General features: G+C 42.4%; 3 protein-coding genes and 3 long non-coding RNA genes across 10 annotated transcripts; 3 read left to right on the forward strand and 3 right to left on the reverse strand.

Annotated features, from left to right (window-relative positions):
- Nucleotides 1–2,691: 2,691 nt before the first annotated feature.
- LOC122459585 lies at nt 2,692–15,447 on the forward strand. The gene is made up of 3 exons (XR_006280376.1): nt 2,692–2,835; nt 7,413–7,419; nt 15,437–15,447. It is a non-coding gene; the product is annotated as an uncharacterized LOC122459585 (long non-coding RNA).
- Nucleotides 15,448–59,798: 44,351 nt separating this feature from the next.
- Nucleotides 59,799–717,230, reverse strand: PLCB1 (phospholipase C beta 1). Of its 4 annotated transcripts, XM_043512118.1 has the most exons (34): nt 716,878–717,230; nt 699,704–699,781; nt 543,024–543,092; nt 296,616–296,757; nt 282,123–282,202; nt 277,345–277,398; nt 276,277–276,352; nt 263,307–263,407; nt 261,325–261,491; nt 240,463–240,609; nt 234,192–234,349; nt 229,107–229,189; nt 215,980–216,064; nt 215,302–215,479; nt 211,374–211,444; nt 210,248–210,344; nt 193,620–193,704; nt 192,319–192,443; nt 190,078–190,232; nt 187,529–187,693; nt 184,449–184,548; nt 182,689–182,793; nt 181,776–181,885; nt 176,570–176,702; nt 172,599–172,652; nt 170,177–170,396; nt 162,973–163,150; nt 159,225–159,301; nt 159,028–159,117; nt 155,211–155,268; nt 148,146–148,232; nt 99,243–99,290; nt 95,958–96,022; nt 61,017–61,111 (listed from the first exon to the last, which is right to left on the reverse strand). In XM_043512118.1, the coding sequence occupies exons 3-33, from the start codon at nt 543,056–543,058 to the stop codon at nt 95,984–95,986; spliced, it is 3,303 nt and encodes a 1,100-aa protein (XP_043368053.1). In that variant the 5' UTR covers nt 543,059–543,092; nt 699,704–699,781; nt 716,878–717,230; the 3' UTR covers nt 61,017–61,111; nt 95,958–95,983. The 4 variants fall into 4 exon arrangements, with proteins under 4 accessions (XP_038252686.1, XP_038252687.1, XP_043368053.1 ...); XM_038396761.2 differs by lacking the exon at nt 99,243–99,290 and having other exon boundaries at nt 716,878–717,229; XM_038396758.2 differs by lacking the exons at nt 95,958–96,022; nt 99,243–99,290 and having other exon boundaries at nt 59,799–61,111.
- Nucleotides 306,074–320,945, reverse strand: LOC122459586. Its single transcript, XR_006280377.1, has 3 exons — nt 320,771–320,945; nt 317,500–317,501; nt 306,074–306,085 (listed from the first exon to the last, which is right to left on the reverse strand). It is a non-coding gene; the product is annotated as an uncharacterized LOC122459586 (long non-coding RNA).
- Nucleotides 717,231–803,712: 86,482 nt separating the features above from the next.
- On the forward strand, nt 803,713–865,379 carry TMX4 (thioredoxin related transmembrane protein 4). 2 transcript variants are annotated; one of them, XM_038396277.2, is made up of 8 exons: nt 803,713–803,885; nt 824,761–824,876; nt 839,980–840,025; nt 841,689–841,817; nt 843,601–843,646; nt 848,631–848,732; nt 859,472–859,535; nt 862,548–865,379. In XM_038396277.2, exons 1-8 carry the CDS (start codon nt 803,731–803,733, stop codon nt 862,847–862,849), a joined length of 960 nt encoding a protein of 319 aa, XP_038252205.1. In that variant the 5' UTR covers nt 803,713–803,730; the 3' UTR covers nt 862,850–865,379. The 2 variants fall into 2 exon arrangements, with proteins under 2 accessions (XP_038252205.1, XP_038252204.1); XM_038396276.2 differs by having other exon boundaries at nt 803,716–803,885; nt 862,545–865,379.
- LOC122459587 lies at nt 848,472–848,713 on the reverse strand. The gene is made up of 2 exons (XR_006280378.1): nt 848,580–848,713; nt 848,472–848,534 (listed from the first exon to the last, which is right to left on the reverse strand). It is a non-coding gene; the product is annotated as an uncharacterized LOC122459587 (long non-coding RNA).
- Nucleotides 865,380–880,274: 14,895 nt separating the features above from the next.
- HAO1 (hydroxyacid oxidase 1) lies at nt 880,275–939,177 on the forward strand. Its single transcript, XM_038397948.2, has 8 exons — nt 880,275–880,440; nt 895,189–895,340; nt 915,370–915,625; nt 920,429–920,604; nt 927,007–927,098; nt 932,172–932,330; nt 932,549–932,618; nt 936,731–939,177. Exons 1-8 carry the CDS (start codon nt 880,304–880,306, stop codon nt 936,799–936,801), a joined length of 1,113 nt encoding a protein of 370 aa, XP_038253876.1. The 5' UTR covers nt 880,275–880,303; the 3' UTR covers nt 936,802–939,177.
- The last annotated feature ends 214,256 nt before the right edge of the window (nt 939,178–1,153,433 follow it).

The following is a 1,153,433-nucleotide window of genomic DNA, read 5'->3' on the forward strand; positions in this document are numbered from 1 at the left end:
ACCTGGATCACATTGTTGACTCATGTTCGATTTGTGATCCACAATAACCCCCAGATCTTTTTTGGCAGGACTATACTACCATCTAGCATTTGATTTTTCCTTCCTAACTGAAGTAATTTGCACTGGTCTTTACTGAATTTCATCTTGTTGATTTAAAACCAGTTCTCCAATTTGTCACTGTGGTTTTGAATTCTAATCCTGTCCTCCAAAGTGCTTATATCCCCTCCCAACTTGATGTCATCTGCAAATATATAAGCATACTCTTCACTACATTATCCAAGTCAGTAATGAAAATATAAAACAACACCAGACCCAGGACTGACCCATGTGAGACCCCACTACATACGCCCTCCCATTTTGACAGCAAACCATTGATAACTATGCTTTGAGTATTTTTTTCAACCTGTTGTGCACCCACCTTATAATCATTTCATCTAGCCCACATTTCTCTAGTTTGTTTATGAGAATGTCATGCGGGATTATGTCAAAAGCCTTACTAAAAATCAGTATATATAAAATTTACTCCTTCCCCCAATCCACTGGGCCAGTAACCTGTCAAACAAGAAATCTGGAAATATAGAACTAAAACCCTTCAAAAAAATCCTGAACCATACTGACAGCAAATGAAAGCTATCAATGGTGGAATGAAATTCTGTTTCTGGTAACATTTAGTTGAGATAGGAGTTGACATATTCCAAATACCTAATAAAAATTATCCCTATCATGAAGGTCATAAAAGAGGAAGCTCCAATCATCCATATTTGAAGTAACCAAAGAATAGATACTTTTTTTTGGTGTGGATTCTGTAGTTAAATATTGGCAGACATAGGAAATAATTCTCAGTGAAAAGGGCAACAAACAACTTAAAAAAACCCTAATTCTCAATTTGGAGTGGATTAAGTGTTACTATAGTCAATTGATTTTCCATCTATGGATGCCAAGTACTGGCTAGCAATTTTTTTAAAAAAGTATCCACCAGGTTGCATCTGGTTTTCAGATATCCACATGAAGGTAATTTTGACTCCTCAGTTATTATAAACTTTGCCCAACATTTTCAAAAGTTACTAGTGATTTTAGGTGCCTCAATTTTTTACTGCACTTGAGACACCTTAAAGGAACCTAATTTTCAGAGAACAAGTACTCTACGTTTCTGAAAATAGGTCCCCTTTAAGGTGTTTCAGGTTGGGCACCAGCAACTGAGACTCCTGAAGTAACTACAGTAGTCACTTTTGAAAGTGATGGCCTATGCTTTGATTGCATTTGTATGCATTTACTCAGGTGCAGTGATGCATAAAAACTGGAAGGTTGTAAACCTCCTGCCCTAAATTTTACAAAGTATAAACTTTGTTGCTTGCAGGTTGTTTTGTTTTTTAAACTTTGGTGCATGGAGTTATCCTGATACGTTTTAAAATCATTCCAAACTCTTTGGCCTTCAACATAGAAAAGTTTGACTGAAATCAGTTTTTAAATTGATTAAATTAAACTGATGCAAATTGCTGTTTGGATGTAACGTTGGTTTAGAATTGGCATATATCAATTTAGCTTACTTCAGTTTACAACTGATTTATGTTGATTTAGTTTAATTTGTTAAATGAGAGCAACACAGCATTAGAAGAGTCATTCTCAAGAAATAAGAAAAGGAGTACTTGTGACACCTTAGAGACTAACAAATTTATTTGAGCATAAGCTTTCGTGTAGCTCACGAAAGCTTATGCTCAAATAAATTTGTTGGTCTCTAAAGTGCCACAAGTACTCGTTTTCTTTTGGCGAATAGAGACTAACATGGCTGCTACTCTGAAACCTGTTCTCAAGAAATATTACTCATGGCATAATTAATGTTCACCTCAGCTTCAGTTGGTTACATATATCCTTGGAAATTTTGGCATGCAATGCCACAGGAAGACTTTTTCAGTCTGGTACTGAATTTTTGCTTGGATTTGGAATGCTCATTGAGAAAGATCCTTGCTATTGACTTGCTATTCTCCAGCCCCCCCCCATTGCCATTCCTTTGTATTTATTCACCTTTGTGCTTCCTTCAGGATCCCATGAAAAAGAAAAATGCTGGAGAACAATTGATGTTGTATGAAAACCATTTGACAACAGTTCTTTATTGTACTGGCAAGGGACTGGTGACCCCTATTTCTCAGGAGGCAGTTGCTGTAACATGTATTTGCCCTAACAAACATTTTCTTAAAAGAAATACTGTTTTTCACAATGCACAATTATCCCGTGGGACTCATTGCCACCAAGTAACACCAAGCCCTTGAATTTAGAAGGATTATAAAATGGGATTAGACATTTATATATTTAATACGACTATCTGGAGTTTAGGGAAGGGATATAAATCTTCATGCTTCAGGCCTTAAGTTTCTGACTGATAGGGATGAGAAGGAAACTTGCCCTGGGGGCAGGTTATCTCATAGCCACCTATTGCAGTGTTCATTGACATTAAAAAAATTGTGTTTGTTTCGTCTGGAAAAGAGAAGACTGGGGGCGGGGAGCATGATAACAGTCTTCAAGTACATAAAAGGAATTGGCATATATTCCTATGGAGGAGGAGGAGGGAGAAGACTTATTCTTCTTAACCTCTGAAGATAGGACATGAGGTAATGGGCATAAATTGCAGCAAGGGCAGTTTAGGTTGGACATTAGGAAAAGCTTCCTAACTGTCAGGGTGGTTAAGCACTGGAATAAATTGCCTAGGGAAGTTGTGGAATTTCCATCGTTGGAGATTTTTAAGAGCAAGTTAGACAAACACCTGTAAGGGATGGTCTAGATAATACTTAGTCCTGCCATGAGTGCAGGGGACTGTACTTGAAGACCTCTCTAGGTCCCGTCTAATCCTACACTTCTATGATTCTATGATTCCTGTAACTTCCTCACAAATAACTGGTATTGGCAACTGTTGGATACTAGAACTGGAGTAGATGGACCAGGAGTCTGATACAGAACAGCAATTCAATGTTCCTGTGTTCCAGATCAAAACTTTTTTAGTCTTTAAGGTGTGATTTTAAGACATCTGGCACCAAGGGACACGTGCATGCAATTCTACACCTAGTTTATACATGCAATTATTGTGACTAAACTGAGTATTGGCCATCAATGTGCTATTTGAATGTAGAAATACAGTTATGATTGCTGCACACAGAAGTCTTGTATGTATAAATTAGACACACAATTACACACCCAACACAGTATCTGAGGTTCCTGACCTTTCGAAAATTGGGCCCTACTTTTACTTTTTCACATTTTATTTTGCCAAAGTAGTTTTTAAATCTTAATATAAGTGAAAAGCAACAATTTCTTTACGTTATGTTTAGTGAAGCTCAATAGTCTTCAAACACACTAATCAAACTATTCTATGCCATATCATTCTTTTTTCTAACCTAAATATACCTGTCTCTGCTCACAAACCTGTTCCCATTGATTCTGCATTTAACATCCCCCATTTTTCCTATGATGATCATTCATGTAGGAATCTAGGCAGGAAAGACACAGGTGGGAGACCAATTTCTAATCCTTTCCAGGTATTTCCTCTCTTTGTCTTATCATTAACCCTACCTGTAATCTTTAATATTGCACCAAGAGTTTTCACTTAACAGGGAACAAATCTACATCATTAAGGAAAGCAAAAAAACGTTTATCTTAATGTAATGTTAAGGTAACAAAATCAAGCGCATGAAGAATTCCAAAAAAATGTCCCCCTGTGCATTAATTTCTCAGCGTCACATATCTGATGCATTTTGTGGTATACATGGTTGAGCTCTCAAAAGTCAGGAAATGACAAATTAAAGGTTGCATGTGCCACCTTTAATTACATGATCACATACTATTTCTCAAGTAAATTATTTTAATACCATACACTATTTTTTCAAATCTTAGATGCACGAGTAGATTTGTATCTTATTTTTTCATTTTATATACTTATTTCCATTGTCAAAATAGTTCAGTAAGTGTAAGCCCGAGACTTTTTATACAAGTTCCCTTATCTCAGTGTTATATATCTTCAGTACAACTTTCATTATAATACAGAAAATTTTCACTTTTACTATTAAATCTATAGTATACATTGCATAAGTTCATTTTATTGTGTACTTTTCCTACATATGCGTGCTCATCTGCTATACACAGTATAGTACATAATACACACATATATAAAAAGTTATAGAAGAAACTGCATTATACTTAAGGTTGCTTGAAGAGCCTTAACTTTTAAATTTCCTGACTTGACTGCTACACTGTGTGACCTTAACATAGATTTTTGTATGGCATTGCCTAAGTTTCTTGGAAGAAAACTAGTGGGGGAAAAAAGATTTATGAAAGAGAGACTGTCATTCGCCAGGACTTTGAAGCTCTGCACGTTTGCAAATATATGGCAATGGCATATATAGATTCCATAGTGTGGAACTATATAGGTAGAAGTTTGCAGAATGCCATGCTTTACACTTTTGAGGTGATTTTTCTCTTGTGCACCTGAGCCAAAAGACCCAGTCCTGCCCAGAAAGACCCCTGCCCCCATATGTACCCTCTTGCAGGATCAGAGCCTAAGTCAGCTTTGATTTCTATGAGACTACTAATCAAGTAAGGTATTAACCATGAGAAAAGGTGGTAGACACAGGCCCCGATACAGGTGGATCTACATGAACTATTTTGATTATGTCACACTACACACTCATGTTCAGCCATGTATCTAAGGCTGGGTTCAAGCCTGTTCTGATTTTGGAGCACAGGAAATTAGCAAAGAGAAAAAAAAAGAGGGGGGGGGGAAATCTATAGGTTGGGAGTTTATATTGGATTACGTAACTAAGTATCAGATCTGGCTTATTACATACAGTATGCACAATGAATTACTTAGGCTAGCCTACTTTGGAGTGATTTCCCTTTAGAACTAAAATCCCAGTGATGCTGGTGAAAATATATTACATTTTTTTAATAATGTCAGCGCCTATAAAGAATGTGAGTGAAGCAAATATATTCATACATCTATAGTGCTCTATTTCTATGGTGCGCTGCTTTGATGTCTATTGTAATCAAAACCCAGTTGAACCTGTTTTTATAATACAGCAGGAGCTCACTCTACATGCATTGTCTTTTGCATACTCTACACAATTGCAGCAGATACCTTTTAAAAACACGGACAGGTAAGATAATTGCAGTTATACAAGGACTTTAATTTCATGGTTTGTTCTGCTATACGGTATATTGCTTTGTATACGGCAGAGAGGCTGAGAAAATTATATTTGAAGGAACAGGTTTCACCAATATTGGCAATAGCTGGGGGAAGATCTAGATGATCTAATAGGTGTTCTCCATTTCTAATTTCTATAAGTGAACCAACCATAAAAAGATTCAGTAAATTAAAGCATTTTTCCCTCCCCCCCCAAAAAAACCCACCCTATACTGTAAATGTGTTTTGTTAGGCACTGGTTTTGTTTTAAAATGTGTTGCTGTTTAATATGTATTTACTGGTGATGCCGTTAATATATACATTTAAAATATAAAACCATTCCTGAGAAGAGAGAGTTATCAAGATCTGACTGCTTCCTCTTTTTGTGAGCATAAATAAGAAACAGAAAACATCATTCACCTTTGTACCCCGTGTTAATAATTTTAGATAGACGTTTGGCTTCGTCTTCCTTCTGTTAGATGGGAAAGCCTAATTTTCTGCTAGGAGTGAAATAGAATAATTAGTTTTTGGCACTGATGATATTCTCTTCACATATATATTATATACTGATATTACACACCAAAAGTCCTGCGTTAAATCATCATTAAAGTTTCAAAGTCAAGCATGCAAAATTAAGGAAGCAGTGCAGCCTTAATTCAACCCTCTTGTGCATAGGCATAGTGAGAGAGTTTTATAATGGGCAGTATTGGGCAAACCTAACTACAGGCAGCACTAACAGTTTCACTTATAATGGCCCCAATTCTGCCACATTCACTCAGATTGACAGCTAAAGCAGGGTTATCTCTATTCAGCATACGGCTTAAATCCCACTGACTTCACGATGTCTTCAGTGGGATCGCAGTGCAGGGTTTAAGTTAAGAATTATATAATAACTTTCCTGAAGAGGGATGGACTTAAGCATGTACTTAAATGTTTTGCTGAACTGAGTTCTGCATGTGATACCTTACACTGCAACTCGTCTCAGTGGTTTCCATGGGCCTACTCTTGGAGTAAGGTGCTAGTCAGCATGAGTAAGGATGGCAGAATCTGTTTTTGGTGTATTAAGTATTTATGCAAATTTTGATTGAAATGTATACTGGTAAATAGTGTACCGGCTGTCCATGCCACCCTCACTGCTTCCCTGGTTTTATTTTGAGGGCCAGACCCCCAGTTTGTATAAGTTGTCATAGCTCAGTTGAAGTCAATGCTAGGACAATTTGCACACGCAGAGGATCAGATATATGAAGCGATTACTTTCACATTGTTGCTTATTTCATTTGGTATTTTGTCTGGAGAAATTATATTTGCATTAAAACGACTTTGAAATAAAGGAGGAGAGATTGTCTACAAAATGAAAAAAAAATTCTAAACATTTTAAAAATTCTATTCCACTTTCTCTTGGGGAATACTCTTGTGAAACTGCTGCTGTCCCCCATCTTCCCCCTCCCATCTTCCCTCCCCCAGTTCTCAGCAATATTTCACTTCTGCACAGTACATCACAAGCGCTGCCCCGCTTGCCAGCATTCTATTCAATTCAGTAACTGATTTAAATTTAGCCATTTTCTGAATGCAAATAATACCATTATTCATGTGACCTTGTGCTAACTCCCAAGCTCCTGCCCGGTTCTCTTGATAATTTTACGTGCACGAGGTAGATGATCTCGGAGGTCAATGTGAAAGAAAAGTGTTACGCAACTCTAAGGGATGAATCTCCCAGGAATAGGATCTCAGAAAGACACAAAAAATTAAGTCCTCATATGGCTACAATTAAGAAAATGTTGATCTGATGGGTATTAGCATACTTCGTATGTATATAGTATGCTCCCTAATTGTAAGAATGTGTGAGGAATTGCCCAGAGACAAGGGAAGGCCCAATCTCTGCCCTGAAAAGCTCACAAACTCCAAGGGCTCCTCTACAACTATCCCTAGTGTGGCTGCAGTTCTACTACTATAGAAAGTGCTTATACTGATATAGGCTATTCCTGTGTGGGAAAAGGAATAAGCTGTACCAGTAGAAGTCCACATTAGGGAGTTGTATTGGTATAAATATTTGGGTAAAAGAACAAAAAAAAATACAAAAAAACAAATCACACCCAAAATAGTTGTAATATTACAAAAATCTGAGTTTAGACTAGGCCTAAGGATACAAGCAGCAAACGAAAGGTGGGGAAAAGAAGGATAAAACTAAAGCTGGCTGAGAAAAATTTAAAAAAAAAATATTTGCATTTTGCAGGGATGGAAACAGTTCCAATGTTTTTATGTTTTAAATACGTTTTTGCAGTGTAACTTTTTTTAATGAAAATGTTTATTGAACCCCTTATAGAAAAATTTTTTTGTAAATGAAGGTTTCATAACCGTTTTGATAATTTTTATGATGTTTGATTTTTAAAAAATTCCGAAAGTTTTTGTACAAAACTTTTAAACTTCTTTGTGAATTTTTCTCATGTGGTAAAAAAAGGCCATTGTTGGTTTTAGAAAAACCCAGTTTTAAATTTAAAAAATGGCATATACTCCTCTCTCCCTTCCTATTTCCCCCCTCCTTTCTTTCTATAAATATCAACTATCTTCCCCTTGTCTTGCTCCCAGACATAATTAGTTGGCTAATTTCTTATAGGCATTATAATAGGAGTTGCTCGTGAGCAGGAACTTGAAGAAGAGAGTGGCTCTTTGAATCAGTTCATTGACAGCATGGAAAGGTGTGTGAAGTTGCTTGTAGGACAAGTAGACAGACATGGGTTTGTGGCTGGCATTATTGGTGAAGCAGAGCATGGGGAGCAGTGGAAAAAGACAGGAGCAGAAAGGTAGATTGGGAGAAGGAGCTATGAATCTTCATATGCTGTGTTTATGCAGTATGGTCACTGTAATATCTCTCTTCAAATAAAGGAAATAAGGCCCACATTCTCTGCTGATGTCAACTGGTGTGGCTCCACTGATGTTAATGGGGCTGTGCCTAATGTATGCCATCTAAAAATTTAGCCCATATATATTTTTAAATGATGCAGTCCCCTTTACTTTCATTTTAAAGCTAATTCCCTGTGATAGTACACAAGACTTTATACAAGGTTCAATAGCAGCACACATGTTATAAGGCCTTTGGCATGTGTGATATATATACACACTTTAAGAAGCACATTGTGAGGGAATAAGTTTTGTTTAGTTTTGTAATTTGGGTAGATTTCTGCTCCCCGAGCACAAACAGATATGTTTGAGGCGATAATGTAGAAATTCAGAATGGAAAAAAAAACTTTCCAGGCCAGCAACAGACATGTGAATTGATAGCACACACTTAAATCTGTCTCCAGCTATGGAGTTAGCCGTTAGCTGACTACACTAGCTATGCATTTGGGAAGTGTGGACCCAGATAACCCTTCCACAAAGTCATACAGGGAGATTCACCTTGCAAGGAGATTAAGATTTGGCTTGACAACTGTTGTCCCTGTGCAGAGATGGGCAGACAGTGGGAGGATGTATTAATATGGATCTCCCTCACCCCCTTCTCTGTAACGTCCCTTAGAATTTGTGAGTTTGTTTGACATGTCTCAAGTAATACTTCAATACAGAGGCATTACCCAGTGAATAGGGCATGAAAAGGGACTCGGAGTTATTCCTGCCTCTTCCACAGACCTTCTGAGTGACCTTGTGAGAGTCACGTCACCACTCTGGGCCTCAGTTTCCCATTGCATCCTCTGTGAGATCTTTGGGCCGGAAGCGTCTCTCACTAGGCATATGTACAACACTTAGCACAATGGGGCCCTCTTCCTGACTGGGGCCTCAAGGAGCGACTGTAATACACCCACAAAAATGGGCTTTGGATTCGGGTGAAAATGATTTGGGCTCAATCCCATAACCACAAAGAAACATTTACTAGAACCCCAACTTCACGAGTCAGAATTTTGTGCATCCATCATGTAGGCTAATGCAGTGGGAGAGAGAAGCCATTTGTGGAGCAGAAGTAAATTTAGGTTTAAAATAGGGGACACTGTTCCTAACGAGAGACAGTCTAGATGTAATTGCCTGGTTTAACAAGGATGGCAGTAGCAAATTATGCTAATATCACATCATCCGGTTAGTTACTTATCACCTTCCAAGATCACAGCCACCACTTCTCTTCTCTTCCCTGCTATGATCTACTTGCTCCTCAGCTTTCCCCCAATCCCCTGCTCTTATTTCCATTCTTTCCTCTTCTCCTTTTCATTGCCCCACCTCTGTCCTTCTCTCTGCTCTTCCCTCTACCCTGGTTGTTTAGAGAGAAACCGCTTGGGGGAAGCCCGTCTTCAGTCTGAATCAGGGGCCACCAGGGAACACCCCCCAGTGCAGGAGTGGCATAGGACCAACATACATGCCAATGCAGTTCCCAGCAGAGGGGCGCGCTGCAGGCACGGCTAGCTAGCAGGCATGCTGGAGGCAAGTAGAGCTCTGGAATTCTGACCTGTGGAACAACTCATAGTCAGGCATCAGCATCATGCTTCAGAGGAGGAAGCGGGCATGCTGAACGCTTAAAGTCAGACACTTATGACCCAGCCTCCCCTTCTGACGTTTGAGCACCCCGGCTGCACATGTTGCAAGATCAGTCATGCATGCCCGGTGGTGGACCCACAGATGCTTCATCACCCTCCTATTGTTTTAAAGATAGGACTGAGGCCACAGACTAGTCAGAGCTTTTGTGCATGTTAGTTGACTGCTCTGGACAGACGGCAGTCGTAGCAAACTTCATTTTTTATTAATTATTAATAAACTTGTGTGTGTGTTTAACACACCATAATGTGACATGGAGCGTTATGAAAACCAGGCGTTTCAGAGCCAGGAGAAAAGCACAGTGACATTAAACATGTAGAATCTTCAGTGACTATAACACTGTACACAAATATCAATCCTGCGTTCTGCTTTCTTCCTTCATGAGGAGCACTATTTCTTAGAAATGTTCTGGATCCCAGCAAGTTCCTACTCAGCTTTTACCCAAATACATGTCCTAAAACCTTTCCACAGATAGAACAGGTTTAAAAATCAAACTAGCCCAAGACACTGACCTGCCCTGCTGTTTCCACTATATCTTGGTCTTCATTTGTAAGTATGGGACCATACAAATCCAGCCTGCTGCTCTATTAGGGAGTCCTTCCCCTGTCCCCATCCCCCGCCTAATGTCTCAGGACCCTGCCGCACATGAAGGCTGTGGATTCAGAGGATTCGAATCTATTTCCCCGTGTTAAGTACCCTCAAACCTTCTTGCCAACTGTCTAAATGGGCCATCTTGATTATCACTACAAAAGTTTTTTTCTCCTGCTGATAATAGCTCATCTTAATTAATTAGCCTCTTACAGTTTGTATGGCAACTTCCACCTTCTCTGTATGTATATATCTATATCTGTCTTCTTACTATATGTTCCATTCTATGCATCCAATGAAGTGGGCTGTAGCCCACGAAAGCTTATGGCTCTACTAAATTTGTTAGTCTCTAAGGTGCCACAAGTCCTCCCGCTCTTTTTGCGGATACAGACTAACATGGCTGCTACTCTGAAACCATTCAGATCCTTCTATCTGACACCTCCTGAGGCAGACCACATAGATGGGGTAACCACCTCAGTTGAGCAGCTCTGTAGCCAGGAAAATGGATTCCTTGCCTATTTCCTTCTCTGGTAGCTGATGTCTGGCCTGGCTACTTGGGTCTGCCATGCGGCTTTGAATTTTGTCTGATGTGGAGTGAGACAATTTGGTCTTCCGTCATATCAAACATCCTGCTCTTACATGCATGTTAATCTGTTCGCTAAAATGAACATGGGAGCAAAAGGAAGAGATTGTGACTATTTCTCAGGGGAATCCAACAAGGATGAATTTAAGAGTGTTGTTGTTTCATAACTGGGTTTACCAAAACAATAAGCAAAATCTAAGATATTTCCTAGCTGCAGCTCTGAGGTAGTTTTCCACAGAGTTGCTGTGTCTGTTAGATACAAGGCCTGTGCCGGTAGCTTTTGTCAATGCAAATGTAATAGTGACTAGGAAGGATCTTGATGTCACTTAGGGTACATGTACACTGCAGCTGGAAGTGTGCTTTGCATCTCCGGCGGACAGACACGTGCTAACTCTGCTCGAGCCAGCGCACTAAAAATAGCAGCGGTCCATGTGGGTTTGTACTTGGACTGCTAGCCTGAATCGCTACCTGTGCTACCCCCAGCTATGCTGCTCTTGTCACCTTGCTAATCCCAGCAGAGCTAGTACGCATGTGGCCACCTAAGATGGGACATAAGCTCCCCTCCAGAGTGTAGACATAGTCTAAACAGAGACGTAGGCTGATCTTGTGGTTAAGGCCTTGTATTTGGCCTCACAAGAGCTGAGTTCAACTCTGCCACAGATTTCATGTGTGATCTTGGGCAAGTCATTTAATCTCATGGTGCCTCAGTTCCCTATCTATAATATGCGGATAATAAGCCCTTTCTCCACTCCTTATCTGTCTAGTTAGATGGTAAACTTTTGGGGGCATGGATTGTTTCCACATTATGCATGTATACTGCTCCCAGCACAATGGGATGTTTGTCTCAGTGGGGTGCAACTGCAATACGAGTGAACAATAATAATGGTGCTGAACAGTTATGTTTGTTTCAGAGAAATTAATCGCTGGTGAGAATTTAAGGCTATTCTATTTATGTGATTATGCTAATCTAAAATCACTAGGCTTTGAGAGCTTTATCCTCTTCTTTGCTAAAAAGTTTGCATAATTTACATGTAAGTGAATCAGAACATTTTCTATGCTGTTTGAGGATAAGAGAGAAACAGTGAAAACTTAGCCCAAAGTTTGATCCTCTCATTTGTGCTCAGAGGTTAGAATGCTTCCATACATTGGGATTCAGCAAGGATTCTAACCACAAAGGGTATGGCCTCACTGCAGAATTGGCCCCAGCTCTTCCCCGGTGATGCCCCGTAACCCTGCCCTGTCCACACACAAAAGTCTCTCACATGAGTGCTTTAAACCTGAGCTAGCTGGCAGAGCTGGGGGTGTGGGTCAGAGCCTCGGTTCTGCTTTCACTCAGACTGCTAACCTGCCCACTCTGCAGTGAGAGCACAAGCTAAGCTACTCAAGTGCCGATAGTCCTCCAGTGCCTTCCCATAATTCCCCTGTGTGCCCAGAAGGAAAGTCAAGTTCTCTTACAAATCACTGGCTCAGCTTCCTGCATCACAAAGAACTCCAAATTAGTCCCAGCAAAGACCAGCAGGGGGAACCAGCAGCACCAGCGAGGACACACAAACTTGGGTAAGGTTTTGCAGTGTGGCTGCTCACACCTGGGCTAGGCTAACCCAGTTGGGGATCACCTAGGGTAATTCTGCAGTGAAGACATCTCATTATAGTCTCAGCCTGTTTGGGTAGATGAGGAAGCCATGAACGAACAGAGAGCTGGAATGACAGAATGTGTGCAGTGTTTTGATTTGGCTTCAGAACGAATTAAGAGCTCACCCTTTTCTCCATTCTACACTGGCCAAGATTTTAAGGCAGCTAGGACAATTAAATGCCTGGCTCCCAGTGGAAATAAATCAATAAGAATTGGGCATCTAATTCATCTAGGCCCCACTGAAAATCCAGAGCCCAGTAACTACAACTGATTATTCTTTTCAAACAATTTCACAATTATCCAAACTAAAGTTTGGATCTTTGCTTTCAGTGAATGACAAAAGAAGTCTGCACCCTATCAAAAGTTTGGTATTAAACAGAACTAGAAAGAGGTTACACAAAAATTAGTCATTATTTACACATCCTGTGCATGTAGAAGAATAGACTCCATTATGTTAACTGTGCCTTTGCATTTCTGATTGTAGCAAATGTAATTCTCCTCTGGAGATATAAGGAATTGGACTCATGCCTAAATAAAGCCTTCTCTGCAATGATATTAAAGAGGCTGGTTTTACCTGAAAAACTGTTTTTTCAATTGATTAGATTACCAGCTCAGAAGTATTGGAGTTTAAAGTAATCTATTGGCGACAAAGCCTACACTAAAAACACACAATAGAATATCTGCAATTTGAATAGCTGACATTCAGAGCCCAAGTCAGTAGAAAAAAGTGCTGTCCCTAGCAACAAACTACTACTGCAAACCCAGTACCTGTATATTTCTGCTAAAATTATCAGCAGTGAAATCGTTAATGACATGTGAAATGTCATTAGGTTTCACAGTCCATATCCTAATTAGATGAATGGGGTAGATCATCTCTCCTTTAAAACCAAATTTTGATCTTAAGAGACATTGCAAACCATCCTTGAAAAGGGTATGATTGATGGTCCACACTCCTGTTTATTTCAGAGTTAGTTAAAAAAGCAGAAGCATATCAAATTAAACCATGGTTAGAGCTTTAAACATCTCACTTGAAACTTAAAATCATATTGTTCCATTAGACATTGTGGCTAAAAGTTTTTGACTAATCTGGAGAGATTTTATTTTTATTTATTTGTTTATTCATTTTTTAGATATCTGTGAAAAACCAAAGTTTTTTCCAGACACATTTTCAGATGAGTTGCTCCTTTGAGTTCAAATCAAATGGATGGAGACATGTTATATTCTGGTTCCCTGAATGGCTGAGTTATGGCACACGCTCAGGTAATAAAATAAGCCATGGGATAATTTGAATTAAAAAGAGTTAGACCTAGCAAGAGACATAAAATGTAATAAGAAGATGTTCTTTAAATATATTAGGAGCAATAGAAAGACAAAGGGAAGTGTATGTCCTCTACTTAGTGGGAAAGGAGAGATAATAACAGATGACATCAAGAAGGCTGAGGTGTTTAATGCCAATTTTGCTCCAGTTGTCACAAAAAAAGGTTAGTGGGGACCAAATACTCACCACAATTAACATTAACAACAAGGGAGAAGGAATGCAAGCCAAAATAGGGAAAGAACAGGTTAAAGAATATTTAAATAAGTTTGATGTATTCAAGTTGGCAGGGCCTGATGAAATTTATCCTTAAGTACTTAAGGAACTAGCTGAAGCAGTCTCGGGACCATGAGCAATTATCATTGAGAACTCATGGAGGACGGGTGAGGTCCCAGAGGATTGGAGAAGGGCAAACATAGAACCTATCTTTAAAAAGGGAAACAAAGAGGTCCCTGGGAATTATAGACCAGTCAGACTAACTTCGATACCTAAAAATATATGGGAACAAATGATTAAACAATTTGTAAGCACTTCTAAATAATAGGGTTATAAGGAATAGAAGTGTGGATTTGTCAAGAATAAATCATGCCAAAGCAACCCATTTTCTTTCTTTGATAGGATTACTGACCTAATGGATAGGATGGAAGCAGTAGATGTGCCATATCTTGATTTTAGAAAGGGTTTGACAGTCCATACAACATTCTCATAAGCAAATTAGAGAAATGTAGTCTAGATGAAATTACTATAAGGTGAGTGCACAACTGGCTGAAAAAACATACTTAAGGAGTAATTATCAGTCGTTCACTGTCAAATTGGGAGGGTGCAGCTAGCGGAGTTCCTTGGGGGTCAGTCCTGGGTCTGGTACTATTCAATATTTTTATTCATTACTTGAATAATGGAGAGTATTCTGATACGATGTGCAGATGACACCAAACAGAGAGGGATTGCAAGCACTTTGGAGGACAGGATTAGAATTCAAAATGACCTTGACAAATTGGAGAATTGGTCAGAATTCAACAAAATGAAATTCAGTGAAGACAAGTGCAAAGTACTTCACTTAGGAAGGAAAAATCAAATGCACAACAAAATGGTGAATACTGGCTAGATATCTGTGAAAAACCAAAGGTGTACTGCTGAAGAGGTTCTGGGGGTTATAATGGATCACAAATTGAATCCGAAAAAACAATGTGATGCAGATGGATAAAGGCTAATATTCAGGGGTGTATTAACAGCAGTTTTGTATGCAAGACACAGGAGATAATTGTCCCACTCTAGTCAGCACTCGTGAAGCCTCAGCTGGAGTACTGTGTCCAGTCCTGGGCATTACACTATAGGAAAGATGTGGACAGATTGGAGAGAGTCCAGAGGAGAGCAACAAAAATGATAAAAGATTTAGAAAACCTGACCAATGAGGAAAGGTGAAAAAAAATGGGCATTTTTAGTTCTGAGAAAAGACGACTGAGGGGGACACTGATAACAGGGTTAAACTATGTTAAGGGTTGATATAAAGAGGATGGTGATCAATTGTTCTCCGTGTCCACTGAATGTAAGACAAGAAATAATGAACTTAATATGCAGCAAGGGAGATTCAGGTTAGATATTAGGAAAATCTTTCCTACTCTCAGGGCAGTTAAGTCTGGAATTTGCTTCCAAGGGAGGTTGTAGAATGCCCGCCATTGGAGGTTTTTCAGTCCAGGCTGGCTTAATACCTGTCAGGGATGGCCTAGGTTTACTGGTTCTGCCTCAGCAGAGGAAGCTGGACTTGATGACTTCTCATGGTCCCATCCAGCTCTCCATTTTTAGGATCCTAAGTAACTTAGGAGCCTAAATCCCATTTTCACAAGTAGCTCTGCTACTTAGACTCCTAAATCCCACTGACTTTCACTGAGATTTAAGCTCCTAAGTCACTTTAGAAAATGGCAATTATGAGCTTTTGAAAATGTTACTCCTCGTCAGTTTCTCAAGGGAGCCTGCATTTAGTGTGGTGTTTGATGAAACAAATATCAGGGAAAATACCACATTGATTGATGTTCATGAGTGCTGAAAACCCATCGCTGTCAAAGAAGTCAAGGCCTTCTCCCGGTTGCCCTGATCACCTGTGAAAAAAATCAAGCCAGAAACCTTTCTAGTATCTCAAAGCGTTAAATGTTTTATAACTAAACGGGGGCATTGTGCAATGCTGACAAACGCAGCTGGCTGGTTTTGCTGAACTATAATTACTTTGCTAGATATAACTGTGAGACAGGCTGGGCAACTGGGTAAATAAATCCTGCAACTCAGCAGGAAAATAAAACATTAAAACAATAAAACAAAAGTGAAAGATAAAGAAAAGAAATGTAGCAATGCACCTTAGAAGACAATGAGGATACACTTTCACCTTGTCTCAGTGTTTCTATGCTGAAAGCACAGGCTTTGGATACCTCTTGATATCTGCAACCTTCACCTATGTGAAGTTCTTTTCTTGAGAAGCATTTTTACACTAGACTTAGGTAGCTCAAACTGTGGCTTCCTTAAAGAAACAGTACCATGATCACAGCAGCACACTGAACATAAATCTTCTCCAGAGGCCTTCTGTAGGAACTGAAAGGCCTTTCTAACTTGTCTAACTGTTTAACTTGCCCAATTAACCATAGACTTAGCCCAAGCTAAAATTTGAAGGGCATCACCTTGCCTTTTTACTACAGAAGGCTACAGACAAGGTAGTTCATTCATCTATCCCCTACTTTTTCAGTCAGTTCACCAGGGTCCTCTTATATCCCAAAAGTCCCTCTTTTCAGGGATCCCTTAAGAAATAGAAAAAGCCCTTGTGTTGCCTTTATGTATTATAGGGCAATCCCACCATGATCTCAAGAGCTATCCTTTACCGTGTTGTAGACTAGCAAGGAAAAAGAACAAAGGGGATTAAAAAGAGGTGGCTGGCAAGCCAGGAAACATACATGCAGTCGCGATTCACATCTAGCACATTCTTGTTAAATCCTGTGATCAGATACCATTGGAAAATTGGAGGAATAGCATGGTTTTCTGAACCAGCCACTCCCTTTGTAATCCTGCCCCATCATCAGGGGAGGCAGAAGAGGAGAACAAGAGAACTCCACCCACTCAGCTGTAAGAGCGAAGCCGTTATGATGCACAGAAAAGAAAATGGTTTCCACTCCCACTGACCTGTGTGAGCTACTCCACAGAAGAGAAAATGGCTTCCACACCTGCAATAAGCCACAGTCCTTAGCCCACAAGGTAATTATTAAGGGCAAATTCTACCACCCTTTTTTATGCTGAGTAATTCCTATTTGCACAGTGGCCATTGGCAGAATCTTGTCCTACAGAACCATGCGTAATCCCTACACATTACCCACACCAAAGTGCCAGGAGTTCCATTGGTGTCAGTGGGACCATCCACATGCACAGGGCTTATTGGTGCAAGGAAGGGCTGCAGATTAGGCCATATAACTTTCTCGGCGAGATCCACTGCTTCATTATAGCGGGCCAGTCGCGCTCCCATTGAAGTCAGTGGGAGCAGGATTGGGCCCAAACAGAACGGATTGTACAGAGAAGGAAAAAGAAAAGAGAATTCTCCTGGCAGAAGTTAGGGTTTCTTGCATTTGTCTGTAAAGTACTCTGAATATCTATGGTAATATGGAAATAATAAACAGTAATAAAACCAAGTGTGTCCTCCTGAGTGTGTATATATTAGATGGTATTGTTCTCTTGTCCAATTGCTGATTACCTGGCGTTACCCCTTCTCTGCCCCAGCCAACCTTTTTACAATTCTCCTTCACTGCAATATACATCATTTTCGCTACGGTTTCCTGAAGGAGCCTTGTCCCAGCATCAAACAGCAACGTGGGAAAGGGCTTGATATTCTAATCCTGAAATAAATCAGAAACAGAACCACAAAAGGTGGAAAAGCAAACAGAACTTCCCATGTCTCCAAGAATTTTACTGCAATGACATGTCTGCTTCTTAGCCCATGATTCCTATGAGATACTGCAGTGATAAATGCCACAGAGATGCCCACAAATGAATCAACAAATAATGCATCATGACTGCAATTGTTCAGAGGGAATATGGGATTACAATATCCATGTTACAGACCAGAACAGCAAAGAACAACTCTCCCCTCCCCACACACAATTCACAAGTAACTTTTATAAGCTAGCTAACAAAACAAATTGAGTTGTATAGGTGCATAATATGGCAGACAATACTCTGTGTTTCATGGAGCAGGAGATGGCAAATGTGGCATATTCAATACTTGGCATTGAAAACATATTGCTGAGCTGCTCCACAAAAACTAACCTTCTGTAAATGATGGCACATGGAATAAAATAGCAGCCTGGCTTGATGCTTGCTTAGCGCTCACCTGTTGAGGATATCCTGCTTGGAGACATTTAAATCCAACCCTTAATTCTACAGGACATTTCTGACTGAGATAAAAATTCCTGGGCACAGGGTTAATTCTGTGTTCCATACTGCAGAGTGCTAGAGGGACATGGCTCAGTCCGGAAGGGACAAAAACTACTGTGAGAGGTATCTTAGTATTCCGTACTGCATTTGCAAATCAATGCTAACACCACGACGGTTAGAAACCTGCTTCTTTGCTTTCCACTGGGCGGCTGTGATGTAGCCTTTATTTCAAAACACCTTTGGCATCGAAGTGTCATGGGCACTCCGGAGTATGAGTAATGGACCATTGTAAGACAAATACTTTGCTAACACCTGAATGCACAAAACCTAAGTCCCATTTTTGGCTCCAGTAAAGCACAAAACGCCTGCTGAAACCCCGTAGGCACCTAAAATCACTCGGCACCTAAAGTTTTGCAGTAAAAGTTCCCTAGGGGCCTATGTTTCTGCCTGTGAGCAGGCACACTGCAGTCTTCCTCTAGATATCCAAATGCCTAACTCCCTCCTAAGCCCCACAGCGATTCACAAACTGGGGAAAAATAGACATTCAGCTGCCTAACCCAGAGGCCTGATCTGCTAGGCATGCTTCAAGACTGCCTACTGGATTGGGCCCATCAGGCGGGTACACAAAAGATAGCCAGGGAGGACTTCCCTCATATCTTTCAGCATGGTGGCTAGGGTACTTACCTGGGATGTGGCAGACCCCTGCTTCAAGTTCTCCTTCCACCTGAGGAAGAAGAAAAGAGTGCTGTAAGCATTGGGCAATGCGGTATTATGTTGTGAGATTCCCTCGGTTTCTCCCATTGCACTCTAGATAAGTAATTAAAGAGCCATGGAAGCTAGGGGACTCAATCTCCCACTTCCTGGGGGTGTGCTCCAACCACCAGGCTATAGAGTCACTCTCAGGCTCCTGCCCTCCCTCTCTCCAAATGACTCACAGAGAAAGCAGGAGAATGACAATAGCTAGGTGGTTAGAGCACTCACACGAGAGGGGGCAGATTCTGTTCCTTCCCACCTCAGGGAGAGGAGAGATTCGAACCAGGGATTTTCCACCTCCAACATGTGTAGTACCCTAACCACCAGGCTAAAAGTTATGAGGGAAGTCGTCATCCTTCTCCTCCTCCCACCCCGGGCTTCTTGCTGAAACAGCATAAGGCTCCTAAGTCCAAAGGAGATTCCCAGCTGTGACTTGCAGGCAGAAATAGGCATCTCTCTGCAGCTCTGGCTCAGGCACCTCTCTCAGTGAGAGGAATGGGGCTTAGCACACATCTGTCTGGTTGACATCGCCCATTGGCTAGCGTAGGCAAGCTGGCTTTTACAAATCATAGGCTAGTGTGCCTGTCTCTCCAGCTTCGGCACGGAACTCAGGCTTTGTAAAGCTCAACAATTTTCCCAGGTGCCAGACTCCTTTTGTGTATTCAGGCCTAACTCCTTTCAGAAGCCCTTTATACCACATTATTCCTATTGCTATATTTGGCTGATGGCACCCTATACTATCTGCTCTCTGCAAAGAAACGCTTAGAGACTAGCACTTCCTTAGTTCAAGATTTCACTCCCCATGTCATGCATATAATACTGCCTAACTGATGCTGCAACATGTCCTTTCCTTAGATTTCTCTAAACCTCATGGAGGTCTCCTATTAATTTCTGTTTTTTTCCCTAAAAATACACGACCTAATTTCTGTGAGCTTTTTTCCTTTAATAACCCTGATCTCTGCATTCTTGTCCCACTCTGGTTTCTCTCCAGTACACCTTGATTTCTACACTAATCTTATTATATAAGAGAACCAGACCTGCACATTTGATTTATCCAACACTGTTTGGCCTCACTACCTCCCTTGAGGGCATTAAAATAATGTTCCTAATTTGTGCCTGATACCATATGTCTATTGTGGCACCCTAATCAATCTTTAATATGCCAATGGTTTTGGAGTTGTATCCACCGTAATTCCAAGATATTTTCCTCCTCACTTGCAAAAGAGTAAATGCCTTTGTTCTGTTTCAACCAGAAAGTTACTTTAATAAGTTTCTTATAAATTATACCTCTCTATTATAGACACAAATCTATTGGGAAGTACAGTAGTAAGTCAAGTTAGAAATTTAGGTCCATATGATACCCTCCTGGGTTAAACCCACATGCTGGAGCAGGATAGAGAGCACAGGAAAATCTGTGTGTTTCAGCTTGTGGAATTCCTGACAAATGCTGTCCTAATTGGGGAAGTCTGGGGAAGCTGCTGTCTGGGATATCAATGCTTCCTTTGGAGTGGCGCTACCACTGGCCGACCCCAGCACAGCCACATCCCCTCCAGGGGGAGGGGAGGGAACAGCACAGGACAGGCCCTAACACTGCTTGCAGCAGCTTTCACTCCAATCTTCTCCCCCCTCAGTGGTATTTTCTCCAATGCCAGAAAAAGCTGGATATAACATGGTTGCTCCTGGACCATGAACGCACCTCCCCAACCCTTCCAGAATCCTGAGTGTGTGAATTTGCTGTTGAGTTTTCTACATAGATACATATGAAGGGAGAGCTTATTGCAAGTCCTTTTGGGACTTTATTTTTATCCTATTTGCTCCCCACCATCTTCCCAACACAGGTTCCAAGGGTGCTATTCTCCCTGCTCATTATAATACAGATGGACCAAGCTTGATGCGGGATCTGAGGTATTGGTTGGAGCTTTATTCTTTCTGAACCTGATTCAACCCCCACAGAAGTCAAGGGAGCTTTGTATTGGCTTTGGTGGATTAAGATCAGGCTCTGTTTTTCCATACAGCTGCTCACCTGACTATGAAACACAAAAGTGGGAATTTCAGAAGAAATCGGAGTCTGCCTAACTCTGCTTCCATTGAAGCCGATGGTAAATCTCCCAACAATATCAATGGAAGCAGAGTGTTTTTGAAACCCCCAATAATGTCATTTTAATCAATGCCCTATTTTGAAGGGATGTGTAGTTAACCTATGTGTCACTTATTGCTCTTTGGCTTTCTTTTGAAAAAACAAAACATTAAAGTTAGAGTTGTATGAAATTTTACGTACATGTAGATTTTGGTGTGACTGAATCAAATTCCATTTGAATGGTTTAGTGCTTATGTTTAAACTGTACAATAGATTGTTTTTGATTAATTCTTCATGTATTTCTGTTGTATTCAGAGAATAGCAGGGAGTACGCACATAGCTAATTTAAACACCTGTAAATTCCCTTAGGTCTTGGCATCAAGTGTCTGTCTTAAATTGCAAAGGCAGTGAATTCAAATTGTATGTGACTAATGTTTCATACGCAGTTTGACATTTACATGATGAATACTTTTTAATGCAGTTGTATTAAGAGATCATGTGTATATAGCTGAGCTTGTTTTTCAAGATTCCCCTCCCCCCCAATGTGTTGGTATATAATACAGAATTTGCTTCTCTTCAGTCCACTCATAAGTTAACATCTCTGCTGCCATGATCAAAACTTGAAACAATAACAAAAAAAAACCCACAATGCATTAGCAGGTCCAGCTACAATGAAGTCTGCAGTAAGTTGGTGGTGGAGCTACACTTACAACCAAAAAACACTAGGTGCTGCAATGAGATGAACCACAATACTGCTCCAGCAGCAATGAAATTTGGAAGGGTGTGTGGGTTTTTTTCATGTTTATGGTTCCTAATGAGTCACCAGCACATTTCTAGACTTTGCCCCTTGGAGACTGTTCCTGTATTGTATCATTTGTCTGTTTATTTTGAGGGGTCCCTTTTACAACAAACTGGAGCTGCAGCAGAGCACAATGCTGAGGTGAGGAGGTGTTGCTGATGATTAAGACCATGTCCCTACTTTGAAATATCCATATGCATTTAGGCCCCATGCCATCAAAGCACTGAAGCACCTTCTTAACTTTAGATACAGGTATAGCTCTATTGACTTGAGTGAAACTATGCATTGTGTGCAGTTAGGCATAAGTTTAAATGCTTTGCAGATGGTGCCCTTAAAGCAGTGGGTTTCAGCTCACGTGATCTTGGAAGGAGATGGGCATGCAGTCATTGTGCAGCCTGGGGTATGTTAAGCTGATGATTTACAGTACTACTAAAAAGAATGTTCTCAGCATAAAAACATGTCCGCCATGGAAACAAAGCACAGAATTAACAGGACTTGATTTCTTATTGAGAATGGGTTTTATTGAGAAGTATGTATCCACCTCTTTTACTAGGTACTTCATTTACAAAATGTATAAGCACCTCCGCACCACATTCCCCTTTTTAAACAGCAACACGCAGGAGTTGCTTCCAGATACCACAGTGATGCATACCCTATAAATACTCATAATAAAGTTAATTGAAAAACACAGTGCAGATATTGGAGGCAGCATCCCAGTGACAGATACTCTTCAGAATATAATCACTGCTTCCATCCACCTTCTCCTTTCCATTGCCTAAGAAACAATGCACTCTGGTTCATGGCAAGACGATTCCATCTGGTTTAAATTCAGCAGCAAAATATTTAATATAGGTAGGGACTGTTTCAGAACCCATGAGGGGGAAGAGAGAGAACTGGCTTAAGATGGGATTCCCCAAAGCATTTAATGTTGGCCTGACTCTTCTGCCATTGAGATCCATGGTCAAAGTCCCATGGATTTTATTAGGAGTAGAATCACCTCGATGCTGAGCATTTTTGGAAATCTGACCCAGAAATTAGACTTACGTAGGCCACTGAAGTGGGAAGGGTCTAAAAAGAGTGCCAGGAAAGTGGGAGTGCAAAATGGTGTGGTTTAGAAGTAAATTTGAACCAGGGTATGCATGCTTATTCCTGGGAGAATTCTGTGCCACTGCACATGCACATAATTAATGAGCTGTGCGTATTTTAATTTTTTGCACAGAAAAAGCTTCTGCCGGAAAGTTGCTGCAGTTCTGCCTATTGCCCACCAGAGGGCACTGTGGCAATAGAAAAGAGCATTAGCTCCCACCAGCTAGGGAAGAGAAAGAGCCTGCCTTCTTCATAGCACCTGTTGGGCCATGGCAGGAGATAGGGGCTATGGGGAGGCAGACAGTTTAGGGCTGCTGGGGGTCCAGACAGGGGCTCATAAGGGGGGAGGGGCTGAATGGGAGTAGAGGCACAGGGTCACAGTGGGGAGGGAGTTTTAGGGCCACATGGGGACGAGGAAAGGGGTTCAGGGCCACATAGAGATGGGGGGAGTGGGTGTCTGAGTGGGTGTAGAGGGACATGTGAACAGGGGGTGCAAGAACACATGGGGATAGAGGCAGATGTGCCTGATTGTGAGGGAGCTTCCCCCATGCAGACCCTGGCTGACCCCTAGCATCTCCCATTCAATCTCCCCTTCCCCCAAACCCCCCCAACTGTTCCACACTTTTCCTACCCACACCCAACAACTCTCCAAGTTCACACCCAGGCTCCTTTACAGCAATTACTTCTCTCTCCCTCAGCTCCTCCGTAACCTCTGACTCCACCAAGCCTTTGCACTGCTTCTGAGGGGTGTGGGAAATACAGTTCTATATTGTAGTTTAAATGAATTACAACTCTTCTGTATTAATATGCCCAGTAAGGAATCTCTTTCTCAAAAAACATTTCTTGAATCTTTTTTGTTGTCCGTATTGTTATAGGTTTCAGAGTAGCAGCCGTGTTAGTCTGTATTCGCAAAAAGAAAAGGAGTACTTGTGGCACCTTAGAGACTAACAAATTTGTTAGTCTCTAAGGTGCCACAAGTACTCCTTTTCTTTTTGCGTATTGTTATAGACATATTTGCTGACAGGTATTGTGAAACAAATGACCAAAAATAATCAAACGTGGTGTAATTATATTGTGTTTTTTGACAAATAAAATATGCAGAATTTGAAAATATTGTGTGCAGAATTTTTCATTAGTTGTTGCAGAATTTTTTTTACTTTTTCCGCACAGAATTCCCCCAGGAATACTTATTGGAGTGCAGAGTGAATGTAGTTAATATGTGTCCTGACCCATGGGTTCTGTTGCCAGCTCTTTCACTGATTCACTTATCCTCCCTGGACAGGACATGTCTCCAAAAATTGTAACTGGCTCAGTAAAAGCTAGGACTCCTTGAAAATTTTCTGTCAAAACTGTTTTGACAGAAAACTGAGTTTTCAGCTACGTGAATTTGTGTGAAAAAATGTCTGTCAAAAAATATGAAATGCCTCCAACCTGAAAAGTGTTGGGGTTTTGGCCAAAACCTGAATTATTCTAAGTCAAATCATGTGACAGTACCTCATGGGAATTGTAGTTCAGGTCATTATACTCTTATTTGCCTATATAGGCCACACTTGCTGGCTGGACTATACCTCCCATAATGCAGTACAGCCAGGTACGCCTAAGATGCTGCTCTTCCCTTCACCAGGTGGAGAGAACATAGCCACCTTTTAAAATCTCCATTGTATCTGCAAGAGCTACTCCACAAAACAACAGAACCAAATTAGAAAGCCTCATTATATAAGCTCTCACATCCAGATAACTATTTTTGTGAAGGAAAGTCACTTGGCCTGCCATTATACAGGATGAACACAGGCTTGCAGACTTGTAATTTCAGATGCTGTTCTGATGGAAGGGGGAAATTGCACTCACCTTCCCAGAGTTCACCACTGAGCAATTTCTTAAGAAAAAAAATCATGATGTTTGATTGCCTCTGTCATAAATATAAAAGGGAAGGGTAAACACCTTTAAATCCCTCCTGGCCAGAGGAAAATCGCTTTCACCTGTAAAGGGTTAAGTAGCTAAGACAACCTCACTGGCACCTGACAAAAATGACCAATGAGGAAACAAGATACTTTCAAAGCTGGAGGGGGGGGGGAAACAAAGGGTTCTCTCAGTCTGTGTGTTGCTTTTGCCAGGACCAGAGCAGGAATGCAGGTCAGAACTTCTGTAAAGAGTTAATAAGCAATCTAGTTAGATATGCGTTAGATTCAGTTTTGTTTAAATGGCCGATAAAATAAGTTGTGCTGAATGGAACGTATATTCCTGTTTTTGTGTCTTTTTGTAACTTAAGGTTTTGCCTAGAGAGATTCTCTATGTTTTGAATCTGGTTACCCTGTAAGATATTTACCATCCTGATTTTACAGAAGTGATTCTTTTACTTTTTCTTTAATTAAAATTCTTCTTTTAAGAACCTGATTGCTTTTTCATTGTTCTTAAGATCCAAGGGTATGGATCTGTGTTCACCTATGCAAACTGGTGAGGATTTTTTATCAAACCTTCCCCAGGAAAGGGGGTATAGGGCTTGGGGGGATTTTGGCGGGAAAGACGTTTTCAAGTGGTCTCTTTCCCTGTTATATTTGTTAGACGCTTGGTGGTGTCAGCAATAAAGTCCAGGGACAAAAGGTAAAATAGTTTGTACCTTGGGGAAGTTTTAACCTAATCTGGTAAAAATAAGCTTAGGGGGTTTTTCATGCAGGTCCCCACATCTGTACCCTAGAGTTCAGAGTGGGGAAGGAACCTTGACAGCCTCTGTCTTTGAATTCAAATAAAGATAATCCCAGTCTTTTTTACTTTTTCCTTCTCTTCAGACACTAAATGGCTTTTAATGACATCGTTGAAAAATTACCTTGGCCATTTGCTAGGGGAAAAATAGCTTAAGGACCTTTCTCAATGCTTCTTGGTTTTCTTATTTCTCAGTTGTGGCATGTAATTGTAATCAATAGGTGTAAATTTGCAATGGAAAGCTGCTCAGTATCGTCACCACATCGCTTTTGTTTTGTAACGCTTGGTTTTCATGTAACCTTTGAAACCAGCAAGTTCAATTACTTTGTTGCATTGACTGAAGATCTTATGGGTGAAAACCCCAGAAGTTATGCTGTATTCTATAGATTGACATGCCAATGCTAATCAGCAAATTATATGACAACACTCATCATTCCTGCATAGATATTTTCCAGTTGATTGGTCCAATATATACTGAACTTGTGCAGTATACAGCTATAGTCATCTTAATGAAATACTAACCTGCATGGGGATTATGGGTTTGTAATCAGCAGTGAACATCTCCTTGAACTTCTGCAAAAATTACACTCCCTGCAGGGCACTAAGGTATTTAGGTGACTGTGACGCTGTCCCTGTGTGGGCAGTAGGACATTGTTACTAAGTGATGTCTCCTGTAGTTCAAGCTGACAGAGTTAGTTCCAGATTCACTCGTGCTGACAAAGGAAGCCATAGAAAACTGACACTTCGCTGTGGCACTGAGGCCCCTTACACCTTCTGATGTTAACAATCCTACTGGGGACGAGGGAGGAGTCACAGGAGAGGGCAATTAAATGAGCTACCTACTGATTAACTGAGTTGCCCACCCAGGGCCTACACTTTCAAAGTGCTCAGCACCCACAAATTGGGCATGGATAGTTCAAAAGAGCTCATCTCCCACTGAAACATGTCAATGAAGTGGCCTAATTTTTCAGAGATGTCCAGCACACATGTCATTTAGGTCCTTATCTGACAATCTAGTTATTCAGGTGCCTAGCTGGGAGTTGCTAGATGCTGAGCTCTTCAGAAGATCTGACCCTGCTCCTTCATTCCTTATGCACACACAAATTCTGTTGTCTTTGGTGGGAATTTTGGATCTGTAAGGAATACAGAAGAGATGCCTTGATGCTGCATTCCCACTGGGATAACTGCAGTTCCACACTGAATATGCTATAGTCCAGTTGCTGTAGCAGAGGGGGAAGAGTGGATTTACCCCACTTTTGTAAGAGTCCTTTAGACCCTTACGTAAACAATACTATATAAGTGCAAAAAGCTTTTCTTGGGGGCATTAACAAGAGAAGGGAGGATGAGAGGGAAAAGGGGAGGGAAAATTAAAAAGCGCTTAGAAGAATGCACAGATAATATCCCATTATACCTTATAGTCTAGTGTCTATTAGGATAATGAATAAATTGTATAATTCAGTATAGGTTCATGTAAAGTGTTATTTCAATAGCTGAATTAATGACCATACAGAAAGGATTCTCCAGGAAGTGCAAGTCAGTATACATTACCACAATACAATCATCCATTCTGTAATATAGCAGCTTTCAATAAGAAAAAAGCAAAACAAGACAAAAACAAATAAAACCCAATCCATAACCTGAGCAGACAGACAAGCTGAAGGATAAATCAGCACTTCTGACTGTGGATAGTTACTGCAAGTGAAAATTAGTCCTCCCTGGTTAGCTTGTAGTTCTCTACGAGCGAACTGCTCTTGCTCCTCATTCCAGGGGGCATACAGACCCTATGAATCTCAGGGTGGTTTCTTTCCAATTTACAATCCTCACAATTTAACATTCCTTCTCTTTTGTGGGGGTGAGGGAGAAAGATGGTTCTCTTTTGAACTATAACATTTGAACAAGACAAGTGAGGGATGAGGTGAGTAACTTTTACTGGAGTGATGCCTGGACAAGGCCTGCCTGTTATAGAATTGGTTAGCTGGGCCTGGAGTTTAAAATTAAATGGTGTATCTGATCACATTCATAGTAATTAAAATATACCAAGTTCATTGCCTCAGTTCTGTATTTTTCTGTTGTAATGGTCACTGACGCAAGGTACTTGTGTGTATGTGCACAATCCTAGCTGTGATGAGAAGAGTTGGTGATATTCTTGTCTGGTTTGTGTAATTGCCTCTGGGCCGGGGCTCTGCCAACAGTACACACAAGCTTAAAATTCGCTTTGAGAGCAACTGGGAGTAAAACTCCATAGCTTTGGTTGGACATATTCCTGGAGGTTTCATCACATGACCTAATCTTTAATTTAAATATTAATTTTTAATTCCCAGAGTCTCCAGGACAATCCTGAGGGTTGGCGCCCCTATGCTGTGATACACAACAAGAACAATTGTATTGAACCTAACAACACACGGACAATGCCACATATTTGTGTGCACCAGGAGATGGCACTCTTTATATTAGGTATCTATACAGACATGTATGTACCATCCTCTCTTTTAGATAGCACTCCTATAAAGTGCAGAAAGAACACAAAGGAGGAATGATCCCTGATGACACAATTTCATTCTTATGAAATTAAAGCTTTTGGTGGCATTTGCTCAGCCATGATAATTTGTAAAATAAACGTTTTGAAAAGCAATGTCTGTTACGGAGCAGTGTGGCTGAGATGCCTGTCAAGCACATTAATGAGTCATAAACCCAGGGTGACATTCAATATTTGCTTGACTAACATCAGTCATTCTAAAAGTGTCATTTTTGTACCTTATTAGTGCAAATTATTCTTACAACTAAAGTGCCTTTTCTTCTAGACTACAGATTGAAAATTGGGTGTTGGAGAAATCTGTCTGCATTCTTCTGTGACAGACACAGGAGAACACAATGAATACATGACTTCATTATGTCAAGGGAAAGTGCTTCTTAAGGACTTCCTTGTGCTCCAGACACTTTACTGTGTTCTTATGGTAGCACTCGAAGCAAAGGAGGACAAATTTTATCTAGTAGGCATCTTTATTGGTAGGTTTATAGCAGTTTTAAGAACCATGAAAATTGGCATATCTAATCCCCGTCTTCCATTTACAAGCCAATAATTTTGTTAAAGGGGACCACGGGAGATTAGGACATAAAGATTGAGCTGCAATAGTGCACGTGAAGAAGATCTCGCAGCCCATATTGCTGACAACCAAGTGTGTGTTCTATGCTTAGTCAGGGACCTTATGTTTGTTTATGTTGCTATTTTATTCCTATCTGCTACAGCACTGAGGATATGGAAGAGTTTATTTAAGGCTAAGTTTTTGTCATGGCTGCTGCCCATTAGTTGAGTTAGGTGCTTCTTGCCTGATTCAGGAATTACACGTTCTAGAACTGGTTTCAGAGTAGCCGCCGTGTTAGTCTGTATTCGCCCAAAAAAGAAAAGGAGTACTTGTGGCACCTTAGAGACTAACAAATTTATTTGAGCATAAGCTTTCGTGAGCTACAGCTCAACTGTGCCAAATAGGCCGCTTTAGGTCTGAGAGGGATTTGCCAACCCAAATCAGCAGGTTTCATTTTGATGGGTTCAAATCACGTCAGGTAAACAGAGTTTATGGTTTGCACATGTAACGCCAACAGACCCGGGTCGGCGGCAGCTGGGGTCAAACCTGAGACCTCTGGAGCTTAATGCATGAGTTTCTACTGCCTGAACTAAAAGACACGGCTATTAGCCAAGGCTGTAGCAGGCTCACCAATCTCTAGCCACCACTAGAGTGGGACAGAGTGCCCCACCAAGCAGGTGTGGGTTACATCCATACCCAAGATTCCAGCAGTAGACCAAGCAAAAGCCATTAGACAGAGCCTGGATGTGCTCATCAGTATTAGGAGAGAGAAAAACCCTTTATTGTCATTATTGCTCATGGATACAAACAGCAGGTTGCCACCGCCAGGAGACTGCAGGTGCTATATCTTCTCTGGGATAGAAGCGGCACTCCTTGAACGGAGTGGAAGGAGACATTTTGCATGTGTCTTCAGAAGCACTGAGGGACTGTACTCAGTACTGTTGGCACAGGCTTTTCTGGCACCCTTACTGGGTGTGCTGGGGGGAAAGCATGCCCCACCACTACCATGCCCAGACATACCCCCTCTCCCAATTTGTGCTCAGAGAGCAACTGCGTCATCTTTAGACTTTCTTCAGGAGAAGCCAAGAGTATAGCAGATACGCAAAGCCTTGAACTAGCCTGTGTAACAATCAGAAAGAACCCATATGCAAAACCATCCTGTCACTTGCTAAGTCTATACATATGCTATACGGGGGAACTCTGTTACAATTTCAGTTACTGGAATAAGTGTTTCGCACACTGGAGGGCAGGCATGGCAGGAAATGGGACTCTGTGTCCCCTTTCTCCATTCAATCCTACACAACCATGCTGGGGAAACCACACTGTAAGCATTTATTGTGCATGCACAGTGCATTTGCTGTGGCAATATTGTTTCAGTAACAATATTTTGAAATGGAAGTGGCATTGCAAACTGGAAGCAAACTAAATGCTAAATTTTCTCCAGGCTAAACTGGAGAAAAGTCATGAGCCTTGTTGCACATTTTTAATTCTTTTTATGTTGCAGATTTTTATTCTTTTCTAGGTTGGCTAAATTCCAGCTTAAAAAAACAACTGGGGGTGGGGGACAATCTTCCCTCTTGCAAATGAAATATCAGCCTTGATACAAATAGAGCTCCCATCTGAACTCAATGGAAGCCCCATTTGGGTGAGGACTGCAACACTAGCCTCATAGTTGAGGGTCTTTTGGCATTTTGAAGATAAGAGCTCTGCAATGCTGGTGATATCGGAGCTTGAAAAACAGCTGTTGGGTACAGCAAGTGCAGTGAACCCACATAGGGGTGGCTCTGCTCTGAAAAAGGACTTTAAAAAGGAGAACATTATAATGTCTTTTGTTTGTTTCTAGAAGTGTGCCTTTCCCTGTTTCTGAGGGCACATGTGCATAAGTGAAACAATATCAAAATTAACTGATTAGCACAATCAAAATACCCCCATATTTACGCTTCAGGAAAAAACCTGGGTTAGCCATAAGGCAAGGTAAGAGAGACTGAGTGACGCACCAAGCTCACAGAGAGTTTCTATTGCAGACCCACAAATTGAACCCACCAATCTTTGGCATCCCAGGGCAGTGCTTTGACCACACGACCATCCAAACCATGACTATGAATGTTCTCTAAGGGTGAGAAATCCATTACCTGAAAGTTCTTGATTCATGTCTAAATCCATCCCATTTCAGTGCTAGGTTCATGCTCATCCAGCCATTGGTGGCTCTGTTGAGTCTGTCCATAAGGATGCCAATCCATTCCAATCCAGAAGGGAGGGATGGTAATGTGAACCTAGAAGTACATTTTAACATAGCCTTTATCTTTTAATTGAATATATTTCTGTCAACAAAGTTTAAAAAAATATTCCCCTCCTTACTTGCAGATAGGCAGCTCTGTTGCTGGCTGTGTATTTGATGCAGAGCATCCAAGAAGATAAGAATTCTTAAACTAGTCATATGAAAAGCTGAAGGCATGAAAGCAGTGACACATCTGAGGGATGAGTTAGGCAAGGCAATGCTCCTCTGCTCCTATTGATTTGGCCCACTCATCTGCTGGTGAAAACATTCCACAAACTGACCGACTGAATTTGGGGGGGAAAGTGCTGACCAAGCAAGTCTGTTATTTAAGACTGTTATATAATTTTTGTTATTAAGCACAGAAGTTTCTCTTGATTTGCCACCAACATCCTTACGCAGTAGTTAGGTAATTTTTAAAATTTCGGTTGAGCATCAATTACCTAGATCTTCAGCCCAACTTTATGAGCAGCGCTTTTGTAACAACCACCGCTGAAATCAGTGGAACTGTGCTTTGCCATGAGACTGAGGCATTATTAACCTTTTGTATCCTGGAACCATGTCAGGTTGCTAGGGAAGAGAAATACAGAACAGAGCAGTCCCATTTCTGTATTTCATGTTTAATGCATAGTGTCAGCTGCCAATACTGAGTTTACTTCTCTAGTGATTTTATTATGAGCTTCATTTTTTAAAAGCCCCCAGCTCCTGGAGTCATGTTGTTAGGGGGCTTATTCCTTCACCCACTTACTTCCCTGGTCCTTCTCGCATGAACAGAGAGCAACAATACCCGAAGTCCAAAGGTGCAAATAATTCAATGTTTATTGGGGTGAACTTCCAGCAACCTTATTTCAGTGTGACTAGTTTGGAATGTGAGGAGGTGACTGGTCACTTCCCAGCTTATAGCTGCCTCTGTTGCTTAGCCAAAGATCTTAGCCTAAGCACAGGGCCTCAGACTGTCACAGTTAGAGAAGTACCTTACACTGGCAGATAGTGATTTTGATTCTTTCTTTTATACCTCTAACTAGCCAAGTGATAAGAATACACCTAACTTCTTAGAGTCTAGGCCTTTATAGACAGGCCTGAATATCTATATCCTAACACATGTGAGGATGTAAGAACGTGAGCTTCCATCAAAAGCTGTTTGATATATCATATCAAGCCCCCATAATAAAGGGCTAACAGCAAATTCAGTAGAAATAGCAAATAACTTAATTTTAAAAGTTGCGTTGCTTTAACAATATGGGTATCATGAAGCAGTGTACCCCCCTCCTAATGTGGATGCAGTTATATTGGAATGAAAATGCTTTATGCCAGTACAGCTATTCCCATAGGGGAAGAGGAATAAATTAGACTGGTGTAAATAATTTGTATGCAGGTATAACCATGTCCACATTAGGGATTTCACCAGCATAAAACTTTCAGATGGGGAAAAAAGAAAAAGGAAAACAAACCACTTTCCCAATCAACACTGTAACACCACTACAACTTTCATGTTCAAGAATTGCCACACCTCACCATGCTTTACTCGCATTGTCAGTTCAGAGACTGATTACAGAGAGAGAGAGAGAGGACAACCACCTTAGGTCTAACATTTAACAGGCTTCTTGAACTAAACCCTGTCGTAGCTACTAAAGAACTATGCCAGGAAACCAGAACAGAAAAACTACAGCAAGAATGCCAGAGTCACCTGCATAGCCAGTAGGAGAGAATGTCAGATTTCAAGCAATTTGCCAAGGCAAAAAGCCATACCATCCTACCACGGTCAAGTTCAAAAAGCAATTAATTCAGGGATGTTCCATGTCCTGTCTTTGACTGCAGGTCACACTAAATAATCACCGTGATCCGTCCAGGCCTTAGAATCTATGAAGGTCATATATCAATCACCATTTTGGGTCAGTCCAGCAGGAAGAACAGAAGACATCTAAACCAAAAGCCTGTGTCATGCTACTGCAAGTGCTCACAGCTAACAGACATCCCTCCTCGCTTCTCCCAGCCACCAACAATGCAAAGCACGAGGAGCAGCAAATTCAGACTGCAGACAGCAGATCCATCTCAGTGAGTGGACAGGCCACTGGAAAAATTTGGCCACATGACCAGAATGGCAACATGACCAGAAGGCCAGTGAGATTCAGAGATTGCATTAGTTAATGGCTATTGAGTAGGTGGCAATTTTTTCTGTCAAGGGAAACCCACGTTGTCTATCCTGAGCTTCATCCTAGATGAAGAGTTCAGAAACAGTTAGTGCCTTCAAAGAAGTTTCAGACTGGCATGTGTGTGTACACTATCTTGCTCTCCAGAATCTCATCTTTCATTAAAGAGAGAGTGTGGGAGGGTAAGCAAGTATCTGACTGTTATGATTGTGGAGAAAAACCTTGAAATTGCAATTCGAAAATAGCCATGGCAGAGATGAGTCTTCAGAAAGGCGGGAACAATAGCTGAGAGTCATGAACTGGTTTATTCATCTGAGGTGCTCACTCAGAGGCCGGTCATAGTAATTGAAATGTTAACATGGGCAAGGATTTGGTTCTTGACGCGTAAAGGAGAGGGAAGGTCACAAGCCTGTGCAATTTACTGCAACAGGTCAGTGCCACATCTTGGTAGGTGGCGTGCGGACGATACCACCATCCCCCCTACCCCCATTCTCATGGGAGAGCCAAGGCAGAGCCCATGGGTATATTCTAGTCACACTGAGAAGGAGCCGTACTTGGGACCCCAGCAGAGCCAAGCATCACACACTCATACTTGGAATATCAACAGGTTATGTTGTGTACTCCCCACTATTGCACCCCTGTGTGTCAGGGTGTGATGTTGCCGGGGTTTTCACCTCCTCTAGGGCTCTTGCCTTTGCACGTGAGGTCACGCAGCCCTCTGGCAGAGAAGGGAATAGTTTAAACCCCTTCTGAGGTAACAAGTGCCCAGGTAAAGTCCAAAGGAATCACCCTATCTGCTGGGCCTGGTCTTCAACCCTTTCCTGGGGTTCCACTGCCTTTCCTCACCTCACAATCCTGCCCAACCACAAACTTCCTGAGGCTTCTGGTTCTTCAGCCCTTTACAGGAGTCCGACTTCCTGTCTGTGCCCTATGGCTTCTCTCTTCAGACTGGGCTCTCCCCTTTTATATGGGGCACAAGCATCCATTAAGTTAATCCAATCCTTCCTTACTCCCTTTGGTTAATGAGGTATGCTATGCCAGTATTGAACAACAATTAACCCCTTTCCAGGCTTTGATGGGTTTCACCCCATCCCACTACGCAATCTCCTGGGAGCCGTGTTGTTCTTTGGCAATGTGTGGGTGGAGGTTACGCTGTGAGTAGAGCTTGGGGAGTACCACGCCCCTCCACCAATCTGGCTCCTGGTGAGATGTGTCTATTTGTACGTTAATAACTGACTGTATTCATTTGTGGATGTTTTTTGGGGGGGCTTATATACTCCTGACAGTTGATTTTCAGTGAAAAGAGAAAGATGCACCAGTAGCCAGAGGAGCCAGGGTATGCTAATCACCGCAGCAGGGGCATTGACATATTTCCACTGGGACCCACATTGGGTGATTGGGGCGAGAAAATGAAGATCCACATACTTCTAGCAGTTTAGCGTGTCTCAACAGTATACGGCTTCTGAAAGACTGGAGTGCTAAAACCAAAAGCTTTTTAGTCATAATTATGTAGGACTATAATATCATCATCTAGCATCCATCGGTGTAACTCTCAAAGTAAGTGGACCTATGGTGATTCAGACCAGCTGAGGATCTGGCCCATGTTTTTTAATGTATCACAACTGCTTTGATTGGGAGACAGCAGGGCCTAACTCAGTAGTGCTCTAACTTTTTCAGTTGCCCTCACCCCCACCTTTAATAGAATCTGTCCACCCCCATCACTACATAGTCAAGGCTTCCTCATCAGCAGAATTTGTGCTGAAGGCAGGGCTGGGGATGTGGGAGGAACTGGGATTAGAGCCAAAGCTGGTCTGGGGATGGAGAGAGAATGAGGGCAGAGCTGGGCCTGGAGGTGGAGCAGGACTGGGGGCTGAAGGGGGAGCAAGGTGGGGGCAGAGCTGGTCTGGAGGCATGGTGCTCCCTCTCTGCTATCCAGGGGGGCTAGTCCTGGCCCTGCTGTGTCCCCCCTACCATTCCTCTGCACCTCCTGGGGGGGGACCCCACAGTTTGGGGACTACTGGTCTAGCAGGTAGTGTGAACTAGGTATCGGAGGACCTGGAATCTATTCCTAAATTTGCCACAGACTTGCTCTGTGAGCAAGTCAATTAACCTGTTTTCTCTCCCACCTTTTGTCTTTATCTATTTAAATTATAAACGTCTTTAGGGCAAGATGTATGTACAGCACCTAGCACAATTGAGAGTCTCTATGGGGATATTATAATTAGGGCTGTAAAGTGATTTAAAAAATTAAACACGCTTAATTGCATGGTTAATAATAGAATACCATGTATTTAAATATTTTTGGATGTTTTCTAGATTTTCAAATATATTGATTTCAATTATAACAGAATACAAAGTGTGAAGTGTTCACTTATATTTATTATAAGTACTTGCACTGTAAAAAAGAAATCGTATTTCAATTAATCTAATATAAGTACTGTAGTGAATCTCTATCATGAATGTTGAATTTACAAATGTAGAATTATGTACAAAAAAAAAAGAAACTGCACTCAAAAACAATGCAAAACTTTAGAGCCTACAAGTCCACTCAATCCTATTTCTTGTTCAGCCAGTCACTCAGAAAAACAAGTCTGTTTACATTTGCAGGAGATAATGCTGCCTGTTTCTTGTTTACAGTGTCACCTGAAAGCAAAAACAGGCATTCACATGTCACTGTTGTAGCCAGCATTGCAAGATATTTACATGCCAGATGCACTAAAGATTCATAGGTCCCTTCATGCTTCAACCACAATTCCAGAAAATGTGTGTCCATGGTGATGATGGGTTCTGCTCAATAATGATCCAAAGCAGTATGGACCGACGCATGTTCATTTTTGTCATCTGAGTCAGATGCCACCAGCAGAAGGTTGGTTTTCTTTTTTGGTGGTTTGGGTTCTGTAGTTTCCGCATTGGAGTGTTGCTCTTTTAAGACTTCTGAAAGCATGCTCTACACCTCGTCCCTCTCAGATTTTGGAAGGCACTTCAGATTCTTAAACCTTGGGTCGAGTGCTATAGCTATCTTTAGAAATCTCACATTGGTACCTTCTTTGTGTTGTCAAATCTGTAGTGAAAGTTTTCTTAAAATGGATATGTGCGGAGTCATCATCTGAAACTGCTATAATATGAAATAATGGCAGAATGCAGGTAAAATGGAGCTGGAGACATATAATTCTTCCCCAGGGAGTTCAGTGACAAATTTAATGCATTATTATTATTCTTTAAACGTGCGTCAATCAGCATGGAAGCATGTCCTTTGGAATGGTGGCCGAAGCATGAAGGGCATACAAATGTTCAGCATATCTGGCATGTAAATACCTTGCCATGCCGGCGACAAAAATCCCATGTGAACGCCTGTTCTCACTTTCAGGTTATAGTGTAAATAAGAAGCAGGCAGCATTATCTCCTGTAAATGTAAACAAATATGTTTCTTAGTGATTGGCTGAATGAGAAGTAGGATTGAGTGGACTTGTAGGCTCTAAAGTTTTGCATTGTTTTGTTTTTGAGTGCAGTTATGTAACCAATAAAATAAATAAAAATTCTACCTTTGTAAGTTGCATTTTCACAATAAAGAGATTGCACGACAGTACTTGTATGAAGTGAATTGATAAATAAAAGAAACAGTATTTTTCATTTTTACAGTGCAAATTTTTGTAAGCAAATATGATAATATAAAGTGAACACTGAATACTTTGTATTGTGTTGTAATTGAAATCAATATATTTGAAAATGTAGAAAAACATCCAAAATATTTAATAAATTTCAATTGGTATTCTGTTTAACAATGCAATTAAAACGGATTAATTGTGATTAATTTTTGAATTAATCATGTGAGTTAACTGCAATTAATCCACAGCCCTAATTATAATACAAATATCAACATTAGAATTCAGAAGAGCAGGCTTAACTACAATAATTCCCCCCAAAGGATTTATATTACTATTTTAAGTGTTTATAGAACAGTACTTGCATCTGTAAACCATTAAAGAAAAATCAAAATATGACAGATTTTACCTGCAGGGTACCAGGGAGAGCATTTATCTTGATCCTAAGTCATTTTAAAACACTTTAGATGAAAGAAGCTGACTTCAATCTGGACCTCAGCTATGCAAAATGCTTATTTTCAGAGTTGACAAAACATTTGGTGTTTTTATTCTTAATTTAGAAGAGTTCTGAAATGTTCCAAGTCTGTGCAGATAAATCCATGTACTCTTTGCCTCCTCACAGTATGTGTTCCACAGTACTTAAAAATAAACACACATTAAAGTCACTGGGTTGACTGCCTGAGAATTCTAATAGAAGGCATCATGATTTACTGAATGCTCATAGAACAGTGAGGCACATTTTAGAAGGGACAGTTTTCAACTACTTCTTCTCTGACACTGCCCAGTTACATGCACATTCAAATCACTTGTCAAAACCTGTCAATTGCTCTACAGAAATGCCCTTGGTCATTTACTGCAATCCAGTCCATTGGTTTACATGTCCCTGGAGGAAAATGAGAGAGTTAAGTTTGCTAAGCTGTGATATCCCCTTAATTTTTTTCCCCTCAAGGGAAATGTTCTGTCACAGGACTGTCATCACAGATGTGCAGTTTGAAATTTTCCAGAGGATTTAATATTAATGCTCTTTCAAAAGAGTTGTGAAATTTGTCACTTTAAAAAAAATGGAAAATGGAACTATATTACCATTACTTGCTGGAGATGGGATTTCTCTGTACTGAGAACTAATGCAGAATACACTCAATGCAAACACACTAATCATATCCTCAGAATAACAGCTGCAACAGATTTCAGTTCAATCATTTTGCCACGATATATAGCCACATGTCCATTGTAATGATCTTGGGGTTCATTAAATAATGTGACAAGTGTCCTACCTTGGCTCAGTGGGTCCCGCGCTTCCAAGTGGATTACACGAGCCTCAGAGGCTCACTGTGATCCTCCACATAGCCCTTCTCTCTCTCTAGAGGCAAGGGTCACAGCCTACTGAGCCATTTTCATCAAGCCAGGAAGGGAAGTGGGAAGAAGCTACCATCCATCGCACATCTGTTTTCTCAGTCTCTATGATTAATTGGGAAAAAGGTGAGGAGCCTGGGCCCACCGTCTACTCCAGGCTCCAGCCCAGGGACCCTAATAGTGGCAGCTATTGGGAGCTGTCTTTTGGAAACAGGACAAGTGCAATTCCCTGGGCCACTTCCCCCACTTCCTCAATATCTACTTCACCCTTACCTCAGGACCTCGTTCCTTGTGCCTGATAGGGTTTGCACTGCCCAGTTTCTCCAGCAGCATGGCTTCCTCCTACAGCTCCTGACACATGTCCCCCAAATGACTAACTGGGAGGCTTAACTAGCTATAGTCAGCCCTTGATTGGCTTCAGGTGTCCCAGTCAACCTAGCTGTCTCCACTGTTTTCTAGAAGGATCTTAATTGACCGGAGCAACTTCCATTTGGTTACCATGGTAACAGGTATTTGTTTAGCCTGGGGCTAACATACCTGTTTATCACTACTTTCCTAGAGCCATTGGCCTTGCCCCATCACAACAACCAACCAGTGAATAAGAAAGGAATAAACTTTAACAAAACAAATCGGAGAGCTTCTGTAGTGAGCTGCTGCACACAGCCACAGGGTGTTCCCAACTCTGCCTCTAGCAGGGCACATCTCCAAATTCCCAAACTCACAGCACTGTCCCTTATGAGGCAGCATCTCCAAATCACAGACTTTCATAAACATCTCTGCATCCATCAGCCCATTGACAGCTGACCCAAGAGCCATCTCAATCATATCACTTAACAAGATTGTGAAGGTCGGTTGTTTACTTAGCTATAACACTTTCAATAGATGGAAGTTATTTCATTGTCACTGATAAACTGCTTTGATATTTGCACAGTAAAACTCAACCACCATTGGGAATTCAGGAGGGAAAAGAGAAAATGGATTTTTTTGGCCTGAAATATTAGATATAATCAATTGCTCTTCTGCTCACAACTAGCATAAGGGTTTGATCTTCCAAACACTTACTCACATGAGTAGCCATACTGGAGTCAAAGGATACATCTACACAGTTGAGGAGTGAGCCTCCTAACCTGGGTCAAAGACTCAAGCTAGGTGAGGGTCATACCAGAACTGTAACAATAGTTGTTTAGACAGCACTTTGAAGCTGTGGTTTGGCCTGGAGTGCTGGCTCTGAAGCCTAGAGGCCAGCCACATGAGCCTGCATCTAGAACTTTTCTGCAGTGTTGGTAGAACTAGAATATGGAGGAGCTGGATTGCCAATCACCTACCCACTACTTACACCACCGCACCGGTATATAAAGTGAGGGGATACGCCAGTGTTTTCTCATTACTACTATTTATTAGAGTTGTCTGGAGGATGACAGTTCCATTTTGTGACAACTTGAGGTTTCACAGTTTGTTTTCATTCAACTATGAAATGAAAACAAAACTTTTGGAATGTTTTTCTGAAACAGATGTGTGTCAAAATGGTGATTTTCAGATTGAAAAATTGACCTTTTCAATTTGGTTTGGTCTCTCTCCTCCTTTGGTCAGAAGAGACCAGAAAAACCTGGGCCTCAAAACCATTCCCAACTAAAACTTTGTCAAAACTAATAGTTCTCCCCCCCTTTTTTTTCCAACTGCCAGCAGTAAGAGGTAGAAGTATGGGATAACCACCAATCCTCTCTAGGTTGCATATATTTACTTGCTATTTGTGCAGAAATGCAACCATCAATGCCAAACAGTAATGGACACTATGCAATCTGAGCAGTAATTTAAATTGTTTTTACTTGCTATAGAATAAAGCACATTCATTATTTCACTTGTTAAATGATAAAAATGCTCCTTTAACCATTTCTACTATTTTTTGGTGCAAATGAATATGCAATGAATTGATAGCAGGTCTCTTGGCAGAAATGTGTTTAAAGTTACGTCAAAAGCAGGTGCATAGCCTAAATCTATGTCTACACTGCTACAGTATGTTGACCTGTGCTATGCAACTTCATCTATGTGAATAACATAGCTGGAGTCGACGTACCTTAGGGTCTGCATGGGAGAAAATCTCCTGTCGACTTACCTTACTCTTCTCGTCGAAGGTAGAGTACAGGGATCGACTGGAGAGTGATCTGCAGTGAATTTGGTGGGTCTTTACTAGACCTGCTAAATCAACTGCTGGTGGATCCATCTCAGAGTGTCAATCCCTGCTGTAGTGTAGACCTCCTGGCAGCAGAATTACCAAATAACCAAACAAACATAATGCAAAGGGCTTCAGTCTGCAAGCATATCCACATTGGAGGCTAAATGGAGAGGACACACACTGGTAAACTGACATAATTTAATGTGAGTAGGCTTGGTCCTGCTTCCACTGAAATCAAGTCAATGGGAATTCTGCAATGGACTTCTGGAGGAGCAGGTTTGGTCCCTGGAAGTGCAAGAGGGATGGAGCCGGGGCAGGATGGGTAGGTGAGGAGGAGAGGGTAATAGTTGGAAAAGTATCCAGCAGGAGCATGTAGGATAAAACAGAGAGGTTTCCTTCATTTTACACCCTCTAGTTGATAGAGATTGTAGCAGGAAAACCAGTCTAGGTACCTAAATTGTCATGAGTTATGATTCTTGGTAATTCTCACAGAGCCCCAGCTTCTGAAGGCATGTAATTATATGAGAATCTCAGCTTCCATTTAAAATAAATAAATAAATAAAAATCTAAGATTCATGTTTGCAGAAAAAGCTTGAGAACGTGACCTATAATAGCTACAACAGAGAAGAAAAAGAATGCCAAGATCTAAACCCCCCCAAAAAAAACAAAATAAAAAACACCCTCATGATTTTAAAGCCAAGAACATGGGATTTTAATGCTTGATTTGGGAACACTTGGGGTGTATGTGGCACTTCTAACTACCAAAGTGTCTCCTGCAGGACCTGAGCGTTAAAACCCTTAATCCCTTCCACTGTATAAGTTACACCCACTTGCACTATAGATTCATACAGTTTAAGACCAGCTACCCTGTATTGAGCCCAGTAACTTGTGTTTGAGGTCATGCCAACAATCATTTATCTAGCCCCCTAAAACTGGCCCTAACTCTCTGAAGACTATGCTAAGTGATTCATTTGATCCACCAATATTCTGACCTCCTATAAGATTTGGAGATCTCCAGGCATTCATATTATCTATACTTATGATGCTGAATTTCTCAAAGATGGTGGTTTGGCCTAATTTGGCCTAGCACATATATATTCTTGTCCAACCATCTGAAAATAGGCAGATCTGATGGCAATTTAATAAGCATGCATTACAATTGGCAGGAATAAATTATGCTCTTGAGCTTCTGTCAGATCTTTCAGCTAAATTAGACATCTAAAGGCAAAAATCTAATTCTCAGGAATGTCAAGTAGATTAGTAATGCACCCAAGAGGATTTGGGGTCTAGAAACAAAGGGATTATCCTAATCTATCATCGTAGTTTTGTCATTAGTGACAGATACTATAATATTCTTCACTTCACAGATTGTTTCATAACAGTCATGTGGAATGGAGCTTGGCAATGGCTCAGACTTCTGCAGCATGGGAGAAATGCTATAGAGCAGTGGTTCTCAACCTTTTTTGGCTCAGGACCCATTTGTAAATGTTTATGGCCTGTTATGTCCCAGTAAATAGCCTGGGGATGAAGAACCTGGGGTGGTTTCAGTCGGATCCTGCCTGGCACTCACCGAACAGTGGCGGCTCCTCTGCTGTGGGGCTGGCTGGGCTGGGATCTCTGCTCCAGGCATTGCCACCTCTGGGGTTGTAGCATCATTCAGGTTTGATCTGCTGCCCTGACTGGACCAAAATTTGAGAGAGTGGAGTTGTGACATGGCTCATGAGGTTGCAGTGCCACACACTCATATTTGGCCTACCTGGGCTCCTGTCATCATGACAGCTGAGTGAAACGTGAGTGGTGCTGGGACCCCAGAGGTAGCAGTGCCTGTAACAGGGAGTGGAGCCCAGACAGCCCTGTGGGACAGGAGCTGCCATGTGACCCTTGGACACATTCTGGTGACCCAATTTTGGGTCCTAACCCACAGGTTGAGAAAGTCTGCTAGAGTATTTCATGGCATGTGGCCTGTCCTTTAGAAATATTAATTGCATACCTTATGCTATGTGACGGGTGGGATCCCCCCTGTCTGGGATGCTACCTGATGTACTGGGGTTTAACTGAGCCTCTCCTGCTCCACCAGCCTGAATTCCCTCTCCCTGTTTTGCTGAATTAGGCTCTCCGGCCTCTTGCAACACACACACACGCACACACACACACACACACACACACGTAGAGCCACACCCAGCTGCAGACACAGACTGAAATCAGGTAATTCCACTCACAGACTGGAACCCTCCCAACTTGGGTTCAACCCTCTCCCCTCAGTTCAGTTCTTACTTCTAGGTGTTTTTCTGGGTCTCTTTTGGTGGTGAGGCAGAGGAGAACCACGATGATGTCACTCCCCGATCTTATATAGCTTTCGGGTATGGCAGGAACCCTTTGTCTTCCTGGGGAAGAAACACTGTCATTCCAAGGGTTGGGGGTCCAGTGCCAGGTGACCCAGACCCATGTCTCTACAGGGTTGTGGCAGCCATTACTCCTAGGCTGTCTGGAGTGTCCACAAGAAGACTAAGCCCTTTCGCAGTCCATTATATTTGCAAAGGGCCATCAGCCCGGTTTGGCTTTTCATTGTTGTACGTGAAGCACTAATTGTAGGTGACATCCAAAGTAGTACATTTGAAATATAGACACATGGCCAATATTTCTAACTTTAGATACAGAAATAATACAGGCATACAAACTGGATAATCACATTCAGTAAATCATATCTTACATGAGCCATCCTGCATGAAGTATCTCAGTTATGTCATATCCATATCATAAGCCTATTTTCATAAGGAATATGGAGTGTAACTTTCACTTTTAGCCTGTTGCCATGAAATCTATAGGCCACCATGCCATAAGCAGAAAGGGGCTGTCATAGTTTTCTCCCTCAGACAATGAGACTGAAAACAGACAATGGGTTCCAAAATTCCACGACAGCAATGCAGGTCCCTCCCCAGCTTCGGTGCTTAATTTGTAATGAAAGAGGTGCTGGAGCTCAAGCAATATTTTTACTTTCATAACTGACATGGCAAGCTCAGAGGTGCTGGGGCTGCCAAGCTCTGGCACAAATTAAGCCCTGCCCAGTTTGCGATGCACATAAAGCTGAGGTCTGAGTTGCTGGGACTGCAAATCAAACATTTGTATTGCAGCAGTCCTTAGCGGCCCTAGCCAAGGATCAGGGCAACCCAACAGGTTAAGCAAGAAGATGGTCCCTTCCCAAAAGAGCTTAAAATCTCCTATCTAGTGAGAAAGACACTTGCAGGCACTTTACCAAAGCGTGTCCACTACAAGAGCTGCCCTAAGTGACCTCTTAGAGTGGTCAGAGGATCATAAATTGTATAGCTCTTCAGCTGGTGTAACTCAGTGTAGCTCCATTGATATCAATAAAGCTCTGCCAATGTACACCAGCGGACACTCTGTCCCATAGCATATATTGTATGTACAAAGCCATAGAATATGTGGTGGATGCATTTTACACAGCATGAATCACTGAAGACTAGTTAAGAGGTTTTTTTACAGTACAACAGAAAAAGCTTAGTTACGGGGCTAAACAGAGAGATGACACAGTGCATCCCATTCTCTCTGGGATTCTCAGCATCTGGAAGAGGAGGTCCAGTATGCACCACAACACATAGTTGTGTTGGTAACATTTGTCAGCACAGTAGACTCTAAAACACACTTTGTATACACACAACATGGTTAATATTCTGTTGTCCTTGCTAGCAGCCTAATTTGGCATGTAGTCGTCTTTCAGAATCCAGGCTGTTATTTTGTGTGAGGAGAGAACTCCCTAAACAAATCTGTGTAACTGGACTGACTGGTACTTTTCCCCAGCTCTGTTGTTGGGCATCCTGCAATGCATTGCCTCATACGTTACTATCCTCTGGGCATCTATGCTCTGCTCAAGCACTGGCCTGATTCTCCCAGAATACAAAGCTGTAGACACAACGAGGCAGTGAGGAGGCACAAACTGTCTGTGGTTTGGAAATAGCAGCTAAATGAATCCAACTTTATTCTGTTTACTGTAACAGGATGGGACCATCACAACCTGGTTACAAAAATGATTGTTTACAGTGTAAACAAGCCCAAAGACAGGAAGATTAAGGAAATATTTTCACAAGGCCTGCTTCACCTCCTCACACCCTGTTTCCTTCTCTGAAGATGGGTTCTCAACCTGAGGGTCACAGACAGGATTCACAAAAAAGAAGAGGAGTACTTGTGGCACTTTAGAGACTATCATTTATTTGAGCATAAGCTTTTGTGAGCTACAGCTCACTTCATCGGATGCAAGTGAGCTGTAGCTCACGAAAGCTTATTCTCAAATAAATGTGTTAGTCTCTAAGGTGCCACAAGTACTCCTTTTCTTTTTTGCGAATACAGACTAACATGGCTGCTACTCTGAGACAGGATTCAGAGGGTTGTGACTTCCCTCCCTTTTTATTATTAGTATTACCATAGCACCTAGTATCCCACTGGGCTAGGCAGTACATAATCAAACAAGACAGTCCCTGCCCCAAGGAACTTACAATCTAAATATCAGACAAGAGAGATAGATACAGACAGATGGGAGAGCACAAGCAACAAACGAGACAATGTTTGTCAGCATGATTGGTCTCAGCACACCAGTAGTCTAACCCAGTGGTTCTCAACCTTTCCAGGCTACTGTACCCCTTTCAGGAGTCTGATTTGTCTTGGGTACACCAAACTTTCACCTCACTTAAAAATTTATTATTTAAAAAAATAAATCAGACAAAAATACAAAAGTGTGTCAACACATTACTGGAAAAATTGCTTACTTTCTCATTTTGTCTGTATGAAATTTGAGTTTGGACTGACTTCGCTACTGCTTTTTGTATAGCCTGTTGTAAAACTAGGTGAATATCTAGATGAGTTGATGTACCCCCTGGAAGACCTCTGCGTACCCAGAGGGGTAGGTGTTCCCCTGGTTGAGAACCACTGGCCTTACCATTGTCAGGTTTTTTGTAGGCAACATGCCAAAGGAGAGTTTTGAAGGGTGTCCCAATTTGTTTTTTTGGTCTGCAACATTGTGGGGGGGGGGAGAATCAAAGAATCCACTGCTCTAATATGTGAGTGGAAATGTTTACACTATAGCTGGTTTTAAGTTACCTCACCTCCATATATGCTTTCCTTGCTGCTGTTTTCAGAGAAAATGATGGCACTTGATAGGACTCCAGCAGGAACCAATAATCAAGAACGTCTTTAATCCTAGGAGTGTGCAACCTTTTATTCCAAACTGCTCCACACTAGATTCAGGACCAAAATAATGAGTGACTTGTTCTCACCTCCTGAATTTCAGGCAGCTTGCTGAGCCTTTACCCCTTCATTGCAGTTTTAAACACAGGCTTTTGAGATCTGAGAAAATGATATAGAATGAATGACTGGAAAAGTTTCCTAGCACAGCAGCCTTCACTTCACTCAAAGAGATGACCAGATGCCACCAGGACTACAGTGTGTTTCAATACAAGCTGTATAAGTCAGAGACTATATTGCTGTGCTTAGATGTGATTGCAAAAGCCACAAGAAGAATGAGATTTGGAGGCAATTATATTGTATTCTGAAGCCTTTTCTATGCTGGGAATTTCTCCTGAATCCAGCAATCTGGAACCAATGGCTGGCCTCCAATCTAGCAGCGCTGGTGCAAAGAGAGCCCTGATTTTCTTCAGCAGCTTTTATTTGCTTGTGGAATTGTGCAGAACACCTGGTGCTTGAGGCAAGCCAGCTACAGCTGCTTTACCCTTTGCAGTGCAACTACTCATACAGCACTACTCACTCATGAGGATTTGCTGGCCTCTGTAGGGCTCCTACTAGAGGGGATGTGTGCGCAGGAGTGTCTGGATATACCACATGTCCTCTTGGTGGGACTGCCATTCCTGGACCTTACCCCCCAGCTCATCCTGGGAAAAGCCAGCATAACAACGCCTGAATCTAGCCTTGAAAGCATTATGGGCCCTGTATAGCCAGCTCAACATGAACAAATCAAGGGTCAGGATTTACTACAGATCCATTACCCTGATTATGTAGCTTGAGCCACCAAAACCTTCACTTAGAGGTGTAAGACAGAAGCTGCCCCTAAGAAGCAAATAGACTGTAAAGACTTTTAGGGGCATTGACGAATAACCTGGGGAAAAACTTCCACTTTTACAAAACATGCCTAAACAATACAGCATTCCCTGAAGGACTGTAATGCCTCCAAAGAATTATTTGCAGCATCTGAGGAGAATATTGGTTTTGAGATTAGTATGGCTAGTTATTCCCCCCACTTCCCAGACATGAGTAACAGAAGGAATCTGCCCTGAAATGTATTGTGAAAGTGTACAAAAGAGGCTATGCAAAAATAAATGGTAGCAGATTTTTTTTTTTACTATACGTTCTACCTACACCCAAAAATCAATATTTATATTGGGCTGGTAAACTTGGACCCTTAAATAAGTTTAAGGAAAAAATTAGTAACCTCTATGTAACAGAGGTTCACTCACCACTGGGGCACCCACTTGTGGCTGTGTCTGGGGATTAGCGCTGCCCAGTCTAATACCCCTTTCTCTCAGTTGCTCACGCTGTGGCCTGTCTTGCTCGCTAAGAGTCACAGTGCTTCCTCTTAGGGGCTTGGCCCTCCAGACACGTCACTATATAGTTTTCCCCTTCCAGGATAAAGCATACCCAGACCAGCTGTGCAAGTGCCATTCCACTTACCCTGAGGGAATGAATTTTCCCTACAGGGTGGTGGGGAAGACAGCCTACCAGGGCAGAGCAGGAAGAAACCCAAGGAACAAGCAACCAGGATTGAGGAAACCTTAGCTGCTGATTGTAGGGTTTCCAGACTGAAACCCAGAGTAGTGGGTGGCCCTGGGTTTTCCTGCCAGCCACTTGGTAAGGCTCCCAGGGCTTCTGCTCCCCACCCCCAGGTTTCCTTCTTTTCTCCTCACTATGCCCAAAAAGTGACTGCAGACCCCCACACAACAGCCCCATTCTACTCTCACTTCCTGGCTTTATACAAGCCCTGCCTCCTCTTGCTCAGATGGATTCCATAGTCAATGGCTATATTGACCATCAGGGCTCTCTCCCTCCGCCCCCATGCAGTCAACCAGGTTAATTAGCCCCTTCTGAGCCACCTTTACTCCTTCCAGGGTGGTGTGGGGGTGAACATCCCATCTGATACAAGCTGTATCCGAGCTAATGTGAGGAACCCTGGGTAATTACTCACAGGGCTAGCCCGCGCTGCTCCAGTGTCACCGTGCCGGACCCACGCTAGCTAGAATAAAGCTAGCTCAGGAATGTCTACTCAAGCTTCACTCACACCCAGTGACTGCAGTCTAGACCTGGCTTCATGCTGAACAGAAGAGAGGGTCCTGTAGTTAAAGCACTGGACTGAAGAGCTTTGGGTTCAGTACCCAGCTCTGCCATCCATTTCCTGTTTGACTTTGGGCAAGCCATTTAGTTTCTCTGTACCTCAGTCCCCTAGCTGTAAAATGGGGATAAAAACCTCTTTGCCTGTTTAGACTGTAATCTTTGGACTGTCTCTTACTATGTCTTTGTACAGTGCCTAGCGCAATTGGCCCTTGATCTTGGGTGGGGCCTCCAGGGCAGGGATATCAAACTCAAATCACCATGAGGCCCACATGAGGACTAGTACATTGGCCCGAGGGCCGCATCATTGAAACCTTCCATGACGCCCTGCCCTGCCTCTTTCCACCCCTTCCCTGCCCCCATTCCAACCCCTTCCCCACAGTCCCTGCCCCAACTCTTCACCCTCCCTGCCCTTATTCCAACCCCTTTCCCAAATCCCTGCCCCAGCCCTGCCTCTTCCCCTGAGCGCACCACGTCTCCACTCCTCCCCACTCTCTCCTGGAAAATCTTAAGCGCTGCCAAACAGCTGTTTGGCAGTGGGAAAGCACTGGAAGGTAGGCAGAGGAGTGGGGACGTGGCGTGAAGGGGGAGGGGAGCTTGGCAGGCCGCAGGAAATAATTCCATGGGCCGTATGCGGGCTGCATGTTTGAGACTCCTGCTCTAGGGGCTAGTCTAGTGTCAGTGACGATGCTGAATTTGAAACAAGTGTTCTCTGTACAAAAGAAATACACGTTGTAGAAATGTTATCAATGTTGTAAAGAAGTGACAGGAGACAGAGGCATTCTGCTCAGTTGCCTAGACCAGCCTATGTTACGTTTTAGAGCTCTGCTTTTCAGAAAATACAAGCCTCCAAACCAGCAGCTCTGAGAAACGTTCACCTGAGACAACAGCAATATGTATTTTGCTAAACCAGCTGGGTATTTCAATGTAGCTCCAAGGTAGTCAGAGAAAACTGTGGCACCTTAGAGACTAATTTATTTGAGCATAAGCTTCCGTGAGGTACAGCTCACTTCATCGGATGCATTGGGTCTGTGGTCACCTGTAGCTCACGAAAGCTTATGCTCAAATAAATTTGTTAGTCTCTAAGGTGCCACAAGAACTCCTTTTCTTTTTTGCAAATACAGACTAACACGGCTGCTACTCTGAAACCTGTTATTATGCAAGAGAAACCTGGTAAATCTCAAGTCATTGTAGGTGGAGAACAAGCTACTTCTAAAGTAATTTCATGTATAAACTGAACTAAACTTCTAGTGGAGTTTTTCCCACATGCTTTAGGATGAAGGATGCACACTTACAAATCAGTTTAAATAGCAATAGAGAATAAAGTAGTCTGATTATCCAAAGAACGAGTATGCTGCAGCCAATGGTCTCTGCACCTCGTCCTGCCAGTAGACATTTTTTGAGGGAATCACCTTTGCTAGCAAGAGTAATTTAATCTCCATGCCTATTGGATTGGCTTCTGATGAACCTGCCAGCAACACTGGCAGCTAGTGCCAACGAAATGAAGAGCTTTTAAAAATGAAAGTGTCCCAGGAGACTGTTTGAAACTTGCCCTTGGTAAACAACATTTAGCAGAGTCTCCTAATGGCATCTAAAATAGGTCCTAGTTATTTACATGTGTGTTGGATGTAAATACAAGTATATTTTAACAGTGAGTTTTTCAGACTCAAAAGAGCACACATTTGCTGTAATACCTAGTGTCAGTAAATAATGGACAGAATAAGCAGAAAATATGTAAGTGTACTAATACCTTAGGGCTAGATTCTGATACAATTACTTGTTGAATGCACTTTAGTCCAACTAATCCCATTGACATCAATGGGACCAACTGGAGCGTAAGATTTGACCCCATATGAGGGAGGGTCTCAGAATAAAGGCTCTTAACCCTGGCCCTGCAGTGGGATCAGTGTGAGCCCACGCAGAGCCCTGTTGATGTCTGTGGTGCTCCATAAGTGTGCACAGCTGTCCAACAGCATGCTTCATTTAAACACAGGATTGGGGCCTGAGTAATGTTTTCATAGTAAGTCAGCAAAAAAAAAAAAAAAGAAAGAAAGAAAGAAATTCAGTTATTTTGATACCCAAAAGTTATTAAATGCCCTGACTTGCCAACAGAATGATGGACTGGGAATTTCTGAGACTTCAGTTCTGATTTTTTAAACTAAGAAAATAGACCGAACATTGCTGTTCATAAAATGACTCTAGTACAGAGTGTGACACAGCTCTAAATTGGATTTCCCTGTGGGGAAGGAGGGAGAAGCAATTTTATTGTTATCAAGGGGATACCTGGATGTTTTCTTCCAAGTTCTGGGACTCTGTGTAATAATAAAAAAAGGGAACATCAGCAAGAGGCATGAATCAGAGTTAAATATAACACCAATTAGTGAGTGGCGGTCCAAGCCACTGGGTTACTGTCCATGCTGGCAGAAAGAGGTACAACTCCATTGACATTAGTGGCATTGTACCCACTTACACCAGTGGTGCATTTAGCCCAAAGTGAATACCTGGAATAAATAGTCACACAAGTCTAGAAAACAGTCATGGCTCTCATTTATTAAATACTGTCAAAGAAAACTAATGAAGAAAATAAAAGAGGACAGTTACTTGCCCAGGTGTAAATGACATCTGAAAGTCAATGCTAACCTATGGAGATACTTGACACATACACAAAATTAAAGCGATCACCATATTTGGAATTAGAAAAGGCATTTCTCTCCTGTTCCTATTGACGGTCCCACCTTCCTCTGGAGTTCTGAGTGGCAGATCTACAAGGAGGCTAACTTTCTGATAGTTCACAGGTCTGGTGGTGGTACCGGATTCTTCCTCATCTTCAGAAATGACCTTGCAAAGGTGAGGCTATTACAAAATATTAGCAGATCGCAGTGATTTGAGATGTTAAAGCTTGTCTGATTCACTACAGAGAAGCCAAGGCACAAAATGTCCAGGGACAGGTTAGGAATTGATCTCTACTCCCTCCCACAGATAGTTTTCTACAGTATCATCCAAATGACGCATGAAGGTATGAAAAGAAATTCTCTTGACACCCAGTTCATATAAAAGAGTTAAGTTTCCCCAGTTTATCACCAGCCAAAGAGCGTAAGAAAGGTGACATTGAACACAGCAAGGTTACAAACACAAGAAATATACTTCACCTTGTGGTAGAAAGAAATCACCAGCCATGCAACACCAGCTCTTTAACTACTTGTGCACATCATACTCAGCTACAGAGAACCAAGTTCACTTCACTGATAGAGGTAAAGGCTTCTCACAACACTACATACCCAAAATAGGTTCATCAACATGGCTAAGATGCCAAAGACTGGGCCTCTTATCCCACACAGAATTCCACATTGGCCTTCTGTCATTATTTCTCTTGGTTTATAAACTGGTCACAAGATACCTTTCATGCAATTATTTCCTTGAGTCTCCCTGCAACCCAATCTGTTTTTCTCTGTACAATTTAAGGCACAAAGTAATTCAGAGGAGAATTATTTGGCTGCCACATTTGGGCTCAGCAGCCTGCTTTGTGAGAAAGGCATGGGACCCAACAGCCCCCTTTGTAAAACCTGGGGGAAATGAAACTATTCCTGAACCTGTATGGCAGGGGGGTCCCACTTGGAGCTCAGCCACCTGCACTCCTTTCAGCCTCTCCAGGGCATTGGCAACATAGCCCAGATGTGCCATGACACATCTGCCCTTCGCAAGCCATATTGGTTGTTGCAGAGCATGGAAGAGGAGGTCACACTGCTTTAAGCAGCATTGACGAGTATTCCCTTATTTCATACAAATTTGGCTGGTGTAGGGAGAATGACCGTGCCAATTAGAGTGATTCTTCTGTGGCTCCATCACTTTGTTTCTTTGAGATGTCCATCCTCCTGCCCCATTTCCATAGAGAGGTTCTGGGAAGGTGGTGGGGGGGCGGAGAAGGGAGAAGAGCTGTCTATGCAAAGGGGAGGGGGGTTGTAGGAAAAAACCCATTCATTGTATTGAAGGATCCAGGGGTCTTGAACTCAGGTCTATCAGTCTGCAGGCAACCTTTGCCTCCCAGCCACCATCCAGTAGCATACTAGTAGCTACTGGGTGAAGTGGTTAATGGAACTCTAGGCCCCCCGTAGGCCCTGGCCATAGTTCTCCTGCTTCGGGGAGCATCCAGCCCCACCGACTGGGCTGGCTGGGATATTTAGGGAGGCATCTGTGTAATTGGGTGAGTTTCTGGCTGGCTTTTCCATCAGATCCTGCCTTCTCAACTAATTCCTGCTTCCATTACTTGCACCTGGTTCCTGCTTTCCTGTCTGGTTTTTGATCCCTGCCCCTTGCCTCCGACTCCAACCCCTGGCTCAGCTCCTGACTCTGACCACTAGGTCTGACCACCCAGTCCCAATAGTATCTGTTCTATTCCACATGTCCCTCACAGCCAGTTTCCACAGATTTCTGTACATTTCCTCCCCGCCATGCCACACAGAAGAATGACTGTAGGGAGCTCTAATAGCACTGCTATTGGTAGGGGAATCTATCTAACAACCAAGGGGAGGAAGAATTTCAAGGACAAATGCCCCCCTTAAAGACAGAGGGGGCATTTTTGGCCACGGTTCAGAGTATTAGAAGAAAAGCAGGACTTTGTATTTTTTCCCCAAACAGTAAATGCAGCTTTTCCTATCTGTAAATGTCTCTTCCTAGAAAGAGCAGGTCTGGCCATTCCCCACAGGACAGGGAAGCAGGCTTGAGCAGTCAACAGCACTGGGTTCAAAAGAAGCATCCCATTGATGTCACGTGCTCTTATACAAATCATTGATAGCCTCTGAGACCATTCAGTAGTTTATAGCCAAGCCTCCTAGGCATCCTGGAAGATGAGAGCCTTCTTAGCCTCTGTCTGTAGCTCTGATCTATGGCAATGGACCTAACAGGCTATGGCTTGATGACAGAGATACTTCTCACCACAACTTGATGGCCATCTTGACTCCCTGAGCCAAAGAAAGCAGTTGCAGGGATGGGAGAGGAAATAGGATTCCTCTCTGCTCCCCTCAAGTGGTCATGATCCACTAATTCCAGTCCAGACAAGCCTAGTGGTTTTATGTCTCAAACATCTGTCTTGTCCCAGGGAGAACATTGAGACTCCTCCACAGCCCCGTAAAAGGTTACCAATACAAAGTGAATATGTACAGAGGTATACAGATAGTTCATAATAATATTACAGAGACTTCCCACATTCACCAAACCTTCCTTGCCCACTCTTGAAAATCTCAAAAAAGTAAAACCACATTTGATAAAGGATAGGAATATTGAAAATATGGGTTAAGTTTTTATTAATTCATTGAATTCCATATCAGCACTTCAATTATTTTGCTCAGGATTCATGTCAGACTAGCTGGTCTATAGTTACCCTGATCAACCCACATGCCCTTTTTGAAGATTGACACAAGATTAGCACTCTTCCTGCATTCTGTAATTTCCATGACATTCCAAGATTAAAATCTATCAATGGGCTAGAGATCTTCTCATCCAGCTCTTTCAGGACTCTTGGGGGCAAGTTGTCACCCTGCTTCTTTTCAAATACAGAATGGAAATATTGAACATTTCTCCCTTTTCTGCATCATCAGTACAATTTTATCATCCCCAGCTAGTAAAGGGTTTATACTATTGCTAGGATTTCTTTTGTTCCTAACTGTAACAAGGTCAGCACGCACCGCTCACGAGTACCCCTCCTGGCCTTTGGTTTCTTCAAGGGTCTTCAGTGACTCAGCCCTCTGGCCAAGTCACATACACTGTAGCTGGAACAGAACAAAAACTCCTTCCAGGGTATATAGTCTTTACCTTCCACCAAGGTTTCCTCCCAGGAGACACTGTCCTCTATCCAACAGGGCCCATCATAGTGCCCTTACTTGGCCTGGCTAGGTTCTGAGGTCAGTCCTTGCTAGATTCCCACATCCAGGCAGGAGTTCCTTCTTAGTTCCCCCAGTCTTCAGCAGCCCTCCCTAGGCTCAGTCCTGCCTACACTGAGTGGTCATCCTGCTGCTTATTTTTATATGGCCTTTCCGGCCCCTGACTGGCCACACCATCAGCTCTGGTTGGCTGCTTCCCCTGCAGCCACTCTAGGCTGTTTAGAGGACTTCTCATCTGCTCCTCTGGGGCAGGGTGAGACAGGGCCATGAGGCCTCCAGGAGGGGACCTCTGGAACTAGTCCACCCCATCACATTAATATACTTAGACTCCTTATTGTCACTGGCCTGCACAGCTATGGATTTTTTTACTCTGATGTCTTTAGAGTCCCTTATCAATTTTCTACACTTTATAACTTCTAGTTTTATAGTGATTGCTATTTCCCTTGTTTCTATTTGTTAGATACTGCTTTTTTATTTTACTTGATGCTTTCACTTCAACACTGAACTAGCAGGTGCTTTAGCTAAGGCTAATTTTTTTTTGATTGGGGACTTATTTATTTTGTTTTGATTGGGGAGTGATTTATTTTGGCCATCTTAACAAACATGTCATAGAGCACTCTCACTATTTAATCATATATTGCTGTCTAAATTTCTCCTCTCAATTTTGCTCATAATTTCTCACTTTTAGGAAATCAGGTCATGATCAGAGCTGCAGCCACAGCCACTAACTCCTAGTCCAGTGATTAATACAGCTTTATCTGTCTACAATAATAACCCAAAACAGAGTTACCTCATGTTGAGTGCAAGCCTTTTTGTTAGAAAAATCATCTATAATGCTAGTGATGTTTTGACACTGGCAGCATGTGACTTCCAATGTATAGTTCCCAAATTGAAGCCTCCAACACTAAAATTTTTCTATCCACATTTTAAAGATAAGTGCTTAATGAGTAATTCATCCTCTTCTCTGATTTGATTGTCTCCAACAGATCCATACCTGTACTACTTCTGGAGCTGTGGATCCATATGCATTCAGGTTCCTGTGAGTCTCAAGTTCTCAATAACTCTAAAAAAGGCAATGATGTCTTTGATACAGAATGCTGCCCACTACCTCTCTTACCGACTCTGTCCTTCCTTGACAGGTTATACCTGAACATTCCAACCTTGTGAATTACCCACAAGGTTTCAGTAATAACACGTGTATCAAATTACTTCTCATCAATCAGCTTCCAGTTCTTCTTGTGTGTGTTACCCAGCCTCCTAACATTGGAATACAAGCAATTAAAATGTCTTCTTTTCACATTCTGTGCCACATTGGTTCCATTGGTTGACAACATGCAGAGTTTATGCCACACTTGCCTTCTTAACACCCTCCAACCTGCTCCAGCTAGTCTCCAATAGAAAAGAGTACCCCCACCCTCACCCACCGTGAGATGCAGGCAATCCTGTTTGTTCAATGTCCTCTCCCGCTGAAACATGGCCCAGTATTCCACAAAACCTTCAGTGTCACAGTCACACAGCCAATTTTTCAACTCTAGTATTTTCTGATTTTTCCTTTCTCTTGTGGGACTGGTAGGATCTCCAAGAAGATCACGTGGACTTTATTTTTCTTCAGCTCTCTTCCAAGATCCCTGAAATCTTTTATGATCTGTGAATTGGTTCCAGAAGATGAAAGAGATGCCCAGCTAGAATAACTACCAAACATGGAGAATATGGTATAGTGACAACAGAAACAGACATTTCCCAGGTGCACTGCTTTGATAACTACCTGTCTCTTACTAACGTATCCTACTGTAGGCTGGTCTTGTTATAGGAACTTCCCCCCCCCAAAAAAATGACTTTCTGAGGGCTGGCCCTTTAAATTTGGCAGAGACAAGCAGCTGCAGCCCTAAAGTGGCCATTTTACAAGTGGCTGCTGCTGGCTACATCTCCTTCTTTTCCAGCAGGTAAATATTCATCTCCCGAATGTAAACAGAGTAAATTGCTCCCAAAGGGGGAAAAATAAAGTCTTAGGGTGCACTCCAAGGAGCAATCAGGTGCCTCTTGCTTAGAATCCCACGAATCCTTCTGTGGTAAGCAGGAGAGGATCTCAGCCCAGTGGGTAAAGGTCTGAGAGAGAGGCTCACAGTTCTACTCTCAACCTCTATTATAATAGTTTTCTTTTCAGGTGAGCCCTTCAGTCCATCACAGGAAAGCAGGCCCATTCAGCATTCAGTTGTCCTCTGTTATGATTAAGTCACTGCTGGAAGCCCTAAGTATAGCTGATAAAAACTAGAATGCTCCAGCTCCAGCTGTTACTCTTGGTTTCAGAACCAAAATATTCTGGCTTCCACTTGATGGGTAGGTTCTTTAGGGGCAGGCCAATAATTAACAGCTTGAGTCTTCCCATCAGGAAGGACCCACTCACTTGGCTGGATTCCTGGCCACGGTCTTGACTTCAAAAGAGTAGCATGGTATGGTATTAGCACCCTTACATCTGCGCTGCTGCTGGCGGTGGCGCTGCCTTCAGAGCTGGACAGCTGGAGAGCGGCTGTTGCTGGCCGGGAGCTTAGCTCTGAAGGAAGAGCTGCCACCAGCAGCAGAGCTGAAGTGAGGATGGCACAGTATGGTATTACCATCCTTACTTCTGCGCTGCTGAATGCAGAGCTGGGCTCTCAGTCAGCAGCCGCCACTCTCTAGCCACCCAGCTTTGAAGGCAGCAGAGAAGTAAGGTTGGCAATACCGCAACCCCCCTACAATAACCTTGTGACCCCTCCCTGCAACTCCCTTTTGGGTCAGGACCCCCACTTTGAGAAACCTGAAATATGTATAGTATAGGGTAAAAGCACACAAAAGACCAGATTTCACGGTCTGTGACACGTTTTTCAGCTGTGAATTTGGGACGGCCCTACCCATGAGAATTCTACATCACTGGACCCCATGGGAACAGAATGTTAGTTTCTCCACTCTCCCCTGGCTTCTTTGACTTTTTCCACAGTAATTAATGAGCTTTTCTTCTGGCCATTACTTGTGCCTTCCTCTTTGTTTACTACTTCTCCTCCTTCCTCTTCTACTCAACATCATCACCCTTTTCCAGACCTATACTCCTTTGACTTTTATTCCCAGGCTGAGATAACACCTCCCACCTAATTCTTTACTATTTCTCTAAACCCATGTCCCATCTATCATCCATCCTGTCCGCCTGAAATTCTCTCTTATAGTTTCATGCCTACCCATCTGGCTTCTCACTAACCTTTATTCCCACCTGCCACACTCCCACTTGCTGCCTCCCTTCCTCTAGAAACTTTGCTCCATCTTCAGGAAATGCTTTAGCACCTCCTTGTGCCTACACAACCAGCATCACACTACCGTTAGTGATCTCTCCTCTCCCTCTAGACACTGCCTTTGTCAAACATAGCTTACTTTGTGATCTCTCCCTCCCTGAATTCCTCCATTCTGGACCCCATTTGCTCTCCTGCCACATCACTCGCTCGTCCCCCACTCCCATCCCATTACTTACTCCTTTCATGAACTTCTATTTATTTCTCTCCCTTCTTTGCAGCTCTTGGTCCTCTCCTTCCCCTGGCCTTGTTCTGATTCCCTGCTGTCAATTCCATAATCTCTACTTTCCCCATCTCTTTGCTCCTCTCACATAATTCTACATTATGACTATTTTAGGAGGCTAAACGGTCAATGATAAAATGAATTAATAAATGCATTTTATCGTATTTCCCAGAGATTATTTTTGTACAGTAAATTCAAAGGTAAATAAATACAAAGAGGAAGGATCGAATGCCATCTTAATGGATTCCCTTCTCAAATGTCAGTGCAAGGCTTTGCAAATGAACATTTATAAGTATACATTTTTAATGTAATTTGAAAAACAGCTATGGGTAGAAGAAAGGGAGTCTAGTCTCATTTAACTTGTGTATGCAGTTTTTTGAATTAGCTTAAGTAAAACACACACACACACACATCCTGAGCTGAAGAATAAATCACTGAATCATGTAATAACTGTTCTATAAAAGCTTGCCATGTAACATAATAACTTTCTTTCTAGAGCAGCAATTACGAAGCCCAGTTTCTTTTATGTGCTTTGAACTTTGGCAAATAAATAATGTTTCTGGTGTGTGCAATTTTCTTTTCTCCTCTCTGTAAAGAAAGCACTGAGAACATGCAGAGAAGATTCATTATCTACTCTTCATGCCATTACCTGTCTAGTCACCAAAGGACTTGGTAGTTGGACGTAAATTCTTTGAGCCAATAATAAACAAACATAGCAACAGTTTTGTGTTAAGAAAATTTTTATTTGTCCTTTGGATCTGTGATGAAAGCACATAAAATTACAAATGGAAGAAACATCATGCCACAAAATTGCATAGAATTCTTACAAAAATGTGAATTATGCGTCTGAAACAATCAGATTGAGAAAAGGAAATATGTACATGTTAATCGAAATATTTCTCTGATTTTTTTTCAAAGCAAATCACCAAAATCCAATCAATCACAGACACTATTAATACAATGTACAAGAGCAACATTGATTTGAAAGAAAGGCAAGCAATGTCCCTTTAGTTATCTTTTAATGAATACATAATAATAATTAATACATGAGCATTAATTAACATAATTATGAACATGTTAAATCCAAAATGTCCGGCATTTCATTAGAACTTTTAAAATTCTGCTTATACTGCCCAAATCAATCTATTCTCAGTAGTGTTAAGATATTTGAAGTGCACAATCTAGTTTAATATAGAGAGTTCTATTCTATACAACAGAAAGGTCCACAGTACAGCATTTCCACACATTCAACACTTAACAAGGCAAATACATAAAAGGCACAAGACTTGCACATCATAAAGACCCTTTTTTCGTTATCTTATTTAGTTCAAGTAATATTAATATTAAATGATATCTGTATCACTGTAATAAACTGAACAATGCAAGGTGTACAGGATTACACACTACCTTACAACTGCAAAAAGTAGCACTGTACAGATATAAAAAATGTGAGTACAGTAAATGGTCAAATACAAACATACTGTAAAATGACTACAACTGATAGTATATTTATCCAACCATAAACTTTTAAAAATATAAATAAAAGGCTAATTTGTATTTGCCCAAGTCTATTTGAAGACTAATGGTGAAGCCCTGGCTACCCTGAAGTCCCTGGATGTTTTACCATAAACTTCAGTGGAGTCATGATTTTTACCCTAAGGCAATGATTACTATAATGCAATAGTCTTCAATATTGTTGTGAACACTGCTATTAGTATATCCTTTCTATAATTTCAACAACTTATGTCATTTTTAGTTTATAAAATGCAGCATTAAATTTACCATTCTAGGTTTTTATCGAATGATTAATGCCAATCTTCAAAGTGCAAAAGTAGACTGATTTTTCTAAAATCAGGCCGAAAGTCAAACTTTTGAGTTTTATGGTCACTCAGTTAATGTAATCATCATCAACCAGAATAGTTTAATCCAAAATATGATCTCCAAAGAATGTGCAATTTTTCTTTTTGCCTGCCCTAAGTTTAAAAAAACATCAAAATACTGTTTGTTTTCTAAGATTTGAACTTATAATATATATACACATACAGGATTTAACTCAAAACTTAAGCTTGATCGGTATTTATTGCTTAAATTTAAATAAAATAAGTTACTTAAAATATTAAAATCCTGAGGGAAAGCAAGTAAAGTAACTTAATTGCTATTATTTATTAAAATGCTTTGCTATGCTACTATTAGACCATTTAAATTTATTTATTTTAAAATACAAATTAAGGCCCAAATCCTGCAAACATGTATGCGAGCATTATTATCCACAGAGTAGTTTCACTGAATCCAATAGGATTATTCATGTGTATAAAGTTACTCATGTGAGTGCTTGCAGGACGTCGGCCTAAATATGAAAATCTACACATTCTGAGCTTGTTTCTCATTTACACTAAGGGCCCCGCTGCTCTGGTACTATAAAGGGGCCTTAAAGTACAAATAAATTATATTTATGCTCACTTTAAAACTCCTTTACATGACGAGAGCAGTATAAAGTGGCCTTAGTGTAAATGAGAATCAGGCCATATATATTATCATAACCTATATCCTCTTTAACAGGGGATGCCAGAGAATAATATTTTTCTTTCCCTTCTCAAATATCCTGATTTTCAGAAAGTCTTACTAATTATTTTATATAGATTTCTGAAAATATGCAGTTTATTTCTCTCATGCATATCATACTGTACATAAACTTGGATTTTTCTTATGTTAAAGTATGGATATATGGATTAACAGATATTTGAAATAACTGGAGTGGGGTTTTTAAATTTGCTTTTACACTGCAGACGTTAGTAAAACTGAACTGCAGAATTAAAAATGATGGAAAATGTTCCTAAATGTTCAAATCTGTAGTTTTAAACATTTTTATAACCCTATCAAATTCAGTAAGCTTGAAATATGATACTTAAAATCAATACTTTCAAGTCTGCAAAATATGTATCAAATTTATTTGCTAAATGTACTTCAATTTACAACACCAACAACACGAAAAGAATCTTATGATTTAACGTTTGTTTAATATCACTGTAACCCAGAGGTTACAATCTATAAAGGTTTTCTATTCATGTATCCCTGAAACTTTTCATTTTGTCATGAGAGCAGACTGACTGCAAATACATACATGCTGTGTGTGTATATGTATGTGTGTGTGTGTGTGTATGTATATGCTCAAACATATATGCACTCACACAAGTGTACAACATACACACACACTCTTTCTCTATGCAGACTAAGTCCAACTCTTGGTTTTAAACTTACTCTAATCACCACAGTTCCAACAAAGGATTTTTTTCAGCAGCAAATATATTTCTCTCCACATGATAAACATAATATCAAGACAGCAAGCCACCAGTGCTTGCAAAGCTAAAAAGGATCAAATGTTTCAGTGCAAATGGAACATAATGACACACCTGTCAAGGTGCAGTTAGAAAGTAGGAAACAAAAATGATTAAATATTGTCATACAATTCTGTAAGATCAGTATTAGTTTGGGATGCTTTGCACTGGCACTTTAAAAGGAAATCTGTGCACATTTGTCTGTGTACAATACTCTGGTCTTCATTAAACTATCTTAAAAGTGCATAAGGCCTGAAAATTACCCATTGTAAATTGGGGGAGCGGGGAGTATTAACACATTCATTCCCTACGCTCACTGCACTAAAAAAAAATGAAGCATGAGAGTGAAGACCTTTGCACAATCTCTTTATAAAATGTTTCTTTTTAAAATGTGAACTTCAATACAGATGCCTTCTGCATTCAGAAGCTTTTCAATGGCAGCTCATAACAGGAAACCAGAGAATGGGCAGCATGGGTGAGGCACGCCCTGGCACAATAACTGTTGCTTGTGGGCTGCCTTGGATAGTTAAAAAGGGGTATCGAACACTTTATCTGGATTATTTTCTTCCGTTTCCTCTTCATTTTGCAGAGGGTTATGGTTCAGTTTTCCACTGTCAGATGTCAGGGATGAAGTGGCAGAACTGTGGTCTCCATCTTCACTGATTTTCCCTTTCATGGCATCCTGTACAAACTCCAGAATTTCCAGAGGGAGCCTTTTGAATTTGTCTTGATATTCCTGATCAAGTTCACCTTGTAACTGGAACAAAAACAAAACAAAAACGGTCTTAAATCATTTCTGATGGGAACAATAACCTACAGTATGGAGACACTAAAACAGGAGGGGAAAAACTTACAAACTCACCTCCATTTGTTATTTTTACATGATTTGGGGCTTATTTTCAGTTTGTAGCTTTAGGGCTATACCTAGGGATACACCTAATAATTATCATACACCTATTAATTATCATGCATCCATTGCAAAGCTGAAGGCAAATACAACCATTTTTACATTTTGTTTTGTTATGACACTCATAGGCACCAAAATCCTGCAAACATGCATGTGCTTAATTTTACTTCTGTTAGTAATTAATAATAATAATACCTAGCTCTTATATAGCACTGTTCATCAACAGATCTCAAAGCGCTTTACGCAGGAGGTCAGTATCATTACCCCATTTTACAGATGGGGAAACTGAAGCACAAAGAAATTAAAGCTCAGATCCAGAAAAGGCACCTTGGAAAATCACCGGAATCCACAAACCCTGGTTTAGGTGCCTGGGCTCCATATACAATGCCTGGGGAGAGAGACAGGTGCCGGAAAATGGAATCCACAAATGCTAGCATAGTAGGTAAGGAGCTGCCTAAACTAACCAATTGTGAGATGCTGGTGAGAAGGGTGTATCCTTAACCCTGCCCCTCTCAGACAGGTCAGTGCCTAGCTCCCTTTGTGACCCATGGCTGGGAAACCTTTTCTGGAATCAGGAGCCTCAGCCATTTCTTGCAAGAATACAGCTGAGGGGAGGAGAAGGCCTCCCTTATAACCTTTAGCCCAGTGGTTAAGGCACTCACCTGGGGTATGGGAGACCCCTGTTCCTCTGCTCCTTCTGTTTGATGAGGAGAAGGGAGATGAACAAGAAATGCCCCAACTAACGAACTACAGAGGCATTCTCAATCTCTCTCGGGGTCAGTGCATATTTCCTTATTTATCCAAAATGGAACGACTTTAACAGCCACACCAGAATGTCCCACTGTGCAGTGGTTCAGCCATTCCCTATTCAAATCCCTTCCTCTCATCAGGCAGAGGGGGAAGTGAACCAGGGTCTTCCACATCGTAGGTGAGTAAGCTAACCACTAGGCTAAAGGTAGGCTGAAAACTGGTCTTTAAGTGCCTAAGTCTCTTTAGACTGGTCTTTAGGTGCCTAAGTGGCATGCTCAAGGTCACCAGCAGTAGAGGCGGCAATAGAAGCCTGAGCCCCAGCACAATGCTCTGTCCACTAGTTCACCTCTTCTTCGGGTGACCTCATCTGCTTACTTGGCTGCAGTTACCAGCGCTATGGCAACCTCTCACAAATCTACCTCTCTGACCTCCATCATATCCCACGTCTCGGTCTGTCTCTCTGACTCTTCCTCTTGGATGTCTCGCCATCAACGTAAGCTTCCCATGACCCAGACTGACCTCCTTATTTCACTCCTACACCCCGGCCACTTCCCCACTTCTTCTTTGCTATTGACAACACCATCATCCTCCCTGTTACTCAAATCTGCCACTTCCCAGCTTGAATCCATCTCTAACTCCTTTCTCTCCCTACATATAAGCAGTGTCCAAATCTTGTAGCTTCTTCCTCCTTAGTATCTAAGATCAGTCCTCTTCTTTCTATCTCTGCTGCTCGAACGCTTGCTCTGGCCCTCATCTCCCATTTTGATTATGGTAACCATCTGCTCTGGCCTCACGACAGCCATCTTGCCCACCCCCAATCCATATTACTGATGGCTACTAGGGTGACCAGACAGCAAGTGTGAAAAATCGGGATGGAGGTGGAGGTAATAAGGTCCTATAGAACACAAAGCCCCTAATATCGGGACAGTCCCAATAAAATAAGGACAGCTGGTCACCCTAACTGCTGCTGACAAGTCTGAGGAGTAAATTATGTATCCCAGATTTCAAATATGTATTTGCATCAGTCTTATTTTGCCATGACATGGCCAGTTACCACTTTGATCACTCTTCTCTTATGCAATGCCTCCTCTTCTTTTTCTTGTTCCCCTTCTCCCTACCCTCTCTCTGTCTTTAAGAGACTTTCCTCTGAGATCACTTAGAAGAGTGTGGGCAATACCTGAGATAAATTAATAAAAAATATAATAGCAGTAAGTTACAAACTAACACATTGAAACCCCCCTGGAAATTTACTGACAGCCAGTGAAGATTACAGAGCACTATTATGGTATGCTCTCTGCCTGATACACTACTGAACAACTGAGATGCTGCATTCTGCGCTAGTTTTCATTTCAGAATGGTCTCAATGCGCAGCATGGTGCAGAGTGCATTACAATATTCTACTCTGGAGGAGACCAAAGGCTGGGATATTTGCATCAAGGACCACATCCTAGAGAAAAAGGACAGTCATGTTTTGCCATGTGTCAAAAGTGCTCTTAGCCACAGCTAGTTATCCAGGAGCAGACCAACATTGCATGAAACTGCTAAATTACAAAATCTGTGCCGCATGTGGCAGATTCTCTCACTCTACCTGGTTTATCAATTTATTGGTTGCTTCCTCCAGCCTATCAACATTCCCTTTATCTTCTCTATATCTAGCCCTCATTCAGTTCACAGTCTCAGACAACCTCTGGACCATTTGTTCAATTCTACCTACCAAGATCAAAGCAACAAAGCTGTAGACATGGGTGTGTTATCACAGTCCACATCTCCTCATTAAGCCTCATACTTCTACACAGTGGATATGATGAAATAAACCCCGGTGGTAACCCGCATAAGGGAGCCCTACAGCAGAAGAGCAGCTGGCCAACGCTACCCATTGGGCTCTCTCACGCTCAAAAAAACCCTCCATCCAGTCCTTCTAGGAAGGGTCTCAAGTATGTCAACTAAACCATGTGGTCAGTACTATGAAAGGCAACCCAGCAGATACAAAAGCAGCAGCACGGACACTTTATCCCTCCATCATAGATACTACTTGATAATATTCAGTCCTGCCATGAACACAAGGGACTGGACTAGATAAGCTCCCGAGATTTCTTCCAGTCCTACTATTCTATGATCATGAGGAAGAGATCACTGACTAATGCAACAAGTGCCTGGTCCATCTCTAAGTCTAAAATCTGACTGATTGGTGTCAAGGCAATTCAGAAACCAACGGAGTTTTCCTGCCACAAACTTCTCAAGGATTTTTCCAATAACAAGTAGAGACTCCCCAGAATTAAGTCAATAGCTGGCAAGACTGTCAGTGTCAAGCTGTATCAAGCAGTCATTTCTTAAGATCCTTATTTTATAGGAATCTTCAGAGGTGTAGGTGTTAATATTTGTTACAGTTACGCTTAACTCTTAGTGATGGACTCCACATATGGAGATTTTTAGCATGCATGAAAATCCTTTCCTAACGCAATGCTCATTGAACTGGGACACATCACAATATTAGTAACCTTAATTAAGAAACAGGAATCAACACATTTCTATAAACAGCAAAGCGATGTACAGAATGCAAGGTTTTCAACATAATCTGGCCACAAATAATAAAATATTTCATGTTGTAGGACCACATCAATATCTACAGTGATACACCTTACTGCGGATAATGGAATGAGTGTATTGGGGAGACACCCAAGAATGACATATGAAATAGAAATCATTGTACATCCCTGAGAGGTTTATCATTCTGAGCCGCTATTTGTATTGCTCCTAGATTTCCAGATTTCAAGGCCAGAAGGGTCCAATGTGATCATCTAGTCTGACCTCTTATCTTACACAGGCCATAGAATTTCACCAAAATAATTCCTAGAACTAAACAGCATCAATTTGACTTATGAGTGAGGCAATGGTGTTCAGATCTCCATTACATTTGGTCTAGGTTCAAACCCAAATTAAGACTAAGGTTGAGTTTTGGACTTAAGGGTACTAAAATCTTGTGAGATTTCTGTGATTTTAGCTCAAAACATGGTGAAATTGACTTGTAGGATTTTGGCTATAACCAACCTGGGAAATAGGCCTTTTTCAATTTAGAATCTGATCTGGAATGGAGGCAGAGTTGGATTTGAGGAATTTGCATCTACACTCCTGTGAAATACAAAGGAGTGTAGGAAAGGTTTCCAATTTTGACCCATCTCTAATCATATTTTATGATATTTGTGGAAGTCTTGCTCTTGCAGATATAAATCAAAAGGACACCTAGCATAATTACTTGATCTCCTTGAAACTGTCTCTTTAATATATTTTGCTCACAGAGCCAGGTATCTGAAAAATCATACAAACTATAATTTTTGCAGGACAGGTTTATAGTTTCTGTGTGTGGTTTCTATGACTTTTATCCATCTAGGTCAATTATGGAGATCCTGAATTCTCATGTTGACATACATCTCTGTATGATTCAAGGTGTAACATGGATTATCAATAGTATTCTCAGATCTGCTCCCTGGGTTCTGGCTTCATGAGCCTTTAAAAAAAGACTTTTGTTAATTCATCCTTCCTCTAGGAGATCTAGTATCTAATATGTGTGAATAAAATAGATTCACCTGTACTTTATTCATTTTTGGTAATAAAAGGTTGCTTATTAATGGCTTTTATTTATCAAGAATTTCTAAACTTCATTGGGATTGGCCCAGAAAACTTCATTTGCTTGTCTAGATCCACAGCTTCATCTGCTCTCAAGCCATGGAGGGATCCCAAACTAACTACATGACACAGGACATGCGGTGATCTGGATTCTGTTGTGAGATTTCTTGCAACACTTAGCATACATAGCCCTTCAGTAACGCAACTCAGATTCTTCAGCTGACTCTTCTTCAGCTGTTTATTCTTGTGCTATGTGAATAATGTAGCTGGAGTCGACGTAGCTTAGGTCGACTTACCCTAGTGTCTTCCCTGTGCTGCATTGACGGGAGACACTCTCCGGTCGACCTCCCTTACTCTTCTGGGGAGCTGGAGTACCGGAGTCAACCGGAGAGTGCTTTGCTGTCGATTTAGTGGGTCTTCACTAGACTCGCTAAATCAACACCTGCTGCATCGATTGCAGCAGCGTTGATCTCCCACGCCCACACACCAAGTTCGAGCCAGCACAGGAATTGTGAGCACATGATTTCTAGCCTAGAGCTCAATCCCTTGGACCCAACTGCCTCTCAGCTGGAAAATAAAAGTCTTCAGGGTTCTTGGTTAAAACCACTGTTTGAAAAGGGTCATGGAGCAGGGAGAGGTCTGAGCAGTACTACCTGGGAACACGGGAGTGAAAGCTAACGTGAGTCGTTCAGCTTAAAGTAAGGAAAAAGCATTAAGGAAAGAAAATAAATGCTGTGATTTATACAGTTTATAATTTTTATGTTACATATGCCCCAAATTAATTTTAAACTTACTAAATTGTAGCACATGCTAAGAGGTCAATACTAAAAAAAACCAACTCGGGTCAGACAGAATTACCAAGCATAGAAGCAGAAACTGTGGTTTCAAACTTATTCTGACCAACCTCTCTAGACCTCTGCATACTTCCAGCATGATCTAATGAACTTCTGCTTCCATCAAGAACAAAAATAACATGATCACATGAAAAATCCCAGCACAAGTTACCAGGAGGATTGTAGTTCACATGAAGTGTATTGGTTAAAAAAAAAGATGAATCCCCACAATGCTGAATAAGTCCAGATTCATAGCGCTCAGAATTATCTTGTTAGTGAGTTTAAGAGTAGAATACTGATTTCCTGTCAGTTCTCAGTCCTTGAAATCCAATTTATCCTCATGCTCTTGCTGGTGAAACTGTTTTTCATTTCAGGTAGCATGAAAGAAATGGCTGGGGGAATTTGTTATAGGAACCAGATCATCACATAATAAAATACTTTAGTTCTCAGAAGCACAACATAGTTAAGAAAATCTCAGCCTTAGTCTAAGCACATGGTAACAAATCGGCAGCTGCATACATAGACACATATGGTCATTGTTAGGTCCCTACCAAATTCATGGCCATGAAAAACACTGTCACAGACCGTGAAATCTGCTCTTTTGTGTGCTTTTACCGTATACTATACAGTGAATACAGATTTCACGGGGGTGACCAGGGTTTCTCAAATTGGTTGACCTGATAGAAAAGGGAGTTGCGGGGGTGGAGGGTGTCACAAAGTTATTTTAGGGGGTCATGGTATTGCCACCCTTACTTTGGCACTGCCTTCAGAGCTGGGGGGCTGCCTGACAGCAGCAGCACAGACGTAAGGGTGGCAATACCATATCATGCCAACCGTACTTATATTTTTTAATGGGATTTCCCCCCCCCCCAGCTTCTTTGAACTCAAAATAACTGAAGGGGTGTGTGGTGGTCACCCCACCCCCTGAGAAAAGGGCTGGAACAGGCCTTTTGAGGCTGCACAGATCGGCAGCCAATCAATAAAGGCCTGTGGAGGGCAAATTAGGGGAAGGAAAAGGCAGCCAATCAGGGCCGGGCGAGGCCCTATATAAAGGCCGCCTAGCAGAGAAGAAGGCGGTCTCTCCCTGACTAGCAAGGGAGGGGGACAGGCTCCTGAGCTAGGGAGCCAGTACCTTGGATAGAGCAGTGCTTGGCAGGCTCAGGGGAGCAGGAGAGAGCTCCAGCCCCCTTACCTGCCAGGCTACAGACCCTGCTATAAAGGGCCTAGAAGGTGCACAGGGCAAAGGGGAAGTGGCCCAGGGAAGACTAGGCGGACAAGAGGGGAACAAAGGAGGGCAGAAAGAGGCTGCCGCTAGAGGGTCCCTGGGTTGGGACCCAGAGTAGCAGGAGAGCCTGGGTCCTCCCCCTTATACTGCACCTGGCCATGGAAGACGGGGACCAGTACAGACTGCAACTTGCCCCAAGCTAAGGGGCTAGACTTTGGGTTGTGGTTGGCCACTGAGGCAGGTGCGAGTCCCAAAGACTGCTGTTAATCATCTCCCCCGCCCCTTCCCCCCCAGAAGGGGGTGAGTCTGGAGTAGTGGACACTGCCAGAAGGCAGTGTCCTGAAACAGATGCCACCGAGTGGGGAGCAACACGGGTCCCAGGGCAGCAGAACAGACAATGGGCAAGACAGCACACGCTGAAGATGCCACGCAGCGGACAGAGCTAATTCCCAGAACAAGTAGCGGGAGTCTTGACCCCCTCACAGGGTGTTGTTTAAAGAGCATAGAAAAAAATTCCCTTCCTGGCAGAAGCCAAGCATGGAGAATGCAAGCCTTAAAGGCAAATGTTTTGAAGACTTGTGTCTAAAACTGTTTTGTATCCATAACAATTGTAGGCTCTAGCAAGCATCCCGCATAATATTTAAGTCTATCTGAATGTTCCCATCTGCCTTTTGGACGACTGATGAATGAAGCAATTAAATTAATTTCTTCCATGCATTGTGTGGGATAAACTGCATTCATTTTGAATGCAGGTGATATAACAGTGACTATACTGATTATTAATAAAAGTGGGATTGCACCAGCAGTTCGGTATAATAAACAAGTGTTTTAAATTCATGTTTCCATTTTCACAAGCCACTAGGAACGACTGTTTGTTTCCCCAACACCAGGGAGCTGTTAAAGCTGTGGATCAGGAAAAGCATATGTCTGTAACAGAACTATTGTGCCTGAAACCACTTTTTATTTGCCCCCATGCCATGCACAATAGTTCTGTTACAGACATATGCTTTTCCTGATCCACAGCTTTAACAGCTCCCTGGTGTTGGGGAAACAAACAGTCATTCCTATTGGCTTGTGAAAATGGAAACATGAATTTAAAACACTTGTTTATTATACCGAACTGCTGGTGCAATCCCACTTTTATTAATAAACTAATTAAGTAAGCTCCTAAAATGAAAAGTAGCAGCACGTTTGCTCTCTGTCCCCTTAATCTGGGAGTCCTGCATGCACTGTTTTGGGAGCTAATGCATAGCCAAGTTGTCTCTGTACCGTCATTGTTAGAACCTTTACGTCTTCCCTAATTACTCCACATACCAGGTTCTTTGGAGAACCTCTCTAGTGGCCTGAATGGTTTCTTTTCATCCTTATCTATATTGACCGTGGGCATCTGCTGAGCTTTGGATATTCTTGTCAGATGGCAGCAGTCATCAGTGGGAGAATTGTGCTGTTTCCTAGTCAGTTAAAAGAAGTGCCTGCACCATCAGTCACTTACATAGTCTAATGCATAGCCAAGTTGTCTCTGTACCGTCATTGTTAGAACCTTTACATCTTCCCTAATTACTCCACATACCAGGTTCTTTGGAGAACCTCTCTAGTGGCCTGAATGGTTTCTTTTTATCCTTATCTATATTGACCGTGTGTAGTTTGTGAAGTCCAGATGTTAACACATGGGCCCCATTTGCTCTTGTGCTAGTTTGCACTTACTAAAAAAAGATACTCTTTATTTCACCAAGTCAGGTGAGCTCCACAGGTGGTTCTCAGCAGGGTCAAGAAGGAGACCAGAGAGGAGAACAATGCCATGGAGATGACACTTCCATGCCATGCCATATCCTTCTCAAACAGCTCTCTAATTAAGTAAGCTCCTAAAATGAAAAGTAGCAGCACGTTTGCTCCCTGTCCCCTTAATCTGGGAGTCCTGCATGCACTGTTTTGGGAGCTAAATTGAGGTTGTGGACATAGTGCGTATTTGTTGTTTGATGGTTCTGCTATTCCTAACCACCAAGCAGAACCCTATTGGCATGGCATGGAAGTGTCATCTCCACGGCATTGTTCTCCTCTCTGGTCTCCTTCTTGACCCTGCTGAGAACCACCTGTGGAGCTCACCTGACTTGGTGAAATAAAGAGTATCTTTTTTTAGTAAGTGCAAACTAGCACAAGAGCAAATGGGGCCCATGTGTTAACATCTGGACTTCACAAACTACACACGGTCAATGTAGATAAGGATGAAAAGAAACCATTCAGGCCACTAGAGAGGTTCTCCAAAGAACCTGGTATGTGGAGTAATTAGGGAAGATGTAAAGGTTCTAACAATGACGGTACAGAGACAACTTGGCTATGCATTAGACTATGTAAGTGACTGATGGTGCAGGCACTTCTTTTAACTGACTAGGAAACAGCACAATTCTCCCACTGATGACTGCTGCCATCTGACAAGAATATCCAAAGCTCAGCAGATGCCCACTGCTGCCCTTCCAAATCACACTCAATGTCCTAGGAAATTGTTCATTTCCCAGGACATTGACTGTGATTTGGAAGGGGGGTAGCATGCCTGTCCCACCACTGAGAGCATCGGCTTCAGGGCTCTTCCAGGGGCAACACTTTATAGGTGCCAACGTCTGGGGAAGAGGTTCACTCAGCTGCAGCAAGGAAGAGAGCAGAGCCAAGAGAGCAGGGCCTGCTAAACCACCAGACCAGCCTTCTGGGACTTAAGATCCCAGTTTGCCCCATGGGGGATGAGAGTAGCAGCAGGTCCAGCCCATAAAGGCACTCCCCCCAGAGGAATATCACTCAGCAGCAACGGGGTCCCACCGTCACAGCCTCCAGCGCCTTGACAACACTTTCAGTCATTCCTCAGCCACTCTCTCTGCCTTTGAAAGATCTCTAAGAACTTTTGTTTATAAACTGCAAACCTATAGAGTTACACAATCCACAATAAAGCACCCAGTGCCCTTTACAAACCTAGGCAGCCCCAAAACCTTCTGTTCCCCCATCTGACCTTTCTTTTAAGTCCTCTTATGCCCTTCTTTTGTCTTCTCATGTTTCTCACTCATGTTGTCTTAACTTAATCCCTGTTCCTGTTAAAGCCAAAAGTTTTTGCCAGTGACTTCAGTGGATGCAGGATTATGCCCTTAAATTCTGATCCTGTAAACATTTACACGCTTGCTTCAAGTTAAGCACAAGTTATCCTGATGACTTGAATGGTTCTGCTCATGTGAATAAAGTCAAGCATGTGCATAACTGTTTGCAGGATCAAGGATTTAGATTGTGTGACTGGTGAAATGAATTAGCCTGTCAATAGGTACCTAGACCCAAGGCGATAGATACATTGAATATATGTATTTAATGGGATCCTTGGTGAAAGCATGTGTATTATGGCACTATAGGTATTGTGTGGAGATACAGTAACCCCAAGTGTTGTGCTAGTGTCTTCATCATGGCAAATCCCGAAAGGATATACCCTGCTTGCAGATTTAGTGCCACATGGATTAATCTCTAGTCAGGTAATTAATGTGTTCATGCCATGGAAGGTTTTGATGAGCACCAGATTGCTGGCGGTGTGGCTGCATTCCTTATTCAACATGCTTTGTAATTCGTTGGTCTTCCAACCTGCCTGTACCAAGAAAGATGCCAAAAACAAACCAGTGCTGATGGAGGTGGTTGTGGGTTCAGCTTTGAATATTCTCATTTCTGATCTTGTCCTGCCATTTAATATGGAGCTGTTGATGAAGGCGACCAGAATAAAAATCTCAAGCCACCGCTCTTCAACCTTCCTCGGTGCCCATCTTTCACTGCCGTACAACAGAATTGGTATGAGGTTCTATAGCTCCACCGCTTCGGAGCAAGCTTGATGTCAGGACAGGTCCCAGAGAGGTCACTGAGGGTACGATTGCATTGGAGCTGGGAGCAAGCGGGGTGGACCGACTCAGGCTAGTTCCACTTGAGCTAGCGTGCTAAAAATAGCAGTGTGGACATTGCAGCTCCGGTGGATACTCGGGTTAGCCATCCAATCTCAGATGCAGGGTGTTGGGTGGGCTTGAGAGAAGAGGCTGCCCCCTAAGCCACAACCTCTACTCTGCTATTTTTAGCACGCTAGCTCGAGCCAAGCTAGCACAAGTCTCTCTTCCTTTTAGGTAGTTTTCGTAGCCTATGTTATACAGGAGATCAAACTATATATAATCTAGCAGTTCCTTCTGGCCTTAAATGCTATGACTATAAACTGGGATGGAGACGTGCTCCCAGCTGCTGTGTACACATACCCTGATGGGGCCAAAACATGGCAGCAGGGGCTGCTGTATGAGTATCCACATCTTTGGAGCATCCTCCAGCACGGTCTATCCGCCTCTCAAGTATATGCTAGTTGCCACCTGCTCAATCTCCCATCCAGACAGATTAACACTGAACTCCTTGTAATCTGAAGCTGGAGACGGCTTGATGGAAATGGCCAGAGATTTAGTTTTATCCAGGTTACTAACAGACCAATGCACGCTGCTTCTTCCCTGACCAGATTGCTTCATGCGATTGTAACCCCAATTAACTTAATGGATTTGTGAAGTTAATCGGGCCCTTAAATAAGGCTCTTAGATGGCAGTTCTTTGGTGAAGGGACTTTACCTGTTGTTTGTTCAGCGAACTGCCACCTACTTCAAAGGCTAATTAATAAATAAGTGTGACTGGTGAAATGCATGAGCAAGCCTTTGTCAAATAAAATTGTTACCAACTAAAAAAAACCCAAAAACCAAAAAAATAGACACCTAGATCCAAGAGGATAGATACATTAGCAATACATATCTCTTTATGGGATCCATAGTAAAATCATGTTATTATAGCAGCCTGGGTATTGTATGGAGATTCAGGAACCTCAGCTCACTACTGGCTGTATTTGCACATTTCAAATCTCTTGTATTTCCTTCAAATGGATGGATTACTTTGAAATGTCTGGGGATTTTTCCTGGTCCTTTTGTTTTCTACTTCTCTAACATTTCCTCAGTAATAATTCTCATGCAAAATCCTGCTCTGGGCCTTTTAAGCTGTATATCTGGAACTACTCTTGTTTCTGATTAATATTTTGTCTACTTGCAGTTTAACTGTTTGCTTTTGTAGCTAGAAGGCTTTCTTAAGCTGTCGGTGATTTTTTTTATGACTATAAATATGTGACATATGCATCTCATGATACAAATAAATGGAGAGAATTTGAACTGGAATGAAAGGGAAAAAAAATCCCTCTTCCCTGACTATGCACGATGACGTTGGGCCAGATTTTGCTTTTTACACCATCATGAAACTGAAGTAAGTTCACTGCAAGCTACTTATGGCCGGAGTCTTCTCTATTTCACTGGAAGAAATCCAGAGAAACTCCATTGACATCTGCCTCTCTATTGCCACATTCTGCACTCTGTTTCCCCAGTGAGGATCCTGGGTAAGTAGGATCTGACATCGCTCAACAGAAGCTGCAATATAAGCTCTGATTTAGTTCTTTCATAAAGTGTTATGCACTTTATGGCACTGCATTAAAGAATAACACAGTGATTTCTCAATTGCCTTCTAATGATGGCTATTTATTCCCTTCCATGGAGCTTCCAGTATACCCTCCGAATAGACAGTTGACTATCAGACAGCAGAACCCTTCTAAAGGGTATCATTATTTTAACTATCTGCTCAAAAGTGCTTAACAGTCCCTTGGAAACCCTTTCTCCCAATTAAATCTTGAGATTATGACAAAGCCGATGTATTCCAGAAATGTTTCAAGTCCCTTGCCTGCTACAGTTCTCTGCAATCTGAACAGCCTTACTTGCAGCTAAGGTGAATGTCTCTTGAGTGCAGTGGGATCTACAGGGTCATTTATACAGTCTCTGTTGCCTAAAAGCACTGCTGTCCTGCAGGGGGAGAGGTTGGATTCTTTTTGGAGGAGAAGAGATGTAGGAAGACAGTAAAGCTTGGAATACTTTTCTCTGGAGGCCAGAAATGACAAAACGTAATAGGCGATATAAAGCAGCAGTAGTAATAATAATACCTTGCTCTTATATAACACCTTTTCAACTTTAAATCTCAAAGCACTTTACAAAGGAATCAGTGTCATTATCCTATGACACTATAAAATGCTCTGATGGCAACTGGCCCCTCTTGTGGATCCCTTGCAATTCTAAACAGGTATCTGAACACAATTATACAGTGTTTTTCAGTTTTTGAACTTTAACTTCATAATGCATCATTCTAGCATGGCCTGTCCGAAACGCAGTGTGGCATCATAATGCATCATTTTAGCATGGCTGACTTCTGGTAGTGTCTGGCTACTTCCATCCGCTGTGTCATTTTGATCTACACTTTACTCTCCCCAGCAACCAAAACCCTCAGGCACTCTCTACAGCCACAAGAGCTCTCACTGCATAATAAACCCCAAACCGCAGCAGTAAGCTTCAGAGCCGGGTCTAGAGACTTGGGCTCATAATGGTGCTAAAAATAGCAGTGTAAATGTTCTGTTCAGACTGGAGCCTGGGCTCTGAGATCCAACCCCCTCACCAGGTTTCAGAGCCCGAATTCCAGCCCAAGCGGGAACGTCTACACTGCTATTTTTAGCAGCGTAGCACAAGTCTGTAGACCTGGGCTCTGAGACTGCCACAGGTTGTTTGTTTTTGCAGTACAGACTTAGCTGAAGATTTTGCACCTGAGAGTACTGTCCCATTGGCTGGGGGGACACACCAATCACAGTACATGTTTAGTATAATTTTTATACCTATTATTGTTGGAGAATTGCATGGGATTTTAGTTGACTTTAATGGTAATCACACTGATAAAACCCTATACCGCTCTTTGACATTTTCCCTGCTTAGTGACAAGATGAGCCCTGATATGTCACTACACTTATACGCATCACGAAGGGGACTCTGCAGCACAGAGTTTGTTTGAAAAGTCTGTTCTGCAAATTATCGAGCAGACGTTCTGTTAATATCTTGTTAAAAATGAGTGTTTTTAGACTAGAAACCAGCCTCTCTATGATTAAAGATCAAAGCCATGGAAGTGTCATTGAAACCCCTTTCAAGTAGTTACAGTTCTGTAATTCTTTGCAATGAAGGAGGGTGTTCTGAAAGGTTTCTTAACTAGCTCACTAACAACGCTAGCCTGGATTTGCACTCCACGTAACCAGAAATTCTATACTGAATCTCACTGGAGGTTTCCATTTATCTGTGGCACTTTAATGGGCAATCCACAGTTTTCTTGCACAGCAGAGTCTGACCTTGTACTGATCAGCGTAGCCTCTGAGACCCCGATATTAACCATCCAAATGTGCATGTGAGGATTACAGGTATAGCCAAATGCTCAAATCAGCTAGAAAGAACAGGATAATGCACTTCTTTTATGTGGCAATACCAATCATGTTTACAGATGAAATGGCTACAGAGCATTACTCAGTGCTCAGAGTGGTAGCCGTGTTAGTCTGTATCAGCAAAAAGAACGAGGAGTACTTGTGGCATAAATTTGTTAGTCTCTAAGGTGCCACAAGGACTCCTTGTTGCTTATTACTCAGTGCTGTGTTTTCTAGCAGTGCTCCTTGATTTATCTCTCAGCTTAATGGCACACGGTAGAATTGCTACATTGATTAACAACTCCTTGAGTCCTTTCGAACCACTGCTCTCTTCTGCCTCTCAGTGTTATCATCTCTCATAAATTCTGTAGAGTCAAAAGATTATTTTAAACGGTATAAACGAGGGAAACTTTTTGATAAAGTAACCTTCCTTTTCCCCACCTCACCACCTATCTATGAGCATTGCACTTAGCAGACAAGTCCACACAGGAGCTTGGGGTGCTTTGTTTAAAAAGATTCTTTGTCACATAGCTGTTTACTAATGAAGGTTTCTCTTAAAGTAAATATTAATTTGTACTGAACTGGTGCATATGTTAATTGGAGATATAATTAAATGTCAGACCAGCTCTCTCCAGGAAGGTTTCCACAAGTCTGGAATACTTTGATTTTTTTTCAAATAAGCTTTTTATTAACTTTTCTCTATCAAATGGCATAAAAAGAATAATTTTGCCCACTATGAAAACAAAACGACCTCTGGGACAAGACTCGACAACTGTTCAGCAGTGCCTGGCAACACTACACAAAAAATATGAGCAGGAACATTATAGATTGTTGGGTAAAATTTTAAAGTGTGCCTAAGCGATTTAGGAGCCTAAACTCCATTTTTCAAAAGAGATGTAGGCACCTAGGAACCTACGTCCCATTGACTTTCAATGAGAATTAGGCTCAGAAGCCGAGATTTTTAAAGGTATTTAGGCATTGCTGTGCTTAGCATTGCAACAATGAATTGATTTAGGTGCGTCAATCTCATTTTCAAAGTGATTTAAGAACTTCAGTACCTAATTCCCATTGACTGTCAATAAGAATTTGGCTCCTAAGTGTCTCAATCATTTTTGAAAATGAGATATAAGCCCTTAAATCAGTTAGACATTGCAACACTGAAAGCAGCAACGTCTATATCGCTTTAAAAATCTGGGCCCTGAGCCACACAGATCCACAGCACCTCTCAGTGATGCAGCGTTTGTGATGCTCTGAGTTTGAGTTTAGCAAACAGATAAGGGCCTGGCTACACTTGCAGATGTAGAGCGCTTTGAGTTAAACCAGCCATCGGAGAGCGCAGTAGGGAAAGCACTGCAGTCTGTCCACACTGACTGTTTCAAGCGCACTGGCATGGCCACATTTGCGGCACTTGCAGTGGCATTGGGAGCTGTGCATTATGGGCAGCTATCCCAGCATGCAAGTGGCTGCAACGTGCTTTTCAAATGGGGGGCGGGTGGGGTGGAGTGTGACAGGGAGTGTGTTGTGTGTATGTGGGGGGAGAGAGTGTGGGTTTTTTGGGGGGGCTGAGAGCATGTCAGCATGCTGTCTTGTGAGTTCAGAGAGCAGCAGACCCCCCTCGTTCCCCCGCCCCTCTCTCTCACGCACAGCATTCCGCACTAATGGTTGCTTTGTCTCGGAGCAGATAAGCAGCCGGCTGTCAGAAACGGAGCTTTCAAAGGGCATTTCCACAATCCTACAGCCGATTCCAAACACTGACAAGAGTGGCCTCTTGACTTAATTTCAGAGTAGCAGCCGTGTTAGTCTGTATTCGCAAAAAGAAAAGGAGTACTTGTGGCACCTTAGAGACTAACAAATGTATTAGAGCATAAGCTTTCGTGAGCTACAGCTCACTTCATCGGATGCATTTGGTGGAAAAAACAGAGGAGAGATTTATATACACACACACACAGAGAACATGAAACAATGGGTTTATCATACACACTGTAAGGAGAGTGATCACTTAAGATAAGCCATCACCAGCAGCGGGGGGGGGGGAAGGAGGAAAACCTTTCATGGTGACAAGCAAGGTAGGCTAATTCCAGCAGTTAACAAGAATATCAGAGGAACAGTGGGGGGCGGGGCGGGCGGGAGAAATACCATGGGGAAATAGTTTTACTTTGTGTAATGACTCATCCATTCCCAGTCTCTATTCAAGCCTAAGTTAATTGTATCCAGTTTGCAAATTAATTCCAATTCAGCAGTCTCTCGTTGGAGTCTGTTTTTGAAGCTTTTTTGTTGAAGGATAGCCACTCTTAGGTCTCATCATCTCAGGCATTGGCACCCTGACAGCAGGATTGTCTGGCTATGTAGACTCCCTCCTCAGACCCTTCGTTACCAGCACTCCCAGCTATCTTCGAGACACCACTGACTTCCTGGGGAAACTACAGTCCATTGGTGATCTTCCTAAAAACACCATCCTAGCCACTATGGATATAGAAGCCCTCTACACCAACATTCCACACAAAGATGGACTACAAGCCGTCAGGAACAGTATCCCTGATACTGTCACGGCTAATCTGGTGGCAGAACTTTGTGACTTTGTCCTCACCCATAACTATTTCACATTTGGTGACACTGTATACCTTCAAATCAGCGGCACTGCGATGGGTACCCGCATGGCCCCACAGTATGCCAACATTTTTATGGCTGACTTAGAACAACGCTTCCTCAGCTGTCGTCCCCTAATGCCCCTACTCTACTTGCGCTACATTAATGACATCTTCATCATCTGGACCCATGGAAAAGAAGCTCTTGAGGAATTCCACCATGATTTCAACAATTTCCATCCCACCATCAACCTCAGCCTGGACCAGTCCACACAAGAGGTCCACTTCCTGGACACTACGGTGCTAATAAGCGATAGTCACATAAACACCACCCTAGATCGGAAACCTACTGACCGCTATTCCTACCTACATGCCTCTAGCTTTCATCCAGATCATACCACTCGATCCATTGTCTACAGCCAAGCGCTACGATATAACCGCATTTGCTCCAACCCCTCAGACAGAGACAAACACCTACAAGATCTCTATCATGCATTCCTACAACTACAATACCCACCTGCTGAAGTCAAGAAACAGATTGACAGAGCCAGAAGAGTACCCAGAAGTCACCTACTACAGGACAGGCCCAACAAAGAAAATAACAGAACGCCACTAGCCATCACCTTCAGCCCCCAACTAAAACCTCTCCAACGCATCATCAAGGATCTACAACCTATCCTGAAGGATGACCCATCACTCTCACAGATCTTGGGAGACAGGCCAGTCCTTGCTTACAGACAGCCCCCCAATCTGAAGCAAATACTCACCAGCAACCACACACCACACAACAGAACCACTAACCCAGGAACCTATCCTTGCAACAAAGCCCGTTGCCAACTCTGTCCACATATCTATTCAGGGGATACCATCATAGGGCCTAATCACATCAGCCACACTATCAGAGGCTCGTTCACCTGCGCATCTACCAATGTGATATATGCCATCATGTGCCAGCAATGCCCCTCTGCCATGTACATTGGCCAAACTGGACAGTCTCTACGTAAAAGAATGAATGGACACAAATCAGACGTCAAGAATTATAACATTCAAAAACCAGTTGGAGAACACTTCAATCTCTCTGGTCACTTGATCACAGACCTAAGAGTGGCTATCCTTCAACAAAAAAGCTTCAAAAACAGACTCCAACGAGAGACTGCTGAATTGGAATTAATTTGCAAACTGGATACAATTAACTTAGGCTTGAATAGAGACTGGGAATGGATGAGTCATTACACAAAGTAAAACTATTTCCCCATGGTATTTCTCCCCCCCCACCCCACCCTCCACTGTTCCTCTGATATTCTTGTTAACTGCTGGAATTAGCCTACCTTGCTTGTCACCATGAAAGGTTTTCCTCCTTTCCCCCCCCTCCTGCTAGTGATGGCTTATCTTAAGTGATCACTCTCCTTACAGTGTGTATGATAAACCCATTGTTTCATGTTCTCTTGTGTGTGTATATAAATCTCTCCTCTGCTTTTTCCACCAAATGCATCCGATGAAGTGAGCTGTAGCTCACGAAAGCTTATGCTCTAATAAATTTGTTAGTCTCTAAGGTGCCACAAATACTCCTTTTCTCTTGACTTAAGGGGATTATGGGATGTTTCCGGAGGCTGATCAGAGTGCAGTAAAGCAACACCTCATGCTGCGGGGCTCCAGCGAGGGCACAGCTGATGTTATTCCACTTGCCGAGGTGGAGTACCAGCAGCGCTGTAGCCATGGAGTCAGAGTGCTCTACGTGCCTTGCCAGTGTGGACGGGTAGTGAGCTAGTGTCCCCGGGGCTCCTTTATTGCGTTATACCTCACAAGTGTAGCCAAGCCCTAAGGCTCAGACTCCATTCACAACCTCATGTAATGGAACCTCCCTTCCCCCTACTGCACCATTCAGGTTCTTGGAACCTTCAATGCTCCCATCCTCCCATCTCTACATCCGAGAGAGGCGTGAAACCAAGCAGAAGTTAGTATAGCTAGAGGCTGAGGTACAGTATCAGCTGGGTGTTTAAAATACAAGCCTGTCCTCCCTCAGGCAGGTCTGTTTACAAACCAAGTCCTATGGCGAAAGAGGCCTTCCCACAGTGGATGGAGAATGCTCCCATCCCAGTCACAGTGGTTGTGCCCCTATTACTTCCACGGCTGTTAGAGCACTGCAGGAATGCTGTCCCCTCATTGTGTGTATTTGTTTTCTTCCTTCTTTACTGATTTTTTTTTTAAATCTCGAGCTGGGGACATCACTTGGGCACCACAGTCCCTTTAAACTATTCAGTGTCATTCCTAATTACGCAGTCTGGTTGGGCAGACAGACCATGGCCGTGGGGAAAAGGAAGATCTGGAATAACCCATCAAGCATTCTGCAGATGGGAAATTCCCCTACTTCGAACCAGGAACAGCCATCACAGCTGCCTGTGGTACTTCTGAAGGTCAGCAGTACAGAGGGATTTTATCCTCATCTAGTCACCTGCACTTGGGTATTGCTGAGGAGCAGATGAGCAATCCCATAGGGGCCTGATCCAGCACCCACTGAAGTGGATAGAAATCTTGCCATTGACCTTAAGTATGTATTTGGTATGATGTTTTCCCATTCAGACTCCTAGTTCCATTTTGAGAGGATTTTAGTCTAGATCTAATATATTTATGTCCCTCCATCATATACATCCACAGTTGACATTACACAGCATATTCTATGCAAGTGATGGGCTACATACAAGTAAAAAATGGATGTTAAAAAAAAATCTTGCCTGAGAGCCGTAAGACTTTTCTTCTCTACTTAGAGTCCAGCTCTGACGTCAAGTACATGTGCTTTACACTGATGTCATGGTACCAAGCTGAATGGGTCTCTCCTGATTTACATCACCATAAAGGAGATAGAATCAGGCCTCTAGACTTTGCATTCTTTCTGGAAAAATGTAAGTCTCTGAATATTTTAGTTAGGTGCAGTACATGGATAAAAGGGATAATGCATAATGTCATTCTACTTTCTGCTTTTGTCAGGTGAGCTATACAATTCTAGACTGATGTAAAGAACAAATACAAATTATACCGAGCATTTTAAATGGTTTTAAAAAATAGCATGACAATCCGTTTCCTTCTAAAAGATTTCATAAAGCCGATTTGGGACTAAAAAAATAAAAAGCATTATTTAGCATGAAAGGACTGTGGTAATTTCATTACATTAACCTAAATTCTTCAGGTTCAGTGTTGTTAGCTTTTGAAAGGGAATTATTCTTTTTGAAACAAATCCCACGAGAGTTCTTCTTCTGATGGATTTGGAAGATAAGAAGAGTGAGCTAAACTACAGTGTGCTCAATGCCTCGGAAGGAAGAGGAATACCTTACCATACATGGATATCACCTATGAATTGTAGCACATATTATTATCAGTTGTATTATTTATGTGACCATACTGCTTACAAATCCCTGCTAAGGGGGAAGGGCTGCTCCTCTGGAAAATGGTCCCGGGCAAAAATGTTCAAATACTGGCAATGATGCACTTTTGGCCCAGAGACTTCCTTGAAGTTGGATCTGCTTCCTCCAGACTGCACTAGGTTGAAATCTGGACCACTTAGGCTATGTCTACACTTGGACCTGGAGGTGTGATTCCCAGCTCAGGTAGATGTTGTTGTGCTAGCTCTCCTCAAGCTAGCATGCTAAATATAGCAGTGTTGCTGCAGTAGAACAGGCAGCAGCAAGCCATGGTACGAGTTAGCCACGCTGAGTGAGAATCTGCCCGAACCCCCTTGGTATGTATTGGGGTGGCTAGCCCATGCTGTTGCTCGCCACCGCCTGTGCTACCCCAGAGACATTGCTACTTTTGTATGCTAGCTCAATGAGCATGTAGCAGGGACTCAAACTCTCAGCTCATAGTGCAGACATACCCTTGCATAAACCCGCAGAACAGTCATTAAATAATCAAGCCAGCAATAAGCATGGACATTCCACGGACTTGAGGTGAGTTGCCAAGTGCTTACATTAGATCTGGATTTGGCACCCCTGTCTCTGAAGGTGACTGAATCCACTCACCCGTGCGGCCACTGCTGCTGCAGAACCAGTATTTGTGTGGTGCTACACTCTGCAGTAGCAGCCCACCCATAGGCTCTGACTTTTATTTTCCCCTGGGGGTGCTCCACCCCCACTGTGGCCCAAGGCCCCGCCCCTTCCCCCAAGACCCCACCCACACCCCATCTCTTCCTGACCCTGCTCCGCCCCCTCCCTCAAAGCTCCTGCCCACCCGCTGCTCTCCGCCCTCCCTCAAGTGCCTCCCTCAGCTGCCAAACAGCTGATCAGCCACACCTCCAAACAGCTGATTTCAAACAGCTGTTCGTGGCACCATCGAACAGCTGTGGCTGATTGGTGCTGACCACCCACTACTTTTTTCCCGTGGATGTTTGAGCCCTGGTGCACAGATGGAGTCTGCACCTATGGGCCCACCAGTCACTTACAGGAAGAGGTGCCCCGGCAAGCACCAGTTTAGCACAACTTAGTGATGCCACAATGGTGAGTGAATTAAAAATCAACAGGAATATATAATAACATGGAAAACATGCAAGTTATGCACATGGCATGTTTACACAATGTGTTCCCTTGTCTTCCTCTCCTTTCAGCTCTTCCAAATGTCATGTCACCCACCTGTTTTGCCTGGTCTTTGTTTGTCAGTTCTTTGACGTAAGGACTCTTTTACTTTATGTTTATACAGTGTCCAATATAATGGGGTCTTGTTCTGATTGGGTGCTATTACCATACTAAACTATTAATGACTAATTAATACATATTTGATACTAATCATTAATAACAATTCCTAGCTTAAAGGTAGAGAATGCTGGAATGATGGAGGGAGAACTGACAGGGAGGAATATAAACAGGATCAAAGAGAGTCCCCTCGTGCAGAAAAGGAAAGGGAGAATCTTTAACCCAGCTGTACTTTGATTGACAGCAGCTTGCTAATTGCTCAGTGATTCAGACGGGCGAGGGAGTCTATCTAGATTTTCTCTTGGCATGCAAGTCAGATCCCTAAATAATTCACATTCATTTGCAAGTTATTCTCGCAGAAGGTGTTGAATTGTAACTGTTTAAGGGCAAGTGACAGCTTGTATTTTATTTTCTGAACAGACCAAAATTAGAACAGACAAGATAGACGTAAATATATCAGGATAACCGCAACAGGAACAGGCTAAATATTAGCCGTTCAGGATATTATCTGAAGCAGATGTATGTCTGGAGTTGAAGTGCCGTGCATATTTTGCTTAAAATTTTTGTTAGGGCTTGATGCCCATATTATCGAGGAAAGTTCAAAAGCTGAAAAATATGCTTTTCCCCGAGCAGATTGTATAGCTTCTAGTAGAGATTAAAGTGGCAAATTCAGATCGAGCTACCAGGAGAGAGGACAATCACACCCCACACATCCAGTATTTTGGAGATATAGATATAAGGGATTGCTAATTCCCCGGTGCTATTATGCATGATGATGGGCAAAGAAGCATAAAATGAGGTAGAAAGCCCCAAAAGGAGCAGAAAGGGGAGAAACAGCAGTAAGGCATGACTCCCACACCCATCCCTAGGGCCTGTGGAGGCCCTCTATGCTAGATCCGTATCTGGTCAGTGCTCCACAGCTCATGAGGGTGGAGGAATGAGAAGGTGTGTCAGGGGAAGGGGTAGAGAGGGGGAGCAGCTGCTCTGTATGGCGTACTCCCCTCTCTGACTGGCAGAATTTCTGTTAGAATACAGAGGGGAAGCTACTGCTGTTCCAAGTGGTTTTATTGCCTTTTGTTCCATGCTGTGTCCACTCACCCATGGAAGGGGAGAAGAATTTAGGCACAGCAGGCTGGCCAAGGGCAACGTGGATGCCAAGGGGGAGAGAATGGCTGCCAGACATTAGTACAGAGGAAACCCTCCGGTCATTGGGACTTTCTTTCTGTACAGATCCCACAGATCCATGAGGTTTAGAAGCCACCACCCTTGCTTCCTCCATGGCCATCCAGGCACGAGGCGGAATCTGTAAGACAGATCCTCAGCTGAGACCTGATACAAAGCCTATTGAAGTCAGTGAAAGTCTTTCCAATGGTTTAAATAGATTTTGGATTCAGTCCCTGGTGTAAATCTGGCATATTCCCATTGAAGTAGGCCAGGTCTACTCCAGCTGAGTATGTGGCCTGATGTGAGGTGAACCCTATGGAGTTTCTCCAAGTCTTCTGTCCCCTTTGTCCAAGATATAGCACAGGAGGGTACAATGTGGTCCCTAGGAATGTCCTTTGCTTTCTATCTGAATCTAATTTCTATTCTTGACTATTTGTAACTTTAAGCTCCTTAAGTTTTATTATAACCAACCCCTCTCCTGCTTCTGTGCCCCCATTTTTTTTCAGATGCCAAGAATGTCTGTTTGAAGAGAGATTTATTTTGTTAGATCCCTGCTACTGTTATCACACTTGACATCTCCCAAGTGCATTAAAAAGCTCTTTCAGTTCATGCATGTTTAGAATGTATTCTGTGATGGCAATTCTGATCACAATCTAGCTGGAGACAAGTTGAATGGATACTAGAAAAAACACAACCTGCCATGATCATGTTTATTTTGGGAATTTTATAAACGTTGGTTGATTGATTAATGGCTTCTATTTAAAATACATCCATATTGCATAGTTTTATTTAGGATACCAGACAGTTATCTTTTCTTGGGAAGAGCTCAAGTAGAGATAGGGAAGTATCAGCTATGAGATGAGTGGGGTTGTAATTGAAAAACCTCTTTTTTAAAACTATGACTTGTAAAACTTCATCTTGGCTGACCCATCCATGAACATGGACTTCACAATGTAGAAAAAAGGCATGCAATATTAGCACTAATAAGTATGACTGAATAATTAAATTATTTTACTACTTTTACAACAGCGATAGGATTATTCTGAATCAGTTACATAAATGGTTCCTAAAATTTCCTATCACTCTTATGTTATTTAAAATTTCTTACACATCAATTAGTTTGAAATAATAAGACTTTAGGCTATCATTAATTGCTGCACTGTAGACATGACCTGTATTTAAACTTTCTGCAATGAAAATTAAGCTGAAGCAACAAAGAATCTTCGCTAACAGAAAAGGTTTCTTCAGCCTTCAATAACAAAGAAAATTAAGGGAGCAATGATACACAAGAGACTCTTTGTCGTTTATCCATTTTCTGCTGTACATGCTAAGACAGATTGCTGCAGCTATAAGCTTTATCTATAAGTGTTTAAACACATAGTTTGTATTTTCCATGTATTCTTTCCAGATTATGCAATATAACTACTTCTGCCAAAAGTCCAATGCTGAAAGAACATATTATTCATGTAAAGGGAGGCCAGCTTCATAAATAATCCAAGGACTTATTTGTTAGAGAAACATCACTTAGAAATACTGCAATGGATTACTCCTGGGAGAATTCTGTGCCACTGCGTGTGCACAGAATTCATGCCCTGTGCAGATTTCTTTGCTTCCCTGCAGAAAAATGACTTTCTGACAGGGAAGCAAAGGGAAGCTTCAAGAGCAGTCACACATCACTCCTAGTAGTGCAGATACATGTTTTAGCACCCGGAGCAGCCTTTGGAGAGGAAAATCACTGTGGGGCTGGGTGACACCCCAGCCATTGCTTCTACCTGAGACGGATCAGCTGCTGTCCTGGCTGGGCTGGAGCAGGAGAGGACGTGATTCCTTTTCCCCTGCAAGGAGTGGCTGGGGCGGTGTAAGACCCACCCCCAGAAACCTCCCCTAGCTGTACGAAGCTCAGCATCCTCCCCTGCTTCTTGCCCCCATTGCCTCTCAGCTGTGGGGGGGGCACACTCAATGGGGAGTGGCTTCCCCCCCACATCCACCCAACCCTCGTGAATCCACACCTCCCATACCCAGACACCCCTGCCAAGCGTCACCCAGTACATCCAGAATACCCCTAGCCCTCCATACCCAAACCCCACCCCACTGCACCTCAACCCCTGCCCTCAAATCCCTTGCCTCCGGATCCTCACTCTTGCACCCAGACCACCCTCTACTGAGCTCCTGGCACTCAAACCCCCACTCCGACAAGCCCCACACCCCTGCACCACCCTGAGCCCTCACATCCAGACCCCCATGCCACTGACCCCCCAATTAGCTGCACCCAGACTCCTACCCCACTAAGCCTCACTTCCCTAGCACCCAGACACCCCTGCTGAGACCCCCACACCCATACCCCTCTCCTGAGCCCCAATCACCTTCACCTGGAAGCCCCTGCAGAGTCTCACTGCCTCTGCACCTGGAACCCCAGCCCCCAACGAGCCTCTGTGCATCCAGATCCCCCCACACCTAGACCCTCCACTGAGCTGCTTGCACCCAGATTGTCCCACACAGAATCCTCTCACCCCACACCTGGATCCCCCCACACTGAGCCCCTCCACACTTGGATCCTGCCTGGTTGAGCATGTCTGCCCTATACCTGGTGCAGAGGGGCAGGGCCCCAGGGTGTTTTTGGACCTTCTGCTGTGCCAGGGTCGGGTACAGCCTCACTGCTGAGTCTGGGTCCCGGGGGTGGGGTTGGGGCTGCAGGGTGATCTCCCACCTTTGTGCAGCCAGTGGCTTGTGCTCCCCACTGTCATGCTGGATCCTCTGCATTTATTTATTGACAAATGAAACTCACAGAATTTTTAAATATTGGGTGCAGAATTTTTAATTTTTTGGTGCAGAATGCCCTCAGAAATAATAGATATGTAAGGTAAATGTGGATGGGGGAGCTTTAAATAGTTCAGTCAGTGCTCTTGCTTTTCAGTTAGCTAACAGAGATGGGTTTATTGGAGAGACACGTTGTCTACACACATGGGGAATTCACAGTTCTTAATTTTTATCTGCCTGCTGTTGTGGCTCACTGAGAAGCTTTTAATCTGCCTTGATCTCTTTGTAAAAGAGGCCTTAAGACAGCTGAAGTTCTCCTTCAGAGCCAGCCTTCTGCTCTGTTCATGTACTGATGCCACATTCTAGCATCTGTGACACCAGAGCTGGTTTCAGGCTAGCAACTTGTAATGTCACACCCCCATGGATTGCAGCATTCATCATCAGGATCTGACTGCTTACACAGAAGGGGAATTAGAAACATTAAATATTATAAAAAGATAAACTAGCCCAAGATGAATAATTAGGAAGGCTGGAAGGAGACACAGGAGAAAACTGCTCTCCTTTCAATTATTTTAAAAGCAGAATACCTTATAATCAGGACCTCCTGTTATCTGGCCATGGAGAATTCATCTTGTGCCACAGAACTGTGCTCGAGAATCTCAGCTTTCATTTTTAAAAACTGTTTCTAGCACATGCTATTGCAGATGTACACTTAGGTGATGTTTTAAGTTAAAACCTATGTAGTGATGCCTGTCTGAATCTGCAGAGAGCCTGAAACAATAGCTCTAAGAGATGTGAATTGCCCCAATTCCCATGGACTCTGCTACTACAATTGGCATTCTCCCAAGATACTGCAAAATTTGCAGTTTTGTGTGTGTCTCCCTGCCCCAGCTCTACCAAGATCTGCCTTGTCTTCTCCAACTTTGTTCTCAAGGTAAATTATTTAATTACAGTGCATGCTTCCTGCACTGTTTGTTGGGGCCAGGCTTTGGGGAGCTAGGATGGGAGTCCAGCTTGTAGGCAGGGAGTGTGGAAGCCAGATGTAACTAGTGAGCTGGGTCTGGTAAGCCAGGGAGATAAGCTGCTGAAGTTGGCTACCAGGATCCCTTCTCTGGCATACATGAAAGCAAAGAGGTAGTCAGCTAGGCCATCTGGAGAACACCACAGCAGCCAAGGCCTAGAGTGGAGCTGGGTCAGAGAACACAGCAAACAAACCCATCTTTAAAATAAAATCACGGTCAAAAATAACCGTGGATGATTTTTTCACCAATGAGTATTTTCAGCATGTGCACACGTTGGTTCAGTGGGGGTGGGGGTAGGAATATAGTATTCTAGGGCGATAGGGTAAGTTAACAATGAAGCAGAATTTAGCGGTTGTTGCCAGAGAATTTGGTCCCATTGTGCTGCTAGAACGTTGTGTACTGAAAAAGTGACTGCACGGTGAGTTATAATTCTCAGATCTTCTATAACCCTCAGCTCCATTCGACATCTATACTGATACCTCTAATGTGTTTTTAACGGCCTTTTGCAGCAGATTCCACTATATGCAATAAAGGCACATTACTAAAAGAATGGTGGAGGGTTTAATTCCCTCAAATGTCATTAGTTCTAACAGGAGTACTGACTCTAAGTCCTAACCCTGTACCGAAAATTTTGCCTTTGTAGCATTTCACAAAACGAGTTTTTAAAATCAGGTACCTTAGATTGTGATTTCTCTAGAGTACCGACTCATACCTTGTAAGGGTTTGTACAACTTGTAGAATGGAACGCTCATTCTGATCGGTGCCTCTGATTCTATGTAATTACCTATTGAATAGTAACTACTGTAGATTTAATCTTTACTATCACTTCTGAAACACGAAGTTCAGTATCAACTATTTGCGAAATAATCTTCCTACATATTTCATGGTATGTATTTTATTTATGTGTTTTTAACACCTACTGAGTGAAAATAGATGTCAGAATGTGATCTGCCAAGTGACAATATTTTCCCATAAGCCTGCTGTCACTAGATATAGAAGCTGACACTACGCCAGGCAGAATTCCAGCTCCACACAACAGCATTGCAAATTTTAGCCTGCGGCGCTGATTCAGGAAAGCATCCTGATGCAGAACAGCGCTCAACTCGTGGTCAAAACCCACTGAAGGAGTTTAAATGTGCTTAATGTTAAATATGGGCTTCAATGCTGCCCTGAACAGGGATTGATTTACACATGTATGTAAAACTCTTTCCGAATCAAGCTTCTGGTACGAGTAAATTATGGCAGTACTCACTAGCTGCTAGTAGCCAGGCTCTTTCGGTAGGGGCTCGCTTCAGCCTCTCTTATGAGGCCCCGTGTACAGTACAGACTTGTGACTGTATCTCCTCCTATTCTTTCTTAAAATCATCAAATTAGCCCTCTTACTGCTGGCATCTGTCAATCACAATGTCATTAACAGTAGGAAAGAAAATTCCCCCTACACTTATGTGTAGCAGAATACAGTAGGTAGTTAAGTCAGTGAATCGCTGCATGAAGTTATGCAACTAGATCCAATGAATTCAGCTAGATTGCTGCATGCCTAACTACCATCCATACTAATGAGAGTTATGTGCATCTGTTACGAGTGGGCATACACTTTGGCCATGAATTCTGTTAAAGCAAAATGTGATGCTATCTCATGTGGGAGTAAGGGCCATGTGATGCCCTGAAGGGATTCGCACTCCCCTCCCTACGTCTGTATAGCTTGCCCTCTTTCCATCTTGCAGAGCATCTATTGGGGAGAGGTTGAGCTTGGGGGCTCAAAATGACCCTTACCCTTTGGTTGCAGAGGAATTGGTGGGCATTGGAGGGGCTATGCTGTCATTCTTCCACCACTTTCCCCAAACACTTGTCCTATTGGCTCTGGAGAAGGGGAGATCCTTGGGCCGATGGGGCCATTCACTCTGTTTTGGAGTGGCCTATTGGATGTGCACTACTTGGTGCACTCTGTCTCCCAACTTTTACTCAGTTGGGTAGATCTCATCCCATGGTCCTTTCAGGCATAGTTTCCCTCAACCTCATTCCTTGGTGCCCTCACTGCCATGTAATGGGGTGAGCGAGGCAAGAGGGAGTCACAGACTTCACCTCCAGGGGAAGGGATAGGTTTATCTGAGCAACTCTATGATGACACAGGGGTTTCCCCCTTGGGATTTGATTTGCTCTCCACAACTGGGGTAACTATTTGGACCGAATAGCCTTCACCCTTCCCACCCCTGTAACATGGCCCAAATTAGGAGATACAGATCAGGATTTGGCTCGTGTTCAGGACAGCACTGAAAACACAGAGAGAGACAGTCTAAAGGGGCAGCGGAAAGCACAGGGGCTGTCCGTGGAAGAAACCTGGGGAGAGATTTCTGGGTCAGGGTGCAGGCTGAAAAGAATGCTCTTGGTGCTGAGAGCAAAAAAAAGCTGTTTCCTGAAATTTGATTACTTTTGTGTTCAGAAACAGTTCAGTTAAATGCTGGTACTGTAACAAAATTGGCCACAAAAAGAAGGATTCTTATACATTTATGGCTGTCACAAGGGTCTCCTGAAAGCTTCTCTCCCACTTTGGGAAAGGGAGGAACACCAATCTGAAGGGGCAAAACTTGGAAGTACAAGGATCAGTCCTAGAATTTTTGTTTAGATGTGGGCCATTAAACAACAGTAAAGTAAGTTGGACTATTGAGTCTGTAATAGGATCTGTGATGTATATAGGGTTAATTGACACAGGCTCAAACATAACAGTTATTAGACCAGACATTAAAGAGGCTAGGAATCCCAAACTGAACCACCTAATTGGTCTCCAACGGAGACAGAGACTGAGGTCAGGGAACCAGTTCAAAAACTGAGAAAACTGGGTTTGAAGATTGGACCTCTGAAATTGGAACAAGAAATCTGGGTGGCAGAAACAGTGGATGAGCTAATGATTAGTTTGGATTTCATTGTGGCTAATAACTGTGCAATCAATGCCAGGCAAGGTATCTTACAAATTCAGTCTGTGGAAATTCCCTATATAGATATGGCCCACATGAGACAAATGGTTTATAGGCAACTGGTTTGCAGTGAACTAATTGTCCTGCTCTAATGGGATAGGAACCATTATAACAGCTATACGCCGTGGTAGCTTTTCAGCAAGGGCAAGATGCGGAGTTTTGAAATCTGTTTTGAGACCCAGAGTCTTGGGGGAATCTTAGCTGGTAAAACTCTTGTGGATCTGAAACAAGAACTGAGCCCCGCTTGTTTGTGGCAAGGTTCTGACAAACAGGAAATTGTAAACAAAGGGATGCAGTTGTGATACATGAGAGATCTGGTAAACGCTAGAGAAGACAATTACAAAGGAATAAAGGTGAACTTCAAGAGTTTCTATTGGATTTGTTCCAGCTCAGTACAGCACACCTAAATGGGGACTAGCAGAACAGTCTACAGTACTTTCCAGTAAGGAATCAGGAGTTGTTCTCCTGATCTAACAAAGATATATGTTGAATTGCACTGGTCCGGCCCAAGGATGATATTGGGGGGAACTGACCCATTAAAAAGTCACCTCACCTACCTGTAGCAAAAAGGGAAGGTACACCACAGGGCATCAAGGAAATGTATCAGGAAGGCATAATCAAGCCTGCTTGGGCCTAATCCATAGTTCTGGTTATGAAAAAGGATGGCAGCAGTTAATGAGAGTAAAAAGCGTACCCTAGCATTCCTCATGTTTGGACGTGAGCTAAGAACCCCAGGAAACCTCTTGTATGGAGTTCCTGGAGAGGAACAAAGGGATTTGAACCATGGGGACTACCCTACATTCCAAAACTGAAAACAATCACACCTTTTGCTAGGGAATACCTGAGGATCGCCTCTGTCAAAATGAAAAAGCTGTGTAATGTTCATCTGGGGAAACCTTTAAAAGGAGGAACCTGGTCTGGTTCCACAATCCTAGAAGATAGAAGGGTAGGAGGCCTAAAGTGGATAAACTTTTGGAGGGAACCCTATAGAGTACTGACCCAAATCAATGAAATGGTATACACTATATTGTTGGGTCACAAGACTAAACCCAACATTATCCATAAGAACCCTCTGAGAAGATACCGAAGGACAGAATTTCAGTTTTGTTGCCCTCTGAATCTGAGAATGTAGCTGTGGAAGTTGAGACTGGAAAAGTTGTTACAGAGTGAATTCTCCTCAAGGGTGGGGTCTGCCTCAGTCAGCAAATTCCACATAAACAATAGACAGTCTGTAGGGTCTATAGTAGGCAGTCTGTAGGGTTTGACATGAAACTCAGGGAGAGAAAAGAGATTTGGGAGGAAATAAAATTCCTTTGGGTTGGTGATGTGAAAACATCTTGACAGAAAGACACTGTACATATGCAAATAGTTAACCTTGTATCATTCTGAATGTTTAAAAAAAAATTTCTGTTTGGGATGGGGCTGGTGAGTGTCACCGTTTTAAGCCTCACCGGGACAACAGGTGAAGCTGAGGTATGTGTGTGTGGGGGTGTTGTTATGATCTGGGTGAAACATTTTTATGGACCGAGATTGATGGGTGTGAGCCCACCCTTCAAATAACAAGACTGTAAGCATAAGGCCCACCTAAGACAAAAGAAGTCTGTGGCCCTGCCCAGGAGCTTTTGCTGAACATTGTTTTGGGCAGGTGTTTGTGTGTGGGAAGCCAGAACAAAAAGTAACTGCCTACAGACAAAAAGGACTGAGAGAGAGAGAGAGAGAGACCATGGTAAGGAGCTGCTACTTTAAAGAATGGTGGCTGACCATGGAAAAACCCTGGGAAGAGGTTTTTGGGTCGGGGTGCAGGCTGAAAAGATACCTTTTGTGCTGTAAGCAAAAGTAGTTGTTTTATGCTACTTGGTTCCTTCTGCACTCAGAAAACACAGGGTTTTGCACATTCCTTGTAAAAAAAACCGACTGCATCAAAGAAAATACCAGACTTCATCAATTTCTCCTTCCAACTGGAACATCGCACAGGGCCTGAACATTGCCTAGCTGCTCAGGTCAAAAGGGGGCAGCAATCGTTAACACTATTATTTCTGACTTTCTAAATGTTAGTTGAGTTATTTCAAAAGAAACTGAGCTCTAGCCTAGCCCTTCAGCTTTTTCAGGAAAGAAGAGAGTACATCTCCTAGAAGCAGAAATCAATATCCTCATGACATTTGCATAAAAACAAAGAACAATCAGCTCCCTGGCAAACTGTTGCCAATGTAATGCTACCGTCTCCCGTCAGTCACCCGGGCTGTCCCTTCTGCACATCATCAGGATACCGAGGTATTTATTATGCTCTCACAGTTCTACTTGCTTTTGTTGCAACAAGTTTGCTCATGAAAATACTTGTCCAATGCTTTCCTGTGTATCGATAGTTGAACCGAGAGCTCATGACAAGCAAGGACCAGCCCTAGTTTTGTGGCCTAATTCTGCCAAGCTGAGAGAAGACAACTAAGCACAATTTAGAATGAAATATCTGCTTTAAACACATTGTATTTTACAAGTTCATTATTCTCTTTGCAAGAGATCTTACAACAACTAAAAACATTAATACAAGAGATTATAATCATGCATTAGTATGTTTAGACACTAGGGTTGCAAATTTTCTAATCGCACAAAACCGAACACCCCCACCCCGCCCCTTCTCCGAGGCACCGCCCCGGCTCACTCTATACCTCTGCACCCCAACGCTCACTCTTCCCTACCCTCACTGGGCTGGGGCAGGGGGAGTACGGGTTCTGGGCTGGGGCTGGGGATGAGGGGTTTGGGGTTCAGAAGGGGATGCCGGGCTGGGCCAGGTGGTTGGGGTGAGGGCTTCGGCTGAGGGTGGGGCTGGGGATAAGGGATTATGGGTACAGGAGGGGGCTCCAGGCTGGGCCAGGAGGTTGGGGTGCAGGGAGGTGCGGGGTCCTGGCAGTGCTTACCGCAGCTCCGAGGAAGCGGCCGCCAGGTCCCTGCGGCCTCTAGGCACATGGGCGGCCAGGCGGCTGTGCATAGTGCATGCTGCCTTCGTGCCCGCAGGCACCACCCCCAGCAGGTCCCATTGGTAGTGGTTCCCTGGTGGCCGCTTCCAGGAGCAGCGTGGAGCCAGGGAAGATAGGGAGTCTGCCCTAGCCCTTGGCCCCCACTGCACTGCTGCCCAGACTTTTAACGGCCCGGTTGGCAGTGCCGACCGGAGTCGGCAGGGTCCCTTTTCGACTGGGTGTTCTGGTAAAAAATCAGATGCCTGACAACCCTAATAGATAGGTGAAGACTATGGTAGAGTCCACGTGGTCAGAAGAGAGATCATGCACATCAGAAAACCAATGTGACTCAAATTAAGGTGACAGTTTAAGCATCAATAAACATATATATTATTTATTATTTCTATTACAGTAGAGCCTAGAGGCCAGGGCCCCAAACTGCTGTCATCATGGTAAATCCCAAAGGGATGTAGCCACCTTGAAGACTGACTGTTGCCTGGATCAATCTCTAACTAGGTCCTGACGATGGTCCCAATATGGTAGGCTCTATACGAACATATAATATACTCTATTTTAAACAGGAGTTAATTCAGGGAAGTCCTATGGCCTGTGTTATACACAGATGACTCAACTGTTCCCTTCTAGCTTTATAATCTATGAAGCTGTGAAGAGACAGTCCCTCCCTCAAAACCTTTACAATCTAATTGTAAGACTATAGAAAACAGGTGGCTAAAACAACACATGGGGGAGCATAAGGAAGCAATGAAATGATCATGGCCAGCATGGAAAAGAGATATCAAAGCAACCAAGAGGCCTAACCACTATTGACTTTGTTGTAGCCATCACAGTAGAAAAAAGTGTAACTCCAGATCCAAAGAAGATGTGATCTTGAGCTACTGATGAGGATTATGAATTATAGAAAGATAGAGATATTTACTTTCAAGGTGCATAGGAACCTTGTGTTAAAAAATTCAGAGGAGAGCTATAAAGATTGCAGTAAATTAAGTCTTCTCTCTGTACACTACTGTCAGACCACTTCCCCACCACAGATCTCTGTCTTGGCTGTACCACCTTGTGTGGTTAAAGATTAGATGTCTGGGGTCTCCCTCCAAATATCTGTACCCCTCAATTGCAACACCCTGCATTTTTAAAGATTATGCACTAATTTGGGGCTTTGCCAAAGCCCATAGGAAGGGGAAACAACATCCCCAGAAGCACACTGGTAACTAGATTGTGACTCAGAGTCAAAATCGGCCTCTTGGAGGGCTGTGGTGAGTACCTGCAGCGGACTGACAGCTGGCACAAATTGCTTCACTTGTGTGTGTTCCACTCACTCCTCAGCCCTTGTCTTCCTCCCTTTCTACCTGGACAGAAGGAGGAGAAGTAGCAGCTCTGTGAAGGCTGTTGCCCCTTACTCCCTGCCACCATATGGCCCTAAAAATATGAAAAACACTGAAAAATATCTATTGTATGCAATCAAAGGTAAGTGCCTTCCTAGCGATTATCTGAAATCCTTTATTATGGGAACTCTCCAATGGGAAGTTATGTTCTGTTACAATACCTAGTTCTCCCAAGTCCCTTGCTAGTCCCCCCAAAGCGACAGTGCTTCAGATGAACTTGTTCTTATTCCATCAGCAAGACACAACACATATTAAAACATTCTGAAAGGTACAATCAGGTAAATGGTAAAAGATCAGAACAAAGTAAACAAAAATGATTGATTAATAACCAAAGCAGTTTATTTCCATTCCCTAGACAGAAGAAAACCTGAGATCCCATGCACATCCGCATCTTCAAGCAGCTGTCCCAAGCCTCCTTCCTCCTAGTCATATCCCCACTGCTCTGTGACACACAATCAAACTCTTATCCCTTCTGCTAGGGCATTTTGGGCATCAACCCTTCTATAAAACAATAAAGAAAGAAATTATTTTCTTATACTCTACTTTCATCTTTCCTGGTGGGTGTGTGTGTCTTTTCCTAAGTCTTTTTCATTTCCACCAGAATAATTCCCCCCTTTTGTCTCTTAATCTCTCCTGGTGGCTCCACTAATTGCCCCTTTCACTGCTTGCCACAATTTCCCCTACCTCTCCCGTCCCCTGGTTACTTCTCTTCTCCTCCCCATCCCTAAGACCTGCTGCCTTGGCACTCTCTTCTCAGCCCTATTAGCTTCTGCTCCTCCTTCTTTCCTATCAACAACGCTTGAATCTCTCCCCTTCCCTCACGCCTCTAATATTTTCCATGCCCCACTCTGCCCCACTTTTTGCCTACAGTCCCTTCCCCTCTCTGATGCTGCCAGTCCTTGATGCCCTTCTCTGGAGACTTTAAGTTCCCTCTTTTCCTTCCCCATAATCTCTCTTTGCTTTTTCAGGGGACTTTCCAGTAGTCTATGGGAAACAGAGCATTGGCCTTCTTTGGGTGGTCTCGGGGGAATAGGATTTTGGCTCTGACTTGGCTGAGAGATGGAACAGAAGATGCTCAGATGATCAAAAGGGCAGTGGAGATGGCTGCCTGAAAAGCTTTTATACTCATGCTGCTACATGCATCTCTTGATTGCTGCCTTAGAAGTAAGACAAAAGCATTACAAACAAAATAGTGAGGTGGCATGTGATGCAAAGAAGCCACAAACTGCTTTCCCAGTCTAAAAAGAATATAACCACCAGTGGCAACATACATTATGAAGCCAGAAGATAATAAAAGGATTCAAAACCTTCAGAGATTTCAGTTATCAGGTAAACTAATGGGCAGTAAACTGTGGACCCTACCGACTCATGTTTTGACATGAAAAATGAAAACAACATGCGCATTACTAGATAAGAAGGGGAACATTTCACTCACTTTCACTATAGTCTCATATTCCATTTCTACTTCTGTTTTTCCTCTACTTCTTGTTCTTCTATGCTCTTTAAAACAAAACCAAGGATCATTTCAATATTTGGTGATTAGCAATTACTCTAAACTAAAATGACATAATTTTGTGCAGTACAAAATAGTAACCTCTCTTTTATCTAGGCACATAATGAACAACAGAAAGATCACTCTGCCCTTCTGAGTGTTGGCTCATTAATATTTGACCGGTTGCTAGGATCACATTAGGCAGTGAATTTGACCAGTTGGTAGGAACACACTAGGCAGTCAAACCAATCTATGAAACATAACCTGTCACTCTTTATTAAAAACGGACAATGTTTCAACATGCTTCTGTGTGAGAGATCTGAGCTTGGGTGCAGCTGGAGCTCAGGCACATTTTGGAAAAAAAAATTCCTCAAGAAAGAGACATATTCTTTTGATAGGGGAAGAAGAGTATATTTCCATAAGGACAATGTCAATCAGCCATGCCACCTCGGTTCCTATTGGAAGGAGTATCTAAGGCCACTATAGATATATCACCTCTGCCTCTGATCATGCCAGATTTCTTAAACTAAGCGGGATTGGCCTTAATCAGTTCTTAGATAGGAGATCTTCAAGAAAAACACAGAATGCTTCAGAAAGTGGTGCTAGAGAATCAACGGATGGAACACTTCCTTTTGAGTCAGTATTAAACCAATCCCTGAGCAGAGGGAGCTACTGAGCATGATGCTGTAGGAGGTGACATTTTCACGGTAAAGTATAAGACCAATATTCTGATCCACCAAAGAGCCCTTAAAAAAAAAAACAAAATGAAACAAAAACACCTAAATTTGCATTTGATTCCCAGTGTCAAAATTCATATTTGGGTAATTTAAAAGAGTGGCAGGATTTTAATATTAGCCCACCCTGCTAGCAGGCATTGGAACCCTCCAGAGAGCTGCAGGCTAATTATTGCTGAGTCTCTGGGACAGGTGTAGCTTATTATACACCACCTCAAATATAAAGGGGGTAAAAGTAGCCTTCTGTAAGAGAGTACAGGCCTGAGTCAGAGAGGCCTTGAAGGAAAGAACTCCAGCCTAGAAGCATCCAAAAAACTCCAAGGGGTCCACATAGGGCAATTACCTTGAAGGTTATCTTTTTGTTAATAAAACTATACTTCAGGAAGGGTAGCTTTTTGGAGCTGACTAAGGTGTAGCTTTTATTTGGAGCTGGATTAGAACACCATCAGTTTACATATAAATACATTTTCCCTACTAAAATTACTTTTCCACTTGCAATTGGCTGTGCATTCTTCGTCTGTTTTCCTATACTGTTGTGTAGCATTGCTGTGTGGTAAAAGCTGATATTTCACCCCAGCAGAGATTGCAGTGGGGAGTGATGTGATTGCTACATGTTGATGGTAGCTGCATGAACAAGGATTGCACTTCTAGTTCTGTTTGTAGGAGTTAAAACTTCATGGCTATTTTTGCAGTACAGTAGGTGCTATTAAAAGCTTGGGGTCTACCACACCATGGCATACATGGTGCTCCATATATTTTGAATGGGAAAGATTACAGACACCACGGTATGTTTTAAATACATGGTGACACTGGGCCAATGTCAGCCCTGGTAAGATAGCTGGGCACACATTAATTAAAGTCAATGATGCTTGGTCCTAGCTGGTCGTCTGTTAAATTTGTTAAGAAAGCATTGAAAGTAAACTTTTAAACTGACATAGAAACAAATGAGTAGCACAAAGGTCAGAGTTTTCATTTTCTATTCTAATGAAACCAATATTAAAGTTTATGTAACTTAATAGCTGAAGTAATACTTAAATTGATCACAAAATGTTTCCCCTTAAAGCATTTTTTTAAACTGATCATAATTACCAAGTCACATCCTTGGTAATGATGAAGGGGGAGAAGAATGCATTTTATGCATTGTGTGCTCATCTTACATTCATTTAGATTTATAAATGTCTTGTAATTGAGCCACAATGGAGAAAAAAATCATCATCAACTAACTTAATATGGCTGGATTTCAATGAAATTAATATGTAACAGAACTTACAAAGCCCTCCTATATTGCATCACAATGAATGAATTAAACCACTTTATCTGTTTTCCCCTTGAACTCTCTTTCACCTTGGGCTATAAAACTACTACATTAGCAATGACATAAATGGTGTAAGTTACATGTTGGGTATAAGTTGTCCAGAAAATAGGCGCTCATGAGAGTGGAGTTTGTAAAATAAATCCATAATATATGCGGAAGGAGCAGAATGTGGGGATTACAGCAGAAAAAATGTAGCAGTGAGAAGGTGAAAAGTAAAGTGGGATGAGATGGCTGCTTTATTGTGCATATTCCTTTGTTACTTTTCCTGGGGCACTTTAATTTCTGGCCCTTTTGGCCTGGAACTTACACTTGTTTTGCACACCTGGTGATAGATAAATCAGTTGAAGTTGCATTATTTTAGCACTTACACCAGTTTTATGCCACAGTTATATGTGAGGTTTAAGTTACATTACCATTTTGTCATTGCAGAATTTGGCCTAGTTACTTCCAGGAGAGTTGCATCCATTACATAAGGTCTGAATTTGGCCCCTAGAATTTTCCTTAAAACAGACCTTGGAGCACACAACTTCCATCCCAGGGCTAATTTATTTACTTTGTTTAATACTCCTCCTGTTCCTTACTTCAAGGATCTTATTTTTAGCCTACTTCCTTGATAAGTGCACATTTGCGTTTGTGAAAAGGTGTTTGCTTTGCTGCAAGCGATCCCAATTTTACATACTCACAGGGCTAGATAGGTATTCCTGTAGCCTTTTTTGTTCACAGGTGGGGATGTGGGTGTGCACACGGTGAGGGGCGTGTGCAAAGTACGTGCACATTTGCGAACATGCAAATACCACCTAGCTGGAAGCTGAAAATCAGGTTCAAAATGGCTAATCACTTCAAAAAAGCAACATCCAAAAGTGACAATAAATCAAGTCTCCTCTACCATACTTGGGATTTTCACCTTCATTATTAGTAAGTATCCAAAACGCAGTCAATCAAATGTAACAGAGATATCTGTATAGCAGCTGTAGCTAACTGACAGCCTGAATTTCTCTGTGATATACAGTTACAAAATATGACACCCTAGTTTGAATTAAGGTGCACATAATTCAAATTCTACAATATTTTCAGAGCTTATATAGATAATGTATGTGCTCTGCAACTATTGCTATTTTTGATCCAATTAGCACAAGTGTATCAGACATTATAAATCATGTGTTGCACACACATATTTACCACAGAGTGCTCGCTTGCTATGGAGTTCCAGTCAGCGAACAGGATTGTCTTGCAGCATAAGAAAGACAGTCAGGAAGAAACACAAGAATTAAAATGAACTCCGAATTTGAAGCTCTTTTGATTTTATTTCTTATGACTACATTTATCGTATTGTAAGTTACATGGAAATTGTCTTTAAAAACCAGCAACTCCTTTGTTCTAGCAAGGAATTGATTTTAGTTGCCTTTGTGCATGCACGGTAGTCATGTTAAATGGCTTTTGGTGAAACATTTTAAATCTGCAGATAATTAATGCAACACAGACAGAATGTACTGCTTCCCAAATCATGAAAATGCTGAATAGCTATTAGTCACAATAATGTTCAGGGAACATCACAGAGAGAAGACACTAAGCTTCTGAACAACGGACTAGATCTTAGGAGATCAGAGTCAAATGAGTATATTTTTTTCTGTTATCCATAATTAATTTGCAATGCTGTATTTTCCCAGCATTTATGTGGAGAAGCCCTACTATAGAAAGTGCAAAAATCATTCAATGCAAGATACGCATTTAAAATGTGAAGGTTATAAACATATTTCATTTTATCTGATAATAGTCAATGTGTGGATGTTCTGTACTGTCCCCAAGTCCATCAAAAAGAGTGTTTTACATTTCTGGTCTCAGAGCTGTCATGAGGGGTTAGATGCTCTTCTGAGTTATGCTGCTGTAAATCCAGTGGACAGCCACGGGAGTAAATGATGTTACTCCAGATTTACATCATCATCACAAATAAGAGCCGAATCTCACGAGTACTGTGTACTTGGAATCCACAACAACAAACTGTGCTTGAGCCTGAAGCTTAAAATCAGTTATGTCAATTTGGATTTTTTTTCCTGATTATCCTTTATGGGCATCTTGAAAACATTACAAAGAAAAATGAATCACATTATGGAAAATACAAAGGGAATACTATCTACCAAAAACATTGTCTCATAACACCTTATTTGATTCTGTTTGCACTGTTCCTGACAAATCCGACTTTCTTCCCCAGTCACTCAGCTGGCAACTCCTTTGTACAGACACCACCCTAGCCTTTGGCCTAAAACAAGGGTTTCATGGCTGCTCTGGTCTGCAATAAGACCTCTTTGTTTGAGAAAGAGAAAGATTTTCAAAAAGGCCCAGCAAGTTAGGACCCAGGTCAATGGGAATCCTAAACGTTGAAACTCTCTCCCAGAATTGTTTTTAATTCACGATTCCTTCAAGATGTGCTGGAATAATTTTTATAGTGGGAATGCCGAAAGCCATTGTACCAAACTGTAAACCCTGTAAATGCTGGAAACCACTTCAAGCCAGGGAGTGTGGCAGCAAACCCAGTTCCAGCACCTATGGATTCCTTTGAAGTTTTCCCTCGGATGTGCAATAGAGTTTACCTTCAAAAGAGAGGTGTCAATGATATTTTAAATAATAACTTTCATTATACAAATATCTGCAAGCAGAAGGTTAAATCACACAACAAAAAAAGAAAGGATGAGATCCGGGGCCAAATTTTCCCCTCAACTTTAACGCTTTGCAATTCCAATGAACTCAATTGGGCTTTAGAGGGAGAAGCTCAGAGCAGAATCTGGATCATAACAACATGCCTATCTTACTAGTTCTGGTCTTGCCATTTTGCCTTCAAAAGACCCAGAAACTGTGTTTCTTTGTGACTCTAGACCATAGTGTCTGTTTGAATCAAAACTGATCGCCCACTTTGCAGAAGCTACTTTCATTAAAAATTCATGGAATTTTTCTTTGATCAAGAAAAGTACAGAGAAGAAATGTACGAGCAGCAGAATGGGTCTGATTCTGATCTTGCTTATGTGCGTGTAAATCAGGACTAATATAAAACCAGTGTAAGAGAAAGCAATATTAGAATTAAAGGCCCAATTCTGTCTTCATTTCACCAGTGCAACCACAATCACTTCAGTTAAACTGCGCAATCTAATCAAAGGTGGAACTTAGCCTCTAAAATTTCCTCCTATTTTCATTTTTGGGCAAGAAAGGTAGGTTTTCAGGCTGGGTTCTTCTATGATTATTTTATTCATGCTAATTTTTTAAAATCAACTTGTAGTTACTATTATTGTAAAATAATTCCAGATAAGTTAAAAGGCAAGGTCTGTACATAAATTTCTCAACTTCAAAAGGCCTTCCTAAATCCTTTCAATATAACTTAATCTGTTTAAAGTAGAATTTAATTTTTATAGGTAGAAACTGTTTTGTATATATACATCTACAAAGCACTTTTTATAACTATATCTATATCTATCTGTCTGCCTGTCTATCTATCTACATTTTTAGATAGACAGACAGCAAGAGAATGTAATTTATTTTTCAGAAATAAAACTTCTGTGAATTCAATGAGACACACAAGGTAGATAAGGTAATATCTCTTATTGGGCCAACGACTGTTTGTCAAAAGGACAAGCTCTTGAGCCTGACAGAGTTCTTCTTCGGGTCTGGAAAGGTAATCACAGGGCTCTCTGAAGCTTAAAAGCTTGTCTCTTCCACCAGATGAAGTTGGTCCAATAAAATATATAACCTCACTCCATGTCTTAATTTGTGATAAATAGTCTGTGGGCAAGACCCCTGATCAATCGATTATCTACACACCGAAGGTTGTGTCCATACTATAGTGCATAGCTACTCATGTCTATGAAAGGCTCTGACACAAGGGAGGCAGTAGGGAAAGGCTCGGCCGCAGAGAGCTGCCAGAGCTTTCCCTGCTGACACCCTCCTGCCAGAACCTTTCCCCACCTCTGGAGTTTTTCACTGTGGTGGGGAACTCCTCCAAGGCAGCAGGATATACACTGCTAAAAATACCAGTATAGATACTATAAAGCCCCTCAGGTCTAGAGAGATTTATTGGGTCACTCTTGGGAGTTTATTACCCAGAAAAATAATATTTAATAATTTACCAATATATCCACAAAAGACTAATACTTGATTCCCAATAACAACAAATTAACAAAAGCCCTAACTCATTTCCCAGGGTCAGTTCCCCATATTAGTTATCACTTGTGTGAATTCTTTGAATTCCTTAAAATTGCCTAAACAGTAAGTTTGAGAGCCATTGTGGCCAGGTGGCTAGGATACTGGTGTGGGACTTACAAAACCTTGGTGCAATTCCCAGCTCTGCCACTAGCATGCTGGGTGAAGTTGGGCAAGTCGCTTCCCCACCAGATGCTTCTGTTTTCCGCACCCAATAAATCTCCTATGGTGGTACAAAGGTAACTTTAGAACTGCCCTTGGACAAGAGACAATGCACCCCAAAGGTCTTCATGGGCAAGAACAGAGGTTTTCAAACTTCATTGCACCGCGACCCTCTTCTGACAACAAAAATTACTGCACGACCCCAAGAGGGGGGATTGAAGCCCTGAGCCTGCCTGAGCCCCACCACCTTGGGTTGGCCAAAGCCGGAATCCCACCATGTCAGGCAGGGAGGGCAAAGCCAATGCCCAAGGGCTTCAGCCCCAGGCAGGAGGCCTGTAACCTGAGCTGCGCTGCCCAGGGCTGAAGCCCTCAGGCTTCAGCTTTGGCCCCGGGTGGTGGGGCTCAGGCTTCGGCTCTGGACCCAGCAAGTCTCAACCAGCCCTGGTGACCCCATTAAAATGGGGTTGTGACCCATGTTGGGGGCCTGACCCACAGTTTGAGAACTGCTGGTCTAGAGTGTAAGTCAAGGGCAGTGCATAGCTGCGCTGCCCCAAGAGCAAGACAGGAACCCGAACGTGACTCTGGGGATCACAATCAGCTCCCGGATTACTCCTTTGCTCCATGGGGGAAATAATTAGTTCAGGCTCTTTGGCTGATACAACTTACTTGCCCCTCTGGGCTGGCTACCAGTAAAGGGAGGAATGTGACTCTCCCCACCTATGAATGTGGAAGGTGGAGTAACAGCCCAGTGGCAACTGTTGTCTCTCCCTGCTTCTCAGTGTGATGTGGGTAATCTACTTGGGGATGCAAGGCGATCCATATGTCCCATTACTTCCCTGCTTGAGCGTGCAACTCACAGCTGAGGCCTGTATGCTTTGATCTCCAAATCAAATCTCCAATTTCCCCTGCTATCTCTATGATGAAACAACACATTTTGATTTGGAACATTGGGGGTTCAGAAATGTTGCTCTTTCTACCCCAGATCCTGTTCTACGTCATACCTGTGTAAATCTGGAGTGACTCCACTGCTATCACTGACATGACACCAGGTTTACACTGGTGCAATTGAGATCAGAACCAGACTGGGCTGAGGATGCAACTTGTCTAGGAGTTTCCATGGTCTAGTGGATTTGGCGTAAATTTAGCAGTCTGACATTCTAATAATCCTGCCTGTGCTACTATGTGACTTTCAGCAGATCTGCTGAACTCTATCAGCCACAATTTCCCCATCTGTAAAATGGGCTGAACTATATTTACCTGTCTCAAACTTAATATGGTTTGTAAAAAGTTGAAAGTAAAAAGCATTGATAAGGCCACTATGCTGCAGAAGTGAGGGCTAAAACTCAGGCCTTTCTAGATCCTTCTCTTGTGCTCAAAATGCACCAGACCATATGGTGCTGCTTTTGGGGGGGAGAGGGGTAGTGGGGCTTCTTCTGTGAGAAGATTTAGTCCAATGCCACCTCCTCAATGAGGTTGTACCAGGAAGAGCCTTTTTGCAGTTCTCAAACAATGCCTTATCAAGAAAAATGTTGAGTCTCCTCAAACTTCATTAAAAATCGAAATTTGACTTTTTCAAAATCACAAACTGAATGAACAAAGGAAGAAAAAACTTGTATGCAAAAGAGTTTTCAGCAAATCATCATTATTTACTTTTATTTTGCCAGATTTAGTATACAGGCCAAATGACGGTTTTCAAGGTGCCAGATGGGAAAATCCCTTCTCCAGTCTATATATTACACAAGAAGCGATTTTCTTTGTTTTTAACAACACATTTTCAGCCGCATTCTCATCTGAAGCCAAAGTTTGCCTCATTCAGATAATACATTGAATGGACGCTGGTAAACTCATGCTGACTTAATATCAATTTGCTGAGTAGAAAATCCTGCTAATATTGAACTAATTGAGTACACCTGCGCCTACTTCAGATCAATTCACAATAAACAATTTCCTGTCAATTTAAAATCACAGATTTCCTGCTCCAAGCAGCATTTAATCCTAAAGAACTACAGCACTCCACACAAATGGTTTTCAATTAACCCAGCCAGTGGCATATAATTCTATGTTTACAGTCTAGTTCCACAGTTTGTACGAACAACAGATCTATACAACAAGGAAATGGGCGGACTGAATACCTCCACACAACCAATTTCACTTTTGAGCATTAGAGAATCAAAGAATAACACACTTACAATTTTATGTACCATCCAAGGGAGATCTGATTTCTTATTGGGACGGAACCCTGTGGCACACGGGTGTGCGTGTACCTCCCCCTGCCTGGATGCCCCAATTCCAGCTTCTCCCAGGCTTGCAGCAGAATGAGAAACTGTTCTGATGCCAACAAGAGGACTTCAGATTCACAGGTAGCATCTCAGTTTGACACTCATTGGCCCATGCTTTTGGTCTCAGGTTTCAACAAAAATACTTTCAACTGACTGTGTATTTTAAGAGAACACCCATACCTTTCTTTTCAGTGTTGTGTTAAGCAAACAGACTCAAGAGAAAGTGAAACAGCAATTAGAAACTTTAAGAGAACTTAAACTTTAAGAGAACTGAACTTTAAGAGAGATCCTTGTCCAGTGCTTTGAGCGTATTGTCTCTGCACACTCACTCTTATAAAATATGCATCTGCAGCTTCATGCCAGGACTTTGGGAACCTCCAGGACAGAAAGCCCATTGGGACCACAGAAAGGTTCTCACCAAACTTCCATAGCAGCATGTATAGAAGGGCCATGCTATCCTAACCATATTAGCTCCTTCCTCTAAACCTCAGAGTTCTAGCAAAGAGCTCTGAGGAAGAAGGGAATATAGGCAGGTAGTATGGACATGTAGGAGTAATACCTGAAATAACTAGCTGCTGCTGAATAAACTTTCTTCCTTCTCTAATTATTGCCTCTGCACAGTTCCCACTGTAGAGGATGTGAGGGAGATTCCCACACTTGAGCCATTATTTTTAGGTGACTAGTTTGAGGAAATGTCCCATGTTGAGGTGTCAATAGAGGAGATTTGGAACAAGTTGAGAAATTACTATTTGGTCCTGGTGACTTATTAGTATTTATTCACCCATGAGTTCTGAAGAAACTCAAATATGAAATTACAGTACTAAGTATGGTATGTAACTTATCGCTTAAATCAGCTTCTGTACCAGATGACTGGAGAACAGGTAATGTGACGCCAATTTTTTAAAAAGATTCTAGACGCGATCCTGGCAATTACAGGCTGGTAAGCCTAACTTCTATACTAGGTAAATTGGTTGAAACTATAATAAAGAACAGAATTATCAGACTCATAGATGAACATGATTTGTTGAGGAGGATCACCACTGCTTCTGTAAAGGTCCCTCACCAAAGGTTCTTAAACAAAGTAAGCTGTCATGGGTAAGCGGGATGGTCCTCTCATGGATCAGTAACTGGGTAAAAGACAGGAAACAAAGGGTAGGGAGAAATGGTGTGTTTTCCAAATGGAGAAAGGTAAATATTGGTGTCTCTGAGGGATCTGTACTGGAACCAATACTGTTCAACATATTCATAAATGATCTCCAAAAAGGGTTAAACACTGAAGTGGCAAAGTTTACAGATAATATAAAATTAATCAAGATAGTTAAGTTACAATAGGATCTAACAAAAATGGGTAACTGGGCAACAAAATGGCAGATGAAATTCAGAGTTGGTAAATGCAAATTAATGCACATTGTTGGAAAACATAATTCCACCAATACATATGTAAATTAGCCATTACCACTCAAGAAAGAGATCTTGAGGTTGTTGTGGATAGCTCTCTGTAAACATCTGCTCAATGTGCAGAAGCAGTCAACTGATCAAACAGAATGTTAGGATCGATTAGGAAAGGGATAGATAATATGTCAGAAAATATCATAATGCCATTATATAAATCATGGTATGCCTACACCTTAAACACTGTGTGCAGTTCTGGTCATCCCATCTCAAAAATATACGAGAAATGGAAAAGATACAGAGAAGGGCAACAACAATGATTAAGGGTATGGAAAAGCTTCATATGAGGAGACATTACAAAGATTGGGACTGGCCAGTTTAGAAAAGGGACTGCAAGGGGGGACATGACCGAGGTCTATAAAGCATGAATGGTAATGAATGGTATGGAGAAAATAAATAGGGAAGTGTTATTTACTCCTTCACATAACACAAGAACCCAGGGTCACCCAATGAAATTAATAGGCAGCAGGCTTAAAACAAACAAAAGGAAGTACTACTTCACACAATCCACAATCAACCTGTGGAACGTGTTGCCAAGGGATGTTGTGAAGGCCAAAACTATAACTGGATTAAAAAAGAATGAGGTAAGTTCATGGACTGGGCTAGATGGACCATTGGTCTGATCCAGTATGGCCATTCTTATGTTTTTGTCTAGGAGCAGTAATTGCCCAGGAAGATGGTCTTAGAAGTTCTTATCAATCAGAGTGCAGAACGGCCCTCCTGAAGCAAATATGAGTTCTAGATGTCAAGGTGAGAGAGTAGTGGTGTATAAATGTATTAACAGAGCTCCAGCAGAAGCCCAACAGATTTATAAAATACAAAGGCATGTCTTCAAAGCTTCTTCAGCTCTATCAGTGTCCACAAACCATCTTTGGGAGGAAGGCCTTGATTTGTACAGAGCCCCGTTAGCCCATATAAAAGAGAACCTCTAGTTAGATATCAAGGTAGATCTGCCCCAGTTATCTGCAGTCCTGGGGATAGAAACAGTGGATGTCTCTTCAGGAACTCTTCCAAGAGCTTTCCTTTTGAGCCAAGCCAGCCAATATCTAGTACAGGTACATATGGATTCACGAACACCTCCAGGTATGGAAAGAAGGTAGCTCTACCACCGACAGCCACTCATGTAAAGGAAAAAATCTGAGGTAGTTGGAACCACACAGCCCTTTTATAGCTTAGGCACCAGATGATTAATGTCATGAAAGGGTGTTTGCGCAGCTCTAATAAGCACTACTCTCTAGAAGGTTCCTGATGCTCAACTGCTCCAGGGTGCTCAACCCATAAGTGGCAATCTGCAGAGACAATTTTCAGAGAACATGCACCAAAATTTTGCAAACTGGGTTCCTAGGTAGGTTTCTAAACTCCTGAATGAAATCAATAGGAACTGCAAGTGTTGCTTGCTTCCGAAAATCTGGCAACTTTTAGTTGGGAGCCTAAATGGATTTTGGTGCTTAATTTATAGGTACCTAGGTTTAAAATCCTGGCCTTGACTTTTACCAGAGAATGTGACAAATGTAAAGTCTCAGTGTTCTACAAAATTAGGCCTGAAATTCACAATAGGTCAAGTAGTCAGATTTTAGAAAGTGTCTGACAAGTTGTAACTAGTTCTTTACCTGGATATATTGCAAAATATTTTAATCATGTTACCTTCATAGAAAGGGCCAGGAGTGGTGGCACAACAAATTGTTAGGACTGTCCCATCCATTTGCTGTATTAACTGTTTGACTGATCACTACACTCTTTCTTGTAGCTTTGAATGATGGCAAACATTTTCTTGTTATGCCATTATGTCTCTGTGCATGAGGTTAGACTACACCATGGCAATAATATTGCTCTGTGTCAGCAACAGCAGTGGTAGCTATGCTCTGTTGTGTTGCCCTGAGGCAAAGTTTTTCACCTTTCTTGGATGTAATGTTCATTATGTCACTAATATGTCTCTTTTATTTGTCTGAGTTTTAAATTCAAGGACAGAGCTCATTCTCCACCCCCGCTTAAAGCTGTGTGAAGCTCTTCACATTGTTCTTCCCAGAATCAGAACTGATGGCTTATTCATTCATAGAATCATAGAACCACAGGGTTACAAGTGACCTCAAGGGTCATCTCGTCTGCTTTTCTTGGGATAAAAATTTACTCTAAAAGCTGCCGTAGTCTCTCTCATTAATTTCTTAGGGCTTCACAATGGTTGTTTGTTACCAACTGGTCTTAGAGGTTTTAATGAAATGACACGGCGTGTGCAACCATAAGTAAATAATAAATAATGCAAACCATCATGCCAAACGTATGAATGCAATGGCTATTTATCAGTTCTACACTCCAATAAGCAAGAAGTAGTTCAAGTTTTCTTGCATAATACAAGTAGTAAATTCCACTAGTAATTATACAATACACATAAAATTAAAGGTGTAAAGAGAATCTATTCATCTGGTTCACCACTGTGGTCAGGAAGCAACATGGGAAGAGTTTTTGTACTGTGTTTGTCCAACGCTTTGCTGGTCCGTGGCTGTGGATCCTGGAGCTACTGCCATACAAATAAACAATAATAATGCATATTCATGAACAATTTTTTTATACAAATTACAAATTATTTACAAATTGATTCCTACTATTATATACTATATATATATCTTTATATCATTTATTTACCTTCTTTCTCTAAATATATATATATATATATTATATATATATATATATATAAGGAAGGTAAATATTCTCATTATCTATCAAGCTGTGTGGCCTTAGGAGCTTTCTGATTTTTTCAGGGATGACTTTGCACAATTGTCCGAAAACTAGAACATGCACTGGATTCCTTGTAGGTTGTGAACTCTGAAAAGACAGTAAGATTTTGGGCAGATCCTCAGCTCTGTTCAGGCCTGTGGTGGGTTTTGTTCCTCGTCAACCCCTTTGATTCCAGGGGGAGGGGGCGAGGTTAACCCTGCCTCCCACCTTCTACGCCGGTTCTACAACCTCCCCGGTAGTCAGGGTTCTATGGGCCAGTGGCCAGAGTCCCTCTAAATCTTCTTCCCCGGTGGGATAGCGCAGGCTAGCGGCCAGAGTCCCTACAGTGCGCTCCTAAAGCAGCGTGGCCCAATGGCCAGAGTCTCATGAAACTCTCTTCCTCTGGTGGGATAGCATGGCCTAGTGTCCAGAGTCTCTATAGTGTGCTCCTAAAGCAGTGTGGCCTGAGGGCCAGAGTCCCTCTAAGTCCTCTTCCCCTTGTAGGATAGTACGGCCCAGTGACCGGAGTTCATCTGTCTCCTTTGAGGTAAGAGAGGGGTCAGTGAACTATGTCATCACAAAAAAGGGGGGTGTTAGAGACCCCTGGTAGGGGAGCCCAGGCTCACCCGCCTTCACTGGGCTCCAGCCCAGGGCCCTGTCATTGACGACGTGATTTGCCCTGGGTCAGCGGGGAATCCTACCGCAACACGCTGCTCTCAGAGCGGTGGGAGATACCACTCCCTTCTCTTTCCTTAGTCACTTCCTACCAGTTCACCAAACGTAGCAGTTTCTGTGGCATCAGGGTCTTCGGGTTCCTCAGCCCCTGGAGCTCCCTGGGACTCCCACAGCTGCCAGTCTCTGGTCCCACTTCCTGGCCCCTTGGCTCCCTCCTGTATGAGTCGCCACTGCTCCTGGGTTGAAGCCTCCACTGTGTGTCCTCCTTCCTCAGCCGCCAGCACTGACTGAACAGCTCTGCAGGCTTTTATACTTGACTCTCTATTGGAGCATGCCCAGCAGAGTGTCAGGGGCGTGGCTTCCTCTGCCAGCAGGGAAGGGTTGACCCTCTCATTCCCAGTGCAGGGCCAGTCTGCCCCGTCACAAGGCCCCTTTGCACTTGCTAGTGAAACCAGCCGGAAAGAGGTTGCTCTTGTGTCAGGACACTTTCCAATGGAATAGAACCAGCTACACTAACATAGGGACCACATTGGAGCAAGGCTGGGAAAGGTGGCAGGTGATCTCTAGTCTAGAGATCCCTATAACTGCTCCACTGGGGCTGGAACCAGATGGCACAAGTTAGTGCAGTTTTAGGCTGCTCTGCCATGTGCTGGAGCCAAATGATCCAGCAGGGTTTGGAGAAGCACAAAGGTGATAAAGTGATGAGTTATATGTGGTACTAATGCAGACAAATTTTAGGAATAGTGTTTATTTCATTTGACTTAATCCATTAATAAATGCAATTAAATTAAGAAGAATAAAAATAAATTAAATTAAATAAATATAACAGGGTTTTTAAAAATGTCAGACTGAGTGGATCACCTTTCAGGCTCTCAGATATTTATTTAAAAGTGAACATTAATCCGGATGGAATTGTAAATTGGACTACTGAAAACCCACCAATGTTCTCGCTTCAGGGAAAAGATCTAGACTAGAGCTGCAGAAGTACTACTAACCCCCACACCCAACACTAAAAGTATATAGGCATGTTTGCTTGAATGCTGAATGATTATTCAGTTTGGCAAACTGTAGTCCATTTTGTTGTCTATTTGTGAACTTTGCTTTGTGTGCAAAAATACTTTCCCAAATGTTTGAGAATGGCTGCTCTTTATGCCCTCTTAAGGGCAGCATGTGCTTAAATTTAAAGTGCAACCCTGAATATGAATGCTTTCTCGAACTGAAGTCTATATGAATGGCACTCTTTGTATGTCATTTTGTGCTTTTAGCACTAGATTTTGTTGGTCAATACTTGCTATTCTACTGTTTAAAAAGTTGCAGTAGTGAGCCTTCAGGGTGAAATCCTGCCTTTCCTGAAGTCAACTGCATAATTCCTATTGACTTCAATAGGCCCATGATTCCCCCTCCCCGCCCCCCCCAGAGTCCAATCCACCTCTCACTGTAGTCAGCAGAAATTTTTTTTTAATTGACTTCAATGGGCACTCAAGGAGGCCCATAATGCCATATGACTGGGGGAAAACAGTCACAGCTCAGAAATAACAGTAAATAATCTAAGTGAGCCATTCACAAATAAATAAGGTAAAATTTGTTGAAAATGGTTAGCTGAACAATTAAAAATAATGAATAAATTACTAAAAAGGTTTGTTTCCAAATTAATTCCAAGCACAAAAATGGTAAAGTTCACTGAACATTTTATTTCATATGAATAATTGGAATGCTAGTTCTAGAGGAAAAAGTAAATCTGAAAGCCTTAAATAAAACAAAACCAGAAACCTTAAAATTTAAGTCTACAGCAACCGAAATGAAATGTTGAGTATCACTGTCATTACACATTTTATATTTCCGTATCAAAAATATTCCATGAGGCATTGTAGACTTCCTCTGAGCCACATCCATCAGTGATTTAAAGTGAATATATTTCTCAGTGGTTTTAATAATGAAACAGATGTTTACTTTTCCTAGAAAAAACTATTATCCCTTATATTGGAATAAGTGACCTCCAGTGGACAATAATGCTCTTGTATATTATAGTACAGTGTTTGCTACTCTTTCCTTACTTAATTCCAGACTGCTTTCAGAAATCCAAATTCTATTTAGTATCCTCATTTGAGTAGTGCCATTGAAATTAATGACAGGTTTCAGAGTAGCAGCCGTGTTAGTCTGAATTCGCAAAAAGAAAAGGAGACTTGTGGCACCTTAAAGACTAACAAATTTATTTGAGCATAAGCTTTCATGAGCTACAGCTCACTTCATCAGAAGCTTATGCTCAAATAAATTTGTTAGTCTCTAAGGTGCCACAAGTACTCCTTTTCTTTTTCTTGAAATTAATGTGTGAATATGGTAGGAGCTGTTGGCCTGATATTCAATATATGACAGTGTTTGTTGGCAGTGAATACATTGCTAAGGCTGAGTTCCAATTTCCACTTCAACTTTCTTGTAACCTTCTCAAACAAATTCTTTTCCGCAGATTTTTTTCTGCGCTTGGGATCAGCATAAAGGAGATTTTATTTATTTATTTTTAATTGAGTACAATTGGGTCAAACATTTTTTAAATGGGAGAAAAATGTTTTCCCTTTATGTTCCCGTTGAAATATTGTGCTTTCATCACCCTACCAGAGCTGAAGCTAGAAACCCTGAAATGGCTATATTTCATAGTCCTCACTGGCAAAGGAAACACAATCCAAGTTTGAAGACAATTAGCTTATTATAGTTGAACACACATTTTTAAGCCAAATAAGTCACACAAGCATCTGATATTTTGTATTCTGTTTTTGTAAGGGCTTCCTTAATTAAGTGGATTAGAATGTTGGGAAGGCAGAATTCAGGAATCCATATGGTCTCTTCAGTTACGGGTGTAGGTTTGCCAAATGGTAAACCCATGATATAGATGGCATGGAATCTTGGAAACTTATAAATCTGCCCTCTCTGCTTTATATTTTCTCCCTGAAAGTTCTTTATTTCTTTTTAAAGAAGCACTTTATCAATGCATTCACATTGTGAAAGGCTCAGCAATCTCCATGAGAAGTTATGTGATCTAGTATTTAGTGGACAGGCCTGGGAGTCATCAGAACTGGGTTCTAATCTTGCCACAGAAACTATGTCCTCTGTCACTTATGGCAAAAATTTCAAACTTGGGCACCGAAAATTAGATATTTAAATACAGATATAAGGCTCCATTCCAGCACAACTCTTAAGCACATGTTCAAAGCTGTGATGTATGGGTTGGAATCAACATAAGGGAATTCTATTTTTTAAAAACTGATTTATTTTGGCATTAAAAAAACTGAAACATTTCTACTGGTCTCTGGTTTTGCAAAGGCTTAAAAAAACAAAAAACGAGGGGCAGGATTTGATCTGACAGTGTTATGGTTAAGTTAATGGTTTTTGTTATAGGTTTTCTCTGATATCAGGGAGAGTTTAGTGGTTTATGTTTCAAGAGATGAGTTACTTCCTTCCCTCTCCTTCCACCGCCAACAGTGAGCTCTTTTTTTTAGCCCTATCTTTCAGTGTACAAAAGAACAATGGCTTTCACTCTAGAACATGTCTTGGATAATACCTGGAAATGTCTTTCTCCCCACACCCTTTTTCATTTAAACAGCAATCAAACACAAAGGATAATTTTCATCTTATTTTCCTTGTGCTTTTTTGTAACTCACTTGAATTTCAGTGAGCCCTTGGGCATTCACTGAAATCCAGATTTATTACTATGGGTTAAAGCAATTGCCAATTTGAAATTACAGATCGTTATCAATGAAAAACAGCAGACTGTTTAACTGGTATTGACAGTTGTGGCCATGTATCCTGAAGGTTTCCCAGCATTAGAAATCATGCAATGCCACTTTCGGTTTTACCCTTAAAATGTACTTGTGAATGCAGGTAACCCTCTTGTGGTCTCTGCTCAATGGACCAACACTGTTACCAAGGTCACCTTTGCATAGTTATATTTGCATCCAGCTGACGTTGATTCATGCTGCCAGATGGCTAAGGACAAAGCACAATCGTTCAACACAATGTGTGACCTACTTACATGCCTAACAATCTGCTGCTTAATACTTAGTAAAAACATGAAGTTTTTGATTAAAATTTTAATTTTGTTTCTTAGTTAGCTCACATGTGGCATGTACAGTTTACATGCCGGATGTATCTGTCCCAACAGGGCAAAGATATGAGGTCTCCAACATACTTCTAAAGCAAGAGGATCTGAGTGCCAGAAGCAGCTGAGAGGACAATGAGACTGAAATGAAAGCAGTCTCTGTGAGCAGTGAGCATGTGCATGAGGCAAATCATGGGAGGGGAGGAGGAGAAGGAGAAGCACCCGGCACTGAGCAGCAAAGCAGAGGAAAGTGTACTTGTATTCTTTCCCCCTTCCCTCTGCATAGTGTTTGCAAAGCAAATTCCAGAAATACAAAGCACTGGCTGACTATTCCATATTTTTACTTATTAAAGTTTTGTGAGTCACAAACACCACTTGAAAAGTCCTAATTTTTCTCTCCATTGACTTTAATGAAGCTGTCTCCGTAGCCTTGCAAGCATTGAGACCATCTTCCTAAGAAGCAAGTGCAGCTGCCAGACAGGTTTCATCTAAGTCACCCAGCTCTAAAAAAGCCTTTTCTCTTGTACCTTGTCATTTACTGTCAGCTGCAACTTCTGATGTATTATTTCAATGACGCCATTCAAGGAAGCTATAAAATATGTCATTCTGTGGGGAAGGGAAGGTGATCTTAATTAATTTTTTTTACCTAAGCTAGGTACGGAACACAACAATCCATCTACTTTGGATACTGCTCACTAGCTTTGAGCTGTCCAATGTACTGTCTATTTATTGTATATTTGTTTATTGATAATGATGAGTTCAGCACAATGAAAGGGAATCTACCTGAAATTAGACAAGTGGTCTAAAACCTGGAGTCTCATTCAATCCTTCCCTGGAAAAGCTCATGGAAGAAGGTTTAGGATTCTTTGCAAAGATAGCCTTGTGGAATTTCCAGGAAGTTGTCTTATTAGGGCCGAGTGGGTATGCAGTATTGCCTTTCAGACCTTAGAAAAATAATAGATTCACAAAGGCATTCATAAAGTGTCTGATCCTGCTCCCATTGACTTCAATGGGGCAGGTTCAAGTCATATAGGGTTGTTATTCTGTGCCTTGCAACTCTGGTCTTCCCTTTTCCACTACTGTATTTGCAGAGCTTCCATTGATTGAGTGACCTCTGGTTGCCCAGTATCAGCGGCACAGTGGACTTCATGGGGGTTCATGCTGTTGAAGCGAGTTACAAGAACAGCAAGAAAAAATTCCTTTCCCTAAAGTGCACAGGAGTGAGATATAGCTGATTATATTTATGCAACTCCTGGACACTCATCACATGATAAGTCATGAAAAGTCAACTTGCATTATTGCATTAAAGCAGCTTCTGTATTGCTTTAGATATTGAGTTATCTTTCATGCAAATGTAAGGTACTCCTCTAGGACAGGGTTAAAACCATAGGGAGAATGGGGAGCAAAAATGGAATGTACATTTCTTGCATGCTCTTCACAGAGACAGGTAAGTGGACAGACAGATACAAAAGGACTGATAATTCTGATGTATAAAAGTACCCTCTATCCAGTATTTAAATATTCACTCTTCTAGCTTCCTAGATGCAGAGTCTTCTAGATCTTTGAAAGGCGATGAGATGTCTCAGATGATCAGAACATTTATATGCTCCATGTAGATGATATGCAAGGCAAATGAACAATAGGTTGTCAATAAGCCTGGCGTAAAGCAATGACTTTCCAAATCTATATTGTGAGTCCGGTTTCAGTAATCTACAAAGATCAGTTAGCCTGAGGTGCTTTACATAAAATGGAATGACTCTTCCCAGATTAAATCCTACTGAGGGAAATGGATTCAGTTGCTAAGGTAAAATTCCTCTCTGCCCCCTACTTGGTAAAGGCAGAAAGCTGAGCCAGAATGTACAGTGTGTTTCAAGAGATGATTAAATCCTGTCCCACTGCAACAAGGGTACTGGGCTGCCCAGCTGCAGAATCCATGCGGTTCTGCTCGGTACGGGGGGTGAGCAGGACTGGGTGTGCACCCTGATTGACGTGCTCAGCTTTGTGGGGGAATGAGTACATGACCGTGTGGGGTTGATGGCAGGTCATGCTGGATTTTATGACCACTACTCAGATCCTCTCAACCTTCCCCCTGTTTAGTGAGGAAGGAGGTGGTGAGGCTGCAGCAATGGGAGGACTCCTCTCCTCACCCTCCCGCTAGCAACCAGCTACGGGATGGTCTTCACTGCAAAGTTAACTTGAGTTGTGACTGGCCCAAGACCAGGTACGGGTTAAAACTCGAGTGAGCGCAATTTGTCAGCTGCTAACTCACACTCTGTAGTGTGAATGCAGGCTAGCAACACTAATCCTCCAATGTCATCCCATAATTCCCCTGGTGTTCCCAGAAAAGACAGACTATTTCTCCCATGGGGGAGAGAATTCATAGACCATATAAGCTCACTACAGCGCAAAGAATGAGGAGATGTGCCCTTAGAAGACTTAGCGCCACACAAAAGTGAATGCAGTGTCAGTGTAGACACAGCAACTCAAGCGCTATACTGCATCTTAACTAAGGGCAGCTTGTGACCCCCAGTCTCATGGAGAACAATGGGAGATGATGGCCATTTTGAGTAGAGCAGCCTGTACAATGTAGTCTATGCACAAGATTTCAGTGACTTTTAACTATATGGGAAGTTTAAAGGTTCTGCATTATTTTGTTACTAAGGTCATTTTGGACAAAAAGAACATCTGATACCATGTGCTAACTTTCTTAAAGGACACATTTTAAATTAATTTTAACTAGTAAGCTTATTAACAAATTCTCAGAAAAGTTATTCTGTACTCCAAGTAAATGCTGTAATTTTGGGGAAGATACATTTTGTTGTTTCATGTATAACAGAGTATGAATCCCTGTTTTAAATACAAAACTAAACTCGCCCTCAGCTATGGAATGGCAAGTGCCTCTGTAGTTAATGAGGTTTACTGTAATTTTTTTTAATACAGCATCACATGATTTGAAACTAACATATTTGGTTAATTGTAGTGTTGTAGCTGTGTTGGTCGCAGGATATTAAAGAAACAAAGATAGTGAGGTGTCTTTTATTGGACTACTTCTGCTGGTGAAAGAAACAAGCTGAGTGTAGCAATGCCTAAATATCTTTAAAAATCTGGGCTTTAGGCAGGAAGACACTCAATTTTGAATATTTTGACCTTAAGAACATAAGAATGGCCATACTGGGTCAGACCAATGGTCCATCTAGCCCAGTATCCTGTCTTCCAACGGTGGCCAATGCCAGGTGCCCCAGAGGGAATGAACAGAACAGGTAATCAAGTGATCCATCCCCTGTCGCCCATTCCCAGCTTCTGGCAAACAGAGGCTAGCGACACCCTGTCCATCATGGGTTAATAGCCATTGACGGACCTATCCTCCATGCACTTATCAAGTTCTTTTTTTTTAACCCTGTTATAGTCTTGGCCTTCACAACATCCTCTGGCAAGGAATTCCACAGGTTGGCTGTGCGTTGTGTGAAAAAAATACCTCCTTTTGTTTATTTTAAACCTGCTGCCTATTAATTTCATTTGGTGACCCTAGTTCTTGTGTTAAGAGAAGGAGTAAATAACATTTCCTTATTTACTTTCTCCTTAATGTATTCTCTGGTTACTGTATAGCAAATATTGCCCATTTTAATTAGTAAGGGCTTTTAATGTTTTAGATTTGTAGCTTGATATAAATTTCCTCCCCAAACAGCTGAAAAACATGCTTAAAAGACTAAGGAATTGTGTTACTCAACCCAAATTAATTTGCCTTATCTCTAAATCATCTGACTCCAACTTTGATTGAATTAGAATTTATCTGATTTACAAAAATCCATCAAAAAACAACAGCAGATGTGGAGTAAGGGCAGCACAAAAAGTATAAATAGACTAAAATATACCAGGACAACAATGCCCCTTTGTACTGCCAGTTAGCAACTGGCACCAAACTATAACAAGCACTTTGCAAATCGTGCTGCACTCACATGTTACTGTCTCTACTGAGGTCTGGAAATTACAAAAGAGTGAAATATTACCTGCATGTTGATATTTAATCAGGATCTAATTATGTCATAGAAATTACCCTTGAGAAACAATGCTGAAAGAATCACTAGTACAAAAGCCAGGCAAAAAACCCCAAAGTTTCTTTACAGATACTTGTGATATATAGCAGTGTCCTAACGACAAAAAATTCCAAAGGAAGAAAGAGTTGGGAGACATGATTTCAACCACTTAAAAAAGTTCTTATGAATAGAACTAAAATGACTTGCAGTCCAAAATTCTCTGTTGGTTACATTAGAAGTATTGCAAAAAATCAAAATTGCTAATTTTCAACATTGAGCACCAATAATACTGCATATAAGTATCTAGAAATGATTATGGGCAATTTTTCTCACAAGTATATAAGACATATAGATGCTTTGCAATCCAAGATTAACCTTGAAATGTTATCCTTTTATCTATTCAGTTATTACAAACCAAAACAAAACATTACAAGAAAATATCCATTTATCGTTCAGTATATACTTAACTATAAAAATACCTGAAGAATTTATAATCTGTGCACCACAAATTTAGAATGATGTATTAAAAATTAATATCAAACTCTCAAACTAAACAAGCAAGATTATCCCAAGTCTTTTCTAAAAGTCTGACCAGTGGTTTACACGTTTTCTAAGAATTACAGAGTAAAACTCCAAATAGCAGATATGTGTTTCACACAATAATATCACATGTTAAAACACTTTTACAAAATAAGGTAAGACACTAGCTTGATAGTCTGGTAATATGCTCTATATTTAATAAAAACAAACAACAAAACAAACAAACAAAAAACCCCACCCCTATCTTTCTGTCAAAGATGAAAAAACCAGGAGAAGTGCTGTGAGGTCTCCAGTAATTTTAACATACATAATTCCTCAGTTAGGGATTGTGCAAATATCATGAGTACTGAGCCTGTTTAACTTTGGAATCAACAACAACTACAAAGCCTCAAGGGATACTAGAGCTACAGTCTCTCTGAATTGCTATTACTTGCTACTGCCAGATAGTCTCTTAGCAGCTTTTCTTCATTCACATATTTTTTTTTCCTCCCAAGAGTGATTACTGCTCTCAGCATTCCTGGAAGCTTGGTAGTTTGACATCTCAAAGGCTAAAGCAGTACACTACGCTTCTCCTGAAAGTGAAAAGCTCATATTACAGCCCTGAGCTCAAGCACATTGAGATATACCTATAACTCTATTTAGGCCAGTCGCTTTGTGCCATATTCAGCTTGATGTGGGAGCACAAACAGGCTAGCACCTGTAGTCATGAGTTTAGGGTAATTTAGACACGGAAGCTCTTCTAGAGAGCTGGGATTTCTACAGCAACCAGATTAGGGTCCAATGAGAAGATGAAAGAGCAAAATATAAATTCAAATAGGTGGTCTTGCAGTTCCACATATCATCACATGCCGCTGTAGAACTTGGAATCAGAAGCAAGGAAAAAACGGATGCAGAATACTTGAAGGTAAAGCCTTTGAGAAGGCATAGGACTGCTGATGGCAGAATCCCTGGAGTTTTGGAGTTATTGTGTATGTGCAAAAGACCTTCCCCTTTGTCATTCTGAAATTATATCCTGATAAGGACAATAATCTGCCTCGGCATCATAAATATGTTCGCTTGGTTTACAATAACTCTTATCTATGGAGTAAGCCCTGGATTTTTACCATGGCAGTCTAGGTGTACAAGTCTGCTGACAGGAGCCACATCAGTATTATAAGTCAGTACCTTTGAAAAAAACCGGACAGGCATGGTTATTATTCAGCTTTTCCGCAACAGTAAGGGGCAAAAGTCATGGACAGAATCAATAGAGGTGAGATATTCTTAGTAGTCTTGCCATGGTCCAACATTCAATGATCAAGTCTTTATCCAGCTTTGCATCAGGAGTTATCATTTAGCGTCATCATCTCAGAAATCAGGGTGACTTATATTTATGTCCTCTGGAGGGTAGAAGTACCATCTGTAATAGCCAAGGAGGCTCTGGCCAAGACTCTGGAACCAGTCTGAACTGTGCTATCTAGTGTTTTGACAAAAGTATATAAAGAACCATGGGCGATGGAGATAGATGGGGCTAAAACTAGCCAAACTATGGTAGGAGGGATTGGCAGTGGCTTAGCAATAAGACTATTTGGCTCTTGTGGGCATGGGGTGGGGAGGGAGACTTGCCAACTTGGGCCTCCACAAAAGCTTTGGAAATGAAAGAGTATAAGTCAAGGAAGAAGGGAAGGGTGGTCAGAGACTATGGGGTAAAGTGAACACGCAGTGCTTAAGCTGTTGGCAAGAGCTCCACTTTATTCAGGTTTCAGAGTAGCAGCCGTGTTAGTCTGTATTCGCAAAAAGAAAAGGAGTACTTGTGGCACCTTAGAGACTAACAAATTTATTAGAGCATAAGCTTTCGTGAGCTACAGCTCACTTCATCGGATGGCATCCGATGAAGTGAGCTGTAGCTCACGAAAGCTTATGCTCTAATAAATTTGTTAGTCTCTAAGGTGCCACAAGTACTCCTTTTCTTTTTGCCACTTTATTCAGCATCTAGTTCCCACAAGCATAAAAACAAGATCATCAGAGCACCCCGTCCAGACACTTAGCCCTTAAATGCCCAGTCCCTGATAACACACAGATAAGGTTTGGACTGGAGGCCTGAGGGCAGCTGAGAGAAGAAGCTCTTTTCCATTTTATGACCTTCCAGCTGATGGGCTGAGAATAAGGGAAGTCCTAGTCTGCAGCCAATTATGGTTTGGAACCCTTTGAGCAAGAGTTATGTAGAAAGCCTGTGCCATTGAGCTGCACTGCCTCACCACAGGCAGATCATTTACACATCTTCTCCCGTCAGTTGGACCTAAAACTTGAACCAACTGAGAAATGCCTAGCCAGGTACAGAAAATTCTAGAATAAGACCGATGGGAGAATGAACTCCTGCTCTCCTCCCTGTGTAGACAAGAGTGAGGGAGATGCCTCTGTGCCCAGCTCCATGCCAGAAAATCAGCTCGTTCGTTCCTGCTCCTGTCCAGTGAAACAGGAAACAAGCCCAATATGTGTGGACTAGCCAGCATTAGTCAGACTTACCACGCTCTGCTGACTCCTATTTTAGGTGCATAAAATTTATTTCAAGAACATTATTATTAATTTGTATTACCAGAACACCTAGGGACCCTCGATGTGGCCCAGGACCCCATTGTACTAGGTGCTGCACAAACACAGAACTAAAAGACAGTCCCTGCCCCAGTGGGCTTTCAGGCTAAGCATAAGGCAAGAGACAACAGATGGATATAGACAAATGGGGGACGGACAAGAGCTGAAGAATGACGTAGCATTGGTTATTATTACACAAGTTTTGTGTGGAGTATCATAGATGTGCGTAATACTGGACAAATAAACAGAAACTTGCATTCTAATTTCTCATAGTTGGATAAGATTAAAAGCCCAACACCTAATTAATTAAGGGGTGATGGAGAGTTATGGACAACATTGTAGTGGGCATCTTAATTTTGTATTTGACATCTAGATACAACAACGAAGGAGGGCGCAAAAGAAATTGATAGGCAGAAAAAATCAAAGAAAGTAGGGGTTTTTTTAATCATCAAAAGATTGATTGAAAGCATCGTTTTTGTTTACAAGCCACATGGGATTCTCATGGGCTACAAAATAAGACAAGGGGCTGATAGCATGCTAGTATTACCAAATGAGAGAAACGAACCTGTGAAAAATATGGCTTGTTTTTACATAATTTTATAAAATTCAGTAAAAATAAAATAAACCATATTTTCACAGTGTACTTGGAAGCAATTATACAGTATGTTTTGTAAATAATTGTATACAATTTTATAAAATATTACTGCCTAATTGCTTCCAAGTACACTCTCTTGCTTCCAGGGCCAGCAAGGGAGCATGACACAGGCAACAGGCTTAAACCCATGAGAAGGATTTCACAACAGCAGAACACTCAAGAGCAATCCCTTTTTTTCTAATGAACCGTCCAACACAGCAGCCCTTCCAAGCACTCTTACTGAAGTCAAACCCTAAGGACTATCAGTGATAGTCTGACAGGGAAAGAGTATAATAGCTGCAAATTGGTTTTAAAGAGTCAAATGTGAAATGTTGGGAGGTGGGAGGATGAAATAAGGAGAATCTCATGTCTCTGGTTGGGACAAGGAGGAAATCCCAGGAGAGAACTGGATGATTAAAAATGGGTATTTACAGCAAATATTGCACAACTATTGACACAGAACGTTTCACTCTCATCAAGAGGAGTATAGTCAGCAGCTAGATGAAGTGGAGTCTGTACATCTATTTTGCCCTGAGGACAGATTTTGATTTGGGACCTAAGAACGAGTTGTCAACATTGGTACAATATGGATAATAAATTTGTACTAATGTACACTGCGTTTTAAGGGTTTTATATTTTCACAGGTTTATGCCACAAACAGGAACTGGGTTTCCTTAGCACAGACTTGCAATGGAAAAACAGGATTTTCACCTGCAAAGCCATCACAAAGCTTAACGAAGAACATTGTTTTCAATGCAAGATGTGCAAAGCTGAATACTACTGGGAGAGAAATCAGTAAGTCCACAGAGAAAGAACCCTCATAGGTGTTCTCTGCATAATGGACAAGTCTGCAAGCAGGGCGGACAGTAGAATTAATAGAACACTAAACGGGGGTGGGGACTATTAATTCAATGTGCCATCAACACTCAGAGCAGAGGAGAAGAGTGACACTGCAAAAATGCAAGTCTTGCAAATCTTTGAGCCAACCATAGAGAGTACCAGAATTAGATGATTATCTGCACAAGATTAGGGGTAGCATTTGATAATTTAGGTATGAAAATAAGGGGAAAAGACATGGGAAGGGGCCAAAACCACTGAGGTGAACACTAATTGCCAGCAGCGCTACTAGTCAAGGTGAAAATTAGGAAAAACATGTATGTTGTTCTACAAAATGTTTAAAGGCTCCAACCTTTCAGCAAAAGCTAAAATTAAAAGTCAAATCCTCAAAAAGGACTTCAATCAGCCTGCAAGTCTACGTGCATGATTACTTGCAAGTGCAAGTATGATGTGTGAATACAAATCAAATAGTTTGGGCAGTCAGGAGTCTAACTACTGGTGTGCATGCATACACCTTGTCTGTGTGAGCAAATTTGTGTGCACATGTTATTCTGCATACGATACTGTGTGCCCAAATCAAGATGCTGTGGTAGGAAAAAATCACTCTCAGATTTAATAGAAAAATAAAGTAATCTAAAAATAGAAAATATGTCTAACTACCATTACAGTCAAAACAGAGATTGTTAAAATAACCAACTGTTGACTGTGAATCTGAACCTTTTTGACTAGAAGTTCTGAGTTAATCAAAACTTTATTAATGCTCCCACACCCAGGAATGGTACATGGTGATCATGGGTTGCTGGGTGGCAGGGGTTGGGGAGCCAGGGAAAAGGTGGTAGGGGAGAATTTGAAGTATGGGGGCTCGGGAGGGATGGGAGGATGGAGGAGAAGCAGCTCCATAGCAAGCAGGGTGTAGGGGCTGAAGAGCGGATGATGGGCTTTTGGGGAACTGATGTTCCTTCTGGTGCTGGGCAGGATGCCATGTGGTTCAGTCCAGCAAGCAGGAGCACAGCCATTTGGATTGGATTTCCTCTTTCCTGCCCTAATAACAACAGCCCCTCTTCTCCAGGAGAAGGGCTAGTGGCTGTCTTGCAGGGCCTGAGTTTCTAGTTTCAGCTAAGGATGGAGATCATACATGCTACTGTCCCAATACACAGGCCAGGACAGCAGCACCACAGAATCCTTGTTCATAATCCAGGGGTGGCCTAGCCAAACCAGACTGTTGGCAGGTATGGGGAAGCAATCCCTGGCAGCTTCTCCAATTCCTCCTCTGATTACTCCAGCTGCTCCCCATTTCTCTGCTGCAATCCTTCGTCAAAGCTCCCTGTTGTTGATCTGTTTAGCTGGAACATTGAGCAAGTGAGATGGATAAATCAGATTTTGCCTGATTAGTCTGTCCTAAGATGCTTGCAGGGTATTGTCAGACATTTACTGAGTGCTCATATTCTTTTAGAGACACATTTACCCTCCAGTAAAGATTTAATACCTGCAAACAGTGGAATACTTTATTGCATTCACCTGTTGCCAACACATTACCCTACAAATTCCTCTTCAAAACGATAGTGACAGCCTGCTGGGACCCAAATTTGACCCATTTAAAGTTACTCTAGAAGTGTGGAAAATGGTCTTTGGATTGTAAGAAGATGATTATCTCCCCAGTTATGTACATTTCAATACAAGATTGTTTCTAGGGACTTGGAAGTAGGATAAAATGGATGGATGGTTTGGAGACCATGTGACTGGGGCTGGCTTGGAAGAAGAGGGTTTGGTAGGACATGCCACTGACTGAGGGGACCCCAAACATAGAGTCATAGACTAAGGCCAGAAGGGACTATCATGATCATCTAGTCTGACCTCCTGCATATTGCAGGCCACAGAACCTCACCCACCCACTGCTGTAATAGACCCTTAACCTCTGGCTGAATTATTGAAGTCCTCAAATCATGATTTAAAGACTTCAAGTTACAGAGAATCCACCATTTACACTAGTACAAGCAAGTGACCTGTGCCCCATGCTGCAGAGGAAGGAGAACACTCCTCCAGAGTCTGCCAATCTGACCCAGGGGAAATTTCCCTCCCGACCCCAAATATGGTGATCAGTTGGACCCTGAGCATTTTGGCAAGACCCACCAGCCAGACCACCGGAAAAGAATTTTCTGTAGTAACCCAGAGTCCTCCCACTTAATGTCCCACCATAGGCCATCAGAGATATTTGCTACTAGCAGTCATAGATCGGCTACATGCCATTGTATGCAGTCTCATCATGCCATCCCCTACATAAACTTATCATGCTCAGTCTTGAAGCCAGTTAGTTTTTTTGCCCCCACTGCTCCCCTTGGGGACTTCACTCCTCTGGTGGTTAGAAACCTTTGTCTAATTTCAAACCTAACCTTGTTGATGGCCAGTTTATATCCATTTGTTCCTGTGTCCACATTGGTGCTTAACTTAAATAACTCCTCTCTCATCCTGGTATTTATCCCTCTGATTTATAGAGAGCTAGCATATCTCCTCCTCAGCCTTCTTTTGGTTAGACTAAACAAACCAACTCTTTGAATCTCCTCTCATAAGGTAGGTTTTCCATTCCTCTTAATAACCTGTTTGAGATGCTTGTTCATCCAGCTTGGTCTGCAACCCTTCCCTATGAATTTTTCCCCTTGCTTGGGATGCAGACTTCAGACAGATTCTGCAACTTTGATTTGAAGTAATCCCAAGCCTCCTCCACATTCAGATCCTTGAGTTCTTCAATCCAGTCCATTTCCCAAACTAATTCCTTTATTTTTTTAAAGTTTGCCCTTTTGAAATCAAGGACCTTGGATGCAGATCTATTTTTGTTTATCCTTCCATTCAGTTTAAACTGAATTAGCTAATGATCACTCAAACCCAGGTTGTCCCCTACAACCAGTTCTTTTGTGAAGTCCTCATTACTCACCAACATGAAATCTAAAACGGCATTACCTCTTGTGGGTTCAGTGACTATTTGGTGAAAAAATCGCAGATATCACATCTGGGTCCTACCATTACTAATAGCACTTTGCCAGGAAGTTAATGGCTCCCATAATCACACAATTCCGAGCAGTATTTATTGTATTAAACACATTAAAGAGGTCTCTAAGGATCCTGGGGGGTCTGTAGCACTATCCCAGGGGAAACTCTAGTAGCTTTCTTCCCCGAAGTGATTTTGACCCAAACAGACTATTTTATCCATTCCTTTACTTCTAATTTCTTTGATGGGCATCCTCATTAATATACAATGCTACTCCACCACCTTCACCTTTGTTTCTACCTTTGCTGAACAGCACATACCCTTCTATATCTGTACTCTAGTCTGATTACTATTCCATCATGTTTCTATTATCCCTATAATATCTGGTTTCACTTCCTGCACCAGTAATTCTATTTCCTTCATTTTGTTACCCTTTTCTGCTTCCATTAATATCCTCTTCAGCCTCAGGTCCACATCCTGTATCTTAGCTCCCGGCAGACAGCACACCCTTCTGTTCTCCAATCATCTCTGGTGATAGCCCTGTCTTTTCTTAGTAGGGAGTTCCCAGTCACATAGACCTACCTCTTCCTTGTGTTCGTGTGATATTTCTAGCCTTCATTCTGTTCTTTCTGGCTGCAAGTCCTCGGTCTTTTGTTGTTTCTTGCAATCTTCTGAGAGTCATCCTCTCTCCTCCTGGGCCTCTGAACTCTGGCTATCTCCATTGATTCTTCCCCTCTTCTTGTAGGACTAGCTGCTCTTCTCTGCTTCCTTGCCCTCCCGCCTTCTGTCACTGCCTGCTGGGCCCCTTCTTCATTTTCCAACTCAGCAAACCTGTTCCTCAGCTCTATTTCTCCTTCACTAAGTGGCCATTTCCTCTGTCTGGGTCTCATAGCCACATGCTTCCACTGGCCACTTTCCTCCCCCATCAGTCTACCCTCATATTTCTCCAGTCCAGCTTGCATCTGAAAATCTTGACTTTTCCCTCAAGCCTCCTCAGGCTTTCTCTCTGTCATCTGCTTGAATCCTCTTCAAAACTCAACCATAGTCTCCACCTGCATCTCCAAACCTCAGATCTCCTCTTCCATCAGCTGTATCAGGCATGAAGCTTTTTTTGGGTACCCACTACAGCAGGGATCGGCAACCTTTGTCATGTGGCCCATCAGGGAAATCCGCTGGCGGGCCAGGACGATTTGTTTACCTGCAGTGTCCGCAGGTTCGGCTGATCGCAGCTCCCACTGGCTGCAGTTTGCCATTCCAGGCTAATGGGGGCTGCAGGAAGTGGCACGGGCCGAGGGATGTGCTGGCCGCTGCTTCCCGCAGCCCTCATTGGCCTGGAGCAGTGAACCGCGGCCAGTGGGAGCTGCGATTGGCCGAACCTGTGAGTGCTGCAGGTAAACAAACTGTCCTGGCCCGCGAGCGGATTTCCCTGACGGGCCGCGTGCCAAAGGTTGCCGATCCCTGCACTACAGGATAATGTAAATCTCACAGCTTCCACATTCTTCTTCATTATCTCCTCCATTCCTTAGGTCACTACTGCTACTGCCTCTGTATCTGCCATAGCCGCCCTGCCTAAGCTCTTGTCAAGGAAAACAAAAAAACAAACACCCCCCCACCCACCCACCTAACAAAAACAGAATACCACACACTCCCTCCCCCAAACGCCCTTGTTTTTGAATATTCTAGCCTCTTCCTCCTCCCCTGCCTACCTTAACACTGAACTTGGGCCCAGTTGTCTCCGTGCTAAGCCTGAATGCATCACCTACTCTTCTTCTCCTTTAACGCCGTGGGCAAGGGAGAACAAGGCACAATCTGTGATGCCCTCTACCCCCTTGTGGTAACATGTCCAGAATTTGGATTAATATATTCCAAGGCCAGAAAGGATCATTAGTCTGATCTTCTGCATAATACAGGCCATAGAACTTCCCTGAAGTAATTCCTGCTTTAGCTAGAGCATAACTTTTAGAAAAACATTAATTGATGAGGAGGTATCTGCCATCAGAGAGATGGCAGGCAATACAGCAAATCCAGGCCAGAAACATCTGGACCAGAATTCCCCATTAAGGAAAAAGAGGCAGGGAGCCACAAGGGGAAGGGGAGAAAACAAATAAGGAAACCGTGGTGGAAAGGGGGAGCCAGGAGAGAAGGTGCTAAATGTGTCAATGGCTGATAGTAACGAAGCAGTTTCAATATAATTCAGCCAGAGCACTCAAAAAAATCCCCAGGAACTAGGATATCAGGTTAATCTAATAAACACAGAAGCACACAAAAGAGCCTTATTAGTTTCAATTAGCTAAATAGAAAAGGACAGAACTGGAAGGGAAAACAGATCTTTGTTCTAAAATGGCTAAAATGGCCTTTACAAAATACAGGAGGTTTTTTTTTTTTTTTAAAATTAAAAGCTACTGTTGAGCAATACATTTTATACATCTGAGAGATACACAGACATTGCATAGTGGGGTGAGATATCTATATGATAAACTGTGGAAGCATGTGAAAAATGGATTTATCATGTACTTTTGATGCCTCACCTGTCATCTCTCCCACAAAATCCTTTTCTTATGACTAAGTCTTACATTGTTGATACGCTGAGGCCCTTAGAAGTAGATGGAAATGCCTGTGCAATTCTTCATGCATTCCAAAGATCTCTCATGTGGGGTCAATAGTTACTTTAGCTTTATGCTGGGATAACAGAGAACAGAATTCAGCTGATAGCTAGTTGGCTGTGGACCCTGATCCCCTTTAGAAAAAATGGGATTCATTTTACAGATGGGGAACTGAGGCACAGAGAGACTGAGTAATTTGCCCAAGGTCACCCAGAAAGTCTGTGGAAGAGCAGAGAATTAAATGTGGGTCTCCTGAATCCCAATGGCCTAATGACTGGCCTGTCCTTCCTTCCAAAAAATAATTTTCACTTCTGCCACCATATCTTCCTCATGATTTTAATCCAGAACCTCTCACACTATAGATGAGTCATATTTCAAGAGGACTAGGCTAGCCATATTAGCTAAATTGTACATGCACCACTAACTGATGGTGTGTGACTATTAATTGTGAAACGGGTTTACAATTTAGGGATATTATACCCAAGGCTGCTATTCTGACAGCAGCTGTGTTGAACATGGTTTTCCATCTGCGCTTTGTAAAGAAGTGAGGCCTTCCATTTCAGATGTGTCCCTTTATTCATGCCGTTGTCTCTTCAAGATTAGGCTACTGGAGTGTGCTCTTCTTTGGGGTTACACACTGAGATCATTCAGAAGCTGACGACAGTGTAGAATGTGGCACACATTTATTAAGCACTACTTTACATTGGGAGCACACTACACCAGTGGCCAATGAGCTGTACTAGTTGTCTGTGGTCTTCAGAGTGGAATTCAAGGTGAGGCTATTTATCTGTAAAGCCGTATGTAGTATGGGTCTCAGTCTGGATTACCTGAGACTATCATATTATTCAGCTTGATCTAATTAATGCCTTCTGAAACTCTAGTCAAGACAAAGCAATTGATCTTTACTGTGTGCCAAACTGGACAAATTAAAGTCTAGTTTTCCCTTTAAGCTTTAACTCAACCGATTTAGCATGTGCTGCAGCTAAAGTACAATTGCGGGGACTTGTCAAAAGTTCTAGAAGGTGTTAGGTAGATTGAGCTGGATAACTTCATCTGACATCACACCTTTAAATCCTCCTCTAGGCAAAGCCTAAGAGACCACCCCTCTCCTCATGTCATTCTGCTGCCGTTGTGGTTAGTAAACATGGAGCTTCTTCAATATAAAAGAGATCCATGAGGGCCCATTGACCCTAGAATGTGCTTTCCCATGGAGTCTGCCACAGTCTGGATTTGTTATTTCCTGGACATGCTGCAAAGCTCATCTTTTTCTCCTCAGGTATTTGGGGAGGTTCAGAAGTAGACAGGTTTGTGTACTGGAAAGAGATAATTAAATTGTGGAGACAGTGATAGTGATAGATTTAATTGACAAATGTCATTTTCTGATTGGGAATTTTTAAGCCTTCTAAGGGATGCCCATGGCTGGAGATGAGCACTTCTATTATTTCTTTCAAAATTAATCTAAATAATAGCATTGATAGCATCTCCACACATATGGCATATGTATGTGTTTATATATGTGTGTGTGTACATGTATGCACACACACAGGTATACGAATGTACACAAAGTATATACAGGACATATATTTTTATACTCTTCCTTCTAGCAAGGCTTTGAGACACTAAGAAGAGGGGTTACCAAGGTTACAGATACAGAATGATTCATTAACAGTGCTTCAGCTATTAATCTTTAGCAGGTACAAGATGCAAGCAATCTGAGTTTTACTGTAGTGGATTAAAACTCACACCCACAAATCACAAATGGATAGTTCATTCAAATCATTTATGTAATAGCTACTCTGGAGCTCACTCTGCTGAAACTAAAGAATCATTCACTGGGGAATTCACAAGGATTTGTATTGCGTTTAGGCTATACACAGTCCTGGTAATGTCTCCTTGCCTCCAAACCTGTTGTGTTGTGAATGAACACCAAATGCATGCTAATGTTTTGTTCGTGTATTTTACTGCAGGACACCTTTATCAATTTTGTTCATTCATTTTCATTTGGTACTTGTATCCAAGACATGTAAATAAATGACTTTTTTAAAATGGGAGGAAAGAGAGAAAGGGTTGTAATACTGCATCATAGATATTTGCATTGCTGTTTTTACCTCACCTTAACTGAGATTGTTTTCTGTTGCTAAGAAGAGTTTACTAGGTTTCCCTTATTTATAAGTCAAGTGTATTTGTTTCACTGACGTCATAGTGTTACTGCCTGTCTGCTCTCATCTTTGCTTTAAGGAAGGAACGAGGGAGACAAAACAAAATTTATTATTAGACATAGTCTTTGTCTCTGAATTGTGAAATTATAGGGTCGTGCCTTTGAATCTAATCAGCCTTGCTCTAGCTCTTTTTCAATTAATATTCTTGCTATTGGCTCCCAGGTCCCATTCCCAATCTGTCCAGCATATGATCAGCAACAGAAAGTAGCAGAAATCCTGCAAAGTAGACTGTACAAAATGGATAAACAAAAACAAACAAATATTTTAATTCAGAAAAAGAAAACGGCAAAGTTGTCTTTCTGGCAGCAGCTGGGATTTTTGGACACTGAAGATGTAGTGCCCTAATGACTGGTAGTAGGGCCCTAGACTGCCATGAAATACAATATGAAATTACATTTAAGCTGTAATTGGCAATTTCTTTTATCAGCATGACATCCAAAGCTACTGAGCAGACCTTCCAAGCCTTCTGTTGTCACAAACACTCTGTTGCACATGCGCACTGCTCACATGTATTTGATACACATTCCATGGGTGCGTTTCCTTATATAAACCCTATCTCACATACCCTGAACAAAAGACAGCAATTATCACAAGGACTCGGCAGTTCACGGCTAAGCCACCATCAAATCTCAAAGCAAGACTCTAATTGTCCAGTTCATCTTGTTACTTTGACTATAACAGCAAAACATCACCAATCAAAATCTAAGCAGTAATAATAATGCAGAGCAGAGGATGGTCACCAAATTGCATGAACTCAAATTAAAACTGCAGTCAAGGTAAAGCCCATGTTGCTCAAGGCTCACAATCGGCAGAACAAAGAAAGCAAGACTCATAGGCGCCGACTCCGTGGGTGCTCCAGGGCTAGAGCACCCACAGAAAAAAAACAGTGGGTGCTCAGCACCCACCAGCCACAGCTCTTCAGCATCCCTGCCACTCAGCTGTTCAGCATTTGGCAGGAGGCGCTTGGGGGAGGGGGCAGAGCAGGGATGGGAAGAGGTGGAGCGAGGTGGAGTCTTAGGGGAAGGGGTGGAGTGCGGGTGGGGCCTCAGGGCAGAGCAGGCTTGGAGCACCCACCCAGAAAAATGGAAGTCAGCGCCTGCGGCAAGACTGGCTCTATGATAGGAGCAATTCCAGTGTGTTTTTTCTGTGTTGGGTAGCTGACATAAATTGAAATCTAGGGTAGTAAAAGAGCAGGGATGAACAAAGCAATAGCAGGTATGCTTCCCCCATAGGGTCACGCTTGTGTAATTTTTATCACACTCGATCCATTTCTCCTTTGTTGTCTAAAGTCTCAGCTGGTTTTCAGTTCTAACCTGTGTCGTATGTTCAAGGTTCAACTCTGTGGTTTCCCCTCTTTGGCTTAACCCGCATTTCAGTCCTGTTTTCCCTTCCAACACTTAACTGTTGCCATCATTTTAAGTATTTCTCTCCTTGTTAGAGCTGGTAATTCTGGGGGTTCAATTTCTTTGTGACTGACAAGTTTTTCATGGTAAGTCTCTAGACAGAATTGATCGATCATTTCCTTTATTTGATAAGAGAAGAGACTCAGAAACATGTTGTACTCCCATTGTCCTCTTTTCAGTTGGCAGTTCTTTAGAATCTCTTCCCTTTGGATTTGGTTGCAATCTCTTTGAAAATATTTCAATAAATTTCACTGAAGGGCTACATGTTAACGATTTAGGCAAGAACTGCCAATTTCATGTAAGTATCCATCACCTGGTGGCCTTCTCGATTCTTTAGCTCCAGATTCTACTGCTCTGAATCATGACTAAAGTTACTTACTCTGTGTGTAGTCCCACCAAAATGAGGCTGAAAGGACTGGACATTCAGCCTGCAGGAAAGTGCTATCCTGCTGGGTTTGTATAAATTGTTTACATATCTGTTCCCAAGTCACAGATAACTTGGAAGAAAATTATCTCAAATGCTTATGGATCAATGGCCTAACACAATGTTTCTCAAACTGGGGTCCGCAGACCCCTGGGGGTCCGTAAGGGTATTCTAGGGGGTCCGTGGGCCCTTCTGATCAACTCCTCCTCCTCCTTTTCAGTGCCTCCTGCATGCCATGGAACAGCTGTTCCCCAGTGTGCAGGAGGCACTGGGAGGCAGGGGGAGGAGCAGGGATGGGGCACACTATGGGGAGGGGGCAGAATCATGTCGGGGGCTGCCGGCTCTGCTGATCAACTCCTCCCAACCCCTCCCAGTGCCTCCTGCACGCCAGGGAACAGCTGTTCAGCGGCATATAGGAGGCACTCTGCGGGAGGTGGAGGAGCGGGGACAGGGTGCGCTCAGGGCAGGGGGTGGAAAGAGGTGAGGAAAAGAAGGGGCAGGGGTGGAGTGTGGGTGGGAAGAGGTGGGGCAGGGGTGGGGGCCTTGGAGGAAGGCGTGGAGTGGGGGCGGGGCCTGGGACTGACCAGGGGGCTTGGGAGTTCGCAAAAAAAAAATGGGGGTCCTCAGATTGCTAAAGTTTGAGAACCGCTGGCCTAAGAGATAAAGCACAAGATTGGGTACTAGTTGCTAGAGACCACCAAATCACACTAGGGAACAAGATGACTGTCTTCTTACATACCTATCTATAATGTACAGGGGGGGAAATGTGTGATCATGGGGGACTTCAATTTCAGTGACATGCGGGAGGCCTCATGCTGTCAATACTAAAATATCTTTGGAGTGTCTAACTATAATAGATGACAGTTTGCTAACTCAAAAAGTGTTGCAGCCAACATGGGGGAATTCTACATTAGACCTTGTCCTAACAGATAAAGAGGAACTGATCACAGAACTAAAACTTTATGGTAGCTTAGGGAAAAGTGTTCATGACTCGATTACATTTATAATTTGCAAACAGAATAAAGTAGATCAGTCATATATATAGTTGGTGCTTTACGGGGGCCATTTTTACAAAGATGAGCCAAATCAGAGGGAGGAAGAATTTAATCAGAAATTGTGAATGATAATTGGGAATCATTTAAGAACACCTTACTAGATGCTCCAAAAGCCACAATTCCACAATCAAGGAAATTGGCTATGCTGGTTAATAAAACCACTGCTTTAGAGGAGAAGTGAAGGCAGCTGAAAAAAATAAAAATGAAAATAATATATAACAAATGGAAAAAGGGCAAGTTGATAGTAATGAATATAACTCAGAAATTAGGAATTGTAGAAAATGGATAAGGGAAACCAAGGGACACGAAGGAGAAATCTATGGCCACCAGAATTAAGGACAGTGAGGAGTTTTAAAATATATTAGGAACAAAAAAAATCCTCACAATGGTATTAGTCTATTACTAAATGGAAATAGTAGACTTATAATGCTGAACAGGCACACATTTTCAATTAACATTTTGGTTCTGTATTTGGACAAAAAGCAGATGCTGCAGTCTCATGGTAATAGTGTTACCATTCCACTAGTATCTCTAGAGGATGTTAAATAGCAGCAACTAAAGACAGACATTCTAAAATCAGCAGTTCCAGATAACTTGCATCATACAATTTTAAAAGAGCTGGCTGAGGAGCACTTTGGATCATTAGTTTCAATAAGATTTATTTTCAATAAGTCTTAGAACACTGTGGAAGTTACAGAAGACTGGAAGAAAGCTAATGTTGTGCCAATTTTTAAAAAGGGTAAACAGGGATGACAGAGTTAATTATTGGCCTGTCAGCATGACATCAATCCCAGACAAGGTAATGGAATGTCTGATATGGAACTCGATTAATAAAGAACTAAAGGAGCGTAATGTAGTTAACACAAATCACCGTGGGTTTATGGAAAAAAGATCCTGTCAAACTAACTTGAATTTTTTTTAATGAGATTACAAGTTTGGTTGATAAAAGCAATAGTGTTGACATAATATACTTAGACTTCTATAAGGCATGACATTTTGATTAAAAATGAGATATAAAATTACACATTAAGTGGATTAAAAATTGCCTAATTCATAGGTTTCAAAATATAACTAAAAGGGGAATTGTCATCGAGTGCGTCTATTTCTAATAGGGTTTGGCCTTATGCTATTTAACATCTTTATCAATGACCTTGAAGGAAACACAAAATCATCACTGTAAAGTTTGTGGATGACAAAAAATCTGGGGAGTGGTAAATTATGAAGAGGACAGGTCAGTGATTCAGCGTGATCTACATCTCTTGGTAGTCTGAGCACAATCAAACAATATGCACTTTAATATGGCTAAATGTAAATATATGAAGAACAAAGAATGTAGGCCATGGTTACGGGCTGGGAGACTCTATCCTAGGAAGCAATGACTCTAAAAAAGATTTGGGGGTTGTGGTGGATAATCAGCTGAACATGAGCTCTCAGTGTGACACTGTGGCCAAAAGACCTAATGTGCTCCTGGGATGCACAAACAGGGGAGTCACAAGTAGGAGTAGAAAGATTATTTTACTCCTATATTTGGCACTGGTGTGACCCACTGCTGGAATACCATGTCCAGTGCCCACAATTCAAGGAGTATGTTGATAGATTGGAAAAGGTTCAGAGAAGAGATTAAATGAGAATGATTTAATGGTTAGAAAACATGCCTTACAGTAATTGAGCTCCTTGAGACCATCTATTTAGCTTAACAAAGAGAAGGGTATGTGTGGCTTGATTATAGTCTATACGTACCTACATGGGGTACAAACATTTGGCTCTTCATCTAGCAAAGAAAATTATAACACAATCCAATGACTGGAAGCTGAAGCTAGACAAATTCAGACTGGAAATAAAGTGTACATTTTTAACGGTGAGAGTAATTAACCACTGGAACAATTTACCAAAGGTTATGGTGGAGTCTTCATCACCGAAAACTTTTAAAGCAAGATTGAATATTCTTCTAAAGTTCTGCTCTAGAAATTATTTTTGGCCTGTGCTATCCAGGAGATCAGACTAGATGATGACAATGGTCCCTTCTGACCTTACAATCTATGAATATCTTAACTAGGCAAACAAGGACTGGAAAAAAGGAGATACAACTGAGGAATCGGAACAGAGAAGAAAAATATAATGTAAGGATAGACAACAGGAGAAAACAGAGGAGAAAAGGTGAAAGAAAGAGAAGAACAAGAGAAACAGTATAACTGATGGAGAGGCAAAAAGTTCAAACAGAGGAGAGTCAAGTAAAGATGAAGATGGTCTGCCTATCAGCATCAGCATATACCCGTCACAAACAGGAACCCTCTCTTCCATTTTTATCTGGGTCAGAAAGCTAGTGGTCACTGCTTGAGGCCTTTAGAATGGGTGGATTAAATCAGGTGGTAAAAAGGAGAGGAGCTTATGCCAACTATCCAAGAAGTTTGAGGTGAAGATCAAAACCCAGAGGCTATCCACCCACGCTTTATTTAAGCACGGAACACTTTCAGGTTGCATCTGTTTCACAGGAATCTTCCAAGAGAAGTTCTTTGGACCCCTCACTAGCTTGGAAATTTTAACTCGCAGTAAGGTAGTGCTTCATCTTTCCCATCCCTGGTGTAGAGTCCATATCTACCCATGTCTGGGTTAGACTTGCCTTTCCTAACTGACACCATCTTCTCCAGGTGAAGATCAGAAATCTCCATGTCTATAGGCAAGAAACCATCCATTGGTCCATCCCAGAAGCTTATGTGCCCAGTCAGATTCCAAAACTTCTCTGAAGTTAACTTTCCTCCCCCCTGTCCACCAGAAGACTGTGGAATCAAAAGTGTAGGGAATCACTAAGACCACATCAATCATCACTGAAATGTCCACTTTCCTCCCCATCACTCCCACAAATCCTCATCATTCTCTATCAGCCTCTGATGGAAGAAGCAGAAAGAAAGAAAACTTGAGTATAAGTGACAAAAATCATGAACCTATACCCTGGCTATGAACGAAAGTGAGAAAACTCAATTCTGTTCAACCATAGCAGCCATTAAACCCTACCTTGCCGAATGATTTTTACTCTCTCTAACAAAAAACAACAACAACAACAAGCCTCATTTCTGCAGACTGGAGTGGAAAGAGAAAAAACATATAATTAGCTGTACATTTCCTAATTTTGTAAAATGTTCATATATGACACTGGTGGGTGCTGCATAAGAACTAAAGGTTAGATACCCGGTGTGTGCATTTATATCTGTATATATCTATATACATATAAATATAGATAGATATAGATATATCTATATGTAATTGTGCATGTATAAAACATATTATCTACATATATATTAAGCACAAACAATTACATTAAAAGAACATTATTAAAGTTGCAAGGTCAAGTGCTCAATCATTGGAAATGGCAGAATGTAGCCTGTGCCACCTTAACATGGACACTTTGTGTGCATTATGATACAGTCTTTAACTACACGATCACATAATACTATTTCCATGGGACCCTGCCTCATTCAGTGCACAAAATGCACAGTATTTAGTTAATGAGCATCTTCAACTGCTTTTTCTCCTCATTGTTCAGTGTGTGACTTTTTTTACTGCACACTATTCAAACCCTGCTCTGATGACAGAATTATTTATTTCTTCATGGGGTTTTCTATGGAGCTCATCACTATAGTATCGGTATATAGTAATAGCTTCTGCGTCTATTAATTTACTTCCACAACACCTCTATGAGCTGAGGGCGAGAGATTAGGGTCAAATGTTTCCACTAATCTTGGGTGCCCAATTTCAGACAACTAAGACCTGATTTTCCGGACTACTGAGCATGATAAAGTACTTTATCTGGTCAAAGCCCAGCTCCTAAGACATCGGTGACAGGGGTGAGCGCTCAGCAAAGCCAGTTGGAAATTTTCTGATGAAAAATATTTCCGCCAATTTCTCAAAAGCGAAGTGTTGCACGGGAATGTGTTGATTCTGACATTTCTTTTGCAGGAGCCAGGCAGGTTTCCTGCCGGCTCATCTGCTTACCTCCACAGCTCCTCAGGGGCCTGCTTAGCAGGTGCCCATGATTTCTGGGGCTCCCGGATGCTAGGCATCTTGGCAGTTCACCTAGAGGCTCCTGTGGAGCTGAGGAGCTCAGGGCCTCCAGATTCCTGGCAGGCTGCTAAGCAGTCAGAAAACCCTGGGAACCCCAGCTCCACAGCAGGTCAGTTGCCAATCTACCAGGGCTTCCTGGAATTCCAGGCTCATGGCTCCTCAGCAGCTTGCTGCTAAGAAACCACGAACCTGGAAGCCCTGACTGAGCCTTGCTTCTCAAGTGCCCCAGCTCCTTGGTGAGCCAGGGCTCCCAGCTCTGGGGGGCGTGGAACATGGGGACCTTGTTTCATTTTGGAAATACTAAATTGTTCTTACTACAGGTGTTTCCATAACAAAATATTGCAGACTTCCAGCTCCATGAGCAATTCTGAGGTTTTTGATTTTTGTCTCCCTTCTATGTATAAGTTTTAATTTATTTACAGCTATGGAAATGTCACAATATTCTTGATGTCTTTAGTTAGCCTTAGTTTGTGGAGTCTTCATTTACTACGATGTTTATCTTATTGGAGTGTTTCCCTATATATATAAGTTTAAAGCTACAATATACATTGCCATGGTAGAACTTATATAGACGACCTGAGATCTTGATTTTATAGAACTGCCAGATTTACAAAATCCAGTCATTCCAATTCTTTCTGACTTTTTTGGGGGCCTGATCCTGCAGACTTAACCATGTGCTTAAAGCAACTACTTACATGCATAAATTATACATGTGCTTAAGTTTCTGCAAGACTTGCATTGATTTCTCTATTAGTTGATACTGGTGGATTATGCAGTATTATTCTATGTATTTTTCCTATTTTGGAGATAAATATCTCTATTTTGATCTTTTAGACAAGGTTACTGTAATAAATATCAATATTTATTAAAAACTATAGACATTCGTTTTGTAGTTCCTCACCAGCCATAAGAACGGCCCTACTGAGTCAAACCAAGGTCCATCTAGCCCAGTATCTTCTCTTCTGACAGTGGCCAATGCCTGGTGCCCCAGAGGGAATGAACAGAACAGGTAATCATCAAGTGATCCATCCCCTGTCGCTCATTCCCAGCTTCTGGCAAACAGAGGCTAGGGACACCATTCCTGCCCATCCTGGTTAATACCACTGATGGACCTATCCTCCATGAATTTATCTAGTTGTTTTTGAACCCTGTTATGGTCTTAGCCTTCACAACATCCTCTGGCAAGGAGTTCCACAGGTTGACTGTGTGTTGTCTGAATAAATACTTCCTTTTATTTGTTTTAAATCTGCTGCCTATTAATTTCATTTAGTGACCCCCAGTTCTTGTGTTATGAGAAGTAGTAAACAACACTTCCTTATCTACTTTCTCTACACCACTCATGATTTTATAGACCTCAATCATATCATATGAAGTATTGTGCTTCAGTCCTTGGTTTTACCTCACAGCAGCAGTTAAATAACACAAATATGGTAATTCTAATGCACAGAGATGGATATAGCGAAGAGTTCTGTATGGTTGCAGGGATCTGTCTTTGTGGAGCTCATTCCTGGAGCTGGGACATGGTTTGAGATTACAAAGCACTATACAATATATGGTACTTATTTTAGGGGTAATAAACACTATATTAATAAACACTAGGTTCCTGGTCTGAGCTCCACAATGGAGGAAGGGAAAAGTCAAGGGTTTTCAACTATTCAAACATTCCCTGTTTGAGCCCTTTCAATTATTTAGCTTTGGTATGCAAAAGTAATCCCCTTTGGTGAATCGCAGTTGTTCTTCTCTCGTGAGGCTTTCCTTCTGGGGTTTAAACATCAATGTTGTCTAATTCAGTAATTGGAAGCTTTTGTAAACATTCTGTCATGAATCTCTTCAAACTCATAATCGTGTTGTCATCGAGTTTCCATATCCTCAGGGCAGCCCTTCACCTCAGTTTCCCCAAATAAACTTCACACCGGCTTTCTGTGGACAAAAATGCGCCCTCTTTGGGGCCTGTGTTTATTCATATAAAAATAAACTCCAAATAAAATGCCAAGTCCCAAATTAAAGTCCAGCTAAAGACTACAAAAAGCAAAAGTTTCTCTTCCTACTCCAGGGCCTTTCTGCCTGGGCCTTTTCCTGCTTTGACAGGCCACTCCTAGGCTCTACCTGCCTGGAGTCTCAGCCTCAACACCCAGGACTCTCTGCTGGAGTCTGAGTACTCACACTTCATTGCAGCCTCCTGCTGCTCTTTATAGGGGGATCGCCTGATCCATACTCAGTGATCAGGGTTGGCTGGCCCCTAGGCCGCCAGCCCTTGTGGGACAAGCCACCCTGCTACACACGTCAACTCATTTTTATCATTTTCAGCTTGTCTTTCTCCAGAGGTAGATGCATTAACTTCCATGCAGTGTATTACACATGGTTCTTTCAGATTAAACCTAAGAATAGAGATCCTGGCTGCTTTGGGTAAACACTGAAAATTCCACAGAACTTTTTTGTACATCCAAGAGTATGCTTCTGAATTTCAATGCTGAAATAATTACTATATGTAAATAGCTTCTAAAAAGCTTTGAGATTCCTCAGCGTGTGAGATATCTTTATAGCATTACCCTGTTTACGTCAGTTGGGTATTAAATAGGCAATGTTTCTTGTCCTGGGATCATCTTAGCAATCTATAACCCCTAATCATATTGCCCATAGAAACAGCTTTGTGTTTGGGCAACATCACCAGCCTCTCTCTCTCTAGGATGTTATCTATTCTTGGGATGGGCTTTAGCAGGAAGAAGCTATATATCCACCTTCATGTCTCCTTCCTGGTCTGGTTTTCTCTTGCATGAAGGGCAAGGTGAGTTTCATCATCTTCTCCTTTCTGTGTCAGGTAGACCATAGTCTTGGGAACAGTTAAACATGCACTAGCGTCAAAATCAATAATTACTTTATATATCTTTTAACACATCTTTTATTAGCACATTGTTATTGCTGGCATTTGCTAGGCCCACCACTGTGAGAAAACATACCTTGAGAACTTACGCAAAGATGAATGTTGGTCATTTCAAAGGACTGTCCATTAGGAAGAATCAGCTATCATCAGAGGAGATCTCTTTGTAAGTAACTGCATAATGCTAAATAGCAGAATGCTCGCTGCTTTATCCTTTACAACCAATAGAGCGGATTCTGTCCTCCAACCCAACCCCTATATGCTACCTTAGTGGCATACAGGGGCAGTAAGGCACTACATTGTCATGAGGGCTGAATATGTAGCTCTATGCTGTCTCAGTGGGAGAGGGGAGGCGGTGCAGGCTGGATGTGTGCAGGAGGACCAGAAGGGAGAGTGTCTGTGGTGTTGTAATTCAGCACTGCTCTAGTTGAAACCACAGGCTGTGGCACCCCAGAGTCATAATTCAGGTGGTACAAAGATGGCTTAGTTACCTTTGGCCTCAACTCCTCCCATGCTGCAGCTTCTGTGCTTGGCCTCCTGTTGGACACAGCATCATATCGGTTCCAATGTTTTCAGCAGTGGACTGCTGCCCAACGCCACTGATGAACACTCACCTCTCACTCAAAAACCTCAATTTACACATTATAACAGAGACGATCTTTGGGTTTTGACTTGGAATGTTATTTTTTAAAACTTGGAAAAGGAGAAGTGAGAATGCTTAAGAAAGACTGCCACACACCGGAAGGGGCTCAGAAATATATTAGGCAGAGAGTTGAGGTGGTGGAAGGTGCTAGGAACTATCTAACTTGCCTAGACCATTATAAAACAATGATCTTCACAAATCAAACTTTTCAACTAAATGAAAAATACTCTGGACCATATGCTGATCTCAGTTTCACCAGTGCATTCAAGAGTGAGTCAGCTGAAATAAGAAGAGCTGCTCCTGATTTACACTGGTGAAAAATGAAAACAAAGCTTGGCCTTTCAATCCTCTCAATCTCAATTCCTTACAGCTCTCAAAAAAGTAGATTTCCTCTGGCATCTCTTACAAGGAACACAAATGAACACTAAATACATGTCTGGAAAAATGTCCTCTGCTGAAGAAAAAACAGTTTTCTTAACATTTCCCTGCTTTGGTTTTCATTAAAATAATTACTTATATTTTATTTCTACTGGGGTCTGTGACACCCTTATTCAAAATAAATGAAGTTGCAAGTCATTAAAATAAAAGTAGAAGCATTTCGCAAATTTCCATTGAAAATTTTATGTAGGCGTTTGGGCTATTTGATTTGAAAGCTAGAATTCCCAAGTGACACGTGTGTACAGTATCATCGCGAAAAGAGATTTAATTAACATACTGAATATCGCTTCAGATTGTTACATGTATCGTTTGTGACCTGTTATCCATCTTTAGAACTGTAATGGATATTGTGCTGGAAAAATAAAATTATTACAAGAGGGGATCTATATGAATAAAAAGCATATGAGAAAGCTCCAGTTTTCACTCTTTTCACTTGTGAAGGTCTCTCTGCTTTTTTGTGATTGAGGCTGAAGACTATGGGAAGGATTCTGATCCCACACTGGTGATGATTTGGAGTCATTCCACTGAAGTCCGTGGAGTTTTACTTGAGAAAAACTAGTATGAGATCCAGACTAGCCTATTCAATGACCACAACACATTCTAGGGAAAGCCTAAGAATTTAACCCAAATGTGACACAAAACTACACCCAAACATCAGAGCTGAGATATTCAAAGCTGCCTACAGGATTTGGATGCCCATCTCTTAGGGCTTGATCCTGTGAGCGGCTGAGAGCAACTAAGCACATGCTTTGCTTTAAACATGTGTGTAAACCCAGTGAAATCAATGGGGCTATTCATGTGCTTACAGTTAAGCATGTGCTTAAGCACGTTGCGGGATTGAGACCAAAGTGCTCAGCACCTTGCGGGATCAAGCCCTGAGGCGGCTTTGAAAATCTCAGCCCACAGAAATGACTTTTTATAAAAATATTCTTTTAAAAGATTTGCAGTTCATTGAGACTGAGTAAATGTCAGGCATGTCTCTGCTATTGCCTCCTTCAGAAGGCACAGAGACAGTTAACTTGTATGACTGATGGATTTACAAGCCTAGAAAAAAAGCTGAACAATGAAAAAAACAGTACATTATTTTAAACCCTCTGTATTCCTTCTGTGTTTTACTACTAGGCATTGCTGTAACACATGTAGCTTAAAAACTGCAGGTTCTTAAAACCTGCGAAATTTCTTTTTAAAATCTGGAGGGATTAAAACTATCTACTGCACAGAAAAGACTATTTGCCTCTGGAAGTAGGGGACAAAGGGGGAATAAGAGGGGGAACACTTTAAGAAGGCCACTTTCTCCATTCCAATATGAGTCTATAGCATTCAAGGTGTTCGCGAAGCCCTGCACACTGAAATCATCACTTTGCAAAGCTCTATCCCTAACATTTTTGAGTGATCCCATGCAGTAGAAACTCAAACGGGTCTGACAGGAGTTGGATGGAAGAGCGTCTAGCCTAGCTTGTCCTGAATGGAGGTTTGGCTTCTTACCAGGGCACTGAGTGAAGAAAATGGGGTATGGTCTTTTTGCGCAATGTGCAATGACCTGAAAACATATTGGAAGAGCCATTAAACTCCCTGGGAATTGCTTTCTTCCTCTGGATTGATTTAAAGTAGCAATTCTGGGCTCTAGGAATTGATAAAGACGTATCTAAAGTAATTTCAAAAGTTCTGTGAATCATTTGCTCTGTACATTGACTATTCTCAAAAATTAGAGAGAGAATCCTGCTGACCTTACTTTTATGAACAGCCCCATTTAATTCACTTACATTATTTGCAGGAGTAAAATGAATGATTAGAAACAAAAACCAAAAAACGGGTGTTAGACAACCAAGTTGCGGTCTACAAAAAAGATACTTTAAGATCATCTGTGACTTCAGGATCATTCTCCCTTAATTGTGCTTTGAAATAATTGAATTTAACTACTGCACCTGGCAGGGGGTAAGAAGTCATCCATTGTTTTTGCAAGGCATTGTTTCAACAGGATGAAGACACCGGAGTTACAGGAGGATTATTATTTCAGAGTTGGAGCGGCTCATTACTTTGCTCTTTGAAAATGTGTCATTTTAAGTCCCCATAAATTTTTCAGGCACGGCCCTGGTATAAATTATTGATTAGGTATAGCAATGTATACACACAGTGGGTGCAATTAATAATGCATAACAAACTGTGAGATAATAAGCTTGTGTTTTTAAATTATTTAGCAAACATCAGATTATTAACTAGCCTCTATTTATACACCATTTTAAATTAAAAGTACATTTGCTTTTATGATGTTTTTTGAGGAAAAAATTATAAATGTCAGAGGTGAAAGCCACGCAAAGCAATTTAGCAAGACATACTCGATCATCTCTCTCTCCTCTGATTCGTGCAAACTGAGCATAAGCTGTGGGACCATGAACACAGATGATTATATCTTCCATGCTGTGCTGAGTCTTCCTTCCTCCAGGCACTGAAGTTACCACTGAAGTCAATGGAAAGATTCCAGTCAGCTTCAGCAGGGGCTGGATCAGGCTTTAACAGCACAGGAGCTTCTCCTGTTCCTCTGGCACGGCAGCATGGCATATGTGACTCCTACAATGGTGGTGAGAGTGGCAGCTGGCCATGCAGCTTATCGGTCATCTTAAAAGTGCTTTGGGGCAGCTTTATCTTGCATAGAAAATGTCCGGCTCTTACAGAGGGAATCATGCCATGCAGAGTGGCTGCTCTCAGACTCCACCCCTGCATTCATGTATGAACTAAGGCATGTCATGAGAAGATACTGCTTAGCTGCATTTCTCTGCTCTATGGCTTCCCCCAGGCCTTTTCTGAATAATCTATGGCTATCCACATAGCTCCTAATTAAAAGGATCTAGAACCCACTGTTTGCATTGTTCAATTAGCTTTTCAGGTAAGTGATATGAATTAAAAAGAAAAAACAATAGGCAGAAAGGATGCTCCAGTCTGAGACTGGGAGTCTGGAGACTGGGGTTCTATCTACAGTAAGTGACTTGGTCAAGGTCATACAGAAGGTCTGTGGCAAGGCCTTGCCTTCCGTAGGACCTTGGGCAAGTCACTTACTGACACTGTGCTTCAGGTTTTTCCATTTGTAAATAACAACAACACTTACCTATGTACATGGGGCTGAATGAGTTAATGTTTGTCAAGTGCTTTGAGGTCTTTGAATGGAAGGCACTATAGAAGTGTAAAATATTAATAATAATGTGCTCTAATGGATTGAGCTAAAAGTTGCAAACTGTAATGGGCCTGATTCTGACCCTTTCAACATACATGACAAACCCTCATTTCTCCAGTGACAGGAAGTGCAGGGTCCATTTACTGTGACAATCAATTTTCATGCAAAAGAATGAATTCCTTGCCATATCTCATGCGGATGGAGTTCTGTCATTACAATGCAATGAGGGAGGAGGGAATGGAAATGCACTTAATTTAGATTTAAATGAATGAACAGATTATTCAAAGCAAAGACACTGAGATAAAATGACCACGCCATCCTCAAGTCCCTCAGTTGTACTTCGATATCACAGCGCCACACATGCACGGCAGTAAGTATCCCAGATCACTCTTTGCCCTAAATGTACTGAATTCCATACTGAGGTGTAATGAACTGTGTTCCTACAGTAGCCCTCAAGAATTTACAAGAGAGGCAGCTGAAGGGGAAGAAAAGAGGGGCAGATGAAGGCTGAATGTAAATGAATGAAATAAGGAGAGAAGACAAGGAATGGGAACGGGGAAAAAGAAGAGGGGTTGATGAATAGGAAGTGAACAATAGAAAGCAAAAAGGAGAGTAGGTGGAGGAGAAAAGGAAAAAAAGGAGCGCAAAGAAATAATTGGACTGATGGGAAATGGTGCTGTCAGGGAGAAGACAGTGGAGGCAACTATCACACAGGACAAAGGTGAACCACCCTGAATCGTTATAACTAATCTACCTGGTTAACAGGTTTCAGAGTAGCAGCCGTGTTAGTCTGTATTCGCAAAAAGAAAAGGAGTACTTGTGGCACCTTAGAGACTAACAAATTTATTAGAGCATAAGCTTTCGTGAGCTACAGCTCACTTCATCGGATGCATATCTACCTGCTTTCAGTGGTCAATATCTGATGCTCAAGAGGAAGGCATCAATTAGAAATCCTAATGGATTCCAATTGCTACCTGGCTTTCAATGTATGCATTTGTAGGAGTAACTTTCGAACAAGCTCTCTCTGATGTGCATTCTGTAACATAACACTCCAGGTAGAGGACAATCAAGGAAGGATAAGGCCTGGGTATTTACTGTTCCACACATGAGCACATAGTCATTGAATTAACAAGGCAACATTTTCCTTTGCCTGGAAGCTCTCCCACATTAGTTTGTTGGAAGTGTTTGGTATGTCCTCACACACACATATATTAGAAAAACATCCATGAGATTATTAAATTTCTAGTCTCTGCAAGACCAAAGATGAATTTGTGATCAGAGGGAGTAACGTATTATACAGATACAATGTGAAATTCTGGTTCCATTGAAGCAGAACTCCCACTGACTTCACGGGGAATATAGTATTCAGAGTGGCGGCTCCCATCCCTTTCTGCGGAGCACATCAGTTCAGGAATCAAACAAGAGTAGATGGGAAGTTCAAGTTATTTTCAACTATAAGCCAAGCAGTTGAAAAAGTACAAAGTAGCCCTGTGTCTAGGACTTGTTTAGAGGAAAAAAATCTGTACTGATTTATTATTCTACTGACTTCAGTGGGGTATTTAAAGGTGTAAATCAGTGGTGAATGTGGTTCCTTAGTCTAGAAAAATTATTTTTTAAAACCCAAAGGCCTTTATCTGTGGTCTACCTTTCTACAGGATTTCTGCATTTTTAAAAAAGATTTAAAACCTCAGCTATTTAGGGCAAAGTTCTCTCTAGTTTCCTAGAGAATTTACAATACAGGAAATTACAAACTTACACTTATCAAACTACCAAGCCCTGCTGCAAACATAATGGCTAAGACTGCAATAATCTTTTTGTCTATGACTGGGCTCTGCATGTAAAGTCATAATACAAGAAGTTTTGTGAGTCGCTGCTAAGTAACAAAGTAAAATGATGAATGGATGGAAGGGTGTCCCCAGTGACATTATTGGCAGGAGCACACAAAGCTAATGCTATCCCTAAACATATTAGACTGTTTGTTTAGGGACTGATCCTGCATTGCTTATGTATCCATAAACTCCCATTGACTTACATTAGCATTAATTTTGATGGGAGCTTTGGATACACAAATAATGCATGTCTGGGTACTTAGAGAAATACCTCTGGAAAAGTTACAGAGTACGTATTTGTGTCTGCACCTTTCAAACATCTACAACTGGGGAAACTTTTGATCTACAGCATATTAATACCCTGCTAATAAGGGAGCTTGGCTTTGAATACGAAGCAAAAAATAAACTGTTTATAAAATGAATTGTTGTTTTGCACTAAATCTTTTGGCCCAAGTAAAAGCTATGCACAGTCCTGAAATCATTTCCATTATGCGGTAAGGGGTAGATGCAGATCCCGTGGTGCACTACAGAGCACAACACTATGCAGGCTCTCAAGGCAGGAACTTGAAAGTGGAAGTTAAATGCATTGTCAATGGGTCACTGACTACAGAGAGGATCTAGCCAAAGCCCATATAAAGGCAGAGTTGTCTCATGCCCTGTCCTGAGGTTGTGGATGTGAATGTGTGTGGGAGGATTCTAATCCTGCCAAGCCTGCACATGATCCTTCTCTCTGCATGCAAGTCATACACTTGTGGTAGGGAGTGTGTCCAGAGTTCAGATCTGCTACTATTTTACTAAAAAATACAGTAGCAGCCTTGAGATTAAAAAAAGAAGGAAAGATGTTAATTAAGAGTTTGTATAAACAAGCTTATCAAACCATCTCCTTAGAATGACTGACAATGAGTTATTTTTGCATTATATTTGTGCACTTAAATTCTATTAATGTAAAAACAATAAGTTAGCGCTATTCCTAAAGAGAAGCTGATGATCAAACACAAAAAGGAAGCATTTTAAAAGTTTAAGGAAGATATATATTCTGATCCCAGATACCACGGCATTTACACTAACTGTTATTAATTATTATTGTTGTTTTTATAAAGTTTATTTTTAAAATCAAAGTAGAAAATTACATGAACAAAATATGTAATTTTTAGAAATGTACTAAGTTTAGCATTTATCACCGATTAGCTGTTAAAATAGTTACTTGATTCATTCTTTTGGATATTTCACACAAATGGGAGGCCAACACTGATTACCTACCGTCAAAATTAAAATTCCTTATTACTGCCAATTTAACTGTAATACAAGCATTGGAACATTAGTCTGTAGACAGACAAGAAATTAAAATTGAAGTCTGTAATATACTGGCACTAATATAGGAAACATGAAAGCAGAGATGACCAAAATGGTCCATGAAGAATTAAACCAGGAGGAGCACTCTGTTGAATGACACCATATTAATGTACAATAGCCTGTTGATATAATTATGACTTCCTGAAACAAATTTTACAACATTTTGGGTGCCTGAATATGCTCCACTGGAGTCAATGGATTCCCATTGGCTTCAGCAGGAACAGGATCCAGCCCACAATCTCTAAAATAAAGTGAGAGAGAGACAGAGACAGAGAGAGATTTCAGAATACTACATGATCTTAGCTGACACGAAGGAGAATACAAAAAATTCAATGCACAAAATCCAGTGTAGAAAATTCAGCAAATATGCCATGTTCAACAACAGCATTTTGACATCTCATTGTTTTTCCACAAATGGAAAAACATTTATTATCATCATCTATTTTTACCGGCTGTCATTACTATCAAGAACACTTTGAGCTAAGCATGCTAAAAAGATATCTCCTTTTTTTATGCAAACTGTGTTTTGTTTTTGTACTGCTAAAGAACATTACAGCAAAGGGCACACTCTGCTGGTCAGAAGCACTCTTTACACCAGGTGCTTTTCAGAGATACTCTACAATGACTAAAAGAAGGATTTAATTATAGGGGGTCAGGGTCTGAAGTGGTTACTCACTAGCAGGTTGGTATCTGACTTTTTTCCATAATCTCAAATATTGGGGAACTTGTCTATGACACTCTCACTATGCACGGACTCTATCACACTTCTCGAGTATCAAATTAATCGATGCATACAGTAGGTGCATTTTCTGAAAAAAAGTTTTTAAAAGCACTATGTCACTGTACAAAACTCTTTACCTTGGGCTTTTCATCCAGTATTTGCTGACGAATCTCCTTGTGTTTTTCTACGAGTTTCTCCTGTCTTTTACTCTGAGCATCTTCTAGCTATAAGAAAACAGCAAAAAGTTCTGTTTCACCCAATACACAAACCTGCTTTTTTCCAATTACAAATATTACAGTTCTCTAATGACAACTGTAAACCTTTTTAATACAGCTGTGTAATCCCCTTTTTGACATGCACCAATGATTTATGTTGTTGGCAATAGTTCTTCTATGGGTGCATATACCACACATGCAGACTTCACAGGAGAGACAAGATGGGTGAGATAATTGGACCAGCTTCTGTTGGTGAGAAAGACAAGCTTGTCTCTCTAATATCCTGGGCCCGACACAGCTACAACAACACTGCATATAAGCTTCACAGGAAGCAATGCTCCTAAAAATAATATTTGGTCCCCATCCTGCAAGGAGCCTTGTATGGCTAATTCCTGCACCCAGAAAGAACTCTTTGCAGGACTTGAAGAAGGAAACATCTACATATTTTTGTCTATAGTACAGAACTTGGGCTCTGATTCAGCAAAGCACTTAAACATGCACTTGACTTCCATGGAAATGGAACACATGCTTAAAGTTAAGCATATTCTTAAGTGGTTTCCTGTGTTGGGGCCTTTGTGAGCAAAAATGACCCAGCTGTTGAATTAAAATAGTTCTGCACTGAAGACCTAAAGAAATTCCTGGGAGTTTATTTTGCATATTTTTGATCTGAAAACATTTTGATCCATATTTCACAAAGCAAAATTTGGGGCTCAGTACAACATTAAGACAGTTAAAACCATAAAATAGCTAACATTTTCTCATGAATTTCCATGAAAAAAATTTTTATTTTGCAGAGCTCTGCTTAGAATGCTTATGCATTTCAGCAGTTCTACAAACCTAATAAAGAATAAAGCATATGCCGTAATTAAATGTTCTTTGGTTTTCAGAGTTCTTTAAGCCATCATTGCATTCTTGAGACAGCAAATCAATTTACATAAATGTTTCTCCAATACCTGAAGGCAAGAGGCCATACACGGTTTCCATGAATAAAAACTGCACAAAGATCAGAATAAATCTAGATTCAGATAAGAAAAATAATTTAATTCCCCCAGTCACGGATTGTTCAAAAAAGACATAAAATTCTAATTTCATATACAGTAATATACAAAAAGAAAAGGAGTACTTGTGGCACCTTAGAGACTAACAAATTTATTAGAGCATAAGCTTTCGTGAGCTACAGCTCACTTCATTGGATGCATCCGATGAAGTGAGCTGTAGCTCACGAAAGCTTATGCTCTAATAAATTTGTTAGTCTCTAAGGTGCCACAAGTACTCCTTTTCTTTTTGCGAATACAGACTAACACGGCTGCTACTCTGAAACCAGTAATATACAAATAATCCATATGGCAGTTGCACAAAAAGTTGAAATTTTAGAAGCTTCATTTAAAACTTCAGAAAAAATGGTTACTCACCTGTACAATAACAATTGTTCTTCAGGATGTTTTATGTACTTATGCATTTCATTGTAGAGTATCTACAACCAATGCACTCAAGTCAGAGGCTTTTGCCAGCAGTACCACTAGGCAGTACATGCCTACTAGTATCTTTATTGGAATCAGGATATAGTGGGAATAAAAGCCTTTCCTACTGTGCTGATAAAGAGCTTCCTCTATTGAGCCCAGATCCAAGAGACTGTACATCTTGAATAGATACAGCCTCATGATATGGGTCCCTGAAAAGGGATGGGGAAGGTAGGGTGGGGAAGGAAGTGACTTGGCCAAGAAGAAATTTCTATCCATTCACTGTAAAAGAAAGGTAGGCAATTTCCTAATGGGCAGCCAGAACTTTGGAGATGATTTACAGTCAGTATGCTGTCTTCGACTCTGATGCCAAAATGACTGTTTAGAAGCAGAGGTCTGGTGAGAAAGGTCTGCTGTGGACAAAGCTGATGCACAACCTCTAGAAGGCTTAGATCTCTGGCTAGAATGATCTTAAAGTTCATATTGTCCCTGTAGTCTGAAATATTTCCTCTTCATCACTGGGGTACAGATACTGAGAGAGCAAAGAGTCGCACAGGAATTTTCACATGCACACGATGAACATCAGTCTTTTGAGAAAAGAGATTAGTGCCCTCAAGTGGCAAGTTTTCTATTGCATTTTGAAGTTCTCTTGGCATGCAGGAGGCCTGTAACTAACGAGAATACCTCATTGAGATGGCTGTCACCTTTGAAAATGAAGCCGTATCAGCTGTGTCGATAGCCATTTAGAGATGCCTGGGCAGTGAGGTGACCTTCAGAGGCTATGACCAAGAACTGCTCTTTATATTCCTCAGGCAACTGATCCGTGAATTTAGAAATTGCCCACCAATTAATAAAGGAATACTTGGCCAATAAAGCCTGACAGTTTGACACTCTAATTTGAAAGTTTATGAAGATATAGGCCTCTCTCTGGTATAAATCCAATCCCCTTAAATTCCTTGTCTTTCAGGGTAGCCTTGGGGAGCAACTGTCTCAACTGTTCATTCATTGCTGTGACAACTAAAGAAACTGGGGTAGGATGAGTGAAAAAAAAATCATGTTCTTGCTGGGAAACCTGATGTCGCCTAGCCACACATTTGGCAGAAAAACAGGTGTCTGCCAAATGGTCTTAGCAAGTTCCAGCAGGATTTCGTTAATGGGAAGGCTGATAATAGCTTGTGCAGATTATCTTGCTAAAGTTCCACCTGTGCTCCTAGGGAAGCAGCCACCCTCCTTCTAAAGTCTTGACAGACCTTAAAGTGCTCAGGCAGAGATGAAGTTGACTCAAATGCGATGGACTCATCTGCAGAAGAGAAGGAATATCTTGGAGTTCTTCTATTGGGTCCTCTTGGTCTGGGTACTCCAAAGCAGGGTGACAGGATCTCGTGGTTCCACAGGAGCTTCACTAGTGGCTACAGGAGTTGGAAGAGGTGACTTCCTCCTGGATTGTGTAGCTGACAGAGTCCAGAGGGCCTGAGAGCAGTTCCAGAGGCCCAGTATGGCAAAAGGGGCTATAGCAGTGCTTGCAGTGTCTGTGGTGAAGGGCACCATACCAGGGCATCTGTATGAATAACTTGCTTCATGGGCCATGCATGCTAAAAGTGAGATCCGTACGGAGATCCGAAAGACCTCAGAGATAAAGGTTTATCATTGTCTGAATCTGACGAGGAGGAAAGATAACTCTCTCTTCACTGAATGGACAGGCAAGACCAGTGGTTCCTGGTGGAGTCCTGGGCACAGGAGATACACGGTGCTGCACCAAAGGTAGGATGAAGTATCCGACGGTGCTGGTGGAAACAGACAAGCACCAACAACAAAAGTCAATTTTCTGTTGCTGGAGCTGGTATTGGATCCACCAGTGCCAGGGTGAAAGATCTCTCAGTAAGGGAGAAAGCACTGGTCTTAACAGCCCCACTGGAGCTGGAAGCAGCGGTGCAGCCTCAGACATTGTAAAGGGAGTGTTGAGTTTTGAGTGTTGAGTGTTGAGTGTTGATTTTCCTAGATGCGATAGCTGATAGATTCCTTCATCAAGTAGTTGCTGAACCGACTAGAGGGGATGCCATTTTAGATTTAATTTTGGTGAGTAGCGAGGACCTCATAGAAGAAATGGTTGTAGGGGACAATCTTGGCTCAAGTGATCATGAGCTAATTCAGTTCAAACTAAATGGAAGGATTAACAAAAATAAATCTGCAACTAGGGTTTTTGATTTCAAAAGGGCTGACTTTCAAAAATTAAGGAAATTAGTTAGGGAAGTGGATTGGACTGAAGAACTTATGGATCTAAAGGTAGAGGAGGCCTGGGATTACTTTAAATCAAAACTGCAGAAGCTATCGGAAGCCTGTATCCCAAGAAAGGGGAAAAAATTCATAGGAAGGAGTTGTAGACCAAGCTGGATGAGCAAGCATCTTAGAGAGGTGATTATGAAGAAGCAGAAAGCATACAGGGAGTGGAAGATGGGAGGGATCAGCAAGGAAAGCTACCTAATTGAGGTCAGAAGATGTAGGGATAAAGTGAGAGAGGCTAAAAGTCGAGTAGAGTTGGACCTTGCAAAGGGAATTAAAACCAATAGTAAAAGGTTCTATAGCCATATAAATAAGAAGAAAACTAAGAAGGAAGAAGTGGGGCCGCTTAACACTGAGGATGGAGCGGAGGTTAAAGATAATCTAGGCATGGCCCAATATCTAAACAAATACTTTGCCTCAGTCTTTAATAAGGCTAAAGAGGATCTTGGGGATAATGGTAGCATGACAAATGGGAAGGAGGATATAAAGGTAGATATTACCATATCAGAGGTAGAAGCGAAACTGAAACAGCTTAATGGGACTAAATCGGGGGGCCCAGATAATCTTCATCCAAGAATATTAAAGGAATTGGCACCTGAAATTGCAAGCCCATTAGCAGTAATTTTTAATGAATCTGTAAACTCAGGAATAGTACCGAATGATTGGAGATTTGCTAATATAGTTCCTATTTTTAAGAAAGGAAAAAAAAGTGATCCGGGTAACTACAGGCCAGTTAGTTTGACATCTGTAGTATGCAAGGTCCTGGAAAAAATTTTGAAGGAGAAATTAGTTAAGGACATTGAAGTCAATGGTAAATGGGACAAAATACAACATGGTTTTACAAAAGGTAGATCGTGCCAAACCAATCTAATCTCCTTTTTTGAAAAAGTAACAGATTTTTTAGATAAAGGAAATGCAGTGGATCTAATTTACCTAGATTTCAGTAAGGCATTTGATACCGTGCCACATGGGGAATTATTAGTTAAATTGGAGAAGATGGGGATCAATATGAACATCAGAAGGTGGATAAGGAATTGGTTAAAGGGGAGACTGCAACGGGTCCTACTGAAAGGCGAACTGTCAGGTTGGAGGGAGGTTACCAGTGGAGTTCCTCAGGGATCGGTTTTGGGACCAATCTTATTTAATCTTTTTGTTACTGACCTTGGCACAAAAAGTGGGAGTGTGCTAATAAAGTTTGCAGATGATACAAAGCTGGGAGGTATTGCCAATTCGGAGAAGGATCGGGATATTCTACAGGAGGATCTGGATGACCTTGTAAACTGGAGTAATAGTAATAGGATGAAATTTAATAGTGAGAAGTGTAAGGTTATGCATTTAGGGATTAATAACAAGAATTTTAGTTATAAGCTGGGGACGCATCAATTAGAAGTAACGGAAGAGGAGAAGGACCTTGGAGTATTGGTTGATCATAGGATGACTATGAGCTGCCAATGTGATATGGCTGTGAAAAAAGCTAATGCGGTTTTGGGATGCATCAGGAGAGGCATTTCCAGTAGGGATAAGGAGGTTTTAGTACCGTTATACAAGGCACTGGTGAGACCTCACCTAGAATACTGTGTGCAGTTCTGGTCTCCCATGTTTAAAAAGGATGAATTCAAACTGGAGCAGGTACAGAGAAGGGCTACTAGGATGATCCGAGGAATGGAAAACTTGTCTTATGAAAGGAGACTTAAGGAGCTGGGCTTGTTTAGCCTAACTAAAAGAAGGTTGAGGGGAGATATGATTGCTCTCTATAAATATATCAGAGGGATAAATATAGGAGAGGGAGAGGAATTATTTAAGCTCAGCACCAATGTGGACACAAGAACAAATGGGTATAAACTGGCCACCAGGAAGTTTAGACTTGAAATCAGACGAAGGTTTTTAACCATCAGAGGAGTGAAGTTTTGGAATAACCTTCCAAGGGAAGCAGTGGGGGCAAAAGATCTATCTGGTTTTAAGATTCTACTCGATAAGTTTATGGAGGAGATGGTATGATGGGATAATGGGATTTTGGTAAGTAATTGATCTTTAAATATTCAGGGTAAATAGGCCAAATCCCCTGAGATGGGATATTAGATGGATGGGATCTGATTTACTATAGAAAACTCTTTCCTGGGTATCTGGCTGGTGAATCTTGCCCATGTGCTCAGGGTTTGGCTGATTGCCATGTTTGGGATCGGGAGGGAGTTTTCCTCCAGGGCAGATTGGAGAGGCCCTGGAGGTTTTTTTGCCTTCCTTTGTAGCATGGGACATGGTTGACTGGAGGGAGGCTTCTCTGCTCCCTCGAAGTTTTGAACCATGATTTGAGGACTTCAATAGCTCAGACATGGGTGAGGTTTTTCATAGGAGTGGGTGGGTGACATTCTGTGGCCTGCGCTGTGCAGGAGGTCGGACTAGATGATCAGAGTGGTCCCTTCTGACCTTAGTATCTATGAATCTATGAATCTATGAGTTGGCACCGGAGGACTTTTAGCACCATTTTTTGAGATCAGGAGTGCAGTCTATCTGCCCCAAAGTTCTGAACTGGCTGGGGAGGCCGCAGGAAAGGAAGGAGATCTATGATTCTCACCCGAAATTGGCTTTGGAGCCATGGCAGCTGGAGGGGCCCTCCTTGTGGAGTAAATCTTGCTCTCTCATTGTAGGGATCAGGCTCTGAAGAGGGATGCATTGCCTTTTCAAGAAGATAAACCTTATATCACAAATCCCTCTGTTTCTTTGCCCTCGTGGGGAATGAGATGCAGATACGGCATTTGTCCCCTCACATGTGCCTCGCCTAAACAAACGAACAAACTTTTGTGCCTGTCAGTGATGGGATAAGGGCCCTGCAAACGGCACATTTTTGCCTGGCAAAACCCTCTCCACAAAGCCTAAGTAACTAAACTATAACTATACTAAGTGAACTATAACTATGTACAAAGTGAGATCCCTTAAAGGAGTAATCCCTAAATTGGCGAACCAAGGCTCATGAGTGCTGGGGAGCTCTAAATATCGCTATGGGTGGTGAGAGGGAATTGAGAGGAAGGTGGTGGCTATGCCCCTTTTATGCCCTTGGCTCTGTGCATGGGGGGAATGCGCCCCCTAGTGGTACTGCTTGCAAAAGTCTCTGACTTGAGTGCGTTGGGTGCACATATACCTACAGTGGAATGTATATGCTCATAATCACTCCATGGATAACTTCCAGTCAAACTGTAATCTGTAAAAGATGAAGTTTTACAAAGAATGTAAATACAACAGACTGACGTACCCTCTTTATGTACTGCACCACTTCCTGGATATACGATCGAATCATTTCTGTCTTCTCTCTGGGGACAAGGGATTAACAAGTTATTGCAGTAGACAAAATTACATCAATATGTTTGTCAATTCAGATACATCAATACCCAATGTGATAGATTCTGCCTTGAAGACACAGTTCTGTCTGTCCGTCCATCTGCATTTCTAAAGTGTCTAATATGTTAGAATCAGGGTGTTGGAGATGTATCTTCAGAAACGTCCCAAAATGTCCAGATCTGTGACTTCCTGCAATGAAATTATTTTCGCTTGCTTGCCTTTAAGTCCTGATAATGTCAGGCAAGTCCTGCTTTCAGTTAGTCCTTCTGCTGTAGAATATCGCTCCTGCTATGGCTTCTTTTAAGTGTGGAAAATGGAATACCAAAGAGAACACACAGGGCACCACCTGGTACGTTACCCAACATGTTATATTACACAGTATTCCATGTCAGTGAGCAGATACTGCGGATGAAATCCAGCCTCACTGAAGTCAATGACAAAATTCTCAGCGACTCCTGTAGGGTCAGGATTTCACCCCATAACTTTATTATGTGAGCCATGGAGCTCTGGATTCAGTTGAAACATTTGAATTTTAAAGGTGCCTATGAATGGCATTGGATAGGGGCTAACTCTACTGTGGCAGAGAGCCTGGCAGGCCAAATGACTGCTCACTGAGCTTCTCTGTGAATGTGGTAGTTTAGCTGGTGATATGCTGCAATATTCTGGGGGGTAGAGCACGGCTGCTTGTCTTCTGCTTTTGAACTACGTTGTCTTATTCTTCTCCACAGCAATGCTGCTGTGCCATGTTGGTTCACCTCTCAGCTGCCACACTGACTGGGAACAACAAAAAGAGGTTTCTACTGACCTATGTCACTGGTTTTCTTTACAACCATTTTAAGTGGAGGCAGGAGAACTTGGGCGGGAACATCTCAGAAGCTTCATCAACAGTGACCTTTTAGACAGATTTTTTTCAGGACGGCCTGGCCAGAGTTAGCACACACTGCCATAGACATGTGCACTATAGCAGGGGCAGTGCAGATACATTAGAAGTCAGTGGGACTTAAGCTCCAAAGCCACTTATGGGCCTTTGAAAATTTTACTTGTGGCAATATAGGCCCTGATTCCGCACCATTACAGTGAATGGGAACTTTGCCATTGACTTCAATGAGCACAGTATCAAGCCCACAGTGAACATGCAGTTCATTAGAGACGATGGCAAGTAGTAATTTGAGTATATCATGTAAAAGGTTTCTTTATTGTTTATGAAGTTTGCAGAGGGGAAGATAACTGTTCCCAAATGATGGACTAGATGCAAAATTTCAATAAAATCAAGGAGCACTTAAGAGGTTAAACAGAATTTTGAATTGCTTGGTAAACCTATCTATACATAAGGGACTAAAATATGTTGCTTCCAGGCAGCTATGCAAACCCTAGAGACAGGGAAAAATGATGAACGATAGAAAAATGAAAGCCTGCAAAGTTTGGCACGATATATTAATCTGGGCGTATTTTGATTTCCCACATTTGCGAGAGAGCATCTCAAATCCCTACTTGGCACAGGAGGTCTTGATGGAAACCACTGGGTTTGCACACAGGTTCTGCTACCTCTTTCAGTGGGGAGGGGCAAACTGTGTCCACTTGTTGGAACAGCTGGGGAGAAACATAACAAGTTTCCTGCTCCTTTTGCTGCCTCCACTGGATTTTGCTGTGCAAGGAGTTTGAGGGAGCCTCCTTAGGGACTTTTACCTGTCTACTTTTGAACACCTAAATTGATATTTCAATAATCTCACTACAGGCAAATCATTTCATGTTGCAATTGATTTTACCATTAGGCCATTTTTCATAATGTCTAACTGATTTTTCCCAATTTTGTTTCCATGCCATTATGCCAATTTTAACCACCTTAAATAATTCTTCCCCTTTTACACTATTGCTTTTTATTCCTGTTTTGTCATCTTCTCCTTAGGCTGCTTATTAAATTCCTCTAATGTCTGTTCTCAGGTCATGCACTGTAGTCCCTTTATCTCTGTATCCCATCTTTCATGTCTATCAATAAAAAGATGTATTTCTTTTTCCTAGAAGAAGAAACTCAAAAGAAGAAGCACACAGTGGTAATACTATATTAAACACTGTATAATCGTGGCTTTGTGGAAAAGCCTGGGTTTTTTTTTGTTTGCTTGGGTTTTTAAAATTCTTTTGCAGTTTTTTTTCTTAAATTTGGTTTTAAATATTACAAAGCATCAGGATCCTGGGCAGAGGTAGGCAGGACTAGTGGCAGGAGCTCAGTAGGCAGAACAACCACCGGAGTTCAGAGTCAGTATCAGAGTCAACAATTAAGCCGAGGGTCCAGCTGAGAGGCAGAGCTGGGGACAGGTCGGAGATCAGGCTGAGGGTCAATGCTGGGTAGCAGGGTCCACGTAGGAGTCAAGGTCCAAATCAGAGCAGAAGCCAATACCAAGGCTCAGGAACAGGGAGGTCACAGTAGTTAGCTAATAACCCACACTGTTACCTGGACACTTCCTGAAACACCCCTTGCGTTTATATAGAGCAGTGAGCCAATCAAGTGCCATAAAGGTGCCACTTCACAAGTCCCTTGAGGCGGGACTTCCTGTGGTTGGTGTCCGCAGCGGGTCATCAGTTATAGCTGTTACTGGGTAGCAGTGCAGAGGTGTTTGCTATCTAGAAACTCTGCAGGCCTGGGTTTGAGACCCACTAGGCCTTACACAAAGATTGATAGCAAATAATAAATACAGTAGTGCAACCTAAAATGTTCTATTCTCTCTTTGAATTATTTGCCAAAAAGGAATTGAGGAAAACAAACAAATCCTATTTACTGCATACTAGAGGAGGATATAGCCCACTTACCCAGATATATTCTGTGCTTATTTGTGAACCATAAATCAAATAAATATTTTTGTACCTTTTTACAGATACTGCACCCACAGAATCCAATTCTTCTCACTTCCACTGTTGAAAAATCAGGAGTAACTCCACATTGGCTAAAGCTAGCATGAAAGAAGGATCTGAGGTGACATTACAAAACTACCACAAACCCTCCATTATAATGATGCTGTTTGTTTCATTCAGAAACGGGTTTATAATAGGTAAAGTTAAAAAGAAAGGAAATTCCTACCCAACAAACTCTGTTAAGGGGAAATGAAAGCCTCAGAAACTGTCAATAGTTTGAGTTCACGCTATCATTCAATAACATTATAATTTTTTAAACATAGGAAAACGGTAATATGCCGGTAAGGTTGCACTTCTCAAACAAGGCACCCAAACTACTTGAACCCTGCACCCATAGAGGGGCCAGCCTGCCACATTCCTTTCCTTGTATGCTCCATATCAAAAATGGCACACAGAACATTAGTTTTATAGTGTGTTTTAAGGGTGTATCTCAAATCCAGGCCTAATCCCACAAAGACTCCCGCACAGGAGTAACTTTACAACGTTGATTTGAAGCCAATGGGCTTTTTCACGCACATGTAGAAGTGTTTGTGGGATCAGTGCCTAAGTGTGCCATTCTGTCACCACACTGACCTTGGCTCTTTTCATGAGGATTCTCTCATTTGACATGGACTGCAGTGCAAAAGCACACCCGTTCAGCTGACAAAGGGCTACATGCGGAGGAGGGGTTTGGGTTCATTCAATAGGAGGTGGCATGATTCCTTTGGTAACCCCTTACTGCCTGCATAGTGATCATCTAGCTGAGGCTTTTCTTTTGATGTCACGTGGACCAAATGTCCTTGAACCTCTTCATAAAATCTAACACAGTTTTAGAATACACTTACTCGTCCACTTGATTTTTATCCTTGGACTTAGCTTCTGTGATCTTCTCCTGCCTCTTCTTGTCCATTTTCTTCTTTAACTCTTTCTTTTCTCTACAGGAAAGAGAAATAAAGATAAGCCTATACACACACATACATATTTCAACCAGAAGTTAGATGCTGGAGAAGATTTAGTTAGTTATATGAGAATAGCACCTTACTTTTCACAAGTTTCTTTCAGTTTCTTTAACTGGCTGCTCTGACATTCCTCTGCCACATCTGTCAGCTTCTGAATGAGCTGAAAAAAATAAAACAGTGAGTATTTTATATTTTGTCATCATAAATAATCCCAGATTTCTTCAAAAATATAGTGTGGTGAACACGTGCAAATGTTATATCATCACCAGTATGTATATGTGATTAAAAGCTAGCAGCAGTTCTATCAATGAAGCGTGGATTGTCATCTTGAGAACTGTGGACTTGTACATAAAAATCTCATTCGCTTCCAAGTGTTTTCCTACTTATGAACAAGAATAATTGTGGTCATTGATAAACTACAATTGAATCTCCGTGCCTTTGTCTAGTTCAGTTTCACACATTAAGTGTGGTATACAGTTTCCATTAACAGAACACTGTATTAACCAAAATACAGTTTGGTGTAGCCAGGTAGAAGTAATAGTTTCATGCATATTGGGTTAGAAGTGACTCTTTGCTCATATCTAGGAAGTATGGAGGTTAAAGCACAGGATTGGGAGTCAGAAGATCTGAGTTCTGGCTTTGCCAGAGACCTGGTTTATGACTGTTGAAAGATTTAAGGCCAAATTCTGTTCCCACTGAAGTCAGAAACAAAATCTCTATTGAATTCAGTGGGAACAAGAGTGGTCCCTATTGGCGAAAAAAACCAACCCTCTGTGCCCCAGTTTCCCCATCTGTAAAAGGGGGAATAATACTTCCCTACATCATATGAGACTAACTTCATAATATTATGAGTCATAAAAGGTTCACTGATATATTTCACTTGAAGATCACTATAGTTTAGGCATAATTCAGTAAAAATAATCAGATAGACATTTAGAACCATGAAATAGAGAACATATAGTAAAGGGTAGTTAGTAAAATCCAATTTTTATTTCCTATTTGCAGAGAACAAAAGGAGGGTATTGAGTATGAACCCCCTTCTAGAACTACAGAATAACAAAGTATACAACTAAGAAAGAATTCTCTTTTGTTTGTGAAGCAAATTTTCATCAGAGCAAATAAAGCTCAGAGGAAACTGTCAGAATGTTTCTTATTGAAAAAGTAATTATCATGATACTTCAAAACTGAACAATTCAAAAAATGTAACCAAGCTTGCGGAACAGTTATTATGTGTTTTGAAATGTAAATGTAAGCAGGGAAATGAGTTCACAGACAATAAGAAGCCCCACAAAATAATTATATACTAGTCCAAAATGGTTGTTTGCACAAAAGTAATACAAATGTTACATTCCAAATAAAAAGATAAGACACAGCACATTTTAGACATAGCTCATTACCAAAACCGAGGGTGGGTTCCTGAGGACATTGGACTAATCATGTAACTGCTCATCAGTGTGAGCAAGGGGTTTACCTTCATATCCTCCAACTACAAACATAAAGGGGCTTTGCATATTACTCTGCTATAGTTAACCTGCAGTATGTTGTGTTGGAAGGGTTAATTGTGTATTTTTCACATACATACTTTTTTTGGACTATTTGTATGGCAGGGACAGAATACTTCAAAATGATATGGATATGCAACTAATGCTACAGGAAAAATGGTATGATTCTACTTTGTGTTATCTGAGAAATAGCTTGTGATCACATGAACACAGACCAGACTATAAAGCCCAAGGGGGCAGTGATAAGGATTTGAACACCTCCTTAACTTTGGCATTTCCTCACTTTGAGTGCATAACTGTTCAATGTTCTCCTCAGATCTTCTTGTGAGTGGAATGCATCATACAACATTGGGAATTCCAAGTTCTTACCAAATCCTCATGCCGTTCAATGATGATTTATCTCTTAAGAGTGTGGGTGTGAGGAAGAAAAAAAGGCGAAGGCAAATAAGACAGAGAAATCTTGAGAGAGAAAGCGAGAGCCAGTCTTGTGTCTGGCCTGGAAAGGAATTAGAGTGCTGACTCAGCTTCAGGACCTATTCAAACCTGCCTTTAGCAAAAGTACCAGTGACAGAAAAAGAAATATTTCTTGGGCAGAGGTGAATCCAACTTTTAAGATGACCTCAAATCAGCCAGGAGAAAAATCAAGTGGAGAGCATTTGACAAAGAGCGAATACCCACAATGTCTAGTAATCGTTACCAAAAGCAGTTAAATTGCTCTTGACCTAGGGGGAATGACTATCCTCAATAGTTTTTCCTGTGTGGCAAAATCAAGGGATAAGAGAAAATTAATGACAACAAGAGAAATAAAATCAGTTGCCCAAATTCGGTTCTTGCTCACACCCAACTCAGCCCAGCCCATTGGGCTCGAGGGCAACAATTGGCCCCAGGCCAGGAAATATTTATTTATGGGTCAGTTAAACATGCTGGTATTTCCTAACATTTGAGTACTTGACTTGCATCCTTAACATTTCTTTAACACAGTTTTTTTTGTTTTGTTTTATATATACTGTTTTACATATATAGCCTATGCACAAGATTGTAACCATAGTACCTAATGGAAAGTTTGAAGAACCTCTTTTATTAAGCTAATTCAGGATGAAGAAAAGGTGGGGACATGCTCAATTTGTTAAAGGTCTCAGTTTTTAATTAACCTTAACTCAAATTAATTAAGAGATTTACTTGTAAATAGGGCTGTCGATTAATTGCAGTTAACTCAAGTGATTAACTGAAAAAAATTAATCATGATTAAAAAAATTAATCACGATTAATCGCACTGTTAAACAACAGAATACCATTTGAAATGTATTAAATATTTCTGGATGTTTTCCTACATTTTCAATATTGCTTTCAATTACAACACAGAATACAAAGTGCACAGTGCTCACTTTATATTATTATTTTTGATTATAAATATTTGCACTGTAAAAATGATAAAAGAAATAGTATTTTTCAATTCATCTCATACAAGTACTGTAGTGCAATCTCTATCATGAAAGTCTAACTTACAGACACTTCCATTTTGCAAAGAATGTGGGTGTTTTGGAATTTTTTCTGAAGCAGAATGAAACTTTTGAAGTTTTGCATAACAAAAAACAGGGAGGGGGGAAGAGAGAGACACCTACAGAATAGCCAGCAGTCTGGTGGTTATGATACTCACCTGGGATGTGGGGGACCTAGGTCATATCGCTGCTCTGAATCAAGGCAGAATTTCCAAGCCACCAACCTATTCTGGCATGGTGGGCCTCTCTCTAAATTCCATCCTAGCCCTGAGCGTGTAAGGCTAGACTATTGGTTTATAATCTGCCGCAAGCAAGAATCAGTGCATACCTGTAATAGCTGCAGGAGTAGACCAGACTATCAGTCACAATTCCCTCCTTGATTGCTCCCTTGCTCCACAGTGGAAGCAGCAGGTTTACATTCCCTTCAGTGTCACTCAGCTCTGCTGGCTGGAGTGTTTGGGTTGGGGAGGAGGGAATTTGGCTTCACCCATTTCTGGATAGGAGGGAGAGCAGTGGTCTCATGGAGCCTACTCTCTTTCCCACCTCCCTGTGATGCTGGTAGCCCAAGCAAGTGAGTAAGAGTGAATCTTACATGTGGCGTTTGACTAGTTTATTCGTGTGGTTTCACGCCCAAGTCAACACTGGCCACAGTTTTGTTTTCACTGAACACAGAATGCACCCTGTGGACCTGGATAAATTAAGGCTCAGAACTGGAGTCCAGGAAGGGAAGTACAGGACAAAATGCAATATAATTAATAACAATACATAACTTCCACTAATGACTGAGAGAGCCTCAAAGAAAAGTGTAAGCCGTGAGTCTTTACGCTTACCAGCTTAATATGTTCTCGCTTCTGATACTTTTCACTATAATACTGTTCTTGTCGGAGATTGAGCAGCTGCTGTTGTTGCTTTTCCTTCAGTTCTATTAACTTCTGGGTCATTTCTGAGTCAAGGGCAGCCAGTTCTTGTTCAATAGTTGAACTGTGATCCGGGCTGCCAGTTTCACATCTGCAAAGACACATGGAATACTGATAACTCATTCAATAGGTACAGTTAGTACAATTCCTATTTCTTTCTTTTTTTTTTTAAAGCAATTGTATAAAATAGTAGTTGTAGCCCAGCAAGAATGCACAAGTCTCTCAGAGTTGTATATTCTTACTAGTGCTATTATACAATCTACTACATACTTAAAATGATTGGCTGGTTTCATCTCTGATTTGTATTTGCTATGCAAAATGAATGTAAAACATATAATATTTTGGTGGTGGTGGTTATAGTGGTTTAAACTCAATTTGCACAAGGTGCACTGCAGTGGAGAATCAGGATCAATATAAATAAGTCATAAACATAATCACCAATATTTCCCCAAACTGGGCATAAGTTCACATTTATATACCTAAATAAGTGGCTTGATTTTCAAAATAGCCCAGCCCTCAGTGAGAATAATGGGAGCTCTTGGGTGCTGAGCCTTTTTGAAAATCAACTCACCTATTTAGATGCCTAAATGGGGATTTAGGAACCTAACCTGAGGCTTGCATTTAGAAAAAGCATGGCCAGTGTTTGTTTAGGAGCTAGGAACATCTCTATATCTGCTAACTTACAGTGAATGTGTGTGCATTTGTGTGGAAGTATTTAATGAACTGCAGAACTGTGGACTTCTGTGAAAAAGAAAACTAGCAGAGGATTGTCATAAATATAAAGGGAAGGGTAAACACCTTTAAAATCCCTCCTGGCCAGAGGAAAAATCGTTTCACCTGTAAAGGGTTAAGAAGCTAGGATAATCTCGCTGGCACCTGACCAAAATGACCAATTAGGAGACAAGATACTTTCAAAGCTGGAAGAGGGGGAGAAACAAAGGGTCTGGGTCTGTCTGTGTGATGCTTTTGTGGGGGACAGAACAGGAATGGAGTCTTAGAATTTAATAAGTAATCTAGCTAGATATGCGTTAGATTATGATTTCTTTAAATGGCTGAGGAAATAAACTGTGCTGACTAGAATGGATATTCCTGTCTTTGTGTCTTTTTGTAACTTAAGGTTTTGCCTAGAGGGATTCTCTATGTTTTGAATCTAATTACCCTGTAAGGTATTTACCATCCTGATTTTACAGAGATGATTCTTTTTACCTTTTCTTATATTAAAATTCTTCTTGTAAGAAATTGAATGCTTTTTTCATTGTTCTCAAGATCCAAGGGTTTGGGTCTGTGGTCACCTATGCAAATTGGTGAGGATTTTTATCAAGCCTTCCCCAGGCAGGAGGGTGCAAGGTTTTGGTGAGGATTTTGGGGGGAAAGACATTTCCAAACAACTCTTTCCCAGTAACCAGTTAAACGTTTGGTGGCGGCAGTGGAAGTCCAAGGGCAAAGGGTAAAATAGTTTGTACCTTGGGGAAGTTTTAACCTGAGCTGGTAAAAGTAAGCTTAGGAGGTTTTCATGCAGGTCCCCACATCTGTACCCTAGAGTTCAGAGTGGGGAAGGGACCTTGACAAAGATTAAGGAGACTAAGGGAGCACACAGAAGCAAAGGAAAACTTAAAAAAAGAATCTAAAACCCAAACTCCCTCAGAAGCAGAATGAGATTTTGGTCTTTGGAAAGAAAGGTAAACGAACAAGGGCAGGGAAAGGGATTGATGAGGGAGCAGTGAATGGTGCATGTGAGAGTGAGATAAACCAGTGAATAAAGTTAAAGGATTAAGGTAAAATAATAACAATCTAACAAAAAAAATTAAACATGTAAGAATATGCCCTGATTCATATTCCTACATGTTTACGGCTCTATTCTTGGCGTTAAATTAGTTGCGTAGGAAACATCAAGAATACAATTAGCATTGCCAGTTTATAGTGATGTGGAAAAGGGCCAGAGTTCAGCCTAGGGTAGAGTTCTTGCTTCAGATAAACAGAATTATAAAGCCCTGAAGAGAAAGAAGAATTTGTAGGAACACATGGGTCAGCCACTCAGAAATTCAAATCCAGAAAATCAATTATAATGTAGAGAGCTCTCTACCTTGCCAGTATGTCATTCTTTCTGTTTGGATGGATATACTGGGCCAGATTCTGAGCTGATGCAAACTGGAGTAGCTTTACTGAAGCTAATGGAACCAGACTGGTTTTCACCAGCTGAGGATCTGGACTTTTGTACCTCAATTTTAAGTTTTTACCAGCAATAAAACTTCCCTTTTTCTCTTTCATACTACATGTTTAATTGTTTGTCCCCCTACTGGGCAGACCTATACATTCTGCTTTTTGCAATATAGATGCTTATTATAAGCATTGATCATTAAAATACCTGGGTACACACCACCTACCTTAGACTAAAGGGGTTGGGGTGGGGGAGGAAAGATTCCGATATTCCTGTAAATTGAAAATCCCAAGACCCTGCCCACTCATCACTATGACCCTAAAAAATAAAAAAAACCCAGACTAGGAAGATCTTGCGACTATTCTAAATTAAAGTGAAAACTGAATCAGCAAAAAGTCCAGATAAAGGGGTGTGTGTGTGTGTCCTACAATGATTCCTAAATACAGCCATGTTCCAATGTATGTTCAGATGTATCTATGGTGCAAGAGAATTCAGGAGAGAAGGACCTGCTACTGAGAAAGCCCTCACTTCAGTTCCTCTGAGCCCCGTCCTTGGCACAGGTAGGCAAAGCACTCTGGATGAACATAGGTGTTCCAATGGGGGAGACTTTTGACATGGATTCGAATAAAAAAACAACCATTGAAATAGCACGAGAAAAGCTATTCTCACAGTATTCCCAGCATGGCCAGACCAAGAGAATACTGGTATTCTTATGGAAAAGTCTGTTCTTGTGAGATTAGCAGGTCAATTTCCAGACAAAATGCAGGTTTAGCATGCACACTTCATACCAAATCTCTGAATGCCCATAATCCAATTTCAGCTACAAGGATTGAGGGGCAAGATGAGCAGCACATATTCTAGAAAGAAATGACAGAAATAATGGCACAGCACTGTTTTCTTAGTTCAGGAAGTTTATACTGACAGAACAATTAATTTAGTAAGGAAAATTTAAGTAGGGTTACAACCTTCCTAACCAAGTATCAATCTAATCCTAAAATCAATTTGTGCAATGCCATTGCCTACTAAACATTAAGTCCAAAGTGTTCATGACACTTTGTGACTAATTTTCAGAGAAGCTGGAGATCAGCTGTCAGCACTTCTGAAAATCAGGCTCCAGTCGCTAGATTTTCTAAGGGTTTTAGGTACCTAAATATGCAGATAGTCTCAGTCTCATGGACTGAATGAGAGTTAGGTGCTTAACCTGCTTAGGCACTTTTGAAAATCCCACTAGGTGCCTATATGCATCTCCAGTTGCCTAAGCACTTTTGAAAATCGGGCCCAAGGTGCCTCAATCTGGGCCCTCAAAAGCTGAAATTCTTTTGAAAATGTCACTGCATATCTCTGCAATGCACTTTGCACTATATTTTGGATTTTTGAACTACAAAGTACATAAATATGTGAGCACTTTGTGCCATTACCAGAGTAAATTTAATCAATATGCACATTTTCATCACACTTTTCAAATGGCAGCACTGACATTATCACTGAGAAAGGAGAGTCCAATCTAAATATGGAGCTGCAGCCCAGAATAAGGTGGTCATACTTACTAAACTGAGCAATTTATATGATTAGTTTATATATTTTCAGGATAATACTTCACTCATGTTGTTGAAAAAATATGGCTTTCTGCTAAACCTCAGCTAAAACTACTAAGACCTTAAGATATTTAACCAACAAGATCACAAAATAAAAAATCTTCATTTATTACACCATTATGACCCCAATGCAGCAAAGCTTCTGTGTAACTTTCAGTATGTGGGTCACCCACAATGACTTCAACTTTATTGAATTAGGACCCAATTCTACACACAGCTGCAAAACACTGATTGCCCCCTGATCCGGTTATACACATTTGAGTCAGTTTCTAATACAAGGACTACTGACAAAATAGTAATTTGTATTCTGTAGTTGCAGGGAAACAGCTTCAGTAATGATCTAAAATGATATAAACTGCCTTTTTGCTGGGATGTTGTAATCTATTAGAAGTCTTTTGCTTAAGATATTATGCACTTGCAAGTTTGAAAAACCCAAATGATATATTCCTGCCTTTTTAAAATTCAGCATCAGACTTAGTGTAAGCTTCATATTTTCCAATATAATACTTCTCATCTTTGAAATTATTTTGGCAGCTCAATGTAATAAGGGGTAGTTGAATGTTTCATTGCCTGACACTGTGGAAGATCTATGACCACATCCTAATGGAACAGAAATGCCCATCACTGAAAGGTAAATAAGTTATTTATTTGGTTTTGTTATATTGTTGAAGTTTGAATGGAATAAACCATAGCAAGAAAAATCTTAATGTCGCTGTCTGTAGATTTCTGTCCTGCATGTTGGCATTGGACCATATAGCAGATTACAAATTTCTGCGTAACACAGCTGACAAACAGTGCTAAAGAATTTTATCGACTCAAACTTTGGCTGTATTCTGTTTTCAGAATGTCAAATTCTAAGTCACTTAAATATGGGGAGGCTGCTTTAGAAGTACAAAATTCCTGTTAAATTGAATGAGGGTTCTGTCACTGGACAATCATAAATGGCCAAGTTGCCTTCTGGGAACAATTTGTGGGCTAATTCCCTGCCAGTTACAATCAGAGGTGTTATTATGGAAGTCAGGGGCCAGAAATCACTCTTGGCTTTTTCTCTCTGCTTGTCTCCCAGAGATTTTTTGTTTATGTTCATGGTTTTCATATTTTAAAAGCTATGATGAATTGCAAGTAGTCAATTTTATGAAATAATAAAAAGGACTTAGACTGTAATGGTGCTTATTTGAATTAAATGAGTTGCAGAATGATGCGGTAATGTTTACTACATTTAAATAAATTATAATTAAATAAAAAGCTGTATAATTGGGATGAACAGAAATCTACCAAAAGGCATCCCTGATTAAGCAACTGTGGTATTATTAGCATCTAATCCTGCAAAAACTTAGGCATGCGAGTAATTATATTTTGTGTAACTGTTTATAGTAGTAGTTGTTTATTAATATATAGTTCATTGCTACATGCACACAATGAGAGTATTGGAAAGATTTAGTGAGTCACAGTACACTTCCCCCCATCAAATTGACAGAAATAACTACAATGTCCATACCCCTTTATTTTCTAACAAACTAAAAAAAAAAATCACTTTCACACAAGCAAAAAAATACAGTGGAATGGAGGATTGAAAAGTAGACAGGGCACAGCAAGGGACTGTATAAAGGGAAGGGGCCATAACATCTTGCCTAGATCTACTTATAATAAATCAATCGTCACCAAGTGGTCTAGAGAATTCATATTTTAAAATTTATTTGATTACTTTCAGCTGTTAGTCAGGTTTCAGAGTAGCAGCCGTGTTAGTCTGTATTCGCAAAAACAAAAGGAGTACTTGTGGCACCTTAGAGACTAACAAATTTATTTGAGCATAAGTTTTCGTGAGCTACAGCTCACTTCATCGGATGCATTTGGTGCTGTAGCTCACGAAAACTTATGCTCAAATAAATATGTTAGTCTCTAAGGTGCCACAAGTACTCCTTTTGTTTTAGCTGTTAGTCAGTAAATCTACCAGGTGTTAAATTCAAGGAATAGGTCTAATTCTTAGTATTCTTTCCAGGGTTCCAGTTTGGAGGCAGATACAAGTTACGGATGGCTCTCCTTGCCACAAATAATAAAACAGGACCAATTTTGATTTTCATGTCTAGGGCTGCACCTTTAGAATTCACACTGTGGGATCTAGAGCCAATTGTTTGCTCGTTTGGGGCCAGATCATGGGTTGTCCAATTTGTCTCTGCAGGGGAGTAAAGGGGCATAAGGTGGTCTTATCTCCCCCCCCCCCCGTGGACTACATGCATAAGTTACAGTGTAAAGGAGAGGGGACAGCAGCAGTTTCCCAGGGGATACTCCTCCTCCTGCCCTGCAGAAAAGCAGGGAAGCATGGGAAGCATGCGGCATCTTGCAAAGCACATCAGCTAGTGCAGCTGTGCCTACTAGGAGAGGCAAGGCGTCTGTGCCAGTAAAGAGCTGATGCAGATTGCTTCCTGCCTGCAGCAAGGAGGGAATCAGGGATTGAATTGTGACTCTGTGAGTTGGTCCCTGGTCTACTCTTGCACCTAGGTGCAGCCTCTTACTCAGGGCATGTGGGAACTCCACAATCAAGTCCTGTGTGTGTTATTTGCAAAAGACTTAGGGTGACCATATTTCTCAAAGGGAAAACGGGATACCACACATGGCTGGCCCAAGGGCCTCTCCTCACGCACTCTCCCCTCCCCCCCTCCCCATGGGAACTGGACTGAACCGCTCGTCTGAGCCCTGCCTCCTCCTCCCTCTCCCCTACTCCTGCGCAAGGCTATCACTGGTCGTTAGTCCCCCCCCCGCCCCCGCCCCTGGTCGCTCCAGCCCTGCCTCTCCCTCGCACCGGGCTGGCATCACCCCTTGCCCCTCCACATGTTCCTCTGCACTGCACCATACATTTGTGACAAAAGTTGACAAGAGCAAAGGGGACAAATGCCCACTTTTGCCAAAATAAAAAAAAAGGGATGGCTGGGGCAGGGCTTAAGAAAGGGGCTGTCCTGTGCAAAACAGGATGTATAGTCTCCCTAAAAAGAATGGATTATCAGAACAGCTGAATCACATGAGATCACCTTATAGATGAAAGTGGGTTTCTCAATACACAAGCAATGTGTTCCCATATTGTACGGTGAAGGTGATATATACAAGCAATCTACCATGTAAATTGGGACGGTTTTCTTGGGTTGCGAGTAGAGAAGAAATGCAGCACAAAGGGGGCTTCTGTCCACTTTTGCAGGGTCCACCTTTATTTCAAGATCCCTGCCCTCATTCAATCTATGAATGTCAGGGCCTTTGTTCTTCATCTGTACTCTAGTGCTATCTCCACATACTTGTTATGTCACCAATTATGAGTAAATGAATAAAGATCTTTTTTTAAGATTAAAGGAGAAGGAAGCTCCAGTTAACATACCTTTTCTTAGTATCCCTTTTTGTGGTTTTTTCTAAGACTGCCCTGCGTCGCAGGTAGTCGTTCTGAATTTCGTTGTATTTTGCAGTGTGCTCTTTGATCAGATCAGTGGTTTTCTTGTGGTGTTTCTTTACAAGGTCCTTCATTTCTTTGTAGTGCTTCTTCTGAAGTTTAACAAATGACTTCTGTTGTTTTAGCTCCTCAATGGTCTGTGCTTCCACTTCTGCAACAATAATCATGGAAAATGCATCATTTTTTCTCTGATTGAAATAATATATTAATTGGACATTCAAATTCTGATCAGCAGGACATGGAACCAAGGGCTTTTGTTTACTTGATAAACAACTTTTATTGGCTTGAGATAAATCAAGGGCTTTCAATGACAGCAACCAGCTTTATCTGGAAATAAACGAATATGGCTGAAAATATTGTAGTAAGTATAATCAATTAACGTCTAGGGAGTTAAGTGATAAGTTCAGAATCATTACATTTTGCAAGACAAATACAGTTTTATCTTTCCTTCAATCCCTTTCAGATGCAGAGGACTCCCACCACCAGCCCAAGATAAACCAAACCACAGTCCTCTCCTGTGTTTCCCCAACACATCAGAAACCTATCACTGTGGACAAATATCCCTCAGACAGGAGAGGACAAGACAAAACCATTCTGGGGTTAGAGGAGCTGCTTCAGAATATCGCTAGTACAAGCTGCCATTGCCCAGGCACTGACAGTCGGACACTGTAAGAACATCAGACCAGTCTGGCTGGAGTAATGGGGCAGTCCCAGTTCTAAAAACATTACGCAGATAGACTTTATTCTTGTTTCCTTTACATTTCCATTGGCTCATTTTCCCTTAAAGAGGTCCTCCCACTTAGACAGAGATTGACCAGTTTCTCACATTTATCTGCTATGGATGATTTCTTAGCAGTTTATCAGGCAAATATTTGTTGTATTTTAAAACACAAGGAAAGACGGATCTATTTTTATTCCTTAATTGTCCATCCAGTAAGGAAACAAAATCTAAAATAGTCCTAATGAAGAGAGGCTGAAAAAAAAGTCAAGTAAATCTACACACCTCTTCTGGATCCAAAAACTGGCTGAGGATGGTTATACTTGACACTGTTCGTAGTCTAAATTACAATGGGTCATGCTAACATATTCAGGTTGGAGAGTTCCATCCTATGTTGTGTTTGTCTTATGTTCAATTTGTATGTGTGTGATGGTCGCCATCTTGGCTGACACACCAGGGATTCAACCAGGGACTGCCAGAGCTAAAAAAAGGCACGAGCAGCTGCAGCTTGAAGTAAAGCTCTACACCTGTGGGCTGTAACAATTCATATTCCTCTGAGGATTGGGAGACCAGTAACATACACTCACCAACAAATTACACGTGCTCTTTGGGAAATGGAGATTAACAAGAGGAAATGGAAGATGTTACCTCACAAAAATCCTTTTGGAAAACAAGCCAAAGCTCTGGATGGGCCTCCAATTATGAAATTTTAAACAGTGCAAGCCACTGTATTTAACTGAAATCCAAAGATAATCTCAAATCCAATTCTGTCCTAAGGTACAATGCAGTCCATACAATGCAGTCCATACTGTTAACTGTTCCTTTCCCGCTCCCTTCTCTAGGCAACAGTTTGGTCTGCATAAGGACACATTTTCATACCAGTACACAAGGCTTTAGCTGTGCAACACTTTGACAAGTTGAATGTCCAGGAGGATTGCAAAACTAAAGCTTCATGGACCACATTGAAAATATATCTCTTACTATAGCAGAATCAATGCATTCTTCAAAGAAGTTGAACTAAGGGGCTTCTCAGTTTTGGAAGTGGAGAATGGACTTGATGTCCTCAAGAAGCTAAGCCAGCAATGACATTCAACTAGGTACGATGAAATACAAGTGGTGTATCTTATTGTTAGGAGTTATGCCATTGACTTCAGGACTGGGCCCTACATTGCACTGATAGCTACACTATCACTGGTGCATCTCCAACATCTCCAATAGTAAGATCTCTAGCGAATGCAAGGCGCTGGCATTAAGCCATCTAAGTTTGCTCAGAGCAAGTCTAGATGACATGGAGGTCATAATACTGGTACCTTCTTTGCATTCAGACTCTGAATACTCTCACCATTACTGGCACGGGCGGCAGTGCAACAGAGGGAGATATTAAGAAAAAGCTCCCTGTAGGGACCCAATCCTACTCTCGTTGTAGTCAATGGGGCATTTACCATTCAAAGATGCAGGATTATGTCCTATGGGAACAAGTCGTGGTATGTACATTTGCCACAAAGTTCTTTCAGAATAATCAGACAATGAAAAGTCTAAACCAGGTAGCCTATTTTACGAAATGTACGTATCCCTGGACAAAACCGTAAAATTTATTCAGAGTATGCTACTGCATCACACCTGTATATTTATTACCTGTTAGGACACTCTGAATAAGATCTTCTGTTTTTGCAGGTGCTTTCACAGAACCTGGAAGTAAAAGATATTATTGATATCAATTCTTTTTAAACACAAGACACATGTGTTGCCCTTAGAAAATGTATATATATTCTATATCATTATTGCAGTTGACATAGCATATACAATTGTGTAAACATTCTGAATAATGTGAGAAAATATATCTCTCAGATACCCTTTATACTGCCAAGATGTAGCAACATGGAGGCGTATCCCAGTTCATAGATTATGTATTAATTATATTGATTACTTCAGAATTCCAGTTATCACTTTGAGGGTTGACAGGTTCTTGTCCCAAGATCAGGCTCAGTATTAACATTACTGTAGATGTGGAAACCTCGATGTGCACAGTTGCAACACTCACACTATAGGAAAACTTCTGTATTTACAATAGGTTATTAATACATTTAGCAAAGTCACGAACACTCCAACTCAGTAAGGTAGATGGAGATAATACAAAATGTCCATCTGCACATCCATATACTCACACCATCCCTTGCAAAACAACCTAAAATGTTAGCCATTATCTTCCTCATCATCATCACCTTCCTCCTCATCACCAGTGGCCATCATCCTGGCATCTCCCAAGGGCTACACCTCCCTCTCCTATTGCCTGCAGGCTGGGATACAACTTTTAGAATATGTTATGCTGATGCCACTCTGCCTAATGCACATTCAGAAGGGGTTTCTCCCCTCTTCCTTATTTGTATTTCCTCACCATACTAATGTTGAGGTGCCCTTCTCCTGTAGGTTAGTATACTAATGATCTCAATTTATTATGATATATGTCAATTAGTTGCCAGGGCATTCTTGTGCTCAGACATCTGCAGATGTTAGCTCATGTTCATGTAGTTATGGTAAATTCTGACAAAATTTCTCCTTAAACACTTTATTCTCAGTTCCCCAGAACTTGGGGGTTACCATTGGGTCATTTATCTGTGCCAAAGTTCATAGGCCTCAAGTCTTAAACTAAGTGCTGAGGCTAATGTCTTACAGGGTACAGGCCTGTAGATTTCTTGTATTACTGCTGAATATAATAAAGGTGGAATATAATGAAAGCAAGGCAGTGAATATAATAAAGGCAAACTAGCCCTATGGTCTACAGATGCAATGCTTGTATCAACACCAAACAACACAACACAAAATAAAACACCCTAGCCTCCTCACTTTTCTTATGTGAGGGATGCTACTGAACTCAGTGGGACCAATCATGTGAGTAAGGTAAACAGGATTTGGCTCATGGTTAGTACAATACTGGTACTTTAAGTGACAGTTCAAAATTGCTTTCAAAGGGTCTGATATAACTCCTCTGAAGTCTGTGGAAGTTGGATCGGGCCTATGATGAACAATCAATAATTAAATTGGAAATAATGCAGTTTTAGAATTCATATTAAAATAGATATAATACAATATAATATAATATCATATAATAGATATAATACAAATGGACATAGGCCTTCATTTTCAAAGAATAAATTTAAAGTGTACAGTAGAAGGTAAATGCATGCACAAATAACTGGAAATATTTTTGTAAAGCAATTTAAGGGTCTACCACCCTTGGACATAACGACCTTGTCCATAATGGAACACCCAGCTGCACAATTGCAGAATACTTCGTAATTTTCAAAACTCAGAAAAGATGTCTATGCTTGCATCTGTGTCCCCATGTTCATTAAAATACATGCCCTCTCCTATTTACATCTTCCTTTGTGCGGGCAAATTGCTTCTCAAGTAGCATAGGCCAATAGCTGAACCAATAAAAGTATTGAGATGATGGGGCAATTGTTTTGGAGGACCTGAGACAGGAGTAAAAATGTACATTTACCAGGATAATGTGCATGGGGTTATGATTATTTATTTAGCATTAATAACGTGCTTGTGCTATACTAATATATGAAAATGAAGACAGCCCTAAAGACTTGGCAATTTAAGAGACAGAGGCATGTATATATTAAATACCAGAAGATTGGTCACCCTGGAACATCCAGAGATTGGGATAACAAACTCACCTCTGGAAGAAGTGAGATTTTAGAAAGCATATGAAGTGAGGGACATGTGTACTTAACTGTAAGACAAGGAGAAGTTCAAAACATACTGCTATTATTCTTATCGACATGGAGCCAGATGTCAAAAAAAATGCTCAGCACACAATATTGGGGTCTGATTTTCTAGACAGCTCAGCTCCATTTAGGCACCTTCATGAAGTGGCCAGATTCTTCAGATGTGTTTAGTATTCTACGGCTTCCATTGTTCTCAAGATCTCACTCCACTGATACAGTGGGAAGTGCTGGGCACTGCATGTTTAAGTGCTGCACTGGTACTTAAGATTCATAAGCAAATACCAAAGTAATGTTCATACTGGATTCTGCTCATTGCCTCTCCAAAGTTCAAGGAGTCCTTGTCTATGAGTGTGTTTTATTATTATTATTTTATTAGGGCTGTCGATTAATTGCAGTCACACAATTGACTCAAAAAATTAATTGTGATTAAAAAACTTAATCACGATTAATCGCACTGTTAAACAATAGAATACCAATTGAAATTTATTCAATATTTGTGGATGTTTTTCTACATTTTCAAATATATTGATTTCTATTACAACACAGAATACAAAGTGTGCAGTGCTCACTTTATATTATTTTTTATTACAAATATTTGCACTGTAAAAATGATAAACAAAAGAAACAGTATTTTTCAATTCACCTCATACAAGTACTGTAGTTCAATCTCTTTATTGTGAAGGTGTAACTTACAAATGTAGGGTTTTTGTTACATAACTGTACTCAAAAACAAAACAATGTAAAACTTTAGAGCCTACAAGTCCACTCAGTCCTACTTCTTGTTCAGCCAATCACAAAGACAAACAAACTTGTTTACATTTACGGGCAATAATGCTGCCCGCTTCTTATTTACAATGCCCCCTGAAAATGAGAATAGGTGTTCACATGGCACTTTTGTAACCGATGGTGCAAGGTATTTAAGTGCCAGATATCCTAAACATTTGATACCCCTTCATGCTTCGGCCACCAATGGTGGTTGAAGCATGAAGGGACCTATGAATCTTTAGTGCATCTGGCATGTAAATATCTTGCAACACTGGCTACAACAGTGCCATGAGAACACCTGTTCTCACTTTTAGGTGACAGTGTGACAAGAAGTGGATAGTATTATCTTCTGCAAATGTAAACAAACTTGGTTGTTTGAGTGATTGAGTGAACAAGAAATAGGGCTGAGCGGACTTGTAGGGTCTAAAGTTTCACATTGTTTTATTTTTGAATGCAGTTATTTTTTTTACATAATTCTACATTTGTAAGTTCAACTTTCATGATAAAGAGATTGCACTACAGTACCTGTATGAGGTGAATTGAAAAATACTATTTCTTTTGTTTTTTACAGTGCAAGTATTTGTAATAAAAATAAATATAAAGTGAGCACTGTACACTTTGTATTCTGTGTTGTAATTGACATCAGTATATTTGAAAATGTAGAAAACATGCAAAAATATTTAAATAAATGGTATTCTATTATTAACAGAGCAATTAATCGCATGATTAATCGCACATTAATTTTTTTATTGCACGATTAATCATGATTAATTGTTAATTGCTTGATCGCCCTATATTTTATTATTATTATTTATTATTTCTGTTTTCAACTCTTGTATAATCATGACCTGTTTCACTCCAATGATGACTGTTTTTCAGGCATAAGTGGATACAGTATGTGAAGCCTTCTGGAAGAAAGAGGCTATTACTAATGCTGTGAAATAAAATAATAATATATGTTACAACACAAGACAATTTTCCCCTACTCATTTTATATAGCTTTTTTTTAAAATGCAAAGCACACAGAGAAAGTGTTATTCAGCCACTTCTTGGTTTTTGTTTTTCAAATAATTAATGTAAGAAAAATGTGTTTAAGTCTCTTACCTGGGACTGGTTGGCTATGGACAAGCTGAGTTGCTGGCTTCGTTGTCAGAGAAGTGGAGTGACTTAGTCCATTTTCTGCTGGTGTTGGTCTGGGCTCACTTTTATCTTCTGATGGTGCATCCCCCTGATCAACCTAAAGACACAGAATATTTTACATTACTCTTCCAAATAGGTATATACATAATAAATACATGCAGGGGGAGGGGGAAGGTGTTATTTATTTCCAGTCCAACCTTCATACCTCTTTTGATTCTGAAATTTCGTACAGGTTTTAAATACACTGCTCTAAAAGAAAAATCTGGACTTAGTAGCTTCAGTTTTCCACAGTATCAGTGACAGTTCATTTTTGCAGTTCAACTTTCAGCACATATCTTTCTGAACAATTATTCTGAATGTACTTTTGTATAACCATCAGAAAAAAAATTGTTAACAGGACATAATTCAGCTGGGTGGTTTTCAGCCACAAAACAGACAGGTAATTTACTCACTCATAATATGCATTAGTTAGCAATATCAGAGGTGAAACTACATGGAATCAGCATTGTGCTGCATCATAAAACCTTTCTAGAAGTAAGCAGAAGGTAGCAGGAAAATACCATTCAGATCCTTATTATGAACAAAATATGTGTATAGAACGGCTGCTAAATTTCATAGCTAATTTTACTAGATACACATGACAGTGTAATTATTCACCACCTCTCAAGACACGCACACATACTTCTTATCCCCAGGATATAAAAGTGTCATAATTACACTCAACAGAGAGCATATAAACAGTACCTCCAGCTGCTGAACTCTACATAAACGTGTCTCTGGTATCCAACTCATCTAAGCACTTTCCACAGCCTTTTTTCCCCTCCTTGCCAGTTCCCTTATGAACACCTTACAGTTACTCTTGTGGATGTCAGGTTTATGAAGACATACAAACACTCCATGCTCAGGGAGGAAGAGGAGGGGGACTCACAGCATTGGTAAGGTATTTGGATTTTGAGACAGCCAAAAAGAGTATGAAGAAGTGGTTGCCATGGCACCAGCTGAATACAATCCTGGCTTGATCCTCAGGCTGCTTCTGTTTCACTCTTGGAGGAAAATCAAATTACAGGCAGAAGCAGGAGTCAGCTCTCAGAATATCCGTCTGCCACTCTATCAAGAGGCAACACAGGTTCTGGTATAATTATTTTTACGCTAATGACACTGCCAGTTTACTGCAATCTGGCTCAACGGTCATATAACTTAACACTTTGTGTACTGTGAAGGGATCTCTGTCTCAACAACTTAATTCTAACACAGCTATACAATGGGATACAAGGATACCACCACCATTGTGTCTATCAGGAGATTCAATCTATTCCAACCACCTCATTTATCTCATGCATAAGCAAAACATGATCTGAACAGCGATGTGTACGTCCACTTTCATTCTAGCATGATCCTGTTTTTGGCAGAAGTCTTGGCTGGTTTTCTTTTTTTCTCCTTTAAACACTGTTAAAGGAAGTGATGGTCAATAGTTTAATAAAAAGGGCTCTGCTAGTGAGAACTTGGACTGCATGAATGATTAATTAAAATAAAGCTAGACTTACAAGCTCGCATCCCAGTTTGCAAATTCACGCATGGAAAGTTAGGAGCCAATTTTGCGTGTGCAAGTGCACATTTTCTTTTTGGCCACCAGGTTTATATATGCTAATAAAATTCAGGTAACACTGCACCTTGTTTTCAAACGATTAGCATGGCTGTTTAGTTTTGGGCACCGGAGACATTTGTTTCCAGAAACTAAATCACCAATGTGAGACAAGTTCAGGAAGTGAACAAGGAGCCATTTTTTTGTGTGTAACAAGCAATTTAATCTTGTTATAAAGCATGTTCTCTTCTCATAATTCATGACCACCCACAATTCTTAAGTGATTGTGATTTTCCCTTAATGGAGAATATCACGGGCTATCTTTCTTAATACATGTATATTATTTATTATTATATTTCTTTAATACATGGAATACATTATGTATTCCACCCTCATATTTTACAGTTTTAGTAGCGAGGTATAAAAGGAACATTAGTTTACGCCCTTTGCTTTATCATGTCTTTAGTAAGACTGTGTTTACTCAGCAAAGGTTAGTGGTCAGCAGGGAAGAGCAGTCTTATATAGACACATAGGATTGGATTCTGTTCTACTATACACCAAAAAGTGGCATTGTAGCTACCTTCCACACTAACCATACCTGATGTAAGGAGGAGGGGGGATCATCTCAGAAGATCTCCCACGCCTGACCCGATTCTTTTTTGTAAAATGGACTTTATGCCAGCAGCATATGTAAGGGCAGGACCCCTTGTGCTCTGACTTATGACAAGGCTGAGTGACTCCGAATCAGTCACAATCGCCTCCCTATAGCCACCACTCTACACCCTGTCTGGATGTAGTGGAGATTTTGGGATTACAGTCTTTATTCACTCACGTCTGTGCATGTCAGTAGCAGAGGGGACTTTAGGAAGGATCTGAATGAGGAGAGAGTAGCAGCCGGGGTGCCAACTCAGAATGGGTATTCCACGAGGAGATGGCAATGGACAAAGACACAGAGATAACCGTGAGAAGTGGGCAAACAGGACATTGAGGTTGGTATCATCGGCAGAATGCCAGTTGTGGGAGTGCAGGAGGGGGCTCTGGGCTGAACCTGGGGCAGGGGGTTGGGGTGCAGGAGGGGGCTCAGGGCTGGGGCAGGGGGTTGGTGTGCCAAAGGGGGTTGGTGTGCAGGCTCCGGCTGGGTGGTGCTTACGTCGAGTGGCTCCCAGAAGCAAATGGCATGTCTGGATCCTAGGCTCAGGGGTGGCCAGGTGGCTCTGCGTGTTGCCCCGGCCAATGGGACATGCGGAGTCGGCACTCAGGGGAGGGGGTGAGCAGCGCTCAGAGACCTCCTGGCCAACCCTGCACCTAGGAGCCAGAGGGACGTGCCAGTCACTTCCGGGACCCGCGCGGAACCAGGGCAGGTAGAGAGCCTGCCTTAGCCCTGCTGCGCTGCCGACCAGCCTTTTAGCGGCCTATTAAAATCTCCTCGATTGGTTTCAGTAGCCACAGAGAGATTGATTCCAATTCCGGGAGACTCTTGGCCAATCCGGGAGAGCAGGCAACCTTACCCTCTGGCATGGCTGCAGGGAGAACAGGACAGGAGCTAGTTACATGGCTCTACACCTGACGAGGATTTCCTCATGCCCAGGAATCTCTAGCTGGGGACCTGTGAGTGACTTCTGCTCCCTTTGTGCCATATGAGCAAAGGGAATGGAATGGGGCAGATACTCTGTATTTCCATGTCCTCATTCAAGCAAACTTGTGAGACTGTACATAATAAAGAGACAAAGAGGCAAACTGTTGGCCAAGGAACTGTAATCTTTATCACTCATTTAATCTTATTTGGGGAGTGTTTTCTTGGTTACAAAAGCGAGTTCAGTTGAGCTTTTATACCTTTGAGAATGGAGGATCCAGGAAACGGGGCAGGAGGCAAATAAGGGACTGTGGAGACCCTGTTTTCCTGCCTTCCAGGAATCAGGACTTAACTGCTTGTACTGAATGAGTATTTAACTCATGTGATAGACCTAGAGCATGATACAGGAATTGTTTAAAATCTAATGCTGGTATTTTCAAAGCCATTTGGGTGCCCAATTTCTAGTAATGTTAATCGGAATTGGGAAATCAAATTCCACAGGTGCTTTTTAAACCTCAACTTAAATAAAACTATAATATGCATTTACCACTGAAAGTAAGTGCATAATTGTCAGAGGCCCCCAGCCATGCACAGAAATACACATATGTCTACATATGCTTGTACATCTGCACAAGCAAATGTGAGTTTAGTCTTATAAACCCATGGTACAACCACATCTTGAATACTACGTGCAGATGTGGTCACCCCATGTCAAAAATCATATATTGGAATTGAAAAAGGGCAACAAAAATGATTAGGGGAACAGCTTCCGTATAAGGAGAGATTAAAAAGACTTGGACTTTTCAGCTTGGAAAAGAGACGACTAAGGGAGGATATTATAGAGGTCTATAAAATTATGGCTGGTGTGGAGAAAGTAAATAAGGAAGTGTTATTTACTCCAGTTCATAACACCAGAACTAGGGGTCATCAAATGAAATTAATAGGCAGCAGGTGTAAAACAAACAAAAGGAAGTATTTTGTCACACAACGCACAGTCAACCTGTGGAACTGTTTGCCAGAGGATGTTGTGAAGGCCAAGACTATAACAGGGTTCAAAAAAGAACTAGATGAATTCATGGAGGATAGGTCCATCAGTGGCTATTAGCCAGGATGGGCAGGGATGATGTCCTTAGCCTCTGTTTGCCAGAAGCTGGGAATGGGCGACAGGGGATGGATCACTTGATGATCACCTGTTCTGTTCATTCCTTCTGGGGCACCTAGTATTCACCACTGTCGGAAGACAAGATACTGGGCTAGATGGAGCTTTGGTCTGACCCAGTATGGCCGTTCTTATATGTTCTTAGTGATAAGCGCTTATGCAAACAAAGGCACAAAGATGAACCACTGAAAATCTAGCTTCCACAAAATTCCATTTAAACTAGAGCAATCGGCCTGAATTCTCATTCACATGAAAGACTCTACAGCACTCTGGCAGTTTAATGGAGCCTTACAGTGGATGTAAAGTGGCGTTTGTGCAAATGAAAATTGAGCTTGTAATATGAAGACATCAGAATTTTTGCAGGATGTGAAGAGACGCTCTCCTTCTGTGAACAGAATACAATTTTTAGAGACAAACTGCTGTGAAATAGAAAGCCCTCGAAATTTCTGCAAAATTTGTAATATTTTCAAAGAAAGCGAATGATATAGTCCTCTCTTCGGGACTAAGAAAATCACATGATCAGAGTGCTAAACAAACATGAGGGTCTGTGGTTGGGGTTTTTTTTTTCTGCGTGTTGTGTGACATCTAACACTTTTTCACTGAAGACCAGATTCTGATACCCTTACTTCATTTGACTTTGCATTACCCCATGGACTTCAAGAGGATCCCACATAGAGTACAATGTACACAATGTAAGTGTATCAAAACCTGGCCCTTAGATAATGGGTGGGGTTTTGAAAAGTCCTTAAGTGACTGATGAGCACAAGTCCCACTGACTTTCAATGAAGTTCTAAATCATGTACATGCTTTTGAAAGTTCCACCAAATACGATGAATTTTCAGTGACTCTCCCTTACCTCTTTCTTTACCTCTTCTTCATCCTCCAGTGTGAGTGCTGCCAGCTGTTTAGCTCTTTGTTCCATCAAGTTTACGTATCTAATTGGATTGGATAATGCTTCAATCACATCTGGAAATGAAGTAAACATTTCAGGTCAAAGTTCCTTAATCTGTGGTTTTAGAGATCCTAAGGTGTTAAGAAGGTGCATAGTTTTTCTTGAAATCTATTATTCAAAGTTACCACTTGGACAACAGAAACTTCAGTGAATGTGACTATGCCGTCATACCAAAGGCATTAACTGTGAAACACCATTTATGGAAATATACATTCTGCACATGTTTAGGCCAATATGTAGGTGAGAATTTTAATCCCTATTTCACTGATGTGAGAGGTATTGAGGAAAGAAGAGGTAGGAGAAATACTGCTGCTTTGAATGAGTTTTCTTTTGTCTCTCCTATGTACTGTGTTTTTAAGTTTATGTCCAAAACACTTGGAGCCTGGGATGAGTACTCTTTGGGGGGAGATTTAGGATGGGATTTTCTAGCCTGTTCAGCATTGGCCCAACTCTGTTCCCACAGAAGACAATGGTAAAACTCCCAATGCTTAGTTAGGACAACACTGAGTGCTTTTGAACCCTTACGTTCACACTCATATTTTTTTAATTGCACATTTGCAATTTGATCTCACAGCCACTGCATATTGTTTATCTTACAAAATCCCAAGACTCCTGGCTTCTTTAGGGCTACCCAAAGTCCACTAGGAAGTAAGTACTTAGGCCCCGATCTTGGACTGTGATCCATGCAGGCAGCCTGCAGATTGTTACACCAGTTTTATACAGGGGTGTTTCAGGCTCTCTGTCACAAACAGACTGAGAAGGTTCCAAAGACTTGTGTATTTAATTTTACCTTTGTAGTTCATAGTTTAATAGTTACCTGCATAAGTATCGGGTACGTAGTCTTTAACGTCTATGTACACAAAGACTGCTGGCAGCATTAAAGGTTGGTTCCGCTCATTCCTCAGACAGATGTAGTGATAGCCTGGAATACAAGAGTAGTTGAGTCCAGAATGTAAACTCTGTCCAATGTAACTGGATTATTATTTATTATTTATATAGTGCTCAAGTGACCTAGGCTCTTTAGAGACCGTGGGAAGGCAAATCCTGACTCAGAAAAGTTTACAAGCTACATAGACAACATACAGACAAGGGAGCAGGTGAAAGGTTGAAGACAGCACAATTAAAAAAAAATCTTTCCCCCTTTATTTTTAAACCTTTGACTAATTTCTTGTTCTTCGGCTCATGCCAATTTGCAATTTTGATTAGAGTCGGGCGAATATCAGTCGAATGAAATAAATTTGGGAATTGTACATGAATTCGCCAAATAGTTTCAGCCAAAAGTAATTTGGGGATACCGAGATGCCATTCACAAAATGGCTGGAGGAGGAGGAGATGGTGATGGTGCTTTCTTTAGAACATTTAGCTAAATTCTTAGGAGACTCATTGGGGATGTGGGAGAGCCAAGTTTAATGTTCCCTCTGCCTGACATGGAGCAGGGATTTGAACATGAGTCTCCCATATGGCACAAAAGTGTCAGTGTTAGTGCTGCTGCTGGTGCTAGCCTCTTTATAACCATCATCTGCTCCTCCTCCTCCTCTGGCTGTTTGGTGAATTGAGCCCTTCAAACATGCTTGAAACAAAATGTTTTGGGTCATATAAAACTTGGTTTCTTTGACCTTAAATGAATATTTTCAATGTGCCCAACTTTTTCCGTATTTTTTCATTTCAGTTCAACTTGAACCGAAATGATGTTTCGGAAGTGCCAGTGAACAAAAGAAATCAGTTATTTCCCTAGCTCCAATTTATATAATTCTTTGATCTTTTCTTATTGTTTTCCATTTAGTTTGGATTGATTTGGCTTTGTAACCCTACTTTATTTTCATTTTAAATATTTATAAGTACTTTGGGTCAAGATACTCAGAGAGCTGAAATGTTAATTAAAAGGAATCATGATGCCGTAATATGCATACAACATGAATACCTAACAACCAAAAACCCAGAGAACAACAGAATAAATGACACAGCAACATATTTAAAAAGACCAGGAATGAATGGGAATAAATCCTTCACAGTGGCTAAAATTAAAATACACCTACAATATGAGCATTTGCAGGCAATTTTGAAAGTGTGGAAGGATAAGCCAAGTTGACTGTCCCGTGAGAGCATGTTTCACACCCTCAGTGTCTCCACCCACCACAGCTAAAGCTCACTGAGCAATTGATCTCAGAAACAATGACTGAAAAGGAGAAACGTCAATGATGACTGCCATCCCCCTTCTTTCAAAATGGTTTCATGACTACAATTGACTAGTAAATGCCATCAACTGCTTTGTATGTTTTAGTTCTGTAGGTTTTCTTGTTTCATTCTAGATTTAACTTTTGGATGATTCAGATGTTTCTCTTCTCATGGATGATATAAACATATTCAAAATTATTTACTTTTTAAAAAAAACAAAATGAAGTTATAGCTAAAGCTGAAATAATACAGTACCAAATTAGGTGAATTTCTCCATAGGCTGCATACACTGGGACAGAGCCAGAGTTAGCATAAATCAGCATAGCTGCACTGACGTCAAAAGAGTCATGCTGAAGGTCTGCCATGTTGGTTCTCTTCACTATAGCAGAGCCATAATCTTACCTGGTCGAATTGCTGAGACAGGCAATATCCGATGCCCGATAAACTTTCCTCCTTCTTCATATACTGCTATCCTCAAACATGCCAGAGAAGGCAGAACCACCTACAGGGACATATTTGGTACAGTTATCAGTTGTCTGCTATAAATAAGAAAAGATCCTTCTGCATACAAGGCAGATAGCAGAGTAGAAAGATAAGGCTCTAGTCAGCAAATAAAGGAGTTTGCCATACAACAGGTCAGAGTGCATATGACTCGTGTATGAAAATCATTCTGAAATGATCATGCTTCAGTCAAGTAACAGGTGGCAGGACAGTTTCTTTATAGGCGAATAACTCATTGACAGGGAATGGCTAGAACAGCCAAATCTGAAGCTGAGAACTTACCCCTATATTTTCAAAGCAGCACATAGATCTTTAGCATCATGCCTCTAATTAGGCCTGACTGAGGCTTTGAAAATGTAGAGTTTAGTGACAATGTATGAGGTGAAATCATGAGTGTCATTCAAAACCGATTTCAGAGTAGCAGCCGTGTTAGTCTGTATTCGCAAAAAGAAAAGGAGTACTTGTGGCACCTTAGAGACTAACAAATTTATTAGAGCATAAGCTTTCGTGAGCTACAGCTCACTTCATCGGATGCATCCGATGAAGTGAGCTGTAGCTCACGAAAGCTTATGCTCTAATAAATTTGTTAGTCTCTAAGGTGCCACAAGTACTCCTATTCAAAACCGATGTGCCCTAAGGACTCCTTAATTAATTAAGCAGGGCAGTGATAAGCACATTAGTGCTGATAAAACCATCAAATAACAAATCCGTCAATCGGTGTGTTTTAAGAGGGAAAAGTCTGAGCAGGTTGCTAGACCTTAGTTATTTAATTACATAAAGCATCCTGACAGGCTGAATGGATTGAGGCAGTTTAGCACGCTTGCATAATGCCAATAACCGTACCCATCATAAGTGCTTTCCCTTGCATGCCTACACTTAACAGAGCTCTCTATTGCTAGTGCTTCAGAACACCTATCCTGCCTTTCGTGGATCAGGCAAATGATGTTTACTGGACAGGTGAGGCCAGGAATAAAGATGCGTATGCCTGGGATGCTAACCTTAGCCTGAGTGAAAGGATGGAAAAGTCCTTCAGGGTTGTACTAAATTCCCAGGGTTGCTACAATGGATGGGCCTTGGTGGTGGAAGAAGAAATACATTAAAAGACTATCATAGCAGTAGGGCAGAAAGGAACCTGGACTAACCTCATAAACAAATAGGTGATGTGATTTCTTTCGAAAAGGAGATTGCTCTGGCCATATATTAAATAGTGTGTCTTTCTCCAAAAGGACGGGTGATTTGGTAGGAAATCAGTCTGCCTGTGCGAGAAGGATTAATCTTTTCCTTTATGAGGTAAGGGTATGTGAAAGAACTGAGCTTGGAAGGCCTGTCCCTTTCGAAAGCACTTGTTCATAGGGATCAATATTCAAGACAATGGGAAGGCTCAGGTGAGCTAGGGCCTAGATTTACAAAGCGGAATGCAATCAAACTAGAGCTTTCAGCTCCCAGTCCAACAAGCAGTAATGAGACATTTCCTATCACCCAGTTTATTTCTGGCAACAGACATATCCCCCAATCCTTATCCCTGGCACCTGGGGATAGTACGGGGTGTGTGTCATAGAGCTGTTGAACACGACATCATCAAATATTAACCCTATAGGGCTCTCCAGTGGGATGTAGTCTTTTGTCAGATTGGCCATGACCAACAGCTAGTTTTTCTGCAAGCCATCAGACAGAAGGGCTTGTTTGCTTGAGTCCTAGAAAGGCAGTCTCTGATTTCATCCTCAAAAGCTCTGTGTCACTGGACCTTTCCTGCTGACAAGAACAGGGACCCAGAAGTCAGGACTGTTCATGTCCCAAAACAAGGCCTACTCGAGACCAAAACCACGCTTGGCTTTGAATGAACATTCTTACATTGCCTTAAATTTTAGTCAAGGCCCAAATCCCACAAGTAACAGACCCTCCCTTAATTCCTACCCAACCGAATGGTACTGTAAAAAATGTGCATCATATCTCATTACTGTGTCGTAGAGAAGTCATGTGTAGATACACATACATATTGTAAGGCGTGTTATACATGCATCTTTTCCTCAGAGCACACTAGATGGAAATCAGTGTGTTATTTACTGGATGTTTATATTACACCTAAAAATATGTAGGCACTTAGTTTAACCCCCCACTAACAACAGATTATATGAGTTAATCTTCAGATCACTCAAAATAATAATTCAGGCCCATTATGAGCCTAGAGGCTCCCAAACAGTATGGTAAAACTGGTAACAGAAATGAAATATATTAGTTAAAGGCCCATGAGAACAACAACAACAACAAAATGCTAGTGCTGTTTCGAAAATCCAGCCCTGGCAGAATGCCAAAGGGAAGGAGGTCTGAGGATAGGGCCTTCAGATAAGGGAGTCCTACTACAACTCCTAGAAAGCTGAGTTTCAGGCACTGACTGTGTAAGTGCCTCCATGAACTTTAATTGCTGTCATGGGATGTCAGGAAAAGGCACTTTCTCTACTTGATCCAAGACTAATTAACTACATTAGTCAGTAAACTAAAAATAGACAATACTACAGCTCTCTTTAGGAAATTGGCTGCAATCCCATTTATAAAGCACTGGGAGATACCAATGCTGCAGGGGCATGATTCTGAAAGATGCTTAGTACCCTCAGCTCCCATTGACTTTGCGGGATTGGGTCCTCTGGGTAAAATTTTCCAAAGCACCTAAGTAACTCAAGAGCCTATGTCCCATTGTAAGTGAATGGGATTTAGGCTCTTGAATCATCTGGTCCAAGATGTACAGAGGCCCAATCATGTGTCAATGAAGCTAACAAAGTTACATCAGTTGACTGATTTCAGTAGGAGCTGGCTTGATTTTATTGGAGCAGAGGTGGGCTCTACAGCATAGCTGTTTCAGAGTCTCTTAAATGATCTCTTCAGCAAATGCAATCATTCTAACTTTCTGGAAAACACAAAATTAACCTAGTGGAAAGCAATAAAATAATCACTCTGCACTGTAGAGAAATAAACATCACACCAACCTTCTTAAATACTATGGGTTCTTCTTCCCATACAGGATTAACAGCATTGCCTTGAGATGTCTTTGTCTTTAAAGCTTTTCGTCTTGTATCCACAGGCAGGCCAAACATGTCTACTTCTACATAAGTACCAACTTTCTTATCCGAAAGAAACTGACCTGAAATTATCTAGAAAACAAGATAGGAGTGTTTGAAAATGATTAATAAAGACGGCTTCGTGGATTCTGAAATTTCTGGCTGAAATTCAGGCTGAAGAATTCTTCCTAGTGATGGTATAGTTCTCTCCTAAATAAACCCAAAACTCAAAACAAGCATTCTCTAATACTGCAAATACAGGACTGTAACATAATGTTATAGTAAATAAAAAGATACGGTAACGCCAGAGCTATGTGTAGTGATGTTGCAACAAAGGCAATGATAAAAAAGCAGATGTACCTGTTTCGTTTTTGTCTCCTTCCAGCCTTTTTTTTTTTAATTATGAGGTAAATGTAAAGGTTGTTGATGAATTCCCTGAGTAACAAGGAGCAGAGGGATATTCAGCCAATGTCAGGGTAGCTTAAAGAACCTCAGATTTGCCCAAAGTATGCCAGCTCCCATTCATTTGTGAGGCCTCAGCATGTAGCATGGCATGACATCACAACTAGCACAATCTCTACTGGACAGTCAGAAGGAACCAACTTCTGGCAATTGCCACATTACTCTTAGGGACTCATTTCTGCAAAGTGCTAAGCATCTCCCTAGAGCTACTGAATGACCTCCATTTAGATGTGGTCCCAAAGCTGCCAGCCACCTCTTTCACACACGCTCTCACACCACTGCTTTGCCACAGCTGACTTGTGCCTGCAGCCTCAAGGTGGATATCAGTTTCCACTGATACCACTGAACAAAACAGGATATTTTGTGGGTGGCTTCTGGACAGGGGAGATTGTTCAGTTGAATAAGCCTGTTAATGAAATAAATTGTTTTTGTAACTCTGGGTACAAAACCATGACTTTTATAACTTCCTGGTCTCATTGCAAAAACCTGTTATTGTATTAATTTACACTAAGCAGCATGCTCTGTTGGTCATCTTAGTGCAAGTTAGCATTTAGCATGGACTAGGGATGTTTTTAAGGTTACACTATTTGAATACAGCACTTCATAAACAAAAGCTTAAAAATCTTCAACCTCTTCTTAAATACACCAGTTTCCTGGTAAGTCTTATGTGATGGGAAAGAAAAGGGAATGGAAAGGAAATTAAAAACAAAACACAAGCAAATTTACTTAATAGGCAATATTCCTTCAAAATTTGAGCTTCTGCTTTTTTATGAATTTAGATACCGTTGAGTTTAAAAATTAAATATGCCCCACTGCAAATTAAACGTATCTCATTGTCTCAATTTACAGTATGTCTACACTGCAGCTCGAGGTGTGACTGCAGCATATGTAGACATGAGTTAGCTTGAATCTAGCTAGCGTGAGTACCAATCGCGTAGCCATGGCAACACAGACTTCAGTGGGGGCAAGCTGTCCCAGTAGTGCCCAGGGTTCTGGGTGGGCTTGTACAGGCCATGCTGAAGCCTGTGATGCTGCACCTTCACTGCGGTTGGTCCCTGTGATGGGTGTACAAACCTCACACTGGAAAGGTACAGGTTAAAGAAATGCCCTGGGCCCAGGCAGCTCTGCCCCACCACACCTGCCACACCTGCACAGGCTGGAAGAAGAGCTTACAAAGGGGAACACAGTAGCTTAGTGGCACTGGCAGGCAGGCTGTGGAGGTGAGCTGACCTCTACTCTGAGCTTGTGAGAAGGAGCACCATGGAGCTCTTGCTGCCTGAGATCTGGCTATGGTGACCTGACCGAGCCTACAGAGAAGGGACCTATGACTCTCTGAAAGCCAAAGACTTTATCTTTGTGTTTTAATTCTTTACTTTAGCTGTTGAGAACAGAGAGGCCTGGAAGGAAGTGACCCAGGGAGGCAGCCGCATAGAATCTGAGGATGCAGGATTTAACTGCCTATCACTGGGCCCTGGATCAGAGCCCAGTTGACAACGTGGGCCTGGGCTTCCCTACCAACCTCTGCAGAGGGGCAACTACAGAGGCCTATTCCTGATGTGGGGAATCTACCTGGGGGGAGAAGCCCCTGAAGATAAAAGGGTCTGGACTGTGAGATCTTGACCCAAGGGGTAGAGTCTTGAGCATCCTGCTTAATCCTGAAGGCTCCCACATTGTTGGACTCTATGTGTACCCTGAAAGGGACAGACTTGAATACATAACCTGGCTGGAGGGCAGAGTCACCAGAAAGACAGACGACTGCCGGGTGAAGCAGCAGTAAGAAAGAGGGATGTCCGGAAGACCAGCCTGACCACTAGGTGGTGCTGGTGGTGATCATCCCTGCCACAGTATCCAAGTTAGCTAGATTAAAGCTAGGTTGGGTATGCCTACACGTGCTGTAATCACACCTCCTGACTGCAGTGTATACACACCTGAAGAAGATCTGTCAGGGCTCCAGATAAAACAGAAATATGTCCAGGTTCTAACATAAACAGAATTTTCAACAACTGTGTACATACCTTCACAGACAAAGTGTTGGCTACTATTCCATCCACAATACTTTCAGTAAATGGGTCAAAATGTTTGTCTGGTCTTCTCATAAACTCTGGCTTTAGCCTGTAACCACTTTTGCCATTGTATTCATACATCCCCATGTTTATTTGCATAGACAAATCTAAGCAATAAAAATATCATGAGGAATTAACTTCTGGATAAGTATCAAATATACAAAAACAAGTATAGCTGCAGTAATATGGCTAAGGGCAATGCAAATAAACAGCTATTTCTTGAGCACTGCTGTCACTTAAACCTAGGTTTCAGGAAATCTTTCACTGAAAGACTCAAGTTTCACTCATACAATCCTCAGTGGCCACTGTCTTGGATTCTCTCTGTAAGAGGAGGGAATTCTCTAGACATGTTCCAGAAGACAGAATTATAGAATCATAGAATATTAGGATTGGAAGAGACCTCAGGAAGTCATCTAGTCCAATCCCCTCCTCAAAGCAGGACCAACACCAACTAAATCATCCCAGCCAAAGCTTTGTCAAGCCGGGCCTTAAAAACCTCTAAGGATGGAGATTCCACCACCCCCTAGGTAACCCATTCCTGTGTTGTGGGATAACATTTTCAAAAGAGCCTAAGGCCTAGATTTTAAAGGTACTTAGGTGTTGCTCTGCTTAGCTCTAAGTGGCTTAGATGGATATGTCTCATTTTCAAAAGTGAGTTAGGCTCCTAAGTCCTGTTGACTTTGGGTGACCAGATGTCTGCTTTTCAACCAGATCACTTGGTCGAAAAGGGATCCTTGCAGCTCCGGTCAGCACTGCTGACTGGGCCATTGACTATCTGGTTGGCTCCGCCACACAGTGGGGCTGGCAGGCTCCCTGTTAGCCTCCACACAGCACTGCTCCTGGGAAGCTCCTATGCATAGGGGCAGCCAGGGGCCTCCGCACACTGGGAGTTGTGGGGGCAGCGCCTGCAGATGGGGCAGTGCCTGCAGATGGGGCAGCGCACAGAGCCGCCTGGATGCCTCTCCACATAGGAACCAGAGAGGGGACATGCCGCTGCTTCTGGGAGCTGCTTGAGGAAAGCACTAACTGGAGCCAGTACCCTGACCCCCTCCCGGGCCCCAACCGCCTGCCCGAGCTCCAGCCCTGATCTCCCTTCCGCCCTCCAAACCTTTCAATCCCAGCCCGGAGCACCCTCTTGCACTCCAAACCCCTCATCCTGAGCCCCACCCCAGAGCCTGCACCCCCAGCCAGAGCCCTTACTCTTCCCCCCACACACACTCCAACCCCCTGTCCCAGGCCAGATCCCCCTCCTGCCCTGTGAACCCCTTGGTCCCAGCCTGGAGCACTCTCCTACATGCCATACCCTGCATCTCCAGCCCCACATCGGAGCCTGCATCCCCAGCCGGAGTCCTCATCCTGCCCCGCACTCCAACCCCCTGCCCCAGCCCGGAGCCCCCTCCAGTACCCTGAACCCCTCATTTATGGCCCCTCCCTGGAGCTCACACCCCAGATGGAGCCCTCACCACATCCCATACCCCAGCCCCCTGAACCAGCTGGGTGAAAATGAGCGAGTGAGAGCGGAGAGAGTGAATGATGGGGGGGCGGGAATTGAGTGAGCGTGGGGTGGGGCCTCGGAGAAGGGGTGGGGCAAGGGTGTTCAGTTTTGTGGGAGTAGAAAGTTGGATACCCTAGCTGATTTTCAATGAGACATAGGCACCTATATGTACAATTTCCCTTTTGTGCATGCACATGCAGGTGTTTGTGGGAGCAGCAAGCATGCATTTCACGGGATGCTCCCATTGGGCCCGCCTATGAAAATCTGGCCTTGTCATTACGTACAGTGCCAAGAACATTTGAATCCAGGTATTATTGCAATAAAATGATTAATAATAATTATTTCTGGAGACTGGGGGAAAGTTAGTTATATTTTCAGTTCATTACACAATATAAAGGGGCTGCTATTAACAAGCGAATATTTGCAGAACTGCATATGAGAAACTGCAATATGTAGCGGTTGGTAAATGATGGCTCTTTAAGATGACCACTATGTGCATGTTGCACTATGGTATAATATGCTAATGAATTTGAGAATAACTTGGGTTCAGTGATAGGAATGAACAAACAGCTTTGTAGAACTGGTCAATAGCCCAACATCTTTTGTTGAACAAAACAACTCTCTTGGCTCCCAATAACAGAACCTATTGAAAAAGTGGCAAGTACAGCCCACTAAACCAAGAAAAAGCTGAGACTTACCTACAGTTTGGAAGTTAAGAGCAACCAACTGACAGCCAGCATTCCAGAAGACTTGTGGCATGTAGTTTGAGGAATCTACACGTGTTCCCTTTGGATAAATCCGGCTAAGCTGCCTTTTGTTATATCTAGATGGTGAGTGGTTAAGATACAGTGCATTTGGCAAAATAATTATATATACTTTCAGTCATTAAATGTAGATGCTCTTTACAGAACAATAGCAGGTTGCTTAGTGGAGTTCTCCAAACATACTACATTCACAGATTCATGTCCTTGGGAGGGCGGCTGGTCTATACAAATACTCAGGTGTCTAAGTTGAGGTTATAAAATGATGCATTACATACTTTCCTTTTGTTCCTGTGAGGGCTAACAGACTCTAAAGAAGCAGGGGAAAAGCATGGGCAAGTGGGGATCTGAGAAGACAATATATTTGTAACTTCAGTTACACAGTAAAAAATCTAATATGGTCCTAAATTGCCTCTACAGAAACTAGCCAGCAGTAACAATCCTTCTAGAGCTGGACTGAAGAGAGCCCAGTTAAGAAGTAACTGCTCTCCTCACATGAGTTTCAGATGTAGCCTCCACATAGAGAAAGCAATGGTGAGTAAACTGATGTCGCGAGCCTGAGCGTCAAATGGCCACTCCACAAATTTTAGATATGGGAATACACTGCAGTCTAGATGTAGAAGTTGCTCTCAGTTAATGTTCCGTAAGGTCATATTATATCTGGATCCCTTTTTGTAATTGTAGGCTTCAAAGGAGACTATGACATACGCTGAGAGCCATTAAACCGAAATGCACTCCCCTTTAGTTATTTTTCTCCAAAAAATAAATCAGTGTAGCTCGCTCCTGGTAGTCAGGAAAGAATCAGCGTGATCAGGAATCAAAATCAGATCTCCCATAAGACCATGCAAAGTACTGAGTTACCCAGATGATCTCTCTCTGACGTATTTTCCTTTGTTTTAATTTACCTTCTATCATTTTATATAACAAAGTACCATTGCTTTGTTTTCCCACATGCTCACTAATGATTTGACTCACTCTTCCTCCGCAGACCTTCAATCTGTATTTTAAGATGATCCCTTTTGCCCCTAATCCACATCACAAGAATTCACTCTAAAACTCAATGAGGTCTCATCAGATGTCAGATCTCTTTGCTAATGGAAGAGGTATTCAAGTTAACAAAGTTAGGCGAGGTTCCAAATTTCCCAAACTCATGTCTCCAAAGCCCAATGAAGAACCATAATGGCTCTTACTCAGATTTACAAAAGCATATGATGCATCTTTCTGAATGCCAAGGATACTCCACAAATTCCACTGGAGACTTTGTGAGTTGCTCAAGCCCTTTGGTTTCCACAAAGGAAGACATTTCAAAACTCCTGTTGCGTTCTGTAATTCAAAGGGGGAAAACAGTGATAGATTAGATAAAACGTTGTTTGCCAGGTTGCTGTAGCCATGTTGGTCCCAGGATATTGTAAGACAAGGTGGGTGAGGTAATACATTTTATTGAATCATCTTCTCGTGGTGAAAGAGACAAACTTTCAAGCTGACATACAGTAGAGCTGCAAATTAATGGGTTCATCGCAGTGCCTATATTCCATCTGCTCTTCATAGACTTACCTGTTTCACACCACCATTCATATCATCAAATGATTTCCAACATTTCCCTTTTCCATTCTTTTAAAAAATATTTAAAATTAAAATGCTTGACAAAGCCACACGTTTGGGGAAATTAAAACCACAAACAAAAGGAAAACAAAACAAACGTTTCTGAGCCCAGGAGCCTCCAGCATTTGAAAACATTCATTAGGGTTAGACACAGCACTAACCCCACTTTAAGAGCTGCAAATCCCATGTAGAGCTGGGGGGGGGTGACTGATCTCATGAAAGGGGGAGGGGGAGTGTTGAGGTAAAACGCAAGCACACACTGGAGTGCAAACATTGTCCAGTACTCTCCTGCTTACTGCAAGGTTCTGCTAGCTTTTCCAGTATCGATTCTGGAGGCATCCAAGCCGAGGATGGAAAATGTCGAAGATGCCAGTCAGAAGTACAGTGTCCTGTCACCTGTCTTAATCCCCCATTTTCTTGCTGTTCAGGATTAATAAAAAATAAGCACAAGCTGAGCAGCAGTGGCAGTCATGCTATGATTTCCACGACATGAAAAGAAGAGCGCCGACCTTGTTTACTGAGATACAGTAAAGGTGTTTCATTCTAGGCAGAGTGCAGCGTTAGTAAATTGTGCAACAATCTTATCAAGGACTGGGAAGATTATGCAAAAAGATAATGATGCCGAAACACAGGCAGCACAAAACTCTGGGACTACATCAAAATACATTGTGACTGAAGAAAGGCTGCTAGAATTTGGGTAATAAATTAAGGCCAAACCTTTGGATTAACATCTGGAACAATATACCAAAGGTCATGGTGAGTCTGGTCATTTTAAAATCAACATTGGAATTTTTTTTTTAAAGATCTGCTCTAGGAATTATTTTGGGGGAGCTATTTAGCCTGTCAGACTCGATGATCACAGTGGTCCCTTCTGGCCTTGGGATCTATGAAAGCTTTTAAAAGCCTTGAGAGATTGATATCATCTTAGTTAACCAGGCATCTCATGAGGCAATTAGTTGGGATGGACACGTGAGCTGCTTAAAAGTTAACACATTTCTCTACTTGGCTTCTGCAATGATGCACTTTTAAACATCCCTAACTGTCAAACCAATACATTTGTTAATATATTTGGTACACTCATGACAGACTGTGGTCCAGATTTACAAAGGTATTTATGTACCAAAAATTGCAAATAGCCATCAAGAGGGATTTTCAGAAGTGCCTAAGTGAGTTAGGTGCCAAACGCCCTTGAAAGTCAATGGGGGTTCTGTGTCTATCCTGCTTAAGACCTTTTGGAAAATCTCACTTGATGCCTATCTGCAACTTTTGGAACCTAAATCTAGCTCTATGTATTTATAGCAAAAAAAGTTCAGGTTATAAGGTTCCAACGTGTTTTCCTTGGATAAAAGCGTGAGAACAATTGCTTTTGAATGGGAACATGCAATTCTTTTTCATTCTCTCAACTCAAATAAGACTGAAAAAAACCTGTGTTCACTCTTTAAAAAAGAATCACCTTGATACACAAACCAGGGGCAGTTTCACTTTGAAAAAATGAATGTTTTGTAAGGACAGGAGTGTATGAAAACAAGGTTTAAAGAAGGAAACTGTTTCCACACCTTAGCCACCACAGCATAATAGCGAGCACTAGAATAAAGAGCTGTCAGGAATAAGACTTCTTTGCACAGCACTTGCTCATCCTATGGAGTTTGCTACTGCAGCAGCCCAGGGTACAATTGTTGTCAGCTGGGTGTTAAAAGTGAGGGAAATGTCATGATGAAGGTTATGATTTTGGCATGACCATTGTTAGTAAATTTCACAGCAGAGGTGTGGGGGAAAAATGGTAAGTCATGGAAAGGTCACCAAAGAATGCAGTACACAACAGTATAGAACGAGTGGTGAAAGCTGAAGCCCAGAGCATGGGGTTTGGAGAGCAAGTCCACCCTGGATTCATTCTATTCCACAAGGCTGTATCCAGATCCCCACTGCCGGCGTTCTGACCTGGCACATGGGGTTGCAGTGCCACTCCAGTTTGGCCCATCTGCTCCTCCTTCTTCTGAGGGGTGGATGGGACAAATCCAAGTGATGTAGCCTAGCACAATGACACTAGGTTTTGGGCCCAATCAGATGTGTTCTTACAGCCATTGACAAGATTCCATGGAGTTCAACCAAATTCACCATTTGCGTGACCGCCGTGACAAATTTGTAGCCCAAGTTATGACTCATTGTATGATGAGATATGACAAATCTTATGTTGCTACGTTCCTACAGCCACAGTAAGGAAATGGCAGATAAAGAAAGTTTGCTTATGAATCAAATAGGAACATGGGAACTGCCATCCAGGATCATCCCAGTACACTCTCTAACCCAGTAACCTGTTTCCTACAGTAGGCATGCCAGATGCTCCAGAGGAAGGAGTAAATGATCCTGTAAAGGAATAACCTGTCCATATAAGAAACTTCTTCCCAACTCCAGGAAGTTAGAGGCTGGATCATGCTCTGAAGCAAGAGAGCTTATTTCCCTTCTAAACTGTTTGCCTAATATAATTGTGGATGGTCTCACTTTCCATATAAGTATCTAGTCCTTCTTCAAAAAAAAGTTCCTGGTGTCACTGGTACATTGTGGCAACGAGTTCCATACAGACCATGAGGTACCCAGTCACCAGGAAATGCTGGGCATAGTAGAAAGAACATTCTTCCTGAACATTTCAGCCATCAGCTCATGCACAGGAGAAATGCATGAGCCTGACTAAAAAGCTTGCCCCAGTAACCCAGTAAGGGTGAAATTCTATGCTATCCTCTAAGGCAGTGGTGCTCAACCTATGGCCCAATCAGCACACAACTGAGGCCCAGGTGACAACCTCAGAGCCATACAGATAATAAATATATTGTGTGAATGTGGCCCACATAACACACAGAGAGCTGCATATGTGGCCCACAATGGTAGATAGGTTGAGAACCGCTGCTCTACGGGTAAGTCGACACCACACAAAAAAAGACCTGGGGCAGCAAGTATGAGAGCCTGAGTCAGTTGATCCAGGTGAAAGGGCTAGAAAGAGCAGTGTAGATGTTTGGGTTCGGATGAAACCCGGCGAGGAGGGAGGCGTCTCAGAGTCTGGGCTCCAGCCCGAGTGGCAATGTCTCTACACTGCAATTTTTAGGCCTATAGTGTGAGTCCCAGGAGCCCGCGTCCATTGATCTGAGCTCTGAGACTCACTGCCATGGCCTTTTTTCGGCAGCATAAATATACTCTGAGAAGCAGAGCACAGAACTTGCTGCACAAGAGCAGGAGGGTTCTGGTGGCTTTAAGCCACCTTTGCATACAGTTGATTTTAGACAGTTGCAGGGACTGGAGAAGCCCCCGGTGTAACTTAGGTCAGCCTCAGAATCTCTCCAAGTTACAGTGACCTGCAATTGCTGCCTAGAATCTTGGCAGCGCTATGTGCTATGGCCCTGTCCCCATTCCCACCCCATGGGCTGATCCAGAGTTTTTAGGGATCCTTTACGCTGCTCCAGACCTCTTACCTGCCGTAAAACAGTCACAGCAGGAGGGGAGAGACAGCCTAAGCTCATGGCTTGATTGGGTTAAATGCATAGAGCTGGCTGCAATTTGCACATTCAACTTAAAAGGAATATCTTCCTTTTCTTTTGTGTCTGTTACTCCCTCTAGTGAGACTTGTGCAGAGCCTTTCTACGCAGCAGAACAGCCTCCTGAAATGGAAAGCCCAGGTCAAAACCCCTTTGTAAGTAAGTTCTTTAAATTTTCCCACCAAATTAGTCTTGCACGTGATGCACAGAAAAAAAGCCTTTAATTCCAGCAAATTCTAAGCCATGTCGCTTGCACAGAAGTGCCTACAATATTGAGAGCTGATTCCCATCCACCAAATGCCTTGGCACCTCTCTCGAAATGAAGCGATTAGTGAGTGTAAGTGTGTCACATCTGAATGAGCTCTGGTGCCTCATGAAGCTCTTAGAGGCAAGTAAAAGCCAGAGGCACAGTGGAGGGCAATTGACCTACGTTGGTCTTAGAAATAATTTTGTTGCAGTCACCCGTGGATTGAAGAGGCGCGGAGTCGGCCTGGTCTGCTTTGTGCAATCAGAACAAGAAGCCAAGTGGAAGCTGGCAAAAACTGAACAAGAGCTTTCCCTGCTCCTGCAGAGAGATAATAGAGGTAGGTGAAAACTCTCCCCATTCTGAGAGGGAGCCAGAAGGCGAACTCCACTCCCACAGGTGAAGGAGCTGTATTCGTGAGCACAGCATGGGGGAAAAAAAGCTGCTGGCAGAGGATGAGCAAAACCAGATGGTGGGAACTATTCTCAGGACAGTTTTATAGGCACAAAGGCTACAGTGCACCAGGATCACTGCAGGTTCCATCGGGTGTTAAATCTTCACTGAGTCCTCACTCGTTTTGCAGTACCGTTGCCTGCTGCCTCACCACACCCCTTGTTTTCTTTCCTCACTTTAAGCTTTGTGGGGTTTTTCCCATGCTGCCCAAGGCCACCCCTTCTCTTTGTTCAAATCCCTCCTTAGCACTCACTGCTTTGGTGAAGGCCAACAACGCTAATGCAGCTGGCTGGAAAATGCTCCTACGCACCTGCCATATACACCAAAACAAAGACTGTCTGTGCTCAGGGTAGGGACAATCCTACAAGCTGGATTGTTTCAGCTCCATGCTCCTTGCTGCTGGGATGGGTGCTTTGTGCACTGTTCAGCAGCAAGCTACTGGAACTCACTGTGGTCTTCTTCCAACACCCTCTTTCTTTAGGAACTACTAGCCAGACACCTGAAGTCCTCTCAATACCATAAGTCCCAGCCTTTAGCTTCTAATGGAGACAGAATCCCTGTCATGCTCTGTAGATGCGCCCCCCGCAACAAGAAATACCTTCTCTGAACTCATTTTCAGCAAGCTGAGTCCCATCGAAGCCCTTTGTCTGTATTAGTATTATGTTTCACATCTCCCACCCTTGCTCCAGCCCTATCGATGGAACCACTATGGGGCGTGTTGGGGGGCAGCTAGTGTAGGACTAGCTACCGGTATTGTTATCTAGGCAATAGAACAGTTTGGGAATCTGAATAAACATCCAAATATCCAAGCCCTTTGAAGTTTATTTTTTTAATAGTCCGAACATGGGTTCTGTATGAATCAAACAAGATGAGGGAACTGAAGCCTGTGAATCTTTATACATTTGACACCGGGAATGTTTCCTGAGACTTCATGCTAAAACATCATTCCTTTTTATTATATTAGAGAAGCATTCCAGCTGCTGGCACCTCTGAAAAACCATGTGTCTCCTAATATATGACACTGATTCTCTGTTTGTATAATCACATTTGTCCTCCCCCACAATGAACATTCCTTGTAATGCGTATTTTTAAATCCTGTCATGATATGACCACTGGCTTTTTAAAGCCACCCCCATGTGGCTATTCAACTTCCATATGACCTCAGTGGAAAAGGCTGAGAAAGACAGAGCCTTCAAGCTCTAATGCTCCCAGGAAGGAAAAGCAGCATCTCTTTTTTCTTCTATTTAAAACATAATGTGTTAGGGTTTGTGGCATGTGGTATCTTTTAGCCATGCCCTACCAAAGGGAAACGCCCGTAGTAATGGAGGAGCTGGCAACTGGAAATTATTATCACGGTTATGAAATGGCTCGGCATTTAATCAGCTGTACAATTAATAACAACAGTGACGATGATAATAGTAATAATAATAATAATAATGGGTGTTTTTGGTTAAGTTAGGAAGGATAGAAATTGGCCATGTAAACAGGATACATTCATGCAGAGACATTTATTTCCATAGGGATGCTTTGCACTTTAGGGCAAGGGTCTCAAATCACTTGACAAAGTTTAATTCTGCCTTACATCACCCTTGGGAGATAAGTATTATTGTCCCCACTTTTATAAATGGGGAAGCAGATATGCAGAGGGTAAAGAGAGCTGCAGTGCGAAAAGGAGTGGGTGAGAATGGATTTGTGCTGTTCTCTGCTTCTCGGCAGGGTGGAGCAATGTAAATAATCAGTTTAAATTACTGTACTTTTAAAGTCTTAGTCTGTTGAACATGAATATCCTGTTGGATTGTATGTGCTGTCATTATATGTGACGTTATGAAGTATTGCTCTACCTATTACTGACATATGTTGTGAGGTTGGGAACATCCACAACCAGCCTTTCAGTTACAACAAAGGAGTAGCCATCAATAGCCAGACAGCATTAATAGCTCATCAACATCCATCAAGAAAAGAATCCACTATCCCAGAGACTCCTATAGCAGGTAAGCAATGGAGACTGCTTGACCAATGGGGACTGCCTGATCCTTCCGTTAGAGCAAGGATCTTTCCAGCAATCTGGAAGAAAGTATAAGAGAGGGGAAGTGACATCATCACTTGGCATATTCCCCCCTGGAAGAATGTCTGGAAAACAAAGACTATGAAGGGGGGAAGGGTGGTCCAAGGCTGGAACGTATTCTGTGTATTGAGGAACTGTACCTGCTTGTACCATTTGTCAGGGTGAGGCACCGTATGATTCAACTCTTGCTTAGACTAAAAGTTTAGGATTTAGAATGCATATTTACTTTTGAGTTTCTTAAGGTAAACTATCTCTCACCTTTATGCCTACCACTTATATTCTATCCTTCTGTAGTTATTAAATCTGTTTTATATTTTACCTAAAACAGTGTGTTTTGGTTGAAGTGCTTGGGAAAACTCAGCTTAGGTTAACAAGGGCAGCTGCACACCCACTATCCTTTTGTCAGAGTGGTGAACAAGGTAATGAGCTTACATTGGCCAGGCTTCTGACTAGTGCAACTCGGTATAGTTCTGGGATACAAGGCTGGGGAACTGGCAGGAAGTCATTCATGTAACTCAGTTGCGTGTGTCTCTGCCTGCGGATGGCTGTGTAAGTGCAGTGGCTATCAGAGGTTTGTAGTTTGACATCAGCATCGCAATGTGAGAGGCGACCGACCAAGGGTTCAGCTATTCACAGTCCAGGTTGCACCCTGGAGACCCCATCACAGATACATGCTGGATTTTTCATAAATGTGACTCCTGGTGCGGTATTTTATTTGAACTTTACAAAACTGCTACTGGCAAAAAACAAAATATTGAAAATTAAGACCTTTATCCTGCATTGACAGAGTGACTTAACTTTACTCACATGAACAGTCCTACTGACTTCAAGGGATTGTTTAAGGTTAAGCATGTGCCTTGGTGTTTGCAGTATCAGGAGCTAAAATTATATTTTTATTAAAAACTTTTATCTTAGTGGCATACAATCTTTTTCACTTTAATATAAAGGTGCTTCAGTGTTAACAATGGGGAGTTAAGTAGGCTTCCACTACATTAAACAAAATTATTGTGAACATGTTTATACACACAGGCCAAAATTTTCACAAATAGGAGCCCAAAGGTCAGCTGCTAAGCCCATAGTTAGGCACCGAGGTGATTTAGGAATCCATTGACTTCAAAGAGCAAATCTTAATGGAGAAGAGTGGCCTGTTCGAAGCATTTCAGATTTTGTGACTTGTGTAAGTTTAATATATTGGAAGGCTGGCCTGGTTGCGAATACAGCATGGGTGATTTGCTTAACTGTGTTGTGATGTTGTGCTTGAGTTTGTGTTTTCTCACAGTAAAGATGGTAACGAGGCCCTGGATGTGTCTTTTTCAATTCAGATAAGCTTTTTAAGTGTGAAACTTCTTAACAGAAAAAAAATCTTTGTAAAATTTGAAATTTTACTAACAATTAGGAAAGAAACAAGTACAAAACACTTTTGCAATTTAAAACTACAAAATGGGAAGAAAGTAAAGAATGAGCAAGACAAATGAAAAGCCATTTCAAATGTTTAAAAATCAATTTAAATTAAAAAAGCTTGATTTAATTCCCCCCTTTGCATTAATCTTTAGTGGAATTCCCTGAGGTCACTGAGTGAGATGGAGGCAGAGTTAGCAACACAGCCTGGCATCCTGCCACCCAAGCCAGTTTAACCAATATAGAACACCCTAACAATAATGACTTTTTATACTTTAACACCATAAACACTCACCCCAATGTTATAATGCAAGGAGTACTCAAATGAGGATAAATTATGTTTGGAGCAAAGCTCAAAGTTAAAACCTGCTGTGTTAAATCTGCACATACTGTTCCTTACAAGAGGTAGAAATCAGTTAGGGCAAGAGCATGTGATAGATAAATCTAATGCCCAGATTTTTGACAACAGATACATTATATTGTTCTGAAAGGTTGGTAGGCTTCAAACTAAGATTTCCCTCATCCATCTAGCTTCCTTTCTAGGAGGAATATTTTTCCCCATAACATGTACGCATAACTCCTATTAGTGTCAAGGGAAGTGTTTAGAGAAACAGAGTGGCCTCCCTCTGACGCTCACAGGGACGAACCGTTCCTGGCCCCCGTGGGGGTGGGTGAAGCCAGGTCAGGCCTGCCCTTTGCTCTGGAAGCAGAGGGGCGGAAGCCCTGCTTCTGGCTCAGTTAAGGGAGAGCCAGGGACGGAGTCAGACACCTCCGCCTTGCTGCTGGCCCCTGAGCCAGGGATCATGCTTTACCCACCCCTGCCGGACCCCTGAAGGAACATCCTGAGGAGCTGCTGGAACTGCCATGTGCCAAGGACCCGTGAGAAATGAAGCCCTATGAACAGACAGGGATAGAAAGTAGTCTAGGGAAACCAGACATTAGTCCGGTTGTGGTGCTTAAACCATGGTCAGCGTGTTTTGGCAGGATCCCCACTGACCCAGTGGAGTAGGGTGGGCCTGGGTCTCCCTACCTCCTGCTGCCAACCTCACCCCTGGGGTGGCAGCCTATTCATTTTAGGCCAGACAGCCTGTGTTTAGATGCTGTGTGCCCCAGACAGAGGGCTGGCTACAGACTGCTATTGCTGTCCTGCCCAGAGGGCTTGAGACTGACTGTGGTGATTGTCTGCCCCAGCCAGAGAGTTGGGCTAAAGGCTGCCAACTGCCCTGTCCCGAGGGACCAGAGCCCGAGACTCTTTAGTGATTTACTGTGCTAATCCCCTGTCGATTGGCTCTCAGCAGCGAGGTGGCACAGCAAGGCGGAGTGGCCTCCCTCGGATGCTGACAGGAAGGAACCACTCAAAGTCACTACACTTGGTGGAGAAGGTGGGCACCAACCCGACCCCTGATGCAAGGGGCTGAGGATGCCACAAAGCCCTCCCAGCAACCGCCTCTGGCCATCTGGTCGAGAAACTGAATAAGTGGCTGGCGGAGAGCCAGCAGGAAGAGCAGGCAACCCCTCTGCAATAGCAACAACAACTCATGCAGTAGCTGGCAGGTCAGCAGCAACAGTTGCTCTGGGAGTTGAGGACCCAGCATTGGGAACAACAGCAGCAGTGCCTGCAAGAGCTGGCTGCCCTTCTGCCTGGTTGCAATGGCCCTAGCCCCTCTGGGGAAACAACCCTCGCTGTGCTTAACATTCCTGTACGGCTAGAAGATGGGACCCGAAGATGACCCCAAGGCTTTCCTCATGACATTTGAGCGGGTCGTCTTGGCCACCCGGGGGCCCCTTGAGCAGTGGGCCACATATCTAACAGGGATGGCCCAATCAGCCTACTGTGGGCTCCCCATCGATGAGGCTCGGGATTATGGGCAAGTAAAGGTCACAGTGCTTAACATGCTGGACATCACCCCAGAGATGTTCTGTGCAGTTCCAGGGCAGGGGTACCCACCACGTGCCTGACCCCAGATTTAGGGGATATGACGGGAGCTGAAGGACAGCTGCTGGTGGTGGCTCCAGACCAACCAGCATTCTGTCGCCGAGGTGGCCGAACAGGTCACGCTGGAACAATCCACCCACATCCTCCCACCCTGAGGGAGGTCCTGGATGCTCCAACACTGCCCCACTACTTTAAGTGTGGCAGTCACCCTCATGGAGGACTTCTTGGCAGCAGAGGCCCTTGTCGGGCCAGAGACCCAAGCCACGATATTGGGATCAACCCTGACAAGCCTGGAGAAAGTTCTGGCTCATGGGCCAACTCCCGGTTGACCCTGAGGAGTCATGGCAGATGAGGTGGCACTGAACCCTGACACGCAAACCCGATGCATTGAGGGGGACCTCAGAACCTGAGGCCGTCCCCACCTCTCCCCTCGCGCACACACTCGCCGAACCAGGAGACATGGCTCAGACATCCCGAGCTAGGACCCTGTTTCTCCTGTGGCAGTATTGGACACTTGCAGCAGGAATGCCCCCTGATGGGCTGTATCTTTGGCCAGATCTGCACGGGAGAGTCCTGCGCCCACAAGCAGCCTGTCGAAAAAATTACGAGCCCTGTAGTTGTTGGCGGACTACTGCGTTGCTCAACCTGATGTGTAAGACCTGGGAGTACTCACCGTCGCTGGCCCAGAGACTCGTACAATATGTATTCCAGTGCCAGGAGTGCCTGAACCATGCCGGGACTCTGGCGAAGGAAAACCTGCAAGCTGCCCAAGGGACCCAAGAGTGAAGCTATAATGAGGGGGCACAGTCTCAGACCTTTGAAGCTGGTGAATGGGTCCTGCTCCTACTACCTTCTAAGGAGTACAAGCTCGTGGGGCTTGTACAAAATAATCTGTCGGGTGGGGCCAGTAATGTATGAAATTCAGCAACTGGACTGGCAGAATTAAAAACAGCTCTACCATGTCAACCTCCTGAAGAGTTAGCAAGTGCAGGGGTCCCTTACTTTCCTGAGCCAGACCTGGGCAATCGGCCCATAGGAACCACAACTCAGGGATACCCTCACCAAGGAGCAACGGAGGCAGGCTGGAAGCCTGTTGAAGGCCTTCCCTAAGACTTTCACTGCCCTACCTGGCCAGACCACTCTTGTCCACCATGCCATCCTGACCAACCCAGGGGTGTGATGGTTGTGAGGTGACGCGGCACCTCCCAGGTGTGACCCTGCACTTTTGCATCAACTTACAACGGGTAAACAAGATCTCTAAATTCAATGCATACCCAATGAATGGACACAAATCAGACGTCAAGAATTATAACATTCAAAAACCAGTTGGAGAACACTTCAATCTCTCTGGTCACTCGATCACAGACCTAAGAATGGCTATACTTCAACAAAAAAGCTTCAAAAACAGACTCCAACGAGAGACTGCTGAATTGGAATTAATTTGCAAACTGGATACAATTAACTTAGGCTTGAATAGAGACTGGGAATGGATGAGTCATTACACAAAGTAAAACTATTTCCCCATGGTATTTCTCCCTCCCCCCCCCACTGTTCCTCTGATATTCTTGTTAACTGCTGGAATTAGCCTACCTGCTTGTCACCATGAAAGGTTTTCCTCCTTCCCCCCCCCCGCTGTTGGTGATGGCTTATCTTAAGTGATCACTCTCCTTACAGTGTGTATGATAAACCCATTGTTTCATGTTCTCTGTGTGTGTGTATATAAATCTCTCCTCTGTTTTTTCCACCAAATGCATCCGATGAAGTGAGCTGTAGCTCACGAAAGCTTATGCTCTAATAAATTTGTTAGTCTCTAAGGTGCCACAAGTACTCCTTTTCTTTTTGCGAATACAGACTAACACGGCTGCTACTCTGAAACCTGTGATTATGCAAGGCACTGAATTTAGCCGTATAGAGTGGAAATCTGTCAACTCCATGAAAAAACTCGCACAGATACAGACAGACATCATCTTCCTCTCCAAATGCAAACAGATGGACATCATACCGAAAGGACTGAAGGTAAAAAATCCATTACAATCTACATACCACACAGACTATGCTGACAGCTTGTGCCACACACTCTCAAGGAAACTGCGGAACCACCTGATCAACATCCTCTACAGCAAACAGGGAAAGATTAAGAATGAGCTCTCAAAACTGGATACTCTCATAAAGAACCAACCTTCCACACAATCTTCCACGTGGCTGGACTTTACAAAAACTAGACAAGCCATTTACAAAACACACTTTGATTCTCTACAAAAGAAAAAGGAGACTAAGCTATCTAAACTACTATATGCCACAAGGGGCCACAACAATGGTTCCCGTAACCCATCCAGCAATATTGTTAATCTATCCAACTATACTCTTAGCCCAGCGGAAGAATCTGTCCTATCTCGGGGCCTCTCCTTTTGCCCCTCCACCCCCACGAACATGATACAGTTCTGTGGTGACCTAGAATCCTATTTTCGACGTCTCAGACTCAAGGAATATTTCCAACACACCTCTGACCAACATATTAACCCACAGAGACCTTCCTGCCAACACTACAAAAAGAAGGATTCTGGGTGGACTCCTCCTGAAGGTCGAAACAGCAGCCTGGATTTCCACATAGACTGCTTCCGCCGACGTGCACGAGCTGAAATTGTGGAAAAGCAGCATCGCTTACCCCATAACCTCAGCCATGCAGAACACAGTGCCATCCACAGCCTCAGAAACAACTCTGACATCATAATCAAAAAGGCTGACAAAGGAGGTGCTGTCGTCATCATGAATAGGTCGGAGTATGAACAAGAGGCTACTAGGCAGCTCTCCAACACCACTTTCTACAAGCCATTACCCTCTGATCCCACTGAGAGTTACCAAAAGAAACTACAGCATTTGCTCAAGAAACTCCCTGAAAAAGCACAAGAACAAATCCGCACAGACACACCCCTGGAGCCCCGACCTGGGGTATTCTATCTGCTACCCAAGATCCATAAACCTGGAAATCCTGGACGCCCCATCATCTCAGGCATTGGCACCCTGACAGCAGGATTGTCTGGCTATGTAGACTCCCTCCTCAGGCCCTTCGTTACCAGCACTCCCAGCTATCTTCGAGACACCACCGATTTCCTGAGGAAACTACAGTCCATTGGTGATCTTCCTAAAAACACCATCCTAGCCACTATGGATGTAGAAGCCCTCTACACCAACATTCCACACAAAGATGGACTACAAGCCGTCAGGAACAGTATCCCCGATACTGTCACGGCTAACCTGGTGGCAGAACTTTGTGACTTTGTCCTGACCCATAACTATTTCACATTTGGTGACAATGTATACCTTCAAATCAGCGGCACTGCGATGGGTACCCGCATGGCCCCACAGTATGCCAACATTTTTATGGCTGACTTAGAACAACGCTTCCTCAGCTCTCGTCCCCTAATGCCCCTACTCTACTTGCGCTACATTGATGACATCTTCATCATCTGGACCCATGGAAAAGAAGCTCTTGAGGAATTCCACCATGATTTCAACAATTTCCATCCCACCATCAACCTCAGCCTGGACCAGTCCACACAAGAGATCCACTTCCTGGACACTACGGTGCTAATAAGCGATGGTCACATAAACACCACCCTATATCGGAAACCTACTGACCGCTATTCCTACCTACATGCCTCTAGCTTTCATCCAGATCATACCACTCGATCCATTGTCTACAGCCAAGCGCTACGATATAACCGCATTTGCTCCAACCCCTCAGACAGAGACAAACACCTACAAGATCTCTATCATGCATTCCTACAACTACAATACCCACCTGCTGAAGTGAAGAAACAGATTGACAGAGCCAGAAGAGTACCCAGAAGTCACCTACTACAGGACAGGCCCAACAAAGAAAACAACAGAACGCCACTAGCCATCACCTTCAGCCCCCAACTAAAACCTCTCCAACGCATCATCAAGGATCTACAACCTATCCTGAAGGACGAGCCATCGCTCTCTCAGATCTTGGGAGACAGACCAGTCCTTGCTTAAAGACAGCCTCCCAACCTGAAGCAAATACTCACCAGCAACCACACACCACACAACAGAACCACTAACGCAGGAACCTATCCTTGCAACAAAGCCCGTTGCCAACTCTGTCCACATATCTATTCAGGGGATACCATCATAGGGCCTAATCACATCAGCCACACTATCAGAGGCTCGTTCACCTGCGCATCTACCAATGTGATATATGCCATCATGTGCCAGCAATGCCCCTCTGCCATGTACATTGGCCAAACTGGACAGTCTCTACGTAAAAGAATGAATGGACACAAATCAGACGTCAAGAATTATAACATTCAAAAACCAGTTGGAGAACACTTCAATCTCTCTGGTCACTCGATCACAGACCTAAGAGTGGCTATACTTCAACAAAAAAGCTTCAAAAACAGACTCCAACGAGAGACTGCTGAATTGGAATTAATTTGCAAACTGGATACAATTAACTTAGGCTTGAATAGAGACAGGGAATGGATGAGTCATTACACAAAGTAAAACTATTTCCCCATGGTATTTCTCCCTCCCACCCCACCCCCCACTGTTCCTCTGATATTCTTGTTAATTGCTGGAATTAGCCTACCTGCTTGTCACCATGAAAGGTTTTCCTCCTTCCCCCCCCTGCTGTTGGTGATGGCTTATCTTAAGTGATCACTCTCCTTACAGTGTGTATGATAAACCCATTGTTTCATGTTCTCTGTGTGTGTGTATATAAATCTCTCCTCTGTTTTTTCCATCAAATGCATCCGATGAAGTGAGCTGTAGCTCACGAAAGCTTATGCTCTAATAAATTTGTTAGTCTCTAAGGTGCCACAAGTACTCCTTTTCTTTTTCCCAATACCCTGTATCGATGAATTGCTTGACCACCTGGGGGAAGTTCACTTCATCACTGCTCCTCACAAACGGCTGCTGGCAAATCTCCCTTAACCCAAGCTTGAGAGAGAAGACAGCGTTTGCTATGCCAGCTTGGATCTACCAGTTTATGTGGACGCCCTTCAGTCTCTATGGGGCCCCCACCACCTTCCAGAGGCTGATGGATCGCCTCCTCCTGTAGCCCCACGATTCCTACGCTGCAGCATATCTCAATGACGTGGTGATATACAGCCGATGCCAGGAGGACAATCTCAACCAGGTGGCGGCTGTCGTATGGGCCCTGTGGGCTTAACTGCCCACCAACCCAAGGAAGTGTCGGATCGGGTGGCAGGAAATGACATACCTTGGATACACTGGGTGAGGCATGGCCTCTCATTGGAAAGGTTCAAGCCTTGCAGGCTTGGCTACCACCCACCATGAAGGGACAAGGGCGTCAGTTCCTGAGGCTAGCCGACTATTTCCTCTGACACTGATAGAGAAGAGCCACTCAAAGCCTCTACAGGGAGTATGAATATGCATCCAACAGAGAATTTAGTATTAGAAAAAGGCAACTTGAATACAAACAGCTTACTATAAGTTGGACCAGTGCGCACACACAATATTTTAAATATTTTATAACGAAGCTGTGAAGCTGGTTCAAGATAGAAAGTGATGTAAAGATTTCTTGCAGTCCTATTATCGCTGTTGAGCTGATGGATGGGAATCAAAGATATATAAATATATACATACATTGACAATGAAGTTTTCAATATTTCAATATATTTGTTTGGGGGAGTTACTTAATTTGCTTCTGATGAAGCAGTTGACATCATGCTCATAACAACTGCAATACAAGGCTCAGTAGATGTAAAATCTTGTATAGAGGTAATGGATTTAGGCACCCATAACCCTGGTCTTCAAGGGCCTCATAAATCCAGGACTTAAAAATTAAAATGCGATAGGCTGCTTTAACAAAAAAAAAATGTCAAGAACATGTTGTATCCTGTCAAAACACCATGAAAAAGGACAGGTAGATGGTAGGGGGTTCTGCTCCTAGACGGGAAATGCTGCTGTTCTGTTTATTAACGATGCTGCAAAGTGCATTCCCAGCAAGACTTTATCAGTGAAAAATCAGCAGGCGATGAAGTTATAGCCTAGGCTGTGGCAGAAAAGATAGATTTACATGAGGGGTGGGCGTTGTGTTTATACTTTATCTGTTTTACGTGCAACATGGGCACAGCGTAAAAGCACTTGGTGTTTCTCGCTCAATGCTCACAATCTCATTGTTCAAAAGTTGACAATATGCCTTGCTTTTCTGACACTGTTTATTCATGGACATTTAATTTGACAAGCAAAGACTTTTTCAATTCCAGAAACTTTGTCAAACCTGCCGCACACACTGTGTACCAATGTTTACCATAGACAAAACTGAATGTTTAGACCAGTGCATATCTCAAAATGAATGTGGCTCTATTGTCCCTTGATACATGTGGGTAATTCCTAATACCCTTAACAGGATTTATGCAATGCACTAAGGAGAGAAAAGCAAAGAGTCATCAGTTCTCTAAGCAGATTCTTCTCCTATACCTGTGGGGACAGATCCTCCACTGGTGTCTACTTGACTTCTATGAAGATATGACAACTGCATTTACACAGGCTGAGGATCTGCCCCATGATATGTTCAAATAATTCCGATTGAGATAAGAAAGCAACGGCCTAAGTAATTCCCAGTATATTATGCTATGGCTATTTAGATTACTTACTTTTTGATATCTCAAATGACTCAAACTTCACTGGCTGTATGTAGTTCACCAGGTTAGACATTTCTTCCGTGGCCATGGCTTCACTGCCAGCAGTGCCCTAGCACAAAGTGACAAGGGAAGACTTTGTGTTTATTGCATATCAAAGGTCACTGGTGGGATTTCTATAAAGTAGACTTTATATATCTAAGACTCCAAGTCTCCGTTACCTGCCACAGCAAAGTCAATGGGAGCTTTACCATTTACTTTAGTGGGTGTGGGATCAATGTCCAATAGATCATTATTCATTTGTATATGTACATTATCTGGCCTATTTCCCTTTGATATGGGGCTTGGCTCATCCCCTTTAAGCTCCTCATCTAGAGGAAGGGAGTCGTTTTTGTTTGTTTTTGTTAACAGGGTGTTAAGCAATGAAATTCACTCTGAAAGTCGTGAAACTCTTTGAGGGAAGGAGGAAATTCAAGGGGACAAAAGGAAATACATGTGAAATAGTCTTAATTAGCCTCGTGGGAGTTTCACAGATTTATGAAGAGGAGACCTTACCCCTCTATTTAAAAGCTAAATCACATAGCTGGTATTTTAATACTTTATACATGCCTGTAAGATCCTTGGTGAACAGACTGCCTTATCTTATCTTCTGAAAAGTGCTGGGCACATTGTGAGCACCCATATAAATGAATAATAATAAATGTGTCTCCTACAGATTTCACCACAGAGCTGTCACAGCATAGTTATATATAACCTTGTGTATATATATATATATATATATATATACACAAGGTTATATATAACTATGTATATATATATATACACAGAAAAAGAGAGAGATGTACACATATATACATTCATATATATATATACACACACATATAATAAAGAAGTAGCTGTCTAAAACTGATTCATTATATCTTATTTTACTAAATTAAAATATGAATAAAGTGAGCAACAGTGTACACGTGTTGTTCAAGAGTCCTTTTAAGACTATTGGCAATTATTTCTAAAGTTTGTAAGATGTTTTAAAGGCCTGTCTTCCTTTCTCCACTAGATGGCAGTCCCACACTTAGTAATGCAAGCCAAATTAAAGTACCAGAATCACTCCACCACTATTTCAAAATATTTAAATCCTTACTTCATCTGTTGACGATTTTTTGCAATCATCATCATAGTCATCGTCATCATCACTCTCGATCTCTGCTTCTCCTGCAACATTTTAATTACAATACAATTATTGACTGAAACAATGATTATAAATACCAAGACTATTCTTGATAGACACCTTCAAGTGCTGTTGCTTTAGAGGGTTCCACATTTTAGGGGGACTGCCTCTTATATAACACACCAAATTCACCATCTTGAGTGGTTTAGCCATCCTCAACATTGCTGACTTACTTTGGGGAATTTGCCTATCAAACAAACAACTCCTTTGTGTCTTTGTAAAGGACTTCTGTGGTCAACAAAACAGTGATTTAGAACAGCAGTTTAGATGTTAAAATAATGAACTAAAAAAAAAAGAATGCTGCATTGTGATAGTCCGTGCATATACAATATCACATATTATTAACCAAGGATAGTCCAATGGTTAGGACTTGGCTGATTTGAGTTCAGGTCTCTCCTCTGCCACACACTTCCTGTGTGATGTTGGGCAAGTCACTTACCTTTTTCTTTATGCCTCAGTTCTCCACCTGTAAAATGGAGATAATAGCACTTCCCTAAAGGTGTTGTAAGGATAAATACATTAAAGATCCTGAGGTGCTCAGAAACCATGGCAATGGAGGCTATATAAGTACCATTACTTAGACTGTAATGACTTTGTTTGTACAGTGCCTAGCACAATGGGGCTGCATTCTCCTTTAGTCCTTATGCACTACTGTAATAAACTTAGTTATTCCTACTAACAACAATGTACTTATTCAATAAACAATATTTTGGGTTAAATTAAAATATTTAATATTTTTATTATCATAATATATTGAAAATTGTGAGGCAGATACTCAGCTACTGTCAACTGGTAATAGTTCCTTTGATTTCAATGGAGCTATTTCAGTGTACACCAATTGAGGTTCTGCCCTTGCATGTTTTCCTAGCGGTCAGCTCTGAGGTGGCATATCACATACTCACCAGCAGAGGGCAATGCAAACTAAACAATGTGAAGAAGCTGCTTCAATATCATTCTTTTACTCAAAAAGTACTGAATGAGTAGATGAGACTGAATCACACAGATTTTTAAGCCTTGTTCTCAGTTATTTTATACCAATTTAAACCCTATTGGCAAGATAGATTAATTGGTTACTAAATCAAAGAAACATTTTCCTCCTAAACAAAATAGTCTTATTATAGTGCTTTTCGGAAACAATCACGTTCAACAAAAATTGTAGCCTTATCTTTCTCCTTAGAAATTTCTACTGTAGGTTTTTCTTTCAGAAAGAAGCCATCAAAACTGAGCTTTAACTTATGCGCAGATCCCTAGATGGACCAGCTAGCTCAATATGTTTTAATACAGGCTGCATAAATCTTTTTATTTCACAACCTTTTGCCCACGGTTTTCACTTTTCTCAGTTAACCATGGCACAGCAATTTTCTTTTGGCATCAGAAACGGCTAACATCCTTACCTGCTGCAAAAACAAACTGCAATGTGAGAATTCATCCACAATGCCACAATTTTCCTCCTTGTGAGGAAGAGGTAATTCAGGCCTGATTCTTCATCTCAATTCATGGCCTGATTCAAAGCCCACCGAAGTCAACATAATGACCTCTGTTGACTATGTAGAGCACATATAATGAAAGCAACGTGGACTACTTTCTCAAATGAGCTATGATTCCCCAGGCTGTGTTTTCTCCCAGACACTGGTGTTGATATGCCATGCCTTTATTCATGAACAAATCATTGTTTGAACATTTCATTGAAGAAAATAACATGATTGCTCAACAGGCTCAGGGGATAGCTTGGGGAACTTTAATGTATTGCTAAGAACCTGAAGTGTTCTCGCTGGATTTGCAGTAACAGCCACTGGCTATGAATCTCTTAATTTATTCATTTAGATTAGCAAAAAGCACTTCCTAGAGTCCATTAAATGGGAAAAAGAGGCAGATTATGGCAAACTTGCCCTGCTGAGATTAATATATATTGGTGGCACCCATTGGTTCGCAGCTTATTATCACCAGATGAGTCCATGGAGGGAAATCTTCTACATATTACCTATTTATTTGAAAAGGTTTAACTGAAAAATCCCAATTAGATCAATTCTCACTTCCAAGGGTTCTCCTAGGACAGCATAAGCTGCAGCTGTGGAACACTCTGTTTGCTAGAAGCTAGGAATAGGCAACAAGAGATGGATCACTTGATGATTACCTGTTCTGTTCATTCCCTCTTACGTACATGTACGGGTCTACAAACAAATACTGCAAATTAATACAGCTTTAGAAACTATGAGTCAGATCCTCAACTTGAGTTGCCCATAGCTCCATTGACTATTGTCATTCTGGAATTTACACCAGCTAAGGATCTGGATTTATGACGTTATATGAAGCTACAACGAAAACCATGGGAGGGAAAGGCTAGTTGAACAGAGTCTGACTACAGATATTTGAGCACTATGTATGCAGTAAGATAAGAGATGGTGCTAGATACTGGGGTTTCCAAAGAAGCCTAAGATAATTAGGTGTCCAACATTGAATGAAATTCAGAACCGCCTTCGGCCCCTTTGCAAATCCCCATCTGAGTGAATAAAAATCTAAAATTCACTTGTGCAGCTCTGTTAGCAATCTAAACTGCACCAATATAGCTCAATCAACCGAAGACCTGTAGCAACACCTTGTGTGGGAAAGCACCTTTTCTTTACTCTTTGGATACCTTTCAGTGCTTTTTAGATTTAGGAGTTCATTTTATTTAGCTTGTAAATTTAAAATGGTCACTTGCTGACAGCTGGCAATGGGCCAGCTTCTCGGCTGGTGTAAATTGGCAAAGCTCCTCAGACTACAACAACACAATGCTGATTCACACCAGCTGAGGAGCTAGCTCTAAAAGCTTTAATCCATTTTTACTCAGTCATCCAGGAAGCACATACGCCTCCTTCATCTTCCTCTAGCACTCCTGCAACTCTCCGTGAGTAGTTCCTCTGCAGACCATAGTGAATTTCACCCTAAGAGGGAAGGGTTAAGAATTTGCCCCACTATTTTTAAATGTTAGCCAGGCACTTAGCAGTTATCCAATCTTTGGCTGCTTTAAGCTGTCAGTTGCTTTGGGCCTTTATATTAAATAATCCGTCGACATCAAGCCCATGAAAAACAACCTACCGCCAATGTGCGTACAGAGGTAATATGAAAAGGAAACAAAATACCACAATGCTAGGAATGAGATGTAAGATGTAAGGCCCGATTTACCCTGGCCCTGCACCTTGTGTAGTCATTTTCCCCAGTGCAATGTAAGTGGATGTAAAATGATACCATTCTGATGTGCTACCATTTTACACCCACTTTACACAGGTGCATGTGACCCTTCTAGATGTGAGGCAGCAGTGGATGGGGCTCTGGGACTTTGAGAGCCAAATCGCCCCCTGCATTCAGTCTCAAATACAGCAAAACCACTGCAGTTTCATTGTGCACGGAGCTAAGATGCAGAAAGGCCCTTCAAGGGACGTCATATCCCTTTCATGCTCCAAAGCTCTGTTCCATGGTGCTTCCCTTTGCGTTGGAAATTTGGGCACATGGCAATGGCAGGCTGGAGGAGCTGATCATATACTAAACTCCCCAAGTATGTGTGTGTGGGGGGGGGAGTGGCTAAATGCTATCGCATACAACACAATGCACCAGGTCATTAGATTAGCAGGAAATACTCCGGAGCCTCAACCCCACTTAGATCTCTTGAGCAAAGCCTGTTGACTTGGCTTTTGTAAGGGGGACAGCACTTTGCCCTAAGTAAGTAACATACCAGCCATTGGGCTAGGCCCACACTGAGGCACCTTTACACTTACAGAGTGGTGTAAACAGGACTTAGTGTCAATCACAATTGGGCTCCTTATGTTTCAGGCAGTAATATATTTGGGAGTTCAACTTTTACCTGCTCCAGGAGATGAGGGTTCAAACCCACTGGATGTATCACTGCATGTGTTGGAAGCCTGCTCAGAGAGCTTCTTTTTTGAACTTCCATCGGCAGACTTTTGTGATTTCTTTTTATTCTTCACCAGAATTTTGTACATTAAGTCCATAGGGCTTGGAAGGGGAACGCCACTTTCAAGCTTAGAGGAAAGAAGGAGAGATGTGTAATAAATAAAATGGTCCCATGCCAGCTTCTCATTCTCCCCATGATACAATGTACAGTTGTGCAGTCCAAAATGTAACCCCATTTTAAGATTAAGCGTGGTTTGCACAACAGGTAGGCTCTGTGCTAAACAAAACAGCACCAATGAAGGCGCTTTAGAAGACAAAGAAAAAATGCACTATGAAATATCTACAATAATAACCATAAGAAGTATTATTTCAAATGTGAAAGCCCAGATTATAAAAGAGTAGATGTTAGAGCCAATTTTGATTTAGAGGATTAGCTCACAATAATCTCCAGATCAGAAACAATATGCTTAAACCAATAATAGCAGAAATTACTTTTAAAAACCCCAAACTCAAAAAGCCAGCAGCTTCTATCTTGTAAGGCAGTATATGAAGAACAACAGAAAACTGAAATATGCAAATACATATTCATACATATTCTTATGATCAGGGAAATACCAAACCATCTTACTGGGTATTTTTCCAGTGGATCCATGAGCAGTGCATCTCCAAAAATTAATCTGCAATATTCTGCCATTTTGGCTTGCTGCTTAGGGCTAGAAGGGGGGAAAGGATAGAATTAAGTGAGACTTATTCATACTGCAGGCTGAAAGCAGCAGTAATGGAAAAATCTAATATCCCTTAACTAGATGAAAAGATAATTTCCTGATCCTATCATTGTAAATTGTTCACAATGATCTTGATTCATCATACAATTATTCTGACTTCTCTGACAGCTCTTATCTCAGGGCTTATACATGAAATAGTACAATAAAGGCACTGGCCATCTGAAGTCATAAATAGTGAAACTGAACTTGTCGCATAGAGACAAATATTCACATGCACTTTACAGAATACAAAAACTGAATATATCAGTTGTGGGAGTGATAGAAATAAACTGTTACACATGTTTGGCTCTTGTAGACAACCTATTTTAGTATGTTTTCCTTCATCATACTTTTAGGTCACATCAAGGATTTTCAAGGAATATCTATGCCTTTACTCCCCTCCACACCCCTTTTGCTTTTCTTTTTTGTAACTTGAGAATGTAAAGCAGAAGAAACAAAAAAGAGAAAAGGGGTTTTCCTTTTCAATGGCACTGCCAACGTCTTGCACAGAGTCACATAGAAACTTTCTCAAACATGGTCACCCTCCGGCCAGTTCTACACTAGAAATTAGCTAGTGGTTTTGTTTTTTTTACTGCCATAACTTTGTTGACAAAAGACCTATTTTCAGCGCAGTCATAATGTCATAATTCTGCTTAGGTTGATATATCTTATATGGTGTTTGGGAAACAGGCATAAGCACAGTTTATTGGTATAGGAGAGCTTTGCTGGAAAAGCTATACTGATCAGCAACATCTTCCTAATGTAGACCTGGCCTTAGCAGTAAGCTCCTGGTGCAAGAAGCTGGATAATTATTTTAGCCTGTAGTGTGGACCACTGTTGAGACTGCCCCTTATCAGATGCTTGTCTACCTATATCATATTGTACTACAGTAAATTACTTTGGTAGTTTTCATGACATCCACTAGGGATAAGTCAAACTGAGCAGACTGTGCTTAGGGCCAGTTTACCTAAAGTGCAAACCAAAAGTGAAATAATGTCTACATATCATTGTTTTGGGAGTTTTAGGACGACAGATAGGTTATAATAAATGCCACTTGCATAGCCTTAGAATGCGGCCTGCAGCTCCAGTTTTTTTATAACCACAGGGACAGGTTAAAACTGTTCAACTACAGGTTTGTTTCACTAGTGAAATCAAACAAAAAGCAATTTCTGTTCACAGATCATGGACGACATATGGACATGCCAAACAGTTATTGTTGCATCTATTGTTCATAACAGAATATATCTATATAAATGAATATAAAAGAGGTGAGGCCCTAGGTTTTTTCTGGCAAGTTACAGTCCCGTGTATCACAACGTTTGGGAACCCCGCTGTTACAATCATATCTCCTCACAGGAGGTTGAAACTCGAGCTGGGTGGGAAACCGTTTTCTAGTCTTGTGAATATTTTTGAGCACTGTGGGGTTTGTAAAACACATGTTTTTTGTATCTCAATTTGGGGAAAAAGTTGAAAATTTTGAAAATATTCATAAACCAGAAAAAAAGCCAACCCCCTTCCCCCAAATTCAGTTTTGGTCATTGAAACGTTTGGTTTTGGTCAGTTTCAAACAATACATTTTCAATGTTGACATTTTTTCTTTTGTAAAACCTTTTAAAAGGACATTTGGAACAGGAAAACAGGATTATTTATTTTGAACATTCTGAAATGAATTTTTTTCTTCTTTTTTTTAACTTGGAAAATTCATCGAACCACACCCTGTTTCATGAACAGTTTGGATTTCGATGAATCTGCATTTTTCAATGAAAAACAACTCATCCAAAAATTCCCAACCAGCTCTAGTTGAAAGGACAACTGCCCAGGTGACAGGAAGAATTTTTAATCTACTTCTCGACTAACCTTTTATAAACACATATAAACTAGTGCATCTACTTTAAACTACCCTATTTTATTAGCCCGCCTGTACTACCAGGGCAGTGTGAAAGAGCCTTAGTGTAAATGAGAATCTAGCCAGCAGATCGAGGGACGTGATCGTTCCCCTCTATTAGACATTGGTGAGGCCTCATCTGGAGTACTGTGTCCAGTTTTGGGCCCACACTACAAGAAGGATGTGGAAAAATTGGAAAGAGTCCAGTGGAGGGCAACAAAAATGATTAGGGGACTGGAACACATGACTTATGAGGAGAGGCTGAGGGAACTGGGATTATTTAGTCTGCAGAAGAGAAGAATGAGGGGGGATTTGATAGCTGCTTTCAACTACCTGAAAGGGGGTTCCAAAGAGGATGGATCTAGACTGTTCTCAGTGGTAGCAGATGACAGAACAAGGAGCAATGGTCTCAAGTTGCAGTGGGGGAGGTTTAGGTTGAATATTAGGAAAAACTTTTTTTACTAGGTGGGTGGTGAAACACTGGAATGCGTTACCTAGGGAGGTGGTGAAATCTCCTTCCTTAGAAGTTTTTAAGGTCAGGCTTGACAAAGCCCTGGCTGGGATGATTTAGTTGGGGATTGGTCTTGCTTTGAGCAGGGGGTTGGACTAGATGACCTCCTGAGGTCCCTTCCAACCCTGATATTCTATGACTCTATGATAAACTTGCAGTTCAGCAATATACACTGTTCACATTACTGAACACCCCATTCTGTTGCCCTCTTATTATGGTTACTAATTATTCATTGTGTGTCAGCAGTGTACCTGGTAATGGAAAGATAGCTGGTGACACAGTGAGTAAATCCGAGATGGGACCAAGCCTGGATGTCATTTAACTCAGAATCAGAATCTAGCACAGTTCAGCACTTCTCCCATTTGGGGGATTCCATCATTAGCAGCCATAGGTTAAAACAGTCACAAACTTCAGTTGTCCACAATACATATGGTTGTAGATTTTAAATGATTCCACAAAGCTACGCTGGGTTTTATACTGCTACGTTTTTAATCACTGCAGTATTTTGTTAATGCTGTCGTTTAAAGTTAGCCAGTTCTGCAAGAAAGTTAAGATACAGTTTCAATCTCAGGCATAATATTAGAAAGATGCGTAGGAAGACAAGAGAGCTAAGAACCCTCAAGGGAAGGGTTGGTGGAGAATGCAGTGACTTGGGGGTGAAGGTAGAGTGTTATAGTCCTTATCTAACCGGCAGCTCCTTTTCAAACAAATAAAACAGACAGGCTGCAAAAAACACCCCTAGCTCTCTGTAGAAAGTGGGTGGGTGAGTGGGGATTTGTTATAACTCCTGCCTCCATGGGGAAATTATTATAGGCAAGTTTATCTTAATTTTCTCAACTAGTATGTATTTCTAATGGATCCACACTCCTAGAGAGTATGATGTTCAAAATCTGTTCCCCTTTAAAACAAACCTCACATTTATGTAAAATTTAGGAACAGGCATAAGATTAGATTTTAAAAGGGCACATCAACAGAAAAAAAACCCCAGATGTCTGGAGGTAGTGAGAGTTTCACTCCTACACAACAGCGAAATCTTATAGCACTTCAGAGAGAATTTAGGTTTAGAACTATCCTCACTAGAAGTAGTAGTAGAATGAAATTGTACAATCCTGTCCTAACCCCACATCTAACTCTCTCTATATATCTCAGTTCTCAGTGTGTGAAGAACTAACAGTTTATAACATATTGAGCCACACAGTAATGATCCGTACTGTATGGAATTGTACCAGCAGTATGGGAAATGGAGAAACCTCCCAAAAGGTGCAGTGGCAAAGAACTTTATTTACAAGATAAAGGAGGAGCGTAATACCTTTGTACTTTCAATATGTGTTAAGCAGGAAATACACAAACTGATATTTGTCCCTTTACTCAGATTGTGAAATTCTGTGACAAGGATCATTCTTTTTGTTTTGTGTATGTACAACACCTAGCACAATGCAGTCCTACTCTGTAACTGGGTCTCCTAGGCATTACATATAATAATAGCCTATTATTTATGAACTGTTGACAATGTGCCTAATGCTGTACCAGACATGCATAAAGTCACAGTCCTTCCCCAGAAGTCTAAAGGATTGTAAAGAGGATCCTGAAAAAGAAACTTTCCTAAAAGCACTATTGTAACTCTGGCAAACCAGGTGCCAGCTCTTGCCAAGATTGCAGGCATTAGCTAAGGACTAACAGACTCACAGCTGACGACCAGAGCAGTTCACCTGTATGTTATTTTTGCTCAAAATAGGTATTAGTCTTATAAGAATGTATTTAGTGTTTTTTATTCTATGAGATGCTTGTAAATTGCTGCATGCCTTAATCTCACTTGTAATGTCGGTATTCCATGCAATCAGAAAATCTGTAGATTTTGTTTTATAACTTTGAAAATGTTTGCTCTGAACTAGTGAGCCCAGGCATGGGAATCATCCCCTACTCCACCCTCTCATCCAGAAGGACTATCAAAATCAGATGGGCCATCCAGGAACATCACTATACAAAGGATTGGTTAATGGCCACATTACATCTGGGAAATGGTACATGCAAGAAAGATCCTCCTGTGGACTTGGAAGCTGAATGAAGGAAATAAAACAAGAAGTTTCCATCTCACCCTTCACTGTTTGAACTCTTACAGGGCCAGATATTCTAAACAGAGGCAGAAATCCCCAGGGTTCTCCCTGAAAGACAATTGATAAATCACTACAGCTCCATCACTCTTAAGATTTAGATAGTAACTCATTTGTGTGTATATGTTTGCTTGCTTTAATCTGTAAATAACTCATTTCTTTTTCCTAGTTAATAAACCTTTAGATAGTTTATTACAGGACTGCTACAGATGCTGTCTTTGGTATAAGATCTAGGGTACCAGTTGATCTGAGGTAAGTGGCTGATCTCTTGGGACTGGAAGCAAGCTGAATGTGGTGTGATTTTTAGCGTAAGTGACAATTTATCACTAAGTCCAGTTTGTCTGAGTGGCAAGATAGACTGGAGAGGCTAAGGGGACTGTCTGTGACTCCATGGAAGGACTGCAATAGTGATCCTGGAGTTCACATTTGTTACTGGCTTGGTGAAATCTAATTTTAGAACACACCATCAGTTTGGGGTGTCTGCCCTGAGGTAAGCACTCAAGGCTGTGAGCCACTCCAGAGAGCATAATATCTATTAATATTTGTAATACTAATTCTAGACAGAAAACAGCAAGGTGAGTTTGCCTTTAATTAAGTTTAATCTTAAAATGGATCTTAGAGGGATACTGTCCAAGGATTACTTAACCTTTTAGCTGCTAGGTCATGAGTATGTTTCTAATTATAGAAGTGTCTGCCTTCAGATTTTTAGATACCTTGTATTAATCTCACTTCAAAACTCAAGGTCTTTCTGAAGCCTTTCCAATGCTTTCAAGGGTCTAAATGTTTCCCCGCCCCCCACTCCATTTTGTGGGTCCATTTCTTAGTGCTGTTTTTTTTCAGTATGGTGCTTTTGACCTCAATATCATTACTGAATGATGATATATCTTAACATTATAATTATTTTCAATACTGTAAAACCTACACACAATACTGGATGCCTTAATGAGTCATGAATGACATTCAGTTTTTATGATTATTATTACCACCAGTGCCAAGGACCTAGTCATGGACCAGAACACCATTACATAAGAACATAAGAATGGCAATACTGGGTCAGAGCAATGGTCCATATGCCAGGTGTTTCAGAGGGAATGAACAGAACTGGTAATTATTGAGTGATCCATCCCCCTGTTGTCCAGTCCCAGCATCTGGCAGTCAGAAGCTTAGGGACACTTAGCACATGGGGTTGTGTCCCTGACCATCTTGGCTAATAGCCACTGATGGCCTCCATGAACTTATCTAGTACTTTTTTGAATCCAGTTAATATTTTTATGCATCCCCTGTCAATGAGTTCCACAGGTTGACTGTGTATTGTGTGAAGCAATATTTCCTTTTGTTTGTTTTAAAACTGCTGCCTGTTACTTTCATTGGGTGAACCCTGGTTCTTATATTATGTGAAAGGGTAAATAACACTTTCCCATTCACTCTCTCCATACCATTCATGATTTTATAGACCTCTATCACATAGTGTCTTTCCAGAACCGAATAGTGCAAATCTTTTAAATCTCTCCTCATACGGAAGCTTTTCTATATCACTTATAATTTTTGTTGCCTTCTTGGTACCTTTTCCAATTCAAATATATATTTAGTGATGGGGCAACCAGAACTGCATGCAGTATTCAAGGTGTGGGCATATCGTGGATTTATATAGTAGCATTATGATATTTACTGTCTTATTATCTATTCCTTTCCTAATGGTTCCTAACATCCTGTTCACTTTTTTAACTGCTGTTGTCTATTGAGCAGATATTTTCAGAGAACTATCCACAATGACCCAAATATCTTTCTTGTGTGGTAACAGCTTATTTAGATTGCATCATTTTTGATGTATAGTATGTTTTTCAATGTGCATTACTTTTTGTTTGTCAACATTAAATTTCATCTGCCATTTTGTTACCTAGTCACCAAGTTTTGTGAGATCCCTTTGTAGCTCTTCATAGAATCATAGAATCATAGAATATCAGGGTTGGAAGGGACCCCAGAAGGTCATCTAGTCCAACCCCCTGCTCAAAGCAGGACCAAGTCCCAGTTAAATCATCCCAGCCAGGGCTTTGTCAAGCCTGACCTTAAAAACCTCTAAGGAAGGAGATTCTACCACCTCCCTAGGTAACGCATTCCAGTGTTTCACCACCCTCTTAGTGAAAAAGTTTTTCCTAATATCCAATCTAAACCTCCCCCATTGCAACTTGAGACCATTACTCCTCGTTCTGTCATCTGCTACCATTGAGAACAGTCTAGAGCCATCCTCTTTGAAACCCCCTTTCAGGTAGTTGAAAGCAGCTATCAAATCCCCCCTCATTCTTCTCTTCTGCAGACTAAACAATCCCAGCTCCCTCAGCCTCTCCTCATAAGTCATGTGCTCTAGACCCCTAATCATTTTCGTTGCCCTTCGTTGTACTCTTTCCAATTTATCCACATCCTTCCTGTAGTGTGGGGCCCAAAACTGGACACAGTACTCCAGATGAGGCCTCACCAGTGTCGAATAGAGGGGAACGATCACGTCCCTCGATCTGCTCGCTATGCCCCTACTTATACATCCCAAAATGCCATTGGCCTTCTTGGCAACAAGGGCACACTGCTGACTCATATCCAGCTTCTCGTCCACTGTCACCCCTAGGTCCTTTTCCGCAGAACTGCTGCCGAGCCATTCGGTCCCTAGTCTGTAGCGGTGCATTGGATTCTTCCATCCTAAGTGCAGGACCCTGCATTTATCCTTATTGAACCTCATTAGATTTCTTTTGGCCCAATCCTCCAATTTGTCTAGGTCCTTCTGTATCCTATCCCTCCCCTCCAGCGTATCTACCACTCCTCCCAGTTTAGTATCATCCGCAAATTTGCTGAGAGTGCAATCCACACCATCCTCCAGATCATTTATGAAGATATTGAACAAAACGGGCCCCAGGACCGACCCCTGGGGCACTCCACTTGACACCGGCTGCCAACTAGACATGGAGCCATTGATCACTACCCGTTGAGCCCGACAATCTAGCCAGCTTTCTACCCACCTTATAGTGCATTCATCCAGCCCATACTTCCTTAACTTGCTGACAAGAATGCTGTGGGAGACCGTGTCAAAAGCTTTGCTAAAGTCAAGAAACAATACATCCACTGCTTTCCCTTCATCCACAGAACCAGTAATCTCATCATAAAAGGCGATTAGATTAGTCAGGCATGACCTTCCCTTGGTGAATCCATGCTGACTGTTCCTGATCACTTTCCTCTCCTCTAAGTGCTTCAGGATTGATTCTTTGAGGACCTGCTCCATGATTTTTCCAGGGACTGAGGTGAGGCTGACTGGCCTGTAGTTCCCAGGATCCTCCTTCTTCCCTTTTTTAAAGATGGGCACTACATTAGCCTTTTTCCAGTCATCCGGGACTTCCCCCGTTCGCCACGAGTTTTCAAAGATAATGGCCAAGGGCTCTGCAATCACAGCCGCCAATTCCTTCAGCACTCTCGGATGCAATTCGTCCGGCCCCATGGACTTGTGCACGTCCAGCTTTTCTAAATAGTCCCTAACCACCTCTATCTCTACAGAGGGCTGGCCATCTCTTCCCCATTTTGTGTTGCCCAGCACAGCAGTCTGGGAGCTGACCTTGTTAGTGAAAACAGAGGCAAAAAAAGCATTGAGTACATTAGCTTTTTCCACATCCTCTGTCACTAGCTTGCCTCCCTCATTCAGTAAGGGGCCCACACTTTCCTTGGCTTTCTTCTTGTTGCCAACATACCTGAAGAAACCCTTCTTGTTACTCTTGACATCTCTTGCTAGCTGCAGCTCCAGGTGCGATTTGGCCCTCCTGATATCTTTCCTACATGCCCGAGCAATATTTTTATACTCTTCCCTGGTCATATGTCCAACCTTCCACTTCTTGTAAGCTTCTTTTTTATGTTTAAGATCCGCTAGGATTTCACCATTAAGCCAAGCTGGTCGCCTGCCATATTTACTATTCTTTCGACTCATCGGGATGGTTTGTCCCTGTAACCTCAACAGGGATTCCTTGAAATACAGCCAGCTCTCCTGGACTCCCTTCCCTTTCATGTTAGTCCCCCAGGGGATCCTGGCCATCTGTTCCCTGAGGGAGTCAAAGTCTGCTTTCCTGAAGTCCAGGGTCCGTATCCTGCTGCTTACCTTTCTTCCCTGCGTCAGGATCCTGAACTCAACCAACTCATGGTCACTGCCTCCCAGATTCCCATCCACTTTTGCTTCCCCCACTAATTCTACCCGGTTTGTGAGCAGCAGGTCAAGAAAAGCGCTCCCCCTAGTTGGCTCCCCTAGCACTTGCACCAGGAAATTGTCCCCTACGCTTTCCAAAAACTTCCTGGATTGTCTATGCACCGCTGTATTGCTCTCCCAGCAGATATCAGGAAAATTAAAGTCACCCATGAGAATCAGGGCACTTCATAGTCTGCTATGGACTTAGCTATCTTGTATCATCTGCAAACTTTGCCATCTCATTGTTTACCCTAGTTTCCAGATCATTTATGAATATGTCAAACAGCACTAGTCTCAGAACAAATCCCTGGGGGACCCCGCTATTTACCTCTCTCCATTCTGAAAACTGACCATTTATTTCTAACCCTTTGTTTCTTCTCTTGTAACCAGTTAGTGATCCTTGTGAGGACCTTCCTTCTTATCCCATGACTTCTTGCTTTGCTTAAGAGCCTTTGCTGAGGGACCTTATCAAAGGCTTTCTGAAAGTTTAAGTACACTGTATCACCTTTGTCCGCCTGTTTGTTGACCCCCTCAAAGAATTCTAGTATATTGGCAAGATATGATTTCCCTTTACAAAAGTCGTGTTGACTCTTCCCCAACACCATCTATGTGTCTGATAATTCTGTTCTTTACTATAGTTTCAACCTGATTCTGAAGTGAGGCTTGTCAGCCTGGAATTGCCAGGATCGCCTCTGGAGCCTTGTTTAAAAAAAACACTTATCCAGGCTTATCCATTGTGCTAGGTGCTGAACAAACACAAAAAGAAAATCCCTGACCCAAGGAGCTTACAATATAAGACAAGAAACAACAGGTTAATACAGACAGATGGGGGAGGTATGAAGATATGTGTTTGAAAGTTTAACAAATGGGCAGTGCAGATTGGCATCATCGGCCAATCAGAGGCGAGCTTTGACAGCTTGACAGTGAAAGAGAGATGGTAAGTAGGGTGGGGATTGACCGTGAAGAGCCTTGAAAGTGAATACAAGCAGCCAATGTTTGATGTGATAGAGAAGGAGGAGCTAGTGGAAGAATGCAAAACGTGGCCAAAGCATCAGACTAGGAAAATTATCTTAGTAGCAGGATTTTGAACGGTTAGGAAGAGGGCAAAATTGCCTTTGTCAAGGCCAGAGAGAAGGTTGTTGCAGTATTGAGACATGAGATGATAAGAGCCTGGGTAAGTGTTTTAGCTGTCTGGATGAGGGGGAAAAAGCTGTCTCTTAGAGATGTTGTGCACAAAGACTCCTCAAGATTTAGACATAATCTAGATGTGTGGACCAAGAGCGAGATCCAAGCTGAAAATGATACGCAGGTTATGGTGCCACATGTTGGAATACTGGTAAGGAAAATGGAGGAGCTAATTCACACGGTATCAAATTCCATGAGGTTTAAGTCCTTTTGGGAAAAATATTGAAAGGTAGTAACAAATATTTACCTCAGGTGATCTAATAGTCACTAAAAAAAATGACATGACCAAAGCATACATGGTAAAATCATGTACCAGCTGAAGTCAATGGCAAAATTCTCATTGACTTTGATGCAACTGGGATTTCACCCAAAATTTTCAGTGAAGACAAATCTAATATCTGAGAATTATAGGAAAATTCTGGTCCCATGGAAATAACTGGGAGTTGACTTCTATGAGACCAGGATTTACATAAATTCTCCAAAAGCGCAAGCTATAGAAGTACTTAGCATTAGGAACTGGTATTTAGGCCTGAATGATCATGAAAATCTAGAAGAAAAATAACGTTCCATCTAAACAGAAAGGTAGAAAAAGCATTCCATGAAATTAGATGAGGGATTCTCTGACTGGCATGACTAATTGCCGTATTCTCCAGTAACTTGTGAAGAAATGAAAGTCTAATTATAACATGCAGTCAAATAACTGGAAGTGGTATTTGGCCAAGGCAAAACTAGAAGCTTCACACATTAAATGGGATAATTTATTGCAGCAGAAAGTTAACAACAACCAATACCAATAGTTAATCAACCTTAAAGCCAAATAAAACAACACATTTGATATTGCTTTCCCAAATATCCTTTGTTAATAACTTGTTATTGTCATCACAACACATGAAAGAGCACTGCAGATAATACATCTAGAGCCTGATTTATCTCTCCGTTACTGCAGTTTTCTGATGCTGAAACATCATTGATTTCTATGGGGTAACATTGGCGTAAAACTGGAGTAACACAATGGAAACTACTCCCGATTTTTCGTCTTCCTGGAATTTTACAACATATCTAGTTGTGATTAAAATGTAATCCCATTTTTAAAAGATATTTTGGCACTTATTTTACTTCTGAAAATAATTGTTTTCTTTTTTGCAATTATTAATTTCTTTTTCTAAAAATTATTAATTTCTTTGTTTCTTTAAAATAAAGTGGAGGCTGGTGCTCTGGAAAAGACCTTATCCTTAATGCTTTCTGTTTAACCTGTAGACCTGAAGAGTTGAGATAATAAATAGGTCATTATGCTGATTCTCCTATCTGCCTTTTCTAAACAAAGTTTGTTGACTCTGAGTCAGATTCAGATGTGATGTATAAGGTGATGTAAGTTATACATTAGTAGGTACGTGTAAAGGAGTCTAATTGAGTGTCAGCTGGCTTGATTTACACAGGAGCCAGAATAAAGGTGAAAGGTGAAAGAAACTAACAGGTGTAGGATAAAATAGGTCAACTCCTCAACTTTAACTTGTACAATACATTTTTCCAGTCTCTCAGAGTGAAAGTGACAAACTGAGATATCCTTCCTCACATTTTGCTACCTTTAACCACACCTTTGAATTTGGTCCTATGGGTACATTTCAAACTTCTAATCATCCAGAGTTCCTAATTTCTTTCATCAGTGAAAGGAGGGGTTGATACAAAGGGGTGATTGGAGTGGGAATGGGAGCAAGACTGACAATCAGCATAGTTTCAGTGTTGTATGGGTCAACTGCAGATGAAATGGAATGCATGTTATTTTTCCCTAATTTTTTTTGGTGACAGTTTTGCTATGATGTAGAGACACCCCAGTTCACTATAAGACAATGGGATCTTAGATTCTTCTAAAAAGGAGGTATGAGTAGCTATTTCTCTACATTAATTTTGCTCTATGAATCAATCAGTGTTGGCAATGTGTGCATTTAGTATCCATTGGTAAGCAAATCCATCCCTTTTTCTTTTTATCTTTGTCTAATAGCACAAAAAGTGGGAATCCCAAAATCTTTCCCGACTCCATGACTAATTATATATATTTTAGAGCTCGGAGGAGGGGAAGTAGGGGTGAGGGGAGAGACAGTTTTTCTTTCACAGGAGATTTTTCAAGATTTCAACATTTTTCCCAACCACATTGGCACAGAATGTCAAAATCTTGAAAATTTGCCCAAACCAAAAATGTGGAAAAAAAATTGGTTCTGGTCAATTGAAACATTTTGTTTTGCGTTCAGCTTTTTTAATTAAAAAATTACTATTCACCTAAATTTCTAAATGAAAAGTCCTTCCAAACCAAACAAGCAGAACTTCTTGTGTTGAAAGTGTCAAAGTGAGACGTTTCAACAATTTCAAGACATTTTTCCTCAGAAGTTTTTTAAATCAGGAAATTTGTCAGAACTGAACCTTTCATGCAAAAAAGTGTTGGTTTAAACAATCTGCATTTTTTGCCAGAAAGAGGTTTTGTTGAAAAATTACTGACCCACTCCAAAACACACACACACACACGCTAAGCCCACTTCTGGGCTCTCCTCTAAGACACACATTGTGGACAACTTCCACTCTCGTTTACACTTGTGCCACCTCCAAGGAAATTGCTGTGTACATTAAAATAGATTATGGGGCATATTTTTTCCCACTCTCTCTTTCATTTTTGTTATGTTTACTGTCAATGGGAATTTCACATACTATGCTGGAGTAGAACCTTACTCCAGGAGTAAGCCTATTAAAATCACTGAGGCTACTTGGGCAGAAAGATACTATTGAACCTGAGTGCTGGTGAGAGAATTTGGCCAATAATTATTAAAACATTGCCCCTCACATTCAAGGCTCCGATTCAGCGAGGTACCTAAGCCTGTGCCTAACTTTAAGAAGGTGAGTAATCTCATTTAAATCAATCAGACTACTCACATACTTAATGTTATGCACATGTTCAAGTACCTTAAGGGCTTACATGTAGGATGACAAATTCAGTAATTACGATGATTGATGATAATGCCAGATAACAAAAATGCTAAATAATCTTGTGTCTTGACATTGTAACACTGTATAATAAACATTGTAACACCATAATTACTTACGAATCCACATGGTTTTCAAAGGAAAGGAGGATTGGAAAAGGCGATGTCTTAAATGCACACTCAGCAATAGCTTCTATTACTTCCTAAAGAAATTAGGACACAGATAGGTTATACACCCTTTATGTCTAAAGGAGATATATTTTGGTTCATGATCTAACTTATCTATCTCCAAAGCAAACACAAGAGAACTCAGTGCCTTCCAAAACCATTCCCAGACTTTTTATTCTGAACAACTTGAAAGCTCTGGATGTGCTTTTACAGTCTGATCTACAATCTGATCTCCAAATGGTTATAAGCTTAAAGTGTTATCTCACTCCAGACGTGTTTTTGTGCCTCTCTGTGACTGAACAAATAGCTTATTGTAGAACTTTTTGCAGGTCATGATTCATTCCATGCCTAAAGTTATACCTTTCATGGATTATTCTGAATAATTAAAATAATCACATTTTATTTGACAAGCCTGTTGTATCTTCTAAGTAGCACCTTTCTTTTTCTTTTCTCGTTTCTTTTTTTTTTTGTAAAATCCGTAGTACTCTGATGCACAAATTTTCAGTCCTCTCCTCTTTGTTGTGGGAAAACCCTTCAAGGCACAATATAAACAAGATTGTTTCATTGAGTTTTAGCATCCTACTGTGTAATAATCTATAAAACATATGATTCAGAAATGGAACCATTTATTTGTAAAGGCTGCTTTTCAGCCTTGACTGAAGATGGCAATAGTTTATCTACCGGAGGAATAATTTTCTGACACTAATTTTAGCTGTGTGCCCATTTTATCCTATATCAGTGCACATATTGTTAGAAATAATTCACATTTCCCTCTTGAAATACAAACCTGCTTCCAGATGAACTCGCTTTAGCACTGAAGACCGTTATAACCATACAGTGATTAAAAAAAATCATGAGACAAGCACCAAAAATCATACAATGGAATGCAAAATAATGAGGGTTTTTAAATCTAGTGAGAGTTCTTTTAATTTACTTTCTGGCTTTTGAACTTTTAGAAGTCACCTTCTCAAGCTAATCTATACAACCACAAGGGTTGGAAATTAATTTTATTTTAATGAAAGCTGAGATTCGGTGCATTCACACAACTCTAGGGCCCAGGGCTTTAAGAAAAAACACCAAATATAGCAAGAGTTGGCAACACTAAGTGTATATCCTGATGTTCCCTATAGAAACATCAGGTTATATCTATACTGTATGGAGCAGATCCTGACCTGAAGTCAATGGAGATATGACTATTTACACCAGCTGAAGAACTGACTCTACAGTGATATGACTTTATACACATGCACACACTCCCCACATAATAAGTAGCAAACTTTACACACTTAACTACCTCACCAACACTCTGATCATTAATCCAGCTCTACCAAAATTACTTCTCAGTCTCTAGCCTATGAGCTTCAAAAGCTTCAAAAGCCATTTGTTTTTTTCCTTTTTCCCAAATGTGGAATCTTCCTCCTCAGGGCCTAGCATGGGTCAATTCTATCTAGCAAGAGGTTTCTGGTTACATGTTTATTTATAGAAGTAAAACTGATAAATAAATGATATATAAGTAAGCAGTCGGATATCTCATGAACCATGAGAGTTAGCAACAGACACTGCATGCCATTGGACAGGACAAAATACCTCCTACTAGATGAAACTTGCTTCTAGCCCAGGTAGATCACAAAACACTAATGTCACCTTACATTTGTGACACTGGGTGGGATTTTTTTTATTAGTGCCTATGTGACCTAAGCACATAAGTCCCATTGAAAGCCAATGTGGCTTGTGCACCTAAGTGATAAGGATCTTTTGAAAATCCCACCAATTATGATCTACAGAAAGGTTAGTTTTGATCTTTAAGATTTATGAGCTCTATTTTTTCATTCCCTTTAGACTTCACCACTATCACACATGGACTGCAAGAACTCCTGAAAGCATAATTAAAATAATCAAGCTGCAGGCCCTCAACCCCACTGCAGAGATCTATTTCTCATTTTATAGTAGACTTGGGCTGAGTAGCATTCTATGAAATGTTCTTTCTGAGAGACCTGTGACTCATGTCCCGGGTGAAAGGGTACAGCGTGTGTTACATTTTAGACACCTGCGAGAGATAGTGAGCCAAATTCTCTTCTCAGCTCCGCACAACAGTATGGATAGCAGTGGGAGCCTTGTCTGTGTAGGGAAGAGGACAGTATGAAAGCTAAGCACCCCGTTGTGCACTTGGAAGGAGAGCTTTGCTCCAGTTATGGATTAGTTCTGTATAGTCATATGAAACTACTTCCTCGGCTGTCATTGCAACTCCTCACATGGGATGAAAATACTGAATACAGGGGGAGAAAATGAAGTGGGGGGAAAGTCAGCTTGAAAGGGTAAGAGCTTGGACACCCTATTGGGATTGGCTGAATCTGTAATGAGAGATTCAAACATTGGGTCAATGAAGTGATGGGCCCTTTTGGAGACACTGGGCTTTCTGCATCTTCAAATTTATATACAGATCCACTTCAGACAGTGCAGAAATGATGCTAGATCCATGTTTCATTGCAGCAGGAGCATGAGTCACTTGAAATGATTCTCCAAAGTAGAGACACAGAAAGTGCGTATATCTAGAAAGCATCTCCTGAATTTGACAAGAGGAATATGGTTGGTTTTGCTATAAGGTCATATACCTGCAGTGGCTCCCAATCTGCAGGAGACAGAAGCCTCACAAATTGCTCTGAGTCATAAGAGGAGACAAAAAACGAATGAATTAAGTTGTCTCAAAGGGAATTCATATTACTTTTTGTTTCTACACTTCAGAAAATCTCTTTACGTCAGTGAAAACCGATGGTCTGAGCAAACTGCAGTGCCTGTGACAGCCACGCCAAAAGCACAAACCGTTCAGTGACTTAGCACCCAACAGCCAGAGCCAATGACCGTTCAGAACTGAGTCACACACCTCTGATGCGTTCTATCACTATTGCTTTGCTCAGCTAGCATACACTTTAGAGGTGAAAAGAGAAGTGGCAATAAATAAATAAATAAATAAGTGTAAAAGGACATTTGCATTAGGGGTGACTGAAAGATTCTGATTATACTCAGACTTCCCTCCCACCTCCTTCAGATGCCAGTGAGACGTGAATTGGATCCTGAAATCTCCTGAGCCCTATTCTTGTATATGCTTTAAAAGAATCAGACAGATTTTGCTTTATACTCTTGTACATGGCTGAGGAGAGGTTGAGAACCACATTATTTAATTAAACAACTTTCAGAAACCAAACTCTACATCATCATCAACTAATTTCTCAACTGTGAATGGGGAAGGTTAGTAATAATAGTGCCAAGGGTAGTATTTTACAATTTCCTGTGACTAAATCTATCAGCATAGAGTTAGAGAGAAAGAGTGAAAAAAGCAGAGAAGCACTGCAGTGCAAGTGAAATATAGATACTTTGTTGTTGTGTTACTTATTTATTTTGTAAGTGAATGACTATCAAGACAAGTAAACACTTGTGCGTTACAGTGAAAGAGACGCACACAAAATCTGTAGCTGTTAAAGTGACCAAGCCTATCAACAGTAACAAAAGGATACTTCATAGAAGGATAGTATTTTCCCAAATGTCTTCTGCATATTAGTAAGCCTAGAACTGTATTTTCATAGAAAAGAAGTACCTAAAATTAACAGGAGGTATTTCTTTCAGAACTCTAAAATGCTGCCCTTACATAGTATTTTAGATAATGTACTATTATCGCTATCTAGCATTTGTGCTGGAGGCACAAAAACTGCAGATCAAATACATACTGTAGACTGAAAAGGAGTACTTGTGGCACCTTATAGACTAACAAATTTATCTGAGCATAAGCTTTGTGAGATACAGCTCACTTCATCAGATGCATCCGATGAAGTGAGCTGTAGCTCATGAAAGCTTATGCTCAAATACATTTGTTAGTCTCTAAGGTGCCACAAGTCCTCCTTTACTTTTTGCAAATACAGACTAACACGGCTGCTACTCTGAATACTGTAGACTGAAAGTGAGATAGCATTTTAGCCAATTTAAATGACTACAGTGCACTGACACTGTTAATGTCTCACTACCTGGATAGGCAGTCCATTGTCACTTTAGTTCCTGGAATTTGCAACTTTGTTATTTCTTTATCTACAGTTACTATCTTGCTGCCTTCTAAGCTCCAGCATTTTTGTTTCCTGCTTTCCCCATGAACCCACTGATTCCCAAGCTGTGGGAACCAGACTCTTCAGGGGAATCATGGGAATAACATCTCAAGTGTCACTGAACTTGCCAGGGTGTTGGCAGCTTTTGAATGCCTGGAGGGGAAGAGGTCCTCTGCCACTAGCTGTGTGCACTCTTGCCTCCTTTCTCCCACATGGGATGCTACACAGCCATTCTCCCTGCAGGCCTTTCTGCAACCTTAGTGCTAATAGTCAGACCTGCAGGGGGAAAGGAATGAGTAAAGCTGCAGGCCACGGAAAGGAGAGAAAACACTTGACAGCAAACTTGGCAGGGAATTAAGAGTCCCTGCCAGATAGAGAAGAGAGGGAGCTTTGGAGCTTTGCCTCCTTTTCCGTCAAAATCCTCATTCAGGCCTTCTTCTCTTGCTTGGACTCATTTTGTCATGGCTTCAGTTCCAGCTCTCCAGACTCCAGCCCATATAGGATCCCCCCGCTCATGTTCTCACCCGTACAAGAAATGTGGCCATATCCCCTCTATCCTCACACAATTCCACTGGCTCCCCATTCACTTCAAGATTCAGTTCACACTTGCCCTCCTTGTTTATAAAGCCTGCCAGGGACTCCACACATGTCTGTCTGCTCTCTCTATAATCTAGCACTGGTCTTTTTTCTTTCCGAATGTGGCATCTCTCCACTCATGATCTTCTTCTTGCAGCTCTGGACTACTGGAACATCCGCTCTCTATCTCTCAGTTTCAATGACTCTCCACCTGTTTTCAGCACTCATCTGAAAACATCTCTTTGCCCTTCCGTTTCTCTTTCCTTCTACTTTCGCTGTATGAAGGTGTTTAACTCTGCCATGTGTTGGGACACATTTTACATGCAAGGAACTACCCAAGATAAAGTGACAATGTGTTGCCTCATTATACCTTGAAGGATATTTCCGTTGTCATGGTGAATCCATGTGTAATGACGGGCTCTTCTTCTGCTGTTCGTCCCTTCCAGCAGTCCAGCTCCACACAGCGGCAGCCTGACAAGAGCACTTGGCGATACATCTCTACTGAGGAGTTACCAGCCAGCTGTCCAGCTGCAACAACATGACAAGGACACGAAACAAGGGGATTCATTCTGGGCTGCTGGGGTAATTATAACGAATCTAATAACAATGAGTGTTAATAACATCGTTCACCTTCTGGTGACAGGCAAGCTGTCAAAGACATCTTAAGAGCACCAGATTTAAATGAAAATGACTTAACACAAGACAGTGTCATAGTCCAGGTTCTGTCTTTATTTACAATGGTGTAAATCGGGACTACCTCCATTGAAGGCAATAGAGTTACCCGGATGCAAAGCCACTGGGAGACTAGCATCAAGGCCTTTACAGACAGACAGACACGCAAGGCAGTGTGCCTCATTATTATTTTCCTATCTTTTAAATGTTTGCATTTTTCAAATGGCAGATAAACATGCATCTTTGACATCCGTGAGATTTTCTGTAATAACTGCAAGACTTCATAAACAAGGTTTTAAAAAGTTCCTTGCTATCGTTGTCTTCAAAAGTAATTGCTAAGATCCCCAAGTTAGTCTGAATTCCACATTAATAAAGAGCTCTTTTTAAAGTCTCAGTTCTAAAGCACATGTTACACTTTAAACAAGCCACACAAGATACAAAGGCTACTCCACAAAACTGGGACAGTAAACCTCTTTTTGTCACAACACACAATACAGTGCAGTGCAAGAGAAAATCAACAGCTGTAGTCACTCATGGATCAACAGTAGCTCCCAAATCAATATGTATCATCACTAATTGCCACTACTCAGAGCAGGGCAGTGCATTCAGGGGTGGAGGCAAGCTGGGGCCAGGTGCAGGGTAGGGCGGGAAGCTGCTGGTGTGTACTCTGCACCCACCAAATTTTCCCCGTGGGTGCTCCAGCCCCGGAGCACCCACGGAGTCAGCACCTAAGGCACCACTTTTGATGTGATCAGTGGGTGGAGAGGCTGCTCCCCCTGCTCCCCCCCAGCTATGCTACCCCACTCCTAGGAGCCAGAGGGACCTGCTGGATGCTTCCTGGGAGCCGCCCCAGGTAAGCACCACCAGGACTCCCCACCTCGCCCCCCGGCAGGTCCCTCTGGCTCTTCAGGGGGCTATGATCCGATCGTGGGGTGAGGAGGGAACAGATTGTTAAGATTTTGGCAGCTCATCACTGCTTCTGTCCTGCCCAAAGGTGCCCATACCCCAACTTTCCCTGTTGCCATGGAAAGCAACACTCCTTGTGTGTCTCTGAATGGAGGGAGAACTAGAAGCTGCTCCTGAGAGGGTACCTGGGGCTCCTCCCCACCCTGCTCAGCTCCCACCTGCTGGCCAGATTTCTGCCCCTCCCAAGCTCTTCTACCCTCCAAGCCAACAGAGCAGGGGTGGGAAAAACCCAGACAGAGATGGCCGAGGGGAAACCTACTCTAGAGTGGCCCCTGCTACCCTATTGCCTGGTCCCAGCAGCTCAACAAGTGTTCAGTGACAGCAGGGAAGATGGTGAGTGGAGAGGAAAGTTAGCTTAGTGCTGCTACATAACACAGCAACCTCAGACTGGTCACTGTCCCATCTTGTCCTCCCCCTCCTCAACAGCACATTGTTGTCTCTTGAAATTGTGAAGATGGAGCATCATGGTGTTGGGTTTTTTGTTGTTGTTGTTTATTTTGCCCACCTTAATTTCCTTCCCACCCCTGAAACTGCCTGGTAACCCACAAGCTGGGAAGGTCTATTCTGCTTGGAAAAGCTGGCAAGATCCTGTGCAAGAAGGGAGGTGGGTGCATGGGTTGGGTGGAAAGGTTTTAGGGAAGTGTTGAAGGTTGCAAATAAGCAATGCAGGTTGTGGGCCCAGGACTTGAAGCACAAAAGCAGATGCATGCTGTAGGCAAGGAATATTGTTGCAATAAAGAAGGAGATAATGAACTTGTATCCAAGGAATACTGCTCGGCATTCTTCATGGGAGATGCTCAATGGCCTAGGAGCACAGGTAGAGGAAATGGACATTGGAGGTGAAGCAGGGTTGGGAGTTAGTTGGGTAGACTTTGCAGTCTATACACGCACACTCAACCCAAAACTGATGAGCTCTGCATCCTGCATTTGTCTTTCCTCTTAACAGGTAAAAAGGCGGATGGCAAAATATAATTTTAAAGGTTAAATAAGTGTGTGAAAATGATTGTGATAGATAATGATCATTACTGTTTGGCTTCTAGTGCTGCAAGGAATGCTGCTGCAGTGTCACTCCCCATTGTGACAATAGCAATAACTTCAGGCAACTCTGGGAAGAAATCAGTCACAAAACAGGACTGCTGATTAATGTCTGAAGGATATTTTTTAAAAAAATCAGTAGTGAGAGAAATATTTTTTACCTCGAAGAGGAGATTTCTTTAAACCAGGTTCGAATTAATAGAAATTACTTCTTTCCTGATGGATTTTACCTTTGTTCTTAACTGTTGCATTTCTTTAAGGGGGAGGGAGAAGCAATAAAGCTTCGAAATAAATAATCAGGACTTGATGTACTGCCAAGTGTTTCTACTAAAGGCTAGAAAAATGGTCACTACAATTAAAAATAAAGTCAGACTATGCATATGTTTCTCTTCATGTTGTAACAGTGTTTCTTTGGGGATGCCTTTTTCTTAGCTTAAAAACTAACAAAAGGATTAATAATTAGTAGGGCAATAACTGTAACCATAATAAAGATGGATTGCTAGACTGAACAGTTTCCCTACTTCCTTAATAATGATTACATGATTGGTTGCTATTGCCATTTGCACTGCTCAAATGAATACACAGATGTTGCTGAAGCTTTTATTCCCAACTTTCCAAGCCTTTAACCACTTCACAGACAACAAATAAGATAACAATCCAGTAGCATTTGTTAAACTGAATGAAGTGTCTGCTGAAAAAATGCAAACAGCAACACAGCTGTATCTGGTCGAGCTTGAAAATAAATCTATGGCTGTATGCTTTTGTAATTAATCTATAAAATCTAATTATTAAGTCCCATTCCAGGCCAGCTGTCTCAGATTTACGGAGCACACGAACCCACAAAGAAACGGGGCTCACATTTTGTATCTCAAAAGTTAAAACACTCTCAGCATGATTTTGTATTTTTTCTGGTTTAAATTATGACAACTTTTTTTCACTTGTTCTGTAACAGTATTTTAATTCTACCAATCCACAAAAGATATGTTAAATAGGACTGAGAGCTACATTTGAGTCAACAGTGTAACTGTTGCAAAAAAGCAAATGTCATTCTGGGATATATTAGCAGCAGGAGTGTTGTAAGCAAGACAAGAGAAGGAATACTTCCACTTTACTCCACGCTGATTAGGCCTCAACTAGAGTATTGTGTCTAGTTCTGGGTGCCACCAGATATGGACAAATTGGAGAGAGTCCAGAGAAGAGCCACAAAAATTATTAAAGATCTAGAAAACATGAGCTATGAGGAAAGATTGAAAAAAATTGGGTTGGTTTAGTCTGGAGAAGAGAAGACTGAGAGGGAATATGATAACAGTTTTCAAGTACATAACAGGTTGTTATAAGGAGGAGGGAGAAAAATTGCTCTCTTTAACCTCTAAGGATAGGACAAGAAGCAATGGGCTTAAATTGCAGCAAGGGCAGTTAAGGTTGGACATTAGAGAAAACTTCCTAACTGTCAGGATAGTTAAGCACTGGAATAAATTGCCTAGGGCAGTGGTTCCCAAACTTGTTCAACTGCTTGTGCAGGGAAAGCCCCTGGGGAGCCAGGCCGGTTTGTTTACCTGCAGCGCCCGCAGGTACGGCCAATCGCGGCTCCCGGGTGGCCGCGGTTCGTTGCTGCAGGCCAATGGGAGCTGCTGGAAGCGGTGGCCAGTATGTCCCTTGGCCCCAGCCCTCCAGGGGTTTTCCCTGCACAAGCGGCGGAACAAGTTTGGGAAGCACTGGCCTAGGAAGGTTGTATAATCTCCACTATTGGAGATTTGTAAGAGCAAGTTAGAAAAACACTTGTCAGGGATGGTCTATAATACTTAGTTTTGCTTTGAGCGCAGGAGACTTGACTCAAAGACCTCTTGCGGTCCCTTCCAGTCCTACAATTCTATTGTTTCCAAGAGTAGCTTCTGAAACTATCCCAAAATGCACATCAAGTAACCTGCTGGTGCAATTTGGTAGGAATTCTTTTCAAATTTGGTCTGACTTAAACTCATAAAAGGCAAGGCAAGTTTGAAACACAATTGGTAACTCACTCCTTCCTGCTGCGATATTAAGGTGTGTACTGTAAGATTATTTACTGTCCTGAGACATTTACGATATCTAAGACAAATAGTTTGAATTTCTGCCAAAGTTTCATCCTTGATTCTGTACTTCCTGGCTTCTGTTTGTTGTTAGCTAGTTGTTGGTTCTGTTGGTTGCTTTTAAGTTAGACCTTTAGGGCTTCATCATGTTCTGAGCTGCACCTAAGTAAATCTAGAGTTACTCCACTGAAATCAAGGGCAGGTCTGCAAATTTTCACTGCCATAGATGGGAGCAGAATTTGGCCCTGTACTGCCTCCCTACTCCTGAGTCTATCCACTAATGTGAGAGACTTGCCACATCACTATAGCTCCTTTGACAACAGCCTTACTATTGAAGTGACAGTTTCCATGGATCAGGAATTCTTTGTAATACTGCAGCATTCTAACTAAATGGATTCTTCTTTATATCAGGAGGGCCCAGTCCACATTACAGACAATGGTCCTGCAAAATATCACCATAAAAACAAAGCTGCTTTTGTATTGAGAATGCTTGAATTCTTCTAAAGATCATACATTTCTGTATATTAGAATCATAACTTTTAAGCAGCCAAGCTGATTTTTTTTTAAATCTAATTTGCAGAAACAAAGCTGCTCCTGAGCAGAGCATGACAAGTTTTAGGATAAAACACAATTTATAGGCAAGGTATAAAACTCTGAAATACGGGTGTCTAATGGAAATACTGACAGTTCATTAATTATACAACAGCGGCAATAGGTGCTGCAGAAAGTACTATAACATATATAACAGATGCAAATTAACAACCACTTGCCCTGTTTAGATTGGGCTTCTACATGGAATTGTTGTGTTTGGATCAGTGCTCCCTGGCATTTTGCAGAACTAAGGCATGTCTCTAAATCAGTAACATTAAAAAGACCATAAATCAATTATACAAGCCAGATTTTTACTATGTACTGTTATCACTTCTTCCTTGTTTACTATAACACAAGATGATGCTAACGTAAAATCAAATGTAACAAACAGAATTTCCTTAGGCAAGTGTGCTTAAAAATGCTTAATTTTTATATAATATAGAAAAAAAAATTAAAATTGTGAATTCACAATTCTTTCCTCGGAGATAAACCCTATGGCCAAGATTATAAAAAAGGAGAGTCAAAAGTTAGGCTCCTAAATCTTTATGTAGCATTATCAGGGTAATGATCTGCTCTTGCAGTCTTGAGTGTTTTAAAGCCCCATTGACTTTAGTGCATAAATAATACAGATTAGGCCCTTAATTTAATTATGTCATGGGAGCTTCTGGGAGCTCAGCATTTCTGAGAATTGGCTTGCACCATCAAAGAGCCTAGATGCTGAAGGCAGTTAGCAGCCCAGATCTCCCCTCCTCAAGAAGAAAGGGGCAGAAGGGCAGGAGACTCATGTGGCATTCTGGACCTCTCTGATCTCTCAAACCAAAACAAATCTATTTGGAAGGCTGATCTCACAAAAGCTTCAGGTTCAATTAGTTTCAATTAGAGGGGAAAAAATGAAGTAGGTGCAGGGAGGTTCTTACTATGAGGATTTTACCATATTGGTTCATCTATCACGAATCATAATGAAATATTGTCTTAGACACTAGACAATGAACCATTTCTTTTCCAAATTAAACGTCTGCTCTGGAGCCTGTTTATGTTCACGGGGATCTTTCAACTTCACTAGACTTTTTGGATCAGGCACCGACTGAAATATATAACTTCCAATGGATGTTCAATATTAATAAGAATAAGGAGGTAACGTCTCTGTGAAGCAGGATAAAAATCACTGTGTGTGTTGTCCTTACTTTTCAGAAACAATCAGAGTGTAGGATTATTTACACCCGAGTGATTAGTGCATCCATCCAGTATGACTGCAAATACGCTGTCTATTAATGTTGCAAAGTAAGAAATCAGATCCTTCCCATACTATACCTGTGAGGTAGGTGTTGTGTGAGGAATTGATCAAATAGTGAGATAATGGCTGAGACATATCTTCATTCAAATCCAGTTTCTCAGGTGGAACAACGCCATTCTCCTCTCCACCCAGGTATCGCATAAATCCATCCACTGATATCTGTCCTGCGAAAGCACAGATTCGGGGGAATCACACGTTAATTCTAAGCACAGTATCCTCGGAAAATACATATTTTCCCATTCTATGCATATCTAGAATGTGGCATATGAGAAAGGCCACATTATAATCACATTAGACTAGTTATGAATATGGCCTACATTTATACCATTTACTGAAGTATTTTTATTATTACTACCCTTAAACTCTCAGAATTGTGTGTAGGGATCTCAACACATGACATCAATTGTACAGTCTCATACAGAGAGACTGTCCTGCCACTTTTGATCTCATTCCATTCACTGCAATGAGAGCCAAGCATCAAAATTCCCCATATATGTCCCATACATAAAATGTCAAAAATAATACTACATTGCCATTTCTTTTGGTTTGTTCATTCACTTTCTAATTATTCTCATTCCCTCCAGTTCCTCTAGAGCCAAAGCCTGAGGTCCTAACTCAGTTTGCATTCAATTCTTTGCATTGACTGGGAATTTGCCTGAATAAGGACAGATTAAAAAACCCCACTGCTGGGGGAATAAATATACCAAGAATCTGAAGGGCAGAAGGCTATGGACACAAACCAATCAAAAGGATCTGGTAAATTTCTCTATTGTCAATATGATTCCAGTATGTACATCTGAACTCAGACTAACTAACCCCCTTAGGAAGTGTGAGTTAGTGTTTTGTTTTGTAATTATTTCACTAATTTTTATTTCCCAGGGTGTAAGGACTAATGCAATTTGAACACCCCTTTGAAACTACATGACCAAGTTCAGCCTGGGCACAAGTGGGATCTACACCACTGACATCAGTGAAGCTGTGCCTAATTCCACAGAGGCTGAATTTGCGCTGTAAACCACTAGGCTTTGACTTACTCTGGATCTGACACATGCTGCTCCAAGCAATAACATTTCCTTTCAACATCCCCCCCGTTTTTTTCTGATGTTATTTGTCTAGTTTTCCTCTACTGATCTGTTTGAGTAATTGTAGTAACCCTGCAGCTTCAGGCTGTTCCCTCAGTGCACTACATCAGAGGTGGGCAAACCTCTGATGTAGCTCACCCCCGGCCCCTCCCCTGCTGTTCCCACTCACCTGCAGCCTCAGCTCACTGCACCTCCAGCACAATGCTCTGGGTGGTGGGGCTGCAAGCTCTTGCTGGGCAGCGCAGCTGCAGAGCCCCAGCCTGACCCGGTGCTCTGTGCTGCGTGGTGCATGGCTGCCTCTCCTGGTGCTCTGGACGGTGCTGCTGTAGTGCCACCAGCCACTGGAGCTCCGGGCAGCACGGTAAGAGGGCAGGGAGCAAGGTGGTTGGATAGAGGGCAGGGGTTCCGGGGGGCAGTCAGGAAGGAGAGGGGGGGTTGGATGGGCTGGGGATGGCAGTCAGGGGCAGGGGTTCCGGGGTGGTCAGAGGACAGGGTGGTTGGATGGGGCGAGGGTTCTGGGGGGGCCATCAGGGGAGAGGGAATAGGGGGGTTGGATGGGATAGGAATCCCGGGGGGGGGCGTCAGGGAGCAAGAAGCATGGGGGGTTGGCTAGGGGTGGGGGCCAGGCCACGCCTGGCTGTTTGGGGAGGCACAGCCTCCCCTAACCAGCCCTCCATACAATTTTGGAAACCCGATGTGGACCTCAGGCCAAAAAGTTTGCCCGCCCCTGCACTACATACTTGTTCCTTGTAGATAAACATAAATAAATACTGACTTCGCTATCTTTGAAGAACCTAGGATACAGCTAGATAAGGATGATGTCTCCTAACAAGACCAGGTTCCAAGCTGGAAGAAGATGTGTTTTAATTGGCCTCTCCAAAGTATCCTGTACAATACCTCTAACTGCAGGAGTTAGTGGACTCGGTACTGGGCTAGGACGTGGAAGATCTGGGATCTGCTTCCTAACTCTGAGACTGTCTAACGCTATGATCATAGCAAAAATCACAAGTTCTATGCCTTGAGCAACCTGACCTGTGAAAAGGAAATGGGACCTGGCCTTTGTAAAGGCCTCTGAGATTATCAGGTGAAAATGTGCTCACTCTCTCTCCCTGCATAAAGTGGTTATTTTAAGTCTGGGCATGGACTTCAGGATTTGGCTGTGATCAGAGAGGAGGATGTGGCCAGTGAACCAAAGCATGTTAAGTGTGTAACAGATTTAAATTCTGATGTCTTGTTCTCATAACCACCAATGATCATCACACCAAATGAATCTATTTCTGTGACAAGGAGCATAGTCAGAATACAAAATAGCGCAATCATCATTCTTTCGCATGACAACGACCAGAAGAAGGGTGAAAGGGAAAACAGCAAGCCCATCCACAGCTTGAACATAGCAATCTGACTACAGCCTCCTTGGATGCCCTGACACAGAGTAATCAATCACCTACAGACTGAGGCCTAGATGCTTTCCCTTTCACAGCTGGAGCAAAAAGAGTCTGGAAACCTTCCTTGGATTTCAAGCCCAGTGATTCATTGGACAATCAGAGGACTGGACAATCTGCTCGGCACAAAGACCTGACCAGTTCAGGTACCATGGAGCTGTGTTGTTACTGGCTGTGTTGCTATGGCTGCATGTTGCTACCCAGCGAGTACAGACCTGATCCCAAACCCATCAAAGTCAACAGAAAGACTCTGAGTGACTTGGATCAGGCCCTTTGTGACATAAATGCAGAGTTAATGCTGTTCTGTGACTGTTTCCTGCAGAATTAACCACCCCCCACCCCCACCCCTGGGACAGGGTGGGGCTTTCCTGGGACCCGCTTGGGTGTTTTCAGAGTTTCTTCTCTTCCCTTCCAAAGTTTTTTTTCCTTTGGGAATCTTACTTCAGTCTTCCTGGATTTCCAGGTACAGGGATTTTCCTCTTAAGGACATTCAGTCTGAATTTTCCTTTAAGAGAATCCATGGAGGTCTGGCTTGTTTCTAGCAGGTAGGTAAGGCTAAACCTCGGGCCAGGGTTTATCTTCAACTCCTCCCTGGAGTGATCAGCTGGTATCTGGTCTGGTGAGCCCTTGTGGGTGGCGGAAGTTTACACACTGTCTTTCTCCCAGCAACCCTGTTGTAAGGGACAGCAGCTTTTCTCCTGGCTGCTGCCCTTCCTGTGACAAGTTCTCCCTTTTAAACTTGCTTCCTCCAAGTGGAGCAGCCTCTGCTCCAGAGGAGCTTGTTAGCCGTCTTGATTGGGATGGAGGCATGCTCCGTCATACCCCACCACAGCTCCCTACCTCATCCTCACCTCCGATATCTGTGGAGCCTTAAAACGGTGGTGCTAATCTGGAGAGGCCTCAGCCTTGCTAGCTATACACCTACATAGCTTAGCAGCTAGCTCATTGTGACAGTGGGCTACTTCTTCTTCTTCACAATGAGGCAGACTGCATCTCAGACATTGACGCAATATGCAAGCAGAATTATTACAGATTTTGCAGTGGTGTGAGTTTGATGGTGGAATGGAGACAGCAGATGTCAAAGATGCTTTTACTCCTGGGTTCTAATTTAGTAACTCGTTTGTGACCATGTAAATGATCTTGCCAAGGCCAACCAATGAGAGACAATTCTCCATAGATGGTAGTCTGCAATAAAATTACTTGAATGTATTGGTACGGAGAGTTCTGAGTTTTCTTAGTCATGTCACAAAGGGAAAAAAAAGCATGATCAGCTTTTTCAATAGCAACTATCGTATTTCATCTGAGTATTAGGTAAAAGAAAACTGGCCGAGCAAACAAGTACAGCAAGACAGGTCTACAGTGAAACTGCTGTTCTTTGTGCTCTTCTATAAACAGGAGGACACAAAAGGGTTCTGAAAAGGAGCAGCACAAGAAACTGAAGTATAGGGCTTGATCACAGAGACCTTACTTGGGCAATTCCTACTAGGCCTATGTTGTATCTTTATCTACTTCACTAACTTAAGCTTTTTTTTTTCTTTTTTTCTCCAACTTGGGTCTTTAGAAATGTTCCAATTTAATTTCTTTAAAATAATCAATATAATCTCTCTCCACATCCCTGATAGAAGGTGCAGTGCACTGCTGTGAAAGGAGAATTAAACTGGCTTGTTTCCTTCTCACTCACCATTACCATTAATAAGAGTTCAAGGGGTCAAATCATTCCTTGTGTGGCCCTAAAGCTTTCAAATGATGCCCTCAGCGATACCTCTGCAATTCCCTTGCCTTCTCTGTGTTGGAACGAGTGTAACTAACCACTACATAGGATCTGATCCAAAGCACACTGAAGTCAGTTAAAAGACTCCCATTAATTCCTATGGGTTTTGGATCAAGTAGACAGTAAATAATTTCATTGATAATGCAAAAGAAGGAATAGAATCCAAAACACACTTTCTTAGCTGTGTTGGCACTGGAGTAAACTGTACTCTAGTTTTAATCACACCAGCTATGTTCATAAATCTCTTGCAGTTATCAGTTGAGATCTTTTCCTTTATTGGGGTAGTGTACTGTCAGTAGGTCACCATACACAGAATGCCTTTCTTTCCCACCGAGATGGCTTCTCTCTAATACATGTAATTCTTCAGAACTTATTTACAAAATTATATTTCATGGGGTAATGCAGAAGAACTCCCCACCATGAAGTGTTCACCCAGATGATGTCCACCAAAAAAAAAAACTTCCTCCCTTCTGTGCAGACTTTAAACATCCTATACATTACTTAGACCTTTCCCATCATTCAGCAAGTACTTGTTCTCTTTAAAGATACAAGTTTCTTAAGGGAAAAATACCACATGTATCCTCTTTGTGAAGGTACCCTTGATGGCCTTTGTAACAGAACATTCTACTTCTATCATATCAAAGTTTACAGTTCTCATGCAGGAAAATATTAAGGATGTTCTAATGGATCACTAATTTTCAACCTAAGCCAAATCTATTTCTGATTAATGGTCAATTGCAATTTGTCTTAATACTTCTTTTTAAGAAAGGAAATCCATACTGTTATTTTTGTTGTCAAAATAGTGTAAAAACCAGCCTGGTACATAAATTTTTCTTCTATACATAGAGAAAACTGATGGATTATTGATATTAATTATGTATTTGACAGGACGACTGGTGACTGATGAGGTTTTGACCTCACTTACTAGTACTTGTTTTAAAATTAAAAACACACCAAGCTTATTTCATATTATGTGACAGCTGGATTTATTGGCCGAGCTTGTCATAAATATCTTGCTCCTGCACAGAATGGACTATACTTTTGTGTCTGATGACCACGGAGCCTAGAAATCTTTTTACCGTGGAAAAAAGTGGAATTTGCATTTTTTACAGAGAATCTTTAGTTTTTACATTTTGTGAAAAAAAACATACAGTAGAACCCCATTTATCCATCTCTCCATATTAACTGACCCATCAGCTGCATGGGGCTGACCACCGGAACCACCAGCCACCCAGGGCTGAAGCCGAACCACCAGCCGCTGGCAGCCCTGAGTGGTTCAGTTAAGATGCAGAGATGGATAATGGTGGCCACTGTATATCGGTAAGACACTGTGTTCAACTGATACCTATCTATATCGGGGCTAGTGAAACTAAAGTGCAGCATTTAATTTTAATTACAAAAAAACCCAGATTATTTTTGTTGGAGAATTTTGGGTTTTTTATCACAGAAAACTAGGATTCCCTGCTGATGACTATCGTTTTTCTCCCATGGACCCACTATACTGAGAGACAGAGAGAGAAGAGGAGTGTTTCAGTCGCATGATATTTGGGTCCCAAAACATGAACACACACACACACAAAAGGCTTTGGTGGGGTTTGGTGAAAGCGGCCTCGTAGGAGTGTGAATACAGAATATGGCCCCATATTTTACCACATAAAGGAACGGGAGAAGTAAAATACTGGAAAAGTATTGAGAAAAACATGTAAGGGCCTAACGGATACCCAGAATAATATGCAGTCCTACTATTCTATGTATTATTTGTAAATTAGGTAAAATTTTCAAAAGCACCCAAGTGGCTTAGGGACCTACCCAACATTTTCAAAGGAGACAGACACAGATTCTCAAAAATATTCAGGTGCCTAAGTCACTTTTGAAAATGGGAATTAAGGTTTTTAATTGTTTAATTGTTTTAGCCCTCACCATAATATCTGGGCATTTTATAAGCTTCATCGGTTATCTGAGAAGAAGAACACTCCCCTCCTCCCTTCTTTTTAAGCCACTTTCTCACAGTGATCGGCAACACAGAAAAGTTGCATGAGACAAAATTGATCCCTTTTTTGATCATATTAACAAGCTAGTGGAGGAAGGGATACACTAGAATTCATATATCTGGCTATTATTGACGAAGGAATCTTACTGGAAAAGTTAATCCAGCAGAGAACGAGAAATGAAAATGAACTGAAGGCTAACTAGATGGTCATGATGGTTCCTCCTGGCTCTGAAGCTATGAATTGGATTGTATGGGGGTCCCAGTTCTAGGGCTGGTTTCATTTCACATCTGTGTTAATAATCTGAAAGAAGAGTCAGCCACATGACAAATAAATTGACAGATAGTACCCTGGGAGGCTTTGTGAATAGGATGGGAGGGAGATACTTGGAAATCAGCAATACTGAAAAAATGGAGAGGTTACAAAGGGCAGCAATACTGGATGAGTTAGCAATGAGAAATGGTTGTAAAAGAAGCCAATGTGATTCAGGGCTGCAGAGGATACCAATATCAAATCACAGACCAAGGAAGTGACAATACATGGCCTCAATCATACCACCACGAATGCACATACATAACCTGAATCATGAGAGTAGTCCCATTAGACGCATGAGCTTAGAGGTAAGCATGTGCTAGAAGTGTTGGAAGGATCAGGGTCTATATGTCAGTGCTAAGTCTGTACTCCTCACTATCGCAAAGGTGTCTGTCAACTGGAGATAATTTAGAGAACACCAACAGAAATTATTTATAATACTTTCATAGAATCGTAGAACTGGAAGGGACCTCGAGAGGTCATCTAGTCTAGTCCCCTGTACTCAAGGCAGGACTAAGTATTATCTAGACCATCCCTGACAGGTGTTTCTTCAACCTGCTCTTAAAAATCTCTAATGATGGAGATTCCACCATCTCCCTAGGCAATTTATTCCGGTGCTTAACCACTCTGACAGTTAGGAAGTTTTTCCTAACGTCCAACCTAAACCGCCCTTGCTGCAATTTAAGAACTTTCCTTCTTGTCCTGTCCTCAGAGGTTAAGAAGAACAATATTTCTCCCTCCTCCTTGTAATAACCTTTTATGTATTTGAAAACTGTTCTCATGTCCCCTCTCAGTCTTCTCTTCTCCAGACTCAACAAACCCAAGCTTTTCAATTTTCCCTCATAGGTCATGTTTTCTAGACCTTTAATCATTTTTGTTGCTCTTTTTCCTCCAATTTGTCCACATCTTTCCTGAAACGTGGTGCCATTTTCTACCCAAGCATCGTAAAAAGCTTTAAACAAGAACATAAGCATTATTATTTCCATTTCATGACAGAAATGGAGCTATAACAAGATTATATGACCTGGAAAATGATCTTAGGTCTCCTGATTCTGTGTCTTGTGCTCTAACCACTAGATGACATTGTCTCCCTAAGGTATCTAGAGAAATAAGAAAAATGAGAGAGCTCAATACATATAACCTGTGTAAACAGTAACTAAGTAGGAATGTAATAACTGTCAGCAAGGATCTGAAGCATAAACAACAAGGATGGGGAGGAATTGTTTAAGGTGGCCAAGAGCAAAAGCAGCTAAGAGTAATGAGAACAGAATAAGCAATGGAAAATTTACGATGGAATATTTGAAAAAGTTTCACAATAGTGAAATCTATTAAACTGTGGAAGAGTAGTGCAATGGATGTGGCAGATGCCCCATTGCTTGAATCATTTAAAATTAGACCTGATATAATATTGAAGAATATACGGTCATACTGAGAGAATGGTGACCACACTTTGGATCTTTTTTTAGATAAAAATAACACACTAAATTCTACTCTGAGTTACACCTACCCAGCAACTCTCAGACTTACATAGACTGTAACACTGCTGAAAAAAAAGCAGGCTTACTATAAAATTAGAATCTTGCAGAGGAATCTTAACCAATAACACAGGAGAAGAGCAAGATTCCTTGCTGTATTGCTGCCTTGAGATATTGTAATAAAGACACAGGAATGGAGAATGGTATTTTCTGAGCAATTTCCAGAATAAATAGTTGGTGAATGACAAGTAGGTAGGGAGAGAAGACATAAGTCTGGAAGAAATAAGATGTCTGCCCTTTAATTGAGTACATAAAGAAATTGTTCAATATCAGTTAATCCATGTGGAAATACGACTCCATCCTGCAGTGAAGGACAGTCAATTCTAGGATGTTTTGCTGAGTAAGAGCTAGTTGAACAAAGAAAGAAGAATCTCTTTTGTTTGAGATAGAAATCCTTGTCATTATAATTCGAGCTGGGCAACATTTTTTGGATGAAACTTATTTTGCCAAAATAATGCAGATTCAGGGCAACTGAAATATTATGTGAATGTGTGTCAAATTTGCTGATCACAAAAAAGATTCCAAAAAAGTCAAAACATTCCCTTTTGCCATTTTTGAAATGAAACGTTTTGATTTTTCAATTCAAAACAACTTTTTGTTTCAAATTTTACAATTTTATTTAAGAAAAGTTGAAAAACTCAACAAAACATTTTGTTTCAGTTTGAACAAAACTATTTTTTATTTTTTAGTTTAGCCTGCAAAACAAAACAAAAAAACAAACAATGAAGGGAAAAAAAATCAGCAATTCACACAACTTTCATTTAAAAGGAAGGCATCACCAACTTTTTATCATTTCAGATGATCCCTATGGAACAGGGAAAACAAACATTTGATGTCTCAGGATAGTTTCTGCAATAGGAAAACAATATATCCTCCACTCTACTGCCTGTGGGAGAGGAATTTGGACCCTTAAGCAACTTACGCTGCATTTATGCAAGGAAACCTTTCCTCAACTTACTACCATTCTTAAGCTGTATATGAACCAAGCAGAAATGAACTAGCAAAGTGAATGTCTATCCGATAATCTACATGTGCCTCTAGTATCACAAACCTTGGAAAATCTCCAAGAAGAATATGGTCACGTCAAATGTAAAAGGAAGACAGGAGAACAGAAGAAGCAAAGCTTCCAAAATTTCTCCAAGATATGCCTGGTTCATGTCAATAAATACAGGTCAAGGAAGTACACAAGTAACGTAACAATGTTAAATTTATTACTATTTATTTATTTATTTACTTATGGAGACTTCCATTCTGTCTTTGGCACTTTCCAAACACTCAAGAAAGATGGGCTCTGCTCCAAGGGGCTCACAGTCTATGGAATTTGTGCCTTCTGCCGCAGTGGTGGTTGATACCAGTAGGTTAAACTTGTAGGATGGGTTTTCCAAAGCCACCTCAGAAAATCAGATGGCCAATTCTCATTAATTTCAATGGGAATTGGGTTTCTAACTCCCTAAGGTAGTTTTGAAAATCTCTGCTTTGCCTGTTAGAAAGTAGGACTAGGAATTACAACTGCTGGTGATTAATGGATACACATTGTGTGTTAAAAACATAATTTCAGAATACGGAGCTTCTGGAAAAGCTTCCCTTTTCACTTTGCTTTGCCTTTATTGAAATCAAAACTGGATGTCTCTCTAAGGGTATGTCTACACTGCAAGTTTCTTTTAGCAACATGTAGTGTGCATACGTGCATAGCCCCCCGTCATGTAGACGGTGAGGCATGGATGAACCTAGTAAAGACACAGCTGAAGGATATGGGTCTGTACCCAGAGTACATACCCTACGCGTTATCTACTGATGCAAGCCACGCCTCCTGTCTACACTGCTTTTTATTAGCAGTGTAGCATCCCATTGCCTCCAGTTGCTGGAGCCTGTCCTCCTTCCCTGCAACTGGGAAATGCTCCAGCAGCAGGAGAAGGCCCTGGCAGCTCCCCACTGCTGGAGCCCTTCTCTACCGCAGGGAAAGACTCCGGCAGCAGGAACAGTTGAATCCTTTTCCCCCTGCCTCCCCTCTGCCAGAGCCTTTCACTGACACCTACAGCTACACAACGCAGCATGGACACAGCCTGTTTTCACTACCACTTGTAGCTACACGTACACTACATGCTGCCAAAAGTGATGTGTAATGTAGAGGTAGCTTAACGGATGTGCTATTGCTCAAACAGAAGTTATGGGCTCGATGGAGGAATTACTGAGTGAGGTCCTATGACCGTGTTATGTAGAAGGTAATGGTAGATGATTGTAGTGGTCCCTTCTGGCCTTAAAAGTCTATGCATTTCCCTTTGATATAAGATAATCTAATATTTGCTTCTTTATAGTTATAATCAAAGCCACAGACCAAATTTTGATCTCAGTTATACTGTCTTTAATGGGAATTGCATAAATGTAGGCCGGGATCAGCCCCACTGGTTTTACTTTATATCACAGTTACAATTATTAAGCCAAAACAGTTTTAACAATATTTTTTTTAAAGGGTTACATTAAAAATATCAAAAACTAGGGGGCTAAATTTCATTCTGGTGTAAATGTGCATACCCTTTCCTCCAGAGTGTAGACCTAGACATGGTGACCAATGGTTTTATCAACTATAGGTTAGACTACCACAAAACATCCATCTGAGGTTAACCATAAAAGCCACATGGAACCTCAGCAACTTGCTCCATCATGCAGTCCAAAGAGAACACATCTTACTGCTAACTCTGTGCTTTTCTCTGACTCCCTATCCAATTCCCGTTTCATTTCAAAGTGATGGCCCTGATATGTACAGTCTTTAAAGCAGTAAGCCCAAAATATTTCCTTGTTCTCCTGGTAGAGGGTCCTAATCTCCAAAATTCAGGATGAATTTATGTCTGGACACTTTCAGGTCACAATGCAAGATAACACAGGCCTTTCAAGAGCAACGAAATGGCCCTGAGATGCCTTCTTGGAAGACATACAACTAAGCAGTCCTGTACAAGATATTTTCTATGACATGAGAGAGGCAGAGACATTAGCTCCTTTGCAAAGAGAACTAGTTCTGACTTTTTCTTATGTACATGGTGCCTGGATCCCTACATGGTGCCTGGATCCCATGGTAGATCTAAAGTGACAGACAAAAATACATTGATTCACAGTAGACCACTGTTTTATCTCAGCTAAATAATGTCTAGTAGGAATGCCACTATTGGCATATGTAGTTATTTTTCCAAACTGTGATCTGTGGGCCACTTAGAGTTTGTCTAAATAGAGCACTATGGGGAATGTGATTTCTAAAACACACTAACATGTTGCACATTAATTGGTCCATATAGACCCTGTTGGTAGAACTAAAAGTTCCCCCGTACTTTTAGTAGTGCTGTTTTAAAGGTTAAAATTAATTAACGTAACAGTGCTGTCGGAAATTCTGCATTAGGATTTTGTTGTGGGATCGGCTATGAAGAGACAAAACAGTTTGCGCTGTTTTGAAGCAGATATTGGTTGGAAAATTCTTAAATAACTTACCGAAGTGGAAATGGAAAGCTTTAAAAATAAAAGAAAAACTAATAATTCCAATAGCACAGGACCGGGATTGGGCCTCCTCCTCTTATTAGATAGGACAGTAGCCAATGGGAAATAGTTATTTTAGTGTCATTCAGCTACCCAAGCTCCTCCCCCTTTCCTCTTCCCAGTCTTCCTCTTGCTTCACTGGAAAGAGGAAGCAAATCCCAGCTGCTCCCATTTTGGGCAGTTTTACTGTCTTTTTTGCTGGCTGTTTTAGAATTTTTGGGCCACTGCTCTCGTTTTCTTTAGGCACCATGAGTTCCTCCACAGAAGAGAAGAGGAGGAGGGGCAGAGAGTATACTGCTTGTGCTGACATGCATCAGCATTCACTTAGCAGGTTCTTTCCACACTGCCAGAGTCAACAAGAGATTGTGACGGCAGGGGTAATTGCCTGGGTGAGCCAGGCCTTTGCTACTTCCTAGGCTGACTATGGTAGAGACTCCCTTGACTTCTGAGTGAGTAGAAGGGAGTGAAGCAGCTGGCCTGTAGGAGGATTGAAGCTTCAAGCAGGCTTGCAAAATGAGCCAACCAGGGATACCTGCACAGAGAAGGAACCTTAAGCAGCTGATTCCTTAACAAAGTAGCTGAAGCAGTTCCAGAGGAGCAAGAGAAAGAAAAGGTGGAGGGGACTGACTTTGGGAAGCCACAAGGGAGTCTGCTTAGGAAGGCCAGCTGGAAGCTAAAACAAGACAGACTGTGAAGGAACCCTTTTTGCTCACCCAAGCTCTGAGGTAAGAGCCACACCCTGGGACAGACTTTTTGGACATCTGTGAGTGACTGGTGAATTTCCCTTTTTAAGTTTATTTGGAAACCCTCCCCCTCCTAGAAAGGAGCCAGATCAGGCTATGTGTTGTGAGACAAACTTTCATTAAAGCTTTTTGGGATATGTCTCCATAACACTATCACAGGTTGATGACACAAATTCAGCAATATGATTTTGGTGGAGGCTAGACTGGGATGGGAAACATTTTATCTTCACATATGGATCAAGAAGACTGGAAATATGCTTCTGTTCTCAGTTGCACCAGCTTTATACTGGTGTAACTCCCCTGGCTTCAGTGCGGTTACTCCTGATTAATACCTGAGAGCAGAATCAGGCTGAGAACGCATGTGTGCAAGACAGCTCATATTTCTATACAAGTATATGCAACAAATGTAACAGAATAGGGAATTTCCCCTACAGCCTAAACTTTAATAATATAAATGTAGGGACAATGGGCAAAACCTAACACCATAAGTATTGCTCAACAAAGGGTTGCAGAACCCACCCTAAACCTTGCACTTTCAAAATACAGCCAGTGATTAAAAAGCAAAAAACCTTGCCATATTATCAATCCATATAAAACCATATTTTCCCATTGCTGTGTTTTTAGGTTAGCACCTACAATATCCATTAGTGCTAGTACACATCATTGCTTTGTTTCTCATTATTTATTTATTATGTTGCTCCAGTTAATAATTTAGAAAGTTTAAGTGCTTCCACTGTAACGTATTTGCGAAGTGGAGGTTACTGGATCCAGGGTGCGGAGATCTCACATTTCAGTAGGAATTTTAGCTGGGGCTTCACTTAAAATAGACTCTTGTTAGCAAAGGTGCAAGCTATTGCAAAGCAATGAATTTTACCAATCGGCAAGCAAGTCAAACACACCCATCTAAAAAGAAAAGAGAGCGCATTACAAAACTGTACTTTGCTCATTTATTTTGACAAGAGCAGTTTACGTGTAATTATTTTTGATAATACAGAACACACACTAAAATTTGCTGTAGGTCTGTTTATAAAACTAATGAAGTCTCAGTAATGAGAGAACCTAATCTGAGCACTCTATGAATATTTTGCAGAGACAGGGGGGAGAAGCCAGATTTTTTTCTGTGAATTACAAATTGTGAAGATTAGTGAACTTCAGTTTTGGTGGTCTCTGTTGTACCGTACTCATGAAACAACAAAAACTGCTGAAAGGTCTTCTGCTGTAACATGGGGGAACGGCAAGGAAAATGTCCAGAACTCAGGAGTTAATATAAACATCTCTAATGTCTAATGTCAGAATTAAGAGCAGCTTATAGGAGGCGTTTAGCACCTTGGAAGATCTGCCTCCGTGACCTCTGGAGACAGGAAGCCCCACCGCTTATATGTCAAAAGTTAGGCTTTAAATAAACTTGCATTATTAAAGCTCCTTCAAACTGCAACAGCAGAGTCCTTACCTGCTTTGTACTTGTTTGTGTCAGTAAACACAGTTGCCTAGGAAATGACCCCATCAAGTCATCAAAGGACTCTAATGCAACTATTCTTACATGCAGTGTTATTGTCGCTCTGTTGGTCCCAGGATATTAGAGACAGAAGGTTCGCGGTGAGGTAATACTTTTTATTGGACCGACTTCTGTTGGCGAGAGAAACAAGCTTTCGAGGTTACACAGAGCTCTTCTTCTTGGTCCCATAAAAGATATTACCTCACCAACCTGGTGTCTCTAACCATTCTAAAGCAGTTACTGAAAGGTGATTTAAAGCAGTGGAACCAAATTGTTTAAAAACACATTGATGCTTAACAGGGGCGAAAGTACATTTATATTCAAATGAATACTGCATGATGTCTTAACAGTGCTCTGGAAAAAAAATCTAAGTGCCAGCCACTCTATAAAATAGAAGTATGTTTCAATCTATGACAGGGAGTTCATTAATTTACCTTATTGTTTAAAAAGCAGGAGTAACAACCAGGAAACTTGCACAAGAAAATTAGAATGGATGTTGAAATTAAATAGGAGTTGGATACCTTCCGTAGAGTCCTTTGAAACCCTGCCGCCTAACTATCTATCTCCGTCTCTCCCTACTAATGACACACACACAATATTTATGAGGCGGTTGATCAAGGAGCTGACTGAGTTTGAGGGGAGAAACACTTGTTGCTGTTGGGGCAAGGTTCTTTTTTCTTTGAAGATTAAAGGGGGTTACCCTTGTGAGTTTTATAATTGGTCAGTTTTTTGGCTTATGGAGAATGTGGTAATTTCCCTAGGAAAGGGTTTGCAAAAGGCAGAATTCATATTTCAGCCTCCCCATATTTAAGACATGGAAAAGTCTAAAATCTTTATTCCCTCTCATATCTCAAAAATATGCTTTGGGGGAGCTGGTGTTCTGATTCATCCACCAGGGAAGAAGAAACTGCAAGGCACGTCAAGACTCGATCCCCAGGGCTTACACTATTCTCCTGCTTTGTTTAGGAACTCTGAATCTGTTGAAGTCACTAAGTGTAGGGCCTTCAGTTATGCTGGGTGGCTGATGGAAAAATGATTCACTTCAGCAGCAGTAAACTTGTAGGTGTTATTGTGCAAAGATTATAACTTTAATAAAGGGTCCTAGACATAAAGCTGGGTGAGGTTTTTTCAGTTTTTCCAGAGGAAAATGCAAGTTCCAATCAACTGAAACAATTTTGTGACAATTTCGCCAAATTGTTATGGTTAAAAAAACACAACCTAAACAAAGTCTGGAAAAAATCAAAATGAAATGTTTCAATTTTTCTATTCCAAATGACTTTGTTTCAAAATTTACATCCATTTTATTTAAATATTAAAAAAAAATGTAAAAGCTTAAAACTGACTGAAATGTTTTGGGCCAACAAAAAGTTTCATTCAACTCCAAATGTTTTTACTATTATTATTATTATTATTTTGGAACAGCCAGTGACCTGAGAAATCGGATATTTGCACAGCTCTGCCTGCACATTTTATAAGCTTCGTACGATAGTTGGCAGAGCTGGGCTGGGATTTCTGCACAGCTTATGAGCACTGCAGATATTCCTGCAGAGTTTACTAGTCTTGCAGGAACTCCTGCAGAACTTAATTTTCACAGAAAAAAAAATAGATACAAGGGTGAGGTTCTTGAGGAGTTTCTAAACTCCAGAGGCAAAGACAGAGACAGAGAGACAGGACTCATACACCTGGAACTCAGGATATAAGTCTCATCGCTCTCTGATCAAAACTGTAACAAGCCCTTTGACATCATGTGTTCACAGACCAAAGGTTTCTTTAAATCCCAATCAACTCAGGCAATTCCCACATCAAATGGTTAGCAATAAGGTTATGGTTATTATTTCATATACACAAATTTCCTTTAAAAGGGATTAAGGTTGGTCACGTGTGACATCTATCTTATGCAAGCCCTAAACAGCATGGAAATACCAAGTTATGAGATGTCTCTTAACCATGCCAAATGCCCGCATAGCATGTTTCTGCTGACCGTGATAGACTGCACATCATCATCACAAGGAACTTCCTTCTGCTTCCAACAGATAAGAAAATACTACACGCATTAATCTCCTTCACAGTTATCATGCAAAACATTAGTCACAACCTCACACTTCCTCCAGAAACAAATAGCACACCATATACTTGACCTATGTGCATTGTCAACTATAAGTGTCTGCTGATATTGCAAAACCTTAATTTTAACCTAGCAACAGACTACATTGCCACAAAATGTGCTAGGTGATTTACAGATATGTAGGAAGACAGCCCCTTGTACTCTAAACTTTCCAATCTAACTGATCCTGCATGTATTTTACTCACGTGAGTAGTCACCATTGACTTTAATGGGGCTCTGACTACTCATATGAATAAACTAGCCCAAGGACTGGAATGCTGCTAGCTGTAAGAAACCCCAGACAGCCATTTTCTGACAAGGCTGAAGAGCTTGGAAAAGAACTGAGATGGTACCATTCTTCACAAGCTCTGAAGTATCCAAGTGACACACACATACACACACTACATATTTAAGCCATCAGAGATCATCTGTGAAGGAAGATCAGAGGGCATGTGTTTATAGGAGTACTAATGTATACAAATGTAAATGTTACGTTGAAACCTTTCATTGTAATACGCGTAACAGCAACAAAGTGGTGGAAGTCTGTAGAAAGAGCAGCAGTAGATTTACCACCTAAAAGCTTTTGTTTTAAAAATTATTTACGAAATATCCTGAATACCGTTTACAACGTTTCTGTATATATCAAATGTCCGTTTATTAAGAATTGTGTAGAACTCGCTCTTTGAATAAGACTGGAGGCAGGGTTTTGCATATAACGGTCCCAAGGTTTAGCTCTGTAATGCCTTCTGAAGTCCTGAAAATAGAGAACTGAGCTTCAACACAGTGTATGTCTACACTGAAATCAGGAGGGGTTATTGTAGCTTTGATCAAAGCTAGCTCAGATATTTCTTCTTGTGCAGCAATCACACCTCCTGACTGCAGTGTAGACATACCCAAAGAGCTAAAATGAGGAGTAAGAAAGTGGAGAGTAATGGAGTTGTCCATAATATTACCCTCAACCATTACATTTAAACTTAAGTACATTCTGAAGTGCTTCATCTAATTGGGGTCAGAGTGCTCAACACCTTACAAAACTGAACCCTCATCTCCACTGCACAGCTGCACAGGCAAGCTTGAAGCCAAATATTTTCAACCATCTCAAAATTACAGGTACCCAGCCTAAGTCAATGTCTTGATGTGTGTTTTTACACAGAGGAAAATTTAATAAATGCCGTACTCTTTTGGTTCTCTTTGTAGGAATCAACTAGAAGTCCAGAACTTTATGGAATACTTGACCCATCAAAAGCTTTTGAATCTGATTCCAGCTTTGTAACAACTATTTTATATGGCAATTTAAATCAGGGAAATAATGTCTTTAAAAGTTAGAAATGCAAGAGAAAGACTTGGCTTGGCTTTCAAGGGTGCAACATAGCAGCGCCTACTGACCTCAGTGGGATTTGCGGGTGCTCAGAACTTCTAAAAATGAGGCCAATAGTTCACATAAATATATAATGATATTCAAACAAAGGAAGGGGACACCCTTCACCATTAATATCTATTTTTACCTTTAGTCTCTGTTTCATTTTATGCACTTTTGCAAACCATCAGTTAATCTAAAACAAGACAATGAGCACAGCTGATGGGTTTTACAAAATCAGAAATGGCAGTGACTGAAAAAAACAAACCCAGAAACAGTTGCACACGTTTAAACTCTTTTGAGAAATTTGGGGAAGGAGAAATGTAATTTTCTCTAAGGTTAGCAAATTAAGTCAACCTAATGCTAGTATGCAGTCTTTAAAGTTTTTCTAATACCACCACAATACACTGTATGTGTACATTGGTGTGATTTAAAGTGGCTGAAATCACTTGGTTGAAAAAAGGTTTTGATTTCTGACGGGGTTTTCTTTTGTTCTGGGTCTGGATTTGATTCAGTTTCAATGGTGTTGGTTCATTTCAAGTACAGTGATATTTTTTTCTTGCAAAACCATATAACACGATTGGCACATTGACAATGACTTGCTCCTGGGGGCTCCAACCCCGCAACTCCTGTCACTCCCCCGATCCTCTCTCCTGTCTCAAATATGCACTTATTTCAGTATGTTGTCCAGATACTACAGTGATGAGTTCAGTATAGTTGCCTGCTTATCTCGGCCATCTGTGCCCCTCTGATCCACGCTCATTACACCATCTCCCAGTGTCCCGTCTCCACTTATCTCTCTTGGCATGCTGCTTCCTGCCTTCCTCATACCATCACTCTGTTCCTTGTTGTACCTCATTAAACCTGGGCGATGGTCGCTCAAGTCAGGCCCTCTTTCTGCCTCATTAGAGCAGCTTTTCTTCATGGCTGCAGGGAAACATTCAAACCACCCCCCTTGGAACTGCTGCTGCCCTGGTCCCTGTGGAGGAGGAGTAAGGGGCCAAATACACCAAATGAGGCCATCATTTCTGTTCTTGCTTATCTCTTTGGCCAGTTTCAGGTATGTTCTGGGAACCGTGGAGCTTCTGCATGTTCTAGAGCTCCGGTGGCAAGTGATTGGGCCAGGGAGTTAAAGTTATTTAACTGCATGGAAGGAGAGGAAGGATCATACTGGGAAGAGCTTCCCAATCTACTCTGATCACCTGCTCATTTTAGCACCCTGAGTGGGCGGGCTTGGGAGATACCATCTCTTATTTTTTTCCCCAAATCAAAAAGGAGAGAAGCCCAAGGCTCTGTCTACACTACTATGTCTACGTAGCTGGAGTCAACATACCTTAGGTTGAGTTACCGTGGGGTCTAGACTGCAGGGGGTCGATGGGAGAAAATATCCCATCCGCTTACCTTACTCTTCTTGTCAGGGTCGACCAGAGAGCGATCTGCAGTCTATTTGGTGGGTCTTAACTAGACTCGCTAAATCGACCACTGATGGGGTCGATCTCAGAATGTCGATCCCGGCTGTAGTGTAGACCTGCCCCAAGAAACCCAACAGGCCATCTGAGCCACACCCAGAAGGAAGCCAAGCTGGAAGAGCCCAATCGTGTGTTAGGGGACTGGAGCCCAGACAGCAGACATGTCATGGTTTGAACTCCTGCATGACCTACTGAGAGCTCATTTTGTGGGCAGAGCTTGGAAAAGTACCAGTACCTTTTTCTTTCCTTTTCCAATTTAACCTCTGCACAATCCCTTCCAATCGCACAAAGAATGTGAAGCAAAAATTCAGCTGAAAGGTTAAACCATGACTCTGAACCCATGCCATTGATCGGTGTTGATTTCAGGTCTATTCGTATCTTTTAGGCTTCATAACCTCCCCAGCAAAGAGCTCCACAGGCTGATGGTGCATTGTGTGAAGAAGTACTTCCTTTTGTTTGTTTTAAACCTGCTGCCTATTAATTTCATTAATTAATGAACTTGGGTCCCCAAGTTCTTGTGTTATGTGAAGGAGTAAATAGCACTTCCTTCGTCACTTTCTCCACACCGGTCAAGATTTTATAGACCCCCCAGTCAACTCTTTTCTAAACAGTCCCAGTCTTTTTAAGCTCTCCTCATATGGAATCTGTTCCATGTCCCTAATCATTGTAAGATGCCCCTTCTCTGCACCTTTTCCAATTCCAATATATCTTTTTTTGAGATGGGGTGTCCAGATCAGCATACAGTATTCAGGATGTGGGCATAGCATGGATTTATATTTTCTGTCTTGTTATCTATCCCTTTCCTTGTTCGCTCTTTTGACTGCCCTTGCACATTGAGTAGTTGTTTGCAGAAAATTATCCACAATGATGCCAAGATCTCCTTCTTGAATGGGTAACAGCTAATTTAGACCCCATCATTTTGTATGTATAGCTGGGATTATGTTTTCCAACGTGCATTACTTTGTGTTTATTAACATTGAATTTCACCTGATATTTTGTTGCCCAGTCACCCAGTTTTGTGAGATCCCTTTGTAACTCTCTGCAGTCTGCTTTGGACTTAACACCCCCTTTGGCAGTGTAAAGAGGCATTAAAATTGGTGCCAATGTACTGGACTTAGTGTAAATGAGGATCACACTCTGAGAGCTTTGTTAAACTGAGGCTCCAAGGCTTTGTCTCTTTGATGGTTATTTTGAATCTGATCCTTTGAAGTGATAAGGGTGTGGAATTCAGGGTACTCAGCACCTCTGAGGAGATGGTTAGCAATTTGTAGGACTGTGTTCTGTATCTCTGAATCAAAATATGTTTTTTCACATCAGATCTGTTTTTCAGGATATTCCCACACCCATAAAAATTCTATGATATAAACACATTGAAAAGGAGGGTAGACAGTAGAACATCTGAATCAGAATAAAACAAGATGCATGCGTAAAATCAATGTTATTTTAAGACTCAGGGTGGTAGTAAAAGTCTATCTGCTGAGAATAGAATAGGATTTCACAGAGCTTTTGGCAAAAAGCCCAGCTGAGCCCAGAAAACGTTCAAGATTTTCAGAAGAGAATTTTCTGTGATTATGACAAAAAAGCCACATTCTGCTATAACCAAAGCCTGCGTTGTATAACCACCTTATTAGCAAATAGATGGCTGTGCTATTATTGTTATTACAATTATCAGGCAATAGAATTATTTTTCTCAGATTCAATACCACTGATTGTTTTATAACATTTTGCATTTCCCAAACATCTCATATGCAAGAAAATAGTTATTGTCATAGTGCTGCTTGTGCTGAAATTTACATATCAGAGGAACTGTTCTGAACTATCAATTATACATACTGAAAAACAAATGGAAACAAGCCCATCCTTCCTAACTTCAGTTCCAACAAAATTCATGTGAATATTAACTACATCAAGTCTCACAACCCTGTAAAGTCTAAAATCAGCCATTTGGAAATGTGATTAGACTCTGAACCAATGTCTGCTCCAGCGTGTTTCTCTAGTATAATTTGTTCATTGTTTCAAACCAGAAACAGAATACAGCAAGGCTATCAAAACCACTGACCTTTCTTTGCTAGAGCATTATTGGGTTCATATTTCTCAATCAGTTGTTGAACTTGCTCCTGTTTCATCGGCGGATAAAGGATTTCATTTAACCGTGGATCACGTTGCTTATAATTTATAAACTCCATCATCTGATCAACTGTAAGGTATGGTCTGCTCTTGGCACCGCTAGAGAAAAATGATGGTTAAAAAAAAATAAAAGAAATTAGAATATTTTCCCTTGAAGTTTTGTTCAATGGTTTGCAACTTCCCTGGAAACAGAAACAAGATTCAAACTACCAGGCAACAAAAAATTATTTTCTGTTAAGTCTCCAAACTCATTTACTTTATGACTATGTATGGCAAACTTTCTTCATTAAACACTTATCAGTGAGAGGGCTCAGCATTGTTGATGTCAGTGAAACACAATTAGACCAATGCTGAGAGCTTTTGAAAATTCTACTCCTAGATTCCTGGACAGGACATACTTTTTAAATGAGAGGAAATGAAATGCTGTATTACTGAGCCTGTTACCTAAGTTCCATTGGCATTCCAGGCCTAACTATTAGGTTTTTCTGTTGGAGGACAGAAGCCCTGATTTTATTATACTATTATTTGCTTGGTTTACAATGTCCTCAAAGTATGCTAGGTACTTTACAAAGAGGCAAAAAAAGATAGATCCCAACCCAAGGAGCTGACAATCTCAGGCTACGATCCTGCAACAGGCTTTGTGTAGAGGGACCTCTGAACACACCTAGGGCCCCAATGAGCACCATATGAATACCAGGCACTATGCATGCAGGATTGGTGCGAAAGGAGATTACTATATGTGGCATTTTCAGAAGCATTTATTGGTGGCCTGACTCTGTTTCTATTGCAATCAATGGCAGTTTTTCCATTAAGTTCAATGGGAGGAAGGTTCGGCCAAAGCTGAGCACTTCTGAAAATGTCACCCTATCTGTTGGGGCAGAAAAAGACGAACAGAGCAAGAACACACACGTTTCAAATATAAGCTCATGAATTTGCTTTGATGGTTCTTGGGATGTGTCTTAGGTGTCTTGGGAACTAACATCTGATCCACTTGGCTACCATCTTGCCCCATTTTCTTGCTCCACTGGTAATAGGAGAAGAGGCTGTGCTGGAGCTGAGAAGTACAGTGAATCTTGCAGGAAGAGCCATACACCACATGTCATTGTCTGCTTGCTTGCCAGGGGCCAAATTTAGCTCTGGAGTAAGCAGGTGAAACATTCTGTGAAATCAAGGAGTGTTGCATCTACTTAGTCTGGGGTTGCATTTATCTCCAGTAGTAGTGAGACAGCAGGTTGCTGCAGAAATAGTCAATATCTTGTGGAGGACGGAGCTGTACATAGGAATGCCAGTGAAACCAAAGGAAGCTTTTTAAGCCTGAAAGATCTGTGAGGTTCACCAAAGAAATATAAAACTGTACTGATCCAATCCCAGAAAAAGAGGATGTGAAATAGTTTGGCTAAAGTTGTATGGCTTTCAGGTGTTTAAGAAACTGAAAATATGAAATGACAAAAGCACAGCTGTTTGCAAATGTAATTTACGCTGTAATGAGGCATATGATCTCTAACTGCATCATGCATGAATCCTAAATGCTATTGCATTCTTATTCCAACTCCTTATTAGACTTCAGGTGGTTTCTATACACTGATATCTAATGCCTGTTCTCATGCTTATCACTTCCTCTCCTTTTTTCTCACTGAAGCTTAAACTATTATAATACATATTGAGAAACAAGGCCTGGCAATTCTATTCCTCTCGAAATAAATTACTGTAAAACTCTGGCCATTAAAAACAGTGGCTAAAGCTTGGAGGAAGGAACTTTTGATCTACATTCACCTCCTAGGTTAAATAACAATCCTTCTTGACATGGAAATCTGTTCTTGGCAGTCGTTGTAATGCTGTAGCCTAAATAACCTACTTTGCCATCGCTACCAGAGACAATCAGTGGAGGAGGGGAAAAAAAGTGTCATTTCTTACAACTCAGAAAAGATGTGGTCAATTTCAGGCCGAGGGCAGAGATTGTTTAAGAATACTCTGTATGCTTCTGGGGTGAAGTCCTCTTGAGGGATTGAATCATTCTGTGAAATGGGGGGAAAAACACTGAAGTAAAGAAATAGCACATTTTGTTTATAAGCAAGTCATTACAAGATTATTTCCCTTTGCAGAAAAATCAACTCTCCTAAATAACAGAGCAGTTTTAAGAATATATCTTCTGACAAAAAGTAAAATGATCTGTTTCAATAACTGGGTGATTTGTTGTATGACTATGTCCTCCCTTGGACAAGATTATCTTTTATCCTATGCACCCATGCGGAACTGTAAGAAGACACAAAAAACTTTCCCTTCTTCCTCTATGTGAGTTAAACACAGAATGGGTGAAGGAGCAGCCTCCATGTAGCTGCTAATTCCAACTCCACAAAGGTGCGCGGAGAGTGGTTAGGGGCAGGGAATGGGTGGAAGCCAGGCTGCTCCTCCCAGCCTTCCCAAGGGGAAACAAACTGATACTTTTATAGAGCTGCAACAGGTTACTTGACTCCTTGGGGCATGTGAAAAATCAGGGAATGAATTGGAACCCTGAGCAAAAATTAATACCCTGGTCTTGTCCAAGGACCACACAAATATTTCCCACTACTTACTCAGGACACACGGATAAAATACTATTCTTCTGGAAAAGTCCTATGGAATTTAGCCTTTCTAAAAATTTTTGTTCATTTGTTTGTTTTAACATCCAATATAATTAATAGAAAATACTACAGAATTCTGCAGAATGGTTCCAAAACCTATAGAAAGAAAGATTTCTTAAATTTTATAAGTCTCTAGAGTAAAGTATATAACTCTATTTTTACATGCAATTTTTATAATCTCTATTATATTCTACAGAGCTTTTCCAAAAGAATAGGATTATTGTGTTTGCTCTTATACATGGGGTATTTTATTACAGTACAGAAGATTTGAGCCTTATTGCAATTGGCCCTTTCATGGGACTCAGGTGGATGCAAGAGCTTTCTTCCTAATTGACACTTGTCTAAGAGCCCATCCAATCACAATCCTTGAGCTCAGCGAAAAGCAGGGGCTGCTCCCTCCATGCATCCACTGGGACAGGGAAAAAGGAGAGAGGAGGTCTAAATGATGATGCAAGCCCCAATGCAGGCCAGTAGCTTCACACCTTTTGACTTTTGCCTTTGCATCAGTCCAATGAGCTCTTCTGAGAAAGGAAGAGGACATGCAAAATAATCACTGTATAGAGGAAACCTCCTAAGGAGCCAGAACAAAACTGAAAATGCAAAAATGTGGAACAGACATATCGAAGACCTGATCCTGAATTCCTTTCATGTGAGCCACTCACATGGAAGGCACTGGGGGTTTGGCCTGTGGAAGGACTACAGTATCAGATGACACTTCCCCATACCTCCAAACTAAGTACATGATTCCGATCAGTGAGAAAAAAATGTTTTGGGATCGGATGCAAAGCCATTTCCCTGGAAATGCTGCTGAGCCCACTTGTGTCTGAAGCAAGCTGCCGACAGAGGAAATCATTGCTATTATTTATTCTGCTGTTTAGCACTGTTGCCAAGGGAACCGGAAGTGTCTATTCAAGCTTTTGTTAGAAGGAAGGAAACTTTTCAATATTTTTCTGCTAAAAATGTGCTATAGGTGTGATTGTCCCCACCTCCCCTGCACTAGTGGGATCCATCAAGCCCCAAAGGGAAGTCACCTGTGGGTGTTTGTATCAGAACCATCCCTTGATGTTTCTGCTGGGAGGGGGTACATCCAAAGCTCAGTGCTGCAGGTTGCTTAGGGGATTTGCTGACTTGTATATTCCCCACTGTCCTGGCCACACCTCCTCCCTACCTAAGGCACCCACTTTTAGGGTTGGCTGGCTCAGGGGTCTGTGACAAAAGAGGGCTTTCCATCACTCAGGCGCCTGAGCCCTCGGTTATAGCAATAAAAGCCCAAAGCTCAAAGCTCCTTGGCTCTGTGGCACAGTGAGGTTCAGAACGAGACACCTCTCTCGCAAACATACACTTGCCATGCCCCACCACGTGTCCGCCTGTAATCCTCCAGTCAGTTCCAAACAGTGTGGGCAGCAAAAGTGCCTCAATATAAGCCAATTATACAGACAACCACAAAAAAGTAACGTGTTTTTATATGCATATACAGTTGCTGAGGGAACTGGAAATGTATCTCTTGCGCACACGCACACACAAACACACACAGAGCTATTTTCATTATGCTTAACGGGCTATTCATTTCTTCCCATCTTTTTTCATTTTTGCTTCCTTAGGTTTCCTGAACTGTTCCTTCCTGCTCCCTGGACACCTTTTCATCAGCAGTTTGTGGCCCAACAACCACCTTCAATGCATTTTCTATTATAAACGCCTAAGTTGGGTGTATTAAACAGTTCTCAGTGTCATTTTTATAATTGTAAGGGAGCTAAATGTGGCTGCGGGGCTGAAGGGCAAGTTTGGATCTTTGAGGGACTGGGATGTTTTCTTCATCTCCTTCACAAAAGCCTCCACTTTTCAACACTCCACTCTTATAGCATCTGTGTGATGGCCCCCATTCTTGGGATTTGAACAGTTGTAGGCCTCAGATGCTCGAAAGTGCAGAGGAAGTGTGTAAGCCACCACTCAGGATGTGTGAGTCTTTGTCTGTCCCCAGTACACAGAGGATGTAAGTCTGTTACAAATACGAGTTAGCCTGAAGCTTTAGCACAAGCTGTAGAGACTCCTACTTTTAGTTCTGCAGATCTCTAGTTGAATCCCTGCTGTCAGCCAAGATGGAGGTCATTACATAGCAACAGGCCCACATTCTCTGTGGACTGGGCACAGAGGGGGACACACTGACCAGTGGGTTAAATCTCCTTCTGTTATATTTGTCACTAGTTATCTTCCCCAGTTATCCATTTCACTCTTCTCAGTGGTGAGGTTCCTTCCTACATACTACCAGGAGTTGGTGCACAGGCATGCAACAGCGTGCACAGCATTTTGATCAGAACACATGTCCAACCAGAATGTGGCTTTGGACAAACAGTGCCAGAGTCATACTTTAGTTGGAATCAGGGCAGATGGAAAGTGAAGTAGAATCGGAATATACAAAAATCTATTAAAACAATCAAACCCACTGCTGAAATGGAGGCTAATCCTCACCAAGTTCATATTCAGTGCAGCTGGGATGGAAGTGTGGGGGTGAAACATGGCTACAAGGGAACTGTCCATCTCCCCTAATCCCAGGGGTGACCAGCGGCCAAACCAGCCCCCCCAACATAAGCTGGAGCAGCCACCTGGCTGCTCAAAATTATGCTGGCTGGAACAGTCCAACAGTCCCATAGGTACCTGAGATAGCTAGAGCATGGAACACTCCAGCCTCACCCAGCCACAGGAATACCCAGCTGCCCCTTTAGAAGCTGGAGTGATAAAAAAGTGACTTGAATTGGGACAAAGATCTGTCCCCACAGCTCTGGGTGTAACCTTGTTGACATGCACAAATCCCCAATGCATTGTGGGGACACGTGCACAAGGACAATCTTTTTCGCTCCCAAATTCGGTGATCGTTTCAAGGGCATGTTAATAAGTATTCGCCTCCCCAGCATGATGGTGGTGCACTGGTGCACTACTGAGTCACAGTGAAGAGAATCTAGTGATCACCCAACACAGCTTCCCACGCCACCCAGAGTTCTGCCTCCAATCAAAGAACTGACCCAAACTAAACCTGTTTAGCTGGTGAGACTGAATGAGATCATACCCTGAAGTGGAATTGCTGGCTGTATGTGATGCCTGCTTGCAGAGTGTAAAACTTTCTCGACAGCTTTTTTGGGTTTCTTTTTTTTCTGGATTAAAAAAATCAGTTGTTTTTCACTGTTGGGTACAAAATTTGCTGTATATTTGGCATTCAATACTATTTTGCTATTAAGGTCCTCTGTTAATTTCAGGCACTGATAATTTATGATTTGTCTTCACTTGCTTTTGCAGCACCTGTATCATTCCCCTATTAATTTAACAGCACAATAGCTATTCAGATGATAGGATTCAATAGCCAGTTATTTTATTTTTGAGTGAATATGTACATTCATGGCCCGTTTTTCGTGCTAAATGGAGTGTAGAATACATTCTCCATGGCCAAGATTTTCAAAAACAAGCGCCTAAAGTAAAGCTATAAACTTTGTATTTGAAGCATGGTCGGTTTGCCGAAGGGCTGAGCACTTTTCAGCTCCCGCTGACTTCAAGAAGCCTGGTTGAGATTTTAAAAAATGCCTAGGGGAGTTGGATGCCCAACTTCCAGTTGGACACCTAATTCCCTCAAGCACTTTTGAAAAATTCACTCCCCTGACTTCAATATTCGCTGCTGGATACTCAAAAATGTGGAAAATCAGGCCACAAGCTCTTAAATTCATATTTAGGGACCTCAATAAGGACTCAGTCCTACAAGGTGCTGAGCACTCTGACCCAGCACCAACAAAGCACTTGCTTCGGTGCTTTACTTTAAGCACATGAATCATTGCATTGACTTTCATAGGACTACACATATGCTTCAAGTTAAGTACATGTTTAAAGAAAAGGAGTACTTGTGGCACCTTAGAGACTAACAAATTTATTAGAGCATAAGCTTTCGTGAGCTACAGCTCACTTCATCGGATGCATTTGGTGGAAAAAACAGAGGAGAGATTTATATACACACACACAGAGAACATGAAACAATGGGTTTATCATACACACTGTAAGGAGAGTGATCACTTAAGATAAGCCATTACCAGCAGCAGGGGGGGAAAGGAGGAAAACCTTTCATGGTGACAAGCAAGGTAGGCTAATTCCAGCAGTTAACAAGAATATCAGAGGAACAGTGGGGGGTGGGGTGGGAGGGAGAAATACTATGGGGAAATAGTAGAGTACCCAGAAGTCACCTACTACAGGACAGGCCCAACAAAGAAAACAACAGAACGCCACTAGCCATCACCTTCAGCCCCCAACTAAAACCTCTCCAACGCATCATCAAGGATCTACAACCTATCCTGAAGGACGACCCATCACTCTCACAGATCTTGGGAGACAGACCAGTCCTTGCTTACAGACAGCCTCCCAATCTGAAGCAAATACTCACCAGCAACCACACACCACACAACAGAACCACTAACCCAGGAACAAGAAAAGGAGTACTTGTGGCACCTTAGAGACTAACAAATTTATTAGAGCATAAGCTTTCGTGAGCTACAGCTCACTTCATCGGATGCATTTGGTGGAAAAAACAGAGGAGAGATTTATATACACACACACAGAGAACATGAAACAATGGGTTTATCATACACACTGTAAGGAGAAAAAAGAAAAGGAGTACTTGTGGCACCTTAGAGACTAACAAATTTATTAGAGCATAAGCTTTCGTGAGCTACAGCTCACTTCATCGGATGCATAGGATACAGACTAACACGGCTGCTACTCTGAAAACTGTAAGGAGAGTGATCACTTAAGATAAGCCATCACCAACAGCAGGGGGGGGAAGGAGGAAAACCTTTCATGGTGACAAGCAGGTAGGCTAATTCCAGCAGTTAACAAGAATATCAGAGGAACAGTGGGGGGTGGGGTGGGAGGGAGAAATACCATGGGGAAATAGTTTTACTTTGTGTAATGACTCATCCATTCCCAGTCTCTATTCAAGCCTAAGTTAATTGTATCCAGTTTGCAAATTAATTCCAATTCAGCAGTCTCTCCTTGGAGTCTGTTTTTGAAGCTTTTTTGTTGAAGTATAGCCACTCTTAGGTCTGTGATCGAGTGACCAGAGAGATTGAAGTGTTCTCCAACTGGTTTTTGAATGTTATAATTTTTGACGTCTGATTGGTGTCCATTCATTCTTTTACGTAGAGACTGTCCAGTTTGGCCAATGTACATGGCAGAGGGGCATTGCTGGCACATGATGGCATATATCACATTGGTAGATGCGCAGGTGAACGAGCCTCTGATAGTGTGGCTGATGTGATTAGGCCCTGTGATGGTGTCCCCTGAATAGATATGTGGACAGAGTTGGCAACGGGCTTTGTTGCAAGGATAGGTTCCTGGGTTAGTGGTTCTGTTGTGTGGTGTGTGGTTGCTGGTGAGTATTTGCTTCAGATTGGGGGGCTGTCTGTAAGCAAGGACTGGTCTGTCTCCCAAGATCTGAGAGAGCGATGGCTCGTCCTTCAGGATAGGTTGTAGATCCTTGATGATGCGTTGGAGGGGTTTTAGTTGGGGGCTGAAGGTGATGGCTAGTGGCGTTCTGTTGTTTTCTTTGTTGGGCCTGTCCTGTAGTAGGTGACTTCTGGGTACTCTTCTGGCTCTGTCAATCTGTTTCTTCACTTCAGCAGGTGGGTACTGTAGTTGTAGGAAGGCATGATAGAGATCTTGTAGGTGTTTGTCTCTGTCTGAGGGGTTGGAGCAAATGCGGTTATATCGTAGCGCTTGGCTGTAGACAATGGATCGAGTGGTATGATCTGGATGAAAGCTAGAGGCATGTAGGTAGGAATAGCGGTCAGTAGGTTTCCGATATAGGGTGGTGTTTATGTGACCATCGCTTATTAGCACCGTAGTGTCCAGGAAGTGGATCTCTTGTGTGGACTGGTCCAGCCTGAGGTTGATGGTGGGATGGAAATTGTTGAAATCATGGTGGAATTCCTCAAGAGCTTCTTTTCCATGGGTCCAGATGATGAAGATGTCATCAATGTAGCGCAAGTAGAGTAGGGGCACTAGGGAACGAGAGCTGAGGAAGCGTTGTTCTAAGTCAGCCATAAAAATGTTGGCATACTGTGGGGCCATGCGGGTACCCATCGCAGTGCCGCTGATTTGAAGGTATACATTGTCACCAAATGTGAAATAGTTATGGGTCAGGACAAAGTCACAAAGTTCTGCCACCAGGTTAGCCATGACAGTATCGGGGATACTGTTCCTGACGGCTTGTAGTCCAACATTCCACACAAAGATGGACAAGTACTCCTTTTCTTTTTGCGAATACAGACTAACACGGCTGCTACTCTGAAACCTGTACATGTTTAAGTGATTTGCAGACTCGGGGTGAGAGTGCTCAGCCCCTTGCAGGATCAAGTCCTTATTTCGGTGCCTATGTATGAATTGAAAAGCTTAATTTTAGGCTTTTAGGGAGAGATACCCCTTTCTATTATTCTTTCACAGCAGCATAAAGGGACTGTTAAATCTCTGTTCCAGCTGGAGGAGAATTCCCAGGAACTAAGTAAGATAGCTCCACATTGCCTTGGAAGGCCTCCTCCACAAGCCGCAGCATTAGGGGCATGTCAGGGGCAGGGGCTGGGCCTGTAGTCGACACAGCTACAGGAGTTCTGTGCAAAGATGTCACCTGTAGGCAGCTCAGCTCAGACCACAATAACTTTGGGGGGGAGGCATAGCTCAGTGGTTTGAGCACTGGCCTGCTAAACCCAGGGTTGTGAGTTCAATCCTTGAGGGGGCTTTATGGGGATCTGGGGAAAAAATTGGGGATTGGTCCTGGTTTGAGCAGGGGGCTAGACTAAGGTCCCTTCCAACCCTATGATTCTATGAACTTTTAGGCAGTCTCCTAAGGCGGAGGCTATGACTACACTACATTATGTTGGCAGTGAATAAAGCTCAGGGGTGTGAATAAAGCACCTCCCTCATCAACAAAAGCACTTGTGTGGACAGCGCTATGTTGGCAGGAGAGCTTTTCCCACTGACATAGCTGCTGCCACTCCTGGGGGCTGGAGTAGTAAAGCTGATGGAAGAGCTCTCTCCCGTTGGCAATGCTACAGGGCTTGCGTTGGTGCAGCTGCACTGCTGTAAGCTCTCCAGTGTAGCCATAGCCTAAGTTACATGCCAGAGGCCATATCAGCTCCTGAAACAACCTAGAATCAGGATGGTGCAAAAGTGGCTTAAACCAACCTAAGCCCCTTTCCCCCCAGCGCTGCAGGGTTTTTTTTGCTGTGCCTTAGGGGCTTTTACAGTTCCTTAGAAGTGCAGCACAAAATCACACTCTCACTTTGGAAAAATCTCAGCCCATGAGTCCTACGCTTCTCTAATGTATATCGTAAATATCCTTTCTATGCAGCTTGGAGAGACATCTTTCTTTGGAGGTTTAGAAAATATATACTAACACACTCATCCAATGTTCTGGGTGTCCCGTCAACCTTTGTAAAAAATATATTAAATAAACAAATTCCACTTTTCCAAGGAGGATTGCATGCTATTCACACCCCTCAGTGAGAGACGGTATCCTGTATTAGTTTCAACTTTACACTGTTCTAGTCTAAACTTTATGTCTAGAGGACACAAGATGGGTGAAAATATCACAGAAATTGGAAGCTGAGAGTCCAGAATTCTGCTTGTTTAAATAAATAGGAACACAAGTGAAAGAGCAAAAGTCAAAACAGTCGAATTTCCCTTTAACTCCGTGGGATTTTCTCTTTCCTGGAGGATTTGGTCATGGAACAGTGTTTCTTTTAAAAGATTTTATTTCCAGGATAATCAACTGAGTTTTCCTTATTGCATGTAACACATCATTTTTTGTCCTGAACAAAAAGATCTACCTTATACTATGAATAATTTTCCAACTAGTGTCCTGGCAAAAAATAAACAGCAATCTCTAGATAAAATTGACTATTGACTTAAATAAACAACAGAAAGAGCTTGTGGTTTCCTTATGTTTCTTTCAATGAGAGTTAAGAAATCATTTTTATCCTTATTACCACTCAGTAAACGGATACATTAAATCAAATGAGTTAAAAAAGCATGCCTCGGTGATTCTTGAATATCTCATCTTAAATGCTAAGTGCACTGCCAATTAAATGAAAAGCAATCCTGGAAACAAACCTCAAACATATTTCTTTTTTTAAGAAACAAATGAGAAGGTAGAAAACTAATCACACATCTGCTGTGTGTGGTAAAGTATACGGTGCATTATTTTCACAATCAGTTTAGATTTCCATAATCTTTACATACGTTTTGCAAATATTTACATAAATTGCTTGCAAAAAGCTCCCAAAGCCTCTTTCCATCTCTTTAGATCCATTTTCCCCTAGTTTTCTGAAATATCTGAGGGTCTGATTGAACCAGGGGGAGATGGGATTGGCTTGTGGAGTTTTGCCCTGTTGCTGTTCTGTGGCACCAGATTTGCCCTTCCTGCAGGAATCAGCTTTGGAACCAGGTCCCAAACACAGTCTGGGTGCTCACAAGAAGTCTGGGCCTTCTGCAGGCCAGCTCTGTGCTTCTGCAGCAGATCTGTCTCCATTGAAGTTAGGTTGCTAGAGACTACCTTGGTGGCAGCTGTTCCTGGCATCCCTCTGTTAAAGTGGGGTCTCTTCAACAGTGAAGAGACTACAGGCTTACCTTCACTGGAGAGTGAGCTGGAGTTATCCACACCTGAGTTAACTCCTCTTGAGTTATCCTAGCTCAAATGAGAACAAATCACACAGCAAACACCACTGGAGATGCACAAAGTGTTTGGATCTGCAGCACAGAATGAGTGCATTTACACCTGGGTGGGAAATCGTTTCCCCGTCCTTTGAGAGTTACTGAGATTTTTGGATTTTTTCCTCCACTCCGAAACGGGATGAAAAATTAAAATCTCAAAAATTTCCATCAACTGATCATCTAAAAAATTGAAAGGCTTTGATCATTTCAAAATGTTTCATTGAGATTTTGACTTTTTAAACAAAATAACACTTTTAGTATACATTAACTAACATTTTGAATAAATTAAAAACCTAAACTTTTCATTCTGAAAACATCAAAATGGGATGTTTCAGAGTAGCAGCCGTGTTAGTCTGTATTCGCAAAAAGAAAAGGAGTACTTGTGGCACCTTAGAGACTAACAAATTTATTAGAGCATAAGCTTTCGAGAGCTACAGCTCACTTCATCGGATGCATTTGGTGGAAAAAACAGAGGAGAGATTTATATACACACACACAGAGAACATGAAACAATGGGTTTATCATACACACTGTAAGGAGAGTGATCGCTTAAGATGAGCTCAGGTTTCAGAGTAGCAGCCGTGTTAGTCTGTATTCGCAAAAAGAAAAGGAGTACTTGTGGCACCTTAGAGACTAACAAATTTATTAGAGCATAAGCTTTCGTGAGCTGCATCCGATGAAGTGAGCTGTAGCTCACGAAAGCTTATGCTCTAATAAATTTGTTAGTCTCTAAGGTGCCACAAGTACTCCTTTTCTTTTTAAGATGAGCTATTACCAGCAGGAAGGGGATGGGGGAGGAAGAAAACCTTTTGTGGTGATAATCAAGGTGGGCCATTTCCAGCAGTTAACAAGAACGTCTGAGGAACAGTGGGGGGTGGCATGGGGGGGAGAAATAACATGGGGAAATAGTTTTACTTTGTGTAATGACCCATCCACTCCCAGTCTCTATTCAAGCCTAAGTTAATTGTATCCAGGTTGAAAATTAATTCCAATTCAGCAGTCTCTCCTTGGATTCTGTTTTTGAAGTTTTTTTGTTGAAGGATAGCCACTCTCAGGTCTGTAATCGAGTGACCGGAGAGACTGAAGTGTTCTCTAACTGGTTTTTGAATGTTATAATTCTTGACATCTGATTTGTGTCCATTTATTCTTTTATGTAGAGACTGTCCAGTTTGACCAATGTACATGGCAGAGGGCACATGATGGCATATATCACATTGGTAGATGTGCAAGTGAACGAGCCTCTGATGGTGTGGCTGATGTGATTAGGCCCTATGATGGTGTCCCCTGAATAGATATGTGGACAGAATTGGCAACTGGCTTTGTTGCAAGAATAGGCTCCTGGGTTAGTGGTTCTGTTGTGTGGTGTGTGGTTGCTGGTGAGTATTTGCTTCAGGTTGGGGGGGCTGTCTGTAAGCAAGGACTGGCCTGTCTCCCAAGATCTGTGATGGGTCGTCCTTCAGGATAGGTTGTAGATCCTTAATGATGCGTTGGAGAGGTTTTAGTTGGGGGCTGAAGGTGATGGCTAGTGGCGTTCTGTTATTTTCTTTGTTAGGCCTGTCCTGGAGTAGGTGACTTCTGGGTACTCTTCTGGCTCTGTCAATCTGTTTCTTCACTTCAGCAGGTGGGTATTGTAGTTGTAGGAATGCATGATAGAGAGCTTGTAGGTGTTTGTCTCTGTCTGAGGGGTTGGAGCAAATGCGGTTATATCGTAGAGCTTGGCTATAGACAATGGATCGTGTGGTATGATCTGGATGAAAGCTAGAGGCATGTAGGTAGGAATAGCGGTCAGTAGGTTTCCGATATAGGGTGGTGTTTATGTGACCATCGCTTATTAGCACCGTAGTGTCCAGGAAGTGGATCTCTTGTGTGGACTGGTCCAGCCTGAGGTTGATGGTGGGATGGAAATTGTTGAAATCATGGTGGAATTCCTCAAGGGCTTCTTTTCCATGGGTCCAGATGATGAAGATGTCATCAATGTAGCGCAAGTAGAGTAGGGGCACTAGGAGATGAGAGCTGAGGAAGCGTTGTTCTAAGTCGGCCATAAAAATGTTGGCATACTGTGGGGCCATGCGGGTACCCATCGCAGTGCCGCTGACTTGAAGGTATACATTGTCCCCAAATGTGAAATAGTTATGGGTGAGGACAAAGTCACAAAGTTCAGCCACCAGGTTAGCCGTGACATTATCGGGGATACTGTTCCTGATGCCCGTCTGCCATGTACATTGGTCAAACTGGACAGTCTCTACGTAAAAGAATGAATGGACACAAATCAGATGTCAAGAATTATACCATTCAAAAACCAGTTGGAGAACACTTCAATCTCTCTGGTCACTCGATTACAGACCTAAGAGTGGCTATCCTTCAACTAAAAAGCTTCAAAAACAGACTCCAAGGAGAGACTGCTGAATTGGAATTAATTTGCAAACTGGATACAATTAACTTAGGCTTGAATAGAGACTGGGAATGGATGAGTCATTACACAAAGTAAAACTATTTCCCCATGTTATTTCTCCCCCCCACCCCACCCCACCCCCCACTGTTCCTCAGATATTCTTGTTAACTGCTGGAAATAGCCTACCTTGCTTGTCACCATGAAAGGTTTTCCTCCTTCCCCCCCCGCTGCTGGTGATGGCTGATCTTAAGTGATCACTCTCCTTACAGTGTGTATGATAAACCCATTGTTTCATGTTCTCTGTGTGTGTATATCAATCTCCCCTTTGTTTTTTCCACCAAATACATCCGATGAAGTGAGCTGTAGCTCACAAAAGCTTACGCTCTAATAAATTTGTTAGTTTCTAAGGTGCCACAAGTACTCCTTTTCTTTTTTCAAAATGGGATGTTCACATTGCTTTTTCAAACTGTTTTCAAATTGGGAGATTTGTCCATATCAACCCTTTCTTGTGAACAGCTTCGGTTTTAACACATTGCTTTCTGACATAACAATGCTTTGTCAGAAAATTCCCAACTAGCTCTAGCTGTATTAGCAGTGCAGAATGATTGTATTAGCAGAGCAGAGTAGCTGTGTCCCTACTAGCTAAGTGTTTGCTGTACTCAGGATTTTACCCATGTTCCCAGACTCGCTAGCTCAAGTTTAAAGCACTACTTAACTTGACCTAGAGACTTTAGTGCGTGGGCGGGAGTCATGTTCTGTGCAATGCTCCAATTATACCTTGAGCTAACACTGCAGTGAAAATGAGTCCTGAAAGTCTGTAATAGAGTCAGTGACTGTGTTATAGTCTCATGGCATCTCCACAGTGTATGGCACACAATCCTGTACCCTTCCTTCCAGCTCACTTACATTCCTTCAGTTCCCTTCCCAACTCCTCAGCAAAGATACTCAGACTTGCAGAGAGCCATCTCTGGAATCCAGGGGTATCTTCTGTGCAGGAGAGGAAGAGCCACTGGCTGAGGGCCTGTTCGTTGGGCAGATCTCAAGGGGCATGATCAGCCTCTGAGAAAACACTGCTGGAATCAGCTCTGAATTGGCAACACTTCAGAGCAGGCCAAGAAAATATCTGAATGCTTACCCTGGCAGATGGAAGGCTACAAGCTTCTAATGCAGTCTCTACTCGCTTTCTGTCAGCGGAAAACAAGCGGTATATGCTGCAAAATGGAAATAAACAAGCAGAGATTTGTTAAAAGGCACATCATACTTTTCTGTATTATATGGATACAAGCTGTGTGCATGGCTAACGGACTGCACAGCAAAGTGACTTTCTGGGAAAACTTGTGCATTCATCCTTTGTTTCATAGCTAGATCTTGAAAACAGAAACACTTTCACAAAAAAAGAAAAAGAAATCAAATATTCCAATCAGATAAACACTTAACATTGAAGGCTGGGAGTTGATGGGGAAAGTAGTCATAGAAGAGACAGAAAGGGCACTGAAAGGGGAGATCAGTTCCTTTCACCTCTAGGTCACTGGTTCAAATCCAGCCCAGAATAGTAGTTGTCAACACTTATTACCATTTGTTGGGTGCTTAGTGGCATATATTAAATTATTTGGGTGATGTCAGCCCATTTCTCAGCATTCCCACCAAAAAAGCCATCATCACAATGGGTATCTAGCATAGTTATAATGGCTCCCCATACCTATAGCATTTGAGCACATCATAATCTTTAATATATTATCATCACAACAACATTGAGGTAGGGAAGTGCTATTATCCCCATTTTATAGATGGGGAACTGAGGTGCAGACAGTCTAGGTGACTTGCTTAAAATCACGCAGGCAATCTAAGATGAAGAAAGGACTTGAACCTAGGTCCCGAACCACTGAACCATCCTTCCCTTTTGGTATTTTAACCGGGTGGTCTTAGCATCAGATACAGAAGTGCAACATCCATAGACTTCACCCACAGCCCATGAAGACAGAGCGGGTTCCTGCCCCCCCAAAAGTGGTCTGGTTAGCTTAGGGTGGCGCACACTGATACAGCAGTGAGGAAGTAGCTTGCACTGCCAGCTGTGCTATATGCATGCTGCATGGATAAACAGATTTCAGTCAAAGGGGTGACAGTCCAGCACCATTCCAAAGATTAAAATCACACTCAAAAGTCTGAAAGATCCAATTTAAGAACAAAGGAGAGAAGAACTTACCTCTTCAGAGGAATACGTCCTTCTGGAGTGACTTGCAGCTTCAGTTTTGTGTAACTGTAGAGAAAAAAAACATGGGGAATGTTTTTTCTTTTTAAAAGCTTTTCAAAGACTCTTACATCTCAATCCTACAGTTTCTATCAGTCTGCGAGTTTTACTCGCTCATTTTGTACTGTCTGAAAATCTTGCAGGACATCATTAACAAACATCGCTGGTGAGTGAGAAACATCGCCTGTCTTAATATGGAGCAATGCAAAAATCAGCAGTACACATGAATACAAAACAAAACCCACAACACTGACATCGAAAAGCTCAGAATCAGAGGTTCTCTCTACATTGGAGCTGGAACATGTCATTCCCAGCTCGAGGAGATGTACCCATGCTAGCTCTGATCACGCTGGCGTGGTGTAGCTATGGTAGTAGACAGGGCTAGTCATCTTAAGTAGGTGTTTAGGATTTTAGATGGGATAATATTTGGGGTAGCTAGCCGCTGTGGCTACATTTAGCAAGCTAGCTCTGACCAAGCTGATATGGGTATGGTCTCCTCAATACAGCATCTAGATCCAGAGATGACATACTGTTAGATTAGGAATGGAATGGCCAAGGAGATCAGCTAAGATTCCTGCTAAGTGAGGGTTGCTCCCTACTGCTTTGTTGAGTCCATGTTTAAGTAATGGACCTTTCCATCACCTCCTTTGGAAAACTATTCTACAGCCTGATGGCTTTCTCTGCTAGGAAAATTTGCCTGATAGCCAGTCTAAATTTTCCTTTGCTTCATTGAATTTTGTTACTCCTAATTATAACCCCATTTAAGCACCCTAGAAATAATTCCTTCCTTGAGGCAAATTATGGCCCTGGTGCAGAGCTAGGAGGTACAACTTCTAGCTCACTGACACGCAGGGATACTGAGTAAGCAGCCTCATTCCTGAAGATGGTGCCGCCTGCTCCCTACGCTGTGCCAGTCCCTCTCCACGGGCTAGTAGGGGGCATGCTCTCCGCCGAGTGCAGGGATTGTAACTGTCCCTGGCCTGCGTGTGCCATTGTCCCTGGCCCACCCCACTGCAAACCTGTGGAAGAACTAGGGATAACATGGCCCTTGGTCTTCATATCACTAGTTAGATGAAAACAAGTCAAACCACAGCCAATTAAACATCCTGGGAGCAGTGAGAGTATGAAATCCCCTCTAGCCAACATAAGCCGGCTCAAAGACTCAGAAGCAATGCGCTAAAGAAGTCTGACTATCAGTCTGGCCACTTCACTCGTGTCAGCCTGAAAGCCTTGTGTGATGATCAAATGGGTTAAAGTCTCACTGGTACTGTTCTGGTGGACAAATCTATTCATTATCTACCAAAGGTGCCTACATATAGGCAACTAAGTGCACTATGTGGACTGACCTTTTAGAGTGTATTTATGTCCCAACCTTCACAGCTTTACCCATGCCATGCCCATTGGAACATCGGGATAAGAATACATTTCTTTTTTCCAAGCCATGCACATCCTCACTCACACAAACAGGGTCTAATCCAAAGCCTGAGGAAATCAATGGGAGTCATTCCATTGACTCTAGCGGGCATTAGATCAGACCTTCCTTGGGGCCTGCTCAGCTGAGTGAGGGCTACTTGCATAAGGATCTATCTACCGCATCAGCCCTTTGTCTGAAAATAGCAGAGCTTTTGGGGTAAGCTTTTTGGTTTAGGGTTTTTTGTTTGTTTTGTAACATAAAGAATATAATTAACATCCCCACCCACCCTCTTCTAGGTTTGGCATTTGCAAGATCAGAACATTAGCAGCACTGTCAAAAACAGAGCAAGTTCTAATACTCTAGCCTGTGTAATAACTGTGAGGTGTTTTCACAAATCCTTGCCTTTAGAGATATACCAAAGAGCCAGACTTCCTGTGCTACACAGTACTGCCAAACTCAAACGTTACAAGATCATGTGACTGGCTTAAAAATCACAAGCATTTTAAAAATATGCATACATTTGGGGTTCTTTTTCATTGCCTTCTGCTTTTGCAGCTTTAGGGGTCCTGAGTTCACTTTTACGAGCTTTTCTGTGAAACCAAGATAGCTAGAAACTTACATTTTAGTTAAATGAAAGCTGAGATTCTCAGCTGTGTTCTTTATGTAAAGCTTCAACTGTTGTGATGGTATCACAAGAATGAACAACCCTGGTGTTATAACAATTCTGACCAATCCTGATCGGGATTCCTTCCCCCAGGACTTCTCGGTATGTTTTATGGAACACCCAAGTACAGACCATTTTACCTTGCTCTATAGCCACAATTCTTCCCTCCTCGAAGGTCTGGATGTTATTCCTGCTCCATTACTGGCTAGAAGGGCTGCTGCTGAGAGATATTACCACCCTCAAAAGCTAAACATGCTACTTCAATAGCTTACTGCTGGCTCTGAGAATGATAGATCCAGGACTTGAAACCAATCCCAGGTCTCTATATCAGCCCTGGTTAAGCCTTTGCTATGTACTCCAGTAATAAAGGCAAAATTGTACTGCACAATTACAGTATAACAAAGACAACAGACATTTAAATCCTAGGTGCCTGTTTTGTACATCACAGTCTAACCCTATTTTTCCTCATGTGACCTGATCACAGGAAACCTGTTCAGTCATTTTATTAATACATCCTGGACATTATGAAGGTTTGGATGCCAAAGGGAGGAAAACGGAAAAAGTCTGTTGGACGTTGAGGGAATTGAGTCTATGTTCTTCTGTGGATGTGTGCGGTTTCGGGAAGAAAACAGGTAGGTGAATGGACTGGTTAATATGAAATGGGGAGACCACCTTTGGTAAAAATTTCAGGTATAAGCATAAAGAGACCTTATCCCTGTGGAATACTGTAAATGGCGGGTCTGCCAACATAGCTCCGAGTTCACCGACCTTCGTGAATGCCAAAAGAAATCTTGAATTGTTTCTTTCCAGGGCACTCAGCAGGGCAGATGCCACGGTGTCGTTATTAGACTCGCAGCTCATGAAATACTGCAAGATCAGCTGAATTGTATTCATAATGCTGATCACAAGACTGGAGAACAGTGCAGGATCCATGCTTTCAGGCAGAGATGGCAGGCACACAGTTTACAGGGGCTGTTCAAAAGTGGTACGAAATGAAGTCAGAAGCCCATGGAATGATAGGATCAAAAGAACTGCATAATGGGATAGTGGGCCTGCCCCCATGGTCAACTATGATCTATTCCCGTACCTCCCAGGGGAAGAAGGTGGTGAGTTGCCCTGTTGGACAGCTACCCATGAGGCAATGCTTTATCTGTCAATGCAAGAGCACCAATTGTGGATGTGCTCTGCTGACACAAGGAGCGTTGTGTGGCATGCACAACCAACATAATTAAAGCAATATATGACTGTCAATGTAACTTAAGTTGTCTTAACTCTGTAGTGTAGACAAGGCCTTACGGCTCAAACTTCTCAGGTAGACCTGGGAAAAGTTTGACACATATTGCACCCAGCTGCGATGTGAGATTCTCCCAGGCAGTAGAGGCAGTGTTGGTGGTTGTCGCTGACTGGGAAGGACTGCAGGAGGAGATGCAGAGTTTGAAAACCGGAGTTCTGGGCATAGTTCGGTACCTGAATGGAGCACGGGGGAAGGCCCCCCAAATTCTACTCTATTCTAAACTGGTAAACTACTAAAACTAGGAAAATAAGTAGAACTATTAAAGCTATGACTAAAACCGATAGACACATGTACAATTAAAAGTATTAGAGCTGCGCCAGAGATGAGGACCCTGGAGGTTCCAACCCAGACCATGAGGCAGTGAGAAGGAACTGAAGACGCAGTCAGTCCGTCCCGCCCTTTATCACCTCAGACGGAAGCATGAGGTGAGTCAGGGCACATGCACAGACCAACGGACACCACTTTCAAATTCTTCAACTCTGGGTGCATGATGTGCCCACAATGAAACCCACAATGGAATACAATAGGGACCATCTCTCAAAGAAGAATCAAGTGTCATGTTCTAAGCCCCACAAATAGCAACCATTTAGGTAAATGAATCAAGCGATGCTCTGGGGCAAGCTCTGGAAAACAGAGTGTCGCTTGCTTTATCCTGTTATAAAGAGAACTGCATTCAAAGTATGACGTTCTCACTTTGTCACTTAAACAAAACTATCTCCGTCTGTGCATTCATCATCCACGTGACACCTGGTAATCTTGAATTTATTTAACTATTTTTCTTTAATTTGCAAAATGCCTGCTATTTTTATGAACTTCTCATAAACACCCTCTATACTTTGTCCTACAACACTCAGAATCAATGTATTGTGTGCCAATGAATCTAGATGAACAGATTCACAGTTTCTCTGTGCTGAGTACCGAGACCCGAGGGATCAGCCGGAGGAAAATGGAAATCTTGTACTTCTCATTCTTTGACTAATAATAGATAGCACAGAAAAAAAACAGAGAAGTGGGTCAGTCTGAAATGAACCAACAATGTTCATTGTTTTTAACCCTGAGCAGCAGTGCCAAGACCTGACGTCACTCTCTGTGTGTATAGCAGGAAGAATGCAATGGCATTCAAAAGTATATTCCAGCCACATCTCCTAGGTAATAGTTTGTGAAAGGAATCATATTTCCCTGATATTTTTTTTTTTAGATATCAGTTTTTTGAACTCAGCGAGACAGGAAAATCCATGTTTACAGAACTGACAAGCCAACAAAGTATAAACAATAGATGGTAAGAAGGCTGACAAAAGAAAAAGGAAAATGACTCAGAACAAGGAGTAACACCCTTGGCAATAAATATTACTGCTACTTACGCTTTTTCCAGAAATGCATCCCTTGACATGTTGTGTGCCAGCAGGTTTGTTGCCAAACTGAAAACTTTGTCCGTCCATTCCTAGGGAGATATAAATTACAGTTGATGTAGCCCAGATGCAGCCTCTCAAAGGTGCTTGTTTAGACTTTTATTTTCATGACGGCAAATAGTTTCAACATGAGTATTATTAACAGAAAATGTTTCATAAAAGCCTGAACCATGCGTTTCCCAGCACAGCTTAAGTTCTAGACTAATGTACTGTCTTTTTCATTATGCATAAATCAAAACTTTGCTATAGATATTATCTTTAAAAAGGGTATTATTTGACACCTGTGTGTTTCAAAAGAGATTTCAAATATTGTCAGATAGGGCCTGATGCAAATCCCACTGCAGTCAATGGCAGTCTTTTCGCTGACTTCAATGGACTGTGAATCAGGCCCACAAAAAAATACCTATGACTATGTGATGGCCACCATCTTGGTGGATACATCACTACAAACTAATGATCTACAGGAAAGTAATATAGTTAGGCAACAATACTGCACTTCCCACTTAAGGTATATGGTCAAAACGTATATGTAAGTATAGATTTTGTATGGGCTACTATGCATTGACCTGAGAAATATGCAAAAGAAACCACAGCATCAGAGAAATACCGAAGTGGCTTGATTATTTGAATATCCTGGGGGAGAGGAGAGGGGAATGAATGTTCAGTTAATCAGTTTTCAGTAAGAATACTTTTACTGCAATTAACTGATGTTGACAGACAGGATTTTGTTTTGCATAGACACAGGCATGTGGATACTGTGGATTCAGTCAGATTAATAGTTCCATCGAAGTCACAATCATGTGGTTAATTAAAATTTCGCATGCTCTGGTGATGCGTGCTGCTGGTTGCATTGAATCCATCACCGCACATGGAATATTTTCTTCCTTTCTCCAACACTATTGACAGCTCTGCTAATCCCCCGTCATTCAAGTTGGCAGTTGGAGGGTTATATTTGATACCCCCTTTCCTTTTCTTCCCGCAACCAGGATCTTGCCCAATCTTGTTGTTTTTATAACATTTCCAGAATCTACCCCTTTTGTCTCTGCTTCTAAAACATTCATTCATACCATAATTTTCCCTTTCACCCAGACTACTGTTACCTCCTCTTCTCCAAGCTGCCTTCTTGAGTCTATCCAACTTTCAACAGCGAAATAATATTCCTCTCTTGCCATTCTGAATGTGTCAAGATTAATAATGGCAAAGTATTCTGATACCATACCTTTGTACATGAGTCTCTAGTCAAACAGCCCCAAAGTTGATTCTGGTTCTCAGGTCACTCCAAGTTCAGCATGAGGGAGCCTCAAGAGCTCAGATCTTGTACAGTCGCAAGGCAGAGTAGTCCTCTGCAGCTGAGCCAACAACTTTCTCCCCATGACTGAGTTTTCTGGCATACCCAACAGTGACAGCAGACACCTGGGCTAGATCTCAGAGAGAGACTTCTAGCCCTGCTGGTCACAAACTTGTTCTGGATTTACATACTCATTGCTGAGAGATTTTGGACCTCCATCTCCCAGGACAGATTGTGTTGCATTGTTTTTCTTGACCATAACCTTGTAAGGTCTAACCTTAAGACACAAGGGATGTGAGAACAACAGAAGAACAGGGCCTCTAGCATCATTACTTTCCTGTGACTATGTTTTCACCAGAAGCATATTAAAGATAGCATTTTATTTCATCCTGACGTCTCAATTTTCCAGTCTCAGAATAGCCACATTTTGTAAACTTTGCTTTGTTTAAGCATGAATAACAACAACATTTAAAAACGTTCTTTGTGACACTAACTGCTGCAAAGTTTAACAGCAGCATAAAATGTTATTTTAGCAGCTTAAGATACACTTTCTTTTAAGAAAACCTGGTGGGCTCTGTTTTGGTCAGACAGAACTATATCACTTCAAATGCATCCCAAGAACTGAGCGTGGACAGGCTGTTACTGAATTTTATTGCAAGCATTTTTATATGCAGTTATCCTTGTCAAGATATTTTCCCTCCCTAACCTCTCTATGACACTTGCAAGAGAAGCAACACTCGAGCCAAGTAATCTAACGCCTACCCTCAGATTGAGCAATAACTGACCCTGTCAAATATCTGTGTGAAGCAATGAGTGAGAAATAATACTTGATCACTTCCCCTCACTTTCAAGGGTATACATTTAAATCCCCAAACACTCCAGCCAGTAAAGCCAAGATCAGGAAAGTTGTCAAACATCACATCATCCTTCCTGTCATGAAATGATGGCACTGAGCAAAGATCCAAAGCTAACTGAAACCAATGGGGGTCTTTCTATTGACTTCTGTTTCGACTACGAAACAAGCAGTGTCCTCTTGTTTTAGCTACCGAATGGACATCCACTCTCTTTGGTTAGCAGTATTGTATACAGTCAATACTGAGATCTGGAATTATGATGCATCATATAATTAAGGCCCTTTATTTTCATGTGTTTTTAGTTTAAAAATTCCTGGAAATGTACCAGTGTTTAATACAAAAAATTAAAAACAGGTGAAAATCAGTGCAAAAAAATCCACTTTGCAATTTCTGGGTAAATATTACTCTCTTCTCTTGTGTTTTTTTTTTTAACTTAAAAAAACCAACACTTATGCTCTCAAATGTAGTTAGACACGGGTTTTCATTTTTGAACCATTTTAGCATGAAAAGTAGTTCACTAACTTTTATTTACTTTGAATGCTGCTAACTATCCAAGCTATCTGTCAAGCTGCTACTGTGTACGTGCATGGGATTGATAACATGTACACCAGTGCTCAAATCATTCCAGTACTTCTAACTTGGCTCCCTACTCCAGAAGGAGAGATGGCAGCTCATTAACCTGGCACAGGTTATCGAGCCGTCATCTCCCTTTCTGGAGCAGGGAGCCAGGTCCAGGGAGTTCTGGCACTTCCAAAATTCAGGTAGAAATTGGTTAAAAAACACCCAAATAATGCCTTTTGTAAAGCCTGGGAAATTTTCAGTAAAAAAAAAGGTAAAGACTGAAAACCAAGGTATTACATATAACACATCGTGATAGTCCACATTACTAGCAGCATAGATTCCACAAGGCAAGCCATGCTGAGACTTCATCTATGGGATGAATAGCTATTATATATAGAAAGAAAACAGCTGGTATTTTACTGTGGGAAGATTACAACAGACTCAGAATCATGGTTGCTTACCATGGGGTTGTAACTATGAACACTTACCCCATACATAATGCAAAAGGAAATGATAAATCTGGCGATTTTGAAGTAAGGTTTTGCTAGTGCCAACAAACTCCTCTCCCAAGTTGGAAGCCTCTGAGCTATGGTATTTTTTAAAAGCAGAAAAATGGAGCCTTGCAACAAATTTTAATTTCAAGCAAACTGCTTCCATCATAATAAAAGAGCCATATGTTCCTGCTCTCCTTTTGGCTTTGTTCTGTTACCATCATTCATATTTATATCATTCCTATTAACTTTACTAACAAATCAGGTAGCTGTTATGTACTCTAGTCAGTAAGGAGCAAACAATGTATAGTATATTTTGAGAGCTCTTACTCAATGAACACATTTCTTTCATCTATTACATAAATCGGAATATATAGCTAGAGGCATTTATCTCAGTATGAGAGATGAGAGCTATTTTTCATGGCAAAAGATAGTACCTAAGTGCTACACATTTTTGAAAACATTTAATTCAAATCAGAACTGAATAAGCGTGAAGACAACGTTTTTTGCATGTTTGTTTTTGGCTCAAAATTACCATCTGAAGTTGTTGAAGTCACATGTTTCAGCATCCTCTGGTATGAAACTTTTCATTTTATTTTTTTTAAAGCATGACTCTGTACTGATTATTTATTATTTATTTTACTGCTTATTTTAACAGAAAAAGAAATTTGGAAGAATAAGGAAGTATACTGAAAAACATATCACAGAACATATGGTATCTGGGCACATGCTGTAGATAAATCACTTAAGGCTTATCTACTAGGGGACATTAAGGAAGGTTAATAGAAATTAATTTTAACATGGATTAGATAAACAGCATTAAACCCCCATGTAGACACTTTTATTCTGAATTAAAGTGGCCTTAATTTGATTTCTTCATTTAATGCACTTACACACCTTTATTTAATACAGATTAACCTTCCTGAGTGTCCCCATGTAGACAAATGAGGGACTGTCCCTCATTTATGGAGGAAATGACAAACTGTTAGCTAAAGGCCTGATCCAAAGCCCAATCAAATCTAGTGGAGTTTTAACACTGACTGTACTGGACTTTGGATCAGCCCTCTATGACCTTTCCCTAAGTCATCTTAAATGGGACTGAACAATCAGTAGATGAATAGCAGTGCAGACTATGAAACACAAGGAGCTGTGTAGACCAAAGCCACATATAGAGCATTTTCAGAAATGTTATTGAATCTGCAACTCCAAGACGAACCACGGTTACCTATCAAGGGCAGGATTCTCCAAGGAACAGCCTAAGCCAGATCTACACCACACACTTACTTCTGTATAACTACATCTCTCTGGAGTGTGAAGAATCCGCATCCAAGAACCACATATGCTATATCGACCATAACCCCCATATAAACAGCGCTATGTTGGTGGGAGACCTTCTCCCACCAACACAGCTACCGCCTCTCACTGAGGTGGAGTAACTAAACCAAGAGAAGAGCTCTCCCTTCATCTTAGAGCGTCTTCGGTTATGTCTACACTACAAAGTTAAGTTGATTTAAGTTACGTTGATGATCCTCCACTGCTGTAATTAAACTGCTCGTGCACGTCCACACAACACTCCTTGTGACAGCAGAGCATGTCCAGAGTTGGGGCTCTTACATTGATAGAGCAGTGCACCGTGGGTAGCTATCCCACTGTGCAATTCACCACCATCTGCTGCTGGGTGCTCTGGGAAGTGACTGCAGGGCATCATGGGGGTGGGCTCAACGTCCCATGATGCAGTTTCCTTCGTCGCATCATTCCATAGGCTTCTTACTATTGTTTGCACTGCTTTTCAACAGCCCATGTAAACTGTGCGCCCACCATCTCTGCCTGAAAGCATAGATCCTGCACTGCTCTCCAGTCTTGTGATGAGCATTATGAACACAACTTGGCTGATCTTGCAGTATTTCATGGGCTGCGAATCTGATGACACCATGATGTCTGCTCTGCTGTGTGGCATGGAAAGAAACTATTCAAGATTTCTATTGGCATTCATGGAGCAGCTGCACATGGCGGACTATTGATACCAGGCTCAGGAAACAAGCACTGAGTGGTGGGATCGCATTGTGATGCAGGTATGGGATGATGAGCAGCGGCTGCAGAACTTTTGGATGTGCAAAGCCATCTTCCTGGAACTGTGTGTGGAGCTTGCCTCTGCCCTCTGGCACAAGGACACCAAAATGAAAGCTGCCTCACCGTGGAGAAGTAAATGGTGATTGCTGTGTGGAAGTTGGGAACTCCAGACTGTTACCGATCAGTTACGCATCAGTTTGGAGTTGGGAAGTTCACCATGGGGGTTGCAGTGAGGCAAGTGTGCAGGACCATTAATTGACTCCGTTACGAAGGACTGTGACTCTGGGCAATGTGCGAGAAATAGTGGATAGCTTTGCAGTAATGGATTCCCTATCTGCAGTGGGGCGATAGATGGCACACATACCCCATTTTGGCCCCAGACCACCTTGCTATAGAGTACATCAAGAGAAAGGGCTACTTTTTTATGGTATTGCAAGAGCTGGTGGATTACCGGGGTCATTTCACTGACATCAACGTGGGGTGGTCAGGGAAGGTACATGATGCATGCATCTTCAGGAACACTGGCCCATATAGAAAACTGCAAGCAGAGACTTTCTTTCCAGACCAGAAGATTGTGCTTGGGAATGTGGAATTGCCAACTGTGATCTCGGGAGACCCAGTCTACCCCTTGCTCCCGTGGCTCATGAAGCCTTACACCGGAAACCTTGACAGCAGCAAGGAGCACTTCAACAACATGCTCAGCAGGTGCAGAATGACTGTTGAATGTTCTTTGGAAGATTAAAGGTTATTGGCGCTGCCTTTTTAGCAGGTTAGACCTCAATCAGGAAAATATTCCCATGGTCATAGCAGCCTGCTGTTCACTGCATAACATTTATGAAAGTAAGGGAGAAAAGTTTCCTCAAGGGAAGAACCTTGAGGTGGATTGGCTGGCAGTTGCTTTTGAGCAGCCAGATAGCAGGGCTGTTAGAACAGCGGGGGTGGGGGGCAAAAGGGGCTATTTGAATCAGGGCGGGTTTGAAGGAGCATTTTGACAATAACAATATGTCTTTCTATAATGCACTGAGTCAGGCATTGCATTCTTGCACTGTAGTAGGACCCTTGTAATGATTACTATGTGTGCATGAAGTTTACTCTGTAAATGCTCTGATTGCCACTGTGTATGAATTTCAGCAGCAACCATCATGTGTAGGAGACCAATAACGATTCATTTTCTTTCCATAAGTACATTTTTATTCAACAACTATACAAACATTTCTATTACCTACAAGGGACATGACAACGAAGAGCATTTTTTACAGTGCTCTCACAGATGGGCATATGTCCAGCTGTCATTGTGAAATATATCCCTAGGGGTGCAGTGCATGGGGTACTGTGGCGGCGCAGGAACATATGAGAAATGTGTGTGGGGAGTTTGAGGAAGGGCATGGAAGGCAATTCTGAATGGGCTGCAGGAGGAGGTGAGCATGGATATGTTCCACCTGCAGTGCAATCAGTGACCTCAGCATTTCCATTTGGTTCTTGAGCAGCTGTATCATCTGCTCCTGCCCATTTCCTCTCCTGGCTATCCAGTCTTAGTTTTTCATTGATATCCTCTCTCCAAGCTCTCTGCTTACTATCAGTAGCATCAGACAATTTTAGCACCTCCCTGAACATGTTTTCCTTACTCCTCCTGGTTCGTCTCCTTATCAGACGGAGCCGCTTAGCTGGTGTGCAGGAGAAGACTTTCATGGCCATATCTGCAGAAGCTAAAGAAATGATAGACAGAGGCACTATTGTGAGTGCAATCACAGTCCCGATTCATACAAGTAACATACGCCACTTTCTCACATTCTCTTGGCAATCACACAGCACAGCAAGAACCCTAACCATGGTGCGCTGGGCATAAGGTGGAGGAGGTAAGATGGGACAAAGTATGAGCAGGTCTCAGAGGGTGATCATTACAAGCTATTCTGAATACAGGCACTGTTTTCCACAGGTGGGGGTGATACAAGCTGGTATCTCGCTCCTGAGGGTCACCGAGGATGCAAGGGTGCAACTCCTGCATGCATGTGGCTGCAGACTTGGTCCGTATGCTGCTTGCCTGTGTGCTGTTTTGGTGCTGCAGATGTAATTGCTGATAGGTGCAGCAAAGTTTCCTACCACGCGGGGAAGGGACAAGGCAGCCCTCCCAAGGAACCTTTGGCAGAGGATTGCAGAGTACCTCCACTAAAGTTTCGTAGAGGTTAGTATGGAGGATTCCCAGGACATCCCAGTGTGCATCAACAAACTTTTCTGCAGGGTCCCCTCTGTCTAGCTACATAGGGAAATGAGAGGCAGATGCATACAGTGCTACTGTAGTTATTTCTATCTGTCTTCCACCCTGGAAGAAACCCTTAGCTGTACCTCATTTCTCCCTGCAGTATCAAATCATAATGAGTACTTATTGGAGCTCCCATCTACTGTATCAGGCACACCAGAGCTGGAATGCTGGGACTGGCTAGACACCTCTGGAGCTGAAAACAGGTCCTGGCTTGCCAAGTCACCAGATGACCTGGTCGCCTGTCCCCCATCCTCCTCCAACTCCACTTCCTTGTCCATCACTTCGTCCTTGGGGTTGACTCTGCTGGCCACTGCCGCCAGCCCCCCTGGAGTATCCAAGGGGCTCTTGGTGGTGGAGGTGGGGTTGCTGCCAAGGATGGCGTGCAGCTCCTTTTAGAGGCAGCATGTCTTTGGTGACACACCACAATGATTGGCCTCCCTTGCCTTCTGGTATGCCTGCCTCAGCTTCTTGATCTTAGCACGGCACTGCTGCATGTCCCGCTCATACCCCTTCAGCTCCATGCCATGAGCAATCTGCCTGTAGATATCAAACTTCCTATGGCTGGAACGGAGCTGCGACTGCACAGACTCCTCTCCCCACAGACCCAGCGGATCTAACAACTCCAGTGTACTCCAGGATGGAGAGCGTTTGCTGCGTGGAGTCGCCATGGACAGCTAGGAAGATGCTATGTGGGCCGTCCATGCCGAGCAAACAGGAAGAGGAATTTCAAAAATTTCCCGGGCTTTAAAGGAGGAGGGGAGCATGCCTGGGTACCTGTGAACTGGCAGCCAGAACGGTCATGATGGACATTGTGAGACACCTCCTAGAGGCCAATTAAGGTGACATAAGCAATGCAGGGTCTACGCTGACACTGCGTCGCTCTAACTTCATCGCAAAAAGCTCTATGGATTCTTGTCCAGGTGGTTTTACTGGGTCAGTGTAGCAGGAGAGTTAAATTAGCAGGAGGAGCATTGCAATGTGTACACCTCCACGGGTTTGTGGACAAAAGCTGAATCTTGTTGACAAAACCGTGTAGTGTAGACATGGCCTTCATTAAAGCGCTACAGCAGGGCAGCTGCACTAGTTCAGTGTTTGTAATGTAGACCTGCCCTAAGAGAGATCAAGATCACAGAGATATCAGTGAATAATATGTTGATGGAGCTCTCTCTATAGAGTGAGGGCTGAATAATGGTTTGTTTTAAACGCATCTTGGTCTGAAACAAAAACAAGAGTGAGGCTGCTGAGACATCTGCCCTTCCTCATTTTGGTATGGTATTTACTCACATACTGGAGCAGTATTATATTATGGCCCTGATTTTCTTTACATTCAGGCCCCTTTTAAACCTCCCTGGCAATTAAAAAGGGCCTAGGGTAGAAGAGGGTAGAGTGAAGTCCTTGTCCCAGTCAGTCAATGAGAGTTGTAGCATTAACGCAGTGGAGCCAGGATTTCAACCAAAGCACCCACCAAACAAGGCAGATATGATATAAAGGATAACAGCTCAAGCACAAGAAAATGAGGAGCACCATCAGTGGAGAAATCATCTCTGGAGCTTCCAGGAGGGAAATGGATTTTAAGAAGGAATTTGATGGAGCAGAGGGAAGGCATATGAAGTAGGAGACCGTTCCAATTAGAAAAGACAGTATGGAAGAAGTTGCAAACCTAAAAGTAGGAGGAGGATATGCAGGTTCATAGTTAGGAGTGAGAAAATAGAGGGAGATGTGAGATCCATCTATCTCTATAGGTTCTTAAGTGGTGCCCATCACTATGGTATTTGAGACAAGAAAAGAGATCATGTGTGAGGTGTGGTTGGAAATAGCTCTGAAGATGAGGAACTTGTGAGCTTGATGAAAAATTGAATTCAGCAAGCGATTTGAGAAGATGAGTGATATGATCAAGGGGGCAGATAAGGAAGCTAAATGTAGCAGCAGTTTGGACAGGTTGAAGCTGGAGGAGTGGTGGAAGGTGAGTTGAAGGTAGATGAGGGTCACAGAGGAGGTTGCATTAATCAAGGAAAAAGATGAGCAAGGTTCTAGCAGTAGGGGAGGGAAGAAAAGGAGGGATTTATAAGATACTGTAGAGGTAGAATTGGCAGGATTAGGAACAGAATTTGTATCTGGGGATGATAGGGAGGTAGGAGGAGGACAGGGGAACTGGGGTAACTCCAAGCTTGTAACATGGAGACAGTTGAGAGACAGAAAAGAGAGGGAAAGAAAGGGGAATTTGATGTGATACATGAGAAGTTCAATTTTGAACATAATGAATTTGTCACTACAGTGGCACATCTGGGAGGAGACAGAGTGGGAGAGGTTTAGGTTGGAGAGGAAGATTTTGGAGTTGTTAGCAAATTAGTAAATCTACTACAAGAGATGGTAGCTCAAGTCACATGGGGAGTAACAAAACTAGCAAGGGAAACAAAACTGCACACAGATATAGAATATACAATCCTTGTGAGAGACGTGAAGGGCATAATAGAGTTGTTAAAAAGTGGGCATGCCAACAAGCAAGTCAGCAGCATAGAGTTAGGGTAACATATGCCATTTCAGATATTAAAAGGACCTATACCAACATGCCTGCTCTTTTACCATTTATGTTGATTGCTCTTTCTTACTCTGTCTCCCTAACCCTCAACCCCCTTCCCATCTAGATCCAGTTGTTCCTTGAACTGCCACATACCCAGCACGTGATCTAGCCGTGTCTCAGTTCCCTTTCTATCAGTACTGTTCATTTCCCCAATTTTTATATTGAGGACCCTACTTTCTGAGCTCCTTATCTGTATAAAATCTGTATATAAATCTTTCTCTTCAACAACATTTTCTAAGTAAATGGAAAAGAATGTAATGAGGACCATAAAATATATAGAACTAGACAAAATAAAATAGGTTCTGTCACTGGGAAATAAGATAGTTGAGAGCTTTGTCTGTCTAGGAAGTCTGATAATGTATAACAGTCAAGCGGATATAGAATAGATGAAAGACAAATGCAATGGTCAGAGTTGTCTTTAAAAAAGGTAAGGGAGTCTCTTTCAGACCAGACTGATGATACTTAAAACTCATGTATCATATCAATCACACTAGTGGATGAGACCTGCATAAGTTCCTATGTGAAGAGAAGACATTTTTGATAGCTTTGAAAACAGATTCTGGAAGAGGAGCATAAAGATGAAGTGAATGCAAGAAATGAAGACTGAAACCATCAGAAAGACAATGATGGGAAACAGCAAGTGTCTGAAGGGGCAGAGATTAGGTTACTGGAGAAAGAAAAAAATGCTTTGAAGACAGTTAATGGAGTGGAAGTCAGAAGCTCCAAGGGTTTTCAAGAGTAGTTCGAATGGAAAGGATCGGACAAAATGGGGCTGGGGAAACATTGCCCTTGATCATATAGGGAAAGGAGAAAAATAAACAAACATAGAGAGGCTCATTCTCCTCTTAGTTATACTGGTTACAGCAAAGCTACTTCTGAGTTACACCAGTATATGCCAGAATCAAGTTTCAAGCCCAGATGTTGACCCAATGTGTCTGGAATCCCTTGCAAATTCTGCTCCTTGATACACACATACAACTCCCATTTAAATAAACAGAAGAGTTGTGTTACTGCCATTCATCTTCATCCCCACCACCATTAGAATGTATCTACTAATCCATTTCTTGGATTCCCAACAAATGAGGTACAAACAGGCACTCTCTGTATTAACCAGCATGTCTTTTACCTTCAACTCACACCTAGAGAGCATTAACAATTATTTATTTTACCTAGAGAAATGTAAGCAAAGCAGTGTATTATGACTTCATTTTAATTTTCTAGTTCTTTATTTAATTTACGTAAAGCAAGATCAGTACTAAATGCTTAGCTTTAGGCTCATATCCGCATTAATTCTATCACAACTCAGAAAGCAGAGGTGAGGAACTGAATCTTTTGAACACAATGACCACTAAAAGGTTTGAAAATATATTAATTTCAAAAGTTGAATAATAATAAACTCAGATCCTACAGAAATATAAACCAACTCCTGTAAGAAAAAAATACAATTTGATTATTTAAACTGCTTTATTAAGATCTTTTTCAAATAATTTTAGGTTAAATTTTTCAGAGTGAGTGTTTTTAGCTTGAAAAATAACATACTCAAGCTTTAAAAGATTAGATTTTATTGGCAAATGTCAATCAACGTCAATTTCACTGTATGCACAAACCCACAAAAAATGTTTCCATCAATAATAACTAAAATTTACAGATAGGCGAAATAAGACAAATGCATCTTGAGATCTTATCAGAGTTTGATTGAAGGATATTTGATGTATATTTGTCAATTTGTGTTTTACTATGCTTTAACTTTTTGAATCTCATCATCTACTGTCATTAAATTATTGCTGTCTGACCCACCCTATTGCCTGATTCCACCCGTTCCACAACTAAACATTTAAATCAATAAAAATAAAAGGCTTAAAATCCATTTTGCACAACCTTAAAACTTTACATCGTTGCAAATCTAAAGTAAGTGCTTAGAAATAAACAGACTTTATCTGTAGAAAACAGTAAAAAAATAAAAATTGAATTCTGCCGAGCCCAAACAGAACACGTGAAAGGTAAATAACAAAGTGTGCATGCCAGTGACTGGGAGGATGTTTCCAAAGGCACATATGGCAATTAGGCACCTACTTCCATTGGAAAGTCAATGGGAGTTAGGTGCCTAATTGCCATCTGGGATTTTGAAAATCTCCTCCTAAATTTATAAGGCCCTGATCCTGCAATGAGGTCCACATTAGAAGCTCTAGTGAGGCTTTATGTGGGTGCAGGGATATCTCTACACTCATGGAGTTCATTGCAGGAACTGGGCCTGTGAAAATTAGAGGGTTTATTTAGTACAGTGCGGTATATACAAGCAGGGTGGGATTTTCACACTGAAATAAGTGGGAGTTTTAGCATGACTTTAATGAGAGCAGAGCTATGTCAGTGCTGAATGCTTTTAAAAATCCTACCCTCAGGACATACTGCCTGACAGATCAGTAACAAATGATCTCAGCTGGTTTACGTATATGTCAGATTACATTAAGGATAAATTAAGAGCCTGATTCAGATCTTAGTTACTAAAATCAAAGAGATTAATTCTGGATTTACTAAAAGAAAAGGAGGACTTGTGGCACCTTAGAGACTAACAAATTTATTTGAGCATAAGCTTTCGTGAGCTACAGCTCACTTCATGCATCCGATGAAGTGAGCAGTAGCTCACAAAAGCTTATGCTCAAATAAATTTGTTAGTCTCTAAGGTGCCACAAGTCCTCCTTTTCTTTTTGCGGATACAGACTAACAGGGCTGCTACTCTGAAACTCTGGATTTACTGTAGCTTAACCTCCATAGAACCTAATTTTATTTACTCTATTTTCACTTTCCATCAATAACTAGGAGATGGACACATAACTGTATTTCTGGATTTTTCTAATTTGTCCTTCAGATAGCAAACTTATCATGACTTTGACTCAGGATGGCTAGACTGGAAAACAGAAAAGAAAGGCATGCAACTCATCCCATGTTAGTTCATTTCCTCTTTCTTCCAAAGAGTGAGCAGATTTGCGCAGTTTGGCTTTATTATGCCTTTACATCTTCCTTCAAATTCTTTTTCCATTTATTCATGTTTATTTCAAGTGCTTTCTCCCATGCAGAATAAAACTGTGTTGGTTTTCTTAGCAGCCTAGCTGTACAAAGTACCGTGAGGTAACAGTTCTGCATTTTTAATATCCTCCAGGACCAACCAACCAGCCAGAGGCAGTTTGCAATCGCAGCTGCATGGGGAAGAGGTAAGCCACACCCAGACAGGGACAAATGGGTTGCTGCTCACGTCCCTCCCCACATGGGTGGATGCTCTGCTCAGGTGGTGGGTCTCTGGGGCCAGGGTTGCCCACCCTCAGAAGAGAGTTGGCTGAGAGGCCAAAGGGTACTGGTGAGTAATGAAAATATTCCCTTCCCTAGACAAAGAGCTGGAGTCTATAAAGATTACCATCTTTGGCCAATCTAGCGGACTTCATGATCAAAACATTATGATTTTAATGAAATGATTGTAGGCATTTAGGAGGTATTTGAAGACAGGGAACTAAAGCATGCATTAAAAAATCTGTTGTATTTTGCTGAATACACGTTAATTTTATGCAACTTGCCTGTACTGTAAAACTGTACAAAAAAGGGTTTACATATGGTAATCACTAAGAGTGGAGAAAAGACATGCTGAAAATTTGTGGAGTACTAATCTTTGCACACTACAAGAAAGGTTAGGTGTATAAGCCATGTGTCGTTGCTGGCATAACAGTTTATAAATAGGCAGGTGCAGATAAATAGACTTTCAAACCTCAGTTCATTACTTTGACCTAGGACAACATTAAAAAGTCAAGTTTCCACACTGTGGTATCACAGATATCCCAGAATTTCCACAGAATAGGAAATAACATGTGATGGGTGTTGATAAATATTGACTTATTATTGGAAATTCACAATGCATTCTTTGATGTGGAGGCAATTTTCTGGATATACAGTTGTTTACAAAACACTCATTCTGGCTGTGCAAAGAGAATAACCGGCAATGTTCTGAGGATAAAGACACCAATGGCTTACAATTTCCCATGAATACACTTTGCTGCTGTGATGCAGTACAGTATATTTCTCTAACAGCAAGCTGATTTCATCCATGAGTGCATCAAAGAGAATAATCAGCAATGTTCTGAGGATAAAGACACCAATGGCTTACAATTTCCCATGAATACACTTTGCTGCTGTGATGCAGTACCGTATATTTCTCTAACAGCAAGCTGATTTCATCCATGAGTGCATCTTAACAATCCCCTCCTTTTTTCTATTTTATCCGTATTTGAATATAAAACAATAATAATACTAATAATAATATTCATAAATATAAATAATGGTAACATTGAATGTACCTTTGCTATTTCCTCTTGAAATGCCACTAAGTTCAAGTACGATATGTTGACCAGATCTGGACCATAGACAACAGTTATCATTCGATTCTCCAGCCGACCTCCTAGGTTCCCAGCATCCAACAGTTCACGGCAATTTTGGATCCTGCAAGTAAATATATGTTAGACAGTAAACATCTGATTTGCCAAATAACTTGCATTTTGAGAGACATGAACATTTTAAGCATCAGCTACATTTCTGGCATGGTTCATTCCTCACTGCAAATATCCAAAGTAATCACCTCCGGGAACAGTGAAAGACTTGATCTTGATTTTCCAATGAGCCTGATCTCTGTATGGGTGCAGTGAAGAGGACAGATTGTAAGGGCGTCTTAAAGTTTCCCACCCATCTGGCCCCCTTAAAGTTAATCATGTGCTTCTCAGTGCTTTGCTTAATCACAGCCATAGAGCCTGATCCAAAATCCACTGAAGTCAGTGATTTTAATGGATTTTGGATCAGCCCCAACGTGGGAAGAAAAGGATTTCAACTGATTTCTTCCCCTACAAAGAATTCAAGCAGAATCATTGGAAACGACACCACCACATATAACAGAAGAATATACTTTTACTCCACTCCCTTCCCCCCCATGTCCCAAGAGATCTTTTAAGAAAATAATAAAAACATATTATTTTAATTGAAAGTTATAATCCAGATATATTTAATTTGCAGGATTTGCAGTCTCATGCTCTTATAGCAATATTAATCTCTAGGAGCAGTGTTGTAAAAACAAATGCACACCATTTCTAAATAGTGAAGAGATATTTAATTAACTTTGCAGTTAACTATAGTAACTGAGGTTTGGCACTGGTAACACAATCTCTAACAAGAACCCGTTTCAGGATATTTTGTTTATCTCTTGGCTTCTGATGATTTAGACTGCAGCAGTGCCAACCAATGTGCTAGATCAGTGTTTCTCAAACTGGGGTCCATGGAGCAGGGAGGGTTTGGGGATCCCCGAAAAATTTTAAATCAAAATGGGGGTCCTCGGGTTGCTAAAGTTTGAGAACCTCTGTGCTAGGCGCTTTCCAAACTCAGAACAATGCATGGCCCTTGCCCTGAAGAGTTTACAGTCTTTAGACAATGACAGCTGGTGGAAAAAATTTTTTGAAGTCAAACTGGGTGACATTCACCCCTTTGCTAGCACAATCTGAAAGCGTAGGCTTCTTTCACAGGTAAAATTTTTCAGAATATTATAAATATAAAAATTTGCCAAGCAAATCGGATCCTTACTGGGTTAAATTAAAACCAACACTTGCATTCCTTCAGAAAAGGTAAGACATGATGAAATCTCTCTAGTGAATTGAATCACTTGTGATCTGTGAAAGACTGATATAATGGCAGCTCCCATTTAGCTCTCAGATAAACTTTTCCCCCGTTAAGTAAATGCCATTATTATTCATGCTACCGTTCTTCAAAACTCAAATAACCCTTGGAATGACAAACTAAGAGCTATTTGTCCTCTATAAATGGGGTTTATTATAGCAGGATGATACATTTCAGTGGGTGAAAATGACCATTTATCTTGGAAAATAGGGAGATGTCAGGAGAGGAGGAATATCAACATGCTAGTAGACATTAATCTAACACGGACATCTTCTGATAGGTATTACATTCATTTGCATGCATGGCTTGTATGTATCTACTGAATGCTTACCCTGGTTCAAAGGAATATTCTGAAGCACCACATGTTAATTGGAAGGAAATAGAAAAGCTATCTCTCATGGGATGCTGAGCTTCTTTAAATATTGGGTACAACGGTAAATTGTGTTGGGAAAGGAGACAGAATAATAAGCCTATTCAAATATGTTGAAGATGAGGAATATTATGGCTCATGCTCTGAACCAAAGCAGACCTCAGGATAGACAAGTTAATGACACGTTTTCACACCTCAGACACAAACAGCAAAAGCATATAAAAGCAAGAGCAGTGGTCAAGGGAGTGTGACGGAAAGAAGAAAGAAACAGAGATGATGTCAACTAGCTGCTGGGTGAGGAGAAAAACAGACGGAGAAGAAATGTAGACTTTTCAGTCAGAACACAGTGTGTACAAGGTTTACTCAATCTTTACCCAAGAGTATAAATAATACAGGCAGAAGTCCAGCAACAGAGTGGGGGCTATCCAGTTTACTGCAATGAATGCAGCATGTATAATTACCTGCCTTGTGGGCAAGAGGCATGTGTGTGCATTTGATGAAAGCTACTCAGAGCCCTCAGAGTACAAGTACAGGTTCTCGAGACCAGAGGGGTTGAACTGGAGGATCTAAGAAAGATAGAGAGGTACAAACAAGACTTTTCAGGACACAGTAGAGCAGTTCTTCCCCCTCTGACAGCCTCTGGGCTGCTGTGGAGGATAAAAGTCTCAGTGAAGGAAAACATCAAGCTGGAACAGAGGGAAAGAATCCTATAGTTGGGACTCTCCTTACAACTGAAGTCATGGTATCCTCTCACACTGAGGATATCCCTGCGAGGAAGAGGACAGGGAATAGTGATGGGGGATTCAATTATTAAAAAATATTAATAGTTGGGTTTGTGATGACTGAGAGAACCGCATGGTGAATTGCCTGCAGGGTGTGACGGTTGTGAGACATCTAGATGGTTCTTGAGAAATCTAGATAGACTTATGTGCAGAAACTGGAGGTCTTATGTGAGGAACTGGAAGTCGTGGTACATGTAGGTACCAATGACATAAGGAAAGGTAGGAAAGAGGTCCTGGAGGCAAATTTAGGCTGCAAGGTAAGAGACTAAAGTCCAGAACCTCCATTATAACATTCTCTGAAATGCTTCCAGTTTTACGTGCAGAGCCAGTTAGACAGGCAGAACGGCAGAGTCTGAAGGCATGGATGAGACGATGGTATTCTGGAGCAGGGATTTTGCTTTATTAGGAAGAAGGAACTTTTTAGGAAAGGAGAGCCTACGCAGGAAGGATGGGCTCCAGCTAAACCAAAACAGAACCAGACTGCTGGCATGTAAAATTAAAAAGACTGTAAAGGAGTTTTTAAACTAAGGGTTGGAGCAAAGCTGACAGGTGCAGAGAAGCACACAGTTCACATAGAGATATCCCTAGGGGAAGATTTATTAAAGGGCATACTGTACATCCTAGTAAAGATGAGAGGACAGTAGTTGATAAAGTACAGGTAGGCACTGAAGAGACAATCAAACGAAAAAGAGTCCCATTCAATTACATTACACGAAGGCAGACAATTAAATATTGACATATTTTATAATGCTTGTATACAAATGCTAGAAGTCTAAGAACTAAGATGGATGAACTTGAGTGCCTGGTATTAAATGAGGATATTGATATAATAAGCATCACAGAAACTTGATGGAACAATGATAATCAGTGGGACCTGGTAATACCAGGGTACAGAATATCTAGGAATGACAGAGTAGGTCGTGCTGGCGGAGGAGTGGCACCATATCTGAAAGAAAGTACAAAGTTAAATATAGTAAAAATCTTAAATGACTGAAATGTCACCATAGAATCTCTATGGATAGAAATTCCATGCTTCAATAATAAGAGTATAACGGTAAAAATGTACTACAGACCATCTGACCAGGATGGTGATGGTGACTGTGAAATGCTCCGGGAGATTAGAGAGGCTACAAAAACAGAAAACCAAACAATAAAGGGGGATTTCAACTATCCCCATATTGACTGGGTACAGGTCACCTCAGGACGGGATGCAGAGATAAAATTTCTAGACACCATTAACGCCTACTTCTTGGAGCAGCTAGTCCTGGAACCCACAAGAAGAGAAGCAATTCTTGATAAAGTTCTAAATGAAGCACAGGATCTGGCGAATACAGCTGAACCTCTCAGGAATAGCCACCATAATGTAATTAAATTCAACATCCTTGTAAGGGGTAAAATACCAAAGAAATCCACCACAACAGTATGTATTTAACTTCAAAAAAGGAGACCTACACAAAAATAAAGAAGCTAGTTAATTAAAAGGAACAGTCACAAGAGCAAGCTGCATGCTGCAAGCTGCATGAAAACTTTTTAAAAACACCATAATAGAGGCTGAAACTAAATGTATACCCCAAATAAAAAAAAACAGTAAGAGGACAAAAAAATCCAACAACAACAACAACAAAAAACCCACCATGGCTATAAGAAAAGAGTAAAGAGGCAGTTAAGAGACAAAAAGGCATCTTTTAAAAACCGGAAATCATATCCATCTGAGGAAAATATAAAGGAGCATAAACTCTGGCAGGTCATGTGTAAAAGTGTAATTAGGAAGGCCAAATAAGAGTTTGATGAGCAAATAGCTAAAGACACAAAAACAAACAGAAATTTTTCTTTAAGCACATCAGAAGCAAGAAGTCTGCCAAACAATCAGTGGGGCCACTGGACGATCAAGATGCTAAAGGAGCACTAAGGAAGACAAGGTCTTTGCTGAGAAGCTAAATTAATTCTTGCATCAGTATTCACTGATGGATGCTAGGGAGATTCCCACACTTAAACCATTCTTCTTAGGGGACAAATCTGAAGAACTGTCCCAGACTGAGGGATCAGTAGAGAAGGTTTTGGAACAAACTGATAAATGAAACAGTAATAAGTCTCCAGGACCAGATGGTATTCACCCAAGAGTTCTGAAGGAACTCAAATGTGAATTGCAGAACTACTACCTGTGGTATGTAACCTATCATTTAAATCAGCTTCTGTACCAGATGACTGGAAGATAGCTAATGCAACACCGATTTTTAAAAAGGCTCCAGAGGCCATCCTGGCAATTACCCATCGGTAATGGTAACTTCAGTACCAGGCAAATTGATTGAAACTATAGTAAAGAATGTAATTATCAGACACATAGATGAAGATGGTATGTTGGGGAAAAGTTAACGTGGATTTTGTAAAAAGAAATCATGCTTCAGCAACTCACTATAATTCTTTGAGGGGATCAACAAACATGTGGGCAAGGGTGATCCAGTGGACTTAATGTACTCGGACTTTCAGAAAGCCTTTGACAAGGTCCCTCACAAAAGGCTCTAAAGCAAAGTAAGCAGTCATGGGATAAGAGGGAAGGTCTCCTCATGGACCAGTAACTGGATAATACACAAGAAATAAAGAGTAGGGATAAATGGTCAGTTTTCAGAATGTAGAGAGGTAAATGGAGGGATCCCCCAAGGGACCAGTGCTGGTCAACATATTCATAAATGATCTGGAAAAAGGGATATACAGCACAAAGTTTGCAGATGATACAAAATTACGCTAGATAGTTAAGTACAAAGCAAAGAGTTACAAAGGGATCTCACAAAACTGGGTAACTGGGCAACAAAATGGCCGATGAAATTCAATGTTAATGAATGCAAAGTAAGGCACATTATATAAAATGACACGGTCTAAATTATCTGTTATCTCTCAAGAAACAGATCTTGGTTTCATTGTGGATAGTTCTCCATTTATGAGCAGCAGCAGTCAAAAAAGCTAACAGAATGCTAGGAATCATTAGGAAAGGGATAGAGAATAAGACAGTAAATATCATAATGCTTCTATACAAATCCATGGTACAAATCCCACCCTTTGAATACTGTGTGCAGTTCTGGTCACCCCATCTCAAAAAAGATATATTAGAAATGATAAAGGTACAGAGAAGGCAACACAAATTATTAAGGATATGGAACGGCTTCCATTAGAGGACAGCTTAAAAAAGACTGGGTTTAATCAGCTTGGAAAAGAGATGACTAAGGGGGCATATTATAGAGGTCTATAAAATCAGGGATGGTGTGGAGAAAGTGAATAATGAAGTGTTATTTACCACTGCACTTAACACAAGAACCAGAGGTCACCCAATGAAAGTAACAGACAGCAGGTTTAAAACAAATAAAAGGAAGTGCTTCTTCACACAATACACAAACAGCCTGTGGAACTCATTGCCAGGGGATGTTGTGAAGGCCAAAGGTACAGCTTTGTTCAAAAAAGAGTAAGATAAATTCATGGAGGATAACATCTATGGCTACTAGCCAAGATGGTCAGCAACCCCATGCTCTAGGTGACCCTAAATCTCTGACTGCCAGATGCTGGGATTGGATGACAGGGCATGGATCACTTGATGATTGCCTGTTCTGTTCATTCTCTTTGAAGCATCTGATGTTGTCAACTGTCGGAAGACAGGATAATGGGCTAGCTGGACCATTGGCCTAACCCAATATGACCGTCCTTATATTCATTCTCCTCTTCACAATCTGAAATATGATTAACTAACTACTAAAACATTCATTTATAAACAGTTTAATGGACTGACTTCAGAAGTTCATTATGCATAGATAATGTTTTAAATAAGAATGAGGAGAGCTATGAAACCATCCAGAATTATGCTTGGATTTGAAACCACCTCAGACAGCAGTAAATGTCATTCAGGCCTTATAATGGAGATTACATATATGAGGATAAATAGATTTTATTTTTTATAAGTAAATCATTTGATCTTTCTCTATTAAAAATAGTAGCAATGTATCATGCTGCGAGACTACACTGCTTGCGGTTCAAAGGCTAAAAGATGGATACATTAAGGCCAGGGGATCAATAATATTTTACTATAATTGTCTCCTGTGTGTTCTGAATTTGTTTTTTTTAGCTTGAAAAATAGGTTTTATTTGGTACGGGGTCTGCATGCCACAGGTGCAGATTACTTAGCTTTAAAAATTGCCTATCTGGCCTGTATTGGTTAATTTTGTTTTAGTAATCTATATGAATTGTTATTAAAGATATAGGGAATAATCACAAGAAATGCTCCTGAAATAGATTGATTTTTTACATTTTTCCTTCAGAAATGTCCAAGATCTTACAGGCTCCTAGACCTGACCCTCCTATTAAAATCTGAAAATAGCTCCCCGAATCACAGGTGTAGATACCCAGCTCATTCCAGCTGTGCATTTATATTGGGGTGGCAAAGAGAACTATAGAAAACTCATTACCAACCTGCATATTTTTGGCTAAAATTATTACCCCGGGCATATAGGAAGAAATTGGGACCCAAGTGATAATTCTGATAAATGGCAAAATACTACCCTTTTAGGTCATGCCCAAAGGAGGTTTGGCCCTCCAAGGGAGGTGGTTTTAGTCCCACCTGTGACCAATTACCTGCCTCTCCAGTAATGGGTCTGAGGCCAAGAAGGAGGTGACAGTCTAAAATCATCTGCTCCTCAGGCCAAAAATCCTAAAATCCCCCTGAGGGGGATTGTTGCCAAGGCCAGTAATGACAAAATGAATGACAATGAATAGTCATTGGTCCAGGGAAAGAGGCACTAACCTAGGACATGACAGATCCAGTGACTATTTATATATAATGGTTCAGCTTGAACAGGAGAGACTGAAAGAGTCCCCCATCAGGATATCCCATAGGCTAGTGGCCCGGGCACTCTGCTGCAGTGTAGGAGACACAAGCTCAACTTGCTTCTCTTCATCAGGCAGAGCAGGGTAGTGAATCTGGGTCTCCCACATCCCAAATGAGGATCCGAACCACTGGGCTAAAATTTATAAGGGTGCTCTCATCCTCCGCTGCTCCTGCCACCCAGCAGTGAGCGTCAGAGCCCAGATCTACAGACTTGGGCTTGTGCTAAGATGCTAAAGGCTGGTTAGACATCTGAGCTTGAGCTCTGAAGCCCAAGGAAGGGGATGGGTTTTAGAGCCCAAGCCACAACGTCTAGACTGCTGTTTTTAATGCTGTAGCACGAGCTCCACATCTCGAGATTCTGAGACTCACTGCTATGGGTTTTAAAATGCAGCGCAGACATGTGACCACAGCTATATATTTTGGTGAATAAAATATTTGTGCGAAAAAATACACCCAGCTCTAATAAGCAGCATGCATTTATTGCGTCTACTAATCATACTTCGCTCTCAGGTGCTGTGTGCAGCATACTGTATGTTGCCCAGCTAAGCCTCACTTTCTCTGAACCACAAGGATTAATGATTAAATTATCCCATCTCTGCAGAACAGATTTCTGTGTTTATTAAAGCCCAAACACTGTTTTTCTCTTATACACATCAACGGGCAACAGACTAGCCAAGTCTTCAACTTAAATGTACTGCGACACCCATCTTACTAAAGCCTGTCAAGGCTTCAGCCCTTTTTTTTCCCATTAAAGCATCTGAGTCTCCTCTGAGATCTGTGTCAAGCACTTGGAGAATGTGCCACATGCTAAAGATTTTCTCAGGACTGAACAACCATGGTAAAATGAAATGAGTATCAAAAGACTCAACAGGAATACATTGCTTCTTAGAAACAGGTGCACAATTAAAATATTATAGCAAGTCTCATTCATTAAAGTAATTAATTTACCAAGTTTTTAGTAAAATAAAGAAATGACAATGGCAAGCTTCTTTCTTTTTTGTTACACGTTTTGTGCATGTGGGTGTGTATAAATTGCTTAAAAAGGAATGTTAGCTATAACAGGAAGGTATAAGTACCTTCTCAGTGAGAAAACACTAACAGGTTCTTTAATCTAGTGGAGAAAAGCATAACTCAGAATCAATGGCTGGAAGTTAAAACCAAACTGGAAATAAGGCATATTTTTTTTAATTGGGTGATTAAGCTTTTAAACAAACTACCAAAGCAAGTGATGGATTCTCCATCTCTTAAAGTCTTCCAATCAAGACTAGATGTTTTTCTGGAAAGATGTGCTTTATTGAAACACAATTTATTGGGCCGAATACAGGAGTACCTGGATGAAATTCTATTGTTTGTGTTATACAGGAGGTCAGGCATGGTCTAATAGTCCCTTCTGGCCTTAAAAATCTATGAATCTATGAATAATTTAATCTATCAACACAATAAAATTGTCCTAAAGACCTCTTTGGTGAAAAATGTAACTCCTGTTCCTGCATTGATTAAGTAACATTTACACATTCACCTACAATAAAATATATTGTCAAAATGTTTCTTATTTCTATATCTGAGATATTAGTAGAGCTGGTCAGAGAAACTTTGACAAAACCATATTTCATCAGAGTATACAGTTCTATTGAAATCAAAAGGCTTTCCAAAACTGGGTTGATTTCACCGGAATTTTCATTTCAGAAAAATGGGAGGGGAAGTTCCGACAATGTTGAAATGTCCCATTTTGACATTTTCAGAATGAAATGTTTCGATTTTTTGTTCTGAAAGGATTTTTTGTTTTGAAATTTTTAAAATATTGTATCATATTTATTATATTATGCAAAGAAAATTTAAAGAATCAAAATCAATATGAAATGATTGACCTGGAACACTTTTTTATTTTATTTTTAAAATTCCTTCCTGCAAAATTCCAAAATTTTGGGTCAAATCAGAACTAAGCCAAATTTCAAAAACTTGAAATCCTTCACAAAATGGAGCTTCCATACTCTTCCCGCCTCTAGCTACTAGGTTAATATTGTTCCAAGACTTAAAGAATAATTTCCTTAAAATGAGCAACACTTTCTTCTAGCTATAACTTTTATCTCACTATAAACTCAGTCATTTATAATATAGTAGGAATGAGAATATTTAGAGATGAAACTGACACTGATACATGTACATATTAAAATAATTCTTTCACAGTGCATGATGCAGATCCCATTGAAGTCAAGTGGAGTTTTTCCATTAAATTCACTGGACGCTGGATTGGGCCTATACTGTCAGGACCAATCTATCAAGGCCGGGATGTAGGCAGCCAGGCCAAGTGGTCAATGTTGGCGGAGGCAGGTCTCCTCGCCAGTCAGGGTTCAGAACCAGGAGGTCTGGAGTTGAGGTCAGGAACTAAGAACACCAGGAATCAGGATGAGTCAGGAAACTGGGAGGTCAGGACTCATGAGTCAGATACCAGGAATCAGGTTAAATAAGGAAACCAGAAGGTCAGGAAAAGGAGACAAACTAAAAATCAAGAATCATGAGTCAGATTCCAGGAATCAGGCTGAGTCAAGAAACAAGGAGGTCTGGATTAGAAGACAAGAACAAGCAGAGCTGGGTGAGCAGTCCAAAGCAGGGCAGAGCCCATTTGTTTCTTCTTTTTGTTTAAGTAGGGGGAGTGGGCCATTGTTCCTCCCCAGAGGGGAACCTTTGATCTGGGCTTCAGGGAGTCCCGATTCTAGCTGAGAGTGATGACCCCCAGTAACCCCATAGACCAGAGTTTGAAACTGTGGGTCATGCCACAATCTTAGGGCCAAAATCTCCTCTGTCATCTGCATGATGAAATTCTTCTCTTCTGTTCTTCTGTCTCTTTTTTGTGCTATTCTGAGGGTTTAAGGACTTACATCATGCACAAGACTGTTGCTGGCCCTTTGCACGGGGGTAATTTCACACGCAGAGCAAAATGGGCATCAAGAGATCAGCTCTGTGGCCCAGACCAGAGAGAATTTAGCCTTTAATAGCTATTTAATAGTAAATCTTCCAACCTTTAGTTCTTTATTTAACAAAAACTATCAGGGTGAATGAGAGCCACTCAAAGGGATGAGAAGAAGAAAAAAGGCATAGGTCAGATCGTGACCTCTGGGCAAAGCCCAGGTGAAAGAGCCATGTGTTGAGATCCTAAGGTAGATGGACTCCTTCTCCCAGGCTGCAGAGCAGGAGTGGAGCTATTTGAAAGCTGCCACAGGCAGAGCAGGTGACTAAGAATTGCGCCGGTCCTATTATTTTTGTTACCCTGTCTCCTCTGCACTCACCCCGCTTGTTTGTCTCACTGGCCTGTTATATCTTGTCTTTTAGAGTGTTAGTTCCTCAGGGCTTTCCGATAAGTTTGTCCGATACGTCCAGTTCAATGGGACTTGGCATGGCTGAGGCCTGTAGGCGCTATCCGCAATCTAAACACTGAATAATGACAACACTTAAAGTTGCCAACTTCATAATATTTAAAACCCGGACACCGTCATCCTCCCTCATCCTGACTCTTCCCCACAAAGCCCCACCCCGCCCCGCCTCTTCCCACCAAGATCCCACCCCTCATTTGCTCCTCTTCTCTCCCCCCCACATTGCTTGCTGCTATTCCCCTCTCTCCTCTGCCTGGGTTGGGAAGGAGTCACCTGCAGTGCTGTGGATGGGAGCTGCAGCCGCCTGACGCAGGTAGGAGGCTGGCGGGGGTGATGACCTGGGGCCTCCCTGCTTGCAGTAACCAGACTTTGCGTGTCCAGTCAGTAGATATGACCGAACACGGTCAGGTCCCCTTTTTGACTGGACTTTCCAGTCGAAAACCAAGCACCTGCTACCCTAACAACACTGTCTGCAATCCTCGTGCTCTCCATTCATGGAGGCCTTATTAAATATTATTATTATTATTATTACTATTATCTTCATCGTCATTTGTATTGTGGTAGCACATAGTAGCGGCAGTCATGGAGCAACACCCCACTGTGCTCGGCACTGCACACACACAGAACACAAAGACAGTCCCAGCCCCAAACAGTTTACAGTCTGTCGTTCAAGTTAGAGGATCACATAATCACACCCTTGTTGCCTTCTACTAGCCAAAACACATGCACAACAGTGGGAGAAAGCCTCATTTCAAGAATCTCAACCACCATCATGTCCCCAAATAGTCAGAAATCTCCCATTCTCTCACAGTATCACACAGAAGCCACCAAAATCCTTAGGAAATAATTGACATTTCTTGTAACAGCCACCTTGGGGTTTGCTAGTTTTGTAAGAATTAAAATGCGGAGGAGGAGTGGTGTGGTGATCTCTTTATACAGAATCATGGCAATGGATGTAGAAAAGACCTATTTGATCATTAAGTTAATTGTCCTGGAAGGGAAGGTTGTCATTTCTGGAGAGCAGAAGTATCCGTTGTTAAACTAAAATTGTCTGCCTTTTCTGTAAATTGTCATTTCCATGTTATGGTATTTATTTAATGGAGGGGTGAATATAAAAAATGCATGGATGATACATTAACTGCTACATTTTGCTTCTTGATGTGTCAGATTCTATAGTAAAACACCATTGGATTATGAAAAACATAAGTCAGAGCTTTACTGAAAGCTGGCTTAGCATATGCAGAGATAATTAATGAATTCTGTCCATGTCTCTTACCTGTATGGGAAATTTACAGCACTGATTCCCTAATTCTAACTTTTCAGTTTCTTAGAATAGCTCCAAAAAAGGAAACATGTCTCTCACGAGAACTAATTTTTCCTTTAGATACTATTCAAGCCTTTGAGAAATACCAGACTCACATAAAAACCATTTTCTCTCTAAAGGGAAGTCAATTTTGAATGTCATTTTGGCAGAAAAATGTATTAAAGTTCTTAGCCGCTTAAATATTATAGCAGGATGTGTTACAGTCATGATTCTACATTCCCGTATAACATGTATTATTAAAAGTGCTGGACTGTTTGAATGGCCACATTTAACTTAAAGACATTTTGACACATTATCAGCTTTCAGATTCTTTGTTATAAAATTATGAATGTGACATGAGAGCATTGTAATATATATGGAGTGAAAATCCAATTATAGTAAAAGCCTGGATCTTTATAGGCTGCTGCTGTGAAAATACCAACTTCACATTGCCACTCCATGCATATAAATCAGCTGCACCCTGACTCACGAAAACCTCTTTATTCAGGACAGCATTTAAACACATGCTGAAACCCCACTGACATCAAAGTGAGAAAATGTGAACCCCAAAGGCAAAAAAGCAGAACGCCAAGAAAAAGAACCCCAAGGAAAAAAGAATAGGGCTGCCAATTAATCACAGTTAACTCATGTGATTAACTCACAAAAATTAATTGCAATTAAACGCTCTTTTAAACAATACAATACCAATTGAAATTTATTAAATATTTTTCTACATTTTTAAATGTATCAATTTCAGTCACATCACAGAATACAATGTGTACAGTGCTCAGTTTATATTTTTATTACAAATATTTGCACTGTAAAAATGATACACAAAAGAAATAGTATTTTTCAATTCACCTCATAAAGTACTGTAGTGCAATCTCTTTATCATGCAAGTGCAACTTACAAATGTAGATTTTTTTGTTACATAACTACACTCAAAAACAAAACAATGTAAAACTTTAGCGCTTACAAGTCCACACAGTCCTACTTCTTGTTCAGACAATTGCTAAAAGAAACAAGTTTGTTTACATTTACAGGAGGTAATGCTGCCCGGTTCTTATTTACAATGTCACCTGAAAATGAGAACAGGCATTCGCATGGCACTGTTGTAGCTGGCGTCGCAAGATATTTATATGCCAGATGCACTAAAGATTTCTATGCCTCTTCATGCTTTGGCTATCATTCCAGAGGACATACTTCCATGTTGATGTTGCTCATTAAAAAAATAATGCGTTAATTAAATTTGTGACTGAACTCCTTGGGCAAGAATTGTATGTCTCCTGCTCTGTTTTACCCTCATTCTGCCATATATATTTCATGTTATAGCAGTCTTGGATGATGACCTAGCACATGTTTGTTTTAAGAACACTTTCACTGCACATTTGACAAAATGCAAAGAAGATATCAGTGTGAAATTTCTAAAGATAGCTACAGCACTCGACCCAAGATTTAAGAATCTGAAGTGCCTTCCAAAATCTGAGAGGGACGAGATGTGGAGTATGCTTTCAGAAGTCTTAAAAGAGCAACACTCCTATGCGAAAACTATAGAAGCCTAACCACCAAAAAAGAAAATCAACCTTCTACATTATCTTCTGCAAATGTAAACAAACCTGTTTGTCTGAGCGACTCTCTGGACAAGAAGTAGGACTGATTGGACTTGTAGGCGCTAAAGTTTGACATTGTAGAAAATGTAGAAAACATCCAAAATACTTAAATAAATGGTATTCTATTATTGTTTTTTTTAATTGAGTGATTAATCACGATTAATTTTTTTATCACTTGCCAGCCCTAAAAATGAATCTCATAATTTTTAAGCCAATTTCATGATTTTGGATACCTGACTTGTGATTTCTGAATGCTTGGGGTTGGCAACAGTAAAAAACCCATAACACTCCTTTTAATAAAGCATCCTGCTTAACACTTTCTCTTTCAGTTTCTATAACTCTCAAAGGCCATGATGCAAAGGCTTCTTTTAGTAAAAAAAGGACTGGCCAAGAACTTGATAAGTAAGAATGCAGAGTTCATTTGATCAAGGGCTAAACATGCAATTCTGAGAACTGCAAGGGACTCTTATGAATATGTATTGCGTATTAAAGGTAAGGTAGGTGGTGTAATATTTTCCATCGGATCCACTTTCTGGTGAAAGAAAATTATGCCATTATGCCAGTGGCAAACTGCCAAAGTGCTACATGATCAGCACTGCTAAAATAACAACACACAGATTACAAAAGGGCTGGTGGAGTGTTGCTGGGAATTTATTCAAAACAGATGCTGATATTTTAATAGTTCTTTAATTTTAAAAAAGGTTTGGAAGGGGATCAGGTGGTCCAACTGCAGCGTTTGCCAGTACCATTTGCACAATTCTTGCACACTTGCACAATTCTGGGACAAGCTTTCTCCAGGTATCCAATTCGCTTTTTATATGGGATGGGGGGGTTGTGCTAACTGAACAGTATTGAGAGTCAAGTCATGAATGCTCTTTCCAGCAGTTCTAAAGACTATCCCGAGTGACCACAGGCAAGGTAACGACTTAACTTCCCTGTCTCTCAGTTCCTCCATCTATTGTATTTACATCTCAGATAACAATATGTATCTACCTCACAGGAGTGTGTTAAAATAAATGCAGTAGGGGCCTGATCCTGTGCTTACTATAGCCCACACCACAGGTCCCACTGACTTGGAGGGGCCAAAGATCAGGTCCTAAGTCAGTAAAGCATTATAGAAAACTACAGCAGTGTTATTATGAAACTTAGGAATAGGTATAAAAAAGGGTAAATTAATAAAACTGTTTCCCTATGCAGAACAAATGTCTGAATGTAAATGGCCAGTAACAATCATTGCATATGTACATACCTGATGATACCCTGTTCATAAACAGAGGCAGCACTTGTGTGTGAACAAGACATTGTGGAGGGTCTGTTTCCTACACATATTTTAAAGCTTAGCTGCCACTAAATCAGAAACAAAAACCAATCACTGAAGAGATTAAATTGGGCTCACAGGCATGAGGTTTAAGAAGTGCAACGGCAAGGTATGCAAAGCTGACAGCATACCCTTATAAAGATTAAACAACAACAGTAATACATTCCCAGTTCTGAAAGAGAATGTGGTGCAGGGGAAGCTGAGTTTGTATGAGTCCTGCTGGGTTATAGTCCATGATTCTCATGACAACTATTTTAGAGTACTGTGAAAGGACCTCCCCCAGCTCTACAACAAAAACTGAACACTGCGGCACCAGCAAAGTTAGGGGACACCTTTGGGAGTTCCATTGTCACGTTAATTATCTCATCTGTCTCAGTCTGAGTGGGTGAGTCACAGAATTCATTATCACGCCAACTGACAAACCTGTGCTACCAGCCTTATTAGAGGTAGTGTAAAAAGATATCCGAGCAGAGCAAGAAGTTGCAGGTATTTCGAAAAGAACCACTCTAGACATATCAGACGTGTTATTGTATGTGGCCAACTCTTACACAAGTACTAGCTAGAGACAATTGCAAGATCATGGCCTACAGTTTTATCATTTTCACGGCTAGCATATTTTACGACACACGTATTTTCCAAATGTTGTAACCTGCATTTTATCATTTTAAAGTACTTTGGAATTCCTTTGAATGCGAGGTGCTTTTTAATCACAAATTGTTATTATTGTCCTTTAATGACTACTAGACTGGAGAGGTTATCAATAAAATTGGCAGTGGGATTTCATGTTAGCGCAGTGCTTAATAAAATGAAATTTTAAGCCCATAACATTTGCTGAATTTCTACATTTCTAGCTCTGAATAAATCCCAGGAGAAGTCAGCTTAGTTAAGTTGGCTAAAGTTGCAAAGAGGGTTCTCAAAGGCCCTGATGACAAAGACTACAAACCTCTGAAATCAGGGCACTTATTTCAGTGACTACATATGGAATTAATTGCCTTTCTTTTCCTGTCACTACCTGCTCTGACCTCTGGAGTGGTCAAACTCCAGGAGAGAGAAAGAGCAGGCTATATATATACCCTGTCATGTACCATCCGGTGCACCAGGCCATCCAAGGAAGCCCAATGCCTAATGAGGGTGTATGTCTCTCTGCTAATGGCCACAACACTGCTCATTAAGACTTTTTGTGCAAGTTTTCACCAGGATGAGTAAGGGTTCCACAACAAGATCTTGAAGGGACAAATATTCAATAATACCCCATAAAAGCCTGTGGCCTCTTTAGTGGAACACAGTAGCATAAAGGTATGAGATATCACAGATACCTAAGTGGAATTTATTGCTTTTAACTGAAATCTAAATTTCAAAGCTGATTCAAAAACCCTTTCTGTCACACACCATCAAGAAATAATACAGGCTGGAGGACTTCCAATCAAATAGACTGACAGCCTCATTTTTCACAGAAATCAATGTTTTTTTTCCTCAATCTTTTCTTTTCTGAGACCGAAGTCAAAACTATCAATAATTTATCTGTCACTAATCCCTTCTCACTGATTAAACATTAAACACTAAAAAATGTCCAGGCACGGGAATCAAATACAAAAAACCTAGTTGAAAGAATTTCATATGTTTTTCATTCCTGACAGATATTGTTGGCAACATCAAAGATATTCAAATCAACACTTTTTAAACTCCCCCTTTTCATTACTATAAAAATGCAAATGTATTTTGATTTTTTTAAAATGTGTCTGTTTACATCATTAATTCACTCTTACTAAATTTGCTGCGGCTAACTGCAGGCAGGGATGCTCTGCAGTACCCACTTGAGGGCCATGCATAGTCCTGGAACTGCTCCCCAGTATGGTTTGCAAAGTTTGGCCACGTGTTTGGGGCAGGGTAGCTCAGGCCATATGCTTGGCATCAGTCTCTAAACAAAAATAGTAACTCAGGATTCGGCTGTCTGAGCCTTGAAACAAAGAAGGAGGGAAAAAAACCCTTCAAAATGCAAGCGCTTAGTTGCAGTATTTAGGGCAAGGCCCTGGCCTGGGCCAACCCTGAGGAGCTCCCCTTCTCACCCAGCTCTGCCCCAAGCAAACACAGGCAAGCTGTCTTAACTAGCCTGCTTGTTCTTGGTTGGTCAGTATTTCCTCCTGGCCCTTCTAGGCCTCTGGAGAATTCTCTTGTTGGTCGCCAGGTCTGACTGGATTTTCCTTGGTTGGAGAGTTGTCACTGCTAATGTGTCTAGCAGGAGCAGCGAAGGGCTGACAGACACCCATCATGCTAACCCACAAATGAATTTGAAAGCCAAAAGCTGTGTAATGGGTTTTACAACAACCATTTTAACACCTTTTTATAAAAACATTTTAACAAAATGGCAGATGACGTTCAACACTGATAAGTGCAAATTAATTTACACTGGAAAAAAAATCCCAACTGTACATATGAGTTCTAAATTAGCTGGTATCACTAAAGAAAGAGATCTTGGAGTCACCATGGATAGTTCTCTGAAAACTTCAGCTCAGTGTGCAGCAGTAGTCAAAAGGGCTAACAGATTGTTAGGAACGATTAGGGAAGGGGTAGAAAATGAACAGAAAATATCCTACCACTATATAATTCTTCCTATATAAATCCATACTATGTCTAGTTCTGGTCACCCCATCTCAAAAAGGACATAACGGAATTGGAATAGGTTCAGAAGAGAGCAACAAAGATGATCAAGGGTTTGGATTGGTTTCCATATGAGGAGAGACTAAAAAATTAGGGCTGTTCATCTTAGAAAAGAGACGACAAAGAGGGAGATATGATAGAGGTCTATAAAATCATGAGTAGTGTGGGAATAGAAAAGTGATACCCTTCACACAATGCAAAAATATCAGGAGTCACCCAATGAAATTAATAGGCAGCAGGTTTAATACAAACAAGAGAATGTACTTTTTCACACATTGCACAATTAATGTGTGGAACTCATTTGCTATGGGATGTTGTGATGGCCAAAAAGTATAACTGGGTTCAAAAAAAGAATTAGATCAGTTCATGGAGGATAGGTCCAGCTATGGCTATGAGCTACGATGGTCAGGGTTACAATCCTATGCTAAGGAAAACCATGAACCTCTGACTTCCAGAAGCTGGGAGTGGAAGACGGGTGGGTCTCTTCAAAGTCTCCCTGCTCCGTACACTCTCCCTAAAACTCTGGTACTGGCCACCATTGAAGACAGGATACTGGGCTAGACGGACCATTTGTTTGACCCTGTGCGGCAGCCCTTATATTCTCATGCACCTTTTGCAAAAATATCAAATCAATGAGTTCCTGAGAATCATGCAGATACGTTCTAATGGAAAATACTACTGAAAATACTCATCTTTCCTATGGCATCAAACTATATTTTAAATGTGTGTGTTCAATTACTGCAGTGGTGTACATACAGAGAGTAGTTAGGTGCCCAGCTGCTTGATTTGAACATCCAGGTACTTGTTTGCAAATGTGATAGTTGCACAACCCAATTTAGAATGCACAAAATGGTCTCTAAATGCATCCGATGAAGTGAGCTGTAGCTCACGAAAGCTTATGCTCAAATAAATTTGTTAGTCTCTAAGGTGCCACAAGTACTCCTTTTCTTTTTTCTAAATGTCCAGAAATCAAAGGCTGGTTTAAAGCTGACAGTCCATAGTTAGCAAAGTCCACTATCATGGAACTACACGTGGGAGTCCACTATCATGGGGACTACACCACTACAAGACTAGACAAACAGGAGCTGGTAGCGCTTTAGAGGAGGATTTAGTCCCTGTGGAAACAGATTGCACTTTGCATTGCCCTCTAAAACTGATCTTTTTGGATACATATAGCAGGCTGAGAGACTCAGATGCAAACAGTATTTAAATTTCCCTTGGCATTATGTTATGGGGTCTTTGAGAAAGGGAGAATAATTAGAGAAATATTTTATGAATTATATGCGTGCCTATACAAAATGAAGTGGGTTTTTTCAGTATAGAGATTAAATGCTAAGAAGATTTCATATGCCTGTCTGAACAAAATTCAACTTTGAAAGGAAAATGCAGTGATTCCATTTCCAGTTCAATATAAAAATCATCACATAAGATAAAATCAGGTTACGAAAACTATAATTTATTAATAATAATTATTATTGCTATTACTGTAGGACCTGGGATCCCCAGTCTTGGACCAGAATTCCATTGTGCTAGGTGCAGTACAAACATAAAACAAAAAGATGGTCCCTGCCCGAAACTGCCTACAATTTGTATTATTTGATTCCTATATCATATATATGGTGTGGTTATGACAGGCAAGTGTAACAGTATCAAGGACATGGTATGCTTCACTTACAGATAGAATCTCAGCAGAAGACCTGCCTACTCTACTGGTTTTCCCTGTAGAATAAAGCACTTTTGGCCTATAAGGAAATATGGCCAATCTACTGTTTAGTAATAAGCCAGGCTCTGTGCCATGATGAGTTTCCTATGATTTTTCTGTGCGTTAAGAAAGAGCCCTGGCCTTGAAAATGTTTCAAAACCATTTTCCGTTTCTCTGACTTCTCTCATAATTTAAGCAATCGAAAACCAGATTCCCCATGCTTGCCCATGGCATAATTCTAAGCATATCTCTCTCTCACTTCTTTGTTTGTTTTCCCTTATAATGCCCAGATTTCTCATTTCATGCTCTTCGTGTTTGAAATTTACTATAGGCAAGATCATGTGTGGAGGTGTGAAACATGACTGCACTGTCCAGGAACACCCGGGGGGCGCAGGAAGACACAATTCCCTCCCTGTTCCTCCCAAGCTGCTAGGGAGAAAAGGAGTGAGTCATTTGCTGCTGGCCTTTCCCCTACACATGCTCAGCTATACTGGCCAGAGAGCAGGGGATGGACCCACGGCTCCTGCCATTCCCAGCTGCTCTCTGCCCCACTCTCCTCACAGCTGCTCCAGGGAGGGAATAAATGGTTGCACAGCCCAGTTGACCCCTGCATGCCTGGAATGATGGTCCCAGATAGCAACCTTGGAAGTTTTCAGGTCATTCCCAGAGATTAGACAGCAGGCATGTTTGCAGAAACAAATTAGGGATGGTTTTCTTTTTTGGATCTTTGACCTTCCAGTGCACAACCTTTCAATGCTACTACTAGTACTATCTATCCATCTTAGGTAGATAGGCCCATCAATGTAGTATCACAATCATTAACACATTTATCCTCACAACATCCTTGTGAGGTAGGGAAGTACCATTATCACCATTTTACAGATGGGGAACTGAGGCACAGAGAGACTAGGGCCAAGAACCCCAATGGTATTTAAATCACTGAAATCAATGGAAGTTAGGAACCTAAATACCTCTGTAGATCAGGGCCTAAGTGACTTGCCCAAGAAAGTCTATGCAAAACCAGGGCATTGAACCGATGTCTTCTAAGAACTCTGGTGACTTGACTTTCTGCATTTCCTTTCAACTTTTTTTAGATTAATTGATAAACTGAGGAAATTCTAAAAAGGCAGGGTGGTTTTCTACATGTCCGTACAGCTCCTAGCATATTTTGGTTGTTATTGACATAAATAATAACCATCATCATACCAGATGTTTTGTTTGACATTCCATTTACTGTACTATACAGCTATATTACACTTTCTTTTATTCTTCCACAGCTTTAGTATGGCAGCTTTTATTTCTTGAAAGCATTTCTTTCGCTAGACACTATACCATAGTAATGCCATCCAGTTCACAACTGTAAAAACACCCTAGCAAAAAAGACTCAAAAATATAAGAGCAAGAAGATGTTTACCTCTGTAAAACTGAATGAAATGTGATTTTTTTTTCAATCCATGCTATTTGGGGAGTATGCCTACAGGGAAAATAGCCCAATACTAAGAATAATTTCTATCAATTGTCACACTCAACTGTGTTAAAGCACATCTTAATCCAAAAGATATTTTACAAAGAAGTCTTAACTCACAGAAGAAAGCAACAATCCCATTTTAATGATCAATCATTCTTAAGATTTTTGAAAGCAGCAAAATTGTATCAATTTCCATCAGCTGCAGATATTTCACTGTCAAAAAAACCCAAAAAACTTGGTAACCTAAAAATTTTTCAACTCCTCTCTTTCTCAAATATTTTATTTTATTTTTCTGCAATGGAATTTCAAGGATAGAAAAAGCAGAGAAAACAAACTTGACGTTCACTTTTTTTCCCCAGCAAAACCCTTGCTAATTCATTCTCTTTGGTCCAGTGTGCAGTATTGTAATCATAGCCATCCACTGAAAAGTTTTCTACAGACGACGTGATTTCTACAGAAGGTTGCATGGCACATTACATAAGAGCAGGAACATTTGCCTTGCTGTCCTGGCTTAATTTCCACCTACTTACAAATAAAATATTCTTCTTTCAGTCCTGAACTGCGGTGCAGTTACTGTTTGAAGGCTTTATCTCAGATGTGGCCATGCATTTCAGTGACTTCTCTATATATAGGTTGCAAAGTCTGTAGACTTTCTGAGATCCTTTGGATGAAAGGCACAGTATAAATGTCATTTATGCTTTGAGAGCTCTGCAGGGCTTGGACTGTGAATTCCCACACTTACCTCTTACAAAAAAGAAAACAGATGAAGGAAGGGAAAGCCACAAACTTGTGAGTAATTATTTCTTCTTTATTATATTGAGTGTTGCTAAATACCTGCCGTCCCCACTGACTTTAAGCGTTCATTGCTACAGAGCATTTTTGAAAGGAGGAAAGAATTACAGCGATGACGTATAACGGCAGTGTTGTGGCTGTTAGCAGAGAGATGACGTGATGGCAGCCATCTTGGTTGACACAACCAGGACTGAAGTGGAGACCTGCAGAGCTAAGAAGTGTAAGCTGCTGCAACTTGAGCTAAAGCTCTGGAGCTTGGGCTGTAACAGTCTCATATACTCTGTGGATGCGGCACAGAGGGGGACAGATATCATACACTCACCAGTGAGTTACGACACATTTTCTCCTGGGCTACTTCATGCTAACCACAAGTTCTCATAAGATGTCATGGAGTGCAGTAACGTCAGAAGTTAATTCCAAAGGTACTCTGTGACTTTTGTTAACTGCAGTAATTTTACAATTACCTGATAAGTCCTTAAAACAGACTGATTAACTGATAGGTTATTTATTATGGAAAAACCCCTGGGAAACAGGGCCAGATTTACTCTCCTCTGGGCCTGGGGCTATTAGATTTTATGGGGCCCCTGTATACAAATAGTTTTCCTGGGAGGGAGTTTGGGTGCAGCAGGGGGATTCTGATTTGGGGCAGGGGTTGGGGTGGATGAGGAAGTGTGAGGTGCAGGCTCCGGATGGGAGGCGCTTACGACAGGCAGCTCTCGGCCGGTGGCACAGCAGGGCTCAGGCAGGCTGCCTGCCTGCCTGCCATAGCATGCTGCTCCCAGAAGTGGCTGGCTCCTAACATGTCTCTGCAGCCCCTGGGGGTAGGGGGACAGTGTGTCTCCATGCACTGCCTGCGCCCACAAGCGCTGCCCCTGTAGCTCCCATTGGTCAGTTTCCGGCCAGTGGGAGCTGTGAGGACAGTGCTGGGGGCAGGGGCAGCACGCGGAGCTGCCTCCTCCCCGCAAGGGGCTGCAGAGACATGCTAGCAGCCAGCCGCTTCCGGAAGTGGCGTGGGGCCATGGCATGCAGGCAGCCTGCCTGAGTGCCTTGCTGTGCCATTGGACTTTTAGTGGCCCGGAGTTGGAGATCACTGCCTATGATTTATTTTTGTGGGGCCCCCCTTGAGCTGGGACCCTGGGCTGCAGCTCCTAAAGTCCCTGCCTTAATCCAGCCCTGCTGGGAAGGTGGTGTGTTACAAGTATATTTAAACTTAATGTATGAACATATCACTGGAAATGAACAGTTCAACTTCACAAGGCAATGTGACTTTGTACTGATGCAACCTGTATATTGAAAAAGAGGAATGAAATATACCAGGAGTATGAGTAAAAACTATGAAAATGTTCTGAGACCTTGTGCGTCAGGAGAGAGTGTGAAATGAAGAATCAGTAAAGAAATTGGATTCAGGTGGTTAAATGATAAATGAATTTCAATAGCTGAGAAAGTGCATAATGCTGTCTCTCAGTAACTATTAAAAAAAGAACATTCCAATGGCAATGTTTTTGGCAAGCACTTGGAAGGAGAAGAAATTTCTCAGGGGATATCATGAAAATCATTGAAATCAGGTTGCTTTGAACTGTATAGTGCTGAGAGCTAATCAATGAAGACAACATAAAAAGCGTGGCTGGATGCATTTGAGATAGGTCTGTATGGAGAACATAACACATCAGCTTGGAAAACAGAGTCATGATGGAAATAATGAGAAGCATAGATGTGTGAGTAGCACAACAACATGGTCAGTGAGAAAACGAAAATAGGGATGATGGAAAAATCAGTGTGTGAAGGAGGTGATGGAAATGATTCCAGCAGAAAATGTAGTGTACATCATTAGGAATGTGTGTAGGAAAACCCAGATGGAATACTAACGACAACCAGAAAACAAGGGATGAGGAAAGGAAAATCAAGAAAGGTAATTGTTTGTGTTCTTGAAATAATAGACAATATCCAGTAAAGTCTCTTCTGATAAAAATGATATTGTATGCAAGATTCCCATTCTTTCCATAAATGGAAATTAGCAAATAGCAATTAATTTAATCAGGATTTTTCAAGGGATCCTAAGGGAGCTAGGTGCCTAAATTCCATTGAAATCCAAAAATAAGTGATGCTCTGAAATGTCCCTCTGTTTGTCAGATGCTGGGAATGGGTGACAGGAAATGGCTTGCTTGATGTTTACATGTTCTGTTCATTCCCTCTGTGGCACCTCGTACACTGTCGGAAGGCAGGACACTGGGCTAGATGAACCATAGGTCTGCCCAATATGTCCGTTCTTATATAAATGGACACTCTCAATTCAAAATGTATTTTGGTAACTACCTTAGGCAATTTTCAAAATTTCAGGCTCAACAAAAATACCAAATGACATTGTGACATTGCACCCCATAATGCTTTATAGAAATATGCTTATGAGTGAATATATGACATGACTGGAATATGTTTTATGCTAGATATGCCATGTAACATATCTCTGCAAAGGTTATGATCTACTAGATATATACGTCCTATTTACATGCATGTATCATTTTTGTGTTCAAATTTATGAATATTGGCTATGTACTTGTTTGATTTTAAGTAGCCTCAGTGAAGCAGTTGGTCAGCTTCTTGAGAAAAGACTATTCCCAGTAAGTGCCCAGTCTAGAAACACTTAAGCTAACAAAGAACTTTGAGAGATGCCAGTCCACATCTGACCTTTCCTGGGAATGTAGCATCAGCTGGTAAAGTTCTGAGTCATGCATGGACATGTGACTTGCCCATGTGACTCCAAAACTCCATCTTGCAGCTGTATGCTGCTTAGGAGAGGAGAAGGGGTTTCCACCCACAAGAGAGGAACTATATAAAGACCTGGGAGACCCCTCCATTTTTGTCTTCAGCTGGCTCAAAAGGTAGCCTCTCCACCCCCAAAGGATACCTGAAAGAAACTGGAACAAAGGAGAGTAACTACAGGGGTGTGAGTGATTGCTGGACCCAGACTAGAAGAAAGCTAGTCTGTAAAAGAAGCTTACTGGAACATTTCTGAGGGTGAGATTTCATCTGTAATCACTTTTTTACTGTATTAGGCTTAGACTTACGTGTTTTATTTTATTTTGCTTGCTAATTCACTTTGTTCTGTCTGTTATTACTTGGAACCACTTAAATCCTACTTTTTGTATTTAATAAAATCACTTTTTACTTACTAATTAACCCAGAGTATGTGATAATACTGGGGGGGGGGCAAACAGCTGTGCATATCTCTTTATCAGTGTTACAGAGGGCAAACAATTTATGAGTTTACCCTACATAAGCTTTATACAGGGTAAAATGGATTTATTTGGGGTTTGGACCCCATTGGGAGTTGGGTATCTGAGTGTTGGAGACAGGAACACTTCTTAAGCTGTTTTCAGTTAAGCCTTCAGATTTTGGTTGATGTGGTTCAGACCAGGGTCTGGGTTTGTAGCAGGCTGGCGTGTCTGGCTCAAACCAGGCAGGGCACTGAAGTCCCAGGCTGCCAGGGGAAATGGGCTCCGGGGTAGTCTCAGCACATCAGGTGGCAGTTCCCAAGGGGGTTTCTGCGATCCAACCCATCACAGACAGTAAAATTACCACCCCACCCTAGAACCCCTACAGGATATCACTAAACCATTGCAACCCATTTTCCAAGGGGACCACATCTTGAAAGAAACTTTCCCGAATACCCTTTTCTGGCCTCAAATCAATCTCGCCAAGTTCATTATCAGAATCAAACTCCTCCACAAACCAGGACAAACCAACTCAAAAGCGGCAGCAGACCCTGGCACCACAACAGATGCAAAACCTGTAGACATATCTCCACTTCTATGATGATCAATATCCTCAAAGAAAATCTGCACATCTTCAAAAGACAAGCCTGAGAATTGAAATTCATAACTTTGCTAGATACTAAAAATCACAGACTTAAAGACTCTGGATTTATGGTTTATTACAACAATCTGCAAGCCACTACCTCCCCTTTTTTCTCCTATGACTACCGAGGTGTTAACTGGCCACTACACCTTGAATAGTCTCTGTGATTGATGTTCATGTCACACTTTACCTGAAACGGTTAAGGTAGCTGGAAAGGAACTAATTGACCTAATAGGATACACCTGAGGGAGGCAGGATAGGTAAGCCTTAATAGAAGATGAAACTCAGCTGAGCAGGTGTGGGCTGGGCTGAAACGAAGCCAGCAAGGTGAGGAAAGAAGGGAGCTGTAGGGGAATTAGGCTGCAGTCATCCCTAGGCTTTGGGAGCTTCAACTGGACCCCATGGGAGGGCCAGAAAACAGAGAAAGAGAAGGGAAGTAGGAAGAAGCACAGGGAAATAGCAATGGGATCTGAGAGTGAGCCACTGACTAGTGGGTCCTGGTGGTGGAACCTGGAATAGTGCGTGGGTCCAAGGTTCCCCCACTGAGAAAAGTGGCATAGGCTTGAATTAGAGAGTGGCCTGGAAAGAGAGCCCGGAAGTTGATCCTGTGGGACTTTGATACCCCTGGAATAGGAAACAAGGATAATGATCTGGCCAGAGGGCTAAGTCATGAAGAGGGAGCGTGCTGAGCCTCAGAGAGAGAGGAGCTGCAGTGAGAGTAAACTAAGGAAGGGGATGGCAGGCTTGGACGGAGCTAATCCCCTGTGCAGCAAGGAGGAGGTGCCTTAGTGGCAAGTGGACTCCGTTACAGTCTCTTACAATATCTGTTAACTACTTACATTAAACTATCTGTTCCACTTGTATTTAGCTGCGACACTCTGAGTACCTTTCCCAGACCTGAAGAGCTCTGTGTAGCTCAAATGTTTGTCTCTTTCGCCAACAGAAGCTGGTGAAATGAAACATATTATCTCACCCACTTGTGTGTCTAGTAAAATTAAAGATGTTTGGGCAGATTTTGCTGTCAGTCATGACAGCATAAATCCAGAATAACTTTATTGACTTGAAAGGAGTTATTCTGGATTTACAGCAGTGTAAAACAGGCAGAATTGGGACCATTTGTTTAACAGTCATACATTTGTTAATTTTTTAATAGACTTCTTCAATGAGATCATGCCAACTTGCAAAGAACTTTAAATTTCTTATATTGGAATATAGGCCAATGTTTTTATTACTAATATCACTAAGTAGGCACACAGAAGATTTTACTTATTCAAGAATTTCTTGAACTACATCTAGTAATTTAAAACTGTTTCATTTAGATAAGAGACATACACTTTATGCAAAAATAGTATCCCAGAAATGTAGGACTGGAAGGGACCTCGATAGGTCATCTAGTCTAGTTCCCTGCACTGAATTATTAGGTAAGTATAATTATTACTAAGTATTATCTAGATCATCCTTGACAGCTGTTTGTCTAACCTGTTGTTAAAAAACTCCAGTGAGATTCCACAAATCCCTAAGTAATTTGTTCCAGTGCTTAACTATCCTGACAGGAAATTTTTCCCGGTGTCCAACTTAAATCTCCCTTGCTGCAATTTAAGACCATTACTCCCTTGTCCTGTCCTCAGGGACAACAAGAACAATTTATCACCCTCACATCTACCCTCATCATTAGGGGGCACTATGGTGCAGTATGAGAGATCTAGTCCTACAACAGAGCCTGGCCTATAGGGGAGAATGGGAGCGTACGGCACCACTGCAGGATTCCAAATCAAAATATTTAGGTTTTTGATTTTGTGCTGAAACATCAAAAGTTTTCATGGGAAAAAGGCCATTTTCTGATCAGCTCTAGTGAGCAGGTAATTCCTGCCTAGTACAGAGTCAGTTTGGGGAGCAGCCCCTAGGCCAGCCATAGCAGGAATCATAATCTAGCAGTGATGGTAGTACCACAGTCCTCTCAGAGCCATTATTATTTTAGGTTTGCTGTCAACCACCAGCATGTAAAAATTGTAAAATACTTGAAATACACAGCAACTGGACGAATTGCAAACAGTAAGTTACTGTTCCACATTACACACTGCTATAAATTGTTGTAAGAACATTTAATCTTTGGACAATGCCAGAAACATTCAATTAGTTTGCTGTATTGTGTCATTTTGCTGAGATCTTTAGCAGACATTTCATACAATTACCCACTTCTGTGACTTAAAAAAAAGCCTTTGATCCATCAGAATCTTTTGGTAATCAGTCTAGTCTGGGATAGTTCTTTTCTCTCAGCCTTTAAAAGTGCTTCAGAATCATTATGCCTTGTGCTCACCTTTGCTCACCTTTCAAATGTGAGAAACTTTGTGTGATATGACTTTTTCTGACACTGAGTCTAGCTTGTTAAGTTATGTAATCCAGAACACTGATCTATCAGAATGATCTACAGAATACCATATCCAGTATATATGTTCAATGTGCAATTTTCCACAATATTTCCATTACTCTTGATGGAACCTGCAAGTGAAGCTCTCTGTATAACTGGTGAAAAGGTCCCTTTACCCAACTGAACCATTTCACAGGATAAGGAAGGACATGTTGAAACTTTAAGGTTACAATTCATTATAGATTTGAAAAAAAATGATAAGCCTCTATTGAAAACTCCATATGAACATGAGTAATTAGAAGGTTGCCTCGTGATCACAGATGGCAAGTTTATATTTTCCAAGAGTGAAATTTGGGGGAAGAATAAAAAAATGGAATACGAAAACAATCACTTTTCCAGTATAGTAAATGTATCAATCACTACATCATACAATTATAATCTACACATGAAAGACATACACCTGCCCCTGCGTGAGTGAAGGCACAAGAAGTCTTTTCCCTCTGCCCTTGTGTTCCCTCCTGCAAAATGCCATTGCAATGTAGAAATTGACTGCAAAGTATAGTTCACCGAGGCAGTCTGTCTGGAAGGCAGCATGATCCAGTTTATTCTGCCATTGGCTAAGACACAGGAGAACTGGGTTCTATTCCACTAGCCTGGTGGTGATCTTGGGAAAGTCATTTAGCCTCTGTTTTCTCATCATACTGACCTCCTGAGCAAAGCACTTTGTGACCTACAGCTGAACAGTGCTATGTACGACATAAGTATTCTTAAATGAGTTCATTTGCAATGTTCTAGTGAATGGCTCTATTATTCCACCATTTTTGACATACATGGTGCATGGTGTCTACGAATCTCTCTATAACAGGGTTAGCCAACCCTGATCACAGAATAAGCCAGACATGGGACAGAACAGAGGGATTGTCCTATAAACAGCAACAGGGGTCTAAAATTAGGGTGACCAGATAGCAACTGTGAAAAAACAGGACGGGGGGAATAGGCGCCTATATAAGAAAAAGTCCCCAAAAATTGGACATCTGGTCACTCTACCTAAAATGAAGCTGGAAAACTCAGGAAACTGTAGCGAGACTGCAGAGAATGTGAAGTGCTCCTGCAGAAGACTCTGAGACCAAGGGAGCTGTGAAAAAAAAAAAGGAGCTCAGGAAGCTTCTGAGGGGAAACCATAACAGGGTTTGGGCCTAGACATTTGGAGGCCCACTGGCCAGAATCAGAAGACTGAGCTCCAAGTAGGGAGAGCTGGGAGAATGGGCTGTGCGAACAAGACTGGGCCAGAGAAAGAGCTCTGGCTGTGAGAGAAGACCTCAGAGCGAAGTGTAGACTTTTATGTGGTGAGGGACTTAATCTGGGGATCCTGAGGACTGTTAGAATTATTTCTGTTATTAAACTGGGCCCATGCACGGGTAGTGTTAATTCAGAAAAGGACTGTTTCTGTTATTTAACTAGCCCCAGGCAGGGGGCAGTGTTATCCATGTGTACAGTTCTTAAGGGGGCCCTGAAGAGGGAGAAGCAGAAGCGGAGTACCTGCAAAACAATCCCTGGGCACCCTGCTACACTTGCTGACCTTTCGGAGCCTCTTCTTGTATCTCTCATTGTATTTGCCTTGTAAACTCTATAGGGCAAGCAATCCATGTTAATCAGTTTTGTAAAATGCCATGAACATCTATGGTCCAATTCAGAGAATTGCAATGTTCTGAGAGCCCTCAACTCCCACAAAAACTGAGGGATGCTCATCACCCTACAAGAAGGACCAGGTCCCTATGGTGTGACATCAGTCAAGTCACTGAAAAGTGGTTCAGCAACCTGCAAATGTGTAATAAGCTTTTGTTCCAGGAAAATCATCCGACAACAGAAAAAACTTGGAGGCATCCAGTTAAACTACAGAGGGAAGTGGGAGGATTCATTTCTCTCTTATGGAATCCATATTTCATATGCAAAAGGGTGTTGAATTGTGGACTATAATTCTATTAGAAAGTGCAGACCAGCTCCAAAGACCACTGAAGTTACTGGAAAGACTCCCACTGACTTCATGAACAAGGAGAATGAAATGAAAAACCAAACAGATTTCCGCTAACTTGGAGATTTAGGAGAAAACTGAAATCTAAAACTGTGGCAATCTGTACCTCAACACAGCCCCCTGGAACTCTCATATTCACCACTGTCACGTAATTATGATACGTTTCATACAAAGTATGTCATGTAAGAGATCATAGGAAAGGTCATAATCTGCTAAAACCCACTGTTCTGTCTATACATCATTAGTGTGTATGAAATTATGAGATTTTGCTATATGGTTGTTTTTGAAATATGTGTAAGATTTGGGAGTCGTCCCTGGCTATTTCTCCAGTGACAACAAAGGATATGACCCACACCCAGGCAGGTGTTAAACAACCAATAATCATCAAGGGAGTTGTAGACAAGGGATTTGAAATTCTGTAAGAGCAGTACCACACAATGGTGATTGCTCAACCCTGTGACTCAGCAAGGCCCACCAGGAACTAGCCTGGGCTAGTTTCTTTTCAGGGACATGGACTATACTTTTTGAGTATAAAATAAGAGACAGTGGCATCATGCTTTTACTTTTCTTCTCCCTCACCTATGCTGGAAGCAACAAGAATGCTGGGAACACAAAACCCCTGAACTGAGGAGACTGGTTCCAGGCTTAAAGGGAAATCCTGTGTATTAAGGAGTATAACCTACCCGCAACATCCAGTGGGGTGAGAAAAACTACTTGATCCTAATATTGCTCAGTCTAATATATTTTTAGACTGCGTGCTTACCTTTTATTTTCTTTGGTAATTATCTCTGACCTTTTGTGCCTACCACTTATAATCATTTAAAATCTATCAGTAGATAATAAATCTGTTCTATATTTTACCTAAAACAGAGTGTTTTGGTTCAAGTGCTTTGGAAATCTCAGCTAAGATCACAAAGGCTAGTGCGTGTCCTCTCCACATCAAGGGAGGGGCAGACTGGGTAATGAACTTACACTGGTCAGGCTTCTGACCAGGGAAAGACGGTACAGTTCTGAGGTGCCAGGCTGGAGGCTTGGGAGATTTGCTGGTGCCTTTCTCTGTGTGATTTGTGAGCGGCTCAGGGAGCATTCATGCAATGTAGCTGGATGTGAGGCTCCACATGCAGTTGTGCTGAGTGATAACAGCTCCTGGAGGGATTTGCGGCTTGTCACTAGCAAAGCACTGTGAGAGACAGCCCAGGCTGGAGAGTTAAAGGGGCACAGCAGTACCCCAGTTCCAGGCTGAACCCTGGGGATCCTGTCACAAAAAAATCACCTTTTTCTCTCTCACATCTAAGCAGAGAAAAGTTGAGTCTTTAAACCTGTACTGAGATCCCTTCCAGACAATGTAGTCTGTTCAATGTTTCAAAGCAACACAATTGTCTACCAAAGAACAAGTTTGTAGCTAAAAAAAAATAAAAAAAGCCCAAAGCTACTGAACATGTTTTGTCCCCCCTTGGATCAAGTGTCAGCAGCAGTGGAGAAAATATTTGACAGTGGCATATTTTATTAGATCAGCTGTCAGATGAATTCTTCTTTGCCTTTAAATAAAACCATTAAAAAAGCAAATTTATAAGGGAATTTTCTGTGTAGAATTCTATGAAACTCACCTACAAAAGTATGCAGATACTAAATTCTATACATTTCCATATGAAGTCATTATGAATTCTACCTGAGTTTAGACTGAGTAGAAACTGAGTAGGAACATAAAAATGCAGCCCACAGAATGAGCTAATAGTGCAAAGCAAAATTAAAGTACATCAGTGTATTTTCTGTTTCATCCCACTGTCTTTAAACATTAATGGGCAATTTTATAAGAAACATTTGCGTAGTAGCATATGAAAACCTTATGAAATGAGAAGTTAATGCAAAGCTTTGTTTAAAAAAGTGATTTGCCTTGTGGCTCAAATATCAGTCTTCATAGAGCAACAAACGTGGCAGTATCTAGATCAGAGGTGGGCAAACTACGGCCCACTGGCCACATCTGGCCCGTGGGACCGTTCTGCCCGGCCCCTGAGCTCCTGGCCTGGAAGGCTCGCCCCGGCCCCATCCACGCTGTTCTCCCTCCCCTGCAGCCTCAGCTCACGGCACTACCGGCACAATGCTCTGGACAGCGGGGCTGCAAGGTCCTGGGGCAGCACAGCTGCAGAGCCTGGCCTGACTTGGTGCTCTGTGCTGCGTGGTGCATGGCTGGCTCCAACCGGGCAGTGCAGCTGCCACGCATGATGCAGCCGCACCGCCAGCCACTGGTGCTCCAGGCAGCATGGTAAGGGGCAGGGAGGGGGAGAGGGGGATTGAGAGCAGGGGAGTTCGGTGGGTGATCAGGGGTCGGAGGTGTGGATAAGGGTAGGGGCAGTCAGAGGGTGGGGAACAGGGGGGTTGAATGGGGGCAGGGGTTCCGGGGGTGGTCAGGAAGGGAGGAGGGGTTGGATGGGTCAGCAGGGGGCAGTCATGGGCGGGGGTTCTGGGGGCAGTCAGGGAGGGGGGGTGGATGAGGCAGAAGTCCCGGGGCGGGAAGTCAGGGAGGAGAGGAGGGGTTGGATGGGACGGCAGGGGGCAGGGGACAGTCAAGGGACAGCGAGCAGGGGGTGTGGATGGGGCAGGAATCCTGGGGGGGGGCTCATCAAGGGATGAGAAGTGGGAGGGGTCGGATAGGGGGTGGGGGCCAAGCCACTGGCAGTTTGGGGAGGCACAGCCTCCCCTAACTGGCCTTCCATACAATTTCTGAAACCCGATGCGGCCCTCAGGCCAAAAAGTTTACCCGCCCCTGGTCTGGATGTTGCAGATGTAAATATGTTAACATTCTAGCTAATGAACATGAAGGGTTGTGTTTATGACCTCAGCAGAGCAATAAGCAATACTATGATAATAACAAGAGCAAATAGATACATGATACACTATAGGGGTTCTGTTGGAGCAAGGAATTTGCATTAGCCAAATCATGCTGGCCTTACTCACATGAACAATCCCATGGATATTATCAGTGAAAGCCTGATGAGTAAGTCCCATAATAGTGATGAGGAACGGCAGATGCCCACAGACTGTGCATAGTGGAGAGATCTGGGGCAGGGTGTATGTGGGGGTGGGCTGCTTTAATGTAACATTCTCTTGGTCAGCTTTACAATGGTGGGATGATTGCTTCCACCCAATACAAGAGAAACTGGATAATGCTGTATCCAAGGGGAAAAGAATCAAAACATCTAACGTGTCCTAGCTGTTGCTTCAATCATACTAATTTCTCTCATTGTCTTTAATGGAAAGTTTTTTTGTCTGAGGCCTGGTCTACACTTAAAAATAGGTCGACATAGCTACATCACTCAAGGAGCTGAAAAATCCACACCCCTGACTGACATAGGTGTGCCAACCTAACCCCCAGTGTAGACGCAGCTAGGCTGATAGAAGAATGCTTCCATCAACCTACTTACCATCGCTTAGGGAGATGGTGTTCCTACACCTATTGGAAAAACCCCTTCCGTTGGTGGAGTTTGCGTCTACACTTCAGGCTTATGCTAGCATATACACAGTATGGTAGCTGTGTTGGTATAGTTACCGTAGGGTAGACATGGTATGAGAAAAGAGTGAGGGCTGGTCTACACAACAAAGTTAGGTTAGTTTAATTACCTTGATAGGGCTGTGAAAAATTTCACATCCTGTGCGACATAATTAAGCCAACCTAACCCAGTTTACACACCACTAGGTCGATGGAATAATTCTTCCATCAACCTAGCTATAGCCTTTCAGCTATTCTTCTGTCACTGCAGTAAGTGTCTATGCCGCAGCTGTGCCACTGTAGCATTTCTAGTGTAGACATACCCTGAACACCGAGTGCAGAATAAGGATCCCACTGAGGTACAGCTGTATTAAATATTTTGAGTTTCGGTTTGTCCCTTGATACATGCCCCAACTCCCACTATACATACGCATGGTTACGGACTGGATTTGGGCATTTAGGCCTGGATTCAGCAAAACATTTAAGTATGTGCTTAATGTAAAGCACATGAGTGGTCCCACTGAAATCAATGTATTGTAGATTCACAATGACAGACATTCTGAAAATTCATTTTGGGTCTAATACTTCTTTAAACTTTGGCCCCTTTAAACCAATCTGGCAGTGTGAAGGAGGAGCGTAAAATATAGTAAATTGTATTTAAACTCATTTTACTCTGTCAGAGTGGTGTGAAGGGGGCTTACTGTAAATAAGAATCAGGCTTGTTCTGTTTTGATTTTACATAGGTGTAATATATGTCATTTTAACACAAACTTGTAAAATACAATCCATTATTCAGGCAAACAGACAAATTTTTTATAGATATAAAAATAAAAGGAAACTGGAATTTTGTACTTAGGACTTGAAATTTTCTAAGCATTCTGCTGGTTAGGTAGGAAATATTGACGGAGAAATTTTATTATTTTTTGCAATGTAACAGAAATGAATAGTGGCTTTGACATTTATAAGATGAGGCAACGATTTGAAAACATCAGCTTTTCACTTTCCAAGCCTTGTTTCTTGCTCGATAAATATATGACTGTTTGAAGTCTTTCACATATGATTAAATACACACAACAAAGAATTTAATGTGAGAAACAGAAAAGTTTTTGTCTTAACCCACATGCTTCATTTGAACTAAACAATGACAACAAAAAACAGTTTGTTTCACACCAGAGACATTTTCCCCAAGAAGTTCTTTTCCAAGTATATTTTTTGGTTTTCATTTTGAGTATGCTTCATACAAACATCAGACCCAAACCTGCAGTCTCTTGGTGCATGAATGGAAGTTTTGTATGTGGAATTAATACAGATAGCCTACTTCTTGAGATCAAATTAGCAATGTACAGGCTGTTTAAGGAAGATCAGATATTAGAAAAAAAATTGTTCTTCTCTAAGATTTGACATTCTAGCTAGCATAGCCTTGTGCACAGTAAAGGTGTGCTGGAATTACAGACAACACTATCGCAGAGGAGTCTATAGGGAACACACAACAGAAGACATTTTCAGAAACAATAAAAAAAACAACCCTCCATTTGCAATCTGTGGGTCTCATCCTGCATCCCTAATTCATTCCTGTTTGTGAGACTGTGTAGCAAGATTTTAAAAAAAAAAGCTTTAATTCTCTGGATAAATGTCTGTCTAAGGATGAAAAAAGAAAAGGAGGACTTGTGGCACCTTAGAGACTAACAAATGTATTTGAGCATAAGCTTTCATGAGCTACAGCTCACTTCATCAGATGCATTCATGTCTAAGGATGCATATTCCATGGACTCTTCCATGCGGAGAGTGGACCAGATGATATGTCTGGGGGGAGAAAGCGGAAGGAGACTCCGCTGGTTGGGAGGCATGAGATGCGATGTCCTGAGGTTGGGGGTTCCATGACCACCACTCCCAAGAGGAGAAGGCGGGTGGTGGTGGTCGGGGACTCTCTCCTCCGGGGGACTGAGTCATCTATCTGCCGCCCTGACCGGGAAAACCGAGAAGTCTGCTGCTTGCCAGGGGCTAAGATTCGTGATGTGACGGAGAGACTGCCGAGACTCATCAAGCCCTCGGATCGCTACCCCTTCCTGCTTCTCCACGTGGGCACCAATGATACTGCCAAGAATGACCTTGAGCGGATCACTGCGGACTACGTGGCTCTGGGAAGAAGGATAAAGGAGTTGGAGGCGCAAGTGGTGTTCTCGTCCATCCTCCCCGTGGAAGGAAAAGGCCTGGGTAGGGACCGTCGAATCGTGGAGGTCAACGAATGGCTACGCAGGTGGTGTCGGAGAGAAGGCTTTGGATTCTTTGACCATGGGATGGTGTTCCATGAAGGAGGAGTGCTGGGCAGAGACGGGCTCCATCTTACGAAGAGAGGGAAGAACATCTTTGCCAGCAGGCTGGCTAACCTAGTGAGGAGGGCTTTAAACTAGGTTCACCGGGGGAAGGAGACCAAAGCCCTGAGGTAAGTGGGAAAGCGGGATACCGGGAGGAAGCACAGGCAGGAATGTCTGTGAGGGAAGGGCTCCTGCCTCATACTGGGAATGAGGGGCGATCAACAGGTTATCTCAAGTGCTTATATACAAATGCACAAAGCCTTGGAAACAAGCAGGGAGAACTGGAGGTCCTGGTGATGTCAAGGAATTATGACGTGATTGGAATAACAGAGACTTGGTGGGATAACTCACATGACTGGAGTACAGTCATGGATGGTTATAAACTGTTCAGGAAGGACAGGCAGGGCAGAAAAGGTGGGGGAGTAGCACTGTATGTAAGGGAGCAGTATGACTGCTCAGAGCTCCGGTACGAAACTGTGGAAAAACCTGAGTGTCTCTGGATTAAGTTTAGAAGTGTGTGCAACAAGAGTGATGTCATGGTGGGAGTCTGCTATAGACCACCGGACCAGGGGGATGAGGTGGATGAGGCTTTCTTCCGGCAACTCACGGAAGCTACTAGATCGCATGCCCTGATTCTCATGGGTGACTTTAATTTTCCTGATATCTGCTGGGAGAGCAATACAGCGGTGCATAGACAATCCAGGAAGTTTTTGGAAAGCGTAGGGGACAATTTCCTGGTGCAAGTGCTAGGGGAGCCAACTAGGGGGAGCGCTTTTCTTGACCTGCTGCTCACAAACCGGGTAGAATTAGTGGGGGAAGCAAAAGTGGATGGGAATCTGGGAGGCAGTGACCATGAGTTGGTTGAGTTCAGGATCCTGACGCAGGGAAGAAAGGTAAGCAGCAGGATACGGACCCTGGACTTCAGGAAAGCAGACTTTGACTCCCTCAGGGAACAGATGGCCAGGATCCCCTGGGGGACTAACATGAAAGGGAAGGGAGTCCAGGAGAGCTGGCTGTATCTCAAGGAATCCCTGTTGAGGTTACAGGGACAAACCATCCCGATGAGTCGAAAGAATAGTAAATATGGCAGGCGACCAGCTTGGCTTAATGGTGAAATCCTAGCGGATCTTAAACATAAAAAAGAAGCTTACAAGAAGTGGAAGGTTGGACATATGACCAGGGAAGAGTATAAAATATTGCTCGGGCATGTAGGAAAGATATCAGGAGGGCCAAATCGCACCTGGAGCTGCAGCTAGCAAGAGATGTCAAGAGTAACAAGAAGGGTTTCTTCAGGTATGTTGGCAACAAGAAGAAAGCCAAGGAAAGTGTGGGCCCCTTACTGAATGAGGGAGGCAAGCTAGTGACAGAGGATGTGGAAAAAGCTAATGTACTCAATGCTTTTTTTGCCTCTGTTTTCACTAACAAGGTCAGCTCCCAGACTGCTGTGCTGGGCAACACAAAATGGGGAAGAGATGGCCAGCCCTCTGTAGAGATAGAGGTGGTTAGGGACTATTTAGAAAAGCTGGACGTGCACAAGTCCATGGGGCCGGACGAATTGCATCCGAGAGTGCTGAGGGAATTGGCGGCTGTGATTGCAGAGCCCTTGGCCATTATCTTTGAAAACTCGTGGCGAACGGGGGAAGTCCCGGATGACTGGAAAAAGGCTAATGTAGTGCCCATCTTTAAAAAAGGGAAGAAGGAGGATCCTGGGAACTACAGGCCGGTCAGCCTCACCTCAGTCCCTGGAAAAATCATGGAGCAGGTCCTCAAAGAATCAATCCTGAAGCACTTAGAGGAGAGGAAAGTGATCAGGAACAGTCAGCATGGATTCACCAAGGGAAGGTCATGCCTGACTAATCTAATCGCCTTTTATGATGAGATTACTGGTTCTGTGGATGAAGGGAAAGCAGTGGATGTATTGTTTCTTGACTTTAGCAAAGCTTTTGACACGGTCTCCCACAGCATTCTTGTCAGCAAGTTAAGGAAGTATGGGCTGGATGAATGCACTATAAGGTGGGTAGAAAGCTGGCTAGATTGTCGGGCTCAACGGGTAGTGATCAATGGCTCCATGTCTAGTTGGCAGCCGGTGTCAAGTGGAGTGCCCCAGGGGTCGGTCCTGGGGCCCGTTTTGTTCAATATCTTCATAAATGATCTGGAGGATGGTGTGGATTGCACTCTCAGCAAATTTGCGGATGATACTAAACTGGGAGGAGTGGTAGATACGCTGGAGGGGAGGGATAGGATACAGAAGGACCTAGACAAATTGGAAGATTGGGCCAAAAGAAATCTAATGAGGTTCAATAAGGATAAGTGCAGGGTCCTGCACTTAGGATGGAAGAATCCAATGCACCGCTACAGACTAGGGACCGAATGGCTCGGCAGCAGTTCTGCGGAAAAGGACCTAGGGGTGACAGTGGACGAGAAGCTGGATATGAGTCAGCAGTGTGCCCTTGTTGCCAAGAAGGCCAATGGCATTTTGGGATGTATAAGTAGGGGCATAGCGAGCAGATCGAGGGACGTGATCGTTCCCCTCTATTCGACACTGGTGAGGCCTCATCTGGAGTACTGTGTCCAGTTTTGGGCCCCACACTACAAGAAGGATGTGGATAAATTGGAAAGAGTACAGCGAAGGGCAACAAAAATGATTAGGGGTCTAGAGCACATGACTTATGAGGAGAGGCTGAGGGAGCTGGGATTGTTTAGTCTGCAGAAGAGAAGAATGAGGGGGGATTTGATAGCTGCTTTCAACTACCTGAAAGGGGGTTTCAAAGAGGATGGCTCTAGACTGTTCTCAATGGTAGCAGATGACAGAACGAGGAGTAATGGTCTCAAGTTGCAATGGGGGAGGTTTAGATTGGATATTAGGAAAAACTTTTTCACTAAGAGGGTGGTGAAACACTGGAATGCGTTACCTAGGGAGGTGGTAGAATCTCCTTCCTTAGAGGTTTTTAAGGTCAGGCTTGACAAAGCCCTGGCTAGGATGATTTAACTGGGACTTGGTCCTGCTTTGAGCAGGGGGTTGGACTAGATGACCTTCTGGGGTCCCTTCCAACCCTGATATTCTATGATTCTATGATTCTATGACTTAAAGCATACTCTTAAAGCCTGATCCAAATTATGCTGAATTCAACAGCAATCCTTTCACTGAATTCAAAGGGCTTTGGATCTGGCCCACTGTGCATAATGGTCCTTCATTTTCATTTTTTATTTTCTTTAAAATTTCCCAGGAATTTACTGGTGTTTATTAAAAAGGATGAAAATTAGTAAAACCTGAAAACGAAGGGCCAGTACCCAGGGGTGTATAGTGGTGCTTGGTATTCACAGGAGGCCACATGTGGGGATGTGTGATGGGTTGTGAAGGCAGCCTTCAGCTCCTTGCGGGCGTATCGCTGAAGCGGTCAGGTGGTCTCAGCTGCCAGGATCCAGCCTGTTTCATTCCCCTATTACACAGGAGAAGCAGATAGGGCATGTATAAAGGCCCAGGCTCAGGGGGACTTTGTCCGGCAAGGAAAGCGGGAGGGGACTAATAGCCAGCTCCTTGCCCATCTTACACCCCCACTCAACAGGGAACTGGGTGATGGAGTGAGACAGGAAAGGACCCCTCTTGACTGCCAGGACCAGGCTCCCTGCTTGTACCACTCCCGCACAGTGCAGCACCCGCTGCCAACTTGCAGTAACCCTCCTACATAAGAACATAAGAATGGCCACACAGGTTCAGACCAAAGGTATATCCAGCCCAGTATCCTGTCTGCCAACTGTGGCCAATACCAGGTACCCCAGAGGGAGTGAACCTAACAGATAATGATCAAATGATCTCTCTCCTGCCATCCATCTCCACCCTCTGACAAACAGAGGCTAGGTACACCATTCCTTACCCATCCTGGCTAATAGCCATTAATGGACTTAACCTCCATGAATTTATTTAGTTCTCTTTTAAACCCTGTTATAGTCCTAGCCTTCACAACCTCCTCAGGCAAGGAGGTTGACTGTCCACAGGTTGACTGTGCACGGTGTGAAGAAGAACTTCCTTTTATTTGTTTTAAAACTGCTGCCCATTAATTTCATTTGGTGGCCCCAAATGTGGCCCCAGTACTTTTATTATGGGAACAAGTAAATAAGTTTTCCTTATTCACTTTCTCCACACCACTCATGATTTTATATACCTCTATCAGACCCCCCCCCCTTAGTCTCCTCTTTTCCAAGCTGAAAAGTCCTAGTCTCTTTAATTTCTCCTCATATGGGACCTGTTCCAAACCCCTAATCATTTTAGTTGCCCTTCTCTGAACCTTTTCTAATGCCAGTATATCTCTTTTGAGATGAGGAGACCACATCTGTACACAGTTTTCAAGATGTGGGAGTACCATGGATTTATATAAGTGCAATAAGATATTCTCTGTCTTATTCTCTATCCCTTTTTTAATGATTCCTAAAGTCCTGTTCGCTTTTTTGACTGCCGCTGTACACTGCGTGGACGTCGTCAGAGAACTATCCACGATGACTCCAAGATCTTTCCTGATTAGTTGTAGCTAAATTAGCCCCCATCATATTGTATGTATAGTTGTGGTTATATTTTCCAGTGTGCATTACTTTACATTATACATGTACACACTCGCACTACGCTGTCCTGCAGGCATTCTGCAGCTGGGGAGCAGCTGGGTCCAGGGAGTTTCAGCATTTGCAAAATTTGCATAAAAACAAAAAAAATCGGTAAAATTCAAATATTTGCTTTTTCAAAAGGGATTTTTCAGGGAAATTTGGTAGAAACTGAAAACAAAGGGTCTTAATAATACAGTAAAGTTTGTGAGCTGTCTGAAAGAGTCCTTTCCCCAGTAGCTCCACAACCTACCAGATCTCTTCCCTGCTCCATCTAGTCCATGATAGCTAGGGTTATCTATGATATACATATTATTTATGTATTTGTATTTGTTGTGTTTTAATTGACATATTATACATGCCCAGAGAAACCATCAAGGGAGCAGGGCAAGGACTGGATGGTTGTCAAGCTGTTTGGGAAATGAAAGCTGTCACCAGTGCAGAAAATACAAACTGACTTTCTATATGGCATAAGAAAAATGACACAAAAAGCAAAAACCTGAGTTGGTCTGGAGAAATGGCTCCTGACACAGCTTTCTGGCAGGCCAACAGTATGTATGATGCTCCATGTTAGCATACTCATTGATGTACTAAGTATTAAAGAATACTAAGTATTATCAATAGTGGAGGGGAAAAAAGAAGAAACACTCTAACACTTATAGCTGCCAACCTTACAGTCTATCGGTATCATCCAAAGACCATGGAAGTCAGTGGAGACTCCCATTGACTTCCTTGGGTTTGGATCAGGCTCTACATCACTGCTTAAGACTAGAAGACTGCACTAGGCTTCATGGAGAGATTAAATGAATTTAAATGGAAAGAAGTACAATTAAATAAATACAGTGACAAATTCAAAGAATTTCAAAGTTTTTAAAAATGATCTGAGCATAGAACCGAGTGGACATCCAACCACCTCACAAAGCCAACAAGCAATTTGATATGGAAAATCTAATATGGGAATAGCAGGTGAATGGCATAGGTCAAGAATGAGGTTCATGGCAGAACCTAATGGGAAAGCCTGAAAAACTTGAAGAACTCCTACCTTGCAGACTTCACACAAGTGCTACCCAGCAGATCAATCTCTCACATTTATGAGCACCCACATTCAGCCAGAATTGTCACACTGAATAAAATGACAAGTAGCACTCGGTTATTGATATATGTACTGAGTGCTCAGTACATAAATCAATAACCTTGTGAGCCCTGTCCTTTTAAAACACTTGGTTCATCAATCCTCTGCTGAATAATAGACTTAAATGTCCTGATACCATGATTTTACTTTAAATGCTGCATGTGCCATTTTCGAATGCTCATGAAAACAGACCACAGAGGTTACAGTTAACTTACTTGAAGCACAACCGTCATTCTCTGCACACTTACGGTACTTTTCTCACACAGCTTAAGCTTCCCTTTTATCATCTTTGACCAGCATGAATGCCTCAAGTAGGGTGTCATGCAATTGGACTGAAATTTTGGCCAGTGGCTGTAACACTCGATTAATTTTCGAGCACATCTGCATTAATCTGCAAAGTGGAACAGCACGTGATTATACATTCTACAGAGTAGCTGCCATTTAAAAGTCAATATTTGCCAACGGGTACCATATGGTTATTTTCTATTCTACATATGGGAGAAATGGTGATATTTTAGATACCATTGTGGTAAATGTTCGCAAACAATGACTTTTTAATGTGACAGCTGTTTTTTTTCTCAGTGAATTTCCATACTTTGAAAGATTCCAGTTTATCAGTAATCCTAGTGTTGTACATTTTTAAAAAGAATATTTGAGTTCATCTGAGCCTCAGTTTCCAATATTTTTCTTACAGCATTGTTTCAGCATGGTTTAGCTCACACTTATTTCCCTCTTCTGTGAACATGAACAGCTGACAACCTTGGCTTTGTTTGAATGAAGGAAACATTAAACATAAAATATTGTAACACTCTCCATTAGAATGATCCCTTATGCTGTCAGACTCTAATGCTTGTCTTCTATCTGCAGAGAACAATCTTATACTTATTCTGATTTAAAATAATTTAATACTTGTTTTGATTCCAAAGATGGAATCAGATGAAGAGACGAGCTATACTAGATAAGTGAATGCTGGCTAACTTTGAACTAGGGGATGTTCAGTAGCTCTGGGCTTCCCAGTTACTCTCAGTCTAAATGAATATATCTGTTGGAGTTCTAGTGGTAAAGAAGGAGAGTGTGAATTTTAAAAGGATGTAATTATATTATAAACTTCTTGGAATGTATTTTCATTTACTTCTTCACCTACCCATAGCCTTCTATTAATGCTAGCTATTTTAGTTCTATATTCACAGTACTGCCAATCCCACGCATTCAAAAATTGCGAGTCAGGCCCCCAAAATCATGAAATTGGTTTGAAAATCATAAGATTTTAAAAAATAATAGTAAGTGTCAGGTTCACTTATTTGGCTTTCTGGTTTCTGAGCCTGTAAGGGTTCATGTTTTCAAACTTTTCTCCACAACCACAGGTTTGAGAAACTTACTATTTTTAAAATGAAAGCTGAGATTCTCTTGTATTCGTATGGCTCCAGGAGCTGGGACTTTAAGAAAATAACCAAATATCTCATGACTAACGATAAAATTGCAGTAGTTTGCAACACACATCAGTGGGCCTAATTTGCAGACCGCAAATAAGCCTATGCTTTGCACATGCACAACTGCACCTCCAATGTTGTTGATACTGCAAGCCTGAGAACGAGTGAGAAACCTAGATTCATAGATACTAAGGTCAGAAGGGACCATTCTGATCATCTAGTCCGACCTCCTGCACAGCGCAGGCCACAGAATCTCACCCACCCACTCCTATGAAAAACCTCACCCATGTCTGAGCTATTGAAGTCCTTAAATCATGGTTCAAAGACTTCAAGGAGCAGAGAAGCCTCCCTCAAGTCAACCATGCCCCATGACTATTTAGACATATACGTTCAAACCTCTGTGGTGCATGTGAACCTCCACAACCCCAGGATTTGTTTGAGCAACGTCTCATCAGTTAGTCACAAATTACTGGTCACATTTACTCTCCGATTTCCTTTTTCTTTCATTTGCCTTCTTTGCTCCTTTGATATCTTTTTGACAAGAACAGATTGTATAAATACAAATACGAACACAAACAGAGCATACCAACATTTTGCAGCTCACTAATTAGCAGCCATGTTAAAAAAATATATAAATAGGGATGTTTGGGTTTTTTATTTATTTTATGCCTTTTTTGTTGTGGGAACTTTCCTAATATGGCACTGATAATATTCTCTGACAAAGGCTACTGAAAGGTGGCCATGGTTAAAATTAAGGATAAGCTTATGTCACGGATTCCATGACTTTCAGGGACCTCTGTGACATTTTCCTCTTCAGTCCTGGAGCAGTCAGCTGCCATGGGGGGCCCTAGAGTGCCAAGCTGCCAGGACTGCAGTGGGTCCCCGGCGCAGCAGGGCTCGGGTTCTCTTTCCCTCCCCGCCCGGCTTCAGTTGTCCCCAATCACCTCCCCTCCCCATTATTTTTAGTACAAGTCACAAACAGGTCATGGGCTTCTGTGAATTTTTGTTTATTGCCCGCAACTTGTCCGTGACTTTTACTAAACATAACTGAGAAAATCTTAACCTGAGTTATAATGTATTTATCTAAAGTGATGCAAACATACAAAAGAGCTATCCAGTACAATCAATACCATTAAAATTAGATAGTTTGATTCTTGAACTGACAAGACTTATTTCCAGCACAGGCACTAAACCTGTTGGTTTAGCAAACATATGTTCCTAAAAATATCTGGCCTTACATCACATGATAAAAGCTGCATCTCTTTTGCCCCCTTGCCAACTAATTTTACTAAATCTTTACTGCATTGTAAATTCATGTCTCTAGCTATGAATGTCTCCAGGTAGAAAATTGTTTTACTTCTAATCAGCATCTGCCAGAGACCATGCTACTACTGTACAGATACAATATTTTGTTGCACAGGTAGAAGTTGACTTTGAATTTTTTTTCTCCCAACACTTATTTGCTCTAATTAAGTCTTGCAATTCATTTATACAGCATCTGTAACACAGAAGCTCCCGTGAACCATGTGAGAATGCACATCTCCGATGAAATATGGTGTTCATGTCAACATCTTCCTATTTCTTGAGATCATACTGTAAGAATGTATTTAAACTACTGCACTGTAAAAAGGTTTTCCTCAGAGGCTCCTTTCCTCTTGGAAGTACACCTTGATTAATTGATTGATTGATTAATTTAAATACAGAAGGATTTTATCATCTCCTTGATAAACACATGTAACCCATACTTATGCAAATGGAAGGTTGCATGCACATCTGGCAAAGAATATTGTAAATAATTTAAGAAAGGCTTTAACATTCTTTTTGAACACACTATGTTGTCAGTGTAGCCAACAAGGTCAATAGCAACAACTCGGAGAGTGAATACAAGCTTTTAACATCTCATTTCTGTTACATGATTGGAAATGTGCCCACATCCACAAACTCATACAAATCTGATTGCAATTTCTGGTCTCGAATACAACTAGTGCTTCCATTTCATTTTTTCCCCTCTTCTGAGTATTCTAAATGATCAACTTTGTGCCAAAATTACAATGACTCTTATGTCCGTTGAATCAAACAAAATGTATTCTTGTCCTCTCCAACTGCCTAATCAGAAGGCTGCTGTATCACCCTCATCAGCTAAAGGGTTACAGTGTAGTGCCTTAAGGGTTCTTCTTGCTGGAGCAGACCAAGTTCATTCAAATGCAGATGCGAGGATGGTTACAACTCCTCAAGCAGTTAATCAGTATGCTGATGGCCCCCTTTTCTCATCTTCCCAGACATAGATGAGTGAGCCAGCATGTTAAGTAATGGAGAGTGGCAAAATGCTCCTGCCCCATTGGTATCTGCCTGCTCTGCGTGATTTCCCTTTGACTCACATGGAGTCAAACTTGGACTTTATAATGATATTTCTTTGCTATTTCCATACCTCACAGACAGTTGAAAATATGGTCTGATGATAAAATAAGATGCAAGTAACATTTTATATTCTATCGTTACACTCTTTGGGCGAGGAAAAAAGGCACACTATAGCACACGTGATCCTAATCTGGTACAAACAGACATAGTTCCATTGAAGTCAGAGCTACACCACCAGTACATTGGACCCTATCCCGTATTCCTTAGTCTGCAAGTGCAATTTTCTTTGGCTGCAGCTATAGTTCTGTGCAGGGAGTCTAGTGAAAGTTATCCAAACAAAACATGGCTTCTAGAACACTAGAGGATTCTTTACTGTTGTTGATGGATTTTGTTCTTCTTTTTTTGGAGTGGGGGTTAAACTACGGCCTGATCCCAAACCCATTTAACTCAATGCAAATGCTCCCACTGACTTCAAGAGGCTTTGGATCAGGCCCAAATTTCCTTCAAGAGGTAGCCATCTGTAATGTTCTTTGATATCAGTTGCGGGACTCCGCATTGTTTCATGCTTGTAAAGCTACATTGGTATGGTTCTGGTGTCACCAAAATTACAGCCATTACACTCAGAGTGGGGAATAATAAATAACATTTCCACAACCCATGCTCAACAGCAGAGACGACCCGTGCCTGCCTAACTGGGGGAGGGGGCAGAGTGAGGGCAACCAGCTTCAGCAGTGTTACTGAGCATGCTCAGCCAAGCAGCAAATCTGGTGGGGACACGTTACCCTGCATGCCCCTCTGTTGAACAGTGCTGGAGAGGGAAGAATAATGAAGCTGAGAGACAATCAGACCAAATTGGTAGGGCTCAAGAACCTTGCAACCACTATGCCCTTTTAGCCATCTGGCAAAGCTTTATCACTGTCAAGGAGTGCTTGACCAGGTCATTTGGGCTGTGCCAATGCTGTTCTCATTCCAGAAGCATCCTGGAAACTCAACGCAAATGTGTACACCACAACAAGCTTCAATACACTGGTCTCCAAGGGGGTTAATGCAGAAAAAGAAAATACAGAAAGTAAACAGAAAAAACCATAGCTAGTTCTAAGGAAATGAGAGAAAGAACAGTATCTTCCATTACGGGGTTTAAGAAAAGGTTGGTTTGTCACTCCTCCAAATTTAAGCAGAACAATCCATTTAGTTTGAGTGCCAGAGTGCACTTTATAACACAGACAAATGAATCAGGAAAAGATTAACAATATAAAATAGTGGTGGATAAGGGCTCTAAATAAAGCGTTAACAAAATAACATTGCCAAAGCAGTTTAGTTCATTACTTTTTCCCATTTTATTTAATTCTTTAAAAAATATTTGTATGCTACTGTATTTACTTGTTGGAATCTATGGCTGATCTCTTCAAGGGACATCCTTCACATGGGATTTTTTTCATTCAAACGGCAAGAGCAACCTCGCTCAACAAATTCCTGGAATTTTGTTGAAGATTCTCCAAAAACCTCTGACTAGATCAATATTTTTTCTACCTTTTCTCTGACAGTGTTCATAGCTTTTTAAGGCCAAAAGGGACCATTAAATCATCTAGTCTGACCTCATGTATAATAGGCTCAAAGAGACAGTAATTAACACAATTTAACACTATTCAAGATTCACTATTCCCCCCCAACAAAATATATTGTACAATCAATAGCATAATAAATACTGATATCTCACTCTTAAATAGGACCAGGGTGTACCAACTTGGTCAGGTGATTGTGTTTTGGGCAAAACATTGCATCTGTCTTCCCAGAGGCTTTTATGGTCCAATCTTTCTAGACTCTAACAGGCTATCTCTTAATCCAATGCCTGTTAAACAGCAAATGTATAAATGAAGCCACTTGTGTCTAAATGGCTATAGCCTGTACTGGATTCTTATTTCAGTGTATGTGTTTAGCCATAGATAAAATATTGGACCCTTGTTGGAACCTCATCTAACCAAGCACAAGGGAAAACGTAAGGTAAAAGGAAGAAGGAAATCTCACATGTCAAAAATTGCTCTGATTCCCTTTTCCCTAAATCTACCCAATGGAATTTATTGTAAATCAGTTTAATCTGGTACTGATATTGGTATTTCCCCCTGATATTAAATATATTAATTCTGCCTGTCACTCATGCGGATTTCACAGTTTGTATAAGCAAAGTTCTGTACATTTTTGCCAATAGGTTAACAGACCTTCTGCAGTTTTGTAGGTCTTCAAGAATGAATTTTACATGTCTGATTCTGAAAGATTTTGCATGTTTTATTACATGGAATCAGAAAGTCAGATAATTAGGACCTTATCCAGCCCCCACTCAAATCCAACAATTTTCTTTACTGATTCCCACCTTCAAGTTACTTGTTTTCTGGACAAACCTCCTAGAAATTGTTTTGCTGCTAGGTGTGACCATTTTGTTTTATGTTACTATACTCAATTAGCGGCTCAATTTTCCTTTCTCTCTGAGTCTGGCTCAGAAAGAGTAAGAGGAGGGACCAAAAAGAGTTTATCACAGTTCCCTGATTCAAGACACCTGATGTTCGTGGAGAATCGGACATAGCAAAGCTCCTCTCCACCACTCCTTCTTCTCTGTCCCACTCATGCCATGACTTCCCCTTACCCCGCAGGAGGGGTGAACAGCTGGCACAGGAGGTGATGAAGATACTGGTGGAACTCTTGCAGAAGTGGCAAGTTGCCCTGCACAGGAGAAATTCTCCATTGGCCATCTTAAGCTGCTTTAAAACCACTTAGCAGACCATTTATAAAATATAAATGATTAGTGTGACGTTAAACTCCATATTCTTCATGGAAATACTGTTATGATATGAATGTGGCATAACTAAGATATGTTTTATGCAAGATGGGTCATGTGAGATATCATTGGAAAGGCTATGATTTACTGAATGTGTTTATCCAATTTGTATGCATGTATCGTTTTTGTATCTAAAGTTAGGAATATTGGCTATGTAACAATTACAAGTGTGTGTGTACTTGGAAAACATACACCAGACAACAGGCCGTCAGCCTCGATGGGCCATTAGGAAGAAACAGTAAGTCTGTGAAGATACTAATCTCTCTCCTTCCTGAGAAGAATGTTCTGGGATGTTGCTTTGACACTACAAGATCAGGTGGTCATGTCACCTGGTACTAAACACCATCTTGGACTTCTAGTAATTTTCCACTAAAAGGATGGGGAGGTCAAGACTGGGAAACAAAAGGTTCCCACTTTATGTAAATTCTATTTAAGGCAGGGAATAAGTTGATCTTGGTTCACTCTTCACTGAATTGCTACCCAAGATGACAGCTAGAAAGGTCTGAGAAACAAAGACACAGGGGAGAATTGTTGAGCCCAGGTTGGAAAAGGGATCTGGTCTGTGAATATGGTGTCTGAAGATTTAAGGTGCAAGCAGGGTAGCTAACCTTCAAGAATTTCTGCATCGTGCCCAAAAGCAACATTTAGGGTGAGAAATTACTTCTTGAAACCAGTCTCTATAAGATCTTAAGCTTAGTATGAGTGTTTTGTTTTATTTTCTTACTAATCTGCTTTGTTCTGTTTGCTATCCCTTATAATCACTTAAAATCTGCCTTTTGTAATTAATAAACTTGTTTTTGTTTATCATAAAACCCAGTTTGTGCAATTTATAACTGGGGGGGAGGGGCAAGAAGTTGTGCATATCTTTCCACATTGAGGGAGAGGGCAAATTTTTATGAGCTTGTGCTGTGCAGATCTTTCTATACAGTGCAAGGCAATATTTTCGATCGACTCCTCAAAGGAGGTGTGCACATGAGTGCTGGGTGAACTGCCGGGCTGAACCCGTTCACACAGAGCTAACTTTGGATTGTGTCTGCAGCTGGGTGTGGCCTTACCTGTGTGTTGTGCTAGCGAAGGCTTGAAGGCCGGGCACAGCATAAACAGGGTGAGGAAGCCCAGGCTGATGGAACAGGTGGTCTAACCCGATACAATTAGCTCCTAATTTAATCTTGTAATGATAACTCATGGGTTGGTAGCAAGGCTTGGACCCAGGACCACTGAAACTAAAAAAAGGAGTCTCCACTACTTGATCTAAAGACTAAGAGTCATTAGCCCACAGGCTGCAGCAGACTGATAAACTGCTCTAAGCACTAAAGGGTGAAAAAGACCAATGCACTGATATCAACATAAACTGCGATCTAATGGATGGATCTGCAAATTTTAGCATTATTATAAAATGTACAGTTGTTTCTAAGATGAAAAAGACATAGGCAAGATGTTCATTATGAGACCGGTTCTTCAATTCCCAATGAAATTCACAGATTTATAGATTCCAAGGCCAGAAGGGATCATCAATCATCATCTGGCTTGACCTCTTGGAGAACACAGGCAATAAGATTCCATAAATTAATTCTTGCTTCAAGTCCAACAGCTGTGATTGAACTAGAGCATATCTTCTATAAAAACATACCCCCTTCATATAAACATATCCTGCGATGGAAACGTTACTGCCAGAACAGGGACACGAACTCTGGATTCACAGATTAAACGTCTCATGATGCATCACCTCAGCTATTGTGGCAAGTTGACCATGCCTTCATCTCTCCCTGACTTCAGTGGAAGTCAAGATTGCTCACTGCCTCAGAGGTTCAGCCTCAATGTTATTAAAACACAGGCACAAAATCTTCAAGGTCAAGAAATAAGCGTCTAGTGATTTCTAAAGGTTTGTTTTCTGTCAACAGGACAGCATCCAACAGAGAGCCATGCCCACAAATCAACAGTGTCCATTAAATAATAAGAAGGTAACAGAAAAATATATTAAAGGCATGCTGCTCTGACACAAAGCCTACAAAAGGCAATAAAACCATCCACTGGTCACAAATCAGACTCTTTGCAAGTCCTGGAAACCAGGGAGAGTATGGCAGGACTCGCTACACGCCTGCCTAATTGCAGCTAGTGCTTTTTCCACCACAGTCCTGCTGAAGCATGGGAAGGGGCATGCCCTCTTGCGCTCCCAGCTCTGTTGGCAGTGCTAGTAACACTCCTGGAGCTGCCAAGCTCCAATTATGCCTTCCCCCTGCATAGCACTGGGGGTGGAGGGAGGAGTTTAGCCATTTAAAGGTATTGGGATGGTCAGCTTTTTTTTTTCTCTTTTAATGTGAGGCTATGGTACACTGAGAAACTGTTTACAAAAAACCCAAAGGCTTCCCAGCATAGAAGCCTTTCTGAGTTGCTTAGCGGTGGAGATTAGAACCTTGCATCTTTTAGTTGAGAGTAAGCAGCCGGATTCTCACCAGGCTTTAATCATGGGGTGGTTAAAGGAAATCACATCAAAGCGAAGCAGCATTTGTTCCCATAAATACACACACTTTATTTTTCAATTCACATTTTATTCGGGACCTCAGTTGTACATCCAGTGAGCCAGATCCACTGCCTGGATTCTGCAGACCAAAAAGGTAGGGGGTCTGTGATGCAATCTCTCTCCCACCCCTTTCCCAGCAATCCACCAGGATCCCGAAGCAGCAGCATAGCCTGGCCATCTGGAAGGTGCACTACATCTGCACTTTTCCCAGAGAGATTTGGCTGGCAGGGTTCTCACTAAGTGTAAAGTTCACCTCCCTGGGCAGAGGGGAACAGTGGGCTGTCTCCTTCCCTCCCTATGAACGAAACCCAGTTCAGGTGCTGCTGCCCCCATGGGTACAAATTGCCCCTATCAACCCTCAAGGGGATGATTCAAGACTAGTAATCGCAGAGAAGAAAGGTTTGTATGGTCAAAATGGAAACAGATAAGGAAAACTTTAATGTTATTGCTTTCTGCAAGCAAAAAGAGGCCTCTCTCAGAACACTCTGCCTATGGACGATGAACTATAATAGCATCTTCTGATATTTTGTGGCATGAATGGCTGATATTAATTCACAGAGATCGAAAATCAGAGCCTGATTCTGCAAGTGCTCCTCCACATGTAGAACTGCTCCCTTCCATGGGAGTTCTTCATGCAAATCATTTGTAAGATTAGGAGCCAGCACTTAGGATCTTTTAAAAGAAAACTTTGCAAGCTTTCCTCTGAGAGACGCTATTATTGGTGCATGTTTAAAAATGTATTTGCTGTGAAAAATGGTCAGCTATTCAAACCTTCAAATTCCTCTTAAAACAGAGATGATACTTTCATTTGGGACACAAGATCTGAAACCCTAACTGATCACGGATTCCCTTTAAAGTATAAATTTACTTCAACGCTGTAACTTTAGCGTATTGCTTCCAGAAAGCTGCATTTAAATTAAACTGACAACTTTCAAGTGTGTTCAAATGAATGTTTCAAAACACTACACTATGTAAGAGATCTTGAAACAGAAGTATACAAAACAATACTATGAATTGGTGTAATTAAAACAAAAGAGGAATACTTTCTTTGTATACAGCAAGATTTAAAATAATGTTAGGGATCTGATTTATCTAAAGAACATGCTTTTCTAAAAGCCTTTCTGCTCCCTAACAGACCTTAAGCCTAAAGAGATTATATATTCAAATAGAGAAAAAGCAGCACACACATCACCAAATTTGTTATGTGTAAGATATGACTGAGAAGCTGCGCCTCCCTGTCTACACACCAATTTTAGCAGTGTAGTATCCAGCTGCCTTTTCTCACCGCAGGCAAAGGCTCCAGCAGCATGGAAAGGCTCTGGAAAGGCAATATTCCCACTGCCTCCCTGCACCAGAGCCTTTCCTCATTGCAGTGAAAGGCTCTGGCTGTGGAGAGCTTCTGAAGCCTTTTCCCCGCTGTCTCCCCTCTGACAGAGTCTCACTGACACATGTAGCTACATACTGCAGTGTGGATGCAGCTTGCTTTTCACCATAGCATGTAGCTATATGTATACTATATGCCGCCCACACTGGTGTGTAGTGTAGATGTAACCTGAGATTGCAGATACACCAGTGAAAACTTACTCTAGGTGGAAGAATAAAAATCTCAAAACTATATAAACGACAAACTATAAATAGCACCAAACAAACATGTTTGATTGTATTGCTGCTGGGCCCTTCTAAATACAGACCCTTGTACACACAGTAAAGAGCAGGGGGGAATACCAAAACCATCCACAACACCCCATAAAATATTTTAACAGATTTATTTTAAAAAAATCAAAATCTATCTAAAGGATACTTTGTCAGTCAACTGAATTATGTAAAATTAGAATCAACTTTGAAATTGACTATCTTTTTAATTAGAAAACACATCAAAACGCAGCAGAAATATAATTGTTACATTTGAAACATAAGATATTCCCAAATATACCTAAATTTCCATCATGCAGTTAGTAGCTGACAAAGATGAATAACCTGAGAACCTTTTTAGCTATACAGAAATGTACAGCACATAAATTCTCTTAAATCATCATAAAAACAGATTATCTATGAGCGCTTCAGTAATTAAGGAAAATTAACAACAAAATATTCACAGCTTTCCAAAGCTCTGTTGATTCTCTCCGCTAAGCCCCATATATCATCCAACCGAAGGAAAAAATAGCTTGCTATAGTGCAACACAGGACTTTTAGGTCAGCAACAACATCAAAAAAGTCCTAAGTCTTTGCTGTGTGGAGCCTTCAGAGGTCATACTCTGGAGAACTCCCTTTATTTCCTATTTCTTCTACATTATTTTTCTTCAACTCTCTGAAGATGCAGCAAATTCACTCTAAACTGGGATGGATGCAGGGCCACAAACTCCAGGCACTATTCTAAAATTGGCTTCTTTAGCCCTGAGCAATTTCCTCCTTTTGATCGAATGTAATGATTATTTGGATAGAAACGACAGCATGAGAACAAACCTGCAGTTTTCTGAGAAGTTTTCAGCATTGACTTTCTCACTGAAAAAAAGAGATCAGTTTAGGGCTTACACAGGCAGAGGTTTCAGCCTTACAATAACTAAGTATTAAGCAATAATCTCCTACCATGAGCTGAGACTAGGAACAGTAGTTCCAAAAAGGGGATTTCACCTTAGAAAATGTCAGTGAATTAACAAAACCAATCAGGATCCACCACTTGTTGAAGTTTTCCCTGAAATCTCAACTAACTACTTCCAAGTTAATGTCAAAACTCAAGGGAGGACAATGTATAATGATATCAATGAAACGAAGGGCTATTGGGCTTACATATTGGTCAATATACAAAGGCAGATGGGAGCCATGGCAGCAGACAGATTTGCAAGAGCCATAACTGATAGAACTGGGCAATATTTTTTGAGCAAACAGTTTACTTGCCGAAAAAATGCTTTTTCAAATCCACCGAAACTATTTGCACATTTGTGTCGAGTTTGCCAAACAGTTTTGACCCACCTGAAAAAGTCGAAACGTTTCAGTAATGTGGGAAACAAAATGTTTAGTTTCAACCCAAAACATTGCATTTTGATTTTCAGGCTTTGACAAAAGCAAAGGAAAGGAGGACTGGATTCACCATCCAGCTGGAGGAAGTAGTAGTGCTGCCCTTATAAGTGTTTGCTGTGTGATTAGAGCACTCGCCTGGTGTGTGAGAGACACAAGGTAAAGTCCCCCCGCTACCTGAGGTGGAGAAGGGATTTGAACTTGTGTATCCCACATTACAGGAAAGCAACCCAGCCCGTGGGTTATGGAATATTCTGGTATGTGGCTTTCTCAGGATCGCCTATGGAAGCTGTTTCACTTTGCATAAATAATTAAAGAATCACTAAAGCAATGATACTAACCTGGATCTCCCACAACCTAGTTTAGTTCCCTGACCACCAGGCTAGAGATTCATAGATTTTAAGGTCAAAAGGGACCATTGTGATAATCTAGTCTGACCTTCTGCACACTGCAGGTCACAGAACCTCAACCACTCCTGTAATAGTCCCCTAACCTCTGGCTGAGTTACTGAAGTCTTCAAATCATGATTTGAAGACTTCAAGTTACAGAGAATCCACCCTTTACACTAGTTTAAACCTGCAAGTTACCAGTGTCCCATGCAACAGAGGAAGGCAAAAAAAAACAACCCCAGGGTCTTTGCCAATCTGACAATTCCTTCCCGACCCCAAATATGGCGATCAGTTAGACCTTGAGCATGTGGACAAGACCCACCAGATAGATACCTGGGAAAGAATTCTCTTAGTAACTAAGAGCCCTCACTATCACTAAGAGCCCTCACCATGTCTCCGGCCATTGGGGATTTTTGCTACTGGTAGTCACCGATGGGTCACGTGCCATTGTAGGCAGTCCCATCACACCATTCCCACCATTAACTTATCAAGCTCAGTCTTGAAGCCAGTTTGGTTTTTTGCCCCCCATTGATGCCCTTGGAAGGCTGTTCAAGAACTTCACTTCTCTGATGGTTAGAAACCTAATTTCAAGCCTAAACTTGTTGATGGCATTTGTTCCTGTGCCCACATTGATGCTTAACTTAAATAACTCCTCCCCCGCCCCCGGTATTTATCCCTCTGATGTATTTATAGAGAGCAATCGTACCTCCCCTAAGCCTTCATTTGGTTATGTCCTGGTGTCCTGCACACTTACACTCCACTATGTCTTCTCCCTGCTCCCTCACTCTGTGCTGTTTTCCCCATTGAGACCTCAAGGCGCCCTGGAGGTGGTAGGGACAGGACAGAGACTGCTGTCACTGCTATTTTTGTAGCTTCTGGCCAGAGGAGATTTCATTTTTCCTGCTGACTGCTGCTGAACATTCTCTCTGCACAGGCTCTCCTCCCTCCCGGTTACTTCTGGCTTCCTGATCAGTGCAGCAGATTGAGAGATCACAAAAGGAGAAGCAAGAAAGAAAGAAGGAAAGAAAGAAAGAAAGAAAGAAAGAAGTGCCTTTGTGACAGGCTCCATGCTGGCCAACAGCAGGGAACGAGCGAGGCACCTCTAGAGCTGAAAGCAGGAATGAGTCTCTGCAGTTTGAACTAGAAAGACAGGCTCTCATGCTGAGAGCTGAAACAGAAACAGGCCCACATCCTCTGTGGATCAGGCACAGAGAGGGCTACAATAACACATGCTGACTGGTGTATTACATACTCAGCAGCCACAACCTCTATCAGTCTCCGCCCTCTCTGCATGTGTGAATGGCTACCTTTGCCTTCCACTCCAATCTTCTCCTTTAAACACTGTGCCAAGCTGTCCTTCCTTTCCTTATAGCAGAACTCCTAAAGCCGCTTGTGGTGTGTGTCCCCTGATCACAAAACCCCAGCATGCACCGACCACAAGCCCGTCAGAACACAAGAGAGCAGCAGAACAAGGCTGAGACTATGATTGTGGACTGAGTAGTTTATTAATTATTATTATTTCATAGAGTAGCCACAGGACTATTGTGACAGGCTGAGGTTATAGGAGAATCTAAAAAGGAAAGAGAATTTGATTGGTAAAAAGAAACAATGATTGGACTCCGATGCATCCGATGAAGTGAGCTGCTGTAGCTCACGAAAGCTTATGCTCAAATAAATTTGTTAGTCTCTAAGGTGCCACAAGTACTCCTTTTCTTTTTGCGAATACAGACTAACACGGCTGCTACTCTGAAACCTAATGATTGGACTGGAGAGCAGACGTCTCTTAGTCCTAGTTTACACTGGGGGGATCGATCTAAGTTACGCAACTTCAGCTATATGAATAGCAAAGCTGAAATCGATGTACTTAGATCTACTTACTGTGGTGTCTTCACTGCGGTAAGGTGACGGCTGCCGCTCCCCTTTCAACTCCGCTTGTGCCTCTCACTCCGGTGGAGTACCGGAGTCGACGGGAGAGCGCTTGGCGGTCAATTTATCGCATCTAGACCAGATGTGATAAATCAACCCCCGCTGGATTGATCATTGCCCATCGATCGAGTGCGTAATGTAGACATGCCCTTAGTGAAAGTCGTCTAATCTACAGGACTTCAATAAGGCATGCTTAGAATGAGATGAGGTGTGGGGTTGGTGATGGTGGGGAAAATGACACTGAACATGGCCATGTTTTCACATTCAGATGCAGCCTGGATAAACTGGAGGGACAGGCCAGGAGGCTGGTTTTCCAAACTAGTTTGAGCATCCCTAGTCAGCAACAAAGCTGTTCAGAATGCATCATATTTATTCACTAGAGTTTTAGAAAGTAAAAGTCATGTTACAGCAGCCAGCTGCATGTGATAAGTACAGTAGTGATATTACATCACCAAAAGCATTCAAAGGAAATTCAATAACTCCTATTTATTAAATTCAATATCCTGATTACCTAGCTCCTAAGCATGACAAAGCTGTAATATATGCTGTAGAGACTGTAGCTGTCTAAAAAATACAGAACAACATGATGTTTATTCAGTGTTATTTAAATTATGATCCCACTCTCATTCATATTCTCCCTCCTTAAAGAAACACATGTGCTTCCTTTCATATCTTCAGCCTAGTTTAACAGAACCACATCAGCATCACATCTGTACACACTTGACTGTGGTTTTGTTGGTTTAGGCTGTCCTGAATAGCAAAAACAATCGCCCCATCCTCTTTTTCCTGTCTGAACTGAAAAGGATTGTTTTCTTTTAACTTGATTTCAAGTGAATGAATCAATAATACCAAAAAAAAAAAGGAATATATTATACTCACTTGTAAACATGAAAAAGAACAAGGTAAGAGGAAGAAGCAAACTACAAAGGCAAATATAATTACCATCCTGCATCAGAACAGTGATCCACTTAGACCAGTATCTGCCTCCAGCACCAGACGCTTCAAAAAGAAAATGCAAGAAACCCTGCAGTAGGCAGTTACGGGATAACTTGCTCATGGGGAAAGTGTCCTCCTAACCCCTATTAGCCCTGGATCATGAAAGTTTCTATCCCTTCCAAAACCATTAGTTACATTTTAAATCCTTACTGCTATACCTCTAGATATCGTCATGTCTATAAATGTCCAATCCTTTCTTGAATCCTGTTAAGCTCATGGTCTCAGTGATATCTTCTGACTGTGAGTCCTAATACCACAGCTTAATATAATATTTGTGCTAGCCTACAATTGCCAGGTCATATTGTTCTTATTCATAAAGATGAATAAGATGAAAGCAGATCACATAACCAGGATATTCTAATGTGTCATGTTTTGCACTTTATATCCTTACGTACTGAAACCCAAGAGATAGCAAGTGAACTCCAATCCCTGAAATGTCAAATAATTGGCGGTGTCACCTGAGAAAGATTAGTTATTGCTTAAAAAGAAAAAGGAAGGGCTGAAATCACCATTTGTCTTGAGCAGCAGAGATCCATAGGGAAACTGATAAATCACTTAACCTGGAGGGATGTGCAGGTCTGCAGTGAGATCAGTTTTAATGATGGTCTGTGAGTTAAAGACAATATTCAGGTTGCTATCTCACCACCACTTGTTTGTAATGGCAGTACTTGACTTGCCAACCCCTGGAATGGGCCTTAAGAGTCTGGGGCAATTCATCACAGATGGAGTTTGGTTCATCCAGCATAACCTATTCACTGTGCATTGAGGCTCACCCCTCTCTATGCACAAGGTTGTATTATGTTGTACTGAATCTAAGTGGCCATATAGGAGGGGAAGCCCAGTAGCCATAGACAGAATACCTGCCCTTGCTTTTCACTTTACCAAGAGATTACCAGGCCTATACAGCCTTTTCCTCTTCCCCATCTCCATGAGCCTGGAAAAATAGAAGTGGAAAATCTGTGGCAGGAATCAAGCAGAACCTTGTATGTAGTTTTTCCCTTCCCACTAGAGCAGCAGTTCTCAAATGGTGAGTCGGTGGGTCGTGACCCTGTTTGAATGGGGTCGCCAGGGCTGGCATTAGATTTGCTGGGGCTCAGGGCTGATGCCAAAGTTGGAGCCCCACCGCCCAGGACTGAAGCCCTCAAACTTCAGCACCTTGAGCTTTGGCATCCCTTTCCCCCTGCCCAGGGTGGCAGGGCGCGGGCTTTGGTCCCCATTCCCAAGGTTGTGTAGTAATTTTTTTTGTCAGTAGGGGATTGAGGTGCAATGAAGTTTGAGAACCCTGCACTAGAGGGATTATCAGAATCAAAGAAGTATTTGAAAGCATTCTATCTAGCCTACTTTGCCATATAAATTTGTAGCATTCCCTCGCAGTCTGGCAGGTACATTCTGTTAAGAGAGTTTGGGCCACGTGGGTTTTTTCCCAGAAGTTGTGTTTATTTAGACCTTCAAATGTTTAAAATACATCTGTAGGCATCTGTCCAATGCCCTGGGTGCCTGTAATAGAGTAGCTGGCACATTAAATGAAACTGGGCTCATTTCTTCTGTTCCAGTCCAGGCGCGCCCTAGTTTAGTGCAATGAGGAGGGCGTGGCTACCCCAGGAGTGTTATAAGTGAGATCTCAGGATGTCCATAAAGTCCAGAGTCCAGAAAGCAGAGTCCAGATTCCTGAGAAAGTGCATAGAGTTTAGAACCTGGAGTCTAGAAAAGGAGAAAGTCCGGAGTCCTGAGAGTGAGAGCTCAGCTAGACTGAGAGCTAAAACAAATAAAAGGAAGTTCTTCTTCACACAGCGCACAGTCAATCTGTGGAACTCCTTGCCTGAGGAGGTTATGAAGGCTAGGACTATAACAGGGTTTAAAAGAGAACTAGATAAATTCATGGAGGTTAAGTCCATTAATGGCTATTAGCCAGGATGGGTAAGGAATGGTGTCCCTAGCCTCTGTTTGTCAGAGGGTGGAGATGGATGGCAGGAGAGAGATCACTTGATCATTATCTGTTAGGTTCACTCCCTCTGGGGCACCTGGCACTGGCCACTGTTGGTAGACAGGATACTGGGCGGGATGGACCTTTGGTCTAACCCAGTATGGCTGTTCTTATGTTCTTACGTTCTTCAGGAAGGAGATGCCCCTGCAGTAGGGAGCATTGAAAGTTCCCTGGTTGAGCAGGGGAGCCAGATCAGGCTGGTGAAAGCGGAAGGCAGGCAAGGGGTCACCTCTATACTTCCCCAGGGCAAAGAGTCCTGGCTAGAGACGACTGAAGGCTGAGAGCAGCAGAGGAAGAACCCAGAAGGCCAGAGAGGGCTCAAGGCTGGGGAATGATAGAGGGGTGACTGGGCTGATGTCTTCAGGCAAGATCTGTAACTCTCCTTAGGAAGGAAACTGGAGGGGCTGAGGTGAGTCATGGTGAGAAGCACCGCAGCTGCACCTGGCACTGGGCTAAGGCATGGTGAGAGATGCTGGAACCATATTTGGTGTTCGACTGTTGGGACGAATGGACGGGGGGGGGAGTGGAGTTCTGGTTTATGGTAGTGGGACTTTTGGTAATAAATTAACCCTTACAAAAAAGAACTCTTTTTATACTTCGAAGGCTTTACTGAGTTTACTTGAGGAAGGGAAACTGAGGCAAGCAGTCACTTGTAGTGCTGTCCTGAAGCGGGCACCCAGGAGGAGGCAAGGCATTTACAGTGCCTATTCCATAAATTAAAAAAAAATCACAAAATTAAAATGCAGATCTAGAACTGCCCATAATTGTATCCACCTTCATCCACACCTGCCACAACAGCCTTAAGAAACAGGTGGGGAAAAAAAAGTTGTTGTTTTTCAGCTGGTGTTAAACCAGGATTTTGGAATATCTACCTTGCAGGAAGTTATATTGGCTTCTGGGAAGGACTGACTACACACTTTGATTTCAACAATTTTCCCCAAACACACAGTAAAGACTGTCTTCATCATTTTAAGTCAGATACATTTCCTCACCCAATTTTGTCAAATTCAATCCAATATTTATATTGACCTAAAATAACAGCAGAAGCTAACTGGTAAAAATACAATGCGATACGCAGGGCTTAGTCACTTCCATTCTTCGATGGAGCATCTGAAATCATCTCCTATTAGTAATTAAACATCCACACATTTGAGGAATTTGAAGCTGTTAATTCTATCTGCGTTTGTTATGGTATTTGATGCATAGCAGACTTATAGTCAATGGTACTGATGGCCAAGCATGTTAAATTACAGTCATGTGCAAAGCATCAGTCCAATATTTCGGCATCTTAGAGATGTGTACTATCAAGGAACAAATCTTGCAGCCAAACTCCCACTGATGTCAATAGGATCTGACTCATATGAAATGAGAGAGCACGACCGGGGCAAAACTGCCATTAATTTCAATGCAAGCAGGATCCATACTGCAAGAGTCTCTGAGCCTGATTCTTGTCTGACACTGCAAGTTACTACACTGACATCAGCCGAATTACACCTCTCTAAAGTAAGTGTGAGATCAGAATCAGGCCCCTCGTCTTTGGTAGATGGGCTGAGAACCTTGGTCTGTATGACATAAGGGCCATAGGCTGCTTTTGCACTAGGACCAGGCCAACACAGTATCATGGAGTTCTAATGCTCTCCCTGTCAGCTCCCCAATCCCATACTGAACAGAGCTGAGACAAGGGACCTGAAAGTTTTGCCTGACTAGGAACTTTAGAATCAGGTCCATGTGAAGTAGAAAACAGCTAGTCCTCTAGAACCACAAGAAAAGACTCAGTATTGCCAACCCCAACATTAAAAAATCATGAGTCACAGCCAAAGAATCATGACATTTAAAAATAATACTAAAACTAAGATTCTTTTTATTTGCCTTCTAATTTTTGAGTCTTTAGGGTGCACTCAGGCCACAATTTCAAGCTTTTCTCCATAGCCATGAAGGCTAGATTTATTTTTTTTAAACAAAGGAAAGGTGAGATTCTCCGCTAATCACATGCCAGCACTATAAGTATAAACTGCAAATACTGTGAGACTCACAATTAACTTGCAAGAGTTGGCAACGCTAAAGGCTAGACATTCTTACTGGAGCTGGCCAGGAAATTGAATTTCTGTCCTGTGAAAAGTTCTGAGTTTTTGAAAAAAAAAAATGAGCAGGAAGCCAGGGAGCCTGGACTCTCCAAGAGCTCACCAGGTGAGCTGTCAAAATGCTAGGTCAAAATGCTAGCCAGCCGGCCTGCCTGATTTCCATCAAAAGTTTGACAGAATCAACATGGTCCCACAGAACATTACGATTTCATTGAATCAGCATCTTATGATGGAAGACTGTTCCATCGGAAATTTTTTGACCAATTCTAGTTCTTATCTCATCTACCAAGACAAATCATTTCACTATGGCATTCCCAGTGGATGTGCCACTTAACCATCACTTATAAGCAGAATCTCTGAATTGGTTCGTAAATGACAGTAACAGTTATACAATGAAAATGAGTCACACAGGTGAGCATGAAATTATCAGTAAATTTGGAGCTACCCATACATTGCTGCAGAAAATTAGTCGTCATGTCAAACTGCTACATACACAGAGAAAAATATTCCACTATTTTTTCTTTAGCTCTTCACCTTCTTATTCTTATATGCTCTAGTTATTATAACAAACCTCAGGCTATGCAAAACATGTGTAAGTGAAAGTTACTTATCAGGTTTAATGCTATATAATTAATCTAAATAGAGGCCAGCTGTTAACACTACACTATACATATCCATAAAACCACAATCCTAGGAGAGCATTTGTTTCTGTCACTCTGTGATGTATCATTTCAGTTTAATACTGCACAGTAGCCATTCATTGAGCTGCTCACTTGAATTTCTTAAAGAGTGTTAGTCAATTATATTAATTGGTTGTCTTATTGATGAATTAGCTTGTTGATAAAATACCTTTCTTCCATAAAATACACATTCTAATTGTCACGTGCTAAACCAGAAAACTGGTTTCATGCCACTAAATGAGTTGTAATGTTAATATATAAGAGACAGAAGACAGAGGAGTGAAAAAAAAAGCTGTATTTCCCCATGTTTTTGGGAAAGAGTTATTTTTCATTTCATTTACTTTCCAGTATTTATTTTGAATTCAGATGAGTTTGCAAAATGGAGATCAGAGTTCAGGAAAGTATTCTGAACTGGGTTTCCAATCTGGCTCATTAGACAGCCAGTGTAACATTTTCAAAAGCCAAAGTCTCATGTTCACAAGTGATTTAGGGCCAGATTTCCAAAGGCATTTAGGCACTTAAGGATGAAGACAGGCACCTAGAGAAGTTTTCAAAAGCACCAAGCAGGTTAGGTCTAAAGGCTTGTCTATTCGAACACTTAGTTTGAGGCAAGTTGGGGTGTAAGTCTATCATACCCTAGTCTCCCATCTGGACTCTGCTGCCATGTACTAAAAATTCCCCAGTCTGCTTTAATCTACTCCCGTATCAAAGCAGAGTAGATCAATGTGCACTAGGGAACTTTTAGTGTGTGCCAACAGGGTCCACATGGATGCTTAGTGCGCAGCAGGCTTCTGCAGGGTAGATTTGCACCTCAGTTTGCCATGAACTGTTTGCATAGACAAACCCTTAGACACCTAACATGCTTTGGCACTTCAGAAAACCCCATTAGGTGCCTATCTGAACCCTTAGACACCTAAATACCTTTGAAAATATGGCCCTAAATCACTTGTGAGCATGATGGGACTTAGGCACTTTTGAACCCACAGGCTCTAATCACACTATTCAGATCTAGGTTCAAGCCCAGATTTCACACTTACGCAATGTCTGAGGCCATTTGGGATTTTGAATTCTGGTGAAGTCTTCTCTCTTATTTGGTAATATATAACACATGCATTTTAGTCTCCAAGATCAAACAGAAAAAATAAATGAAACTTGCAAAATTAAAGAAAATTGGACTCTCGTATTTTCACGTTTCCAGCATACTATACTTTTGGGACAAAACAAAGGCATTTGACTGTATTTAGTTGCTGTGGTATGTGTATCAGTAAACACTGTATAGCAAACTTGTCTTTATAGATCAGCTATTATTCGTAGCATTTCTAGCAATGGTCTGGATGCAGTTATGACTCTGTCCATATTGCTAGACAAACACCAAACCCTGATCCTGAAACCCATATAAAGGCAAAACTAAGAGAAGCTAATGGGAGTTTTCTTGGCATAGGTGCTGAGTTTAATTGGTACAGCCTGACATCCATTTAAAGGAACATAAGGAGCGAGGGTGGTGTGGATACTAGTCTAATAGGTTATACTGGCTGTAGAATGACTGTGCCTAATAGGGTACAAAATGTGAGCAAGGCCAAACAGCAAAAATTAAAATGTTTGTACACCAATGCAAGGAGCCTAGGTAACAAAATGGAGGAACTAGAGCTACTGGTGCAGGAAGTGAAACCAGATATTATAGGGATAACAGAAACATGGTGGAATAGTAGTCATGACTGGACTACAGGTATTGAAGGGTATGTGCTGTTTAGGAAAGACAGAAACAAAGGTAAAGGTGGTGGAGTAGCATTGTATATCAATGATGAGGCAGAATGTAAAGAAATAAGAAGCGATGCAATGAATAAGACAGAGTCCGTCTGGGCAAAAATTACATTGGGGAAGAAAACTAGTAAAGCCTCTCCTACGATAGTGCTTGGGGTGTGCTATAGACCTCCGGGATCTAATCTGGATATGGTAGAGCCCTTTTTAATGTTTTTAATCAAGTAAATACTAATGGAAACTGCGTGATCATGGGAGACTTTAACTTCCCAGATATAGACTGGAGGACCAGTGCTAGTAATAATAATAGGGCTCAGATTTTCCTAGATGCGATAGCTGATGGATTCCTTCATCAAGTAGTTGCTGAACCGACTAGAGGGGATGCCATTTTAGATTTAATTTTGGTGAGTAGCGAGGACCTCATAGAAGAAATGGTTGTAAGGGACAATCTTGGCTCAAGTGATCATGAGCTAATTCAGTTCAAACTAATGGAAGGATTAACAAAAATAAATCTGCAACTAGAGTTTTTGATTTCAAAAGGGCTGACTTTCAAAAATTAAGGAAATTAGTTAGGGAAGTGGATTGGACTGAAGAACTTATGGATCTAAAGGTAGAGGAGGCCTGGGATTACTTTAAATCAAAGCTGCAGAAGCTATCGGAAGCCTATATCCCAAGAAAGGGGAAAAAATTCATAGGAAGGGGTTGTAGACCAAGCTGGATGAGCAAGCATCTTAGAGAGGTGATTAAGAAGAAGCAGAAAGCATACAGGGAGTGGAAGATGGGAGGAATCAGCAAGGAAAGCTACCTAATTGAGGTCAGAACGTGTAGGGATAAAGTGAGACAAGCTAAAAGTCGAGTAGAGTTGGACCTTGCAAAGGGAATTAAAACCAATAGTAAAAGGTTCTATAGCCATATAAATAAAAAGAAAACTAAGAAAGAAGAAGTGGGGCCGCTAAATACTGAGGATGGAGTGGAGGTTAAAGATAATCTAGGCATGGCACAATATCTAAACAAATACTTTGCCTCAGTCTTTAATAAGGCTAAGAGGATCTTGGGGATAATGGTAGCATGACAAATGGGAATGAGAATATGGAGGTAGATATTACCATATCTGAGGTAGAAGCAAAACTCAAACAGCTTAATGGGACTAAATTGGGGGGCCCAGATAAGCTTCATCCAAGAATATTAAAAGAATTGGCACCTGAAATTGCAAGCCCATTAGCAAGAATTTTTAATGAATCTGTAAACTCAGGAGTAGTACCGAATGATTGGAGAATTGCTAATACAGTTCCTATTTTTAAGAAAGGAAAAAAAAGTGATCCCGGTAACTACAGGCCAGTTAGTTTGACATCTGTAGTATGCAAGGTCCTGGAAAAAATTTTGAAGGAGAAATTAGTTAAGGACATTGAAGTCAATGGTAAATGGGACAAAATACAACATGGTTTTACAAAAGGTAGATCGTGCCAAACCAACCTAATCTCCTTTTTTGAAAAAGTAGCAGATTTTTAGATAAAGGAAATGCAGTGGATCTAATTTACCTAGATTTCAGTAAGGCATTTGATACCTTGCCACATGGGGAATTATTAGTTAAATTTGAGAAGATGAGGATCAATATGAACATCAAAAGGTGGATAAGGAATTGGTTAAAGGGGAGACTGCAACGGGTCCTACTGAAAGGCAAACTGTCAGGTTGGAGGGAGGTTACCAGTGGAGTTCCTCAGGGATCGGTTTTGGGACCAATCTTATTTAATCTTTTTATTATTGACCTTGGCACAAAAAGTGGGAGTGTGCTTATAAAGTTTGCAGATGATACAAAGCTGGGAGGTATTGCCAATTCAGAGAAGGATCGGGATATTATACAGGAGGATCTGGATGACCTTGTAAACTGGAGTAATAGTAATAGGATGAAATTTAATAGTGAGAAGTGTAAGGTTATGCATTTAGGGATTAATAACAATAATTTTAGTTATAAGTTGGGGACGCATCAATTAGAAGTAATGGAAGAGGAGAAGGACCTTGGAGTATTGGTTGATCATAGGATGACTATGAGCTGCCAATGTGATATGGCTGTGAAAAAAGCTAATGTGGTTTTGGGATGCAACAGGAGAGACATTTCCAGTAGGGATAAGGAGGTTTTAGTACCATTATACAAGGCACTGGTGAGACCTCACCTAGAATACTGTGTGCAGTTCTGGTCTCCCTTGTTTAAAAAGGATGAATTCAAACTGGAGCAGGTATGGAGAAGGGCTACTAGGATGATCCGAGGAATGCTAAACTTGTCTTATGAAAGGAGACTTAAGGAGCTGGGCTTGTTTAGCCTAACTAAAAGAAGGTTGAGGGGAGATATGATTGCTCTCTATAAATATATCAGAGGAATAAATGCAGGAGAGGGAGAGGAATTATTTCAGCTCAGCACCAATGTGGACACAAGAACAAATGGGTATAAACTGGCCACCAGGAAGTTTAGACTTGAAATCAGATGAAGGTTTTTAACCATCAGAGGAGTGAAGTTTTGGAATAGCCTTCCAAGGGAAGCAGTGGGGGCAAAAGATCTATCTGGTTTTAAGATTTTACTTGATAAGTTTATGGAGGAGATGGTATGATGGGATAATGGGATTTTGGTAAGTAATTGATCTTTAAATATTCAGGGTAAATAGGACTAATCCCCTGAGATGGGATATTAGATGGATGGGATCTGAGTTACCCAGGGAAGACTTTTCTGTAGTATCAGGCTGGTAAATCTTGCCCATATGCTCAGGGTTTAGCTGATCGCCATATTTGGGGTCAGGAAGGAATTTTCCTCCAGCCCTGGAGGTTTTTCGCCTTCCTCTGTAGCATGGGGCATGGGTGACTTGAGGGAGGCTTCTCTGCTCCTTGAAGTCTTTAAACCATGATTTAAGGACTTCAATAGCTCAGACATAGGTGAGGTTTTTCGTAGGAGTGGGTGGATGAGATTCTGTGGCCTGCGCTGTGCAGGAGGTCAGACTAGATGATCAGAATGGTCCCTTCTGACCTTAGTATCTATGAATCTATGAACAAGATAAAAGTTGCAAATTTATTTGGGAGATAAGGAAGGAGCAAGTTCATAGCTGAAATCCACTCTTCCTGTCCTTCCTCCTTTATGTAATTGTGATGTCCCAGGTTTTGAACCCAAGCCTGGGAGTCCATAGACAGCACGACTTCCGGGCTGCTAACCAATGTCTGCTGAAACCTGCAGGGTTGAGAAGCTAGTAGGACTACAGCTTTTGGCAAGGCACCATGCACAGGAGCCCTGATTGGAGGATCACCCGGCTCCACCGATTGGTCCAACCATGCTATTTAAGCCAGAAGGAGGCACAAGAATCACCAAGGTGATTTCCTGTTGTGGCTGCACTGGAACTTGCTTCTGCCTGCCTCTTGCACCAACCCTGTTCCTATTTCCTGCTCCACCCCCAGCGCCTGCCTCACCCCTGCCTTCTCTCCTGTTCCCACCATGCTCCTGCTTTGTATTTGATCCTTCCTTCTCCTCCAGTTCCTGCCCTTCCACCTCAACTCCAAGTTATCAGTCCTGGCTCTGACCCTGGCCTTCAGTCCTGGCTGTGACCCCGGCCTCTGACCCTGACTCTTGCCTGACCCTTGGCTCTGGCATTTGGTATCTGACCTCGGTTCTGACCCTCAGCTTCGATTCCTGGTTCTGACTTTGGTTAGATCCCTGGCTTTGGTGATTGGCAGTTGACTCAGGTGCTGACTCTTGGCTTTGGTCCCCAACCTGGATGCCTTCTCTGCCCACTAGACCTGACTCCTGCTCTAACTACTAGGCCATGCTGCCTACATCCTGATCCATAATGGTTTGGGGATGATCATATTTCTGAATTTTCTCATGAGACAGAAAAGATAATCTCTATAAAGTGTAAATACAAAGTATGCTTTTTTAAGGAATGGAGTCCAAGTTGTGGATAGCAGAGCTCTTTTCACATCTTCAGTTACAATTCCCCTCCCCCTTCAATACTACTTGAGCTTTTGTAGCTATTCTTTCCTCCTGGTGACCTGTGGAATATCGCATAGTAAATTAAATGATAATCATATCATTCCTGCTGTTAGCAGGAAGAGCTTGCTAACTTCTTTCCCTCTGATTCAAGTACAAGCGCCACAGCTTTGCTGGAGAGGGAAGAGGTGATCACCTTACAGATCAGTCATACATAGAAGAAAGTAGACCCTCCTCACCCACAAAGATACAAATAAATAGCTATTAGAATCATAGAAGATTAGGGTTGGAAGAGAGCTCAGGATGTCACCTAATCCAATCCCCTGCTCAAATCAGGACCAACACCAAATAAATCATCCCAGCCAAGGCTTTGTCAAGCCAGGCCTTAAAAACCTCTAAAGATGGAGATTCCACCACCTCCCTAGGTAACCCATTCCAGTGCTTCACCACCCTCCTAGTGAAATAGTGTTTCCTAATATCCAACCTAGACCTCCCCTACTGCAACTTGAGACCATTGCTTCTTGTTCTGTCATCTGCCACCACTGAGAACAGCTTAGCTCCATCTAGCTTTGGCTCTCATCAAAGAAGAATACTATCCATTTTGATGAAGAGTGGCTAATAGAAATGCTCTCTAGAGCTTGAAGAGCTCTGATTATTTAGAAAGACTTTTGTCATATGGCATTTAACAATATTAATCCTTCAATGTTTGTTGTTATGCTGCCTATACAATCCATTGTCTAATTTGCAATGAAAACTACCAGTTTCATCTGCTGCACAGAATTTGCTTTTAAAGTTAATAGGTTTGATAAATGGTGCCTCTTTCCTCTCAGCCATCCTTAACCTGACACGGTGATCACACATCTGCCTCTCTCCTCCTAGGGGAATATTCATTGTTGTTACCTCAAAGCCCAACCGACAGCAGAAGAAACAAAATAAAATGAGCCTGTCTAATGCGAGACCTGAAGATCCTGAAGATCAATGGCAATCACAGTAGTTCCTAATCATAAAATGCTATGTAGAATATTTTGCACTATGGGCCCTTATCCTGCTAACACATAGGCCAGGTCCACACTAGGAAAATTCCTCATGTTAGAATACATGATAACTTACATGATGCTTGTCATAAATATTTAACCACCTTTAAATCCCTCCTGGCCAGAGGAAAAGCCCTTTCACCTGTAAAGGATTAAGAAACTAAAGATAACCTCGCTGGCACCTGACCAAAATGACCAATGAGGAGACAAGATACTTTCAAAGCTGGAGTGGGGGGAGGGAACAAAGGGTCGTCTCTGTCTGTGTGATGCTTTTGCCGGGACCAGAGCAGGAATGCAGGTTAGAACTCCTGTAAAGGGTTAATAAGCAATCTAGTTAGATATGCGTTAGATTCTGTTTTGTTTAAATGGCTGATAAAATAAGTTGTGCTGAATGGAACGTATATTCCTGTTTTCGTATCTTTTTGTAATTTAAGGTTTTGCCTCTATGTTTTGAATCTGATTACCCTGAAAGGTATTTACCATCCTGATTTTACTGAGGTGATTCTTTTACTTTTTCTTTAATTAAAATTCTTCTTTTAAGAACCTGATTGCTTTTTCATTGTTCTTAAGATCCAAGCGTTTGGGTCTGTGTTCACCTATGCAAATTGATGAGGATTTTTATCAAGTCTTCCCCAGGAAAGGGAGTGTAGGGCTTGGGGGGGATATTTTTGGGGGGGAGACGTTTCCAGGTGGGCACGTCCCCTGTTATTATTGTTAGACACTTTGGTGGTGGTAGCTTTTAACCTAAGCTGGTAAGAATAAGCTTTGGGGGTCTTTCCTGCAGGTCCCCACATCTGTACCTGAGAGTTCAGAGTGGGGAAGGAACCTTGACAATGCTAAACATGCCTTGGGAAGAAAGGGACAAGTCATGCTTAAATGTGTTAGCTTGATTGTAACCCTGGGGCCTCATGTGGAATGCTATGCCAGCAAGTGGTTTCACTGATGCCCATTGGAATAATCATTCAGTAAAGCTACGTGTGTGTGTGCGCGTATGTGCGTGTGTGTGAGACAGAGAGAGAGAGTGTGTGTGTTTGCAGGATTGGTACTGTAACATGGTACATCAAAAGGCAAGTATCCTCACTAGGGAACACTGGGACATTTTGAAATGTTAAGCGCTAATAGCTAAAGAGTCAGCTGAACGCTTGGAGTGACCTCTCTTAGCCCACCAGTTACAAATTAAAGAAAACACAGTTATACACACGGGTCCAGATTTTCAGAAGTTCTGAGTGCCCAACAAAATCCCTCTAAAGTCTATGACCCCAATCCTGCAAGCTAATACAGACAGGCAGATCATGCATTGCCCCTTTGAGGTCAATATACAAGGCTGGCGTGGACCATTTTTCAGGCCCAGAGTTAATGAGTGCTTCAAAGGCTCAGGATCTGTGAAATTCAGGGCATTTCATTTCCCTGTCAAAGACATGGGATTGAGGATTCTTTAGGGAAAGTCAAAGGGACACTGTCAAGGGCTATAAAGCTTCTGATAAGTGGGTTAAAAATCCCACCCATATCAAGCCAGGTATTAGCTTTCATAGCTGGGATTGTCAGAAAACCCAGCCAGGGGGAATGTGGCTGGGCTCAGCTGGAGCAATTTGTTCTACTGGGGGACTCTACAAAATATCATCCCTCTCGAACTTGCCCTCAGAATGAGCTTATGTTGAGCTGGTAACTGGAGCCTTCCTGGGACAAAGGAAGCCTGACTAAGAGAAGTTCTTTTTCACATTTCATTTAGGATGAAGCTTACCCAGGTGTGGTGGAGGAGCCTGGGGCAAGGTCCTCTGAAGTAATTAAGTCCCACAAAGCTGCATCCAGGAGGGCCTGTGAACTCCAGGCATGTTGCTGAGGGGATCTCTGAGCCAACTAGGACTAGAAGAACTGGTTGAACAGTGTTAACATTCATTAAATGTTAAAGGTTAATTGTTTTGCAGGAAATTTTAAAATGTTTGTTTTGTGTTTTTAATTTTCCATGAAAAGTTTACAGCTTTTTGAAGAAAACAAAACCAAAACATATAAACCTCTCGGTTTTCAAAAACGATTTTTAGTAAAAATGTTCGGTTTTTGGTAAAAAAAACTTTAAAGGCCAAAACTTGATTTTTTTTAATTCCAAATCCCTTTTTTCGATTTTAGTTTGTTTTTTTTATTTTCGTAGAAACCGTCCAGAAAATTTCAACCAAAATTAAAATTTTGTTTTGATCGAAAAGCTGTTTGGGTTTTTTAAAGTGTTTTTGACTAAACATTTTAGCCAACTCCCCTGACTAGGCCAGAGTAGAGGGGGTTTGGGTGCATGTTGCAGGAGAAGCTGTGGGATCTGAGCTGTATAGGAAATCTAGTACAGCAATCCTCCACACATTTATCAAAGAGGGGTATATGGGTGGGCAGCAGCAGCAATTAAATCCTCTGGCTGGGACAGTAGCCAGGAAGGGGCTATGTAGAAACACAACATCCAACTTGTGGATTGAATTCTCACTTAGTTCTTGCTTCATGCTTTGTAAGGGGAGGGGTGACTTTCCTCCATGTGAATTAACACAGTGACAAGCCTTCTTTCAGCGGACCTATAGGTCCTCAGCTGATTAAACTCAGGGGTAGTTCACCTTCCCTCAGGTTACCTGACCTTAGAGACACACACTAAAGATTTTTAGATCTCCAGGAGGGAGATTTTTAAAAGTGTCCAACCATGAGAATTTCACTGTTGATTTCAGTGGAAGCAGTTAGGCCAAAGCTGAACGCTTTGGAAAACGTCACCCTAAATATTTTGATCTGTCAGAAGAGAGGTGGCGAAGAGGAATTCTACAGATATTAAATATATCGCTGTTGTCAAACAAACCCAAAAGCCTGTCTTTCCAAGACAGATACATTTTGTTAGTTTCCAAACCACGGTTTGTGCTTAAACTACTAGTTTTGCAGCAGCAGCTGTTCAGTAACAAATCCTATGTCCCAGTCTCTGGAGCTATCAGTGAATGGTGTTGGTAGACAGCTGTTTTGGCATGATAAAGAGATATAAAAAGTTAAAGTTATTATCCAATAAATGCAGCTGTGTTACAAACACCATTCAAAAACACAGGAAAAAGCAATGCTTTCCAAATGGGTGGGGAATGAAACAAATGGCCAAAGGAAAGAAATATTTTTGAGCTCTTAACAATGGCTTACAAACAACGTGGAGTTCAAATCCCCTCTAATAAGCATGAGCATAACTTTAAATCTAGCTAATTTCTCCTCTCTCGTTTGACCTAGTTAGAGTTGGCTGGGAGTTCCGCTCAGCAACAGGAGCGGGCAAAAATGTTCCCCTGAGCAGCTGTTTTGGCTGCAGTCCCACAGGGTTTAAATGGTACCAAAGACTCCAGGGTGAATTTCATCCTAAATGTTGAAAGAAAAATGCATATTTTAGCCTCTCTCTCCTTGCCCCATGGTGGTTCTGGTTCCCAAGCCACTCCAAGCTCAGCCTGAAGAAGTCTCAAGAGCTCACATAGTCGTACGGTTCCCAGACAGAGTAGTCCTCTGCAGCTGATCCAACCATATTCTTCTCATGACTGCATTTTCTGGCACACTCCACAGTGACAGCAGACACCTGGGCTAGATCTCACGGAGAAATTTCTAGCCCTACTAATCACAAAGCTGTTCTGGAATTACGGGACTGTCACTGAGAGATTCTGGACTGCAGTCTCCTGTATGCTATGTTTTCTGCACTCTTGTTGTAGCCATGTAGATCCCAGAATATTGGAGAGACAAGATAGGTGAGGTAATCTCTTTTACTGGACCAACTTCTGTTGGTGAGAGAGAGAAGCTTTGGAGCTTACACAGAGCTCTGCTTCAGGTCACTTAATGTAACTGATAATTTCTAATATCTATTGTATTTACATCTTTTGGGAAATTGTTTAGTCACAAAAAATGTTCAATACACATTACATGCTTTTTAAAAAATTACTCTAGGGTTAGGTATTGAGTGACATGAAGACAAGCGCTGTGTAAGCTCAAAAGCTTGTCTCTCTCACCATCAGAAGCTGGTCCAATAAAAGAGATTACCTCACCTACCTTGTGTATTTTATCTAATGGTAAGCAATACCTTAAACTGGTAAAATGCATTTATCACAAGTCACTCCATTTAAGGCACCTATAAATGCACTGTCAAACACATACAATATAATCTAATTGTTAAAAAAATATTAGTTAGAAGTTTAAAAACAAATCACTTTAACATTCATTCAGCACTCCTGAAAATACCCAATCTCTGGAACATGGGAAAGTTATTATAGGGCTCTTAAATGATAAATCAGAACTAAAAATTCTTACACCAGTGAGTAAATTACACAGGAGTAGTTCAACTGAATTAATAAAGCGTTTGCAGGATCAGGGTCATAGACAACATCTTTTTCAAGTAGTTTGTGCTGTCACTGTAAGGTCCCCAAATACCTAAACCTGGAGTCATTTTTAAAAAAAATATGTAATGTGTACTGAACATTTTTTCATGACTAAACAATTACCCAAAAAGATATAAATACAACAGATATTAGAAGTTATCAGTTACATAAAATGAAGATTATATAAATAATATTTTCCAAAACTAAAATAAGAAAACAATTTAATACCAATGTAAGATATTATGGGAGATGATATACTGAATATTACAAAATAGAGGTGCCCTGTTGCTTTCAGTAACACAGGAAGCTGATGAATAGGGCATGTTTGACAATTAGGCCTAAACAAGCATACACATTTATCTGAGATCATGCCCATGAGCTGTCCCACTGGTTTCAATGGGACAACTCAAATACAAAGTTAAGTATGTGCCGAAAAGTGTTTGCAGGAGTGCGGTCTTTTTGCAAAATGAAAATAAATGAATCAGTTCAGTCAGAAAACAGTGAAGAGAGGACATGGAATATAATAAGAATAAAAAGATAAATGGAAAGATAATGAATGTCTCACTGTAATCTTAGTGAATAGTATTGCTTGACAAGTTTATGCATAATATCTTTCCTCATTATAGTTCATAGTTGTTTGAAGTCATCTCAAGCTTCTAAATTGAGTATCATTCCATCCAGGAATATATTCCTCAAATGAAGCAATTTCGCTTATGTATAAAAACTAATTTGGCAAAGTTGCTGGGGAAAAAAATCTGCCAAATTCAAAGCAGATTGTGTTTAGTACACAGTACGGCCACAGCGGCTCAAGTCCTTGTGTGCATTAGAAATACTCTTTATTGAGCTAAACTCACACAGTACAGTACATTTTGGTCAGTTAGATTAATTGATATTTTAATTTTGTTACTTGCTAAGTATACAGCTCCGTTCATTTGCATATAATGTCAGCATCCCCCCAAAATAATATATTGTATCAACCAAATTTGCATATAAAGTGAAAAACACCCCTCCTGTCCAATTATTTATTATGGCAAGAATTTGCCTCTATGGGTCTGTCTACACTGCCATTAGATACCCGCAGCTAGCCTGTGCCAGCTGACTCAAGCTCATGGGGCTCAGGTGGTGGGGCTGTTCAATGCAGTGCTTACAGCCCAGTTGTGCAGGACTATGTGTAACCAGTGATGCCACCATGAAAAAATAAATACGAAAAAAAATTGAACGTGTCTTTCAAAATCTGTTTAATCTTATCTGACATCATTACAGGACAGAGTAAGGGTTGCATGGATGCCTTAACAACCTATGTCTTCCCTTTCACATACTTGGATTTATTTTAAATGAAGTCTTAACTCTGAATTTCCCTGGGTTTATAATGCATGGTTCTGGGAAAATGCAACATCCTTGTAATCTTTTTTTATTATTATTATTAAATCACTGATACATCCTTTCAGCCTTCACTTAATGGAGTTTTTTGCCTGGGAACTTCTAGGAGAAACATGTCAGTAATGGACCAGTTTGTGCTCTTTTGATCTGCAAGCAGAGAGGGTCCCCTTCCCCAGGCAGAAACACGTCTTGACTTCCTCTGTAACAGTCTCTTTCACTTCCCTGGAAACCTGAGGAAGCCTTTTTGTTGGTGCAGGCGTCTGTGCTGAGTGAGGGGGTGAGCGGCCGGCATGCAGAGGGAGGACTGAGGAGGTACTGCCCAGCAACAGTATGGACAATATTCTAATGAGATGGTTATTTCATTTGAAGTTTTAATTAACATCTAAGCCTTGTCTTTTTCAGCATACAGCATCTTCAAAAGCTTATCAGACTAGCAGAAGTGAAGCAACTGAGAAGACACAGTAAGATTAAAACCATTGCTAACAAATAATAAAAACAAAGGCCGGAAGAATTCAAAAAAAGAGTTCATTTGCTTCCATGATAGTCCTATTTAGGCGGGGAGGGAATCCTAATTGAGATTTTGTGCTGTTTTTTCAGCGGGACCCTATTAAAAATGAAACATTACTTATTCCCTAGAAATGTACAACTGCAATAAGAACTGCATGAACAAAAATATAGCAGATTATGTAATCATCATATCCTTTACTGGCTTTCCCATGGCTCTACACAGAGAAAAAAATTCCATAACTAAACCTGCATCTTTATTCTGCAGGTGCTAATTTGAGGGCATCGTCTTTTAAAAAGAAATAAAGTGGCTGTAAGACTGATGTATATTCATTATAAGGTGCCCGTGTTGTGTATTAGTGTAGCAATAATTGTTTATCAAGAATTAGCTGCCAAGCATTTGATGCCATGCTGATGATTTGGTGTGTTCAAAAATATTCGGAAGCCAGCTGAAGTACGGAAGAGGTAGAATAATTTATGGGATTTTTTTGAAGCAAGTAGATCAGTGTAAGAACACTGACCCTGCATTTATTCATGTGCTATGTCTGAGACCCTTACATTCTTCCCTGAATAAATTACATTTTGATCTACAAACTTTTCATCCACTGTTTACTGGAATGACTGAGCCAAACATAAAAAACACACCTGAAGGATACGGAATAAATATCGTGGCAGCTCCCTGACAACTTGTACTACACATATTCATTCTTTCCTCTGCTGTTACATAAACACCTCTAATAAGTCAAATAGCTAGTATGCATCCAGTTGCTTTTCCTTTATCTGCCTAAACTTTCATTGACTTGTTGACCAGTGCAATACTTTTAAAGAAATTTATGAAATATATACGACACAAAGCTTCACTGAACCACTGTAAGGAAATTCAGTGCCCCATTCCAAGTAAATACATACATATATTTCATGATTCTTGCAATACGTTTGCCAAAATTGAAAACTCAAATTCATTATCTGTTGATGGGGAAACAGTTGGTGCTAAAATTATCTGAATTATATTCTGGATTCAGACCCACATGTGTAGCCAGCTACAATTGCCTTAGTGAGAATTCCATGCACATAAGGGATTTTGATGAGAATTCTGTACCCATAACCGAAATCACAATATGGACTCAAGTCTAATTTTTTATGATTATTTTACATAACTCACAAGCATGCAAGGCATCTTGCAGAACAAATAAACAGCATGCTGTCCTTGACCCCAAAAGCTTGCAATCTAAACCCTCTATTCCTGCAATGAGCAACACTTGGAGGGGCACCTGTGCCCATACAGCGCTCACAGAAGGAACAGGACTAAATTTTACACAATGCAATGAATGGGCAATGAAAGAGAGCGTTGTGGTTCCAAGGGGAGAGACAGCAGACACAATAACAAGTTTATGTAATTGCTTGGCAAAGTCTTGTGTGGTGGATTTTTTTAAAAAAGTATAGTTAAAAAAAATAAATAGTGTAGCACAGGAAAGACAACTGTTTTGGCTGACTCGTTTCTGGTGGGTGTAACAGCAGAGGTAGGTCAGAAGGTAGGATTTAAATGCGGGAAGGGTGGTAGGTTGGCGACGGAGGACTTTGATGCATAGGAAGTAGCATTAGGAAGAAGTAAATAACAATTACTGGAAAAAGGGATTGTGTGGCCAGATTTTCCAAAAAGTTTGGGTCAATTTTTCAATGGCTCAGCACTCACAAATGGGGAAAGATTTTTCGGAAGTGCTCAGCACACAGCAGCTCTCCCCTGGTGACACTTACGGACAGATTTTCAAAAGAGCCCAGTACCCAATATGCTGAGCTTGTCTGAAAACTGGCCCACACCGCACTGTGGCTGGCTTCCATGACTGATCTGAGTGGGTGTGGGCCAATGAGATGAAAGACTAGGTCAGATACATCGGTGAGGCAGAGTTATTCAGAGACTAGAAGGCAAGGGCAAGAAGCTTGAGTATGGTGCAATGAAGCAAAGGTGACAGGTGGAAAGATTCAAAGAAGGGCTGACTGGGTCTGGCTGATGGGCAAGGAAGATGATGTTAGACTCTGTGTGTGTGTGTGTGTATGTGCGCGCGTGCATGCACACACGTGCATGTGTATTTGTGTATTTTTTTTTTGAGGGAAGATGTGCGTATTTCAGGGTGGGCAGAGCAAAGGAAACTTCAACAGTCAGGGGAGGAGACATTGAGGGCCTGGGTGACAAGTTTTCATGCCTGGACAGCGAGAAAAGGTCAGACCTTGAAAATGTTGTGAAGGAAGGAGCATCAGCATTTGGACACAGCCTAGATGTCAGGGATGGAGAAGAGGGAGGAGAGACAGATGATGCTCTAGTTATAAGTCTGCATGACAGGAAGAACTGTGGTGTTGTGGTGACATACAGGAGAATGACGAGGAATATGGAGCAATTTGTGTCCACGTTAGGACTATGATTTAATGTTTAATTTATTTAAGATACAGTCCTGGTGATGGAGTTAACTGTGCCTCTGCCCTCTTTTCAGTCTCTCAGAGTGTAGATATGTCAGGTCTTGCCCAGACTTGTCTTGGGGTGGGAAACTCTTAAATGAGCACCCAGGTGCACTATCGACTGCTTATAACCCTGCAGGACTGACTGAGTGTTAGGCATCTACATTTCTTCCCTTTGGTGATCAGTGATATTGTGACCAAAAACCTTCCTAAAATCAAATGCTTTATTTAGCAGTTGTAGCAAAGTTTTGGGGAAAAGGGGATTTTAAAACACAAACAGCCTACTGTCTTTAGTCTCACCTAACGATGCACTTTACAACAAGCTAAGTTAGATAGGATTTCTTCTTAAATGGAGTTACACTTGTAGAGGTGGAGTAGCAAAAGGCCCAGGGAGATGACAGCAAGGTTTGGGATGGTGCAGACCTTGGCCACTGATTTGAGGGTCCCTAGGATGAAACCTGGAATAATGGGCGAGTCTGGGTTCCCCTACCAGCCACTGGGAAGGATTGAATTGAATTGATAGCTTTGAATTGGATGACTGCTGGGAACAATACCCGGTCAAACAATCCAGTGAGACTTTGATGTCCCGGAATGGGAAGACGATAGTGACCTGGCTGGAGGGCTATGCCACGCAGAGGGAGCATCCTGACTCACAAAGAGGAAGCACTGTGACTCCTGGACCTTGAGAGGGGCTGCAGCATGAACGAAAGATGGAAGGGGATATCAGACTGGGCAGAGCTAATTCCCAGATGCAGCCCCAAGAAGGTGCCCCAGTGGTGAGTAGGACTCTGTTACAGTCTCTCTGCAGAGACATCATTATCCCTAGAAAGAAAAGGAGTACTTGTGGCACCTTAGAGACTAACAAATTTATTTGAGCATAAGCTTTCGTGAGCTACAGCTCACTTCATCGGATGCATCCCTAGCTTTTGTTAAGAAATCTTGCAGGAGCATATGGAAATGGCAAGCTAAATGGTACAGAATTCATATGAGAATATATTGTTCTCTCTCTTTAAAACTCTACAATTCATTTTCTGTCTGGGGTCCTCAATAGGAATTTGTTGCTCTTTAGGAAGAGAAGATTTGGTAGAGGACCTGGAGTGCTTGAGTCCACAGCTTCACTTTATCTATGAGTCATTTAGAACTATAAAGAAGAAAGGTTATAGTTTGCATCAGGAGTGACCCAGATATTACCCACTAAGTTTTTCACTGCTGGACACATAGAAATGGCATGATCAAGTTTATCCCTCTTCTGTAAACGGTAAACCCTCAAGCAGTAGTGTGGACAGAAGAAGGCATCATCCATTTTAGCAGGTTAGCCATATATCTACAAAGACTGATCAAATTTTCCATGGCCAGCCAAAGAGAATCATTGCTTGAGACAGGTTTCAGAGTAGCAGCCGTGTTAGTCTGTATTCGCAAAAAGAAAAGGAGTACTTGTGGCACCTTAGAGACTAACAAATTTATTAGAGCATAAGCTTTCGTGAGCTACAGCTCACTTCATCGGATGCTGAAGTGAGCTGTAGCTCACGAACGCTTATGCTCTAATAAATTTGTTAGTCTCTAAGGTGCCACAAGTACTCCTTTTCTTTATTCCTTGAGACAATAATTCTAAATAATTGTGATTTACAGGTCTGGGACCAATATGAACCAAAACATGCTTTTAAAAAAAAATTAAGGGAAACATTTTCTGTAGAAACCAAGCACCTTAAACTTGGCAGGAAAGGCTGCTGATTGCTTTAACAATAGATGCCTCTTTTTTTATAAGTAGCAAAACTTATTCTAAATTTAGAAGGAGTGGGAGTTTTAAACAACGCTGCGTGAGCTTGAGCTTCAATGAGGTTTTGTCTGTCAGAGAGAAGAGGTGTCACAGAAATGAAGGTAGGAGGAAGACATTAGGTAGCAGATAAAAAAGTGCCCTTACTTCTGCTCTGCACAAAAATCTTCTTCTCCCCAAGGAACCTGAATTTTGAACCTGAATTCAAAATGGTGGGTATAAATAGATCTCTCAGCAACTTGCAGAACTGATAGTTCAAGGGTCTGAACCCTTGGAGACAGATGAACAGAGACCCAATGGTCTCTTCACAGTATTATTATCTCAGTCATATTTTTAAACCAATAAATAACGTGAAATGATATGTTTTAAAACACCGAATAGAGAAGTGGGAGAAACTCCAGCTGCTTAATCTATGGAAGGCAAGAGACATTAAGGCCTGAATTTTCAAAACCGTCTTCAATATTGTGGGCAGAATTAAGTTGGCCCCAGAACTGTACCCATTTTGAAACCTAAGTATCTAACTGCACCTGGATACTACATGTAATTTTGAGATGAAATTTTCTATCTTAATATTGAAGGCGGGGTTGTGGCCCAACTAAATATCAGGACTTCAGTCCACCTTCCAATATTGTTGCAATTTTGCACCCACAGTTTAATCCAAATGGAATTAATTGTGTCCACAGTTATACCCATAGACTTTGGTCTATAAAATCTGAGGATGTGATAGAGTAGTAATCTCTTCAATGGGCTTCTCTTCGCTAGAGGTATTTTACCTCTAATTAACTCATTGAAAATTAACTCGAGGTAGCTAACACTTTTGTAAAGGCTCGTCTGGATGCTCCCCAAATATTTGCTCCAGACTAAAAACAGTTGTAATAGGGCTGTCAAAGAATTTAAAAAATTAATCAGGATTAATCTCAGATTAAAAAAATAGTCATGATTAATCACAATTTTAATCACACTGTTAAACATTAATAGAATACCATTTATTTAAATATTTTTAAATGTTTTGTACCTTTTCAAATATATTGATTTCAGTTACAACACAGAATACAAAGAATACAGTGCTCACTTTATATTATTTTTATTATAAATATCTGCACTATAAAAAAGATAAACGAAAAAGTATTTTTCAATTCACCTCATACAAGTATTGTAGAGCAATCTCTTTATCGTGAAAGTGCAACTTACAAATGTAGGTTGTTGTTTGTTACATAACTGCACTCAAAAATAAAACAATGTAAAACTTTAGAGCTTAAAAGTCCACTCAGTCCTTCCTTTACTTCAGCCAATTGCTAAAACAAACAAGTTTGTTTACATTTACGGGAGATAATGTTGTCTGCTTCTTATTTACAAAGTAACTTGAAAGTGAGAACAGGCATTTGTATGGCACTATTGTAGCTGTCATTGCAAGGTATTTATGTGCCAGATATGCTAAAGATTCATATGCCCCTTCATGCTTCGACCACCATTCCAGAGGACATGCTTCCACGCTGATGACACTCATTAAAAAAATCATGTGTTAATGAAATTTGTGAATGAACTACTTGGGGGAGAATTATATGTCTCCTGGTCTGTGTTACCCACATTCTTCCATGCTGATGACGGGTTCTGTTTGATGACAATCACTGCATAGCAGTGCAGACTGGTGCTTGGGTGGGAGGGATAGCTCAGTGGCTTGACCATTGGCCTGCTAAACCCAGGGTTGTGACTTCAATCCTTGAGGGGGCCGCTTAGGAATCTAGGGCAAAAAAAAAAATAATTGGGGATTGGTCCTGCTTTGAGCAGGGGGTTGGACTAGATGATCTCCTGATGTCCCTTCCAACCCTGATATTCTATGTTCATTTTCATCATCTGAGTCAGATGCCACCAGCAGAAGGTTGTTTTTCTTTTTTGGTGGTTCGGGTTCTGTAGTTTCCAAATCAGAGTGTTGCTCTTTAAAGACTTCTGACAGCATGTTCCACACCTTGTTGCTCTCAGATTTTGGAAGGCACTTCAGATTCTTAAGCCTTGGGTTGAGTGCTGTAGCTATCTTTAGAAAGCTCACATTGGTACCTCCTTTGCGTTTTGACAAATCTGCAGTGAAAGTGTTCTTAAATTGAACAACATATGCTGAGTCATCATATGAGACTGCTATAACATGAAAGATATGGCAGAATGCGAGTAAAACCACGGAGCAGGAGACATACAATTCTCCCCCCAAGGAGTTCAGTCACAAACCTGCAGGGCTCAAGTACTGTTTCTAGCTTTTGCAGTTTTTCAAATCCTACCTGTTGGCACTGATAGATTGTGCTTTTGAAGAGCTAATGTGGCTGCGATAGTGGCTTTACTGAAAAGCAGGCGCTGAACCATACCCAATGTGGAGTTCCATCTGGGTGAAATATCTTGCACATCTTTTTCTGTCCATTTGTAGCTTGTGGTATTCCTAGCTCTGTACTGTTAGCTGGACTGTGTTTGAAATGGCCCACAAGTTTTCTACATTTTGCCAGTGAATTTTCAAAACCACCACCACTGAGCGCTACTGTAATGGATTGCTGCAGACTGTGAGTGATGCCGGTCATGTTAAAAAAATCAAACCACTGTCTGCTGCTATCATTTTACATGCACTGTCAGTACTAACTGTTGTTACCTTTTCCTGAATATTCCATTCTTTTGCAACATCCAAGAAACTCTCTGCATATGCTTCAGCATAATGTCTCTCTTCAGTATGTATTATCATTAACACAAACAATTGCAGTGTCCATGCAGCTTCCATCAGGCGTGTCATGACTCAAAGATAGCTGTGATTGCTCAAGGATGTCCAGTGATCACCAGTTACAGCAACAGCAAGTGCATTTTTCAGAAGCTCCCGCTTTGTAGTCTGCTCATTGTTATGTATGTCATGTATTCCTGATGAAATGGTTCCTCTGGAGGGCAAGGTGTGTGACTGATTGGAAGATGCAATTTGAATAACATTTCTCAGCCCTCTGTTGTTTACAGTGTTGAGTGGTCAGCAGTCCATAGCTATCCACTTTTAATAGCACTGGTTAAACTGTTGTACTATGTTTGATCCATGGGCTTGTAGCAATCCTGAAACTCTGTAAGAGTATTCTGTCACGACTGGTGGGTTCATTTGCTGTGGCGGGGTTATCTGGAACACAAGAACTGGAGGTGAAAGCATGTTTAGCGCCTCGGTGGTTTTGCATATTTGAAGTACTTCGATGGTATTGGAACTCAGCCTTCCAATAGCTAAAGATAACCATCTCTTTATCCAGAGAACCATCCAGAAGTTTTTTAAAAAATAAACTTCCTATTCAAAAGACCTAAACTTTTGCTGCTTTGCTCCATTAACTTTTTCTGATATTTAATCACTCCAGATCATGAGAACACAGCACTATGCCAATGTCTGCCAAGTGATGAAGTACAGTAAGTGAAAAAGGTGAAAATAGAGAGGTGCGATTAATGTTTGTTTTAAAAAAGCGTTAATTTTGCATTAATCACTTCCATTAACTGCGATTGACAGTGGTTTACCCAGTGGTTAACTACCTTGAGTTAACTGACAATCAGCTAATGTGAGGTAAAAATAACCATGTAGACACATCCAGTGGGTGCAATTAAAAAGCCCAATTAATTGTGCGCACAATCGGAAGCAGGTTTTGAAAGTGTAAGCCATATGCTATACTTTAGAATAAGACCAGAAAATTCAGCACTTTGGTGCTCTCACGCATACATTTTATGTTTCAGAGTAGCAGCCATGTTAGTCTATATTTGCAAAAAGAAAATGAGTACTTGTGGCACCTTAGAGACTAACAAATTTATTAGAGCATAAGCTTTCGTGAGCTACAGCTCACTTCATCGGATGCATTTGGTGGAAAAAACAGAGGGGAGATTGATATACACACACAGAGAACATGAAACAATGGGTTTAATATACACACTGTAAGGAGAGTGATCACTTAAGATAAGCCATCACCAGCAGCGGAGGGGGGGGAGGAGGAAAACCTTTCATGGTGACAACCAAGGTAGGCTATTTCCAGCAGTTAACAAGAATATCTGAGGAACAGTGGGGGGTGGGGTGGGGAGAGAAATAACATGGGGAAATAGTTTTACTTTGTGTAATGACTCATCCATTCCCAGTCTCTATTCAAGCCTAAGTTAATTGTATCCAGTTTGCAAATTAATTCCAATTCAGCAGTCTCTCGTTGGAATCTGTTTTGAAGCTTTTTTATTGAAGGATAGCCACTCTTAGGTCTGTAATCGAGTGACCAGAGAGATTGAAGTGTTCTCCAACTGGTTTTTGAATGTTATAATTCTTGACGTCTGATTTGTGTCCATTCATTCTTTTACGTAGAGACTGTCCAGTTTGGCCAATGTACATGGCAGAGGGGCATTGCTGGCACATGATGGCATATATCACATTGGTAGATGCGCAGGTTAATGAGCCTCTGATAGTGTGGCTGATGTACACAATGCCATCCACAGCCTCAGAAACAACTCTGACATCATAATCAAAAAGGCTGACAAAGGAGGTGCTGTCGTCATCATTAATAGGTCGGAGTATGAACAAGAGGCTACTAGGCAGCTCTCCAACACCACTTTCTACAAGCCATTACCCTCTAATCCCACTGAGAGTTACCAAAAGAAACTACAGCATTTGCTCAAGAAACTTCCTGAAAAAGCACAAGAACAGATCCGCACAGACACACCCCTAGAACCCCGACCTGGGGTATTCTATCTGCTACCCAAGATCCATAAACCTGGAAATCCTGGACGCCCCATCATCTCAGGCATTGGCACCCTGACAGCAGGATTGTCTCGCTATGTAGACTCCCTCCTCAGGCCCTACGTTACCAGCACTCCCAGCTATCTTCGAGACACCACTGACTTCCTGAGGAAACTACAGTCCATTGGTGATCTTCCTAAAAACACCATCCTAGCCACTATGGATGTAGAAGCCCTCTACACCAACATTCCACACAAAGATGGGCTACAAGCCATCAGGAACAGTATCCCCGATAATGTCACGGCTAACCTGGTGGCTGAACTTTGTGACTTTGTCCTCACCCATAACTATTTCACATTTGGGGACAATGTATACCTTCAAGTCAGTGGCACTGCGATGGGTACCCGCATGGCCCCACAGTATGCCAACATTTTTATGGCTGACTTAGAACAACTCTTCCTCAGCTCTCGTCCCCTAATGCCCCTACTCTACTTGCGCTACATTGATGACATCTTCATCATCTGGACCCATGGAAAAGAAGCCCTTGAGGAATTCCACCATGATTTCAACAATTTCCATCCCACCATCAACCTCAGCCTGGACCAGTTCACACAAGAGATCCACTTCCTGGACACTACGGTGCTAATAAGCGATGGTCACATAAACACCACCCTATATCGGAAACCTACTGACCGCTATTCCTACCTACATGCCTCTAGCTTTCATCCAGATCATACCACACGATACATTGTCTACAGCCAAGCTCTACGATATAACCGCATTTGCTCCAACCCCTCAGACAGAGACAAACACCTGTAAGATCTCTATCATGCATTCCTACAACTACAATACCCACCTGCTGAAGTGAAGAAACAGATTGACAGAGCCAGAAGAGTACCCAGAAGTCACCTACTACAGGACAGGCCCAACAAAGAAAATAACAGAACGCCACTAGCCATCACCTTCAGCCCCCAACTAAAACCTCTCCAACGCATCATCAAGGATCTACAACCTATCCTGAAGGACGACCCATCACTCTCACAGATCTTGGGAGACAGGCCAGTCCTTGCTTACAGACAGACCCCCAATCTGAAGCAAATACTCACCAGCAACCAAACACCACACAACAGAACCACTAACCCAGGAACCTATCCTTGCAACAAAGCCCGTTGCCAACTCTGTCCACATATCTATTCAGGCGACACCATCATAGGGCCTAATCACATCAGCCACACTATCAGAGGCTCGTTAACCTGCGCATCTACCAATGTGATATATGCCATCATGTGCCAGCAATGCCCCTCTGCCATGTACATTGGCCAAACTGGACAGTCTCTACGTAAAAGAATGAATGGACACAAATCAGACGTCAAGAATTATAACATTCAAAAACCAGTTGGAGAACACTTCAATATCTCTGGTCACTCGATTACAGACCTAAGAGTGGCTATCCTTCAACTAAAAAGCTTCAAAAACAGATTCCAACGAGAGACTGCTGAATTGGAATTAATTTGCAAACTGGATACAATTAACTTAGGCTTGAATGCATCCGATGAAGTGAGCTGTAGCTCACGAAAGCTTATGCTCTAATAAACCGATGCAGCTTCTCCTGCAGACCAGGCCTCAGACACCCCTGGCCTGTTTTGCTGGGCCATTGGCCTGTCTGCAGCAGCAGCACAGCTGGCCTGGGAGATGGTGACAGGTGCATTCTGCTCAGGGGTAGCAGACTGGCAAAGTTCACAACATGGCATCTGCTGCTGTCCTTCGCTTCCATAGAACATCAGCCTCCTGCTCAGGTCAATTTCTTACTGCTTCAGCAATGCCCTCAGAGCTGCTTACTCCTGAGGGGATTCTGCACCAAAAAAATTAAAAATGCTGCGCACAATATTGCGAAATTCTGCAAATAAAAAAATGCAGAGGCTCCAGCATAGCAGTGCAGGAAGATGGAAGATCACCCAGCAGCCTCCCTATCCTTCATCTCGGGGACATGGACTCTGGTCAGGCTGCACCTGACCGTGACACAGCACAAGGCCTGGTCCAGCACCAGAAACACCCTCGGGCCCTGCCCCTCTGCACCAGGCACTTGTAGGAGCAGGATTTTATAATTATACTATAAGACTAATGTACTAATGTATGTCTTGATTTCATTTTACCATCATTTCTAACCATCAGAGGAGTGAACTTTTGGAATAGCCTTACAAGGGAAGCAGTGGGGGCAAAAGATCTATCTGGCTTTAAGATTAAACTCGATAAGTTTATGGAGGAGATGGTATGATGGGATAACATGATTTTGGTAATTAAATATTCATGGTAAATAGGCCTAATGGCCTGTGATGGGATATTAGATGGATGGGATCTGAGTTACCCAGGAAAGAATTTTCTGTAGTATCTGGCAGGTGAATCTTGCCCATATGCTCAGGGTTTAGCTGATCGCCATATTTGGGGTCGGGAAGGTATTTTCCTCCAGGGCAGATTGAAAGAGGCCCTGGAGGTTTTTCGCCTTCCTCTGTAGCATGGGGCACGGGTCACTTGCTGGAGGATTCTCTGCTCCTTGAAGTCTTTAAACCACGATTTGAGGACTTCAATAGCTCAGACATAGGTGAGAGGTTTTTCATAGGAGTGGATGGGTGAGATTCTGTGGCCTGCGTTGTGCAGGAGGTCAGGCTAGATGATCATAATGGTCCCTTCTGACCTTAGTATCTATGAATCTATGAAATTTGTTAGTCTCTAAGGTGCCACAAGTACTCCTTTTCTTTTTACATTTTACGTTGTAAAGGAAAAACCCTTTCAACAAGTATCAAGATTAATGAGTCAAAGAACTGCATTCACAAAGAAATAGGAGTATTTTCATTTACTGCAATTTACTTCTATAAATAAATCCATCTGTGCCTCTTTGCCCCTAAGAGCCTGCTTAAAATGAACCCCAGGCTAAACTGAGTTACCCAGGTGCCTCTCAATAGACAGTCCAGACAAAGGTACCAGTTACTGCCAGTTGTGATAACGAATTTTATTTTTACTAGTGAATGTGCATGGTCTATACACAGAATACAGACAACCAGGACAATAGAGTGGTTACATCTGTTCTTCTCTGACATAGACTCAGAGAAAGATAATCCAGGAAAGTAGCCTGACTATTGTCATCTGCATCATTTTGTGTAGCTATATCAGAGCACTGGATTAGCTATACCTCGAACTGTTCTGGGCTAGATGGTAAGGTTGCAACTAGAGCTGGTTGGAAACTTTTTGTCAGAATGATTTCCCAATGAAAAATGTCTTTTTTTCGCAAAACCAAAATGTTCTGCATGAAAACATCAGTATTGCAAAAGAAACTAACAAAAACGTTCTATTGGGAAAATCCAAGTGATGGCTCCCTGTCTACCTGCCAGGAAGGCTCTTCGGGGCTGAAAGTGAAATTGACAAAAGCATTTCAAGGGGGCTGCCAAGGCAGAGCATCCTGACTCTGCCTTTCTGCCTCCCCCCGCCACCCCAATCTGGGGGCCAGAGGGGATGAGCACCACAGTTCTCTGCCTCACTGGCTCCTGGAGCTGGGGGGAAGCAAAATGAGCATCTGAATCTCTGGCCACAAAGATGTGGGAGGGGGGGAAAAGTCAGAGCACCCCCACTCTCTGCCTCTCCAGAAGCTGGGCTAAAGGCACTTGACAATTTCACTTAGTGAGTGAAATTGACAAGAGCTTTCCAGATGGGCTTCTGGGAAGCTGAGAAGTTCCATTTCAGTTCTCCCTTCCACTGAAAAATTTCATAGTTCAGGACGATTTTTTTTTCAAAAATTCCACAGGAAGGGATTTCCATTTTTCAACCAGCTCTAGTTACAACGTGCTCTGAGTAAAGGGCAATGCACAGCTATGCCACCTCAGGAGTAGACCAGCGGATGCATGTAGATTCACCATTCCTTCCTGCTGCCTTTGGGAGAGAGGGGGAAATAAGTTACTTCACCTGTTTTCATGGAGCTGCTCACTCCTCCCTGTCACAAACGGAGGCAGAGCTCTATCCACTCCCACCCACTCTCTTGAGCAGGGAATATCAGGTAAGCAGCACCCACCTTCCCTCCCACAGCCAGAGTCAGAATCTGAGAAGAGAGGGAAGCAAAAGTTGCTTGAATTTACTTCTGCAGACAGCCATGTAAGGGCTGTGACTACCTACCCCCCAGTGAATAAATGTAAGTTCCATTTTCACTTGGCTTCCCCTGCACCCACACACACACTTACCAGCTCTGGAACTACTTCCTCTCTCCCGGTGCTGCTAAGAGAGGCACACAAGCTTGACTTTAATGTAACACTCATGATAAACCCCAACTAAAAAGGAAACCCAGCTTTACGACTGTGTGGTCATGCTTTGCATCTGCACTGCTTTATGGGAGACCCATCTACATTCAGTACCTACCCTTTCTCTTTGAACTGCCATGGACTCAGGAGCACTGCTGTAAGCAGCATGCTAAAGTCCTCCTTGGATAGGGCATTGAATAGGGTTGTTTGACAGAGACCCCTCTAGCCAGTTAAGTCACATCACTGACAAGCTCTTAAGATGTTCTTATTGAAATGTGCTCAGTCAGCCTGGTCTCTAGGATGCAAGGGTGCACTGACCAATGTATGGATGTATCTATAGAGATTTGGGGGAACGAGCAGTTCCCAGGCTAGCTAATGGATAACATCCCTGGATGCAGAAGAAAGAATCACAGCAGGCACATGGCAGTATTTGGGGATAGAGATAGATTAAGTGGTTTATTGATCTTTGTCCATCTATTTGCACTGGCGTCTAAAGTGGAAAGCAAAACATTTAAGCCTGAGCATTCATGCCATTTGGCTATCTGAGCTCCTTATCAATTAACTGAACCATACTTCTAATGACAGTACTTCCGCTATTAGACATGCTCATTTTATTCAGAATACTAACTCTTCTTGACTTAAAATTACAAGCAGCTGTGAAGCATATTCATCAGAATCTGTCTTCTATAGATAGCTGAAACCCCTCATCCTTCCCTCTGTTCCATTGTAGATGACATAACTGTCTCTACAGTCTTATGAAAATGTAATAAAAACAAGTCTAAAAGCCGGTTATTCTTCATGCCCTGTAACCACTGTAATAACATATGTACTGCTAGAAGAATTGTATCTTTGCATCAGTTTGGGTGCTACTCAAAGCATACTTAACCTGTTTCATTTAGAAACAGTGAGAGTAAAGTATAATAATGTGTTACATGCCACTATGAAGATAATCACCTAATCTATGACTGGCACTTACCACTGACTGAATGGATTGTAGAAACAATCTGTGAGCAAGAGATCTGAAATAACCCAGAAAAAAAGGGAAGAGCTAGAATCATGCATGTATATCACTGTGAACATTATCTTTGATATCTCATAGAGTCAGTTAGCCTGGATCTGTGGGGGATCAAGTGGATCAGTGAAAGCGATGGACCCATGCAGTACTATTCTTCATTAACAGCACAATGGTACCAGCTATCCCCTGTGTCCTTATACTATTCTAAACTGCATGTTTTATCTTTCTATAATTTATAATATAAATATATAACAATGCCTTTAGAAATACTCAACACCACATTTGGTAGTTCATCAGAGTATGTAAGATGTATGGGATTGTATCTATTTCTAGTAGCTGGCTTGGTAAGTGGCTAGGAGAACATGCAAATACTACCCACTAAAAGTTCTCCTCTACCTCATGTGACAGAACTGTTGGCTTTTCCTGCTGAAAGTCTATGGTTGTAGTCCTAGCTCCCTGTATTTGTGTATGATTTTTCTAGTAATTGTGTCCACTGTCTGCAGCACATGGAGTCATTACTGCAATATTAGTCTTAAATTATTGCTAGGTGTAATCATGCTTTAAAGATGGAAATAGCTCTGAAGACTAACTGAAACAGAGCATGGTTCTTTGGCAAAAAAAAAAAGCTGGTTTCTCTTCCTTTGCACATACATATTCATACTTTTCTAAATGCAATAACATATTCCAGGGAGAGTATCAATGAGATTTTTCCTAATGCTCTGAGCAGCTAGCACAGCTAACTAGTATACAGTATTGTTGTTGTGCTAGAATGTCATAGAGCTGCTCACGGTTTCCTGCTGGGTCTAATTTTAGGAATTTTTAAATTTATTTTTATGTTGTATAATTTTTGTTCTTCTGCAGCTGAACAAGGAAAAGCATTATGAATATACGGCTTCTGAGGTTATGTCTTCACTACAGAGTTAACGCAAGTTAGCTGAGCTTGAGAGCGATGTACTGCAAAACACCACTCAAGCTGCACAGAACGATTGTGTTAGCAGCTAACAAGTTGTGCTAACTTGAGCTGATCCTGTGCCCCCAATGAGCCAGCCAACTTGAGTTAAAAACACAATCACATGTGAGTGAAGGGTTTGTGTGTGTGGACTGGACTTGAGTCAGGGGCAACACTCAAGTTATAACTTGAGTTAACTGCAGTGATGAGTAGCCTGTAGAAAGACAAGTCACTAACGTATTCCCTGGAATGGTGTAGATTTTTTTATTTCAACAGAGCTGTGCTGATTTACACCAGTTGAGGATCAGGTTCCAAAACTGTAGTTGGCATATATGTCTGAGAAAAGCTTTATCCCTCCAGAGAATATCAATTTGACTCTAAAAGGAATGGATACCTCACATGCGTAAAGGCTACAGGGTTGGATGCTTTGACATTTCTTGATCTATCTCCAATTAAAAAAGAAATTCTAGGCAACAGTTCTAATGTCTTTTGTAAGTGTAGCCCTTTTTTTTCTTTCAAATAAGAAGAGAAGAATTCCCTAACCTGTGTGGAGCACAGCTGTTAGCAGAAACTGACAAGACTTCCTTTGATCACTGCAGAGATATGCACTCAGAACATGTCTCTGGAGCAGAACCCAAGAGATTACTTACTAAAAAAATCCAAACTTTCTTGTTTAGAGCCTCTCTAAATTTTTTAGACAGAAACAGAACCTTCAGCACTCAATTTTTTTTATTTTTTATTTTAAACCAGAATATCATCGTTTGAATATTTTGGCTCAAAGCCTCAATCTAACTTCGACATACAGAACAGCAAGGGTCCTTTAAAACGATTATACTATTAAATAGATTTTATTGAAACTACAAAAGCTAGACAATTCCAGACAAAGGCTCTTATCTCTTCTAAACTCATTCTGTTGTGCCCATATATTAAAGTACATATTGTATGCCATGCAAAGTAGATTTTGGCTAAGCTTGTAAAACTTGCAGGTAAGAAAGACTGCACTACGTCTATTTGCGAACCTGACCTCATCTAGGTAAATGAAAGGGACAGTTTAGTAGACTTTTGGGGTGAAATCCTGGCCCAACTGAAGTCCATGGGAGATTAGCAATTGATTTCAGCGGAGCCAGGATTTTCATCCTTGGTTCACCTGCATTCACAATTTTTATACCTGGCTGTACCATTAGTTTTCCCTCCTAGCTGGAACAACCTGTAATACCCTGAATTTGGCTAACTGCTTGGGTCAAGAGGAGTAACAATAGCATTGCTCATGGCAGGATCGAATGTGGATAGGGTGCCTTTGACCACTTTGGTGCCTTGTAAACATTTGCCATTTGACCAGAAATGTGGTATTTATACAGCTCAAAAGGTAGCCACTAAATACCTGAATATTCCATTGAAGTTTCACAAAACATGTCAGGTGCCTTGACACATCATGTCATCTTGAGTACACACTTTTTATAGCATTTAAAGAGTTTAAAAAAATCTGACAAGACCCTTTATTCCACCACTAGCCCTAGAAAGGGCACAGGAGAACTCAAGCATTATAAGTAGTGGAATCATACTTTACAATGGCCACAATGTATGTGAAAAGAGTAAAGTGGAGGCCTGTTTGTGCAGAATACGCAGAAGAAAAATTATGCAAAACCAAGAAATACACGTGAAATACACGACATCTGAATGGTCCAAGGTCAGAGGGACATATGAGGACCCTGGGCCCCGATTCAGGAGTTCATCCCTATGCAGCAGAGCGCATGCTTAAGCCTCTCTGACTTCAATGGGACATTAGTGTGTGCTTAAGCACTTTCTAAATAGCAATGCTTTCCTGAATCGAAGCCTAAATGCTTTGCTGAATTGGGTCCTAGGTGAAAAAAAATATTAGTTACACAAGTTATAGGAAGCAACTTTAACTGATACATACAATTTAACTCCCATTATAATTTTAAAACATTGGACAAGATACATGCGACTTGCGTTTGGAAGTCCAATTATTTCCTTTTTGTAGTATCCCTGCCCCCTCTTGGACCTGTACTGGACTCATGGTTACCTAGCAAACAGAACATCTAATTCTCTTAATGGAAAACGACTCTCCTCTTTTTTTTTTTTTTTGAAAATGAAACTTTTTTGGTTCAAATAACATGAAAATACAAAAATTACAGGGTAAAAGGTAGAGAGCCCTTTCGTTTATATTTTTTGTTGTTACCCTTGATTGTAACAACGTTTGTCATGTAATATTTCCATCGCATGCTTTTTCTTCAGCTCCAAAAAAGAGTGGCTTTAATATAAATCTTGACTAAAGGTGGGCCACACAAATGGAATTCCTTTGAAACACTGAAAAATGAACATGGAAAATAATGAAGGGAAAATTAGAGCTTGCATGAACAGAATCACTTGTAGGCATTGCAGGGGTTACAGTCAAAGTAACTGCATGCCTAGAAACCACCGCTTGGCCAAGCAGGTGCCTAGCAACAAAATGTTATACATGATCAGTTTTTAAATAGAAAAGAATGTATAGTGGTTGTATTTAATAAGTCTAACAAGAATTCCAGTGTGATACATCAGCTCGCTACTGATGCAACTGATTTTATAGCAATGGCTAAATGTTACTTTTATAACATCAATCGGTGTTATAATTACAGTTCCTTTCCATTTATTTAATGGAGACAGCTATATGTCTATAAATAGTGTATCTTTTCCCCTTTTTATTTAGGATTTGTACCTAAAAATAGCTGACTTATAAACATTAAAGCAATCCGATGTTACATGCAGGTGGCACTCAGCTGATTACAGCATTTCAAAATCTAACACGCACCATTAACAGATGAAGATGCCAATCAAACTATAGGGGATTACATATCAACAGTTCCATAGAACGACCAGTACTATGCAGCTAGATGCACAAAGAAAAGCTGTGTAAGGATGTGGTAAAAAGAATATAATCGTTAAAATTCATCCTTGGGGTAACTCCACTGAAGTTCACTGAACTTGAGTGAGTTAACAAAAGGTGTGAATCTGGCCTATTCCTTTATCTCCCGGTGACTGTCCTGAAGAAAGAGAGGCATGATTTAATCAATCATTGCAAATATGCACATTTTATGGACTAATATATTAAGCAGACATAAAACCACTTCATACTATGACAAAAATACATTGCTCCTTTCTAGATATAAAAATTCATTATTTATCCTCCCCCCCACTGATAATAGCTCATCTTAATTAATTAGCCTCTTACTGCACTTTTTCATGTTCTCTGTGTATCTAGCTATCTATCTATCTATATGTTCCACTCTATGTATCCGATGAAGTCGGTTTTAGCCCACAAAAGCTTATGCTTAAATAAATCTGTTAATCTCTAAGGTGCCACAAGTCCTCCTGTTCTTTTTGCGGATACAGACTAACACGGCTGCTACTCTGAAACCCATTATTCATCCACATTTCCTTCCTTTTCTTAGAGGAATATACATATGTAACAGTTAGAACTGGGATCTTCTTTGAGGCTACATGTTCCTCCAGATTTGGGCGTGCATAATCCCTATTGAAACAGATGTTACAATGCCATCAGAGCAAAATCAAATGATTAGGGAATATCAGGAATTTTAATGGAAAATTCTATTCCACACTTGTTGCTAGTAAACAGTATACAATTCATGTACAAGTAGTTGCTATTAAAAATGAATATTTGCCAAACATGAATAAAAATGCCCTCACAATTACAGCAAATGCTGACTTCTATACATTATTTTATTAAAACAGACAGAATTAGAAATTTAGGGAAAAAGCAACAGAACACATAAATGGTCAGAAATTAACACCTACAAAATCAAAAAGTGTGCAATCTGTATGTTAAAGAAAAGTAGTGGTAATACTGAACGAATTGAAAAAGAAAAAATTATGGGTTATAACTGCATTAGCAAAGTGAAAAAATAAGATTTCGGCTCCAACCCAACAATTGACAACATCTGGGTGCAGCAGTCTCTCCGTGCAGCATAAATTGCAATATAAGAACTTAAAGGGTTGGGTTTTTTGCACTTCCATGGTATAAAAAATGAAATTGTATTTTATCACATTTAATAAGCGTTTTCAAGGTACAATTCCTAATACTATTACATTTTTCAATTGACAAGTTATGCAGTGATCTATTAATAGGGATGTTGCTCAGAGACTTTCAGTTAGAAGCTATAGCCAATTAGGATATGATGACTTTTTAATAGCAACAAGTGTAGATCTCCTATAGAAGGCCAATATGCTTAGAGTTTGAATGGGAACCTGTATCTGGACTATTGCAATACGCTACACTCTGTGGGCTACATTGTCCAACCTTTACTGATGTTGGTGAGTACTTGGGCTATGTCTACACTAGCACTTTATTCAGTAAAACTTTTATCAGTCAGGGGTATGAAGAAAACACCTACCTGACACTCAAAAGTTTCACCAACAAAAGTACCGGTGTTGGGGATGATTTAATTATGCCAGCAGGAGAGCTCTCTCCCTCTGGCATGGAGCGGTTACACAGGAGACCTTACAGTGGCATGGCTGCAGTGGTACAGGTAAGGTCCCTTGTGTAGACATAGCCTAAATCACAGAAGGAGGTTGCCTGAGTTAGTCCTGTTCATTAAGTAGATATAGTAGCCTAAGAATACAGTACATTAAGGCTGTATTTTCAGATGAGCTCAGCTCCCATTTCGGCACTAAAATAACTTGCCAGAATTTCAAAAGCACTCAGCATGTTGTTTTATACTGAACTCCTTTGAGAACCCAGCTATAAATATTAGAATGGGAGTGGCTGGGTGCTAAGCACTTTTGAAAATTTGGCTCCAGTTTTGAGTGCTGGGCATCTGAAAATCTGACCCAGAACTCTTTTGAATATCTGTCCCTAAGAGGTTATGCCCTTCATATTTTAAGTGCACCGCATCCATGCTTATATTATTAACTACTATTTAAAATGGTACTTTTCTCTAGAAAAAAACAGAAAGTATTTGAATTTTATCAACTCCACCTCCCAAAATATATTACAGCAATTATAACTACCAACAGCACATTTAAAATAAATAATCTAAGATAATTTTATATTTATATGTAGATATACATACCAGTAATACCAAACATACCTAATACACACAAGATATAAAGTCTGTGTATAGAAAAATGCACACACACAGAGTTCCTCTGCAGCAGTAAATCAACGTAATACCACTGATTTGTACAATGCTATGCTGCTTTGCACCACCTGACAATCTGTCCCACAGATTATTAGAATAATTGTGTTAAAGTTAATATCCTACTTTTTCTATTGTGATACTTTCTGGTCATTTTCTATTCAATTGCCCTTAAAAGAGTTTGAAAATATTAGCAGGCTAATAATCATCCAGTATAGTAGTTGCCTAAACATATTCAAAGGAAAATAATCATTTCTTTGTAAATCACGTCAGGCAAGAATAAACATATGAAAGAAAGTAGAGTGTAAATAGACAATTTTACAATCCCTGATGTTTGCTGCCTGAAAAATCTAAGGAACTATTTTAGTAGGTCTTAGTAGCTACAAAGTTAGAACATCTTTCTTCTTCCCACTATACTCAAATTTAAAGAGAGAATCCAACATAAAAGGTACTACATAGGAGAAGTACTTAACCTGCTTACTGAGGATTATCCTATTGGAGCTGAAAGAGCACATCAAGTGCCCTGAAAAAATCTGCCAAAAGCCACATATAGCTAGAAGTCTATAATTGTATACAGTAATTGCATTCATTCTGGGAGTCAAAAACACTGTGTCCTGAGATTGGAGAGGGTAAGGCAGGAGATACTGTATCTTCTATGACACCAAATTTATCTTATGCCCACCCACACACCAGCTTTCTACTGCCTACAGAAAGAAACTCCACTAGGGTTGCCAAGCCTCCAGGATTGTCCTGGAGTCTCCAGGAATTAAAGATTAATCTTTAATTAAAGATTATGTCATGGGATGAAATCTCCAGGAATATGGCCAATCAAAATTGGTAACCCTAAATTGCACCCTAATATTGATATGCAGGTGTGACAGGGTATATCAGGCCTTTGGTGGTCCCCTGCTCGAGGCCTTGGGTCCTACCACACCCAGCCCCAGGAGAGGAACAGTGAAGGTGGGTCCTTCAGGCCTGCCTAGAAAGGCTGCAGGGGAGCAGCCAATCAGAGCGCAGCAGGTTCAGATAAAAGGAGCTGCAAGGGCTGAGCAGGTCAGTTGCTGGCTGGGACCAGAAGAGTGAGAATGGGCTGGAAGACAGAGCAACTCTCCAGGCAAAGAGCTCTGGGAGAGATCCTGCTCCACAGGGAACAGACAGAGAGAACCCAAGAACTGTAACCCTAAGGTGATGGGATCAAGTGGGAAACAGCCCAGAGAATTCAGCAGCAATTATTAAGGGAAGCAGTATGTGGCTGTTGTTTACAGGGCCCTGGGCTGGGACCTGGAGTAGTGAATGGTTCCATGTCCCTCCAAAGGCCACTAGTGAACTGGCCTAAGTCCTGAGAAGGCTCTGTTGGGAAGCCCAAGTGAAGGGCAGGATTTGAAGGGGTCAGAGGTAGGGCTAAACACCCTGGTCAGGGTAGACCAACAGTTCCAGTTGGACTCTTTACTAAAGGGCTGAGAAAGGGACTAGATTTAAAGGGTGCAGAGACAGTGCTGAAGACCCTGTGTTGAACTCCTGTTACTCTAGAAGGGATTCATTCATCAATTCTGATGCTATGACTTAGCGGGAGAGCTGAGCTATTGGAGAGCCATCTGGTGAGGCCGACAACCTATAGGGCGTGCCAAGAGGAAAAAAGATTGCAGCATCAGACCTGGCCGACAGGAGGCACTCACAAGAGGCAAGTGTCCCTGTCACAGTAGGATTTTCCTGGAGGAAAATGAAAACACCTCTAGTGTACCCAGCTTAATTACAGATACAGTATCAACAGAACACATCTCCTTTATCGTGACTGTCTGAGGCCAGTGTTCCAACCTACGGACCTCTCCTTTCTCCCTGCTTCACCCTGGTCTAAGCTCATCTGACGCCTCCCTCCCAAATACATTCATTTCTCTCTTACCCCCCATATGTATCTTTCCTCCTGGCTCCTCCCTACCAGTTCCTCCTTTCTGCCTCTACAGGATTCCCTTGCATTTTATCTACTGCCCACGACACCCTCCCAGTTTCTCTCTTCTTCTCCTAGACCCCTCACTGTCAACAGTCCCACTGTGCTTGGTTTCTTCTTCTCTCTTCATTCTACAGACAGTGAAATACACAAGCAGCATGGCAGGGAAAGAGCTTCTTCTGGCAGCAAAGTGAATTACTTCTGAAGAGAAAAAAACTGCAGCAAGTGGCTGTGACGTGTGTGAGGCCTTCAGGGGTCCAGTCCTTCCTCGTAACCCCTATCCTTCAATGGCATGAGCTCCACGTATTATAGGTTTTCAAACACTATTATAGCATATTACCTAGATCTGGGAACACCAGCGTAGCAATCATTAACCCTCGATTTGAATGATCATACGAACAAGAGAACTGAAAACCCAGCACACAGTAGGAGAGAAAACACCCCATAGTCAGATACTCAGCGTTTTACTTGTTAAAATGATCTTCCGCTCAATTTAAAGTTCACCCAATTGGTTTTATACATATTTTATTGAAAGTGACTGCCTGGCTGAGAATAAAGAATTAGGTCCGACATAAAAGGTTGCAATGACCTTGAGAGAGACTATTACAAGAAGCACTTTGTCACTGAAACAAACAGACTTGAAATACATCTTGTGAGGCAAAAAGGGTTCTGAAAAATAGCAACAATTGAGCGATACATTGCATTATTGATTAAAAGTGTACCTTGTTTTCCTCAGTTATATAAATACAACAAAGTCCATTTTTTTCCACGCATCATGACTTGTTAATCTAACCATGCATTATTACCTAAGTTATTTTAAGAAAAGGAGTACTTGTGGCACCTTAGAGACTAACAAATTTATTAGAGCATAAGCTTTCGTGAGCTACAGCTCACTTCATCGGATGCATTTGGTGGAAAAAACAGAGGAGAGATTTATATACACACACACAGAGAACATGAAACAATGGGTTTATCATACACACTGTAAGGAGAGTGATCACTTAAGATAAGCCATCACCAACAGCAGGGGGGGGAAAGGAGGAAAACCTTTCATGGTGACAAGCAGGTAGGCTAATTCCAGCAGTTAACAAGAATATCAGAGGAACAGTGGGGGGGGGGGGGGGAGGGAGAAATACCATGGGGAAATAGTTTTACTTTGTGTAATGACTCATCCATTCCCAGTCTCTATTCAAGCCTAAGTTAATTGTATCCAGTTTGCAAATTAATTCCAATTCAGCAGTCTCTCGTTGGAGTCTGTTTTTGAAGCTTTTTTGTTGAAGGATAGCCACTCTTAGGTCTGTGATCGAGTGACCAGAGAGATTGAAGTGTTCTCCAACTGGTTTTTGAATGTTACAATTCTTGACGTCTGATTTGTGTCCATTCATTCTTTTACGTAGAGACTGTCCAGTTTGGCCAATGTACATGGCAGAGGGGCATTGCTGGCACATGATGGCATATATCACATTGGTAGATGCGCAGGTGAACGAGCCTCTGATAGTGTGGCTGATGTGATTAGGCCCTATGATGGTATCCCCTGAATAGATATGTGGACAGAGTTGGCAACGGGCTTTGTTGCAAGGATAGGTTCCTGGGTTAGTGGTTCTGTTGTGTGGTGTGTGGTTGCTGGTGAGTATTAGCTTCAGATTGGGGGGCTGTCTGTAAGCAAGGACTGGTCTGTCTCCCAAGATCTGAGAGAGCGATGGCTCGTCCTTCATGATAGGTTGTAGATCCTTGATGATGCGTTGGAGAGGTTTTAGTTGGGGGCTGAAGGTGATGGCTAGTGGCGTTCTGTTGTTTTCTTTGTTGGGCCTGTCCTGTAGTAGGTGACTTCTGGGTACTCTTCTGGCTCTGTCAATCTGTTTCTTCACTTCAGCAGGTGGGTATTGTAGTTGTAGGAATGCATGATAGAGATCTTGTAGGTGTTTGTCTCTGTCTGAGCGGTTGGAGCAAATGCGGTTATATCGTAGCGCTTGGCTGTAGACAATGGATCGAGTGGTATGATCTGGATGAAAGCTAGAGGCATGTAGGTAGGAATAGCGGTCAGTAGGTTTCCGATATAGGGTGGTGTTTCTGTGATCATCGCTTATTAGCACCGTAGTGTCCAGGAAGTGGATCTCTTGTGTGGACTGGTCCAGGCTGAGGTTGATGGAGGGATGGAAATTGTTGAAATCATGGTGGAATTCCTCAAGAGCTTCTTTTCCATGGGTCCAGATGATGAAGATGTCATCAATGTAGCGCAAGTAGAGTAGGGGCATTAGGGGACGAGAGCTGAGGAAGCGTTGTTCTAAGTCAGCCATAAAAATGTTGGCATACTGTGGGGCCATGCGGGTACCCATCGCAGTGCCGCTGATTTGAAGGTATACATTGTCACCAATGTGAAATAGTTATGGGTCAGGACAAAGTCACAAAGTTCTGCCACCAGGTTAGCCGTGACAGTATCGGGGATACTGTTCCTGATGGCTTGTAGTCCATCTTTGTGTGGAATGTTGGTGTAGAGGGCTTCTACATCCATAGTGGCTAGGATGGTGTTTTTAGGAAGATCACCAATGAACTGTAGTTTCCTCAGGAAATCGGTGGTGTCTCGAAGATAGCTGGGAGTGCTGGTAACGAAGGGCCTGAGGAGGGAGTCTACATAGCCAGACAATCCTGCTGTCAGGGTGCCAATGCCTGAGATGAACAAAGCCCGTTGCCAACTCTGTCCACATATCTATTCAGGGGATACCATCATAGGGCCTAATCACATCAGCCACACTATCAGAGGCTCGTTCACCTGCGCATCTACCAATGTGATATATGCCATCATGTGCCAGCAATGCCCCTCTGCCATGTACATTGGCCAAACTGGACAGTCTCTACGTAAAAGAATGAATGGACACAAATCAGATGTCAAGAATTGTAACATTCAAAAACCAGTTGGAGAACACTTCAATCTCTCTGGTCACTCGATCACAGACCTAAGAGTGGCTATACTTCAACAAAAAAGCTTCAAAAACAGACTCCAACGAGAGACTGCTGAATTGGAATTAATTTGCAAACTGGATACAATTAACTTAGGCTTGAATAGAGACTGGGAATGGATGAGTCATTACACAAAGTAAAACTATTTCCCCATGGTATTTCTCCCTCCCACCCCACCCCCCACTGTTCCTCTGATATTCTTGTTAACTGCTGGAATTAGCCTACCTGCTTGTCACCATGAAAGGTTTTCCTCCTTTCCCCCCCCTGCTGTTGGTGATGGCTTATCTTAAGTGATCACTCTCCTTACAGTGTGTATGATAAACCCATTGTTTCATGTTCTCTGTGTGTGTGTATATAAATCTCTCCTCTGTTTTTTCCACCAAATGCATCCGATGAAGTGAGCTGTAGCTCACGAAAGCTTATGCTCTAATAAATTTGTTTGTCTCTAAGGTGCCACAAGTACTCCTTTTCTTTTTGCGAATACAGACTAACACGGCTGCTACTCTGAAACCTAAGTTATTTTAGTAACTGTAAGCATTTCTTCCACTTTCTCTGTAATGGTAAGTTCATAGACTAGAAAACATTATTTCTCAGTGAGGCATGTAAAGGATCACGTTAACATCTATTTTAAGGCAGAACCTGTAATAATTCCCTCCCCAAAGAAGAAGATCCATCACAGCTACCCTACAGACAGAGCATGTGAAGTTAAGAATCAGTTTGCACATCAGTTCCGAAACCCCAGTGTCGCTCACTTGTAGACTTTCTAAAAAAATCTTCCTTGAATTGAAAAAAAAACAAACAGCTACCTACCTTTCATAACAGTTGTTCTTGGAGATGTGTTGCTCATGTCCATTACACAACCTACCCTCCTGCCCCTCTGATGGAGTTGTTGGCAAGAAGGAACTGAGAAAGCTTAGGTCCGGTGGCGCCTGATATACCACCGCATGAGTGCAGCACTCCAGAGGGCCCACAGCTGGCCCTATGGATACTGCTAAAGCAAAAGTCTCCGAGGACCGCGCATGTGGGTGCACACACACCTAGGATGGAATCAACGTGAGCAAGCACTCGAAGAACATTTTATTCTTACTCTTAGCACTGTAGTGATGACTCTCTTTGAAGTTCAGCCATTAAAGTTACCAGAATGTGAAAAACGTGAATCTAACTGTTATGATAAAATGAATTTGGTTTTGACACATTAGATTGCTCACAGGACAGGTGATGGGCTGCAGAGCCTTTCATCTACCTTCAACTGCCTCCTTCAACTCTCTGAGCCTCAGCCCTTCTCTTCATTCTGAGATTAATAAATTAAAGTAGTCACATTACATCGAAATTTAAGAATCAGTGGCTGGGTGCTTGAAAGAGGATGGCTAGAGTGATTGGAATGTGCTTTATTTGATCTGGTTTGTAAAACGTAAGCACAATCATGTCTGGATCTAACCAATATGGCAGCCATCCACGGGCTGTTGTGTGGGACACACTAACGTTTTGCTTTTCAGGCCTCAGATATGGCTCCTCCTACTGACATATAAAGAAGATTCCCCATTGATTTCATAAACTGTATTGGCTGTGAGTGGAGAGCTCCTTGCTGGAATGATTCCTCTCAAGTAAGGATAGTCCTTCATATAATGTTTACCTTTCTGCATTCCACATTGTCTGTAACAGACTGTGGAGTTTTTATTTATTTTTGCCAGAGTGCACTTATTCATTTTCTCTTTTTGTAAGGCTTATGGAGGAGCAGGCACTTTCATTCTCAACTCTTATTTTCAATTATCTATAGGGATGAAATTTCTCATGCTTATTCCCAGGCTAACGATGATGATTTTTGTGCTAATTTGAATGGCTGAGCCTCGAGAATCCTGCTAGACAGTTTTTTGTTTCAAACTTTAAACAAGGACATTTGGTGACAAAATATAATGGGCCAGATTCTCCCTGTATTAAGGCACTTTCAAGCTGTTCTGCCAGCATAAAGATGTGCCCTGAAGCCATGTTAACTGGCCACCGGAGGACTATCCCTGGGTGACGGTGACGTTGGGTGATGCAGTGTTGTAAATGTGGCAAAGGGAATGAGGGCTACCGGCTACTCAGCTGATCTCTTGAGACTACTGGTTAGGATCATCCTTCACAGCTGGTCCAGGATCAGGAGAACACAAAGTGGCTTAAATCCCCCTTTGCATGCGCACACATTACAAACATACCCACGCCCTCCTTGATTTGCATAGTGCAATCCTCAGTCGGAGCAGATGATGAGGTCCCATACAGAACGCGGATCTTTTGTGGTAATTCTGGATTTCTTGTATCTTCTGCTATTAAAAGCACATCTTTCAAAATAATCGCTTATATTTAAACTGTGACTATATCATATATATATAAAAATGTATTATCTGCATTATTGTAATGCCTAGGAGCCCTTTTCATGGACCGGGAGCCCACTGTACTAGGCATCGGACAAACACTATCTATTTTCACTTGTTGTCATTCAAATTAAATATCAGAAATTATATTCAAGGCTTCAAATGTAAAAGCACAAGATGCAAGAAATCCAGAGTTTGCATGAAAGGTCACTATTTGCCAACAGTTATGATATTGCCCTCTGAAATGCCACAATTTCACTTTACATAGCATGATTATTTCCTATTCTGTCTCACCCACCAATTTCTGATAACTGTTGTCAAATGTTGATTTTTTAATGGCACGTGTAAGCTTAACTGACTCAATACCCATTGCTGACAGCAGACAATGTCCTACAAGATGGGATCAGTGCCCTAAGCATTGTATAATGCTTATAACACCATGCACATGCATATATTTATTCCTGATCTTCAAAACAGATTAACACTTGTCATACTGAAGTTTGGAGAGGAACAATATTTTTTCCTTACCACTTCCAAGATAAACCCAAACAAAAGATTACAAAACTAATAACCGATGATAGCAATACCCTTCAGATGTGCTCCCTTTGGTTTAAATTAATATTTAGCATGTTCAGTCACAAGTCAGACGTAAACAGCTGGAATCACTTTTATTAGAACCTGGGCAGCTGAATAAGAATCTATAATAAAATATTAATAAAAAAAGATCCTGTTCCATGTACACTGAGGAAAATCACAGGTTTCAGAGTAGCAGCCGTGTTAGTCTGTATTCGCAAAAAGAAAAGGAGTACTTGTGGCACCTTAGAGACTAACAAATTTATTAGAGCATAAGCTTTCGTGAGCTACAGCTCACTTCATCGGATGCATTTGGTGGAAAAAAAAAACCACCAAATGCATCCGATGAAGTGAGCTGTAGCTCACGAAAGCTTATGCTCTAATAAATTTGTTAGTCTCTAAGGTGCCACAAGTACTCCTTTTCTTTTTAACTGAGGAAAATATAATTGTGACAATATTTAATAAAGAAATATTTTGGAGTGAGATTCTGTGCTGTGCCACTTACAGGGTTTTTTTATATTTAAATGTTGTGACTATCATTTTTAATAAGCTCAAATAATACATAACTATATCGTTGATTATTAGTATTGCTTTGAAACCTTTCTAAAAGAAAAGTACTATACAAATTAATTATATTACAATAAACTTAACTGAGAGACTTTAACTTACCTAAAAACATCTCCTCTACCTTCCCATGACAGATTGGTTAAGCTAACTGAACACAATTTCAGTATTGTCAACAGCAAGCATTAAAAAAATCATGACATTGGCTTAAAATTCTTTTTTTTTAATTTGTATTCTGAGCCTTTAGGTTACTTTCAGGTCATATTTTCTAGTTTTTCTTTGTACCTGTAAGGACTAGAAAAATGAAAAGTGAGATTCTCCTCTAGCCACATGAATCCAAGAGCTGTGGCTTTAAGAAAAGCACCATATACCACAAGACTTGTGATCAGAACATAAAAGCAAGCAAAACTCATTTTATTCATGTGTGTATTCCTGAAGCTGTAATTCCTGATGCATGAAAATCATCTTCCTCCAGATTCCTTGCTGCTGATGGTGCTGATGCTTGAAAAGTAGCCTGAGCACAATATGAACCTTCATGATACAAGAGAAAGAGACTCAGCTACAATCTTTTTTTTTTTTTTAAAAGGAACTACCATGGCAAACACAATCACTGGATCTATAGCGCTGCAGTCTGGAGACTGACTTTCTCAGAGTGACTCTTTCCTTGTAAAGAAGACAGAGGGTGAAATGATTTCCCATGCTCCATCCGTGACATGAGATATTGCAAGATGGATTGAGTGGAATATATGATGGGATTTGCAAGAGCGCTTAGCACTGGCCTCACTCTGTCTCCATTGACATCAATGGGAGTTTAAGCACTGATGTCAATGGGAGTAAAGGAAAGCTTTTGAAAATTCAACCCTTAAATGACAACCACAAAGCTGAACAGTGAGATTTTCTTAAATATGGTAAATATTCCAGTTGAAGTCAATGGGTGTTTTCCCATTCTCTTCAAGAGGACAGGGTCAGGAACTGTATGTTTGCTGTGTTGAAAAAAAATAAATGGAAAGAAAAGAGAACATAAAATGGCCTATTAGTGTCTAAATCTACAAGCATCAACTATTAAAAAGCTGGGATATGGAAGAGGATTTTGGAAGTTAACATGTGAATAAGCATTTAAATCATCCCAACACTGCCTTGATAGTTCAATTGTGGGAATGAATTAAATTTTACTCAGTTTTAAAAGCCATACAATTTTAGTTTGTTTCCACTACAACAGGCTATTATAGCAGGTGGACCAGCCTTAACGGACATTTTGCATGTTGGCTTTGCTGCCTAGAATAAATAGTGATTGTTTAGCTCAAGAAGCATTTGTGGCAGTGGCATTTTGAAGAAAGTGGGACACTGGATGTGTTTATTTGCATATAAGAGGACACCACACATTCAGCCGTTTCACAGTGGAGTTAGTGTCTAAGATCTGGGCAATAACTCCAAATTGGAAAATGTCTGCAATTTATTTTTCTAGACTAGCTAAAATGTTAATTATACAAACACCCAACCCTGATTTAAAAATTGCCAGTGGTGGAAAATCTACCATGACCCTTGGTAAACTATTCCAGTGTGTAATTACTTGCACTGTTAAAAATGTACTCCTTATTTCCAGTCTGCTTATGTCTAGCTTCAAGTTCCAGACATTGGATCATGTTATTCCTTTTTCTGCTACTCTGAACAGCCCATTATCAAATATTTGTTCCCCATATAGGTACTTATAGACTGTAATCAAGTCACCCCAACCTTCTCTTTGTTAAACTTACTAGATTGAGCTCCTTAAATCATTCACTATAAGGCATATTTTCTAATCCTTTAATCAGTCTCATACACTGGTGCTGCATCAATTTTTATAGCGGGGGTGATAATAGTGGAAACCGTGTATTTGGGTTGTTATTACTACCTCCACGCAGGGCGTGTGCCAGCCTAGTTCCAGAAGCTATGTTCTCGTGGCTCTTCTCTTATCCCTCCCCAATTTATCAACATCCTTCTTGCATTGTGGAAAACGGAACTGGATGCCATATGCTAGCAGCAGTAGCACCTGTGTCAAATACAGAGGTAAAATAACCTCTCTACTCCTACTTGAGATTCCCATGTAGATGCATCTCATCAGATTCTGGGAAGGAAAATGCAACATTACATAAATTTAACAGAAGCCTAAGATAAGCCAAAATACACATCTGAGGAAAAGGCCCTCAGTAGGGATTTTTAAAGAATTTGAATTAAATCTTGCTCTCCTAACTCAGCAGAGTTGTCCCGTTGATTTTACTAGGATTATTCAACGGAAAAAACAGAACATGATTTAGCCATAAAAATCTAAATCTCGCTACTCTCTTGAGTTTATGATCGGGGTAAGCTTGTAATAATTTTCTTCAATACTGGCAGGTTTATTTGAGGCCTGAATTATAAAAGCATTTTTAATAATATAGTGTGCTTGTGAAAATGGCTATTCCATAATAAGAGCACTTCTTTAAGTGAATTAATACTATCATAGAAACACTATTGCATTTAAATAACAATATTATAGAATCACCTTTATCATAAAAGTGCTAAGATAAGTTCTCTTGTGTTATTAAAAAGTACTGAAAATTCTCTTCTGAAGATGCTGAAAGTTACTTAGGCTGCCTCTTCTCTTAGAAAAATGAGTTCTATCCCAGGTGTCCCTGGCAATTGGGCAAAGCGTCCCAAAATGATGGCAATAAGAAAGACCTACTCTGAATTATACATGTCAAAGCTGTCTGAGGAATTTGGACACCCAATTGTCAATAATTTCCAATGGGAATTGTATGTCCAAATCACTGAGGCAGCGTAGAGAGTCTCAGCCTTAAAGGAGTGCAAAAATTGACAAAATTAAAGTGACAGCAGATATCAAAGGCTATATAACTAACTTGATTTAGACAGAGGATCTTGATCATGTTCATAAAGTACAGTGAGCATTTATGAAAGATACCGAGTTGAAAGTTATGGAGCCTAACATTGTCTATACACCCCCAAACACCTTCATCAGCAGTGCAATGTTCCCTCCTAGTCTACCTTGTTCCTATAATGGAGGAACCAGCTACAGAGTTGAGTGGGTAATTCAGTCTCCAGGTCAGTCAGCTGAGGTTGACCATGTTCCAGTTAGCACCAGCTACAGTACAGCTGTGTGTTCACAAAGCACCAGATCCAAACCCATCCCGCTCATTCTCCACAGGGAGAAGAAATGTTTCTGCTGGGTGAGGTAGATGCGCGATTGTAGGGAACTCGGAGAAACAGGTGAGGCAGGGCGCATTCTCCCCTCTCAAACCTTTTGCAAGCATGGGCTGGAGAGGTTACTTCAGCCATTGCGCCACAGCAGCTTCTATGGAGTGAGGTGGCGGGAGGAAGAAGAGGATCAGAGGTCACATGGTAGCAGGTAGCATTCCATCACTGTGGGGCAGCTGAGGGGGGTCAGAGGAAGCTAAGTGAAGATTTCAGGCTGAGGCCTGTTGCTCTTTGATGGATATTAGCCTTTTCTTGCTTTTTATATTTCTCTTAATGCTTTTGATACTCCTATTGTATGACTGATGACTTTTCTTGTTTTAAATCTTACCACCTACTAAAATGTCAGGTGGCATTCAAGGCTGCAAGTCAAAAGTTGGGAGGATGAAGAAAGAAGGCCGAATTGTCTCCTTTAAATGTGAAACAGTCATGGAAACTTGACTTTTGGCCTCCATATTTTAGCTCTTATAAATCCCTCAATTCTATAGGCCTGAATTATCAATGGTTAAAATCATATATAAATGGTTGGCAAAATTTACTAAATAAAAGCTAAGTTTTACATTTGATTTCTTTGACTCCTCTACCATCTGAAGTTAATATCTACATGGAGTAAAGAAAATATAATATTTGCAATTGTTATTTTATTGTAATTTATTCATGAGTAAAAACCATCAAAAGCCCAATAATAAAATAAATACATTACAATGTGAAGGTAGCTTTACAAAGCCAGAAGAAATGAGAGAGATATTTCCACTGAAATGGAATCAGACAATGCCAGACTTCAGCAAGCCAGAGGCATCTTGTAGACTGAGCAAAGTTGACTGACATGCAGAAATGAGTGACTGCCACTAACATGCTGTTTTAGTTTCCACAAGCCACTTGCAAGGGCAACATTTTAAATAGTAGCCTCTAATTTGAGTGCCTGACTTTACGGATCCTAGAGTGAAATCCTGTCCATGTTGGATCAATGGGAGTTTTGCCAATGATTTCAGTGGAGTCAGGGTTTTACCCTTGGGGCCACTGATTTGAATTGGAGTTGCAGGTGTACTGCTCCTCTGAAACTTGGTCCCTAAGACTGGTGCCTAACTCCCCTAGGTTCCTTTAAGACTCCTAGCCACTGTTTCTAAAGTTTGACACCCCAAAATTGAGGTATCCAAAATAGGGGATCCTCTTGAAAATCTGGGCCTTAACTATTCTGTGAATCTCAGTTTCTCCATCTCAAGTGGGAGGTAAAATAACTTTCCTGACACACAGGAGTATTGTGAAGTTTAAGTCACAAGTCTGAATAGATACTTTGTACAGCACTTTGTACAGCATGCTATAGAACTGCTAAATATTATTGTTGTTTAATATCTTATTTGTTTCTGAAAATTTGTAATGCTATCCAATACTTTATAGCTATCAGAGGTCATTAAGCTATGATCAGTGAGATTAAAGTTCAAGTGTGAACTTTGCTTGAGGATAGCCTAGACTAAGCAGGAACAGGAGACTCAAGTAACTGAAGCTCTGGGTAAGGCAGTTGAGAATTCCACTTTTCATGTAAAAGTCTTTGTCTACATGGTGTCATAGGGGAAATGATGGCTCTGGAAAACTGACACACATCTGCTTTCAACCGAAAATAATTCTTGGATAACACAAATGGTGATAATGTTTTCTTTTTCATCCTAAATCTAGTAGTTGAATGGCTCCAAGTTTGATGGATTTTCCAATTAAAGATTAGAACCTCCAGTGAAGACTTAAATGCAGTTTTCTCAAAAGGGTGATTGACCAATCCAAAAATTATAGCATGCGAGATGTGAGGCTAGGGCAGGATAATTTTATAATACCACTGAATTATCAGGCTTTAACTAGAATTTCTATCTGGGAGGAAAGTAATTAAACAAATCAACTGACTGCTAAGGATGCAGAATAGTTTAAAACTGCAGTCCAGGCACTAGAATATTGTACAATTTGGAAAACTCTCTTAGAATCATAAAACCATAGGGTTAAAAGAGACCGCAAGGGTCATCTAGTCTAACCTCTGCCAAGATTCAGGATTTGTTTTGTCTAAACAACTGACTATCCAGCCTCCTGTTGAAAACCTCCAGTGAAGGAGCTTCCACAACCTCCCGAGGCATCTGTTTCATTGCCCTGCTATTCTTACAGTTAGGAAGTTTTTCCTAAGATTTAATCTAAATCTATTCTGCTGTAGTTCGAACCCACTGCCTCTTGCCCTGCCCTCTGTGACAAGAGAGAAGCCTTTTCTCTATCTTGTTTATGGCAGTCTTTTGAGTATCTGAAGACCACTATCATGTCCCCCCTTAACCGCCTCTTTCCAAACTAAACATACCCAGTTCCTTCAGCCTTTGCCATCATCGCTTGCATCCCATCCCTTTGATCATCTTTGTCACTCACCTCTGCATCCTTTCTATGCATTGGTGACCAAAATTGGACATAGTACTCTGGCTGAGGCCTAACCAGCACCAGTAGAGAGGTACTATTACCTGCCGTGACCTGCATGCTATGCCTCTGTTAACGCAACCTAAAATTGTATTTGCTCTTTTTGCAACAGCGTCACATTGCTGACTCATGTTGAGCTTGTGATCCACCACAACTCCCAGATCCTTCTCCGCAGTGCTGCTGCCAAGCCAGTTATCCCCCATTCTATATTTGCACATTTGGTTTTTCTTCCCTAAGTGTAGCACCTTATATTTGCCTTTGTTTAATTTCATTTTTCCAACTATAGCCCAGTTGTCCAATTTATCAAGATCCCTTTGAATTTTAGCTCTGTCCTCCCAAGTGTTTGCAACCCAACCCCAGCTTTGTGTCCTCTGCAAATTTGATCAGTATGCTCTCTATTCCTACATCCAGGCCATTCATAAAGATGTAAAATAACAAGGGACGTAGAACAGATCCCAGTGGAATCCCACTTGAGACCTCCTTCAAATCTGACATCTTTCCATTAATAGCTACTCTTTGTTTGCGGTTGCTTAAACAATTATGTATCCACTTAATGGTAGTTCCGCTGAGCCCGCATTTTTCCAGCTTACTTATCAGAATGTCATGTGGGACTCTTGTATAATCTGTAATATAATTAAAGAAGTGAACAAAAATTGACCATAGGAATAAAACAATTAATAATGAAATAGGATCCCACAGCCAGTTCTGATACTGTGAAATCAGCAAAATGATCAATCTACTTGCTGGATCCCCTGAAACACTCAAAGCACTTTGCAGTTATTGGTAAACTGGCCTTTTGGGTCACAAATCACCAAATGAGAAAAATGTTCCTCACTCTCAGGTCACAGAAAATGGGCAGCAGGTTTACCATCTTTCCCAATGCCTTACACTTCATCACGCATCAGCCGAACTCATGCCCACTCTTGTTCATCAGGTCCAATAATCGGTACATACACTAGTTGATAGCCATTCCGTAAAGTATCTCATGAAACCAAAGCAAACTGTGTGCAAGTTCACAGGAAATAAAGCAGATGGTGGTACCTTTTCAGATGCAGGCAAGTCTTTAAAATGACTAATGTAGCAACAGTATATTGAGCATTCCGCTAGAAAACAGGCAATTACTCTGGTTTTGCATACTAGAGGTTTTCTGCAGAACTAACTTCCCCAATCTAAACAGAGCCAAAGTTATTACTTTTAAATAGCCTCTTAAGAGCTCTGTTGTTGACAATATCTTTAATAAATGGCATGGTGGATAAAAAACAAGCAGCTATTTATATCAGTTACAAAAATGTATTCAAGGGTAGTTACTTATTTTCTCTCTCATCTATGTTTGTTCATGGAATTTAGGATCACAGAACTTTTATAGAGCTCTGTTGCCAGTTTTTTCCTTCCGAAATATGAATTAGACATCCACTTTGTAATGTGCAGTTCATTAGCTATCACAATGTTTTTAATTAAAGACCTGACTTGAAGCCCATTGAAATCAATGACAGTCTTTCCACTGACTTTTAATGGGCTTTGCATAAATGCATAAACCTATTTACCTTATGTTCTTACGTACGTGAAAAATGTTGTTTTGCTGAAAAAATTTATATTATTGAAAATTTTTGATTTTCACTTGGGAAAATCAAAATAAAATATTTCATGGCATTATCGTGGGAGATGTGACAGGTAGCCCAGCCCATGGTGAAGAATAAAGTCATGAAGCACCAGAACAACAATGTCCATAAGGCACTGTGACAGTTTGGGTGGGTGCAGTTTAAACTTTCAGTTCAGTTCAACAAACTGAAATGAAGCATTTAGATCCAGGAATGATTAAACATTTCATTTTGATCGAAAATATCAAAACAAAGGTTTCAACATTTCCAAATTAAAAAAAAATCAGAACTTTCCGTTCAGCAAAAGTTTTAATATGTCTACATTTCTTCCGAATTTGAGATGAAAACAGGTGTCAAAATATCAGAATTTCCAACAGAATGGGAATTCTGATTTTCAACCAGCCCTAATAAATAATAACATAGTAATTTAGTTTTGTCACTGCTCATCTGCTACAGGTAGGACAGCTATAAAAAATTTCAGCAAGTAACTCATAAAAAACTCACCATGCCCTTAATTAAACTGTTGCCCTATTTGTTTCCTTAGTTTTTCCTTAAACTGATCCTGGTTACATTAAAAATCCTCAGGGTTCTCTTCTGAATTGAACAATCTGAATTTGTTCTTAAATCATCAGATTTCCAGTTTCACTTCCCTTAGAGGGATGTTAGTCTTGTTGATAATTAAAAACATTCCTCCCTTGCCTCCAACAACTCAAAGTCAATGTGATTCCAAGGAATTATTTCATTCATTGTCAAAGTAATGGGAATGTTTGCCCACTACAAAGGGATTCAACCTTTTTAGAGACATTGGGACAAATTCAGAGGTGACGAGTACGGCAGTCTAAATTACACTCTGATAAAAAGAGTTGAAATGGCCAGAGGTCTGGTTTCTATCATGGCAGTTTAAACCCAGAGCAAACCCAATTCAGCCAATGGTGTTACTCTGGATTTACACCGTTATAACTGAGAACAGAATCTGGCTAAATGAGTCTAATGAGAGACAAAGTTGGTGTAAGTTAGATAGTGGAGCTGGAGCAGAGTGATGAATGATGTACAGAGACAGAAGCCGGGAGTAGCTAGGAGGTGGGTGAGAAAGACCCTCCTCCCTTTCCTGTAGTGGACAGTAAAAGGGAAGGAGAGATTAAAGAGAGGGCATGGAAAATGGCGAACACAAGGAATGCGGGAGTGGCAAATGACTCTTCTTAGGAGAGAACTGCCACACCCCGCAACTCCACTGTGCCTTAACCCTCTGAATCAAATTGTACCTTGCACTGGAAATAACACCATTTTAAGTTCCAATGTCTTAGATGTAACAACAGCTTTTGTGACTCATGACAGCAGCCTTAACGCTGAAATTTTGTGCACAATGACTGAGTGCATCTCTGGAACAAATGGCTTATTACCAGGGAATTGTCCTCGTAGGATCAGCTGTAACCTCAACATCTGCTTATTTTCTTTTCGAACATTGCTTTCTTCAGTCCTTATCTATTGAACGTATTTTGGTTCCCAGTAGAAAGATAGGGAGCAAACTTTTGCAAAGTGTCTCAAAGTAGTAGTATCTCAGCTAGCACCTGCAATGTTATTGAAACCAAAATCTGTTAATACAGTTTTAGAAAATGCCCAAAGAATTTTGTTTTTACTGTTACAACTTTTTATTCTACAGAAAATTCCTACCTGTACCTTCTTTGCGCTTCAGCATGCCTAGACTGTCACTTTCCGAGGTAGAAAACAAATGAGTTTCTTTGCTTGCAGCCAAGAATAAGTGACTAGCATGTTCTGGCTCAAGTAGATGAGTGAATAGAATGTCCTTTCCCTCCCATCAATAACCCTATGCCAACTTACTAAGGACCAAAAGATTCAGAGACTATAAAAGAATTCTGTCATCCACAAAGTTGCATTAAAATACCATATAAAGCTACATGGTAATGCAGCTAAATACATAGGTATTTGTAAAGCTTTTTTTCCTCTCGCTAGAACACAATTTTTCTTAAAACTACTATGTGTGCCACTGAATGGATCCACATGCTACAGAATTCAGTCATCAGTACTTTCTGTTCCAGCCTATGTCCATATAGTGGAAAGTTGCTATGAGTGCAATAAGCCCTTTGTTTACTCCAGAAGCGACCAGCCTGCCACAATCAGCACCTGTGAACTTCTGTCAGCCTAACAGAGGCTTTTCTATACTTGCTACTAAATTGCACAGAACAAAACTCATGTGCAGAGAATCAGACAGGGTGACTTAGGACAAAGGGATAGACAAGCTCATGCTTTAATTTACTGAGCCATGCCAGCTGTCTCCTGCAGTTTGTTCTGTATACCTCTCAACCCTACATCTCTAGTCCTTCCTATGGCTGAAAGTGCTACCAACTTATACGGTGCCCATCACAGTAGTAGCTGCATGCCTCCCAAATAATTAGTTTTATAATTGTTATTTGTATTTTTGAAAGCTGTCTCTCTCCTTCCCACACCTGTAGGAGGATGATGTCAGATTTTTATTTTAATAAGTGAATTTAAGAGGCTGTGCAAAGTAGGCAAAATGGGGGGTGGGGTTACTTGGTTCTGAATGCTATGAGGTCAGTGATCATTTGATCTCTTGTGAGAATGTTCTGTCTCCATTTCATCTAGATGTTGTACAGAACCAGGGAAAGGACGGAGTCTTATGGGACACCAGGTAAGGGGACAATATTGACTACTATTATTTTGGTAGGGAGGACTATGGGTGGGGGGTTAGTCTGGATCAGTGGTTCCCAAACTTGTTCCGCCGCTTGTGCAGGGAAAGCCCCTGGAGGGCCGGGCTGGTTTGTTTACCTGCCGAGTCCGCAGGTTCGGCCGATCGCGGCTTCCAGCGGCTGCGGTTCGCTGCTCCAGGCCAGTGGGAGCTGCTGGAAGCAGCAGCCAGTACGTCCCTCGGCCCGCGCCGCTTCCAGCAGCTCCCGTTGGCCTGGAGCAGTGAACCACGGCCACTGGGAGCCGCGATCGGCCAAACCTGCGGCACGTAAACAAACCTGCCCGGTCAGCCATAGGCTTTCCCTGAACAAGGGGTAGAACAAGTTTTGGACCATTGGTCTAGATGTTAGTCTAGTGGAAAGCTGGGTCCAGATTTTCAAAAGAAGTCAGCATGTTAGCCACAGGTGTCCCAATGGGAGCTGCTGAGCGCCGAACTCTTTTGAAAACCTCCAGTCTATGGATGGGTCCAAAAAAAAACCTTGGATGTGAACAACCTAGGTATTTACATGTGGATCAACACTTTGTGGCTTAGTCCCTTCTCCACTGCTAATTGCAGCAGATTAGTGACAGTTTACATAGAGAAACCTGAAAATAATTTATATTGGTCTGAAAGGATCTGAACCTCCAAAGAGCTGCAAATCTCAACAATAGTATTATTAATAATACCTAGATGCTAAACGCAATCAGCTCCCTCTTAAATCAGTGTGAACCAAGGGCACTGAACACCTTGCAAAAGGTGCACAAGATCAGTCTTTTCCCTTCTTTGAGTTCTTCCCTCATTTTTTAATAAGAGTATTAATTTTTCTAAAAGAGCAACATTAAAAATCTCCAGAAACTTATTTCTAAAGTTTTGTGCTCCAGTGTGTAGCAAAAGCATGAAAAGTAACAGGGCTTTAATGCAGTGAGATGTTCTGTCTAAGTGAGCTCCACATGATTTAAGTGCAGTCAAACTGTTTTATGACAAACAATTCTTACCAACTGCTGGATTAAGCCATTACTTTCCCTCTCTTGGGCATTTATAGGGCACTGATTCCTATGCAATGATACTGAATGGCAGGCACTGTTTTTGAGATTTGTCATATTACAGACGCTTTTAAACTGCTGTTTAAATAAAGCAACAGTGGGGAACATGTCTGACAATTTTAAATTATAAGAGAACCATACGCAATATGGGTAAGTGCACATAAATGAAAAGTTAGGCTTTTTACAAGCATACTTTTCATAGCAGACCTGATGAGATGATATTGGTGCATCATACAGATGGCCGGAAGTGCTGGCTCTGCAGCACATAGACAACTTCCGTGGAAAAATCAGCCACTGTGGAGAGCAACAAGACAAAGGAAGGAGTTTGTGTAGAAATATCTGTGTCTGCGATGTCTCATTATGGACATCCCACTGCCAACTCAACCCAAAATGTGCAATAGCTCAGTGGTTCTCAACCTGGAGAACGTGTACCCCTTGGGGTTCTCAGAGGTCTTCCAGAGGGTACTCAACTCATCTAGATTGTGTTTCTCAACCTCTGGGTTGCAGCCTCGAGAGGGATCGAGCGACAGGTTTGTTGGGGGGGGGTCACAAGTGCAGGGCCAGCATTAGGGGTGGCAAGCAATTGCTCAGGGTTGCCCATCACAGGGGGCCCAGCAAAGCTAAGTTACACGCTCCAGCCCCACTGCCTGGCTTTGGGCTTCAGACAAGGCTCAGAAGTGAAAAACAGGCTCAAGTATCACACTGAAATGTAAGCATAATATTCATATTCCAATCAATTTATTGTATAATTGTATGGCAAAAATGAGAATGTCAGCACTTTTTCAGTAATAGTGTGCTGTGGCAGGCTTGTATTTTTATATCTGATTTTGTAAGCAAGTACTTTTTAAGTGAGGTGAAACTTGGGGTATGCAACATAAATCAACCTCGTGAAAGGGGTACACTAGTCTGGAAAGGTTGAGAACCACTGCAATAGCTGACTTGGGCTTTCCTTCATCACTCACTCATTGACTAACAATGTACTCAGCCTATGGCTTTTGCCAGTTTGACTTTCCTCTTTTTCCCCCCAGCATCCAATCCCAGTGGGTTTCTTTCCTATACATCATCTCCAATACCACTCCTTTCCTTTAGCTAAAGCAATTGTCTTGACTTGATTACTGAAAATCCATCCCCCTTCATTCTGCCTCCCTAGCCAACATGCTTCTATGCTTCCCTACCTTTCTGGTCATGTGTTTGAATCCCTCTCCTGGCTCCCTCTCAGTTGCTGAATTAAATTTACCCTCCTTTTCCTCCTGTGCAAGTGTCTGTACAACAGCTCCAGTCTACAGCTGCACTCCCATTTCTTCCTATGCCCCCATTTTCTCCCTCCACTCTGCCTGCATGTAACTACACTCCTTTACATCTTTCTTCATATTTCAGATCTGTGCTTTCTGCCAAGGTTCACTTACACTGGAGCTCCTCCTCCTTCAACCCTTCCTCAAAACCCTCTTCTCCCATTATGCCCATAGGTCTTAATCAATCTCCAAAAAAGAAGTTCTGTTTACTGGAACTGATTGCAAAATATTAAGCAGTTTGCCTGAAAATTCTATTTTAAAAAAGGGAAAAAATCATTTCAAAAAAAATGTGGGTTTTTTTTAAAGTATTTAATTGAAAGCTGAAATTTTTTCACTTTGGAGGGTTTGTTTTTTTTTCTCCCTTTTTCTTTTATGCCCCTCTCCTTTCTTTCAGTTTGCCTCTGGCAAAGGAGGAGAAAGGAGAAAAGGAAATGGAGGGAGGGAGCGAGAGAAAAGAAGAAACAAACCACAAATAAAAAACATGTCAATAGAAATTAAATTTATTTGTGAACATTTTCATTCTATAAAAAAGCAAATTTTTGTTGAAAATATTTTTCAATTACTAGTTTTTGACTAGTTCTATTATACTGACTAAAAATGACTGCTTTTTGGAGCAGCTAGTCCTGGAACCCACACAAGAAGAAGCAATTCTTGATTTAGCCCTAAATGGAGAACAGGATCTGGTCCAAGAAGAGAATACAGCTGTACTGCTTGGTAATTGCAACCATAATGTAATTGAATATAACGCCTTCGTATGAGGGAAAATACAAGAGGAAACCCACCACAGTAGCATTTGACTTCAGAAAGTGGAACTGCACAAAAATGAGGAATCTAATTAAACAGAACTTAAAAGGTAGGGTCACAAGAGGGAAACTCCTGCAAGTTGCATGAAAACTTTTTTAAAACACCAAATAGAGGCTCAACTTAAATGTATACCCAAATTAAAAAACGTAGTAAGAGGACCATAAAAGTGACACCATGGCTAGAAAGCACAGTAAAAGAAAAAACAATGAGGTGCCACAAGTACTCTTCATTGTTTTTGCTGATACAGACTAACACGGCTGCCACTCTGAAACCTGTCACAGTAAAAGAAGTAAAAAGAAAAGGAGTACTTGTGGCACCTTAGAGACTAACCAATTTATTTGAGCATAAGTTTTCGTGAGCTACAGCTCACTTCATCGGATGCATCCAATGAAATGACCTGTAGCTCACGAAAGTTTATGCTCATATAAAAATTTGTTAGTCTCTAAGGTGCCACCAGTACTCCTTTTCTTTTTGCGAATACAGACTAACACGGCTGCTATTCTGAAACCAGTAAAAGAAGTGGTTAGAAGCAAAAAGGCTTCATTTAAAAACTGGAAGTCAAATCCTACTGAGGAAAATAGAAAAGAGCATAAACACTGCCAAGTCATGTGTAAAAGTAGTTAGGCAAGACAAAGAAATTGAAGAGCCACTAGCAAAACACACAAAAACTAAGTAATTCAGAAGTAGGCAGCCTGCCAAATGATCAGTGGGGCCACTGGATGACCAAGGTACTAAGGGAGCACTCAGGAAGATAGGGTCATTGCATAGAAGCTAAATTAATTATTTGCATCGGTCTTCGCTGCAGAGTATGTGAGGAAGATTCCCCCACCTGAGCCTTTTTTTTAGGTGACAAATCTGAGGAACTTTCCTAGATGGAGGTGTCAGTAAAGGTGGTTTTGGAACAAATTGATAATTAAATAGTAATAAGTCACCAGGACCACATAGTATTCACCCAAGAGCTCTGAAGGAAGTCAAATATGAAATTACAGAACTACTAACTGCGCTGTGTAACCTATCACTTCAATCAGCAATCAGGATGCAACAGAGTGCTAGGTATGAAACCCTGAGTCAGCACTCAGTTCATAGCAGCTTCAATCAGGCACAGGAAATTGGAGCTGACAAGGCAGACCTGTGCCTAACTTGTGGGTGGGGCAGAAAGGCTAATTAAGCCATTAGCCAGAGCCTACAAATAGGCACAGGAAAGAAGTGACAAAGGGGGAGAAAGAGAGAGAGAGATTGATTGATTGATTGATTGATTGATTGCTCTCCCCCTACTTGTAAAGGCACCAGGTAAACTGTGAAGGTAGTGGGACTCAATTATAAATAAACTGCACAGGGTGTTGAATCAGCACAAGGGTCTCTGCGTGGTTTGCAGACGGAAACAGAAGCAGGACCAAGAAGGCCCTGTTACACAGGAGGACAGCTAATGTAAGGCCAATTTTTTTAAAAGGGTCCAGAGGCAATCCTGGCAATTATAGGCCAATAAGACTAACTTCAGTATCAGGCAATTTGGTTGAATATAGTATATAGTATATTCTGTAGTATAAAGAAGACAATTATCAGACACATAGATGAACACAATATGTCGGAGAAGATTCAACACGGTTTTTGAAAAGGAAAATGCCTCACCAATCTACTAGAATTCTTTGATACGGTTTTAATTAGTTTTTACCACTCAAGAAAGAGATCTTGTGGATAGTTCTCTGAAAACATCTGCTCAATGTGCAGCAGCAGTCAAAAAAGGAACCATTGGGAAAAGGATAGATATAAGACCAAAAATATAATGTCACTGTATAATTCCATGGTATGCCCACACCTTGCATATCACATGAAGTTCTGGTTGCGCCATCTCAAAACAGATGTATTAGAATTGGAAAAGGTACCAAGAAAGGCAACAAAAATGATTACGGATATGGAACAGCTTCCGTATGAGGAGATATTAAAATAACTGGGATTTTTCATGCTGGAAAAGAGACAACTAAGAGGGGATATGACAGAGGTCTATAAAAGCATGACTGGCGTGGAGAAAGTAAGTGTTATTAACTCCTTCACATATCACAAGCACCAGGGGTTCTGTGTCGGCGTGGCTCATAGTCTATTTACATTTAAGCAATTGAGGAAGGCACAAGGTCTGGTCATTTAGTCAGTGCTTCCTACATTATCAGCACTGACTCCCAGTTCTTCATCCATCACCCCTAATATCTGTGTTCCTCACTACTGCAATCTTACAGCCTGAGTGAGTTGCTCCAGCACCAGGGAATGTCTCACTTTTCTAGGCTAGGAGATCTGATCTTGGTTTAAGAGTCTGGAATATATTAAAATAATCATTACTGAGGAGGGACATATCACTGTTATCGCTGTTGTGTTATTGGCAGTGTCTATTGATACCTATTGGATAGTTCCAAGAAACATCTCTCCTGAGAAGATGGCAATCATGGGCGGCGGGTATCAAAGGCAAGGGGAAGGCTAAGCCTAACCAAACTGCCTGCGTGGCCCTGCCCACACTCCACCCCCAGACCCTCTCCTGCTTCCTGCCGTGGTCTGCTGCAGCTCTTCCTTCCCAGATCACCAGGCCCCAGGCCAGTGGCATTAGTCTGCCCACTCTTCGCCAGGGCGAACCCTGCCCCTTCCCATCCTCTTCTCCCCGAGACCCTGGCCAGGCTAGGCCAGCATGGAGCCCTTTGTTGCCACTGAAAGGCTGGCTGTGGGGGCATCTCCCAGACTCACAACATATTTCAGTAACATCCATAGAGCAAAACTTCCTAACTTCACATACAATGGCAATACATATAATTCAACAGACTAGTAATGTTCAACAGATCATGACTTTTCAAATTATATCTCATAAGGCATACTTAGTAGAAAATATATGTAGGTACAGGGTGTTATTTTGAGGTACAGGGTGTCACACGTGCCTCCAAAAGACAGTCGTCAGCCAGGGCCAGTCCAATAGTTGGGTTTGTGGTCCCTTGAAAATGCTTTAGTTAGTTACATTCAGTCGGTAAGGGGTCACCTTAGTGACTCTGTCCTATTGTTTGGACTTACACCCTGTAAAAACCTCAATTAATTTTTCTTTGCCAACACTGTATGACATTTGTATGGTTGGCCCAATTACAATAAAAAGTATTAAAATAAAAAGATTGGTTCTGCTTGCAGATATAAACGAGGGTTTTATTTTACTTAAACGTGTTCAGTTGTAAGACTCAGCAAGCTGGATTCAAATACAATAAAAACTTGCCATTTTATTCTCAAAAATGAAGGAACAGACCTGTCTCTGTTACAAGTAGCAATGCATTCAAGAAGACTCACCAGAAAAAGGTCTGATGAGATTCACAGCCTACATAACGGCCTTATCATTGTTCCACCATTGTACAGCAACATGAAGAGTGGGCAGCCATTAAAAGTTTATCTTTATTACCTAATTACACAAGGTTGACAGTATAAAGAGTATCAAAGTACTGCTGTGACAGAATTGGACATTTTAATTAAGCAGATATCATTCTCTTAAAGAGAGACTTCTTCCCAACTGCAAGTACTTAAAAAACAACAACAACCCTACTGTCAAGTACTGCCCCACAGATTGCATTGTGTTTTTTTCATACTCTATTATTTGTAACAGCTCTTTAGAATCTCGGAAATAAATGCTAGTTGTAAATCCTTTTTTATCTGGCAAAAATTGCACCACCACCCCACCTCATTCTTAAGGAGCACTCACGAAGGTCCTGTTTACACACACAAGTTGTACTGCTTTACCTATATTTGTATAGTTGTGTACAAGGATGCTTTTATAGTTAAAGCAGTACAACACACCCATTTTCTCTCCACCCTCCCAACAATGGACACATTTATACTGCTATCAAAGTGCTTATACATGTATAGTTTATTCCCATATGGGAAGGGGACTAAAAGTCATACTGGCATAAGCACATTTATACTGGTATAACTGCATCCACACTAGGGGTTGTACTGACATACCTATATTGGTAAAATATCACATCTGGATCAAAGAAAGCTCAGTATGAGTTACTGCAGTCTGGGGCTTGTGAAACTTACAAGCTCCAAAGCATTGTGAAGCACTGTGCCAGGAAGACTTTACAATAGTCGTAGAGTCAAGGAATTTGTGAAAAGAAAAGGAGTACCCGTGGCACTTAGAGACTAACAAATTTATTAGAGCATAAGCTTTCGTGAGCTACAGCTCACTTCATCGGATGCATTTGGTGGAAAAAGCAGAGGAGAGATTTATACACACACACACACACACACACACACACACACACACACAGAGAACATAAAACAATGGGTTTATCATACACTCTGTAAGGAGAGTGATCACTTAAGATAAGCCATCACCAGCGGGGGGGGGGGAAGGAGGAAAACCTTTCATGGTGACAAGCAAGGTAGGCTAATTCCAGCAGTTAACAAGAATATCAGAGGAACAGTGGGGGGTGGGGTGGGAGGGAGAAATACCATGGGGAAATAGTTTTACTTTGTGTAATGACTCATCCATTCCCAGTCTCTATTCAAGCCTAAGTTAATTGTATCCAGTTTGCAAATTAATTCCAATTCAGCAGTCTCTCGTTGGAGTCTGTTTTTGAAGCTTTTTTGTTGAAGTATAGCCACTCTTAGGTCTGTGATCGAGTGACCAGAGAGATTGAAGTGTTCTCCAACTGGTTTTTGAATGTTATAATTCTTGACGTCTGATTTGTGTCCATTCATTCTTTTACGTAGAGACTGTCCAGTTTGGCCAATGTACATGGCAGAGGGGCATTGCTGGCACATGATGGCATATATCACATTGGTAGATGCGCAGGTGAACGAGCCTCTGATAGTGTGGCTGATGTGATTAGGAATTTGTGGAAGCCTATCAAAGCCTACCCCTTCTCCCAAGCATCTTATTCTATAGTAACAGTATTTAACTAGACCTCTTTCAAGGATATATAAATATATATATACATTTTAAAAGAAATCCATCAGGAATAACAAAATACTGAATTCTATATCTGATCAGTCCAAGAAGAAGGGGATGAAATCACATTTTAAGAGTCTGACTTTAAATGAGTCAAAACAATACAGGACTGTTCCAATACATTGTACCTTGACAGGCGAGCTGAATATACACCATATACAGCTGATGCCACCACTGCTTAACCTCTGAGTACTGCTAACAACAAAAAAGGCAACACCACTTCCTGTAGGCCCCAAGGAACAACTACAAGTGTTGGTTCTTTTTCTGCAATGCATACAGATCACTTTGGAGACCACAACCAATATCAGGGCAATAAGATACTGCCTCTACTGCAAAGAGGTTATGATCTAAATTGACAAGAGAGATAAGGAAAAAGGCACTGGTGAAATCCTCACCACCCCACTCCAGCCTCTTTAAACTAGGTTTAAGGGACAGAGCAGCATAAAGAGTCCTAAAATCCCCATATTTAGCTGGGGGTAGATTCCCTAGTGCAGGCACTGTGATGACAGCTGTAAGGCTGTTTCCCGAGGACCCACTGGTGTAGAAGACATACCTGCGCTAGGGGCAGGACGAGTGGGTTGGGGCCAGGACCATAGCACAGTGGAGATTCTGAGCAGTACTAGGCTGTAGTAATTTAAAGACGCCCCAAGGGCTGTCTAAGTTCTTCTGGAGGCCTCTCTAGCCCCAGGAACAGCACAAGATAAGGAGGGCACAAAAGTGGCTTAAAGTCACCTTAGCCCCACCTCCCCTGGGCTGCAAGTTCTCACCCACAGAGAAGAGATGTGACTTTCCCAAGATGCAGTGGCTAAACTCGCAGTAGTGCCCAGATCTCCTGACTCCCAGCCTCATGCAGAAATAGATTTGGTGTTGTGACACCACATTACATGAACGCTATCATTTCATACCTACTGCAAGCTTATTATGGAAATACCAAGCAATGCAATCTCTCTTTTTCATTTTGGTCTCTCGGGAAATATAAAAGGCTATAATCTAAGATGAAAAACATTCTTAGCATTTCTGTAAAGTTTTTATTATTAATTATTATTATTTTATTTTAATATTTAAAAAGAATCTGGTCAAATACTGAACTGAAATACAGAAAAGGATTATGAAAGGAAATGAGCATCTTGCTATATTAATTAGGCTATTAAAAACAAATGCAAACCGTTTTATTATTTATACATGTGCTAATTACTTTGTGCTCTTAATTCTTGAGCATCAAAACACTCCTTTCAAAGCAGCACTTTCCAGGGCCCTAGCTTTAAATGCAAATCAGTAAAAATGACTAACTTTGTAAGAGAGGTCCCTAAATACAAAGTTCTAGATACGTGGAGAAAGTGAGAGCAATCAAGAGATTCAGGCTTATGATATTAGGGGCCAGATCCAAACCTCACTGAAATCAATGGAAAGTCTGTCATCAACTTCAATGGAATTTGGATCAAGGCTCTATATCCACAAAACCCATGGGACCATAATCAGACCTAGAATAACCAGGCACAAATCCCACTGACGTCAGTTTCTCTGAAGCTGGTTTAGTGGAAAATGCACATGCTCAAATGAGGGCTGAATTCAGTTTATATTATCTACTCTATTTACCATCCAGAAGCAGTAATTAGTTCCATAATTCAGGAATTGGGAATGTACACGAGGAAGAAAAAGCAGAGGGCCCCGATTCAGGAAAGTACTTAAGCACTTTAAGAATATGCTTAAACTGCTTTGACTTAATTTAATATTCCCTAAGAGTTTCTCACAGCCTGGAGCTGGGATCATCCTTTGTCAAAGTTCTGTGCATATTAAAATATTTGTATCATTTTTAGTAAGCTTTGATGAAGGTAGGTAATAAACATGTATGCCTCCTGGTAAAAAAAACCTAGTTTATTTAGGCAAACAAAAAGTTCTATTAGAAACTTAAAATCACCAAAAGACATTTACTTGTTTCAGAACCATGGATAACTGAAGTCAAACCTGGATTCTCTAAATATCCTAGGGAGACACTGATTAAGTCCTGATGAATTGAGGTTTTGGGTAATCAAGGTAACCTTCAGAGTAATGAAAAAATGTTATGAAAGATGACTTTGTATATTCTAACAGGAAATTCTTAAAATTGAGATTTGAACAACTGAATTTGTACCATGCATCTGCTTATAACCCAGGTCAACTGTTAGCAACTCTACATCATAGAAACAGAGGTAGTCAAGTAATAAAGTTCACCTTGTTTTAGGAAATCCACAAGTCCCTCCAATTATTGAAAAGATGCTCTCTAAATTGTTTAGTCAATAATAACCAGTTTCCTTTTTGGCCCTTTGAAAAGCCTCCTGTATTTTAAATTCATTGTATGGTACCAAGAGATGATTTGAAAAATGATCACCTACTTTATGTCAGAGGTGGAACTTCTGATGGAAGTGCACTAATAGTTTAATATTTCAGAAGAAGAATACTGATCATGCTGTATACACAGATACAGTACACAATGGTTTTGTCTAAAAATATCACACGAAATTGAAACTGCCGGTAGAATTTCAAGTAGGCTAAATGCAATATTCCACACTGCAATTTGCCCAGTTCATTTGCATTAAAACTTCTTTTTCAAAAAGTTCCTTGAGATCTTTAATTGTCACTAATATCTGGGAACTCATTTTTACATTTTTATCCAAATGACACAAGCAAGTACGGACAAAATTTGTAAAGTCAAGGCAGAAAACGAGATTAAACTAGCTAGGGACATAAAGGGTAACAAGAAAATATTTTACAAACACATCAGAAACAAGAGGAAGACCAAGGACAGACTAGGTCCATTACTCTGAGATGGGAAAGACAATAACAGAAAATGCAGCAATGGGCAAAGTGTTAAATGCCATTTTTGTTTCAGTTTTCACCAAAAAGGTTTGCAGTGATTAGACGACTAACATAGTGAACATCTGTGTAAACGGGATAGGATCTGGGGCTCAAATAGGGAAAGAGCAAGTTAAGAATTACTTAGAGAAGATAGGTTTCAGAGTAGCAGCCGTGTTAGTCTGTATTCGCAAAAAGAAAAGGAGTACTTGTGGCACCTTAGAGACTAACAAATTTATTTGAGCATAAGCTTTCGTGAGCTACAGCTCACTTCATCGGATGCATTTGGTGGAAAAAACAGAGGGGAGATTTATATACACACACAGACAACATGAAACAATGGGTTTTATCATACACACTGTAAGGAGAGTGATCACTTAAGATGAGCCATCACCAGCAGCGGGGTGGGGGGAGGGAGGAAAACCTTTCATGGTGACAAGCAAGGTAGGCTATTTCCAGCAGTTAACAAGAACATCTGAGGAACAGTGGGGGTGGGGTGGGGGGAGAAATAACATGGGGAAATAGTTTTACTTTGTGTAATGACCCATCCACTCCCAGTCTCTATTCAAGCCTAAGTTAATTGTATCCAGTTTGCAAATTAATTCCAATTCAGCAGTCGCTAATTGGAGTCTGTTTTTGAAGTTTTTTTGTTGAAGGATAGCCACCTTCAGGTCTGTAATCGAGTGACCGGAGAGATTGAAGTGTTCTCCAACTGGTTTTTGAATGTTATAATTCTTGACGTCTGATTTGTGTCCATTTATTCTTTTACGTAGAGACTGTCCAGTTTGACCAATGTACATGGCAGAGGGGCATTGCTGGCACATGATGGCATATATCACATTGGTAGATGCGCAGGTGAAAAAGCCTCTGATAGTGTGGCTGACGTGATTAGGCCCTATGATGGTGTCCCCTGAATAGATATGTGGACAGAGTTGGCAACGGGCTTTGTTGCAAGGATAGGTTCCTGGGTTAGTGGTTCTGTTGTGTGGTGTGTGGTTGCTGGTGAGTATTTGCTTCAGATTGGGGGGCTGTCTGTAAGCAAGGACTGGCCTGTCTCCCAAGATCTGTGAGAGTGATGGGTCGTCCTTCAGGATGGGTTGTAGATCCTTGATGATGCACTGGAGAGGTTTTAGTTGGAACCTGAAGGTGATGGCTAGTGGCGTTCTGTTATTTTCTTTGTTGGGCCTGTCCTGTAGTAGGTGACTTCTGGGTACTCTTCTGGCTCTGTCAAATCTGTTTCTTCACTTCAGCAGGTGGGTATTGTAGTTGTAGGAATGCATGATAGAGATCTTGTAGGTGTTTGTCTCTGTCTGAGGGGTTGGAGCAAATGCGGTTATATCGTAGAGCTTGGCTGTAGACAATGGATCGTGTGGCATGATCTGGATGAAAGTTAGAGGCATATAGGTAGGAATAGCGGTCAATAGATTTCCGATATAGGGTGGTGTTTATGTGACCATCGCTTATTAGCACCGTAGTGTCCAGGAAGTGGATCTCTTGTGTGGACTGGTCCAGGCTGAGGTTGATGGTGGGATGGAAATTGTTGAAATCATGGTGGAATTCATCATCAAGGATCTACAACCTATCCTGAAGGACGACCCATCACTCTCACACATCTTGGGAGACAGGCCAATCCTTGCTTACAGACAGCCCCCCAATCTGAAGCAAATACTCACCAGCAACCACACACCACACAACAGAACCACTAACCCAGGAACCTATCCTTGCAACAAAGCCCGTTGCCAACTCTGTCCACATATCTATTCAGGGGACACCATCATAGGGCCTAATCACATCAGCCACACTATCAGAGGCTCATTCACCTGCGCATCTACCAATGTGATATATGCCATCATGTGCCAGCAATGCCCCTCTGCCATGTACATTGGCCAAACTGGACAGTCTCTACGTAAAAGAATAAATGGACACAAATCAGAGTCAAGAATTATAACATTCAAAAACCAGTTGGAGAACACTTCAATCTCTCTGGTTACTCGATCACAGACCTAAGAGTGGCTATCCTTCAACAAAAAAACTTCAAAAACAGACTCCAATTAGAGACTGCTGAATTGGAATTAATTTGCAAACTGGATACAATTAACTTACGCTTGAATAGAGACTGGGAATGGATGAGTCATTACACAAAGTAAAACTATTTCCCCATGTTATTTCTCCCCCCCACCCCACCCCTCACTGTTCCTCAGATGTTCTTGTTAACTGCTGGAAATAGCCTACCTTGCTTGTCACCATGAAAGGTTTTCCTCCTTTCCCCTGCTGCTGGTGATGGCTCATCTTAAGTGATCACTCTCCTTACAGTGTGTATGATAAAACCCATTCTTTCATGTTCTCTGTGTGTGTATATTACTCTCCCCTCTGTATTTTCCACCAAATGCATCCGATGAAGTGAGCTGTAGCTCACGAAAGCTTATGCTCAAATAAATTTGTTAGTCTCTAAGGTGCCACAAGTACTCCTTTTCTTTTTTAGAGAAGATAGATCTCTTCAAGTCAGCAGGGCCTGATGAAATACATCCTAGAATACTTAAGAAACTGCCTGAAGAGATCTCTGAACTATTAACCATTATCTCTGAGAATTCATGGAGGACAGGAGAGATCCCAGAAGGCAAATATAGCAACATCTAGAAAAGAAGGAATAAGGACAATAAGATAATGGAGCAAATAATAAAACTAGCACTTTGTAAGGAGCTAGAAGATAACAAGGTGATAAGTAACAGTCAACATGGATTTGTCACGAACAAATTATGTCAAACCAAACTAATATCCATCTTTGACAGCGTAGCAAGCCTTGTGGAAAGGGGAGAAGCTGTAGATGTGTTCTATCTTGATTTTAGTAAGGCTTTTGATACTGTCTCACAGGACCGTCTCATATGCAAACTAGAGAAATATAGCCTAGATGAACCTACTATATGGTGGGTGCACAACTGGTTGGAAAACTGTACTCAGAGAGTAGTTATTAATGGTTCACAGTGAAGCTGGAAGGGCATATTGAGTGGAGTCCCATAGGGATTTGCCCTGCATCCAATTCCATTCACCAACTTCATAAATGATTTGTACAGTGGCATAGAGAGTACACTTATTAGGTTTGTGGATGATACCAAGATGGGAGAGACTGAAGCACTTTGGAGTATGGGATTAGAATTCGAAATTATCTTGACAAACTAGAGAAATGGGCTGAAACTAACAGGATGAAATTCAATACGGACAAATGCAAAAAACTGTGTTCAAGAAGAAATAATCAACTGCACCAAATACTAAATGGGAAATGACAACTTAGGAGCAGCACTGTAGAAAAGGATCTGAGGATTATGGTGGGTCACAAACTAAATGAGTCAACAATGAAACACTGTTGCAAAAAAAGCGAACATCATTCCGGGATGTATTAGCAGGAGTGTTGTAAGCAGGACAGGAGAAGGAATTCTTTCTCTAGTCATCACTGAGAAGGCCTTAACTGGAGTGCCATGGCCAGTTTGGGGCACCACACTTCAGGAAAGATGTGGACAAACTGGAGAAAGTCCAGAGTAGAGCAACAAAAAATGATTAGAGGTCTAGAAAACATGACCTACAAGGAAAGATAGAAAAAAATGGGTTTGTTTAGTCTGGAGAAGAGAAGACTGAAGGGGGACATGATAACAGTCTTCAAGAACCTAAAAAGGTTGTTGTAAAGAGGAGGTTGATAAATTGTCCTTATCCACTAAAGACAGGACAAGAAGTAAATGGTTTAAATTGTAGCCAGGGAGATTTAGGTAAGAAAAATTTCTTAACTGCAAGGGTAGTTAAGCACTGGAATAATTTACCTAGGGAGGTTATTTTGACTAAAACCCTCCAGCCAGGTTCTTCTGGCCATCAGTCCATTTTCATTTCTCACATTAAACTTTCATACAGGACTGTTTTCTGCAGTGAATGGTGTCAACATGGACATTTTGAAAATCCCAACTGATAGAGCCCCCTTCAAACACCATGTCATTTATTTATTTTTAATTCCTTTATAAAATTTTAGACTTGTTTTGTTTTTCCCACTTCCCAGTTGGGTCTTTGCACTAAGACAGAAACTGGCTGACTGTAGGAAAAACAAGAGAGGTGACTATGCACAGATGTTGCAAAATTCACAGAATAAACAAATAAAAAAAATTAAAATGAGAAAAATATTGTTTTCCACTAACTGATGTCAATTCTAATCCTTTTAGGAGTTACTGGCTATTTAGTATGGCACAGGATTTCTTGGACAAAAAAATGTGATTTTCAATGTCCCTTTAAACAATTGCAAAAGATATTTTAAGATGATGTAAGTGGTGACTGAATCTTGGTGTTGTACAGGGTGACATCCAGGCTTTAGCCTACTTCTCAGCACCAAGACAATAGGATCTGTTGAGATAGGAACCTCCTCAGCACAGCTGACAAACTCTGGCACTGCATGGGCTTTGTTTTCAGGGAGCTGCTAGGAAGGCACAAGGCAAGAGGTGGGGGAGGGCACTGCAGGTTTCTCCCCCACTGGCTGACAGTTCATCAGATAGCCAAAGGGGGGGGGGTTAATATCTTTTATTGGACCAACTTCTGTTCGTGAAAGAGACAAGCTTTTGAGCTACAACAGAAGTTGGTCCAATAAAAAGACATTACTGTGATGGTGCACCCCATGAAACTTTATGGAAATATGCTTATGAGTGTATATATATGACATAACTGGAATATGTTTTATGATACTTATGCCATTTATCATATCTCTGTAGAGGTTACGATCTACTGAATCTATTAATCCTATTTGTATGCATGTATCATTTTTGTATTTGAAGTTATGAATATTGGCTGTATACTTGTCTGATTCTAAGTAGGTTTTAGTGAAGCAGTCGGCCAGTTTCCTGAGAAAAGACTATTCTCAGTAAGTGCCCGATCAAGAAGCCCTTAAGCCAACAATGAACTTGGAGACGCCAATCCACATCTGAACTTTCCCAGGAATGTGGCTTGGCTGGTAAGGAACTCAGTCATGCATGGACATGTGACTTGCCCACGTGACTCCAAAACTCCATTTTGTAGCTGGACTTTGCATAGGAGAGAGGAGAGGGTCTCCACCCACAAGACAAAGTCTATTTAAACCCCTGGGAGACCCCTCCATTTTGTCTTCAGCTGGCAAAAGAGAGAGCCTCTCCACCCCCAAAGATATCTGAAAGAAATGGAACAAAGGACAATAACTACAAGGGGTCTGAGTGACTGCTAGACCCAGACTAGAAGGAGATTAGTCTGTAAAAGAAAGTTTACTGGAACTGGTGAGGTTTTTATCTGTATTCAGTTTTTATTACTGTACTAGACTTAGACTTGCGTGTTTTATTTTATTTCGCTTGGTAATTCACTTTGTTCTGTCTGTTACTACTTGGAACCACTTAAATCCAACTTTCTGTATTTAATAAAATTACTTTTTACTTATTAATTAACCTGGAGTATATATTAATACCGGGGGGGACGGACACACAGCTGTACATACCTCTCTATTAGTGTTATAGAGGGTGAACAATTTAGGAGTTTACCCTATATAAGCTTTATACAGGGTAAAACAGATTTATTTAAGGTTTGGACCCCATTGGGAGTTGGGCATCTAAGTGTCAAGGACAGGAACACTTCTGTAAACTGCTTTCAGTTAAGCCTACAGCTGTTAAGGGATGTGGTTCAGATCCTGGGTCTGGGTTTGCAGCAGGCTAGCAGGTCTGACTCAAACCAGGCAGAGCGCTGGAGTCCTGGGCTGACAGGGCAGGAAAGCAGGAGCAGAAGTAGTCTTGGCACATCAGTTAGCAGTCCCAAAGGGGTTTCTTTTAGAGTAGCAGCCGTGTTAGTCTGTATTCGCAAAAAGAAAAGTAGTACTTGTGGCACCTTAGAGACTAACAAATTTATTTGAGCATAAGCTTTCATGAGCTATGAAGTGAGCTGTAGCTCACGAAAGCTTATGCTCAAATAAAGGGGGTTTCTGTGATCCAACCCATCACAATTACCTCCCCCACCTCATATATCTCATGGACTGTCAGCCAGCTGGGGAGTACCATGCAGGCCCCCAGCTCTTGCATTACACCCACACAGCACCTCCCTGAAAACAAAGCCCTGGGGATGCAGGGCCAGAGTTTCTGGGGTGCAGTGCCAGTTGCTTCTTCTTCAGCAGCAGAGCTCTGTGTGGCAGAAAAGCTTGTCGCCTTCACAAACTGAAGTTGGTCCACTTATCTTGGGACCAACATGGCTACAACAACACTGCAAACAGCCCATTCGATAGAAATTTTAAGCAGCAATCCCCGCTAACCACTCCGAACTGCAGCTGTTGACCTAGCAGACGAGCAATCTATTGCTGAAGAAAGTCCCTTCTCATCTGATTGGGGTACGGTAGGGGGAAAAAAGGTGTGTCCTCTCTTTTCCCCTGACTCGTGAATCCTTATGACTGTTCTGAGTTAGAACTGATAAACTGCATTGAGTGCTCTACCCATTGCCTTTTCTTCAGAATAATAAAACAGGAGATGAAATCTGTCAAGCTGAATTTCTTCAGACACCTAGTTTTAAAATATAAAAGAGCCCACACTTACTGATTTTAAATGATTTATAAATGCTACTTGCTATTTCACAAACGTTACTTCTTCACTAAAATATCTCCCAAATTGACAAGAAGAAAAATGACTTCAATTTCCTTCTGTATTAGTGGTGCAGGGACTTTCTCTCAATTAATGATACATCTGTCAAAAAAATATTGTTTCTATCTGCATAAGATTATTCCAAGCTGTCTCCAAGGCAGTCAGCCAACCAGAACTGATCCTTTTGGTGGAACACTGAACCTTAGAACTGTTTCAATCAATTAGCGTCTAATTGTTCATTAGCAATGCTTTAATAAATAAAACTATATTTTCTAGCTTCTGATAAAGCTGGTCTTAGATGGGTAATCTGGAGTTCAGTTTCTCCACAAAGCGTATTTCATTATTGCTGGCACATGTATGTTTACAGCATTATTTTCTGAGTGATTCTCCAAAATTATTTTTAGACAGATGATATTTATTTAAAGCCCTATACATCATTCTGAATTCTGTAACCAATATCAGATGGGTATCGGGAAATATAAAACACTTCATACTATGTACCATTAAGGGCCAGATCCTTCTTTGTTGTAAATAGGCATAACTTCATTGACTGCAGTGGAACCATGCCAATTTACCCCAGTGGGTAAGAATTCTCCCTTCAGTATATCTAGCTGGCAGGTGAATACAGAAGGGGCATGCTGCAGTCTTTTCTTATTTCTACCTTTTGAATAATGGGTCATTTATTGTTCATCTGCTTCTAATTTGTAAGCATTTAAGCAGAGAGAGATTACACACACAAAAAAGTCAGTGTAATCCATTTAATGATACCATATATCTGTGTCAGTCACGGCTACATAATCCCAGAAACTGTCCACTGCTTGAAGTTCACAGACCAGAAAAAGAGAAGAAATGACACATTGTTTTATCTGTGTGAACTGTGGTGTTTTCAACAAAAAAGATTAGCTGGCAAATCTATATAGCACAGGGGTCTCAAACACGCAGCCCGCGGGGTTATTTTCTGCAGCCCCCAGTTTCCTGCAGCCCCCCACTCCCCCAGCATTTGCCTAGAGCGGCTCCGGCCCAGCACACACCGGGAGCAGGGCAGGCTCCCTCCCTGCCCCCACGCTGCTCCGGGAAGCGGACGGGACCTGCGGAAAGGGGGACACGGGTCTGTGTGTTGCCCTGGCTGCTCCTCCATGTACCTCCCCCAAAGCTTTCCCAGCCAATGGGAGCTTCAGGGGAGGTACCTGGAGGAGTGGCCAGGGCAACACACAGACCCCTGTGCCCCCCCCGGTCCCAGCCGCTTTGCGGAGCGGTGCGGTGGCAGGGCGGGCAGGCAGGCCCTCCTCCTCCCTTCCCCCAGTTTGTGCCGGGCCGGACCCACCCCCCCGAACCTCTCCTGCAGCCGAACCCCCTGCCCTAAGCCCCCTGCTGCACCCCAGACCCCCCTGCACCACAACCCCCTGCCCTGAGCCCCCTGCTGCACCCCACACCCCTCCTGCATCCCAACCCCCTGCCCTGAGTCCCCTGCTGTACCCCACACCCCGACCCCCTGCCCTGAGCCCCCTGCCGCACCCTGCACTCCTCCTGCACCCCCTGGGGGCAGGGAGGGGGAGCAGTTGGGGTGGGGATTTCAAGCAAGGGGTTGGAATGGGGGCAGGGAAGGGATGGGAAGAGGCGGGGCAGGGGCGGGGCCTCATGGAAGGGCTGGATTGGGGGCGGGACCGGGGCAGCAGGCCAGGGGTCAGTGGTGCGGCCCTTGGCCCAATGTACTAGTCCTTATGTGGCCCTTGTTGTCATTTGAGTTTGAGACCCCAGATATAGCATGTCTAATAAGGAGGCTTTTAAATGGGAACTCTTGCTAAGTGTTTCATCTCCTAGTACAGTGTAAATCATGAGGTCTCAGATACAGGAAATTGTCTTTGTTAGATATCGCCATTCTGATCAAAGTGTGCCGCTCAATAACTAGGCTCCCAAGAAGAAAGTATGCATTACATACCCATTACCACTCTCATCCTATGTACCAAAGAGCAAAAACTAAAGTTCTGAGTGGGAAGGGAAGTCCTAAGGGTGGCTTTGAATGGAAACCATAGTAACAAAATAAGAGGTGAAACGGGTTTCCATTATTTAGAATTCAGATTTGTTCACAAAAAATACAGAACGCACAAAAGAGCAGTTCAGTGAATGCCTAAACCTCTGCAACACCTAGGGCTCAACAGTACCCCACCTTATGTGGGGGTGCAAGGCACAATACTATCAAGAGCTCCCATAGGGGCAGTGCACCTCCATACCATGCCCCCACCTCACTGGCCTGGGGCTTAATTGCACAAGAGTCAATGCACAGTAATGACCTCCCAAATGCATCCAAAGGATCAAAATTCATAACGCTTATCTTGTGTGATGGACTTGAGCGGTACAGATCAGGTCCAGCTCAAGATTCAAACTCTTACAAGTTCAAGAGTGTTTGGATTACTGCCATTTTGTGTGTGTGCGCGCGCGTGTATATGTGCACGAGCGTGCATGCGTATACCCACTCTAGCACTAGTGTTTATATACTCTAGCACTGTAAACGGCAACTACCAACTTTCTGATTTTGGACAGGATTACCCTCAATGTATTTACCTATTCTTATGTGTCTGCAAGTCCAGCCAAATTCTGAGGCAATAGGCTCAGTGCTTGAAAAAACAGACAAAAAAAATTGGCCTCCACCCAGAAGCTGCTGTGGAGAGGAAAAGGAAGGTTCGATCTGCCCCTGTTCCCCTTGCCTTCCTGCCTCATCCACCCCTTCGCACTTGGGCACCAACAGGCAGGGCGAGGGCAGGTTGGCATCTTGTAGAGTGCAAGGGGCACCAGTACCGCAGGAGAGTCAACCCCCAGCCAGCCAAAGGCCAACTGGTGGGGGAGCAGGAGGGGGATGTGTGGAGCCAGAACAGCACTGATGAGCAGAACTTCCTGGGCAGCAGGACAAGGGAGGAGAACTGAGGGGAGACAGACAAATGGGGAAGAGCAAAAAGTTGGCTCTAAGAGCGAGAGACTGAGGCAAACTGAGGCAGTTAAGAGAGAAAGAGTCGGTGAGAAATAAAAGGAGAGGTGGCGGGAGCAGGAAGGGAGGAGAGTAGAGACGTAGGCTGGGCCAAGTCAGAAGAGAGGGAAATGATTTTAGCAGCTGCAGTTTGGATTAATTGGAAAGGGGAGATGCAGGGAGAACAAAGGAGGAGGTCACGGTCGGTGAGGCATGAGCTGACAGAGGCACGGACCAGGGCGTCATCAGTGGCATGGCTGGGAAGGAAGAATGAACATAGAGATATTGCAGAGGAAGAAGTGATGCAGTTTATTATTTACATGTGAAGAAGGCATCAGCGATGAGCCTGGAAGCCTTGATGCTGAGAACAGGACGAGAGCTCTCAGTGCAGGGCTCCACTTCAGGAAGTGCTAACGGCTCTCAGGGGTACATTGCCACGAGGGAGTGGGCTGTGGCAGGATGGGGCCTCAAAGTCTGGAGATGAAAAGCACCTCAGTACTGGAGAAGAAAGCAGGGTGGAAATACTAGTGGTTCCCAGATAATGACCCTCCTGTGGTTTTTGTGATGTGGGGGAGGCACTGCAGCTGTAACCCAGAGAGGACTGTCAGGGAAGCTCAGGAGGTTCATGGGAAGAGGAGACTGAAAACAAAGATGTCGAAGAAGAGACTGGGGCAATCTGCAGCTCTCCTGAAGTCTACAAATTGGGAAAACACTTAGTGAGGCTCAGTAGGCTTGGTGTCCTACTTCACAAGAGGAATTTTTTCCCATGACAAGCTTCTCTGGGAACTGCCTGCTTCACATTTTGAGATCTATCTTTGCAAGGCAAAGGGCTCAAAAGGTCTAGGGACTTATTCCCACCCACTCTCCCACATAAAAGCTTAGGGCTCCACAAGCCTCTTGTTATGCTATACCACTTTATGAGTTAATAACCTTTGAAATTAAACTTTAATCAACTAAATTTCAGTCCTGGGCATTAGATCTCAATAAAGGAAGTCCAATAAACTAACTTTAATTTCTCTCTTTCTTTCCTACAGCTGCAAAACAAACAAACAAACCAAAAACATGTTAGAGACCTTTTGCATTGTAGTGAGCACCTGCATTTTTAGAGTGTCATAATTCAAGAACCACTTTTCTGGTTCATTTGAAATTTGGTAGAAAAATGCCACCTTGGCACCAGATGTAACCCACCAAGTCCAACTTGATTCTTTTGTCCATTTTAGCTAGGGTACACCACAGCAGTTGTGATAAGACTTCGAAGGAGTCATTAGAAGAAACACACTTTAAACTGAATAACCTACAATGAACTGTAGCCACAGTAGACTGAGAAGTGGATAAGATGATTTCTCATACAAACGCAGGTAATTACATAGAAATGCAGGTGAGGACATAGAAGATAACAGATTGTTGAGCGCAAAAGTGGAAGTGTTGGGGAATCAAGTAGTCACGTGATGCTCCTATTCTGGGGGTTGCGAGCAGTAGACATCTACAGATTTAGTGGGCAAAAATTCACTACTGCCTTTTGAAAAGTGCCTATCGAAGACTGTTGATGTAAATACTTAGGAGGATACTATATGTCCCGAAGGAGCATATTGAAAAATAAAGAATTTAGTGGGACTTCAGCTTTCTGCCATGGGCCCCAACAAATCTAATGCTGGCCCTGCTTGGCGGACCCCCTGAAACCTGCTCGTGGCCCCCCCCAGTGGGCCCCAAACCTCTGGTTGAGAACCACTGCTCTAAGAGACACAGCACAAAACTTGCCGCCTGGGAACGGAGCAGAGGCGATTAAGCCACCTCTGCACCTTCACAATACTGGGCTTCTCCAAAGTCCTTGGCATAATTTAGAGAGCCCCGGAGGCCTAGAACGGCGCTGCCTGGAAGCTCCATAGTGCTGCTGCCCCATCCACAGCCTTGCCCCGGCACAGCCCTCATACCAAGAAACATCTTTGACAGCCTTACAGCTGCCCACTACAATATTTGCATTAGAAGAAATCTCCTCTGGTCAGAACCTGAGCTTTTAGAGTGCCTTTAGCTGGTTTAGGCCCTTTTAGGCTGCATGAAGGAGCTGGAACAAAGGTGAAGATTTCACCCAAGGATTTTTTTGCAAGACAGAGAAATCCTGCTTAGCTCAGCTGTTCCCTAGCTCTTCTCTCAGCCATGCTTCTTTTTTAGTGCTTGAGGGGCATAGGATGAAACTATTTTGGCTAACTGCCTTTCCCGCATGTTTTTTTATGTTTATCCCACCCCCACCCCCAGCCATGCAAATATGCTGACTTGCAGGGAATAATACTAAGCACAGCCTGTGTCTGTATGATTTTTCCTTTCACACTTATCAGGGAGCTGCTATTTGGATGATCCTTTTATGGGTATCTTTTTAGATTATATCTAAATTCAAAAGGCACCACAAAAACCTAAACCAAACAAACTGAGCACACATCAAAACGCTGAATGACTCAACAATGTTTTATAATGCAAATGATACCAAAACTGGTAAGAAAGTTTCTTGCGACATTTCAGCAATACTAAGAAGTTAACATGAATCTAGCCTATTGCTGGTTGTCTTTCTATTCTGTTCCAAAGTGCTTTTGTTCACGGATGCTCAGATCTTTTTGACAAAAAAGCATGTTAGCTTCACGAATGAAAGAAAATCTTGGAGTGTTTGAAATACATCAAAAGTTTTAAAACATTATGATTGATGGAGGCAGTTTTTCCACCGCGGAACTGTAAGAAGTGGTTGTAAGGGACTTGTCTTGCCAAGAATATGTACTATTGTAACTTTCTGTGGCTAGTGTAGGACAAAATATATTGAAAACAAATGACCTGCAATCCTTAAATAAGCACTGATTTGATCTAATATAACCCACATGAATACCAAAGAATGCCTTGAGAAAAGAGAAAATGTCTCCTATTTCACAAGCCTGAAAACCTGTCTTTTTAATCTTAAGATGATACAGAGCACATCTTTCACTGTTTTAACACTATTTCCCCTTTACAAAGCCTTAGAGGTAGCAGTAGTAGTAGTCAAATCTTCTATAAAATAGTCACAATCTCTACTGAAGATCTTCTGGGCCAAATTTTCTGCTGCATTCAACTAGCAGCACTGCATTTCTTTACTATATGCAGAGATATAGCTGCCTGTTCACGACCCCTGAGTGGCTCCCCCTTCACACCTCTTTGTCCCCCCTCTCTGCAGCACTGCTTCCTATGGAGATTGCTATCACTGTTCCTCTGCCCTGCCCAACTAGTCCTGCAGTGGCAGATGGGTCTCTGCATCCCAGGTCCACATAGATACAAGCAGAGAGCGGAAATCTGCGAGGCACTGAATACCCAGCTGGGGGATTGGAATGCGGTTTGGTTGCCTGCCTGCCTCCTGCCTGCGCTACAATAGCTGTGAGAGTAGCCCAGTTCCTTGTCCCGAAATGCACTCTTCTGCCGAGGACATGGAAAAGGCTTGCAGAGAATTCCCCTGCACAGTGGGAATTTTCCCTTGGCCATTTCTAACCACTCAGACTTAAGCACATGCTTAATGTTAAGCACGTGCTTAAGTGTTCTGCTGAATCTGGACCAAAGAGTCTGTGACATTCCATACTTTGAGGGAGCGCCCCGTAACCCCCATATTCATCATTTATATATAATTGTGATATTTCGTATAAAGCATGCCATGTGAGGTATCGGGAAATGTTATGGTTTGCTGAAAGCCAGGGTTCTATCTAAATAAGTATATGATTAGGGCATATGAAGTTATGAGAATTGTGTTGTACGGCTGTCACTAAAACATGCTGTGGGTTTGGCAAACGCCCAGATACTAGCTCTCCAGAGACAATTACAAGGGAAGTAACCAGCACCTGGATAGGTGCTGAACAGACATCACCAGCTATTGTCCAGCAGAGGAGTTACAATTCCATGACTCACTCACAGGAAATACACTGGAGGTGGATATTGCTTCACCTTGTGACTCAGCAATGCCCACCAGACATGCCTGGACTTGTGTTCTCCAAGCACATAGACGAAGGGCATAAAACAGAACACAGTGGCCACATGTTGGGCCTTTCTCCTTTGCCCACCTATGCTGCAAACAACAAGGACACTCGGAAGACTGAAGACTCCAGCAGAGGGGACTGGCCCAGGTTTCAAGGGTGAAACTTGTGTACTATTAACGGTAGCATCCAGTGGGGTGAGAAACACTGCTTAATCTAGATGTTGCCCAATCTAATACGGTTGAGAGTTCAGACTGCGTGCTTATATTTTATTTTGGTAACTAACTCTGACTTTTTGCCTATCACTTATAATCACTTAAAACTTAGCTTTTGTAGCTAATAAATTTGTTTAACTCTTTATCTTTACCAGTGAGTTTGCTTAAAGTGTTTGGTAAATCTGTTCAGGTTTACAAAGGCTGGTGTATATCCGCTTTCCATCGATGAAGTGGTGAACCAGTTAATACATTTGCACTGCTCATCTTGAGCAGTACAAGACAGTACAGTCCTAAGGTACAAAGCTGGGAGCTGGGGGGATTTGGCTGGTGCCTTTCTCTGTGTGATTCATGAGTGGCTCTAGGAGTATTCATGTAACCTAGCTGGGTGTGGGGCTCCACGTGCTGTTGTGCTGAGTGATAACAGCGGCTGCAGGGGTTTGCAGGTTGTCATTAGCAAAGCACTGTGAGAGTCAGCCCAGGCTGGAGAGTTAAGGGGGCACAGTGGTCTCATGGTTCCAGGCTGGGGAATCCCATGCCATTCTTCCTAAGAGTGGCTAGCTACATCTTCACCCTGAAAAATATCCCCTTCCTGGCATGGCTGTGAAACATCCTTTGAGTCAGTGGTCTCTCTACCTGGATCCCTCTCATCCCAGGGGCAGATGTAATTCAGGGGTATGTGGAACCACCCCTGCACACAAGCAGTCTGTACAGCATTTTATGCTGTTATCATTTGTTTTACAACACCAACATGTGTGCTAAGCGCTCTATGGGAAATGAAGAAAGACATGATCCCTGCCCCCTAAACATCACAATCATAGGCTCTGATCATGCAAACCCTGCCACACACAAGTAAAATGGTTTTATTCATGAGTCATTTTATTAAGCTCACTGGGAGTATGCATGTACATCCAAGACTGGGGTCAAAATGTTAGCCATGACAAAATGGTGAGGTGAGAAAGAAGAGTAGTTACAGTAATTTGAATTCACAGTTATTCAGTTTAGATGCATACACATCTTGATGGGTTTTTTATTTTTTAATCTATTTTAAATATTTTAAAAGATAAAATATAGAAGATATATAAAATAGTGACTATTGATGATTTACTTGTGGGAATGAATAGATGATTTTATAGATTTATAGCTCAAATATATAAGATCTTTATCTAGACAGAGAGAAAAAACAGTTATGTTATTGCATTTTTACTTCTTACAATATATTTTGATTTCTTTCTAAATAAAGATTCTTTTTATGTTCAGAAATTTCATTTCTATTCAAAATCACATAAATACATACATTGCAAAATACAATGGGAAACATATTTCCAGGAAGGGAATTAGGGACCTAAAAAGATATCATAGCTACTACACTGAAAATCTAAACAGAAAAGGCAGTTTACATGTCTGTCAAATAGCAAGGCTGACACAGGGTCATGGAATATGTCCATTTTGAAAAGCAAGTGGAGAAATGTTCAACAAACAAAAATTAATTTTTTTCAGGATTCATCAGTGTGATGGAATACACCCCGTACTCCACCCGACACACTATTGTAATGATCTTTGTACAGAGTATGCCTTGTAAGGTATTGTTTGAAAACTCATAATTTGCTGATCGGTATTGATTGTCCTGATAAAATAGGTGAGGCAACATTGCATGTGGCGTTACAAGATTTCCCTGTATGGTGTTATTAACATGTGTTCCAAACCCCACAGCCCTGCCCAAACTGAAGTTGGCAAACAGATGTGTCTTAACCAAAGGAAAGAGTGCTTGCCTGAATTTGCATGTAATCAGTAAACAGAGTCATCAAGCAGGAAGGGAAACAAAGGAAGCTCAAACAATTGAATAAAAAACAGCAGGGAATATCCTTTCACAGAGACTGTGTCTCTTGGTTCTCAGCTGGAAAAAATTTTTCAAGCGGGGGGGCTTAAACTATAAAAAGCAGAGGCAAATACCCAAAGACATCCTTCTTTATCTCCCTGCCCACTTCATTCTCCACACCTGAGAAAACAAAAGGAAACAGCCACTGGACTCTGGGGGAGGGGACCCGACCTGAAAGTTTGGTCAGTAATCTGCTGGAGCATGTGGTGAGAAAGTTTGCTTTGCAATTCAGTTTCTTAAGTAGATACTAGTAAGCTTTTTATCTTTATTTCTCTCATAACCATTTCTGACATTTATGCCTCATTACTTTTACTCACTTAAAATCTCTCTCTTTGTAGCTAATAAACTTGTTTTATTGTTTTATCAAATCCTGTGTGTTTAAGTTGAAGTGTCTGGGTCACTCTATTTAAGATAATAGCCTGGCATATTAGTCCCTTAAAGGAATAACATACCAGCCTACTATCTTAAATAGAGTTAATATATTTGAACTGTCCAGGAGAGTGCTGGCCAGTATAGGACATACATTTCTGGGGGAAGATTGAAGATGTGTCGGGGTCACCCTGCAATATAACCCAGGCTGGTCAGAGCCAGGGTGTAGTGGGCAGTTACACAGACACTCAGGGTCTGACTTGAATGCTGGAAGGCTGTTTGTGAGCGACCCACGTGGGAGCTACTACAACGAGGCATTGTAAGGCACCAGAACAGGGGTGCACAGCCCCTGACTAGTCTGAATTGTGCCCCAGTATGTCACAATCGGAAAACGAATTCATCAGTTTGAGATATGAACAAGTCTAGTTCCTCGAGGGCAAAAATACTCGTTAAATGTAACTCCTGCTGCTGCTCTGTCATTCACACACAGACTCACTCACTGGCTGATCAAGAATATTTTACCTAACCAACTACTCACTGGTAAATTTCAATATAATTCATAAACAGAAACTCTGGGCCAGATCCCAGCTGATTTAAATCAGTACAGCACCCCTGAAATCCATGGAGCTTTGATGATTTACACCAGCTGAAGATCTCGCCTTCTGTCCCTGCTGCTGAACAGATTTTATTTTTTAAGCGGTGGTTTCAGTGTACCTAGAGCCCAATCCTTCACCATTACAGTCAATGGCAATGGTTCTTTGACTTCACTGCTGCAAAAGCAGGCCCTAGCAGAACTAGAAGTACTGACGGATTAGTTGGGACCATGCTAAACTTTCTCAAATTTCACATTTAGCCAATTATAAAGATAAATTCAAGCTATGAACTCTGATCCACACCAAAGGTGATATTGGAGATTTTGGTCCAGGCCATCTCTAATATCACTAATAAATAAGAGGTGCAGGGAGAAAGAAGTTCCTTAGAAGAAGAAATAGTAGTCACAGTCTGCTGCATATCATATATACCTTCTTTACTCTTTAGATGTCTCCCATCCAAGTACTGAGCGGGACCAGCCTTGCTGACCTTATGATATGTGGCAAGATCACAGCCTATGCTGATACAGTGTGTCTACATGTTAGGGACTTTTGTTATTAATAACAGAAATAACAATGTTAAATTTATGTCTGCAGTGTTGAAGTCATGTTTTCCCAGGATACGAGTGAGATAAGGGGCATGAGGTAATCTCTTTTATTAGACCAACATCTGTTGGTGCACAAGACAAGTTTACACAGACCTCTTCTTCAGGTCTGAAAAAGCTGAAGAACACTTTTTCAGACCTGAAGAACAGCTCTGTGTAGCTCAAAAGCTTGCCTCTTCCACCAATGGAGGGTGGTCCAATAAAAGAGATTACCTCACCCACCTTGTTTCTCTCAATGTTTTATTTATATTGTTTTGCAGTTGTTTAGATAGAAGATTCATAGTATGGGATAACAAGGGCAGGAATCAACCCAAGGGTTCCACACAAGAACTATTTCAGAAAACTATCAGAGAGTTACCAAAAAAAACATCGGTTTCAGAGTAGCAGCCGTGTTAGTCTGTATTCGCAAAAAGAAAAGGAGTACTTGTGGCACCTTAGAGACTAACAAATTTATTTGAGCATAAGCTTTCGTGAGCTACAGCTCACTTCATCCACCAAATGCATCCAAAAGCACCAAATACTTTTTTTTTTAAAAAAAAATCAATATACGATCAGGGGAGCTGGCAACAACCCTATATTTAGATCACCTAATACTTTTTCACATTAAAGATTCTTCTGACCTTTTCTTTGACAAAAGCAGGCCTTTGATATTCTGCAGGGAGATGCTTCTCAGGCTACAGAAGTATATATATATATATATAGTCCTTTGAAATTGCACTTAGATGTAACTGAGTTATAATTTGTTAAAAATCACCATTTCCTCTTGCTTTCCTTGGGAAAACTTAGGCAGCCTCCCCAAATCACAAAACATGCTCTCAAGTGCAACCTTAAGTTGGCCGTAGTGTGAGTGTGTATTATGATCCTTAAGTACACGATAATGTATTATATTTTCCACATGACCCCCTACCTCATTCAGTGCAAGAGTGGACATACAAGAGGGTCAAATTAAGGCTGCATGGACAAATATAAATTTGGCATGTCCTAACTTTTGAGTGTTTAATTTACAACCTAGATAATGTTCTTTTAACATAGTGCTGTTTTTTGTTGTGTGTGCGCTCTCATGCAGCTGTGTTTAATAGACTATAGAGAACATTTTTAAAAAATCATATTACATGTGTATACATATAAATCCACTGGGGAATTAAGCCACTAATTTCCTAATTCCCATGAGAACCTGAGCACCTAAATACTTCAGGCTCCTTTGAAATGTCAGCCACAATAATTAAAATCAGCCATTGTTATGACAGAGAAGCAACATGTCTGCAGATCACAGAAGTATTCTCTGTAGGTCACCCATCTAAATACTGAACAGGACATAGTCTGCTCAATTTGTAAAAATCAGACAAACTCAAAACCAGTCAGAATATTTGTTCTCAAACCTGCAGCTTGCTCTCCATTCAACTGTGACTGACCGTGTCCTCAGTAATCTGGTCATCCTAGGATGCACTTGTGTAATGTGAGTTTCTTGTACAATCAGCTATTTGAAAATCAGTTTGCACAACTTGTTATATGATTAGCTTTCTAGTTTTATAAATCACTGAGATACTGACTAGTTGAAAAGTCATGGCAGATGGCCGTTCTGGGAAAATAGCAAAAAGCACCTTAAAATGTTTTCAGAAAGTAGTAAAGGCCAGAACATAGGGGCTCGAATTCAACAAAGCACTTATGCACATGCTTAATTTTAAGAATTTGCTTAAGAACCACTGGCTTAAAAGTTAAGCACATGCTTAGATGCTTTGTTGAATTGGGGCCTTAGAATAGAATGGCCATATCAACCAGGCATACAGTGAGCTAGATTTTCAAAGCTATTCAGGGGCCTAAAGATGCAGATAGGCATCTAGCAGGATTTTTCAGAGGAGCTTACGCACCTAACCTGTGTGGAAGCTGGATCTCCCACTACAGTGCAACATATTACTCTCCATTATGCCCATTTTTAATGACGGCTTTTGTTTGTGAAAATTTCTTCTTATAAAGCTAATTTAATTTTGTTACAACTTGATCATGATTGTGTTTTAAGTTAAAAAAAGATTTTCATAATAAAGGAAAACATAAAATGTGTGACATAAAAGTAGATGTAATACATTCACCAGCATCAACAGTATACCATTTAATAGATATATACAAATTTGGACAATAATGAATGTGGTAAAAGGATTGAAGATCTGAAATTTTGCAAAAATAAAGTCAAAATATCATGCACATTTTGATCATAATAGTAGAACTCTATGATAACAGTCTAATATTACAGAATTTCAGCTTATTCATTATGAGCTCTCCCCTGCATTGCTTTAATGCTGCACATGGATGTGTGTTGTTGCATAAATATAATTACTAGAATCAATTCAATATATGATGCTATTTCCATATTATTATAAGGAGACTGCAATATGAAATGACCACACAGGCAGCTTTGTATTTTTCAATTCATAGCGTAATTAAGTTTAATACTGACTCAATGAATCTAGCCATGAATGAAATGGAAATTGTGGACATCATTGTTCTCTGCTTACATGAGACAAAGGTCATTCACATAAAAGTTAGCATTAACAGCAGTTGCCCCTTCATATGGGCAATTAGTAGAACAGGGCTCAGAAGCTCAGGTTCTCTGGATCATAAACAGAAGACTCCATTAGCAACTCTGGTTTAAAAAAAATATACATGCATTCTGAAACAGCGGTGTTCAATATGTTTTCTAGTTAAAATATTTTTTGAACATTTTCATATTTCTCTTTTGCTCTTTGGTTTTATTCCTATTGTAACAAGTACACACCTGGAAAATGTAAATCCATACGAACCTACTGACAATTTCTGCACAAGTACTTAAGGCTGGATTTGATTTGGGGAATTTTAATTTCCCCTATTCTGTATACGTATGTGCCCAGGTAAGTGTCTAAAACCTAGATATGTGGATTAATGTAACTGAAATTATCATGCCAACACGTAGGCATGTTTTCGACTTTACTGCGGGACTACTCATGGAAATAAATGAAGTCTTTAGAAGATGAGGGACTAGGTTTAGAGAGTCAGACAGATGGCATGTCTGTTCATTAGTGATGCTGTTCTTATGTATAGTAACACCTGGCAAATACCCACGTCTGATTGTTTTCCTTATATAAGTTTATCAATTCCATTTCATAGCAACAAGGCCATGTTCCAGGCATTGCATTTATGGGAGAATGCATTTCACAGGTAGTTAAATTCACTCACGCTTCAGCCTCATGTCCACCAGTACTAGCTAAAGCAGCAACGATTGCCCCAAAATGCCCTGCCCGGTCTGTCATTTTTTATTGCCTGAATAGTTAGCATTTAATCAACCTTTAACACCTCAATCAGTAACAATGTAACAAAATCAAATCAGATACAATTTATACCCAGAAAAGCATTTAACAATATTTACATTCAATGTTTGAATGAAACAGCATGTTTTTTTTCCTCTTGAAAACACCTATAAACTGACAATGGGCCAGATTTTCAAGAAAGCTCACATACTAGGGGCTCTATTTTCAAAAAAGCTCCCTTTTACACATCAAAATAAGCAGGCAGATTTAAACAAACAAACAAATAAATAAGACAGGCTTGTCTACACACCACTGCAGTGCAGACTACAGTGGTGGTGGGGTGAATTGCAACATGCGCACACACAATCCAGAGTACAGCTCTTTAGGGTCCTTCTCCCAGCCCGTAAAAATGCAGCTTTGGTGCTGAGATCTTTTCTGTGGTGGGAAGGTGTTCGTTCACCTGCTCCCCTGATCAGTTCCTCAGCCTCTGTCCCCCACCACATAATGCTTTAGTAAGAGTTACTTGTGAATTTGACATGATAGATTAAATTCATCCACATGGAGTGAGTGGATTGCTCCTTCTATAGTTGAGTTTTGAATCTAGAATCAGAGGTCTGAACAGGTTAAAAAAATAGATCCCTGGAAGAGAATTTCTGAGGCAATAAAATAAAGCCTTTAATTCTATCATTTGGATTTCAGTGGAACTCAACCAATGATACCATGGTTAAAGTGGAGTTTATATTATGACTTGTCATTTTTATACATTGTATGAGCAAAATAATGGCTTGGATATTTTATTTCTGCTCAAAAACTAGACACTTACCTAACTATCCTTTGGATAATGAGAAAAGGCCTCAAACTTTAAATGGAAAATTGAATTTAATACAGCCAGAGCACTTATAAATCCCATCATTTAAGTCTTTTGTGTTCAGCACATATTGTAATGCTGTGCTTAGCTGCCCCAGTGACCTAGCAATAACTCTCTACATTCCCATGTGGGAAGTTTGAGCAGGAAGCCCTTTTTTATTCTGGATTGGCACTTTCAGGTCAAGCTGGTGAAGCAACGAGCCATATCCTCCAGGGTTGAAGTAGTCAGGAGAGTGTTAAACTAATAACAAAAGGTGAGGATAAAAAGAGGGAGATATGAGCACTCATTTAGCACAAAATCGAGATGCTGAGAACAAAATTAATCAAGGAACCAAAGGACATGAAGAGAAGAAATTCTTTAATTGCCTAGACACCAGTGCTAAGAGAAACTAGGTAACAAACAAAAGGAACTACTCATTTAAAAGGCTCTGATTGTGCCATGAAGGTCACGGATTCTGTGACTTTCCAAGACCTCTGGGACTTCTTCTGAGGCAGGGCTGGAGCAGTTGTCAGCTCCGGGGCAGCCGGAGTCCCAGAGTTGAACAAAACAGTGGTCCATGGCCCACCAGAACAGCAGCTGAGATTGGATCTGCCCCCCGGGGCTGCAGCAACAGCAATCAGCCCCTGCCGCAGGAGCAGCCTCGGGGCTGGAGCAGCTGCAAGCCTCAGCAGCCCTCTGTCCACCACCAGAGTATTTTTTTTACAAGTCAGAAACTGGTCATGAGCTTCTGAGAATTTTTGTTTATTGCTTTCGACCTGTCCCTGACTTTTACTAAAAATAGTCATGACAGAATCGTAGCCGTACTCATTTATGAGCATACATTTGATTTAGTTGGTATTACTGAAACCTTGTGGGATGATCTGCATGATGGGAATGTTAAAATCAATGGTAATAACTTATTTAGGAAGTATTCCAAAGCAAAAGGGGTTGGCGGAGTGACACTTATATGCCAAAAAATGGCATTACCTGCTTCCCAGTCTCTGATAACTTGGAAGAAAATGATCTTAAATGCTAATGGACCAGTGTCCTAACAGATTGAGCACAAGACGGGGTATTAGTTTGTGTCTGCTACAGACCACCAAATCACACTAGGGAACAGGATGTCTCCTTTCGCAGCTATCTATAATGTATAGTCAAAAAGGTTGCTTCAATTTGAGTGACATCTACTGCAGGTCAAATGCTGCTATTACTGAACTGTCCTTGGAATTTCTTAATAGTATAGATGTGACTAAAACTGTTGAATCCAACATGGGGTGGGGGGATTCTATATTAGACCTATATAGTCAGAATGGGGTAGGAAGTTCCTGCTCCACACTGCTCCTGCTGTCAGCAGGCTTCCAGACAAGCGGTCAGGCCAGACTTTAGCCCACAGGTTTCAAGATGTTTGTCTAACAAAGAAACCAACACATCAACTGGTACCTGAACAGCCAGCATTACAAAGTGTATATAAAGTACTGCTAGAAAGAAAGAATGGATTCCTTACAAAACACACAGTGTTCTCCAGGTCACTGGGTCAGATTCTGATCTCGCGGCATGTCAGTGTAAATCTGGAGTAACTGACTGTCACTGAGATCAGAATCTGGCTCATTGTGGGTCAGATTTTACCTGGCCTTTGGTTGAAGGCTCTTGGTGTTCTCTTCCATCTTGCAATCCCTGTGCAAGTGCTGGGTACAAGGAGAGCCCCTGAGATCCAGGAAGGGCAGAAACTTCTCTCTTTGCCCCTAGGCACCCCAGCAAAGCAGAGAGCCTGCTGCACCATTTAAAATGGAGATTGCAGCATGTGCATAGGCACTTCGCTGTGAGCAGTGAGTTTTATACAATTTATCCCACATTATTGCATGCATAACTGAGGAAGGTTTTTCCACTAATAATTGAGCTAATAATCATCTAGCCATGAGGTACATCTTTCTCCCATCCATCTTAATGGCAAAAGGGACCTGTTTACAAGGCACAGAGATATTTAATAAGAAGCTTAGCCTAGAGGAGAGAAATAGCGAGATGGACTACAGCACAACAAATGTAGGGCTCGATCCTGCAAGGTGTGCTGAACACTCTCGCTCCATCCTGCATTTTATCACGTACTGAAGTTCAAGCACCTGGATAGTTCCACCAAAGTTAGTAGGACTTTCACACACTGAAGGCAAAGCATGCCCTTAAGCACTTTGCTGGATCAGGCCAGAATGCTCAGCACACAGAGTGCTCAGAGCCCTTTAAAGCACAAGGCAAAAAAATGAATCTATCAAGTAAGAGAGAGTTCAGCCTTTACGCACAGCAACACTTGTCTTTCAGTTCTAACATAACAGTTCATCATTTAACTTTTGAAATGTCTATAAATAACCTTTGAAAAGACTTGTGCTGAAATTTCAAAACTATTCCACACACTGAACACATGCCAACAACAAAAACATTGCACAGAGCCAGGAAATCCTTTGGAGTCATTTTATTTTCAACACAAAATCCTCCTGAGTTTATTACACACATACTGACTGTGACTTTTTTTCATGTAGGCCCCTCCGAGTTTTTTTCCTGGCATAAACTTTCCACCATGACCTTTGAAATCCATTTATACAAATTCATGTTTGCTTCTTCACCATAAAGTGATGGAAAGGATTAACCTGTGGTGATGGCACTGGATAGGGATGGAGGTGATCTGGGTTCAACACCTGGCTCAGCGATTGACTTTTTTGTGTGATGTTGGGCACGTCACTTGATTTACTTTGTGCCTCAGTTCCCTATCTGCAAAATGGGAATAGTATTTCCTTATCTCACAAGGATGTTGTGAGGATAAAATCCATCAATGAATGTGAGGCACTATGGTGTTGAGTGCCATATAAAATATGTCTATTCAGGTGTAAAATAAACTCACTTAGGGGGGAAAAAAAAGAAGTCTCCTGAGAAAATCTTGCTACAGTGGTTTTAAAACAATGTCATCAATGAATTACTTAAAATTGTTTTATTTCCCCATTGCCACCTGGAAACTAAATTCCTCTGGGTGTCATAATTTCAATTTACCCTTACAGTCTGCTTCCAGTTTCATCTGATAGAACACAGTAAACAAAATCCCACCAAGACTCATTCATTTATCTCAGATGCCTAAAATATGAAAGCAAAACTGCTGAAAAGTGTTCCAGAAGCTATGAATAGTGTATGAAATTTCATTTGTGAGGGTTTTTTTTTTATAATGGTGGAGGAGAAGAACTTCAAAAAGTTCTTTTCATTCTGCAGAATACAATACAAAGAGATGCAAACACTCCCCAGTCATTAAATATTTTCACAGTGCTACCGAAATCAGAAGAGGGAGGAAAGTGGGATGTCTGAAGAAGTGTGGAATGCTACAGAACATATATATTGCTCAGAAGTTGAAAAGAATTGGTATTCACAGGGAAAAACAAGTATGGAGAGAAAGTAGATAAGAATCAACGCAAGGGGGGAATTTGATGAGTACCGTATAGCACAGCATTGTAGAAAAAAATAATCTGTAAAATGCATGTAATTTTATACACAGCATAGCCAGTAACTACAGTGTGACAATTATTCCAAACTGAAAAAGATAAAGGGATGGGTATATGTTCTCAGGGAACATTCTCCGACAGAACACGGGCCTGACCCAAAGCTTACTCACGTTAATGCAAGACCTTCCACTGATTTGAAAGGCTTTTCATTAGTGCCTAAGAAACCAGGTAACTATTTATTAGACTTCCTACTGGTCAGTAGATTCTCCTTTTTAATCTTACCAAGAGACATGTTGCTTCTTGAATTGACTAGGACAAACTCCATACATTCTATAGCATTGGTCCCCAAATCGTGAGGCGTGGCCCCCTAGGGAGGAATGTTTGGGGGAAGGGGGTGCGGTGGGGCCCAGGCCAGTCCCAACAGGAGACAGTGAGGGAACGCCACCCAGCCGGGCTCTGTCCCCAGCCCAGCTCCAACCCCAGCTCTGCTCCGGACCCAACCCAGCTGCAGCTCCACGCCAGCCCCTGCTCTGCCCCCAGCCCAGCTCTTCTCTCATTCCCTCTCCACCCGCAGCCCAGCCCTGCCTCCTTCCCCAGCTCCACCTTCAGCCCAAGCTCCTCTGCTGAGAAAGCCTTGGCTGTGCAGTAATGGAGACAGATTCCATTATGGGGGGGGGGGCAGGTGAGAGGAAAAGTTTGGGGACCATTGTTCTATAGTGTGGCAATTCAGGTGCGATATTAAGTTCATTTGAGACCACACAGCACGGGGATAATGTCTACTCTCCCATTCAGATCCTGAGCAATAATTTTATTTGCTGACAGACAGTCTCGTGTTCTTAGCTTCGAGGAACTCTAATTTAATCTCTCAAGGGCACATTCAATAAAAGCTTCATCCTGCTTTGGAAAGATGGATGTTTTATTTTAATTTAGTTTAGTTTGTGCAGGTTTTGTCGGAGCAGAATCTGGCTAATTGCACAGTACAATACTGGTAGAAACACAGGTCACATTTAATCTAGTATCTTCTAACCAAAAGTGGCTTTAAAAAACTATTCCAGAGAAAGGAGGAATAATCCATAATACACCAGGCTAATTGCAGAATACTATGGGGAGAATTTTTTCCCCTGCCCAATTGATTATCACCATCCTCCTGAAACTGGCAGATTGATGGATAGCCCTTGCAATTTCTAACCTAGCTAGTATAATGGCAGATACTATTCCTTTTCACATAAGCATGCTTTATACAACCCTACATGCTTTATGAAACAAAAAAAGCAGGCAGCCAGAGGAGGGCCAGTAAAATCATATGCAGTAATGAGATAAAAAAAGCATATGATTCAATCTCCTCATATAGAACATAATTTCTGAAGCATGTATATTTAATGAGGAGTTACAGCAAGACACTTTTTTCCACACTCCTAGTCATGTTTAGTTCACAGTCTAGTAATAGGGCCTTTCACTGTTTGGCTAAAATAAATAACTAAAAAACTGGATGAAGAAAGGAAATTTGAAATTGTCACTTTAGATTGATTGAAGCGCATGGATAGGTGAACAAATGTGAGCAAATATTTGTTGCTCTGATCCTCTCACCAGTTTTCCAGACACCAAATCAAATGATTCATTTCGGGTGAGTTGCAGATCTATGATCTGCCTTTTTCCTTAGCCCACTCTAGCCCACTTCCTTTTTCCTCCCTTCCCTCTCCTCCCTCCCTTCCTTGCCCACTTCCCACCCTGCACCTCTCCTTTTGAGTTCTTGCATACCACAGCTCAGTACTGAACATGGAGCGTACCAAATCCCTGGGAGTGCCAAAACAGACAATGATGCAAAGCAGAGGCCTGAGATCTAGTGGCAACTTCTCTCTGAAAGTCAGCAGATGGGTCCTGAAATGCAGATGAATACCACTGCCTGGCATGTGGGAAGAGGCTCTTCTTTGCAGTCTTCTGCCAGTAGAGTGTATGATCTGGGGCTTCCCAGAATGCCTCATTTCTTCTTGTCAGAGGGAGGAAGCATCCCCCAGGAGGCCAGGGAAAGATGACCATGTCCTTGGAGTATCACAGTTTGGATAAGCATCCTTCTCTTTTCTCTCTTTCAGTTCTTTCTTCCCTTTACCCCTCCTTTTCCCTGCTGCCCTTATTTCAATATTACCCACATCCCTCATTCTCTGCTAAAGAAGAATCCTCTGCTTCCATATAGAGAAGAGAGTGGCCCACACCCTACCCTTCCTGTTGGATGGGTCAGGATCTGCAGAATCTGCTCTCCCTAATGAAAAGCAGGCTTTGCCTTCAGGCTCTCCACTCATCTCAATGTGCCTTGCCCTCCTCAGGGTGGGTGGTCAGCACTTCTGAGTAGAAACGCCAGAGCAACCTGGGGGAAATGCCGCTTTGCCGAAGGAGCAGAGAAAAGCAGCACTATGACCCCTTCTCACTGTCTCATCCTCCCAGAGTCTGGTGCTTGGATCCTTTGTGTTGCTCCCATGGAGCTGAAGTGGATCAGGCTGGTAGTGAGAACCCTGTAAGTTTTTACCAAACACTATGAACCAAGGAAACTGCATCCCATGTGCATCCCATAACTGGTTGTATTAAAAAGGAGACAAGAGAGGAGGAAGGAAAAGAGGTGTTTCATTAGCCTTTCAATACACATTCACCCTTATTTACTAGAAGTTGTGTTTCGCCCAAACCAGCGGAGAACAAAAGCCAGGCTTTACAGATAGCTTTAGTATCACCACGGAATGGTGTGAATCAGATACAAAGGAAAGTAGGATTATAGGCATTAAGTAGAGCATTAGCTTTCATAGATTACAAGTAGGCAGCTGACAAGCCCCATGAAACACAAGAAAACTTAGTGTTACCTATTAGGCAAAGGACTAATGACCATGGGTGACAAAGACAACTGCCCCCACCTATGATAGGGCCAGAATATTGGCTATAATGGTTTGAAAATTTAAAGTTCATCAAGAAGAAGCAATGCCAAACCCCATCCCCCCTATAGAGCCAGATTTAATGGAAATACAACTTAAAGTTATGTACAAATAATTTTACATTACAAGGGAGGAAAAGGATAACTCATATGTGCCCGCATGTCTGCATACGGAAGGGCCTCTGGGCATGGATCTCTCCAATTTTGCATGGCATGGGAGCCCAGCTGCCATCATACCATCTCCTTTCTCTCCTCCCAGTCCCATGAAGGATGTCCCACAGGGTCAGGGAATCCACATGGGGGAAAGAATAGAGACTGGGCAAGGAGAAAAAAGAGAGAGAGGACAGGAGTGGAGCTGGAGGGAGGAACATGGTCCCAGGGCTGTATTACCTTTTCTGTTGAGCTCCTTGTCAAGCATTCCTGAAGCTACAGCTAGTCCCTAGTAACAATGTGATAGAACCCCGCTGCAAGAAAAACCACAGAGGTGATTCTGCCACATGTCTTTGGGTGGGACTTGTGGCCTTTCAAGGGGTGCCAAACTGCACTCTACCAACAGGACGACATGGGAGGATCTACACAGAGATTTCTCTCCTTCCTCCAAAGGAAAGGATAATCCGGGTCATCTGAACTATGAAAACGTTCCCACATTAGGAAAACAACTTCATAACCCCTCCATATAAAGGCAGTGCGGGTGCTCCATCTCAACAGCGCTGGTTTCAATGCTTTGCTCCACCACAAATTTGCTGTGTGACCTCGGGCAAGTTACTGAGGCCTTAATGCATAAAGACATCAGCCACCTAAGTCCTAGTTTTGGGACCACTGCGATGCATAAGACTCCTGCTGAACCCGCTAGGTATCTAAACTCACTCTCAAGCAGGCATAAAACCACTCCATGCCTCAAACCAGCTCCCCTACCCCCAATCTGTAAAGTGGGGATAATATTGCCCTACCATGGCATGGGGAAGATAAAACCCAACCAATGAATGACTGCGGGACACTCATACACCATGGTGATGAGAGCCATATAAAGTACCTAGACAGGCAGAGCCTTGTCCTTCCATCACCATGTCAAATTTAGATGGTCAGTTCCTTAGTCCAGGAACCATGTCTCCAAAGTGCTATGTGTACCAATAGCGTGGTGTCAACAGTGAACAGCAATGAGATAAATCATTTTGATTATTCCTTCTTGTGACTGAGGAGTTTTTAGCAAAGAAGAAGAAGGAATGCATGGACTGAATTTGCCTGAAGCTATTCCATATTGTGTTCAAACAAAACAAGTTTGGAAAGTTCTATTTAAACAATGGAATTGAATCACTTGCAATCTGCTATAGATGTTACATTGACTAACTAAGAGCAGCTCTATATTAATAATGTTAATGGAAATGACTGCTGGATTAGGAGAGCATGGATATGTGAATAGAGAGGAATATGAGCCAAAATTCAAGTGATGTGTTGCAGATTAAGAAGGGAAATTATTTAAATAAACACTGCAAAAGATAAAATCCGCCATGAGGAGGGATAAAAAGCTCCCTCCTGTTGGGAAATATGATTTTATGAAGGATGCACAGAGTAAAAGGATACATTTAGGAAGGCAAAGTATAAGTGGTCCCTATTTTAAGTAAGAAGAACCATGGTCTGGGTGCTTATCTACCTTAGGTACTCATACAGACTGACCAGCGAGAGAATGGTTCTGTAGCCCATTGGTTCAAGGCGTCTCCTAGAAGAGCCAAGTTTAAGACCCTGATCTGACTCAGGCAAAGTGGGTATTTGAACCTGGGTCTCCCATACCCTGAGTACTCTAACCACTAGGCTATATGATAAAAGGGGAGCGCCTCCACTTTGCTTTCTGTGAGAAAGGGCTGATGTGGCTTAGGTGCCTAACTTCAGGAGCAGGTTCACAGTCATGAATCCCAAGTAGAGGGAGGTGCCTGCCATAAGGAGCCTAACTCCCATTGAATAGCAAGGTTTTGGCCACTCTCCTCAGCATTTCCCATTGGCTAGCTTACGCAGCTCCTTGCTCAGCCTCATGGCTGTTGTGGACCCCATTTTTAAACACTTGCATGCATTGTATAAGGAGCTGGGGTGCCTAACTCAGGGCTGTGGATTCCACTGCACAGCAGAGCCCCTAAAAATGAGATGTTGCAATCCAGAGTCGAAGTCCCCTTTTTTGCCCTACCAGTAAGTGATTTGTCCTAGGTCACACAGTAAGGCTGTAGCAGAGCAGGGTATTGAACTTGGGTCCCCTAACTTGTAAGCCAGCACCTTAACCATTGGACCATCCCTATTGTATCTCCCATGCCTGACCACAGTTATATGTAGTGGTCAGGGATACGAGAACTGGTTGCACTTCCCTGATATTAGAGCTGCCCAGCCCTTAGGGCAGCCTTTAGGCTACAGGTGTAATGTCCCTCACCAGAGAATGAGGTTTTTGGAATTCTGCTCTGCCATGTCCCTCCCTGGAACATCTATCATGCTCTCAATCTCCTTATCCTGGGGGTCAGGGGATGGTAGTATAGGAGCAGCAGAACACATCAGATTTACACCAGCAGAATTTCTCTTCATAGGAGGAATTCTCCACTGGCCCACTCCAGCTGCCCAAAGGCCATTTTGCACCATCTAAGCTAAGTAAGAACATCACTGGGAGTTGGGCATCTAACTCCTTTATGCCTCTTCAAAAATTCCTCCCCTAAGGAGTCGATTTCCAAAATTGCATCCACAATTCCGGATGAAGGAAATGGGAATCACAGGTGCTCAGGACCAGTGGAAGTCTGCATTTAGGTGGCTAACTCTCCAGTTTACAGATTTAGGTGCCAGACTCTCAGCACTGAAATTTGAAAATTGAGCTCATCATAGTAACAGTACCAATGGGGGGAAACTTACACAATATTCTAAAGCAGGCAACAAAATTACTGGGTTAAATATGAGCCCACTGACTCAGAACAATCATCACTAGAGAGAAAGCAGGAGAACTAACTTGTGAATCGGGTAATGCTAGTGGCAAGTAAGGTAATGGGGCAGGATTCTGAAGGCTTACAACATGAGATGTAAACGGCAAGATAACCAAATTGGATAAGAGTGAAGGCAAACAAGTGAGACATTAAATGGGGATTTGGTGGATGATCTGGATACTAGAAGCTGTGCTGTGGATACAGATGGTTGGAAACAGCTGGGAAGCTGCAGTCAGCAGCGAGCCAGAAAACATCTGGTAAAACCCATGTCATCATTCAGAACAACGTCTATGTTGGTTAGTAACTGTTGATTTTTCCCCACTCGTTCCTTTTAGCAATACTGCTACCCTCTGCCCCAAATGCTTAAAACCAGTGCAGATGGTAGCCACATAACCGTTAAACACAACTCAAAATGTCCTGCAGAATCTTTATAAATACGTGATCAGCACTTAGTCCGCATTGTCTTCTTATGGTTTAAAATGTGTTGGTTTTTCTCCCGGCTCCCTCCATCCCAAATCATTACAAAGCATTTTAAAATTCATTAGCTACAATATAACTTCATCATGTGAACTAGATTATGGCAGAAAGTAAAGATAAAATGGATAAAAATTCTCATGGGGGAAAAAAAGGATAAAATGGATAAAATTCTCATAAGAGCCTGAGTGATTTAGGGCCAAAGTCTCACTTTCAAAAATGACTGAAGCACTTAAGGCCAGATTTTTTACAGGTATTAGGTGCCTAGTGGGGCTTTAAAAACACCCAAGTATCTAACATTCATTGAAATCAATGGAAATTAGGTACCTAGATCTTTTTGAAAATCCCATTTCAGCTCCTAACTCCCACTAAATTTTCAGTAAGACTTAGGCTCCTAAATCACTTTTGAAAATGTTGCCCCTAGATACCTGGATGTAGCCAAGTACTGCATATGACTGCTCAGCAGGCAGAACATAAAGGTTTATGCTCCTCTAGTTGGTCCCGTAACAATCGGCCTAAAGGCTGCTCTAAGCTACACCAGTTGCCAACAACTCCAGAGCTGATACAGTAGACGGGAATCAGGTGACCATAAGCTACTCCTGGCTATTCCCCCTTTCTGCTAACCATGCCCACTATGGGGCAAGCAGCAATGGGCAAGCACTTGGAGCAAAAGTTGTATACTGGTTCTTGCCATCAGAAGATTCTCCCTACACTTCCAAGTCTATTTACACCAGCTTTGAGCCATGATACAAAGCAGTCACACCATAGTGCACAAAGTTCTCCCTGTTTGTTCCCAGATCTTTCACTTGTTTCATTGAAGTGAATCTGAATATGCTACACGCTTTACTACCACACCGGAGTTTAAAGCATGTATATGTTCTCAAGATAATGCCAATTTAAACCCTTGCTATACTCCACTGGCACGTATTTTACATTTTTGATCTTTTCAATGGAGAAATTCAGTATTTCAAAAACTGGATTTCCAACAGAATAACTTTCCTCTTGGTTGGCACTATGCCTTTACAGTCTTCATAACTCATTTTCAGTGGGGGAAAATATGACAAATAAAACTGCTTAATATTGAAACCATTAATATTTTTGGGGTCAGATCCCCTTAGTTATCCGGCAATGGTAGAAAAATTCAATGTTATGCTCTTTGAATGGGAACTGATTTTAAAAAAAAATCTTTAGGCAGGATTTTTTAGTTTTTAACATACTTTATGCGAAAACGGTATTAACAGATATTTATTATCACAAAACCCTACAGCAAACTGATAACCAATGATTGCTACAGTCTTACTACACACTTCAAGATATGAAAAGCACATGAGCAATATACAAAATTGCCCTCAGAGAGCACTGCATGACTCAGTGAACTGGCAATGAGGTATGGAGCTGTTCAGCTCTGCAGTAAGTCACTGGTTTGACTCTAGCTCATGGGTGTTTGAAAATAATTGTGGCTGTGAAGCGGTCTACATAAAATCATGGTATCTCTATTATGCCCTCCACAGTGACATCTGAGTACTACGGTCTACTGTCTCGGTGCAGTTCTCAGTAGACTGGTGCTCCGATCATAATTGTCCCTAATTCATAGAATCATAGAATCATAGAATATCAGGGTTGGAAGGGACCCCAGAAGGTCATCTAGTCCAACCCCCTGCTCAAAGCAGGACCAAGTCCCAGTTAAATCATCCCAGCCAGGGCTTTGTCAAGCCTGACCTTAAAAACCTCTAAGGAAGGAGATTCTACCACCTCCCTAGGTAACGCATTCCAGTGTTTCACCACCCTCTTAGTGAAAAAGTTTTTCCTAATATCCAATCTAAACCTCCCCCATTGCAACTTGAGACCATTACTCCTCGTTCTGTCATCTGCTACCATTGAGAACAGTCTAGAGCCATCCTCTTTGAAACCCCCTTTCAGGTAGTTGAAAGCAGCTATCAAATCCCCCCTCATTCTTCTCTTCTGCAGACTAAACAATCCCAGCTCCCTCAGCCTCTCCTCATAAGTCATGTGCTCTAGACCCCTAATCATTTTCGTTGCCCTTCGTTGTACTCTTTCCAATTTATCCACATCCTTCCTGTAGTGTGGGGCCCAAAACTGGACACAGTACTCCAGATGAGGCCTCACCAGTGTCGAATAGAGGGGAACGATCACGTCCCTCGATCTGCTCGCTATGCCCCTACTTATACATCCCAAAATGCCATTGGCCTTCTTGGCAACAAGGGCACACTGCTGACTCATATCCAGCTTCTCGTCCACTGTCACCCCTAGGTCCTTTTCCGCAGAACTGCTGCCGAGCCATTCGGTCCCTAGTCTGTAGCGGTGCATTGGATTCTTCCATCCTAAGTGCAGGACCCTGCACTTATCCTTATTGAACCTCATTAGATTTCTTTTGGCCCAATCCTCCAATTTGTCTAGGTCCTTCTGTATCCTATCCCTCCCCTCCAGCGTATCTACCACTCCTCCCAGTTTAGTATCATCCGCAAATTTGCTGAGAGTGCAATCCACACCATCCTCCAGATCATTTATGAAGATATTGAACAAAACGGGCCCCAGGACCGACCCCTGGGGCACTCCACTTGACACCGGCTGCCAACTAGACATGGAGCCATTGATCACTACCCGTTGAGCCCGACAATCTAGCCAGCTTTCTACCCACCTTATAGTGCATTCATCCAGCCCATACTTCCTTAACTTGCTGACAAGAATGCTGTGGGAGACCGTGTCAAAAGCTTTGCTAAAGTCAAGAAACAATACATCCACTGCTTTCCCTTCATCCACAGAACCAGTAATCTCATCATAAAAGGCGATTAGATTAGTCAGGCATGACCTTCCCTTGGTGAATCCATGCTGACTGTTCCTGATCACTTTCCTCTCCTCTAAGTGCTTCAGGATTGATTCTTTGAGGACCTGCTCCATGATTTTTCCAGGGACTGAGGTGAGGCTGACCGGCCTGTAGTTCCCAGGATCTTCCTTCTTCCCTTTTTTAAAGATGGGCACTACATTAGCCTTTTTCCAGTCATCCGGGACTTCCCCCGTTCGCCACGAGTTTTCAAAGATAATGGCCAAGGGCTCTGCAATCACAGCCGCCAATTCCTTCAGCACTCTCGGATGCAATTCGTCCGGCCCCATGGACTTGTGCACGTCCAGCTTTTCTAAATAGTCCCTAACCACCTCTATCTCTACAGAGGGCTGGCCATCTCTTCCCCATTTTGTGTTGCCCAGCACAGCAGTCTGGGAGCTGACCTTGTTAGTGAAAACAGAGGCAAAAAAAGCATTGAGTACATTAGCTTTTTCCACATCCTCTGTCACTAGCTTGCCTCCCTCATTCAGTAAGGGGCCCACACTTTCCTTGGCTTTCTTCTTGTTGCCAACATACCTGAAGAAACCCTTCTTGTTACTCTTGACATCTCTTGCTAGCTGCAGCTCCAGGTGCGATTTGGCCCTCCTGATATCTTTCCTACATGCCCGAGCAATATTTTTATACTCTTCCCTGGTCATATGTCCAAGCTTCCACTTCTTGTAAGCTTCTTTTTTATGTTTAAGATCCGCTAGGATTTCACCATTAAGCCAAGCTGGTCGCCTGCCATATTTACTATTCTTTCGACTCATCGGGATGGTTTGTCCCTGTAACCTCAACAGGGATTCCTTGAAATACAGCCAGCTCTCCTGGACTCCCTTCCCTTTCATGTTAGTCCCCCAGGGGATCCTGGCCATCTGTTCCCTGAGGGAGTCAAAGTCTGCTTTCCTGAAGTCCAGGGTCCGTATCCTGCTGCTTACCTTTCTTCCCTGCGTCAGGATCCTGAACTCAACCAACTCATGGTCACTGCCTCCCAGATTCCCATCCACTTTTGCTTCCCCCACTAATTCTACCCGGTTTGTGAGCAGCAGGTCAAGAAAAGCGCTCCCCCTAGTTGGCTCCCCTAGCACTTGCACCAGGAAATTGTCCCCTACGCTTTCCAAAAACTTCCTGGATTGTCTATGCACCGCTGTATTGCTCTCCCAGCAGATATCAGGAAAATTAAAGTCACCCATGAGAATCAGGGCATGCGATCTAGTAGCTTCCGTGAGTTGCCGGAAGAAAGCCTCATCCACCTCATCCCCCTGGTCCGGTGGTCTATAGCAGACTCCCACCATGACATCACTCTTGTTGCACACACTTCTAAACTTAATCCAGAGACACTCAGGTTTTTCCACAGTTTCGTACCGGAGCTCTGAGCAGTCATACTGCTCCCTTACATACAGTGCTACTCCCCCACCTTTTCTGCCCTGCCTGTCCTTCCTGAACAGTTTATAACCATCCATGACTGTACTCCAGTCATGTGAGTTATCCCACCAAGTCTCTGTTATTCCAATCACGTCATAATTCCTTGACATCACCAGGACCTCCAGTTCTCCCTGCTTGTTTCCAAGGCTTTGTGCATTTGTATATAAGCACTTGAGATAACCTGTTGATCGCCCCTCATTCCCAGTATGAGGCAGGAGCCCTCCCCTCACAGACCTTCCTGCCTTTGCTTCCTCCCGGTATCCCGCTTTCCCACTTACCTCAGGGCTTTGGTCTCCTTCCCCCGGTGAACCTAGTTTAAAGCCCTCCTCACTAGGTTAGCCAGCCTGCTGGCAAAGATGTTCTTCCCTCTCTTCGTAAGATGGAGCCCGTCTCTGCCCAGCACTCCTCCTTCATGGAACACCATCCCATGGTCAAAGAATCCAAAGCCTTCTCTCCGACACCACCTGCGTAGCCATTCGTTGACCTCCACGATTCGACGGTCCCTACCCAGGCCTTTTCCTTCCACGGGGAGGATGGACGAGAACACCACTTGCGCCTCCAACTCCTTTATCCTTCTTCCCAGAGCCACATAGTCCGCAGTGATCCGCTCAAGGTCATTCTTGGCAGTATCATTGGTGCCCACGTGGAGAAGCAGGAAGGGGTAGCGATCCGAGGGCTTGATGAGTCTCGGCAGTCTCTCCGTCACATCACGAATCTTAGCCCCTGGCAAGCAGCAGACTTCTCGGTTTTCCCGGTCAGGGCGGCAGATAGATGACTCAGTCCCCCGGAGGAGAGAGTCCCCGACCACCACCACCCGCCTTCTCCTCTTGGGAGTGGTGGTCGTGGAACCTCCAACCTCAGGACATCGCATCTCATGCCTCCCAACCAGCGGAGTCTCCTTCCGCTTTCTCCCCTCAGACCTATCATCTGGTCCACTCTCCGCATTGGTACCTGTGGAGAGAACATGAAAGCGGTTAGTTACCTGTGTCTGTGTTACTGGAACCCGGACATTCCGCTTACCTCTTCTGGAGGTCACATGTTGCCAAGCTTCTTCACTGGCCTCTTGGCTCCTCTGTGCAACCTGCTCTATATCTTTAGAGCTTTGTGCCCCTAGAAGGCTATCCTGAGTTTGGTCCAGAAAATCCTCAGTCTCTCGTATACAACGCAGGGTCGTTACCTGTTGCTCCAGACCTTCAATCTTCTCTTCCAATATGGAGACCAGCTTGCACTTTGTACAGACAAAGTCGCTTCTGTCCTGTGGAAGAAAGACAAACATGGCACATCCAGTGCAGGTCACAACAGCTGAATTCCCCCCTTCCATATCACCTACCTACTACGGAGCTTCCTCAGAGACGTTGGCAAGATGTAAGCCTCACTGGGCTCGCTCCAGGCGAACTCCCAGGCAAACTCCTGCTGTGAGCTGCTCTGCTGTCCCCGCTGCTCCGCTGCCGCTCAGCTGGTTCGCGAGGCTCCGGCTATTTTTAAACAGCCAGGAATTAGCTGCCTTAATGGCAGTTTTGGAGTCTGAATACCCTGTGGGTATGCCATAGAGAATGAATTCTCTCCACACCCCTAGAGGGAGGTCTCTTCAGGCCAAGTTCCAGGCCTGTAATTGGTGCAGAGCGCAGAAGCCATTGCCTGTACAGTGCCTGTTTTGTTGCTTCAAAAAAGACTTTTTGTCTCAGGCCTGATAATCTACACTGACTCCATACGCACAAGTGTACTCGCTGCAATCCGAATAGCATGACAGAGACAGATTTTATTTGGATTATCGGGAGTTTGGACTCTTCTCCATCTCTCCAGGACCACAGCCTTCCCTGCACCTTGCGCCTGCAGGGATGGAGCGTCACAGGACCGGGGGCAGCGCAGGGCGCCCTCTGCCATTCCGCAGTCCTGCCCAGGGGTCTCTCCTTTTTATCCGAACCGCTGGATTATCCAAACCCCTCTCTTGTCCCCTAGCACGAGATACATGCTGCAGACAGTATGTGTCTCATGAATCATAGAATATCAGGGTTGGAAGGGACCTCAGGAGGTCATTTCGTCCAACCTCTTGCTCAAAGCAGGACCAACCCCCCAAGTAAATCATCCTAATCATTCCATGATGGGGGACAAGGAAGAAATTTGGACAATGTGGAGGTTTGGATAATAGGATTTTGTATAAACAGGAGTATACTGCACACAAATGCATTTAATATATAAATAGGTTGTATGCTAACAAATGTTTGCGTTCTATGAGCCAAACTCTACATACAGAATTTTTACCTTTTTGACTTGTAAACAACATATTAAAAGTTCTGACACAAACAGCAGGCCAAATTCTGTTCTCAGTTCCATCAACACAAATCAGATTTGTAACAGTGACCAACACATGGTCCAATGAGCGAAAGGAATCCTAATAGATTTAAGGGCCCAATTCTGCAAGTATGTGCAGAAACCAAAAGAATTTGTGACAGGCATGAATGGGAATGCACTTTTCAGAGCCCGATCATGGTGTCAATGGGAATTCAATTTCTGCCTACGTGCAATCCAGTGGGGAATGGCTGTCACAGGTACAGCTGATCAGGAATATTTCAACCACAGTGTTTCCATCAGAAAATGAATTCACTGAAACCGACACTCTGTGTATGAATGCTGATGAAACTTTCATCAGGAAAAATTTCTCAGGTCTAGGATGGAATTTCTGGCCAGAATAGACAATAGTCAGGTGGTTAGAGCACTCACTTGGGATGTGGGAGGTCCATGTGTAAGTCCGTGATCTTCCAGATTTGGAGCAGGGACTTGAGCCTGAGTCACCAAGATCCCAACTGTGTGCTCCAATCCCCAGGCTATCAGCTATTCTGGGGTGGGTCATTCTCAACGTCTCCTGTTGGAGTTGTTCCACTTTTTTTTAAGCAAATAAATATCGTTCAGCCAGAGAGAAACAGATGCATTCTATAGTGCAGTGGTTATGGCCCATCCCTGGGATTTAGGAGGGAAGGGGCAAACTGTTCAAAATCTCTGAATTTGTCATGGGATTGGCCCAGCTCAAGTTACAGGTACCTGTCTGCACCAAGTCTGCAGAGTATATGAGTCTGTAACATTCGCAGCTAGAGTGTGTTAACTCAAGCTGTAGCAGTTCATACTTTTAGCCAGGAGGGTGGCCTTCACATAAGGAATGCAGCACTGTTGTGTGTATAGCAGAAATGCCAGTATTCTGTATCTATAAGAATTTGTACGTCTTCCAGTGGGATGGGCCTAATTTTAGCACAAACTATTTAGCGTATCTATGGGAAACCAACTATAAGAGGGACATGTATTCTGCATATTAAGGGCAAATCCTACAGTCCTTAGCCATCAAAAGACCTCCTGGTAAAGTTAATGGGAGCTTTGCCAAAGTAGGGACTGCTAGGCTGCAGGATTGAGTCTTCAATGTGGAAAACTCCCTTGGACATCAGTGGAAGTTCTGGGTACAGAATCAGTGCTGAATATGTCACCAAAATGTTTTATTATAAAAAAAAATCTGTTTCCATACCAGTAAATAAGCAGTCCAGCTAAAACTCAGCCTCATGGAGGCTCTCCTCTCATTTTCATCATATTTAATCAGTTGCAAAAGGATGCTCAAGTGGAGGTTAGGGATCAATGTAGCAAGCAATTAATAGAAGATAGAAATTCTCAACTTTACAATTAATATTTAATCAGACTTTGCAATCCTGCACTTTAGCAGTCATTTAAAAGTGCATGGAGTGGCAACAGTCTTAAACCACTGAAAAACACAAACAGAACTCCAAAAGGCTCCTGAACAAGAAATCACGCTACAATATTTTTGATAAATATTTACGTGCAGTTTCACAGAATCAGTGACATTCCCTTCTCTTTTCCAAATATTTTGAGAGGGTAGGAGAAGAAAAACTGGTTGTAATGTAATTTCTAATGCTTACCATTTAATAGCAATAATAAATGAGAAAAGAATAAGTCACTGGACCAAATGATAGGATTTCTCCCTACATAATACACTATTCTTTTTGCCATTAGTAATTAATGCTCATTGATATTCAGGATGCAAATACAAGGAGTGTTTTGCCTTTTTGGGAGGAAATGGAGCATTCAGAGCATTACTGATGAAGAGATAGAAGAACAAAGAAGAATCCAATTTATTTAAAGAGCATATGTCACTGAATCAAGAACAGAAAGGGTATCACTATGAAGGAACTCTGTGATTCTCCAACAACACGTCTTTGTAACAAGTTAAAGATACTGAAAAATCTGAGCATGGGGATGGATGAAAATTTGGGGGTAGGAGGGATGGAGGGGGCTGATCTCAGTGCACACACGATGTGTGTACGTTGAACAGTAGGATTACAAAAGATATAACAGTATGTAATCATGATAAATTGCAATATATGAAAGAAATCATCCCAGCACATAAAACCACATCAACTAATTATTATAAGGTTGCCAAAACTTCTGTGACAGCCTGTAGGTTCCAGGGCAATTGGAAAAATATTTCTACCTAGAAAGAAAAATAAATTATGCTGGAGGAATGTCATAGTAATAAAAATTCCAACTTTTCTGTGCACAAGGGAACAGAGTGAGGTTACATGAAAGTAGTCAGACCCACAATTATATTTCCTTAGGTCATGCTTTCTCAGTGAGCTGGACTGCATCAGTTTGACTCTTCCCATATAAGGGCAATGTAGCTGTATTTTGCAATATGTAGGCACGAACTACTGTCAATTACTGGGAGGCCATTCCTTTTCTTGTCAGGTTTATTGGTCCTCTTCAACCAATATGTAGGGTTAGAATACACACCAACAATGGAAAGCTGTAGACTGTGGCCTTAATTCATGGCAGCACTCAATTAGCTCCTTAACTTTGAGCATGTGCTTAAGTCCCATTGAGTTCATTAGGACTTCAGCACAGGTTTAAGGTTAAATATGTGTTGAAGTGCTGCACAGAATAGAGATTTTTTTTTCCGGCCTACTGCGATTGGCAATATATGGCCAGTCTTGCCACTGAAAGTGCTGGAGTAGCCCTCTGTGTCTCTGTGTAACCCCATTAAAGTCCTCATTAGGCTCCCAAAGGGTCAGGCACCACATGTCAGACTGTCAAATTCAGGGTTGGGCCAGTGAATGTTTTACAATACTCTTGACAAGATGAAAAAACCTTTATTTACTCTCTGCTGAGGCTTCTCTGATTACATCACAGGACAATGCGCTCCTCACTCCAGAGCCCCAGCAGGAATTGTGGCAGCCATCTTGGATGTCTGTACATTTAAATTTTACTTTACGCTTCCTGTCCCTCACACAATCACGCTGACAGTAAGATTTTAAACTTACTCGGGACTTTGTTGTATCTGTTGGTGCCTAGCGGATGTATTATTTTAAAACCATATTTGCTGTGAGTTAACAAGCCTAATTTAAAAAAAAAAAGCCACAAAAATGGGCTCCGACCACTGAAATAAGTGTGGAAAAAGACTTTGTGTTTCACACATATGTCCTAACAGCTCACTTGCAAATGGCCTTAGAGACACTATTTTGGGTCACAGGTTACGTCAGTTTGTCTCAGCCAATAGCTAACTGAGTCACCAAAAATAATTAATTAGCTAGTAAAGCAATACTACAAATCTTTTAGATCACTTGACCCTCTCAGCCAATTGGATAGCTTCTGGCATACATACATTTATATAGAGACATATATGCATTTCCAACAGGCTATACAAAATTTGGTTTCATTTATGCCAATAGGTTTTAAGCACGTGTGAAGAGTACTTACTGATTCTATGCTTTGGTGTACAAATCTATGAATGGACATTAAAAGCATCAATAGTTTTACTAAGCCCTGCGTACTACTGCCTATGTTAACCTGTTAATACCAATCTGAGTAAATTAAATGTATTTTGTACAAATGAGATTAACCATTTACTATTTAGATTTTTGGATTGTATCCTCCTTTCAGAATTAGGTTGCAAAATGAGTAACTGGATTTAACAGGATATTGTGATAAAAACTGGTTTAACAGAAGAGTGGAATAGACATAGAATGTAACTGACACAGTTAACTTTACAAGAATCTTCTCCATGGAAAATGACAATGTCTTTACTGGTCCCAACCATGCATTTTCATCCACTGAGAAATTCAAACTAAACAAATTATATTAAGTTATTTTCCATTTTGAAGATGCTGCTGCATTGCCTTGATGGGCACTTGGTATCCATTAGTGTTCTCCATCTGCTTCAATGTTCTGAATCCACATGTTAATGATACCTATCAAAATGATACTAGTAAAGAAGGGTCAGATACAATTTTTATTGGCATTGGTTTCATAATGACCTGATCCTTACTATGCTGCCTAACTGCAAACCTAATATTTGTTTTGTTGATGCATTTGATAATGTAATACTTTGGGTGCAGAGAGGGGTTCAAGAACTTGTAAAGAGAGTTTTCTATATACTTGAGACTTTTTCTCAATGCAAACAAGGTCAAATTATCAAAGCAAAAGACCTCTAAGTTTTGACACCGCAAACCGTCTAAGCAGTTATCCACCCAGACAAGAAAAACACAAAAACAGAGTTATTGATTGAGGAACCCCTTGTGGGAGATCCCAGGGGACAAATAAACAGATTCTGGCCAGCTTAAGTGCCATGGCTTCAGAGACAGTGGGTAGCACTTCCTGTTCCTTTTCACCAAGGGGGTAGGAGGTGCAGGTTGGTAGATGCTTCTTCCTCTCCTTCATGTCCCTTTAAAACTCTTCCTGTATTGGTGGACAGAGTGCACAGACAGTAGAGCACTGTGGTCAGGCTGCATTTCTCCTACATAGGGCTCTTCTATTTATAACACAAATGAGTGTAGAAATATGAAAAATTATAGTCTCTGTAGCTCACTTTGGATGTAACCTGCATTAACTACAGTGGGAATAACGTGTAAAGTCAAGAGAATACTTTAAATCAAAGCAACAGATTTTCCACCTCACCTGAACCCTGCCAAGTAAAATGAAGCAACTAAAGCAGGCTTGAACATAAAAGTTTACAATGTGAATTCACTAGCTACCACATCCCTAGAGTCCCAAAAAGCCATTCGGGTAGGTTGGAGTACAACTGTTGTTTCCTTAACTCTAGAGGAATTGGGACAGTCACTAACACAAATGATCCATGCTGAAATGCCAGCAGTGGTCTGGAGAGGTGACATGAGATGAACTCACCAAGGATGTCCTTTCCTGTCTTCTCCCACCTGCACTGTCTATAGAAGTATCTCCAACCAGGGGCAGTGAAAGCTTCCTAACAGTGTGTGTGTGTGGGGGGGGACACTAGCATCTGAACCATGGCCCCACCCCTGCACTGCCCCTTCCCCTGAAGCCCCGCCGCCATGCTGCCTCTTCCCTCCAAGACCCGATCCCCTATCCCTGTCACTCATCCTTACAGCAGTTAAAAAGTGGGAGGGCATAGCCCTCCTACTTTTAAAAGTGGTGGGGCCATGGTCCCCTTGCCCCTCCCTTTTCCAACACCCCTGTCTCCAACAGGCACTGAAAGCTGAGAAAGTGTCCGATTCCTAGAGAGATTTAACCTTTTTTCTCCCAATTGAACAGGATCCAGGCATTGATCCCTTCCCTTAGGAAGATGCCATCAGGCCTCACTGGTATGAAAGAAACAGAGCAGATTGTCAGAGCCAAAGCAGTAATGATGCAGCCCTACCCTGTCCCCCTTACACACACTCTTCCATCTTCACGGGGCACCGGGAAGTGTAATTTAGAGCCATTAATGAGGAGAATAAGCCTGTCAAATCTAATTCATTATACAAGATGCCAGACTTCAGCTAATATAATAAGAACACTCTGAGCAGTACCAAATTTTCTTGTCTCCCTCACTCTGCAGCCCTGCTCTTCAGCTGACTGTTTCCTTTTAAAGTAGCATTTAAAAAAAAATGTTTGAGATCACTTCAAAAGCTTCACTTCAAATTCCATACATAGTTGATATTTCTGCAGATCACAGGATTTTTTTGGGTTTTGGGAGACTCCTTAAATAGACTTGATTACAACCTGTCTAAAACTTTAAACATATTAAGATTTAAAAAGTACATCAACCCTCAGCTTCTTGGACCTCTAACTTTGGGCTTTAAAACTCAAGTCCTTTCCACCTCTATAAAAAAGAAAGGTTTCAGTAAACTGAAGCACAGCAGAAGAGCAGTTAAAATACACCACAAATGAAAAACTGTGGCTGTTTAAAGTACAATACAAAAACTAACACAAGACCCTGAAAGTACAAAGAATCACAGAGGCCTGGGTGCTTCTCAGTTCAGAAATGGATGGCCAGGAACATCTTATTAAGTAGGAAGCTGTATCCTAGAGAACAATACTTTACTATAGAGAAAATGTGTATGTTAGTGTACTGAGTCTTTGAAATACTGTGGTATTATTTATTAGGCACCAGCGAGGCTTGAGAATTTCTCTCTCTGCTGGAGAGTCGCAAAACAAGAATGAGATCTAACTCCATGTGCTTTGGCATAGCAGGAAGTTAATTGCACATAAATCAGGGGATGAAATCCTGGGAAAAACTGAGATCACCTTAGATACTAAAATACCAGCCAAATCACCCACATGACTTCTGATTTATATGTATGACTTCAGGGACACAGTCCTAAATAATTAAAAACATGGTTAATTGAGGCTTGCCTGGCTGTTCTAACTAAACAGCCTCAAGTCTGATATCAAATGGGCACTCAGCACTTCTCTTCACCATGAAATCTCAAGTTAGCAGTGAAATAAATCATACTGAGATATTGCACAGACAAGTCACTTCCAGCTGAGAATGAGTAGATTTCATCCGTTACCTGAATGGCAACATAATATATGAGAACGAGGTTCAGGCTATAAGACAGATTGGGGTATTGACAACCCCTGGAAATGTTCATGAATATATGAATAAAAAGGCCATTGGAACCTTTCAGTTGCAGTGATAATAGATTATAGTTAAACTGAAAAACAGTCACTAACTGCCCAACGTTTTAAAATAGGACCCACATTCTAACTCCCTTGATGTGCATTGATGCCGAGGCATGTTTTGGAAAACGGCTGGGAAACATTATTTATCCTCTGCTAAAATCAAGGACGTGTCCCTCCTCAGTTGAGAGACAAGCTGGTTGGAAATATCTTTTAGTGGACCAACTTTTGTTGGTGAGAGAGGCAAACTTTCGAGCTACACAGTGGTCTTCTTCAGGTCTGGGAAAGGAACTCCCCACATCACAGCTAAATGCAAGGTGGAACAGATTGTTTTGTATAGGTAATTAGAACATATTCTATAGGAGCATACAAGGTGGAGTGCATTAGCACCTCTGCAGCCTTAGAACAAAAAAAAAAAAAAAAGTGTGTTGGGGCTAGCAGGAACATTTGGCCCTATGAAATGCCTCACTCATTCACATGAAGTCCTAGCATTACTTACAATTCTATTCTGATTTCAAATGTGTTGTTTTGTTCTCTTTTGTTTTAATTACACTGTTTCATTATTTTTATTAGCAACACTAATAATAATCTAATGGCTGGATGAGGAAATATTTGAAAGGGTAAGACAGATCATCAAATTCAGCAAACAGAAAACTGAAAATAAAATTGTTAATGACAAAATTCCAATCATGTTTACACCCATGCAACCCGATCACGCAAGCTGAGCCATGAAGTTAGGCAATCTTTACTCTGTGGGAGCCCCATTGACCTTAATATGGCTCCTGAACAGGTGTCAGAGTCTACCCTTGTGGATCAGATTGCAGAATCAGGGCTTCATTTTGTCGGCATGTTAGTAGGGCAGCACTTGTGGCTACTCTAACTAGTGCTGAGGGACAAATTAGCAGGTGTACTGTCAAGAAGGCGCAAATCACCTCCCCACCTAGTTATAAAATTAACCATCTGCTTTATATTTCATCCATACAGCAGAATAAGCAATCCATTGTGAAAGGGCATAAATACCTAAAGTCCTCAGTAACAAACAAACTATTTTCAGACAGTGCTGGGGAGTGACTTTTTAATATATCATAATGCACTGTATAGAACTGATTACACAAACCACTTCAGAGTTCCAAACAGAGCCCCTCAGTACAGCTACTGATGCTGCTCTGAGTCAAGAAACAGATGCCTACGAGCATTTTATTCTTTATATAGTAAGTGAAAATAATATTGTACGAGGGAGCACAAGTGGCACATCTCCAGCAGGTGTAAATTGTCAGAGCTCCACTGAGCTAGTTCCAGCTGAGGTTATGCCCCAAGCGTCTGCCAGTGAACTGGGCTATGGAATTTGTATGGCAGGCGATTCTGAAGAAGAAGATTTCTCAGTTAACAAGGTACTTAGGAAATCAAGTATACTAAAGGCATCTAGCAGGAAAGCTGAATAAAAATAAAGATCAGCTCTCTAGATATGGTGACACACAGTGAAGGGGTATTCTTTCACCATGAGAAAATTCAGGAGAGCTGCGGTGAAATCCTGGCCTCACTGAAGTCAGTGATAAAATACCCATTAACTTCACTGGGCTAGGATTACACATGGTGGGGAAAGGGAAGTAGGGAAGAGGCCTTCAGATGGAGGTGGTGGTGTTTGGTTGGTTTTCTGGGGGGGGGTGTCTCTTTTTTTCTTTTGGTTAGGAACCCTCCCATTCATCAGCAGGACAAGGACTGCATTTCAGCGATATGTTTCTACAGTACCTAGTACCGTAATTAGATTCTCTCGGTGCTATTTAAATATAATATAATGACAATTGTGTGGTCTTATAGTCATTTGTAGGAGCTTATATATACCACAAGCCTGATCTCAGTTTCCTCTCTGCGTGAAATTCAGAATTCCAGAAGGCCTGTACAAAGGCTGATGAACACCTTACTCCTGACTTAAGCCCAGCAGGTAGGATGGGTTTCTTAAAAGCACTTATCTTTGGCCTTAACTCTGCTCCCACTGAAATCAGTGATACAATTCTTACTGACTTAAATGGGAATTGAATTAGACTGCCAAGAAATGTCTGTGAAAATCCCACCCTTGGGGTTCAAACTTTCAAAAAGTAGCCTCTAATATTGGGTGCTTCTGTTTTTGGTTGTTCTACTCGAGTCACCTTGAGCTTGATTTTCAGAAGCTCTTCAGAATTTTCCAAAGTTGAGTACGGCATACTCCAGCTTATGTTAACGGGAGTGGTGCGCATGCAGAGCCTGTGAAAGTGAGCCACCCTAAAGTAGAAGCCACTTTTGAAACTAGAAAAGGAGTACTTGTGGCACCTTAGAGACTAACAAATTTATTAGAGCATAAGCTTTCGTGAGATACAGCTCACTTCATCGAATGCATTTGGTGGAAAAAACAGAGGAGAGATTTATATACACACACACAGAGAACATAAAACAATGGGTTTATCATACACACTGTAAGGAGAGTGATCACTTAAGATAAGCCATCACCAGCAGCGGGGAGGGGGGGGAAAGGAGGAAAACCTTTCATGGTGACAAGCAAGGTAGGCTAATTCCAGCAGTTAACAAGAATATCAGAGGAACAGTGGGGGGTGGGGTGGGAGGGAGAAATACCATGGGGAAATAGTTTTACTTTGTGTAATGACTCATCCATTCCCTGTCTCTATTCAAGCCTAAATTAATTGTATCCAGTTTGCAAATTAATTCCAATTCAGCAGTCTCTCGTTGGAGTCTGTTTTTGAAGCTTTTTTGTTGAAGGATAGCCACTCTTAGGTCTGTGATCGAGTGACCAGAGAGATTGAAGTGTTCTCCAACTGGTTTTTGAATGTTATAATTCTTGACGTCTGATTTGTGTCCATTCATTCTTTTACGTAGAGACTGTCCAGTTTGGCCAATGTACATGGCAGAGGGGCATTGCTGGCACATGATGGCATATATCACATTGGTAGATGCGCAGGTGAACGAGCCTCTGATAGTGTGGCTGATGTGATTAGGCCCTATGATGGTATCCCCTGAATAGATATGTGGACAGAGTTGGCAACGGGCTTTGTTGCAAGGATAGGTTCCTGGGTTAGTGATTCTGGTGTGTGGTGTGTGGTTGCTTGTGAGTATTTGTTTCAGATTGGGGGGTTGTCTGTAAGCAAGGACTGGTCTGTCTCCCAAGATCTGTGAGAGTGATGGCTCGTCCTTCAGGATAGGTTGTAGATCCTTGATGATGCGTTGGAGAGGTTTTAGTTGGGGGCTGAAGGTGATGGCTAGTGGCGTTCTGTTGTTTTCTTTGTTGGGCCTGTCCTGTAGTAGGTGACTTCTGGGTACTCTTCTGGCTCTGTCAATCTGTTTCTTCACTTCAGCAGGTGGGTATTGTAGTTGTAGGAATGCATGATAGAGATCTTGTAGGTGTTTGTCTCGGTCTGAGGGGTTGGAGCAAATGCGGTTATATCGTAGAGCTTGGCTGTAGACAATGTATCGTGTGGTATGATCTGGATGAAAGCTAGAGGCATGTAGGTAGGAATAGCGGTCAGTAGGTTTCCGATATAGGGTGGTGTTTATGTGACCATCGCTTATTAGCACCGTAGTGTCCAGGAAGTGGATCTCTTGTGTGGACTGGTCTAGGCTGAGGTTGATGGTGGGATGGAAATTGTTGAAATCATGGTGGAATTCCTCAAGAGAGCCTGTACAGGATCTCTGCACTGGGGTATATTTTACTTACTGTATTCCTGGTAGCAATTCTCCTCATTTTATCGTGAGTCTCTCCCAATTTTGTTGTGAGATACTTTTATTAAGAAGTCAGGTGCCAGAGTTATGTAATTACATGAATATCTCAGCTTTCATTTTCTTTTAAAAGCAAGTTTCTGGCCCTCATGGTTGCAGAGAAAGCTTGAAATGTGGCCTGGGTATACCCTAAAAACTCAGAATCCGGAAGATGAATAAAAATAATTCATTTTAAAGCCAATTTTATGTTTTTCCGGAGACTTGAGTGTTGGGGCTGGCAATGCTGAAGTACTGATGGTTCCCTGTGTTTGTCTAGGACTAAGATAAAGAAAGTTGTATGAGCTACAGCTGAAGCTGGTGCTGTTTATTCTCTTCAGGCAGCAGTATGAGTTTAAATCTTACAGAGAAAAGGATAGTGAGGTACTACTTTTAATTGGACCAACTTCTATGAAAGAGACAAGCTTTCGAGCTACAGGCCCTGAAGAAGAGCTCTGTTCAGCACGAAAGCTTGCTTGTTTGTGAAGTTAGGCCCTTAAATGTGAAGCATTTAATCTGCATTTTTCTTGTAATCATTTCTAACTGCTATGCCTCATTGCCTGTAATCACTCAGTTTCTTTGTAGTTAAATAAACTTGTTTGATTCTTTAATTGAAACTAATCCAGTGTGTTTAAATTAAATCATCTGGGTAACTCCACTTAAAGTGGCAAGTTTTTGAGTATTGTTTCCTTAAAGGGATAACAGATTGAATATCTCTGGACTGTCCAGGAGAGGGCTAAGCAGTACAATATATACATTTCTGAAGGAAAATCTGGGACTAGGAGTGTGTTGGAGTCACCCTGCAGAGGTAACCAAGGCTGGTAAAAGCCAGAGTGTAACCCAGCAGGAAGGCTGAAGTTACGCAAAGACACTCAGAGTTTGGCTTGCATGATGGAAGGCTGTTTGAAGCTGCCCAGGTGCGAGCTACTACAGCAAGCTATGATAAGGCACCCAAAGTTGCAGGGCAGGGGTGGCACAGCCCTTCACTGTTCTGGATTACACCCCAGAATGTCACACTCACCCATCTTGTCTCTTTAGTATCCTGGGACCAACACAGCTACAACACTGTTTTAAACCTTGCAGCTACTTTATAGGCTCACCTATATAAACTACCAAATAAGGTTCGCCACAGTGTATTTGTTAACATGATGCGCATCCATTTTGTTGTATGCCTATCACAGTGACTCATCTGAATGGAAAATGGCCTTTGTCTCCTAGAGCTGGACTTTGGCAGTATTTGTAAAGCTAGGGGCTATTACACAATAGGTATATACATAGGGGAAGAAGCATTCCTTGCTCTTAGCTAGCAGAAATGAATGACTAGAATTATATCAAGGGACCCTAGTGCTTGTATAGCTTATAAAAGTATATGCCTTAGTTACGACTCTTAGTTGTCACTGATTTGATCAGCCATGCACTTTAGCATTTTATATCCTCACTAAGGTCCCATCTCATTTCCTTTTAAAAAATATTTTTAAAGTAAGAATACAGCATCAGTATTTTAAAATTAAGGCAGCATACATACCTGATACAAACAAGGCTGAGTCAAAAGTTTATCAAAGGCACATTGGCACATGCAAGAAGCTGAAAGAAAGACTGATTTTACAGCAAAGGCTGGCCTATTAATTACCTTCTACACACTATGTTTTGCATTTAGTAAATGAGTAGCTAATAGAAGCACCTAGTGCAAGGATATGCACACTGTTACAGGAGAGGACTGGAGAAGATCCTATAGTGAAGGTACTACAGTGAAGGATGACACTATTTAATGTTCTCATAAAGTTCCTTGTTCACTATTAGCAAAAAGAGACTCTCTGTGATTCTTTCATGGACACACCTGAGATTGGGTCTTTCAGACTGATAAGCCCCACCAATAGCCTGATAGACAGAAGCACTTCTCCAGATTCTGAACTGCAACAAAGCTGAATGGAAAAGTGCAAGTAAGCTCATTAATAGATGCAACAGGGATCAAACCTGAAAATAGTGATAAGTCATGTGCCTTTGCTGAGGGAGGAAACAAGAACAGTGACATTGCTATTATTAAAAAGCTTCATCAGCATTTCCTTTCAAAAAGAACAGAACTTGGGAATGGGCACTCTTTTACCAAAAGGCCCAGAGAAAGTATGGGAACCTTTATAAGAACGCTATATTAACTATCGGATCATGTGACTTTAATATAAACTGCCATAGTTACAGGGCTATCTACACCTCTGTTACATTCCTGGTCTCTCTGAGTGCATTCCTTCAGATGTCAGGCCTCGTGTGCCTTTTCCTCTCCGGGGGTGAAATCATGCTATTCTCCCAATCTTGGACAGTGTCCTGGAGAATAGACCCACATGTATGCTTACCCAGCAGGTCTTAGTGAGTTAGGCATTTGCAGTTCTTCCTTTCGGGAGTCCCTAACCAGTGGTAACAGTCTATATGCATGTCTATCTTACCTAAAGGCCTATCATCCTGTAGGCAGGCCTACGTCCTTTAGCCATCCCCAACAGTTCTGGTTGTGAACTGCTCCCCCCCCCCCCCAACTGCCTGATCTGTGGACACAGACTCTTTTTAAGTCTTTGTAGTACATTTTGATTTGGTGGCTCCTAGCCTTGACCCCATGTGACAAAACAAGTTTGGGAATTTAGCTGGAACTCAGAGATAGAACTGTCACATTGGGTGACTTATCCGGAGCCATTGTTTTACTTCCTGCTTGTTTTTCCAACAGCGCTGTTGATTTAACCCAATATATCCATACAGTAAACATCTCAACAGACAGGTCGCCACACAGCATTAATAAATTATAATTCAACAGCTCCATGTCTGTCACATAAGCAAAAAAAAGCATAAAAGAGATTGTCTAGCTAAGATTTTTAAATAAGAATGTTTCCAAAAGTTACCATTAATGTCTGAGTTAACTCTGGGAGAGAGAGAGAATCAGGCAGGATGGCTGGCTTCAGCTATATACCCTTTCACCTTATTCTAAGAAATTCCTTGATCAGTGTTAAAAGAAAACAACTTTCTCTGATCCTTTAACTATTGTCACAAATATAACAAGAATCTTCCTGCCCCTGAAAACCTAATTTTTCCTTCATTACCAGCAGATATGCTATCAGTACAGCAGCTTGGTTGTTTTTGCCTGCAGGAAAGCAAGTCCTTAGAACTGTCACACAACCCTGTAGACAGGTCCCATCTCAGCCTGCTTGGCCAATATTGCTTGGCCAATATAAATCTGGGAAGTGTCATTATGTAATTTGCACTGCCTCAGATGGAGCTCCCCAAAATCTACAATTGGCCTATTGGAAAAGAACACGATTAAATTTTAAAAAGCAATAATATTTAGAAATCGATAAATGAGGAGTCCTACATAAAGAAATGTATGGAGAAGTTAGGGGACCATGATTTACAAAGACCTCAGCAATCATATGTGAAAAATTAATCAGGTTTTAAGAAAACAGTGGACTCTCACATCATTTGAAGTTTAGATCAAGACTGGCTATCTTCCTTAAAGCTATGCAATTGCTCAAACAGAAGTTATGGACTTGAAATTATTGGATGAGGTTCTTTGTCCAGTGTTATGCTGGAGGTCTGTCTAGATGATCATAATGGTCTCTTCTGGCCTTAAAAATCTATGAACTGGTAGTTTTATCCTATGCAAAAAAAATTGCTACCATTCAGGGAAAAGAGGTTTCCAGATTTTCTGAAGGAACTTTATGAAAACAATGGTAACTAGCCATAACAAATTATTAAGACTATACCATTTTGAGAGGGTAGTTAATGCATCCAAAATTACTTTTAAATATGTATTACTCCACAATATGCATAATTATCCATTTCTGCTGTTTGCTTGCACTAACTATAAATCAACTGCCCTCTTTTTGTCTGTGTGCGCCCATGCATGAAAGGACTAAGTAGAGAAGTGATGCATGTTAACACAATATAGATAGGTTTCAGAGTAGCAGCCGTGTTAGTCTGTATTCGCAAAAAGAAAAGGAGTACTTGTGGCACCTTAGAGACTAACAAATTTATTAGAGCATAAGCTTTCGTGAGCTACAGCATCCGATGAAGTGAGCTGTAGCTCACGAAAGCTTATGCTCTAATAAATTTGTTAGTCTCTAAGGTGCCACAAGTACTCCTTTTCTTTTTACAATATAGATAGTAAGAGCCATTAGGAAGTCTGAACTGAAATAATGTTCTCACGTTTTGTGCCATCTTTTAGAACAGACAGGCGCATTGTCCTCTTGAAAACTAGATAATTCATGAATGTCTTTGATGTTCAATATTTTAAATGTGATTCAATTATCAGCTCTGGTCTTGTGAAATGGATTTGAACTGACTGTAATTATAACAGGAATTGATTTCTTACTGAACTGGGGTCAAATCCTACCCTTCACTTCCCTGTACAACCAGCAGGAACATAGGGTCAAGAACTGATGAGGCAGGACAGAGGATTTATCCTTGCAGTTAACTACAGAGCACAGCTCTGCAGGGGCTCCCCTAGGGGCAGGCCAGGCCAAGGGTTTCACAGTTATATGGCTCCCCTAGCAATTCCCTCTCCCCCATCCACTGAGAGGGACACAAGAGCCACAGAGCTTCTATGGTTGGTCCTGGGGCTACAGCAGCTGTAGGAGAATTGTTGTGTTGCTGGAGCGGTTTTATCCACAGGTCATGCACTGTGGATAGGATTTGCCCACTGAAAAATACAAAGGATAAAAGGAACAAAGAGAGCAAACCAGCATTTGTTACACAAACATGAGCCTGAGGTAACTGGTCCAGTGCCCACTGAACTCAGTGGATAGAGTCCCTGCACAGCACATGGCGGTGTGTAAAATACATGCACTGCGCACCCCCCCTGACATGCGTATAAATAGCAGAGTAGATGGCGAGGCACTGATTCGGCGAGTACGAAAAGAAACACCTGAATGCTCTGGGTATGTTCCCTACTCTACACAAATACTCTTCCAGCTACACTGCCTCCCCACTGTGGGAGCATTTCCCAGCTGTAGTGAAAGATTCTGGCAGCAGGGAAAGGCTCTGGCAACTCCCCATTGCTAGAGCCTTTCCTCACCACAGGAAACTGTCAGAGCCCTTCCCCGCTGCTGGAGTCTTTCCAAATGTCTCCCCCTGCCAGAGCCTTTCACTGCTGCATACGGCAACATGTGTCCTACATACCGCCACCAGTGGTGGTGCACTGTAGACGTACCCTGGGTATCAGTGGGTACCTGGTCAGGACCCCAATGTACAAACAAGCTAAGAGGAAATCAGGTTTACATGGTATAGCAGCGCTTACAGCTTTCATTGCCAAATGAATCTCTCTCCTTTTACTGAAATGAATTAAGTTCAGTGCTTTTTCTTTTCTTTTTTGCGAATACAGATTAACACGGCTGCTACTCTGAAACCTGTTCAGTGTTTTAATTTGCCCCCTCATTCTAGGTACCACATCTCGCCCTCACTGCTTCTAACGCTGAGCGCACTACCGCCCCTATGTTTATGAATTACTGAACATTGGCCCTCTTCTGGGCACTGGTGCCAATGATGCCTAATAACATGGGAACCAAAGGCAAGTTCACCATGGGAATGGGCTGCACTGTACGTTTTACTGAACAGAAAACAGAAAGCAGCTGGCACTCCGCAACCTACTATGTAATGTTTACAAAATGATAATCATCTGAAAGAACTGGCAACAGGAGCTTAACACAAGTTAAAGAAATCACCTCCAAAGTGGCACTGTGACACAATGGAGTCAAAACGCATTTCCTTTCTTGTTGGAACAACCTCATTATTTCTTACTCACTAAGGGGGGAAAGGGGCAATTAAACAACAGAAACATTGGAAATGTACAAGGAGACAACTGGAAGAAAAGAGCTAGTCAGCCAACAGTGAATTATTTAGGGTGAAATCCTGCAGTCCTTTTGCAGGCAAAAGTGTTAAAGGAAATGAGAGTTTTCTGATTACAGGATTTGGCTGAAAAGGTCTCATCTCATCCAAATTTCACTGAAGTCAATTGAAAGGCTCCTATGGACATCAATGGGCTCTGGATCAGGAGGTTTCTTAGGAAGGGAACAGAGTCCATGATCACATTAATTACATGTTTCAGAGTAGCAGCCGTGTTAGTCTGTATTCGCAAAAAGAAAAGGAGTACTTGTGGCACCTTAGAGACTAACAAATTTATTAGAGCATAAGCTTTCGTGAGCTACAGCTCACGAAAGCTTATGCTCTAATAAATTTGTTAGTCTCTAAGGTGCCACAAGTACTCCTTTTCTTTTTATTAATTACATGGTATCAAAACCGACAGGCAGGAGCTGAGATTGTTTAAAAGTAATTATTTTTCCTTTATTCTGAGAATAGCAAGAGCAAAATTAGACTCATATCACTACTGACATAAGAAAGAAGATAATGGAATCATATATTAAAATACATAAGAATTAATGAAGTTGAACTAGTGGTACCATGTAGTGAGGTGGTGTGGCTCCCTGCTGCCCCAGAGAGGGACAAGCCCATCCGGTTGCTGGAGTGGGCGGAGCCAGGGAGCTCTGAGCCCGCCCCTCAGAGGGTCAGGCAGCGACCCGGAAGTATAAAAGCTCGCCCGCAGAGCTCACTGAGGGCCCAGCCGCTGGGGAAGCCAGACGCCTCCAGCCTGGCCCACGACTGGGAAGCCCCCTCGGCCCACAGTGCATGCCAGGAGTTGCCGGACCTGCCCTGCGGCCGCTACCTGGAGGAGTTGCCGGGCCTGCTGCTTGCCCGCTACCCTGAGGAACCCCTGGTGCTGGACGCCCCAGAGGACACCGCCTGGACCCAGGTACCCCAAGAGGGGGGATTAGGAAGTGGCCCGGGGACAGCTGACCCCAGTCTGGCTGCAGCACTGCCAGAGCCCATGTCAGTGTGTTGTGGCCAGGATCCCCACTGACCCAGCAGCGGGTCTTCTGCCGCTGCTAGGGCCCCGGGCTGGGACGCAGTGTGGTGGGAGTGCCTGCGTCCCCCCTGACCCACAACTTGTGGGTGGCCGTCTCCCCATCTTCCAGGTCCTTTAGGGCCTGGGCCTGCTAACATGGAACTGTTTGCTCAGCCCCGGCCTGAGGGCCGGAGCTACTGACTTGCTTGCCCCGCCCTGACCCAGGGCCTGGGCCTATTTCTATAGAATATTTGCTACTGCTCAGCCCCTGCCGGAGGGCCTGAGCACCTGACTTATTGTTGCCCCGCCCTGATCTAGGGCCTGGGCTTACGGTGCTTTTTTCAGTTGCCGTAAGGGCTGTCGAGGGAGACTCCCGCGGCCGGACTAATTCCCCCAAACATTATCTGTGTGTAGTGAGCAGGTGTGGCTCCCCGCCACCCCAGAGAGGGTCAAGCCCCGGCTAGCCGCATTACATACCACAACTGACATCCTTATTTTCCCAGGGGTTGTTGAATGTGTAAGGAGATTGTGTGCATGTTAATCAGGGGATACTGGCTACTTTTTATTCATGTAGGGCCACTTGCCAGCCAATTATTATTAATCCAAAGCTACTCTTTGCAGCACTTATTCTATATGAGTCAAAAGGAAATAGTGATAATATTACTTGCTTACAGAGGATAAGAAGGGACCAGAGAAAGTACTTGAAAATAATAGTCCAATATGGCAGATCTCCCTTAAAAGATTAATGAAACCAAAAAAGTAACAATGGCTTTACGTTTAGCTTTCCTCACAAGCAGAATTTCCATTTATCATTAGCAGCAGCCTATATTATAGTTATGTAATGACTGCATATTAAACAGAGTGTCAGAGATTTACTCACATGCAATGGTTGCATGTAATATAAATGTGTAGAACAGCCAGGAAAACAGATCAGCCCCAGCACACAACCCAGGCCCCACATCCGATGCCTTGTTCATTGGTGTGTGCAGCCTCCCAAACAGATATAGGACAAAAGTATGGTAGAGAAAAACTTTTTTTAAAGGGAATTTCCCAGAGAGAGCCAAGATTAGAAAAAAAATCACCATCAAGTTATAGCAGTAGCCATGTATGCAGTGAGCTGAGTTCATAGAGAGAGAACAGGACAAATACAGATCCTAACTGGAAAGTTCAGGAGGCATCTTATGTTCTTATTTTAAGTGATATGCTGCAAAATGTATTAGGAAAAAATATATATTTCTGTAGCTTTTAAAATGCTTGTTATAATCTCTAGAGTTGCTTCCCTGCATTTCAAATTAACATAAGGTTAGGTTGTGACTTGGGCTGAGTGTCAACACAGGGCACGTAGGTGGTGAAAGAACCCCTCTTGCATGCCCACAACAGTTACCCAGGCCTTGGGTCTGAGCACACACGAGTAATTGCAAGTTGCCTGCTTTAGAGCAGGTGGGCTGAGAAGAGGGAGCGGAGCTTGGCTTTTCCCATTCCCTCATGCACCAGGCAGTGCAGACTAGAACAGCAATTTTGTGATTTGCTGTTAGTATAGGTCAGCAGCAAATCACTACATTCCTAAAGCCAGGGAGGGATACGGTGCTTCACAGGGATCTCTGGAGGCTATCTCCTGGGACACTGCAACTTATTGAGGTCTGTGTCCAAAGCCTTAACCTAACTTATACAAGTCAAAAAGGTTTACAACTCTTCCATCTCCAACTCTGACTAGCAAACCAACCAGTAACATGCCAAGATTCGGGAACTTTTAGCAGGTTCCTATTTTTATTAACTTTAAAATATGTTGAAGATTGTCTAATGTGATTGAATCATTCCCACAAGAACAGAATGCAAGGCAAGTATCTGAAGTGTTTCTACTTTAGTTTAAAAATATACCCATCATGAGACATGCTTCAAAATGACAAATCATTTAACAGCCTCAGTGACAAATAGCCTGTTATTAAATATGATCATTTAAACAGAGGACCATGGAGACAATATCCAAAACTCTTCTACATTCACAAGAACCTTAAATGTTTGAAGAAGAAAAAACAAAGAAAACAGATTAATTTGTTTGAAATGGGGCATCAGTGAGTCCTCTGCAATATACAAATTCTTCTAAAATTCTGGAGTACTCTGACAAATATCTAAGGAAATATATACACTGTCTTATGATCTTAAAAAGGACAAGGCTCATCTGAACTGCACTGCTGCTTGGTCTCAGTAGCTAAGCAGAGTATATACCAGTGGTAATAAGGATGTAGGAAGAGGGAGTTGATGTGGCAGTCATAGGGCCAGATTAACATCAGCCTCAGCTTCTTACTTACCAGAAGGAAGATATGAATGGGGCACTTTAGACCAAAAAGTATGTCCAAAATTCTAACACAAGTCTCTTTTAAAAGCAGCACTAAGCAGAGACATTATATTCACTAAAAATAATAATAATGCCCTTGTAACACAATACTGATTTTTTTCCTCTTCAGCTTGCTCAAATTTCTAGCTCGTAGACGTCTCTATAATTCTACTGAGATAAGAGTTCCTGTTGCAGAACTAAATCCTTGTATTTTAGAAGACAGCATTTTACAGATGTGAGCACCTTATTTGTCTCTATTGGCATCCCGGCTCAGTAATTAACCTGCCACTTTTCACTTTCTTCCCACTTTCTAAACAATGCAGCTACAGGTTTGCTCCCAAGTACATCAACCACTTAGTTACAGAAAAGGGATTTTTCTCCCCTTCCCAAAGAAAGAGAAAAGTCAGATCTGCTGAATATTTGAAAAGAGGTATAATTACCAACCATTAGTAGCACGCATACAAAAAAATGTTCAAGACTGATGTTCATTACAGGGCTTTCAGAACCCTTTTCACTTGGTAAAAATATCTGGCAGGGGTGAAAGGAAAAACACAAACAGCATGAAGTTTCTTTGTGTAATACATTTCTTATCCTGATCATGGAGGAGGAGGAGAGAGAGAATCTGCACTTTCTAAAGTAGTTTGTTCCAGAATGCTGGCTCCTACTGTGCAAAAACAACAATCCCTTTCCCCACCCCATCCAAAAGGAGCACTCAATCTTTGCAGCACACTACCCCATTGTACGTCACTGAATGCCTCATTGGCGGTGTAACTAGTGTGAAGGAGGGAACACAAGCCCTTCTTTGCCCTCCTGGTGTTGCCAGTAAGAGTTTGGGGAAACATGATTCACAACTGTTGCCAGTGTGTTGATTGAAGGGAATGAAAGAGAACCCTCCCATAAAAGCACTGACAAGCACACCACTCTGTTTTCTTCTTTCAGGAACTAAAAAGATCATGAGAGGTAGAAGAGCCCCTTGATAGTGATAAGCAGCAAAGACAAGCTGTAAACCAAAAAACTTTTCAGTACTTCGATAGAATATCTATTTCTGTCACTCTGTTTATTGGCATACTTGAACTTGTAAAAAGTGAACTTGTGAGAATGTATCGGTTTTGACAAGCCCCTTTTTTCATGATTCCGGAGCTAAAATAAAAATGAAAATCATTCATATCCTGCTGGCACACATACAGACGCAGTTATTTCATGATCGTTAACTGACAGTTCCTCAATCCCATGCTTCTTTGGCCTTCTATCTGCTATTGTGATGTCCAACTCACTCAAGTATACTTATCTCATGAGCTGACAGAGGGGTTTAAAAGAGTTTCCCCCATACTAAACGTCACTCAGCAATCAGGATGTACTCGTAGAAACTTGAAAAAAGGCCAAAGGAAGTGTGGTAAAAAAAGTTCATGGTGTGATAGAAAAGGACAGATGGAACAAAATTAAGTGGAAGCCATTTTTATCTGATCACCTGTACTTACTGAATACTACTGACTGTTGGGAGGATGTGATAAAAGGGAAAAACAACAACATATTAATCCAGCGGAAGCCAATTGCACAAGTCAATGAGATTGTGCTCCTAAATCCGTTAGCTGCCTTTGAAGATATCCCCTGGGGGAGCCAACAACAGGTAACCTGGATCTGTGGGGCTGCAATTCCATCATCAAGAGGTTCTGGTGACACCATTCACAATGGTGAAGCTAAAGCAGAAACTGAGCCAAATGTACTACTAGACATTTTATAAACATTGCACGCATGAGAATCTGCGCTTTGCATGGTCCCCGGGTGCTCCTACGTGGGCTGAAGCCTCGTTGCTATCTCAAGACCCCCTTGCTGCTGCTGCACAAAGCCCCTCACAGATACCACCTCCTCCTCCCCGTACTTTTTCCAAGGCTTTCCCTTTAACTCCACTAGATTCTCCAGTAAAGCCTCAATGGAAATTTACACCAGCTGAAGGCCTGGTCAGCGTTCAGAATTCAGTTCATGGCTCTATTTAGGCTAGCCTATGTGGTTTTGATGCTGCTTTGCAGCACCGCTTTGTAAAACCACTGTTTGCAAAGAGATAAGGCAAATTCTGCTCAATATATTCACACAAATATGCTCGTTTGCATCAGTCTGCAATCATAAGTAAAGTGAGCAGGATTTGGCTAAAATTATGGAAAATTGTTTTTACAAATGGTTTTAGCAATATCATGTTCCATCCACAAAGGCTGGTGCAGCTATGTTTGCAATAACCATTTTTGTACCCATTTTTAAAAGATGTTTCCTATCAAGAGAAAATGTATTTTAGATGGGCAGTAAAATACTATGAAACTTTGCTTGATTTGCAGGGACTGAGCTGGTGGACTACATAGTGTATATGACACACCTGCTAAGCACATTGCAATCCTTCTGGAAACAACACTCATTCCAATGAAGCTGCGCCAATTTACTGGTAGATTCTAAGGCCAAAAAAAAAAAGAGACCATTATGGTCATCTAGTCTGCCTGCCTGCACAAGACAAGCCAGAGAATTTCAGCCAGTCATCCCTGCATCAAGCCCATAACGCCTAGTTGAGCTACAGCATCACACTGGCTGAACATCTAGCCCGACTTTTAAAAACCTTTTACAAAACGTTTCCTAACAAGGGGACACTGTAGCACAGGGGGGATTTTAGGTTTAGTTAGAAACATTTATGATAGTAGGAATACAAACAAGAGATTATAGTACATTGAGTGCTTTTAGGGACTATATTAAAAATTCTGCACGTCAGAACTGTTCAAGTACAGCGGGTTGAATTCTACCCTTGTATGCCCTCCATTTCCTATCTTGGGTAAGGTCTGCAGTGTGTAACTTTAAATTCTAACCATTTTATTTTTAGTATTCATCTAAGAACGTTATTTAACCAGGAAAGATAGGGCATGTTTCAATTATTTAAAAAGACAGTAACAACTATGAAATAATAGTGAAAAATTGGATCACTGTGGCCCAAATTCAACTACCCTCTCAAACATGTGCCTTACTTTAAGTAAATGACTAGTCCCACTACACATGTATACACAGTTGGTCATGGGCATAAGTACCTTGTTTAATCAGGGCCTAAGTTAAGAGGCACTAATATATTACTTGGGGCCTGATTCAAAGCCCTTTGAAGTCTTTAGAAAGACTCCCATTGACTTCAATGAGCCTTTGATAAGGCCCTTAGTATTGTGGTAGATTTTTATTAGGGGATGCTGGCTTACTTTTTATTCTTGTAGAGCCACCTGCCAGCCAATTATTAGTAATCCAAGGCTACTCTTTGCAGCACTTATTCTATATGAATCAAAAAGAAATAGTGGTAATATTACTTGCTTACAAAGGATAAGACGGGACCAGAGAAAGTATTTGAAAATAATAGTCCAATATGGCAGATCTCCCAAAAAAGATGAAACCAAAAAGGTAACAATGGCTTTACATTTAGCTTTCCTCACAAGCAGAATTTCCATTTATCATTAGCAGCAGCCTATATTATAGTTATGTAATGACTGTATATTAAACAAGGTGTGAGAGATTTACCCACATGCAATGGTTGCATGTTCACGCACTCAAAAAGCATAGACTCATAGAATCTTAGGACTGGAAGGGAATTTGAGAGGTCGTTTGGTCTAGTCTAGATAGATAGATAGATAGATAGATACATGTGTAGAACAGCCAGAAAAACTGATCAGCCCCAGCCCACAATCCAGGCCCCCATCCAATACTCTTATAAAGTATATCTTTGCACAAACAAGTTCATTTAAATAATCTTACAGAACTCAGACTCTCCAAACTTAGATGCAGCATGAAAGCTTTTAAAAGAGAATATACTTCTAATTTACAACCTCTCTGTAACTCTTTTGTAATACTTGTCCATAACAGTCGACTTTGAAGCACCTCTAAATAGGTTTGATTTATTTTTTTAAATGACTCAGAATCATGTAATATTGACTTCCAATAGCATGAGAAGAAGTCTCTCTTGTGGGCTACCTTGAGAAAATTTACAATGTTATACTGAAATCAGAAGCACTGTCCACCCACTACTCCAACTCAAAGTCAGTGGTAGCTGTGGATGTTTAACTCTTTTGAAAATCAGACCCTGGAAGTTTTAAGCTGACTCCAGCAGGAGCAGGACAGAGTTCTGTACGTTGCATTCATGCAATTGTTTTTACTTGGAATAATTCATTTAAACTCGTTTGCAAAGACAGTATGCTTTGTGAAATACATTAATGGATTTTAATCTTACAGAGAACTAGACAATTCTATGGTTCAGGCCTGAAACTACACATCACCCAAGCACAGCGGTACAGAGCAGTAAAGAGGGGGTGGCAGGATGGTAAAACTGGTGCAGTAAAAAGAGTGCATTTTGACAACAGCAGGGAACAAAATGCCTTCACAGACTGAATGTTGCTTTTTTGCCCTGGTGTTTGGTAACAAAAGCAGTAAAAATATAGGTGACTATAATTGTGTAATGCATGCAAAACTCAAAGACACAAAATATCTTCCAAAATCAACCATCCTCAGGATGTCAACGGGATGTTTGTATTGAATGATAATTGCATTGATGTGGGTCTGGGACCGGTTATATTTAGACCAAAAAGTCCTGCTAGGCTGATGGAGAGGTGACAGCTTTACTGCCACAAGCCTTCCAAACCATCAGGTTCAGAAATATCCGTCTTATATGGTTACACTGGAGAGCTGTGGTTTTCAACACTCATTTCTATCTTTGTCATGCAGTGAGATATAGGTGGCAAATACGGATGCTTAAGATCACATTATTCCGATAACCCACTTGCTTCATTCCTGCTTTAGTATCAGGTGAGTCAATGTTTTTGCTTACTAGCCCCAGCAGTCCTTATCAGAACTGAAGTAGAGCAAAATGCAAGAGATGTTCACACAAAGGCAAAACAAGATCAGATAACTAGAAATTGAAGCAAGACAAATGCAAACAGGAAATAAGGCACACATTTTCAACTAACCATTGGACCAATTTACCCAGGGGTGCGATTCATTCTCCATCATTTGAAGTTTTTAAATCTAGATTGGCTGTCTTTCTAAAAAAGGAGCTGTCGCTGAACCACAAGTCATTTGACTCAGTGCAAACATCACTGAGTGAAATCCTAAAGCCTGCATGATGCAGGAGGTCAAACCAGCTGACCAAAAAAGAGTTCCTCTTCCAGACTTAAAATGTATTACGCCATTTCAGGGTGCAATATCTTTCCATGTGACACTTTGGTGTCGCACCTTGTTTAGAAACACTTTGGTGAACCAATCAATAAAAATGCTTTCAAGCGCACTAAACTTTTCACTGTCCTAATCCTTGACAAATAATCAGGAAGAAAACAATTATAATAATAAAAGGGCGTGATGCTCTTGGTGTATAAAGTTCAATAACGATATTTCAAGGGTAACCACTGTCATTGTTTAAAAAAATATTCACGGGAAAATAGATTATTTTGTGTTCTTGTCTCACAAAGCTTACTATGTACCAAGAATGACAGGTTTCAGAGTAGCAGCCGTGTTAGTCTATATTCGCAAAAAGAAAAGGAGTACTTGTGGCACCTTAGAGACTAACAAATTTATTTGAGCATAAGCTTTCGTGAGCTACAGCTCCGATGAAGTGAGCTGTAGCTCATGAAAGCTTATGCTCAAATAAATGTTAGTCTCTAAGGTGCCACAAGTACTCCTTTTCTTTTTATGTACCAAGAAGTGAAACTAAGAAACCATGAAGAGAACCATGAACAACAGAACTTGAGATTAGCACCACAGGTGCTGGAACTAAGTGTTGGGGGTGCTGCTACACCCCCTGGCTTGAAGTGGTTTCCATTATATACAGGGTTTACAGTTTTGTTTAAAGGCTCTCAGCACCCCCACTATACAAATTATTCCAGCTCCCCTGAATAGCACTGAATTACAGAGCTCCAGTATTTCTGACATATATCTTTCAGCAATGTAAATATAAAGGATAAAATAAATCCAAATTGTGAACTTTTGCCACTAGCAGTGGCAGGTCAGGTCACGCAACTAAACTAAGCACATTATACAGTTTTACTTCTAATAGTTTGGAGACAGTTACCAAAAAACCAGACAAGACAGAAAAAAAAAAGAATAATGGCTTAATGGCTAAATTATGATCATGCTGTTGCTTATATCAATAGCATGTCACCAGCTCCAACAACTTTATGAAATGAGATGACCTATTGTTACTGAGCAGAGACAGTCTTAAAGTATTATGCAAAGATTTAAAAAAAAAAGGCAAAAATGCTGCTGCAAAGAAAGGAATTTGTAAAAACTGCTTCTCTGGAAAATGAATGGAAGTCTTGAGACTATTAAACCCCAGCCTCCAGCAAGAAAACATGTTACTTCCACTGTCATAAAAAAAAAATAGAATTAGGATAAACCTGGCATCTATTTCTCTGACATAGGGAAATATTGGGGAGAAAAAGCAGGCTGAAAAATATTAATTTAGTAAGAGCTTTCAGCTCCAGCAGAAAGCACTATTGCTTTTAGGTTAAAAGAAAGCCAGCTAAAAAATCCACTTAGGCAGGTTTTCTAGTAATAGTCATTTACTGATGTCATCTGTGCTAGTCTTCCTGTTTAGAACACAATTAATGGTTTCAGAGTAGCAGCCGTGTTAGTCTGTATTCACAAAAAGAAAAGGAGTACTTGTGGCACCTTAGAGACTAACAAATTTATTAGAGCATAAGCTTTCGTGAGCTACAGCTCACTTCATCGGATGCATTTGGTGGAAAAAACAGAGGAGAGATTTATATACACACACACAGAGAACATGAAACAATGGGTTTATCATACACACTGTAAGGAGAGTGATCACTTAAGATAAGCCATCACCAACAGCAGGGGGGGGAAGGAGGAAAGCCTTTCATGGTGACAAGTAGGTAGGCTAATTCCAGCAGTTAACAAGAATATCAGAGGAACAGTGGGGGGTGGGGTGGGGGGGAGAAATACCATGGGGAAATAGTTTTACTTTGTGTAATGACTCATCCATTCCCAGTCTCTATTCAAGCCTAAGTTAATTGTATCCAGTTTGCAAATTAATTCCAATTCAGCAGTCTCTCGTTGGAGTCTGTTTTTGAAGCTTTTTTGTTGAAGTATAGCCACTCTTAGGTCTGTGATCGAGTGCCCAGAGAGATTGAAGTGTTCTCCAACTGGTTTTTGAATGTTATAATTCTTGACGTCTGATTTGTGTCCATTCATTCTTTTACGTAGAGACTGTCCAGTTTGGCCAATGTACATGGCAGAGGGGCATTGCTGGCACATGATGGCATATATCACATTGGTAGATGCGCAGGTGAACGAGCCTCTGATAGTGTGGCTGATGTGATTAGGCCCTATGATGGTATCCCCTGAATAGATATGTGGACAGAGTTGGCAACGGGCTTTGTTGCAAGGATAGGTTCCTGGGTTAGTGGTTCTGTTGTGTGGTGTGTGGTTGCTGGTGAGTATTTGCTTCAGATTGGGGGGCTGTCTGTAAGCAAGGACTGGTCTGTTTCCCAAGATCTGAGAGAGCGATGGCTCGTCCTTCAGGATAGGTTATAGATCCTTGATGATGCGTTTGAGAGGTTTTAGTTGGGGGCTGAAGGTGATGGCTAGTGGCGTTCTGTTGTTTTCTTTGTTGGGCCTGTCCTGTAGTAGGTGACTTCTGGGTACTCTTCTGGCTCTGTCAATCTGTTTCTTCACTTCAGCAGGTGGGTATTGTAGTTGTAGGTTCTATCTGCTACCCAAGATCCATAAACCTGGAAATCCTGGATGCCCCATCATCTCAGGCATTGGCACCCTGACAGCAGGATTGTCTGGCTATGTAGACTCCCTCCTCAGGCCCTTCGTTACCAGCACTCCCAGCTATCTTCGAGACACCACCGATTTCCTGAGGAAACTACAGTCCATTGGTGATCTTCCTAAAAACACCATCCTAGCCACTATGGATGTAGAAGCCCTCTACACCAACATTCCACACAAAGATGGACTACAAGCCGTCAGGAACAGTATCCCCGATACTGTCACGGCTAACCTGGTGGCAGAACTTTGTGACTTTGTCCTGACCCATAACTATTTCACATTTGGTGACAATGTATACCTTCAAATCAGCGGCACTGCGATGGGTACCCGCATGGCCCCACAGTATGCCAACATTTTTATGGCTGACTTAGAACAACGTTTCCTCAGCTCTCGTCCCCTAATGCCCCTACTCTACTTGCGCTACATTGATGACATCTTCATCATCTGGACCCATGGAAAAGAAGCTCTTGAGGAATTCCATCATGATTTCAACAATTTCCATCCCACCATCAACCTCAGCCTGGACCAGTCCACACAAGAGATCCACTTCCTGGACACTACGGTGCTAATAAGCGATGGTCACATAAACACCACCCTATATCGGAAACCTACTGACCGCTATTCCTACCTACATGCCTCTAGCTTTCATCCAGATCATACCACTCGATCCATTGTCTACAGCCAAGCGCTACGATATAACCGCATTTGCTCCAACCCCTCAGACAGAGAAACACCTACAAGATCTCTATCATGCATTCCTACAACTACAATACCCACCTGCTGAAGTGAAGAAACAGATTGACAGAGCCAGAAGAGTACCCAGAAGTCACCTACTACAGGACAGGCCCAACAAAGAAAACAACAGAACGCCACTAGCCATCACCTTCAGCCCCCAACTAAAACCTCTCAAACGCATCATCAAGGATCTACAACCTATCCTGAAGGACGAGCCATCGCTCTCTCAGATCTTGGGAGACAGACCAGTCCTTGCTTACAGACAGCCCCCCAAATCTGAAGCAAATACTCACCAGCAACCACACACCACACAACAGAACCACTAACCCAGGAACCTATCCTTGCAACAAAGCCCGTTGCCAACTCTGTCCACATATCTATTCAGGGGATACCATCATAGGGCCTAATCACATCAGCCACACTATCAGAGGCTCGTTCACCTGCGCATCTACCAATGTGATATATGCCATCATGTGCCAGCAATGCCCCTCTGCCATGTACATTGGCCAAACTGGACAGTCTCTACGTAAAAGAATGAATGGACACAAATCAGACGTCAAGAATTATAACATTCAAAAACCAGTTGGAGAACACTTCAATCTCTCTGGGCACTCGATCACAGACCTAAGAGTGGCTATCCTTCAACAAAAAAGCTTCAAAAACAGACTCCAACGAGAGACTGCTGAATTGGAATTAATTTGCAAACTGGATACAATTAACTTAGGCTTGAATAGAGACTGGGAATGGATGAGTCATTACACAAAGTAAAACTATTTCCCCATGGTATTTCTCCCCCCCACCCCACCCCCCACTGTTCCTCTGATATTCTTGTTAACTGCTGGAATTAGCCTACCTGCTTGTCACCATGAAAGGCTTTCCTCCTTCCCCCCCCTGCTGTTGGTGATGGCTTATCTTAAGTGATCACTCTCCTTACAGTGTGTATGATAAACCCATTGTTTCATGTTCTCTGTGTGTGTGTATATAAATCTCTCCTCTGTTTTTTCCACCAAATGCATCCGATGAAGTGAGCTGTAGCTCACGAAAGCTTATGCTCTAATAAATTTGTTAGTCTCTAAGGTGCCACAAGTACTCCTTTTCTTTTTGCGAACACAATTAATGTCTCTCTCTCTCTTAAAAACTGAGCCTGTCAAACTGGTTTGTGCTCATTTTAATGCATGTGGAATTCCACTCACACATGCCCAGATGTAAAGTGCTAGATTCCAATCCCTTTATTCACAGGGAGTAGCATCTTCCTTCAGAAATTGCCCCAACAAAGTCACTGGAGATACTTGTGTAGTATGATGCTATTCAACACAAATTATGGGTATCAGAATCTGGCCCACAGAGATTAAGAGTTTTCTTAATTTCATAAGCAGAGTAAAGATCTCAGCTGGTTTAAATCCACTGACTTCCACTGCAGTAGTATTACACACTTTATATTAGCTTAGGATCTTGCCATATATGTGGCCATTAAAACGGACAGGATTGTATGTACATTTCATAAAGCCATAAAGAGACCTGCCAGAATATGTAGAGATGATTAATCACTCATTTTCAAATTTAGCTGGTCACTTCAAGCAAGTGATATTTTTATCCACATTCAACTGTATTATTCATTTACTTTCTCATATTGGAAATATTGGATTGCATACAAAAGAGCTGTAAAGACAAGACTGATATTGAGTTTACATATATTAACACTGTGGGAATGATTAACCGAAGCCCAAAACATTACACATTTTTCTCCCAGGTGTCGTTAAAATTATGTCATAGCAATGGTGACATTTACATGGCAATTACTGGATACATCCCATTCTTATGATATTTTTACACAACTAGTCATGCAAATTTGAATGTAACAGGTTGGAATAATTCCTTATTACAAAGAACAATAGAGGTGCAGAGGCTGAGTGATTAAACTGCTTGACTACAATCCTAGAAGTTGCGAGTTCAAGGATTGCTCTATTTCACACTGAAGGCTGTATTCCATCAGCAGCCGAATGGGTACCTGACCCATAGGATTAGGGAAAACAAAGGGGGCTGGACGTGATGCTAGCTATATTGCTCCCTTTTGTACCATTGGCTATGGAAACTGATGAGACATAAACTCTCAGACTGATAAGCCATCTGTGGCCCAGGGCAGACTTTGATAAGGAATGATGGAAATAATCTCCTACACTAAAATGGCTGAGGAAACATTAGTTAGGGCAAAGCCAGTCCTGGAAAACGTTATCATTTTCTACTGCTTAGATACAATGAATGAAACCATATGGTAAATTTTACATTTTTTTAAACCACAAAGTGACCTTACTTTTGGTTTCTGAATATTAGCCTTTAGGAATAGAAGGCTATTTTATGCCTGGCCATCTATTCTCAAGCACTACCTGAAGATAATGAAAGTCAGGCATAGTCAGGGTGGATAAAAGTCAAAGATTTAAAAAATATTTTTTATTTAAATTGGATTTTTTTAACTTTAATTAAATACAAGTTTGTTTTTTAAAACTAAATCCATTTAAGATTAAATTGGAAATTGACAATAAATGTTAAGCATCAATTTATTATAATCTATTGAAAGTATTTAAATGAAATCAAAAAAATAATATTAAATAGCACATTTGCTACCAAGTTTTAAAGAAAGTCAGACCTCTGAACTGGTGGAAGTCACTGACTAAGTACCTAAAACCGGAAGTTACTGAATGTTAAAATGACTTTTGACAGCAATAGCCTCTTCTACAGATACAGAAAGAATATTTTCTTCACTTCAGATTATTCAACAGGATCAGTTAAATTACTACTCATTCAAAGTTAAGAAACCAACTGGGAGTTGACAAAGCAGGACAGCTTGTTTTTGTCTTCCAATCTATGAATAACAACATTTGAGAGGATGAGATCTACTAGTTCTAAAATCTTAAAAGGACACGGTGACAAGAAATAATCAATTCAATTTACTAACTTTCTTTGTTTAATTGGTCAGTTAGTTTTAAATCCAAAACATGCTTTGATAAACCTTGACAAAGTTTTTGTCTTGTGTTTCCAGTACATTTAAAGGTAGATTTATTTAATTTAAGAAAAAAATAAAATGCAGTTTTTGTGTATTTGTAATTGAATTTGAGCTTCCATTCAAAGAGAACTTGATGCAAATCACAAGGAAAAAATGAAGCATAATCTAGTAAATAAGATGTATCATTCACCATTTTCTAAAATATTCAAAAAATATAAAAATTAAGAATCTGAACAAATGCAAATTAAGATATCTAACTGTTTACATGTGTATAGCTATACCGTATCCTCCTGATTAGCAAAAAGAAGCACCAAATTTAGTGTAAAGGTTATACTTGCAAATGTCTAATGGACACCAACCAACAAGAATCCTCTTTTCTTTAGGAAAATAATTAAAAAGCACAAATACAAAGAATAATTAAAATCTATTATTTAAATCAAGGTTTTCCCCCGCTAATCCCCACTCTGATCTAATTTAACCCATCCTGGAATTACTTATGCTTCTTAAGAATATAAGGAGCTAAAATATTTACATTAAGATATATTATTGTGATATTTACATTTTTTCCCTGAGGCTTTTATTCACAGAAGTCTTTGATGGATTGGTAAGTAAATGAGGTTTTTAATTTACTTCACTCTAAAATAATAGATAATAAATAAAAAGAGAAAAATAGAGTGACGATTTATGTTAAAATTTGCCTTCGAAGCTAAGACCTCATTCTAGCAAAGCACTTAATCATATGCATAACTAGAAGTTTGTCATTATTCCTATTGACATCACTATCCCATTGAAGACACGTTCTTAAAGTTACACACCTGCTGCTTTGCTGGATCAGGGCCAAAGCAATTCACAACAGATCTTTATATAGATTCCAGCCAGAAGTTTCAGGGAAGATCTCTTGTGACAGGTGTCAATGGAAGTCATGCACACAGCTCTAGGGCATTACTTGGCCCTTAGCAATAACTTCATTGCCCTGGGTCACAAAACAGGTGAGAAGTTTGAATCACAGTTCTAACAGTTAGACATACACTACAGTGCCACAGTGGACTGAGATGATGAAAAATAATGCAAAATTAAGGCAAGTAGTCCCAGTTAATTACACAAAGCCATGGCAGATTTTTTTAAAATGTATTATTTATTATCAGAGAGGTAGTCGTGTTAGTCTGTATCCACAAACACAACGAGGAGTATAGTGGCACCTTAAAGACTAACAGATTTATTTGGGCATAAGCTTCCCGCAGCTCCCATTGGCCAGGAACGGCAAACTGCGGCCACTGCTAGCGGGGCTTACCCTGGACAAGCCGCGAACCAAGTTTGGGAACCCCTGCACTAACCTAACCTCGATTTGCAGTTTGGAGACCAGATCCAGTGTTTCTTGGATGTGAACTCAGGAGGAAACCAATAGGCTTTGAGCGGTGGTTTTCATCCTGTGATCCACATATCCTGAGAGTTCGCCAACTATGTCTAAGATTTCCAAAGGGGTCTGAACCGCCATTTGAAATTTTTGAGGGGGGCTGCAAATGAGAAAAGGTTGAAAACCACTGGCTTAGAGTGCCTAAGGAACATACTGAATCAATGCATACATACCCCTATGCTGTCTTTTGGGTCTTTGATGACTGGCACCAACAGCCCCTATTCCCCACCCCAAAACTCTGTAAGTGAATTTAGCTCTTGGCATTTTCACTTTTCAGATTTGTTATGTACTGTGTAGTAATTGTTTAGTCAAGTATTGATATTTACTCCCTTTTAATCTTTCCTCATAAGTCAACCACTCCAGCTCCTTAACGTGTGTTGGTCTTCCTTGAAGTTCCTCCAATTTGTAGTACAATATAACATGGAAGTCTTTATCAACATCACTGCTTTTTAAGTTGCTGCCTTGCTAATGAATATTTAAATGTTTTAGATAATGCATTCTTAACATTAAAAAGTCTCACTACTATTAATAAAAAAGACTACATGCAATTAAATCCCAAACAGAACTCTGATTTTATTAATCCTGGTACCATTAAGGGTTTATGTCATGTGGATGCTTACATAAACCCAAGTGAGAAGCAGCAATCCTTTCTTCACTTTGAAAGAGATTCAAGCTATGTATAATTTCTGCAATACGAGCATAGGAAAGTTTTGTGTAATAGTTTTGCAAATGCTCATCCCCACTATATTTGAAAATAAGCTAGTGGAAATTCTTCTGTTCTGTACCTACTTCATAAATTTTACATCATTATTTTTGCCTTGATGAATTCAGTGGCTTTTCTCTCTACGGAGACTAGCAGAATGATAACAAAGCACTTCCAGATTTAATGATCGATAAAATAAGCCCAAAATGTCACAATGTACACACTGTGGTCCCCACAAACTGAATGTCTTAATCTTTTCACATCAGTTGTTTCTGGTTCATCCAAGAATAAAACTGCATAAAATATATTCTCAGACTTGGCTTTAAGAGCTGTGCATCTACCTCGCAGGGCAAAGATGCTGTGATGTTCCCCTTGACATGTAGGTGCTCAGTCAGCAATAAGCATGGTAGACAAGAGTTGAACAGCCTGGACTGTGAAAGAAGTCAAGGGCATTCCCTCTGATACAAGGCCAGAATTTCTGGGGAACTTGTTGGCTGCAGCCTGTTAGAAAGAGAACTGGGATCTTTCTCTCCATGACTTTCCCTTTGGAACACGATCAAACCCCAAGTTATTTAATTCTATGAAAATTACATTCTTATTTTTAAGGCAATTAAAATCACAGGAATACTGTTCCAGCAGCACTGTCTGCTGCTAGCAGTTTACTTCCTGCCCTCACCCATGATATTCAGCCATGATACAAATGCTGATGCTACTAGGATAGCATGTGTGCCCGGTACACAGCACCCATGCACATGAGTGCCCAACCATGGCTTCCTGCCCTGTGTTGTAAGATTCTATAGCTAGGACCATCAAGTATTGTGGTGCAAGCACTTAGATCACTGTGGCAATGGAAGAAGAGCTTTGCAAATTCATTATCTCCTTGTTCCTGATCATGGTTTTTATTATTTTTTTCCTACTTTTTCTTAGTTATTTTTAACTATTTTCATTTCGATAGGAGGTCCTTCCGATTATGGCTATTGGTGGACGAAGGGGTCCCACCTGGTAGCAAGAGTCATTTGGGGTTAGATGCGCAGTCACTCAGGGATGGGAACATGTTCACATAACCAGTCCTAATTTCATAGTTCAGCTTGTGTGGGAGACATCATGCTAATATAAGCCAGTGCTTCTATCCAATATTCTCATAAGAATGAACATGAAAATTCTTGCTGTCACTAAGGCCAGATTAAGGAAACAAATGCTTGAAAATTAAGAAATGTGCATGCTGGTTTGCATACAGTAAGAACTGACTTGAACGTTCACCCAAAGTGATTTTTTTTCTTTTGAGGTTCTGTAAAATCCAGACACTCATTACATTTTGTTTTTATACATCTCTGCATTTATAGAATTGAGAAGTCATCTAGTCCAGCTCCCTGCACTGAGGCAGGGCCAAGTCTACTCAGACCATTAAGTGTCTGTCCAACCGGTCTGAGAAACCTATAATGATGGGGATTCCACAACTTCCCTTGGAAGCCTATTTCAGTGTTGATCTATCCTTATAGTTAGAAACTTCCCCCTCCCGTAAAATCTAACCTTCCTGCAAGATTAAGACAATTTCTTCCTACCTTCAATGGACATGGAGAACAACTGATCATCATCCTTTTTATAATAGCCCTTAACGTATTTGAAGACTTATCAGCTCCCACCTCAGTCTTCTTTTCTGAACAGTAAACATATACCCATGTTTTGTGGGGGGGGTTTAAATCCTCCCTCAGAGGTCAGGTTTTCTAAAGCTTGCACCATTTTTGTTGCTCTCTTCTGGACTCTCTCCAATTTGTCCACGTCTTTATTAAAGTGTGGTGATCAGAATTGGACTCAGTACTCCAGCTGAGGCCTCACCAGTGCCAAGTAGAGAAACACAATTACCTCCACTATCTTATACATGACATTCTGGTTAATACAACCAGACTGATATGAGCCTTTTTCTGAAGTGTTCCACACTGTTAATTCTTATTCAATTTGTGGTCCACTATAACCTCCTGATCCTTTTAAGCAGTATTACCGTCTAGCCAGTTATTCCCCATTTTGCAGCTGTGCTTAGATTTTTATTTCCATGTTCTATCCCAAGGTCAAAGTACTGTGCATTCCCTGACCAAGCTGAAGCAGTAAGTGGTACCAAAAAATCTTCCGAGAGAACCTTCTTCTTGCAAGATTTTTGCCTGTTTTTGATGACCGAAGGAGGTTTGGCTCAATCCATTTTCTGAAGTATTTATTTGAACAGAATGCCTAAAGTCTCCAAGGTTCAGCTATTACTAGTGGTAGCATATTAGCTGTCAACTACAGATCAAGCCCGTCCATGAAAGTCCTGATTTTGCTTGTGACACAAAATGGAAGAATTCTGCCTTACGTGTCCAGTGTTATTTTCCAGAGGTCTGTGGAGCAGTCCTTATATGGCTTAATCCTATTGCAACTGATGTCAAAGGAAAGACTTCCACGGACTTCAGCATAAGCTGGAGCTGGTCCATAATACCTGCTAAACTGTATCTCATCTCTATCCTGTGCAAAATATCAGCGGACACTATGCAAAGTTGTCAATTGGTAATTCAGAGGAAATCAGCAGTATTGCAACAGTGAAAGACTCCTCCCCCACCCCCAAATCTTCTACTAATCTATCCAGATGTTTATATTGGTCTCATAACCATGTACAATAAATATTTTTCTATTATACAGTTAAATATGGGCCTAGTTTTAAAATCTAGGGACAAGATTTTCAAAAATAGTAGCCTAAAGTTAAGCTCCTAGGTCCACAGTCACGCACTTAAGTGAGTGGCTGGATATTCAAAAGTGCTGAACACCCAGCATCTGTCATCAGCTACTGATTACATGACTGTTTTTAGGAATCCAATTAATACTGATTTTAGATTATAAGAGCTGATAGCTCCTGAATGACACTTTAATTGGGAATTAGGTTCTTTGGAAAATAGGATTTAGGCTCTAAGTCACTCACATGCTTTTGAAAAGTTTATCCTGACTCTTGAAAATGTTTGCATCGCTAGCTGTCACCTACTACATCACAGAAACACAAGAACCCATACAACAATTCATACTTGATGGGGACCACGTCCTGAAAGAAATCTTTCCCGAACCTCATCTTCAGGCCTTCAGACAACCCCCCAACTTTGCCAAACTCATCATCAGAAGCAAGCTCCCCACACAGCAGGGCACTCTAACTCAAAGCGGCAACTCAGAGCCAGAATAGATGCAAAACCTGCAGACATCTCTATTGCTACAATGATCAATATCCCCCCACAAAACATCTTTCAAAATTCGTGAGTCCTATACATGTGTATCACAACATGTGACATACCTCATCCAGTGCATCAAATGACCCAACAAAAACTATGTGGTGAAACCAGACAATCACTACGCTCTTGAATGAACTCACACAGAAAAATGATGAGACAAAAACACTGCATCACCTGTGGGTGAACACTTTTCACAAAGCGATCACTCCACATCTGACCTCTCAGTCTCATCCTCAAAGGAAACCTGCAGAAGGTTCCTGCAAAACACTTTCAAAAGATGAGCCTGGGAGGTTAAATTCATTACTCTGCTAGACAGTAAAAATCATGGTCTCAGAGACACTGGTTTTATGGGTCATCAAAACAATCTGTAACCTATTAATCCTCCTTTGTCCTATGACTGCAGAAGTGTTAATTGCCCACTTCATTTTAAGTACTTTCTTGCAACATGTGTTAACCCTTTATGCTTAATAATCTGTTCCATCTTGTATTTATCTGTGACAGTCTGGTTACTTTTTCCAGACCTGAAGAAAAACTATCAGAGCTGGAGAGCTGAAGAGCTTTCCAGACCTGAAGAAAAGCTCAACAGTGTCTCTTCCACCAACAGAAGTTGGCCCAGTAAAAGATATTACCTCTCTCACCTAGTCTCACTCTAAAATGTTCCTTAAGTGTCTAATCTGAGTCACTCAAATTTTAAAATTGAGCCTTGAAACAATTACAGGTGACAAATATACTTACAAATTAATACTTCCCAAATGGCCTTTCATAACCATCACCACCACAGAACTCAAATTTAACAGCTCCAAGACTTACAACTTTACCTACCTACCTATTGTAGGATCAGGTTTTCATTTGACTTTGACACTTACCCTTTGCCAGAAAACTTAATAATCCATCCATAAAGATACCATTCATAGGTAAATCAGACTTTCAGCTTCCTTAGACAGGGCTCCCTTTTCCTTAAAAAAACAGAACCAAATTTTCTTGATCTACTGAGAGAGCAATAGTCATATTGAAGCAGAAATTGTCACAGGGTTAGCTACATAATCTCTTCATTTATGATTCTCGATGGCTGAATTCCAGCAAGGAAATATTGCCTTCGATAGACTGACTGTTGCCTTCACTGTGTTCCATGTTTAAATAGTTTATTCTTCTAATGATTTACCAGTATCATTCTAATTTCTTATTTGGAATTCTGAAAGTTTTATCTTTCTCTTCCAGCTCCTCTCTCTGTCCAGAGATTTAACTAATCCATGAGAACTTCATTTCAGAGGTACTTAAAACTAAAAGATATAGTTTCCTGCAGAAGTTCTGGATTCCCAGACTGACTGTAAGAGTGATCTGAGGGGAATCTTTTTTTAATTAATTCAGATGATTGATTAAGCTGGCTAAGCAGAAGGGCATTATAGACTAAAAGTGATTTTACTTATGAAAGTAAAATGATTAAATGGGTAGTAGTAACTATCTGGCCAAATAAGTATGATGAGAACCTGAGTGAGTCTTACAGAATTTGACTGACTACAGGAACAAAATTTCTTTTAAAGGAATGTACTGGTCTTCTGACAACAGAACTACATCTGCAAATATTTTGTGACCTTTCATGTCATGGGCTATGGATTGATAAGCCTGGCTATCAAACTCCTAAAATAAAATGTGTGATATATAATCTGTTATTTAGTGGAAACATCTTAAAACTTCTCTGTACTTTCACAACACTTACATAAATATTCCTATTTGTAACTCTTGATCTTATGCATGTGGGTCATTGTTTCCTTTTTCACATAAAAGAGAAGCTACATAGAAGTTAAATGGAGAAATATTTAACCTAAAGAAACAAGGAATCCAATATTTTCTCCAGTTAATTTCACTGCACAGTTGAAAATCCTCTAAAAACATGGGAGAGAGAACTGTTTCATGGTAAAAAGATTTGAAAAATATGCACTGTTAACATTTTTGCCCCATTTTATAACCAGTTAGAGAGCTGCTTGAAACATTTCAGATTTCGACAGATTGGAAAGTGAACATCCCATTACTTGACTAGCTCTACCTAAGATGCATCATAGGACTGTATTTCTCCCTCACCCTAGTCTTCAGATGTCAGAGGGAGCAAGAGCCATACCAGAGTAAATATCGGGCCAGATCCCCAGGTGACAAATTCTTGTCACTGCATTCAGTACTTTTATTTTAGTTTTGTGGAATCATTTTTATTGAAATCTTGAGCATTTGTTTTTATCCCTGCTGCTTTACAAAATATTCAACCTTAAGAGTGTTCAACAGACCAGCAAATGCTTTCTTTACCAAACCTACAAGACTTAATATAGCAAAAACCAGACTTTGGACCAAAGGCAATTTCTATTCACTATATTCTCTTTGATAGGGAATTTCAGGGAACAAACTAAAAACTTACAGTATTTTAACAAGATGTCCTTATACCAGGCACAAGAAGCCCATGGATCCCCACACTTACCTTCATAGATCTGGTAACCATCCTAAACACACCAAGAAATCTGTTACCTATAGCCAGACACTCAGACATCGCAGAATATGCTCTGAGGAGAAAATCTGGGATATAACATGAGCTTAACATGCTCAAAACCGTCTTCACCAACCTAAAAAGAAAAGGAGTACTAGTGGTACCTTAGAGACTAACAAATTTATTTGGAGCATAAGCTTTCGTGAGCTACAGCTCACTTCATCGGATGCATTCAGTGGAAAATACAGTGGGGAGATTTATACACACACACAGAAAACATGAAACAATGGGTTTTATCATACACACTGTAAGGAGAGTGATCGCTTAAGATGAGCTATTACCAGCAGGAAGGGGATGGGGGAGGAGGAAAACCTTTTGTGGTGATAATCAAGGTGGGCCATTTCCAGCAGTTAACAAGAACGTCTGAGGAACAGTGGGGGGTGGCATGGGGGGAAAAATAACATGGGGAAATAGTTTTACTTTGTGTAATGACCCATCCACTCCCAGTCTCTATTCAAGCCTAAGTTAATTGTATCCAGTTTGCAAATTAATTCCAATTCAGCAGTCTCTCCTTGGAGTCTGTTTTTGAAGCTTTTTTGTTGAAGGATAGCCACTCTCAGGTCTGTAATCGAGTGACCGGAGAGATTGAAGTGTTCTCCAACTGGTTTTTGAATGTTATAATTCTTGACGTCTGATTTGTGTCCATTTATTTTTTTATGTAGAGACTGTCCAGTTTGGCCAATGTACATGGCAGAGGGGCATTGCTGGCACATGATGGCATACATCACATTGGTAGATGCGCAGGTGAACGAGCCTCTGATAGTGTGGCTGATGTGATTAGGCCCTATGATGGTGTCGCCTGAATAGATATGTGGACAGAGTTGGCAATTTGCTTTGTTGCAAGAATAGGCTCCTGGGTTAGTGGTTCTGTTGTGTGGTGTGTGGTTGCTGGTGCGTATTTGCTTCAGGTTGGGGGGCTGTCTGTAAGCAAGGACTGGCCTGTCTCCCAAGATCTGTGAGAGTGATGGGTCGTCCTTCAGGATAGGTTGTAGATCCTTGACGATGCGTTGGAGAGGTTTCAGTTGGGGGCTGAAGGTATGGCTAGTGGTGTTCTGTTATTTTGTTTGTTGGGCCTGTCCTGTAGTAAGTGACTTCTGGGTACTCTTCTGGCTCTGTCAATCTGTTTCTTCACTTCAGCAGGTGGGTATTGTAGTTGTAAGAATGCATGATAGAGATCTTATAGGTGTTTGTCTCTGTCTGAGGGGTTGGAGCAAATGCGGTTATATCGTAGAGCTTGGCTGTAGACAACCTAGGATACTCCAGAGAAGCAGATCACATTATGGGACAGGTTACCCAAATACCCAAGAGAACCTGCTTCAATAAAGAAATAAAACCCCTCACACACACCCTTACTTGTCACCTATCATGGCACACCAAACAATTACATTCCATACTTGATGGGGACGTCATCCTGAAAGAAATTTTTCCTGAACCCTCCTCTTCTGGCCTTCAAACAACACCCCACACCCCACCTTCTCCAAGCTCACCATCAGAAGCAAGCTCCACACTGACCAGGACAAACCAACTCAAAGCGGCACCAGATCCTGCCAGAACAACAGATGCAAAACCTCCAGATATAGCTCTGCTGCTATTATGATCACTCCCTCCCGCCCCCCAACACACATTTCAAGATCCATAGATCTTGTGTGAAGGCAGTTAGGACCACTGTGACCATCCAGCCTTTCTGGCCTTGACATCTGAATCTGTGAATGTTGTTCACCTCTTCTTTCACAGGTCATGGAGAGAACAGGAAGTTCTGCTCTGCCCCCAACATGGTGCTGCTAACACATGCAGCTCTGTATTATAACAACAACAACTGTAATAAATCTCAGGCTTAAGTTGGTTACCTGCAGGAATTATTTCCCCAATGCACAACTGGCCAGATGCATTTTGGAGGGTTTTTAAAAAAACAAAAAAACAAATACCTTCCTCTGAAGCATCAGAGATTGGCCACAGCTGGAGAGGGAACACCAGACCAGATGGACCAGTACTCTGAGGTAATACAGACAATCATCTTAGATGCCTGGCTGGTGTCTCTTGCTTACGTGATCAAGTTCAAGCTGATCACTTGAATTGGGGCCAGGAAGGAATTTTCCCCCAGCCCAAATTGGCAGGACCTTCGGGGGGGATTTGCCTTCCTCTGCAGCATGGACTATTGATTGACTGCTGGGAACATCTGGGCATATTTTACCTATCCCTGGCATTGCAGGGCTCTCAAATCTGTGGCACACAAAAGTTTAGTCTCCTGAAGACTGAAATCTTTGTCTCAAGTTACTGGGCTCAATATAGGTGTGAAATTTAAATGGTCTGTGATTTACCGGTCGGACTAGATGATCTGATGGTCCCTTCTGCCCTTAAAATCTTAGTGGGATGCTATGTTGGCTGGGATGTGTGATTTCCTCTCCCCCCCCCACTCCTAAATGACAGAGCTATGCCAGCAAAACTTTTAACGGTAGACCAGGCCTCAGTTGCAAAGAAGCAACTGGACTTTAGCCCTACTTTCCTTAACAAAAGTAGAATAGCAAAGGTTAGACAGGCTGATAGCGATGAAAGCCCAATGAGGAGTCTTCTGCAAGCATTGAACCCTTTGTAAATATCACCCTATGGCCTCTTTAGTGTCCACATAGTGACATATTAATAACTCAGATAACAGTTGGGTAAAAATGTGGTGAGCACATTTCCAAGTTCACATGAAGGGCAGATTTTGCTTCAGACACACCATGGAAGAATAAGCTATGGCACACACCACTACTCTGTAGCTAATACAACTAATGCAAAGTCCTGAACACATGAAAGAGTCCCCAGTTGCCCAGTTCTGCCCATGGAAGTGATAGCAAAAAACAAACAATACATTCAGGTCCAAAACAACTAAACAATCAGTGCCTAGGTTTTCTAAGGTGTCTAGAAATTAACAAGCAAAGAATTCACAATGCAAGGAGGGATTACTGCACTGATTTACAGCATGGAATCCTACTGAACAGCCCTGGATTGATTTCTCCACCATTAACGCGTTTCACCTCTACCTATATGAAGCACCAGAAACAGGCTTTCTCCAGAGACGAGCCATACCTGAAGGTAATGAGGGGGCAAAGCGAGGGAAGCCGGCTTCAGCAATGTTACTGAGCATGCTCAATCCGTACGAGCAAGCTCAGTACAAGCCAAGCAGCAAATCGGGAGGGTGGGGTGGTATGTGACCTTGTATGGCCCCCACATGCGCCATCTCTGCATGGGAGGAGTGTAAAGCAACCTCAATCCATGGACAGGCCACATGGCTATATTCCAGCCTCCTCCACGGTTATGGGCTGGAATAGTGGTTGCTGTCCCTTTATGCACACTATGTTGGGTTTACTAGGTCCTGGATCTATGTGAACGCGGATGCAATGGGCTCCTCCTGCACAATGCTCCTCTCTATGCCAGCTCACTACTGGGAGCCCATCTCTACTACTGGATATCGCTCTGCTTGTCTCCTCTCTCCACAAACTCACTCGTGCATGGAGGATAAGCATCACAGAGGGCGTTGGACAGACTCTCTGCACTGGGATGAATTTCACCATCTATAATGGCAAATTCTGCTGTTGGTTGCATCTTTGGAACCGTGTTAAGATAAATTCTGCCTTTATTTTTATAGCTGCAAGTCCACTGGGCCAAATCATGCCTTAGCACAATCCACAGAAGCCAATAGAGTAGTGCCTGCTTACTACAGGGCTAAAACTGACTTCTCATTTGCACCACCATGCGGTATAAAGGGCCCATGGAGTAAATGTAAATAATTTATTCACACTTTATGCCTATTTAAACTACCAGAGCAGTGGGGGGAATGGACAGGGCTTAGAGTAATTTGGAACCTAGACCATGGTGTTTAATGACAGCCTCTTAACTAGGTGTTGCCAATTCCTGCAAATGATGTAAGATATAAGGTAGCGATCGCTTCCAATATTTTCTTTTTGTCCCAATTTTTGTGAAACAGAAAAGGAGAACACTTCAAATCCTACACTGAAGGTGACCAAAATGCCTTTAAAATAATAAACAAACAATGTTAACAGGATATGGGTAGGGAGGTAGGAATTACAAACAAGCACAACCAGACACTGTTTCCCACTAGTTCCCTCTTTGCTTTCCTCCCAAGACTCAAGTTTGGTATTTTCTCTACCAGAGCTGTCAACATCCCTAATCCCTAAAGCTGTGTTAATAACAGTCGCTTGTTGTACTGATTAAATGCTAGTGTCATCAGCAGCTGCTGCAAGACCCACCATAAACTTTCAGAGCTGTAACTCAGGACATAACAGGCAAAAGCCTATCAGGTCCACTGTGAAAGGCATTTATTTGAATGCGTACATGCTTATATGTTCTCTCTTAGGATCAAATCTTGCCAGGCTCACTCAGACAAAGCTCCCATTTGGTTTCAGTGGGAGTTTTGCCCAAGTGAGATGGGCAGAATTTGTTTCCTGATGTCTTGGCATGTAAATAGGAGTTTTGCTTTTGTTTTAATGGGTGGGGGGGGGTGGTGTCAAGTGTTTTAATCCCTAAAACCAGTAATCCATCTGGCCATCTGGAGAGAAGCAATTATCTGATAGTATTGATCTACATCTGAACTATCATAAAAATGCTTATTTATCAGATGGCAAAATAATGAGATCAATAAAAAAAAATAACCAGAATACATAAAACATTTCATTCGTGGGAGGCTGAGAGGATAAACTGTGCATGGTTTTATAATAGATAAGAATAGGAAATAGAAAGGGAAAGCTAGGAGAGAATGAACACCTGTAAAATCTATTAATTTAAAAAAAAAATAAAAAAATAGAGGAAGAGTACAGAATTGGTGCAAAACTGAGTCTAATAGAAAAATAATTCCCCAAGGATTCTCTATTATAATTCTCAAATGCAAATAGTAAATTTCGGTGTTTTTCCTTAAAGCTAATAAACTTAAACTTATAGCTCTTAGGCCCTGATCCTGGAAATTGTTGCAAAGACCAAATGGAGTGCCCCACTGTAGTTACTGGGGATCTGTGCAAGTGTAGTGGCATGTCCTGCCCAGAGGTAGAACACTGCAGGGTCAGGCCTTCAATATTAATCAGCAGAAGAACAGGTATTCGGCCTAGTGATTAAAATATTTTTAAAAGGTGCATGACTTAATAATTAGTGTTGCCATTTTACAGTGGATCGAACTAAGGCCCTGATCCTGCACAGACTTAGTCATGCGCTTAAATGTATGCACTGTGGGTAGTCTAAATGAAATCAATGCAGTGTATACATTTAAGAAAGTCTGTATAAAGCTTTGCAGGTTTCAAACCCTCTTTAAGACTCTCCTTTACTATGATGCCTACAAAAAAACTGGATAGTAGTTAGGCTGTTGGTGTGCTGAAATCACTGCCTACTATGTTGCTCAACACTTTCTCATTGTTTCCTTGTACTCCCCCATTTGTCTGTCTGTAGCTGTCTCTTGTCTTATACTTAGGGCTTGTCAATTCCCCGGTATATGTAGATGCGCGGTGACTGATGCATCAGCAGTCGATTTAGCGGGCCTAGTGAAGACCTGCTAAATCAATCGCAGATCACTCTCCTGTCGACTCGTGTACTCCACCTGAATGAGAAACGCAAGGGGACTCGACGGTAGAGCGTCTCCCGTCGACATAGCATAGTGTGGACTCCGTGGTAAGTAGATCTAAGTACGTTGACTTCAGCTACATTATCCATGTAGCTGAAGTTGCGTAACATAAATCGATCTCTCCCCGTGGTGTAGACAAGGCCTTAGATTGTCATCTCTTTGGGGCAGGGACTATATGAACTGCACCTAGCAATACTTAGGTGTTCTTATGCGCTGTGATAATACAAGGAGTAATAGCTGATCCTGCTCATACAAAAATAGTGTGCCATTCAGAAAATTTCATCTAATGCAATGCAAGTACATGGCATCATTTAGTGGTGGGAAATGGTTTAGATATTCCCAGTATTCTATGTACACAGATTTTAATTACTTTGAACTACTTATTCTTAATTCCAAGGCGTTTAATTTACATTTTCTGCCATATTAGCTATCAAAAGCCTGTATTTAAAACCAGAGAAAAAATGATTTAGTTTAAACTATCTTGTGCAAGTAATACTGTTTGACTCATTAATTCGGAGCTGGCAATTAATTAAAGAAAGTTCTAAAACTTCCATTTCCATTATTTTTATAGCACCTTTTGTCCATACCCAAAGGGGCTGATCCAAAGCCCATTGAAGTTAATGTAATGACTCCAAATGACTTCAGCGGGCTTTGGATCAGGCCCTAAAGTCCATTACAGATGGTATATACAGGGATTACTCACAAACAAAAACAGCAGCCATTCTGCACCACCAGTAATGAACAATTTTAAGTGGGGATGTGCAGATGAACATTTACATGATTTTCATCAATGATCTGGAGAAAAACGAAATCACTGACAAAGTGTGCAGATGACACAAAAATTAGGGGAGTGGTATATAACAAAGAGCACAGATCTCTGATTCAGAGTGATCTGGATCGTTTGATGAACTGGGCACAAGTGACCAGTATGCATTTTAATACAGCTAAATGTAAATGGATATATCTGGGACTAAAGAATGTAGATCTCACTTATGGGATGTGGGAGACTCTCTCCTGGGAAGAAGTGAATCTGAAAAAGATTTGGGGGTCATGGTGGATAACCAGCTGAATATGAGCTCAACACTGTGGCCAAAAGAGTTATATGATCCTGAGATTCATAAACAGGGGACTCTCAAGAAAAGAGAGGTTAGTTTACCTTTGTTTGACACTCGTCAGACCACTGCTAGAACACTGTGTCCAGCTGTGGAGCCCACAATTCAAGAAGGAAGTTGATAAATTGGAGAGAGAAGAGTCACAATAACAATTAGAGGTTTGGAAAACATGAGTTGTAGTGATTGACTCAAGGAGCTCAACGTATTTAGCTTAATGAAGAGACGGTTAAGGAGTGACTTGATCACAGTCTATAAGTACCTGCATGGGGAACAAATATTTGATAATGGGCTCTTCAGTCTAGCAGAGAAAGGTATAACATGATCCAATAGCTGGAAGTTAAAACTAGACAAATTCAGACTGGAAATAAGGTGCAAATTTTTAACAGTGAGAGTAATTATCATTGGAACAATCTACCAAGATTCATGGTGGAGTCTCCATCACTGACAATTTTTAAATCAAGATTGGATGTTGTTCTAGGAATTATTCTAGGGAAGTTCTATGGCTTGTGGTATACAGGAGGTCAGACTAGACAATCACAATGGTCCTTCTGACCTTGGACTCTAACAGTCTATGAATCTCCAACTGACGTTGCGGTGGGCACTTCAGGTGGGCACTATTTAAGTATTGACTCAAAAGGAGGTCCACCGCCAACTGATTTGCCAATTTCCTAAACCACCAAGGTTTTCCTTTATGTCTGTCATTTAAATGCTGATCAGGGCTGCCCCTGCTTAGCTTATGAGATCTCAACTTGATGTAGTATGATTGACTCAATAATTACTGATGTGGAATAAATGATATGGATATTACTGCCTATGCCGGCACAAGCATATAATCTCATAGTGCAAATGTCATTGCATGATGGTACAGATATCTTCTATGTTAAGTATTGCTAACATGCTCAGTCAACACTGAAGCCTAGATTTTATATTTGTATATAATACAAACACACACACACACACACACACACACACACACATCATTCCTTATATGCCCAGATGCTAGACATCAGATTTATACATACCTGTATATAAAATATTTTACAAATACACCCCCCCACACACAATATTAAACAAAAAAAAGTTCAAATAATATTTTTAAGGTTCCAAAGTGAAGCACTCAAACAACGGGAAACACTGGAATTCTAGCATTTCTGTGTATGCATTTTTCTATTTTAGTTACATAATCATATAATACTTTTTCACAGGATCTTGAAAAAGGGCTATTAATTTACAGAAATAATCACATAGTCTAAAAGGTTTAACACAGCAATATGCCAAAGGAGGGTATGTATAAGTTGGCCATTTGTATGGCCTGCTGTGTAACCCTGAATTCAGTATCCTACTGATGAATTAAGCGCAATCACTCAATGTTATTCCAGTATAGCAGCTAGACTGAAATAAATTTGGAAAACAACACACTTTAAACATTGAAACATTTAAACACTTCAATACATGGAAGCAATGTATCCTTCCACTAAGGAAAATAGTTCCTAGGAGAAGGATAAGAAAATAGAGCAAGGAAAAGTCAAATAAATAAAAATTAAAAAGGTATGTATTTGTTTGTTTGCTATTGTTAATATATTATTTTCTAACCAAAGGAAGCTACCTCAAGGCATTAACTGAGCAGAGCCGATGCCATCTGAAATCATTTAAAGAACTCTACTTTGCCTCTTATGCCTCATAATGCAGGTGACCTTGACTTTATCCTGCTATGCTGCCTACCTTCTTGCTTTTTATAGCTTAACTAATGGCCTTTATTACTAATGTTGCTTCTAGTATATATTATGTTTAAAAAACTAAAAATGCAGCGTTAAAATTATACTGTCAGCTCCCCTTCATTCCTTCTAAAAACTATCGAGCAATTACCTTCAAGCTGGCAATACCAAATTATTTCTAAGTATATCACCTGTTGTCTATACTTTAGAAGATGATAATGTGCAATATAAATAGCTGTGCACTACATAACTTAAATTACAGTACATGAAACATACCATTGTCTTCATGGAAATAACAAACTAAGTTGCAGCATCTGAGTTGGATGTTAATTTAAAAGCCTGATCTTGCAAGATGCTGAGCCAGGCTGTATGGTGCGGAACAACTTCAACCTCCAATGACTTGTAATTATTTAGCACAGACAAAAAGCTTTATTCTGATGCACAAGTTAAATTTTGAATTATTTATTTGTAGTTATTCAAATCTTGAATAACTCAGGTGTCTAAAATGCCTAGCACACATGGGGCTTGTCTACATTACCCGCTGGATCAACCGGTAGCGATCCATCCAGCGGGTGTCAATTTATCGCGTCTAGTCTAGATGCGATAAATCGACCACCGAGTGCTCTCCCATCGACTCCAGTACTCCACCAGGGCGAGAGGTGCAGGTGGAGTCAATGGGAGAGCATCAGCCGTCGACTTACCACAGTGAAGACACCGCGGTAAGTAGATCTAAATATGTCGACTTCAGCTACGTTATTCACTCATCTGAAGTTGCTTAACTTAGATAGATCGCTCCCCACCCCCAGTGTAGACCAGGCCATAGAGTCGTGCTAGCGGTCTAAAGGTTCAGCTGCAAACTTTTAAAACTGAAATAGCAGTTTACACTTCCAAGATTTTTCCTTAATTGTACAATATCTTAATCCGCTTATAGCCTGTCTGGTTTTGTTTATCTGAAGCAAAGCAGCTTGCATGAGTAATATGATTCAATTTCAAAAATGCATTCCATGAAGATGTCTCCAATATGCAGTTTTTAGTCACCAGTATTTTTCATTTTTGATGGGTTCCTCTTTCTGCAATTAAGCCTTTCCTTTAAAATATTAATAATGTTATGGCTATAATATGCACGAAAGGGTTCTCTTTTTTAAAAAAAATACCGTCTTGTAAATCTGGATTATTTTGGCCCTTCTGTGCATGCAAATCTTTCCCACAAAGTATTAGTCATGCTCTAATTTCTGTTGAATACTTCTGGTGAGCTAAGTTCTACCAGCTGACTTAGCATTAGTATCTAAACATGAGACTGGTTTGTAGATACTAATGCTATCTTTAGTTGCTAGCATAGCCTTATCCATTACAAACTAAATACACTGATAATTTGCCTGAAAATGTTGGGGAAATCGTTTTTATTAAATGTTTCACCAAACATCAAATTAAAAATCAATCCAGTGGGGGGCAAGGAGGATCCAGAGAAAAAAGCTGTATAGAAAATAAAAAGCAATATGGAGTGTTATCTGTTCCAGCAGCCAGTCACTGATTTGCAGTGGCTTACTTTAGTATTACTGTATATAGAAATCTATACTCCGGGAAGACCCAAACCAGCACCAACAGGCACATTCTGAAGGAAATAAACCATTGCAGAATGCAGATCAAGGGTGAAATCCTGACTCTACTGAAGCTAATGGTAGTTTTGAAGTTGATTTTCCTTTGACTTACACTTGGTTTAAACTAATGCAATTCCATTGATTTCAATTATGTTGCCCTGATTTAACCCAGTGTACATGACAGGGGGAATCAGGGCTTGTATTTCTATTACAGAACGCTCTTCTTGTGGATCAACAGCACAGAGCTGGCACAGCTTCAGTGAAAGTTGTTGTTTCACCATCCTCCTCTAACTCTTTGGCACCGTAAATCAAATCTTCATGTGCAGTCTCTCAATCCCCTTCCTTACTGACAACATTTCCAAGCTGTCAGATTTTTACCATAGCCCACTCCCATCCATGCCAAGGACTATAACTTTATAACACACATTCTACATAGTCCACTGAATTGCCATATGTCCTGCCCAGTTATCACCTGGTAGAACATCCTACCACTCATTGAGGATCCCTGTTTGATTAAGTGAACCCTCATCCAGAGCTTATGCCCAAATAAATCTGTTAGTCTTTAAGGTGCCAACGGACTCCTCGTTGTTTTTGTGGATACAGACTAACCCGGCTACCCCTCTGATACTCCCCATCCAGAGGCCACTCAGAGATCTGGAGATTGCTCTGTGGAGACATGTACATAGATGAGCAATTACAAAAAGATTTCTGTTGCCTGACCTTTCTGCGTAAGGGAGGAGCTGGTGGGACATGTGCATAAATCTGCACCCACTATTCCACCTCCGATAGTTCTGGGTGCACCTCCAACAAACCTTTTTATTTTCAGGCACCCTCTTGCTAACTATCTTTTACAACCTTCTCAACAACCTGCTTTGGATTGTTTTGGCCAAACCAACCTAACTATTAAATAAGCCTAAGCAGCACATAATGAGATGTGAGGGACTTCTCGGCTTGGGGCCATATTTAGGAAACTCTTTAAAGCATGTGAATGAACTAAGTGCCATCTTAGATTGTAAGCTCTTTGGAGCAGGGGCTGTCTTTTTGTTCTGTGCTTGTACGGGGCCTAACCCAATGCGGTCCTGGTCTGTGACTGTGCTTCTGGGCATCACCACAATGCTATTAAGTATTAGTATTATTATTTATTAATGCAGCACCCATTAAATGGTACAATCTTTGTGGCTCAATGTGCCCCAAAATGGAGTTCTCTCTTCAGTGACCTCAAGACAGTAATTTGTCTTGCGATTAGATAGAGCTCCTCGTTTCCCCAGCTTACCATTGTTTTCATTTGAGTTCTGTACTCTTTTAGCCTTGTAAAAATAGAGGGACCAATATTGATATTTGAAGATCATTTTGCTTATGGTCTTCAGATAGGACTCTTTCCTTATCCTACACATAGAAAAGGGGAATACAAACAAAGAACAATAAGGAACTGTTATGAACATAGAGCAAATATGAACAAAATAAATAAATTTTAAAAAGCAAATAATAAAAATAATCCTGAATATATTTGGTACCTTTCCTATAGAGCGATACCAGAGCATTTTACATCTTTAATAAACTGACATATAAACTATGCATAAAGTTCACTTCATCCACCACTGAAAATGTAACCTCTTGTAATGCGGTAGCTATGTAACAGACTATAGCAAAACGCCAAAATAGTTCACGGCAGGAAATGAAAAATAAGCACTTTGGGATTTGGCCAGGACACTAAGGTCAAACATCATTACCCTTGCAAAACACACTACAGGATCTTGGGTTACCACAAGTGGTCAAGACCTCCATTTAACCTACCTCCAGCATTGCAATACACCTAGCACTAGGTCATTTTTAAGTATGCTGGAAACAGGAATAGCATCACCTGTTGACTTACCAGCTCCATACCTTGCAGCACCTAGTCTTCACTGATCCACCTACTGCCCTGGCCTGACCCAGGTTTGTTTATTTGATCTGACGGAATCACAGCCTAATGGAGCAGGGTGCTGATATGATAATGCTTTAAAAAGAGGCATGTCTGTTTGAATGATATTAAAGACATAAAAGGCCAATATGTAAGTAATGTTATCTTCTATTTGTACATCAGTTGAGGGCTCCCTAAAGTGAAAGATCTGTATGTTTTTAAATATCTTACCTACTCTTACAGTTCCTCTAAACAACTCTCAATTATTTCATAGTAACTCATGGGTATAGAGAGCACAGAAACATCACAAATTAGTAATGAAGTCACAATGGCAGCACTGCCAACTCATGATATTTGGTCTTTTTCTTAAAGCCCCTGCTCCTGGAATCAGGGGAAGTCACATGAGAATCTCAGTTTTTATTTTGAAAAAGATAATTTCTAGCCCTCATGGTTGCAGAGAGAAGTTTGAAGCCTCAAAGCTGCAAAAGCAAATAAAAAGAACTTAACAGTTATTATTTCTTAATAATCATGAGAATTTTTTTTATAAACACTGTCATGAATATTGGGAGCCTGACTTATGGGTTTTTTTATTATTACTATTTGCAGTTTTGCTGTAGCCATGTTGGTCCCAGGATCCGAGACAGCCAAGGTAGGTGAGGTAATGCACTACTTACTGGACCGACTTCTGTTAGTGGAAGAGACAAGCTTCTGAGCTTCACAGGCTCGAAAGCTTATCCCTGTCACCAACAGAAGTTAGTCCAATAAAAGCTATTACCTCACGTACATTGGCTACCATGATTTTTCAACTTTTGAGACTGGCATCCTACAATGGGCTTGATTCACTATTGTGCAAAATTATTATGATTCAGGTACATTTTGGCCTCATCGTGTATTAGTGAGGATGACCTATATAAAATACAGGGCCAGTGGAGAATCTGCTATCTAAGGCGATTTTAAAAATAAATAAAAATATTAACACAGGAAAACATCAGTAGTGACAACACCAAACATCTCTTTTAATTAGGTATCCTTAATAACAGATAACCTAAAGCCAAGCTTCTCCACTAATAGAGTCATAAATACCATTTTCCTTATATAAAATCCTTGAAACTCTAGCCACTGGTTCAAAGCCCACTCTTTGAAGTCAATAACGAACCAACACGTTGAACTGAAAGAAGAATCTCAAGGACATAGTCTCAAAAGGGAAGGATTTAGAGCGAAATCTGGCCCGCTATCTTTTAATTTCTCCCAAGAAAAGAGGCCAGATCCTCTGCTGTTGTAAATCATAGCTCTTCAGGCTCAGGGACAACGTTAGCTCCCGCTTTTCTGTGACAGTCATTAACTTCTAAATGTACGCTTTCAAAAATGCCTTTATATTAGCCCTTAATTAGGCAAGGAGTCAGGCAAATCAACAATAATTCAGTTACATCAGCTATGTATCATTCTTAAAGTAATTTACCTGCTGGGAAGTCTACCAGTATTCAACAGTTTCATTTCGTACACCAAATCTGTACACTGCATAAAAGATTATTTAAAATCAATTCTAGATATATTTTGTGCTCTTTTCTGAAACTTTTGGCTATTATGTTTGATGCTTCTTTGATTTTTTTATGTTTATCAAAAAGCCCTATTGTTCCACTAAAAATGATAGACAGTGCTGAAGTACACAATTAGATTACATACCACATCGGAGGGTTTAAAACAAAATTAGCACGTGCATCTAATGTGATAGTTCTGTAAAGGATTAATCCTAGATTTATGCAAACAGATGACATGTTATATAAATTCCCTGCTGCTTATTTTTCATCTGTTAAACTGTGCTGTAGATGGTCAGTTTAAATATTTGATTGTTCCAATATTACATTTTCACTTCACATCTGCAAATATTCACTCCCGTGTCCTAGAAGCATTAAGCACTTGTGTGAAAAAAGGGTAAGAAAATCAGAGCTTTTTCTTCTAAATATATTCTCCAGTAAAAAGGAAAGAGAAAGAAAGAAACACCTCAAAACATGAACATTTTTTTAAGTTCTGTTTCAAATGTTCATTATTTCTTCCTCAGATTCACAAAAACAGGCTATTCCAAACTCACTGTGAACAGAAAAAGAAAACAAATAAATATGGAGGCCCTGATTCAGTTACTACTGTGAAATTGCATTAGGCACAGATCTCAAAATAATAACCATTCCGTGCCTTGGCTTTTACACAACCTGTACGCATTTGCAAATACACTGTATGCCATGCCTGCAAGCCAGCAGCTTACAAAGCAGAGTTAGAAGGGCTGTATTCATAGAGACACAGATGACAATATCTGTAAACCATCTCTTTCACCAGTCAAACAATTTTGATGAATGGCCACAGAAACAAATGGCTTAACTTTCAGATATCTAGTGGGTTTCTCTGAAAAGTAAAAGATGAAGGTGTTTAAATTTAAAGTGATGCTAATATTTTGTAGTAGGAAGCCATGGGAGAAGTCATGGAGACAGCTTTGGTGTGTCCTACCTAGCTAGTGCTTGGATGTACTGTGCACTGGTAGAGGTTAATGGCTGATAGTTGTTATTTCTGGGGGACATTCCAGACAGCACTCTGGACGGAGGCTTTTTTCACTAATAAAAACATGAGATAGATTTCAAGGATTAGACGGATTTGATTTTCTCTCTCCAGTAACAAGTACATTGTCAGACACAATTTATTCTTCCAAGAAACATGGTACAGAGAACAGGACGGGAATTGTACATCTTACTTAAACTGATTATAGATTAATGCATGATCCTAACCAAAGATATGTGGGCATATAGACTGCATAGCTTCTGAAATCAGCTACTGTGCTGTAGCCAGTTTCAGAAACAATTCCATATGATGAAAACATACTTCCACTTTTCAAATGACAAAAGCGATAGAGTAAAACAATTACAGTAGAAATACAGTATTCTCCGTTAACAAACCAACATTTACACAAAGTGGTATGTGAGAACACAATTATTTCCTCTTAACATTCACAAAAGGTTGGGTAAGTAGATAGAAACATTGACAGGAACTATATATACCCACAATTAGGGAGTCTTCATGTGGCATTGTCATGCAATTTGAAACAAACAAGTAAATACCCTGATCCACACCTGCAGTGAATAATTATAATAGCAGAATTGAAAGGGTATTTCCTCTAGATGCCTCTTTTAACACTGACCGAAATGTTTTTAACACTGAATGAAGTAAGAGAGTTAATTCTTTTTGCAATCTCATGCTTAAGGAAAGAAGTTATAATTTTGTTGTTCATCTGTTAAACCCGCATGTCAGTGGCCTTTAATTAAACAATTTATAAAGCCATGGAAAACAGATCTTCCATAGAAATTATATTAAAAAAAATTGAAGTATTAATAAGAACTCTCAGTGTAGCAGGCATCTTTGTCCTAATACACCTGTCACTGTCTCTTGGTGTGGTCTTTCAAGGACTGACCACGCCCCTTAGCTTGCCTTCAGTCAGATCAATACCTGGACCTTCACCTCTAATTAAGGCTAGCAGCCCTTCAGTTTTAGGGCTTCAGTTTCTTGTTGGCAGCCTCGTGCAGGACTATCTCCCCTCTGCTGTCCCAGGCATTTTTGCCTCCCTTTCTTTTTCTGTACTCCCTCTTTATAGCAGGCCAGTTTCCTTTATTGGTTGCAGCTGCAGGTGCCTGTCTCCATGACTGGCAGCTCTGGCAGTTGCCTGGGGTGTGGTGAAGCAGCTTGCTTGTAAACTAGAGAGGTTCTCCTCCCCATGCTAAATTCAGTATGTAGACCCCATTATAACACCAGGGACCGCAACATTATTTAAAACTGAGTCACAGCAGGCATTGATGTCCACATTGCTTGTCTTTTTATGTTAAGACTGGGAATAGTTTCAAACAATACTAGACATATTTCCATTTCCTCCTCAGTCGCGTTAGATAGGTAAGTTATGAATTGATTTTATTTCACACACATATTAATGAAGAGTCAGGCTCATTTGCTTGCAGTTTCCCAGGGATCATTTTTCTCACATCTCAGAGGTAATTTATCATCAGTAATCAAAAATGAGCTTGAAAAATTGCATACCAGGAAAACAGCAGTGATGGGATCAACTGGGGTTTTGAAGCCAACGAGTTTCATGTTCTGGCGCACTGGAAGACGACGACGGGCAGGAGAAGAAAAGGAAAGGGGTGGAGATGAAGAACATGTGGATTGGCTCTCATGTCTCATCAAACATGGATGTGACCAAAATATTTTGAGCTGTAGAAAGTGGTATCAACTACTTAACTTGTCAAAAATGAGGCAGTCCCCTAAAATCATGAGACTGGCTTAAAAACCATGAGATAAATAAAAAAAACACAGCATTGATTTTTTTTTTAATCTTCGAGAGTAAGAACGTCTTTAGTACCTTCAGGTCATGTTTTCAAGCTTTTCTCCATAATCACAATAGCTAGAAATTAATTTCTAAGAGTTAACAAAGTTCCCCAGGTAAAGAAAAAGGAGTGGGCACCTGACCAAAAGAGCCAATGGGAGGGTAGACCTTTTTCAAATGGGGGAAAAAAAACCTTCTCTTTGTTTTGTGTGTTGTGCCTCTCCAGGAAATAAGGGAATAGAGGGCAGCGGGAATGCTGTGTAAGGCTTGAACCAGGTATTAACCAAGGAATGTTTAGTTAGACGCTATCAGGTTTATTTCTTATTTTGGCTTGTGGATCTCCTCTGTGCTAACCCCAGATGCTTTTGGTTTGCTTGTAACCTTTAACCTGAACCCCCAAGAAAGCTATTTTCGGTGCTTAACTTTTGGAATTGCTCTTTTAAAATCTAGCAAAAGCCTAACTTCCGAATGTATTTTCTTTCTTTCTTTCTTTAATAAAATTTACCTTTTTTAAGAACAGGATTGGATTTTTGGTGTCCTAAGAGGTTTGTGCATATGTTGTTTAATTAGCTGGTGGCCACCACTAATTTCCTTTGTTTTCTTTCTCAGCTCTTCCCCGGAGGGTGGGGTGAAAGGGTTTGAGGGTACCCCACAGAGAGGAATTTCCAGATGCTCCTTCCTGGGTCCAACAGGATTTTTTGCATTTGGGTGGTGGCCACGTTTACCAAGCCTAGGTCAGAGAAAAGCTGTAATCTTGGGAGTTTAATACAAGCCTGGAGTGGCAAGTATTAGTTTTTAAAAACCTTGCAGGCCCTACTTCCTGCACTCAAGGTGCCAGAGTGGGGATTCAGCCTTGATAGGGGCATTCGAATGTTTGAGTGGGCACCAACACATATTTGTAGCAAGAAGGGATTTATTTATTTATTTCAGCAGTAGACTCACACAGCCATTAAGGAAATTGAAAAAACACATGGCAAACACAGATAACAAAGAGCCCTATAAATACTTTGCGGTTTACTGATTGTTTCAGGAAACCTGATTTATGAACATTGAATTAAACAGTACTCTGCTCTGGCAGTCGATAATGTGAAACCTATTTCACTGCCTAAACAAAGCTCAACATAGGACAAGTGGACATGAAATCCATCCCCCAGCCTGGGCTCGGGTCTTTGGGTTAGAGTTGCGGCCACCTCCCCTTCGCCCCCCTGCTCAGGATGTTGAAAACATGGTTACCGTAATGCCATACATGTGATGATCCTTGTCCCACCCCTCTGCTGTTTGCCATGCCAACTCCTTATACCACAGTGTGAAGAGTCTTTCCATTGCAAGTGCACCCATACGTGGGTGTGACAATCAAAGTCCAGACACACCAAGGGGAGAACAAGTGATATGAACCCCAAAGAATAAGCAATTGAATCAACTGATTATATACGAAATCACTGTGTATAAAAATGTCAAGTAAGGTCTTTTATGAACGCTTACAATGTTCTGAACTTGATGGTCATTATAAGATATGTATACAGACTGTGGTTATGAATCCATATATTTATGTATATAGAAAACTGTGCTCATAGCCTGTACCACCATTTCTACTAACCTCACAGCAGGGAGGGGCACCTCCCAAGACAGGTGTTTCCATGGAACCAGCTCCAAGTAATGCCTGATTGTCCAACCAAGAAGAGATAATAGTGGACCATTAAAGTTAATGAAAAGACATTGAGACACCCCAGCTCTCAAATTGAGAAGGGGTTTCCATACTCTGAATAAATAAGAGTCACCATGGTCTGAGGGGGGGGGAAGCCTTTTAAAAGCAGACTTGTATGTGAGGTTTGGGGTCCAGAAACTGAGGGTAGTGTCTGTGAATGGCTGGGTCCCCTTTGTGGCAGGCGGTACACTGGGAAACTGTCCAGAGGCAACAGGTAACTTGCATTAGAAAAGGAAGTTTATTTAGCATGAAAGTGTAAAGCCTGAGGTTGCGTCTTTACGTTCATCTTCCAGGTAACCTGTATATGTCTGCTTTTCCTTACTATTTTATCTTCCAATCTTTGATTTTTCTATTAAAATAACCCCTTTGTTTATTTTTATCCGACACAGACCACAGACTGTCGTGCAAACTGTGTTGAATGGTTGTACCAAAGTATGCTGACATCTGGGGGGGGGCTGGTTTCATGCCTTTGAGGGTAACAAATCAGAGGGGGAATGTTGGAGAGTCTGGTAGTTAAGAACTCAGGGAGGACAGATTTGGGGAGACTTGGGACTGGAAGGGCAAATGGTATCACTCTGCATGGAGTAATTAGGCTGGTGGAAGCCAGGGTGAGACTTCGTGTTGGGGGGCAGATTACTGATGTCAGGGTTCTGAACCAAAGCTGCACACCAAAAAGGCACCGCAGGTTACAGGGCAGGCAGTGACAGAACCCCTTACTAGTCTAGGTGATCCTCAAAACATCACAGTAGTGCACTCCACTTGTATAGCTCAGGTTATGTAAAGAGTCCTCTGTATCATGGGTGAATTTCAATGCTCGTTAGATTACTTGAGATCCCGCTAGAGGTACTTTTCATCAAGTCAAAATGATGTACCTAATTAACGGTGCATGTCTGAGTTCTTGTAGCGAAGAAGCCACCAACACAGAAGTGGGAAATGGATTTTCCCAGTGTAACATGAATGTCAACTGTGTATGAACTATGAACTGCAGACATCAAAGGACTGAGATAAAAATGACCGGTCTTTAAAGTACATATCGATCAATTCATTGAAGTAAAAAAATTTCAAACCCAAATATTCACATGGGTCCAGTGACCCTAAAACTTGTTCCAACTTTCTGTACTTTGAACCCTACATAAAGCCATTGTTATAGAAAAAGAAAGTCCTATACTAGCAGCACAAATTGTCTTCTTTCCATTCCACAGCCACTCAAATTATCAGCTTTTTGTAGCCCATGACTTTTGTGACCTTCTCAGGGAGCATAAGTTTCCAAGTCTTCCAACTCTACTTGAAGCCATTGTTATAGAAAAAGAAAGTCCTATACTAGCAGCACAAATTATCTTCTTTCCATTCCAAGACACTCAAATTATCAGCTTTTTGTAGCCCATGACTTCTGTGAGCTTCTCAGGGAGCATAAGTTTCCAAGTCTTTTATTCTGAAAGCCCCATGAGATATATCTTCATTTATGTTAGCTGTTCTCTTATTCTCAGGAGTAAACAGTCTCACGAGTGATCAAAAGTTCTACAGCCCAGGATATTCTTGGAGGTTTTTTGGCATCAGACAACATTTTCAAATGGAAATGTTGCCAAGAATGTAACTAAGTCATCAGGTACAGATCCCTGCTATGTGACATGGTATAACCTTTTAAAACTCAACCCATGGCATATGCCAGGCTTTGAAATAAATATTTAGACCCTCAATACCACTCTTGTGTTTCACATCTTTGTAACATAGGAAATTAAAATACAAACTGCCATTGTAAAACTTCAGAGGAATTGCCATTAGCTGGTAAATTTAAATAGAAACACCCCCTTCTCGATTTTCATGCAGAACAGAATCTTTAACCAAAGCACATGTGCCATTAGATATTTAGAAGTTTGAACAAGAGCATAGGATTTACCACGCCAGAGCAGACCATTGGGTTCATGAAATTCAATCTCCTGTTTCTAGAAGTGCCCAGTAAATTACTCTTGTACCTAGACTGCCAGGCAGTGCTACAGACAGAGGAAAATATCCTCCCTCCCGACACCTATTACAGTCCACAAATAAATAGAGGTTAAAGACATACAGCTATCCCCTGTATTTAAATAAAACAGTTTTATAATCAATGAACTGCTTGGTATTAACTCTAGGTGCAGTGCAGATTATCCTTTTCCCCTTATAAATTGTTCTCAATAATCCATCAAAATGGCTTTGAATTTATCTTTAGGCTAAAACATGTTAATACAGACATGGTGGTTTGTCAATGGAGGAGCTGTTGATTTCACTGAGGCAGAACCCTTTGACTAATACATTGATTCTTAACCTTCACAATATTTTGGACTGTACCTCAAGACCAAGATCCCTTCATACTCCACCGCACTTCCTACTTGTTCAGTCTTGATCTCACACCTTCCCTGCAACTATTATACTATTTGGCTATGTGCAAAAGCAATATTAGGTCCTATAGGCTTTGATTCAGCAAAGTACATAAGCACATGGTAGGTGCTTTGCTGATTTGGGTCCTAAAAGTTGACATGACGACAATGCATTTCCGTTAACGTGATGTATGTGGCTGCTTGTTTGTCCATCTAATCACAACTCAAACAATTGTGTGTCTATGCTTGTAATTACCTCTGCTGAACCAAATACATGCTGGATATTACACCAAGGATGAGTCTTCTTCTTACTGATTCACTCCATAATAGACGGCAGCCCCTCCTGCTCTAATCTCTCCAGGTAACTTTGCAGTTGTGTTCTGCTCTCCTGTGTTTGCTACTTCTCAAACTGCAATGTCCTCTACGGATGTGACCATGGTTGATTTTACAACAGAGAAAGACATGAAGCCATTATGGGGGATGTAGGAAGAGTACTGGAGTTGTTCTCATTTGTTTCTCAGAAAAGCCTTTGTGAATCTTTAACGAGCCCTGGTGACAAATTCACTGTAAGCCTCGGTGGAATCATGTAGAAACAGATCCACGCAAGTCAATGCAATTGAATCAGTTTACAGTGCTGGTTAACTTGGCTCCTGCACCAGGCTAAAGCCAGCACCAAGCATTGCTGTTTGAAGACTGGTAGATGCTGCACCAGCGTGACAGAAAACACTCCATGAATAGCAGTTTGGATTACAGGCCAGTAACTACTCACACAGCAAGCACATAACTGGCTGCATGATTTTTCTTCCTTGGAGAGAGTGTTTTTATTTGTTTAGTGAAGAGAATAAGTCTTCTGCTTGACTGTGCTTGATATGAACTGTATCTCATTTGACAAGTAACACATTTGTGCACTCTTTTGACTAAAACACGCATGATTTTCTGTGCACAGCCTGCCTTATTTTTCCTGGCTGCTGAAACTCTATAGCAGAACGGCTGAGGCTATGTCAGAGAAGATTTCTGCATCCAAGCCTCACTGTTATGGTGCTTTAAAAAATTGTTCCTTCGTTTTTGTGGGGGGGGAGCACAGTTAACTGAACGTACAATATGAATGATAGCATTGTCATCTGACAGTTGCCTCTGAGATTAAAATCACTGAACAGATACGTACTCTCAGAGACACAGTTGCAAGCTACTGAATCGTTACATTACAGGGCTGAGATAGTTCTTATCAAATGTCCATATTTTACTATTTCCAGGATATGCTCATTGCAAACGAAGTATACTGTCTGACAATCAGTCGTTTAGCACTGTGACAAAAGTCAGTAACGGACTCCAAAACTGTAGCCTGTACAGTATCAGGGGATTTGTAAATCACACAAAGCAGTAGCATATAAACTCTACAGTAAGCAAAACATCAAGAAGTTGAACAGATACATACATTAAACCCGTCTACAATTTTTTTTTCCTGCATGCCGGCACAAAGGACAAAAGGGAAATAAGGTGTGATTCCTCCCCTTGCACTGGTGAGCCACACCACTGCCTTTAGTGAGTGAGGGGAACAAGTCCTATAGAGCTGCTGTGTTACCCCCGTGAGCAGGTGAATGGAAAGGTGAAGAGTGGAGTGGATTTTATGATGAGATGCCTACAAAGGCATGTAGCCGATCTGTGCCTGCTAGCAGCAAATATCTCCAATGGAGACACCATCAGATACTAGATGGGGAGGGCTCTGAGTTGCTATGGAGAATTCTTTCCCAATTGTCTGACTGGTTGGGTGGGTCTTGCGCACATGCTCAGGGTCTAATTGATCGCCATATTTGGTGTCAAGAAAGAATCCCCCCCCCTCCCCAGGGTTAGATTGGCATAGACCTTGGGGCGGGCGGAGTTCACCTTCCTCTGCAACATGGGGCACTGGTCACTTGCAGGTTTAAACTAGTGTAAATAGTGGATTCTCTGTAACCTGAAGTCTTTAACATCATGATTTGAAGCCTTCAGTGACTCTGCCAGAGGTTAGGGGTCTATTACAGGAGTGAGTAGGTGAGGTTCTGTGGCCTGCAATATGCAGGCGGTCAGACTAGATAATCATGATCGTCTCTTCTGACCTTAAAGTCTATGAGTGGGCAGAACATGCCTGGCAGTGCAGCTTCACTAGCACATTGAGAAACCCACGCTGCAACAGATACAGACCTCTCGCAGTTTGGGCCATTCTTAGTGCAGTGAAAAGACCGAGCTGGGCTGCTACTGGGTCAGCACAACAATGCACTGCCCTTTACTCGGGGCTGTATTGGAATAGAAACCACTGATTACAAAGAAAACATCAGAATGAGTTGTTGAGTAGAGTAAAGGTAATGCCAAAGCCATCCCCCATTTCCAGAGCCACTGGAGTAGGAGAAAGAAGTTGCAGTTCCAAAAGGATGCCCTATTGAATCAAACTGTGGGTTGGGACCCCAAAGTGGGTCGTGACTCCTTTTGAATGGGGTCGCCAGAGCTGGCTTAGACTTGCTGGGGCCCAGGGCTAAAGACCGAGCCTCACTGCCCAGGGCCAAAGCCAAAGCCTGAGGGCTTCAGCCCTGGGTGGCGGAGCTCAGGGTACAGGCCCCCTACCTAGGGCTGAAGCCCTTGAGCTTTGCCCCCGGCTCAGGCTTTGTTCCCCACCACCACACACACACACACACACACACACACACACACACACACACACACACCTGGAGTGGTGGGGCTCGCAGGGGGCTCAGGCTTCGGTCACCCGTCCTGAGCTCGTGAAGTAATTTCTGTTGTCAGCAGCGGGTTGCGGTGCAATGAATTTTGAGAACCCCTGCTCTATTGGGTTTCTCGGGTGATCAAACAGCACACAGCCTATAAAACAAAACACATATGGAACACCACCAAGATACGTTAAAGAGAGAGTATTGAATAAAGTCAGCGGGGCACAAAAAATGATTGACCGATGTTTTGTGTTGTTCATTTTCTGCTTGAGAATCACTGGTGGGATATTCGCAGAAACAAGTACAAGGAGTAAATAAGGGAAAACATGAATTTCGCTTCTTTTTTTTTTTTTAACTACAAAAGGATTACTGTGAGTTTAAATATTTTCACTGCTATTTTAAATACAAAATGCTTCACTAACATTGCCTAGCTGTAGAGTGAATTTCCCACCCCAGTGAAGTCAATGGCAAAATTCCCATCGTCTTCAAAAGGGGCCAAGATTTCACCAGATATCTGGCTGATCATCACAGAGTTAACTACAAATCTCTGATTATCAGTTTTTGCTGGTGATAAATCCCAGACAACTGATTGCTCCAGAAACCATATTACACACACACACACAAGAAACTGCAGCAGTGTAACCTACTCTGAAGGTGAACCAGGATGGCTTGTTTCCATATGCATTCACATTTTCCTCAGCCTTCTAAAAGTGCCAATACAAGTGCCAGTTAGTGCTAATGGGAAGGCTGAGTTTGGTGATGTGAAGATGTCCACTGGGAATTGAGACAACTAATTCATTTTACTTAAGCTACAAAAAAAGCCATCAACTGGTACTAACTACTTGGAATCTGATACAATTCCCATCATTTCAGCAGAAAGACTAACAGTGACTTCGAGTCAAATTAAGCCGTTAGTCATGCTCAAGTTGAACTGTCTGAATGTGAAATCCTGTCCAATACCCAGTTCCACCACCCTGATAGTCAGGTTTTGATTACTAAATATTCTTCTATCGGAAGTGATTGCATCTAAATCCTAATGTATCAGGGGATATTTAACTGACTTCAGTAGGGCCAGGATTTCACTCTGCATTTTTAATCCCCAAAGACTGCCCTTACTGCTGTCCCTTTCTAATAGACAACAGCAAAGCCTTCAAAATACCTCAAAGGATAAAACTATTGCTAGTACATCAGGGCACAGGAGCTGTTTTTCTCAGTTGCCGGGAGTGCTCGACCTCCGCTCCGCTCCAGGCCCCGCCCTCACCTTCCTCAAGCCCCCACCCCTGCACCACCTCTTCTCACTCCTGCTCTGCTCCACCTCTTCTCGCCCAATTCTGCCCCCTCACCCAAGCATGCCCTACCCTCACTCCTCCCTCTCCCCTCCAGCACCTCCTGAACGCCGCTGAATAGCTGATCACCGGTGGGCAGGAGGTGCTGGGGGGAAGAGAGAGGAGTTGATTGAGGGGGCTGCCGGTGGGTGCTGAGCACCCTTTTTTTTTTCCTGTGGGTGCTCCAGTCTCAGAGCATCTGCAGAGTCGGGCCCTATGAACCAGGGTGCTCAACTCCTTTTATAGAAGTCTCTCTGCTTTTCTTTTGTTTAAATGAAAGCTGAGATTTTCAAGTAATAACCTGATTCCATCAGCTGAGCCCTTATGGAAAGTCACTAAATATCACTAGATTTGTGATAAAATCATAAAAATTGGCAACACTGCTTTCTAACACCTGCAACTAGGTCTCGCCTCCCTAGAACTGGTTTTTTGGAGGGTTTTTTTTTTTTAAACAGCCAATGAACCACAACTCATTTTACAGCCTGCTGGTCTTAACTGGCCAGGTTAATGAAACACTGTTTCTTTTGCAAGGGCTGGGGGTGGAACGGAGGGAGGGAGTGTGTATACACACACACACGCACTCACCTTATCACCTTACTATGCTGGCCAGGTGCAACCAAACTCACTATGGTCTGCAGCTAGCCTCCCTCCATCAGCAAAGAATCCAGCTTGTATTGACTAATGTAATCCTATTTCAGAAGAAATGCTCATTCAGTTTTAGAAATGTTGCAATTCATGAAACACAGATTATGTTAGCATTTTCACATTATAATTAAATATGTGTTTTAGGATTCTTCATGGCAATAATTAGGAAAAGGCATACACTTTTTTTTTAATACACAGGATAAAAGTGTTATGAGTAGTAACAGTCCCAAGGAATTTGTATCTTAGCAAACAACTAACCATCTCTGCATATTAATCAGAGACAATGCAATCCCAGTGTATGAGAGGAATTAAGAATTTTAGCATGACAAAGAATATTTTCCACCCACTCTCCATTATAGCTGATTCTATTTCCAAAATTGTATTGACTAGATGCATAGTTATTTTGACAAACACACACACACGAAACAGAGCAATTTAAACATGCACCAGTTACATGACAACTCCCAGAAACAGTATTTCTATTGTCTCAGAATTAGAGGTATTTATTTTTTTCAAAATTCCCCACAAATAACAAACAAACCTAAACCATATGGAACTAGACCTAAAGATCAAAACTTCGCACTAATAAATTCATGTATGTTACAGTTATACGCTTTGATTTTTAGTTTTAGATGTAGAAGTTGTTTTCTGATTACCAACAAAGAAACACTCAGCCCTGGACTGAATTTGGCTTAAAAGTCTTAGGAGTATTTTTACAGCACTTCCTAACCTTGGGTGTGAACATTTGACAATTCATCTGTGCTGTCTAATGATCATATCACTGCCCTTGATCCACACATGCAACTATTTGACTATTAAGAGTACTATGTGGCCCGAAATGGCATTAAGTCCATGATATCTAGGAGCAGGTGTGAAATTCAGACTGAACTACTTTATTCAGATTGGGAAGTCATCAGTCCTAATTAATGCAAAAGCCAACAGACTGATCCTGTTCTCACATATGCTGTACAGCTTGCCAGAACTTCTACCAAGCATCTGGCATCATTCCTGTACATTCTGAAGAGAACCCCTGGGGTTTCTATGCCTGGCACATATCAAGCTCCCTGGAATGGAGAACAACTGTTTCCAACAAAAAACCTGTGTCCAACTTAGACATTTTAAGTCAGCATGAAATGTGGTGCTAGTCCATGCACTTGAATGGTAGATACATCCTGCCTATTGTACTTTATACTCTATGCATCTGATGAAGTGGGTTTTAGCCCACAAAAGCTTATGCCCAAATACATTTGTTAGTCTCTAAGGTGCCACAAGGACTCGTCATTGTTTTTGCTGATACAGACTAGCACAGCTACCACTCTGAAACCATTTATACTTGTAAAAAAGAAAAGGAATACTTGTGGCACCACAAGTACTCCTTTTCTTTTTTGCGAATACAGACTAACACAGCTGCTACTCTGAAACCATTTATACTTGTGTAATTTAGCTACTTCCATGCTGTATCCAGAAGATAATACAAAAGGGCTCCACTCAATAGATGTGACACTGGCTGATGGGCAGGATTGCTCTGCCTTTGGGCCTTGTCAGGAGGGACCAACTCCTGTTTTTTCTCACTCAAGGTCAGCCCCTGCATGGGAGGGACAGGTCAAAGGCCCACCAACACAGTGACTGGGGAAGGCTAACCACCCTCAAAAGAGGCAGACCAGGCTGGCCGTCAAGGTGAGTACATGCGGCACTCCAGTTAGGCGCTGTAACAGTATGCGCATTCCCCTGGGTGGTAGACAATTCCTGCCTGCATTGTGTGTTACTGGGAGGCAACGGCCTTGTACCACTCCCAACACTGGGCAAAACTGCCAGTGAATCCACTGGGAGTCTGAGTAAAACGTGGACTAAGCTAACCTGGGTGTTTCTTCTAGCATCAATATTATGGGTAGTGCAATAATATTGCTCAGCCTTGTTGATGTCAGTGGGCCATAAATAAACACATATGTCAATGGGTCATATGTGGAAGGAACTAAGAATCATCGCAAATTTCCGCTCCAAGTGCCAGGTACAATTCTTTGACCTTGCCTCCTCTAACAGACATACAGAAACATGTATATTAAAAACAAAAACAAAATCCCAAACCTAGCAAAAGAAAATCCTTCATTGCAGACGCAATGTCCCTCTGGGGAGAGGATGAGAGAACCAACATGTGACAGATGTTAGTCATACCACTCAATGCATTGCTGGAAGGCACTCAGATCCTAAGGTGCATAAGAAGTAGAGAAATAGAAATAGGCAAGTAGTTAAATTCGCCAGAAGCAACAATTGATAATTTTGTTTACTTAACTAGAATTGGGAGGTGAGGCAGCTGAGCTGTGGAAGCCCAGAGACATAGAATTCATACTGAATAAAGCTCTAAGGTATTTTGTTATCACTTCTAAAAAGTGAGGTTTGGACACGCCTTAATATTAGTGCACTCCTGCCTATGTTTTAAAAAACTATTTCTTACCGAAATGTCCATTGGTATAAACAAGAACAGAGGTGGGGATGCATTCACCTCCTTTCTCTTGCACACAAGCAGAATACAGTAACATAACACCAATGTAAGACATACATCTTAGGCTGAGTACAGGGGCTTGAAAACATATTCCCACAACAAGGGAAGCACAGTTTACTGCAATTTCAAGGCACATACAATGAGTATACTCTACTCTTACAATAAATCCATTCTTACCTCGAACATGAGGATGTAAGAAATCCAGAATCACCCAGTGAGCCATCTAATAAGTGGGTTTTAGCCCACGAAAGCTTATGCTGAAATAAATTTGTTAGTCTCTAAGGTGCCACAAATACTCCTCATTCTTTTATCTAATATTTAGACTCCCAAATATTGTTGGAATCCAACAATAACTGAATCCTAGTAAGTTGCATTCCATCAAATAACTAAACTCGATATCTTCCAGCATTTTATGCAGTTGTAGCCCAGGATATTAGAGACACAAGTTGGGTGAGGTAATATTGGACCAACTTTTGTTGGCGAGAGAGGCAAGCTTTTGAACATGCACAGAGCTCTCCTTCAGGACTGGGAAATTTTACTCAGGGCTCATCTTCATATACAACACCACGGCAGTGCCGCTGTGTCACTTTAGTGAAGACGCAACTGCGCCGATGGGAAAGCTTTTCCTGTTGGTGTAGTTATTCCACTTCCCCAAGAGGCGGTAACTATGTTAATGGGAGAAACTCTCCCGCTGATGGCGCTTTCTATATGGGGGGGGGCGGGATAGGTTGGTATAACTACAGTTTCACCCCCCTGAGCAACGTAGTTATACCTGGTCTGTAGTGTACACCTGGCCTGAGAACCTCACAGCTAAACAGAAAGTGGAACAGATTGTTTAGCACAGGGGTTCTCAAACTGGGGGTTGTAACCCCTCAGGGAGTTGCTAGGCAGTTACATGAGTGTTGGAGCTGTCTGTTTTGTGGGACTGACAGCCCCAAGCCCCCATTAAATTAAATCCCCCCACCCATTTTTAATTTATAATGGCGATTCACACTCAAGAGGCTAGCTGTGTGAGGAAGGGGTCACCAACACAAAAAGTTGGAAAACCTTTAGCATAAGTAGTTAACAAGGGACCATTCAAAGTGAACTGACCTGTTAACACCCCTCCAATCACAGGAAGAAAAGGAAGGGGGCTGCGAGGGTTGTTAGTGGGTTATTGATTGTTGTAATAAGCCATAAATCACTTTTCACAAAGCAATCACTCTATATTGAGTCCTTGTCCTCAAAGGAAACCTGCACAACACTTTCAAAAGACGAGCCTGGGAGCTTAAGCTCATATCTTTCCAAGACACTAAAAATCACGGTCTTTATTAAGACACTGGATTTATGGTTTATTACAGTAATCTGCTAACCCCTCTTTTTATACTATGACTGGAGGAGTGTTAATGGCACACTTCATCTTGAATGTTTCCTTAGAATATGTGCTAACTAGTTAGTTATGTTAAACAATGTGTTCAATCTTGTATTTTGCTGTGACACTCTCAAGAACCTTCCCCAGACCTGAAAAGCAGCTCCATGTAACTCAAAAGCTTGTCTCTCTTGCCAAAAGAAGTTGGTCCAATAAAAAAATAATCACCTCACCCACCTTGTCTCTAATTTTTACTCAGCTTCTAAGTTATGAGGTTGATTAAAAATACTGTTTAAAAAGTGCTTGTAGTCCATTGCAAATTGTTTAGTTCCATTTGATGTATCCAAAAATTTTCAAATCAAGTTTTAGAACACATCACAGCTCGGAGACTGCATTGCTCAAGGTAGATGATGACTTACTGATTCTCCTGACTCTTACATCATTTGTCAATTTTTAGCATCACTGGACTCCCCAGCAGCATTCCATGCTACCTGTCACATCATTCTTTTAACACATTTAGTGTCCATTGCTGTGCTGAGTAATACAGCTTTCACATGGTTAAAATGAACCTAGCACTTCATTTGGTGATGGTTTCTTTGTGTCTGCAATGTTCAGATACTGCTTCTCTTTACTGTGGTGCTCTAGAGGGAGCAGTTTTCGAACTTCTAAGTGTTTATATGCTTCTACTTGCTTCCAGCTCAGCGAGGTACAGAATAATCTGCCTGTCATTAATACACTGATGACAACAAATATATCTAACTTTCCATCTAATTGTCGATGCTGCAACTTCCACTCTGACCAATTGTTTACAAGACATCAAACTATGGGTGTCATGTAAATTTACTAAACTGAATTATAATAAAACGGGGAAGGTTTAATTATTTGTTCTAAGTGCCTGCTGAAAATTGCTCCCACTTTGGCATTTTCATTTTATAATGCACTACTGATTCCATCTTCAACCATCCAAAGTCTAGGTCTGTTAATACACTGTCATCAAATCTATCAATGGGTAAGGTTCAGTCTACTGCTAAAATATTTTATTTATTATAATATTACCAGGCTGAGACGATTATTCAGCGAGAAGGATTTACATATGTTAGTGAATGCCTTTGTTTACAATTGATAATTGTAATTGTTTTCTGAAGTTCATAATAGAATTACTTAAAATGCAGCTTATTCAGAGTACAGCATGTCTTATCTTTTCTAGGAAAGCAACGTTGTTGCTTTTGTTGTTATTTTTTATTAGTATTATTTGGATTATCATAGCGCCTAGCAAGCCCAGTCCTGGACCAGGCACTATTGTGCTAGGCGCTGTACAAACACAGAACTAAAAGACAGTACCTACCCCTAAAAGCTTACAATCTAAGCATAAGACAAGAACAGATGGATTCAGACAGAAAGATGGGGGAGTACAAGAAAATAATGAGCTTCAGGCCCCAATATGCAAAGCCCCTATGTCTTGGTTAGTAAAATTTACTGTGGAAAACAGTGGGTCCATTGCTGGAGTGAACTGTCACTGCCTCCCTTTAGGAAGGACAAGGGGCTGGCTTCTCTTAAAGAAGGAATTGTTGGGCTTTTGCTCAAGAAATTTGCTCTGGGCATTAGTGAGTTCTCTGCCTCCTCCCACCCACACTAAACCTCTGTCTAAAATGTCATGTAACGCTCTATCGAAGAGGATACTATAGTATGAAGTAGAGAGACAATGGTGTTTTAATTGTTTATGGAGCTCGAACAATGTAATCTGCATTATACGGAACAAAGTGGAGATAATGGGGCCTTCCCCAAGAAACTGACCTCCTATACAAACAGACAACAATGGAGACATAAAGAACACCATGTCAGCAAGATAAGGATCCATCACCTAACAGTAAAGCAGTTGGGATTATAAATAAATAACAGCACTTCACCAGGTGGCAGGTAACATTGAGATACACTTCCTGGAAGGAGTGTGTTTTGAGGAGAGATCTGAAAGAGGAAAGGGTAGATGTTTGCTAACATGATATGTTTGCTCTCTCACAAAGAGAACGGGTGACCTAGTGTGAGGGGCAATATGGTGGTACACAGAAAAGGAGTGTGAGAAGGACACAAAGACCAGCCATGGAAGGAGTCAAACTGTTGTGGATCCAGCTAGTTTTATGCATAGACTGTCTAGAAAACTTTTCACAGAGAAATGCTTGTGTCTGTAGATCAGTGATACTCAAACTGAGGCTTGCAAGCCACAAGTGGCCTTTTAGTGCATGTTCTGCGGCTCTTTGCAGCACATATTAAAATACTGATTTAACTATTAACCAATCTAAGTTATTAACCAATCAAGATGCTTCTACTATGTTATTAACCAACTGTAGTTGATAAAATAATAGTACTTGATCAGTTATATTGCTGTGAGAATAATACACACACACACACACATTAAATATTTCCCTGTCATACTGTTTAAATATGGATGTATAGTAATATAATAAATGAAACAATGAATTCACACTGCTGTGGCTCTTTTGGGTAATGTTGATCACTAATTTGGCTCCTGAACTACGGAGGTCTGAGTATCACTGCTGTAGATCGTCTGGATTCATCACTCTTCTCACCATCTTGGAACAGTTCTGAGGGAGATTTTCAAAGTGTCTAAGGGACTGAGGAGCACAAGTCCACCTGAAAGTCAAAGGATTCCAAACCATTGTGAGGAGATCTGAGGTAAGCAAGGTGAACTTCCCAACACAGACTCATCCCTGGGCAGACTTAGGCCATGTCTACACTTACAAGCTTACAGTGGCACAGCTGTCTCGGTACAGCTGTGCCACTGTAAGAACGCTCGTGTAGGCACGTTAGTCGACATAAAACAAGCTCAACAAGTGGCAGTAGCTATGTAGGCAGGAGAGCAACTCCCGCCGACAGTGCTGTACACACATTGCTTATGCTGGCAAAGCTTATGTCACTCAGGGGGGCATCTTTTTCCACACCCCTGAGCAACCAAAGTTATGCCGATATATGTGCTTGTGTAGACATGGCCTAAATCCAGCATTTCCTTTTCAGTCCTCCCTCTAGTACACTATCAGTTGACTGCACCTTCCTAAACCCATCTCAAGTACTCTGTCCACAAAGACCTCTTCTCCACACCTTGCAAAGAATTCACAAGCAAGAAATGTGTTCTTCTCCCAGGGAATGTGCTCTAAAGGCAAACTTCCTTTATCATTTTCTTTGCTGCACTCCAGTTATTTAAACTCCTGCGTCCTGTGACTATGAACGCACAAGGTAAACTCCATTCAGGTGTAAAGTTTACCAGACAATTCCAACCCATAGCAAAAATGCTTTTGTTTAAATCAACATCTCCCTCAGATAAACACACACAGCATGGTGTGTATCCGACTTTCTGCAGCAGAGGAAAGACTCCTTGACATCTTTATTTTGCTTTTTTAAGACAACTTTCCTTTTATAGCTATGCCAACTGCCAGAGAGGGGAAAATACGGTTAACTCTCATTATTGTGAACGTGAAACTGAAATGCTATGCAGGAAGAGAACAAACTTTTTTGAAAAGATGCCACTGTTGTATTTAAGTACAGTGAATTCAAATGAGCTTGGGTGAAGAGAAGGTGAGCAGTGTGCACAATCTGCTCTTATTTATTGTTGGCAGAAATAGAGCCCTACTAAGGTGTAATTTACATAAGAGTTTCTAACTTAACGCCAAGATTATTGAAGGGAAAAATGACATGAATTTATCAAGGGATATAAATAGCAGTGATGCCAACATTTGAAACAGGCAGAGCAGCAGAAATCTTGCTGGGCTGCAAAACTAGGGCCTGATCTACCTTTCAATAAAATTCTAGTAGGCAGCTAACTTTTCTAGGGGATTTATAGCATAGAAGAAAAAGGCTGTGCACCATTTCCCACATGCTGTCTTATCAGGGAGGCTATTAAACACAGCATAATTGCCCTAGTTCAGCCTTCACCACAAAGAAAAGAACAACCACTCCGGCTTTCAAATGTGATAAAGACAACAAAAGCCTCTTTTGTTCCACTGATAAAAATATAACTTGACTGTTGTCACAGGGCCACCTTGAGCGGTGGATGTGGCCTCCACACAAAAAACGTCACAGGTGCTTTCCCTCTCTCCCTAGAGGGTAGAATACAAGTTTTATTTGTTCTTCCCTGAGTTGGGAGAGGACATGTCCCAAAACATTTCAAAAACATCCCAACCCAAGTCATACACAGGCTACCCATGATGTGCTCTATGAGTTAGGGCTAGTCTACACTCGCAATGCTGCGCTTTAATGTGGCTTGTGTGGTCGCGGCAGAGTGCTGGAATAGAGCTCTCCCAGCGCTCTAAAAAACCCACCTCCACAAGGGGCATGGCTACCAGCACTGGGAGCGCGGCTACCAGTGCTGGTGCACTGTCTACGCTGGCGCTTTACAGCGCTGCAACTTGCTGCACTCAGCAGGGTGTTTTTTCACACCCCTGATTGAGAAAGTTGCAGCGCTGTAAATTGCCAGTGTAGACAAGCCCTTATTCTGGGGAAGTTCTATGGCCCCCATTCTACAGGAGGTCAGATTAGATTATCACAGTTGCCCCTTCTGGTGGTTTTCCAGCCTACTGTCCTCCGAAGTTTCAGCTCCAGCCCCGGCAGCTTAACTGCCAGCACTTGGAAGCAGGAGGCCAGTAGCTTCCAACATTTGAATGGTAGCTCTCCTGATTGGTCCAGGAATCTACTTTCTTCAGAGGCCAGGTAGGGCTTGTTGAGAATTTAACAAGGACAGTTAGCCCCTATCTTTTTGGGTCAATTGGTGGTTAAAGCAACATGACTTATTCCTACATGTCAGGAGTCTGGGTATGTCTACTGTGGAGCTGGAAAGGTGCAACTTCCAGCCCAGGTAGACATACCCATGCTATCTCTGATCAAGCTAACACTCTAGAAAAAGCACTGTAGATGCTAGCGGCGGTGCTAGCAGTGGACAGGCAGTCCATTGGAGTATGATGCTTGGCAGCTTGCCATACTTAAGCGACTGGCCCCATCCTGCCACTCTCACCGCCACGGCAACATTACTTTTAGCCCGCTAGCTTGATCAGACTTTGCGCAGGGATGTCTCATGGAGCTGGAAATTATACTTTCCAGTTTCAATGCAGACATTTCCTTCCTGGCTCTTTTGGGAATCAAATGAACATCAGAGAGAATTAAGAAGAGAGAGAAAGAAAACACCCCAAAACAAGACAATCTTTCATATTTCATTGGTATCACACTCACTCCCTTAAATCAGACCCCGTTCAACGTGCAACTATAGAAACTTCCCCTGAAGTATACACTCCCCAAAGCACCAGACCATGTTTGCAAACATAAAATAGTGGTCAAATTCTGCTTCAGGACAGGGTTCACACAGAAGTCAAATGCCTCAACTATATTTACTATCCTGATGGTTTCTTGTAATTCCTATTTGATCAGCTGTATCAGAAGTTAGAACAACCATGTGTTATTTATTTATGCATGCATGCGGTGAATGAGTCTGAAACAATGCTCTAAAATCCCAATTTGTAAATTCAGAAGACAGGGTTAAAAACAAAGAGAGAGAGAGAGAGAGAGAGAGAGACTGCTAAAGAAATCTCAATACATATCTGGCCTGATTCTCCACTCCATCACACTTGTCAATGAAAAAAACCAATGCAACAGAATAGAAAATCGAGTGCAGTAAAACCCCCAAGCATTTCAAATTCATGAGTGACCCCACCCAAAAGTCATGAGACTTTAAAAAGTAATGAACTTGGGATCCTTTTTATCTGCCTCTCTGGTTTTTGAGCTTTTAGGGTTCACATATTCAAGCTTTCCTCCACAGTTACGAGTGCTAAAAACTTCCTGTTTTTTTTAAATTGATAGCTGAGATTTTTCCCCAGGTCACCTGATTCCAGAAGCTGGGGCTTTGAGAAAAATGCCAAATATCACAAGACCACAAGAGTTGCGAACAAAACACCTGACACTTCAAAACGTTAACGACTGGGCTGAGCGGATTTTTACCATGTTAACTGGAAATGTGTTTGCAGGGCTGAAACGTTTGAAGTACCGGGGGTTGCCTTGTTTATATATTTTAGGCTTTCAGAACAGTTCCTTTAATTATTTATTATTCAGTTTTCTCAAGTTCCTATACCATCTATTATTTTAAAATATTTCATTTCCTATTGAAAGGGGAAAAACAATAATCAAATGCATCAAAAGTTTTAAAAGGTGAACATTTGCCATAAGGATTCTTCCTGAGCCCCGCCAACTCGTCCTAATATTTCTGTTTGCTGCTGAAACCCTTATATAGTTACATGAAGAGTTCAGTTTCCATAGAAACTGTTATTGTCTCAAGAATTTCAAAATGGTAAAAAATAGTGTGTATTTTACAGTCCTATTAGCATACTGTGGATGCAAATTCTTCAATAGTTAATCATTCAACTGATATTTAGTATCTTATGACATTATTAGTTATGTTCCTACATTTAAGAATTTATATATTATTGACACATGTATACCTCACATCAGAGCATATGAATGTTCACAGAAATGTGTGTTTTATTGCACAAGAAGCAATTTTTCTCTTTCACTGCATGTAGATAGAGCCTTTCCCAGCCCTCACACTGAAATAAAACTGCAGAGGTTGCTACCAGGTAAATGGAATGGCAAGAGGAAATGAATATGGAATTCAAAGGAGCAACTATTGATTTACAAATCAGCTTCAGCATTTTTGAAACATAAATAGCTTGGGGCCTGCCCTTGCTGGAGTTCTAATCTGGCTGACGTCAATGGGAGTTTTGATGAGTGAGGACTATGGGGTGAGGCCCTGAGCATTTAATGTTTCAGAAATGAATCTACATCAACAGTTATTCCTTCTGGTTTAAAGATGAATCGCTTATTAATCTCCTGCTCCCCAAATTACTTTTGCTTCCTTCTTAAATGATTCTAATAACTTATTAAAAACCAGAGATTAATATTATCATCTTATTATTCCCTCGGCCCTGTTATATCTCCCATTATATTGGAATCAAGACACTTCTCCTAATTCACAATTATAAAGGTTTCTTTGGGTTTTTTTAGGTCATTAGTTCCATTTATCTTCTCATTTGGAAATTCACTGCAACGCTGGTGGCGCTTGATATTTGTCCTTGGTTACCAGTACTCTGTACCTAAAGCATAAGACTTTGCACAAACACCACAGTTAGGTGGGAAATATTGAGATAATTTCCAAGTCTGGTGTTTTGAGGTTGAAGAGAGAAGAATAAATCCTTTAAAAATTGGGGGATAGGAAGGATTGGCTTGTGGTTAAAGCCCTCTATCACAAGTCACTTGGGGCCAGATTTTTAAAGATATAGAGGTTCCACCAGTGGGATTTTCAAAAGTGCCTAGGTGCACCTGCATCTCTAGGTGCCTAAATACCATTAAAATCTGGTCCTTGATCTAACTTTGCCTCCGTTCCCCCATCTGTAAAATGGGCATATCACTCCCTCCTCTGACTCTTTGTCTGTCTTCTCTATTTATTATAGGAGGCAAGAGCTCTGACTATGTGAATGTACAGTGATCATCACAATGGCCAAAGATCTTGGCTGGGGCTTCTAGGTGTTGTTGAATTGTAAATAACAATACAATCAATGGGCCTCACTTCCATGGTTACCACCCCTGAGTTTCACCCAGTTTCTTTACATGTGGGGACTGGTTGAGCCCTCTTTCACCTATTTGGAACATTCAGCGTACACTGGTAGTGAAGACAATGAACAGGGAAATTCAATGAAAACAAATCTTTCTGTTGTTTCCTTGCCAGCTGAGATCAGTGGAAATCTGGCCTGAGCTGGAGGTGCAGGATCAAGCCCTTGTTTAGAGCTAAATCATGACAGGGTCCTGTGGAAACACATCATCCAAAAAAAGGGAGCAAAAAAGAATGGGGAGGGGTGGGTGTTACATTTCCTCGGGGTACCCATGGTTATGGGGGCATGTCGCTACCATCTGCTCCTTAGTATGAGGAAGCCTTGTCTGTGCCTGCAGGGGGTCCTCTCCCCAACTTCACCAGCCACGAGCAACACAAGTCCTCCCCTCTAGGCCTGCACAGGCCTTGCTCTCTCTACAGGTTAGCGATAGGCACTGCCCACCCCTTGAGCCCTCCAAGAGTCCACCTGGAGTGTCCCATCCTTGCTCCATGGGACACTCACAGATTTGCTGCTCCCAAAGGAACAGGACAGCCCAAAATAGGAATAGGAATAGGAATGAAAAGGATTTGCAGCCAGAGGGAACAGGGGATAGACCGGAGAATTGCACCGTCACCAGGAAAAGGCAGATCTTCGTGATTGAGGACTCCTTACTGAGAAGAACAGACAGGCCTGTAACCAGAGTTGATCCAGAGAACAGAAGGGTATGCTGTCTATCGGGTGCTAAGATACAGGATGCGGACCTGAGGTTGAAGAGGATCCTAAAGGGAGCAGGAAAGAATCCATTCATCATCCTTCATGTGGGAACAAATGATACCTATAGATTCTTGCTGGAACGTATCAAGGGAGACTATGCCGGGCTGGGGAAGACGCTTAAGGAAATCCAGGCTCAGGTGATCTTCAGTGGGATTCTGCCTGTTCCTAGAGAAGTGCAACAAAGGTGTGACAAGATTATGATGCTCAATAGATGGCTCAGGCAGTGGTGCTATAAGGAGGGTTTTGGGATGTATGGTCACTGGGAGGCATTCATAGACAGAGGGCTGTTCTCTTGGGATGGACTCCATCCGAGTAGGGAGGGAAATAGACTTCTAGGATGGAGGCTTGCACAACTGATTAAACTAGGAATTTGGGGGAGATCCAGGTAATCTCCACGCCAGATTTTAACATTGAGAGGGAAGAAAATGAAGTAAGAAAGGATACAGCTGGGGGTAGGAGAATGGACATAAGGAGGAAGGGCAGTGTGGATACCAGTCTAATAGGTCATACTGGCTATAGAATGACCGTGCCTAATCAGGTGAAGAAAGTGAGTGAGGCCAAACAGCAAAAATTAAGATGTTTGTATGCGAGGAGCCTAGGAAACAAAATGGAGGAACTAGAGCTACTGGTGCAGAAAGTGAAACTAGATATTATAGGGTTAACAGAAACATGGTGGTATAGTAGTCACGACTGGAGTACAGGTATTGAAGGGTATGTGCTGTTTAGGAAAGACAGAAATAAAGGTAAAGGTGGTGGAGCAGTATTGTACATCAATGATGAGGTAGACTGTAAAGAAATAAGAAGCGATGGAATGGATAAGACAGAGTCTGTCTGGGCAAATATCACAGTGGGGAAGAAAGCTACTAGAGCCTCCTCTGGGATAGTGCTTGGGGTGTGCTATAGACCGCCGGGATCCAATGTGGATATGGATAGAGACCTCTTTAATGTTTTTAATTAAGTAAATACTAATGGGAACTGCATGATCATGAGAGACTTTAAGATCCCAGATATAGACTGGAGGACTAGTGCAAGGAATTATAAGAGGATTTTCCTATATGCATTCCTTCATCAAGTAGTTGCTGAATCAACAAGAGGGGATGCCATTTTAGATTTGATTTTGGTGAGCAGTGAGGACCTTATAGAAGAAACGGTTGTAGGGGACAACCTTGGCTCGAGTGATCATGAGCTAATTCAGTTCAAACTGAACGGAAGGATAAACAAAAATAAATCTGTGACTAAGGTTTTTGATTTCAAAAGGGCTAACTTCAAAAAATTAAGGAAATTGGTTAGGGAAGTGGATTGGACTGAAACACTTATGGATCTAAAGGCAGAGGCGGCCTGGGATTACTTCAAGTCAAAGCTGCAGAAGCTATCGGAAGCCTGCATCCCAAGAAAGGGGAAAAAATTCATAAGAAGGAGTTGTAGACCAAGCTCAATGAGCAAGCATATCAGAGAGGCGATTAAGAAAAAGCAGAAAGCATACAAGGTGTGGAAGATGGGAGGAATCAGCAAAGAAAACTACTTTATTGAGGTCAGAACATGTAGAGATAAAGTGAGAAAGGCTAAAAGTCATGTAGAGTTGAACCTTGCAAAGGGAATTAAAACCAATAGTAAAAGGTTCTATAGACATATAAATAAGAAGAAAACAAAGAAAGAAGAAGTGGGACCACTAAACACTGAGGATGGAGTGGAGGTTAAGGATAATCTTGGCATGGCCCAATTTCTAAACAAATATTTTGCCTCAGTCTTTAATGAGGCTAATGAAGAGCTTAGGGATAATGGTAGCATGACAAATGGGAATGAGGATATGGAGGTAGATATTACCATATCCAAGGTCGAAGCCAAACTTGAACAGCTTAATGGGACTAAATCAGAGGGGCCAGATAATCTTCATCCGAGAATATTAAAGGAACTGGTACATGAAATTGCAAACCCATTAGCAAGAATTTTTAATGCATCTGTAAACTCAGGGGTTGTACCATGTGACTGGAGAATGATAACATAGTTCCTATTTTTAAGAAAGGGAAAAAATGTGATCTGGGTAATTACAGGCCTGTTAGTTTGACATCTGCAGCATGCAAGATCTTGGAAAAAATTTTGAAGGAGAAAGTAGTTAAGGACATTGAGGTCAACGGTAATTGGGACAAAATACAACATAATTTTACAAAAGGTAGATCATGCCAAACCAACCTGATCGCCTTCTTTGAAAAAGTAACAGATTTTTTAGTTAAAGGAAACGCAGTGGATCTAATTTACCTAGATTTCAGTAAGGCGTTTGATACCATGCCACATGGGGAATTATTAGTTAAATTGGAGAAGATGGGGATCAATATGAACATCAAAAGGTGGATAAGGAATTGGTTAAAGGGGAGACTGCAACGGGTCCTACTGAAAGGCGAACTGTCAGGCTGGAGGGAGGTTACCAGTGGAGTTCCTCAGGGGTCGGTTTTGGGACCAATCTTATTTAATCTTTTTATTACTGATCTTGGCACAAAAAGTGGGAGTGTGCTAATAAAGTTTGCAGATGATACAAAGCTGGGAGGTATTGCCAATTCAGAGAAGGATTGGGATATTATACAGGAGGATCTAGATGACCTTGTAAACTGGAGTAATAGTAATAGGATGAAATTTAATAGTGAGAAGTGTAAGGTTATGCATTTAGGGATTAATAACAAGAATTTTAGTTATAAGATGGGGACGCATCAATTAGAAGTAATGGAGGAGGAGAAGGACCTTGGAGTATTGGTAGATCATAGGATGTCTATGAGCCGCCAATGTGATATGGCCGTGAAAAAAGCTAATGTGGTCTTGGGATGCATCAGGAGAGGTGTTTCCAGTAGAGATAAGGAGGTTTTAGTACCGTTATACAAGGCACTGGTGAGACCTCATCTGGAATACTGTGTGCAGTTCTGGTCGCCCATGTTTAAGAAGGATGATTTCAAACCGGAACAGGTACAGAGAAGAGATACTAAGATGATCCGAGGAATGGAAAACCTGTCTTATGAAAGGAGACTCAAGGAACTTGGCTTGTTTAGCCTAACTAAAAGAAGGTTGAGGGGAGATATGATTGCTCTCTATAAATATATCAGAGAGATAAATACCAGGGAAGGAGAGGAATTATTTAAGCTCAGTACCAATGTGGACACAAGAACAAATGGATATAAACTGGCCATCAGGAAGTTTAGACTTGAAATTAGACGAAGGTTTCTAACAGTCAGAGGAGTGAAGTTCTGGAACAGCCTTCCAAGGGAAGCAATGGGGGCAAAAGACCTATCTGGCTTCAAGACTAAGCTTGAAAAGTTTATGGAGGAGATGGTATGATGGGATAACATGATTTTGGCAATTAATGGATCTTTGACTATTAGTGGTAAATAGGCCCAATGGCCTGTGATGGGATGTTAGATGGGATGGGATCTGAGTTACTACAGAGAATTTTTTCCTGGGTATCTGGCTGGTGAGTCTTTCCCACATGTTCAGGGTTCAGCTGGTTGCCATATTTAGGGTCGGGAAGGAATTTTCCCCCAGGGCAGATTGGCAGAGGCCCTGGGGGTTTTTTGACTTTCTCTGCAGCGTGGGGCACAGGTCACTTGCTGGAGGATTCTCTTCACCTTGAAGTCTTTAAACCATGATTTGAGGACTTCATTAGCTCAGACATAAGTCAGGTTGTGATCCGTTTCTCATGAAACAAGACATGTTGTCAGCTGGTCTCCAAGGTGAAGGACCCAGAGTGGACCTTCATCTGCTCTCCCAGATAGACTCCCATAATCCATTGCTTTTACTCATAAACAGGATCTCCTCCAGCTGTTTATTTCTTCCTGGCAATGTCCTCTCTTGTAGAATTGGCAATCTTTCAACTGGTATCAGGCTCATTATGCAATGCCCAGTACATGCATAACCAGACAGAAAGAGAAGTGCCTGTTACTTCCTGCTTAGAAGGAACCTGTCCAGTGACCTGCCTAACCTTAAGAACATAATTTTCAGTATAGATGCATAACTTGGTAAATATTATCTATGTATATGCTCCACAATGATTATGGCGACAACAGAGACCCTACATGCCACCTTTTAGTGATCCAGGGGATCTGATCCGGGGGAACTCTGTAAAACTCTATGCACCCTCTGTGCCCTCTGCCAGTTGGCACCGAGAGATTCATAGGTCATAGTTGGCCAGGTGCATCTGGAGTATGGTGCAACCTACAATGGCCCCTTGTACACTAGGAGGGAATTATTCCTGAAGCACAGTCCTTCCCCTGAGCTTTCCAAGGGTGAGACTCCTCTGCAGCACTCCTACTTGAGCAAGTGATCAAATTCCACTGTTGGCGTCTCAGTGAGCAGTTGTTCCGGATACTGGATAAAATGCTGGGCCCACTGATGCCAACAGAAGATTTGCCATCGACTTGCATGGGGCCAGGATTTCATCTGCCCAACTTTCAAAAAGGCATTGGATAGAGTACAGAGCACATGTACAAGACAACAAAATGCTCAGTTGATTTCTGGAGAATTCATGAGATGGATCAAGAAGTTGGTATATTCACACCCAGCAGTTGATACTGAGCCTAGGAAAACATGAAGGTTCAAATAATGCTTGAGTGGGTACTCGAGAGGAGGGGTGGGTGCAAAAGAGCCCCTTCTTTCCTCAGGCCCCCCCGCAGAGAAGAGCCACAAAACTCGGCTGCAGTGCTTGGGAGTGCAGACGTGGGGAGAAGTAGTACCGCCCATCATGCTACTGTCCGCAGCGAAAGGAAGGAGGGTCTAGTCATGGATAGGGCATTAGACTGGGTTACAGGAAACCTCGGATCATTCCCTGGCTCTGCAGCTGACTTCCTGTGTGATGCTGGGAAAGGCATTTAACCTGCCTTATGCCTGTTTCCCACCTGTAAAAGGGGAGTAGAACTTCCCTGCCTCAAAGGATGATGGGAGGAAAAATACATTAAAGACTGTGAGGAGGCTTAGATGCCACGGTGATGAGGTTCATATTGGTACGTGGATGGCAAGAACATGTCTTGTGGGACCGTGTACAGGAGAATGTCCTTTTTATCACAACTACAGGGGAGTATAAGGGGATTTACAGATTACACCTTCCCAAGAGGTGTAACAGGCACCACACATTATGGCCGTGGCAGGTATTAAAAAGACCACTTTTGTAATATTTCCTTTCACCAGAGCACAGGCTGCTCCCACCCTACCAGCCTTCCACAGCACATAAATCCATAGCTTAGCTTTAATGATTGTTATCAGAGCAAAACATATTATGATAGTTTGAGACAGAGTGAGATAGATTGACAGAAAGACTAGCAATGTTACCCACTATACAAGAAGATAAAAGGAACTGAGTATTTTCCCCCACGGCTAAAAATGACCAAAGGAAAAGAATATTCCTTTTTATATCAATTAAGAAGGCACATTAGAGATTACAAAACACATACAAAACAATTCACAAAATATGGCTCTCTTGACTGGAGGAAGACAATTGTTGAAAATAACACACACAGACGAGTTTGAAACAGACCTATAAATTAGCAGTTTCGCTTCTTGTACTTAAAGATGCCAGCACTTACTACCAAAGATGGACTTTATACAATACAGTGGCAAATAATTAAAGGTAACCCAAGAAACACCCCCTTTTTGTTTGATAGGGGTTCAGAAGAGGGTGGAGGAAGAGCATCCCGGAATAATGAACGGGTGGATAGGAGGGGTTTTTTTTTTACATGTGGGTGGCTGTGTAAAATTAATTTAATATAATTTCAAATAATTGTTTTAATGCTGCTGGGACTTTGTTGCAATACTAATGTTGTGTAGGGTACCTAGTGCCTTGTATAGGCATCTTTGGTGTTATTATTTAACTACAAAAATAAATAAATCAAATAGGACATTCGAAAAGCCAGTGCTGGATACAGATCACTTTATTTCTGTCCACCTTTCCTGATCTAAAGACCACTGAAAGTGGTGTAAAGACTCCCACTGACTTAAATGGGTTTTGGATCAGGCCTTTGTAAGACAGAGGCCCAGTCTACAAGCCTTTATAATTATGAACACACAAAATTAAATGAGCTTACTCAAACTAGCAGGAAACAGAGTCACCAAATTCAATATCACAGATTATCATAAATTAGAGGAATGCAAAAGAAAAAAAAGTTATTTCTACGCATTTAATGAATTTTCCATCCAAATCCTCTTTCTGATACAAACAGCTGGACCTTGTGCCATGACCTAAATATCACATGGTCTCTAAGACAGCCAGGACACAGGTCATATAGACTTACTACATGTCCCTGGTACGGAGAGTGCCTCCAGCACCACATATACGGCCAGATCCTCAGCTGATCTAAGTCAACTTCAATGAATCTATGCCAATTTACAGAAGCTGAGAATCTGGACCATAATATTTAGAAATGAAGTAGGATGAGCAGGTTATGGGTGCTATGCCTTTACATGGGTGCTAAGTGCAAGGACTTTCTCCTCTGAAGAGGCTCCATGCAGGGGCTGGCCACAATTACAGTCCTTGCCCTCACCTGAATGCAAGGATTATTCCCACTAGTACTTAATGGTAGGGAAATAGAGGGTCCATGGACAGGGCACCCTGTGACCTGTTAAGGAGGGTAGCAGTGGAGAAGTGCTTCTGCACATCTGGTAGCTTTGGGAGTCACTATACCTCTCTGACGGCCGCCCTCTAGGCCTGGGGTTGAACTAGTGATGTCCCGATCTCAAAGCCTGAGCTGCTACTGTGGCTCTGTCACACCGAGTCGCCTGTAACATACACTCGCCCATGAATTACACCTCTTTGCCCACCGTGCCCAGAACATGGACCTGTGCACTATAGGCATAATTGATCCCCAAATGAGCATTTTGCTCCACCGGGTAAACATGGCCCTGTCAAACTGCCAATGCAGGTGCTGCATCTATTGTGCCACGCTATCAAGGATCCCACGCAACTAGCGATGAAAGGCGGGCTGATTCACACAGGTACGAGGCATTACACCAGGACGGAAGTCCTGGTTTTCTGCTACCCTTCAATTAATGCCACTGCACTCAAGCTGGTAATACACAGTAACAAAAACAGCCTTTATGTAACCTAATAAACAAAAGTCCCCAAATCAATGCCTGCACATGAATCTTAGCTAAAAACATTTTTGCTAGAAGAACTTGAATGCCTTATATAAAAGTGAGTATCAGTTTAAAAATAATGTTCCAGCCCTCGTTAATTTTTTATTACTATTCATCATAAAACCATTAATCATGGTGAAGTAATTTGATATTAATGTCGATGTCATAAAATACTTCTTTAGCATTTCAATTACAATTCAGCATTTCAAATGCTGCTGGCACTATATGGAAAGCTTTGAAAACCAGATTTAATACATTTGAAGATAACCATCAGTTAGGTTCAAATACACAGAACTTGCCATTCATGCTGCTAAAATGTATTCTGACAAAACCTGAGCAGCTCATGGGAAAACATCCTGCAACACAGCTGGATGGAGCACAGAAGGGGCAGAAAGGAGTGTGGAGGGACAGGATCAACTGCAAATCAATCATCCACTTCCTCCCGAGGCCAGGGTAGGAATTGCAACTCCAGAGGCTGCTGCAACCCTGAAGCTTCGGCAGCAGCCACGAAGCAGCAAATATTCATTTCCAGAGCCCTGGAGAGATTTTCTTTCCTTCTACAACCTCTGTGGATTTCCCTAGGGTACAGTACAGTTACCAGAACGGCACGCTAGGGATTTTCCACTTAGATGTCAATTATCTGTCCAAAACCAACAATATAGAAAACATATTTCTATCAGCAACGTTCATCAGGAAGGTACAAACAAACCCACCTAACTGGATCCACAGGGTCTGATTCAATGACCACTGAAGTCACATGAAAAAGACTAATTGGCTTCAACAAGCAGGCAAACATCCAGTACCAAATGCAAGGGAGAACTAAAACTAAACACTCAGCCAATAGGGAAGTTAAGAGCTTCCATCATTTTGACAGGATCTTTAAAAATACTTCATGAGTTTCCAGGTTATTGTTTATTCACTGCAAATAAAACATTCATCAGAACTGTACACAGAGGCTCAACAGTCAATGGCCCAAACATCTCAACGCATCTTTTCACAGGCTGTGTAAATGAAGAAAAAGGCAAAATGATATTTATTGTGTTGGACAAATTTTCTAATTGCTGCATATAGTTTCCAAGCCATCTTATCTAAGTTATCAGTGCAACATCTGGTATGTACACAACAGCAGTTCCTACCTTGGGAGCTCTGGCGTGTTTCCCACATCTGGCATCTCTGACAAAGCTGAGATCTAGCAGCTCTGTCTCCTATAAGGAAAAGTTGAAATACATATTGTTACCCATTCATTGAAAATGAACACTTCGCTAACTGCGCTATTGTTCCCTAGTAATGCTACTGTCTTCAGTGAGCTCTGTGCAGGTTCTGTCCTGCACATTACATACCGTGTCAGGAGTAACAATTCCTCACTGCAATAGAGGGACCGTTGCCATATAGCCCCATTGTTTCCTTGAAAATCTGCTTTGGTCTTTTTCCCCCCACCCCATCTCCATCACCAGTTTGATATATTGATTTTCCAGGTACTCATTTCAAACCAAAATTATTTAGTCTATTTCTTGTGTTGCCAAGCACTCTACTGTGGTTCACATTTTTCAACAAAACCTCTATATATTGTTTTTTATGTATCCCTTGTCTCGCAATAATTAGCTCTTGGCTACCATTCTGCAAAAGAAAACTTCAAAAAACAGAACATCCTAACCTCACAGTGGAAAAATCTACATGATCGTAGACATGACATTTTGAAAAGTGTGTGTGAATAAGAAGGATGCTGTGCACTTAGTGATAACGTGCACCATCAATTTTATCGCGACTATTTTCCTTACTACTCAATAAAAATCATGTAGTTTCGACCATCATCTCACACTTCAGATGACTTCTACATATTGCACTTAAGAGAACAAAAACAACGTGCTACGTGACCTCTCCTACGTAGAGAAACAATACAGAGAATATTGTGTTGTATTTTCCAAGGGTTTAATTTTACTTTTTAAACACAGTTTTAATAATACCAGCTAGCTTTTATCAGATCTCAAAGCACTCTACAAAGAGGAGTTCAGTATCATTATCCCCATTTTACAGACGGGGAAACTGAGGCACACAGGCGTGACATGATTTGTCCAAGCTCATCAAGCAGGCCAATGGTTGAGCCAGAAACAGAACTTAGGTCTCCTGAGTCCCAGTCATCCACCTTCACACTAGCCAAACTTTATCTCCCCTAGGCCCTCGTGTCCAGTCCTGCATACCCATGCAGAGGTGTAAGGTGTCTCCCCATTACCCTGCACTAACTACCCATACCATGGGTAGCAGTGCAGCATGAGACGCACCCTCCGCAGGGCCAATACTCCCCCACACTGCATGGGGAGGTGGAGAAGGTGCGGAGAATGAACGGAACCATGGCTAGCCCTCCCCCACCCCCCCCACACACAATGAGCAGGGCATTGCTGCCACACCATTGTGCTGGGGAGTGTACCCATCACCAAGTCTAGGGTTGGTACAAAGGACTCCCACTCTCTTGGAGCAGGGGGAAACCAGGCAGACTCAGAATCAATATCTTCTTCCCTAACTGCTCCTGGGTAGGTGTAATTGCACATCATGGAAGGTACTTTAACGTATACAAACCCCACACTGGGCAACAAGGGGCCAGACCTGCCCCGCCACACCTGCAAGGCAGGCACAGGCTGGGGGAGAAATTAAAGGATGCAGAACAGCTCCCTTGGGGGCAGAGCAGAAAAGAGAGCAGACATGCACTTCACAGCTCCTGAGAGAAAAGCTGAGGGAAGGCAGAATCTTCCCTACCAAAGGTCCCTCCCTGAGGGAAGGGAGGATCTGCTTCAGGGATGCCCTAAGAGGGAGGCATTCCCTCCTACATATGGACTCAGTTTATTTGCATTAAATCCTCTTGTTTTCTTTATGGACTACCCCAGCAGGGGAGAGTTGGAACTAGGGTGACCAGATGTCCTGATTTTATAGGGACAGTCCTGATTTTGGGGTCTTTTTCTTATACAGGCTCCTATTACCCTCCCCATACCCTCTCCCGAACCTGGCTGAGGGCCAAGTCACCAGAAGAGATAGCTGCTGCCCCGAGACAGGGGGAGCTACCACACCATGCATGGCCACAAGGAGATGCCAAGCAGTGAGTTGACCACCTGCACATCTAATCATAGACAGCAAGCTTTGGGCAACCCTCGTATGGTAGAAAGTGGCCCAGGGAGGGCAGCACCGGCTATCAGACCTTTGATAGTCCTCACAGGGCTCTGGGCTGGAGTCTGGTGGAATGGGAGGGCCTGGGCTCCCCTACCAACCCTCCCCCACCACCACCACCCGCAGTTTGAAGGCCGGAAGCCTCACCACTAGGCAATGCTCCCCACAAGTGAAGGCCATCACATATGGACATAGCTACTGTGCAAAGAACAGTGCTTGAAGAGAGATTTATCTCCACTTGTATGCTCTTTGCAAGCACCGAGCACATATTTCCCAAGTAGCAACACAAACTATCCTGTGAGATTCGAGCAAATAACTCTGAGTTGACTGGACATTGCTTAAAAATATTAAAGCCCCTCTTACTATTGTCTGCCTCATTTACACCTTGATGAGGACTAATAGTCCATATTAGCATAAATCTGTTCAATTACAGGTATAAACAGTGCTAAAGCTTGACTCTGAATACAGCAAAATAAGGACTCAATGTGGAGTCTCTCTGTTGACTTAATGTCTGAGAGACACTCAGACAAAATGAATGAAATATCGAAGAGTTGCATTCATGTTGCATTCATGAGACTGATAATGGCAATAAGATTTAGAATAGGAAGAGGAGCTCTAGACTTTAGATGTAATTAAAGAAATATCGAGGAGAGAGGACATTTAACAAAAGGGAGATAAGATAAGCGAGAAACTGAAAAGAGAACCCAGGATTTGAGAGTGAAATGGAAACTAAGACAGTCTTTCTCCTTTTTTGCAGTTCTGCTCTATCAACAGAACTGAACATGGTAAAAAAAAAAATACTACCCACAATAAAGCATGCAGATTGTGACTATTCGAAATTCAGGGTTTTATCCTCAACTAGAGTCAATCAGCATAGATCCATGGACATTAGCTGAGTATCCAGCCCTATATGTTAAGGATCACATGGTGATCCCCTTGTCTCACTGAGTAATACCTTCACCCCACAAGAAGTCCCACTAACTTCAGTGAGACTGCTTGTGGGGTCAGGCAATATTCAACATGAGATTGAGTATCCACAATGCACTACTGACAACACCAAGAGCTCAAAAGTAATGAGAAGGGCTTAAAAATCGAAAGATGGTGGAAACATTTTGGGTGCTCTGTTTGTATTCTGGTTTTTGAGCCTTTAGGGTTTGTGGTTTTCAGTTTTTCCCTGCAATTATGAGGGCTAGAAAAAACTTTTTTTTTTAAATGAAGGCCAAGATGCTTGTGTAATCACAGGTCTCCCAACACTGGGGCTTTCCAAAAAACACCAAATATCACAAGATAAAATCCTGAGGGATGGCAACATTTTGGCAATGTGGCTCTAAGGATGCTGCAGACATGAAGAAAGACATTCCACTTACGCAATCAAAGAAGGATTTAGAAAACTGAAAAGACTGACAACTGCTAGAAATGAATGGTTATAACAGTGAGAACGAATGAAAGAAGTAGAAGAAAAAGGGATAACAAGAGAAGATGAAAAACTACACACAAGGTGATTGTGAGAAGCTTGTTATTGTAGGATTGGCCTTGTATTTTATTTTAAAAAGAGAATAAATGGCTAGACCTCCCCTAACACAAACTTATAACAAGAACCTTTCAACTCAAATAATACACATCAAGAATAAATACAAACAACGAACACCCAAACAAATCAATACCTCACAAAACAATCAAGTCAATATTATTATCAGCATTTGTATCCTAGGATCTGGGCTCCCTCTAGGAAGGGGATTGTTAGAACAGGGCAGTGGAGTTGTAGGCACACTCAGTCTACAAAACCAAGGCCATCTGAAGAGGGGATGTAATTAGATCCCTACTTTTAAAGAGTGGAATCTGTCAGTCCTTGCTGTAACCTTATGCACGTTACCATATTTTGGATCTGGCAACTGAGCACCTAGGAGGTTTTTTTGGCTAGTGCACAGACTTTTCACGTAGGTTTTGTAGGAAGTAGCTACGCAAGCCCTGGGAACATATGACCCATAGTCCTTGTTTGTTAACAGATATTAGAACTGAACAGTACATTTATAGAGACAAGGTGGGTGAGGCAATATCTTTTATTGGACCAACTTCTGTTGGTGAGAGAGACAAGAGACAGAAGTTGGTCCAATAAAGATATTACTTCACCCACCTTGTCTCGCTAATGTCCTGGGCCTAACACAGCTACAACAACACTGCATGCAACTACGGTACATTTATGCAATTTAATTTTACATGTGCCTCCTGCATTGTGAAAACAGTAGCCCTTATGCCATTGTAATTTGCCATCTAAAGGCAAGAAATTGAGGTAAGCACACCCACATAAATGTCACTGTAGCCTGCATTCACTAGGGTCTGAATAAGTCAGAATGCATAATGTAACATTTCTTAGACGTTCCTAGGTTCAAGAATATCAAACCCTTGGGAACTTTGTGAGCTTTAGTAATTGCTTTCATCTTCCAAATGACTCATTAAAGAGTGGGAGGGCAATTTCCTAATATTTTAGTATACATTTTGGACAGGTTTTTTGTGAAGCCAAAATATACTTCCATTCTTTACTACTTGGTAGAAAAACGCTGCAGTTCAAGTGCTGCAAAATTGACAGTCTAAATCCTGCTGCTACGGAAATCAATGGGCACAGGATTGGAACCATACTGTGTGCTAGGTGAGCCATGAAAGCCTATGGCAACTGAGAAGCAAAAACACTGTAAGTCCAGCCTGGCACTGAGTAGATACCTGTAACCATTGTTACCGTGAGCTATTACTCTTGCAAGAGAATAATGTCTCTTAATTCAGCTACCACAAAAACACTAAGAAATTAATATTAATCCTGCTATGTTTGTTTTCAACTATCATCTGAGACAGAGACCCATCCATATAGGGCTAGATTGTGCATCCTCACTCTTCTGGGTGAGCATGTCCTCACAGAAACAGTGCATTGTGCAACCCTTCCTGTGTTGGGGAGCACTTACTCACGCAAGCAGTCTCATCTGAATTCAGTAGAGCAACACCAATTTATACTGCCCAGGATCTGGCTCACTCTTACTTTTATTAGATAATTTCAACCTCCCAAAACCGAGCGAAGCACATCACCCATCGTGCTAGGTACTTCGTATGAACATAACATTAGTTAACAAGGCAAAATTCCTCAGTGATAATGAAAGGTAGCTCCCTTTTATGGACACCCAGCCAGCCAGTTAGCTATAAATCCCTCCTGGTGGTTGTTCTCTACTTGCTTTACCTATAAAGGGTTTCTAACCATCACAGGAGTGAAGTTCTGGAACAGCCTTCCAAGGGGAGCAGTGGGGGCAAAAGACATATCTGGCTTCAAGACTAAGCTTGATAAGTTTATGGAGGAGATGGTATGATGGGATAGCCTAATTTTGGCAATTAATTGATCTTTGACTATTAGTGGTAAATATACCCAATGGCCTGTGATGGGATGTTAGATGGGGTTAGACAGAGAATTCTTTCCTGGATGTCTGGCTGGTAAGTCTTGCCCACATGTTCAGGGTTTAGCTGGTCGCCATATTTGGGGTCGGGAAGGAATTCTTCTTCAGGGCAGATTGACAGAGGCCCTGGGGTTTTTTTGCCTTCCTCTGCAGCATGTGACACAGGTAACTTGCTGGAGGATTCTCTGACCTTGAAGTCTTTAAACCATGATTTGAGGATTTCAATAGCTCAGACATAGGTTCGGAGTTTGTTACAGGAATGGGTGGATGAGATTCTGTGGCCTGCGTTCTGCAGGAGGTCAGACTAGATGATCATAATGGTCCCTTCTGACCTTAAAGTCTATCATTCTAAGTCTCCCTGCATAGGTAAAAGGAAGGGAGTGGGCACCTGACCAAAATGGCCAATGGGAAGGCTAGAAATTTTTAAAATTGGGGAAAAAACTTCCCCTTGGTCTGTCTGTGTTGTTCTCTTGGAGAGCAGAGACAGGGCTGGAACTATGCTGTAAAAGCTTTGGGCCAGGTATGAAAATCAACTCACACCTAGAAACTACTCATTTGAAACCCCAGATATGTAAGTAGTTCAGGAAATGTCTAGGAAGACAAGAGTAGGTTTATTTCTTTATGGCTTGTTGTCTCCTCTGTGCTAACCCTAGATGCTTTTGTTTTGCGTGTAACCTTTAAGCTGGACCTCAAGAAGCTATCTTGATGCTTCGTCCTTGTAATTGTTTTTTTTTTAAAAACTACCAAAAAGCCGAAATTCCAAATGTATTTTCTTTCTTTTTGTTTTTACCTTTTTTCAGAACAGGATTGGCATTATGTGTGCTAAGAAGTTTGTGCATATGTTGTTTAATTAGCTGGTGGCAACAGCTGATTTCCTTTGTTTTCTTTCTTAGCTCTTCCCCGGAGGGGTGTGTGTGAAAGGGCTTGAGGGTACCCCACAGGGAGGAATTCCCAAGTGCGCCTTCCTGGGTTCTCAAAGAGGGTTTTGCACTTGGGTGGTTGCAGCATCTACGCATCCAAGGTCAGAGAAAAGCTGTAATCTTGGGAGTTTAATACAAGCCTGGAGTGGCCAGTATTAATTTTTAGAATCCTTGCGGGCCCCAACCTTCTGCACTCGAAGTGCTATCCTGGGGAATCAGCCTTGACAATCTCTTTGGGGATTTTGGCTTAAAAGTGGATGGCACAATTCAGATATTTCTTTATATATACACCCTATTTACCAATATGAGGAACTTTATATACATGTATATACACATTATGGTCATGTAACAGCATTTAATGATTATGGGTCAGATTGTGTAACCTTTACTCATGTTGATGAGCAGTTACACGTGTTTGGTTACATACCATTGCATGTTCATAAATTATATATAAAAGTCCAGTACTATGATTCTCATGGTGTGGATTTACATGTAAACAGTATACATAAATAGAAATAAGGATTGTGCCATCCGTTTGTGAACCAGAGTTCCCAATAAGATCAATGGCTCATAGTTTAGTTTGTGAAATTCTGCATGACACTTTAGCCTATTTCAAAATTACATAGTAAATGTAGATGTCTGTTTTGATGTCCGCATGGAATGAATCAGCATAGGTATGTACTTATTTTATATATAACCTTACTCCACTCCCCCCAAAAAACACAATTCTACTCCATCATGTTGAGTGCTAACCTGTTGAGAAACCATGTAATCTTACGGCTATAAACTCCATTCATCCTTCCACCTTCCTCCTTGCATCACATCAGACTACTGCTGTGAAGTGCCTAACACAACTCTGGGCAGATTTGTCTTCAGTGGAGCTATGCCAATTTACATTAGCAGGGGATTTGGTTGAGTAAACCCCACTGTAATCTGAATTAATTACATGATAATGAAATCATGTTGTTTCCTAATAATTACAGCCAGATGAAAATTTTTGAATCGGAAATGTCAATTCTTGAAATTGAAACTTTCCACAGGAATATGTTGGCTGACAAAATTTTGTTCAGAAAAAAAAAATCAAAACAAAGGGTTGTGACGTCAGAGTGTTCTATTTGTACATTTTTGTGATGTTTTGATTTTGTGCATTAAAATGACCTATTTCGATTTCTTTTAAGTCGTTAAAAAAATGAAATAGAAAGAGTCAAAAATAAAAATGAAATATTTTGATTTTATCAAAACAAAATATTTTGACTGACCTGAAGCAATTTTTTTTTGAAAATTTTGTTTTGCAGGAAATTTCTAAACTTGACCTTTTGTTCTGAGTCAGAATGAAACCAAATTTTGAAATCAGAGAATTTTCTGTTAAATGGAAAATCTGTGTAGCACAGTTACTGTGACAAATGTTTTATCAATATACCCTGGCCCAATCCGAACATACTGAACTAGATTTTTTTGTCAGTAACAAACAACAGTATGAATCTGGAGTAACTGCTTTGTATTTCCACTCAACTTGACAAGCAAATAAGTATGTGATTTCTTTTTAGGTTAAACAACCCATTATGGGAAAATGTTGTCCACTGAGTGTAAAAGATTAAGTGAAAATGAGTTTGGCAAGCCTTAATAAGGCAAATTCTTATTAAGATAATTGTTTATGTTTATGGACCAGAGTTTTAGCTTATATACATTGGTGTAGCTGTATTGAAGTAAACAGAGCTATGCTGATTTACACCAACTAAGAATCTCGCTCTATATATTCAAGACTAAATATGTATGCAGATTTTGTGACTCACACTCATCTCTAGAGTGAATATAGCAGCCACATTGAGGGTTAGAGATTTCAGTAGAAAGCTCCACCTTCAGTTACATCCAAACTGTCCCAGGTATTAAATTCCCCGAAATGACCAATGAACATGAAAGATTGAAATAGAAAAGGTTCTTTTTCAGTCAGGGCTACATCATGTACTCCTCCCTTCCTTTTCTCTTTCCTTTAGTCACTTTGCAATATAGCACTGTAGCGGGGTGGTTACCCGCTCCCAGCCCAAAGGCGTTAAAAGCCAGCCCTGGGAGAGGGGCGGGGCTGATTGGGAGGCAGCCTTAGCTGTGGCCACACCCAAACAGACTCGGCCGGCCCTATAAAGGGGCTGCTGGGCTGAAGCTCAAGAGCCTCTCTCTAGCTTCTGAGAGGGAGGAACCTGGCTGCAGGGACCCAAGCAGAGCACCTGGATTGGAGCAGGGCTGGGGAAGGGCCTGAGGAGCTGGGGGAGCTCCAGCCAGGAAAGCCCCAGGCTGTTGCCTAGTATTAGGCCAAACAGGTGCAGGGGACAGCCCCAGGCTAGACAGAGGCAGCAGGTCCAAACCCAATCTGGCCTGTGATGAGGGGCTTATACTGCAGTCTGCCCCACAGCGTGGGGTCTTGCTGGTGACTGGCAGTAGCCTATGACTGAGGCAAGGTAGGGATAGGGGGTGGGGGTTCCCTGGGGAGGGGAGACCCTGTAAGTGAGGGGTTACTGCCAGGGGGCAACACCCTGGGGTACAAGGGGCACCGGGTCCGGGAAGGACACAGGGGCTTGGTGTAAGCAGGATACCGGCCTGCAGAGGGCACTCCAAGGCTGGAAGTAGAGCTAATTCCCAGGACACCAGCAGGAGGCACCACGGGGTGAGTCCCGCATGCCTACGAGTACACAGCAAAACTAATGTCATCATCCCAAAAGGAAAGCTTTATGGGGGAATGGGGAGGTGAAGGGGGGGTTAAAAGTTCTCAGCATTTGCCTAACTCCACTGCAGTGTTGTTGTAGTTGTGTTGGTCCCAGGATATAAAAAGAGACAAGATAAATGAGATAATATCTTTTACTGGACCAACTCGGTGGAAGTCACAAGCTTCTTCAGGTTGTGGCAGCATGAAAAGATGGATACCAAATGGTGTGTTGTCAAGCACGGTAAAATCAACTCCTTTGTCAATAATGGAATTTCAGGGTGAAATCCCGACTCCATTGCAGTCAAGGGCAAAACTCCCATTTGGGTCAGAACTTCACCTGGGATTCCAGGGGGCAGGGATTTTACTCATAGTGTATGCATACATGGTTTTTGTGGATAGAATCGAGTCTGTGTTCTCCAATTTATCACTAACTCTGCCTTTTAAAAAGTACAGGTATCACTGATAATAGTAAAGGATCTTTATAAGTTAATTTTTTTCTTTATGAATCCTAGCTGGCAATTCTCTGTCAAATTCTTTATGATCTTTCATCCACCCCTTTTTTCCTCTTAGCTCATTGTTTAAGGAGCTGTTAAAACCCGCCCCCACACACATTATTGCTCTCATGCTAAGGCTGGCCTAACTTTTCTAACTGCACAGTTCCTTTCTAGCTCCTTGTACAGGATTCAAATCAATTATGGGATCTCCTTCTGCTAGCAGACATTTGTGGCAATAGCTAGGAATTCAAATGAAAGGAAACGAATGCTCTTGTCTGGTCATAAATACCTAAAACTTGTTTGTACTGGCACTGAACGTGTAACTGGTTTCCAGAAGGGTAAGCAAAAGATGTCACAAGAATAAACATATTTATGGCAATGAAAAAGCTGTGCAGTTCTGGGTTCGTCCTCCCTTTCTGCAGAATCCAGTTAGCAATTTACTTTGGTCACGATTGAAATCTCTGCTTGACAATGCCAGAAGGACCCTCTGGTAAACTGCCTATCAGGCAGGTCCACTAGCACAAAGAGAGGACCACTGTCTTGCTGCTAACCGCACACTTTGCTCTCTGGATGTTTATTGTAGTCCCTACCAGAGGAAAATATAGCAACCTCTTCAAATAGTGAGTTAAAGCCAGTGAGCTGCTAAAACATCCTAAAAATCTGTTATGGATTAAAAAAGCCAAACCCTGCCATCTGCTGTATAGGTGCACTAAGCAGGGAAGCTAGGGGAGAGACACACTCCTCTATTTCCTATAATGTAGCAGGGCAAGGTTCTAACCTAGCACTCAAGTGACCTGCTGGGACATGGGCAAATACCCCAGAGGGTGCGTGGCAAGCCATGACATTATCTACTTTCGTAAGGACATGGCAAGGCTCCTCTTCATAAGCTGCAGTCCACTATGGATGGCAGCTGTCATGACAGGGGAGGCCGTAATGGAGCTGCATAAGGTGCTCCTGACTGCACGTTCCCTCCCCAAGACTTCCTGCCCTGCACTGGCACTTAGACTTCTGCTTCCCTCTGCACCACAGCTCAGAAAAAAGGCAGGATTTTACCTGAACGCTGCAGGCAGGCATGCAATTATCAGGTACGGTGGAATGATCTCTTCGATTGAGGTGAGGAGGAGGGGGTGGATCTTGAGGGCAGCACTGCTGTGGGTACCATTTATATAAAACCACACGGACCAGCTTCTATGAAGGCACATTAATGAACATTGCTATTCCTGTATTCTAACTCCTCTAAGCTGGCAAGGAGGAAATTCTGAATTCTCGGCCTCCAAACACCTCTTGAAAAATCAACGCCCACCGTTCTGGCACCCAGTGCTTCAGCATTTCTGAAGTGCTGTGAAAGACAGAATCCTCTGCTTTCTCCACAGTTTCAGTCGCCTGACAATGGTGTATTTATTTGCAAGCTCTGCTTCAGCCGCTGACAATGCTGACCCAAGCCCCCTACAGCCCTCCTCCACTTCAGTGCCATTTAAAATATAAGAACCAGCTCCCACTTGCAGGAAGGAGGCCAAGGAGAAAACAACGCTGTGAGGGTCTGAATTCTCATCGAGTTTTCCCCAAATTCCTGAGTGCCCCACAAAACAGCAGCAAAGTCAGCCCCAGACAGAGCCCCCGCAGGGATCCTCTGCAGGCCAAGAGCCATGCTTGCAGAGGCAATGTGCCTTCCCTATTGGTTCTGCAGCCCCCTGTGGCTCTCAACTGTTCCCTAGGGATGGAGTTCCCCTTGAGCCATTTGGCCAGTGTTTCTTCCACCTGCACATCCCACAGAGAAGGGCTCTGTTCCACAGAGTGTTATTGTGGGGGAATGCAGAACAGGTAATACAGCCTAGGGTCCAGTGCTAGCAGAAAGATGCACATTCACCCCTAGTGCAACTGAGGCCTACCCCCCATAACCATGTGCAGGGACACAGTGGAACAAGTGCATGGAAATCACTGGATCCCTCTCCATACACAAAAAGTCCCCTCCGTATGAGGATCTAGGGAAACAATCCCCCACCTATGGAGCATAAATCCACATCAACCACTGCGGCAGGGCGGTCCTGCCTCAACCCACCTCCAGTGTCAGGTTATGGCACGACATGTACACCAAGCTTCAGTTTCCCTTTCTGTCTGCTAGTTTCTCCCCTTAGCCCAGGAACTATGCACAAACCTTCCTGCAATTCAGCAGGGTTTCCCAGATATGGCCAGTCCTCTCCAATGGCTTTCTTCAGCTCCTATTCTGCTCCCACCAGGTCTCAGCCAGACTCAGCTCTCTCTCTACTGCTCTCTTCAAGCAACTCATGCTGGTACTTTCTTGCTGCTTCCTCTCTCTCTCTCTCTCTCTCTGAGTCTCAGGGAGCTCTCACCCACCCTGCCTGCGTCTGACTCTCCACGTCTCTGATTCATACAGTCTCATTCCCTCTCGGGCTTAGGTGCCCACTCCTAAACCCAACTGGGAGCCCCTCTTCCATCTTAAAGGGCCAATGTCACCTTGTGACCACCACAACTGAAAGGGACCAGACGTAGGGGTCCGATGACAATCAGTGATCCTCAGCTGGTGTAAACTGTCAAAGCTCTGATGACTTCAGTTGAGTGATGACCATTTACACCCCAATGGGGGCAGGATATGCTGCAAGCAACATTGTTTAGTTGTATTGTTTTCACTCCAGCTAACTGAGCCCAGTCCTTGCACAAGATGTAAGCAGGGAGTGGGTTCCTTGCACAAGTCAATCTGACCCAAAAGCACGTTAAACAAGCTGTATACAGACTACGACTTCCAATAGAAAGAGGAAAGTATTTTGCAATCAGATAATGCCCTTTTTTACGACTCATGAAAACTACCACAATCTTTCTGAGACAAAGTTGTTGGGTTTTTTTTTTAAGTGCCTAACTCAAACAATAAGTCTTAGCAGAGAACAGAAAATGGTCCCATTTCTTAAATGGGCTAGTTGGAAAACAGTAAGTATTTTCTGTAAAAGTTTTTGAAAGAAATGAATGTTCATTTTCAAAAGTTTTCATGGACATCTTCCATTTTTACTTTTTTTTTCAACTAAAAACCTAATCTAGAGTTTTCATTTTTTTGTTGACACACTGGACATTTTCAAAACATTTAATAAAAAGCCTCTGCATCAAAAATTATTTTTGGACTGAAGAATCTAAACTAGCTCTAGTTAGGAGAATTTAATAGCAACCTTTAACTATTGTAGAGATTTTGAAACTCAAACAAACATTGAATCATCTCACAGAGGCCCAATAAATGGCAGATGTGACCATATAAAAACACATGTTTAGGCTTCTGATTTTCCTCTGTGCAACCCGTGTAGGGTAGGAGCCATTCCCCTACTTGTTCTCCTGGAAAACACTCAGGCTCCGCACTGGGTTCAAGATTTGTGCTTGTAAAGTGCTTTGAGCTGAAAGCACTATATAACAGTAAAGCATTACTAAATTATTACAGCATTCTGATGCCTTATTATCCTTGCGTACAGACTGTCCTTTCTCCTCCATTTGTAGGAATGTCTAATCCCATTTCTTGTTATAAAACGCTGAGTATTTTGGTCAGCCAACAGGCTGCTTGCTTCCTTGGCAGCGTGTTTAGGGTTTTGAGGCATTGCAAGCCACTGAGGTAGCGGAAGAGGAATGTCTATCATAGAGAAGAGGTGAAGCTTGAAGGGGTGGAAGCTTGCAAATTCAGCCTGACCAGCTTTATGTTCAGTGTCATTGTCCTGGGCAGAGGTGAGCCCACACATCTTTGGTCAGAACATTATGAGCTATTTCTCTTTCAGTCTACTGCCTCCATCACGCGCACACACAGTTAGCCTGGGGCAGTGATTCATCCAAAAGCATGAGGGTGTCCTTTGCAAGTAGGGAAGCCAGGTATTATCATCTCAAGACTTAACTGTGGAGCTGAACCTTCAAGGGCTGAGCAAAGAGTTGTTGATTCTCAGCACCTGGCAATTTCAGGCACTGCAATATTTGCAATATAACTTAACTGTGTTGCGTGTGTTTTTCAGATGTCCTCTAGGGTCCATTTATTTGCAGTTCTTATTGTGATGGGTTCCCTTGGGGTGCCACCTGGAACTGGGATACCACTGAACCTCTCTGACCCACCAGTCTGGGTTCCCTTTTATACCGTACTGCTATGACAAGCTGCAAAGCCTTCTCTAGCCTGCACTTTCACCAGCATACATACAGATGGGACACATCCAGCTGCAGTTACATGCAGGCTCTCTGACCAGCCCCAACATGAGAAGGCTCCAGCTAAAGCACCTTCAAGCTCCTCAGGCACACATCCCCTCTGGAGTGTAAACCCAAAATTATACCGCCTTGTGCTACACGGGGAACTCTACAGCATAAGCTCATAAAATTTGCCCCCTCCCTCAATATGGAGAGAAATATGCTACAGCTTTTTGCCCTGAGTTATGATAGAGCAAAAATAAGTTTGACTACAAAAGAGAGATTTTAAGTGATTATAAGGGATAGCAAAAGATCAAAGCAGATTTCCTAGCAAATAAACAAAAAACGCAAACTACGCTTAATATACTAAATAGATTGCATATGAGTAGCAAATTCTCACCCTAAGAGATGATACAAGCTCTTACGGGGCTAGCTGCACTTGCTTACAGCTTGGAATCCCCAGGTGTTCCATTCACAGGCTAAAAATCCCTTCAGCCTAGGTCCAGCACTTTCCCCAGTTCAGTCTTTGTTCCTCGGGTGTTTCCAGGAGTCTTCTTGGGTGGGGAGTCAGTGAAGAACGCAGATGATATCACTCCCCACCCTTACATAGCTTTTGCATATGGCAGTAACCCTTTGTTCCAAAGATTGGTTCCCATGCCAGTCAGTGGAAAAATACTGACATCCCAAGATGGAGTCCAGCACCACATGACCTGGTCACTTGTTCCTGTAGAGTCACAGCAGCCTTCCCCAGGGCTGTTTGGAGCATTCACAGGAAGGCTCACCAGGTGGGAGCGAAGCTTCTCCTAAGGCCTGTTGTTTCTTCCTAATGGCTCATTAACCTGAATGGGCCCTTCCCAGCCAGCCCTCTAGATGTAGAGTATTTTACCTAGTGGGCATTGCCCAGGAATAGCTACATGTGAAATAGATACATAGTCAATATTCATAACTTTGAATACAAAAATGATATATGCATACAAATAGGATAATCATATTCAGCAAACCATAAACTTTCCAATGACACCTTACATGCCTTATCTTGCATAAAATACATTGTAATTATGATATAAATGAAATCATACTAATATCACTATGAAGAATATGGGATGCAGTGTCACACTGATCTTCTAAGCAGTTATTCAAATACAGAGGAAACAGGATGCACAATGCCATTAGAAGAATGAATGCAAAGAGATTTCCATACTAGTGTACCCTTCTGATACCAAAACAAAGCAAAAACAGCCCTTGCGGATCTAGGTCTTCAGTTCCTCACCTCTACATTAAAAAATAAATACATTTGCTTGGATTTACAGACATAGTGGCTGAGCAGACTGGAAATTGGTCCATGGGAGCCGACTGCAACTCAATTCCCAATGCCAAAAGGTAGGGTCAAGAATTTCTGCCATTGTCACAATCTGTGATTACCTCCCGCTCTCAGGAATGGAAACCCAGGAACATGCTCTGACAGTAGTAACAATTCTTATTTCCACCAGGGGCACAGTGAACTGAACCATATTGATGAGTGAAGCACATGTCACACAGTCAATGCTATTGTGCTAGCCATCAGCCCAGGTTCAAACTCTCAGTGTATCTGAAAAGCATGTAGTTTGGACTAAGATTTTTTTAAATCTGTGTTTTCTTGTACATGTCTGAAGCTATGGCTATATTTCAATATTGCTATAGCATGATGAGATTATACATTAGCAGGGTAGAGCAAGATAATTATTAGCAAACGTATTGATCTGATGGCAGCCTATGTCACTGTCTGACACGTTGAGCTGAAAGCCAAGCTGCTGTAACTTATTCCTTTTAGATCGACGATACGTTTCATCCAAGAAATGTTTAGTAATTTCAGTTGCATCCTGCAAGTTAGGGAGAAAAAAAAATCACGTGCCTTAAATATCTCTGCAACAGCCTTCCACAAGGGTCAGTTTTGGTTCCCTTTGTTCAATATACCCATAAAAGTTTCCTAGAAGGCAGATTGAGAAGTATGTGTATGCTGATGACATCTGTATGGAAACAATTTCCATAGGATTGAAGGGAATCTCCTCCAAGATGTGACCACTTACTTCCAGAAATGGAGACAAATTCTTAACGAAATGGAGACAGTGCGAACTACTTGCCATCACAACCATCTTGCCAGTTGACCCATCTCGATCCATGTACTAGGATGGCTACCACTATTCCAACCACTTGTCACATACTTGGGAGTAAAACTCGACCATAGCCTGACATTTAGCCTCACCTGGAGCACCGGAAAATGAAGATCTCTTCCAATACTGCCTTGATACAAAAACTGTCTGGAGTCTCCTGGGGAGCAGACCCTTTGGTCCTGCATTCAGCTGTACTGGCCCTGGTGTTTGCTCCAGCTGAATCCTGCTCAGTGTGCATGGGGGTACAGTCACCACATTCAGCTTGGTGACTTGTGGCTGAATTTGTCCACTTCTATTATGAGTGGCTGCTTGAATTATACATCAACCTCTAGTCTGTATGTGCTTGTGCACTTAGCTCTGCCAGACCATCGATCAGATGCTATTACTGTTAAGTTTGCCTGGAGAGCTGTGACAGATGAAACAGACCTCTTACAACTCCAGTTGCTGATGCCCCATTATAGGACAGGAGGCAACACGCTGTGCCAAATCAAAAGTCTGCTCATAATCAGGCAAGGAATCCCACTGCTGTGAACCGGGATGTGATATCACAGCTGATCTCTTGACACCCGTTGCTACAGTAACTCATGCACTCTTGGACAAGAGCCTTACTGTCTTGCTGTCCCTTTTCCATGCATGGATGAGCAGCAACGCCAGGGAGCTGAAAACTACATTCTTAGAGTGGAAACATCAGTGGGATAAAGTCTAACACACTAAGTAAAGTTCAGGAGCCCATCACCACACCTGCCTCTGTGTCTTTGATCTTGAGCACAGATCCTGGACCAGGCTCAAGAAGCTACTCTCAGGCTCATCCAGTGCTGCCGCAACGTGCACTGGCTGGTCTTAGTTTCCTTTCCAGGTTGTGATTGTGGGGCAGGCAGAGGCTGAGAGAGAAAACAGTTGTGAAGTGATCTGCCCAAGGTCACACAGCAAGTGAATGGCAGAGCTGGGAATAGAACTCAAAGGCTTCCAGGCCATTAAACCAGGCTGCCTCCCCTACAAGGTGGATGAACTTGCAACTGCCTGTATCCTCCAAATCCAGGGGATCCACTTCCCCAAGAATGCGCTGGAAAGCCAGGGTGATGTTTGAATGCCCACGCACTAGTGCTATGTGGTGTGGAGTAAAGAGCAGCTACACAGCGGCTGGGAGCTCTGTGGTGGTAGTAACTTTGAGTTACCTGGGGAATCAGGTTGACTTTAGCATCATACCAAGCTGATGAATTATCACACCTTCATTTCATAGACAGGGAAACTGACCTCAGAACATGCCTACTGGATTGGGCCCCACGGGCGAGATAGCGAGGGAATGCCTCACAGGAGGATGCAACCAGGGTGCGAGTGGCCACATCAGAATTGATAAGCCTTGATAAGCTACACGGTTGTCTTCCTGCTTTAAATGTTCCAATCAGCATGTCTGAGGTTTCTTTGGAATCCTTAATTCTGCACTGCTCTGCTGGCTCACATGACTGTGGTCTTACTATGAAAGAAACTATGTTTCCTTCACAGCTGGGGGTCTGCACACAGTAGGAGCTATTTGCTGAACCATAGGGCGAGTCAAGTTCACTTGATTGTTGCATCAAAACAGGTGGGGTTTTGTTTCCTGCTATGAGCAGTGGGAGTTTGCACAGACACTACTGATATACCAATTAGATAAGTTTGGTTCCACTGGAGCTCGTCTCTATAGTCATGACCAATGAGTAGTAATGGTAGAACTGATGGAGGTGGGACCAGAATTCAAGTAAGTCACTTTGAATTGACCTTTCATGCAGCAGACAAAAAGCACTATGTCTGTTAAGAAACCTGTCTCTCCAAACCAAACAATTATAATCATGTGAGTCCATAATGATTAAATGCCGCCCCACATGAGAGACCAATCATATTTTTGTAGGACATTTCCTAACATTGGCTCATGCTCTCAGGGGATCGTTAAGAATATGATTTTTGTCACGGCGCTCAGGGAAGTCAAGGATTCCGTGAATTTACTGGACCTCCATGACTTTGGCTTCAGCTGCGCGCCTCCCTCTGTCCCTGTGGCTTTGGCCATGGCCAGGGCTGCTGCTGTGCACCCCCACCTCATAGCTTTGGCAGGTTCTGGAGCTGGGGCTGTGCCCCCCCGCCCCCGTAGGGCTTGGGCTGTCAGTGCCCCTCATGGGAATCCAGGTGTCATTCCTCCCTCTCCCCACCCCCGTTATTTTTAGTAAAAGTTATGGATAGGTCAGGGCTCCTGTGAATTTTTGTGTATTGCCCACAACCTGTCTGTGAAGTAAGTGGAAGAGTGTATTATTTCCAGAGTGCCCTAGATAGTGGATAGTTGGAAAACAGGCTGTCACCTAATCCACCCACAGACCTGAACAAGACAATGCAGAGATTTCTGCTTGTCGCAAAGCATGATATGCCCATGTAGGAGCCAATCCTGCAGTCCTTAATCATGCAAAACTACCCTTGATGGCAATGGGAGATCTGTCCAAATATGGACCACAAGCTGTGTCTTTTTGACCTATTCTACATGATACCTGTTCTGTTTTAAGAAAAGGAGTACTTGTGGCACCTTAGAGACTAACAAATTTATTAGAGCATAAGCTTTCGTGAGCTACAGCTCACTTCATCGGATGCATCCGATGAAGTGAGCTGTAGCTCACGAAAGCTTATGCTCTAATAAATTTGTTAGTCTCTAAGGTGCCACAAGTACTCCTTTTCTTTTTGCGAATACAGACTAACACAGCTGCTACTCTGAAACCTGTTCTGTTTTATGCAGCCTGAATGTGTTGACATTCAGGACAGGCTGAAAAGCTCATCTTTGTTTGGAGGAGATGTTTTGGAAAGGACTCCAAGGGGTGGGAGTGTGGGGTTTTCACAGGGGACTTTGTTCTGCAATGGTTTTCTTGCTGACTGGTTGTTTTATGTGGACGGGGTTATAGTCTGTATGTTTAATTGATGGCAGGGTGCCTAGAATCTTCAATAGGCAGCTTTTATGTTCAATGTGTTATCTAAGATTCTATATTTATATTTCCTTGATGCCTTTAAAGCTAGCAAGAGTAGGGGATTAGACCCTTAGATCTGTTCTCTGTCTAAATACATAGTTTATGGAGTGGTGACAAAACTAAAGCTTAACACAGAAACCCAGATCCTACTTACAGGACCAGCTTTGTATGGTTACTCAAGCAGGGGGAAGGCACAAGAATTCTTTCACTGCACACTATACAAAGTCTGGGAGCAAGTTCATTGGGGAGTGCATGTGTTTCTTACAGCTAGCCGCTTCCCCCTTCCACCCTCCAAAACACACACACTAGCTACCCAGAAAAGGGTGAGTCAAATGCCTGCCAAATTTCCTAGTGGAATCTCCCACTGCAGCATGATCTCTAAGCACTGCCTCCTTCACAGACAATAGCTTAAGGGCTATAAACTTATAGCCTGTGTAATAAACATGAGCTAGAGTGAAGATGATAGGATCCAGGCTTGACTTCAGGGCTGTGGTTTGGGTTCAAACAGTGCCAAAAAAACCTACTCTCAGATTTCCAGCCCTGAATACTGAAAAAACTCACAAGATCAGTTATTCTGAGAAGATTTCTGCCATCTCAGCATGAAGATTTGTGCTGCATCAGAACTTGCAAGTAAGTCGCCTAGGTTTTGGATACAACTCGCAGCAAAGACTATGACACAGGTTCAGATCTATGGATCTGAAACCCTGTCCTCCAAATAATGTAAACTGTTTCCATTAAACATCCATATTTTGGCTCATCTCCAGCCTATAGACTATGGAATAAGCAAGTGGTGCAACAGAGAACAACTGACGATAATTCCAATAACACTTAATAGTAGGTCCTTTGGGAACTCACTCTCTGTTATTTAGCAAATATTCTTCCTGTCAAAAAAGTTAAACACAAAACCAAAGGCAAGTCTTTACTATATAATCCTGTTACTTCTAAACACAACTGTTACAACATTCCATGGTGTTATAGGGAAGCTGTAAACTTGAGAGAGAGGGTTTGTGTCTTCACTGCAAAAGTAACTCAGGCTCCTACTTGGGTGATGACCCTAACTCCCCTCCCAGCCACACACAAAACCCTGCCACCCTGTCAACTTGGGCTAGCTCACACAGCTTAGAGGATGGGTTGGAATCTGGGCGTGCTCTCGCTCGCCCAGCAAGCCAGTCCCATCCCTTGTGTAGCAGCAGCAAGTCCGTGCCTCCCGAGTGCCTGTGAGCAGAGCTGGGGCTGGTGCCAGCGAGGGAAGGAGCGAGCAGGGACAAGAGGAAAAAAGGGGCTACAGGGACAGGAGCCAGATACAGGCAGCTGAGGCCACCTGCACCACCACACAGCTCCCTGTGCTCGCAGTTCACCCTTCCCCACCGCTCCACAAATAACCTCTCACCACAGCCTCCAACCCGCCCCTCCCACAGCCTCTGCGCAACCCCCACCACCAAAGGCCCCCAAATAACCCCCTCACCAGAGACTACCAATCTGTCACTCCCACCCAACCCCCCACCCAGTCCCTGCTTAAACCCATCCAACCCCCTGCCACCTAATCCCCAAATAAACACACTACAGTTTCCCTCCCCCCCTCCCCAAAATAAACCCAAATCCCATAAAACTCATCCTGCCAAAGCCCCCACCCCATCACACAAACCCCACTAATATATCACCCTGCCAAAACTCCCCAAAACCCATTCCCCAAAGCCCCATATCCTCACCCGCCACTGCTCACCATCCCCCCATCCTTATTCCCCAGTAAACCCAGCTCTTAACACCAAGCTGAAAAGTCCCGGTCTTATTAATCTCTCCTCATACGGCAGCCATTCCACATCCCGAATCATTTTTGTTGCCCTTTTCTGAACCTTTTCCAATTCCAATGTGTCTTTTTTGAGATGGGGCGACCACATCGGCACATAGTATTCAAGATGTGTATTCAGCAATTTTTTTCAGCATCACTGTTGATCGACTTTATATCAAGGAGATCAAGACAGTCAAAGACAAAAGCAGCATGCAACATATATATCCCTTTCTACATCTTTCCTTGATTATGGACATACACATTTTGGACTAATATGCCAGAGAATTATTTATGAGGCGATAACAAATACAGCATTGGAACTCAACTTCCCTACATATTCTCTCAGCCTTCCCTCGCAGGGATGCTAGACCTTGGTAATAAAAGTGCTTTCATGTTTGGGTCTTTAATGAGTCATTTAAGAAATTCATAATGTAACGAACAAGAATCTCATTATCCCATTTGGAATAAAACTGTCTTATTTTACACATTTCATATAAGTATGAATTATTGATTTGATACCATAAAAAGACACTATATGAACAAAAACTCTTTTTCCCCCACAACAGCAATTACTTATCAAATCTAAAGTTACCAAAGGACAGTTAAGGGAGGATTAATTAAACATTAGTTTATACTGAGGCCTACCTTGTGGGTCTGATCCTGCAGTGGTTTCAGTGGATGTTTTCCCTCTGTAAGGGCAAAAACCCTTTATGCCAGTATAAGGAAGACCCAATATAAGTTACACAGACTTAGAAAAATAAAATGGAAAACTTATTGAGTCAGTTCTTCAGCTGATGTAAATTTGCACTGCTCTATTGAAGTCAATAGAAATGCACCAATTTGCTCCAGCTGAGGATTGACTCTTTATGTCTCAATATAACAGATGAGAAGAGTTTAGGTGAGTGCATAATTGTATACAGCAATCAAATGTGAGCACAGGAAAACATGTTATCACTGGGCAAATCTCACTTTCCCCTCTTGGAATTTATATAGTTTCTAGTGTAATAACTCAGCAGAAACTATCTGACAAATAACTGACATATCTTCCAGCAACAGATAACAGATGATGCCACTTGTCAGAAGTAAACTTATTTCCATTTCTTCTTCTCTTAAATATCCGTAGTTGACATCTTTTAATCTGCCCTGTTTCTCCCATTTTCTAGCTCCTAAACTCACTCAGTCCATTGAGGAGGATGGTTATTCATATTGGTGAATTAATTGGGTGGAGCTTAGAATTTCTTACTGGTTTGTTTTGTATGATTTGTACTTATTTTTATTGTATGTGGTCCCTGAGTATGTGGATAAGTATATTTTAAAAATCAAAGTCAAAAACATAAAGATAAGCAACACATAAGGATCAAAATTACTAGTGGGTGAATCTCTAAAGAATTAATTTACATTCATCCACTAGAAATCTGAGTGCATAATTTCCTTTATTATTACCGTATTTTATGAATCTTCTAAATACAAATGGAAATATTTTTCTTAGTGTATTTGTAGTGGTATGTCTCATGCTCTCGTACTGTGAGGAGGAAACTACACTTGAAATTAGAATACTACTGCATAAAGAAGTGGGTCATTCTGTAATCTCACTGAAAGATGAATGAACTAGCTACCCCAAAACTTGAAAATCTTGGTGTGGTGGGGCAGTTCTGTTCCAGCCCTTTTGAGGCTGTGCAGACCAGCAGCCAATCAATAAAGGCCTGTGGAGGGCCAATCAGGGGAAGGAAGGGGCAGCCAATGAGGGCCGGGCAAGACCCTATATAAAGGCTGCCTAGCAGAGAGGAAGGGAGTCTCTCCCTGACTAGTGAGGGAGAAGGACAGGCTCCTGAAGCAAGGAGCCAGCACCTTGGACAGAGCAGTGCTGGGCAGGCTTGGGGGAGCAGGAGAGAGCTCCAGCCCAGTTACCTGCCAGGCTGCAGAACCAGCTACAAAGGGCCTAGAAGGTGCATGGAGTCAAAGGGGAAGTGGCCTAGGGAAGACTAGATGGACAAGAGGGGAACGAAGGAGGGCAGAAAGAGGCTGCTGCTAGAGGGTCCCTGGGTCGGGACCCAGAGTAGCGGGTGGGCCTAGGTCCTTCCCCCTTATATCGCACCTGGCCACAGAAGACGGTGGCCAATACAGACTGCAACTTGCCCCTGAGCTAAGGGGCTAGACTTTGGATTATGGTTGGCCACTGAGGCAGGTGCAAGTCCCAAAGACTGCTGTTTACCCGCCCCCCCCCAGAAGGGGGTGAGTCTGGAGTAGTGGGCATTGCCGGAGGGCAGTGTCCTAAAGCGGATGCCACTGAGTGGGGAGCAACGCGGGTCCCAGGGCAACAGAACGGACAATGGGCAAGACACCACATGCTGAGGACACCCCGCAATGGACAGAGCTAATTCCCAGAACAACCAGCGGGAGGCGCCAGCAGTGGTGAGTCTTGACCCCGTCACACTTGGGTTGCTTTACACTGTTGGCTCATGTTTCAGCAAAGCACTTAAGCGGGTGCTTAACTTAAATAAAGCCTGTGTGCACTAAGATCCCATTAACTTCACTGGGAAGTGAGCAAGAGCTTTCATGAATAGGGATTGACTTAAGCACACACTGATTATGGGCGTTGAAGCCTTCAAATGGCACTTGCAAGTGGAATGCCAATGGACAACACTGATTTCCTGTAAGCGTTACTCCACTCCACAGGACATGTGGACCTTTTAAAAGTACAGGATTGTACTTCAATGACATCTGAAGAGTTAGACCATCCTGGAGGTTTCCATCATTCATTTTCTTATAATGTTTTTAATATATTTTTATCCTTCTATTCAAGTTGCTGTTCTCTGCAAACAAGATGAACTGGCATTGTACAAAAGGCTGTCCCATTGCACAGAATCTTTCATACCATATATTAGGAAGGATTTGAATAAGTGACAAAATCAGGGAGAACCTCAGCTACAGCTCAGTGTCAAATTGTCTATCTACCAAACAAAAAAAATCTTATAATCCTATCCAATAAATGCACTTTATGGACTTTTTCCTAGCTAAAAATATGATCCATTGAACTAGTAACATCAGATGGCCTTCCTTATTCCTAATTGGATGGCTTGTACTGGACACGACTAAGTCACGGAAGAACTTGTTTTGTAAATTGTTACCCTTAGTATACATGGAAGGACACTCATATGGCTGAAATCCAAGAAAAATGACTGAGCTTTTAGGGGTAAATCACAAAAGTACTTAGAGACCTAACTTGCACTGAATTAGCTTACCTTTATGAATCCCATGCCTACTGACTTTGGACAGAATGATCAAATTTCAAATCTGGGATTTTTCAGTTCTCAACGGCCCATAATTAACATCACACTTCAAAATTCCCGCTTGTTGAAAACATGGGAATAAAAATCTGTTTTATAGATTTTGGAGTATAATTGGGTTTTTTCCAGTGCCCCATTTGATCATTTTGTAACACATATTTGCTGTGTTTAGATATTTTATTGTCTTGATCTCAAAGGGGTTTTTTATTATTTTTTTTTTTGGTTAACATTTTATTTGTACTCCTTCTACAGAAGACTGAAGTGAAACTTTTCCCAATTAATGCCTTTCATGTTTGTATTGTTTACATGCAAACAGTTTGGAGTGAAACACAAAAGCAACAAACCCAAGGCTACCTCTGTTAACTAATGCTATTACTACAGTTTCCATATTTAGCTCTTGACTTTTTTTGAAGTCCTTAATTCCCCAACCCACAAACATTTTAAATTCCCACTGTCTGTTCTATGACCACCAGTCAGCTCCTTTCCTCCAATAGCAGCATATTACTACTTGGTGGCTGTTCACTGATTGGCTTATCTTTTAGGAAAATACCAAGTTCTCCATGCCAGTCTCAGGTGTCAATCATCGGGCTGAATATTTTTTTAAAGTTTCGGCTAAAATGGCTCAGTCAAAAAGGGCTAGATTCTAAATTCTACAACACACTACTGTCAACCCCACAAGATTTTAAATCTGGCTTGGCAGGGATCATCCAGTTTTCAGAGATGTGCCTTTTGCACATGAAAATACATTCAAATTTGGAAAAATGATATGCCTGTGAAAAATCTCAATTTGCTCATGTTAAGTAAAGGTCCTGTGGAAAAGCTAGAATGGGATGATCTAGTTAAAGACTGTATCATAATGCACATGGAGACTGAATTAAGGTTGCACATGATGCCTTAGATCTGGCGATTCCTAACTTTTTGAGTTCTTGGCTTGGCAACTTTAGCATTATTTAACGTAGGTTTTTTTTTTGGATTTAAGTTGATCTACAGTTAAGTTGTAGTTAATTCTTAACACTAAGAACTGCTGTATCTTTAAAAACAGACACCTCCTGCCAAAACCATTAACATGCAAAAGCGTGCTAGTGAGGAGAGAACAAAGAGCAGGCTGCCTTTAGAGGAGGGGTGCTTATTTTGGTATAAGATATTCAAGTAGACCAAGATACAGCTATTGTGTGGCTAAACCTTCAAAAGGAACTTTAAGTTTATGGAAGGTAAACAGAAAGAATTCATCAGGAAGCTAAATGGTGTCTCCCAGACAGTGATTACAATGACTAGTAAAAACAACCAGAGAGCCAGAAAATATCTTTCCCTGAGGAGAAACCGGAGGACACCATTTTGCATGGGGTGGGCTGGGAGAAGTTCCATGGGAGGATATTAATTCCTACACCAGGAGCTTTACCACTGACTTCAATAGATTCATAGATACTAAGGTCAGAAGCAGGAGCAGGGTTAGGCCAGTGCTGAGCACTTTTGAACATCCCACCCAAAGTCTAGCCAGGGTGTGAGTCAGTCTGAGCAGGGAAGATGACGACAGATACCTGAAACTAGAAACTGTTTCTGACATGCTGGATTGTTGAAAGGCTCAGGAGGGGGGAAAGCAAGCACTCTAGGAAGGCAAGACATTTCTTCAGTGTAATGATACCATGCAGTGTTGGCAAATCTCATGATTTTAATCACAAGTCCTGTGATATTTGGTATTTTTGAAAGCCCCAGCTCCTGGAGTCCTGTGATTATAGGAGAATCTCAGATTCCGCTTAAACAAAAAGTCTATAGTCCTCAAGGTTACAAAGGAAAGACAGAAAAAACTACCAAAGTGTATACTAAAGACTCATAAACCAGAAGGCAAATAAAAAGATCCCAAGATTATATTATTTATAGATATACACTCACTTATAGTATGCACACACTTACCCACCCCCTTTAAAAATCTCATGATTTTTTCCAAGCCTGACTTATGATTTTGGAATGCTGAGGTTAACAGCACTGTGTATCTATCTTGCTGAACTGTTTCAGATGAGCTGCATTAAGCATTATCCAGTCTTTTGTTTCAATCTGATCAACTCCCTATTCTTGATAAACCTCATTTTCAATTAGACAAGTCTCAGGTTGTTTCTGAGGTCAAGTGGCTGCTGAGTGTCTGTCTGTGAAAGGAAAATGACTTTCTGACTTCTCAAGGAAGGCAGCTGGGGAGAAATAAACTTCCATCATCTTCACACACTTTTCTCCCCGTTGCAACACCCCTCCGGGTCCCAGTCAATTCCTATCAACGCTGCGAACAAAACTCAAAGTCCCCAAATAAAATTCACGAAGTCCCATTCAATTTCCTGCTTTTACGCAGCCACTCCCTGGCTGGGGACTTGTTCCCCTGCAGTCTCAAACTCTTCTGCTGCTACCTGCAGGAGTCCTCTAACTCTCTGCTGCTCCCCCTACCACAGCTACCTCTCTCTGGGTATGTCTATACTGACATTAAGCCGCAGCTGGCCCATGTCAATTGACTCGGGCTCATGAGACTTGGGCTGCAGGGCTGTTTAACTGCAGAGTAGACTCAAGCTGGCGCGTGGGCTCTAGGACCCTGTGAAGTGGGAGGGTCCCAGAGCTTGGGCTGCAGCCTGGGTTAGATTGTCTACACTGCAATAAAACAGCCCCACAGCCTGAGCCCCATAAGCCCAAGTCGGCTGGCAATGGACCAGCCACTGGTGTGTAATTGCAATGTAGACATCCTCTGGCTCTTTATAGAGACCAGCTGCTCTCTATCAAGCCCCATGATGAGGCACAGGTGAGCTGCACCAGCTTTCTCTTAAAAATCCCAGTCCAGCCTGGGACCTCTCGTGCCACAAGTGGTCCCATTTAAGCCAACAGATCCACTCATGGAGTAAGAGGCTACTTGACCTGAGCGAGGGGATAAGAATCAGACTCTATGTTGCAAAGGGTTTAGTAGTTTTATCAAGTGTTAAATAACATGATTAATTTCATCAACCAAGTGACTAATATACCAAAAGTTATTGTGTAACATATTCGACTTGATGAGTTTTTGCGGATCAGCTTGCCTGTGCCAATCCGAACTTAAAACACAAGCCAGCTTGGCCTCGTCCTGCTCTTTCACCGCACCGGTATTATATCCCCCAAAAACACACAAGGTGCTTCAAAGCACAGACCTCTCCTGATAATGTACATGGTCCCTGAAAAATTTTAAGTGAAAGTCCTGCTATAAATTTGGCCAACAATCAGTTTATAAAGACATTTCAATGTGAATTTTTAACCTTGTTTTTAATCAGTACAATCTTGCCTCAGGTGCTTTACTCTCACTTTGGTCTGTACAATAACATCAGTTTCACTGCTTTACAGACAAGCCAAGAACATTCATGCACCAGCTACAGTAAAAAAACAAACAAAACCTAAAAAACCCCAAAGCAGCTGAGGCTTAGCTGTCATTCTGGAATATACAGATTGCAAAAGTTACTTTTGCCTGTTAGCTACAGATTTGGGATAAATCTCTATGCAAGCATTGTCAGAATATGCATGGAAGGCACACACCAAGGATTGAAATAATTGTTTGTACCAGCGCAAAATAAAGAGCATCAATCAAAAATACTGAAGAGAGAAAACAAAACACAGATTTCAATTCTCCAAGCCCCATCTCAGTCTTCCAAATGGAACAGTCATGGAACAAACCACGAAATATAGCATGCACTGCAGGAAGCTTAGTTTTCCTGTTACTAAGTTTGGCTCTAAAAAAGTGTAGATGTATGATTTAGCACTTGACCAAAACACTTATTTTTTTAAGACTATGGGTCACATTTTCCAAGGATCCTCCTAAATTGTACCAGAGTATAAATTGTGTGCATGCACAATCCTGCATTTGTGCAAGCAGAAAGGTGTAATTGTATGCATATGTTTCTGCTTGCATTCACAAGTTCTTCTCCACTCAAATTTGACAGGTGCAATTCAGATGATTTCTCTGAAAATTTGGCCGTATGCATCAGCATAAAATCAGAGTTCACCTATTATAATACTGTAGGTTGTATATTAATTAGTACAGAGATCATGTATTTCTTATAAAATAATACTCTAGGGCCAAACTCTATCACTCTTACTGAAGCTGAATTAACCTTATTCTTTGAGTAGGTCCCTTCTTTGGAGTAGAGCCAATCATTTCAAAGAATCTACTAGTGGGTAAGATATTACCTCAACCTCAGTGAGAATGGTATAATCTGTCTTCTAATGGTTAGTAACAGGAAAAGCTGGGATTTTCTTTACTGTTAAACTTGAAGCCACATGAGTAACTTCGGTTACGAGTCAAAGCATTACCTCATTATCAAACCAGTTGAGATGTATTATCAAATACAGTGGATTCAGACTTCTTCAGAAACAGATTCTATAAACTAATTTTGGAGAAGACACAGGGCCAAAATGGTTGATCTCTTGGGCAGTCTCATAATACTGTGTGAGATTTAGCATTTCCTTCTCAATGTGACATTTCAGAGGTATATGGAATTGTATGGTTCATTCTTCCAAGCCTTTTCAGGTTGCAATACCTCCTGTGATTTCAAATGTCCATATCTTTAGAGACACGTAGCTGTTTTAAGAAAAGGAGTACTTGTGGCACCTTAGAGACTAACAAATTTATTTGAGCATAAGCTTTCGTGAGCTACAGCTCACTTCATCGGATGCATGTAGCTCACGAAAAGCATGTAGCTCACGAAAGCTTATGCTCAAATAAATTTTAGTCTCTAAGGTGCCACAAGTCCTCCTTTTCTTTTTGCGAATACAGACTAACACGGCTGCTACTCTAAAACCTTTGTTTAACTAAAATCTTAAAAACGCTAGACTAGAGTGTCTAGCCGTTTGCAAAGAAACCAAAGAATCCCAGTTTGGATTGTTTAACTAGTTGTCTACCTCAGATAAATTATAAAGTATCTCTGGAGTTCAGAAGAGTCTTGAAACAACCACTATCAAACAGATCCCAAAGTTCTAAAATATCCTCAATCTATTTCTGGGATACACTTAGAGCCCCCTTCCCTCCCCTTTCATAAACTGAAATTGTACCAAACTTCAGCTTGTGCAAATCAGTGTGTTTCAGTAATATTGGAGATCAGTTTTTAATATTTTTCCATGTTCACAATGCAGGGATTAGAATTTGCAATTTTTCTCCGTAAGACTGAGGTGCAGAGATTGGATGCAGACAGAGGGGGAAAAAAATCAGATAGTTTATCCTTCTGTCCCAGCAGGGTTTGATGTAGATAAAATGCTATTTGGCACAGAGAGAGATCTGGAAGATGCAGCTGCCCTCTATCTGCCTCCAACTAATTAGAAAGGAGAGTTTTGGGAGAGTAACTGGGTAACTACTGTACATTCTGCCTATGTAAAGTCTCCCTACAGCGTCATGGAATACAGAAATCTCCTTCATTCCTCGTCCATCTGTGTAGCATTGCTGTGCATTTAACAGTTGCTATTGAAATGGCTGCATTTCAGTGAAAAACAGCAATTTCCCTTCATACACACAATATAAAACCATGCCTACGCTATTCATATTCCCCCCCTGCAATGTGCACACGCATGGGTGTGCGCGCGCTCTCTCTCTCTCTCTCTGTGTGTGTGTATATATATATATATATATATATATATATAACATTCTTGAGGCAGCTGCATTTGGGAAGTTGCCAAGCATATGGTAAATGTTATTTATCACATAGTCTGAGTGCCTGAATTACCCTCCACCAATCCATCTTCAGATGTTTAATGTTGTAAGTCCTGCTGAACAGCTTCAGATGCCATTAAAACAAACATAGCTCACTCATAGCTTCACTACATGCAAGCAATGTAGCCACCTATACACTTGCTAATAAAACCATGATATAGCATGCAAACACATAGTCTCTCTTTGCATAGGTATATAATATCTCTGATTACACATCCCACACAATACAAGTATGGATTGTTTCTAGGGTGCTGTGAAATGAAAGACACAATAGAAAAATGTAAGAAGTTATTATTATAATTACCACACTGGAATAGACCAGTTATCCAACTAGTCGGGAACCCTACTTCTGACATTTGATAGGAAAATGTAAATCTGTATTATTCATGGAATATACACAGAGAAGCTTAGATAAAAGCAAAGTACTGTTTCTGCAAAGTTGCAGTGTAACTACTTTATTTCTTAGAATTCAGAATGATAACACACAAGAATCCAGAAACAGAGAGACAAAGCAGGCTGCTCCCTAAAACAACTCACTTTATTCTAGGGTGGCTTTCTGCAGACTTACTGCTACTAGACCTAGATAGCACACTTCCCTACAGAGCCCCCTAGACTACAAGCAGGAGTAAGAATCTCCCTGACAAAGTGATAGTTTTCAATACACCATAAAATCCATTAAAGTATATCTGGCAATTCTCCAGTTGTACAGAATTGGGGGGGAGAGGGAGGAAGAATGCTCTTGCTGGTACCAGCCAATGATCATCTTACACACTGAAACATGCAGATTCTCATTCACATTAGCTGTCTAGTTCCATTCCAATATGGCTACCCTCATTGTTTGTCTCAATGATATCCCACAGCAGTGATTGACCTTGGATTCTGTATTGCATAAACAATTCTGAATTTGTTCCTAGCATGTTCATTACATTGAGTGCTCTCTTTTTGTATAATGAGACATGTAAAACGGAGCAACCAGATAGCCCATCATTCATTACTTTATATGGTTCTATCTTATCTCCTCCAACAGTACTCTTTTCTTTTCAGATTAAAAAGGCTACAATTATTTAATGTGCTCTGGTGTGGAACTTCCTCTGCCCTATACCCCATCGGAAGTGTTGCCTTCTCCCTTCTATTTCAAGCTAGAGATGGTTAATGAGCCTTTCCTGAACCTAATTCCATCGTGGCTAGCCCCACTTGCCTCATCTAGGTCCCAGTAGCGCCTCTCACCTCCCAGCTAGGTCATACTTCCTCTTGGCACCCATTTGCCTCTCTGTACACACTGAGAAATGCAATGCTGGCTTATGTTTAACTGCTTTTTAATGGTTACAGGGCAGTGTGATGCAATGTGCTGACATGAGCAGTGGGGATATCTGGTAGTGATTGAATAATGGAGACTACACAGCTAGGGCACTGTAGTCAAAAATTGTGTAAGACCTTTGCACCGAATCAAACTACGACAAAAGGCAAATGAATAAAAACCAATGGGGATTGTTTTTGTTTTTAAAATAACTTTATAGCAATAACTGCCACGTGCCTGGATTGTTATTGTGACGTGTTTTTCTTTGGCTGTTATGAAATGTTTTAACAAATGTCTACTGTGTATGTCGGTTAACATATACCCAGTATGTTATGATCTGTCCACTCAAAGCAAGTCTCAAAGTGCAGCACACCTTCAGTGAAAGGCCATAATGGCTTCTAAAGGACCCATTACAGGTTCTTATGTCAATAACACTTACACTAGAGGCCATGGTTATAGTCTGTCAAGTCAATAATCCACTAAATAGTATAGCTAGGCTCAGTAATGGCTTCCTCAGAGTTACAGAAGAAATGTTAACCATTTTAAAAAGGTTCATAATTATATATTTACAGGCATCCATAATTAGCTCTGGTGGAGCCATTAAAGATAATTGAATAAATACATATTACTTTCAGGTTCTTATGCACCATGTATCCAAACACCTTTGTGGAATAACCAGAAAATGATACTCATTCTATAATCCCGTATTTATTCCATGAGAGCCAATAAGCATCGTTGCAGCGACTCCTGTGTCTCACTAGAGCCTGACCCTATTTCCCAAGAGCAAATTCTCCATGACAGCTGAGAATCTTCAATTCTAACGCATTCTATTGTCCCCTTTAACCGTAGCACACAGCATGTGGTGAAAAACCACAGCCAATGGTTTTGTCAATTTGCAAACAGGTAAAGGAACAAAAGGCCCAATTCTGAACGCACTTGATGCAGATGCAAATTGGGAGGCACATCTGCTTAAATCACAGACCAATAGATCACCTAATCTGATTTCCTATATATACAGGCTACCAACACCACTAAATCCAACAACCTAAACAAGACCAAAGTATTACAGCCCACAGGACATAAAACTACGATGTAACACCAGCAGAGAATAGGAGGGACCAAGATGCTTTAGGTCCTCACAAGGGTAGGGAAACGATTACATGAGCCACACCTAGATGATCCTGGCAAGTGTCCCATGCCCACACTCTGCAGAGGAAGGCAAAAACCCTGCCAAGGTCCCTGCCAATCTGATCTGGGTGAAAATTCCTTCCTGACCCCCATATGTGAAGATGGAATTAGGCCCAGAAGCAAAATTAACCACAGTGCATAGGGCAATACAAAGGTGTCTATAGATTAGCACTCATAGTACAAAGTAAAGATACTTTTAAACCTGAAAATTGGTATTATGCTCAAATAAATTTTAGTCTCTAAGGTGCTACAAGTACTCCTTTTCTTTTTGCGAATACAGACGAACATGGCTGCTACTCTGAAAAGTGGCCAAAATGTTAGTGTTAACTGTTACATGACTGGGATAGTACAGCATGTGTATCTGTATTACAGGACTTCTGTATTATAAAATGATATAGCCAATTACCTCCTCTGCTATATAAATAACCAGAGCATTTCAGTTTTATCTTCCCAAATCCAATGTGCTGGCTTGAGTATACTATTCAAAACTTGTAATGATCTTAGGTATAAATTCAGGGGGGAAATGAATAGGTGGAAAAAGTAGATGTACTGCTCTAGTAACATTTCAATTACACCACATACTGCTCAATTTGTTGTGGTTCATCCGTGTGCCTGGAGCAACTGACACAGAGCAGGATTCTGGCAGATACAGTCCTTGTCTAACCATTACTTATAACCAAGCATCGTATGGGTTTTTCCTGGAGTGTCTCATTCTAGCTGTCAACCCAGAAAAGGATCTTATTGCGTACTACTCAAAACAAACATAGTTAAGTGGCATATATGCAGCATTAGGGGAAACAAAATGAACAATCTGTATGTACAAGCAGGAAATATATGGCAGGTTAATACTAAAGGTGAAATTTAAAAGCCACGTGCATTCAAGATTTTTTTTTCCTCTTCTCCCCCCCACCTTCCTTCATTATATCTAACATAAAGCTAATTTAGAGACTAACAAATTTATTAGAGCATAAGCTCTAATAATCTTTCGTCAGCTACAGCATCCGATGAAGTGAGCTGTAGCTCACGAAAGCTTATGCTCTAATAAATTTGTTAGTCTCTAAGGTGCCATAAGTACTCCTTTTCTTTTTGCGAATACAGACTAACACGGCTGCTACTCTGAAACCTGTCATAAAGCTAATTTGTTTGTACTAATGCGTATCTGGATCTGCAGATATCGAATCTGTATTATTTTTACTTTATACACAGCATGGAATTTAAATTAAATTTAAGAGGTCACCAGCGTGGGGGGCGGGGGGGAATCACAACTCTATCTGATTTTCTTTTAACTACTATATATACCAGTGACATCTACAATTCCTCAGGCTGAAGGAGAGAGGAAACTATTCACCCAATCCCCAATCTTTTCAGTTTATTTACTTTGTGGATTAGGCAGTACCTTGTGAGGAGTCAGTTTTGCTGTTTTGCCAAGGTGGGTGTGGTAATCTCACCCATTTCTGTTGGTGAGAGAGACACACTTTTGAGGCACACAGAGCTCTTCTTCAAGGGTCAGTTACACTTCTTGTCTCCTAAACCAGCATCATGACATCACTCTTATGCACTGCTGGGGGCAAGGAGCCCGGGGGGGGGGGGAAGAAGAACTGTTGTGCATACTTTCTCCCAGGCTTTACAAGAAGGCTTTTAGCAGGAACCACACCACAGCTGCTTCTGAGTTTGGCTCCAGGAGTCTTTACCCTTTGGAGGCAGGGAGCAACAGGAACGGAGAAGAGGAATAGCCTGGGGAAGGGATAAGGGTATGAGGAGTGAGCAGAGCACGTCTGGTTGTATTGCTCTGGAATGTGCCCACTCTCCTTTCCTAAGAGACCCTAATAAGCATCAGCAGAAAAACTCTTAAATGGTATTTTAAAAAGAATAATTAACAGAATAAAATCAGGAATCCTGCTATTCTGCAAAAAATTCAAGTTGACAGTGTCTCTTTAAGTAAAAGAAACAGATTTTTAAAAATGGAACTAAAACCAAAGAAATCTGCCATTCGATGCACACTCCTTGATCCCACTTATGCTACTAGGAGGGGCTCTTCACATCCCAGAGCAGAATGTGCCCCATAATATATAATAAATGCCTCATTTCTTATACAATGGGCTGGACACTCAGCCTGTGAAAATCAAGGGATTACATGGGAATTGACACCAGCTGAGGCTCCCATATGTGGACCTGCTGCATTCATAAATTACAGCTAGTTCAGCAACATGGGTAGAATGTGACTGACTAGTATAGATCTGAACATTGTGAAGTTAGAACTGATGGACTTGGTGACATGTGTCACGCTTCTCAGCAGAGTTAAAGGCTGTTTTTTTCAGCTTGTCTTGGTGGCACACCTCAGCTGAAAAAAAGTAGAGCATGACACAGCTTTCGCTTAACCGCAAGGCATGGCACATGCCAGAAAACACAGCAGTCCCTTCTCAACTGGCTAAGCAATTCTAATGCCGTTCTATTTCCAATGCAGTTATATCCATATGCGTGGAATTCCAAAGCAGTGCATACATTAGTATTTCTCACTTCAACTAGGGACTTGTCCAGAATTTCATATTTATTGGTTATTTTGATTCCTGCTAGTAAACTATGAAGTGCCATCCCAGGCACTAGCTCTCATATCTATGCAATCCAAACGCTTCCCAGCCAACGTGCAGTGACATAAATCCACTCACTGTCCACAAGAGCTGCACCTCTAGCTTATTTGACAGGCATATGCCATGTTATGGAGGCAGGTAGCACCTTATTACATACCTGCACATCTCTGGCTCCATCCTCAATTCCTCATACACCTAAAACTTCTGTTCTCCTCAGCGAGAGTTTTGGGTGCACAAGAAATGCCAGATCAGCCCCATGATCAGACAGCATGTTTCATGAGCACACTTATCCTTTGTTGCAGACTACAGCACGCGAATAAGCGATGTCTAGGATTGACACCTCTTACTTTTAGACGTTCAAGGCTCTTTTCCTCCTTAGGATCTTCCAGCAGATGTGTATCACAACATTTCACCTGAGATTGGCACGAGCACTCTGTGTTGGTGTAAATCTGCTCCCACTGAAGTCCATGGTAAAACTCCTAATGGCATCAATGGGAGCAGAGTTACACCCATGCTGCGTGCTTTTGAAAATCCCAGCTGCATCATGTATGTGTCCTGCTATGGCTGTTGGAGGACTGCAACACCGCACTACAACTGCAGCTGATCTCCCCTGCCTACACCAGCTAAAGCAATAGAAGATGTGACCTTCTGAGTGTAGTCTGAAGTTACTAGTGTCATACCCCGCCTGCTGCAAGGCATACATAGAATCCTGAATGCAGAACTTGGCAGATAAAAGGCCTTTCCAGTTTAACTTTTGCTAGGCTGCCAGCATACCACATGTGCCTAAACTACATCCAGGCGCTTTGCTTTCAAGTCAAATCCAAGAAGTGATTCCTAAACCACCTTCCAAAAGCTTCTTTCTTTGAGTCTGTTTTAAATATCAAGGATCATGTGATGCCTACCTGTTGCAATCCTGGAACAAAATGTTTAGGGATACAAGTCACTATGCAAGCAATTGAACACAGATATACCGTAGCAGCAAAACACAGAGAGAGCAGTATCAAGGACTCTTTCAGTTCAGTACCTAATAAAAAGGGGTGGACTGTTTGAGGAGTTATTATAGAAACTCGGGGCTTGGTATTATGGAAATAAGACCTCTTATGCGATTGACTCCTCAAGTCTTCTTATTAGAGCATGTAGCACACACTGAGTACTATAATTAAAATAATAAGCTCTCATAATTTAGGTTTGTTTCTCTGCAAGCACTGGAACGGACTAGCTATTATCATCTTTTGAACATTTTCTGACAGGAGCATTGGACATGTCCTGCTTCTGCTCACCCAAGCTACCATGGGCAGCTGGGCAAATAGATTTGACAATTCAATAAAATATTTCTAGGTCTACTTGATGTCTTTATACCTGGCAGCTGCAATGCTCTAAAGGCTGCGGAATCCAAACGACACTGAAAATGGAACAGGCTTGAAGACAATGCACTCAGATGGGAGGGGACGGCTGAAAAACATGCCATAGGGAATGGAGCCCTGCCCCAGCGGATTGTCAGCGCTGGCTTATGTAAAATGAGTTGGTCCTCTCACCGGATTGTAGGCCTGATCCAAAGTCAGTCAGAGTCTTTCCATTGATTTTTTTCATGGTCTTTGGATCAGACTCTCAGTGAGAACAGAAACTGAGCTGCCCTCTCTTCCCTAGAGGGGCTAGGGTGAAGCATACTGACTGTGAGCTTCTGCTGCCACGTGGTATCTGTTCTCAGAGAGAGTTTCGGTCTCAAGGGCTGTCCATTTTTTTCTCTTCAAAAAATGGGTAAAGTCATTTGTGACCTGTCAAGCAAAAGTCTTATTGAGCGCGCGCACACACACACGCACACACAAAGATACTCCTCGAAGGGATGCCAACCGCGGTATCTGCTCTGCTTCTCATTTTAATAGACATTGGCTGCTGAATGCACTGTACACCTTTCTTGTTGAAGGAGAACGGTCAATCATCTCCAGGAGCTGTGGAGTGAATCCACATAGACAACTGACTAACCCTGATCATTCTAACCACGTCTGATATGATTTAAGATGCCAAGTGCTGTCAAAGTGTTAGATCTATTTCTGCTCTATGTTGTGTTCTATATAAACATTAAGCAAGTAAATAAATAAAGGAGCATTCCTTTGTGTCTTGTGTTTGAAAGACCTCTGGGCACCCTAAGCTAAAAATAACTAAGAGGCAAAATATTTATTCCCCTCCATATAGCTAAGTACGTGCTGAGGAGGTCTGCAAGCTTCACAAAGGATAAATTTCCCTACACAGTCCAAGGAGCAAACAGCACCCTCACTGTAGTAGCTGTCCTCACTAATGGTGCACCCCATAACTACAGGGAGTAATGGACAGTGGGTCTCAGCAGTTACTAGCCCCTCCTGCCCCCCGACCCAAAACCCCTTCCTCCGTGGTATGAGGGAGTTCATACTCCATACAGCAATTTGCCAAGGAGCAATGTGTCAAATAGACTGCAAAAAGGAGTGGAAAAGAAACCTTCCCAGCATCTCCTCCCCCATACCAGTACACGATGCAATAGCATAACTTGATGACATCAATACAGCAACATGGAAAACAAAGAGATCAAGATCAGTGGCTCTCAACCTTTCCAGACTACTGTACCCCTTTCAGGAGTCTGATTTGTCTTGCTTTTCCCTAAGTTACACCTCACTTAAAAACTACTTGCTTACAAAATCAGACCAAAAAAAAATACAAATGTGTCACGGCACTCTGCTACTTAAAAAATTGCTGACTTTCTCATTTTTTCCATGTAATTATAAAATCAATTGGAATATAAATATTGTACTTATATTTCAGTGTCTAATATATAGAGCACCATAAACAAGTCATTGTATGAAATTTTCATTTGTCCTGACTTTGCTAGTGCTTTTTATGTAGTCTGTTGTAAAACGAGGCAAATATCTAGATGAGTTGATGAGTACCCCTAGGGGTACATGTGCCCCTGATTGAGAACCACTGATCTAGAGTCTTGCTCTGAAAGTTGCCACCGATGGTCTTTGGTGTATAATGAATGGAAGAGCTACAAGCCTTCCTACAAACTATTTGATCTAACTAGATAGTAATAACAGTGCGGAAGTCACAGCAATATGTGTGGCAGCCATTCAAGTAATAGCCTAGGTCCTGGGCAGGCAATGCTAGCCTGTGCCCAAAACTAGCTCAGATATGTGTACGTGTGTTGCAATCACACCTCCCAATGGCTGTGAAGACATATCCTTAGACTGGCTGACTACATTTACCATATAGTGGTAGTCCACATGCTGCATAGTTTCTCCCTGCACTTAGAGTAAGAACTAGCATCTCATGTACAGCTGTGTGGTAAACATGGATAATTAATACTTAAGCACACTGAGATGAAAGGCACTATGTAAGTGCAACGTATTGCATAAGGCACAGGGGTTGCCATGAAAAATAAATAGTTTCAATGAGGGTGGTCAGTGCTCTGGATATCTGGATCTGATATACAAAAACCTCTCTTGCACTTGGTCTTGTATTCACTAGAGGGGGGAGAAAATGCTCTTTCAAAACTGCTCTTCTTATACATTCACTTAAATTAGCTTCAGAGCTGCATCTCTAGCTGCATTAGTCTAGACACCCATTTTAATCACAGTCTAGTATACCCGATTCTGCACTCACTCACACACGTTTTACTCCAGTGTTTAATCAACTGGCTTCAGTGACGATATTGACTCAAGCCAGTGAGGGGAGAATCAGGCCCGCTGCATGTAGCTGTCTTTGTTTCTGAACGTTCAGAGACATCAGCAGACGCTTCCAGTCACTCATCACTTTAGCTCTGCTACTTTCCTCTGAAGATACATGTGACTAAGAGCTGATCGATAATCTTTCCCTTGCGTCGGACAGAGCCAGTTCAGTGCACCAATACATGTTGCAAGCTATAGCATTCCTAATACGGAAAACCAGCTGAGAGCGAATGTTCTTTAGTAGCTACAGAAAGAGAGTGGGAGTCAGGGCACCTGGTTTCTATTCCTGACACTTTTTTACTTATTTGCTAAAAGCGCATTGTATTGGAACAGCATTTTTAGAGGCATTCCACACTTGCCCTTTATGGAGTACAGGAGCTATTTCTAACACAAAGCTAGGCACAGAAGGATCTGACACACAAAACACATGTTAGAGCTGGAAACAACTCAAACAGGTCAGATCTGAGATTCAGAATCATTTTATTGGCCTCTGTTGGAAGCAGTGGGTTGCACCCTCCTGCACGTGATCGCTGAGTTGCTTGCAGTATTAGTTATGTGGTGATCTCAGTAGTTTTTAGATTCCATTTCACTGCAGTGAGTTCCCTTCTATCAAACCGATCCTAAAAGTTCAGGGTGACAGTGTGGCTGCCTCAGCGGCACAGCAGAGGGCACCACCAGCAGCTTCCCCCTTTAACGTTCCTGCTTAGGATGTTGCAATAATGCACATCTTGAATGCAAGAGGGAGAAATGGGGACTTCTAGCACTCACAGGAGCGATGCTGCTGTTCCAAAGGGGCTGTGTCTTGGCAAGATGGGTGGGTGGGGACAGCCCCACCTCCTACACATTCACCAGTGGCAGCAGAGCTAAAATAGGGGCAGCTCACACTACACCTGAGCTGGTGATATAGTAACTGTCACTGGTAAACAAGATAGACCTCCCTACCTAGCCCAGTGCACCTGCAGGTGACAAGCTTGTTCCTGGCTACTACAGGCAGAAGGCCTCCAGACGCCAGCACTCCGGCAACACAGCTCCTTCATCCTCACAGCACAGCTCTTTGTGCTAGACTCATGCACTCTCATGGACTTCCATGGACTCTGGATGAGACCCTTTGAGTCGTAAGCCCTGAGCATGCTGTTTTTTTAAAGGCAACATTAGAATGGCCCATACCAGCCAAACAGATTATCTCGGAGCAATTCCTTCCCCTTCATTATATCTTATGTACTTCCTCTGCCAGCAGAGGCCAACCATACATATGCAGCCACCGGGTACTTACCTGGTTCTGGTCACCCCATCTTTATCATCTGGATGTTCCAGGTTCAAAAATTTAGCTGTGACCTTTGATCGGTGCCCAGCACACTAGTAGGTTTGGACATGGGTTTTTTCCTCCACAATTCCTTCCAGCTCAGGACAAACATCTCTGACCATAACAAAGTACGTAGGGTTTGCTTAGCAAGTAAATATGCACTAACATATAACACATCATTTGTTGGTCTCAACATGTGAGTATGAGTGACGGAAACAGGAAGCTGAGATCTAAGGGCTAGTAGACCAAGACTTCGCTAAACATCCTGCATAAGAGACAGCGGCATGCCTCAAAAGAACTCTTCAAAACGACAATCTAGGTTGACCAGATGTCCCAATTTTATAGGGACGGTCCCGATTTTGGGGTCTTTTTCTTATATAGGATCCTATTTCCCCTCCCCCCCTCCCCACCCCGGTCCCAATTTTTCACACTTGCTGTCTGGTCACCCTAGCACAATCCCTTCTCTGTTCTACGCTTGCTCCTTGGGGGAAGTGAACTATGCCACCCCTTTACCATGTGCAGATTCCTTCCCCTGGTGCCAGCCACCTACTCTCCACCAGAGGAAGTACTGGGCATGCAGCCTTTGCCCTCCCTACACACTCAGGCAGATATTTGAAGAGGCTGCTGGGAAGGAGGGCAAGAGGATTACCTCCCCACTGGGTGTCTGCACAGAAATGGTTCTGCAACCTGAGCACAGATTTATAGAGCAAGGAATTGACAGATTTAGCAAACACTGGATTAAGAAAAGGCCAATAAAAAATAAAGGGTGGGGGGCGGATTAATCTGCTATTTCAAGTATTAGCTTTTAGATTTAAAAATAAATATCCCTTTTGCGCCTATGAAAAGAAAAGAGAGTGACTATAAATCTGGGGACAGATATTGACAGCATGAATAGCAATGATAAAATGTCCCCAAATCATTAATCACTGTTAGAACTGGTGACATTTTTTTCAACTGAAACTCCCGCCCCCAATTCAAAAAAGGTGCTTTTCAAATCCATTACCCTCTCCAGATCCTGCTCAGTCTTGGAGCAGGGAAGACAAAGACGCCCAATAGCTACACTTCAGAACATTCACAAGGGAAAGCGATGAGGTGAGCTGAGGTGGAAAGATAGATAGGCTTCTGTCATATGACAATGGTAAAGAATTGCATGAAGAGACTTTAGTTGAACACTGAACAAGGAACTTTATTAGAATAAAGGTAACAATAGTAGCCCTTCTCTCTCTCTCTCTCTCTCTCTCTCTCTCAGCCTCCTTACCAAGCTTCTGCCAAGAGCTAGAACACATATTCGCACATGTCAGTTACGTCATAAAGAAATCACCAGGTCTTTAACATGCACTTCAAATGACAGCATGCTGCTATATACCTGTTGGAAGCTGAATTTAGAAACAAGATCAAGATCATTGCTCCATGGACCAGCCAAGACTGAATACCTTATGGTTTGTTTTAACTACATACGTGTGGGCGGTACACACATCTATACAAAAATATTTAATGGAAAATATACTTTTCGGCTATTTGAACCAATGGGGAGTTAATTAACCAAGTCACAGATTTTGCCCGTTTCAACTTATTCTAGACATTTTTGTGGCTTGTTGTTTAGCCAGATGGGAGAATAGGAGGAAGTTTCTCATGCTGGCAAAAAAACAAAGAAAATTAAATTTAAAAAAAACATGAAAATTCCTTACAATATATTGCCATTGAAGAGAACATCTTGTAATCTATCTGAAACGATAAACAAGGACATTAAACCGATACCCCGTTCTCTCCCTTTACACAAATAAAAGGTGGGGATGCTGTACCAGTAGGAAGACATCCATCAACAATAAGCAAAGTATTCTTTACAGAGATCAAGGTCAGCGTATGTTTATTCTACCATCTTCAAAGACATTCAATCCGTTTTAAAGATGGCTCAGCTCTGCACGAGTGCCATGGCAAAGGTTCATGTTTGCTAACTCTCCCGGATACAATTTCAGCGTGGTTCTGTTTGCAAGCATCAAGATGTTTTGGTTTCTTTTCTAAATACCAGCCTTGGGTAAATCAGGAGTACTTGTGGCACCTTAGAAACTAACACAAGTACTCTTGTTCTTTTTGCGGATACAGACTAACAGGGCTGCTACTCTGAAAATTGGGTATATCAGTCATGGATGGATGGCCAGCATCTCCAGCAGCCCTCTGCTCCTGCCAACCCCAAACTTCATGCTCCTGCCAACCCCAAACATTCAAAAATCGTGAGACTGGCTTACAAATCACGAGTTTAAATGGATAATAGATCTGGGGTTCTTTTATATACACTTGGGGGGGATTGAGTCTTTAGGGTGCGCTCAGGCCACACGCTCAAGATTTTCTTGGCATCCATAAGGGGTAGAGGTTTGTTTTAAAAGAAAAGGGAGGTTCTCCCACAATCACGGTACTCCCAGAGCTGGAACTTTCAGCAAAACACCATAGGTTGTGAGATTTGGGATCAAATTAACCAAGTTGGCAACACTGACAGCAGGAAAAAACCTGTGAAAACTTTGTGGGTGAAATCTTGGCCCCATTAAAGTCAATGGGAGTTTTACCATAGACTTCAATCGGACCAGGATTTCACCGTCAGTTCAAATTCAGAGACTTTCCAGCCCCCCTGCATTCAGAAGACAATTTTAAGATCTTTCCCTCCTTTTGGGGGGTCAGATCTCCAGAGTGACCTTACAAGGTTAAGAACAGTAAGGAAACATTGCAAGAAGCAATTGGGTTCAGTGGCAACTCTGCCATGAGTGCACCTTAGGGCACTGCCTTAATCAGAAAATGGAGAAAATAAAGTCAGAGGATAACTTGTTTATCTTCCTCCCAGTTCACAGCATGACAGTATAGCTATTTAACAGCTAGTTCTCCTGGACAAAGGACAGGTACATCAGCATCCCATACTATACATTCTGATATGGTGTTACAGAGCAGTGGTTCTCAACCAGGGGTCTTCCAGGGGATAGATCAACTCATCTAGATATTTGCCTAGTTTTACTGCAGGCTACATAAAAAGCATTAGTGAAGTCAGTACTAACTAACATTCCATACAGATGATGACGTTAGACTATAATTATATTCTATTTGATTTATTTTATAATCATATGGGGAAAATGAAGTCAGCAATTTTTCAGTAATAGTGTGCTTTTAGACACTTTTGCATTTTTATGTCTGATTTTCTAAACAAGTAGCTTTTAAGTGAGGTGAAACTTAGGGATACGCAAGACAAATCAGACTCCTGAAAGGGGTACAGTAGCCTGGAAAGGTTGAGAGCCACTGTTGTAGAGCAGCAGCAGAGAGGTCTCCTTTGACCAGTCTGACACAATAAGAGGAGACAGAGCACTTTCCAAAGTGCACAGAACAATGAACTAGCAAATAAGATAAGTTACATGCAGCTGCCACTCTAGATAGCCAGGCCAGATTTGCACCTGGTGTTAATGAAGGTAGCCCCACAGAGTTGTTTGAGCTGCCCTGATTTATACCACCTGAGGAGTTGTTCCTAGTTGTTTTAATTTAGGAAGTGAAGAGTTAAGAATTTACCACAATATTAATATTCTTCTTCCACAGAAACTGAATAAATGATTGTCTAAAATGGATGAAAAGAAAAACACTACCTCTTTCCTTTTGGCAGAAAGAACTCATGGTAAAATTCAGATGGTAAACAGAACTATGTCAAATCAAGCACATTAAAAAAATAGGTGTGCCTGCCAGGATAATCATCATCACGCAATGTCCTAGAAGCAATCTGGAGTCCCTGCTCATTGTCTGGCTTGCAGTAAGGCTAATGAGAGTTAGGTGGATAATGCTTTCATTGAGTGGAGGCTAGAAGCCAGATTCAGCTCCTTTGAAATCAAAGGGCGTCTTTCCACTTGTTTCAATGGGTATTGGATCAGTCTCTAGAATGTGAAAAACCTTCATTCAGTCTAAATACAACAGCTAAATGCTAAATCCTAGCAGTACTTTACTATACCAACAGCAGCAAAATTCATGGTCAAGAAAATGCAAATAGCAAAGTCCTTTCCTACACAGGTAGGCTATATCTTCTGTATTATCATTATATTGTCTACTTTGTGGTATTCAAGGTTATCTTTACACAAGGAAGTTAAAGTGATTTGATCCTGAGGTGTTAGCAGAGAGGCAGTATGGCCTGGCAGTGTATACATCCCATCTATTACACCTGTTCCAGGGCTGGGTCACATCTCACATTTTTACAGCAAGCAATTTTTGCATTGTGAGTTTGTGAACAATAAATATAATTTAAAAAAGAATGGAAAAATCCACCACTTTTTCAAAGCCTTATAACTCAGGAACAGCTCGTCGAATTAGCTTTGGGCGTCCCTTAAAATAATACAATTCTGCCTGGGCAGGAAATGCAAATAATTTTTAAATTTAAAAATAGAGACGCAAGGTGGGTGAGGTACTGTATTTTATTGGACCAGATTCTGTTGGTGAGAGAGACAAGCTTTCAAGCTTACACAGAGCTCTTCTTCAGGTCTGGGAAACTTACTGAGTGTCACAGTTAAATAAAAAGAAAAGGAGGACTTGTGGCACCTTAGAGACTAACAAATTTATTTGAGCATAAGCTTTCGTGAGCTACAGCTCACTTCATCAGATGCATTCGTGGAAAATACAGAGGGAGCGTGTCCCTCCCCACACCCAGATCTGCTCCGATCCCACCCCCAGCCCCTCCCCAGCTCCCTGGCTGTGTCCCCTGGGCTAAGGTTCGGGGCGGGGCCAGGAGAGAAGCTGCATCTGGCCGTGAGCCCCCACCGCAGCCCCGCTGCAGCTGCGCTCCCGTCCCCACCCCCAGCCTTGGCCCCCTTACCCATGTCCATGCTCCCCTCCTGAGCTGTGGCCCGCTCCCAGCCCCGACTTCGGGGGGGGGGGTGCAGATGGGATAAGGGAGGGTGACTCAAAAATTTGGGGATCGCTGCCTTTATTCCCCACTATGCGATGCTGCCAAAGTGGGAAAAAAAAACCCAACAACCTGGCGTATCTGCTAGCGGTAGGTAAAGTACCTTAAACATCTTGCAAAGCAGAGGGCATTTGTGTTCATTTTAATCCCCGGTGTCCATCACTCTTAGCTCTGTACGAAGGGTTAGCAAGGTGGATTCCACATTCTATCAGACCCCCAAGTAATGTATTTCTTTTTTAGTATATAATGTATACAAAAAAGCACCTCTTCAGAGCTCAAAGTGCCCTTGGCAAGGATTAAAAATGCAATCACATCAAAGATAACAAAGGTCCAAATGCATACTCCACTTGAATTGAAGAAAATTGTATTGAACAGGTGAAACTAAAGGCAGAATTTGGCCTGGGGACTCTTAAACACATGCTGAGTTTGTATTAGGATTACCACTTTTCTAATTGCTGGTAACTAGACTCCCAAGCCCCACCCCCTGGCGCCTCTTCCACAAGGCTCCACCCCCTTCTCGGCCTCTTCCCCCAAAGCCCCGCCCTCATCCCTTGCTCCTCTCTTCCCTTCCCCCATCACTCTCTGGATCGTCTCCACCTCCCTCCCCTCCCCCCAAGCCCCCAGCTGGGCTCCCTCTGCTCCGGGGCTGACAAGGAGCCTGCCTGCAGGTAGGAGGTGGCCCCGGCTGAGAAGCAGCTGGCACAAGTTAATGACCCGGTGCTTCCCCCCTGCCCCATGGTAACTGCCAAGTGCCATTTTCCAGTAAAAAAACAGGCACCTGGCAACCCTAAATGGCACCCGGACACACAAGCCAAAAACTGGACTGTCCAGGTACGACCCAGACAGGTGTCAACCGTAGTTTGCATAGCAGTTAGGAAAAGCATCTTTTCACTTCCTCATGGAGCCCATTTGATCTGCCAGAATCAGTGAGACACAACAAACAGGAATCCCCACAATTCCACTGGAACAGGGTCACTTTTCAGAGAAGATCTGCACTTTAAAACATTGCCCATTTGCTGCAGGCAAAAGCTAGTGTGTCAATAAATGATGCCCGGAATGTGTCGTCTATAAAGAATACATGCTTCAAAAGAGGCTATATCATGAGGTCTTTATGACAAGCTGTTCAGGAGCACTTCAATCTTCCAGCCTAGAGGAGTGAATCTTGAGAACTGGATCCTGGCAGTGGCAGTCCCATTGGTCACAGGTGGGCCGATGTACAGAAGAGCTCAGCTTCCCTTTAGACATCTATACAAGGACCAGGTTTTCAATAGTGCTCATCCAGCAGCTCCCATTGTAACAGTTCTGCCCAGATTTTTTTCCAAATATCTCAGCACCCACCACGCCAAGCTCTTTTGAAAATGCGGCCGCTTATTTTGGTGCCTCTGTAACCCGCTGTGAGTGTGTGTAACGGGTCCCCCTCTGCACCGGATCCACAGCAGGTCGGAGTGTGTTACTGCACTAGCGAGTACGTCTAAATGGTAGCAGCTCAGGCTTTAGCTCTGGAAATCCCTGGTCAGGGGCACTGGAACAGAGGGGGCCATTTTTACTAGCCATAAGGACAAGCAACAGTGGGAAGGGAGTGGAGAAGAGCGAGAGGGGGGGCGGTCTTGGGGGGAAGAGGCAGCACAGGGGCAGGGCCTCGGGGGAAGGGGCAGTGTGGGGGCAGGGGCTCAGGGAGAAAGGGCAGCATGGGGGGTCGGGGCCACAGTTCGGGAGCCCGTGGCTCCTCCACTTTTAGGGAGCTTCTGCTGCTCCTGTCACTGGTTCGCTCCCCTCCCATTGTGAGTGCTCAGCCCTTCTGAAAATCCTGGCCAGGGCAGATGGCTGCGGAAAGTACACGTACCTTTTCACATCCTCCCACTCTCAGTGCTCTCCCGCACATCAGGTTTCTTCCAGGCTCTGTCTCGGATCCTATGTTTGCTTACAGGCTGTTTAGCGTCCAGAGTCTCTTTCTTTACATTATTGCCACTAGGACTGTATTAGTTACTTTAGCATTTGGACATGTATGTTGCATCCATTACCTCTTTCTGCCATTTACCTGCTCATCCTCTTCCTTCCCCGATATTTTAGATGTTTCATCAATTGTTTTCTTTCTCTTAATTACATGGTGAACTTCAGTGATGAGCTGCCAGAAGCTGAAGATCCGGTTCCTTCAGTCGCTCCGGGTCTTTGGCGGCACTTCGGCAGCAGGTTCTTCACTTGCTCCAGGTCTTCGGCTGCACTGAAGGACCCGCCGCCAAAGTGCCGCCAAAGGGTGAGTACAAATTCACAGGGGGAGCCGAGAGCTCGGGCAGGACAGGAGTTTGCCTATCCCTTTAACAACTGGTTCTAAACCAGCTGAAAAATTTAACCAGTGGTTCCCGCGAACCGGTTCCAGCTCACCACTGGTGAACTTCCTCTCAGTCACCCACGCAGTTCTTTTTTTATTCCCCACTATATTTATTACTCCCTAAAACAAACAGCCTTTTTTTTTAAACATGCAATTATTATTTTGCTTTACTCACCTTTCTATTCCACTAGGGCCAGATTTTCCAAAGTGCTCAGCACCCACACTTGACTCCACATTTTCAAAAGACCTCAGCACAAAACCTGACCATCCACATCACAATGGGATCAAGTATCAGGGGGTAGCCATGTTAGTCTGTATCCAGAAAAACAATAAGCTTTCGTAGGTAAAAAAGTGGGTTTTTTTACTCACGAAAGCTTATGCCCAAATAAATCTGTAAGACTTTAAGGTGTCACCGGACTCCTTGTTATCATAATGGGAGTTAATTGTACAGGTTGAACCGCTCTAGTCCAGCACTCTCTGGTCCGACAACATCTGTGATCCAGCATGATTTTATTTTATGTTTTTTATGCTTCATCTACTTATTTTTTTTTGTGCCAGTACAGTAAAATTGTGTAACAACACTAATACTTTACTATGAAGAGAGCCAGTAAGCCTAGGCTAGCGGCGTTGCAAGCATCGTTCCGTTTATTTGCCTCGGCAAAATACAAATAAAAAGAGACCTGCTCACTACATATTGACCTCCCGTGGTTCAGCAAATTCTCTGGCTCGGCACCAGTCAGGTCCCGAGGGTACCGGATTAGAGATGTTCAACCTGTACATGGAAATCTGCTCTCAAATTGTGGATATTGGTCATTTGAAAATCCACTTTGAGCTCTTTTGAAATGTCTGGTGTATTTTTTTCCTCCCTACATGCACATACCTTTTTCTTTTATTTTGCTGATTAGATCTCACGTTCTGTCAAATTTTGCATTTACTTGTTTATTTTTAGTCTACCCTACATTCCTATGATAGCTCTTTCACTTCTAACCTCACACCCTCAATCATATTCTCTGTCTTACTATTATTTCTTCCTCCTTCGTCAGTTTGCATGCATACTGAATTAGAAAGTGAGCCTATGCTAGCTGCACAAGCATACCTCCAGATTGATTTTCTTCTTAATACACTATTAAGAAGGTGCTTCTGCAGAGAGAGACACTGGGGCAGATCAGGGGATGTCAGGCACCATGGGTCTTGAATGCTGGTCCACTGGGCTTTTTGAAGCTAGCAGGTTCCACCCTGTCACCCAGGGACCTGCTAACTGTTGTCAGAATAGGAGCTGAACTCAGACAGTGGACTCCAGTCCTGGGAGCGGATTGGCAGAACGCTGGGGGCCCTGATTGGTCCACAGCCCCTATGTAAACCCAACACTGAAACAGAAAGTTGTCCATGCAACCAGTATCCACCTTGCTCTGGACTGTGTGCTTCCTGCTTCTGTGGCTTGACTTAATGGTATCTGACTCTGGTTATCGATCCATAGTTCTGTTCTCACATTTGTCTCCTGCTTCTGATCTCCTGATAACCTTACTCTGCCTGCCTCATGACACTCGAATCTCAGTTGTGCTTATGGCCGCTCTCAGACTCTGACCTCCGGGTATCTGACCTGGCCTGATGCCTGACTCCTGCTTTGACCACTAGGTCAGACTGCCCCTGTCCCAGTCATGACATGGGAGAAGCTGGGGCAATAGCATAGATCTATGATTTTTGTGGGCTCCCCAACCATTCCCAACATCCACTTCCCCACACACGTGGGAAGTAAGAACTGCAAAGGCTACTGCCGCCACTGAGCAGCTCTGCTTCCACTTCATGGCCCGATGGGGAATGATTTCTCTCAATATACATGCACAGGTGAGCAACTAGATCCCATTATGGAATGATTCCATGGAAGGTCTCTGAGATTCAACCCACAGAGTTTCCTGAATCCTGGCCTTTCCATGCATTTTTTCAGGGAGATTGCGAGCAGTAATTGGCTGGCTGCAGTGCTAGTCTAGCCTCCTAGGCCCTAAGCCAGTGAGATGATCCTGTGAGGTCAGTATCCTTAATGTCTATTGAACTGCTATTCAAAAAGAAGGGGTTTGCTTGTGGTGAAGGCACTGGTTTCGGACTCAGGAGATCTGCATTCATCTCCTGGCTTTGATACAGACATCTTGTCTCACCTTAAGTAAGTGATTTCATCTCTCTGTGTTTCAGTTCCTTATTTATAAAATGAGGAGAACACTTCCTGTCTCTTTTAAATTATAACGTCTTCAAGGCCGGGACTGTCTTTTACTCTGTCTATACAGAGCCTAATGCCATGGGTCCCTGATCTTGACTGGGACCTCAAGGCACTAACGAAATACAAATAATGATCGTGATTGAAGTCAATGGTAGTTGGGGGTAGCTCTGTACCAGTGTTTCTCAAACAGGGGGTCCCGATCCAAAAGGAGGCTGCAAGCCTGTTGTGAGGGCACAGGGAAGAGTCATGGTATTGCAGTTCTTACTTCTGCGCTGCCTTCAGAGCTGGGTGGCTGCTGGCTAGACATCCAGCTCTGAAGGCAGCACTGCGATCACCATCAGCGCAGAAGCAAGCATGACATGGTATGGGGAGGAAGGGGAGTCATCACAGCCTGTAATATGTTCAGAGAAGGTCCCAGGAAAAAAGTTTGAGAACCCCTGCTCTATACCTTACAGGAGTGGGCTTTGAAATGACAGACATTTCATTCTAGTGCCAGATTAGGAACATGCGCACTGCGGAAACGTGCCATCATGCTGTGAAGATGTGCACAGTAAAGTCTTTCCCATTCCAATGCAAGTTTTTGGTCCTGCAATATTAACTAAGGCTTCTATTAAAGATTTACCACCACCTGTCCCTCTGTATATGCTGGCTGTGCATTGCAGTGCTGGAGAAGAAAAGCAAAAATCCAGTAGCTGCTGCAATACCACCCTGGCTTCCTGTAAATTCCCAAATATCTCCTCATCCTCGAGCTCACCATGTAACAGAATATAGAGCTATTTCTATTTAAAACTTGTAATGACCCAGGCAATGTGTGTGGAGCGAAGGGGCTGGCAATGGACTGGCTATTTATAAACACCAAGCTGATGTCAGTTTGAATGAGATGAGTTTTCCAAATCTTACATCCAGTTAGGGAGATGACAGATCTGTTAAGCTAAAAAATGTATCAAAGTGCAGTGGGGCTTTCTACTCATAATACATCCATTCATCTGCAGTATGTGACTAGTTCTTTCTCTGCTCTGTACGCATTTACCTCCTTAGGTTACTGAGGACCAAGCAGCAAATAAAACAAGTCATATGGGGTAAAGTCAAGTTAACCCAAACCTAGGCTAGGCAGAATTGCAGTACCTACTTGAGGCAGGGCATAAACTGCTCCACAGAAGGCAAATACCACTCTAAGGTCTCGGAAAGCTGAAGGACTCCAATTCTCACCCAGGGCAGTACGCAATGCACAGACTAACCTGATATGAAGAGTTTCCTTTTAATACAAATCTCTACAGCAGATTTTAGGATAAGGCTGCATCAGCTCATAATGCTGGATAGAACCCACCCTAGGATTCTCTGGTAGGACGCAAAGTGTTGCTACATTACCTGCTTACTTACATAAGCAATATGCAGGGAAACAAGGTGAGAGATACAGGGACACAGCTGGAAATGCTCCTGAAATGCAATGGGCTAGGAGGGACTTTTAGAAAGAATTTTAACAATGCTAGCTGCTGTTAAATGGGGACTATCCCTTTTCAGGAGGGGAGGTGGCACCTACTGTTGTGTGTTAGTGATGGATGCACAGATTGAGTAGGAACCAGGGTGATTTAGTAAAAAGAAAAGGAGTACTTGTGGCACCTTAGAGACTAACAAATTTATTAAATTTATTAAATGAAAATGCATCCAATGAAGTGAGCTGTAGCTCACGAAAGCTTATGCTCAAATAAATTTGTTAGTCTCTAAGGTGCCACAAGTACTCCTTTTCTTTTTGTGAATACAGACTAACACGGCTGCTTCTCTGAAACCGGTGATTTAGTACATAGGCTTTGGGATCACACCACTGTTCTTCTATTTGGGAAAGAAAAACCATGCACCTATGGCAACACTGAGATTTCCCAGCAGAAAACCCAGAAATTCTTACTTAGGCAATATTCAGAATCTTCCAGATATCAGTAAAGTGTGTCAAGTGTTTCATCCTCAGAGCAGGCACAGTTGCTAGGAAAATAATTGTTAAAAATCTAGATGTCAGCAAACAAAATTAACAGAGCTGACATACCAATTATGGGTATGACAATTATCATGTAATATGGGCCCATCTCTTGTAAGGCTATCATTGAGCATGGCAATTGTGGCCAACCATCTGTTTCAGGTATCAGAGTAGCAGCCGTGTTAGTCTGTATTCGCAAAAAAAAAAAAAAAAAGAGTACTTGTGGCACCTTAGAGACTAACAAATTTATTTGAGCATAAGCTTTCGTGAGCTACAGCTCACTTCAGTGTACAGCTGTAGCTCACGAAAGCTTATGCTCAAATAAATTTGTTAGTCTCTAAGGTGCCACAAGTACTCCTTTTCTTGTTGCAGGTATGTCTGGTTGCATGCATTTCATATCAGTTCAGTGAGACTGATTTGTCCCTGGCATAAGTGCTCTGCAGCAATTACGCAGGGTGGGATTTCTCTCTTACCGTGGGTTTGTAGTGATATTTTGTTTTCTGTTGAGAAACATGCACCACTACTTCTTCTTAATCTTTATTAAAAATATGAAAAACCCATTAACCTCCCCTCCCAAATTCATGTTCAATATTACATGTTTATATAAGGTGTTGTACGTGTATTTCATTTTAAATCAGTAAAATTCCATCATGACTAGGATGGAAAACCGAATCTGCAAAGCATTCCATTCCCCTCTTAACAGCAGGGGACAACTTATACCATCCCTGATAAGGGGCAGTTTGTGCCATAAGGGACAACTCTGAGAAAGGGGATCCGAGAGGGAGCACTGGCTGGCCAGGCTATGTGGGCTTGTAGTGGGAGTCGCCCATGATCCTGGCTTGTACTCCATGTGGGGGGAGAATGTATGGATTGCAATTCTGCCTGAGCCACCTATGTAAGTGAGACAAGAGTGGGCAGATCCCACACAGTCATGCTGCTGCTTCTCTCTCTAGGTCATTCCTTGGTTCGCATCACCATAGTCACAAAGAAACTCTCGGTCAGTCATGGATTTTATCCTAACACCGCCTTTGGGAAGTATTATTCCCTTTTTACAGAAGGGGGACTGGGAAACAGAGTAGGCTAGCGGTAAAATTTTCAAAAGCAACCATGTGGTGGCTTTCAATGAGACTTAGAAGCCTAAGTCACTTAGGGGCTTTTGATATTTTTACCCTAAGGGACTTGTCCAAGGTCATGGAGACAATTTGGGGGATCTGTCTGTACAACTTGTAAATTCTAGTTGCTACAATGAAGTTGTTAGTATGAAAACTGTTATATCAGTGAATGCCGCTAGGTGGGCTGTGTCTCATCTCTGCCAGCCCAGGGACAACAGTAGGTCGTTAGAATTTAATGACCAGACAACAGGTACACTGAAGAGGTTGCCCGAGCAGAGAAACGAGTTCTCTCCAACTTCTTTCACTATCAGTCTGAGGGGTTGGAGAGCAGACAGCAGAACACAGTCACCACGGGGGTGACGCTAGTCTTTAAAAAGGACTCTCAGGGGGGAAGACTGCAGGAGACACACAGAAAGTTTTGGGCAGGTGAGAGGAAGGGGACAGAGCGGACAAGCTCAGAGAAGGCGAGCTGGTAGGAGAAAGCTGCATATTTCAGAATGCGAGCCTTGCACTGCAGCAGAAGGTCCCTGGATGCCCCAGATGACTCTGACCTCAGCCCAAAGAATGCCCCAGAGAGGTGAGGAAACTAAGGCAGGAACATGCCTGGAGAGTTTATTATTTTTGTTTAGAGCTGTGTATTGCTCATGTGATTAAGTAAAGAGCAATGGAGTCTGAGGCTCAGCGCTGGTTCCAGAGGCAGGGGGCCATGTGGTTGCAGCTCTCATGAAGAGTGCTAGATATTGAGTCTGCACCCAGACAGTGTGCCTGTGGGCCCCAAGACAGGGCAGTGCCTGGATGCTGTTCAGACTCCAGAGGTTTAAAACACGCAGGGATGCAGTCTGGTGAGTGGTCAAGAGGGGGAACTCAACCAGAGCAAGGACAGTCACATCAGCCCCTGGCAGAGATGGACATTTTAACCCAAGTTCTCTAACCCTAGAATAGTGCCCAATCCCCTAGACCCTCTTTCCTCCCTTCTCATACTATCTCACTTCAGAAGGAGGCTATTTTTAAAGCAGCCTGTTAACATTACATAAAATCTCATATGGAATTAAAAAGACAAGCACAAATATAGCACGAGCTGCCTTTCAGATTTACATCCACTGCTTCCAGTTGTCACTTGGCATCCTCCACATTGTAATGCCTGAAGGAAGGCCCCCGCGCATGCTTATTTAACACCTGTTTAACCGCTCTTGACACTGGCCACATGCATGCCTGTTAAGTGGGATTTATGGTGCTGCCTTGATTAAGCAACAGTGATTGCCATTGATTATCATTAGGCTAAGACTGCTCCCTGGGAGATATCCCAGTAAAAGTGACTGCCTAAATTAACCACATCCCGATTCAGGGGGCTAAGTGGTGCTAACATAAGGATAAGAAAGGCCAGCATTTTTAAAGGCTCATTTTTTCATTGGAGCCATGTTTAATACAGAGCTTTAAAATTAGAGCCCTGTTCTCTCCCTAGGAAAGCAGGAAATGTGGACTTTTGCAAGGATCTCTCCTTTGGGTAGTTGCACACTCTCACGCCAAAGAAGAAGGGAAGAGCAAGGATTCCACTTCCATAGAGTGGACAGGGCTCAAGTGATGAACTATTCAACATTTTGTTTTATCCTCACTGCTCCGTGTGTGGGCCCCGGGCCTAATTTGCTGCCCACTATTCACACCCTGCTCTGAAGACGGGATTATTAAATTTCCTCACAGGCTTTTCAATGGCACTCATCACTACGCAAACCAAGTGCTTAAAAATATGAATTGACTTCACAACATCCTGGCGAGGTGAGGGCATATTATCCCCATTGTACAGACGGGGAACGGAGGCCCAGAGCAATTAAGGTCCAAGAGCATCCACTAATTTTGTATCCCCAGTTTGAGAGGCTCAAGACCTGATTTTCCAGAGAACTTAATATTATGTAGTGCTTTAAATGTTCATTGACTTCAGTCGCAGCTGTGCAAGCTCAACACTGAATGTCACTCCCACGTGCATATCACTTTTGAAAATGGGGTCTATACTCCTAAATCCCAGAAATCAGTGGGAGTTAAGCATCTGGACTCCAAGCCACTCAGGCGCTTCTGAAAATTTGACCCTAAATTCTTGCCCTGAAGAGCTTGCAGTTTAAGGACCATCCCTGAATGGTGTTGGCTCCAGTAAAGGATGGGAGGAAGGCAGGAACGTGCAGTGACCCTGGGCACTAAGAACATTTGGGCCCCCCACACCTCCCTCGCTATGGGGCTCCGCCCCCTGCTCCTCCTTGTCCCCTGAGGCCCCACCCCATGACCAGACTGGAAACTGAAGCCAGGCCATGGTAAGAGCCACCCAGGGAGCTTGGGCCGCTGTGGGGAGCCCCAAACTCTCCATCTGCCCTAGGTAGTGCGCCTCAGCAGGTGGGAACACAGGCCATACCAACCTCCCACCCTGCTCCAGCTTCTGGCCTGGCCAGGGGGCAGGGCCTCTGGGGGAAGAGGAGGAGCAGGGGCTGGGGCCCTAGGGGGACAAGGAGAAGTAGGGGTGCGGGGCCACAGTTCTGGCATCGGAGGCCCCCCACTTCTATGCAGGTCCAGCGCTCCTGCAGGGGCCTGTTAATCCGCCACTGGAGGAAGGGGTAAGGTTCTCCGCAGTTATAACGATGGATCCCTAAAAAACTCCTTTTTCATTTTCTATGGCACTGCAGAAGCCAGTCACTCAGCCAGCACTCCACCATTGCAAACACATCCTAAAGAATTATTCGCCCACACTTTCCTTCTGGCAAACTCCCTTTAACAGTAACAGACTTATCCTTTCCTCGAGGAGAACAGTTAACACAGTAAATGTGTGAGCCACACGAACACATGAAAATGCAAGGACTAGTTCCGTATGCAAATCAGTACCATGGAAACAAAGAAATGCCAGCGCTGAGTTAAGGGCAATCAGCCATCACCAGAAGAGCAGTGAATCAAGGGCTAAAGAAAACGGCTGTCAACAGGATTACTTACAGAGATAGCATTTCACTATGTCATTTGCATTAATACTGAACTATGGTATTTATATTCAACACATCAGTAGGTAACTTCATCAGCAGCTAGCTCTTTATGGCTTGCATTGCCAGATAACAAACAGCTAATCATCTGACCTGTAACCTATAGAAATGAGGGATTCAGTTTTGTTTTGTTTCTTGAGTATTTTAATGACAATTGCTTTTCATTTCCAAAGGTTCTGAATTTTGCATATTCTTTATAAATGGTTTCCCAAGCAACTCTAGCCATGTAAGAGTTTCTCCTCCCCTTTGCTTTCTCCTGGAAAGGAAACAGAGTATGTATGTCTTCCCTACTTCATTTCTTTCCTTTGGGGATTTAAAAAAAATGTTTTTAATAAAATTAGTGATGAACAAATCACCTGCTGCAAAATAAGAACTGATGTAAGCATTAGCACTATCTAAAGCAAACCTGGAAGCTACTCTGCTTCCCTAAGAAGTCAAGGAGTGAGCCAACCAGCCAGTCACCCTCCATCTACAGACAGATCCAGAGAGGCCCGCTGGGCCGCCTGTCCAAAGATTTCAGGGGCCCGACTGTCCACTGCCCTGCACTTTGTGCAGTCATTTACAACAGTGCAAACAGAGCGTACAATCCTACCAACTCAAAAGGGCAGGGAAAGAGAGAGGATGAAATAATGGGTGTAGGGGAACAGAAAGAAGGAAACAGATACTGACATGTAGGCAATGACACCAAATGATCTGTTATATAAAAGACGAAGGGGAAAGATGGTATAAACTCCCGCTGATTTCAATGGGCTTTGGATCAGACTCACAGTAACTAGGGCTAGGCAAATAATTTGAGCTATCTGGCCAGCTCTGTAACAGGCCAACTACTATTCAGCAGTACATTACTCCAAAAACGTCAGAGAAATCAGCCAAATAATATGTTCTGCCACCCTTAGTAGAAAGTAAAATGTACTAAATAGAATCCTGAACACTTTGATCTCACATTGAAGTCAACACAATAAGCAATACACAATAAAGCTGCAGGATCGGGGGCATTATAGGTATTTCTCTTTCTGGAGGTTAGTATAAGACGTAAAGTATGTACGTGAGCAGGGAACTCATGCTCGTAGCTTGTAGTGTAGACCTAGCCTTAGTCTTCATGCCAGTAGGTGCTGGTTACATTTTTGAAGCCCTGATTCTTAGCCTTGTTCTGCACTTAATGGCCTCAATTTTCAAAAGTGACTTGTGATATGTTTGCGGGGTACCAGAAGGGTCTGATTTTCAGTAACTGCCTTGTGTATATCAGCCCACTTCAAGGTGTCTCAAGTGGTGGATCCAAAAACTGAGCAACCCAAACTCACCATTTGCTATGCAAAATTTGTCTGAGAATGTCTAATGGGTGAGAGGCTTTCTGAACCAAAGAGGGTGCCTTGTGTAGATAGGCGCTGATTCCATGGGTGCTCCGGGGGTGGAGTACCCACGGAAAAAAATAGTGGATGCTCAGCACCCACCAGCCCGAACAGCTGATCGGCTGTACTGCCGATCAGATGTTTGGTGGTTGGGGGAGTGGTTTGGGGGAAGGTGGAGAGCAACGAGAGGCGGGTGGGGGGCTCAGGGAGGGAGCAGAGCTAGGGCAGGAAGAGGCGGAGCAAGGGCAGGGCCTCAGAGGAAGGGGCAGAGTGGAGGCAGGGCCTGGGGGCAGAGCGGAGGTGGGGAAAAATAAAAATCAGTGCCTATGCTTTTGCAGAGATGCAAGTTATCTGGTCTGTCCCATCATCCTGTTTGATAAAAGGAAATAAATATTAAGTTCTTTGTTGCTTTAAGTTCAGCCACCAAGAGCTATGAGTACTCTGCCGTACAGGAAGCACACAAGAGAATAACCAGTTACAATGCATGTGGTTCAGCTTATCTAGCACAGAGCGCTTGCTTATAAGTAGCAGAAGACAGATTGCAGAACAAAATCCAATACATGCCCACCAAAGATAGCAGGATAAAGGAGAAAAGCACTCCCTTCACCAATAAACAACTTGAATTAAAAAGGATTAAAAAATTACCCTCCATCCTGCCAACAAAGTTAATTTCCCATGCCTATTCATTGTATTTTCCAATGAAATGCTCTACTTAACTATTGTATTATGGATGCCTTTAAACATTTCTACTTATAGACTACACTGAATGCCACTTCAGTGGCCAATGACCCACTTTCAACAATTGCACAACAGATTTTGAAATACTTCCTGTTTTGCATTCAATACAGGCCCAAAGAACACTGAAGACAAAGGAAAAGGAGGACTTGCGGCACCTTAGAGACTAACAAATTTATTTGAGCATAAGCTTTCGTGAGCTACAGCTCACTTCATCGGATGCATTCAGTGGAAAATACAGTGGGAAGATTTATATACACAGAGAATATGAAACAATGGGTGTTATCATACACACTGTAAGGAGAGTGATCAGGTAAGGTGAGCTATTACCAGCAGGAATTTGTGGGGAATCTCCCTTTGTCTTCAGAATAGCAGCCGTGTTAGTCTGTATCCACAAAAAGAAAAGGAGGACTTGCATTCTTCCAAAATTCTAAGCTCTTTCAAAAAAAGACCAGTGGATAGTGAACATTTGAGGTTGGAGCCCCACCCAGCCCATCTGAAGAAGTTTCAATATAAGCACTATTTGCCAACTTCCTGCTGCAAATCAATTGTGCAGGAGAACATGAATTGTTTTTGGGGTTCTGAACATTTAAAACATTTCTGCACATTCAGGAACAGCCAGGGATATTCTAGAATCCAGTCCACAATGGCCCCACCCTCCATTCTTTTGCCCCTCTTTCCTATTGCAAGGTCTGCCCTGGCTCTTCCCAACATCTACCTCCTCCCTCCTGCTCCTCTGCTAATGCCTCTACGCAGATGGTTCACAGATCTACCTCTCTGCTCCAGACTGGTCTCCTTCTGTCCAAACTACAGTCTCAGTCTGTCTCTCTGACGTCTCCCCATGGATGCCTAGCCATCAATTAAGCTTTCCATCCTTTCTTGATCACTGTGGACAACACCACCTTCCTGCCCATCACTCAGGCCTGTAACCTGGACATCATCTTCAACTTAGACCTCTCCCTAGGTCCTCACATTCAGGCTATGTCTGAATCTTGCAGATTCATTCTGCGTAACATCTCTAAGGTACACCGTTCTTCTCTAGCCACCCAGCAGGAGCTCTCATCATCTCACAACTTGATTACAGCAGCATCCTTCTCTCTGCCCTGGACAAATGCAGCCTGGCCCCACTCATATCCACTCAGTCTGTCGCTTTGCCCATATTGCTCCTCTCTTTGCATTCCTTCACTGCCTCCCCCTTTTCTATAGCATCAAACATACAGTGCACGTCTTCCCTTTTGAGGCTGGTCATGGTCTATCCCCACCAGACATATCTCTCATTTGCTGTCGAGATATCAGCTTCTACCTCCAACTGGCTCACAATGCCAGTTTCCATCGTCAACGTGTTAACTTGTCAAACAAACCCATGATGCTCCTCACGTTTGAGAAGAGCATCCCCATAAGCTACTTCATTATCCTCCTTCAAACTCTCCTCTGCCGGGATTCCTAGAAAAAATTTGACACTGGTTCAGGTGCCGGGTGCCGAGGCTGCTGCTAATCATGCTGACTAATATTTTCTCATTGTTTCCTTGTAATCCCCCCATCAAACCCTTCATAATCTCTTGTTTTATGCTTAGATTGTAAACTGGGGCAGGGACCATCTTTTTGTTTAGGCTTTGTACTGCGCCTAGCACAGTGGGGTCCCTGGTCCATGACTAGGGCTCCTAAGCACTGCATTAGTACAAAAAATAATAGTTACTCACTGCAGCTAATTCAACCCTCATCTGTGAGAACTCCAACAAGAACCTGTCACAGCTACAGACTGTGGATTTAAGTCTTCAGGCAAAGCAGGAGGGCACTAAGATATCTACCGCTGCATGATCCTCCCAAGAGCCCATAAAGACTTTATGACAGATTACCACCTCCCCGGAGGCCTTGATGCATTTCCCCTACAGCCCCAGGAACAGTTCTGGAGTGAGCCTGGAGCACTGAGCAGCTGCTGTCCCTCCCTTGCTCCCACTGCACAGCCATTCCCCTGCTGGAGAATCCGCCTAAGTGTGATTGCAGTCCTTTGACTTTTATAAGATAATGTTTGGCCCTCAGGCTGTAATGGCTGGGCACCACTGCTCTGCCTAATCACGTCTGAATGACACTCCGGCTACATGAACTCACCTGCTGACCATCCAAAATCACAGCATGCACTGTGACTCTCTTCTATCTCTGGACTTGACCCTGCAATGCGGCTTCAACTCCCATTAACTTCAATAGGAGCTGAGGATGCTCAGCCTTGGAGGAACCACTTTGCGCCTTGCAGGATCAAGCCCTGTGTCCAGAAGGCACAAAAGGGGCAGGAGTTTTTTGTGGTCTTCCCCTGCGCCTCCGTCACCTATGATACAGACCTCCTCTTGTGCCCATGTGATCTCCTCTGTGCCCAGTCCACAAAGGATGCAAGTCTTATCCATCTCCCAGTTAGGCTGGTGCTTTAAGCTGTAGAGACTAGTGCTTTTACTCCTGGAAGTGCCCAGGGTTGGCCAAGATGACAATCATCCCACATTCCCTGAGGAAGAGGGCCTGGTCAAACCCAAACAAAATTGCATGAAAAACTATTACCATTATTTCAAAATGACTGATCTGCTTTCCAGTTTAAAAAGCACATGCCGATATATACACTGGATTTCCCTTGCTGCCTTCACAGTCAATAACTTCCTTTCATAAGACTTTTTATTTTTTCGAACAGACATTAAATCTCAAGGTGTAAGTTGGGAACAGATGGTGTGGAATGCCAGGCTGTCAACTTCCCTTAACAAAACCAGGGCTTGTGTGCCTAACTCACCACCCACGGTGGCACAGATCGTTTCATGTCGTCTCTGCAGGGCGAGTGGAAAAGCCACTTGTATGATCTAATGCAATCATAGGGATAGAGAAGAGTTGAAATCAGCTGAGGATGCACTGATGGAGTGCCAATTACTACTATAGTCTTTATTTACTCATAAATCATGAGGTAACTAAGTTATATCACTCATTTTTCAAGTGGTACAGGAGTTTGTAGCGTGGATCAGTGGTCATGTCACACTCCCCGTTAGTACCTGGGCTGGGCTGGGAAGCGAATGATCCAGCCAGCGAACCAAATTCGGTGCTGAATCCTGCTCATGTCGAGGCATGTTGCGCATACACAAAAAAGCGGCAGAGCTCCCCAGTTGCTTGGTTATATTGTTCCGAATTAGCACTTGGGAAATCGCGGGGCAAATTCCCTGCCAGCCTCTCCCTCCTCCCAGCACCTGCTGGGTGTGCTGTCAAGACAGCACATTCTGTGACCTGGGAGCGATACAATGGTGGGCTGCTCAACGGCTCCCCCTGCAGCTGCGTAAACAGAAGCAATATGTTGGCCGGCTCGGGAGAGCTCCCTCCAATTCTCTTAAGCCAGAGGGAAGGTGGTTGCAACAATGTGCCTCAAGCATGCAGAGTGGATCAAGGGAAGGAGAGAGAAGGGGTCTGAGAAGGAAACCAGTGATTTCCTCCTGTTCCTAATCTCTCCATTCTGGGAAAAGTCTACGGAGGACATAAACAGAAATAAAAGGAATAATGAATGCCCAGCAAAGAACACCTGGAGGCACTTTTATTATTTTACAAAAAGAAAAGGAGTACTTGTGGCACCTTAGAGACTAACAAATTTATTAGAGCATAAGCTTTCGTGAGCTACAGCTCACTTCACGAAAGCTTATGCTCTAATAAATTTGTTAGTCTCTAAGGTGCCACAAGTACTCCTTTTCTTTTTGCGAATACAGACTAACACGGCTGCTACTCTGAAACCTTTATTATTTTAGACACCCTCATGTGGCTTTCCCCAGCTTTTCAGTATACTTAGAAAACTTACCAATAAAAGGAAATGATGCACGGGTGCACAGCACTCCAGCACAAAATGCCTATTACTGGCTTCCTTCTGTATACTCTACATCTAACTAAGGCTCCACCCCCATTCTGCAATGAACTACGTCTCTGTACAGAGCCTCACTGACATCAGTGGAACTCTGCCCTTGCAGAGTTGGTACTAAATGTACCAGCCAGCATCCACCACCTATTCAAAAGCATACCTTGTAACCTGCAATGGAGCTTGGACACAACAGTAAGACTGGGGTTGGGAGCAGACCAAATTCCATTGCAAGTTAAAGCATGTGATGATGAATGAGAGGCAGGTAGCCAGGTTGCACAAGGCCCAGCAAAAAGGTTCAGGGTTCCGTCACTGGTATTCATGCCAGTCTTTAACCGCCTTGCAGGATGAGGTTCTAAAGCAGTGGCGTCTAAACACATGCCTAATTTCGACCATGAGAGCAGACCTGTTGGGCCAGATTCACCATTGTTCTGCGCCTTTTGAAGCCGTTTACCCCTGTGAAAAATGGGTGTAAATCGAGTAGCCCGTAGCATTCACTTAGCACTGGTGAAAGTGATTATGCAATGTGCAGGTCAAGGAATCTGGCCCATTGAGTTCAAGAGCACAATTCATTTGATTACAGTTACGTATGCAGTTGAGCACTTTGGTGGATTGTGGGCCGCAATTAAACCATTTCTATGGAAGCCTAGACACTCTGAATATAGAAATGAAGTGTTAATTTGTTCTCAATTGCTTTGTCTGTGCCATTTCCCCCTCTGCTACTTCCTGCACAGTCAGTGATACATACGTAGGCTTCTTGTAAGTTTTGCTATCAGAAAAGCAATGCATTGTTTTTACAGATACAACCAATACTGTAATCCTTGAAAATAAAATGAAGTGAAATGATAGTCCTAACCCTAGTTCCTATTACTGCCAGGCAGTGAAATTAAGCTGTGAATAATGCTGTAAATAACTCTTGAAATTCCATCCCTATGTTTGTTTACACATCTGCAAAATTAACAGCAAATGCTTTGGCAGAAATTCAGCAGCAACATGCTCACTCCTCCAATTTAAAGGTGGAATTAAATGCTTTTATTTAAAGGTACCAATAAACAAAATGATTTGAGCTCCTAAATCATTACGGTAAGAGGACTCAGGGGAAGAATACTGTTGAGCCAACAAAGAACTCTACTGGTAGCGTGGTGTGACACGCATCATAATCTCTCTAGTCCTTGACAATTGAAACAGTGGGCCCTTGAGCATATGCTGCCCTTTGTCAATAAGATATACCGATTGCTTGTGACAGGTGAATAAGCAGGGAAGAGGGGAAGAAAGTCAAGGGGAAACAGCTTTTGCTGAATATTGCTGATTGCAGTGTAAAGTCTTTCTGAAATATTATGCCATCATTTTGCAGGACTCAAGGAAAGTGATAGCATCCACAAAGTCAGGACAAGCTAAACTTTTCTGGGTGAACAACAACCTGGTTAATTAGGGCTGTTTACATACTTTGACAAATTCAGGCATTTCGGAAGTGGTTCCATCTTGGGTCTCCTTGAATTTGTCAACTTGGTTTCAAGCTTGGGTAGGGCACAAAGAGCTTATTAGTTGCATACGTCCCTTCATGAAGGTGGATGAAGATTAGGTGTCTATGTAGATTCTTTTAGACCAATCCACTGCCTTTAACGACAATGACCATGATGTCTTGACATCCCATGTGAAAAGGAAGTCAAAATAGTGCAGGTTGATATGGGCAAATCATTGCATATCTTCAACAGCAATCTCTTTATCTTAAATTTAAGTTCTGCCCCGTGTCTAGAACTAGGGAGGAAAATTGTTGGGTAAAATGTAATGGATGTACTGATGCCAAGAAACATTTAATTAAAAAATCAGTAAGCTAGAATTTACAAAGGTGTGTTATAATGAGTCATATATGTAAAATGGGAGATTTTCAAAATAATTTAAGACTTGCAAGTTTTCCTACTGGCTCATGTTGCCTTTGCTTGAATAGCACCATAAAGCCGGCAGTGCCAATATGCATGTTCACACTATGTTTATATATCAGCACTTCATAGAAAATGCACTGTGTGAAACCGCATATACTTTTTTAGCAGAAATACGGACTCGCTGCAATAATTCACCGAAAGTAAAATGCCCAAATTCACCCGGCTGGTTTTCTCTGTGGTAGCGTAAGAGCACATTTGAGGATTTGGGAAATTTCCTGGACTGGCTGAGTATCTGCAGATTTAGGTTTCAGAGTAGCAGCCGTGTTAGTCTGTATTCGCAAAAAGAAAAGGAGTACTTGTGGCACCTTAGAGACTAACAAATTTATTAGAGCATAAGCTTTCGTGAGCTACAGCTCACTTCATCGGATGCATTTGGTGGAAAAAACAGAGGAGAGATTTATATACACACACACAGAGAACATGAAACAATGGGTTTATCATACACACTGTAAGGAGAGTGATCACTTAAGATAAGCCATCACCAACAGCAGGGGGGGGAAGGAGGAAAACCTTTCATGGTGACAAGCAGGTAGGCTAATTCCAGCAGTTAACAAGAATATCAGAGGAACAATGGGGGGTGGGGTGGGAGGGAGAAATACCATGGGGAAATAGTTTTACTTTGTGTAATGACTCATCCATTCCCAGTCTCTATTCAAGCCTAAGTTAATTGTATCCAGTTTGCAAATTAATTCCAATTCAGCAGTCTCTCGTTGGAGTCTGTTTTTGAAGCTTTTTTGTTGAAGTATAGCCACTCTTAGGTCTGTGATCGAGTGACCAGAGAGATTGAAGTGTTCTCCAACTGGTTTTTGAATGTTATAATTCTTGACGTCTGATTTGTGTCCATTCATTCTTTTACGTAGAGACTGTCCAGTTTGGCCAATGTACATGGCAGAGGGGCATTGCTGGCACATGATGGCATATATCACATTGGTAGATGCACAGGTGAACGAGCCTCTGATGGTGTGGCTGATGTGATTAGGCCCTATGATGGTATCCCCTGAATAGATATGTGGACAGAGTTGGCAACGGGCTTTGTTGCAAGGATAGGTTCCTGGGTTAGTGGTTCTGTTGTGTGGTGTGTGGTTGCTGGTGAGTATTTGCTTCAGATTGGGGGGCTGTCTGTAAGCAAGGACTGGTCTGTCTCCCAAGATCTGAGAGAGCGATGGCTCGTCCTTCAGGATAGGTTGTAGATTCTTGATGATGCGTTGGAGGGGTTTTAGTTGGGGGCTGAAGGTGATGGCTAGTGGCGTTCTGTTGTTTTCTTTGTTGGGCCTGTCCTGTAGTAGGTGACTTCTGGGTACTCTTCTGGCTCTGTCAATCTGTTTCTTCACTTCAGCAGGTGGGTACTGTAGTTGTAGGAATGCATGATAGAGATCTTGTAGGTGTTTGTCTCTGTCTGAGGGGTTGGAGCAAATGCGGTTATATCGTAGCGCTTGGCTGTAGACAATGGATCGAGTGGTATGATCTGGATGAAAGCTAGAGGCATGTAGGTAGGAATAGCGGTCAGTAGGTTTCCGATATAGGGTGGTGTTTATGTGACCATCACTTATTAGCACCGTAGTGTCCAGGAAGTGGATCTCTTGTGTGGACTGGTCCAGGCTGAGTTTGATGGTGGGATGGAAATTGTTGAAATCATGGTGGAATTCCTCAAGAGCTTCTTTTCCATGGGTCCAGATGATGAAGATGTCATCAATGTAGCGCAAGTAGAGTAGGGACATTAGGGAACGAGAGCTGAGGAAGCGTTGTTCTAAGTCAGCCATAAAAATGTTGGCATACTGTGGGGCCATGCGGGTACCCATCACAGTGCCGCTGATTTGAAGGTATACATTGTCACCAAATGTGAAATAGTTATGGGTCAGGACAAAGTCACAAAGTTCTGCCACCAGGTTAGCCCCGATACTGTCACGTAGATCATATCGTAGATCAAGAATGCTGCCTTCCAACTCCTGTTAAGTTAGTAAGTAATCTACCTAGAAAATGCATTAGATTGTCTTTTGTTTAATGGCTGGTAAAATAAACTGGGCTGAATGGAATGTATATTCCTGTTTTTGTGTCTTTTTGTATCTTAAGGTTTTGCCTAGAAGGATTCTCTCTGTTTTGAATCGGATTACCCTGTAAGGTATTTACCATCCTGATTTTACAGAGGTGATTCTTTTACCTTTTCTTTAATTAAAATTCTTCTTTTAAGAACCTGATTGATTTTTCATTGTTCTTAAGATCCAAGGGTTTGGGTCTGTGTTCACCTGTACCAATTGGTGAGGATTATTATCAAGCCTTCCCCAGGAAAGGGGGTGTAGGGCTTGGGGGGATATTTTGGGGGAAGACGTCTCCAAGTGGTCTCTTTCCCTGTTCTTTGTTTAAAACACTTGGTGGTAGCAGCATACTGTTCAAGAACAAGGCAAAATTTGTACCTTGGGTAAGTTTTTAACCTAAGCTGGTAAGAATAAGCTTAGGGGGTCTTTCATGCAGGTCCCCACATCTGTACCCTAGAGTTCAGAGTGGGGAAGGAACTTTGACAGGTGCATTATTCAGAGGTCACTTTTAACCATTTGCTTGTCAAATCCCTGGTTAACCTGGATTGCTCTGGGAGAATTAGACTCAATGCATTATCACTGCACTAACATTAGGTAAGGGTCCATCATACGACAAAGTTATCATTAAAGGATGTGCCACTTGTAGTTATTTTGCCTTCCAGGCCACAGTTCTGTACTTTGGTGTTTGTGGTTTTGTGTTGCTGTAGCTTTCCACTACCTTAGCCACCACTTAAGAGTAGTTATTTTCGGCTCTCAGCAATTACCAGAAAAAAATCAAATTCAATGTTTCCATCCAAAGGAGAAAATGAATTGAAGGAGCTGACAGAAACCTTCATTCACGCAACACTGATTGCCGCCATCTCTAACTGTGCTTCGGAAACGCACACTCATGCAAGTGCCACAGAATAAACAAACTGGATGCCTGGTAAGAAAACGGCTTGCCTGTCACTCATACCAGTTAGTCATCAGTTGATCAAATGGAAACATGGAAGTCACTTTTTGACATTCAGATGAGAGTTCATTTGGCCTCTGGAACTTCCAGATCAACTGAGGAGGGGAAGCAGTATTCTGACGGACAATCAGCAGAGAATTAATTTTATTATAAGGTTTGCTTTCCAGGCAAATTAATGGCCTAGCTCTAAATTTTGGTTTCTAACAAAGGCTATAGACAGAGCCATGCAAACCCTTCCAATTACAATTGAAAACTGACTTGGTACATATTATTATTACAGTAGCACCTAGTGGCCCTAATTGTGCTAGGCACTGCAAACACAATGTCTTAAAGAGCTTACAGTCAAAACAGACAAGAGAGATAAAGGGTGGGAGAAAGGAAGCATTATTACCCCACATTCTACAGATGGTAGAATTGAGGCACAGACATTAAGTGACTTTCCCACAGGAAGTCTGTAGCAGAGCTCGAAACCAAATACAGGTCTCCCAAGAATCAGTCCAGCAGTTTAACCACAAAACCAGCCTTCCTCCCAATTAACAAATATAGGTTTGCTATATGGGCGTGAGTGTACAAGTCTTGAAGTTACAAGTCTGCATATGGGTGTGTGTGTAAATAGGCATGTCTTACCTGTCAAGGGGATGGAATGGTAAGGTAGCAGTGGAAAAAGTAACTAGCAGGAATAGATAAGAAAACTAGCCTACACCCTTCGAGTTAACTGCTTTTCCTCCTTCCTCTTCACCACCTCTTTGTATTAAATAAATTCTTATCTATTCACCAATGTAATACACATTCAATTTACTCCAATTACACAACTGTTTCATTGCTACTGAATTTGACTGCACCATCTGCACAAAGGTAAACGGCAGTCTAAAAATGGTCATTAGAAGAAAGTGAAAAAAAAGTGAACACAGATGACTGAAATTGTGAGCATTAGTTTAAGAGGTTACAAGAAGAGGTTAAAGTGGCTGAAAAATCATCACGGGTAATTCTGGAGATTGTCAGCAAGAACTTCCCTTGAGAGCAGTATATGTAATTTTAAAAGAAAGAATTTGACTTTGTTTATTCATACAAATATTAAACCCTTCTGGCATCTTAACAAAAAGCAGCAACTATTTTTAGAAGTGGGTACCATTTCCCTATGGCTGGGGTGCAAGAGAGATATATTACGAGAGAATACAGGTCAAGAAAGGGCTATAGGATCCTAAAGGACTATAAAAATTTACGGTGCGGTACTAGGATGCATTATAACCCCCAAGAGAGTAACTTCCAATGCGTTTCTTAGCCACAATATGGGATGAGAGGTTTGCACTGGCTTAAAATTTTCCTCAAATCTGTGATCTAAACAAGACTGAGTGAACGACTGTGTGTGTAAGAGGGGGGTAGGTATATCCATCTCCAGTCATTTAATCAGTGAGAGCTATTTGTAAAAAAGAAGAGTATTTTTTATTAGTTGTCAAATTAAGCAATTTCACTCAGACGAGGGCAGAAATAAATAAACCATGTTAGTTTTAGTGCGTTCAGATTTCCACTTGTACCCAGATGATTCAGCAGTGTTTTAGGATTACAGCACACGCTTGGCCGACAGAAGAAGACAAACAAGGATTGCATTAAGCATGTTTCCGGGATGGTTAGCACTATTTTAACTCATGGTGGGACTGATACCATGGTCTCTGGCAAAACTCCCACAGACATCAGTGAGCGTGTAATCTGGGTAAGGATTGTAGGATCAATCATAGACCTATCTATATACAGACTGTAATAAGTGGTGATTTTATGACAAAACTGAAAGAGGGATACATCAGACAAGTCCCAATTATTGGTAACATGGTACAACTAATCTCCTCTGTAACATGTTGAAAACTTTATCCTTGAGGGCTGTAACACACGAAGGACTGCCGGGTTTATTTATATATGCTATGAACAGTGTCAGGTTAAAAAAAAATCTCAGATTTCCAGAGAACATTTACTTGGTTTACAACACCACCTTAGAAAATTCTCTCAAATTAGACAATGAATACACATTAGTCACTTTCAGGTTCTCAGGCACTAGCACATTTCTACCACTAGCAATATTTTGGTTGGAAGTCACAACAGGAGGTTTATTTGGAAATGTTTCTATTGGTCTAAGAATAGGTAAAATGTGGGAGATTTTCTACATTTTAAGCAAATTTAATCCACCAGCACAGTATATTAAATACTGCATTGGAAGATCTCTTCTCCATAAAAATGGGTATTCTGTAACAGTTTAAAATAATATTCTAACTACATACCTATTTCAGCACAGGAAACAAAGCAAAAACTACAAGCAAGATAAACAGATGAGTCAAACACAAAAGAGGAAAAACTTAAATATATTCAAAATAAACTAACAATTTTCTACAATCATGTACTATCCATTTTCTTTTTTAAAAAAAAGGCGACAACTTGAGCAGAATGAAATATCACCGAGATTCCCAAGTGCGTTTTAAACAAAAGCCGGTATCAGTATTTCTAAATTAGAAAATACATTCGAGAAGACATGCATGGCTGCTACTTAGTCCTGGTCTACACTACAAGTTTAGGTTGAATTTAGCAACATTAGATCAATTTAACCCTGCACCCATTCACACGATGAAGCCTTTTTTGTAGACTTAAAGGGCTCTTAAAATTGATTTGTGTACTCCTCCCCGATTAGGGGATTAGCACTGAAATTGACATCGCTGGGTCAAATTTGGGATAGTGTGGATTCAGTTTGACAGTATTGGCCTCCGGGAGCTATCCCAGAGTGCTCTATTGTGACCGCTCTGGACAGCACTTTCAACTCAGATGCACTAGCCAGGTACACAGGAAGAGCACCGGGAACTTTTTAATTTCATCTCCTGTTTGGCCAGCATGGCAAGGTCATCAGCAGAGGTGACCATGCAGACCCAGAATCGCAAAAGAGCTCCAGCATGGACTGAACGGGAAGTACTGGATCTGATCACTGTATGGAAAGACGAATCCGAGCTATCAGAACTCCATTCCAAAAGACGAAATGCTAAAATATTTGAAAAAATCTCCAAAGGCATGAAGGACAGAGGCTATAACAGGGACCTGCAGCAGTGCCGCATGAAACTTAAGGAGTTCAGGCAAGCCTACCAAAAATCCAAAGAGGCAAACGGCCGCTCCGGGTCAGACCCCCAGACATGCCGCTTCTATGATGAGCTGCATGCAATTCTAGATGGTGCCCCTACTACTACCCTACCCCTGTACATGGACTCCTGCAAGGGGGGAGTCTCGCGCAACAGGGATGAGGATCATGGGGGTGAGGAAGATGAGGAGGAGGATGCGGATGCAACCATTCTTCCCAACAGCCAGAAACTGTTTATCACCCTGGAGCCAATACCTTCCCAACCCTCCCAAGTCGGGCTCCCGGAACTTGAAGGTGGAGAAGGCACCTCTGGTGAGTGCACCTTTGAAAATATAATACATGGTTTAAAAGCAAGCGTGTTTAATGATTAATTTGCCCTGAAGACTTGGGATGCACTCATGGCCAGTACAGCTACTGGAAAAGTCTGTTAACGTGTCTACGGATGGAGCAGAAATCCTCCAGGGACATCTCAATGAAGCTCTCCTGGAGGTACTCCCAAAGCCTTTGCAAAAGGTTTCTGGGGAGTGCAGCCTTATTCCGTCCTCCATGATAGGACACTTTACCATGTCAGGCCAGTAGCACGTAATCTGGAATCATTGCATAACAAAGCATGGCAGCGTATGGTCCCAGTGTTTGCTGGCATTCAAGCAACATCCATTTTTATTTCTCTGTGTTATCCTCAGGAGAGTGAAATCATTCGTGGTCACTGGTTGAAACAGGGGAATTTTATTAAGGGGACATTCAGAGGTGGCTGTTCCTGCTGGGCTGTTAGCCTGTGGCTGAAAAGAAATCATCACCGCTGTTAGCTACGCAGTGGCGGGAGGGGTGAAGCGATCATCCCAGAGAATTGGCGGGGGGGGCGACCTTGTACCGAAAGCACATGTGCTATGTAATGTTAACAGCTTGGTTCACCCTGAAAGAGTCTACCCATTGTTCTCTAAAATGTGTGTTTTTAAATACTACTCTTGCATTTTTTCCTCCCGCAGCTGCAAATGTTTCAACGCTCCCCCATCATCTCCATCCCAGAGGCTAGTGCAGATAAGAAGGCGAAAAAAAGCACTTGCGATGAATTTTCTCTGAGCTCATGCAGTCTTCCCGCACTGAGAGAGTTCAGCAGAATGTGTGGAGGCAAGCAATGTCAGAGTCCAGGAAAGCACAAAATGAATGCGAGGACAGGAGGGATGCACAAGAGGAGAGGTGGCAGGAGCAAGAGGAGAGGCGGCGGGATCAAGATTAGAGGTGTCGGCAGTGTGATGAGAGGAGGCAGGATGCAACGCTGAGGCTACTGGAGGATCAAACTGATATGCCCCAGCGTATGGTTGAGGTGCAGGAAAGGCACAGACCACTGCTGCAGCCCCTGTGTAACCGCCCACCCTCCTCCCTTAGTTCCACAGCCTCCTCACCCAGACGCCCAAGAACACAGGGGGCGGGGAGGGGGCGCTCCGGGCACCCAATCACTCCACCCCAGAGGACTGCCCAAGCAACAGAAGGCTGGCATATTCAATAAGTTTTGAAGTGCAGTGTGGTCTTGTCCTTCCCTCCTCCACCACCCCATCCGGTGTGTCCCTCCTCCCTCACCCCTCCCAGGCTATCTTGCAAGTTATCCCCCTATTTGTGTGACGAATGAATGAATTTGTAACAACAATAACTTTATTGCCTCTGCAAGTGGAGATCGAAGGGGGGAGGTTGCGTGGCTTACAGGGAAGTAGAGAAAAGCAAGGGGGCGGGTTTTCGTCAAGGAGAAACAAACAGAACTGTCACTCCATAGCCTGGCCAGTCATGAAACTGGTTTTCAAAGCTTCTCTGATGCACAGCGCGCCCTGCTGTGCTCTTCTAATCGCCCTGCTGTCTGGTGTAATCAGAGGCCAAGCAATTTTCCCTCAACCTCCCACCCCTCCATAAACGTCTCCCCTTTACTCTCACAGATATTGTGGAGCACACAGCAAGCAATAATAACAATGGGAATATTGGTTTCGCTGAGGTCTAACCGAGTCAGTAAACTGCGCCAGCGCACTTTTAAATATCCAAATGCACATTCTACCTCCATTCTACAGTTGCTCAGCCTATAGTTGAACAGCTCTTGACTACTGTCCAGGGTGCCTACGTATGGCTTCATGAACCATGGCATTAAGGGATAGGCTGGGTCCCCAAGGATAACTATAGGCATTTCAACATCCCCAAAGATTATTTTCTAGTCTGGAAAGTAAGTCCCTTCCTCCAGCTGTTCAAACAGACCAGAGTTCCTGAAGATGCGAGTGTCATGTACCTTTCCCGGCCATCCCACGTTAATGTTGGTGAAACGTCCCTTGTGATCCACCAGTGCTTGCAGCACCATTGAAAAGTACCCCTTGCGGTTTATGTACTGGCTGCCAAGTTGGTTCGGTGCCAAGATAGGGATATGGGTTCCGTTTATGGCCCCACCACAGTTAGGGAATTCCATTGCAGCAAAACCATCCACTAAGACCTGCACATTACCCTTGATAGCAGCAGCTCAGCGATTGCATTGGCTACTTGGATCACAGAAGCCCCCACAGTGGTTTTGCCCACTCCAAACTGATTCCCGACTGACCAGTAGCTGTCTGGCGTTGCAAGCTTCCAGAGGGCTATCAACACTCTTGTGAACTGTGAGAGCTGCTCTCATCTTGATATTCCTGCGCTTTAGGGCAGGGAAAAGCACGTCACAAAGTTCCATGTAAGTGCCCTGACGCATAAGAAAGTTTCTGAGCCACTGTGAATCATCCCAGACCTGCAACACTATGCGGTCCCACCAGTCTGTGCTTGTTTCCTGGGCCCAGAATCAGCATTCCATGGCATGAGCCTGCCTATTGCCACCAGGATGTCCGTACTTTGAGAGAAGTCCGTGTCCATGTCCTCATCGCTCTCGTCACCATGCTGCTGTAGCCTCCTCACCTGCTTTTGCAGGTTCTGGTTCTGCACATACTGCAGGATAATGCGCGAGGTGTTTACAATGCTCATAACTGCCGCGGTGATCTGAGCGGGCGGGCTCCATGCTTGCCGTGGTATGGCATCTGCAGGAGAGCAGAGTTGCAGCAGAAGAGGTGGCTGACGACGAATGCCATGAGAATAGATATTTATAGAGAACAATGAGAGGACCTGAGAGGTGGATTCAGGAGAGCAGGAGAGCAGAATGCAGCAGAAGTGGTGGTTTGATGACGACGGTTAGCAGTCCTACTGCACCGTCTGCTGAAAGCAGTATGGCGTCCACACAGGAAAAAAGGTGCAAAACGATTGTCTGCCGTAGCTTTCATGGAGGGAGGGGCGACTAACGACATGTACCCAAAACCACCTACAACAATGTTTTTGCCCCATCAGGCATTGGGAGCTTAACCCAGAATTCCAATGGGCGGCGGAGACTGCGGGAACTGTGGAATAGCTACCCACAGTGTAACGCTCTGAAAGTCGATGGTAGCCACAGTACTGTGGACGCACTCCGCCGACTTAATGCGCTTAGTGGGGACACACACAATCGACTGTATAAAATCACATCCTAATAAATTCAACCTAATTTTGTAGTGTAGACATACCCTAAGATGATGAGTCTGGGAACAGAAAAGGTTCATGGTTCATGCTACATTTCTCTGAGTTCTAGTTTGGGCAGTGGGGCAGGCAGGAGGGTTTGCATTTGACCTGACTGCAAACAAATACATTCTTAGCCCGATTTGCTGACATGCAGCACCCAGAATTCCAGTTGATGTCCCTGGGAGCTTGTAACAGAGTGCACTCTGCTCCTGCTCCCTGGTACCACAGAAACCTGCTCCAACTGGCATTAGGTAGCAATTTTATTTAGGTTCCTCCACCAACACTTTTACAGTTCTGTGTGGAAGTACTATTTTGCCCCTTGTCTCATCAGCTCTCTCCCCAGAGCCCAAGAGTAGAAGAGGTCTCCCTTCCTTGAGAGCCCTCTGAATTTGAACTTAGCTAGCCCTACCTACTACCTTCCACCCCCACTTCTTTCCTGTGCCTTTTGATCAGTCCTCAGCAGATGGGCCAATTAATCATCTAGCACCCACTAGCCTGCCAGCTTGATTAGATAATCACATCCCAATCCCCAAACAGGCCATTCTGTGGGACCTAATTCGTACCAGAGTGATCAGTGTGCTGCCTCACCTACTAACTCCAAGCACTCTGCCACAGAGCTGACAGTGCTCAAACACCTGTAAAGCAATTAGACCCTAAGAGGGGATTTCAATGCAAGGGTTCATTTCAAACAGCACTGGATAGACTACAACAGTAGTGCCTAGTACAGATAGGTTAGGACCTCTAGGCACAATACAAATAGTAAAATCAATCAATTGATAAAACTTGGGTTAGTAAAGATAGAGTTCACTTCTGAACGGGCAAGTATCAAGTGTGTGAAAGGCTCTGTCCATTTCTCTCAGGAAAAATCAGACTCTGTGAAGCACTGAGACTGGACTACTGACTTATATGCAATTTGATGCTGAAGAGCTGGGAGGTGTTGAGATAAAAATCTCTCTGTGACAAAGGGAATCTTATTTGTTTTGATGTGACATCAATAAGGGCTTGTCTACCCTACAAAATTAAGTTGACTTAAGTTAAGTTGGCATACAGCTACCACAGTAATTAAACAGGTGGTTCACGTCCACACTGGCTCCTTCTGTTGGTGGTGCATGTCCTCAGCAGGAGCGCTTCCACCAACTGAAGTGGGGAACTGTTGGACACTGAGAGCTGGAGCCTGGCAGCCCTGGGACTGACAGACTCAGCTGTAGGCACAGGGCTCACAGCTCCCCTCCTCTGCAACTGTCAGGCAGGCACTGGCTCACAGCTAGGGCCCCCAACCCTGGCACTGACAGCCGAGCTGGGAGCCTGCTCAGGGCTCAATTTCACAGCAGAAAACTGACCAGCAAAGAAACTGACATTCCTGTCCGTTTCATGGCTGCTGTTGTTTCACAGCTGGAGCCCCCTCCTCCCACCTGAGACTGACTGCCAGGAGCCGGAGCCAAAATGTGAAAGCGCATTGAGATCTACTCCTGGAGAGTGGTAAGTAAGGCCTAGGTGCTGTTATCATTCCCATAAAGTATCTATCAGAAATCAGCGGGAGCACTCATGGCAAAAAAGCCATGGCACTTAGATAGCTTCACCTAGTCTGTTTCCCTATAACCATTAAAAGTTATGCAAATTAAAAGAAAACAGGACAAATTAGGATAGGTACATAATGTTAAACTGAAGCGATGAAAGAACAAGATCAAAGGGAACAAATGAATATGCTGAACTTCAAGAGAATCAGTACCAGGAAAACTTTGCAAAGGGCCTGCAATTGCAACGACAAATTTAAACATGGATTTACCAACAGACACTGACTGACAGGCAGTTTAGAAAAGCCTTTTAGTCTGCAATATAGTAGTGGTGTCGACCATGGCCAGCAGGTTGAAAGTGAGAAAGTAGAGTCTGATGTGGGATATCGTTTATGGAAAAGCAGAGAAGATAAAACGACAAAAAAACAGGAGTTGAAAGCCATACTATGAAAAGTGGTTAAAATATGAAGGTACCATATGCTGTGTTTACTGATGTCAGATATTTGCTGCAGGCACGCTGCATTTTGCCCATGACGTGGTGAATACAATAGGTTTGGATGATTTTACCATCTCCTATGGAAATCCCTACTTTCAAATAGTGAATATTTGAGTTGGTTGACATATTTTCATCAAAACGAGAGAGAAAGTTTTGATGAAAAATGGCTTTTTGACCAAAACAAACATTCCTTGGTTTTCAGTGGGAAACAGACAACCGATTTATTTATTTATTTATTTGTTTATTTGGCTGAAATCAAAACTGGAAGAAAAAAATTCAAACAGAATGAAAAATTTCACTTTGCTTGAAAACAGTTTGCAGATAATAAACAGCATTTTCCTCCCAACTCTAAGGAATCTTTGGAACCCGGGAATTCTTTCAAAGCAATGGAATATGTGCAGCGCACTCTGTGTTATTCAGAGCTACTTTTAATGGAGCCACAGTGCCAAACTTCATTCTTTTAAAAAAGGAAGGAAAACTAAAATGGTGACGGTGATATAATACTATATAACATATATAATGGTGATCCTTCTTCTGGTAGTGCCTCAAAAGGGAACGGTGAGTGCAGTCAGGAAACCAGGTTCCAACCTCATGGATCTGGGCCTGCCTCCTTGGCTTCCCAGACTCAAGCTCTTTAGAGCTGTCCCCCACCTGACCACAAATGGACTCATTCCTCAGAGGGCAGAAAGTTAATGCTATTTGGAAACCCACTAAGCATGCTGCTGGGTCCCAAAGAGTGTATGCGATAGAAAGCAGCGGCTCACTCCTCCCTGGAACACTCCCTCATGGGCCATACAGCCCCAGCCAGCTGTACAGGAGGGGTTGTCAGGTTCTCAGGGGGAAAAAAAAAACACAACGGAGTATGTAGCCCACATAAGGGAATGGGAGTATCAGGCCCTAAATGTGCAGCTTTTCTTCCTTTATGCCATTTTATCAGGACAAAACACACACTAACAATACAAAAAGCATACAGTAAACTGAATTCACTAGCAGAGTTCTGCAACATGAATTTTACATCAGCCGATGATCTTCGTGTTAACACAAACAACTGGCACTAACTTAGGACTTGGGATACTTGGGTTCATTTCAATTACCCGTTCTGCCAAAGACTACCTTTTGGGACCTTGGACAAGCCACCGTCAGTCTGTGCCTTAGTGCACCTATACATAAAATGGGATAATAGTACCTAGAGTTAAAGACATTACAGATTGTAAAATACTATGGTAATTGGAAGGGGAGGGAGCACATCTATATTATGCTAAACAATCTGTTAAAACCTTGTATTTCACAGTGACACTCTGAACACCTTTCCCAGCCCTGAAGAGCACTCTGTAAGCTCAAAAGCTCATCTCCTTCCCGAACAGAAGCTGGTCCAATACAAGATATTACCTCACCCACTTTGTCTCTCTACACCTAAAATAAATAGAATATTTATCCATATTTGTCCATCATAAGACATCTATTGTGCAATCCTGACCTACACTCAGAAAGAGGCAATTAACCAAGCCAGTCATCAATGATATACATTAAGGGACTGAATGGATCACTAGCATGTGGTTTATTATTTAGATTTATACTACACTATATAAAAGAATGCCTAAACTCTTACATCTATAAATGCAACCAAACAAAAAGAGACTCACGTATTTATCCATAAATAACACTATGGTGGCAGCAACGTGAACATAACCAAAAAGGAATAAAGCCCACCTCCCACTTGGCCAGAGAATAACAGAGGGATTGAAGTCCTTCAGAATTAAGAGGCTTTCAAATTGATCAAAAACCAGCACACAACTTTCTGGATAAATCTGTGGTTTGAAATAATTTATTTTTACATTTTTAAATGCTAGTTGTCGGTTACAAAAATAAAATGTAGACAGTGCCTCCATACAAAACATCCCATCACATTTTGCATTTTTGTTCGTAATCTTCTGTACTTACTTTTTCATCAATCAGGATGTGGGAAACCACACCAAGGACAGATGCTCTGGACAGAAGCAGAGATGTAAGAGTGGTGAATTATTTTCCCTTTTCTTTCTTTCTCCTTCAGTTGTAATGGGGAGGAAGAGAAAAAGGGCCTTTGATACTGGCAAGCTCAAAAGGAAAAAATAAAACCCGAACTGCAACACTTTACTTCTCCATTGTTTTATCTTTCACACTCACCCTTCTTTACATAACCGAGCAATCTTCAGACATATCCCTGCCACTTACACCATGAGAGTGTCACTTCCCAAACAGCTGACTGACAGGAGCACCCATAGCTTGACATACAAAAATGTTGCCTTCACTGCAAAAAAGGTGGTTTTTTAAACATGCACATTAGCAATCCTGCTGTATAATCCTAGTGGAGCCAAGGTGCTGCAGTTTCACTGTCAGGTACGTGAAGCCAGGGCAACCATGGGTGGGGAGGGGTGAATAGCGCTGACTTCGCATAGCTACCTCATGGTAAATGCTTCAGGGACCTGGTCTCCATTAGGTCTGTTCAGTGGAATAGCTAACACGTTAGTTACACCATGGTAAAAAAACACCTTTTGTAAAGCAAAGATACAGCTGCGCACAGAATATGTCACATAGCACTCTCAGATTTACCAGCATATGTACATAATGGCTTATTAACAGCTATCACAGGAGAGGCGCTTTTCCTTAACTTATGCTTTGCAGCCAGCTGGTCACGAAACAAATATTTTTCCTGCAAGATACGTGGATGGAAACAAACCAACAAACAAACGTCAAACTCTTTCAATGAAAGTGTTTGTTTGGGGAGGGGGATGTTTTTGAAAAAAAAGGTTTCATTTTCAGTTGCCGAAAATAGAACAATTTTCAGGTTTTCAAGGTAAGCCTGAACATTTTCAATGAAAACGGAAATTTTTTGCAGAGAAATTTCCATTTCTGTGGAGCAGCAATTTTCCATCAGTCCCCTTTCCTCCCCATCAAAAACACTGACAGAAATTTTTCTATAGGGCTTATTTAAGAAGGGGAGGAATAAAGGACTAGCCTCAGAGAGTCTGTGCAAGAAAAATAATAGTTGGTGAACATAGTATTTTATACAAAATTTTTTGTCTGAAGAATTTGCAGCTAAAACATTTGGGGCTTCTACACTGACAAGGTATATGCATTATCCAACGCAGTAGGAGAAGTTTCATTTCATGGCACTGTGAGGTTAGGAGTGCAGGTGTTTTGAAGAGGAAAACTTACTACAATGGAGCTGATTTATACCAGCTGGGGTTAGGCCCACTCTTTGTTGGAAGGCATGATAGCAATAGCATAACACCACTTGACTGATAAGAGAGAGCCGCTCCTCAGTAGCAGCCAATGAGATAATCGGGATTAAAATGTCTCCCATGAATATCAAGTGGATATGTAAAACATACAGAGTAACGGATGTCTCATGGCAGTAATTTTTCCTGAATAGTAGAATGTAGCGGTATTACATGACACACTTGGGACAAGGATTGTTGTGAAGCATTTTGAGATCCTGAGCAGAAAAGCATTATATCCATGCAATGTACTATGATGATAATGCAGTGGTGCCCAAACTCTTCCTGTCACGCCCCACCTTATCAGTAATGGAATTTGTCCACGTGTCCCCCTCCACCACAGCACAGCCAAGGCTTCCTCAGCAGTGGCGCTCGGGCTGAAAGCAGAGCAGGAGGCAGAACTGGGGACGGGGGAGTAGCTGGGACTACAGGCGAAGCTGGCCCAGGGGACAGAGAGAGAATGAGGGCAGAGCTGGGCTGGGGCCCAGAGCAGGAGGTGGAATGGAGCTGCGGCTGGGGCTGGAGCTGGCCCGGGGGGGAGGGCAGGGGCTGGATGGCGCTCCCTTCCCCCCTCCCCCCCCGCAGTAGTCAGTGGGGGCTGGCCTGGGCCCTTCCTTGTACCCCCAAATGTTCCTCCACACACCTTCTAGGGGGACATGCCCCACAGTTTGGGGACCACTGATTTAAGAAAACATTAGAATAACAGAATTCACCATCTGGTCTACAATGTGGATTTAGCAGCTTGCCAGTCTGCATCAGTTGGAAATGTGGGTCCCTCTTCCCTCCCCCGCACACGTGTGGATGGCTGTGCAAATATTGCCTCTTTTACCAGGAAAAAAGTACAACCTTGAAAGCTAATATTGCTGCCGCTGTATTTCTGGTCACTTTCACTGTGCTTTTCTTTAAATAAGGCAGTTCTACTGCTGAGAAGATTTTCAGAATGAAAAACACCCAGGCACAGAAAGGTTGTGTACTAACTCAGCCACACAACAGGCATCTCTTGTGAAATCCTTCCCCATGGAAGATAATGCCAGTATTGCCATTGATTTCAGTGGGGCCAGGACTTCACCCCTTGGTGTTTACTTCTTTTTGTTTCACTTCTCAGTTACCATTTAGATTTTCCACCCAAAGCGTCACCAACTTGCTTGCTAGTTTTTGGAAGCTGAGGCACATTATTAGCATCAGAGCAATGATAATAGTTACCCCTTTTTGACCCCAGTGGCTAGCCAAGTTTGGGGTGTTGGGGGTTGTCCCAGTTAGAAGAAGAAAATGACGACAGTCAGGTATTTTTCTTTGAGGTGACCTTGTTTATTTACAAAGATTACACATGGTCCTGTTTCCCTGAACACGGTAGGAAACAAACAGCAGGAAACAGTTTTTCTGCTTGCTATTCCAAGCCTGCCTTTCCAGCCAGCGCTCTGTGCCCAAAAAGCTCTCAGCTTTCTCCCAGGGCCAACTTACCAGCATTCTGTTGCTGTCTGCTTGGCTTTCTTTCTGCTTCTGTCTCTGTCCTGCTTCTCATTCACTCACACACCTGTCCTCCAAATAAACATTGCCCCGCCTGGCACCTACCCACACAGTTCAAATTCCTGAGTGGCCTTGGATTTGCCTTTGTTTTTGCCAAATACGTGGGCCTATGTTTGGGGTGGAGGCCACTTAACTGTTTCAGCCACAGGATGAGAATGTCTTCTTTACATTGATCCTGACTGTAAAGAGGCAGTTGCATCTGACCCATAATATTACGTTCATCCTGTCCTTAAAAAGCACTTGGCATTGGCTGGAACTCAAGCTGTCTCAGTATTAGAATTCTCATTTGCTACAAACCATTTGATCATCTATTTATCAATCATAAGCTGTTTCACAGTAAGCAGAATGGAATGGGCAAATGTTTGTATGTCAGAGTGTAAGTCTCTGTAAGAGAGACTCTTACTCACAAGCTCCGTGTAAAATACATTTGGTTTTTTAGTTTGTAACAAAGCTATTTGCAAAAATGGCTTAGTTGTATTCAACTTTTCAGCTGAGACAACCCAGAAAACTCCATTTTAATATGTGCATTTTAACTGCCAAACCTGTTTAATCAAACCCATTTTCATTCACTCAGGTTAGATTCAGAAAGGCAACATCAATACATGCTTAAGTCCATCCTTTTTCTCAGGACAGCAGTTAAGTGTGTGTTTGATGTTTAGCATGTGCTTTAGGGCTGTTCTGATTTTGAGGCACCGCCCTGGCTTCCAATGTATTTCAGAGAGTACTGAACAAACGGAAACAATCCTCAAGGCTTATCAAGGCAAACCTCCTGCCACCTAGCCTGAGCAGGGACTTCAGTGGGGAGTTCTGCCTAAGGACTTGGCTATACTTGAGAGGTACAGCACAGTAAAGGAGCCCCGGGCGCACTAGCTCATTACCCGTCCACACTGGCAAGGCACGTAGAGCGCTCTGACTCCGCGGCTATAGCATGGCTGGTACTCCACCTTGGCGAGTGGAATAACGTTGCTGTGCCCTCACTGGAGCACCGCCAGCATGAACGAGGTGTTGCTTTACTGCGCTCTGATCAGCCTCCAGAAATGTTCCATAATCCCCTTAAGTCAAGTGGCCACTCTTGTCATTGTTTTTGAATCACTACAGGAATGCGGATATGCCCTTTGAAAGCTCCATTTCTGACAGCTGGCTGCTTATCTGCTCCGAGACAAAGCAACCATTACTGTGGAATGCTGTGAGAGAGAGAGAGGTCTGCTGCTGTCTGAACTTACAAGACCACATGCTGACATGCTCTCAGCCCCCCCAAAAACCCACTCTCTCCCCCCACATACCTACACCACTCCCTGTCACACTCCACCCCACCCACTCCCCATTTGAAAAGCACGTTGCAATCACTTGCATGCTGGGATAGCTGCCCATAATGCACTGCTCTCAATGCCGCTGCAAGTGCCACAAATGTGGCCACGCCAGTGCGCTTGAAACGGTCAGTGTGGACAGACTGCAGCGCTTTCCCTACTGCGCTCTCTGAAGACTGGTTTAACTCAAAGTGCTCTACATCTGCAAGTGTAGCCATGCCCACAGTAAAGACCAAGGACTTGTCTACACTTGAAACACCACAATGGTTCAGCTGCAGCGCTGCAAATGCACCAATACAGCATTTCAGTGTAGACGCTATCTACACCGATGGGAGGGGTTTTCTGCATCACTGTAGCTAGGTCAACGGAAGAATTCTTCCAAAACCTAGCACGATCTACACCGGGGGTTAGGTCAGCTTAACTACATTGCTCAGGGCTGTAGATTTTTCACACCCCTCAGTGACACAGCTGGGTCGACCAGCCCTGCATAAGGTAAAGCCTGCACGTTAGATATCTTCCTAGGCAGGGAACCAGCTGCAAGACACGAACAACTTTAATACAGGAAACAGGGTTAAATTTTCCAAAGCACCTAAGTGAAACAGTAGCCTAAGTCCCAATAAAGTTGATGAGGCTTTGACATAAGACTTACTCCACACTACACAGACTGCGCCGATACAGTTACACTCCTACAGAAGGAGTTTCTCTCTCAGGATAGGAACGCCACTTCCTCAAACGACATTAGGGGCTTGTCTACACTACGGGGACTATAATGGCATAGCTACAGCACTGCAGCTATGCTATTGTAAACTAGTAGTATACACAGCCACTACGGTGATTGAAAGGCTTCTTCCATCGCTTTAGTACCTCCACCTCCCTGAGGGACAGTAGGTAGGTCGACAGAAGAATGCTTCCATGGACCTAGCCATGTCTACACTGGGGGTTTAGTCAGCATAGCTCTGGTGTTCCAGGGTGTGGATTTTTCACACCCCAAGTGCTATACCTATGTCCACCTAATTTTTAAGTGCAGCCCAGGCCGAGCTATGCTGACAGAAGCACACTTCTCTCGTCATAGTTGCATCTACACTGTGGGTATTGCTGGCACAGTTATATTGACTAGAGTGTGTTGGTTTTTTCCCCACACACCAACAGACACAGCCAACAAAGCTTTGTAGTACAGACCTAGCTTTAGGCACCTACATGACTTAGTGGCTTTGGAAAATTAAATTGTGGTTTCTTTCCACTGTTGCACTTGCCTCTGCCCCCTCCCCCCAAAATTGTGCTAATTATGACAAAACGGCTGAGAAACTTGTTTGTCTCCTCCTGCATCATTAGTCCTTGTATTCCCAGATTTGTCTTTCTGATGTTGAAGAACAATAATAATTTTCATTTTATTACAGCATACTGAAAGTATTTCATCAAACAACTTTATTAAAGAAATTATGTCTCCTGTGTTTTTCTAAATGATAAAAGGCTGCACTAATTGTGGAGTCTCTCTGCTTTAGGTTTCATAATGATTTTAGGGGAAGATTTTCAAAGGCACAAAGGGCAGCTAGGCAGCCTACTCCTACTGGAAGTCACTAGATGTTGGGTGTCTAACACCGATTTGTGCCCTCACAAATCTCTTCCTTAAAGAGCTTACAATGGATGGGCTCAGTCACTGAAGTATGGAAGAGTTTCATGACATGAGGAATTACAAAATTGGGCTCAACAATAAACAGGGTCCTAATCCTGCAAACACTTAGGCCTTCAATTAAGGCCTGCCCTGACATCAAAGGGACTATCCTTTGGTAGTCAAGTGAAGTGAGTATTTGCAGGAATGGGACCTAATTAATCTAAAAATAATCACACTGAAGCAAACAAACCCATACATTTTAAAAACCCCATAAACCACTCTGTGTTTTCTGGACTCATTCTAAACATGACAAATTTCAAAATGACAGATCATGTGATTTTTAAGAAGTTTAAAATAAACTGAGTAGAGAGTATAATACATATTAAACATAATTCTTACGGCATCTCTAGCTGGGAAATGAAGATATTATTGCATAAACCTAGTAAATATTCATTTTTACAGGGGATGAGAAATACATTTCCAGTGCAGATAAAATGGCTTGAAGAAAAACCAGTTACTTCAGTACTTTTCTTGCCTCATTACTGTCTTCAGAGAAGAAAGAACTACATAACATGTTAGCTACCTGACTGATGCTAAACATGACGCTAGCCAAATGTTATCAAACAATGGTGAAGCTAAATGTCAACATCAAACAGCTGTTCCTCATTATGCCTTAAAAATCTTATTTTTTCCTGCAGTGTTACACTGTGAGGATGGAATATGTACTGCTTGCTAGAAATGGAGGCTAATTATTCAGCCAGGCTTCTTGTCCTACATGTACATGTGATCCTCATGTCAGCACTGACCCTTGTCTGTGTTATATATTTAGGCCATATTGCTAGGACACCTATATAAATATTAAATTAGGACATTAATCTTATTTCTGTTGCTTGCAATTTACAAAATTGACATTAATCAAACTTACAATGAACTGAAATTACCAGGTGAAATTTATTATTTGCACAGTCAATATTTTAATTTTGAAGTTAATTCTCAATAAATATATTTAAATATTGTTAAATATTATAGACCTGATCTTGAAGTTCCTATACCGGTAAAACTCTCACGGGAGTATTTTGTTTACAGAAGGGAGGTACAATCAGTGCACTGCAACCTATGCAAAGGAGCTCAAACACCGGTAAGTGCAAAACAAACATCCACCTTCAATATCGCATAGGTATGCCATGGCAGCAAAACTTGGGGGCTGTATTACATAATGACTCAATGGTGGTTAATCTAATTGTCAGCCTGACAGTATTTCCAATTGAGGAACTTATGATGACAAATTGCCTGTGTCTAAGCCTTGAAAATGTTTTAGCCAATTAAAGCTGCAAAGGCCCGGGCGCTTCAGTTAAAGAAAGGAGAAAACACATCTATACATCTATTAGAAGAACTGGGTTAACACAGATGATATGTCTGAATTATTGAATGACACATCTACAGCTAACTCATCATCTCTATGAGAAAAAATCGTAACAGATGGGAAAAATCTGCATTTTGACTGGCAGCGTTTCCTCCAAATTGTCTCATTGTGTGTTGCCCTCCACATCACAGGCGGGGTACTGCCCCACTTCTAACCCCATGGATTTCAGGACATGGATAAAAGAGATGTTCAGTACCTTGCAGGATCGGCTCCTTTGGCAAACAGACATTCTTGGTGAAACCCTGGCCCTAGAGGGTGTTTTGCCATTAACATCACTAGAATCTGGATTTTATGCTCCATCTTCACAATAGCTAACACATATGTAATGGTTGGTGACTGAATTAAAGAGTTCCCAGGCAGGACCTTAATTGTTCATTCTTTCACTTTTCTTGTTAAGTGAATATTCCCAAACGATGCGTGTATTGTTCATACTCACGGTGTAGTAAGCCCAGAAGCTCTAAGGTGGGTCTGTGAAGTCCAGTTTTAGAAATGAGAGCACAAGACCACTCTGGTGAGCTAAATACAGTAGGTAAGCACAAAAGTCAGATATACAACCTGAGAGGTTTTGGTAAGGCAAGAGGTGATAAAGTTACAAATACTAATGATCCTATCTCAGCATCTCTGTAGAAGTGGCTGCTGGAGTTGAAACAGCATGGAGACCACTTTCCCTTCAGATATCTGAAGAGTTTCCCACAGAACTAACAAAGTCCCCAATTGCGTTAACTAGCACTTCTTCTCTCTCTCATCCAGGCAAAGGAAGGCTACGACTACCTACAAATTACTTTGGTATAATTTACGTCACTCAGGGGTGTGAATGATCCATTCACACCCCTGCACTCCGTAGTTATACTGACCTAAGCATTGGTGTGGACAGTGCTATGTTGGTGGGAGAGTTTCTCCAGCTGACACAGCTACCACCTCTCATGGAGGCAGGAGGTATTAAGCCGACGGGAGAGTTTTCTCCGATCGGCTTAGACTGTCTTCACCAGAAGCCCTACAGTGGCACAGCTGTATCGGTGCAGCTTCGCCACTGTACATGATGTAGTATGGATATAGCTGAAGAAAATAGCCAAGAATTTTTAAAGACTCCAGGCCAAACTCTTCTCTCTGTTACACCCGTACAAATCTGGAGCAGCTCTGAAGAAGTCAGCGGTGTCACTTCAGATTTATGCTGGTACAAATGAGAGCAGAGTATGGCATGGTGCCTTCCCATGTAAGTTTTAATGAATGCTGTGAATGCAACACCATATTGTTTGCCTCTAACAAGAGTCCTGTGTCACAGCACCCTGAACTATGGACTTAACTCACAATTACTAGCACAAGGGTGTGTGCAAACTGCACCTTTTTTACTAGCAGGGGCTGCTGAACCTCAGAAGGATTCACTTGTAAAGTTATATTAACATCCTCCAAAAAGAAAAGGAGTACTTGTGGCACCTTAGAGACTAACAAATTTATTAGAGCATAAGCTTTCGTGAGCTACAGCTCACTTCATCGGATGCATTTGGTGGAAAAAACAGGAGAGATTTATATACACACACACAGAGAACATGAAACAATGGGTTTATCATACACACTGTAAGGAGAGTGATCACTTAAGATAAGCCATCACTAGCAGCAGGGGGGGAAAGGAGGAAAACCTTTCATGGTGACAAGCAAGGTAGGCTAATTCCACTAAGGTGCCACAAGTACTCCTTTTCTTTTTGCGAATACAGACTAACACGGCTGCTACTCTGAAACCTGTCATTATGCAAGGCACTGAATTTAGCCGTATAGAGTGGAAATCTGTCAACTTCATGAAAAAACTCGCACAGATACAGACAGACATCATCTTCCTCTCCAAATGCAAACAGATGGACATCATACCGAAAGGACTGAAGGTAAAAAATCCATTACAATCTACATACCACACAGACTATGCTGACAGCTTGTGCCACACACTCTCAAAGAAACTGCAGAACCACCTGATCAACATCCTCTACAGCAAACAGGGAAAGATTAAGAATGAGCTCTCAAAACTGGATACTCTCATAAAGAACCAACCTTCCACACAAACTTCCTCGTGGCTGGACTTTACAAAAACTAGACAAGCCATTTACAAAACACACTTTGCTTCTCTACAAAAGATAAAGGACACTAAGCTATCTAAACTACTATATGCCACAAGAGGCCACAACAATGGTTCCCGTAACCCACCCAGCAATATTGTTAATCTATCCAACTATACTCTTAGCCCAGCAGAAGAATCTGTCCTATCTCGGGGCCTCTCCTTTTGCCCCTCCACCCCCACGGACATGATACGGTTCTGTGGTGACCTAGAATCCTATTTTTGACGTCTCAGACTCAAGGAATATTTCCAACACACCTCTGACCAACATATTAACCCACAGAGACCTTCCTGCCAACACTACAAAAAGAAGGATTCTGGGTGGACTCCTCCTGAAGGTCGAAACAGCAGCCTGGATTTCTACATAGAGTGCTTCCGCCGACGTGCATGAGCTGAAATTGTGGAAAAGCAGCATCGCTTACCCCATAACCTCAGCCATGCAGAACACAGTGCCATCCACAGCCTCAGAAACAACTCTGACATCATAATCAAAAAGGCTGACAAAGGAGGTGCTGTCATCATCATGAATACGTCGGAGTATGAACAAGAGGCTACTAGGCAGCTCTCCAACACCACTTTCTACAAGCCATTACCCTCTGATCCCACTGAGAGTTACCAAAAGAAACTACAGCATTTGCTCAAGAAACTCCCTGAAAAAGCACAAGAACAAATCTGCACAGACACACCCCTAGAACCCCGACCTGGGGTATTCTATCTGCTACCCAAGATCCATAAACCTGGAAATCCTGGACGCCCCGTCATCTCAGGCATTGGCACCCTGACAGCAGGATTGTCTGGCTATGTAGACTCCCTCCTCAGGCCCTACGCTACCAGCACTCCCAGCTATAATAACAGAACGCCACTAGCCATCACCTTCAGCCCCCAACTAAAACCTCTCCAACGCATCATCAAGGATCTACAACCTATCCTGAAGGACGAGCCATCACTCTCACAGATCTTGGGAGAGAGGCCAGTCCTTGTTTACAGACAGCCCCCCAATCTGAAGCAAATACTCACCAGCAACCACACACCACACAACAGAACCACTAACCCAGGAACCTATCCTTGCAACAAAGCCCGTTGCCAACTCTGTCCACATATCTAGTCAGGGGATACCATCATAGGGCCTAATCACATCAGCCACACTATCAGAGGCTCGTTCACCTGTGCATCTACCAATGTGATATATGCCATCATGTGCCAGCAATGCCCCTCTGCCATGTACATTGGCCAAACTGGACAGTCTCTACGTAAAAGAATGAATGGACACAAATCAGACGTCAAGAATTATAACATTCAAAAACCAGTTGGAGAACACTTCAATCTCTCTGGTCACTCGATCACAGACCTAAGAGTGGCTATCCTTCAACAAAAAAGCTTCAAAAATAGACTCCAACGAGAGACTGCTGAATTGGAATTAATTTGCAAACTGGATACAATTAACTTAGGCTTGAATAGAGACTGGGAATGGATGAGTCATTACACAAAGTAAAACTATTTCCCCATGGTATTTCTCCCCCCCACCCCACCCCCCACTGTTCCTCTGATATTCTTGTTAACTGCTGAAATTATCCTACCTTGCTTGTCACCATGAAAGGTTTTCCTCCTTTCCCCCCCCCTGCTGCTAGTGATGGCTTATCTTAAGTGATCACTCTCCTTACAGTGTGTATGATAAACCCATTGTTTCATGTTCTCTGTGTGTGTGTATATAAATCTCTCCTCTGTTTTTTCCACCAAATGCATCCAATGAAGTGAGCTGTAGCTCACAAAAGCTTATGCTCTAATAAATTTGTTAGTCTCTAAGGTGCCACAAGTACTCCTTTTCTTTTTGCGAATACAGACTAACACGGCTGCTACTCTGAAACCTAACATTCTCCAGATGCTGAAACTCGCACAGAATACGATGGCCATCTTGTTAAGTGGAGCATCTTACTGAGCCTACATGACACCTATACTCCAGGATCCACCCTGCTTGCTGGCTGGGGACAATTTAAAGTCCTGAAGAGCTGGAATCTGCCAGGTTGCATAATCTGCCTCCTTGCCCCTGCAATACCGTCAGTGAGGAAGCTGGAGCTTTCCATGAGGACCCCTTCACTTTGGATTTCATTCCCCTGCCTGGTCTGAAATAGCCAAATCTACTGACCCTTTGGCCACCTTGCAAAGCCCATCTGTTTTCACAGGCTTTTCAAGAAGGTGGAAGTATAGGAGAAAATGGGTCAGGTCTGATGTGGAATGAGCTTAATTCTTGTTGGTTAAGAATCACTGGATAATGTTAAGGGATAAGGCCAATTGGGGTACTATTACAATAAGGCCTTGAGGCCTTAATCAAGATCAGAGCCCTATCGTGATAGGTGCTGTTCAAACACTTAGGCCAGGTGTACGCTTAGAAATTTTGCCTTTATAGCTACACCAACAAACCCTTCCAGTGTAACCATGCTGGCGTAACAGTGCTTCTGCTGGCGTAGCTTAGTGCAGTTTGGAGAGCAAAACAAGCTATACAGCCACAAGCACTTTTATGCTGGTATAACTGCATCTACTCTAGGGCTTTTGCCAGCAGAGCTAAGGGGAGGAAAAACAATCACACCCCTCAATGTCATAGCCATTAAATGTAGACCAAGACATAATGAGAGAGAGCCTCCGCCCCCAAAAGCTCACAATTTAAATAGATAAGACAAACACAAGGTGAGAGAAAGGAATTTTGTTATCCTTACTCTGCAGGTTGAGCGCAGAAGCACAGAGAGATTGAGTGACTTGCCCAAGGTCACACAGGAGCTTTGTGGCAGAGCTGAAGAGTAAACCCCCATCTCCCTGACTCTGCCTCAAGATCATCCTTCCACTCTGGACTGTGCTATATAATATTGAATAGTGATTTGAAGTGATAGTGGGGGCCCTAATGCTTTATGTACGTGCCTTTTGTTTTAGAAATTAGAATAAATAGATAAACGTATGAAGTTATGTGACAGTAAGTAAACTCTAAGAATGAAGACTGAGATAATCATCTTCTCAGAAAACAGTGAATCATTGGCAAAACACTCTTCCCCTTTATAGGTTTATGGGGAAATTTAGCCTTCCTTGAAATAATAGTACAGGAGCGTTTATTGTAATGGCAGTGGGTTCTGCACAGGCTCCTCATCTTGTGAATAACAGCAACACACAAAACATTGTACCCCACATACACAACAAACCAACCAACATCAGGGGATCTATTAGCTCCGGTCCCTATTGTCAGATTGCCTTCGGCAATCCATCCAAAAAGTTTGTACACCGAGGATTCAAGCTGATCCCACCAAAGAGAAATTCACAAAAAGATCTGAATCCTCCTCCAGGAACCTTTTAAAAAAAAAAAGGATTTTGTAATAAAAACAAAAATGTCTTAGACTGCCTCCATCTGTGGGTGGGGAGACAGGGTGTTGCCCCTTTAAAAGCTGCCACATTCCCAGCACTGCCAGGGACATCACCAACCAGGGGTAAGTACATCACAGTTCTGGCCCACCCAGTCTTCACTCAGAATGGATCGTCCTCTTAAAAGGGGGATGCACACCACGAGAGGTGGTAGCAGCTGGAATTGGGACCCACTGTTCCAACATGGTTCCAACTTGGCCTAGTCCTTACTAGCTAGGACTCTGTGAGGACGGTGTCCTGTTAAGAGGCCCTCCCCTCTATCACCCCAAATTAGACCCCATAATGTCTGCCCCAGGCTAAAGTCCGGTTGGGACAAGTTCTGGTGTACACCTCAGCCACCTCGTTATGAAATCCCTGATCACAGTAGAGTGGGGAGTCACCACGGCAAGCAGTAATGTCAACACACACATAACTGATGAGCCTTCTGATCCAGCTCAGTACTTCTTGGCCAATGTCACGACTAGGGGATATCCCAGCTAGTCCATGTTCCGGATCTGGCATATGGATTAAGATTGGAGGGTTAGATATTATTCCAATGGCACTGACCTATAACTGACTACTGCACTTTGCTCCTGTTGGGAAGAGGGACTTGTTTTGATGGTTTATCCTCAGAAATGCATTAGACCTCAAAGCTTCTGCATCTGGCCAGGAGGTTACAGGTTTTTCTCTCAGAGGAGAGCCTGACAGCTGCGATCCAGGCCTTTGTCACCTTTAGACTGGGCTGCTACCATGTACTCTTGATGGAGATACACCTTAAGGGCCAGATTTTTATATGTATGCAACCTTCACTTCTCCCTTCAATAGCTCCCCCTCTTAGGGTACGTCTACACTAAAAAATTAGGTCTAATTTATAGAAGTTGGTTTTGTAGAAAGCGTTTTTATACAGTCAAGTGCGTGTGTCCCCACACAAATGCTCTAAGTGCATGTAGTCGGCGGAGTGTGTCCACAGTACCAAGGCAACAGTTGACTTCCAGAGCTTTGCACTGTGGGTAGATATCCCAAAGTTCCCGCAGTCTCCACCGCCCATTTGAATTCTGGGTAGAAATCCCAGTGCCTGATGGGGCTAAAACATTGTCGCGGGTGGTCCTGGGTACATATTGTCAGGCCCCCGTTCCCTCCCTCCCTCCCTCCATAAAAGCAAGAGCAGACAATCGTTTTGCACCTTTTTTCTTGAGTTACCTGTGCAGATGCCATACCACGGCAAGCATGGAGCCCGCTCAGCTAACCGTCACCGTATGTCTCCTGGGTGCTGGTGGACATGGTACTGCATTGCTACACAGCAGCAGTTTATTGCCTTTTGGCAGCAGACAGTGCAGTATGACTGGTAGCCGTCGTCGACGTAGTCCTGGGTGCTCTTTTAATTGGGCGCCTGGGCAAACATGGGAGTGACTCAGCCAGGTCATTTCCCTTGTTTCGTCTCATGGCAATTGAGTCCTACCGGCAGTGCACTGTCTTTTAATTTGCAGCCAGCAGAAGACGATGACCAGTAGTCATACTGCACCATCTTCTGCCGAGCACCCAGGAGGTGATGATGGCTAGCGGTCGTACTGCACAGTCTGCTGCCAGAATGATGTATAAAGATAGATGAAGTGGCTCAAAACAAGAAATAGACCAGATTTGTTTTGTATTCATTTTCTCCTCCCTCCCTCTGCAAGCATGGAGCCCGCTCAGATCACTTTGGCAATTAGGAGCACATTAAACACCACACGCATTATCCAGCAGTATATGCAGCACCAGAACCTGGCAAAGCGAAACCGGGCGAGTAGGCAACATCAGCGCAGTGACGAGAGTGATGAGGACATGGACACAGACTTCTCTCAAAGCACGGGCCCTTCCAATGTGGGCATCATGGTGCTAATGGGGCAGGTTCATGCGGTGGAACGCCGATTCTGGGCTCGGGAAACAAGCACCAACTGGTGGGACCACATAGTGTTGCAGGTCTGGGATGATTCCCAGTGGCTGCGAAACTTTCGCATGTGTAAGGGCACTTTCATGGAACTTTGTGACTTGCTTTCCCCTGCCCTGAGGCACAAGAATACCAAGATGAGAGCAGCCCTCAAAGTTGAGAAGTGAGTGGCAATAGCCCTGTGGAAGCTTGCAACACCAGACAGCTACTGGTCAGTTGGGAATCAATTTGGAGTGGGAAAATCTACTCTGGGGCTGCTTTGATGCAAGTAGCCAATGCAATCAAAGATCTGCTGATTCAAGGGTAGTGACCCTGGGAAATGTGCAGGTCATAGTGGATGGCTTTGCTGCAATGGGATTCCCTAACTGTGGTGGGGCCACAGACGGAACCCATATCCCTATCTTGGCACCGGAGCATCAAGCCAGCGAGTACATAAACCGCAAGGGGTACTTTTCAATAGTGCTGCAAGCACTGGTGGATCACAAGGGACATTTCACCAACATCAACGTGGGATGGCCAGGAAAGGTACATGATGCTCACATCTTCAGGAACTCTGGTCTGTTTCAAAAGTTGCAGGAAGGGACTTTCTTCCCAGACCAGAAAATAACCATTGGGGATGTTGAAATGCCTATAGTTATCCTTGGGGACCCAGCCTACCCCTTAATGCCATGGCTCATGAAGCCATACGTAGGCAGCCTGGAGAGTAGTTAGGAGCTGTTCAACTATAGGCTGAGCAAGTGCAGAATAGTGGTAGAATGTGCATTTGGACGTTTAAAAGCACGCTGGCGCACTTTACTGACTCGGTTAGACCTCAGCGAAACCAATATTCCCACTGTTATTACTGCTTGCTGTGTGCTCCACAATATCTGTGAGAGTAAAGGGGAGACGTTTATGGTGGGGTGGGAGGTTGAGGCAAATCGCCTGGCTGCTGGTTACGCACAGCCAGACACCAGGGCGGTTAGAAGAGCACAGCAGGGTGCGGTGCGCATCAGAGAAGCTTTGAAAACCAGTTTCATGACTGGCCAGGCTACGGTGTGAAAGTTCTGTTTGTTTCTCCTTGATGAAACACCCCGCCCCTTGGTTCACTCTACTTCCCTGTAAGCTAACCACCTTCCCCACCTCCCTTCGATCACCGCTTGCAGAGGCAATAAAGTCATTGTTGCTTCACATTCATGCATTCTTTATTAATTCATCACACAAATAGGGGGATAATTACCAAGGTAGCCCAGGAAGGGTGGTGGAGGAGGGAAGGACAAGGCCACACAGCACTTTAAAAGTTTAAAACTTATTGAATGACAGCCTTCTGTTACTTGGGCAATCCTCTGGGGTGGAGTGGTGGGTGGCCAGAGGCCCCCCCAATGCGTTCTTGGGCGTCTGGGTGAGGAGGCTATGGAATTTGGGGAGGAGGATGGTTGGTTACACAGGGGCTGTAGCGGCAGTCTGTGCTCCTGCTGCCTTTCCTGCAGCTCAACCATACGCTGGAGCACATTAGTTTGATCCTCCAGCAGCCTCAGCATTGAATCCTGCCTCCTCTCATCATGCTGCTGCCACCTTTCAGCTTCAGCCCTCTCTTCAGCCCGCCACCTCTCCTCCCGGTCATTTTGTGCTTTCCTCAACTCTAATATTGTCTGCGTCCACGCATTCGTCTGTGCTCTGTCAGTGTGGGAGGACAGCATGAGCTCAGAACATTTCATCGCGAGTGCGTTTTTTTCGCCTTCTAATCTTCGTTAGCCTCTGGGAAGGAGAAGATCCTGTGATCCTTGAAACACATGCAGCTGGTGGAGGGGAAAAAAAAGGGACAGTGGTATTTAAAAAGACACATTTTATAGAAGAACTCTTTCACGGTAAACTTTGCTGTTAACATTACATACATAGCACATGTGCTTTCATTACAAGGTCGCATTTTGCCTCCCCCCACCGCGTGACTAACAGCGGGGAACATTTCTGTTCAGCCATAGGCAAACAGCCCAACAGGAACGGGCATCTCTGAATGTCCCCTTAAGAAAAGCACCCTATTTCAACCAGGTGACCATGAATGATATCACTCTCCTGAGGATAACACAGAGAGATAAAGAACGGATGTTGTTTGAACTCCAGCAAACACACACTGCAATGCTTTGTTCTACAATGATTCCTGAGTACGTGCTACTGGCCTGGAGTGGTAAAGTGTCCTACCATGGTGGATGGAATAAGGCTGCCCTCCCCAGAAACCTTTTGCAAAGGCTTTGGGAGTATATCCAGGAGAGCCACGAATGCCAGGGCAAATTAATCATTAAACATGCTGGCTTTTAAACCTTTTATAGTATTTTTAAAAGGTACAATCACCAGAGGTCCCTTCTCCACCTGGTGGGTCTGGGAGGTAGCCTTGGGTGGGTTCGAGAGGTACTGGTTCCAGGTCCAGGGTGAGAAACAGTTCCTGGCTGTCGGGAAAACTGGTTTCTCTGCTTGTTTGCTGTGAGCTATCATCTTCCTCATCCCCAAAACCTGCTTCCGTGTTGCCTCCATCTCCATTGAAGGAGTCAAACAACATGGCTGGGGTAGTGGTGGCTGAACCCCCTAAAATGGCATGCAGCTCATCATAGAAGCGGCATGTTTGGGGCTCTGACCTGGAGCGGCTGTTCGCCTTTCTGGTTTTCTGGTAGGCTTGCCTCAGCTCCTTAAGTTTATCACGGCACTGCTTCGGGTCCCTGTTATGGCCTCTGTCCTTCATGCCCTGGGAGATTTTCACAAGTGTTTTGGCATTTCGAAAACTGGAACGTAGTTCTGATAGCACGGATTCCTCTCCCCATACAGAGATCAGATCCCGTACCTCCCGTTCGGTCCATGCTGGAACTCTTTTGTGATTCTGGGACTCCATCATGGTCACCTCTGCTGATGAGCTCTGCATGGTCACCTCTGCTGATGAGCTCTGCATGGTCACCTGCAGCTTGCCACACTGGCCAAACAGGAAATTGAAATTCAAAAGTTTGTGGGCCTTTTCCTGTCTACCTGGTCAGTGCATCTGAGTTGAGAGTGCTGTCCAGAGCGGTCACAATGGAGCACTCTGGGATAGCTCCTGGAGGCCAATATCATCTAATTGCGTCCACAGTACCCCAAATTCGACACAGCAAAACCGATTTCAGCGCTAATCCCCTTGTTGGGGGTGGAGTAAGGAAATCGATTTTAAGAGCCCTTTAAGTCGAAAAAAAGGGCTTCGTCATGTGGACGGGTGCAGGGTTACATAGATTTAATGCTGCTAAATTCAACCTCAACACCTAGTGTAGACCAGGGCTTAGGCACTTAAGTGAAGTGACCGGCTGTTCAGAAGTGCTTGGCAAGCAGTGTCTTCCAGGAGCTGCTGGACCCTGAACAAATCTAACCCTCAATCCATTTGAAGTTGGTGGTGAATCTGACCCTCAATCCATTTTGCAAATCTGACCCTCAATCCATTTGAAGTTGTTGATGAAAGCAGCAGTATCCTGTCTGTGCACATGATACCAGGACTCCAAGAGTGCCACTGGCTGCCAACTGCCTTCCAGGTGGAGTTCAAGGTGCTGGTTTTGAGATTAGTAAATGCACTTGAGCTGGAGGTCCCTTGGTATGAAGAACAAGGAGCTGCTGGCAGGGTGATCTCTAGGAGAGCCTTTTGCTATTGGAATCAACTCTCCATCCTGGCCCCAAATTCCCTGAACTGACCTTTGGGGAATGCTGCAAAGCCCGTCTTCTGCAGCAGATAGCTGGGGAGGAGTGAGGTGGCAGTAGGGAGACATTGCTTTCAGGAAATTAGAAGGGTCAGAAAGTTTTGGTATGCTATATGGTGATTGTGCGTATCGGAGAGTGTGCGGCTGGGTTTCATTTAGGAGCAAGGTTTGCATTGTATTGTTTTTTTCAATTGATGGCAATGGTGCCTAGAATCTGGAATAGGTATTCTTATGTGTTTAAATTTTAAAGTATAAATCCAAATATATTTAAAAAATTATTTCCCCTACCTGGTTAACAAAATATACTGTGACAATGATATATGTTCCTGTACAATACGGATTTTACCAACAACTGCAATACATAGTTTATTCAAGTTTCGTTTCGGGTAGGATTAATATGGCCTTTAGGCATACGCAAACATCTTAACAGCTCGTAGAATTAGGGATTCATTTTAACTCTGATGCAGTAGCCTGAGGTTACTACTACACGCCACCTCTTCACACAGAAGCGTCTAGTGTCTTGATATTATTGTTGGTTTGCAAGTGCCAGCTTCCCCAGCCCAATTTTGGAAAATGCAAATGAAAGCGGCGATGCCTGAATGATGCTTGAATCTGAATTTAGGGTTTTCCCCTTCTCTGATGTAATCATTTGTGACATTACATTACTTTAAAATGGTATGTTGAGAAACGGATGATGCAAAACTTAAAAACAATGGCTTAAAACTGCTGTCAGAAATGGCTGAATTCAATGTGTGCTTAGTAAGGTTGGTATCTCTGTTTGCTAATAGAATTGTAATGTTGTAAAATTACAGGAAGTTAAAGTCTTTATTCAGATGCCTATACTATTTTTCCCTGGTAACTTTACAGTGCAAAGTAACTTTCAAGCGATTTTCTTTTTGAGTCTCCCAAATCAAAACATATTGGTGATTTGTGAGGTTAGGGGGTCACATCCAAAGACTATTGAAATCAATGTCACTGTATCTATTGACTTCAAGGGGCTTTGGGGTGAGGTCATAGATAAAAACTAAAAGATCTATATGTCACTATCTCCTACAAGTTCCTGGTGTATTGTGGGCTGTATAACTGACAGGGTCACAAAACATTTCCTGTGAGCTCCTCACACTGCCATTTACAAAACTGATTTTGCACCCCTCCATCACATATGATCATACAAATTCCAACCAATAGAAAAGGAATGGCAGAAATACACTCACTCATTAATGTTTCCCAAATACCCACTCCACATTTTAAAATATTTCTTACTTCATAATCCTTGAAGGACAAAGGTAAAAAACCAGCTCTCTTCTCCACAGTCAAGGGAATTGGCATGGTTCTGCTGCATGAGCAAGTACTGGCCAACTGTATGATGAGGCAACATACAGGGCTCTGAAGAGATGGATCATGTTTGGGAAGAAGTACAGCCTGGAGATCCTGCACTGAACAGATCCTTCCATCCTTGCTGTATAAAGTTCCATGCAGGGCCGGATTTAGGGGCAGGTGACCCAGGCAACTGCCTGGGGTGCCAGGCTTGGGGAGCACCAGGTTCAGGGTCCCGTTTTTGTTGTTAGCGACAAAAGGGAAAATAGAATATTTGAAGTAAAATGTTTCAGGTATTCCATATGCGGATTCATAAATATAATGGATAAATACAGAATTACAGATCCTAGTGTGCCAATTTATCATCTTATATGACAGGGATAAATCATGCATGCAAATTGTGCATTAACATGATGAAATGGGCTACAAATGCAATAAAAAATAAGGTATTCAAAAGTTTAACAAATGGGGAGAGCACTGAAGACACTCCTCGCCTGAGGTGTCATTCGTCTAGAGCTGGCCCTGGCTCTATGGGGACTACTCCAGTTATTGGGCTGGCTGCTAGAAATAGATTCTGTAGACCAATTCTGTACCTACTACACTGCCTGGAGGCCTGTGGAGAATAATTCCATTTCTATCCCCCTAGAGCTGCCTAGTGCCCCACATGGTTACTTGGCACTGAGCAGAGGGTTTGGCTCAAATACAATCTCACTGAGTATCTACACAGATTCACTGGTTCCCAACTGAGCTCCCTACAATAACTGCAGCCAGTGTTGGGCAAGAGAAAAAGAACTGGGAAATTATTTTAGTGGCCTGACAAGAAATCTGTACATTTGTTCTCCTTTTTCCTTGTTAAAGTAGAGCCTACTGACAGGGCAAGCATTTGGATAAAGACAAATCTCTTTCTTATTTGCAAACCTATTATACTGATTGATAAAGTCAATTATGATTATTCTAATTTAGTCTATTGAATCTGGATCTGTACCCATAATATATTTGCTAACAAGGTTTTTTGTCCTGATTATAATCATTAAAATGTAAGAGCACTTTAAGCACTTGTGTGCTCTTTTTATTTAAAAAAGTAGCATTATTTAATATTCAAAAAGATGAAACAAACTGTTCTATAAGATGTACTTGGGTAGCTCATTTTTTCAGAGCTTCATTAACTCAACAGTTTTGAGCAAAATTAGGATCTATTAGATACATCTACGGGGTTTACATTAATTATTTATATTAGCATTTTAATCACAGAGCAACATTATATACTTAGGGCCATAAACTGCCCTTGATCTGTGGCTAAATTTCTGTTGATATCAGTCGAAGCTGTGTGCACAGACAGAGAGGTGTATATAGCTCTTAAAAAGAATTCTAATAGTTTGGTTAAGTAAATTTCTGCTTTATCAGATGAGATAGTTCTGCCTGTTGCTCAGAAGGATTAAGTCTAGCAAGTATGAACATGAACTCCTTTATGTGCAAATTATCCAGAATCAAGGAAATGGCATCTTCTGGTGAATCAACAAGCACTAAAATGCCAAAAATTCTTACAGAACTGAATGACTTGCCAATTTGTTTTGTTAAGGAAAGGTAATTTCTGCTTTAGTAGAAAGCCTATTCCTCAACTACATCAGGCAGATTTTCCTGTACATCTAGTACATCAGGCAAACTTTCAATAGACAGGCTGAAGCCAGTATAAGACTTTCAGCAATTAACAGAGCCTTCTATACTAACTGTAGTTCAGAAAAGCCAAGGAATAATAGTTATTTTGTCAGCTAATCACTTTAAAAGAGAGAGACAGAAAAAAAGAAGGCACTTAGAGAAATGCTGGAAGGAAGGTTTGGCACATACTGTCACTAGAGTTTTGGGCAAACGGATACTGTATTGTATAATCACCACTGATCAGGACAAAAAGGGAATTCCAGATACATCACTATTCTCTAAGGCTCCCACGGTTTTGATGTGAATGAATATAATAAAGGGAAGGTGTTTTATTGAGAGATGCAGAAGTCTGGGAATGAAACAGACAGAATACTTTTGTTATCTTTAAGCTTGATATGCCTTTCAGGAAAACTGTCGTCTAATAAAAGGACGTTGTCTGTACAAAGATAGCCTGACATTATTTTCGTGCATATATTATGTACGACACACAGGTACGGCACACTCTGAATGCTACAGAATTCAGTAAGGGTTTTAGGAAGACTGCTACCTATATTTACCTTACCCCTTCTGTATCACTTGGTATCCATTTGATATCCTGAGACAAGCTGGGACTTTCAAAAGACCCTAAGAAAGTCGGGCAACCATCTCCTGTACGATTTCACTGAATCAATGAATGTAGACTCCTTTGAACTTCCCAGCCATGGCACCACCCTCCCTCTGATTTAGATAATTGGTTGTAGGGAAGGAAGGTGGGACTGTAAAAACCATGTATTGAAAGTATAACAAGCGTTTATACAAGAGTGAAAAAAGCATGCTTTTAAGTAGAGATTTTCAAAAGTGCCAAAGGCCTGCATTCAAGTTACTTCAGCATATACCACCTTAAAGCCAAAAGGACTGCAAGCATGTTTAAAGTTAGGCAGATGTTTAAGAACTTCACTGAACTCAGGCCTAAGTGAATTGCTAGACTGTTAAAACTGGGACTGTGTTCAACCTCAGAAGTGGTTGCATTTCAGTGATTACTGAAGTGATCCTTGTATAATCCCTATCAACCTCTTCACGTGGATGGTGCAAGGCTCAGCTAGTTAACACCTATAAAGTGCTTTAAGATCCACAGATGAGAGATGCTAAGGAAGCATGGTTGCCAACCCTCCAGGATTGTCCTGGAGTCTCCAGGAATTAAAGATTAATCTTTAGTTAAAGATTATGTCATGTGATGAAAACTCCCAAAATACATCCAATCAAAACTGGTGACGCTCCAAGGAAGCCTGCTTGAAAGGCATAAGAATTTTTCAGATAGACTGAAAATAGAGGGCTTTTTCAAAGTGGAATAAATTCAGTCTTCAAAAATCTGGCTGCCTGTCTAGCAAACAATATAAGAAAAGATAGATGATTTCGTAGTACTTCGTACCACTCATTTCATACCATCAGCCATCAACAGGCATTTGCAGGGAGTTTAAAGCATGGTGGAGAAAGCAGGCCCTGCTTTCCTCAGGCCAATTTGTCAGCAATGACCAACTGATGGTATGGTGGGGGGTGTACTTGGATAGTGGGTTCCACATGGCAAACCTCTTTGGTGACGAAAGCAGTGGAAGTTCCTTTAGCAGCAGATTTCAGTTTACTAATCCCCCTCAAAATTAACTATGTTTACAGAACACGTGACTACTGAACACATATCAATGTTTTAGTGGAAAGGAATGTAAACAAGGCCTAATAAGTTACAGAAGAGGCTGCTGGCAGTCATGTCTAGCTATCTAAGGTGTATTAGAGTAGCATCGGAGTGCCTCCGAATCCTTAATATTTAACAAATCTCACACACCCCTATGAGGTAGGGAAGTGCATTTTACAGCTGGAGAACCGAGGCACAAGGGCCCAGATGAATCTATGGAAGTCTGAAGCATAAATACCTTTGAGGATCTGGGCCAAAGAAATGGGACGCCAGAAATGTAAAGGTATTTAGGCATCTAAAGATGCAGAAAGGCACCTACTGGGATTTTCAGAAGTGCTCTGATGCCTAACTTCCATTCAACCCAGGACACCTGAGACCCATGCTAGCACCCTAACCATTGCATCATCCTTCCTCTCCTTCTACTCTTAGAAGAAAGGGGACTATGTGTTGACATTAAAAGGCAACACTCTAGAAGTAGCCTCAATGTCCTGTGACAGACAAGTAGCATTGTCAATAACAAATTAGATATTTATGCAACCATGACTATCTCTTCTCTTGCATACGGTGATTATAGGGCCAAATCTGGTTGTGGACTTTAGGTACTGCCACAGCATTAAATCATAATAATCCTACACTAGCATCTGGAAAGAGTGCTGTATAATAGTGTGCTATTAAGTGCATTACAGAGGTTTATTCTTTCCTTGAATTAATCCCACATTAATCACTGTCAAAAACAAGGTATCAAACTAGACGGATCATTGGGCAGTTCTTTATGGCCTGATGAGTGCCCTCCGGAGGCTGTCAGAAGTTGGCACAGCTTGTACCAAGTAGGAAAAATCAGCAGACTGCAAAGAACAGAAAAAGAAATGCTACAGAACAATAAGACTGGTAGGTTTCAAGCTTTCTTCAATGGTTCAGCACTGTGTAGCAAAGGAAGAGAGAAAGAGGGGCAATTAAGCTTAATATCAGTTTTTAAAGCATGAATGTTTAGGATGCAGAGGATGCATTCCCAATTACTACATGTTTCAAGTAGGTATCAAGATCAAAGGAAAGCAATGTTAAATTTAAAAGTCGCTCTGAGGCCGCAATTAAGAACACGAACTCCTGGGAAAGTAGGAGTTTGCCGTGGTGGTTGAAAATACAGTAATTCTGTACAGAACTAAGATTAGCTATAAATGGTTTTATGACTGAATAAAATATCCTTCAAAAGGAGTAGCATGTAGGAATTGGGGATTTGTAATGCCTTATACTGCCCATCATGAGAATCCTGGAAGTGTTTGTGCCTATTGGTTCCACCTTGTCCGACTTAGCCAACACTCCCTTTTCATGGCAAGGGTGTACAAGCAAGAAGAAAAGGATTTGGCAGCTTGGAGCACATGAAGCTGGGTTCTGTAATCTATTAGGCCCAGTGACTAGATTCTAGAAAAATCTAGAACAATGTTTGGGAGGGATGGGGGTAGGTTTACGGAAGGAGAGAATGCAGCTTGAACCACAGACAGGGAGAATTTTCATTTTAAAACTTTGGGCAAATCTTAGAAATGGAGGTTGAGAGCTGGGAGGCAAAATGAAAGTGACAAGACCCTTCCAGATGAGCAGCTGGAGTGCCAAAATAGTCTGTCTTGGTTCTCCCAAAAAGAGAATTTTTCCGGAAATGCCGCCTCACAAAAATTTTACATTTTTGACTTTTCATCCTGATTTGTGATGAAAAAAATCTGAGAAACTAAATTTTTCCAAAGGAAGGAATTCCCATTTTCCAGCTAACTCTACCTATGAACTGTCTCAAGGAAATCTTGGTACTTTATTAGTTACAGAATTAGGGAGAGCCGCTGCCACTAATTATTCTGACCTGCTCTTGTGGATCCATTTATTTCATTTGACAAGCCAATTTACATGGTCAAGTCACAAGGCATGTGAAGAGGTCCTTTATGCCAAATGCAGATATATAAGCTGGTTTTTGTCTGTTAACATTTTTTTTTATCTGCTAGGAATTAGTCATGGGGAAAATCGATGCCCAGGGGTTGTGCTTTCCTTGTTCCATGTTAGAATCAATTAGTTCTCCTTCTTTTCAGTACATGTTTGTAAAGTGGGCAAAGATAGATTTCTATCATTTTAGATCTCATGCCAAGAACTGTTACAGACCAATAAGCAAGCACTGTAACTTGACTGGATTCCCATGTGTAGAGTTGCCAACCAATAACCCCTGCAGAAGTTAAAACATGTGGCGTTCGTACTGGGTCTAAAGGCTCTAAGCAGTCACTGTCCAATGAGTTTACAACCTAAGCAAAAGACAAGAGACATCAGGTGGATGCAAACAAGATGGAGGAAGCACTAATCAGTCAGTGTGACTGACACATTCGGACGAAATGGGATGTTATTCCCCAATACAGAAGTTAAAGTATCTATAGTGCACGTTCAGAAATATTTGGTCCTCTTGGTTGGTCTAGAGTCTCATTCACTTTGAAATAAAATGTTAGTCCCTTTGAAAAAGGACTACCCCGCAAGGGGGAAACACTGTTTTTATTATTTAACTTCACGTATTACTTGCATCACATTATTATGTGACTAACACACCCAACCTTCCTTTCTCAGTCTGTGCTCTTGGCGCAAGATATGGAAAGGAGAGACTGTGGGATCCTACCTCAGTTAGGCCTGGTCTTAATCAGGAGGAAAGAAGGGCAGTGGAAGTATTTTACCACCCTATATCAGCTAACACCTGGTAACAACGTGCGGTAAAATCCCAGGGTAAACAATGCAGTTGTGGTTTTTATCTTGACCCACTAACACATGTTAACACTGAGTGGGACAACCTACTAACTAGTGTTTAAACGACAGTTGTTTTGCCCACTCTAGGATTTTAAGATGGATTAGCTAACACGTGGTAAAAATACCCACCTTTTCTCCTAGTTTGGATACACCCTCTGAGACCATGTTTCATCCTTGCCATTGATGCATATCTTTCCTGGTGAATGCATTTCTTCGTATTTTAATCAATTTTTTAATATTCTGATTGGCTACTACAGATGGATATTCGCCATTGACCTTACTGGGAGTCAGACTGGGCCCTAAAATTGAAGAGTTCTGAATGTTTCACTTATAAGGCACAAGAATGATCACCAAAGAACTTGTTTAGTTGTTAGTTAGACCAGCAGACTGGGGTTAAATTCTTGGCTGCATCACAAAGTTACAGTGTGGGAAAGTCTCTCTGTCTCAGCTTCTCACCCGTGAAATGGAGTGCTGCCATTCCCCCACCTTGTCTATTTAGGGGCAGGAGCAGGAACTGTGTCATACATATGTTTGAACACCACTGAGCACAATGGGGTTCTGGTCTCTGTTGGGCCTCCAAGATAATAATAATAATGCATCAAGTCCAAGACCCCACCGTGCCCTTAATTTCCATCACCAAGAATTCCATTGAAGCCTCTTCTCACCCTTTAAAGTAATCTAAAATTATGTCACAGTACGACACTTATGATGTATTCTCTTTAAAAACATTCAAACACGGCCCACATTGGGGGCTCAATGATCAAAGGAAGGAGATGTTGAATCTGACAGTTGATTGGAGGCTTCAGTAAAACGTCAACACCAGGGAAAATCCTGTAGAAGACAGAAGCTATTTGATGGCTTGCTCCCACCTCTCTAAAGTCTCCTGGAGAGACCTGAAATGTTTCTAAACCAGGAAACGGGATTTTTAATAAATGTAATTTAGCAGAAAGAGCTACAGTCATAACACATTTTTGTACAAGTCAGTACTACTGTCTTGACTTTACATATATTCTAGGAAATGACCTATTGAACGGAGAGATTCAGCAAGATCAGTGTTCATAAACCACTGGCAGAAATAAGATTATAATTGGGTAATTCAGATATTATTAGCTGCTGGCAGTGACAATTCTCATTTTGGACACAATGCTGTGACAGGTTTCAGATTAGCAGCCGTGTTAGTCTGTATTCGCAAAAAGAAAAGGAGTACTTGTGGCACCTTAGAGACTAACAAATTTATTTGAGCATAAGCTTTCGTGAGCTACAGCTCACTTCATTGGATGACTTTAAATGCAGTTTTACACTCCTGATACCTGGAAAGCTACTAAAACAAGGCCGACAACATCTTTTGTGCACTAGGAGCTGAAATCGATTAATCAGGGCAAAGTTAAATTTGCTACGTATTCCACGTGTGTCTAATGAGTTCTTCACTTACTCAAATAAGACTCACAGTGGACTTAAAGGTAACAAGTGACAGTAATCACCATTGTAATGGTATTTGAAATCTCCCCCTTTGACAAAGGCATTTTCTGTAAGGGCTGATAACTAAATTCCATACTTAATATGAAAATGCAGGAGACAAAAATTACCAGAGGAAGAGAACTAGGTCATACCACCCTGCAGATTCCCTGCCTTCCACTCAGAGCACTTGTAAACTTACCTATAACTTAATACTGTTATTTAGTAGAAGGAAGTACATTCAGCAATAAGGACCATGAGGACATGATGCCCCTGCTCCTTCCATATGCAATGGACTCTGCTTGTGGGATCTAAACCCAAAGACTTCAGTGCAGAAAGCCTGAGGCTCTACCACTTGAGCTAAAAGACTAAACCCTATAGCAGAACGCAGTAACAAAGTCACTTAAGTGGACCAGGCACGAGAGGGAAACACAGATCCACATTCTTCATTGGCCCTGGTTAGGAGGAGGTGGAGAGGGCTCTAGATTCAACTGATTGGGACATGGTTCTACTATGCAGGAATCAGTGACTCGTATAAAAGCTACATATCTCTGTGCACCGTGGAGTACAGCTTAGCAGAGGCTCCCTGTCTGTCTTGATGCAGAGGATATTGGGATTTTAAGTGTGGGGATATGGCTTAGTTGAAGCCAGCCGAACATGGCTGCACAGATCCATGCATCAAACCCCCTATGCTTGGAGAGCTGTATGGGGATTATATAGTCTCCTACTGCCTCAGGCCCACAGGAATGGCCACAGTGGTTTTGGGCATGAGGGGTGGGGAAGGTTCTTTTCCTTTGTTTTGTAAGGAATTCCTCAACATGCAGCCCAGTTACTCAAGATCTGCCCTCGCGATAGGGCTTGGTCCTAACTGTATAACCCAAAACAGCTTCCCGTTACCATGAATTTTAAAAATAATAATACAGATGCTGATCATTCATACATTTTATAATCCCAAATAGGGATGGGCACTCATCCAGTCTCCCCACTGCTTCCTTGCCAGAAATTCAGATCACACCTCATCATTTTCAAGTATTTCATCTGACCATTTAATCAGTTTTTGAGGCAGCAAATTTGGAGTTTCCCCAAGCTCTGCTTTAGTTCTGACAATCACAGCACATCCTGACATTACTGGGGTAAGTTCTCCATCTTGCTCCACTCCTTTTGTGCAGCAGCAGATTTACTACCCCCAAAGAGGCTTCTGGGAGAACTTCCCCCATTTGGTGTAGAGCAGTAGATCTGGCCCTAGAACCCTCATCATCCGTCCCTCACAGCCCCCAGCACAGAAGACATGATGCGGGCGGGGGCGGGAGGGAAAGAGAGAGAGCACGTACATGACTGAAGGATGATGCATTCTGAAACTCTTAAACAGGTGCAAGGTCCCTTGGGGATAACTGCCAGCTGGTGTACCTTAGAGCACCCAACAGGCGGGGACAGGGCAGAGCTATAATCTGTCTTTTAACATCTTCTTCTCTCCCATGCTGTCCAGCCTGGGCCCAGAAGAGCATTTGCTTCATTATGTTGGACAGTGGTACAATAGCACAGAGGTACTTGTATTTGTTAAAAAGCGACACACACTTAAAAAGAACTCAGGTCTCCAACGTCCAATAGGATATGGGCCTTAATAAGTCATTTTACTTTAGCTGGCTGTTTGATGTTGTGCATGTTGTACAAAACTACCCATAATTCAAGTAGGGTTGGTTAGTTCTGACTGGACACCGGTCCCATGCCATTGTTTCTGTTCCCTGACTGGGTAAGCATAACTCTTAGAATCAAATTTCCAGTGTGCATATTTGCACTTACCTGTTCAGATCTCACTTTCTGAGAATACTCAATAATAGTCACTTAAAGTTGACCATTTCTGATAACTTTCTCTACAATATTCTTTGGAAAGTGAAATCAAAAGAGGAACACACACAGGCCAAATGGGCATCCATATATGGTAAAAATTTTGCAACAATGAATTCTGTCCAAAAATTATCCCTTTGCCAAAAGTATTTCCCGAACGTAAAATGACTGGCCTGTGCATATGATTTAGAAATGGTATTTGCATCTGAGCTCAAGATAAACATACCTTAAAATATTAGTTAATAAACTGTTACAAATTGCCACATAGTAATAAATTTAAAGATAAACCTATCAAGTGAAACTAGAATACTAAGCAATTCTGCCTTTACACACATTATGCATCACTGAGTGGCTTGGAGAATCATCATCTAATAATGTTTGCACTCACAGACAACCTATAAAGAGGCAACCCCAAGCCAGACATCTAACTTCTCCACCTCTTTACTCCACTCTCTTTTACTGTATTGTCCATTTTGAAGTTCACATTATTCTCTTCCTTATTCCAACTACATTCAGACACTAAAGGAATCAGTCTAGCCTGCTAGATTCTGATAGTTACATTAAATTTCACCCTGTTTATTGCATGCAGAAAACACCTTCAGTGTCAGCTCAGACATTTCTTCTTAGGTCACTGATTCTCAGACTTCTATGAAGCATATCCTTGATGGTTTTAATTATTATTTTTTATTTAAGCAATAAAGCACAAGGAGAAGAGGCCTATGAAAAGGTCACTTACTAAACACTGGAAGCTGCAACTTGCAGCTAAGTGCTTTCCAGAGACAGGACTGTCTAATTATGCGCCTGTAAACTGGATTTGCCATATGTCCACTGTAAAGAAAAAAGGTCAGGTTTACATACTTAAGAAAACTACTTTCATACGTAAAAACTAAGATTTCAACGTGTCTGGCATGACTGTTAATCACTGAGAGTAAAATGCATTCCTAAATTTGTATGGTTCGTGGGATCAATCTGTTTATTTTCAGCCACTTCTGCAAGCCGTGTAAGGGCATGATTCCAACCCAAGCCAATAAGAGCTTGGTGTGCAAAAGGAATGAAGACTCTTCAAATATATATATATAGAGAGAGAGAGAGAGCGGTCTTAATACAATCGTTTTAAAACCAAGGTTATAAGGCTTCCTATAATGCTAATCTCCAACAAAAATATGTTCGTAGTAACTGACTTTCTGGGTTTCAGATGAAAAGAAAGCTATGCATGCAATTACCATCATAGTGTAGATACATACCTCACTTTATTATAGCAACTTCTTGCATATGCTATGTTAAAAAAAAAAATCTCAGAACACCGGGGGGCACCAAGGATATACAAACAATAAATGCAAATGTAAAAATATTCTTATAGCAATGACAGCTAAGAGGAACACAAATGTCACAAGCAGATTTTGTCTTTAATAAAAGGATTTTAGATTTGCATGTACCTGTACTGTGATCTCAAGGGGCCTGATCCAAACCCCACTGAAGTCAATGGGAGAACTCTCATTGGCTTCAGATCAGGCCTATGCCATGCCATTCACACTGTTAAAAAAGCAACAACATTTGTTTTAGTCACCACTACAATATTGTTTGTGTAACAGACATGCACATGGTAGTTTTCCTCAGGTTAAAACAAACAGCACATATTGTAGTGCTTCATAATCATAAGCATCTGTTTAAATCTTTTTATTAACTGTCTTTTTATTAATTTAACTGGCTTTAATATAGCATTCATGCATAGAGAATGCTGAAGGTTGTACTCCAGTTACCTTTCTGTATGCATTCGATGAAGTGAGCTGTAGCTCACGAAAGCTTATACTCTAATAAATTTGTTAGTCTCTAAAGGTGCCACAAGTCCTCCTTTTCTTTTTACATTTACCTTTCTAACTCCCCCTTCTCAATTGTTTATTTAAAAAAATTACAGAGGATAAAATTGTCTTTGCTGGTTTTCAGCTTAATAGGCAAACTGCATACACATATTTGAGGAAATGGCCAAGATTTGTTTATATTTGTGCTATGAGAGCCCTGGGGAGAAAACCACTACACATTCAGTGATGGTTGAAAATATTTTTGCCCTGTGGAAAATTTAGATTTTTTTGGCAGAAATTAGAATGCCAAAAAAAATGTGGTCAAAAACCAAAATATATCCGGGTTTCTTTGATATTAAAACAAAACTAAACCACAAAACAAAAAACCGACCACCAATGATTTCCATGAAAAGCAAACACTTTTCACAAAACCCAGTTTTCCATTTAAAAAGCAGTTTTGACAGAAAATTGTCAGCCAGGCCAAGACATATTCCCTCATGTTCCAATACAAATTGTCACATGCCAAGAACTCAGTAGTGGCTAAAGATGGAAGCTTCAAATTTGACTTTATTTAGAGACCTTATAGACGGAAGAAAGTTTGATACTTTTAAAGTTGATGTACATTTAAGATGTTCTCTTGGGCACTACAACATTTCCTATTCACTTAGAACAGCTTTCTTTTAGAGCAATCCATAATGTTTGGGGTTTGCAGGCCACTTCAGTTAAGGACTTCTCAGTTTGTCACAAGAGGCTTCAGTTAAGGATGCATTGGTTGAGGACTCCTGCAATAAGGATACTGCAGTTTAGAATAAGACAGTTAAGGACGAGTTTGTTAAGGATGCATCAATGAAGCTCTCCTGAGTTAATCCATTCATTCTAATACATCACCACTGAGATCAAAAGGTTTGGAATTTTACTGAAGAATGAAAACCTGTGTTTACTTATTTATTTTGAAGCAGGCCAAGGAACAGTTCCTTCCCTGCCAGCTGTCAGATCTGCTTTCAGTATTTCTATTGTTTATATGAAAAGGCCAGCTAAAAAGGATCTGAGGGGAAAGGACATTGGATTAAGCAAAGCAACAAGGAAGTAATTTATTTTTTCCGTTTCTTGAAATCTACTACGTACAATTGGTCACAACTCTTTCACAGCCTTCAGAATGGTTGGAAACTGCCAGAGATTCCCCATAGTTCCCTACAATGCTCTTTTTACGTAACAAAAACAGAGAAGTATTAGGAATACAGGTTTACAAGAACACGCTGCTTGTTTCTAAAAGATATACTCTAGTTCAGGGGTTCTCAAACTTCATTGCACCCCCTTCTGACAGCAAAAATTATTATATGACCCCAAGGGGGAACGAAGCCTGAGCCCACCCGAGCCCCACTGCCTCCAGTGGGAGGGGGGCCGGGCAAAGCCAAAGCCCAAGCTTCACTGCCCAGGATGATGTGGCTCAGACTTCAGCTTTGGCCCCAGGCCCCAGCAAGTCTAACGTCAGCCCTGGAGACCCCATTAAAACAGAGTCCCGACCCACAGTTTGAGAACTGCTGCTCTAGTTCAAACACAGCTATTGGACGTGAGACAGGAACTAATTTCAGGAAGTCCTATATGCTGTGTAGTTCAGGAGGTCAGACTAAATGATATAGCACTCCCTTCTGACCTTAAAATCTATGACTCTTCAGTAACATGCAGCTCTAAAGCTCGTTAAAACTATTCCAAAGAAAGTCCAAACAACATGTCACAAAGGTTCAGACTTAAATATTATTTTATTATTTAACATTATGTAGTATTCATGTAATAAACATTTACAGTATAATATTTTCATTTTCTTATTACCTCTTCTTTCTTGCCACTAACCTATTCAGGGTTGGCTACTTTTATAGCCTTCTTCCAAAACTCATGATCATAAGCCAGGCTGTCATGCAAATTGGTCTGTCTGAGGTCTGCTGATATCCGGTTTAAGTCTTTCGTCCCCTCCCTATCTGTATCTTACTAATTAATCATTTGATGTTTCACCACAAGAAGCACTTGTGCAATACTTTCAATGGGGATACAGCCTCTGTAAGTCATTGTCAGTGGTAGGATGAATGGAAGCTGCCGCGTAGGCACGACTCCAGTATTTAAAATGACTTTGTTGACTAAAACTAGGGATACACAATGCAATGGGAAAGACGCTGAAGCCCTTTTTAATCTACAGCTTCCATTGTTAATAGAGCAGAGCTGTACTGACGGTGAATTAGGGTGTCAGTTTTTGCTTGGATAGAGAAGGCCCAAAACACCATATTTTACCTTCTCTGAAAAGTGGCTATGTAAAAATGGCACCTTTCACTCAGTAGACCTGCTCCCATGTGTATTCACAATTCTATCTGCTGACTTCAGTGACACAGTTACTCTGACTAATTTTTGCTCCCAGGAGCACTTCAGCACCAAAAGCAGCACAGAAGGAGAATGACCTGGGTTCTGTTCTGGCTCACACCAACACACTGGTTCACTAGGCCTGGATTCACAAAGGGACTTAGACTCTTAAACCCCAAATTTAGGTGCCTAAATCCAGGACTAGGCACCTACGTTCCAGTTTCAAGCTCCACTGCAATTCAAAAAATAATCTGCTGAAACCTGTTGGTGCCTGGACTCACTCAGTGCCGACATTTGTGGAGTATAAGTTCCCTAGGCACCTATTTTACTGTCTCTGGGCATAAACACTACTACCTCACTCTAGGCATCTGGACACCTATCTCCCGCGTAAGCCCAGGAGTGATTCACAACTGGGGGACGATAGGCGTTCCTCTGCCTAACTCACCTGCAGAACCCAATCCAGTAGGCGTACTCAAAGCATGCCTATCAGCTCAGGCCCTGCAGGAGAATTCACACAAAACCAGTGGGGACTGAGAAAGAGGAGGATGACCTCCCTCATAACTTTTAGTCCAGTCCTTAGGGTACTCAACTAGGATGTGGGAGGCCCACAGATCAAGCCCCCCATCCACCTTATAAGAAGAAGAGATTTGAACAGGGATCTGCCACCTCTCAAGTAAGAGTGACCTAATTAATGGGCATGGGTTAGTCTGAGGGTTTCCCCTCAATCCTTTCCCCAGGGACTGTTCCTTGACATGGTGGGAAGGCTTGCGTCCAATGACCCTAAGAGCTGTGCTGGTGGGAGAAGAACTCTTAGTAGGACCATCCAAGCCAGAAAGGTCAAAGGGTAGGGGGCAAACTAAAGGCAGTCCACCAATCCTCCCAGTAGGGGATTGTGATGCAGGCGAACAAACTGTCCACATAAAAATGCTTTTTCTGTTACTGAAATAACCCAGATACAAGAAAAATCTGTCACAGTTTTGCAAATACAATAATCAACTATGGAGAATCATGAGCTGGACATAAGACAAAGATAGTATTGGCCAACCAACAAATACAGGTGACACTAGGCTAATGGAGAATCAAAGCCACAAGGAAATTCTTCATCTGAAATGCGGCATCTTCATAGCTAAGGTTAAGACAAGAATTAGGTTTTGGACCGTTTGATTGCTTTGAAGCACTAGTAGACTAAAACAAGTTATCAGAGGGTATGTATTATACTAGAAAACTAGCGGATCCAGCAGTGAAGGCATATTTCACAATAAATTTGAAAAGTTAAAGACAGACACTGATGGATGACAATGAAAAACTGCCATTGTTCTATTAAGAAACATGTGTGGATGTAGCCAGGATTACAGTAGGGATGAAAAGATCTAACAGAGAAGATTGGCTCCAACCAAATAGATGAAGGCTTGTTGAAGCCAGGAAATAATTAAAGAAGAGAATTCAGCAAGAACGAGGCAGCAATAAAAGCTATTCTGTAACAAGAATATGCGGACAAAGACAAGGAAGTTAAAAGAGCAGCCAGAAGAGATAAAAGAAAAAGGCTGGAAAATAAAGCAAGAGAAGCTGAGAACACATTCCAAAAAAAGGGATTCCGAAAAGATTTTTCAAATCTCTAAATAACTGACATCACAGTCCTTGAAACGTTGTGGCATTGTGATGGCTTCAGATGGCACAATTTTAGCCCGAGAGGAAGGACAGACAGCCTGATGGGTGGAACATTTCTAGGTTGTGCTTAACCAGCCAGAACCACCCCCCCGCCCCCCCACACACACACGAATCGGTAAAGCCAGTAGATCACTTTCCTGCTTGTCAAACATCTGGAAGAGTAAGAAGATACATCTACACACTCAAATGAGACTGTACAACGCTACTGTCCTCTTAAACTACTGTAGGCCTCAGAAATGTGGCAGATGGAGGAAGTACACAATAGGAAACAGAACCTACTCTGCCAGGATTGTTTAAGAAGAATTTGGGGAAATGTTTGGAGACGTGTAATCAATGTGGAAGTGTAGAGCTGCATGGGTCAACAGACTGGGGACTCAATAATTAGACAGATGGCTACTGTAGTTTAGCCAGGTCTTCAGGCGCTCTCGTGACAGAAGCAAAAAGGTACATCTTGGTCTGGATCCCACCTGGAGGGAAGAGAAGGCATCGAGAACAAAGAATGGCCGATTGCAGGATGATCTAAAAGGATGCTACTTTCACAGAGACAACTTCCCATGGGGTCAAACGTCTTGCTCCAGGCAGACAGCAGTGGGAAAAATGAGATGCCTCATGTGCAACTAGGCAAAGGAGATTCTAAATCCAAAGTCTAAGTCCCCTTAATCTGCCCCGAAGAAGTTGTTGCACTTTGGATAAATGTCACTGGGCCAGAGAGAGCCCATGCACATAAATATGAGAATTACTCTTAGCCTGGTCATTAGAGCACTCACCCAGAACGTGGGAGACCAAGGATCCAGTCCCACTGCTCCAATGACCCTTTATCCAGCTTCATCAGGAAAGACTGAGGGACATCCCCCATAAGAATATCCCATGACCTAGTTCTTAGGGCCCTCAGCCAAGAGATGGCAGATCCCTGTTCAAATCCCTTCACCTCCCTCATCAGGTTGGGTGGAAGGGACTTGAACTGGGGCTTTTCCTTCATCCCAGATGAGTACTCAAGGCTAAAAGTCCTGAAGGAGGGCCTCCTCCTCCTTCCACCCACAGCTTTTTGCAAGAAATAGCATAGACACCGGACTCCAGGAGAGGGTTTGCAGCTGAGAATGGCCAGCAGAGATAGACACCTAAGTCTGGGCCGCAGAGACATAATGAAGACAAGCCCGCAATGTACAGAAAATGTGCACTGCTTTCAAAGCACTCGTCCAACTTAATTTTCACTGAGAGGACCTTGTGGACCTAGATCCCAGTCCAGCATCTAAGGAAGTCAAGGCAAAGCTCCCATGAATTTAAATGGGTTAAAGAGGAGGCCCTTAAGGAACTGGCAGACTAGGCCAAATTCTGCCCTTAGTTATACTCATTGCTCTGCCCTCATATACTTTCATTGCTTTCAGTGGCACCAACATCAGCTGCAGTTCCACATGTGAAGAGGCTGAGCTGCCAGTTAAAACTCCACTTAGCAGCTTTAACTTGTGACTTTTTACATGAAGCGCTTAGAAGGAGTTGTCCTGAGTACAGGGTATTTGGCCACAACTTTTTAAAAAACCATGCCCACTATGAGTGAACAAGCCATGTCTGCACACCAAGGTTATGCTCACACTGTTCTCTCTTGGATTCATAAAATGGCAGTGTGTGTGAGGCACACTTCTGAGTGCATTAGATATAACTGACACCTTTTTGTCTAACGTGCACTACACACAAAATGGGGTGTTTGGACCCCTGAAACATCACCACCATTTGGCAGAAGAAAAGGAAAAAAGAAGACAAAACTAAAAACTGGATGAAAATGGCATGCTTGCTAATCAGTTTTCCTTTTAGATATCAAGCTATTTGCAAATGTAGCCACGAAACTCTGACTGTACCTATGAAATTACATTGCTACCATTAAGAAAATATAAAACATTGGCCTCTTCATGCTCAAAATGGAGTAGTTAAGTGGGAACAAAAAATTAAGCTAGCAATATTAGATTCTTGCTACAGTATATGGGGAAAAGGTTCTCGTTTTATGATACCATATAAACTCATTATACTGCATTACTTCATGCATTAAACATTTTGTGAACAAAGGTAATTTGTGTCTGAGCATTAAATAACTCATATGTCAGAATTTAAAGTTAAAAATAGTAACAGCTGTGAGGAGTACATCTGGATTCTTTAAAGGTTCTATTTATATTCATGTAATGATATCCACATTAAATGGCAGTTCCTCTTGAGTTAGCAGCAAGCAATTGATAATCCTTCTGATGGTTTACAGCAGGAGCTCAATTGGCCCAGTAGACATGGCAAGTGCAACCAATTACTTGGTTCTGGGAGCTGTAACTGTATGGGTTAAGAAGTAGTCCAGGTTCCAGGACTGGCCACTGGGCAAGTCACCCACAGGCGAAGGCGGGAAGAATCTGGTTTTACTTTGTATCTGTGGCATAAAGCATTGTTCTTTCCCTTCTCACTAGTTTGCCATGCCACTGAGCCAAAGATCTGGTAATGGTACTCGATCAACAGCACCAGTTATCTTTCTGGTGAATAACCACGGCAAAGACGGGATCAGACTGACTGGCTGCTAGGTTAATCAAAGCCATCATTCATGTGTTATGGGACATTCACAGCTAAATCCTTTAGAGAGCATAGAAAACAAGTCCATTGCAACCAGTGGAATTATATCTGGGTAAAATGTGAGAGTTCAAAAATGGGTTCATTGTGCCTTAGTAGTCCTCCCTAAAATGACCAGACTACCACACTTTACTACTGCCACGCACTAATATAAAGGAGATCAGAATCAGACCCTTGATACTAAACAACTCTACAGTATAAGGATAGAAAACACAGCAGAGAAATCAAGGTTACAGGCATTCTCTCATTCTCCTACAAATTATTTATCTAGCTGAAACATCTGCCTGCTTTTGTAATGCAGTGCTTTATTTTTCTTTTGCTCCACTTATATCTCACTTCTATCTTTTGTTTTCTTCACTTCAGTAGAATATCTTGAAATTTGATTTAATGGGCTTTCAGATTGTGCTTTAAAGAAAGCACTAGACATTCTAAATAGAGGAGCATGAAAACATTAGGACAAGCTCAGCAAATATAAACTGGAGAGAGACACCCCCACCCCACGATTCATCTTATCCATAACTGTTTGCTGTTAATTACCAGGATGGGCTTTGAAATATAGTATAAATCTGCACTGCATCCTGCTGTGAGGAATTCTCCAAATACTTGGGGGGCAAAAAAATCTGCTCTACTCTATATTCCTCCTAATAAGACTCCCTGAATTTAGTCTAATAATAATAATGCTAATTCCTTCTTCTTCTAAAAATCCCATCACTGGGAGCCAGAAGTGTGTCTTACAACTGCACCAACTCTGAGCTGCATACAGGCTTTCGAATAGACAGTTGTCTTAAAAAGTCTTATTATAAATAGACCATTGGTAAACTCCCTCTCAGTATGACAGACAATGGTAAGACATGGCTTTCCAAATGGTATCATAATATCTCCACGTGTGTTATGTATTTCATGATCCTTGGCAACTTATGTGATATATCAGTATCAAAAGGAGGAGTGAGCTTACAGTGTATTTGGGGATGCAGCAGTTCTGCGAAATTGAAAAAAAAGAAAAACAGATGTTTGCAGCCAATTCTAGCATAAGCATTACAGGAACAGCATAAACTACTAGCTTTTTTTTCCCCCAATAAAAAAAGACACCCCACACAGTTATAGTGCGTAATTAGAGTGTGAAATTAGAGTTTAGATGACCAGTTGACATATTTACATGTAGCCTAAGCCATGTGGAAATATGCATTTTATAAATATAACATCAAATAGAATCAAATGAGTAGACTCTGATATCTATTCTCGCTCATTTACAAAATACAAGTGAGATGACTTTTTAAACGGAGTAGCTGAAAGAGAGAGAGAAAAAAATAATTTGTATTGAACAGTTGATAGTAAACATGCAGGTCCATTTAATATTTCCCAATTAAGCGGAGAGCTTAGAAATGCAATAGATAACAGATATGCCTTGGGCGGTGTATTATTTATGCATCACATTTGAAGGGTGTACCTGAAACTCATCTCCAGTATTCAGCCACCGCTTATTGCCGATACGCTAAGTAGTCTATGGGAGGTATTTGAACGTGGGTGAAGGGGAGGGTTCTTTCCAGCATTGTATTTGATAGCGTGAACTTAATTTATTTATGGCTGGCCTTGTTGCATAATATTCCACCATACTTTATATTAATTGGCTACAGGTCTTGTAAATTCCAGCAGTGCATATTCCTTTGGTGGATGTGTGGAAGGGGAAGTTATAGAAGCACAGTCTGGCTTAAAAAAAAAGGCAATGTTGTCCCTGAGTCCACTGTTGGATTGTTTCTCATTATTGTGGGCAGCATACAGTAACAGGCAATTGCATAGCTAAAATGCATGGACAATGGAGATAAATGCATAAATAGATAAATAGAGATAAATAGAGATGGACCTAAATACATGGACAATAGAGATAAATATTTAGATAAGGCAATCAAATGTTCCCTCATGCACATGTGATAATGTTAGTACATTTTGAGAGATCTCACACACACACACACACACACACACACACACACACACACACACACACACACACACACACACACTATTTACCTGCAGCTGGAGGTGACACTAACATATAGATTATACAGGCTTGAGGATGGGGACTTCCTTTTCCAGGAGCTTAGCAGGTGGTGTCAAGTCCTACAGCAGCAGCAGATATTTTGGGAATAATATTTTATAATGATTCAGAAGCAGAGCTGAATCAGGATAAGAAGACTGCCACTTCTCAGGCTAAGGGGATGAGGTGAGGTGGAATGGTTAGAACCGACACTAGTGGATAGGTGCTTATTCATAAAGACAAACCTATTTAGCGATCTGTATTTATGTGGCTTATTTGTATCCTTTCCTCTGGTATTTCAGAAGCTTTCAGGCAATGCATGTAATTTGGTTAAGAAATGTATAGTGCACTTACCAGTCAAAGAAATGAGAATGGGGGTGACGTGCCCAGAAGTTTTAACTTCCATTGGTTCAAGTGTCAGTGGTGAGGAATGGTCAATTATTTTTCAGTATTATTAGGCAACAGTAGAGGGAAACAAAATGGGAATTCAGCACTGAAGAAAATCTATTTTCCCAGTAACTGATCTGTGGGCTCCTTTTCACGTCTCAAAAGCTTAATGGTATATTTCTCAACTGCAAATTTCTGCAACAGTATTCTGACATAGAGGTTCATACTGTAGGAAAACCTTTTCTACATGACATTCCCTAAGAACTCCCTGATAATGCCAAGAGAAAGTCCTGAACTGTTTAAGTGGAGCATTATTGTGCCTACATAATAATAATATTTTGTTAACTGCAGGGTTATTCGGAATATTCTGGTATTCAGTGGTAAACCGTATGCTAAATGCTGACTATTCAAGCATTTATTCCACAAAGCACATCCAAGTCCCACCAACTTCAATGGAACAACACACCTGCTTAAAGTTGGATTGGATCAGAGTGGTCAGCATCTTGAAGGACTGAACCATAGTGAGTAAAGAATGTCTAAAAGAAGGAAGTTTGAAACATTTAGGGAATGATTCTCAAAAGTACCAAGCACCCACAACTGAAGAGGTGGCTGCCTGAAAATAAGGTCCTCTAGTACTCTGGAACAATTTTTCCTTGTCTGCTTTTTAAAAACGTGACTATCTGGTGTTCAGTGGTAAGAAAACCAGAAGTTCTTCTGCTGCAGAGCCAAATCCAGCTACAGATTTTTTATTTGACTCATCCATTGAAGAAATGGGTGCACCCAGGAAGAGGAGGCACTGGCCTGAGATTTCCCTGGAGATTTTCAGTCAACATGTGATTCTGTATTAGCTGTGCCCATGAAAGCATTCAGCCTGCTTCCACAAGAAGAAGCACCTGCAGAACTAGGCTCAACTATTTGTGTTGCTCTTCAGCACGTTGCAATGGCTGAGAAGACCCAAGGGAGTGCTGGGAGATGGCAGACAGCCTAGTGAGAGCAAAAGATGATTTTGAGCTGATTTTTGGTTGTTAAAGGCATGCAGCACTGGTGTCGCGACTTTGGTTTGTCTGTGTGTTACTGTTCTTACTGGAAACGTAGCATTCCATTTGCATTTAAAGTTCGTACACAACAGGAACAGAAGATAATGCGGGTAATCTGAGCCCAGACCAGGAGCCAGGATGTCAAATTCTAATCCCAGGTCTGACAATGGTCCTCCTCAAAGTCTTTGGCAAGCCACCTAAACTCTCAGCTTCTGTACCCAAATCTGTAAAACAGGAAGAATTTGAACACGCCTTCAGCATGCTCATTTTTTAAGAAGTAATAACAACTTGGGCTTAATAAGAGGCACCGAGGCTGAGTCAATAATTTAGCCCACAGTATGGTTAAGAGGAAGCATTACAAGTTGTTATTGGGAAATATGCACTCCATCTTCTATTTTATGCCCTCAGAATGGCTCCTGTTAACACTTCCGCTCACATAACTCCCTGTCTACATGACCACAAGAAATACGGCCACCTAAACTGTATTCCCTCCTCACAAAACCCCAGTCTTCTCAATCTATGTTCCAGCTCCTCAGTGCCCCTTGAGGAGGGCTTAGTTCCCCACCCAATTCCCCTCACTAAGAGCACTTCCCAGGGTTCGATTGTGTAATGCAGCGGGGAGAAGTTGAGATAGCTAAAAGTTCAGATGGTTATTAGAGTGCAAGGAGCTGCATAACTGAGAAATAAGTACGCAACTGTAAGTTAATCATGCAGGTTCCGGGTGCACCAAATGATTGGGGCAACGACACTTACGCTGTGAGAATTAGTCAATTAACGTTAATACAGCCCCTTGATGATGAAAAGAGCTATGTGATATAATAAATGTCGTAAGGGCTGAAACAAACATGATGACTGAATCAGGGGCTTGCTGCATTAGTTAAATGTGCCTCAGGTCTGGCTCACCTCAAGAATGGAAGTTCTTTGGGTTTAAACAAGGAAGAACATCTGAACTTCACAAGAAATCCTTAAAAGAGAAGAACATAGATGACCAGAAGACAAAGTACCAGTAAATGAATATTGAACCACAAAAATGAATTTACACTATACAGCACTTTAATAAAAGGATCATATACAACACCTAAGGACCTGACATGTTCAGGCTGAACCCGAGAGCTCTCTCTTATGCAAAATACTTATCCCGGGAAGGGCACAGAAAAGGCACCCTAAGCGTGGGCATTCCTTTGAAAGCACACATTACAGGGCCAAGTTTCTTGTTGCTGGCAAAGGCTAATGGGATTTATTTAAATAAATGTTAAAACTTCAGTTCCTGTACAGTTTATTTCTTTAACACAACTCCTGGTCTAAACATAAGGTTAAGTAGAGTTGACATTTTAAAATTCACTCTTGCTTTAGCAATGGCATTTAAAGTCATGTGGGAACCAATTTCATGACTAACATTTGCTGTGTGGGACAAAGAGCAAGCTGAAAGGAGCAAGAGAGGGGTGGACTTGCTGTGGTGCCTCAAGTGGTTCGACACTGTGATGAATAAACATACAGGGCCATGTTTAAAATGAAGGCAGAGTGCCAGATTTAATTAGCAAGCACTTGTGATGGACTTATCTTCCAGCAAATAAAATCCCAGCTATTGTTTAAAGTCACTTAGGGATACGGATTGTAGACCTGAAATTTGTACTGTTCAGAGTCACAGAAATATTGTGATGGCCACATCATATTGTTTAAAAGGATAAGGGGAATGTTGCAAGGCTCAATATTGCTAATTTGAAAAGTCAAATGCAAATGTTCAGGGACACACTTTCAGCTACCATCGAAAACTACATCAACTAATCTATGAAAATAGACAGCTAGATACCCAAGTAGCTTTGAGAATGCAAACAGATACGCCATCAATTACTTTTTACCACTGAATGACTCCTGAATGCCTAAATCCCTTTTGAAAATTAGTTTTAGGCTCCTACGTCAGTTTGACATTGTGACGCTGAGCACAGCAATGCCCAAAAAGCTTTAAAAATCTGGACCTACACGCCTAGCTCACATTTGAAAATGGGACTTAGACACTGCTGAGAAATCGGATCCACAGTATCATGCTGCCATAATTTGATACTCTCTTGCATACTATTAGCCCATGGTTGAGATGTGCCACCCAGGATAATTCATTTTAGATTAATCTTTTTCAAATAGTTTCTTGGGACACTAACCTCTGAGCACAGGTATGTCTGAGCACAGTCTGGGACATTAATCTCTGAACACAGTCTGGAAGATGATCACTGAATTTTTCCAGGTACCAAAATGAGTCAGAGGTCCATTCTTTCTGAAAAATACTTGGAAGGGCATCAGTGAGAATAAAGCCAGGAGTCACGAAAAAACAGATCTATGAAAATAAGGGGGAAGCTTACACGCCACCCCTGCAGGAGCTTTGCTACCTCTATACCATGCAGAGAACCACCAAAAAGTTGACGTAAATGCCATTTTTCCTTTCAAGGGCAAACTTTGATTGCAGTAGGGTGGTCACTGATGCATCCCTAGAACACCAAACATTCCGGGATTTCTGGGAATTGCATGGGCCCACCCCCACCTGCATGACCGAGGCAACATGCTCTACACCACACAAAACCATGTTCAGTTTTGTCTCAGTACCAGACAGGGGACAAACCTTAGAAAAGCATGACTGTTCAGCTTAAAACTGGAGGATTGGACCAAGGTTGCAGAGCTGGCATTTGGCACCTACCCACTATTTAGCCTCTGCTGCCCTCACATTTTTGAGCCCCTGTAAGTCTTAATGCTGACCTCAGCTTCCAAATCATTTATTTTTAAGCCATGTTGTTGCAAAGTGTATGCTTCAAAACATAAAATGGGCCCAGGACTGAAAGTGTGTCCTGGCAGTTTCCCCTGAAACTCACAGGTTATTCACGGTCTCCATCACAGCTGCCCAGGGCCAGCTATGGTAGCCCAGGGACCTCATAGCCACAGGCTCTCCAGTTTTGGAGGGGCACCTTGCAGGAGCTGCTAAAGCAGCCTCTGGCCATAAGGGGCTCAATGGAGGCATCAGATCATCCAGTACCCCCAGAGAGTGTTGTAGCTGGAGCCTCAGTGTGCACTGCCTAGGGCAGCCCCAGGAGGAATTCTGGCTAACTCAGAAGACCAACTCTTACATCCCCGTGGTGCTCTTAAATACATGAAAGACTCAACGTAGCCCTTAATTTACAACACTCATTGGGTCAATTAATAAATCAAGATACAAAATTTAAACATAACACGTGCCATGTTTTAATGACTCTGGAGAGAAATGGCTACTCTTGACTACGATGCTTTCTGTGGCTGAGTTTGGCAGCTTTTGTTTATCCTATTAGAAGTGCTTGCAAATTTAACGTTTCTTAACAAACCTGGACCTACTTTGAAAAATAAAACTCCCTGTTTAGTCTGAATTAAGCCTCTCTGATTTGTTTATTTCTCTTTTTAGCAAGTGCAAGGGAAAATGAAAACAAAGGCTAACCTTAAGCAGGCATTTCCTTTGAAAATTTCAAATCAGCCTTGGCCATGCCAAGTCTTCCTTTATTTATTGCCTGATTTTTCTAGAATGTAAATACATATCATCCAGCAAGTGACAAAACCAGCTTTCATGAGACAGTCTGATGTGCATTTTATTCTGGTAGGGGGGAAGTATTTTGAAACTCCAGCTTGGAAAACACATTTCCTGATCTTTTAATACAATATTCTCCCTAAAGAAAGGGTCATGTACAAGCTCCATGGATGTGTTTGACTCCAGCAACTTTTAAAGAAAGTGCCTGCTCTTTCTGAGTTCTAAAAACACTTGACTGGATGTTTATATATCAAAAACACAATCCTTTCCCATGAAATTTAACAAGTTTTGCATGCCCTGAGAAGTGAAAAGAGCGGGCAAGAATTCAACACAAGCAACTGTGCAGAGTAAAACAAGCTTAGGGGCTCATATGCCAAACTTCAAGAAACAATACGTCCTCGAATCCACAGCAAAGAGGTTTTTGTTTGTTTGTTTTTAAGATTATGTGTTATAAAAAAGGATATATAGAATATTGTAACACCTGACATTATTGGGGTGGTGGACGTCACATTTCTAACAATACATTAGGTGACCTTTGAAAAAATTATTGTTGCTGGTGAAGTGGCATGATATGGGTAATTATAATCTGGATAAGTGTTGGATCAATAAAAGAAATCTTTTCTCAAATTACTGAGCATAATTTCCTTCCACCTCTCCCCAAATAATACAGCCAAGGATATATTTTAGGGCTGTGTTAATATTTCCATTCAAGGTTTATTAATAGTTTTGTGCTGAAAATTGGCACACAGGCTATCAGCACATGTTTTTGCACAGTGTAAAAGATCCATTGGGTTGGGTTTTGTTTGTTTTTAAATGTTTTGATGGGTAAAAAGGACTTCAACTGGTTTCAGCCCTTCATAGTGCTTTACTAGCAAATTAAGTTGTTTAAAAATACCCCGACATTTGGTTGACAATTATAGAAGGGGATTTGCTTTAATGTAGCACCTTTCTTACTTAAGGTATAGTACTACAAAGCAATTTAGTGTATTATTTGTATTACTGTAGTGCCTAAGAGCCCTAAATCTGGACCAGGACCCCATAGTGCTAGCACAGAATCAATTCACTACTCGGACTGCAATAGTTGAACACCTCCGCAATATCTTGCACACAGCCTTCAACATCAGCTCCTGACTGAGAGAGGGAATGTTGGCTAGAACACCAAGGTTCTGACCTGCACTTTCTAAAAAGGACATTTCTTAATGGGTAGAAGGGACCTCGATTCAATATTTCAGCAGAAGAACAAAGTCTGTATAAGGACAAAGGCCTAACCCTGCTCCCATTGAAGTCAGTGAAGGTTCTACCATCCATTTCAGTGATCACAGGATCAAGCACTGGATCCTTACAATACTTAGTATCGCATGGGGGTATTAACACTGGGAGCGAGCACAAGTTCTGAAATAGTACATGAAACTAAGACCAGATGCCCCAGAGGCAGGAAAAATCATCAACTGAGCCACGGAGGCATTGTTATTTTGAAACAAGAGTAACATGAGAATAAGGAGTTTCCATCTGATACTGTCCAGAGACAAAAGGGCACTGAAGACAATGGGAGTCTTACCACTGATTTCCACAAGCTTTGGATCACACATGTATACCTGTGCAGAGGGAGTGCAAGGCATTCCAAGCCAGAAGGACAACACTTTAGCCCCTGCTCTGCATTGCTATAAATTATTATAAAGTTGCAAAGTGGAGGATCAGGCCCTAACATCTTAAGTGTTGCACGCAGAGCAACTACGTTTTCCCATAACGTTTGCTTGACTCACGTACCCTTCTAAGCTAATCTAAAAAGAGGAAAAAAAAGTTGTTCCAATTGATCACATTTTTAAATGTAACTAAAATGTGCGTGCGCGCACACACACACACACACACACACACTCCCCTAGCTGCAGAGCACCCATTTGTGCATTATCATCTGTTTCCTATGTGGAACTCCACACTACTGAAAAAACTTTTTAAAATTTCCCAGAACTTTCAATTAAAATAAAAAAATATATTCTTAATTTCCTATACTAAATATTGGATGGTGTTTCACTATTAAACAGTTTCCATCATTTCTTCCCAGTGGTGCATCTGAACATAAGAGATACCACACTGGATTGCACTTAGAGTGTAAGTCAAACACCCTGCGTCTGATACTGGCCAGTAACGGATCATGGTGCAAGGAACCCCACTAAGAACAATTGTGGAATACCCGAGTTGAATTTACATCAGGGAATGCTTAAAATCCCTGTTCACTATCTCTCTCTGATAGCCTAGAGGTAACGTTTCCAACTCAAACACAAAATGTAAAGAGATTCAAAATGTCAGGCTGGTCTGCACAGTTGAGACAGATGGAGCATACATGTTGCTGAAAAAAAAATGAGACCTAAAGTAATGCATGCTGCAATAACTGAACACAACCAGACTAAAAGACATGAGCTTCAACGTTAACTTCAAATTTCCTTGATTTTAGGAGTTTGAGTTACAAGCTTACTTTAATGGACTTTTTGTCTAAACCCTGCAAGATTTTTTAAAAAAGGCTAATAAAAAGCAGCTAGAGAAGCATTTAGTAATCATGGATTGATGAGCCTGAGACTAATGATACAGGTTTTGTATCAATATGATTAGTGTTTGTTTCTGTATTTCAATCACAATCTCTGACAAAGCCGCCAATGGATTTGGCAAGAAGTCAGATTATAGCTATTGCCTTTCGACTTAATGATTTAGATCACAGCGTATTCTTTTCTACTAGCAATAGATTGCCTTTACAATACCTTTAGTGTTCTCTGTTAGTTATTTGGATTGCAGTAATACCCCAAATTTGCTAGAAACTTTCCAAAGACAAAGGAAGGCACAGTCTCTGCCCTGAAGAGTATATGCAGTCTAAATAACAAAGGGATCGGTTTGAGGAAAGGGTACTGGATGCATGAAAATTCTCTGGTCTGTGTTACACAGGACATAAGACTAATTGATCATAATGGCCTCTTCTGACCTTGAAGTCTATAATATAAAAGCAAAATGATCAACAGGCACACGCCTTACTCGTTGTTTAAATGAAACATATTCGAATCTTCTGCAGCCCCCTTCCTCCATAATTCAACCATTTGGCTTTCTCTCACACCAGCTTCAGTTGCAGTGTCCTCATGTCCCTCTCTCCGTACAGATGAGCAGGCCACTCGCCTATTTCATTTTCTAATGATTAACTTTCAGCCAGCGAGAGAGAGAGCAGACATTCTATAAGATGGGCCAAATCCTCAGCTGGTTTAAATCAAAAGAGCCCAAGTGACTTCAATAGAGCTATGCCAATTTATAGCTGCTCAGGGTTTGACCCAGTAAATGTTGCTGTGAATCAGACTTCTTTTATGACTGTGATGACACTTTTTATTAAGCTGACATAACAAAAGTAATGTTCAATTTCTAGCTTACCTCAGTCAAAACATGTACTGGAAAAAAAACCTCATTGCTTTTTATGTCATTAATTCTAGTGATCACCTCATTCCGTTACATACAAGGTTCAACTCCCAGTAACTCTATAGCTGGAAACGACTTGTGACATACAATAATGCCATTCACTTTAAAATACACATATCAGAATAACAGAACACATGTAAATTCTGCTGAAAGCTTTAACCACTACTCGCATGTATCGTGAATCTTGTGATCTTTAACCATTCCTATTCCCATTTAGAACTACTCAACCCAGTTTTACAATCACACTGAGACTAGAACATGAGCCAGTTTTAACAGGCTCTTAAGAGGGTTTTTTTCCCTCCAAGTACCTAAGTGGTTTCCAAAACTTTACAAATAAATATTCAACAGACAGTGAAAATGCAGAAAATAGATTTGGGTCCCTATTTATTGTCTCTCTACTGCTCTTCTAAGTCATTAGTGAAAACAGATGTCAGAATATAAATCTTTAATAATAAATAAAATAATAAAATAAATAATAAACAACAACAATTCATTACTGCATTCTCATTATCATTCATTAAGAAAACAATGTATGTCTCCAAAGTTCTGCTAACAAGATTGCCCATTGGCCAAAGCATTTGCAGCCGGGCTACCCTGATGCCACAGAAGGAAGAATTTCAGCACGTGAACCAGTACAGGCTAAACTTAAGTGGTTAGAACCCATGAGGTTTTCTGCTTCTTTGCCAAAGAGCTTAGAGTATCCATGCATGCAGCTTTTTATGAATGTATTCCTAGATTTCATTGATGAGAGGGGAAGATAGCGATAGATCGACCTGCTCACACTGCTGAAAAGAACATTACACTATGGACGTTTTCATTTGAAATAAGAGGGCTGTACAGGGGAAAAAGTGTAGATCTAAAAAGGAGGTAACAGTCACAGTTAAAAGTACAGGGATATTTAAGCTCTCTGTTCAGAGCCAAACTGTTGATCGCTTTGTACCAAAATCTTCTGGTTAAGCACACCATGATTTTTGGAGGCAAATCATAAAAAAAATCTACCAAAACAAAACAAAAACAACCTCACACACTTAGGAATATATATTACCTCCAACAAAAGTGTTTTCTCCATTTTAACACGGAGAGCAGAGTTCGGGAGTTTTGTTTGTGTAATACCGTCCATATTGATAATAGTTTCCGGTTACTTTAACAGAGTTAAAAAGGCCAAGTTAATGTTTAAACTAGTAGCAACAGGTGTGGATTATATATAGCATTCAGCAACCCTTTCTTCTGCTAAATTATGCTTCATTATTATTCACCTGCAGACCGCTGGAAGTTAGATACCTCAAGGAGAGGTTCAGTAGCAACAGAGCTAATGATTAGCCACGTTTGCCCGCCTGGTGAGAGTTAATATACTAAACACCACCACAAAGCCCAAACTTTATGAAGATTACAAGGCTTTCAATTATTCTATTTCATTTATTGCCCAAATGTTATGCAATGTTTTTCACTTTATAAAAAACTATCTGCATTCACACTTCAAAGGCTTGGCTCATCCCTGCCCACAGCGGATGATGCAAGTTGCAGCACTCCTACGGCAGTGGGGAAGTGGCAGCTGAAGAGGCATTCAATGCAGTCATTTTGCATTGTGGTTCCATGGGATGGGGCGCAGCTCATCACTGTGGCGCCTCCTGCTGGCTGTCCGGGGAATTGGTGCTGCGCCCTCTTCTGGTGGTGTCTTGCCCGCTCTCAACTCTGTTCCTGGACCCATGTCCTCTTCAAAAAGAAAAGGAGTACTTGTGGCACCTTAGAGACTAACAAATTTATTTGAGCATAAGCTTTCGTGAGCTACAGCTCACTTCATCACGAAAGCTTATGCTCAAATAAATTTGTTAGTCTCTAAGGTGCCACAAGTACTCCTTTTCTTTTTGCAAATACAGACTAAATGGCTGCTACTCTGAAACATGTCCTCTTCAGTGACACTACTCTCAAACTGTGCTACAGTCTATGTCCCTCACTTCCGGGGGCACCTGCAGTCCACAGTCTAGCCACTTCCTTCAGTGGCACCAGCACCCTACTTGCCCTTGTGTCAGGGCCTCAGTCTGCAGATACATGCAACCTGCCAGGAACTGCTTTAGCTCCTTAGGTCTCTTCCAGAAGCACTGATCTGCCCAGGGTGCTTGCTGCCCTCCACCTGCAAGGCAGCCAGTCCTCCTGCCTTCTCAAGCTCCAGAGAGTGACTCCCACTGCCCTGTTCTGCAGCCCTTCTTATATAGGCCAGCCTGGCCCTGATTGGCTGCCTCCTGAGCAGCCTCCCAAGGGCTGCTTTTAACCCCTTTTCTGCCAGTGTGGGGCAGACGCCCCATCACATTCCAGAAGATTAGAGCCTTCACTTGTGGTCCATGCATCTTCCAGGTGACCTACCATGCCCCCTCCCTGGACAGAACCATCCACTTCTGGAGTCTGTCTTGGAGCTCCAGGACTCCTTCCACGCTGGTATTCCAACATAGGACTCCAGTGTTCCATATTAGCTACAGATGTGGTAATAATCCCAAGCATATATAAACATGAATGGAAACTAGAGCTCATCATGCACTATATAATCCAGGTCAGTTTATCTGTTTAGTTTGGTTTAAAAAAAAAAAGACAATGACATGCAGAGCCCAAGTTCTGCCCTTATTCACACCCATGCATCCTCATTGACTAGAACAGGGGTTACATGGGTGACAGCAAGGACAGGTTTTAGACCTTAAAGTACAGATGCAGTTTCCAAACTGATCAATGATTTTAGGTAATGGGGGTTGGGGGGGGAGAGAAAGCCTTCACTCAGCCAGAATTACTCTCCAGTGGATCCTGTTTCTAACTAAGGGGGTGCTAGCCCCTGCCAAATGCCACCTGATCAATGCTACACCCCTAATTGATCTTTCTCCCAAATTTTCATTCACAATATTCTTCCAGGAAGCCAGCATCCAAACACTCAAAGATTGCTGGCTTTAAGGCCAATGAGTGTAGACATTCTGCACAGTACAAATGTGGGTGCTAAGAACAGTCCCATGTTCATGCACCTTTGGGTGCATGAAGTAACGCTCTTCTGACTTTGGAACAGTAAGGCAAGATAACTAGGCTTCAGGATTAGAATCAGGAAAAGCCAGCTCTATAATAATTGAGTGCAACACTAATCAATGCCCCTCACGGCCATGCTGAGTACAGCATGCTGGTGGCAGCGGAAGACAAAGATGTTAGTTTTACAGTGTAGAAGAAACAACAATTAGTGGCATACATGCCATTAAGGATAGGCTTAAAGAGTCACTAAACGCATCATTGAAAATAGTATTGTAGAGTGCCCACATGGCAGATCAGTAACCAGGCTACAAAGGCTGGCCCTGCCCTGGCGTCCCAATTGACTGGGGATGGGCAGTCAAGAAGAAGCTGGCCTTTCTACCCTCCCCGCACAGAGACCCAGTAGACTAGAAAGCCGGCAGGAAATCCTGACCCTATTTTCTACTGCTAATCCTCCTCTGGAGGATGGGATTGTCACTGTAAGAGAGGGCATGTATTGACACTACAGGGAACAACCAGTGAACCAAAGACGCTGAGCTCCATCCTTCTGAAAATCCATCTACCTTTGGAGATCCCATTCCAGTGTCCAGCAGCCCTGACACTTTCTCTGCAGAAGGACGGATGCTACACAGAGTTCAAATCTCACATACCTGGGCACACAAAGGGGGCCAGCAGAAATAGAACCAGTGTAAGTGGAAGCTTCAAAACCTGTAGGTTGTTGAGTGAAGGGTAAGGGAGTGACTGGGTATCACAGGAATGAGTTGTTGCCAGGAGCAACTGGAAGGTTAGGTGGCGAGAGAACAAAAAACACTGAGACAGATTTAATCCATTCCTTAGAAAGTAGCATGGGAAGCCTCAAAACATTCAGGTAAGCATTCAAAAGGCTTGAGGTTTCCTCCTCTGTAACAGATTCAGATGCAACTCCAGCATTATCAGCTTAACTACCTACAGAAGCTGCCGAGGGAGATGTCACTGCCAGAGGGATAGCTTCCAGAGAAGAACCTCTGAGTCTTCTGATTGCCAGCTGGATCTCATGGGAGCTGAACCAACAGTTGCAATAGCAATTAACATGAAGTCTTGCTCATGTGCAGAGCAGGTAAGACACAGAGGTAATGCCAGGAAGAGTAGGATTAAATATCCAAGAGGATAGTTTTTGTGGTGATGGGGTGCTGCCAAATTCATTGTGCGTTTTTCAATGGGTTTTGCTTTACATCCACTGGTTAGACACAAGAGAAGAATAAATTTGTAGCACAAAAAAAAAAAAAGAAAGAAAAAAAGGATGGTTGCTGTTCAAGTATAAGACCCAAGCAGCAGAAAGAGGGGCAAAGAATCCATTTTCCTACAGGAGACAAATTCAAAAGGCACCCCCTCAAAAAAAATCTTGAATTGCAAATGATATTCTTCACTATTTTGAATGCAAAGCAGGATCAAAGGTATGATCCTCTGAGGAACTGATGCTATGTGTACCATGTATAGCATACAGTAAAAAATTGATACAAAGGGCAGCATAAATCCGATTACACTTTAAAGAACACCGCTGTGCAGGTACAGTTACTCCTTCCTAGTAGAAAGAAGGCATAGCTGCCAAATTTTGTACAGCTCCATGTGTAATATTTTATGCAGGTTATTTAATGAGCTTGTTGCGTATATAACTATAAAAAACTGGATTTAGTGTTTGTGAGAGACATCGGCTAGACATCTGGATTATTACTTGTACTTCAGCAGCAGCTAGAAGCTCCAGTCCTGAACAACTGTGCTAGGTGCTGTACACAAAGACAGGACAAAAAACATCAGCAGTTCTGAACTGATCGTTTCAAACCTTTGTTTAACGGGGCAGCACCAAAGTAATCCTCGCACACAAACTGTCCTGCCAGCATGCCTCACTGACTGGAATGTAAAAAAAAAAAAAGCAAGGACTTTCTGTAGTGGTCGCTCAGTCTCCACTGCCTATGCAATCCTTTTCCTCTCAGTTTCATCTGCCAGTTATCCCAAATGTTCTAATAAATTTGTGATGTGGAAGCTGGAACCAAGACCCAAACTCATCGCAGAGGCCACTGAATATCCACTAGACAGGAACAACTTTTAAACCCTACTCCGCAAGGCTGGATTCAAACTGGTGAACCACAGGGGAAGTAGTTCTGTAGTTCACTAGCAATGCCTTGAATCATTCAGGCCCTCAATCAGTGCTAATTTAAGAAAGAGGTCCCATAGATATATTCATAAAAAATAAAATCTCAGTACATTAAGGGCAAAAAGTCAATCAATGGAAAAATAGGAAATGCCAACTTTCAGGCTTAGTCCTCCTCCCATTGAAACCCATCAGAGTAGATCCCTATTTTGTATAGTGGGCTAGACTCCAAGGGCAGGGATAGGATGGAAGATACAGGCCTTTATCCTAACTAGCCTATGTGCAGGGCAGGCAGGTATCCCTGAACTTTCGCTACGTAACAAGTCCTGTATTGGGAAAGGGCCTCCCAAACAAGACGACCTTAAGTCAATCCACCAACCTTGGAAGAGGCAGTTATTTTATTCTGTGTTTCCCAATTCCTTACTCCAGTAAATCCTCAGTGAAGAATGCTGAATAAACAGCTCACACACGGCTACTCATTTCGACAGCCCGTTTAATTTGAAGTCACAGCTAAAGGGAAAAAAAAATACTGCACAAGTTAAATAGAATACAATTCTGTACTTGTCTAAAAAAAAAAGTCATTTTCATTTCTCTGTTATAATGGAAGAGCTTTGCTGTGTTGGGCTGTACAAATGCATCGCTCTTGATGCTGTTCATTTTATTCTGAAACCTCTGACAAACCCCCCAGGTTCCACACACTGTGTAGCCAGACTCCTTTGAAAAAGTTCTTGTTCTTTTGCCCTAGCACTTTAATTAAAGAAGCTACTGGAGCTCAATGGCTTCAAGCTATCTCCTCATGACAATCTTCCCTGTGGTCAGCAGAGGAAGGATTTTTTCCTTTGTAACGCTAGACTCTTTACTCATTTACCACCTGATCTAAGATTTCAGTTGCCAAAAGCAGTTTACCATCAGCACAACACTTCAAAGTGGATGCAAAAAAAAAAAAACTCTCTTAACTTAATTGCTAGGTAGCAAGCAATACTTCCATATTCCCATACATCCCCACCTATGATCTCCCAGAGCTTTAATATACATCAATCCAATATTTTACCTTGTGTTTCAGCAAAACCTTGACATAAGATTCTAATACATCCCCAAAAAGAAAAGGAGTACTTGTGGCACCTTAGAGACTAACAAATTTATTTGAGCATAAGCTTTCGTGAGCTACAGCTCACTTCATCGGATGCATTCGGTGGAAAATACAGTGGGGAGATTTATATACACACACAGACAACATGAAACAATGGGTTTTATCATACACACTGTAAGGAGAGTGATCACTTAAGATGAGCCATCACCAGCCGGGGGGGGAGGGGGAAGGAGGAAAACCTTTCATGGTGACAAGCAAGGTGGGCCATTTCCAGCAGTTAACAAGAATGTCTGAGGAACAGTGGGGGGGGGGAGAAATACCATGGGGAAATAGTTTTACTTTGTGTAATGACCCATCCACTCCCAGTCTCTATTCAAGCCTAAGTTAATTGTATCCAGTTTGCAAATTAATTCCAATTCAGCACTCTCTCGCTGGAGTCTGTTTTGGAAGTTTTTTTGTTGAAGGATAGCCTGTGTGTGTGTGTGTATATAAATCTCCTCAGTGTATTTTCCACCGAATGCATCCGATGAAGTGAGCTGTAGCTCACGAAAGCTTATGCTCAAATAAATTTGTTAGTCTCTAAGGTGCCACAAGTACTCCTTTTCTTTTTGCGAATACAGACTAACACGGCTACTACTCTGAAATACATCCCCAGACATCACTACCAAGTCACTTGCCTTCTGCTTAATGCAACAGACAGGAGGATTATGGGATGAAGACAGAGAAGTCATCATAAAAAAGGGGATTCCATAGGTCAGAATAGCATTCCTCTATTGAAAATGATTGCTCCAAGTCCACACCCAGAAAAGCGCCCTACTGTGGCACATGATATACGATGAGCATGTTACGACCATGCTAGAACCTTCTGTCAAAAGGCAGGTGAGAGGATTATTTCCAATCTAGCTCCTATACTCACAGGGAAGCCTAAGCAGAGCTGTGTAGACCCACATAAAAGCTCTGTAGAGCTACATGAAACCTTTGCCACTGTCCGACCCACTAGAATCCCCCTTTGCATTCGCTCCTTGTTCGTGGATGCTGTAAAAAATTGCACATATTGTAGCTAAAATCTACCTAGTTTCTAACCAACCCCCTCTCCACCCTTCCCCCACCCCCAAACAGGTTCAAATGTGTGTCTGTCCAGGTCCACATACATTTAAAAAATAACAACGTCTAGAATAAAATAGAGCAGGACGTCTAATTTTTTTTTATACAAAGCTGTGCAGGAGGAAAGTAGGAAGATAGCTCTTCATTCTAAGGGACAAGCCTTGTAGTGGACAAATGTACATATGAGTGCCCAGTAACAGGTGCTTTAGAAATGTATAGGAACAATAAAATGAGACAAAACATTAGCTCTATGGCTCCTTTTCTTGGCAGGGTCTTATCTAGCAGGGAAGAACATGTAGACTCCTAATTCCAGGAAAGTAAATAAGATATAGAATGACTCTTCCTAAGCCTCTGTTATAGAGACGCTGTTGAAATCCTGGTGTATAGTTTAATTTAACTGTTCATCCAAGCAGGGAAATGAAAGAAGCTACCAGATACTCTTAAATAATGCAGCATATCTGTGCTTGAGGCTTGCTAAGTTTCCCCCGGTAGGTATGTGATAAATATTCTTTTATGTGCCATTTTCAATAGGAAAAAAAATCAGCAGGGAAAGCTTTAATCAGACACCAGCCATTCAATTTTAAACCCAGGTCCCTGTGGTCAGTGGGAGTGGCAAATCAATGAGCCAGGTCTCATCATTTGCAATTGATGAACCTTTTCCATCATGTTGGATAAGGCGGATGTCTCTTTCTCCATTGAACAGCAAAGGGGGCCCTATCTTTCAAAAGTGCTGAGCAGATTCCAGCCCAACAGATTGCAGGATCAGTCTCTATATGAAGCCTTGGGTATGAACAATGACAGATGCGTTTATATGCAGCTGGGAAGCTTTTTGAGACATCAGGTCAAGTTGTTCTAAAATAACCCAGAAAGATATCTAACTCTACGGGTATATCGATGCTGCAAACTCCATATGGCAGCGAGTAGAGAACAGACACTAGACAGCAAGGCACTGCTCAGGTGAGTACAGACATGCACCAGATCCTTCGGGTACCTACCCTACATGGCTTTCCCCACGCCCAAGCAATGCCTCCCCATCTACATTGCTATTTTTAGCAGCACAACGTCCCACTGCCTCCCCACAGCAGCGAAAGGCTCCAGCGTCAGGAAAAGACTCTGGCACAGTGGAAACAGCAGGGAAAGCCTGTGGCAGTAGGGAGCTGCTGGAGCTTTTCCCCAATTCTCCCTACCACCAGAGCCTTTTGCTATGTTATGTAGCTATAGATGGACACAACCTGTTTTTCACTCCAACGCATAGCTACATAGGTAGGTGCCTGTAACCTACATGCCGCCGCTAGTATAGACAAGCCTTGACCATTCGCCTAAGGGTACATCTACACAGAGGAAAATGAAACACCCCATGCACCGAGTCTCAGAGCCCATGTCAGCTGACTCGAGCTCGCACTACAAGGGTAAAAAGAGCACTATAGACATTCAGGCTAGGACTGGAATCTGCACTTGTCGGGTTTCAGAGCCTGGGCTCCAGCCTGAGCAGGAACATCTCCACTGCTCTTTTTAACCCCATGGCGTGAGCCCAAGTAAGTTGATCCCAGGCTCAGACTCCCTGCTGTGGAGTGAGTTTGTTTTGGTTTTTTTGCTATGTAAACATAACCTAAGTGGCTTTGCAGCTGTTTCAGTGAACACAAACCACTGGCTGGAAGCTGAACCAGACACATTCCAATTAGGAATTGGGCACCACTTAACAGTGAGTGTGATTAATAATTGGAACAAACTACTAAAGGAAGTGGTGGATTCTACATCTCCTGATGGCTTCAAATCCAGACAACATGCCTTTATTGGAAAATATACTTTTGCCAAAAAGGTTATTGGGCTCCATGCAGGAATAACTGAACGAAATGGCCTGTGATATACAAGAAGTCAGACTAGATGTTCTAATGGTCCCCTCTGCTCTTATAATTTAAACACCACAGAAATCTTTCCTGCCAAGATCCCAGACAATCCTAATGACGAACCTTACACATTTTTAAGATGTAGGTTCCTTATTAAAATAAACCACATGAAGCTGAGTACATGAACTAATTATCTTCCTTGCCAACCCCTGCATGTGAGTCGAATATGTGAAAAGTTAATGGGGGGGGCGGCTACATCTAGTAAACAGATTTACCCACAACAGTAAGTTAAAAAGTCAGGCAGAAGAAGTGTGATTTTTCAATTGACTGTGTCCCTTTAACTTGGGAAAGGACACACTTGAGATTTTAGGACAGCTAAAATCCAGACCAAGATCACCCCACGCAACTAATCATTTTGAACAGGGGCAGCCAACCTGGGGCTCCGGAGCCACATGCGGCTCTTCAGAAGTTAATATGAGGCTCCTTGTATAGGCACCGACTCTGGGGCTGGAGCTACAGGTGCCAACTTTCCAATGTGCCGGGGGATGCTCACTGCTCAACCCCTGGCTCTGCCACAGGCCCTGCCCCCACTGCACCCCTTCCCACACCCTCCCCTGGGCCTGCCGTGCCCTCGTTCCATCCCCCTTCCCTCCAGAGCCTTCTGCACCCCACAAAATAGCTGATTGGGAGGTGCACGGAGTGAGGGGGAGGCACTGGGAGCGGGGTGGGGTGGGGGGAGCTGACGTGGGGCTGCTGACATATTACTGTGGCTCTTTGGCAATGTACATTGGTAAATTCTGGCTCCTTCTCAGGCTCAGGTTGGCCACCCTTGATTTAGAAGGATACTACTCTCACTCGTTTTCATCAACTCATGAACACAACTCTGCATTTCACCAAGCTGAAGTTTAATGAAAAAGCCCAAAAGCCAGAGCTTACAATCCTAAGAGGTTTTTTTTTCCACCAAATGCATCCGATGAAGTGAGCTGTAGCTCACGAAAGCTTATGCTCTAATAAATTTGTTAGTCTCTAAGGTGCCACAAGTACTCCTTTTCTTTTTAATCCTAAGAGTGAACTTCTTGATCCTGTTGTTCCATGTCAAAACCTGTGATTCTAATAACTGTTTGAGAGGAACAGAATACCTGAATAAACAAGTTTCAAGCAGACACTCACCTGAGCTTGGACAAAATAAAATAAGTAAATAAATAAATAAAATAAATAAAGAGACATTGCCAAAGCTCTCCTGGGGAGGACAGTCACCAAATATTAACTTTCCCCCCTCCAGGTAAATACCAATAATAGCACATTATGCTGCAGTATGTGCACCAGGTCACCAGTCTAGTAGCGGCAGATTAAAAGCTATAAAGCTTGGTAGTAACGAGATTTCTGAGAAGAGGTCAGGAACAAACAGAAGTCTTATTCTCAAATTAAACAAACAGAACAGAGGCTGTGTTATGAATCCAGTCTGGAACATGTGTATTTCCTGTTAACACTGCCTTTATGTTTGTTTATAAAGGGTCTTCTAGCAATGCTTGCCATATTAGATAACGTGCTGAAGTTCTCAACCAAGAAGTGGGTTATATGAAGATATTCTTCCCCTTCCACCATTTCTGTACAGTTTTATTACCTGCTATGCTAAAACTGCTCCTTGGACATAGTTGTTTCTTACCTCTTGAAAATGGACTTCTGTGAAAAACTCAGTCAGAAAATGCTTTGGTTTAGCATCTTGGAACCTTGTAACTGAACCACTGAACAACTTGACTCCTGCTGTCCTATTAATTGATAATGCCCTGGAAATGGTCAGGCTTTTCCCATCACAACGATGGCAGTTTACCCTGAGCCCAACCATAATTGGCTCCCAGTCTTTGCTTCTTCATGTGCGAACTGTAGCATGGGAGAGAGCACAGATGCAGGCATTATTGAAGCCATAGTGTTTGCATTCAAATAATCCAAAACTCAAGCGAACTTGGATTTAGACCTGAATTGCTCACTCACCTCTACATTTGGCTTGCTATATGTTAATCTACTCATTCTAATACCCAATGCAGAGCTAAAATGGTAGTCATGGTCATGCAGATTTTCTCCAAAAAGAGTTTCCCATCTTGCAGGTGAATTCACTGACTAATGTCTCTCAATATATGGAAAAAGAAAAGGAGAACTTATGGCACCTTAGAGACTAATAAATTTATTTGAGCAGAAGCTTTCGTGAGCTACAGCTCACTTAGCTGTAGCTTACGAAAGCTTATGCTCTAATAAATTTGTTAGTCTCTAAGGTACCACAAGTCCTCCTTTTCTTTTTGCGGATACAGACTAACACGGCTGCTACTCTGAAATCTGAATATATGGGTTATCTAGTTGAAATGCAGTCCTGAGATTCTAGTTTTATGACAAGCTACAAGAGCAAATGCTAGTAGGGAAAATGTCACATGGTCCCAGTAACTGTAACCCATCCCCATTCTCCACTCTATACTTCCTTTCTAGGATTATGATACAACTGTGTTAATGTTGAACAAGATTTCTGAAAATCTTACCCAGATATTCAGACATGCTGGAAGGCTGTTTGTGAGCACCCAGATGGGAGCTATGACAACAAGGCACCCAAGATTGCACGGTACAGACAACACAGCCCCACACTGGTCTGTGCCCCAGTTTGTCACATACATATATCTTTCATTATTAGTAGAATTGTAGTGCTCAGAGAGCTCAACCAAGATCCAGCCTGCTAGGCACTGTCCATACCTACAGCAAAAACCAGTCCTTTCCCCAAAGTGCTTATATACAGTCTAAACAGATAAGGGGTTGGGGGGAGGAAATGCTATTTTCCCCATTTTGCGGATGGGGAACGGAGGCATGGAAAGATTAAATGATTTGCCCATCATCGCACTTGAAGTTTATGGCAGAGTCAGGACCTGGATGTAGATATCCTGAATTGCAACCCACTTCCTTAACCACAAGGCAATCTTTTCCTTTTTCTTAGTTACACTGGTCCAAGTTCACCCATGGTGCAACTTATTAAAGTAACCCTATGGATAAATATGGCCCTTTGTTTTTAAACTCAGACTCAGGTAATGCTGTTTCATTTGTTTGGCATGTTATCTAGTTAGACTAAAGTTTGTTATGCGCTTGTTAGAGTAGACTAATTTTGCAACGCACTTACTGATAGGTGTTTTTGGTATTAGATGGCATTCAAACGGCATAACAATCTGCATTCCAAACACAGTGCGAGCAACAGAAACAACGTCTAACAGTGTTAGGATATCATGCTAATGCAGTAGATTTTACCATTTCTAAAATAATCAGCTAAAGGACTTGCATTTGTGAAATTCACGTTCTGGAATCCTCTGGAAGAACTCACTTTCTTTGTTTGTGCCTCAGTAGCACCAACAGGCCCAGTCATGGATCAAAGCCCCTCTGTGCTAGGCAATGTACAATCACAGAACAAAACGATGGGCCCTGCTTACAATCCAACTATCACATTTGAGTGAAGTTTGCCTTCATTCCTGCAACCCCCTTTAGTCCTTGCTACTCAGGGATTCCAGTCACCCATGCAACACCACCAGTGCAACACCCCTCCTTTAGGTATGATTTATACCTTTGCAGCAACTTTGGAAGCTCAAATCTCCAGTATAGACACAGCCTGCACTGCAAAAACAAAACAGGAAAATCACACTCCTAAATTAACAATTCAGAACTTGGTTCCTATGAACTTCTACCTCTACAGTACTTATATAGCCCCCAGTACCACAATATCTACGCACCCCACAATCTTTCCACGGATTCACCCTCACAACAGCCTGTGAGGTGCTATTATCCCTCATTTTACACATGGGGGAACTGAGGCACAGAGAGACTACGTCACTTGTCTAAGGTCCCACAGGTCCCAATCCTGTAAACACTTATGCCTATGATTGACTTTAATGGAACTATCCTTATGCTTAAAGTTAAACATGTATACAAGTGCGTACATGAGTGGGTCTTAAATAGGTAGATGTTTTGGAAACTTGTTGGAGGCCAAGCCTATGCTCTACTCCATGGATAGGTTAGATATGGTATATTTTCTCCTGAATACAAAATCCATAGCTGTGACATACTTCACATGAAGTGAGTATAGAAAGTAGTGATTTGTCAGTTTTTATATGGTGTTCCTCTCTGTAGTATCTGTACACCTCACAAGCACTCATGGATTTAGCATCATAGCGTCCATCTGAGGTGGGGAAGTGCTGAGCCTCTTTTACAGCTGCTGAACCTGTGGCGCAGAGAGGTGGAGTGACTTGCCTGATGTCATAGAGGAAGCCTGCCATGGAGCACTAGATCCCAGATCTCTTAATTCCTAGTCCAGTGCCCTGACCATCCACACAACCACCCTTCCTCTCCATTATGTAGCACCACTAGATGGGACACGGTGATAACTTAGTGTGACCTGCATAATACAAACCACAGGACTTCCCTGGCTTAATTCTCCTTTGAATTAGTTTGCCCATAATTCAAGTGGAAGCTAATTTCCACACTCTCACCACCTTAGCACACCCAGTTCAACTGACTTGAAACTTCACATGCTATATCTTACCTACGGGCACAGGTTTTTTTCTAAATTCATTTTTCACAAGAATACTGAAGCACGTGCATAAAAAAAATATGTGTCATTGTATTAGAAACATCACTCTCGTGTATACGTTGCAGACACACGGCAGGGGGACGGATGCTTTGGAAGGTGCATGTGACAGAGATGCAGATAGCTATGATCAGGTAGTGGATGGAGAGGAATCTCATTCAGGTCACTTGTGTTCAAGAAAGATGAACTCAAAGTGGAACGGAGAACCTATCTTACAGAGAGGAGATTAAAAGAGCTTGGCTTGTTGAGCCTAGCAAAAAGGCGGCTGAGAAGGGTACGATTGCTGTCTATAAATACATCCAGGGGGTAAACACCAGGGAGAGAGAAGAATGATTTAAACTAAAATATAATGTTGGCACAAGAACAAATTGGGATAAAGTGGTCATGAATAAATTTAGGCTGGAAATTAGAAGAAGATTACTATCTGTCAGAGGTATGCAGTTCTGGAACAGCTTCCTGATAGGAGTAGTGGCGGCAAGAAATCTAACTTGTTTTAAGATAGAGCTTGAGAATTTTATGAAAGGGATTATATGATGTGAGCTGATGAAAGGGACTTTTGAAAAAGCTTCTCTCCTTCCACGAATTCAACACAACTGTTTAAAGACATACTAAAGTATCACCAGCATGATGGGTTTAACAAGAAAGTTCTCTCAGGCAACCTTCACCATGAACAATGTTGACACGTTTCTATCTTAATGAAATATTCCCAAGAATGGAGAGCATGGGGCAGGAAGTGTTGGAGTACAATATCTCCCCATGCTCTGTTCAAAAGACCCCATCGAGCTTCATTAAGTTCCCACTGGGAGCTTCACTCAGTAAGACGGGTTAATATGCTGAAATGCAGAGCTATACGTGACAGGGTGCAAGACTTACAGACAGTCATTTTCATGTAAATCAGAACACAAGTAGCACAGGATGGAGCTTATGAAACATTGTATAAACAATGCAGTAGAGAGAAGGCAGGCATTTGGATCTGTAACTCTATATACAGAAAATGCAAACAATAGCTACTGTATTTATGCAGATGGCATTACAGCATACAAGCCATTTAAAACACACTGTGCAAAACTTCAATATTAAAGCATTATTTATATGTGGTATAACAAGTATGTATGGCACTACAGACAAACACAGAGGCAAGGCGATACATAGGAGGCTAAAATGTATGGACTAGCTTGGGACTTTGACGACATGACCCACAAGGGAATAAGTAGTCTCCCCCTTACACTGCTACTTGGGTTACAGGAGCCAGATAGGGGAATAAAGGAATAAAGTGGGGTTAGTGACCAGAGCAGCCAGATGGGGAGTCAGGGTAGCCATGGTTCTGCACCCCTAATCACTGGTCAGCATAGCAAACACTGGTGCAGAAAGATGTCACAATTTTCTGCCAGCACAGACCATGAGGAAAACACTAGCTCCTCCTCTCCTGCTCCCCCAAGGGAGAATTCTGATCCAGTCCAGGGTGATGCTGATTCCACCACACCCCTAACTTAGGCCAGACCTAATGTCGCAATCCAGCCCTACAGCATGAGTCTGAGCCAAGGAAGTTAGGAGCAAAATTCCAGTGGACTGCAATGAAAGCAGACTCGGGTCTAAGCCTGCAAGATGCAGAAAAGCGTCCGCTCAGCACCTCTCATGCTCCAATGTCCAGACGTCACAGTGCATAATGACCAACATGGGAACAGAGGGGCAGCAAAGGAGTTGAGACAAGTGATAACAGGGAGGGGGACTGGCCTTGGAAGAGCACTGTTTACACAGAACGCAGATCAAGTCAGTTTCACCTCATATCTATTGGGGGGGGGAGGTTGCTTTTGTTTAAATTAAGAGTTGTCCAGGCTGCAGAGGGGTAGGTGGTGATGGAGCAGAGAATTTACACTGGAAGACTAGCTAGTAGAGGTGAGTTGGGGATCGGAGTCCAAGGGAGGCATGATTGATACAAAAAGAACAGGAGTACTTGTGACACCTTAGAGACTAACAAATTTATTTGAGCATAAGCTTTTGTGGGCTACAGCCCACTTCATCTAGTCTCTAAGGTGCCACAAGTAGTCCTGCTCTTTTTGCAGATACAGACTAACACGGCTGCTACTCTGAAACCTATGATTGATACACAGGCCCAAGTAGAGATAAGGACAATTTGTTTGATGTTTCCGACAGACAGACAGTCCTAATTGGCCCTGAGAAAGGTGGTTTACAGAGTTACATGCTTTTACATCTACCCTGGGAAAAAACAACTGTCAATATTTAGCAGGCAGGTTCAGGTTGCCAGCACAGATAAACATCCTTTGTAATTTGTTAGATGAGTTATAGAGCATAGCTGCTTCTTAAGACAGACACACTCTGAATGTTCCTACAAACACAAGGCAATAAAGCCTCAAAGGGCTAAGCAGCATAGAACTCTGTACCAAACAAGAGGGCTATGCACTACATTTCACCTTTATTCCTCCTCCTTTCAATCATTATGGTGTAATTTGTGCAATTTTGATGTTAGGAAGCACTTACTTAGGTAGTCCCATTGACTTGAGCAAGAGGAGCTCTACAACATTAAACAACTTCCATATGAAACGCAGAGCTTAGAGTTTCACTGCTATTGAACACCTGGGCAAGCCAGCATCACTTATTTCTTGGCACCAAGTAAGCGCATACCCATTAATCAATATTTTTGTTAATATTGCGCTTGTTAAGCGGCAGTCATTGCCACTTGTGAATGCCAGGCTTAATCAGCTCCCTGGGAAAATGTTCCCGTAAAGCAGCTGTTCCGATTACCCATGTCCCACTTAAGAAGAACATACTTTATAGATATTTGTATTGACATATTTTGGTCAGCTTATTACTATCAGCAACACAGCAGACTAGGACATTGGGCATGGAAGGGCTACACTGCAGAACTACAGCCTGTGCATAAGTTTGGGGAGGGAGAGGTCTGAACCCCCCCCAAACCATGTGACGTCTGTTAACTCTTAAGGGGGAGGGGGGAGAGAGCGTCACTACAGCACATTTAAACTGCAGTGCTGTGTGCACTTCCTAAACATACGTTTTATTACCATGCTAACTGGACATGTTAGAGGTTTTAAAGATGCCCTGGGGAGTCATAATTTAGAATATGTTCTTTAGCAACTGTTCACTGAAATCTTGCACATCCTGTTCATCTTATAATGCAGAGCACATCCTGAATAAAGTTGTGCACCAGCTTAAAAGTATGCATTGCGGGGGGCTTAGGCTGAGCATTGCTGTATCTGACTTTTTAAAAAAGGATTCACAGAAACCAGCACATTGAGTGGGGAGGCTCCTAAGCTAGCCAACAGAATATGCTGAGCAAAGGGGTGAGGCCTAAGTCCTGGCCCTCTCACGGAGCTGGGCACCTAACTCCAGGTGGAAGGATGTGTCTCCCTCTGCTTGGGGTTCAAAGCATCAACCATTCTCGTGGAGTCAGGCACCAACACCAGCTCAGCCCTATTTCAGAAAAAATGCTGTAATTGTTCCCATTTTTACTCACATATCCCACTGGCTACGGCACACCCCAAGGACGTGGGAGACCTAGGTTCAAAGCCCCACTCTGCCTAAGGTGACGGTGCAGGGACTTGAACTCAAGTCTCTGAACTCCTAGATTAGTGCTCCAACCAGAGGTATCCTGGAGCAAGTCTCTCTCAGTCACTCCTGCTGAAGCTGTTCCACTTTGTATAACAAGTCATTGGCCCAGAGAAAGAGCAACTGACCCCATAGCCCTGTGGTTAGGGTCCTCACCTGGGATGAGGGATTCAAGTTCAAGTCTCTGCTCCAATCACTAAATATTTTATGTAAATGAACAGCTTCAACAGGAGAGACCCACCTCAAAATACCCCATATGCTAGGGGTGAGACTTGGGAGGTAAGAGTCCTTGGTTTAAATCCATGCTCTACAGCAAGCAGAGGGGGAAACTGAGCCCACGTCTCCCACACCTGGGTTGAGTGCTCAAACTACAGGCCTCAAGCATATAAAGGGGACGCCACCTCCTCCAGCTGTGTTTTGTGGGGAGGCCTCTCAGGTTGATGTGCTCTAAAGTGGTCTCAGAGCTTGTCTAGTGGATTGGGTCCCACAGGCAAAACAAGCAGGGGCAGACCCTGTTTTATGAATCCAGACAGGGCTTAAGCATGAGTTAGGTGTCAGCAGCAGCAGGGCGGAGGAAGCTAGGCACACGCCAGCTGGCAGAAGGTCACGTGGCTAAGGAGTTTAGGCAGCTACAGAATGAGGCAGCAGCTAAACAGGGACTTTTAGGATCTAAATTTTGGATTTCGGAGCCTCAGAGTGCCATTTCACTCCTAGGGAAGCCTATCTTTGGAGAAATAATGTAAAGAGTTAATTGGATCAGAACCTCAAGTGGATGGATAAGGCATGGGGAGCCAGTAAACCCCTTTTGTGTCCCAAGCGCCACTCCCTCACACTGGTGTAACTCAGGAGGAACCGTTGACATCAATGGAGTTACACTGACATAAAACAGTCGCAAGTGAGATTCAGAGCCGGTGTCTATTGGTTTTAGTTTTCCTATTAAAAGGGCGCTGCCATCAGTAACCCACCCAGAAATAGAAGAGGACTTCTTTCCAACAAAGCATTATAGCTAGGGGGCTTGTCGACATTGGGAAGTTGACTAGAATAGCTACTGCAGAGCTAGTCTGCTCATCTCCTCTACCCCCCACCATGTAAAAAAGCCCTATTTATGCAGAACCAGTAAGGAAGTCTCTCTCTGCTAATCAAGGCCCTGTCATTGCAGGGGTTTTGAGCATTAGTGGCATCTTGCTCTTGCCTGTTCTCTGCAGCAGTTGAGCCTCCTGAGGACTGAAATACTTGAGTTTAACCCAAATTATTGGGCTCAACATAAGGGTAACTGGGAGACATTTACTGGCCTGGAATGTGCTGGTCAGACTGGATGATCTCATGGTCCCTTCTGGCCTTAATCTCTACACAAATTTTGAAACCTCTATTTCAGCATAACCGGCAGACAGCCTCTGTTGGGGACGCTTCTTCCACAGAGCCACAGTCTTCTACCCCAGCAGACTCTCTGGAGGAGGATGGTGATAGGTGCTGCCCCTCCATAGTTACAAAACACTTAAAAAACAATATTGTGGGACGAATGTGCAAAGAACTTAGAGCGCTGAAGGCTGCTGTGGGAAGGTGTGTCTGTGTGGCATTTGATCACTGGACATGCAGTGGGGGACATCAAGTACTAAAGAGCAGGGGCAAGGCTAGAGGCAGGACAGATGTAGCTGAATGCTGCTGCTGCTGTCCTCCCTCTACGAGGACTGCGTAGTACACTACTGTCCACTTCCTTTGAACAGTTTGTGGTATGGACAAAAGAGAACGCTGCACAATAGAGCATGTTCTTCTTACCACCATGGAGACTTGGGTAGTCATTTATAGCTATACAGAGTTCAAGCAAAATGCCACCAGATCAGCAAGACGACACAAAGGGTATGTCTACATACCCTTGCAGGGTCCCAGAGCCCAGGCTCCAGCCTGAGCCTGAATTGCAATTTTATAGACACGAGTGAGCTAACATGGGCCAGTCATGGGTCTTTTACTACAGTGTAGACATACTGAAAGATACAAGGCAGTGGGGGTCAAGTGAATAGTCTCAGCGCTTGATTGGTCTTAAAGAAGTGCAAGTATTTGTTCAAAGATTACGAAATACTCAGACTATCCCACAGTTAGTTGTGTGCTGCCCCATGTTTCTGCTAAAACCCTTTTTTTTTTTTAATTTGTCTTATTTTGTATTAGTAGCTGCAGTCAAAGAATACACCTATGGAAGGAGATGACATGCACAGAGATGGAACATATCCTACTTGGAGAAAATGCATTTGAATGCAAACTTCCCCCCCAAAAAAGAATGGCTATTTAAAAGCACAATAGGAAGAATACATAGTGAGTAAGAGGAGCAAACATACAGAAGAGATAATAGTATTTGAACTAGCCCAACTGCACACAGAGAATCCAATTTAACAGACATCAAGAGATCAATTGCTTTTTCTCAAAAGTACAAAGGCTGATGTAAGAGCAGTAGTCTTTCCAACCATACTAACAGTAGGTCAGCTGGCAAAATCAATGGCACTTGTGCAGTAGTGAAGACTATGAAATAAGAAAAGAATTAAAAAGAAAAAAAACAAAGAAATGGAAGTCTGACTTCCAGCTGACCAACCCGCTGCTGTGTTCAATTATTGCACGGGTCTCTACGCAGCTGGGGGATTTTATGTACATTAGCAATTCTGCTACAAAATTATTTGTATTACAGTAGACTGGAGCCCCATTGTGTTATGCACTCTAAAAAAAAAAATAGTAAGACAGTCTCTGCCTTGAAGTACTTACATTCTAATTAGACAAGACAGACAAAAAGTAGGAGGGAAAACGGGCACAAACCGATGAAGTGACTTGCTGAAGGTCTCACAGCAGAGCTAGGACTAGAACCCAGATCCTTTGGACCCCACTCCAGTGCCCTTATCCACTACACCAAGCTACTCCTAAAATTGTGCACAACTGTTAGTTGAAGCTCGCTAAACTTACTTAAGCTACTTAAACTTTCTGTGGCGACAGAGATAAAACAACAGTCAGAACAGATCATAGGATGTCTGAATTAACATGGGCTAATCATAGAAATAGGGTGGGTGAGTTAATATCTTTTATTGGACCAACTTCTGTTGGTGAGAGAGATGCTTTTGAGCTTACACAGAGCTCTTCTTTGGGTCTGGGAAAGGTACTAAGAGTGTCACAGCTACATACAAGATCAATAGGTTATATTTGCAGGTACCAAAACCAGAAGGGATCACTGTTATCTAGTCTGACCTCCTGTATCTCATAGGCCATAAAACTTCCCCAAAATAATTCCTGGAGCAGATCTTTGAGGAAAAACAGCCAATCTTGATTTTAAAATTGCCAGTGATGGAGAGTCCACCATGACCCTTGGTAAGTTGTCATCTTGGTTAATTACCCTGCTGCTAAAAATATAGGCCTTTTCCTATCTGAATTTGTCTAGCTTCAACTTCCAGCCACTGGATCATATTACACCTTTCTAGCGCAGATGGTCCAAATGTTTTGTTTTGTTTCTGTCAAAGTTTGTGTCTGAAATACTTTAAAACCTGAAATTTTTCACATAAATCACACACCTGTTATGAAAAACACTGTTTTCTCAAAGAACCAGTTTTCCCAGCAAAAAACAGTTACAATGGAAAATTTGACCAGCCTTAAAATTTATTTCTGAACCAAATCTACAACCGCATAACCCTATCTCTTCTCCAAAAGTAGGACAAGCTACAGTATGTTCTTACAAGAGTGAGAACAGCCTATTCTCCATATAGCAATTTGCCGGACATACTCTTGCACTCCAACAGCTACATTAGCACAACACTGATTTCAGAGAGAGTAAGCAGTGCTCAGCATTTTCTGAATAATTAGGCCAATTTAAGGGGTCACATGTTGGTCTCCAAAAATTTAGTCACCCCACAAAAGCAGTAATCCCCTTTAAAAGTTGAGGATTTCTCTCATTTTCAGTACTGGGCCTGAACTGTGTATTAATAATAAATCCCACACCTGTTTTACGAAGCCTACATCCCAAGCAATAAGAAGTTATATTTACGAGTCGCAAATGCTTCTTAGTGCACCTCTGTCTTTGATGTAGTCCCCTTTCCTTTACAGGTCCTGAACAATTTCCATGTTTTGAAAGTTGAGGGATTTCCTCTTAAAAATAAAATACAATAGCAAATGACAGGAAGTTGGCCTCCCTGAAAGATTTCTCTTTATTTTCACTTTCAGCTGCCATCTCCATCACTCCCCTCCCGCTCCACATGCTGATTTGTAAGTAGTTGGGGTGGGGGGGCACCTCAGCATCTGGGAATTACAGGTGACTACAGTTGTTACTAGACTGACTCCCCTGTTGTGTTAGCTGCTAAGCTAGAAAACTGCTCCACTTTAAATATATAACAGATTCTTTTTCCTTTCATGTGATCTATATAGCACACCTAAGGTAAGCGGGGGGGGGGGGCTTGCTTTCTAACTCAAAACCCAGTAGGAGGAGAAAGGTAACCCAGTCACAGTTTCCAGTACAGTGTGAAAGTGCCAGTATTGGTGTTATTGCCAGTCTTTTTTTTGAGGGCTCTGCTGAGGAGTAAAGTCTTAAATATGCAGTGTTGTTGTAGCTGTGTTGGTCCCAGGATATTAGAGAGATAAGGTGGGTGAAGTAATATCTTTTATTGGACCAATTTCTGTCGGTGAGAGAAATGAGCTTTCAAGCTTACACATAGCTCTTCTTCAGGTCTGGGAAACTAACTCAGTATGTCCCTGCTACAAAGTGTGTCCACATTCGAAGTGGAACAGATTGTTTAGCATAAGCTTTTAATGCATATTTCAAGAAACCATTCAAGGTGAAGTCCCACTTGGGCGGTCAGCCCCAGGGTGGCGGGGCTCTGGCTGTCAAAGGCAGCAACAGGCAATATAAGCAACGCAGTGTCTACAGGAACACTACGTCGACCTAACAACATTGACCTAAGTGCTATGCCTCTCGCAGTGGTGGAGTTATTAGGTTGGTGTAGAGGGCAACTTACATCAGCGGGAGCAAGGTGACTTGGAACCTTGGGTGCCCCGAGAAGTGTCATGAAGCCACTTAAATCAGTCTGCTTGGTATCAACTAACGGGATTCTTGTTTTCCACATTCGTGCACTAACTCACTACTCACTCAGATTGACTTCTAGGAGTTTAACTCAAATTATAGCTGAAGACAACAATGTTCAGATGCTACAAGAGGTTCCTTCAATAATTAACAAGGTCGCAGAGCTCAGAAGAAAGGGATTTTGGACTTTCACCATTGATTCAAGGGCTCCACATAGCCTCAGTTTACCAGAGGGGATGAGGAGATATGGGTTAGATGTCATACCTATATCCACATCAACAAGAGTCCCACAGGTACAAGAATGCTGGGATTATGTCATAAAACATATGCTTTCTAAAAGTGTTCATAACAAAACAAAAAACCCAACTGATACAAAAACGTTGAAGTTGTGTTCAAAGCCTGTAATATTCTTCAGTTCATGTGTCTTGGCTCTCGGATTCTGTGTGGATTATATCTTGCAGTTGCAGCAAAAGGCTGTTTGAATGGTACCTACGAGTTGATAGAATGCCTTTGTGACTAAGGCTCACGACAGATAAGTGCAGACTCACTGTAAGCGAGTCTGTCTGCTGAAATGGTAAGGTTACTACCAAGTATTTACAAACAGGGAAAAATACAATAACTTTTATTTGATTTAGCATGTTAAGATGATCAATTAACAAGAGGGGCATAAGCACCACCTCTTCCCATTGATTCAGCAGTATTTATAATCTTGATCTTCTACAAGCCTCAGTTCAAAGGGTTTGTTTGGCCTTCTTTTTGCAGAGAGGGACTAGGCAGTCAGAATGTTTATAGACATCCTGCCAAGACCTTCTTAGCAGTGAAATAGACTGTACAGTATACTCTTTCTTTATTAAACTAAAGAAAACTACTTCAGTGTTGGAGCAGATTTTTTTTAAAAAAGCTATATGACCCTTTTAAAATTCTGTGTGAAATTAGTGTGATGAAATATTAGTTATGTATTAAATATATATTAAAAACGTACCCATTATTACAATTTTCTAATCAGATGCACTGTAAAACATATAAGGACTTACTTTAAAGTTCTTTTGCCTGCAGGTCACTAAGGAACGCTCTGCTTTAAAGCCAAATTTAAAAATGGACAGAGAGCACCATAAAAAGATACTGGTCCAAATCCCCAGCAGGTGCAAGTGAGCACAGCTCCTTCAATTTGAATGGATCATTGGCACTTTAACTAGCTGAAAAGTGACTCGCTATTTACCTGAATGCTGAAATTGACTTGGATCCTGAAGGATCCTATATACTCTACTCCTCTCTTCCTCTAGATGTAGCACTTTGGCCCCATGACACATAGCAGATCAATTCTCAATCACAGATTTTAGGGCTAGAAGGGACTATTATGATCATCTAGTCTCACCTGTTGTATGACATAGGCCACAGAGCCTCCCGCATTAATTCCTGCACTACCTAGTGATTCCTGCATCAAGCCCATATCTTGTGGTTGAGCTAGAGCATCTCTTTTGAAATCCTAGCCCTATTGACATCAATTAGAGTTTTACCATTGACTTCAAGGGGACTGGAATCTCATCCCGTGCTTGCCTCTCTCTGCAGCCCATAGAGAAAACTCTATATCGGGACCTCCCTATCCCCAACGTTCCACATGGCATCAGGGGTCAGTGCACTGCCCTTACCACTCCACCCAGGGAACATTAAAGACAATCACAGCTTCTCATACACCTACCGTGACTTTCACAGGTCAGTGTAGGGGCACCTGAAATGGAAACAACTGTTCTTTCTCTTTCATAAGTCCTGTTCCCTAAATTTAATCAAGTACTACATGATTTTTAATTGCATGGATCATGTTACAGAATAAAATTCTATTGTTTGGAACAGAATTCATCGTTATTAGTTCACAACATATGCTGGCTGGTACTAAGCAGGTCTGACAGTGACCAATTTTCTGTTCCTGCACTGTGTTACAGAACCCATAAAGATCATTCACAAACAATATTAATAGGTGCATGGACATTGTTATATTCATACATACACAGCAATCACAAGATTCATACCAGGCCACGAAACAGCAAGGCCAGGTACAGCACACTATAACAACACCACCACCACCACCACCACCCACTATTCACATTAAAATCATCCCTGAGCTGTATAGCTCTGCATGGAGGTCTTTTAATAGCCCTTGTCATCTGGATGTTCAAATTCCGCAGACAGCCGCTCCACCTCCGCCCACCACCTCGGCAGAAACTTTTCTCCCTTTGCTTCACAGATATTATGCAGGCCACAGCAGGTGGCTATAACCACTGGGATATTTTTCTCACTGGGGTCCAATCTGGTAAGCAAACAATGCCAGCCACCCTTCAAAAGACCAAAGGCACATTCAATGGTCATTCTTCACCTACTGAGCCTGCAGTTGAAGCACTTCTTGGTGCTGTTGAGGTGGCCAGTATACGGCTTCATGAACTGCGGGAGCAAGGGATAGGCTGGTCACCCAGGATGACTCTTGGCATCTCAATATTTCCAATGGTAATTCACTAGTCAGGAAAGAAAGTCCCTGCCTGTAGTTTTCTGAACAGTTCTGTATTCTTGAAGATACAGGTGTCATGTACCTTCCCTGACCAGCCAACACGGATGTCAGTAAAATGTTCCTGGTGATCTACCAGCATCTGCAATACTGTAGAAAAAGAGCCCTTTCTGTTGATGTACTGAAGCAAGGTGGTCTGGTGCTAAAATAGGGACATGCATGCCATCTATTACCCCACTGCAGTTCAGGAACCCCACTGCCGCAAAACCATCCAGCACGTCCTGCACATTGCCCAGAGTCACAGTCCTGCATAGCAAGAGGTGATTAATGGCCCAGAACACATGCATGACAATGGCCCCTGCAGTGGATTTCTTGACTCCAAATTGATTCTCAACTGACCAGAAGCAATCTGGCATTGCAAGTTTCCACAGTGCGATCGCCACTCACTTCTTAACTGTCAGTGCAGCTCTCATTTTGGTGTCCGAGCTGGAGGACTGGGGTGAGTTTGGCACACAGATCAAGGAATGTGGTCTTACGTATCCGAAAGTTCTCCAGCCACTACCCACCATCCCAAACCTACATAACAATGAGATTCCACCAGTCAGTGCTTGTTTCTTGGGCCTGGAACCGGCACTCCACCATCTCCCTTATAGATGCTCCATGAATGACACCAAGAACCTTGACTTGTTTCTATGTCCCACCGCAATCTAGCCTCCAAGGAAACATCATGTTCCCCATGGCTCCTCTTGTGCCTCTGAAAATACTGCAGGATCAGGCACACTGTGCTTGCAATGCTCATGACAATAGTGCAGAGCTGTGAAGGCCCCATGCTTCCATCAGAGATGACGGGCAGCGAGGAGGGATGCATGGGTTTGTGGGTCTTTGAAAAGAAGGTGCAAAATATTATAGGCTGCAGATTAAATTATGGGATGGAGAACACCACATTATGGGAATTTGACCACATGCTTCCAGTCACCCCTGCACAACTCATTCCAGCCCAGTCTGGCACTAGAAAAAAATCCCAAATCAGCCTGCACTGGATGGTGCCAAGTTGCACAGTGGGATACTCATCCATATTGTACTGCACTCTGCATCGATACAAGTGCTCATGGTGAGGATGCGTACTGCCGACACAAGGAACCAAGTGTGCACACAACACAAACGATTTAATAACTGTGTCGCCTGTATGCCAAGGTCATTTAGGTCTACATAATTTTGTTGTGTAGACATGGCCTTAGATTTAGACAAGGGACACACTTTATACAGCAGAAGGGAGAATTTTTGAGGTCTTTACTGTGAACAGAGCCAGTATTCTGGCTGACTCTGTATGGACCTGCAAAAAGAACTTTTCCCCTCTACTAAATACCTCGCTGTAAGGGGCCATCTTCACCATAGTGGGAGAGCACAACCACAGCTTGATACTAGCAAAGCCAGAGAGTCTACCCTTCCCAAAAAGGATAGGGTGAGGGTTGGGTCATGGCCCCTCCCGCACTTCACACTGGCCAACAGGGCTGACTACTGCTGAAATATGAAATGAACGTGTTCAGAAGGTGGTCAAGCTGCCACTTAGCAGAAATTCTGTATGGATCCACCACAGTTCCTCTCAGAGCTGCCAATGAAATGCCACACTTCTGCACTGCATCCCCAAACACAGGGCTGTACTGTCCAGGCAAAAATTTTGCTATTCATCTCAGCATGGAGAGGCACGAATATTAATAGGTCTCCATGATTCCTAAAGTATCAATGACTATTTTCATTGTCTGGAAGTTCCAAAAAAAAAAAAAAGTGGGGGGGGCACGTATGCTAATTTTGTTACAGGCAGAGGTTTACTTTTCTTTCATAATGATACAAAAGCACAATTTTTGTGCAATTCCAAAACAACTGAAGAGCACTCCTGAAATTTTTCAAAACTGCCTAGGGCATTCAGAGACACTGGATGGTACTTTTTCAGAAGCAGCTAAATGGCTCAAGGATACACATGGGACTCGTGCTTCTGAGTTACTTTAGCGTATATGAAAATCCCACCCATTAATGTCAAAGGGAGTTGTGCGCAACTAAATCCCCACGGCAACATAGAAAAAAAACCAGTCACAGTTCAAAATTAAATACAATTAAGTTAGGACTGAATGATAACAAATGATAGCCCAGTTGTAAATCAAAGGCAGCAATGCACTTTGTGCATGGGCGCATTATAAACAATTAAAATACGAGACATCTTATGGTTTTATAAAATTGTTAATTTGAACATTTACAAAATAAAGGTCCAATCCTGCAATGGATGGATCCCCATCTTGTCTATATCTGGTTACAGGATCAGAATGCAGGTGAGCTTATCTCTAGGATCCTGGTCAGAAATTGCACGCATTTTTGCCTGGGACTGCTTTCTCCTCCAGATCAAGCTATTCAGAGGGAAAAAAAAAATGTACCCAGCCACCTGTACAGCACAGGGTTTGAAGAATTCTATAAGCAATCCTTCACCTCTCATGCTGGCTGGACAAGAGAAATATTCCAAAAATCTCAAGGGATCCAAAGCTTCTGTTTTGAAGCTAGCTTCTGCCTCGGGCTAGCACAGGAATGGGCGCAAGACCAAATTATAACTGTACTTTGCCAACTTCTCTATCTTCAAACTCCTTATCAAAGCAGCAGAATTCAGCTGATCCAAAACTATTAGCAATCAGTAGGTAACCTGTATCTTGAGTTATGCTCTGCTCTCCCATTGCACACAAAGGCTATTCTTAGAGAAACCACGTCACTACTATGACAAAACCCTTGACGTCCAGAAATTTATTTTTTATGAGTTATGAATCTCATGAGGCAGGGCAAAGTGGAAGAATACTGTCTCAGGGTACAATAGCTGTCCAAGAGGACAGTCCTTGAAATAGTAGCTGCAATCTTTTCATATCATCTTCTCTAGGAGAGGGTCCATGGGTTGCCAGTGTTTAACAGAGCATCCCAATCCAAGCTGTAGGGAAACACAACAGAGCAAAGCTCCTGAGACCACAGGGGGGCTGGGAACGACTCAAAGGGTACATCCACACTGCAAAAACAAAAATAGCAGCGTAGACATTCCTGGTAGGGCTCTGAAACCCCCCTCCCTTGCTGGGTCTCAGATCCCAAAACAGGAATGTCTAATCTACAATTTTGAGTCCCAGAACATGAGGTCTGAGAGCCGCAATTAGTGGACCCAGGCTCTCAGACTTACTGCTGCAGGGCTGTTTGGTTTTTTGGGGTAGGTTTTTTTTGCAGTGTAGTACACTCTCCCTCAAGAATGGAAAGAGGCAGAGACCTAGCACCATGAGGTCTGCACATGACCAAGTCTAACCCTTGAAAGTCACAGACGCTGCTCTCACCTTTGTGGGGCTCACCCATGCCAGTGGACAAGCCACATCCCAAGCATCTACATGTATGATCAGGGTCTCATAAAAACCCGGGTTACCTTGGAACTGATCAGTACCTGCGGACAGCAACCTTCCAGGAAAATTTCAGAGGGTGACTGTCACTACTCATTTTGTTTAATGTTATTTATATTGGGGTAGCACCCCAAGACCCTAATCAGAAACTGGGCCACACTGTGTTAGGACTTTACACACACACACACACCTCTACCTAGAAAGGCCCCGTTTGTGCCTTGGAAAAAATATACAGTCTAAGAACCTAAGAGCCAATGCCACTTTCCAGCTCATTGTGCTACTCCCACTTCCTTTCCTCCACTGCCAAAACCAACCTGACTTTATACCAATCCCTTGATTCTTCCAATTCATAAACTGCTGGGACTCCACAACATACACATCACCTGGGATACAGCTGTGGCAAGTCATACTCTCCCTGTTCCTCATTCTGCACAGAATAATAGAATAATCCCCAGGAGCTATGAATTGGGGGTCAGGTTATCAATGACTATCTAGTCTCTCATGCCTCTTACTCATCATCAGGGAGAAAGGCATAGTTTTAGATCCTATGGAATATTACTGAATCCTTGCTCTGAGATATTTGAACTTCTCTCTTCTCAGCTACAGAAGACTTCGTTTTGGTGCCAATGCTCTAAGGAAGGAAGGGAGATATCTGCTAGCATCTCTGGACTCTGGTTTGGCTGTGAAGAAGGGACAGATGTGACATGAACAGAATATTGGTCTTTTTCAGCTTCACACCATCCCTGGAGTGCGAACATCCAAGCTCCAAGGCAATAAACACAGCGTATGTAAGCACCAACTTTATACATTTTCCTCATCTCTCTTTATGACAATGTCTCTTCTTTCCCTTGGCCCAAAACCAGCTATCCTATATTAATCAATCATAGAATATCAGGTTTGGAAGGGACCTCAGGAAGTCATCTAGTCCAACCCCCTGCTCAAAGCAGGACAAATCCCCAACTAAATCAGCCCAGCCCGTGCTTTGTCAAGCCTGACCTTAAAAACCTCAAAGGAAGGAGATTCCACCACCTCCCTAGGTAACCCATTCCAGTGCTTCACCACCCTCCTAGTGAAAAAGTTTGTCTTAATATCCAACCTAAACCTCCCCCACTGCAACTTGAGACCATTACTCCTTGTTCTGTCATCTGCTACCACTGAGAACAGTGGAGCTCCATCCTCTTTGAAAGCAGCTATCAAATCCCCCCTCATTCTTCTCTTCTGAGACTAAATAATCGCAGTTCCCTCAGCCTCTCCTCATAAGGCTTCAGCCCTCTAATCATTTTTGTTGCCTTCCACTGGACTCTTTCCAATTTTTCCACATCCTTCTTGTCGTGTGGGGCCCAAAACTGGACACAGTACTCCAGATGAGGCCTCACCAGTGCTGAATAGAGGGGAATGATCGAGCAAGAAAGTTCTTTATTGTGGTTTTGCTATTCTGAGCAAAGTTGGCTACCTTAATATTTCATGTGTCTTTTTATCAACAGATATCAAACAAGCACCATTAAAGATAAAAATCAATCTATACCTCAGAATCTGATTTTAATGAGGTATTTGCTCTATCTTGTAAACACAGAACAGGAAATACCATAGATTCCAGTGTAAATTGAACTACCACTGGCATAAATGCAATTTATATTTGCACCAACTGTGCATTATCTCAAGAAAACACCACAGAGGTCATGCATGCAGAATTTTCCCTTTATTATATCTACCCTTTCCTTCAGTTTTTTTGATGAGTGCACATACACACCTCAAATTACAGTGTAGCTGATCATAAAAAAAAATAATAATAATAAGGATGAACGGTGAAGAGATGCATGTCTCACTGAGGCTTTAATGTTGTTAGATGTGTATGACTCTCTGGATTTAGACAGAGGTTTTGACAAACCTGTCCAAAATGTAAGGCCAGTCGCACATACCCATTTTAATTAGCACTGATTACATGGAATAAAGCCAAAACCTGCGTTTGCTTCTTCCAGTGCACAAGAGGAAGAGAATGGTTTCAGGTAAGTCCAAAATGCGATGGAATTCATAACTTCTCCTTTTTTAGAAGGGAGCAGATTAACCCGTGATGGTCTACCATCTGTCAGAAACATGACAGCAATGCTGTGAAAAATGTGTCTCTTAGAAGATCTCTCAATGGTTGTAGGCGTGTAAGCAAGGTTACTGTTCCTTCTTTGGATTTCCAACCATAAATTGTAAGAACCACCTTGAAATATCTCACTTAATACTTAACCAGAATTTAATTTTTTTCAAAAATTTCAATAATTTCACAATAAAAATAAATCAAAATATGCACTGCATAAACAGAAAGTGCTCATCCCTGAACACAAACATTTTAAATAAAGAGACCTTTAGGATAGGTTTTGAAAACAAGCTTTACTTAGTCGTCATGAATTATTAACCAGACAAAATCTTTTTTGTTGTCATTTATATATATTTGATTCCCCAGTTTTAAAAAAAAAAAAAAAAAAAAAAAAAAAAAAAACCCCAAACTGACACTTATGTCTCTTGTACAAGTACCCAACCTTTTAAAAAATGTTCTGGGCATTATAAATACATTTTTTCATGAATATGGAAATAACAGTTCTATAAATAGCCATTTTACAGAACTGCTTCAAGGCATTGTTTTTACAGACAACAGTAGGAAACTGAAGGGAACATGATTATGCTGAACCTCTTAAAAAATAGAATAAACTCTCCAATCAACTCTGGGTCATTTTTTTCCTCCAGACTTAAGTACATGCTTAAGTGTTTTGCTGAATCAAAGCCTAAAAGGGACATTATATTTAAACAGGACCATGTGGTATAGAGAACAACCAAAATAAAAGCCTTTTTGCAACGCCAAAGAATTATTTGTAAAGACTTGAGGGTGAGAGGGTGTGTTTTGAAAACTAAGTTTCAGTAGCCTTGATGCTTCAGCCTTGTATACTCTGAACCCAGCAAAAAAAACACTAGCAGAAAATGAAACCTGTACAGAAGCAATTACGTTATTCTAATATTTTCTTTTGTAACAGGCAACATATACAAGATAAGGTTACTTTATAACAAGGTACTACCACAATCCATCTTTGGGGACAAGAGGAACTAATTTCTTCATAACACTCGGACTGTGTTTTTCCATTGAATCGCTGTGACAGCACATTGACAAGAGATCAAAGGCCTGATGCGCCACTATATTGCTCCACTTTCACCCTGGTGTAATGCCATGGATTCTGTCTGCGGGAAATATGACAGCACTGAAATGACACTGGTGTAAAACAGGAGCAATGCAGCAGGCTCTAAGCCTTCCCAACAAGATACAGGAACGTATTTAACAAGAGACTGAGTCTCAACACGGATTAATTAAAAACATAGACCCACATCCTTAGTCGCAGCTGAGGAGCGCAGAGTAACTCAGCAAGGAGGTTTAAATAGGTGGCTTTAAACTCCTCCAATATTGGACCAATCACACACCATGGAAAAAATCCTACTGACATGAGCAGAGCCAAGATTTCACGCCAGATTGGTCCCCAGGTATAAATTGGAACAACTCTGTATTATGCCAGTAGTGGCCCCTGTCCACAAGGGGCCACTAAGGCAGCTGAGGATTGCCAATCACTCTCCTTCTTCCCAATCACATGCCCTGTGCAGCAGGGGCTGGGGAGGAGTATGTATGCTTTCTCTACATCACAGACGAGCTTTCTGCACTGCGGTGCTCCTTGGGCATCCTCTATGCCAGAATTAGAGTGCGAAGCTTTCTGCCCACAGCCCTATCACACCGGCTGGTAAGCTTGAAATCAATATGAAAAAAGGCGTTTCTTCTCTTACCTTATTTTGATCTGTCCAGTAAAAGAAAAATCCATGTGGATCTGTTCTGAGAAGAATTGGAGTCACAACAGTGGAATCCTAAAAAAAAAAAAAAAAAAGGGTAAACAATATGAACATTAAACTTGCAAGGCAGATGCCACAAGGCCATCCACCTTATCTTCACTGTTAACAAATAACAGCCCTAACAGCCACCCTGAAGGTACCAATCATAGAATGTCACTTACATTTTAATCCCACATTCCAAATCTCCATTTTGATATCATAATATATTTCTAAGTAATTTAAATGTTTTCATGTTCTACATTCTGTATACATGCAAGAGAGAATATATCTGCCCAATAATGCTCCATTATACATATTAAATACTGTAGGAATCTTGTTAATTCTGTTTTCCATTTAAATACTTCCTGGTTTTGTCTGTAATTCATATATGCGTTTTTATAACGATATGCATTTTTCTGAAAGCAGATAAAAATCCAATTCTAAATTCCACATGTGGGATCATTGAAAATTTTATTTATTAAAATTATACGGAAAGCTGATGTATATTTCTACTAACCAGTTACAGCTCCTGTAAAGCTTTGAAACTCAGCCATTTCCCATGCAACAATAAATAAGGCCACATTCTACAGATCTTTAGAAAATATGGCTCCAACTGATCCAAGTTAAAGTAAAATGTGCTGAACATTTAAAAAACAAAACAAAAAACATAAAACACGATTTAATCATGTAAGTTGCAGTCTATGATATTACTCAACTTTCTTTTATTCCACAAAACAGATGCACTACAAATAAAAATTTTAAAAAGGATAATGTTGATCTGTCTTAAATACTTATATGGCTCCTTTTACTGTAGTATCAGAGCATCTCACAATCTTTAAACATGCTTATCCTCACAACACCCCCACGTTGTAAGACAGTGCTATTACCCTCCATATAGGGAAACAAGGCACAGAGAGGTTAACTGGATTTGTCCAAGGTCACACAGTCTGAGACAGAGCAGGGCCCAGGGTCCCAATTCCTAAGAGAGGGCCCTCACCACTGGAGCATCCTTCCCCTTCATAGACAAGCTTTTAAAGACTGGGGATCCTGTCTGGACTGGAAAAGTATTAAATTTGCTGCGGCAAATACTATCTTAAGAAAAGCGATCCAACACTGACCATCTCAGCAAGAGCCATTGGTCTTGAGAAGATAACCAGTGGCCTAGACTCCAGGGATCACAGAATGGGAGCCAGATGGCAAACTGATTTGCCGGGTCTTCCCACTGGGTACATATTGCTTCCTGCAGTGTTTACACGAGAGCATCAAGTGCAGGGGTCATGGGAGTCAGGGTAGGCCTCAATCAAGTGCTTTCCTCAGGGGTGGACTGCACTTCAGGGTGCAAGGTTTGGACTGTCTTCACTATTTTTCCAACAACAGGGGGTGGAACAGTGGTTTCCCTGAGACAGCTGCCTGCCTGAAGCAGCCATGTCACCTTATTTCCCTTGGCATCCACCCTGACAAGCACTTATTGGTCACACAAGGCCAATGCAGTACTAGTCTATAATTTGTTCTCACTGACCTCTGTGGGTGAGGACTTGAAGACCTGTCTTTCTGATTCAATCCTCATCAGGGACCACCGCATGGGGAGAATGCAGTATGGACACTGGCTCAGTGGCATTTAGCTTGCTTTCTGACAAATTCAGTTGGGCTTGGACACTCCTTTGCTGACTGATCCATTAGCGGCTCAGCTTCACAGCTGATTTTTCCCCCTTCTTGTGTGAATGGATCAAGGGCAGTGTATAGAATGTAATGTCTAATACATAACGGACACAAGCAGGTTGCTTGATTTAATTAAAAAAGTGATCCCATCTACTTGAAGTCTAGTCAGCTTAAAAAAATAAAATAAAAAAAGAGAGAGTTGAGTAGTTCCAAGCAGGACACTCGATGAATCATTTGTATCGCAGTTGTGCCTAGAAGCAGCATACAGGGATTGGAGCCCCCACTGTGCTGTGCAGTGCGCATACATAATAAAGAGAATCTCCATCCCAAAGAATTTACAGTTTGAACGTATGAGGAGGCAATAGGTGAAGACGAACTAGTGAAATAACCATAGTTGATACAATAAGCAAATGTGACAGCATGTCCACCACTTAGCTATTGTCAAGCAATTGACAGCCATCATAACAATGGTGAGATATCTGCCCTCAATACCCTCATCAGTTTTTTTATGGTATTACAGTCTTTTAACTGTCCCCATTGCTGTATGAAAGATATATCCAAATAGGCAAATTTGACTATAAAGAGAAATAGTGAAACTGCTTGTCAAATGCACACACACACACACACACACTCTGGAAAAATAATTTCTCTAATCCCTTTCTGTTATCTGTCAGCTGTCATTTGTATCAACAGTGGGAGTGGGGGGGGGAGGGAGGGAGAGAGAGAGAGAAACAGAAGTGTGAACAGTGTCCCTTAAAGAAGTTTTCATCCCAGTATAAGGACATATACTTTATAGAACCAAACTATGTTTCTTGTGGATGCACAAGGAATGCAGCATCAAGCCCTTAATGAGGATTACCTGACAAAACTAACTGCTTTGTGATATTATCTGCTTTGGGGACATGATTATTTATGGAGTATTTTATGTCAGTTTTACAAAGCACATAATGCATAATTCAAATACCCTTACTCATGTTCAGTAGCACCTTACTGCACAAAACACTTTAATTCGACAGATAACACGTGAAGGTCTGAGGAAAGTCTATGTCCTTGCCCTGAAAGTATTACGGTTTAACTCAGAGAAGCACAACACAGGACACCCACAGTTCAGATGTAAGATCAAGGGGAAACATTGAGGGAAAGAAGCTACGGAAAGGTGGACAGTAATAAGGAAAGGAAACAAAACACAAAATGTGCTGGCTAGAATTTTGATAAATGAAAACCAAAAATTCTCTCTCCGAACATTAAAGTCATAGAACACAAGCAGTGGAATTTGTCTGGTAAGTCACACTAGGACGTTAAGTGTCCTGCGACAAGTGTCTTTACAGTCAACTGAAGGGAAAGTCTGATCCACTAAAAAATACTAGTGGTACTGTGTATTAGCAAAAGACGTCACAACAAATTAAAAGTATGGAGGGAGACAAGATATTTTGCTATGATTCAGCAATGCACTTGGGCACCTGCTTAACTTTAAATTTCAGTAGAACTTGTGCCTATGCTTAAATGTTTTGCTGAATAAAGATAAGAATGCACTGAACTGTTTTCCTGAATCAGGGTCTTCACCAGGTCCAAAGGGTGCAATGTGGTTACTTGTGTAAGCCACACACCCTCTGGGTGTGGTGTTCTGTCCCATCTCGTGGCACCAAGACCACTTAGAAAGAGAGAGTTAAATAAGTCTGCTCTACAGCCTTAGCTAAGAGTCAGCTGGCTTTTAGCTCATGTGATAGAGGCTCATGCATTAAGGTCCTAGGTTCGATCCCACCTGCCGACAACCAGGGTCTGTCCATGTTACACTTGTACTAGATGCAATGGAAAATAAATCTAAAACAAAACTAATGAAGGAGATTGAGTGGATGTCAGTATCCGTAAAATACTATCAAAGTGCTCTGAAATCTGTTCCTTTCAAAAAGGAATGATTCACATCACGTAACTGCCTTTCCTCAGCCCACCTCTAGACATTTTTTGTGCCGTTTGTACGTAAACTGACAGCACAGGAAAAGAGACTCAAGTTGCGCCTCTGAAGGATGAGGCACACAGGACATTTGGAGGGGGCGGAGGTGTTGAGAAAGACAGGCATAAAGAGATTATGTCTAGGATTAATCTGTTTTGCTGGTTAATCATTCCAAATCAACTGCTTAAATCCAAAAGCTGTTTGGCTGCATCTGTGTGAACGACATACGGCTGTCAAAGTACGATTTTTCGAGTCTCAGGCTGTGGGATGCCAGCTACACTCAGCAGACTTCATAGTGCCACAAAAATAATTGCACCAAAGCCTCCAATCCCTGTAAAGTGACAAAATGGAATCTGCACCATGCGATGCATAAAGAGGAATTACACATAGAAACTTTAATTAAAGCTTCTGAGTATAGTAGAAATTTTATTATATTACAAAATCAAAAGCTGTACTAAAAAAAAATTGGCAGCTTTGAGTCAGGAAATGCAAAAGCAAGAACATTTTCTCTGCTCTGTTACTAATTTATAATAATTCCTACTCTTGTTTTTCATGTTAAATGCACTGCTCTGATATGACAGAATATTTTATGATGTGTATTACAACAGCACATAAAAGTCCCAACCAAAATTGGTGTCCCATTCTGCTAGACATCGTATAAACACAGAGCCAGAGACAGTGCCTGCCCTGTAGAACTTTTATTTACCATATCTAACTTTTTAAAAATTTTGTCTACAGATCTTCCTCACCCTTGTGGCAGCTGTGAGTGGCAGCAGCAAGGGCTGGGTTCAGACAGTCTTGACTTTCTTGATTCTAAAATAAAAACTGTATCAAGCTCTCATCCAGAGCCATACTCCTATTTCTGGATCTGGGAAACAGAAATAAAACTTCTCTGCTCACCTTTGCAGGATTCTCTTCCCCACTCACAAGCACTCAGTCTTTGGGACTATGGACCCACAGGTAGCTTTTTATTTGGGAAGGGGAAATCAATCAAAAAAACCCAAGAAAACTCCCTATATATTTACACATAAGAAAATGAAGAACCTAAACCAGTGCATCAGAAGTCTGGTCAACCCCATGGTTCCAAATACTAACTGTCTGACTTAGAAGATAAATATTTCATACACAAATGCTGTATTATATTTACAAATAAGATATTTTTGCACCACGCACTGCTACAAGTCATCCTAAGGAGTATCTTCAAACCCATTCATTCAGTTTTCTCCCCCACATAACTGACCCACTTCCCAACTTCCCCAAATGGAGCGGTTTTCCATCCGCACCTACACAGACTACAAAACCGAGGAGACACAAAAGCACTTTATGAGTGTATGAAATATAATTCTTGTCCATCCAGGTAAACAAGACACCCCTACAAAGGAAAAACACCTAAGGATAAACAAAGAGGGAGGGGGGCAAACTCAATTCTATCCCACCCCAGTTGAATCCAACACACAAAAGAAAAGAGAGAGAATAAAGCAACAGAAGGAAAGACGAGGCTCAGTTGACTGTGTCCTCACACAAGTGAGCAGAAGAGGCTGTTCTCAGCAGTCTCTCAGGACTAGATTTCTAAAGAGCTCAACTCCCATTTAGGCACCTGATTGTCAAAAAGGTACTGAAAGCCCAGCAGCTCCCATTGAGAACAACAGGTGTCCCTTTTGGGAAGCCAAACACGTATTTAGAACATCTTTTGAACATCTGGCTCTAAATAAACAAACAGAACAACCAATACATGGCATGCTGAAACATTCATGGAGACGTTCCGAGAATACAATCAAGATGTGAGATGGGGAAGAGAAACAATGAGGGTGGAGAAGAAAGAAAGAAAAAAGGAAAAAAAAAAAAAGCAGAGAAAGGCACAGCAGATCTGCAACGTCTAGCCAACAAGTCCGTGCCACAAATGACCACAAATTGTTAGCAGCTTCAAATACCACCCTCTGCCTACTATTGCCAAGCAGAGCTCTGGCTTCTGATGGAGTTCCTCTGCAAATTCCTGAAATAAAAAGAGCAGCAGCAGCATGGACCCAATCTAATAGACCAGTATATACAACATCAGAGGGATTAAAAAAAAATCCTGATTTTTAATTTAAAACAGATTTTTTTTTAATTTACATGTTCTTTACTCTCTTCCAATTTTATAGTCTTGAATTGCTCAAACAGACATTTTGGACTATTTTCTTTAAGTAGTTTCCTAACTTGGTATTCATTTCACATTTTGCACAGAGATATTTTCCACTAAGAAGTTTCACACTTAAAACACTCTTCTAGCCCTGTGCTGTATTTGCAACCAAAACCACCTCCTGACATACTGCATTCACAGAAGTCAAGAAAGCTGAAATGCATCAACCAGGCTACATGCCTCCATCAAAGTTTGATGTTAATGGGACTTGTGCCCGTAAGTCATTCAGGAGACTTGAAAATTACCCCCCCACCTTAGAAGCATAACTTTAGGCTCCTATTTTGGAAAATTCGGGCCTGTGTATATAAAAAAGGTCACTGTAATTTTTAGTGTACTGAAAAACCTAAAAAGAAAAGGAGTACTTGTGGCACCTTAACAAATTTATTAGAGCATAAGCTTTCGTGAGCTACAGCTCACTTCATCGGATGCATTTGGTGGAAAAAAGTTTTTTTCCACCAAATGCATCCGATGAAGTGAGCTGTAGCTCACGAAAGCTTATGCTCAAATAAATTTGTTAGTCTCTTAGGTGCCACAAGTACTCCTTTTCTTTTTGCGAATACAGACTAACACGGCTGCTACTCTGAAACCTGAAAAACCTAAGTGACTTTTCATTTTTGTAAAGAGATTTTATGCTACTGAGGCACAATCAAAGAGAGTGGGATGTCTACCTGCACTCCTCCACACTTTGCCACTACTGCCCCATGCTGTGGTGACACGCTGAATGGCACAAACGACCCAACGTGAATGCATTCTGCCAAAACTTTTACTGGTGCAACTTCTGTGTTGAGACACGTCCTATGAGAAATGCTATAAAAGTGGATGGATGGCTTTAAGCACAAGGGCAGCAGACAGGAGATGATGACTAAAATTATGCACCTGTTTAAGAATCTGCAGGATCATGGCTTTAATCTCCCAATATTTTGGTTTTCACCTACAGCAGTTTTGTAAGAATGTTTAGTTCATTGCAAGCTGGGGTGTTCATTGCAAGCTGGGGTGGGACTCCGCACTGACCTGCTGCTCTGTCTGTATGGCCCCTGCTGATGCCCTCCCAGTGTAAAGAGCACTAGATAAATGCACTTTAATGAACTGTTAATGCATGTCTCCAGGATTCCCAAGGACAAAAGTGTACAGCAGACTAGTGCGGGGTAAATTCATGCCTCAACTTGCCACAAACTAAACATTCATGTAGACAAGCCCCTCAAATTCAGCTAAAGCCGGGCCCACATACAGAGTTTGTAGGGGTTACAGTTTTGGGTGTGGGTTTTTTTTTTTTTTTTTAAATAGTTATACCAGTATAATCCTTAGCGTGGATGCAGTTAGCGCAGTATAAAGACGCCTTATACCAGTATAATTAACTCCCCTTCCCATACAGGAATAAGTGACAGTGGTATAAGCACTTTACTAGTACAACTACTAGAGTTGCACTGCTTTAACTATACCAGTACAGTATAGTTAAAAGCGGTACAAGTTTTCTACACAGACAAGCCCTAGGATACTGTACCAGGAAGGTTTCAGAGTGGTAGCCACGTTAGTCTGTATCAGCAAAAACAGCAGAGTCCTTGTGGCACCTTAGAGACTAAACACATTTATTTGGGCATAAGCTTTCGTGGGCTAAAGGTGCCACAAGGACTCCTCGTTGTTTTTGCACCGGAGTCTTGGGGAGGGAAGCAGTGGCACAGGGGCAGGACCTCATGGAAGGGGCATCGCAGGGCCACAGTTCAGGCACTGGTGGCCCATCCACTTTTAGGGCGCTTCTCTCGCTCCTGACCTGAGTACATGCCTACGGTCCTCAGCAGGTATGTACTCAGGGCTGCTCACACTGCCGCAGCTACCCCGTTTTTAGTGCACTAGCTTTGTCCGAGCCAGCTGAGAGCTCACACAAGGATGTCTCCTTGAGTCTGGCATCACCCACCCAGCTCAAAGGGTAGACATGCCCTTCATGTCATGCCACTAAACGGGGGGTGGGGGGAGACGGGGGAGTGTTGGGGATGGGGATTGAAATGGGAACAACATACCCTGAGCACATAGGGGCATTGTGAACATTAATTCATTGATGTAGTATCTGAGTGCTTCAACAATGGTGAGGGATGCTACAGAAAAGCCCATGAAGAAATTAATAATTGTGTCATCAGCGCAAGGTTTGAATAGCATACAGTAAATAAGCCATGGAGCCATCCACTGAACAATGAGGACTGTTAATAAGATTGAGTAAGTCAGCACCGTCCATCCTGTGCAATGAATGAGCCGGGAATCCTGTGGAAATATAGTATGTGATTATGTAATTAAAGACTATATCATAATGCATACATACAAGGGACCAAATTAAGTTGTACAGGCAATCTTAATTCTGGCATTTTCTAGCTTTTGATTGCTTGATTTTGCAACCTTACTAATGGTCTTTTAATGTGGTTTGACTGTAGTAACAAAAAAATTATTTAATGGTTTTTTTCTTAAAAAGCAAAGTTTTGTGTAGAAAGTAGAGCAGGTCAAAACTTCTTTAACTAGAACTTTTTTCAATCAAATAAGAACCTTTTTCTCTAAACTGCAATTTATTGCATAAAAATGTCAATGTTATCAAAACCTTTATACAAGTTTTTTCATTTAAAAATAACCCATCTTGTTTCAGTAAATAGAAAACTTCCAGTGACCATTTTGAAATGTTTTAGTTAACAAAAAGCCAGTTTTTGGTGGCTGACACATTTTGATAGCCATGATTTTTCTCCATTTTTTTCCACTCTACTAGAAAGCATTTTTGCACAATGAAGATAATGATACATCAAATTCTACTGACAGAACTTTTATTTACCAGATTAAAACAGATAAGGATTTCAGTCCTTTCATCATTATTTGGCATAGCTGTTTGAAGGATAATCCAATGCTTGGGGCACTAGCTTGTGACTTCAGAGACATCACTTCAAGTCCTTTCTCCATCTCAGACTTCCTGTTTGACCATAGGCAATTCACTTAGCCTCTCTGTGTCCCAGTTCCCCATCTGTAAAGAAGGTAAAATAGAACTTGCCTATCTTACACGGATGTTGTGAGAATAAATATAATAAGAGATTGTGAGGTGGTCAGATATTACGGTAATAGAGGCTGTATATGGAATTGAAAATCATTTTCATATCCTTTTGGGATAAGAGTCTACTCATTTTACAAGATAACCTTGGGGCCAAATCTCTGTGCCAATAAATGCTATCCAATGGAGTTCAATAGGATCAGAATTTATCCTGTGATGAAATATTAGCTGATTGAACATTTGAAATGGTTTTTTTTTCAATTCAGTATCTGATCATCTTTTTGTGTTGCAAGAGAACTGTTATACTACATTTTCCCACTAGTTTAGATAACAGTGTATCCTTCCCTACTTGATTTTTGTTCATTATATTTGGTCCGATCATTGCAGATTAAATATAATGAAAGAAAAACAAATGGAACATGTTGGACTCAAAAGAGTTCCAAATCCAAACCGGCTGGAAAAACAAAGAGTTGTTCAGTTGAGTACATTTTTCTTCTTTTTTTAAAAAAAAGAAAAAAAGTCTAATCTCTGAATATATCTAAGAGCAGACCAACATTGGTTCATTTCTGATGGTCTCAGAAATATTCAGTAATGACTGATCTGGACAGAATAAAAAAAATGCCAAAATAAAACAAGCTATATGACAGCCAATAATTTAAACCACATCTGAAAGTTTCTTCAAGGGAGAAATACATTTTCAGGCAAGTATTCACAACTAGTTTGTTTGTTTTATTTATTTCTACTTATCCATACTGATACTACTTGATACACGTACATATTTGGATGTTTATAAAGTATAACATACACATCAAATGTTCTTGATAATCTTCTGAAAAAGACGCCAAACAAACAAACAGGCCCATGAATTCTCCCAGATCAAATCACACTGCACTAGTCACCCACCAAGTTCAAAAGCATTTTATAAATGTGGGTAAAGATAATATAGCACAGTGGCTCTCAACCCTTCCAGACTACTGTACCCCCTCCAGGAGTCTTGATTTGTCTTGCCTACCCGCAAGTTACATCTCACTTAAAAAGTGCTGCTTACAAAATCAGACATAAAAATACAAAAGTGTTACAGCATACTATTACTGAAAAATGGCTTCCTTTCTCATTTTTACCATATAATTATAAAATAAATCAATTGCAATATAAATATTGAACTTACATTTCAGTGTATAGTATACAGAGCAGCATAAACAAGTCATCTGTATAAAATTTTTGTTTGTACTGACTTCGCTAGTGCTTTTTATGTAGCCTATTGTAAAACTAGGCAAAAATCTAGATGAGTTGATGTACCCCTTGGAAGACCTCTGCGTATCTCCAGGGATACACATACCCCTAGTTGAGAATCACTGGTCTAGCAGATGGGTCCTTATGAAGTCTACTGCAGAACTCTGGGTTCAATTCCTGACTTCACTATGAACTTCCTGGGTGGGTGTGGGCAGGTCACTTAGTTTGTCTGCACCTCTGTTCCCTACCTGTAAAGTGGGAATAACGTTTCCCTACCTCCCATGGGTATTGTGAGGATAAAATCCATTAGTGGTTTTGAGGGGCTCAGGCGCTACTGTGATGAGTAGATAGGATAATGATATTTACCCCATTTTACAGAGGAGGGTGTGGAGGCAGAGAGTGGTTACGTGACTTGCCCATAGTCATAAAACAAATCAAATGGCAGAGCCCAGGGCCAAGATTTTTAAGAGTGAGCAGCGTGTCAACATGAGACAAACGGAAGAACCTCATTTTCAAAGGTGAGTGCTCAGCCCTTCCTAAAAATAAGACTCCTTTAAAGTATCTCAATTTGGGCGCTCAGAATTCACTAGTCACCCTGGACTACCTTGCCCCAGGGCTCCTGACTTCCCACCTGGTGCCCTAGCCACTGGATGCTGCTGCGCGTGCAACGGTTCAATTCTGATAACTACATTTTTGGTTCAAACTGGGTTCCAGTTTTATGGCCAGAAAGTCGCCTAATTTAGGCAGCATTCCCAGTAAATATAACCTCTCCATTATTTATTGGTAGACTACACTTGAAAGTGAAAGTAAATAGCATAAGCAGCAAAGACCCAGTCAAAGCCTTTATGTAAAGTACATATTATCACTAGGGAAGATAAGAAACTCTTTAAGTGAGAATTGAAAACAAATACACTTTTTAACATATACCATTCCATTAACCTGCCTTGGCATGCCAATTACTGCCACTAGACAATACCAGTTAAACGGTGTCCTAGCTCTGGGGCTGGTGCTACCTCGGCAATGTCTGTCCTGTTCCCGCTGGGGCCACACAGAGGAAACCATTACACACAATCAGCAATTTGTATATAGTGGTAGTGCTGAGAGCCATTGAACCAAACTGTAAGCCCCGTATATAATGGAAACCACTTCAAGCCAGGGGGTGCTGCCGCACCTCCAGCTCCCCTAGTTCCAGCAACTATGCACACAAAGCCAGGACAGAGCTCTACCTCCACCAACCCCATGAGAAAAACTCCTTTATACTATGGTTTCTTTAACTTGCCCAGCTGGTAATATATCTGCCGTTATCAGGCCCCACCCCCTGCACTATCCCTAAACAAAGTGGACTTTGGAAAGCCTTACAACGTCACTTTTCAGTGAACGCAGTTCTTTTGAAGATTGCTTTAAAACTCTCCAAGTAAGAATTATTAAAATGTTGGGTTTGATTTACTGTCAAGTGGCCAGAGTAAATTCAGTTTGTAAATCTCCTCTTCCTGTCAAACAATGGGAAACTGTCAAATACTGGGAACGAGGGACACCAGCATGTCTACAGCACTGGCAGTCAAACCAATGCTTGAACAACCCAGACTTCTTTCCCTGCTACGAAAAGCTAAGATTGTCACTGACCAGTGATTCTGCTCATCTTGATTTTTGGAAGCCTAACTTGAGACAGCTTAAAGGATCCCAATTTCGGAGGGCAAGGTGCTCAGCCCATTCTGACAATCAGGCCCCCCATAAGGAGTCTCAAGCCAAAAAATTCTTCAATGGGGAAGCAGATGGCTATGGGGATATTATAGTCACCTGTAATCCTGTTGTATGAGAACTTCACTTGTCTTGTAGGATAGAGGTATATTCTCTTTTATTTAAATAAGATTTTAAATGGAGAACACAGAACATATGGAATTTCCAGCCTTTACGATTGTGTAGATTGCACCAATTTAAACAGTCTAAATTGACAGAAGATTATTACTGCTCAGAGCACAGTCCAATGAAGTCAACGAGAGTCTTTCAATTGAGATCACCTATGCACTTCACACAGACATTGGATCAGGCCCTATATAAGGCGTATAGGTGACCTATTTGCAGTTATGAGTAGATGAGGGTCCACATCACACATGTTATGCATCCGATGAAGTGAGCTGTAGCTCACGAAAGCTTATGCTCAAATAAATTTGTTAGTCTCTAAGGTGCCACAAGTACTCCTTTTCTTTTTTGTGAATACAGACTAACACGGCTGCTACTCTGGATCACACATGTTGCACTTCTTAGTGGTCTCAGCAAAGTTACTAGATGGATATCAGAGGGCAATTCGCTCTCTAACACCTAGGAATGGCTGCTCCAGGCCAGGTTTCAAGCACACTGGTGGGTCAGTTTAAAAGTCTACATTACTACTGCTTCTGCCAGCATCTCACCCCAGCATCATTCAAAGAAGTACTAAATTAATTCTTTAAGAGCTATTGCTTTACTCTTCATCCAACGTTTTCTGTGACTGTGTTATAGCCACTAAGTGCTACTCTGGGTAAAATCCTTTCAGCACTCCCATTTGCAGAAAGCTATTTTCAGTGGCTTATAACTCATCTGGAAAATTTTGCTCAGAGCTGAAACTTGGTACAAGTCACAAGGTTTTGCTGAGGAAGAGCCTTTGTTTTATGAGATGTGAAAAGAAGTCACTATGATCATTTTTCTATTAAAGAAATAAAACACACGGAAAATGTGCTGTGTGGGAAAGCATAGGTAGGGGATAATGCTGTCTTGACAGAGGAGTGGATTAAAGTTTTTCCAAATCAGATTTCTAGGGTTGTACCAAACATGAAAAAAGTCATTTTCAGGTGTTTTGGGGAGGCCAAAACAACACAAACTTAAATTCCAGGACCAAGTTCTGTCAACTTGTGACTTCAGTGGGAATTTGGCTCTGCCTACAAACAGGACCGGTATTCATGTATGGGAGGAGGAAGGGGGTAAGAGACAGAAATAGCTAATTATTTGTTTAGTAAGATATTTTCAAAAGCACCTAAGGTATTGAGGAGCACACATCCCATTGATAGTCAAAGGGGCTTGTGCTCCTAAACCCCTTAAGCACCTTTTAAAATCTCCTCCTACAAAAGCGGATTGTGGGAATTATTCTCCCCTGCCTCCACCCAACAAATATTTCATAAGGAACCTTAGTGCATGAGCTTAACTTCTCTGCACATCCATGATGTTTACACAATGGATCCAAAGTAGTTGTAATGGTCTGTTAGGTTTTATTGTCGTGGTAAGTTCTTTAACATATTATGTATCATCATTATTATGGCTTATTGTTTCACAGAGGAGCTCCTATATACACATTTTCACACTTTAGACCATAAAGCCTCAGGTCAATGATGCTCATTTAAAAACAAAAAACAAAAAAACTCTTCTCTGAATACAGGCAAACAGGCTAGATGGCAAAGACTCCAAAGTCTCTGTTGATTGGCTCAGTAGCAGATGCAAATGTATGTCTAGTGACAACTTAAGGTATGAAATGTCCCATACTACAGAGTGCCAAAGTAGGTTCACTTCCACTAAAATATTTTTTCCTGGGGTGATTCCATTGCTGGAATGAGGCATTGTGGGTAAAAAAATATTAAAGAAATAAACCTCTCGCACACACTAAGTAAATTGCAATTAAATAAATCAAAAGAGAGTTAAGGCTCAAAACTATTTCACAGTGTTATGCCCATGGCAGGTGTCTCAGTGCCAGATAATCTCAGTCCCATTTCTACATTCATATATGTTCCAGAGAACCCTCCTCACTCAGAGAGCCCACCAATAAAGAATGGGGCAGGGCATGAGGATCTATTCTTGTGTTTGAGGTTGCAGGATTGGGAGGCTCATATGTGCCAGATATAACAGGGAATCTATAACAATTAATCTTGATTTAGGATTTATATCCTTTGTCAATTTTTGCTAACAACCTTCATGCTTAATATTGTGGGTGGTTTCATTTAGTCTATACAATATTAATATATAGTTATAATTAAATAAAAACATCCTGTAAGTCATTTATACAGGAAGACTCCATTTTCACAGAGTGCATCTCTTCACCTATACACACTTCTGAATAACGGTGCAGTAATAGCCTTCACAAATAAAAACGAAGGACCAAATTCTCTGCAGACTTAACTCCATCAGCTAGTTTTATCTGCAGACAATTTAGCCCCATCTTTCAAGGTAACAATGTCCGCGAGATATTGCGAAGAATTGTGTTCTTGTCACAAGAAAAGGAGTACTTGTGGCACCTTAGAGACTAACAAATTTATTAGAGCATAAGCTTTCGTGAGCTACAGCTCACTTCATCGGATGCATCTGCTCTAATAAATTTGTTAGTCTCTAAGGTGCCACAAGTACTCCTTTTCTTTTTGCAAATACAGACTAACACGGCTGCTACTCTGAAACCTGTTCTTGTCACAGTTATACATTCGAGGGCCATGAAAAATAGGCAAAACACATAATCCATGTTTGATAACTCCTTGGATTCTTCACCTGGAGAGTATAAATCACTGTTAATTTGCCTTCAGCATATATGTGGTTTATGAATTTGCTGGCAAGATTGCTTACCAAAAAATATATATCACAGCACTAAGACCGAGACTGCGCTGTGATCTACAATATGGCAAATCTGATCAGTGAGAACTCACAGGTGTCGACTCAACCTGAATAGCAAGTGAATCATTCATTTTAGATCCAGATCTACCTCAGGCACTATGTGACCCTGGTGTTATCTCACTGTTTATAACTGTAAATTACTGGCACAGTCATGAACCTCAGCTTCTAGGAATCCCTTAATAAGTAAATCCCCATTGCTTCAAGACTTCCCTCCTAATTTTTTGGTGTTGCATTCCTCACTGCAAGCATTTGTCACACATTTATGAAGGTCAGGATCACACCTTTAGTCTCTTGACAGGTTGAGAGCAATGGTAACGTGATACCGTGCAACGGAACGGGAGCGGTGAACGGCACTCTCTCTCTGCTGTCCCACTAGCTGTTACTGTGCATGTCTCTAGAGAACTCAACTTTACAGCAAGATGATTTTTTTTTCTGAGCTGAGCTAGTATAAACGGAGATCTCGAAAACTAGTTCTTCTCAACAACTCTTGCCAAAATTCAATCTGTACAGCAAGTCGGTCTTCTCCTTTATGCTCAGTCCATATACTTTCCTCACAATGCTGCCTCCGTGCATACTTCAGCACCAACCCTGGTGGGGTGTCCATTTCTCTAGCTGTGTGTGGTGGGCAGGAACCCTTGATGTTTTACCACTGATGCAACCACGGAGGGATGGGATTCATGAGGAACCTGCCCCCTCTGTTTCCTTCCACCCAGTGCTATATCCTCCCCACTCATAACTGGTGGCCCAATGCGGGGGAGGAGAATGCTATCCACCAGGTCTCTGAAGAAGTCCCTGGCACAGCCTATAGGGAGAAAAAGAAGTCCCAACTGCTAATTGGCTACCGTTCAGGGGGCAGCATAGACCTACCCCTTCCCACACTATGTAGCAATGCTGAGATGAAGAGACAAAAGTAGTACTGGATGTTTCAGGAAGGGACGCTGCTTGTGTGTGTGATTTTGTATTGAAGGGGTGTGCATGCGTTTTGCGTTGCAGAAACAAGAATGCACAAGAGCTTTGGGGGAATCAGAGAAGAAGTGCGTGTATGAGAGAGGGGGTCTTGTTGGGAGGCTTGAATGCATGTAGATTTTGGGAGGAGTCAAGGATTGTGAGAGATGTTTGCCGAGGAAGAAAGGTGAACGGGGACCTGTGATGTTCTTCATTTAGGGGATGCAAGAGTGTGTATGCATAGGTCGTGTGACAGAGGGTGGAGAAGCAAGCTGGATGAGGTAGAAGTTTTTATTGGACCAACTTCTGTTAGTGAAAGAGACACGCTTTCAGCCTATTTCAGGTCACAAGGTGGAAGGGGAGGAGTTCATAAAGAGAGTGGGAATGAAGAAGACTGGCGAAAACGGCAAAAGGCTGAGAAAGTAGTCATTATGAAGAGATGTTTCAGAGTAGCAGCCGTGTTAGTCTGTATTCGCAAAAAGAAAAGGAGGACTTGTGGCACCTTAGGGACTAACAAATTTATTAGAGCATAAGCTTTCGTGAGCTACAGCTCACTTCATGCATCCGATGAAGTGAGCTGTAGCTCACGAAAGCTTATGCTCTAATAAATTTGTTAGTCTCTAAGGTGCCACAAGTCCTCCTTTTCTTATTATGAAGAGAGCGAGCGAGCACCGGGAAAGAAAGAGGAAGGGGACAAAAGCAAAGAGAACACACTTTAAATTGCCATATCTATCAATATAGGGGAATAGAGGGTGAATTAGATGGAATACAACATAACCAAGAGACACAGGAGCGGGGAAAGAGAACAGCGAATGAAGTGAAATGGAAAGAACAGATAGAGGCCCGGGAGACCAAGTAAGTTCAGAAAAGTTTTAGTAGTCAAGGGACAATGTAGATGGCAAAGGGTTACAATAAATAATATATGCGAGGGTGCACCCCCTAACGCAGAGGGTATGCTAAAAGGAACAGGGACAACAGTTCACGGAATAAATCCGCCCTGTCCAGCTGCTCCCCCTCCGCTTTAAACTGTCTTTTCCTCCCAGACTCATCCTCCAGCTGGTATAATATGTGCCGGCACCTGTGTGGATTCCTGGACCACACGTTCGCCCTACGCTCTGGAAACAAATCCATGCACGGGGCGGCAACACCACGCACCGGCCCCAAACCCCCTGCACCCAAAGGCGGGGTTGCTCTTTTCTGGAGGAATAAGCCTCGTAGCCCGCCCCAAGATGCAATGCAACACCCGGCAAGGAGGCGGGCCCCCCCCCCCGCCCCCCGACCCAGCACACAACAGGTGTGAACCGAGGGGAGGCTGCCCCGTCTCCCCCCCCCCCATCCATCCCCATCCCCGGGCGGTGCGCGGCGGGCGGAGCTCGGAGCCGGGGATCGAGCCGCGCGGCACGTCGCCTTGCCCCATCCCGCCGCCCGAGGGGCAGCCCTGGGAGGACGCGCGTGGGGGGCGAGGACACACCTTGTCCTGGAAAGGGAGGGGCGGGCGGGGGGGGGGGGGGGAAGATCCGACTTACATCGTCCCACTTGACAAATTTGGTGCCTTTCTTCAGGAGGTCGGAGACGCAGACGGGTTTGAGCTGCAGCGCGTGGACGCCTGGCTGTGCCCCGGCCATGGGCAGCGCATGGAGGCTGCCCGCAGGAGGGCAGCCCCGGTACGCGGGGGGGAGGAGGAGGAGGAGGAGGAGGAAGCACGGGGTGAGGGGAGGGGGGCAGGAGCCTGGGCTGCAGCAGCAGCAGCAGCGGCGGCGGCGGCGGGGAGAAGCCGGGCGAGGGAGTCACCGGCGCGCAGGGGCGGCGAGCAGGCAGCTGGCGCGGCCGCCGGCGGACAGAGCCATGCAGCGGCGGCACATCCTATATACACGCGCGCCCGGCGCGAGCGCGCTGCCCTCCCCCCCCCCCCCCGCTTCCTCCCTCCTCCCCCCTCCCCAGCTGACTCGGCCCCCAACTTTCCTCCGCGCTGGGTCACCGGCCGGCCCGCGGGGCGGCAGCGCCACCTACCGGCACAAGGAGGCCGCTGCCGCGGTGGGGAGGGGGAGGGGGAGGGGGGGGGGAGGAGACAGAGTGGCGCGCGCGGAGCTGGGGGGCGGGAGACGGGCTTTGCAACCCCCAGGCAAGGCGAAGTTGGGGCAGGCCAGCTCTGGCTCTATATGGGGAGAGAGGGGTTAGCACAGCTGCAGCTTTTCCCCTCTCCGCCCCCTCCCCCCCCCCCGGCTCCAATCGTCCCCAGTATTTCATGGCCCTTTCCCAGCAGTCAGCTGGGGGGGCAGGGCCCACCTGCAGAACAGGTGACAAAGGCTTTCTCTGCTCAGCAGGAAGGGGGAAATCCTGGCCCCACGCGGCAGAACGCCCCTTGGCCTGCAAGCAGAGGCAATATTCCACCCAGGAGTCTTATAGCGAGGGTGACACCCGTCCCTCCTGCCCAGGGACCGGTGACGAGTGTCCCCAGGAGCGCATGACATACAGGAGACAGCCCACATGGCAGCCAGCAATGATGGGAAAAATACTAGTCTGGTACAAATGCCGGGGTCGGTTATTTGTTTTTTAAAGCCCGAACCTCACTGCCCCAGTGGATCAGAGCCAAAGCCCAAGGGCTTCATCCCCGGTTGGGGGGCCTGTAACCTGAGCCCTGCCGCCCAGGGCTGAAGCCCTCAGTCTTCAGCCCCAGGCGGTAGGGCTTAGGCTCGGGCTTCAGCCCCGGGCCCTAGCAAGTCTAACACCAGCCCTGGCGAACCCCTTAAAACTGGGTCATGACCCACTTTGGGGTCTCGACCCACAGTTTGTGAACCGCTGCTTTATATCATCAGTTAAACATATGGGAAAAAAATTATGTCCCTGACTTTCCTACACCTGTCCTTTATTTCCTTGAAACGTAGCCCACCCTACCAATAAAGAACACCATCCATAGACACAGGCTCTATTTCCCGCTCTGCCATTGGCTGGCTGCGCAACTTTGGGCAAGTCATTGCACAGCCTTCTGCCTCAGTTTCCCCATTGTGCAATGGGGATAATGATACTGATTTGCTGTGTAGAGCACTTTGAGCCCTATGGCTGAGAAGTGCTGTATAAGAGCTAGGGAGTATTATTATTGTAATAATTAAGCATTTCTCTTATTCCCTAACTTACTGTAACAGATGGTGTGAGAACACTGGGTTTGCAAGACCCAGGGGTAAAAGTTGTATCACACTTGCTATTTAGGTACAGTGTGATAGGTAGGGTTATTAGCGGTTTACAAATACCTCTTCAGAGAGAATAAAGTGCAGAGAAAGTTGGGGATAAGTCTGGAAAATGTTATTGGGGTGCTGTTCAGACAAAGGGGGAAAAAATTCATTAGTCTGGAAATTGACAAATGAGGTGAAGAAAGGGTAAAGACAACACCTAAAATCATCAACTCTTTTTGGGCTCTAGTTATAATCTCATAGCACTGGTCTCTGGTGAGCCACAAAAGTGTATAAGAAACGGGTTTTAGAAAGTTTTATGTTCTCTTCATAGAGTTTCAGGATTGGAAGGGACCTCAGGAGGTCACCTCGTCCAACCCTCTGCTCAAAGCAAGACCAATCGCCAACTAAATCATCCAATACTAATCATCCCCAACTAATCATCCATACTGAGAGGTTTTCTTGGAATAAAGACCTCTGACCTTAATTCCATTTTAGGTATCCTTTTCTCGATTCATTTAAACACAGAATGTGCACTAACATTCGAGTGACATCCTAAAACCAAGGTTTTTAAGAAAAAGGTTTTTGAAGAACAAAATCAAACATGCTCTAGCAGTGACCTTCTGCCTGTTGAAGAGTCAGTGCAGAGATACAGTGTCAGATGACGCAGCACATAAGAGTTCGGATTTCCCAGCAGAGGTTTCTGGTTGAACCTTAAGATTTAAAGGCAGCTGGTCAAACTTGTTCTAACTTGGCCAATGCAAATTATGCAGAAGGAACAGCCTTTGAGGAAAGTAAGTTTTGGGGTTGAGGATTGTTATTACAAATAATTCATTTGGTGTAGGTATAAGTTTTTAGAGACGTTTTAAAAATAAGTTCCAAGAATGTTACAATTTACTCATTTGTCTGTTATTGTTAGTTCCAGGGTTATTAAAATGTATTGGGCTTGCTCCAACTTTCATTGCCTTCAATGGGATACTTTCCATTGCCTTCAATGGGAGTTGAATCTGGCCCTTTGTGATAGTCCATGCAGACAATAATCAGTGTTCCACTACCCATGAACCTGTCTGATGTATTTTTTATTCTTATCAAGCTTGCATGCATGAACGAATGTCACATTAGTCAGGATGAAAGTCTGCCCACTCACTGCAGTGCTTTAATTTCTGTTGATTTGCCATGATTTAGGAGAGACGATGCCAAATTCGGTTTTCAAATGCACCAGCGTAAAGCAGAACAGCTCCATTTATGCCGGGGTAGCTGAGAACAGAATCTGGGTGACAGTTGTCAGGATTGCCTTTTCATCCAAGCATATAGGGTGTGATTTATGAAGAGTTTGCATTGGAAAAAACAGGTAGATGAGAGTGGGAGTAGTAGAATGATCATCCATGATCACTTAAACTCTCACATTCCTAGCAAGCTACTGAATTCACCTGTAGGGAAGACACCCTTGAATGAGTTTCATTGTGTGTGGATCTCCGTGCAGGGTAATGAATACCCATCTTGGTTCTTCCATCTGCTTATTGGCTATACATGAGAGACTTCTGTGTCCCTTTTTCTCAACAAGAGAGAAAAGAACCGATTCACCTAAGCTAGCCTTTACTAAATCCAGCATCAGGACAGACGCTTCTGATTCACTGTGCTAAAAAACACCTGTTTCTCCACTATTCCATCCTCATGCTCCATTTTGGAGATGCTTTATAAATCTTAAAGTCTAATAAGAGGTGCACATACAGCATATACCTGGCTACTCACCCACACATATTTCAACCACAAGCTTCTTCAGTGAAGTCACTTATATATGAGATGTGCCCGATAATAGAATTTGGCCTCACTGAAATATGCCTTATAATAGCACATATAATAAATTTTGGTAATGAATTTTGCACCTAAATAAGAGGAACAAAGGAAAATATAGCGTGTTATTTCAATAACTAATTCTTAAAAGAGGTGAGTGAGGAGATGGCATTAAATAAGTATATGAACATTAGTAACGTTAGCATGTGTCTTTCTTCTTTGATACTGTGGACCCAGGATGAGATCCTGGGATCCACTGAAGTCAATGGGAGTTTTGCCATTGACTTCAGTGGGACCAGGATTTAATCCCCAATCATCAGGTTGTGTCACTCCACTGACAATTTACACCCGCTGAGGATCTGGCCCTAAATAGACAATGCATGTTGCAAATAAAATAAAAATGCACAATTAAAGTCAGGCTTTTATAGCCACAAAGGCTAAAGTTAAGGTTCTGGGAGAAGGCTGGGGTCAGCAGGAAGGAGGGATATCACTAGCGGGTTGGAGCAGTTCAGGGAAAATAAGAACCTGACATACCGCGGCTCCAAAGTCTATCGCATGTCTGCACTATAAACTGAAGTTGACCTATGTTAGTTTGATTTACAGCCACTGCGGTAATTACTGCAGTGGTTCATGTCCACATCACCCTTCTTCTGTTGGTAGTGCGCGTCTTCACCAGGAACACTTCCACCACCAACTTAAGAGGGGCAGTGTTTGGGATTGAGAGCCAGGGCCATCTAAAATGCTATGTCCCAAGTTGCGGGAGCTCGCTTTTGAATGTCTCGATGTTTGTGCATTCAAAATCTCACCCTTACTGGTGTATTAACATAAATAGTGAACAGATATATTAAATGCACACTATATGTTTATATTGTGTATGCACGTGTACATATATGTAATTTACAGAGAGAGAATTCAATGTACAGTGTGTGTTAGATTCACATATGCATATGTAAGTAGACAAATACAGATAGGGGAGTCAGAAATGATTTAAATAACAGATGGCATTGTTCTAAGTAAGATTAAATAAAGCTATAAGAAATATATTGGATGACTATGCCATAAAGTGATAAGGAAAATATGTGAAAAATACAGTTCCTTTATCCTGATTTCAGAAAAAATAAATGCAAAATATCAACCAGAGATGTTATTCTGAGTGTATCAGAATTTTAAATGATTTATTCTGGTTAAACTCTCTGTAAAGAAACAAGTTATGGCCTTAGTCTTATACACACACACACAGAAATCAATGGGTCTATTCACATGCTTAACTCTAACCATGCACATAAGTGTTTGCAGATCAAAAGTGAAAGACAAATTCATGAAAGAAATAAAAATAAAAAATGGCATTATCTTAATTACATTGTGAATTGGGGCAAAGTATGTTTTCCTTATTAATACATGTAGACTCACTGGCTTCAGTAGGACAACTTGCAAAATTTGGCCCTAAATCTCCTAATAAAAATAAAGTAATGCCAAGAAAATAGTCTAGTAATTTCATGAGTAGGATCCAAATCTTATCAATGTTTACTGCAATGTGTAGTGAAACCCTCTCACAGATGACTGTCTTGTGAAAAATAAACCTAGTAAAGGTAAAAATCCCCATGAGATCTTTTTTCAGTCAATCCCTCAGAATAAAAAAATCCACACCTGCTAAATGAATAATTATATGCACCCAAGAACAGTACATGGTGGAATATATTTATGTTTAATTTGATCAACTCACTAGATGTCATGCATAAATAAGATCCAATGGGTGAGGTCTGATATATCCTTTATCTTTATAGGAGTGAGCAGACAGAGTGGCTGTGCCATTTAAGTTATCAGGTGACTCAAGAGTGAATATAAAATTCTGGCACACAAAACAACACCATAGCAACAAAGACAGCCTGGCAACAGCAGCAGCTGCACAAAGGAAAAATTAGAAGGAGGGGAGGAAAGGGAAAACTAAAAGAGCAATCTGCCACAAACATCTATTCCCGTCAATAGAATTTTTTAAAAAACAATGTATTTCTTCATAACGTGTCATGCAACATCTTTAAAAATCCTAGGAGAATATAGACTATTAGAAATCTTAATGCATAATGGTTGAGATTATCTGTGACTACATCAGCACCTTCATGTATATGAAGTGACCCAAGAAGTCACTTCTGCACTAAGCCCACCATTTATTCTGGATTGGCTAGCCTGATACACAGCTGGCACATGTGTATTTCCGTACCTCAGAAAGCTGCTCATTTCTTCTGAGCAGGACTCAGGAGTAGGTAGATCTATTCCCCCAGTGATCTTTAGAGCAAACATTGCCTATCAGAGCTCTACAGCCAATGTCTTTGGAGCTCTGTTGTTCTATATGTCCTGGAGATTAACTCATTCCATTGGGAGATTGTATAGCACTATGCTCTCAGTATCCTTTTCTGTGTTGCCTATATGGGATCAGCAGCTGAACTGGAACAGCTAGATAATTGCATTTACTCAGAAAAAATAAAGCACATTAAGATTCTGTTAAACACAAAAAACTCCATTAATGCAGTTTCACGACTGCCCAGGTAAAAACAGAACAAGTCGAGAGAGTCAAAAGGTAGGGTTCACAGTGATGTCACTTCACCCTTGTTGCTGTATGTAATACAGTCTATTCTTGCTTCTCTGATAAACGTGTGTTTTAATATATTTTTATCGTTAACTATACACCGTAAGAACTGTACAGAACGTACAATAATAGCTAAATTATCATTGCTGTGAAATATCCTGTTACATACCAGATTCTCAGCTGGTGAAAACAGGTACACAACTCCATGGACTTTAATATTGATGCACCAATTTACACCAGATGAGTTTCTAGACCTTTAGCATTTGCTTTCCTCACTTTTTTCCAAATCATTAACTCTCACTCTATCCCTGTGTGGCAATGCTTTGTGCAGGTGCTGGCAAAGTCATTAATGAGAGCACGGCTCCTGCGAGAAGCAAGGAATTCTGCAGAAGCACTTTAATTTTCTGGCATTAGAGCAGAATTTTCATAACAAGCACTTGCCAAGGGAAATCCCAGATTGAGATTTTTTTTTGCTCTTTTGAAATTGTCTCTGCCACTGTCTTGGTTTTATTTTATTCATTCCAATCTACTTATTTAGTCACTGGTTACTGAGGAACTCAGAGGAGTCTAGCTAATGCCCCAGCTGCTTCATCACAACCTCCTTAATGAACCTCTTTCTCAGATAAATTAGAGACAGGACTTCTCTCCAACTTTCTGTGGGGGTTCCATAGGGCTCTGCGCTTGGTCCTGTTCTTTTCTCCCCCTACACCTTATTTCTGGGCAATCTCATCAGCAGACACAAATTCAACTACCATCTCTGTATGCTGAGGGTTTGGAGATGTACCTCTATACTCCAGACTGGTCTCCTTCTGTCCAAACTAAAATCTCAGCCTGTCTGGGATATCTTCTCGTGGATGTCTGGATGTCTAGCTATTAGCTCAAGCTCAACAGAGCTGTTAGTTTTCCCTCCCAAAGTCGATCCAGCTACTCCTTTCTTGATCACTGTGGACAACACCACATTCCTGCACGTCACTCAGGCCCATAAGTTGTCATCTTCAACTCAGACCACTCTCTAGGTCCTCACGTCCAGACAATGTCTAAGTATTGCTGATTCTTTCTGCATAACATCTCTAAGATAATTTAAACTCTTGTCCAAGCCCTCATCATCTCAATTCTGATCTTCTGCAACATCCTTCTCTCTGGCCTTGACACATGTAATCTTGCTGCTGCAAAGATCATTTCCCTAGCTCATCACTTTGACCATAATACCCTTCTCTTTGAATCCCTCCACTGGCTCCCCCTTCTCTATCCCATCAAATACAAGCTGCTGGTCCTCACTTTCATGGCCCTTCACAGTCAATTCCCACTCTCCCTAACATCCCTCATTTGCTATCAATGCTCGCCTCTGATCGGCCCATGATACCAATTTCCACTCCCCAGGGGTAGCATGTGACTCCTCCATTTGGGGAGGTTGGACCATGGCCCCACCTCAAGGCCTGTCCCCATTCGAGCTCCTCCCCCCAAAGCCCCAGCCCACTCCACCCCCAGCCCTGCTCAGCCTCCTCCCCTGAGGCCCCCTTCCTGCCCGTCGGCAGCTCACCACTCGCTTGCATGTGCCTCTTCATCCCCTCCCCCAGGTCCCCATGTGGATGGCGTGGGGATGGGAAGAGGCGGAGCAAGGGCGGGGCCTTAGAGGGAAGAAGATGAGCAGGAGCAGGGGCTCAGGGTGAAGTAGGGGCGGTGCCACGGCCTGGGCATCCTTTTGGCGGCAACGCACTCCAAAGGCGGCAAGCTGGCTGTTTGGGGAGGCTTAGACTCCCCTGGCTTCTTATACCCGCCGCTCATGCCACTCCCACTTGTTAAGTTTTTGAAGAAACCCCTTTGTACTTTCTCCATCGTGCTTGGGAGGAACGAACTTCCCATAAATACCTGTAAAGCTACATTATCCATCTTCAAATCCCTCCTCAAAACTGTTTTGCCATGATGCCTCTGTAACACCGAGGGACCCCGGTCGTCAGCGAGCAGGATTGAACCGGGGGACCTCTACCATGAGCCTCTACCGCATGAGCTAAAGGTCAACTGACTGTTAGCTAAGGCTGTAGAGCAGATTCATTTTATATCTCTCTCCCTCTGAGTGGTCTCGGTGCCGCTAGATGGGACAGAACACCACACCCAGGAGGTGTGTGGGTTACATCTACAAAAACTTGACAATGGCTCATCTGCTGGTGTGCCAAGACCACTGCCTATCATGCAGGCCAGTATTATCTTGTTTCCTTGTAGTTTCCCATCTGTCTGTATCCATCTGCTGTCTCTTGCCTTGTACTTACGTTGTAAGCCACTTGGGGGCAGAGACCATCTTTTTGTTCTGTGTTTGTACAGCACCTAACACAATGGGATCCTGGTCTATAACAGGGGCTTTTAGGTACTATGGTAATACAAATAATAAAAATAATAAATAAAAGGACAGTAAATGGTAAGTCTGTCGGTGTCAAGAGTTGGTCTCTTAAGAACAGACCTAATAATAATTTATGTAGAGGTGCCTGTAACCTTGCCCCCCACTCCAAGATCTTCTGATAATCTCCACCAGTAATGGACCCAGTGTGTCCCAGCATGCTTTCACCAGCTAGCAGAGGAGTGGCCCACAGCCCAGAGCTCCCTGAGCATCATAATTCATCAAGGATAAATGGCCAAAACTAAGGCAGAGATGACTTCACCCCTATCCCTTCGTAATATGGTTCTGCCTCCACTGAAGAGACCAGCCCGGTCTGACTCTAGATGACCGTATCTGTCACATAGATAGGTAACGTCTCAGCAAGTAATTCCAACCTCCTTGCTTTATGATTCATCGGCTGCAGGTTGTCTGTGTGCCAATGACCTGCGAGAACAATACAAAACGGAGGTTGGGGGCACTGTATCAACTGTATTTAACAAGAGAAAGTGATAATTTCTAATCTGACTATTAGGTTTAATCAGTTGCATTGTATTCTCAGAGCAGTCTCCTGAACAAAACTAGTTCCACTTATCTGTGAGGGAGGATCAATACAATAGGTCCTGATGAGAGCAGTGGTGAGTTACCTTGAAGGAAAGGCAGAAACAGTCATACCATGACAAGGTTATAAGTCCTTTGGCATTGTATTTCAATAACCAAGAGCAGCTTTGCCTCTTTTGTTCCATGGTGTGCTGATTAAGAGCTGAACACTGAGGCTGGCCTGCATAGCTGCAGGAGACATATAAGGTCAGAACAATTGAGAAGGCTGTGCATCTGGTGTGGAGAGGGGATCGATTAGGGGCATCTCATCGCCCTGGCTGATGCCTCTTTTGTGGCACTGTCAGCTAAATGACTGTTTTCTGAGACCTTGCCCCGCTGCTGGGAGGGACCATCAGGAAGGCCGTATGCATGCTCAGTGGATGTCTGGGTATTATTTCCACGAGCCTGACTGCAATGTGTGTGTCAGCCAGGCTTGGCAAGGTCATGGACTCTACAAGTGGGAAGGGGGGTGGGGAGCAGCATAGGCCGTACATAGCCACTTCAGAGGCAGTTCCTTCCTTCTCAGTATGTGTGGTAGTTCCATGGCTGCAGAGGCCAAGTGGACCAAACAGCTCCTGCAAGCTTTGTCCTATGGAAACTCATGAGTTCAGTCTCGAGCACCAAGTTTTGTGCAGTTTTACAAGCACTCACACATCACAGCACACAAGGCAGGGTGGCCTAGTGGCTAGGGTATTAGATTGGGACTCTGAAGGTTCTATTCCCAGTTTTGCCACTGACGTGTCATGTGAATGTGTTCAAGTGGCTTCATCTCTCTGTGCCTCTCTTCCCCCAGTCCCACATCCTTTGGTCTGACTTGTCTATTTAGATTATAAGATCTTGAGAGCAGGGACTGTCTCTGTATGTACAGTGCCTGGCACAATGGGGTCCTGATCTTGCTTGGGGTCTCTAGGTACTCTAGGTACATAATACAAATAAGTAATAAGGAATTGTTGGCTTAAATAGCCAGAAACGAAAGAGAACATTTAAGATATTGAAAAATGTACATCATCTCAATTTAATTTCACAAAAATAGTTCAGGGTTTCTTTTAGATCATTCCATGTTACAGGCAAATTTCGGTTTGAACTTCTTGTATTGGCACTCTGGCATGTTGTTTCCAAACTTTTCGGAAGTTCCCAGATGCTTATGTGTTTTGATACCTCTCTCAAGCGAATACAAATAGATTATGATTGTGCCTTATCATGGAGCTAAACGTCTGATTTTAAAATGTAAAGTCTTGTTTATAATCTCCTAATGTTTCTTCTCTCCTCCCTTTTCAGAAATATTTACTTCCACTTCCTCAAAACATTTTGAAATAAGCACAGGCTTCCCATGTCCATTCTGGCTATCTTACAAAACACAGTTGTAAAAACTGGAATTCCATGACCAAAAAAATTAATCACAAAACAACAGAACACCATTTACGTAGTTGAAACAGAAGAGATATTCCAAGGTTTGATTAATTGTGTTTCTAATGACGTAAACTCTGAACCACAATATCTTACAGTGATCCTTCTCGTTTTTAACTCATTCTCCTACAAGCCAGTGACATGTTTCAAAGAGGTTTCTTTAAATTTTAAGATCAGTTCTTAACATTCTTTAGCATTTATAGAGTAGCAATGTTGTGTCTGACCACTTATGCCAAGGTATATAGAGTAGACAAACAGTTAATTTCCACCCTGGCTAGATACAACATATGTACAACTGCCAAACTGAGACCAATTAGTATCTTCCCCCTTGATCCAAAGACTGCAGCTTAGCTAAGTAACCTAAGGGCTATTCTGTGTTATACAAATTCTTAAACTGATGAACCACTAAGAGCTGTGACAAGGTTTTGTGAGTTTGAAATCATTCTGTTGGACACATAGAGGCATCTATTAATCAGGGACTAGCCGTAATAGACTCTGTGACCTAGAAATGAGCTAAGAACTATGAAGCTAGAGATCTGGGTCTGAAGAATGGTTCAATCAGCGCCTCGTACCCTGAACCTGGGCAAGTCAGAGCCCTGCTCAGATGAAACACTGAATTCTCAGGGATGTAACCTGCTCTGTGGGCAATCAGAAGCAACATTCCCTGAGTTCCCAACTGGAAGATACACAAATCATGTGTAGAGGAAGGGAGGAGGTTAAATGAAAAAGAAAAAAAAAAGCCTTTTTGAAGGAGCCAGAAGCCTGCAACTTGGTATTTATGATCTAACCACGACTGGCAGTAGGGGTTGCTGGGGGGGGGGGAGGAATGAGCAGCCACTGTGTGTCTGTTGTATAAGACTTAGACAGCACTGCGGGATCACTCGAACAATGCAGAACACACTCCTTATTCCCATTCTCCCCTCATGCTCCCCATTAGCTATCTAATCCCCATCTTGTTCAGGGAGTGAGAGCCAAAACAAAGCATTATGTCAGATTGAAAGTGATTACCAAGGGCCCGATCCAACTCCTGTTGCAGTCATTCCATCAGCTTCAGTGGGAGTTGGAATGGGTCCTAGGAAAGCAAACAATATAAGTGATCTCCTAATGATCTTTTTATGAGATTATGCAACAGTTTTGACGAAACATCCAATGATTAATTTAGGATTCAACATTCATTTTCCCAGTAGTGTTGTAAATATTTAAAGGTTGTGACATATAATTTGAAATAAAGAGCAGTTACCATAAAAAAACCTCAGCTTCTCATCAGCAAGCAGAAATAAAACTTTGAGCTAAACAGAACTCAAATGAACTACACAAAATATAATAAAGGACATATCTTGCTTTCTCTAACCAGGGTGAGATTTGCAGTAGTCATTTGGAACAGCTGGCATAAGCATTGATTTTATCTGAATGTAACCGATGGTCATCCCATAATACACATGAGCATTTCCATTCCTGGCAGCAATGTGCCCAACATTATTTCATAGATCATTACTGATCTGACTGCGTGCTTCCAGCATTAATCTTAATGGGTATGCAAATTAAAGACAGTATATTTTGCTGTTTCTTCATTTAGTTGAGGATTTGTTGGCGATTGGTCCTGCTTTGAGCAGGGGGTTAGACTAGATGACCTTCTGAGGTCCCTTCCAACCCTGATATTCTATGCTTCTATGATTCATCAGAAAAACCAGAAACAATCAACATCTTTCATTCATTTGACAGTGCCCAGAGTGTGCTACATTATTGTTTATTCATAATACAGTAGTGCCAGAAGGACCCAACAACTAGGTGCTGTACCTGCACAAAGTAAGAAACAGTCCCTGTCCAAACGGTCTAAATAGGCAAGATGTACACAGGAAGAAAGTAAGTGTCATCCCCATTTTAGGGAGTTGATGGAGAAATGAGGCACAAAGAGATTAAGAGAGCACTGGGAATTGAGCCTACATGGCCAGAATCCCAGTGGAAGGCCTTACTCACTAAAAACCAAACCACCTGTCATTTTCTCTCTTCCCAGGTGCCTCCCAATACATATAAGGAAACACAGGTGTTCTAACCAGAATGCAGCATCAGGGGTTAACAAACCAGTAGAGAAGGGAGTGGGAAAAAGGACATGGGGCACATTAATAAGTATACACAGTTCCTCAGTGATGGCTAGCCCATATCATGCTGTAATAAGAACATGGGACCAGATCCTCAGGTGAGTCAGGACACCTCTACTGAAGTCAAAGCTATGTCGATTTACACCAGCTGAGGATATGACCCATTTTTTTAAAAAAAGTATACATAAAATAATTGTCAAGAACATATTCTCAGTGTGAGCTAACTTCTCAGAGATAACAGAGCAGAAGCTGCTCACAAGGAGGTATTTAAATGAGGAAAGTGGAGCTGCTTTGCAGACCAGGTCAAGAAAGAAGTTCTATACATCAAAGAAAATCAGGCGAGTATGGCAAGAAGGCCATATAAATGCAGCATCCAGGCTGGCATCATTGGCAGAGTGGAGGATAGGGCAGCCTAATGAGTTTAATCACTGAGAAGGCACAGACAACAGAGCAGGGACTGTCAATGTGCTTGCAACCCATGTGCCTGATCCCAGGAGGTACTGGGCATCCATTGATCTCCATGGAGTTTGTAAGTGCCCATCAATTGTCAACTTGAGGTCATAAAAGATCACCCTTCCTCAGGCAGAATCCCAGCATTCCACAGGGAAAATCCAGTGGATCCTAAAGTAATGAGTCCAAAACTATCAAAACATGTTGTAGATTCCCGCACATAAATTTACATGTAGATGGATAATTTTGATGAAAGATGCAACCACAGTGCTTCAGTCTGACCACACGTACACAGAGTGGCTTGTGTATCTGTTAAAGTACAGGACTAGGCATCAGGGCTCCTGGTTTTTTTCCCCATCTCTGCCATTCTCAACTTGAGAGAAATTGAAGTGGTTTGCACAAGTGCTTCAGTTTCAGTGGGTATCATGATACTTATTCACCACACTAGGGTGTTACTAGGCTTACTTACTATCTGCAAAGCACTGTGGGATTGTCAGCTAAAGGGTGTTCGATCTATTGTAGGAAATCATCAATAATGATAAACCTGTATAATAAAATGTTGGCAATAGGGATGCTGGCAAAACTTGTGTGTGTAGGGGGGTTTTTGGGGGGTGGGGGAAATGGGAGGAAGGTTAAAAATACTCCACAAAAGCTTCCCCCAGATCATTTTGTGGACACTTACTGAATGGATGGCCTTGTGGAGGGGGGGTGGGGTGGAGAGGAATATGGAATACCGTCCCTGAACTCCAACTGCCACATCAACTCCAGAGGACTTGGTCACCACTTCTGAAATACTAACTACACTGAGTCTCCCTTCTTACCAATCCTATATCACAGACTGCTGTATAGAAAGATTACGCTTAGGTTTACAGCCATAAGCAAGGGCACATAAAATATGGTGGAAGTTAGATCACCTAGCAGCAAATCACAAGCAGAAGGGGACCAGATTTTATTGATGAGAGGGAGCAAAACAAAAACATCTCAACACTCCTGGCTGGGGTATGAATATCAGGAACAAGGAGGTAGATCTCTAAACAGCCCAAAGATTGCCTTGGTATGTAAGAGGTTATTAAAAGTCTGGCCAGTTAAGAGAGAAAAGGAAGAGACATAGGCTAATGGTTGACATTTATGAAGTGCCTCTTATCCAGAGACACGAAAGGGCTCAAAGGTAACATCATTCAAATTGTGGAAAACATGATTTTCTCTGTGAGCTCCCTGCCATGCAAGAATGACATCATGGTCTCACCCCTTTCTTTTCTTGCAGAATCCTTTGTGTGTGCGAGGGGTGGGGGTGTGGGACATTGGAGTGGGTGAAGAAAGATGTGTCTGGCACCCTATGGATTCCCTTGTCCCAGTCCTGTGTGGGAACCCAGCTCAAGCTGATACAGCCTGGAGTAGCATTTACTTGTTCTGTCCCTACCCCCTGTGAGGTGGAATTTCGCAGATGCATTCGGGGAAATCCTGGAACAATAGTTTCTGCAGGATCCACATAAAATCATAGAATATCAGAGTTGGAAGGACCTCAAGAGGTCATCTAGTCCAACCCCCTGCTCAAAGCTGGACTAATCCCCAACTAGTCCATAGGTAGGTGTGAGTCACAAGGTCCTGGGAGCCAAGGAGAAGCAGGGGACATCTGTGTGAATGTCCCTTGGTCCCCGCAGATCCCCAGAGGTCCATTTTATTCTCAGAAACTGCTGGCTTCTTCAGGGATGGATTGAATTATGCCATCATAATTGAAAGAGGATCTTTTGAGCTATACATTTTGTTCCTGCATAGAGGAGAATGGAGCTCTTTATTATACCAGACAATGCTTGCGTCCAGCATAGCTAAGGTTGCAGAAAAATTTCTATTATAAACTTCTGCTCTCCCACATTTGTGACTTTCAACAACACTGGCATTCTGGAATTAAATTTTTATAACCTCGTTCTCTGCCCAGAAATGGTTTTTGTTTTCCTTTGTTAATATGAAATTTGAATAAAATCTAAGCATTTCTGAGCTACAGAAAAGGGAATCTGCTTTTGCCACTTTAAAAAGAAAAAATATTGACCACATATTTAGACCGAATTATAGCCAAACCAGGTAAAGTCTGAAACTTGGAGTGTGACATATATGCTCTTAATTGAAGTCTGGTCCCTTTGCTTAATTGGATGGAGAATGAAAAACAGCCAATAGAAAAATCACTTCCATAGAGCTGGTTGGGAAATGATTTTCTCTTCCGATGGCTATTTTCAATTAATTTTCCCCCTTCATTTTTCTCAAAAAAGATTTTAAAAAAATATTTTGGAGTTGACAGAAAAAACAATATTTGGTTTTCAGCTGCTGAAATCTGACTATCTGGGGGAGGAGGGTTGACAAACATTTTTCAATAAAAAAATATCGGTGAAAATTTCCATTCTGTCAAAGAAAAATTGACAACATTTTTGACCACCTTGACTTTTTAAACACAATCAGTGTGCATTTACTAAGCTTTTGTTTTAAAAACCCCACCCCTTTGCTTAATCGCTGTATGATTTTCCAAAGAAGGGGGTTGCTGCTGGTTGCTCTGTTTGTATGAGGAAGCCTTTACGCAAAAGTTGTTTAAAAACTTGCCTTAATGGCACTGAAGGAGAAAACTGAAGGTGAAAAAAAAGAAATCATGGATCTTGCAACTTTAGCAATTCTGCAGTTTTTGTTCTCTCTCTGATATTCTGCAACTTCTTGTCTATTCATCCAAAAATGAGCATCTCTTTTCCTAAACATTTGTGTAACTGCCCCACTTTACAGAAAACCATCTCCACCCAAACCAACAGTGGTACCAATGGGGGGAACTTACCTCACCCTCATGCCAAACTATGAGCACATAAATGCTGAAGTTAAGCACAAGCATTTTTTTTTAATCTCCATTGTGTACCCAGCAGTTGTGCAACACGGCTGAATCAACTCTGTTGCTGGAGTGGAAACTATATTTCCATTTCCCCACTTTCTGTGATTTCAGCTGTGCAACTGTAACCCCCAGGCAAGTGTATGTGTGTTATAGGTCCCCTCTCTGTGCCAGTCCACAGAAGATTGGAGTTGTTACAGCCCATGGCTATAGAGTCTGGGTGTGACAGGTTGCCCCCATTAGGATGCCACCTGACGTGCTGATACCACTGAGCCCACCTGTTCTGCCAGCCTGGGCACCCTTTTAACCTGTCTTGCTGAGCCAGGCTATTAAGCCTCCTCCAGCACGCACACGGGCAGGGTCACACCCAACTGCAGAACAACACAGATACTGAGATCAGTTCTGGGAAGATTTAGCTTAAGGGACTTGCCCCAGCACTCGGGTGTCCACCTCCTTTGGAGTGCAGACCCAAAGGTATATTATGAAATCACCTCATCCCTCAATGTGGAGGAAGGTATGCACAGCCTCTTATTGCCCCCCCATTATTAATTGTACAAACGGGATTATATTATAAACAAGATATAAGTTTATTCACTACAAAAGTGAGGTCCCTAGTTCAATTCTTAGTGTGTCAGCCAGCCAAAGATGGCAGTCATCACACACCATTGTCTGAATATAATTCTTTGCATCAGACAGACTGAGATCACTTAGTCAAACAATATCTAAAGAGATGTAAGATGGGGGGGAGCCATTTAACAGATGACAGTAACTTTACACAACCCTATAGGACAGAAGACGAAGACGAATTTGTTCACTGGAAACAGCTACGAAATTTTAGATAACCAAGATAAAATGAAACCAATTTGCCAGGACGCCAGGGCTAGCACTTGTCTTGCAAAAGAACCATAGGATCTTTAAAAATGAAGAGGTTAAGATCAGTCCATTTTGATATCCCATCCAAAGTACACAAAAGCAGGCATAGCATGGAATTTACAGCACTATGGAAGGCTTCAAATCAATATCATGTTTTAGCAAGAGCAAGCAGAACACATAAGGCAAAGATGTTAGATGGAAACATCTTGTACAGTCAAAATCAATTTGGTGGAGCAACACTCCTGTCTTACAGATATGACACTTGGTGCCTAGATACTATGGTGATTGGTATTTACAAATGCCTTGTTTATTATTTAATATATATAAACAGAAGCCCTATGTACTGAAGCTTTTCAGAGGAAAAGGCTCTCTGCTCCCATCTGTTAGTGCACAGGAACATATAGGGCTTCAGCTAGCTTAATTTGCATAAGCTTTCTACCCAGAATCCTCCAATGATATTCTGAGAGCCGCCATAACTATACACAAACTTCAGACTGGTTGGATAGTGGTATGGAACTAAGGAAGGGGAAAAGGTTCTATCTGAGGACAAGGGATCTGCGCATAGCTCCTGTATGCTACTGGTTCTTCTCTCCTGCAGATCCTGTGCTCCTGAGAGGACTTCATGGCGAGAGATAATGCAGGCTAAGGATTTTGCTATGGGAGATGATGCCAAGGTGGTAGAGGCGAGGGATCACATACACCTCGACCCCTGATTTTCTGCTTGGCTTGTACTGAGCATGCTCAATAACAATGCTGAAGCTGGCTGTCCTCACTCAGCCCCTCCACTATCAGCAGGCATGGGTCATCTCTGCAAGGTGGATCCTAAAGAGGGCTCTTTGCTGAAGCCACAGAGCTGAATGAATGTTGGTGAGGTCCCTCCTATCCAGCCATTAAATAAAGCTGAGGTAACTACTACTGGGTTAGGTGGTGGAGCCTCAAGACAGGACCAGGCAGCACTGCCCGAGGGACTAGAGGCAAGTCTGCTGGAATGGACCTCAGGATTCTAGGACTATCCTGCTCACTAACACTAGGTTATTGGGTGGGGGGTGTGGTGCTGATATGCAAAAGACTGCCAAAGACACCGTGAGAGAGTGTTTTACTTACCATTCACATAGATATATTGGTGCTGAGTTTTCCCAGCTTGAAACTGTGTTCCATTTTCCCCTAACAAGTTTTCCTCGTCTCATACACAGACTCAGTGCTTGTGAGTGGGGATGTATTGCCTGTGAGAGGTGCGTAGGGAAGGTATTTAGTGAGCCCAGAACTTCTGGGTGGGGGTTCAAGCGACTGGTGTTTATTGGTTGCAGGAGCTATTTAATCAAGCCCCCATGTTGCTGCTGACAAGACGAGGCAGAAGGGTTACACAGAAATGCCTCTCTTTCTTTAGACTTCTATTAAACAAAAAAACAAAACACCAAAAAGAAGTTAGATCCTTGCTTGAATTTATTCTGTTGCATTCTTTAATGAAGTGTCTGGTTTAGGGGTTCTCAAACTGGGGGTTGGGACCCCTCAGAGGGTTGCAAGGGTATTACATGGTGGGTCACAAGCTGTCAGCCTCCACCCTAAATCCCGCTTTGCCTCCAGCATTTATAATGGTGTTACATATATTAAAAAGTGTTTTTAATTTAAAAGGGGGGGGTCGCACTCAGAAGCTTGCTGTGTGAAAGGGGTCACCCGTACAAAAGTTTGAGAACCACTGGTCTAGTTGATCTCAGTTGCCTCCTTCTAGCAACAGTCCACCTCTAATGGTAACATTTCTCTAGTCTCAGAAAATGTTATTAAGACACTGCCTACTAGTGCTATAAAAATGAATTAAAACCTATTTCAGTGTTAAGTACTTTCTAAGCACAATGACTCAGAAGGAAACCTGTAGACTCCACTGTACATTTTAGAGAAGGTAAATACATACACCACTTCTTTAGAGATAAAAAATAATGGATACTTTATATTGACAGACTTCAGTATATGAACATGCTATTTTATATTTGAAGGGGTTTATTTGTTTGCCATCATATCAAGTGATACGAGATCAGCTGTGCACAAAAAATGATAGCATTCGGTATCAAAATGGGCTAAATACATTGAAAGCATTATGGTACTGCGGCAAGGATGTTATTGTTAAGTTTTAAGAGGTGTTTTCATTCCAAGCCCCTGATTTGAGGCACTTGTAATTTTCTGAACTAAGCACCATTTGGACTGAAATTCATCATTCGTCTATCCCCCTAACTGCCAAGCTTCTTGACATGCCCATCAAATATGCAGGAAGACACTCTCTTCTTGTTTACCTCTTTGGTGACTTTGTTATACTGCATTATTAAATCTCCGGAGATTCTCTAGGCTAACTAGGTTTAACAGAGGGGCAGAGAAGAGGTACTCTGTCTGTGCCATTGCATACAAATGAGATTCCCTGTAGGCACAAAGGAATTGCTACCCTGTATTCAGGACCATCCCTCCCTGACATTAGTATCTGTGCTCAGTTAGCTCTGCCTGCTGTTAGACAGCATTGCCTATGACATGTGACATGCTTCACCTGTAAAAGTTTGTTCCACAGTTTGGGAATAGGTAATTCTTGAAACAGGATGCTTAAATATATTTTCCCAGCTGCCACAATCCTTTATCTAGCCCCTCTTTATCTTAAAGGGCCAGATCTTTTACTCTAGTGTGAAACAAAGATGCTGTAAAGCTCACTTCATTGGCTACATGGGGATTGCTCCAATATAGACAGAATCCCTGGGATGATATAGAAGTGACTCAGGTTTCAGAGTAGCAGCCGTGTTAGTCTGTATTTGCAAAAAGAAAAGGAGTACTTGTGGCACCTTAGAGACTAACAAATTTATTAGAGCATAAGCTTTCGTGAGCTACAGCTCACTTCATCGGATGCATTTGGTGGAAAAAACAGAGGAGAGATTTATATACACACACACAGAGAACATGAAACAATGGGTTTATCATACACACTGTAAGGAGAGTGATCACTTAAGATAAGCCATCACCAACAGCAGGGGGGGGGGAAAAGGAGGAAAACGTTTCATGGTGACAAGCAAGGTAGGCTAATTCCAGCAGTTAACAAGAATATCAGAGGAACAGTGGGGGGTGGGGTGGGAGGGAGAAATACCATGGGGAAATAGTTTTACTTTGTGTAATGACTCATCCATTCCCAGTCTCTATTCAAGCCTAAGTTAATTGTATCCAGTTTGCAAATTAATTCCAATTCAGCAGTCTCTCGTTGGAGTCTGTTTTTGAAGCTTTTTTGTTGAAGTATAGCCACTCTTAGGTCTGTGATCGAGTGACCAGAGAGATTGAAGTGTTCTCCAACTGGTTTTTGAATGTTATAATTCTTGACGTCTGATTTGTGTCCATTCATTCTTTTACGTAGAGACTGTCCAGTTTGGCCAATGTACATGGCAGAGGGGCATTGCTGGCACATGATGGCATATATCACATTGGTAGACGCGCAGGTGAACGAGCCTCTGATAGTGTGGCTGATGTGATTAGGCCCTATGATGGTATCCCCTGACTAGATATGTGGACAGAGTTGGCAACGGGCTTTGTTGCAAGGATAGGTTCCTGGGTTAGTGGTTCTGTTGTGTGGTGTGTGGTTGCTGGTGAGTATTTGCTTCAGATTGGGGGGCTGTCTGTAAGCAAGGACTACAGTGGCTCTCCACCACCTCCTTCTGGTCCCCAGTTTGAGGCATGTCTGGTTGAATGGAAGCATACAAAGAGGGCCAGTTTGCAAGCCCCTTGAATAAAATACAGACATAGAGATGAGGACCCAATTAAGCAAGGTACTTTAGTGCACGCTTAACTTTAAGCATGGGAGTAGTCTCCCACTGAAGACTACTCCCATGATTAAAACTAGGCACATGCTTGAGTACCTTGCTCAATCAGGTCCTTGCTGATCTGCCGGCACTGAAGAAAGTGAATGATTTGTCTGTATCTTGCAATGCCCTTTGTGACAGGACACCCATCTACACAACACAAGCCCTAAACAGTAAAATAGGCCAATTAACCTTACAGGCTGCACCTGGTGGAAAGTCAGGGATGGATGAGGCCTAATCACTGATGAAGTCCAGCTCAGGGAGAAGCTGGGCTGGGCTTACAAAAAAAGAGGAAGTTGGTGGTAAGAAGGAGGCAGCAGGAAGGAATTTTGCAGTCATTCTCTAGAGCAGAAGGGAACTGGAAAGAGACACGGAGTCCTAATGAGGACTAAACCCTGGGATCTTGCCTGGGAACACAGACTCTAGCAAGTACCTGAGAGAGGGTGAAATAGCCACAGGGAACAGTGGTGGTTCCAGTGATAACTCAGAGGTGGGCCAGAAGACTGAGAAAGGACAGTAGGAAAGAGCTCAGGGAAGCAGCAACAGGGTCTAGGCTTGCTTAGATCATAGTTGCTGGACATAAGAGTCCCTGGGCTGGAACCCTGAGGAGTTGATGGGCCTGGGGTTCCCCTACCAGCTCCAGGGGAAGTGGCGTAGTCTGGGAATGGAATGGAAGACTGCCTGAGACAGATTGTCCACTGGGACTTTGAGACCCTGGAAGGGGAAAACATTATAGTGAGGTGGCCGGAGGGCCAAGCCACAAAGAGGGAGCACCATGAGTTACAAAGAGGAAGCAATACAGAGTCCTGAGAAAGGGTAAGCAACCGAAGGAGGGGGCATCAGACTGGTTGAGCGGTAGTCCCCAGATGTGGCCACAAGGAGATGACCCAGCAGTGAGTAGTAGACACCCTAATTATAAATGAAACTGACACAGCTGAGGCTCTGCTGATCAGCTCTTTTACATAAAAGACCACAACAACTTTGTGGTGAGCACTCAATATAACACGTTTCTTGCTGGCAACAATATTTTGGTAGTGTTTTAGCTTGCTGTAAATGTTCAATAGAGGACACTACGCTTGCAGCCAGTAAGTGCCAGAGCTGAAGTAATTCCACTCACAGCATCAATTTTTTAAGAGAACTATGTGAAATATTACAAATGCACGGTGCAGGAGAGTATTGGTACTGTATTATAAATGTGACTGGCAAAGTACATGTTATCTTTATGGAAGAGAAATTCTTCCTTAAATGTACATTACTTTTAAAATAAATTCCTTTTGTATTTCAAAGTAAGGCACCTACCTCTGGTGCTGGATTTATATCTAATCCATTCAGTGGTCAAAGCCTTTGACTGCCTTATAATTATGGTACAATTATGTAATAATTACCAGCAGAATTATGGTACAACATACAGAATGTGTTTATTTTATTGGGGCATTTTGGCATGATGAAAGAATTATAATCAGTGGAACATGGTAATACCCTGGTACACCAGGGCTGGCTCCAGTGTTTTTGCGCCCCAAGCAGCAAAATAACCCCAAAACTTACTGCCGAATGGGGAGGCGGAATCCTGCCCACTGAACACGGAGGTGGAGTAATGGTGTGGCCGCCAAATTGCCGCCAGCGACCGAAGAAGAGTCATGTCCCTGCAGCTGAGCGCGAAACGTGCTGTGATGGAGCTGCTGAGGGCGGATTGCCACCCCAGAGCCCAACATCCTGCAGCCCCTTTACATTTGCCGCCCGAGGCACCTGCTTGGTTCACTGCTGCCTGGAGCTGGCCCTGTGGTACACAATACATAGGAATGACGGAGTAGGTTACAATGGTGGGGGAATGTCACTATATGTTAAAAAAAAGTATAGCAGTAGGACTCTACTACTGACCACTTGAGCAAGTTGGCTTTTGACCTCAACTGCACATTGTTCAAACAGACGGTAAGGATCCATTAGGAAAGGGACAGATAAGAGAAATTATCATAATACCACTGTATAAATCCATGGTACACCCACACATTGAATACTGTGTGCAGTATTGCTCAGGGAGAAATGCTCAGGGAGTTGCCAGAAAAACCCTAGGAATAATGGATTACAACTATTCCTATATTACCTGGATAAATAAGAATGGCCATACTTGGTCAGCTGAATGGTCCATCTAGCCCACTATCCTGTCAACTGAGAGTGGCCAAGAGGGATGAACAGGGCAATTATCGAGTGATCCATCCCCTGTCACCCCAGGGTATCTTGCCTAATAGCCATTGACGGACCTAGCCTTCCTGAACTTAATTCTGTTTTGAACCGAGTTATACGTTTGGCCTTCACAACATCCCCTGTCAAAAAGTTCCACAGGTTGACTGTGAAGAAGTGCTTCCTTTGGTTCGTTTTAAACTGGCTGCCTATTAATTTAATCTGGTGACCCCTGGTTCTTGTGTTATGTTAAGTGATAAACAACATTTTCCTATTCACTTCTTCCATACCACTCAGTTTTATAGACCTCTAGAACAGCCACAGATTTCTCTCTCTTCTCTCCCCCGCATTTAGATGTCTCTTTTCCAAGCTGAACAGTCCCATTCTTTAGTCTCTCCTCATATGGAAGCTGTTCCATCCCCCTAATCATTTTTGTTGTCCTCCTCTGTACCTTTTCCAATTCTAATACATCTTGCTTGGGAAACCAGAACTGCACACAGTATTCAATGTGTTGGTGTATCATGGATTTATACAGTGGTATTATGATAATTTCTCTTATCTATCCCTTTCCTAATGGATCCTTACAGTCTGTTTGAACAATGTGCAGTTGCAGTCAAAAGCTAATATACTATCCACAATGACTCCAAGGTCTCTTTTTTTGAGTGGTAACAGTTAATTTAGGCCCCATCATTTTGTATATATAGTTGGGATTATATTTTCCAATGTGCATTCCTTTGCAACTTTTCAGTCTGCTTTGAACTCAGCTATCTTGAATAATTTTGTATCACCTGCAAACTTTGCTACCTTACTGTTAACCCCTTTTTCCAGATCATTTATGAATATTTATGATCCAGATCATTTATGAACAGCACTGGTCCCAATACAGATCCTTGAGGGACAGTGGTATTTACTTCTCTCCATTTTGAAAATGGACCATTTATTCCTACACTTTGTTTCCTATCTTTTAACCAGTGCCTGATCCATGAGAGGATCTTGCCTCTTATTCTGTGACTGCTTAGTCTACTTAAGAGCCTTTGGTGAGGGACCTTATCAAAGGCTTTCTGAAACTCCAGCTATACTATATCCACCGGCTTACCCTTGTCCACATGTTTGATCCCCTCAAAGAATTATACTAGATTGATGAAACATGATTTCCCTTTACTAAAACCATGTTGACTCTTCCCCAATAAATCGTGTTCATCTATACATATGATAATTCTGTTCTTTACTGGTTCTGTTTTTTGCCTGGAACTGAAGTTAGGCTTACCAGCCTGTAATTACCAGGATCACCTCTGGAGCCTTTTTTAAAAAAAATTGGTGTTACATTAGCTTTCCTACAGTCATTGGGCAAAGAAGCTGATTTAAATGATAGGTTACATACCACAATTAAGAAAAGGAATACTTGTGGCACCTTAGAGACTAACAAATTTATTTGAGCATAAGCTTTCGTGAGCTACAGCTCACTTCATCGGATGCATTCGGCGGAAAATACAGTGGGGAGATTTATATACACACACAGAGAACACGAAACAATGGGTTTTATCATACACACTGTAAGGAGAGTGATCACTTAAGAGCTATTATCAGTAGGAAGGAGTGGGGGAAAGGAGGAAAACCTTTTGTGGTGATAATCAAGGTGGGCCATTTCCAGCAGTTAACAAGAACGTCTGAGGAACAGTAGGGGGTGGGGTGGGGGGAGAAATAACATGGGGAAATAGTTTTACTTTATGTAATGACCCATCCGCTCCCAGTCTCTATTCAAGCCTAAGTTAATTGTATCCAGTTTGCAAATTAATTCCAATTCAGCAGTCTCTTGTTGGAGTCTGTTTTTGAAGCTTTTTTGTTGAAGTATAGCCACCCTCAGGTCTGTAATCGAGTGACCGGAGAGATTGAAGTGTTCTCCGACTGGTTTTTGAATGTTATAATTCTTGACGTCTGATTTGTGTCCATTTATTCTTTTACGTAGAAACTGTCCAGTTTGACCAATGTACATGGCAGAGGGGCATTGCTGGCACATGATGGCATATATCACATTGGTAGATGCACAGGTGAACGAGCCTCTGATAGTGTGGCTGATGTGATTAGGCCCTATGATGGTATCCCCTGAATAGATATGTGGACAGAGTTGGCAACGGGCTTTGTTGCAAGGATAGGTTCCTGGGTTAGTGGTTCTGTTGTGTGGTGTGTGGTTGCTGATGAGTATTTGCTTCAGGTTGGGGGGCTGTCTGTAAGCAAGGACTGGCCTGTCTCCCAAGATCTGTGAGAGTGATGGGTCGTCTTTCAGGATACGTTATAGATCCTTGATGATGCGTTGGAGAGGTTTTAGTTGGGGGCTGAAGGTGATGGCTAGTGGCGTTCTGTTATTTTCTTTGTTGGGCCTGTCCTGTAGTAGGTGACTTCTGGGTACTCTTCGGGCTCTGTCAATCTGTTTCTTCACTTCAGCAGGTGGGTATTGTAGTTGTAAGAATGCATGATAGAGATCTTGTAGGTGTTTGTCTCTGTCTGAGGGGTTGGAGCAAATGTGGTTATATCGTAGAGCTTGGCTGTAGACAATGGATCGTGTGGTGTGATCTGGATGAAAGCGAGAGGCATGTAGGTAGGAATAGCGGTCAGTAGGTTTCCGATATAGGGTGGTGTTTATGTGACCATCGCTTATTAGCATTGTAGTGTCCAGGAAGTGGATCTCTTGTGTGGACTGGTCCAGGCTGAGGTGGTTGATGGGATGGAAATTGTTGAAATCGTGGTGGAATTCCTCAAAGGCTTCTTTTCCATGGGTCCAGATGATGAAGATGTCATCAATGTAGCGCAAGTAGAGTAGGGGCATTAGGGGACGAGAGCTGAGGAAGCGTTGTTCTAAGTCAGCCATAAAAATGTTGGCATACTGTGGGGCCATGTGGGTACCCATCGCAGTGCCACTTATTTGAAGGTATACATTGTCCCCAAATGTGAAATAGTTATGGGTGAGGACAAAGTCACAAAGTTTAGCCACCAGGTTAGCCGTGACATTATTGGAGATACTGTTCCTGACGGCCTGTAGTCCATCTTTGTGTGGAATGTTGGTGTAGAGGGCTTCTACATCCATAGTGGCTAGGATGGTGTTTTTAGGAAGATCGCTGATGGATTGTAGTTTCCTCAGGAAGTCAGTGGTGTCTCGAAGATAGCTGGGAGTGCTGGTAGCGTAGGGCCTGAGGAGGGAGTCTACATAGCCAGACAATCCTGCTGTCAGGGATCATCTCAATGCCTGAGATGATGGGGTGTCCAGGATTTCCAGGTTTATGGATCTTGGGTAGCAGATAGAATATCCCAGGTCGGGATTCCAGGGGTGTGTCTGTGAGGATTTTCAGAGAGTTTCTTGAGCAAATGCTGTAGTTTCTTTTGGTAATCCTCAGTGGGATCAGAGGGTAATGGCTTGTAGAAAATGGTGTTGGAGAGCTGCCTAGTAGCCTCTTGTTCATACTCCGACCTATTCATGATGACGACAGCACCTCCTTTGTCAGCCTTTTTGATTATGATGTCAGATATTTTTCTGAGGCTGTGGATGGCATTGTGTGCTGCATGGCTGGGGTTATGGGGCAAGTGATGCTGCTTTTCCACAATTTCAGCGCGTGCACGTCAGCAGAAGCACTCTATGTAGAAGTCCAGTCTGTTATTTCAACCTTCAGGAGGAGTCCACCCAGAATCCTTCTTTTTGTAGTATTGGTAGGAAGGTCCCTGTGGGTTAATACGTTGGTTAGAGGTGTGTTGGAAATATTCCTTGAGTCGGAGACGTTGAAAATAGGATTCTAGGTCACCACATGTACATTGGTCAAACTGGACAGTCTCTACGTAAAAGAATAAATGGACACAAATCAGACGTCAAGAATTATAACATTCAAAAACCAGTCGAAGAACACTTCAATCTCTCCGGTCACTTGATTACAGACCTGAGAGTGGCTATCCTTCAACAAAAAAACTTCAAAAACAGACTCCAAGGAGAGACTGCTGAATTGGAATTAATTTGCAAACTGGATACAATTAACTTAGGCTTGAATAGAGACTGGGAGTGGATGGGTCATTACATAAAGTAAAACTATTTCCCCATGTTATTTCTCCCCCCCACCCCACCCCCTACTGTTCCTCAGACGTTCTTGTTAACTGCTGGAAATGGCCCACCTTGATTATCACCACAAAAGGTTTTCCTCCTTTTCCCCCCCTCCTTCCTGCTGATAATAGCTCATCTTAAGTGATCACTCTCCTTACAGTGTGTATGATAAAACCCATTGTTTCATGTTCTCTGTGTGTGTATATAAATCTCCCCACTGTATTTTCCACCGAATGCATCCGATGAAGTGAGCTGTAGCTCATGAAAACTTATGCTCAAATAAATTTGTTAGTCTCTAAGGTGCCACAAGTACTCCTTTTCTTTTTTGTGAATACAGACTAACACAGCTACTACTCTGATACCACAATTAGTAGTTCTGCAATTTCACATTTGAGTTCCTTCAGAACTCTTGGGTGAATATCATCTGGTCCCGGTGATTTATTACTGTTTAATTTATCAATTTATTCTACCCACCTCTAATGACACCTCAATCTGGGACAGTTCCTCAGATTTGTCACCTAAGAAGAATTGCTCACATTCGCTGTAGTGAAGACTGATGCATAAAATTCATTTAGCTTCTCCGCAAAGGCTGTGTCTTCCTTGACTGCTCCTTTAGTGCCTCAATCCTCCAGTAACCCCATTGACTGTTTGGCAGGCTTCCTGCTTCTGATGTAATTAAAATATATATATATATATATATATATATATATATATATATATATATATATATATATATATATTTTTGCTGTTGTCTATTTTGCTAGTTGCTCTACAAATTTTTGGCCTACCTAATTACACTTTTACAAGTGACTTGTCAGAGTTTATGCTCCTTTCTATTTTCCTTAATAGGATTTGTCTTCTAGTACCTTTTTTCCTCTAACTATCTCTTTTATTCTGTTTAGCCATGATGGCAATTTTTTTTTGTTTCTTTCTGTGTTTTTTTTTTTTATTTAGCGGTATGCATTTAGTTTGAACCTCTCTTAAGTTGTTTAATAAATAGTTTCCATGCAGCTTGCAAGCATTTTTCTTGTGACTGTTTCTCTTAATTACCATTTTAATTAGCTTCCTCATTTTTGTGCGGTTCCCCTTTTTGAAGTTCAATGCTACTGTAGTGGGTTTCTCTAGCATTCTCACCCTTTCCACGCCACCATGGATGTTAAATTTAATTATGTTATGGTTGCTATTACTGAGTGGTTCAGCTATATTCACCTCTTGGACTAATTCCTGTGTGCCATTTAAGCCTAAATAAAGAAGTACCTCTCCCCTTGTGGGTTCCTGGACTTGCTGCTCCAAGAAGCAGTCATTTAATGTGTGTAGATATATTGTCTGTGCATCCCATCCTGAAGTGACATGTACTCTATGGATAAATATTACATGCTTGAATAATAAGAGTATAGCAGACAGACTATAAAACAGACCACCTGACCAAGATGGTCATGATGACTGTGAAATGCTCAAGGAGATTACAGAGGCTATAAAAATAGAAAACTCAATAATAATGGATGATTTCAACAATTCCCATATTGACTGGATACAGGTCACCTCTGGATGTGTTTGAGACAAAATTTCTAGACACCACAAAGCCAGGAGGCAGCCGGGAGGAAACCTGCAGTCTCTCTCCCTGAGGCAAGGGGAGATAGCAACTCCTCAGGAAAGGGATAGGAACCTAGGAGGAAGGGTTTACCTAGTAGACCTAAGAGAGAGGTGTCTGACTAGGAAGGCTGGAGAACGAAAAGCTTGGGGAAGCACAATAGGTAGTTCATGGGTAAAAGCAGTAAAGTAGAGATGTAGGTGCAGACCTTAACTGCTCTCTGTAAAGCCTTGCATTGGAACTCAGAGAAGAGGGCAGGCCTGAGTTTCCCTACGAACCACAGAGTGGTATTGCTAGGGTCGGTGAATAGGAAGACTGCCGGAGTCACTGTGGGAGTGATACAGGGCAGGGGGCATGAGGACTCTTGACACTGCCGGTGCAGAAGGACTTCGAAAGACTCCCTTGGAAGGGGAATCACAGTGTGACCCAGCCAGAGAGTTGAGTGACTCTGTGGGCAGAAAGAGAGCTGCAACAGTAGGAGAGAAGAAAGGGGGTTCTGAACTGGGCCGAGCTAATCCCCAGAACTGCCAGAGAGGCACCACCTAGGGGTGAGTAGAACACCCTGTGACAGATCCATACCATTAAAATGGCAGTAAAATAATGTGCATGAGTACTATATGATGGCTGAATAGATTGACAGCCACACCGTTTGTCATCAGACCGAGTAGAGAGTAAGACTGCACTTCAGTTGTGACAAGAGATCAAAAAGATTGTCAGAAGTCTTTCATGAAGTGCTACTACAAAAGATACTCCCCAGATGTATTCTGATTTTCCTAGTGCAACGATGACAAATGTAAACTGAGAGAAAGCAGAATATCCATATTAAAAATAATCTTATTACATGCAAGATTGTCTTCTGGTAAACCATCTTGTTTTATCAAAGGGATGCTGTATAAAAGGTGTCAGAAATGACAGTGACAGTACATCCTTCTTTCAAGACAGCAATGCCTCAACGTAGTCATTGACCAATCCTATGGGACATTATTCCTGTTCAGTATTGTTTCAACAGTCCACCCAACTGGTTTAGGAATGAAGACCTTGGTATACACATTCCTCTTATGTTGCCATTAGCTAACAAGAATATTCATTTTCACTCTCTGCTTTATATTCCTGCACTAATCCACATAAAGGAGACACTCATTTCAACGCACAACACGCAACTTTAGTTTAAGGTTATTAGCTTTGTGTCTTTAACTGAGAATGCATCTTATCCACATTCTCGCATTTATAAGCTTCTTTGTGGATTTGAACCAAAACTTTGATTCATCAGGCCACCAGACCAGTAGTTAGTAGGATGCTGGAAATATTTTACAAAAATTAACATATACAGCATAGGTTAATCGAACACAAAATCAAGGGCAAGTACCCATGTGAGGACAGATTTTCAAGAGAGCTCTTGGACACATCTTCACAAATGCTCTAGCACCTATCTAGGTACCTTTAAAAAAAAAAAAAAAACTTTCAAGAGTACTTAGCACTCAATATAGGCCGTACTCATCTGAAAAGATGACCGCTTATTTAGGTGTCTAAATGGGAGCTGAGCTCTGCTGAAAACCTGGCCTGGATGCCCATAAACATAGCCCATAAACTGTGTATTTCAAGTCTGTTTTTTAAGCCTAGGTTCTATAAATCCTGAGATTGTAGCCAATCATGTTTAAACATGGCTGCTCCCAGAGTAGTGGGGCTCTCGAACAATTTCCCCCCAACCAGTACTTGACTGTGCCCATTTGTTTAATCTCCTCCTGTGACAAAGAGGGTTTACATACAGCAGTCTTACATTTCTTGTTTATGTGGAACGTTTCAACCCCTGACTATATTTAATGTTGCGGAGGGTGGGAGAGGCAGGAAGAGGAAAAACGAACAAAACCAAAACTCTTCAAAATGACTGATTTTTTCCCCCCTTGGACCTATTCCGGTCTGTAATGCCCTTATGATCACACAGTGTGACCTCCTGCATAAAACACGGGCCAGAGAGTTCTCCCAGTGATTCCTGCATCTAGCCCAAATTGTGAGAATGACTTTCTTATATTGGTCAAGGAAAGCTGAGCAGTGCCAGATTGCTGTATCACATCAAATACAAGGCTTTACTCTCTCTCCGGCAAAAATCACAGTGACATCCATAGCTCCTGCACCCATTCCTGTAGAGTGCCAATGTGCAAGGATTGGAATTACTGGATCTGGTTGCAGAGTCAGGACTTGAGTTACCCATTTGCCAGGGGAAGTTTACTAACTGTTTTAAGATTTTACCAGAAAGCAGGCCTTTCTGTCAATAGGTATTGTGAAAAAGTCAGACCTGAGTAATGGGAGGGTGGTTGAAAGTAACTTTCGGTCTTAGAATGACTAAAGCCCTTTCCCCTATGAACTGAAAAGTTGCCTCAGGTTAATTATGGTCACCTGAGTCTAATTAAGGGCAGCCTGTGACCTTTAAAAACCTCTTCTCCTGAGAAAGGGGAGGAGAGGTGAGAAGCAAGGTGCAGAAGGGTTGTGTGAAGTAAGGGGACAGGCTCCTCCTAGGTAAAGAGCTGTTTTATCCTGTAAGGGGAAGCCTTGTATTTGGGGAGGGAGGTCTTTGTTCCCAACATGGCTGGACCAAGAGTGGTTAGACAGGGTGGCTGGTGATCAGTAGCTGACATAAGAGGCAGTACTCCAGTGGGAGTTAGGAAATCTATTTTTTTTGTTTATGTTTAAAGAAGCCCTGTGGGCCTGCCCTGTGGGCGTACCCTGTAAAATATTGTAAATAAGACAATGTGAAGGATTAAACATCCCGAGTGGGACTGATTTACGTCAGGTCCCTTCAATGTCAGAGGGGCAACGCTGAATCCTGCCATGATGAAAGAGATACACAGTCACAGTACGCAAAAGCTAAGAATCCAGGAAATTGTCTTCTCAATCAATCAGCTCTTTCCCCCTCCTACCACAATTTATTCTAACACCTAACGCAACCGTGTACATCATCCCCAGAGGGAGTACTCGCTTCATCACAGAAAAGCACATGAAAATTGTCAACGCTAAGTGGCATCTGAGATAATCTTTGACTCAGATTGAATCGGAAATCTCTTCAGAAGTTCAGAGCCTTATATATATATATATATATATATATATATATATATAGGAACAGATATTAAATGTGTCAACCCTATCTACAATGACCGCTCATTCGTGCTACTGACTTTGATCTCTCAATGGTTTTTTAAATGCATCTTTACTGTGTTTCAGATGCATTATATGCCTAACAGGGTGAGCATTCCAAACGACGTCTAGATGAATTGTGCTTTAACATTATATCATAATTCTTCATCTCTTTATAACTTTAAAAGTGTACTTAGTGGTAGCATGAGCTCAAGTACAAATCAACTAAGTCATGTCATGATTCCATTAGCTATGATCTTAACTTTGTTTATTCTGCACACAGATTTTAAAGCTGACTCTGTAATGAAACGAGGATTAGACATTTATGTGAATATTCTTTTATACCAGCTAGGGTAAGACATTTCGAAGGGGGACGCACTGTCTTTCTTCAGGACATAAACTAATCACGTACTTCCCAGGATTGGGAAGAAGCTTGGAATGTTGAGATGGATTCTCTTCCCTGATACACAACCAATATAGGATTAATGGGCGGTAAGGGAACAGTAAAGAAGGATGGCCCCTTTGAGAATTCTCCATGCATGTGGCACGCAAGATGGTTAGGGCTAAAGCATGCAGCTCTAAACTAATCTGTAAGCCCCTTACTAGTGGCATGCTGGGGTGTGGCCAGGGCACTCGGGCTGCTCAAAAGCTCAGAATAGCCAATGGACAGTTGTGCAAATTAGGGAGATGAATAAGTGATTTAATGCCATCTTTCTAGCCCCTTAGTCTGGGCTCCTACTCCTGCTGCAGCATAGAATCTGGCCCATTATTCATAATGGGCCACAAAAGGTTTCCCCCATCCACCTTCCTCTGGAGTGTCTGTATCCTGAAGATGAGATACAGGACTGAAATATAAGGCACCTAAAATCTTTACCTAAGGCTACGGCTGCTTTTTAACATTTAGATTCTGCGGGATAGGTACACGGAAAGCCATTGCTATGTGCCACAAAACCAGAGTAGCTTTTTAAAAAAGGAATAGGTGGACTGAGCTAAAGGGGAAGGAGAGCCCTAGGGATAAAGATAGCCTGTAAAAAATGAAAAATACATTCTTTGAAGGATTTGGCAAATCAGGACTACAAGGACTCATATGCCCTGAATCCATCTGCCCTTTTTTTTTTTTGAAGTCCAGAGTGGCTAAAAGCTTGGCCAGCTGAGATTGTGGGGCTTAAGGCTGTGTGTCATGTGGACATGGAGTTTGAAGATCCAAAGTTCTTTAGGGGAAGGTGTAAGTGCCCAAGAACTAACTGTGGATCTGACACCCATCAAAGGGTTAATTCATAAAAAAACAGTTCCGAGAAACTGCTAGCCAACAGCATCAGCTAGCCTCAGAGTTGGTTCTGATGATGTGATGCTTCCATTTCTTTGCCCAATGTCGTCTCACACTAACTACCCCGGGGAAGCAGGGCAGTTATTGTGGGGAGTTCTGGAATATGCCAGAAGATTCCAGCGTTCCCCAAGCCCCATCACTTTTATAAACTCTTAACTGGAGATATATGAAGTGGCATGATCTAGTGGGTGGATCACAGAGCCAGGACGCTGAGTTCTAATCCTGGCTCTGACACAGCATTCTGAACTCAGAGACAAGTCCAGATCCAGAAAGGTATGTAGGCTCCTTGATTTCAGCCAGTGGGAGTTAGGAGCCTACATACCTTTCAGGATCTGGGCCTTAACCTCTGAATCTGTTTCTCATTTGTAAAATGGTGATAACACTTGAGTACATGTGAGTGTTGAAACCATTAGTTAAAATTCTCCTTGCAAACATAAAATCCTATATAAATGCTAAATACTATCACTTTAACCATAATAAATTGGCAAGTCCTGGTCCTGATCACAACTTGTCCAGAGAACATGCATAATGCACAGACACTCAGAAGGGTATATCATTCATTATAATGACTTCATACAGTCTAGGGAAAGGATATTAGTCAGTACTAAATATTTGTGCTATCTTGAGAATGGCCCACAATTAGTACATTGTGAAATACATCTCCTTTTCCCTACTTGATTTGTTTGCCATTTGAATTCTGCAGTAAAAGCTGTTCCTTTTAATATAATATGACTTATGGGAAGATAGAAAATAACAGCATTAAGCTGACTTGGCTTTGGCTCTTTTGGGACAAGAATTATAGCTAAAAGAAAGAGTTGCAATGCTTCTTAGAGTTTATTTAAAAACAAATTCTATCCCTATAGTTTTTGAGTGCCTGTCACGGGGCTTACTGCTCACCCTTGGGGTACTGCCGTATGGCTGCATCTGGGGATTCGCTCTCTTCTGATCAGACGCCCCCTCTCAACAGTTGCTCACACCACATGTCCCGCTTACTCTCCAAGACTCATGGTGCTCCCTCATCATGACTCAGCACTCCAGCCCGTTCACTGTATAGTTCTCCCCTTCCAGGGTATCAAAATCCCATGCTGTCCTCTGCTCTATACTGTCTTCTGGTCCAAGGCTAGGTCTGTACCACTTCCTCAGCAGCTGGTAGGGGAAATCAGGCCTGCTGTTTACTCTGAATTCCAGCCCAGGAACCCTGTCCCACAACTACTGTCTACTGGCTCCCAGGCCCTATTGTGATTTCCCTGGACTCCTTCATATCTTCTGGCCCCTTCCTTTGGGTTTACCATCCCAAACTCCCTCCTCCCAGGGAACAACTGCAGACTACTTCCCCTGCAGCCCTCTTCTGTTATCAGCTTGCTGGCTTCATACAAGCTCAGCCAGCCCGTGCCCAGCTGGGCTCCCTCAATTAGCCTTTCAGGCCCTGGCTGTCCCCCAGGTGGAGCCTACCAAGTTAGTTGCCCCAACAACCTGCTTTGCCTTGTGTGGCATGGACAGCCCATCACAGAGCCTCATAATCTTTAGTGGATCTGATCTACACAACACCCCTGTGATGTAGTATCCCAATGTTACAGATGGCAAACTGAGGCACAGGGTGGAGTAAATTCCTTGCCCAAGGTCAAATAGGAAATCAGTGGCAGAGCTGAGACTAGACACCAGGTCTCCTGAGTCATGGGCCAGTGCCCGGACCACTGGACCATCCAGCCACACAATCAAGACTGGAGATGAGCCTCCACAATCCCTATCAGAGGGACTCATCCTAAAAGAGAAATTATCTTTTTAACATGGCTGAGAAAACAAGAGACCTGATACTGGCACCACTGACCCATATCCCTTCTGGTATTTCTACTGTTTTCTCTTGCTATTTATCAGTTTTTCTCCTCTGAAGGGAGATGATATTTTTTCCATAGCCCCTCAGATCTGAGAGGCTAGGTGTAGAGGAAGTAGCTGTTGGGCATGGATGAGTCAGGTTATAGTATGCAGGAGAGAGAGGTGAAGAAGTCCATGAAGCTGGACAGTGGAGTGAATTAACAGAGGACAGAGCAGGTCAGAGTGGCAGACCAGTCATGGACACTGATAGACTAGAGGGCGATGCTAAACGACATGAGATGTGGGCACCTAAATCCTTTAGCACCAAGATTCTATTTCTGTACAACTTGGTGTGTCAGTTCTAGTTCCACACGATTGTACTGCAACCTCTCCATTCTGAGATTTCAGCCACTGTGGACTCTCATTTGCTCTTCATGGCTCCCAACCTGGGGCCTGATCCTCCTGCCAGTGGGGTCTGCCTCAGGGCCCCTGTTTCCTTAGCCATGCTAAATAATAACTTCTCTTTTAGAATGCAAGTGGGTTGGGCAGGGTTCGTTTGTGGAGTTTTTCCCGGCTCAGGCTTTTCTCACCAGTGAAGCAAGCCTGGGGATTTCTTTGGGACTCTTCTGTGAAGACAAGGAGCACAGAGCGACAGAGGATTATGTGTCAGCTTTGCTACTTCCACACAGCATTGTCTCATGTATTTCAATTACTAAACGGGGTGAGATGCTTTAAATGACACTGATCATAGCCCCCCCACTCCCCCGCAAAGGAAGGAAATAGGACTAAGAGTGTGTGGAGTATCCCTGTCATTCTTCTCCAAGAGCCAGATCGTAACTTTGCTATCTTCCCTGGGTAAAGGGCAGCATGTAGTTGGCCCACCCCAGGAATGAACACACTTTGTTCCTCCACTGCTCCCCACTTGCTCTGGGGAAGGAGTAAGTTACTTCACCCTTCCATGGAGTAGCTTGCTCCCACATGTGCCAAGCTAGTCACATGTGCCCGGTCAGTGAGCAAGGGAGCGCGTGGAGCCAGGGTTCCTCCCAGACCCTGCCCATTTCCACCACCCCACTCACAGTGGGGAGTGTCAGCAGACTAGCCCCTATTTATTGACTCACTCTCTCTTGGCTAGAGCCAGAAGCCAAGCAGCCCTTGGCTGAGCAGGGGCTCAAGCAAAGGAGTGTGGGGCATTCCTCACTTTTATCCCCTGCATGGCCATATAAGAGCTGTGACAGTCTAGCCCCAAGTAAGGTTCTGCTCCTTTCCTCCATCTTGACTGTGAACTAGGCATCTAAACCCAGAAGAAAATAGATTAACCCCATTTTTTTTAAAGAGACCGTGATTTCTATCCTTATCCAATACACAGACATTAAAGTATAATTAATATTGGAGTTATTAGAAAAGATACGTCATCGCACACAAAAAGCACTGCCTCTACTGCCATATCCCCACCCATTGTTCACCCCCATTATGGTACAGTCTCAGTCATTCCCTGGTCACCGTTAGTAGCTGATGTATTCCACCTGCTTTCATGGTGGTCATGAGATTGCCAAGCCAAGCTGAAAGAGCCTGTGTGCATGGCCAATGAGATCACCTCCAAAAATAAGGCTGGGAACCATTGTCAGGCCAGCAAGGAGTTCAGCATCGTTCTGGCTGGCACTTGTGAAGAGCATTTTTCAGTGTTCAGCTGATTTCTGAGGGGTAGAGTTTAAACGGAGTGGGGGAACTATTTTGTTTATCCTGCACCTTCTGTCTATAATATGCAATACATACAATAAGAAATACAATAAACTCTTTGTTTTTGCAGTAGATATATAAAAGAAATCACTAAAAAAATTTCTAGCGATTTGTCTAAGTGAAGTGCCAGGTTGTGGCTCAGACTATGCACCTGTGCAAGGGAATAAGAGGGAGCAAGACCCCCATAGTATGCCCCTATATGGGCTACCTTGGATTCATGCATATAAAATTAAGTGGGGCTTAATCTTTGCTCAGTTATGGTCTTAGGAGCAGATGGAGAATGGCCACCCCTTTGGCTCCCCACTCCCCCCCTCATTGGTCCCAGTACCTATTGAGTTCCAGGAGCAGGTGGGCTTACATCTAAATGTCCCTCCCCCAGCCAGAGGGGAGAAGCTACAGAACCCAGGGCTCAAATGATTTCGGGGAGGGTCGGGGGGCAACAAATGACAAAATGGCAACAGGCGTGAAGGTTACAGAGACATAAGCAGGGAGCCAGAAGGAGACACTGAGCAGAGAACCCCGAAGAGCACCCACTGCTCCTCAAAGGTTTCTAGGGAGCCAACAGATGTGGCCCAAAAGAACTCCACTCAGATAGGTGAACCTAGGGAGGGCGGAAATAGGCCCCACAGTCACAGAGCACCGTGGCCAGCACCAGGAGGAGGTTGATGAGGAGGCCTTGCGGCTTTGTGGGGCCATGGATAGGATGTGCATATATCAGGAGGTGTGGGGAAAAGTGCAGCCAGAATCTCAGGGGAAGATTCTGGAAGAGCTGGAAAAGGAGCTGCAACCTGGCACACCCCAGAAAGACGTGCCCCAGGGTCTCCCTGATGCTGCAGAAGGGACAGGTGTCGGAGAGGGTGGTGAACCACGCCAGGTACACACTTGTGCTCACAGCTCCATAAAGAAGCCGCAAGCTGATATCCCTGGTGGGCCGTGGGACTCATTGGTCCCAGTAGCTAAGCCAGCACTGGGGCGGGAGGGTACTTAATCAGTGCTGCTATTGGCCTGGAGTAAATCTCTACGCGCTGGGAGCTGGTGTAATTTTGATACAGGCATGTCTGAGTCACGGCACCCCCAACAGCTGCTCCTGGGGCAGTACAGTTTATACGATGCTGTGCCTCAAGTCAGAATATTGCAGTTAAGCCGTTTCCTCAGCTACCAGTGCATTACAACAGTGCTGGTATAGGGAAGTGTTTCTTCAACAGAAATTCTACTGCTGGGGGAAATAAATTCATGATATCAATGCTTGTGAAAGTTGCCAAATGCACAGAACAAATAAGCAGGGAGCAGAACAGCTGCACAAGCTTTCCTGCTCTTTTTAGCAACATGCCTCAACCTTGACTCAGAGAGACGCCACTTAGCTTGAATGGTAGTGTAGCCTCCATGTTCATTTGGTCTTTGGCCTCTCTGCTAGGAGTGCCCACAGGGCAGCAGTTAGGAGCAGTGGGGACGGTATTCTTTTGTGACACGGACACTTGTCAACTAGGACAGTGCCCTCAACACTAACCAATTTCAGAAAAAATCAGATAAAGATTCATTCATTTGGTTTCAGATTAAAATCAGTAACCTAGAGAGGGAAAAAAGTCTCCCTAACCCACTCTCAGCCCTGAATGTCAGACTGCTATAAAGCCTACTTCAGAAGTAGTTATAAATTCCTACTTTATTAATGTGCAACTGGTGAGAACCTTGTATGCAATTTCTTTGTCCAGTGCCAAAGCTGTATTTAATCCTTAGCACATTTGCAGTTTCCAGACTACTAGCCAAATGAGTGATTAGCAGGACAAGCTGAATATGCTCTTGTTTGCTGTTTCCAAAGGGTTAAACTTAGGGGCAAGATCCAACTGCTATTAAAGTCAGTGAAATAGTCTCAATAACATCGGGGGAATTGGTTCAGGCCCCTAAATCACTTAATCCAGTTTTTAATTAAACAGCATGTAATGAATAGCAGGTTGGTTGTTTTAGATGTTAACAATAATGAAAGCTTCATTTTTAAATGAAATTTCACAGGCTCTTTGCCCACAGGGCAGAGGAGGTTATGCCTTAGCTTACATTAGAAATGCAGAATTCACCTTATTGTGATGTTGGCTGTGGTGTAATGCTGGTCTCAGTGTCATAAAGGAAAGGATTCCTTTCTATACAGTGGGTTTCAGTATTTTTCGAGTTCACTGCAAGAAGTGGTAACTGCTCTTTATGTCACAAATGCCCTGTTCTCTCTCTCTCACATAGAAGGGGCCATATGATACACCTTGAACTGCAGTGTAGTTACACTTAGTCAGAAGTGTGAGTGCAGCCTGGGCAGACGTACCTGCACAAGCGTAGCTAAAAGTAGTGGTGTAGATGCAAAGACACAGACTAGAACCACTAGTACATACCCAGCATCTACACTGCTGCAGCATCTACACTGCTAGTTAGCCAGGCTAGTACAGGTATGTTTACCCATTCTGCAGTCACCCCTCATATTGCACTGTAGACATACCCGGAGTGTAAACACAGACATCTACCTAGCGATTTTAGGTTTGTTACAAGACAGGGTTCTACTGGATCTTCCTGAAAATACATTTGTCATAAACAATGGTGTGGCCTAAAAACATAGTATAATCTTCCTGAAAGGGTGTGAAGCGCTGGATGTCTGAAATGGCCAGATTGGGATACTCTCAGTGATATTGAGTAGTACCTTACTCCACGATAGCTCCAATGAAGTCAATGGTGCTACTCTGAGAGTAAAGGGGTCAACAATCTGATCCTTACATTTGCTAAGGACCCCAGCCCCTATGAGGACATAAGGCCTCCTTTCCTCCCCAGTCATAGCCACTGATATCAGGCATGAGTCATTGCCTTGGTCAGCTCTGTGAGGACGCTAACACATCCATAAAGGGAACAGATTGCTGTGCCGATATCAGTGTGCAGCTAAGCCCCAAAAGCCGACATCACGGTTTGGCATCCATACATACCCAGCCAGCTCAGTGACAAGCGGATGGTAACATTTTAGTCCACAATACTAGCAAACACCACAAATCAAAAGTCCGTGAGACATCAACTTCATGTACATGGTTTTAAAGGGGCTACAGCATCCCTTTAAAATGTTAGCAAGGAAATATACAGTGTTGTTGCAGTCCTGTCAGTCCCAGGATATTAGAGAAACAAGGAGGGTGATGTAATCTCTTTTATTAAACTAACTTCTGTTGGTGAGAGAAGCAAGCTCTTCTTCCTCGTCTCTCTCGCCAACAGAAATGGGTCCAATAAAAGATATTACCTCACCCAGCTTGTCTCTCAAATATCTTGGGACCAATATGGCAACAACTCTGCATACAACAATGGAAGATAATCGTATTTTTCCTCTGAAAAAGCATTCCCCACTGTTAAAATACAGAAAATGAAATTCAAAAGCTAACCTTACATACTACTAATGGTTATTAGGCCAAGTAAAACAATGATGCTCCAACATTAAAGCTATATTCTGTGGACCGACTGCATATTTGCTGACTCAACTACTGCTCTCCCCCTCCCGCCCCCTGTAATAACTAGGCATGTGGCACAGTGGCATTCTGTGAATTTTCTGCCTTTTTCCAGGTTTTTTAAAAAAGGGTTTTAGTATTCTCACACGTCACAACTTCTGCTAAGTAACAGGGAAAGGTGCATTTTAAACTGTCTCCAGAAAAAATGAGATGAAAACAAGAAAGCTAATTAAAAAGAGCCACAGGCAGGGTTGTGTAGTTTCCTAAGGAGCAATGGTTTCTTTTTTTAAAAAAGGAGCTGTTTTAAACTGAAAGACACTATTACTGACCCACTTCCAACCCTAGTATCTCAATAATTTGCTTCATTTGAAGAAATCAGAGCTATTTCCCCTCTTTTGTATGGAAGTGATATAAACTGAAATATTGTGGTTTGGATTTATGGGATCTGGCCCAGCTCTATAGCTGTAGATAAAAGAGCTGTTCTGGAATTACTATCATAACGTCAGGCAGAAGCAATTCTATTCTGGGGATAGTCATCTTTATTTTAGCCTCTGGTCAAAAGGTGCCAAGGCACACTTGAAAGGATTGTGCTTGTTTTGATTCCATGGGGTCATAGCAGGTCCTTTCAAAATGGATGTGACAATAATAGGCCAATTTCTGCTTGCCTTACTAACACTGAAAACTTTCACTCAATGCACATGCCTTATGAGAGAGTCAAGGAAGATTTGGCACAATGTGAGTTGCAAAAAGTTTTCCCAGCTGACAGCATCAGCGAGCCTGTGACTTTCCTGAATTATTTGTACACCTGAAATGAGCATGGGAATTGAACATGTCCTGTCTCTAGAATGAGATAGGCAAGCCTCATATAAAGCAAGGCTCAGTGTTGAAATCTGCAGCTGCAGACTTCGCAAACCAAAGACCTTTGCCTAGCACTGCTACAATGCTGTTTATCTCACTTTGGAAATTGAAGGGCTTAATCATAGCCGAAGTGGTTCAATAAATGTGGAGTCCTTTAAAGAGCACATACCAAAATCATATACCAAGTCCTTCAAGTGCCTCTCTCTGCCAAACAGGAACATCTCTATCCTACTATAGATGGAACTTGTAGCAACACCGCTGCTTAACACATTCAATTATAAAATCCAGTTTTCAGTTGCTTGTGACTTTGCCAAACTTTAACCATTTGGTCGAAATGTTTTCAGGCCGGGTGTCTACCTCAGACTGAATTGTTCTGGAAAACTTTCAGCAAAAGTGGTTGAGCTGTTTCTCAGAATAAAGCTAGAGGAAAGTAGGTCGTTTTGCCACAGTTACATTTTTTTGTACTGTTTCTTGGCAGAGCTCTAGCACCTCGATGCTTTGGAGCAGAAACTGGACATCTGGCAGAGAGTTAGTGCCACGTTCACAGAGGTGCCTTTTTACTGTCTCCAATAAAATTCACCCAGATTTCACCAAGTAATAAGTCTCTGGAAAAAAAAAATCGCTATTTGTACCCGTTCTATAAAGCCTTTTAAAGTCTTGTTCTTAAGATCTCTGAACATTTCAGCTGCATTGAGCATGCATATTTCCAGGCCCCACTGAGGAAACTCTCTGGACTATACACAGGCAAGCCAACAATCCCTGTGTGTGGCCTTAAGGAAGGTCTATTTTATTATGAGCCAGGAGACTACCATGAGCTCTCATCTCAGTTCCTGCACTGACTAATGCTAGTAGCTCTGTTCACTTCCGAGCTCTTATTGAGCAAGGCCTCATACCCTTACCTTAGGAAGTAGACAAGTGTCACGCCCCACCTAGAGGTTACCTAAGGTTGCTTCTAGTAAAGCAAGGAATAGAAGACAGTTCTCTAACACGGCACACTCAAGTACCCATTGAGCCATGCTGTCTTTTATAAGAAATGACCAATTCTAAACATGGGGCTCAGCTGGTGAACCACTTGACAACACTTCCTCTCCAGAGCCAGGATTTCTGATTCCATATATTCCTCTGCTGTTTAGCAAATAGCTATGGTACGCCCCTGGCAGGGCACAGTGTTCCATCTTCTTTCCTAGTGGAGGATTCCCACAGAAGACAACTACCTCTACCAGTTACTCCTTAAGTTTCAGCAGTAGAAGTTTGTGCTGTGGGTCTAAAGTTCCTGGGTTGAAGTCTTCCTGATGACCTACACAGCAGGTTGATATTGTTCCACATGATGGCATTTGGATTTTTTCCAGTTTTTAAAATAAGTTATAGGGAACTATATTTTGTTTTTAAAAAATGGTATGTTATAAGAATGTGGTTATAAAGTCAAGCATTCTAAACTCAGAAAGGGACATAGGCATAGGTAAAGTGCATATTACATATACATACACAGAATGCAAGCATATGATTAAAAAGACTTCAGTACCACATTTTCCAGCCAATAAAGGACATTTGAAAGAGCACCAAGTATTCAGTTTTACATCTACAAGAGCTTTGTAGAAGACTCCTTGATCAGGATGACATTCATATCCACTGAAAGCAAACAGACAAGCCAATCTCGCAGATATATCTGGAAAACATCGGGTTTTTTCCAATGTTGTCAGTGCTAGTACTGATATAGTTTCTGCTTGATAAATAGAGTTTTGGTTACTCTAGAGCAACTGGGGCATTTGGGATTAGCCTCTAGACATGTTATGCCTCAAATTCTTTTCATTCTGTAAGACGGGGTTCTAGAATGAATATTAGCCAGCTACTTATTCACCCATTATAGAATGATATTCTGATTTTTTCTCTATATCTTTAAAAAACCCCACACCTAATTCTAAGAAGATGACATACAGGCACACAATGTTACAGAAGTTATTTCAAAAGCAAGTTATTCCAGAACATGCGTTTATTTTTCAGAGTTCCTATACAGTTGTTTATCCTCCCACAGGTCCTTTGGAAAAGAAATATATTCAAAGAATTTCTAAAGAACTTAAAATCCAACAAAACCTAATTGCATAAATACATGATACAAATCCAAGCCTTAGTTCAGCTGCAGCTGACTACTCCCGCCCCACACTTCAACTGCTAGGAAGTCAGGAAATTAGTTTGAAACCTGCTGCTTAGGGTGCAGTTGGGATTTTAGGATTTCAAGGCAGCTAGTGAGTCTTGATATACCTGCTTGACTTGACTTGAAGTGATTAAAAGTATCCATCAAAAGCAGCTCTAAGTGTTGAAACTGAGCTTTAAAACTTGGAAGGGCTGAGATCTAAAATATTTAGATGAAATATTTAGTGCACTTATATCTTCACACAAATAATTTATTAATATATTGCCAGCATAAGTCTTTTAATCAAACACAGCTGCTTGCATACAGTATTTTGGGATATAGGTTTACATTGGCCTTCAGATCCTTGAGTATCAAGATTAACAGCAGTCAAGCTAAAGACATAGGCACGTGAGATTTAAGGGTATTGTTAGAAAAAGCAAAGCAAAGCTTTGCAGTGGTGTTGGTACAGTCCAATTTACTATGTTAGTAATTGCATTATTGTTCAGCAGTTATGAGCTTCTAGGACAAGGGTGGGCAAACTTTTTGGGCTGAGGGTCACATCTGGGTATAGAAATTGGTGAAGGGGGAGATGAGGGTTCTGACTGGGGGTTCAGGCTCTGGGGTGGGGCTGGGGATGAGGGGTTTGGGGTGTAGGAGGGTGCTCCGGGCTGGGACCAAAGGGTTCGGAGTGTGGGAGGGGGATCAGGGCTCAGGCATGGGGCAGGGGAACGACTCAGGGGTGCAGGTGGCGCTTACCTCAAGCAGCTCCTGGAAGCAGCAGCATGTCCCCCCTCTGGCTCCTACATGGAGGCGTGGCGCTGGCCAGACGACTCTGCACACTGTTCCGTCTGCAGGAGGCGCCCCTGCAGCTCCCATTGGCCGCAGATCCCAGCCAATGGGAGCTGCGAGGGCCACGCTTGGGACAGGGGCAGCTTGTGAAACCCCCTGGCTGTCCCTATGCGTAGGAGCCGGGGCGGGGGGGGGGGAATGCCGCTGCTTCTGGGAGCCACGTGGAAAGCCCCCAATCCCGCTCTCCAGCAGGAGCTCGAGGGCCCAATTAAAAGTTCTGATGGGCCAGACATGGCCCGCGGGCCATATTTTGCCCACCCCTTTTCCAGGAAGAAATGCTACAGCAATATGGTAGCTAATATTATAAGTATGATTAATTTAAAATGCACGCTTTATCTTTTTGCATAGGAAAAACACCAGTTCTCAAATAATAAAGTCTATGCTTAAAAGATAAAGGTAAAGCAGCAGAGAAGAGCCAAAATCCATTAGTACAATGAGTACTTCCACTTTTAGTAGTAACAAGCAGAGCCAGTTCATATAGAGGTTAGCTAAACAGTTATTTTAAGGACTCACTGTCCTTACTGGAAAATTAATAGTGTAAGTGTCAAAAGCCTTCCATGATTTTAAAAATTAGAACAGTCAGTCTCCATTGGATATTTGTCCTGCATAAACAGCCTTCACCTACTGAGATGTAGAGTGTGCAGTTTATTCAGCTTCTAGCACTTAGCGTTGTCCTGAAATCATAATAGTCACTTAGCTCAATCACACATGGCGTTTGATAAGCAAGCTGGTTACCTAGACCAATACAGTTTGTCTGCTCAAATGATTCATGTCAGTGGGGAAACTGAAATAGGAAACTGAGAATAACTGGAAGACTTTAAAACACATTTTAAAAAAAAAGTAGTAAGAGTCTAAGCCGTTATTGCAAGTGCAGAATAAAAACCCAAGGAAAAACACTGATGCTTTGCCTAATATGACTGAAACACAAAAACCACAGGACTAACCTGTGCATGCCCACATTAGTGGACAACTTCCCTTGGGATCATACAGGTGTATGGGAGGGCAGTGCTAGACCTGTAGCATTTATAGAGGAAGAAAATTACCTGGAGCTTGTTCCTATGCAAGTCAGTGGTAGGTTTCACCATTGACTTGAAGGGGGGGTGAAATGGGTCACTTACTGCGGTCACAGATGGCCATTCAGAATCATGCACTCCACTGTACTTCTGGATTGCAACTATATTTCAGGGCTTGAACTCGTGTCTGAGAACATCACCAACAATAGTTAAGCTATGCTTATGTCAATCTGTGACTTCCACTGACCTCCGGGACATTTTCCAGCCCTGCCCTTGCAGCTCCTAGCCCCTAACCTGGTGGGGAGACCACACAGCTGCCCAGCCCCTGGAGCAAGGGAGCCCGGCGCTCCTACGCACTGCATCGGTGGGGGGACCTGAGAGCCCCAGCAGCCCCATCTACCCCTTTTGTCAGGGATATTTTTAGTGAAAGCCAGGGACAGGTCACAGGCTGCCGTGAATTTTTGTTTATTTCCCGTGACCTGTTCCTGACTTTTACTAAAAATATCTGTGACCAAAACTTAGCCTTAACAATAGTATATTCAGCTCCATTTCTGACAGGGGCCTTTCCTGGTATCTAGCCTAAGCCTTTTCTTGTGTAGCCTCCAATCGTGAAAACATGGGGGGGGATTCTTTTTGCAGAGATCACACTGGCAGAGGAGATTTGGGGGTGGAGGGGAATAGGTGAAGTGGATCCCTCAGACAGTAGCTTCCCTCGTGCCCCAAGGGGCCATACGATAGCTGAGAATTTGTGGAGAGGTGAAAGACTTTGATGCCAAAGTTAAGCTTGTTGCATTATAATGAAAGAGAGTGTGTGGGCCAGATTCTGATCTGTCACAATGGTGCAAACTCCACTGACTTTAGTGGAATTGCTCCAGGTGTGTTGTTGAGAGTAAACTCTTCCACAGTCTGTCTTGCAATGGAGCTTGCTTCTGTAACAATGCTCATTAAAGCAGTTCATCCTGGATGGAATCCAGAAAAACAAGAATAAAACAAAACAAACAAACACACACCACAACTTTAATAAGGATAAATTTCCCTTCTCTGGCAGAACTGATGAAGGGCATTTGACGTCCTTCTCTTTTGATAGTGGTTATGAAGTGGACTAACACTGCTTAGTTTACTAAAGAAACCAGAGTAATTTGTAATCCCTCTGTCTAATTTTAAAGTCAACATTTTAGTGAATGTTCTTAATGGATTTTCCCCTTTGCTTTTACACTCACATACATATTAAAGAGTAAGAAGTATCTGAAACTGAGTGAGATAAATATATGAAAGCAAGGTATACTGACAGCATGCTTAACTTAGCATTCATGAGCTGAGAGTCTATGCTTAGCCTGACATACTTGTGGATGTGTCCTAGAAGATCTTGCTATACTGTGCAATAGACTATTATTTATTGTCACTTGTCTGTCTCTCTTCCCATCCCACAGAAGAAACCCCCTTCTACTTTAGCTAAAGTAGTTAAAGTAGTTTAAAGTTACATGGCACAGGTCAGTAACCGCCGACCCCAGAGGATATGTTCCAGGGTGCAACACAGGCCAGCAAAGGGTGGTGGTCTGCCCCATAACTTTGGTTGCCTCACAAGGCTTTGCTGTTGTGGCTCCCAACCAGGAACGCTCACAAACAGCCTAGCAGCATGCAGGTTACACCCTGAGGGTCTGTGCATAGCTCCAGCAACTCTGACTCCAACAGCCTGTCAGTAACTCTCGTCACACTCTGGTTTCCACTGACCTTAGTTACCTCTTGCAGAGTGACCCTAACACACTCCCAGTCCTGAATTTCCCCCCAAACATGTGTCCTTCACTGTCCAACCCTCTCTTGGGCAGTTCAGTATTTGACAGTTTGCTACTTTAACTTAAGTTACCAAACAGTTCAGTTTAAATACAGTACTGGACTGGTTTTAATTAAAAATAAAAACAACACAAGTTTATTTAACTACAAAGAGATATATTTGAAGTGAGTACAAGTACAAGGTATTAAAGTCAGAAATGATTACAAGAGAAAAAGATAAAATGCTTCCTAGTGGCTAAAACTTAGCAAGCTAGACTTGGTTCAAAGTAAAATCCTTACCATAGGTTACCAGTAACATCAGGTCAGGATCTCCCCCAAAAGTCAAAAGGCTGACTTCTTTGTCATCTTAGGTGGGAAAAATAAATAAAAAAAAAAGAGAGAGTGAGCGTTGGATCCTGGGGTGTTTTTGCCCTCACTTTATAGTCCAGTCACCCTTTGAAATGCATTTTCCTAAGGGTTATCCTTGGATAAAGTTCATTCCAGCTGTGAGGATGGAGACATAGAGTCTTGTGGTGAACGAGGTTCTACGTTGTTGTTTGCTAAAATGCAGATCGATCTGTTCATGCCCCTCTTTGTTGTCACCTGACCTGTGATAGCCAATCAACTTTGACACCTGGCAAGAGGCATCAGCTTGTCCATTACCAGACTTGTCTGGCAAACACATTGCATGATAATTTCAGCTTGTTTTCATAATTTTAATATGCATTTTGTATATACATTACACAAGAATATTGATGATCAATGTTATTCGTTTTTAAATGATACTTCACAAGGCATATTTTACACAAAGATTATTACAACAATGTGTAGGGTGTGAATACAGGGATGCTTTTGGTTGCAACTACATCTCAGGATTTTGACTTGTAAGTTTGACATTATGCTGTTTAGTTTTGCTGTTCTCTCCATGGGCTTCCACTGATGTTGTTTCAAAGCATTTTGACTTTGCTGCACCATCTCCAGAGATATGCAATCTCATTATTGGAGTTTTGACGTCCATAGACCACTAATGACAATTTTACAATTGCCATTTGATATTCTATTGCTGGAGCAAGAACATTTTAAAATGAAGTTAGTTTTCTCATCTGAATGAAATAATTACTTTGAATATTCAGGATCTAAATTTCAATTTTATGCACATTGCCACTTCAAAGTGGCAGTAATGTTTTTGATTGAAGTTACTCAAAGGCTTTAAGTCCACTTTAAGCCTTTGTCGGTCTTAAACTCAGCATAAAATTGATTTCCAAAATTGGTCTGGAAAACTGTTTTAAACCTGATTTTGAAGAAACTACTCTGCTTAAACAAACAAAATTCATCTCCTGGATGTGATGATATGGGAAGCGTGGCATTGCACTGGCATAGAAATCACGATCACGACGTGAAATGAGAGAGCCTCATGAAAGCTCTCACCCAAAATGGCTATCGGGGGTGCAAGAGGTGGAAATAGAATTGTGATGAAGTGGAACTGTTCTTAATGTTTTCTCTGAATACTGGGTGGGTGCCTCAGTTTCCCCTATGCATTTCTTAAGTATCTAGGTGGTAGGATAAGGGTGTGTGATTGTTGCAAAGCCCTAGAGGGCCAGTGTGATGGTGTCTTCACAGAGAATGGCCAACACTCTGTCTCCTGGCAACTGATGGCCTGGGCCCCTCCTCTGCAAAAGGTGCCAACTGAAGGTGTTTGAGAGCAAAGAGATCAGGTGGCCTCCTGGCCCAGGAAAGAGACAAAGGCCAGAGGAGGGGCTGAAGAGTTTCAGTTTGGAGCTGGCTGGGGAAATGGAGGGAGGCCCAAAATAGGGCTCTGGCCTCCCTGCCCCTGCAAGGTGGACCTGACAGAGGGGTCCTGTTGTCTGTACCTACAAGCTGTGTTTTAGACCATGTTTCTGCCGTCTAATAAGCCTTCTGTTTTACTGGTGGCTGAAAGTCATGTCTGACTGCGGAATTGGGGTGGAGGGCCCTCTGGCTTCGCCAGGATCCCCACCTGTGCGGACTCGCTGTGGGAAGCGCACGGTGTGGAAGGGGATGCTGAATGCTCCAAGGTCAGACCCAGGAAGGTCGAAGCTGTGTAAGCTTCTTGCCCTGGAGACAGTATGCTCACAGAGGGGAGGCATGCTTTCCCAGAGTCCTGACTGGCTTCATATGGAGTAGTTCCAGAGCATCGCCTGGTGACTCCGTGACAAGAATAAACTTATTTCTAGTTGAAGAAGAGCAATAGCACTGCCTATTTTCAAAAGAAAGGAGGTTCTTTATATCACCCACTCCCTCAGCATTTTGAAAAGTGGACTGCACAAGCACGTGGATATGTAACACACAAAAGGTTTTAAAATAATCTCCCAAAGGAATGTTATGGCATGTCTTCAGGACTAAATACTGAAGGAACTCCAAATAAATTCTCCATGTATTGATTAATCCACTAACTGGCCTGTCACTATGCAGGCTTGCTTCTAATTTCATTTCCTCCTTGGTTTTCTTGGCCTGAATTACCACACAGTGGCCTCTGTGTTGCTGAATGCATACACTGAAGGGAACAGCTTTTGCTCCTGGGGTTTCCTCTATCAGGGGGAATTATGAAGTGGCCCTTTAAGCTGGGCTTACGGCATTCCCACAGCACAACACAGACTTAACAAGACCATGAATCTGGCCCTAGTACTTTTAACGAGAGCATCTGCTGAAGCATGGGGTTCCAGACTTACTGAGCCTGATTCTCAGCTGCAACGTGAATGCAAGCTATACAATGCACATCTGGCCTACTACTAGAATTTAGGCAATGTTTCTAATGACACAGAAGCCAGAAGAGAATCCGCTTCACTCTTCCACTTCTGGTTTAGTTCTGCAGGGCTTACAATGGTTAAAAATAAACCCCACTCGTCATGCAAGCAGGCAGCTATAACACTGACTGTACAAAGGAAGCATATACATCAAGGTGCCTTTTTTCCACAAAGTGACTCTTCTCAATGGCTGGTTGAAAGTTTTACATCAAGAGTGTTTTCCCAATGGAAAACCACATTTTCAACAACACAGAGACTTTCATGAAAAGTATCTGCTTTCTGTTTCAACTTTTCAGTCAAAAAACTGACCACCTGGAAACTGAAAAATGCACTCTGAAATGAAACTTGAAGACTTACCGTATATACTCAATCATAAGCTGGTTCGTTTATAAGCCAACCTCGCCCCTCCCGCCCCAAGATGGATAAGTAAAAATGGAAAATTTTTATGACCCATTCATAAGCCGACCCTATTATTCAGGGGTCGGCAAACTTTGGCTCCCAGGCCATGAGGATAAGCTGCTAGAGGGCCAAGATGGTTTATTTACCTGGAGTGTCCGCAGGCACAGAGGTAAACCTAAGTAAACAAAATGTCCCGGCCCACCAGCTACTTACCCTGACAGACCAGGACAGCAACTGGTGGGGAAATTTTGGGGGTGGGGAGAAGCTGGCGTTCAGGGGAGTAACGCCTGTGACCGCCCCCCACATGACCCCATCCCTAGCCCGGGACCCCGACACTCTCCCCATCTCATCCCTTCCCACCTTATTTGTGGAGGGCCAGGGAAGGATGTCTCTGGCCTGGCCGCAGCGTGCTCCAGCGGGCCACGGCATGGCGCGGCCACAGCCTGCCAGCCCTAGAGCTGCAGCTGCTTCGGAGGCTGCGGGGAGAGCAGCGTAGCCAGAAGAAGAGAGACTCTGGCCCCACCTCTTCCCTTCTGGCTCTGCTGCCTCTCCTTGCCCCCTCTATTGGGGAGAGGGGCTGTGTCCCACCTCTCCCCCTCTCTATACCTGTTCATAAGCCGACCCCGTTCTCTGATGCTTCCCTTTTTTACTAAAACATTTGGTTTATGAACTAGTATATACGGCAATCTGAGCAGTGAGCCACTGCTAGAGGAGAGAAGCAGCACATGAGGGATCCAAACTACAAACACACCCATAAGGCACCAGGGTGGCATTTCAGAATCAAAATAAGTCATTTCCCCCCTAAAACACTGATTTTTGTCCACCCAGAATTTGGTGTTTACTTCCACTGAAAATTTCATTTTCTGACCTGCTCCATTTGTCAGTACAGTGGAACTGTACTTTAAAGGATTGAAATCATGGCTTCCTCATCTCTCCTACAGCTGCTTTTCCACTATTCACTTACCCAGTTGTTTTAAAACAAACTATCCCAGAAAGTCTTTCCTACAATAAATCTAACTGTGCATAAGATGATGCTTTTGGACACAGCAGTTTTAGTTATGGTACTCTTTTTTAAAAAAAAAACCCAAAAACTATGGTACTCCTAAGTATGAAAATGTCTATGCCAGTTTAGATCAGCTGGTGATCTAGCCCAGCATTTTGCCAACAATACTCAAACTACTGAAGTCTTGAATGATATTTTGTGCATCTTATCAATTCTGGTTGATATTGAGAAGTTACTATGAAATTGCTGAATCATGGAATGCCTCTCTGTGTATGTGAATTCTACCATTACTGGCAAGGCTGGGTGCATGTCTCTCAGACCACAGAATCATAGAATATCAGGGTTGGAAAGGACCTCAGGAGGTCATCTAGTCCAACCCCCTGCTCAAAGCAGGACCAATCCTCAACTAAATCATCCCAGCCAGGGCTTTGTCAAGCCTGACCTTAAAAAACTCAAAGGAAGGAGATTCCACCACCTCCCTAGGTAACGCATTCCAGTGCTTCACCACCCACCTAGTGAAAAAGTTTTTCCTAATATCCAACCTAAACCTCCCCCACTGCAACTTGAGACCATTACTCCTCATTCTGTCATCTGCTACCATCGAGAACAGTCTAGATCCATCCTCTTTGGAACCCCCTTTCAGGTAGTTGAAAGCAGCTATCAAATCCCCCCTCATTCTTCTCTTCCGCAGACTAAACAATCCTAGTTCCCTCAGCCTGTCCTCATAAATCATGTGTTCCAGTCCCCTAATCATTTTTGTTGCCCTTCACTGGATGCTCTCCAATTTTTCCCACATCCTTCTTGTAGTGTGGGGCCCAAAACTGGACACAGTACTCCAGATGAGGCACCACCAACGTCGAATAGAGGGGAATGATCACGTCCCTCGATCTGCTGGCAATGCTCCTACTTATACAGCCCAAAATACCATTAGCTTTCTTGGCAACAAGGGCACACTGTTGATTCCTATCCAGCTTCTCGTCCACTGTAACCCCTAGGTCCTTTTCTGTAGAACTGCTGCCGAGCCATTCGGTCCCTAGTCTGTAGCGGTGCATGGGATTCTTCCGTCCTAAGTGCAGGACTCTGCACTTGTCCTTGTTGAACCTCATCAGATTTCTTTTGGCCCAATCCTCTAATTTGTCTCGGTCCCTCTGTATCCTATTTCTACCCTACAGCGTATCTACCACTCCTCCCATCTGCAAACTTGCTGAGGGTGGAATCCACACCATCCTCCAGATCATTAATGAAGATATTGAACAAAACCAACTCTTGGGGCACTCCGCTTGATACCATCTGCCAACTACACATGGAGCCATGGATCACTACCCGTTGAGCCTGACAATCTAGCCAGCTTTCTATCCACCTTATAGTCCATTCATCCAGCCCATACTTCTTTAACTTGCTGGCCAGATACAATGGTGAGTTGTTAGAACTCTACAATCGCCTATTCAGATGGGAGAGAGCACCACACAATGCTTTTGAGAGACTGGCTGAAGCTGGGAGAAGCAGTTTTCCACGTGCCATCAGCAAGTGGCTAGCATTTGGAGAACTGTAAATACCCTAATGCAGGACAAAGACACTAAGGTATTGATGCTAGTCTTTGAAAAGCACAGAGGCTGGGTGGGCTAGAAGAAAGATGCACAGAGCCATACAGGAAGCTTTGGGCAAGAGACAGGAAGCGTAACGACCACCCAAAGTCATAAAGTGTGGTGGAGAGAGGACTCCATGTTTAAAAAAAGAAAAAGCCATGTGCTGCAGCAGATGGATCCTGGATACAACCATATGTTGGACCCCACTCCAAAGAACGGTGAGGAAACCGAGGCAGGGAAATGCAAGTAGGGTTTATTTTGGTATAGATCTGTGTATTTCTTGTGCAATTAAGTAAAGCACCAAAGGTACTCTTGTGATTTAGAATCCTGTGAAGAGTCTGTCTATGTTATGTGTTACATTTGTGATGTACCCTTGAAGAGTTAACCTGTGGACCCAGAACACCCATACGGTGGAGGTTCTGGGTCACAGTGTTTAAATTGCAGGAAGGAGACCGAGGGGGTCAGTACTGATTCCAGAGCCTGGGCAGTGGGCCAGATGGTCCCAGCTCTACAGGAGGAGTACTAGACCCAAAAGTGTTCCATAAGGGATCTGCTCCCCACAGGTGCTACCTAGTGGTTGGGAAAAGGTGTGAAAAGGGAAAAGGCACTCTTGTATCTTAGCACTCCCTATCAATAGCTGCTCTGGCCAAGCCCCTTCTAAGACTCGGCCCTCCGACTGGGCTGCAAGTTGTAACCATCCCTTCCACGGTATGGAAAGAGTTCAACAAATGCTAGTTCCACTGCCCAGCCAGGGGCTTCAGGCTTCACCCAGCCACAGCCAGGGCTCTCTGCGATATGGGCTTTTAGTCCTGATCCCTAGTATCAGAGCTAGGCTTCTTGCCTCCAGCCCCAGCACAGGTGGGTAGGGGATCCCAGGCCTACCATCTCCACCAGGCTCTGATCTGGGGCCCAAAGGGTCCTGTACGCTGGATTGCTATGCAATACCCTCCCTGGATCCCTTCCTACCAGCCTCCCCACACACAAAGGAAAAGCAAGGACTTGTAAACAAAATAAATCAAAGAAAAATGTCTCCGACCTTGCAAGTGTCCAGAGTCCTTTTTCCTCAGCAGGTCAGGCAGACCATCAATAATCATGGGTCCTGGCAGCTGGGCCCCCCACTGCGCTCCTTTTGCAAGCTTAGGTTCAGCCCTCCTCCACTGGCTCTTCCCCTTTAAACCTCCTCCTCCAGTCTGGGCCAAGTTCCTTCCCCTCTAGAGGGGTTTTTTTTTCACCCCATCACAAGGCCCCAAGACAATGTTGGGTTGGAGGAGAGGCCAAGAAATAAATTCCCCTTTCCTTCTTACTGCAAGCACCCCTTGATCTATGTCTGACCACTGGTTGCAATCCCCTTCCCTCACCCCCAGACCTTCCCGCCAAAGGAAGATCAATTAATGGGGTGCAAAGAACAACAAGATTTATTGAAGTAACTCAGTAGTTAACACACAAATTGGTTTGAAGCCAGGGCCCCAAATTATAAATGGATTAACAAGATAAACAGGTAAAACTGTACATCATCATTTCACAGGGATACCCGAAGGGGAGCAGGGACGCCACAACAGGATCGGGGCCATGGCTGGAACAGGAACAGAAGAGGACCACGACTAAGACCTACCACAGACTGGACAACAAGTATCAGGAACAATGACTTCAGATCAGGGACTCACAAACAGGTAAGTTGATCTTCTTTCTTGATGGTATTCTGCAGACACAGGGCTGCCTCTGGGACGGACAGCACGCTTCATGGGACGTGCCAGGCTTTTATGCTCTCCTGTTACTAGGCAGGTTATTCCCAAGTCACATGACACAATTTTCCTGCTCTTACTGAAAAAGGGCAGCAACTGATGAACAAGAAGGGGGTCAAACACGGAGGGCAAACAACCACTTATATAAAACAAAATTGCAAAAGCCAAAAAACAAGCCTTACAACAGCACTGCCTGGGATTCATTCAGACCCCGGAGGATTAAAATACACAGGGTCCAGCCGTTGAATCCCCTCAAACAGTCTGATGAGTGTCCAAGAGGTGGGTATCTGACCAGAGTTGTGACACCCACACATGAAGATGGTCACTAATTTCAGCTGAGGCATATTAATTCTGCAATCTCTCTCTCTTTTGTACAAAAAGCTGCTTGGTTCTACTCCAGTTAGAAAAATGCCATTCCGACCCATCCTATTTGGATAGTGTGGTGTCTAGTGTAGTTTAGTGCTGGTAGGGCCCAATACAAAACCCAGGGATAGTAATAGGATTATTTGCATTTACTTCAACAGGCTTTGAATCAGGTCTCAAGTGAACGCTATCGACAGTGAGGAATATTAATAATTAGTGGGTAGTGAAAAAAGAAGTGCGTTGCTAGGTAGATTAATTTGATTCCATTCAGAATTACTCTCGTTCTGCATTCCTGGCAAAATAAGCCTAATGGTAGAACAGATGTGATTTAGAAAGGAGTGACCCATTTAGAAAAGTCAGACTTAGAATACTTTAGAGTGCTTTAACACTGAGAAGTGCATCTGATGATAGTGATTTTTGATCTCCCATGCTATTTACCACACTTTTCTCTTCCCACCCTGTCAATGTTAAAGTGATTCTGCAGGCTAGGAAGATACTAGCTAATGCCTCCCAAGTGTAAATAAGAAACTGAAGATTCCTACTGCAGAAAATCAGATGAGTCCAGCAGCTGAAAAGATAAAACTCTTTAAGTGCTGAACAACTTCATCTTTCCTGTGCTAATTCATTTTAAGCTGTACTAACTCCTAGGGTTACATTTTGAAAAGAATCCATGTTTTAAATTGCCATCTCGTTTTTCTTTCCATTTATGTAAACCTGGTAAATCTTCAACCACCTCTCGCATCCAGCAGTCAATTCCAGGATGACTGACCAGTAGCAGCCAGCTTTGAAACAGCCTCCAATTTTGCCCATGCAAATTCTGAGCCACTACTGAAATCAATGGGACCTTTGCCAGTGTCTACAGTGGGATCAAGATCAGGCCCTTTTTACCAAAACAAGTATTGGGTCATTTAAATCTCACAGTGATTTATACTTGCAAATGTCCATGTGCATGGGGCAATGCTGATTTTGTGCAGGCAAATGAATATATGCAAGATTAGAATAAGAAGCAACTTCTGAAAATTGGCCTTTATATGTTGCAATATCTTCATTGTGTGTTTATGTTCTATTGCTGTCTACTAAGCAAAATCAGATCTGCTTACCTGGGATTGTTGATTTCTACTGGACAACCTAGGACAGGTAAGACAGATTTTCACAATTGGCCTCCATTTCTCCCTGCGTATTCATGAACAGTTTTCCTCGGATATTCATTATATGTGTACATATTAGTAGCTAAGCATATAAGAATCTGTTTATATCAGCAGGTCGGGTATAACTGCTCATATTTGTATCTGCAGTGAAAGTTGCAGACAAAAGTGCAGACACAAGCATTTGCAGGAGCAAAGTTGCATGTACAAAGGAGGAGATTAGATTGAGCCCTACCCGAAAGTCTGGCTCTACAATGAATTAGCTTTAGTGTGAACAGAGAATCAGCGGGGATCTTGAACTAAATTCTGCCTTCAAATATAGTCAATGGGAACTAAGGCCTAGTATATACTAGAAGATAAGGTCTGTTTAACTACATTGGTCAGAGGTGTGAAAAAATCCACATCCCCTGAGCAGTGGGGTTAAGCCAATCAAAGTCCCTGTGTAGACCGTGCTAGGTCAACGGAAGAATTCTGCCCATCAGCATAATTACCGCCTCTCAGGGAGGTGGATTACCTGCATTGAAAGGAGAATCCCTCCCGTTGACATAGGCAGTGTGTACACTGAAGTGCTACAGCTGTGCCGCTGTAACATTTTAAGTGTGTACACCTGAGAGTGAAAATTGCTCCCCTCCCTTTACATCATCTCCTCTGTATTTGCCCCAGCTGGGTTATTCCCTTACTCCCCCATTCCAAGCAGTATTTTCCTGCAACACTGCTTAGATCAGGAAGGCCCAGATCCTCAAATACATTTAGGTGCCCAGCTCCGATGGGGTCTTTGAGGATCTGGGCTGAAGAGATTGGAGTTTTCACGGTTCCTTTCATTTTCTACATCTGCATGACATTTTATTAGCTTACAGACTCCTCTTAATTTCCCTACTGCAGACCCAGACATTCTGCACAGTAATGCCATAGCTAACAAGTCTAAATTGCTTGTGATAGAGCTATCAAAGCTGGAGGTAACCATATTTTTATTTATTTGATGGCAGTGAAAACTGAATATTCCGAGACACTAGCAGATGAATTGTGGTGTCCGTTTTTCCATGAAAGGAATAGCAGAGGTCTTTAAGAAAAAACAAACAAACAAACAAAAAAAAGACGTCTTAGATTTCTACAAGATATTCATGCAGTGTACTTATATGCTGCTTACCCAGAAAGTTGTGTGCTTTCTGCAGAGAGTTTTCATTTTTTTTTAAGTACTAAATTGATACAGACTCCTTCATGCATTACATGGGATCCCAGAGTAGCATTACTGTGGTTCAACTATTTATTAAGAAAGAATTCCTGAAAATGGTGTGTCAAAAGTGGCCACAAGAAGGAACACTGGGAACCTGTCCACACAACAGGTTTGAAAAATAAATTGTGTATCTAGTCTGAAAATGCTGAACAGGGTGTTGCAATGAGAAACTGGAAGTCAGCTTTACCATCTCCTAACTCTCCACTCACTGAGCCTGGCCTCCGACCCTGAATTTGAGTAAGTATGTGTACAGTAGCAATGAAATATCCATATTATAAAATCTAGCTCTTATCGGCAAATCTCAAAGCACTTTACAAAGGAAGCCAGTATCATTATCCCCATTTTACATATGAGGAAAGAGAGGCACTGAAGTGACCAACCAAGGCCATCCAGCAGGCCAGTGGCAGAGCTAGGAATAGAGCCCCGGTCTCCTGAGCCCCAGTGCTAGCCACTAGGCAATACTGCCTCCCCAGGGAGCAACCTCCCAGATAAATTAACATCTACCAGCAGTGGGCCAAACTCAGTCAAATCTCTTTCCTTATTTAAATGGATGTTCTTTTGAAGGCATTACCCTTTTCTTTGTTGATTATTTGTAGGATTAGTTTAGTCAGCAATGTTGCTGACATTGTTTAGATATTAACTGCATAGTGATATGTTGTGTTCAAGTTTGTTTCCCTGTTGTAAGTAACCAGCCTTAAATGAATAACCAGGAAGGGTCAGATTCCGCTATTCTTACCCTTCATTGAGTAACAGCTTACTCTACCAGTTGTCCCATTGTATTCAATGGGACTCCCTGAGAAGTAAGGTGCTACTCAACGTGAGTAACGCTGGCATAATCTGGACAATGAACCTGATATTTTACTCCTTTATATCAATTCCACACCGGTGAAACTCCATGGATTTCAGCACATTGTATGGCATAAAACTGGAGTGACAAAGTGGAAAAAGCAAGCACTTCATCTGTAGCTTCTCTGTACATATTTACAAAGGTTTTCTCTTGGGAGAGAGTCCTATAAAATTTAACGAGAATGAAGCCAATAAAAAAAAAAAAGAGAATATGCTCTTACATTTCTTTGAGCAAATGCTAAACCTTTGTGTGTAGATTTTTGGGGACAGATCCTGGAGGATTCTATTACAGGGACAGAGTTCTCTCTCAAATTCTAAAGGATAGTTTTTAAAAACTATATAGAAAGGTTCTTGCTTTCTATTTAATTCTGTGAGCCAGTTTGAGGTTTTAAGACTAGCCCTGAGGAAGGTGTGGTGCATAAAATGCATTATCTCAGGAGTAGTTCCTGGAAGCTGTCTAGCTCAGATCCGTCCCTGAGTCTTAGTATCCCCCCTGGAGTTACAGGATAAAATTCTCGAGAAGTGCTTAAGTCCCATTCTCAAAAGTGACTTAGGCAGGTAGGCTCTTAAATCTCACCAACTTTCAATGAAATCTAGGTGTATAAGTGTCCAAGTCACTTCTGAAAGTGGGACAGGCTCCTAAGTCACTTTTGAAATTTTACCCATAATAATTTACTACGGATTCACCTATTCTGGCACCAAGGGGTGAGGGGCTGAGTCAAAGTTCTACCCATTGCAAAGTCCTACTCATCATGACCTGCTGCCCTTCTACTCCAGGAGTGGGAATAAGCAGGGTTTCCCCTGTTTACTACTATGCTCCCAAGATTCAAGTCTGTGTAGCCAAGTAAGAGCATACAGGGGGGCTTTCTAACTACCTTGCGGGAGTGTGTAGCAATCCAAATCACTGTCTCTCCTCTCAGATTTGGGGGGGTTAAATGCTGCTTTTTTGAGGTTTCTCTCACCTTTGTGTTTATTTTTATGAAAGATCAAACATAGATTTTGCTTTTAAAAAAATCTTTCCACAATAAAACCAAAGAGACAACTGTGGGTGGGCTCCTACTGAGGAAATGGGCAAAATTCCAATTCACTCCAAGGAGAGCAAATGGGGTCCTATCTTGATCATTAATTGAGGCTAATATGGCCATTTGGATTTATGTCTGAGGTCAGGGGATGATAGATCTTGTTTTTTCATAAAGCAGTCAAGAGAAAGCTACTGACATTTCTGCTAAATTGCAGCCCGCTTGGTCTTGAAATGTTTAACACTGAAGCCTTGGAGGTGTAATCTGATTTCCTATCTTTATGTGTAACTGAATTCTCCCCAGGGCGCAGGAATAAGCCAACTGTGAAAGGACAGCAGCTGCAAAATCCAGACAGTACATTTTGCCATTTTCAGTTTTATTTCCCTTGTTTCTAAAACGAGAAAATGTGGTTTAGCAGGTGATCTGAGTGGGGTCCCATTTGGCTTCCTTTACTTTTATTGGTATCCTCATTTATCTCCTAAAAAGATGCAAGGGTGACACAAGTTCCTAGTAGGAACGTTAAGTATCATTGGTTTGGAGCAATACCCATCGAAAGTCCAACAATAAGCTCAGAAGTAGGTGCTTAAAGGGCATCACCATAACATGGTAGAGTTACCAGGATTCTTTTCATGCTTTCGTTCAGATCATGGTCAAAAAGATTTTGATAACTTTCCCCTACACTGCTTCCCACCCAGTTCTTTTATGTGGCATTCCTTGCTGTGAAGTCTACAGCTTCTCTCAGAACTATGGGTCTTAGAATGCTTTGGTTCTGGGCCAAATAGGGCAGTGCTGAGCCTGTAGTTTCCATTCAAATCCAATGACCCCAGTGAGAATCACCTTTTTTTCCCCCTAAACCTCACACAGTTTCTCTTCCCTGCACTGTTGGCCAAGGCCACCAAAGGGAAATTTAAGTCCAACAAGGTGAGTCAATGACAAAAGATAAGCAAAGGGCATAAATGGTGACAAATGCATTTAGGTTTTAAATTGCTTTTTCCATTTAATCCTCTAAGATCAGAATTTGCAACAAGCTGGCAGTGAGTTTTTTTGTGCTGCACCTCTAGGGTTTTAAACCACCTTTGTGCCCTCCTAGTTCTGCAGACTGGAGAGACCCGCTGCATAAAGTTCACAATTCTATAGGCTAAGTACTGCCTAGAATCTCTGCAGTGCTGCCCTAGCACACACTCCACATCTTGACTTTCATTGGGGGTCTCAGAGAACAGCCTTCTGGCTGTCTAACCACCCTAAGGCACATCCTCCCTGGCTAAATACAAGGCTTTTATGGCCCCTTAATGCCATTCCAGCCCTTTTATCCAGTGTTAAGAGGCCAGAACAGAAGGGGAGGCTTTCACCCTGTGTCTGTGCACTCAAGCAGGTAACTACACACCCTTCTAGCAGATGCTATTTTTCATAGGCCTTTCAAAGGGGGTTTTAGGCAGGCATCTTCTTCTGAAAACATGATCAGATAGCTGTGCTTCAATAGCCCGATTCTCCCCTACTCTGCACCTGGTAGTTAATCACACTTGTGCAAAGTTGGTGTAAAATGCTGCCATTCTCATTTGGTAGCATTTATTCCCACTTTGCCCTGGTGTGAATGACTGCCGAAGCCAGGCAATGGAGAACTAGACTGACTGAGAGTTGTGCAGGCCAAGGCTAAGTGGGAGGTGGAAACTCCAAAAGAGTTTATGACTTGTCTATCTATTCTGTAAGATGCTTTATGCATCCATTTGTCTCTTGTTCTGTGCTAAGGGAATGTAGAGCCAGTAACCTTATCCATGTGTATCCTGCAAAGAATGGAATCAGTTAGAGTGCACCTGAAATATTGCAAACAACAACAAAGTGCTAGCAGATAATTTGATCAGAGTGGACTCCAAACTGATAGCATATTTTTCCAATCTTACTGCTGGACAACTGAAGCGAAGGTAAAACAAAAATGTAACACATCTTAAACTTTCTTCTAGTCATTGCCACATTTCTGAACATGGGGCTTTGGAAAGAGGATTTATGATGGAGGAAAAAAGCTAATAAGTGATTGAGCTACAGCTATATTTTAGGTGAATTCTTAGGGTACATCTATACTGCAGCCACAGGCAGGGATGCTGGAACAATTTTTAGAGTGGAGGTGCTGAGAGCCATTGAACCAAACTGTAAGCCCTGTATACAATGGAAACCACTTCAAGCCAGGGGGTGCAGTAGCACCCCCAGCACCAACACCTATGGCCACAGCTGTGATTTGAAGCTTGTGTAGCCATACCTGTGCTAGCTGCCCTCTAGTGATCTCACTAAAAAGAGAAGTGAGGATGCTGTGGTGTGAGCTTCAGAGCCAGCTGCCCGAGTGAATACGTACCCCAGGAGCGGGTGGGGTGTGTGTCAGGCAGGCTCGTGCAGTCCCTGCTAAAGCCTGCACCAAAGCATGTACATGTCTTTTCAGTGAGCTAGCTAGGATACAACTTGTATGGCTATGTCTTCATGAGCAGCAAATCACATCTGTGGCGGCAGTGAAGACATGCCAAGAGACCTGGCTGCCCCCTGCTTTTCTGGTGTTTTTACTCCCTAACCATGTGGGGAATATTTGGACTGGATCTATGTCGAGAAGACATCAAGGAGAAGTGGGAGTACGCCACACTTGATAAGAGGGCCCATCAGTCCAGTTCTGCTGTCAAAAGCCAACCTGCCCACACATCTATACCTTGTATGAAATGTTGTCGTCGCCATGTTGGACCCAGGCAGGGCCGTCCCCAGTGGGGTATGGTGCCCGGGACAACCCCACGGCTCCGCCCCAGGCCCCGCCCCAACTCCACTCCTTCCCCAAGTCCCCAGCCCACCCCCCCAAACTCCCGCTCCACCTCTTTCCGGCTTCCGCCCCCTTCCCTGAGCAATGCTGGGAGCCAGCACAGTGAGGAGAGCCGCTCGCTGCTGCTGGTGCCAGGCTCCCTGCGAACCCCCCAGGCCGCCCTGAACCCTGTGTCCTGAAGCATGGGGCCCAGGGCGATTGCCCCACTCGGTCCTATGGACGGGACGGCTCTGGACCCAGGACATTACATAGACAAGGCTTTATTGTCTCTCTCACCAACAGAAGTTGGTGCAATAAACGATATTACCTCACCCACCTTGTCTCTCCAAGGTCCACATGTGTCCTGTCTGCATCCCATGCAAAGCCACATCGCAAGCAGCGGAAGTTCAGGTAAGATTAATATAGCCCTGTCGTGGGGTCCGCTCACCACTTGAGGTGCCGCCCCCGGCTCACTCAGGGGATTAACCCTTCCAGGTATTACACCCTCCTCTGGCAGCAGCGTCTCTCCCACCGGCCTCTTGCCCTGCAGACCCCTCTCGTTCCAGTAACCCCAGCCTCCTCGTTGTGACTCGGCCCTCCGGCCAGGTCACTCCGGGGCTCCCCCTTCTGGGGGGGGGATAACAAAGTGTTTCCAGAACAAATCATCCCAGGCAGGCCACTGCCCTCTGCCTGCTCTAGCCACAGCCTCAGTGGCTGATAGGGGAACCTAGGCCCACCCTCCAGGTTCCAGCTCCGGGGCCCTCCAGTCAGCAGCCAAGGCCTGCACTGCCCTACCTGGCTGCTTCCCCCCAGTTCTGGGTTTGCCGACCTCCCAACTCCTTCCTCCTAGGAAATGACTGTAACCTACGCCCCTGCCACCCTCTTCTGCTGCCAGCTACCTGGCTTTACACAGGCCCTTCCTCTTCCCCTCTAGCTGAGCCTCATGTCTGTCTAATCAATCCCTGCTCCCTGGCTCCTCCTCCACGTGCTGCCTATTAATTAATTGGGCCTAATTTACTCTCTCCGGGCCAGCGTGGGGAGTACAACCCATCACCAGCCCTTTTGCGAAACAGTCCTCTTCTGCCTTATTTTATGGTGAGTCAAGGCTTGACTGTTTGCGAAGACTCCACAGGGCAGTGCCAACGACCTGTCATCGTTCAAGCTGAAATATCACAGAGAAACGCTTCAGAGCCCCAGCGTGAGGAGCAAAGCTGCTTTTCACACTGCGTGCTGCAAGAAGGAGCCCCATGGACCTCAGGAGAATTTGATGCACAAAAAATACCCTGGTTTTATAGGGGTGGTTAAAGACGTTCTGAAAAAGTTACTGATTAAAAAGGACTCCTTGCTATTGAATCTGAATAGTACTTGTTATTTATCAGTTGTATTATGGTAGGTCCTGGAGGGCTCAACTGAGATCAGGGTTCTGTTGTGTGGGTGCTTTATAAAAATAATTTGCCCCAACGAGCTTACAACGAGCTTGATAGGACAGACAAAAGGTGGGGGAAAGGTTTATTATTATCCCAGTTTTACAGGTTGGGGAATGAGGCATGGAAAGATAGGGTGGGATTTTCAAAAGCACTAAGTTTTGGCCTAATTCTGCTCCTGCTGAAGTCAACAATAAAACTCCCAATGGGAGCAGCATTAGGCCGATGCCGAGAGCACATTTGAAAAATCCCACCCTAAGTGATTTGCCCAAGGTCACACAGTAAATCTGTGGCAGGGGAGGGAAATGAACCCAGCTCTTCTGACGACCAGTTCTGCATCTTAACCGCAAGCCGTCCTTCCTCAGTTACACAGGGATAACTACTTCCTCCGAATAATAGATTGTCAATCACTTTTTTATAATGCATCTGAGTTGTACAGAAATGACTGGCCACTCAAGCTGTCATGAATAAAATCATACTTGGGTAGGACTGCCAAGAAAAGTAACTGGAAGTACTTTCTAGGCAGTAACCAGGAGTCTTCGGAAGATTATTTATTTGTGACTCCGATCAGCCCATTTTAACAAAACTATGACCAAATCCTGCTCTCTGTAATCACATTAATTTCTGTGATTTAAGGAGGTGACAAGCATGCCTTTTATCATCCCGAAATACTGTGCAATCTTCCAGCTAAGGAATTTACTCCTTCCGACCCCACAGATGATTGGAACAATCTACTATGGGAAGTGGTGGTTCTTCCATCTCTTGAAGTCTCCAGCCTTTCTGGAAGAGATGCAAGTTATGGGGCTCAACTCAGGAGTAACTGGATGAAATTCTATGGTCTGTATTGCACAGGAATTCAGACTAGTTGATCGAATAGTCCCTTCTAGGTTTATACTCTATGAATATCATGGATTTTATCTGCTTATTGAAGTGTTTTCCATCAACAATGCTCCCCTTTCCTTCTTGCTCCATTTGTTGTTTCCCATTTTTAAAAAAGAAATGCAATCGTTTTTATAGCCTTGGGGGTTTTGTAATAAGTGTTTTTCATTATTGTCTCCTATGGCTGACACTAAGGGTCTGCAGCAGCTTTTCTCCCTCACATGCATAGATGGAAGCACTCAAAGCCTAATAAAACAGCACAGATATTTTCCAACCAGTGCAGTTTCTGTGGAAGTGAGAGGCTTGGACGCATGAACCAGTGTCTTCCCTTCTTGCAGTAACACTGATCTTTTATTTAGATTTATCTGCTAGTATCCAGACTTGGCATCCAGCACATGAAAACAAAAACAAAAAAACCCCCAACAACCCAGCCATCAGCTAGTTCACTCACTACATCATCAGATAGGTGCATCTGGTAATGTTTTCAACTGATTTCCTTGCTCAGCTCTCATGAGCCTGGGTATCACTGCATAGGTGCTAGAATTAGGGGTGCTGCCTGGCTTGAAGTGGTTTCCATTATATACAGGGTTTACCATTTGGTTCAATGGCTCACAGCACCCCCACTACACAAATTGTTCCAGCCCCCTGTATCACTGCCACTGTCCTCTGCAGGCGTTTTCCAATCTCAAAATCTCTTCAGTCAACGCATTTCCCAGTGCAGCTGAGAATTTTTGAGGGCTATTTACGAGTATCTCGATTGGTGTTCATTTTTTATATTGTGTTCCCAGCACCCAATCACTGAAGTGCATCTGGATATTTCTCTTAGTAGGTCATCTGTCATAGCTTGGCACTGTACCTAGGCCGTCCTGAGATGTTTACTGCCATCGATACAAATTTGATCAATTTAAGATCCAGGCACGCTTTGAGACCATGTATTTATGATGTAAAAGTGTAGACATTGTGCATCATTATTACATTTACATGTTGCAGTTCCTGTATGTCCATGGTTCACCTCCATAACCAGCCACCTTCTGGGTGAAGGAAGCGGGGGATTTAAGAGTGATAGCAGTTTGTATATTCAGTGGATATTACACTAACTTGTACACCACCGTCCAATTTAAATTTAACCTGGCAGTCTCCCCCCAGCCCCGATGTTAACTCAGCAGTGTTGCTCACTCTTATGATTTTATTGTAAGCCTCAATTTCCTGTGTTTCTTAAAGCCCTAGCTCCTGGAGTCAAGTGAAAATGTGAGTCTCTGCTTTCATTTTTAAAAAGTTAAGTTTCTACACTTCATAGCTGCCTAGGAAAGCTTGGAAACTGTGACACAGCTGCATACTAAATCTGAAACAATTCATCTGTGTCAGTTAATGCAAAGTTCTTGAACAGCAAATCTTCTACTTTTCTATGGGTTCACTTGGACCTTGTACCTTAAGATAAAAATTTATTACGTGCAAATGATGGGTTACCCATTGAAAGTACACAATTCATCAAAACTACTCTAATATTCCCTCAGTCCTTTTTTCTAACTGCTGACATATTTATCCAAGTATTAGAAAGCTCTCTACCTTTCTCAATAACCCAGGTTAGCAGATGATATTTCTCTCATTTTTAGATTTCATAGGATCACTGAAAATGAGCTCTCCATGCTACTGGAGTTTTTTACACTTCTCAGAAACATTCCCTCCCTGTTCATCCTGGGTATCTGGACTTCAGAAAACTAAAATACTGGCCAGAGTTGTTTTTTTGTTAGGCCATTAAAAAAAAAAAAAAAAAACAGATACAGTGCTTTGGAAACCACAAAATGTTCTAGGATTTTTTTTTCCTCTCTCCTGCAGACTTAATCTGTAAGCAGCTACTCTGCACACAAGGTATTATTTTAGTTGAAAAGTGGCTCAGGCATTACCGGTGATGTGTTCACCTTCTAAAAAGAATTGCACCACAGCTGTCTATAAGCATTACTGGAGGGTCTAGCAGCGTATGCAGTGTATTATACAGTAATAGTACCATCTACTGACTCTCAATAATATTAGAAGATTCACTGCAGAGCACAATTCCAGAGTGTGGTGGTGGGAGTATGAAATCTCTACATAAACATTCCTCTTCTTTGCTGCCTTATGACCAGTACCTTGGTAGTTCCATTTAATTCTATGCTTTCCATGACTGAGAGTCTGCGCAAGGATTTGATCATTGGATTGAAGTTTATTCTTTTCTAAACTCTACTAAACTAATTTTTTTTCTTTTTCAGCCAGAGCTGTAATATTGTTTCTTCACAGAAGTTTGTAAAAGCACTACGGGTAGCCCTAGAGAATAGAGTGCTACAGCTTTTCAAGCTAGAAACTGTGATTTAGATGGATATATTTGGTGAGTGTGAATCTATATTCAGGCCAAACAGAAGAGGGTAATTTATTGAAATATTATAGTTATAGGTACACAATCTCATTACAAAAAGTGATTTTATTATTATGGTCAAGGCCCTGACAGCATTTCCATTATAAACCAGGTTTTTCAGCAGTTTGTAACTTTGCTGTTTCAAATCATCTGAGATTGCAAGTGGCACCCAGCTTGTCAGCCCTGTGACTTGTTCTTAAATAAGTGGAATTAGTTTATCTATCTTTGATCCAGGCAGCAGTAAATATGAGTAACAGAAGTTTCATATTAGAAATCTTCTGTTATTGGATGAGACAAGCTTTTGGGCTACACTGAGTTCTTCTTCAGGCCTGACCTGTGTAGTTTGAAAGCTTGACTCTACCACCAACAAAAGTTGGTCCACTGAAAGATGTTATCTCACCCACCTTGTCTCTCGCATATCCTGGAACCAACTCGGCCATTCACTGCAAACAATGAGCTGGAAATCATCATTTTATGTGCCTTGTGTTTTAATTTTCTTTTCATAGTGAACAAATGGCCTAAAATATTAGGAAAGCAGATTTGAAATATTAACACCACATGAATGATCTATTAGGTATATTGCAGGCATCAAGCTGATCAAGGCTCTGTTGTGCAAGGCACTGCACAGATGCATAATAAATTAACTGATTACGAACAATGGACAATTGCACACTGTTATCACTCTGAGCCAAACACTGCTCTCAGTTAGGGGATGGTAACTCTGATTTTCACACCTTCCATCTTACAATGCACATACATTTGCCCCCACACACATTCTATCAGGGCAAACCCAGCCCTACCTTGCTGAGGGAGTCTCCCTGGAAGGGCAGCACACCCACGGCCACTAGATAAGAGTGTATTGAGGGAGACTATAGTTTGGTTGGGATTTGAGAGCGTATACAAACCCTACACCAGCAAGGAAGGGGTTAAATAGTTGCTCTGGGCCCAGGCAGAGCCACCCCGCCACATCTGCACATGCAAAGCACACGTGGCTTGGAGGAGAAGCTCAATAGGAGAATGAGCAGACTAGCTCAGCTGAGCAGCAGACAGTGGAGGTGAGGTGACCTACATTCTGAGCTCCTGAGGCTTGATTGTGACAATCTGGCCAAACCCCAAGGGAAGGCTCTTGGGATTCTCAAAAGGTCCACTCAGAAGGTAAAGACAAGGTAAAGACATTAAATAAGTGGCGTCAGCTGAGCACTCACAAATTCATAGCTGGAAACCAGGGCAGCTCACGTGTACGTTAGTATTGTTCAAGATAGGTGTTAGACTTGTAAAGGTGTGTTTAGACTGTTACAAAATGCTCGTAAGTTGCTGCATGCATTACATCTCTCTGTCTGGAGCTGCTCAAGACCATGATTGCCTACCTCAGGACAGACTGTCAAAATCAGGGCAGACACCCCAAACTGGGGGTGTGTTCTACAATTAGATTTCACAGAGCCATTACCAGATGTGAACTCCTGGATCCCTATAGCAGTCTTACTATGGAGTCACAGACAGTCTCCTTAGACTCTCCAGTTTATCTTGCCACTCAGACAAACTGGACTTAGTGATAGATGGTCACGTACACCAAAAATCACAAGACATTCAGGTTGCTCCCTGTCAAGGTTCCTTCCCCACTCTGAACTCTAGGGTACAGATGTAGGGACCTGCATGAAAGACCCCCTACGTTTATTCTTGTCAGCTTAGGTTAAAAACTTCCCCCAACAACTTGCCTTGTCCTTGAACAGAATGCTGCCACCACCAAGAATTTTAAACTAAGAACAGGGAAAGAGACCACTTGGAGACGTCTTCCCCCCAATATATCCCCCCAAGCCCTACACCCCCTTTCCTGGGGAAGGCTTGATAATAATATCCTCACCAATTGGTACAGGTGAACACAGACCCAAACCCTTGAATCTTAAGAACAATGAAAAAGCAATCAGGTTCTTAAAAGAAGAATTTTAATTAAAGAAAAGGTAAAAGAATCATCTCTGTAAAATCAGGATGGTAAATACTTTACAGGGTAATCAGATTCAAAACACAGAGAATCCCTCTAGGCAAAACCTTAAATTATAAAAAGACACAAAAATATACATTCCCTCCAGCACAGCTTATTTTACCAGCCATTAAACAAAAGAAAATTAACACATTTTCTAGCTAGATTACTTACTAACTTTACAGGAATTGTAAGGCTTACCTTCCTGATCTGTTCCCGGCAAAAGCATCACACAGACAGACAGAACCCTTTGTTCTCCACCTCCAGATTTGAAAGTATCTTGTCCCCTCATTGGTCATTTTGGGTCAGGTGCCAGCAAGGTTACTTTAGGTTCTTAACTCTTTACAGGTGAAAGGATTTTGCCTCTGACCAGCACTGTATACAGGAAGTGGTTACCCTTCCCTTTATATTTATGACAGTCCCAGTGCCAAGAGACAGTCACTTACCCCAGATCAATTGGTACCCTAGATCTTACACCAAACACAGTGCCCATAACAGTCCTGTAATAAAGTATCTAAAGGTTTATTAACTAGGAAAAAGAAATGTTATTTACAGGTTAAAGCTAGTAAATGTATACACACAAATGAGTTACCATCTAAATCTTAAGAGTAATGGAGCTGTAGCGATCTGTCAATTCAAAGTGTCTTTCAGGGGTGGACGTAGGTGCAACCCTTGAATATCTCTGTCTCAGTTTAGAGGTTTTGGCCCTGGCAGTGTTCAAACAGCCAAGAGCAAGATGGAAAAAATTTCTGTTTCTATTTTCTTTATTCTGCTTCCAAGTCCACAAGACGAGCTTCCTTGCATGTAGGTGTGATGTGGCCATTAACTAATCCTTTGTATGATGATGACGTTGCTTGGTGACCCATCTGATTTTGATAGCCCTTCTGGAGAGTGGAGGAGACGATTCCCAGGCCTGGGTTCACCAGTTCAGAGCACACATTTTCAAAGTTATAAAGCAAAACTTACAGATTTCCTTATCACATGGAATACCGACATTACAAGTGAGATTAATGCATGCAGCAACTTACAAGCATCTCAGAGTCTAAACACTAAATACATTGTTATAAGACTAATACCTATTTTGAGCAAAACTAACATCAGGCAAACCGGTCTGCTCTCCAGCTATGAGTTTGTTAGTACTTAGCTAATGCCTGCAGCCTGGGCAAGAGCTGGCACCTGGTTTGCCAGGGTACGTTAATCTTACTTGTAATGTCTGCTGTATCCCATGCTATAAGGTGGGATAAAAAGGCCTGCTGTGGTTGTGAACTCAGGTGGAGGGTACCCCCAACCATCAAGAACTATAAAAAACTAAGTGGGCCACTATTGAAACATCATGATACAAAGACTGGGCTAATGGCCCTCTCAGACTGGCAAAGGAGCCATGTGCAAGGAAGCTCGTCCCATCAGCTTGAATTCTGGAAGTAGGAAATAAAGATAGCTGGTGTGAAAATTCTTCATCTTTTGGCTGCTTGGACTCTCGCAGGGCTGGAGCTAGGAAAACAAAAGTAGAGATCCCCAGGGTCAGCCTGGGAGCAACCTAAATATTTTGTGATCTTTGGTGTAAGTGACCATTTATTACAGAGAGATAAGGTGGGCGAGGTAATACTTTTTTATTGGACCAACTTCTGTTGGTGAGACACAAGCTTTCGAGCCATATAGAGCTCTTCAGGTCTCTGAAAGGTATTCCCAGAGTCACAGCAAAATACAAGGTGGAACAGATTGTTTAGCATGAGTAGTTAGCCCATATTTTAAGGGACCATGCAAGGTAGAGTGGTCTGGTAAAACTTCAGCAGGCACAGAACAAAAAGAGGGGGTTAGTGGGTTACAGTGCACCCCTCCCCCCCTTTTTGTCCTATGCCTGTGAGAGTTGACAAAAGACTACCTCATCCACCCTGTCTCTCCAATATCCTGGGACAACACAGCTACAACTACAGTCCATTCATTTATCACTGAGTCCAGCTGACCTGGGTGGCGACATAGATTGGAATGCCAAGGCCACTTCCTGTGATTCCCTGGTAAGACTGTTACTGTGATCCAGGAGTTCACATTTGTTATTGGATGGGTGAAATACCTCTAGTTTGGAGTGTCTTCCCTGCTTTTTGTTAGTCTACCCTGAGGTTGGCACTAATGGCCGTGAACCACAGCAGATAACGTGATAGTTATAACCCTCAATGGATATGTCAATACAGCAAAGAAAAACCCATGGCTAGCCCGTGCCAGATGACTCAGGCTCACGGGTTCAGGCTGCGGGGCTGTTTCATTGCTAGCTAGACTTCCAGGCTTAGGTTGAAATTTGAGCTCTGGGACCCTCTATCCGCACAGGGTCCTAGAGCTTAGGCTCCACCATGAAACAGGCCTGCAGCCCAGGTAGGCTAGCATGGGCCAACCAAGGGTTTTTCTTCACTATGTAGACATACTGTGAATCTCATTGGATATTTGCTTAGAGAAACATGTGGTTACTTGCCCAGATCACACATAATTTAATGGGTAGGAAAAGCCTGCCAGATAAGATGTAAGGTCCAACATTCATACTCTTTTCAGGATATTATAAACTCATTCCTCATGGTGCCTGCTAATGCAGCCTTTGGCAAAAGGAGCTTCATTTCAGTGGTACTGATTATTTTTTGTATAAGTCCTAAGATCTGAATTTCCTCTCTGCTCTCTCTTCTTTAATTTCAGTGGGAGTTGTATTGGGCCCATGATATAATAACTTAATCCCTGCTGTAACTCTGCTAAAGACTGTGCAATTATACCAGGATGAAACTAGCCCAACATCTTTATCTTTAAAGAAACATTTCGGTTAAAATATCTGCCTGCTTCTACCACAGGCATTCCCCTTATCTCACAAGGCTGGATTCTGCAAGCCTTGCACCTATGTAACTCCTCAAGAAGTCAATCAATGTTATCGATGTGGAGAGCTTCCAGGACCAGATCCTTAGTTTGACAATGCACAACTCGATTGATCAAATATTTCGAAAATAGTATGTAGTGGCTATAGGTTTACTTGCAGGGTGATATTGGGTCACTAGATGTCTCTGTGCACTATGGAGTTCCATGCAGATTGTGGCCTCTAGCATTTTAAAAAAAACAAAAACAAACCCCAAACCAATCTCTAAGCTACATGGGAGCTTGCCTGTTTGTCTGTGTAACTGGACCAGCTGTCTCCCATGCTCCTCCTCAGGGTCATGTGACAGGCAGCCTGCCTCAGCTTCCCCCATCAGACTGTTCAATAAACTCAATACTTTTTGTCCCTTCAATCCCTTCTCAGGTTCTACCTTTAACAAGTTAACAAACATTCAAAATAAAGTTTCCAAGTCCCTCTAAAAGTCCACGCAAAACAAAAGGTTTCTGTTCCTCCTCCCAGACCTTCCTGCCTGGGATCTTGCTGCCAGTGGGGGTGCTGAAAGCCAGCCCCTTTCCCCCGAGCTGATGCCAGGACCCCAGGCACACAGAGCCAGCAGCTGGGACCCCAGCGATGCTGCAGCACACCCCACACTAATTCCCACACCTACACTTGCTGCTTTTGTGGGCCCTACCTGGCTGGACTCTTGCTATAGGGCAATCACATTGATCTTTATCCCAGGTGTGGCTTATTCTGTAATCAGAGTTGACTGATTCCAGCCCTTCAGGACTGGTTTTTGTTTTTTCAGCATCTTCTGTTTAAGAAGATCCATGCGTCAGTATAACATGCAAGTAGGAAATGGTTTCACAATACAACATTCTGTGATTTGATCCAGCAGTAATTATGCAGCCAAAATTCCCACTGAAGGCAAAGGAATTTTGTTTGAGTAAGGACGGCAGGGTTGGGCCCTTGATCACTGTTCTATTTACCATCTGATTGGCAGTGCAAACCCCAGATGCCAAGTTGCTGAAAAGCTTCTTCCAACAGCAGCAGCCCTGCCCCTGACAAACACCACAAGAAAACAGCCTGATGCTTGGTTTCAGAGTAGCAGCCGTGTTAGTCTGTATTTGCAAAAAGAAAAGGAGTACTTGTGGCACCTTAGAGACTAACAAATTTATTTGAGCATAAGCTTTTGTGAGCCACAGCAATGATCCGATGAAAGTGAGCTGTAGCTCACGAAAGCTTATGCTCAAATAAATTTGTTAGTCTCTAAGGTGCCACAAGTACTCCTTTTCTTTTAGCCTGATGCTTATGCATCAGATGTGTGACCAAGCTATGAATGGGGTTATCTAGGTGGCTCATTCTCTCTGTACACCGAAGTCTTTGTGACTCTCTTAGTTCTGATGACTCTGGACCCTTTCTGTTCACCCCTAAATATTTTCTTGCATGAGCCTCTTGCAAGATTTGCACACCCTCCCCTTTGTGGTGCAAAAAGGAACATTCCCGTGGCTGCATAAATTACTATGTAACCTAAACACTCTCCTCATTCCATTTGCATTCCTCTTGGAAAGAAAATCCAGTCTTCCGCTCAACAGCAATAAAATCCCCTTGTCTTGGCATGTTGTGCACTTCTGGGCTTTTTGTTGCTGACTAAGAATCATTCACTCAGCATGTTTTACATTTCAATGTTAACTAAGCAGAGAGAGCACTTGGGGCCAAATCCTGTTCATTTTACTTGCATGAGTAACCCCCCTTAAAATCAATGGGGCTAATTGTGTGAGTAAGGAGAGCAGGATTTTGCCCTCTAATATTTCTCTCCTCCTATCTTGTTCTTACACTGAACTGAGCAGACTTGTGAAGGGAGAAGACACTTGGTAAGCAAAGCAATTATTCACTGGGAAGTGACTGTTTCAATACAACACTGTTTTTCTTCTTTCAGAGTAGCAGCCGTGTTAGTCTGTATTCGCAAAAAAGAAAAGGAGTACTTGTGGCACCTTAGAGACTAACAAATTTATTTGAGCATAAGCTTTCGTGAGCTACAGCTCACTTCATCGGATCGTTGCTTTGGTGGAAGGGGGGGTGGCAGGAAAAGCTGATCATCACATGAAAGATAAATGGGCTGAAATCTCAATTTGCCATTGTGGTGGTGTGGGGTGAGTGATTGGATAATGAACTTTTGTACTGGGTAATCAAGAGCATACTTCTGAAAGAGGAACTGGATTCCATCAGAGTGTATTGCTGCTGCTATCACTGATCTAAAAGCACTGAACCGTTTCAGTACTTTGTGGATGCATCGCCAATAGACTTCATATTGGACAAGGCAATTCGTCTATTGCAGAACAAAACAGGTCTTTCTTTTGAAAGAAATGACTGGAAAGGTTCTAAGGGTAAGAAGCAATTGTTGCATCAAATCTGAGGACTTGACTACAGGGGGAAATTGACTATAGCAGAACTATAGCAGTATCATTATGCTACTATGGCTATTCCAGTATAACCCCCACTGTGGATACTTTTTACTAAAGGCACTTTATTCCAGTATAGCGTGACCATATGGGGAGTTATGCCAGCATAGCATATTTATACAACTCTCATTCTGCCAGTCAATTTCTCCATATGAAAAAGCCCTTGGGTCTGATTCTCCACTGCCTGGCACATCATAACGTCGTTACCCCACTCTTAAGTGGATGTAAAAGGCTACCAGATCAGAATGACGGTGTTACACTCACTTCGGCCTGATGTAAATGCCTACACAAAGTGCAGAGCAATGGAAAATCAGGCTCAGAGTATTTTAATCGACCACCAGTTGACTAATTACTCCAGAGCAAGGATTGCATGTTTGTTGACCGTAGTGATGATGAGGATGAGGAAATATTACTTGATTCCAGGTTTAGGAAGGATGAAAGTGGACTTCTCAAACAGTCGTCAACAGCTTGGTAATACTGGCAGGACATCAATCCAGCAGAGCCCTGATTGCACAGGTGTGGGTTCCAAGTGCATTAGCTCTCACTGCATGTGGATGAAGGTGTACTTTCTTGCTGTGGATGTGACAGACTGACAGCCATCAGGAATTTGCATACGCACAGTGATGGGGTAGGAACTGGTTTATTTTTATCTGTTTATTTTGTTCCTTTCTTTCTTCAACAGGATCTGGATTTGGGGTTTTAATTTGGCCCGCAATACAGACAGGGGCCAACTGAAAAGTTTGTGGAAGCATGGATTAGGATTTATTTTCAAAGTTCAAGAATGTTTGCTTCTGGGGTTTTGGTTCAGGCCCATTCTTAATACTTGTGTGTCCAGATGCAGATTGTGAGCATGAACACGGCTTACGATGCATCAGTTTCCATGATCACAGACATGCAGTTTTTCATGTGAGTGTTTAGCTTTTCTATTAATATGAAGTCTCGAAGCATTAGGTGACCTTTTAAAAAAATCTAATTTATACACATACAATATGCCTGCTGTATATTGCCGAGATCATTCTGCTTTGCAGTGACACCTATGAAATCAGTGAATTTACTAGATTCACACCAGTAGCATTTGATCCAGTATACTTTCTAATAGCCTCTTTTTATAGAAATATAAATCCCTGAGGATGTAAATATGTATAAAGGTGACTGTATACAAAGCTAGCTATTGCTAGAAACAATGTGATGGGTCAGTCTCACAAGCTGACACAGAGGGCATAGCTGCTGAACTTGCAACACCTGCTTTTGCCTTCAAATACCCGATCCTAGGCAATTACTACTAAAGTCAATGAGAGCTGTCCATGCAAATGTGGCCCCACAGCTGGTTTTGCTTACCCTAAACACAGTCTCCCCCCTCAGATTCTCTAGCAGCAGAACATCTCTGAAATGGCTAAGTGGGACTGATGCGGAAACACTCACACGATAATGACAGGTTTCAGAGTAGCAGCCGTGATAGTATGTATTCGCAAAAAAAAAAAAAAAAAAAAAAAAAAAAAGGAGTACTTGTGGCACTTTAGAGACTAACATATTTATTTGAGCATAAGCTTTTGTGAGTTACATGCATCGGATGAAGTGAGCTGTAGCTCACGAAAGCTTATGCTCAAATAAATGTGTTAGTCTCTAAAGTGCCACAAGTATTCCTTTTCTTTTTTACTCACACTATAGAAGCTAGATTTAGTTTCTGTTGATACAAAGGGCTAGAATCTGGCATAGCTTCACCAGCATTAATGGAATCATTCCTGTCAAGGTTCCTTCCCCACTCTGAACTCTAGGTGGGGACCTGCATGAAAACCTCCTAAACTTACTTTTACCAGCTTAGATTAAAACTTCCCCAAGGTACAAACTATTTTACCCTTTGCCCTTGGACTTCCACTGCCACCACCAAACATTCGACTGGGTTTACTGGGAAAACGTTGTTTGGGAAGTCTTTCCCGCAAAAATCTTTACCAAAACCTTGCACCCCCCTGCCTGGGGAAGGCTTGATAAAAATCCTCACCAATTTGCATAGGTGACCACAGACCCAAACCTTTGGATCTTAAGAACAATGAAAAAAAAAAAGCATTCAATTTCTTACAAGAAGAATTTTAATATAAGAAAAGGTAAAAAGAATCACCTCTGTAAAATCAGGATAGTAAATACCTTACAGGGTAATTAGATTCAAAACATAGAGAATCCCTCTAAGCAAAACCTTAAGTTACAAGAAAAAACACAAAAACAAGAACATCCATTCTATTCAGCACAGTCTAATTTCTCAGCCATTTAAAGAAATCATAATCTAATGCATCTCTAGCTAGATTACTTACTAAGTTCTAAGACTCCATTCCTGTTCTGTCCCTGGCAAAAGCATCACACAGACAGACCCAGACCCTTTGTTTCTCCCTACCTCCAGCTTTGAAAGTATCTTGTCTCCTCATTGGTCATTGTGGTCAGGTGCAGCGAGATTATCCTAGCTTCTTAACCCTTTACAGGTGAAAGGATTTTTCCTCTGGCCAGGAGGGATTTTAAAGGTGTTTACCCTTCCCTTTATATTTATGATAATTCCTGACTTGACATGGGTATGAGATCAGAAGCAATCTTGCTACTAAAGCAGGGGTGGGCAAACTTTTTGGCCTGAGGCCACACTGGGGCTCTGAAACTGTATGGAGGGCCGGGTAGGGAAGGCTGTGCCTCCCCAGACAGCCTGGCCCCCCACCCCCTATCTGCTCCCTCCCACTTCCTGCCCCCTGACTGCCTCCCTCAGAACCCCCGGACCCATCCAACCCCCCCCTGCTCCTTGACCTCTGACCACCACCTCCTGGGACTCCCCGCCCCTAACTGCCCCCCCAGGACCCCACCTCCCCTCTTCCCTGTCCCATGACTGCTCCAACCCCTATCCACACCCCTGCCCCATGACAGGCCCCCCTGGGACTCCCACGCCTGTCCAACCCCCCCAACCCCTGACCGCCCCCACCCCCCCAGAACCTCTGCCCCATCCAACCTCCCCCTGCTCTCTGACTGCCCTCCGGGACCCCCTGCCCCTTATCCACCCCCCCACTCCCCGCCTCCTTACCATGCTGCTCAGAGCAGCAGGACTGGCAGCCGCTCCGCCTGGCTGGAGCCAGCCATGCCACTGCGCCGCCCGACAGTAGCTCGCAGCCTTGCCGCCCAGAGTGCTGGCAGCATGGTGAGCTAAGGCTGCGGGGGAGGGGGGACAGCAGGGGAGGGGCTGGGGGTGAGCCTCCCCAGCAGGGAGCTCAGGGGCTGGGCAGGACGGCCCCATGGGCTGGATGTGGCCTGCGGGCCGTAGTTTGCCCACCTCTGTACTAAAGGTTTGTGTATGGAATAAAATATGCTCTCATTTACCGCATGCCACCACACTGATTTCAAGGAAGGCTGCTACTATTGGGGTAAAGAGGAACGGTGTGGTCACTGGACGGGGACAGGTGTATGCGGGCAGAATTTGGTCCTCCGTGTTTGCAGCAGATTTACAATTTGATAAGCATAGCCCTCTGGGGCTTGCCTCATAACCTAATAAAACCATTTTATCTAGTTTACACAGCAACCTATTTAGCAGGCTTCAGAGGTGTCAGGTCCACAAAGGGAGAATGGTATTTCTGCTTTAGAGATTTTTTTCTTTTTTACTGCAGAAAAGAAATAGATTGCTAAGAACACTTCCTCCCGTGGAAGGAGAACTCCTCCTCCTTGAAAAACTGAAGCAATAAAAATTCACGCTTCTTGTCAGTGCTGTTCTGATCAGATCCACTCAAAGTGGAAAGCTTGCTCCTATATCTCCTGTGCAACGTCACCCTTCATTTCATGCTGTTGTAGCAGCTAGACAGGCATTCTGAGTAGACTGTGAAAGTGAACAGCAGCAGTTGGAGGGGTGGGGCCTGAATCCTGCAAAGAGACAGCTTAGGGGTCTGTCTGCATACAGACTTCATCGGGCACAGGAGTCCTCCTGCATGGCACTGGGCTCAGGACTGGATCCTCAGTAGGGTGCACAGAGCTATGATTCTGTTTTCTGTGCCATGCACCTTTATGTACCATGAGGTCAATTGGCCTAGCTCCGGTGAAGATATGCTGAATGCTGCCAGTTGAGGACCTGTCCCAGCATGTGTGCCTGCCTGTCTGCTAGGGGCAGGGTGGTGAGGCAATTCTAAATGGAGGATCTGGCAACAGGAGAGATGCTGCTTTCTCTCCTGTGGGGATTTTATGTTGCTGGTTTCCCTTAAATATAAAATAAGTCACCTAGACCTAAATTCTAGTCAACTGTATCCAAGCCCACATGAGGGAGTGGCTGGGAGCGTTGTAGTCCCAACACAGTTGGCTGTGCACTGGGTGTATAATGCAATTGGAGGTAAGCGTTGTAGGCTCTCTAAAGACTAGGCCTTTTAGGCTCGGTCCATGGTGAGTTCCCATAAACACCCAGAGGCTGATGAATAACCTAGGACTGCCAGGTACAATCAGTGCCATTACCCTATGCACGAGGGCTTTAAGTCAGAGACAATGAACCTGCAGTTCCTACCTCAGGTCTTAGGGTTGGCCTGATAAAAGAGTATGAAAGTGCGTCTCTTCAAGCCTACTGACAGGATATGCACTCCAGACCACCACTTTTAGTCCTAGCTCCCCAACTGCCTCTGCAGTCAGCTCCCAGACCCAGCCTGCTGCTGCTGCACCCCGTCTCCTCTGTCCTGTGGTGATACTTTTCTTTCCTGTGCTTTGTAGACTGTGGAGTCCTCTATGGGTGGGATGTTGCACTGGGGGTTAACACTTTGCTCAGTAATGAGCCAGCAGGTTCAGTACACTATTAGGTTTTTCTACTACACCTCTCACCATGGAAGCCACATGCCTTCTGTAGTTAGATATTCCAGGAAGATGAGAGGGTACATTATTTTATGCCTTGTCTATGAGAAAAGATAGGTTCTGCACATCCTTAGCTCCCACTTAGGTACCAAATAAGTAGTCAGATTTTCAAAAGAGCTCAGGATGCGAGGTGCTGTGGGTAGTGACCACTTGAAAAATCTAGCCCTAATTCCTTTGTGTACATATATACAGGATGCTGTATACTGGAATTTCTCAGGTATAAATTCTTAACACCATATTAAATTAAGTGTATATTATTAATGTAGCAACTTTCCTCTAGCCCTAGTGTATTACTGAGGCAAAATGTTACCGTGCAATGGCCTCTTACAATTTTATCCCTTATCTACAGTCCATGATAATGATTTAGCAGATGCTCTGGTGAAGATCACTTTTAATGCATACAAACAATGACATGCTTTCCAAGTTTACTGTAAAGAAGTAATGATCTCAGGAGTATAGTAGTCTGACTCATGCAGGACAGAAGCAAACGCTGTCTGTTTGTCATCTGGTGCCAAAACGGGAACTCTGCTTTTTGTGAAAATTTTTTGGTTCAGTTTAAATAGATACCAAGATTTAGTGCAATGGCAAATTGTTCACCAAGCACCTGTTAGTATTATAGAATGTGGTGATAATAATTTAACAGAAGAAAACATTAATGTTTAAAAAGTAAACATTCTGCTTAAATATTACACGTTATGGTTTTCAAATCACTATTGAAACAGGCTTTAAACACAGCATTTTGTATGCTGTTACGTAGGTGATATCACAAATGTTATTATTTCTACCAAAAAGTTTGCCTCCATCACTAGGACTGGAAATGCAAATTGTAATTTGTAATTTATACAGGGTGAAATATACTTCTTACCATGTATTTCCCCACACAGTTGGGTTGACCAAACTGGGTGTAGCTTTCCTCCAGTAAACCATCAACATTGCTGTTGTCCATGTGACAATGAGGCAACTGAGTGCAACAGTTACTTTTCTATTAACTTGAACATTAAATCATAAAAAGAGAAATTTTTTGCTTTTTTACTTTAGCTCCCAGACATGTTTTTAAGATATGCTCTTGAAAGACAGCAACAACGAAACCCAAACAAACCATGAAACTTTAGAATGACCGGCTCTGGAAATTCACTATTGACCTGATAAAATTATATGGCTTACACAATTAGGTATATTTTAGGAAAATGAGTGTTACAATGATCTATTCTGCTCCGAGGCAGTGTCATGAATCTGTCATGGCACATAGCGAAAGAAGTCACTCAGATGATACATTCCTTACCATAGGACATACACCCAGCCTAATAATAGGACAGTGTTTAACAATGTAGAAAATAAACTCGATAGAGGAAAGTTACAGAAGAGAGTTTCCAAACACATGCTGTACCTTACACAGTTGTATCTAGAACTGAGTGTTCTGTTAACCCTTTTTATGGCAATAGTCAGGCAGACAGGGGTGCAGAAGTCCAAATTCTGGTTCAATGAACAAAGCATAAGTAAAAAGCCTTTACCTGTGGAAAAGACATGGTACTCTGTGTTAACACAGCTTTTAATACAGTGGACCAGAGTGATCTATTACTTTAAATTGTTAGGGATTCTCCTGGTCCTGCTTGCAACTTACGGGTCTCTGTAAATCTGTAGGGAAGCGTGTGATATGTCTGGGGCAACAGAGTTAGTCAGTAGACAACCTAGAATAAGATGGGGGTGAATTATGCCACTCTGTTTGAGAGAGCAGCCTGCTTTGTCTCTCTCTGGTTTTGGGTTCTTGTGTGTTATTGTTCTGATTCTAAGAGATAAAATAGTGTTACGCTCCAGCCTCCCAGCCAAGAGTATTTTGTTTGTATCTAACTTCTCTGCTTTTGTGCCATGATCATAACAGGCACAGAGGGCGATCTTCCTCACAACCAACAAATAGGACCTGAGAACTCATGCAAATAGGTCATTACTACTGTGGCAATTTATGAAAAATAGCAGGCTGTTGTTCTCTTTGCAGGTTAGTGGCTATGCTGCATATGGGTACCCAGGTCATTCACCCAAAACAAAAATCATCCTCTCTGTTCCAGTGCAGCGAGACACTGTGGAGCTCTGTACTGTGTCTAGAGGTTGCAGATTCCTACACTGCAGGCTCTCCAACATCCTATAGTACGGGGGTGGCCAACCTGTGGCTCCGGAGCCACATGCGGCTCTTCAGAAGTTAATATGCGGCTCCTTGTATAGGCACCGACTCTGGGGCTGGAGTTACAGGCGTCAATTTTCCAACGTGCGGGGGCTGCTCGCTGCTCAACCCCTGGCTCTGCCACAGGTCCTGCCTCCACTCCACCCCTTCCTGCCCCCTCCCCTGAGCCTGCCTTGCCCTCACTCCTCCACTTATCCCTTCAAGCCTCCTGCATGCCACAAAACAGCTGATCGGGAGGTGAGGGAAGGGAGGGGGAGGCACTGGGAGCAGGAGGGGAGCTGATGGGGGGCTGCTGACATATTACTATGACTCTTTGGCAATGTACATTGGTAAATTCTTGCTCCTTCTCAGGCTCAGGTTGGCCACCCCTGCTATAGTAGAAGCAAAGAACTTCTGCTGTGCATAGGAACTTGTGCATGCCTGTTGATAGAGATACAGTATTTGCTCCATATTGTCCACCAACACTCAGTCTGCCCATGCATGCATGTGACTTACTATGGACCAGATCCTCAGCTGATGTAAATTGGTGTAGCTTTGCTGAAGTCAATGGAGCTGTACCCTCTTAGAGCAGCTGAGGATCTGTCCCAATGACTTCAATGGGAATCACATGTGGATGTCTGAAGGAAGTGCTGGTGGTTACACCAAATTAAAGTTGTTTCTTGTTTTCATTTTACAGATTATTTTAATGTGGAAGCTGTCTTCAAAGCTGAAGCCCTTACACTTTTCAATTTTCCCTTTGAAGCTAAATGTTACTGCAATATTCCCTAAAACTTCCTGTTTCTAGAAGGAAGGTCCTACCGCAGAAGAGTTTAAGGGCAACAATAGATGTATAGGAGAAAAACTTTGTCTTGACTTTTGCTGAATGATGAGACTAAAATATTCCTTGTAATGTAATGATTTAGTTCAGTGTTTATAGACTTTGTTGATATTGTAAACAGAGAGCCGTGCTGCTCTGTTTTTTAATTACAAGTTTCTGAAATAAATAGTGCTCTTTGGATTTCATATGAGAAACCCTGAGTCTTGGATAGAATCCATAGACAGTCTTATGTGTGATTTCTGTCATTTGACAAGAATAAATTTCAAAGCCCTGTTTATAAAGGGCACACACATTAGAACATGAGACTGGCCATGCTGGGTCAGACCAATGGTCCACTTAGCCCCGTATCCTATCTTCTGGCAAATGGCAAGTGCCAGATCTATCAGAGGCCACAAACAGAACAGGGCAATTTTGAATGATCCAGCCCGCTGTCCAGTTCAAGCTTCTGGGAATCAGAGGCTTGGGGACACCTGGAGCATGAGGTTTCATGCCTGACCATCTTGGCTAATAGCCATTGATGCACCTATCCTCCCTAAACTTACCCAGTTCTTTTTTTTTGAATCCGGTTATACTTTTGGCCTTCAAAACAAATCCTGGCAATGAGTTCCACAGGTTGACTATGTGTTGTCTGAAGACGTACTTCCTTATGTTTGTTTTAAACCTGCTGCATATTCATTTCAATGGGTGACCTCAGGTTCTTGTGCTATGTGAAGGTGTAAACAAAACTACTTTATTCTCCACACCATTCATGATTTTATGGACCTCTATCCTATCTCCTCAACATCTTAGTCGTCTCTTTTTCTAAGACAACTAGTCCCAATCTTTTAAATCTCTCCTCATAATGAAGCTGTTCCATGCCCCTAATCATTTTTTGTCCTTCTCTGTACCTTTTCCGATTCTAAAATATCTTTTTTGAGATGGGCAACCAGAACTGCATGCGTATTCAAGGTGTGGGCATGCCATGGATTAATATAGTGGTATATGATATTTTCTGTCATTATCTATCCCCTTCCTAATGGTTACTAACATTCTGTTAGCTTTTTTGACTGCTGCTGGTAAGGGTGGGAGGGCACAACTCTGGAACAGCTTAAGTCACACATCCACCAAGCAACACCCCCCTCCTCCCAGAAAGCAGCTATCCTTCCCTGCAGCTTCCAGCTGTTCCTCTTCCCTCTGCCTTTCCCTGCCAGGTGCTGCTCGCAGGCTCAGCTGCCCTGCAAGGAGGGGACCCAGCTGAACCATGTGATTGAGCAATTTTGGGAGGAATGTGACTCCCTATGCCCCCCCACGCGTTGCCTCGGGCTGCTGCACACTGAGCAGATACTGTATTTTCAAAGAACTATCTACAATGACTCCAAGATCTCTTTCCTGAAAGGTAACAGCTAATTTAGACAAAAGTATTTTGTATGTATAGTTGGGATTATTTTTTCCCACGTGCATTACTTTGCACTTAATCAACTTTGAATTTCATCTGCCATTCTGTCACCCAGCCACCCAGTTCAGTGAGATCCCTTTGTGACTCTTCGCAGTTTGCTTTGGACTTAACTATCATGAGTAATTTATTATTGTCTGTAAATCTAACCACCTCACCATTTACTCCTTTTTTCAGATAATTAATGAATATGCTGAACAGCACTAGTCTCACTCAGATCTTTGGGGGATCCTCTCCATTGTGAAAACTGATCACCTATTCCTACCCTTGTTTCCTATCTTTAAACAAGTTAGTGATCCCTAAGAGGACATTCCCTCTTATCACATGACTGCTTACTTTGCTTAAGAGCCTTTGGTGTGGGACCTTATCAAAGGCTTTCTGAAAGTCCAAGTGCTTTATATTGACTGTCAACATGGTTGTTGATCTCCTCAAAGAATTGTACTAGATTGGTGAGGCATGATTTCCCTTTACAAAAGCTATGTTGACTCTTCCCCAACATAGATAAACAGTATATGTATCTGATAATTTAGTTCCTTAGCATATTTTCAACCAATTAGGCTGGTACTGAAGCTCGGCTTACCAGCCTGTAATTGCCAGAATCACCTCTGGAACCTTTTAAAAAAATCATTGTTATGTTAGTTGCCCTCTAATCATCAGGTACAGAGGCTGATTTAAGTGACAGGTCACATACCACAGTTAGTAGTTCTGCAATTTCATATTTGAGTTCCTTCAGAATTCTTTGGTGAACGCCATCTGGTCATGGTGACTTACTACTGTTTAATTTTCAGTTTGTTTCAAAGCCTCCTCTATTGACACCTCAATCTGGGACAGTTCCTCGGATTTGTCACCTAAAAAGAATGACTCTGGTTTGGGGATCTCCCTCACATTCTATGCAATCAAGAATGATGCAAAGAACTAACTGAGCTTTTCCATAATGGCCTTATCTTCCTTGAATGCTCTCTTAGCCCCTCGATTTTCCAGTGACTGTTTGGCAGGCTTCTGATGTACTTAAAAAAAATTGCTGTTAGATTTTGTCTCCTTAGCTGATTGCTTTTCAAATTCTTTCTTGGCCTGCCTAATTATACTATTCCAATCACCTTGTTAGAGTTTATGCTCCTTTCTATTTTTTCCAGTAGGATTTGACTTCCAATTTTTGAAGGATACTTTCTGCTTCCAATTGCTTCATTTGCCCTGCTGTTTAGTCGTGGTGGCATTTTTTTGGTCCTCTTACTGTTTTTTAAATTTGGGGTATATATTTAATTTGAGCCTATATTATGCTGTTTTTAACTAGGTTCCATGCAGCTTGCAGGCATTTCCCACTTGACTGTTCCTTTTAATTTCCATTTAACTAATTTTCTCATTTTTGCATAGTGCCCCTTTTTGATGTTGAATGCTACTGTGGTGGGTTTCTTTGGCATTCCCCCCTACAAAGATGTTAAATTTAATTACGTTAGGATCACTATTACCGAGCGGTTCAGCTATAGTCACCTCTTGGACCAGATCCTGTGTTCCACTCAGGACTAAATCAAGACTAGCTTGTTGATTCCAGGATTAGCTGCTCCAAGAAGCAGTCATTTAATGTCTAGAATTTTTATCTCTGCATCCCTTCCTGAGGTGAGATGTTTCCAGTCGATATAAGGATTGTTGAAATCCCTCGTTACTGTATTTTCTCTTTTTGTAGCCTCTATATCCCTGAGCATTTCACAATCACTGTCACCATCCTGATCAGATGGTCAAAAATATATTCCTACTGCTATACTCTTATTATTCAAGCATGGAATTTCTATCCTTAGAGATTCCATGATACAGTTTGATTCATTTAAGATTTTTACCATATTTGACTCTATGCTTTCTTTCACATAGAGTGCTGCTCCCCAGCCAGCACAACCTACTGTACTTCCTATACATTTTGTACCCTGGTATTACCATGTTCCATTGATTATCTTCATTCCACCCAGTTTCTATGATGCCTATTATATCAATATCCTCATTTAATACCAGGCACTCAAGTCAACCCATCTTAGTATGTAGACTTCTAGTATTTGTATGTAAGCACACGTGAGAGAGTCCTATTTAAATATAACACAGGAAGGCAAGACAAAATGTACATTTGACTGTTCCTCACAAGCTCCTATCTGTGCTTTTACCAACTTCCTTCCTATCCTATTTACTAGGATATAGAATTACCCCTTCAATAAATTTATTCCTAAGGGATGTCTCCACTCAAATCCTGTGCCCTCCTGCATCTGTTGGCTTTCCCCCAGTCCACCATTTTTGCACATCTCGCATACAAAACCAGGGGATTTGTAGACAGACCGCTAAAGCCTGGTCTACACTTCAAATTTAGATGGACATAACTACATCACTCAGGGGTATGAAAAACTCAACACCTCTGAACACCAGAGCTATGCTGGCCTAACCCCTGGTGTAGACACATCTAGGCTGACAGAAGAGTAGCTTCTGACAACTTAGCTACTGCCCCTTGGGAAGGTAGATTACCTACACCAATGGAGAAACCCCCTTCTGTCACTTCAGGAAGTGTCTATGCTCCAGTGTCCCAGTGGCATAGCTACAGCACAGTAGCTGTGCTTTGACGGTAGACAAGTCCTAAATATATACCAAGCACTGAACTCTGTTCCCATTGAAGCCAATAGCAAAGCTCTCATCAATTTAGAGCAGGCTTTGGCCTCTACTGCAAAATGTTTTTTTCAATAGCCTCACCTTTCCTCCTTTTTAAAAAAAAACCTCACACACAACACTCTTGAATTAGAGTACAACAATTTTTAAAAAATCCAACTATGTTCCATCTTGAATTTTTGTAGAAAAGCAGACAGTAAGCCCCTGATCCTGTAGACACTTAGGGCTCATCTACATTTAAAAAATTAATCAGTATAAACTAGGGCTGTCGATTAATCACAGTTAACTCACATGATTAGCTCAAAAAAATTAATCGTGATTAAAAAATTAATCATGATTAATCACACTGTTAAATAATAGAATGCCAATTGAAATGTATTAAATATTTTTGGATGCTTTTCTACATTTTCAAATATATTGATTTCAATTACAACATAGAACACCAAGTGTACAGTGCTCACTTTATATTATTACTTTTTATTACAACTATTTGCAACGTAAAAATGATAAACAAAGAAACAGTGTTTTTCAATTCACTTCATACAAGTACCATAATGCAATCTCTTTATCATGAAAGTGCAATTTACAACTGTAGATTCTTTTTTGTTACAGAACTGCATTCAAAAAGCCAAAACAATGTAAAATTTTAGAGTCTACTAGCCCACCCAGTCCTACTTCTTGTTCAGCCAATCACTCAGACAAACAAGTTTGTTTACATTGACGGGACAAATTGCTGCCTGCTTCTTATTTACAATATCACCTGGAAGTGAGAACAGGCATTTACATGGCACCTTTGTAGCCAGCATTGCAAGGCCAGATAAGCTAAACATTCGTATACCCCTTCATGCTTCGGCCACCATTCCAGAGGACATGCTTGCACGCTCATGACGCTCGTTTAAAAAAATGTGTTAATTAAATTTGTGACTGCACTCCTTGGGGGAGAATTGTATGTCTCCTGCTCTGTTTTACCCACATTGTGCCATACATGAAGGGGGAGGGATAGCTCAGTGGTTTGAGCACTGGCCTGCTAAACCCAGGGTTGTGATTTAAAGCCTTGAGGGGGGCCATTTAGGGATCTGGGGCAAAAATGGGGGATTGGTCCTGCTTTGAATTGGGGTTTGGACTAGATGACCTCCTGAGGTCCCTTCCAACCCTGCTATGCTATGATATTTCATGTTATGGTAGGCTTGGATGATGACCCAGCACACGTTGTTTGTTTTTAAGTCAGGCAGTCAATTTACAATGGGGAATGGGGACAAACAAGGCCAAAGGAACACACATATGCTACCTGAACCATGGGGAGGTGCAAAAGGTACAGAAGGGTGTGCACACGCACCAGCCCATGCAGGCGGAGACACGGGCAAGAGCACTAGTGCACAGGTGTGACCACATGCTCACAGCCCCGCCCTGCCACACAGGGGGGAGCCCCCAGACACCTGGGCTGCAGCGGGCCTCACCCCAACACCCGCCTTCTGGTTCTGCCTCTGCCCCGCCCCCTCCATTGCGCTCCAGCGGAGTGACGCCCCGCCCCCTCCTCCCAGGCCCCGCCCACTAGCTGAAAGCCCCGCCCAGCGAGGCCCGCCCCCTCGCGGAGGGAGGCCCCGCCCCCGGGCGGCTTCCGGCCCCTCTCCCGAGCGGCTGGGCCGGGCCGGGGAACATGGCGGCGGGCGCGCTCCTGGCCGCCGGGCTGGTGCTAGCGCTGGGCCCCGCCGCCTCCGAGGTGGGCCGCCCCGGCGAGCAGCGGAGCCGCGTGCGGGTCCTGAGCGCCGCCAACTGGAGCCTGGTGCTGCAGGGCCAGTGGATGGTGCAATTGTGAGTAACGGCCCCGCCGCCGGCACCTCGCCCCCGGGACAATCCGCCGCCGCCCCCCCCCCCCCCCCGGACTGTCCGTTCTCCATCCGCCCCCCCCCGGGACAGTCCGTTCTCCATCCGCCCCCCCCCGCCCCAGGACAGTCCCTCCTCCATCGTCTTTCCCTCCCGCCCCCGGGGACAGTCTGTCCCCCCTCCATAGCCCCCCCCGGGACAGTCCGTCCTCCATCGCCCCCCCCCGGGACAGTCTGTCCTCCATGTCCCTCCCCCCCCCCGGACAGTCCGTTCTCCATTGCCGTCCCCCCCCCGGACAGTCCGTTCTCCATTGCCGTCCCCCCCCCCCCCGGACAGTCCCTCCTCCATGTCCCTCCCCCCCCGGGACAGTCCGTTCTCCATTGCCGTCCCCCCCCCCCGACAGTCCGTTCTCCATTGCCGTCCCCCCCCCGGACAGTCCCTCCTCCATTGCCGTCCCCCCCCCGACAGTCCGTTCTCCATTGCCGTCCCCCCCCCCGACAGTCCGTTCTCCATTGCCGTCCCCCCCCTCCCCGGACAGTCCGTTCTCCATTGCCGTCCCCCCCCCGGACAGACCCTCCTCCATTGCCGCCCCCCCCCCCGGACAGTCCGTTCTCCATTGCCGTCCCCCCCCCCCCCGGACAGTCCGTACTCCATTGCCGTCCCCCCCCCCCGGACAGTCCGTACTCCATTGCCGTCCCCCCCCCCCGGACAGTCCGTTCTCCATTGCCGTCCCCCCCCCCGACAGTCCGTTCTCCATTGCCGTCCCCCCCCCGGACAGTCCCTTCTCCATTGCCGTCCCCCCCCCGGACAGTCCCTTCTCCATTGCCGTCCCCCCCCCCGACAGTCCGTTCTCCATTGCCGTCCCCCCCCCCCCGGACAGTCCGTTCTCCATTGCCGCCCCCCCCGGACAGTCCGTTCTCCATTGCCGCCCCCCCCCCCGGACAGTCCGTTCTCCATTGCCGCCCCCCCCCCGGACAGTCCCTCCTCCATCCGCCCCCCCCCCCGGGACAGTCCGTTCTCCATTGCCGTCCCCCCCCCCGACAGTCCGTTCTCCATTGCCGTCCCCCCCCCCCGGACAGTCCCTCCTCCATTGCCGTCCCCCCCCCCGACAGTCCGTTCTCCATTGCCGTCCCCCCCCCCGACAGTCCGTTCTCCATTGCCGTCCCCCCCCCCCCGGACAGTCCGTTCTCCATTGCCGTCCCCCCCCCCGGACAGTCCCTCCTCCATTGCCGCCCCCCCCCCGGACAGTCCGTTCTCCATTGCCGCCCCCCCCCCCCCCGGACAGTCCGTACTCCATTGCCGTCCCCCCCCCCGGACAGTCCGTTCTCCATTGCCGTCCCCCCCCCGGACAGTCCGTACTCCATTGCCGTCCCCCCCCCCCCCCCGGACAGTCCGTTCTCCATTGCCGCCCCCCCCCCCCCGGACAGTCCGTTCTCCATTGCCGCCCCCCCCCCCCGGACAGTCCGTTCTCCATGTCCCTCCCCCCTCGGGACAGTCCCTCCTTCATCGCCCCCCCCGGGACAGTCTGTCCTCCATGTCCCTCCCCCCCCCCCGGACAGTCCGTTCTCCATTGCCGTCCCCCCCCCCGGACAGTCCCTCCTCCATCCGCCCCCCCCCGGGACAGTCCGTTCTCCATTGCCGTCCCCCCCCCCCCCGGACAGTCCGTTCTCCATTGCCGCCCCCCCCCCGGACAGTCCGTTCTCCATTGCCGTCCCCCCCCCCCGGACAGTCCCTCCTCCATTGCCGCCCCCCCCCCCGGACAGTCCGTTCTCCATTGCCGCCCCCCCCCCCCCGGACAGTCCGTTCTCCATTGCCGCCCCCCCCCCCCGGACAGTCCGTTCTCTATTGCCGCCCCCCCCCCCCGCCCCGGACAGTCCGTTCTCCATTGCCGCCCCCCCTCCGGACAGTCCGTTCTCCATTGCCGTCCCCCCCCCCGCCCCGGACAGTCCGTTCTCCATTGCCGTCCCCCCCCCCCCCTGGACAGTCCGTTCTCCATTGCCGCCGCCCCCCCCCCGGACAGTCCGTTCTCCAGAGCCGCCCCCCCCCGGACAGTCCGTTCTCCAGAGCCGCCCCCCCCCCGGACAGTCCGTTCTCCAGAGCCGCCCCCCCCCCCGGGACAGTCGGTTCTCCATAGCCCCCCTCCCCTCGAGTGTCTGTCCCCCACCCAAGACAGCCTATTCTCCACATCCTCTGCTGCCCCTGGGAGAGTGCCCCCCCGCCTGGCCCGGAGCAGCCTGTCCTCCCCGTGCACAGTCTCGTCTCCCCCGTGACAGTCACCCCACGGTACCCCACCCCATGGTGCTGGGATGCCTATACTGTACCCTCCCCTGCCCCCCAAACTCCTGTGGGCTGGTGGGGTGACAACACTGTGCATCCTTTCCAGCCCAAACGCCTATCCGGAGGAGGGACAGTGTAGGGGGCTAGGAGAAGAAATAATGTAGTGCTCCTGATAACTCGCTCTCCCATCCCTAGAGTGATATTTTTCCTGTGTGTACCGTCTTAGAACGAGAGAGTGACTGCATTACTTGGGACATCTTTATTTTTGTTCATGTGTGTAGTAACTAACACTCCCAAATACAGTGTGTTTCTTCAGATTAGATAACAACCTTCTGAAATACAGGCCTGATCCAGCAAATCTTTTACATCAGAGGTAGTCAATAGGCAGACGGCGGTCCAAATCTGGACTGCTAGATGCTTTTGAACAGACCCTAAAATCTTTTTATTTACCAGTTGTGGTGGTGTTTATTATTTTCTTTGGAGTCTGGACCTTGACTAGACCTTGACTAAGAAATTTGGACCTTGACAAAAAATAAGTGACTACCGCTGCTTTTCGTGGACAGTCTTACCAGGCCTATACTCTTTTCTACTGCTTCCCATCAATCCTAGGTTATAAACAGGCAAAAATTTTCCTGTGACAAATATCTACTGTTACCTCTGTCATCAACAGGGAGTGGGAAATCCACTAAATAATGTTTGCATAATCAGGGCCAAAAACACTTAAGCCCATGCTTAATTTGCTGCACGTTCGTAGTCCCATGGACTTCAGCGAGACTATTTGTGTTTGCAAAGTTAAGCATGTGTCCTGCATCATCTTTGCACTCAAAGCTTCCATTGAGTTTTGTTGGCGTAAGGAATGCAAAATTGGGATACAGTGGCACTATACTTGAGTTCAAAACTACAAAGTCCGTCCCCCTTCCTTCTTACTTCCCAGGAGGGTATGTCCAATTCTCCTTGTCTTTAGAAGATATGAAACACACAAAAAATACCTCATGAGCGTGTTCCTTCTCCCATTCACATCCATAGGAGTTCTGCCATTGACTTCTGTGGAATTTGAGTGCATCTCACATACAGCAAAGTTCACTTAGGTCAATGGAAAACTCCCGTTGACTGTAATGATGCTAGGATTTCACCCAGGTATCAGGCCATTCAAGTTTCTGAAATGCAGATATTTTGAATTTATAGGCTATGCCAGCTGTATTTGTTTAGAAACAATAATTTTGTATTTCCGCAAAACATTTTAAAAATAAGCGTTAAAAGGGATTCTGATATTTCCCTGGTTTTGCGTGCAGGGGTGCTGTAAAGTGCAATTTGTATCTTGGCATGTTTGCTGCCTTTCTGTAAAAGTGCTCTCACAGCTTGAATATCCAAGCAGTTAAAAACAAGCTAAGAACTACTAGTGGTGTCCTTTGCAACAATGTTATGAGGAACATTCACGTTTACTTGTTTCCTAAATTTTGTTTTCTAAAAAATGCTCTTCATAACAGAAAATAAAGACCTTAGTCCTAGTCTGAAGCAGTGAGTTAGTTTGTATGATCTAATTCTGTATGCGTTATTCCTAGGAAGTCTGTGCATGTTTAAATAACATGACACAAAGTTGATGATGGTGGGTGTTAAACTTCAGTAAATCCTTGGGTAAATTTAGGAAGTAAACTAGCATTGAGTCTATGGAAACTGCATTCATGTTTGTTTTTAGACTATTTCCCTAGGTTTGTTTCTGCCTTTTTATTGTTCTTCTACTGGGATTGAGTCACCCTGCATTGGGAGTGATTAGAGTGAGGGACTGTCTAGTCCACCTAGGAATTTTAGATTTCAGGAGCCTTTTGGAGTCTTAGTGATATCAGCAAGTGGTCAAAATAGATATTATGTCTGACCATCTTGAAGGCCCTGCTTTAAAGACACTCCCTGACTCATTATTGTGAATAAGGTTTTGTAGGATCGGGCTTGATTTTTCATTGGTTTACTGTATATTCTTGTCTATTTTAAGTGCAAAAATGTGATATGAAAATGAAAGGAAAGTTTCTGATATAAATAGAAGAAAAATAATAAAATAGAGTTGAGGTCTCAGGTAGTTAGTGTTTTGCCTTGTTTCTGCTGTATGAAAAATATTATGAGCCACTGATAGTAAAATGATATATTAATGATTTCCTAGTACCTTTTTCAGTAACCATAAGTCATTTAGTATTTCATTAGTTAGAGACAATCTGTTAGTTTATACTTAAAATGTAGGATTTAAATAGAAGAGGTTTTGCATAATGTAACAAAGCTTTTCATTCACTTAAACCTTAAATGGTTTAACACAAATTTTAGACTCTTTCTGTGAAGGTTTATAAATTAAGGTTTTTATATGAAGAAAGAAGATTCACTAGCCTGTGTATGAATAATAAATTTATAATAAAATCAAGTAGGTGGTTCATGGTGGCGGCTCCTCACTTTCTCTTGGCCATAAAAAGTAAGATGGAAAATATTTTAAGCAACCAGCCGCCCACCTCACACACAACCTGCCAAAAAAGGGGGGAGGGGGAAAGGGAGCATTCAAAGATGGTGGTGAATGTCTAAAACGAAAAAGTGGTGGAGCAAGGATATTGTTAGGTTGGTTTTCATTCCTTAAGAGCTAATTTTGTCAGAATTCAGTGCTGGTTAGATCTCTGAGCTTGTTTCAGTCAGATGATCTCTTCTTCTCAAAACTGGTGCTTAATTTAACTAGATCACCTGAATTATGTGACCTTGGGATTTTTTAATTAATATACTTCTTATGGTATTTTAAATTTGAAAATGAAACCTCCTGATTTTTTTTAACTAGCAACAAACTCTTCTGATGGACTGATGTCTACAATGTTTTGTTTTTTTTTGCCCTTCCACTAACTTCATGAATCTGAAAACCATATTTTCCACACTACAACTGTAGTGTTAACTCTGCTTAGAAGTGATGAAGATAAATGAACTAGTGACTCGTTAGTGTAAACTAATTGGCACAGTACTGACACCATTTATAAGCGGCAAATAGAAAACAGAAAAATCTTGAATGTCAGCATTTCAATTTTAACTTTTTCTACACAATACCAGCTGTGAAGAGTCAAGTTCTTTTTCCAGAACAGTACAGTGTATCACTGCAAAACATGCAAATCAGTTCTTGGATGGCTTTTTGTAATTGTTCACAGCTGGCAAAGTTGCAGGATCTGGAAATACTGCAGAACGTTTTATCAATGAAATGTAGGATAACTGTCTTTGAAAGAAATCACAGCTTTTTTGGAGCTTGTGTTTCCATCAAGGTGAAAGGAGTGTGCAGAAGTGTGTGAGATCCAACATTTGCAAGAAATGGTGATAGCAGGAGGCTAGTATGAACAAAATTGTAAAGGCTTTTTAATCGACTTCTATTTTTTCTCAGCTTATAGAGTAGAAATCATACATTCCACAATATCTGAAAATATTTTGTATTTGGTTATATGTTTGTATTGTTGTTTTTGTGTTATATGAATACATTGCTGACGTTGTCTGTGGCAACTTGAACCACTGTATCCTGTACTTGTGGGAGGAATGTCTTGGGAGCCAGAAGGTTGTCCCTGAGTTATCAGACATTTATATGCAAGTATGACTGTTGACAACTGCACAGGCCTTGAACACTATTCCAGGTCTAGTGGTGGATTGAACGGCCTGATAGTGCCTGGTTTACCTGTTTGTTGGCTATGAACTCTGCCTCAGTGGGGCATTTGTTTGGGACTAGGCCCCAGTTGAACTAATGGTGTATGCTATTGAGTAATGGTCAAAGAACTAGCAGAAGAGGAGGAAGGGCTTTGGCCTGGCATAAGTGCTGCCCAGACAAGTGCTTCACTTCCTGTGGGCAAAAGAATACCTATTACTTTGGGGATGCTGTTTGTAGATATCGAGTACCACTTATTTGTCCTCCATGTAGACTGTAGGCAAGTCTACAGTGTAAGCCATTGTGCTAACGGTCTATACAGCAATAGAATCCAGAGATAGTGTTGTTTACTGTTGAGGGTTTGAGCATAGTTAGGGTATGTCTACACTGCAATTAAAAACCCATGTCTGGCCCAGGCTTGCGGGGCTTGGGCTAAGGGGCTGTGTAATTGCGTTGTAGAGTCTTGGGCTGGAGCTCAGGCTCTAGGACCCTACGAGGTGGAAGGGTCCCAGAGATTGGACTTGAGCCATATCTACACCACAATGAAACAGCCCCTTAGCCCAGGCCCTGCAAGTCGGAGTCAGCTGGCATGGGCTAGCCCTGGTTGTTCAGTTGCAGTGTAGGCATACCCTCTGGGCTTTCTGCAGCTATAGTGGGCAGATTGATGGAACTCAAATATTTCTTTTCTGCTCATAACAAAAAGCATCAATATGTCAATTTTAAAGTCTACTCCTTTGTGATATGGGTCTTTGTGGATTACAGAGGTTAATTCCTGGATCTTTGTTGACTGGCCAGATGAAATGCACTCGAGACTTACTGAGTTTTGTGAAAGGTGACTCTCTTCTCACCTCCTCATAGAAATCAGGTCTCCGTTCCTGCAGAATCTTGGTGAGTCTACTTATCTTTTATTTCCTTGGAGAATGCAGCCTGTCCTGGATTAACCAACACAGAGTGTTGAGGAAGCTGTTGTAAAAACAAGATTTGAATGGTCCTAAGATAACTCCTGAAGAGCACTGATAACACTACCTGCATTCCCGATGTTTTGGATTGTGTACGTATTTGCAATATACATCTCCCTTGCTTCACAATGCATGGATTAAGGAGGTTAAAAAAACCCTGTTTCATCAGTCTGAAACTCCTTGACTGCCAGGCTAGTGCTGTTGTGCATGTCAAGAAACCTAACCCAAGTGGTACTCTTTGCAAGGCTTTGCCACTGTAACAACAGACAAGGAAGGAAACAAATGAAGAAAACAGTGCCAATAGTAGCTACTGTGGGTATATTAGAGACGTTAGTCACCAACTTCCTGCTTAAGTGAAATGCTGGATTATTTTACCATATTTGGCTATAAAGTGGAGGAAATGCTTTTAAGAGCATGATTATCAATTCTTTTTCTCTCTCTCTCTGTTTTGGACATATATTCAAAGGTTTAAGGTGTGATTTCCTCACTGTAAATGATGCCACACTTTGTAACAGACATGTTAATAAACAATAAGTCTTACACACATACCCTGAGTGGAGTTCACTGAAAGAATAGACTATAGGTTCATGTAAAGAGGAACTGTAGCGTGAGGCTAATCTGAGGAAAATGTATTAGGGGAATGGAGAGGGTGCAGAAAATGATGGAAGGAAGATAGGATATGAAGGGGGAGATGCTGGCCAGGAAAGTATTTGGGGCTGGTGGAAAACAGTGGTAGGTTCCTGTGCATAATAAGATCTCTGAGGTGAAATCCTGACTACATTGAAGTCAGTGAAAATTTTTCCATTGATATCTGATGGGCCATGATTTCGCTCTCATAACAGCATAAAAGCCTTTATTTATCTTCCTGATCAACAGGGCCTGGCTTTCTATCTTCACCTTCCTCTAGTATGGATTTGGGGTTTCATGTGTTCCTTGTCTCAGAAAGTCTCTCTTATGTATCTCTGGGCAGGTCTATGCTACCGCTTAAGTTGATCTCAGGGTGTGAAAAAGACACCCCCTTGAGCAGCGCAAGTTACAGTGACCTGAGTGCTGTCCATACCGGCGCTATGTCGGTGAGAGAGACTCTCCTACCAGCATAGCTTCTGCCTCTCATGATGGTGGAGTAATTATGCCGGCACGAGAGCGGCATAGAGCGTCTTCATGATGCGCACTACAGTGGCACATCTACGTCGGATGTAGCTCTTCCAGTGTAGACCTGCTCTCTATCTCCCTTAGCTCATCCAGATCAGCCACTCTAGTGTAAAGAATCTGTACTTGGTGTCTGAGGGTCATGAGCTCCTTGCACCGAATGCACACATACACCAGCTGCCCACAAGGCAGGTAATCATACAAGCCGCATTCAGTGCAATAAACTGGATAGCCTCCACTCTGTTGCTGGATTTCTGCTTGCATTCTTTGTACTCCTGAATCTTTTTTTGTTTGTTACAAGACGTTATATTTAATTACATCTCATAAAGGCAGCAACTTCCTTATGCAATTCACACTGTTGCCAGAACCTAATGTAGAAGAAATATACTCACACAGTTGCTTCTGGGCTTTGAAGTGCATGAGTCTTGCAGGTTTCGATCCACAGCTGTTCAGTGGATAAAGCTTCAGAGAGCCCACTGTTAAGTGCAGTCTCTGAGAAAGTAAATATAGAGATTTTTTTTCCCTTTGAAACCATTACGTTTTAAAAACAAGGTGAAATATTCTTGCCTAGAGCACTTGAAAGGGGGAGAACCAGAATAGATCATTATATTAAATATACATTTCTAAATATTTGAGGCTCTCTGTCAGTCTGGGCCTTGAAAGACTGACAAATTATAGGCCAAATGAGGGTACTCTACTGGTGGTAATAGGCCACAGATGATGAGTATTCCTTCCCCTTCCTCTGAGAAAATCTTTTGCATATGATCCTAGGCTGCCCTGTCAGATTTGGATTTGAATTTAAAAAAAAAAAAAGCTGATCCCCTGGTGCTGTAAAAAGGCACATCAATGTTGATAGGACAGACGGGAAGGACATTCTGCCTCCTCACCCTTGTCACTGAGCTGGATGAGTGAGTGTATAGCAGGAAGTCACTGCACTGGAAGATGCAGGGGACCTCACCATTGGGCCCCTGCCCTGTGAGCCCCCTCAGCCCTTCCTGCCTCACGCACCACCTAAGCTGTCTGCGAGACTTGCAGCCAGGCTGTCACCGAATCATGCCCAAGAAACAGCTGTACACGCTTATGCTCCTCACCCTTAATTTCCTCACCCTCATGTCCCTCCTGGACACCAAATGGCGGGACCTTTCACCACCCAAGTGGGATGAGGAACCCCAGTGGACCAGTCTGTATTCCACCCAGGTCCTATGGCCCACCGGGGATGTTAGTTGGTTGCTCCTTCATGGAGCTGTAACCATGAGTGTGTACTTGATGTGGTTCACACCTCCCCTGACACTTGTCCTTTCTGCGGTCAGAGGGAGACACTGGGGTATATTTACATCAAGTGTGCCAGGTTGCAGCTCCTCTTCCAGCTCCTCCAAAACCACCTCCTTAAGTTTTGGCTGCACTTTTCCCACACCTTCTGACTTATGCACACCCTATGCGTGCCCCCACAAAGTTGCCAGACCTCCTCGTCAACCACCTGGCGCTGGCAATGGTGGTCATCCATCATACCAGTAGGAGGAAGATGGATGGGGGCTGAGGGCTCTGCAGGTGCAGGGTCTATTTCTGATCTTCCCTCACACCTCCAGGCAGAGTTCCTCTGGGCCACGTTCACTGGCTCCCGGGATGCCTTCAAGGAGCAGTGGGCGCTGTCCGGGTTCTCTGCTCAGTGTCCCGATCTGGATCCCTGCTTTTGAACCTGTGCCCCTGTTTTTCCATTTTTTTTTGCCTGGGTCTGGTGGCTCCTCCCCTTAGACTGTGTGTGTGTGGAGGGGTGAAGGGTGGAGCTTTAGATGTAGGTCGGCTTGAGCCTGCCTCAATAGGTGCGGTGCAATGGAAGATGAACTCTACGATAAAACGTACGTGTGTTAAATATCTCTCCTGATCCCAGCTGCCACTGTTGATAAGATCACTGTTCAGATTAGATTCTTCTGCCTCCCCCACTTCCTGGGCCATTTGTCCACTTATAAAATTTAGCACAACAAATAGTATGGCTTTAATAAAGTTTAACTCACTGTTTTGAAGCTAGTTTTGTTGCCATATTTGGTCCCATCTACAGTGTGTTTCTCTTTGGGTATGTGCTTGGATGTGAGGCAGAGAAGAGCAATCTAAGGATTTGTTTTCACTAGTGACCTTTTCCACCCCTACAAATAACCTCAGTATCAGCTGGGAGCTGGCTGTACTGAGAGTGGCTACAGAGACAGTAGGGTTGAAGCTGTTAAGATTCATGTGGATAGTCATACTATGTCTGAATAGTGCTTAACCCAACTGGATCTCAAATCTTGCTTTGGCTTTTGGGTGCTACTGCAGTATAAATAAAAACAATTTATAATTTTATTTTTAGTAAGGGCAAAAACACAGGAGGATTTGTGTGCTTTGTGTATGGTTTTGCTGGCCTCTAGGAAATTACTTTTACATTCAGGGGTGCCCAGTATTGCCGATTCCTGTGCTCTGTGAAAATCCATCTTATTCCGCATGTGCTCAACAGCAAAATACAATAATTTGATAATATAATAAAATCAACAATCATGGTTGTCTGATATGTCCCTTTATCAGTTGGCTTTCTCTCCCTGCTGCTGTCCTGACTCTGGCACTCTTCTCAAAGGCATGATAGGGCATGTCTACACTTGCCTCCGGAGCGATCGATCCAGCAGGGGTCGATTTATCACGTCTAGCAAAGATGCAATAAACTGACCAGTAAGCGCTCTCCCATCAACTCCAGTACTCCACCGGAGTGAGAAGCGTAGGTGGAGTCGACGGGGGAGCATCAGCAGTTGACCTACCACAGTGAAGACATCGCGGTAAGTAGATCTAAGTACGTCGATTTCAGCTACGTTATTCACGTAGCTGAAGTTGCATTACTTAGATTGTTCCTCACCCCAGTGTAGACCAGGCCATAGAGAAGAGCTGTCCATATAGTCTCAGGTGACTTGGCATCCAAACTTGAAACTTTGACCTCAGTGGTTTCATCTTTCTGTTTCAAACCGCGTATTATAGATAAGATTTTGAAACATTGCCTTTATAACAAGATTGTAAATGTGTATTTGTTCAGTAACTAAAACAATTCTATACTCTTGCATCAATGAACTTCATAGGCAGTTTTAAAAAATATAAATAAATATACTTCACCGATATCTGTTTGTGATTGCTTTAGGATGTGTGTTTTTGGCCCTATTAACAACCTATGGATGTCAGTGTGACACTGACCTGTTCTAAAGGAGCAGATTCTATTTAAGAAGTTGTGAGCTACAGTTCTAGTGCAAATTATTTCATGGTTTTTTCCCTCTCCTGGCTGGCTCTCTCATTTGTTGCACAGATCTGAAAAATGTTGTCTACTGCACTAGTAAAATATTTCGAATATTTTCTATTTTAGCGTCAATGGAAAAAAAAGAATCTGTTGTTTTGAGGTTACCTATAACTTAATAGACTCACAGGAAACCAATTATCTGTCATATTTCTTCAAATGGTTTTTGTAGTCTTTACTTTTGTAACTGGGAGGCATGAAAAACTTCATTATCTGGGAATCCTTATTTTTTGACCAGATTGTCACATTTTGGTTTAACCCCCCACCCCCAAACCAACAACAACAAAACTTCTTTGATCTTGTATTGGATATTGGAAATCTTGTGATTATCTTCTCAGGTAACACATTTGTAGTGCAGCTGGTTTTATTTTAAACTCCTATCAATATGTCCAATTATTAGGTTGTAGGGACATAGGCTGGCTTTAGTTTCTTTATTAATCTATTACCCATCCCACTGTTATGTAACTGGATAAAACCTAAATTCTTTCAAGAGCTCAGTTTTTGCTTTCCCTGAGCCTCATCTTTTCTGTAATTTTTATTTAAAATCATTGTCATTTTTAAAGAGGAAGAGGTGTAGACAGTGGGAAATAGGAGAAAGGATAAAAATAGTTTTTTGTCCTCCTCCATTCCGTCGTTCGCCTCCATTCTGCACGCACATTCTTAGTATTCGTTTCCTCCACTTCCCATCCAGTTTAATTCTTGACTATTTTGGGAACTACTATGTCATTTTTTCTGTACATTCTTTAATTTCACTGCATTCTTGTGACATCTGATCACTACTGGACTGTAGTAGTTTAAGGTCTGTAAGGTTGTGTTTGGGAGTGGCTTGCGAAGAGATGACTCAAAACCAGTCGACTTAAGGTGCATAAAATATGAAGCAAAAAGAAAAGGAGTACCGGTGGCACCTTAGAGACTAACAAATTTATTAGAGCATAAGCTTTCGTGAGCTACAGCTCACTTCATCGGATGCATTTGGTGGTTTTTTTTCCACCAAATGCATCCGATGAAGTGAGCTGTAGCTCACGAAAGCTTATGCTCTAATAAATTTGTTAGTCTCTAAGGTGCCACCGGTACTCCTTTTCTTTTTGCGAATACAGACTAACACGGCTGCTACTCTGAAACCTGTAAAATATGAAGTGAAAGTTAAAGGCGAGTCGCAGCATCTCAAAATTTTGAGCATTTGAGCTCTTTCTCACTGTTCTTGGAACTCCCGGTGGAAGTGCCTACATATGGATATGCAATCCTATGCACTGAAGGGGAAAGACTGCCATCGTGTGTACTTGTGTTAGCAGGTCTATGTTAGCAACAGCAGTGGGGACAGAGGCTTCTCTGAAGCCTGGTCCTCACTCAGGATCCCTTGCCATTGTTCTTAACATGTTTAGTAGCGTCACATTCATAATGCTTGTGACAGGTGCACAGTAGACTGTGGAATGTAGTAGAAATCTCCTCTTTAATAATTCTGTCCTCATCTGCAATGGGAGATAAAATAAATGTAAATACTTACCATGAACACAGCCACGCTACACCTAAAAGCATTTGATAGATCAGCACATGTATATCTATAAAAAAAAAAATGTAGCATAACTGAGGTCAATGTCAATGTTCCAGCTATATTCCCCTTCTTTTAAAAGGATGGGAGGACTGCTGGCTCAGCCGATTGTGTAAAGTCCCTGTCTGAAATATTCCATGATTGACTTCCAGGGCATGCTGAAAAACTCATTTCTTTTCTCAGGTTTGGGGAGTTAGGAGGGAGGAATAGCTAAGGGATGGTGTCTTGAAAAGATGGTTTTTTCAATCTCTTCTTTGTAAGTTGTACCTGATTATTTTTGCTACATAGGAAAGCTTGGCTGCTGGGTCAGTCATATTGTGCAATTTGTTTTTAGTGTTAAAGGCACCTATAGCCTGCAAAAAGCCCTTTCTCTTTTTACAATTCTACATATATTACTTCTATTCAAGAGCACACTGTGCACCATCTCAACATTAATAAAATTTGTAAACAAGAAACAGTTAAAGCATGCTGCCACTTCAGTCATGGCATGTTATTTCTTTGTTTACTATCAATCCATGCAAGTTATGTGGGTGGCCCCTCATTGGAGTCAATGGGAATTTGTCTTCCTGGAACCCCATTTACTACAATGAGGGTTTGTCCATGTAGATCCCTGATGGGATGAGGGGTCTACATGAGAGATGAGGTGACATAGGATGTTAGACATCTATGAGAAAGAAGGATATGGGATTGCTTATATTACAGGGTTTATGCATTGTATTGAGTGGTATGTGTATGATACATGTAGCTTGATGTGCGAACAAGATTCATCTGGTTGTAAATGAAATTCCCGTTGTTCTCAATGCCACTTGCAGATCTTAGGCAGGGTATATTGTTATGTAATGTACACAGTCTTGTATAAGCCTGCTCTAGGAATCAGTGTTAAGTTCATCTTCCTCTCCCATTTTTTTCATTTAAATATTTATATGTTGCCTGTTTGATTTTATATTTTCTTCTTTGTGTTTGGAGTGGAGACATCATGTTCTTGCCCAAAACCTACCTCTCAATAAAACAGCTCTCCTTTATTCCATACATTACTTTAAAAGCTGTGTCTAGCTTTTTAATGTTGTCAATTTAATGTAGCCTACAGTGACACAGTCCCATTTGGCCTTTCCTATAAATCTGGTTGTAGTATAAGAGACGGTTTTGCTTACATTTTGCTCTCACATCAATATAAAATATATTTGCTTTAGGTTAACATTTCTCATTTATTTTTTTTTCTTTCCCATAATTCTTAAACTTTACATTTTCAACTCTCAGCAAACAGGATGCTTTGAATTCTAAAAGGATAGCACATACTTAATTCTCTTACTATGCTGAATATGGAATGCTTTAGGAGTATTCTTAAATCCCAGTTTTGCTCACTTGGATGTAGGCCTATGGACTTTCTTTCTATCTTCCTTTCTTTCTCACATCAGCTGTCTGCAGCGGCTTTCTCTCTCACCTTCAGCTTTCTCATTAGTTTTTCTTCTTGTCTTTTGTATTTTCTGACTACTCTCTGATTTCTGAATGTACCTTTAGTGATTTATTCTTTTCTTCATAGAGCACAGGGTTATTTTATGGTTTTTTCCTGTTAATATTGTCTGCTTTATATGTCAGAAGCGCTTTCTCTTGGGGAATGTGACTTACAAAGTTCAGTACAAAAATCTGTTGCTTCTCTGTTGGGAAATGCATTTCTACAATATTATCTGTAAATGTTTGTTCCCTCTCAGGATATGTTATATTCTTGTATTTTAAATGGTCTAATACATATGCCATTACTTCATAATTCCACTAGGTTAGCTTTCAAGCTAAGGCTTCCATTTCTAATTATCACAAGCAATACAATTTATTTCCAATCACAATTTCCCTTTTAATTTCTAAAATAACATCAAATTCTCTCAAGTTGTGATATTAGTGGCATTGAAGCAGCTATAAGACAAATTTCTAAGCGAGGACAGACCAGTCCCAGACAGCCCCCCAACCTGAAGCAAATACACAACAAAAACACTAACCCAGGAACCTGTCCTTGCAACAAAGCCCGATGCCAACTCTGTCCACGTATTTATTCAAGTGACACCATCATAGGACCTAATCACATTAGCCACGCCATCAGGGGCTCGTTCACCTGCACATCTACCAATGTGATATGTGCAAGCAATGCCTCTCTGCCATGTACATTGGCCAAACAGGACAGTGTCTACGCAAAAGAATAAATGGACACAAATCTGACATCAGGAATCATAACATTCAAAAACTGGTAGGAGAACACTTCAACCTCTCTGGCCACTCAGTAAAAGTTAAGGGTGGCAATTTTGCAACAGAAAAGCTTCAAAAACAGACTCCAATGAGAAACTGCTGACCTTGAATTAATATGCAAACTAGATACTATTAACTTGGATTTGATTAGAGACTGGGAGTGGCTGTGTCATTACACATATTGAATCTATTTCCCTAAGGCCTGGTCTACACAACGAGTTTGTCGGATTTAGCAGCGTTAAATCAAATTAACCCTGCACCCGTCCACACAATGAAGCCATTTTTTTCGACAGAAAGGGTTCTTAAAACCGATTTCTGTACTCCTTCCCAACGAGGGGATTAGCACTGAAATTGACCTCGCCGTTTCGAATTAGGGTTAGTGTGGACACAATTCAAAGGTATTGGCGTCCGGGAGCTATCCCACAGTGCACCATTGTGATCGCTCTGGACAGCACTCTGAACTCGGATGCACTGTCCAGGTGTACAGGAAAAGCCCTGGGAACTTTTGAATCTCATTTTCTGTTTGGCCAGGCGAGCTCATCAGCACAAGTGACCATGCAGTCCCAGAATCGAAAAAGAGCTCCAGCATGGACCGAACGGGAGGTACTGAATCTAATTGCTGTATGGGGAGAGGAATCCGTGCTATCAGAACTGTGTTCCAAAAGACAAAATGCCAAAACATTTCAAAAAACCTCCGAGGCCATGAGGGACAGAGGCTACAGTAGGGACGCAACACAGTGCCTCGTGAAACTTAATGAGCTCAGACAAGCGTACCAGAAAACCAAAGAATCAAATGGACGCTCCAGGACAGAGCCCCAGACATGCTGCTTCTACGCTGAGCTGCATGCAATTCTAGGGAGGGCCACCACCACTACCTCGCTCTTGTCCGTGGACTCCGATGAAGGGGTACTCTCCACCATGCCTGAGGATTTTCTGGATGGGGAAGATGAGGAGGATGAGGATGAGCTTGAGGAGAGCACACAGCACACTGTTCTCCCCGACAGCCAGGGTCTTTTTATCACCTTGACTGAAATACCCTCCCAACCCAACGAAGCCAGAGAAGGGACCTCTGGTGAGTGTACCTTTTAAAATATAATACATGTTATAAAAGCAAGCGTTTTTTAATGATTAAGTAGCCTTGAGGACTTGGGATGCATTCATGGCCAGTACAACTACTGGAAAAGTCTGTTAACGTGTCTGGGGATGGAGCGGATATCCTCCAGGGACATCTCCATGAAGCTCTCCTGGAGGTACTCTAAAAGCCTTTGCGGAAGGTTTCTGGGGAGAGAAGCCTTATTCCGTCCTCCAGGGTAGGACACTTTAGCACGCCATGCTAGTAGCAAGTAATCTGGTATCATTGCATGACAAAGCCTGGCAGCGTATGGTCCCAGTGTTGGCAGGCATTCAAGCAACATCCGTTCTTTATCTCTGTCTTATCCTCGGGAGAGTGATATCGTTCATGGTAACCTGGTTGAAATAGGGGAATTTAATTAAGGGGACATTCAGAGGTAGCCCTTCCTACTGGGCTGTTTGCCTGTGGCTGAAAAGAAATCCTCCCTGCAGTTAGCCAAGTTGTGGCGGGGAGGGGGCATTGGCACTGAGCTGTTTGCATTTGGCTAGCGGGGATCTTCCCTGATACCAGCCACGCAATGGGGGGAGGGGTAAAGCGATCATCCCAGAGAATTTGATGGGGGGTGAGGGGGTTAGTTTGGTTTCTGCTGCTGCACGTTAACAGGAAAACTGCAGCACTAAATGGCCAACTCAATGTGCTTTGCTTCGTATCGGAGAGGAGGGCGCTGCTGTTAGAAAGGTTGCAGAAGCCAAAAGTCTATGGCTTACCATTGCCGCCTGCAAGCCGAATTCTGTTGCCCGGCACTGCGTGTGTGATCTCTAAACACCAAAGCCACAGGCACTCCAATATAAGATACAAAATGCGACCTTGTACCAAAATCTCATGTGCCATGTCATGTGAATAGTGTTGTTCACCGTGAAAGAGTACAGCCATTGTTCTGTAAAATGTATCTTTTTAAATACTTCACTCCCTTTTTTTCCTCCAGCAGCTGCAAATGTTTCTCCATCCCAAAGGCTATCTCAGATAAGGCAGCGAAAAAAAACGCACACCCGATGAAATGTTGTCTGAGCTCATGCAGTCGTCCGGCACTGACAGAGCTCAGCAGAATGTGTGGAAGGACGCAATAGCAGAGTACAGAAAAGTGGCCGATGAACGTGAGGAGAGGTGGTGGCAGGAAGATCAGAGCAGGCATGAGGCAATGCTGGGGCTACTGCAGGATCAAACGGGCATGTTCCGGCATCTGGAGGTTCATGAACTGCAGCAGGATCACAGACTGCTGCTGCAGCCCCTATTTAACCGCCCGCCCTCCCTCCCTCCTTCCCAAGTTCCATTGCCTCTTCACCCAAGCGCCCAAGAACTGCGGGGGGGGACTCGAGGCACCCAACCACTCCACCCCAGTGGACAGCCCAAGCAATAGAAGGCTGCCATTCAAGAAGTTTTAAAGTGGCCTTTTCCTTCCCTCCTCCCACATCCCACCCGGGCTACCTTGTGAGTTGTCTCCCTATTTTTATAATCAATTAATAAAGAATACATGTTTTTTAAATGACTGCGACTTTATTTCCTTTGCAAGCAAGCTGTGATCAGAGGGGGGAGGGCGCATGGCTTACAGGGAATTTAGAGTCAGCCAAGGGGGCAGGTTTTCATCAAGGAGAAACAAACAGAAGTGTCACACAATATCCTGGCCAGTCATGAAACTGGTTTTCAAAGCTTCTCTGATGTGCAGCGCTTCCTGCTGTGCTCTTTTAACCGCCGTGGTGTCTGGCTGTGCGTATTCAGCGGCCAAGTGATTTGCATTAACTTCCCACCCTGCCGTAAACGTCTCCCCCTTACTCACTCTGAGATTGTGGAGCACACAGCAATAACAACGGGAATATATTGGTTTCAGTGAGGTCTGAGCGAGTCAGTAAACTGCGCCAGCGACCCTTTAAATGTCCAAATGCACACCCTACTACCATTCTGCACTTGCTCAGCCTATAGTTGAACAGCTCCTTACCACTGTCCAGGGTGCCTGTGTACAGTTTCATGAGCCAGGGCATTAAGGGGTAGGCTGGGTCCCCAAGGATAACTATAGGCATTTCAATATCCCCAAAGGTTATTTTCTGGTCTGGGAAATAAATCTCTTCCTGCAGCCGTTTAAACAGACCAGAGTTCTTGAAGTCGCGAGCGTCATGAACTTTTTCCGGCCATCCCACGTTGATATTGGTGAAACATCCCTTGTGATCCAACAGTGCTTGCAGCACCATTGAAAAGTATCCCTTGTGGTTTATGTACTGGCTGCCCTGGTGGCCCTGTCTCAAGCTAGGGATGTGCGTTCCGTCTATCGCCCCACCACAGTTAGGGAATCTCATTGCAGCAAAGCCATCCACTATGACCTGTACATTTCCCAGCGTCACTACATTTGACACAAGAACAAATGGGTATAAACTGGCCACCAGGAAGTTTAGACTTGAAATCAGACGAAGGTTTTTAACCAACAGAGGAGTGAAGTTTTGGAATAGCCTTCCAAGGGAAGCAGTGGGGGCAAAAGATCTATCTGGTTTTAAGATTCTACTTGATAAGTTTATGGAGGAGATGGTATGATGGGATAATGGGATTTTGGTAAGTAATTGATCTTTAAATATTCAGGGTAAATAGGCCAAATCCCCTGAGATGGGATATTAGATGGATGGGATCTGAGTTACCCAGGAAAGAATTTTCTGTAGTATCTGGCAGGTGAATCTTGCCCATATGCTCAGGGTTTAGCTGATTGCCATATTTGGGGTCGGGAAGGAATTTTCCTCCAGGGCAGATTGGAGAGGCCCTGGAGGTTTTTCGCCTTCCTCTGTAGCATGGGGCATGGTTGACTTGAGGGAGGCTTCTCTGCTCCTTGAAGTCTTTAAACCGTGATTTAAGGACTTCAATAGCTCAGACATGGGTGAGGTTTTTCATAGTAGTGGGTGGGTGAGATTCTGTGGCCTGCACTGTGCAGGAGGTCAGACTAGATGATCAGAATGGTCCCTTCTGACCTTAGTATCTATGAATCTATGATAGCAGCAGCTCAATGATTGCGATGGCTACTTGCATCACAGCAGCCCCCATAGTAGATTTGCCTCCTCCAAATTGATTACCGACTGACCGGTAGCTGTCTGGCGTTGCAAGATTCCACAGGGCTATTGCCACTCACTTGTGAACTGTGAGGGCTGCTCTCATCTTGGTGGTCTTGCGCTTCAGGGCAGGGGAAAGCAAGTCAAAGTTGCATGCGTAGGGCACTTTCATGGAAAAGTTTCGGAGCCACTGGGAGTCATCCCAAACCTGCAACACTATGTGGTCTCACCATTCTCTGCTTGTTTCCCGGGCCCAGAATCAGCATTCCACGGCATGAGCCTGCCCCAGGAACACCATGATCTCCAAATTGCTGGGGACCGCGGTTTTAGAGAAATCTGTGTTCATGTCCTCATCACAGAGCTTCCGTTGCCTCCTCGCCTGATTTTTCAGGTGCTGGTTCTGCATAAACTGCACAATAATGCGCGAGGTGTTTACAATGGTCATAACTGCTGCGGTGAGCTGAACAGGCTCCATGTTTGCTGTGCTATGGCATCTGCTCAGGAAATCAGGGAAAAGGGCACAAAATGATTCTCGTCTGTTGCTTTCACGGAGGTAGGGAGGGTTGACTGACAACACTTACCCATAACCACCCGTGACAAATTTTTGACCCCATCAGGCATTGGGAGCTCAGTCCAGAATTCCAGTGGGCAGTGGGGACTGTGGGAGCTGTGGGATAGCTACCCACTGTGCACCGCTTGGAATGTTGACACTTGCCAGGGTACCGTGGATGCACACCGCTGAATTAATGTGCTTAGTGTGGACGCATGCACTCAACTTTATACAATCTGTTCCCAAAAATTGACTTCTTTAAAATCGGAGTACTTTCGTAGTGTAGACATGGCCTAAGTTAAGTATCCTCACACCTTCTTGTCAACTGTCTAAATGGGCCATCTTGATTATTACTACACAAGTTTTTTTTTCTTTTCTCCCGCTGATAATAGCTCATCTTAACTAATTAACCTATTACAGTTTGTATGGCAACTTCCACCTTCTGTGTGTGTGTGTGTGTGTATGTGTGTGTATATATATATATATATATATATATATACACTACTTACTATATGTTCCATTCTATGCATCCGATGAAGTGGGCTGTAGCCCACGAAAGTTAATACTCTAATAAATTTGTTAGTCTCTAGGTGCCACAAGTACTCCTGTTCTTTTAACAAATTAGATTCAATGTAATTTAGAGGAGGGCCTGAGATGTATGAAGGTGATGTAGAATGTCTTTAGGACATAATTTTTGAAGATACACCTCGCTTCAGTAACTTTGACAGCTTCCATGAAAATCAATTTTGTGTGTAAATGGAGTTGTTTGTGCTGCATTGTGAAGGATTTGGAAAAGCTGATCTTTTCAAACTTGTGAATTGTTTAAACAATTTAAAAAAAATCCTACGGATTTATAGAAAACTGGTTGGAATTTCATGTTTTTTTTCCTAATCCAGTAGTTTTAAGAAAAAATTAGAACAAGTGTCTACTTATCTGTGATTAGTACTTGTATATTTCCATTGTATCAGATGTGCATTTTCTTGAAATCTTGATTTAAAAAACAATTTGTGTGTGTATATTAAACTAATACATTTTCCTCTGTTCTTAGCTATGCCCCTTGGTGTCCAGCCTGCCAACAGATTGAAGCAGCATGGGAGAATTTTGCAAAAGAAAGTGAACATCTAGATACCACGGTAGGAAAAGTGGACGTCACTCAAGAACCAGGTACGCTATGAAATGATCACTATATATAAGTATTTAAAAGGAACACTCGAACCTGTGTAACTCTTAACTACTGGGAAAATATTCCATTTTACTGGGGCAACTGAAAAATTGGCTAACTCAGAAAAATGAGCTTATTTAATCAAAAGCAATGTTATTTCCTTCCATTTCTTTGTGCTGCTTGCATTTTTGAATTTAACAACATAGTGTTTCTATCTTCTGAGGATCAGTGTGGGTCTTCTGCTGTAGTGCCCTCTGTAGCGGACATCCCATAAAAGTGTCTACCTACAGTGTTGATCTTCCTCTGCCATGGAAGGCTGTTACTTGACTGAGATATTTCCACTGCCTGGTAGTAATGGTTGGGGGAACAAGGAGATTGAAAATCATGGATTATTCTAGTTGGGGAAACAATCTTGAAGTCTGCTCAAGCTGAATGGAAATTTTTATAAACTCTCTCTATTAGCTGGCTGCTTTATTGCTTTATTGTATTATCTAGCTATAGTAATGCTTTAAGTACTTTGAAAGGACCAGTTTAATTTGTTTGTTTTAAATGAAATATGTATAGAAAAAAGCTTTTATAAACTTGTTCTATAAATTATACTTTCAAATAGGCTATTTCCTGGCTTCAGTTTGTTTTTTGAATGAGTCTGACACAAATATGTAACATTTTGAAACAAAAAAAAAGCTTTTAGTTTTATAAGTACATGCAGATAAATGCAATATTTTTACAATTCTATCCTAGCTGCAGAGGGATGAAGTTTATTATAGTTAGGCTTGGAAAGATTAGATTTTTATCAGTAAATGTCAGTAAACGTCAATTTCACTGTAGACATATTAACCTACGAAAAATATTTCCATTGATGACTGAAACTTTACAGATGGGCAAAGTAAGAAAAATGCTGCTTGACAACCTTTATTAGCATTTGATTTAAGGATACTTTGTGGTTTAATGGTTATACAGCTACTTTTTGAATCTGAAAATCTACCTTTAAATAATTACTGTCTGTTCCCCCCCAATTTCCCACAACTATGAAAATTTATATCGATGACAATAAAAATGATTTAAAATAAACAGTGTCATCCACTGAAATAAAAAATATATGCTAAGCTTAATTATAGTAATGATTTGCGATAAAAATGGGAGGAAGTTCCAGATACATCCAAATCAGAAAACCATGGCTGATGATTTTGCTTTATCAAACCGTGGAAGTGCGTACATACTTTATGGGTTTATTTCTCAAGTGCAGGTGATACTGCAATTAAGTTAACTCCATACTGTTAATTTTAACAAGTTCAGACTTAATTTTCTGTACCCATGAAGCTGAACTCTAATCTCAAGGACAAAGAATACTGGCTGTTCGTAAGGGCTCAGTGTGTGCTTGTGAGTTGTATTATTAGAAAGTTGGCGGAACACCAAAATTCTCTGAATTGAATTGAACAATTGTTCTCTGAACAATTGAAAAGCTACCAGTATGGGTTCTTCAGTGAGCGAATGCACAAATCGTTACCTGATTAATAAAGGGATGAGTTTGAAAACAGTTTTTCCTTTCTCATGGGCTAGACCTTAATTAAAACGAACCTCTGCTTCCTCATATTAAAGAAACAGTGAGCTCCTAACTACTGCAATATCAACATCTAGTTAAGATTGCAACCAATGTTCCATTGTGAGCCTGACCTTTCAATGCGCATTAAATTTTAAGCTCTTTTGTGTTTGTACTCTGCTAAAACAATGGGATTTTGCTCTTTATTAGGGCCTACAGGCAGTTATGTGATGCATATGATTTTTTTAAGAAAATTATTCTTTCAAAAATAAGGCTGTGACAAGCAGAATTGTTTGGGAAAATTTCAAAGAATTAGTCTTAATGATAAATAACTTAAAAATTACTGGTAGGATTTTCAAAAAGCCTAAGTGGTTTTGGCTCTCTGGTTTATCATCTGATTTTTCTTGTAGTAGATAGGGCACACTGTAATCGTAAACTTATGTGGGAATTCAGTTGACCATAGGCTTCCATGTTTTTTGTGCTCTAGAAAGTTTTTTGCAAGGGGACCTGTTAAGGTTACTTTAATTTAGTCCGTTTTTGGTTGTAACCTAAGTTGAAGTATTTTTCAACCATAGGGGCAATCATACTGGGTGCTTTGCCCGCGTCAGTTCTTGGCTAGAAGGTATGTGCTGGGAAAGATTATTGTTGGAAGTGTGAACTTGGTTGTAATCAACAGGTGGGGAAAATTTTTTCCATGTCCTTGCCTTGCTCTCCCTAAAAAAGTCTCCATTCAGATGGATTGGGTAATTGGATAGGGATGGGAATACTTAGGGATAGTGAGGGAGACTTTCAAAGGCCTAAATGGTTTTCAGGTGTCTAACTCCCACTGGTCAATAGGAATTAGGCACCTAGCTCCCATTTGTGCCTTTGAAAAGTAGACACATTAATGGTCATATCATTCATTACAAACTTAATAAATGTACTGCAAGAATGCCTTATGCATGTCTCCTGGGATGATGGTAGCCTCCATGGACAGTGAAGGATTAATATATACAGTAGAAATTAAATTTCATATATACCCCAAGTTAAATGTATACCCCGAATTAAAAAAAAAAAAAAAGAATAAGAGGACCAGAAAAATGCCACCATGGCTGAACAAGAAAGTAAAAGAAACGGTTAGAGGTAAAAAGGAACCCTTTTAAAAATGTGAACTCAAACTGAGGAAAATGGAAAGGAGCATAAATTCTGGCAAGTCCCGTGTAAAAGCATAGTTAGGCAAGCCAAAAAATAAAATATGAAGAGCAGCTAACAAAACACACAAACTAACAGCAATTTTTTTTTTAAAGTACATCAGAAGTAGGAAAACTGCCAAACAATCAGAGAGGCCACTGGATGATTGAGATGCTTAAGGAGCACTCAAGGAAAAAAAGACATTGCGGAGAAGCTAAATGAATTCTTTGCATCAGTCAAAGAATTCTCTGCATTTGTCAGAGGTGACAAATCTGAGGAACTGTCCCAGATTGAGGTGTCACTAGAGGTGATTTTGGAACAGATTGATAAATTAAACAGTAATAAATCACCAGGACCAAATGCTCCTTAAATTAATAATTGATAAATTAAACAGTAATAAATCACCCAACAGCTCAGAAGGAAATAAAATGTGAAATTGCTAATTGTGATATGTAAGCTATCACTTACATCTTCTGTGTAGATGGCTGGAGGATAGCTAACGCAACGCCAATTTTTAAACAATGCTCCAGAGGCAATCTTCACAATTATAGGCAATCCTAACTTCAGTACCAGGCAAATTGGAAAAACAAAATTATCAGACACATAGATGAACACGATATGTTCAGACAGCTGCAGCGGCACAGGAGCTAGCAAACAGAGCTCTAAACAGGGGAGTTTGAATGGGAGTTTGCAAAGGGAGTTTGGATTGTGGTGCTTGTTTGGGGTTTGCTTTTGCTGGGGGGGGTGTGGTCTTTTTGGTGTGGCTTGTGTTTCCCAGATTAACAGGATTTAGGTGGGAAGGAGATGACAGATACAGAGGCAGCTGTGGGAGTGACTCCTGTAGTGAAAGACACATTGAGGATGACTGGATGTGGAAGCTGTGGTATGTACATGATCCTGGAGGGGGGAACCGGTAAGAGTTTTTTCTGCATGAAATGCCGTCTGATAGAGCTGATGGAGGAAAAGATCCGAGGTTTGGAGATGCAGGTGGAAAGTCTGGTTGAGTTTAGGAAGGGGTTTGAGCAGATGATGGAGCAAAGATATGAGGTATCTGAAGGGAAAAGCTCAGACTGACGAATGGAAGCAGGGCTGGGGAATTTTGAGGAGAGACTGGATGAGGAAAGTGGTCAGTGGAAACATGTGACTAAAAGAACCAGGCAGAGAAAAAGACGGGCTAGTGAAGGAGAAATAGAGCTTAGGAACAGGTTTGCAGAGTTGGAAAATGAAGAAGGGGCTCAGCAGGTACTTGTTGAAGGTGGAAGGGTAAGGAAGAAGAGAAGAGAGGCTAGTCCTGTAGAAAAAGGGGAAGAGTCAAGGGAGACTACACCAAATATGAGCCCCAGGAGGATACAGGATGGGTTGAAGAGGATTGTAAGGGAAAATAGGAATGGAAAGAACTTGCAGCCAGAGGGAACAGGGGAGAGACTGGAGAATAGCACTGTCACTGGGAAAAGGCAGGTCTATGTGATCGGGGACTCTTTATTGAGAAGAATAGACAGGCCTGTAACTAGAGCTGATCCTGAGAATAGAAGGGTGTGCTGTCTTCCGGGTGCTAAGATACGTGATGTAGACCTGAGGTTGAAAAGGATCCTAAAGGGAGCGGGAAAGAATCCCCTAATTATCCTTCATGTGGGAACAAATGATACAGCCAGATTCTCGCTGGAAAGTATCAAGGGAGACTATGCTAGGCTGGGGAAGACACTTAAGGAAATTGAGGCTCAGGTGATCTTTAGCGGGATCCTTCCTGTTCCTAGAGAAGGGCAACAAAGGTCTGATAAGATTATGACTGTCAACAGATGGCTTAGGCAGTGGTGCTATAAGGAGGGCTTTGGGATGTATGGCTACTGGGAGGCATTCACGGACAGAGGTCAGTTCTCTCGGGATGGACTTCATCTGAGTAGGGAAGGAAATAGACTTCTAGGATGGAGGCTGGCACAACTGATAAAGAGAGCTTTAAACTAGGAATTAGGGGGAGATGGTTGGGAGATGTCCAGGTAATCTCCACGCCAGATTTTAGCATTGAGAGGGAAGAAGATGAAATAAGAAAGGATACAGCCATGGGTAGGAGAATGTATATAAGGAACGAGGGCGGTGTGAATACTAGTCTAATAGGTTATACTGGCTGTAGAATGACTGTGCCTAATAGGGTACAAAATGTGAGCGAGTCCAAACAGCAAAAATTAAGATGTTTGTACACCAATGCGAGGAGTCTAGGTAACAAAATGGAGGAACTAGAGCTACTGGTGCAGGAAGTGAAACCAGATATTATAGGGATAACAGAAACATGGTGGAATAGTAGTCATGACTGGACTACAGGTATTGAAGGGTATGTGCTGTTTAGGAAAGACAGAAACAAAGGTAAAGGGGGTGGAGTAGCATTGTATATCAATGATGAGGTAGAATGTAAAGAAATAAGAAGCGATGCAATGGATAAGACAGAGTCCGTCTGGGCAAAAATTACATTGGGGAAGAAAACTAGTAAAGCCTCTCCTACGATAGTGCTTGGGGTGTGCTATAGACCTCCGGGATCTAATTTGGATATGGATAGAGCCCTTTTTAATGTCTTTAGTAAAGTAAATACTAATGGAAACTGCGTGATCATGGGAGACTTTAACTTCCCAGATATAGACTGGAGGACCAGTGCTAGTAATAATAATAGGGCTCAGATTTTGCTAGATGCGATAGCTGATAGATTCCTTCATCAAGTAGTTGCTGAACCGACTAGAGGGGATGCCATTTTAGATTTAATTTTGGTGAGTAGCGAGGACCTCATAGAAGAAATGGTTGTAGGGGACAATCTTGGCTCAAGTGATCATGAGCTAATTCAGTTCAAACTAAATGGAAGGATTAACAAAAATAAATCTGCAACTAGGGTTTCAAAAATTAAGGAAATTAGTTAGGGAAGTGGATTGGACTGAAGAACTTATGGATCTAAAGGTAGAGGAGGCCTGGGATTACTTTAAATCAAAACTGCAGAAGCTATCGGAAGCCTGTATCCCAAGAAAGGGGAAAAAATTCATAGGAAGGAGTTGTAGACCAAGCTGGATGAGCAAGCATCTTAGAGAGGTGATTAAGAAGAAGCAGAAAGCATACAGGGAGTGGAAGATGGGAGGGATCAGCAAGGAAAGCTACCTAATTGAGGTCAGAAGATGTAGGGATAAAGTGAGAGAGGCTAAAAGTCGAGTAGAGTTGGACCTTGCAAAGGCAATTAAAACCAATAGTAAAAGGTTCTATAGCCATATAAATAAGAAGAAAACTAAGAAGGAAGAAGTGGGGCCGCTTAACACTGAGGATGGAGCGGAGGTTAAAGATAATCTAGGCATGGCCCAATATCTAAACAAATACTTTGCCTCAGTCTTTAATAAGGCTAAAGAGGATCTTGGGGATAATGGTAGCATGACAAATGGGAAGGAGGATATAGAGGTAGATATTACCATATCAGAGGTAGAAGCGAAACTGAAACAGCTTAATGGGACTAAATCGGGGGGCCCAGATAATCTTCATCCAAGAATATTAAAGGAATTGGCACCTGAAATTGCAAGCCCATTAGCAAGAATTTTTAATGCATCTGTAAACTCAGGAATAGTACCGAATGATTGGAGAATTGCTAATATAGTTCCTATTTTTAAGAAAGGAACAAAAAGTGATCCGGGTAACTACAGGCCAGTTAGTTTGACATCTGTAGTATGCAAGGTCCTGGAAAAAATTTTGAAGGAGAAATTAGTTAAGGCCATTGAAGTCAATGGTAAATGGGACAAAATACAACATGGTTTTACAAAAGGTAGATCGTGCCAAACCAACCTAATCTCCTTTTTTGAAAAAGTAACAGATTTTTTAGATAAAGGAAATGCAGTGGATCTAATTTACCTAGATTTCAGTAAGGCGTTTGATACCGTGCCACATGGGGAATTATTAGTTAAATTGGAGAAGATGGGGATCAATATGAACATCAAAAGGTGGATAAGGAATTGGTTCTAGGGGAGACTGCAACGGGTCCTACTGAAAGGCGAACTGTCAGGTTGGAGGGAGGTTACCAGTGGAGTTCCTCAGGGATCGGTTTTGGGACCAATCTTATTTAATCTTTTTATTACTGACCTTGGCACAAGAAGTGGGAGTGTGCTAATAAAGTTTGCAGATGATACAAAGCTGGGAGGTATTGCCAATTCGGAGAAGGATCGGGATATTCTACAGGAGGATCTGGATGACCTTGTAAACTGGAGTAATAGTAATAAGATGAAATTTAATAGTGAGAAGTGTAAGGTTATGCATTTAGGGATTAATAACAAGAATTTTAATTATAAGTTGGGGACGCATCAATTAGAAGTAACGGAAGAGGAGAAGGACCTTGGAGTATTGGTTGATCATAGGATGACTATGAGCTGCCAATGTGATATGGCTGTGAAAAAAGCTAATGCGGTTTTGGGATGCATCAGGAGAGGCATTTCCAGTAGGGATAAGGAGGTTTTAGTACCGTTATACAAGGCACTGGTGAGACCTCACCTAGAATACTGTGTGCAGTTCTGGTCTCCCATGTTTAAAAAGGATGAATTCAAACTGGAGCAGGTACAGAGAAGGGCTACTGGGATGATCTGAGGAATGGAAAACTTGTCTTATGAAAGGAGACTTAAGGAGCTTGGCTTGTTTAGCCTAACTAAAAGAAGGTTGAGGGGAGATATGATTGCTCTCTATAAATATATCAGAGGGATAAATATAGGAAAGGGAGAAGAATTATTTAAGCTCAGCACCAATGTGGACACAAGAACAAATGGGTATAAACTGGCCACCAGGAAGTTTAGACTTGAAATCAGACGAAGGTTTTTAACCATCAGAGGAGTGAAGTTTTGGAATAGCCTTCCAAGGGAAGCAGTGGGGGCAAAAGATCTATCTGGTTTTAAGATTCTACTCGATAAGTTTATGGAGGAGATGGTATGATGGGATAATGGGATTTTGGTAAGTAATTGATCTTTAAATATTCAGGGTAAATAGGCCAAATCCCCTGAGATGGGATATTAGATGGATGGGATCTGATTTACTATAGAAAATTCTTTCCTGGGTATCTGGCAGGTGAATCTTGCCCATATGCTCAGGGTTTAGCTGATTGCCATATTTGGGGTCGGGAAGGAATTTTCCTCCAGGGCAGATTGGAGAGGCCCTGGAGGTTTTTTGCCTTCCTCTGTAGCATGGGGCATGGTTGACTGGAGGGAGGCTTCTCTGCTCCTTGAAGTTTTGAACCATGATTTAAGGACTTCAGTAGCTCAGACATGGGTGAGGTTTTTCATAGGAGTGGCTGGGTGACGTTCTGTGGCCTGCGCTGTGCAGGAGGTCGGACTAGATGATCAGAATGGTCCCTTCTGACCTTAGTATCTATCAATCTATGAATCTATGTTGGGGAAGAGTCAACATAGCTTTTGTAAAGGAAAATTATGCCCACCAATCTATGAGAATTCTTGGAGGGGGTCAACAAACATGGACAAGGGTGATCTAGTTGGTGCAGTGTACTTGGACTTAGAGAGAGCCTTTGACAAAGGTCCTTCACCAAAGGCTCTTAAGCAAAGTAAGGAGTCATGGGATAAGAGGGAGGGTCCTCTCGTGCATCAGTAACTGACAGGAAACAAAGGGTAGGGATAAATGGTCAGTTTGCAGACTGGAGAGAGGTAAATAGCAGTCTCCCTCATGGATCGTTACTGGGACCAGTGCTATTTAACATATTCATAAATGATTTGGAAGAAGTGGAAACAGTGAGGGGCAAAGTTTGCAGTTGATACAAAATTACTTAAGATATAAGTCCAAAGCAGACTGTGAAGAGTTACAAAAGGATCTTTCAAAACTTTGGGTGACTGGGCAACAAAATGGCAACTGAAATTCAGTGTTGATAAATGTAAAGTAATGCACATTAGAAAACATACAAAATGATGGGGTCAACATTAGCTGTTACTACTCAAGAAAGTGGAGTCATTATGGATAGTTTTCTGAAAATATCCACTCTGTGCAGCTGCAGTCAAAAAAGCTAACAATGTTAGGAACCGTTAGGAAAGGGATAGATAATAAGATAGCAATTACAATAATGCCACTGTATAAATCCAGGGTATGCCTGCAGCTTGAATATTGTGTGCAGGCCTGATTGCCCCATCTCTAAAAACATCCATTAGAAATGAAAAAGTACAAAAAAGGGCAACAAAAATGATTAAGGGTGTGGAACAGCTTCCATATGAGGAGAGCTTAAAAAGCCTGGGACTGTTCATCTTAGAAAAGAAATGATTGGGGGGGGGATGTGGTAGAGGTCTATAAAACCATGAATGGGGTGTAGAAAGTGACTAAGGAAGCGTTATTTACCCCTTCATATACTGCAAGAACCAGGGGTCACCCAATGAAATTTAATAAGCAGCAGTTTAAAAGAAACAAAAGGAAATACTTCTTCACACAACACATAGTCAACCTATGGAACTCATTGCCAGGAGATGTTGTGCAGGCCAAAAGTGTATCTGTTTTCAAAAAAAGAAGTAGCTAAGTTCATGGAGGATAGGTCCATCAAGGCCTATTAGCCAGCATGGTCAGGGATGCAACCCCATGCTCTGGGTGACGCTAAGCCCCTGACTGCCAGAAGCTGGGACTGGACAACAGGGATGGATTACTTAAGATTGCCCTTTTCTTTTCATTCCCTTTTGAATTATCTGGCATTTGCCACTATCAAAAGACAGGATACTGGGCTAGATGGACCATTTGTCTGATCCAGTATGGCTGTTCTTTTGTTCTAGAAATGTATACAACTATAATGGGAACTGTTATTATGCAGATGTAATGAAAATGGCGGTGTAGAATAATTTGACATATCAGTGGTTTAATTCATTGTTATGACTTTTGAAAAATATTTTCTCTAACATTGAGATTTTATTTGATCTAATCTAAAATGATAAAACAGAATATCTGGCAACTGATGTAAAAAAGTTAATATCTGTTTAGACACCAATTACGTTTAAGAAAAAAATGGAATTACTAAACATGACGGAGAGTTATAAGTTCCATTAAGGATGATAGAAACACCAGGAGTTAAGTACTGCTAGGTAGAAGTTTCCAGCTGATCTTATGAAACTTGGAAAATCAAAAAATGTGCAGTGATGACAAAGTGCCGTTTCAGTGATTATATTTTAAAAAGGTCTGATGTGCTACAGATTGAATCCCTCAATAACAAGTAAGATGTAGCTTTAAATCTCACATTGTTTCCTCCTTATTTAATCTAATTGCTTTTCCTTCCTCTGTTCCTCTCCCACTTCTTTTTTTTTTTTTTTTTTTTTTAGTCTTGCGTTGCAGCGGTGAAATAAGCAGCAGATCCTTAATTCAGTGCTGTGTCTTGGCTGATTAATATGAGATTACTCTGATTCTCTCTTACTGCAATAATTTTGAAGGGCTTTTTGGGTATTTAAATGTTCACTTCTGATTGATCCATTTAGCATCTCATTTTTAACTCAGATTTGGTCTAGGGTAATGCAAGAGTCATAGAATCCTCATTTTAAGCATCATTTAACAAGTCCTTAAAAAAAAAAAAAATCCATGTTTTTAAAATCCAAAGTGCTGGCTAAGAATAAACCAAGCAAAATGCCTCTCCAAATACCTTCTTTGCTGAGATCAGGGAGTTGTGAGGATACAGAGGCTTGATCCTTAAGCCTGGGGTATATACAAATGAGTTGGTGTTTACACACAAGACCCTGTCCTTTTGACTGGCATTTAGGGCCCCTTGCTACTGTTCCTGGCTTCCTGCCAGGCTGCCTTCTAGCAAAATTTTATAGATCTGTGTGAAGTCGCATGCCTGAATTAATGAATATATACATACGTAAATGAATGATAGTGAAGTTTAGAGATAGCAGAATCAGTACTTTCTTCTTAAAGTATTTATCCATGTGGATCCCACGCTAGAAGCACCTGTCCCTGATGTTCACAAGATCTGAATCTTTGAATGAGTAGACGTCTCTGTTGGGCTTTGTCTGTGCTATGCATGTACTTACACTCCTCCACTTCAGGGCATAAAGGGCAGAGTGGCCACAAGTCCTTTGGTTCCCTCTTACGGCCGTGGCAGTGAGACTGAAGAAGTGGTGTCTGTCCACTATACATAGCAGAAGTTTTCCTTTCTCTTGCAATCATAGAATCATAGAATCATAGAATATCAGGGTTGGAAGGGACCCCAGAAGGTCATCTAGTCCAACCCCCTGCTCAAAGCAGGACCAAGTCCCAGTTAAATCATCCTAGCCAGGGCTTTGTCAAGCCTGACCTTAAAAACCTCTAAGGAAGGAGATTCTACCACCTCCCTAGGTAACGCATTCCAGTGTTTCACCACCCTCTTAGTGAAAAAGTTTTTCCTAATATCCAATCTAAACCTCCCCCATTGCAACTTGAGACCATTACTCCTCGTTCTGTCATCTGCTACCATTGAGAACAGTCTAGAGCCATCCTCTTTGAAACCCCCTTTCAGGTAGTTGAAAGCAGCTATCAAATCCCCCCTCATTCTTCTCTTCTGCAGACTAAACAATCCCTGTCTTCACCTAGTTAGGGTTAATTTCCAAACAAAATTCCTCCTTTAAAAAAAAAATTAATTTCTCCATGGTACTTTGTGCTGATATCATAATCCTAAAATAGCAAATGTGAAGTGTTAGGGCTTCAAACCTGTGTTCCTCTTGTGACAAAACTCTTGCCCTCACAGACTGTCAAAACCACTGCCTTTTTTTGTCTTGGCAAGAGCCACACACTAGGCTGCTGCTTGGTTTGCTGATCTTTTCAGCCAAAACAAGAAAGCCAGGAACACTCAGTATGTTTTTCAGCAGTTGAAGAGAGGAGCCTCAGAAATGAAGAATGGACATAAATTTCCAATATGGGACTAGTCACTTCTAAATCCCAGTCTGCTGGACTGGACTGGATCGAGTCCGATGAAGTGAGCTGTAGCTCACGAAAGCTTATGCTCTAATAAATTTGTTAGTATCTAAGGTGCCACAAGTACTCCTTTTCTATTTTGTACCCTATTAGGCACAGTCATTCTACAGCCGGTATAACCTATTAGACTAGTATTCACACCGCCCTTGCTCCTTATATACATTCTCCTACCCACGGCTGTATCCTTTCTTACTTCGTCTTCTTCCCTCTCAATGCTAAAATCTGGCGTGGAGATTACCTGGACATCTCCCAACCATCTCCCCCTAATTCCTAGTTTAAAGCTCTCTTTATCAGTTGTGCCAGCCTCCATCCTAGAAGTCTATTTCCTTCCCTACTCAGATGAAGTCCATCCCAAGAGAACTGTCCTCTGTCCATGAATGCCTCCCAGTGGCCATACATCCCAAAGCCCTCCTTATAGCACCACTGCCTAAGCCATCTGTTGACAGTCAAATCTTGTCACACCTTTGTTGCCCTTCTCTAGGAACAGGCAGGATCCCACTAAAGATCACCTGAGCCTCAATTTCCTTAAGCGTCTTTCCCAGCCTAGCATAATCTCCCTTAATACTTTCCAGCGAGAATCTAGCCGTATCATTTGTTCCCACATGAAGCATAATTAGGGGATTCTTTCCCGCTCCCTTTAGGATCCTTTTCAACCTCAGGTCTACATCCCGTATCTTAGCACCTGGAAGACAGCACACCCTTCTATTCTCTGGATCAGCTCTAGTTACAGGCCTGTCTATTCTTCTCAATAAAGAGTCCCCTATCACATAGACCTGCCTTTTCCTGGTGACGGTGCTATTCTCCAGTCTCTCCCCTGTTCCCTGTGGCTGCAAGTTCTTTCCATTCCTATTTTCCCTTACAATCCTCTTCAACCCATCCTGTATCCTCCTGGGGCTCATATTTGGTATAGTCTCCCTTGACTCTTCCGCTTTTCCTATAGGACTAGCCTCTCTTCTCTTCTTCCTTACCCTTCCACCTTCAACAAGTACCTGCTGAGCCCCTTCTTCATTTTCCAACTCTCCATATCACAGATCTGCAAGATAGCCACTTAGTGCTTAAACATAAGTAAGGGGATTACCCAATGTCCTTGACTTGGCTGCAAGATCAGGTGCCAGATTTGGTAGGACATTGTTAAAATCACCTTTATTATTGGCAATTTGGATTGCGCAATCCCACCTTCCATAAGGGCATTGCTCATCAGTCACCTGGAGAGAGGGATCCCCATGGATGCATATTAAGAACAAATGATTCTTCTTCGAGTGATGGTTCGTATGCATATTCCACATGTGGGATACACGTGTGTGCCATGTGCCTAAGTCCAGAATTTTCTTTGCAAGCAGTGTCCATTGGTACGCACGTGCACTGTAGCTCTCCTTGTGCTCCGAACCGAGGGCATAAAACTGACACCTGTCCAGTTCCTTCTTACCGCCGCGAGGTCTGAGTTGGAATCTTCGGTGTCCTCAGCACCTTTTTTCCTGTGTCATAGCTGGAAGATACTGCATATAGTTAGTTCTTTAGTAATTTTAGTAGCTTTAGTAATCTTTATAGTATAGTCCAGCATAGTATAATTTGATAGCTCCCCTCATTTCTTCCCCGTCCGGGGGCTTTTTCTCCCCAAGATGTCTGGGATTATGCCCAGGGTCCCAGAGTTCAAAACCTGTGTTTTATGGTCTCCCTCCTTTTTGGTAAGCGATGAACATCAGTGCTGCCTCTTGCTTGGGTGAGGCTAATGTTTCTGCCAGGCGCAACATCTGCCCTTCTCCCTCATTAGGGTTGGGAACTGAGACTCAGCAAACATCTCATGGAGAATGTAACGAAAAGGTCTCGTGACCCCACCCCAGATGCATACCTAAAATAGTTTCCAAGTTTCATACGAGTCCCCTTTCATCCCCTTATTGTTTTTTTTTTTTTTCCCCCCCTTTCCTACACCACATGCCTCATATGAGGAGAGAGGGCTGCATTCTCTGGATAAAAGGGCTTTGGCCTTTTATCTGCAAAGAACAAAGGATGTTAGAAAGATGCCTAAAGTATTTATTTCCATAGCTGAGTAATCAAGCTATATCGGCCCATAGACTTTCAAAATGGATCTTGGAATGCATTGCTTTGTTATCAACTAGCTTGTGTTCCTCCTTCGGAGTGGGTGAGGGCTCATTCCACTGGAGCGCAAGCTACTTCGGCTGCATCTCTGAGAGGCGTACCCCTCCTAGAGATATGTAGGGTAGCTACTTGGAGCTCTTTGTATACCTTCATGAGACATTACTCTCTGGTCCAGTCATCTGTGGATGCAGCTGTGGGGACAGCTGTTACTTCTGCGTCCACACACCCTCCCCCGTCTGACTACTGTTTGATAATCTGCCATATATGGAATACACAGAGACCTTCACTCGAAGAAATGGAGATTACTTACCTGTAACGAAAGGTTCTTTGAGATTTGTAGTCCCTAAATGTATTCAATTACCTGCCTTTCATCCCCTGTGCTGCATTTTATTTGGACTGCAATAAGAAGGGGAAACTGGAGAGGCGTCTGCCCAGATCACCAGTTTGGAGCACAGAGAGAGCTACAGCATGTGCGTGGGCCAACAGACATTACTGGCAAAAAAAGCCGGACTCAGGCTCATGGTGTGTATTGGGTACAGATAGGAACTACACATCTCTTAAGAATCTCCTGTTATAGGTAAGTAACCTCCATTTACTTAACTTCTAGTAACTAGTAACCTTGATAGGTTTCATCAGCCGGATCCCCCCCACCTACCCCCTCTCTGCTTTTTTTTGGAGTGTTCTTTAACTGATTCTGAATTAGCAAGTGAACTGACAGGTTTCAGAGTAGCAGCCGTGTTAGTCTATATTCGCAAAAAGAAAAGGAGTACTTGTGGCACCTTAGAGACTAACACATTTATTTGAGCATAAGCTTTCGTGAGCTACAGATCACTTCATCGGATGCATTCCGATGAAGTGAGCTGTAGCTCACGAAAGCTTATGCTCAAATAAATTTGTTAGTCTCTAAGGTGCCACAAGTACTCCTTTTCTTCAAGTGAACTGAGGGACAGTTGCAACCGCTCTGCACTTTATGCCCTTGGGCGGGGGCCAGCACATGAATGTCGCAGGCACAGCTCAACAGATGCTGCTTTTCAAAGATTCTGATCTTACATGCCCACACCTAGAGTGGGATCCAAACAGACAAAACTTCTCAACGAATCAGTTACCATAAGGTAAGTAACAGTTTTTCTTAAGTTTTTTGCCTTTATGCTAGACAATATTTTATATTGAATAGTGTTCTCGTGGATTTACTGCAGTATTCTCTAGAACAAAACAACAAAACATTTTATTAGAGATGTGATAACCCCATTCATGTTCACATTTTGTTCTGAAAAGACAAATGTTTATAGGTATCTTTAGAAAATAAAAACAAATTTATTTTTCAGAAGCTGAACTGAACAAATGTGATTTTGTATTTTTTTTTTTTTTCTCTCTTCCAGGTTTGAGTGGCCGTTTTTTTGTTACCACACTTCCTACTATTTACCAGTAAGTCTGTATCATACAGGAATCAAAGCTGTCAGTTTCCATACAGATGAAGCATCATGCCGAGCCTGTGAACAGATGCAAATTAAAATGATTCCTTACATACTGTTATTGATAGCCACCACCTGTTGAACATAATTCTGGCATATGTTATGTAACATAATTCTCCTCAGCTTCCCCAGAGCATTAGCTGTTGCAGTGGCTAAGAACAAGACTTGCAGTTTATTTTCCTTCTCTGCTAAGGCTGTTGGAGGGTGTGGAATGAGTGATTATAGTTATAAGTAGCCCTATGTCTATCTGTTTTGTGTTTTAATTTATGGGATAAGCACCCAGAACCCCGGATAGCTAAGTATAGGGTTTTTTTTAAATTGAAGAAATAAATTTTAGAGCTCAAAATATCTTTTGAAAACAGTTTTTTGTTCCAAGACAAAATAGCCTTGCTATACATTTGTAATTCAGATTAATATAAATTAAATCAGCTATTTCTTAATCAAAAGACCATTTTAATTGCATTATTACCAACCAATGCTATAGTTTAAATTTGCACAAAGATTTTCCTCTGTTCTTTCTTGCTTGTGGTTTTCCTAGGAATTTTCATTTTGAGTCGAGATTTATTATGACCATATCTTCTCAAAGTGAGAATTTTCTTGGAAAAATTATGTAATCATGAAGTCCGAAGGGAATTATTTGAGCAAGAAGAATAGGAATGTTAATATAACATTAAGGTTGCAAATTTAAACATATCAGGAAACTGAAATCTGGGTTTTCATCTCAACAGTAACTTGCTTGCACTGCGCATATATATATAGAGAGAGAGAGAGTGTACTGGATTTTTTATTACTAGATTGTTTTTAAATGTATGGACCTTAAAAATAACTCTTATGTAATGTGTGCATATACTTGTGTGTGTGTGTGTGTGTGTGTGTGTATTCCAAATTCTGCTTGTAACTGGTCTTAAACTGGTATAATTGAAAGCAGAATGGAGGTATGAATGGACAAAGAGAACACACTAATTGTCTGAAATTTAATTCAAGCTTTGGGCTAAAATTTTTGTCTGTGATAACACAGGTAAATTCCTCACCTGAGGTTGTTTCCAAGAAAAATAGTGTCTGTAAATGCCTTGTTTATGCATAACATAATTTAAAACATTCAGGGGACAAATTGTAAGGTGTACACCCCCTCACCTTCCGCTCCATTATGTTGTAAGAATCCTTCAGATAAATGCACATAAATAATATGTCACACAGTTAGGTCTATTACGATAAACTAATTTAACAAAAAAACCAAAAACACTAAAGGCTATTTCAAAGGATCCTGAGCAAGTCAGGTGCCTGAATTCTATTGAATTTGAATGAGAGTTGGAATCCCAACTTTTTTAGGTTTCTCAGAAAATCGCTGCCTTAATGGTGCGTATATGAGGGTATATTTCTTTTAAAAATATGTTCAATCCCTTGGGATTGTTCAGTTTGCAAGAGTTCATAAAGTGAAGTATTCATAATTTTTTTGGAACCTTAATTTACCGTCAAAAGTCTCTTTGTTGGAGTGCAGTTCAAGCTTCGTAAGTGGCACCAACGCCTCTGATGATGGGTAATTCACTTTGGCTGTAGGAGGCAGTTTCTTCTAATAAGGGGCATCATTGTAATCACCATGTGTCTGTGCTCCTCAGTGCGAAGGATGGAGTGTTTCGCAGATACCGTGGATCAAGGACGTCAGAGGACCTTCAAGGCTATGTCCTCGAGAGAAAATGGGAAGCTGTAGAGCCTGTAGCTGGGTGGAAATCTCCCTCTTCTCTAATGTAACTGCCGTATAATTTTACCTTAAAAATAACTGGCTTTTGATGTTGCTAATAAACGGTGCTATCCCAGGGTGGGCCAACTTTTTTTGGCCTGAGGGCCACACCCGGGTGAAAAACTGTATGAAGGGCTGGGTAAGGAAGGCTGTGCCCCCCCAGACAGCCTGGTCCCTGCCCCCTATTTGCTCCCTTCCCAATTCCTGTCCCCTGACTGTTGCCCTCAGAACCCCCAACCCATCCAATGTGCCCCCCCCCCGCTCCTTGTCCCCTGACTGCCCCCTTCTGGGACCCCCACCCCAAACCACCCCCCGCACCCTGGGACTTCCATGCCCTATCCAACCCCCCCTGCTCTCTGTCCCCTGACTGCCCTGACCAGTCCACACCCCTGACAGGCCCCCCGGGACTCCCACGCCCTATCCAACCCACCCTGTTCCCCGACCCTTGACCACCCCAGAACCTCCGCCCCATCCAACCCCTCCCTGTCCCGTCACTGCCCCCCAGGATCCCCTACCTGACCCCCTCACCGCCACGCGTGCACCGCCGCCCCCTTACCATGTTGCTCGGAGTTGCAGGAGCTCACAGCCCCACTGCCTGTGTGGCGGCCAAGGAGGGGGAACAGCGGGGGAGGGGCCGGGGGCTAGCCTCCTGGGCCAGGAGCTCAGGGGCCGGGCAGGACGGTCCTGCGGGCCAGATGTTGCCTGTGGGCCGTAGTTTGCCCACCTCTGTGCTAGACTGATAGCATTAAAGACTGAAGTCCTTGTTCACTGGACAAGCATAGCATAGGTATTAGCAATCTAAGCTTCTGCAAGCTACCCTGCTGTGGTGCCTCAGCCCTGACCCTTTGGTGTGTGAGCGGTTTATTTTCCATGCCTATTCAGTCCTTGACATCTTTAAGGTTTATATGTTTTAAATACAGAGAGTTCTTTGAAGGTGAAAAGCATAACTGCTCAGCATTATTATTAACAGGAATGGCAGTTTTTATGTCCACTGAGTACTGGAATGAAACAGCTTTGTTGTGCAGGTCTGCCATATAATGACTTCTGGTCACATGGGCCATTTTGACTCACTAAAAATCCCTGTAGTTAAGTGACTAGCATGTACATCAAAGTGCAGTTTTCCTTTCTTTGTTGCTGAATGGTCAGAGTTAAAGCGTAGTGTTAGAATAAGGTATTTTCCTGTAACCTGCTGCATTTACATAGGGTTTGCTTTAAGTGAAAACCATACTTTTCCCGTTAGAGATGGTGATGAAACAATGAATCAGAGATTTGTGTTGGACTCCTTTTTTACCTTAGCATAAGAGAGTCCTTTAGTCATCATGAGTGAAATTCACATGAGGTGTAGAGAGCCCCAGCGTTTTTGTGCTGGGAATGCTATTGGAATTCTACAAGTATAAGGAGCCTCTCCTACTCCAGTATATGTTTGAGGCTGGGCTGGTGAAGAACCACAGGATCCATGACTGTGCCCTGCATGGGGGGTTACAAAAAGGCAGGTAGTGGCTCTTCTGGCCTATTGAATGAAGTAGTGGCTGGACAGCTGTGTCTGTCTGAATTTCTTCTCCCAAGCCTTTACTTAGTGTCCTCTACACAACTTGGCTTAATTCAGGCTAAGTGCAGGCGGAATGACTTTCACCCTACGTTCACTAATGTGCAATATAAGTTTCTCTTTGAAGATGTGAACGGCTGGATGTGATGGATGTTGGAAATTTTACATCCATCTCTTCCATCAGTTTTCATTCAATTTGTACAGTATGTCATGCATCAAACTCTTAATCCCCTTTCTTTCTTAGGATGCATGGAATGGCAGGTCTTTTTCATCTCTCTGGATGTATCAGGGTAAGTAACACTATTCGCTATTACAGTGTCTAAGATCTGAGGAAAAAGTGTCAAACAATGTTTAAACAGATATTTGACAGCCTTATATGTAACTTACGTTTTTCTTATTGTGGCTGGCTATGCCCTTGATGTGTCCTGTGTCCTTGTAACTGAAGGCAGAAATTGTGCTTGGCTAATGAATTGTTTGCAAAAATGACACTTTAAGGATATAGATAAGATTATGATCAATGCCAAAGGGTACTCTCTGTTCAGTGTTATCTTAATATTGGTTAGCAGCCCTAATAAAATGAGCCAGCCTAAAATTAATTCTGTAGTGGTACTTGGAGTTGTTATAGTCTGATTACTACCATATTGCAGAATATATTTTGCATTCACAGTGGAGGTAGGATGCCATCATATTCTCTAGATGATTCTCTTCTTAATATTTATATTTTAGGGGTGGATAGGTGAGGTTCTGTGGCCTGCAGTGTTCAGGAGATCAGACTTAGATGATCATGATAGTCCCTTCTAACCTTAAAGTCTGAGAGACTGCTTTGTCTTTGGAAGATCTTGTGTTGGCCCTCTGCACCACAGCCAGAAAGAATTGCTTTATACATGAGATTGTTTTAGTGTCATAACTTTCTCTAAACATGCAAAGCTGGAAGTATCACTTCCATATAACTATGAGAGAAGACCCAAGTTCAAATTTAGAATTTCTTCTCCTCTTTTCTGTTGTAACTTGTAGCCTTTTTTAGAACCATTTAGACTTGTTCCAGCTAACTACTAACCCATTTCAAACTCTCTGGCTGCCCCATACTATGTTTTCTCCATTTCTGTAATGCTCTTTTTAAAATAAGGTGGTCAGAAGTAAGCGCAACATTCTAAATGTATCCTCAGTAATTTTTATGTTGCTAGAATAATTCCCTTTTATTTGTCAGAATAAGCATTTAAACATTCCAGAATTGTACTGGCTTTTGCAAGGATATCACACATTTTGAGCAGGACATCCCCTTAATCCTTCAGCTGCTGTGTATTTCTACTATTTGACCTGTTGTGGATATAGTGGCCTTTTGCTGCTTTGTCCCTCAGTTCATTGCCTTGAACGGTCATATGAGGTAGATTTATAGAATGTACTGCTGAAATATTAATAAGGGTTGGAATCCAATAAAGAAAAAGCAGCCCCCCTCAGAATGCTTGACAGACTAGGAGCTGTGTGTTCAGTATAAACAAATCTAAGGAATAAACAAATCATAACACAAGAACTAGGGTTCACCAAATGAAATTAATAAGCAACAGGTTTAAAACAAACAAAAGGGAGTATTTCTTCACACAATGCACAGGCAACCTGTGGAACTCCTTGCCAGAGGATGTTATGAAGGCCAAGACCATAACAGGGTTCAAAAAAGAACAAGATAAATTCATGGAGGACAGGTCCATCAATGGCTATTAGCAAGGATGGTCAGGAATGGTGTCCCTAGCCTCTGTTTGCCAGAAGCTGGGAATGAGCGACTGGGGATTGATCACGTGATGATTACCTGTTCTGTTCGTTCCCTCTGGGGCACTGGCCGCTGTTGAAGGACAGGATACTGGACTAGACGGACCTTTTGTCTGACCCAGTAGGGCCATTCTTGTGTTCTGACATTCTTATTTATACAAGTAAAAAAAACCTTGAAAAAGAAAATAGAAATGAATTTGGAATTATATTAGTGACACTGTTAATGTTAGAAATAGTTTTCTAGTATATACCTATTTTAGACTGTTCCATCTTTAGACCCTGTTCTAGGGTCATTTTAAAAAAAAAGTCTTCCACCTAGAATTTCTCATGATTGGTGTCTAGCCAGATAAATGTTTTTCTTAAGATCACGTTATTTAAATCTGACTTCTTATAGGTACAGATTTGAATAATGAGATTCTTCATTTCTGGAGAAGTCTTAACATTTATTTTTGGAATATCTCCTCTGAAAAGATTTAGTTTAGAAACTTTGAATGTGTCCTCAGTTGTCCTCAGTTCAGAGGAGTGCCTTTAAGTACTTTTAGTAACTGGATGGCTCATTTTAGTTATTCACTATAGGCCAAATTACCTGATGAAGGTTCAGTATAAAAGTTGGAGAATCTGGTCTTATGAAATTTTAAACGTTAAAACATCTTTTGAATCTAGGATAGTGTAGTATGAGGCTATGTTTTAAGGCTATTCAGAAGCTGCAACCCTGAAGAAGGCAGCTGCCTGCTGGAGTGAAAGGTCTTATGCGGTCACATGACATCTCTACTTTGTAATCTGCAATAGTTGCTGTTTGGCTTCTGGGTGGAGATTAAAGTGTGTTTTGACCTAGGAAGCTCTAAATGGTCTGTGGCTTGTCTGCTTCACAACTGCCAATACTGTCACAGCTGCCATTATTGGGGATGTTCAAACTATAGTCTCCTTGATGTAACAGATGGAGCTGTACCAAGGTGTCCTCCATGATGAGGGCCCCTCAGCTTTGGATTTCATCCTCTCACCTATGTCCTGGGTCATTCTGAAATAGCCTGAATTTGTTGATGTTCAAGGCATGTCCATCTGTTTGAGCCTTTGAGGAGGAGAATTATGTATGGATTAGATGTGTAGGAGTAGGATTTAAGGCATTGTGGGAATTTTGTGCTGGATTTGAAGTTTTGAAGACTGGGTTTATTTGGAAATTGATGAAGTTGTTTAGGATATGGGTGATAACTTTTGTAATACTGAATAATGGCAAGGAGTCCAGAGTCCCTTTTATGTCCTTTGGATAAATGCAAATGAAGAAATGGGGTAGACAGTGTTTTTTTAAATTAAATTTTGAGGCTTGTTTGAATGTAGTCTTGAAAAATAAATAATAGAAAACTGCACAGATCATCCAGGTCCTTCCCACAGCGATCCCCATACCTCAGCTATGTTCTTTACTCCCCTTTCTGATCAGCCACTGATTGCCAGAGTGCCCATCTTTAGTTCTTGCTTCTGTCCACTGGCATCTACCTAAATAACTTTCACCAGAAAGGACAGTGGGGTGGAATCTTCACACAACCGCATGCTTCCCAGAGTCTCTTCCCCAATAGAGCTACTAGAAGAAATTCTGAGCCCCTGCCAGTCTCTACCTCCCCACCAATTTGGAAGGTGAGTAAGGAGGTGGCAAATTCTTAAATCCTGTGCCTGGGTGGGAAGGCAGGTGATGGCAGATGGGAATATTGCTTAAAGAGCACCCTTTAGAAGATGGGATGGAAGAAACCAGTCCACAAATACACATACACACTTACATCCAGCATTGAGAAACACGAGTCTTTCCTCCCTGTGAGCCTAATGCACATAGTATTGTGAACAAACCAGGTTTTTTTTCTAAAAGGTTCAAGATAACAGAATCCTTGATTTCCCTAAGTCCCATGGTACTTGCTTTCTATTAATCAGGCAAAAACTAGGTTGATCAGAATGCTCTATCAAGCATACAGTTGTAATGAAGTACAGAGCTGCTCATAAATGTGTCACTAGAACACAAGCAATGGGCTTCAGCTTCCTATGAAGGAGAGGCCACATATTCCAGGGTAACTTGCAACCCCTAAAGAAGGGAGGCAGAAAAGTGGGCTTTGCAGCTAATTAAAAGATTGAATTGAAGGGATGGGAAGCTGAGAAGCTGAATTTCACACAGGTAGGTTGAGCTACTCTTTAGTTGTTTCCTTGGATGGAATAGTGAATGGCATAGCATATTGCTCCTTCCCGTTCTGTTCCTAGTTGGTGCAAATCTTTTCTATGCCATTTTACAGGAGGGCACTTTTAAGATTCAGTGGTTAAATGACTTGCACACTGTTGTGCATCAGTGCATTGTGCAAGTGGCATTGGACACTTGGATGGATAACAAGAATATCCAGAATTTACGGAATATTTTTTAAAAAAGAGAGGGTTCATAAGGAATATAAAACCTTTTATTTCATGCATTAAAGCCAATCTAAACTATAAGGGATTAGGAGGAGACTTTCTCTTGAGGGCAGTAGATTATCCTACATCTGTATACTCTAGGGTTTCTTGTACCTTCCAGCCAGTGTTTGAGACAGGGCAATGATTATGGGTCTGAAGCCCTATGGTAGTTCTTAAGTTGATTAGAAACTGGGGTAGAAGTTCCCTGAATTGTAAACATCCTTGTGATGCTAATTGCTGCATGACTTTGCGCAGATTACATAATGAAGTTTTATTTGTTTTACTAGGACCCCTAACATTGCTAACACTAATGGATCTGCATGATAGTGCTGAGCACAGGGATCAGATCGTTAAGATAATCTGAAGCCTTAAATTTATTAATATTGTCCTCTTGCTACCTGGTTTCTGAGCAAAAGTAGATGTCACAGGACTGTGTGCTACAAGACCTAGGGAAGAGCGTGAAAAAGATTCAAGTCAGTAATGTGAAGATCACTATATGTAATTATTTCCTTATGACATGGCTTTCCTTTCTTTAATATAAAGGATTAGGTTTACCCTTAAAAGTGCATTCACAACTTGGGTTCATATTTTGCACATATGCCCTCTTACAAATGTAGGCCCTGTCTCTGTCCCTTCTAGTATGACAAGTGGAGTGTGGAAATTGCATTGTAAATTAGTGATGGAGCCAATATGAAATTTCAAATCAGGAAGATTTGATATTGTAGCACTAGTCACTGCAAGTATTACAGGAAGGAAAAATTTTAGTTTCCTTCCTGAAACAGCTTTTACATGTAGAATTATTAAATAAGGAAAACAAATGGTTTGATTTTATCACTATCATATGTCTTATAAGAATTGCAGTATCAGTAAGCTTAAGTATAGTGTGGAAAAGCGTGAGGGCAAAGGGGGATGATTCTTTTAATATAAATAGTGGCTGTTGAATGAAAAGTCTCAATTGGGAATTAACTTAAGAACAGTTTACAGAATGGGTAGCTTCAGAATAAATAATTGGCCTTCTTTTCTTACAGCCAAGAGTACTAAATATGTGTAATACGAGCATATTAAATCTGTTTTTTTTCCCATTTGCAGCAAATTCACAGCTACTTCACAGGGACTCTTGGAATTCATGTCTGGGGTTCTTATGCAATCTTCATTTTAGCCACCCTGTTGATTGGCCTGATCCTGGGTTTGGTAAGAAAGCATATTACATTTTAATTTTCCTCTTTACAACCAAATGTGAACTCATTGCTTTAAAAATTATCTAGAGATCTTGCTTTACAGTAATTGCTGAAAAAGAAACAGCAAGGGTATTTTATTTTTAATGAAGGGCTACAAGGGGGCTCTTTTGTAATACTTAAAATTAAATGTTTGTTTCAATGTGTACATAGTATTCCACTGAATGCATTAGATGAAGTGCGGTGTAGCTCACGAAAGCTTATGCTCAAATAAATTTGTTAGTCTCTAAGGTGCCACAAGTACTCCTTTTCTTTTTGTGAATACAGACTAACACGGCTGCTACTCTGAAACCTGATACTATGTATAATGGCTCTAAACTGTCTTCATAGGGTTGTAGAGAAGAAAACATGTCCCATTAATGGCTGCATGTACTGTCACAATAAGATCTTGATACTAAATAGCATTCTGTGAGCATTCCTTACCTCTGTGGTGTTGGTAGCAGCTGTTTTGTGGGATACTCTGCAAACTCACCTCACCCCCTGCATCCAAACGTTCTGTATGGGAGGAATAAGAGGCACCCTGCCACCAGCCCCTGAATCAGCTCCTATTCCTTAAATTGGTCGCATTCATGAAAAAGTTTACCACTTAGAAATATATTTACCTTTTAAACGAAAAATCTTTAAAATTAGTTCCTCTAGCTGCAATGTCCTGAATTCATTTACCCTGCTGATGGCATCACTAACATGAGAAAACTACTGTAAGCAAAGCTTTCTTGGGGCACATTCCCACTCTGGGTAACAGAGCCCAAATTCCAGCTGGATCAGGAATATCTATACAGCTGTTGTTAGCACCATAGTGTGAGCCTTGTGAACCTGAGTCTGTAGACCTGGGCTCTGATACGAACTGCTGCAGCTTTTTTGTGTGTGTGCAATGTAGCCATACCCTTCGAGCCCTGCTGAGCACTCATTACTCAGACAACGCTCAGTGGAAGATTTGCCTGAATAAGGAGAGGTTGAGTGGAGGCTTTATGTGACCACAGGCAACAGCAGTAGCGGGAGGAACAGAAAGTGGGTTATACTAGTTAAACAAGGACGCCAGTCTTCAGATACCTTGTTTTAAAATGTAAACAGATTAGTAATTTATTTTTTTTGAACTCTAGTCTTCCTCTTATATTTTGTCAGCCTCTTTTCCTTAGCCTCTCAAACTTGCAATCTTTGACTTTTCTCTGTCCTTCTCACCCCTAGGGTTTTGCCAAATCAGTTACTTATACATAATCTTCAAAATCCACTCCTTCCTCTGCATCCATATTGCTAAAACTCTTGTCCATGCCCACGTCATCTCTTGCTTAAACTGTTGCAACTTTTTCCATTCCATTCTCCATAGTTCCAGTTCACGCAACACTCTTCCTTGCCCGTAGTTCTGATCTTGGTCCTGTGTTTGAGTTCCTTCACGGTGCTCCCATCTCATTTGAACTTCTCTTCCTCGTATCCAAGGCTCTTCATGATGGTGCTTCTTTGTTTACCACTGATTTTCTCTCAAGACGTCTCTTTATGCTCCTCTTGTCTTGCCAATTCCAATTATATAATTTTAGAATGTATTACATTTTTAAACTAGTCTGCACATATGATCGCTTACTGGTTTAAATGTTGCTGTATTGTTTGGCTTTCTCAAAAGCTAAGTGACAGAAGGTGCAGCAATACTGAATTAGAACAGATCTAATAAGGATTATTAGGATAGATTGTTCACAATTTGAGAGCTGTTTTTTTTTCCTCTTTACCATTTCCTGTTTAGAGGTTTAGTTTATTTCCCAGTTCTCTACTCTGAGAAAGGAAGTTATGGGAGTAATCCGAAAGTTGTCTTGGTTATTTGACAAACCAAAAAAAGATTGGAAAAGAAGTAATAGACATTTTTAATTATTTTAGCTCTTCTAATACTGTTTCAAAATGTACTGATCTCATAAATAGCAGTTTATTAAATAGTCAAGCTCTTCTGTTCTGTAAGTTGTCGTGTAATCACACACCTCTTCCCTACTTTAAGAAGGAATCACTGATCTTGTGTGTGACCATCTTGCAACACTTGTAGAACCTTACACATGCTTTCCTCTTTTCCATTCCTGTTGCAGGTTTAATTATCCATTCTAGAGCAGAGCCTTCTTTTGGCTTCAGTAATTATCTTAGGCAGGGATCAGGGCTCATTGGTTCTAAATTGACTAAAATTAAGTAGAAGTAAATAACTTCACAAGATGCACCATTATATTGAAAGTTTCCATGTTTACAGGTAAATATTTTGATCTTTTACATATCCATCTGATTCAGTTTTTCTGAAAGCACAACCACTGTGGAAAAGATTGTGTATAGTAGGTGGAATGGAGATATATGTAGCATTGTAGTGCTTGAAGTGCCATATCTACCATACTGTAGCTAAAAAACCAGAAACAGTGAAAAATAATCTTAGACTAATGATTAGTTATATTGAAAGCATAAGGTCACTTTGATTCACTCTGTGAAGTTATAATTCATTAAATTTCAAGGTTTGTCTTTTGGTCTTTTTGGGGAGGAAGGAACCCAGATTGAAAGAGGCTTTCTGTAATTTCATTGTGTGTGAAAATGTTTGTTTTTAACAGTGGTTCATAATTTCTCTGTTTTGATATTTTAGTTTATATTAAACTTAATTTCCCACTGTTTCGTCCATGTTTTCCATCCTGGTTTGAGTCCTCCTTGGTGAATCAAAATCAAGCATCCGTGACATTGCCATCTGTTGTCACTGAGCAAAACTGACACCCAAGAGTATTCTGAAATCCCCAGATGGTCTCAGAACTACATTTGCTGAAAAAAGTACTTACAGTAGAGACTTGTACGACATTGGTAACATACCTGTATGCTGAGGGCCAGATTCTGAAGCCTCTTGTGTTAACTGGGTATTCACATTTTCCTTACTTTTTACAGCTGAACTCACAATTCTGTGAAAGTTCCTAAGATGTCACAATAACCTATAATGACAAATATTGGTGGGAAAAGGGAGACAGACTGAATTAGTCCAAACAAAAAGGCCTAGTGATATAACTCAAGGACTGTGTTAAGATCATGCCTGGAAATGAGAAAGTGTAAAACCAGAAATTAATCAATCAAAATTGGTGTGTTGGATTATAAGGCCTAATTAGTGGACAAAAGAATAAAAAGACAAAAGTGGACAAAAGTGGACCCCAGGCCTTCATCATCCTGATCCTGAGAGAGGTCCTGCCCAGACTAGGCCAGAGAGGAACCCAAATGACATTGCCACCTCTGCTGGCTCCAGCTGAATCCCAAACAACATCCAGGATGAAATGTGATTGAATTTTATCAGTAACAGCTTCACCCTGTCTCAACTAATTTCTTTGCTTTTCTCCAAAAAGACAGTTACTTTACCAACTTTGGTATCATCTAAGGGACTGTCAAACGGGTTTTTTTCCCCTTCTAAAAACCCTCTCCTGATAAAGGGAAAGAAAGCGAGGGATGTTGTTAAAATGAAAGCCTTACTTAATACTTTATATGACCAATGCTTTAACTGCCTTTCCTTCTTTTCTTTATCTTTAATAAAAGGTTAAAAAGATTTTTAATAGTGTGTTTGACATGGTACTAAGCAGACCACAGTCTCTGTATACCAAACCTGAACTGTGTTTAACACTGTTCAGTGTTAGACAGTGACTGGGTTATGTTACACCTTTGGCTCATATAGTCCATCTAAAGTAATACAACAAGCCTTTGCACTGCTTCAGCGTTGGAAAGGGGCTATATAATGCTGCCTTAACTGGACAACTGAGTATTCACCTGTCCTCCCCAAGATGGTGTAGCTAGCATCATACACTCACCTCACAGCCTCACATGGGGAGTATGGCTGGCGTAGGAGGCATGGCTGTAGTGGTGTTGTAGTCCAGTGATCCACTGGCAAAATAAGCTTTGTGTGCTGGTTGCCAAGCAGCATCAGGGGCTGAACTAGACCCCTAAGAGATGGTTTAAAGCCACCTTTTGGGCCTTCTCCTTAGGTCCTGAGCACAGATTGCTGGGATTGGGATTGAATAAAGGGCCCTGAGAATTTGATTATAAACAGAGCAGTAATTGAATTGAAGCGGTGTATGTATTCTGTGTTTCTCTATCCTTTGATATATACAGCACATTGTGGGCACCAGTGTGTAACCTGTGCAAAGATGAATGTCCTGCATTAAAAGTTTTATGACATTTAGATGTCTGCATGTTCTTCTAAGTATTAAATGTACCCTTGCTAACTGGATGTGAATCAAATGTATGTTTTTATTAGATTCACAGCTAGCAAGAAACAGAATACATTTATTACCCAAAAATGGATGAAGGTGAAAAGTTTCAGCTGGTGGATTATTTGTTTGTTATTACTTCTAGAAAAACTGTATTTTGTGCTGACTGGAAGATCTGTTTCTTGAAATATATAGTACCATTTTCTTGTTTTTCTTTTTCTACCCTTTATATATAAATTTTGATTTTAGCACTTACATGGTGCACTTTGTGAGAAGTGATAAGATGGTGTCTGCAGTTTAAGTCACAACTTACTCCGACAGCAAAGCCTTGTTAAAAAAACAAACAAACAAAACAAAAACCCATAGCAGGAGGTGAAAATATTCTATATATATATATATATATATATATATATATATATATATATATATTCTAAAAATAACTTGGATAATTATCCAGTGGATAGAAACACTTCATAGGCCTTGCAAATAAATAAACCCCCCTACACCAGCTCTTTACTGTAAAGAGCCTCGCTTATTAAATGGCAGTTGTTGGACGTTTCCTTTTCTCCTAGCCTAAGCCATTTCAATGTGCCCTACACAAAGGAAGCAGGAGGAAGGAACTGTCCGTATAAATACCCTGGCTCCAGCAGCACTTCCCTACAGCACTTATTAGCTTCTTTAGAATGAAAACATGGTATTCTCACTCATTCCTCAACGTCGAACAAATATGGTTTCATACCTTTTACTGTGAGTCTTCAGAGTGGGGAAAAAGAGATCATTTAGATAAAGGAAGAGGATGAGGGGGAAAAAGAGGTTAAAAACATTTAGCTTGGGAATCATCGCTTACATGGCAGGTTCCCAGCAAAAAGAAGACAACTGTCTGAGTCATGACCCTACTGTTCGTGTTCCTTTCATGGAACATGGATTAAAGTCTCATGCTGAGATTCACTGTAGGCTTGGACACACGGCTTGCCTTGTATACTAACCTTACATCTCTTCTCCCTCCAGAAAACTTCCTGAAATAATTACTGAGAATGCGCTGCAATGATTTGATTGTGGGAACCTCCATTGATGTTGCACTTGAAATTTTGTCTGAGGCGAATATGCCATTGCCCTTGCAATGTAGCCACAATAATTAAGTTCTCGATGCCTTTCAGCAGTGCATCAGCATCCTTCAGGAGCCTTCTCAGTGCATGTTTGCCATCCAAAAATAGCAAAGAACAATTAGCAATTGTCATAAAAACTGAGTGGCAAAGCAGTGAATTTGATAAAAATGTTGCAACCGTCGTATCTGCTAACTTGGCCTTCAGTGTAGCATAAAACAAGTAATTTAAAGACATAACTGAAGTGTTTCTTACTGGATGTACTTCTCAAGACAGATTTAAATCCAATGTTAGATACTGCTAGTGAAGCAATAAAGGGAAAATGAAAGGATTAAACTAATCAACATGGCATTATTGTAAAATGATGGTTGAACGGAGAAATATGTTCCTACTTACTGGTATTTATTCTGAGTCTGAAAAGTAACTTGAAAAATATTGCATCCAAATTGCTGACTTTAACCCAGGAATGCAGAGAAGTATAAGGAGGTCTTTGCTCACACAACAAAAAGAAAATGAGAAAGTGGGTAACTTCTACGATGCAAGCAACCTAAAATTTTAGTGTGTTCAGCATGCTACTCAAACCTCTTAGAGGAAAAAATAACATTAAACACTGCCCTCTACAGCACACTGTAGAAGTCAGAAGAGTCTTTGGGGACCACCCATTATTGGCTTACTGAACGAGGAAGATAAATACTGCAACTTCCCAAGGATAGGAATCTTAGGAAGTTGTCTGTTTGCAGCCCGTTCCCATAAATATGCACTGAGCATGAGGATGTCTTTGATGAAAACATAACCTGCATTTTACACCTAGCCTCTCCACAGAGAAGCAATGAACTTACAAAAGCAACTGAAGACCTGAAGAAGAGCTCTGTGTACCTTGAAAGCTTGTCTCTTTCACCAACAGAAGTTGGTCCAATAAAAGATAATACTTCATCCACCTTTTCTCTGTAGTATCAGTGTTGTTGTCACCTAACACAGTGACAACAACACTGCAAAAAGCAACTGAAAGAAGTTTGTGAGGGAGTTGACAAATTACAGGCTGATATGACTGTTACCTTGTCAGTGGAAATGTGGCTTGATTCACGCAGGACCTTCATCTCCTGAGATCACAAGTTTTTGTGTCTTTAGACCCTATTCCAGCTCTGAAGCTCATATGTCCATTAGATTCTTTTGCAGGATGATAGTGGTGCACCATGTAACAGGCAAATGGAATAGTCACGCTACTATAGCTTATACCAATGCGCCAGTTACTCTTGGGGGGATTCTGTGGGACTACACGCCTACAGAAAATGTCCTCCCCTCTCCCGTAGATTTCCTGCCTTTCCCTGCAGAAAATAGCAGGGAAACCGCTCGGGGACGGGAGCGACTATGGGCGCAATTTTTTTGCGGGGACTGCCCTCCTCCAAACAAAGGCGAGGCATGGGGGGGCACATGCCACTGCTCCCCCTCCCCCCCATTCCACAAGCACAGAGCTGCCCAGCCGAAGGAGTCTGTGTCTGGGCTCCGCTGGCTCTGCAGCTGAATGCTGCCTCCTGGATCTGGTGCCAGTCCCGGTCCCCTTCTGTGCTGGGAGCCTTTCTGTTTTCTATTCTGTGCAACAGCAAGTGCCCGTGGTGGGGCTGGGTAACGGGGGGTGTGAGGGAGAGATAAGGGAAGGAGAGGCAAAGGGGTGGGAAGGAAGGGGGGATGAAATATGGTAGGGGAGGGGGATGTGGGAGTGAGGGCAGGGAGATGGAGGGAAAACGGGGATAAGGGAAGTGAAAGCCCAGCATGTGGCATCCCCTCAGTAGCAGCTGGAGCTCCCTGTTAAGCAGGCCCATTGAACTCTCACACTGACAAGCCCTATACCTGAACTCCTCTGACGAGCCCCTCACACCCAGACTCCCACCCCACTGATCCCAAACCAGCTGCACCTGGATCCCCACTCCATTAAGCCCCAATTCCCGAGCACCTGGACCCCCACACACAGCCTCATCCCCCCGAGTCCCATCCACCTTCACCTGGAACCCCCCAACCAGCCGCTGTGCATCCAGATCTCCCACTGAGTCACCTGCACCCGGATTGCCCTACACATTAATCCCTCACACCACATCTGGATCCCCCCACACTAAGCCTCTTTATACTTGGATCCTGCTGGGTTGAGCCTGCCCACCCACACCTGGCGCATAGGGACAGGGTCCCGGGGTGTTTCTAGGGCAGGCCCAGCCCTTGCACTGTATCAGGGACAGGTGCAAACTCACTGCCGAGTCCTTGTACCTGGGCAGGTGAGGGCTTCAGGGTGATCTCCCACCTCAGTGGTGGCGTGTGCTCCCCACTGCCATGCTGGAGCCACATTTATTTATTGACAAATAAAATGTGCAGAATTTTAAATCTTTTGGTGCAGAATTCCCTCAGGAGTAAGGCCTGTAGATTTGCCAATGCATTGTGTTTCTGTCTACACATGCACACATTTCATTCTTTGAATGAAGATTTCCTGAAGTGTCCAAATGTCTCCTAATAGCACTGATCCACTTTGGTGCCTTTAAAAATTTGACTCTAAGTAATTGAGACCCTTAGTCTCACTGGAAGTCAATAGGACTTAGTCTCCTAAGTCACTTAGGTGCCCTTGAAAATTTTATTTTATTTTATTTTTAAGGTTTAACATTTGCTTTTTCAACAAGTTCTTGATTTTTGTTTTAACAGCATTTAAAGGCCTGTCTACTCTAGGTAATTTCTTACCCATTTTTCTGCACTGGTGTTAATAATGCAAGCACTCAGGTAGATGCGATGCAGGTGTCTTTTGATATTGTCATGTGGTGTAGATGCACCCCGAGCATCTTGGGCTTATCACCAATAGAGGGGTGGCCAACCTGAACCTGAGAAGGAGCCAGAATTTACCAATGTACATTGCCAAAGAGCCACAGTAATATGTCAGCACCTCCCACCCACCAGGCTGATGAGCGCCTCCTTCCCCACGCCTCCTGATCAGCTGTTTCGTGGCATGCAGGAGGCTCTAGGGGGGAGAAGCGAGGGTACTGCAGGCTCAGGGGAGGGGGCAGGAAGGGGTGGTGTGGGGGCAGAGCCAGGAGTTGAGCAGTGAGCACCCCCCCAGCACATTGGAAAGTTGGCCCCTGTAGGCACCCCAGAGTTGGTGCCTGTACGAGGAGCCGCATAGTAACTTCTGAAGAGTCACATGTGGCTCCAGAGCCACAGGTTGGCCACCCCTGCGCTAATAGTTTACAGCTACTATTTCTGCTGTTTGGTATTTCATTGAGGAATGTGCCTTTTTGTTCACATCATTTTCCTGTTTTTTTTCTCCAGAACTTAATGATTTGCGCAGTAAGCACACTTATTTTCCCTCAATGGGACCAACTTTATGTTTAAATGTGGTATTTTATGGGTTGTCTTCTTAAGACTCTCTGGTAAAGGCAGCCTTTCATTTTCTTTCTGCCCAAATAGCCTTCCTCAGTAGAGCTAGTCATTAATTTTCCCACAAAACGTTTTCCTGTTGTTAGGCAGATTTGGCAAAACCCAAACTCTTCAATGGAAGGTTAATTTTGATGAATTTCCCATGTCACGTTGTTTTTTTGTGAAGTTTCAGAATTGTCAAAACATCCTGTTTGGCATTTTCTAAATGAAAAGGCTGTTTTTTTGGTTTGAAATGACTTATTTCCAAATGCAAGTTAATATACAATAAAATGTTTTTAACAAGTCAAAATTTAAACAAAACATTTCCAAATTGTGGAAACAAAATGTTTAGATTGACCAAAAATGATATTTTTCTAGATTATCAGTTCACAAACATTTGAGATTTTGACTGTCCTTATATGGGACACGAAAATGTTTTTGAAATATCAGGTTTTCTTGGGACAGGAAAATCATTTCCTGTCCAGCTCTATTTAAGTTGTGATCTCTATTGGAAGAGAGGAGATATTGGGCCACCTCATCTACAAGTGTTTTGAATAAACCTCCGGTTTCTTGCACACTTTTCATCTCAGTGTTGTCAGCACATGAGTTTTCTATTTCTCTCTGAACTATTTACTTTAGTGCCTAGAAGAAATTCTATAGCTTAGATGTTAGAGACAATCAAATTGGATAAGACTTCTCTGGAAGTCTCTAAAATTTTGTTGCATGGAAAAAAATGACGTTTTCAATCAGCTTTGTAAAGATCACTGTTCAGTGGCTAGAAGGCCTATTAATAGACGCTCAAAAAGAATGATGTTTTTTAGGAAGGGAGGATCCGCTTCAAAGCTTGATACAGACATGTCTGTTGTATAGTTCTCTGTTCAGTACTTTGTGAACAGCCTGACTTGCTGTTGTCCTTTGAGGTTGTAGTTTTTCTAGGTTGCTGTTTAGGGGCTGCAGCCAGGAATGACATGTCCCAGCACTTCCTTCCCTGGCTGCAAACTCATTTTTTGCATTGGTTGTACTGTCTACTTGTTTGTACTGGAATTATTGTAGGATGAGAGAAGCTGAGCATACAGCAATGGAAAGCTAGTAACTTTGTCAGCACCGTCTCCTATTCTGCTTCCTCCATTTTCGTGTATCTAGTATTAAGGTTTCCCAGTCTTTGTCCTCTTTATAAATTAAGGCAAGGGGCTTAAGCGTGGATATTTATACTGCCGGTCACTGGTGGTTTTTTATTCTCTGCTTCTTGGTAAGTGAGGCTATTGGAATTCCTTATTGTAGGATAGGAGAAGAGGAAAATGACCCATAGAATTATTTGAAAGTAGTAATTCCTTTCTGAATGTGGTTCCGCTTATGATAGCTGCTGTTAAACCTATCTGAGCCTGTCCACTGCCGTTGTTGTTTTTCTCTGCTTTTGAAGAAATTCATCTGTTGCATTTGCCACTTTACTTTTGTGTAGATATTAATTAGGAATAGATGCAGAGTAATATAAATTCCAGACACTGAAATAATCCTTTACTTGATATTAAGGGTATATTTATAAATACTTAGAACATGTATTAATCATTTATTAATCATGTTAGATACGAGTAGAATGTGTTATAGGTGTCTATAAGCAACCCTACTGATGGCTAATTGTTAGATTGTAAAAAAAAAGTACCAGTTTATTAAAATGGTCTAACCATTTATTAACCTTTTATAAACATTCTTAATACAAAGTGTGACTCCTTTCGTAATGTAAAAGTAAGTAATTATATGGGAGAAAACATTAGAACTAGGCCCCTGCACTGTGGAGGACCAGTACAGCAATGACTTAGTCAGGATGTCTTCTTCAAAAAGTCAGGAAGTCACTGTCTTCTTCAAAAAGTCTTCTCATTACACGGTCACCGGTTAAATTTACTGTAAGCTCATAAACCCAGTTCAATGGTGCAAAGGGACTGATGTATTGCAGGGGCTGTGAGATAAGAGATTCATACCGGTTAAGTCATTGAATTACATTTTTTTCTTCTTCTGCTCAGATATTGGTTTTGATTGCAGACTGCCTTTGCCCTTCCAAGGCTAGGTACAGAGAAGAAGCATCCGGTAAGCACTCGACATGCATGGATATTCTGTTTTTGGAATGATTTATGCCTACTAATGTACATTTTTTTTCATGATAAAGCTTTCCTCTAAGATTTATTGATGGCAACTGACTAATCCTGAGAACAGGCAATTCCTTCATGCATATCTGACAAGGGTCTGTATTTGCTGTTGTAAACAATATTATGATTTTCATGTCCTTCCATCTGAGGAACTCAAAGCAGTCTATAAACACCAAAGAGTTTAGCCTTGTAACAGCCTTATTAGAAAAAGTAGTAGTAGTCGCATTTTACAGGCACACAAACTGAGGCTAAAAAACATCCCAAGTCAATCAAGAAATCCATGTTAGAGCCAGAAGTAGAAATAGTTCTCCTGAGTCCCAGTTTTATGCTTATCCACAAAATTGTCTAATTCAGTGGTTCTCAAACTTTAGCAGCCTGCTAAACCCCTTTCACTAAATTGTGAAATCTCATGAACTCACGCCTAAAAATGAATATTTCCAGGGATTTACATTTAAATTTCCTCCGCACTCCGTGGGGCTCCTGCTACTGGACCCCGTTGACCGCCCTGGTCAACTGTGCTCCACTGAGTTTGGGCTGCAGGTCCCGCTGACCGCCAGGGCTTGGGCTGCCAGTCACAAATGCCTGGCCCCACTCTCCTTGGGGCTCGGGCTCACTGCCCTGCAACCAGGTCCCACCTGCTGCCTCCAGTACCCAGGGTACTCTGGCCGCCATTAGTGAAATTTTTCTGGCGAACCCCCCGTAACATTCTGCGAATCCCAGTTTAGGAACCACTGGTCTAATTTAAAGGTACAATCAGTCTTGCTCTCTGACAGGATTTTTCTAATGCACATTCTGTATATAGGCAGACTTTACACAGACTGCACTTTGGATCCACATGAACCTCCCTCTGCAACACTTAAGTGGAAGTTATGTTCACATATGGACTGCAGGAGTGGGTATTGTGATGCTTAAAGTCACTAAAGGTGTAAAAGAGTTGGCGTGATGCAGTTTTATAGTAATTAATTACTTCCGTATCCAGTATGCCCCATTTACAAGTTGGGAAGTTTTCTGCCTCTTACCTCATTACCAGAACTAAATATTTTGTGATCATATCTTAACTGACACTGGCTTAGTAGAGTTCATCTCAATCGTTGCTGCTAAAATAGAACGAGAATATGTATTTTATTTATTTATTTATTGGGTCTGCAAAGGAGGCAGATGTACCTCAAAACATACTTGGTGCAGATTTTCTGTGTAAGATTTCCTGAAAGGCATACAGTGAGTCCATGGCGGAGTATGATGAGAACTCAGGAGTTTCTGGCTCCCAAATCCCTGGGACAATCCAGTAGACCAAGCTGCCTCTTATGGCACAAAGTGCACCTTTAATGATCTAATATTATTTCATTATCTTTGTCTGTAGTCTCAGCACATTTAAGGCCGAATTATCCCCTCCAGTATATTTAGAATGCTCCATTACTTTAATGGAAAGCAATATGTGCATCTGTGGGTTGAAACTGCCCTTTAGAAAGGTTCAAAAACTTTTATACAGTAGATTCCGCTTAACAGCAACCCAGATATTGATATCTGGTTAATAGTAATATTTTGCTGGGAACCAATCCTGTCCCAGTGACTTCAGCGTTAATGGGATTTGGATATTGGCAATGGGCATGCTGCTTAAGGGCTGCAGCCAGGGAAGGAAGTGCTGGGACATGTCATTCCTGGCCGCAGCCCTACAAACTTGCCTGTGCACAGGGACCCCACAGGTGGTAAGGGTCTATGAGCTGGGAGGGAGGCAGCCTGCCGGCAGGGCAGTAGCACACGGGGGCTGCTGTATGCTACCTCTCCCTGGGCTCTCTGGGCTGTGTCTTGCTGGAGGGCTGTGCCCAGGGAAGAAAGTGCTGGGATGTGCAGACCCCCAGCCCCCAGAGATGCAGGGGGAGGTACCGTGCAGCACTGTGGGCCTGCAGCCAGGAATGACACTGTAGAAGGCCGCAGCATCTGGAATGCAGCCCCTCTCCCCTCTGTTTCCCTGGTTGCAGCCTTGTAAACCTGCCTTCCACTTATTGACAAATGCCAGATAAAAGGAACTTTTTGCTGGCAACCAACGGGGTTGCTAATAAGCGGAATCTACTGTATATGATTTATAAAGGAGACAGTTCTGCTACCTTGTCAGTGTGAAGATTCTTATAGTAAGGTTCCACTCTACAAAAGTAATGGTGGTAGCAGTGGGCACAAAGCAAAAATCTCAGTCCCCAGTGGATATTTAATCATTAATGGTGTCTAGGTTTAGGTTTGATTCTGGAACACCATATTCCACGAATCTTATCTTAACATAGTTATACTGACACCTGGAGGTAAAGAAATTGATTTGTATATATGTATGTGATTTATGGAATCATAAATATCTCTGTAATATTTGCTGGTAGGTTTTTGGGTTTGGTTCAGTAGTATTGAAAATAATGAACTGAGTGTCTCAAATGCATCATTTAAAGTGATACTGCTAAGTAATTAGGTCCCACTGTGGCCAAATTTAAAAGTTGTGGAGAATATACTTCATGTAATATGAAGCCATCTGTCACTCTGAGAAACAATGGGAATAGTATATTTATGACAGATTTACACAAATATGTGCTTTTTGTGTTTGCTAACACAAATTACCTAACAAAAAGCATTCCCAGAGTTGCTTATGTTCCTGCTAACGCTTGTAGGATGACGTTAACTAAATAAAATTGAGCTACTGTTAACTTGTAATCCATTAGGAACAAAATGAAAACAAATATTTTGCTAATAACAGACAAATTATAAGGGGGTGGAAATTATACCTAGGTTTGAGAGTACAGAGAAATAGAGGTAAAATAATAAAATGAGAAGATGATGATGCTACATTAGAATTACACCAATGATTTTTTCACAAAGAATATTTTGTAATTTTTGCACTCTTGTGGTAGTGTAGTAACAAGAAAAGAGGCTTTAGCAGATGACTTGCCCTATGATCTTTATTTTGTTTCAGTAGAGTGGATTGAAAAGGAGAATGCAGAGCTTACAGCAGTAGAAGAGGTGGAAGAAGCTGAAGAGTTATCAGCAAATGAGTTAGAAGAGGCTGCAGAGGAAAAGGACATTTCAGATGGGGAAGATGGAGCCAGATCAAGTGAAGAGGCCAATTCAAGTGAGGCTGGCTCAGAAGAGGACTCTGCCGTTGATGAAGGTTCAGGGACAGAAGAGACAGAAGACATCTGTGAACAACCTCCAACTGATTCAGAGAACCAAAGCTCAGTAAGGCAACGTAAAAGCCAGGTGGCTGACAATGGACTATAGTTTTCTTGGTGTTTTCCATAAACTCGGACCAAAGAAATATTTGGGGCCCTTCTGGTCTGCAGCTGAAGCCAAACACTTGATTTGTAGTTTGTGTTTACGTAAAGCGAAACCTCTGCTCTGCATCAGCTGGCTTCTTCTTTCCTTTTTCTAAGCCAATGTTTGCTCATAGACTTTCATTTTTATAAGCACGCCTTTATATATTACGTTGGCCATGACAATCAAAATCATAAGTATGATTTGATCTGCTTAGAGACTTAAGGGGTAGGGGGTCATGACCAATGGGATGAAAGACTTGGTAATGAGATGCTTGTGCTCTTTTATAGACACTGCTCTAAGCAAGATGAGGCAAGAGAATCTGAATTCACAAACCTGCATTAACAAGAAGTAGTTTAGCAGGACTCTTGACTTCCTTTTCTTTCTCTCTGAATATGTTCTTTAAATGCCATAAGAACATCAGGCACATCATAAAACAGCAGACAGAGGCACCTTAATTGTCTTCCATTAAAACACCTTTGTGTTTAGTGGTTTTGCTTTCATCAGCTCAACTGAAGCACCTTCATTATGTTGCTTTTTTTCTCGTTTTTTTTCTGCTGAAGTTATTTTGGAACTATACCATAATTTTATAACAGTAACTAGTTTTATTCTATGCTTGAAGTGCACCCAAAGCTTCTCAACTGTTGGTTATTCATAGTGCACAAGTCAGGTTTTTATCAGCTGGTGATTTTAATCATTTAAGATCATCAAAAAACCTTGGGCTATGGAACATAGACAACTAGATGCTTAAAATGACATGTTTGGAAGAGAAATGATTTAGTGAGAACAAGGAATTTTTACCAAAGTGTAACCTTTTTTCTTTAAGATGTTGCAGTGAGAAGTATTTGTGTCTAAAACAGTAAATGCCATATTTTTTACCAATACAAGCTAGACATATACAGAGAACTGCAGTATTTTTTTTTCTGTTTCCAGCCCACAGTAGTTGGCAGCGAGAATTGCTTTAGTAGTAATAACTGAAAAACCACTTATGGTTTCACTTCCAGTGTACTGGCTTTAATGATGGAAGTAGTGGGAAAAACACATCAGGAAATGAAAGAAATAGTTTTTGGTTACACTGCTGTCTTGTGTCTACATTCAGATGCATCTTTCGAATTGCATAAAGTGGAAATGGCTCACTAGCTAATCTGCTGACAACACCCCATGCTGTCGAGTTTATTCAAGAGATCAGCATTTTATTCATTCTAGTTAGCATGACTTATATTAATTTTTTTTAATAACCACATCCCATTAAGTGAATGAATATCTGAAGGATAATCCTGTACATTACCACTTTGGGAGCATGCTGATCCAGATTGCATAATAAGAAGTAGAAGGGTTGTTTAAATCTTTTGTATTGCATATTTAATTACCATGTTGCATAAACCTAGCCATCTAGCATCAGTCTCTTCATTTCCTTTTGTGAGGAAAAAGGAGTGTTCTGTGAGGTTAAGATGGTTGCCCCCTTGTGTGAGAAAAGGGATATTACCAGTGCACAAAGGTGATTTCTTGGAGACAATCAGTCTTGATGGGTTCAGTTTACATCTGTCTTGGGAATTGTTTTACTGTTAATGCGAAGATTTTATTTAGCAGAAAGCAATCTAACTTACTGTGTCTCACTGTTTTTTTAAATGTTTCCAAATGTACATCATTTGCTAATCTAGTATAAATCCTACAGTCATAGGGCCTGATTCTGGTCTGTTGTACAAGTGTAAAGAGGTGTAACTTCACTGAACTCTTGAGCATAAAGGAAATCAGAATTGTGGCAGTACTTCCTTCTGCATATACTCAGATATTTAGACTATTCATACAGCCATGAAGATTACTCTTTTCTCCAGCCCTCTGGATGCAGAGAAAATTCTTAAATAGATATGATGGAAATTAAATTGTTGCAGTGCACTAAAATGAGAGCAGATGGCTTGGCTTGCCTGGGACACAGTCCCCTAAACTTTCAGAAGTGGTGCTAAGGACTTCAGCTATGTAGCTGAGCCCCATTGTCTTTAAAGCGATACAGTCAGTGTAGATTAATTTTTGCCTACATATGTTGCAAGATTACTGTAAATGGAAGAGATTGGGGGGTAGAGAAACCATGGTCGTGCATTTAGCAAAGCTGTGTATACTCCATTTCACAATTTTCTCTATGTAGTCAGTTTTCCTTGTTTGTGTCAGTAAATCATACAGCGAGAGGGGAAAATATTTTAAGAATAGGAAAATGAAATATTAAAATCACGAAAACTGTCTAGGACAAGCAGACCAAGGATCATATCTGCAGTGACCTGACTAAGATTCAAGTTGATATCTTCAATGAGTCATGGATTTAAAACTCTGCTTGACCTGAAAATATAGGGGATTGTGTACATCATGAATTAATTGAAAACACTGACTTGTGTAAAAAGAAAAGGGTGTTTCCTACAGAGTAGAGTCTTGCGTTGCTCCAAAAAGATTTGGAGGGAGAGAAATGTCCATATTAAAAATGTCAAAAAGTGATGGCAAAGATTTTAAAAAATAAGAGCTTAAAGTTGGCCTCAGAAAGTCATCTTGAGGCGTCTAAATTAGAGGCCTAATTTTCAAAAGTACAGAGCATCTAGAACCTCCCAGTGACTTCATTGCAAGATGAAGTCTTGCAAAAAAAAATCTTCCTCTTGTTTAGGTGCCTAAGAATTAAGTGAGGAGTAACTGTGTAGGCACCTGTTTTTGAAAATCTTGACATACTGGTGTTGAAAAATCTGTTAATCTTGCAAAGAGTTGCACCTCTGTCTCCATTAACTAAGAGATCTTAACAAAGTATATAACAAGCTTATTGCCATACAAGACACAGGGATTACAAGATGTCCTGAGAAACAACAAAACTTTAATGACATAAACTAATTTCTGCACTCCCTTATGTTCAAATAACTCCCATTCAAGTCAAGGAGCATGTCACGTGTTTTGGGTTCGGGCTGTAGAAAGCATTCAGTGAAAAGTCTAAAGAAGACATGAAATCTCTGTAGATGAAGGGACTCGTGCCTGAACAGCAAACCTTTCGGCACATACCAAATGGCAGCTGTTCATCTCCCCCCGGTTATGTTTTTGTGAATCTGACATTCTGTTTGAGTGATGATACATTCATTTTAAGGCGTTTCAAACATCAGACCCCATAGATGGCGGCCCTTTTATTTCCATATTCCCACTAATAAGGAAGATGAGCGCTAGCTTTGGTTTGACCGTTGATCTCTTGTATTGCAAATGGAGTTGAAATACAGAGGGTCTGATTATTGTATTTCTAGGACACTTAACTCTCAAAGTGCTATGCAGACATTAACAACACCTCAGCTTTAAGAATGTCATTTTCCTTTGTCAAATAGACTTGCAGGAAAACAGTAGTGACTCTTGGCTTGTGGAGGAAATCTACTCTGCGGCTTTAAGTAACAGGTGGTATTAAAGGGCATTATAAAAGGCAGATTTCTCAATGAATAATGTGGTAACTGTGCAATAATAGCAGTGTCGGTCTTGAATAATATATGGAGGGCTTGTACCTTTTCACTGAAGAATGTCTTCTTAACTTTGACATGTTAGTGTAGTACTGAAATGTTTACGTCAGTATTAGACTTGCAGTTTTAGCATCGTCTGAGTTTCTGGGTTATTTAAAGGATTAATACCTCTCATTTGTGCCAACTGAGAAGACCGTTTGTCATCTCATCACCTCCATCCTCTGTTTTGATTCTCAAATTGTTAGTCTCTAACAAATTTGTTAGTCTCTAAGGTGCCACAGGTACTCCTTTTCTTTTTGTTTTGATTCACTTTACAGAAGTAGAATTTGTCTTTGCATTTGGAATATAGATAAAATGTTTTTGACTGAAATGGTTTGAGTAAATGTAGCACCGTTAACTCTGGTAAGCTCTGCTGACGGGGAGTGCAAACTTTTGAAGGGTGACTAGTGATTTTGGATTCCCAATTTAGAGGTTTACTTTTCAGAGGCTGGTGCTCAACATGTTCTGGCAGTCATGTCCTGAAAGTGTCTCAACAAGAGCCTCCAAAAAATGAGGCATCCACAAACCAGTAAGTCAGTCTTGAAATGTTAAGGCAACATTTCTAAAGAAGGCACAAATGAAGCTTTGCCTTTTCTACTTATGCTTCCGATAAAGTTTCAAGTGAAATAAAATCTGTGTAAGTCTTAGATTATAATTACTCTGTTGGACAACATTTTTTGTTGCATGGCTTTTTCATGGAAATGTTATGCAAAATTACTTTTTTATACTAAAAATTCTGTGAATTTAAGCCATGGGTATTTGTACTGGAATTCCATATAAATTTTTTTATTTATCTGGTTCTGGCTAGTTTTTATTTTTCAGCACAATTACATTTGATTGAAGAATCACACTGTGTCTCAAGGTTGCGTTTAATAGTTTATAAAGGATCAATAAATTAAGATGTTTTAATAAATGTTTAATCAATTGTTAGTTTTACAACACTTGCTGATGTTTAAAGCCATCTATAACACACAGTGGTGGCTAAAATGTGCTTGTAACATTTATACATCATTTTTAATTCTTTAAGTGTACCATTGATATGACGTCTGACCAATTTAATACTACATTCTACTTACAATTAGCTCTGCAAACCCAATTATGAAGTTGATAACAGAATTTTCCTTAACCAACTTCAGGTATGGAAATAAGAGAGCCTAAGATGTAGTTGTTTTAGTAATTATTTTTAAAGCAACGGAGTTTGTAATCCCAAATGGCTCAGTATTTTGAGATGTAAAATTTGTTTTTATATTCAGTAGGGAAACAGAATTCTTGCAATTCTTTGAAATGCTGACAGTATTTATTCACTGTGGATGAAATTTGTAGTTTCTTGTTTTGGTGCAAAGTTAAAGCTCACTCTTTGTTCATCCAAAGAGTTGCTAATGTGGGCTGAAATTTCAAGTGAAAGTAAGACAGCTGATGGGTTTTTGTTCTAATCTTCATACAAAACCAGCTTGCAACTAAATTTCTTCGGTTTTGCATTTTTCCTAATCCAAAACACAGTGAAACATAAGATGCAAACTCATGCATATCAAAATATTCTCATATGCCCTTTGAATGAAGCAGCTGAGTTTTGTGTAGCTGTCACCTTTTCACTTGCTGTAGATGAGTGATCTTTCTCTTTACATCTGGGCTGCATGTTTCTCAAATTAGACCCATGTGGCCTATGTGAAAGGGTTTGCTATCTTAACTAAGATTGGTTTGAACAGTATCAAAGTCAAATGACAGTGTGTGTATTTGTGTGTGTGTTTTGGTTATAAATCTGACATCAAACTCCTCTCCTTCATTTTCTCCCACCAATCTGTGCTCCCTCCCTCTTTGACTTAATTGATTTCCAGAGAAACATTCAAATCCAGGTATCGAGGCTAAAGCTGTCTGCATTTGAGGTTCAGTGTGAATGTTCTCTACAGCTCCACGGTTTGAATCTCAACATCAAATGTTTGTTCTCCACTAAATAAAAATGTGGCTAGCCGCAATGTCAAAGGCCAGTGTGGAATTAGCCTGAAAGCACTACCATCCTAGAAGTTAATACGGAGACATTTATTCAGAGTATAAACTCTGAGCCTAAGTGAAATATCGAGGACAAAGATCTTTTCAGTTTGGTAAGTGGCTCAATAGTACAGAAAAGTAGGGATTTCCTCACGCTTTATCATTGCTCACCACAGCTTCTCAGGCACTGATTAAACTAAACTATCGGAGGCCCGAGAGAGAATACTTATTGAGTAACTGAAGCACTCTCAAATCTTTATCAACACTTATAAAATATTAATTCAGTATTCCCTCAGCGTTTCATTAGACAGGCCTGCTTTGTGGAATGGAGAAGGCAGTATTTTTTTTAAATAACTTTTTTAGTAGCTGGTTCCTTGACTGGTATATGATTGTGGCTTTAAATATATATATACATTTTATAAAAAATATAAAAATCACAGGATCTCTAGAATAGCAGATTATAAATGCCTGTCAAATCCTTAATTTTCCTCTTTGGGAATTATGTGGTGGTATTTAGTGGATAAGGATTTAAACCAAGAATTATTCTGTTTGGAGAGTGTCTGTTGGAAATAAACCTGCCATAAAAGCTTAGTTCCCAATGGGCATCTCTGCCTTTCTTCTAAATTTTTAGACAAGAGAACAGAGTCAGGAAAAATGAGAACAAGAAAAAGGAGAAAAACAAAAGACAAATCCACCCAGGGTGGGACTGGAAGGTGGGTGGGGGATTTCATGTATGATTGAGGGTGGCGTAGGATCACTAGGTGAGCAAATTAGGGGATAACCAGGTGGGAAAAAGTGGAGCTGCTCTCCATTTTCCTTATTCCTTGGTCCTCCCATGCACTGGAATGGACATCCTTGCTACTGGCGCCACCTGTCTGCCGTTGCTGACTCAATTACATCATCTGCCTGAAGTACTGTCCCTACCTCAGTCATGTCAATGACAAATGTTCAGAACACACTTTAAATTAGTTATTTAAAAAAAAAAAGCCAGAGAGGGTGGAGTGAGGGGTACAGAGAAGGTCGAAAGGTGAAAAGTTACATTAAGGGACACTGTTCTTACATATCACACTGATGAATCCTGACATCACCTCTGCCCTAGCATGCGATACTGGTCCTCACTGCAACCTACACCTAATCTTGCATCCTGTCATGGCACATATGCATAGGCACCCACCCCTAACAGCACTGGTCTTTCCAAGGCATCTTAGAAAGTTGCTGCCCCTGCTGTTCTCACAAGCGCAATACAAGGTCTTGCATGCACACTGCTGCTTTGTTTATAGGCAGCCTCATAACATGGTGCTGATAGCTCTGGATTTTTCCCTCCTTTCCCCACCATGCACACGCCGTGTTGTCCCAGAGTCCTAAGTAACAATAGTGTTAGCTCCTGGAAGCCAGAGATAAACATCCCATAGACATATTGGGGGAATCTTTGAAAACCTTAACTCTTTTAGTCTAGGTACACCGAGGGGCCTCTACCCTGTCGTCAGCCTCTCAGAATTTTTGGCCTGGCCTCTGTGTCGGAACTCTTTGGGGGGAGCCCTTCTCAATGTGAGAGACTCTTTCTCTTAGTAAATTCAGTCTGAAATGCAGACACAAATGGAGAGGCTTCCCCTAAGCAACTGCCGTAGGAAGGTATTCCTCTTTGTAGTTATTAACCCTCAGGAAAGGAAATGCCACCGCTTTATATTGTAGTCCCTCTTTCTCCTGCCTCTGTTCCATTCCACGGTCTTGCTTCCATAGCGCCCACATTAGTTCCTGGCACGGCCTTCATTCGATACTCCTCTGCAGCTCATGTTACTGCCTTCTTCCCATATAAAAAGAAAAGGAGTACTTGTGGCACCTTAGAGACTAACAAATTTATTAGAGCATAAGCTTTCGTGAGCTACAGCTCACTTCATCGGGCAAAATGCATCCGATGAAGTGAGCTGTAGCTCACGAAAGCTTATGCTCTAATAAATTTGTTAGTCTCTAAGGTGCCACAAGTACTCCTTTTCTTTTTGCGAATACAGACTAACACGGCTGCTACTCTGAAACTCTTCTTCCCATGTAAACTCCCTTATGACCTCAGTGGTCCTGTCACCGTGTTGGAACAAAAAGTTCCGTAAAATATCGGATACAGAAACATCAAAGCATTTCAATCAAAATGAGACATTTTGAGATTCCCAAATTGAAACATCACATTTTTGGTTTCTCCACCCAACTTGAAACATTTAATTTTGGATCCATTCAACTTCAGTCTGGATCCACCTGAACCATGGTGCCTCATGCCCCCATTCTCTAAGGGCTGGACTGTTTTGCCATGTTACACCTCCCACAATGCATCCTGGCCACTCAGAGAGGCCAGTCCATCATGGGAAATACAGGCTGCCTGGCACAACTGGTGCATAGTTTAGAATGAGGCATGAGTCTCTTCATGGTGGCTCAGGTAGAGGTGAAGGGATTTTTTTGGGTGGAAAATGAAACAGAAGGAAGGAGGTTTTTCTCTTGCCAACTATATAGCACAATTAGGTGTATTTTTGCCTTCCTTGTAAGCATCAGACATTGGTCATCATTGAAGGCAGGTCTCTGAACTTGGTGGACCAATGGTGTGATTCAGTGTGAGAGCTGGTCAAACGCTAATCATGTGGTATATTTATTTGACTGATAACTTATTTTAAAATTTGTCTTTATTATAATATTGTGCTGTATTTAACCAGCTCTTTTAAATATGGCAGGAGGTGAGATAGTCTGAAGTTCCATGGACAAATGGCTGGCTCATTTCAGTAGAGAGTAACTGGAAGCAGCTCAGACTTGTTTACTTTAATTTTTACTGTAATAACAGGGTGACCTTTGCTATGGTACAAGGATGCACCTCATGTTAAAAGCAAACCTCCTGACTTGTGAGTTATAATCAATGAGTTATAATTGATCAGTCAGTAATCAATGTATCATTGTCTGAGGAATGTACTTCCCTGGCAGTGGAACATGGCTTTCCTTGGCTGTGTTAGTCCCCAAAAGTGGCTGTTCTGTAGGACAGCTTGCCAGGTGGCACCAGTAGAACATCCCACCTTCTTGTCTCAGGCCAGTATATTCCTCCATGACACACCCAGAACCCATGGGCATGGGAGTGAATGGACTACTGCAGTCTCCCTCTGCCTGTATTTTCTAGATCTCCAACACAGAGCTACAGCAAAGCCACCCATCCATCATCATGCTGCTAGTGAACTGGGCAGTAGGAGAGGAAATTAAAATTGCCACTTGATCCATCAAAAGTTTCAAGTCCAAGAGGGCCTCATTCCCTTTCCTTGCCCCATCTTGAGTGTTTAACTTTACTTTCCAGTCCTTCACACTCACCATAGGCACTGTCCCGCGAAGCAGGCCAGGGGCTCCTCATTCCCAACATGAGTAGTTGGGCTGCAGGGGCACATGCCTGGGATGTGGGAGAACCAGATTCAGGTCCCTGCTCTGAATCAGATGGAACAGGGACCTGACCCCAGGTCTCCCACATCCCAGATGAATGCCCTAACCACTGGGCTATTGGCTATAATGAGGCAGAGGTCTCTCTCTCTTTCTATCTCCCCCCCCCCCCCACCAAAAAAAGCCCTTGCAAAATGGAACTCTTGTTTTCCAGCCTGTCCTACCCACAACCTCATTCACTGTTTGACTCTATTCCCACCTGAACTCAGTCCTACCAATACAGCCCATTTCCTTCCCAGCTCTTTCTGACCTTTCCTTCCAACTAGAAAAAGTGTATTTTTAAGAACAAGTGAATGTAACATTTCCTCCTGCTTTTTAACGCACTTTTTTTCCTACTCTTCCACTAGAAAAAGTTTTTAATAACAAAGTGTTCCCCTCCGCTCCCTTCCTCCCCAACTTTTCTTTACTTTTCTCCCTCTTTTCTGGTAGGGGGAGGAAAAGTGTATATTAAAAAAAAGAAAGGGGTGGAACAAATAATCAAAATGAAATTTTCCATAAAATTTTCAATTTTTGTTGAAAATCCATTTTAATGCAGAAAACTTTGACCAAAGAAATTCAACCAACTGTAATGAATAATGATAAACACAAAGAGCCTGATTCTCTCCTGACGTCCGTTGGTTGTACATTGCTATAAAGCCATTCATTTCAATGGTGTTACTCCTGATTTTACGCAGGTGTGAGTGACAAGAGAATTGGGCTCATATACTGACAAATGATGCACACAGTTCACTTACTCACAAATGCTAATACACACACCGCAGCATATGTAAAGTATGTACCCTCAACCTCCTACCTGAAAGTGCAATTCATTAGTCACTAGGGCCAAGATCCTCAAAGTATTTAGGCACCTAACTCCCATTGAAATCAAGGGGAGTTAGGCATTAAATATCTTTGAGGATATGGCTCTAGATAACAGTGGTGGCTAGGGACATTTGTGGTCACAGAACAGCAGACTGCTTGTGTGTGTCAGCATGGCCATTTCTGGTGTTTGCTCTAAAGATAACAACCTCTCCCCATTTTCTAGTCCAGGGATGACTTCTGCAGATCCACAGGTCTAAGAAAGCTCATGTGGACTCTTTTCAGATCTGCTGGATGGCCCCATTCAACGGGGGCAGCAGGTGCGTTTTTACCAGCTGGTGATGCAGGAAGTAGACACCAACAGTACAGATATGGCCATTGAGAAGCTCAGCCCATGATTCTTCCAAATAGCGAGCAACTCTGTTGAACTGTGGAACCTAACACTCAATGTGGAGTATCTCCTCAGAGTTCATGCAATGAATATAGCTGGAGCGTGGGAGTGGTGCAAGCCATTCAAGGTGAGGCAAGAAACTGGGCTGTTTTCATGGAGAATGAAGCCTGTTCTCGCATTCTTTTATTGGTGTCTAGAAGGATGCTAAAGCTGTAGGCCAGAGGTTCTCAAATGATGGTGCACAGACTTGATCTCCAGAGGCCCACAGAGCCCTATCAGTTGGCCTGGGGTCAGGGAGGTGGAGAATGCACAGACTGAGGCAGGCACTGGCTGAGAATCCCAAAAGGCTGTTCCTCTTGCAAACCAGCACGTGAAGTGGAGTGGTCTGGGGAACCTGTGCTCTGACTACGTGTTTCAGTTTGACAAGGCTTGTGCCCTGACGCTTCACAAGAGCTTCCCAGGACCAAATCGCTCTATTGTAATGGGAGTGCAAAACCTACACCTGGAATGGATGCAGCTTCTTTCTAAATCACCCTGGTTAAGAAGTAGGAGAGAATGTTACGTTCACTTTTTTTTTTAATGACAGAGTCCTGCAGATTCTGCCAGAAGCCCCTTTCCTGCACTTATCACTCCACCATCTGATCTCCAGGTGAAGGTCACCATCCTCCTGTGCGGCTGAATGGTCTCTCTTCAGAGCCCATCAACTTCACCCTGCTATCATCCACCATTTGCTGTGCCTGGCCAGGAAGCCACCCTTTTCCCCATCACTGTCAACCCGGCACTGCGCACTTGCCCTCAACTCGCAGGTTGCCACTGGGGAAGGTAAAATTTGTGTGTCAGTCCCTCACCTCTCCGTTATCTTAAATTTCAGTTTGCGACTATGGCAACTGCTGGGGAAGGATTTTTGGCCCCAGGCCTTGTCACTGTTAGTCTGGCAGAAGAAAGATCCACACAGGAAAGTGATTTGTCTAGATAGGCATGGAAGGGAGGATATATATGGTAGCCAATGTTATTAAGGGCCTGGCCAGGCCAGGCCAGGCCAGACTTGAGATACATGTAGCTGTGTAAATAAAAGGAGATATGTCTTTCTGATTGAAATGTAGCTCTGGCTGTGCGGTCTCAGTGTGTGACCCTGGGCAAGTCTCTTAACCTCCATATATCAGTTGCCCAGTTGTAAAATGGGGATAATCACACCTGTCTGCCTTGCCGTGCTTTTGAGCATAGATTCTTTAATGTTTGCAAGGCATTCTGATGGGGCCCTAGAAAGGCACTCTACCAAAATATCAGAGTATAACTACACTTTAAGCATGGATGATAGTTCATCTGAGAACAAGCAAGAGAACTCTCAAAGAACACCCCCATCTGATTCTAACTCTTGCTCACAGGATTGCCTGTAGAACTTGTCCTCTTTGATTTGCTTCATTAAACAAAGAGCTAATTGGTCCTATCTTTCCAGAAGTGCTGGGCCATACTGTCCCTGATACAGAACGCTGCCTCTCCCTTTGCTAGACTTCCTTTTTAAAAATGGACTTGCCTGGCACTCTGACAAGGGTGGGAGCAGTAGGAACCTTTCTGTGGTTGGGCCCATCCTAGCATACATCTGCCCCTACACTAAAGGCTGATCAGAGGAAGGCTGTGAGAGTTGGTGGGTGGGGATTGTGTAATGACAGGATAGCTGCCTTCTGACACGAGGGCTCCCGGCTACTCAGGAAGAGTCTGGGGAGTAGCACAGAGGCGTTAACTCTCTGCAGGACTGGGGGTTCCCTGAGGAGCCCCAAGATCTGTGGAGCGGGGCAGCTACACCCCCTGCAGAGCCTGCATCCCCAAGTGGCTGCTTAGACGAGGATTCTGATGTGAACCTCACAACATTTCCTGACCCTGTTCCCCCCCTTCCAGTGGGTGCTATCACTAGTGTGCCCAATTTGGTGTCTCACCCCTCCACACGGGCTGAACTAAACCATGCTCTATCCTAATTTGGCCACCCCCCAAGGTTAAGAGCCACTGCCAGACTCAGCTGCTTGGCTGCATGGATCAGACCTTACTTTGGGAGGCCAGATTTGCAGAGGACCTGGCTCGATACTACTTCAGCCTTGGAAAAAGGAAAGCTCAGCTTCTGCCGAAAAGTGGTAGGCAATAACTCAGCTACTATACGGTTGTGAAAGCATTTTATGCTCTAAAGGAACCAGGCCTGACTGACTTCATAGCCAAGGTGAATGAAAAGTAAACAAAGAGCATAAATGGGGAAACCTAGCGTTAATATCACTCTGATTCAGTGATCAAGAGCCCTTGGTAAGAACCTGAATAGAACAGCCTCTCCATTTTAATCACTGAAGGTGCTTGTAACACAGATAATTTTTTTTAAAAGAACATATGATTTCTGTCTTTGTCTCTTTAATCCTGGGAGAGGGCAGGGTTCTGTGGACAGCCTGGCTAATCTTTCACTGCTGTGTTACTACCATGGTAACTCTCCAGTGTCTGCCAGGGGAACAAATGAGAAGCAGTGGTAGCTACAGAATAGGATGTTAACATTGCCTTGATTTTTAACCCCTTTCAACCCCTCCAATTACATCTGAATGTTTTAGTTGGATTGCTCTTTGACTTTTATCAGCAACCTTTGCCCTAGTCATTCCAGCGAGCTCTTTGCTGTGCCTCAAAATGCCATTGCCTTTCCCTAAGGTGACAGCTCAGACCGCGGAGGTCTCATTAAGCAGACAGAAGGAAACGTTCATCTTGCAGGACAGCAATTGCATAGGTTTGTTAAAATAAAGGAGCCAATTACTTGTAAGGAAGCCATGTCAGAGCTAGCAAATATATCTTTATCAGATGCAGCGAGGAGGCTGTTCAGTGCACCGGGCTGTACCTGCAAGAGGCCAAATGATCAGACCTATAGTCAGACAACAGTTTTTGATGAGCTTTGTAATAAATTTGCAGGTTCCCCCGGGTCAGAAATGATCAGGTAGCAGTAACCACACATCTCATACATCTCATCTGTAGCCTAAAAGGACAGCTGCGCTGCTTAAGAATAAGGCGTGTAGATGGGAAGACTCATAACCCCCCTGTTCTCATGTGCTGAGAAGCGGGATGGGATAACGTGTTTACAGCCAATGCAGAAAGCTCAAAGCACCTTTGCTGGGCAACATAAATGTATCCTGCCTTGCTGGCTTGAGCTGCCCCACCCTCTACTTGATGGTCTTGGGTTGCTCCCAGTAGATCAAGCAGACCCATCCTGATGGGGTACATGATAATCGGATACGGATCAGTCCCGCGCTGCCCATGGCATCTGGGACACCGATGTATATCATCACCTGCTGCCTTCCCAACACAAGACATAACGCGAGCCCCCAAGTGTAGAGGTCTACTGCCACCCTAAGCTAGGTGGTGATGTCACTGAAAAAGCTGCTCATCCCATCCTATCTCCATCCTGGCCTGGTAGCCCCTAACTATGCTATTCAGAAGCATGTCTATGGCATGTGTATGGTAGTATGAACACGCTGTCCAACATTCATAATATATCAAACTCCTTCTGAAATTAGTTGGACCCCTTCTTCTAAGACAGTTCCTTATAGCCACAGGTTATAGGTGCTTGATGCCTTCTGCACCTGACATCATTACAGCATTGCTGTTTGGGGAAGAGGGCGTGTTTAAACAGTGATTCCTCGTGACATGCTCTGTAGGCCGATGTGAGTGACATCTCTAACACCTACATCAGTGAAAGCAGGGCTGCTGGGGAGACAGAGCACCAAGGGTGATTACACATTTAGTACATTTTTAAAAAAGCATTTAATTCCACCTTTAAGGCAATTTGCTGGGATTATGGTGTATCTTTTTACAGTACAGCGGAGTGAATTATTTGCTGTGAAAATGAACATGAAATAATGTAGCCATCCTTTTCTGCTTGCTGAATGTTCATCTGTAATCAGAAGATGTACACAAAGATGTATAGATTACATCTACATCAAAAACATGGGACAAATTCCAGCCTATCTTGTAAGTAGTTCCATAATGGAAATGCATGGATATTGCAAATGCAACCTTTGAAATAGCAACGTGCTACTGAATTGTGGCCCGTAGTGACCCAGCCCTACCCACTAGCCTTCCTTACCCACCTTATCTCTGCTAGGAACATGAATGATCTGTTTGAGGTGTATTCATAGTCACCATTGCTGGGTCAGGGTGGCCTATACATACGTATGTTTTCTTATACTGAGTCTCCAACTAGGAGGGTCCTTCCCTGGTCACCTCTCATGGGACAGCTGTGGAATGCTTTGGGAGGGGAGTTGAAATTGAGGTGGAAGGTCTCTCCTGTTCCTTGAGGATTTTCTGGCATATGGCTCTGTGCACAGAGCAGCCAGAATTTGGTCCTAGGTTTACCTTCTTAGCCAGTCTGGACTGAGCATTCTTCCCTGTTTTGTGTGTGTGGTGAGTATGGGTCCCATAGTATGGGAGAGGAAGCATTGGTTTGTGCACCAAATAATTACTTAGTGACATAAAGGCAGTCTCGTTTATGTGAATGTGACTAATGAAAAGACGTAGTGGGTGGGGGAAGTGGCATGAACAGCTTGGGAAGAGTGGAGCAGCTAAACTATCTTCACCAGTTTTGGGGCAAATGATCAAGATTATAAACTGACATACAAAGTACCTTTGAATGCAGCTGCCTGTATTAAAATGCCTGGCTATCACACAGTATTTGTTCTCTGGTGTGCATTGGGATAGATAGCCTGTTTAGCATAGACTGTATGCTTTTGAAATAATAAAGGTAGGATACATCTCCAATTTTGTATCATGAGAGGCGAGAGATGTCAGTTAAACCACTCTGGATTTTGCTGGAAATTGACATGGATGTGTGACCTGCATTCCTTAGATAAAATATCTCCTGGTATAATTACACCTATGTTAATATTCATCTCCAGTAATTCCTCTCATGAAAGTTCTCAGCAGATGAATAACCATAAGAAGCATAAACTCTCTCTCACAAGCCTCTTAGACTAATCTTCCCTTCATATGGGAAAAGCAATTAGAGACATACAGCTTTCTCTCTAAGTGCTGTAATTTTCTTTAAATGTTTCCCAAGACTGATCGTATGGTCAGTACTACCCATCCTGTTCCAATCCCTAAGGTGTTTCTTAAAAGATGTTAGAAAATCCCTGCTGAATTGTTTTTCTCACTCATCGTTGGACCTTATATTCTGGACAGCGTATCCACAAAGAAAGATGTACCTTTAAAACAAGACAAAGGCACTCGTTTAAAAAACAGAGTCTGTATCATATTACAGTGTACTAGGAAGTATTGTGATTCAATGTTTGTTTGTTTGTTTATTTACTTTGCAGCCTCATTAAAGAAATATAAAGACACTCTAAAATGTAAATGGCCAGGGGACTGGGTGGCTGGCTTTGTTTTTTGATTATGTGCAATTCCTGATTGGATAGTAGATACTGGAGCCTGGTTCATCAGCATGTTACTCCAGTTTGAAGCAGGTGTCACTTCAATAGTGGAGTCATGCGGTGAGAAATCAGGCCCTATGTTGACCTGTGGTGACCCAAATACGACCTACACAGCTTGTAGGTAACCTTCAAAGTTCTACTGTACCTCATCCTATGACTTGGAAGGATAAGATTTTAATTAAATTCTAGATTTCTCCCTCTACCCCAAACAGCAATGGAAAACATCTGCATCATTAATAATGGACACCTACAGAGCAAGAAATTTGAAAACGTTAAGATACATTGTGCTTGTGAGTTACAATTCTCTCTGGCAAGCTGGTAAGAAGAAATTAATGTTATATAGTCAAAGTACTATGATTTAATTTCTAAATCTTGACTTGTTTTACAGTTATTACGTTTTGGATAAATAACAGCTATTAGGTGAGTTCATTTTATTTCCAGCTAAGGCATAAATCTCAGTTGATTGCACAGTTTCAACAAGACTTTGCAAATCATTACTTGTAGACAATGTCTTTAGCTGTAGTTCAAAAATAAATGTGAATGTTAACTGTTAAAATGCATAAAAGCCAAAAGTAGAATCCTGCCTAACCTATGCATCTTTATTTTGAGACTGCAACCCATAGAAACCACTAGTCCCATCATGCACTGCTTCTCCCAGTATGGAGAGAGATTTAAGGATAAGGGCTGGGCTGGCAAATGAACTGGGGTTGGTGAGGTCTTAATAATGTGGGTGAGCATGGAGTTTGGGCATCGGGGGAGGGAAGAGACCGCAGGGAGTTGATGGGTGGGGGAGGGGAGCTCGTGAGAGAACCAAGATCACTCTCTCGCACCCCAGAAAAACCCCCAACAACCCTCCACTCACTGTTCTGACCCCCTCAACAACCTCTCCTTTTGCTGGGGCATTCAGCCTTCTTCCCACTGGGGTTCTCACAGGGCTGGCCCCCACCTGCTGAGCTCACAGCCCCCCCCTGCAGGGGAAAAGAGGAAGCACAGCACCATTGATCTAGGTGTTGGTCAATGAAGCAGTGAGGGGGCCAGTTTTACAGGTTACGGGTGATCAGTAGAGGTGGGATTTATTTATGTTACAGAAGTGGACTCTACAGTGCCTGGTGCTGTACAAACACACAGTAAGTACTTTGGGGCACGTATTGTCTCTTACTGTCCGAGTGGACAAGACAGGGTGGGAGAGAGGAAGGATTATTATCCCATTTTACAAAGGGGGACTGAGCCACAGGGATAAAGTCATTTACCCAGGGGCAAGGAGTCTGTGGTAGAACTGGGAATTGGGGCCAGATCTCCTGAGTAGGAGCCTTACCTGTAGACATCTGAGAATCCTCTACGTTTGTGGGTGTTTGAACCTGGATTTGGAGCTGGTTTTGCAAACGGCCTAGATCAGAATTTTATAAGTCTTTAGCACTGACAAGGTCTAGAGCACTGAACAAGGCACGCGCGCACACACACCCACACACAGTCCCTGACCCGAGGGACTAACCTAGGTTAAGCTTTAATTCATGCATCCGTATAGTGTCAATATGTTTGTTTTGCTTATTTTTTCATTTTTTATTTCTTGCTTTTTCTGTTTCCCATGTTGTAGACCTTTTACAGTCTGGATCTGCCCTGAACACACTGGGTACATACCTCAAACTGTGAATCAGAACAGAATGGCAAAGTCCAAAGAGAACGTCCAGATGTGCCAGGATTGTTTGCACATTTTAAAAAATCAATTCAATTGATTCAGATACTTGAACTTTGGAAAAGTTGCACATTAATTATTTACAGGCCGAAAAATAGAGCTTAAAAAGAGTGAGATATAAGAAGAGACTTATCCTGTGGGGTCCGCAAAATGTCTGGAAAACCAGTTTGTGTGGGTGATTTTGAACAATATGCCAAGAGAGTTCTTCCAAAAGCAGTGTACGACTATTACCGGTCAGGAGCAGACAATCAACAGACATTAGCAGATAATGTAGCAGCATTTTCAAGGTAGGAAAAAGACAGAGTCACTCTTTAATATGTTGAAAGTCTTTACTAGGAGTGGAGCCAGTTGGGGAATAATTTTTTTTCCGGCAAGAAACCCCACCCAAAAAAACAGAAATGAAAAATTGTTTACTTTCATCAACATTTTTCTTTGAAAAGAGAAAATAAATTAGTTTTTAAGTAACACTTTTTTTGTGAAAATGGAATTTCTTGAAAATTTCCGTTTAATAACAAAAAAAACAAAAAAGTTTTCCATCCAAAGATGGAAAATATTTTTGACAGTTTTTTTGACCAGCTCTTACTGGGAGCCCTATCGATTTTTCACTGAAGTCTGTAGAAAGACTCCTATTGACTTCAGTGTGCTTTGGATCAGACCTGGGGTAAGCAATATTTAATCTGCTAATTGAGATTTTAATTTCTACACTCGTCTTCACACATCTGCCATCAGGGTATGTTTCAGCCTCCACATTTTTGGCAGCGGGCAAATGAGAGATGTGGGAAAACTTCAAAACTGGATTGCACTCCAGCAAATTTGCAACCCCGGGAAACTGACACTCATGTTTATTGACTCAGACAAATGTACTAGCAGCAGTAGGTAACAATCTTTAGACCAGTTTCAACCTTCGTCAGATTCTCTTTGCGAGGATGAAATTCAAGGGGATTTATATCATATCTCAACATAATGAATCACTGCTCCCTCCACTCAGTTATTCAGATTATCAATGACGTGCATTCCTGTCGGGCAGCTGAATCAAAGATGTGTCCTATTGGTGCACCCAGGGGCAAACCACAAAACCTAGTGCACAGTCTGAGTGGCTGGGTTATGTGCTAGACATCTCTACAAAGGCCAGCCATTACTGTTGGGTAGTCAGAGACCAGTTATGTTGGGTGGAGGTCTCTCTCAGGCCTGGTCTGTGCTAGAAAATTCGGTTGGCTTACCTTCACTGCTCAGGTATCTGAAAAACACACAAGAGACCAAAGCTGCTTTTCTATCTTTGCTGTTCTCTTTTCAGTGTGTGTTTGTCATGTTTTGTCTTTAAAAAACAAAACAAAACAGGATCAGACTTTAATGATGGCACCAGATCATCTAAACTAACCTTTTCTCCAAAAAAAAAAAAAAAAAAAAAAAAAGCCAGTTACTACCATCTTTTATACTGTCTAAAAGACAGACAAAGAGGGGCATTCCCTATAAACAACTCTGTGCAGCTAAAGGGAAGAGAATAAGGGATATGGCTAAAATGAAAACCGTACTCTTAATATTTTGTATTTCTAATGCTGAAACTGTTTTTCCTTTTTCTGTATCTTTAATAAAAGGTTAAAAAGATGTTAATGGTGGTGGTTATAACAGAAGAAAACCAGCCTTAACTTAACATGAAATTTTTGGACCACACTTAGCCATTTAATATAACAGGAAACAAGGATTTCATTAACATCTTGTCCCTTGATGGGCACAAGACACCCCGTTATCACTACAACATATAGAGTATAACTAATGCCTATGGAAGACATAACAGGTGTGACCCTGTTACATCATAGGACAATGCAGATAGCTTATCTCTGTTAAAAATAATTAGTCTTCAACTAATTGCAAGTCCCCTTAGGATGTTCAGCCAAAAGGCTCACACAATTAACTGCTCACTTTTTTCCTTAGCAAGTGTTTATTGGCCTAGTCATATGTGACAAATATTCTGCATTATATGGGATTAATTACCTTGGATGAGTAAATACCATTGTATCAACTTTTAGAAAGGATGAAATGCAAACTCCATTAAAATGAGCATTCCCACTGAAGTCAATGGGACTTTTGCCATTGACTTCACTGGGAGTGGAAGCAGGGCCAGTATATTTTTTCAGTGTTACTTTTTATAGGGAGGAGTCTTTACTATTGGGAATTATTATTGGAAAAATCCAAAACAGCAGTTGTGGTTTAATACTAAGAAAAACTGGCTCCATTATGGTGCTATTCAACATTCAAACACTCCTTTACAAAGTGGGGTAGAAATCCTTATCCACATTTTACAGCTGGGAAACTGAGGCACAGCAAGGTGAAATGACTTGTCCAAGGTCACCCAGCAGGGCAGTGGCAGAGCTGGGAATAGAACTCACATCTTCTGAGTCACAGTCCAATGTTCTAGTCACTAGGCCATCCTGCCGTATTATACTTAATACGTGAAGCTAAAAAAGTCCTTTCTATTAGAATGCTCATTCTCCATTTAGGTGATCCTCAGGTACTTACCTGCTCCTGTGACACTGTAAAATCAAAGAGTTTTTCACTGGCTGTGTGCTAATGTATATGTAATTATTAGAACTTATAGAGGCACCTTGAGAACATGAGATACTCCCATTCCCTTATCTATGCATAGCTATCAGGAAAGGTAGTAAGTTGGCATCTCTAAGGGTACAAAGTTAATGTCGTTTGGGTGCCTTGTTTGAGAAGGGCAACCGTAACTGCATTCCTGGATTTCTAGTATGTAAAAGTATTTTTAAACTCTACTGTTTTTGAAAGGTAACGTGCACTCAAAACATGGATAAGTGTCTGCAACCTGAGCTTCACCGCAATGATGTTCTTCTGAGTGCCTGTTATATAGCGTTGACAATTCACACTAGCAGAGGTTCTGCCCCGTTGTGTTTTGGGGCCTATGGAGAAGGCTGCCAAATATGATGATAGATTTTAATTTTCCAAGCAAATGCTCTAACGTTGTGACTCAGTATTTATCAGACCAGAGGCCCATGGTAACAAGTTGAGAAGGATGTGCAAATAGCACAATTGTACCGTACGTGTCTAAAGCTTTCACTGTACTTTAGATTGTAATGTGTGGTTGGGTGAGAAGTATCTCCAGTCAATATCCTTAATGTTTCAGCCACAAGGCTGAATAAGGATGGATGGTCTTGTGGTTCAGCAGCTGGATTATGGCTCAGGAGTATTGAATTTTCCTCCTGGCTCTGCCACAGCTTTCATGGGAGCCAATTATGGGTTGTGCTTCACCACCCATTCTGGGGGAGGGAGGGGGGGAGAGGGAAAGGAATCCTACTTTAGCTCACAAAGTTAGTGTTGCAAAGATTCATTAACATTGAACTTTATTTATGAAACCCCTAAACCTCCCATCACCTTCAATGGAGGCAGAATTAGGCCAATACTTTTGAAAACCCTACCCTAAAAGCACAAATGTCACTAATACCTTGAAGACAAAGGAGTCAGGACTGATTGGCTTTAAAATTCAGGTTTTTTTAACTGCAAAGTAACAGCACAAAATTGAGACTGAATCAGCACTTGGAAAGTGTGTGGGAAATGCACAGGTTGCTGATTTGGTACATGATGCAATTATTTAGGTACGTGCAATAAATAGTTTTGGTGCCTTTAAATGTGAATTACTTTGTTGAATCAGTTTATTTTTTTATCAACTCAATGGCTGCATTAAGTGACAAATGATTAGAATGGTTATCTATGAATGTACTAACAAGAGAGTGATTACTTTGGCTGTGACACAGTTAATTTGGTATGGACCATGTATGCTTCTGGAGGAGTGGCACGCACATATAATGGATTAAAAAATGCCTGTTTTTGCTTTTAGGCAATGAGAAGTTTGAGTAACTTCAAATGCTCTTGAAGTTCACCTAGAGTATAAATTTCCACCAGAGATCAGTTTTTATGCTAGTCACAGTAACTTTCTTCTATTCTTTGATTTTTAAGTGATTGTTAACACTGATCAGGAACATGAGTCTGTATTGCAATAAAAACCAGGGGTCACATTTCAATGTCAGGACTTTATTGCTAACAGTAGCTAACTGTTCTTTCAGAGCCCTGGGATAACATGGTGGTAATTGTTGTAAAGATGAGATTTTTAAGGTCAGAGAAGATTTTGGGATGTCAGAGCACATCATCCCTACAGAATGTGACCTTTCTCACCTTCCATTTGTTTTTATCTCATGACACCATGTCCTTCCAAGGCTGTGCTGCCTGGTGATTAAATTCACTCCTAAAGTTTTCTAATTACCAATCAGGATGAACAGAGAATGGATTTTAGGACAAGGTCAGGGCGTCTTTGGCTTGATGGCACTCAAGAAATCAATCTGAAATCTCTTCTTTCAGCATTTTAAATTAAGAGCGGAGAGGGAGGGGAATCAAATCTCTGATAACCTGTTGTGACACAATCTGCCGTGGACTTTCCAAAGGCATTTAGAACAAGAGACGCACTCAGGAACACATACATGGAACAACGACCGCTTGTTTACCAAAGACACAGCAAACTATCATTGCCTTGTGGCTAGGTATTAAGGTCATTCAAGTGACTGGTCATATCTGTTGGGGAAGATTGAGAATGCAGTCAGGTTCAAGCAGGTATTTATATTCAGTTTAAAAAAAAGTCAGGAATGTTTTGTATTTTATATAGAAGTTCAAAGGAACAAAGAGGAACATTGCCTCTGGAAAGCCAAAGTACTTCACTGAGTAGCAACAAGTCACCTCATTTGGCATCTCCCTCTTCAAGAGGTATGTTTGAACTGGGGGAGATTTATGGCTTGCGCTCACTTGTGGTGACCTAGAATCCTATTTTCGATGTCTCTGACTCAAGGAATATTTCCAACACACCTCTGACCAACATATTAACCCACAGAGACCTTCCTACCAACACTGCAAAAAGAAGGATTCTGGGTGGACTCCTCCTGAAGGTCAAAACAGCAGACTGGACTTCTACATAGAGTGCTTCCGCCAACGTACACGGGCTGAAATTATGGAAAAGCAGCATCACTTGCCCCATAACCTCAGCCGTACAGAACACAATGCCATCCACAGCCTCAGAAACAACTGACACCATAATCAAGAAGGCTGACAAAGGAGGTGCTGTCGTCATCATTAATAGGTCGGAATATGAACAAGAGGCTACTAGGCAACTCTCCAACACCATTTTCTACAAGCCATTATCCTCTGATCCCACTGAGGTTTACCAAAAGAAACTACAGCATTTCCTCAAACTCCCTGAAAAAGCACAAGAACAAAGTCGCACAGACACACCCCTGGAACCCCGACCTGGGGTATTCTATCTGCTACCCAAGATCCATAAACCTGGAAATCCTGGAGGCCCCATCATCTCAGGCATTGGCACCCTGACAGCAGGATTGTCTGGCTATGTAGACTCCCTCCTCAGGCCCTACGTTACCAGCACTCCCAGCTATCTTCGAGACACCACTGACTTCCTGAGGAAACTGCAATCCATAGGTGATCTTCCTAAAAACACCATCCTGGCCACTATGGATGTAGAAGCCTCTACACCAACATTCCACACACAGATGGACGACAAGCCGTCAGGAACAGTATCCCCAATAATGTCACGGCTAACCTGGTGGCTGAACTTTGTGACTTTGTCCTCACCCATAACTATTTCACATTTGGGGACAATGTATACCTTCAAATCAGTGGCGCTGCGATGGGTACCCGCATGGCCCCACAGTATGCCAACATTTTTATGGCTGACTTAGAACAACGCTTCCTCAGCTCTCATCCCCTAATGCTCCTACTCTACTTGCGCTACATTGATGACATCTTCATCATCTGGACCCATGGAAAAGAAGCCCTTGAGGAATTCCACCATGATTTCAACAATTTCCATCCATCAACCTCAGCCTGGATCAGTCTACACAACAGATCCACTTCGTGGACACTATGGTGCTAATAAGTGATGGTCACATAAACACCGCCCTATATCAGAAACCTACTGACTGCTATTCCTACCTACATGCCTCTCGCTTTCATCCAGATCACACCACATGATCCATTGTCTACAGCCAAGCTCTACGATATACCGCATTTGCTCCAACCCCTCAGACAGAGACAAACACCTACAAGATCTCTATCATGCATTCCTACAACTACAATACCCACCTGCTGAAGTGAAGAAACAGATTGACAGAGCCAGAAGAGTACCCAGAAGTCACCTATTACAGGATAGGCCCAACAAAGAAAATAACAGAACGCCACTAGCCATCACCTTCAGCCCCCAACTAAAACCTCTCCAACGCGTCATCAAGAATCTACAACCTATCCTGAAGGACGACCCATCACTCTCACAGATCTTGGGAGACAGGCCAGTCCTTGCTTACAGACAGCCCCCCAACCTGAAGCAAATACTCACCAGCAACCATACACCACACAACAGAACCACTAACCCAGGAACCTATCCTTGCAACAAAGCCCGTTGCCAACTCTGTCCACATATCTATTCAGGGGATACCATCATAGGGCCTAATCACATCAGCCACACTATCAGAGGCTCGTTCACCTGTGCATCTACCAATGTGATATATGCCATCATGTGCCAGCAATGCCCCTCTGCCATGTACATTGGTCAAACTGGACAGTCTCTACGTAAAAGAATAAATGGACACAAATCAGACGTCAAGAATTATAACATTCAAAAACCAGTCGGAGAACACTTCAATCTCTCCGGTCACTCTATTACAGACCTGAGAGTGGCTATCCTTCAACAAAAAAACTTCAAAAACAGACTCCAAGGAGAGACTGCTGAATTGGAATTAATTAGGCTTGAATAGAGACTGGGAGTGGATGGGTCATTACACAAAGTAAAACTATTTCCCCATGTTATTTCTCCCCCCCATCCCACCCCCCACCATTCCTCAGACATTCTTGTTAACTGCTGGAAATGGCCCACCTTGCTTGTCACCATGAAAGGTTTTCCTCCTTCCCCCCCCCCCCCCCTCCTGGTGATGGCTCATCTTAAGTGATCACTCTCCTTACAGGTTTCAGAGTAGCAGCCGTGTTAGTCTGTATTCACAAAAAGAAAAGGAGTACTTGTGGCACCTTAGAGACTAACAAATTTATTAGAGCATAAGCTTTCGTGAGCTACAGCTCACTTCATCGGATGCATTTGATGGAAAAAACAGAGGAGAGATTTATATACACACACACAGAGAACATGAAACAATGGGTTTATCATACACACTGTAAGGAGAGTGATCACTTAAGATAAGCCATCACCAGCAGTGGGGGGGGGATAGGAGGAAAACCTTTCATGGTGACAAGCAAGGTAGGCTAATTCCAGCAGTTAACAAGAATATCAGAGGAACAGTGGGGGGTGGGGTGGGGGGGAGAAATAACATGGGGAAATAGTTTTACTTTGGGAATGGATGAGTCATTACACAGTCTCTATTCAAGCCTAAGTTAATTGTATCCAGTTTGCAAATTAATTCCAATTCAGCAGTCTCTGGTTGGAGTCTGTTTTTGAAGCTTTTTTGTTGAAGTATAGCCACTCTTAGGTCTGTGATCGAGTGACCAGAGAGATTGAGGTGTTCTCCAACTGGTTTTTGAATGTTATAATTCTTGACGTCTGATTTGTGTCCATTCATTCTTTTACGTAGAGACTGTCCAGTTTGGCCAATGTACATGGCAGAGGGGCATTGCTGGCACATGATGGCATATATCACATTGGTAGATGCGCAGGTGAAGGAGCCTCTGATAGTGTGGCTGATGTGATTAGGCCCTATGATGGTATCCCCTGAATAGATATGTGGACAGAGTTTGCAACGGGCTTTGTTGCAAGGATAGGTTCCTGGGTTAGTGGTTCTGTTGTGTGGTGTGTGGTTGCTGGTGAGTATTTTCTTCAGATTGGGGGGCTGTCTGTCTCCCAAGATCTGTGAGAGTGATGGGTCGTCCTTCAGGATAGGTTGTAGATCCTTGATGATGCATTGGAGAGGTTTTAGTTGGGGGCTGAAGGTGATGGCTAGTGGCGTTCTGTTTTCTTTGTTTGGCCTGTTCTGTAGTAGGTGACTTCTGGGTACTCTTCTGGCTCCTGGTACTCTCCTTACAGTGTGTATGATAAAACCCATTGTTTCATGTTCTCTCTGTGTGTGTATATAAATCTCCCCACTGTATTTTCCACCGAATGCATCCGATGAAGTGAGCTATAGCTCAAGAAAGTTTATGCTCAAATAAATTTGTTAGTCTCTAAGGTGCCACAAGTCCTCCTTTTCTTTTTACTCTGGTCAGCATCTTCCTTAAGTCTGTCAGGTAAGTTCTCAGCGCTGAGTGCCTTCTGCTGGAGGATAATCCTATACTGTGTCTAGCACATTTTGGAATTTCATCACACTGCACTGGGAGACTAAAGAATCTACTCTGAATACGTGCATCATGCTATCACCCCATCGATAGCAAAGGGTGAATGAAATATTTCCTTGTTTCTACTGCAGAGGGATCTCCAGAGAAGGGGGTGGACATACCCCCTATTACATGGCTTGTTTGAATAAATCTATGGAAATTTCCACCTGTCTTTCCCCAAGAGGTTTATAGGTTTTTAATGAGGATACGCTGGCTGCATTTCTGCGATTTAAATTCAAAACAGCCTGTGAGATCTAATACGTTTCCTCTGGGTAACTGCTGAACAGGGCACAGCACCAGCCGTGACAGTTTATGACAGGAAGTGCAGAACTGTAGAGGGAAGGAAGGTAGCAGAATGAGTTAGAATTTGCCTGGGATAAGAAGCTTGATTTCAAAATATGTTTATCTGGCAGCACAGAGCTGGGGCATTAATTAGCACCGACTTAGAGGGAACAAAGGAGAGCTGGTTAAAATTTATTATATTTAAACATTTCAATGACATTTAAAATACTGAAATTTAAAAGCCAATAGGGGAAAATGTCAGTGAATTTTTTTCTTTTTATAAACAAGATATAGAACTGATTGACATTTTTCAGGTTTTGAAATTTCAATGGAATTCAAATGTCAAAATTAAGAAAAAATAAAGGAGGGGGGAAGAAATTCCTTAAATTCCTCCTCCCTCCTTTTTTTTTTTTTTTAAACCAACTTTGGAAGAAAGCCACTGTGACCGTCCCCACGGTACAATCTGGACTGTTTGAACAGCTGTGTCCCCTAAAATCTCTGGCCTGGAGTGCCTCTTGGCCTGCTCACACTGACTTCAGCATGCAAATTCACTCCCAGCTAAATACGTGAGCACTCTGACCAGTCACTCCTTAATTACATACAGGCCCACACCCGCTAATTCCCAGTCCCAGATCTTCCCCCAGAAACGTGCGTCTTGTTCTGTCCCGCACACTACAGAACAATGCACTCTCGTAGACAGTCCATATCATCAAAGGAAATTATATATGCACTAGCCTTGCTATTCTAAATGGAGTTCCCCTCCACTCTAATCCAAACACATTGGTTAAGATAAAATAAGATAAGTTTAACAACTACAGAACGATAGTTTGTGATTACAAATGACCATCACAGCCACTGAAATCACAAAAACTTCTTTCCACATCACTAAGATGTATCATGGTGGTTTCTCATCCCAAACACTGACAGTTTAGAACCACTGATCACAGCACATGGTTGTGCAGGCTATGTTAGCTTGAAAAAAAAAAAAAAAGGGGGGGGAGATGCTTAATAGATTATTAAAAAAATTATACATGGTCTTGAATATATGTCCAGGAAATGCTATTGTTCCAGGGCTGGAGGAACCAAATGTTCATTTTCTTTATTTCATAAGAATGGGTGACCTTGTAAAACCATTGCTGAAACATGAGCATTGGTTCAACATCTGTCTAGAAGAGGCATGAGAAAACTGCAGGCTGCATCCAGCCTGTGAGCTGTTTTAAATTGGCCCGTGAGCTCCTGCTGGGGCACCGTGTTGGGAGCCGCACCACGTGGCTCCCGGAAGCCGTGGCATGGCCCTGCTCTGAGGGTCGTGGGCTGCTCCACACCTAGGAGCCAGAGATGGGACATGCCACTGCTTCTGGGAACCACTTGAGGTAAGCACCGCTCAGAGCCTGCACCCCTGAACCTCTCCCCAACCCCTTGCCCCAGCCCTGATCCCCCTCCTCCTCTCCAAACCCCTCAATCCCAGCATGGAGCACCCTTCCACACCCCAAACCTCTCATCCCCAACCCCACCCCAAAGCCTGCACCCCCAACCAGAGTCCTCACCCCTTCCTGCACCCCAACCCCAATTTTGTGAGCATTCGTGACCTGCCATACAATTTCTATTCCCCGATGTGGCCCTCAGGCGTTTGCCCACCCCTGGTCTAGAACTTGCTTCGTGAAAACATTTAAAGGGAAGAAGTATCAAAAAAGGAAAGAAAAGAATATTCACTTTTAGAAGCCATGTATTAGTGACAGTAGAAGTCCAAGGGGCTGGGAACTGAGCTTATTCTCCTAAAATGTGGATGTTTATAAACAGCCACGCCTCCTGATTCTTCAAATTTAGAAATCTCTAAATCTCTGGAACTCTCATGAAAATCAGCTATTTTAAAGAGGGATTTGGGTACTTCTGCATCTGTTCCTGGCCAGAAATACTGCAGGAGTTGTGGTATTTTGGCACGCACAGCTTGATCCTCAGCTGGAGTCCTTCAACAGAGCTACATTGATTTATACCAGCTGGGGATCTGAGCAGGGGTGCTGGAACGATGCATATAGTAGGGGTGCTGAGAGCCATTGAACCAAACTGTAAGCTATGTATATAATGGAAACCACTTCAGGCCAGGGGATGCTACAGCCACCTCCAGCACCCCTAGTTCCAGCACCTACGAATCTGAGCCTTACAGAATAAAGCACGGCCAAAACCTGAAAGTAGATGATGGGGTGGGGTGTGGCAAACCTTTCATAGACTTTAAGGTCAGAAGGGACCATTGTGATCATCTAGTCTGACCTCCTGCACATTGCAGGCCACAGAACCTCACTCACCCACTCCTGTAATAGACCCCTAACCTCTGGCTGAGTTACTGAAGTCCTCAACTCATGATTTAAAGACTTCAAGGTACAGAGAATCAACCATAAAAACTGCCCGAACCATAAGGTTTTATTTTAAGTTTGCCCAAAAAAGTGAGCAAAAGTTTTAGAGGGATTTACATTTTCTGCTCTGTTTTGCCCATCCCAGCTTTATAAGCGCTGGGAAAAGTTGACTTGGAGTGTCAGAGGAGACCAGTTGCAGTAAGGTGAGGAGTAAGTGTTGTTTGGTGGCAGTAGAATATATAGTTCACACCAATCTTCTAGTGTCATCTCAGGCCAGAACAGAAAATGTTCCTATGGCTACATATAGGAAGTCTCTGTGAACTCTAGGTTGTAAGTGCTGGAACGGAGAGGATGATAGAGCGTGGGGGAAAGCAGTGTCCCCTTCCTTGCATCCCTCAACCCATTCTTCACCAAAACACAACAATCAGATAGGACAGGGGGAGGTCTTGATGGGAGTGGTAATTCCTTATTTAGTGGGTTGTTAGGCACAAGGCTGAGGGCCATGTGTTATGTGAAGGTAATGGGTGAGAAATAGGATAGATTGTAAACTCTGTGAGGCAGGAGCCATCTTTTTGTTCTGTGTTTGTACACCCCCTAGCACCGTGGGGTCATGGTCCATGACTAGGGTTCCTATGCAGTACGAGAACGCAAAGAATGCTAGCATAGTTAAAATCACACACTACTACTTTAGCTATTGCTGAGCGCAATTACTTGAATGAAAGAGAAGGTAACATTTTTCTCTTCCCAGAGGAGCGCTTTCCTGGAGAAGTAGGATGGTCTCGTGGGTAAGACAATGCATGGAGATGCAAGGAATCTGGGTTTAATTTCTGGCTCTGCTGCAGACCTGGAAAAGTCACTTCATCTCTCTCTGTCTCAGTTTCCCCTCTATAAAACTTGTTGGGTCTACTTAGATTGTAAGCTTCTCAGGGTAGGGACCCCCTCCTACTATGGGTTTATAATGCCTAGCACATTGGGGCATTTAGATGGTACCCTATGAATAATAACAGAAGTGGTGCTTCAAAGGGAATCCATGACACCTGTGCAGCACGGGTGGCTGGACTCAGCCGTACTACAGAGATAGCTGGGCAGCTTTTAATTAGTTTTATTTAGTTAAAATTCAGGAACCACAATCTAATAGCAAGCAGCCATCCCAGTGTGTGCGTTAGCAAGATACGGATGAGTGTGTTGTCACTGCATGCCAAAAGCACCCAGCCTTCCCTCCTTGTGTCTCACAATGCAGTCCGGACATGCACCAATACCTACTAACGCACACCCTCTTGTGGCTTGTCGTAATAATGGCTCGATCTTTACTGTTGTCTTTCAGATCTCAGCCTCTTGGTCACAGTACGGGAGACTTGACAGAGAGCCCAGTGTTAACGTCACCCCATACATGTTTCTTATTTATTTTGTGATATCACGCGGGGGGGGGGGAATAAAGGAGGCAGGGAGGGACCAGGACCCCACTGTGCTAGATGTTGTACAAAGACTCCCTGTCCTGAGTTGCTTACTGTCAAAGCACGACATTCGGCTTTATTGCGGATGCAATATGTGACTCTTGTTACCTGTTCTGGAATACCATTTCATGGCATATGGCGGGTGACGACGACTCGCTGCTGTGGCGCCTCCTGCTGGTTGTCCAGGGAGTTAGCGCTTTCCAGCCCCAGAGCGCCCTCTGCCAGCTCATGTCTCGCCTGCTGCTGGCCCCCGGTGTCCCTCCTGTACCCTGGTGCCCTTTACCCAGGGGTTCTGCCCACCGCAGCAACCCACAATCTGGGTCCCCTCATTCAGGTGAACCCCCAACCCCCTATCTCTACCTCAGTGGCTACTGCCTGTTATCATCTAGCCCCCGCTCACTGGGGCAGACTGCAGTCTGTAATGGCCACTCATCACAGGCAAGGGGGTTAGGACCAGCTGCCTCTGCCTAACCCCGGGCTGCACCTCTGCAATCCCAATACCTGTGTAGGCCTTCACCAAGGCCTGCAGCCTGGGGATTTACCAGGCCGGAGCTCCCCAGCTCCCCTTACCCTTCCCCAGCCCTGCTCCACCCTAGGGACCCTCCTCAGCTTCCCAGGCAGCCAGGTCCTTCTCTCTCTGCAACTAGAGAGAGACTGCCTTTTCCTCTGGCCAGCCGGGCCCTGATTGCACTGGCTACAGCTGTGGCTGCTTTCCCCATCAGCCCAGCTTTCCCTCTGTCGCAGCCCTCTCCCAGGGCTGTTTTAAGCCCTTCAGGGCCGGAGCGGGGAAACCACCCTGCTGCAGCATCCATTTTGGGAATCTGGCCTTTATAAAGAACCAGAATGGTGTGCTCTGCAATGGTGTTATTTCCAGGCATTGGAATGGATAGGGCCCAATGCAGGGGCTGGGAGGGTCATGGGGATTCTGCCAGACTCATTCAAGGAGTAGAGTGTAATTTACCAGTCAGCCCTGCTTAAGGGGGAGTGCGTAGCTGTGCGGGAGCAGACCATGCAACAAAAGGAACATTTCAATTCATTCCATCCTGCCCGACTTGCTCCGGGAAGGACGTAATCTTGCTGCTGGTACAGATCAGTAGCAGGTGACTTTCCCCCTCTGCACTGGGCCATTGCTTTTAAGTGGAGAGGGTGAGGGAAACTAAGCCTGTGCCCATTTCTTTCCCACCCCCCTGCTATTCAAACTTCTGCCCGTTACCTGACAATTCAAAGAAGCATTTTACAATCCAATGTATTTACATGCCACTCCTCTCAAAATATGTATGGTGCATACCCAGTTAATTGCCACATAATCGCTCACCTGCTAGGATATTCACTGATCACCTGTCTACTCATTTGTCACTTAATGCAGCCATTGAGTTGACAAAAATTAAACTGTCAAACTAATTCAGCTACTCCAATAGAGTTATCTTGTAATTTGCATTTAAAGAGCAGCCCAGTGGAGTATGTTCTCCCCACAAGGTCACCAGTGATGATGCAGGTAGCCCATGCCAGGGAATTAAAGGCTTACCTGGGACTCCCTTACTCCCCCTGAGTGGCTGCATAGGGAGTAAGATAACCTAGCCTTAAGGAAAGACCATTGCATATTATAGACAGCCAGTGCATAGGGTGTCAGCCACATAGGGACAAAAGTGCATGAGATCACTGACCATGTTGTACCATTTTCCATTAAATGGTTGTTTCCACAGGGGGAAAATAATCGAGGGAAGTTGAGCTGAGCAATAATAACTTTTCTTGCAATCTGACATTGACAGACACCTGTTTCTGCTCTGGGATGGAGACTCATGTAGCTATTTTGCACCTGCTGGCTGTTTTTTTAATACTGTATGAACAGATAAATTTCTAAGGCCATGGTTCTCAACCAGGGGTACACATACCCCTGGGGATACGCAGAGGTCCTCCAGGGGGTACATCATCTCATCTAGATATTTTCCTAGTTTTACAATAGGCTACATAAAAAGCATTGGTGAAGTCAGCGCAAACTAAAATTTCATACAGACAATGACTTGTTTATGCTGCTCTATACAGTATACACTGACATGTAAGTACAATATTGATATAATATTGATTCCAATTGATTTATAATTGTATGGTAAAAGTGAGAAAGTCAGCAATTTTTCAGTAATAGCATGCTGTGACAATACTTATGTATTTTTATGTCTGATTTTGTAAGCAAGTAGTTTTTTAAATGAGGTGAAACTTGGGGGTACCCAAGACAAATCAGACTCCTGAAAGGGATACAGTAGTCTGGAAAGGTTGAGAGCCACTTATCTAATGCTCTTCACCTCTTTCCTCCTTTTTTGATTCCTTTCCTCCCTTGCTTTGTACATTTCAGCAGCTTCACAGAAGCTTGCAATAGTAAATTAAAGCTATGTCCTTCCCTAGGTTTTAACTTACCCCTGCCTACCTTTCAAATAGCTCTCAGGGCTTCCTTCTCTTCTCAATCTTTCCTGATGATTGTTGCCATGAAAGGAAACCTGATCTCATTCATTGTGAGCTGTGAATAACATAGTTAATTTTTTCTCCCCCCTCCCCTTTATGTCAGATTGAGGCTGTACCCACGGATGCTCAGGGATGTGTCTGTCATGGACCTGTCAACCACTGTCTTAGGGCAAAAAATCAGCATGCCAATATGTGTTGGAGCAACTGCCATGCAGCGCATGGCTCACGTGGATGGAGAAGCAGCTACCGCCAGAGGTAAACCACCACAGCAGAGAAACCCCTCTAGCAAATCAAAGAGATGAATGGAATGACATTGAGCTTGCTGCTCATGAATCTTTGCTTTGTTTCTTGCTAGTGATTCTTTTCTACAAATGGCTTTTAGTTGTTGCTGTCAGGTTTTTTTTTTTGTTTTTGGGGTTGGTTTTTTTTGTTCTCCCTCAGTGTGCAACAGTGATGAGAAATCCAATCTACAATGGGAAATGACTCAGCAGCCGAGGCATTGGGCCCAAGTTAATAACCATTTCATAATCCATGTTTCAAAACAGCTGTACATAATTACAAAAGCTGTAAGAGCGTTTTGAACCCACTGATTGTTAAGCCCATGTACAAGCAGATAATAGCCTCCGCTCGTTTGAGTTGTATGCACACCTAATCCTCTGATAGTCTAAGTGGCATAACTCCACAATGGAGCGACACCAGTTCACACCAGCTGAAGATCTGACTTCTGTGGAGTATAAAACTGACCCAACACCAATTGGAATACATTTTGGCACACAGGAACTTGTTCTGGATCAGGGAGAGATGGGGTAGTGACAGCAAACATTACTCTGTTCCCAAGAGCATGGCATTTTTCAAAGAATACAGGTGCCTACATATTAATTCTGTCATGGATGGGTCTAACTGGGACACTTTGTGTGATCAGCATATCTTCCACCATGTTCTCTTTATTCTCTTTCAGCCAAGTAAGTTCTGTGCTTGGTTTGCTATTCCTAAGGGAGTCACCACAGTTATGGCCATGTGGTGGTGGGGTCCCCTCTCTGGAGAAAGTGAATAAGGAATTGTTATTTACCCCATCATATAACACAGGAACTAGAGGTCACCAGATGAAATTAATAGGTAGCAAATTTAAAACAAACAAAAATAAATACTACTTCACACAACACAAGGTCAACCTGGGGAACTTGGAACTTGTCATTGGAAGTTGTGAAGGTCAAAAGTATAACTGGGTTCAAAAAAAAATCATAAGTTCATGGAGGATAGTTCCATCAATGGCTACTAGCCACGATGGTCAAGGGTACAAATCCATGCTCCGGGTTTCCCTAAACCTCCAACTGCCAGAAGCTGGGCCTGGATGACAGGGGATGGATCCATGGGACTTAGAAACTCCCACCTCTTGCCTTGGGACGGAGATCCTTACAACAGTCTTTGGGGAGTCAGGATTTCACCTGTAATTGCTCCATCACCGTGGTCAGTAACAAACTAACATCAGCAAACAGCCCACGTGCCGCTCCAGCATCACTCCCCTAGCCACCAATCGGGGCACCCCTTTCCTTCGGGCTATGGCTATTCTCTGTGCAGTGCATTACAAGCGCACAGTGGACAGACAGACCAGCTGCTCCCTGGGCCTGTCCCCTTTCCCCAAGCTCAGGCACTCTGTTGCTGTGTCCTGCAACAGCAGCAGGTGTCCATCTGTAATAACTCTCCACCGTTCCTTTCACAGTAACTTGCTCAAGGTTATTTCCATCTTCTTATGTGACCAAACTACATCCATTTGCATCTGTTGATTTCTGACATCAGGGTCTGTTTCTCTCCAATAGTATCTCTAACACAGGCATTTATCTTTTTTTTTTCCATCCAGGAGATGTGCAAGAGTCTTTGCCAGCACCACATTTCAAAAGCTTCAATTTTCTTCATGTCAGCAGCATTAACGTCCCATGATTCACATCCATAAATCGCTAGGAGGAAAAAATTAGGCTTTTCACCAGTTGCACCTTCCTATATTCCAAGATACCACAGGTTTCCCACACTTTCTTAAAGGAGGCCATAGTTGAGCAAGCTATCCCTAGTCTTCTGATTTCTTTGGAACAGCCTCCTTGGTTGGTGTGTATAATCCCAGATAACTGAATTCATCTACTGCTTCTGTTGAACATCATATCTTTTTAAGTTTTAATTTGATTTTTGGAGCTAACAGCTGATGGTCTGACCCACAGTCTGCACTCAAGACAGTGTTTGCTCAATGGACACTCATCTTCAGTATTGCTATATCATTACATAGTTGATTTGGTTCTTTGGCATATACTCTCATGTGTAAATATCTAGGTCGTTGGGTGAAGATGGTGTTTGTAATAACCAAGTGAGCAGAGGAACAGAATTCAGCTAAACACCTTCATCTTTCATTTTGTGAACCCAGACCATTTCCCCCCATTACTATTTTATGAAAGCTTACAGCTCCAACTTTAGTATTCAAGTCCCTAATTACAGCAATGGTATCTTTACATTGTGTTTTAGTGAATGTCTCTTCAAGTTGTTCACAGAACCCATCAATCATTGTCATCAGCTTCTGTTGTAGGGGCATAAACCTGTATACTCAACTTGTTGACAGGCTACTCTCTAAGGTGAATTGTAATGATTCTGTCGCTGATTGGATTTTATCCAAGCACACACTATGATGTTTCCTCCGATGACATAAATGTATGCCCATTTTCTCAGATCCTGAATAGTGCATTTGTATCCATCCATGGTCATGAAATGACCCTTACCCTTCCAATGCAGCTCTGAGATTCCATATATTTCTGTCCTACATCTTTCCAATTCTTTGGTCACAATGGTGAGCTTCCCTTCATACGGACTCCTCACGTTCCATGTTCCTACTCTGATGATTCATTTATGAAGGTTCAAGTCATTCTTTTCCTTGGTGCAAGGATTTGGTACAACATCATCATAACCACAGCTTGTATTGATGGCTGGAGCCTCTTCTCCAGTATAATTTGCCACACCTTCTGGCTTGGGGAGCTCATTGTCTAGTGCCACACATGGATTACTTTACCTTTGTTCTGCTATTATAGTTCTTATGGGTGAAAGTACAGAGGGTGGTTTCCCATTGCTTTCTCTCCAGTTTGTTCTCTCACATCTGCCATTGGTTAAATCATGATTTACCTCTTCTGCCTTCTGATGACATTTCCTTCCTTGAGGTCCTACTACCTTCCTCGACTGCACATCTGTCTGAAGGCTTTGGCGCTTGCTGAGGTTTGCCAAGTCACTTAACTGCTTCTCAGCACACAGCATTGACCAGCTGCAGGTGGTACCATCTACTGCCATTACACTAGCAGGCTACAAAGCCTGACCTGACCTATGGGAGGTAGGCATGGGATTTTTAGCCACCTGCCTAGCCAACTGGGGCTTTGGGCACAGAGGGCTAGTCCTTCCCACTGTTGATATATGGAGAGGAGAACTCCACACTAGCACAGAAAACTCAATTCCTGGTGGGTTTAGGAATTGGGAGCAGAATTTGGGCCTGGTTTTCAGGCTCAACTGGATGCTTCAGCAGTAGTTTGTGGCTAGGCTGTTACATTTATGGGAACAAGGCTAAAATATTCTCTCCTACAGTTTAAGGATGAGGGGATGAACTTATCAGTTCAGTGTGGCCAAGATCTCATTTTTAATTTTTTTTTACTTGTATTGCCCTTTGGAACAATTTAGCATTTAGCCATGCACTTCCCATTACAGTCAAAGAGAATTAAAACGTGTATAATTCTGGAGAGGTACCTGTTGTTTCTTCCCTGCCCTCCATACACTCTCACAATCTCATCTGCTCACAACACCTTGCTCAGCTATAACGGAATTATTTTAGAATTAGGGGCAAGATCCTCAGCTGGTGCCTATCGGTGTAGCTCCACTGGAGGAGCCATCGAAGGTCTATCCCATTGTTCTTAGCACTATGTATTAGCAACAATTCCTTTTCTGGCTCCAGTTCCTGAAAAAGTCAGCTGGTAAGATGAGCATTGGTGGGAAGGGAATTGCCACCTGTGCCAGTTCTGCAGCGGGTATAAATCAGTGTAGAGTCCATGGAGCTGCACCAGTTTACTGGTCTACAATTTTTATTTCTTCTCTTCCTTCCCGAAATAGGCACGTTCTGAGGCACAGAATGAACGGTGGCATGCTCACTGCCATCATTATTTCTCAGTAAAAGAGAGAAGGGACAAATCATGAAGCAATTATATTCTTTGGAACCAAATGAATCCCATTTCAACCGCGACATGGGCCAACGGCTGCAAATGTCGAGGATCTAATGCGAGGCACTAATTTAATGTGTAGGGACTTAAATCAAAGTGGCCTTCAAAGCTACTGAGCATATGCGTCTCCATCTGGCTTCAGATGAGAACCGTGTACAGCCAGCACCTTTGAAGAGCAGGTCACTTTGATTTACTTGCCTCTCTTTAGGCACCCAGTTGTGAAAAATTTGGCCTTTCATTTAGAAACATTCTTCTTTAAAAGAACATCTGTGGGGGCCACTTGCAACCTGATGGTGCTTCAGGGTAACAATGGTTTGCGGCAGAGATAAACATGGAAAAGTGCCATCAGCTTAAATACATGGCAAGCAAACAGGAGCAAATGACAGGTGTTTGCATTGTTGGAGCTACAAAGTACAGATGGTTGTATAGAAGCCCTGCAGAACTCCTTGAGATTCTGGCAGATTCTCACTGGGTGTCAGTCATCTATGTATCAGTTTTGCTTCTATGTTGCACCCTTTTCTCTGACCCTTTGTCTGGTTTTCTTTTGTAAACTTCCTGGGACAAAGACTATGACTTTCGAGGTGTGTGCACATCACATGCTTTTTGGAATCAACTGTAATATAAATTATGCTTTATAGATTCAGAGATTTTAAGGTCAGAAGGGAACATTCTGATCATCTAGTCTGACTCCTCATATAAAACAAGCCAAAGAACTTCACCCATTAAGATCTGCCCCAAACCCATGACTTCTGCTTGGGCCATAGCATGTCTTTTAGAAAGACACCCAGTCTTGACTTGGACTCCGAGTGATGGGGAATCCAGCATGCCCCTTGTGTGCCCGATTTTTAGTCCAAATGTCTCTTGCTTCAGGTTCCAACCACTGTATCTTGCTATGCCTTTGTTTGCTAGACTAAAAAGCCCTCCACTGCCAGAAGTCTCTTCCCCATATAGGTACTTACAGAGCTGGTGCAAATCTCCTCTTAACCTGCTCTTCAATAAATTTATATGGATTGAGCTAATTTAGTCTCTTACTATAAGGCATGTTTTCCAGGCCTCTGGTCATTCTAGTTATCACTCATGATACATTGAGCTGGCTAAATTATTCATAACAAATAATTAATTCAAGGCATTTTGCCTCCTTTTTGTTTGTTGGGAACTGGCTGTAAACCAGTCACAATTTCATAAGAACGGCCATAGTGCATCAAACCAATAGGTCCATCTAGCCCGGTATTCTGTCTTCCGACAGTGGCCAATAGCAGATGCTTCAGAGGGAATGAACAGGACCGGCAATCGTTGAGTGTGATCCATCCCCTGTCGTTCACTCCCAGCTTCTGGCAAACAGAGGCTAAGGACACTCAGACCATGAGGTTGCATCCCTGACCATCTTGGCTAATAGCCATTGATGGACCTATCCTCCACCAACTTATCTAGTTCTTTTTTTGAACCCTGTTATAGTTTTGGCCTTCACAACATCCCCAGGTAATTTCCTCAGATTTGTTATTCAAAATTATCCTCTCAACACATTCTATGAATAATTTTTTGGCTGATAGCTTGTTTGCAAGCAGCTTACGAGGGGAGTAATGAATATTCACCCTTTAAGTTGCTTTCATTTTACATGCCAGTCATGTGGTATTGTTTCTGTTCCCTGTCTGGAGGAGCATAATCGTCAGAATCAGGTTTCTGGTGTTTTATTGTGAATTCAGTTTTTACTTGGCCCACATGTTCTGCAATAGCCACTGACAATTAGCTGCTTCTGGGATCGTGCCTCCTGGTAAAGTCCTTTGCTAGAATACTTGCCCACAGAAGGGAATGTGAAAGCAGTCAATACAACAATTCAGTACAAATAAGTCTGTAAACATGCAAACACCGTTTAATGGATTGTCTCCACGGTATTACGCCACCTCTACTGGCAGTCATGGGTCTGCTTATGTACAGCTACGAGAATCCATGCCTTTGTCGGTAGGATTTCAGGAGCCTTTGCTTCACCATTAAAGTGCCACTTGCTCAAGGAATTTAACCCTTTGAGCACATATTAACATTTCACACTTATATTGTGGTCATGCCAAGGAGTCAGCCAAGCTGGGGCCCCATTGTACAAATATATAGTAAATGATGATCTCTGCTTCAAAGAGCTTACAATCTACAAGGCTGTAATATAGAGCTAAAGTCCAGGGTCATTAACCAGTATTCAGTGTCCAACTTGGAGCTACTTCTTACTCCTTACTCTGGGCTGTTTGTCTCTAGCTCAGCCTAATTCTATGGACTTAGAGAGCACCAGGTGTGCATCTCAGAGGCCATGCAATAACTGTTCATGAAAGAGGACCAGCCAGTACCTTTAAGTTTTTGTAATGTGAAAATAATGAACGAGGCTATAAACAAGGGATAACAAGGTAAAATACCAGCACCTTGTGGGCAAGGTGCATACATAAACTATACATTTAGCTACATCTCCCATGTTAGAATCAGAAAAATGCCAGTGTCTGTTCCTTATTAAGGGGCAACTTTGAGTCTGATTCTATTCCTATTGGAGGATTGAGTTCTATATGAAAAAAGTGGTTAGAGGCACTACACACAGGGTCTGCTGAGGTGAATTGCAGCACAGCTCCCCACAGTGTTCAAGGACTCGGTCAGTCGTAGCCTTTCTATTCAGACTAGTCTTCATTGCTCTTTAGTCGTCAGCCTGAATCAGAAACTCTGTGAGAGTAAGTTGCTTTGATGAAGATTTATACCATGTTTAAAGATGTATTGCTTCTTGGGAGATTTATTAGCGAGTTAATGGCTTTTGATGCATCTCTATAGTTATACAGATGTGTTCCACATGATGGAGCTCTAATACCTGTAATAGATCGTAGTGATTAGAGACCAGGGCTTCCCCCACCGTCTGTTTTCTTGGAAATGGCTGGTCAGCTAACAACACGTTTCGATATTTTTGGCCTTGGTTATAATGATAGGACATTACTGAGGAAACTGCGACCCATAATGCTGTTAAGTGCAACCATGGTAACTCCGTGTTATGGCTGAGATTTAAAATGCACAAAATTCAGGACATTCCATAGTTGATTACCACAGAGACCAGGACCGACTCACTTTTAAGGCATACATTAACTGGCATATACAGCACAGCAATAGAAGCTACTATCTGCAAAGGTTGCGTTGTGGTTGTGATAGTCTGATATACCTTCATTTTGGAATGCCCTGACTTTTGTGCACCTAAAATTTTCAAGCTTAACAGATGATCTGACGTTTTTAACTGTCCTGAGTTTTAAATCAGAAAAGGAAAAAGCATGATACTTACTCCTTTAAGTGCTTTGAATCTAGTGATGAAAAGTGCTATATAAAAGCTAGTTATTAGTGGATTTTGTGGTCAAATAAGCCTCTACCCCTGTGGAAGCCTGTGCGGTATCCTCTTTAACTACAGAAACACACACAGGCGATCACCAGTTGGTGTAAATCAAGATGGCTTCAATGGAGCTACAGCGATTTACACCAGGTAAATTTTCCCTTGGAAAATGCAACACTCTGTAACCTTGCATTCTCTGTAAGATACAGAAAAAATAGATGTCATATTCCATTCCTATTGTGAGAATGTACTCTTTCCAGCAGCAGAATGTTGTGAGGGGTCTTAGGAACCACACACCTGCATGGGGCTCTCGGCCGGAAGAAGAATGCCCTTTAGTTCCTTGGAGAAGCTGTTGCCTGGAGACTAAGGATGCCCTGATTTGAATCTCAGTTAGGGATGTGGGAGGGGTGGTGGTCAGGTTGCAGGCACAATAAATCCAGCTTTGAGAAGTAGCAACTCTGCTAATTAATACGTTTACTTTGGGTGGCTGGCCACCATTCAGGAGGCACACCGTCATCAGGATTGGAGTCCAAGAGATGGCATGATGCTGACTTTTCCAACACAACAGGTTGTATGGTTTGTAGAATGGGCAGTCTTTCCCCACCTCTTTGTTTTTCAAAAGCATATTTACTATGTCTGATTTGCTCATTGAGTTCCATTATACAGAGCATCAGCCTGAGATGGGGGTGGGGGGGTAAGTCATCTCCCAGTGATTCTGACTACTACTAGATAATGAACCGCTCCTCACCCCACCAGCTCAGCTGAACAGGTATGTGAGGTGGGGACGAGCCAAGGTTCCACCTGTGCTCATCTCTTTCTGCCCACCTGCATGAGGTGTTGATGATCCAATAATGCAGCAATTCTTCTCCCCCTGCATCTGCTGTGCACAGGCAGGGGGCGGTGAGTTGCTTATACCTGCTTAGACTCCTTTGGGGTTCACTTATGGCTGGGCTATAATCTGGCACTTAAAAAACACACCAGCTAGAAATCAGGGTCAAAGTTTCCCCCCAGCACTTTCCTATTTCGTAGGGAAGGAGGGGAGGTGTATTCCTTAAGCATTTGTAGAGAAAACAGATCTTACACTGCTTTTGTGTAGGTTTCAGAGTAGCAGCCGTGTTAGTCTGTATTCGCAAAAAGAAAAGGAGTACTTGTGGCACCTTAGAGACTAACAAATTTATTAGAGCATAAGCTTTCGTGAGCTACAGCTCACTTCATCGGATGCATTTGGTGGAAAAAACAGAGGGGAGATTGATATACACACACAGAGAACATGAAACAATGGGTTTATCATACACACTGTAAGGAGAGTGATCACTTAAGATAAGCCATCACCAGCAGCGGGGGTGGGGGGGAAGGAGGAAAACCTTTCATGGTGACAAGCAAGGTAGGCTAATTCCAGCAGTTAACAAGAATATCTGAGGAACAGTGGGGGGGGTGGGGTGGGGTGGGGTGGGGGGGAGAAAGTTTTACTTTGTGTAATGACTCATCCATTCCCAGTCTCTATTCAAGCCTAAGTTAATTGTATCCAGTTTGCAAATTAATTCCAATTCAGCAGTCTCTCATTGGAGTCTGTTTTTGAAGCTTTTTTGTTGAAGGATAGCCACTCTCAGGTCTGTAATCGAGTGACCAGAGAGATTGAAGTATTCTCCAACTGGTTTTTGAATGTTATAATTCTTGACGTCTGATTTGTGTCCATTCATTCTTTTACGTAGAGACTGTCCAGTTTGGCCAATGTACATGGTAGAGGGGAATTGCTGGCACATGATGGCATATATCACATTGGTAGATGCGCAGGTGAAGGAGCCTCTGATAGTGTGGCTGATGTGATTAGGCCCTATGATGGTGTCCCCTGAATAGATATGTGGACAGAGTTGACAACGGGCTTTGTTGCAAGGATAGGTTCCTGGGTTGGTGGTTCTGTTGTGTGGTGTGTGGTTGCTGGTGAGTATTTGCTTCAGATTGGGGGGCTGTCTGTAAGCAAGGACTGGTCTGTCTCCCAAGATCTGTGAGAGTGATGGCTCGTCCTTCAGGATAGGTTGTAGATCCTTGATGATGCGTTGGAGAGGTTTTAGTTGGGAGCTGAAGGTGATGGCTAGTGGCGTTCTGTTATTTTCTTTGTTGGGCCTATCCTGTAGTAGGTGACTTCTGGGTACTCTTCTGGCTCTGTCAATCTATTTCTTCACTTCAGCAGGTGGGTATTGTAGTTGTAGGAATGTATGATAGAGATCTTGTAGGCGTTTGTCTCTGTCTGAGGGGTTGGAGCAAATGCGGTTATATCGTAGAGCTTGGCTATAGACAATGGATCGTGTGGTATGATCTGGATGAAAGCTAGAGGCATGTACGTAGGAATAGCGGTCAGTAGGTTTCCGATATAGGGTGGTGTTTATGTGACCATCGCTTATTAGCACCGTAGTGTCCAGGAAGTGGATCTCTTGTGTGGACTGGTCCAGGCTGAGGTTGATGGTGGGATGGAAATTGTTGAAATCCTGGTGGAATTCCTCAAGGGCTTCTTTTCCATGGGTCCAGATGATGATGATGTCATCAATGTAGCGCAAGTAGAGTAGGGGCATTAGGGGACGAGAGCTGAGGAAGCGTTGTTCTAAGTCAGCCATAAAAATGTTGGCATACTGTGGGGCCATGTGGGTACCCCTCGCAGTGCCGCTGACTTGAAGGTATACATTGTCCCCAAATGTGAAATAGTTATGGGTCAGGACAAAGTCACAAAGTTCAGCCACCAGGTTAGCCGTGACATTATCGGGGATAGCCCATCTTTGTGTGGAATGTTGGTGTAGAGGGCTTCTACATCCATAGTGGCCAGGATGGTGTTTTTAGGAAGATCACCAATGGACTGTAGTTTCCTCAGGAAGTCAGTGGTGTCTCGAAGATAGCTGGGAGTGCTGGTAACGTAGGGCCTGAGGAGGGAGTGTACATAGCCAGACAATCCTGCTGTCAGGGTGCCAATGCCTGAGATGATGGGGCGTCCAGGATTTCCAGGTTTATGGATCTTGGGTAGCAGATAGAATACCCCAGGTCGGGGTTCTAGGGGTGTGTCTGTGCGGATTTGTTCTTGTGTGTTTTGTTCTGCTTTTGTGTGTGAGACTTCTCCTAAGTACTTTTAGTCTACTGCAACTGGCAGATCTGGGTGCCGCATTCCCCTTTAGGTCACTGCTCTTCAGCCATACTTCTGGAAAATCTCAATGGAGTCATTTTCATTTGTTCAACAAACAATGTCAACACTGGCAAAAATGGCTGGTCTGAGCTAATCACAGCTCCTGCAGCAAACAGAACCATGGGAGAGGCTGACACAGCCCGTGGCCTTCAGGGTGCACGATTTGTGGAAATGCTCCGGAATGACCGCCTGATTTTTTTTTTTTTTTTTTTTTTTTTAAGATCAACAGAAACCATTTTATACTTAGTCATTGCATATTTTCCCCACTCCATAATGACTTCCTGCACAGATGACAAAATTCATTTTGTCAACAAAATTATTTTAGGCAGAGCTAGCACAGAGTATTTTGTTGAGCAAGTCATTGCAGGGACCAACCGTGTTTCAAGAAAATAACTTTAGGCACTTCAAACAATTTTATTTCTTAGAAAATACAACTTGGAAAACATGGTTGTTTCTCTCCATAAATACTGCCAAGTTCTAAAGGCATCATGTTGAACCAACATAATGCATTATCCTGTGACCTAGAGATGATATATTTAGTGATGGATTTGGGTCTGACTGGCAATTCAGGGGGTTGCCCTTTCCAAAGTTTCAGGTTGCCCTTTCCCCAAAACTGGAAATGATGGGAAAACCTCCCTGCGAGAAATGAAGAAAATTAGTCATAATATGTAACTCCCAAGAAACATAAAAAGGCAATGAATATCCTGAGTTACAATATGTAAGCCAAACCCCAGGGAACCTTAAACATGCTTCCCCAAAGAGCCTTAACCTAGAGGTCCTGACCAACCTATTTTGCCCATTCTGCTAAATGGGAGTGGGATCCCAACTAGATCCTGTCTAGGTGGGAGGAGGAACCTGGGAAGGTGGGCTGCTAGTATGGAAAGGGTTAAGAAATGCCGTGTTACCTCTCGCCATTCTTCTTGGTGGGGTTTTGGCCCCACTTTTTGGTTGATCTGGGCTCATTAAGCTTTAATCTGTCCCTTTATCCCATTTTTAAAATTGAATTCCCCAGCAGAATCACAATTGATTATTATTTATCATTTATATTGTGGTAGTGTCCCAAGACCTCTCACAGGCCTCAACTGGATCGGAGCCCCTTTGTGATAGGCACAAACATACAGGGCTCTGCCCTACAGAATTTACAGTCTTAAATTTACAGTCTGAACCTGAAAAGCCCTTCATGCATGCCCAACTTTAGGCAATTTGAGTAGCCCATTTGCCTTTAATGGGAGCAATCAACATGTATCTAGTTAAAGACATGTGTCAACCAGAGTAGGATTGAGGCCTAAAAGACAAGAAGTAAAAGGTAAATGAAAAACAAGAGTGGGTGGGCAGGATAGCAAAATTAATCTGATGTATAAGCTCTGTCCAAACATCTCTTGCTAATACAAGTGTCCCAAGTTGTTGTGGATCCAGGATAGTTTGCATAACTAAGCAAATAAAAGCACATTCTGAAATTTAAGGGTAAAATATGGTTGCTGGAGTAGCTAGTTTCATCTATCATAAAACTGTTGCTAAAATAAAATACTAGAATGGGGTGCATATTTCCAGCAACAGCTAGATTATCAAACCTGATGGGACCATTGCGATCATCTGTTCTGACCAGTTGACACAGGCCAATATGCATGTGCGATGGGGTGGACAAGCCCCACACTGGGGAGGTAAAGTTAAAGAGCAGCTCTGGGCCCAGAAAGCCCTGCCCAGCCACCCCTGCTAGCCAGGCTCACAGTGGAGGCTAAGCTCAAAAGGGAGCAGCTCAGCTCAGTCAGGGCAGATGGAGCAGGAGAGCCGTTGCTTGGTGCAGGATCCTACCAAGAAGCCGCAAAGGCCCCACGCAGCTGGGCCCCGGCCTCACTGCCAAGGCACCCCAGGCCTTTGGTAATGACGAGATGTGACTGAGAGAGGAAGGCCCTTTGGAGCATAGAAAGGGAGGACTCCAGGAGGGACTCGGAGGTGAAGCGGGGGTGCCAACAGAGGAACAGAAGCAGGAGTAGGAAGTGGCTCAGGGAGCAGGCACAAGGGCACCCGCCCCCTTGGCCACACATTTAGCATTATTGTTTCACTGGGCCCTGGGTTGGAACCTGGTGGAGCAGGGAGGGCCTAAGTTCCCCTGGACTGTAGACTCCAGCCATTGACTCCATCCACCAGGCGACACGGCCCAGAGTATCATCTCTCGGCAATACTCCCGGTTGCAGACACCAAACGCTCGGGTACAGACACCCTCCTCCCAACATGTGGTGAAGAATGCAGGCAATGCTCAGGTCCTGCTAAAAGGACCCCTGGAATACTCACTGGACAACCCTTGAGAGGCCATGGACACAACAAAGCTTCTGAAATGGATGCTGGAGAAACCAGTAACAGCTGGTGGCCCAGCAACAGCAAGGGCAGATACTGCAACAGATTGCAGGCCAGTAGCAACAGCAAGCAGCTCAACGGCTAACTCGGTAACTGGTGGCCCAGCACCGGGCACAACAGGAATGCCTGATCCAGCAGGTAATGATTCTATTGCAGCCTCAAGGAGTATCCAACTCCACAGCGCTTGGACACTTAGGATATGCCCTCCCCATCATTCTGACCATCCAGCTTACAAAATTGGGCCCCGGAGATGACCCTGAAGCCTTCCTGGTCATCTTTGAGTGGGTGGCCACCACGGCACATTGGCCACCAGAACAATAGGCTATCTTGATAGCCTCATATTTAACCAGCCCTACACAAGTGACCTATTGGAGCTTGGATCTAACCAAAGCATTAGACTATAACAAAGTAAAAGCGGCCATACTTGACTACTGAGAGATCAATCCTGAGATGTTCCACCAGAGGATTTGCAGAGAGATACTCGACTGGAGCCCAGACCGGGGTGGTGGCCCAATGCCTGAAGGAAAAGTGTTGGCTCTGGTTGGAGAAATGGACCGGAATATGAGTGGCACAGGCTGTAATGTTAGAGCAGTTGGCCCAAATTCTCCTAGCCACTGGGAAGGAGTGGGTGAAGTATCACCGACCATTGACTCTGGAGGAAGCCGTGATCCAGATGGAAAATTATGTGGCAGCTGAAGGCCTGGCCTTGTTGACCCTTAGGTCAGGAGCCCTCAGTACTGTTTGCCATACAGGTGGTCCCCTAAGCCTCCACTGGATTCCTGTCCTTTGAACTTCTATATGGGGGACAGCCCAGGGGATTTTGGTCCTCCTCTGGAAAGGCTGGGAAGAGCAGGAGTCTTGGGTCAACGCCCAGTGCCATATTTGCTTCAACTGTGCAAGAGACTGAAGACACTAGGGAGCTTTGCTGAGGAAAACTTTCGAAAGCCCAGCAAACACAGGAACTTGCCTATAATCAGGGGGCCTGGTTGTGAACTTTGGAACCAGGCTGTATGGTGGTGTTATTACTCCCGACCTCCGAGTCTAAACTATTGGCCCAATGGCAGGGCCCATTTGAAGTGGTGAAGAAGGTAGATTCAGTTGACTATAAGATCCTTCAGCCTGGGAGATGGAAGGAAAGGCCAATTTACCATGTCAATCTCCTGGAGGCCTGGAAGGGTCAGGAAGGCTTTCTGATAGTCCTGTGACCCCCAGAACCCAAGTGGGGCTTCAAGCTGCACCATCACTGGACCCAACAGTTATGCCAGTGGGGTTGGAGCTGAGCCCGGCACAGCAAGCCCAATTGCTGCAGCTGATATAGGTCTTCCCTACGGTGTTCTCGGCCCTACCAGGAAGGGTGCACCACCAATGTGGTGGTGGAAGGGTAATCAATCACCACATTGTGATGACCCCTGGACAGAATGTACACGAGAGTCACTGATCACTGCCAAAGAATATGTGGGCAATGTTTTGAGAGGAACTCCAAGCTATGCTGACCCTAGGGGTCATTGAGGAATCCTGCAGGAGAAGCTGATCTAGAGGCACACTCAGTAGCACAGTGATGGGTGGCACAACCTTACTACATCTGAATATAAAAGAGCTGGACAAACAAGCCCAGGATAGGGATGGTTTGCACCATCCTGGATTCTGCATTATGCACCTGATGGCATGGGAAGAATGATGATTTGGTCCATACCCCAAAGGGGTTACTTTTCTATATATAGTTCAGATGAGGCTGAAATTTTCTGAGAATTTGGCTCTGTTTAATCCAATTTTGACTATTGAGCCAGGATTCAACTTTGAACTCAAACCCCAACCTAAACCTAATCTGGATCCAGATGTAAACACAGTCTTTCCAATTCATTTCCATATATATATATATATATATAGTTGAACTGAAAAATGTTTATTAAAAAATATCCAAGATCTCTTACTATTAACAGAATATACATGAATGTAATAGGGTAGATTATGTTCTCATTTACTCATTTGCGGTTACACTTATGTCACCAGGGTTACAGAGGTATAACTAAGGGCATGACTATATGGTAGGATAACGCGCTTTATGGGGCAGGGGTGATTTCTAAAGTGCACTAATGTGTTGCTCATTAATTTGCCCATGTAGACTCTGCTGCTGTTCCAGCTCCCCTGTACTCAGTTCCCAAGTGCACTTTAATGTATAATGGAGTCGCATCTTACGCAGGGGTTAGGTTCTAAAGTCAGCATGTAAGGCAAAAATCGTGTATAGTCAAAATTACCCTTGAAAATCCTTTACATCGCCCATAAAGTACAGTTTACTGTACAAGGTTTTGTGTATACTGTACAACCCATACAGTAATATGTATAAATGTATAATGTATACAGTAATGTACAGTATATAATAGAGTACATATGCAAAATATAATTTTACAGTACTGTATTTTTAATTACAGGGGGTCGTCAGGGCTTGATGTCAATCCAGGAGACGGAGGTGACTGAGAGCTTGGGTGATGGAAAGCGAGTCATAGACAAAGTGGTTGGCTCTGGTTCAGCTCAAGAAGTTGATTGCATAGGCTCATCTGCTGCTGGTTGTTTTTCCTTGAAAAACATGGTTATCGGCAACTGTCGCTGTTGTCTCTTAAGCTGCTCAAACGTTTCTTGATATGGTCTCAAATCATCTGTAATACTACGTGTGATTATGAGGCTTCGTTCCATAGAGGGATCGTATTCAGAAATTAAATCATTCAAGTGTTTTGCTGCTTGGAACACTTCAGCAAATTTATGAAGATTCCAACTTGCTGGCTCTTCCTGTTCATCATCATCATCATCATCATCATCCTCTATAGACGATTTTATCAGTTCCTCTAACTCTTCATTAGTCAATGTTTCTCTATAGTTCTCAATCAATTCTTCAATTTCTTCCTCAAGGATGCTGACGAAGCCATCACCACACACTTGCCTGGCCACCTGAACAATGCATTTCACTTCTTTGTCAATGGTCGGGAAACCCTTAAAATCATTCACATATTCTTTCCATCGGTTTCGCCAACATGCACTGACTGTTTCAGGCTTGATTGCATCCATTGCCTGTTTAATATAAGTGATGCAATCGGCAATGTTGAAGGACTTCCAACACTCCATCACATACGATTGGGATCAGCATCCATAGCGCTACGTATCCATGAGAATGTAAGCCTCGTGTACGTGGCCTTGAAACAGCAAATCATGCCTTGGTCGAGAGGTTGGAGGATGGAGGTGGTATTGCGGGGGAGAAAGATGACTTCAGCGTCGCTATGCACAAAGCGGAGTGCCTCAGGGTGGCCAGGAGCATTGTCTACAGTCAGCAACACTTTAAAGTCAAGTCCTTTCTCTTCGAGGTACCGCTTGACCTCTGGAATGAAATACTTGTGGAACCAATCCAGAAATAATGCTGCCGTCACCCAAGCCTTTTTATTTGATTGCCAGAACACAGGCAGGAGATTTTTGTTCTTGCCTTTTAGGGCACGGGGATTTCCAGCCCTGTAGAGCAAGCCCAGCTTTATTAAATGCCCAGCCGCATTGCCACAAAACAACACAGTCACACGGTCTTTAGCTGCTTTGAAGCCAGGGGCTTGTCTTTCTGATTTCAAAATGTAAGTGCGGTTGGGCATTTTTTTCCAGAAGAGCCCAGTCTCATCAGCATTAAAAACTTGTTCCGGAAGGTAGCCCTTTTCTTCTGTGATTTTCTTTAATTGTTCGGGGTAGGTTTTTGCTGCCTCTTCATTGGATGCAGCTTCACCAGTAGTCTGCAAGTTTTTGAGGTTGAAGCAGTTCCTAAAACTGTTAAACCAACCTTGGCTGGTTTTGAATTCCTTCTCATCAGAAAGCTGTCCCTCTTTGGCGGGAGGTTTGAACAGCGCGTAGAGGCTAAGAGCCTTTTCTCTCAATGTGTTGCCTTCGATAGGCACACATTTACGGTTCATGTCTTCCATCCATAAGTTTAATGCCTTTTCAGTCTTCACTAAAGTCTTACCGTGCACCTGGCTCATCACCTTAGCAGTTATTGGAGTACTTGATGCTACAGCTTGACAAATTTCTCTCTCTCGAATCTTGATGGCACGGATGCTAGATTTGTTACGGCCATATTTACACGCCACATTGGAGACTGACATACTGTCTCTCAATAAGTCCAACACAGCCAGTTTTTCCTCCAGTGTTGGAACAGATCGCTGTTTTTCGATTGAGCACCAGATGAAGTAGTTGGCTTGCGTTTAGGGGCCATGTTGTATGGAAAATATGCATCTTTAAACACTAGAATCACACTCAGCATGGTGAGATGTTCACACTATGAGAGGCACGCGGGAACTGAGGCCGACTGAGGGAACAGCAGATTCACGTCTCCCATCTCATGCTCACTCACGTTCATTGAGTGGAATGGTGGGCGGAATCGCCTGCACTATTTACAGGTATCTTTCTTTTTTTTTTTTGCCGAGCGCATATAGTTGAATTTGCGTAAATTAAATGCACATATGATGCGACTCACCTGTAGTATTGTTTCAAGCAGCATTAATTAAAGCATGCTAGCAGAGTCTATATGGTCCAATTAATATGCAGCATGTTAATGAGCTTGAGAAATCATACCCCCAAGAGCACATTACCCTACCATGTAGACAAGCCCTTACAGTAAATAAATAATTATCTAAACACATCTGAATGCAAAATATTTACATTCTCTGCCATTATTAGATTTCAGGTCTGCTGTAGCTGAGTTACCAACGTTTACAGGCCATGATTTCACAAAACACTTATAGCGGGGTATAGAAAGTCACCTAAGTGACTTAGGTGCCTAATTCCCTTTGATCCCAGTTGAGTCTCTGCACCTTGACATCTTTACATCAAAATTTGAGGACTTCGTTTAACTCAGCCTGAGGTTATGGGCCTATTACAGGAATGGGTGGGTGCAGCAGTCTGGCCTGCAATTTGCAGAAGGTCAGATTAGATGATCATGATGGTCCCTTCTGGCCTTAAAGTCTGTAAATTTATGAGCCTAGCCTGCTTAGGCACTGTTGATTATGATACTTTTAAGCAATTAAATTTAAGCATGAGTACAGTCCTATTCATGGCAAATTAATGCATGTGCTTCAGTTCTTTGCTGGATCTGGGCCAAAAGTGTGTTTTGCCTTGAGAAGCTGATGGTTTCTGAGAGATTCCATCATGATTTGGTTAGCTCATGAGTAAAAAGATTTTTCTTTGAATTGCCAGTCACGGGAAATCAAGCGAGGACTTAAATCAATCTGGATTCTTTCTTACACATTGGGCCAAATCATGGCTCAATTTAGACATTATGAAAGTGTTGCACAGATGTTTCTTTTCACAAATATTGTCATTAAGTTTTTTTGGTAGGAATATTTGTTGACATGGTGAGTTTCAAGGTCATATTGCAGAATATTTGCTGAAAGCGAATTTCAAATATGAGAGGATTCATACCAGACACCGAACTGTTAAAATGATTCTCATCTAATCAGCAAAAAGAAAAGGAGTACTTGTGGCACCTTAGAGACTAACAAATTTATTAGAGCATAAGCTTTCGTGAGCTACAGCTCACTTCATCGGATGCATTTAAATGTCTCTAAGGTGCCACAAGTACTCCTTTTCTTTTTGCGAATACAGACTAACACGGCTGCTACTCTGAAACCTGCTCATCTAATCAGGTGACAGAAATGCACCATGTTACTTGCATGTCCCACCAAATCAGCTTGAGTTTTGAATATTTTCAAGGAATTGCTTTGTGAACCACCTGTCATTTAGACCAAGAATGATTCAGCATGTAATTCTGGGCAATGGAGCCGCTGGCAGAAGTCGTTATCTGGTTGCTGCTAATTTGTGAAAAAAATCAGAGGCAAAGTTTTTCAAATAATCAATGATTTGCACTTTACAATTTTCTGGGCAGGCCAGGGAGTAAAAACGTTCTCTATCATTTCTCTGGGTGGGACAGTGCAAATGCAAGAGACCCATCTGCTGCTGTTCACTTTATACGGTTATCCTTCTACTGAGTTAAGCCAAAGGAGAATATAAATAAAAACAAACGCTTAGTAGAGTCTAATGCATCAGAAACGCTGATCTGGCCAAGGGAGAATATAAATAAAAACAAACGCTTAGTAGAGTCTAATGCATCAGAAACGCTGATGTGGTATCTCTATTTATCCTGCTTCACGGATTCTGTAATTTACTCTTCTCTCTGCCTGTGCTTCATGGAGTAGCAAAACTTGCAAGATAGAAGACCAAAGCATGCTTGTTTCACCAATCGAAGGCTGCCTTAGTGGTTGTGGGAGGGCGTAACCAATTTGTTTGAATAAACTGTTCATAAGATGGTACTTTAAGAGATCTGTAATCCTTATTTAACCAAACATAGTCATAAAGACCACTTTTTAGGGCCTGGAAAGTATGGAGATGAGGTTTTTGGACAGAGGTCCATTTACATGAAAAATATGTACACTGTGGTGCACCAAGAAAAAAAAGCAGGCTCTATCTGATATTTCAGAGCTTTACTGTGCGTTTCCCTCTATTTTACATTGTGATAGATTGCCCTGTTAGATTAATAAAATCTGATTGTGCGAGGTTAGTTGGTTTGTCAAGCACCCTGGGGTGGAATTCCCTGCTGAGCAGAGAGCTAGCACACAGCCTGGGCACCACCGAACCCCTATGTGAAGCGTTTAAATGATGCATAACTCTACAGCTAACTTTCTGTACAGGAAGGATTTTTCACCCGCAAGATATTTAAATTCTAGGAGGAAAAAGCTCAAGAGGCAATGTGGTCTAATAGACAGGGAACTAGACTGGGAGGCAGGAGACCTAGGTTGTATTCCCAGCTCTGCCACTGACCTGCTGTTTGGCCTTGGGCAAGTCACCTCTCTTTTACCTCCCACCCTTTGTGTGCTCACTTTCAGGGTATATCTTCACTGCAGGAAAAAAAGGTGTGTTCTGAGCCCGAGTGAGCTAATTTGCGTGACAACAGCAGTGGAGACATGGCTACTCTGCCTTTAACTTGGGTTAGGTGCTTTGAATCCAACTCCAGACTTCCCTACAAGCTTTAACTTGAGCTGCTAACCTGTATTGGAAGCAGAGACGCCGACTCTTCACTGCTGTTTTAACCTGGTGACTCCTGCCAAGTAGCCAGCTCTAAAGGGGTCCCATGTATGAAGAACAGGCACTAATCTATCTTCTGCTCCTCAGCTTGCAGGTCACTTGGGACAGGGATGATGCTCAGCTCCTGGGCCACCTCCACCATCGAAGAAGTTGCCCAGGCGGCTCCTGATGGCCTTCACTGGCTGCAGCTTTATATCTACAAGGACCGGGAGGTCACCAGGTCGCTTGTGCAGCGTGCTGAGAGAGCAGGTTACAAAGGAATCTTTGTGACGGTGGATACGCCGCTCCTTGGCAAGCGCTTTGACGACGTACGCAACAAATTCCAGCTCCCCCCGCACCTCAGGTACCTACCAGCCTGCTGCTCCGGAAAGCCCATTTTCAGCTAGGACATATGCTCCTGTTGCTGCTGCTCCTGCAGTGTTGTATGTTGTTTTGGGTTGTTCCCTTCGGGGGGGTGGGGGACAGGTTCTTCCAGTTCTGTGCATCACATTTTCCTTCATGACTCAGGAGCTGAGCAAGCTTCCTCTGTCGTGCTCACCCCTGCCACCTCTAGGAGCGTACTTGAGACCAACACTTGAGTGTCAGTGGAAGTATTACAAGCGGTGGGGAGGGGGGAAGGGGAACTCTTCCTGATTGAAAACAAACAAATCTGGATCTTGCAGTGTAATGAGTTGGACGGGAGAAAGAGGATCTAGCTTCAGGAGGCACCTTGTTCAGTGTGCCACCAGGGGATCTGAGGAATCCACGCTGAGTCAGGATTACTGGCTCTCATCACATAACACTAGTAGCTCAGCGCACATAGCAAAGATCTGTTTCCTACAACTCTTCCTGTTTGCTGCGTCACTTACTGCTAATGAAACAAGTCTTACCTGTGAGCCTCTGTGCGGTCAGACTGAGTAAAACATTTCTGAAACAGTTTTTCCCAAAATACCTTGATGACAATCTGCTTATTCATTGAATTAACCCTGTAAAACCTAAGTGAGCTGTAGCTCACGAAAGCTTATGCTCTAATAAATTTGTTAGTCTCTAAGGTGCCACAAGTACTCCTTTTCTTAAAACCAGAGCATTATTTTAAACACTGAAATAGCATAATTCAAATGGAAAACACAAGACTTCCATGTAGCTTTTTGTTTCAGAGCCATAGGTGAAATTCTCCAGGATGATGCTTTTGTCAAGTTATCAGATAACTTTTTCTTGGCTTCAGACTTTCAACAAAGTTTCAGAGTCACAACAAGGTGCCCTTGTGCACAGAAATGTATGTAAGACAACATTCATTCAAGCGTTGATCTGCATTTCGGAGTCCAAGAAAAACAACAGTTATTGCTAAAATCGGCTCCATGGTTCTGTTTTTTCCTATCCACCCCACAAATCAAGTGCTGAAAAGCTGGATCTTACTTGGAGAGAGGAGGGAGGACGCAGACTGTTCCCTTCTCATTTTCTTCTAATGCTACTATTAGAATGGCACAATAAAAGCCTAAAACCAGGTGAAATTCAGCTAGTTTTAGGTACGGACAGAGAAGTGAAACCAGCTGGTTTCATGTGAAAATTGCTTGGTTCTTAGAACTGTTCATTGAAATGCAAAATGAAACTTCCTGCCGTCAGAGAACGGGCCCAGTTTCTGAAAAGGCAGAGTTGTTTAGTAGATGGGGCATTGGAGTGGGCCACAGAAGAGCTTGGCTCTATTGCTGGCTTTGCCACTGGGTGACTTGGGTAAGTCTCTTGTCTATTAAGGCAATGAGCATTTTGGAGCAGCGCCTATCTCTTACTAGGTGTATATACAGCCCCTAGCCCAGGAGGGACCTCTTAGCATCTCTGGGTGTTACCATAATACAAATAACAACAAAATACATTCTGGTATGGAGTGCCATGGATTTCTTTTGTGTTTCACAAGGAAACTAGAATCAACTGATTCGATGTCATGCTTGTTGGGCAAATGAAATGATGAATCTTCACAATGCCTTGCAAGGCTTAAGGTCTGTGAAACCTCCTATACCCATATGCAAGGCATAGAGCTTAACAAAACCCAATGTGATCCCCCCCCCACCATTTTGGAATGCTAAACGGTACAATACTGTTTAGCCACTAGGTGGCACCATGTGCAACATCCCTTACTTGAGTTAGTGTAGCCATAGGCAGGAGTGCATTAAAGGATGGTTATGAAATACACACCTTTGGTATATCTCTCAGTGTAAGAAGCTTTGTAGCCAGTCCATATCTGGTATAAGAGCCTGATCTGCTAGTAGTAGCCCTGCAACCTACTGTGCACAAGAAGTACGTGACACATCCCTCTTCATCTTACTTAAAAAAAACAGTGGAATCTTCATTTGCTCAAACTTTCCAAAAATATTCACCTTCAGGCAGTGACCATGTAAGGAAAACTTCAGTCCAAAAGATATGCATGTTGTTGTAGCCTTGCTGGTCCCAGGATACTACAGAGACAAGATGGGCATGGTGTTATCTTTTATTGGACCTGCTTCTGGAGAGGGGAGGAGTTAGTCCAATAAAAAAATATTACCTCAGTCCCAAAGATAAACATTTCAGAAAGTCACGTACAACTGTAAAAAGGGGTGTTTGAATGGAAACTGTTAAGCAACCTTCATTGTTAGCAATTGCTGCCACTCCACTATAATGCTAATGAAGCCTTTGAGATCTCATCTGATGAGCCAGTCTATGAAGATTGCACTGGGGAAAATCCCTTTAATATCCCTCTTGCTTTAAGCTAACTCTTGAAATGTAAGTGGGTTAACTAAAACTTGGTCTACAACTAAAACTTAGGCTATGTCTACGCTTCAGACCTTACAGTGGCACAGCTGTACCACCGCAGCTGTGCCGCTGTAAGATCTCCCTCTATGCCAGTAGAAGAGAGCTATCCCCTGGCATAATTAAACCACCCCCAACAAATGGTGGTAGCTATGTCAGCAGGAGAGCATCTACCACCGACATAGCACTGTCCACACTGGCGCTTTTGTCGGTGAAACTTATGTCGGTCAGGGGTAAGTGTTTTTTTCACACCCCGATCGACATATGGGCTAATTTAGACAAAGCTTTAGGCTGGCCTAGCTGTGTCCCTCAGAGCTGTGAGACATTTAATGCCCTGGGCAACATATTTAGGTTGACTGAACCCACACTGTATATGTAGCTACCCCTTTCCGTTGAGGTAGGAAGCATTTACTCTACAGTGTGTAGCTGTGCTGCTGTAGTGTAGACGTGGCCTCATTGTCTACACTACAGTGTTGTAGCTATAGCTGCACTGTTGTAGTGCTTGTAGCATGGACATATTCTTAGAGATACCTGTAGGCCAGATCCACTGTGTGAAATCCTGGCTGCACTGAAGTCAACAGGTGTTATGCCATTGACTTCAATGAGATCAGGATATCACTCATTGTGTTTAATGGGCTTTGGATTAGGCCCTAAAGGAGCAGCTCTGGTCCAGCAGAATGAGCATCTATCTATTTTAGGTACTTATATGGGCCCGGTTACAATAGTATCTGAGCTCCTCACAATCTTTACTGGATTTATCCTCACAATATCCTTGTGAGGCAGGGTCGTGGTGTTATCCCCATTGTACAGATGGGAAACTGAGGCACAGAGAGACTTGGTGACTTCTCCAAGGTCACACAAGAAGCCTGTGGCAGAGAAGGGACTTGAATCCACCGTCCTAACCACTGGGCCATCCTTCCTCTTCATAGGTTCTATTCCTGATTTGCTGTTGGACTGGGGCCTGATCTTACTTCCCTTGAAAGCAAGGGGAGTGTTGTTATTAACTGCAATGACACTAGTATAGGCCCTTTGAATGCAAGCTATGAGACACATGACTGGCCAATTTTTTTTTGCTATTTTGTTGCCTAAATGCTAGGATATGTGCCTTTGCTAACTGTGTATGATGGCGTGTATCTGAGGTCCCCTGCTGGAGGCCTTGCAGTCCTACCACACCATGTCCCAGAAAAGGAGCAGTAGAGGTGACTCCTCCAGGCTTTCTAGAGCGGCTGCATGGAAGCAGCCAATTAGAGAGAGGCTGCAGTGGTAGTCAATCAGAGCCCCTCAGGCTACTATAAAAATCAGCTGCTGGACTGATAAGACCAGTTACTGGCTGGAGCCTGAGGAGCAAAGAAAATGCTCCTGGCTGCATTTTCCAGGTTGCAGCAGTTCCAGGACTGGACAGAGCACTGCCAGCAGGGACCAGGGGAGTAACGAAGGTGCTTCAGCTGACTGCAGGGGCTCAAGCAAGACTTTATCCCTGAGCTAAGGGTGAAGGTACAGGTGAAGGGACAGTGGGGAAGTGGCCCAAGGAACACTAGCCACAGAATTAAAAGGGATGCATCAGGTGGCTACTCTTTATAGGGTCCCTGGGTTGGGACTCAAAGTAGTGGGTGAGCCCAGCAGCAGGTACCCTCCCTCCCCCACCAGCCACAGGTGGAGTGACCAAAGCCCAGGAGAAGGGGAATTTACAGAGGCCCCAGGGAGCTGGCTGAAGACCCCAAAGAGGGTCAGCATTTGTGGACTTTGATAACCCCCTGGAAGGAGACTGAACTAGTGGCTTAGCTGAAGAGCTGGGGCCAGTGAGCCTCGCTACTGAGCGGAGAGTCTCCAGGGAGGGAGTCCTGGGGGCACTGCTCTATAACAGAGCAGGGAGTATTGAAAGCTAGCCCAGAATCTGAGAACTGAGCCCAGAGGTAGGGCTAAAGAGACCAACTGAGGGTACTGGGATAGGATGTGATTAAGATGTGATTAAGGACTGAGCCCAGGGACAGGGCTACGGATGGAGACATAGCTAACGGTACTGTGAGAGGGCGTGTTAGACTGTGTATCCCAGAAGGGGTTGACTTGTGTTGCACACCTACAGTGTGTGACTCGGCCGGAGGGCTGAGTCACTGAAAACGTGCTTGAGAAGTTAACAGCCCAACAGGTGGTCATTGCAAGTGACGCAGCTAGAGAGAGAGTGAGTGCAGGCATGCACCCACCCAATAGGAGGCCCTCACGGGAGGTGACCGGCCCCATCACATTGTGCAATATGAGGCTCCGATCCTGCCATAAGATCTGTACCAGTGAAGGGATCTGCTGGCATGGAACTCATTGCAGGGCAAATGTGGGTTTTTAAATGGTTTTTTCTTCAGTGTCATTTTCTTTTGTCTCTGTGTAATGTTAGAATGAAAAATTTCAACACCAACGATTTGGCATTTGCCTCCGAGAAAGGCTACGGTGAAAATAGCGGACTGGCTGTTTATGTAGCCCAAGCAATTGATCCGTCCATCAAGTGGGAGGATATTACATGGCTCAGAGGACTGACATCTCTGCCGATAGTCACTAAAGGAATTCTCCGAGGTTTGTAGCAGTGAAGGTTCAGCAACAGGTTCTCGTGAGGCTTCCTTTATTTAAATCAACCGCTGATAGAAAAAAAACACTTTTATGTTGCTTTATTGGCACAGATTTTTCTGTAGGATTAAATGGCAAGAATTTGTTCATAGAATAGATATAGGGCGTGCATGATTTTCCTTTATCTTTTAAAAAATATTCTTATAGGGCACCGTAACTTTAAGCATATGGTGAAATCTCATGGATTTTAATGGGGATTACATGCATGCTTCAATGATCTTCTGAATAGGGAGGAGTTGCCCAACTGGAGCTTAAAAAAACTAGCTGAAACAAATGGCTTCTTCTTCCTAACTGGGGGCTGGCTTGGGAAGTGCTAACTTTCTTTCCGTGTTGACAGAGTTCAATGGGAGTTGAAGGGCATTCTCTCTGTCTTTCTTTCTCATGTAAACTATTCTACGGCATACCTCATTGTGCTATGGGAGTTTCTCCCTATGTTATGAAGCATACACATAGATTTTATATTGCTCTGTCTCTTCCTCCTGGTCAGCAGGGACTGGACATCATTATTTTTCCAGTTGTGGGAAGGCTAGGGCAAAAATGTGGGTTTTGTAATAGGCACTGAAGGCATTGTCGAGGTCTGTGGTCACCTGGCCAAGAGATGCTCATCGCCTTCAATGATTGGGCCCTTGGAGAGTGCAAGCTAACAAAAATTATATCCTGCTTCTCCATCGCACAAACCAGCGAAGCATGGTTTTTAGGGGCTTCTGATGTCAATGCAGTTACAGAGGTGTAACATGGGTAATGGCAGAGAATTAGAACCAGGACTGGCCTCCTTGCATAGTTACAGATCATCTCACCACTACTATTAAGCATTTACATGGTATAGAATTTTGTGGACCTAATTCTGATCTCACCTATGCTGGTGTAAAGTGGGTGTAGCTCCCTGGAAACCAGTGACATCAGAACCAGGACCTTAGGTAGCTACTCCTCAATTACTCTTGCAAGGTAGGTAAGTGTTATCACCACATCGATGAGATGAAGAGGGCTGGGTTGTGCTTTTGCTCGCGCAGATTTCCGATCACTGTAACTCTGCTTACCTCATTGTAGTAACTCCTAATTAACACCAGAGTAAGTAATTGAATCAAGTATGGAGACGTTGTGGCTAGCCCAAGGTCTCATGGCAAGCTAGGCACAGAGCCAGGACTTTGCATTCAGTATTTCCCTATTCCGAGTGCTGACCCGGGTGCTCTAAATCACACTGCCTCCCTGAGAGACCATCACCACCTGCAAACAAATCAGTGATGTGTATACGCAAAAAGAAAAGGAGTACTTGTGGCACCTTAGAGACTAACAAATTTATTAGAGCATAAGCTTTCGTGAGCTACAGCTCACTTCATCGGATGCATTTGGTGGAAAAAACAGAGGAGAGATTTATATACACACACACAGAGAACATGAAACAATGGGTTTATCATACACACTGTAAGGAGAGTGATCACTTAAGATAAGCCATCACCAGCAGCGGGGGGGGAGGAGGAAAACCTTTCATGGTGACAAGCAAGGTAGGCTAATTCCAGCAGTTAACAAGAATATCAGAGGAACAGTGGGGGGTGGGGTGGGGGGGAGAAATACCATGGGGAAATAGTTTTACTTTGTGTAATGACTCATCCATTCCCAGTCTCTATTCAAGCCTAAGTTAATTGTATCCAGTTTGCAAATTAATTCCAATTCAGCAGTCTCTCGTTGGAGTCTGTTTTTGAAGCTTTTTTGTTGAAGTATAGCCACTCTTAGGTCTGTGATCGAGTGCCCAGAGAGATAGAAGTGTTCTCCAACTGGTTTTTGAATGTTATAATTCTTGACGTCTGATTTGTGTCCATTCATTCTTTTACGTAGAGACTGTCCAGTTTGGCCAATGTACATGGCAGAGGGGCATTGCTGGCACATGATGGCATATATCACATTGGCAGATGCGCAGGTGAACGAGCCTCTGATAGTGTGGCTGATGTGATTAGGCCCTATGATGGTATCCCCTGAATAGATATGTGGACAGAGTTGGCAACGGGCTTTGTTGCAAGGATAGGATCCTGGGTTAGTGGTTCTGTTGTGTGGTGTGTGGTTGCTGGTGAGTATTTGCTTCAGATTACTCTCATAAAGAACCAACCTTCCACACAAACTTCCTCGTGGCTGGACTTTACAAAAACTAGACAAGCCATTTACAAAACACACTTTGCTTCTCTACAAAAGATAAAGGACACTAAGCTATCTAAACTACTATATGCCACAAGGGGCCACAACAATGGTTCCCGTAACCCACCCAGCAATACTGTTAATCTATCCAACTATACTCTTAGCCCAGCAGAAGAATCTGTCCTATCTCGGGGCCTCTCCTTTTGCCCCTCCACCCCCACGAACATGGTACAGTTCTGTGGTGACCTAGAATCCTATTTTCGACGTCTCAGACTCAAGGAATATTTCCAACACACCTCTGACCAACATATTAACCCATAGAGACCTTCCTGCCAACACTACAAAAAGAAGGATTCTGGGTGGACTCCTCCTGAAGGTCGAAACAGCAGCCTGGATTTCTACATAGACTGCTTCTGCCGACGTGCACGAGCTGAAATTGTGGAAAAGCAGCATCGCTTACCCCATAACCTCAGCCATGCAGAACACAGTGCCATCCACAGCCTCAGAAACAACTTTGACATCATAATCAAAAAGGCTGACAAAGGAGGTGCTGTCGTCATCATGAATAGGTCGGAGTATGAACAAGAGGCTACTAGGCAGCTCTCCAACACCACTTTCTACAAGCCATTACCCTCTGATCCCACTGAGAGTTACCAAAAGAAACTACAGCATTTGCTCAAGAAACTCCCTGAAAAAGCACAAGAACAAATCCGCACAGACACAACCCTGGAGCCCCGACCTGGGGTATTCTATCTGCTACCCAAGATCCATAAACTTGGAAATCCTGGACGCCCCATCATCTCAGGCATTGGCACCCTGACAGCAGGATTGTCTGGCTAAGTAGACTCCCTCCTCAGGCACTTCGTTACCAGCACTCCCAGCTATCTTCGAGACACCACTGTCTTCCTGAGGAAACTACAGTCCATTGGTGATCTTCCTAAAAACACCATCCTAGCCACTATGGATGTAGAAGCCTCTACACCAACATTCCACACAAAGATGGGCTACAAGCCGTCAGGAACAGTATCCCCAATAATGTCACGGCTAACCTGGTGGCTGAACTTTGTGACTTTGTCCTGACCCATAACTATTTCACATTTGGGGACAATGTATACCTTCAAATCAGCGGCACTGCGATGGGTACCCGCATGGCCCCACAGTTTGCCAACATTTTTATGGCTGACTTAGAACAACGCTTCCTCAGCTCTCGTCCCCTAATGCCCCTACTCTACTTGCGCTACATTGATGACATCTTCATCATCTGGACCCATGGAAAAGAAGCTCTTGAGGAATTCCACCATGATTTCAACAATTTCCATCCCACCATCAACCTCAGCCTGGACCAGTCCACACAAGAGATCCACTTCCTGGACACTACGGTGCTAATAAGCGATGGTCACATAAACACCACCCTATATCGGAAACCTACTGACCGCTATTCCTACCTACATGCCTCTAGCTTTCATCCAGATCATACCACTCGATCCATTGTCTACAGCCAAGCGCTACGATATAACCGCATTTGCTCCAACCCCTCAGACAGAGACAAACACCTACAAGATCTCTATCATGCATTCCTACAACTACAGTACCCACCTGCTGAAGTGAAGAAACAGATTGACAGAGCCAGAAGAGTACCCAGAAGTCACCTACTACAGGACAGGCCCAACAAAGAAAACAACAGAACGCCACTAGCCATCACCTTCAGCCCCCAACTAAAACCTCTCCAACGCATCATCAAGGATCTACAACCTATCCTGAAGGACGAGCCATCGCTCTCTCAGATCTTGGGAGACAGACCAGTCCTTGCTTACAGACAGCCCCCCAATCTGAAGCAAATACTCACCAGCAACCACACAACAGAACCACTAACCCAGGAACCTATCCTTGCAACAAAGCCCGTTGCCAACTCTGTCCACATATCTATTCAGGGGATACCATCATAGGGCCTAATCACATCAGCCACACTATCAGAGGCTCGTTCACCTGCGCATCTACCAATGTGATATATGCCATCATGTGCCAGCAATGCCCCTCTGCCATGTACATTGGCCAAACTGGACAGTCTCTACGTAAAAGAATGAATGGACACAAATCAGACGTCAAGAATTATAACATTCAAAAACCAGTTGGAGAACACTTCAATCTCTCTGGTCACTCGATCACAGACCTAAGAGTGGCTGGCTATACTTCAACAAAAAAGCTTCAAAAACAGACTCCAACGAGAGACTGCTGAATTGGAATTAATTTGCAAACTGGATACAATTAATTTAGGCTTGAATAGAGACTGGGAATGGATGAGTCATTACACAAAGTAAAACTATTTCCCCATGGTATTTCTCCCTCCCACCCCACCCCGCACTGTTCCTCTGATATTCTTGTTAACTGCTGGAATTAGCCTACCTTGCTTGTCACCATGAAAGGTTTTCCTCCCCCTCCCCCCCCCCCGCTGCTGGTGATGGCTTATCTTAAGTGATCACTCTTCTTACAGTGTGTATGATAAACCCATTGTTTCATGTTCTCTGTGTGTGTGTATATAAATCTCTCCTCTGTTTTTTCCACCAAATGCATCCGATGAAGTGAGCTGTAGCTCATGAAAGCTTATGCTCTAATAAATTTGTTAGTCTCTAAGGTGCCACAAGTACTCCTTTTCTTTTTGCGAATACAGACTAAGACGGCTGCTACTCTGAAACCTGAGTGATGTGTATGGGACCCTTCACCTCAGCTGTCTTCATGTACTGCACTGCAGGCTGGACAGCCAAAAGTTGGCTTTAAGTTATTAACTATTGCAGTGGCACTTAGGAACAGTCATTCATGGGGTAGAATCCCGTTGTCCTAGGTGCAGTACACACACACCCACAGGGTTGTTTTGTGTGGAAATCAAGTTTGTATTGCTTTTTGCATATCCCGTACCCCATGTATTATTGCAACAGAGTTCTGCCTAATATCACAGATTCTCACAGCTCATTTACAGGCATAAGGGAAGGGTCATTGTCCCGTACACTTGGAGTCAGGATACTTGGCTTCAGTTCCTGGCTCAGCCCCTGTCTTGGTGTTTGAGTAAGTTGTTTGACTGCTCATATGGTTAACCCATCGATAAAAGGTGAACAGTAATATTTGCGGGACTTAATTAGCATGTGAAAGGACTTTAATATGTCAAACTCGGTATAATTCTATCTATAGTTCTTATGATGGCCCCCAGGGCCATAGGAGTTGAGCACTTCACAGTCTTTAATATATTTATCCTCACAACAGCCTTGTGGGGTAGGGAAGTGCTATTATCCCCATTATACAGATAGGGAGACCGAGGCACAAAGAAGCATTGGGTAAAATGTTCAGAAGTATTTGTGACTTAGACACCTAAGTGCCTGTATCACTTAGGTACTAAGTCCTATTGACTTCCGATGAGACTTAGGCACTTAGAAGGCTTAGTCATTTAGGATCATATTTTCAAAAACGCCTGAGTGACTTGACCAAGGTCACTCAGTCTGAGCCAGAGCAAAGACTGGAATCCTAAATCTTAGACTAGGGCCCTAACCATTAGACCATCTTCCCTTTGTCTAAGTTCTAGAAGACCCTCTTTTTCCATTTTAATTGATATTCCCAAATCAATACAATATTTTATTTTCCATAATTGTATAAGCATTCATATGTTGGCATTAATTTAGGATGAATCTGAAATCAGCCATGACAGGAAACAGGAACAAATGGATGTATTCTACCCATAGCGTGTACAGACCCAAGCTCAGCTCTGAGTTATACTCTGCATGTGTATAAGTGAGAATGGGACTTTTTTTGTTTCTTTCTGAAGCTTCTGTAATCAATCAAAAGCCAACTGAACCTAGTGAAGTGATTACACACTGTAATGATATTAATAATTTCAGACTACAGTAAAACTCACAGCAGCAGGATTGTCTTACTGATGATGAATTGCAGATCAGTGTGATGAAAGTACATGTCAGCCACCAGAAGAGATCAATAACTGCCCACTCAGAGCTACTTATCTCCTCCAATGTTCCAGGTGATACAAATGCTAACTTTAATTCTGGTCAGGCCACAATTTATGGACACAACTGTCCACAGGCTGGTACAAGGACCAGCTATTAGAAGCCAGAGCCCTGGGTAAATTCTCATTAACAGAATATTTTTACAGATGCTGTCATTTCTACATGGACAGCCCTAATAAGCTGCACTGTCTGAAGGGCTGACTTTTGTTTCTTCCAGCTGATGATGCTAGAGAAGCTGTGAAGCATGGTGTAAATGGGATCCTGGTGTCAAACCATGGTGCGCGCCAACTGGATGGTGTGCCAGCAACTGTGAGTATTGGTGAAACCACTTAGGAATGGCACTTGAGAATCTGTTTAGTAACTTTAATTGCATCTACAGCTGCTTGCTAACTTGTTCGTTCTCGTTCTCTCTCTCTCTCTCTCTCTCTCTCTCTGTGTGTCCCCTGCTGCCGCCCTGCCCCTTTTAAGTTGCACATGTGGTTACTGGAGAGGAAACATGTAAACGTGTGCTATATTTTTAAGCTCCAATGGGCTGTTTCTTTCAAGGCCCCTTAGAATTTCACAACGTGCATGTAGGCACTCGTAGCCTCTTACTGATGTGTGTGAGGGCAGCCTGTGGATTTCTTTCTTCTAAGAAATCAAACCAAAAGCCACAGAAGGATTAACATGTGGGCTGTTGCCTCTGGGAACCTGGGCAGCATGCCCTGGCTGCAGGGCTCAGGAAAGCAATCCAAAGGAGTGGTTTCAGGTTAGCTCATTTAAGAGCCCAATAAAAGGAGAAAAGTAGTCCTTGATGCTTGGCATGCCATGGATAATTCAAAACTTTAACTGCACTAGGAGGCGCAAGTGGGTCCGTGTCTTCTGACACATTGAAACAATGTCTTACCTCATGCTACCTGATGGCAATACAACACAGTGGAATGTGGAATAAATAATATAGCAGGAGGCCAGAGGTGACATCTAAAGAATTTGTTGACTGGATTAGCCAGGATGACAAGCCAGCAATAGCTGAATTAACTCCGATATCTCCATTTTACTGTAAGCAGAAAGTCTGCATTTGTTTGGGGGTTGAGCCTTAGTAAACTCCTTTCCGCTCCCATCTGTCTCTGTTCCCGCTGATGTCCATGAGCCCCAAGTCTTTGGTGGTCTTCCGCTTACATTAAGAATGGTAGGGCCCAGCAACTTCTGTTCTGTTACCTTCTCCTAATCATACCAGTTAAGGATGGAGGCCTGGAATTCTGGGGATTTTATGCTAATTAGGCAATATTCTAATATGCAGATTTGAATATGCATTTCCTCATTTGACTAAACCTTCCTACAATCAAATCTATCAAAGGTCTCCTGCTCACCACATCTACTTTCCTCCCCTTTGAGTTTCTCTACCATTTTCCCCCATTCACTCTCTCTCTGGCTCCTTGCTGCTTGAGATTCCTGAGCTCCTGAGAAACTATGTGAAAAGCAGGAGATTCAGGTGGGTGGGAGAAGTTGCCCAAAATCAAGAGTCTTACAGAAAACCAGGAGTCTTAATAGAACTGAATGAAAATGGGAAAAGGAATTGACAAAAAAGTTCCAAGTTGTTGTGCAGGACTGGATCAATATAACAAAACTTGTCCCCCTTCCCCCCCACAAAAAATGTATGGAATATTATTTCAAAGTTTTCTGAATTTTAAAAATTTAGAAATTCTTAGTATTTGTTCCCAGTTTCCTCCCCACCCCTCCTTTTTACCACCTCGTGCAATAAATTGAATCATGTCCAGACTTTATCCCCCCCGTCTTTTCCTTTTGATACACTAACTTTTCAAAACCTACTGGCAAGCTATGAAGCAGCAAAAGGAGAAATGAAAATTGCAAAGTCTGACATTGTGACTTTTCACTACTTCTCCAACTTTGGAAACCTTACAGAGTCATTGAAGCCAGGTCTACACTACCACTTACTTCAGTGTAACTTACATTGCTCGGGGGTGTGAATAAGCCACCCCTTCAGTGACGTAGGTACGCCTACCTAAGTGCTAGTGTGGACAGCACTATGTCAATGGGAGAGCTTCTCCTGCCGACATAGCTACCACCTCTCACGGAGGTGTATTTATTATGCCAACGGGAGAGCCCTCTCCTCTCGGCCCAGAGTGTCTTCACCAGACATGCTACAGAGGTGCAGCTGTGCCAATGTAGTGCTTCGAGTGTAGACTAACTCTTTGTGTTTCATTTTTCCTTTTGCTGCTCTGTAACTTTGAAAAGATAGTGAGTAGAGTAAAAAAAGAAAAGATGTTTACCTGGGGTGAATAACCATACAGCTAGTAATCAGTCATGCTTTTGCATTCAGTGGCAGAGAAGAGTAATTGGGGAAATTGTTGCTTTTGATAAAAAACTGGAAAGCTTGATAAAACGTTTTCACAATAGTTTTCCGTTCTGAAGCACAAGCTGTTTTTCACTGAAAAACATTTTGAATGAAAAGTTTCCAATATTTGTGTTAGAACTTCCTTCCTTCCCTTAGAACCCTTCAAGCTCTTCCTTCCTTTCTTCCTTCCTCTCTGGGGGGCCTGCCAATTTCCACCATTAACCCTCCTCCCTAGATCCTGCTGGTGTTGCACAAATGACCTTTTGCTAGTTTCCAGAAGAAAAATTATCTTAGCTCTCTATTCCAGCTATGATCACACGTGTTTCCTAAATGTTACAGAAAGCAAGGAGTCAGCCTCTGATTGGCCCTAGGTTGGCCATGTGTCTCAGGCAGACCAAGGACTACTGATGATAGTGAGGAGGGAGGAGGAGGATTGGGAGAAGACAGCCATGCAGTGATACTCTCACCCTAGGAGAATGTGGATATGTCATCTGGCAATTTAGCTCAGTTTTTAAATGTAAGGTAGGGGTCAAAATTCTACTCTCAGGTCTTTCAGTTCTCAGATGTTCTCTGAATACTAGTGTGGCTCTCCCATGACATCACAGTAGGAGACTTACCCCTATAGGGAGAGAAGAAGACGCTTTGCGGTAAGTCACATGAGCAGAATTTAGTACTTGTCCCTTCCAGCTAACTTATGAAATTAGATTGAAGTCAACAATGGGAAAGCATTTGTATGAACATTTGTTTGCATTCAAAATGAAATTTAACTGTGATCCTGACTTTTTAATATTTGCTTTCTGCAAACATTCACTCAGTCTGGCTTTACCACCTTGAATGTTTGCAGACAGCAAATGTCAAATGCTGTACTTGATTGTAAAATTCCAAATTTGCATGGTGTCAGGCAGCACTTAAGACCCTCAACTGGGGAACTAACCATTACCATGTGATTTGAGTTTACTAACCAATGCTGCATGGATTCTGAAGTATAAATGTAAAAGAGGATTTTTCAGTGAACTATCACTAAAATCTTCAAGAGTGCCTCATAGACTTTTAAGTCAAAGTTCCATTTTCAAAAGTGACCTAGACCAAGGGTTTAAACATGTCCAGTGATTTTTGGTCGCCTCAATTTTCAGGTACCCAATTTAAGACACAAAAAAAGGCTTGATTTTCAGAGGGCAAGTGCTCAGCCCTTTCTGAAAATGAGGATCTTTTTTTAGGTGGCTGAAGCTGAGCACCCACAAAATGAGGCACATCTGAAAATCTGCTTGCTCACTTCTGAAAATGGGACTTAGACTCCTAAGTCACTTGGGCACTTCTGAAAATTATACACTGTATGTGAGAGCTATTCTGAAGATGAACAATTCATGAGGAAATTAACAAATGATTTTGAATAAGGAAATTCAAGAATTTTGGCATTTTGCCAACTGAAATAGAGGAAAAATGGAACTGAAAAATGTATTTGTTACAAATTATTTGCTTGTAATAAGTTAGCTTGAAGGAGAAGAAACTGTTAAGTTGTGTATTTTGAACGTTTGGTCTGTTCACTGGATTTCATATTGCAACAATGGGGTATAATTTTATATTACATTTTTCATAATATATATTTGTACCAGATCATAAAGTGTTTCTATTTCTGCATCATAATCACATGCTTTAATTTGGATGGGTTTTTGAAATGTGAGTTGAACCCAAACTGGTTAACATTTCCTAATATCTAATTACACATTGAGGAAATTGATGCAAACCATAATTAAAACATTGTACTTTAGTAATTACAGCACTTGTATGGTGGTGCAGTTTGCTTAGATGTAGAAAGAGGGAGATGTTTTGATCCTTTAAAAAGGAAAGGAATTACATCCCTGTTTGAAAAGGGATGAATTTGGATCCCTGCTTGCTTTCCTAGACCGTGATATTTTCAGCCTCCTTAGCACTTTGCTTCTAATTGACTATCTCTCCTGCTTTGCTGAGATAGTAAAAAGTTAGGCATGACAGGAAGGGTGGTCCTGCAGTTAAGGTACTAGTCTGGGATCAAGGCATCTTGCGTGACCATGGGCAAGATACTTAATCTGTTTCTGCCTCAGTTCCCTGTTTGTAAAATAGGAATAATCCCCCTTTCTTTCTTCCATCCTTTCCCGTGGTTAGTTTGATATTAAGTCGAGTTGGCTGGAAAGTGAATTATTCCCCCCTCCCCGCAAAAAAAAAAAATGGGACAAAACCATTTTTTAAAATTGTATTTCAGATTTTAGTTGAAATACTGAAAATTTTTTGGTTGTCAATGAATGCTGACATTTTCCTTACAAAAATGGAAAATTGATCACAAAAATCACTGGAAAAAATCCTTTACTGTTAAAGCTGGTACAAAATTTTCCATCAAATTCTTCAGGGCAAGGGCTGTCTCTTGCTATGTGTACGTACAGAGCCTGGCACAATGGGATCCCAATCTCTGATGGGCCATAACACACACAAATGATATCATGCACAGGAAACTTGCATATGTAGCCATTGTGATTGTGCATGTAAAACAGGATCTTTATGCATGCCTTCTAGCACAATTAGAGAGACAAGGAGGGGGATGTAACATCTTTTATTGGACCATCTTCTGTTGGTGAGAGAGACAACCTTTCGAGCTTGCACAGAGCTCTTCTTCAGATCTGGTGGATCAGGTTCATCGTGGCTGGTCACTGGACTTGGTAAATCCCATACTGCACTGTGCTAAGAGAAAAATGAGTTTAATCTGGTTCTAGATTTCATTATGAAAGGTACATACAGTCCTAACCAGGACCTTGCTTTTATGTGTAATGAGAAAGACTGCACCTTCAACAAAGTGTCCCCTAGCACTGCACTGGATCATTACTAACCTCTGCCTACTAGTATGATTAGTCACATCCATATTTGTACACACAACTGCATTATTTGTGCACGTACATTAGGCACAAATTCATGCTTATCTTCATTAAAGACTGGTTCCTAGATGTGGCAGTTCGCTTAAAAATTCAATAGTGTCACATGTTACTGAATTGCTACTGTTTCTGTTCTTGCTTTCCTAGATTGATGTCTTGCCGGAAATTGTTGAGGCTGTGGAAGGGAAGGTGGAGGTGTTCCTGGATGGTGGAGTGAGAAAAGGCACAGATGTTCTCAAGGCATTAGCTCTTGGTGCCAAGGCAGTGTTCATTGGAAGACCTATCATCTGGGGGTTGGTTTATCAGGTAATTCATCAAAGGCTGCAGTCCAGATTTTGACTATTAGATTAGCCTTTTAGACATGCATTAACATTCAAAAAATATGACTAGGGACTGTTATGGGTGCAAACTCAAGCACATGAAATTTATGAAATGCCAGAATTAAGATTGTCCATGAAACCTTAATTCAGCCCCCTGGTGCGTATATATGTTGTAGTACAATGTATTGTCTTTCAAACTATTAGGGTGACGAAGGAGCAAAAGAAGTTCTCCAGATGCTGAAGGAAGAATTCCAGCTAGCAATGGCACTTTCTGGTGAGACACCAGGTTCCTTTCCATAGTCACAATCCTTCTCTGGATGCTGTAATTGAAAGTATTATTTTCAGCTCAGATAGGCCAACCTCTGCTAGATTTAATCTAGCTAGTGAGGCTAAAATAGCTGTGAAGATGTGGCAGCGTGGTCTTCAGTGCAGGCTGTACAAGCCTGCTTGGTTACCCAGTCAAGTAGGTAACCTGTGCTGGGGATCGTGGCACCATGTCTTCACGGCTGTTCTTAGCAGCACTGGCTAGATTAAAGAGGGCAAATATAGTGCCCATCTATAAAAAGGGGAATAAGTACAACCCAAGGAATTACAGACTAGTCAACTTAACTTCAGCATCCGGAAAGATAATGGAGCAAATAATCAAGCAATGAATTTGCAAACACCTAGAAGATAATAAGGTGATAAGTAACAACCAGCATGCATTTGTCAAGAACAAATCCCGTCAAACCAACCTAATAGCTTTCCTTGACAGGGTAACAAACCTGTGGATAGAGGGTAAGCAGTAATTGTGATATATCTTGATTTCAGTAAGGCTTTTTTGATACTGTCTTGCATGACCTCATAAACAAACTAGGGAAATACAGCTTAGGTGGAACTACTATAAGGTGCATGCATAACTGGTTGGAAAACTGTTCCCAGAGAGTAGTTATCAGTGGTTCACAGTCAAGCTGGAAGGGCATAACGAGTGGGGTCCCAGAGGGATCAGTTCTGGGTCCTGTTCTATTCAATAGCTTCATCAATGATTTAGGTAATGGCATATAGAGTACACTTATAAAGTTTGCGGACGATACCAAGCTGGAAGGGGTGGCAAGTGTTTTGGAGGATGGGATTAACATTCACGATGATCTGGACAAACTAGAGAAATGGTCTGAAGTAAACAGGGAGAAATTCAATCTGGACAAATGCAAAGTACTCCACTCAGGAAGGAACAATCAATTGGACACATACAAAATGGGAACTGACTGCCGAGGAAGGAGTACTGCGGAAAGGGGTCTGGGGGCTATGGTGGATCACAAGCTAAATATGAGTGAACAGTGTAACACTGTTGCAAAAAAAGCAAACATCATTCTGGGGTGTATTAGCAGGAGTGTTGTAAGCAGGACACGAGAATTAATTTTTCCGCTCTACTCCATATTGATTAGGCCTCAGCTGGAGTATTGTGTCCAGTTCTGGGCGCCACATTTCAGGAAAGATGAGGACAAATTGGAGAAAGTCCAGAGATGAGCAACAAAAATGATTAAAGGCAGTGATGAGCTGCCAAAATCTTAACAACTGGTTCCCTATAAAAAGTTCTGATTTAAGGGATGTGCCCCAGTATGTATTTTTTGTACCAACAGGGTTACCATATGTCCGTATTTTCCCAGGAGGAATTTTTAAAATTTAAAAATTCCTCCAGGACGGCGATTTAAGAACCAAAAAAGCCTGACCTGTCCGGGAAAATACAGATGTATGTTAACCCTGCCTAAAGTTCTTTTTTTAAAAAGATGGGACTGAACTAGAGATGAGCTCTGTTTCACATGTGTGGGTCCCCGCCACTCCCTGGGGGTGTGCTAGGGTGATCGGATGTCCCGATTTTATAGGGACAGTCCCGATTTTGGGGTCTTATTCTTATATAGGCTCCTATTACCCCCCCCCAACCCCGTCCTGATTTTTCACACTTGCTGTCTGGTCACCCTAGGGTGTGCACATGTGTGGGTCCCAGCTGCTCCCTGCCCCCCTCATTGAAGCAGGTGTGCAGGGTTACTGCCCTGGGAACTGCAGGGCACCAGTGGACGTGGGGCCAACTGCAGACAGGAGAGTGGGGCAGGACTAGCTGGAGGCAGGGGGTGCAGGGCTGGCTGCGGGCAGGGCAGGGGGTGCGGAGCTGGCTGGAGACAGGAGGGTGCAGGGTTGGCTGGAGGCAAGGGGGTGCGGGGCTGGCTGCAGGCAGGGCAGGGGGTGCGGAGCTGGCTGGAGACAGGAGAGTGTGGGGTTGGCTGGAGGCAAGGGGGTGTGGGGCTGGTTGGAGACAGGGGCAGGCTGCGGGTAGGGCAGGGGGTGCATGCGGCAGAGGCTGGCTGCGGGCAGGGCAGGAGGTGCGGGGGTGGCTGGAGACGGGCTAGCTACAGTCGGCAGGGGGTGCGTGCGGCAGGGGTTGGCTGGATCCAGGGCAGGGGGTGTGTGCGGCAGGGGCTGACTGCAGGCAGGGTGTGCGGGGGTGGCTGGAGGCAGGGGCTGGCTGTGGGCAGGGCAGGGGGTGGCTGGAGATGGGCTGCCCGCAGGCAGGGGATGCGGGCGTGGCTGGGGCAGGTGCTGGCTGCGGGTAGGGGATGTGGGGGTGGCTGGGGCAGGGCCTGGCTGCAGGCAGGGTGCTGGGTGCTCACGGGTAGAGCAGCAGCAGGATGCAGCCAGGGCCAGCAGAGCAGCCGGGGACCCACCAGGCAACAGCGGGAGCCCCGGGGCCAGGGGAGCAGCAGCAGCAGCACCAGGGCTCGTGCCCAGGGCCAGGGGCAGCCCACAGGGCTCCCGCAGCGCAGCGCCCCCGGTGGCCGGAGGAGGAATTACATCACTTCCCAGCCAGAGCCCATCAAAGCCTCAGCGCCCCCCGCAGGGAAGCAGGTTAACAACCGGTTCTAAAACTGCTTCAAAATTTAACAACCAGTTCGCACGAACCAGTGAGAACCGGCTCCAGCTCACCACTGATTAAAGATCTAGAAAACATCACCTCGGAGGGAAAATTCAAAAAAATTGGGTTTGTTTATTCTGGAGAAGAGAAGACTGAGAGGGGACATGATAACAATTTTCAAGTATATAAAAGGTTGGTACAAGGAGGAGGGAGAAAAATTGTTCTTGTTAACCTTTGAGGCTAGCATGAGAAGCAATGGGCTTAAATTGCAGCAAGGGAGGCTTAGGTTGGACTTTAGGAAAAACTTCCTATCTCTCAGGGTGGTTAAGCACTGGAATAAATTGCACACGGCGGTTGTGGAATCTACCTCACTGGAGGTTTTTAAGAGGACGTTAGACAAACACCTGTCAGGAATGGTCTAGTTATTACGTAGTCCTGCCTTGAGTGCAGGGGACTGGACTAGCCGACCTATTGAAGTCTCTTCCAGTCCTACACTTGAGTGCAGGTAATAAAAATGGTTCAGTATCTAGCTCTTTTCATCTGTAGGTGTCAAAGTGCTTTAGCAAGGAGACTAGTATCATTATCCCCATTTTTATGCATGAGGAAACTGGGCACAGGGCAGGATGTGCCTTACTCAGGGTCACCCTGCAGGCCAGTGGCGGAGCCTGGAATTGAACCCACATCTCCTGAGTCCCAGCCCGCTGCCCTATCCACCAAACTATAAAAGTTAACAAGTCTGCACTGAGCTGTAAACTACACAGTTCTGTGTATTACAGTAGTATCTAGACACGCCACCCAAGACTCATTGCCCTCGGTGCTGCACATTCATATAGCAAAACAGTCTCCATCCTGAATAGTTTCACCTATTATTATTTATCATGTTTATTTACAGCAGTGCCTAGAGACCAGAGAGAAAAGGACCCATGTGCTGGGCACTGCACAGATCTAGAATAAGAGTCCCTGCCCTGAAGAATTTGCAATTTACATAGACAATACCAGGAAAAGAAGTATAATTATCCCTGTTTTACAGATGGAGTGCTGAGGCACAGAGAGAGTAAGTGAGACTAAATAGTAAATTTTTCAGTGTTGCTAATTACCAATTAGCACACAACACCAGGGATGTGGTACATTGTTCATCACTAGGCATCTGTAAATCAAGATTGGGTGTTTTTCTAAAAGGTAACTCGAGCTCAGTTACAAATTATATGGCTCAATGTGCGGGAATCACAGATGACATTCTCTAACCTGTGTTATGTAAGGTAGTCAGATTGCATCATCATAGTGGTCCCTTCCAGAATTAAACTCTGAAAGTGACATGCCCAAGGTCACACAGGACATTTGGTGAAGACCCTATCACTTGAGTTCTATACCTATGCCTTAATCACAAGACTATCCTCTCAAAAGTCCAGGGTCATCTTTTGCTGGAAGACCAGTTCCTGAATAATGCTGATTATTCTTCTAAGTATATTCATATTATATGTATGTAATTTATCTCCCAGGATGCCAGAGCGTGAAAGGGATTGACACGACATTGGTACGAAGAACTTCCTCTGCTGTTTCCAAGATTTAGCACAAAAAAGGTGTGGCTCTGGATAAAGCCACCCTATTCACTGTGGCCAGATTGTTCTGTTTGTGCCTAATCATGAAACCCTTACTTAGGAGAGTAGCCTTATTGGTTTATAAAGGGCTACTTCTGAAAGACGTACATGGACCAGGTTTTCCTAAGTGCTCAGCACCCAGCACTAGCTCCTTAAAAGGAGCTGTGCACTTTTGAGAATCTGGTCCCTGGTGCGAATAAGGATGGAAAGAGTGGGCCCTAATTCTCTCCCGGTGCACACAATTGTAGTTGTTGTCCAGCTAAGCAGAAACTGCTGATTTTTCAATACATGTACAGATGTGAAGAACTTTTCTCAGATGTTAATATGCATGTCTGGAAGTAGCTTAGCTGTTAAAATTAAACTATAAACAGAAATGTTTCGATAGCAAACAACTACCAAAATATCAAAGTTTAAAGGATACCTCTTGTTCGCTGTTTATAGAAGCTACACTTCAGATTGTCCGGATTAAATATTCTTTTCGTATCAACATGGCATCGTTTCCCCTAGCAACTACATTACTGTGTAAACAGCGTAGGCTGGGAGCTGGGTAAGTATCTTGGAGGCTTTTGAGATGCAAGGGATTGTACAGCCAATCCAGAGTTTGGAGGTTTACAGTCTTAACTGACATGAATCTCTTTGCACTTAAATTATAATAACATATGAATACTGACCATAAGCCAGATCCTCAGCTGGTATAAATCCATGTAGCCCTAGTGACTTGAACAGAACTATGCTGACTGACACCAGCTGGAGCTCTGCTATATTTTTACTTTAAAAAAAATTAAGATTGGTTTAGAGGATTTCTTGAACAAATTCACTTCCCTGAAGTATAAATACTAAATAATAATAATGATGCAGTAAGTGCTGAGTATGACACCTTATATTGTCAGCCCCATACATCTTAAAGCATTTCACACAAGGAAGATATCTATCCATTATTCTCCAGATAGGGAAACTGAGGTGCAGAAAGATTATAGGTAAACTGCTAAGAAAGTAAAATTGAGTGTGTCCTCTTATTTCCATTGATGATGTATAAAGAAGGCCTGGATGTGTGTTTCTGGTTTTTTGGATTGATATTTAATTTAGGAATATTAGAGCTGACAAGTATTCATTTTGCTGGAAGTCCTCAAAGTGGTGTACTGGGAATTTTTACACCTCAGAGAAAGTAGTAGGAGAGTGCTTAGATAATATGCCAACTCTCCAGCCTAGTAGCCATATATTGGCAGATATTTCACATAGGCATATAAGTGGTACTCTGCAGCCATTGGGCCAAATCACGTTCCATTTACCCAAGTCCCATTAAACTCAATGTGGCTCCTTGCGCGAGTAAGGAGAGCAGGATTTGACTCATCAAGGACTTTATCTAAAACCCATTGAAGTCAATGGAAAGACTCGTGTTGACTTTAATGGCCTTTGGATTGGGCCTCCAAGAGGCTAATTCTTCCAACCCTTGCTTACATAAGTAGTCCTTTTTGACTAGTCCCATTGTTCACGTGAGGGCCGTAGCGATTTATGGCTTGACCTTCCAAAGCTTTACATATGTGAGTATTTGAATAAAATAAGAACTACTTGTGTACTTGAAGGATTGATAGCCCTTAGATCTAACACTGTCTGAGGCAGGTCCATAAGTATTATTGATGCTATTTGGTATGACGAAACTAAGACAAGGGACTTGGTCCTGTATGCCTTGAGCAAATTAAAATTCTCAGTAGAAGGGAATGGGAATTTTGCCAGGGTACAAAATATAGGAATGGGCACAGCAGTGTTAAGTGACCTCCCCGAATCCATAAAGGCAGTTGTGTTCAGAATCTAGTAGTCTCCCTCAGCCTAAACCCAAGATTGCTCTTGATATCTCACCTCTCAAGTGAACACAAAATACTAGGACTAGAGTTTTCTAAAGCGATCGCTGTTGGCCTAACTCTACTCCTTTGAAGTCAATGGTACTGTCAGTGGGAGCGAAGGTAAATCAGTGCAGAATGCTTTGGAAAAGTCTGCCCTAGAAATCTAGCAATAAGTTTTTTTTTTAAACAGAAAGTAGGGCTCTATCCCATTGTTCTGCATTTGTTTGAAGTCCCAGGGCATTTTGCCATTGATATAAATGGGTGTAGGCTCAGACCCATAGTCATTTATCTCCCATCAACCTCATAGGAGTGGTGCATCTTCACCCCACGTATCCTCCTACCCCAACTTCCCTTATGCACTATTTGAAATACCTCGCATTGAGCTTTACTCATTGAATCATTTTTTGCCAAAAGTTTGAATTTGCAAAAGGTTTTAGAATAAAATGATGGAATATTACAGCATGAACGTAAATTGGGATTTGAACTCAAAGGGTGGGGGAGGGGGGAAACAAAAGGCCACATGCTACCCTTCAGTTGTAAAATTCTTACTCGTATTTACTGCCGAGTGTATTATGTTGCATGACGGTTGCATAGCAACAAAATAAAGTTTATCTGTTTAAGGAAATATGTTTCTCAGAGCATAAGGAAGCATAATTTCTACTGTTTACTGCACTTATCATATGTGTTGCAATGTGGACTGTGTCAGATGTCAATTACAGAGCAATTTCAGAAAGACTGTTTATTTTAGATAATATAAATGTTACTCAAAAGATAGGGGCATAGTATCTTATGTTTACATGTTTAAGATCTATTTCTAAAGTTTAGAAGATGCAGTTTCCTGTCCTTAACCCAGCTTAATCTGAGGAAGGTCCCATAGTGTTGTGGCCCAGAGTAAATTTTGATGGTGAGGAAATAGACTTTATTTATTGGTTTAATTAACCATTTCTAAGTTACTGCTCCTGTGGGATAATGAACTTGCTCTGCTTATCTCCAAACTGACTGACTCTCCAAGTTCAAAGCTGATAAGCCCTCTTCATAAAGAGTGATTTCGGAGCCAAATGCTGCAGGATGAAGTTAATGCATTTGCCTTAAATCTTTCCTTTTTTAAAAAAACTCTCATGGTGAAGTGGAATTTCCCTGGATCTTGTGACAGACTAACAACATTGCTTGTGACAATTAATGTGAAAAGACAGGAGTTTTGTATCTGATTTTGGTAATGGGGTGGGAAAGCAGGGGTTGGCTCAACAGATTGCAGAGGAGCACACAGATTTATAAAAACCCACACAAATCACCCCAGTCCCGTCCAACCAAAATAAAAACAACTTACATTGCATACGCAATTTCCCCCAATTTTGGGGCTAGGATGAGTGAGAATGAGCCACATGTGACAGATGTTAGTATGAGAGAATGTACCCCTGTATTCACAATTTACACACTATTGTAAGAATCTTTGTACAAAGTATGCCATGTAAGGTATCATTTGAATATTTGTAGTTTACTGATCAGTATCGTCCTGATAAAATGTGTGGTATCGTATATTAAGGTTAGATTTCTCTGTATGATGATATTAACATATGCTCCAAACCACAGCCCTAACCAAGCAGAAGTTGGCAGACAGGTCTGTCTCAAACAAAGGTATGTGTGCTCTGCTTGATTTGCATTTAGGCAGTAAACAGAGTCATCAAGCAGGAAGGGAAACCTGTGAGGAAAAAGCAGCAGGGAACATCCCTCCTCATAGACTTTTTGTCTCCTTGTACCCAAGAGGGGCACTGAAACTATAAATGGGGAGGGACAAACACCCCAAGGCACCCATCTCTCTCCCCCTGCCCATATTATTCTCTACATCTGAAGTAACAAAGGAAGCCTTCATTGGATTCTGGAAGAGAAGAGGTCCTGATTTATAGGGTTTGGCCAGTAAGACTGCTGAACACATACAGTGAGAAATTTTGCTTAAATCTGATACAGTTTAAGTTAGGCACTCATGGCATTTTAACTTTATTTCCTTCTAACCATTTCTGACTTTCATGCCTCGTTTCTTATGCTCCCTTTAAAATCTCTTTCTTTGTAGTTAATAAACTTGTCTTATCTAACCCAGTGTGTTTAAATTGAAGTATTTGGGAAACTTCATTCGGGTGGCAAGTTTTGTGCATATTATTTCTATTCAAGAAATAATGGACTTAATAGAAACTTGTATTGCACTAGAGAGAGCTGGGCAGGACAGGACCTACATTTCTTGTGGAACATCTAAGACTGGGGATGTGTTGGGTCCCCTGCAGTATAACCAAAGCTAGTAAGAACCAAGGTGTGCCTGGCTGGCTACAGCACCCACACAGACGTAGCTGGGAGTAACTTGCACTCTGGAGGCTGTTTGTGAGCAGTCCAGGTGGGACGTGTTGTAAAGGGCACCCCAGGTCAGAGGGCAGGGGTGACACAGCTATGTATTATTTGGAATTGTACCCTGGTATGTCACAATTATTCATGTCACTTAATGCATGATGATGAAGATGGGATAGGACGCTGTATAGAATAAATATGTCTTAGGCTGATAAGTTCAGTTGTTCAAGTAGGGAAAACAGAGGTAATTGCAGTGTTGCCCCTAAACCAAAAAGCACAGAGGAGGATGTAAATGTGCATCCTTGCCTCTAGGGTGCCCCTTCACACCTGGGCATGCAGCAGTGCATAGGACTTAACCTCTTGTGCACAACACCAGTGGCCAGTCCTTTGGCCAGCAATAGCTTTTCTCAGTCTGCATCTTCTCCCCCTCCAGGTGAAAACCATCAATAGAAGGCACCCACACACACGCAGTCCTAGCAAAGCAAAAAGCGTACTGAGTATTTCACCCTCCAAATTGTATTCTGTGGACAAGGAGGTAAAGGAAAAGTGAGGGAGAATTAGGGGGTTCCAAAATCTTGACAGCTTTTCTGAAGAATTCAAGTAACTAATCTGAGTCTTTGAGATGGAGGATTGGGCCAGTAGATGTTAGGAGACCCTAGAGGTTGTTGGTACTATCTGAACCAAACAGTGTGACTTGGGGGGCGGGGGTAGTTCTGCAAACAAAATACATTTGCTTTTGTTCCAATGATAACTTTTTCCAAAATGTGTCTTGACAAGTCTACTGCCCTAACAATCATGCATCATTGAGAGGTATTTCTTGGGTTTTGTGTACTTGGAGTTTTCATGTGAATTTGTTACTTGTGGAAGGTGCTGGATTGATAGCTCCAGGTACTGAAATCCTTATTTCATCTGGGACCTGATCCAAAGCACAGTCAAATCAACAGATTTTCAGTTTACTTCAATGGACTTTGGATCAGGCCCTTGCAGATCAGGAATAGCATAGACAGAAGGCACATTAGCTTCTTCATATCATGTGCCTCAACCCAACCCTGGAGACATAATCCACTGGGTTCAGAGTAGCAGCCATGTTAGTCTGTATTCGCAAAAAGAAAAGGAGTACTTGTGGCACCTTAGAGACTAACAAATTTATTTAAGCATAAGCTTTCGTGAGCTACAGCTCACTTCATCGGATGCATTTGGTGGAAAATACAGAGGGGAGATTGATATACCAAATACATCCGATGAAGTGAGCTGTAGCTCACGAAAGCTTATGCTCAAATAAATTTGTTAGTCTCTAAGGTGCCACAAGAACTCCTTTTCTTTTTGCGACTCCACTGGGTTGTATTTGATTTGTCCCCTTCAGCCCATTCCAAATGCAGCCCCTAAACACATCTTCTTGACATGGCCATCTGATGATGTCACTCCCCTCTTTTAATGCCTTCACTGGCTCCACTTCTGCTACTGCATCACTTTTAAACTTCTTGTCAGTGCCTTCAAACTTTGCCTGTCCGTCCTTCATCTTGTCACCCATGCCCTCCACTCCACCAGCGCTCCTGACTGCTCTGCTCATTTTTTGGCTTGCATCATCTTCTTCATGCCTCCTTCCAACTGATCTCCTCTACGTGGTATAACTTCATTATTGTCTACCTGTCCTTAGACTGTGAACTCCTTGGAGCAAGGAATTGCTCCTTCTTGAATGTTTGGAAAGAGCATCTAGTGGGTGCTACAGCAGGTAAATTGTAGCAGTAATCTGACAATTGGGAGCTGAAAGGGTGTTACAGGGAGCTTCCAGCCCACCAGACCTTCGCTCGTGACCTTCAGCTCTCCTCTGGTGTCTGGTGTATTTTATTTTATTTTTACTTGTGGGCAAACCAAACAGAATTGCTCTGGCGAGCCATGTGTTATCTTTTCGGAAGCTTCGCCGGGGGGGGTTGTAAGGGGGGGAAGAGTGCCAGTTATGGGTGAAATTTATTGGTCTTATTGAGAATTTCCTAACATTAATAAACAGACACTTAGAGTAACTCACTTTGATAAAAGAGCAGTGTAGGTTCTGGTGCTATTGAATATGCAGTAGACTCAGAAGTGAAACAAACCTAGGGAAGTAGGCGCTGTGTTTTTTGGCTTCCTGAATGGTTTTCAGTCCCAAATCAAATCCTAAGAACATGGGAAAAGCTGCCTTCTGAAGTTGTGATGGTGTGCTGAATCTCACTGAAAGGCTCTGTCTTATAAAACTACTATTGATGTGGACATTTGGCTCCAACTCACACTGAAGACCATTGTAAGTAACCACTGCCTTTCAGGACACGGAGAAGTTGGTGTCCTTGAACACTCCTAGAAAGTAGATTTAAAATTTTTGGGCCAGACCCTCAGCTGATATAAATTGGTGTCACTCCAAATAGACTTTGTCAATCTACTCCGATTTACAGCAGCTGGGCTCTGGCTGCTGTACTGCAAGATGTCACTGCTTTCAAATTCTATCACAGTGGATTGAGCAAAATTGTTTTGAAAGCAAGTTTGCTGATCCAGATTTAAATTCTAATGAAATGGCACTGTAATTATTTCATGATGCATACATGCTCCATTTTGTTTTCATTTTGCTATGCTTCTGTTTATCTTATCTCCTGCCAAACAGTGGGAGAATACCACATGTGTTACACAAAGAATTTCTCAGTATAGCAAAACTTTTCCTTCAGATGCAAACTGGCTTTGTGTCACAGTTTAGCATCTTCATTTTCAAAGGCATTGCATTTTATAGATTTCAAGGGACAATGCTTAAACGGTTAATACAAACAGTAAGTGGTCAATTGTGCTTGCAGAAACACAACATTTGCACTTAGATACCTGTACCTCTGGACAGACAAGACTGGTCCTTCACAATCTGCCATTTAGGTGGTCACAAATTCACTTTGCAAGCATAGATTCCAGATTGCATGGGTAAGGTGAGTGCATTTATAACACTATATTAATGATTATGTTAGTAGCATCTACAAGCCCTATTGTGCTTGGCACTTACAGAAACCTAATAAGATACTGTCTCTACCCGGAAGAGTTTATGATCTAAATAGACAAGACAAATAGTTGGGGAAAGGACCTATTATTATCCTCATTTTACAGATGGTGAATGGAGGCAAAGGGAGATTAAGGGCCAGATTTTTAAAGGTTTTTGGACACCTAACTCCCATTTATTTCAATGGAAGTTAGGCACCTAAATACCTCTAAAAATCTGTCCCTAAATGACTTGCCCAAGGTCTCTCAGAAGTCTGTTGCAGAACCAAGATCCCCAACATTCCCAATCTTATGCATTAATGACAAGTCCTTACTCTCTAATGCACAACTTTGTGGATGTGCATTTGGGGTGACCACAAAATGCCACAAAGATCCATCATCCATTCTGAGGGCATGCAAGCAAACCACCAGCTACAAATCAGAGCTAGGCTGGCGCCAGAACTGTTGATCCATGTATTCTTCCTCGTGGATGCTGGCGGTTCTGATGATGACGGATCTGAAATGCTACTGGTTTGTGCTTTGCCAAACAAAATATGATTGCTGTGGTTTTGCAACCCTGTGGGGCCGTTTCTATTTTAAATGGACTAAAGCAGGAATAATTGATCCAAACTCCTTATCCTTCTCAAAATTCTTTGAAGGTTTGGCTAACATGGCAATTGCACAGCTTCCAGGAATCCTTGCTTAGCCAGTTTTGATCTGGGTTTTGAACACCTCTCCAGGGGAACTGTAGGCCTAGTTCATATTTCCATCTGTGGAGCTGGCAGCCCTGCAAAGAAGTTTTGGGGTGAGGAGGGGTCAGAAGAATTGTTTGATTTAGGGAAGAGCAGAATAGATTTGGAAGAGAATGGCTGAGGGATGTAAAATTGCCTTATTGATTGTGAGGGAGGGGGAAATGAATTGATTTGTTTGTTGGATTTGGGGTGAAGAGAATTAACTTATTTGACAGATCTGATTTACTGGTCTGAGATCAGCTTTAAATTTAAGCTGAGATGCCTGGAACTTTAGGTTCCTATCCAAGCTGCATGGACTCATGCTTTCAAGTGATATGAACTCTATGTATGCAATGGAGGGACTTTTCAATGGGACTTTAAGGGAAGTCTCATTCGCATAGATTCTGTGGCAAACTATTTTATAAAGAAGGCCTGCACATATGCGTGTAGTTACGTGCCTACATTTTCATTCACAAGGACGATGACTGTGAGCACGAATTGCAGATCCTCCTCCAGTGACAGCCCAACTCCTTGGCTTACTTGGAGACATGTCTCTTGCAAAATGTTGACAGGTTGAAAACTATGGAACTGAATTTGTAATGTACCTGACTTTGGTTTTAATGAAGCCCACACCCCATCCTGATGCTGCCCATCTAGAGTAAACAGCTGCCATTTGAGCTTTCAGAATAGCATTAGTTCAATAGAAACGTCCCGGTAGGGGCGTAGAACATTCTTTAACAAAGGTTTGCAAACTGAGGGCCCATCTTGGAAACTCTTATTCCCTTGACAAGGGAATGCCAGGAACAGACTATAAAGACACAAATTGGTGCAGAGAATTTCAGTTTTTAACTTTCCTTGTTTAAAATAAAATATCAATAATAGTTCCAGTGGCATTATCATGCTAACTATGGGCTGAGTGTGGGGTGGGAGAGAGGTGTGTTTGGGGAGAAGGGGGAGGATGGTTGGAGGAGGTGAGGGTTTGATGGGAGGGTAGTGGGAGGAGTGTTTGTGATAGGGAGGAGAAGCTGGACATTTGGAAGGAAGGTGTAGGAGTGAATATTTGGGGAGAGGGAGGCATTTAGAGCCTCATTGGTGGTGGGAGTGTAGCAAGGGATTTATCCTGCTAGGGGGCACTCAGCACTGAAGATCTGTGCCCATTGCCTTGCCCAGACTTTTGCTGGCAGTTACTCCACTGCTCTCCATGCCTGTTTCATCCTCTCCGGCCTCATCTACCCTAGGAATTTCCTACTAGAGCACCCTACCATTGCAAATCCTGAATCCGCTCCTCCGCTGGTAGCAATGGTGACAGTACACGTACCTGCAAGATGCTGCTGGTGCTTTAACCAGAGTCTTGTGCACGTCTGCTTAAAACTGAAGTGGTGGCTTGAAGCATCTTCAGCCCCAAGCTACCTTTGTGGAGCTGCAACAGTGGAGAACCCTGGGAAAATATCCCTCACGTAGACACAGCCCAAGATGTGACAACCAACAAGTTTGCAAGGTTTGCTGATGGCTTTCATGGTGCAAAACATATCTACTAAGCAGAACACTGAAAAGCTGCTAGATGGTTAAAATGTTCTGTTTCTACTTGCCTGGATTACACTGGAGTTAATGACCCAGAGGGGAAAGACAGTTAGCAGTCCCCTGAGTTGTTCAGTCCCACTGTACCATACAATCATAGTCCAGGGAATCTAGTCCAGCCCCCTGTGCTGAGGTGGGACCAAGTAAACATAGCTCATCTCGGAGAGGTATTAGCCCTACCTGTTCTTAAAAAACCTTCACTGATGTGGATTCAACAATCTCCCTTGGAAGCCTGTTCTAGTGTTTAACTATTGTTACAGTCCCAAAGTTTTTCTTAATGTCTAACCTAAATCTTCCTTGCTACAGATTAAGCCTATTACTTCTTGTCCTGCCTTCAGTAACCTTAGAGAACAATCGATCACCATCCTCTTTACAGCCCTGAACATGTCTGAAGATTGTTAGTGTTCCCCCTCGGTTTTCTTTTCTCACAGCTAAACATGCCCAGTTTGTTTAGCCTTTCCTCACAAGCCAGGTTTTCTAAACCTTTGATTGTTTTTGTTGCTCTCCTCCGGACTCTCTCCAATTTGTCCACAGCTTTCCTAAAGTGTGGCGTCTGTAATTGGACAAAGTACTCCAGCTGAGGCCTCACCAGTCCCTGGAAGAGAGCGACAATTACCGCCTTTGTCTTATATACAACACTCCTGCTAATATATCTCAGAACATTATTAGCCCTTTTTCGCAACTGCATCATTGTTTACTCATATTCAATTTGTGATTCACTATTGCCTGCAAATACTTTTCAGCAGTATGACCACCTAGCCAGTTATTCCCCATTTTGTAGTTGTACATTTGATTTTTTTTTCTTCCTAAGTGCAGTACTTTCCACTCATCTCTACTGAATTTCATCTCGTTGATTTCAGACCAGTTTGTCAGTTTTGTTAAGGTCTTTTTGAATTCTAATCCTGTCCTCCAAAGTGCTTGCAACCCCCGACAGCTTGCTGTCATGGGCAGATTTTAGTAGCATACTCTCCACTCCGTTATACGTGTAATTAATGAAAATATTAAATAGTACTTAATCCATGACTAACCCCTGCAGGACCTAACTAAATACACCACCCCAGTTTGACAGCAAATTATTGATAACTGCTCTTTGAATATGGTCTTTCAATCAGTTTTGTACCCACCTTACAATAATTCCATCTAGACCACATTTCTCGAGTTTGCTTATGATAATATCATGTGAGATTGTGGCAGGTGCCTTACTAAAATCAATATATATCATGTCTACAGCTTCCCCCATCCATTAGACAAGGAACCTTGTCAAAAATGAAATTAGGTTGGCTTATGTGATTCATTCTTGGTAAATCCATGATGGATATTTCTTATAACTCTATTATCCTTTGTGTACTGACACATTGATTTGTTTAATAGTTTGTACCAGTATCTTTCCAAGTATCGAAGTTAAGTGGATTGTGCTGTAATTCCCTGGGTCCTGTTCGTTCTCCTTGTTAAAGATGTGTACTATGTTTGCTCATCTCCTGTTTTCTGGGACTTCATCCATTCTCCAGGAGTTCTAAAAGATAATTGCTAATGATTCGGAGATGGTATCAGCTAGTTCCTTAAGTATCTTAGGGTGAATTTCATCAAGCCCTGCCAACTTGAATACACACAACTTATCTAAACACTTTAACCTGTTCTTTCCCTCCATGTTAATATTAATTGTGTTAAGTATCTGGTCACTATTAATCTTTTTAATGAAGGCTGAATTAAAATAGGTATTGAACATCTCATCCATCTTGATGTCTTCCATTTTTAGCTTTCCTTCCCCTCTAAGTAGAGGACCTACACTTTCTTTGGTTTTTCTCTTACTCCTAATGTACTTATTCTTATTGAACCTTCTGTTTCTCCAAGTTACTGTCCACTGATGAGATCAAAATCCCTGATTCACCTAAAGCGAGCAAACATTTTGGATGTAGTTCCAGGTATCCAAATCCATCACTGCAATCATAGTTGTGATCTTCAGAACTACAGTTTCATCCCAATTGTAGAGAAAGGGAAGTGAGGGGACTTAACTACTGCCTCCCACTAATAACAAAAGCTGCACTCTGACTGAATCCTACACTTTGCATTGAGTATTTTACCCCAGAATATTGTTGTCATTAATAGTGACTTACTAATAATCAATATACGAAGAGCAATGCACTGGGAAAATGCACATTCATTGCTACATTCATTGCTTTGACTGGCCAGCAAAGCAGAGTGATGACTGAAATGTTTCAAATTTGGGCAATTTTCATGAAAGCTTTCTGAGAAAAATGGTTCCTGTGTCTCAAAGGCCTGTAATGATATGGCTGACTCGGCTGTATTCTCAGCTGGTGTAATCTGGTGCAGCTCCATTGGTTATGTTAGCAAATATGTCTCTGAATGCATCCAGGGAGCAGGCTTGCTGGGCAACAGTGCTTCTCCATCCTCATCACTTCTTCGTCACTGCTCGCTCTCGCACTTTCATTCTCTCTCTTTCACTTCCTCACACTCTATCTCTTTCACTGTGTGTGCATAAAAAAGAGAGAGAGAAAGAGGGAGGAAGGGTGAGAGACTGGTGGCTGGAAAAGTGGCACCAAGCAATCCTTGTCCCCGCACCCTCTTTTCTGCACTGGTGACAATGGTAATGGCCCATAGCCTGGAGCAGCAGTATCAGAAGTGGTCAGGGGATCCCTGGAGGTATTAGTAAGTAAGATGCTCCTCTACCTATTAACTCTGTATAAACTTGAATGAATGATTCTGGATTTGGTTAGAACAATTCTAATGAGGTAATCACTACCTGGACCATAGAGGTCAAACACATGTGACAAGGGATGGGAGAGTCTACATTTCAGGATCCAAATTTCAAAGCAAGCTTAAAGGAGTTTCATTAAAAGTGTTTCCCAATGCATGTGGCTTCCTGTGACAGCACCTAAGTGGTTAAGAAAATGGCATGACGGATTAAAGCTGTTTCTCTTTTCCGCACAACAAATCGTTCAAGTGTCTGGTGTTTGACTCAGAAAGGAAACCTGCAGCAGTCATGTCCACTGAAATAAACCAACCAAGATTTGAGCTGCCAGCATTTCTGTTCGTTATGTCAAGGCATCCCACAGTTTAAAGCATAGCAAAATAATATTTTTTCCCCTGTAAATCCCAGGGTAAATATTAGGCAGACAGCATTTCTGCTTTGCACATTAAAAACCTGACCAAATTTGAAAAGCCTGCAAGTGCACTTTGGGGATTTCGGAAAGTGTCGTTTGGCGATGAGCTAAGACCAGAAGCTGCCATTTTGCAGACAGGGCAGGTGGGAAAGGCGTTTGGCCTCATTCATGACTTTACAGCTATGGCAAATATCAGCTGATGAATATTTATGTTATCCCTGGCAAAAAACCCGCAAGGCAAATGGAGTGTGTGTGCGCACGTGGGGAGCTGAAGTTAGGGAAAAGATAGTCTGAACTCTGTGGGGTTTCTTTAGCAATGCTTTCCATGCTTGAGCAGTAGCTGCTGAATGAAATCATTATGTGCTGAGAAGCCACACAGAAAAACAAAGTTTGTCAAGACTCTGTTCATCAGCACCTCGCACTTTGTTTGAACCTTGTATGTGTGCTGGGCCATGAAAGGGGAAACCCTCTTCCTTAAATCAAATGCTGTGGATCTGGAGTCACATTTTTAAATGCTTATTATTAATTGCAAATTGCTCTTCATCACATAACAGCTCAAACGGCTCAATGAAAGAGTGACACTGGAAAGGAATATAAAGTGCTACTGGGGTGTGTGGATGAAATCCCTTTTTTTTAACTTGAATTTTAGGAGATGGTCTATTCACACTAGCACAGCCTGTAGAAATGGAAGTGCACAGACTACCGGCAATAGTAGAGAATAGTCATTTACCGCTGCACTGTATTCAGTTCTACCACTTTGTCTGCAGTGTTCTGTCTGATTAAAATGATGATTCCTGTTATTGGCTCTCCAGGAGCACCTACAGGTCCCAACCGAGATGGGCCCCCACTGTGCTAGGTGCTGTACAAAGATATAGGCAGAGACCGTCTCTGTCCTGAAGAGCTTGCAATCTAAACAAACAAGCCTGACAAAGAGCAGGAGGGGAAACAGAGATGAAATGATTTACCTTAGGTTACGAAGCAGAGTTGGGAATAGAAGCAGGTTTTCTGATTCCCAGTCTGTACTATCCATTTGACCATACTATCTCCCAAATTAGGAGCTACCTCAAATATCATGGCACATTTGAATGCTGTGGGTTAAGTTATCCAATTTACATAGTGATTATGCTACACTTCTAAATAAGAGCATGATCTTGCTTGCCATTACTTCTGTGATAGCCCTTACTCATGTGAGTAGTCCCACTAATTTACACTGTGCTACAGGAATGAGTAAGGGTTTTGGGGACTGGGTGTTTAAGGCAATAAAGTAAATTATTTTCACCTTCTGTGTATCAAAGATTTCATAATCGAAAAACAATATTACTTTTTACTTGCGGGTGGGAACCCAGTCTTCTTTGAATCTGGATTGTTTTAAGTAGGCAAAGGAAACCCACTCAGAAAATAAAAACAACCAAGGGACCATCAGCAAAAAGTCACATTTTCTTTGTATTCCTCTGATGGCTTGTTTAAAAAATAAAAGTACATTTACTAGCCCCGACAGATCCACCTGGTAGGTGCTGTAAATATGTTTGACTGTGTATGTCTACAGAGACATTATGCTCCATTCTTAGTTCTTTAGAGATTTTCCCAGTTTGCTCAAGTCTTCCCCTCTTCAAAGCCACTTGCCTTTCCAAGACACTCACAGAACATCACCATGCAAGGGGCTGGGATCAGAACGCTCCTCTCAATGCCCAATAAGCTATAACTTAACTGCAAGAAGCAACTGTCAGTAAAATTTATGAAGATGACCGAGCCATTCTGGTGAAGCAAGCCCAGTGAGGCAATTGCCTGGAGTAAATAATTGCCAGAGGCCAGTGAGGATTTTCTAAAGCTTTTGGGTGGGACCAATTTCAGATACCTTCAAAAGGCCTGATTTTCAGAGGGCAAGTATGTGGCACTTTTTGAAAATCAGGTCCCTTTCAGATGTGTCAAATTGGACACCCAAAACCCGAGGCAGCCAGAATAACTAGTTGTATTGTGAAATCATGGCCAAAGAATCTTGTAGGCACAAGAGTTCAGTTGGGGGGGGGGGGAACTAGCATAATGGGTGGATTTTGATCATTATACGGTTTCTGAGAAGGAACTCCTGGTGACAGCCCTTTATAGCTAATTAGTTTATTTACCATCAACAATTAGTTGAAAAGACCAAGATCTAGAACCTTCAGGTTAGCTGTGAAGCGTTAAAAATATTCTACCAGTCGGTTTTTTTGTTTGTTTTTTTAAGCAGAGATGTCAATCTGTTTAATTTATAGGAGCCAGCAGATGGTGCTGTGATACATCAAGTGAGTTGGGGGAAATGCACCCTTATGTAATAGGCTACTAATTCTAACCTGGCAAGCGGCATGACCGTATTCTCAGGAAAGCTGTGTAATTACTAACAGAACAGGAGAGAAGTTCAGATCTCCACATCCTCATAGAGTAGAAATCGTAGTGTACAGCATGCTGTCTAAACTGTTTACTTTTCCCAAACCAGGGAAGTTGCCAAGTTATGGAGGCTTTCAATGAAGGGAAGAGGTTTTTAATGGGCCTCTGCCTCGGATTCTATTTGATTTGGCCTTTCTTTGTGGAACAACAAAACAAGGTTGCTAGGGAGACCAAGATGAGAGGGCGGGAAGGTGTGTTTCTCTTGTCCAAGCACCATAACAAAGTTGTTTTGTTTGTGAGAGTCGAGGCCAGCTGGCATGGCTACTCTGGCCAATGCTAGTGTAGACAACTATTCACGGGGGAAAGGCGGGCCAAGGAGACAGAGATCCCCCATAAAACCTTCTAAGGCCTAGTGCTGCCATGAGCTCTGTGTGGGAGGCAGCGAAGTCAATGGGAGTTCACCCGCACGCAGTTCATTGCAGGGTCAGGGCCTCTGGAATCACAAATGACTGACCAGTAGAAGGGTCCCCACTTGAGCAGCCCCAAGGCTTCTGCCATGATGGAAGCCCACTCTGAGCCAGCTGCTGCGGCGGCAATCCACCTCCTCCTCCCCACAGCAATGGGATGCTCCCGTTGGCCTGGAAATCCAGCCGCTATCTTCTCTGCTCCTTGGACAGCCATCTTCTGCTGGCTTTTGCCTCCCCCCAGGAGGAGGGGTTCTATTTTCAGACTCCAGCTAGGTGTTAAGCATGAGCCTAGAGATGGCGGCATGTTTCTGACTGGGACACTGCAGGCTGACAACCCTCTGCCCTCCCCTCAAGGGAAGGGTGTGAACCCCAGCACTTAGTTCCTACCTGCTCCCACCTGGTGCTTCCTCCCCTTCACCACTTCAGTTCTCAGTCCTCCTTCCCCATGCTGGCTCCTTGGCTCCACTCTCCACTGGAGTGTCCAGTCCCCATTCCCCCTCTCCATCCCATCTAGTGCTGCTTCCCTACCTGTTCCCCAGCCCTAAATGGCTGATTCCCTATTCCTCCTCCAATGGCAGCAGCTCACTGGTATCCTTATGTGCTCCCACTCACGTGGCCCTCTCCCCTAGATGCTCCCACCCTCTTCTACCTTATTCCTTCGTTTCGTCCCTTCGCGTGCATCTCATGCTTCACACACCCCTTTTCAGTCCACCTGCTACTTCCTGACAGCTGCTTCTCCCCCACCTCCCAGATTAGCATCACCCTTCCTTTCTACTCCTGCCCAGCACTGCCAGGCCCTCTCAGCTGCCAGGAGCAATGCCCCTAAATTATCCCTGTGGCTCATCTATATCAGACCCCCTCCACAGACTGGAAATTAGGCCATGTCCTATATATGCATGCATGAATATCCAGACCCAGTATGTCTCTGTGGAATGAAACGTTAAATGAATCTCATGGTCCTGTATTGCTGGTTATGATTTCACCTAACACCTGGTTTTCTGAGCTACAGGGATAAGGGAAGGGCTCACTGACACCTCCACATTTCGATCAGTGTAGGATCGGACCCAATGCATTATTGCCCCCCTGTGGAAACGTATCACTCTCTTGTAAAGTAACCCCCTGTTTGCCAGCCGGCACTGGCATCTTGCGAGCTGACAATGTGCTCTAAAGGGAAGAGACCTGGAAAAGGGCAGCAGCTAGACTAGTGTGAAATATGCATAGCAAGGAACATAAACAATCTCGAGCAGCTGGTTTTGTTATCCCGCAAAGCTGTAAAGTTGAAAAAGGAGTTGAAAAGCAAGAGAAGTGGACACAGCACCATTCTGCTCCGCTTACTGACACTTGGGGCTTTGAGTCAATTTAACTTTTTTTTTTTTTTTTTAAGTTTAATAGCTCAGCAGTGGAAGGAAAGAGAGACACCACATTTTGAACTCCAGGTTTCTCTCTCGATCCGTTTGTACAGACTTTTGTGTGAGACTGCCCTTTTATTTTCTTTTTCAAATGTGATAGATCTGCTAAGCAGGGGACTACAACTCCCATTAGCCCTCGCCCCATTACACATCCCTTTCCGCTTGGCCAGGTAGGTCCCTGAACTGGAAAGTGTCTGGGCTCCGTTTGGAAGCAATGTAGGCATGGTGAGCCAGGAGCTGCAGCGAAACTGAATTCAGAGTAGAATTCCCAGGAGTGTGTGTGGAACAAGCCTTGACTACTGAATGCAGGTCTGGGTGGGACTTATGGGAGAGCAGCAGCAGTTGGGCAGGGAGCCACTCCAGAGGGACCCCAGGAGAGACACTCAACTGAGCCTGGCCTTGAAATCTGCAAGCTCCTATTTGCTTGAATAGAGACTGGTCTGGAGAGGGCACCCCAAGCTCTCGACTGGAGAGCTGCAGGGACCCAAACAATTGCTCCCTTTGCACTGTAACTGTTGAAGCCTCTAGGGTATATATAACCTTTCCTATAAGCCCTAGGAAAATACCCTTTCCCTCAACCATGTGTCTGGGTGGTTATTGGGACCCACCAGGGCTAGTGTTTAAACACCTACCATGCCTGCCTCCAAGTTGTGGTGCACCTGGCTCATGACTGGCCCCCTTGGGGTTTGGTGTGCTCCAGCCTTGAGCAACCCCCAATACTTACACAAACAATAGTTGGAAAAAATGAGAACGGGCCCTTCGATATATAATACACGTTGTTTGAATGACAACGGGCCAGATCCTCAGCTGGTGATGTAAACTGGAGTAGCTCCATTGGAGCTGGGATTATTCACACCAGCTGAACAACTGGCCTACCAGATATGCCGAAAGCAATACCTAGTGACTTTTTTACAATGATGCTCTGCATCGGGGTGAAAGAGCAAATGAGAGTCAGACCACCTGGGTTTAGAACTTCAACTCCTCCTTTTCAGATACATAATTTGAGTCTGATCTTTCTTTCCCTTGAGGAATCATTGAATAATGAGCAAGGATGCTGGTGCGTTCAAGTGTTCTGCAGGAGAGTCCATCTGGAGAGAACCCCATTGGTTTTCATTTGAAAGCAAATAGGGCAATGTGCCTACTCACACGCGATACACATTTTAATGAGAAAAAACGATGGAAGGGCAAATGCCAGGACTTGCAACTAACTCCAGTGTGTGATTCAAAATGTTAGTAATGCTGACGTGATACTCTCTGTTGAACAGTGTGTGGGGACCCACTAATGCTCCATAGATCCAAATTGCACCCTCAGCTACACAAGTATAATCTGAAGAAGTTCCGCTGAAGCCATGTTACCCCAGATTTACATCCAAAAAACTGAGACTGAAATTTGGGCCATAACCTTGTTACACAGAAACTGGATTCGTTTAACAGATTTATTCCTTCGACAGACATACATTTTAAAGGACTCTTTTGTATTATTCTCTGTGTTTTGATTCAGTGCACAGAAAATGTATGTTATTATTTTAACAGATCTACTCCAATGCGTGATCAGCTTTTCCCTGTGCATGGTTCGTACAGAACAAGTTTTGTATGTTATGTAGCTGGTTTTCATTGGGTAAGGTGACTATCTATGTGAGTTTGTTGGTACTATGCTGTATGTGTATTGATTTGCTGTAGCACAATTATACTGGTCATTGATCATTTCAAAGACAGATTGTAAAAATATCGCATAATGAACATACATTAAAGAAAAAAATTACATTTTACACTTGGGTCTTCATGCAGCACCTACCAGTGACTACCTATAATAATAATGAGTCTCAATTATTTATCATGTCTATTATTGTTGCGCCTAGCATGGGTCAAAACTCCATTGTGCTAGCTGCTGCACAAATAGAGATCACATAGTCCATTGGATGTTACTGCAATACAAATAATTTGTATTGTGTATCCCAAAGCACTTCCCAAACTCTAGAATCACATACCTGAGTACCTCGCTGAATCAAGGCCACAGTGAATAACGGATGTGGTTATTTAGGAATCCAAAAGCAGTGAGGAATTCAGGTGAACACTCAGGAAGCAGATCATTTTCATGATATCAGGGTGGACAACCGCTATGGAGGGTGATGTTATGAATGGAGCAAGTTCTTCAAAGTGATCTTCCCTTTTTCTCCACATCGATATCACTTCACTCTTTCCTGGATTCAATGTCAGCCAATTATTCTTCATTCAGTTGCTGATTTCAGCCCGGCCCTTGGGAGATGGTTTTGTTCGGGGCTGAGGTGAAGGTAATGTAGAGCTAGGTGTTGTTTTCATGTTTCTGATGTATCAACCCTTGCAATTTCATACTGTGCTCTAGGGCTTTGAATCAGAGAGGGAGAGGCTGGATTCTTGCAGCACTCCCCGGGTGAGGGGTCTGGTGAGGCTGAGGTAATTTGAAGGCTGAAGGATAGAGCTGAGCAGAGGGTACAAGTTCTGTTTCTTGGAGATTTTGAAATCTGGCGACATTTCAAATCAACAGAAGATCTCAAAATTCTCGGCGGAATTCTGATTTTTTTTTGCTTTTTGTTTCAGATGGATGGAAACATTTTGTTTTGATTTTGACTATTTAAAATGTCGTATTCTATTATGATATATAATATAAATTCAAAACAAACTATTGCAATGTTCAATTAAGAAAAATGTCATAATAGGATGTTTTAATATTGTCAGAATTACTGACCCCCACCCCTCCAAATCCCCCCTTCCCAGGTTTTCTTCTTAAACAAAATGCCAGTGAAATCTGCCCTGCTTCATGAACCATTTCAGTGTTGATGGAACCGCATATTCTGATGGAATATGGTTGCGCCGAAATTTCCCTGACTGGCTCTATTGTGCCCATTGTGACTCCGGATGAGGTACCGCCCCACTGACTGCTGCCACATCTTGAGGCCAGAACCTGTCATTCCATGGTTCACTGTATTAAACGTTGTGAAGAGGCCCAGCAGCGTGAGTAGGGATGTTTGGCCCTTTCCATAGCCGAGAGGAGAGGTCATCAACTAGAACCATCTCTGTATACAGTGGGAACCCTTGATAAGCTTCTTCGGGTATGCCTACAATGCAAAAATCCCAGCAGCAGCGACTCTCAGAGCCTGCGGCGACTCTCAGAGCCTGGCTCAACTGACTCGGACCGGGGAGGCCCATGGTACAGGGCTAAAAATCACAGTGTGCCATTCCCACTCAGCCTGGAGCCTGAGACTTGCTTCTGTGTTTGTTTGTTTTTCACTGTAGACGTAGCTTTTTAATGAACTTGCTAGGCTTAGCTCGTGCTCACCAGAGGTCCTCCTGTGTTTGGAACTGTCTGAATGCATTTGGTCTCTCTCTAATAACCAAAAAAGAAAAGGAGTACTTGTGGCACCTTAGAGACTAACAAATTTATTAGAGCATAAGCTTTCGTGAGCTACAGCTCACTTCATCGGATGCATTTGGTGGAAAAAGCAGAGGAGAGATTTATATATATACACACACACACACACACAGAGAACATGAAACAATGGGTTTATCATACACACTGTAAGGAGAGTGATCACTTAAGATAAGCCATCACCAACAGCAGGGGGGGGAAGGAGGAAAACCTTTCATGGTGACAAGCAGGTAGGCTAATTCCAGCAGTTAACAAGAATATCAGAGGAACAGTGGGGGGTGGGGTGGGAGGGAGAAATACCATGGGGAAATAGTTTTACTTTGTGTAATGACTCATCCATTCCCAGTCTCTATTCAAGCCTAAGTTAATTGTATCCAGTTTGCAAATTAATTCCAATTCAGCAGTCTCTCGTTGGAGTCTGTTTTTGAAGCCTTTTTGTTGAAGTATAGCCACTCTTAGGTCTGTGATCGAGTGACCAGAGAGATTGAAGTGTTCTCCAACTGGTTTTTGAATGTCTTGACGTCTGATTTGTGTCCATTCATTCTTTTACGTAGAGACTGTCCAGTTTGGCCAATGTACATGGCAGAGGGGCATTGCTGGCACATGATGGCATATATCACATTGGTAGATGCGCAGGTGAACGAGCCTCTGATAGTGTGGCTGATGTGATTAGGCCCTATGATGGTATCCCCTGAATAGATATGTGGACAGAGTTGGCAACGGGCTTTGTTGCAAGGATAGGTTCCTGGGTTAGTGGTTCTGTTGTGTGGTGTGTGGTTGCTGGTGAGTATTTGCTTCAGATTGGGGGGCTGTCTGTAAGCAAGGACTGGTCTGTCTCCCAAGATCTGAGAGAGCGATGGCTTGTCCTTCAGGATAGGTTGTAGATCCTTGATGATGCGTTTGAGAGGTTTTAGTTGGGGGCTGAAGGTGATGGCTAGTGGCGTTCTGTTGTTTTCTTTGTTGGGCCTGTCCTGTAGTAGGTGACTTCTGGGTACTCTTCTGGCTCTGTCAATCTGTTTCTTCACTTCAGCAGGTGGGTATTGTAGTTGTAGGAATGCATGATAGAGATCTTGTAGGTGTTTGTCTCTGTCTGAGGGGTTGGAGCAAATGCGGTTATATCGTAGCGCTTGGCTGTAGACAATGGATCGAGTGGTATGATCTGGATGAAAGCTAGAGGCATGTAGGTAGGAATAGCGGTCAGTAGGTTTCCGATATAGGGTGGTGTTTATGTGACCATCGCTTATTAGCACCGTAGTGTCCAGGAAGCGGATCTCTTGTGTGGACTGGTCCAGGCTGAGGTTGATGGTGGGATGGAAATTGTTGAAATCATGGTGGAATTCCTCAAGAGCTTCTTTTCCATGGGTCCAGATGATGAAGATGTCATCAATGTAGCGCAAGTAGAGTAGGGGCATTAGGGGACGAGAGCTGAGGAAGCGTTGTTCTAAGTCAGCCATAAAAATGTTGGCATACTGTGGGGCCATGCGGGTACCCATCGCAGTGCCGCTGATTTGAAGGTATACATTGTCACCAAATGTGAAATAGTTATGGGTCAGGACAAAGTCACAAAGTTCTGCCACCAGGTTAGCCGTGACAGTATCGGGGATACTGTTCCTGACGGCTTGTAGTTAATAACCTATTAATCTGGCTGCTAATATTTTATTTATAAAATTGTAGCTGTGGCAAATGCCTCCTGCCACATGAAGTTTCTTTAAAATCTACAAACTCCAAATAGCAGTTTTAACAAAGATAAATAAATGCCCTCACCCAGTCAAAAATAAATACATAAACATACGTACATAGAGAAATAAGTAAATACAGAAACTCCACCCTGTACCTCTTTCCCGAGCCCCCTCCTCAGGGTAAAGGACTGGGAGGACAAGTGAGTCTTGCACCCGGGATTGAAGTTCAATTGACTTGGACTGGCGGGAGGTGGAGGCGGAACAAACTCCAGCATGGAGACCTTCCACTGAAAACACCCAGCAGCCAGGTATTCCAATCCAGGAACTGTAAACTGGAGCACAACAGCTGGCTTTAATTTTCAGGGCAGGATGTAGGGAAGGAAGTGGAGTTTCAGGTAGCTGGGACCTAGGCCATTTCTTCTGTGGGATGCTGTCATGCTGGTTTAATGGCCGTGAGTTGCTGAGCAGCGCCGGGATGCTGGAGAGAGCCACAGCTGTATCTTCTTGGCTAGGGGGATGGCTGCCTTAATGCAGAGTTTTTCAGGATGTGAGTTAAAGGGGAAGGGGGAAATATATATTAATGTGAGTCAAAGTGAATCAAAGACTGTCCACCTGTGAGCTGATCTTCCATAGAAAAGGGCATGTTTCTTTCTGGCAGTCTCATTTGTGACTGTATTTGAACACTCACCCCAAAGCCAGACATAAGATGCAAAACATGCATATGACAATCCTGTAGGCAATATATTTTTTTTTTGTTTAAGGGTCATTTCCTTAAATACATTGTGCTGTATTTTGCAATACAATGCCAAAGGTTGCTGTGACTGTTGACTGTGGGATGCATATGGAATGTATTGTACATAGTAAATGATTCATTACTTAGGACAAATTTTCATTTGAAAAATCATTGCTTTATAAATCACAGGTTTCAGAGTAGCAGCCGTGTTAGTCTGTATTCGCAAAAAGAAAAGGAGTACTTGTGGCACCTTAGAGACTAACAAATTTATTAGAGCATAAGCTTTCGTGAGCTACAGCTCACTTCATCCGATGAAGTGAGCTGTAGCTCACGAAAGCTTATGCTCTAATAAATTTGTTAGTCTCTAAGGTGCCACAAGTACTCCTTTTCTTTTTGCTTTATAAATGTATCCAATATCTCTTGTAGACAGCTATACCTCTTACCACAGTGGTCTTGGGGATCAGATTAAGCGTAAATCTGTGCATAACTAAGCAGTTGCTTTTCACATTTTCTTTCAGTTTTGATTTGTTTTGAGTTAAAAAATATTAGAATTTTAAAATTCCATTCAGTCCTCTGGTTCCGGTGCTCCAACTGGTTTTGTGAAACCATCATTATCCCAAAGATTCAGAATCAACAGCCATAAAGTAGTTCAGGGTTGCTTGAAATAAAATGATCTCAGGTTTGCTCCAAAAGTGCATGAACCTTAGCAGATTTTTTCAGGGCAAACCTGATGTGAGTTTTGAGTTTGCAGTGAAACCGCAAACCTGGCCAATTTTGTGTGGTTTGGGGTTTCGTTGCAACATTGTGCACAGCTCTAGTCAGGACAAATCTGTACGTAAATGTGAGACCTTCAAGGGAAAACTGAGGTGCAGTAGGAAGTGGTGTTGGTGACTCAGTAGGTGGTACATTTCCTTATGAGTCAATACTGAACAAGTGCTCTTGTGTGGTGTTAGGAGGTACTGTCTCGTCAATGTGCTCCTTTTTGGATGACACATGAATATCATGCTCATACCCAAGGCCTTGTGGACTCCGCAGCAAGATGATCTGATTTCTGTAGCAGATTGGGAGTTCGGTGTCAGGATCATTTAAATTGAGGAATGGACATTTTTTAATGGCTGGGTGTTATTTGTGTACCCACATGAAACCAAGGCAAGCAGCTAATGAGAGATGGTTCTTGCTTCAAAGACTTTACAGTCTAAATAGACAAATGAAGTACTGTTTTCCTATTATACAGATGGGGAGCCAAGACTCGTAGAGATTGAGTGCCTGAAACCAGATCTCCAGTGTCCTAGTCCAATACTTTAACCGCAACAGTATCTTTCCTCTCCACAAACGTGTATAAATGATGCAGTCAGCACAGTAGCACGTGTGTTTTGTATTTTGATGTTGACTTTCTCAGTTTCTTTTATGCTGTCCTCCAATGTCCAGTTTGCTACAGATTTTTGTATTGATCACACCTTCTGCAAGACAGTTTTATGAGGGGTATTATCGATGTTCTGGCAGGTGGGTTGGGCATAGATGGCACTTTTCAGCACCTGAGAAGAGGCAGAAAGCAGTTTTGGATTGTGGGGCAAGAACATTAGCTGAGCTTTTGTGCTGACAGGCTCAGCAAGGAAGCGGTCAACCATGTTGACATTTAAACTGATGGCTTGGCTTCATTGTTAACACTCCTTGGAAGTGAACGGAAGCAGTTCACACATCTCTAAGAGCTACTACTTCAAGCTGTCTGCAGATGCAGGAAGACAACCATATATCCCACCCTTCAACCCTCTTCAAGCAATGGAGGTGTCTGACAAATGACCTGTATGAGGAAAGCCATGTTTTGTTGTACATTGTGCCATAATAGGTTATATAAAGGTCTGTTAAAAAACCTGTTTTAAAGGCTGTTTTCTTACTGTGGGAATTAAATAAACTGAGTTTTCCAAAACAGGAGTTTCATCCCATGCGATCCTCAGGATCCTTCCATGGATTGGTAGAAGGGTTTGCACTGACCTTTCAAATCTCGAGCACAGAGCTCTGCCACTTGATCTGGAGGAGAAACTGTTATTTTTCAAGTCGATTAGCCACTAGAGGGGGATGCAACACACACTTTTGCTGCCGGAATCCACATGGCTGTTTGTTAATCAGCAGAGTGTTGGTGATCAGGAATCCTAGGTTCTACTCAGGGCTCTGAGAGGATTGTGGTCGCTTGCATAGAGACAAGCTAGCCCATTCATATCAAAAGGCAGTACAGCTGAATAAATGAGCATTAGGCCTTTTGTATTAGGGACTCAGGTTTTGGTCTCAGCTTTGCTGCAAGTGACCATGTGCAACTTTTCGATCACCTTCATTATAAATGTGGCAAATACTATTTGACTGTCCACTCGGGTAGGATTATGAGGCTTTGCGCATTAATAAGGGCTGTGAGGTTCACAGCAAAATAAGCAGAAGTTGGTAGAGGTGAGAACAGACCTCAGAGTTCCCTAGCTCAGAATTCAGTGTACCTTCACTTGATTAAAGGGCATATGGATAAGGAGGCTCGCTCTTCTCCCCCACACCTGGAGTGTCACCCAGTTTGGAACAGGGAGTCTAAATCAGTTAGACTGTCCTGCAAAATCAAGTACCTTTGGAATACACAGTCAAGAGTAAGACGATTTTCTTTATAACCATAAAGGCTTAGAAACAATTGTTTTACATGAAAACAGATTCTGGAGCAGTTTTGCAACAAATTGCAGATTATGTATCTGCAGAATTGTAACGTACATGGAGGTTTTATCTTGATTGTGGGGTCTTTAAAGAATTCAGGGTTCTTTTTTCAACAGTGGGGAATCTAGCTTTCGTGTCTTGCCAAAACTGCAGCTTATCTACATATATTCTCCGTACATAAATGACACCTGTGGTTTCAACTCTAGTGCTTGTTGTACTAAACGGTTACCTAGGATTGCTACATTGCACCTGAAGAATGGCTGTGTTTCAATGGTGGGCAAGGGAATTCCTGTACAATTGCATGGCCTTGTTGCTGTTGAAGCACAAACCTGGATGTTGGGAGTTTCTGGGTTGAAGTCCATAGGAGTAAGGTAACTAACCTGCTTAGGCACATTGAAAATCCCCCTACGTGCCTAAGGTAGGACCTGATGGAGCCCTTGGCATAACTAATAGCATGAACCAAAGGCTGTGAACCAGAGGAGGCCTGGCCTTGGCAAAATAGCAACATACCAGGTAATAACTAACACCAAGTAAGCACATTCCTGACCAGAGAGGATGGTACAGGAACACCCAGCGGTCACAAGTAACTGTGTGAACACATTCCTAGGAGGTGGTACAGGGACACACAGATAAGGAGAGAATGCCAGGATAATGGATGATGATATTTTGTTCCAAGTAGCAAGTGTATGTTGATCTTTCCATCTTTGTCAGCATCACTGACACTTCATTCCAAAGCCCTAGGTCCGGGACTAGGGAAATGTCCTAAAGAACCATAAAACAATGATTGTGCAGTAGACCTGGCATCTTTCTGCTGGCCTAGAGGACTGCACCCTGATATGCTAATGGAGCTGGTACCATTGTCATGAACATGTGTTAGTGTACCTGTAGCTCCGATGGGGCACTAGTACCACGCTTTGTCCACAATAAACCTGGCCGAGCGCCTTCGCCACCACACCGACCCTATGGTCTTTCTTTATGAACAACATTGAGGTCTGCTGAATGGGCAAGCTGAACTCCTGGCTAGTGCAACTCACAGCAGAGTTCCAGAAGCAGCAGCACTAGCAGCATTAACAATTTAGCAGCCTTAACCACCTTCCCCAGTACAAACAACATGTATCTGCATCTTTAGGCCCCTCAGTGCTATTGACTATCCGTCCCTTAGTCTCTCTGCACCTCGGTTTCTTTGTTTCCAGTAATTATGAGGCTAAATTTGATGTTTGCAAAGTGCTTTGAGATGTTCAGATAGAAGCCACTATAGTCACACAAAGTATTAGGCTGGGTCAACTGGTGCTGTCCTTTCTCACCTAGAGCGATTGGCACCTGTTGACATCAGTGAAACTATTCAAGGAGTAAAAAGAAAAGGAGTACCCGTGGCACCTTAGAGACTAACAAATTTATTAGAGCATAAGCTTTCGTGAGCTACAGCTCACTTCATCGGATGCATCCGATGAAGTAAGCTGTAGCTCACGAAAGCTTATGCTCTAATAAATTTGTTAGTCTCTAAGGTGCCACGGGTACTCCTTTTCTTTTTGCGAATACAGACTAACACGGCTGCTACTCTGAAACCTATTCAAGGAGTAAGGGGCTACTCAAGGTGAGCATGGGCAGCACATTCAAGCCCATTCCTTTCTAAATGAGGCATCATATAAATACACTATAACTTTACCTATACATGTCCAGGAGAGGTCTCCCCGCCACTTTCAGGTACTTAAAGAAAAGATTATGAACAATAGCACCAATAATACAATACTCACGTTATCAGTGGGCACTCTTATAATAAGGGAGGGTGACAAATTATTAATCTCCAACTTTCCTTCCTTTCCTCCCTATGACTGGAGGGGTGTTAACGGGCCACTTCTCCTTGAATGGTCCCTTGAAATATGTGTTAACTACTTATGCTGAACAATCTGTTCCACTTTGTATTTAGCTGTGACACTCTGAGTTAGTTTCCCTGGCCTGAAGCAAAGCGCTGAGTAAGCTTGAAAGCTTGTCTCTCTCACCAACAGAAGTCAGTCCAGTAAAAGATATTACCTCACCCACCTTAATCTCCAACTGTTATTTGTCATCCCCAGCAGCAACTAAATTAGCCGGGGTCCCTGGTGATGGGAGTTCAATGATAATAGCCTCACTTACAGGGACTTGAAAAGTATGTAAGGGAATGTGAGTTGTCTAAAAACAATCAATGATGACAAACCAAAAAAATAGGCCACAAAAGCACTGCCAGTTTCAAAACATGGAAGTAGTACAGAGGCAATGTGTAATGGAGGTCGGGGGAGGCTAAGCCTCCCCAAACTCATGCCGCTGGGTGAGGGGGACAGTGGCAGATTGGGGGCCCCAGGAAAAATCTCCCCCCACCATGGCCCCAGGCCTGGAGGAGCTGTCCCTCCCCGCTGTGGCCCTAGAGCTTTTCTGGTCTTGGAGCTGTGGAAGAGGGAGAAGAAGGATCGAGTGGGGGGCAGGGCATCAGTGGGGAAGAAGTGGAGTGGAGGCAGAACGGGGGCAGGGCCATGGGGGAAGGGGCAGAATGAGGTGGGGCCATGGGCAGAAGGGGTGGAATTGGGGGCAGGGCTCAGAGCTCTAGCCAGGGCTGAGAGAGCTCCACCATGCTCCTGGCAGAGCCTGAGAGCTTGACCCTGGTCAGGGCTGAGCTCTCAGCCTCCCCACTACCCTGGCTGGGGCCACGGGGGGGAAGGGACAGAGGGGGAGATGAGAGCAGCGAGCCACCAGCATGGCCTCAGCTGGAAGAGGTCGGACAGGGGGCTAGCCTCCCCAAGGGGAAGCGTCAACTGCCGCCCATGAAGTCGTACTTAGTACATGGTTGCTGCTGTATTATTATATACAGGTGGTACTTTCTAACTGCAATGCAAACATAAGGGGGCTCTGTGTGGAATGGTCCTCACGCTACACACTAGTTCTGAATTTTGATGATCCCTTCGGGTCTTGGCTTCTAGCTGTGCACAGCTGTTCGATTAAACAACACCTAACCAATGTCACCTGTAGTGACCAACTGCTAAAGCTTAGCAGTCAGGAAAGGAGTGTACCCATAGTCTTTTCATTCCGGAGGGTCATGGTCACGGTCGTGTCTCTATGGCACCTTGTATTGGAAAGTCTGAATACATTTCCTGACTGGACACATGAAAAATACATAAGGCAGCTACTGGTACACGGGAGTAAAGGGTGGAGAGCGGTTGTCCACCCTGCCCCGCTTTGGCACCTGCTCATGGGGGAAGCCACAGTCCAGGTCCTTGTGATTTCTGAACTCAAGGACAGCTGGCAGTTAGCTGAGCAAGCCCCACAGATACTCCAGCGTAGATATGTTGGGTGGAGCTATAGGCCGGCCCCTCATTTCGCACTGGCTGGCAGACTGAAATTGCCACTGGGGAAGGCCGGGGGAAAACACACAACTAGATGTGGCTGGAAAATGGGATTTTTTTCATGTGGAGAGAATTTTGATTTTTTTTTTTTTTTTGAAAAAACAACATATTTGCAGTTGGGATTTTTGTTTATCTGCTGAAAAGGTGAAATTTTCTGTGGACAGCAGATAAGATCCAGAGAAATGTTCGTTTTGTCCAAAACCCAATTTTCTGTAGCAAAACAGTTCTGACAGAAAATTTTCTACCAGTCCTTCCAGCAACACTTTCAAAAGGGAGGAGGGGGGGTCAGAGCCACTTCTGAATATTCTTTCTTAAGTGACATGGGACATATTCTGCCTAGGTCCTAGGCAGGCAGTGCCTCCTGGAATGACCACTGGTGCTGTGTCTTCTTGCACCTTCCTTACATGTGGTCTGATTATAAAAGCCAGAATACTGCCCTGAATTTCCCTGTAAAACAAATAAGATATATTCCATGAGTCTTCACGTTGCAGAGGAACAGCAACAACAACAACACCTTATTTGCAATAATAACGTTACTGTTATTTATAATAACTATAGTAATATGATGCATTATATTGAGCTATGTGGTATAGCAGCTGTAACTGCTAGTATCCACAATAAACAAAGAGCTAGTGTCTGTGCAGAGAAAGAGACCGATTCATAACAAAGTTGTATGCACCACTAACATAGGGTTTTTGTACGCTTTACTGTGGGGTAGGTAGAACATAGCACGTGGGATTTCAAACCCACTGAAATTCAATCAGTTCCACCAAACTTCTTGTGCAACCTGTTTTAAACTTTTGTTCTGATAAAGAAATGGTTTCTTTAAGATTTAATGGCAATAGGCAGCTTGAATGATAGTTATGTCATTGTCCTTCTACAATCCTTCAATATGTTGGCTATTTCCAAGGTCTGTTCCCTTCTTTCTTTCGGTTCTTTCTGACACCACCCCAAACAGATGCCTTTGATCTTATATTTCTTTTTCCACGGACACCTATGGGTCAAAATAGATCGCTAACCCTAACAGAAAGGAGTTATAATTAAACAGTTGCACTTTTGTAGCACCTCTGCACTTTCATAGATTCATAGATACTCAGGTCAGAAGGGACCATTATGATCATCTAGTCCGACCTCCTGCACAACGCAGGCCACAGAATCTCACCCACCCACTCCTGTGAAAAACCTCTCACCTATGTCTGAGCTATTGAAGTCCTCAAATCGTGGTTTAAAGACTTCAAGGAGCAGAGAATCCTCCAGCAAGTGTTCCATGCCCCTTGTTACAGAGGAAGGCGAAAAACCTCCAGGGCCTCTTCCAATCTGCCCTGGAGGAAAATTCCTTCCCAACCCCAAATATGGCGATCAGCTAAACCCTCAGCATATGGGCAAGATTCACCAGCCAGATACTACAGAAAATTCTTTCCTGGGTACTCAGATCCCATCCCATCACAAGCCATTAGGCCTATTTACCATGCATATTTAAAGATCAATTAATTACCAAAATCATGTTATTCCATCATACCATCTCCTCCATAAATTTATCGAGTTTAATCTTAAAGCCAGATAGATCTTTTGCCCCCACTGCTTCCCTTTGCTTCCCTTCCCAAAACTTTACTCCTCTGATGGTTAGAAACCTTCATCTAATTTCAAGGCTAAATTTCCCAATGACCAGTTTATACCCATTTGTTCTTGTGTCCACATTGGTGCTGAGCTGAAATAATTCCTCTCCCTCTCCTGTATTTATTCCTCTGATATATTTATAGAGAGCAATCATATCTCCCCTCAACCTTCTTTTGGTTAGGCTAAACAAGCCAAGCTCCTTGAGTCTCCTTTCATAAGATAAGTTTTCCATTCCTCAGATCATCCTAGTAGCCCTTCTCTGTAACTGTTCCAGTTTGAATTCATCCTTCTTAAACATGGGAGACCAGAACTGCACACAGTATTCTAGGTGAGGTCTCACCACTGCCTTGTATAACGGTACTAAAACCTCCTTATCTCTGCTGGAAATACCTCTCCTGATGCAACCCAAGACCACATTAGCTTTTTTCACGGCCATATCACATTGGCGGATCATAGTCATCCTATGATCAACCAATACTCCAAGGTCCTTCTCCTCCTCCATTACTTCTAATTGATGCGTCCCCATCTTATAACTAAAATTCTTGATATTAATCCCTAAATGCATAACCTTACACTTCTCACTATTAAATTTCATCCTATTACTATTACTCCAGTTTACAAGGTTCATCCAGATCCTCCTGTATGATATCCTGGTCCTTCTCTAAATTGGCAATACCTCCCAGCTTTGTATCATCCGCAAACTTTATTAGCACACTCCCACTTTTTGTGCGGAGGTCAGTAATAAAAAGATTTAAATAAGAACACTCATTAGAAGTCAACTTTGCAGTATATTAAATATACATCTATCACATGAACTTAACCCTCCTACACCCATACACACTGGATTGGAGACTAGGACCGAATCCTTTCAGTGCCCTGCAGAAGCAAGCCAAGCCATTGCTTCCACACAGGATGTGTTATTTCCACAGGGCATAGTCCCAACCGCCCTGGGCTTCTCAGGATGAGCAGAGACCTCAGTGCAACCAATTTTTACAAAGTATATGAAAAGAGCAAGGGTCGAGTTTATGCTTGTAGTAACCTCATGGAATCCAGTGGAGCCAGAGCAAGAATGGTCCCAGGTGTATTGTGAACCTCTATTAGACTCCCTCTCACTGGAGGCAGAGATAACAAGGTGACTCACAGTCCTGGGCACCCTGAGAACTGTCAGAGGGCTCTGTCTGAATCCTCTCTGATAGCAGAAAACAGCTGTGTGTAGTGATGGTTCTCATGATCTTGGAATCTCTCAGTAAAAAGACAGTTATAAAATGATTGCTATTGACAATGTAAATCTCAGACCTAGACACCTCAGTCAATTCCTCCTGGATTCGCCTCCCCCATTTCCCAATTTGGGGCTTTGTCTATTGTAGACTTTTTTCCTTTAAATTTCCCATCTTTGCTTCCCACTAGTTCAATTCCACCAGGAGTGGCAGGGACTCTCCAATAGACAAAGTGGTGGTGGCTGCTGGCATTTTAGTCACCCTGCCCTCGGGACTAGTTTAGCCACTGATGAAGCAATGGAGGGAAATTTTTTAAGAAAAAGAAGTCTCATGTATTTAGCCGTGGACCAAATTAACTTCAGTGGAGTGGCCCCTAATTGTACTAGTGCTAAGTATCACTGAACATGGCTTAAATATTCTAGTAGATTGTAATGTATGTCGGAAGTGCTGATTAACAATAGCCACTAGAATTAATAGATAATACCCGTCTCATATGACAGGGGTCAGTATTTTTTGTAAGGTGACTGTGACCCAGGCAGGAAATAAAATTAATTTGTCTTAGTGTGACCTTTTTCAAGAGAACTGATCATTCTTAACAGTTGGTTTCCAGGAGTAAATGTCATGTAACCACTAATTTCTGACCAGGGAAATAGCTTGGAGGTTTTTTAACAGAGAGAAATTCTTCTTGGGACAAAACCAAGTAATATTTTTTACATAAATGTTATAACTGAATAATATGGAGCTCATGACTGCATGTGGAAATGCTACAGTCACTGAAATAATTAAGAACTGAGATTTCAACTAACTTTTGCTCCGGTTGTTGCTTACTATAAAAAGGAAACACTTTATGCTTAACCATCTGTCCCAACTTATATTTAGTTCAGACCTTCTGGTTGCCTTCCTCAGACCTTAAAAGCTCTGTGAAGCTTGAAAGTTTGTACCTTCCAATATACCAAGATTGGTCCAATAAAAGATATTACCTCACCTACCTTGTGTCTCTTATATCATACAAATGTGTATGGGCAATGTTCTTGGAAATGTAAATTTGTGGCACACAAAATACTATGAAATTGTGATGACTTTGTTACATACACCACACATTATTGATGAAACTGCAGTTGTAGGCCAAAGATTTTGGTTTAAAGCAATTCTGTACAATTAAAAATTTAATTCTGTTACTTTTGAAAACAGGAGCCCAAATTCATCCCTGATGTAAGACTTTTAACCTTGCCAGCAGAAAGGGCCTCTTCCAATCACTTGAGAGAATTGGGTACTCTCCAGTCCTCATTTAGATTTAATGATTCCATGACGGTATGAAGGCTACAGTCCAGCCTCACAGTGATCAGTCTGACAGCTTTGAAATCCACTGAGGAGTCAAAAAGGGATGTGTTTTGGCACCTATAGTCTTTGGTATATTCTTCTCTTTGCTGCTTCATCATGCCTTCTTATCTAGCATTGAGGCTGTACCTCTCCATACAAAACCATATGGAAAACTCTTCAACATTCCATATTTAAGAGCAAAAAGCAATGTCAAACACCACACTATATGAAAACTTCTTTTCACCAGTGAGGCACTGCTCGTCACACACTGTGAAGGAGAGCTACAGCAATGTTAGAGTAGGTGTGCACTAGCTTGTTATGAATTTAGACTAACCATCAGTGTACAGAAGACAGTGTTTATGGCATAAGGTGTGTTGACTGCACTGGACATTTTAATAGCTTGTGCACAAGTTCTGTTTTCTGGAATCAATTGTAATCTTGAGATTGTTTCAGATAATCTGTCTTAATTCTTGCATGAGAAAGGCAGCCACCTCATTTGGCCAGCTGACCAAGCACATGTGAGATAACAAGACACTGACAACACAGGTCTACCCACTGAAATTTGAGCATGCATCTGTATGGTGGCAAGACCTGGGCCATAAAGAAGCCTAGTACCTTTGACGCCTGCTTTCTTCACCATACTCTAAATATCAAGAGGGCAAACTAATGTTCCTGACAATGAAGTATTTGAGAAAGTGAAATTACCAAGTTTAATCACTACCCTCAAACACAGACACCTCCGTTGGCTTGGTCAACTGCACCACATGGACAACAGATGTATTCCAATGGATCTTCTCTATGGAGAACTTGTGGGTCAGCTCAGTGGCCTTGAAGCACTGAGGCCAAAGTTCAAGGTGGTTTGCAAGAACACTTTGAAAACTCTCAAAATTGACATTACCAGCTGGGAAGATGTGGTGAGTAACAAACTATACTGGAGAGCTATGCTGCACCAGGAAGTTAAAAAGGCTGAAAAGAGGTGGCTGGGAGAGAGGAAAGTGCAGCAGGCCTCAAGCGCTACTAATGCTTTACCCGTGAATTATTTGTGGCAAGGGCTGTCCCTCAAAAATTGGACTTTTTTATTCCTTTTTTGATGCTGCAGCATGACACATACACACCAAAGCCATTCAGTTAGTATGCCATCCTCTTCTGAGATGGACAGCTGCCACATGCGTAAGTAGGTGCAACATGTCCTTGCACCAGGTGTGGGATTAGATCACAGCTTCTTACCTGTTACAAATAACATCTTAGATTATTAACACTACAGCCCATGTATCTCGGTCTCTCTACCAATCATACAAGCCCGTGGACTGTGACAAATTGCGACAATGTGGAATACCTGGGTTCTGTGTATGTTTGGGGTGTTTTTTTCCCTTTGGGTTTTTTTTTTGGTGGTATGATATGCCACCACGGACAAAGTGTAATGTTTTAATGAAAGCTCTTAAATGCTTTCCTAATGGAAAATCAACTTAATTACAATTAAAATATTGTCTGCCATGCTTCCCCCCCCCCCTTTGTGTGCATGTGTTTGGGTTTACTACAATTATTACTTTTGCATTTTGTTTGTAGAGAGGAAGGCAGGATTTTTCCAATTTTAGACCAGGAAAAGTTACCAGACTTACATGTGAGTAACACTTTCTTATTGTGCTGTAACTTCTGAGTCAGTTTTATGTTCTTTACAACTACAGTTACAGGAGTCAACAAATAGGATCCAATACCAGTTAGTAGGAACACTGTGCACACTTCAAAACAATACATAAAACAGAATCCACCATAAAAAGAAATGCTATTGCTTTAGAGCAAAGCTTCTCTGGATCTCAAACCCCAGACCTTAGCCCCTTTGCAGGGAGAGCTTTGGAAATCCAGATCCAGACCTGGATTTTGCTGCTCAGGCCCATTCTTTAATATTAGTATGTCTAAGGAAATAAAGGCTGAAGTTTGCAAAGCCATGTAAAGGATTCTGATGCTTACTTCCCATTAAAATCAATGGGAACTAGGTGTCCAAACCCTGTAGGAAGCTTTAAAATTCTCTGACAAAATCTTTTGATTTATTCATTTGACTGTTTGCTTTTACCCTAATGGAATTTAAGCAGCTAACCTGTGTAAAAAATTAAATTTGTTACTAATGTTACATTATGGCTTCAGAATTAAATTGAGCCAAATTCAGTCAAGGAATTCAACTCACCTACTAACCTAATTCTTTTCTCTCTGGCTTTAGTATTAAGAAGATGTTTTGCATTCTAATTGTAAAGCCTGGGCAAAATTAAAATGAATACATTTTCTCTCTGTAGATTCATGGGCATATTTTTGGATTACCTCTATTAAGTTCAAAGATCGCATAGGTTGCCTCAAGGCTACACACAGCTGTTTTTTTTATTAATTATAAGCAGGACTTCTATTCAAAAAGTGCTTAAGAGACACTTATTGGGGCAAAGTCAGTTTTTATCTTTTTTAATGTGTCCCTTGGGGTTTTTTTTCTGTATGTACTCTGCTCTTAAGTCAATTGCTTTCATTCTTAATTTTTCCACTCTTATGGTCTTATTCTGATCTCACAGCAGGTTTTACACTGCTGTAATTCCGTTGATCTCTATGGAATTACTCCTGATTTACACTGGTGGAAGAAAGGTGGGAATGAGGCTCAAAGGGACAGATTCTTACTAGTGCAAAATGAATGTGAAACACTACTGTTGTGCTTTGAGAGCATTTCACACCCCCAATGCACAAGTTTAAATGACTACATGGGTTGTGGACAATGGTGGCTCTGGCTAAAGCTAGAAGAAATTTTTCAGATGGAATTTGTTGCCAGTGTAAACTCAGATTTGACACCAAAACATTTCACAAATGTATGTTGGCTTCACTGAATTGTTTTGGCTGGGGGGGTCCTAAAAATTCTGAAATCGAAATGTTTCAATTTTTCAATTAGAAATGACTTTTTTTGTTTCAAATTTTTTTACTTCATTTAAAAAACAATCAAAATTGTTAAATGCTCAAAATTGAATCAAAACATTTAATTTTGGGTCAAATGAAAGGTTTTGTTCAACCTGAAATGAAATACTTTTAAACTTTGCAGTTAACCAGAAATTTCATTTTTCAGTTCAACACAAAAGTTTTGGGTTTTTTTCTGAATTGCCACTGAACTGAAAAAAATGCATGGCTCTAAATCTGTCCTGTGTACCCTATTTTTGGTGGCGTAAGAATCCCAAATGGAGAAAAGAGGTACTTGTCTTGCCTGTTCTTTCATGGATATTTTTGGTGGGTTTCTTTTGTCTTTTACAAACCTCCCTCTTTCCTTCATTACTCTGCCCACAATTTTTCTGTCAAGAGGCAGAATCTGAGGCAACCAACATGGCAGTTTTGTGAATCATTCGAGACTCTTAATGACAAGTCTAGAATGCAAAGCAGTAATTGTGGCTCTTGCTCTGAACCAGTTGAAGGGACAGATCTGCCAGGAGAGCTACCTCTTGGAGATCAGAAGTGTAGGGGAAAAGTGAAGTACCAAAAGACAGACAGAGCTGGACCTTTCAAAGAAAATTAAAACCAATAGTAAGAAGTTCTTTAGCCATATAAATAAAAAAGAAGGGGGACTGCTAAGTACTGAGGACAGGGTAGAGATTAAAGATAACCTAGGTATGATCCAACACCTAAACAAATACTTTGTCTCAGTTTTTAATACAGATAATGAGGAGACTTTGGGGCAACAGCAGAGTGGCTAATGGGAACAAGGATATGGAAGCAGAAATTGCCACATCCAAGATGGAAGCCAAACAACTTAATAGGACCAAACTGGGGGGAGGGCTGGATAATCTCCATGCAAAATATTAAAGGATCTGGCACATGACATTGCAAGTCAAATAGGAAGGATTTTTAATGAATCTATAAACTCAGGGCTCGTACCCTATTGACTGGAAAATTGCAGAGATAGTACCTCTCTTTATGAAAGGCATGTTGGGGGGCGGAGGAAGTGATCTGGGGATACTACAGGCTTGTTAGTTTGAACTCAATTGTATGCAAGGTCTTAGAACAAATAGAAATGGGATGAAACTTAATTGTGCATTACCTTGCACTTTGCACATAGGAACTAACAAGAAGAATTTTTGCTATACGCTAAGGACCAGTTGGAAGTGACAAAGGAGCAAAAAGATTTGGGTATATTGGTCAATCACAGGATGACTATGAACCGTCAATACAATGCAGCTGTGAAAAAGGCAATTGTATTGTAGTGGTGGTTCATAGTCATCATCCAAGTCTTTTTGCTTATCTGTCTCTAGTGCAATCCTAGGATGCATCAGGTGAGGAATTTCCAGAAGAGAAAGGGAAGGGTTATGGCCATTGTACAAAGCACTGGTTAGACCTCACCTGGAATACTGTGCAGTACTGGTCTCCCATGTTTAAGAAAGATGAATTCAAACTGGAACAGGTGCAGAGAAGGGCCACTAGGATGACCAGAGGAATGGAGAACCTACCTTATGAGAGGAGACTTAAGGAGCTTGGCTTGTTTACCCAAATAAAATGAAGGCTGAGGGGAGATATGATTGCTCTCTACATACATCAGTGGGATAAACACCAGGAAGGGAGAGGAGTTATTTAATTTAAGGGCCAATGTTGACACAAGAACAAATGGATATAAACTGGCCATCAACAAGCTTAGGCTTGAAATTAGACAAAAGTTTCTAGCCATCAGGAGTGAAGTTCTGGAACAACCTTCCAAGGTGAGCAGTAGGGGCAAAAACCTAACTTGTTTCAGGGCTGAGTTTAATACGTTTGTGGAGAGGATGGCACGATGAGGTTGCCTATAATGGCATATGGCCTTCTGTGACTGCTTTTAGCAAATATCTCCAACGTCAAGAGGTGGGATGCTAGATGGGGTGGGCTCTGAGTTGCTACAGAGAATTCTTTCCCAAGTGTCTGGTTTGTGGGTCTCACCCACATGCTCAGGGTCTAACTGATCGCCATATGTGGAGTTGGGAAGGAATTTTTCTTCAGGTCAGATTGGCAGAGGCTCTGGGGACTTTTCACTTTCCTCTGCAGCATGGGGCATTGGTCACTTGCAGTTTTGCATTAGTGTAAATGGTGGATTCTCTGTAACTTGAAGTCTTTAAATCAAGATTTGAGAACTTCCGTAACTCAACCAGAGGGTACGGGCCTATTACAGGAGTGAATGGGTGAGGTTCTGTGGCCTGAGACGTTCAGGAGGTCAGACTAGGTGATCATGATGGTCCTTTCTGACCTTAAACTCTGGGTCTATAACAAGCTACTATTCTTTCCAGATAAACTAGGCTGTACTAGTGATTCAGAGAGTGGAAAAGGAGTATTTAAAAGGAAGAGATGATTGAAATATCTAGTAGACTACCTAACCCCGTCTGACTGCTGTTGAATCATGGCCCTGGCACAGTGAAGCTTCCATTGTATACTCTTGTGGTTGAATGGATGGCTTTTGGGTCTGCTCCTTCCTGAAAAATATTCCATTATTTGCTCTTACGTTATGAGTTATATCTTAATGGGTGCTCTTATTATCTGGCATAACAGATATGGCCCTGTATTTTTAACAGTATTCTTGCAGGGCCGGATTAATCTTTTGTGGGCCCCGGCACCTGGACCATGGCCCTGCCTCCTGCTCTACCTGTGCTCCGCCCTGAGGCCCCACCCCCACTCGCCCTTTTCCTCCCATGCTAGCAGTGGGCAGGACCTTGGGGGGAAGAGGCTGAGCAGGGGAAGGGCCTCAAGGCAGAGAATGGGGACTGGGCCCCTTTTGAGTGTGGGCCCAGCGCCACTGTAAACCTGGTATTGTACACTTGTAGCTCAGCGCTCATGACACCCAAGTATATCTCTGCAGAACAGTCTCTGTATATAGGATTTATGTGTGATTGTTGGGGGAACTTTTTCACTTCTGATATACTGTAGTCAATTGTACTGCAATGGAGAACGACAAAGGTAAAAAGAACACCAATTTTTTTTTTCAGTTTTCCAAAGCAAGTGATAGATGCCCTGTTACCTGATGAAGAGCTAGGTATTGTGAGAACGTGTCTTTTGTTCTTCTGGAGAGAGATCTGTGTTTGTTTGATATGTTCATTAACGATCTGGAACCAGGAGTGGATAGCGCATTAATTAACTCCTCAAATGATAGCAAGGTCTTGATCCTCAAATCCTTGCAAGGTTTTTGCACTGTGATATGAGTGGATACTGCGTGTGGGTGTGAGGGGAAAGTAAACAGTAGGCATGGTGCTTTGTGCTGAAACGGCTCAGGATCTTTGCCTGCTCACTCCCTTCCTGTCAAGAGCACAGGGTGAAAAAAGATACCCGGGGAGTTATATAAACAAAACATGAGACTAACTTAGAATGTGTGCTACTACATTCGTGCAGCATTTAAACAAAATACAGATTGAAAGCAGTAATATCCAGAAAGCCTTAAGACTAATAGTAGTGGAGAGCAATTAGAAGCGATTTTTGCAATGTAATATGTTAATGCAGCTTTTGGCTGCATGCATGCAGCTGTCACATTTCAGAGAAGGGAGGTGATTGTCCCTCTTTATGGCTCTAGTGTACACTAAAATACTGAATCCACTTCAGGCACCTTTCTTTACCTGAAAAGTTACTGGAAAATTGGAGGTCAGCCCAGAAGAGCAAGAAAAATAGAAGGGACTGAGTTATGAGAAAAGAGCCAAGCTACTGATTTTAATAAGTGATGACTAAACAAGGGAAAGTTAGAACAATCTACAAACAAAGCTGGTAGAAATGTTATGAATTATTGACACCTTGATTGAAAATGGCATACTTTTTTTAAATGGAAAATTTGTATTGCTTTTTGACCATCCTCATCTGGATGTTGCCCCAAAAGTCACTATTGGTAAAGGTGGAAAAGTAGCAACCTCCATGACCTAGCCCTAAGTAAGTATTTTCATTATTGACTTACTCTGAATTTAAGTCTAAATATTGTATGCACAGGGCCTCAGAGAAAGGCCAAAATATAAAATATGGGTATTCAAAACTGTACAGAATTACAGCCACCTTCAAGAAATAAAATTAGTTCTGAAATATTGGCTTTTGAAATCCTGAAATGCAATCATTTCAGGTTGGAACCTTTCATCACTGCAGTGATGCTTCCAATTATTATGATGTGTTGTTTGCATTCTCGTAGGAGCTCTAGTATGGACTGGGACCCTATTGTGCTAGGAGCTATAAAATCACAGAACAAAAAGACTGTCCCTGCCCCCAAAGAACTCACAATCTTAGGCTATATCGACACAGGCACTTTTGTCGGTAAAACTTTTGTCGTCGGGGTGTGAAAAAAACACTCCCCTGACCGACAAAAATTTTACTGACAAAACGCATCAGTGTGGATAGCTTTGTTGGCGGGAGAGCTGCCGCCTCTTATTGGAGGTGGTTTTATTTTGTCAGAAGGAGAGAGATCTGCTGCAAAGAGCAGCTACACTGCCTACCTTACAGCGGCATGGCTGTAGCAGCACAATTGTGCCGTTGTAAGGTACACAGTGTAGACATAGCCTATGTGTAAAACAAGAGACACTAGATGGTTACAGACCGACCAATGGAAAGGAAAGAGAATCAATGAGACAATATTGGTCAATGTGATCAGCAATTGGTCAATGTGCAACAGCAGCCTGTTACGTTGTTTTTTTTTTTTTTGGTAGGTCTCACAGAAAAGGAGGATTTTGAAGCAGGATAATGAGTTAGTTTTGTGGATCTTTATGGGGAATTTCTCCCAAGCGTGAAGGGCGGTGTGGGAGAAAGCTTCCAATGAGGAGAAGTGAATGATTCAAAGAAAGGGAAATCAATCTTTATAACTGTGTAAACAAATACCTTCTTGTACATGACTAGAAATAAGCCACCTTATCTAACCAGACATCTTGGTGGGCTTTTTTGTTATAAAATCCTTCATGTTTCCACTGTAAAACTGATAGAAGGTTCTGCAAGAAATGCTTGCTCAAAAATAGTAATCCACTACCATTTCCATCTAATCCAGAACTCTTCCACCAAAACCAGATTCTGACCTTTTCTCTTACCCACCTTAATTTCTTAATCATCAGGTCATCTGGCATGATTAGATATTAGGGTTGGGTTGGGTTATAATCTGATTATTTATTCTGCTGGAGATTATGGGATAGGATGAAACAGAGATCACAAATCTTAAACACAACATGCTGTGTCAAGACAACAACAGATTGTGATGTAAAATGTCCAGTTCTGTCTAAAAAGGGAACCTTTTCTTCATCCTGGGATATAACGTCCTAATGACATCAGAGAGACACTTCCTCTGCTGTCCTTGGTTTCTTCACAATGCCTGCAGCTCAGTCTTGTCTCAGCCAAAGCAATATAAAAAAAGCAGGATAATGTTCTTACACTAGGAAGGCCACTCTTGCCTAATATGTTGGGTGCGCTTTGTTAAACCTCAAGACTTAGAATGTGAGGAAACCTGGCGAGTTTGGATGGAGAACAAATATTTCTGTAGGGGGTACTAATCCTGTTACGTTTTACAGGATGTTTCAAGAAACTAAATCATAAAGCTCTGGAGGGGTGACAAATTAGAAGGGGTAGGGGGCACGGTGGAGAACTCCATTGAGCTTGCTCTTTACAGGACGTTCTGTAAGGACAGTCAGAAACATAACAACTCATCCATTTACAAGAGGGTGCGTGAGATGATATTATGACAGTGACTAAGACTGACAAACCTAAAGGTTGGGAAAAGAGGTTTACACACTTTTTTATGATGTAAATATCAACATAAAAACCAGAAATGGATTCTTTGCATATCTGTTCTCTTGCTACATGGAAATATAGCAACTAAAATCAACCAACAAAGTCCTCACTTCTCTTTGGCACTTTGCAATTAGTTACATGTTTCAAAGAGACAAGTTGGGGTGAGGTGATATCTTTTATTGGACCAATTTTGGTTAGTGAAATACCAACTTTCAAGTTTACACAGAGTTCTTAAGCTTGAAAGCTTGTCTCTTTTCCCCACAGAAGTTGGTCCAATAAAAGATATTACCTCACCTACCTGGTGTCTCTAATATCCTGGGACCAACACAGCTACAACTGCACTGCAAACAGCATATTTGAAAGTGAGTTTATGCCCAGGAAAGGCACTGTAATGATAACCATGGAGATCTATATCCATTTTCTATACAGCATGGGTAGCAGCTGTGGAAGGTTCCCCACACTGCCCAGTCAATATGCTTCTGTGGGACCACACCTAGGGACAGGGAAAGAGTTAATTTGCTAGGCTAATAGAAAATATCCTCCCTTCTACAAGTCTCCATGCCCCACATTGAGCAGCAGAGCAGGGAATAGGATCTCCTGTAGTAGGAGACCCTTTGATCATAGTGGGGTGTGATGGTAGGCCAGGGCCTAATGGGAGCTCAATTAGTCCACTTTGTCACAGCTGGAGGGTATCGGACTTCATTTCTTATCAGAACCAGCTGGGGAGGAGCTGGGACTGCTTCATAAAGGAAGGAGTGGAGTCCCAGAAGGGAAGGGAGAGACAGGAGAAAGGGCTTGGAGATGCTGTGCTGAGGGTTTTTCTTTGCACTGTAGACATTACCCTGAGTGAACTTGAGTCCAGCATCCAGTGAACCAGACTCATTTCCAATATCTCATCTAAACCATGTTGTGCTGGTGGTTGGGCATAACTCTGCTGTGAAAGCACAAAGCGTGGCACAAATCAGTAATCTGTTTTCAAACTTTGTGGCAAGATGCTGGGACCTGAGCATAACTTTCAAGATGTGAAGGGCCTAAATTTAACCCCATTGTGGTTGTATGAAACCATGTGAATTAAAATTGCAGCTCCACAGAAACCTTTACAAACCAAAGCTGTGGGTGAAATCTCAGCCCCAGTGAAGTCAATGGCAAAACTCCCAGTGAGTTCAATGGGGCCAGGATTTTACCTGGTGAGCTTTCTCTAGCTGCAGTTTTGAAGCCGTTTGTGTTGTCTTGCCCCATTTTATGCCTGCCAGGGAAAAATAGTTGGGATTTTTTGTGGAGGTGCATTATTTCTGGCCACCACAGCACTTTTCCTATAAAATTTGGCTTTGTTCAATGGATAGGACTGGTTGGGTCAAGCCAGACCTGGGCTGTGTACACCATTAGAGGTACGTTGCAGAATTATTAACAAATATCTCATTAATCCCCCGCCACGCAAGCAAGCAAATGCTCCATGTGCAGTATCACAATTCATGGGGCTTCAAGGTATAGATGAGTTTGTCTACCTTGTCACAGTACTGCACTGTTCAGTATACCACACACGCAGCCTCCAGCTGGCAATTTTAATTTAAGACCTCAAAGGTAATAAATTCAGCAGATTAATATTTGGCTGGGATTGAGTGCTCAGATTGTTCAACTGGTAATTATGGAAAACACATCAGCCAACCTCATCGTTGACCAGCAAGCAGTGGTTCTATCCCCTACAAACAAAACCTTTGTTATACCTTCCTTACGCTGTCCCTCCTGAGCATTTGGCTCCAAAGCAAAGTAATGAATTCATAATCTGTGGCCGTTTTGATAAATCTAGTTGGACTTTCCTGTTATACAATTAACCTAATAGCTGATCCAATATAAAGGATAATATCATTGCAATGAAACTGTGTTTTCAGATGTTTGTCCTTGTTCATTTCTGCAGGGGTATGCCCCAGGCCTTGCACTAGAGAAGGGCCCCAAACCCTCATAATTCAAATGTGGATTTCAAACAACGCAAGGGTTTGGGGTTCTGGATATAGTGATGGGAAAATCTTTAATGTATTTTTTGTTTTAAAACATAACTAGCATAAAACATGTACTTATAGATGTATAGATTTACAGCTAAATTGTTATATGTATTACCCATCATATTAAAAAATCATGTGTGCACACACAAACACACACATATATCTGGTATTGATATTCATGTGATACATGGCTCTTCAATTTGGTAAACAGTATTTGTTAAGCACATTTGATTACTTCACCTACACTGTGCACATTAATCCCTCTCCTCCAGGATTACTTAATAATGTTCCAAACCTCTGAGTAGCTTCAAACAGCTGATATTAATGAACAAATTTTTTTGTATCATGTTTCAAAAAACCTAATTAATTGTTTTCTTCTTTCCTCCAGATGTGCAGATTTTCCACCGAAATCCACTGGCTTGAACAGCAGGATGGGCACTGTCCATTCCTGCATCATAATCAAGTTTAAGGTCCAATATATCACAACCCTTCAGGTTGAGAAAGAGCTGTGTTATACTGCTAGGGGGAGATTTTCCAGTTTTACAATGTGACCCACACAAACTTGCATCTAGCCCTGGGAGGAGGGGCAGAGAAGATCAGTTTATCATGACTCTTTTTATGTGCAGGTAAAAATACAGGTAAGTAACCGTTTTAATGTTCTTTCCACAGGTACTAATGCGGAGAATGGACTAGATGACACATCTGAGGGAAGGGAACAGAAGGAGACTCCGCCGATTGGAAGGCATGAGATGCACTGTCCTAGAGTTGGGGGTTCCATGACCACCGCTCCCAAGAGAAGGAGGCGGGTAGTGGTGATCGGGGACTCTCTCCTCTGGGGGACTGAGTCATCTATCTGCCACCCTGACCGGGAAAACCGAGAAGTCTGCTGCTTGCCAGGAGCTAGGATTCACGATGTGACGGAGATACTGCCGAGACTCAGATCGCTACCCCTTCCTGCTTCTCCACGTGGGCACCAATGATATTGCCAAGAATGACCTTGAGCGGATCACTGCAGACTACGTGGCTCTGGGAAGAAGGATAAAGGAGTTTGAGGTGCAAGTGGTCTTCTCGTCCATCCTCCCCGTGGAAGGAAAAGGCCTGGGTAGAGACCGTCGAATCGTGGAAGTCAACGAATGGCTACACAGGTGGTGTCGGAGAGAAGGCTTTGGATTCTCTGACATTGGGATGGTATTCCAAGAAGGAGGAGTGCTAGGCAGAGATGGGCTCCACTGAACGAAGAGAGGGAAGAGCATCTTCCCAAGCAGGCTGGCTAACCTAGTGAAGAGGGCTTTAAACTAGGTTCACCGGGGGAAGGAGACCAAAGCCCTGAGGTAAGTGGGGAAGTGGGATACCGGGAGGAAGCACGAGCAGGAGTGTGCGAGAGGGCAGGGCTCCTGCCTCATACTGAGAAAGAGGGACAATCAGCGAGTTATCTCAAGTGCCTATACACAAATGCAAGGAGCCTGGGAAACAAGCAGGGAGAACTGGAAGTCCTGGCACAGTCAAGGAATTATGATGTGATTTGCATAACAGAGACTTGGTGGGATAACTTACATGACTGGAGTACTGTCATGGATGGATATAAACCATTCAAGAAGGACAGGCAGGGCAGAAAAGGTGGGGGAGTTGCATTGTATGTAAGAGAGCAGTATGACTGCTCAGAGCTCAAGTATAAAACTGCAGAAAAACCTGAGAGTCTCTGGATTAAGTTTAGAAGTATGAGCAACAAGGGTGATGTCGTGCTGGGAGTCTGCTATAGACCACCGGATCAGGGGGGATGAGGTGGACGAGGCTTTCTTCCGGCAACTAACGGAAGTTACTAGATTGCAGGCCCTGGTTCTCATGGGAGACTTCAATCACCCTGATATCTGCTGGGAGAGCAGCACAGCAGTGCACAGACAATCCAGGAAGTTTTTGGAAAGTGTAGGGGACAATTTCCTGGTGCAAGTGCTGGAGGAACCAACTAGGGGCAGAGCTCTTCTTGACCTGCTGCTCACAAACCAGGAAGAATTAGTAGGGGAAGCAAAAGTGGATGGGAACCTGGGAGGCAGTGACCATGAGATGGTTGAGTTCAGGATCCTGACACAGGGAAGAAAGGAGAGCAGCATAATACAGACCCTGGACTTCAGAAAAGCAGACTTTGACTCCCTCAGGGAACTGATGGGCAGGATCCCCTGGGAGAATAACATCAGGGGGAAAGGAGTCCAGGAGAACTGGCTGTATTTTAAAGAATCCTTATTGAGGTTACAGGAACAAACCATCCCGATGTGTAGAAAGAATAGCAAATATGGCAGGTGACCAGCTTGGCTTAACAGTGAAATACTTGCTGATCTTAAACACAAAAAAGAAGCTTACAAGAAGTGGAAGATTGGACAAATGACCAGGGAAGAGTATGAAAATATTGCTCAGGCATGCAGGAGTGAAATCAGGAAGGCCAAATCACACCTGGAGTTTCAGCTAGCAAGAGATGTTAAGAGTAACAAGAAGGGTTTCTTCAGGTAAGTTAGCAAAAGAAGAAAGTCAAGGAAAGTGTGGGCTCCTTACTAAATGAGGGAGGCAACATAGTGACAGAGAATGTGGAAAAAAATAATGTACTCAATGCTTTTTTTGCTTCTGTCTTCATGAACAAGGTCAGCTCCCAGACAACTGCACTGGGCAGCAGAGCATGGGGAGGAGGTGACCAGCCCTCGTGGCGAAAGAAGTGGTTCGGGACTATTTAGAAAAGCTGAACGAGCACAAGTCCACGGGGCCAGCTGCGCTGCATCCAAGAGTGCTAAAGGAGTTGGTGGATGTGATTGCAGAGCCACTGGCCATTATCTTTGAAAACTCATGGTGATCATGGAAGTCCTGGACGACTGGAAAAAGGCTAATGTAGTACCCATCTTTAAAAAAGGGAAGGAGGAGGATCCAGGGAACTACAGGCCAGTCAGCCTCACCTCAGTCCCTGGAAAAATCATGGAGCAGGTCCTCAAGGAATCAATTCTGAAGCACTTAGAGGAGAGGAAAGTGATCAGGAACAGTCAGCATGGATTCATCAAGGGCAAGTCATGCCTGACTAATCTAATTGCTTTCTACGACGAGATAACTGGCTCTGTGGATGAGGGGAAAGCAGTGGACATGTTGTTCCTTGACTTTAGCAAAGCTTTTGACACGGTCTCCCACAGTATTCTTGCTAGCAAGTTAAAGAAGTATGAGCTGGATGAATGGACTATAAGGTGGATAGAAAGTTGGCTAGATTGTCAGGCTCAATGGGTTGTGATCAATGGCTCCATGTCTAGTTGGCAGCCGGTATCAAGTGGAGTCCACCAAGGGTCGGTCCTCGGGCTGGTTTTGTTCAATATCTTCATAAATGATCTGGAGGATGGTGTGGATTGCACCCTCAGCAAGTTTGCAGATGACGCTAAACTGGGAGGAGAGATAGATACGCTGGAGGGTAGGGATAGGCTACAGAGGGACCTAGACAAATTAGAGGATTGGGCCAAAAGAAATCTGATGAGGTTCAACAAGGACAAGTGCAGATTCCTGCACTTAGGACGGAAGAATCCCATGCACCGCTACAGACTAGGGACCGAATGGCTCGGCAGCAGTTCTGCAGAAAAGGAAGGGTTACAGTGGACGAGAAGCTGGATATGAGTCAACAGTGTGCCCTTGTTGCCAAGAAGGCCAATGGCATTTTGGGATGTATAAGTAGGGGCATTGCCAGCAGATAGAGGGACGTGATCATTCCCCTCTATTCGACATTGGTGAGGCCTCATCTGTAGTACTGTGTCCAGTTTTGGGGCCCACACTACAAGAAGGATGTGGAAAAATTGGAAAGAGACCACCGGAGAGCAACAAAAATGATTAGGGGACTGGAACACATGACTTATGAGGAGAGGCTGAGGGAACTGGGATTGTTTAGTCTGCGGAAGAGAAGAATGAGGGGGGATTTGATAGCTGCTTTCAACTACCTGAAAGGGGGTTCCAAAGAGGGTGGATCTAGACTGTTCTCAGTGGTAGCAGATGACAGAACAAGGAGTAATGGTCTCAAATTGCAGTGCGGGAGGTTTAGGTTGGATATTAGGAAAAACTTTTTCACTAGGAGAGTGGTGAAACACTGGAATGTGTTACCTAGGGAGGTGGTGAAATCTCCTTCTTTAGAAGTTTTTAAGGTCAGGCTTGACAAAGCCCTGGCTGGGATGATTTAGTTGGGGATTGGTCCTGCTTTGAGCAGGGGGTTGGACTAGATGACCTCCTGAGATCCCTTCCAACCCTGATATTCTATGATTCTATGTATAGTAAAGATATTTGAGGTCACTTTTAGAAATGTTTTGAAGCTATTCCTCTTAAACGTAACATTATTCCTGTAAACTAAAAAGCATACTCCCAATAAACACAACATTTATATATGGGAATGCAGAACAATGTGTGAAAAGCTGGAAGAGAACATACTCCGCTGTGCTTTTCTGGTTTTGTTAGATTACAGTTTAGTGGTTTTTTAGTTTTTTTTTTTAAGTCAATAATAAGGGCAGTGTGTGACAGAATAGCTGGAGCACCTTGAGGTTCCTGCAGCACAGAGAAGGCTGCAGGCTTAATTGGAAGTACTTAACCAGTTTCTGCTGGGGGGATTACTGACATCTAGGTGGTAACAGCTGGGCTCAGGAGACAATTGGCTCAATAATTGGGAGGAACAGGAAGGAGGAGCCTCGAGGGTGAGTTGTGTGAAGGAGAGAAGGTGTGGGGCAACCTTCTGTGTCAATATGCCTGTGTCTTGTTCTGTCTGGAAAAGAATGGTGGAATAATAGGTACGGGTGGTGAAAGGGAAGCTGCCTGAGTGTGTTTATGACTGTGAGGCAATGGAAGCCAGCAAGGCAGTGCACACAGTGGGTACCTGAGGGAGCACCCTGTGGTAGGCAGTCATTGACTTCATAGACTCATAGGGTGTGGCTACATTGTAATAAAAGGTCTATGGCACAGCCGCAGCTGGCCTAGGTCAGTGTGTTTCAAAGTTCGGGTCGTGACCCAGTACTGGGTTGTGGCATGTCAGGCACTGGGTTGCTCCGGTCAGCACTGCCGACTGGGTTGTTAGAAGTCCCGTCGGTGGTGCTGCCCGTCTAAGGCAGGCTAGTCCCTGTGGCCAGCAGCAGGTGCAGCTTCTAGGCAGGGGGTCATGGGGTTCCATGTGCTGCCTCCCCTCCCCCTGTACCAGGCACAGGCTCTACACTCCCATTGGCCAGTTCCTGGCCAATGGGAGCTGGGTGGGGATGGTGCCTGTGGCCGAGAGCCGCACAGAGCTGCTTGGGTGCCTCTGTCTAGGAGCCAGACTTGCTGCTGGCTGCTTCTGGGGTGCAGTGTGCTCCGCGTTGCCAGGACAGGCAGGAAACCTGCCTCTGCATCCCCGCTGCACCGCTGACCAGGAGCCACCGGAGCTAAGTCCATGCCCCAACCCTGTGCCCCAATCATCTGCCCCAGCCGTGAGCCCCCCAAACTCCTCATCTCCAGCCCCACCCCAGTGCCTGCACCCTCAGCCCAGAGCCCTGAGCCCTCCCAAACCCAGAGCCTTCCTGAACCCCAAACCCCTCTTCCCTGGCCCCAGCCCAGAGCCCTGAACCCCTCCTGCACCCCAACCCTCTGCCCAGCCCAGAGTCCCCTCCCACACTCTGAACCCCTCATTCGTCGCCCCACACTGCAGCCCTCACCCCCGCATCCCAACCTTCTGCCCCAGCACTGAGTCCCTCCCACACCCCAAACCCCTCATTCCCAGTTCTGTTGGGTCATGGGCATCAACAATTTTCTTTCACTGGGTCCCCAGAAAAAAAGTTTGAAACCACTGGCTTAGGTCATCTGACCTGACCTGGGCTCTGGCTGTGGGGATGTTAGGCTGGATCCCGGACTCTGAGGCCTCTCAAGTAAAGGAAGATCTCAGAGCCTGGTCTCTGGCCCCAGCCTGAGTATGAATGCTGCAATTTGTAGCCTGGTGAACCTCCATCAGCTGACCTGACCTCTGACACTCGGTGCTGTGGGTTTTTTATTGGCCTGTAGACATGCCCATAGACTTTAATACCAGAAGGTACCACCCTGATCATCTCATCTGGCCTCGTGCACATTGCAGGCCACAGGACCTCACCCACCCACTCCTGTAATAGGTGCATAACCTCTGGCTGAGTTACTGAAGGCCTCAAATTTTGATTTAAAAACTTCATGTTACAGAGAATAATAGAGAATAATAGGTGCTTGAGTGAATACTGCAGCGATATCAGGCCCAAAGGATAATCAATAAATGAAATTCACTTTCAGTATTACAGCACTGCATGAAGCTAGAAGTTGATAACTGGGGGAGAAAATTGAAAGAATGGTAGACAACCCAGACAAAGGATGAGAAGGGAAACTGAGACAGAGAGGTGAAGTGATTGGCCCATGGTCACAGATCAAGTCTATGCCAGGACCAAGAATAGAGCTTAGGTCTCAGGCCTGTGCCCTATCCACTGAATTATGCTGCCTCCAGTAATAGATAGATAACAGGCAAAGGGAATCCAAATGTTGCAATAGTCTTTTTTTATTGTTTATAATGCCAGTGCATGCCTGGCCTTTTGTGAAACTGACAATACAATCATTTGTCACTAGTTTGTCTGGCAGTGCAATTTTTGTCTGAGTTTTACCCCTCACCCATATTTCTCATTGGTCTCAGCACGTGACGCTCCTGTTTCAACATTTCTCTCCGTCTACTTGGCTTTGTTGTTTTATAACGTAACACGGATGAACAGAATGTCTGCCCAATAATAATATTTCAGATTAGGTAACATTCGTCTCGTGCATCCTTAAGTAGTGTTTGGAAACTTAAATCTTGGTGCCTTATCTTTTCAGAGAAAGTGTACAAATGTCCTATCCATGTCCCTGAAGCTTTATACACTAGGACTTGTACTATGGTTGGAATACAGTTTTTTTTATAATCTTTTTTTTTTCCCCATTACAAGCAATGAACAATACCATGGCATTTGCAGCATTCATTGCACTTAGCAGAGGGACTATGTAAGGAGTACCATGAATACTGCCCTAATGTTAAATGCTAGCCTACTATTACTGCTATCCACTGCATAGGTGAAAATTAACAAGCTTGCCGTGTAATTATACTGCGGTAAAATTCTCTTGAATGATAAGTCATTCAACTTCCCTTATAACCTCACTTTTACCAGAGTGGCTTGTGTTTCCTTATTTAGAGTCTTTTCTATGTCATGAATAATTGCAGTATTTCAGCACTTTGCAGGCATCAAAGTACTAGTCAACATTTTCATTAATGATCTGGATAATGTAGTAGAGAGTATGTTTATAAACTTTGCTGATGACACCAAGCTAGGCAGGGTTGCAAGCACCTTTGGTTTGAATTCAACAAGATGAAATTCATTAAAGATAAGTTCAAAGTGCTTCACGTGGAAAGGAAAAATCAAATGCACAACTATAAAATGGGGAATAACTGGCTAGGTGGTAGTACTGCTGAAAAGGGTCTGGGGGTTAGAGTGGATCGCAACTGGAATATGAATCAACAATGCAATGCAGCTGTGAAAAAGGTGAATTTCATTCTGGGCAGTATTAACAGGAGCGTAACAAGTGAGACACAGAAAGTAACTGTCCCTTTCTACTCAGCACAGATAAGGCCTCAGCTGGAGTAGTGTGTTTAGGTCTTGGCATTGCACTTTAGGAGAAGATGTGGACAAATTGAAGAGAGACAAGAGGAGCTCAACAAAAATGATAAAAGGTTTAGAAAACCTGACCTGTGAGGAAAAGTTTTTTTAAAAAAATGGGTGTGCTTAGTCTAGAGAAAAGAAGACTGAAGGGGGTCTGATAACAGTCTTCAAATATTAAGAGGATGGCGACCAATTGTTCTCCATGTCTACTGAAGGTAGGACAAGAAGTAGTGGACTTAATCAGCAGCAAGGAAGATTTAGGTTAGCTACTAGGAAAAACCTTTCTAATTATAAGGGTAGTTAAGCTCTGGAATCAGCTTTCAAAAAAGGTTATGGAATCCCCATCACTGGCGAGTTTTAAGAACAAATTAGACAGACACCTGTGAGGGGTAGTTTAGATTTACTTGGTCCTGCTACAGCTCAGGGGGCTGGACTTGATGGTTACTGAAAATTCCTTCCAGTCCTACATTTCTATGACTATGAATGCAGAGGGATGTTGTGGTGCTAAAGTGGGCCAGTATTATTATGATAGCTCTGTTTTACTGATGGGGAAACTGAGGCACAGAAGGGCTTAATGACTTGGCCAGGTTTGCACAGCAAGTCAGGAGCAGAGCTGGGAATAGAACCCAGGGCTCCCTCATTCCAAAGTCCTTTGATCTAGCCACTGATGAACACTGTCTCACTTCCTAAATGGTAATGTCTGCCTTAAACACATGAAGGACGTTCATTCCTGTTCCATATACCAAACTATAACAAGCTAGACCAATCTGACCCCAGTTGTAAAACTATACATTTAATTGATAAGATCTTTCTATAAGGGAGGAAATGTGGTGTTAAAATACAATAATTGATGCACAGAGAGAACAGAAGAGGCATAGATATAATTGTCATGCTCTCTGGAGTGGATCATGACCGTGAATGCGAACCTCTGGGGAGACTGTCAAAAAAACAGCGCAGACACCCCAGATGGATGGTATGTTCTGTAATTACATTTCACCAACCCAGTAACAAATGTGAACTCCTGGATCACTGTAACAGTCTTACTATGCAAAAAGAAAAGGAGTACTTGTGGCACCTTAGAGACTAACAAATTTATTAGAGCATAAGCTTTCGTGAGCTACAGCTCACTTCATCGGATGCATCCGATGAAGTGAGCTGTAGCTCACGAAAGCTTATGCTCTAATAAATTTGTTAGTCTCTAAGGTGCCACAAGTACTCCTTTTCTTTTTGGGAATAAAGACTAACACGGCTGCTACTCTGAAACCAGTCTTACTATGGAGTCACAGGCAGTCCTCTGGGGCATTCTAGTTTATCTTGTCACCCATGAAAGCTGGACTTAGTGATAAGTGGTCACTTTACACCAAAAAGCACAAACTAGTCAGGTTGCTCCCAGTCCCAAGAGACCAGTCACTTACCCCAGGTCAATTCGTACCTTAGATCTCACACAAAAGACCACGCTTGTAGCCAATTCTATAATAAAAGAACGAAGGATTTATTAACTAGGAAAAAGAAATGAGAGAGTTATGTACAGATTCAAGAAACCAAGTATAAACATACAAATGATTCAGTCTGTGATTTCAAAGGGGACAGAGTTGTAGTAATCTGTCAATTGAAAATGTCTTTCAGGGCTAACCCATGCCAAGCAGCATGCGGATCTCTTTGCTTATGTTGTCTCTCAGAGCCCAGGTAGCATAAAAGAGAACCATTTCTTCTTGTGAGCATCTTTATATGCTTTCCCCCAGAGTTCAAATTGATGGGACGAGGGCTCCTGCACGTAACTTCTTCATGACTAGATGGAGTAATCAACAACATATTTGTCCTACAATGGCCCATTTAGTCTTGATAGTCCTTGATGGGCAGAGGAACCACTCTTCACAAGTTCAGAGCAGGCATTTTTACACGGGATGCAGACATTACAAGTAAGATTAACGCATGCAGCAATTTACATGCATTTTATAGAATCTAAACACATCTTTACAAGTCTAACACCTATCTTGAACTATATTAACATACAGGTAAGCTGGTCTGGTTTCCAGCTATGAATTTGTCAGTGCCCAGCTGATGCCTACAGACTTGGCAAGAGCTGGCATCAGGTCTCCCAGCATCACAATCATAACTCCCTGTAATGTGTCTGTAATGTAATGTGTAACCTGTAATGTAATGTAATGTGTAACCCTGTAATGTGTCTCCACACGTGATTTGTGTGGAAACAGTTACTCTGGGATCAGAAGGAAAGTCGTTGCTTTTGGCAAAACTGACAATGCTATAGCTCAGGCTATTAAGGCAAGTGTTAGGCCTTCTTGTGATACTTTCAGAGCTATGAACTTATCTTAAAGGCTTTCTGCTTTCATGCCTATCAAGCCACATGGATCAGGATGGTTCTGTTTTGTTATTGTAATGATGGGAAGGCTTACAATAAATAACTATAAGATTAAAAGTTATTGTGGTTACGAAGGCAAAGATGAACAAGATCTTGCATGGAAAGGGATAGAATGCTGAATTTACTTTCAAATCAGATATCGGTCACTGTCGGTTCAGAAACTTGTTTGTTTGTTTGTTTGGTGTCAGTGTCTGTAGTTGCTACAGATAATCCGGTGAGCTCAGCCTTTCTTTTCAGTGCTTTGAGCTCCTTTCTGTTGTTAATGACGTGGAATGATTATGGAAAACTAGAACAAAGATGATCGCCGTGATTATTGCAGCATTTGATTCAATCTCTAAGGCTATGACTACACTATGGACCCTACAGCGGCTCGGCTGTACCGCTGCAGCAGCACTGTAAGGTCTCCTATGAAGCCGGCATAATTAAACCACTCCAACAAGTGGCGGTAGCTGTGTTGGTAGGAGAGTATTCTGCTTACGTTGGTCAGAGGTGTGATTTTTTTCTGCACAGGCAGGAAAAAAAGAGAGCCAGTGGTGCACAAACACTCTGAATCCCTCTCATAGCAGCAGCAACATCAGGACTTTGACACGGCAGGACAGGAAGCAATGTGAATCTGCAATCGATCCAGCACAACCACAGCCAGCAGAGCTATCTCACTTGGCTCAGACACCGGACCCAAGCACAGACTGCTGTGAAGAGCTGTCAGCACACTGCCGTGATAAGATCACCCAAATACACTCCAAGGGAACTGGGAAAGAGCATTCCACTGCTGCCCAGACTGTACTATCTGCTTCATGACCCCACACTGAGACTGGCCCCATCGCACATGCCACGACTCAAGGAAACCCTAAAAAAAAAAAAATTAGAGCCACTCCTTGCAAAGTGGATCTGTGCCCCTCCCATCTGGTGAAAACCAGTGAAGAACAACTGTGCCTATAACTAATGGAAAAATTCAAATCCTCTGTGATGGTTCTCGGGGTACCCAGGCCTGAGAGTCACCTTGTTACCCCCTCCCCGCCTCCAACAAGAGGGAGAATTGTTTGTGCTTAACTGGGTGCCAGCTCCCTGACACCTTCAATCTGTCAGCCACCCAAACAATCTTCTGGGCTATGCCAGCCCTTGCTTTGTTAACAATAGGTACACCCCAGTTGCCAAGCCCCTTTGAAGCATTCCCCTGTAGTGTTCAGCCCCTTATCCACTGAACACTCACTGGATATATCTACATTGCAATAAAATATCCGTGGTAGCAAGTCTCAGAGCCCAGGTCAACTGACTCAGGCTCATAGGGCTTTTGTTATGGGGCTAAAATGAGAAGTGTAGATGTTTGGGCTGCAACCCGGATGGTTTCAGAGCTCAGGCTCCAGCCCGAGCCTGAATGTCTACACTGCTATTTTTAGCCCTATAGCATGAGCCTCATGAACCCAAATCAGTTGATCTGGGCTCTGAGACTCATTGCCATAGGTGTGTGGGTTTTTTTATTGCAGTGTAGACATACCTACAAAATTACCAGATCAGCTCTCGGATGAAAAGCAGCTGACTCAAGATGAACGCAGGCAAGACCAAAGTGATGCTCTTTTGAAAGGGAAATGCTTGGACAAAGCATTATCTCTCTCTTCCATTGAAGGCATGCAGCCCCCATTCATCACAGTAGAGCAATGCCTTAGAGTCCTGTTTGACTCCTCACTAAGCTTGAATGACCACGTTGCGTCAGTTTGCCCAAATGCCTTCTTTCACTGCCAGCTTCTGAGGAAACTTTGTCCCTTCCTTCCCGACAGCCATCTGGCCATGGTGATCCATGCATTTGTCACCTCCGACCTGGATTACTGTAACTCATTGTATCTGAAATGGCTATTAGCCAGGATGGGCAGGGATGCAAAACCTGTGCTCTGACGTGGCCCGGGTCTCTGTTTGCCGGAAGCTGGGAATGGGCATTAGGGGATGGATCACTTGTTCTGTTCATTCCCTCTGGGGCACCTGGCATTGGCCACTGTCGGAAGACAGGATACTGGGCTAGATGGACCTTTGGTCTGATCCAGTGTGGCCATTCTTATGCAACTGAAAGTGATGCACAGGCTCTAGCTGGTACAGAATGCAGCTGCCCACTTCCTCCATGACTAGGCCACTATGAGCATGCCAGACCCAAGCTCCTGTCTCTCCACTGGCTCCCAGTTCTAGTGTATTTTATTCTACGTAGGTTTTATACTGCGCTCATCAGCCTTGCATCGGAGCACCTTTCAGCAGTACATTAGGCAACGCGACTACACATCTGTCACATGCTCTTTGTTCTTTCCCTTCTCCCCCCAGAGGGGGAAGTGTGTGGAGTGTCTGGTCTCACCCTGGTGCAAAGCTGGAGGGACTCCACTGGCTTCGTGACACAAGCAGCTTTCTCTCTGCTTTGCATGTTGCAGCTCCAGTTCCCCAGGCCCACAATTAAGGCTCAGCAACTCCATCAAACGTGTATTTTTTTTAAAAAAATTGCCAGTGATGCACATTCACAGGATACCACCAGGACAAGACCAGGGAACACAGACTCTCTTAGACATTGGGTAAGTTCCAGCTTTCTCCCTAGGAGGATGTAGAAAGAGTAACATGCAGATCACAGCATTGTACTAGGGCTATTTTTCTGTGCTGCATATGCTAAGGGCCAGTTTCTGGCTTTTCCCCTGCTGGAAGGCCGTGGAGATGTCACAGCTGTGGGGTGCTTCCCTGAGCCAGTCTGTCTGCACAAGGCAGAGGCAGGGAAAATTGACAGAGGGGCACGAGTGAAGCAGCCCGCCTTTACCGCTGCTTCCGAAATGAACAGGGTGCTCTCCCGCAGCGGCCCAGTGTACTGGGTGCTCCCTTTATGTCCAGGAAGCACTGGTGGTAGCATTGCACCTGGGTCCTGCATGGCTGTGCCAAGGGAGAAAGAGGGTGCCTGTGTTCTCTCCCCTTCCTGCACAGGCCTTGCCGGAATTCATCACTACGTGTATTTGAAAGAAGTCAGATGCCGCTCCCATTTACACTGATTTAAATCCACCGACTGAGCAAGCTGACGGAAGTCAGTGGCATGACTCTGGAATTTACACTGGTGTAACTGAGAGCTCCATCTGGTGACTGAATATCTGCTTGGGCATGATACCAGCATTGTGCAGACATACTATGCTCATGGGCTTCCAGCTAGGTTCGGTGCTGCACCTCCTGATAGATGCAGCGTGGAAGGCGCAGCCCAGGGAGAGGGCTTGACACCAGGTTTGTAGCCTGTGGTCTCTGGGCAGCTGATGGGGCCCAAATGGCCCTTTGTGTAAGGAGTGCTGTAACTTACAGTACCCTTTCTGGGGCTGTACCACAGCCCAGAATCCACATGGCGCTCAGTGCTGTCTCTATTCCCTCTCCCACGAATAGTCCACCTTATCCCTGAGCTGGGGGCAGGGCATGTTCAGGCTTGCAGGGAGCAGTAGCATGCGGCTGAGTTCTGGAATTTCTCCTCGGTCCCTTGGCCCCAGATCAATGGGAGTTGGGCACCTAAGTATCTTTGAGGATCTGGGCCCTTCCGTCACCTCTGTGGCCCTTATATTTAGCCTCAGTGGCAATAGAAGGGTCAGAATGGGGGCTGTAATCAGCCCTAGCATATAGTACTTAAAGTTGGCTCGTGCTTACTTGTCTGGGCAATTGTATGTATGTCTTTGACTTCTATTATTTGCTTGTTCTTTGTTCGGTGCACCCTCCTAGCATGCTGCCATCATGTGTGTGTTTGCTCACTCAAAATAGAGAAAGGACAAGAAAGAATACCTGTGTGGCTTTTTTAAAAAAAAGTCTTTGTTAGTGTTTGGAGTGTTTGGTTTTGCTGCCATTCCCCCCCCCCCCCCCCCGCAACCCACAAATGATTTACCAACAAGATGGAATCCTTTACTGGATTGTATCATGCTGCCTGGTGATGTGCTGATGTTTGGGGTCATGATGTGACCCATCAAAAATGTTTTGGAGGAATGTCCTCCTGGTTTGCAACTCTGTGAATAATTTATGCCAGTGATGATGGGTTTGAACTGCTTTGGCAAACTGAAAGCCAGGAGGGTGGTGAACAGCTAGTCTGGCTCAAAAGTGTCCAAACACACACTGTTTACCAGGGGTCACATTTATACTGTCTTTCTGGGATCAGAGTGGATATTTGTATATGATAAAATAAAAAGAGGTAGGAGCTAAGGGACTCAAAGCCAGATCTTAAATGAAGGAATGCTAAATTGTTAACCTAACTGCAGCTGATATTTGGTTTGTCAATTAGGTAGCCGATGCTCAGGTTGTTGTATATTGGCCTGTGAGCATTAAACACCAGGCTAAGAGCCATATCTTGTGAAGACTGTATTGTCCTTTTGATTTGAAAAGCAGCATCACAGTTATGGTTCTGCTTATGGAGTACTTCCCCCCTCTCTTCAGCTGCTTTTGGGAGCTTTAATAACAAATAAAAGTATCTTTCACCAGGTGTGCTCTGACTATAATAAAAAATGATTGCACCATGATATCCATGGTTTTCCAAAGATTTATTAATATGCATGGCCATGCCTGATTTGGCCATGCAAAGTGCTCCTAGATGGAATGAGAGAGGTGGAAAAATGAAGTAAAGGAAACATGAGCTGGTTTATTTTTTTTTCTATGTAACAAGCTAAACCTTGATCCAGTGCATCTGTGGAGCAAAGGACTACTTATTCAGTGCCACCATCAAAATCTTATGAGGCAGGTGTGAATTGTCTCAGTTAAACTCTTGTATTCTCAAGAGTTCTCAAGACATAATTAAATATTGGCAGCCATTGGGGGTCCAGTGCTAAAAAGTGGGCCATTTAATTGGATGTAAAAAATTCCACATTTTGGAGGGTCAAGTTGACCTTCAGTTACAGAAACTAGCATTCAAGAGCTTACTGTGAATGCCAGTTTGTGTGTCTAGAATGCATGATTCAGATGCCCTACTGGAAAATCAGGCTCCTTATGCAAGGCATACCAACAGTAAAAAAAGCCTCAGTCCTGTACTTATGCACATGATTGTGTTTGCTACCATGAAAAATCTCACTGAAATCGATCAGCTGAAATCAACTCATTCTAGCCAGCGCTACTACTCACAATAATACAGTTAAGCACATGTGTAAGTGGTTGCAGGATCAGGGCCTAAATTGGCATTTTAATTCCTTTTAGAAGCAAAGATTGAAAGAAAACATACCTTCATTTTAGGAATGAGATTTCAAAAATGAAAGCAGAGATTCTCAAATAATCAAATGACTCCAGGAGCTAGGGATTTAAGATAAGAACCAAATAATGAGACTTATGATAAAGTTATAGAGTTGGCAATACTATGACATTGAGCAAGTTCACCTCATACACCTTACAGCTTCCCATTCATTGGTTATTTTTTATTGAATCTCCCTGAAAAAACATAGGATCTAAATTACAGAGGGGAATAGTTCACAAACTCTAGTTTCCCAAACCCTGTGCACTGTTTGCAAAGAGCATGAAACTTCGAAGAGTGTTAGATTTTTCCAAACCAGTCCACACTATATCTAATATAGACTGGACCGGTAGGGCCAGATTCCCAGCTGGAGTACATCAGTGTTACACTGATATACACCCACCGCAGATCTGGTCATGACGACTGCTTTGCTCATTTAAATTAACAAAATGAAACTTTACTCTTAAAGATGTCATCAGTAAAACGCACTACTCTCTGCAATGCATTGTTCTCTTGGTGACTACTACTTTGCAAAAATGAATAGACAAGGCTATCAATTTGGGTCATTCTGGAGAAATATGTAGTATACTTTATATAAGCTACAAAATCTAGGTAGACACCAAGGTAATATTGCAAAAGATTTCTTTTGTTTGCTAATGCACAGGGGATGTAAACATCTGTTGTTAATGTCTCTACTTTAAAGAAATGTTCTTCCTTTTCTATACATGGTTCATAGCTGGATCTACATTCCATATATTCATTGCAAAACAAAATTGGTTGAAAACTGAACTGTCAGTCAATCAGCAGTGCTTCTATAACTGTATCAGATCCATAGTACTTGCTAATGCAACTATTTATGTGTCAAATATTAAGTGCCTAGCAAACTGAGAATTCTCCAAGAGAAATATTTTTATCTTTAAGAATATCATTATTTATTTAGTTTGTAAAAAAAAGTTTAACAACTAAAAAAAGGACATTTCAAACTACGCAAGAGAAGAACTCCATGTTAAATAATGTGTGAACCTGGGTAATTCTAGTGATTTAGGTAATAGACTTGTAGCATATTGGATTGCTAGCTACATTATTGTAAACCCTAAACGTTCTAAGATCATGAATCAGGGCCCACTAATTATGGCATTGGCTTAAAAATCAAGAAGTTTTCAAAAATAATACATTTTTGACTTGTTTTAATTTGCCTTCTCATTTTTGATCTTGTAGGGATGATGTTTTCAAACTTTTTCTCTGAGACCATGATGGCTAGAAACTTACTTTAAAAAAAAAAAAAGAAAGTTGACATTCTCATGTAAATCACCTGACTCCAGGAGCTGCGGCTTTTAACTTTCCCTCCCCCACCAAATATCATGGAATTCACAATGAAACCACAAGAGTTTTCCTGTGCTATTCATTTGATCCTTTTTTGTGAATTTATTTGGCACTGTTCTCACAAAATTTAAATCTTCCATTATAAGATATTCTATTAATATTTGTTTCCAGACAATTACTGAAATGATTGAGATGATGTGACCTAGACACAGTAACCCTATACTTATTGGTTAGTCACATACACAGAAGATAATAACTGAATTACATTCTGTCCTCATGACCCAGCTTCTTTTCCTGATTTCCTGAGAATCTTCTCTCTCTCACCCTGGAAACCATTCAATTTCCCCAAAACAAGTTCATATGTATGGTTACAATATAGATAACACGTTAAGGTTATATTTAAATAATTTTGAAAAAAAAAAGGAAATGTAAATGATATAACAATACACGGTCAATATACGTGTTGCTTAATAGTGTTAATTCTGTATTAAGATGTGTATGTAAATGTTTCAACACCAAAAAAAAAAATCATGAGAGTTGGCAATACTGCAAAGCTTATGTCATATCCAACTGACTACATGCTCTTTTACAAATGATGCTAGTGGTGAAAGGGTGAGACTGCTACTTGTACAAATGTTTGTGGTTTAGCTCCCAGATTTCCAGAGAGAAGTCCAGAATATACAGTACATCACCTGTTTGTTCTCCCCTTCCATGAGGCAACTAAGACAGACTTGTACAGCATTTCCAGGTCATCCATCCCACAGGGTTTAAGGTTTGAACTGATCATTGCAATAGACGTTTCCCTTTATGAATTCAGATATTGCTTCTTAGTCTTCTATTGTGCTGCAGGCCTTATCCAACAGCACCTTTATGTTGTTTTCCCCACCTTGCTTTGAGAATGACTAAGACTGGTTTACCAATGTAGTAGTATCCTGCATTTGGCTAGGGAAGTATTTGTATTTCTCTTCGTTCATACTCACAGGACTATTAACTGTATTTAAATAGCAAAGTGTAATGTCTTTAAGGTTAAAAAATATAGTTAATGAGAGATTACCAGAGTGAATTCATACAGGCACATTGCCACAGCATCCTATCAGTGTAAGGTACGATCTTATGAAACACTGTGGGAGCAGCAGGATTTGTACCCAGTTTGTAGATTATTTTACATCATGCAATGTTAGGGTCTAATCCAACCCTAGTTACGTCAGTGAAAAGACTCCCATTGCTTCGGTAGCTTTGGATCATAGGCCAAGGAGCACTTTGTAGTGAACTGTACCATGATAGCTGTAATCTTATAAATGCCTGTTTGCTGGCACAGAGCTCTTCCCAGGACCTCTTCTCCCAATACTGTACCTTGGCTACACTCTAGTTGCTTTGCCAGTATAGCAACACCAGCAGAGCCCCTAGTGTAGATGCAGGGTCTTCTGACAGAAGGAATTTTTCTGCCAGTGGAGTAACACCACCTTCTCGAACGACATTTGCATAGCCGACTGAATAATTCTTCCCACTTACATCTACACAGGGGATTTTGCTGACATATCTATGTTGGCCAGGGATAGTGTTTTTTTCACAGCCCAGCCGCCAACCAACATAGCTACACTGATGCAACTTTGTAGTGTAGACCTGTCCACAGGTCTTTAGTTCATCCATTTTAAATTCTTGCCGGGTGAATTTCACCCTAGGCCTAGAACCAGCATGAAGCCTATGCGGTGCTATTTTGCGGACTTAAGTTGTGCATTGATCTTATGCTGGCCTTCTGAATGGGGTTGCATTTCATCCATAATTGTCCTGATGTCAGATTTTGATACACAACTACAGCAGGAGGATACATGTCTATTGTTGGAGAGGGAAGAATCTGGCTACAAATAGTGACGTATAGCATTTGATTTTTAGATCTGCACTCTCTGCCTACTTACACATCAGACTGTTGAATGTCTTCATAGAGCAGGCCTGGGTTTTGGAGTTCTAAATTTTACGATTCTTTTGAAATAGGCAAACTTTGTTATAAAAGGTCTCTGATCTGGTAGCATACAACTCTCAACTGATGTTTGTATAAAAGGCATACTTTGTGGTCATGTTTTTAATAGGAAATCATGCAAGAATGAGAGCGTTATTGGGTGTGTTATTTCTCTAGTTGGAAATAGTGGAAAAAGCATTTTTCCTGCTTAATTTCATATTAGCGGGAGCTCGACAGGCGGCATGTTTTGCTGTATATAATAGACAGTGTCCATTGTGCTATTATGTCAGTCGAGCAGAAAGCCTAGGTTAGGAGTGGAATTAAAATGCAGGGTTAGATTTATGGTGGTTATACAATGCAAATAAATGGAGGAGGCAGACTCACGGAGACTTATTGAGTGTTCTCTTTGTAGAGCAAATTGTGATTTTTGGCTGTGGAAGGAAAGTAGGGAGCAAAACAAAGCAAAAGAAGGGGTTTTTTTTTTTTTTAAAATTTCACTAGTTCTAGGTCTCCTTTGCCAAGAATATAACTGTAACGTACAGTGCCAAACAGAAATCCAATTATATACGACTTCACGTTGAATGTCAAGTGACAAAAATTCCATGCGAGTGGCAGACTTGTAATCATTGTTTGCTTTTTTTTTTTTTTAAGTTCCATTTGAGGTGGAAACAGGATTTTGTGGAGAAAAGGGCTAGAAAGGGGGAAGAAAGGGAGAATCGATAAAGAGAAAGGAAGAAACTTGTTGACACTGCTTGACAATGCCATCCATTTAAATCCAACAAAAGAGACACTAAATAAACATGTAACACTAACCGACAGCCACTTGCTAGATTTATTTGGTTTTTTCCCCTCTGTGTTTTTGTTAATTTTAAAGCTGCAGCAGCAAGAATATTTAATGTGTTTGATGGGATCTGTGTTTTGCTGGGTTGTGGTGGTGAAGTAACCAGTCACTTTACAGCAGTGCCAGTCTTACATTAATATAGTCTCTCTCCATCTAACTATGGGCCCTGTGATGCTTGAATCTCTGTGGAGTTTTATGTATATCTCCGGAACACACTTAAGATCTTGTCTGCACACAATAGTTGTACTATACTGGTATAGTTAAAACAATATAATAACCCTCCCACCCAGGGTAGAAGCAGTTATACTGGTATAAAGTGCTTATACCAGTATAGCTTATTCCCATATGGGAAGGAGAATAAACTATGCCTGTGTACGGTTCATTTATTCTGATATAACTATGTTCACAGTAGGGATTGTGTAAATGCAGTGCCTTTTAGTTCTGCTTGTACAGCATCTAGCACAGCGTGGTCATGGTCCATGCGCTGGTAATACAAGTGTAAGCAGAGTCAGGATGAGCTCCACCCTGACATCTGGTGGTGAGTTGTGGCAAGTTGTGGAAAAGAACTTCAGGGGCTGATCTCATTTGCATAGGCACACCCACCCCGCCTAGCATGAGCCCATAGCTGCCCAAATGGTCACTTTGGCTGCTGTGGGACCCCCAGTTTCTCTGTTATTGGGGCAGGAAGACTAAATTGTTATTATCCTGATTATGTGAATCAAGGACAGTGGAACTGTACTTGGCCTTTTGTTATGATGGAGGGACTCGCCATCAAATAAGTAGCACTCACTAGGCAAGGAACATGGGTTCCAAAACTCAGTGAATTGAGAGAGGCTGGGGACAGGTATTAATACTGGGCAGTATGGGCCCCTGGTGAGGGCCCTACATGAAAATTGCACCTCCACCTCCTCCTCTTCCTCCTCTCTCCACTCTTCAGAGCTAATTTTGATTTCATTAGGAGTCTAGTTACAGGCTGCTGAATTCACTTTGGGCCAATGGTGCACCAGCACTGAGGCTCCCCTACTACAAGCTGAAATCATGACAGAGCTAAAATTACTAAGAGCTGAAATCACTGAGTGTTGTGTTAAGTAGTGGGGTGGGGCTGAAGATATATTGTGGAGCAGTTTGCAGGACAGCTGGCGCAGCTCACGGGGTGGGGCTGGCAGAGCAGAGCGATTCGTGGGACAGCTGGTAGAGCGGAGCGGAGCCCCATGAAGAGGTGGGGCAATCAACTTCGAACCACGTAAAGTGCCTCTTACACCTCCCTTTTCCACCCAGGTTGGGAGGTAAAACTCTTCAGATAAACTTTCGAACTCCCTGCACTGTCCAGGGACAGAGACTTGGGTTGTTGGACTTTTGGGACTTTGGGTGACTTTTGGGTTGCTGGACTCAAGAACCAAAGGGAAAGAACACAGCCCAGTTTGCTTGGGATGGGTTTTGCTCATGGGCTGTGTTATGAATCCTGTTGGTGGTGTAATGCCACATTGTTTCTCTCTGTTATTAAAAGGCTTTTGCTACGCTCAGACTCTGTGCTTGCGAAAGGGGGAGTATTGCATCTTAGAGGCGCCCAGCCGGGGTGGTATATATTTGTCCCAGGTCACTGGGTGGGGGCTCGAGCCGGATTTGCGTTGTGTTATTGGAATGAAACCCCTAGATACTGAACCTGGCCCTTGTTGCTGCCAACTCTGATGGGCAGAAGGGTTACACAAGTAATAAAGAGTTGTAATATTAGTAAAATAATCTCACCCCTACTGACCTAGTTGGGCCAGTACAAAACTGTGTGTGGACCAGGCCGCGGATGAGATGGAATGTTCTTATTATTTACATTACAGTAGTGACTAGAGGCTGACATGGGGAACTTACTGTGGTAGCTGCTGTTCAACCATGCAGTAAGAGACCGTCCCTGCCCCGAAGAGCTTACGTGCTACATAAACAAGACATTCAAAGGGAGGGAGAGAGGGATAGTACATGAAACAAGCGATTGGAAACTGGAGCACAGAGATTAAATGACTTACCCAAGGCGTCTGTGGCTGAGCCAGGATTTGAAGCTGGAATTCTTTGGTCCTGGATTAGTGCCCTAACCAAAATACCATCCTCCCCACTACTCAGCGTAGTAATAAAATAGTAGCACCAGGGAGAATCTGCACAAAAGGACCCTGACCCCTTTATGGAACCCCACTGAAGCCAGGAGGGCACCTGCCTTGCAATAGTCCAGTGTCACTCAGTGTGAGAGAGCGGGTTCACAGGAGAGGATGCTTTTGTAGGTTCAGGCACTCAGAGTATTGCCCCACTGACCAAAAGGGTGGATTCTCTGTAAAGCAAACAATGAGCAGACATCAATTTTCTGTACCTGGGCAAGGCACAGAAATCTGCACCTTTGCCACGCAGACAATGCTGTGTGTTTTTAATATCGGGCCCGTGGCCCCCACAGGTGTGACAATCACTGCACTGAACATCCTGTTACGTTCCCCATGCTGTACGGAGGTCGAATCACGCTGAACGGTAGAAATGGTTCATTAGGCTGCTCCGCTGAGAACAAGCGGAGAGGGATGTTCTGCTGTTAAACTGGGGTATAATTACCTGTTCCCCCAGCTTTAATGAATAATGGGGCAGATTAATTCCCCCATTGATATGGCTGCAGATCATCTGTGTGGAAACCATCCACTTCCTTGCAGAAAGGGGCTTAGACACCTCGGAGGCACCTCGCCATCTGGGAGATTTAGCCGTGCACTTCAGGGTCCCCAGTGTGAGAGGGGTTAGAGAAAGGGAGGTTGATGTAAATTGGTGGGGACTCTGCTTTATCAATACCCCCCCTTCTCTAATCCTATGGAAACTGCCACTGCCTGCAAAGGTAACACAGCTCTTAGGGAGATACAGCGGTTCCCTAACAGTGTGGCTCCAGGCCAGGGAATATTTGGACTGCTGGGGGGGTAGAACCGGTGCAGAAATATAAGGCGTCTTGGTAGCTGCCCTGGTTTGGGCAATAATCAGCTGAGGATCTACCTTAGAGAGATGAGCCTGAGCTGGAAAGCTTGGCTCCAGATCCTGATCCAATCTTCATAAAATATCAGGGTTGGAAGGGACCTCAGGAGGTCATCTAGTTCAACCCCTTGCTTAAAGCAGGACCAATCCCCAACTTTTGCCCCAGATCCCTAAATGGCCCTCTCAAGAATTGAGCTCACAACCCTGGGTTTAGCAGGCCAATGCTCAAACCACTGAGCTATCCCTCTCCTTCTCCATGCTTCAAAGGGGGTTGGCTCTAATCCTTTGGTTTGGACCTATCTATGCACGACAGAGGGGTGCAGATCTGCTTCACAAAACACATGGAAAGATAAGAGCTGAGCTCAGTTGAATTCATATGGAGGTAATTCGGGAGCACAAAACAACATGAAAGGAATACACAGGCGTGCTAGAACAGTACAATGGCAAAAGGCACAAGTCCATAATCAGCATGGGAAGGTTTTGCCCAACGTGGGGGGGGCGGGGGTTGGAAGAAGAATTTAAAGACTGCAAGGAAGGAAGTAGGTTTCTCTTCCAAATGCAAGGAACAGCTGTGAAAGAAGGTGCAAAGCACATAGCTGGTGGAGACAGAGAGCATACAATAGAAATTGTATTGGACACATTCAAATTATTTCCCATTTTTTTCTGATTATTCTTCCTCCTTAGCAAGACTGTTCATCCGCTCCTTCAATCTACTGCGTCTGGGGTTTACCATCGGTTTAGGAAGTTTAATTAACAGACGTGTCGACCATTACTTTTAGTTCCAGAAAGAATTGTCGGGCCAGATTGCCTTTGGACTTCTTGCCCCATTGCTCCTCTCCAGCAGCAGAGAAGGGCTACAAGGCTTCCAGATCTCACCAGCTGAGTGGGGAGTCACCAGGGTGGGGAGTCCCCAGCTGATGCAGAATCAAGGTAACTTTCTCCAATGCTACTTTCTCCTGCATCCCCGAATATAAAGGGTTTGTCAAAAGGGTAGAGGTAGGGAAGATGCAAAGATGGAGCACTACTAGGCTCTGGCTATTCTCGGCTGGCATTTGTTCCCATGGGGTCCTAGCCAACACATGTACTTTAGAGTCCCCTTCAGGCTGCTCATAATCATGCAAATGCCAAGGCTGGCATTGAACAGGATGAAGGAGCTACACTCGGCTCCTTTGCACTGCCCCCATCTGCAGACCTTAGGCACAGCTGCAGATCTAGTCCAGAGCCTCTGGGCAGGGTATACGCCCCAGATCCTCAAAGCTATTTAGGCTCCTAATTTCAGATCAGTGGAAGTTAGGAGCCTAAATACCTTTGGGGATCCATGCCTAGGACCCTTGGTGACATGAGCAATCTTTACTATTCACGCAAGCAGTTCCACTGAAGTCAATAGGACTATCCATGTAAAGATTAGTGGAAGCCAACAGGGCTGCTTGTTTGGGTACAGAGTTCTCATAGAAGAGCTGTCAAGACAGGGCTGGACACATGAATTCCAAAAACAACTTATACTCCATTGCAGTTGAAAAGAGTCCATTTATGGTTCTTAAACTCCACTCTTATCTGTTGGCAAGAGCCAAAGCATAAAGATCTCACTTAGGATATTATAATTTTAATTGCTGGCTTACTGATTTATATTTTTACTGCAAAAAGTAAAAGCGGCGTCAATAATTAAGAAGTGTGCTTTGGCATTGTCATCAGGATTTCCATTAGTTGGTCAAATTCAGGGTTAGATGATGTTATTAAGAACAGCTGTTCTCATTAAATCTGTCTTTCCGAAAGGTAAACAAAAGGGCTTCTTATCTCATCCGCTGATAGTTACAAGTCAACAAGTTCATTAAGGGAATTAACAGCTGAGCTGAAATGTACTGTTGCCGCATATTGGTTAGTTAGCAGAGCCAAAATGAGGTTACTTCAATCATTACCTCTGAAATATGCCCCAAGCCCTGAGACACCTCCTATCCCAACCTCTTTAGGGGTTTAATATGCCATACACACAAGTAAAGCTGCATGGGCTTCAGACAGTAGTGCATTTTGGTTATGAATGACCTAAGGCAGATTTCAACTGGTGTCCTGGGTCTTTACCTCACTATCAGTTCCCACAGCCATCCATTATCTCCGGGACTGAGGAACTTGTTCATCCAAGAGATAGTTGGGAATTTTCCACTGAAATGTTTTCTTGACAGAAAATGTGGTTTCTGGAATATCGATTTTTCCATGGGAAAATGTTGATTTTTTTTTAAAAAATGATTTTTATGATGATTTAATTCTGCCAATTGATTGATAACTGTGACTATAAATCAAATGAATCATTAGAGCACCTAGAACTTTTTGTATGGGGCTTTTTTCATTGCTGCATAAATCTAAACAATTAAATTAAATAATACTAATATTGTTTTGTAAAGGGCAGCCAAATTAAAACAGGCATTTTGTTTTGCCTCCTGCTAACATTGTCAGTTAGGAATATCAGGGTTACTTTTACTTTTAGAATTCCAGAACTATAGCTTAGCCTTAGAAGAATAACGACTGAGTATAGAATTATTCTGATTGGAAGAGTTAACAGTCAAATAGCTACTGGTTCGGTTTTTCTGTCTTTTGGGATCAGAGTGGTGACCCCACTGGCAGCTCCACACACTCAAACCCACAGTCCTAGAATATTTGGTTGTTTCTGCTAAAAAGACCACGGAATTGTAGAATCATAGAAATGTCAGGCTGGAAGGGACCTTGAGAGGTCATCAAGTTCAGCCCCTGCACTGAGGCAGGACCAGATAACCTAGACCATTATTGACAGGTGTTCGTCCAACCTGTTCTTAAAAACCCCAGCAATGGGGATTCTACAACCACGCTTGGAAGCAAATTCCAGTAAACACCCTTATAGTTAGAAAGTTTTTCCTGATATCTAATCTAAATCTCCTTTGCTGCAGATTACGTCCATTACTTCTTGTCTTATGTTCAGTGGACATAGAGAACAACTGATCACTGTCCTTTTTTATATCCCTTAAAATATATGAAGACTGTTATCAGGTCCACCCTCAGTCTTCATTTCTCAAGAGTAGATATGTCCAGTTTATTTGATCTTTCCTCATCAGTCAGGTTTTCTAAATCTTATCATTTTCGTTGCTCTCCTCTGGTATCTCTCCAATTTGTTCACATCTTTCCTAGAACTGAATCCAATTCTCCAGCTGAGACCTCAGCAGTGCTGAGTAGAGCAGGACAACTGCATCCCGTGTCTTATATACAACATTCCTGTTAATACACCCAGAATATTAGCCTTTTTGCAATGGCGTTGCGTTATTGGCTTATGTTCAATTTGTGATCCACTACAACACTCAAATCCTCTTCCGCAGTCCTATTGCCTAGCCAGTTGTTCCCCATTTTGTAGCTGTGCATTTGATGTTTTCCTTTCTAAGTGTAGTACTTTGCACTTGTCCTTATTACATTTAATCGGGTTGATTTCAGACTAAATCTCTAATTTGTCAAGGTTGTTTTGAATTCTAAGTAGCTAACAGTGCTGACTTAGATTTCCATGTTCAGTGTCATTTGAGGAGAATGGGGGATCACGCTCTACTGCCTTAGAATTTCTGTTTCTTTCTGTCTGCAGACTCAGTAAGTCAGCATTGCATCACTACATATTTGGTAGGTTTTCTTTGGGCTAGAAATGTGTCTTAACAACACTACCCTTTCCTCCTTCCTCCCTCCCCCCCCCACAAAAAAAATCACACCTGAAAGCTCAAAGATAGCAGGACTATATGTGTCACTAAAGAAAAACTGCTGCTGACCATGTACCGGCTCAGTCTGTACCCTGACAGTTTTTAAGTAGTGTACAAGATGGTTTGAACACCTTAGTTCAGTAGTTCTTGGTCTCACAGTCTATGCAACACAGAATGATCAAATGAAATGAAATGAAACCCAGCTAATCCATTGCATCCCTCTAGGTTTTTAGAAGGTTGACCATTGCTATAGTGTCTGAGTGCCTGTCCAGTTCACAGAGACTGTTAATCTTAATGTTAAGACCCTGTTGGTTCAAAAGAAGCAGATATTGATCTGTTAACACACAGTAAAATGCTCCTTCTTTTCAGAGTACTATTAGCACAAACAAAACAAACAAACAAAAAACCCACACCACTGGCAATGGATGTTTCTTTAGTCTTAGCAGCAGCTGGGTGGTTCTGCTCCAAAACATTTAACTATTATTGAAGATAAGGATGAACACTTGCTGGTCGTAACACAGCTTTTTGTACCTGATCTTTGTTATATCCCATTAATAAAAATGGAGATTCACTCTTTTGACAGTCAGAGTAGCTTGATAGTCCCATATCATTAATGGTGTTTCTCATCTCTCATGATCACCATTTATAAAAAACAAACAAACAACAAATCTGTTCTCTACCTATTAACTGCGTCTGTACCAGAAATGCAAACCAAAAATTAGGGGATACAACAGAGCCAATGTTTTGCAATGAGGATTTTAGTTTTCTTGTACCATCGCTACTAGGGCAAAGCAACGCTTTTGAGCAGCATTAGTAATGTATTATTCCAATGACACTGTGACGGCATCCTCGGGGTGCAGCCTGGGACCGTGGGACCACTGTGTCCCCTGAACTCTCCAGACTGGTTTGACTCTCACAGTGCTTTGCCAATGACAAGCAGCAACCCCCTCCAGCTGCTCTTATCACTCAGCACAACCGAATGCAGAGCCTCACAGCCAGCTAGATTGCATGAACACTCCCAGAGCCACTCATGAGACAGACACCAGCCAAATCCCCCCCCCACCTCCCAGCCTTGTACCTCAGAAATATACCGTCTTGCACTGCTTAAGGCACGCAGTGCAAGCTTATTAATTGGTTCACCACTTCATCAAGTGGATATGCACCAGCCTTTGTAAACCTGAGCAGATTTACCAAACCAGATGATAATTTGATGTTGAGGTTCAAAAATGTATAACCATTAGAATACACATTGCCAGCATCATGTGTACAAGTATGCAAAGTAAATATCCTTTCATCAACTCTAATAAGTCTCAAGCAGCAGTTTTCTTATTTTGTGTATCTGTAAGTTTTGATCAGTGGTGACAGAAATATTTTCCCATTGGCTTGTGCGTGTACGGTGAAATTGTATGTTTACTGACATTTCCAAGCCTATTTATATATTTGACATTTACTGTCTAGGATAATATCAAATATATTTAAAACATTCATAACACTGACCACATTTGGTTAAATTATAATCTGTGCCATTAACAAAAACCCCACATAAATATGTATAGAAATATTTACCTGTTGGGGGTAGGTCATTAAAAAAAAATTAAAAACAATCCATAGATAGAGTTAAAAGGGGTATACTTTTCAATTGAGCCTTTTAAAGCTACTCTCACACTGGTCATCATGACAATAAGTGGCACCTTTATGATGCCAATAAATATTAATGTTGTTCAACATACTTTGCTACATTGCTTCTTTCTATCGATGTTAAATTTACCAAATCTCTTGGAACTAAATAAATGTAGAAGCTGAACATTCATCAAGTGAATGGAGACCTGAACTCAACCCATAAATTACACATTTGTGTATCACTCTGTTAGAAATATCTGACAGTGCTTAGCATGTGCATGTCTTGAGAGGTCTCTGTGTAAGTGTCTGTCACAGCTGATGTCCCTATGTTATTTTGACTTCATTGGTATTACTTGAGTAAGCAAGACAAACAGGATTTGCCCCTCACTTTCATTCATACCTAAACATTAGGATGCATAGTTTATTCAAACTATCTGAATCCTTTGGGTCTACAAAAAATGAGATGGAATCTCATGAGAACAGGCTTTTTCATGGTATTTTGTCTCTTTTGCTTCCATTATCAGCCAGTGCCTGGAAAGGCTAAAAACAATGAAGAAAAATATTGTAACCAAAGTGTTGGGGTTTGAAGAATCATAGAATATCAGGACTGGAAGGGACTTCAGGAGGTCATCTCATCCAACCCCCTGCTTAAAGCTTGCTTCTTGTTTGGTTTGAGATTTAGATTAAGATTTTGGTCACTTTTTGTGTCCAGAAAGGATCTTAGCCACCAAATCTATGCTGAGAGGATGGTGGGGAGAACAGGAAAGAGCTTAGAGGAAAACCAAGGGCCTCCGGTATGTTTGTCACAATTTCACTGTGATAAAACTGGATTGTAAGAGAAATTTCTGCAAAGCATAAATTTTACCCACTATTTTATTTCAGTGAAAATAGGATTTAAAGATCTGACATAACACTTCAAACATAAATTGTCTAAGGCCTGCAGATGTCCCATAAAGTTTGCAAAGCCTTGACCATTTATAAGCTGGATTTGGATCAGAAAAAACTTCAGGATTCATTGAGCTTTGCTAAGTCTTGGCAACTACTCTTTTCTCTTTTACTGGGGCTATGATATGTTTCATCCTTACATTGCAAAATGAATTTCTTATGGTGGTAATGAAAAACTTGAGAGAGAGAAAACAGATTTAAAAGGAGTTGATTGATCTAATGAGATACCATCTTCATTTATGGGACATTCTTAGTGCAACTGTTCTCTTAGCGAAGGTTTTGCTGAAATGGCTGTGATGTGCGCAAAATTAAATTTCCAGTATTCCATGAAACGTAACTTACTTTGATCGGCACTATTTTCCCCTTCACCCCTTTCCCCTTTCCCCTTCTTCCCATTTGGTTCTTACCCAATCTGTGTGTGCAATATAATACCTGGCGAATAAAATTAACACATCACTGTCTGATGCCTGAGTCGTACTGCTGTTTTCTGTTTAGCACTAGCTATATCACAAATTATGCTGGTAGCTTTTGGGCCAGGTGACTAGACAGCTCAGAGGACAAGTGATGGGACTGAAGGGCTGTCACCAGTATAACTGTTACATTGCAATTAAATAATGGCACTCTGCACTCTTATAAGACTTTTCAATTGTGGATCTCAAATTGCTTTCCACACAATGGATTAAGACTCCACAGACCACTGGGAGGCAGGTAGGTATTATCTTTGCTCCTGTTTTATAGAGGAGGAAACTCATGCACAGAGAAGTGTCTTGCCCAAGGTCACACAGCAGGCTAGTTACCGCTCCAGAAACAGATCCTGACTCCTGGTCGCACTCTCTCTCATCACCGCTCCATGATCCCTATATAGGAAATCAGGTTCCTTCTGTTGAGGTCACTTAGTCCACAATTTTGGATTAGATTTTCCTTTGAGAGGATAAGTCAATAGTCTGTGTGTGTACTCATTTTCATGTTCAAAAACACCGTTTTGCATCTGCAAGGCTCCCCCCAATCCAGTTTGTATGCATAAATGCTCGTCTGACAGTGCAGATGCAGGTTTCATATTTGAGGACAGATGGAGACACAAATTATGTGCATGTACAAATCAGAATCCTGATAATCTGGGTCTTTCATATTAAGACTATTATAGCCTTGGCTGAGAATCTTTTCAATATAAAGTGAGTGTTTTACAGGTAGAAGTTGTGTACCAAGTCTACCAGTTGTGTTATATAGCTTTTGGAGTTCTAGGCCATGATTGTGCAGGAGGTGGAGAAATTTGTCATTGCCTTCATTATTGCAGCTGGTTGCAAGCTTTTTTTTCCATCCAAATGTGTTTCTATGGAATATGGCTTTCTGATCAAAAGCAAATTTCACAGAAAATTTTCATTTTGATCAAAATGTTCTGGTTTTTCATTGGAAAAAATGAAAACTTGGGAACAAAACATTTTTCGATAATGTTATTTCTTTTTTAAATCAAAATGTTCAGGTTTTAGCTTTTGAAAAGCAGAAAATTCTTAACCATAAACAGTTTACAAAAAAACCCCCCAAAATGCTTGTTTTCTGTTTTCTGCTGAAACCTTTTTCTATTACCTTTTCAGAACAGACTGCAAAACTCTGATGAGAGACTGGGTAGGCAATGTTCCCTCTAATTTTTGACAGGCTGTGTGCACAAAAAATTTCTTCTGTGCAAATTTTTGACAGGCTGTGTACACAAAAAATTTTTTCTGTGCAAATGTTTGTGCTTCTGTGCAAATTTTTGTGTGCATGGTGTTTCACTGTGTTTAGGATCTGTGTGCACGCTGTGGCAAGATGGCCGATTTTAGTTTGGTGGGTCCTGCGCTTTTCTTGGCAGGGAACTAAGATGCCACCCTTTGCCCCTGCTCTTGGGTGCCGAGGGCCCCGCTACTAGCCCGGGAAGATGGTAGAGGAGGGAAGCAGGGGCGGGGTCTGGGTTTGCTCCTCGCTCTGAGTCCCAGCCCCTCTCAACCCCTGTGGGTTTCTTACCCTCGCCCCCCTTAGGTGGGGTTACCCTCGGTCTTTATTTGCTGGGGGGAAGGGAGTCTCCCTGTCCTGCTGGGCAGGGTTTCCCTTACTCCAATTCTCAGGTCTTCCAAATCTCTCAACACACCTTCAAACTCCAGTCCTTTCTCCTTCGCCTGCCTGATGCAGGGGGGTTTATTAGGTTCCTAACAAGGCCTTAATTGACTGCAGGTGCTCCAATTAACCTGCAGCCACCTTCCCTAGTCTACAGGGAACCATGCCTTAATTAGCCTTGAGCTTGTATATCTAGCACTCCCCACTGCTCCCTGGCCCTTCTGCATCACAGTGCGCACAGCTTAGAGGGAACAGTGGTGGCAGGAAGTGGCTCAAGGAGGGCAGCCTTAAGGCACTCCTGAGTGCCCGAACTTTAGTAACCCTTACAGGGCCCTGGGTCAGAGCTTAGGGGAATGGGAGGGCCCCAGCTCCCCTACCCACCTCCCTTTGCATTAAAAGGGCCCAACTACCTAACCATTAGGTGATGCTTCCAACAATTACAGACCATCACAGGGTTAAACAAAACATTTGGGTTGACCTGAAACATTTTTTTTAACTCTGGGTCCACTAAAATTTATTTAAATGTTTTGTTCAACCCAAAATGTGTGGCTTTTTAATTTTTTTCTCCTTCCAGGACCATCAGGGAACCCCCCAAACCAGTTATTCACACTATTATGAACTCCAAACCAGGAGTAAAAAAATTGGTGTAGTAGTAGTTATCATGCTGTATCTAGCACTTGAGGAGTGGCTTGTCACGAGAAAGAAAATGAGGTCCAATTTACAGCTCATTTACGCGTATGCAGTGTATGAAGCATTCCAGATCACTGATTGTCTGCCAAATTCTTTAACAAAGCCTCAAAAAAATAAAAATATGGATTGTGTGGTTTGCAGTGAGTAGAAAATCTAAATGAAGCGCATTTAAAAAAATATACATATGTCTAGAGACAGACCGAGTTTTCCATTTTCCAAATCCACACATAAAGCATAAATATAATAGCCTAGTTTTCAAAACCAACAATGTTCTCTTTAAATTATGGTACTCATCATCTTTGTTTTTACAGCATTATGAATTTCCATGAGTTAGACCCATACTTATGACCCAGACTTGGGTGTGGGTATTAGAACACTGACCTTCAAGGGGAGCCTGAAGGGGCCCATAGAATGGTGTGTGACGTCAAGATCAGAGGTTGTGTCCACAGATGACTGTTTTATTGTCTTAGCAATTATGGACTGAGTTTGTCTTCATTTCTACTGGTGCAATGTTATTGACTTAGAGAAATTGCACAGATGTAACTGAGAGCAGAATTTGGCTGTGTTTTTTCTCTCGCTTGCTTGACTATATAGATGACAAAGAAATTACCTTAATAGAAATTACCTGGTCCTGGAAGGGCAGGATGGATAATTAAGGCAGTAGATTGGGATTCTGTAATACTGAGTTCAATTCCCAGTTGTGCCACAGACTTCCTTGCTAAATCTTTCAACTTCTGTGTGCATCAGTTCTTCCTTGTGTATTGTATTCCTTTCTCTGTCTTGTCTCTTTAGATCAGTGGCCCCCAAACTTTTTACTTCGTGCCCTCCTTACCCCTGTCTGCACATCCCATTCCCCATGGAGGGGGGCCACAGCTCTGGGAGCGGGGGAGGCGGACAGGGGTAAGGGAGCAGAGGCTGGAGCTACAGCTGGGGGCAGGAGCAGGAGTGGACCCTCGGGGCTGAGGCCTGCAGCCATGGCCAGGCGTGGGGAGGGCAGCTGGGACCCCGGGCACAGATCCCTGGGCGTGGGGCCAGAAGCTGGAACCTCAGGTGCAAACTGGTAGACAGGGCTGGGGTCAGGAGTGGAGCTCCCCCAAACATTACTCCACACCCCCCTAGAGAGCATGCCCCACAAATTGAAGACCTCTGGTTTAGATTGTAAGTTCTTCAGGGCAGGATCTCCTAATATGTATATGTACGGTACTCAGCACAATGGGGCCTCTGGCTATTATTGTAAGACCAACAATACATTATAAATGTGGAGTACCTTCAACCCTCAGTGAAGTAAAGGTGGGAGTTGAAAATGTTCAGCATTTCCCAGGAGGTGCACAGCTCCCAGGATGAGGCTCATGGCCAGAACAGACAAAATATGAAACTTCCCCCACTTTATTTCCAACAGCCAAGTTGAGATGCCAAGTGTTCGACTGACACACGAAAGCAGGTCACCGCCTGATATATTCCCCCTTTTTTGTATGTCCACATTCATCAAGAGATGGTTAAAGAAGACATAATAGAGATGTTAAACTTGAGACAATCCTAGTGCCTCAGACACTTCCCAAGGGCTTGTGGGGGACAGAACGGTAGGGTTGACCACTAAAATGAGTTATTTTATTGGACATGAACAAACACGCTTTTGATGGGTTTGGGCAAAGTGGTTAATAGAAGCCAAGTGCCATGTTGCTTCTTGATTTTTCCCAGTCATATACATAGTTGGCTGCTGTGGCTTTGCTGTTTGGATTCTTTTCTTAATGGAAGTGCATTTCACTTGTGAGCCTTCCGTGGGAGGTTAGAACAAAGGAAACCTCCAAACCTACATACAAGGCTGCCAAACGGAGAGATTTGACATACACAAGCCACTAGAGAATTTTCCCACCAAGCTGACATTAGCACCAGCAGCCAGATGTACAATGCAGATCAGAGAGACAATGAAAATAGATTGTGGTTCACAACTAGTTAAAACAATAAACACGGCATACCCAAGAATCCCCCCCAAAAAACACGCTTTCTTTGTACAAACCTACATGGTTTTATTATTCCAGTGTCTAACTTTAAAGCATTGTTATCATTTTTAGGGGAAAAAATGAAACAGCTGCAGATCCGTACAATGACAATTACCAGTGGATGATGATTTGCAGGGAACTGGCTGGGTTTGCTGTCGAACCACATCCACCCCAAACAGATGGCCTGCCTATTCAGCAAAACCTCGTGGAGGAAGGAGCCACCTGCCAAAATCTGCTTTCTTCACTGCAGAATGAATTTTTATAGCCGCCCTGTTTAATAGGGGTCTATGGCTGCTCTTCCCAGTGCACATGGGCAAACGCTACACATGATGTACTGGAGGACTGGGATGATATTCATGGCTTGCCATATACTCCATAGTATGTGCAGGTGACTGGCCCAACAGGATAAAGATGCTGTCAAAAGCATATGGTACAATAGTCTCTCTCTCTCCCCTGCCCCCCCCCTTTCTGATGGCTCTCTCATTTTCATCAGGTTCCTTCTTCTCCATAAAGCATGCTTTGGTCTCCCCTGATTTAAGATAATACTATTGACCTCATCTCACCCTCAAACTCAGCCAGTCTCTCTTCTCCCCTTCTTCTCCACAATTCTCAAACATGCTGTCTACAAAAGTGGTACCTGGAATTCTTCCCTTTGATTCCATCCATTCCATTCCATCTTCAAATCTGATTTCCACCTTGCATGCTCCTCTGAAACTATACTCACCATGGTCTCCAGTGGCTGGTCTCTGGGCAAAGCTTCATCCTCCCTGAACCACGCCGTGACTGTGCTTTTCTTCTTGATGTCTATCCCTCTCAGCTTTTATGACTCTGTCCTCTCCTGGTTCTCCTCCGCTGCCTGTAATTACATCTCTAGTGTTTCATTAGGTGGGTTCTCCACTTACCCTCTCCACCTATCCATCCTCCTGTCACTTTTTGCATTCAGTCCCTCTCTCCCCACCCACACCAAATTACTCCTCTTCAACCCCGATTCTTAGAGGGTGCCTTACAACTATATACTTCCAAGATCGATGTTCTCTTCTCTCCTCACTCCACATTTAAAATAATGGGCCTAGAGACTAGAGGCCTGATGCATGAAGGTCCTTGTGCAGTCATTTATGCTGGGCAGTGAGTATATACACTCCTCCATTGGAATGCTACTATTTTACACTTACTTTACACAGGTGTAAATTGCTGCACAAGGTGTAAGGCCAGTGTGTGTTACAGTGACAAGGGTACTAGCTGTGCACTGCTAGGAGTTGGCCACAGTTTTGACATCATCAGAAATGTCCATTTAGCCAATCAGAATGTGGCTTTGGCTAATCATTCTCTATAACTAGACACTAATATAGCAATACACCATGACAGGGCGCATATTAGATCATTAATACACATCTCTGTTGTGTTGTGAGGTACAAGTTTGAAGGCTACCCTTACAGACAAAACAACAACAAAACCACCAGTCTTAGCCATGCAAGCTGGTCTGGAAGAATATGTCTGAACAGGAAAGCTACCAAAGCAGCCTTAAAATGAAAATGAGCAAAGCCTGTCCTTCAGCTGGCTTTTGGTCTGTATTAATTTAAACCTTTAGCATTCTTCTAATTTCCAAATTTCATTGACACTCAAAGATGCTTCATCCTCCAAGGCTCATATCACCTTACTAGAAAAGCTAGGCAGGGATTCTCCTAATGTTTGCAATTATAGGCATATATCTTCCCTACTGTTGACACAAAATTCTTGCTAAAATTCTGGCAACAAAATTGGATAAAATTATACCCTAAATTGTTTTAGCTGATCAAGCAAAATTTGGAATTCTCTTTATGTCCACAAACTCCAGAGAGTTAATAGTCTGTGTTAGCCTGACTTATCCAAATCTTTGTTGCTTTCCTGGAATCTTTGTGGTATTTTTACTTTTGCAGAGCTCTACAATCTGCTATGGAACTAAAAAAATCCTATTTGCACTTCACTGCCTCTGACTGATTCTCCTTTAACCTCTCTGGCTGGAACAGACTGAAGATCATGGTTCTCTGAAAAATTCCTTTTCCTTTTCCCAACATCTCCTAAGTTACTGAAAACAAACTGCCAGCCTACTGGTAAGTTTTGATTTTTCAGTGAGCCAAACCGTCTGCCGGTAATGAACTTCAGTTTACTAAATATTTGTGTTAATTTCACCAACAATTACAGTTATAGTCCTACATAACCTTTATAATAAAACCAGAAATTCCAAAGATTTCTTGCAGCCAAGAGTGGCCAGTGGGTATATTAATACCTCCTTGCTTCAGAGAGGCCCTGACTTATTAGGAAAGCATCCCTATTCAGGAAATTCTTTAAGTATATCAGAAGCAGGAAGCCCATGAAAGAGTTGGTGGGTCCATTGCACCATGAGGGGCTAAAGATATCAATTAAGGAAGATAGGGGCATTGTGGAGAAGCTGAATGATGTCTTTGCATTAGTCTTCACTGCAGAGGATGTTGGGGAGAGACCGACCCCAGACTTGCTCTTTTCTGGTACTATGGATCAGGTAGTCTCGGAGAATGAGGTGTCAAGAGAACAGGTTCTGGAGCAAATTGATAATTTTAAAAAAGCAGTAAGTCACCAGGCCCAAATGCTACATCCAAGAGTTCGGAAGGAGTGGAAGTGTGAAGTGGCTGAGCTGCTAGCAAAAATATGAACTCTCTTATTAAAAACAGCTTCTGTATCAGAGGATTGGAGGGCAGCAAACATTGTACTGATATCGAAGAAGGCTCTAGGAGTGAGCCAGAGCCATGTATAAGGGCATTAGTGTAAATGAGAATCAGGCCTATGGAATCTGAAATCTTTTGGTACTGGTTCACCAGTTTAAACATGGAGCAGGATAGTAATGACCAAAGTCAAATACCCTCATTTTCAGAAGATGCAGTATAGTGCACAGGTGTCTACATCATGAAGTCCACCATTAGAACTAGCACAGAAAGGCTGAGAATGTATTAGTATTGTTCATTGTTGGTATTACAGAAGTGCCTGGAGGCCCCCTCTGAGATTGAGGCCCCCAGTGTGCAAGGTACTGTACAAACACAATGTGAGAGAAGGTCCCTGTCCTGGAGAATTTAGAGCCTCATCTAAAAACCAGTGAAATCAGACAAAAAGAAAAGGAGTACTTGTGGCACCTTAGAGACTAACAAATTTATTAGAGCATAAGCTTTCGTGAGCTACAGCTCACAGACATCTTTCAGTTGATTTCAGTAGGCATTAGATTCAGCCTTTAATGAGCATTGGAAGTGAACTCGCTTCCTATCTCCCAGAGTGGTGGCTGGGCATTCAAGAGCAAGGATGGTCCTGTCAGACACTGGACTAAGAGTCAGGAGATCTGGGTGGTAATACTTGTCTGTTTAGACTGCAAGCTATAAAATCAGGATAGTAATACTTGTCTGTTTAAACTGCAAGCTCCTGAGGGGCCAGAGACACACTCTCACTATGGTTTTTGTTCAGTGATCTGAGCCTCTATGTGCTATGGTAATACTGCTGCTAACAATGGGGAAAGGTGGTATTCTAGAGGGAAAATATTGCAACCCATATAGTATAGGTTCTGCGGATAAGATGTCACTTTCCAATGTTTTCCTCAGTCATGAACGCTAAGGAAAGTCTTTCAAAATGCCTTCCAGGATGTACAGCGACCAGTAACAGGAAAACAGAAATTACCTTGATTTAAGATTTCAGAGTAGCAGCCGTGTTAGTCTGTATTCGCAAAAAGAAAAGGAGTACTTGTGGCACCTTAGAGACTAACAAATTTATTAGAGCATAAGCTTTCGTGAGCTACAGCTCACTTCATCGGATGCATTTGGTGGAAAAAAAACCACCAAATTTTTTTTTCCACCAAATGCATCCGATGAAGTGAGCTGTAGCTCACGAAAGCTTATGCTCTAATAAATTTGTTAGTCTCTAAGGTGCCACAAGTACTCCTTTTCTTTTTTCTTGATTTAAGATGTACTGAGAGTTATCCTGAAGTTATCATTCGTGCTGCAGGTAAATCAGTATCCTTTTCCAGCAGCTCCTCCCCACCCCCGCCCCTTGCTACTAGTCCTGATCCAATACAATGTTGTCAGAGTGGAAAGGGGGTGCGGGGAGAGGGGATGCTTTCCTAACTCACTGGATATTCCTTACTCGCTCCAACGGATAAGCTCTTGTGGTCATGGGATTCAACTGTTACAAGCTTTATTTGGAAACAATGACCCCAGGAATGTTTGCAAAGACTCTTTGTGCAGCAGTTTCTGATTTAGCTCATGTTTGGTAACCACAGTTTCTAGATTGCAGGACAGCTCACGGCTTGGGAATTTCCAAAGTGTCTGTTAACTGGAATGTCAGTTTATATAATTTGGTCTGTATGAGTTAGAGTTTTGCGCTTTTCTAGGTGGTGGTGGTGGGAATGTTGGGGGAAAGGAGGGAAAGAGAGTGGGGCTCTTTTAGTTCATTTTGGGTGGGTGTGGTAGAAATTCAAACTTCATCTCTCATCCACCATGTCTGGAATGAATCTGTCTGGCAAGCTGAGTGTAATCACTGCAAGAGAGTATACTTGTTACAGTCATGTCTTTCCCAAGGAGCCAATCCCGTTCCTTTTACGGTCAATGGGAAAATTCGCAGTGACTTCAATGGGCACGGGATCAGGCACTAAGGGCATGAACAAGGGCCCACATCTGGATCAGAACTAGCTGTGGAACAGATGTGTTAGATACAGCCATTGTCAGCAGGATACTCACATGCTTTCCCTGACAAGTGCGGGGAGGGATTTTTTCCGGGACACTGCTATCAAAACACATGCAGCCAAATCCTCCCCTGGTGTAAATTGATATTGCTCCTTTGACTCAAACAGAGGTAAGCTGATTTATACCAGCTGAGTATCTACTCTGCTATGCACTAACTCCTATCACCCCAGGTCTTCTGTCTCTGGGAAGTGAGGTAATTTTGACCCAAAATATTGGAAAGAGACAAGGAGCTTAATTCCCACAACTGAAGGTCCCAGCTGCACTGTAAACTGGGTACATTTACTGCACAATTCAGTGAAAGTGTTTGTATGTCTGCATCTCCGTCACACGTTTTGTAACATTTGCACACCACTTTAAAATCAAAGCCTTAACTTACAAACCTGCTTTGCTTGGTTCTTTTTTATCTCCCTTTCCGTTTCTTCTCTCCATGTTTTCTTTCTTTCAGGTTCCCACTCCTTCCCTCAGATGGCAGCCTGTCTCCTGCTATCCATGCTTGCCCCCAGCATTGCTATCCTACCCTCTGTCTCCCATGGCAGTCTTCATTTGTTTCATCCTTTACTGCCGTGCCTTTCCATGTCCTATCATGGCATTCTTGCTATAGCATGTCGTCGTCTCACTGCAGATGTAAGTTGGACTGTCATCTTGTAACCAACGTGCCTAATAGGGAGATATCTCTTTAAGGGCTCTATTATGGGGGTGGGTAGGAGTGAGTTGTGTCTGGGTAGTTGTTGATAGGCAGATGCACAATTAACTCCACACCCAGAAGTTTCTGGAATTGGGTGTGGCAGTTTTGGGTATGCTTAGTAGGTTCCCTGTAGCTGGACTCAGGCTCCATGAGAACAAGCGGTCAAGGCAGCTGTTCTACAAAGGCCATGTGCCCTGTGTGGGCTGGGAGAAGCTGAGTCCAGGAGCAGAAAGCAGGCTGTTTTTTCCATAACTCTGAAGCATTTTGCCGCAGGGTTTTTAAAATTAAATCTATATACTTCACTGTGTGGTTGGTTAATCAGTGAGCTGACTAGCTAACGGTGATTTCGGCAGAGGAGAAGGAAGAGTCTGCATGGATTCCAGCTGAAGATTCCTACTGGCAAGTGGAGCGAAGATGTTGGTTTTGACTCCCCAGATTGCATAGATTTGGTGATCAAAGCCTCTGAGACTCAGGTGAACTCAACCTAAGCTTTTGGGAACTCCGAGTTTCCGCTCACTGTGTCTCGGTGGGGACTGACCTGTTTAGATGCCATTTGTTTTCTTTATTTATGTTGATGTATAACTGTAAAGTTAATGTATGTGAATGATAAAGTAGCCATGTTCTGTTCTAAAAAATTATGTTTATCATAAGATTTTATAAAGTTGGTACTTAGTTAAGTTCATTCCTTTTTGTTCTTTTTGGGACTTGAATGTGGGGAGGTTGACCCTGGGAAATCCTTGCTGAAAATCCTCAGAGACTGAAGTCTGGGCCTCCAACTGCTTTTCTAGGGGAGTTGGATTTTTGCGGGGCACTGGAGAAGGGCAAGGAAGTGAACTCCAGCCCCCCCAAAGGTTACACCCACAGTACCACAGGTGACCCTCCAAGCACAGTTCCTGTTCTGCTCTCTATCTGTCACTCATCTCTCTTTTCTCTTGTGTTCTTATTCTATGCTTAGCACACAATAAGAGCAAATTCCCCTGTGTGTTACGGCACACAGTATTGCCAACTGCAAGCATTCAGAAATCATGACAATCCCCTCAAAATCATGATATAAGCCTAAATAATCATAAGATTTTTTTTAAAAGAAAAGCATTGGGGTAATTTTAAAATTTGCTTTCTGTTTTGAGCCATCACTTCATGTTTTCAGGCTTATTCTCCACAACCATGAAAACTAGAAACTTATTTTTTATATAATGAAAGCTGAGATTCTCATGTTATCATCTCTTGATTCTTGGAAGCGGGGCTTCACAAAAACAACAAATATTGTAAGACTCAGTGAAATTCTGAGAAGAGGTATCACTGATGAATTTTTCCTCTTTTTAGTGTGATGACTGAATATTTTTCCTTTGTCAGCTGGGTAAAAATTGGTGGTGAAAGTTAATGAGCCATCCGCTCTAGAAACCGAAAAGAACTCTATTCACAACTGAGATTCAGTGTGAACACCATGTGGTGGTGTACTTGGCTCACTAGATGTAAGAGGTTATGACAGTTTAGCTGGAGGTCGGTTAGTGACATTTCCCTGTGACAAACTGCTGCTCAGATTCCATGATGCTGAAGTTTATAGGCCAAATTGAGACCAACAAACCTTCAGAAGACTTTAGGTGGTCTTGTAAAACATAGAGCCAATAATAGTAAACCCTTTTGTGGAAGAACAAAATTCAAATGGAAAGGCAAATAGAACAAGTTATTTTATTTCACCAAGCGATAGATACTTTTAATGCATCCTAAACATATGTAACCCTCATCTCTCCTGCATTAAAAGGTGGCACATCATTTTATTTTCAGTTCACTTCCACCTCCCATCCTCCCAGTCCTTGCTCTGTTTTCCATTACTTCAACTTGCAGTGTAACAGAATTGTTGAATCATATGAGAAATCTGATTCACTCCACCAAAATTCTTTCCATCTTTTCAAGCTTCCTTCTTTGCTAATTTTTGTCTTGTGCTTCATTTTAGTTTTCTCCCATACATTGGAGGTCAGCATACCCTTCCTTTACCTCTGATCGATCTAGAGGCCTCAGTGAATCTTGCTGGGCTCACTACATCCTTAAAAGAATGTACTCATTGCTTATAACCAAGCACTGACCCTGGAAATGGAGGAGGAGAACAGAAAAAAAGAAAGTTCTTGGATTGGAGAAGATGGTTTGGCGGCTGAAGAAAAGGGCCTGAAAAGCAGCAGAGAAGAAAGCTAGATGCTTCCACTTCCATTGGAGTAAAAGACCATTTGATTCAAAAAGGACCGATGAGACACAAGAACAATTAGCTGCCTTCAAATGAAAGAAAACACTATGGAGCACATTGCTGCCACCCAAGAAAATGGATCAAACCCAGGTGGGGAAGTACAATGTGCTGTGGGACATCAAGAGTGATTTTGCAGTATCCTGTAGTCGCTTTGGAGTCTCCAGTGAAGTGTGGAGTCCTGAAATTCTCAGAGCCTGTAACCATGTATGATTTCATCAGGAACTGTTGTGCATTTTGTTCACACAACAGCGTATTCCATGGATGTATGTCCTGGGGGAAGCCTTGCAAACATTTAATGCCTCTTTCTTTCCTTTAGAAAAGGATAATGTGGGTCACTGATCTCCAAAGAACTTTTCCATCAAAGCCTTTTGATTTGGTGAAGGCAAGCAACTGGGAATTCTATTAGAAGCAAGTGTACAGCGGAGACATCTACCACTGCCCTTTAGCTGCTTGGGAGGTTGCTCTTGTGTGTCTTATTCACCTCATAAAAAGGCTTAGAACCTTGTAAAAATATATATATTGCAGAAGAGATGTGAGACTTAACACAGATATATACCACACGCAGAGGGTGGTCTTTCCGGTAGCATGTATCCAACAAACTAGAAACGCTTTCTTGCCCTCGTCTCATTGTTGGTTCATCCTTTGTTTTCGTCTTGCATGGAATACACTACATGAATTGTTGTTTGGTGTTTCTTTCATCACTACATCTAGCTCCCAACCAAAGTAAAAAAGAAGAGAGAAGGAAATGGGAGTTTGTTAGCCGAATTCAAACAACCATTGCAAGCCATTTCAAAATCTAAGCATGTAAATGCTTAGAAGGAGTGGGGTTCACATTAAACTTAGTTGTATATGCTCCTGTAGTGTGCTTAAACTTAATGCTTGGTAAACCTTAACACAGGGCTAAAACCTACGAACCCCCAAAATATTATGGGACAAGAGGACTGGTAATGTGATACAGAGACTTTCTATATAGGGAACTGGTTTCAAATCAGGGAAGGTTGATTTGTGCTTGAAAATCACTGGGCCCTATAGAAATCAATGGGAATTTTGCCATCCTACTGCAGGTCAGCGGCCTATGTGAACTGAGGTGGAGGCCTCAGTCCTGTTCGTGGCGGTCGGCTGTTCACAAAAAGCCCAGTCTTAGAAGTTTCTACAGTTACAGTTCCTTGGTGGCAGTTTCACTGGAGAAACCAAGGACTGAACGAGCCCTGATAAGAAACCATCTTTTCACCCTCAGAAGTATTGTGTGTTTAGGGTTAAATCATGTTCATGGGGCAGTTTCTTCTTAGTTGTTTCTGCCTTGCAATACAAGAGTTTCTTTTTCAGTATTTTCTTTAATTACAAATGAGAAGTTGTGTGCAGAATTTATACTTGTGGGCTATTGATCGCCAGATTTTGAGATGTCACAGCTTCATTACCTAGATGTCAAACAACTCCTAACTATTTAAGAACATAAGAAAAGCCATAGTGGGTCAGACCAATCTAGCCCAGTATCCTGTCTTCTGATAGTGGCCAATGCCCCAGAGGGAATAAACAGAACAGGTGATCATCAAGTGATCATCAAGTGATCCATCCCCTGTTGCCCATTCCCAGCTTCTGGCAAACAGAGGCTAGGGACACCGTCCCTGCCCATCCTGGCTAATAGCCATTGATGGACCTATCCTCCATGAAATTATCTAGTTCTTTTTTTAACCCTTGTGACAGACCCAGGCCACTTGGGTTCAGCAGAAGAGCAGAAGGCAGATATACTGGCCACTGGATTAACAGTTTTCTGTTCCCTGACTGATCAGAGCAGGGGCTGCTCCAGGCTAATGAGAACACCTGACTCCAATTAACCTGCAAAGAGTCAGGTGAGGCCATTAAGCTAATGTGACCACCTGACTCAAATTAAGGCCCCTCTGATAATATAAAAGGGCTCACTCCAGTCAGGCAGAGAGGAGCCAGAGGAGCGGAAGTACAGCTGAAGGGCTGGTTAATGAAGACACCCTCAAGTCTTTGGTAAGGGAGCCCTAAGGTAAGGGTGAAGAAGGGAGAAGCAGGAGAATTGTGGGGAAGTGGTCCAGGGAAATGTAGCAACTCTGGCAGTAAAAGGTTGGCTGCCAACAGGTGCTACCCATTAGGGTCCCTGGGCCAGAACTGGGAGTAGAGGCCAGGCCTGGGTTCCCCCCAACCAACCACTGCAGAAACACCTCCTGGGAGGGGAAAACAGGCTCGTGTCAGGACAGGAGGCTAAACTGTTTTGGCATGAGGCTGTAGGAGCAAGAGACTGTGGGAATTCTCTCACCAACCTCCATTGCTTGCTTATGATGAAAAGGGCTCAGTAGACTGAGAGAGAGAAGGGCTATGTGGAGGGTTGCAGTGAGCCTCTGAAGCAGCATAAACCGCCTGGAAGCACGAGACCCACAGGGATGAGGTGGGAGCTCTGCCACACCCTGTTATAGTCTTGACCTTCACAACATCCTCTGGCAAGGAGTTCCACAGGTTGACTGTGCGTTGTGTGAAGAAACACTTCCTTTTGTTTGTTTTAAACCTGCTGCCTATTAATTTCATTTGGTGCCCCCTCGTTCTTGTGTTATGAGAAGGAGTAAATAACATTTCCTTATTTACTTTCTCCACACCAGTCATGATTTTATAGACCTCAGTCATATACCCCTTTAGTCGTCTCTTTTCTAAACTGAAAAGTCCCAGTCTTATTAACCTCTCCTCATACGGAAACCGTTCCATACCCCTAATATTTTTGTTGCTCTTTTCTGAACCTTTTCCAATTGCAATATATCTTTTTTTGAGGTTGGGCAACCACATCTGCATGCAGTATTCAAGATGTGGGCGTACCATGGATTTATATAGAGGCAGTATGATATTTTCTGTCTTATTACCTATCCCTTTAGTGCATACAGATTCACCAGTAGGCTCTGGCTGCTTTGTATGCTTCCATTGATACAAAGTTGTCAAACACTGCTTAACTAACCATTTAAGCCAGCTCTCATTAAACTGGGTTTACAGCTGCATTGCATTGCCAAACACATGCAAAGCAGCTGGAGCACAATGGTGAATCTTGCCCCAAATGATCACGCTACTAACATTCTTCTCAGCCAGCCAGCATTTGAGATAAAGGGCGTGATTCTATTTGCAGCGTGCACTTCTGTGAATCAGGAGTGACACCTGCCAAGATAATGGAGTTGCATCAGTGTAAAACTCTTGGGAGTAAGAGCAGAATCCAGCCCAGAGACTCTAGTGAACCAGGAAATTCCTGGTATCACTTATAATATAAAGGAGCCAGTATTCTCACTTTGATCATCTGAAAATTCTTGGTAGTCTACAGATCACTCTTAGGACGTCTCCTTCCTCTGGTGTCAGCCTTCATGAAGGGTATTAGATTTAGTGATGCAATTATCAAACTTAATATCCCTGTGGCCAAGTGTGGTTTTTTTTCAGTATTAGTTGGGATTTTACTCCTTTTTTTTTTAAAGTCATGGAACTTAGTCTGTCTTTATCCAAGCATTGTTTTTGCCCCTGAAACTGAGGTACAGGTGAGAGTTCACCCTTTGTACTACTCGGAAATAGGTCTGAAGTGCACTCTTTTGGTGTGAACCCAAGCTTTCCCAAGGGTTGGGTCAGAGCTAGGTATTGGATCTTGGCTTATCTTGGGTTCTAAATAATCCCTTGTTGGAGGCACTGAAAACTGAGCTGTAAACATTTTTTCTGGTTTTTTTTTTTTTTTTTTTTTAGGGCTGGATTGTCTCTGACCCTTTTATAAAGAGTGGCAGAGATCAGGTGGAAGAAGATTTTCAATTCGACAAGTGCAGTAGTGAATGAGATCTAGGAACACTCACCCTGCATGAGGGACAGATACAATTCACAGTACCTGCGTTCAGTGGAGTACAAGGTCTGCTCCCTCTACAAACCACCCAGGGGGGAAGGAGAAGGGGAGAGAATATGTGGGGACTTGGCTCCCTCCTCACTCCAGACCAGCCTGCAAAGTGGACCAGGCCACATCAAGGTGAGGAGTAGGGAGTTAGGGTTTCCAGGTGTCTGGTTTTCGAACACCTGGTCGAAAAGGGATCCTGGTGGTGGCGCCGTGCAGTGGGGCTGGCAGGTTCCCTGCTAGCCTCTGTGCCAAGTGGCTCCTGGGAAGCAGCTCGCATGTCCCCCCTCCGACTCCTATGTGTAGGGGCAGCTAGGGGGCTCCACATTATGCTCCCGCCCCAGGCGCTGCCCCCACAGCTCCCATTGGCTGGGAACCACAGCCAATGGGAGCTGCGGGGGCGGTGCCTGCGGATGGAGCAGTGCACAGAGCTGCCTGGCCATGCCTCCACGTAGGAGCCAGAGGTGGGACATGCCACTGCTTCTGGGAGCTGCTTGAGGTCAGTGCTGCCCAGAGCCTGCACCCCTGACCCCCTCCCGGGCCCCAACCCACAGTCCCATTCTTGATCCCCCTTCTGCCCTCCGAACCCTCAGCCCCAGCCCCTCTTGCACCCCAAATCCCTCATCCCTGGCCCCACATCAGAGCCCACACCCCCAGCCGGAGCCTTCCCTAGAGACTGGTCAATAGTTTGCCATCAAAATCGTGAGAGATGTAATCCAGCCAGTAAGCCTAGCCTATAGAGGAGAATGAAAGCATGAGCTACCAGAACAACAGCTCCCATGAGACACTGCAGCAACATTTCCAAATTGAAAAACGTCAGTTTTTGAATTTTTGCTGAAAAATTGAAACTTTCAGTGGACATTTTTGATGAACATGTTTTTATTTTCATCAAAACTTTTCACAACAGGAAAAAATAATTCCCAACAACTGTACTGAGGCGTTCCTCACTCACAAGCATGTTTGGCAGAGATTGCAGACATTATAATCAAGGTTTTAGCCCAGGAGTGATTTCTTTTCACATAAGATTTTGAGGAGGTTGGAATTCTGCTTAGACATTTTATGCAGTTGGATAAGGTGGCAAAAAACAGCAACAATAACAAAAAATTGAGTCCATTTTTGTTTTGTTTTGCACATGTATGAATGGAAAGCTACTTTGGTGTGTGTATATAGAAATGAAATTGTATAGGCCATAAGAAAAGGAGTACTTGTGGCATCTTAGAGATTAACAAATTTATTTGAGCATAAGCTTTCGTGAGCTACAGCTCACTTCATCGGATGCATTTGGGTGACCTGGCATTCACTAATGCATGTGTTGGAGGGCATAAATACATTTCTGCAGTCAGGCTTTTCTTACTGTCTCAGGAGCTAGCCTTTTGGAGAACTTGGTGATGTACCCACAAAAACTGAACTGGGTGATAGTTAAACTATTTATTTCCTAAAAATATAATTAACTAATCTACCTCATCATGAAGCACTAAAAATGAGATTACTTTGCTTTTTTTGCATGGGGTAGCCATTGGCCAAGAGCCTAATCTGTTATGCCACTGAAATATCCCAGTGGCTGTATTGAAATCAGGGGAGCTGTTCCAGAATTACACCAGCCTGAGAGCACAACTTTGCCCTTTGTGTGTATCTACACAGAGGTGGTATTGGCTATTTTTTGAGACTTTAAATGAGGAGAACTTGATTGAAAAGCAGCAACTGTCTTCAATGGGCTTTGGATCGGATCCCAGGTGGGAGAGGTACTTGAAATATTTGCAGGTTCCATTGCATCTCTACAAAAGAGGAAGATAAAATTCTGGGGTTGCAAAAGCTCATCTCCAAGAGATGGTAGTTAGTCGTGCATTGCTATTAAATCCCACAAGGCTATGAATGGAGTTGGGCTCCATTTTTTTCCCCATCTAGCAGAAGTTACGGCTTTTATTTATTCTAAGCAAATAGATGAAACTTTCAGTGATGGAAGGGCACAGAGACACTTACTTCAGATTATTCAGACTGAGCCCACTCCAAAGCCTATTGCAGTCATCAGAAGTCTTTCCAGCCACTCCAGTGGGCTTGGATCCATCCCACAATGAGGGATAGTTTAGTGGAGATCTCAGGGAGGCACTTGAGCTGTGTTATGCAATTGTGAAACGCGTCCTAATGTAGCTGGTCAGTTATTTTTGGTCCCATTATGTCCTGTGTTGTAATTTGTGCCATTTGTGACTGTTCCAGGAATACATTCTTTCACTCTAAGCACTTGATAGCTACATGATTATATATTACTGCCTAACTCTTGTAGTGCTGGCTCTTGTATAGCATTCTTCCTCAGGAGATCTCAAAGTGCTTTCCAAAGAAGGTCAGTATCTTATCCCCATCTGTAAAATGGGGAAACAGATGTAAAGCGACTTGCTCAAGGTCACCCAGCAGGCCAGTGGCAAAGCTGGAAATAATACCCAGGTCTCCCAAGTTCCAGTCCACAAGGACACACTGCAAGTGCCCTCCTTGTATGCACTGGCTGGACTAGAACCTGGGACCATGGAGGTTTTGGGGTGCTGATGCTTCTGTGGTGCCTTGAAGCTCAGGCTGGGTTTCTTCTTGGAGACCCTGTGAAGCTAGACATTGTGGGACGTACTGCCCAGCAGGGCCTGAGTGGTGGACCACCGCAGTTCCTTGATTGGCCTAGGCCTGTACATAAACCAGGAAGTCATTACAGGGAGCTGTCTGAGCAATGATGCAGATTGTCAGCTTGCTTCTGCTCCAGACTATGGCTTACTCTGAACCTTAGATTCCTGCTTCTGATCCCAGTTTGTCCCCACTACTGGCCTCCTGTCTGTAATCTGGTGCCTGACCCTGGTATCCTGACCTGGCTCAACCCGAACCCAGCTACTTGCCTCCTGCCTTCAACTTGGTGCCTGTTCCTGGTATCCTGACTTGGCTTGATTCCGACTGTGCTACATCTCTCCTGATCACAACTTGGTAACTGGGCAATGCACACCGGCTGCCCGCTGTCCAGCCCTGACACTCACACAGAATTTACACTCACTTGCCTGTGGGCAAGGGTGCTGCCTTCTCTAACATGTCAGGTACCTGCTTAGAAGCTGACTTTTTGTTTTTCCAGTGAGGCAAAAACAAAACCTTCTCCACAAGGCAAAATGCCTGGAAATTCTACATGATGGAGGATTTCTTTAAAAAAATCTGCTATTGAAGCCGTCTGAGGAGTCTATTCACCCTCCCTTTTGAACTAAAGCAAAACCTAACCATCTGCCCTGCCTCCTTTCCATAAGACGTCAACCCATTGCCTGTGCTGGCCCTTGCAGTACTATTACTGAGCTTTTATGCCTCTCACAATTTATTGTTCACATTCTTTTGCTTCTTATTGTAACATTTTACAGCAATGCCCATTGCTGTAACTGTCATGCAGTGTGAGATCTATGCATGAATGTCACGCTAAAAATGTAAACAGAATTCTGTTTTAGTGTATTTTTAACAGCTCCCAAGGGGGTGACTTGGAGCTACAGGCTTTCAGCAAAAGCAATTGCCACTGAAAACTTTATGGTAAATCAGACCCAGAGTTAGGAATCATAGGCCCAGTTCTCGTTTGCACTGGTGTAAATCTGGAATAACTCCATTAGAGTGACACTGATTTTACCCTGGTATCAGAAAAGCTCCAAATCAGGTCCTGCCCCCCTCGATTTTGGGGAAACTTTCCTAATTCACGAGGCATGGTTATTTTGGTGTTAACTGTAACATCCGCAGCAACAATGTGTCATGCTTTACTATTTCTGGGAGCTTTTAGGAAATAAGCATAGAGCAACTTGCATATGATAGCTGGGAAAACAAGCTGCACCCCAAAAGTGTGAGCTATTTAAATGACCAATGGGTAGAATTGTCTTCCGACCTAGGATTAGTTCAGCCCATGTATGAAAGCAGGCCAGTAGAGAACCAACCGTTTCTTATTTAATCCTCATGCTAGAATCTCAGCAATGCCATGTAATAGAACCTGTCACTTCTTGTAGGCAAGAGAGGGGAATGTCACCAGTTGAACAGCAATGTCTTTTCAAGCATGGCTAGTTTCATAAATCTGGTGACATTAATTTATGCAGCTGGGGAGCTGGTATCTCCAATGGAGCTATAACTTCCATCAGCTGAGGATCTGGACCCATCTCTTTAGATGTCTGACTTTTCCCTCTGTCTAGCTGGACTGTTTTTCTGCACAGGAAGATCCTATCCAAAAGCTTTCCTCTTTTTCAGTCAAACCACTTCTATTCAAACTTCTTGGTCATGCAGGTTTCCTTCTGATGACCTGTTAGGCAGAATGTCCCTTTATCCTGGCCAAGCTAAGATCATGTGTCAATCATAGGAAGTTTTAATTAAAAAAAAAAGTGGTTGAACCACAAAGGAGATTTCCAAAACAGAAAATCAAAAATAGAGACACCGTCGTATGGGATGCCAAAGTATCCACACCATTTGGAAAGAAGCTGTTGGGCAAATTGAATTAAAAACTACTGTGGAGATGTAACAAAGCGAGAGCCTGTTCCAAAGCCCATTGAAGTCATTGGGAGTCTCTTTCCACCAACTTCAGTGACCTTTGGGTCAGGCCTTGGGGTTGGTATTTGATATTGTAATTGTTTCTAGAAAAATTCTTACTACTTCCCACTGTTTCTTAACTCCTGTTCACTTGTGTACACGATAGCCACAAAAATACGCCTTACTTGTCTGTATAGAATGACAGTGCTAGCAAATGTCAAAGTTAAGATATTTCTATTCCTTATCTCTGCCTTCCCATGTGGGGAAAGAAATAAAACATAATTCTGGTATCCAGCTACCTCTGTTGCTGATTTCTGGGGACTGACCCATCATCAAGACAAGGTGATGCATCTGTCTGGCTCAGTGCAGTGAATAAATATAGTTACTCAAAATGACACTGTTATTCAATGATTCCTACTGAAGTTCTGTGATCCATTTTTCTCATCCATCTGGAAAATGTTATGAGTCAGGCGCTATCTATATAGCTATGCCTCATGCTTCAGCTGTGGCAACCCACTCTTATTACTGAGGAAGGCTATTCTCAATGTGCTAGGTGTCTCTGACTTTATGTCCACTTTATGGCCCCATACCTCTACCAGAGTGGGGTAGCAGTACCTTAATGAAAATGAGAATCATGCTGTGGATGTTCATCCCAACCACTCTCTGCCATCACTAGTTCTAAGCACTATTCTTTTATACATCAGCAAATATTCTGATAACATTATTCAGATGCTAAAGAGACTTTCTTTTTTTTTTCTTCTCAAAATAATGTTGACTCTTAAACTTCCAGGCGGCTTCCATCTTTAAGGAATCAGGAGAGGCAATCTAATGGAAACCACGCAATCCTAGGCTAAATAGTTACATCAACAGTTCCATGGGAAAAATTCTATACCTACAGCAAATTTCAATGCAATGTCATATCATTGCAGCTAAAAACCTGGAGTGGTTTGCAGCTCCTTCTTAGATCATTAGAGCTTATCTGACTGTTTACAAGTAAAGGCTAGAGAAGCAGTGTCATCCAGGAAATCAAAACACCCAGGTAAATGAAAAAATAATTATCATATTGGTTTATAACAAAAAGGAGAGGACTGTGCTATTGAAGTCAAATGGAGCAGGAGCAGGCCCTAAACTTCTGGGATTAAATTCTTCTTTCAGCCATACTTGAAACTCCGCACCATTACACAAGAACACATGAAATGAGAACTTGGCCCCTTTACTTTACGCTTCGGCTTTTGTTGGTTTGTTTATCTGGGGCTATTTTTGGCTTACAGAATAATAAGGACCACTCAAGTAGTATTTGACTACTAAATATGTCTAGTAAATTTCACTTTTTTTGCTTGAATAATTACTTGCTTTTTTTTTTCCTGGTGATGAACCAGCTTTATAACAATTGTAGAATTCTATTAGAATTCTCCTTGGTGACTGTAGCTTCAATTCAGGAACACATCCTTATGTGATTAAGTGTGATTAAGTTTAAGCATGTGCTTAAGCCCCGATGAAATCAATTACTTGATGAATGTTAGTGAAATTTGTTGATTATAATATTTCACAGACTTTTTTTCTGTTTCTCAATCAGCATTAGGTTACTTCTGTAGTTAACCCCAATTCAGCAAAGGATTCAAGCACATGCTTAACTTCAAGCATTTGAATAATTCCATCTATGTTCAAACTGCTTAAATATGCACTTAAGGGTTGCTAATTTGGGGATTAAATTAACTGAAAGCACCAGGCAATGTGCCATTAATGTAAGCCTAATAAAGTGAAATATTGAACTCTTATTAAAATACGCTAAGGTTTCCTATCCTGCAATATGAATTTGAAAGAACTCTGCTAATGCGAAGCTTAGGGTCTCTTTTGCCACTGACTTCAGTGAGCCCTTGGTTAGGTCTTTGGTAAGGAGGATATCCCCTCACCCTTCCTCCCCCAAATCCCTAGAACATCTTAATTTCCACTATTTTATTACTGTAGCCTGTTTCAATCTTTAGGTGATTTTGAGGTGTGCAAACAGAAAAGCTCAGGTAATGGTGATAGTTTTGCATGTAGGGCCTGATCCAAATATCACAGACTTTGATAGAAAATCTCCCTTTGGCTTCAATGGGCTTTGGGTCAGGCCCTTATTAAAACTAATTCTATTAGATGGCTTAAAATCCTGCTGACTGTGGGCTAGGTCCTTAGGCGTGGCTGAGAACCACACAGTGGAGATTAGGAAGCAGGCGCAAATGTGACATACAGCTCACCTTTGCACTGCCCTCGAGGGAGTTTTGGTATCTATCCAGTCGCTTTTCTATGTTATACTGGCTACTAGTGGCCCTAAGGAGCCAAAATGGCAGTAGGAGATTGGCAGGCTGTGAACTGGAATTATCATGGATAGTTCCCTGAAAACATCTGCTCCTGCACATTAAGCAGTCAAAAAAGCTAACAGTGTTAGGAACCATTAGAAAATGGATAGATAATAAGACAGAAGAGATCATGCCACTATATAAATCCATTGTACACCCACACCTTGAACACTGTGTACAGATCTGGTCACTCCCTCTCAAAAAAGATATATTAGAATTGGAAGAGGTACAAAGGGCAACAAAAATGATTTGGGGTATCAAACAACTTCTATACAAGGAGCAATTAAAAAGACCGGGACTGTTCAGCTGAGAAAAGAGATGCTGAAGGGGAGATGTGATAGAGAGGTATAAAATCATGAAGAAAGTGATATAGGGAAGTGCTATTTACCCCTTAGCACAACACAAGTACCAGAGTCACCCAATGAAATTAATAGGTAGCAGGTTTCAAACAAACATGGGGAAGTATGTCAAACAATTCACAGTCAACCTGTGGAACTCGATGGCAAGGGGATGTTGTAAATGACAATAGTATAAGTGGGTTCAAAAAAGAATTAGTTACGTTCCTGGAGAATAGGTCCATCAATGGCTGTTAGATAAGGTGGTCAGGGACTCAAGCCCATGCTCTGGGTGTCCCTAAGCCTCTGTCTGCCCCATGCTGGGACTGGATGACAAGGGAGTGGATCACTCAATAATTGCCCTGTTCTGTTTATTCCCCCTGAAGCATCTGGCACTGGCCATGGTTGGAAGACAGGATATTGGGCTAGATGGACCATTGGTCTGACTCAGTATGGCCATTCTTAGATTGTTGTGCAAGTCAGGGTCCCTCTGCATTGGGGTGATTCTCCTGTGGCCAGTTACACAAGCTATATTGGCATTTCTGAGGTCTGCACAAAAGCCAACAGTCTGGCCTCATGTCTGTGAAGGAGAAAAAGTGAAATGCTGGCCTTTTGTTTTAGCATTCAGAAGAAAGATGTTGTTTCTCACCGAGAGAGACCATTGCTTTCAGCAGTATTGGTATTTTCATCAGAAGATGCTTTCAGAAAGAAAGGCAATAGGTTAAAGGAAACAATAGAACCGAAAATGGCACTTAAACATATACATCTGCTATCCATTCTCTGCTAAATGCTTGGAAAGTTTAGTGTCTAAAATATTGCTATTTCTCTACTCTTGACTGGCTCTCGGATTGTTCTCAGCTCCATAAGTGAGACAGAGTGCAATACTACCAATGTGTCGTCAATGCATATGTCTTTAACTTTCAGATATTAGCCCTCACAGAACAAATGAGCTGCTCCGGCTTGGAATATACAGGTGGAAGCTTCGGCAAGGAGCCCAGTGCAGAAACTAAAGAATGGTGTACCCAACCCCAGCAGAGTACCTTTTGGTCTGGAAAGGAGACAAATGCCTTAGTCAGGCCGTTCGTGAAAGAGTGCTTCAGAAACAAAGCCAATATAAATAACAGAGGATTTTTAAAGTGCATTTGTTTGACTCGTGGGTTCACTTCGCTCTTGGAAGTTTTGGGGGTTCTCATTTTTCTTTAATGTGGCCACTTCCAAAAGACTTCAAAAGTCTTTTTTTTAATGGCAAGTAGCAAATAAAAAGATAACATGAAATGCTATCATATCTTTGGTAGGTTTGTATTTGAGTATAATTCTAAGAGTTATTTGGTGGTGTTTGGTTCAAGCACCTAGAAGGCCCAGGTAGGTTCAGAAGAGACAGCCTCACCTCTGAAGCTTTTACAGTCAAAACAGACAAGGCAGATAGGCTGGGAGAAAGGAAGGATCCGTCTCCACCACTTACAGATGGAATAAAGAAGTACAGAGAATGCAGTGACTTGCCCCAGCCCACCCAGGAACTATGTGGCACAGCCAGGAACGTAAACCTATTAGCTATAATAAAGTATCAGACTAGTCTCAGTTTCAGTAGTGTCCCGTTTCAAGGATAATCAGAATATCATTAAAATGTAACAACCGGAACTAATATTACTTATGTAGAATCTTTTAGGCCCACACTTCAATTTGTCTCCTTGTATGGAGGCAGCTCCCTCCATTTGCAGTTGCAAACCAGGAGACTATGGCCCCGGTCCCCATACGAATTTAGGTGCCTAACTCCCATTGAAAGCTATGATATTAAGGCACCTATATTCCTTGGGGCCTATGTGCCCTTCTGTCCTACCTGATATAGGTGCAGAAATGGGAGGGGGAGAAGGGGTGCAGGCAAGTCAAAACCTGCTGAAAAAGTTGGCCTTAACATGAGTTTTGAACCTGTATTTTATTACTTTTCTGAAGGTGAAGGCTTTGCAACCAATTTTACTGTCACACCTGGGATTTTTGACATATCCACCGAGTCCTACAATGATAATGCATATAGACTTGTTTTTGGACACATGGCTATCCATATGGTAAAATAATCTCCTGTACATTGACCCACTGCACTAGATTTTTTCCTCACACCTGCAGGAATGTTTTCCTGCCTTAGTTCTATGAAGACTGCAGACAAGAGAAAAAGTCCTTGCATGTGGGGGAGTTAAAAAAGAAAAATAGTGGAGCTGAAACTCCCTTCCATTTTGAACCAAATGCGTTCAAAATTAGTTCTTGAACTCTTGATGGCTTGCTATATTCTGTCTTGCCTCATTCCATACTTGCAAAAGTGTGAGGAATGTCGTAGATGACACCCAGCTGCTGGGAAAACAGAGAATGTATACAGCATGCAAAGCCTTGAATATTCTGTTTTACAAGGCATAGTGGTTCTTAGGTTTGTAATCCGCCGTTGAAGCATCAAAAGTCCTGCAGGCAATCAACAGTGTCATCCTGTGCTAGGCACAGATTCTTCTTGTGGTAACCTGGATTCAGCTGTCCCCTGAAGAAATGCTGGCAGGTGGTAAGGGGCAGCAGCAAACAGAATAAGAGAGAACCTGTTCTCCCAAAGAATAAAGGAGGAGGCCAGCCACCTCATTTATCTTTTTTTAATGCTAGAGAAAGGGATTGAGATATTGAAGAAACGGGAAGGCTAATGTCTTCTTTTATCTTCTGTCATCCTTCATTTTATGTAGGAAATATGGCAGAATGGTGTTAGGATAGCATCATCAAGACTTCCCAACACAGACTTTCATTTAAAAAAAGAAATTCCTTGGGAAAATGGTTGTTTGTTAAAGGACCAGTTATTACAGACACAGCCTGATCTAATGCCCATAAAGTCAACTGATAGACTCTCACTGACCCCACTGGATCGAGGCTGTAGCTTGTTCCAACGGTTCAATTAAATGAGGTTTATTGTGCATTACAGTTGACTCTCCCTCCAAGTTTTCCCGTTCAGCTGGAAATGCACTCAGAAGGCTGCAGCTTTATAAATGTTCTTTTTATTCCCCAGTGTTAGTCTATATTCACTGATGGGGATGGAAAATGGCATCTGACGGCATCAGCCTGCTAAGTGTTCACTTATTGCAAACTCCAGTAGCTTAGTGCTGAAGCATGGGCTGATAGAAATGACATAAACTGTGTATGCAGGGCATTAACGATTCACATTGTAATTAAAGGAAAATACGCCTGTCGGTGCTAAAACTAGACAAGTTGAGTTCAGTCCCACGCACGGGCAAATACACTGTGCTCACTGCTATCTAATTTCCCTTGAACTGTTCAGCACATTAATCCTTTACAGATGTTAAATAACTAAACTCCTTCAATCTGAAAAAAATATATATGCCACCTGCGAGTCACTTTCATGGGCATGAATGAGAGGGCCGTCTAGCATCTACCAGACCCTGATACTGGGCTTGATTCTGAGCTCAGCTAGACTGATGTAAATCAAGAATGACTCTAGGGAAATCAGGGGAGCTAGACGGGTGTAAATAAGAACAGAATCAGGCCTAATAGTGCAGGGGGACACTATCCTAGCTTCTCCATACAGTGCTGTCAATACAGTGGGATCTGCAATGCTCTGGTTGTATCGTTCCCTGAGGTGGAGACCACAAACAAGCTGGATTGGGTGGTCCCGTGCACACCCGCCTAGGCAATTGAAAAGTAGGCTGCAGGGGCGTTTTAGGTGGTCCCCAACCAGCCTGCCCAAAACTGGATTGGAAAGAGAGAACCGAATCAAGTCGCCCAAACAAACACGTCTGTCTCTTTAAGGTTGGGACTGAGATGGGCCTCTCTGTACTTCCTGCACCTGCAGCACACCTAGGCAGTGGTTTGCTTCTGATCTGCCTGCAGCTCTGGATGGCCCCATAAGTCCCTGGAACAGCAGTGCAGTAAGGGAGGCAGCCAGCCTGTCTGCTTGGGGGAAGGCCTTTGGTGTGAACCCATCACCAGCAACATACTCCTTGTCAGCTCCATGTAGCCACGTCCCAGCAGGGCAGGAGTAGCCCAAGATGGGCTGCCACAACCTGGATAGCATAGGCAGCTCCAGCAGGTAACTCTTCCCTCTGGGGCCCATAGGAACAGTGGCTTCCCTGTATTCCTCTCACCCTCTGGAGTAGCAGTTCTCCTCCCACCCTGCGCAATGGTGGCTGCCCTCTTGCAACATTTGCTGAGCCAGAAGAAAAGGAGAGTCTGGGGCTCGCGTTCCTGACCAGCACGGTGGAGGCAGGACTGCAACACTAGCACCAGATGCATCCCACCCTGTCTGAGAGCTGGAAAGAAACCGCCAGGACAGTCCAAAGTTGGACACGCACATCCCAGGAAGCCAGGGCCTTGATTGATGTCCCAGCCTGCAGCCAGCAGGAGACAGTGTTTTTAAAAATGACCTGCTCTCTCTCCCGCGGGCAGCTCAGTGAGTCCCACCCTAGCTCCCTAAGGCCAGCCTCTAGCATTTGCCTTTCACTGAGAACCACTGTGCGGTGGTTGCCCAGAAGAGAAACAGGAGCCAGGTGCTGATGCTGTTGAGAGAGCTAGCAGGGAGCTGGGCAGCCTGGGACACCAAGCTGCCTGGAGTGGTTTAGTTCTTCCCATGAAATCAGGTCAGCCCTGTGGAAGGGGAGGAAATGGAGGAAAGCGTTATCTGGGGAGAAACCCCTTGGGGCTAGACGGAGCCATGGGGCATGGAAGCAGCTTTTTCAAGGGGAGATTTTTATACTGGCCAGAGGCCTGCTGCAGGATTTCATATACATCACGGTGGGTGCCAGGTTATTTTTCCTCTCCCCCCAGAAAATCCTCTTAGCAGCTTCAGAAGGCACACTTGCCTCTTTGGCTGGAGTCCTGACAGCTCTTGGGTACCCCCGTCCAGTGGAGAACTCCACCAAGCCAATCTTCACTTTGAACCAACCATGCCCTCTGACACCCCCCAGAAAAGATGGATGAGGGGGGCTCCTGCCCATCTGTCTGGGGCAGCTTCCTCTGCCTCAGGCCCCTACTCCTCTTTTCTACGTTCCCTGAAAGCCCCTCCCTAGTACAAACTTGCTAGGATAAGCCAGTCAACTTGATTTCTACTGGCGAATGGACTCTAGAATCGCTCTAGAATCCACTGGTAGAAGCTGTCTCCATTAAAACAAAATAAACTAGGCTGGTTTATAATTCTGTTTGAAACTTGATCCTTTTGTTAAACTGATGGCATATTGTTTGGCCGACAGCTGCAAAAATAAAACTCTTATTAGAACAGGCGGCAATGTTTTGATTTAAGAATCAGGAAGCTGATCAAAATCTGGGTATTGTGGGTTCAGGAATCAGTGACTTCATTTACAGACATGCTCTTTAAGCAGATTGTATGTAATCCACAGACATTTATTGGCCCAGATGTGCTTAGCAAGTGACTGATATCTGACCTGAAGCATTCACCCTTTAAAGAATTAAGGCAGACACTGGTATGGGCTTTTATATAGGCTAGAGGGGAAAATGGACTTTTAAAGCCTTGGCAATAAAAGTTGTAATGAAACATACATCACAGGACAAAGTCTAGCTAAAATTCATCTCTCATAACTCTTTAAATACCAACCACGAAGAGAGTAGTAGCATGTGCAGTATTATGGAGCACTGGTAGCCACTCCACAGTTAGGGTTTGTGTGGTGCTCCTACTCCACAAATCAGCAGCAGTGTCCCATGCCCATGAGCCCTCATTGATGAAGTGCTGGACAGAGAGGGCTGTGGGCCCCAGGTGCTTTTGGCTAGGGAACTGGAAGGAAATCCCACTGGAGGAGAGGAATATCATCATCCAGCCTTGCTCGAGTGGGGGTGGTGCGGGGTTGTCTGTCAGCTGATTGGCTCTGAGCCAATGGGCTGGTGTGGCTAGAACTGAAGAGGGACACCTGCTGAAACCTGTCCATGTGTTTGCTGCTGCTGGAAAGCCTAAACAGAGCTGGAATCTGGGTTAGGAGATTGGCCTAGGGAGCAGCCAGGGTGAAGGAGCAGCCTGGATCGAAGGTGGGGAGTTCTATGATAGGAGCCAGGCAGCACGGCAGAATCTGGGATTCACTTTTGAGCTTGCCCCGCACCCAAGCCCTGGTGACCAGCACAAGGGACAGAAGGTACTCTGTTTGGCAAAATGAGACTGGGGGCTCTGCATTGGCGTAGAGAGCATCCCCCTGTATATTTAGGTGTTGGGGACTTGCAACAGGGTGCTGTTGCTGGGGTGAAGGTCTGTGTGACTCCCCATGAGAGTCCCTGAATGGTCCTTGGTATTACCTGAGAGTTTGTCTCTGCCCAGACATAGGTGTAATCTGTAGGTCAGTATAGGACTTGTTTGTGGGTTTAATGCCTGACTCTCAGGGATTGTAGAGGTCTGCATTTAGTGGGAGATCTGTATGGTTCTCTCAGGCATGTGGCTTAGGATTTGAGCTCTAGTCAACAAAGCAGGGTGCCCCCACTACCCCATATGGTTTCCAATCTAAGTGCTGTTTGCAGTCACCCCACTGCATAAAAAACTAACCTCTCGTGGAATGTCAAATCTCATTCTGGGTAGAATGTTTCTTGGAGGGGAGGGGGCAGAAGAGGGGGTTTTAAAGTTACAGGGCTTAATTCTCCACTCACTTTTCTGAGGCTGTTATAAAGCAGGGGGCTATCAGGCCAGTGGCATTCAAACCAAATTCTTGGCTGGGCATTTTTGAAAACCTTCCTAACGCTTCTTTGGCTTATCCTACCTCTAGAATGGCTATAAACGCTAACGCGTTTGATCTTGATGGGGTAAAATCTCTTTGTCTGGGATTTTAAGAGGGACCCCAAGAGAGTAGGTGGCCCAGCTCCTGTTGAAACTCATTGACTTTTAAAGGAAGCTGCATGCCTGCTTCCCTTTGAAATACCCAGACTTAATGTTTTTGGGTGGGGCAGGGGGAAATCGCAAAGGGAGACAATATGAAGAGCATGTGATGGGGTGTTTATATTTCATACTGAGACTTGTTAGAGCAATGTGTAAAGAGGAAGCATGGGACTCCACTGAAACTACTTTAAACCTTACATCTTTTACTAAGTTTTTAACTTTTGTAAATAAACTGTGCCTAGCCTATGGAGCCGAGGTTGATGATATACTGAAATATGGTACATAATATACAGTATGAGAGGCTCAGTGCTGTGAAACAGAGCCATGATGGGGATGGGGAGGAGGGGGAAGGGGAAGCATATTAGGGAAGTGGCTACAGGAATTAGGAGGGGGTAAATGCCTTTTGAGGGGTGTGTGGGAGGGGTATTCTTAATAGCAGCAATTAGTACAAGTGCACTCCCCACAGTTCAACTTTGCAAATGCTTGTTAATACGAGGGGAAAGCCAGAACCTCCTTCTCTTACACTCGAGGTCTGTTTTTTCCATTGTCCTGCATCCTGTGTCGTCATCTACATCCTGTGCAAAGTGGATATAAACTATTACACAATCACAAGGGTAACGAGTGCAGCTGTTGCACTCGTGTAGCTGACTATATAAGGTGTAGGGCAATGGAGAACCAGGCCAAATGAATGCAGGCAACTATATTATGGCTTTCTGCTGCTCAGAAGAATTAAGTGAGGCCTCCCCCCGAAATCTCCCCATGCTGGCGCAGTCATAATTAGTAAGTCCTATTTTGTGTGGTGATGTAATCTTTCTAGTTAACGTATGCACAGTGTGCCTCAGGTGGCACGTGACCAGGATTCATCACCGAATGTGGTCCACTGGTTGGATCATTAGCTTGCCCGCGCTGGGTACTGACTGGGAGTGAGACATGAATGCTGATCCATGCCCCCCACCTTTCTACTGGGGCCCCACTACCGCTTAGCCTAAATAGAATATGCTCCGAAGTTGACACATGCCAGACACTTGGAGTAAATAGCTATAGAGCCCAAGGAATTTGTATTTGATGGCTTTGGGTTTTATTCTAAGAGCTGTCTGTCTAAAAAGCAATATCTGTGTGGACATGTATAGGCTTTGTCCCAGATTCTCAAAGATATTTAGGCACCCAACTCCCATTTATTTCAATGGAAGTTAGTCACCTAAATACATTTGGAGGATCTGGGTCCATTTCTATTGATTTTTTGTTACACAGTAGGTGCGTGGATACTATGGTGATGGATGGCAGTATAAAACCCTAAGTCTGATAACTAGAATATCCAGACTTGTAATTAGAATTTTTTAAAAAAGGATATAAATCATAAGAACAACCATACTGGGTCAGACAAAAGGTCCATCTAGCCCAGTATCTTGTCTTCAAACAGTGGCCAGTGTCCCAATGTGAATGAACAGAACAAGTAATCAAGTGATCCATCCCCGGTCGCTCATTCCCAGCCTCCGGCAAATAGAGGCTAGGGACACCATTCCTGCTCATCCTGGCTAATAGCCATTGATAGACCTATCCTCCATGAATTTATCTAGTTCTTTTTTAAACCCTGTCATAGTCTTGGCCTTCACAACATCCTCTGGCAAGGAGTTCCACAGGTTGACTGAGCATTGTGTGAAGAAATACTTCCTTTTATTTGTTTTAAACCTGCTGCCTATTAATATCATTTGGTGATCCCTAGTTTGTATTCTGAGAAGTAGTAAGCAACACTTACTTATCTACTTTCTCTACACCAATCATGATTTTATAGACCTCAATCATATCTTCCCTTAGCTGTCTCTTTTCCAAGATGAAAAGTCCCCATTTCAGTAATCTCTCCTCATATGGAAGCTGTTCCATACTCCTAATAATTTTTGTTGCCTTTTTCTGAACCTTTTCCAATTCCAATATCTTTTTTTGAGATGTGATGACCACATCTGCACACAGTATTCAAGATGTGGGAGTACCATGGATTTATATAGGGACGACATGATATTTTCTGTTCTATTATCTATCCTTTCTTAATTATTCCCAGCATTCTGTTCGCTTTTTTGACTGCCGCTGCACATTGAGTGGATGTTTTCAGAGAACTATCCACAATGACTTCAAGATCTCTTTTTTTGAGCAGTAACAGTTAATTTAGACCCCATCATTTTATATGTATAGTTGGGGTTATGCTTTCCAATGTGCATTACTTTTGTATTTATCAACATTAAATTTCATCTACCATTTTGTTGCCCAGTCACCCAGATTTGAGAGGTCCTTTTGTAGCTCTTCGCAGTCTTTCCTGGATCTTAACTATCTTTAGTAATTTTGTATCATCTACAAATTTTGCCACCTCACTGTTTACTCCTTTTTCCCGATCATTTATGAATATGTTGAATAAGACTGGTCCCAGAACAGACCCCTGTGCTTCAGGGCATAATCCAACTAACAGAGGTCAGGAAGAAACTTTCCCCCAGGGCAAGTTACCCTATAATAGCAAACTGTGGGGCAGCACATTCATCAGTAACATCTGGTATGGGCCTCAGTCAGAGACTGGCTACTGGACTAGATGGACCACTAGTTTGACCTGGTATGGGAATTCCTGTTAGTAATCCCATGCGTAAATGGACATTTTTAAAGAGATTGCATCATGCACTACATTCTTGTGTTTGATGGAGTAAAATTTCCACTGAAGTTATATTATTTTTGGCAAAAGTCAATTTTGCATTTTTAAATTAATATTGCACTATTGTATAGCATCTTTCCTCCAAACTATATCGGAAAACAATTTACCAAAATTGCAAGATTATTAGAGCAGGAAAACCATTTTTTGCTGAATGTGCATTTTTTTGTTTGTTTCAAAGCATTCAAAATAGAGCAATTCTTCACCCATTTCGATTTTTTCAGAAATGAAGATTATTGAAAACTTTGTTTACTGAGAGCTCAGGGTGTAACTAATTCAACATTTCTGTAATCATTTTGATGACTTGTTAATAAATAAAAATTTACACTCTTCACGAAACCAAGACATTACTACAATGATGACAAGTTGTATGTCTGTGGAGGGAGGGAATTATTTTTGAAAAAAGGCCTGTCATAAAAAATAAAGGGAAGGGTAAACACCTTTAAAATCCCTCCTGGCCAGAGGAAAAACCCTTTCACCTGTAAAGGGTTAAGAAGCTAGGATAACCTCGCTGACACCTAACCACAATGACCAATGAGGAGACAAGATACTTTCAAAGCTGGAGGTAGGGAGAAACAAAGGGTCTGGGTCTGTCTGTGTGATGCTTTTGCCAGGGACAGAACAGGAATGGAGTCTTAGAACTTAGTAAGTAATCTAGCTAGAGATGCATTAGATTATGATTTCTTTAAATGGCTGAGAAAATAGACTGTGCTGACTAGAATGGATATTCCTGTCGTTGTGTCTTTTTGTAACTTAAGGTTTTGCCTAGAGGGATTCTCTGTTTTGAATCTAATTACCCTGTAAGGTATTTACTATCCTGATTTTACAGAGGTGATTCTTTTTACCTTTTCTTATATTAAAATTCTTCTTGTAAGAAATTGAATGCTTTTTTCATTGTTCTTAAGATCCGAGGGTTTGGGTCTGTGGTCACCTATGCAAATTGGTGAGGATTTTTATCAAGCCTTCCCCAGGCAGGAGGGTGCAAGGTTTTGGTGAGGATTTTGGGGGGGAAAGACGTTTCCAAACAATGTTTTCCCAGTAAACCCAGTCAAACGTTTGGTAGTGGCAGTGGAAGTCCAAGGGCAAAGGGTAAAATAGTTTGTACCTTGGGGAAGTTTTAACCTAAGCTGGTAAAAGTAAGCTTAGGAGGTTTTCATGCAGGTCCCCACATCTGTACCCTAGAGTTCAGAGTGGGGAAGGAACCTTGACAAGGCCATTTTACAAAAATTTTTGTTGATATATACATATAAAAAAAAGTCAACCAATTCTAATCTAGGTAAAACTGGTCAGAACATCCGAGTTTAAATTTGAAGTCAATGGGATTGCTCGCATCCTTAAAGATAAATAGATACTTAAGTATTTTGCAGGATGAAGAATGCTTCATGCATCTTGAGGGATTCATCCTTTGACTAGGTCTATTCATATGTTTAGGTAGGTAGCTGAACACACTGAATACGGTGAAAAAACTCCCTTTGATTTTAATGGTCACTGTGCTGTTATGGCCTGAACCCATCTAACCCCAAAGTTATTTTAAAATCTGTTGGGTATTTTTTTGGGGGGGGGGCAGTTATTTTCCTTCTCTCTTATAGCCAGTTTCACTTTCTGGTACCATGCACTAACATGGTGCTATTTTCAAGTTTGTTGTCATTACAGGAGGATTTCAAAATTTCCCATCAAGTCAAAATAAAATGTCAGAATTTCTACTGATATTGAGGGCAGGTCTACACTAGAAGCACGACATCAGCTCAGTGTGTCTGGTGAAAATGCTCTATGCTAATGGGAGAGCGCTTTTCCATCAGCATAATTACTCCACCTCCGTGTAAGGCCGAAGCTATATTGGCGACATAGAAGGCTTCCCGGCAGTCCTGGCTCTTTCAAGAGCTCAAAGATTCTAGTTGGCAAAATACTCGAGTACGTGCTCAAGTGGATGAGTGGTTCCATTGACTTCAATAGATCCGAATCCCCTTGAAGCTAGTGGAAATTGTCCCATGCACTTCAAACTGGCTTTGGGTCAGGTCATGTGAGAACAAAGTTTAACATAGCTAATATCCTGCTATTGGTTTTTGAGGGTCCACTTTCACCAAGCAAATTTTCCCAATAGAAATAAATCTGCTCTGGGACAAAAAGACAGTGTCCTTTGTAATGGCTTTTCAATTGTCGGAAGTAAATAGAATACTGAGCGATGGAATGTATGCCCACTACTAGTTTAGAAATATCCCTCAGTATCTAATGCCATCTCCATAGCATCTGGTCCTGCAAATCTCAAGCAATGTATGTAGCGTATAACAATAAGAGGGGTTTTGGTGGTTGTATTGGCTCTGGTGCTTAGTTAAGAGAATATCGGAGATACAGTAAGAATGTTTCAGGAAATCCTGGATGCCTCCTTTTACAAACAAGAGTATACAAGAATTATATTAGGGAACCCTACTAACCTCAGGGTTTTAAAAATGTGCACAGGGCAAGATGTTAAATGCCTTATGATAACACAGCATCTGTTCACTGCATTTTTTTTAAACTGCTCTTCATAACCATGACAGGTCTGATCCTGATCACATATGCTAGGGTAAATCCAGAGTAATGCCACTGAAGATACTCTGGATTTAACAAGGAAATTATGGATTTACACACATGGAAATTGAGGACCAAATTTGGCCCAAGGTTTTCAAAAAGAATAAACTATTTCAAAATGCATTAATTAGTTCTGAATTTCCCTTCTCCTAGTGCTTGATGCAGAAAAAACAATCTTTAGAAGGGTCAAATAAACTTTAATGGCAAATGTCAGTAACATTGGAGAGCTGTTACTGCTTCCACTGAACTCACTGGCAAACCTCCAGTTCGCTGACAAATTCTGGGAACCACATCCTAAGCATGGGTTTAGATACCTAATTTTAGGCATCCGAGTTTAAAAATATTGGCCCAGTTCATCATTATACAGTAGCAAAACATCACACCAACCAACCAAAATTGCTTTGAACATCATTGAAAAATACCATATTTTTGTAGTGTTTTTTTAAGTCTTACAAGTAGATGTTCCAATAGATACAATAAAACCTGGCACACTTTTTTTTTTATTATTACTACTTTAAGTCAGCAAAAGTTAGTTGTCTAGCAGAGGGACTTTGACCCTGAGTTAAACAAAATTGTACTGGAAACTTGGGATACCATCAAATGATCTCTAACAACAGATTGCTAATCTGAGAGTGCTTGCTAGTGCATGTTTGACAGTATCCACAGTTGCAAATACACTAAATATTTTTAGTGCCAGATTCTGACTCCTTACTCTCAGGGCTTGTCTACACTGGAAAGTTGATTCAGATTAAGGCAGGGTGTGAATGAAAATCATAATAGCTATTCCTGAATAAATCAATGTGCAGATGCTCCTAGTTTGGAATAAGTGTGCCTTGTTCCTTTTTTTTTTTTTTTTTTAAAGTTTAATCCAAAATGGACTAGTCATTCCGGAATAATGCCCTGAGTATATAACTGAATAGCACCTTCCTCCACAAGTTGTCTCATCTAAGTCAATGGGTCACTTTGTGATGTAAGGTGCTCTTACTCTGTTTTAATAGCATCAGCATTCAACAATATAGAAACCTATATCAATGTCGTCCTATTTCAGATAATATTTTATATTGGGGAAAATTCATAAATGGTTTATAGCAGGTTATTAAGGATACAATTTTCAAAAGTGCTTAAGAGTCTCAGTCCCATATTCGAAAGTGACAGGCATCTAAGTCACTTAGGCACTTTTGACAATTGTATCCTAAATGATTGATTGATGTTACAAGCATTGTTTGAGACATGAGTAACAAGTGGCATAGATTGTTACAAGTACACATTCAGTAGATGTTATCAATAAGTCGTCATAAGCAACCCATTAACCTGTTGGACTCTGCTGATGAATTATTTATTAAAACATTGATTAATTCATTAATCCTTCATAATTCATTAGTCCTTCATAACCTATCTGTAAATGTACCCTCAATATAAAATGTGACTATTTATGAAAACTGGGTGTTGCCCATATCACTGTATGCATCAGAAACCTGGACCCTCCTACACGCAGACTTGAAGTGGCTAGAGGCATTCCATATGTGCAGGTCAGTGCCAAAGCCAGAGCATGAAGTGGCTTGACTTTGTGTGAAATGTCACAATCTTGCAAAGAGCTGGCTTCCCATCAGTCACTCCTCATATGCAAAAGCAGCAGTGTATGTTCTTTGGCCATCTTGCTAGGACGGGCAAAAACACCCTAGCATAGTGTGCTCTTCAACTTGCCATCTGCCCCTCTTGACCCTACTTGCTGCCACCTCTGAGGCCACCCCAAAGACTCATGGATTTGTAGGATTGAGCCAGATCTCAGAACTGTGCAATGCCATTACCTGGCTGTTGTAACAGTCCTTAGTAGACTATGTGCATGCGGCTGTATGTTTTAGTTGGTAGACTTGCAAAGGAATATTGCATAGCAATAAGAAGCACTTGATGATTTTTTTAAAACTATCAACAAACTCTAAATTAAAATGAGTAGTTAGCCAGAGGAACCAAAAATGAGTATCTTTTTGTCTAATCTTGTTTTGAATTCAGTCTGCTGCTGCATGTAGTGACTCCTACTGCTTTTTGGATCAGCCACAATCAGTTAAGCCTCTCCACAATCACTCATTTTGTGTGGAATTCTGTAGAGATGGCCTATTAGAAGGTGTAGGTTTTTTCCTCTCATACTGGTGACTTGGCATTGTTACTGTATTCTCTCTCCACCTTTGGTCATACATAACTGACTGGTAAAGCAAAATTTTCTGTCTGTTTATGATGTGTGGTCAAAGTCACATGTCCGCATGCACCAAATAGACTGATTTGTCTGTTTGACGTTCAGGTATAGAAACAAAATCATGAATTCTCTTCCTTCTCTTTGGAGGGGAACTTGGTTGTCATTTTCACGTACATATAAAAGCTCTATTTCTGTCATGTATATGTATAACTTCAGAAGAAACATTAACCTTTGGGTTTGATACAGTATATTTTTAAAATCACTTCTGCCAAAATCCTTCTATCTGACACTATTCTCCCCGTAGACTTATTTTATGAAAACTGTTACATGTAAGCAAGACACTTGGGTCATTTTTTTTGCATTTGTTTTACAAATAGGCACAACTTCTCTCTTGTATCTGCGTGTGACAGGGTGTAACTCGCCACTGAAGCACCTCCTGCTGGCTGTCCTGGGGATTAGCTCTGCTCACCAGGGCGCCCGCCTCAGTTTTGTTCCAGGACCTGCACTCCCAAGACTGCTATAATTGAAGCAACTGGGGATCTGTATAAAATCTTGTCAAATTCTTCTGAATTTCCCCTCCTCCTCTAGAAGGGGAGTAGGGTTAGTTGGTTAGAACAGTGGGCATGGCAGCCAGGACTTTTCGATTTTATCCTGGCTTTGGGAGGAGTGGGCACCACTACCTCTCTCTCTTCAAATCCTGAATCTGTTCCTTTAACTCCCATCTCTACTGTCTGCATGCTCTGTCAAGGTGCTTGTCTTTGCTGCAGTTAACTGTTCCTGGGCCACTTGATTTTCAGCCTGATCCTGCCAGCTTAGCTTAATTTAGCTTCTTTCTGGCTGCATCGTGACTGACAGTCTCCTCCTTTGTCTTTTATCTTTTCCTTTTTTCCTCTTTCCGATGTGTATAAAGAACAACCCTAATGCCAGGAGTCCCTCTTATCCATCATGTACCACATGAATGAGGCATCTTGGTGATGTTACATGTTTCCTGACAGGAAAAAATTCAAGAGCTTCTTTATTTTCCCATAGTTTGTATTTATAAATGGCATTTTGCCAAGTGTAGCATTTTGCTATAAGTGCCTGATATTATCAGTTATTTAAGGCATTTTGCTGAAGTAGCACTATTATACATTTCTTTTCCACCCCTCGTCTATGCTGACCATGCTGTGAGATTGTATTTAGGATTCATAACCACCAAAGTCCTAAACTCTGTGTGACTATTATCCAAAATCCAAGTGATCAGATTGCTAACCTGTACCAAATGCTTTGGCTAATGGCTCCTCAATTATAGAACATGAAGGAAAAACTGGAACTTTCTCGTGTTCAGACCCTCTCCTTTCCTTTTTGCTTGTGTTGCTCATTTGGCTCTTTTGCAGCTGCTGCTTATACTAGTTGAAATGTCCTTGCAGAGTTAGTTAATATCCCTCCGTACCGTTCTTCCTCCTGCCTTCTTTTCTTCCTTTTTTATTTTAAAAGTTTTAGTTATTACAGAAACACCCCTTATAAAAAGACAAACTGAAAGAAATTGTCAAATGCCGAATGTATAAATAAGTCCAATAAATTGTTTTAACCTTTCAGGAATTCAACAGATAATGAAGATGTGGTTGCCGAGAACAGAATGCTAACTTTGCTTTTGATCCTAAAACTCTTGCATTTTTAAAAACTAGCCATTAACATTGTGTATAAAACACTGGATTTTCTTTATACCTTAATGAATTGTTTAATTATTTTGTTTAACTTTTTATTTTATAGCACACATTTCCATAGTAACTTTAAGCTATTCTTCATCTTTTATATTTAAATACAACTTTTTTGGTATCTTCGTCTTTTAATCATTAGTAGGTCTATATGTAATGTATGTTGTCCACGTGTTACGTTTTGTGGGTCACAACTATTTTAGCTCTTTTTTTTTTGTTGCAACAAAAAATAAATGCTGTGTGCATAATTGATTTATATATAGATACTTGAGAGAAAACCATTCGTAGTACCACATTATTTTGATCTATGGTTGCATTTCATAATACCAACTCACTTTTTCTGCAAAGCTCAAGAGGGCCTCAGTTATAAATATATGTACATATATTTCTGCCTGAATGAATAATTCAGCTACAAACAAACAAGTTTTTAAAACCATAGAGAGAAGACCTCAATATTAAAGCAAAAATTACATTAATATAACTTTATTGGTTGTTAAACCTGTTTGCACCTTCATTAAAAACTTAAACTATAGTTATATTTTAAACATTTTGGTTATAACATTTATTATGTGTGGTTAGCTTTAATATGCTGTAACCTAAAGCAACACATTTCAACGTGGTTTTTTTATGTCTCACAAAAGCATAATCCAATGACATAAGAGTTTATCCTCCGTGTTTATATAGACCTGCATTTAAACTTTATTTTTATACTATTTTTCCATTGTGCTATGTTTTTGAAAAAATATATTGGTTATTAAAGTTTGTGCTTTAAAATATTTAACATTAAATTGCTATAACAAATTAACTCTAAAAAGCTTGGATAAAAATTCTGTTTGTATTTCTCTCTCCTGTGCCCAAGCACTGTGTTTTACCATTTTCTTACAGAAGATTGTGAGCACCAGATTTAGCAGTCAAGCAGTATATCTACTATCGGAAACTAGTAATGCACATGCTAAGGAAGTAAAAATGAATGTCTTTATGGAAAAACCCGCAAAAGCAAATAAAACAGGTATATTCTAAAGAACTGGCAAAGTCAAAACATAAAGCGCAAAAAATATCTTGTTTCAGAGTAGCAGCCGTGTTAGTCTGTATTCGCAAAAAGAAAAGGAGTACTTGTGGCACCTTAGAGACTAACAAATTTATTAGAGCATATTTGTTAGTCTCTAAGGTGCCACAAGTACTCCTTTTTTTAAAAAAAATCTTGTATTCCTCTTTTAAAATAAAGAGTAGAAAATTTCTTTGTACATCAGTCATACGCAGTATCCAAGCACAACTGTCCTAGATGACTTGGTCTCCATCACATTGTAAACACATTGAGCTCATCTGTAGATGAGCTCGGATTACTGGAAATAAAAGAAATGTGGAGAAGTTTCAGGTTAACCAGCTTAAGCTGTTCAAGGGTGCATCCCACACACCGGAGACACCAATATTTTATCAGTACACAGTGAAGAAAACCCTGGGTGTCAGAAAAAGAATAGGATAAAAGGCTTTATAAATTAGACCAGGCAATTACACATCAAGGTACCATGTATTGACAATTGAGTATGTAACTGACTACAGAGACCTTATAAAGCCCACTAGCCAAGCCAGGTGTAACTGTCTAAACTGTATACTATTAAGCAATATGAGGTTATGCATATATACCTCATTTTAAATCTCTCACTAGAATATGGCTAAACTTTTTTTTATTGTGTAAAAGCAAATGCATCTTATATTTCTTAATATAATGTCTTATTGGAAACATGCAGGAGACTCAATGGCTGGGCAAGAGGCTATTTCAGTATTTTAGGAGACTCCAATTATTGATATTTTATCCAGTGGAATTTTTTATTTCACTATGTGTTTGCCTTTCCAAAGAGGGGCGGGGGGAGTCTTCCCATCAAACTGAGTGATTTTCATTCTGCCTTGAAGGCTTTCAATCCTCTTCCCTTGAGCTCTTAGTATCTGCTTAGATCTTCTTCTTTTCCCTTTCTATCCTATGATGGGGATTACGGACTTGATCTAAAGTCCCTTGAAGTCAGCGGGAGTCTTCTTGCTGATTATTCTTTGCATCAGGCTACTAAATAGCAATACTGAGTTATTTGTTAGAACATTGTATTATTCACATTGTAGCAATTATTAACCTTCTAACAAAGCCCTGATGCTCTCTATTTCTGCATAATTTGGGGCCTGCTCCTGCTTTTATGCAAGCCAGTGGCATGGGCTTTCAATAAGAGAAGGAACAAGCTCTTCATGCTGGAATAAGGGTGAAGACTTTCAGGTTGCGTCTATTTCAAAACAGGGAAGTGGGTGGGTTTTTTGCTTTTAAATAATTAAAAACAAAAAGTGTCCACGAGCTGTGCTATTTGAGAAGATTTGTACAGAGCATCTTGTGTTAGGGTTAGAGTGTGCCACATACTCTGCTGCTCTGTTTTCAAAGTCTCAAAGAGTTAGATGCCTGTTGTCCATTAAAACTGAATGCCACTTGGGCACCCAACTGTCCTTTGTAGCTCTAAAACTCTTCCCCCTAAAAATTTTAATGTGGGATGATGGACATAGAAATATGAATAGAAGGTTAGATGAGTAGGCAGAATCCCTACTTTCTCCTTTGCTCTCTCACTTGTTCACTTTAGGCCCGTTTATGTGATTCCTAGAGCTACTGCGGGAATAACTTTTAAAAATATAATTGTATTGTCCTAGGAAGGTTGGCCTTGTGGCAAAGGCAATGGCCCAAGCTGCAGGGGACCTTCACCCGCTCTGCCACAGAATCACCGGGGGGTGTGTGTGTGTGACTTACTTGGGCTCTGATCTAGCTCAGGACCTGCTTAATTTTAAACATGTGGCTAGCGTCACAAAGTCAGTCCTCTGTGTAAGTCTTTGCAGGCTCTGGAGCCTTCATTTCAGCTGTTCGGGGCAGGGAGTGTCTTGTCTCTATATATGCATAGCCCTGAGCTTAGTAAAATGCAACCAAGAAAAGCTACTGAAATAACAAATTACATTTAAACCTTGAAGTACTTAATCCCAACTATTTCATATTTGAAAATTTCAGTATACATTAAATATGATTCTATGTAAGTCTAGCACTATCATAATATTTCCCTCCTTGTTTCTGCCAATAATTAAACTTAGCACTGCTTACAGCCCTCCATCCTCAAACCCCTCAACCCTCTATTTTTTTGGAGGCGAGGAGTCTGAAATTTAATGAAAAATCATCTAAAATGAGCAACAACTACATGATCTTGCTCTGTATCTCATCAGTCTTTCAGCCTCCCGCTATTGATACAACAAGCTTTGCCCAGTTTAGAGACCGGGCTGCAGTCTGAATGGTGGAAGACAGCTGTTCTATCTCAGGGGTTTATATGCCACCACTGCTATCGCATCTGAGCACTTCACAACCTTTACTACACTTCCGCACACGGGTGTTGTCAGGGTAAGGGAAGTGCTGTTATCCCCATTTTGTGGATGGAAAAATGAGGTAGGGAGAGACCAAGGGACCCAGGGTTATGCAGAAGATCCAGGGAGAGCAGGAATTTGACCTTAGGGCTACCAAGGCCTAAGTTAGCACCCAAACCACTGAGCCACCTTTCTTTGTAGGCCTCTGAAGAACTTCTTTCACTTGGTAAGTATATTTTGACACTGGGCAGACACACACCTCTCCTTTCCCAAACACTATTTCAGACTATCCCCTTTCCTGGAGTCTCACTATTTCACAGGCCTTTACCAATTACAAAACACCTGAATTTTAGCAGCAGTGAACAGCCTGGGAGAGCAGGGTAGTAATGGGTATGAGACTGCAGTCAGAAACCTTCTTCCGTGCATGCGCATGTGTGTGTGCTTGTCTGAGGTAGGCTGGCTGATGGTCTAGGCTCAAGCCTGGTGCAGACTTAGTGCCTAAGTCTGGCTCTGGCTCAAGCCACTGTCTGTAAAGGAGAAGTATGAACCGAGGCTAAGCCAAGTCACTAAGAATATTCCTACCTCTTTGCTGGCAGTATGCAGTGTAGCCGCTGCTCTTACAGTTGCAGTCCTTTAGCCACTGTGAACTTCCAGTGTACACTAAACGTTACCGCAAAGACAACCAATCCAAGAAGGTCATGGAAATTTGAAATTAGAGAATAATTAAACATCTTTTTAAAGCAAAATCAACAATTTTATGTCTCAGCAGTTACCAGCACTGGCAGCTCCCAAGACTTGGCTAGTATTTAGCCTCCTAGCATCAAGCCAAACCCATGGCTTGGCTCTCTGTAAAGTCTGCCTTTATGAAGTCTAGTATTAACAGTGATACACAAGCAAAGGCAGACGCAGACATGTGATAATGGCTACATGGTGGGGAAATGGGGCACAGGCAATTGTGGTGAGTAACAGGGTTCAAAGGGAGTAATGCCGGGTGAATATTAAGACGCTGCTCTTCAGCTTTGAGAAAATAAAGGAAAAAATAAGGCCAAAATTAAACCCTGACTGAGCAATGAACTTGCCCTCTTGTGAATGTTATGATGATCTTACACTTGACAGTGTCATAATTGGCCAGATTCTCAGCTGTTGTAAAGCACCATTGAAATCACCGGAGCAATTTAGATCTGATGAGAATCCATCCCAATATGTCAAGTGTGGAAAAACTCCTCATCAAAACTACGGTGTTCGTTTGGTTCAACAGTGGCACTCAATGATATTTTTGTTAAAGTTCACTTCATTGTTACAGGATGAAATCCTGGCTCCACTAAAGTCAATGGCATAACTCCCTCTGACTTTAATGGGGTTAGCATTTCACCCATATATGTGAGGAAAAAATATTTCACTCATCCTCGAGTCTAAAAGCATGAAGCATATTTCCTTGCGGTCACCAGGTCGCAGTGGTGGATACTGTCATTCCAGCCTGTTTTCTCTCATGGGATGGGATGGGAGTATCCCATTTTCAGAGTTAAAAGGAAATGGGATGCCTCGCAGGGAGACGCCACTATGGAGGGGCAGCATAGCTCACAAGGTCCCTGTGCACTAGAAGTGAAATTCACCCCTCTGCAGAGGGCCTGTGTGAAAGATACACCATTTATCACTTGAAGCCTGCTTTTGACAACTTAAGTGAGACTTAAGCGTGCATAGGCCTTGTGCTAGCTGCTGTCCGGAGTGAGTTTTACTCTAGTACAGTGGTGTGCAAACTTTTCCAGTCGCTTTCTTTCCCCCATGGACCATTAGTGGAATCTGTCAGTGCCTTTCCCTCCATTACTGCATAGCCAACACTTCCTCAGCAGTGGAGCAGGGCCTGGGGGGTGGAGTAGACCTGGAGGCCCAGCGGGGCTTCAAGTGTGGCACTCCCTCTCTGCCCCCTCCCTCCCTGTGGGGACTGAATGGGGTTGGGAGAGGAGTGAGGCTAGGGGCATAGCTGGTCTGGGGGTGGAACAGGGCTGAAAGCATGGTGCTCCCTCCCCCCCCATGGGGGCTGGCCCATGCCTTGTCACACAACTCCCCAGGATTCCTCTGTCTCCCCAGGGGGCATGCCCCACCGTTCGGAGACTAGTCCTCTTGTAGCTTGGGACTTGGCTGCAAGAAGTTTGCCATGCATATTCATTAAATTGCATCAAATTTGGCTGTTTCATACCTCTTTGGAATGCTCCCTCCTCTAATATTCTATAGCTTGGTATTTTAAAAGGTCGATCATTAATAACCACTTCTAGAGTGGTTTACATGTGGAGAGCACTTCACAGGTATCAACTAACAAATCCTTGTCAGGTAGATGAGTAATTGATATCCCTATTTTCTGTTGGGGGCACTAAGACGCAGTGGTGGTAAGTGACCTGGTTAAGGGTATGCAGCAAGTACATGGAAGAGCTTACTTAAGCAGTAGGTTATTTGGGGTATAGAGCCACTTATTGTTCTGTGACTAGCATGTGGGGCCTGGAGCTAGGAACTACAGTAATACAAATTATACAGAACGGCTAAGAATACAAATTGCAATTCCACAACCCTGGTTCAAGGCAGGCTGCCCTAGACCACCCTGCTTCTCTGGGAGGGAATAAATGAAACAGAGTATCAGAGAGAAACTATACCATAAGGATTTCAAAATGGAAGTTTGGAGGGATGTCCCAGCCTGGGCTACATGAGACAGAGTGATGGCAACAAGCAATACAGTGCAGCACCAGATATTGCAATTAATTGTGCTTAAGAAGATGAATTGCAAGCCACTTCACAAGCAATAAAAAGCAGTTCCTATGGATAAGACACAAAATGAAACCAGACAAGTAAATTTGTGGTTTCTAGGGCTGTGCTCAAGTAGTTTTAGCCAAGGCATCCATGTGGTGAGATGTACCACATGGCTTGTGTGTGATACCAGGTTGGCACAAGTTACCAGAAGTGAGAGAGAATGTTGCATTGCAGGATAGTCGTTGAGAACCTGAATGGGCCATTTGCCATAGGATGTCATACTGCTGATTGTCAAGGAGACTCCCAGTGTAGTCTAGAAGCTTCTCAAAGGGAAAAGGAAGGGTTAGCTAAGCTGTCTCGGTAAAGGCTTTGTTAGGAGTGAAAGTGAAGTCCCTGGCTCATCTCTTGAGTGAACTGTTGGTTGGAACCATGTCCCTCATAGAGTGAATGAGGTCAGGCTCTAGGCTTAGCTGTTGAGGCTCCAAAGAGTGGGCCAGACCCTTCTTTGGTGTAAATCAGCATAGCTCCATTATGATCAATGGAGCTATGCCGATTTACTCCGGCTGAAGATCCGAGTTCTCAAGACAGCAATTCTTGGGGGGGCAAGAGAAACCTAGTTTATGATTTTAGTAGGGACAAACTTATTTCTCACAGTTTAGCGTAATTTTTAGTTTGATAGTATGTCTATACAGTATTTAGGTGTTCTGGTTCTTGGTCATTTCAAGCCTTGTTGAGTTTTCCTTTCTTGGTCTTGTAAACAGCCCATTACTCGTACGGGACTCTGATCTGTTTCCCCCTACTCTGTGGAGAGTGCTTTATTTAAAGTAACACTGGCAGTGCGCTAATGGGGGAACAGTCTGTGATTGCCTTTCAAGCATGCTGCTCTCTACTACGAGGTATCCTTGGAGTTCACTGTGACCTCCAGCAAACTTAAACACTTAAGGGTTAATTTATTGGAAGCAAAAGCTAATTTATTTTACCCTTTATTAAAAAGACTGAGCAAGTGGTAGAACAGATATGGATCAGAGGTCACCACAGTCATTAGAAATGCAAGGCAATATAGCTAGCTGAGTGGATATAGCAACTCAGTAAATCGCTTGTGGGTAGGACGGGATAAACCAGAAGCAGAAATTTTATTTTTACTCATCTGGCACAGGTTTAGGAAAACTAAAAGAAATGTGTCTTTAATAGTGGAAAGAACAGATTTTTCCCTTGCAAGCTCATTACCAATCGGTCTACGAGTGTGTATTTCCTTAGGAAGATGCTCCGTATTTTAAGAGGTGTGTGTGTGCGTGCCAAGTACTGCTGCAATTAGAATAGTAAATATTTGTTTTTGATTGAAAGCACAGTAAATATTTGCATAAAAATCACACAAATGGCCAAAGGTATTTCAGAGCTGCAGTGAAGCAGGCTCTGCCTCTGCCCTGACCTTTATATATTCTTAGAGAGAAAACAATAGTTTTGCAACACTGAGCCAGGAATAGCTACTAGCCTCTTCTCCTCTCCCACCATCAGAGATGGGTCCAGATACCAAGTGCTCTCCAAAACCTGGAGAAGTTGGATCTGGAACCAAACTTCTTTGGAATGAGTCAAACTGAAACTCTGGAGCCAGGCACCCCCTGAACTTTTGAGAAGAGTCCAGCTTCACATCTGAACTTTGCAGTTAAAACCTATGTCTACTTGAAGTGTTGACTTGCCCTGGGTAACCTTGGTGTGGCCCATAGTACTGAAGAGCTGCACTCTGGGGGAACTGCTTAAGAGCTAGACTGTGAGCTAACAATTTGCCCTAAGTAAGGGGTAGTACATAGTTGCACTGCCCCAGGAGCAAACCAGGGGTTAACTGAAGTAATTTTAGGTTTCAGAGTAGCAGCCGTGTTAGTCTGTATTCGCAAAAAGAAAAGGAGTACTTGTGGCACCTTAGAGACTAACACATTTATTAGAGCATAAGCTTTCGTGAGCGCATCCGATGAAGTGAGCTGTAGCTCACGAAAGCTTATGCTCTAATAAATTTGTTAATCTCTAAGGTGCCACAAGTACTCCTTTTCTTGAAGTAATTTTGAGTCACTGTTCATTCCTTGGCAATGCTCTTTCTCCAGGATGGCTGTATAACTTACTACTGGTCTATAATCCGATTAAACCTTATTTCCAAACAAATTGTACTAGTATAGTTAAAGTGCTTAAACATGCCTAGTGTGGACAGTGTTTTATTAGTAGAAAGGTGCCTTATACTGCTATAGCTGGAGAAAGGGAATGAGTTGTATAGATATATGGCAGCTTTATACCAATATAACTATTTATAGTGTTGGGGGTAAAATTTGGAAACTGAGTCACAAATCCACCCAATTTAGGTTTATTCAATTGTTGCCTTTATTTATACAACTTCAGACATAACTATTGTTGCTTACGTTGTCTGGACGTACATTTATGCCAGACAAATAATAAGACAAAACAGAATTGGTAAATGGGCCCAACTTACCACATTCAGGGGCACTCAGAAGTTCTTCTACCTTCATGCTAGTCATCACCTTCTCTGATCCTTTTGGTCTGGTCCTTCAGGCCCATTCTTCAGTTTCTGGTCCAGTGTTTCTCAAGTTTGGGCCCATGTTCACTTAAATCCTTTATACATTTCTACATTACAGATGACTTAATATTTACCCAATTGGCTGTTACCTAAAATCCAAAGGGTTGATGTGCTAACCCGTATGTTACACACACACATACACACACACATAAGCTTTGATTACCCAGCCTCTTTCCTGGTAGGTTTGCAGTTCCAGGATCATGGTTTGTGTGTCATTCTGCCCAGGGTCTTCCCAGAGGAAGGGGTATTTTTATTTATTGTTACATGTTGGTATATCTTTTACTTGTATTTTCCAAAACAGCATGTTACCTTTGTTCTTTCAGCAATAACATTTTCAGCAGATTAGCAATTCTGTGTAAAAATTAGCAAAACCACACTTATGCCAGCAAGGAGGATCAACTTCACTAATTCACCATACATAATTACAAACATTAAAAACATGGCTATCAAAGCTCTTAATCTGACCATTAACAATTCCTCATTTTATATTTCACTGTTATGAGTGTGTTATTCAGTGCTACCCTTCATCTATTAGAAAGAAAGGGGAGGGAGAGTTATGGAAAACAGGATAATTCTTTAATATCAACATTTCTTCTGTTAAACATGTGTTTTGGACTTTGAATTAAAAAAAAACAATTCTGTTTGTGAATCCTATAAAGAAACTTCATTAGACAGTTTCCTGTGAATGCATTTTGAGGGATGTCTCAGTTTTCGAACCTTGTTTTTTAATGCTACCCCAACAAAATAATAGCTTTAACTATTTTGGTATAAAAATTGCATCCCTACCTGAAATAATTAAACCACTATAAGAACTATACATAGACCAGGTCTTAAGCTACTTTCCGCTCTCAGCTCTGCTGCTGGGTGTGTGTGTGTGTGTGTGGGAGGGGGGTAAGCTTAGGTTCTGCCTCTGGCCCATCCTTGCCTATCCACCGCCTGCCCCCTCTGCGGGAGAGGGAATAGCCACAACATAGAGACACTTGCCTCTTCTACCCAGTGTTTGCATTCGCAGGCAGTAAAGGGGTGCCTAATGGCTCTTTGCACTTGGATGTGCAGGGCATTAAAACCTGGGATTATCTTTATGGGGTGGGAAGGTAGGAAAACATAAAGAAGTATGATGTTCTACAAAATATTTCAAGTCCTTGTTGAAGAGATTGGGACAATTTGAGTGGTCTACTCTCTAAAGGGTATGTGATCAAGCTATACAATAATGAATGGTGCAGAGAAGATAGCTCTCCCACCCACCAGGTAGCTTTCTCAAAAATTAAGGAGATATTTCGTGACAGTGAAAGATGGGGCATTTTTAAAATGGTGATAGACTAGAAAGTTCTTTTCTACATGTTGCATTATTAACACCGGGAACTCATTGCCACTAGCTATTACTTGAGGTCAAGAGCTTAGTAGGACATTTGTATGGATAATGAGAACATTAGATAGAATAATAATAAAAAAGAATAAACCCTCGGGTGTCAGAATGTAATTTTTTCCTAATGTTGTCACTCTTGCACATGGGAACCTTATTCCATACTGGTCCACTAAGGGGTTTCCTGCACGTTCCTTTTAAGCCTATGGTTTTGGCCACAGGACACTGGAAAAGATGATTTGGTATGGAAATATCTACCATATGCTCCTAAAAAGCATGAGATGTTAAAAAAATTTTTTTTTCTCCTACTAATAATAGCTCATCTTAATTAATTAGCCTTTCACAGTTTGTATGGTAACTTCTAACTTATCTGTATGTTTGTATATATCTTAATATACATTCCACTCTACGCATCCGATGAAATGAGCTGTAGCTCATGAAAGCTTATGCTCTAATAAATTTGTTAGTCCTCTAAGGTGCCACAAGTACTCCTGTTCTTTTTGCGGATATAGACTAACACAGCTGCTACTCTGAAACCTAAATGTTACAAGACTATCCAGGGTAATAGTAAATAACGACAAGCAAGATGACACCAATTTTATAAACACAATATCCAGATTAGCTACCAACCAAGACAGTGTCATTTCTTTCACCACAAATTTAAAAATAATGTAACTATAGTCAGCAGGATATGAAGACAGTAAGTTAACATGGGTACCAGTGACTTACATATTCAGTATAGTGTTTTACGAATGTCTGAAAAGGCAATTGAATTTCATCTGCTTTCATGGAGCATATATCTTAAAAGGTTTAATTCCATTGCCAGTTGAGGCCACAACAATGTGTAGTTCAGTAATGACATTTGGCCAAACTAGTACTTGCAATGCTAACTCTAATATTTAAAAGGGAAAAACAAAACAACGGAAGCCCATGGAAAAATTCATTAGAGCACAAAGACTTTCAGGTCATTAAACTTTTAAAAAACATCCCCAAGGCAAAATGAAGAGATCTTAATGTAAATTGTACATAAACCGTTCTGATCAACACTTCCTGACCCGGTCCAACTAGCGTTGAAATCAATGGGAGGCTTTCCAGTGACCTCAGTGGGCATTGGCTCAGGCCCTGAAGGTCAAGAGAACTGAATATCAAATTAAATATTGCAGTTAAAAATAAAAGGTGGAAGTGCTGAAATCTGAATAACCTCTTGTGGCCCACAGGAAGAGCCAGAAAAGCTGATGTCTTCAAGTTTATGTAGCCAAAGAGTTTCTGTAACACCAAAATTCACCATTCCGGTAATTGATTATAGTGGTGTTTGGACTGGCAATGGGACAAATCCACATTTGGAATCACTCAATACTACAGCTTAGCTAGAAGTTTTGTAGGATACTGAGTCAAGATCCATGTGAATAACTGTTACCCAATTTATACAAAACACTTAAGTCCAGATTCTTCCCCCTTCAATCATATCGGGTAATACCCTACTCCACAGGTCATACCAGCATAATGCCTCATTCCAGATGTTTGATGGCATCCAAGTTTGTCTGTCAGAACTCAGAAAAGGTGAACCTGCCAGCTTGGGTCCTCATTACAGTGGCAGAAAATGACTGCTTTGTGCTTAAAAAGGAAAAAACAAATGCTGGGGAAAAGTACAGGATTCTCACTACCTTTTTCCTACTGAGATGTTAGAGAGGAGCATACAATTGTGGTAATATTTACTATTTGTATTACTGTAATACCTAGCAGCTCTAGTCATGGTCCAGGAGCTGACTTTGCTAGGTGCTGTATAAACACAGAACAAATAGATGGTCCCTGCCCCCAGGATCTTACAATCTGTGCTCTTTAGGAACACCCTTTGCAAGGTCTAGAAGTGACGCCAGCCCCTTGCATCTCTGAATGGGGCACTGACAGATCTGTAGTTTAACTGTGGGGTTTTTTGCTAATGGACACGTGACTAAACATAGCAATTTTCTTTAGTATGACAGGGCTATCCTAACCTGGAATCCAAACAGCAGAATGCCTAGTGATTCACAAAAGCACAATCTGTTTGTCTACTTATTCATCAATCAAATACAAAACAAGACAAGAATATTGCTGCACACAAGGCACAATTATCCTGTAGTACTTGCTGCCGAAAAAGGACTTTGAGGCAAGATGCTTAACAGGATTAGGAAAAGGATCAGATCTTTAGATAGATAACAAGAACATTCAGTGTTATCAGGAGTGAAAGTAAAACCTCCCAAAGAGTTCTGGAAGGGATAGAAACCTTTATGCTCTGTGGCAGAAGCCAGTCCTTAACGGATGGGGTGGGAAGAAGTTTGCCCCTTCCTGTGACGTATTCGGTATTGCCTAACTGAGCCAGTCTGGCAATTCCTGTCTCAATGAGAACCTCTCATTCTTACAATCCAGCAGGAACTGCGATCATATTACTCCTCGCTAATAGGCGAGTTGTCAACTCGAAATAGCCACACTGCAGCAGGGTGCTCGAAAAACAGCTGCAAGGAGGCAAAGCAGTCCCTAAAATAGCCATGGGGATAAAGCCACCTTCAACATAGCCACAGGGAGGAAAGTATACCTTTTAAATAGCGGCGGAGAGGCAAGTCACCTTTCCAAAAGCAACACATAAGCAGGTGACCTGCTATGACTTTTGAGCCGAGATTGGCATCTGAACCAATTAACTGTAAATGACTGTTTAGGGCTACTACAGATGTGCCCTGCCTGCCCCATAGCATTCAGCACCATGGCCAGAATAGGAGGGAGAAGGGAATTCTGGACCCATGAAAAGAAGGAGAAAGAATATTTGTAATTGTGCCTTCGATTGTGGGGATATTGGAGACCCTTCCCCTCTCAGGGCAGCTCCTGACTTGGGCCAGGAAGGGAACAATGGTGGTTTTAAAAATAAATAAATACAGTAGCTGGGTGTGTGGGGCCTGCTTCCCAATTATGTCTGAGCGGAGGGGTGGACGCAGGGAGCTGGTTGTGGCTCCCTGATACACTGGGACTGGGCAGTTCTGAAAGTTAGAGCAGTTTAGCAGAGTTAGTGTTAGTGTAAGGCCCAGATTTTTAAAGATATTCAGAAATTGCTCTCTTCAGCGATGTCCCATTTTCAAAAGGGATTTAGGAGTCCTATGGGATTGTTAGCCTGAAAGAGCTTAAGCCACTTGTGATCTGAATGGAAATGGGCACCTAAATATCTTTGGGATATGGGCCTTAGGCCTTGCACTGCTTTGCCTAAATACCTTTTTAAAATTCGAGCCGGAGTGCATATTTTGTATGAGTGCAACTCTCTATATTAGAGCAGTGTGAGATTTAAGTGCTTTGTCCTGATTTATGCTGCTGGCGTAAGATCCTTTGCATCTCATGACCACAGCCCCTCCTGTCCCTAACTTAGCTCCTGCTCCCCCTCTGCCCCAGGGAAAGGTGAGGCTCTGTCAGTTCTGTGCTAGTGGAAATTCTATGCCTGGGGAATTTTCTGCTGTGAATCGTCAGACTGTTTAAGTAGCCTCAAGTGACCTCAGCAGCCTGAAGAATCCGGCTCAGGGTCTAGCCGTTGGGGTTGACTAGCCAGCCGCATGCGTCTCCTCACTGGCTCCCATTGCTGAATTACAACTTCTGCACTGAGAAAATAATGTGGGGTGTGTGTGTGTGCCCCACACCCTTCATTTACAGGGATTCTCTGGATGCGGGGGTGTCTGTGTCTCTTTCTGTCTTGACGGCAGAAAATATCCTGTCCCCTCGGGCTGTTCTGACCCTCTGTTGGGTGACAGTCCTACACACTATAATTCCTCTCAATTTGTTAGGGAGGCCGAACTGGGACATGGGTGGGTTATGTCTCCTCTGTGAGTAGTATGTAGTTCTGACGCACCTTCCCTGAATGGAACGAGATTAATGGCCCTTTCTGAGGGGGAGGTACATCCTCCATCTCAGGGCTAACGATCTACTGAGTTTATGTATCAGCCCAGCCCTGGGCAAAATAACTAATTTCTATGTCTCATTGCCTCACTGGATACACCTTCCACAGACTATTGCTGGATTAATGCCTTCCCCACCCTCTAGTGTAGAGTAGTACCAGGGAGATATTTCTGCTCTTTCTGTGAATGCATCTGTTTTTTGTTTTTAAAGTGGGTTGTTTTCTCATTTGCACTTCAGGATAGCCCCCAGGAACAGAATTCACACATTGGGGTCCCTTGGGTGCTGCCTCTGTCTTAGGTTTGGGGAGTAATACCAATACCTAGCTCTGAGAGAGCAGTTTGTAAAGCACTGATGAAAAGTGGGAAGCCTCACATCCCTGTAAGACCAGCTGGGGTGTAAATTTACTGTGCTCCTGATGAACATCAAAGTGCACTAGGGAACTTCTAGCATGCAGCAGCAGAGTCCACGCTGACAGCATGCAGTAGGCTACTGCACAGAGATACAGCCCAGCTTGCTGTACAGGGTTTGTGTAGACACCATTCTCCCCATTTTACAGAGGGGAAAACTGAGGCCCAGAGAGATGAAATGACTTGCCTGAGGTAAGCTAGGAAGCCAACAGCAGAGCCAGGAATAGAACCCAAGTCCCAGTCTGGTGCTCTAGGCACTAGGCCACGGGCTGCCCTGCAATCTCTCACTGGTCATGTAAACACTCCTTCCAATGCACACTCCTGACCTGGACCCTGGCTGTGCCCTTTTGCTGAGCTAGTTCTTTAGATGGTCTTGTGGCTAAAGCTCAGGAGTGAGGCAGGAGACCTGTGTCTTTTTCTCCCAGCTTTGCCCCAGTCTTGCCTTGTGATTCCTATGGCCTGATTCTCAGCAATCCTGAGCACCCATACCTCCATCTGAAGTTGATGGATGTTGCAAGTGCTCAACACGTCTGAAAATCAGGTCCTTATTTCTGTGCATCTCGGTTTTTCCATAGGTAAATATTGTCCCCTTTTTACCTATCTCACAGGGGTGCTCGTGAAGCTAAATTCATTCATGCTTGTAAAATGCGTTGAGATAAGTGGATGGAAGGCATTCTGTATTTGCAATGTTACTATTATATCAGGGGCCATCTTAGATGATCAGTTCATGGATATTGAAAATAGGTTAGTGGTGACACCTGACCACTCGGGGATGATCAATATGAAGTATTTATTCGTTGCATCGAAGATAGCTGCAAGCCGATCATCCCTGAGTTCTCTCATTACAAAAAGTTGGGTTGACAGCTGACCACTCAGGGATTGTTAGTATGTGGATATGGTTCATTACACAGTTAATTGTGGTTGCTCCCCACTCAGAGATAACATATTTGTGGAAGTTGCTCATTATAAAGAGGTGGGGTGTGACTGCTGACCGCGCAAGGATGATTCTTCATGGCTATCTCTCATTGTGAACAGTTGAGGGGTGAATGGTGACCACTCAGGGCTAATTACTTCCTGTAAATTAATTGGAAACAGGTTTGCAGTGACTCCTGACCAATTAGGGACAATCACTGCCAGATACCTCTCATTACAAACAGTACAGTGTTGACTGCTGACTTCTTACAGATAATTTTTTCACTGGATATTGTTCATTGCAAAGACGTCTTGGCCACTGAGGGATAATTGGTTTGCAGCTATCTCACTGCAAACCCGTTGGGGTGGTGACTGCTAACAACTCAGAGATGATCCGTTTGCTGATATCTTTCGCTGCAAACCGGCTGGGGGTGATTGTCAACCAGTTGGGAATCAGATGGATATAACTGATTGCAAACTAGTTGGGGTGACTTCTGACCACTTTGAGATTCTCTGTTCATGGATAATGCTCATTGGAGAAACATTGGAGTGATTCTCCTCAAGGACAATTGATTCAGATATCTCTCACTGTAGACATTACTGGTAACAGCAGACCACTCGGATGGAGTGCTGGAACAATTTGGATAGTGGAGGTGCTGAGAGGCATTGAACCAAACTGTAAACCCTGTGTGTAATAGAGTACAATTCAACCCAGGGGGTACACCAGCACCCCTAGTTCCAGCAGCTCTGTTCAGGTTAGGGAAGAATGATGACCACCCAAGGATTCTCTGTTCCTGTATATTGTTCATGGCACAGAGCTTACTGTGACTACTGACCACTCTTGGATGATCGGTTTCTGAATATTGTTCAGTGAAAAGTGATTAGGGATGAACCCTAAGTCAGGGACAATAACTTCGCAGCTATCTTTCACAGAAAAGAGGTTGGGAGTAACTGCTGACTACTCAGGGATGCCTGGTTCACCCATGTCCCTCACTGCAAACTGATTTAAGGTGATTACTGATCTCTCAGGGATGATCAATTGGGTGACCGATGACCACTTAGGGAACGTTGTTTTTTGAATATTCCTGGTTGCAAACATGACTCCTGACCTCTTAGGCAGGATCGTTGCAATGAATAACATCCATGAAAACAGGTTGGGATGACTGAGTGCTTGTGGGTGATGTGTTCATGGATATTATTTATTGGGAAAACGTTAGGGGTGAATCTTGACCACTCAGTGATGACAGGTTCGCAGATATCTCCCACTGTAGACATATTACTGTGACGGCTGACCATTCGGGGTGATCAGTTTGTGAATATTGATCACTGCAAGTATGTGAGGGTTGACTTCTGACTACTCAGGAATGATCAGTCCAGAGATTGTTCAGAGGAGCCTGGGCTTGGCTTCTCTTCTGCGATATGCAGGAGATCAGACTAAGATGATCATGATAGTCCCTTCTGACCTTAAAGTCCAAGTATAAGGGCACTATAAATATTTGATTCGAATCCTGTTGTGGGGGAGAGGAGGGAAAATTATTTTAATGTCTCAGTAGAAAGAAATGTATAAAACCTTAACAACGTTTTTGCTGGACCAAGTTTGTGAGCTCCTGCATTTTCCGTAGCAGTGAGTGCTGCATAGCTTAGTTCTCTTCGTTCTTTGGTGGGTTCAGGACAGAATGCTGCTTAGACATGGCGGGACATAGACAAGCTCAGACAGAGAGCTGAGATCCTCGAGTGCGTGGTGGTGAATACAAAACACGGAGGGGTACATACAGCTCAGTTTGCCTATGAGAGTAGTCCCATTGGCTTGAATCATGTATATAACCAGATGAGATTAAAGAGCTATATGAAGAATTCTAGGGACGCTGCTTGTACCTGAAAATATTTTGCTAAAAGAACAGGGAGGATACAGGCACATTATAAATTGTATAACAGCTGTGCCTGGAGACCTCAACCAAGCTCAGGGCCCCACTGTGCAAGGCCCTGTACATACACATAGTAAGACAGTCCCTGCCCCAATGACCTTATAGTTTCTACAGGCAAGGTGTGAAAAGAAAGAAGCAGCATTATTCCTGTTTTACAGGTGGGGATCTAAGGTCCAGAAGCACTAAGTGACTTGACTGAGATTCTACTAGGAGTCTACAGCAGAGACAGGGATTCAACTCAGTTGTTCCTGCTTCCACATCAGTGTCCTAACCACAGCACCACCCTTCCACACAGCCTAGTCTTTGTCTGCTCCACAGGCAGAGCTCCAGAATGCAGTAGGCAAGATACAGTTCAAGCACATTCATGCTACTGTAAAAATGGGGTAGCATGTACCTCCTGGACTCTGATAGTGAGCCTCACTGCTGAGTGGCTGGAGATCTAGGTATATGTGCTAATCCAGGCTCTGGGAAGCACCTCAGCTGAGTTGAGCAGTGGTTACACCAGTTGGTGTTTCCCGCCCTTCCCCTCTCCCCTGCTCACCCCCAGAAGAATCTGGAAAATTCATGCTAGTAAGATAGGCTTGCCAACTTTCTCCTGGCAGAAAACTGAACACTCCTGCCCTGCCCCTTCCCTGAGACCCCACCCCTGCTCATGCCATCCCCCATCCCTCCGTTGCTTGCTCTTCCCCCACCCTCACTCACTCATTTTCACAGGGCAGGGGATTGGGTGAGGGTTCTGGGTGGAGCCGGGATGAGAGGTTTGGGGTGCAGGAGGGGGCTGCAGGGTGGTGCCAAGAGGTTGTGTGTGAGGGGGGTCTGGGCTGGGGCAGGCATTTGGGGTCTGGGCTCTAGCTGGGGGTGGGGACTCTTGGATGGGGTCAGGGATGAAGAGTTTGGGGTGCAGGAGCGGGCTGGGGCCAAGGGGTTCAGAGTGTGGGAGGGGGCTCAGGGCTGGGGCATGGGGTTGGGGCACGGGAGGTGGTTTGGGGTGCGGACTCCAGGCGGTGCTGACCTCTGGCAGCTCCCAGGAAGTGGCGACATGACCCTCTGGCTCCTAGGCAGAGGGGTGGCCGTGAGCTCCATGTGCTGCCCCCCTCTGCAGGTGCAGCTCCAGCAGCTCCCACTGGCTACAGTTCCTTGCCAATGGGAGCTGTGGAGTCGGCGCTCAGTGTGGCTCCCATGGGCAGGGGCAGCATGCAGAGCATCCTGGACATTCTGCCACTTAGGAGCTGGAGGGACATGCCAGCTGCTTCTCAGGAGCCACACAGAGCCTGGCACAGAGCCTGCCTGCCCCGCTGGCGCTGCGGCCAACTGGACTTTTAGGGGCCCAGTCAGCTGTGCTGACTGGAGCCGCCAGGGTCCCTTTTAGACTGGGCCTTCTGGTTGAAAACCAGACACCTGGCAACCCTAGGTAAGAGCAGGGAGCGTGAATGCGAAGGAACTAGTGGGCAGAGAGGAGTCTCCGCGTGAGTGGCACAGCCTGTTAATACTGGTCCTGAAGCCAGGTGGGTTCACAAGGTTCTACATCGACTTCAGGAAGGACATTTTGACACATCCAGCATAGCTTCTCTGCAGAGGCGACGGGTGAGGGGGTGACATGGGGAGGTCAAGTGCCCCCCCCAGGTTGGCTTGCTGGGGGCGGGGAGGGATTCTATCCTTCTCTCCCCACTTTTCCCTCTCCAGCAGATCCCTGTGGCAGCAGGGCGGGAAACAGGATGGAGCTGCTTCTGGCTGAGAGTGTGTGTGGCTGGGAGGTCACAGCCACCTGCTCCTTGCCCAGGCTCAGCTGCTGGGGACAAGGGCTGAGCATGCCAGGGGTGGGGAGTTTCCCCCCAAAAGTGGGGCATGCCCCCCCCCAACGGGGAATGTTCAGAAGGGGTAAGGAGTGACAACACAAGCCCCCATGTGGGGGGCCTCAGGAGGCTTGGACCAGCCCCAGCGGGGTGGGGGCCTTGGATGAGTGGCTCGGGCCAGCATCATTTTCACTTTGAGAAAATCACCCTACAAATAGGCCTTTGGCTGGTTAGAACTCTCCCCTCGCCCCACCCAGGAGTCGGAGTTGATCTGTTGGGCTGTATACCATTTGTCAAAGCACATTTAATGTTTTGCCAGTCAGAGGAGGGAATTCTTACCATTAAATGGGTCTCTCTCTTTCACTCCCTTAGTCAACACTCTTAAATGAGATGCAAGTTCAAAAGCTATCTCCGGCTTCTATCGCCGGCTGCTTTTCTCCATCTTGAGGTTTGTGACGTGAATGGACCAGGGCACTAGGAGGTTGAGGCCTAATCAGTAGAGCAATATATGGCCAAGTTCAGTCTTGTGAATTAATTGCTGCTGCAAGGGATGCTAATTAACTATAGTCAGCACTAGGTTTCATGGAACACATGACCCCAGTATGAGACTGTAACTGGTTGCATCTGTGACAAAGTTCTTCCTCTGCCTTTGTGGGTCCTGTGCTTTTTGGTGAATTTACTCATCACAGAGGTTCACGGCAACCCTCAGTTTGGCCGCTTCTGCTAGAAGCTTAAACCTGCCATTCACTCAGCTAACCTCATCACTGGCCAGCCTGTGGGAAATGGAGAACAGTCTCTGTTGTCCCACCTAGTGGGTCGGGGACAGGCCAGATCCATTTCCAAATTAGACCTTCCCTTCTGGTGTTGCTCACAGACCAGGTCAACTCCTCCTGTGTCTGAGCAGGAGTTGGGGGGATGGGGGGAACCTGGGCCCACCTTCTACACTGGGTTCCAGCCCAGGGTCCTGTGGATAGCAGCTGTCTACATCTCCTGTTTCAGCTGCTTGACAGCTACAGCTACAACTCCCTGTGCTACTTCCCCGTGGCCTCCCGCCAACACCTTCTTTATCCTCACCACAGGAGCTTCCTCCTGAAGCCTGATTGTGCATGTACTTCTCAGTCCTCCAGCACCATGTCCCTTGCACGTCCTCCACTAACTGATGGGAGGTCCTTTTTAAACCAGGTGTCCTGATTAGTCTGCCTGCCATAATTGATTCTCGTATGTTCTTAATTGGCTCCAGGTGTCTTAATTAGCTTGCCTGTCTTAATTGGTTCTAGCTGGTTCCTGATTGCTCTAGTGCAGCCCCTGCTCTGGTCACTCAGGGAACAGAAAACTATTCATCTAGTGGCTGGTATATTTGTCTTCGACCAGACTCCTGTACCCCAGTGGTCTGGATCTGTCACACAACATTCAACCATCTTTTGAGTCAGTCACAAAGATCCATCATGTGTCGTCCATAACAAGCCGTACTGTGCTCATAACTGTGTTATCTCAGCACCTTGGATTTCATTCCATCAGAGCCTGAGTTTAGTGAGACTTGGAGCACATCTGTTTTGCATAGCATCTGCTTGGCTGTCTTTGTTTGCCATTTATTGTATGATACATCCTACTTTTATGCTTGGTTTATTCACTAAACTATGAGAGTGAGTCCTGGTGGTAACGGTTTGAGCGGTGACATTTGAAACTCACTTCATTTTTTTTGAGACGTTAGGTATATTAAATACAAAATTGCTTTGCTTTGATCGACCTTATTGAAATGTGGTGTCCCATGGAGGCCCTTCCCCATCTTATGCTACCCCTTGTACTCCTGAAGCAAAAGTGACACCCACCCCATCTGTTGGTACCTTTCATAATATCAGTCAGGATGCTGTAAAATTGTGCTTTATTAATCCACTCTTTCCTGCCTTTCTGAATCTTTCCTTCTCCTTTCCACTTCACCCTAACATCAGAAATGAAATACAGCCCTGGCTAAAATAAAAATCCTATAGGGAAATGTGTAGGAACCATAAAAACTCCATACTGGATCAGATGCATGATCTACCTGGTCCAAAATCCCTGCCTCTGAAAATACCAGCAACTTCAGAAGAAGGTAGAAGGAACTCTGAGGTAGACAGTATGGGATAACTTGTCCTACAAGCAGGTTTTCTTCTAATGACTGTTACTTGGAAGCTAGCATAAACCCTTCCCTGAAGCATAAGGGATTCTATCCTTTCCAAAACTCTAGCTTTGGTACTATGAAAAGCATTTATTTTACAGATTACACTCATTGTATTACTCTCCCTTTTACAAAGTCTAATGTAGAGAGGGGGTTTCTAGAAATGCTCCACATTAGACACCTGCTTGGTTAATTTCCTCCATCTTTACAAGGTGTCCTGTAGCCTCTGTCAGACCCTGGAGTTTCTCACTGTACTGTACACTGCAGCTGGGAAGTATCAAGCCTCATGCCCTAAAGCAGAGCTTTGATGTTGCTCCAAATGATACTATTGATAACACGTGATTGTTTTCCGTCTAGATCTACCCAGAAATTGAAGTTGATTGGACACATGTTAAGTCCTGTAAAAGCAAGACAAAGGGCTTTTGCAGTGGGGCTAGACCAGCAGCCTGCACTTGTGCAGCAGTTTTTTAGAGGTTTCTTTTCGACAATCACCACAACGAACAAAATTCAGTTTCTCATCCCTCCTCAAGGGTGGCAGAATTCTATCCTTCTCCTTATTGATTAGAACTGCGCAGCTCAAAATAATTTGTTTAAATCGGAACGCTTTTTGCTGGATGAAAAGCAAAATCCTGCAGCAGAACTCTGTTGTTGTTACAGGCCCTGTGATTAGAGGGGGCCTGTGTACCTAACTGGTCCCGCTCTATTACACCTGTAGCAGATGTCCGGTGTGGAGAGGGGAGTTTAAAAGGAGAAGGCCCGGTTCAATTCCAGGCTGACAAGGACAGAGAGCAGAGCTCTGCTTCACCCTCTTGTTGAGGGAAGTCTGGTTTCAGCTAAGAGCCTGAGACAGCTTGCTGCCTCAATAAGCTTCTCAGGGGATTGGATGATTGGGCCCAGGGAGACGGATCAAAGGTGTAGCTGCATGAAGACAGGTAGAAGTAGAATGGCAGGGATCCTTCCAAAGACTTCTTGGATGACCCTGTTCTTGAGTTGATATTCTTCCTTTATATTTGGACTTCAATATGGAGAAAGGGGTGGGGCTCAAGTATGCCTTAGCTGGAGGGCTGAAGCAGCAGCTGACCATTGGAGAGCCTGTCACAGAGGGAGTAGTGCCCCATTGGGACATAAGGCCTGCCTCCAATGTGCCCTCTCTTATCACAGGCCCCAGCTGGCTAAGATCAAGACCCCACAGTGGTCGGTAATAAGGCCCCGATCCCCAGAGGTATTTAGGCTCCTACCTTTCATTGATTTCTCATGAAGCCTAAATATCTTTGAGGACCTGAAAGAGAGTCTCTCTTCCCCCACAGCATTTACAGTCCAAATAGACATGACAAGGGGTGGAAGAAAGGAAGTGTTATCCCCCTCTTACTGAAGTGGGGTAGAACTGAAGCACAGTGGTTTTTTTTTTTTTAAGGAGATTCACATCTGAACCTGGTTTTGGACTTCGCTGTGGGTCCTCATCTTTGTAATGGATCCAAACCTCCCTGAATCTGAGTGCAGCTTGGCTTTGGATCTGGGTCAGAACCTGGCATCTCAGACCCAGAAAGCAGAAAGAGCCAATTTTTGCCCGTTATCAATTTTTCCCCCCTTTCTCTGTTTTGCAGAGGGACATACTCAAGCTTACTTTTGACCAACTACCCTTAGTCTTGTAGGAAGGAGGCCCTACATACTTTCCCATTCCTAAAAGAAGCCAGATGTGTCCCGTACTGGGCTCCTTTAGGCCTTATCCAAAGCCCATTGTGAAGCCAATGAAAAAAGTCTCATTTAACGTCAATGGGTTTTGGGTCAGGCCCTGGGAGTTCTCTGAGTAGAACTGGTTGAAATATTTTTTTTTGTCCAAAACTTTTCAGTGCAAAATGCAGATGCAGTGACACCAAAACATTGTTATGAATTTGTGTTGGTTTCACAAAACTGTTCATGTTGGGAGAGGAGGGAGAGAGGGACCACTAAAAACAAAATGAAAAAGTTTAAATGTTTTGACTTTTTTTTAAATTGATTTGAAATGACTTTCAAAATTTCCTTCTGTCTTACTAAATTTAAAAAATCCCCTTTATATGCTTGAAATTAATAAACAATGTTTTGTTTCAGATCTAACAATGTTTAGGTGACTTCCCCCTCTTCCCCACCCCCGAATTGCCAGCAAACCAAAATATCCCTTATACTCATTGCTCTAGTTCTGACATCTTGAAAGTGGGACCTCCTTAAGTTACACTGAGAACTTCTCTGGGGAACACACAGGACAAGTGCCTATTCCAGTGAAAGATGAATTGTGTGCCTCATCTTTAATGATCGGCATAGTCAAAATCTCCATGTGCTTGTGGTGAAGTTGACCTTGTAGTAAAAAGGGCCTGAGGATCCAAAATGGGATCAAACTTATGTGTTTCACTTGAACATTTTTGAGGTGATACTTAGTATTTACACAACAATAACTGTGGAATTTCAGAGCCGTTTATCCAGCATGAAACCCACATTCCTAGGGTTTTAGGAGACCATTCCTACATGTGGGCTGCTCTGTTTGTTTTATCGCTCATGTTAAAATTGAAAGGGTGGAAAAGATCCCACATATGGGGATCTGATGGGGAGACAGCCAAGCCTGCCACAGACAAGATAATTTATGTAGTGGTTCTTTCCACCACATAAAGGTCTTGGAGCGAGCAGAGGCCTCGTTGCAAGCTTGCCCTGACACCAATGGGAGGGTGAAATTCACTCTTATGCTGAGGGTGGGCAATCCTGCCTATGTACCACTTAAAAGGATTTAACTGATATGTAAGTGATGTGCAGGCATCCGATCGGCCCTTCTGCTCAGGGGCAAATTAGACTCGTTCAGTGGAAATACTCAGTGTAATTGGGGGCGGCAGAATTGGGCCTGGTGGCGCTGATCCAACAAAGCACTTAAGTACATTCATAACTTCAAGCACATCAGTAGTTCCATTGAAGTCAGGACCCAATGAAGTCACGGGCCAAGCTCCTATCTTGGCTTCAGTGAGGCAGGATCTGAGCCTATAGCAGCTAATAAAATGCTTGTGAGGGCAGCAAAACTTTTTTAACATATACATTCATTCCAAGGCGATTTACTCATGTACTTCAGTGGGTGTGGGGGTTTTTTTAAACTGGATATTTATGAGCAACTGGACAGCAAGCTGTTTTAAGTACTTGCATGTCTCCCCTGGTCATAGTATCTATACCCTTGACAATTATTCCTATATTTATCCTCCTAAAACCCCTGTGAGGTTGGAAAGGGATCGGCTCTAACCACAAAGATTAAGGGCCAAACTTTAAGATATTTAGGCACCTGAAGATACACGTAGGTGCCTGGATTGCCAAAAGGTCCTTAACTAGGTGCTGGTTGACATCTTCAGCTGCCTAAATGCCTGTGAAAAACCTGCTGTAAGTCTCACTGGCAGTATAGAGACTTGTCTGAGACTCGGAAAGCCTACGTTCAAGCACCTTAACAACTGAGCTGTCCATGCAGAAAGGGAGGTTTAGGTTGGACATTAGAAAAATCTTCCTAACTGTCAGGGTGGTTATGCACTGGAATAAATCGCCTAGGGAGGTTGTGGAATCTCCATCACTGGAGATTTTTAAGAGCAGGTTGGACAAACACCTATCAGGGATGGTCCAGATAATACTTAGTCCTGCCATGAGTGCAGGGGACAGGACTAGATAACCTCTCGAGGTCCCTTCCAGTTCTGTGGTTCTATGATTTCTCTCTAACCCCCAGGAGACTGCAAGAATTTAATGGCTAAGAAAGAGCTACAAGGCAGTACAACTGAAGTATCGTAATGGCTTTTAGTCCCTAGAGTGGGAGGATAAATAGGCTAGATTTGGAGAACTATTTTTGTAGAAATAAACAAAATGCTTGCAGGGTCTGCTCCTAGTTTACAAATGATGTAAGAGCTGACTCACATGGGTAACCTTCCGTAAACATCCCACTGAAGTTGATGACACTACTCACATAAGAGTGACTTGAGGGCTCAGACCCTTTATTATGAATGGGGGGGAAAGATAATTGTAAAATCATTTGGCAGAATCTCATTCTCTCCTCCAACCTCACCCCCTTTATGCTGTTTACATAGTGCAAAGAGACAGATTAATTTCTCCCCGCCTCAGGGCGGGAGCTCTCAGTGGATACAAGTGGCTCCTGTGTCAAGCTTTACCTGGCCACAGCATCCAGGAAATGTTAGGGTGAACAGGGATGTATGGGGGAGGAAGGGATATGGCTTCTGCAATTACAGCTGGTACATACTCTTTTGGTGCTGTTGATGGCTGGCAGGAATTAGAGCAGTCCCTAGACTGCTCCAGTGTACATTGAACCTGCAAGGGGGTAGAGAATCAAGGAGTTTTAACCTTTCACCCCTATGCACCCAGCGGTTCTCAGCTGTGGAGGAAACCTGATCTTTTAAATTTAATTTTAATAAACATTAGCAGTTTGTAGCAGTTGTAGTTTAGACCAGATTTTTTTTTCACCCTCAGCCAAGATGACATTTGATTAGCCAGTCTCGCTGCAGAAGCTAGGTCAGACTATTTAATCCCCAAGGAAATAGAGGTCAGGAATTTAACATTTTAAATTCTTGTGTGTGACCGGTGAGATTAAAAAATGGGATTAAATAGGGCCACAGATTAAACACAATTCTGGCTAAGCAATTGAGCACCTCAGTTGCAAGGGGACTAAAGTGAAGAAAAATATTGAGGCTTGCTGATCTCATCCCTATGTCTAGAGTGGAGTCCCTTGCTTCACAGATGAGCAAATCCCACAGTCCAAAACAAGAAATGCTTTTCTGTAAAAATGTGGCTTAATGGACAAGAAAGCTAGTAACCTTTTATGTATGATTCAGCATTCTGGTTCTGAAAAGATTATTCAGCTAATCCAAAATGTAATATACTTGGTACAATGACAGCACCCCATCTGTTATATTATAGAAACCTTTGCTATATTTTGTTAAGGATCAGTGAAAAATGAAATGTTACTACTTAATCCCAGAAGAGTTATCTTGGAAACCAGCTGAAATGTGCAAGGAATAGCTAAGAAGAAGAAAATAATGGGCTGGCTGTTTAGTTTGACAGAAAGTCTTGGGTGGCAACTCCTGTTTTGCCATGAACAGCAATTTCTCTGTTGCCCTTTCATTTTGCATTGATGTAGGTCAGCAGAATTTAAAGCAGCAAAATTTCACACGGAGCCAGAAGTCCAACTGACAGTTAGTTATGTACATAAAACAAGGGATGACATACACCCTAAAATACTCAAGGAGCTGACTGAGGAGATATCTGAGCCATTAGTGCTTATCTTCAAAAAGTCATGGGAGAGATTCCAGAGGACTGGAAAAGGGCAAATGTACTGTCCATCTATAAAAAGGGGAATAAGGACAAATGGGGGAATTACAGACCAGTCATTCAGTACCCAGAAAGATAATGCAGCAAATAATTAAGCATTCAATTTGAAAACACCTAGAAGATAATATGACAAGTCAACATGTATTTGTCAAGAACAAATCAAAACAACCTGATGACTTTTCACTGACAGGGTCACAAGCCTTGTGAGTAGGGGGGAAGTGGTAGATGTGGTAAATCTTGACTTTAGTAAGGCTTTTGATACTGTCTCTCCCATGACTATCAAAACTAGGGAAATACTACCTAGGTGGAGCTACTGTAAGGTGGGTGCATACCTGGTGGGAAAACCATTCCCCAAGAGTAGTTATCAGTGATCCACAGTCAAGCTGGAAAGGCATAATGAGTGGGGGTCCCACAGGGATCAGTTGTGGGTCCAGTTCTGTTCAATATCTTTATGCTGTAGCTCACGAAAGCTTATGCTCAAATAAATGTGTTAGTCTCTAAGGTGCCACAAGTACTCCTTATCTTTATCAATGATGCAGATAATAGCATAGAAAGTACACTTGTAAAGTTTGCGGATGATACCAACCTGAAAGTACTTTGGAGGATAGGATTAAAATTCAAAATCTGAACAAACTGGAGAAATGGTATGTAGTAAATAGGATGAGATTCAATAAGGACAAATGTAAAGTACTCCATTTAGGAAGGAACAATCAGTTGAACACATACAAAATGGGAAACGACTGCCTAGGAAAGAGCATTGGGGAAAGGGATCTGGGGGTCATGGTGGATCACAAGCTAAATATGAGTCAACAGTGCAACACTGTTGCAAAAAAAGCAAACATCATTCTGGGATGTATTAGCAGGAGTGTTATAAGCAAGACACGAGAATTAATTAGGCCTCAGCTGGAGTATTTGCCCATTTGTTTGTGCCACATTTCCAGAAACATGTAGACAAATTTGGAGAAAGTCCAGAGAGAGGCAACAAAAATAATTAAACATCTAGAAAACATGACCTATGAGGGAAAATTAGGTTTGTTTAATCTGGAGAGGAGAATACCAATGGCGGGGGAGGGAGCATGGTAGTTTTCAAGTATGTCAAGGTTCCTTCCTCACTCTGAACTCTAGGGTACAGATGTGGGGACCTGCATGAAAACCTCCTAAGTTACTTTTACCAGCTTAGGATAAAACTTCCCCAAGGACAAACTATTTTACCCTTTGCCCTTGGACTTCCACTGCCACCACCAAACGTTTACTGGTTACTGGGAAAGAGTTGTTTGGAAACGTCTTTCCCACCAAAACCTTGCACCCCCCTGTCTGGGGAAGGCTTGATAAAAATCCTCACCAATTTGCATAGGTGACCACAGACCCAAACCCTCGCATCTTAAGAACAATGAAAAAAGCATTCAGTTTCTTACCAGAAGAATTTTAATAGAAGAAACAGTAAAAAGAATCACCTCTGTAAAATCAGGATGGTAAATACCTTACAGGGTAATTAGATTCAAAACATAGAGAATCCCTCTAGGCAAAACCTTAAGATACAAAAAGACACAAAGACAGGAATATCCATTCTATTCAGCACAGCTTAATTTTCTCAGCCATTTAAAGAAATCATAATCTAAGGCATATCTAGCTAGATTACTTACTAAATTCTAAGACTCCGTTCCTGTTCTGTCCCTGGCAAAAGCATCACACAGACAGACACAGACCCTTTTGAAAGTATCTTGTCTCCTCATTGGTCATTTTGGTCAGGTGCCAGTGAGGTTATCCTGGCTTCTTAACCCTTTACAGGTGAAAGGATTTTTTCCTCTGGCCAGGAGGGATTTTAAAGGTGTTTATCCTTCCCTTTATATTTATGACAAAGTATATAAAAGGTTATTACAAGGAGGAGGGAGAAAAATTGTTCTTAACTTCTGAGGCTAGGACAAGAAGCAATGGGTTTAAATTGCAGCAAGGGCGGTTTAGGTTGGACACTAGGAAAAAGCACTGGAATAAATTGCCTAGGGAGGCTGTGGAATGTCCATTGTTGGAGATTTTTAAGAGCGGGTTAAACAAACACGTGCCAATACTTAGTCCTGCCTTGAGTGCAGGGGCCCTGACTAGAAGATCTCTCGAGGTCTCTTCCAGTTCTATTATTTTATGAAAGAAGGCTGGCTTTCTATCTCAGCAATAACAAATTACAAGAAATATTTACATTTTGAAGACTGGCTTTACATATGAATGTAAAGACCTGTCTTCCCTGAGGAAAGCCTTTCACAAAGAAAGGGATGTTCATGATCATTGTACTAGAGGTGCCTCCACTTTTTTGTTTTTGACCTCAGCTCATTTGCTCTTTGCTGTGTGTCGTTATTAGAGCTAATTGGGCATTTTCCAACAAAATGACTTTTCATTGGAGAATGCAGATTTGCCAAAACCATTTGCAGGAAATGGTCGATTTTGATATATCTTTTTCTATTTTTTTTTTAAATCTGAAAGTGTCAACTTCATTTTGACATTTTCGCAATGAAAAAGTCCAGTTTTGACTTCAAAATTACTTTTCTCTTTGAAATGTAAGCTAATTGTTAAATATTAATTTGAAACATTTTGAAATTATTAAAATGAAATGTTTCGATTGATCTGAATGGAATTTTTTTCTGGCTTTTTGATCCGTGGAAACTTGAGATTTCGACTTTGGATCCTGATTTGGGATGGGAAAACTTTGATATTTCAGATTTTGCAGGACAAGAAAACTATTTTATGCTCATCTCTAGTAGTCATTAAACTTGTAGGCTGATTTTTAAAGCAGCATAAGGAATTGAGGTGCTCAATTCCCATTAAAACTCAGGGGAATGGGGTGTCCTAATCCCCAATATGGTTTTGAAAAATCCCATCCATAATTAGCAAAATAAATGAAGGTTACAATGCATTGTAAAGTTGTGGATACTGACATAGGGCTAGATGTAGCTGTTCAGTGACTATCAATGGGCTTGTCTTCAGAAGTCACTTTAGCATTCTTGAACATCTCACCACTGGATACACATGGGAATAAGAATCCCTGCCCCTTGCATTTCTGCGATGGTTACTTTGGGGTATGCGGGAGTAAGCAGGCACTGCACAACTGCCTACTTCCCTTCCCCAGGAGCAGGTGGGCAGAAGAGTTAAGGAATGAGCAGAACTTTGGATCCATCTCCTTGCTTGCTTCTGCAGATGAGCCAGTACAGGTTGTGTTGCAATTTATCAATGGGGTAGGCCAGATCACATGACTACTGCCATCCCCTCTTCAGCATAGGGAGAACTGTGACTCACAGGGCTATGTCTCCCTCAACTTGTCTTGCAGCGGTGCACTTTACACACTACCACGCCTGGGCCTAAAAGCATGCTTGAACCCACATCAAATGCGTCTCAAAAGACAATGCATTACTATGGTAAATGAAAGGCACTGTATCATATTCTGCCTCTTTTTAAAAAAACAAAAACTAAACCTTTTTGTAGTTGATATCCTGGGCCCTATTAACAGGGAAACTAATACTGTGCCATATTGTTAGCTTGACTGTGGCAGTCCCCATATTTAGAATGGATCCCACGGTGAAATATTTGTGCTGCATCTTGACCAGTGCTCGCTGTTTAATGATACTCGCAGTGCCTTTTATTTTCAAAGGCTGTTGCAAGCAGTAGGTTTTATAAAAAGAGAGATACTGAAACAAGAATGCAGGAGGGGAATTACAGTGATCCATTAAATATTGATTGATGTCTGTGGCCAACATGCTTGCAGTGCTGTATAAAGCAAAGCATGACTATGATAGTGATCATTTTAAAATTTCAATGAATAAAAACAATGAAAGGGGCTGTGACAGACTATATGCCTGTGTTCACACCCTGCACACCATTGTAATAATCTTTGTACAACGTATGCCTTGTGAGGTATCCTTTGAAAACCTTATAGTTTGCTGGTCAGTATTGCCCTGGTGAAATATGTAGGGCAACCTTTGTATGTGGAGTAATAAGATTCCCCTGTATGGTACTATTAACACATGTTCCAAACCCCATCGCCCTGCCCATAAGAAGTTGACAAGAAGGTCTGTTCAAACAAAGGAAGGTATCCTTGCCTTAATTTCCATTTAAACAGTTAACAGAATCCTAGACCACCTGACCAGGGGGATGAGGTGGATGAGGATTTCTTCAGGTATCTAACAGAAGTTACTAGATCCACAGGCCCTGGTTCTCATGAGGGACTTCAGTCACCCCGATATCTGCTGGGAGAGCAATACAGCAGTGCACAGACAATCCAGGAAGTTTTTGGAAAGTGTAGGGGACAATTTTCTGGTGCAAATGCTGGAGGAACTAACTAGGGGTAGAGCTCTTCTTGACCTGCTGCTCACAAACAGGGAAGAATTAGTAGGGGAAGCAAAAATGGATGGGAACCTGGGAAGCAGTGACAATCAGATGGTCGAGTTCAGGATCCTGACAAAAGGAAGAAAGGAGAGCAGCAGAATCATGACTGGAACACATGAGGAGAGGCTGAGGGAACTGGGATTGTTTAGTCTGCAGAAGAGAGGAATGAGGAGGGATTTGATAGCTGCTTTCAACTACCTGAAAGGGGGCTCCAAAGAGGATGGATCTAGACTGTTCTCAGTGGTAGCAGATGACAGAACAAGGAGTAATGGTCTCAAGTTGCAGTGGGGGGAGGTTTATGTTGGATATTAGGAAAAACTTTTCACTAGGAGGGTGGTGAAGCACTGGAATGGGTTACCTAGGGAGGTGGTAGAATCTCCTTCCTTAGAGGTTTTTAAGACCCGGTTTGACAAAGCCCCGGCTGGGATGATTTAGTTGGGGATTGGCCCTGCTTTGAACAGGAGGTTGGACTAGATGACCTCCTGAGGTCCCTTCCAACCCTGATATTCTATAATCAAGCAGGAAGGAAAGACAAAGGATGTTCAAATGGGTGAAAAACCCAGCAGGGAATAGCCTTCCCCATAGGCTCTTTGCTTCCTGGGTCTCAGCTGGAAATGTTTTTCAAATTGGGGACTGAAAATAAGAAAAGGAGGGACAAACACCCCAAGGAATCCCTCCCCTTGCCTATTGCATTCACTGCACCTGAAGTGGCAAAGGAAGCAGGCATTGGACTCTGAGGGAGGGGTCCTGACCTAAGAGTTTGGTCAATAAGACTGCCAGAAGCATGTGGTGAGAGAGCTTTGCTTTAAAGGAAAGAGAGTTTCCTAAGTAGATGGTTGTACTGTTGTATCTTTCTTTTTCTTGTAACCGTTTCTGACTCTTATGCCTCTTGACTTGTACTCACTTAGAATCTCTTTGTAGTTAATACACTTGTTTTATTTAATCCAGTGTGTTTGAGTTGAAGTATCTGGGAAACTCTATTTGGAGGAATACGTTGTGTGCATATTATTCCCTTAAAGGAATAACAGACTCATATATATTTGTACTGTCCAGGAGAGGGCTGGGCCATTCAGGTAGGATTTCCAACATTGTATTTCAAAAAAAGGGAAGGTTTTTTTAACACCCTTGCTTCACCCCTCCTCCCGATATTAATGATATTATTATTTAGTAAGAATTATTAATAATAAGCAGTACTCAACTGCATTCGTCAGGGGTATTTCTTGCTGATTTTTGCAGCGCTCGGCAACTTCTGAACTTGTTGTACAGAGATGAAAAAATAAGGGTTGTCTCTTGTAATAAGGAACTGTTGGCAACCCTAAATACAGAACATGCGTTTCTGGGGAAAAATCTGGGATTGGGGCTATGCCGGGGTCACCCTGCAGTATAACCAAGGCTGGTAAGAGCCAAGATGTGACTGGCTGGCTGGCTGCAGCACACACAGACATAGCTAGGAGTGACTTGTATGCTGGAGGCCGTTTGTGAGCTGTCCAGCTTGGAGGCTACAGTAGCAAGGCATTGTAATGGGCACCCCAGGTTACAGGGCATGGGTGACATAGCTACTCATTAATCTGGATTGTATGTCACGGGGGGCAGAAAGGGGAGTGGGGCATATGAGGAAGAAGGTAATCCTACAAGAAAACCTCTTTTAAAAACCACCATGAAACGCTTCTTATTTCAAAAGTAGGGATCTGTGGCCTGTGAGCGATAGCAGGAGCTATTCTGTGGCTTCTGTGACTGTCCTCTCCTGGTTCTCCTCCCATCTCTTGAATCACTCCTCCAACTTGCTCTTTGGAAGAGCCTCTTTATTGCCTATCCAGCTTTCTGTGGGGGTTCCACAGGTTCAGTCCTTAATCCACTTCTCTTCTCCCTCTGCACCTTATCTCTGGAATTTGATTCTGGATGAGATTACCTAACTATCATCTCTATCTTGATTGACAGATCTACCTCTACTCCACACTTGTCAATATCTGTCCAAACTGAAATCTCTGACAGAGCTGAAAATGCCACCCCTCCCCTCCCCCCAAGTCCTCTCTTCTACATTCTTTCTTAATCATGGTGGATACCACCATTGTACCTGTCACTCTGGTCTGCAGCCTCGGTGTCATCTTCGACTTGGACCTCCCTCTAGATCCTCACATCCAGGTTATGGCTAAATCTTGCAGATTCTTTCCACGTAACATCTCTAAGATACAGCCTTTCTTATCTATCCACACAGCTAAAGCTCTCATTCAGGCCCTTCTCATCTCGTGTCTCAATTACTTCCACAGCCTTCTTTCTGGCCTTGATATTTGCAATTTTGCTCCATGTGTATCCATTCAGAATGCTGCTGCAAAGATCATTTCCCAAGCCTGTCACCTGGACCATGTTACCCTGCCCAGGGTTATTCTTCCCTGGCTATTTCCGGCTGCTTTAGTGCCACTTTGTGCCTCTTGTGCAGCATAAAGTGGCCTGAGAGAATTAGTGAATCCAGCGCAGTGCACCCATTAGGATGAGACTTGAGGGGGTCTTCACTGTAATTAGGATCTATATGAGGCAACTAACACATTGGTTTATTACTCTTCATATTATGGCAGAGTCTAGAGCAGGGATGGGCAAACTTTTTGGCCTGAGGGCCACATTGGGGTGCAAAACTGTATGGAGGGCCAGGTAGGGAAGGCTGTGCCTCCCCTAACAGCCTGGCCCCTGCCCCCATTTGTCCCCTCCCACTTCCTGCCTTCAGAACTCCCGATCCATCCAACGTCCCCTCCTCCCCGTCCCGACTGCCCCCCCCGAACCTCTGCCCCATCCAACTACCCCCTCTCCCCTGACTGCCCCCCAGGACCTCCTGCCCCTTATTCAACCCCCCGGCCCCCTTACCATGCCGCTCAGAGCAGCATGTCTGGCCGCGTGGCCAGAGCCAGACACAATGCTGTGCTGCCCTGCATGAGCACGCAGCCCCACCGCCCAGAGTGCTGCCCGCACTGCGGCGGAGGGGGCTAGCCTCGCGGGCCAGGAGCTCAGGGGCTGGGCAGGACGGTCCTGTGGGCTGGATGTGGCTCATGGGCCATAGTTTGCCCACCTCTGGTCTAGAGGCACCAATTGAGATTGTAACCCCATTGTGCTATGTGTAAGCAGGGGAATAGTCCCGCTCTTGTGGGGAACTTTCCCGGCTTCTGCACTACCCCGGTGAAGTGGGCTAGCAAAAGGATCTGAGTCCTCGCTCCCACTTCCTTTACCCAGTGGCCTCCCTGCCTTTGAGGGCTCCCCTTCCATCTCCTGTCTGGCACAGTCCTCGTAACCCCAACAAGGCTGGGCCTGGCCAAGGATTCCTGGGGGGCTCGACCCCCAACCCTGCTGTGGTCACCTAGGACAGGGGCTAGGGTGTCCCCACTCCGGGGTACTCAATCTGCACTGGGCACTTCTCTGACCCACTGACTATTACATACAATTTAAAGCAAATGCCAATTATTTAATAAACAATTAATTTTAAAAAGAATAAGGAAAAATGGGAAAGGTTAAAGGAAACACATCACCCCACTCTGTGGCAGGGAACATCACAGACAGCGTCTCTGGAATGTCAGGGCAGTTCACAGTCTGTTCCTTGTAAGTCCCAGGCCTCCTGCTCAGGCCCTGGCTGTGCTGCAGGGATGCTGTGGGTTGGACACTCGCTCTGGTGGTGGCCACATGCTCTCAGGCTCTAAGTGGCAGGACCCTTCTGCCCAGTGTCACCCCCGCCCTGTCGGGTTTACGATCCCAGCCTGGCCTGCAGAGCCCCTTGGCTGAGGCGTCTCCCTGTGCTGGGCTCGCTGCCCAGGGACCCCTGGGTCTCCCCAGCTGCTCACTGCACACAGCTCCGGACTGCTCCAGCCCCAGCTCCGCCATTCTGTGTCTACGCTCCTGCTGCTGCTCTGCCTCCAGCTCCCTGGGCCGCTTCTTCGGCTCCTCTGGCTCTGGTTGCTGCAGCTCTGCTCCCAGGACAGGTCTGCTCTGCCGGCTGCTTCTGTGACTCTGCTCCTAGCACTGACCTGTTTCATGGGCTGCTTTTCTGGCCCCTCTGGCTCTGGTTGCTGCAGCTCTGCTCCCAGGGCAAGTCTGCTCTCTCTGGGCTGTGCCTCTGGCTTTGGGGCTGCAGCTCTGCTCCCAGGACAGGGTCTGCTCTCTCTGTGCTGCTTTTCTGGTCCCTCTGGATCTGGCCCAGCTCTGCTCCCAGCTTAGCTTGGGCCCCTGCTTTCTCCTTAACTCGGCCCCACTCTGTCTGACCCAGGCAAATCCAGCTCACACAGAGGGTGGGACCTCCCTGGTCTCTTGACTCCCTGATTAGTCTGCCCGCTCTGTCATTCAGGCTGACCTGGAGCATTGTCTCTCCCCATTGTTCCTGGGGACGGTCAGTCTTAGGGTCCTGATTCCCCATCGACCCTTCCCCCTTTTTAGTATTAGGAGCTAGCAAGTGAAACAGCCCCACTGAATGTTAGTAAGGGGGCAACAGTCCCCTTACATATGCACTATATAGATGCATATTTAAAGACAGTCCTTGCCCTAAAAGCCTTACAATGTAAAGCCCCTGATCCTGCAGTTGATTTAAGGGGGGCTTCGCATGGGTGCATATGCAACAAATGGCATGATTAGGGCCTAAACAGAGAAGAAATAGGAAATACTATTACCTTACGGGCTTGCTGGATCTGAACAACTTGCTGGAATGCTTGCAAGCTTTTGTAGCCATCCACACTTCGAGTGGCAACAGGAGACTCAGCATTAGTTGAAGGTTTCGAGGATGGAGAGGTGAGGGAAGTTTGAGGCTTACACAAAACAAGACAGGCAGTTATTTGTGTAATTGGCAAATGTATGTTGCTGTATATAGTGAGCTAAGCTTGTAAGCTCACTGACATGCACCATGCTGATTAGTGTGCTGTCATTTTTAACATCATATAATATTTGCTCCCATATGTAGATGGCTAATCACATGGTGGCACTAGCTCTTGCATATGATTGGTGCATGTGTGCTTCTACTGTTTCTAACTTTGAAATGGGACCATACTGTTCATGATCAAAATGATTGTTTTTGTGCTACAGCCCCACATCAGATGGCTGTAAACCTAGTCCTAGTGTATTGATTGATATTTTCCACCTACTAGATCTCTGATATAAAATACCCAATAGATATGGTGAAAGAGCATAAAGAATTCATAACTCGGTGGTGTAAAAACCTCTTTAGTGATTTTGTCCAGTAGTTTGTTCTGCCATCAGCATCCATCTGGACACATGTACAGAGTGGCAAAGGATGGTTAGCATTTATCTTTGATACACAGGATCTCCCAAAAGTTAAATATTTCTAACTAGAGCTGATCGGAAAATTTTTAGTGAAAACCGTTTTCTATTGGAAAATGCCATTTCAATGAAACCAAAAGTGTTTGTGAAAACAAATCGTACAGATTTTGATTCTTTTCCCTAGAAACGTGTTTTTGTGTGTCAGTTTCAAACTGTTTTATTACAGTACCAAAACAGGAGCCCCTTTGATCTAGAAAATAAGATGTTTCAATCTCGACTAAATAGCAGCTGTTAGTAATGTGTATTTAAAAAATAAAATAGAATATGGTGACTGTTACATCATTACATGTCATCATTATGACATGCCGACATGTCATGTTATGCACTATAACCGACAGGTCATGAAGTAATGTAAAATCATGAAAGTATTAAAATTAATAACTTTCATTAATTTTTTAAATGAAATTTTCAAAAGGAACTCTTCCAGATTTTTGGGAAACGTCCAAAACAAATTCTGAAATGTTGAAATTTCCTGTGAAATAGAAATTCCAAGCATTGATCAGTTCTAACTAGTTACTTGCAGGAGGGCAGAACTTTTATGCTTCTCTTCTTATGAACTAGGGCCAGGTTTTAACCTACTCTTTAGCCACTTTGAGCTGCTCTCAATTTTGCTAGGCAGCGTAGAGCTGCTGTGGCAACAGTTAGAATACCCTGTCTCTGGGACTCTGGTGTAGTGGGTGCTGGCAAAGAAAAAAACATGGCTGTTATCAGCCAACAGAACTTAGAGGAGCCTTACTACAAATGGCTTGAAATCAGATTTGTACAGAGTGCTGCTAGGCATGAGGATAACAGGTGAGCCAGTCGCTGCTATCAGGAATATGGAAATACATGTTCTGAATTGGTTACATTTGAAGATGATTAGTTTGTCCCACATTTATTATTATGTACAGTTTGCAGTCAATGCCTATGGTACTCCAGAAACACGAGTGTGAGATTCAGGGGCGGGGGGGGGCATCAAGGAAGCAAATTTTGCTCTCATGTGTGGCCAAGTCTTGTGAGATGTTGACTTCAGTGGGAGTAGAGAGCGCTCAGCACCTTGCAGGATCAAGCCCTGGCTCCATATCACCCCAATTAAGATAGAGCTGTGAGAGCAGAATTTGGCCCAGCATCCTTACCATGAAGAGCTTACAACCAAACTGTGACACCTCTTGTCCATGGGACTTCCTTTCTTCTCCATGTTTCTCTTCACAAGAGAGGATTTATTTAAGAGTCAATTATTTTAGCGTAGCCTGGGCTTTGACTTGAGAATAAGATGCTGTAGGATCATGAGTTGTTCATACTTCTTGGTTCCAGTCCTACACCTTTTCCCTCTTGCTATGTCACGCAACAGCTTGTTGTTGTTTGGCACCCGGTATTTGGTTATTGAGTGCGATTCTGTCATGAGGACTGGAAGGATGTTTCTTTATAGCGTGGGAGAATAATACTGAACAACGTTTGCCCTGCTGACACATCTTTAACCCTAAATGCATGCAGAATCCTGTAATTGTTGAAAATGTTTCACTATCCATTAAGAAGAAAGTGTGATTTTGAAGAATTGGCTGAAGCTCATTTAACTCCGTCTTGCTGAACTTTTTTTTAGGCTTGGTTAACTTTAACCGCACAAATTCTTTTAAATTGTACCACGGTCTGGAAGGAAAATGAATGGAATTGATAAAACTTGGATGGGATTTAGAGTGCCAATAACAATCAAGCATTTCCTATTGCCTTCCGTACCATTAGTGGTGAAAGATGAGCTGTTGTTTAAAATGAAAATATAGTAGGTCAGCAGCATAAATGTAACCTCTGCCAATACGCCCAGTGCTGCTTACTGGTGGGTAATGGAAATGAGTTAACTTTTAAAAACCTTCCTAAACATTTAGCCAGCTGAATTATTGGACCGTGGCCAAAGTCTGGCTATGCATCAGACCAGATAATGTGAAAAATGGTTTCCGCGCAGCTTTCAGGGTTCTCTGGCTTAGCTTTCTGCACAGGGAAAATTCAGACTGGCCTTGGTTAGTCTTAACCTGTGGGATCTGAAATGCTGCTGGTGATGCTAGACTCAATGGTAGCCTTTGTTTAAGGCCAGAGGGGGCCTTGTGGTAGGCCATCCAATACAACGCTTCCTGGGCGCTAGTCTCTAGGAGAGCAAATGAAGCAGTGAGTCTGGGCTGAGACTATTACATGGATTTTTCTGCTTTGATGTGGGCACAGCTGTAGTCAGGATAATGATTTTTAGTCTAGTAGAGTAGATGATTGGAGCCAGATCTGTCAAAATGCACAGTGCCATTTTAGAATCCAATGCACAGTGCCCTCTGAGGATCTGATATGTCTGGAGGAAGCAGCTTTATTAGTTCATTGCTGTGGGTAAAATGTGTCCAGTATGTTTCTCTTTCCCTCCTAAAGCTCCTCACGCTCCCCCCCCAAATACATTTCATGCTCCCCACAGGGGATCCTGCTCCCCAGTTCGAGAACCTCTGGTCTAGCGTCTGCTCTAGTTCTCTGGTACGAATACTTTCCCCCTGTCTCCCCTTGGTTCTCATTAGCTGCCCCTTCTTTGCCCTTTGCACTGGTGCACCCAAAAGTGAAACACATAATAGAACTGAAATATCCCAAACCAAATACCAGGAATTGAAATACTTCTTGCAAGTGAACTTCTGTGATCATATTTTTTTTCTGGGCTTTTAGTATCACAACAGAGCGCTTGATCCTGCTCCCATGAGAGTAACTGACAAAACACCAATTGGCTCTCTTGGACTAGGATCGGGTCAAGAGCCTTTAAAGTAGCACATAATGGGAGCTTAGTTTACATTGCATTTGATTAGGATTGACTAAAGTTATGATAAATTCCTATGGAGAATCCATGCAAGTCTATGTGAAATCCCATAAATGCTAAATTAATGACTTGTAATTAGTGCCATCATAATGGATTCCACATGACAGTAAGCTATTTAGTAAGAATACAGTTGTTCTGCACTACAGTAGGATAAATTAGTATTCAAAACAATTAAACCTCTGTGTCTCGTCTGGCTGGCTACACATGTGAAGAACATAACAGTACCATGAGATTACACGAAAAGCAAGACACATAGAACTGATGTCTTATTTTTATGTTGACTCCTGTGTTGAGGGCGGTCTTAGAAAACACAGGTAGCAGCAAAAAGAACAGGAGAACTTGTGGCACCTCTCATTAAGTGCATTAGAACAGTGTTTCTCAATGACCAGTGCATGGACTGGGGCCGGTCCCTGAGATCTCTTTAGTTCGGTTTTGGAAGGCAGCAAGCAGGTCCCTGGTATCAAAAAGGTTTAGAAACATTGCGTTAGAATATTCAGAAGTTTAAACCATCTTGTGGTTTGAATTGAGGGGCTCTCAGAACAGGGTTATTTACTACATTTCAATACATCCTGGATGCACAGAGAACTACTACTTCCCAAGGAGGAGAGCGCTGTTTAATAGATTTGGTTGTCATGCCTCAAGGTGCTATATAAATGACAAGCAGACATGTGTTTGTGTAATCTTCATAACCTTTAACACAGTTCAATATAATTTCGCAAAATGTTTCATTTATTTTTATTTCAAAGAGTGTGACAGTTAGGATTTTGAAGTACAAGTCACCATCTGCAATCAATTTCTTCTCTCTCCCTAGTGCAGTTGCTGGGGGGAGGATGGGGAGGAATTATTTGGAGTAAAAAGCATTGGAAAAACAAGTAAAGTGGAGTAATAGCACATCTGTTTTCGTAAGAAATCATGGAACCTGGACTTTTTTCAGTGTGGTATTTTACTACCACATGGCTTTAATCCTACATCTGGGCCTGTTGTTTTATGAAATATTTCCCACAGATGATGTCAATTATAATTTTTGTCCCGCTCGTCAATTTACGGACTTTTGGAATAAGACAAAATGAAACAACCAGAAAAAGAACAACTTATGTGGTCTACTCTCTGACAAAATTATAGTTGTGCGATACACATCTAAAATCAATAACTCTGCTAATGATTAGCAGAAAACATTGCTTAGTTTATGAGCAGAGATGTGGCCCACACTCACCAGATGTTTGGCTCAAAGTTTGCATTCTTGTTTGCTGTGTATTTACCAGCAGATGTTCAGCAGTTTGTTTAATACCTCTTGTACGAGCCAGTAGTAGGTTTAAGTCTGTGCGACATTTATAAGCCATCTGCCAGCAATACAGGTGGAATGCTTTTATGCTTTTCTTTTTCCATTGGTGATCTATCAGTGAAATCACAGATAATTCTTTATAGAGTTATATGGTTATTAAGAAGTGGAGCTCTGATCTTTGTATAAAGACCCTGGAAATGTATACTTCAGCAGATGTCCTTTTCAGTGGCTCTTTATACTACTTAACCTGTGGTATAACAAAGCTATAATGAAACTATCTGCCGTAGGGGTAGACTCCATCTGCTTTAAAGTTTGGATCCTGATCCAGTTATGAACTTTCTCAAAGTTTTGATGCTCCTTTCTATCCTTATGTTTTGAGTCAGACCATTACAGAAGTGGGGGATAGATTGAAATTCAGATCTAGCTTCAGAGCTCATCTTTCCCAGAATCCAGGGTATTGGAGTCTAGGGATTATAGTGAATTCGAATGAAAGATTCAAATTGTTGCAGCGCATTGACATGCACATATTCCAATGCTGCCTATAAGGCCCACTGAAGTTAGAGACTCCCATTGACCTTAGTGGGCTTTGGATCCAGCCCATTGAGCAGTGTGTCAGTAAAAAGAATGCTTTTCATTATGGCCCTGATCCAGCAAGATACTTCATCACATGTGTAATCTTAAGCATGTAACTACTTCAGTGGGACCACTCACCAGCTTAAAGAGACACATGAGCTTAAGGACTTCTCTGAATCACAGCTGACAAGACCATCCCCTCTGATTCCGCCATTAAAGAACTGAATACAATTTACATAAGGCAAATGAAAGGCGCTCCCAGAATTTTTATCTACCTTCTGTACTGTATTTCAGGGGTAGAGGGTTTATCAAGTATCTCGGAAGGGTGACACACTGACTGGACTCCCAAAAGCAGACTGAAAGTGATCAAAAGGAAGGCTTTGTGCAGATAATGTAGTGCATGTCTTCTTTCTGAAGTTACGCTAAGATGGTATAGGGTGGTGTTGCAGCATGCATTGACTCAATGAGAAATCAGGGATGCGGCCAACCTCTGAGTCTTTGTCCACAGTAGTTTTAAATGACTCAAGCAATATTTCTTCTACTACCCTTCAGAGATTATTCCACAATCTAATAAATCCCACAGATAGGAAATTTGGCTTGATATGTAGCTTAGTATTTTCCTGTGCTTAATGTCGTCTCATTACTCCAAATTCTATCCTTGGAAGATTAGTCTAAGCAGTTCCCCTACTCTCCTTTCTTGGTGCTTATGTACTTTAGGTGCTCATAGATTGTTATAACAGCACCTCACCTGTCCACAATGTGTTACATTTTACAAATCGTGGAACATTTGATTTTTCTAGTAAACAGCAAATTAACAATTCAGTAGTGATTTCAGAGCAGATATATTACTACTACAACAATGTAAATCTCCACTCTGGCTGGAATGGAGTAATTTAAATCCATACATGCATCACACCCCCATCATATAACTGGGGTAATGGGGGAAGTTTTGGACACTCATACTCCAAGAATTATATGAAGGCCATTTGGGAATTTTAAAAATGGAAAGTCCTTGCCAGGAGCTATGTGGTGGCCAGGAATTGATACATAAATATAGGAAATGGACAATGTCAAAGTAGTCAGCAAATTCAACACATCTCTAACCATGCTACTATGTATTCTTGAGAGTGGCCAATTGCTCCGTGGCAGTGAATCTACCCAAACTATGCTGGACCGTTTATGGGGCATATGTTTTTGATTGCCGTACGTGCCCATTCTAAATGGCCTGAAGTATTTTGCATGAATTCAACTAGTTCAGCACAGATGGTGGAAATGTTAAGACTTTCTTGTTTTCAGGAACAGATTGTTACAATAGAACTCGACTCACGCCTGAAGAGTTTCAATTGTTTGTTAAAAGAAACAGTATCCAGCATGTCACATCAGCTCCTTCCTATCCTGGCACAAATGGATTAGTGAAAAGATTTACCCAGGCATTTGAGCAAGCTATTTGTGTTCTGGCTCCCACCTCACACATAACGAGTGCTGGACAGTGGAAGCAAATTGTTTTGAGTACAAATGATGGGCTGGAATTTATTCACCTAAGCTATTTGCCAAATAACTGTTAATGCAAAGCAGCAGGTAGCGGCCTGGGAAAGGAAGGTTATTTTTTATTATGGTAGTGCTTTGGGCCCCATTGTGCTAGGCGCTGCACAAATGCATAGTAAGAAAACATCCCTGCCCTGGACAATCTAACAATCTAAATTAGACAAGACAAAGAAAAGAGGAAAGAGAATTTAAGTGATTTCACCAAGGTCACATAGCTGGTCGATGCTCAAGCTGGAAAGAGGACCTAGATCTCGTGATTCCCGGTCCAGTGCCCGATCCACAATGACTGCATTAATTGTCAGCTCAGACATGAATAAAAACATCCTCTCCACCTGTAAATGTATTTCATGGGTTCAGGTGTCAAGTTGGGCTAATCAAGTTTGGCTTTTATTCCTTCCATGAAGATTATTAAGTAGTAAACTCAAAAAATACAAAACCAAAAAGTATAAACCACCCAGGGCTGCTCCTGTGTTTCTCTAGAGCTACCTGCCACAGCTTCTTCTCAACACAACCCTCTTGCCTTTCTCACCCTGAGGGTAGCAACCTTTGGACTTGATTCTCAGTGACACTAAGGCTACATGCATGGTGAAATATCCAGTGTGGGTGTGAAAGTAACACGCTCAGTTATAAGCATGCCATTTCCATTCCTCGGGTTTGAAAATCTGGCCTAAGATTATCACATTCTTGTCTCTTCTTTTTCATCTGGTGCCAAATGTGGTACTTTAAAGGTTACCGATGTTGTGCATTTAACAGAGAATATTTATTCTCCATGCTTGTGCTGACATTTCTTCCACAGATTTGGTAATTGTGCACATGACCTCACTACCCAGAAAAACTTTTTTTCTCTTTTTGAATTGCTTAGTGCACTGTTTGTCTGGTGTATTGCATCTTTGTTCATACTTTTTTCGGTGGGGAGGGAGTTTGGGAAGGGGAATGGAACTGAACAAGTAGTCAAAAGGTGATAGAAATCATCAAGGAAAAAACCTGTAAGTGACTGATGTTCAGTGTCATCCTTTGTATGTGATTTTGTACCATAGATGCTGTATTTAGTGTGAGTTGTTGGAGTGTACCATTACCACTGTCAAGCATGTCTGTCTGGCATCTAAATTACTGCAACTAGTGTAGAACACCTTCAAATACTACTTCTACTACTTCAAACCCTTGCTAGCTCTCTAGTGATTAGGGCAGGGATGGTCCTGGGATTGTTGAAGTGACTCTGTCATTTAAATTTTCACTTTGTCTACCTCTGTGGCCCGATGGGGAGGCATGTAATAAAGGAAATTATTACATGTGGGAAAGGATCTGATTTGTTGCTTGTTCCATACACAAGCCATGTATGTCACTGTACCTGAAAACAACTGACTTACAAATGAACAGAAAAAATACATTAATCCTGAACATTGGCAACTCCTCAAGCACTCTTCTCTGTGCCCACCTGACTGGTAGCAGGGGTGGGGAAAAGAGGAAAAATCATGGGTCAGCACAGCAGGGGCACAATCAAGCAAGCCAAACATATATTTTGGCAACTACAAATGCTAGTTAATCAACTTCTAGCTGACCACGAGAGGTAGCTTGGTCTAGTGGGTAGGGGGACTGGACTGAGATATGGACTCTATCTATAGTACTTTGATGACCCCTCCCCCATTACTGTAGTATCTAAGGACTTTACAGTCTTGAATAAATTTACCCTTACAACACCCCATGAGGTGGGGCAGTACGATTATCCCCATTTTTACAGATGGGGACCTGAGGTATTAAAAGAGTAATTGACTTGCCCAAGGTTATGCCAAAGGCTTGTGGTGCAGCAGGGAATTGAACTCATGTTTCTGAAATGCCTAGCTAGCACCTTAACCCCACAGGACCACTCATTCTCTCCAGTTCTCTGTTTGACCACACTGTGGTTTTTAGGCAAGTCACTTCACTTCTTTGGGCCTTTCCCCCTTCCTACTGTTTGTTTATATCTCACCTACTGAGGCCTTGATTCAGCATGATACTTAAGCAAGGCCTTTGCTGTAAGCTCTTCGGAGGAGGGATTGTCTCTCACTAAATATTTGTACAGCGTCCAATCTCATCTAGGGCCTCTATCTGCTGCTGAAATAATATCACCCTTTGGATACGTATTTAACTGTGCAAAGGGCTTTCAAGATGATGGCAAACCAGCACTAAAGAATAGTTAATTGACATTGATTCTGAAAGTCTCGGAGTTAAGAAACCAAAGAGGAGGCTCTTTGACATGACACAAGGCATTGTCCTGCATTTTAGGCATTGTCCTGTTCCAGCCAGGTAAATTGGAGTGTTCCAAACCGCCATCCTTCCTACAGGGTTCCAGTACGTTAGAGGACTACTCTCCGTTCTGTATGAGATTTCCTTCATGTGGTTTTAATTATATGGCTCCTATGCCATAATATCTAAGTTCCTCACAATCGTTAATGAAGCCACCTGCAACATCTCTGCCTTTCCTAGCTTTACTGGGCTTTGAAAGCTTCCATTGACTTCAGCGGTGCAGAAATATGTGCCCCTAGCAAAGAAGTATGCTGTCTACAGTTGTATTCGGTGGATATTTCTGCAGGGAAATCCATCAGCAGGTAACACAGTAAGTAAACACATGGTAGGAAAATTGTCCACTGAACAAAAGAGATCCTGGATTATGTTAAACGCCAACCCAAAGTAGCTTTAGAAATGGTTTCCTGCCTCTTGATCTGTTAGCTGTTTTTAAGTTTTCTGTCTGGAATGAGGAAAGAGGCCGGGCAGATGAGAGTCACAGTCTTGTTTATGCTCATGTGTTTATTGTATCAGAGACATTTAGGGAGAGGATGTGATAGGTTTTCAAGGGGACTAGGTATGACTCAAATCCAGGTGCAGTTTATTTTCCATGAAATGCATTACTTTCTGATTAGACATAGATTTACCAGAGGCCAAAACAACCTTGGCAAAGTTGGATCCCAGTTACTGTAAATGAGCAACATCTTGCTGCCTAGTTGTTGTTGTTTTGTTTTTACCATCATCACAGGTATTGCTGATTTCTGCTTGCTAGCCTGCTCTTTAAGGGGAATGATTTCACTTCGTGTATATATACAGCAGAATGGAGCTGCTGAACTATAAAGGTCTGAGCCAAATTAATCCTAGGTATAAATCCATGTGTTAATTTGGACCTTTTATCCATATAGCTTTGTTTTTAGAGATAACTATTAGAGTTAGGCAAATATTAACACCCCCATCACCAACATTCTGCCAATATTTGACTGAGTTTTGAAGTGAATTTACTTTCACTGTTTTGCATTCGCTTTCCATTAACATTCTAGAAAATGAGCTTTGACAGCAGTTTGCCAAAACAGTGAATGTTAAACAAATCCCACTGAAGAATTCAAATTCATATTTGGAAAGCAAATTTTGAATTCATGTTCATGCTAGAAGTCTGGTCCAGTTGGGGAAACCGCAAAATATCATGTGACCTATGCATTGACTCAAAACACCCTTAATTTCAAATAATGCATATTGATTACTTGAAACAAACAAGATACAAGGAGCCTTTATTTTGCAAAGATTTATGCACAAAAAGGCTTCTATAGGACAATTCGTGTTAAAGTTAAACATACGCATGAGTCTTTTGCAGCATTGAAGCTTTAGATTTTAAACTCTTTTTGGTACAGTTCCTTACAACGTACGTGTTCAGTGCCTAGTACCGCTGGATGATTTTTTGGTTTGCTGGCCATTCTAAAAAATTGAAGGAAAACAGTTTCAGGTCAAACTAAAAAAATGTGTTGAAAATGTTGGTGAATCAAAAAATAAAAACAAAACTTTTTTTTGTTTTTGGCCAAACAAAACATTTTAGTTTCATCAGAATCTAAATCTACGTTTTGAAATAAATTTAATAAAATCAAGGAAAATTTTGAAATGAAGTGTCATTTTATACTGAAATTGCAATGTTTAAAAAAAAACACCCTTTTTGACGTTTTCTAAACCATTTTTTTAGTTTTTACTGAAATAATTTGAGTTCAATATGAATTTTTGAAGGAAGTTTTGTTGTTACCAAATCTGCCTTTTTTTCACTGGAAAAAAATATTGGTTGAAACATTTTACTCAACTCTATTGCCCAACACATCAAAGCCACAATCTCGGCCCGGACTTCTAGATTCTGTTGCAACACAAATAATAACGGCAAGCATTTTTTGAAGAAATCCATTTGGATGAATCATTTTGAACAAAAATATGTTCAAGGGAATCATGTTGTTGTGTTTGTCTCATCACAAAGAGGTGCATTAATTCATGCATTTAGAATTATTCACCAAAACACTGTGAAATCTGCAATAATGAAGAAAAATCTAGAGAGCTGGTTTACAGATTTGATTCATTATTTATTTATGTTTCTGTTGATGTAGGTATTAAATCAAGTGTATGGTTTTCGCAGGAAGACTGCCAGAGTTGAGACCTGTAAACAACACCCAAGATAGGATCTGGGACACAGTTGACTGATGTTGGTACAGTCTCCCACAATGTTGCTTGCTTCCAAACACAGCAGTGCCACAGACCTGAGGTTATGGGTGTCTGTGTGTTGGGTTTGGTGAGAGGGAAAAGACTTATCTAGTCACTCCATCAAATTGAATCATACTTTCCAGAAATGCTACCTCTGGAGTCAGTTAGTAATTTGGGGGTATCCACAAGTCAATGCCTGTAGGTGGGTATATAAGTACCCACTCCTATCTAGTGTAAATACCACTGGCAGGGATAACCTTTGTTTGAACTACTGTACAATAATCTTTTAGAAGCTGGGGAGCTAGCATTACTTCATTACATTAAAAACTATCCCCCAGCTGCCCTCTTCCACATACAGAGAGAGCTTGGTGAAGTTACTGTTATTTAATGTGAATCATAATAATGGTTTCATAATTATTTCAACTGAATCATTTCATGGACACAGTCAAAAATACATGAGCAGTGTAGCCCCTCTCCCCTGTAATCCTCCTGTCCTTTTATAGCCTTTTGATTTGGTCCTGGAATAACATCAGTAGACCTCACTGTAAAAGAGATTTTGAGGCTTTTTCTTAAAAGAAATGAGATGGGAAGGCCATAGTTTTTGCAGGAGCTTGATGAGTGAAGAAGATATGATAGGCATTTGACTCCCAACTGCCACTAGATTTTAGTCTCATTTGCACATTTTTTTAAAAAAATTAAACATATAGTATGCAGAATGGAGCCTAGAGTCTCCAGCTAAGATTGTGGCTGCACTTTCAGGCACAGTGCATACACAAAGCAAGAGCCAGTTCCAGTCCTGAAGAGCTTAGAAACCAGAGGTTCTCAGACTGGGGGTCGTTTGAGGTGTCAGTTTCCACCCCAAACCTCACTTTGGCTCCACCGTTTATAATAGTGTTAAATATATTAAAAAGTGTTTTTAATTTTATAAAGAGGGGGAGGTGTTACACTCAGAGGCTTTCTGTGTGAAAGGGGTCACCAGTACAGAAGTTTGAGAACTACAGTTATAAACCAAGTAGACAAGATGGACCAACAATTGAAGGAAGAAATAATACGATCTCCATTTCACAGATGGAGAACTGTGGTTCAGAGAGAGAAAGTGCCCAGCATTACATAGAGGGGCAGAGTCAGGAATTGAATCCAGATCTCCCGAGTCTCTGTGCCAATACCAGCTTTTTGTTTTGCTGTTAAAATGATATCGATGTATTTCCCCCAAAGGATGTTTACTACAGCTGGCTCAAGAAACATGAAAAGGATTATGTGAAAATGTTCCTTACTAAAAACCAGATTTCCTCCCCCCCTTCCCCCCGTTGTTTCTATTGAAATTTGGAAAATTTCAACAGCCCTAGATGCTGAAGATGTGTACAATATGTTTAAATATGTCGGAGAAGGGAAGGAAGGAATGAGTCTTCATAATGGGCAGATGTTGTGGTGTTCTGCAGGCAGATAATATGCCGGATCAAATGTGCAGCTAAATGGAAAATGGTCTCTCCCCTTCTTCCTCCCCCTTCCAACCCCCCCCACCACCATGGAAATCTTTGATGAAAATGAAACACTTCTTGTTCTTTTTTTTTTTAATTTAAAAACACAAAAAGCTGAAAACAGACAGACTTTTTGAGTGTTGGTTGTCCAGTGAAAAACCAATTTTTTGGTTTTTTTGAGGAGAGCAGACAATTTAATTTCCATGGAAATTTTCCTGTTACTGAAAACTTAATTTTCCCTTAAAAATAGTTTCGGTGCCATTTTTAGCCTGTCTCTAATCAAATGTGACTGAGGCCTCCTGTTATTGGATTTTGTGCCTGCACTGTAATCCCTGGGGGCATTTGGGCAAATGACAAAGGGATGCTGTAAATAACCTTAATTTTGAAGGACCGTAACAAGCATCTCTGTTACCTGAATATCCAAGAATGCATGATAGAGTATTCGACCATTCACGTATTCTATATTCACAGTCCCTATGCCTGTGTGATAGTGTGTCTAATGAATAGAAGGTCAGTGTGTTACAAGTACATCCAACCACACTGGAGAAGGACATTAGGCCTCTGCAAAAGTCTTCTGCCCTTTTCAGCTGGACCCAAAGGACAACTGTAGCAAAATCAATCTGCACCAACCTGACTGTCTTGGAGATGAGTTAAAGGCACTGCTGAGCCCAGATGTGGGAGTAATGAAATCCCATGCCCCACTATGCTGTGTGAGCCAGGTTCGAGATTTGGGCCAACTCTCGAGGCCTTTTCTTAAGCAAGCTCCTACTGAATTCAATGTGGGTTTACCTGAGTGAGGGGAAAAATGGAGCCTGGCATGGATGAACAGGGCAGTGGAGGGCACCCAAGCGCCTTCCTCACTGTTCCTTTGGCACAGCTGCCAAGTTAAAATGTCATCTCTACATTTGGAGTGCAGTCCCTGCTCCTGCCTAATGCTGCTAGGGTGCAGACCACCCCAAGGAAAGCAAGGAGAGGTGGAGAGCAGAGATGGTCACCCCCTCCTCTTCCCCTGCCTGCCTCCACACCAACCTGCAGAGCTGGCCGGCCTCATGGGAGGAGCAGCCTGTATCCTGTGAAGGGATAGTTCTCTGTGTGCGCTCCGTTGCATGCTGGGAATACAGAGTCAGGCACAGTCCCTCCTGGGAGAGTAGTGCAGCCCCACATCACCCCCTAGCAGAGGCCACTGTGTCACATTCGTATTCTGGTGCTCAGTGAGGACCTCAGGACTTGGGGCCTGATCCAAAAGCTTACTGAAGTCCATGGGAGTCTTTGCATGGATTCCACTGCTCATTTGGATCAGAACCCAGGCCCGCAGTGCTATTGTCTAGGTCTCACTGGCTGTTGATTGGGATTCCAGCACATGGGTTTATGTTCTCATCTGTAGCTGGAGAACCCAGAGGTTCAATAATTCACTAATAAATTCACTAATTTAAAATGATTGTTTTAAATTCTGCGTGCAATAAAATCCAAAGACAATGTTTACTAAAACCCTAAATCTTCAGAATCTGTGTGGGTGTTCTGAATGCATGGATCTCTGTTGGCCCAGGCTAGACTCTTCAGATAATATTCTTTTAATACAGTATAATAAATCTGCACTACCCGTGCAGCATGATATAGCTATTCACCACACAAAGGCTGTGGGGGGAGGAGGGGTCTGCCTGTCACTACAGATTAACCAAAAGTAAGGGAAGTCCAACTTTTAAATGTTTTACTCCTAAACAAATTCCAGCTACATGTGTAAAACTTGTCAGCAGTTCTGTTAACATAGGACCTGATCCAGCAAGCTGCTTAAGCATATGCTTAACTCTGTTTGATTGACTTCAGTGGGACAGCACCCAGTGTTTAAAATTGGAAATTCCCAGTTTAATGCATATGCTCAATGGGCCCAAAGTGTAGGGTGCCCAACTCGCATTGACTTTCAATGAGAGTCTGGCATCTAAGTCCCTTCAGCCCTTTGAAAATGGCAGCCTCGCTGCTTTGTCGAAGTGGGACCAGCGCGTGATGGTGATGCAATGAAGACCAACTCTGGGCAAAGTCCTATGTCAGCCAAATGATTGTGGGCCATCTCACTTCCTGTTTGTGTGACTGCAGTACTGACACAGAATCCAATGTGGTGATGTCAATAACAATGTTGTGCCATGAAGTTTATTATCCATCAATTCTTTAGCAGTGTTTTATTTCTGGTCTTCCAAATACTGAAACGGATTTTTTTTTTAAATACCTACAAAATGAACTCTAATTCCTCAGGCATATTTCACCTGTTTTCTAAATGTTGCAATCTACATTCATCCTAGGCCTGCTCCTCATCCCCTATAAATGGGTACAGTCCTATTGCCTTCAGCTGAAGATCTGGTCCCCATGTGTATTGGTTAATTTTACTCCATATGAATTTGCCGGTAGTACTCTATTTATAGTGCTGTTTCGTACTGAGCTAAATAATTTGTACATACACATGCAGTCTCTCATTCAATTCAAGTCAATAGTGAAAAGCATTTTTCTTTTGGTGGTGGTGGGGAGGGGAGGGTTTTTTCTTTGTGTGCACAACCCACATGAGTTCAAATCCAACTTAAGCTAGTAGTGTAGTGTGATTATTTCCATCTGCCAGCTCTTTGGTGGCTTATGTAAAATGAACTTATTTTAGTGCAGTTTACAAAACACTTAATGCTACTTGGCACCCTTGTTCTGTTCAGGTTCTTGTATTACTCTTATCACTATAGTATCTGAGCACTGTTTGTTTAGATTCGGCACCAAAGGCCGTTAATTAACTCCCGTTGATTTTCAGTGGGAGTTGTGTGCCTAACTCCTGTGTCTGCTGTTGCCAGTTCTCCTCATAATGACTAACATTTCTTCTCCCCATTCACAGGAACCAAGATTGCATGTGGGTGGCTTCTGATATCTGATGTGCTAGCTGTTGTGGCATGGGGAAACAAGTTCAAAATGTGCTTTGTCTTTGGACTGGAAAATGGTAGTTCTTCATTCCTGCCAGAGTCAGTTCTGTGGTCTGTAGCCAATTCCAGATAGCTCTCTCTAGACATACTAGTGTCGGTCTTGCAGTAGGCAGTTCCACTGAGCCTGAGGTAGGGAACTGTTAAGAGTAGACAAGGTCTCAGGGCGAGTTATCCCAGGCCCAGGCCCAGACCAGCTGGTGCATTTACCTTGACATGCTGCAGTGATTTCATGAGCAGAGTTTGTTTCCCCCAATAGTGGACAAGAGGACCTCATCCAATCTCACATACTGTCATTCTAAACTATGATCCCAATTCTGGCATAGAATCATGAGCTTGAATCATCCAAACCTGTAAGTGGTGGGTGGGGAGGCGGAACCTCAAAAGATCCATGAACTTCAGCAAGTCTAGCCTGAGCTTCAGGTTTGAAATTAAAGCAAAACTGAGTTGACTTTGTTCAGCATCCACCCCCCTCCCCACCTAGTCCAAAAGCAGCCCCTCTCCTTTTTCACTGGATTAATTTGACTGTCTCCACCATTCCTTAAAACAGTCTCCCTTTCAGCCATATCCCAGTTCCCTTTCTGCTACTGACCTGCCTTTTCCAACCCTAATAGCACATCCTGTACTCAGTTATATCCTGTGACCTTACTCTTCTTCCTTTCGCCCAGCCAGCCCCTCCCAACCCTAACAGCACATCCTGTACTCAGTTATATCCTGTGACCTTACTCTTCGTCCTTTCGCCCAGCCAGCCCCTACCAACCCATCTACCAATATTGAACGTTTTCTCATTCTCCCCCAGCTGTATTTCTCAGACAACCCAGGACCCATGTTTTCCTTCCCACATCAATTGTCCTTGAGTTAGTCCCTCTTTTTCTGGTAACTGCTGTTGTCTTGTAACCTCTAGAATAGAGGTGGGCAAACTACGGCCCGTGGGCCACATCTGGCCTGCGGGACTGTCCTGCCTGGCCCCTGAGCTCCTGGCTGGGAAGGCTAGCCCCCGGCCCCTCCCCTAATGTCCCCCCTCCCCTGCAGTTATGCCACTGCGTGAGCAGCGCTCTGGCCTGCCGCTCCTGTCGGGCAGCGTGGTGGCATGGCTGGCTCTGGCATGATAAGGGGGTGGGGAGCGGGGGGGAGGGGTTGGATAAGGGGCAGGGGGTCCTGAGGGGCAGGCAGGGGGCAGTTGGATGGGGCAGAGGTTCTGGGGGGACAGTCAGGGGACTGGGAGCAGGGGGTGTTGGATAGGGGGTGGGGTCCTGGGGGCGGTTAGGGTGGGGGGGGGTCCTTGGAGCAGGTGGTCAGGGGTCAAGGAGCGGGGACGTTGTGGGTGGGTCGGGGATTCTGAGGGGGGCGGGAAGTGGACAGGGGGCGGGGGCCAGGCTGTTTGGGGAGGCCCTCCATACAGTTGCGCAACCCCGATGTGGCCCTCGGGCCAAAAAGTTTGCCCACCCCTGCTCTAGAAGATTCTTCTCTATCTTTAAGCCAATTGTTCCTTGCATGGAAACTGTCACCTGGGGTGCTTTTTTTTTTTTTTTTGGCTCAGAACTCAGTGTTCTTGTTGCAAGTGGTGGTATTCTGTGAAGATGGCAAACAATAGGAGCCTCTGCAGCAGGGGAGGAAATCCACTTGTCCCCACTTCATCCTAAATCCCATTGTGTTTTCAGACCATTCCTTTTTCAAGCAGATTCCAAAGTGCTGTAACTGGCAAGTGGCATGGATTGCACAATAGTGGCCAATGCAAATGTATGCAATTATTCCCCTGTTCCTGTCATTGTTACTTATTTGTACTGCAGTGTTGCCTAGATATCCCAACTGAGAACAGGAGCCCATTGTGTTAGGCATCGTGCAAATGCATCACTGGCTCCGGAGTGGATTGTGCTCCAGGATTGAACCTGGGAACTCTGGATCTAAAAGTATCAAAAATATTTCTGAGCTAAGAAACCCAGTTCAGTTAGTCAAAGCTAGTTAATCAGCCCTTATAATTCCCAGCCACTACTAGAGGGGGCAAGGAGGGGGAGTCCCTTGTGCAAGATGCCACTCACAGCAGGTCAGTGGGAAATTGGGGAATAGATTCCCAGGTCTCCTGGTTCCTAGGCTAGTACCCTAATCCACATTTCATAGCTCTTTTGAAATCATGTATTCGCTACTGAAGTACTGTTATATTTTTGAAGGCCAGAAGAGACCAGTATGATCATCTAGTCTCATCTCCTGCATGGCACAGGCTGGATTTTACCTTGTAATTCCTTTAGTGGACAGAATTACTATTCAATATGACATGTTCACATTGTCAAGCCTCTTTCTAACTTGTGGTTGAACTACAGCATGCATTTTAGAGAGACATCCAGACTCAAGTTAAAGGTTTTATATTTTAATTTACCAATAAATTCAGTGAGATGCCAACGAAATCCAAAATTAAGGAATTACAGGGGAAGTTTACTTAGATGTTCAAATTGCCGAAGGTCACAGAACCTGGAGTCATTGGCAGTGAGAGGCTATGAAGTTATTAAAATTACAGGGGTGGGAAGAGCTTACTTAAATATTGATGCAAGACCGCATCACTCAGAGGTCTTAGATTAGCTAGGGAAACTGGGCTGGCATGGCTGAGGAGCTGAAAAGGGGACTTCTGGAGGGGACCAGTGCTGCAGGGTGGGAGTGTTCTGAACAATAAGTAAACAGGTGCTATTAATTAGAACAATGTAGATCCAGGAAGCATCCTTACTATTGGCTCTTTTCAAAAAATGGTGTGTGTGTGTGTGTGATCTATAACCAGAGAGAGAGTTGGAGTAACTTGGTATCATTTCACTGAAGTCAGTGGAGCTACACTGATTCACACCAGCTGAGGATCTGGCAGATGTCTGCAAATATAAGGCCAGTACTATATACCAAAGAAATCATGGAACGGTTTAATGTTTCACCAGGAAGCTGACAGCACCACAACAGCCCACAATTAGGACTTCAAAATATGTAACGGCCTCCTTATGACATCAAAGTCCTATTGCTGCATCAAGCTTAGTTTATGAAAAGATCTCTGCTTTTCACCCTACAATTATGACCTATGTATTGGCAATAAGGAAGTCAGTAATAGCTATTTATTACTCTCCTGCAGCTGTGGACTTATAACTTATGTCCCTAATTAAGTAGGAGCAGAGCTAACCACGGAGCACACCACAATGCTTGAAATGGCTTTCATTCTGCGGAAATCTGGTGTACAGTTACTTCGAAAAGGGATTTTTTTTTCTAAATTATATTTGTGCATTCAGAACTAATTATCAGGAGATATATATTTATTTGTGTGTGTGTTTGTATAATATAAAAATATGGCTTCTTGATGCATTGTGAGATCTAAAGAGCAGTTTGTAGAAGGGGAGGGGATGGGAATCCGGCCCCATATGGGAGATATTGACTCCAGCTTCCTCTTTGTCATCAAATATGAATGATTGGTAGCAAAGAAACCAGTCATGCTGCACAAAAGAGATCACAGCATGTCTGTAAATCTGCATAATCTAATTGACTGTCTTGGGAACGTGATCTTCGGCTGTAAAAGCCCGCTTTTGACAAAACAATAAAGTTAAAAAGGAATGTCGCATCACTATGTTCCTTAAATGTCAGAGGAACTTCAGTAAGTGCATCTTGGCAGAGGCAACCCCCCTCATTAGTTCCTTTCCTGGTTGCTTTTAGGTTTTTTGTTCCACATGGCCTGACTTGACAGGACAACAAATAGGCCTTTGCATCTGTACACATTTATTAGTGGATTTTATCAGCTGACATCAAGGAAATCTAGTCTCATCTAAAGGTTTATGACTGTCCACATCTGTGGATTTTACTACTTTCCTTTCAAATAAACAACAACCAAAAAATACTTTTGGAAAGCACACGTTAAGATTCAATTACCATTTGACATTCTGACTAAGAGATCTTCAGCTATTTGTATAAGTACTTGTTAGACATTAGCTGAATACTTTTTTTTTTAAACCCTCCCCTCTACCCTGCAGAAAAAGGTGGCTTGTGGAAGGGGGGGAAGGGGGAAAGCAACAAAAACCCTGGCCGGGAACACTGAATAACTACTGTATAGTCCTTCATGGTTTTGATAGGTAGAAAGGACTTTTTCGGGGTGGGGGGGAATCTGTCTTCATATAAGCTGAAATTCTATTTTTACTCCCACCCATAAAACTCTCGGGGATTGCAGTGAAGTTTGAATCTGGGCAGAGTTTGGCTCTGTGCTGCTTTGCACTTGTTTGTATTAGGGGAGATTTAACCCATTGCAATTGTGTGTGTCTTGGTAAAGAAAGCAGGTATGAGTGGCTAAAAGAGAGACCTGCATAATCGACACACTTTCCAATGCAGTCCCTATTCAGTCAACCCGCACACTGAAATCTGTGGACAGTTGGATTTATAATCTGGGCCCTGTGTGTTCCACAGTGCCACCGCCAAGCAATTCACACCTGGCCACTGAATTGTGCTCCAGGATCTGAGCTGTCATTTTCTTTAGAAAATTATACTTCTAGTCCACATGGATCCAAAGCAAAACTTTGTGAACACAACGTACTGTAAAATGAAGCTCCGTTGTCTGCCTGAGTTTTCAGAGAAACTAACACAACCATTTCAAAATATGAACTGCCCATTTATCTTATTGCAGTGTTTACCCTGAAACCTAAAGATGACTATTTAAAGGTCAACATGGCTAACTATGCCACTGCTGATCTTTATGGTGTAAAAAATAAAAATAAAAAAAAATCCTAATGTGCTTTATTGCAAATTGCTTTCACATCTGGTAAAAAGCTCCAATTATCCCCCATCCCACTCCACCAGCTTCCACCCTGACAACTCCTGTGATGTGGTTAACCATTGTCAACAAAGCCGTGTGGAGAATGCAAGTTCCAGTCAATGGCTTTTGAGATTTTGGTTTCAGTCTGAAACAATTCTTCTTAAAATTTTGACTTGATCAACATGCTTTGTTTTGACCTCTTAAAGGTTTTGTGCTACAATAACATTTTCAGCATTTTTGTATATTTGTTCCAAAAATATCAAAAAGGGGCATGTTGATATTGTTGGAACCTTTTTTCCTGGTTTTCTTCCAAAATGAAATTCTGCTCAAATTGACAGTTTCATGAAGCATTTTATTTCTGTTCAGACAAAATACGGTTCCATCAATACACAATTCTGTGGCATATGGAAAACTGAACATGTGGGAACAGCATGAAATTGAATTTACTTTCTAAACAATACGGGGGCTGCTGCCCTGATTGTATGTTCTCATTTACTGAATTAAGGTCTTTGTTTTTAAAATGTATCTGTTGCTGCCACAGTATTTCCCGATTTTTCACCAGGCTGCAGTGGAATCCAGGTACTTTGCCATAGAATTTAGGTCCAACTTATGTTGAGCACATGGGACCCAGTTCATTTGGCACTTCTTTCAAACATTAATCTGCTTTACTATTGGCTGGTTGATGTATTTTGAAAATTGTAGCTTAACTTCAAACACATAAGTAGCTCCCCGAAGCGAGTGCGTCTTAGGTACTTTAGAAAATGGTGCTTAGGCTCTGAAGTGGTAGGAGCACCTCTTTGATGCCGGCAATTACAATCTTGTAATGAGTGAGGTCTTTGACAAGTGCTGTCTTGTACTTGCTGCTGTTTGGTGTTAACATGGAATGGGTCTCTGAGGTCTGGTTTGGACTTCCAGGAAGTTGGGATCATTGAGCCTGTCCATATGCATGTGAAACATGCTCCTTCTCCTGGAGTTGGTAATAGGGCTTTAATCCTGATTCTGTAATTGCAAAAAGAAAAGGAGTACTTGTGGCACCTTAGAGACTAACAAATTTATTAGAGCATAAGCTTTCGTGAGCTACAGCTCACTTCATCGGTAATTGCAGTCTGTCATAGCTGGTGGTACCTTTATTTCATTCTGCCACCTTAAGAGAGGGGAGATGTACAGGATTTGGGGAGAGGCAGTGTGAAGAGACACACCATCCCCCTTCCCAGGACCTCTTCCTCCAGATGCCATTGGTTTCTTTGTGCATAGGTGACTGTTTAGAAGATCTAGCTCTTCTTCCACCCTGTGTGGTCCATGTAACAACAGTCCTACACAGGCCACTGTCATCACCGTTGGGGAACTTGGCCCTTGTCCGCCTGGACTGCTGTTGGCCTTCACTCATTACCCTGAGCAGGGGTTTTTATTGGGTGCTACTGACCAAGGCCAGTTGGACCTGAGGCTTGTGTGGGCAGGGACAACCACATCCTAAAGTAGAACAGCTTCTGCCACTACTACCTGCTGCCTATACGAACACTGTGGAGAGGGTTGACAAGTTAATCTACCTAGGCTGCAAGCAGAGTTCAAAAAGTCACAGCAAACCAGATGTTCTCCAACATATAAGTCTCTCCACCTCCTGCGTGAAGTCCATGTCTCGCTTATGGATGCAAAAATATCTGTGCTGAGACAAAGTTCAGGATCTACCAAGCTTGTGTACTACTTTTATTGATATTTGTGTTAGAAACCTGGAAACTTCTTACAAGCAGACTTGAAGCAGATAGAGGCATTCCATATATGTTTGTTCAGGCCCAAATCCTAAGCATAAAGTGGTTCAGATTTGTGCAAAATGTCCTTATTGTACGGAGATCTGACCTTCTGATGGTTGTGCACTATATTCAAAAACAGCATTGAATGCTCTTCAGCCATGTCTGCCAGGATGGGCAAAAACATCTCTGTACACTCTGCTCTCAAACAACACAGGAAGGGGTGCATGCCCTGACCCTATCTAGGATCACTCTTAGGGGTGCTCTGGAGATTCAGGGATTTTTTGGGGGGACTGAGCCAGATCTGAGAACTCTGTGATGCCATCAACCATGGTCACTCTGATTGGCACAACGGTCCTCACTAGATGATGCATCTTTGATGACAATGTTCCTAAGTGACTTGCGTGCTTGTCAAAATTTTACCCAGTACCTTTCATGCCTGATTTCCAGTAGGTGCTTAAGTACCTTGCTAAATCGGGGCCTTAGACAGCCCAACAGAGCCCCCTTATTGAGTTATCCTTTTGTACTTTGAATGAATGCTGATTTTTTTTCTTAATACTGTGAATGTAAGGATTTTGGTCTAGCTAAGTCATGATATGAGAATATGCACAGATTCTGTGATCTCTACTTGTTAGAGTGCCCTTGGAATAGGTTATTCAAGCTCTCAAAGGTTTTGACTGAATTGAATTTGCTACCTAATGATACTGGCCAAAGTGAAAAGGACTTTGAGAATTTCTGCCCATTGTTGTTTAAATGGTGGTGACATAGGGCAGCTGGGGAGAAGCCATCTCAGGTGATTTGATATTTTTAACCCTTGTGGATCTCATACTGGGGTATACATTTCATGCACTATTCCTTACATAGCTCTTACATGGAATGTTTAATACTTCTGTGACGGACTCACTGAGATGAGGACCACATTGTGATAACTGCTGTGCAGTCACATCGTTTGGGACAGGCTCTGCGCTGAAGAGCTAGAAGTCTAGATGTAGACGAGAGAGACAATTGGTGGAGGGAAAGGAAGGATTATCATCTGTCAGAGGGGGAGCTGAGGTGCAGAGTGTGTGACTTGCCCAAGTTCATGCAGGCAGTCTGTGGCAGAACTAGAAATTGATTCTGGATCTCCTGAGGCCCAGCACAATGCCTTAATCGCAAGACCTGTATTGTCAAGTCTCTGTGCAATGTTTTCCAGCTAAAATGAAAAAACAAACAAACAAAAAAAACCCCATAGCTGCATGTCGGAATAAAATGCTAGTTACGTTGTAGAATAAAGGGCATTGCACCCCCATTAACAGGAGAGCTGTTTGGGCCTAGAGCAAGTTCCCAGGCATAATTCTACAATACATGATGTTAATCAGTTTTGTGGAGCTTTGACACCCAGGCCATAATGGCAAAGTTTTTAAAGAAACAGTTGCTTGCTGGAAAGAATAATGTATATTTTCTCCATGCCATATACTGTAAGCAAAACTGCCACCGAGATGAAAAAAGACAGCCCGTGACAGTCTCATTTTGGTTTCAAGCCCACTACCCTTTCATAGTCATTTGTCAGCCTTTGAATGAGTTCCCAGTGTGAATTGTTGCTTCGTTTTGCAAAGGGCTACCTTTTGGTCAGCTCAAAGAAGCCCCAGAAAATATTGCACCCATATGCGCCTCCCCCCACCCTTCATTCTCATTAAGTTTATAAAACCCACAAATTTAGACCATCTGTCCTATAAATGTTTTTAAACTACACCAAGATGAAAAAAGCAGTTTTAGCTTTTTGATATAAGTGGTCAGCAAACCAAACACACAAAACCAGAGCAAAGCAAATATTTTCTTGTCATACATGCTTCCCAACCGTGACAGATGAACTGTTGTTTTTGATGTGTTTTGGATCCAAATTTTGGAGAAAAATGCCTCTAGATATATGCACTTAACACCAAACCAGTATGATATGAAACATTCTTGGGGGTGGGGGTGAGGGGAGTTAGTCCACAGGCATCATGTGGTGTACTTAAAGAAGCTGTTTTTTCAATTATTCTTCCTTGGATGTCCCCATTCGACTGTTATAACAAAGCCACCTCAGGCACGGAATATGTCGTTTCGATCTCTGGTTGAGGTGTTCACACTTCCATTCCCCCCTCTAGATGTTAATCTGACAATATTTATTACCTGTGTATGTGAGTCCAAATGTGGCTGAAGCATGGTAATGAAGAGAGATTGTTCGCAGGGCATGGCTGACAGGTGGGATTAAGGTCAGGGCCTTGTTTGCGGGAGGACACAATGGCCACTAATGTACGAGGGAGACACGGTAAAATGAATGGTAGACAGTGGAAATCTCACTTGAGATCCTTTTCCTGGCGTTTCTATGGACACGGCAGATTCTTGGTATAAATCCACTAGGAACGAGAAGCCACTGTTTAAATTATATACTCTGCTTTCAGAGTAGCAGCCGTGTTAGTCTGTATTCGCAAAAAGAAAAGGAGTACTTGTGGCACCTTAGAGACTAACAAATTTATTAGAGCATAAGCTTTCGTGAGCTACAGTAATGCATCCGATGAAGTGAGCTGTAGCTCACGAAAGCTTATGCTCTAATAAATTTGTTAGTCTCTAAGGTGCCACAAGTACTCCTTTTCTTTATACTCTGCTTTGGTATTTAGAACTAAGTGGAAAAAAATTAGCTTGATTCTGTTCAACTGCATTTTCAACTTATACTCCCAACACAATCAGACCAACACTCAGGGGGCCAGATCCTCACCAAAGCCCCAATTCAGGAAAGCAGTTAAAAATGTGCTTAAATACTGTCTTGAATAGAGACATATTAAAGCATGTGCTTAACTCCTTTTCTGGATCAGAGGCCTGGTGTGAATCAGCCTATGCTGATTTACAGCAGCTGAGGATCTGAGCCTGTATATTTCAAGCTCCTGCATCTGATTTTCAGATATGCTGAGCACCCCCAGCCCTTACTGATTTCAGTAAGGTTCATCAGTCCTCGTCATCTCTGGAAATCAGGCCCTCCATTTTTAATACTGCCCTCCTGGGTTTTTTTTCAGGTGTGTATGTATAACTCTATGTTCAATTTAGGCTATTTAGACATCCAATTATCTGGTATATAGGTACAATTAAGTAATTAGACGTCTAATTGAGCTAAAGGGTACTCACAATTATTTGCACCTGCAAAGCTCTGGGTGCAAAAACTAGGCCAAGTAATGCCAAGCTGAAAATCCAGCTGTGATCAATATCACCAGCAGCTCCTATCTCCTCTTCGGTCTTTCAGCTTTACCTCTTGTGTTAGCCTCGCCCAGTGGTTGCACAATTCACTGGGTGAGGACTTATTTATCCAAGCTGCTCAACTGAGACCGGGTGGGGTGTGTTGGTTCTGGAACCTCTTTATCTTTTGGCTTCTCTCCTTATAGGTTATAGGAAGGGTAAATCCTGAGGGAGTGGGATCTACTGGCTATATGGCTCCTTTGTGCCACCAGAGCAGGGGTCCACGCGCAGTTACACTAGAAGAGTTTTCTTACAACAATGAACCTGATCCTTGGCTGGTGTAAACTGGCAATGTTGACTTCAGTGGAGCTACGCAGACTGACACCAGCTTAGGATCTGGCCTTTTCTACTCTTTTTGTGTCGGAAATTTTACAAAGTGAAATCCCTTCCTACCTTCTAGTCCAGAAGAGTGTGAACAATTGAGATCTGAATAATAGTGTTGATTTAATAATTGAATTGACTTAGAAGCTGCTCAGGGGTAACAAAAAAAGCCAGACAAAAAAGCCAGAGCTATGGCTCTTCTGCAAAATAGGTGACCCAGCCATTCAGCTGCAAGGGGAATAAAACAATTTTCTATACTACTTAAGTGCATTATTGCCATTGATACTGGGTGACACCTGCAAGGCCGCTGCAATGTCTCAATTAGCTATGCACTCCAAATTCTTACAAATTGGCTTTCTCCTCTAGTTCAGTACACCAAGTGGAGTGTGCTCACAATCGAGGGTGCAACATGTAGCTATGAAGAAGTTGTGCCTGTCTCTAAGGGCCAGTCTACACTACGGGGGGGGAGATCGATCTAAGTTACGCAACTTCAGCTACATGAATTACGTAGCTGAAGTCAGTGTACTTAGATCTACTTACTGCAGGGTCTTCACTCCAATGTGTTGACAGGAGATGCTCTCCCGTTGATTCCCCTTGCATTTCTTGTTGAGATGGACTACCGGAATTGAGGCTAGAGCGATCGACGATTGATTTATCGTGTCTATACTAGACATGATAGATCGACCCCTGCTCTGAGTTCTAGCCTTATACAAAGCTATGTAAGAAACTTCAGCAAACTGGCAAATTTGACAATGGATAGAGTTAGTTTAGGATGGAAGCCCTGGACCTGATCCAATGCCCATTTTTATTTGGCCTATGCAATTGTTCAAGCCAAGCCACAGCGTTCTTATCAACAATATTCAAGATCTCTAGGAAATTGAGTCATTTTACAGTCCTCAACAATGTGTGTCATGGTTTGTGGCTGCCCACATTGACGTAGCGGACTGTCTCTGAAACACCACCGAAATTCCGCTGCAGCACAAATTCCATGTCCAGTGCAAAGCCTGTTCAGAAGGCTCCATTGCCTTTATGGTAAGTCAAAATCAGGTTGATCTTGAGTGGGATCCAAGACCAGATAATTTGTCACTTTCCCTGCAGACCAGGAAGCTCTCCATGCCTCCTTTACCGTGAATCTCTCACTTGGTACACTTGTCCACAATGGGCGACACAAGGGCAGATGATCATGTGGTGGATTCAACAAGTCTTTAATTTAAATGTAGATGTGGAATATCATGCAATTGTGTTATGAACTTTGCTATGCTTTCCTCTTTGCGAACACTGAGCGAGCAATGTTGCAGAAAACCGGTAACCATGGTAGAGGAGTAGATTTAAGTGTGCCTGAAATAATACACATGGTGGAATTAAGTAGTTCGTCAATCATCGTTGTGTGAGACGAGCGATCCCATATTGGAGCGCAGTACTCCACTGCTGAGTGAGAGAGTGCCAAGGATGAAGTGCATAACGTTTGGACATTGACTCCCCGCTTTCCAGCCAGTTTTCTGAGCAGGTGGTTGTGCGTTTTGACTTTCGTCTCTGTCTTTATAAGATGGTCACAATATGTGAGAGTTCTATCCAACGTGACCTAGATAAGCTGGTGTGAATCATGCTTGATTTGCTGACCACTGAGAACTATATTCAGCTCTCTGCCTGCTTATGCTTGATGTAATGGAAGACACTCTGCAAAGTCTTACTTTTCACTTGGTGTCAGGTGCCACCAATGACAATAATTGGTCATAGCCAACATATCTGTATTCAGAATACCCTCAAATGTGTTAAAAGAGTGTGACCCAGTGCCAAGGCATATGTCAGCTGCATAAACAAATTTGCAAGACCCAGTATGTAAGTCATTTGAATACAAGTTGGATGAGTCTTTTCTTTGACTTCAGTGGGCTTTGAATCAGGCCTTGTATCTACAACCTCTTGGGGCTTCCATGACTCTTCTGATGAATGCAGTCCTGTTTATATATAGTTTCTAGTGTTTTATAGGAACAATAATTTCATCAGGCTAAAATTGGAGTCCCTCCCCTCCTCCTAGGTATATACTAACTTTTAAACTTGTGTTTTAATATGTGAATTCACTGCAGAATTGCCCTGCTAATCTGCCAAGCTCATCAACCAATCAGCAGCTCTTGATAAATCAAGTGTGTGAGGGGGGGGTTTTGTTGTTTTTTTTTCTGTTGGCACAAACCTGTAGAAGCAAAGGGGGAAAAATGAAAAGAAACATTTTAGAATGAAGGAAAAAACATACAAAGGAACCCTTTTGCAAGATATTTGGAGAAATCATTAACTCTACAAAAAAAAAGTTTGAAATATAAATTGTCAGTGTTTCTTACAAAGGTTTGCAAAAGGTCAGCATGTCACAGGTTTGCCAGTGAAACTTTTCTGTTCATTCATTTACAAAAGTAAACAGGAAATGTTGCATTTTCATTCCCTCTAACAAGAACCAACTACAGTGCTTCATTATTTTATGGCGATTTTTTTTCCTTTGCAACAAAAACACAGAGGAGCATGCATTATTATAACAGCTGAAATGAATGGCTGAAACTGAATTGGGGTCATTTATATACCCGAGGATAGCACTATGTTTATCTAAGTCAAGCTTTTGGAGAACAAATTTTTTGGCTGAAATTCTGGGTTCACTTCCTGGTGGACAATCATCCTGAATCTAAAAGTTTACCTAACATGGTCTGAAGCAATTCTCCCTAAGATTAATGTTTTTTGGAAAGCAGGGGGCGGGAGAAGCTGTGTAGTGTAGTCTGATTATGAAATGGTGTTGGAATTTGGGACACCACTGGAGCTTTCTGATTGGTTGACAGTGATGTCATCTAGTACCATTGCCAGTAATACCCAGTAGCTGCACACAGTAGTACTAACACATTAGTTGTAAATCCCATTCCATTTATGGTGGCATGTTTTTTAAGAGCAGTATTTTTGTTTTACTAAAAAAACTTATTACAAGAATTTAGTGGATCCATAAAATTTGGAGGACTGTAAATTATAAGCAGCTGGGTCCAAATGCTTTTGCCCTGTCCTTGGTAGATATCTGACCATGTCTAATTAACTGTGCAGTCACAGGGCCAAATCCTTAGTCCAGTTTTACTGAGGCAAACTGTTGCTGTTTGCCCTCTCAGTCAAGCTGTTAAAATGTTAGATGAATTTCCTCGTAAATATATTATTCCATTCATTTCTGTGATCATTCTACTTAAATTCTCTAGAAATTTTGACATAGTTAATCCCAAAGTGCACATAGGACCCAAAATCCAGGCCACTGGCCAATATTCACCTAATTTAATCTACACTTAAAAGTTTTGCCACTTGAATTTTATTGATATACTTAAAACAGCATCTCCCCACCCATAGGCTGGGCACAGTTTATACTGCTATCAAAATGCTTATGCTGGTATAGTTTATTCCAATTTGCTGAATAAAGTATAAAGTGCCTTATAGTCATATCTCTGTGTGTAGGCTAGGGCTCATAGGTGGTGGGCATCATAGAAGATTAGGGTTGCAAGAGACCTCAGGAGGTCATCTAATCCAACCCCAACTACATCATCCTAGCCAGGGCTTTGTCAAACCGGGCCTTAAAAACATCTAAGGCTGGAGATTTCACCACCTCCCTAGGTAACCCATTCCAGTGCTTCACCAGTGACATAGTTTTTCCTAACGTCCAACCTAGACCTTGCCCACTGCAACTTGAGACCATTGCTCCTTATTCTGTCATCTGCCACCACTGAGAACAGCCGAGCTCCATCCTCTTTGGAACCCCCCCTTTTAGGTAGTTGAAGGCTGCTATCAAATCCCCCCTCACTCTTCTTTTCTGCAGACTTAAGAAGCCCATAGTCTGGGGGAGGCTGTGCGTGCTCACACTCTGCCCCCAGACTGCCCTGCCCTCCTGCTTCCTGCTCTGCATGGCTGGAGTCCAATCTCCCTGTGTGGTGGCCTCGACTTGGGATGCGCCACCTGCATCCTGGCGCTCCAGGGTGGGTGTGGGGGGTGTGTGTGGCCGCGCTGCCCACCCTCCTGGCGTTCCAGGGTGGGGAGTGGGAGTGGCCATGCTGCCCTCCTGGCGCTCTGGGGCGGGGGTAGCCTGGGGGAGGTTGGGGTGGGGGCCAGTGGCTGCAGTAGGGGGGGCCTCTGGGCTCTGGTGCGGGGGCAGCAGAAGAAGCATAGCCTTGGGTGGAAGGGATGGAGCTGGGGGTTTAGCCTTCCCGAGCCAGCAGTTCACACATTGCCAATGCTAGGGCTTTTACTGGCATAACAGGAGGGAAGTGGGGGACAACAAGAAGTCGTCACATCCTTGACCAACTTAGTTACATCAGTAAAACATTTAAAGTGTAGACCAAACCTTAGGGTTTTATGCTTCTACCCATCACCACAGTGTCTAGGCACCTTCCACTTCAAATCAATTGCAATAGCCAAGCCTCTAGTAGGCTACATGGAGTCTCTGGCTCTTCTTCCTCTTCGGGGTCAAAACTCTGCTCTAGATAGGGTTCTGGTTTGGGTTTGTTGTTTTTTTTTTAGATGTTTATTAATTTCCACTCTGTTTGCTGTTGGTAGAGAGTTAGAGATAGAAGGAGATGATGGTGGTCCTCTTAAACAGATTCCAGAAAGCATTGGAGATGGGCAACTGGCTTTTGTGCTCAGGAGTTCTCCTGTGGGACAATCCTTTGGGATCAGTCCTGTCCCCTCTCCTTTTAAACACACACGTATGTAACATGCTGACCAAGTGACCTCATTCTCTCCACTGGCTGGATCACCTAATGCGGTTTATGAGTCTGGTACTCCCTCAAAACTTTCAGTTATAGCACATGCTTAATTACTAGTCTAATTGTCATTATTTGTGTACTTAAAGCTAAGCACGTGCTTGTAACCCTGATTCAGCAAAGCAAACATTACCAGAGTGTGGATAGATTGTATTGCTAATTCTACTTCTGTGCTACTCCTCAGTTCTGTGTATTGGCCCCTAGACACTATGATGACTGGCAGCCTACAAATATGTAGGTTAGAATGAAAGATGCATTACTAGAACTGAAACACCAGGGCTAACATCATTCTTTTGCAAAAGATGTCATGAGATCTTTAAAGCCACATTGTCAGCTGACCTGCATTAAGGTTATATCTATTTATGCCACAGACATCTCACATTAGCACCAACACATAGGCTTATGCATTCAAAAATTGTATGATTTCATGCTTAACTACACTATGAATGTGTTTCACTTGGATTTTTGTGAGAGGAAATGAATACAACTGTACATTTTCCAGGTACATTAAATAGATGCTCCCTAAAACTTTGGCCCTTTAAGTTCAATACACAGTACTGAAGAGTAGCACAGAAATAGAATTAGCAATACAATCTATTCCACACTCCGGTGATGTGTGCTTTGCTGAATCAGGCTTACAAGCACATGCTTAACCTTAAGTACACAAAGGTTAGGACCTTTTGTTTTATCTCTTTCAAAATACGGCACCTCCTTTAACAAGATCTACTGGCACCAATACTGACTCAGAGGGGAGAGTGCAAGGACACTAGCCAGCAACCCACCTGTTCATTGAAAGGTGGTGTTTGCACAGGGGTATCCTGGTTCCATATAGATGAAAAGTGCCCCAAACTCTGTTAGTCATCTATTTTCCTTCCTGAATTAAAGAGCAAATGTGATTATAGTTGCCAAAGATAGGACCTCATCCAATGCCCCTTGAAGTCAGTGGAAAAACTCCCATTTGACCTCCAACAACCACCTTTGGATTGGCCTAGAGTGTAGAAATTCTCTTACTAAAAGACAATGAAACATCCATTCACTTTCCTTCCCAGTCAAAAAATCCAAGCAAAGGAAGTGCGCTGGGATCAATGGTCCCCTTATTTGAAGAGAGAATATTTTCATCTTTTAGAAATCTCCCTTTTCAGCTGTGCTTACTTCCAGTAAAGAGGATCATTTGCCATGTTTTATTTCATGCAGCCCTTGGTATTCTCCAGACAGTATTTGTACAGAGAATGTACTTAAGGTTTTCTTTCTAAAGTGCTGTAATTAAAAGGTGAAATGTTAGCTAAATATGTTGAGCTTATTTACTTGTACACTCCCAAAACAACCGAAAACTGGCTGAGCTGTTGTTTGATGACAGTTAGGAGCAGAGGACAATGACTGATAGCTTAATGGATTTTAAGGCCAAGAAGGGACCATTCTGATGTTTGGTCTGTCCTCCTGCGTAACACAAGCCATAGAACCTCCCCTAGTAATTCCTGCAGTTAAAGTAACTCTTTCCTACTACATCGGTAACACAATGGAGCCAAATAACTTGTGGTTGAACTAGAGTTTCACTCTTCAAAAGATATTCAGTGTTGATTTAAGGACATAAGAGTTGTTAAATTGATTGATTGCTTCCCTTGGTACGATTCCACTGTTAAATATACATTTTAATTTCAATTTTATTTTTTTCCCACTCCAGTCTTTTTGCTATACCTTTGTCTGCTAGATTAAATAGCCCCCTAGATTCATATCTTCTCCCAGCATAAATGCTATTATGGCCAGATTGGTGCTACCAGACACAGTCAAACAGAAAGATTTCTTTCATAATGTGTGAGCAAGATTTTAGAGCTTATAGACTTGATCAATTCACTCACCTCTTAACCTTCTCTTTGGCCATGTCTACACTACGAAACTACTCTGATTTTACAGAAGTCGTTTTTTGGAACAGATTGTGTAAAGTCAAATGCATGCATCCACACTAAGCACATTAATTTGGCGGTGTGTGTCCACAGTACCATGGCAAGCGTCGACATTCTGAGTGGTGCACTGTGGGTAGTTATCCTACAGTTCCTGCAGTCCCCGCTGCCCATTGGAATTCTGGGCTGAGCTCCCAATGCCTGATGGGGCCAAAAATCTGTTGCGGGTGGTAATGGGTAAATGTCGTCAGTCAACCCTCCTTCCCTCCGTGAAAGCAACAGCAGACAATCATTTTGCACTCTGTTTCCTGGATTTCCCGAGCAGACGCCATAGCACAGCAAGCAAGGAGCCCATTCAGCTCACCGCAGCAGTTATGACCATTGTAAACAACTCGTTTATTATCGTGCAGTTTATGCAAAACCAGCACCTGAAAAACCAGGCGAGGAGGTGATGGAAGCGTGGTGATGAGGACATGAACACAGATTTCTCTAAAACTGTGGTCCCCAGCAATTTGGAGAACATGGTGTTACTGGGGCAGGCTCATGCCCTGGAATGCCGATTCTAGGCCCGGGAAACAAGCACAGAGTGGTAGGACCACATAGTGTTGCAGGTTTGGGATGATTCCCAGTGGCTCCGAAACTTTTGCATGCATAAGGGCACTTTCATGGAACTTTGACTTGCTTTCCCCTGCCCTGAAGCACAAGAATACCAAGATGAGAGCAGCCTTCACAGTTCACAAGCAAGTGGCAATAGCCTTGTGGAAGCTTGCAACGCCAGACAGCTACTGGTCAGTCGGGAATCAATTTGGAGTGGGCAAATCTACTGTGGGGGTTGCTGTGATGCAAGCAGCCAACTCAATCATTGAGCTGCTGCTATCCACGGTAGTGACTCTGGGAAATATGCAGGTCCTACTAGATGGCTTTGCTGCAATGGGATTCTCTAACTGCGGTGGGGCGATAGATGGAACACATATCTTTATCTTGGGACCGGACCCACCAGGACAGCCAGTACATAAACTGCAAGGGGTACTTTTCAATGGTGCTGCAAGCACTGGTGGATCACAAGGGACATTTCACCAACATCAACGTGGGATGGCCGGGAAAGGTTCAAGACGCTCGCGTCTTCAGGAACTCTGGTCTGTTTAAATGGCTGCAGGAAGGGATTTACTTCCTACCCCTTAATGCCCTGGCTCATGAAGCCATACACAGGCACCCTGGACACTAGTAAGGAGCTGTTCAACTATAGGCTGAGCAAGTGCAGAATGGTGGTAGTGTGCATTTGGACGTTTAAAGGGTCACTGGTGCAGTTTACTGACTCGCTCAGACCTCAGCAAAACCAATATTCCCATTGTTATTGCTGCTTGCAGTGTGCTCCACAGTCTCTGTGAGAGTAAGGGGAAGACATTTATGGTGGGATGGGAGGTTTATGCAAATCGCCTGGCGGCTGAATACGCGCAGCCAGACACCAGGGCGGTTAGAAGGGCACAGCAGGAAGCACTGCACATCAGAGAAGCTTTGAAAACCAGTTTCATGACTGGCCAGAGCACTGTGTGACACTTCTGTTTGTTTCTCTTTGATGAAAACCCGCCCCCTTGATTGCCTCTAAATTCTCTGTAAGCCACCCGCCCTCCCCACTTCAATCACAGCTTGCTTGCAAAGGAAATAAAGTCACTATCATTTAAAAAACATGTATTCTTTATTAATTGATTATAAAAATAGGGAGAACTCAAAAGGTAGCCTGGGTGGGGTGTGGGAGAAGGGTAGGAGGGAAGGGAAAAAGCCACTTTAAAACTTCTTGAATGGCAACCTTCTGTTGCTTGGGCTGTCCACTGGGGTGGAGTGGTTGGGTGCCCGGAGCCTCCCCCCACGCTCTTGGGCATCTGGGTGAGGAGGCTATGGAACTTGGGGAGGAGGGAGGGCGGTTAAACAAGGGCTGTGATCCTGCTGCCATTCATGAACCTCCACCAGACGCCAGAGCATGTCCGTTTGATCCTGCAGTAGCCCCAGCATTGCCTCATGCCTCCTCTGATCTTCCTGCCACCACCTCTCCTCATGTTCATCGGCCACTTTCCTGTACTCTGCTATTGTGTCCCTCCACACATTCTGCTGAGCTCTGTCAGTGCCGGACGACTGCATGAGCTCAGAGAACATTTCATCGCACTTGCGTTTTTTTTGCTGCCTTATTTGGGATAGCCTTTGGGATGGAGGAGGGAGGCTTGAAACATTTGCACCTGCTGGAGGGGAAAAAAGGGAGTGAAGTGTTTAACAAGATACATTTTACAGAACAATGGCTATACTCTTTCACGGTGAACACCACTATTCACATTACATAGCACATGTGATTTTGGTACAAGGTTGCATTTTGCATCTTATATTGAGTGCCTGTGGCTTTGGTGTTTAGAGATCACACACGCAGTGCCGGGCAACAGAATTCGGCTTGCAGGCGGCCATGGTAAGCCATAGTGTTTCAGCTTCTGCAACCTTCATAACAGCAGTGCCCTCCTCTCCCATACCAAGCAAAGCACGTTGAGTTGGCCATTTAGTGCTGTGGTTTTCCTGTTAATGTGCAGCAGCAGAAACCAAACTAACCCTCCCCCCCCACTCCAATCCAATTCTCTGGGATGATCGCTTTACCCCTCCCCCCACTGCGTTGCTGGTATCCGGGAAGATCCCTGCTAGCCAAATACGAACAGCTCAGTACCAATGCCCCCCCACCCCACCCATCACTGCGTGGCTGACTGCGGGGAGGATTTCTTTTCAGCCACAGGCAAACAGCCCGGTAAGAACAGCCACCTCTGAATGTCCCATTAATTAAATTCCCCTATTTCAACCAGGTTACCATGAATGATGTCACTCTCCTGAGGATAACACAGAGAGATAAAAAACGGATGTTGCTTGAATGCTAGCAAACACCGGGACCATACGCTGCCAAGCTTTGTCATGCAATGATACCACATTACTTGCTAATAGCATAGCATGGTAAAGTGTCCTACCATGGAGAACGCAATAAGGCTGCTCTCCCCAGAAACCTTCTGCAAAGGCTTTTAGGTTACCTCCAGGAGAGCTTCATGGACGTGTCCCTGGAGGATTTCTGCTCCATCCCAGACATGTTAACAGACTTTTCCAGTAGCTATACTGGCCATGAATGCATCCCAAGTCCTCAGGGCTACTTAATCATTAAAAAATGCTTGCTTTTATAACATGTATTATATTTTAACAGGTACACTCACCAGAGGTCCCTTCTCCGGCTTCGTTGGGTTGGGAGGGTATTTCAGTCAGGGTGATAAAAAGATCCTGGCTGTTGGGAAGAATGGTGTGCTGTGTGCTCTCCTCAAGCTCGTCATCATCCTCATCTTCCCCATCCGCAAAATCCTCAGGCATGGCAGAGGTACCCCATCATTGGAGTCCACGGACAGGGGTGGGGTAGTGTTGGCAGCCCCCCCCTAGAATTGCATACAGTTCAGCACAGAAGCTGCACGTCTGGGGCTCTTTCCCGGAGCGTCCATTTGATTCTTTGGTTTTCTGGTATGCTTGTCTGAAGTTTCATGCAGCACTGTGTTGCGTCCTTGCTGTAGCCTCTGTCCCTCACGGTCTTGGAGATTTTTTGAAATGTTTTGGCATTTCGTCTTTGGGAACGTAGTTCTGATAGCATGAATTCCTCTCCCCATACAGTGATCAGATCCACTACCTCCTGTTTGGTTCATGCTGGAGCTTCTTTTCGATTCTGGGACTGCATGGTCGCCTGTGCTGATGAGCTTGCCTGGCCAAACAGGAAATGAGATTCAAAAGTTCCCGGGGCTTTTCCTGTACACCTGGCCAGTGCATCAGAGTTCATAGTGCTGTCCAGAGTGGTCATAATGGTGCACTGTGGGATACCTCCGAGAAGCCACTACCTTCAGATTGTGTCCACATTAACCCTAATTTGAAATGGCGATGTTGATTTCAGCGCTAATCCCGTCATTGGGGAGCAGTACAGAAATTGGTTTGAAGAGCCCTTTATGCCGAAAAAAAATGGCTTTTTTGTGTGGACAGGTGGAGGGTTAATTCGATTTAATGCTGCTAAATCCGACATAAACTCATAGTGTAGATAAACTAAATAGAGTGAGGTCCTTAAGGCTCTCATTGTATGTATATTTTTTCCAGACACAAATCCTCCTTGTAGCTTGTCTCTGAACAAACTACAATTTTTCAACTTTCTTTTAGAAGTGTGGACACGGGAACTGGACGCTGGATCCCAATGCTGGGTACAGACATTTTCTCCCTTTCCTACTCTATTCCCCTTGTTTATACAACTGAGCAGCTAAAAGTAACAGGTTCCTATTTTAATGAAGGTCACAGAAAGGTTAATAGCTCAGAAACTATTAGCATTAGTTAGAAGAGAAGCAAATCAACACTAAAACATGTAGAAAGAAGGGTATAAATTCTTGTCAGACTTTCAGGTTCCGATTAGTAGTTTTTTATAAGGAACAGCTGTGGATTAGCGCACAGTGATCAGAGACAGTAAGCAAGCTGTTAGGGCCATTTTGCCTAGTTCTTTGAAATGTTCGAGTTTATAGGGTGTTAGTGCAGGCTAGGGCATGAACTGACCAAGCTTTATTTTAATGTCTGCTTTAATTACAAAGGGCCAGCTCCTGAGCTGGCTGAAATTGGTCCAGCTCCACAAAGGGAGTCCATTTGTTTCAATGGGAGTTGTGGGGCTAAATCTCCTGGCTGGCTATGAAAACCTCAATCTAAATCTTTAAAATTTATGACCCACTAAACATTGTATGTTTTGCTTCAGTACCTGTTTCTGCCAACCTTCAGATAACAAGGTTAAAAATTCTAGGCTGTGTGTGGCAGGTTCATGAACAAATCCTGTTGACATGGGATTTATGCAAACTTCCACATAGAACTATGAAAACTATACCTTACTGATGTCTACTATTGACCTGGGTTAAAGACTTCCCTTCACAGATGTCCCTTGGACTTCCTAGAATAGGGACAGAAGTGTAAGGACAGAAGTAATTCTGTTGACTCCCATTTCAGGCACTCCATAACAGGGTATGTCAGATGATCAGATAACAGGTGTGCCCACTACATGATAATTACTCCATCTTCTTACATCTGTAGTACAAGGAACTAACTATAAAGATGTGACCTGTCAATTTTTATCTTTTTTGTGTGTTTGGAATAGAGCTGGGCTAAATTTTTTGGACACTTTTTGGGGTGAAAAATATACATTTGGTGACAACAAACGTAATTTTTGCTGAATAGTTTTGGACCCCCCTCCCCTGCTCCCCTCAAAAAACAGGGGAAAAAAATCAAACCATTTCATGTTGATATTTTAAAAATGAAACACTTTGATTTTTTGGTTTGAAACAACTTCTCAAGATTTCCTTTTTTAAAAAAAATTTAAATGCAAAAACATTAGAAAATGGCCAAAATCAAAATGAAACCTTTTGATTTTTGTCAAAACAAAACATTTGGTTTCATAGAGTCATAGAATATCAGGGTTAGAAGAAACCTCATGAGGTCATCTAGTCCAACCCACTGCTCAAAGCACGACCAGCCCCAATTAAATCATCCTAGCCAGGGCTTTGTCAAACTGGGCCTTAAAAACCTCTAAGGATGGAGATTCCACCACCTCCCTAGGTAACCCATTCCAGTGCTTCACGACCCTCCTAGTGAAACAGTGTTTGCTAATATCCAACCTAGACCTCCCGTACTGCAATTTGAGACCATTACTCCTTGTTCTGTCATCAGCCACCACTGAGAACAGCCTAGCTCCTTCCTCCTTGGAACCCCCCTTTAGGTAGTTGAAGGCTGCTATCAAATCCCCCCTCACTCTTCTCTTCTGCAGACTAAATAAGCCTAGTTCCCTCAGCCTCTCCTCATAAATCATGTGCCCCAGCCCCCTAATAATTTTCGTTGCCCTCCGCTGGACATTCTCCAGTGTGTCCACATCCTTTCTGTACAGGTGGGCCCAAAACTGGACACAATACTCCAGATGTGGCCTCACCAGTGCCAAATAGAGGAGAATAATCACTTCCCTCGATCTGCTGGCAATGCTTCTACTAATGCAACCCAACATGCCATTAGCCTGCTTGGCAACAAGGGCACACTGTTGACTCATATCCAGCTTCTCATCCGCTGTAATCCCCAGGTCCTTTTCTGCAGACTGCCAGCGGTCCCCAGCCTGTAGCAGTGCATGGGATTCTTCCATCCGAAGTGTAGGATTCTGCACTTGTCCTTGATGAACCTCATCAGATTTCTTTTGGCCCAATCCTCCAATTTGTCTAGGTCACTCTGGACCCTATCCCTAGCCTCCTTGACCCTAAATGATTTTTTTTAATTTTTCAATTTTCTGAAGATTAGGAAGTTTTTCATTTTTAGCCCAACGTGAAATGATTTTTTCCCCCCCGACACTTCGAAATTGCCAAAGGACTTAGCTTCAAGTCTGGCAGGAACAAGCCTCAGTGGGAGGATGAGGGGAATATAGCACAGGTACTAACTTTCTTCTTTCTGGGTGGGTGCTCCGCCCCGAAGCCCTGTCCCACTCCACCCCTTTCCCCAAGGCCCCACCCTTGCTCTGCCTCTTCCTGCCCCCACTTCACCCCTCCCCCCAGCTTCTCCCACCCACTGCAGCTGATTGGCGAGTGGCTGGTGGGGGTTGAGCACCCTCTATTATTTTTTCCATTTTCTAATGTTTTTGCATGCGCGTTTGGTCTGGGATGATATGTCGTCATTTCTACCAATGAAAAATAACATTGCACTATGGATAAAGGGACTGATTCTGCTCTAAATAACGTTGATGTAAATGACGAGCAACTCCACTGAAGTCACAGGAATCCTATTGGTGTAGCTTACGCAGCTGTAAGGGAGGGGAGGGGGGAACAGGTTGTGTCAGGAAAATTATGCACCCAAACCTTTAAAATTACAGCTACTTACCCCAGGTGAAAACTTGCTATTTTTCAACAGCCACAAAATGAAAACAAAACCCCCTCCCTGCTTTTCAGAATGAAGTGATAAGATTTCATCTAAGCCAGTGAGCTTTTGTTTTCTGGAAGGACACAGGTCCGAGGTAAAATCTGAAAGCATCCTGCTTGTCACAAAACTGGTGAAAACACGGAGGAGAGCATTAGCTTTTTCACACAGCTCTGTCAGAACCGTACAAATTAGGCCCGATCCTGCAAATGCTTTAACCTGGGTGTAACTTGATGACTTCAGTGGGACCACTGACATGCAGAAAGTTCAGCACATACTTAAATGGCAGAGATGACCCGTGTCTGCCAATAGTGGGGCGGGAGAGAGAGTGAGGGCAGCCGGCTTCAGCAGTGTTAGTTAGTTACTGAGCATGCTCGGTTAATGTGAGCATGCTCAGTACAAGCCAAGCCACAAATCGGGGCGGGGGGATGTAACCCCCTCCCCATACATCACCTCTGATTTGAAGGATGAGGGTCGTAGAGAGGAATCTAAAGTTATAGGCCCCAATTATGGACTGTGCCTATGGTGCTCTAACTTCTATTAAGTTGCCTCCGGCTAGTTTGGTGGTTGGGGATCATTGGCACGGGCGCTGGCTTCTAATTTTCCCCGGGGGTGCTCAACCCTTGCTCAGCCCCTGACCCCACCTCCACTCCTTCCCTTCCCCAAGCCTGCACCCTGCCTCTTCCTGCCCCCACCCCACCTCTTACCACCCCTGCTCCACCCCATCCCGCCCTGTCCCCGCTCCTCCCTTTCCCTACCAGCGCCTCCAGCTGTTCCACGGCATGCAGGAGGCACTGGGATGGAGGGGGAGGAGTTGAGCAGCAGGGGCCGCAGGCAGATGGGAGTAGGGGATCTGGGCTGCTGGTGGGTGCTCCAGCCTTGGAGCACCCACGGAGTTGGCACCTATGATAGCTAGAGTCTTAGAGATGTGCTGCCATTTCTCCTTTTTTCCTGGACGTTCCTCCTACACCACCACAGCTCTGTGCCAGTTGGAGATCTCCCCTCCTGGTGACACTGGGACTGCTTTCCCTGCTGAAGTGGCACAAAGCATCCATAGCAAGCATGAGGTTCTTGCTACTTGCTAGTGGAAGTTTCATGTATCAGACAGTCTAAATATAGAAGCATTTGCAAATGCAGATAATAATAAAGCTCCGGTTCTGCAAGGCGTGTGTGTAATGCCATTGAAATCAATGGCATTAGTCATGCTTACAGTTATGCACTCTGCTTAAGTACCTTGTTGAGTTGGGAACTTACTAAATATCTATCGTATGTACTCAGACATTACCATAGTATCTGAACCCCGCATAATCCTTAGAGTGTTTATCTTCATCATTTCTTTACAAGGAAAGCAAGTGCTATAATCCCTATCTGTAAAATGGCCCAGATCCCCAATGGTATTTAGGCTCTTAACATACACTGAAAACCTAAATGATTTGTCTGTGGACCAGTAGGGAATTAAACTTGGGCCTCGTGAGTCCCAGGCTATTACCCTGGACTACAAAGCAGCTAACGATAACCTATAGCATTTTTCCTGAGAACATGTGGATTTTTTTTTATGATGGTGGCTAAGATTTTCAGGAGAGCTCAATAGATTTAGAAACCCCCAACTCACATTGACTTTGCCTTTGTTTTTGCCTCACACAGCTTCTACAGCAAAACTGGGGGAGGAGAGTTTTAAAATGTCACCAGTCTTGTTACTTTGCAATGCACCCTAACTGAATTCAAGCATTTTGCCTGGTGTCCAGTTTGTTTAATTTTGCTGGCCTCATGCAAAATGTGTGAAAGTTTCTGCCATTGTAGTCAATGGAGCTCTGTCAGTTTACTCCAGCTGTTGATGTTCTGGGCCGATATTTTCATTCAGGAGTATCCTATGGGCAACATACATGCATTCTGCTTTTGGAATTTTTTGCCAGTCTTGAGAAAATGTCCAACACTGGCTGACCCTAAGGGTATCCAAGTGGGACTAAATGATTCACTCCAGTAATCACAGTGTAGATCATTAGGGTAAACCAATTTGTTGTTGGTGGTTGGTTGTTATTGAAAGACTAACTACTTCTCTTTAATTATAGGATACAAACTTACAATACATTGGAGTTATAATAGTGTATCACCACTGTAGCTGAGTGGAGAAATAAGCCCTTTTTTTTTTTCAGTTGGGGGGATTCAGCTGTCTCTCTTTAAATGAAGCCACATGGACAGAGCAAACTTTTACAATCAACTGAAACACTTTTTGTAAATGGGGCTTAGCGTCCCCTCTTCTGATTTTGAAACTCAGGCCTTGAGAAAGACTAGGATATCAGCATTTTGCACATTTGTGATTTTGCATAGGAACAAATGGGGAGAAATAACATCATTTTTCCTTATTCCCCACTATTAAATAGACTTGCCTGTTCATGAAATCACAGGTTGTTTTCTGGGGCATAAAGCCATGTTGTTTTTCTAGGAGGTAACACATTTTAGAACCTAAAACTCAAAGCTCAGATGTATTTTTGCAAGAAACCCCCTGTGCTAACATTGGACCAGATCCTCAGCAGGTGTTAATCACCCATTGACTTCCAGGATGTGATGTCATTGAAGCTGAAGATGTGGCTCAGTAATTTGAGTCTTTGAGACCATCCATGTGAACAACTGAGCTGTAATAAACTGATTTAAGGGGTTTACATTTAAAACAGGGTGATAGCCCCCCGTTGGCTTTGGGGAACCATAAAAATAGAACTTATCCAGCAACACTGAATGCCTCTATTCAGTACCACTTCTAAGGCTTGAGCATGAAGGCTTTCTGATATTTCCTCCTCTGAGCTAGAAGATACTCCTGTCTAAATGTATTTGTGAATGACCTTTACCCCAGGTCTGAACTGAAATATAGATTCAGAAGCCACTTTAGAACATGGGAGAGACAAGGTGGATGAGGTAATATCTTTTATTGGACCAACTTCTGTTGGGGAAGGAGACAAGCTTTTGAGCTTCTACAGAGCTCTTCTTCAGATCTAGGAAAGAGACTCTGAGTGTCATAGGTTAAATATGAAGTGGACCAGATTGTTTAGCGTAAGTAGTTAACACATATTGTAAAAAACCATTCAAGGTGAAGTGGCCACTTCACATCTCTGTAGTCACAGGACAAAAAGGGGAGGAGGGTTAGTGGGTTATGACCTGCAACAGAGAGCAGGGGCTGTTTTTTCCTAGACCTGAATACTATGTCTGAGCCTGCCTAGGAGCGCTTGACAGTGGCAGGTTGAAAATCTCTTTTAGTAGACACAGAGGAACTGCCTAGAAATGGCAGTGGATTCGAATCTTTCCAGGGAGACATACAGAAGTGGAAAGATACTTATTTCGGTCAGGTCCCTGGAGGAGGCCTTTTCATAAGCTGAACCAAAGCTTATCACCATGAAAAGTCTGACCTCTGAAGGCTTTGAAAATGTTTGTCTTTTGCTGCCAGCTGAAGTACTCGACTCTTCTGTGCTGGCAGTAACCAGCAGGACTGCCCGTGATGGACAGGGGCTCAATATTATCAGCCATTTCCAATGGACTGTCTGAGAACTCTGTCCTGTTTCCCAAGGGCCAGCTAGCACAGCCCTTACTAGGTAGGCACTTTCTCACATGACTTGTCCCATGGACTTCAACAGAGCTGCTCCAGATTTATACCAATATAACTGACTATGGCCCCACATGCTGCTTCAATTTCCTTCTTGTTTTGTTGGTTAGGAGCTTCACAACTGAAGGTACTGGGACCGTCTAGGTTAGGTGTCCCCACTGCCCCTCTGAGCTTTGTTCGTTGTGCTCTGAGGTGGGATTGTGAAACATGATAGGACAAAACTCTGATACCACCTCAGTCAATGGCAACACTGCCTTTGATTTCTTTGCCAGTCAGAGTTGGTATTGTTTTAGAAATACCAGGCCAAAGCAAATTCTTTGTGCTGAAGCCTAACCCACATCACTGTACAGACAGGTTGGCTCTGATACCTTATATTTTTGGTACCCAAGAGGTTTTCATTATCTCTTCTTCTGGAGTGGCGATGGGGATACCATCAGGAGCCTCTGGAGTAGTAGCCATCTTACTGCCCAAGCCTGGAGGGAAAACAGAAAGATGACCCATGAATAGGCCACTGGAAAGATAGATCTTATCCAAGCTACAAGCACAGGGCCCGTAAGAGAGGAGGCTCTCATACTATGTAAGGAAGCCTGGCAGTTGGGGTAACCATGGTGATAGGATGCCTTTCCACTAAATTGAGGGGAAAGATACTTACCCTAGGTTAGGGTTAGGGTTGGGATAGGGTTAGGGTTAGGGTTATGGTGATTCTGTAGTTGCAGCTGGTGGTGGTAGGGGGGGAATGGGTGAGAGGTCCCATTGGGGAGATATCAAGCAAAGACGAGGCAGGCTCAGCTTCAAAGGCCCCAGTGAAATCTTCTGCATTGGATCCATTGTCTGAAAAGCAGCAGGATGCAGAGGTCAGGCCAAACCCTGAGCAGCATCCTCAACCAGGGCAAAGAGGAAGTTGGGAGTGGGGCGAGCAGGATTGGCAGCTGTCTGTGTGTTGGTGATGGAAGGACTGGTTGTCAGGTGGGGAAAAATATCACTGGGGAGAGAAAGGATAGTCCATGTATAGGAAAACCCCAATGACTTGTATTTTGGGTGTGAAATATAGCTCTGCAGCCCATCTCATGTAAAGCTCCAGATTGATACGTCAGAGAAGAAAAAATGTGGTTTTATTCTCCATTTGATAGGACAGTTTCAAAACTGGCTTTGGCTGATGTCTGGAATCCATGTGTCGATTTCAGGATAAGTAAGTCTGTCTTGTTCTTACATGAGCCAGATGGTCTACTTTGCAAGTGCTGCTGTGTTGTTCTGGGTGAACTGTCACTTCTGTAAAGTTAATGAAGCCGAAGAGACAGAATTGCAGTAATCCAGCCTAAATGTGACACAAGAATTTCCAACCATTTCCAAGCCTGGCAGGATTAAATGCTAGCTCTAGTCCTAAAATGATAGAAAGCTGTTTCATCAACAATATTGGTACTAGGATTTTGAAGAGGGAGCTGTGATTTCAGGGCAAATGAACTTCTTGCAGATGTGCAGACACAAGTAGGTAGATTCTCCTCGAGAAAATACATGGGGTTAGGTTTATATTTTTACCCACACTTCAGCAAATTCCGGAAAATTGTATAATTGTTTTCTGCCAACATTCATGCAGAAAACCAAGTTCTAGAAGTTATGTTCATCTAGTCATGTGGAGATCCCCCTCTAGTGCTATAAAGGTTTCACTTTGTCATACCCTGGTTTACAGCATGATTGTGAAGAGTCCAAGAAGCTGGTGGAAGTCGTGTGTTGCTGGAGCTTGGGTCATTACTTGTTTTGATTACCTTCTTCTTCATCATGGAATTTTGATTTAATGCATGGCTGCAGAAATGATCCTCTTTATGTAGTGCCTTAAAGCTACATTTAGCTTTATCAGTGAATTCTTCTGGTACTATTTTAGAGTTGAAGAATATTAACTATTCCAAGGAAAACACAGACCTAGGTATCCCTGAAATCAGTTTTTGGTAGCTGAATATCTTTTCAGCTCATCTTTAACTGATCTTGCTGGGAAAATAACACTGATGTAAAGAAGGACAAACCATTATCTGAATCCCTCATCTGACCTGCCTGGTATTTATTGTGCAGGCTGGTGCATATGGCTGTGTATGTTTAGTCTTAATCACAGTCATTGTTGAATGAGCCCAGTAGCTGACTGAGACAGAATGTGAGAAGGCCGCTGTACTCCCCAACACAGGTGGAAAGGAGGCATTTGGCTTCTCATTTTAATATCCCTTATGCTAAGATGAGCCAGCAAACCAGGGTCTTACAGCCAGTCACCAACAACTTCTCTTTACTTAGACCCACAGTTTTAGTTTCATTTAGGACTCTTTTCAGAGTAGCAGCTGTGTTAGTCTGTATTCGCAAAAAGAAAAGGAGTACTTGTGGCACCTTAGAGACTAACAAATTTATTTGAGCATAAGCTTTCGTGAGCTGAAAGTTTATGTTCAAATAAATTTGTTAGTCTCTAAGTGCCACAAGTACTCCTTTTCTATTTAGGACTCTGTGTGTTTTTGCCATATCATCATATAACCCTCTCGAGCCATGGAATGGCAGCTCACTTCTGGGGTCTTGGGAAAACCCAAATCACCCAGCATCATTACAGCCCTATGAGATGTCCTTGCCAGATGTGAATTGAGGGCTAGGCAAACTACTTCTGTTAAATAATAACTGACCTAGGCCATCTGGTCCATTCCTCAAAATGAAGCAAACCTTGAACCTTCCCTGAGTCTCATGGTCAAGCTGATTAAGTATTTCTCCTCTCCTCCTTCGCCATGTGGTGGCAAGATGTCAGCTCATTGCTGTTGCCACCAGGGTGTCCCTTGATGATGGCATTGCACAGTATGCTGCATTCTGGAGAATCTCTAATCTGGGGTTCCCTTGGGACACAGTGCTATCCAGGATAACCCTGCCAAGAATGTGCCAGAGCAGATCAAGGGTCTGCAAGGCCAGCTCTTACTGCTAGTAGCAAGGCTAAGGAACCTCGATCCTTTACATCTTCTGAAGCTTCCAAGGGCAACTGGGCCTTCCTGGGACAATTTGTGTCTTCAGGAGAACTATCATGAACTTGCTATTGTGAAGACTATTGAATCGCCCCTATAGCTTCCTAGGGGAGGTAGCGTAGTGGCAGAGCTGAAGATTCCTGAAGGGGAGTGTAATGGGGTGTATACCTCTCACTGGCATGGAAAGGGGAGCTGAATAGCTCAGTTAGGACACCTGGTGGCAACTATAGGGTGTGTCAGGCTCAATTAAGGATGAAACCTATTCTAATGTCCCATAGAAATTGGGGAAAGGCGGGAGATAGGGTGACCAGATGTCCCGATTTTATAGGGACAGTCCCGATTTTAGGGGCTTTTTCTTATATAGGCACCTATTACCCCCCACCATCCCCCGTCCCGATTTTTAACACTTGCTATCTGGTCAGCCTAGGTGGGAAAGTGCCTAAATATACATTTTCTTCAGACCAAAGAATAAGCTTGGCTAAACATAACTTCTGAATGCTCATCAAAATGAAGCCTGGAACTTCATCCATTACCAGTATTAATCTCTTCTGTCTTTAGTGCAGCCATTTAGAATCATGGATCAAAGTGCCTCTAATAAAATATTGGAAACTTTATCCATGAACTTTGCAAACAATCCTTTTATTAAGAAATATTCTGAAACTTCCATTACTTCTTAGCAATTTGCACCAGATTTTGGGGAGGGCAAAGGTTCAAATCAAGTATTCACAAGCAGTACCCAAACCTGCTCAAGAAATCAACAACATGTGTTCTAGAGTGTGTCTACACTGCACATTAAGCCCAGGCTCTGACTCAGGTTGGCGCTCAAACTCCCCTTCTGGCCACATGTGTCAGTCTGACTGTGGTCAGGAAGCACTCAAGTTCCAGGTGCTAGGACCCAGCTGGCGGGCTGGGTCGGAGCCCAAGTCCCAGCTCTGATCCAAGCCTTATCATTTTGCAGTGTGGACACAGCACTTTTTACTATATGTTCGATTCTGTGCATCCAATGAAGTGGGAAAAGCTTCTGCTCTAACAAATTTGTTAGTCTCTAAGGTGCCACAAATCCTCCTGTTCTTTTTGCGGATACAGACTAACACGGCTGCTACTCTGAAAACAGCTCAAGTTGCATACCTGAGTGAGAACATCTGAATGGTACAGTACAGACATGTTAGCTATGGGACATGGGTCCAGCAATGGTAAAGCCAGATTTACAGTGTAGTGTGGATGCTCAAACAAAAACCAAGTCCACAAGCCCGGTCCCACAGACTGGGTTTACAATGCAGTGTAGACACACTGATTGGGGGCTCAGCTGTGAGCCACCTAATGCACCAGTGCAAGGCAGTAAAGTGCCCCCTTGAGTAGGCTGCTCCCATTTCAGGGTGGAAAGCAGGTTCCCTGAGGCTGCTACTACTTTGCCTGCACATGGGATTGGGTATGGTCCTTGGCTTCCTCTGGCCAGTGAGTTACCAAGTACAGCTTATCTTGTGTGCCCGGTGAAACAAGAGACAGGGCAATCCAGTGATGGGGCACTAGTCTGAGACTTGAGACCAGGGTTCAATTCTCTGCTCTGCCACAGATTTCCGGGGTGACCTTGCGCATGTCACTCAGTCTCTCTGTGCCTTAGTTCCCGTTTTGTAAAAGGGAATGATAATCCCTCCCTCACAGGGTGTTAAGAAAGTAAAGTACATTAGAAGTGATGCCGTGCTCAGATACTATGATAGCAGGGTCCATATAAATACCTAAAATAGACAGAATATCTGGCTGGTATAGCACTGATGGGAACTGGGAGATAGATCCTGAGTCTCAAAAGCACAATCTGGTTCCTGGGCTGCTACTTTCTCAGGTCCTTTACCAGAACCAGGATACATTCCAGTGTAGGGATGTGCTTTTCATCCGATATTGTGCCATATTATCTATAAAATCACTTCTAAGTATATTTGTCCTTAGCCATTTATCTAGTAACTCCACTGAAGCCAGCAGAATAAGAGCACAGGTGAATCTGGTCCATTCAGGCTTACTAGAAAGTTTGAGGTGGCACTGCCTGGAGAACTATATATATAAGACTTGACAGAAGGTCAAGCTTTTCAAAAGTTGCAGCCTGAAGTTAGGCTCCTAGGGTAAAACTTTCAAGATGCCCAGGTGACTTATGGGCACCCAGTGAGACTTGGGCACCTAAGTCACTTTTGAAAGTTTTCAAGTACCCAGCACCCACAGCTGGGTCCCGATTTTCAAAGAGCTCTGTGCCCATTGAGGTAGCCTGGGTCTGAAAAGGGCTCAGCCCCGCTCATTGTGGGGAAGCAGGAGAGGGGAATTCTGCTTGCTGCAGGATGTTAAGTGCTTTTGAAAATCTGGCTGCTACTTCTGCCTGCGTAATTGAGAGGTGAGTGCATTTTAAAAATCTGGCCACTTATTTGGGGCCCAAAAGGCAGCTGTTGGGATCTGAGTAGTTTTAAAAATCTGGCCCTTAGTGGGTAGGCTGAGAGGTAGCTGGGGAAAGCAAATGTTTATGAAATTACAGCAACATGGAGTAAGTCCATATTTGCCTGGCTGTTACTGAGATGAGAATTGGATTCTGTTGTACCAAGCATGGCAATATTCTTTCCAGTGTTCCCATAGTGGTTCCAGTCTCTCCTAAAAATCAACCAGATATCTGAATATTCAGTGTGAATTGAGCTCTGGTCAGAAACACGCTTCCGTAAAACATCAGATTAAACACATCAGTGCAATTCTTTTTTTAAAAAAAATTGGTATCTAATTAAAACAAAGCAAGTACATACAAGGTGCTTGCTTTGTTTTAATTAGTCTCTCTGCATATGTTAGGCATTGCATGTAATTTTTACAATTACATTAGATCTAACCCTTATTTTGGACTAATACTAACCCTGATGGACTTTTGCTTTGATTGTTTCATTCTTATTTACTTTCCTTTGCAACACACTGTGGTATGCAAAGACAGATGAAAGCTAAATGAGGAAAGAACAGATTGTCTAATCAGCTGTAATATAAGCTTCCCAGCCATGAAATCAGCAGGACCAAATGTTTCCTATAGGGCAGCAGCTGAACACCCTCCTTCCAAAGTCCCTCCAGGAGAGAGAAAGCAGCCCCTGGATCATTAGACAGAGTTAAAAGGACCTACGTTTCCATTCATCTTCAAACAAAGCACCATAGAGGGTTGTGTCTGCACACCTGCAGCTGTTTCTAGCCTGACCTTTCTTGTTATCCCTGCCAAAGAATAGATCTTGACAATTAATTCAGAAGAAGCTGGTGTGATTGAGAAAAAAATAGACATGTCTCATTTCTCCTGCGTTAGTTCTATATCCGAAAGGTGGGAGGGAAGTGAGCTATCCCAAGGTGAGCTTGAAGAGAGACTGGGTAAGGTTCTGATCTCAGTGACAGGGGAGTGAATCTGGAATAACTCCGTTCATTTCAATGGTGTTTCTTTGGACTGACAAAAGCTTTTTTTTTTTTTAATAGGAAATGGCTCTTTGGACAAAACTATCATTTTTTGTGAAAACCTGAGGATTTTTTTGGGGTGGGGGGAAACTGTTAAAATGTTGGGTTCTCATTCTTATACCATAAACCTGCAAAGTGAAAAACTGACAAAAACAAAAACTTGTCAAAATGTTGTATTGGAGGGGAAAAAATCATTTCCCAACCAGCTCCATCCTTGATCTTTATAAGCCTGTTTCCAAACTTGCTCCATGTAGATTTTTTTTTCCTATTTGTGAATGAACCTTGATACCCGTTTAAATAAAAGTTCTATAGGCTGGATACTGAGAAGGGTGACCAGACAGCAAATGTGAAAAATCTGGACAGGCGGTGCGGGGTAATAGGACGCAATATAAGAAAAAGACCCAAAAATCAGGACTGCCCCTATAAAATCAGGACATCTGATCACCCTAATCCAAAGGTGACTTTAAGGGCAGAAGAAAGGCCAGCCGCCCAGATTGAGGGCTGATTAAATTTGGACGGCGTGCGTTCAATTCGGATGTTAATTCCTGAACCACCAGCAGTAGCACAATTAACTGCTTTTCATGACCTGCTGAATGGTAGTCTCGGTGTCTGGCTAATGGAGGACCTTTTGAAGAGTCCCTGCTCCAATTCCAGAGGTTGCACAACTGGTAGAGAGCAGGGGAGGAAGACAGGAATTTGCTAGCGCTCCTCCTTCCCTCAAGGCCAGCAGGGAGCTTCTACAGGTTACTAGGCCCAGTGGCTTCCCCTCATTCTTCCTATCACCTGGAGTAGCAGCAGCTGAAGAGTGGATTTTCCAAGTCCCCTTCTCCCATTCCAGTGTCAGCACAGACCTTAGCTACCAAAGTCTCTACTGCCATTTGCTTCATCTCACTAGAGCCTTACTGCTGAGACAATCTGACCAGACTATCTGCCCTGCTCCCCTTGCTTCTGACTGCTCCCCCTCCTCTGCCAAACATCCCCTCCCCTTCATTAATATCACCTCATCTCTCATACCCTTCTCCCATCGGTGCTTTCATGCACCTACTTGCTTTCTGCATTCCCTATCTCGCCCCCCCCCAGTATAAAGAAGGGAGCAAGAAACCCAATTCCCTTTTCTGATTATCAAGATGTAAATCTCTAATCTGAGTAAGGGCCTGCTCTAAGGCCAACTGGAGTCAATGAGAGTCTTTGGATCAGGCCTCAACTGTGTGAGCTTGTTTGTTCCCCTTCTCCTCCCTTCCCCCAGCCCCAATCTGCTTTCTTTCTCTCCAAAGCAGGGACCAGGTCTGCTCTTTGTTCTGTTAAGTACTTTTATGCTTTTGGGTGCCTCATAAGTAAAATAATGCAATGCATTAATTACATTATTATTAGTAATAATCATAATTATAGGTAATCTATAAGTGATTTGGGCCAAATGCTGTTCTCAATTACACAGATATAGATTTTGATACACTCCATTGAAATAATGTAACCTAGATATACATCGATTTAACGCAGAACAATTTTGGCCATTAAAATATCTTAATGAAAACTTTTTTGATCTCTAGCCTAGATATTTGTAAAATGCCTGATCACTTTCACATTTTCAAGGAAAGCCAAAGTTCATTATTAAGTCATCTGTTGTAACCATAAGTACCACCTAGATTTCAGACAAGTTCTGTAGGGTTGAACAATATTTGTCAAACAACTACACCAGTCAGATATTTGTGTATAATATAAATATATCTGTGAAGGTCTGGTCAAATTCTCATTTATTGAAGTCAGTGGGAGCCTTGCCATTTACTTAAAGGAGAATTGGGTTGGGCCCTTAATCAGATCTTAGACTGTAAACTCTTTGATGGTAGGGACAGTCTTTCTGTTGTAGGTTTGTACAGCACCCAGCATAATGGGATCCCGGTCTATGACTAGGTCTCCTAGGCATTGCAATAATAAAAATATGTCATTGAGTTTCTTCCTAAGATCTACTCATATATTGTACAAATAGAGGGTTTGATCAAGGTCCCATTTAGGTTGACTGGAGTTTTGCCATGTATTTGGTGGGTGTAGGAGTGGGCCCAGAGTGCTCAAATGGAAGTTCCCAATATTGGATTTTAGTAAGTGAGAAATGAGAAATATATTTTCTTGACAAATAAAAAGCATCTCTAATTACCAGAGAGGGTCTGAGTAATCACCATCGGAGCTGAATATTTTGTATATTAGACCTCTTTAAATTCCATGTTTTTAATAAAAAGGACATATAGAAACTCTTTAATTTTCAACTATACCCCTGTAGCTGTTCAACATTAAGGTGGAAGGCAAGTGTGAATGCCTCAAAATGTTTCCTAGATAACTAATCCCACATCCTGGAGGCTAAGGGAAGCTACTGGGGATCCTGCAGCTACCCAAATTATCCACAGATGTATGGGAAAATGTGGTGTTTCCTCCCCCACTCCTTTACGATAAAGTTTAGCAGCCATAATGTGCAAAACACCTTTGTACTATAGTTATTTGTTGTAATTTAGATAGTGCATCTGATTGTAAAGGTGATGGATAGAGTTGGAAAAATCCCCTTCCCCCCCCAAATTTCTTTTTTAGCAAAAACGGGAGATTAAGTTTTCATCAAAAATGTCAGTAGAAAATTTCAAATTTTCATTGCAAAGCCACAAACACACAAAACCCATCCCCAGCAAACTCAAAACTTTTATGGGTTTTCAGCAACTGAATATATTCAACTGGAAACTAGCCAAAAAAAACCAAAACCAAAACAAAAAATGGTTTTCTGACACAGGAAAAAATCTAACATTTTCAAGAAAAGCAGATATTTTCTGCAAATATGGGTTGAGTTGAAAATCCATTTTTCCATCCAAAATGAGTGTTGACAGTTTTCAACAAGCCTTGGCGATAGTATATGCATACTTTAAACCTGCATTACATCACATACTAGGCAACGCTGTGGCCAAGAAAGCGTAGACCACTAAAGAGGGTATTTTGACACCGGACATTTGCTCAGGACATTTTGAAAATTTTTGACTTTTTGATTTTTAGTTTTCTCTGTCAATTTGCCCCATCATCCCCTCCCCCCCCCAAAAAAGAGGAAAAGCAAAAACAAAGCAAAAATGGAAATTGGAAAATTTTGAAAATTGATTTTTGGCAAACTGTTGGAAAAAGAGAAAACGTTTGAAAAATGTTGACCATCTCTAAATATTTGAACCTAGTGTCTCACTGCCATATTGCTGCACTTGAGATGTGATAAAGTGTGGGTGGGCTCCCAAGGCAAGCAGTGAAGCTGTCTGAAAGTTTGGAAGATGAGAGGAGAAGAGAAGCAGATTGAAAAACAGAGCAATAGAAAGTAAGTAATCAGTAAGGGAAGTCATTGCAAGATCCAGCACTTACACTGAAAGCTATGAAATCCTTCCATCTTGCTTTGTTCATAGCTGAAACTTTTATTAACAAGGGAGAATGATGAGGTGCTTTTCTGTTTTCACACATAGAAGGTTCTGTAGTGTTCACAGTGGTTGTGCTCTTTCAGGGTGTTTTTTCACTGCTTCAAAGGCATATTTCATGGAACAGTTAACAGAATCAATGCAACTCATCAGCAAACGGGTGCTAAGTGCAGCAGGCCTGTAAGAGGACAGGCATTTGTTTTCACTATACGTCAGGGGCTTTTAATCCTGACCGTTAAACTGATAATCTTTCTGTACAGCAGGAGGGATTTTTGTGAAAACTACAGATCACCTCACAAATCAGATATTTAATTGTTTGAAGAATAGATTCTTATAAATGATGAAACGCTTTCAGGAATATTTATTGGCTTATTTGACCATATGACAGACTAGAATGCAGTTTATAAGCAGCAGCCCTAAAGAGTTGCACTTGGGGAAAAAAAAGCAATAGATGTTTGAGCTCAGAGATTGACTCCACTGATGACAAGGTTTTAAATTATCCGTTCTGTTTATTTTTTTCTGCAAATCTGACCGTAAACGAGCCCTTTATAAAAGCGCTAATAAATGCACCGTTTTAGGGTTTACAGATAATGTTTATTTAAAGTACTTAAAACTACCAGCTCCACAGGGTAGGCTTTCCCTGTTAAAATAAACAGCCACCCATTTGATAACCATTAGCGTATGGAACCTTCAGGACAAGAGACTCACATAAAACAGGTTTGCAAGTGCACACACACACACACATCTTTTGTACTTTACTGGGGATTTTTGTCTGCATTCCAGTATTAGGAAAGATCTGATATCTCACAGTATTGCCAACCTCACGTGGTCAGAGCATGAGTCAGCCCTCCCCCCCTCCAAAATTATAAGATTGACTTAAAAAAAACCCACAATTTTTTTTAAAAAATCTCATTTATTTGCCTTCTGGTTTGTGAGCCATTTGCAAGCTTTTTCCTGCAACCATAAGGGCTAGAATTTTTTTTTTAAATTAAAGCTGAGATTCTCACATCATCACATGACTCCGGGAGCTGGGGTTTTAAGAAAAAAAACCAATAAATATCACATGAGTTAACAACCGGAAAAATCAATGGGACTTGTACTCCTAAATCATTAAGTGCTTTTGAAAACTCTACATGTAGATATCTATGGGGTGGAATATGAGTTTGGGGGGGAGCTCTGGGTTCCCCAAAATGAAGGGGCATTGTTTTATACATTAATTTTTCAAGTAAAAAAAAATTGTGAAACATATTTCACAGTAATGATGGGAATTGTGAGAGCATAGCTATGTGTTAAAGGCTTTGGACTATGACTCAGGAGTAGAACTGGGTGAAGAATTTGCGAGGAAAAGTCAGTTTTGGGTCGATTCACAAATTTGGGCTAAATAGTTTTGACCAAAAGAAATGAAAAATAATTTGCAAAATGTCAAACTATTTTGACTTTTTTCTTGCAAGGAGAGATGAAATAGGGCAGGGCGGAGGGGGGGAACAACTTCAGATTGAATGAAACATTTTATTTGATCCAATATAAACCTTTTCTTTTGGTTTTGGCCACCGAACTGAAAAATCAGTGATTCGCTCAGCTCTACTCAGGAGCTGTAGCTTCACTTCTCACCTCTGCCACAGCCTTTCCAGGTGATCTTGAACAAGTCACTTAGGCCTGGATCCAGCAAAGCACTTAAGCACATGCCTTACTTCAAACATGTGCAGAGCTCCATTTACTTCAGTGGAAGAACTCACATGCTCAAAGTCAAGCATATGCTTAACTGCTTCTTTGGGTCAGGGACTAAATCTTTTTGTCTCCTTTTTCACGCAAGAAATTTTCTTCCCCCATTCGTCCGTCTTACCTATTTCAATTGCCATCTCTTCAGGCCAAGGACTGTGTGTTTGTACAATGAGACCCTGCTATGATTTGGGACCTGTGGGTACTACAGTAATATAAGTAATAACTATCAATATGTAGCAGTCAACAAAAGAAGTAGAAACGTGTTCCAGATTCAGCTTTTGGCAGCTCTCATGTGGCTTGCTGTGATCTAGGGGAGTACTTGCTACAGCCCCTCCACTTCTTTAACATGGACCCTTAACCTTTGGCTGACATTTTAGCCTAGAGATTTTTGTTCTGAATTCTCGCACCGCTGTGGCAGTCCAGTGCAGTGACGGAATCAGGGTCTTCAGCTATGTTCACTCTAGCAGGGTCGCCCTTCAAAACGTCAGAAAGATCGTTCTCAGTGAGGGATCTTTTGTGCTAGAACACGTTTCCTTTGCACATTGAAATTAGCTTCTGAGCACCATCATTGCCAGGAGGTGTTGGAGATGGATTGCCCATGTGCTTCGGATGGAAACTGATTCCATCACCGGAGTAGCAATAAGATGGACACCTGAAGGCAAGCGAAAACGAGGCCGCCCAAAAATAATGTTAGGTGAGAAAAGTTAAACATGAAGCAGTTATGCCAACCGAACCAAAGTCAGGCCAAGAAAGGCTGCTGGGAAAGTCTCTGAAAATAGAATGAAGGAATACTTGTTTACATTGCAGGGAGTGAGAAAAAAGGGGAGGCCTGCATTCCTGCATTTTGTACAAGATGTATTGGGAACAGTCCTTGAGATACGGGGGCACTGTTTTCCACTCCCTGTTTTTGTGTTATGTCTGTTCTTAACTCCTCGTCTCCTGGTTGACACCCATACCGATAAGAAAGTTAGTGAAGCATTACGATTTGCTAAAAGTTATCTACAATAAGGGGGTAGAAGTGCATGCATAATAGAAAAAGAGGATTTTAACTAATATGGGGAGGGATGGGCTGCTTTATGAATAAATTTGTGATGCGACGGGACTGTCTATAAAAACCTATTAGTTTTATTTAGAGGCTGCTGGTTCTATTTGGAGATGGGCTGCTCTCTATTGTTGTGTGCACTCTTCAATAAAGAGCTTTGTGTTCAGACCTTGCTGGTGTTGCCTGTCTCTCTCCGGTCAGACAACGAACCATGCCGTCTGGGGTTCGAGTCCTCGACAATTTGGTGAAGAGCTGTGGAAGCTGACCTGAAAAACCTGGGACACAGTTGGGGAACCATTGAAAGACTTGCCAGAAACAGACAGGAGTGGAGAAGATTTGTCACAGCCCTAAATGCCAGAGGCATAATGGGAACATGATGATGATTGATGAATTTCCTTTAGCTCAGAGATCTCAAGATCTGGCAATTGAGCCATGCATTTCCATTGGGCTGTAGTAGCATTAGCATGGGGAAATGGGGGCGGGGAAACCACGCTTTAAACAAGGCACTTGGTCACCCTGGTTTGCTCACACTTCAGTCCTTTAACAGGATTATTTTATGACTAGGTAATCGCTTGGGAGTGTATGGTAAATACTGGTTTAAGAAGACGTACTTTAGTACATGGGATATCGTTATATCATCCATCACAATTAGCAGAGAGAATTCTGGGCAACTTCAGATGGACCTAATAAAACTAAGCAGCAGGCAACACGGCAGCAAATTAAATTGATTGTAGACAAGTATGAGTTAGTGTATATTAAAGAGAAGAGTTTGAACTCATCAAACTCATTAACAGGCAAAACATTAACGGCAGTGCCTCAGGACAAGCACCTTGGTGCTACTGTGGACATCTCAGTAGAACTAGTTGCTCCATGGGAAGCAGCAGTCAAAAGGTATTAGTGTATGTAAGAAAGGGATAGAGAAGATTCCTGAAAATATTACAGTGACATCTTAATTGATGGCACTCCCTCAGCTGGAATGTCCTCCGCTTGGTTATTCCCTTTCAACAAGATACAGCAGAAATAGGGTTGAAGTTGACATAACAGACCTTGTCCTGGCTCGGTGCACAGGCTTGAATCTTCTCTACATTCTGTACCACATGGGCTTTGGCCAGTTGAGCTGTACAAGAAGACCAAGATTCATAGATTCATAGATACTAAGGTCAGAAGGGACCATTCTGATCATCTAGTCCGACCTCCTGCACAGCGCAGGCCACAGAATCTCACCCACCCACTCCTACGAGAAACCTCACCTATGTCTGAGCTATTGAAGTCCTCAAATCGTGGTTTAAAGACTTCAAGGAGCAGAGAAGCCTCCCTCAAGTGACCCGTGCCCCATACTACAGAGGAAGTCGAAAAACCTCCAGGGCCTCTCCAATCTGCCCTGGAGGAAAATTCCTTCCCGACCCCAAATATGGCGATCAGCTAAACCCTGAGCAAGAGAGATTAAAAAGATGTTGGCTATTTGGTTTGGAGGGAAGATGGTTAAGGGGGGAGTTCATAGCAGTGTACAAACTAATGAATGTTGTGCTCCAGAGAGTATTGCCTGGTGTAATAGCACCTAGGAGGGTATTATTAGTTGGTATAAGTTAGGATGGCCTCAAGATTGCTCTTACCTATGCCTGAGGCCAAACTGGCCCCTGGTAGCCCAAGGAATTGGGGGTGCACAAAGCTGTCAGACACACCTTTACACCTCATCCATCCCCCCCCACACACACACACTCAGACTTTGCATGAGATCAGAGGATCAGGCCCACCATATATAGGCACTGATTCAGGAAAGCAATTCAGCACATTAACATTAAGCCAGTGCTTTGCTAAATCAAGACCCGTAGTACATTTGATCTAAGAAGCTCAAAGAGCAGCAGGAGTAATTTCAATGGGAGTTTTTCCATTAGCTTTAATTGGAGTTGGATTGGACCCTTTAACAACCATTTATTTTCAAAACATTCCTGTGCAAATATTATTCCTTCCTCTTTCAAACTTGGCAAAAATGTTTCCACTTGGGTGTCCAGGCACTTCTGGAAAATAGGTCACACCTTCAGGTAACTAAGGCCAGATCTATACTAGAATCTTTTGTGGGTATAGTAATGTTGGTTAGGTGTGTGATTTTTTCAATTTATGTAGTGTTGTTGTAGCCTGTTGGGCCCGGGATATTAGAGAGACAAGGTAGGTGAGGTAATTTCTTTTATTGAACCGACTTCTGTTTGTGAGACAGATGAGTTTTCGACCTTACACAGAGCTCTTCAGGTCTGGAAAAGGTACTCAGAGTGTCACAGCTAAATACAAGGTGGACCAGATTGTTTAACATAAGTAGTTAACATGTATTTCTAGGGACCATTCAAGGTGAAGTGGCCCATTAACACCCCTCCACTCATAGGTGGGAAAGGACGAAATAAATCTTTCCTGACTCCTCTTTCGGCCTTCAAACAAACCCCCAACCTCTCAAAGCTCATCATCAGAAGCCAGCTCCCCATACAACAGGACACCAACTCAAAGCGGCACCAGACCCACCCTGCCAGAATAACAGATGCAAAACCTGCAGATATTTCTCCACAGCTACAATGATCAACACCCCCCGCCATACACCTTTCAAAATCCCTGGGTCCTACAAATGCCTATCGCAACATGTGGTGTACCTCATCCAGTGCACTAAATGCCTCAATAGCAATTACTGTGTGAAACCACACAATCACTACTCTCTTGAATGAACTCACACAGGAAAATTATAAAAAAACAAACAAACCCCACCCTATCACCTGGGGGTGAACACTTTTCACAAAGCGATCATTCTCTATCTGACCTGTCAGTCCTCATCCTCACAGAAAACTTGAGCGACACTTTCAATAGCTGAGGATGGGAGCTTACATTCATATCTCCGCTAGACACTAAAAATCATGGACCGAACAGAGACACTGGATTTATGGCTTATTACAAGAATCTATGACCCACTAACAACCCCACGCCTCTCCCCCAGCTACCTTTTCCTCCCCTTCCATTCCTGTCTATAACGGGAGGGGTGTTAACGGGCCACTTCACCTTGAATAGTCCCTTGAAATATGTGTTAGCTACTTAAGCTAGGTTTCAGAGTAGCAGCCGTGTTAGTCTGTATTCGCAAAAAGAAAAGGAGTACTTGTGGCACCTTAGAGACTAACAAATTTATTTGAGCATAAGCTTTCATGAGCTACAGCTCACTTCATCGGATGCTACTTAAGCTAAACTCTCTCTTCCACCTTGTATTTAGCTGTGACACTGAGTTTCCCAGACCTGAAGAAGAGTTCTGTGTCTGTTGGAAAGCTTGTCTCTCTCATCAACAGAAGTTGGTCCAGTGTAAGATATTACCTCACGCATCTTGTCTCTCTATTTTTAATGACATTTTTATATTGCTAAAAGCCCTAGTACAGTTACCGTTATGTTGGCAAAAATCCTTTTGCTGGTATAGCTTATTGCATTTGGGGAACTGGTATAAGCTATACCAGTAAAAACACTCTTTTGCCCCTGTAAGCTGCATCTACACTAGCAGGGTTTGCTGGTAAAGCTGTACTAGCAGAGGTATACTGGCAAACCTTTTCTCTTGTAGACTAGGTCTAAATGCGGATGGAGGTGTCTGACGTTAGACAAAGAAGGCCGGATCCCCGGCTGGTGACAATAGGTGTAGCTCTTTTGCAGTCAATGGAGTTATTCCAGTTTACACTAGCTGATTAACTGTCCCCTACCAAGTTTGAGCAGGTCAGCATAAGTGATTCACCAAAGGTTAAACCATTAGATAGTGGCAAAATTAAGAATTGAACCAAACATCCTTGTTCCCAGTCCCCTACTTTAATCACGACGTAAGTCTCTCAATAGAGGCCACGTTGCAGTCCCTAGCTATCTCACCCATGTTTCCAAGTGAGCTACTAGAGATCTGAAACGAGAGCACCATCTCTAGAGCCCTGCACGGATATAAAATTTGTAGCTGCATCCGATCCGCAAACATAATACGTGGAATCTGCAGATATAAAGCATCGGGTATCTGCAGATTTGCAGGGCTCTAGATAGAAAATTTGGATCCACATCCATCCACGATCCGTAAACGTGGTCTGTGGATATAAAGCAGATATCTGCAGATTTGCAGGACTCTAACCATCTCATGCTTCCTAAGAGGTGTCTTGAGACAATATGCCCTCTAATATAGTTGAGCGTGGGGAACTGGTGAGAGAAAGTCTGCCCTATGTACACCTTTGCAACCTAAGTTTTCCCTGACTGAGGGCAAATTTTTTTCCTGAATACATAAACAGATTAGACAACATGTGTGTTTTATAAGAACAGTACTACTGGCTTTCAGCATGGTTTTATTTAATGAAAGTTAACATGATCTATGGTAATTGTTTGTGCAGTTATGAGTCTTTGTTGATGTAAGCATGCAGCCATGAACCCCTTTGTAGCACATGGTTTTAATTTTTTCTTTGTTACTTGCATGAACTGACACTCTTGGCCAAATAAAATATTTTTAAAAATGGATTGATTAATGAACATTCCCTGATTTATAACAAGGCTGATTTGTAGCGAATTAATGAAGAATAATGACATTTACCCTACATGACCGACTTAGACTTTCATTTCTGGTAGCTTGCTACTGTGACAGGTGATAGAAGATAGCAAAAACATTGCACTGAAAAAGCAAGGCAAAATTCCAGATTTGTTCCACAGAAATCCAGGAATGGGAATACATATACTATCTACTATTTTATTTGTGCAGCCCTGACTTTCAGGTACTACAGTATGTATGAGTAATCTGCTTTGGAAACAGTCATTCTAATACGCTTGATATTATTTATTTTGGAGTGTCTCACTAAAGTAGGTGAACTTCATCTGCCTTTTAAAGAAATCTCCCTAACTCAGGTGTTCTTCCCAAAATGATCTCTTAGTAAGTTGGCACTACCAGTGCATGTGCATGCATGTCTTTATTTAAGCTGGGGCGGAAGGACTGGGTTGAATGATCTTCAGAAAAGTAATGTATGCTGCTTGGGGGGGGGCAACAGGACAAATACTATTCTAATAGTTTTCTGGCATGTGCCCTCTGCAGACATGACATTTGTGGAAATGTAATTAAATTAATAAAAATGAATTTTACAGTAGTAAGGACAGCAAAAATACAGAACAAACCACAATAAAAAAAAGGAAACCATCAAATAAGATCATCTGGAGTAAGATTAGGGTGAATAACTAAGTAATTATTAATTACACATTAGTTTCTGTTGCGGTATTCAATATGCAAGAATCTCAGCAGTTTAGCCATATGAAAATTTTGTTGTTATGATCCTTGTTTTTTAACAGTGATTGAGATTTTTCTTTATTTGTATTGGGGTGGATTCCGTGCATGTGAGTGGTGGCAAATTAGAGACTCTTTGTGCACCAAGTACAGTTAGCACAGGCAGTGGTAGTGCAAGCTCTCTACACATATTACCTTTCATAATGACAGGTTTCAGAGTAGCAGCCATGTTAGTCTGTATCCACAAAAGGAAAAGGAGGACTTGTGGCACCTTAGAGACCAACAAATTTATTTGAGCATAAGCTTTCGTGAGCTACAGCATCCGATGAAGTGAGCTGTAGCTCACGAAAGCTTATGCTCAGATAAATTTGTTAGTCTTTAAGGTGCCATAAGTCCTCCTTTTCTTTTTACATATTACCTTGTTAATGTGTCTCAACCTTGGTCTGGAAAAAGCACCTCACTCTCAGCCTAGTAGCCCATGCCTATTCTCTACAGACTGCCCATCGGGGTGCAAATTAGAGCAAATGATGATTGCTTTTGTGATGCTTGCACTTGTCCATTAAGACAAGATTCATAGATTAATAGATAATTATTATTAATTATTATTATTATTCATTGTAGCACCGGTTAGGCCTGAATTACTCGCCATGTGCTGGGAAACGCTGACCTTTTCCTTGAGTATTTTCTGTTTTGGAACACGGAAGTTGGCAGACTGAACTATATTTCTCAGTCCTGTGCTCTGTGCCATTGACCTAAATTATTTCATGGTTTCATAATTAATAATAAAAAGACTAAGTTCATGCTATAAACCAAGTCATTACAAATGTAGTCCCAGCAATGGATCTGAGCTACAAATGGAAGAAGGAATGGTCACATAGAAATTTCAATAGAAGCCTGGCAAAAAACTTAAAACATTCGGCCTTGTGGCATTAAAAGAGAGAATCATTGTGGAAGGCCTTGCTCCATCAGAGTCCTTAAGGATGTGTATAACTTTCTGGGATGAGAATAGTGCCATTGTACTGAATGGGACTACTTGTGCTTAAAGTTACACATGTTCTCATATGATTTGCTGATTGGGGCCTAATTTTATTCGTACAGTATTATACTGCACTGTGTTTTTTGTTAAAGGGCTTGAGAGTGGCCATAAGACAAAGCCCATGGCTGGGGGCAGTGTACTGATGCACCCCCCCCCCCCAGTGGGAGCTCCTGATGCTGCTGGACCACCTTTGATCAAGGGGCAGAGTATACTTTACCTACTGGCCAGAGCCAAAGAGGATCAAAGCTATGGTCTCATCTCTACTCTTCTGGAGAGTAGAGAGGTGGCAGCAGTTCCCCCCTCCTTTCCATTGACTAAACACACCCTGGCCCAGAGGGTTAATTGTGGCTTAAGTCCTTAGCCTCTAGTGCACAAGTGCATTGGAATGGAAATTCCTGGGGTGTTGTGCCCCAGGTATGCAAAGTGGGCCTGATCCACCATTGCATTACTCGAGTTTTATGCCACTGATGAGTTACTCTGGGTTAACCCTGGATGAATCCAATGATGAATCAGGCCCAGTGCCTCTAGGTACTCTGTGAGCCTTTCACAGGGTGCCACTACTACATTCCCCCACACAGCACTAGAACTGCTGGCTGGTGAGTATTATTGCCTCACTGAGGAGCCTGGCATTAGTAATGGCACTGGCCTGAAGCATCCCTAGCACTCATGGGAACACAGCGACTGACACTGTGCTCAGCCCATACACAGCTGCAGAATGTGGAGAAGGCTTCTCGTACCCTAACCCTCGTCTTGCACAACCACATATGGCTTTAGAAAGGTGTTCAGATTTATTATCCCCTTTTTATAGATGGGGAGACTGAGGCACATCAAGGTAAAGTGACTTGCCCAAGCTTACCTAGTGGGCTAGTGGAAGAATTGGGAATAGAACCAAGTGGTCTGGGTCCCAGTCCAGTGCTTTATCCTCTAGACAGCACTGCCCCCTTTACCCATAATGAGATTTCCTGTGAAACATCATGGTAGGTAGTGTTATAGAGAGAGAGAGACACCATTTTCACTCTGGCTGGCTGCAGTTATTTGATATACCCTAATAATTTATAATATGCTATATCATAAGATGATCCCATGATACTAATACAGTCAATAACCAACAATTCCCATATAGTAGCATCCGGAGATACCAGATTTTCCATATACAAAGAGCAGGACGTAACGATGGTATTTTTGCTAGCAAATGTTGCTGTTATTTCACAGCAGATTAAAAAAATAAATGTGAGTGTTCACTGTGGAAAAGTCAACATTTGCCACTGGGGTGGCTCAGACGTTGAATTAATTCCTTATACTTGGAAAAGGAAATAACTATGGAATCTCAGATATCTTTGTGTGGAAAATGTGAGAAGCTCACCAGGAACTTTGCTATTGATTTTATGGGGAAAGCTCTCGGATATTATGGTGATGGCTGACAATATAAAACCTTTTGATAAAATAGATAGATGTTCACTTTTGAATGGGGACTTTACAGGTATGGGGCTTGATCCGAAGCCCATCAGAATCAATGGGAGTCTTTCCATTGACTTTGATAAGCTTTGAATCAGAAGAACTATAGTATATTTAGGCCTCAGGAAAGCATTTAATCATGTATGTAACTCTGAGCAAAGGAGTATTTCCACTGACATCAGTGGGGCAACTCACCTACTTAAGGAGTTGAACTGGGGTCTTCTAAAATCAGAAAAATACTCCCCTGGGATTATGGATTCATTTGATAATCAGGGTCATGCACGCTTCCTCCTGAAACTGCTGACACCAAAGAAAACTGGAGCCCATTTAATCAACACTGATCCTTATTGGTCACTAGGGTGACCTCAATGAGGCATTCCCTGCCCTGAGGGGCTGAATATACCGCCTCCCTCAGTGCTTCTGTCCAGGGAGCAAGGTACCAGACTTGGCTACATTTTTTGGCATTTCACATTTCCACAGTCATTTAATTTGCTTCCTTGCATTCTGTAAGCATAACAATGATGTATTTGTATTGTGGCCGTGCCAAGAGGAGCCAGAGATCGGGGGCCCATTGTGCTAGCAGCTGTACACAGATACAAAGAAAGGACTGCAAAGTATTTACATAGATGATGAGACCCAACAAACAGGCGTGGGGAGCACAAGGTAACATAAATAATTATGAGCAGTGTAATAAACAGCAATCAGAGCTCGCCAGTTATGTTATAATTTTCTTATATGTCCAAATTGCAAGAAAAGAAGGAAGAAGTTTGAACCTTTTTTTTTCCAAATTTGACTTTTCCGCCCTTCCCAGAAAACTACCTCTCTAACTGGAAATGAACAATGCTTCATCAACCTGAAATTGCCAGAGGGGAGGGGGAATAGATCATCCTGGATTATGACTGTGCAAAGCTGAAAACTTTTTCCTCAGTGGCAGGACAAGTTCTGTTTTGGAGAATTGATTCAGGAAAAAAGATTTTCCCAAAGCCTCTTGGTAAAATTTTCTAATGTGCCTAAGTGACTTAGGAGTCTATGTTCCATTTTTAAAAGCTCCTGCCATTTGGGTACATAATTCCTCTTGACTTTCAATGGCATCCAGGTTCTTAAGTCATTTAGGTGCTTTGACATGGAACTAGTCAAAAATGGTGTGGGAGGGAGGGGTGCCTGTGAACATCCTGAATTTGGAAGCAGGGCTGGAATTTGAATGCTGAAAAATTCTAGATGAAAACGAAAATATTCTGGCTGAATTTTCTATGGAAATTTTTTCAACCAGCCCCACTCCTCAGTCACTTAGGGTCAAATTTAGTTGATGATTTATTTGGGGATTGGTCCTACTTTGAGCAGGGGGTTGGACTAGATGACCTCCTGAGGTCCCTTCCAACCCTGATATTCTATGATTTGTAAAGATATTTAAGCACCTAACTCAAGCCCTTAAGCAGTTTCTGAAATCTTTAGCCCATCTGCCTTACGTCTTTAAACTTCTTGCCAGTCATAGGACTAGATATGTTCCATTTAGTAGGACTACGTCTTGGCCCATCTGGGTGTGATTCTGGGTTACATGTGTAGAAAGGAGGAGAAGGGGCTACAGCAGCTGTTCCATGGTGAATTCAGACAAAGGACCTGAGCTAAAGCCCATAGAGGTCATTGGAAAGATTACCACTGGCTTCTCGAGGTCCCTTCCAGTCCTATGATTCAATGGGCTGTAGATTAGGTCCTAGTTTCCATCAACCTGATTAACCTATATTTTTTTTACACCAGAAAGACACAAATGCAGATAGGAGCTCATGGGGTGGAGCCAAGAGTGTGGGCCTTTATAGCCATTTCCTCGATTCACCCCTTTGTCTCTGGAGCTCTGGGTCAGAGCGGAATTGTAAACCCAGAAGCTGCTGCTGGGAGAAGTTGGACAGTGCCATGAGAGGAAAGAAGCTCTCCCATGGCTGTAGGTGAAGACAACCACAAATAAGCCAAATGCTGCAGAGGAATAATGCCCAGCTAGAAAAACTCGCACTTCCTTGCCAAAACCCTGGTGGAGTTTCCCAAAATCAACGTTAGTGCAATACACATTATCCCGCAAAGTGTGCCTTGCTTGCTCCCTACTTGCACCCGCTGGATGCTGAGGGACCCTACTTTATCAGCTGATGATTTGCTCTCCTAATTTGTCTCTTTTTTCTTCCCTCCCTGTCCTCTTTGTCTCCAAATGCTACACCCAAGATTGGGGAAGATACCACACAAAAGGAAAGAGCTTGCTGCTTCTATAATCTACATGTACCGAGGAGGGAGAGCATCAAAAGGGATGCATGTCTTGCTAAAGGCAGACATCGAGGTTGTTAGAACACCGGAGGAAGAGCAGGAAAAGTAGGTGAAGTGAGAAAGAGTGAAGGAAAGAAATGCTAGGAGAGGAGAGAGAATAGAAGAAAATCCAGGGAAATTAAAGCCCAAAACTCTGGTACTTCAGAGGAAGTAGGAAGGAAACCTAGACCTCGTCCACTGGCTTACTGTATTTTTGCCTAGGAGACTTTCAGAGTAGACATGGGTGCATAGATGGATTTTACTGGGTAGGGTCCTTGTACACCACCTATAGACACATGATGAGAGCAACCTCACGGCATGGGGAATTAATAATGTGTCCTCAAAGCAGCTGTAAGCTCCCCCTGGGACAATGGCACAGAGGTCCTCACCAACAAGCTTTGAGCAAGTGCTACCAGCTTATGCAGGCCCACAGTAACACCCAGTGCAGGTGAGGGAGGAGGCATGGTTAGGATGTATCTATGCCCTGGCTGTTCCCCAATAATCTCATCTGCAGTGGGGTGGGGGGCTGTTCCCCCTAGGACAGGGTGCCTTGGTCCCATCTCCAGCCTCAGTGATGGCATAGGGAAGTAGTCCCATAACCAGCCACTGAGATCACTTTTCCCCAGGTCCCCAGTCAAAGGATAACTACAGTTCAGATTGCTGCTAGCTCTGTCCCTTTTTGGAGTTAACATGCTTGCTGGCAGGACTCCTTTCTGCTGTGATGCTACAAAAATCTCAACACTGAGGTAAGGCAGCTGGAGTGCCGCGACCACTGGTTTTCATGCTGACCACTCTCGTTCCATGGCTCCATGTGCTCCTCCCAGTCTGTTGTTTTGTCTGTCGGTTGTCTACAGCCTTACGCTTAGACTCTATGGGTCTGTCTACGCGCCAATTTAAAAACCCGCAGCCATGCCAGCTGACTTGGGCTGGTTAATTGAGGTAGACGTTCAGGCTCAAGCTGCAGCCTGAGTTCTGGGACCCTCCCACTTTTCAGAGCCCTTGAGCTCAAGTCCTGGGAGGCCGACTCAGTAGGCATGGGCGAGCCCTGGGTTTTTAATTGCAGTGTAGACATACCTAAGCTCTTTGGGGCACAGACTGTCTTTTCCTTATGTGTTTGTACAGCGCCTAGCACAATGGAGTCCTGGCTTCTAGATGCTACCATGATATTACAATAATTAACAAATAACGGCAATTATGCTCACTTTGGCTTGCCTCCTTCTTTTTTTTTTCCTATTCTTTCCAGTTTAACCCACATAGTGAGGCCAGAACTGGAGCTCAAGTCCTGCTAAGGTTGCTCATTTGTATTGGTTACTAGAGTAGTGTTGCAGTTCCTGGTGTTGGAGGACATGGAATGAAAGACCCATTCAAACAAGGTGTGTAGTAATGGGTAATACTTTGTTTTCATGTCACATAACTCCTTCAATCTCAACTTCTCAAAGTGCTCCACAGGCACCGATGAATTCTCCCTACAAGGTAAGCAGTGTTATCAGTTCTAATTTGCAGCAGGGGAAACTGAGGCATGGAGCAGTTAAATGACTTTTCCCAAGGTTGCACGGCAAGTCAGTGGTGCAACTGGGAAGAAGGCCAAGAGCTCCTGGTCCCCAGCCTAGCGTCCTAATCAATGGATGTAGCTTCTTACTTGAGCATAGATGTAACCCAGGAGTATTTCCTCCCAGGTGTCATTTCTGTAGTGCCATCTTTAAGAGACCTTTCTCCCACTCTACCCCTCAGGGAAATGCTTTTTCAGGAGCATTGGAATGGAGCAATGCAGACATCCAGTGGCTGCTTAGGTTAATGGCAGGTGTGTGAGTGAATGTTCCCCTAGTTGGGAGCCCAGCTGATGTGGTATAGTGGGTTCCACACTAAATCTAGTTACAGTTTCACAATCTCAGCCGTCCAGCAGGGTTGGAATCGCAAACCTGTAATGTAAAACATTGCTGCCCCATAACAATGTGTATGAAACCTGCCTTCTAAAGCTGGTTACTTGGGTTACTCCCGTTCCATGGGATGCAATCACACACAGATGCAGAGCACAGGTTGATGAAGAGGTTTCAAGGTCAAGCAAACAAACACCACACAGCTCGTGGTGATTTCTCCTGAAAGCTGGGAACCAATGGACCAGATGCGCTAGGCCTTTCGTCTGCGGCTTCACAGTCACAAGTGATACCAGTGACCTTTGAGGGCTCCATTTAAAAAACCCCAAAGAGTGCACTATTTTCCCAGAGACGGTCACCAGAAACTACAGTCTCTCTTTGTGCTTTGCTCATTTTCAGTTTGGCTGGCTCTGCCACTGAGATACAGGCAAATGAGAAGAGAAAAGAATACACCGCCAAGGAAGCTGGCAAATGCAAACTGTTATGTTATGCTGTCAAGCTCAAAGTGTGACTAGCACTGCACCTGGAAAGGGGCGACAGAAAGGCTGCATTCATGACCTATCTCGTGTGTGTGGGAAGCAGGCTAATGTGCAGGGGGTTTGCCATGTCAAGAGTATGATTCAGGAGCCCTTCCTTACTTTGGATTAATCACATAAAAGAGAGGCTATGAGTAAAATATCCTGTTTGCAAGAATGTACTGTTTGCTGGCTGTGCGTTTTGATTTTAGCAGAGCATAGCTGCTGAAAGGTCTGAGACATCTGGGAATGAATCATCACATCCAGAACGGGAGCAATTAATGGCATTGACCAGCGAAAGACCTTGAAAGGTGTCTAACTGAGTGGATTTCAACTGTGCCAGGAAGCAATGTGAATCTGACAAGAATTCCACGACTAATTTCTGCGTTGACCTAGTGGGACATCATTTGCTAACGTGTACAGATTATCCGAGATAACCAACGCAGCTCGGACAGCATCCACCAAAGGCATGCATGTTTGGCTAAAAAGTAAAGGATGTAGTTAAAGGAGAGTCTTTCTTGATGCCCATTGTTAAAGCTGTGACCTTTTAAACATAAAAAAGAATTTTTTGGCAAGGTCAAGGCTGCACGTTTCTTGAGAACGTAAAGTTCAACCTTCTGCCCTGGCAGTCCCAGTAGTCTTGAACCACTGTGTTTAATTATTTTTAAACAAACACACATTTACCGGAGGACAAATTTAGAAATATAATAAGGGAAGAAGTGTCAAATCCAAATATACTTGTATTAAAAAATGCACGCTAATTATGTTCCAGGTAGGTGTACGAACTTAGAAAAAAGAGAGAACATTTCCTTATAAATGCTAAAAATAAAAAAGCTCGTGAACTTCCAGATTCCTAGTTAAAAGGGGTTTGTTTGTTTGTTTTGCACCAATAACAATATTTTTTTAAACTTCAGCCTTTATAATAGGGAATCACATTACAACTATTAAAATTCTTGCTTTCAGTTGGATTGAAAACCAGATGGACAGATCGAGGCTTGTGAAAGTCATGATTAAGCAAGTATTAGTTTGATAATAAATAATCTACTGTGAGTCTCTGAACTTTTCCAACATATACATTATTTTCCCCAAAAAGCAGTATTTAAACTAAACAATAAAATAATTTGCAATCTTCAAGATAGAAGGATTAACACAGTAAGATAAAACCCAGATTTCTGATGCCTTTGCCCACAATGAATACCTTACTCCATGACTGGTTCTATTGAAGGAGCTACTCAACATGAATAGGAATGTTGGAGTGTCACACTGAAGCCTTAATTCTTTCCAACCTTCTCCTCGCCTTGCAATCCACACAACAAAGATCTCTGTTAGCTCCCAGGCTGCTATTTTAATGTGTAAAACAGTAGCACCT

Source organism: Dermochelys coriacea, chromosome 3 (assembly GCF_009764565.3).
Source record: "Dermochelys coriacea isolate rDerCor1 chromosome 3, rDerCor1.pri.v4, whole genome shotgun sequence".
Classification (NCBI taxonomy): Eukaryota; Metazoa; Chordata; order Testudines; family Dermochelyidae; genus Dermochelys; species Dermochelys coriacea.

Bases quoted from the DNA above. Each gene is read 5' to 3' on its own strand.
- TMX4 (XM_038396276.2), top strand. From the start codon at position 803,731: ATGGCGGCGGGCGCGCTCCTGGCCGCCGGGCTGGTGCTAGCGCTGGGC. The intron at 843,647-848,630 runs GTAAGTAACACT...TCCCATTTGCAG, and splicing joins ATCTCTCTGGATGTATCAGG to CAAATTCACAGCTACTTCAC. The intron at 859,536-862,544 runs GTAAGCACTCGA...ATTTTGTTTCAG, and splicing joins GTACAGAGAAGAAGCATCCG to TAGAGTGGATTGAAAAGGAG.
- PLCB1 (XM_038396759.2), bottom strand. From the start codon at position 699,738: ATGGATTTTTCTTTTACTGGACAGATCAAAATAAG. The intron at 261,492-263,306 runs GTAAGAAATGAC...ATTTTTCTCTAG, and splicing joins GACCACATCTTTTCTGAGTT to CGGTGCCAAGAGCAGACCAT. The intron at 176,703-181,775 runs GTAAGGGAGAGT...CTGTGTCTTTAG, and splicing joins AAGAAGAGGTAAAGAAAGAG to GTTGATCAGGGGGATGCACC.
- HAO1 (XM_038397948.2), top strand. From the start codon at position 880,304: ATGTCTGGAAAACCAGTTTGTGTGGGTGATTTTGAACAATATGCCAAG. The intron at 920,605-927,006 runs GTTTGTAGCAGT...TGTTTCTTCCAG, and splicing joins CACTAAAGGAATTCTCCGAG to CTGATGATGCTAGAGAAGCT. The intron at 927,099-932,171 runs GTGAGTATTGGT...TTGCTTTCCTAG, and splicing joins TGGATGGTGTGCCAGCAACT to ATTGATGTCTTGCCGGAAAT.